Source organism: Mustela nivalis (assembly GCF_964662115.1).
Source record: "Mustela nivalis genome assembly, chromosome: 18".
Taxonomy (NCBI): Eukaryota; Metazoa; Chordata; class Mammalia; order Carnivora; family Mustelidae; genus Mustela; species Mustela nivalis.
The window spans coordinates 26713796-27863702 of NC_139037.1; the positions used below are offsets into that span (position 1 = coordinate 26713796).

At 46.2% G+C, this 1149907-nt stretch overlaps 19 protein-coding genes and 6 long non-coding RNA genes across 40 annotated transcripts; 11 read left to right on the forward strand and 14 right to left on the reverse strand.

Annotated features, from left to right (window-relative positions):
- Positions 1 to 2506: 2506 nt before the first annotated feature.
- On the reverse strand, positions 2507 to 14967 carry HERPUD1 (homocysteine inducible ER protein with ubiquitin like domain 1). Of its 2 annotated transcripts, none has more exons than XM_082712501.1 (8): positions 13976 to 14967; positions 11067 to 11144; positions 10903 to 10977; positions 9666 to 9796; positions 6744 to 6866; positions 5902 to 6252; positions 4285 to 4387; positions 2507 to 3271 (listed from the first exon to the last, which is right to left on the reverse strand). In XM_082712501.1, exons 1-8 carry the CDS (start codon positions 14126 to 14128, stop codon positions 3107 to 3109), a joined length of 1179 nt encoding a protein of 392 aa, XP_082568627.1. In that variant the 5' UTR covers positions 14129 to 14967; the 3' UTR covers positions 2507 to 3106. The 2 variants fall into 2 exon arrangements, with proteins under 2 accessions (XP_082568627.1, XP_082568628.1); XM_082712502.1 differs by having other exon boundaries at positions 10903 to 10974; positions 13976 to 14636.
- Positions 14968 to 28803: 13836 nt separating this feature from the next.
- SLC12A3 (solute carrier family 12 member 3) lies at positions 28804 to 64989 on the reverse strand. 2 transcript variants are annotated; one of them, XM_082712503.1, is made up of 26 exons: positions 64678 to 64989; positions 64081 to 64227; positions 62469 to 62544; positions 61668 to 61763; positions 61233 to 61372; positions 60776 to 60886; positions 59716 to 59827; positions 59388 to 59518; positions 54783 to 54867; positions 53514 to 53668; positions 53129 to 53236; positions 52519 to 52642; positions 50758 to 50859; positions 49768 to 49923; positions 48539 to 48638; positions 47708 to 47819; positions 47151 to 47291; positions 46036 to 46142; positions 44190 to 44272; positions 42973 to 43056; positions 42257 to 42358; positions 41248 to 41359; positions 38849 to 38935; positions 35392 to 35527; positions 33920 to 33987; positions 28804 to 29231 (listed from the first exon to the last, which is right to left on the reverse strand). In XM_082712503.1, the coding sequence occupies exons 1-26, from the start codon at positions 64948 to 64950 to the stop codon at positions 29090 to 29092; spliced, it is 3090 nt and encodes a 1029-aa protein (XP_082568629.1). In that variant the 5' UTR covers positions 64951 to 64989; the 3' UTR covers positions 28804 to 29089. The 2 variants fall into 2 exon arrangements, with proteins under 2 accessions (XP_082568629.1, XP_082568630.1); XM_082712504.1 differs by having other exon boundaries at positions 64081 to 64224; positions 64678 to 64987.
- A 3417-nt stretch (positions 64990 to 68406) lies between these two features.
- LOC309853915 lies at positions 68407 to 83847 on the forward strand. Its single transcript, XR_014306028.1, has 3 exons — positions 68407 to 69662; positions 73723 to 73905; positions 82097 to 83847. It is a non-coding gene; the product is annotated as an uncharacterized lncRNA (long non-coding RNA).
- Positions 80591 to 190338, reverse strand: NUP93 (nucleoporin 93). Of its 5 annotated transcripts, XM_082712505.1 has the most exons (22): positions 190202 to 190338; positions 171385 to 171577; positions 157119 to 157236; positions 118049 to 118111; positions 112988 to 113116; positions 103399 to 103473; positions 101261 to 101350; positions 99589 to 99728; positions 94989 to 95121; positions 93411 to 93568; positions 92054 to 92219; positions 91692 to 91785; positions 90747 to 90938; positions 90045 to 90171; positions 89859 to 89931; positions 89521 to 89565; positions 87821 to 87937; positions 86922 to 87040; positions 85965 to 86082; positions 85437 to 85520; positions 83854 to 83982; positions 80591 to 80856 (listed from the first exon to the last, which is right to left on the reverse strand). In XM_082712505.1, exons 2-22 carry the CDS (start codon positions 171561 to 171563, stop codon positions 80746 to 80748), a joined length of 2460 nt encoding a protein of 819 aa, XP_082568631.1. In that variant the 5' UTR covers positions 171564 to 171577; positions 190202 to 190338; the 3' UTR covers positions 80591 to 80745. The 5 variants fall into 5 exon arrangements, with proteins under 5 accessions (XP_082568631.1, XP_082568633.1, XP_082568634.1 ...); XM_082712507.1 differs by lacking the exons at positions 93411 to 93568; positions 94989 to 95121 and having other exon boundaries at positions 190202 to 190333; XM_082712508.1 differs by lacking the exons at positions 157119 to 157236; positions 171385 to 171577; positions 190202 to 190338 and adding an exon at positions 133042 to 133431.
- A 28260-nt stretch (positions 190339 to 218598) lies between these two features.
- On the reverse strand, positions 218599 to 220259 carry LOC309853912 (metallothionein-1-like). Its single transcript, XM_082712525.1, has 3 exons — positions 220104 to 220259; positions 219511 to 219576; positions 218599 to 218831 (listed from the first exon to the last, which is right to left on the reverse strand). Exons 1-3 carry the CDS (start codon positions 220129 to 220131, stop codon positions 218740 to 218742), a joined length of 186 nt encoding a protein of 61 aa, XP_082568651.1. The 5' UTR covers positions 220132 to 220259; the 3' UTR covers positions 218599 to 218739.
- Positions 220260 to 225465: 5206 nt separating this feature from the next.
- On the reverse strand, positions 225466 to 227112 carry LOC309853911 (metallothionein-1). Its single transcript, XM_082712524.1, has 3 exons — positions 226951 to 227112; positions 226355 to 226420; positions 225466 to 225695 (listed from the first exon to the last, which is right to left on the reverse strand). The coding sequence occupies exons 1-3, from the start codon at positions 226976 to 226978 to the stop codon at positions 225604 to 225606; spliced, it is 186 nt and encodes a 61-aa protein (XP_082568650.1). The 5' UTR covers positions 226979 to 227112; the 3' UTR covers positions 225466 to 225603.
- Positions 227113 to 231404: 4292 nt separating this feature from the next.
- On the reverse strand, positions 231405 to 232446 carry LOC309853910 (metallothionein-1E-like). Its single transcript, XM_082712523.1, has 3 exons — positions 232025 to 232446; positions 231815 to 231880; positions 231405 to 231657 (listed from the first exon to the last, which is right to left on the reverse strand). The coding sequence occupies exons 1-3, from the start codon at positions 232050 to 232052 to the stop codon at positions 231566 to 231568; spliced, it is 186 nt and encodes a 61-aa protein (XP_082568649.1). The 5' UTR covers positions 232053 to 232446; the 3' UTR covers positions 231405 to 231565.
- Positions 232439 to 238656, forward strand: LOC309853914. 2 transcript variants are annotated; one of them, XR_014306026.1, is made up of 4 exons: positions 232439 to 232537; positions 233169 to 233372; positions 235610 to 235887; positions 238331 to 238656. It is a non-coding gene; the product is annotated as an uncharacterized lncRNA (long non-coding RNA). The 2 variants fall into 2 exon arrangements; XR_014306027.1 differs by having other exon boundaries at positions 235801 to 235887.
- Positions 238657 to 248088: 9432 nt separating this feature from the next.
- MT3 (metallothionein 3) lies at positions 248089 to 251473 on the reverse strand. Its single transcript, XM_082712522.1, has 3 exons — positions 249447 to 251473; positions 249130 to 249198; positions 248089 to 248332 (listed from the first exon to the last, which is right to left on the reverse strand). Exons 1-3 carry the CDS (start codon positions 249475 to 249477, stop codon positions 248223 to 248225), a joined length of 210 nt encoding a protein of 69 aa, XP_082568648.1. The 5' UTR covers positions 249478 to 251473; the 3' UTR covers positions 248089 to 248222.
- A 6616-nt stretch (positions 251474 to 258089) lies between these two features.
- Positions 258090 to 292756, reverse strand: MT4 (metallothionein 4). 5 transcript variants are annotated; one of them, XM_082712519.1, is made up of 11 exons: positions 292599 to 292756; positions 283401 to 283549; positions 282382 to 282489; positions 281771 to 281794; positions 279150 to 279240; positions 276246 to 276417; positions 274806 to 274844; positions 266368 to 266491; positions 260393 to 260459; positions 258912 to 258977; positions 258090 to 258347 (listed from the first exon to the last, which is right to left on the reverse strand). In XM_082712519.1, the coding sequence occupies exons 6-11, from the start codon at positions 276316 to 276318 to the stop codon at positions 258120 to 258122; spliced, it is 597 nt and encodes a 198-aa protein (XP_082568645.1). In that variant the 5' UTR covers positions 276319 to 276417; positions 279150 to 279240; positions 281771 to 281794; positions 282382 to 282489; positions 283401 to 283549; positions 292599 to 292756; the 3' UTR covers positions 258090 to 258119. The 5 variants fall into 5 exon arrangements, with proteins under 5 accessions (XP_082568645.1, XP_082568644.1, XP_082568643.1 ...); XM_082712518.1 differs by having other exon boundaries at positions 282382 to 282494; XM_082712517.1 differs by lacking the exons at positions 281771 to 281794; positions 282382 to 282489; positions 283401 to 283549; positions 292599 to 292756 and adding an exon at positions 279557 to 280685.
- A 1430-nt stretch (positions 292757 to 294186) lies between these two features.
- Positions 294187 to 322171, forward strand: BBS2 (Bardet-Biedl syndrome 2). The gene is made up of 17 exons (XM_082712511.1): positions 294187 to 294510; positions 299601 to 299828; positions 302848 to 302973; positions 303239 to 303301; positions 304295 to 304372; positions 305746 to 305850; positions 305934 to 306020; positions 308915 to 309050; positions 309297 to 309436; positions 310317 to 310461; positions 310550 to 310721; positions 311149 to 311278; positions 312810 to 312941; positions 313440 to 313577; positions 314259 to 314371; positions 320555 to 320703; positions 321702 to 322171. Exons 1-17 carry the CDS (start codon positions 294394 to 294396, stop codon positions 321806 to 321808), a joined length of 2166 nt encoding a protein of 721 aa, XP_082568637.1. The 5' UTR covers positions 294187 to 294393; the 3' UTR covers positions 321809 to 322171.
- A 5202-nt stretch (positions 322172 to 327373) lies between these two features.
- Positions 327374 to 351692, reverse strand: OGFOD1 (2-oxoglutarate and iron dependent oxygenase domain containing 1). Its single transcript, XM_082712513.1, has 13 exons — positions 351453 to 351692; positions 349275 to 349420; positions 345117 to 345163; positions 341702 to 341802; positions 338123 to 338239; positions 337499 to 337590; positions 337164 to 337292; positions 336771 to 336884; positions 334686 to 334765; positions 334083 to 334396; positions 329354 to 329476; positions 328603 to 328661; positions 327374 to 328095 (listed from the first exon to the last, which is right to left on the reverse strand). The coding sequence occupies exons 1-13, from the start codon at positions 351604 to 351606 to the stop codon at positions 327934 to 327936; spliced, it is 1638 nt and encodes a 545-aa protein (XP_082568639.1). The 5' UTR covers positions 351607 to 351692; the 3' UTR covers positions 327374 to 327933.
- Positions 351693 to 351841: 149 nt separating this feature from the next.
- NUDT21 (nudix hydrolase 21) lies at positions 351842 to 372079 on the forward strand. Its single transcript, XM_082712516.1, has 7 exons — positions 351842 to 352123; positions 355528 to 355728; positions 356575 to 356638; positions 361296 to 361385; positions 365816 to 365891; positions 366992 to 367106; positions 368408 to 372079. Exons 1-7 carry the CDS (start codon positions 352008 to 352010, stop codon positions 368427 to 368429), a joined length of 684 nt encoding a protein of 227 aa, XP_082568642.1. The 5' UTR covers positions 351842 to 352007; the 3' UTR covers positions 368430 to 372079.
- Positions 372080 to 375277: 3198 nt separating this feature from the next.
- AMFR (autocrine motility factor receptor) lies at positions 375278 to 416074 on the forward strand. Its single transcript, XM_082712510.1, has 14 exons — positions 375278 to 375689; positions 385522 to 385614; positions 388982 to 389146; positions 390500 to 390652; positions 392864 to 392904; positions 393068 to 393200; positions 394743 to 394876; positions 395730 to 395840; positions 402355 to 402545; positions 404541 to 404644; positions 409021 to 409155; positions 410855 to 410938; positions 413659 to 413843; positions 414489 to 416074. Exons 1-14 carry the CDS (start codon positions 375435 to 375437, stop codon positions 414634 to 414636), a joined length of 1932 nt encoding a protein of 643 aa, XP_082568636.1. The 5' UTR covers positions 375278 to 375434; the 3' UTR covers positions 414637 to 416074.
- A 2346-nt stretch (positions 416075 to 418420) lies between these two features.
- On the reverse strand, positions 418421 to 584743 carry GNAO1 (G protein subunit alpha o1). 2 transcript variants are annotated; one of them, XM_082712514.1, is made up of 9 exons: positions 583838 to 584726; positions 583573 to 583615; positions 501044 to 501185; positions 444398 to 444558; positions 439360 to 439488; positions 437381 to 437510; positions 424164 to 424317; positions 420817 to 421032; positions 418421 to 419743 (listed from the first exon to the last, which is right to left on the reverse strand). In XM_082712514.1, exons 1-8 carry the CDS (start codon positions 583953 to 583955, stop codon positions 420845 to 420847), a joined length of 1065 nt encoding a protein of 354 aa, XP_082568640.1. In that variant the 5' UTR covers positions 583956 to 584726; the 3' UTR covers positions 418421 to 419743; positions 420817 to 420844. The 2 variants fall into 2 exon arrangements, with proteins under 2 accessions (XP_082568640.1, XP_082568641.1); XM_082712515.1 differs by lacking the exons at positions 418421 to 419743; positions 420817 to 421032; positions 424164 to 424317 and adding exons at positions 427288 to 431483; positions 433467 to 433620 and having other exon boundaries at positions 583838 to 584743.
- A 216-nt stretch (positions 584744 to 584959) lies between these two features.
- Positions 584960 to 839165, forward strand: LOC309853913. The gene is made up of 6 exons (XR_014306025.1): positions 584960 to 585528; positions 586586 to 586688; positions 640561 to 640641; positions 737638 to 737708; positions 777176 to 777341; positions 839006 to 839165. It is a non-coding gene; the product is annotated as an uncharacterized lncRNA (long non-coding RNA).
- A 5364-nt stretch (positions 839166 to 844529) lies between these two features.
- Positions 844530 to 873075, forward strand: CES5A (carboxylesterase 5A). Of its 2 annotated transcripts, XM_082708572.1 has the most exons (13): positions 844530 to 844697; positions 845796 to 846000; positions 847845 to 847983; positions 849568 to 849701; positions 852161 to 852314; positions 853789 to 853893; positions 855835 to 855939; positions 857260 to 857400; positions 860111 to 860179; positions 862686 to 862833; positions 870100 to 870249; positions 872425 to 872497; positions 872629 to 873075. In XM_082708572.1, exons 1-13 carry the CDS (start codon positions 844625 to 844627, stop codon positions 872855 to 872857), a joined length of 1725 nt encoding a protein of 574 aa, XP_082564698.1. In that variant the 5' UTR covers positions 844530 to 844624; the 3' UTR covers positions 872858 to 873075. The 2 variants fall into 2 exon arrangements, with proteins under 2 accessions (XP_082564698.1, XP_082564699.1); XM_082708573.1 differs by lacking the exons at positions 844530 to 844697; positions 845796 to 846000 and adding an exon at positions 844735 to 844810.
- Positions 873076 to 885500: 12425 nt separating this feature from the next.
- On the forward strand, positions 885501 to 915607 carry CES1 (carboxylesterase 1). Its single transcript, XM_082712512.1, has 14 exons — positions 885501 to 885716; positions 888883 to 889090; positions 893233 to 893377; positions 895627 to 895760; positions 897792 to 897945; positions 899650 to 899754; positions 900675 to 900779; positions 903655 to 903693; positions 908228 to 908368; positions 909565 to 909645; positions 909920 to 910067; positions 913875 to 914006; positions 914914 to 914986; positions 915247 to 915607. The coding sequence occupies exons 1-14, from the start codon at positions 885665 to 885667 to the stop codon at positions 915428 to 915430; spliced, it is 1701 nt and encodes a 566-aa protein (XP_082568638.1). The 5' UTR covers positions 885501 to 885664; the 3' UTR covers positions 915431 to 915607.
- Positions 915608 to 923757: 8150 nt separating this feature from the next.
- Positions 923758 to 971006, reverse strand: SLC6A2 (solute carrier family 6 member 2). Of its 3 annotated transcripts, none has more exons than XM_082711385.1 (15): positions 970867 to 971006; positions 970125 to 970449; positions 958723 to 958854; positions 956655 to 956892; positions 944800 to 944938; positions 936994 to 937128; positions 935219 to 935322; positions 933916 to 934040; positions 933037 to 933149; positions 931911 to 932039; positions 931300 to 931399; positions 929862 to 929962; positions 929337 to 929504; positions 927948 to 928019; positions 923758 to 927344 (listed from the first exon to the last, which is right to left on the reverse strand). In XM_082711385.1, the coding sequence occupies exons 2-15, from the start codon at positions 970396 to 970398 to the stop codon at positions 927321 to 927323; spliced, it is 1854 nt and encodes a 617-aa protein (XP_082567511.1). In that variant the 5' UTR covers positions 970399 to 970449; positions 970867 to 971006; the 3' UTR covers positions 923758 to 927320. The 3 variants fall into 3 exon arrangements, with proteins under 3 accessions (XP_082567511.1, XP_082567510.1, XP_082567509.1); XM_082711384.1 differs by lacking the exon at positions 970867 to 971006 and adding an exon at positions 970660 to 970745; XM_082711383.1 differs by lacking the exon at positions 970867 to 971006 and having other exon boundaries at positions 970125 to 970644.
- A 2299-nt stretch (positions 971007 to 973305) lies between these two features.
- Positions 973306 to 991469, forward strand: LOC309853423. The gene is made up of 3 exons (XR_014305668.1): positions 973306 to 973440; positions 984716 to 984922; positions 990597 to 991469. It is a non-coding gene; the product is annotated as an uncharacterized lncRNA (long non-coding RNA).
- Positions 991470 to 1005887: 14418 nt separating this feature from the next.
- Positions 1005888 to 1071589, reverse strand: LPCAT2 (lysophosphatidylcholine acyltransferase 2). The gene is made up of 14 exons (XM_082712119.1): positions 1071209 to 1071589; positions 1060228 to 1060367; positions 1057318 to 1057535; positions 1055462 to 1055574; positions 1053466 to 1053526; positions 1052385 to 1052443; positions 1051070 to 1051104; positions 1046508 to 1046562; positions 1037552 to 1037634; positions 1035076 to 1035201; positions 1033119 to 1033272; positions 1013861 to 1013959; positions 1009466 to 1009601; positions 1005888 to 1006222 (listed from the first exon to the last, which is right to left on the reverse strand). The coding sequence occupies exons 1-14, from the start codon at positions 1071377 to 1071379 to the stop codon at positions 1006038 to 1006040; spliced, it is 1635 nt and encodes a 544-aa protein (XP_082568245.1). The 5' UTR covers positions 1071380 to 1071589; the 3' UTR covers positions 1005888 to 1006037.
- CAPNS2 (calpain small subunit 2) lies at positions 1021561 to 1022617 on the reverse strand. Its single transcript, XM_082712120.1, has one exon. It carries the CDS (start codon positions 1022573 to 1022575, stop codon positions 1021745 to 1021747), a length of 831 nt encoding a protein of 276 aa, XP_082568246.1. The 5' UTR covers positions 1022576 to 1022617; the 3' UTR covers positions 1021561 to 1021744.
- On the forward strand, positions 1030276 to 1032768 carry LOC309853721. The gene is made up of 3 exons (XR_014305895.1): positions 1030276 to 1030418; positions 1030957 to 1031103; positions 1031222 to 1032768. It is a non-coding gene; the product is annotated as an uncharacterized lncRNA (long non-coding RNA).
- On the forward strand, positions 1055495 to 1057000 carry LOC309853720. The gene is made up of 2 exons (XR_014305894.1): positions 1055495 to 1055698; positions 1055915 to 1057000. It is a non-coding gene; the product is annotated as an uncharacterized lncRNA (long non-coding RNA).
- Positions 1071590 to 1073209: 1620 nt separating the features above from the next.
- On the reverse strand, positions 1073210 to 1098622 carry MMP2 (matrix metallopeptidase 2). The gene is made up of 13 exons (XM_082712027.1): positions 1098183 to 1098622; positions 1095179 to 1095405; positions 1094107 to 1094255; positions 1092946 to 1093074; positions 1092536 to 1092709; positions 1089619 to 1089792; positions 1088549 to 1088722; positions 1086722 to 1086877; positions 1085182 to 1085317; positions 1081171 to 1081307; positions 1079963 to 1080122; positions 1075581 to 1075690; positions 1073210 to 1074101 (listed from the first exon to the last, which is right to left on the reverse strand). Exons 1-13 carry the CDS (start codon positions 1098336 to 1098338, stop codon positions 1073998 to 1074000), a joined length of 1986 nt encoding a protein of 661 aa, XP_082568153.1. The 5' UTR covers positions 1098339 to 1098622; the 3' UTR covers positions 1073210 to 1073997.
- Positions 1098623 to 1149907: the final 51285 nt, after the last annotated feature.

A 1149907-nucleotide genomic window follows, 5' to 3' on the forward strand; every position in this document is an offset into this window, starting at 1 on the left:
ACAATAAGGAGACAAGGGAAGAAAACATGTACTACAAGTGTGCGTGTGAATATAGAAACAAAGGCACAACAAAATGAGGAATATTCGTGACAATGACAGTCCTCATTTCTAGAACTGGTCACATGGCTGTAATTGGTTATTTGTAACCCCCATCTTCCACTACCCATTCCATGTCTTCAGTAAGCCCTGCAAATGGTTATAGTTCTCTACATGGTGGGGTGACCCAAAACTTCATTCCTGAAGAGTCACAGCCATTAGGAGTCCTACCTAAATTGGGTGGTAACTTTCCATTGACTTTAATCATAGCGCATGATACGAAGAGACACCCCAACGGATCTCCCGTATTCCAGAAATCTTATCTTCATTGTATAGTGCCGCCCAATTTCCTCTTGATAATCAGGTTGGATCCACCTAGCCAGCAGAACAACTCCCTTCTTTGCCAGTTGATTCAAAAGTAGGAGGACCCCAAAGTGGCCAGGTGGCGATCTTAGTTTCCAGTTTAATGGAATCTGTCTCCTAGTGGAAGCATTATTTCCTCTTGGGGGTTGAACTGTATCCCCCCAAGGTCATGTCCATTCAGAACTTTGGAATGTGAAAGGAGGTCTCTGCAGGTGTAAATACGATGACTGGTGTGCTTATAAGAAGGTCATATAAAGACACCAGAGACACAGAGGGAAGAAAGTCATAAGGTGGAGGCAGAAACAGACACAGCTATGTCAAGGAGCATCAAGAAACTGCTGGCAACCACAAGAAGCCAGGAGAAAGGCATGGAACAGGTTTTCTCCCAGGGACTACAGAAGGGGGAAGTCATCTGCCAACACCTTGATTTCCGACTTCTAGCTACTGGAATTGAGAGAAATTTCTATTGTTTTAAGCCAGTTTGTAGATTTTATTAAGGTAGTTCTAAGAAATGAATACACTCCCTTAGGAAACAAGACCTCTAGAGCAGAGCAGAAGATTGTGGAAAAGAGAAAGTTTTATTCTAATGGATCAGTAGGGTCATAGTGAGTGGTACCACTCCCATTTCTGCCCCCTCCTCTCTGGACCTGTGAATCGTGGCTCTGTGAGAAATAGCACCATAAGGCAACATTGATTAGAGCATATATAGCCTTCTGGAGAAACCTGGCCCAGCCCTGTGGAGTATCGCCACCTAAATATACCACCTGGTTCGGTCCTAGGCACCTTCCTAGAAGAGGCTGCAGACCACATGCCTTCCCTTTAGGCCCATTAGCATTTTTGAAGATCCCAGAAGCCCACAGTAGGATCAAACTGCAGTTTTCAAATTTACTTGACCATGAGCTCATTTTTTGCAATGTTTCTCCTGTGCAACCAGGATTTAAGAAAACATACCTGGGAAAATGCAAACTTAAAAAGCTGCTATGGTTTAAGCTGGTTTTAGATATTTAACTGCTACTTTGTCATGAAGATCCAAACCAGTCATTTTCTAGTATGAATGGTGGTAGGTAGTACGTTATACCACATTTAATAACTCTTGTGGAAGCATTGACATTTCTGCCACATCCCCCACCCATCAGCTGTCTTAAAGCCTTATCTGATGTTTGAAGATTCCTCCCTTTGTCCTGGTGCAGCTTGGGCCAATGTGAACCCTTGTCAGCTGTCTTCAGGAGCATCTTCCTGGAACTATTTTGGGCCATGGAATCTGGAGTTTCACCATCACAAGCTGACCTCACAGCGAGTGGCCCCAGTCCTTCAGAAACATGAGATGGACGCCGCCATCTGTCTGGAGCTCTAGGCACTTTGTCAGATGGTGATGCCCCCTGCCCTGAAAAATCAATGGGCTTTTTTACCCAATACTTGAAAAAGGCCTTAGTATGAGCTGTTCAATGTTTATTTGATGTAAAAGAAGTTTTCAGTAATGATTAATTTAAATGATCACAACCGTGATACTAGAAGTGTTTACTGTGCCAAAAACACCCTGCCCAGGCTTCCATCATTCTGCCTATAACATTATTCATGGGTGAAAAATACACACAACTGTGTTTTTAAGATTAGTCTCAAAATTAATTCTTAAAAGATAAAAATCACAAAAGCAAGCTCAGCTTACAAAAGCCAGTGCTAGATGAGCAGGTGTAATTATCACAGAATTGCCAAGTGGGAGGGAGGTAGTGACTTTTTTTTTTTTTTCAAAGTTGGCTCCACACCCAATGCAGGGGCTTGAACTCATGACCCTGAGATAGAGAGTCCCACACTCTACCGACTGAGCCAGCCGGGTGCCCCAATGCCACTAACTTTAAACCTGGGGAATTCAACTTTGTTGGGTTACCACATAAGCCAGTACTGTTGGAATCAGGGAATGGACAAACACAAGTATATTCTTAGGAACTTAGAACTTTCATGGCCTTACCTTATCATTCTTTATTAGTACAAACAGTTCTTTTATAAAAAGAAGCAGAACATGCAGGTGACTTACAAGTTAGCAACTCAACTGTTGACCATCCCGTGACATGGACACGGAGCAAACTGCTAAAATGACAGGAGTCTCTGCCAGGGTCATTCATAGTAAAACTTTATTGAACAGAAAATCCAGCAAAGGTTTTCACCTCTGCAAAGTTCCCCTTGGTTTAAAGTAAAGCACTGCATTTTAAAAAGCAATTATACATAAGTCTTTCCTAGAAAAGTCCTGCTAAAACATGTCTAGCAATTTCATTGATTATATAAAGTAGTACACTTAGTGTAATTTAAACATTCCAACAGGAATCAAATCGTACCAGCAGAACCATTTCTGCATCTATGATATACCTATGTACAAACACACATGCAGACACACACATCTGAAAAGTTCCTCAGGCATAAACATGCGACACTAATGCCTTCTACTTACAATGCCTATGAAACTACATACAGTATATATTAAAGCTCTTCAGAGAATAAAGACATGAGAAGCCTTGGACATTTTTTGTTCATCAATTTGTATCTTGGCTTCACGTCTTAGTTTCTGCTTTTGCTTTATCACAAAAGCATATCCTCCTCCTTGTTGATTCTTAAATTCTGTGCCATTGCCATGTCCAGGTGAAGAAATCCAGCCGGAGTCAGATGATCCAGTCCATGCCTGTCGAAGCCTCCAGCAGCCAGAAAGCAAGCACCATCAGTTTGCAATGGCTGGGGGGCCTTCTGGAAGGAGAGAAGCAAAGAAAGTCTTGAAGACAAGCCAGGCTGTGCTCATAAATGAAGGGCTGGTCCGCTCGTCGTCTAGTACGTCTCTGTCTGGAGGGAGGCGGCTGGGGTCTTCGATTTCAGCATCAGAGCCTTCCTACAGCATTATAATGAAACACAGTGAGAAAGCCATTAGGATCATGACAAATGCCAAATAATGTAATAATGTTATCAAAGGACAGAGTTAATCCTTGGTCTCATACTCAAGCAATCAGGCAGACAGGACCCAAGGGAATGGTGTCCAAGGCTGGATGGAGTTCTCAGGCCTCACAGCACAACTGCTGGTGACCTTCTCACAGTTTTGAAAATCCCCGGCAGTTAAGTATTAGAACAAATGAAGTAACTACATCTTCATTATTAAACTCATGAGTTAAGTTAACCACTTCATTAAATATGGATATTCTGATTTTGGCAGTATTTTGAGTTAAGAAACTAAAAATGTTCTGTAAACAGATGCAAGGGTGACATTTATATTAAAAAAGAATATCCTTTAGGATTATGGATTAAACTATTCTACAAATCTAGGGAAATCCTCCAGGAAATCTGTTCTATGAGACATGCTTATCTTCCTAAGGTTTAATTCCAGTAACTATCCATTAGCAGTTTCCATGGTATAACACATCATTATAGGCCTCTGAATGCTCAAAATAGTGAGTTTAAAAAACATTATTTACATTTGCCAAAATGCAAATTGCCAGAAGACTAAAATACCTGATGGATTTTATGGCATACTCAATGTGTTTTAAAAACAGCTACTGCTCGGGGTGCCTGGGTAGCTCAGTCAGTTAAACATTTGACTCGTAGTTTCTGCTCAGGTCACAATCTCAGGGTTCTGGGATTGAGCCCCGTGCTGGGCTCTGCTCTCTGTGCAGGCAGTCTGCTTGAGAGTCTTTCTACCCTTCTCTCTCTCCCTACCCCCCACCTGCTTGCACGCATGCATGCTCTTGTTCACTCTCAAAATAAATCTTATAAAAAAACCAAAAACCAAATTTGAAAAAATCTTGAAACTTCAGCCTAAGGAAATGGTAAACTATGAGGCTAAATAAACGTTAAGGATTTGAGAGTCTGGCATTTCACACAAAGCTTGCTGGGTCCCCCGGAGCTCCTTACCTGTAAGTTGTTGTTGGGGTCCTGATTCACAGCTTCATGAGGACCATCGTTTGGGAAGTTCTGAACTGGCCTCTGTCTAAATGGAAACCACCCAACATGATGCCTTCAAAGGAAGCACATAAAAGTTCATCTTAGCTAATCACAGTGAAATTTGTACAAGAATTTAAGGGGCTTCTTGATTAGATAAGGTCCCCCTTGCTCTCCTCTACTCACAGCAGTGCTCTCATTAAAAGCTCACAGGCCCATCTGCAGAGACTTCCTTCCTCACCATCTCCTAGACTTCCTCACCGGCCTATCAGCTTCTTCAGGGTTACTATGAGGACTGTTTCATTCAGCACAGCATGCCCCTCAACATTAACAGCACCCAGAATACAGTTTAAGTGCTCTTGCTGATCCCGAACTAAACTTCACACTTGCTGAACCCTGAGCAGGGGGTGAGGGAGGGATACATACACACATGCACACAGAGCTGGGATTATAATATCTAATAACCTACATAAAAAATAAGACCTAAATTTGGTCACAAATATGATTCTAGAGACTAAAAAACTTAAAAGTGTTGCTAAAATTTTATTTGGAAAATCCAATTAACTCTAAGTCTTATAGCAAATGTGACAAAATATTAACAATGATTAATTCTGGATATAAGAGTAATTATTATATTATTCAAATATTGTTCTCTTAAGATTTTTAAAACTAAAATAAAAATCCATTTTCACTCTATAGCAAAAATTTGTCAGTTATGACCACAAAGAAGACATATCACTCCAGGCGAGGGTTTCTCAGCTTTGGCACTCCTGACATATAGGGCCGGATATTTACTGTGGGGCTGTCCTGTGCATTCTAGGATGTCTAGCAGCAGGTCTGGCCTCTACCTACTAGATGCCAGGAGGACTGCCCCTCCAGCTTTGACAGTCCAAAGTGTCACATCCTAGGAGTACAAAATCATCCTGATTGAGAAGCACTACTCTGAGTCAAGGATAAAGCCAATGTCAGGTCTGTAAAGGTTCAGAGCTTTGCGTGGCCCTTGAGAGCTGTGCTGCTGTAAGTGCCTGACCTTTAGTCCTGGGAGGCAGCAACTACAGACTGATAAACTTTCAAAACAAATACAATTTTCCCTTTCATGGCTTAGAATGACCTTATTATTGTGGTTCATGAGCCTGGCAGGGACCTTACCCAGAAGAAAACAGAACGTTCTTCTTGCATTAACATACAATTAATGTGTTCTCAGCAGTGCCCAATGAGGCTGTCAATTCTTTGCACTGAAGGTGCCAGAATAATATGCTATTAAATACACTTCCACAGAGACACCTGGGTGGCTCAGTCGGTTCAGCGTTCAACTCTTGATTTCATCTCAAGTCATGATCTCAGGGTCATGAGATTGAGCCCTACATCGGGCTCTGCACTAGGCATGGAGCCTGCTTAAGACTCTCTCTCTGCCCCTCCTGCTCTCACTCTCTCCCTAAATACTAAATAAAATCTTAAAACAAAAACACACTCCCATAAATAATGACTACGACAGCTCAAAAAAAGAGAAAAATCTGTACTTGGTTTGAGCCACCATGCCGCACTAATCTGTAGTAAAGGGGAAAAAGGAAAGCAAAATCATCTGCTTACAAGTACATAACGACGGTGGCCCCCATGACCATGAGGAACCTGCTCAGGGAGGAGTAGAAGTAGAGGATACTGAGAAAAACGGAAAATGTGGCTGCTGAATAGGTCCAATCCAACCAATCTCGATTTATTTCATCATCTTCTTCCACAATAGGGCCACCTTGTGCATTCATCCGCAAATTTTGATTGGCCCCAGGATTAACCACCACTGGAGGAGCAGCGTTCTGATTGGCTGGCTGGTTCTCTGCTGGAAACTGGTTGTGAATAGGGGCTGGAGCAGGTGCAGAGACTACAGGTATCTCTTGTGCACTTGGTGAGGGGACAAAAGCCCCTGATGCAGCAGTGGCAGCTAAACTAAAATAAAATCAACAGAGGCAGATACTGTTGAGAGCAAAGCACTGTGAAGACTGTGCTTCTCATAGTCTTAGTTACAAAGGGTCTTTTACTGTTAAGAATTGTAAGTAGGTACATGAAAAACTTAGTGAAGAATTTCTTCACTATAATTGAATCTATAAATGTCTCTTCTGCTCCTGAGAGAGCCACATGGCAAATTTCATCTGTAGTTAAAAATATAAACCACAGAAGTATGGTACAGTAGCAAATTCAACTTTTCACAAAACCAAAGATACCTTGTATTAAAAAGGAAGTAATTGATTCTAAGTGAAGTCATCAAACTACGTACAGACACAAGCCCCCCCGAATTAATACACAAATTAGGTAGCAGTTAGGATGTATATTCTCCTCCACCCCCCGGACCAGACAGAGCAGGGTTCTGCACACACTGAGGATACCCTCCCCCATCCATCCCCAGTGTGGCTGCCCCCAGCAGGACAGGAAGGACTCACTATTGCATGTAGTACTGCCGGGCGTAGATCTGCTGGAACCAGGAGAGCTGCAGCCAACCATAGGTTGTGTAGCCCGAGAAACCAGGCCCCAGGCCTTGGAATGCTGGCTGGGCAGCTTCAGGTCTATGAAAGATTTTTTTAAAACACTCATTTTGACTTGGTTTAGTATGAATAAATGAAAGGTCTAAATTATAATTAGGACTTCAAAGAGAGAGGCTTTATGATAGTTGCAGGCAGATTACTTTGTGATGTCCTGTGTCATACCAGCATAGGAAGTGCTGACAGAGCCCTACCACCATGGTCCAGGTCCCAAAGGGGCACAAAGGTCACTGCGTCATTACTAGGATGTAGAAACCAGCTGGACCCTTTCAGGCTAGGTGGATCCTCACCCCCAGTCTCCATTTGCTGAGTGTCACTGCAGCTCTCAACCCACAGCTTATCCTTCAAAGAGCAGCTCTAAAAAGCCACATCTCTCTCAAAGCCTTTCCTAAAGAAAACTATCCCCTCTCCCGCCACCCGTTTCTCCCCACCCCTAAATCTGAGCTACACGGGGGTCAGAGTTATGTGCTTATGTGGCCTCACTCACATGTGCTTGCTGACACTGTGCCCTGTACAGGCTGGGCTGTTAGCTCACCAGATCCCCAACAACCTTGTGGGGAGGGGGCATTCCCCTCCATTTCACAGAAGGGAGCCTGAATACAGCTCAGGGAAGACAAGGGATTTGCACAAAGTCACTGAGCTAAATAGCAGGGCTGGGTTTGAGACCTGTTTTGACACCAAAATCCTGTTTTTTAAATAGCCTAGGGCAGAGCCTAGGGTGTCATCTTTGGCTTTGTGTCCCTGACACAGTGAACTCCTTTGGCAGCAGTTCACAAAATTGAAACCAAAAGTACTGTGGAAAGATTGGGAACTGGTTATATAACCAGCTCTGCTGGTTACCTCCCAACCTTAAAGTTATGTGTATTGGCTGTTCAATAAATTCTATGTTGAATAAAATCACTGTTTTTCGTTTTGTTCTAAGATTTATTCATCACAGAGCAAAAGAGAGAGACAGCACAAAAAGGGGGAGCAGCAGGCAGGAGGAGGAGCAGGCCCTCCTGAGCAGGGAGGCCAATGTGGGACCTCATCCCGGGACCCTGGGATCATGACCTGAGCTGAAGGCAGATGGCTGATCAACTGAGCCACCCAGGCCTCCCTAAAATCGACAAGTTTTATCAAGGTAAAATTCATATACATATGGGCCACAAATTTCAAGTTGTATAGCTTGAATAAGGGAAGCAATTTTAAGTGTTTCTATCCAATTATCCAATCTATATATGGATAGTCTTTTTTTAAGTCGGCTCCATGCCCAGCGTGGAGCCCAATATTGGGCTCAATCTCATGACCCTGAGATCAAGACCTGAACTGAGATCAAGAGTTAAGAAGCTCAACTGACTGACCTACCTATGTGCCCTTATGCTGACAATCTTTTAACCAAATTCCCTACCCAGAGTGTTTTTAAAATGGTATTCCAATCAAGTAAGTCTTGGTATGATATCATTTTTGATCATTTAAAAATATTACAGCTCAAGGCAATGAGAGGATAACAAAGTGCTTTTGTAACTCTGATGAGGACATGCATTGTAGATAGTCAAGGTAACTAAGGTTTTACTCAAGTATGTAGGGGTGAACTGACATGATGTCTAGGAATTACTTTTAGACACTTCAGAAAGGAAAAAGCAAAGGAGGAGTAGATAAAACAAGCATAACAAAACTGTGATCACTGGGGCGCCTGGGTGGCTCAGTGGGTTAAGCCGCTGCCTTCGGCTCAGGTCAGATCTCAGGGTCCTGGGATCGAGTCCCGCATCGGGCTCTCTGCTCAGCAGGGAGCCTACTTCCTCCTCTCTCTCTCTCTGCCTGCCTCTCTGCCTACTTGTGATCTCTCTCTCTGTCAAATAAATAAATAAAATCTTAAAAAAAAAAAAAACTGTGATCATTATTATTGGGCTCAGATGATGGCTGTGTGAAGATTCACTACTCCATTCCCTCTGCTTTTGTATTTGAAATTTCCGTTACGGAGGAAAAAAAAAAAAAACAACTCATCATTCCTCAAATACCTGACTCTGTCAAAATGAAATATTAAAAACTACCAGGAAAAGGAAACCAGGGGAATTTAGGGGCTATACAATTCTAACTTGTAATTATTATTTTTTCTCCTAAGAACTTTTGTAAGAGGAGGTCCCAAGAGCTATGAAATCCAAACATCAGAGCATTTAATCACTCCTGACTTTTGCTCTAAAGAAAAGACCTTTTTGGGATGCCTGGGTGGCTCAGTTGGTTAAATGGCTGCCTTCGGCTCAGGTCATGATCCTGGGATCAAGTCCCACATCTGGCTCCTTGCTCAGCAGGGAGCCTGCCTCTCCCTCTGCCTGCTGCTCCCCCTGCTTATACTCGGACAAGTAAACAAAATCTTAAAAACAAAAAGAAAAAAAAAATGTCTAAAGAAAAGACCTTTTTTCTCCAGTACTGCCAACTCAGTCCTTGGCACAGCATTTCTCAAACAATCTTTTCATCTTTTGTCACTCTTTGTTATGATAGACAAAGCACAGAGCCACTCAGCAAAGCAGCTGTGAGATGCTTACACCAGCTGTTGTCTCTAAAGCAGAACTAAGTCCCAGTCATGAAGTCAGCACAATGCAAAGCACACCCATGTGGGAGGTGAAATACCTACATTTCGACATGTGGATCCCCATATACTTATATGTTCTTAAAAGGCTCTCTATATTAAGAAGAGTTATACATGAAAGTGAAGCCCTTAAAAAAACAAAATTTTGTACATTTTCAAGTTCTTGACTGTAACTATAAGCATACTTTATTTTTAAAACTGATGCAAATGATGCCCATCCACATAGTATAAACCTGGTTCTCTATTCTAATACTCACCTTGACATACTCTCCCAACCAGAGGGAGAAAGGTTCCGAAGAACCTCCCTCTGCCTTAAGCTATCACCTGAGGAATCCCCAGGATACTGTCCCTGATGGAGACCAGCAGGCTGCTCTGTGGATTCAGCGACCTAAGGAAGTGCAAGATCAATATTAGAACAAAGGATCTGATGCAACTGTCTGCAACCAAACTAAAAGGATTTTTTTGCTGTGAATGGCTTCTGTCCCTCACCCCACCTCTGAACTTAACAAAATTAAACAGATGCAGTGTTACATAAAAAAAATTCTGAAATTTGTCAATCCAATTTCAATCTATATTTTAAAAGTCCTTATTTTTTCCTAGAGTAACTATGCTGTAATTTCATTAAAATCTTCCAACGAGGGGCGCCTGGGTGGCTCAGTGGGTTAAGCCACTGCCTTCGGCTCAGGTCATGATCTCAGGGTCCTGGGATCGAGCCCCGCATGGGGCTCTCTGCTCAGCAGGGAGCCTGCTTCCCTCTCTCTCTCTGCCTGCCTCTCCATCTACTTGTGATTTCTCTCTGTCAAATAAATAAAATCTTTAAAAAAAAAAAAAAATCTTCCAACGAAGTTATCATTGGTCAGAAAGAATTCTGATAATGTTCTACAAATCTTACGGTGCTAAATTTACTAAATCAAGAAATAAAACCTGACCAACAAGATTTGTAAGTACAACCTAGCCAGCAACCTAAAGGAAAGAAATTTCCTATACTGTGTTCAGATGTTTCAGGAAACAGAGTCATAATCCTAATTTAGAATGTGTCATTACATTAGAATATCCTTACTATATATTCAATCAACACTGTGAAATAAAAAATAACTGATTTTGGCCATCAAACGTAAGTAAGTCTTTAGATATCACTTGATATTAGGAATTAGTGATTCTTTAGAAGAAGCTTATTATGTGCTAAAGTCAATAAAAACCCATTTTAGAGTGCCTTGTTGGATATACCGCTACTGAAGGTCAAATCATATCCCAGAAGATAGTGTAACGTAGAAGTCTACTTTCCACTGTACCACTAATGGTATAGTCTACTACTGTAGTAACAAACATACACTTGTACTGGTAAGTTTCTAATTCCTGATTCTTACTGGGGAGGAAACAAACTATTACTTGATAAAAGGCAATAAAATCTCAAGTTTTCTCCAACTCCCTTTATTTCTACCATGAGAGTCTGAATTGACAGAGACTGTCATAATCTTGAAAAAGCAGACATACCTTTGCACTGGTTTCTGACATTTTTGAAGGACCCTTCACACTGCACACCAAATGCAAAACATGCCGTTTTTCCTGCTAAAAATAATAAGGAGGTACCTTAGGACCTGAATTCGACCTGGTAAGCACTTAAAAAACATTCAAAAGTTAAGGTGTAAATGATGTACCTTTGGAAGCAAGTCCTTGAGACACTGGTGATCCAACAACAGCTTCCCAGAATAAATCAACCTCTGGTCCTCTGGACGCTAGTCAGGGAAAGAAAGAGTAGCACAGGTCAGCATTTAGCTCCCACAAGTTCCCAAACACAGAAGAAACTTCTATACAAATAACTTGAATATGGGTCTTTTTTTCCCCCTAGAATCACAGGAAAGCATTTTTTCAAAAGTCTCAAAGACAAAGCTCTTTTTTAGAAAGTGGTGAACTTTGAATTTCTAACCTGCAAATAAATTTACGATGACAAATTTATCTCCAGTCCACAAAACCTATGGTGACCTATCTGACTTATAAATTCCCAAGGAAATTCTTTTCTGCCACTAAAAACACAGATTATAGAGAAAACACAAGTTGTAGAGAAAACTCAAAGTACTCCCAAGCAAGGTCAGCCTTCACCAAAATCACCTAGTATTGTCCTAAGATAACATAAAGCAATTCTAAACTAAGTTCTCAAAGAGACTTTTACCTACAAATGCAGGTATAGGGGAGATGGTGTGTAGGTAGTACTTCTTACAACCCTGTGAGATTTAGTATCCCTGTTTGAAGGGAGGAAAAGTCTGAAACTGACTTGTCTAAGGTCATCTACTCTGGAAGAGTTAAAGATTCCAACCTCTCTTCTCCTTCCCAATGATTTCAAAACCACAGGGACCCTCCACACTTTTCATACAAATCTCACTTTTAAAATCTATTTTTAATTCCTTTAAAAATCATACTTAAAACTAATAGCCTCAAATGATATATACCAAAGCCAGTACACTGGAGATCATCAACCAATGCCAAAAAAAACTACTATGCAAAATTTGGAATAAAGCTGTTCCTGCCAAGTAGCTGGAGATTATGAACTGCTTAAAACAATCAAAACAATAATTGCATCTACTTATCTGTATAAAATCAGGACTTTTTGACACTATGCACCTCAAACTACAGAACCTAATCGGATATTGTGTTCACCACTGTTCTGATTGACTTTACAGGTAATGCTACACACATAATTTTGTAAAATGTTACCTCAGAGGCGGGGTCCTCCATTACATTAAAAAGTTCCATACTAGTAAAGGTTTGAAAACCATAGCTGCCTGTGGTTTTTAATTAATTTATTTTTGTTAAATGTTTATTTATTTGACAGAGATCACAAGTAGGCAGAGAGGCAGGCAGAGGGAGGGGAAGCAGGCTCCCTGCCTAGCAGAGAGCCTAATGTGGGGCTCGTTCGAGGACCCTGAGATCATGACATGAACTGAAGGCAGAGGCTTAACCCACTGAGCCACCCAGGCGCCCTTGTGGTTTTCCTTCTAAAGGCCTGAAATGACATTCTATGTCTTCACTCAGAAGGCTGATTTGAAAAAATTAAATATGTTATACAACTATATGAAAGCATATAACAACTATACATGAAAGTACACAAACTATATAAAAGTAAGATTTCTCAGCTTAGAAACCAAATGATGAGTGCTCTCCTGCCATAATTTTTAAGCACAAATTTACACACCTGAGGTGTCTTTTCTTTGGGTCTTCAGACTTACTAATAGGAGTGATGTTTGTCACCCAAGGAAGCCCTTAAGGAAAGCTCTCCTCCAAAACACTGCCTTTACCAAATGATGCCACTAGCGACGACTACACCTACGTACCTAAGAGCCATTCTCACAGCAACACGGCCACCTAGTTTCTCGGAAGCAGCTGCGGTGAAACTACCAACAGTCCCAAGTGGTATGCTAAAGGAATGAAAGCTTATTAAGTAAATAAGCAAAATTCAAAAGAACTCAGAAGGAAAATACTTCTACCTTCCCTACTGAACGAGAAGGAACAAAAAGAACCTAACCCCTAAGCTATGACACACAGCAACTTTTCAGATAAGGAGGAACAGTTCCACAGTCTTTTTCGGCCCAATGTCTCCTCCTGCCTGAGCGAGAATTACACTTGTGGGCAGTAAGGCACACTGCTGACACTTACATAATATCAGGGTAGAAAGTAAATACAGGAAGGATGCAGCCGCCTCCATCACGTGGTGGGGACGGAGGGCGGTGCTAAGGGTGATGTTGACAGATGTGTCCACCAAAACAAAGCGAGGAAGTCTGTAATTGAGGGGCCAAAGTCCTAACACCCAGGCTCAGGGAGGTTCTTTGCTGCCTGCTTCCCCTTCCAGAACACTCTACCCAGAAAGCGCGCCGGGCTCCTCCCCGGGACTCAGCAAAGACTACGCAGTCCGGCGCGGCAGGGAGGGGCCCAGGGCGGAAGGTGGACAGGGAGGGGAAAAGCCACGTCTCGCTCCTGGGTGTGGGACCTTAAGCACACACTCCCTGGGCCCTCACCCTTAACCACCCGCCCGGGGCCGGCCCCTGCCTCCTCCGCTCCACACTGAGACGCAGCATTCAGAAAATCCACTTCATCCAGTGGATGGAATCCTAATGCGGAACGCCTAGTTGCACTATCCTTTCGGGGAAACTGAGGCTGGGTGGGTGCACTGACTCACCCAAGGTCAAAGTGCTGTCTCAGCGGCTTGGCTAAGGCCGGAAGCCAGACCTAGGGGTCGGGGCAGTGGCCTGGGAGGTGGGCTGGAGGGGGGCAGTCTTAGGGCCGGGACCACGAGAGGCGAGGTGACAGGGGAAGGCGGCCCGTCGGGAAGGCGGAGCGATGGCGGCCTAGGACGTGGAAGTGACGGCCATTGCGCCCGGCGGCGCGGCGCCTACCCCGGCAGAGCAGGGCAAGACCCCAGCCCTGGGGAAGTGACCTGGTGAGGAACAGCCCGTTTGGGGAGGGCTGGCGAAGCGAGAAGCTGTCAGGGAAGGGGTGGCGGACGCGAGGCGGGCCGAGGGGATGACAGCCGGGGCGGGAGGCGGTGGCCGCGGAAGTCGGGGGCCCCTCTCACCGGGCGCTCGGGGTAGACGCGGCTCAGGTGGGCCTTCAGGCGGCCCACGCTCCAGCTGCGGTCGCCGCTCAGCTCCAAGTCGCGGTGGCGCTGGTTGGGGCTCTTCACCAGGAGCGTGACGGGCTCAGGCTCGGGTTCGGGGTCGACCTCCATGTCGGCTGTGCTGTGGGTTCCGAAGAGCTCCGAGATGCCAGGCAAGCGGCGTCACTGCCGCCCACAAACTCTGCAACGACAGTTCGCGTTTCTGGGGCGCGCGCCCCCGCGCTCAGGCTCCTTTTATAGGCACCTCGCGCCTGGGCTCTGCGGCGAGAACACTCTGTGGCCGCCGCCCATTGGCTGAGGCGGAGGTCACGGCCCTAACGTGGCCCAATCGGCGCCGGGATCCGTGGGCGGAGGGCGGGCCGAGCACGTGGTCGCGGGCTGATGCAACCCGTCGCCCTTGCGTCACCCGGAGTCCTGGCTGCGGCCCCGGAACCCGGGTTCGGCGGCCATGTTTGGGTGCGCTGCTGCTCGTTGGGGCGCTGAGGCCCTGACGGAGCTGGGGTGCGCCCTAACTCGGGTTGCTACAGGCGCCTCGAGGAGGGTCAGGCCGGAAGACCCCCGGCCTGGCGGCTTCTGCAAATTGTGCCCTCACAAAGCAGCTCTCCCCGCCCCTTTTGACACCACGCGCCAGGGTGCACTTCTCCTTTCCCTTCCCCGTGGGCGGCCCAGGACGTCAGGCCCCACAGCCTGCCCTACGGTGGTGGCCTCCCATGCCTACACCGACCCCAGCCCAAAGAACAGCTCGGTGGACTCCGTTTGCGAATTCACCCGGAAGGTCGGCCTTAGCAGGGCAAGGAAGAAATGGGGCGGGTTCCTCCTGGGGCCAAGGACAGAGGCTTCCCACCGGCTGTTGCCACTTCATCTGTGGCCTCAGACGTGAACGTTGCACCCTCAAGTATGGGGCATCACCTCTATGACTGGCAAACGAACCACACAGTCCAGCTTAGGCTGGGAGACCCTCACAAAGGGCTTCGCTTTATAGGATGCTGACCCGTACTTTCAATTGGGGCTGAGACCAGGAGGGGAAGGTTCTCAGTTCTCTAAAAGGTATCTCTGATGTAGAAAATCTTATTCCCTCCCCTCTGTAGGAAGGAGGAAAAAAAAAAAAAAAGACATGAAAAACAAAACTGATATTGTGCAGGCTCCATCCTTGGCCCAATCCTGCTGGGACATTTGTTTATCCAGGTGTCAGGAGCTTGGCAAGGGCAAGGGCAGGAGGCTAAGGGGAGGAGCCTGGTCTGGTTAGTGGGTGTAGTACTGCAAACTGGGTGGCTTGAAGGACAGAAATGGATTATCTCAGTTCTGGAGGCTAGAAGTCTGACATCAAAGTGTTGGGCAGGGTTTGTTCCTTCTGGGGGCTTTGAGAGAGAGTCCTGTTCAATACCACTCTCTTAGCTTCTGGTAGTTGGCCTGGATCTTTGGAGTTCTGGGGTGCGTAGCTGCATCATCCCATCTCTGCCTTCACCATCACGATCACGATGTGCACATGCCTTCACATCATTTTCCCTTCCATGCATGTCCATCTCTGTGTGCCAATCCCCCCCACCCAAAATCTTAAAAAAATAAAAAAGATTTTTATTTATTTAGGAGAGACAGTGCACAAGCAGAAGGTGGGGCACACGAGGGGAGGGAGAGAGAGAATCTCAAGCCGACTCCACCTGCCCAGTGTAGAGCCTAAGCAGGGTAGGGGGCTCAATCCCATGTGCCTGAGATCATGATCTGAGCCAAAATCGAGAGTGATATGCTCCACTGACTGAGCCACCGGGGCACCCCCACCCCACTCTTTTTATAAGGACACCAAGTCATGCTAGGTTAGGGTCTATCCTGCTGACTTCATCTTAGTCTGATCATGTGCAAAGACCACATTTCCAAATACAGTCCCATTCACAGGTACTGGGGGTCAGGATTTCAACATCTTTTTACACATTCAATCCATACCATCCTTAATGTAACACAGAACTAGGGTGGCTTCTTTTTCAGCAGTCTTTATGTTAAGAAGTGGGGTGGAGGGCTTTAGACAGAAATTGTCCCCATGCCCAGCTTTCAGTGATTGGATTTTGTCTGCTGAGGGGGGGCTCTGTCGCTTTTCATCGGGGCTGGTTCCACAGGTGTGGGACCTGTGCAGTCACATGGAACTCCACTCTTGGTTTAATGCTCTGCTGTTACCATCTAAAATTCTTAATAAATTTTGAAAAAGAAGGTTTGCGTTTTCATTGGTCCTCACAAATGAGGTAGCTGGTCCTGCTTTCATAAATAAGATGGAAGAAAATGACTGATTATGATCTGGTGGTCTTGGAACTAGCTAGAAGCTGGCCAGTGGGGCCAGGCCTATTAAAACAAGCAGAAACCTTAAAGGAGGCAGCCAGGCAGGAGATAATGGCTTTATTGGGAAATTAAGTATGCCCCATGGCGTGGTTTCCTCTAGCTCATGGTGACAAGCATCAAGACGCTTTAAGATAGCTCATCCACTTCCAACAATAAGAAAGTAAAGGGGTTGTGTTTTTTTCCTTAGGGAAGAGGCAATCTAATTTCTGTGAGTCCATTTTATCTCCCAGTAAGAGCTCCTTTTAAAGGACTCTGGTGATTCTGCCTATAGCATATTTAGAAAAAACATTAAATTCAAGTCCACAAACATGCCAGGAATAGAAAGGTAAACATGGAGTGACCCTATTCTCAGTAACCTCACAAAGATAATGGCGGGTGATAAGACAATACAAAAATACAGAAATAGAGAACAACCCAGAAGTCTCCCACATTTCTGAAGGACTTGTGATTACACTGAGGGATTCCATAGCACCAGGAGAAGAGGGGGTAGTCAGAAAAAAGTTGGTGGAAACGGTGGAATCTGAGCTGAACTTTGAAGGATGTGTGGGATTGAAATAACAATAATAATGTCAGCAATTACTGATTAGGTCCAACAGGATGACTGTGTACAGAATTGATATGGACAAGTATAAGTCAGTGATTAAACTCGTGGTCCCAGAGCCCGACTGCCTGTTTTCAAACCTAGCTTTTGCCCCTTGAGTGCTATGTGACCCTAAGCAAGTTACTTAACTTCTCTGTGCCTAATTTTCCTCTTTTGCAAAATAGGAAGAATCACAATATATATTTCACAGGGTTGTTCTGAGGGTTACACGATAGAACATTGCTGAAGGTCTTGGGACAGATCCAGACAGGATGTGCTCCATAAATGTTAGCCATGTGCTTGATAAATGTTAGCCATTCATATTTAGCAAACCAAAACCAGTCCAGTCCAGTGGTTCCTGAACCTAACTATGAAACAAAGTCACCCAAGGCACTCTTTTTTAAAGTAAAGTTCCTTGGGCACCCAGGTGGCACAGTAAGTTAAGCATCTGACTCTCGATTTTTGGCTTAGGTCATGATCTTAGGGTTGTGAGACTGAGCCTCATGTTGGGCTCTGTGCTGGGCATGGAACCTGTTTGAGATTCTCTCTCTCTTCCTCTCCCCCAGCCTCCCTCTCTCAAAAAAAGGGGGAAAAAAAAAAAAAAGCAAAGATCCCTGCAACACCAACACCGAGTAGTGGCAAAGATATGGAGCAACCAGAACTCTCCTACATGGCTGATAGGAGTATAAAAATGGTACAGCCCTTTTGGAAATCGGTCTGGCAGTTTCTCATAGAGTTAAACACACACCTGTCTACAATCTAGCCATTACCATCACAGGGATTTACCCAAAAGAAATGAAGGGCTTGGGGCACCTGGGTGGCTCAGTGGGTTAAGCCTCTGCCTTCGGCTCAGGTCATGATCTTAGGGTCCTGGGATCGAGCCCCATATCGGGTTCTCTGCTCGGCAGGGAGCCTGCTTTCCTCCCTCTCTCTCTGCCTGCCTCTCTGCCTACTTGTGATCTCTATCAAATAAATAAATAAAATCTTTTTAAAAAAAGAAAGAAAGAAAGAAAGAAATGAAGAAATGAAAGGGCTTGCACAAGAATGTTCATGGCAGCTTTATTCATAATAGCACCAAGCACTGGGAATGGCCAGTTGTCCATCACCAGGAGATTGGGTGAGAAAGCTAGAGAACACCCTTACAATGGCATATTACTCAGTAATTAAAAAAAAGAACCAACTCCTAATACATACAGCAGCATGAATGAATGTCAAAACCATGCCAAGTGAAAGAAACAGGCAAAAAGAGTACGAATTGTAAGAGTCCATTCATATGGATGTGGACTTATCGTTGCCTGGGGATGGGGCCGGCAGAGACTGACTTGGAAGGGACACAGCACTGGTATGCCCGAGTCAGCTGGTAGGGTGACACAAGGCCCAACTGTGAGCCTCTTCAGTGACAACTCTTAAGAGTGGCATCATATCCATGGCTTGAAATTGGCTATGCTGGGAAATGTTTACACCACAGAGATCAGCAAACACTACAAAGCAGAGCGTTTTTTACCCCAGGGAATCTGTTGTTAAACTTTTACCAACACACCACTGGACATGAAGAAAGCTTCTGGACTGTTGAAATGTTCTAGCTTGATAAGGTGTGGGTTACGCAGGTACAGACATTTGTCAAAACAGATCAAGCTGTTCCCTTAGCATTTATGCCTTTCTCTGCGTGCACCTCATGCTTCAGCTAAACATGGAAATGAAGAAACAAACAAAAATACAGGATGGCTGTCTGGGGCCCATCTAAATGGGGTCTGATGCCAAGCTGGTACTGGTCCAAAGGCCAGGTTTGGAAACCACTGGTCAAGTTTGACAGTAATTATAGGGTTTATTAAAAAACAAAACAAGGGGCACCTGGGTGGCTAAGTGGGTTAAGCCTCTGCCTTCGGCTCAGGTCATGATCCCAGGGTCCTGGGATCGAGCCCCACATTGGGCTCTTTGCTCTGCGAAGAACCTGCTTCCTCCTCTCTCACTGTCTGCCTCTCTGCCTACTTGCAATCTGTCAAATAAATAAAATCTTAAAAAAAACAAAAAACAAAAAAAGAACAGTGATGAGGGGAGCCTGGGTGGCTCGTGTGGTTAAGTGTCTGCTCAGGTCAAGTCATGATTTCAGGGGTCCTGGGATCAAGCCCCAAATCAGGCTTGCAGCTCAGTGAGGAGTCTGCTTATCCCTTTCCCTCTGCTCCTCCCCACTGCTTGTGTGCGCTCTCTCTCTCTCTGTGTCAAATAAATAAATAATATCTTTAAAAATAAAATAATAAAATAATAGCAATGATAACCTCAGCGACAGGTAAGACTGCAAAGAACTCTTGGGACCACTTCCAGAAAGACCATATACGGTCACCCTTGAAAGATGGAGCCTTTTTTGTGGGCAGTGGGAGGTGCTGGAGCAGTAGAAGAGATATCAGCGTGGGACATCACCATCAGTGTGGGTCTGTGTCATCACAGAGGCTGCATCTGAGGGGGAGACACTTGGGGCCAGAAGACCAACTCTTCATTCAAGGGGAAACATAGACGAGCATTAGGATAGACCCCAAAAGGAAATGTGGGAAAAACAGAAAATAAGACATTGCAGAAATAAAGCAGGGGGGAATGAAGGTTAGCTCATGAGCGGAGCTAACGGTCAACTCTATGATGTGCTTCCCACATGCCACACACACAAGTTTCAAGAACCTTGCCTGAGGCATCCATTTTCTCCTCACAGCGACCTTATGAAGCAGGAGGCTATCAATATTTCCATCTTACAGCGGGAGAAACTGAAGCATGAAGAGTTTAAGAAACTTGCTCAAGGTCACAGAGCTAGTAACTCTTTGCAATTATTAGTTAGTGATTAACTGTACTGAGGTACAATTTACACACAGTAAAATACACGGGTCTCAAGTGTCCCATTCGAAGAGTTTTGGCAGGTGTCTTTGCCTGTGTAACCCACACCCCTGTCAAGATCTAGAACGTTCCTGTCACTCTATAAAGTTCCCTAGTGCCCCTTCCCAGTCTACCCACTCACCCTCCCCAACAATCCTGGTTCCAGGCCTGTTCTGGAAAGTCCATGGAAATGAACTCATACAATATGGATTTTGTGTCTTTCAAAGACAGAAGTGCAAGCAGATCAGAAAAAGAAATACAGTGAGCTAAAGGGACAATCAGATCCTGAAATGAGATTTCTGGAAATCTGGAAATGAAAGGACTATGGAGATTTTTTAAACTGGATCGTAGTAACAGTTTCGTGGTGCTATCTCTGTGGAGACCCAATTCATCTTTAAATTCTGAGAAGGGGAAAGGAAAAGAAGGAGTCAAGATCTGTTTTTCTTGACAGTTGGGTTGTGAAGGTCTGGAAGGGCCTTTGCAAATCCTGAAGAGACAAAAGGTCACAGAGCACATGGTTTATTTTAGGCCATTTGGTGTTTAGACCCTGCTGGACCTCTCTACTTTGTTCTTAGAACTCTTATTTCAGGGGTGCCTGGGTGGCTCAGTGGGTTAAAGCCTCTGCCTTCGGCTCAGGTCATGATCTCAGGGTCTTGGGATCGAGCCCCGCATCGGCCTCTCTGCTCGGCGGGGAGCCTGCTTCCTCCTCTGTCTCCTGTCTCCTATCTCCTCTGCCTACTTGTGATCTCTGTCTGTCAAATAAATAAATAAATATCTTTAAAAAAAACAACAACTCTTATTTTATGGGTTTTTAGAGATGTCCCCAAGCTCCAGCCAGAAACCTTGCCTTTTATGGCCTTTTCTGAAGTCCTAATTTGGCCACATGCATGCCATCTTCTTTGGCCCAGGAAGTGGACATCCTGTTTCATTCTCATGAAATCCACCCTACAGCAGCTCTGGTGCCCATGCTAAGCCTGGCCAGAAGCAGCTTTCTTTTTTCACCAGAAGTAGCCCTTGAGGCAAATCCTTCTTTATGATGTGGCCAGTGATAGGGAAGGGTCTTTGCCAGATCAAGGAAAGAGTTCTCTCAGACTGTGGTTTGCAGTCTTTGAGGAGTGTGATACTCACTTCCTGTTATTTCCAGACCATCCTGCTGATCTCTTAGAAGTGCTTGTTACAGGGCGCCTGGGTGGCTCAGTGGGTTAAGCCGCTGCCTTCAGCTCAGGTCATGATCTCAGAGTCCTGGGATCAAGTTCTGCATCGGGCTCTCTGCTCGGCAAAGAGCCTGCTTCCCTCTCTCTCTCTCTGGCTGCCTCTCCATCTACTTGTGATTTCTCTCTGTCAAATTAATAAATAAAATCTTTAAAAAATAAAATAAATAAAAATAAAATAAAAATAAATAAAAAAAAGAAGTGCTTGTTACATACCTTTTCATTTATTTATTTAAAAAAGATTTTTATTTATTTATTTGACAGAGAGAGAGAGAGAGTGAGATCATAAGTAGGTAGAGGGGCAGGCAGAGAGGAGGGGGGAAGGCAGGCAAGTTCCCTGCCGAGCAGAGATCCCGATGTAGAGCTTGATCCCAGGACCCTGAGATCATGACCTGAGCCGAAGGCAGAGGCTTAACCCACTGAGCCACCCAGGCACTCCTATTTATTTATTTTTTTTAAAAGATTTTAATTATTTGACAGAGAGAGACACAGCGAGAGAGGGAACACAGCAGAGGAAGTGGGAGAGGGAGAAGCAGGCTTCCCGCTGAGCAGGGAGCCCGATGTGGGACTTGATCCCAGGTCCCTGGCATCATGACCTGAGCTGAAGGCAGATGCTGAATGACTGAGCCACCCAGGTGACCCTACATACCTTTTTATTTAAAGAAAATTAAAACAGAGCTGGTTTTTGAAAACCCCAAGTGGCTCTTGAATAGGAGACACCAGGTATGGCCCATCAAGATGGATGATTGGGGCCAAGAATGGGCCTGATATTTGGGTGGTGGATGCAAGGTGGATACAATCCTAAACTTGGCCCTTATGAGGTTTAAAAGCGTATCCAGGGTTTATCTCCTGGACAACTTAAACAGAATTACTATATATGGCCCAGCAATCCCACTCTTAAGTGTATATCCGAAAGAACTGAAAACAGGAGTTTGAACAAAAACTTGTCCATGAATACTACATAGCAGCACTACTCACAGCAGCCAAAAGGCAGCAATAATGCAAATGTCCATCAGCTGATGAATGGATCAACAGAATGGAATATTATGTCTCTGATAAACGGATCAACAGAACAATGGAATAAATGTCTCTGATGAACGGATCAACAGAATGGAATATTATTCTGCTACAAAAAGTCACGAAGTCTTGATACCTCCTGCCACATGGATGAGACTCGAAAACATTGTGCCAAGTGAAAGAGGCCAGGCATGAGGGCCACATAGTACACGATTCTATTTATTCGGAATATCCAGAAGAGTCAAGTTCACAGAGACAGAAAGCCGATTAGTGAATGCCAAGGGTTACTGAGGAGGGATTGCTTAATGGGGCTCGGATTTCCTTTTCAAGAGGACGAAAATGTTTTGGAGCTAGGTGGTGGTGACGGCCACAGAATGTGAAGTCACTAGATGTCACTGAAGGGTACACTCTAATGCCAAGCCCTGTGCTGGGTGCTGGGGTGCCAAGATGCATCAGACATGGTGGCCATCATGGCTGACATTGGCTCATTCAGCTCCTTCAGAAGCTGAGATATTGAAATACCCCATGCCAGTTGGTTAACAGCCACTGCCCTGAATACCTCCTCTCCCCCGATGTTCCAGCCCCTCCCCTCGAGATCTCACTACCATCCAATAACCCAAATATCTACCCTAGTTATCACCTTCACAGATCTCATAGTAAAATGGTGGACACTCTAGGTTTTGCTCTGAAATGATTACTTCCTGCAGAATCTTATGCCTTGAAGGGCATACAAATAGACCACAAACTACTCTGTATTCTTCTCTGTCTCCTTCTCTCCCACTTCCACTGAGCAGTCTTTCTGTCCTCACACTACCAGCCCCTCAAAGTCTGCTCAGGGCTTGCAGTTCGCTTCTGGCCTCTCTAACCATCTGGGAGCTCATGGTCAGCTATCTCCATGTACTTTCATCATTCTCTTTGACTCTCTCCTGGCTTGGCCTTCCATTCTTCTTCCATTCCATTCTTCCATTCTTTGCTTGGCCAGCCCCATTGCTGGGGAACATGTCACCTGCCTTCTGCAGGTTCGCTTTCTGCCCTGGTGCTCAGGAGCCCTCCCAGGGAAAGTCACAAAAGCAAATGTCCCGAGAAGATGTGCACCCTTGGGCTGGCAGATGTCAGTGATGCCTTCCCTACCAATGGGCAAAATATCTTCCTGCATTTTGTTGATTCCCCATTACTACCTCTTTTTTATTTTTAAAGATTTTATTTATTTATTTGACAGAGATCACAAGTAGGCAGAGAGGCAGGCAGAGAGAGAGGAGGAAGCAGGCTCCCTGCTGAACAGAGAGCCCGATGCGGGGCTCGATCCCAGGACCCTGGGATCATGACTTGAGCCGAAGGCAGAGGCTTGAACCCACTGAGGGTTAAACTGAGCCACCCAGGCATCCCCCATTACTACCTCTTGGTCAATTAATTTCTTCCTTGCATCCTAAATCTTTCTGCTCTGACGTATAAATACACTCAGGTCTCTGTTACTCACCCCCACCATGTAATGGAGATATTTATTGCTCAATGACTATTCAAACATTCCCCCCAACTTTCCAGCACTCTTGCAGTTGGGAGCCATGGACCGAGCTAATAGGTTTCAAGGGGAAGTAACACGTCGCTTCTGGGCTGAAGCCTTTGGAAGCCAGTGCGTGATGTTCCAGCTCTCTTTTCCCTTCCTCCATGAATTGGAAGCTACTGGCAGAGATGATGTCCTCACTAGATGGAAGTAGTTTTGATCGCTGGATGTTGCTATGGAGAAGAGGGGCCCCAAAGAGTTGCCTAACCAGCACAGAGTTATTTGTAAAAGAGAAATCAGATTTTGCCATGCAAGCCATGAACATTTAGAGGATAATTTGTTACTGCAGCATAGCCTAGCATTGTAGTGACTGGTACACACCCTAAAGTAATAATAATCCGAACAGCTTCCCCAGAATCTGCTTCTCCCTCAAGTTTCCAACTCATTTTCCTGCACCTTATTTTCCTTATCTTCTCTCCATTGCTGTGTTACTCAGTGTAGGGTATCTATATTCTTGTTTGCTGCTTTCCTTTTCTCTCTACAAATTCCTCAATCCCTGGTCCCTGACTCACCACTTTACCAAATGATTCTCTGCAAAGCTCCCGGTGATGCCCAGTACCCCAAATTGAATAGCATTCTTAGCAGCTTCAGGCCCTCTGCAGACAGCTGTCCCGAGGGTCCGCTCCGCTTCTTCAATGCTTTTTCTGGTGTCTTCTGAAAGCTTGGTTACCCAGGTTTTCCTCCTGCCCGACCAATACTGGTCTGTAGGCTGCTATGCTGGCTGCCCCTCCTTCTTCCTGCCCCCTAAATATAGCCCACCCCAAGGTCTAGCCTGCAACCCTCTCCACTCTCTGTACTTTCTCTCTTGGTGATCTCACTCAAACTTTGGCTTCAATATTCTTGTTCATGAGTGTGACTCCCAAATCTATGCATGGTCTGTGTTCTCTAAGAGCACTCAGCTATCAATGGACACCCTGAGCTCTAGGACAATTCTGCCCACTGTGATGTGTTCACCCATTAAGTACCCCAAATGCACTTACTCTTTCTTCCTCCAGCAGAAAGTCTGTTACCTTGCCCTCCATAGTACACGGTTTCCCCATCTTGCAGCTGCCCAGGCTCAACTTTTGGGGCCCTATTTCCACCCACACATTCATCGGGGGAAATTCCTAGTTTTAGGAGCTACAATTTATTCCTCCTCTCCTCCAACCCCTCTCTCTTTTCTGTGCCCTCTGCCACTCCTAGAGTGTTGGGCCTGGATGACTCCTCCCTGCGTGTCCTGACCTTCCTCTTCCAGCCTCATCCTTCTCTTGACCAGCCAAGCTTCCTACATCTCCGATCTGCCCTTCACCTTCAGTGGCTCCCTAGTGCCTCTGGGTCAGTTATGAGCTCCTCAGCCTCCGAGTGGGGGCCTTCCACAGTGTGACTTTCCTGACCTTATTTTCCCACATCCACAGCCCTCATATGCCAGGAAAACTGGCTTATTGCTTGTTGTCCAAACAAGGGCTCTCCTCGTTTGGGTCCTTGCTCAAACTACTCCTACCACCTGGGAGGGCCCAACCCCAGCCCTCCTTTCTATCTGTAGAATCCTAGTGGTCATTCACACCTATTCTAAATGCCACTTTCTCTAGAGAGACTAGCCTAGTTCCCTTGATCTCATGTATTTACTCCCCTTTTCACATCCTTGGAAAGTAACATCCTTGTCTGTAACTCTCTTACAAGCTAGGATGAAAAGCACTTTGTTCTCTCTTGACTCTGTCCTTCGTCTGTATGACATTCTGCAGTCTGTCTTCTCCGCCAGGTGGTTCTTTGCAAGGCTCTACCCACATGGCATTTTTAGAAACTGAATTTGTTTTGGCTTCATTTCAAGAAGCGGCTCTTATATGATGCCTGCGCTTTCAATCTCAAGATTATCCCTCACTTCAAATGGGGAATTACCAGTGCAGCTGTGACTGGGCTTTCCTGGGTCCTGCTTCTGTGAATGCTTTTGAATTTAGCAGCATTTTTTTTTTTTTTTTTGGTGACTTCCTGAGCTAAACATAGCTAAAAGCGAAACCTGGCTGCTTTGCATGTGCTTGGGGCCTCCCAGCCAGGTGGTTCTTCTGGAACATTCCAGCTGGCCTCGTCCCTGTAAAACTCACATCTCCCTCACCACACGAGAGAGGCCAGGCTGGTGTGCAAAAGGGAATCCAGTCCAAATGAGGACGCTGCATGTGCTCACAGGGCCCACAGCTTTCTGCCTGGGAGGTAGAACTCAACAAGCCTACTGGGTGAAAAACAGGCCATACTGTGCTTGCTTCAAAGCCGCCACAAGCCTGGGCCGGAACCGAAGGAGGAAGTGAAATCTCAAGGCTGAAATGCTGCAGAGAAAATTGAAAGCTGACAGGACAGTGGCTCCCAGGGGACAGGGGTGAGGTGCCCCTGCTGGGGGGTGGTCCTCGTGGCTGCTGGCTGCCGCTGGGCTCCTTCCATGCACAATGCAAGGGAAGACTATACGGGAAACCCTTCCTACCACTGAAACTCATGAAGTTGGAGGATCTTATCACCAACACGCATAGAGAGCGTGAGCGAGAGAGAGAGAGAGCGCGCAAGAGATACACTGGGGACTGAAATCTGTTACTCTTCTGCTGCTCTATGGGCCAAACAATGAGTCGGAGGGTTTTCGAGAGCCTCCCAATCACAAGGCAGAACAGTGGGAAGTCATGGCCAAGGGGAGGGTGCACAGAAGAATCTGTTCTCCACCCAACCCCCAGCACCCACTTTGATTAACCATGCATGGGCCAAACCACAGTCATCAGCAGGCCAGGAGGCCAGTGACACCTGTTCAAGTCAAGCTTTCTCATGTCACAGACGGAGGCCCAGCGAGGCTAAGAGGTATCTGAGGTTGCACAGCCAGTTTTGGAGGGAGACAGAGACTCGGGTCCAAGCCTCTTGGTGGCCAGGCCATGACTTTCCACTCCACCCCTCCACCTCGGGTTGAGGCAACCCGAGAACACTTGGAGACTTTTATCATGACAGAAGAAAACGAGTTCCCTGTGAGTCTGCAAACACAGGCAAGAGAAGCAAAGGGAATACGAGTGTCTCCTGTAGATGCCCACGTGGAAATCTGGCAATATAACCCAAAGAACCCAGGGAATCTCAGGGAAAAGTTCAATCCAGGGTTGAGAAAACAATACAGTTGATTTTTTCAAAACACTCAGCAGCGTTGAGAAACAGTGTGTTCCAAAACAAATAAATTCTGTTGACTGAGTGAATGTATTTTTTATTCATTTCATTGTTTTTGACCTTACTGTTCACTCAAGGCTTTAAAATGAAACACAGAAAAAACAAAGCTATTATCATTGTTCAAAATGCAGTTTCCAAGACAGTAAAGATTATTTTTTTGTTTGTTGGTTTGTTTGAATATCCTCAGCCAGAGGATTGTGTGACCTTGGGTCAGGGTTTTCCTGATCTCCTTGTGAGCTATTTGTCAGGAAATAGTTTTCTGTGTGGTTCTAAAAAGGCAAGGCTGAGTGAGGCTTTGTCTATCTGGAATTGGGGGTTGATCCCAGGTCTGCGGAATGGCTCAGAGGCAGGAGCCACCCCAGGGAGCACAGGCAGGCACCCGGTCGCTCTCAGAAAGTCCTGATACTGGGAAGCACCCGGGGGTTCTGTCACAGGTGGGAGCCAGAGCCTTTGGTCTCTGCAGCAAAGTGTACCTGCGAGGAACCGAAGTCCTTTGGGTCCAGACACTAAGAAAGAGATTTCTGCCTTCATGACTAAGTGGGCAGTTCAGTGGGCTTGGAGGGGGCAACCCGACCCGAAGATGTCTTGTTCCTTCCAACGTGAAGAAAGTGGTTATTGCAGAAGGCACAGCCAGTAGCCCCCCAACATCCCGCTTGGATGCTGCTGGGGTGCATCTAGAGCTGAAATGTCTTTTTAGGGAGCCTTGCCCACTGGCACTGGACATCCTTAATGTACATTCTACTCCTTGTCCTAGCTTCATGGGTGCAAACATTCTGGGAGAATCCAAACACCCTTACCTGAGCCGGGCTCGTCCTCCCCAGGCTCCCTCCCACCTCTGACCCCCATCTTCCACTCGCCCCCACCGCAGCCCCCACTGCTTCCATCTCTTGCTGTTTTCTCCACCCCCATTCTTTTCCCTGGCCTGGGGCGGAATGTGGACCTTTCTGATCCTGCGCCAATCTGGCCATCTTTACGCCTCTTCTCGGCTTCTCCATTCCTGACCCACCAAACCTGCATTCCTAGAGCTCCATCCCCCATCTCCAACCAAACTCCAAAGTTAGCACCTTTCCATGAGAAACCCTGAGTCTTGTCCTTCCTTTGAAACTCTTTCTCGACTAACGCCCACCATCAGTACCCCTCCTCGCATACTCTGTTCCTTGCCTTTCCTTCTCCGAGGGATATGCTGGGGAAATGGCAGTGATGCCCAACTCGGCCTTTCTTCAAACCCTGGGTCACTGCCCGTTCGTGGATTGCAACCCACATTAAAAAAAAGACAAAGAAATAAAACAGAAAATACCAGAGGGCACCACCCATAGTGAGAATAAGTATTGTTTTGTGACACGTTCATAGTTTCAGTGTGTGTTTGCTTCACTTCTCAAACATGAAAGATATTTCTTACTGTGGGTTGCAGCCTAAACAGGTTTAAAAGTCCTTGGTCTACGGGAGAACCAACCCCAATGCTAAAGACATATTATGGAAAGTGAAGAGAGTGAGAAGCCGTTAAAGAAATTTGCACCATGGAGGCTCAAAGGGCCCTGAGATTCCTCCCTGGGAGGGCTGCTGGGGCAGGGGAGCCCACCCCCGCCCCATAGGTGGCCTAGAAACTGCTACAATGGTACTTAGCACTCTGATTCAAATTTGTATATAAATGAAAGCCTGGGGGCACTGGGGCAGCTCTGTGGGTTAACATCTGCCTTCAGATCTGGTTATAATCCCAGGGTCCTGGGATGGAGCCCCATATCCCCATCCTCAGATCAGCGGAGAGTTTGCTTCTTCCTCTCTCTGCCCCTCCCCCCTGCTCCTGTGCATGCTGTCTGTCTGTCTCTCTCTCAAATAAATAAATTTTTCAAAAAATCAAAGACTGGGGACCCCTGGGTGGCTCAGTGGGTTAAAGCCTCTGCCTTTGGCTCAGGTCATGATCCCAGGGTCCTGGGATCGAGCCCCACATCCGGGCTCCCAGCTCAGCAGGGAGCCTTCTTCCTCCTCTCTCTGCTTGCCTCTCTGCCTACTTGTGAACTCTCTCTGTCAAATAAATAAATAAAATCTTTAAAAAAAAAAAAAAGTCAAAGACTGAAATCTTAATTCGTTGTAATCAAGATCAAGAAAAAACTTAAAAGGAAAATGGATCCACCAGAGAATTTTCCACACAACTTCAGCTGTTACTTCTCCAGCCCATAAAAACGAGCCCAGAGGATGTGTCCATTGGGAGTGGGGTCCAGCCAAAGTTTGGAAATCTACCAGCTTCTTCAGTCAGATCAACAGATGCTTAAAGTACAACAGGACACGAGTCTTGTCCCCACGGACAGGCGGATGTCCCAGGCACCCTCAGCTTTGGGCAGGCATGACCCAGCCTGGAGTTACTGGCAGTAAAAGGTGAGCACGTTTTCCTGGTTCCCTCGGATCAGGATAACCGGAGGTCTGAGATCCTGGGACAGCGTCTCCAACCAGGCCATGTACAGTGAGCTCGGGCACTTCCCCTTCCTCCCTATGGGCAAGGTACTGCAAGGCAGGAAGAAGCAGCAGATTAAAAACTTACTAGTACCCTTCCCCACACAGCCCAGCCCAAGATTCACTTTCTGATCAGGAACTCTGTTTACCAACTCCTTCAGCACTCCTTCCTAGCCACCCTAAGCATAATCTCCCACATTCCTTAAAAGCATGACTCCAAATGTATCTTCAGCCACAAAGCTGGTATAAACAAAGCCACAGCCTGTAAGACTCACATGATCTGGTCTCCACCAACATCCACGACCTCACCTCCTTCTACCCTCAGCCTCGCTCACAACACTACAACCATAATGGCTTTCTTCCCATCCCTGAAATCAATGGCAAGCTTGCTTCTGCCCCAGGGCCTTTGCATGTGATGTTCTCCCCACCCAGAAAGCAGAGCCTCTCCCCTTCCACCTGGTTGGCTCTTTCAGATCACCCATACCGTGGCTCACATGTATCTCCTTCTCTGATCACCCCCTTCCAGAGCAGGCTTGCTGCCCCTCTTTATCACAGCACCCTGTTTCATTGTCCTCACAGCCCTTCCCACTCTCCAAACCCTCTTTTCATTGGTCTGTTTGTTGTCTGTCTCCTCCACTAGATTGTACGTTGCAGCCAGGTCTGTCTCGCTCACTATTCTTTCCCTGCACCTAGAACACAGTCTGATACAGTGGGTGATCTCGCTACCTCAGGCTGCTTGAACCATACTGGCCTGTGGCCACGACAAGGTGATCCGTTCACAGGTTTCAGCTGCAGGTCCCTGTCCTGCCTTCTGCCATGTTCATGAGGCCCTGAGAGCACCCTTGCCGTGCAATGCTGTGCAGATAATGAGATGCCCGGGGGCTGCTGTTCAGTTCTTCCAAGAGGTGACTTTCTCACTATCTTGCAATTCCAAAAATGCTGCAGGATGACCATAGCTGACCTCCTCTTGACTCCAGGAGAAGGCAGTATCTCCCAGGCCCAGTGGGCGGGACATAAAGCTGGGGCTGCCCTTTGCAGTCTGTTTCCCTACAGGACATCCCTGGCTCCTATTACCTCTGAACTTGAGCACAACCCTGGGGAGGGGGCAGGGCTTGTGGCGCTGGCCTTCTTCCCTGCCAAGGGGAAAGGGCAGAAAGGAAGGCGCAGAGCGACTCTGGACTGCGGAGTCCCGGCTCTGGCCACAGGTGGGAGCAGCGCTGCCCCTCCTCGGCCATGTGGCTCTGGCAGGTGGCTCCCAGGCATGAGCCTCTGTTTTCTCTTCCCTGAGGTGAGGACACACACACCTCCCTCAGAGACTGTTGACTCTAAAGGGGACAGAGGTGACAAAGGGCGCCACACAGTGCCTAGCACCTGGCAAGCACCTCCTCATGGAAGCAGCCATTGTCACACTCATTGTGATTTAGCCAGGGGAAGTGACGAGCTGGTGAGCGGCAGAGCTGGGGCTCCAGCCAAGGTCCTGGGATTTTCCAACCCCAGATGCCTCTGCTCACAGCGACCCACACTGAGCAGGCCAACAGGGGGCCCTGGACACGTATCCCTTGCTTCAGATTCCATCCTCGAAGCCTCCCTGGGGACCACCTCTACCCTCCTTTAGAAAGCAAGGTCCCCGGGGTGTCTGGGTGGCACAGTCGGTTGGGTTTTTGACCCTTGGTTTTAGCTCAGGTCGTGATCTCAGGGTCGTGCACCACGTCAGGCTCCGTGCTCAGCATGGAGTCTGCTTCTCCCTCTCCCCCATCCTTCTCCCCCATTCTCTCTCTCTAAGATAAATAAATCAAAATATTTTTTAAAAAGAGAAGCAAGGTTGCTGGGACAGGGAAAGGCTGTAGGAACGGGGGTATTTCATGAAGCTGGCGTCACCTTAGAACACGTTCGTGTCCGGTGACTCTCAAGAAGAAAGGGAAGTGGAAAGATCAAAACGAAACTTTCCTGATTTCACAGTGGTGCTGAAGTTTCGGTTACATCGTCAGCAAAGCCTGTGGGGAACTCCTAGGTCATTCTCAAGAACTGAATTCAGAAATTTCAAAGGCTGCGAGGGGGCTGGTGGCTGCATTCTCTGGGGGGCAGGGGACACCCGTCTGTCACTACTGCTGTGGCCTCTCAAGCTTCAGCGTCATGCCCCCTTCCCCAGCAGACAGTGTCCACCCGTCCAAGGGACAGGCTCCCTTTGCACTCGCCCCTGGGCCAGCGAGAGACAGTGGACTCCTGTTCCCAGGCTGTGAGACCCTGGTAGCTACGAATCTTCAGAATTAAGCAGCCCCAGGACAGAAGGACTTCTTGTTCAGATTTGCATCTCTTGGCCACAAAGAAAGGCAGCCTCGGCCCAAAACCTGGATCTAAGGCTTCATAACCCAATCCCCGCTTCCTGGCTGCGGGGTCCCGGGCAGGCTGCCTGACTCCTCTGAGACTCAGTTTCCCTGTCTCCAAAGTCTGTGTGTTGCTGGGTAGATGGGGGTAAAACAGAACCACTGAGCAGAGTTTTGAACATTACTAAGGCCCCATGCCTCAAGTGAGGCTCAATCAGTAAAACGCTTTGGAGGAGGGCTTCATTATAGGAAAAGGGAAGGGTCTAGTCCCAAAAGGGAGAGCAGAAATAGATTGCTTGTCATCTAGGCAAAGGCTGTGGGGCCAGTTTATCAGCCGTGAGGGTGAAGTTGGACTCAAACACAGGCCATTAATCAGATAAACTGCTATAGGGTAGACAGCGAACAACTAAGTTCTGCCTCAAACCTGCTCTAGAAAATGGTCTGAGGACGCTCTTCAGGACACTGGAAAGTGTAATTTTCTTTCCTCCTGAGGGGGGAGGGGAGGATTTTTTCTCCCTCGGAAATTCTGGGGAATGCAGTCTTCTCCACCCCACCCCAGACCCTGATCTGGAAGGAACTGAGGAATGTGCCAAATCCTGGGGCCGATGAAAGTGACTCTCAGACTGAATTTTTAGAAACACTGGTGGGGATGTCTCTGGGTTGGAGGTTGGCAATGCCAAGGCTCAGCGGCTGTGCCCTCCCAGTGAAGGTGGGAAGGCCCGTGTCGGGCTCCCTGCTCAGTGGGGAGTCTGCTTCTCCCTCTGCTCACTCTCTCTCTCAAATAAATAAATAACAATAATTAATTAATTAATTAATTAAAAAAATTAAGTGACTGGACTCATGATTATTTGTGTCCGCTACTCCCCCAAAGGCTGCTGGGGTGGGGGACCTATCTTTCCCTCTGGGGTCCAGGGGATAGGGGAGTGGGGTGGAGAAAGTGCCCGCAGGGGCTCACTTCCCTGGGTGAAATTTCTCATCTCATGGCTTGAGAGACCGACTTATCGTAGTGGCAAATAAACTTCAAATCATAGCATGTTGACATGAAGGGCAACCTTGGAAATAATTAGGTTAAACCCTTCTCTATAATCCGGGAGATGGAGACACAGAGAAGTAGGGTTACTTGCCCAAGGCCACACAGTGAGCAGAGACAGCGCAAACCTGTTTCTTTGACCGGGGCTAGCCCTCACCCTCACGAGGCGGCGGCTTGGCACCACACCCAAGGAAAGGTCTGGGGCGCTGTCCTGGGATGAAGCCACTGTCTTGCACTGGGACTGGGTCCACAACCTAGGCAGACCTTGCCCTAGGAACACTCACTGCTGGGTGTTGGCCAGACAGTCCCAGAGAAACGCAGCCCTTTCTCTTACCACAGTTCCCGCATGAAGGAAACACAAAGCACTTTCTTTGTACCGAAAAATGTTCTCCCTAAGAGCCCCAGGGAGCCCTGTTGAGGCAGAGCCAGCCTCGTGGGCGTGCAAGCTGTGCAGTCACACACACACCCCCACCCCCCAACACATACTTAGAAGGGTCCCATGCTGGGTTCCATTCTCTGCTGCTGCCATCTTGTCATTCTCAACAATTTTCAAACAAGGGGCCCCACATTTTCATTTTGTACTGGAGCCTCAAAAGGGTATGCTTGATCCTGGTCTCAGGGTATGAGAAAACTGGTTCTGCAGGCTTCTGGGCCATCCTGAGGAATTCCCAGGTGGCCTGCCCTCAGGAAATGCAAGCCAGGCCAGTTAGGGGCCTTGCCAAACACCCTGTTCCCTCGGACTTAGGCTTCTCTGGGGGAGGGTGTCAGAGGGCCTGGCTGACCATGTTCTTCCTCCCTGCCTCTGTGAGAACAGAGCCACTCTGAGACCCTCTGTGCCACTGCCACCTGTCCCTTCAACTCCACGCCCTCAGCTTCCACCCCTACCCAGCAGAAGTGGCTCAGAGCTGGCCACAGGCCGCAGCAGCCTGACAGGCACGAAGCCCAGCACTGCGACCCTGTGCCCCTGCTGCCGCCCAGGCTTGGCACCCACAGCAGCCGGGGGTGGCCCATGTCCAAGGAGGGCTGGGTGATTCCCAAACAACCAGGAACTGATTTTCTTCCTGAATGAGCGGGGTCCTCTTTGCCAAGCTGTGTTTGGCAGGGAAAGGTGGCGAACAGGGGAAAATGGTGGGGGGGGGGGTCGGCCAGGCCTGGGGCGTGTGAGGTCCTAGACTTCTGCCAGCTGGCACTCAGGTGAGGGGTGCCGAGCAGGCCCAGTCATGTGCCAAGAAGCCACCTGAGCTGTGTTTCCTGGGGCGTTGGGCCCTTCTGGCTCACAGGGTCAGGCTCGGGTCCTCAGCCGGCATGTACCTCCTGAGCCCCTTCCCAGAGCGGACGTCCTGGGCCTCAGGGACAGGCTTCCTCTCCCAGCAGCAGCTACTTACATGACCACCAGAGCGGCATCCCGGGAGGAATCCTGCAGAATCTCATTCAGCCTCACCTGCCGAAGGGACTAGAGCAAGGAGAAGCCAGGGGGTCACTGTCCACATCCTCAGGAGTGGTCCCCGACAAGCCCAGGGACGTCTTCTTTAAGATTTCAGACCAGATGCACGAATTCTTCCCCCTTAATTATTACCTTCCTCCAAGACGGAGGGAAACCCTCAGAGTAGCAGAAAGCCAAGTTCACCTCCTTGGGAACTTGGCTTTCCTTTGCCGGGCCTTATTTCCATGACTGGGGCTGGTCCCGGGGAGGGGGGCGGTTAGGTGGAAGAGAGAGCACCTTCCGTGGTGTGGGGTGAGCTGCTCACAGCAGAGAGAACCCAAGCAAGGCACGTGGCCTCCCTGAGCATTACTGTCTTCTCTGTAAAATGGGTATGATAATCGCCTCCCCAGGGGAACGTGGGCAGTGTGGAGGGTGATAACCCACGCAAAAACACGTGGACGTCGAGGGCCGGGCACACGAAAGGTGCTTGATAAGGGAGACTCCGAGCACAGGTGGAATGTGTCCCTTCTTCCTCTACCACAGTCCAGACCAGAGCCTTCTTCGAACACTACACGTCATCCAGAGTTTTCCAAGGAGCTGTGAGCCCTCAGGGTCTCTGGGCTGACAGATCAGAATTCCCGAAAGCTTGTGTGAGGCTGGGTTGTGGGGGAGCCTCCTTCCCACCCCAAGGCCTGTCTCCAGTTTGTTCAGAAATGATTGGCACTCAAGAGTCTGACCGTGGAAGGACACCCCATTTGAGAAAATGGAGAATGTCGGGAAAGTGAGTTCACAGAGATCACAGTGATCCCACCCTCCAGTGGTAAATGGACACTTTGCCAAATGTCCTCTGAGGGCAAAGAGGGGGTGGGGGGCCAGTGACCCCGAGCACAGGGAGCAGAGCTGTGACCTCCTTCCGCAGCTCCCTTAAATGCTCACCCGATCTTAAAGTGGCCACAGCAACCACAGCCCCCCTTTAGGCCTTAAAGAATCTGGAAGATTCTGTCTGGATGGGGTGGCCATGATTTTAGGCTACATGTAGGATGGGCTCTGCAGGCTAGGGGGAACCTTCAGGCAGCTTTGTTAGCCCACAAGGGAAGTTTTACCTTGACCTTCGCCACCTGTCTCATGAATCCCTTCCACCAGGGACAAGAGAGGAGAGGGAGAGCCCCCGCCTTTCCATCGCCACAGCGGGGTGTGACTCAGGCCACGAATGGCTCCGAGTTCCACAACCGGTTTACCCAGTAGCTGTGGCTTGAGGATACCTCAGAGGCCAGGGAGTGGTGGACGGGGATGGAAAGGAGAGGGTGATGAGGAAGCTCAGGACAGATGGGGGCACGTGGCCCTGACCCGGAGGAGCACCTCCATCCCCACCCCACCCCACCCCACCCCACCCCACCCTACCCCACCCCAGCCAGGCCCTTCTCTCTCAGGTACCTTGACTCTGTTCTTGTTAATCTCCTCATCTGAGATCTTCCAGGGACAATCCTGCCTCATCTCTGTGACAGTGGCCTCGTCCTTGAAGCCGTCATTCAGGCGGAAGGGTGCAATCATGTCCTCAAACCGCTTGGTGCTGGGGACAGAGAGAGTGGGTGAGACCCAGTGAGACAGCCTGGTTTCCAGGGGAACTAAGTCCCCCAGGGAGACGGAGATGGGAGCCACAGGGACACACTTTTCAGGCTAAAGCCCTTCTGCCGCTGTGGTTTACATCAATGCAGCTTCCGGGCAGCAATCAACACTGACCATCAGCATTGACCAATCAGCTGGCATTCCACCAAATGTCGTCCACGACGCCTGGCCTGGGATCCACCTCCACCCACCCGACCGTTCCGCAGGTTGCCCCTGAATCCTAACCATCCTGTGCCAGGCTCTGCACTGCACATCATGGAACAAAAAACCCTACAATGTCCTCTATCTACCAAGCTTTCCATCTGCTGGACAATAAACAAGCAAATCTACATCATGAGCTTAATGAAGACACAAGCTGGGTTCCAAGACAGGAAATATTTGGGGGGAAGGAAGGCCTCCCTGAAGCTGAAAGATGCCTGTCCTTCTGAAGCCAGCTCTTTACAGGCCAGTGGGTGCTGGAGTACACAGAGCTGAAGGTGCAAAGGCCCTGAGGCAGAAGTATGTTTGGTTTCTTTGAGGAGCAGCAAAGAAGCCAGTATGGCCAGAGCAAGGTGAGGGCAGAGGAAAGTGGGGGTGAGGTGAGGACACACAAGTGTGACAGCCTAGACCATGTAGGCCTTCGCTATTGGCCCCAAGTGAGATGGGAACCTGTTGGACACTGTTCTGTGTGACTTGACTTACAGGATTAAAAATAGAAATTCAGACTGCTCAGCCTTCAGATGAAGCCCCCTGCAGACATAGGGATGGAGGAGCTCACACTGGAGACAGAGTTAATAGACAAAGGTCCAGGGGCACCTGGGTGCCTCAGTGGGTTAAAGCCTCTGCCTTCGGCTCAGGTCATGATCTCAGGGTCCTGGGATCGAGCCCCGCATCGGGCTTTTTGCTCAGCAGGGAGCCTGCTTCCCTTTCTCTCTCTCTGCCTGCCTCTCTGCCTACTTGTGATCTCTATCAAATAAATAAATAAAAAATCTTAAAAAAAAAAAAAAAAGAAGAGACAAAGGTCCAGGGCCAAATCCCAATGATGCTGGCAAGCATCAGTCAGGGAAAGGAGGACTAGCCAGCAACTGGAAATGAAAGAAGGGTTGCTGAGGTAGGAGGAATCCGTGGAGGGGGGACACCTCCAAACCCAAAGGAAGAACTGTCCCAAGAGGGACCATTATGGGGGATGCAGCAGAGAGGCAGAGCAAGACGAGCCCAGAAAGGGGCTCTGTGGGTGAGGCGGAGGCCAGTGATGACCTCCAGGGGGATCTCTGTGAGGAAGTGGCTGCAAAGACAGTTGATCTCCTTGGAGAAGCGTGGCTGTGCGAAGGAGAAAAGAGAGGACCAGGAGGTGGAGGCAGAGAAGGGCCCAGGCTGGGTTTTAAAGATTAGGGCTGCTGGGCAGGGTCTTCGGGCTGCTCTTAAGCTCCTCCCACAGGGAAGGTATCCCCCACTCCCTCTCTTTGCAGCCTGACTCAAGGCTTTGCTCCTCTGTCCACACAGACAGCCCAGCTGCATTCTCTCCTGTGTTCTGGTGCATCTCTGCCTCCCTCCTCCTGTGTCTGGTTCTGGACTTCCTCCGGCCTGCCCTGGGGCGGGTATCATCCCCAGCTAGAGCTCTGATGGACTCATCTCCACCCCAGCACATGGGAGGAACCAATGTATCCAACCCCACAGACTAGTCCCTTCCCTCCCCAGGTAATGGGGAATATAAGGGAGAGGTAAGAGGTCAGGACAGACCTGACTTTACTGAGGGGCTGGAGGGCTGGAAAATCTCATGTACAGGAATTTACAGAAGCAAGCCCAATTATAAATGTCTTAGTTTCAGACTAGGGAATTGAGTCATGGAGCCAGTGAGCCTAGCTACAAGTTCACACAGGGATTTGAGTAAAGTCCACGAGCTTGCTGCTGCATCTGGGAAGGAGGAGAGTTGTGGCCCAGACCCTTCAATGTTTTCCCCACTCCCAGCACCAGTGTGTTCATAGAAATAACATCCAGGGCTGTGGCTGCCACACTTCTGCCTCAGGGCCTTTGCACCTTCCGTTCTATTTGCTCCAGTATCCCTCAGCTCCATGGAAGGCATGTGCCTCTGCCATGGCTCCTGGCCTCTAGCCACATGTTTCTGGGCATGTGATTCTGCCAGCCCAGGACATAGCCAACTAGAGCAAAGGTAGCCAAGAAACAGGCTTTGCAGCAACCTCCATCTTGGCCTCATGGGAAGGGATGAGCTGGACCCGTCACAGCTCCTTTTTGAGGAACTTCAGTTAGTCAAGGCTTAGAGAAGGAAGCAAGTCCACAATGCAGCCAAGACCTCCAAAAGGTCAAGGTCTAGAGGGCAAAAGCCATCAATCTACCATTTACTGAACACTGACTTGGGGCTGGACCCTGTGTGAAGCACTTTACACAGACTGTCTTTAAGACAGCGGTTCTCCCAGTGAAGCGCCCGGACCAGCACCCAAGAGCTTGTTAGGAATGCAGCTTCTCAGGCACTACCCTGGACCTACTGACTCAGAATCTTGGAGTGGGGGCGGGAGAAGGGGGACTCAGCAAGCTGTGTTTTCATAAGTCCTCATCTGATTCTGATGTGGGCCTAAGTTTGAGAACCACTGCTTTATGACAACCCTTCAGGGTGCTGGAGAAAATTTAAGAAATTTACGAGTAGCAAGCAGTGTGATGTGTGAAGCGAGAGACCCGCTCCCACCCTGTCCATCCCCCCAGGTCCGTGGGGTGGGTGGGGGTGGAGTCCCTTGAGGATGAAACACCTGCTTTCCCTCACTCAAGGGGCAGAACAGCTGAGACTTGCACCAGCTTTAAAACACTTGCTCCGGGCTTCTGGGTGGCTCAGTTGGTTAAGCAACTGCCTTCAGCTCAGGTCGCAATCCTGGAGTCCCGGGATCGAGTCCCACATTGGGCTCCCTACTCAGCAGAGAGTCTGCTTCTCCCACTGACCTTTCTCCACTAATGTTCTCTCTCTCATTCCCTCTCTCTCTCTCTAAAATAAATAAATAAAATCTTTTAAAAAAATAAATAAATGAAATTAAACACTTGCTCCAAGAAAAGCACAAACGTGAACATTCACCGTCCTCCAGCCCAGGGCTATTTCTGGCAAAGACCTGAGCTCTGATACGCAAAGGAAGAAACCCCAATGGGAAAGTAAAAGGCTGCAAACTCCCCATCCTCTTTGCCTGCCTTGAGCCCTGTCTGCCCAGGGCTCACCAGACAGGGGTGTGTGGGGGCATACAGCTGGCTCTCCTGCCTGGGAAGAAAGTCAACACAGAGCACTCACTGCTCAGCACGCGGCTTCTGGTTGATGTCCGGAAGGATGTGAACCTCGTGGAATCCCAGTCGGAACTTGCTCAACAGGGAAATGAGCCTGGGAGACGGAGATTTTAAAACACATATGCGTCTATTCAGTGAGTTCGTAATGTCTATCGAGGACCCAGCAGTGAAAAACCGCAGATCAAATCCTGGCCCCAGGGAGCGGACGTTCTCACCTGGGCAGGGGCGGACAAGAGACAAAGGTTGATTAAGCAGGTCAGAGGATGACAAACGATAAGGAAAAGGGATTGAGCAGTATTTCCCCAAGCACCTGGTGGCCACCTCTGCACTAGCACAGCCTACATTCTAATGTCTGTACATCTGCCGGGGATGTCTGATTCATCTGGTCTGGGGTAGGGCCTGGGATTCTGCATTCTGACAAGCTCCCACGTGATGGGGAAACCGATCCACGGAGAACACTTCGAGGACCAAGGGTGCAAGGGATAAGAAGGAGATTGCAGGGTGGTCTGTTCAATCAGAGATGATACCCATGAACGAAGTATCGAACCAGGAGGAGCGAGCCTGCGCATGTGGCACTGACTCTGCATGTAACAGGGGTGGAGATGCCATTTGTGGGTCTGTGGTTGGTGGCAGTCAGGGAAGGCTTCACGGAGGAGGTAGCAATCTAGCTGGACGGTGCATGGTGCACAAGATCATTATAGGCCAAAGGGGGCGTGGTAGGAATGTCCACAGTGCAATCAGCCAAGGAGCCTTTGGAAAAATACACCTGCCTTGGCTCTAGCCTATCCAGTGCATCAGAATCTGGAGCGGGATGTGGCTTTGGGGATACCCCAGAACAAGTTGGCAGTGTTTGAGTGCATGGGGGTGGGGAGTCCAAATAAATAAGTGAGGGCATGGGGGTGTAGAAGGTGGGGCAGGAGCATCGAGTGGCTGGCTGGGTGGGGGGCAGGGACGGGGGATAAACCTTAAGGTCCAGCCGTCAAGCCACTGCTGGACCCCGAACTTGGGAGGGAGATTAGGAAAGCAGAGCTGTGAGCAGATGTGCTGGTGTGCAGCGTGAGGGTGGCAGGCTTGGGCAGGGACCCAGCCGGAGGCAGCACCAGCCTGGCCTCGGGGTCACAAGGAGACCAGAGGGCTTGGCCTGGCTGGACAGTTGGGAGGCAGAGGACATCCCACACCCTTCATGTGCAGAACACCCGTGATCCCCCGGTGCCACAGCCTTGATCTCCACTAGCTCAGGCTTGCATTCGGGGCTACAACAGAGAGCTGAGCCTATGAAGAAGCCTTCTGGACTTCTTTATCTCCTGGAGATCACAGAGGTTCTCAGCAGGGGTGAGGATCAGGAGAGGAGATTGCTAGTTGCCCTTAAGTCACACAGGGAGTGACCGAGAAGGGGTCATGGGGATGCAGTCCTGGTGGCACATGCCCAGAGGTCTTGACCCAGGGACATCAGGGCTCAGACAGTGGCAGAACACACCAGAGACCGGCAGAGTTTTTTTCCCTTTGGCTAATGCATGCCGTGACCTTGAGCAAGCTACCCATTGTTCCTACCCAGCTGCCCCCTCCAGCGTCTCCCAACCCACAACCTTCCACCTCACTTGACCTTGTTCTAAATAAGGCTGAGCTACCTACCTTTCCATTTACTTCTTTTTCTGCTTAAATCTACTCACATTCTTACTTACCTGCACCTGGAAATTTCATATGGCAATTTTCAAAAGAAAACCAGCATCTCTTGCCAGAAAGAGGTAATCAAGAAAACCCAAGTAAATAACCCAACATGACCAAATTCTGGCTGGTTGAGCTCAATTCTGCCGTTGCCCGGCCCGGCCCCCAGCCAGGCCCGTCCTCTCTGGCTGAGACAGATGAGCCTGTGTTCCCCAGCAGAAAGCCCTTCTCCTGCAGAAGGAGCCACACCATTGGAAGAGAATAAAAGTCACTTCTCTCTAAGAAATCCAGTGGCATTTGTTGTCCCAGCTTCTGGCCACTAAATACCTCCTGTCTCACCAGGAACAGCATCCCAAGCTTGGGGTGGGGACATTGCCCTGAAGGAGCCTCAGTGCCCCCCCCCCCCATTTCTCAGCAGGAAGGGCCTTCTCCCTCCTTCATTTCACACAGATTTCTCCTTGAGCAGATTGTGGTTTTACAATGTAACAATCCTTCCCGTCATGGAGCTAGGGCGTCTGTATCTTATTAAAGGAGGGGACTGGGACAGCAAAATAACGTCCAAAATGGACAGAAACCTGTGCCTGCCCAGAGCTCCCTCAGCTCTGCTGCGACCTGGAGACGGCTGGGTCCCCCTGGAGGGGGCAGTGGCACAGGTTGGGGAGAGCAAGAGGGGTTACTCTTGGGCAGAGCTGGGACGGTGCTGGTCCTGTGCGGCCCCTCCCCCCAGCGCTCCCCACTTACGCCTTCCTCTCTTGGTCCATCCTGTTGATCTGGCCCCCCACAAACACACGGATCCTGCACTTGCTCCATCTCTTCTTGCGGCCGAGAAGATAGGGGATGAGGAGGGTGAGGCCTGGCATCAAGGGGGAACTGCTCTCAGGATAGATAGAGCACCCTCTGGGTTCCCGCCCCGCTCTGCCGCTGGCACCCCTTTTCCTCTCTGTGGACCTCAGTTTACCCATCTGTGTAAGGAGGGCGCTAGACTAAACCAAGCTTACGAGGGTCTCTGGGCCAGGGTTCATGTGGCCTGCGTGATGTCTTGGAATCCATGAGTTGGAGTTTAATAACTGGGGGATTTTCATGTAAAAATCTGGATTGCTGGCACATTGTTTTAAAGGTTAAAGATTTCACCAGTGGCTGGAAACCCTCACCCCTGCTTGTCATCTCTCCACAGGAGGCCAAGGACCAGCTGTCCCTTATCACTGCATAACCTGCACCAACTGACCCATTACTTCACGGCTCTATGCCTCAGTTTCCTTCTTTGTAAACGGGTCTCATCACAGCTCCTGCCTAGGGATTGCACTTAGTGTCAAGCGTGTAGCAAGTGTTTGGTCTACAGAAGCTACCCTTCGTCGGACATGTGCTCCTGGACCCAAAGCGTTTTCTGTCTGGGCAGGGCTCTATCGGGGCAGAGCAATAACGCCAAGAGGCATGTGTTTTAAGAAAAATGGGAGAGGGCATATTTCTAGGAAGTGAAGAACATTCCTACAACATCCCCCCCCCCATTTCTGGCAGGGGCCTGTGACCCCTGAGGTCCTTCTCATCTGAACCCCTAAGGTTCCATCCCATGCTGACCTCAGCTCCTCTGACAAAGTCCCAGTTTACACCAAGAAGAGGGGCCCAGCCAGGCTTCCTCCAGCCCAAGGGTCACTAGTTCCCCTTGCTGGGATCTTGTCCGGAGCAGCCAGGAAGTATAGGCCATGGAGGGAAGGCGGTCCCCAGGAGAGCTGCCAACCAGGCGGACACTGACCTCCGTCATCGAATAGCCAGTAGATGTCAATGCTCTTCTTTCCCTGCTCAGACTGGAAGATGGTGCTGGCCTGCTCCTCCCGCCCCAGGGCCTCTGGGTCCACTGCAGGAGTGGGGGGGGTGGTCACCTGAGAGCAGTTCACCTTCACACACCTGACTGTGTCTGAACATGGAGCCAGCTGCTGCATGAGGTGGGCTCGCTGTCGCCCCCCCCCCGCCCCCACCGGCACACAGTGGCAGGAAGCACCCTGCTGAGGGCGTGCATGGTGGGGACCGGCCCAGTCCCCGGCTCTTAGACAGTGGGACCCTGAAAACCCTTTCTCAGCCAGCTGGACCAGGAGCAGGGGTCCCGGGCATGCTGTCCTGGGATGCACCCCTCCCTTACTGGCCTGCCTCCCAGACCATCAGTGGCAGAGGACGGAGGGAGAAGCCCGCTCCTCTCCTCCCTGCCTGTCACCTCTGAGCGAGGCCAGGGGACCTCTTGGAGGGGTTTCACACAGGCTGCTGAGCCAGCTGGGTGGGTTCCCACAATGCCCGGACACTGAATTCCCGAGGAGGGCTGCAAGGTGGAATATTGCCCAAGCCCACCTGCTCCGGTCCCTGGTTACCCAACCCAAGGGTCCTGCCCACAACCAGGCTCCCTCACGGCCCACCACTGGCTGCCCCACCACGGGAGAGCATCCTGAGCCTCTGGGTGGCGTGCGGACTGACACGTGCCTGAGACAGACGGCCTGGCCCCGCTGGTGCTGGCTTCTTTGCTGTCCTCCGCAGGGTCAAACACGGGGTCAAACACCGGGTTAACTGCAAGAGAGGGGGCGGCTTCGTTCCCGGGCTCTCCTCAACCAGGGGCACTTCTGGCTTCCTCCTCTCCCAGGCTAACCCTTCCATGAGAAAGAAAGTCCCGACCCCTCACCTTCCCCTGATCTGGCCTCTGCCTCCCCCTTGCTTCTCCCGCGACCCCCGCTTCCTTCTGGCCTCCACACCTCTCAGTCCCCTACCCCCGGAACCGCCCCCTTTTGTTTCCCATTTTATGATTTCTTTCAGTCCCCGACATGTGACCAATGCAGGGTCTGCAGACCCCTGTGTGACTAGAAGTAAACAGCCCTCCTCGGTGCTCCGGGAGGGTCTTGGGGACCAAAACATCTGGGTTCTGTGGTCTTTCTCTGTATTTTCATGTTCTGCTGTCTTTTTTTTTTTTTTTACGATTTTATTTATTTATTTCACAGACAGAGATCACAACTAAGCAGAGAGGCAGGCAGAGAGAGGAGGAAGAAGGCTCCCCACTGAGCAGAGAGCCTGATGTGGGTGGAGCTCCATCCCTGGACCCTAGGATCATGACCTGAGCTGAAGGCAGAGGCTTTAACCCACTGAGCCACTCAGGCGCCCCATGTTCCACTGTCTTTATGTGAGCTCTCTCCTTTCTCCCGTCTTTTCTTTCTTCCTATTAGTTCCTCTTTTTCCCACCTGGTTACGGAGACCTTGATAGTGGTTGGGGAGCTCTGAGGTGCAGTCTTGGTTCTGCCCCCAGTGGGAAGTGTGACCTTGAACTTGGTCAGTGTCTTCATTTGGAAACCTGAGGAGTTCTAAGAGGCCATCTGAAGCTAACTTTTTAAGCTTTTATTCCTTACTAATGTCCCCCTTTCTTCTCTCTACCCCTTAAAAAATTGGGTTCTAGGGGTGCCTGAGTGGCTCAGTCAGTTAAACAGACTTTGGATCAGGTCATGATCCCAGGGTCCTGGAATCGAGCCCCACATCAGGATCCCTGCTCAGCGGGGTATCACCCTCTCCCTCTGCCCCTCTCCCTGCTCAGGGTCTCTCTTGCTTGCTCTCTCAAATAAATAAAATCTTTTCTTACAAAATTGGGTTCTAGAACTTTTCTAGAATCCCATTCTGGTTTTTGTGAGGGGCATCAAGCAGGTGGGGCATGTACTCACTGTGTGCCTGCATCACCTCTGAGACGTTGAGCCCCTCACGCATCCTCATGACACACACTCCATAGTTGAAGTCAAAAGCATCACTGGAAAGAGAAGAGGTGGGTTCAGGCTCCCCTTGGTCCCAGCCACCAGCCCCTAGCCCCCAGCCCCCAGGAGACCAGATGTCTACAGTTGGCCCTGCCTCCCGTCATATCACTTCTTCTTCTCAGGGCCTCAGTCTCCCCACCTCTGTAACATGCTAGCAGAACCGGAGAGCCCCCAACCAGGGCCCCTTTAGCTCTATGGTCTGTGGCACCAGGAGGTGCTGTGGATCTTATACTCAGCAGGAAACCAAGTCAGGCCAGTCTGCAAGGTGGGCCTGTCCTCCTGATATATTTGGATAATCTACACAAGCCTGCTAGTAGAGGAGGGCATGGGAATACTTAACCTTATCTTATAGGAGCACAACTCGAGTTTCAGGGAGTAACTAGCCCATGAGATACGCTAAGAAAGTGGGCAGCTGGCTTTAGATTTGAATTGCTGAGACAGAACCCCGAGGGCCGGTGTATGTAGGAATGGCCTTGCTCAGGAGGCAGCAACAGCTTGTAGGAGGGAACGTCTAGAAGATTCCCACCCCAGAAGTTTATTCACTGCCCAGCTGACAGAGGGCCCCAGAAGCCACCAGTAGGGCTTGATCTGATGGGTCAGGCATTGCCCTCTGGGAGTCCTTTGGTTACGTGTCTTTGGGGCAGACGCTTCTCAGGCCCTAGCATTTTGGGGTTTTGGAGCATTGGAGTTGGGGGGATGCTGGAGAACAGACTCTACCACCTGTTGTCACTGTCAGAGGCAGCTGAGACGCCCGACTGTGGCTGGATGACTGGGTCACAGCGGACCTGGAAGCAGGTCCCAGGTCCCCAAAGCTCAGCTTCCTTTCCTTTCCATCCTTTCCTTTTTTTCCCTCTCCTCTCCTCTTTCCTTCTTTCTTTTCATCAATTTTTAAAAGATTTCTATTTTTATTATTTATTTAGATTCAGAGAGAAACCATGCATGAACAAGGCGGGGGGGGAGGGGCAGAGGGGGAGAGAGGGAGAGAGAGAGAGAGAGAGAATCTCAAGCAGACTCCCCACGGAGCAGGGAGCCTAATGTGGGGCTCGATTCCATGACCCCGAGATCAAGACCTGACCCGAAATCAAGAGCCAAATGCTCAATGACCGAGCCACCCAGGCCCCCCAGCCTTTGTTCTTTAAACACTACTACACACGGCCTCGCTATACTACATCAACACAGAAAAGCAACTCAGGCAGATATTTTCTGGAGGTTGCCCAGGAGGAACCAAAGGAGAAAAGGTTTGGAGTTCAGCCCAGAGTCCCCAGGGACTTTCTCCTCATGGTCCCATTCCCCATACCACTGCCTCCTGGGAGGTCTGGATTCACCTCTTGCTTGGTGTCACCACCTCACAGCCCAAGGGCCGGCTCTTGGCAGGTCTTCCATAGTCCAAGGTTCTCACCTAAAAACCCATCTTTTTGGCTCTTCTAAGAAACCAGAAGCTTTGGCAACACTGGGCCCACATTTCTGCCTGGGCACAACTGGCTGGAGCCCAATAGTTGCTATTCACGGCAGTTTGCCACAGTCCCCACTGCTCCCTACTATGTCTCATCTATTCTCCTTCTTTGTGTGTTCCCTGCCCAGCTTGGTGCCCAGGGCCTAGAGATCAGAGTGGTGAGCCCTCAGTGGGTCTGTTTCCTCCTCAGCTTTGAACCAGCTTCTTATAACTTCCAATGCATCCCCCCTGCTTCCCAAGGCCCAGAAACACCAAAGGACCTAATCAGCTGACCCCAGGCCCTGCCTCCCTCATGCCCTCACTCACTGCAGAATGCCGATGTAGTCTTCCACCGTGGCCGGGTGAGCCGACTGCCAGTTCTTCTTGAACCCAACCACCAGAATGTTGGGCTTCATTCTCCCGAGACCTGCGGCCTGCAAAGAGTGTCGTGGGGAGGTGAGGGGCCAGGCCTCGTGCCCCACAGCGGCTCTGTTCTGTGACTATGGTGGGGCCCTCTCAGCCCCAACTGCCCTCCTCACCATGTGGCGAGGGCTCAGGAATCACATCCCGCCAGTCAGGTCCTGCCTGCCTGGGCACACCAAGGAGAGAGGTGAAGCTACAATGACCACACTGTCCCTTTAGCTCTGGATGATCCCAGTTCTGCTTTTCTAGCAAATTATTTCTCATCCCAAGGGACTTGAATTTGGATGCCAGCCTTAGAGTATCCCCAAGTCATCTCACCTCTACATCTTTTATACTTCTTCTTTTAATGCTTAAAAATATTAAAAACTTTTTTGAAGTGAAATTCATATAACACAAAATTAACCGTTTTAAAGGATATAGTAGAATTCAGTTTAGTCACAATGTTGTACAATCATCACTTCTATCTACTCTCAGAATATTTTCATACACCCCCTCAAAGAAGACCCTATATGTTCTTCTCTTTTAAATGAGAAATATTTAGAATTATTAGAAATGACTCTGATATGCTGGCTCAGGATTAACAGCTGTGATTTTATCTATGCATCTCATTCTACAGCTGAGAAAACTGAGCAGGGAAATGAATTGCCTGGTAGAATGTTCTAGAACTTGATCTGAGTGGTGGCTTCACACCACTAGGTATATATGCATATGTAAATATTTATCAAACTATACACTTAATATTTTTCACTTTGTTGACTGTAAATTATATTTTTAAAAAAAGAAAAAAGGAAAACAAGAATTGCTCAAGACCACCCAGGCCCCACAGGCTTCCAGCTCAGTTTCCCGTAGGCCCTTGGGCACCGTGAGAAAGTGCCCTGAGTCAGCATATCTGGGGAGACAAGAAAGGCAGGCACTCCCTTTGCAGCAAAGGGAGCTTCAACTAGCCCCTTGGGACGTCCTGCCTTCCAGGTTGTCACACCAAGCACTGAGTCCTAGGGGAAGCCCCGAACCCATGGCACCTGCATGAGAATTTGAACACCACTCCGGAGGTCCTCGGCGATGACATCTGAGTAGAAGGCCTTGATCCTCCTCTTGTTCAGCCACTTGGTGTGCCCATTGGCAATGAGCCGGAGCTCAGGCATCCTCTGTTTGCGGGGTCCCTGTGGGTGGTGGGGGCAGGGGACATGGGGAGCTGCCTTCTCCCTCTGTTCTTAATGAGATGCAGCCTCTCTCCTCCCTGGAGGCTGCCCCAGGGGCTCAGCCGCACCCAGAGGTACCCACTTTCCCCTATGGAGTCAGGGTAAGGAAAGAGGAGGAGGAAGGAGGAGGATGGTGGGGGAAGGAAGATGGAGGGAGCAGGCAAGAGGCAGGGCAGTGGGGAGAAGGCAGTGACGGGGACAGGGGAGAGGAGAGAACCAGGCCCACAGCAGGGTCTGGTGGGCTCTGCTTGCTCCATAGTTCCTCCACCCCCAATCCTCCTCACAGTCACAGCCTCCCCCACCCCCTGTCCAAGTGTGGACTTCATGCCCAGGGGCTCCTCTAAGTGGGCCCCTCCCCACCTATAGGGGCCACTCACGATGAGCACGTGGCCACAGACCATCAGGCTGAGGTTCCGGGTGAAGGTGCCCACAAAGTCGACCAGGGCCGGGCGGAAGTTGGGGGGTCCCGTGAGCACTAGGCACTGGGGACTGAGAAGCGGAAGGGAAAAGGGCATGAGCCACCTGCACAGAGCCCACGGGGATCTGGGCGCAAATCGCAGGTGGCGGGGAGAATAAAGGCTGGGGTGGGGGTGGGGGGGCACATCACTTACAAGATCCCTGTGCCACGTGGGTGCGTGGGGGACTCAGCCTCTGGATGAAGAGGCAGCCCAGGCTCATGGTCCAGGGCCACTGCCAGACTCAGTTGGAGCCAAACAAAATTGGTCACTCACCAGCTGTGTGACCTCGGGCCAGTTACTTAACCTCTCTGTGCGTCTGTGTTCTCGTCAGCCACTGGGGTTAATAATGTCATAGGCCCCAGAGGGCTGTGGTAAGGAGGCGTAAGGCACTTTGAGCAGCAATACAACACAAATACATATGGCTGACTGTGGGCGTTACCACCTGGTGGGAAGGAGTCCCGGACACACAACTCTCCTTGCTTAGGAGAGTTTCGTCACAGTCAGCCTCACAGATGACTGTGATGGGGACTACAACACCAGATCATCCTTGGGTAGCCCTTTGCGTCTCGAAGAACATACTCTGCTGTGAAAACTCAGGTACAGAGAGGTCACTAGACGTGCTTGGTCCCCACCAAGCAATGGCATCCCAGGCCCCTCGCCGGGGGCAGTGCTCCTCTCTGAGCCTGGGTGGTCCCCACCCCGGGTCTGCCTGGGGCAGGTGATAGGTGGCCTGGACATGGCTGCGCTCACCGGTAGTTCTTGATGTGGTCCTCCACCTCGTTGAGGCCCACCGAGTAGCTCAGGGCCAGGTTGTAGGAGCCGGCCTGCACCGAGGAACCCCAGTTCACCTCTGAGCGGGGAAGGGGGGTGGGAGGGTGGGCACATGATTAGAAATCCCCAAGAGAGGGGCACCTGGGTGGCTCAGCTGATTAAGCAACTGCCTTCAGCTCAGGTCATGCTCCTGGAGTCCCAGGATTAAGTCCCACCTCGGGCTCTCTGCTCAGTGGGGAGTCTGCTTCTCCCTCTGATCCTCTCCCCTCTCATACTCTCTCTCTCTCAAATAAATAAATAAAATCTTTTTTAAAAAATCAAACTCAAAATTTTATAGAAATCCCCGGGAGAAACCAGCTGTACTGAGGGAGGGAATGTTGACCTTCTTTAGGAATCAGGCACCGTGGGAGCTGGGCTGTCTTGTCTGGTGGGTGGACAGCCTGCAGATCTCTTCCTAATGTTTGCACATAACATATGGCTACATATATTTATAAGTTACACTACAAAGCATTTAACTCTGGGGACGCCTGGGTGGCTCAGTCACTTAAGTGTCTGCCTTTGCTCAGGTCATGAACCCAGGGTCCTGGGATGGAGCCCTATATGGGGCTCCCTGCTCAGTGGGAGGTCTGCTTCTCCCTCTGCCTGCCATTCCCCCTGCTTGTGCTCTCTCTCTGACAAATATAATTAAAAAAAACAAAAACAAAGTTCAAACTGTGCAAAATATTCACCTCCCTTGACAAACAGACAATAACCTGGAAGGCTACGTTCAGATTTAGAATTCTAAGTTTTCCTGGGGTTCTCCCTCCTGTCCCCAGATCACTGTCACCTGGGAATCCTTGCTTGTGTGTATATAGACACCACGTTGTGTCCACCTGCCCTTCGGTGAGCCAGCTCCTGGCCACCCCCAGGCCTGGATGTGCCCCCAGCCACTTCAAGAGGATGGCCCTGGGCAGGCAATTCCAGGGTCCTGGGTGCCACGGTTGAGGGGGGGATGGTCCAGAAGTAGAGGTGTGGGCTCTGAGCAGGCACGTTCCCACAGTCTCCTCGCCCCACGGGAAAGGACGAGGCTGGAGGCTCAGAACAGGGCCCTTGAGAGCACAGAGCCTGATGCAAGCCTTCTAGCTGAGCTGGAGGGCAGGATGGCTGGCTGGGTGCCCTCAGCGGGGAGAAGGGGCACCAGAAGCCCTGGGCAACATGAGACTGCACACCTGGCTTCTTGTAGATCACGTAGAGCAGGAGGAAGAGGACGACGCCGATGGCAATGAGAGCGGCCCACCAGGTGAGAAGGAACATGATGACCACGGAGATGACCGCCCCAAAGAGCGCCGCCCACTTGCTGTAGTATCGGAACGAGGGTCGCCACCCTGGTCAGAGGACGCAGGTTGGTGGGCACGCTCGGGAGCTTCCTCCTGGGCCAGCACCACCCTGGCCCTGCCACCTGTGCCCAGAGCCAGAGTCCCAGCCTGTGCCCACCCAGACCCCTCCGCTGGGTCTCCAGAGGCTGGACTGGAGGCTCTGGGGAGGACCGCATGCCCGCCCTGGCTGTCATTTGGCCAAATGAACAGGCTACACCAAGGAGGAGGCATCCAAATATGGCCATGTCAGCACGGAGCCATGGGGGAAAGAGCAGGGAAGGGCGTGATCCTGCCTGGCTCCACGCCATGAGCCATACCAGGGCCGCTGCCAGGGACAGCTGCCCCGTGGCACAACTGTGGGGCACCACGGTCCCCGGGCTGAGGAAAAGGTGGCGTGGCAGCCAGCCCTTTGACAATTTGGGGATAATCAGAAAAAGCCTTTCTCGGGATACTTTACTGCCACTTGCCAGAAATTTTTCAGAATAAACATACAAGTCAATGACGTATCTGAACGACACCCCTGGAGTTGTGCAAAGGGCAACCTGCAAAACCTGGGACTTTGGACAATTCTCTTCCTTTTCTGGGGAGTCAGATTCTTGACTCCTGTAAATTTGGTGGAGGAGGGCACTAAAGAAATCTCTGCATCCTGTAAACAGTGTATGAATCCGTGTTCGGCGTACAGCGCACGGTCTTGAGAGATGAGAGCTGCTATTATTATTATGACTTGAGTGGTCCCTTGAACTGGTTTCGATTTGAGAGATGACCTTGGTGTGCCCGCTCCTCCCGGACCCCTGCCCCCGCCCCGCATGCCTCCTCCCACAGAGGGGTGAGGGAGCTGCTCACCAGGCGAGTTGGTGATGGACGCATGGAAACAGCTGAAGTTGATGAGGGCGTACGAGCACAGGAAGAAATTGGAGATGATGGGGGCAATGGTGTTGAGCTCAGCTGCAATGACCCGGCGGGGGAGAGAGGACAGTTGGCAACCTGCCAGGGAGTCGCCTGGTGCCCTCCCTGGCAGTTGGGGCATTCCAGACGGGCCCCAGAGGCTCAGTGCGTCTCAACCTTCCCATCTGTGAAATGGGCCCATCATTTTGTGAAACAAAGGGCCGATGCTTTGTTTACTGTAAAAGGCCATCTCTTAACCAGATAGAGAAAAATGGGAGATACTATGAGAGAACCAAGGACAGTAGCTGTCATACTTTTCTTACAACCACAAATTACAGTAAGATATATATTTTACAATGTGACCCAAGACCCATGTCTTCTTTTATCTGAAACTCTGGGACCTTAGGACACACACAGTTCCACCCACAGTGAAAACCCACTCAAGAACCGGGTCCCTCCCTTCCCTGTCTCACTTGGCCGCCACTGCCCCGACACCCCCAGACAAACTTTGGCATGTTTCCTTGCTCCAGGGGCCTGCTTTCGGGGAAATCCCCAAACATGACAGACCCCTCTTCTGTCCCAGGACTTCTGAGCATGAGTCCCTTGAACTGTCACAAGAACCCTGCCCCAGAGTGTCCGAGATAGTGGTTCTCAGTCTGAACTGTAGTCAGACCCACTCAGATCAGACTCGAAATCGGAATTGGGGAAGACAGCAGGATGAGCAGGAAGAGTGATTAGAGTTTTCCATCCCCTGGGAGTGGCCCTGTTGCCTCTTCATCTGGTTCAGGATCCAGGAGCACCCAGTGTCCAGAAAGGCTCCCTTGAGTAGCGGAGAATCGACTGGAAAGGGAAGCCTCATGATTGCTGATGCTGGCGTGAACCACAAGGATTCAGCTATGGCAGGGCCACGGGACCACCAGCAGCCAGCCCCCACCTCGCTCCTGCACAGGGAGCCACAGCACAGCCACTGCCCTGGCTTGGTGTGGCCACCTTTCTCCTAGCAAGTTCTGCCTTGTTGGCTAAGTAAACCAGGAAGCACTGGGGTGTGTGTGCATCTATGAATACAGTGCACGTGCGTGTGTGTGTGTGTGTGTACAAGTCTCTTTGTGCCCACCTGTGACACCCCTGCTATGCATTATTGCTCCCATTCTGCAGATGAAGAAACCGAGGCAAAATGATCTGTCCAAGGTTACACAGCTGGCATATGGCAAAGCCAGGATAGAAAACCAATCTAACTAACTGGTTCCCTGGGATCTCTCCCCTGGGGCATCCTCTACCGTGAAGTCCAAGGGGGTCTGGCAGCTCAAGGTCTGGGAAATGAGGTTGTGGAGTTCATCCAGGGACAGAGCTATTGATCCAGCTGTCTGTATCCGCTCCCCTGAGCTATCCTGTGCTCCGGAGTTGTCCTGGGGACTAACTCAGACCCGGGGACTGGGGGTGGGGGTGGGGATGGAGGGCAACTTGCCTGGACACAGGAATACAGAATCCGCAAGAGAAGGCAGGGTCCCTTCTGACAGAATGATGTGCCCCACTAGGCTGGCATGGCGTGGGAGCCACCTATCCGGAGGCGGGGGGAGGGGCGGGGCCCCATGACCAGCCTCCCTCACTCAAGGCCTAGTCACCGAGTGTCCACTCCCTGCCAGGCCTGGCCGGGCACTGGGCGCCAAGGTGAGCAGCGCAGAGAGGAGCCCCCACAAGCTGCTGGGCGCAGCCTCTCACCGATGATGATGAAGGCCACAGCGATGGCGTAGGCCAGCAGGTAGCCGCGCACCGGCTCTTTGTTCTTGCCGTAGCCCTTCCCGAAGAAGCCGATCAGCGGGTACAGCTGGTCCTCACACAGGCACTGTGGGCACAGGAAGGCGTGCGCATCCTGGGCTGGACCCCCCTCTCCTCCCCCTGCCACCCACCCCCCTGCCCCCAGGCTCTGCTTACTCTCTCCACCTCAGCCCGGCGCTTCCCCTAATCTGGATCCTGGTTGCTGTCTCTTGGATGGGCCTCATCTCCTTGCCCACGCCCACCTCTCCAGAGAGGGAGCAAAAGGGCAAGGTGGGACGGGGTGGACGGCGTCGGCGCGCAACGGGGCAGGCAGAAGTGCCGACAGGGTGCCAGGCTGCACCAGGGAGACTCTGGGGTGGGCGATGCCCGTGTAGTTCAAAGCACACCATGGGAAGGGGCTGCTTCCTGTATGAGTTGGTCACGAGCCCTCTTTTGCCTTCACTCTAGACTGTCTCAGTCCTGTGACACCCTGAGACCTTTGCAGCAGTCGCCCAGGGACCCCCCGGCCTTGTGCCTCCCAGAACCTCCCGCCAGACCCGTTCCACAGCCTCACCTGGAAGACTTTGGCAGCAGAGACGAGGCAGGCCAGGGCAGAGGAGAGGGTGGCCCCAAAAATGCCAGCCGTGATCAAGGGCGCAAAGCCGGACACCATGCTCATGGTCTGCAGGGACACAGGGTCCAGGCCTCTCATGTCTGGAGCCCCTATGCAGGGTACCCCAGGCCTCACTGCAGGCAGGGGCTAGGTTCTGAGGCCTGAGTCCACACCCCTTTCCTGGGGATCCCAGGACCCACTGAGGCAGGGGCTGGGCCCAGAGGGGCCCCCACCTGAGCCTGAACCTCTTTCCTCCAAGCCGGGGGTCCAGCCCTCCAAACCACGTCTGTCCCAGCCTGTTCCGGCCTCGGTCTGGGGCAGACTGCCCGGCAGAGGCCATGTGTACCTGGTAGTAGTTGATGAGGCCATAGTGGCAGTTGTGCTGGTGGGCGCACTCGGTGAAGTTCCAGCCGTAGCCGCAGGCCAGCCCCTCGCAGGCGCCCGAGCCGGGGGTCACCGTGTCATTCAGGACCCCGGAGGCATCACGAACTACGCAGGAGCCTGAAGAGGGATCAGGGCCTGGAGAAGCCCCCCTTCTTCCCTTCCCTCCTCCCTCCGCTCCTCCCACCCCCAGACACTGGCTGCTGCTACAGAGGGGCCCGCTCCCCCTTCTGCATGTAATTGTAAATAATAATAATAACAGTAATGGCAGATACAAATAGCTAAATGCAGGAGCGAAGGACCATATACAACCCTGGAAAGAAAGCATCACCATTGCCTTTGTTATCATTGTCCTTCTACAGAGGCCTAGCAACATGAAGTGACCTGTTAAGGTCCCCGTGTCCTCCTTAAAATAGAGGCCAGGGGCACCTGGGTGGCTCAGTGGGTTAAGCCTCTGCCTTCGGCTCAGGTCATGATCCCAGGGTGCTGGGATCGAGCCCCACATCGGGCTCTCTGCTCTGCAGGGAGCCTGCTTCCTCTTTTCTCTCTCTGCCTGCCTCTCTGCCTACTTGTGATGTCTGTCTGTCAAATAAATAAATAAAATCTTAAAAAAAAAAAAAAAAGAGGCCAGACTGGCTGCGCCCTGGGCCATGTCCCTTGGCCATCTGTGAACAGCCTACTTCACAAGGTGGTTAATGGGAGATCATGAGGACCTCAGCGAGAGGCAAGTGTCAATGGCCCAGGCCTAGGTTCAAAGCTTGCCTCTACCACTTGGTGGCTGTGCGAGCTTGGGCAGGTCACTGAACATCTCTGAGCCCTGGTTTTCTCCTCTGTGAAATGGTGGGCACGGCAGTGCCCGGATTAAATGTGATGGGCACATAAAGGACTGGGCTTATGGCTGAGTCAGTGGCTGGTATCATCTTCAACCACCACCACCACCATCATCATTATTATTATTATTAGTCATTGGGTCAGAGTATAATTTGCCCTCGAGCATTTACCCACCCTTGCATCTGTAAGTTCAGGTGTGAAGGGACCAGAAGAGCCTCGTCTGACCCAACCCTCACCACAAACTACCACCTCCCTTGAAGATGTTCTGGTCACCACCACTAGCCCCCCCAAATAAAGTTTGAGGTTCCACTCCCTGAGGCGGCCAAGTCCTCCTGGCCTAGCTCTCCCTGCTGGACAGCCAAGCACCCTGAAATCCTTCTAGCTGTCCCAGACAGCTACTCACCGATGGTGGCCGAGATGGCCAGGTAGGAGACAGTGGTCCAGAAAATGGCCATGAGCGTTCCCTTGGGGATGGCTACAGCAGGGTCCTGGGGGAGGAGGAGCAGGGAGGGAGGGAAGGCATCAGGCAGCCACTGGGCCTCCTGCCAGGCCCTGCCCTTGTCTGAGGCTGGGGGAGGGCCAGTGACCCCTAACCCGGCCCCCTCTCAGAGCCCCCTTTCCCAGGGCCCCAAGAAGAAGGACCCTTGCTATTGCCAACCGCAGGGCAGGATGGGACCCAAGTAAGATCATGGGGCTGAGAGCACACCTGGGCGCCGGGAGCCGGAGGCATGGAGAGAAGCTCTAACCTGCTCCATGTCTGCTTCCCCAGAACACCGGCCAACACAGGCTCTGGGGGTGTTGAAGTGGGGGGTGGGGGGATCTGGAGCCAGCTTCCAGGTGACCAGCTGGGTGGTGGACATGCTCTTTTATGCCTCAGCCCCTCCAGCCTCACAGGGATGCCGGCTAAGTGACTTAATCCACATCTAGCTCCCAGACCAGGGCCCGGGGCTTCGGGTTCGTCACTATCCTGCGCCAACTGGTCTGTGAGTTCCCGCAGCAGTTAATCCACAGACAAGCCCCAAACTCCCTCCCCACCGAGGAAGGGCTCTCCTTTGGCATTTTCCTAGCAGAAACAGCGAATCTTCACATGCACACATCATGTGTTCCACTCGTCCAGACCCTTCCTCATGCATTACTTCCTCTAAAGTGGCCAGAGTATCCCCACCCCGCTGGTGGGGAAACTGAGGCCAGGAAGCTGTGCGGAGGCCCCAGCTGGCTGAGCCAGGGGTGGCTCGCTCCCACCACACCGAGGTCGACAGCCTCAGGCCCCTGGGGCTGGTCCTGGGTGGAGTAACACAGGCCAGGATTTTTCCAGCAGGTTCTCCCCCAGGCATATACCCCAACCCCCGGGGCAGGCCACATGGACACTGGGAAGCAAACTTGTGCACCTCCCCAGCTTTTCCTGGGCCATTCTGCACAGCTGGCTGGTAGAACCACAAGTGACAGAGCTTGGAGGGACCGTGACGTTGTTCAGTGTTATAGGTGGGTCCAAACAAGGCTGGCAACAACCCAGGTCTCTGCCTCAGACACTTGGAAGCCCAAGTTGGAGCTGATGGTCGGACAGTGAATGACCAAGGGCTGGCCTCACTCTGGAGGCCCCAGGGAGGGAGGTACGAGCAGAATCCTGCCGACATGGGGCAGATGGCCCTTGTCACAGAGCAGACTGAAGTGTACTGGAGACCAAGGGGTGGGGGTGGAGAGCAACATGGCAGGAACCACAAAAGGCCTCCTCATGGAGGGGACAACTGGGGTGGCTCTGAGGGCCGGGGGCTGGGAGGGAGGGACGGGTAGGGCAGAGCTGGAGGGGGGCCAAGGGTTCTGGAGTTTCCAGGTCCGCTGAGGTCTCAGCTGTGGGGGCCCTGCCAGCCCTGCTGGGGGCACCAGGATGGCTCGACCAGGTCAAGCACACAGAGTCCCTGGTCTCTAGGCCACCTGGCTGGCTCAGCTCCCCATCCCAACTCTAGGCGGTTGGATGGTGTCCCCCGAAATTCAGGTTCACCCAGAACCTCAGAATATGATCTTATTTGGAAATAGGGTCTTTGCAAAATGTAATTAGTTAAGCTGAGGTCCTACTCGGTCAGGTGGGCCTTAAATGCAGCAACAGGTGTTCCTGTAAGAACAGGCAAGGACACGCAGAGAGAAGGAGGCTGTGGGAAGACAGTGGTTGAGACTAAAGAGACACACAGATCCAAGGCAAGGAATGGGAAGGACTGTTGGAGCCGCCAGAAGCTGGGAGAGGAGAGGAGGAGTCTCCCAGAGAGCCTTTCCAGGGAGCATGGCCCTTGACACCTTTATTCTGGACTTTGGCTTCCAGATCCAAGCAAGAATAAATGTCTGTTGTTTTAAGCCACAGCATTTGTGGTCATTTGTTAAAATGGTCCCGGGAGATGGCTACACTAGACCTCCATACGGCTCCTACATTTCGGCCCCAAATCTCTGAGCCTGGCCACAAGTCAGACACATGTGGGTCCACATCCCAGCCTCTCCTCCTGGCTGTGTGAGCTGGGACAAGCTCCTTAACCTCTCTGAGCCTCAGTGATGCCCCCCAACCCCACTCTGTGAGATGAGAGTCAACGCAGCCCACAGGAAGGACTCATAAATGTGAACAGGTAGGAGCGGGGACTGTGTTGTGCCCTGGGATGTGCCCTGGGACGGTAGCAGGTGGGACACAGACCTGACAGCAGTCACTAGGAAGTCCCTTGAATCTGAGCCTCAGTCTCCCTGGCAGAAAATTAAGCTAGTAAAGCTTTCCTGGGCCATCGCACGGGGCGATGGTCTTGAGATTGCTCCGCGAGTGCTAAAGGGTTGGGGAACGTCACTGAGGGGCTGGTTGTCTTTTTCTCACCAGAATGTCAGCTGCGTGAGGACTGAAATTGGTGTCTTTGTGTTTTGTTTATTGCTGCACCCACAAGACACGGGCACAAAGCAGGTGCTCAAAAACTATTCATGAAGGGGCGCCTGGGTGGCTCAGTGGGTTAATCCTCTGCCTTTGGCTCAGGTTATGATCTCAGGGTCCTGGGATCGAGCCCCGCATCGGGCTCTTTGCTTGGCGGGGGGCCTACTTCCTCCTCTCTGCCTCCTCTCTGCCTGTGTCTCTGCCTACTTGTGATCTCTGTCTGTCAAATAAATAAATGAAATCTCGGAAAAAAAAAAAAAAAACTACTCATGGACGGGAAGTTCATGATGAAGTTGAGGCCCCTTTACTCCAGCCCCTCTGCCACCTGTGGGAGTGTGGCCCTGGGCAAGGCTCAGCCCCCTCTGAGCTTGGTCTGCTCCTCTCCAACGTGCAGGTGAGGAGCCCTCACAGCTGCCCCTCGCCAAGGATCATGTTTGTAAAGAATGAGGCCCCCAGCAGCCACATGGGGAAAATGGCCATGACCTGGACAACCAGCGCTTCTCCGTACTTCCTCTGTGCTGGACACTGTTGGAAGCACGTCACATAAATCAGCAGGTGGAATCCTTAGCCCCTGCTCTGGGAAGCGGGAGGGGTGCTCCGGGTCCCCTCTTACATTTGAGAAAGCTAAGCCCAGAGAGGTTTAAAGGGACTTGCCTAAAGTCTCCACGAATGAGAGCTGCTCCTGTACTGAGGACGTTCAGTCTCACAGAACGGGCTGAGGGCTGGATCCAGGAGGAAATGGCCCCTGGAGGGCTTGAGGGCACTCAGGACAGAGCAAGGTGCTCCCCTCCTCCCTACTCCCTAGTTCCTGGACGGCTGCCTAGCCCTAACGCCTGCATACCGTGCTGGTTGGTAACTGGAGAGGCTGGACAAAGCATGTGGATAAATGGCTAGGCTACGATGATCTGTCAGAGCGCTGGCAGGGGACCTGGAGTATCTGAGCACAAGACTGACCTCTGCAGGGACCTCCGGGCAGGCAGGTAGCCCAGGCCCCTGCTATTCGCTCCCCAGAGAAGGGAGAGGAGCCAAGTAAACACAGTCACTCTCCGATTTCCTGGCCATGCTGTGCACCACCTGAGCACCCCCAGTTAGAGCCAGGCGAGGTGGAGACAGTCCAAGGCACCATTCTTCATTCATTTAAGAAAACGCATGAAAGAGCACCTTTTAGGTGGGACTGGAGGCTGGGGGGAAGGGTTCCCAGCACCGACCCAGGTTCTCACCATTCACCCCACTGGCACCCCATCTGTCTCCTTGATCCTGCCCTGGCAAAGATACCACTAGGCTTCTCAGCTTTCAAAGCCCCGGCCCAGCCCCATCTCCACCCAGTTTTGCTGGAGCCCCTGTCAACATTCGTCTCTCCTTCTTCCCCACCTTCTAGCACCTTATATTCCCGCGCCGAAGCTCCCAGTCAATACGTTTCACCACTATTCACTCAACAAACATGTACTGAGCACCTACCATGTGTCTGACACTTAGCCGGGAATGGGGACACAGAGGCAGGCCTCAGTTCCCCAGATAAAGAGAACTGGAAGGGGGAAGAGACACATAAATGGTCTGGCGTCATCAGGCTAGGGGAGCCGCACTCTGACAGAGGGCTGGGAGAGGTTTAAGGGTACAGGTGTTGTCTGAAAGAGGAACAGAACTTCTCAAGGTAAAGAAACAAAGGTCAGACATCCCAGGGAGAGAGCGGAGACCAAGACACAGAGGCAGGCCGGGCAACACAGGGAAAGCAGCTGATCTTCAGGGCTGGGGCAGGGGACAACAGCAATGGTGGGCCAGAGCCTCGAACTTTGAGCAGACGTGGCCTGCACCAAGACAGCAGAGAGCCCTGAGAGGATGCCAGCCCAGCAAAGACATGCATGAACCAGCTTTGGAAGGTCAGGCTGGCTCAGTCTTCCCCCTTAAGCTAGTCCCAGGAACTAGGGAGGAGCCCCGCCCTTTTCAGGGTGGTCCTCCAGGCCTAGAGCAGAGTTGTGTCAATCAACAACCTCAGAATTGAGTGGGGTGAACAGAGTTGGTTTGGACCCTGCCTTCTCAGTGCCCAACCTCAGTGGCCAGGGGAGATCCTGGTACGACAGGGCCAGGAGGCAGGAGGGCAGGCATTCTGCTCACCTTGAGGTCCCCGGAGATGTTGGCTCCTGCCAGGATGCCCGTGGCTGATGGGAAGAAGATGGAGAACATCCCGAAGAAGCTGCCATCCGCGCCCCGCCAGTCGGGCACCAAGTTCTGGACAAAAATGTCCGCTGGAAGACCAAAGTCTGAATCAGAGCCACCCAGAAGGCTGGGCCCAGCCAGGAAGGCTGGAGGCTCCCCTTCTCTGGCAGCTTCTGGTCCTGGGAATTGGGGGTCCCATCCTCCCTGTGCCCACGGAATGGGGCAGATTGGTGGGCAGAGTGTACCTGTCCCCGGAGCCATGGGCAGGGGCCCAACCTGCACGTACCCCGGTAGCTGAAGAAGCCTTTGGAAGCCTTGTCCTCAGACGGGGGAATCAGCGTCCCCACCAAGTAGTTGGCAAAGGAGACCATGATGACAAGGAAGAAGAGAACCTGGGCCTAGAATAAAGGACCCTAGAAGTCAGATGACCTGGCCCTACCTTCTTAGGGAGCCCCAGCAGGACAGAACCTGCCCAGGCTCCCTCCCTCCCTCTTGCTTGCTTTCATTCATTCATTCATTCATTCATTCATGTTGCATGACCCGTTCTGGGAGTTGGCGGTATAGCAAGGCTCTTGTCTTGCTGATAAATATGGAACATGACTCTAGAGGACGAACGAGGGTGTGATGGGAACTGTGTGGGGGACTACATGAGCAGAGCCTATGAAGGTGTCTTCAAGGGTTCTAAAGGAGGCTGAGGAGTGAGATGCAGAACTATCGGGGCACAAGCTGGGGACATTCAGCCAGGATGGAGGCCAGTGGAGCTGGAGGCCAGAGCAAGGGGGAGAGAGGTGAGGCAGGGGCAGGGGTCAGAGGCCAGATCTGCCAAGTCTGACCACCAATGGCCCATAGTTCTTCTGCCCTCCTTCCACAGTGCCAAGCCTCTGAATTTTGGTTGGGTACGGGTTCACATGAGGACACTCCTCCCTGCCCTGCTGAGCTTAGCTGTGGCCATGAGACTGAGTTCTGGCTGATGGGATGTACACAGAGTGATATGCACAGCTTCTGGGCAGGGCCCGGAAAGGAAAAGAAAAAGGCCCCCTTCCCTCCCTGCTGACTGGACCATGGCTGCCGTGGAGCAGGTGCATGGAAGCCACTCACAGGGACGGAGAGGCCACAGGACAGAAACGGTCTGGGTGCCTGAGCCCTGCAAGACACACACACCTGCACGTTACAGGAGAGACAAACACATGACTCTCGTTCAAGGCCCTGTGCTTTAGGGTCTGTCTGTCACAACCACAGAGCCAGAAGCCAAGCTAATAGACCAAGAAGAGGCAGAACCAGGCCCAGGACCCAGGCCCCACAACTCCTGCTTCTCCAATGGACCGCTCCCAACCTCCCCTCCTCACCTTGGACTCCCACTCCATGCCAGCCAGGGAGATGGCCAGCAGCACAGTGACGGTGACCACACCGATGATGCGGATGTCATTGATGGGGTCCACGATGGGCGTGCCATACTCCTGGGCATGAGACACAGGCCAGGCTGCACGCTGCCCTCTCAAGAACCCCCCAGACTCCTCCACCTTGATTCACCTCAAGTATGGGGGACTCCTCATAGCAAAACAGAAACACAAACCCCTTCCCTGCCAACAGGCACCCGTCCCGCAGGGCTGCATCAGCCTAGACAAGTCAGCCCTAAAGGCAACACATACCCCTAAGGGGGATGTCTGGGAATGGCCATTATTTGAAGAGATCATTACGGACACCCACAGTGGTCAGACCAGGCTGTGGTCTCTGACAGATAAAACTGACCCAGACGGGGTGGGGGAGAGCGAGTTAGGCTGCCCGGGCTCCCTCTGGCTTCACCTGGAGCAGGTCCCGCACGGTCTCTGCGAAGCCCACAGTGTGCATTGCCACACCCACGGCATTGGCAAAAGCAAAAATGAGGCCAATGGAGCCCCCTAGCTCTGGGCCAAGGCTCCGGGAGATGAGAAAGTAGGTGCCACCTATTGGGGACAGAGCAGGGGCCATGAAACCAGGAGACAGCTGGCTGGGGTGGGCTTGGGACAGGCAGAAGCTGGGGCTGGGAAAGGGTAACCATGGGACCCCCACGGCTCACAGCACAGGGGATAACTGAGGCCGTCCGTGGGGGCCCAAATTCTTCACCTGGAATCAGAGGGAGTGGCCTGGGGCATCCCCGTTTTGGTGGGGATGGGGTGGGGGAGTGGCTCAGGACCCATTCCCCGGTTAAAGACTGGGCGACAGGAAAGGGGAGGGCCTTGGGGGCGGGGTGGGGCCCACCTGACTTGACCTTGCCGTTGGTAGAGATGGCTGAGATGGAAAGGCCAGTGATGGAGGTCACGGTGACCGACAGCAGGATGATGATCCAGGTCAGGACTGTGGGATGAGAGGGAGGTGATCACCATGGAAACTCAGCCGGGGCACTTCCCAGGTGAAGGGCCATGCGAGGAAGCTGAGTCAGCTGAATGGTTCACCATGCAACCTAAGTCACCTCCTTTCCCTTGGTTTTCTCATCTGAGAAATGGGTCTCTGTGTCCCTCCTGGTATATTCTGAACAGCCAGGGAGCTGTGGAGTCACTATAAAAAGGATCATTAGGTATGGAAGGGAAGACACCCTCCTTCAGTAATAAAAAATAATCACCACTCGATGAACACCTTTGGGTGCCAAATCCTGTGCTGTTAAAGACATCATAGAAACCCCACAATAGGTCTGTCAGGTAGGGACAATCATCAGTGCCATTTGACTGATGAGGAAACCGAGGCTCAGAGAGGCTAAGAAACTTGTCCAGGGTCACACAGCATCAGAGCTACCCTCTAACGTTGGTGTCTGCCCAGAGCCCAGTTTCCTAACCTGGATGCTGGGCAATAGGGAGGTTAAGTGACCTACTGAGGGCAAAGAGAGTCAGGGAGAGACCTCAGGTCTGATGATTCCATGTCTAGATTGCTCTGCCACACTTCCCTGACATCTGTCACCACAGAAGCCTGGGGTCTCGGCAGCCCAAGTTCAGGACTGAGGCCCAGGAGGATCAGGTCTCGGGTACAGCCTCCCCTTCCTCCCCTCCCCCAAGAGGTGGCACTCACCAATGCCCGCCTGGGCTGTAATCCAGGGGAGCCGCAGGTAGAGGATCACACCCCAGATATTGAGCATGCAACGGATCTGGGAAAGAGAGAAGAGTTGGAGGCCACCTGGATGGGCCAATACCCCACAACCAAACATACAATATAAGTCCCTGTCCCCAGTCATGGCATGGGATTGGGCACGTTGGCCTAGGGGACACCTGGGTCCTTTCTTGGCTCTACTCACTTCACTGTGCTCCTACTTCCATGGCCCCTTAGTTCGGTGGAGCAGGGAGAGGAGGGGTATCCAGAGATTCACCTGCCCCTCCCACCTACTTTTCTGCCCTCCCACTGGGGTCTGAGAACGGGCTGCAAGCATCATCACACCTCAACCGTCTCCACGCCCAGGGTCCTGTGTCTGCCAGCCCCAGCCATGGCCCCTGTGGCAAGCTGTCACCCTAGGACCCGGGTTCTGGGAGGAGCTCAGCAAATACCGGCTAAAACAGTGCCCCACATACAAGCAGAAACAGCACTTGGGTTGCTGTGACTTCAGCTTCCAAATTTAAAGCAAAGCCAGAGGTTAGAGCTGAGACTGAATTCCAGGGAGGTGGGGGTGTTGATGTGGTGTTTGGCCCCAGCCAAGTTCTTGGGGTGGGCAGGAGCATGTGGCATTTCCAAGGCAGGGAGACTTTTTTTTTTTTTTTTTTAAAGATTTTATTTATTTATTTGACAGAGAGAGATCACAGTAGACAGAGAGGCAGGCAGAGAGAGAGGGAATCAGGCTCCCTGCTGAGCAGAGAGCCCGATGTGGGACTCGATCCCAGGACCCTGAGATCATGACCTGAGCCGAAGGCAGCGGCTTAACCCACTGAGCCACCCAGGCGCCCCAAGGCAGGGAGACTTCTAAGGCCCTCTCTATGCTTGGAGATACTGAACGGGGCCCCGCCAGGCTCTGACCCCACAGCCCGGGAGGAAGACGCCTACTCCCCAGATGGAGCTACAGCCAGCAGGCATTTGGCAGAGTAAGGTCAGAACCCAGGCCTCCCTCTACCGCACAATCCACGCACTGTCCTCTCAGAGCAGGACCAAAACCTTCTGATTCTCATCTGATACCCTCTGAAAAGTCGCATAAAGCCTTCCAAAGCCAAGTTCATTAGATTTTTGCTATTTGAAGACTCACTGGTGCTGTACACTACAGGAAACCTCCCGTTTCCCATCACTGAGAATGACAAGAACAGGCTTGTGGATTTGTGTGTTTAGTGCTGCCCCCTGGTGGCTGTGGATGAAAACAGTTTCTTCTAATAATCCCAAAGCGGGCCCTGAACCAAGCCGTTCAGGTCTATTAACTCATAATGCTCATTTCACAGGTGAAGAAACTGAGGCACAGACAAGTTAAATAACTTGTCCAATGCCACAGGACAAGTGAGTAACCAGAGATCTTTCCCAGGGCAAGGTATCTATCCGGGGAGCAAATGGGGGTTGAGAAGCACAAAACCAGGGAAAATTGGAAGTCGCTCTGCTCATGGGGAGACAGACCCAGGCTGGCCTTGGGTCTACCCTGGCCGCCAAGACCTGAGAGTCGGAGCTGCGCCTGGATGGAGCTCTCTCTCCCCACTTCCATCCACACTCGACTCACCATCACCCCCTTGACCCAGCCAAAGCGCACAGGCTCCCCAGGGTTCTTCTCGCTGCTGGTGCCTCCCTCGTCTTCCACCAGTCCGTCGGTCATCTCATGGCTGGGCCGGCTGTCAAAGGCCAGGGCATGCAGGTGGCTGCCTTCCTGCTGGGAGCCCAGAGGCCACAGGTCAGGCGGGCAGGGGCCATGACCATCCTGCTCCCTGTCTTCCACCCTCCAGAGTCCAGCCTCCCCCGCAGCAAATGCGGTGAGCCTCCCCTGCGCGGCAGACCTGCCGCATTCCCTCCCACCTCCTTGCGCCCCCTCTCGGGTGTGCACAACCTCCGTTTGTGCCCTTCCACTGTCGGGAAGCTCATTATCTCTCTGGAAGGCCAAGATTCTTTGATCAGGTGGTCAACGACTGCATAAAAAACATTACTACATGTGTCCGGAGCTTTATAGCTTCCGCGCCCGCATTTCATGCAGGCGTCCCAACCCACAAAGAAGACACCCAGGTGCCCCCATGGCCCGGGTGATGGAGCCAAGATTCAGAGAAGTGAGGTACGTGGGTCAAGGTCACATGGCAGGAAAGTGGCCAGTCCTTGAGCTGGTGCTTACCTTGAGAAAGGAGTGCAGATCGGCCAGCGTGGGCCGGACCTTTCGGGGCTCCCCGGGCAGGGCGCTGTTGGCGTAGTGCTCGTAGGCCGGGACTACATCGATCGTGTTGTAGCCAAAGGTGCGCATGTAGAACGTGCTGCCGTGGGTCAGGTGGCTGCTGTCATAGGTGGTGGGCGGCGGGGGCTCCTCACCCCCCAGCAGTGTGCTGATGGTGAAGCGCCCACTGCATAGCGCGGGGTCCCCAGGCATCTCGGACGCCGGCAGCTCTGCCATTGCGGCTCTGGGCGGCAGGGGCGGGGGCCAGGGTCGGCGGGGACAGGCTGGGTGGCTTTATAGGCTGGGCCCACAGCAGGGAGGAGGCAGGAAGTTTGGTCCAAACCGCCCACGGCTGGCAAGCGGGGTCCCTGGACAGAGCGGCAGGCAGAGCACGTGCCCCCTGCTGTCCCACCCACCATTTGATCGCTGAGATAGCAGCTCTGCCTGGGACCACGAGGGCTGGGCTGGACCAGCGCCAGACACAGAGCGGGAAACCGGGAAACATGCCCAGCTTTGGGTCCTTGTGTGGGGTGGGGGGTCTTCCAGGTCTGAGAGCAGAAGACATCTGCAGGACCCGAGGAAGGAGTGCTCGCCAGAGGGGACACTTAGAAGTCCTATGAGGGACCCTGGGGACAGTCTAATGACCTGAGGTCCCAACCTTGGCAGTTTCCAAAACCTCTCATTTTGGTATCTGGTATTTAGTTGAATTCTTTAGGTACTTAGTATTTGTGACTAGATGAATGGTAGGACTTTCAAAAAGATGCACAGGAAGAAGATACACACATGTATATAACAGGTTCGTCTCTCTTACTTAGATCTCTGACTCTCAGTGGTGCCTGTCCTTCCAAAGGCATCTCAGAGTGTAGAAACCATCACCGGCAAGCACCCCCAAACCAGAGTTGAGCATGTGCCAACTGTGATCGGTCACCCCCCCCCCCACACCGCCCGAGGACTGATGAGTCCCTGGGGCTTGTCACTGGTCAGTGGCCCACAGGATGACTGGGTCCCCAGCCCACACACTTGGGTCTGCCTCCAGGATACTGGTTACAGAGCCCAAGGAGACAGTGCTCCCCCAGGCCAGCCCAGACAGAGGCCCCTGTCTGTTTGGCCACCCCTGAGGCTCTGAGGCCTCACTGAGCCACCCCTTGAATGCATGGGGGCACGGGGCTGGTGGGGGAGCCTTCTGGTCACCAGAGGCACCTGAGCTATTACAGCAGTGGGGGTTGAAATCCAAGTTGAAACCTGAAAGTCAACAGCAGAGCTGAGTTACTGGGGTGGGCGTCTGCTGTACCACCTGGGGGAAGGTGAGCGAGCGCTGATGGTGCTGCTGGGAGCATGGGGGACAGGACATGGAAGCAGCCCAGGCTAGCTGTGGAGTGAGGGCAGCAATGGGAGAGACACCCCTGGAGGAGGGGCAGGGTGGGGACGGCAGGGATGGGACAGAAGCCTGTCTTGAAGGATGAGTCACTTCTCCGGAGGCTGGGGATGGATGGAGGCCATGGCCAGCTCCAGGCTACTGAGCTTGGCTTATGCTCATGTGCCAGCCATCCTCAGGAGGGACATGGATGGACACGCTTTCTCTCCCTCTCTGCCCTGCCTCTCAGACTTGGGCTCTCCGAGATGCCTAGAGTTCTCTGGACTCCATGACCTCCAACACCAAGTCAGCCTTAGTTGACTGAGAACTTACAGAGGAGCCTGCCTGTCCCCTCATGCTCCGGTCCAGAGGGACCCAGGACAGGTGTGCCCAACTGTAGGCCAGGCAGAAGGAGGCAGGTGGAGATGCTTGGACTGTGTTGGAGCAGCAAACCGTGTTATGGAGTTATCCGCCAAGATGACGGTGCTTGAACTGGGGCCAAGAGCCCCACGCAATTGTGGACAAGTTTTTATATCTAAGTGCATTTTTCTGGGAAGGGGACCTAGATTTTGCCCAGCTGGCTAGAAGGTAAGCCCATGGGCGCAGGAATCTGGGCCTATCTTGTTCACTGAAAATCCCAAGCAACTGGAACAGCACAGGGGAGGTACCCAACAAACGTTTGTTGAATGAATATTGAAGGAGAGTCAGAAGCAAAGAGGACAGAGAGAAGCTGTGATAGAAACCCTTAGCTGACAGAGGTACCCCAAGTCAGGGCTGCAAGGGGAGGCTCCCGGGCCTTCTCCCAGCTCAACCAGACACAGAGGGGAGCTGGAATGACAGGCCATTAATGACAAACCCAAAAGGTTATGATCACTGTGTAGCTTTTTGTAAAGTTCATGTATCTTCATGTGTTCTCATTTTTTAAAAAGACTCTTCTTGGGGCTCCTCTTAATGACCCCTCAGGCCTGCCTACCCCCTTCGCAGGATCTCTAGCCCCCCTCAGAGAAGCTTCTGGAGAAGCGTGTCCTCACGCCCCCACTGGCTGGCAGTGGGGCGGAAGGCTCAGAGGTGAGGACTCCAGGTCAGTTTTCTACCTTCACTGTGGCCCTCACTCCAGTCCGGTCAGAGAGAGGCCGGCAAGTTACTCATTCCCCCACATGGCGCCTCTGGGCTGATCTTATCATTCTCTCACCTTTCAGCTGCCACTTGATGGGCAAAAGTCACAGTGGCCCAACACCCCCTTTCACCAATCCTATACACCCTGTCCCTGGAGCAACTGTGGAAATTTCCTGATTAGCATCTCAGGAAAGGAAGGGGCCAGAAGGGGCCAGGGCTGGTTTCCAGCAGCACTGGGGTCACAGAGAGAGGGGCCACAGATTTGCGGGGTGACCTTGGACAAGTAACTTCTTCCTCCCTCCATGAAATGCAGACCTGGGTCGGCTCCAGGGTCCCTTCTGGCCCCAGAGGGAGAATGTTGATGCTTCAAGAAATCTTTTCTGCTCCTCCTCTTCTCTCTGGGGGTGAGGTGGGAGTTTTATAAACAGGACCCTTTAAAAGGCTTAGCAATGTAACGAGCTGAAGAGACCGTCAGGATACCTTGCCCCAGAGCCCAGACCCCCAGGGAAGGGGATTCTTGCATGTGGGAGGCATGTCATCCAATCAGAGACACCCTTCCAGGTGGGGGCCATGGTGATGGCTCAGACTTCAGCTTCCACAAGGCTCCCTGAGCCCTGCGGCGCCGGGAACCAGGATTCAGAGTCTGGTGGAGCCTGAACTGATGAAAACCCTGGGACTGAGTCTCAAGCTCACTCAGGCTTCAGTCTCCGCGTGACTTCGAACAAGTCACCTGCCTGGCATGAGCCTCAGCAGCAGAACGGAATCGTGTGAGGTATGACTCAGCTCATCAGTGTCACTCCCAGCTGAGAGCAGTAGGGGTCCCTGAGTCTCCCCCTTCTCAGGGGGAAGGGGGAACAGAGGCAGGAAAAGGAACTAAGGGCTCAGTGGTCAGGAAACTCCGCAGAAGTGAAAACCCCAGACATAGGGCTGAAATGGTCAGGACAGGGGGTTTCTGCTATAACCTCTGGACCTCAGGGGCTCCTGTCTTCAAGGCCACAGAGCCACTTAAGCATGTATTGGGCTCCTCCTGTGTATCAGTACTGGAATTCATAGCCTTGCCTGGAAGACAGGCCAACTAGGTGATCATGGCAACTGCCCGGGAGAGGGAAGGGATTCTGGTATCTGGGATCAGTGCAAGGGAAGGCGTGTCCAGGTCTGACGCACACAATGCCATGGGGATTAGGGGTGGAGGGAAGAAAGGGGGGAAATATAAGGTGTTTCTTCATTCACACACATTTATTGAGTGCCTACTGCATACCATGCCCTGTGCTAGGTAAGGGAGGCACCACGGAGAACAAGACAAAGACCCTGCCCTTCTGGAGCTCACATTCTAGTGGGGAGACAGACAGTAAACAATACTTATAATACATTTAGTGATAAGTGCTATTAAGAAAACTAAGCTTTAAAAAAAAAAAAAAGTTAGGAGGGACATTTAGGCCTCTCTGAGAATGAGAAATTTGAGCTGAGCTCCAACAATGAGAAGGAGTCACCCATACATGATAGGTATTAGTTTGGGGCTTCCAGATGGAGGGTAGAACATATGCAAAGGCCCTGGGATCAGAGTGCAGTTGGAGCTTCAAGATAGCAAAGAGGTCGTCGGTGTGGTGGAGCAGGACCACCCAGGAGATGGGGTGTGAGACATGAAAGGGGGAACATAGGGCCTTGGAAACTAGGGTCAGAAGTTTTTTACTCTACTATGGGATGGTCAGATTTCTAATTGTCAAAGATCACTTTGGCTGTTGTATGGAGGATAGATGGAGGGAGGCAAGGCTGCTAGTCAGGGGCCACCGCAGGTGCCCCGTGGTGGTGGCGGCCAGGGAAGCAGCTGTGGGTGGTGGGGTGGTGAGGGGTGTTGGGAGATGAAGTATATTGTGAAGGCAGAGCTGACAGAACCAGCACATAGATTCACGAAGAGTAGGCATTTGACAGAAGAAGGGGCCGTGTGGGGGAAATGGCAGCATCATTCCTGAGCAGGGAAACCTGGTAAAGGCCAGGGGAAGGAGCCTGGCTTTTGTCCCAGAGTATTGGACGCCATCTATTTCTGGAAAGCTGCTGGGGAGCAGCAGTTGTGGTGTGAGCCGTGCAAGGTGGAAAGAGCGGGGCCGGGGAGGGCATGGAGGGGCCATGGCAGCAGCCCAGCAAGGAGCCCTGGGCTCTCCCCTGGCTGCGCTTGGGCATCCCACGGGAGCCCCTAAAGAACACAGACTCTCTTGCTCCACCCTGGAGAACCTAGGGGACTGGGGCAGAGGAAGGGGTGAGGGGCTGGGCTCCGGGTTTTTGGAAGGCTCCCCGGGTGATCCTGAGGGGCAGGCTGACGGAGACCCAGGGAACCAAAGGGACCAATCTTTCACACACAGACCTGCCGCCCGCCCCAGCCCACCACACGTCGCCCAACACCCGCGTCTGTGGCCGCCTGGTCCCACGAGGCTCGCCCGGAGAGGATGGGTATGATGCAACCCTGGTGTCGTGAAATAGCCGGGTAAGAGGATGCGCTGCTCGTCGGCCTGATTCACAACACCAGCTGCAGCACCACACCAGCAGTCCGCCGGCTTCCTGCTCTGGATGCGGCTCCGCGGCTCAGGACAGCCTCCCCGGCAGGTGGCCAGTGCAGAACCGGGCTGGAGCTGTGAACAAGGGAGGGAGGCCAGGTCCCTGCCCGCGGGGGGCTTACAGACTGGATGGTCAGGGAAGGGGAGAGCACACACACACCCTGTCCCGTGTGAGGGCGGGGCAGGAGGCAGAACAGCTATGGAGGTGCTGGGCCCTGGGAAGGCCCTGGGAAGCCAGAGGCCAGACCGCAACCCCTCCAGCAGCCAGGCCCAAGAAACAAAGATTTCTCCCAAGCCCAAGCGTGCCTGTGGCAGGCCTGGTTCTTCTACCAGACAAATGTTCTTAGCAGTTGGATACTCAAGTACCATGAAGCTGCTGGCAGCTAAAGCAAAAGAGATATTTGATAAGATATTTCCATTGTTAAAGGAGGGACTCCTTGTTCTTTTCCTTCGTGGTCAGACATGCCTTTTTTTTTTTTTTAAACTGGTTGAGTCAACATTTGTTCTACAAGTAACTGTAGAAATTAATAATGTATTAGACACAGTCTGACTAGTTTGGAGGATGCCCAGAAGGACAAGGCATGATCACCATCCTCAAGAGGCATATAGTTCATCAGAAGAGGCAAAGCCAAAGGCATGAGGGCATGAATCCCAGATTCAGAGGAGGGACGATTGCCTCTGGCTGGGGCAATGGAGTGGGATATATGTAATAGCATAGTCAGAACAAAGGTCAAAAGAAATAAGCAATCATTTAAGGAGGGAGGGTGTTATATGTGAGCTTGGAGCTTCCTGGCAGGCAAGGCAAAAAAGCTCGATTATGATCAATAGTCAATGAAAGAGTGAGATTTCATTTTTCTTCCTCTTCCCTTTCTCATAAAGAAAAGGAATCTCTAGCAACAATTTACCCCTCCGCCCAGGTTTAGCTGAGCAGATCACCAATGCAGGGCTGGCCCAAGGTCAGTCCAGTCACACCAACACAAACAGAAGCCATTATTCTAACAAAAATTCAGTCCTGTAGTAACAGATACAACCACATGTCCTTCTAACCTGATGGCTCTGCCAACATGCTCTCCAGGAGACCAAGAAGCCAAACCCATTGTCTCTCCTGCCCCCAGATTCTCTCATAAGACCAGTGTTCCAACCCCTGAGCTCTAGAGACTAACCTTTCATTTTTAAATACATCTTTAGCTTTCCTAAGTTTATTGTAACTCCTTTTGCTTTTCTTAAAAGCAATATGAGAATCACAGTTATTCTGCTGGATTCTGGATTCCACAGTGTATTTCTAATCAGAATACTCTTCCATGGGTCTTTTCAAGGAGCCCAGGAGCTCCCAGAGCCAGGATCAAGGGCCCTAGAATCACAGAGCTGCCTTTCAGTGCTCAGCTCCTCCATCCTGCCCCCCAAGCTGGGCCCAGCCCTAGACACATGGAGGTAGTAGGGAGGATGTGAGCCAAAGACACCTGGCCTTGGCTCTGCACCACCTACCTTATGACCTCAGCCCTGTATGCCTTAGTTTCATCATCAAATGGTTAATTCCTCTCAGCCAGTGGGCTTTGTGATGATCAGGAGAGGGAATGAAAGACGGATTTTAGAGGACATTAATGGAGCTCTGCAATGTAAATAATAATGTATATAATTTTATCCCAGCTCTTCAGGTACCAGGAAAGAAAAGGGGGAGAAAACCAAACCACCCCCCTGCCTGTTTATGACAGTGCTTTCTGGTAAGGGTAGCTGCTAAAGCTTATTAAACAACAACAACAAAACTGGGGTGCAGGAGAAGTGATAGGAAGAGTTGCTCAGGATTAGGACTTAGAACCCCAAAGAGAGCTGGCTTTGGTCTTTTGCAGTCATCAGAGCTCAGGCTTTGACAAAAGTGGCAAGTAAAGGCAGGACACATTCAGAGAATCCTAGAAGCTCAGAGTGGGACAGGCTCCTCCCTCCACCATTGTCTCTTCACGAATACTTCAAATAAGCTGCCGACCACCTTCATGTCTCAAGGCAGAATCCCGAGGGATCTCCTGCCCTGGTTACCCTGCACCCAACCCTTGGGTTGGGTGCAGGGTGACAGTTGCCACTGAGGCTGCATTTGTGCCAATGAGGGGAGAGGAGTTCCATCCCAGGGCAATCTCCCCTCCAGATTGGGTCCTCTGGCTGGGTGGGGGTCCCGCAAGGTATGGAGCCCCAGAGCAGGGAGTTTGAGGGGCTAGGAATGGACGTTGCATCCTGACCCCTAGGGAGATGTTAGCAGAACCATGGAGCATATGCACTAGAGAGGCTCAGGGCAAGCCCCGTCAAGGCATGTGTCTGCCGATGGTGGACGCAGGAAGGCTGGGGACAGTTGGACATTCACAGGGATTCAATCACAGTTGTCAGAAGGTCGTTCACTTGTGCTTTCCTGCGAAATGTGTGCCCTACCCACCTCCCCAAATCTGCTCTTCAACGGATGTTAATTTTCTCTGGTTAACTACCTAACATGAAAGACTGTGCTGGGCAGCTGCCCTTGACCTTGTCCATGATGGGCAAGCTGACCCAAAGGGCTCGAGTGCAAAGTTTATTTTCCCTAACCAGTCAGAGTTTTTATCTTCCTATTTAGTACACCTTAGACATTCTAGGATTTATTGAAAACCTGTGTTGAGAAGTGGGGGAGGGGCTTCCATACTTAGAAAGGCCTAGAGTTTGACTACTCTCTGCTTTCAGCCAGAACAAGGGTTCTTGACCCAGGGAAAATAATCTGGGGAGCTTTTAAAGAAAACGTCAATCACTGTGTAGGCCTCTCCCCAGGCCAACTAGTGCAGAAGCTCAGGGCGCAGGGCCTTGAAGCAGGGCCTCAGGTATCAGTAGTTTTAAGAGCTCCCTGGGTGATTTTAATGCATAGCCAGGGCTGAGAAGGGCAGAGCCAGAACTAGAAGCCTGAGGAAAGATGCGTTGACAGAGGCCATGTGCAGCACAAAGTGTGGCTCTTCTTCATAAAGGTAATGCTGATTCAGAGTTTGTTAAAAACTATCTTCTGCATTGTAAAGGTTTTTAAAAGAGCTTTTTCTCCTGGGTAGACATGGGATTACAAAAGCAAGCCACCAGGCTTTTGGGCTGAATTTACTGCCCAAGGCCAGCAAGTAGCCTTTAAATGACTGATTTGTATACAGAAGTGTGTGCCCCCAAATCAGACCACCCCCCATCTCTTTGCCTTGGGACCACACCTCCCCCAGGGGCCCCCCAGTCCCACATACTCACCTCTTGATCAAGATGCTTGGCCAGGAAGGGCTGAAGAGGAGGCCTGGCAGGTCTCCACTGGGCTCCAGGGCCCTTCAACTCACCTGAGTCTTGCTGTTGTGCCTGCTTCAAGAGGGTGGGAGAGATTAACAGCTGCACGACCCGGCTGGTGGGTGCTGGGCTAGAAGGGGAGCCAGCGGCGTTCACTGTGTCCTGGGGTAGCATGACAGCCACAGCCACACCCTCCCCTCATGTCTACGGGTCTGAATCCTGGTCACTTGCAGATGGCTCCCGCATCCCCCAGCCACAGGAAATCCTGCCTGGGACCTTCTTTAGCTGGCTTTGTCTTGCGGCATTTCTTAAAGCTTCCTATTTCATTATGGTGGGCCTGTGAGTGTGTGCACACACACCTGCTTATCTCTTTCCCCAACACACTGTGAGCTCAAGCAGGGACTGAGCCTCAGTCTCAAAAATTGCTCCAAAGCTCTTAGCCCCAAGGCCTCTGTTGGGGGTTGATTGGCTGAGGGAAGCTACAGGAAAATGATCTTTGCTATGGGTCTCACTCCAGTAAAATGCAACCTCCTTGAGGGCAGGGACCTGCGTTCATTTCACCACTGTGTGCCTGGGGCACAGGGTAGACGCTCCGACATTCTCCACTTAGCACTGAAGTCACTGAATCAATAGGAATAACAAGCTGAACTTGACCTGTCAATGTCTGTCACCTAATAGCAAAGTTTTAGCCTACCAATTTTGACCTAATTTTTTTTTTTTTAAATAAAGGCCATCCCTGAAGTGGGGGTAATTGATCTACCCCACACCCATGTGAAGAACCTGTTGAGAAGGACAGAAGCCAATGGCAGAGGATATACCTAGAGCCCCAGAGACCTGTCTAAAGGAGGCTGGGAGCAGGGCAGCCAACATTAACTTTTCTGGAGGGTCCACGCTGTGACCAGCAATAGGGAGGTGAGTTCTAAGAACTCTATCCTGGCCTTCTACCTGAGCAAACTGGTTTAGAGCCGTCAGACAACTTGTCCTTGGTCATTCTATCACTCAGAGGTGAAGAAGGGCCTTGGGGCTGCTTTCCCATCTTCCTTGCCCTGCTCTCTCCCTGCCTGCCCTGGTGCTGAGCTCTTTCCCTTTCCCGACAGAGCTGTTTTTGGAGTTCTGGAAATCCTTCTTGGGCAGTTTGTGCTATTGATAGCTGCTGGCCACCAGAGGGCCACATCCCAAACATCTGTATTTGAGGAACAGAAGTGCCCTCTATGGTTTGGTTTAATTTTCCTGAAAAGACAAGCCAGTTTATCTGTCAGGCAGATAGCAAGATGGCTCACCCACAGACCCACAGTGGGTCCTCATTTGGGTGGCATTTTACAAGGTTCCACAGTAGAGCCTCTAACTCTGAGACCCAGACAGACAACAGGGCCACTATCTGCCTCCAGTACCCTGGACAGTTTCTCTCACTTACTTCCTGCTCTGGGAGGTGCTGCAGGGTCCTGGGAGAGACCATTAAACCCAACAAGGGGGTGTGTGGCACTTGTATGAGGCCCCAATTCCCAGGTGACTCATCAGGAAATGGCTTGCCATAAGCTCCAAGGACCAGAGCAAGTTGAGGGACCCCATGCAAACGGAGTGGGCTGAAACTGTCCTGGGAAGCCCCTCAGGGACAGAACCCCAGGCCACTAAGCCCCTGGAGCAGAATCACTCCAGAGCTTCTCACCAGGACAAGGTCGCCCCCTCGTGTAGAGAGATGAACACCTCCCACCTCCTCGGTCATTTGCATATTCCCAGATGGAATCCCAAGCCCAGACCTTGGAAACACACCTCCAGGTCAAAAACGCAGGCAGATACTGTCCAAGAGAGCAAAAAACACCTGTCCTGGGGCACCTAGGTGGCTCAGTTAAAGCCTCTGCCTTCGGCTCAGGTTGTGATCCCAGTGACCTGGGATCAGCCCTATATGGGCTCTTGGCTAGGCAGGGAGCCTGCTTCTCCACCTCTCCTCTCTCTGCCTGCCTTTCTGCCTACTTGTGATCTCTGTCTGTCAAATAAATAGATACAGTCTTTTAAAAGTAAAGAAAGGAAAGAAAGACTGAAAGAAAGACAGACAGACAGACCTGTCCTGTGACCAGGCCTAAGTCTCTCCTACCATCTGACCAAAACATAGCCTCTAATCCTGCCTCCCCTTCTCCCAAGGCCAATAACTGGCTCTCAACCCCCCTTTCAAACGCTTTCAACTGAGAGTCCCAAATAAACAGTCACAGACTTCAGCAGTTCCCAGTCCCAGAACATATGCCACATGCTGGGATGATCACCAAAGGCTCTTATCATCACCCCACCACACCTCCAGCCAGACAACTCCAGCCAGACTCTGACCTTCCTCAGATCCCTGCCCAGGGAACTGAACTCGTAGACCAGCAGGGGAACGCCAGACTTCGGAGTTGGGATGGGAGTGCTGTACTTACACAGACCCTTGGGATCTTCACAGACCCAGGGACCTGAGTAGGCTATAGCCTTCCGTGCAAGGAGTGGAGAAGGGGTCTGGCTCAGTCACCCCCAAAGGCAGGGAAGAGGCACTTCGGCCACCTTGTGAGGAGCCCCAGGCTGTGTCTCAGCTAAGAACATTCCCAGGAAAGGAGGCCCAAGAAAGGCTTCTGCTCTACTGAAGGACTGAACAAAGGGAGCACATGGCATTTTGGGAGAACATGCCAGAAATTTACTGGCTTTAGACAGAGGTGGTGGTGAAAGAACCATCCTAAACAGAGTAAATGCAGCACTTACTTTACAGAGAGGAACATGCAGAACACACACTCTCTCCCACCTCTTCCTTCTCCCCACAAACACCACACAGCGACAATGTCAGAAAAGCAAAGACAAAAGGAAATAGAGGAGTAAAGAATTCTCCTCACTGCGTTTCTAATGAAAGTTACTGACCGAGAGAGAAAAGGCTGTTACTTTGCCTCCTTCTTCTCTATTTATATAATACACATTTGAAATTCCTGATGGAAAAATACCCAGTAGATGATAGCAGCTGGGGTCAACGGGGGCCCACAGTCATCCCACGCAGCCAGCCTGCCTGGCTCTTCAAAACTGAATTCCGGTTACTGCCCTCTCTCAAGTGACTCCGTATCGGACTGTCATTTCCACGGCCCACAGAAGCATAAACAGTGCAACAAATCGGTGTAATCCAATTTAGCTGGAGATCTCCTGGAGCCTTGGCCAAACCTGGACGCCTCCAGGCAGCAAAAGCCAGCAGAGGCTAGCTTGGATAGGACAGCCAAGTAAAATTGGGACATCCTTGTAACTAAGAACCTATTGTTTATGGGACATTTAAATTTAATTGGGTGTCCTGTATTTTTGCTAACTCTGGCCCAGATGAAGGGGACTTCCTTAGCTGTCGACGCTGCAGTTTGGATGCCACTCAAGAGCCTGTTGAGCCCAGGTGGGCTGGGGCCTCTGCAGGGGCCATGTTATGTCTGTTTCGCTGCTAGAAATCCTCTCTGGGATCGCTGGCTCCCTGCTTCCTGCTCAAAGAGAAGCCGCTGTCTGAAGCAGTCTTTTACCCTCCCATCCCCCCAAAACAGATTCTCAAAAATCCCAAGGGTAAAGGCAGCAAGGAGGAGAGTACGCCAATGCAATGCTCGGTTTTGGCCAGCCCTTCCTACTACTCCTTTTTTCCTTACAATCTGGCCTTTATTGTTAACAGTAAATCAGTTTTCTACCCTCTTCTTCTCAACATCTCCCTGCATACTGTGCAGCTCTGCACCTTTCCTTCTTTGAAATACCAGTTCTGTGTCGTCTGACCACAAAAGACATTCCTTTCCACCTTCTTTCAGGTTGAATGCCTACTAAAGGTCCTTAACTGGAAAAAGGGAGTCTGAATCCAGGCATGTGGATGTGGGGAAGGAGCTGGCACAGGAAGCCAAAGTCAAGAATTTGCTTAGCAATCCATTGTGGGCTATATACCCAGAAGGCACACAGAAGTAATTTCAAAAATCAAGGTTAGGACAAAAAATTCTTCTCTCTTCCTGGCTTAGCAACTTCAAATCACCCGTATTTCCACTTAGGTGATCGTGACAAAGAGAGGAAGGGGGGGAGCCCAAATTCTTAAGACTTGTGAACAATTTTGGGAGGGGAACATGATTACCCTGTCTATCCCGAGCAATGGAGCAGGGCCCAGCACATGCAGGGGCTCTGGAGCTGCTGAGCGGAGCCTGGGCTGGCACACGGACACCTGGGCCTTATTCAGCCAGGCCCTGGATCCTAGCCAGCCACATCAGCCGTCTACAAGGCAAGAAGTGCAGATCATTTGAGTTTCATTTTCAGAACATTTTAGTTATTGGTTTTAAGTTTCTTTCCACCAACCTTTCCAGTTAGAAACAAGTAGCAGGAAGACAGATGTCTTTCCCTCTCTTCCTGCCCTGTGAGGGTTATTAGTTTACTGAGAAAAGGTCAGAAGATGGGCTGGACACAGGTAACTTCTGAATTCAGCCTAGAATGAAGAAAAGGGGGACATTCAGGAACCCCACCCCCACCCTCCAAAGCCTCATTTTTCTTGAGGCTTACACAATTCCTATTTAATGAGTTGCTGTCTTATTCCTGACATTTCCAAAATGCAGGTCCAAGAGCCTTATTTTGTGGATATACAGTGAGCATTTGAATGATAGTGTAACATGCACATTTTCTCCCAGTCTTCTGGACACAGGGCCCAAACTCTATGGCGGACTAATGCTGAATGAGAGTCTAGTCAGTGGGGCCTGTCAGCACTTTGGCAGGCCTCAGGCAACCCACCAGCCTGGGGTTTGATTCAGGCATCTGGCATGCTGGAGTCACTTCCTGAGCGGCGTGAGGAAATTTGGCAGTGTTGCGAACTACCTAATGAGCTAGACAAAAGTTCTGATGCCTAATGGAGAAACAAGGACTGTGGAGAGCCAGTCTATGGTGGTAGGATGCTGGCAGATGTGCCCATAATTGCTAGATTTAGTGTTAAGGGTTTGGCCATAAGAGTTTGCTCAAACAGAGCAGGCAGTGGGGATAATCCAGAGTAAACAGTCCTTAATCTGGGGGGGGGGGGGTAAATCTGCAAATATTGGGTACTGTGGGGGAAAAGTCTACAATACTGTACATAAAGTAGCCCAAACCCTATTTAAATGCTGTATCAAGAGTCACCACAAATAGCTGTCCTGCCATGAAGTCTTTAAGGAGGCTGGTCAGTTCCAGGGGGCGGGGGGGGGGGGGGGGGCAGGGCCTGTACTTTTCTGCTCAAGGATGAGGCCATCCAGCTCAGAAGTGCTAAAACCAAAGGACCCCCTCTGAGAGAGCTCACCAGTTCCTCTTGTTTTCCCTTTGAAGTCGGCAGCCAGAGCTGTTTACTTCAAAATAAACAGATAAATAAAAGGAACAGAATCCTTGAAATCCAATCTCAAGGCCTGTGAAAAGGACCCTGATTGAGTCAGTACTTCCCTTTGAGTGTCTCAGTGAGTTGATTATGAGCCACTCTGAGGTAGACACTAACCCTGTCAGTATCCAAGTGCCCTTGATTTTGTTAGAAAGATTGGAATCTCATCCCTGCAAAAGACTGGAATCTCTGTGTCTCTCTGCATAAGGGATCCTAAGATCATGGACCACCCTCAAAGGAAAGGCTTTAGTTCCCTGAATGGGTGAGCGGAAAAGGACTTTTACCTAATGACCTGTCACAGGATGATTTCTGGGCACAAGCTGTAACCATGGATACGTGGGAACCTGTTATGTTGTGGCCTTGCAAACTCAGCCTCGGTCTCCTGCATTTCTACACCAAACAGGCCATGCATCACCACAGAACCAGCCCGTAGGACAAGCACTGGGATTTGCTTTGGGAGTCTGGCCCTTCTGGTATGAACCCAGTTATCTTATTTCTCCTACTGACGGCTCTCTCTGGGCAAGTCCTCAGTGCAAACCAGAGACAGCATTCCTCTCAATTCCCCACTGCTCCCCCAGGAGGGCAGTTCAAGGTCTCATCCACAGGTGGAAGGTCAGAGGACCCAAACCCCTATGCAGGGCTCACTGGCTGTTCTCGGGTCTGGAGCTAGCAGAAGGGCATGATGCAAAGAAGGGCAAATTCACAATGAATTCTCATGGTGGGTGTGACGAACAAGTGGTGAGCCGGGGAGCAAATGCGTATGTGAAGGACTTGAGCCTCCTCTCGGTGGCACTGTCACAGGTCTGTAAGGAAGATCTAATATTTAAAAAAAGAACTTGAGGTCACACTTTATGCAAAGTCCAGAGTACTCTTGTTGTAAAGCACTGTTGAAGCCATTGTAGAGACTTGTTTAAAAGATAACTCAGCACCTATCAACAGGATACAACTTGCTACATCAAGTCAGTCTCCTGCGGGGCTCATCTTCTGAGACTTTCTTAGAGAAGCTCAACTGGAGGCAAGTGCTCTAGGGGGAGCAGGTGGGACAGGAGGCAGGCAGACGCAGCCCCTGCCGACCCTCAGGCCACATCCTTGATGGATCAGGGATTTCAAATGATGAAGAGCAGATGGTCTCATTATTATTCTGGGAAAGATTTAACAGTTTCCCAAAAGGCAAGCTAACAATTACTTTAACCACTATAGGACAGCGAGGGTATCCATGCCCCGTGATGAGAGAGAAACTTCTCTCCAGGTGGAAAAGCACCTTTGGAGACTCTGGGATCTTAATATCGTCCTGAGAGTGCCGGCCTCAGGAACAGTTGGTAAAACCAGCTCAGCTGACCACTGCCTGATTTCCTGCAGCTCGCCTGGCCCATACAGGAACAGTCATCCTTCTCTCTAGTTCAGTACGCGGTTCAGGACTGGTGGCGGGAGAAATAGAGCCCATGATGGGGGACAACCTCTGCTCAGGGACTAGGCACCCTCAGTACTGACGCCCAACAGTGGCCGGATTCTGTACATCCGTATTCAGAAAGCAACCTATGAGCTCACCTGGCCGGTGGCCCTCCTGAGTGAGAAAGTGGGAAGGATGGGCTGTCCAAGTAGAGAAACCGACCGCCAGAGAAGGGAAAACCGAGCTCTGTGAGAAGTCTTCTGGAAGAGGGGAGTGCACAGGCCCGCGCAGGCGCCTCAGCAGGGCAGCTGCGGAGGGAGAAGCTCCGAGGTCTGCCCTTCCTCACACTCTAGCTGAAATACCTGTGATGCTCCTCTTTAGAAAAGTGGTTTTCCTACGTCTGTTTCCATCTCCAGTGGGATTTCTACAGAACAGCAAACTAATTAATCCTGGAATCAGAGCAGATGATTTGGAGGATGGTCTTAGCCCCCCTGGACCCCAAGGCACACCCAAGAGAAGACGGGGGCATGGAGCTTGTTAGTTCACACAGATCCTAACTTGCCCAAGGCTGATGGTGGCTTTCACAAATGAAAACGTAAAAAATGAACCGTGACCCTGCCATATGGAATACTGGGTCTAAACAAAAGCAACTCCCAAAGGCTTCATTTCCTTGCGCATTTTGGGTGAATTTTTAATCATTTAAGGTCAACTTTAACCAAATCACAGATGCCTATATAAGCCTATCATTCTCTGGCCCAAGCACTAGTGAAGACATTTCCACCCACACAAATAAAAAGTTTTAAAAAAATGTCAAAGTAAAAACAAAACAAAACAAAACAATGAAAATAAAAGAATGTGAAAAGAAATACAAATCAAAGAAATTTATTAGTGCTGACAAAAATACATAATACAAAACAAAACAAAACACAACAGAAACAAAACCAGAAACTCCACCCCAGTGGGCCCATGCGCCTGAGGTACTGACAGCGTGCAGTCCCAGAAGCCCCTCAAAGCATGGCACTTAATTCATGAGGACCTCCATCTGCACCAGCCTTGCATTGGTGTCTCCAGACGTCCGGTAGGGTATCATCCCAGCAAAGGTGATCAGGGCTCGGGCTTGGCTTCGGAGTTGCTGAGAGAAAGGGAAAAGAAGAGAAGAGTACTAATGAACTTCCAAGTCGGGGCACTACCTGGGGAGCAACCACCATGGTCTTCCATGTTTTACCCCTTGGTGTCAGGGCCAGATTTACCCTCAACTGTCACACAGCCCGCACGGTGTAGAGGAAGCAAAGGTTGTCCGCTGGGGCCCCAGTCCCCAAGCCCTTCTACTAAGTAAAAGACAGACGTGGTTGCCAGGCAAGCTGTCTCGCCTGCCACGTGCGACCGTCTCTGGACACAGCTCCGAGCTTCAGACGGCCCGCTTTACTGCTCTGCGTCTCTCACTCTCTCCTGGCTGGTTTCTGCCTACCTGCCTCCAATCTGAGGTTTTCAGGCCCCCACAGAAGTATCCAGTCCCATTCCAGCTCTCGTTCTCTCCTGCTTCTTCCCTTTTCTTTCCTTTCACTCCTCTCATTTGCTCTCTCCTGACATAAGTGCTGGGCCCTTATGCTGGGCAATAATATTCATGAGATTCTTAGATGTTCCAGGAGGGAAAAAGATTTTAATTCAGGTCATTCCAGTAACAAAAAAACAAGACAAAACAAAAGGGGATAACTTTCACTCTGATTTGCAAATGATAAAACACTATCTCTGGAATAAAGAAACTTAGAAGAACAGCTTCAGGTTGTCTCCTGTTGAGACATGTTCCATGCTTATAGCAGCAAAAAAGGAGACCGTATCTGGAGTAGAAAGGGAGAGTCTACAAACACCTTTTAGACCATTAACATGACTTTTAAGGAAAACCCAAGGGTCACTTACTAGGCTTCCTAGAATCACATAAGAAGAAAAATTGAAAGCCAAGGGGTTTTTGCCTGATAACGTGAAATAAACTGACAACAAGGATATGTCTTAATTAATATCCAAACCAAAAAAAATATTTACTTTATGATGAAGAGTACCCATCAGATTTTCTTTAAAAGTGTATAAAAGGGGGCGCCTGGGTGGCTCAGTGAGCTAAAGCCTCTGCCTTCGGCTCAGGTCATGATCTCATGGTCCTGGGATCGAGCCCTGCATCAGGCTCTGAGATCGAGCCCTGCATCAGGCTCTCTGCTCAGCAGGGAGCCTGTTTCCTTCTCTCTGCCTACTTGTGATCTCTGTCTGTCAAATAAATAAATGAAATCTTAAAAATAAATAAGTAAGTAAGTAAGTAACAGTGTATAAAAGTGTATGAGCTTTCATGCCTGATTTGGAGTGACTTTACATAAACTTTACAGGTGTTCAGCAAAGGGGCTCATCCCCTTACCAAGCAGTGCTGCACAGTAAGTCAGGAAGCCACTCCTTGGGCAGCTTTTACACAAAAGTCTCTTCTTGACCCTACTCATCCCTATCCCTCATAAAAAAGGAGTAACGGGTGAGAGGAAGACAGAATGGCTTTATTCGCGATACTTAAAAAACTAAGTGCCTAAAAAAGAGAGATTAAGACACACAGAATGTGAGTTCAGCTGGTCTTGAAATAGTTCCTTTCAAATATGGGACAAAGGCCTGCTAGGCCACGGCTCTACTCTGCAGCAAAGCCCTCCTCTGGCCTGTGGGCAGCACACAGAGCACCAGAAACGCCCACCACTTCCAACACTCGCCTGCCAAGGTCCAGGCACGGTGAGCCCACTTATTTCATGAGGACCTCCTGACATTTACTGTCAATGTGCTTCAGGATCCTGCCTGCCCAAGGGTGGATGGCAGACTGGCGGCTGCCTCAGGGCACGCATGGATGGGCCTACCACCAGCGGACCACTCCAAGCACCGCTCTCCATGCTGCTGAAGGTGCAAAGTTCCGCCCTCACTCACTAGACGGCAGTACAGTGACGACAGTGCCTGTGGAGTCACAGCTGAGAGCCCAGACATCCTTGGAGGTAGAAGACTAGATGGGGAAGTCAAGGGAAAGGGACTGCTAATTGAGTCAAACACCTTTTTCTTTTCATCAAATCAACCGGACAACATATACCATGAGCTCCAGGCCTCTACCCGGACTTGGCTTGACCCTCAGGCAGTGGAAAGGGACACTTACAGATACGGCTCTTTCACCTCCCCCTGAGGGGACCACAAAAGCAAACTGCTTCCTTACTCTGGGCCTCAGTTCCCTCAGCTGTAAAATGGGGATTAACAATTGCTACCATTGAGACCTCTCTGAGGTTACTGTAAGGCTCAGAGGAGAACAGAAACAAGGGTTTGCATCAAATTCGTGTGTTGGCTGGCCAAAGTACTTATAGTTCTGGGGAAAGTGCTAAGACTCATAAAATAACCTTCCTATTTTAAAATGCATAGGACATTCCTATGGAATCACTACAAACTAGTATTCTGTTTGCTTTTTTAAAAGGTGATATTTGCATGGAGCACTTGGGTGGCTCAGTCGGTTGATTTCGGCTCAGGTCCTAATCTCAGTGTCATGAGATGGAGCCCTGCATTGGGCTCTACGATGAACACGGAATCTGCTTAAGATTCTCTCTCTTGGGGCGCCTGGGTGGCTCAATGGGTTAAAGCCTCTGCCTTCGGCTCGGGTCATGATCCTGGGGTCCTGGGACCGAGCCCCAAGTCTGGCTCTCTGCTCAGCAGGGAGCTTGCTTCCCGCCCCCCTCTCTCTCTGCCTGCCTCTCTGCCTACTTGTGATTTCTGTCAAATAAACAAATAAAATCTTAAAAAGAAAAAAGAAAAAAAGATTCTCTCTCTCCCTCTGCCCAAGGTCACCCCCCTCAACCATGGCTTACATGTGTGCTCTTCAAAAAAAAGAGTGATATTGGCAGACACCTGCCCCCCCGAAACCCGCTTTACCAAAAAAAAAAAAAAAAGCTTAAGAGCAGCAATCCCATTAATGTTCAATTTCTTCAGAGAGACTCCTGACAAAGGGTTTACCCAGCTGCTAAGTGTAAGGAAAAGGAGCATCTGGGATCAGGAGCAAGCGTCTCATGAGGTGCCATGGACGGCAGACCAGAAAGGTGGTTCTCAGCGATGGTTCTGATCCATGCTGGGATCTTACAGAATCACGGTCCTCGATGACTCGCTGGGGCCTGGATGCCGAGGATGGACTTGTCCCCTTGAGCCTCTTAAATTGTGTGAATAAGATGTTCATGGTGGCAAGAAGTACTTCTGAGAGGTTGTGCCTGATCTGCACAGAGAAAAACACATAAAGTAAAGGAAAAAGAACCAAGTCTTGGGGACAAGAAAAAGTGTGTGTGTGTTGGGGGAGAGGGACACACTTCAGGCAGGCCTGGGCACACCACTTTCCATAGCTGCCAGGTAGAGAACTACAGAGTCACCAAAAAGTAGCCAAAGGCACTGAAATGTCAAGTGTGAGAGCAAAACTCAGGCAAGGCTGCTCTGGTGAGGTGGGTCACTCTTCTGCTCCTTTCTTTATGCCACCTCTCCTAAGTGAAGGCAGGAGCCAAATGCATGCTGACATGATCTGACCACCATGTACACTTGGACTGGCCAGAAGAGGGATTACCAAAAGCAGTCTGGATTTCAATGTCAGTAGGTAGGGAGGCACACATTAGTTCTCCAGTCCCCACCATTCCCTACTATCTTACACCTGCCAGAACGTTTCCATCTCAGGTGCACAGCCCTAGCAGAGTCCTTGGGAGTGCCTACAAAGGCAGTGCCTAGGAGGTGTACCGCTTCGGTCCCCAGTGCAGTGAACGATCCATCCTGGGGGAAGGCAAGTAACAAAAGGGCAAGGGTCTGGGGCGGAACTGACAGCAGGTATGAAGGGCAGGTGGGCAAGGGGTAAGACCTAAACTAGGGAGCACCACAGCTGGCAAAATGGGCAGAAGCTGGCCTCCCTTTTTCTTCTGAAACAGAAATATGCTTTCACAAAAGGTATTTGCTTAGGGAGTAACAGCTTTAAATGGAAACACTATTCATGACACCCCAGAACCAGGCAGTTGCCCTGAGTGTCCATGGTTCTACAGAAGAGTTTTATCCCAGCTGCATGGAGAGGCCAGTCCGGATCAGAGAAACCACAATTTCTGGGGGTAGGGTCTGGGTATGAAGATTTTTTTTTAAAGCTCTCCTGGTAATCCAGTGTGCAGCCCAACTGAGTACTCTTGAGCTAGATGATGGCAACGTGCTGGAAACCCTTCAGAGGGACAGTGGCTCTGGGTGTCATGTGCTCATGATAACTGAGTCCACGGTCACTGCTCTGCTTCTCAAAACAAAACAGTTCAGAGCAGGGAAGGAAGGAAGTACATCATGGAGCATGTGTCAGACACTCAAGGGAACTATTTAAAGAAGGTCAGAGTTCAGCACCAAGACACCCTCTAGAACAAGTCAGTAATATGGAATTAAAACAAACCTCACAGGACCAACCAGAAATCTGTTCCCCCGAGAATGTCTAATCACTAAAGCGACTGTGTTTTCTGAGTCAGGAATTTGGACAATAATCTGATGGAGACAGGTGAACTCACAGAAAAACCAACCCAGGATATCTGAAATTGGACTTGCCTTTGAAAAGTCAGTCTAGGTGGTTACAAGGACTCTTACCATTATCAGCTATATTAAAACAAAAGCTTTCAGCAGAAATGGAGGAAAAAAAATCCATAATGCAGGAAGAAAATGACTCACTTCATCACTGAAATTTCTGAAAGCAGCCACTCTCTCTTCCACACTTTCCTGATTCAGGGGCACCAGCTTCAAACGATCAATTATCTGTTTAAAACAAAACGCCACCAACCGCTTATGATACAACCATCACAGTCATTTCATCTCCTTAAACACAGTCAGCAGCAAACATGTTATAAAGGGCTTCTTAGTAGAAAATGCTGCTTCCCCACCACACAAAGGCTTTGATTCTAATTTGCTAACTTAATTCCTAATCTCATTTTCTGAGGCAATTACAAAATTCAGAGATTTCAAGTTACTTTCAAAAGCCTCTGTTTTCAGACTAATGGGGAAAGGAATAAGGGAGAAAAGAGGAAGAAAAAAGAGCAACACAACAATTCCCTTCCAATTCCTAGGATCATGATTGTCTTCTTTGCTTAACAGGCAAAGAATGTGGTAACATTTCCTTTGTTTTAAATGAATCCCATGAAGTGTTTTGAATTTCCAGGGCAAATATTAACCTGTACTTCAAACACCCCTCTTGAAACTTACATCAAAGGCTCTGTCGATATGACCACTGTGATACTCATCAAAAAAGGTGATCAAGTCCAACAGAAGATAGAATGTGGAGTCCACAAATTTATTTGCACTGATTCCCTGAGCCCTATACCTGAAAGACAAAAGGGGACAGGGGTAATTATGAATTTCTGCGCAACTTCTAACTTTAGAACAGCATGTGAAAAGTGTCAAAATCTATTGAAATCTCTAGATGAGGTGAATTAAGGAGTAGAAAGTAGTGTTTCTTTTCAAATGGCCAAGAAGTTGACAGTGGATTTGCAAAGAATCCATCTATAAATATTCTGCATGAAGCACACTTCTCTGGCCTCAGCCCCCACCTCAAGCATCCAAATCTCCAGAAAGGATGAGAGGTTCTGATGGGCCCAAAGCCCAGCAGCTACCACTGAGGGTCTGTTTATTAAATGAATTGTTTGATAAGGAGTGTTCTTCCGTGCTCCCCCAGGAAAGCATCTCCAACCCAATTTTCTCTGGGACACTTTATCAGGAATATCTGTAGAGGGCACAAAAAGTAATGACTGTTACCTCAGCCTGGGAGTTCCATCAGTTCAAGTCCGATAATCCAGTTATCTCACCAAGGAAGGAAGGTACCTTCTTAAACACTGGCCACTACCACCTCTAAGAATTCCCTATCGAGCCATCGCTAGCTTTGTCCCAGAATGTCTTAGAGACGGCTGTTAACAGGCAATAGAGGAGTACAATGCCTAGAATTAAACCCTTAGTGCAGGATTAGAATGTTGAGATGTGCTTTCATACCTGCTTTCCGGCAAAACTCTGAAAGTCTGATAGTGGGAAAACAGGAATTCTCAACAGTCCTGGAGGGATGGAAAGTCTCTGGGAGACTACTTGATGTGACTAGTAGAACTGAGGGTGCATTTGGTGGGCACTGTCACTGGGCCCCCGCAGAGCCTCAGAGCCAGCTCTCAGCCTTACCGTTCCGCAATGGAGAGTGCCATGTTCTTCAGCCTCTCCTTGTTGGACTGTGGTGCGCTGATCTGGGGCACGACGGGGCTGAGTAGCTTGTTCATCAGCTCCAGCACCTTGTCAGCATTCTGTCCAATTGTTTTAAAATTAAAGGAGGAATCGGTTAAATCATTAGTAAAAGAGAAAAGGAAAAACAAAATAACCTGAAGAAGGAACTTTCTGATATGATGGATAAAAACGGTTCTGTATCTTATTCTGGATGATGGTTACAGATATATACCCACGGAAAATTCGCCAAGCTGTACACTTAATGTTTGTATATTTTTCTACATCTTAATTAGAACCCAATCAAAACATCTTTAAATTTAAGAAAATGAATTATAAACCTTCTTTTGGCCTACTTTTCTCAGTTTACAAAAAAAAAAAAGAACATAATCTTTTTTTAGGCCACACAATGATCAGCAGTCACCATATGTTCTTAATGTCGAAATACTTATTCTAGTTCTCTCAAAACGCCTCAGCTGTCATTTCCTTCCTTAACACACAGTGTTCACCAGCATGTCTGTGGCTACCAGAAGGGTAAGCAGGAAGGCATTTTCACCCAAAGTTTCACCATCGAAATGTGATGGACGTTTATTCTGCTGCCAAATGAGACTAGAGCTCACAGCCTGCAGGATATCCTTGCAATATGTTACTCCTGTTTGGCCAGAAATACCTTATGGGCAGAAATAACTCTGTAAAATGGGAATTTCACCCTGACCAGATCACTAGCTGCCTAAGCACTAGGAGACAATGCCTCAGCAGGACAGTGGTATGGTACAGCAGTGCATCGTCAAAACGTTTGTGCATTTAATGCCAAAAGGCTGACAAGTCTATTAAGTAAGGAGAAGGAAAAGGGCATATTTTACCTTGGCAAGGTCATAGAGCTTTGCTGCTTCTTCAAAAAGTCCTTTATTTTCTGCCACGGAAGCAACTTTGTTGATAATAGGCTTTGTGTCACTAGTAAACTTATCTATGACTCCAGGCTGACAAGACAAATTATGGAGGGGAGGAGGACAGGAGCACAGAGCTGTTATTTTAAACACAGAGAAGCAGTTGGAATCTGAAAACTACTTTTACTGAAAATGCTCGCCCTGGGCAATGCATATATGTCATCAGCTAGACTCTGGCTTTCTTGAAGATGTAAGATCCTATTAAACACATGAAAGGAACCAAGGAAAGGACACATGGAGCAGGAGACTCACAGGCAGCACAGAGGAGCCTGCAATAAGACATCTGTGCTTGTTAATTGTCCAAAATGATCCAGAGGGTAGGTGAAATAGCCAATGATCTTACATTTGCTGATGAGTAGGCACTAGGTGGAAAAATCAGGAGACTCACATAAAATATCGGAAAGATTTGGGATTTCCTTTCTAAGACAGATGGCAAGAAACTCAGCGCTGAAAAAATATATGGCAAGGGGTGTCAGGATATTGTTTAAAAAGATCGCCATCCACAATCACCAGCAGCCAATGGTCAGGAGCATGTAAGAGGCCTTAGGAAGCACAGAAGAGCTAGGGTGGCCTCTCCTTCTACCAGGGAGGCAGCACAGAAGAAAAGTGAAGAGCATGGGCTCTGGGGTCAAATTCCAGTTCCCCTTCCTACCAGCTGTGTGATCTCAAGAAAATGAGCCTCTTTCGCCTCCATTTCCTCACTTGAAAAGCATCTTGTTGGATTATCATCATGGTGGCTAAATCAGAAAACACCTGTGCAGCGTTCAGCACAGTGCCTGGCAAATGTCACTGCTCAAGAAGCATGGCCATTGTCACCGGCACGGTCACTAGCCTTTCTTCTGAGCTGGAGAGTGTGAGCCCTGTGAGATCATCCTGAGATTGCTGGGTCCAAGCCACCCATTTTTACCAGTGAGGAAAGTGAGTCTCTGAGAGAGGCCGGTGTCTCCCCAGGGCCACAGGGAGAATGTCCGAGGCGGATGAGGACTGGTTTCTGACACCCATGCCTCTGCCCCTCCTCTAGGCCTCCCCAAGCGTGTGACTCGGTGCAGGGAATCACTAAGGCTCACAGGCACAGCTGTCTCTCTGGGGTCTGTGTGAAGTTCTGAGCCCTCACAACCACCTTCTGAGAGAGGTCAAGCACATTGCTAACTTCGCTATCTGGGGACAGGAGGTGCACTAAACAATTTCTTTCCTTGCATATCTTCTGAGCCAAGAATGGCAGAAATGTGGTCTTCTCGGCTCAAAAAATGGCAGGTATGAACAAATGAGTCCTTGGGACTTAAAAAAGCCATCTAATCAGAGCACCTGGCTGGCTCATCAGAAGAGTGTGTGATTCTTGATCTCTAGGTTGTGAGTTCAAGCCCTCCATTGGGTGTAAAGATTACTAACGACCAAAAAGCTACCTCATCATCAATTTATATATTTTACAGAGAAATACAAATGTGTGTTAAAATCAAGGGCATTATTTGTAGCCCGTGATTTTCATTCTTCGTTTTTTAAACTAAGTAATTTCATTCAGATTTGCATCTTGAGTCCTGAAGTCTAACTACATTCTTTTGACAATTATACAACCCTAACTGCCAATTAACATATCACTACGGGTGCATTTAACCCACCTTTCTACTTCCATCATTCTCTAGTTTCCCAAGGATCATATCGAACTGTGGAGACAAAAAGTTTACTCAATTTACTGGGAAAGAATATATGCATAAGCCCCAATTCTCTGGAGATGTAGGAGGGGGAAGAAAAGAGGGGAGGTAGGAAGAGTTTTACATAAACCAGGACACAGTGAGATTGAATCAGTATTTTCATTATCAGAAACCAAGAAACCCAAGAGAATGGAACACCCCCCCCCCCCCGACCATATCCAACACAGCCATGCTGCGGGGACCACACAGTAGCATGCGCATGTGCACTGCAAATTGTGGGTGGGAGAGAAGAGGGACTGACCTACCTCTCGACTTTCTATCACAAGCTCACTCACGCAGCGCAAAAACATGTTTTCTCCTTGACTATCTTTCTCGTCCCTGGAAGGAGACAAAAGCAACGTGGTTTCTGGCATGGCCTTGAGGCTTCTGATAGTCCTCAGGATGCCAGAAACCAAAACCAGCTCAAGTAAATGGTCAAAATCAAGTTTTACCTGAGGAAGTAGAAGTACTGGAGTGCCTCCCTCGGGTCTGTAGACTCAAACTTGCGGGTGTAGAGCATAAGCAGCCTCACAAAGTTCAGCCGCCGGACGCAGGGAGGGTCTCCAGGCTCGTGGCTGACTGCACCATGGGGGACAGACACGGTCACACCCATTGCCCCTATGACCCAGAAGCCAGGGGCTACAGGAATCCAAACCCCCAGCAGCATCTAGTCCTGCAGCCTGGCCAACACTTGCCAATAAGCTTCAGTACCCTGCACTCCATTTCTTTCCACAGAGTGTGGGAAATGACATTTTACAGAAAATTGCTAGAACAGTGGTCTCTGGTTATGGTGTGTGCTCTGGGGCGATTGTGCTGCACCACTAAGAAATCTGCAGGCATTCATCCACATTTTTCTCCTGCCTCTCTTCTGACTCTCCCCTCCCACCCAGGCAGTCATTCACAGAAGGGGGCTGCTGGGGTGTCCAGTTAGGGCCGTAACGGGAACATGACTCCCGACTCTAGGGACTGCGTCTTCCACTCCCATTGAACAGAGAGCCTGACTGGCCACAGGGCTGGCACTCTGTACAGTGCTGTCTACAATGCTCCAGAAGGATTCAGACTGTTGGCCCAGATCCCTGCCGGCTGCAGTTACGTGTCTGCTGCCGCCTGATGCGGGGTATGTTAGGGTGACGCCATTGCGGACAAATACTCACGGAGCTGAGCACTCTGTCCCGAGGATTTTAGAAGCAGCTTCAGCTCGAAGAGCACCAGTGCCACGTGGACAGCATGGCAGCGCAGCCGCTCCATGCGGAAGAGAAAAGCAATGGCAGCTTCGAACTGTGCCGTCAGGAAGAGGACTTGGAAGTAGAGGAAGGGCTGCTGGTTCACCGTGAAGTGGGACTCGCCTGCGGGCCAGGAGACAAAGCGGACTCAGGAGTCAGACAATCAGCAGCCCTGATCCCAGCAGAAGCCCTTGCTGGAGGGATGAAGGGGCCCTGGCAGACACAGTGGACTGTGGACTGCCGTGGGAACCACGACCTGGCTCCACAACCTTCTCCAGCCTTCACAACACAACTGTCAAGTAGGGTCATGCTGTAAAACCCAGACCACCTGCACTAGGCGGGAGAGCAAGAGAGTACAGGCCCTAAAATGCTACATAAAAGAGGCTGTTGCTCCCCTTCACCCTGGTAAGAGTCACTCAACAAGGAGAAGAAGGAAGATTTCAAAGAGGCTTCCATTCACTCAGATTCACGGGTGTGGGAATTCAACAAATGCTCACCATAGGTCGGGATCTTTTCTTCCCCAAATTCTTACCCAGTAAGGAAGGGGAGCTACTTCCCCCTCATCTGTGCTCAGATACGGACATTACGAGACCCACAAGGAAGTAACAGCCAAGTCCTCGCTGTGTCTGTCCCCGAGCAAAGCTCTACCGGGGCAGTTCAAAGAACTAGGGAGAAGAGCTTACGGTATGTGACTGTATTAGTCACATACACTGCTAAAAGCTCACATGGCCTCTACCTGAATTTAACAATCACTGTTTTGTTGTGTTAGGCTTTGAAGATCCAGAGTTCAGAGATGAAGGACCTTCCCAGAGGAAAGCTAAGTTGTGACCTTAGGGTGACCAGACAGAGAAGGTGGTTCTGTTCAGGATATCTTACCATAGTCTTCCAACAACTGTTTCTGGAACTGTGAAAGCGTGAGTCTGTCTTGTGGGGAGCTGGTGCCATCGTCATCGAAACACACTTGGTTCAACTAAACCCCCAAGAGAAACACACACATTGGTACAAATTACTTCCTGAGCCAGGCGTGCAGAGCTGTGGCTGCTCGGCAGCTCAAGGCTGTGCTAATGGCCGTGGTGACTAACGGGGAATCAGACAACAGAAAACGGGGTCAGGAGACAGGAAGTCTACTAGCCCTGGAGCCTGCTGGCATCACATATTAAGCAGGTACGAGCTGCATGCAGAACGTGAGCAGAGGGAAGGGGTGAATGCCCTGCTCAGGCAAGGGAAGCAGCGCCTGCCTTCAGCCACAGGTAGTCCTCGGTCTTATCAGCTACTTCGCTCTGGTTGTCAGTGATGTCACATCTGCCAATGATGCAGTACACAGCCCGCTTGTAGGGGTCCGTGTTGTTCCTGAGGGCCCTGCGGTAATGCAGTCGGAGCTTGTTCTCCGTGGCGGGAGACAACCTAAAGACACAAAGGCAAGGAACACATAGATCCACATAAACACTAAAGACCCTCAAGGGCATCTGAAAACACCCAAGGCCCCAACCATGTAACAGAGCTAGGAAGGCTTCCTTCACAGACACTGTCCCCAACTGTAGCCCCTGGGTACCACACTATTTTGACCCGCCATGCTGCTACCAGCACTTGCATCTCCTTGCCTACCTACCATCTTCCTCCAGTCAAGACCTTCAGGAAAAGGTGAGAAATGCTGGGGAATTAATATTCCAGCCCACTGTGCAGCAGTCCTCAAGCCGTGACAGACATGAGTGAGCCCTTCCCTTACCTGTCTTAGCTCCCCTCTGGCCTCTTCACTCCCTTGTACATGTCAGATCACCTCCCAAATAAACTAGTTACACTCAAATCCTTGTCTCAGGGTCTTCTTCTAGGGAAACCCTAAGCCATGAACCCTGCACTAGGGTTCTCTACTATAAGCAAGACAGGGGCTTATGGTTTAAGAGGATCTCTGGACATGGCATTATTGACCCTACCTAAAAAACTACTTGAAAAGTAACTCTAGTATTCCACAGGAGAAAATGGAGTGACCACCATTTTCTCCTTCAGATACATGTACGTATATTTAAAATTGGATTTGAATGAGTAACAACTAAAGTCTAATTACATTAACAAAACCCAGAGAAATCCCTAGCAGTTCCTTAATGGAAGAGAACTAAAGACAAACAGAAATAACCCCCTGGCTTAGTTTCAGTGATTACATTTCAAAATTACTAACTTCTCATTCTAGCCTTCGAGCTACAAAGTATGTGGCAACATTTTCATAGTGGGCCAACTGGAAAAGCACCACATGTTAAATGAAGTGGAATACAACAGCTTCATTTTATAAAGCACGCTTGAAATGCCTGGGATCCACAGAGTGGTCAAATCACTCTCCCAACCACAGTCCCTCCCACTGGTACAGAGAAATGCCCAACACACACACACATGTAAGTCTAGACAGCAGTATCAGAACGGTGCTCTTTTAATGTTCTCAACTGCTATTCCCAAGACAGCTCCACTTGCTTTCTAAACTTCATTTTTTTTTTTCTAAGCAGGAGCTTATTCTGAGTCATGCACGGGTCAAAGGGCGATGCCAGTGGGGGCCGCCCTGCTGACTCCACATGGCTTCTTCTGGATGCACCATCTTATTCACCATACCTTCTGTCCTTGCTGTTCATGTACTCCTGGAACCAGGTTTTAAACTCTCCCAGCTGGTGCTGGGCTCGGTTAACCACCTGTGAAGCGGCAAACAGGTCCCCACAGCGCATGCAGTAATAAATTAATGCCCACACAGGATGGCCTTCCACCTCTCCATCCTAGAAGAGGAAAGATGCTCAAATAAACAAGCAAACAAAGCTAGCTGGCGGCTTTCTGATGCATTCACCTCTCCTCACATTAAAGTCATTTCAATTTCAAAACAGCCCTGCTAGGTGCGGACCATTAACAGCATCCTCCCTTCCTGTTTTACAAACAAGGAAACTGAGGCAAAGGGATGTGAAGTAACCTGTCCAAGGTAAGCTGGTAAACGCAGTCTGGCTATAGAGCTTTTCTTCAAGAGCATTACGTGCCCCACGTGACTGACAGCCAGCCTGTGGGTTCAGCATAGAATTCTAGTAGCCAGTATCTGGGTGACATGTTCTGTGACAATTCACAGACACTCATCCTTGCAACCCCCGCAGAGCAAGGGCTGAAGATGTTTACTGAGCAATAAGAGACCATCAATATTGCACTTGAGTTTATAATATGTTCACTACTGAGACCAGTCAGATGGATACTGGCACTCTCAATCATTCCTCAGTTCATCCACTGATTGAGTACTTTGGTTCTGGACACAGTATTAGGCAGGCACTGGGGAGCTGAGAAGGCAACCCCATTCCCAGTCTCCCTGAACTTGAGCTTATCTATCCTCAAACAGGTTTTGTCATCATCTTGGCAGACTGTGATTACTTTTCTCTCCACTTCTCCCCAACTCCTCCGGACAGGTGGGTCTCAGATTTCCTTTCTCGGTCCCTCAACCACTCCCCCCACTGGACTCTTTATAAAACCGGATCCAACTGTGTCACTTCTAAACTGCAGACCTACACCTGCTGGCCAGATGTTTGCCAAGCCCTGCCACACGACTGAGATGCGAGATACCCTTTCCTGCCTCCACATATGTGTTCATGCTGTTCCTCCAATTGAAATACCCTTTTCCAAGACCTCTGGCAGATAAAGCCCTATCCTTAGAGGGCACTGCGAACCCCATATCCTTTACAAAGATAGCCTCCTCTGTATCCCACCACCCTTGGTACAAAAGCTCCAGTTTAGTGCCTTGCACATGGTATAAAAATGTAATTCCCCCAACTGGACTAGGAGGGGCTGAACAGTCATATTCTAGGAACTATATCTAACTCCAATCTTTCAGATGTCTGAGCCAGCAACCTCAACAGTCATCCCTGACTCTGCCGGTCACACCCACATCCAAGTCTTCAGTAAGTCCTACGGGGCCTCCTTTCCCAATACATCAAGAATCTAGTGACATCCTGCCCGTCCCCCCACCTGTGCCTTCCCCCGCTCTGAGTTGAGCAGCCAAACCCAGCCTAATACTAGCCTTCCAAGGCTCCTGAGCCTTCCTCCTAGCCCCATACTCTGCCATACAGCAGTTTACACATGTCCACTTCATTTTAACTGCAAATGCCTATCTGAGAGAGACTGCTGCAGGTGTATAACTCAACACACGGAGAAAGATGCCAGTACCTGAAGTCCAGGCAAGGGAGCCGGAAGTTTGATGTTCAAGAAACTTCGAACCAATTGGTAAGTCCCAGGCACCCCGCCTAGCTGGGCCTGATGCAAGTTTCCAAAGACAGTTACAAGGGTATAATTCTTATAACTGGAAAAATTGAAAAGAAAAAAGAGAGGTTGATAACACATATACATATCTGTGTACCCGCTACATCCATGCCATTAGACTGTGCACTGCACAGGCAGGGCCTGGACTTCAAACCTCACACAGAAGAGGAAACCACACATGTGAAGCAAACTGTATCATTTGTTCAGTGGGGAGCAACCCATTGTAAAGATTTCTCATCACTGTGGATACTCAGAAGAGTCCCTAGAGGAACATAACTGTTGGCTTCCAATGCATTAAGGCCTAATATGCAGATTGCTTCCGCTCACAGCTGAATGTTTTGGTGGATTCTTTTAAAATTTTTTATCTTGAAAAATTTCAAACCTACAAAAAATTAAAAGAACAGCCCAATGAATGCTCCTATACCCTTTACCTAGATTCAGCACTGTGAACATTTGTGTACACATTTTTTTCTCTAAGTAGATTATGTACATATACATACACACACACACACATATATACCACTTTTTTTCCGAACCATTTGAAATCCATAAAAACAAAACAAAACAAACCCTTCTGCAAAAATACAGAAATAAGGGGCTACCTCATCTGTAAACACTGCACCATATATCTCCAAAGAATGAGAACATGTCCCTACCCAACCTCAACACCATTATGACACCAAGAAACCGAAGAGTAATACAACATTATTATCTAAAATATAACCCACACTCAAATTTCCCAGTAACGTCCTTCATAGTGTGTCTGTCTCTCTCACATCCAAGATTCAAGCGAGGAAATGCGTGGCACATAGTTGTCCTGCTACTTCCAGTTCCTTTAATCTAGGGCAACCCTACAACCCCTTTTCACAACACTGACCTTTTTTTTTTTTTTAAGATTTTATTTATTTATTTGACAGAGAGAGGTCACAAGTATGCAGAGAGGCAGGCAGAGAGAGGAGGAAGCAGGCTCCCCGCTGAGCAGAGAGCCCGATGCGGGACTCGATCCCAGGACCCTGAGATCATGACCTGAGCCGAAGGCAGTGGCTTAACCCACTGAGCCACCCAGGCGCCCCAACACTGACCTTTTAAAAAGAATCCAGGCCAGCTGTCTGGTGGCATGTCCTATAAGCTGGACAATTTCCTCATGATCTGATTCAGATTCAACTTTTTTGCCAAGAATCCCACACAGCAGATGCTGGTACTGACCACGGAGCCCCACCACGAGGCAGGTAATATTCGGTTTGATCACTTGGTTAAAATTGTCATTCACCAGACTTCACTGCTGTAAAAGTACCTTTCTCTTTGAAACTGGTAAGTACCCTGTGGGTAATACTTAGGAGTCATGTGGATATTCTGTTTACCAACAATCTTCTACCCAATAATTTCAGTTTCATTTGCTGCCCCTACTGAACCAATTATCACACTGATGGTTGCCAATGATTTTCTATAATTCCCTCTTTGCTTATTTGCTAGCATGCATTTTTAAACCCTGCAGATCCCTAAAATCTGTACCATCTTTAAAGTGCTTCCACACTAAGATGAAATGGTTCTAGTTATAGATACCCAAATGTGGGGTTAATATAATAAAGAACTTTCTAAATATATTTCTTATCCAAAGCAAAACAGACTGACTCAAAGTCAGGTGCTCCATATGCACAAAGATATTCAATACCAGATTAAGTAAAATAACAGAATGAGAGTATGTGAGAGAGACACAGTGAGAGAAACATCTAAATGTCAATTACCGCCCCCCCGCAAAAAGACTCAATGGAATTTGACAGTTACCAAAAATTATACTGACAAAGAATTAAAAAAGCAAACTACATAAAACCACGTATTGTACACATTTGGCTCATAAGTATAAAAAGAAAATAAAACAAAATATTCATATATCAAAAACGGGGGAAAAGGAAATTGAAAAGGTACAGGAGCCTCTGGATGTGGTATAGGGGGCCTCTCCCCTTTCTGCAGGCCTTTTGGCATATCCCTCAATTTCTATAATAAGCATGTAGCATTCTTATAATAAAAAATAGACAAAATTCAATTTAACAAATGTAGTGGGTTCCCCCATCACTGGAAGTATTTAAAAGCAGAGGCTGGAAAAGAGATTAGAGAACCAAATCCTGTGGCAGCTGGGACAAACGGATACCCACTACAGTCTCTTCTGACTTAAATTAAGACAACCCATGTGCTGATAAAGGCCTAAGTTAAAGAAGCAGTCTGAATTCCTTTAGGGCTTGAGAAAAATATAGCCTCCTGTTTCAAATTTGGAATGCAGCAGGGAACAGATCAACCAACCCTGTATTTTCTCAGTATTTTAAGCCTTATATGTAAAAATCATTTGGGACTGGGTCTACTTTGCCATGCTGTCAGCAGATCTGCATTGGCAAAAATTCTTTTAAAAAGTGAGTATAACTGGAGCACCTGGGTGGCTCAGTCTGACTCTTGATTTTAGCTCAGGTCATGATCTCAGGGTCGTGGGATCAGGCCCCACATCAGGCTCCACACGAAGTATGCTTAGGACTCTCTCTCTTTCCCCCTCTGTACCACCCCCCAAAACTCACACTCTCTTAAAAAAAAAAAAAAAAAAAAAAAAAAGATCATCTTGAAATAGTCCTTTTATCAAAAGAGAACAATGAATTCTTAAAAAGCCTGGGTGGCTCAGTGGGTTAAGCTGCTGCCTTCGGCTCAGGTCATGATCTCGGGGTCCTGGGATCGAGTCCCGCATCGGGCTCTCTGCTCAGCAGGGAGCCTGCTTCCCTCTCTCTCTCTCTGCCTGCCTCTCCATCTACTTGTGATTTCTCTCTGTCAAATAAATAAATAAAATCTTTAAAAAAGAAAACAAAAAACATGCCTCGGAGCACCTGCGTGGCTCAGTGGGTTAAAGCCTCTGCCTTCCACTCAGGTCATGATCCCAGGGTCCTGGGATTGAGCCCTGCATCTGGCTCCCTGCTTGCGGGAGGCCTGCCTTCCCTCCGCTCTCTGCCTGCTTCTCTGCCTGCTTGTGATCTCTGTCAAATAAATAAATAAAATCTTTAAGAAAACAAAAACAAAAACAAAAAACATGCCTTGAGGGAGTGATGCCACTAAAATGAAAGGACCATAAGGTTACAATAATTGTGGACAGGAAACTTGCAAGCAGCTCCAGTGCTGCCAAAGGAATTAAGGGAAAAAAATAATTATAAAAAACGAAATTAAATAAGTGAAGTGAAAAGAGTAATAAATGAAATGGGATGACTTACCAGACACAAAACCAAGGAATGCTCGATACCTCTGGTAAAGTCAAGCATGAATGTTAAGGAGTAGATTTACTAAAGAAAAAGTGGTCACAAGCAGTCATATACCCATTAAAAAATAAACAACAAAAACAAACAACCCTAAAGATTCTTATATATTCTAAGAAATTTGGACTCTTTTGCTACATGTAGCAGTACTATAATATACATTAGGATCTTTATGACTGCAGACCAATAACCAAAATTTACATTACAAACATTTAGCAAAAGCCTAACAGAATACTTTATAAACTCTTTTGTACCAACGCAAAAAAGAATAAAACCAAAACAAAACAAAAACATCTGGAGGTCTGGATTTTTCTTAACAAGGGAATGGAAGCTAGTGAGTTTATGTCTGATGGTGTTCATCTCAGGTAGCAACTGTATAATTACTACAGCATTCGGTATAAAAACCTATTCTCTGTGGTACCAATTCTGAACTAACTCAGCTCATTGACAAGGAAATCTGGGACTTTCTAACAAGGATTACTTTATTGCTAAAGGGCACTGGCAGCTACACAGGCTCACTGGAAAGAGCCGCCATATAGCAAGTGTATTCAACCCTGCTTTCTCTTTTCCAATGAGCAGAGAGGGGCCCAGCAGCCCGCCTCTGAAATAAAGAGGGTCTGTTGCACACTCATGACAACCCCTGCCGGCAAATTCAGAGCTGGAAGGAGTGTCTGCAGGGAGGAAGGAGTGGCACGGGCCCTACCAGTGAAGGGGACAATAGTTAGAGTACAAGAGCACAGGCACAACCCCCTCGGTGACCAATTCCAGTGAGTGAAGAGGTGGCAAAGTGACCCAGGCACAAATCACAGGCATTAGCAACTGGGAAGGATCCAGAAGCATAGGGATTAACGGAATAGAGCCAGAAGGAAAATAAAGGTTCATGGACTGTTCCTAAGGCGTGAAGGTGGTAATACTGCCAGGTGTAAAACTTAAAATGCTCAGAGAAAACATTAGGGAATAGGATCCTGACCTAAGGCTGTGGCCTAATAATCCTGATGTCTCCATACTGAGGGCCAGAGAGCAGAGAAAGAGAAAATGAAAAGTCTAACAGCACTCCCACTGGCCATGATTTTATACTACTACAGACCCAGCGCTGGCAAAGCAGTGCTTCTGAAAGCAGGACTGGCTCTCGCTATGGAGCCCTCAGCCCGAGACTGCGGAAGGCCTGAGAATGCGCTGACTTGTGGGGACTGTGAAGCCAACCGCGCCCACTGCCACCTTACCTCTGCTCGAGGTATGCCAAGGCGTGCTTCACAAACTCCATGCGCACCTCCACGCTGTTGCGGCTCTTCAGGGCATCACTCGCCGGCACCAACAACACATCTGTCATTTGTTTCACCATGGTCCACAGGTCAGAGATGTTCTGCACGTTAAAGAGACTGCACATGACAATGCTGCAGGGCCGGAGAAGCAGCCTGGCTCTTCACGGCTCTGAGCTCAGAGGTAGAGAAGGCAGGGCAAGGGAGAGGTTACCAGTTTCTATCTGAGGCCCACAGGCTCAAGCTCGCACGCAAGACACACCTCAGCCCTGCCGCACGCCCCTGTCCCCAGCCAGCTTTCAGAGCACTGACTGTGCCAGGTCCACCATAACCATCTATAGGATGAAGACCGCACAACAGTAAAAGCAACACTGAATTCCAGGGGGTCATCCCTCACAGAGGGTGAATACATGTATGACTGTCCAAAGCCCTAGAAGTATCAACTGAAGTAGCTGCATTTCAGTCCTTACAAGGTTGTTTGAGTTTCTTAAGGCTTAAAATACAGAGTTTAACCTAAATAATACAGATTTTGTCTCCCAGAGACTCTCCAGGGGCCACTGGTCTGACCCCACCTTTGTGTCTCAGCCTCCCATCCTCCTTCCCACCCACTCCCTTCAAGAGACGCCTCCGTGCCAACCTCCCAGGACAGGAACGCCATTCTCTCCATGTTATCACCACACAGATGGGACTCCCTCTCCCCAGAATCCTCCTGGCTGTAAATCTCTCCTTAAAAATGGATTCCCTAAATGCTCTGCAATATTCTAAAGTTAAGAATCCTGGAAGACAGCACTGACTGGAGAAAAGCAGGTGTACACTTTTTCCAAAGGAGGAGAGAAAATCCTGTTCTGTCTCCCACAGAAACTAAAACTGTAGAAAATCCACCCAAATGTGACTCTTTCTAGGTGGAGATGGTAGATGGATTCTTAACTTTTTTCTTTGGATTTAGTTGCACTGCTTTATATTTTACTGTCTAAAAAAAAAAAAAAAAATCAGAGGCATCTTTAAGGACCATAATCTTTCTCCTGCTCCCCATCTGTGTATGAGTATTTGCTTCCATTTTATCCTTCCCTCTTTTTCCCATTCCTCCTGGCCACCTACCCATCCACCCATCCATCCACTTTCTTCCCCCTAGGGGGAGAAAATTGGCCACAGATAAGAACTGGGGGACAGGAATAAGCAATAAAGATGGGGAGTCAGGGCAGAAGGGAAGCAGCGGCCTATAAGCACGCACCTAAAGACCACGCCTGAGTAACGTTGAAGGGGCTCCCTGATGTGAAAACCACATCACCTTTACAGTTCGGCTCATGCAGAACGGTCTGGTAGTTTGAGGAGGAAAACTGGTGAGGGAACAGTTGAGTCCTGACTGGACTTCAAAGCAATACAGCTCAGGGAGACCTCCTGTGACCATTAATTGATCCCGGCTGGGCCTTCTAAAGATGCATTAAAAATACATGTACGTGGCATCATCATCAAAATCCACCCAAAGTTATTTAAAATAAAACTCTGAAGGACAGTTAACATTTTATTCCACGGAGCAGGGCATCTCTTGAGCACAGCTCTGCACCATCAGCGAGCTGCTAATCCCATCTGAACAGATGACAGCAGCATTTCTCCCTGGGTTAGCTCCGGGCACTACCTTATCATCCAGCTCCGCCACCGAAGCACAGAGTTCCACCAGGTTAGGCTGCAGGTGTCCATTTACAATCTTCTCGTTATAGATATAAATCTGAAATAAAAGGCAAAATAAATGGCACAATTTCTATTTTCTCCTCTCCTTTTTAAAACCCCTTGAGGCAGTTCTGAAGCCGGTTTCTGCACAAAGATCACGAGAAGCTTCAGCCAACCTTTCCTTCCTCAGTATGGCTGAGCCATCCATTCTGCCTGGAGGGCTAGGCCTCTGGCCAGCTTCCCAGATATGCCTTTGAAATTCATGCGGCAGCACCAACACAACAAACAGAGCTGCTACCCTGGCCTTCCTAAGAGCTGAAGAGTGGAAGGAGGGTGGTCTTGGTAGAAGAGGACCACAGGCAATGCCGGGCCTCTCTGCCCACCAGACCCTCTGCCCCAGCAAGTTAGGGCCAAAGGGGAAGATGAGATATTGGGAAGACTTCCACTGCTGCTGCCAAAGAACCTGAGGCAGAGTCTGGTAATCCTTCTGGCAAAAGGACTGAAAGGCCCCAAGCCAGGGCTGGTGGACTGAGAGAGTAGTGTCAGGCTGCAGCCCTCCACGCGGGTTAGAAGAGCAGCTGCTGCATGTCCGGGGTACCAATTTTCTCCAGGAAAGAATCCCTGCTCCTTAGGAACATTTTCTTTAAGAAAAAGTAACTACGTGATGTTTAAGGTATGGGAAAACCACTCTTACTTTGATTTTTATTTTAAAAAAACTACAATAGTGATGGTAAAAACTTGTAGGTTCTATACTCTTTGCATCTGAAGTCCCTGTCCTACCAAGCACTGAACAAGGTAGTGAGATTAGACAAATCAGGACCCCACTGAACCTTATTTCCCTCTACTTTATCTGGGGGGATGGTATCACGTAGCCTCCAGGAGCATTACAATGATGAAATAAAATGGTTTTTAAACTACAACGTGGTGGTTATTTACTCAATGTGCATTTATCAGGAGCCTTCCCTTTGCAAAGTACTTTGTTCAACACAAAGATTCTCTCTCCACTGAAGGGGACAACCCTATAAAGAGATATATGACATGGTATCCTAAATCTAGAAAATGTTAGTTTCATGGAGTCTTAATTTCAAAGATACAGAAGAGACAGTTTCTCTACTCACAAGCTTATTATTTCATTAGACCTGAGCTCTGATGGTGGCTGTCGCAATGGGAGGAGTCATCCACATAACAAAGGTGAAATTTAAAGGATGGATGGGCGCCTGGGTGGGCCAGTCGGTTAAGTGTCTGCCTTCAGCTCAGGTCATGATCCCAGGCTCCTGGGATCAAGTCCCAAATCGGGCTCCTTCAACCTGCTTCTCCCTCTGCCTCTCTCTCTCTCTCTGTCTCTCATGAATAAATAAATAAAACCTTAAAAAAAAAAAAAAAAGATGGAGATGCAGCAGGGAGAAAGAGAGAAATCTAAATCTGTTTTCCCTTTAATCTTGACACTATTTTGTGCAGAAGAACAGCAAATGATAATGAAACACACAGGCAGCCAGCACGGTTTTACTCAAAAAGTCAATTCCAGGTTTGTCCTGTCTCCTCAGGGCAGTTTCAGTCCAACAGCCCCTATGCTTACCACTAAGCATCTCAGTCCATCTCTATGCTACTGCATAACCATGATATACAACCAGAACCACAACCCCCAAAATACATGAGCTTCTCCAGGACCATATCTGCGAATGGTAAGTGCACCATGCTTACCAAAGCAGAAAAGCATTTAGAAAATTTCTATCAACAAGGGGTGAAGAAAGATTTCTCATAATACCATCAGCCTACCAGGTAACTCAGTTAATAGAGAGCTCCATTCGCTAAGCAGTGCAATTACCTGAGGCTTTACTGTACATGGGCTACTGCCAAATGCAAAATGTGATGCGTTGGTCAGTGTAAAGGGCAGATTTCCATTTCCCTAAGTCAAATGTGAGGCATTTTGTTACCCAATTTGATGGAATTCTCCAGTGACCCAGGTAGTAAAATATTAACCATCCTCTGAAGGAAAACCCAATTTGTTTTCAAGGTCTGACTTTCACATAAAGTCTTGGTTCTCTTTTACTCCCCAGAGTGCTCACATAAAACTTTCCTGGGTCTGATCTCTGAGAGCATGCTCACCTGCCGGGCGTAGGCCATCTCAATGCTATCCAGAGAACTTCGACCAGGGGGTCCCACATCACTGATGTAACTTGGCTGTAGGTAAATAAACATGCAGCGTTGTGATTAAGAACATCATTTAATCATGTAAAGAAAAAAAAATCTTACACTTGTCTTTAACAAAGCTATGAGAAGTCTCTTTCATACTAAGACTTCTTCAAAATGAGGAATTAGGAGGTTTCAATAGGACAAAACTCTCATCCCATGAATACACAAGAAGAGAGCAGACATGAGACCCAACTGAAAAAAAAATGGGAGGCTAGACAGGCCGTAAGGATATCTCAGTGACTGCTCCTGGAAATTCACATCTTTCCAACAATCGAATCAGTTTCAAGCCCCATTTCCACCCCATCCTCTCCCTCCATGTCTTCACACCAATGAAGCCATTATTATCTGTGGGCCTCCTGTTTCCATCAGTCATATCAGATAGCTGAGAGACTAAAGTGTAAAGGGTTACAATTCAGACATTTCTTTTTTTTTTTTTTAAGATTTTATTTATTTATTTGACAGACAGAGATCACAAGTAGGCAGAGAGGCAGGCAGAGAGAGAGAGAGGAGGAAGCAGGCTCCCCGCCGAGCAGAGAGCCTGACGCGGGACTCGATCCCAGGACCCTGAGATCATGACCTGAGCCGAAGGCAAGAGCCTCAACCCACTCAGCCACCCAGGCACCCCAATTCAGACATTTCTAATCCAAAATCCACCCTAAGAGAACAGCTGCTGATTAACTTTATATATCTGAAGACACAAAGCTGGTCTAAGTTGGGCAGTCATTGATTCATTCAGCAAACATTTGCTAAGCGCCCGCCACATGCAGAGCTGTGAGCAAGTACATCCCCACAGGGATGACAACAGGGCTGCCCATGGAGCCTGGCCCCAAAGAGCTTCCCATCTATGGGGAGAGTTAGACACAAACATATGGAAAATTTTATTAGACTTTTTTTTAAAGAAAGACTAAAGTTAATCTTGAGTTAAGCCTCGTTTCCTACTGTGAACAAGAATGGGTCAAAACTAGGTATATCCTATTAGGTATATTCTTAAATTTCTACATTAGTTTATACTATACTATAGCAAATTCTTTTATGTTTCTTCCATTGAAAGAAAATTCAATGCTGTATTCTCTAAAACAAAACGAAACCAAAAAAAGGAGTTTAAAGCAAGCAGGTTTTCTGGGAAACCAACAGAAGACAGCAGGAAAACTTCTTGGCACTAGCAAAGCTGGCAAAAGGAGCATTTGTGTGGGCAAGTGCTGGGAGTAGGGTGCAGAGGAGAGGGGGAGGAGGCAGAAGGGTGAAGTTCTGAAGAGTGGGTGCTGAGCTGGCAGGACACCTGGGTTCCGGGAGGGCCACTTTACTCCCTGATTTGGGGCTCTGGAGCAGAGCGCATTCTCTTGGAGCCTCAGCTTCTCCTCAGTCGAATGAAGCAGATGTTCCAGACAACCTTGGACAGTCCTCCTTGGCTCTGATTTTCAGCAGTCACTGCTATTAAAAGCCTGAAACAGTTTACTGACCTTGGCAGATGCTGCTATTGACTGACCCAATGATCATTTCAAATCCCCACCTCTTACCTCCACTCCCTTCCACCTTTCCGTCCAGCGTATGGGGTTTAAGACACCTAATGGTGTGTTGGTCAATGTTTTACCACCGGCTTGGGGAAGGGGCCTGAGGTGTAGTGAGTGTCTGCTGGTTTCCGTGATGTACAGATTCCCACCATGGCAGATGTCAAGCTATCCCAAGGAGTATCAGCTAGACTGTCAACTTTCTGGAAGTTTACCTCTACACACTATTGAATATACCCTTCCCCGGCTTCTGCTGCAGGTGGGATCGGCAGTGAGCCCTAGTTGTGGCCTATGAGATGAAGTACAAGTCTGCCGTACATTTTGTGGACAGCTTCTGCTCTTCCTGATGAAGGGAAAATGAAGAGCGTGGAATGGCCTTTCAGGCCCCCTCGGCACTCCCCAGTGTGACAGGACACACAGAGCTGCGGCAGCCATCCTGTGAGCTAAAGCACGTGAGGTGCCACGGAGGGTGGCATGCACAGACAGCCAGGCGCTGGGCCCAACAGCCGCACACAACAACTGAATGAAGGCCCACACTCTCTCCACACCCACAGACTTCTTGTTAGGCGAGAAAAAAGAAACCCTTATTCAAGCCGCCAAAACTGGTCTTCTGTTACTCACAGCAGAAAGCATTCCTGTCCGAAATACAGAATTAGTGAGAAGCACCAGGTGACAATGACGGCTACAGTTACCGAGTACTACTGTGCACCAAGCACTGTCTGAATTCCCACAACCCTTATAATGCACTTTTACTATGTCAACTTTACAGATGAAGACACTAAAGCAAAAAGCAGCTTGACACGGTCACTCCAACAGGAGGCGAGGCAGCCATGGTCAGAGCACAGTCTGGCTCCTCCGGGTCAGTCAGAGCGCCCCAGGGCAACTTTCCAAGGACAGCCATCAAAGACCAAGAGGGCCGTGGGTAGCAACCCTGGCTCCACTACTCACTACCACGTGATCTTGCTCACACACAGTGCTTCGTTGGAGCCTTGGTTTCTTTAGCTGCAAGACAGGAGCGGTAATGGTAACCACCTCGGGTTTGTGACCAAGATGAAGCAAGGAGAAAAACAGTACTTACCTCACAGCACGGTTGTGAGGAATAAGTAGAAAGAACTCAGCACAGGGCCAAAAGCTGGCCCCAAAACACTATTGCCATCTTTTAAACAAAAACATAAACACAGGAATAAACCCTACTGGACCGATGTGGACACTATAGAAACTAACCTAAAATATTTTACTTTGTGCTGGCTGAAAATTCTCATCTCATTTTTCTAAAATAAACACATATTCCTTGAATGAACAGAACCCTCCAGCAGCTCATCCTCTCCTTCTGTACTAATTCTGAGTGTTCCCAGTAACACAGAGTCGAGGACTGTTCTATTAGCCAGACAGCCACCCTTCTGGAACAGAACCAACCATATGAAAGTTGATGATCCCAAAGTCTTTTTAAAAAACAGAGCACTAAATCTATTAACTTCAGTAGCCTAATTGACTAGGAGGATAAAAAGGGGAACACAACACTAAAACACTTCTGCAAGGACATAGTTGTTTCGCAACATATACATAAACAGCCTTGAGAAATATGTTCCAGTACTAAAACCTAACTTTAAAAATTATCCATTTAAAAAGTAGTTGGTTTTCAGCCTTCAAATTTCCATTTAAATTAATTTTGCCTAATGTTCTTGTTTTCAAAGTTACCTTTCCTTCATTTGCCCTTGGCCACGTCTCCATCACACAGCACAGAAAGTCAATTATCCCAGCCACAGGATGTGTACACGCACATTCCTGAGCCCAGGAACCAGCAAACATTCACTGGAATTTCAAGCCCAGCAGCTGCTTAGAAAGCTGGGAGAGTAGCTGCCAGTATGTCGCGTGGGAGTAACATTCCAAACCCCTTGGACACTTGGGTCTCTTGGCACTGGGGCCTGATGGCACCATGATAGGAACAACCGGAGCAGGGAATCAGAGACCAGAAAGGCAGGGAAGATGGGAGGGCAAGGCCACAGAGGGCAGCAAGGGGCTCACCCAGGAGCCCGGAGATACAGTAAGTGAAGAAAACAGCAGGGAGCACAGACATGAGAAGAGTCTTCTCAGAGTAGACAGCAACTCCAAAACAGTAAGAGAGCATTCCAGATCAAGTAGGAAGTGGCTGGAAGATGGCAGCAGGGAATCATTAAGTTTTGTTTACCAACCACTTTTGTGTAAAGAATATCCAGGTCGGTTAAGTGTCTAATTTTTGGTTTCAGTGTAGGTCATGATCTCCCGAACAGAGCCCAGCATTGGGCTCTCTGCTAAGCAGGGAGTCTGCTTCCCCTCATGCTCTCTCTCTCTAATAAATATATAAATCTTTGGGGGGAAAAAACCCATCTACTGACTACATCTAATACCAATGCAGGCATCAGATAAAAACTGACTTTTAAATACTGTTTTAAAAGTTGGCTAAGATATATCAAGGTTTCCCAACACTGTTCAAACCCCGTGTGCTATCATGCGAGCAGCACAGCACTGGGAGTGTTCCTTCCACTAACCACAAGCAAGGATGGCACAGGGGTTCCAGAAGTCTTTCTTGCTTCAAAGCACATGGTTTTTATTCAGACCACAACTTGAAAAGTTATTAACAAATTTTCAATTCCTCTCTTCCTTTAAAAATTACACCTCTTTCTTCAATCATATCCTAAGGAAAGCAATTTCCCAAACTGAATTTGTGCTATAGAAGCATTATTTCCTTTCTGAAAACTTGTTAGAAACAGGTATCATTGACATTTTGTTGCTCTTCTCAGGAGGCCTGGAGGTAAATGTTTTAGGAACTCACCATATCCTAGTTCATTTTTGCTTTTAAAAAAAGTCTCAAAGGGTGCCTGGGTGGTACAGTTTGTTAAGCCTCTGACTCATGATTTTGGCTCAGGTCGTGATCTCAGGATCATGAGATCAAGCCCACATGGGGTTCTGGGCTCAGGATGGAGTCTGCTTAAGACTCTCCTTCTGCCCCCCCACAAACCCTGTTGACACACTCTTGCTCTCTCTAAAATAAACCAATCTTTAAAAAAAAAAAAGTGTCAGCTTTTCTTTATATTAAATTATCCAAATGTGAACATTTTCCTTCAAATGTAAGGTCAGTTCAAAATGATCAAAAGCCTCCTTCCTAAGTAATGACACTGGGTGCCAACAACCTTACTCTTGACAACAGAGTGCCTGGAGAAGAATGGTTTAGATGGCAAGTCATACTTCTTCAGTTATTTCTTCTACTTGTACACAAAAATTCCTTTCATTCCTAAAGGTTCTTTATAAATTGAGAGAAAGCCCCAAAAAGGGACAGGTCCCTATTGAAATGATTAAAATAAATTTCACGTGTAGCTTACCAAGTACTAGCAGCCACCATAAATACTGCTCACATGTGCAGCGTGTGCACTCTCTGCCGTCACCCGGCGAGCCCCTTCACCCAGGTTCTGCTTTCCTTATGACACTTCTTCCAGAGTGGCCATTTATAGGAAAGACACCCAGACCCAGAATTCCCAAGCCTCTGGCCTTCACACTTTGTGATCTCCTATAAATAAGGTAGAGGAAAATGCCTGCCCAAGTAGAAATAACATCACCTTTCCATTATTTTGAAGATTATAAGGGAAAAGCCTGTAGAAATGGCTAAATTGTAAAAGGGCAAAAAAAAAAAAACCAGGTATGGCAAGGATATGGAACAAATGGAATTCTCACCTACTGCTGGTGGGAGGGTACATGGATATAACCATTTTGGAAAATTGTTTGGCAGATTCTACCACTGATGAACACACATATATCCTCTGACCCAGCAATTTCCCTCTGAGCTGTACTCAACAGAGATACAAACACATGTTCACCAAAAGACACGTACAAGAACGTTCACAATAGCACTATTCATAAAAGCAAAGAACTGGAAACTATCCAAATGTCCATCAACCCAAGGACAGATACGCAGATTGTAGTGATACTGCTCAGCCATGAGAATGAATGGTCCGCAGCTACATGCAATGGTAAACAGAATGTTCAGCAAAAGAAGCCAGAAAGTAGAGTACATACTGCAGGATTTCATTTACATGAAATTCAAAAACAGCCCACATTAATCTATGATGTTAGAAGTCAGGACCAGGGTTCCCCTGACGGTGATGGTTGAGAGGTAGTGACTAGAAGGGCACACAAGGAGGGTTGTCCGGGTACTGGTAATAACCTGTTTCTTCATCTGAATGTGTTCCATTTGTGATACTTCACTGAGCTGCATACTTGTAATGTATACACTTCTCTTTATATATGTTATACTTCAGGAAAAAAGTTCAAAGCAAACAGCAACAAACAGCATAGATCCAGAAAATGGTACTTCCTTAGAGGACCTGAAAGGAGAACCATCTGCATCCCTTGCCAGCTTTTACAGCAAAGCGATCCATTCTGCTAGGTGTCACAACAGAGAAGAGCAAAGTATTGATAACTCTCTTCCAAGGGGACTCGAGGTCAAGGAAGAAAAAGTCTACTAAATAGACTAATCTATTTTTAAGAGAAGAGCAATCAAAAAAGAACATCTCATTAGCAGCTTATAATTACTTCCAAATCCCAATACAGACCACAACCTATTAACACCATTTTAAAAAATGAAGTTTATAAAACCATGAGCTGTTCCACTTACCTGTCCAGACTCACAAGAAATTGGGAAAGAAACATTAGGCTGGCCAAGGGTTTTATACAGCTCTTCTTTCCCAAAGATCTGATCTTAGTCTTGGAACCTAAGAAGTGTGCCACCGTGTCCTTAATGAGTAATTTCCTAAGACAAATGTCTTTAGTGTTTATATGGAGGCCAAATTAAATAGAAAAAACTGGTTTTTAAATCAGGAGCACATGTGTGGATACGGGATGTATGAAGTTACCCTTTAGGCATGACAATGCCAAACTTTTCACATTTGATCCAGACATCAATGGAACAGTGGTACAGAAACCAATAGTCCTGGGTTTCACCCGTTTATTATGTGTCTCTCTGAGCCTCAGTTGTCCTAGTTCTTGTGAGAAAAGAATCTAGCTAGCCATGAAACAAATTCCAAGAAAAATGCTTACCAAAAAACATTGAAATGTCTTACACTATAATTTTTACAACATTGTAATTTTTAATCTGCACCTCTAAATCATCTGAAATGACTTGTTTTTATAACAATAGTAAGGGATGACCATTATGCGTCAGGTGTTTACATTATCACTAATCTTCCCAATAATCCCATTTTACCAGTAAAGATACTGAAGGTCCGCAAGGTTAAGTCCCTTGAACAAGGTCTCAGAACTAGTGAGTGCTCAGAACTAGAGCAAGGATGTGACCCCAGATCTGTTTACTCCTCAACACCAGAGTCATAACTGCATGGCAAGTCATAGCTCCCCCCTGGCATAAAGGCAGACATGACAGATCAAGCAAGATGCTCTTTCCTGCCAATCCCGCGATGCAGCCTCAAAGTCCCTCTCAGTGAGGGTCTCCAGGGTACATGAAGTAAAAAAAGCAAGATACAGAACAGAGCGTAGAGAAAGCTAACTTTTGTATAAGAAGGAGGGGGGAAGATAAGAATGCACAGTCTCCTATATCTGTGTTCATATGAAGAAACACTGGAAATACACATAATAATAAGTAGTGATTACATCTGGGGGAGGCAAATCGGGGAGGGAAACAGCTTTTGGGGGACAGGGTACTTTAATTCTTGAATCACATAAATATAATGCCTTTTTAAAAATCATATTTTAGGGGCACCCGGGTGGCTCAGTGGGTTAAGCCTCTGCCTTCAGCTCAGGTCATGATCTCAGGGTCCTGGGATCGAGCCCCGCATTGGGCTCTCTGCTTGGTGGGGAGCCTGCTTCCCCCTCTCTCTCTGCCTGCTGCTCTGCCTACTTGTGATCTCTCTGTCTCTGTCAAATACATAAATAAAATCTTAAAAAAAAAATCAGATTTTAGAGAGGAGAAAACCCTCAACACTACCACCAATCAATAAACACTGGCAATTAAAACAAACCCTATTTAACATACCCTCTCTAAAATCAGTTTCAACATATCTCTAATACTTCAGAGCCCAATGATTTGTTCAGCAAGTATTGCCTGAGCATCTGTTCCAGGCATTCATCTAGGCACTGCAGGGATGAGTAAAAATAAGACAGACAAAATCCTTACCTTCATAGAGCTTACCTTCTACTATGAGAAACAGGCACTAAGCGGTATAAAGACATGAAACATACACAATGGTACGTGGAAGGAAATGCTGAAAAGAAAAATACAGCAAGAAAAAGGGCTACAGGAAGTGTGGAAGAGAGAGGGGCTAGGTTAGAATTCAGATCTCAAGGCCTTGAAGGCCTCAGTGAGATGGCACTGAGTAAATATCTGAAGGAAGTGAGGGAGGTAGCCACACAGCTATTTGGGGGGAGAACATTCTCAGCAGAATCCAATAGGAAGCACGGAGGACCTGAGAGAGGAGCAAGCCTGCCAGCTCTGTTCAAGGAATCTGTTAAGGAGCGAGCATGGCTGCAGCAGAGAGAGCAATGGGAAGAGTGGGATGAGGTGAGCTCGGAGAGAAAACACCACCAGGTCACATGGGGACAGAGAGGTCATGGTGAAGACTTTGGCTTTCACTCCAAGAAAGGTAGGTGTCACTGGAGAATCCTAAGCAGAGGAGTGACCTGATCTAACCTGTGTTTTAACACAGTCATTCTGGTTGTGCTGAGAAGAGACTGCACAGGGCAAAAGGAGGAAGGACTAGTGCAGCTGAGCAACTCTAAGATGCCCCCATCCCCGGCCAATCGCCACCTGCTCGGATTCAAGCTCTTGTATAATCTTCTCCCCAGGAGTATAGGCTGGATTTAGTGACTTACTTTGAACAAACAGAGGGGTTAAGATACTACTTTCATGATTAAGTCATAGAAAGACTGGTTTCTATCTAGGGAGCACTTTAGATCTCCCTCAGATATCCCATTCTTGCTCCAGGGTAAGCAAGTTATTATGTTGTAAGCAGCACAACAGAGAGACCCATGCAACAGAACCTGATATCCCAGCCAAGGGTCATAGAAAACCTGAGGCTTGCCAAGAGCCACATGGAGGAAGCTTAGGAGTAGATCCTCCTGGAGTCGAATCTTGAAATGAGTAAAGCTTCAGCTCACACTCTTAAGAAACCCTGAGCCAGAAATACCCAGCTAAGCTAAATGCTTGTTTGCAGCCACTATGGTTTGGAGTAATTTGTTAGACAGCCATGGAGTAAATAAAACCAGCAGTTAGAGGCTAGTTCAATAAGCTGAGAGAGGTGATGGTAGTTTGGACCAGAGTGTTAATGCTGGAGGTGTAAGAAGTGGGTGGCGTCTGGATGTGTAGTGAGAGTCAGGTTAATTGGACTTGCCAACATGTGAGACAGACTAGATGGGGAAAGGAGAGGACAAAAGTGAGTCTGAGGTTTTTGATCCAAGTAAGTGGAAAACTGGAACTGCCCTTTATAAAGATGATAAACTCTGTGAAATGAGAAGGCTGGCAGGCTGGCATGGGAAGGAGGTAGTGTATAGTTGCTCTCATGACCCAATTACAGACATGGAGAGCTTGAGATGGCTAGGACGCATCCAAGGAGAGCCAAGCACACTAGACAAATGAGTTTGGGGTGTAGGCCGGCAAGGTAGACCTGAATCTTCAGCACCGAAATGGCATTTAAAGCTACAAACCCAGATGAGATCAACCGGGCAGTGGCAGAATGAGAAAACACAGGTCAAGGATTGCGCCCGAGGATGCTCGAACATCTCGAGGTTAAGGAGCCCGAGGAAAACTCAGCAAAAAAAGCTGAGCAGAAACAGCCAGACAGGCTGGAGGAAATCCTGGCAAATGTGGGCATCCTGGGGGCCAGGGGAAGAAAGTGTCTTCATGGGGAGATGGTGATCATCTGTGCCAAGACTGCCAGTAGTTGAGTTTATAGCTAAGCATTCCCGACCTCACATTTTTACTGGTAGTGGCTTATCTTTTGGATTCAACTTACCTCACTTTCTTGAGTGAAGTCCAAAGCATCTTCTCCTGATGCCAGCAGAGTGTGGAGAATTCGCTGTTTTACTTGCTCCCACTCGACCAGCATGGACTCTCGATGGTACTCCTCAGCCATGCCAAAGGTCTGTCAGAGAGGAACAGAGGCAGATGACTCATACAGGAAAACAACATAACTTCAAAGTTACTATTTCCTTCGAAGTTCAACAGAAACTCAAAGCCCTTCCAATGATCATCTTTCTGTAAGCAGAGCAAAAGCAACCAACTTAAAAATTATTCTTAAGAGTTTAACACATTAAAAAAAATTGTTTTAATAGTGGTAAACACTTGTAAGATTTACTTCTTAAACCACTTTTGAGTGTACCGTTCAGTGCTATTAGTACACTCAGACTATTGGGCAGCTACCATGGCCATACAATTCCACAGCTCTTTTCATCTTGTAAAACTGGAATCCTGTCCCTAGTAAACAGACTCTCCACCCTCTCCTTCCCCCAGGCCCCAGGAACCACCACTCTACTTTCTGTCTCTCTGTTTTCAACTATTTCCAGGCTCTTTATAGAAGTACAAACAAACAGTGTTTGTCTTTTGGGATTGGCTTGTTCCATGCAGTATAATGTCCTCAAGGTTTGTCCGTGTTGTAGTATATGCAGAATTTCCTTCCTTTTTAAGGCTGAAAAACGTTCCATTGTGTGTGTACCACATTTCGCTGATCCATCCATCTATCATGGACACTGGAGTTGGTTCCACTTGTTGGTTGTTTGAGTAATGTTGCTATAAACGTGGATGTTCAAATTTCTCTCCTAACTCCTGCTTTCAGTTCTTCAGGGTATATATACTCAGAAGTGGAACTGCTGGATCACGTAGTAATTCTGTGTCTAATTTTTTGATGGATTGAATAGTGTTGCCGTACAGGATGTACCCTTCTACATTTCCACCAACAGTGCACAAAGGCTCCAGCTTCTCCAGCTTCTCCACAGTTTTTCTTGGTTTTTCTTGGGGGGTTGCCATCCTAATAGGTGTGAGTTGATATCTCATGGTTTTGATTTATTTACATTCCCCTAATGATTAGTGCTTTTTATGTGCTCATTAAGATAAATACATCTTTAAACCTCTGAAATTAGGCTACATTTTACAAGTGATTAGCACATCACAGTTTAAAGTGAAGTACTTTTCCTTGGATTATAACAATTAGTGGTTTTTAGTAAACATCTAAGAAGAGACAAAAACAAAAGATTATCTCAATGTCTTTATTTTTTAAGAGACAGTAATATTTTCATAGAAGGAAGTAAACCAGTAAAAGAGAAGTGGCACCTTCTACGATTAGGTCTCCTACCACTCTACCCAAAGTGATCACAGAAAGTCTGGCAAACCTCGAGCCTGTCTAATGCTAATACTAAAGGTTGCTGCCAAAACAAAGGTGCTCAGAAAGAAAAGGAAAAAGAAGGAGAAAAGAAAGGAGGGAGGAAAGGAGGGAAGAAGACAAGACAAAACAAAGCAAAACTTTCTTGAAGGAATGAAAGCGACTTATAGATATACTTATTCTTACCATGTTACTCTTTAACTGGCAGACCAGGTTTCCCAACAGCTTCAGCCCACTTCCCAAAAAGCCATTTCATTTACAATCAGACTGGCATCTAATTAGGCAGCACCAGGGGAATGAGCATTAGTAATGCCTACTTTATTTTTGGCAACGTAGATAATTTATAATGATAATATCCATATACATGAGCCCTGGGAAACTGTCAGAAAAATCACATACACTCTTCCTACAAATGGGATGTTTGAGTATGGACAGTTACTTATTAAAATCTGGAAAAGACAGATAGCAAACACATAAAAATGATTGGGAAGAAGGCTAAGGTCGCCTGCAAGTCTGATTTTGGTCCATCTATCAACGAATCCCTTCTCTAGTTATGTATTTTGAAGAGACAAAGAGAAATAACAATCACAAACTTTAAAAACAGTCTTCTACCTGGTTTGCATCTCGCTGGAGTCAGGCAGAATGGAGTGTTCCAGTCAGTTAGACGGGAGTGAAAAAAAATACCCCGGGGGGGGGGGATCATTTTCTCTTATTACACTAGTGAACTTCAATATGAGAGCTATGCATTTTGCATAGAGAGAAGTATACCAGAACAGAAAGGCGGTATCATGCATAGGAGAAGGGGTGGTTTCCCTTGAAGATATCCAAAAATGGTGCACAAGTGAACCACAATTTCTTCTCAACTCTTCCTATTTAGTGGTCAGACCAACAACCTCTTCAGCTGGGAAAATGAAGGGTGATGTGGCACGAGGACAAGGGTGGGCAGAACTAGGGAGGTGGGGGGAAGGCTGGCAGACCACTTTCTGAGCGTGCAACAGGAGGGGAGGCATGGCCTAAGCTGTGGTACTGACCCAGGACAGCAGAGTGACACAGAAGTTTTTCTTAAGGTAAGTCCTCTGGCTGGGTAAAGAATGGCCTAACAGTAAAAGTAACTGAAGGAAACTGTTTACTATCCAGACACGCTGTTGATGAGACAGTGGGCTCAGACTTCCAGTGTCATTTAAGGGCTAGACTGACAAGAGTGGGAATTAACCAACACCTGTTAATCAGGCTGCCTACCTATGTGCCAAGAACTGTTGTTTCAAGAACACAGGAAGTACTCTGAAAACTGGCAGCTTTCTGGGCTCAAATCCTCAGATATATCTGAGCAGTGCCAGGCTACTCATTTAGAAACAGCCCACAACCTGAATGAACAGCACTGTGGTTCCTTTCGTCATTAGTGTGATAAGGAGCTTCAAATAAAAATAAATGGGCCAACATTAAAATTCTCTTCCTTTGACCACACAACCCCTAGCTTATCTTAATTATATTCGAGCTAATGAACATCTAATTTGTGGGCTAATCAGAGATGATCAGCCACCCATCTGCCCTATTCCAGCCTATTCCCTTCAGACCCACAACTGAACCACCAGATTAGGTGCAAAGAAGAATGCCAACTAGGAGAGCTAATGAATGAGATTCAACAGAGCTACTCATTGTCAACGAAGAGTGAAGTTCTGAGGCAAGATGAAAGGTAGGAACAGCAGGGACAAGGAGAGGGATCCAAAGGAAGAGAAAAGGGACAACCTGGAAGGGTGTGTGGATGTGTAAAAATTAAAAGAAGGAAAGACAAACCACAGAAAATGACAAAGCAGTAGAGAAATTATAAATTACATGGGACTCTTTCAAGTTAGGTGTGGACATCTACCTCTCTGCTAACAGTGAAGAAAGGAAGGCAGGAAGAGAACTGGGCAACTGAATTAAAAACAGGTGGGGAACACTCAAACCCCTTTTTCATAAAGGGAATAGGGAAATATGCTTTGACTTCACACCCACTTATTGAGCTGTTGCTGGCTTTTAGAAACTCTACATATGTTCTGATAATGTTGTTCTGTTTTTGCTGGGACGCACCAAATGGAAAAAGATAGGACACATTTGTGGTTTTGAAGCTTGTTTTCTTGGCATTTCAGCAGGACATTGGCAAGTTATTCAAACATGAAATTACCACCAAAATGCCAGGAAGCCGCTCACCTTTTGTTTGAAAATAATTCTTGCTCAGTGGTAGTGTCCTAGTGTCCAGACAGGTGAAAGGTCTCTCCCACAGGCCAGCTCCCAACACCGGAAAATCTCCCTCACAAACACATATGCACACATTTTGCACTGTGGTGTGTCACTTAGATGTTTTGGCTGGCTGCACATTTAGTCTCAGTATGGTACAGTGTTCAGAGACTGCCAATTCCAGAAACACATTCCGCAGGGTAAATGGATTAATAAGGCTCAGTGGCATTCGACAATCCTAATTTAATTTCACTGGTCCTTTACAGCAGGAGAATCGATGTTGGTGAGTAACTCACTCAAAGTGTGAAGAAAAAAGCCTTAAAAAAATTTTTTTTTTCAAAACTGAATCAAGTGAATTTCTCTATTTCTAGGAATAAATACTATTGCCAAAAATGTACTTAATAAAATTTTAGTGATTTTTTTTTTTTACTCTGATAATTAAACATACCAATCATTTAAATTAATGCCTTTGGAACCTCTTCTTATAAATTAGAGTTGGCAAGCCTCCAGCTGCCCTCTCTCTCTCACATCAGCCATCCTGAGACAGTCCCCCACCAGCACAGAACATTTTAATAAAGCACACTGACAAACAGTTTTTTATTTTATTATTTTAAACTACATAAGTAATACATAAATATATTTCACTTGATATAGGAGTTATAAAGTAAACAGCGGGACAGAGGTTTCCCCTTCACCCCTATTCACTTCTACAAAGATAGCCACTGCAGACAGAGTGAACCCTCCCCAGCCTCCTTCCTGGGGAGAGCTGCATTTTTCAGAAACAATTTCACAAGACTGCTAACCTTCCTCCCCCACTCCCCAAAGGACTCCAGTGGCCTTAAATAAAAAAAAAAAGAAAAGAAAAAGAAAATCTTACTCCGTAATGGGATCTTTTGGAAAAGTTTTATCTTCTAATTCTTGTCAGAAACAGAGATAATGCATGTTAACGAACAATCTTTGAGTATCTTGAGGGAATGCCTGATGCAAAAATATTGCTCCACATATAATGGCTGCTCTGGCTGACTTCTTTATCATCCTTTGGAGAGCCAACCTGGTTTCCTTCTTATTTTTTTTTTAAGAGCTTGGGAAAATTTTTAATATAAAAGGTAACAGAGAAAGTCAAATTGTATGAAAAAAGGAAAAATTAAGGATAATTATCAATGATCATAATTGCTTTTCTGAACTGCTGATTCAACAGAAATCAAAATACCGTTTTATATACCCAAACGATGAAACGAAAGAATTGTCTGGCCTTCCATAAGATTAATTTGATAATTAATTGGCAATTCTATTTCAGATGCATTTCAGTCACTAAATATAAGTAGAATTACAAGCATGATTATCTTCCTCAAAAACAGTTCCCGTAGAACTCCCTCTGGTGAATTAACTAAGTAGGAGAACTGGGCCTAGACACAGGCTCCTGCTTCCAGAACACTGCTGCCCTCACAATGCTGTCCATCCTCATTTGGGTTCCTTTCTTACCCTCTTCCGGGACTCCTCAATGGCAGACAGCAGGGCATTGTCCTTCTCATTCTTCAGGAAGCCCTAGGTAAGGGGGAGATATGACACAACTTAGGTTAAAATCAAACTTCAAATAATCAAAAGTACACTGGAGGGGAAAAAAAGCCATTAGGATATCTGCTATCCTGCCTACCTTCACCCTGACAGAAATTTCTTAACCCAGAAACATCAAAATAAATGGTTTTTCCAGGTGTTTCCCAATTTTTCTTTCATTTTTAGAGCACATGATGATAATTAGAGGCTAAAGTCTCCATGAAGCAGTAGCTCAAGTCCCACATCCTGTAAACATACAAAACATGAACTAACAAAGACTGCCCTTCAGTATTTCTGAATGGCCCAGATTATAGCCACAACTTTGACTACACAACAGTCATAGTTCTTCTAACTACCTTTAGTTTATATTTCTCTGTTGCTTTTTCAATTCATTCTTCAGTTTCTTCCTAACATTACAGAAGCAGCACCATCCACTTGTCTGGGTATTTTCCACTTGTTGGTCAATGACTGGGATATTCCCCAAAACCAACCAACCAACCACACATTTCTGAGGGAGTTTTGCCATGTGCACTCTCCATTTCAGGCCTGATGACATTCGCTGCTTGTTTAATACAGATGGGATGACCAGAAGACCAAGACTGGTTTGATATGCACAGAATAAATGCCCACAAAATGCAACTACAGAGTAATACAATGACAGACTTAGTTCCAAATCATGGTGCCTCTGTTTACTGATGGCATGAATTTAGCCAAGTCACTCAAACTCTCAACTTTAGTTCACCTATATATAAAATGAATATTAAATGAGATATGCAATCAAGCGCTTGACTCAAGGTTCGATACACTTATTAGAATCAATCAGATGTAGGGGTGTCTGGGTGGCTCAGTCTGTTAAGCATCTGACTCTTATCTCAGCGCAGGTGTCAATCTCAGGATCATAAGTTCAAGCCCCATGCCCAGCATGGAGCCTATTTAAAAAAAAAAAATAATAATCAATTAGGTTTAGATCTATTGGTGACATCAAAGAGGGAAATGCCCAGGAACATGAACTCTCTAGGGGAATATAAAACAAAGGAGAATTCAGATAAAGTTTTAAAGACATGCTAAATTTTAAAATCATCATTTGACAGTTTTGAAAACTTCCTGTCATGTTTAGTTAATTTCTGATCACCTAATATATATTAGCAACTACAACATTTTAATATTATGTTATTCAAGCAGTCCCAGATATGAAATTGCCGAATCTCTAAAACAACACAAAACAAACATGGGGGGGCACCACAACTGGAAATATAAATTTAAATAAACTATTAATCTTCATAGAGTCCCCTGATTTCTTATGTACTGACCCATGATTCTCCCACACCTGCTGTCACACCCCAACCTGGCGTGCACTGGACTGGCCAGCAGCCAAGGAAACGGTTCCCTCATAGGCTCTTCCAGGGCAGTCCCTGAGGCAGCTCTCGGACAGCTCTGAGGGCACAACATTAGGACTGCTCCAAATACCCACAGTGCTATTTGGTGGTGGGGTAGGGTGGGGAGAGGCGTTACTCACTCACCTACTAATAATGCAATAGCTTCAATAAACCAGAGCACATAAAGTTAGGACCCCATATGGTCCACACAGAAGGAGGCGGCTTGTCACCACATCCTTGCTTCTGGCCATCTCTTGGGAGCCAGACAAAAGATGGGGAGGATTTTAAAAGATCTCATTTATACCCTTTCACAGCAAATCAATCAAGTCAACAAACCTTCATTATAATTTTACTTTCACAAGGCATCTTTAATGACTAAAGCTAAAGGTTTTAGTATCACAGTTTGTAAACAAAACTATGGAACTATCATTGCATGCTGCTCCCAAACAAATGGTAGGCACAGATTGTTTTGTGGCACCTTTTCCTGGCTGCTTCTATGGGAGGTGGATTGTCTCTGCAAGCCACCTTTGGGGTAAGGGTGGTGGGTGATAACCACTGCCCAACAAGGCCTAGTCCTATTTTTTTCTTTCTAGTTGGGGAATGCTGTGCCAAGTGGCCCATGCCCTTTCTGCGCTTCCTCTGCTCTTCCCAATGATCAGCCTGTCCCATTCCTTTGAGGTACCCACAGATACATGTAACCAAGAGTGCGCGCGCGCACACACACACAATTAAAACACAAATGCAAAGCAATAACCAGACACGTCTGTTTAAAAGCAACTTAAGAAACACAATTCCAAATTTTCTAAGAAGTGAAATGTCAATCAGTGATGAAATAGAGAAAAAAAGATACTGCTTTAGGGGCAGATGATTCTTTTTGAAAATCCTCATTATAAACCCCCATTTCAAAAATCTCATTAATAAGTAAATCAAACACCTGTGCATGAGAATCAGTCTTTAGACAGCATCTACCTATGAACAAAGACCATGAGTCATTATGTACCTCAGAAATTGGGCTCTCTTGGTAGCACAAGCTGGGCCCACAAGACATACAGAGTTTGGATTTCAATTTTTTTAAAATTGTATTTATTTATTTGACAGACAGAGATCACAAGTAGGCAGAGAGGTAGGCAGAGAGAGGGGGAAGCAGGCTCCCCGCTGAGCAGAAAGCCCGATGAGGGGCTCCATCCCAGGACCCTGGGATCACAACCCAAGCCGAAGGCAGAGGCTTTAACCACTGAGCCCCCCAGGTGCCCCTGGATTTAAATTTTTCACCCTTTATTCCTCTCTAAAATAGGCCACATATCACATTTTATTTAAAAAAACAAAAAAACAAAAAAACAAAAAACAAAACAAAAAAACCCACACATATTAGTGGCCTACCTTTTGAAAAGAATCTTTAACAGAACGTATACAGCCAGAACAGTGCCAGAGTCTGGGTGCCATCTAGTGGCAGTTACTCTCCTTGAAAGAATACACACCTTGAGGGAAAGTAACAAATTAAAGAACTAAATAGTTGGGCAGAAAAATACCTGCCAACACCCAAGTTTCCCATGGATCTCTCCCTTGACTCCCCTCTTCCATGTGTGTTTCCCTTCCTTCCCACTGCTTCTGGGAGGTGCCTCTCACACCCCACATCCCAGAGATATATTTTTAATAGCCATCAGAAAATGGGTTTTCCATAGGACTGAAGGAGTGAAGGGGAACCTGGGAGGTGCCTTTTTCAATGAAGATCCTGGTCACAGACAAGACCCAACACCCCACCTTCACTAGGAGATGCCAGCTGTCTAACTGTGACCCTCAGAGCACCGCATCACTAACATCCCCTCTTCTTGCCAACAAGCACTTTTAAATTGTTCATAGTCTCCCACCCAACCCGTCTACTGCTGGCCCGCTCAATAAAGAACATTCCATAAACATCTGCAAGCCTGCTAAGTAAGATAACCACTCCTGACTTCCCCATCTGTATACTTCTCCTCACTGCCAGAGTCCTGGAAACAGATCCTCTCCTAACCAGCTCCTTGAATGGGTTTTGGTTTCAAGCTTTCTGGAACATATAATAGCTCTCATTCAGGAAGCAATTAAGGGCCAGATACTGCTCTAAGCAATTCAAAGACGTTACTGCTAATCTTTTAAGAGTATGAAAGAACAGACATGATCACTCCACTCTCCTCTCACCTACCCCCTCTTCATTTTACAGGTGAGAAACAGAATCTCAGCATTTAACTAATTGGACCACAGTTTCCTAAGCAGGAAAAGGAAGACGCAGAATTCAAAGAGTTCCGACCCTCAAGAGACCCATCGTTTCCAAGATAATAAGGGAACACTACACTTTCCAATCAAGAAAATAAGGAAAAACTTCCTTTTCTCTCTAAAAAGAGAGAGTCCGGAAGGAAGCAAAATACTTTAAATTTGTTTTCTTCATTATCAGTTCCTCTTTACAAATGATGAATTTGAAGGCTCAGAGAACACCAACTCTTAGACCAGTACTAGTAAGGACTAACCCTTTCACTGTTACAGGGATCACTCTGCGCTAGACGTGCAATACACACATCTGCTTCTAGTCCTTGCTTTTAGGTCAGTACTAAACTGTTTCTCTGTGTTACTTAACTGGATAATACATTAAAGTATGTCCTTAATTAATAGAGGTTTAAATGTTGAAAGGGCCATTCAAGACGGTTTCTAGAGCTTTTACCAACTCCATAATGCTGTAGGGCCACACTAACATCATCTAGTTTGTAGACTCCAAATTTTCTGACCTCTTTTCTACCTTTCTGCATTCTATTATACTGTCTCTATGACAGCAAATCAAGGTAGAATAAACAGATATTTTATGATTGCATATTTATTCCTTTCTTCCTCCAGCCTCATATAGTTAGGGAAGGAATGAAACAATAAATATTGAGTTCTTGGCAGTCCTTTAGAATGATGTTTTTCAAAATGTGGGTCAGAACTCGTAATTGGGTCATGAAATCGATCAGCATTTTTTTAAAGAAATGACATGCAATAGAGATATGTGGTATAGGTAAATACTGTTTTGTGAAACTTTTCTTCCAATTATGTATACATATTTGTATGTATGAAGTGGGTCCTGGTATAAAATATACCTCTTACTACAGGTCACAGACAAAAAGCAGAAATCACTGTTCTAGATGTCAATTCTTTGGCGTCCCAAAATAATATTACTATTTATTGCTGTGGAACAAATAAACACCATACATCTGCCCAAGCAGTAGCTCCAGCCATGTGTTCCATCTTTTTTTTTTTTTTTTAAGTAGGCTCCTCGCCCAGCATGGAGCCCAATGCAGGGTTCGAACACAGGACACTGAGACCAAGACCAGAGCTGAGATCAAAAGTCAGATGCTTAACCAACAGAGCCACCCAGGCACACCCCATGTGTCCCAACTTTAACAGAAGAAGTGGGCTGCCCTGTAATGCACAAAGGTTTCTTTCACTATCTGAAAGTAGAACATTCCTTTGAAACCTTTCATAAGCCAAAAAGACATAAAGCAAAGAAGCAATTGCCATGAATACATAAGAAAAAATTTTTGAGTGTTCCCAGACCCCCCAAATAACCTCTCTTTAGCTTTTCTGACACCTAGAGTACATCTTATTAACGGGTGCACAAAATAAAACAAGATAAAGCACAGATGCTCACAGGTAGAGTTCAGAGCTATGGCGGCTACGGCTGAGATGCTCAGTGTGGCCGTCAGTAGAGGAGCTTGGGTGCTGCCGCTCTCCCTGCTACTCCTCTCCCTGCTACTCCTCTGGGCATGTGCTGCTTCTATGCTACAAAACAAAAGCAGAAGGCTTTTTTGCTTTTCATCTTTTTCGTAAAAACAGAAGTCCACTTTGGATTTCTTTTGGTTAGCAAAAACAGGTACTAACATAGGTCTTCTGCAAAAGCAAAGTGGCATAACACAAGCTTTTGTAAAGTACAGGGGATACCTCTACTAACCAAGAACAACCCAGAACATAACCACAGGTAACCCAATTCTCCTATCAAACGTGCGGTTACATCTCAGGGACCTGACAGCCACATTGGCTTTTAAATGGCTCATGCTGGGAAAGAAAGGCATGAAACGGCCTTTTTTTAGTCACCAGGCAGGCTGGGTTTCAGAATACAAGTGGCAGCTAACTCCTACTGCAGAAGAAGGGAGTGGGCACAAGGATGTTTGTTTTTGTCAAATGGCCAAATTCTCTTAGCTTATTTGCTTTCCAAAAGTGAAAACTGTAAGAAATAAGGGTCTCTGTGCGAAAAATTTCTGTATCCACTTCAGCTAGGAAAGTAAGATGGCAAAACAAGAGCTTACAGTGACTCTTTCACAGTTCTTTGCTTCCCACCCACAACAAATAAGTGATCTGCTGGACAGTTAGTTACATAAACAGTTTGAAGATTCTGAACACAGATTTCCTGACCATTAAAAAATAAAACAAAAAAGATAAAATAATTAGTCTAGCTTGGCCCCACAAAGCAAAAGCCATATTTTATATGGTCCTCAAAACACAAAAGACAATTCCGTGTCTCCACTCCTTCAACAGATCAACTGGGAATCTATCTGACAGAATTTAAAGCACAGTGGGCCACAGTGGGCCAGACTTTCTGTGAGAAGGTATCTGACATAAGACAAAAACACACAGTGAGTGCTTTAAAAGTTTTGTATCTCTCTCATTTAATACATAATGATATACCAACATTCCAAATCAAACTAACCCAAGTTAGCGGTGACAGCAGAAAATGGTCATCGTAGAGGCAAAAAACATTGCCAAGATACAAGCAACAGCTAGGAACGCAAGGAAAAAGTAAAAGAAAACCAAGCAGAACAAAAAGGAAACTTAAAAACCAGAATAATCAAGAGTGTCTGCTCCAAGGTGGAAAGAACACTTCTAATAGGCACTGCAAGTGGCCGTTAGAACTTGAGATATTTTAGGGTCTGATCTCTAGAAACAACGGGGTGTGAGCTATATCCACTATGTGCTTCAGCTCATTCTTAGGAAAAATACCTCCTACTCCCTTAACCTTGCCTAAATGTCCCTTCTTCCCAATTTCTGAACAAACAACCTCTTCTGAAACCTTCTCTTGGGTTAAATGTATAGAAGGTAAAGCTGCTACTTCAGGAGAAAGTGAGGAAGGACAAAGCGAGTTGCTGTGTTCAGACGGGCACAACAGAAGCCCTGCCAGTGACTCAGAGGAGCCTCGGGCTTATCAGATGGTGCGGACACGCTTTTCATTAGCTCCCTTTGTGGCGCCTACAGAGAATGCCTCAAGGAATTTTCAGGTGCAGAGAGATGTTCATTACTGATAAAGCCTAAAAGATGAACAGAGAAATTTTTAAATTTAAATTTAAATTTAAATTTTTAAATTTAAATTTAAACATTTTCAAGATTTGGGGGACTTTCATATGGTTTTATAGCATGTTTGGTTATTTTATCAGAGAAGTATTTAATGTAATATGGTAAGAATGCACAGAATGTCAGTTTAAAACACCCAAGAGACAGTGAATCTCCTTTTGCAATGAATACAGACAGAACAGCAAATCCAGGCTTTATTTTGCAACTCAGGTATTTAGAGTAAATCCCAAGGCGTGTTTTCTACAAAAAAAAGTTTACTACTTCAGACTGTTTCTTCACAGACTGCATTAAATTTTAAAAAGTAGATACATTAGGGGCACCTGGGTGGCTCAGTGGGTTAGGCCTCTGCCTTCAGCTCAGGTCATGATCCCAGAGTCCTGGAATCGAGCCCCGCGTCAGGCTCTCTGCTCAGCCGGGAGCCTGCTTCCTTCTCTGTCTCTGTCTGCCTCTCTGCCTACTTGTGATCATTGTCTGTCAAATAAATAAATAAATAACTTTAAAAAAAAAAAAAAAAGGTAGGGACGCCTGGGTGGCTCAGTGGGTTAAGCCGCTGCCTTCGGCTCAGGTCATGATCTCAGGGTCCTGGGATCGAGTCCCGTATCGGGCTCTCTGCTCAGCAGGGAGCCTGCTTCCCTCTCTCTCTCTCCTGCTTCCCTCTCTCTCTCTCTCCTGCCTCTCCATCTACTTGTAATTTCTCTCTGTCAAATAAATAAATAAAATCTTAAAAAAAAAAAAAAAAGGTAGATACATTGGTATCTTAAAAAAAAAAAAAAAAATCCCCCTGCAGAAATTAGTGCTAAGCCAGTGGCTGACATTACCAACTGTAACATATTTTTAATGCTGTTGTATGATTTCTCACTGTGTATTTATGCAAAAGCCTAGCCGCTCTCCTGCAGCAGGTGGCAGCAGACCCTGCAAGAGTGGCTGTGGAGTGCCACCATTTGCCAGCTCAGCAGATCCAGAGGCCTGCAGGCAGCTCTGGAGCCACAGGTGGCAAACCTTGTCACTATAACATGGCACTGCATGGGCAGCAGGCCATCTGTCACTGTCAGGCTGCAGGGTCCCATTTTGTACATGGTTTCTACTACTGGGCTAAACAAAGGGTCACACAATTAGGTGATGGATTTGGGCCCATTAAGGCAAAATAAATCACTTGCTCCCAAAATTCACATTGGTTTAAAGGATGGTCTACAAATTCGCACAGGTTAAAGCTAACCCAGTGTTGGTCCAAGGGGATTCTAAACCTAAGAACATATAGCTCTAAGAAAGTGCCTCTCTCTGGACACACCCAGGGCTTTCCGGGCAGCACTGACTTAAGTGTGCTGGCACATCTCATCTTTTCAAGGGCGTGTCAGTCCAGGAGTGATGAAATTCCATCTAACTTGTATCTTCTGCAAAAGCCACAGGCCTCTGAGAGAGCCATTCATACAACCCCACCTAATTTCCTTTTGTGGTCCCCTTCCTATTATCTTCCCCAACCCACAAAAAGAGGAGGAGGAGAAGGAAGGGAGAAATAATTATTGCGTAACAAAACCCCAAGTTCCAAGACTTTCAGTATTGGGTAAAGAAAGAATGTAAGAGGCAGGACTCATCACGACCCAGAAGGAAAGGTCTTTGAGGACGTGGATGTGCCATTCCTGTGTGTGGCAGTGAGGGGTGCAGAGGGCACAGCACACATCCCTTGTCAACACATAACTACCAGATGCCTCTTCCTAGTTCTCCGCCAAGCCATGAAGCTGGTGTCCTGCCCTGAGGAAATAAGGCTGAGGTTAAGAGCTGGATCCTTTGTGAGGTCAGTTACATATCTTGTGCTACTGCTACAAAAACGGTTGTACCCTGTTAGGGAGTCCGGGGTATTCCCGTTATTTGTTCCCTATCTCTGGCCTTCCAGGAAAGGAAAGCAATCTGTTCAGCTCAGTCACTGGGAGACTACGTGCAGAGGGTAAGAGCATGATATAAATGACTAAAAGAATAAACGATGGCCATTTAGGCACTAGTGAGGAAAAAAACGTCTTCAGCAGAACTCTCCCTTCTTTCCAAATCCAGCATAGCCCTGCAGTGACCTTTTGGGACTGCATAAATAACTTTCCCCTGCTGGTCCCAAGAGGTCTGGGGAGAGGATGTGGCTTGCTCCGTGCTGAGTTTCACCACTTCATGAAAAACAAGCCCCAGCCTGCGTGCTAGGGAGAGGGCCTGTGATGCAGCAGGACGCGCGGCGCTGCAGTGGTTGGGCCTCTGGCGGCCATCCTTTCTCTCCGCTCCTAGAAGTGAGGCAGGGAGGAACAGGAACACTGGAAGCCAAGGCAGAGAGGGACAGAGGGCAGCCAGCCAACTGTTCTCAGACTGCTGAGGTGGCCCCATGGGAGAAAGCAAGGGCAGCAACTCTGAACACTTTATCTTCCCGCCCCACCCCCTGCCCCGGTAAAAACCTGGTACACTTGTATGGCTAACCTTTGAGGACACAAGAACAGGAGGAATCTAAAGGGATAAAATAGTATGTCTGGCTTTAAAAACCAGCACCAGAACCCTCTCCTCACCCAATGGTACGAACAGATCTAAAAAATACTAATGCTATAGTTATTTGAAGTGATGGTAAGAGAAGGAGAACATACATTAAGGGACAAGAAAAATGTTTTACTATGTGTTTGGGGAACTAATTTCCATCTTGGAGACATCAGTCCACAGTCAAAGAACTTTGGGTACTAAAACCGCACTGCAGTATAAAACGGGAATGCATCAATATTGGCCTTTTATCATGGCCGACATCCCCTGCCACTGTCCCTTAAGCCCACCCTAAAAGAACGCATTAAAACAACCCTGTATTTTATCAGAAAACACAGATCCCCTGCTTTCCCATGTAGTGTCTTTTCCCTTCGGAAATAAGATTTGGGGGCTATGAGAACAGACAGCAGAGGTGTGTCTCCAAGCTGGTCAGGTGGGAACCAGGCGGTTTTTGCCAGGGTGGTTTCCACAGATCTCGGAATTAAGTTCTACTTAGCAAGCGCAAGGAGCGCTGTTAGTCAAGACAGTGTGTGGGAACCACGTGTCCTATTAATTCCCTGCCGGCACACGGTGTCAGTCATTCACACTGCAGTCGAAAATCACAGCTCCTCCTGCTCTGCAGCACTGCTTATGCTGACGGGACTGGAGCACTGATCATCATGGCTGTCAGGGAAAAGGGAGGTTTGGTTGTGCTGCAGTTTCTTCTTATTCAGAAATTCTTTTCTAAACATTTGTCTAGAGTTCACTAAAACAAGCAAGAGACTCATCTATAACTTCCGGTTGTCTTACACGGAGTTTGTCACGGTACGCCTCTGCTCCACTAACAGTACTTGGGATTCCACTCTCTCTCTCAAACCTTAAGTTTGGAAACATTTTGACTTTACCCTGTCAGAGCTGAGGGAATACCACAGGATACACCACTCACCGTTCATCATCATGGCTACAGAAAGTAGAAAACACCGCCTAGCTGGAGTGGCAAAAGCAAACTACAGAAGGAGAGAACAAGACCATTTTACGAATACAAATAGCCTGAAACTGACATGGAGCTAAAACCTTTCGGCCAGTCCTTCCATACTAGGAAAAGGGCAACCCTGCACTAGGGGACCCCTCATACCTACAGCTGGAGGAGTGATCTGCTGGGAGGGCATGTCAAAATGCCCAGCTCCATCCCAGCTCAGGGCAGATGGATGTGATGTCCATGCCTACCTCAGGAGATGAGTACTTCCTTCTTGGAACTGAGCCAACATGATGGACGACCGAAAAGCTCAATTTGCAGAATGTGTTTTATTTTTAAATGTTTGTTTATATATGGTCAATCTGTAAATACATTATTGACTATAACACAGGCCCAGGAAGACTCCAGGCACAGCTCAATTAAGTCATTTCTGGCAAGACTGAGAAGGAAGATCTCTGTGAGTTAGGCTGCTCAAGTAAAGACAGGCTCCACTGAAAGATCAATCCATTAGGCCCATCAGTCACCAGCGAGCCCACAAAGAGGAAGATATGGAGTCAGATGCAGACAGAGGCACAGCACAGCACAGATAAGGGAGTCAGGTGGCCTGAATTTGGGCCAAAATCAACTGCTTTGCAGATGTATGACCTTGAGAAAGTTGTTTAACTACAGAAAAGCCTTGCTTTATCTAACTGTAAGATGAGCTAATTACCCTTCATCAACTTTGAGGCCAGCTCTGAAAATTCCAACTCCAGGAGAGAAGGGAACAGGTAAGAAATTAGCACAGCCATTACCACTATGACTATAGGTCACTTCAAATTAATTCATACCTGAACCACAAAAGAAATACAATAAACTTTGTTTCTGAAGGCGGCAACATTTATTTTACATATCAAATAACCTAAGCCCACGTAGAGCAAGAATGAAAACCAGAATCAAAGACAAATAACATCTTTTCATAGGAAGACTAGTTTCATCTTGCCATAAAGGAGACTCATACTGTCCTCTATTTTCTAAAAATCCACCTTATATTGGAAGGAGTTACGTTTCTAAATTAAGAAAAAAGAAGAAGAAGAAAACACAGAGCAAGAGATTTCAGAAATGAGGATATAAAATAGCTATTTAAAATTTATTTTATCCATATCTCACCAATTTCTTACAAGTAACAACCGGAAGCTATTGAGATATAAATGCTAATTAAGTTTTTACTTCAGGAAAACCTCAAAATTTCTCTCTTCTAACAGAATAAAAAGTAACTGCAAACTGCCAAAGCAGTGCTACTAGAGGGGTCTCCAAACTTGACTGAAGAAAGATGACTGGTGCGGTGCACCTCTCATCACAGCGTTCCTGGGGACGCCATTTTACTCCTTGCTCACTGCCATCTTAGTGCCACAGAATGCTTCTAGCGGGCTAGCCGACATGCTTGCTTATCTACATTATGGCACTGCCAGAGCGTTCAAAGGTTTGATATGAATACATTTTTTTTTTTTTTTTTTTTTTGTAGCATAAGAGCCCTCCCCTGACTCTTTACTACCAGCCAGGCTAAAATTCCATGAGAAAACAGAAGAATTTGCAGATTGTAGAGATTTGGGAATCCCCTACAAGTACCAGAAAGGAGAGCCTCTTCCCAGCAGCCAAACTTGAGTAGACCACGGTAGAGGCAAAGAAACTGGAAAGCAACTGGGTCTCTGCTATCTCCCCAGAGTACCACATATACGGCTTCCATAAAGCCAGAGAGAAAGAAAACAAGACCAGAATCTTCAAGTTTTACTTTAAAAATTTCAAAGGGAGGGTTTGTGACACCTTTCATGCCATCCAACCAAACATTTTATGCAAGCAAAGCTGCAGTTAAAATGGAGTTCTAATCTGTTGCCCTGAAACTCTTCCATTTCAAAGAGCAAGCCTTATAAAAACCAAGGGAAAAGAATCCCTTTGCATTCTACCATACACCCAAACAATGAATATAGTGAATGTCCTTCCCGGGGTTAAAATAATTATATTGAGATCTAGGTTTTTATACTACAACCCTAAGATTTATTTAAGATTTATGGAATCTTTGTAGGATTCTGGACCGGGCTTAGGATAACTGATCCTTTCTATTTCAGTGAAAAGACTGATATGAAAATCTTCCTCTCCCTTAGTTTCAAAAACATCTATTAATTAAAGAAAACCAGCCTTCAGTGAGTAGGATGAATAACAGCTAGTGCAACAAGACCTGGGAGAACAGCTGGCTTTATAAATTTGATATCAAGTAAAAAGGATTCTCAGACACTCAGTTCTGTAAGATTCAACTCCTGAAACGGCTACTAAAGGATTTTGAGCAAATTCTTCATGGTACAGTTTACTGTAAAATACACTTACTACAAATTCTTCAGGGATAAGTGCCGTTAAAAAAATAAACACAAAAATCAAAGTTAAAATCCACTTATTTCCTCTCAGTAACAGCATAAAGGAACAAAGGAATAAGCCAAGTCAAATCCAATTAATTCTAAGAATCAAGAATTATAAGCTTACAATCACAAACAAGAGTTTTCCATAAGTAGCTTTGAAGTCACAGCTATTAATTAACAGAAGGCACTAAGAATTATCCCCATTAATGAGAGCGAAAGTCTCAATCTATTGATTGTTTAGGACAAAATCTCGTTTTGTTACAACATTTTTTCTTATATATTTCAATCAGCCACTAAAGATCATTAACACGGAAGGGTTTTCTTTTAAAAACAAAAAACAACACAAAATCTAAACTAAAATCTAGCAATTTTCTTCAGGACTGGAAAATAAACTGTTTGTAAAAGACAGTGGAAAAAAGCCTAAACTCTTAAATATATCATATTTGGATTTTTCTTCTCTCAAGTATCATTTTCACCTTCTGACTGGTGATAAACTCATACCTTTCATTAACTTAAATTACCAGAGAAGAATTAATCAAAAGCATGTGTTAAAAAATCACTCATAGAACCTCTATTTTAAACATGCACGTACCACACTTGGTTTCTGACACACACATAAAAACATACATCCAAGAACCTGTCTTACACCTTTAATATCTGCAGCATTCATTCTAAAGTCTATTCTGCCCATTCAACCAAAGGCAAATTTTCAACCTCTCCTCGCTATAGGAGTATATGAGAAATACTTACTGTAGACAAAAGGATTCCATCTTCTTTCTGGGAATATTCTCCACCCTCCTAGAGAACTCTTCTATGCAGTGTGCAAATTCATTTTCTGAGTTTTACAGTCACAAAGCTCTTGTGCCACAGAACCGAATGTAAATGAAATGGCCCTGCAGCTGCCTTCAGAGCGCAGCTCACCTCAACCATGATACAGCTAATTGTTAAAAATGGTGGCTGAGACATTTTCCATACATTAAATTAAGGAGCTCTGATGAAGATGCTGGCATCCACCCACTTCAGACAAAGGAAAATAATTTGCAACTGTACCAAGGCACAGATAATTGAGTCATCTCCCATACAGGGTCAGTGTTAGAGGTTTCCTCCATCTTTACAAAATGCAAACCACAGCTCATTGTCTCATCTCAGAAATCAATTCCTTGCAATGCTGCACTGGGTCAGAGTTTTAAAGGAATCTTAGTCGTGGGTAAATCCAGACCTTCAATGCCAAGACGAGAAAAATTCTCAGTACCTCTCCCTTCCCTGAGCAGCTCTCCTCCATTCCCTACTTGACAGCTCCTCAAGTCTTCCTATTGTTAAGAGTACAGAAAGTCCCCCACCTCTGAAGGGAGCTAAATCTCTCAACTAGGTGAGCAATTTCCAAGTCCCTGCTTCAGAAAAAAGTCCAGACCCTACAGGTCCCATGATACAAATACATTCCTTGGGATAAAAAGCTATACATCACTGCCTTCTCCTGTTTGTAAGGGAAGACAAAAAGCAAGCTGCTTTTTCACTGAATCAAAAACACTTTCATCTCTGATATTAATCAAGGTATTAAAAGTGTTATAGGCAACATTTATAATTTCATTACCCTCCAGATAATGCTTACAAGACTTAGAAAGTTTCCATCTCATGTACAGAAATCACATTCTCTACACCAAAAATGTGAAATATACTTAAAGGACTTATACTCTTTTGAGGATAAATTTAAGAAAGAAAAAGTAACTATCTTAACTGAAATTGCCTACATTTGATAATACTTAAAAAGTCCACATCTTGGGTGTTACTATTTAATTCTTCTCATTTAAAGCCTTATGCTAAAGCATTTCCTGTGAGATAATCCTAAATACCTCCAATAGTACTTTTTCCCTTCAACAAAATATAAATGACTGAAATAAGGCATCCTACACACACACACACAAACACACCCCTAAAAATCCCAAAGGATCTGATTTTAGAAAAGAAATTCTATTTTAATGCTTTATCTCATGAGAATTCTACACTTTACATGCATCTTTCAAAAAAATCCTAAAGAAAGTCCATACTACTTACTAAAGATGAAGTCTGCAAAAATCCAAAATAACCAACTATTTAAATCTTTAAGCAAATACCTCTGCCCCACCCAAAATATTTTTTTTTTAAAGAAAAATATTAGAATGACAAGGCACAAATCTGAAGAATTCTCAGGAGAATTGAGTACTTTTTCTATCAAATAAGTTAAATCCTCTGAATTTACCTTGAAATTTTAAACAAGCCAAGCCCTTGTCTTTCAAAGGTACTGCAACAACATGCCGTCACTCTATTTACTAAGGTGCATTTATCTTAATTTCTTTACAGAACAAACAATCCTACCTGCAGCTCTCAAATTTTAGGAGTTACAGACCGGTCGATGCTGTTGGTCACGGCAGCTCTTCCATACCTTCTCTGTGGGATGAGCTCTGATGGAACCAGTGCTCAAGTTTTTCCCATTCCAGATAGCCAGAATTGAGGGGGTAGGGGGTGAGAAAGAGGAAGGGAGAGAGGAGAGGGAGAGGGGAGAGAGAGAAAGAAGAAAAAGGAAAAGAGAACACTCTGCAAATGATGATATGACCGAAGCTTTAAAGAGTCCAATTAGACAATGAGATGGCAGGGTCCCCTTAAAAAGGGTACACTGCAGCCCCTGGGGCACAGCATAATCATTCGTGCTGCTCTACACAAATTCAGAGAAGTCAGCCTTCAGTTTGAAAGCACAAACTGATGGGAGTAACAGTTTATAGGTTACAGAAGGGTATTTTATTGTTAACGGACTGTACCAAGTTAAGATTTAAGAGGGGGAGAGACAACATGAGCCAAGGAATGCTATGATACTTTTTTTTCCGACCCAAGCCACTGCAATTACTCTGATGTGAATTTTTGATGACTTCCGACATCTTGCATGGTTAATAATCGCTTCAGCTGTCATGTTTGGTTAATGTGGAAAATGCATTTGCTGCATTGTGATGCAGTGCTGTGGCCACAGATTGTAACACCAGTTGTGAAGCTGGTCCCTTAACTGAGCAGCAGGAATTTGCACATGCCATGATGCTAAAATAAATGGTAGTTAAAAGATTTTATACAGCAGCAGACAGATTCTGCCATTTTAGCCTACAGAATGTGTAGATCCAACATACACAAGCATCTCAGATCGCTGTGCCCTCGTCAGTTGTACCGTCCTTCAAACAGAACAGTAAATTCACCATCTTAAATGTTTGGCCTCTCAGTAGTTAAAAGATTTCAATACTGTTTAAATAACTATTCAGATTAATTATAGCTTTGAACAGAACTGAGGCTATTTGCATTTCAGGAATATACAGCCAATGAAACTGTCAGTGACACAGGAAAATGCAGACCTTTTATTAACATATGCTCGGCTCAACTGTCACTTCTTTGTACAACATTTAGGGAAAAATATATGATGTGTAAGTAATGAATATTCCCATTCTACCGTAATGGTTTTTAAAAGAGCTCCTCAGACAGGGATTTTTTTTCCTCCATGTTTTAATGTACAACCTGAAAATTAAAGACTATATTAAAATACCAACATACGCTTTTCATTGTCACTAAAAGAAACTCAATGCAGCAAACAACTGTGCAATTGCAGGAAAGCTTGTGAAAAAGCAAAGATCAGACCACACGAAGAACCAGGCATCCGACGATTAAACTCAGGCCAGTCAGGTAGTAAACCGTCATTATGGTGCAGATTGAAAAAAAAAAAAAAAAATGCAAGAAAGACCCTTCTATCTTCAAAAACAAAACCCACAAACCCTATAATTGCAATCTGATGGTTGCAAAACCAACACCTATACTGCAGAACCAGAATGACATACAATATTTGGCGATTTTGTAATATATTTTTATACAAATATTAACTTGGCTACTTAGCATCTACAATTTGGCTACTTAAAGCTTCTTATCCATCTATAATCATCATTTTGGTATTTAAAGAAGCAGAACCAAGTTTTGTTGCTTTAAAAGAAAATTAAAATAATTAACTTATATTTCTTACATCAGAACTTTAGCCAATTAAATGCTGAGAGTTGAAATGTTGCAGACATTTCTGCCTTTATTAAAAAAAATAATAACCAAAAAAGAATGAACATAGGAAAACACGAGTATCTGAACAGTGCATAACAATGGAAGAACTTCTGCTACTAACATAAAAATCAACTCGATTTCCTTTGTTTTATTCATTGCGATAGCACCAAATGCGTAATTTGGAGGTGCATGTGTTAACAACAAGCGCTGTAAAGCGGAAGAGCACTCTAGTTTTGTTTCTTCCCCTTACTTAAAATTAATTAACCAACAGTGCTATTAGGTGCCATAGCAGATGTTACAGTAGTTGTAGCTAACATTCAACAATTCGAGCCTTTTTTTTTTTTTTGGTTCCAGACCCAACACAAGGTACCACTAGCAGCTCAGAAACTGCACAAGGAAGGAGGGAGGGAATGTGTGTTGGGGGTAGCTTTGAAATTAACCAGGCTCAGCTTATGCTCCAATTACTGAACAAAAGACAATCCTGGGGGACCGCTCTCTGAACCAGTGAAAGAAGCAAACTCTTTTGTTTCTGATCAAATAAATACTGCACTGGAGCAGAGTCGGTATGCAATAGGAGTCTCTGCCTGGGAATGGAAGGGGCAAGGAAAAAAAAAGAATCCCCAAACCCCTGTGTGGTTAAGTCAAACCATTTTAGTGATGGTTAAAACCTACTCCCGAGGGAGACATCTGAAGTTCACTACAGGGAAGTAAGAAAACCCCTCTTTCGTTATTAAAATTAAAAAAACAAAACAAAAAGAACCCCACCTCACTAAGTCCCTATTAAGACATATTTCTCGGATAGCATGGCCAATGAATAAATTAAGAAGATATTTCTTTACACTAGGATCAATTGTAAATCAGCTCAGACTGTCTTCCTCCAATCTATGAGTATGCCAAGGAAACCCATGAGTTACAGGATATTTTGACTACAAAGGACCCTAGAGCACAGGGTATAAAGAAGTGTTAACTAGCCTGCCTCAGACTCCAGGTGCCTGAATATGTTATATGGAGGTCATAAACAAAAATACTGAAAAGAAGCCATCTTACAAAGAAGGTACTACTCCACTAGTTTAATCGCTGGCTGAACATAAAGTGATCAATTCCTAAATGTTTACTCAGTAGTCCATTATTTTTGTTTTGGCTTTATATAAACCTAAGCACCAAAAACTAGATGACAAAAGGGTAGGTTATTAAATGGAAATACTAAATGAAAATAATGTCCAGTCCTTTTCATCAAAGGGATCGACACCACATTTCCAAAATCTTCTGTGCACTGCACCATTCTTAACTACGACAGCTAGTTGTACATCAGATACACACTATATAAAAAATCCAGACACCCAAAAGTGTAAAGACAGATGGAGCTTACTACCTGAAGTGGATTAAGGTCTCTGTATTTGAGAGATACCCGAATTTCAGGTGAGGGCCTGAATTCCCAAACAGTAAGTATTCTATGCAAAATCCAACAAAGCATAGTTCCTTAGAATTCCCGGTAATGAAAATCTTCAATAGAAAAGCTTCAACTTTGTTTTTTCTATTTCCATTTCTCTACAGATTCTACCAATCTGTCCATTAAGGAACATATACAGGAGAAAGATTTTTCCTAAAAAAAAGTAGGACACTTTATCCAACTTAAGGTATCCAGATTCCAAAGACTCTCTGACCTTCAAGCAAACTGGTTTAAAAGATTTCTAAATACGAAAACAAACAAACAAACAAACAAAAAAAAACAAACGGAGGGGGGCTAGTTCCAATTTCCTTAGGCCTATACTTGAAACACACCAAGGATGAGACATTTTTGAAGGTGTGGCATCAATACTCCTTTTTTCCTACCTGTTATCGTTACTAAATAAGATTATAGAACAGAAAAGGGAAGCCACTGAAATTCTGTGGTTTAAGCAGAATTATAATTATAATCGCCAGGTGAGATTATCATGTTCAAGTGAACAACTATAAAACTCTGATGTATCCTGACTATATGCAGGGCTTTATCCAGAAATCAAAATTTGACAGATCCCTGGTGAGCTCTGTTCTACCTTCTGCCAGGTTTCGTGGGGCTGCTGGGAAGATAAAGTAGTATCACTGGTGGGTAAGTGCTTTTAAGAGTTAAGAATGAGAGGCCACGTGAGGTTGGGCAATTACTCTGTCCTACCCCCCAGCCTTCTGAGGCATAGATGGATCCTGCTTCCCTTCCCTGCCATCACCAACCTTCATCCTGGCTCCTTTCTCCTCGCTGAGACCTTGTTCCCTTGCCCCACACCATACAATTCCCCTCCCATACATTTACTTTTACTGCCACAATGCTTACCTCTAGAGCATGGCTCTGGAAAATTCTGTCTGGAGCTATTTCCTGAACAGTGCTTCTTATCCTTTCTCTAAATGTTTCAGGGGCATTTCCACGGAGGTGTCTTGCCAGAACATCAAAAACTGACATGAAATCTCAACTCTCAATCCAGTTAATCTTCCTAACTTCTGTGCCTCGACCAATAGCACCAACCCTTCTCCTCCTTACAAACTTAAAGTTATTTCTGAACATCCTTCTTAAGCCCATCAGGCACCAAGTGTGGCAGATGTTTTATTCCAAGCATATCTCACACATCTTTTCCCCCTGTGTTTTCTCACCAACCAACCTGGTTCTGATGTCATCACTATGGCTGGATTATTACAACTGTCCCTGAACAACACCTCAGCAGGTATCCCTTCTACTGGCCAAGCCAACTTCCATGTGTTTCCACAGCTCCCTCCCTTTCTTCTTGACATTTACCTGCTCCAAAACTTTCAACAGCATGTACTGCCTACACTGCACTGCTTGGCAGTCACTCCTTCCACATCTAATACCCTCCCTGACAGATTTCATTTCTTAGCACAAAACTTCTGTTCTCACCTCTCTGACTTTGGTCAGGCTATTACGCTTGTATCTTCTTTCACTTCAAGCAAGCTAAGACCATGTAATCTTTCAAAGGCCCATTCAAACCCTGTCTGTTCTAGGTGGTCTTCCCCAACTACCCCAGAATTCCCTCATCATTACCCATTCCTCTCCTCTCTGAAGTTCCACGTCGAGAACCTCGTATCATTCCCACTCAATTCTGCCCATGATTTTATACTCTCTTGGACAATTTGATCCTATTATAGCAATGTTAGTTAATCTTGACTCTCCAGGTAGAAGACAATGAACTTAGAATAAACATAAATTCATAATTATCACCTGTGCCTACCTCAGTGTTGTCCTTACTGGCCACTCAACAAACCCATTTCATTGATTTTTATCAGTGTTCACTAGACCCGACCCAGGTAGACACAACCACGACTTCAAAGAGCTAAATACTACTTCTGCGTGTTGTTTGTTCTTTCAAATCTCTTTATCTCCCTGAGATCACTGCAGCCTTAGGTAGTAAGACAGATGCTGAGGTGGTTCTTGGCCAATGTGCAGAAGCACCAAACTCTTCTCTGTGACTAAGCATCATTACCAACAGTATTCAATTCCCAAAGTCGGCTTCCTTCTCAGTTGCATCCAGTGCCAAGGAAGTTCAGGGAAGACGAGATGGTCCTGGCCCAAAGTCAGTGGTGTGGCATTCACAGCTGATCTGTCCTGACAAATCAGCTGTGAATGAAAAAGTAATCTGCTAATTTTATCAATGACACTTCACCTTGAGTATTGTTTTAAGTGAGGGCAGCTAGATTTAGGCAGTCAATAAAAAAAAAAAAATCAGCTGATTTCTGCATGTGATTATTTAGCAGTAAAACAAACTGAATTTCCTTCTCTGTTGCTCACGTGCAAACTTGCCTGTCCCAGGGTCGAAAAAGGGGAAAAGAAAACAGGGAAATGAAAGCTCCCTCCGCACTGAGGAGCTGATGAGCTTCTGCTTCCCCAGAGCAGCGTTCTGCCTCTGGTATGCCTATAAACCGTAAAGGGTGGGAGCAGGGTTTAGAAATAGGCCAAAACTTAAAGCACCAGGGTGAAAGTAATTTCAGAAATAAGATTTTCATTTTAAACACTTTCTCAGGAAGCAGCTCCCCAGTATATGCAGTTACTAATGGGAATAGGATAAAATGGGAGGAGAAAGCATCTCTCCTCAAATATGCCTCCAGGGCAATTCACAGCAGTCCCAGATTTCAGAAAACTCAGAATGAGAGCTCTGTCCATCTGTCTGTCTGTCTGTCTGTCTCTCTCTCTCTCACACACACACACACACACACACACACACACACACACACACACACACACTATCACAGTACTTACCAGGCCTCCTATTTAGATAGAGAACAGTGATTTGGCAAGAACTTATAGACTATATGAAGTTCTACCTCAATTTTTTAAAAAAATGAAATAATAAAGTACATGAAAACTCAGAGTCACAGCCATGAAATTTCAGGGGTAATTCATTTCCCCTGTAGCACAGATTAAGAAAATAAGGGACAGAGAAACTCAGATTCTGGCCAATGTTACACAGTGACCTGGTCTAGGTCCTGGGTTCAGGTTCTAGGTTTCATGCTACAAAACTCTTTGCACACCACTATGGGACACTGTACTAAGCAAAGCTGCTCAAATATGTAGTTGAGCCTCAGATTCCATGGAATCTTAAGTTATCACATGGGAATAATGATGGAACAAAAGAAGGGCTTCTAGCTTACTAGTTCTTATTACCAATATACTTTACACAACAGATGTATTTCTTACCAGGTTGATTGTAAATAGAATTCTGTTAAACAAATTCTATTTTAAATTCAGTAGGGAAGCTGTTATTTGAAGGAATACTAAAGCAAAATACCACCCCAAGATTTCTTTTACAAATGCAGATATTCAGAGTTTGGATTTGCTTACTGAAGCAAAGTTCATCATATTATTACTATTATTTTAGAAAAGAGACACTAATTTCATGCAATTTTTTTCTGCACACGTTTTTTCTGTTATTAATTGGAAAACACTAATAAGATGGGAAAGTGGTTAAAAAAAAAAAGATTCCTCAATAGAAAAAAAAAAAAAGGATCACTAAAATTATTCAATCCTCACCAACTCAAACAGGAAAAAACTGTATTTATTCTGTCACCTGGTCAGATTTTCAAATTCACTGCCATACAAAAGAGAGTTCTTGAAATTTTTCTATGAAGGAAAATTATAGGCAGGATTCTATTTTCCCATTAATCCTTATTATAAAGTTAAATTTGGCATTCCTCAGAGTAAAAAATAAATTTTGGCATTAAGACCTAATAAAATTATACTAAAAAATGCAAGCCTTAAGAAAATTATAAAAGAAAATAACAGAATAGAAATTGTATGAGAATAGGAACAAAATGAATGTGAAACAGAAAACATGGCGATGCCCCACAGGATGCCGGCCATGCAAGAGGGGCCAGGAGAGGTGAGAGGCCTTGCTTTCCACTCCCTACGCTTCAGGTCAGGAGAAGACAACCAAGGCAAGCCAGACAGGTGGCCCTGTCTACACCCCAGAAACTTATGCTGTGTTATAAAACACGGTCAGGTTTTCATCTCTGTACTTCTCACCTCTACAATAGGAACACAAGGACTTGCAATTCTAAAACAGTTTTATGAAAATTAGCCTGATTTTAAAATCTGCTTTTCCCACACCACTCTTCTCTCCACCAACCTTCCAGCAGGGACACGGGTAGAAATCATTTTAAAAACAATGGTCCAGTTTTATTAATGTGCTTCTCACCACTAAGTCCTCCAGCAAATTACCCCGGTAACTAAAACACTTCCAGTTCTACTGCTTTGCCATCTCACATCCTTAAGAAGTTGATACTGGGGCATTCCTAGTAGCCAAACCCCCTCAGGTAAACTTAAAACCACTGAAACACTATTAAAGATGGCAACCCTATTATACCCACTTAGGGGGCTTAACAAAGCATCATGCACAGGGTAAAGTACTCAACATAGGTTTACTGAATAACCTATAAATTGTTGAGGGCTATTATTCAGGAGCTCTAGAAATGTCTACACACATGCAGACTGTCAACAGCCTTCTGATTATGGTGCTTCTTAGCAAATTTACACCTAGAAGTAATCAGACGTGTTCCTGTGAAGCTGGCTACCTATACAGTATTTGAACTTAATCTAATTAAATTCTATTTAAGCCTTACTAATGAAATGAGAATGATGAAATATGAGTAAAATGCCTCCTTAAGGCTATTCACCTATGATTTCTAAAAGGAAGAGGTAATGAACTCTACTGGAAAGCATACTGATGTTGGAGTGAAAAATGGGTTCTGGGTAGTACCAGATTTTAGTGACACAAGTACCAGCAGATTTTAGTGACACAAGTCACTCAATTCACATCTCAGTTTCCCCATCTGTAAAATGGGAAACTGCCACCAGACCTACCTGAAGTAAGAACACTGTGTATCTTTAGCTGCCTGTACAACGGAATTACTCTTTAAAACAAAGAGAAGCCATTTCAAATGATTTCTAAGACACAGGCTTTGCACATTTTAATACATTTTTCAAATATGCAGACTGATTTAGACATTTCCAAGGAAATAGTTATTCTGCCTCTCTGCTTTCTCTCATGGCATCTGTTGTTACTAGCAGCGAAGGAAAAGTAAAATCTAATGTCATTAACAGTAGACCCAAGATCCCCAGCACTCACTCAATGCAGGAGGAGGACATACAGGGAAGCAAATGAAAAGGTAAACAAAATGAGGATGAGAGAAGCTGAGAAGAAAGGCAGAGAAAATCGGGTTAATGAATAAAAACAGCAAGTCCATCTTTCATCTCTCCTGGCTCCTATTGATGGCAGACGGTGTATTTAATCTGCTGAGAGACCAGATTTAAGGCCTCCCTTTGGCATAGTCCATCCATGAATTATTAACATTTGCAGAAGCAACAGCACATCCGCTCACAGCGATCAGAGAGGATAATGATGATTAACCAAGATGGGATTATTAATCCCTTTACTTCCCTTTCCTGTCTCCCTTTCTCCTTTATTCCCCTCTGGGCTCTGACTGCTTTTTAGGCAGTGTATTTTGAGCTACAGCCTCAGTACGGGAGTCAATACCTCCACAGTGGAAGAGTAATCAATGACCAATTATAAGTCATAAGTTTTTAATATATACAAGTTTTCCAGGTATATGTTATTGACGACTGTGTCCCTGATGAAGCAAAGATACCAATGAGGATGGTTATAAATTCTTTATGGACTCAAATGCTCAAAAAATAAACACACTGCTTTGCAGGCTCAAAGCTCAGGGTTGGTACACAGGTGGATGAAGTTTACAAGTTGGCAGAGATGGGTAGAAAAGCACAATTTACCTATACTAAACTTCGGTCGTCTATTAATACAGATGATCTCAAACTGGAGGGCTTGTTAAACAGATTCTGGGCGTCACCTCCAGAGATTTGGATTAAGTAGATCTGAGGTGAGGCCTGAGAATCTGCATTTCTAGTAAGTTTTTTGGTGATGTTGATGCTGCTACTCTGGGCTCCACACTTCAGAACCACCACCACCAAAGAGCTTCTTTCTGTTTGTCAAAGGCATTCGGGGCATGAGAGGAATGGAGAAGGAAATTAAAACCAACCTGAGGCAGAAAACTAATACAAAAACAGGAATGAGATTTGCAGCTCCTTTCTCTTCCTATCTCCCAGAGAAAAACCTAGATGCCTGAAGGGCTCTGCAATATGTCTGCTGCTCCAAAATAAACCCCGTTCTATAACACTCCTCCTCCCCCACCAAAAAAATGAGCTAGTAGGATGAATAGTTAACAAATGGCAAAGAACACATATGAAACTGGGAGCTAGATTAATTTATAACTTAAGTCCTAAAACATGAGAAACAAAATCAAATATTCCCCTTTCTTTGGTCATTTTCTTCCCCATCACTCCCTCTTCTTAGGATTTGGCTTTAATGTATAATCAATCTTCAAAAAGAATGAGTAAGTCTTAATATCCTCACCCAAAACCTTAGTTTGGTATGTACAGAAAATTCCTACACACCCTCAATATCAAGCTGAGTCAGGCACCAAAAGAATGAAAGCAGAATATTACAAGAAGCTATTAGGAAAGGGCCCAAGATAAGGAAAGGGGACCCATTAGAAGAGCAAAACATAAGCAGGGTAAGTAGATAGATAAAACTAAATACCACTTCTTTGGGGTTTGCAAAAGCAACTGAAAACACAAGTAATGAGAGCACATAAGGAAAAGGCAGCCACTAAGGCCAGGCTCGCCCAGAACCCATCTTTCCACCTGGCTCAGCTCAACCACACACCTAACCTGGGTTCACCCCACACTGGAAGACAGTTGCAGTGTTGCACACTGTGAGGCTGCAAGAACCATTCTAAAAGCCATGATTTCACAGCTAAGAGATGCTCAGAAAAAAGGAGGTACATTCAACCAACACCAATGGCTGCCCCTGATAGGACAACTAGTTTAAAGGGGTGGGAGGAAGGAAAGAGGGAGGGATGCAAAGGACAGAAGGAAAGGGAGAATGAGAACGAAAGGAAGACAGGAGAAAAGAAGAACAGACAAAAGGAATGGAAGGGAGGACAGCCTAAAGGAAGGAAGGAAACTGGGAGGGAGAGAGAAAAACTGGCAAAAACAAAAACAAAGAGAAAACCTCTGGCCCTAATCTGCTCTAAACCCTGATAGTCTAGTCCACCTAAAGTTCCAAATATGACATATGCTCTGGTTTGCCACTTCTCATTTGCTTGCCATCAATGACTTACTCAGACAGCACAGACCAGGCTGATGGCTCTATCCAGAGCATCAAGTCTCTAGAGACGAAGCCCCTTCACATAAAAGGACATCTGGAAACTATACAGGGGCAGCAACCAACATCGCTAACATTTTTGCTCCAAAGTGTACCTTGAATGGGAAAAGTGAGGTCTGCCACCATTTGGTCTATGGCATTTTCTTCCCTACAACTGATTAGTTAACCAGTAAAGCTTTCATATGGGAGGGAATAAATGGAAAATGTCACTTCAAAGAAACAGGTAAGAGGTCTAAGAGGAAAGACAGGATCAAACATCACGAGATGACCAGTTGGAAAAGAACTAGTTTGGTGTCTTTGCAAAAAAAAAAAAAAAAACAAAAAAAACTGATAATAATAATAATAATAATCTGGAATTTACCCAACCAGTCACCCCCTGATGCCTTCCTCACCCAGGCATGATAATAAGGATATAGAGCAAGGAATTAAGAAGTATCCAAGTTCAAGTTCCACTTTTTAATAGTAAGAAATATCTCCATCTTGGTTTCAGTATGGTCCCCTTCTAAATAAAAATGATGCCAACACCCATTCAACCCAATCCACTTCGAGGAGTAAGACAGTGATGGGCAAAACCTGCTGCATGTATCACACAAACGGAAGACGTATTATGGTGCACCACTCAACGTTCACATATTTCTGGCCTGTTACTTTCCCCCTGTATCTTCCAAATTAGGACAAAGTCATAGATAGCCATTCTTTCAAATGGCTGGAGGGGAGCAGTGAAAGGACATAATAATTATTCATAAAACCAGCATGTCTTAGATCCCTTTTCACACATTAGGGAACTTTTCCATTACAGAATAAAGGAAAAGACTGTACATCGTTCTATAATAATTAACCAACTCTGAACTACAAGGGTCATTTTAATAGCTGATCTCTAAGACATGCTTCATGGACTAGTTCCTCATCTCCCTGTTAAATCAATTTTCCTTGTCATTTCAAACAGATGTTCCATAGCCTCAAGTACCTAGTCCAAACAATTTAACACTTCTACAATGGTGGCTGTTCTGACAACTTCGAGAGGCAATATGGCAGTCAAGACAGCGTACTTGGGGGCCACTTCCCAAGTTCTCTGAATTGAGCATGTCTTACTTTGTCATTAGGGGGGAAAGTGATTTTCTCTCCCAAAGCCCTTCAGTTCCCACTCACACTCTCAAAATTCCAAATTTAATGTTTCCTTGTCATCTAACTCCCTCAGCCCTCACCCTCTCTTCCAGTCAAGAGCGTCCAAGTTGTAAAAGAAGAGGGGAAAAGTCATTTGCAGACAGTGATTACTTCTCCTCCAACCACTCTGAGCTCAGCTCTCTCTGTAAGCAGAACACTTTGTCAGCCCCCAATTCTAACTCCATGCTAGGAGAGCGGCACCAGGCACATGCTGAGGGCCACTGACGTGGAAGTGCCTAACTGCGAGCTACTCTGAAACACCACCACGCCTTTTCAGTTCCCTGCTTGGTCTTCTCTCCAAAACTGTTACGTTAGTCTGCATTTCTTTACAAGCGCCAGCCAGTCCAAATGGCACCAATCTGCATGACTCCTGGTCACCTCACTTTCATACTGTCTCCTGGAAGTGAATGAGTAATTTTGCTGCAGAGAAATTCTTTCCTCTATTCTGGAGAACACACAAAGTCGAGGGCCTTGTCTGTGTCTATAAAAACCAAACACACATAATACCCTTAGACAGCCAAATCATATTATAAGATGCAAGATTTCAACATCCCGGCACACTGCCAGAGCTTAATGGCCAGTCAGACGCTAAGTAAGGAAATGGGTCTGCATTAAACCTACAAATAAGTCAACAATCAATAGTTCAGTATTACAGTAAAAAACCTGATGTGCCCTTTAAATTGCTTCTAGCATCATTCTTCTAACTCAGGCTCAGCTTCAGAAGCAAAACAAAACAAAGATGATCAAACAAGAGGCTGAACACAACCTATTTTCACAAGCACAAAGACTTGGTATTTCAAAACTAAAAGCTGCTCCAAGATTTCACAGAAACCCTTTACAGTATACCTGTAGGGCAGCAAACCTGCGAAATAATAGGCTGAGCTTTAGACAGCAAGTTAAACTGACAGCTCAGCAAGCACAAAACTATGGCAAAGAAGCAAGCACCTGGAGATAAAGGGATAAAGGACATTCGGCCTTCCTGCAAAACTCATCTCCCCCACCCTTTCCCAAACCAGCCTGGCTTCCTATAAAGGTTTAGAAAGCATGTTCCAGCTCCTCCCCACAGTCAACATTATTTTGCTACTAAGTGTATGTAAATAAGACCACTGCCCATGGCATCCACTCACTGTGGGCCTTCTACTCTGATTTCTTCTAAATGAGCAATCAATGAACAATATTTCTATTAAATCACTTCCACTACTTTCCTCTTTCAATGATATCTTGAAAATTCACTTCTTTACTAAACAGTCTTGATGCACAATGGAATTTAAAATCCAGGGGATTAAGGGTAGAGTACTGAACTCAAACCAACAGAAGGGAGTTCAAATCTGGCATATCCAGCCTCTGTAGGCCTTCGGTTTCCCATCAGTGAAATACGGTTAACAACAGTATTTACTTCAGATGGTTACTGGAAATCCAGAAGTGTTTTAGTTCAAGGTCTTGGCACAGTAAATGTTCAGTAAACCTTAGCTCTGCCTCCTCTTTTGATTTCGCTGGGAGAAAACAGAAGACAGGAATTCAAACTGTAGTGCCTCAATTCACTGAACAGCAGGGACATTTAAACTAAACACAAGAAAGGAAGGGAGGTAGGGAAGGAAAGAGGAAAGGGGAGAGGGAAGAAAACACAACTATTTAACCTAGTCTATTCAAAGTGTGGTTGAGGGGCGCCTGGGTGGCTCAATGGGGTTAAGCCGCTGCCTTCGGCTCAGGTCATGATCTTAGGGTCCTGGGATCGAGTCCCGCATTGGGCTCTCTGCTCAGCAGGGAGCCTGCTTCCTCCTTTCTCTCTGCCTGCCTCTGCCTACTTGTGATCTCTGTCTGTCAAATAAATAAATAAAATCTTCAAAGTGTGGTTGAAGGAGTACCAGAACCCAAATAGCTGGTGACCAGTCTGCAGCAGGGAAGTAGAAAAATGGAGAATAAGCATTTAGAAACTTTTTGAGTAACCTGACAGAGTAATTCTGTCTACTAAATTTAATTTCAAAAACTAAGGCTTGTATTTTGCATGACTCTTATTTTTTTTCCTAGTTAATCCATTTTTACTGCATTTTCCTGGAAGTATATCTCTCAGCCTGAGATGAACTGGGGGAAAAAAACCCAAAACTTGTTTGGAAGGCACTAATTCAGTAAGGACCTTCTCAATGAAGAACACCCATCCCCACACTCATTCAACATGAAGACCTCTGGGGCAGTCTGGGACCTCATCACAGAACCAAGTGCTACTGTGAATGCCCCAAAATATTCAATCTTTAAGGATCCACAAGGCAAGGCACGTGGGTGGCTCAGTCAGTTAAGCTTCTGACTCTTTTTTTTTTTTTTTTTAAGATTATTTATTTGACAGGGAGAGAGAGAACACAATCAAAGGGAGTGGCAGGCTGAGGGAAAGGGAGAAGCAGGCTCCCTGCTGAGCAGGGAGCCCTGCGTAGAGGTTGATCCCAGGACCCTGGGATCATGATCTGAGCTAAAGGCAAAAGTTTAACCAACTGAGCCACCCAGGCACCCCAAGTTTCCAACTCTTGATCTCAGCTCAAGTCTGGATCCTAGGGTCCTGAGTTCAAGCCCCATGTGGGGTTCCACACTGGACATGGAGCCTACTTTAAAAAGAAAAAAAAAAATCCACCAAGTCCTGTGCTAATCTTCTGAGACAGATATGTACTGTGGATAAGAAGGAACCAAGTAAGAGAGAACATACTCCCAGACAGTATCACACTAGAGTATGTGGTACCCTGAACAAATCAAGCATATTGTAACATTCCATGGCCATTTCTACCTGTCCTGAAGATAGTTTTGGCATGCCTGGATGGCTCAGTGGGTTAAGCCTCTGCCTTCGGCTCAGGTCAAGATCTCAGAGTCCTGGGATTGAGCACCGCATCAGGTTCTCTGCTCAGCGGGAACCTGCTTCCCCCTCTCTTTCTGCCTGCCGCTCTGCCTGCTTGTGATCTCCCTCTCTGTGTCAAATAAATAAATAAAATCTTTTAAATAAATAAATAAAGAGACAACTTTTTCTTTTTGGAAGAAAACGGAGTAGAGAAAACTCTTCCTCATATCCTACTGCTCATGCCATTCAAAGAAATAAAGCAAATCAGGCAGTGATAATAAAAATCAGCCGGTAATACTCCCACTTACATTCTGCTGACTTAATACTCCCCTTTGTTTCATAAATGAAAAGAATGGCCCTGTCAGTCCTGGTTGTAAATATGTTCAAAAGACAAGGCTTCCTGGGGCGCCTGGGTGGCTCAGTGGGTTAAGCCGCTGCCTTCGGCTCAGGTCATGATCTCAGGGTCCTGGGATCGAGTCCCGCATCGGGCTCTCTGCTCAGCAGGGAGCCTGCTTCCCTATCTCTCTCTCTCCCTCTGGCTGCCTCTCCATCTACTTGTGATTTCTCTCTGTCAAATTAATAAATAAAATCTTTAAAAAAAAAAAAAGACAAGGCTTCCTTCCATATAAATTCTCCGAAGCTGTGTCCGCCCAGTCTTGCTCAGCAGACCCACTGCAGTGCTTCGAGAGCAGTGGCTCTCTGAAAGGCAGCGGCAGGATTCAGTTGTGGCATCTCGGCCTCGCAGCTACTCCGCAGTGAGAAGCGAGGCCTCATCCTTCTGTCCTCCGAGATAATTAAAGTGGTGCACGCACTGCTGCTAATCGCTAGTGTTGCGAACCCAGGGCTGTCAGAATTGAGGGCCTGAACCTCAGCTTGGCTGCCAGCAACCTGAGCTGGAGGGACTCACTCAACCTCTCCATATCTGAAGTGCACAACGGAAGCCAGGCATCTGGGAAATGGGGGAAAGCCTAAAAAGAAAGCAATATATATACACTGAGCTCTGCAGCAAAAGAAATCCTAACACAGGTCTTGTCAGTAGAGGATACTGCCCATCCTTTCTCCCAGCTTCTGTTCCTGGTCCCCAAACAAATAAAAAGCAAAACCAGGAGTCTCCCCTGTCTGAGCCTCTTCTCACTTCCTTCACAGAATGTGGTTTCTTAGTGGAGACAGTGGGAACCTGGTTCCCAAAGTTTTGCATCTGAGGGGCCACACTGTGCCACCCCAACAATGCATGGAGCCACATCAGGCTACAGGCCTGGAAAGCTTCAAGATCGAACATTCCGAAACGGAAACAAGAGATCACAGGGTGCTGCAGCAAGCAGATCTAAGTGGTGCACAGGGTCAAGAGCTGCCATTTGAGAACGACAGCCTGGTCTACAGTAATGCATTCGATATTCGACAAGGTTTTAACCCCCATTTAAATTACATCCGCTCCCGTATCAAACAGCTCAACAGATAAAAAGACATGCCCATTTCTGGTTCCTGAAGCCAGCAACTTAAAGACACCAGCCTGCAGATGACACTATGTGCCCCCCACCTCCAGAGTGCTGGGGCTTCAACAGATATCGACAGGTTAAGAGAGCTCATGAAGGAGGGAGGGCATGACTCAACCTGGTTCAAAGGCACCAGGGCCAGGCCCATATGTGAAGTGCTCTAGTAAATTGTCAGATAAATATTTTAGCCAATGGCTTCTTCCAAAACACTCTTACAGAACCGTTCCAACTTCTTTCTTCTTTAGCTGGTAATTGATATTCCTTTGCTCACTACAGGATATAAGAAACCTCTGAGAAGACAAAAAAGCCTGTCATTTCCTGCTTGCTCAGAATGCATTCAGCATCCATTTACTTGCTTGTTCTGAAAGCCCCGCATTCAGGAGTAAGTGTGAATGGATAAGTAAAAAGGCTGAAATCTTATATCCTTGGCTCACATAAATGCAGTTTTTCACATTTTCCACAGACGATGCCTTTAACACCCATTTTTATTCCAAAGTCACCATTTTTAATTCCATTCACAGGATACTTTAATGTAATTGCATACTTTCCACCAGACCACAAAGCCTACCTTTTCCCTTATCACAGACAGGCAGAAAAATTAAATCATTTCAGTACTTACCCCAGCAATCAGTATCAGACTACCTAATTACAAACACAAAACAGGACGGTACATTAATCTGCCTCTGGGAAGACACTATTTTTTCTTTTTTACGTGTTTACTGGTTTTCACCTCTGAGATTTATACTGGGTCAGGGTTTAATGACAGGGAACAGCAAATATATTTGATAAAGAAGCAGGGGTGATGAGGACACTGCAGTGCTCACACAAGAGACAAAGCCTGGTACCGTGAAGCCCCTGAATGAGAAGACAGGGCACAGTGAGACGTTACGTCGTTTTCATCTGCCGTTCAGCCACTACAACTGAATGCTGGCCTAAAACGTATGTCACATTTGTTCCAAGGAAGTGTTTCTAAATAGCAGGCTTAGGATCCAGTGAGAACTGGGTTCATTATCTAGTGAACCCAAGAGCATTAACTATAGCTTGTTTAATTTAAGTCCAGGATAAGCTATGAAAGGGCAAGATTCAAATATCCATTAAAGTCTTCTAAAAACTCCAAAGAAAGGTTACCATGAACTTCCTGCTGACTCTCTTAGGAGCAAGAGGAATATAAGCAAAGAAGAATAAACACAAATGCTTAACTAAAAACCTTCACACTGTTAGATGCTCTTAGATTTTTATATATGAAAACATTTAAAGAGCAACATTTTATTCCTTCAGAGTCCCATCAATTCAAAATTCCTAATCATCCCATTTGGGCCAGATCACCACTGCAGAAAAAGCCTGCTCAGGCATATTAAGAATAAAAACAACATGGGAGCTAGGTATGTTTTGCCTACTTAAAACACTTCTCAGGATTGTTATACAAATACAAACAGATGTTAACTCTAACTGAATGAACCTCATCTCTTCCTCAGATTTACGAAAGCAACTCTGGTAAGACCCCTCTCTGGTATCCATGCTTAGAAGTTTCTAGGAACAAATAAAAATGACTACTTAAAAATAATCGCGGTTGGGGCACCTGGGTGGCTCAGTGGGTTAAGCCTCTGCCTTCGGCTCAGGTCATGATCCCAGGGGCCTGGGATCGAGTCCCACATTGGGCTCTCTGCTCAGCAGGGAGCCTGCTTCTCCTCATCTCTCTCTCTGTCCCTATTTGTGATCTCTCTCTCTGTCAAATAAATAAATAAAATCTTAAAAAAAAAAAATAATCGCGGAGTTCAGGTACTGTTCATCCATTCAGACTGCACTTTCCTGCAGCAAATCTGAGCTAGGGAAAGCTTACTGCACTTCTCCCTCAATATTAATATATTGCCAGTAAAATTCCTGACAAGCTGCTATTAGCACACTAATCATTCTAGGCAAGGCTGACCCTCTTTCCAACAAACCGCCACAGGATTTCTGGAACCAATTCCTCACTAACAACTTGCAGTACTACAAACACACAATTAACAATCAACACAACCACTTTTCTGCTTAGCTGTTATATATAGCTGCGTTTAAGCAGCAGTCTCTTAATTCTGAAGATATAAAATTAAAAGATAATCCATGAACATAACAATTTAGGTGATAAGGGGTTTCACAAGCAGTGATTCATTTTCGTACTTATACCAAAGCTATTTAGTTCTTTCTGATTACTTAAAAGATAAGCTAAGAGTGGTCTGAGCATACTCTACATTGCCAAGGCCAAGGACAGAAAAAGGAAGGAAATAATGAATATTTTATTATGGATATAGTGTGGTAAACAAAACAAGTTTCTTTCTTTCTTTCTTTCTTTTTTTTTTAATTTATTTGACAGATCACAAGTAGGCAGAGAGGCAGACAGAGAGAGAGAGGAGGAGGAGGCAGGCTCCCTGCCGAGCAGAGAGCCTGATGTGGGACTCGATCCCAGGATCCTGGGATCATGACCCGAGCCGAAGGCAGAGGCTTTAACCGCTGAGCAACCCAGGCGCCCCAAAATAAGTTTCTAACAAAGTGAATTATTACTGCATCATTATCTTGTATGTGATAAACCAGTTTCCCTGACTCCAATTTTTTATAGTTATTTTATACTATTTAAGATATCTTTTGCTCTCTACTGCAGGACAGGACAGATTTCCATGTGGAAATTTACAGATTATGAAGACCTTCAGTATAGGATCTTTCTCTCCTTCCTTTTTTTTTTTTGGTAGAAGGGGCTGAAGAAATAAGAATCACTTATCTAAGATTTGAATGGGCTGCCAAGTTAATTCTAACAACATAAGCTAAACTTGTTTACTTTGTGGGGAAACATTTGGAAAGTTTTGTTTTTTCCTAAGCAGTAAAACCGACACACTGTATTTGGAGGCTGCAGGGAGAGAGTTCTCAGAAGACCATGCGAGAGGCGGTGTGTAAGGGAAGCCTCACAGGGTTAGACTGAAATGAGGGGTCAGACATTTCAGAGGCGCTACTCCAGGCTAAGGAAGGTGATAACCAAAGTCCTAACATATAAAAGAAAAAGAGTTAGGCAAACCTGCTGGCTGAAGTGTACATATGCGTGTGCATGCGCGCGCGCGCGCACACACACACACACACACACACACACACAAAGATAGCTTCTCCTTCTGTAGGAAAGTATCCCAATTTAGTCCCACCTATACATACTCCAACCACGAGGTATTTAATACTTCAGAAAAGTGGTTTCTATTTTAAAAATGTCTCTACAGAAATCTCTTAAACACATTACAGACTGTTAGCTGTTTAGAAACAGCAACTGCCATTTAGCTGAATCAGATATGGGTCCTCCCACAGCCGGGAAAGAGGAATGTTAAGGGTAAGATCAGATACTTGGTTGAGGTCTGCAAGTCACTAGAACAACTAGCAGTAGACGCCTTAGCTCAATACTCCATACAGCTGTGAAAGAGTGAGATTTGATGATGTCTCATTAATTATAGTTAATTTAGTCTTGAGATTTCTGGCACTGTAAGCACGGTAACTGTAGCGGGTTGACATGTGTCCCCCCCACCCAAAGAGATATGTTGAAGTCCTAACTCCTAGTACCTATGCATATGACCTTATTTAGAAATATGATCTTTGCAAATGTGACTAAGTTAAGGATCTCAAGATGAGATCATTCTGGATTTAGAGTGAGTCCTACACCCAACACTAGAGTCTTTCTAAGAGAAAGGAGAGGGAGACTAAATACACAGGAGAAAAACCTTGTGGAGATGGAGGCAGAGATTGGAGTTAAAGAATAGCTGGTGCCACCAAAAGTTAGAAGAGGAAAGATTATCCCCGACAGCCTTTGGAGGGAGCAAGGTACTGCCAACACCTTGATTGTGAAGTTCTATACTCCAGAACTGTGAGAGGATTAATTTCTAATGTTTTAGGCCACTGAGTTTGTGGAAACTTGTTGTGGCATCCCTTGGAATCTAATACAGGAAGTTTAGCAATAATATTATTATACTTTGGTTCATTGTCCTTCGGAAGTAATATAGCCTAATGCAGAGAAAACTGCAGCTATTTTTTATGGCCAACTCAGGCAATTTCTGCACAGCCTTCTTGAAATATACATGTAATCTAGTGAAAAAGCCCACAATATAGTTGAACTGTGTAAATCTTCCCTTTATTACTACGTGATACACATCATCTCTGGTTCATTAGGTCTGTTTAGATCATAGTAAAGATGTGCAATCTGCCGTTGGTACTTTTTTTCCAAAGACATAAGTGAGTGAGTGGACCTCTGTGAGAAGACTTGTGCTTGCAAGCACCACAAAGGCACTTAGAGCAGTCCAGTCATTTCCGTGCCATGCCCTCTTAAGTCACTCTTCACCTCTTTTACACAAATGTACAGGCCCTCTTCATGACCATTTACAAAAAATAAAATCAATAAACATTTTTTAAAATTCTCCTAGCATCAGCCACACATATATTTAAATAAGTCTTTTTAAATATGTTACCTTCACCTTCGCTGGCTGCAACAATCTTTCAAAACTGCATTCTCAATGCATGCCAACATCATCGATTATGACAAACAACAAAACAGTTAACAGTGGAAAGCCTGTATTAATTTCAAGCTTTCCATCAGAAACAGAAGGGAATATAATCAAAGTCAATGTCTGCCAGACAGAAAAGGATTACACATGTATCTACATATGTATCTATACATGCAGAAATGCAAACAATGGATGGTACAAAGTCTTGGACAGTATCTGTCAAAGAATGCTTCAGCATTTCCTTCTATGAATTTATAAATTGACATCATAAACTCACTCTGATTGATACTTGGCACATGAGATTAGGATGCATTCTCATCTCAAAAAAACTAGTTGGAAAAATTTATACACAAAAATCCATTAGATTTATGGTATGTGAATCCTGTATCTCAATAAAGCTGTTAAAATAAATGAGGGAAAAAAAGTCCATGAAAAAATATATATGGCTGTTCTAAAAACAAACAACTGAAAATGACTAAGTTAACTCTTCTTGGATAATCAACACATGATGAGAACTAAAAGGAAGACTGTTCCATGCTCAGGCCGAAAGCTGACTTGGCTCTTACATCTGACTACTAAATAAGAAATCAGGCAAGGATATGTTGATGTGTATGGGGGGGCCTAAGTACAGGTTAGATGAGCTCCACAATACAATTTAAAACTTCCAATTCCTGGGGTGCCTGGGTGGCTTAGTCATGAAGTGTCTGCCTTCGGCTCAGGTCATGATCCCAGAGTCCTGGGACTGAGTCCCACATCAGGCTCCTGCTCTACAGGAAGCCTGCTTCTCCTTCTCCCACTCCCCCTGCTTGTGTCCCCTCCTTCGTGCTCTCTCACTCTCAAATAAATAAAATCATTTAAAAAAAAAAAAAAACCCAAAACAAAATCTTCCAATTCCTATCAATAACTAGAACCATCTCAGATTAAGCCAAAGCCTCAGCCCTTTAAAACTTAAATTTTCTCCTTTAAGCCTTTGTAGCCAAGATGAAATCAAGAGAACAATTATTTTGAAACTAGTAAGTTCTTTTTTTTTTTTCTTTGAGAGAGCACATGCACAACCCGGGGGGAAAGGGCAGAGGGAGAGAATCTTCTTTTTTTTTGTTTGTTTCCTTAAAGATAGCTAGCTAGCTAGCTATTGATCTATTTTAGAGACCGTGAGAGAGAGGGAGTGTGAGCTAGGGGAAGAGCAGAGGCAGAGGGACAAGCAGACTTTGCACTGAGCCTGGGGACAACATGGGGCTTGATTGCACAACCGTGAGATCATCACCTGAGCTGAAAACAAAAGTCGGACTCGAAACCAAAACTGACTAAGCCACCCAAACACCCCGAGAGAGAGAATCTTAAGTAGGCTCCAAGCCCAGCACAGAGCCCAACCAGGGGCTTGATCTCACAACTCTGGGATCATGACTTGAGCCAAAATCAAGAGTCAGATGCTTAACCCACCAAGCCACCCAGGTACCCCAAAACTAGTTAAGTCTTAAATCTTTACTTAAGGACTAGATGACCAATTCCCAATTAATCAAAAGTTACCTTGGACTGACTATTTTGCATTTTTGAAGCTACTCTGGAAAAGCTCATGAGGTAAAATTTTGAAATGAATGCATCCTTCCTCTCAGTGTTCAAAGATTTTCAGTGTTGCAGGACCAAAACTCATAGCCATATTCATTCCAAATTAAGAAATCTCTTTGATGTAACCGAGCATCCACTGCTGGGAAACTATCTAATGGGGGTGCTGAAGGAGAGTGTTCATGTACTACACAGAAGGTTAGAAGAGAAGATCCTCATGATTTGATACATTTATAATCCTGTCATAAATACCTCAAAGTAGAAAATTGGAGTACCACGTCATAGGGACTTCACAAAGTATATCACTAAATGTGCTGAGTATTCCAAATATGTATGATAGATATGCCAAAGAACATTTAAAAGCAGTTGGTTTTAAAAATAAACAACTTTTTTGGGGGTGCTGGGGTGGCCAGTCAGTTCTGCCTCCAACTCTTGGTTTCAGCTCAGATCATGATCTCATGGGTTGTGGGACGGAGCCTGACTGGGGCTCCGGGGCTTGGAGGGGAGTCCACTTGAGATTCTCCCCCCATCCCTTTCCTCACACACACATGTTCAGGCATGCTCTCTCCCTCAAATAAATACATGGATTATTTTTTAAAAAATAAAAATAACTTCTTTGGTATTTAAAACATTAAAAACACAAGCCTTTCAGCTAGTGCCATTTCTTCCACACTATTAGGGATATTCCCCAAAATGTATGATTATTCAAATTTATTTTCTAGCTCTCTTCCTTTTGCCCACCTCATCCTTATTAAAAGTATTAGTTTATAGCAGTAAATAGAAGGTACAAAAAGGGACAGCTCCAAATAAGCAAAACAAAAACAAAAAAATTTTAAGATTATATGGAACTGAAAAGACATCTACAAGATGACAAGCTAATATGATTTAGTACACATAATTTTAAAAAACTAGAGACTATGGGAACATATTGCTATAGTTAACTCTCAACAGGGTTTTCGGTTACTGAATTGGAATAAATAGAGTAGAACTGTGGCCACTAGGGGCGCCTGGGTGGCTCAGAGGGTTAAGCCTCTGCCTTCCACTCAGGTTGTGATCTCAGGGTCCTGGGATCCAGCCCCTGGACAGGCTCTCTGCTCAGCAGGGAGACTGCTTCCCCCGCCCCCACCCCACTCTCTCTGCCTACCTGTGATCTCTCTCTCTGTCTGTCACATAAATAAATAAATAGAAATCTTTAAAAAAAAAAAAAAAAAGAAAGAAAAGAAAAAAAAAAAGAACTGTGGATACTAGGTAGATAAAAATAGTTCTTGGAAAGGATAGTGGGGTAGAGAGTTAATTCAAATTGAGCCCGTATAATAACATAATTAGTACCCATAACTAATAACACAATTAGTACAATGATTTGCCTTTGTAGAACCTACTTCTTTCATCTCAAAGGTAAATCAATGATTAAAATGGTAGCTCACAGTCCCTTCATTCTAACATGAATGTAGCATCCCAATTCCTCAAAACTAAATGAATCTTGAGTTTCTTCCTTAACAACATATGTGTGTGTGCCGCACACATACACAAAACAGTTTCTGATTAGATTAAAATAGTAATCAATTATGTCAGTGGCATGTTAGGTTAAATGAGACTGGAGTGCTCTATTAGACCATTTCCTGGTGCCACTAATGCAGCCAAACGCTTCCTAGAAATCGATGAGTAGGTTTCAGTAAATAGTACTCTAAGTTTTCCCCAGCTCTTTGCCAACCAATACAAGCAAGATGTAGAAAAGAAATGTGGAAAACGAAGAGTAAAATTATTTGAGATCCAGCAAAGAAAGCAAGAGAAACTTATAACTAATTTCTCTGTTCCTGGATTAAGCCCAAGGAAGGAAGAAAAATCTGTTCTCATAATTACAATAATCTAAAAAGTGCAGGTTGGAATTGCTTTCCTAAATTCAGCCTCTCAGAGCACTCTTAAAGTAACCTATGTTCCCCATTATACTTCCAAAGCAGAGTCTCCCATTCTGTTAATATCTCAGAAAGAGAATTAACAAAGAAATCTAGAATTCCTAAATGAGCTGGTCAACAAATGAGCTGGTTAAGCAGGCCTTCAGCCTGGTTTGCATATCCAGGGTTCGACCTACACCAGTCCTGCAAGCCCTTACCTGAATGTCTGTATCCTTCACAGGCTCAAGAGGCTCAAAGGTGGTGGCCGCACTCAGACTCTCCAGTCGCTGGGAGATGTGGGATATGTCAAGTCCCCGAGACCCAAGGAGAACTGACCTATAGCACAATACGGGGCAAGGAGAAAAAAGCAGGATTAGGATATCGAATATGCTTCATAAAATACCAGAGACTATTTTTTATTCAAAACTTATGTACTGCTCACCTTTATATGGTTTTTTTATACCTTTCCATAAAGCTCTATCACATAGCGAAAGAGACACAATATTGCATGTGGTAATAAGAGGGAGTTCTGGTCATGCCTGAATTAGAATAAAATTTGCCTAGAATAAAATGACAGTATACTAACAAAATGATAGGCTAGACAACTCCACATATTTCACAGTAAAGAAAATCAGGAGGTAGATGCTATTTTCACCCCCCATTTTACAGATGGGGGAACTAAAGGTGCAGAGAGGTTAAGTGACTTCTCCAAAGTCACAGAACCAGAAAATGCCAGAGCCAAGTCATCAGGCTCCAGAGCACAAACTCTTAACCACTGTCCTATATTCACAGCCTCTATAAAGACAGATATGTGAACATAACATCTGAGAAGCTTCAAGAGTAACCCAGTCCTAATTTTATTCATCAGTTGAAGAAACTAAAAGTCTGGGACCATCGAAGATTTGCAAAGGGCAGCTGAACCAGAATCCAAGGCTGGTTCTCCATGGCTTCTCTTTAAAAGACAAACATCATATCTAGTACACCTTCAAGTTCCCGCTCTGCTGCCCATTCCAATAGTACAGGAGCCTGTCACCGAATAAATGCTTTGAAGAGAGGTGGGAAAAATACAACTACCTTTACTTCTACTTACTTCGGGGAACGTAACAATAGAAGAGTTTTTTAAAAAAATCAGTCTCACTAATATCTCGAACACTCTCTGGAAGAAAGAAATTTAGGGGAATTAGATGCTTAGACTATTGTTTTTAGATGGCGATTTAGTATCCCAAAACCCGACTGACAAAGTTTACATTCCTTCTGAGGAACTCAGAAGCTACACCAACAGGAAGCACAAGTAACCCAAAATCTATGGCTTTGACACCTAAGACTTCTACTTCTATACTAACAGACTTTTTAGAGAAGAAGAAAGGACTTTGTGTTTAGTTCTATTCTACAAGGTACTACAGAAATAGGTGATGTGCACCCAGAGGGCTCCTTGCTGTAGATTTTTGTCTCTTCCAATGTAGACAAGTCAACTAGAATGCCATCTCTGAGGCTTCTCTTCCAGGCTACCCTGTCAGATAATTAATCTTGCCTCTCTGTTCTAACAATCCTTAAAGCTAACCTTCTAATTCAGTAGTTCCCAGCCCTGGTTGCACATTAGAATCACCTAGTCAACTTTGCTCCCAGTGATTCTAAGTAGTGCTGAGTGAAGCCTGGAGCACGGGTATCAGTGTAATGCCTCCCTCCTTTTTTAATAATAGCTTTACTGAGAAATAATTCACATACCATACAATTTACCCATTTAAAGTATACAGCTCAGTATGTTTTAGTATATTCACAGAGTTGTAAAGCTTTCACCTTTTAGAACATTTTTTTACAACATTTAGGACATTTTACAAAATTCAGCACATTTTCATTAACCCCCAAACCAATCCCCACCAGCAGTCATCTCCTATGTCCGTTCCCAAACTACCCCCAACCTCTGAAAACTATCAATCCATTTTGTTTCTATAGATTTGCCTATTCTGGACATTTCATATAAACAGAATCATACAACATGTGCTGTTTTGTGACTATCCTCTTTCACTTAGCATAATGCTTGTCAAGATTCATCCATGCTCTAGTATGTATCAGTACTTCATTTCTTTTTATAATTGAACAGTATTCCATTATATGGATATATCACATTTTATATTTATTAATGTATCCATTCATCAGCTGATAGGACATTTGGGTTGTTTCCACTTTGGGGCTATTATGAAAAGTGCTGCCACGATAATTCATGTAGCATTTTTGTGTGAATACTGTTTTCATTTTTCTTGGATATATACCTAAAAGTAGAATTGCTAGATCATATAGTAACTCTGTTTAACCTTCTGAAGAACTGCCAGATGGTTTTCCAAAGCAGCTACACCATTTTATATTCTCATTAGCAATGTACAAGAACTCCAATTGTTTTCTACACCCTTGCCAATACTTGTCATCACCTTTTTGATCATAGTCATTTTAGTGGGCCCTCCTTATTAAATAAACCCTTATAGAAAAACAATTCTAAATACAAAATTAAATAGTAAACCTCCTTGTACCCATTACCGAGCTTCAACAATTAACATGTCATAGTCAACCTGTTTCACCTATATCCCTACTTCTTTTCCTCTTTCCACCACCCAGATTATTTTGAAGTAGATTCCAGAGAATCCCCCAATTATTTAATAATTTAAATTTTGTGGTTTTTTCTGAATGGGATACAAATAAGATCTCTACTTGTGAATGATATGCCTCCTAAATCTTTTTTAATCTATAGTCTGCTCTTTCATCTCATTTTTTCCCCTTACAATTTATCAGCAACTCTGGATTATTTGTCCTGTAGAGCAGTACTACTTAAACTTGAACTGTACATGTGAATCACCTGAGAAGCATATTAAAATGCAGATTCTGATTCAGTAGGTCTAGGATGGGACCTGAGATTCTCCATTTCTAAAAAGCTCACAGTTGATGCTTCTCCTATTGATCCATGACCTACACTAAAAGTAGGAAGGATACAGTTTCCCACATAACAGGTTTTATTGACTGCAACCTCGAGATGTCATCTGACATGTTCCTCCAGCCTCTGTATTTCCTATCAATTGAAAGTAAGCTCTAAAAGGTTTGATCAGATTCAGGTGTCATTATATTTGGTTAGATTACTTGAGACTAAAGATTACTTGAGACAAGAAGTCTGGAATGTCTGGTTATTTCTTTTGGAATGTTAGCAGATACTGATGATCACTGCTTAGAGATACTAATTCCTTAGAGGTTGCAAAATAGTGGTGCTCTTTTTTTTCTTTTTAAGATTTATTTATTTGAGAGAGAGAAAGAGAGAGAGTGCGCGTGTACAAGCACACATTGGGGGAGGGGTGAGAATTTCCAGCAGACTCCCTACTGAGTGCAGAGCCTGACCTGACAACCCAGAGATCATGAACTGAGCTGAAACCAAGAGTCGATTCTTAACCAACTGAGCCACCCAGGCACCCCAGGCATTCTATTTTTATTAGCTAGAATATTTCCTTTCAGAAAAACTCTTCATCCATTATGTGGTTATTCTGAATAATGAGATGGTTCTCTAGCATCCTCAGAGTGACTGGTGAGTTTCCTTTTGGTATCCTTATGAACTCATGAATTTAAAGTCATAAACATATGAACTGAAACATATTAAACACTTACTGTTGTGTTTCAATCCACTGCAATTACTATCCTTATCATCCTCAAACTGTCTCCTCCACCAGTAGAAACCTTTTAAGGATGGTTTCGAATTCTCTTGACATAACTCAAGTAGGCCTTAGTAACTTCCCTATCTGGTATGACAAGATGTTTCATGTTCATCTCATACAGACCTGGAGTCAACCAAGACTTCAAAGAGCCCCCACTGTTTTATTAAAAGATGGATTTTAAGGCAGAAGACATGAACAGACACTTCTCCAATGAAGACATACAAATGGCTATCAGACACATGAAAAAATGTTCATCATCACTCGGGGAGATTCAAATCAAAACCACATTGAGATACCACCTTACACCGGTTAGAATGGTCAAAATTAACAAAACAGTAAACAATGTGTGTTGGAGAGGATGTGGAAAAAGGGGAACCCTCTTACACTGTTGATGGAAATGCAAGTCGGTGCAGCCACTGTGGAAAACAGTGTGGAGATTCCTTAAGAAATTAAAAATGGAGCTACCCTATAGTAGTGCAATTGTACTACTGGGTATTTACCCCAAAGATACAGATGGAGTGAAAAGAAGGGCCATCTGTACCCCAATGTTCATAGCAGCAATGGCCACAGGCACCAAACTATGGAAAGAACCAAGATGCCCTTCAATGGACAAATGGATAAGGAAGATGTGGTCCATATACACTATGGAGTATTATGCCTCCATCAGAAAGGATGAATACCCAACTTTTGTTGGGGGCGCCTGGGTGGCTCAGTGGGTTGGGCCGCTGCCTTCGGCTCAGGTCATGATCTCAGGGTCCTGGGATCGAGTCCCGCATCGAGCTTTCTGCTCAGCAGGGAGCCTGCTTCCTCCTCTCTCTCTGCCTGCCTCTCTGCCTGCTTGTGATCTCTCTCTGTCAAATAAATAAATAAAATCTTAAAAAAAAAAAAAGAGTATACTGAGTGAAATAAGTCAAGCAGAGAGAGTCAATTATTGTATGGTTTCACTTATTTGTGGAGCATAAGAAATAACATGGAGGACATGGGGAGATAGAAGGGAGTTGGGGGAAACTGGAGGGGGAGATGAACAATAAGAGACTATGGACTCTGAAAAACAATCTGAGGGTTTTGAAGGGGTTGGGGGTGGAAGGTTGGGTAAGCCTGGTGGCGGGTATTATAGAGGGCACGTAGTGCATGGAGCACTGGGTGTGGTACATAAACAATGAATTCTGGTACACTGAAAAGAAATTTAAAAAATTAAAAATTAAAAAAAAAAAAAAAAAGATGGGGGGCACCTGGATGGCTCAGATGGTTAAGCATCTGCCTTTGGCCCAGGTCATGATCTCAGGGTTCTGGGATCGAGCCTCGTATCAGGCTCCCTGGTCAGCGGGAAGCCTCCTTCCCCCTTGCTCTCTGCCTACCTCTGCCTGCTTGTGATCTCTCTCTCTCTCTATCAAATAAATAAATAAAATATTTAAAAAAATTTTAAAAAAAGATGGATTTTTAGAGGCAACTATGTGGGTACGTACTAGGACTGCTCAGTGCTACACTGTTTCTAGGTTTTCTCCTAAGTAGAGCTAGAAATGAAGTTTTTACTTTTGTTACAGTTTTCTTAAGATAAATTACATGATGAGTTTATACTAATAATCCCAATTCAAAATTTAAAACACAAAATTTTGGGTTAACCTCACAGATTTTCTTTCTACATCTCCTTTCTCCCACACCCCAAGTCCTAGTTTCAGTATCTATAACTACTTATTTGCTTTATCCTACACTATACACACAACAGTCTCAAAACAGCAGTAACAACACCTCCAACATGATAACTTATGACAGATTAAGATACCACTTGGAACTGTTCCTCTCTCTGTGGTTATGTCACCAACTGGATTAAACTCTTATTTTCATTTTTTAGGAACTCCTTTTTTAGTTTGTTTTATAATAATGTAAAATATTTACACAATTCCAAAGTCAAAAAAAAGTCCCTGTTTTCTCCACCTTATTTAAAGTTACTTAACCTTTTGTTTGTTTACCTTCTGTATAAATCATGCCTTGTTAAGAAAGGGGGGAAGAAAAGCAAGGAGGAAGACCAGTCTGAGTGACTTCTCAGGAAAGGTAGTAGGATGGGGAAAAGTCCACAATACCAGCACAGGGGAGGGGCAGATTGGCAGAGTTTATTTGAAAGAAGAAAAAAGAACCAAAGAAGAAAAACTGGAAAAAAAAATTTTTTTTTTCTGAAAGCAGGAAGAATGTAGAATGGAAACAAATGGACAAAAGGTAGAACCTCTGTATATACAGTACCTTGTTTTATGTATTTGGCAATAGACTCATGTGAATATTTTCCATCAGTTTAAAAGATGAACTTTAAAACTCAAAAAAATTTTTTTAAATATTTTATTTATTTATTTGACAGAGAGATCACAAGCAGGCAGAGAGACAGGCAGAGAGTGGGGAGGAAGCAGGCTCCCTGCTGGGCAGAGAGCCCTACAGGGCTCATGACCTGAGCCGAAGGCAGAGGCTTAACCCACTAAACCACCCAGGCACCCCAAAACTCAAAATTCTTAATACCCAACAAAGATTTACATTTCATGAACCTCTAAATCTGAATTCAAATGAACAATCTTGAAAATAATTATTAAAGCAATTGCATTGTGAGCAGTGACTAAATTATATTAACAAATTAAAAATTATTAACAAATTAAAAATTTTTAGTTATAATTATGGTGCTGTGATTTTATTACTGGAGTCATAACTTAAGAGATATATTTGAGGGGCGCCTGGGGGACTCAGTCATTAAGCATCTGCCTTCGGCTCAGGTCATGATCCCAGGGTCCTGGGATCGAACCTCGCATCAGGCTCCCTGCTCAGCGGTAAGCCTGCTTCTCCCTCTCCCACTCTCCCCCTGCTTGTGTACCCTTTCTCGCTATGTCTCTCTCCGTCCAAAAAAAAAAAAAAAAAAAAAAAAAAAAAGAGAGAGAGAGAGAGAGATATTTGATGTCTAAAATCGGTTTCTAAATCTGAGTGGGATTACAGCTGAAACAAACAGGGTCATGATTTAGTAATTATTAAAACTGGGTGATGGGTATGTAGAGTTTCAGTAAACTTTTGTCTCTTCTTGTCTGTTTGTTAAACACTTTAAGTAATGAAATTATTTAAGAAAAGAAAAAGTCCTATGAATCCACTTACTAGAAGTAACTGTGAAATTAACAGGATTTGTAGGGAAAACGAAGCTACTAGGTGAGAGTATGCAAAGCCAGACTGTAGGAAACTATATAAGGACAAATGAGTTCAGTCCTTCATTACAAAACAGCTCCAAGGGAAAAGATAAGTGAGCACTTACCAAACAAAAGAAATTTAAGAGATTTATCAAGGGGTCACAATAAATACATACAGCATATTGGGATTCTGAGTCAAACAAATTGGTAAACATTTAACATATGAGATATTTGAACGGACTAAAAATTTGATATTAAAGTATTATATTTACTTATATTTTAGATACAGAATTACAGTTATGTTTAAAAATAAAGGAATTCATTTTTCGAGATTCACTTGGAAGTATCTGTGGATGAAACAGTGTATTGGCTGGGATCTGCTTAAAAAATCATTAGATGGGGAATAGAAAGGAAAACTGTCCCTGATTGGTAATTGTTGAAACTGAGTGTTAATATTCAAAATCTAGCCATCCCATGGAACACGAGATACAGGCACTAAAAACTCATGAATTCAAGAGAAGTAAAACAATATTCTGAAGAAAAACTAAGCCACAAATTGGCTTGTTTTTGGAAAAAAATAGCTCTATAGAACTGAGGTACCCTGACTCTTCATAAGCATTTATTCCACTTCCTTAAAAACCTCTTCAATATAAATATATATATATATATATTTTTCTTTTTTAAGATTTTACTTATTTGTCAGAGAGAGAGAGCACAAGCAGGGGAAACAGAAGGCTCATGTCTGAGCCCAAGGCAGATGCTTAACCGACTAAGCCACCTAGGCGCCCCTCAAAATATATTCTTGGTAATTAAAAAAAAAAAAAAAGTCTTTATTTTCTGTATCTGCTGCTTTGACAATTGGGGCCTTGCTGATATTGGAAGGGCTGTCCCCTCCCAAGGTTAGCTAATTCTGAGAGGCGAGTACAAATTTCAAATGCAACCTAATGAGTCCAGAGACCAGACCCCAACCACCTCCTTTCCTGGGCCACTTTTCACCCCATGGCTAGGTACTAGACAATCAGAGTCAACTATACCTCAGAGCCCACTAAGTTACTCAAACTAGCCAATCCTAAGTTTGTTGACCCTGCCTTGCCTTACTTTCCCACAGAAACCATAATACAGGCTTTGGCCCACATTTTCTCCTTGCTCTCACTGCATCCTGACTGACCCCAGTGCTGACCCATGATGTGCCCTGCCCCATTTCTGGACAACTGTGGATAGAAACTCTCTCTTCATGACAGTCATTTTCTTTTCTGCATGTCTTACTATACCTGATTAATGCAATTCATCAGGTACTTTTAAAACACCTTCTTTTTTTTTTTTTCGAAGAAAATGGGGCACCTGGGTCGCTCAGTAGGTCAAGCGTCTGCCTTGGGCTCAGGTCATGATCTCAGGGTCCTGGGATCAAGCCCCGCCTCGGGCACTGTGATCAACGGAGAGTCTGCTTCCCCCTCTGTGCTCATACTTTCTCTCTCAAATAAGTAAATAAAATATTTGTTTGTTTTTTAAGAAATTTTAGAAGCAGGAAAAGGAAATTATTTGATTGGCTATAGCTGAAAGCCTAGTTGACTGTGATCAGTTTTCCTCAGATTTGGATTTCTTAACCTTGAGGCATTCATAGGCCTAAATTTTGGTTTGCTTATTTAGGTCACCAAAGCAATAAAACCACTTTTGTGTAATGACTTCCTTGTTTAGTTAATTTAACATATGATATTTATTTTTTCATTTATTATGTAAACACCATTTTTCTGGATGCAACTCATGTTTGAGGATTAAAAGTGTGTAGAAATCTTTTTCATTTCAAAGGTAATAAATATGCAAATAAAACTATTAAAATAAAAACAAACAAACAAAAAAAACACCTTTTTTTCCAGTAGATCTGTATATACATTTTTATCACCTACTTTTTTGAAACAGCTTTATTGAAATACAATTCACATACTATACAACTGCCCATTTAACTGACTTATTTAGTGGTTTTCAGTAGATTCAGAATTGTGCAACCATCATTAAAATTGACTTTTATAACACTTTCCTCACCCCACAAAGAAACCCCCAACCTATCAGCAGTTGCTCTCCATGACCCTCAATCCACCCACCCCACCTAGGAAACCACTAATCTACTTTCCTTCTCCATCAATTTGCCTATTTAAGATATTGCACATAAATGGAGCTCGACAATATGTTGTCTTTTGTGACCAGCTTCTTTCATTTCTCATGTTTTCAAAGTTCATCCATGTTACATGTATTAACATGCGTATATTAACAACTCATTCTTTTTACTGCCAAGTAGTACTCCATTTTACGGATATGCCACATTTTATTTATCAATTGATCAACTGACGGACATTTGGGTTGTTTTCACTTTTTGACTTACCAATAATGATGCTATGAACAAATTTTTATATGGACAATGGTCTTCATCTATCTTGGGTATTCCTTAGGAGGGGAATTGCTGAGTCATATGGTCACACTATTTAGCCTTTTGAGGAACTGCTGGACTATTTCCCAAAGTGGCTGCAAGACTTTACATCCCACCAAAAGTATATGACAACCTCAATTTTTTCCAAATCCTCAACACTACTAGGGTCTGGTCTGTCTTTGAACTACAGCCATCCTAGTGTGTACGTGAAGTGGTATGTCAAGGTGGTTTTGATTCACATTTCTCTGATGGCCGGTGATGTTGAGCTTCTCATAATTTGCTTGCTGACTGTGCGTACATCATCTTCGGGGAAATAGTCCCTTACCAGATAAGTAATTTGCAAATATTTTCTTCCATTGTGTGGGCTACTTTCTCACTTTCCTTTTCCCCCCCCCCCACTTTCCTTTTTTTAAAAAAATATTTTGTTTATTTGTCAGAGAGAGAACACGTGCGCAAGCACACAAGCCAAGGAAGCGGCAGGCAGTGGGAGAAGCCGGTCCCCCGCGCTGGACAAGGAGCCCAACGCAGCACTTGATCTCCAGACAGTGGAATCATGACCTGAACCAAAGGAAACTGCTTAACCGACTGAGCTACCTAGGCATCCCTATTTTCTCACTTTCTTAATAGTGTCCTTTGAAGTACAAAAGTTTTAAATTTCAATGAGGTTCAATTTATCTATTTTTTATTCTGTCACTTGTACTTTCAGTTCATATCTAATAAGGTTCTGCCTAACTTCAGGTCAGAAAGATTTATACCCATGTTTTCTTCCAAGAAGATTTAAAGTTTGGGCTCTTACATTTAGGTCTGTGTTATTTATTTATTTACAGTTATTTATTTACAGTTAAGGTGTCCAACTTCTTTCTTTTGCATATAGATATCCAGTTGCCCAGCATTTGTTGAAAAAACACTGAATGCTCTTGCCACTTGCTGAAAATCAGCTGATCTCAAATGCATGGATTTATTTCTGGACTCCTAATTCTACTCAATTGTCTATCCTCATGCCAGTGCCACACAGTCTCGACTATGGTAGCTTTGTTTGAAGTTAGGAAATGGGAAGTGTGAGCCTCCCAACTTTCTTCTGCCTTTTAAAAGACTGTTTTGGCAACTCTAGGTGTCTTTTTATTTACACATAGATTTTAGGATCTCCTTGTTAATTTCTGCAAAAAAGCCATCTGAAATTTTGATAAGGATTCCACTGAATCTGCAAATCAATCTGGGCATATTAATATCTTAATAATATTAAGTCCTCTGATGCAGGAACACTGGATGTATTTCGCCTGCTTTCTTAAATAAGAGAACTGCACACTTTTTCTCCACCTTTTATTTTTTATTTTACTTCACAATATGTTCTGGAGTCGATCTATGGTACTGTATATTCTCATTCTTTTGTATTACTAAAAAATACTCCACTAACAAGATGTACCACATCTATTTAACCAGTCCCCTACTGACGGATGTTTGAGTTTTCAATTTTTGCTATTTACAAATAATGCCACAATGACTACCGTTGCGCACACATCTTCCATACTTTTGCCAGTGCATCTCTGGGATAGATCCCGGGAAAAGGGATTGCTGGGTCAAGGGTAAACCCGCCTGATACTGCCCAGTTGTGTCCGACAGGTGCCATATCCCCGCCAGTGACATGTGAGAATGCACCCAGTGCCCAGGCAATTTTAAAGTACACCAGGGTTGAGAGCCTTGACATTTAAAAAACTAGCTATTAGAGAATTCAGAAGAGAAAAGTCATCCGAGTAGGTGGTGCCTGCAGTAAGTGTCCAGTGAATAGGCAGAAGCTTCGATGGGGAGAGGTAGATGGAGAAATGAGGAAAAAGGGCAGGGAATTTAGGGTAAGAGTAAGGCTTTATAAATAAAGGCTAAACCAGATACTTCCTAAGTGGAAGTATCTAAAGGCTAAAGTGGAAGTATCTAAAGGGTGGAAAAATCTAAAGGCTCCTTGCCTTCCACCTGCCTCAATTTCCATAAACCACACAGTCTCTCCTGGGCAAAAAGATGGAGTCAAGGCTGGAGTCAAACACTTTAGTCCCGGGAAAGTAGGAGGACAAAAGGTGTCATCAGTACACACAGGGAGGAGAAATAAAGTCAGGAGGCCTGGGTTCAAGTCTCACCTGCCTCTTACTGCCTGAAAATCTTAGATGCATCAGTTTTCCAAGACTCATTGTCTTCCTCTGTTAAATCTGGAGAAAAATCCCTGCCTCACTCACCTCTCAGGCTTGTGAAAACCAGTTAGGAGAAGGTCTGTGACAATTCTGGGGGAACTGAAAAGTGCCATACAAATGGAAGAGATTCTTACTGAGCAAGCTGGATTTGAATTCTGGCTTGGCCACTTGCTATGTGACGTTTCTCAATTATAAAACAGAGATAATAACACTTATTTCACAGGGTTATTTTAAGAAGAAATTATATAATGCATGTAAAGTGTTTGGCACAGTGCCTGCCAAAGAGCAAGTGCTCAAAAAGGTTGCTTAGTAGTATTACCACAAGTAAAGTAGTGATTGACTGTAAAACTTTGGGCAAATAAATGTTCATATATGCTTCACATGAACATGGAGAAAAGTGTGAAAGAAGCAGCAAATCAGTAACACTGGTTACCTTGGGAGATAAAGTTAAGGAAAGAGAGTGATTGCTGGCTTTCTCTTTGTACAACTCTAAGATGTCTGGCTTCTGAGTCTGGAAAAATCCAATGAGGCATCTCTGATTGGGAAAAAAGGGGGCTGCAATTGAAAATGGGTACCCAGGGAGGGCTTCACAGCTGTTGATGATATTCCATGTCTTCACTGGGCAACACGCAATTCATTTTATTATTATTTACACCAGGAGTCAGCAAACTTATCCTGTAAAAGGCAGACAGTAAAAATTCCAGCCTCTGCAGGCCATACGGTCTCTGTCATAACTACTCAACTCCGCTATTGTAGCACAAAAGCAGCACAGACAATACATAAATAAGTGTGGCCATGTTCCAATAAGACTTTAACAGGCAGCGGGCTGGATCTGGCTCATGGATCATAGGCTGACAACCCCTGATTTACACCTTTATATATGTTATGCATAGTCTTCTTTATGTGTGAAGAAATTTAACAATTTAAAAATATCAAACACACATGCAAAAAAGCTTTCAAATCTGTTCCTCAAAATGAAAAATCCAAAAAGTATATTTAAACAAATGAATTCAGCACAGAACAATTCAATCTTAAATCTACAATCTAATCTTAACTAAAATCTTAAAGACACATTTTCTTCCAAAATTTATTTCATGTAAATTTTTTTTTCCTACTCAGTTCGCTCCTCTGCCTTCACCCTGTACTAAAATATTCACATCACACTTTATGTCTGCCTATCAAGGTGGAAAAATACAGTCATCAGCCCTTTGGTTTCTTTTTAAGCACCTGCCCCACCCTATACCCATTCTTTCAATGTTCCAACTTCTTCCTCCCTAAAATAATGAATTTAAGGTAGAAAGAAATGAGGAAGAATGGAAATTTACAAGAAAGAGAGCATGACTGATAATTGTTACCAAGAAAACATTTTCCCTTTTTGCTCTTAATAGGCTGTAAAGCTGATGCAATTAAATTATAACTATAGCAACTCAGCTGGCATCACGGTCCTTTTGCTCCCGCAGCATCCTTGCACACAAGCATAGAGCCTGCATGCTCAAGACTGAGGGTAACTGCAGGCAGTCAGGAGCAAAAAAAAGGAGCCTGCAGGAGTACAAGTAAGCAGAGATGTCTAAAGGCTGGTGGGGTTGTTGGTGAACAGCGGCAACTGGCTGGATTAAAAAAAAAAAAAAAATCCCTGTCAGGGTTCCTCTGATGTGTCTTTGCCAACACCGATGGAACCAAAACTAACTAGTATCTTAAAAAATAAAATTCTGGGGAGACCTACAGAAGAATTCCCACAACATCCTTACTAACTCAGCGAAGCAGCCAAAGCATTCAGCTTTCAAGATTAGTTGGGAAAAGAATGTAGCCTTTATGCTCACTCTTGTGACATTTATTACATACCCAAAATAACGTCCCCGTGGAAACATCAGCACTTAGATCTTTCTCAAGTTCAAGCAATGAAGACGAAGAAGACAAATGACAATTTCCCACATCTCCCACAAAGGATCTCAGTGATTTTCCAGACCCACTGAGGTCACAAGTACCAGCACCCTTCCACCCTCCCCCGGCCCTTCCGACAGGGCTAAAAGAGCATGTGCTCTGGAGCCAGCCTCCCTAGCTTTGAGTCTTGGCTCAATACTCAGCTGTGCCATCTGACAGTTACCTGCCCTCTCTGAGCCTTAGCTGTTCAACTGTAATCAGGGGACAACAGTCCTAATATTCGTTATGAGGATCAAGCAAACTCTGAAGTCTAGCCAAGTTTCTGACACACAGTAGTCATCAGTAAATCACAATTCTTATGGAAAGCAACAAGGTTTTTTTGTTTCTGTCTCCCCAAATTAAAAAGTTCCTTGAGGCAAAAACCATGTCTAATTCATGGATGTAGCCCCAGAAATAGCCCAGGACGGGCTAGTGGGGCCTCCAACACGTAACTGTAAAATCAAGAGCCCACTACTGATACTGTATGACAGCAGACGCCACTGGCTGGCCAGACAGACAGACAGCCAGCATTTTTCTTCAGCTGCACTCTTGGGGCTGCCCACTCTCCCATTCCATGTTCACCTGGAAGGTACTATGTGTCCAAGGTCTTGGAGAAGCAGCTTTGGGGGTCGCTAATGATGACCAGACAGAATCACCCCCACTTGGATGGCTCTTCATCACTGACTGCTCGTCAATTTCTTCCGAGTGCACTTAAAAACTATGCTAATCTCTGAGTGCTTCCGGGCTTTGAAGGTAACACTTATCTGTGTAAACCACACTTACTAACAGTAAAAGGAGCCATTTATGACCCAATGGTCAGCAAACTCAATCAGGAACTACTGTAACGGGTTTCTGTGTGACAAAGCTCTGTATCCTTTCCCATCCTGATCATCTCTGCCTGTGATGTGGGCTCAGAGCTTGGTGAGGCAGACAAGCTGGAAAACCTGGGGGCAGGGAGACAGAGCAAGGCTGCTGACCTTCTTACAAAAACCTTCCTGAATTCCCAAGAATCAGGCTTGTGTCTGTCATTTACAGACTGCATCTTAATTCAAGGGAGGAAAAGAAGAATCGGATCCTACCCCTGAGCCACCCAGCAGCAGCACAGCCTCCCCACCAGTACTCACGCCTTGACATCTGCTGTCTCCTGGGACGTGCGTGTGAGGGTACGGGAACGCAGGCGCTCGCCCGCCTGCTGGATCTCCTGTAGGTTCCGTTCCACATGGGGAAGCTCTGAGATGCCCTCAGTCTCGGCAGCAAGCTGTTCAGCTTGCTGAAGGAGCTCACCAAACCCCTCAGTATCCATTGGAGTTGCAGATCCTAGATGGGGAAGGAAAAGAAGAGACCTAAATCAAGGAGTGGACAGGCTTCGAATGCTGCCCGAGTCTGTTATAAGGTAAATGGAACACGAGGAATTTTTGTAAACAGACAAGGAGACAGCTCATCAACAAGCAGGATTTGTTCCTGAACAGAGCCCAAGAACAGGCCTGACAGAAAATGAGTCAGACTGTGAAGAAATAGATCATTTCTGTGCATATTGACAACCCCAAGATTGATTCCTGCCACCAGAACAAATACAAAGATACTAAGCTACAGACCAGAATTCCTGCCTCCTTCCATAGACTCAAAGCTGACTAGGAAATGGAAACCACAGTGGTGACCTCTGGGAGCCTAAAGAACCACCACCCTGCACCTCCTGTTCTTCCACCTTTCTTAGAAAGACCCCACCAGGGGTACCTGGGTGGCTCAGTGGGGTGAGCCTCTGCCTTCGACTCAGGTCATGGTCTCAGGGTCCTGGGATCGAGCCCCACATTGGGCTCTCTGCTCAGCAGGCAGTCTGCTCCCCACTCTCTCTGCCTAACAAATAAATAAAATCTTAAAAAAAAAAAAAAAAAGAAAAGAAAAGAAAAGAAAGAACCCACCATCCAGAGGATGGGGCAATTTACAAGGCCCTAATCTCATATGATTCTCAACAACTCTATGAGGCTCCTGAGTGAATAGGAGAAGCAACTCAAATCCACAGAGCTGTCAGGTGCCCAGGGTAGTCTCGGTGGCAATGTGGTTGGACAGACACAGGAACACAGGTTTCCTGACTAATACTGTTATTCTTACATACCTGCTCCTGCACTTTTTAAAAGTCTTTTAAAATTCATGTTCGAGTGTCCATTCACACATTCTTTAGCTTACAAGGTTACTGAGCAGAGATCTATGTCTGCTAGTTATGGATGACATTCAGGACATTATAAGACTTTAATTGTTACTATATCTACTACTTTTAAAAATGCCATTGCTGGGGTGCCTGGGTGTTTTGGTCCATTAAGCATCTGACTCTTGATTTTGGCTCATGCCATGATCTCGGGGTCCTGAAATCAAGTCCCTTGTCTGGCTCCATGGTGGGCGTGGAGCCTGAGTAAGATTCTCTCTCTCCCTCTCCTGCTGCCCCTCCCTTACCCCTCTCTAAAAAAGAGAAAAAAAATGCCGTTGTTACTAATAATTATACTAATATAAATAGCAGCTGGCTTCTAGACCATAAATATTAACAAGACCACCTGTTTCTCCAACAGAGTAAAGTCCTATGAACAGTGTTGCTATTTAAAGGTTATTACACATTTATGAATCTTATACTGTACCATCCTTGTGTAAGATTCTTGACCAAGAGTATGTTTTCAACTCTACCACTACTTAAATCAACAGAACATAAACAGGATCAGCATCTTTAAAAAAAAAATTTACATTGTTAAAAGGTCAACAAAATTACTATTTATGAAAAACAATTCAATTCTTTAAATAGCGGCTCTCCTTGATCATACTTTTCTTCATTTTAAACCCATGCCTTGCACTGCACCTCTGAAATACCACTGCTCTACAATAGTAGTTAAAATCATGATATAATACATAATTATATCCCAGCTATAAAGCAAAGGTTAATGTTAAAAGGGCACGGCTATCACCATAAATCCACAGCAGGAGAATGAGAACTTTTTAAAATGGACATTGAAAGACATTAACTTTAAAGGTAAAGGCACAAGGTTAAAACAAAAGTAGCTAAGTGGGGGTAAACATAAAAACACTTCAGTTTTCTCTAACCTTTATAGACAAAAAGTCATATACACACTAACTCTTTTCCTGAAGTTTCTAGATAATCATTGTTTTGTTTTGACCCAGTAGAATGAGGCTGTAAATGGCCATCTTTACCTACAGGAAAATGGGGCTGGCAGAACAAGGAACATATTCTCCTGAACAGAAGAAAGAAACGAGTATTTTAAAACACCTCCTGTCTGATAGAGAAATGGTTTTCCTCAGAAACCAACAGAAGCCAATAACATTCTACCAACAGAAACAACAATTACTCACCAGAAACGGGAAAGAAAACTAATATGCTCCCCCTTATCCCCCACCCCTTTTTACTGTAAGATAAAAATAATTTGTCTAACAGAGCCAAGGAGCAGGAAATACTTCTTTTCTTTAATAAGGAAAATTTTAGACCCCCCCCAAATAAACAGCTGAATGAAACAAACCTAAAAAAGAAAGAAAAAAACAGGAAAAATACATCTAACATTCTGCATCCAAGCCAGATAAATTCAGACAAAGGAAATGTTCAAATGACCTTCTCAAATGATCTGCCCATACAAACACTCACAGAGTGATGAAGCTGAATATAAATAATAAGTACAAAATAAAAGTCATGATTTACTTTAATATGGTCCAGTAAATAAATGTTTTAAAGATTTATTTATTAAAAAATAATAATAATAAATAAATGTTATTTATTTGACAGAAAGAGAGCACAAGCAGGGGAAGCCAGGGCAGAGGGAGAAGCAGGGAGCCGTGGAGCTGGGAGCCCAACGTGGGGCCTCAATCCCAGGACCATGGGATCATGACCTGAGCAGAAGGCAGACGCTTAACTGACTGAGCCATCATCCCGTGAGCTCTGATCTTTGTCAACAAAACCTGTTCCTGTTCCTTGGCCTTCTCAGCGTACAGCCGCCACTCTTCAGCTGTTTGGGCCAAAATCCTTGAAAGCCTCATCCAGACCACCAAAGCCTTTCAAATCTACCTGTAAAATGTACCCAGAATCTACTTCTTCCCACCACCTCCACCCACTCAAGTCACTATCACCTCTTCCCTGGCCTCCTGGCTTTAGCCCTTGCCTCCTATAATCTATATGAACCTTTCAAAGGATCCTTCCTCTGCTTAAACCTCTTGTACAGAGTGAAGCCCTACACAACAGCCTTACCTCCTCTTACCTTCCAGACTCCTCTCCAGCCCTGTCTCCTTTTCCTTTCCTGGGCTCCAGTCACCCTGGGGCCTCCAAGTTAATCCACCAGTGGGTAAGGGAGGCACATTCCTGCCCTAGAGCATTTGTACTCTTTGTCTCCTCTATCTGGAATGCTCCTCTCCCAGATACACTCAAAACTGATTCCCTGTCTCTCTGTTTCAGCTAAACTGTCACCTTCTTTGATGCCAGCTTAGAACAAAATACTTAAGAGTATAATCTGCAACCACCCCTAGCACTCCCTTATCTCCCTTACTGTCTGTCATTTCTGCTAGAATGTAAGCTACACAAGGACAGGGATTTTGTGTGTGTGTTTTGTTCACTGATATATCCCAAGCTTCTAGAACAGTGCCTGGCACACAGTAGGTGCTCATTTGTTGAATGAATAGGAGGAGCTTTATTCTTCCATTTGTGGATAGTCTGTTCTTCTTGAAGGCTTCCTGCACTCTCCTGCCAAATCAGCACCCACTGGCAAGCAAAGACCAGAGCAAAAACATTCCCTTCCGACTACCAACTGATACTTAACATTTCTGAGGCTGCACAGCATAAGGCAGTGACAGTATAAATGGCATGAATTCAGATCGCACTTGGTCCAGACTAGTACTTTCCCTCTAAATACCCAGACAAAAACCAACGATATTTTAGAGGGAAAAAAACAGACAACACCCACCCCCACACCCCTGCCCGGCAGTTTTCAGGTGAACAGAATTCCAAACCAAAAGAATAAATACATGTACATAAAGAATTTCATTATACAACTTCAGAGAAGAAAACAAGCTTGTTCCATGTCTGTCTGAGAGAAAAGAGCTATATATTTAATATAATACTTGGGAAAAAACTGGATCTGTCCTGCATTATATATAACTCACCCAGTGGAAATTAATTTATAAGTTATTAAAGTTTCCAAACTGTACTTTGATGTAGTCATCATCCCATTTCATTAAAATTTTTAAATTTATGGTTAATTTCATAAATTTAAGGACAATTCTTACCTCCTCCACAAAAATAATATCAATTCAGTCATAAAATATATGGGTTAAACCAACCAAATATAGTTTTGACTCAGGAAACTAAAAGCTGATCATGAAAACAACCTCACTAGCTTTGTCCAAGAGAGAACTTGAGGGTGGGAGGAATGAGCTTTGTGCTGGAAAATCTGGACAGGACAGAGATGATGCCAGCTGCACCCTTGATGAGCTATGGAGGCGGAAGCCAGGAAGAAGCCACCCGGAGGACCCAAGGAAGTGGAATGTAGAACAGTCAATGCAGCAAGATTGGGGCTAGATGGGAAAAGGCTGGCACCAGGGCTCCTCCGCCATCAATGACTGAGGCTGACTGAAGATGCCTTTGGAAATCCTGAGAGGTGCTTCAGAGAGCACCACAGGGTACTAAGGCCCTGGCATCAAACCTGTCCCATGCCACTTAGCAGAAGTCCTACTGAGCCTCCACAGGCCTCCTCAAACACCACAGCAAACAAAAGCTTTTAATAGGAAAGCAAAGGTATCACTGCTGTTAGAAAGCAAGACTGGGTACTCTTGGGGGGAGGGGGCCAATGTGACAGAAGGGAGAGTTCTGAGAGGCTGGTAATTTTCTGGGTTTTTTTTAGCTGAGTGCTGCTTAACAGTGTGTTCACTGTGAAAAAATTCACTGAGATGGACTCAGGATTTGTGCACTTTTCTGAATGTGTATCACACTTCAATAAAAAACTTACTCCTAAAATGAAAAATAATAACCCATGGCTTTTCAGAGGCTACAGTAGGACACCCATGATGTTAGAAATAAGAAATGCTCTTTGTGCCAAGTTTCCATAATCCAGATCTCTTCACCACATGCAGAGGATGCTAAGAAAATTAACCAGAGAAAAAAATTAAAGCCCACAAGGTTTAGAGAACGCTTTTACCTACGGCTAAAATCAAGAGCTGAGCAGACTTCCAATTCTTCAAATTAGCCAGCACTCACCTGTCATTCAGTGTCCAAAAACTGCCCCTTCTAGGCACATAAACATTCTTAAATGAGAGGGGGGAAAAAGTCTCTAAATTGCATATAGGATGAAATGAACTAGACAAAAAGGCAGAGCAAAAATGCATCAAATAATTTCAGTTCACTTGCTATTAATACATCTTAATTATGAAAAAGATGGTGATTTTCACATTCTCAATATAACTATGTTAAATATTTAATCAAGCCAGAAAAGAGTAGTGTAGTATAATAAAAAATTTATTTGGTCTTTGTCCTAGTTCTGGCACAAAGTTCCTAAAACCCTTAGATTATCCTGAGGTTAGGAGTCTTACCTCTGGGAATGGAAAAGGGACTACAGATGAAGCGCTACAAAAACTATTTTAAAGATGAGATTTGATGAGCTTCCGGGTTGGGGACCACATGCTGGGTCACACACTCCACTCGTAGGGACCTTCCAGAACCCGCCCTCTGTATCTATCAGACTGCTCACCTGTATTCTTTATAATAAACTGGTAAACGTAAGTATAAATATTTCTCTGAGCTCTGTGAGGCTCTTTAGCAAATTAATTGAACCTAAAAGAGAGGCTTGTGGGAACCTCCCATCTACAGTCAGTAGCTCAGAAGCACAGGCAACAACCTGGCCTCCTGACTGGCTTCTGAAAGGGGAAGGAGTCGGTGGCTACTCTTGTGGGACTGAACCCTTAACCAGTGGGATCTGATGCTGTCTCCAGGTACACAGTGTCAGAAATGAGTTAAACTGTAACAGCCAGCTGGTGTGCAGAAAATCTCAGAATTGCCTGACATGTGGAAAACCCACACATCGGGTGTCAAAAGTGAAGCTCTATAGTGGTAAAGCAGAATAGTGTTGAAAGTGAAGGAAACACACCAAGAGTATTTTTCCCTTGCAAATGGATAATTAAATATTCAAACTGCTAACACTTCTAGATCATTTTACATCAGTATTCTCAGAGTGGCCCCTTCAGGATTTTGCAGATGGTCTGATTCTTAGTTTCTTACAGTATTCATGCTTATTGTATTAAAATGTCTACACATCTGTTTTCTGGTATTAATTATTAGTTCATTAGTGTCTTTTCTTCTAAAGCATCAGCCACAAGTAGAACACGTCTTCCCACTTTCCCAGGGCTTTGTGGGCTCCCAAGCTGGGGAACCACTGAGCGCTTTAAAGACCACTGGGTCATCACAGAAATAGCTATAATGCACTAGCTCTCTTGAAATAAGCCCATGCAACTTTCAGGATATACTTCCAAAAATCAGCACCTTCAGTGCCTCAGAGCTGAAAGAAAACAAAGTTAAGTATGAAAGAGCCTCATAGTCATCTATCCTAGACCTGTCTACCAAGCTTTTCCCAGTTTTTAGCCTTTGAGACTGGCATCCTCGGGCAAGGGTCAGCAAGCTTTTTCTGTAAAGGACTGGACAGCAAATTATTTTAGGCTTTCGGGGCCATTCTCTGTTGCAACTGCATAATTGTGCTTGAAACTGGATAACACGTAAACAAATGAGCATGGCTGTGCTCCAATAAAATTTTAATCATGGCCAGTCACATATGAATTTCGTATCATTTTCACCTGCCACAAAATATTCTTCTTTGAAATTTTTCCCCAAAGATTTAAAGATGTAAAAACCCTTGTTAGCTTCTCAGGCCTACAGGTTATAGTACGCCAACGCCCACTTTGCCTACGGTATCTGAGCTAGACTTGGTACAGTGCTTATCCTGGTTCAGTAAATCCTGGTTCAGCGCTTACTGGCTATGTGCCCCTGGCAGAGCCACCCTCACTAGACCTGAGCAGTTAAAACACTGTGTAAAGATTAACACAACAGGCCCATTGTCATTCCCCTCCCCTCTTTAAGCTGTTTATTTAAAGACTATATTTGGGGAAAGAAATCTGTTTCGTACATGAAATCTATCCAGGAAACGTTCTTTTGACCTAATGCACAGAATGACAGAGACAACTCTCTGCCCTTTTCTAGTGCAGAGCAACATATCAAACCCAGGTGCATTTTTCCTTTTCCTTATCCATGACCCACAATGCAAACAGGACAGTTACCCAAGGAATACGAAGGGGTAACAAAGAGATGAAAAGAAATAGCAAGGACCTCTGTCTTCCCTTCAGTGTTAAAGGAATCTCTCTCAGTTCACTGAGCGGGCAAATGACACCAACTATTTTCCCTGCAGAATTTCAGTACACTCAAGCAATACTTGTAAGTACCCACTGTGAAATTCTAATCTTACCACACACCCAAATATACCTCTTTCAACTACAAAGATCCTGCAATCTAAAAAATGCACTTTTAACACTGCCATATTTTCATGGATGCTGTCAGAGAGGGGAGGGGATTTTTTATATGTCAGAGGAAATAACTAGGGCTAGTCATACCTCTTTCTTGAAAATATACAACAGTGTTATTTTTTTTGCAATTATTTTTAAAAGGTTTTTGTGACAGTAAGACAAAATATACACACACAAACAGATATATATATACACATATATTTTAAACAGAATGGGAAAACAGGAGAAGACTGGACTTTGAATCTCCTGGTTTGAATCTACTATGTTCACTTACCAGCTGAAAGTGGGTCGATTTACCCCTGGGATAAAATTCAAATCTCTCAATTTCCTCATCTATAAAAAGGAAATGATAATCCCTATCTACTTCAAGGGGTTGATGATACACAGAAAGGATTTTATAAACTCTACTGATTTATATCATTGTAAAACATTCTTTTAGCTTTTATTCCAAAGTTGCCAATTTGGCAACATTTTGTCATTTAATTATAAATATCTCTGCTTCAAAAATCTTCTAGGAAATATTTGATACCAAATTATAACTTATTTAAGCACAACTTCGTATCATTCAGTAAGAACTTCTGGAAGACAGTACAATTTTTAAATGTCTATTACCCATTATCAAATCTGATTTTTATTAGAACTCCACATTTCCACAGCAAAGGTATGATTCAAAAGAAATTTAGCATTGAATTTTGAGTAAAAATCTTGCCCCCAAACCTTATTAATTGGACTTGATAGGATTAAACCCCAAGAAAAGTGTTCAATATTCAACCCCAAAGATTAATAAGGGAAGCCTCGCTTGAGGTATCAAAAGCTTAAGACTGATTCTGCTTTCCTCTCTTCTTTTGAAAATGTAAACTATGATTAGATGACTGTATCACTCCACTTTTTGCTGTATCTGTCAGCTGTCATTTATAACAACAACCAAAGAGAAAATTACATCTTAATAGATACTATTGTTTCAGCCGCCTTTAGGAAAAGGAGGAAAAGGAGCGAGAAAAAAAATCTGTTGTGGATAATTCTTTCTAGTCCTGTGAGACTAAGTAAGAGAGTTGGATGTAATCATTATTCAGAAGGTAGACTTCTGGAGAAAACAAAGAACTAAAATATCCTAGACAGAAGAGAAACTAAAGACCTGGGTGATTCAGTACTAGTACTGGCCTGCGTTGACTCAGTGTTTGCAGTTAAGGAAGGCAAAGTATCAGCTTTCCAGATACATAAAATGCCTCTTGTATTTCATCTCCAATGAGCAGAGGTACAACCTGGCATTACAGAGAAACATGAAGTATCCACATAGGGAACTTTCTGATAAACTCTCAGCTGTCCAGTGGGCTGTCCAATCCAATAGCAGAGAAAAAGCTGGGCCTGGAATGCAAGAACTGTGTGCTGCAGCCTGGCTTTATTCCACACCAGCCTCTGACCCTGGGACTAGACCTTCCCGGGCCCTTTCCCCTTTCTGGATTCCAGTTCCATCACCACTAAGATGAGGGGGTTGGCTCAGGTAACTTCTTATTTTTTTAAGATTTTATTTACTTATTTGACAGACAGAGATCACAAGTAGGCAGAGAGGCAGGCAGACAGAGAGAGGAGGAAGCAGGCTCCCTGCTGAGCAGAGAGCCTGATGCGGGGCTCGATCCCAGGACCCTGGGACCATGACCTGAGCCAAAGGCAGAGGCTTTAACCCACTGAGCCACCCAGGCGCCCCAGCTCGGGTAACTTCTAAGACTTGCTCTTCATGAACAATCTACAAATGCAGAATATTTTAAGTTTGGTTTTTAAATTCACTTCATGTGTCCTTGGAAGGAGCAGCCTCATTTTAGTGGTGATGGAAACTGTCTGTGTATAGAACCTTATGAACAACACCAGCCTCATCTTACAACTGGCATAAGCAGGGGAAGATCACCCAGTTAGCTTCTAACTCTAACCTCTTTGGCTCTGGCTCTTCTCTCTAAACCAATGTTTCTCAACTAGGGGCAATTTTGCCTCCCCAGAAGTCACCAGCAAAATCTAGAGCATTTTTGGTTGTCACAATTCAGGGTGACAGGCCATAGGCTACTGACATCTAGCAGGTAGAGGCCAAGGGTGCTGCCAAACATTCCAAAATGCACAGCATAGTCTCTACAACAAAGAATTATCTAGTCCCAAATAACAGTGCTGAGGCTGAGTGGCCCTGCTGTAAACCGAAGAAGGCTTCTTGTCCTGAGGGTATGACACCACAGACAAGGTACCAGGAACACCTGGAAATATATGCATACTGTTTTTCTTAATATAAGGAAAGCACTATAGCTTTAATTGGATTCTAGTAAGTCTGAGTCTTCCACCACCACGAAATAATCTTAAAACCACCATATTATACAATATTCTCTCATTTGGGATTTTTATGGTGGTATATTCACATCCTGGTATATCACACAGCAACAGAAAAGACTGAACTACAGCTACATGGAATATGGATAAATTTTGCAGACACAATGGTTAACTAACTCAAGCAGCCGAACTTATTTAAAAAAACAAACATACTGCAAGATTCCATTTATAGGGATTTTAAGAACAGAAAAACTAGATCTATGTGCTAGAAATCAGAGCACTAGTTATTACAGTGTGGGAGTGACCGAATGGAAAGGAACACAAGAGAACTTTCTGGGTGCTATAGACCGTAATGGTTCCCTCCAAAATTCCTATATCGAAACCCTAAGACCCAATTATGATAGTATCTGGAGAAGAGGCCTTTGGAAGGTAATTAGGTTTAGATGAATTCATGAAGATGGGGCCCTTCTGAAGGGATCTGTGTCCCACTAGAGACACCAGAGGCCTTGCTTCCCACCCAGGCCCCTACACTGCATTCATCAGGAAAGAACAGATGAGCACATAGTAGAGAGCAGCCATCTAAAAACCAGGAAGCAGGTCCTCACCAGGACTCAACCACCATGGGACTCTGATCTCAAGCCTTCCAGCATCCAGAACTATGGCAATATAAACGTTGGCTACTGAAGCCACACAGACCATGGTATTTTATTCTGGCGGCTTACTCTAAGAGCTGGGGTACTGGAAATGTTCCGTATCTCAGTATAACTGGTGGTCACGTGAGTGAATACGTAAAATTTCACTGAGCTATACACTTAAGGTCTGTTCACAGATAATTCACAGAAAAGCAAGAAACATAAGCACAGCAAGAAACTTAGCATCATCTCCAGAAAGCAATGGGAAGAGTTGGGACTTCTCATTTTATACCCCTCTGTCAGTCTGAATTCTTTTCCATAGCCAGATGTGACCCTGTCTAATTTTAAATAACTTGTTAATTTCTAAATTGCTCTAAACCCTTTGTTTTAGTGTGTTTGTCTGACCACTGGCCCCAAATCTTCAATGGCAATGACTATCAAATCCACAATCCGACCCAGAGCTTCCAGGCACCGCCTTTGCGTTTCCACTCCAGCACATAATTGTCACACCTGGCACATCTCAAAATGATGCAGTCACCCACCATCACCACCACCCCCACTGCCTTCCTCATCTCCTCCTCTCTGTCCCCTGGCTTCTTTCTCTCTCTCTCTGTTACTTGGGTTCTTACTCACCCTTCTCCTTTACATCCGTACATGACCTCAGAATGTTTATTTACAGATTTTTTCCACTCTCCAGGCTCAAAAATCCAACAAGATGCAGATACATTTTTTGAGAGAAAGGATAGGTATTCCTCATCACCCAAACTCAGGAAACCAAATACTTTATATTCAGCTGACAGGACATCAGTCACTCTCCAAATTTGCTATCCAAACTCTCATTACCTAACAGATTTAAATAGCAAGGGATAGTTGTATTTTTGCAGCATCTTCTAACTATTGCTTTCTTCCCCCAGCTTATTCAGATATAATTGATACATAACATGGTATCCGTTTAAGATATACAGCGTAACATATATATTTCTGCATGTACTGGGAAATGATTACCATAATAAAGTTAGTTTAACCTTGATTCCATCTTCCTCACCATCAAAGGAGGCCAGACTTCCACCCTTTTAACCCAAGTTCTTGAGACACTAGGACAGGTCTTCAAGCTCCCGCCCCACATCACTCTGCATGCTGTGGCCGCCTCAATCTTTCCGGCACTTTTCCTAAGTTGCTGCCGCCCAAAAACCCTCCAAGCCTTCCACTCATAGGGATCCAGATGAGGCAATACTTTTGATGACACCCTATGTAATAGTTACCCAATCTGCTCTGCCCCAACCCTCTTTATGTATGCCATGCTGTATGCCCTTGCACATGGCATTTTTCCCAACTAGGGAAAATGTACCCTGAGCTCCAGCCAGCTCCTCCACTCTCTAGTGGGGTGACTGTGGACAAGTTAATTACTCTTGCTGGGCCCATGTACGAAATGAAAAAAGAGCTACATCTCCACACAGCAACCACTCAGCAGACCTTGGCTATTATTATTATTATTATTATTATTATTTTTACCACTAGTTCAACTACTGCCTACCAGATGTTTTTTTCCTCAACACCCACCCCATAAAAGCTCCCCTCACCGAAACTCTTTCCTACTCCATTCACTTATCTGTGTTACAGTTTTCCATGTGGCCAAGCTTCAGTTTTGGTGCTCCCTGGGGTTTCTGCAACCTCCTTATTTCACTTCGGAGTTTTGGTTTTTTCCAAGGGAAGGCTTTTTTTTTTTTTTTTTTTTTTTAGGTCAATATGTAGTTGTCTGCTGGTTATTCTGCTATTTTTATGTGGGGACAAAGATCAGGACCTCTTAGCTTACCATTTTGCTGATATCTCTCTTCCTTATTTGTTTTACATTACTGTCTGTTAATATCTAGACCCCCAAACAGCCTGCATTCTGCAGCTTTTTTTTTTTTTTCCGCTCCAGCGGTGTTCTCAAACAGTAGCTAGATCCCCACAGTCACTGACTGACAGAATAAACTTCTGCAAACTTTGCCAAGAATAGCTAATTGAAATAGGGAAACTGAAGGGACCCTATGAAAGACTGTTCTGCTGCCTTTACTCTTGCTAGGACCTACACCTCAACCTTACACATGCCTTATAATAAAGATAATGTATGCCCCCCTTGTACAGGTCAAGGAGTTAAATGATTTCTCTGGAGTCAAGGAATTAATGATTTCTCTGAAGTCTTCCAGCACAGCAGATAACATCTAAAGAGCGACCAGATAGGGGTATCAAGTATGTTTTCCAGACCACTGGACCACCAAGACCCCAGGCTCCAGGGCACAAGAGACTTATGGAAGACACCTAAACACTCTTCATTTTAACCAGTTCCCAGATGCCTAAAAAGACACAACAGATCTCAATCTTTAATAAAAACCCCAGCCCCCAAAGATGAGACTCACTCTTCTTCCCTCTCTGAGTCTCTTAGACAGTCTGTACCTACACTCTCTCTGTCTTCAATAAACCCTACTCTTACTTCCTCTCGACTCACATTCGATTTCTATCCCATGCAAAGGTCCCTGAAGGACCTCCTCTGGGTCCTTGGACCCAGCCCTCTGGCACCATAATGATTCCTTATTTTTCAAATTCCTATGCTGACATTGTAACGGCCATGAAAGTTAGAATCCCTTCTTCCTAACTTCCTGTCAAAAATATTTATTAAGCCTCTCCCACGTACTGTTCAAGGCACTGGAGATGGAACTGTGGAAAAAACAGGTAAGACTCCCAGACTCAAAGAACTTTTATGTCAGGAGTGAAACAAACAAACAAACAAAAAAAGACACATGATGCCAAGTATTGATAAGTGCTACAAAAGAGAGGGAGATGTGGTAGAGTGCACAGTGGGACTGCTTTAGCTGGAATGTTCTATGAAGCTTCTTTATAAAGGAAACCGTTAGGGCGCCTGGTTGACTCTATTGGTAAAGCATCTGGCTGCAGCTCAGGTGATGATCCCAGGGTCCTGGGATTGAGCCCCATATTAGGCTCTCTGCTCAGTGGGGTGCCTGCCTCTCCCTCTCCCTGCAGCACCCCCTGCTTGTGCATGCTCTCTCTCTGTCAAATAAAGAAATAAAATTTTTAAAATTTTTTAAAAATAAAAATAAAAAGGAAACCACTGAACAAAGACCCAAATCATGTAAGGAGTCAGCTATACTGATATCTGAGGAGAAGAATGTTCTTGCAGAGGAAAACAATGAGTGCAAAAGCTTCAAGACAGAAGCATCTGTAGCACAGGTAAAGGGCCTGCAGCCACATGGCTGAGGTAGAGTGCTGGGAGAAGGGTTAGGGCAGGGGCTAGATGGTACTGACTTCACAGCACAAGGTAATAAGAATGTTGGATTGTAGTCTATATGTGAAAGGCTCGTTCCCACTTCTGCATGGAGAAGAGACGGGGGAGGAAGGGCACAGAGTAAAAACAGGGAGAGCAGTCCAGAGACTGCTCAAGCACCCAGATGTGATACCCGAGAGTAGTGTGGACCTGGATGACAGCGATCTGACTCATGTATACATTTTAAGAATAGAGTCTGTGTAGATATAAATCACTTATGTAGTGTGAGAGCAAAGAAGTCAAACACAAGGCCAAGGTTTTACGTATGAGTAACCTGGCAACACGAAGGTGCCACTTACTGAAATGAGGAAGACAGGGAGGGGAGCAGATTTAGACATCAGAGGGATATTATGATGATGACATTAGATTATACAAGCAAAGAGTTTAGATTATACAAGACAAAAAGTCCCATGACGGGAACTCACACATAGCCAGAGCTCAGGAAACGAGGGTTATTTTCACTGTCTTTGGCTCCCTCTCCTAGAGTTCAGGTCTCTTCTTTCCTAAAATAATTCCTCATCGGGGCGCCTGGGTGGCTCAGTGGGTTAAAGCCTCTGCCTTCGGCTTGGGTCATGATCCCAGGGTCCTGGGATCGAGCCCCACACCGGGCTCTCTGCTCAGCAGGGAGTCTGCTTCCTCCTCTCTCTCTCTCCCTGCCTCTCTGCCTACTTGTAGATCTCTGTCAAATAAATAAATAAAATCTTTAAAAAATAATAATAATTCCTCATCAATAGGGGAAACTGGGTGAGGGGCAATGGAGTACTCTGTACTAATCTTGCATATTTTCTGTAAATCTAAAACTATTCTAAAATTAAAACTTATTAAAAAAAATCCGGGGCATCTGAGTGGCTCGGTCAGTTAAATGTCTGCCTTCAGCTCAAGTCATGGTTCCAGGGTTCTGGGATCCAGCCCCTATGTTGGGCTCCCTGCTGCCCAACTCGTGCTCTCTCTCTCTAATAAATAGGAAAATCTTTAAAAATAAATAAATAATGGGGCCCCTGGGTGGCTCAGTGGGTTAAAGCCTTTGCTTTCAGCTCAGGTCATGGTCCCAGGGTCCTGGGATCAAGCTCCGCATGGGGCTCTCTGCTTGGCAGGGAGCCTGCTTCCTCCTCTCTAACTGCCTGCCTCTCTGCCTACTTGTGATCTTTGTCTGTCAAATAAATAATAACTTTAAAAATAAATACATAAAAATAAAAATAAATAAAATTTTTTAAAAATCCCCAACCCCACATGCTCCTCTAGCTCCCACTCTCTTTATAAAGAGACAGCCATCCTTTGTCATGCCTCATCCATTCATCACCCACTACAACCTAATTTCTGCTCCCCCCACCCCCGACTTCCTGAATTCCTCTGCAGCCACCAATGACCTAACTGCTAAGTCCAATGAACTTTCAACCCTTCCTCTTTCACAGCCTCTGAGACCCTGACCATTCCTTTCTTCCTGAAACACTTCTCCTCTGACCTGAAGGCACCGCCTTTTCCTGGTTCTCCTCCTGCTTTTCCAGCTTTTCCCTCCTCTCAAGCCTCCTCTGCTGTGGCTTCTACATCTACCCATCCCTTAAATGCCAAACTTCTATCCTTGGACCTCCTCTTCTCACACTGCATATTTCTTTGGATAAAATCCACCACTGGCCATGGCTTCAACTAGAACAACTACCAGTGGTTATTAATCCTTCGAGTGGCCATCGACTCGGCAATGCAGAGTTCTAATGTTCTTGTACACACGTGCACACAAAAGGACCACACACACATTCTCCATCAGGAGGCTCATAGGACCCCCTCCCCAGAAAGGTCACCCGAACACCTCTTAGGACTATCCGGGCCCAGATGAGAATGCTGATTTATCAAAACTAAAGTATGGTAGAAGCTATTCTGTGTCTGGCCAGCTCGCTCACTTGAGCTGGTATCTCCAATTGTCCCCCTGACAACTGTGCCTGGGATGACCCACAGGCACCTCAAACTACGTATGTCCCAAACCCAACTAATCACTTCTCTCTCCTCTTGGCCACCAATATTACCACATCCTCCTCCTGGGTTTCTAGTCTCCCAGTAAAACAACTGGCATCCAGCAAGCCAGCCAGAGACTACCTAGGGAGTCACTTCAGGGTCCTCTTCCTCCATTCCTGAACATCCAGCCAATCTCCATATCTACATTTCAAACCTTTTGCAAAAGGGAATCCTCATCTCTTTGGCCCCTGCTCTGACCCTCATGCTTTTCTCCTAACTACCTCAATAGTCTAAGCCTTCTGCGTTCCTCTAACTCACCCTCCTCTGGCAAGAATTCTTCCTGAAATTCTCCCCTGCCTTAATCCCACCAGGGACACCGTCTGTCCCCTCCAGAAGTGCTTGTGATCTGACACTGTCACCCTTACCATCCACATCTCTCACTACCCTCCCCCAAAGAGACCCTAGTAAGTCTCTACTCCTGGGGGCACCTCACGCTGTCTCCTCCCTTCATACTCCTGCATATATAAATGCACACTCTGCTATCGCACTCCAAATCTATACTGGCACATGCAGAATGCCCATATATCCTGCAAAGTCAACTAGGGCAGTCCTCCCCACTCCAGGCTCCTCCCATACTATTCTGAACCTTCTATTACTGTTCCTCTCTGGTGGAATAGCTATAATTATTTCTTCCCATGTCTGTCTACTTCTCTACATGGCCAATTCCTGTAGGGCAGACTGCTCAGCTCTGAAGCCTTAGCAGCCATATTTGGCATTAAATAGGTACCAAATAAATGTCTGATTAGTTAAAGTGGCTTGGTCCCTGAATACACCTTAGGCTCTCGCCTCTGGGTCTTTGCTGACCATTCTCTCTCCTTGGAACATCTGTATTTCCCCTCTATCTTATTTTCTACTTCAGTCCATCAGGAAGCAGATTCAGACACTCAAGCTTACCACTCCTCCACCTGTTCCCACCTTAGGGTCTTTGCACTTGTTCTTCCTGTTCCAGGAATGCTCTCCCACCAGACATTCCCATAACCCACTCTCTCATTTTAATCAGGTCTCTGTTCAGCTATCCTTGTTCTCTTTAAAAAACAGCCCTGACACTACACTCTGTATCTGTGCCTTTATTGTCGAGGGAATTCTCCACAGGAACATCACTTCAATGAGGGCAGGCCTGTTTCATTCACCACTGTATTCCCAAGCCTGTAATCGTGCTGGAGCATTCCTTTATTTCATATTTACTGAGCACTTACTGTGTGCCAGATCTAGGTGTTGAATGTCTATCAAGGAACAAAATAGAGAAAAATCTTCCCCACTTCACATTCTGGAAGGGAACAACAAACAATATACAAGGTAAATAAAATATAATTGCCAAGAAGAACAACTAAAGCAGTAAAGGAAAATAGGAACTGGGGAAAGCCTCACTAGGTGACACCTGAGTAAAAACCTGAAAAAAAGTGAGGAAGCAAACCACATTATTGAACTGCAAGCACAAAAGCCCTGTGGCCAAGCATGTCTGACCCGTGGAAGGGAAGGATAGAAGAAAATAAGAGTGGGAAAATAACAGTGGGTCAGATTATGTGAAGTCATGTGGATGGCTCACTATAAGGTATTTATCTTTAAATGAGATGGAAACCCATTGTAGGGCTTTTACATAAAGGAGTGATATGATCTGACCTGTGTTTCAAAAGAACCCTTCTAGTTGCCGTGCCAAAAACAGGGCATAATTGCAAAGGCAGAATTAGGGAGACCAGATGAAAGACTATCTCAATAATCCAGGTTAGAGGTGGTGGTGACCTGGCCCAGGGTGGCAAGCACTGGATGTGTGAGAATGAAAGACAGCAGTTAAAGGTGTCTCAAAGGTTATTAGTTAGAGCCTTTTACGTTACTCGGAAAAAAACAGCAAGAGCAGTTTGGGAGGGGAGATGATGGGAGGCTTACTAGGCCTATCCTGACATGTTCAGTCTGAGTCCCCTATCAACCATCTCAGCTGAGAAGGAAAAGAGGCAGCTGGGCATTGGTCGAGGGAGAGGCCCCGGGATGGAGATACAAATACAGGATCTGTTAGCCTAATATATACGTATTTAAAACTATGAGCTTTGGGGGCGCCTGGGTGGCTCAGTGGGTTGGGCCGCTGCCTTCGCTCGGGTCATGGTCTCGGGATGCTGGGATTGAGTCCCACATTGGGCTCTCTGCTCAGCGGGGAGCCTGCTTCCCTCTGTCTCTCTCTGCCTGCCTCTCCATCTACTTGTGATTTCTGTCAAATAAATAAATAAATAAAATCTTTAAATTAAAAAAAAAAACACAAAAAAACTATGAGCTTTGAATAACAATTCACCATCAATGAAAAATCAAAATTTCCCAAAGAGAAATGCACAAAGAATAGATGAAAGAAAAGCTGCGATGTCCAAGGACACGCTCTCATGTTCCGCAGACAGAATACAAAGGTGACCCTTGCTCATACTGAAAGGCATTTCAGCCAAAACAAAAAACAAGTGACAGGGGCAAACCGGTACCAGCGGCTCTGTGAACGGGTAAGCCTAACTTTGACCTAAAAATCCCTGGGGTCCGCCCCGTGACTCTTTTAGAGAGACTCGGGTATTGTCTTTGCAGAGGATGAGATGTTATGAGACCCAAGAAAGTGCAGTCTACCTCCAGGTTCTCATCTCTAGCATGTTCCTAGATGGGGAGAAGCATTCCCCTGATGCCGGTACAGAAGACAGGCCAAAGGCTGGGAGAGGCAAGGAGGGTAGTCACCCTCGCCCGAAAGCCCCCCGCCCTGGGAGGGCAGGGTTCTACCGCAGGAGACGAGTGAGCAGGCAGAGGGCTATGGCGGGGAGGGGTAGGCTGGGCTCATAGGGCACTGGGTAAGGGGTGGAGGGTGGGGGCGTGGCGCGCCGCGGCAGAGCGCCGTAGTTGCGGAAAGTGGGGAATCAAGGAGCCAAACCTCCATGCTTAGAAAAAGGGCAGAGAGAAGGTATTCCCAGGGCGCTGCCCGACGCTATAATGGGGGACAGTTCGACAAGGCGCTGAGTCGCCGGCGTCAAGCGTGCTCGGCTGCCATGAGGCGAACAAGAACTGAGAGCAGCGTGACTCCGAGCGTGGGGACCGGGCTCCGCCCAACCTCGGAGCCCCGAGTTCAAGGACAAGCCCCCAAGTGGCAAGGACATGGAGAGAGGACACCCTTACCTGACACTGCAACCTTCCCAGCCGCTCCTTCCCGGCTGGAGAACGCGGCCGCCGCTTCTCGCGCCGCTCGCCCGCGCTTCCCGATTGGCCGAGGCCGGCCCTCCCAGAAGCCCTCGCGCGGCGCTCAGACAAATAAACTTTATGGAGACCCGCGGAGGAGAACAAGGACAGGGGCGGGGTTAGGGGCGGGCCCCCTGCTTGAGCTGCCGCGCCCCCACGCCCGGGGCCACGCCCTCACCCTTCCCTAGTGGTTAGAGTTGGCTCAGCAGGGAGAAAGCGAATGCACAATACCTTGGGTGGATTTCTTACCCTTTACTGATCGCCATCATAGTGACAGGTACTCTTCAATGCGCTGGTGGCACAGTGGCGACCGCGACAGACAGGATCCCTGCCCTAACGGAGTTGTCAAGCTGGTGGGAGAAACAGACTGTAATAAATAACTGGCAGTTTGTAAGGAGGGCTATGACGGAATGAGCAGGATGATGGGAGAGAGAATGCTTTGTGGTCCCAAGGCCTCTCTGAAGAGGTGCTGAGCAGAAATACAATGATGAGAAAGGGTCAGTCTTGCAAAGCCTTGTTTGCAGAGCATTCCAAGCAGAGGAACAAGAGTGAAGGCTCCGTAGGTAAACAAGCTTGGTGTGTGAAGAATAGGAATGCAAAACGTTACAACCTCTTTGGAAGAGAGTATGGAGGTTCCTAAAAATAGAATTTCCATAGGATCCAGCAAGTCCACCTCTGGGTATATACCCAAAAGAACTGAAGGTCTCAAAGAGGTTTGTGTACACCCCTGTTCATAGCAGCATGAGTCACAAGAGCCAAAACATGGAAGTAACCCAAGTGTCCATCGACTGATGAATGGATAATCAAATGTGGTATATACATATGATGGAGTATTATTCAGCCTTAAGAAGAAAGAAAATTCTGACATACCCTATAGCATGGATAAAACTGGAATAAGCCAGTCACAAAAACATTAATATTATGATTCTATTTATAGAGTACTTAGAGTAGCCAAAATTATAGAGACAGAAAATAGGGTGGTGGTTGCCAGGGGTTGGGGCAACAGGAATAGTGAGGTTTTGTTTAACAAGTTTAGTTTTAGTTTTACAATGGATAGTAGTGATGGTTGCACATTATGAAAATCTTTAATATCCCTGAACTGCACACTTGACAATGGTTAAGGTAATGTATGTTATGTGTATTTCAACAGAAGAGTAAAATTTCTTTAAAGGATGTGGAGCAACCTGGACCATCACATACTACTGGGGAGCTGGAAATAGGAACAATCGCTTTGGAAAACTGGCGAAATATATGAAAGCTAAATATATATGTACTCTCTGACCCAAGAATTCTACATATGGATGTAGGTATGTATGTCTGATCTTTCTATTCCCAGCATAAATGTGTACCTATTTTCACCAAAAACCACATATGACAACATCCATAGCTTCCCAACCCAAAAGTGGAAATAACTCAAATGTCCCTTAATGGACATTTATACATTTATACATTAAAGGACTGCATTTATACGAAGTTCAAATCAGGCAAAACTAACTTATAGTGACAGATGTCACAATAGTAGTGATTTTTTTTTAAAGATTTTATTTATTTATTTGACAGACAGAGATCACAAGTAGGCAGAGAAGCAGTCAGAGAGAGAGGAGGAAGCAGGCTCCCTGCTGAGCAGAGAGCCCGATGCGGGGCTCGATCCCAGGACCCTGAGGCCATGACCTGAGCCAAAGGCAGAAGCTTAACCCACTGAGCCACCCAGGTGCTCCAATAGTAGTGATTTTGAAGGGCAGAAGGGCTGTTGACTGGGAAGGGAAATGAGAGAATCTTCTGAGGTCTGTCAATGTTCTGTTTCTTAATCTGGGTGCTGAGTTCATGGACGTATTCACTTTTTAAAAATTCATTGAACTGCACATTTAAGATTTGTGTACTTTACAACACATATATTATTCATTACACTACAATAAAAAGTATAAAATAAAGCAAAATATTCTCTACGCTGTGGAATGTTCAATGTTTTGCTCTTGAGAAGTCATAACACTTTCCCTCCCTCAACTGTTTCCAGTCTGGGACCTTGTTTTATTTCTCTGATTTTCCCCACAATCCCCAGCATGTGGTGCTGGGAAGGAAAGCAAGAAATATTTCTTAAATGACAGACAAAACCCAGCGCCTTGATTGCCCCCTATCCTGAACCGCGCTGCCAGAGATGGGTTCTTAGTGGGTGGCAGCAAATTACATAAAGCTTCTGGAACTGTGGCTGAGTGATCAGCGATATTCTAGACAAGTCATTAAAAGCTTGAAAGGGAAGCTTCTCACTATGCATGTCAGATGAGTTTTTAAGATTTGTGCCCTTTACTAGATGAAATGACTTCTCAATAAAAAGATAAATACAGTTCAAATTAAAGAAAAAGTGATTCACCTCTAATATTGCACTTGAACCTTGCAACAACCCAGTGTTGAGCAGAGTAGGGCTGGTTATCATCACATGTTCTGCGGGGAACCTAAACTCCAGGAGGATTAAATGACTTACCCAAGGTTATACAGGTTGGTAGTGGCAGACCAGGTTCTACACTCTCTAGTCTTGGGATGTCGAAGCCAGTGTTTCCTAGTCCAAGAAGGTCGGAGGTGAACTTAGAAGCCTTCATGAACTATGATAAGAGCGATCTAGTGAATTAAGATTGGAACAAATACCATGTTCTCATTAACCAGCAGTAGCTAACTATCAGATGACATCGTGAAGGTGGTGGGATTTATTAAACATCTGGTTGTTTTATTTGTTATTAAACATACTGACTGTTGAGTGAAAAAAACCCCATCCTACACATCTCTGCATTGCTGCTGTTTTAAAACAGCTTTGCCGACATCTATCAACTTTGTTGATGTCAAATTGTGCAATTTGTCACTGATGCTGCATTTGCCAAAAGAAAAGTGAATTTGATTGACAAGGCCCCAGGGCTTCTCTCTCTTCCTTTTCAACATTCCAGATGTTTAAAAAAAAAAAAAGTTGGATCCACCCCCAGGAAGACTCATCTGTGGGTGAAAAATATGCCAAAGGAGCTTGAGGGATATGGTTTCAGTTTCTGTAGAAACTTTGCCTCCGAGAGACCCCATCTTCTTGATTGGTTCAAATTACCCTCCGTTTTCGATTGCTGCCTTTCAATGGAACCATCTGTTTTACAGCCCATCTGTCGGGGGCTCTGTTGTGGTTGATTATTAGATGTGTTTGCAGCTGGAGGGGTGGGGGGCGGACTTCAATGACAAAAGATAAGTGTCTCCAAGAATGAAAGTGGGAAATCACTTTTAGAAAGCAGACTTCAGGGGCGCCTGGGTGGCTCAGTGGGTTAAGCCTATGGCTTCGGCTCCGGTCATGATCTCAGGGTCCTGGGATCGAGCCCCGCATCGGGGCTTCCCCTTCTCTCTCTGCCTGCCTCTATGCCTTCTTGGGATCTCTCTCTCTCTCTCTCTCTCTCTCTGTCAAATTAATAAATAAAATCTTCAAAAAAAAAAAAAAAGAAAGAAAGAAAGCAGACTTCAGCCTTCCCTGCAAACTCGGGAGAAGATTAAGATTGGCAAACAAACATGGTGAACAACAGAGGACATGGATGACTCTGTGGCTTTCCACCACTTGTTCTCCCTTCTTTAGTAACCATAGCCAAGAATACCACAGTTTACTTTGAGGGGACTACCTGTTTACCTGTTTCATATCGTGGGTATTCTTGGAGAAAAATAACCTACCAGGAAGGATTGTTCTAAGGCTTAGTTAATACATGTTAAAGGCTTAGAGCAGAGTCTTGCCCATAGTAGGTGCTCTGTAAGCGTTAACTATTCTTATTTCTGGTGAGGCCCATTGCCACGATACGCTAGAATGGACCAGAGGCTTCCCTGATGCACCAGGACACAACGCTGTATACCTAGCTTCGTGGAGGGCATACACCAGGACATGGCAATTATCTCAAACTTTGCCCAGCTTTGAAGCCCTGTGGGGCAATGGCAGGACACTGGGAGCTCTGTGTCCACCAGGGAGCTTTTGGTGAATAAGGATCATTGAGAAGGATCCCACATTGACTTCCTGCGAGAGGACTCTCAAAATGAAGGTTCCAGCCGCCCCCGCCCCCAAATTATCAACTACGCTTGAAGGCAGAGCCTGAATCTCTCAAACAGAATTGGCACCCCCAGCACCTGACCCCGATGGGGGCTGACAGTGGTATGGGTGGCATAGTATGGTGGGGCCAGCCCCTGTACATGGTCTTGGTGGTCAACCACTTCAGTGGTGCTGTAACATTCTTGGAAGGAAATATTTCCTGAAACTGTGGTATGGCCAAACCTTATCTTGTTCTGAGAGATACGACTGCTAAATGCTGGCCACCCAGCAGAGCTCAGACTTCAGTGAACCAATGCCAGAACTCACCTCTGTGAAAACCATGGTGTCCATACCCAGCCGGCTGTAGCCCCTGGCCAATGGCTACCTTAGATGTCTCATTTTAGAGTAGAAGATTAAAAATCATTCCTAAAAAAGTCAAGAAAGAGGGCACCCGGGTGAAAACGAGGCTTTATTTATCCACTGACTAATAATTTTTTTAAAGATTTTATTTATTTATTCGATAGAGAGAGATCACAAGTAGGCAGAGAGGCAGACAGAGAGAGAGAGGAGGAAGCAGGCTCCCCACCAAGGAGAGAGCCCGATGGGGGGTTCGATCCCAGGACCCTGGGATCATGACCTGAGCTGAAGGGAGAGGCTTTAGCCCTCTGAGCCACCCAGGCATCCCTAATTTTTTTTTTTTTACTGGAAAAAAACATTTGCTTTTTTGGGTCATAAGCATCTTCACAGAACTCTTTTGGTTTTATGATGCACTTGATTTTGTATTAGGAGAAATATGATCTTTTTTTTTAAGATTTTATCTATTTATTTGACAGAGAGAGATCACAAGAAGATGGAGAGGCAGGCAAAGAGAGAGAGAGAGAGGAAAGCAGGCTCCCTGCTGAGCAGAAAGCCTGATGCGGGACTTGATCCCAGGACCCTGAGATCATGACCTGAGCCAAAGGCAGCGGCTTAACCCACTGAGCCACCCAGGCACCCCAGAAATCTGATCTTTAGTTTCAGTCTGGTTAAACTGGAAGATCTGAAAGGGAGAGTTGTTATCCAATATGGTCCAGGTTTTTATTTTTAGTTGTTTTTGTAAAGACTTTAATTATTTATTTTAGAGATAGGGAGAGGATGAGTGAGCAGGAGCAGGGGGAGGAGCAGAGGGAAAGGGAGAAAGAATCTCAGGCAGACTCCGAACTGAGTGTGGAGCCCTGCAGGGGGCTTGATCCCATGATCCTGAGATCACGACCAGAGCTGAAATCAAGAGTCAGATGCTTAACCAATTGAGCCACTTAAGTGCCTCTAGTCCTGAATTTTAAAAATTGTCAATTTCTTTGGTGTTTTTGTAAAATCTATCCTGGCAAGAAGCAACTTTTCTGGGGTTTTTTTTCCCCCTGAAATGTATTACTGCAAAGAAAATAAAAATATGTTCATTTCAATGCCAGGCCTTATGCAGAATGAGCACTTAATAAATGTGTCAAATGAATGAAAGAAAGAAAAGAACCTGAGAACAGGAATAACTGCTGTGTTGTGAGTGTGAATGGGCTTGACTCAGCCCATTGGTGCATTTCACCAGCTGGCAACATTTAGGGAAGATCTATCACCATTTATTTTGGCAAAGAGGGCTCTTTGCTCCCTGCCTTCCACTCAGCAAGCGGGAGCATGGCTGTTTGAGCAACCGGAGCTGCTCCTTCCTGGATTGCTGGATCGGGGCTGCTTTATCTCTAGCTAGCGAATAATCTTAGCACCATACTTTACACCCAGAAGGGTGCATAATTAGAATATATTGAATTAACAGTTTCTCGCTTCTCAGGGACAAGGAACACTAGAGAACCCTATTATAATAAAGGGAAAGTTAAGGGAAAGGAACTCCATATGCCAAAAACTTTATTTATGCTGTTTAATTTAATCCTGCCAAGAACCCTTTCAAAGCATCCCATGTTTCAGAGGAGGAAAGGAGGCTGAAAGGAAGAAGTTGCCCGAGGTCACATAGCTAAGGAACAAAAAAAAGGATTGGAACCCAGGTTGGTCTAAGGCTGCAGCCTGGGTCTTGCCACGATACCATTTTCTTTTCAGAACTGATTTTGGGGAATGAGGCTCTGATTTTGGGGAATGAGGCTGTTTAGAGAGGAGTTGAGCAACACCCCAGAGCAGGGTCTCAGACGAGGATTAAGGGCCGATGGGGGGGTCATGCCAACTTGGGGACAGCATCTAACAGAAGGCATGTTGTCTCTCCCCAGTCCTGGCCCTGGCACACCCCTCTATGAATGGGGGAGCAGGATTTCACCTTTACCCCCTGAGGTACTTCATTTCCAGGCCTTATTGTACCATTGTGGTTCCCAGGTATTCCCAGGATGCCCTGAGGAAAAGGTCAGGGAACCTGAATTCTACCTGTGGCCTGTTTGGGGCAGGGGTCAAGATGTTTTGCCTTCTGAATCTCAGCCCCCGTCATGTCTCAGGGGGAGTCAGTAATGCTTATCCAGGTCCAACCCACCTGGCAGGGTGCACTGAGACCATAAGAGGAAACATGTGAAGGTTGTAGAAATGCTACAGAGAAATTGCTTGGTGTCTTTTTTTTTTTTTTTTTTTTGTCATGTCCATTAACCAAAGAATGAAAAGTTGACCTTCCCCCTTCCCCAACCAGGAAAACAGGCAAGTGTTAGTATTTGATTCAACTGCGTAAAACAAACAAAAAATAATAATGATAACAACAGGGACGCCTGGGTGGCTCAGTTGGTTGGATGACTGCCTTCGGCTCAGGTCATGATCCTGGAGTCCTGGGATCGAGTCCCGCATCGGACTCCCAGCTCCATGGGGAGTCTGCTTCTCTCTCTGACCTTCTCCTCGTTCATGCTCTCTCTCACTGTCTCTCTCTCAAGTAAATAAATAAAATCTTAAAAAAAAATAATGATAACAACACCAGCACCTATTGGCTTGAGCAAGATAATACATCATTTCTCTTTCACATTAAGAGAAGTCTGAAGAGCGGCCATGCAGATGAGATGGTAGCTCTTGAGTCATTGAGCACCCAGGGTCCTTCTACATTCTTTCTCTAGCAACCTTAGCATCCTGCCTCACTGCCCAAAATGGTTGCTTAAGCTCCAGCTCTTATGCCCAGGTTCCAGCCAGCAAGAAGGAGGACAGAAACCTGAAGGAGCACTTCATCCTCTTGAAGAATATATTTCTAAGGTTTTTTTTTTTTTTAAAGGCTTATTTATTTATTTTAGGTAGGGGAAGGAGTGACAGAGGGAGAGAGAGAGAATTATCTCCCCACTGAGCAAGGAAACAATGTGGGGTTTAATCCCATGAACCTGAGATCATGACCTGAAATCAAGAGTTGGACACTTAACCAGCTCTGTCACCCAAGTGCCCCTCTGAAGTTTTAGATTCACTTCCATTTACTAGTCATTGGACAAAACTTACTTACATTGGTTACCTCTGGTTGCAAGACAGGCTTGGAAATTTCTTAACTGGAGGCACATGTCCCAGATAATTGAATCTTTATTACTAAAAAGAAGGGGGCATGGATATTGGGGGAAAACCCATTGCCTCTGACCCATCATATCATAGATACTTAAGTTCTGAGTTCCTTGTGCCATGTGGCAGGAGTGTGTGCGTGTGTGCGTGTATGCGTGTGTGTGTGTGCGCGCGCGCATTAGGAGGAATGATGCCTGTGAGGAAAAATACCCAACAACGCACCATGATCTGGTAAAAATATGGTCAAGAAGCAATGATTCTTAGAAAACAGGCCCTAATCAAAAGGAACGAGAGAATTCATTGGTTTTCATCAACCACTAAGATTCTGATGATCCAAAGATACCATTAAGAAAATGAAAAGGCTGGGGGACCTGGGTGGCTCAGTGGGTTAAGCCTCTGCCTTTGGCTCAGGTCATGATCTCAGGGTCCTGGGATCAAGCCCCACATCGGGCTCTCTGCTCAGCAGGGAGCCTGCTTCTCCCTCTCTGTCTGCCTCTCTGCCTACTTCTGATTTCTCTCTCTGTCAAATAAATAAAATAAAATCTTAAAAAAAAAGAAAATGAAAAGGCAAGCCCCAGACTTAAGGACATTTTTCCAATACAGATATACAGCAGAGGACACATATCTAGAATACATAAAGAACTTCTGCAAGCTAACAATAAAAAAAAAAATAGCCTTGTGTTTACAAATGGTCAAAAGACTTACATGGGCACTTTATGACATACCAATAATAAAAAAAAGACAATCTCCTTAGTCATCAGAGACATCTAAATTAAAAACCACAATGAGATACTACTTCACACCCACCAGAATGGCTACAATTTCAAAGCCTGACAACACCAGTACTGGCAAGAATAGGAAGCAACCGGAATGCTCACATTTGGCTAGTGAGAGTACAGAATGCTACAACCGCTTTGGAAAACAGTTTGGCAGAGTCGATTAAAGGCCCAGCAATCCCACTGCTAGCTTTCTACCCAGGAGAGATGCAAGCGTATGTCCACAGGACGCCTTGTACAAGAATGCTCATAGCAGCTTTCTCCGTAACAGCCGCGAACTGGAAACAAGTGTCGATCAAGAAACAGACAAGGAAATGGTGGTGCGTGCACACAGTTGAATGGCGCTCAGAGAGAAAAAGGAACCAACCAGGGATACATGCAACAATATAGATGAATTTCAAACACTGGCTGAGAAAAGAAGCCAGAAGCAGCACATAGCATACGATGCCATCAACTTGAAGCTCATAAGCAGACAAAACCAATATGGAATAGAAATTGGAACAGTGGGGGCACCTGGGTGGCTCAGTGGGTTAAGCCTCTGCCTTCGGCTCAGGTCATGATCTCAGGATCTTGGGATGGAGCCCTGCACCAGGCTTTCTGCTCAGCGGGAAGCCTGCTTCCCCACCTCTCTCTGCCTGACTCTCTGCCTACTTGTGATCTCCCTCTCTGTCAAATAAATAAAAATCTTAAAAAAAAAACAAAGGGAAATCAGAACAGTGGGTGGGAAAGGGCAGTGCATGTCTTACAAGGGGGAAGACGGGAACCGCTGGGGGATGGCTATATTCCGTCTTTCTTGACTGAGGTATGGGATACATGGGGGTGTCCATCTTGCCAAACCTAGGTGGCACAGATTTGTGCCTTTTACTGAACGTGAATGTAATTTTATCTCAAAAACTGTGCATGTGTGCGTGTGTGTGTGAATTACCATCCCTGACCTCAGAGATTCTGATTCCTGGGACTCAGGGAATTGACATTTCCTGGCCTAGGAAGTGGCCCTGGTTTCATTTCCCCACCTGAGGGTATCCTAGTGCAGGTAGACAGGACAGATGGGATTGCTGGAACTGGGGAGGGATGTGTGGCTCTGAAGGGAGTAGCTTCCTGAGATCCAAAGGACAACAGGGTGGCAGCAGGACACACTGGGGAAGGGGCCTGGGTCCACTGCACTCAGTGCCTTGGAAGGGGTCCCTCCCGGGGAGGTGGCACAAGTGTGTTTGGGACTCTAGTACCTCCTGGTGGGGCTTTGGGGGAGCAGACAGGGCCCCATCATGGCAGCCCATGCTGAGCATGGCTGGAAGAGCATCTTTGTGGCCCAGAGCAGCTGTAACAGATGGCTAGTGGGAGCACGACCCTGTGAGTGGCCTTGAGTAGCTGGCGGCATGGTGACATCAGTGTCCCGGGCTAGCAATCACAGTATTACCTAACATTTATTGAGCACTTTATCACTACTAGGAGCTTTATATGCATTTATTAATTTCATTATTTCCATTTTATAGATAAGAAAACTGAGACCCCCGAGTGGAAGAAGGAGTCTTAGCAACTTTCCAACTTTCCAAGCTTGCACAGTATCTGAACCCAGATGGTCTGGTTCCAGGGCTCATATCTTTACCCTCTTGTGCTGGTCTTATTCCTGAGTGCCTCCACCCATCCCTGGTTTCCCAGACATCGCACAAACTGCCATAGCCAGAGGTAGGGAATGGAGCCTCAAAAAGACGACCGAGAAGAAAAGAAGAAGATGATTTGAGGTGAGACTTCTCAAAGCCATCATGAGTGGGAAGTCCCGACCCCTGCAGGGCTGCCCACATCTTGTTAATGAGTGAAGCAGGCTGGTGTGAGGCACTAGGGAGTAGTGGGGACTATGGCAAACACACTTTAAAGGGGGCAGCCATGACCGAGATAATCGCAGGGAAGCCATGCAGGAACACTGGTCCTACGCTCCCAGAGATTTTTAAGGACTTTTAAAGATTTTAATTCGTACAGTCCACTTCTCAATCAAATGAAACAAATGAGTAAGATGCAACTCAGGGGTACAGGTCGCAATGTCTGCTGCCCTGTCCATCCTGGCTCCCTTGCAGCAGGATGGACAGCAGCCCAGTGTCCTTCAGAAGGTCAGGCCTCAGCCTTCTAAGGATGAAGATATTTAATCCCTTAAGAGCCGACCCTAACCTGCATATCGAACCTGAACTTGGTGAGGCAGCCAGGAGAGTCCCATGCTGCCCTCCTGTGTGTACCTATCTTCCTGACAAATAGCAGCTTCATCCCAGAACCTCACCATCCATCCCTCTCAGAGGCTCCTTTGCCCCCTGCAGCCTTTTCCAAAGGCCCATGAATCTGCCAAAGCTTAGGATAATCTTCCCTCTGCCTCCTCCTTGGCCCCCCATCCCCCACAGCCTCCTGCAGCTCTTTGACTGATTTTTTGGTTTATGTCTTAAATTCCATTTGAGCCATCATGTGGCCCAATCTTTCATCTTGTTCCATATCTAGCTGCAGCCCGAGCTTGGGCGTTTGTGGGTTTTGCAGCCAGAAATGAAAAGACGAGAGATTCATTTCCTGCCTCCCGCCTCTCCAACCCCAAATCTTCCAGTTTAATCCAAGAGCTCTGAAGATTTGCTTTAACCTCACAGATGCTTCTTATGAAACCTCACTCATCAAAAGGTGTCAGCAAGGGTCTTGGGAGGCAGGCGGTGGGTGTTAGGGCGTTCCACACCCCCTCGTAGGCTGTCACCTTCCCCTGCCTGACCCTGTGACCTCTGCCTCCCCCTAAGATGCCTGGCAGGTTGCATCCCACTCCCTGGGCAGCCAGGGTCTGACGGATGTGGGGGAACAAAAGCTAACCTCCCTGCCCACAACAGGACAAATCAGTGGTACCCGAGTTTTACTCCAGAGTGGGTGAGAAAGGTCAGGCTATGCTCGAGGGTCCCTGACTCACAGACTTGCTTAGCCCTTTCCTTCCCTGTTCTGCTTCCTTCTGTCCTTCAAGAAGTCATGTGCACAGAATCCTTGCCTCTAGCTCTGCCTCTGAGAAACCTGTGGGCAGAAGAAGATTAGTGCTAGGCTAAGCAGGGAGAAGGGCAATACCCAAAAACAGAATGGCAAAACATTCTGGTATTCTATACCTAAATGTGAGACTTAAATTAAAAAAAAAAAAAGATTTTATTTATTTATTTGTTGGAGAGAGACAGCACAAGCAGGGGGTAGGGACAGAGGGAGAGGGAGAAGCAGGTTCCCCACTGAGCAAGGAGCCTGATATGGGGCTCGACCACAGCACCCCAGGATTATGACTTAAGCCCAAGTCAGACATTTAACCGACAGAGCCACCCAGGTCCCCTAACTGTGAGACATTTAAATTTTATTATCATGGTGGAAAAATAAAGTCTTAATTTTCCAACAATAAGGAAAGCTTTAATAAATGACAGCACATGCTTACAATGCATATTAAGCCATTATTAACAGTTCTGTGCAGAGTATGGCAAAATGTTGACATTTATTGAAGCTGGGGTTGGGGGGTGGGTACTTGGAGGTTAATTTTACCATTCTCTCTACTTTTGTATATGTTTGCAATTTTCCATAATGGCTATAAAAAGACAGATGAAGAAAGTGCTTCAAATATTAATGATATTTGGAAATTATTCACACTATATAGTTAAGTAAAACATTTTAAATATGGGCATTTAAAATTTTTCTTCAATTAAGAAATTGAAATGCACATACCTAATGACCCAGCAAGTCTTCTTCTTCTTCTTCTTCTTCTTTTTTTTTTTTAAGATTTTACTTATTTATTTGACAGAGACAGAGAAAACACAAGCAGGAGGAGTTGCAGGGAAAAGCAGGCTCCCCACTGAGCAAGGAGCCCAGAGCAGGATTCCATCCCAGGATCCTGGGATCATGACCTCAGTTGATGACAGAGGCTTAAACAACTGAGCCACCCAAGCATCCTTCCAGCAATTCCTCTTCTGGGCAGAAAAACAAGCTTGAGAGAGGACATGGGTAAATGGCCTAAGTGTCCATGAATAGAAAAATCGCTTTTTAAACTACTATCGTAATTATTTGAAATATTAAGTAGCAGAAAAAAGAAACTTACTAGCTGACACATAAAGGCATGTACCCTAAATACTTAGGCACACTGATCTCACTCTATAATGTTCGGACTATAACTAAGCCACTTTATAGATGAAGAATTTAAAAATTAAGAAACTCACCCAGGGGCACCTGGGTGGCTCAGTGGGTTAAGCCGCTGCCTTCGGCTCAGGTCCTGATCTCGGGGTCCTGGGATCGAGCCCCGTGTCCTGCTTCCTCCTCTCTCTCTGCCTGCCTCTATTCCTACTTGTGATCTCTCTCTGTCAAATAAATAAAATCTTTTAAAAAAGAAACTCACCCAAAGTTTATTGGCCCAGGGTTGGTCCTGGGGTTTGAGCCCAGGTGGCAATCGACCTAACTTCAGAGCCCATGCTCTTGGCCACTATGCTTATTTTACCACTGAAGAATGAGATGGTCCCAGGGGTGCCTGGGTGGGTCAGTCGATATGCATCTGCTTTTGGCTCAGGTCATGATCCCGAGGGTCCTGGGATTGAGCCCCGTATCAGGCTCCCTGCTCAGCAGGAAGCCTGCTTCTCCCTTTCCCACTCCCACTGCTTGGGTTCCCTCTCTTGCTGTGTGTCTCTCTGTCAAATCAATAAATAAAATCTTAAAAAAATATATGAGATGGTCCCAGAGGTATTAACAAATTTATCAGCTCTAACATTTATTTGTAGCATCCCACATGTCAGGGACTGTTTTTAATAGTTGATATCATCTCATTCACCCTCAAAACAACTCTTTGAGGAAGCAAGATACAAGCTACTAAAAGCTTTCTTCCACAAAGGAGGCAGGTGAAGCACAGAGAGGTTAAGGAGCCCACCCAAGCTCACACAGCTAATAAGTGGTAGAAACAGGATTCAAATGTCTATAATCAACTTCCAGAGCCTCCCCTCTCAACCCTTTGCCCTAAATCATTAAATCATTAAAGCTGCACATCGGTATGAGTGATTCAGTTCAAACAAGTTTAAGAACCTACAAAATATATTCTCTTTAAGGACATATAGAAGTATACAGAAAAAGTACACACATATGAAGTAAAAAAAAAAAAAAATGAAGCCACAAAGCTGAATTCGCTATATAAAATATATTTCCACCTAAAAATAGGTCTCTCCATCTCCACGCACATAGAGATCAGTCTGGAATGACATTTATTACCCTGATGGAGTGGTCATCTGAGAACAGGAGCTGGAGGGAAGGGACCAGGAGTGGGGCTGGCTGTCTAAGGGGACCCGAGGCCTATCTGTAAAATGCCTTAATTTTGTACAAGAAGAATGTATCTGTGTATTATGCATAATCAAAAATTAATATTGTCAGAAATAGACTACATGGATAGACACTAAAATGTTCGCAAGGATCATCTCTGGGTGTGAAATTTCCTTAGTTCTTTTCTATAATTTACAAATTTTCTACCACTCCGAAATACACGACGTCAGCGATCAAGGTGAGGGGAGGGAAAAGCGGAGGAAAAAGAAATTAAAACATCATTCTCACCCATGATAGCTCCCCTCACCCAGGCCTCTCCTCTTGGGTGCCTCCAGTTCATTCTCTCAGGCCCCATCAGGACTTGCTGGTTTCCAGCCTCTCTTTCCCATGAACATGTTCATGTTCATCGTTCCCGCCTCACCTGGGACTCCCCGTGAGCCCCCAGGGTCTTCTGACTACCCTCTCACACCCCAGTGCCTCCAAGAATGCATCGCCAGCCCTGGCTTCCTTCTCACTGAGCACATACTATGTGCTGGGCACTGTTCCAGGCACTGGTTGGCTCACAGTGACATGCCTAGGAGTGACAGACAGCTTGACAGCAGGACTTCAGAGATGCGGCCAACACACTGACTCTAGAATCTCAGGCCCTAGAAGCATCCAGGATTAAACTCCTTTTAGTTAGAATGAGCCCAGCAGTCGCAGTTCATTTCTTGGCACCTGTTTTCCAATGTGGGTGATCTCAAGTCCAGGGCAACTACGCCCCAACTGCCCTGCATTGTCCCCATTCCTTCCTGGGTGGAATAAACCCTCAAGGTACCAAGCAGGGGAAGTATAGGTCAAATCTCACCTAAGCCTATGAAACCAAGATGTGAGATGATCATATCACTTCATGGACTATGTAAAAAAGATTGAACTTGTTACCATCATTATAAGACATCTTTTACAATAACTATATAATGGGTTATAAATGGTGTCCTTCAAATAATGACCCTATTAATGAGAGAGATCGTTCATTGGCAAGTCTGCCTTGTCTGCCTGATTGCTGCAGCACACACCCTGTTAATAATGATCTGTGGTCGGCAAGACTTCTTCCATTAAAAGAAGTCCCTGCCCTCTGTTAAGGGGAGATAGACATAGTGTCAAAAAAATATGGGAGATGAGACTACAGGTGCTCGATCATAAAGCTGGGCCAGGGGATGGAGTGGGTTTCTGAGGAGGAGGCGCTGAGAGAAGACTTAAAGAAGATGGTGTGGGGAGCCAGTCTGACAGAGCATTCCAGACACAGGGGGACAGGAGGTGCAAAGGCCCTGAGACAGAATATTCATGATGCACATGAAGAACAGGTCTAGGTGAACGGAGCTGGTGGGCTGATGGGAGAGAGTTTCCTAAAGCCCTGTGGGCCCATGTGAGGACATTGACTTTTACTCTAAGAGAAATGCCAGGTCATTATGGGGTTTGGCACAGGGCAGTGAGGCGTCGTACCGGATTGAGTCTGGCTGCTGTGTCAAAAACAGACCAAAGTCTCACTCTCTTGAATTCCCTTAGTCTCTTGAAACTTTGCTCTCATTTCTGTTAAATATCATCCATAGTAACTGGTGAGACTTGGCTTTTCCCCAAGCCCAAGTCCTGAATAACCATTTTATCTAGGCCCAGATGGACACCAGGCAGCACAGACCTGAAGACTGAGTCTCAGGGATATTCCCCATCCTCGAGGTCAGACAGCAGGGTGAATCACCAGAGAGATAGCTCTGGCGCCATGACGCTGAGGCTTCCAGACCTCCTTGCTGCTAACGGTCACTGGAGGGCCCTAGCTGAGACCTACTTAGTTTCTAATTCCAGAGGAATTTGGAAAACACCGCTTTAATACAAGACACCCCCTTTTTACGATATCTTCAATACATCTAATTATCTCCAAGTGTACTATAAAATTCCCAAAAAGGTCTTCACAAAATGAATTCAAATGCACGTGATCATAAATTATAAATACATTCCAAACAGGGCCTTCAGAAGTAGAAAAGCAGGGGGCAAATTCTGCATACTGCAAGTTCAAACCGAGGCCCTAGAAAATTGGCAGGTCGCTGCTTATACCATCTCCTGATAACTCCAGACTCCTTTCCCAAGGGCCCGTCTGAGCTCCGAACTTAGAACTGCTTTCTAGCATCCGAGAAAAGCGTGTCAAATTGTCTTAATCTTTGGATGTGCTGGTGTGTGACTAGGGAAACTGGACGAGCACTCCCTCCAAGCATGCAACGAACAAACTTACCACCAGGTGGCAGCAAACACCCAGGAAGCGCCCCTTTTCAACTATAGGGCGCTAGGACTTGCAGATTTGAGCAGAACAGCTGGGATCTATGACACTGGGAGGAAGAGCACTTAGAATTCTGGGTAACCGTAGCTACATTATGTTGTTATTTTTTTTTTTTTAATGTATCCAGCTTTCAACCTGCCTGTGATCCAGATCTTCATTCGAAGAAAGTGCTTCCTAGGTAAATGAATCAATGAATGAAACCGTTCTCAGCTGGGGGGTTATTTTGGCCTCCAGGGAATGTTTGGAAATCTCTGGAAATATTCTGGGTTGTCACAACTACTACTGTGTCTTGTAGGTCAAGGCCACGGATGCCGCTAAACACCCTCCAATATACAGGACAGCCCCCCACCTCGAGAGTCAAAATGTCAGTGGAGCCCAGGATGACATGCCCCAGATTAAACCCCAAACAACAGAATTCTGCCCCTAAGGAGGTGAGACTGGGGCTCCTAGGTCTCTCCTCTCTGTAGCCAGGCCCCTAAGTCTGGCAGGGAGCAGGCACTCCATAATTCTACAGCACTGAATTGTGCGAAAACTCGGGAAAACAGATCTTATCATGACCCTCAAGGAACTGACAGTTATGGATGGTGACATTTCAGATGCCTACATGGCCAGAGCGGTAATAAAAGGGGACCAGAAGACAAGAAAATGGGTGTAGGGGCTGTGGTGGCTTGGGAATGTGTCTCTCAAGGGGCTCGCCGCGGGCATGCAGCAGAGCGGCCTCAATGTATCCGGACCTTCCGCCTCGGGGAATGGAAAGGGGTGACATTTGGGCCAGTCCTTGAAGGATGAGCAGAACTGAGGTAGGTGAAAGGGGATTCCAAATAGGGATACACCAACCAGGAGTTGCAAATTGGCTACATCTGGTCCTCTGACTTCTGTTTGGTCCACACTACTTTTCTCCTCTCTCTCTTTTTTTCCTTAAAGATTAAATTAATTAATTAATTTATATTTAATTTTTTAATAGATTTTATTTATTTATTTGACAGAGATCACAAGTAGGCAGAGAGGCAGGCAGACAGAGAGGAAGGGAAGCAGGCTCCCTGCCAACCAGAGAGTGCGATGCAGGGCTCGATCCCAGGGACCTGGGATCGTGACCTGAGCAGAAGGCAGAGGCTTTAACCCACTGAGCCACCCAGGCACCCCTCCTCTCTCTTTTATCCCAATTTGTCTTTACTGTAGGAAAATATACATGATATAGAATTAACCACTTTAAAAAAGATTTTATTTATTTATTTGAGAGAGAGAGCATGCACAAATTGGGGGAGGGGGAGAGAGGGAGGAGACTCCCCACTGAGCAGGGAACCTGACATGGAGCTCTATCCTAGGACCCTGGGGATTTGGGGCTGTATCCCAGGATCCTGGGATCAAGACCTGAGCCTAAGGCTGACGCTTAACTGACTTTGCCACCCAGGCGCCCCCATTTTAGCCATTTTTAAATGTGCGATGCAGTGGCATCGAGAATATTCACAATGCTGGGCATCCATCTTTTCAAACAGAAATGTGTTTCCCACCAAACAATAACTGCCCATGCCCCTCTTCCTCTAACCACCCTCTATTCTGTTTTATGTCTCTATGAGGTTGCCTATTCAAGGTATTTCATGTAAGCAGAATCCTATAATATTAGTCTATTTGTGTCTGGCTATTTTAGTTAGCATAATGTTCTTGAGTTTCCATACAATTTTTTAAAAACCTGGATATTTTACACAAAAAGCTCAATTTCCAATTTGTCCTGAAAATTTGCAAGGTCTGACCACACTGAACCCACATTCCGCCAGACAAGCGTCTGGAGCCAAGCCGTGACTGCCCTTTAGAGAGATGCTCTGAAGACAGCACCAGGCTGAGTTGGGAGCCTCTTGAGTTTTTATCCATGTTGTGACCTTGTGTATGCCTCAGTTTTATTTCACAAATAATCATTTTTAACTGCAAAAGAAATGCATAAACTCATGAGCTTCTCAAAAAAAAAAAAAAAATCAGAACCCTGGAGGTACATCTAAAGGCTCTTTGGTCTTTCAAAGCAGCGGGCGAGCATTCTCATTTGCTATTGTCAAACTTTAAAACCCATGCTAATCTGGTGGAAAGCCACACATCTGTAGCATTATACTATCTGCCACTTACTGATCAGCTCCTACATGCTGAGCATCGTTATTTATCCTTCAAAGTCCCATTTGTTGGGTGAATAAGCTGAGGCTCGGAGAAGCTAAATATCTTGTCAAATATCACCTAGACGGTAAGTGGCATAAACCAGAATAAAATTCAGGGTTGACTTAGTTCATGCCCTGTAGCCTTCCCATGTCATCGGTGAGTGGTCACAGCAAAACCAGGACGTTGTGGGAGAGTAAGCATCTGCTGATGTGAGCCATCACGGGATGACTTATTCTGCGATCAGCCAGCGGGAGCTCTCTCTGTTGAATGCAGATGCCCTGGCAGAAGGAAAACCACTGTGAGATGCTGCTGCCCCTCGGAACAATTTGCTACTTAAACTGTAACCCCTGGAGGATTTTACTAGTTGCCAAGCACACTTAGATACGGCCTTAAGAAATACATAGACTGACAACAGGTGTTTGGGGAGAAGGACAATGTACGACCGTGAAGCTGGGCAGCTGGGGATGCCCAGCTCGCTCAGGACAGAATACCGCCTGCTTCAGGGAAGCCGAGCACCCAGGAACGCCCGGTCAGCTCAGGGTGGAACCAAAACGGCCTGCTTCCCTTTTTCGTTGTCGCTCCTTTCTCTTCCCAGAAGCACCCTTTGTTAGTTAGGTGAATCCTTTGAATGTGCTTGTTTAACTATAAACTTTATCCTCCTCCTTGCTTGTCTGTAAGACGGGATTAACGTTTGACCTTCATCAATCCTTCTATTGGCTATTGCTTTCTATCCAATAAAAGTGAGACTGTGGAGTTGCTTGTGGCTGCAGTCCTTTTCGACTCTTGTACCCTGCTCCCAATCTCTTGCAGCTGACTTGTTTGTGCCTAATTCTTCTCTCGTTGACGACTGGAAGCGGCAGTGAACACTTTGGCCAGGAAGTTTCCATTTAACTCTGTCTCTGCACACCTTTGAGAACAGATACCAGGTGGGAAAGCAGAGGTCCCAAGAACAGAGCCTAGTGACTTGAAGTCAGGCCCTCCAAAGGGGGTCAATCCAAAATAGGACACTGATCCCCCGAAGCCCGGTCCCTTGTGCATCCCTCTTGGTCTAGCTCACCTGCACCTTCCAGACTGGAACGGCGGCTCAGAGTCTGGAATGGGCCATTCAAAGACTCCGTGACTAGCATCAAAGAGCCCAGCTCAGACTGGCTTCAGCGAGAGCACAAGCATGTATTGGCTCACCAAACAGAAAATCCAGGAAACTTCTGTATCCCAAGGACTGTGGGTGTTCCAGCAAAGACATCAGGACTCCCTCCAGGTCTTGGCCCTGCCCTTCTCTGTCCGCTTCATACTCAGATAGCTTTTCTTCCTGCGGTGGACCCTGCAGCTTAGCAACCCCAGCAGAAACAGAGCATCGTTGGCCCGAGTTGGAGCAAATGTATCAGAATCCACTCTGATTGATCTGAATTGGGTCACGTGACCATCCCCAGACTCATAACTCTGATTGGCCAGGAGCGTGTCATGTGCCCATCCCTGATGCCAGGCAAGGCCACTGTGCACTGGGAGATGAGGGTCCCAGTATCAGAAGGTGCATGTTGCAACTTTCTTTGTTCATTAAAATGACACGAGTGATTTCTTTGGCGAAGATTCTTCTCCCTCAATTCTTTATATTCCTCATAATGGAATGCTTATGCATTTTAGGTTTGATCTGCATTGTCAACATTAACTGTATCACTTTTTAATCTATACAATCGACAAATAATCAATCAAGCCTTGGTTTTCCATGTTTGCTAATTTAGGTGCTATGAACACTACCCAAATTTCTAGCCACCCACATGAGGTCACTGAACCCAGAGTTGGGAAGAGAGGCACAGTAATATACCATTGCATAGTGTTTTCACCAATCGGATACAACAGACATAAATGATTCCAATACTATAGACCAAGGATCAGTCAATTATGGCCAGTGAGTCAAATTGAGCCAAAGTTTGTCTTTCAGTGGCCTAAAATGATTCTGCATTTATTTTATTTTATTTATTTATTTGACAGAATCACAACTAGACAGAGTCAGGCAGAGAGAGAGGGAAGCAGGCTTCCTGCCAAGCAGAGAGCCCAACTTGGGACTCTATCCCAGGACCCCGAGATCATGACCTGAGCCCAAGGCAGAGGTTCAACCCACTGAACCACCCAGGTGCCCCTGATTATGTTTTTAAAGGTTGGTTTAAAAAAAGAACAGGGGCGCCTGGGTGGCTCAGTGGGTTAAAGCCTCTGCCTTCGGCTCAGGTCATGATCCCAGGGTCCTGGGATCGAGCCCCAAATCAGGCTCTCTGCTCAGCAGGGAGCCTGCTAAGAAAAAAAGAGTACACAAGAGAAATAATGGTTGGCTTTCATTTTATTTATTAATGAAAACAAAACAAAACAAAACAATGAGCCTGCCTTCATATTGGACCTATATTTACTCATCAATTGCAAACCATCCTACAACGGCAGATACAAGTATTCAGCAAAAATCAGTGACAAAGTGTTCTGCGAAAATCAACAGACTATATGGACAATACGGAGTATGATAAAGAGTATTGCATATTTTGTTATTTTTTCTAAATTGTGTGCTACATAATCTTTATATCATTACAATTTATAATAAATGTATGTATTCATGTGTACGAATGCAAACCAGCCCCCCCACCCCTGGCTGGAGAACTGGAATGCATCCCCCCTGTTAATGAACTGGTTCGTGATAGGAAGGTTTGATATGCTCAAGATGTCTGCTCTCGCTCTTTCTCTGCCACGTGAGGACATAGCAAGAAGGCAGCTGTCTGCAAGCCGGGACGCAGGCCCTCCCCAGAACCCGATCAGGCTGCCACCCTGAACTCAAACTTCTGGCCTCCAGAACTGTGAGAAAATACATTTCTGCTGTTTGAGGGTGGAAAAAAAAATCTGCTTCCCCCAAATTGATCTGTAGATTCAAAGCAGTTCTGATCAGAATCTACAGGAATTTTTCCTTAGAACTATAATAAGGTGATTCTAAAATGAAGAGCAAAGAGCCAGGGATAGCCTGGATATTTCTGAAAAACAGCAGGGGCTTGGAAATAGAGGCATGGGGAGACGTCAGGGCTTATTATAAGGTTTTAGAAAAGAGAGGTGCCTGGCTGTCTCAGTCAGAAGAGCATGCAACTCTTGATCTTGGGGTTGTGAGTTCGAGCCCCATGTTGGGTATAGAGATTACTTAATAAAATATTTTTTTAATATTTTTTTTTTTTTAAAGAGAGAGCTCAGGGGCGCCTGGGAAGCTCAGTAAGTTAAGCATCTGCCTTCAACTCAGGTCATGATTCCAGGGTCCTGGCTCTCTGCTCAGCAAGGAACCTGATTCTGCCTCTCCCTCTGCCAGCCACTCCCCCTGCTTGTGCTCGTGGCCCGTGCTCTCTCGTGCTCTCTCTCACTCTCTCATCCCCCGTCAAATAAATAAATAAATAAATAAAATCTTCTAAAAAGAGAGAGAGAGAACAATCTCAGAAAAAAGAGAGAAGCAATCTCAGAGATCCACGCATCTATGGAACTTTGGAACTTTGGTACTTAACAAAAGTGGCAAGTCAGGTCAGTGGAGAAAAGAAGGAAAAGAAGGAACATGCAATAAAGGACCCGATTACTCACCAGGAAAAAGATGAAATTGGATGCTTGTCTCAACACTATATACAGAAACCCTATTCCAGATGGATGAAGGACTTCAATTTAAAAACAAAACTTCAGAAGATATATTTTAGATATTTTTAGGTATTCAAATATCTTTTAGACTTCACAGTAGCAACAGATTTCCTAAACGAGCCACAAAAGAACTGATTATATAATAAAATTTGATAAGTTTAACTAAAAGTAAGAATGTTTGCCCATCAAAAGAATCAGACAAAGGATTAATTTCAAGAGTGTACAATGAATACCTGTAACATAATAAGAAGGGTACAAGTAACCCATGGAAAAATGGGCACAAACGGAAAGTAATGAAGTGATAAAAAAAAAAAAAAACAAAGAAAGAAAAGAAAAGAAAACCCACAATGATAGGGGTATGTCAAAAGGGTCCAGGAGCCAACTGAAAGAATGATCAGTAGCCACACTGGAATAATTTTTTAAAGATTTTATTTATTTATTTGACAGACAGAGATCAGAAGTAGGTAGAGAGGCAGGCAGAGAGAGGGGGAAGCAGGCTCCCCGCTGAGCAGAGAACCTGATGCGGGGCTCGATCCCAGGACACTGAGATCATGACCTGAGCCAAAGGCAGAGGCTTAACCCACTGAGCCACCCAGCCGCCCCCAGACTAGAATAATTTGAGCAACAAAATAAGTAAAGTGGTACTGGATTATAACCCAAAGTATAAAGTAAATACCCATGAACCCAGGCTGATATAAATGAATGACTGAACAAGAAAATAAATTGAAAAGACATAAATCTCCTGTGTGGAATTCCAAATATGTATATAGATACTTGACCTTGAGGAGTGTAACTTCCCATCCCGTGAGTGTGGAAGGGCAAAGCAACTTCCTTTCAAAGAGTGAAGCACAGAGATGGGCGCCAAAAAGAATAACCTTACTGTGGAGACACCTGGCAACTGCTGCTTTGGTCTGGGGGTCAAGGTCAACATTGAGAGTGGTAAGTTTAAGGCCACTCACTGGTTAGATGCAATGTGGTGTCTTCCCTGGAACAGAAAAAGGAACTTAGGGACAAATTAAGGAAATCTGAATAAAGGATGGACTTCACTATTTCCTTTTTAAATGAGCCCAAGATACAGACAGGCATTTTTCAGAAAAAGAAACACATATGGCAACAAACATATGAAGAGATGTTTCACATCAGCAGTGATCAAGACAATGCAAATTAAAGTCACAGTGAGGTATCATTTTGCACCCATTTCATTGGCAGAAATTTAAAAAATCTAGGAGACAATGTGCATCCATAGATAGATTCTCTTACAGCCCTGTGGGTCCTGGTGAGGACTTTGCACACAGATGGAGACCAAAGTTGGGTTTTGAGCAGAACACCCCTGTTTGCTAAGCTGACAGATTGCAGGGGCCCAAGGCAGCTGTAGGGAGACCGGATAGGAGACCAGAGCAAGAACAGATGGCAGCCTGGACCAGTAACCGCCTTTATTGAATTTGTGTACTTGACTCTGCCCACACACCCCTAGAGGGCAAAGGCTATCTAACTCGTTACTAATCAGTCCTTGCACTGGCCAGCACAGCGGAAGGACCCAGGAGTGAATAAATGAACAGCTGCACTCATACTGTTTCTTTGCCCCTGACCCTTCTATAGCTCCCTATTATCTGGGAAATGATCGAACAAGGCTTTTCTTCCCAAGCCTTTTCATATACTGTGCCCTCCTCCAGGAGAGAAAAGGGCCCACATTCAGTTGGGCACACTGCAAGGGGAGTCAGGCGTGCCAAGCACTGGGCATATAAGGGAGCTTTCCTTGGGGATCTGTCTTGTTTTTCCATCTGTATCGGGGACCCAGCACCATGTGACCCATAGGGCCATGAGGAGCCTCATCCGACTGGTACAAGCTTTGATCCCCTGCCAGGAAAGTAATTTTCCCATGCCTGAGAGTGGCAGGCCCCAAGGGCAGGAAATGCCTACTGCCCAAAGAAAACCTCACCCACGGGTGTGTCTCACAGGCCCAGGCAAGAAGGTATGTGGGCCAGGATGCTGTGAGGTGCTATCAGGCCCCCAGAATTGTTCTGCCCTTGGAGTCTCAGGACCTGGGGGTCTGGTCAGGCCAATCTTAGGAACTGTGCTCCTATGATGCCACAGAGGAAGCCTCCTTGCCCAACCAACACCTTCCCCACCCTTTTTTTTTTTTTTTTTTTAATTCTACATCCAGACTCCTTAGTAGAATTAAGCTAAGTGTTATTCACTGGAATGATAAAAGTTTGGGGTAGCGGGGCACATAGGGACCAGGCTTGGAAAGAAGCAGGAATGAAGGAAATGCCATGCATAGGGTTGGAGCACAGGATCCACAGCCTGGTCTCTGGTCCCAAAGAATCTGGTCAGGGCATGTGCCTGTGAGAAATGCCCTCCGAACCCATTCTAACCCATGTGTGAGTTCCAAAGGGGGAACATCTGATTGCTTGGGGATCCCTGGAGGACAAGGGTCTGAACTTCTGGGTTTTTGGACTGGACTCCTGAATCTCCAACCCCTCTTCTCCAGGGCTGGGCAGAGGAGGTTCACCAGAAGAAAGTCAGATCTGTACCAGACAGCCCAACTTGACCAGTGTCCATTGCAAGCCTGAATGCACACCCAGAGTCACTTTGTGGATGAAGCGCGTGTGGCCTTCTCTGAAGAACAAGGCTGATCTGTGGAAGCCTCCCAGCTGGGGTGACTCTGAATCACTAAATGCCTTCCTGGTAGAGGGTATATGGCTTGGGAGTTGAGGGTTGGACACAGGAAGTATCTTGGAGAGAATGAGCAGGGTCCCCCAATTTGTGGCCGAACCCCCACCCTCCGCAATGGCAATGATGTGTCAGGCAGACCAGAGTGGCCTGTGATGGGGCCCCAGATCTGGAATCCCCTGGGGTCCAGTCCACGGAGTCTGTTGAGGACAACACTTCAGCCTCCTCCCTTGAAGGTTCAAGAATCCCTGAGCCCGTGCAGGCGAGGGCAGAGGCCTGGGAGGGCCTCCGACTCCGGAGAGGTCCCCACTGCTGGCTGTGAGGCGAGAGCAAGCCAGTTTTTACAGCATAGCTCAACCTCCCCGTCCTGCTCATTGCAGTCTGCAGAGGGCAGGAGGCAGGCCTGCGTGGAGGGAAGGAAGGGGCAGGGGAGGTTCTGGGTGTGGTGATGGAAGGTGGGGGATGAAATCAACTTCATGGCTTTGCCTCCAGGGCAGGAGGTGGTGTAGGCCTTTAGCCAGCCAGGAGTGGACTCTGGGATGCTCTGGAAGGGTGGTTCAGTGACTATTGTGATGCCAAAGGTGGGGCCAGGTGAGAGTTGCTTGGGGACACCCGTGTGTGATTCACTTTCTCCTCCACCCCCCCCCCCCACCCCCGAGCTGGGCAGACTTGCTCGGCCACACCTGCGAACCAGCATTCTGCGGGCCCTCCAGTGCCCCACCATGGGGCCTCATTCTGCGGGCCCCACGGTGCCCCACCACGGGGCCTCTACCATCCTCCTTGACACCTCCCTTCCTCCCTCTAGCCCCTCACGTTGAATTCAGCCTCAGATTAGTGAGATTCTCCCAGGGTGCGGCTTGGGCAGATGCCTTCTGGATGGCGGCACACCCTATTTGCAGGGTGTGCTGGGTGTCTTCCCCAATCCACTGTCCACCCTCCCCTCCAGGAGCCAGGCCAAGGGTGCGGACCCAACAGCATATGGTGGGGGAAAGCAAGAGGTCACCAAGAGTGTTCCCCTGGCTCCCCTGCAAGGCTGGATGCCACCTGAAGCTCACAGCTGCTTCTGGGTCACCCTCTCCTCCAGCTGCAGCTGCTCTGTCCAGGGAGAGCCCCTTCCCCTCTGCAGGTGTAGGCCTGCTGATGCCTCCTCTGCTTCACATCTCTGGATCAGCGTTCTCTGAATTCTTCCAACTCTTTGCTTCCCAACAACCACCCCCCCCCCAACTCAAAAATCCCCTTATTAAACTCTCTGGAATGGCTCACTGGTTTCTGGCCTGGAACTTACTGGTATCTTACCCCCAGAGTTATTCTGGGGTGTCTGCAGGATCCTGTCTCCCACTGGGGAATCCACAAGTGACCAGATATGCCTCCTCCCCACCCCTAGCCAGCTAGGATCTTCAGGTCTGGGACAAGAGGCAAAGAGCTTAGTGGACAGTCGAGAATTGAGTTGCAAGAGCTGTGGCCAGTGGCAGCAATAGCGGTGTCCGAGGGTTACAGAAGCTGTGATGACAGTTGTGCCCACTGTGGTGGCCCAGGCAGGCTGCTCCTGGGACTGGGCCTGCTGCTTGCCTCCCCCTAGTACCATGGCTCTTGTTTTCTGTGCCTAGCTCTCCATCCTTCTGATCAGTCCCACATTTCCCTTTGCCCTTTCAATGGTTTTTCTTTTTTTTTACCTAATTTCGGCTGGAGTCCATTTCTGGTAGTGCCCTTGAAGGGTTCACTTTCAGAATTTAAAGGGAAGGGAGGTGTCCCCGAGACTCTTCCCAGCAGCTGTTCAGCTCTCTGGTCCCTAGAAGACTGAAATGAACAGCAGTCCTCATAGAAAACCAGTACTCCACTGGCTCCTGGGTGGCTCAGTCAGTTAAGCCTCCCACTCTTTTGATTTTGGCTTAGATCATGATCTCAGGGTGGTGAGATCGAGCCCTGCATCAGGCTCCACCCTAAGTGGGGAGTCTGCTTGGGCTTCTCTCCCTCCCTAAAATAAGTAAAATCTTATGGCGGGGGCGGGGGGGACATCTGTAGCTTGGTCAAATCATCCTCAAGGCCACCATTTGGGTGGATTCTTTGTTCCCTTGACATTGAACCAGTTACAGCATGAGCTCCAGTTCCTTTGTTCCTGTCACCTGCACCTTGAATTTCTACTTCTCTGCAAAGAGTGCTGATTGGTTCATCCAATACTAAGTATCTGCACTGGTCAGGCATGTGATACCAGCTTCCTCCCTCTCCCCTGAAAGAGTGATCCCTCTATTTATCTAGTTCTCCAATTAGTTCTGGCCAAAACGTGGCCATGTGAATGAAAGGAATAGGGTTTTCTCTCCACGTCCTGATCAGACTGAGTCACACCCTCCACAGCTCAGCACCGGCATCCTGAAATACTAAATGCTCCCGGATTTCAACAGGGACTTAAGTGCTCCTCCAGCAAATGGATTAGATCTTACATATTCTCTTCCTTCTGTGCCCAACATTATGGTTTTCCTACAGTAGGAGTCCTGTAAGTGCTCTCTGAACTCAACACTCATGGATCACCTACTGAATGTCAGATACCATGCCTGGCCCTAGAGGGAAGGCCACTTCCAGAGCCCTTATTTTGAACAGGGACGATGATAGCCACATTGAACCTCAAAACCTCTGGGTAGAGGCTGTGACTGTCCCCCACTTTACAGATGAGAAGTAGGAGGCACCAAGAGGCCACACAAGTCACCCAAATATGGGAGCTTCGGTCCTACTAGGCAGGCTGGCCCCAGCGCAGCCACGCACAACTGCTTTCCCAGCTCAAAATACTAACTTCTGGAATTCAATGAGGCTGTCTGACGCAGCCATATAAACTAATCTGATGCCGTAATGGTGACACCCCACCACCCCTTGGGGAGATGGCCCTTGGGGCTGAAGCAAGATGCCACTTGACACATGACTTGAAAAATGGATCACAATGTTTGTCAGGCCGAATGGAAACATGTTGTACCCTTCCACAGAGAGGACTGGCAGCTCCTAGTCTCCAAGGTAGAGCTGTGAAATCTCCAGGTACGTTTGTTAACAGTGGCACCAGGACTTCCAAAACAAGCAGGGCCAACAGCATCCCGCACCCCTGCCCAAGAGCCCTTAAGGTTTGGGCCAGGGACACCAGCCCAGCCAAACTGGATGTTTCTGTAGAGTGAGCCTGGCTGCCCTTTAAGCCTATATGGTCTCCATGGTGACCACCCCCTGCAGTCTTCACCAAGTTTCCTCCACATTTATGTTGGGGAATTGGCTTCAAATTCCAACCAGGATGGAAACATTCCCTGGCAGAGACTCAGTTCATGTCACTGAAAGGCTCCATGTGGTCAGTGGGATCACAACCCTAAAACCCGGGTTCCCCATTCCATCTTACACCTAAGAAATTGGAATGGGGGCTGGGAAGGGGGAAATGGGACCATGGTGCAGCACTCTAGACCTCTCCAAGGGATTCACAGAGCAAACAGGTTACAAGTCAAGCAGAGGAGACACATGGGACTCTGCTCTAGAGGTCAACTCAGCACATCCCCTCACACGCTTGCCCAGATGAGCTAGCCCACCCCTTGTCCCCATCACAGTCTTTCCAGTTGTCCCCACTGACAGGAATGCAGCTGTCTGTGTGAGGTCTCCTTACTTGGACTCACCCAATAGCATTCTGTCACAACCACTGTCGTTTTTCCATTCAGTAATGACCTCTCCCCAACCAGGCCCCAACAGTCTGGTACCGCCCTGTTACCTCAACACTGAAAGCCCAATGCCTATGTATACAGTAGACGATGCTATGTATACAGTAGACACACCATAGGTGACTACTAAGTGAATATAAGCAGTGACACAGGGCAGGGACTCTCTAGGTAACCGAGGAAACCATGTCACAGCCAAGCCAAGAGTAGTCAAAAAAACCCCACCCAAACCAAACAAAACCCCAAGAGCTCAAGGAGGTGAACCAAGCCAGTTTCCCCTACAGCCCAATTAGAACCAAGTCCCATCTTCCCATCATATCACCAGACACCTGGAGTCAGAACAATCTAGATGAATTTACTCTCATTCAAAGAGTTTACAAAAACGGGAATGTAGCAACTGGGTCAGGTAGTATGAACATAAAAAACTAGAGGTTTGTACATGTGGTTCTATTTACATCAGAACGGGCTCCCCGGGATCAGGCACAGCAGCTGCACTTGTCCGACGCCTCCTTGCAGATGCAGCCCTGGGCACATTTGGCACAACCCGCAGGGCAGCAGGAGCAGCAACCTAGGGGACAAAGGACAGAGGATCAGAGACCCCACCCCCCTTCCTAAGAACAGGACCGGCACCGGCCCTGGCCCCAGCCCAAGGACCCTGACTTGATAAAGACATGCTCTCCCTAGACTAGATCCTAGGCACTAGGAAGCCATCTCTCTGCCCCCATCTGATTTCCAGACAGGGCAGAATGCCTGGAAACACAGTGACAGGGTGTCCAAAAAACAATGCAGGCTGGTCCCTTCCCTTCCAGAACCATGTATCTTAATGAAGTCCTCAAGACCAGCGAGGGCGAGCCCTCTGCCTCGCAGCTCTGGACTGTCCCCACAAGAAAGGGCTGCACCATGTCAGGCAAACCACACATGGTCATCAAGTTAACGTACACCAAGTGTTCAGGAGACTGGAGAGTTCCAAGGCTGCAGGAGACGGAACACCTGGACTGTAGCTCCGGCTCCTTCCTTGACACTGCTTACTGACCTCTCTGAGCCTCCGTCTTTGGGTTCCAGAGAAAACTGAAACTCAACTATCTACATAGCCTTTCAGCTGCATTTCTGAATCAAGGGCTCAGAACAAGGGCTGCACAGAGGCTGGGTCACTGACCTGTTCCTGCCTGCTGAGCGCCGGGTTTTCCCCTCCCCACAACCAGCCCAGCCCCACTCCCCATCTCCACAGAAGACCCCACTCCACTCACTCTTCTTGCAAGAAACGCATTTGCACTCCTTGCATTTGCAGGAGCCGGCGCACGTGCAGGAACCACCTGCCAGGAAAAGTTAAGAGAGCAGTGAGCAAGGGTGATGTGGGAGCCCCAAAAATAAGGCAACGAACGGTCCCCGAGGCATCCTGCCAGTGCCCAGCCCTGGGAGGTCCTTTCTCGTCCACAGCGAATTAAGAGAAACTCCACTTCTGCTGCTGGGGGAAGTAGGTCCGTCCCAGATGTGCCTCCACAAGGAGGATCCCAAGCTCCAGAATCAGCCCATGTAAGGAGAGTCCCCACTTACCACCACGTCCTGGCACCCCCGTGGCTAGAACAGCGCCCCGGGTCCGAGGCCAGCATCCCTAACCAACAGGGGAACCTCGACACGACCACAAATACCCTCAACTGAAACCCAAAACCCAAGAGAACTGCCGTACTCTCCAGAGGCCGGCGTGAACCCACACCACGTGCTGACTCGAGGAATCTACTTCAGTTCCAGCCCCGAACACCGGCTCTTCTCACACCAGAGACACCCCTTGACCCACGCCTGGAAAGCGTATCCCTAAGACTCAGAATACGGGATCCCTTACCGGTGGAGCAAGAGCAATTGGGGTCCATTTCGGACCACCCCGAGGACGGAAATTCAAAACAAACAACGCAATAAACACAGCGCTGCGGGTTAAGCGCGATAAAACCACGCCGCAGCTGGCTGACTTTATAGGCGGAGCGGGTGGCCCGGGCGCAAAGGCCCCGCCCCTGCCCTTGCACCCGCCTCGGCCTTGGCAGCGCTGTGTGCACCTGGCGGGGCCGGGCGCACGAGTCCCTGGAGGGCAGTAGGGCTCGCTACGCACCGCGCCGGGGGCACGAGGTGTCTCAGCTTCCCAGCTCACCCCGGGTCTTCCCGAGGTCGGTAGCCGCCCCTGTTCCCGCGTGTTCCTGGAACCCGGCGCCTGGGTCCGGACGGCCTTCCCACCCCCCGTACCCGGTGCAGGCGTCCCAGGGGTCGTCCTTTCCTGGAGCCCGTGTGCAACCCTGGCCTCTCCCAGTGGGGTGAGGGGTTGTGCAGAGCGATCCGAGAGAGTTGTGTGCAGAAGACAGGAGATGGATGTAACCTTTGTGTCCCTTGGCCTTTTGTCCCCATGTCTCCAGGTGGGGCTGGGCTTTCAGGCCATTTTCGGCTGTACACTGTGTGGCCGACGCAGACCACTGCCTCTCTCCATTTTGCACACCCAAACGGATATAAGGGCGCGATCGTGCAGGGTCTTCTTGGTTTTACAACTAGTGCTCCCCACACCTGCTGGGGCACCCCAGTCCCGGCGGTTTCCAGAGGGTGAGGTACCCACAAAGGAGGTATCCTTTTAGGTGATAGGAGACCTGGCTTTAAATAAAGAAAAAAAAAAAAAGTGGTTATTTCCCTTTCAACATTCCAAGAATTACATAGCATTTAGTGACCTCCACTGGCCCCCTCCCCCAATCCCATCTTGGGCCCTCGCCATGGCTCTTGTAGACAGCAAGGTGGTGAGCTCAGGCTTCTGGCTCCCTTCCTGTCCTCCTCCCCCGGCCCCCCACCCCCTAAGACAGAAGGGATGCATGGGCACGTTTGTCCTGGCACTCCTCTGCCAAAACTTTCTAGGGGCTCTCCTCAGCCCTGTCCAGTCACCCCACTCAGGGTGGAGGTTCCCAAAGTATGGGCTGCTACCCACCCCCTTCACCACACCCCCAGAAGGGATCCTTTTAGATGACAGGCGGACCTGGCTTCAAATAACAAAGCAAGGTGGTTCTGTCCCTTTCAGTATTCCTGAGAACTACATAGTGTGTAGTCTGTTCTGGGTGTTGCTTATCACTCAGCATTTTGAACCCCAACATCGATCCTAAAGGGGACATTAGTTATGAGCCAGTTTCCCAAAGGCAGAAATGCACACAATGCAAGAATTTTAAGGTAGCTAACCCAGGGTCACAGTGCTGGGAGGTGGAGTCCTGGATCTGCTTCCAGCCACTCCTGGAGGGAAAGAAAGTAGATGATCGGGCACCTAGGTGGCTCAGTGGGTTAAGCCTCTGCCTTTGGCTCAGGTCATGATCCCAAGGTTCTGGGATTGAGCCCCGAATGGGGCTCTCTGCTAGGCAGGGAGCCCACTTCCTCCTCTCTCTCTCTGCCTGCCTCTCTGCCTACTTAATAAATAAAATAAATTATTTTATTACTACTAAATAAATAAAATCTTAAAAAAAAAAAAAAGTAGATGACAAAGCTTCCCTTCAGCCCAGAGGTACGTCTTCAGCACCTCTCTGCTGTCCGATGCTCAATCCTGGGAATGACAAAGTGATAACAGAAGGAATTTACATACACACACACACACACACACACACACACCTCTTAGTCTAGAAGTAAACTCATTCTCATTTTCAGGAGTGTCAAAGAGTTTGCTTTTCATATAAATATATTTCAGGAAATATGAATTGTTCAAAAGAAAATGTTAAGTAAATTACTGGTGCAAAGGACCGCAGAAATGGCAGGCGTCCTTCTGTGTCTATTATGAGGACATAGGCCATCTGGCTTTTGGCTTTATATCCCTAGTGCAGTTCCTCCTTTTGTGGGAGGAGAGGGTAACTTTCTCTGGGCAGCTGGTCGCATATTCTTTGGGTGGATAAGGACAGTACAGGACATGCAGCTAAGCCCACAAGTCTGGCCTTTTTTATCTGGAAATAGAAAACGTCTCCAAAGCGATGAATGCTATTAATAAAATAATAGCTAATGTGGATTACTTACTGTGTATGTGTATGGCATCATTCTTTTTTTAAATTTTTTATTTTTTATAAACATATATTTTTATCCCCAGGGGTACAGGTCTGTGAATCGCCAGGTTTACACACTTCACAGCACTCACCAAAGCACATACCCTCCCCAATGTCCATAGCCCCACCCCCCTTCTCCCAACCCCCCTCCCCCCAGCAACCCTCAGTTTGTTTTGTGAGATTAAGAGTCACTTATGGTTTGTCTCCCTCCCAATCCCATCTTGTTTCATTGATTCTTCTCCTACCCACTTAAGCCCCCATGTTGCATCACCACTTCCTCGTATCAGGGAGATCACATGATAGTTGTCTTTCTCTGCTTGACTTATTTCGCTAAGCATGATACGCTCTAGTTCCATCCACGTTGTCGCAAATGGCAAGATTTCATTTCTTTTGATGGCTGCATAGTATTCCATTGTGTATACATACCACATCTTCTTGATCCATTCATCTGTTGATGGACATCTAGGTTCTTTCCATAGTTTGGCTATTGTGGACATTGCTGCTATAAACATTCGGATGCACGTGCCCCTTTGGATCACGACGTTTGTATCTTTAGGGTAAATACCCAGTAGTGCAATTGCTGGGTCATAGGACAGTTCTATTTTCAACATTTTGAGGAACCTCCATGCTGTTTTCCAGAGTGGTTGCACCAGCTTGTATTCCCACCAACAGTGTAGGAGGGTTCCCCTTTCTCCGCATCCTCGCCAGCATCTGTCATTTCCTGACTTGTTGATTTTAGCCATTCTGACTGGTGTGAGGTGATATCTCATTGTGGTTTTGATTTGTATTTTGTATGGCATCATTCTAATTTCTTCACATTACTTCTAAGATTAAATCAACTGAATTTAATCTTTGCATCATTTCTTTCTAAGAGCCACACCCTATTTTTTTTCCCTTTATAGAGAGTGGGAGACTGAGCCACAAAGAGGTTCATGTCACACAGCTGTGACATGGGTAGGACTGGCACTCCCGTGGGCTGACTGCAGCATCATGGCCTCACCCACGACCCCATACGTGTGAAAGGTGAGGACTCTGGACACCTGGCACAGAGGCAGTGTGGGAAGAACTTCTACATAGCTCTCTGACCTCTCTGGGCTTTGGTTTCCCACGTCTCAAGATAGGGCACAACTAGACTATCTCAAAGGACCCTCCAGCTCTGGAAAATGACAGACAGAATTTAGCACCCACTAGCATCCTGACCTGGGTCACGACTCTGACTAGGAGCTGTGTGACTTTGGGCTGGTGGCTTAACCTCTCTGGAAATTGGCACAATCACTTCAGCCCCTGCACATTCACTCTCTCACTGGTTCCTGTACAGGTGAAATGACATAAACGATGGAAAGACCGTTGGTCTATCCAAATGCTGTGGCAGCCTCCTGTCCCGAGGGCCTTTTTGCTAGCCATCCACGCTCCCCCGGACCCCAGGTAAGCAAATTTCCAATTCCATCTCTAGCTTCCAGCCCAGAGAAACGCTTCTAAACCAATGGGCCTTTCCCTGAGGCTTATTGGGAGCTAGCAGTCTCTCCACAAATGTCAGTGTGAATATAGGAGTAACCATAGTGGCCCACTGTTTATTAAAAGCCCTAGGTAGAAGCCAGGCCACTATCTCATTTAATTTCCCACATTGCAAAATAATCTTTTTTATACATGAAGAAATGGAGGCTTAGCAAGTACCAATGACTTGCCTAGGTCAGTTGGCCGGGAGGTGGAAAAGTAGGCTGTGAACCCACAAATGCCCACGCGGGGGACACACACTGCCTTCCGAAATCACCCTTTCACACCAAGCACCTGCGGGCAAGCAGCAGCCTGACTCAGGGCCACATGACTCCCTCTTCCCGTTGATCCAAGGTCAAGTAGCAATTCCTCCAAAAACAGCCAGGGGAACCAATCAGCGGTGTTAATTACAAGTCACTGTGGGCCTCACTCCTAATAAACGCAACCTGCACAGTGGTATCAGCCAGCACCGTTCCCAAGCAGCAGTGAACTCCATCTGGAACCAGTTCTCAGGTACCCTACCTCTCACTGAGAAATGGTTGGGACACCAGCCCAAACCAATGGAGCCCGTGTGGCAGACGGAGCCACTCAAGATGGTCATGAGACAAACCTCGTGAATTGTTTCTATTGTTCCATGCACACTTTCAATGAATGAATGTGTACTTTACAATTTCTCAATGTTCCTGTTCCTCATATGCTTATTGAAATTTAAAAAAATGGGGTTTGCAATGTGCCTGTTACAAATTTTTTCCAAAGCTTAAATCTTGTGTTAGAAAATAAAAATTGGGGGGCACCTAGGTGCCTCAGTGGGTTAAAGCCTCTGACTTCAGCTCGGGTCATGATCCCAGGGTCCAGGGATCAAGCCCCACAACCGGCTCTCTGCTCCGCAAGGAGCCTGCTTCCTCCCCTCTGCCTACCTGTGATCTGTCAAATAAAATCTTTAAGAAAAAAAAAAAAATTGGTCCCTGAAGTGTTTTAGAAACCTGGTGAGGAAAAGCCTTATCAAGTGGGTAATTGGGCTGCATCCCGAGTACTTAAGTTTTGAAGTAACTTCTACACACATGGGGGCTTGAACATACATCAACTGAGATCGAGAATTGCAAACTCCGACTGAGCCAGCCACATGCCTGAGTGTTTTTGAAAGCCAACATTGCTGAGAACCTAAGTTTGACAGAATTCCAAGAATGAAATAAAAATTAAGTTCTTTGGGATGCCTGGGTGGCTCTGTTGGTTCAGCAGCTGCCTTCAGCTCAGGTCATGGTCCCAGCGTCCCAGGATTGAGTCCCATATTGGGCTCCTTGCTTGGCGGGGAGCCTGCTTCTCCCTCTGCCTGCCACTCTCTCCCTGTGCGTACTCTTGCTCCTCTGACAAATAAAATCTTTAAAAAAAAAAAGTTCTTAAGATTAACTCTTTCAAGAAGGAAAATGAACCCACCCCATACCCTTAGGTCAACCTAGCAGACACATTGCAAACCCCATTTTTTTAAAATTTCACCTTCTGTCGAAAAACTGACGGGAGATCATCAACTTGCGTAAGGGAAGTTGTTACGGACCAATTCTTGGGTCCAGAACCCAGGTCTCTGTTCCAGGTCTAACTCCCCACCCCACCCCAACCACGATGGGATTGCAATCCCCGATCTCAGAAGAGCACAAAAGAAAACAGCCAGAGTAAGTTTAAATTTTTATTGTAACTCATATTTCATAAAAACAGGAATGTAGCAAATGGGTCAAGTAGTATGAAAAATTAAGTCTTTACTGTCGACTTGTACATGTGGATCTATTTACATCGGGAACGGGCTCCCCAAGATCAGGCACAGCAGCTGCACTTGTCCGACGCCCCTTTGCACACGCAGCCCTGGGCACACTTGGCACAGCCCACTGGGCAGCAGGAACAGCAGCCTAGGTGACAAGAGCCAAAGCATCAGAGAACCCCCTCTTAAGAGCAGGCTTGGCACAGGCCCTGCCCCCAGCCCCAGAGGACCCTGACTTGAGAATGACATGCTACATGTAGAGTGTCCTACACTCTAGAAGAGACTGTCCTGCCCCCATCTGATTCCAAGACAGGGCAGAATGTCTGGAGATACAGTGACGGGGGCCCAGAGACAAGACAGGCTGATCCTCTGCCTTCCAGATAGAAATCCTTGAAATCAGCGATGGGGAGCCCCCTGCCTAGCAGCTCCGGGCTGTCCCCTCAGAAATGAGCTGCACCACATCAGCCAAACTACACGTGGCCACCAAGCTCATGTATACCAAGTGTTCAGGACACTGGAGAGTTTGGAAGGCTACAGCAGGAGGCAGAACGTAGACTGTAGTTCTGCCTCCTTCCCGGACACTATCTGCTGACCTCTCGGAGCCTCAGTCTTCCTGTTCTAGACTGAGGTTGGAACTCACCCCTCTACATGCCCTTTCAAGCTCCAATTCCGAGTCAGGGATTCAAGGTGGGGGCTGCGCAGAGACTGAGTCACTGGCCTGCTCCTGCCTGCTCAGCTCTGGGCTTCCCCAACACACCCACCCCAAGCCCAGACCCTGATCCCCACGGAAGAGCCTACTCCACTCACTCTTCTTGCAGGAAGTACATTTGCACTCCTTGCATTTGCAGGAGCCAGCGCACGTGCAGGAGCCACCTGCCAAGAAAATAAACAGTAGTGAGCAAGGATGATGTAGGAGCCCCAGCACTCGGTCAACCAAACCTCCCTGCGCCGCCGGCTATTGCCCAGCCCTGGGAGCTCCTTTCTTGACCCACCGAGTATCATTAAGAAACACCCCACTTTCCTCTACTGTTGGAAAACGCAGGTCACTTCCAAATCTTGACTCCACAAAGAGGATCCCAAACTCCAGGACCAACGTAAGCCAAACAGACAGAGTCCCCGCCTGCCATCACCTCCTGGCACCCCCCAAAGCCTGAACAGCGGTCCCCAACCAGCAGCCCCGACCCACAACAAATTTCAACGTAACCACAAACACCCTCCACTCTAAGCCGAAGAAATGAGGAAAACTCGGACATACGTGTTGCAAAAAACAACCCGCAACACATGCTGACTCTTAAAAGTCTACTTCAGCTCCAACCCCCAAAACCCGCCCTTCTGACTCCAAGAACACACTACAGTAACCTACGAAACATCCTCTCTAAGACTCCAAATACGTGGTCTCTTACCGCTAGAGCAGGAACAGTTGGGATCCATTTGCAATTGAATAGAAAGAGCAACCCGAACAGACGACACCGAACACCACAAGTGCAATCTATTAAGAACTTTAACGACCCGCCTCCGCGGGCTGACTTTATAGGCGGAGCCGGTGGCCCGGGCGCAAAGGCTCCGCCCCTGCCCTTGCACCCGCGCCGCCGGGAGCGTACCTCCCGCCTTGGCCTTGGCGGTGCTGTGTGCACTTGGCCGGGCCGGGCGCACGAGTCTCGGGGGAGGGGTGGGGGGGGTCGGTTGGGCTCGCTGCGCACGGTGCGGAGGGGATGCGCGCCGGTTGGCATGCCGTGTCTCAGTCACCCTGCCCGCCCCTGTGGGTCTCCCCGAGGTCGGTAGCCGACCCTGTTACCGCGTGTTCTGGGAACCCGGCGCCTGGGTCCGGACCGCCTTCCCCACCCCTATACCCGGTGCAGGCGTCCCCGGGGTCGCCCTTTCCTGGAGCCCGTGTGCAACCCTGGACTCTCCCAGTGTGGGGAGGGCGTGTGCAGAGCGATCCGAGAGAGTTGTGTGCAGAGGATAGACATTGAATGTGACCTTTGCTTCCCTTGGCCTGTCGTCCCCGTGGCCCCAGGTGGGGTTGGAGTTTCGGGCCGTTTTTTTGCTGTGCACTGTGTGGCGGACGGTCCCAGACCGCTGCCTCTCTCCATTCTGCTCGCCCAAATGAATATAGGGGCGCGATCATGCAGGGTCTTCTTGGCATTACAACTAGTGCTCCCCACACCTGCTGGGGCACCCTAGTCCCAGCGATTTCCAGAGGGTGAGATGGTGACAGGGAGACCGGTCTCTGAATAAAAAAGTAAAAAAAAGTAGTTATTTCCGTTTCAACATCTGAGACTTTAAATATCATTTTGTATGTGTCAGGCCATGTTATATTCACTTTTTATTTGTGTACCCTCACAAAAACCCCAAAAGGGAATTACTATTACTCCGAAGCACTTTTTCTTAATGGATAACTACAATACAGAAGTCTAAGTTACTTGGCCCAGGTCCCACAGCTAGGAAGTTGTACTCTGATGAATCCAGTCAGCTTTCTAAGGGAAAGAGAAGGTCTATAATAAAGCTGACTGTAGCGTGGGAATGGCTACACTTGCCTACCTTTTCATTAAGAGTTAGGCTGCACATTGGGACTCCTAGGTGGCTCAGTCGGTTAAGGGTCTGCCTTCTGCTCAGGTCATGATCCCAAGGTCCTCGCATCGAGTCCCATGTTAAGGTCCCGGCTCAGCAGGGAGCCTGCTTCACCCTCTGCCTGCTTCTCCCTCTGCTTGTGCTCTCGGTCCGACAAATAAATAAACATAATCTTAAAAAAAAAAAGGCTGCCACATTAACCATGAGTAGCAAAAAAAAAAGGTGACCCATTAGTGAAATATATATAGTTATATATTATATTCTTATATACTAACTATGCTTTTCTTGCTATTTTCTATGTCTGGAATAAGACTGATTCTCATTTTCAGTTAAGGATAAACAATTTGCTTTTCATGTAAATTAAAACAGGAATGATTTCAAAGTACAATGTTTAATAAAATATGGTGTAGTTGGTAACAAAATGAGCAGGTGTCTTTTGGTATCTGATATAAGGCACAGAACATCTTTCTCGTGGCTTTATACCCACCATGCGGATCACAGTTGTGTGGAGGAGATTGAATGATGCTCTCTGGCCCATAAGTCATATTCTTATGTGGCTGATAAAGACCACACAGGAAACATAACCGTGCATACCAGCCTGAGCTTATTTGTCCTATGCTATGCATCATAATAATAAAGTCATACCTAGCACCTCAGGCCCAGGTGTTTGTCTGGAAATAAACAAATATGCCTTATGCATATTTGTACATATAATAATAATAAAGTAACAGTGAATATTAATAGACCACTCATCACATGCCAGACACTGTTCTAAGTTCTTTATATGTATTAATTCAATCATTTGAGTCAGATCCCTTTTTTTTTTTTGCCCTTTTTAGAGTAGAGGAAGCTGTATGCCAGAGAGATTTATGTCAAGCAGCTGTGACACTGGGGGGAGTGGCACTCAGGTGGGCTTACTGCAGCATCATGGCCTCCCACTAGCGCCCGGCACCATGACTTCATGGGAAAGGTGAGACACTGGACGCCTGGCACAGAGGCAGCGTGAGGAACGCCCTGAGCTGGCAGTCAGACCCTCTGCATGGCTCTGTGACCTCTCTGGGCTTTGGTTTCCCATGTTTCAAGCTGGGGAGCAACTGGTCCATCCCCAAAGGCTCTTCCAGCTTTGACTAGTGAGAAGCGATACAAGCACCTAGTGAATCATCATCAGGCAGCGATGGACCGGAGACCCCTAATTAGGGGCTGTGTGACCCTGGGCAGTTTGCTTAACCTTTCAGAGGACAGCACAATTACTCCAGCCCCTGCATGTTCACTCTCTCACTGATTCCTACAGACCAGAGGACGTGAAGGATGGTAAAGACTTTCATGTCTGTCCAAACGCTATGGCTGCATCTTGTCCCTGGGGACATCGTGTAGGAGGTACCTCCCCTCCCCCAGCACTGGGTCAGCAGATTTCCAATCCCATCCTTAACCTCCAACCCAGAGTAATGCTTCCTAACTAATGACCTTTTCCCCAAGAGCTTTTTGGGATCCAACAGGATACCCTCTCCACAAATGTCGGTGTGGACATACTGACCACTGTTTATTAAGCCATAGCCAGGAGCCAGGAAGCTGTCATTTAATGCCTACACAGAGACAGAATCTCCTTTCTACAAAGGAAGAAATGGAGGCTCAGTGAGGTTGAGCAGCTGGTTCAGGCCCCCTGTGGCAAAGTAGGCTGTGAACCCAGACTGCCTAACACCAAAGCCCACGCCCTGGACACACACTGCCTTCTGAAATCCCCCTTTCACACCAGGCACCTGCCGGCAAGCAGGGGCCCGACTCCGGACATGACTCCCTTTTCCCTGTGATCCAACATCAAGAAGCAATTCCCTCCACAAATAGCCAGGGGGACTAACCGTTGTCATTAATTACAAGTCACTGTGGGCCTCACTCCCACCTAATAAACACCACCACGCCCTCCAAAGCGCAAAAATCAGCCAACACCGTTCACAGGCAAACTCCTCCATCTGGAACCAGTTCCCAGGTACCCTCCCTCCTGCTGGGAAATGGCTGGTCACTTCCCTCCAGTTCTCTAGTCACTCTGTTGGTTTCAAGTTGCCAAGGACAACTGGATTCTGAAGGGACAGATTCCAGCCTGACCTAGGGAGGAACTTCCAAAGATTCAGAGCCAAGCCACAGCAGGGAGCTCTCAGGGTTACAGGGTGTTCCCTCAGTGGCACAATGGCAGAGAGGAGGCAAGTTCCCCGTGGGGAGGGATAGCCAGGACAGTGGTCTTCAAGGTGTGTGGTCCATGGCACTGGGGCATTTGTGAATTCTCTCTAGTGCTCAGTGGACATCTTCCGTGTACATATATATGTATGTGTGGCATTATAAAAACTAATTCTGTTCTTCCCATATTCATTGAAATCATGTGTGCTCAACCTAAAAACATGGGCTTTATATTGTTCTTTTATGGCATTTTCATAAAGTCTGTATTTTTTTTCTATAAATATTTTTTAAATTTATTTGACAGGCAGAGATCACAAGCAGCCAGAGAGGCAGGCAGAGGGAGAAGCAGGCTCCCTGCTGAGCGGAGAGCCGGCTGCCAGGCTTGATCCCAGGACCCTGGGATCATGACCTGAGCCAAGGCAGAGGCTTAATCCACTGACCCACCCAGACGACCCTCTATAAATATTTTTACAGAGAGCTCACACAAGCAGGCAGAGAGAGAGGGAGAAGCAGAGAGCCTGATGGAAGGCTCAATCCCCAGGACCCTGGAATCACCACCGGAGTCTAAGGCAGCTACTTAACGGAGCCACCCAGGCACCCTTATGTATATTAAACCAAGGTTTAATTTGGGATGGATAGAAAGTAAGAAACGCGACTTTCCCACAGGTGTTTTTTTTTAAGCCCCAGATAGGATTCAGAACAGGGGAGGGTTTTTTCCCCCAACACACATCCTGTTGTCAATTTCAAGCCTTGACTCCATCAGGAACTGAAGTTAGGCAGAGAAACTGGGGAGCGTTAAATCTGTATTGATAGGGAAACTGCCCGTTTGTAGAGCCGTGACTGGATCTCTGAGCGGTGAGTTCAAACCCCACACTGGGAATAGGTGATTACTTAAAAACAAAATTGGCATAACACAGGGCTCCCAGGCCTTCATATCCTCTGGAATGATGCCTTTTCATTTTACCGAAGATGAAGGTCCCTGAACTCACTGGCTTTGCCTTAAAGCATTCAGTCTTAAGGAATTAACATCTGTGTCCAGAAACAGGTTTCTGCAATTCTGGTGGAATTCCCTACCCCAACCCTCGTGGGCACGCAAAGGAAAAACAAAATGAGAATATTAAATCCACAGCTTTTATTATGTAATTCACGTATTTTATAAGGATAAACAACAAGGAATGTAGCAAACTGGTCAGGGTCGTATCCAAAACAAAAAGCACCAAGAAACACTGTAGGTCTGCACACGTCGCTCTATTTACATTGGAAACAGGCTCCCTAGGATCAGGCACAGCAACTGCACTTGTCCGACGCCCCTTTGCAAATGCAGCCCTGGGCGCACTTGGCACAGCCCACCGGGCAACAGGAGCAACAGCCTGGAGAAAGGAAGACGGCAGAGATTAAACAGTGGGAGCACCGTGGAAGCAGCACCTCCCCTCCCAAGGAAAGGGTTATCAACCATCCAGTTGAAACTCCCCTCGGGGAATAAAGAGTAGGGATGCGTAAGAGTGTGGTCCCAAAGATTCCACTCACTCTTTTTGCAGGAACTGCATTTGCATTCTTTGCATTTGCAGGAGCCAGCGCACGTGCAGGAACCACCTGAAAAAAAAAAAAAGTAAATAAATAAAAAATAAAAGGGCAGTGAGAACCATGCGTGGACTCCACAGCCGGAATACAAGAGGTCTCGGTGAGTGTCCTTACCCACAAACATCCCCATCCCCGAGGAACTCTGAATTTCCTTACCTGTACCGCAGGAGCAGTTGGGATCCATAGCGTTGATAACCGACAACTGGACTCCGTAGACAGTAGCACAACGAAAACCAGGCACTTGGCAGAAGCGTGGTGAAACGCACCGCCGAGGGCCGGCTTTATAGCCACAAGGAGCCGGGGCGAGTGCAAAAGCCCGCCCCCGGCCGCTGCCTGCACACGCCCCGCGCTGAATCACCCGCGGCTGTGCGGCGCATGGGGCTCTGCACACGGCCGCTCGCTCGGTTCCCCCGAAGTCGCCTCCGTGAGCCTCGGGCCACCTCGCATGACGGTGGGCCGGGTGCAGAGCGGGAACGCCGCGTGCCTGGTGGCTGGGCCCTGTGCCCAGCACTCTGCCCCCGTCCTCTGGCGTGCACACCTCCCGCCCTCCTGGCCTGTGCCTGAACTCATCTGCGGAGGGGACAGGGAGGTGGGGTAAGCTGGGAAGAAGTGGGGAACTCTGCTTGGATAGAAAAATCGGCTGGAAGTGCAGATTACAAAAACCACTGGGTACCTGTCAAGGCTTCATAATTCTAACAGCAGAGTAAGCTCATGGGAGATGATGGATGGTTATGCCTACCGTATGGATCCAGTGTACATTAAGGGGCTTTATTGTGTGACTGTGTGTTATCTGCCTGCTCTCATTTAATCCTGTAGTAACTGTTAAAAAGAAAATGATAGGCCCAGAATGGTGTCACTTAGGTCAAGTCACCAAAGTGAGCTTAATACCTAATCTAACTGCAGTTTCAACCTCCCTCAGAAATGGAAGTCTTAGGGGTCAATCAGGAATTTTCTGATCAGCACCCAAGAGGCCATCTGTCCCCGGGTTCCTCTGTTTCCCAAAGGAAGATGAAGTAGTCCACTCAGTAAGACCTCTGCCCTTCCACCTAAGCAAAGGTGACCTTGCCTGAAACAGTCCTTTCTTTTTCCTTGCTCATAACTTCCTGACCCACTCTCTTTCCTATAGCAACCTTCCACTTCCACTCTGAGGTACCACACCTCAGAGCTCCCCTCCACTTGCTAGATGGGATGCTGCCTGATTCATGAATCATGAAATAAAGCAAATTATATCTTCAAGTGTGCTCAGTTGCATTTTGTTTTTATTTTATTTTTTAAAATATTTTACTTATTTATTTGACAGCAGGAGAATGAGTGAGAGAAAGCACAAGCAGGGGGAGCAGCAGAGGGAGAGAGAGGGAGAAGCAGGCTCCCCACTAAGCAGGGAGCCTGTTTTCGGAGCTGGATCCAAGGACCCCGGGATCAGGATCAGAGCCAAAAGCAGACACTTAACCGACTGAACCACCCAGGCACCCCTGAATTTTGTTTTTAAACACAACATTGTGAGGTAAGGACTATCCCTTAATCTTATTATTATTTTTTTTTTATTTGACAGAGAGAGAGAGGGATGACAAGTAGGCAGAGAGGCAGGCAGAGAGACAGAGGGGAAAGCAGGCTCCCTGCTTCCAAGCAGAGAGCCTGATGCGGGACTCGATCCAAGGACCCTGAGATCATAACCTGATCTGAAGGCAGAGGCTTAACCCACTGAGCCACTCAGGCGTCCCATCCCTTAATCTTATTTTAAAGAGGAGGAAATGGAGGCCCAGAGAGGTTAAGTAGCTTGCCTACGTCACAGAGCTAATATATGGCAGAGCCCAGTGATTCAAAGCGTCCAGCAGATGCTGAGGATAGATCATCTAGGGGTAGACATCATGGGCAAGGGAGAGCAAGGATCAAGAAACTAGAAGCTTGGTGCTCAGGGAACTCAGAGTCAAGGGGGCAGCCCCATGGGCGCATAGGGAAAAGTGACACCAGAGTCCTGGCTAGGATGGAGATTGCCTTCAGGGGCAGGGAGAGCAGAGAGGGGAAAGCCAGTCCAGCCTGGAAGGAGGTGGGCCAGTGAGGTCAGGAGGGTGAGGTATCTGCTAGGCAGAGGAAGGGGAAGGAGTTGTATTACAGCCTGCAGAAGCAGCAGCCCGTTGGAAAGTTGGCATCACCCTGGAACATTTGGAAGGGAAAAGCCCACAAGAGCGTTCTTCCCTCGTGTAGCTGAGGGGAAAGCGTGGAAGTAGCGTCCAAATTTCTCTCTGAGGGAGCACACCCTGCTTCCCTGCTCATGTGTGTCTGGCTGCTGGCTAACAGATCTTAGATCATCATCCTTGGAATGCTCTGAATGTGTCATCAGAGGAGTCAGCAGCCTTTGGTTGCTGGAAGTTTCCTGGAAGCTTAGGGAACACCGGTGCTGCGGCAGGGCGGTCAGTGAGGGGGCGGGGCAAGGACAGGCTGTTCTCGCAGCATTTACCGTATGGTCCCGTGGAAATGTCTTCATAGCTCAGCAACCCTCACTTGCTCGGGAACCGGTCCTGAACCCCGTGCTGGGTCACAATGCCCATGGAACCTGCTGGTAAACATCCTGTCCTTTGACTTCCTGGCACTTTCCGTGTCTGTAATATGTAGGAACATGTGCAATTCTTGGATCGATGTCTGCGTCCCTCCCCATTCCGGTGCGCTGCTGAAAACAAGAACGGTCGTTGCCCCCAAAATGTGGCTCCGGCCCGGGCACAGGGCCAAGTCTGCAGTAGGTGCAAATGAATATTTGTCAAGATGAATTAATGGGGGTTATCCCCTTAATGTCCCCTCCGTCCCCAGCCCCTCCTTACATTAAGGGCCCATTACAAAATGAAAGTAAAAAACTTTTTTTCCACTGCCCTGGGACCTGTGTGCTCACGCCAATAAAAACAGCAAGCAGGGCGGGAGAGTTGTGCCATCAGAGGGACTAAATTCTAATGGTCACTGCCACTCACTAGCTGAGTGACCTGGGCGCAGTAGCGTGCCAGCGCCCCTCAGAGCCTCTGTTTACTCGTCCTGTCAAATGATCCAATTGTACTAGAACTTGAGGGCCACGTGCAAACTGATTTTAGAGCCAAGGTCTCGGAAGTCTCACTGTGTCCAGCAGCGTTGGGGACTAGTGCACTCACGGGTCTCCTCCTCCTCAGGTAGTGGGCTGATTTTTGTCATTGTGGTTGTTACTTACATAGACATGCATGTTATATTCAAAAGTCCTGGTTTCTAATCAGGAAGTCCCTGGTCCACTCAGGGGAAACAATGCAACTCTATGAAGAGACAATAGGGCTTGTTTTTTGCCGTGAAAGTCTTGAATTTAGCCTTGGGTCTGAGCCATCCATGTTGGGTTTTGTTTTTTAAAGATTTTTATTTATTTATTTGACAGAGAGATCACAGGTGGGCAGAGAGAGAAGGGAAGGGAAGCAGGCTCCCCGCTGAGCAGAGAGCCAATGCAGTCTTGATCCCAGGACCCTGAGATATGACCTGAGCCGAAGGCAGAGGCTTAACCCACTGAGCCACCCAGGCTTCCCTGAGCCATCCATGTTGGGAGTAAAATTTGCCTCCAGGCCTTAGCTGTCTGTGTTGAATCACTGTGACTCAGTGAGGGGAGGGTTGGCCAATCTCCTAGACCTGGCCCTAGTCTTGCTCATTGACTTGCTGCTGAAAGCCTCACTGTGCTTGGGATGGAGATGGAGAGGAAGGACCTTCCAATGTCTGCATCCCTAGATGGTAGAGGGTGAGAGAGATCACAAGTAGGCAGAGAGGCAAGCAGAGAGAGAGAGGAGGAAGCAGGCTCCCTGCTGAGCAGAGAGCCTGATGCGGGACTCGATCCCAGGACCCTGAGATCATGACCTGAGCTGAAGGCAGAGGTTTAACCCACTGAGCCACCCAGGTGCCCCTGAAGCTGACTTTCTAAAGCCTTTTGCCTCTAGGAGAAAAGCCTGAAAATAAAGCCATGGCAAAGGAAATGGAGACTGACCTCACTGGAACACCTGGACCCAGCCATCCCTGAATGCCTGGTTTTGGGGGGCAGGAATTCCAACAGGGCTCCTTTGCCTGATTCTTCTATTCTGTGCATCATCGACTGAGTTTACTTGGAGGCATTCAGTGGGTGAGTGAGTCAATCATTTCCTTTTTAGTGAAATCATTCTGGATGAAGTCCTAACTGGCACTGTGGGCCAGACTATCCTGAGGGTTGTCTTCATGCCAGGCTTCAACTGTCCAGGAGACAGTTGATCACAATGGTCCTAAAACTCAAAACCCCATCTCATGAACAACTGTTGAGGGGGTGGACAGGTTCACTCTGGACGAAAAGTTATGTTCGCATATTTGCACAGTGGATGCTCTGATTGTCTACAGCTGTGCAACAAATGACCCAAAGCTCAGCAGCTTAAACCACCATTTTACTGGCTCTGGTTTTGGGGGGCAGGAATTCCAACAGGGCTCCTTTGCCTGATTCTTCTATTCTGTGCATCATCGACTGAGTTTACTTGGAGGCATTCAGTGGGTGAATAGGCCCAAGTCAGCTTCACTCACATGTCTGGCCCCCTGGCAGGGATGGCTGGAGGCCTGAGCTCAGCTGGAGCTCTAGACCAGAACTTCCACATGGGGCCTCTCCAGCACAGCAGCCTCCGGGCAGTGAGGCTCCTTCCATTCAGCTCAGGGCTCCAAAGGGATGAGGACTGAGGGTCAGCCATGGTAGCTGCATGTCTCTCAAACCCTGGGCCCAGAAGCTTGCACAGCTCAGTTTCACCACGTTGTGTTGGTCAAGCAGTGCCACATCCTGCCGCTCAGATTCAAGGGGAAACGATGAAGACCCTATTGTTGATAGGAGGAGTTGTGACTTTGCAGTCATCTCTAATCTTCCAGAGTTGTGGGTAATACATATATAATATATATGTAAATATATATCATCTATAAATAATATATTACATATTATTTATAGATTTTATTAATCTATATTATTTATATATAGATTATATTAATATATTTATATTATTTATAGATTATATATGTGTGTCATATATATAACTACAGTATTAATATATGTTATATATGTTACATACTATACAATATTAATATATAATTATATATTATATATGAAGATATAATTACATATTAATATATTTATGTATTATGTTATATAATTTATATTATAGCATATATATGACATATATATGCTATATATTCTATAATATATGTTATATATGTTATTAACATGTTTTATATATATACACACACATACACACTTTCTCTCTCTGTATATATATATATATTTTTTTTTTTTGAGAGAGAGCACATGAACAGGGAGTGGAGTGAAAGTGGAGTGAGAGGCAGAAGAAGAGGGAGACAAAGACTCTTAAACAGGCTCCACACTTAGTATGGAACCCAACTTGGGGCTATCTCATGACCTAGAGATCCCGACCTGAGCCAAAATCAAGAGTCAGATGCTTAACCAACTGAGCCACCCAGGCGGCCCATGGGCAGTAATACTGAGCACCTGCTATGCACCAGGCCTGGTACTAAGGACATCCTGAGTTTATCTCACTTAGACCCCCGCACAGCTCAACAAGGCAGACCCTGGTTTTTATAAGACGAGACCCTTGAGGTTCATGGCTGCTCGGGGGCACAGCTGTCAATGGCAGCACTGGGATTTGAACCCAGGACTTTCTGACTCCCCGCTTGCATGTTTATGCCATGCTGAGAAGAAGAAATGAGGCTTGTCCCCTGTGGTCCCGAGGGCAGAACCTGGCCAAGCATGGGGCTGCAGGCGTAGAGGTTCTGCTCCAGAAGGGAAAGTCCTTTCCTGCAGTTAGAGCTGGCCATGACCGAAATGGACCCACCTGGAAGATAGTTTCCTGTCCCCACCGCAATAGAAACAGAGGTGGTGATTCCAGCATCAGATAGGGGGGATAGATGGAGGTCAGGTGCCTTCTTGTCGGGGATCCTGGGATTCCAGGGTTCTGTCACAGGTACCAACTGTCTGCTCTTAGATCTTCCTTCTCTTTCTACTGACCCTGCCTTCATTTTGGAGGTGTCTTTGTTATCTAATTCTGCCTAACAGAGCAAGCAGCTGAGACAACACACAGGTATTATGTGGTAGTTTCTGTGAGTCAGGAATGCAGGTAAGGCTTAGCTAGGCCCTCAGGGCTCAGGTTCCCTCCATGACAGCAAGCAGAGTGTCAGCCAAGGCCACAGTCATCTCCAGGGTGAGCTGGGACAGGATCAGCTTCCATGGTCATGGGGTCGTCAGCAGGGTTTGGGTCCTTGGGGACCACCGTGCTGAGGCCTTGGTTCCTCATAAGCTATTGGCCTGAGGCCTCCCTTGGCTCTGGGCCACATGGGCCTCTCCCTAGCATTCCACAACAGGACAGTGAGCAAGAGAGAGTGTCAACAGCAAAATGTGATCAGATGAAAGTCATGGTCACTTTAACACAGAGTGACATCCCGTCACTTTTGCAGCGTTATATTTGGGAGAAGAAGTCGCTGGGTCCAGGCCACACTCAAGGGGAGGGGACACGCGAGGGCCTGGAGCAGTGGAGCAGACTCCAGAGCAGTGGAGTGCGGCACCATGGCATCACGGAGGCCATCTTGAAAGTCTGACTACCCTGGGCGAAGGTGGGGGGAAATGCTTTCTGCCTGCAGGCCCTTTGCACGGGCTGCTTTCTTTGCCTAAAATGCTCCCTCCATCCCTGTCCCTTTCATTTGTTGGGTTCCAGTGTAAGGCCACTTCCTCAGAAAGGCCTTCCTGGGACCCCAAATATTGGAGTCTCTCTGTCATCTGCAAACATATGCCTTCTCTGTGGCACTTATTACAATGATGGGCATGAGTGACAGAGCAGCTAGTATTTATGTCCTCCTGATCCTGTGCCAGGTGCTCAGGGCTGTACATGTGCGAGCTCACTTGATTCTTCTGACAGTGCCCTAAGATAGGGCTGGTCGTCACCTACATTTTACAGGGGGAGAGACTGAGGCTCAGAGAGACTGTGTAACACTGCTGAAAGCCACTCGCTGGTCAAGGGCCCAGCCAGGCGGTCTTTCCCCAGAGCCTGTGCGCTTAGGCCTCTGCCACACAGCCTCCCCCAGCAGCTAGTGCACTGTGTGAGTTTTTTGTTGTTGTTGCTTAATCTCTGATGTCCCACTAGGCTGTGGGCTGTGTCTGCTGTGCTCCCTGTCCTAGCTCTTGCACCTGGCACAGTGCCCAACTCGTGGTGGGTGCTTAATAATGCAAAGCAATGGAGAAGATGGAGTCTAGCCAGAAGCCAGTAAGAAGTCTCCTTGAAGAGCAAGACCTGCCTGGTGCAGAGTCCACTTTGAAAGCCTGCATTCAGGGGGGCAGCTAAACACCCTCTGGCATCCTTCCCTTCTTAGTAACCTGACCTCAACCTCCCTTTTCTGTCCCCAAGCACTTCCACCCTAGGATCCTAGGGCGTCCCACACCCTCTTCTAAACACATGTGACACTCCCACTCCACATTTTTGCTCCCTCCTTCCATCCCTAAAAATGGACTGCAGATGCCTCCTCCTCTGAGGAGTCTTCCCTGATCTCCCAACCTGGTGGAGTCTCTCCCTTCTTAAAGCCACCAGAGCCTCTGCTTGTACTTCCTCACCCACCCTGGGCCTCAGCCTCCTGAACTCTAAAATGAGGAGAGCCTGGGTGCCATGGTCTTCAAGTTTCTTCCAGCTTCTAAAGCATCCGGATTAAGGAGGGCAGGTGATATAATGAGCACTGCGAATTATATAAGACGGATGCATCACTGACCTCTACCTCGGAAGCTAATAATACATTCTATATTAACTAACTGAATGTAAATTAAAAATTATATAAAGCATCCAGGATTCCACTCCGGATTTTTGTGATGGCTTTACCTTCCCCACGGGTCTCTGAATTCCCTGAAGGGCCGAGACAATTTCCTTTCCTCTCTCCTCAGTGTCTACCACAGAGCTTGGTGATTTTTAGGCATTCATAAATATAAATGATTTGAGGGGGCCAGGTGAGATAGCAGCTCGGTGGAGATGTATGTCTCCTGTGTCTGCTCAAAATCCCATGGAAAGAGGGAAAAGATCATTCATTAAAAGGCTGAGTAATGGAAAACTCTAAAAAATGCCACCAGAAGGCATCATACTCCCTGATTTTGAACTATATTATAAAACTGTAATAATCAAAACAGTATGGTATTGGCATAAAAATAGTCAAATAGATGAAGGGAACAGAATAGGAAGCCCAGAAATAAACCCATGCATACATGGTCAATTAATTTACAACAAAGGAGCCAAGAATATAGAAGGGAGAAAGGACTGTCCCTCCAATAAATGGTGTTGGGAAAACTGGACAGCCACATGCAAAAGAATGAAACTGACCACTATCTCACACCATATATATATATATATATAAAAAAACCACCTCAAAATAACATAAATAAAAAAATAACTCAAACTGGATTAAAGATTTGAATGTAAGACCTGAAACCATAAGACTCCTAGAAGAAACATGGGCAGAAAGCTCCTTGACATCAGTCTTAGTGATGACTTTTTTTTTTTTTTTTGGATTTGACACCAAAAGCAAAAATAAACAAACAGGACTCCATTAAACTAAAAAGCTTCTGCACAGCAAAGGAAACCAAAGGCAAAATGAAAAGGCAATCTACTACCTGGGGAAGAAATGTCTGCAAACCATTTATCTAGTAAGGGGTTAATATTTAAAGTATATAAAGAACTCACATAACCCAACAACTAAGAACCAGACAATCTGATTGAAGAGCGGGCAGAGGACGCTTTTTCCAAAGACATAAAGATGGCCAACAGGTACATGAAAGGGGAACCTTCTAGCCCTATTGGTGGAGATGCAAATCAGGGCAGCCACTCTGGAAAAAATACGGAGTTTCCCAAAAATAAAAAAAATAAACTACCCTATAATCCAGCAATTCCACTTCTGGGTCTTTATCAGAGGAAAATGAAAACACTAAATCGAAAAGATACATGTACCCCTGTGTTCACTGCATTATTTACAATAGCCAAACAGTGGAAACAGCCCAAACGTCCACTGACAGATGAACAGATAAACAAAGTGCATTATCTACATACGATGGACTAGCAATTCAGCCTTCAAAAGGAATGAAATGCTGACCAGTGTTACAACATGAATGAACTTTAAAGACATTGTGCTCAATGAAATGAGACATGAAAGGACAAAACACATCGTATGAAGCCACTTACATGAGACACCTAGAGTAGTCTCATGTAAGTAAATTCATGGAGAAAGTAGAATGGTGGTTTCCAGGAGCCAGAGAAAGACAAGAGTGGGGAGTTACTGTTTCCTGGCGACAGAGTTTAGTTTGGGAAGATGAAAAAGTTCTGGAGGTGGACAGTGATGATGGTTGTACAACCAAGTGAATATATCCAAGGCTACCAAGCTATACACTTAAAAAAATTTTAGGGGTGCCTGGGTGGCTCAGTGGGTTAAAACCTCTGCCTTCAGCTCAGCTCATGATCCCAGGGTCCTGGGATGGAGCCCCACATTGGGCTCTCTGCTCAGCAGGGAGCCTGCTTCCCTTCCTCTCTCTTTCTGCCTGCTTGTGAACTCTGTCAAATAAATAAGTAAAATCTTAAAAAAAAATTTTTTTTAATGGCCAACGTTGTTATCTATATTTTACCACAGTCAAACATATTATGATGGGCAAAATATTTGAATAGACTTGCCAGCAAAGAAGATACACGAATAGCTATTAAGCCTATGAAAGGGTGCTCAACATCATTAGTATAAGAGAATCGCAAACTGAAACCGCAATGCAATACCACTTTATACTTACTAGGAATGGCTAGGGTACAAAATGCAGGCATCTAAGAGGGCCAGTGAGGACATGGAAAATGTGCAACTCTTATGCACTGTTACTGGAGATGTAAAATGGTACAGCCACTTTGGAAAGCAATTTGGCAATTTCTCCAGAAAGATCCGGCAATTCCCGGCGCCTGGGTGGCTCAGTTGGTTAAATGACTGCCTTTGGTTCAGGTCATGATCTTGGAGTCCCGGGATTGAGTCTTGCATCGGGCTCCCTGCTTGGCAGGGAGTTTGCTTCTCCCTCTGGCCCTACCCTCTTCTCTCTCAAATAAATAAATAAATCCATCAATTCCACTCCTAAATATCTAACCAAGAGACATACAAATATATGTCCACACAAAGACTCGTGCTCCAAGGTTCACAGCTATTTATGAGCATTATTTGAAATAGCCAAAAAGTGCAAACAACTCAAACGTCCACTAGCTAGTGAATGGGTAACTATAATGTGGTATATCCATACACTGAAACTCCTATTTAGCAATAAAAAACAAACAAATGAATGAATGGATGAAATGAATGAATGAATGAATGAATGACTAAGATGTGCAGCTAGTGGCATGAATCTCAAAGACATGATGCTAAGTGAAGGATGCAAAAGGCTACGGAGGACTCCATTTATATGAAATGTCTAGAAAAGGCAAACTTCTGGAGACAGAAAGAAGGTCATTGGTTGCCTAGGGTTTGTGCTGGGAGCAGGAATAAACTGCAAATGGGCACAGTAGAACTTCTGAATGACAATAATATTTTAAAACTGTATTGTGGTCTGGATATTGGGGAGGGTATGTGCGTGTGAGTGCTGTGAAGTGTGTAAGCCTGATGATTCACAGACCTGTACAAATAGGTACAGGGGCAAATAATGCATTATATGTTAATAAAAATAATTAATAAATTTTAAAAAATGTATTGTGAGGGTGGCCCAACTCTAAAAACTTGTTAATATAATTGAATCATACACTTAAAATCAGTGAATTTTGCAGCATGTAAACTATATCTTGAAAAGGGGGTTAAAAAACAAGAAAACAGAATTCCGGCAGAAGCCCAAAACCTTTGAGAACTTCCTGGAAAAAAAAAAAAAAGCAGATCAAAAACAAAGGATCAGTGTCCAAAATATATATAAATAGCTTCTATAAATCAATAAGAATGCTACAAACAAATAAGCAGCAAAAAAGAACAAAGGACATAAATCTGTAGTCCACAGAAACCAAGGGCCAATAAATCACTGGAAAGGTTCTCAGCTTTACTGTTAAAAGGAAAGGTGTAATTTAAAATCTGCCATTTTCCCCTTCAGCTTGATAAAAAAAAAATCAAGGTTAATGCACGGGGTTAATGAGGAAATGGAGCATTGAACACTCTCAGACTTTGCTGGTGAAATGCAAGTTGGAACAGTCCCAGTGAAGGACTTTTGGCAAGATCTATTAAATAGTCTGTTCCTGGGGCACCAGGGTGGCTCAGTTGGTTGGGCGTCTGCCTTCGGCTCAGGTCATGATCCCAGACTCCTGGGATCGAGCCCCACATCGGGCTCCCTACTCAGCGGGGAGCCTGCTTCTCCCTCTCCCTCCGCCTGCTGCTCTGCCTACTTGTGCTCTCTCTGTGTCAAATAAATAATAAAAATCTTTTAAAAAATTAAAAAAGAAAAGTCTGTTCCTTGTACTCCAGTAATTTGATGTATCAGCTCACAACTGAAAGAAACTCACTGACACATGTATGAGGAGCAGCTCCAGTCTGCATGTTGGAAAAAGTGGAATCCACCTAAATATCCATCCATTAGTCTGTAACAAAATTTTGAAATGAGCTATGATGTAATCATTCCAGGATATACTCTATCACCGTTATTAGCTATCTGTGTCCTAACAAATATCTCCAAGGCAGATTGTTGAGTGAAAAAAAAAAAAAAAGGAAGTTGTGGTATTCACTTGCATATGTAAAAATTAGCCAAACAGAAGCGAGTGCATTCTCTTCCTAAAAGATTGTATGAATAAAGCTAAAGATCCCCTTGATTGTCTCGGGAAATCCCAATGCCCATATACATATATGAAGTTTTTAAAAAAAGATTTTATTTATTTATTTATTTGAGAGAGAGTGCGTGCACGAGAGAGAAAAATAGAGAGCGAGAGAGACAGCATGCGCTGGGAGTGGGGAGCAGAGGAAGAGGGAGAGAAGCAGAGTCCTTGCCCCAGGGAGCCCAACGTGGGACTCTATCCTAGGACCCTGGGATGGTGATTTGAGCCCAGGGTCCTAGGATGTGGACCACCCAGGCGCCCCTATATCCTTGGAAATTTTTAAAATCCTGCTGTCCATTTCTTACTAATTTGTATTAACTATCATATATTGTTGGTGTTGGTTTTCTTTCTCTCACACACAGTATTTGACAGCTCAGGCTGCCATGACAAAATACCATACACTGGGTGGTTTAAACAACAGAAATCTGTTTTCTCACAGTTCTGGAGGCTAGAAGTCCAAGATAGGAGGCAGCTAGAGTTCATTTCCCATGAGAGCCAGCCCTCTTCCTGGTTGGTAGGCAGCCACCATCTTGAAAGAGAGCTCTAGGCTGTCTCACCTGAGGACACTAATCCTAATCCTATTATATCAAGGTCCCACCCTGTGATCTCCTTCAACCTCCCTACTGGCCTGTTTCCAAATACAGTCACGTAAGGGGTTCGAGCTTCCATGGATGAATTTGAGGTAAATACAGTTCAGTTCATAGCGCACATATGTAGCAACTATTTTCTATTGCCATGTAGCTTTGCTTATTTTGTTTTTAATTGTGGTACAATGTATGGAGCATAAAGTTTACCATCTTTTTTTAAAAAAATTTTTTTAAGGTTTTATTTATTTATTTGAGAGAGAGGCAGTGAGAGAGAGCATGAGCGAGGAGAAGGTCAGAGGGAGAAGCAGACTCCCCGTGGAGCTGGGAGCTAGGAGCCCGATGCAGGACTCGATCCCGGGACTCTGGGATCATGACCTGAGCTGAAGGCAGTCGTCCAACCAACTGAGCCACACAGGCGTCCCAAAGTTTACCATCTTAACCATTTTTATTTTATTTTTTATTTTTTAAATTTTTATTTATTTATTTATTTTAAAATATTTTTTAAAATTTATTTGACAGAGACCACAAGTAGGCAGAGAGGCAGGCAGAGAGAGAGGGGGAAGCAGGCTCCCTGCTGAACAGAGAGCCCTATGTGGGGCTGGATTCCAGCACCCTGAGATCATGACCTGAGCCGAAGGCAGCGGCTTTAACCCGCTGAGCAACCAGGCGCCCAATATTTTTTTAAAGTTTGTTTTTTATTTATTTATATTTAGTAATCTCTACAGCTAACGGGGGGCTTGAACTCTCTGCCCTGAGATCAAGAGTCTCATGCTTTTCCAACTGAGCCAGCCAGGCACCCCTCTTAACCATTTATTATGAAGATTTTATTTGATAGAGACAAAGCACACACAAGCAGGGGGAGCACCAGGCAGAAGGAGAGGGAGCAGGGAACCCAGTGCAGGACTCATCCCAGGACCCTGAGAATATGACCAGAGCTGAAGGCGGACACTTAACCGACTGAGCCAGCCAGGTGTCCCTCCTCTAATATTTTTAAAAAAGGTTTTATTTTTATTTTTTTATTTGAGAGAGAGGGCACCTGACTGAGGGTGTTGAGGGTGGGTAACAGACAGAGAGAGAGAGAGAGAGAGAGAAAGACAGGAACAAGCCGACTGCACGTGCTGAGCTGGGCTTGTCTACATCCCACGACCCTGAGATCATGACCTGAGCCAAATCAAGAGTCGGGGGCTTAACTGACTGAGCCCCCCAATGGATAGATAACAGTCTGCTGTATGTATATATCACATTTTGTTTATCCATTCACCTATCAGCGGATACCTACATTGCTTCCTCCTTTTGGCTACTGTGAATAATGCGCTACGAACATGGGGTCTACAAATATCTTCTTGAAACCCTGCTTTCAGTTCTTTTGACATTACCCAAAGGTGGAATTGCTGGGTTCTATGGCCGTTCTATCTTTAATTTTTCGGAAGAGCCGCCATACTGTTTCCATAGTGGCTGCACCATTTTACGTTTCTGCCATGGGTGCCAGAGGATTCCAGTTTCTCCACATCCTTGCCGACACTTGTCATTTTTTTTTTCAAGATTTGTATTTATTTATTTATTTGGCAGAGATCACAAGTAGGCAGAGAGGCAGGCAGAAAGAGAGGAAGGGAAGCAGGCTCCCTGCTGAGCAGAGAGTCCAATATGGGGCTCAATCCCGGGACCCTGGGATCATGATCTGAGTGAGCCCAAGGCAGAGTCTTTAACCCCCTGAGCCACCCAGGCGCCCCTTGTTTTTTTGATAGTAGTCATCTGCTATGGACTGAATGTCTGTGTCTCCTGGGGACTGTGGGAGGGGTTTAGGTCAGGAGGTGGAGCTCTAGTGAATGAGGTTAGTGCTCTTATGAAAGAGACCCCGCAGAGCTCCCTAGTCCCTTCTGCCCTAGGAGGATGCAATGGGAAGTTTTGACCCTGAAGAGGCCTTCACTCGGACATGCTGGCACTCTGATCTCAGGCTTTTAGGCTCCAGAACCAGGAAAAATAAATTTCTGCTTGCTTAGATGCTACTCGGTCTGTAATATTTCGTTATAGCAGCTCCAACAGACAGAAACATTATCCTAATGAGTGTGACATGATTTGGGTTTGTTTTGATGCTTTTTGTAATATAAGGCAAGCCAGACGCAAGAAAACAAGCACCGTTAGGTTTAAGGGTCTGATTTGAGTCCATTAGCCTGGGTTCAAATTCTGACTCTACCATGTTCTAGCTACGTGGAAGGTAGAAGCAATGATCTTGAGATCATGACCTGAGCCTGTTCTTTTTCTTTTTTCTTTTTCTTCTTCTTCTTCTTCTTTTTTTTTTTTTTTTTTTTTTTTTTGGAGTGGGAGTTGTTATAACTTCATTGGTCCTGCTCCTTTCTGCCTATGAAAGTCTTCTATTTTGTGTTCCTTGGTGCTCCTTTCGATCTGCTAGACTGGAGACTGTCTCATTTGGATCAATGTTTGCTCAAATAAACACATATGCCTCTGTTTATCTTTTAATAGACCTCATGCAGATTACCCTAAGCTCTATTTCCCCATCTGTAAAATGGGTATAATCATCATACCATTCTTTTAGGGTTTAAGGATCAAGTAAGATAATGTACTTAAAGGGACTTAGCACAAGATGATTTAAAATGTATCAATCTTTTCTTTTATGTCTCATTTAAAAGAATCATCTCTATCCCAGAGTAATAAGCATTCAATTTCCCCCTTCTGATTCTTTTACAGCTTTGATTTTGCTCCTAGGCATTTAAGCCAATTGAAAAATACTTTTTACATGATATGCAAAAGGATAGCCAATTGTTCCAACACTTCTCACTGATTAGTGTATCCTTCTGTTACTAACTTGGACATCTCTTACTCCCAGCTACACAGGGTGTGTTTTGGGAACCCCCTCTCTGTCCAACGGATCTACTCCTGAGCTGACATCACTTCCTAGAGCATTAGAACAAGTAATGCTAGCAGGTTAGAGCAAACCTCTTTTGCTGTTCCTTTTCAAAACAGGTTTAGCTTTTCTCGCACTCTGTTTTTCTGCACTCAGCCTCTTAAATCTTAAAAATAAATCCTGGTGGGCTTTTGAATGAGCTGTCCTGAAAAACTAACTTGGAGGAAAATTGATGTGTTTACAACATTGTGACCTCTTGCTGGAAAACTTTTGTCTCCTAGAATTCTTTTCCTCCCTTCTCAGCCAACCCAGGTAGATCTGAATGTTCTCTTTCACCAAGGACTGGATCACAACCACAGTGGATAAAAGCTCTTATTACCCTAGTTGCCCTTGAAGAAAAAGGGGCTTAAGACAAACTGCCAAATGAGATAATTTGAAGGGAGCTGAACAGCCTGTTTCTGGGAGGCAGGCTATTCAGGGTGGTGACCTTGGAAACACAGCTGACAGTTTGCCAAGACAGACCCCTGGGCCTCCTGGACTCTCGATCCTCTGATGGCTCTGACAACAAGCAGCTTTGCAGGAGCAACTAGAACATTTCAGGAATCACAGGGTTTTGGGACTGGGACCTGGCTTTAATTTCCCCCAACCCCATTGTACAGATGAAGAATGTGAGGTTGACCAGTGGGAGCAAGAGACCAACATGGGGTCTAGTCTCTCTGTCCCAGACTTGAGCTTGACTGAGCAGGAAGTTCAAGTGTTATCCAAAGGTGGGGAGAACTGTACTCTGCCCCCCAGAGCTCCATCCTAGCCCCAAACAGAACAGTGGCCATGTCTCAGGATTTCAAAGGGTTCAGTTTTCAAAGGGGCAGTTCCTTCAGATTAGGCTCCCCCTATCCCCACCTCCTTCCCCCTTAAGAAGAGACCAGTCCTTGGTTTATGCCATTCATGGGATTTATTGTCACTTGCCAGGGGCTGGCGGCTAAGCCTCACCACAGGAGAGGTAGCACTGGGCCACCCAGGCACTCTTCACACCCGCTTCACACCTGGTTCACATGGAGGGGCCGTCTTCACTGGCAGCAGCTGCACTTCTCAGCCTCGGCCTCCGTGCCCTCTCCACCTTTGCACACGCAATCCTTGGCGCATTTCTCACATTCTGCAGGGCAGCACGAGCAACAGCCTGTGGATAAAATCGGGAGCCTCTGATGGGAGTCTCCCTGCATCTGTCTCCATCATAAGGGAGGGGGAGAAGGAGGGGTGCTAAGGGCCTAGACACTGCCCCCTTCCTAGTCTCATGCCGGGTCTGACTCAGCATCTGCGGTGTGTCCGTTGCATCCTGGGGAGAGAGGTGTCCAGTAAGTAGCCCACAGCCCCTTCGGTGGGTGCAGGGGATGCACCACTGGGATGGTGGGGTAAGTGCTGGACCGCAAGGAGAAAACCTCATAGGGTGAACGGCCTTGAAAAGGGACTTGAAGGATAAACTCGGAGGAGTTGAGATGGCCAGGTGTGAGGGTTCCAGGAGATCTAGGGTTAGTTTTATTCCTCCCGCCTCTGACTCCCCAAGCTTATTACACTGCTCCCCGGGGAGACTGAGGAAGGTCAAGTTGAGGAGCTCCTCAAAGGCCTGGGAGGGACCAAGGGACCAGAACTCCAGAGCTGCCCCCCAGCCTCACCACTGGCTTCCTCAGGCACTGAGGTTTGGAGGTGAGGGTTTCAACTAGGGTTGCAGTTCTCCACCCCAGCTCCCCAGGAGAAGCCCACGATTTACAAAAACATCTTGCCCCAGGCCTTGGGTACCAATCACTGGGGGTGGGGGCGGGGCGGCTGTATCTTACGGTCTCCCCAGGTGGTTCTGTCCCAGTAAGAGTCAAAAGCAATATAATAGGGGGCCTCGGGTCTCTCCATCTTGCGTAGACAGACGACAGTAGGGAGTACTGGGGGCAGGGGTGGGGTGGGGTGGGGGGCGCCCACACTCACTCTTCTTGCAGGAGGTGCATTTGCATCCCTCGCACTTGCAGGAGCCTTTGTCGCAGGTGCAGGAACCGCCTAGAGGGGGGACGCCACAGGAAGAGTTAAATATGCTAAAACTGGGGTGCAGCCAGGCCTAAAGGAGGAGATGGGGTGTCGAATCTCAGTGCCTTCTGGACTATAGCCACGTCCACCCTTTGACGAGGTTAAAAATGGCAAGCAGGGAGGGTCCCTTCCCCCAAATGTCCTTGAGCGGTCGGTAGGGCGTGGGGTTCTCTGCGAAGTCAGTGGGGGCGCTGTGCCGCGGGTTGGGGGCGGGGGCTCACCAGTAGGGCAAGGGCAGGTCTCAGGGTCCATGTCCAGAGGAGCTGCCGCTGGAGGAGGTGAACTGACTTCTCCCGGCAACTGGACGCACTAGTGGCAGCAGGTGGCGAGGCTTTTATAGCCCCAGGCGGGGGCGCGCAAGCAGAGTTCGCGCGCGCATGGCGCCCCCTCTCTCCATCTGGGCACACGGGCTTCGGCGGAGGCGCGCACTGCGGCAGCGGTCCTTTCTCCCCCGCCCAACCCCACCCCACCCTACCCTGCTGCCGTGCGCACTGCAGGGTGCGCGCGCGTGCTCCCCAACTCCTCTCCGGGGGCCACTTCCCACTGCGTGCACAGGCGCGACACTCCCCGCTCGTCCGTGCGCGCGTGGCTGTGAGCACCGATGGGGACGCGTCCGCCGCGGCAGCCGTCCGCGGCAGAAAGCGCGCACCTCCCGGCTCAGAAAGCCGCATTGCATGTCCCCCAGCCCTTCCCTGCCTCTCATCTCCTCTTATTCTAAGATTCTGGGGCGCGCGACTCATCCAAATGGGGTGCTGAACACCCTGCTGCTCCAGGACTCCATTCCCTCATCCCTCATGAATTGGGAAAAGAATCGTAACAACAATGGAAGGGCCTTGCAAACTGGATTTGGGGAGGGGGGGGGTGCGGGGCTCTTCGAAGGCTGAAGGACAGGCCTGGGGTGACTTGGGGGAGATCTGGGGCGGTGGTACTTGGTGGCTGCGTCCTAGCTTCCAAGGGAAGCAGCTCTCCATTTATCGTTTCCTTCTGTTAAGTCCCTAGTACCTGTGGTAAGCTGAAGAAATGGCCCCCAAAAGAGATCCGTGTCAAATCCCAGAACCTCTATTACCTTATGTGGACAAAGGGTCTTTGTAGATGTCATTCAACTAAGGATTTTTTTTTTTTTTTTTCAACTAAGGACCTTGAGAGGAGATCATCCTGAATTGGGCCTTAAATCCAATGACAAGTGTCCCTGTAAGACACACACAGAATAGACGGAAGAGGAGGAGGCCGTGTGACCACAGGAGCCAGAGATTGGAGTGACGTAGCCCGCAGCTACCAGAAGCTGGACCCAAAGCAGATCACTTCCTTCCTTTGGGCCTCACTCACCTTGCTCAGCAAATGAACACACTTAATCCCCAGGAAACAGAGGAGCAAAGGAAACCATTAGATAACCGGTCAAAGGGTACTGAAGTAGAAGAATTGCCAATGGTGGCATTTCAGACAGTCAGTCACCTGGTGAATGCCCCCACGGGGATACCTCAGTTTACCTGCTGGTGGTGCAAACACCTTTCATGAAGCAGCGGGCTTCCTAGGGAAAAGGCTTATCTAGAGACAGAGCTTTATTATTCCTTAAGCTTTTATTTATTTATCTGAAATACAAAGAGAGAGTGTGCACAGGAGGGGCACAGGGAGAGGGACAGACTCCCCAGTGATCAAGGACCCAATGCCGGGAGGAAGGGAGGGAGGGAGGAAGAAAAGGAGAAATTAATTCCAGGATCTTTGCAGTAAAGTGTTGGAAAGGTAGAGGTGGGAGGAGACCACCCAGTGCCTCCCCAAGAATGGACATTCCCCCATAAGCCCTCCCAAAGGGTCCTTACCACCTCTCCCGCCCTAGCTTTCACTTCCTTCCAGGAGAGGCCTCCTGAGGACCTGCATTCCTCCCTCTGTAGACGTGATCCCAAGGCTGCCTCCCAAAGAAGGCAGGTCTGGTGAGCTTTCAGACTTTGGTTTTGCTGAGCGTCTCCAAATATCCCCCATGCAGAATGAGCCTCTGTTCTCAGAGCTGGAGCCTCACTTCCAAAGGTTGGCTGGAAACTCTTCGTCCCCCAAAAGATGAGCTACCCCAAGGGCCTCCAAGCGGCCTCATGTGAGGGGTGGAGCTGGCTGGTTCCTCCAAGCTTTGCGGGTCCCACATGTGTTGGTCTGTGAGTCTAAGCATCAGTAGTGGTGAAAGAAGAGAAAAGCAGAAGACGAGAACCAAGAGTCTCAGGAGACCCTATAGTGTGATCTGGCAAGGTATTTAATGGGAAGTCCAGGTTGGTTCTCAACACTGACTTCCTGCTTCCTGTTTCAGATTACAGAGTCCACCAGCTCTAGCATCACAGCTCATTTCCTGTTTGTTTTCATGTTGCCTAAGGCTCCTCTGGCCCCACATCCTGTTGCCCGTAGCCCTCCAGGCTTCAGCATCTAGAACTTTCCCTGCCGGTGAAATGTGCCTGCCAACACACTCAGCCAGAGCTGCCCTCTCCTTCCCACTCAGGCATCTCAGACTTCCTTGGAATTGAGCCTCAGAGGAGGCCATTCAGAGGGTCCTGGGGTAGCTCATCTTCTCAGAAAAAATGATGATCTCAGAAAAAAAGCCAGGAGTCCAGCAAGCCGCTCCCCTGGGTTGAACTTGATCTAGGGCTGCACTGGGCTGTTGCACTGCCCTCAGAGGGTCTCCTAATTTACTGTCCTCAGACCGAACAGTTGACTGGGAGTTCAGGAGCCTGGACAAATAGTGGTGTCCCCAAAGAATTTGCAAATGTGCTTCTCTGCAAGTAAAGCCATTTCTGGAGGAGATCTGGCTTTATTAGTAGAATGAATGTTGAGTGAGCAACTGTATCCACCGGCGCAGCTGAAGCAGCAGAAGGGGCCAGGGTCACAGAGAGGGTAAGGAGGCAAGGGTAAGGATGGGGAGGGAGCCTCACCCTGGCATAGAACAACTTAGCTAGAAACTTAATAGCCCTCTATCTCCATGGTTACCTCCTGTTTATGGCAAATGATTCAGTTTCTCCTCTGCAGTAGTGATACAAGACCTCCTTTTAAAGTAAATTTAAGTATAATAATAGACCAGGTGATGATATGTGATTATGCCTAAAATTGAGTAGGTTCTCGAAGGACAGTAATCGGGGAAACATTGCCCTACAGCAGGCTGATCCCTTGAGTGCTTGCGTCCAATGCGGCTGCTGCTTCCTCCCCTGCCCTCCTGCATCCTTCCTAGCCAGGCATTAGCACCTTTTGCGTGGGCTCCAAAGGCTGAGGGAAGATTCTGTTCTTCTCTTTAATCACTCGTGGGATGGGAAGTGTTGGAGGAGGCGGCAGGGAAAGGCAGCCTCCATGCTTCCAGGTTTCAGAAAGTGGCCAGGTTGAACCCAGCTGCCATGCCAATACCTTGGTTCCTGAGATTTACTCCAAAATCTAGGGACGATAATGCAAAGTTTTCCCCAAGGAGCTCCTCAGTAGAATAGGAACAGTGGTGGTCTGCCATCTCCTCTCAGTGAGGGACCTGGGGAGCTGGTGATCATGAAGCCCAGAGCGAGGCAAGGCTCCAGCTGAGCTGATTTGGGCATCAGTGGGTTGGAGTTCAAGGGCCACCCATTGGGGAAAGTCTTGTGCATGGTGGGGGCAGGAGCTCCATGGCTCCACAGGGAGGGGGTCATGATGAGGGAAGGGTCCATTTTAGTGGGGGCACCAGGAGAAAGCCCTCAGGGCCCCCTAGCTGCAGGAGACACTCTGGGTGTCTGCTGAGCTCCCACATCAGGATAATGGGAGTCCTGTCCTGCTCATATTATGCAGACCACCCTGACAATCCTGCCAGAATCTTCTTCCTGAATGCTGCGAGTGAAGACTGAAGTTCTTCAGAGTGACTGGCTTTGGTGTCAGGTCTGATTTTGAATCTCACCCGTTTCCCTCTCCTATTCACTGGGGATAATCATACTCTTTTTTTTTTTTTTAAATTAACATATAATGTATTATTTGCACCAGGGGTACAGGTCTGTGAATTGCCAGGCTTACACACTTCACAGCACTCACCATAGCACATACCCTCCCCAATGTCCATAATCCAACCACCCTCTTCATAGCCCCCCCAACCTCCCAGCAACCCTCAGTTTGTTTCATGAGATTAAGGGTTTCTTATGGTTTGTCGCCCTCCTGATCCCATCTTGTTTCATTTTTTCCCCTCCCTAGCCCCCACAACCCCCGCCCTGCCAAATAATCATACTCTTTACTCCTTATGGTGAACTATACTATTACTCCTTATGGTGAACTTTCTGAAGTTTCTTCAAGCAGATTGCAGAACACGTCCCAGGTGCTCACCCTCCTCCAGGAAGTCTTCTTTTCTGCCTGCAGCCAGACATAACTATCCTTCTTACAACTTCTACGGGGTTTTGTCTAGATATTTTCTTCCCTGTAAGAGAGGGGAAAGAGTTAGTCCCACGGTCTCCCTGACGCACTCTGAAGTCTGTAAAGGCAGCGCCTAAGCAACAAGTTTCTTTCCTCTTCCTCCTCCTTTCCTCTCCTCCCTTCTATGCTTAGTAAAACTCCCTGCACATCTGGAATGTCTTTGAATGCCGAATGAATGAATCAAAGTGAGAACTAGGAGTCTGAGTTCAGGCCCACCCTTTTTTATGGGATCCCTTGAAGGCTGGGTCAGGAAGAGTCCGGTTAAATTATGTATGTCTTAATGAAGTTACTCCGTGGTCCTCATCATCCTGCTTAGTGTAAAGATCACCGTGGTCTTGAATTCTCTCCTTCACTACCACAAATGTGTATAGAACACCAGCCTTAAGCCACACACTGTGTTAGGAATGGCAGGTGCAAAGGCAGCAGGACAATGACAACGTCTGTCTTTTCTGAGAACCCACTATCTGGGTAAGGAGGCATTTAATAAAAAATCCATATGCCTGGGGTGCCTGGGTGGCTCAGTCGGTTAAGCATCTGCCTTCCATTCGGGTCATGATCCCAGGTTCCTGGGATAGAGCCCCACATCAGGCTCCTTGCTCAGGAGAGAACTGCTTCTCCCTCTCCCTCTGCCCCTTCTCCCCATCCCCCTTGAGCTCTGTTGCTCTCTCTCCCTAAATAAGTAAATAAAATCTTAGAAAGAAAGAAAGAAAGAAATCCACACATAGTAAGCTAAGTGTTGCCAGGAGGTACATAACATGGTGGTGCCCATGCTTTCTGCATAAACCCACCTCCCCTCTCTCCCTTCCTCATTAGATCCTCACTCCCCTCTACCCAGGGCTGGGGGCCAGTAGCATCGCCTTCTCCCAAAAACCACCCAGCTTGACTCAAGGCTAAAGATCTGTCTCACATCTCACCTTCCTTCGGTGGTTCTCCATGGTTGGCAATTTTGCCTGCAGAGGGTATTTGGCAATGTCTGAGAACATTCTAGTTGTCACAACATAGGGGTGGTGGTTGTCCTGGGGCTGGCCTCTAATAGGTAGAGGCTAGGGGTGCTAGCATCCTACAAGGCCCAGACTAACCTCCCCCCAAAAGAAAGACCTGGCTTAACATGTCAGTAGTGCCGAGGTTGAGAAACCTTGCTTGACTTTACCCTATAACAAATCCAGGAAGGTTTTTTTCACAACATGTTTTCAGTTGAGCATCAGAACCTCTGCCTTAACACCAACTTTCTATCACTAGACCTGATTCATCCTCTGTCAGATGTGGGAAGTCATGCCCAGGACTGAACTATGAGAAAGTAAGTGAGAGCACTTGCCAGGGAAGGCGGATGATGAGGCTGGGCATGGAGAGGGAGGGAAGCCTCCATTGAGCCGATATGTATTGTGGTCACGTGACCCAAAATTTCCAAACTGAAGCATCAGTTTCAAGTACTCTGTCCTATCCTTGCCTCTAAAAATAAATTGTGCAATTCAGACCATCTGTACCTCAAATTCAAAAACATCTGGGTCTGGCTCCCCTCTCCTCCTTCTCCCTTCTTTGTTTACTGCAGAAATTTTGAAAAATTAATAAATATAAATCTTTCAAATATGAAAACAGAAGCCTACCGTATACACTGATTTATAAATGACCTTTTTCCTAGCTTATCAGATTATGAACATCTGTCCATGAAATCAATTCCACTTCTTTAATTTTATTTTAGTTCATTATACACTTTATCTAATCAGTCCCCTGGTTAGACACACTTTTGTCATTTCCAGATCTTCACTGTTATAACCCGTGATGTGGCAAACATCTTGGTAGCTTTTGCGTGTGTGTATATTCATGATTTTTTTTCCTGAGGATACAACATTCCTTACACTGGAATTTCTGACTCAAAGGATACATTTTTTCCCCTTGTCAAACAGTATTTTTTTTTTTTTTAGAAATGTGCCACCTCAGTAAATTTTGGAAAATCCAGAAAAATAGAAAAGAAGGAAAATGAAAAATTATCTTTTATCTGTGATGTGAACACAACCACTGTTCACATTGTGGCATATTTTCATTTCCATGGTTTGTATTCTGTGTGGCTTCTTTTTTTAAAATAAAGGACTGCATACCCAATTTGTAACCTAATATTTACTTCAGATTTTACCGTAATTATTTCCTGCATTTTTGCATTTTTAGTGGCTGTATCATATCCTGTTGTATGTGCTGCTGTTACTTGAAATGATCTCATAGACTTGAGGCCATTTCCAGTTTTTCACAATTGCGGATGGTACTTCAATGAATTTTTTCATGAGAGTGAGGCTTTTTAATTTCCCCCTGAATTTGCGGCGAATTCTTTAGACAGCTTTCCAGAAATAAAGCTACTGGGACAAATAAAAAGGATTTCATGGTTCTTGGACCCATACTGCCAAATTATTTTAAAAGCCTCATGTCTTGTGAATCTAGGTGGTTCATACAGTGTTAAGGGCTTTTTACACCTAACCGGCCCTTGGAGATTTTGGCCTCATTTATCTCCCCTGCAGCCTCGTCAGGGTTCTAAGCCCTTTCTGGGATCTCCTGGGCCCCCACACGCCGCCTGACTGAGGCGGAAAGTACCACCACAACGCTGGCACCAGGCTCAGGGCACCAGGCTCAGAGCACCGCCTCCGCACCTGCCTCTGGACCTCGAGCGCCCCCTGCAGTCCCAGTGAGGAACTTCCGTCCTCATCCTGCGACCTACCTGCCTTTCCTTGTTTTCCCCACTAAGGCTTCCTGTGGTTTCCATCCAAGTGGGATAATGTCCTAAGCCCGTGCAGACTCGGTCCCAGCCTCTCATGGGTTATAGGTGCTTAATATTTTCATCTATTATTAGGCCACTTTATTCTTTTAAATATTGGATAGCATGCATGGACCATAGATTCCTAACCCAGATCTCCTGGGGGATCTAGAGATGGCTCAGTGGGTTCAGGGGTTCCCTAAGACCACATGTAAAATTGAGTGAGGGTAGTTAATATGTGCATTTTTAGGGAGAGGAAGGCTCATTGCTGTGCTTCTTATAGATGCTTATGGCCTGTGCTCTGCATGGTCCCTGGCAGGGCTAGGTAGGCTTAGCGGCCGCTCTGCCATGGGAGAGATGCGTGAAGTTTCCTCTTTGTTTCCCATGGTGTTTCATCCACTAATTCTTGTTTTGTCACCCTATTTCTTTGTGGTTCAATCTTCTTATTTTTTTCCTCTATTTACTCTTCTCTCTTAAGTGGAAAAAAAGGACTTGGTAGAGAGTTAACTCTATAAGGGAAAACACCAAGTTTCCCCAGGTATATAATACACTGCCACGCGTGCATGTGTGTGTGTGTGTGTGTGTGTGTGTGGCAGCATGTCATGTGTGATTGTACAGGCAGGGAATACTCCTGGAGTGTTACACAAGTAAGTGCTTATTGTCATTGTCTTCAGAAGGAGGGACTGGGGCACAAAGGTGGGGAGGAGACTTATACCCTTTGGATCTTTTGTGTTTTGTACATTGTGCATGTAGACCTATTTAAAAATAAATGATTAAAAAAAAAATCCAGGATTCCTCCATACAGCCCAGCCTGTTGCAGGGCTGTCGCAGAGCGTGTGTGTGGAAGGCTCAGCACAGTGGTTGGTGCACTGTAAGGGCTGTGTTAGGCACAATGGTCACACCGACAGTCATCAAGCTTGGCTGGACTTGTACCAGAGCAGGTGGAAGCTGATGTGTGTGTCAGCAATCTGGTGCGGGGAAGGGGCGGGAAGGGCACAGCAGAGACCTCAGACTCTCTTTACATTGACTTCTGGGAACAGCAAGAACCTCAGTGAACAGCATCACTTTCTCCCCGCCCCTGTCTGGAGCAAATGTCCTTGATGTCTTGACCTTGGGGATTTTCTTTAGATCCACTCAGATATCCTGCACTAGGAGTTCATGGGTGATTCGGCGTGAAGGTCCTTTAAATAGCACTCTTAACACAATAAGGCATTCTGGGCCAACATTGTGCCAGGAGACCCTGGCTAAGATTCAGTTAGTCCCAAAGCAGACCCTGTACAAGGAGTTTTGTTGGGTGGGGAATCCCAGGAAACACTGGTGGGAAAATGGACACAAGTGAGGTAAAGAAGGAAGGTATGTTAATGAGTGAGGTATGGCTGTGGGCTACTGGAGTGCTACACCGCTGGGGACTTCTTGGGGCATGGTGTGGAACCTGCCTCAGATTTGTCCCACTGTAAGGGTAGAGATGCTGGGGGGTATGTATCTGCCAACTCTCATTTGTCATTAGCTAAGGGCTGTTCCCAGGGGTACTGACTCCCCAGTACTCCTGGGCTGCTCTGTGTACACACCAAACAAGATCACACAGCAGGAGAAAGCCCCCTCAGGCAGAGCTGCGGGATCCTGGGGTTAGCAGGTGCTGCCGAAGGGGTGCAGGCTGGCGCTTACCATATGCAATGGTGCCAGCCCTTCTTGGTCCTGCTGGATTAGGGGAAAACAGTGCTCTGAGCCACCAGACAACCATGAGTGAGACCTTTATTTTTCCAGCACTTTACATGAAGCTCACCAACACCGCATCTGAGCAAATATATAAAAAGCATAACCTATAGTACAATAATTCCAACTTCTCGACTAAGGCACTGTACAGATGCCTCCCGGGCCTCGGCCCCCAGCACAATGGATGCGTTTCAGGGGCAGCAGCTGCACTTATCCGAGCCCCCTTTGCAGATGCAGCCCCGGGCACACTTGGCACAGCCCGGGGGGCAGCAAGGACAGCAGCCTGGAAGGGTCAGGAGATGGGACAGGTCAGTTTGGGGTCAACGCTCCCCTTTTTCCACGTCCTCTCCCACAGTTTAAGAGAAAGTAGGAAGGGCAGAGCAGGCCACAGGCTTCAATCCCCATTAGCAGAAAACCCCAGGGCAGCAAGCTTCAGGATGTCAGAGCCAGGAGGGATCTTCAGGGTCATCGGGAGTTTACCAGCTGCCCAGAGAGGGGAAGGGGCTTGCTCAAGATCATAGGTCAGTGGCAGATCTAAAAATTAAACCCAGAGCTCGACTCCCAGCCAGTGCTTGATCCCTTTCAGCACTGGGCACAGCAGGATCTCCCCGAAGCCCTCTTCCTCCTCATACCCGCAACTCCGCAGACACCCTCACCCCCAGGTGAGGCTGTCCTCCCCTTAGGAGCTTAGCCCCAGGTCTCAGCTCAGCTATCATTTCAGATCCCTCCCAAATGGGTCCAAGACCTCCAGAACCTGCTTAATCCCACCACGGCTGCAGGGTCGGGAAGGGAGGGAACAGACTTTCCTAGCTTCCGGCCAGCGGTGCCCCGGGTCAGCATAACTCACTTTTTCGGCACGTTTTACAGTTGCAAGTTGTACATTTGCAATTGTCTCCGCAGATGCAGATTCCTCCTAGAAGAGAGAACAGAGCCCTAAGCGCGAGGACTGAGGTCAAATGGGGATGCAAGGTGTGTCGCAGTCTGTCATGGTGCCAGGGTTTCTGGCCTGTCTTTGGGGAGTGGCTGGACAAGAGGATGGAGATGTCCCCTGAACATCACCCCCAGGGCATGGGCCCTTGGATGGTTCCCAGCCACAGTCCCTGGATGGAAACTGGGGTGGCTGCATTGGGCCCCTCAGCCGAGATACTTGCTAAGATGCAGATTCATGGGATTGACCTTTGATATCCTGATTCATAAGTCTGGGTGGAGAAAGGGAATCATATTTTAAAAAGCAAGCCAGATGATTCTGAGGTACAATCAGTTTTGAGCACCACTGAACCAGGCCAAGTCACCAAGCATGAGGTCCCCAGGGACTGTGGAAGCCTTGTATATACCCTCTTCACCTTTTTAAGGCATGAGGCAAGACAGAAACCCTGAATGGGCAGGAGAAAGACCAGGGACACAAATAACCTTAAAGCGAGAGCTGCAACTGTTTTTCACATAAAAACCATCTGCACTTAAAAAAAAAAAAATCATTCTAGAGGTGCCTGTGTGACTCAGTGGTTAAAGCCTCTGCCTTCAGCTCAGGTCATGATCCCAGGCTCCTGGGATCGAGCCCCGCATCGGGTTCTCTGCTCGGCAGGGAGCCTGCTTCCTCCTCTCTCTCTGTCTGCCTCTCTGCCTATTTGACTGTCAAATAAATAAAAATAAAATCTTTTTAAAAAATTTAAAAAAAATCATTCCACCTATCATTTGGAGCATCAAATTTTGAGCGTCAAATGCTGGAAGTTTCTGTCTCTTTGGCAAGTTTGGGTACAGATATGTCCCGCTAAGGACCGGAGAGGCTTAATGAGAATTCTTGATGCCATTTCCAAAGCCCAAGATGCCTCCAAACTTTGACCTCTCTCCTGTGCTACGTGCTTCCATGGAATTAAGGGGATTCAGAGACTCGGGAGTCCACATAAAACTTCCAATGACCCCCCTGACCTCTGCAAGTGCCTTGTGATTTTAGCACTTTCTTAGCAGCCCTGAGAGGTGGGCAGCTGGGGAGGAGTGACCCTAGTTTTCAGATGAGAATACGGGGGCTCAGGAATATGAAATGTCAGGAGTGAATGGCATCAAGGGACCCAAACCAGATTGCCAGGCCCTTGACTCTGGTGGCTGCCCCTAGGGGCCTAACCCTAAGTGCCCCCTGAGCCAAGGTCTCAATTCTAGCAAATCAGCCTGGTAGGCAACAGAGTGGGCACCACATCAGAGGTCGCCGGTCTGAGACAAACCTCATTGGCAGCTCCTAATTGGAGGAAGAGAGATATTTACCAGAGTCCTGTGGGCTCCGTATTGGAAGCTGGTGCAAGGTTCCAGGACCCTAGACTGGGCATCCTTACTCACCAGACATGCAGGTGCATTCCCCGGGGTCCATGGTCCAGGCGTCCAAGAGGCTTCAGTGCTGTGACAGCTGGGGAAGAGAAGCTGAGTGAGCAGCTGCCAGAGGTTCCCTATTTATAGCTGTGTAGGTGTGCACTTGGGCGCACCCCACCTGTCCCTGGGGCCAGACGCCCTGCACACGGCCCAACCAGACGCCGCAGGCTGGGGGTTGGAGAGAGCGGGCAGGAGGAGGGCAGAGGAGAGGACGAGCAGTACAGTCATACGGATGCTCCTCACAAGGGGTGCAGGTGGCTGCACCCGCCATCTACCCACGTGCCAAGGTGTCAAGGAGCCAGGTTCAGGCTCCAGTGGCACTCACAGTGCTCCGATTTGCAGCTACACCTGTTTGGTTTCCAAGTCCTCTGCAATCTGCCATTTCTGCTCCTTCCTTCCTTCACAAGGCCTCATTTTTGTCTCCCCTGGTCATGAAAGCCCTTACCGTGGGCAAAAGGGGGCCCCTATCTGGAGTCGTGGGCTTTAGAATGCCCCACTCGGGCCTTATCTTGGCATGTCCTCCAGACCCCCTGAGTGAGAAGGCCAGAAGTTAGGGGCACGAGCCCAATGGGAGTGTGCAACCTCTCCTTCTAGATCACACATGTAACATGCTGAATTCTGGAATTTTCTCTCATCCCAAGCCAGCCTGCTTTCAAGGGTTTGCTTGGACCTCTGCCCTAGGCTCCAAAGGGCAGATGGGCAGCCAGTGTGTGTCCCTCTAGGCCTGAAGCCTGGCTGGAGGTAGCCGTGTGCTGGGGGTATGAACAGAGTTTGGATGTGTGGGCTGGGTGCCTATGGGTATATGTGGGGTCTCTTGCAGTGAGGGAAGGAGGTAGGGATGGAAAAAGACTGGACATGGGCCCCAGATTGGGGGTTGGGGCCATGGGGCGGATCTCTGGGCACCATCCTATGTGAAGATTTGAGAATTAAACATTGAACCTGGCCCTTCAGTTTGCTATGAAGCTCTCTTTGGAAGCGTAGGGGGATAGAAAGTATTTTATTTGTTCATTTGATTTATAACTTTTAGGTATTTTAGCCATTGACATGGGAACCTCCATTTACACTATTGCTCTGACACACATACACACCCCCAGCCCTGGCCACAAACATTAGTAGGGGTCTGGAATCAGCCTCCTATGGCCTGCCTTCTCCTCTTCATTCTCCACTCTGCCCCAGAGATTTAGCCCACAAATAACATTGGCCATGTTATTCTCTTGCTCAAAACCTTCAGTGGCTCTCACCATCTGCTGAATGAAGCCCAGACACCATAGTCTTGCATTCCAGGTTCAGCTTAGCTCTCCAAGGTCACAGTCCACTCCTCCCTTCTGCCCCCTCCACCAAAACCTAAGGAATCCGGTTTCTCTGTACTTGGCCTTGAACTTTTCCACCTCCAGGCCTTTGCTCCTATCAGGTGTTCATCCTTTCCCTTCCACCTCGAGTCCAGATAAATCCTCCTCATTTACCGAAACATGATTCAGATGCCATTACTTGAGTGGGAGAAGCCAGGGGGTACTTTGGGGGTGAGTGAAGCCCCCGATCTCATCATGATCAGGCAGCTGACTGATCTTCAGTCTTATGGAATGGGCCTCCTGATGATGCAGCTTCAAGCTGCCCCCAGATTCTGCCACCCTCACCCCGTCTCCATGAAGAGATTCTGGAGCTATGGCTACTGACCCTTGCTCCAGGAAGCTGCATTTGATCTCTCCCTTTCTCACCTAGAAGAAACCTTTCCCTCTGGGACCCCTCTGTGACTGGTCTGTATATTTCTCATGCCATTTACTACTTTTTACTCCATTGTGTGAGTGTGTTCATGGGTCTTGTGCCCCGTGTCCCAATCTCAGACCTCTGGGAGGCAAGACCTGTGTCTGAAGCATCTCGATTCTGAAGCGGTCTGCACAACGTTTAGGAAATGAATGAATGAGATAGAGTCAGACGACTGAAGATGGGAATGAGCATGGGAGTGAACACATAAGCAAGGCTGCTTTGTGGGCACTGAGGGCCTCTCCTGAAAAATACTGTCACCCTTCAGAAAGGCTAAAAAGATAGGACATGGCCAGACCAATGGCGACAGTTCCTCCTACTTGTAAATTGCCGGGGTCTCCATCATTTTTGGCGTCCCCATCATCCATTATGTAGAAGGACTGCTGAAACCATGGGTTTGAGCTAAGAAGTTCCAGGGAGAACAAAGGGATTCAGCCCCACTGGACATCAGCAAGGCACAGGGAGGGTAGGTAGGGGTAGTCTTGTATTGATGTAGAAATGGGCCCTGCCTGCAAGGAGTTCACAGCCTTCTGGGGGATCCAGGCAGATTCCATTCATTCACCTTCTTCTGAGGGCCAGCACTGTGCTGGGCACTGGGGAGCCAAGGGTGAGTAACACCAGAGTGTACAGTTCATTGAGAAGGTCAGGAGGACATCTCGGGCCAGGAAACCTATGCCTGGGTAGGACTGCTCTCAGAGTTCAGAGACTGGTTTCGTCTTCCTGGGCCCGCATCCCCAGCCTATGTCGTGACAGGACCAGCCTCCCCCCACTCCTGCACGTGTCCCCTGCAGCAGATATCAATGCCTTACAGGGTCTAGCCTAAACTGTGAGCCCAGAGCAAGGAACGGACTTTCCTTCACCTTCATACAAACCAACTCTCCTCCCTCTTTCCTCTCTGAGCCAGGAATGGCTTCTTCCTCACATGATTGACTCCGTGATGTTGCTTAAGGCCTCAACTGAATGAAAATCTCAAAATTCAATCCCGCAGATAGCATGAAGCTATTTCCCAGGTTCTGCGCTGTGTAGATGGAAACAATTCTGTGTAGCTTCAGGCAGTCAAGTTCATGTTGAGCTCTGTCCCAGGCTGTCCTGTCCTGGTTACACAGTCCTTCCAGTGCCTGGGGAAGCACACCCACAGGTTCCTTTTGCCTGTCTTCTGAGTCTCAGCTCCAGATTTTTGCATGGAGCATAAAAACAAAAATACATGCATCACCCTGAAAACATGCAATGGTTGCAGGCAGAGCTTAAATCTGCGCTTAGAAAATTAGTATTTAAGGGATGCCTGGGGGGCTCAGTCTATTAGGTCTCTGCCTTCTCTTCAGGTCATGATCCCGGGATCCTGGGATGGAGTTCTGCATCGGACTCCCTGCTTAGCGGGAAGACTGCTTCTTGCTTCCTCTGCTGCTCTCTCTCTGTGTCAATCAAAAAAAATAAAATCTTAAAAAAAAAAAAAAGAAGAAGAAAATCAATATTTCAAAGAAGTATTATTTAATCTTGAAAGAAGTGATCCTTCGCTTTCTTGGGGTTTTCAAGGAGTCCTATGAAAATCTGGTGGAAGCTCTTGATCCTTTACCCAGAAAAAAAGGCCCCAAGCCACAACATTTCCCCCACAGGTTCAGAGGTTTTGTGCATCTCTTAAATCTCGTTGGTGAACCCAGACTCCCACCCTCGCACCGCACCCACGGGGTCCCAAGGTAAGAACTTCTCTGCAGGAAAGCTGTGAAGGCTGCAGCCCCTCTCCCCTTATCACACGGTAGCAGGAGCTCCTTTGAGCCACAGCCCTAAATATCTCCTTCAGATATGGCCTCACTAACGTGCCTACGTCGAGGGTTTTTTTTCCCGAACAATGAAACAGGTTGTTCCCAAGAAGCAGCTAATACCCCTGACTTATAACACACGAAATGACAGGGTTTCCATAGTCTCCCCTTCCCATCAAGGTAAAAGCTAAATACATGTTCCTGAGCCCAGCATTTTTTTGCTAGAAAGTTTCTGGCACTCATGGCTCAGGAATTAAGGTTGGGCCAGGTGCTGAGGTTAGAGAAAAGCCCTGTGCCGGGACTCCACACCCTGGTCCGTGTTTTGGTCCTGGGATCACCATCTTTTCCCACACAGGGAGCCTCTGGACATACGTGCCCCCAGCCAGCCCGGAGCAGCCTGGAGCCATTGGTCTTGTTATGCTGGTTTAGATACTGAACTTGCTTTCCGGATGACACACTTCACAAGGACGAAGGCTGCACTTCCTCATCTCAGCATCCCAGTGGCCAGACTCATGGAGTGCTGCTGCCCAGTTATGGGCCGATGAGGAATAATTGGCTCAGTTCCCAGAGTTACATCTCAGCTGTCTTCCCTGGCTCTTATGGAGGAGATGGAGAGGAACCCGCAGCTCAGCAAGAGCTGTGAAGAGCTTGAGATGCAGAGTTTTGTGGCCAGACTCGGCTCCTTCTTTGCTGTGTGATGTGGGCCAAGAGGCTTGACCTCTCTGAGCCTGCAGCGCTCTCATCTGGCTAATGAAAACGATAACCCTATGGCACTGTCCTTATGAGGGTTAGGCGGGAGAATGCACAGTAGTAATACACACTTATTAGCAGTAGCAATACTGTTAACACCCGGCAGACGGGTTCAGCCACCCACCCGTTTGTATGTTTCAGGCTCACGGACTATTCTGAGGGGGACTCATGCAGACTTTCCAAATATGGTGGGCCGCCTGGGTGGCTCAGTCAGTTAAGCATCTGACTCCTAGTTGTAGCTCAGGTCATGGTCTCGGGGCTGTGAGATCGAGCCCCACACTGGGCCTCACGCTCAGTGGGGAATCGGCCTGAGGGCTGTCTCCTTCTCTCTCTTTGTCCTTCCTCACCCCTGCGCTCTCTCCCAGATAGATAAATAAATAAATAAATAAATAAATAAATAAAATCAATCCTAAAAAAACCCACTTTTCAAATATCGTCACTAAAAGTCTCTACTCTGTCACTGAAGGTCCCTGCCTTTAAGCTCAGCCTAATTCCTTTTGTGTTCTCGAGGGCTGGGGACTGTGGGATCCTGTCATTTCTGACTCCCCTTGGTACAGTTTTCATCTGTTTGGAGGCAGAGCCCCCTATGGGGTATTTCTGGGCTCTATTTCTATGAGCTCTACCTACAAAGCCCCCTTATGGGGTATTTCTGGCCTTATCTGCAGGACTAGGCACGAGAGGTGGGTAGATACCATCAGGGCCATCAGGGACCCTGTGGGGCACCAGCTTGAATCCTGGATGGTTATCCCCGAAAGAACCCTGAGAAACTGTGGGCCAGCTTTTGTTGTTCAAATGGAGAAACAGGGTCAACCTCTGGTCATTGCATTTAGGTTTCTGGCAGCAGAGGACCTGAACTTGATTCCTCAATTCGTTACTAGTACCCATGCTTTAGGTCCGAGGCACTTCTCACAGAACTGGTCAGCTGTTTGGAGCCTTGTGGCCTTATAAACTATTTATTAATTAACTTTATTATTAAAGAGTTCAAACCTACTAAAAAGTACAAAGAAGGGTATTATAACCACCATCATATCTACCACCCAGAATTAACAGATGTCAACATGGTCATATTTGCTTCAGTTCTTTTATTTATAAGAAAAAAAAAATTAACAGGCTTACGGCTTTAAACACTGTCTGTGTGCTGGTGACTCCCAGTTTATATCTCTATCCCTGGCCTCTCTTTTGAACTCCAGAGCCATATTTCCAGCTGTTACCCAACATCTGCATGTGGATGTCAAACAGCATCTCAAACCCCGTCCCCAACTGAGCTGCTGCTCCCCGCCTCACCTCCAACCAGCTCCCCCCTCGGTTTTGTCTACCTCCACCCCTGCCACCAGGTTTGGGCCATCATCATCCCCCGGGGAAGATTCAGCTCGTTTCCTAACTGGCCCATCTTCCCTTCCCTAGACCCTTGTAGCATGTTTTCTTCATTACAGAAATCCTGTAGGGAAGGTCCCCATTCATGTCATGTACACCAGTATGCAAAACTCACTCATCCCTGGAGGGATGGCTAGGTGGTGGTGGGGCAATCACTCTCCCAAGATCTTATACTAATTTATACTAATTTCCCTCAAGCAATTTCTGAGAGTTCCCATTTCCCCACTTCCTCCTCCAGTGCTTCCTGTATTCAGACTTCTAAATGTTCACCCATCTGGTAAGTGTGAAGAAGTGTAATGGTACCTCACAGAGGTGTAGTTTGCATGTCCCTGCCTCCCAGCTTCATAGGCCATTATCCTCCAGATGGTGAGCCATGGTCTGGTTGTCCTCATACTTGATCGTGGGCTTCTCAGCAGCCTTTCACACTCTAGCAAGAGAGAGCACAGCAAATATTATAGGCAGCGGTCCTTTGCACATGGTTAGCATTCTGACTCTTCTATCTCCCTTATCTCTGCGAACCCAATTATAAAATGGGGGTCACTGGGTCTCCTCATGGAGCAGACATTTAACATACAAGTGCTCAAGGAATGGTAGCTATTATTAAGATTTTGTGTTTGCAGTGGTGTGCTGTGTTCATAGACGGCTTGATATGGAGTCAGATATACCTGGAATTTGCCCTCAGTGCTTTGGCAAGGCACGTGACCTTTCCAAACATCAGTCTGTCATCTTTAGAAGGGAGATGATAATAAGTGGAAGGAGCAGGACGGGAGATGCGAGCATAGAAAAGTCAAAGAAGTGGTTGGAAACCGTGAAGAACGTTAAGGGCAAATATCTTTGTCACAAATCCGTTCCATGGCCCAGCCTGGAAAAAAGCATGGCACAGATGGGTGACAGAGCCCCAAGCCCTGATGGGCTGGGCTTTGGGGTAGGAGGCTGGTTGAGAGGAGCAGGTGCAGCACCCTCCTTCCCCATGCATTATTACTCCTCCCCTGCTGGGCTAACGAGATGCCTCCTCCTCTGTGATCCAAATTGGGAAAATCTTATCATTAGGAAGAGGTTCTGTAGATTTTGATGAACTCTAAGGTTCTTCACATTTCCTTTTTTATTTTCACACATTTCCTTTAAATATATTTTTCTAGACATTTGTCCCAACAGCTAAGGTGATAGTGGGTATGTGTGTGTGTAAGAGAGACAGACAGAGAAAGCTGCACATGCCAGGGATTCTGGGGCAGTTCTGTCTCAGGATAGCTCCAAGCAAGCCTCTTCCCTCCAATCAAAATACACACACACACACACACACACACACACACACAAACACACACACACAGAACTCTGTTTTCCAGGCCCCCACTTCCATTTATGGAGCCCAGGTAAAGAACCCCTTAACCAGTGCATGTCCAGCCTCTGAGGACTTGGATCTCAGTTCTGTGGATTGTAAAAATCAGGCCAAGTCTAATTAAGCGCCACCTTGCTCGATGCCCAATCACCTGTGTGCTCAGCAGACTTCACAGACTCTCTGGAGTTTGTGGCTGTTGCTTAATTACATAGGACTCCAGCTACAGGGCTGTAATTCAGTACCCACTGGGCAAGTGAAACCCTCCGCTTTGCACACGGCCCTAAAGGAAGGATGAGTAAGGCCAAAGCCAACAATTACCCATACTCATTGCCCCCAGCAGCAAAGTGGCTGGCCCGGGTTGGCTGGCAACCCAGATTAGGGCATTGGAGATGGGGCAAGAGGCTCACGTCTGTCCATCCATCCTTCCTTTGTCCTTCCCCTCCCTCCCTCCGTCCCATCAATCATTCAGCACACATTCAGAGCCCACTGTGCACTAGGTCTCAGGTTAGCCCTCTGGATGGGGTAAGTGAGTCAGACACAGGGCCTGGTCATCAGAAGCCTGCTTGCCAGCAGGGGCAAGAAGTACGTCAATAGCTATCGGAAAAAGAGAAGGTGAGCTGGATGTAGGGCACACACGTGTGGGATGGTGCTTGAAGGACCCTGAGAGTGAGGAGCTCCTTAGATTCTGTGCCCTGGGTGCCTCACTTGTCTTACTCTGGTCTCAAGCCCTTCATTTCTCCCAGTTTAGGTAAGCTCTGAGCTCCTCGTGAAATGTGGGAGTTTTTACCCGGTGCATGTTCACAGCCTTGGGGGTTCATGGAGGCGTACTGCAGGGGCTGGTGCAGACGGAATGTTCTCATCCCTCTTCTCCTGTATTTAAATGGGGCAGGGGCACCTGGGTGGCTCAGTCAGTTAAGCATCTGCCTTTGGCTCAGTTCACCATCCCAGGGTTCTGGGATAGAGCCCTGTGTCATGCTCTCACACAGTGGGGAGTCTGCTTGTCTGCCTCTCTTAATCCGTTTATGCTGTTTTTTTCTCAAATAAATACATAAAATCTTTTTAAAAAATGGGGCAGCTGCTCTTTTTAAACTCCATTTTGCCTTGTTCATCTCATCCATCTCCTCTCACATAATAACTGGATCTGGGGTGGGGACAGTGTTGCCACTAGAACCAGTGGGAACACCACCACACAGGCCTTGCCTTCAAGGCTACTTGACTTGCCCAAGGAAATGATGGATGCTTGTAGATCTGGAATCTGAATGGGAACTCTAGCCCAATGCCCTTCCTCGTTTTCTCTCATTTTATGCAATTATTATTTATATTCTGGATGATCTGAAAAACAGATAAGAATTGAAAATCGGATACGGAAGCTTCCAGTTAGCAAATATTAACATTAAGTCCTATTCATTTCAACGACTTAAAGAACAAATCAGAAAGAGTGGAAACCTCCCACGTAAACTTCCCATATCTTGTTCTTATCCCACCACCAAACCCAGGAACTAATTTCTTGAAGGGTTTACCATGCCCACGCATGTTTTTCTACTTTTACTACACATATATGTACCTATAAAAATTACATGGTCTTGTTTTACAAGTTTGTAAACCTCACATAAAATGGCATCATTCCTCATGGAGCCTTTTACAACCTTTTTTTTGGTTGCTTTTTTTTTTTTTGTCCAGTATTTTGAAATTTATGATTTTAACTGCTTCATAGCATTCTATTTATTTATTTATTTGTATTTTTAAAAAGATTTTGACAGATAAAGAGAACAAGTAGGCAGAGGCAGGCAGAGAGAAAGGGGGAGGCAGGTTCCCCACTGAGCAGAGAGCTCAATGCAAGGCTCGATCCCAGGACCCTCAGATCATGACCTGAGCCAAAGGCAGAGGCTTAACCCACTGAGCCACCCAGGCGACCCCATAGTATTCTATTTATAAGACTGCTTCACAGTTCAATCCTTTTCCCTGCTGATGACCATTTCAGTGTTTCCCCTTTTCCATTATTATGAATGTTGCTGCAATGGATTGCCACACACATGTGATTTCTTCTGTGACATGTGCTACAGTTTCTCTGGGGGTAAAGCTGGAAGCAGATTTGCTGGATAGAAGGTCATGTGCTTATGTTACTTTCCTAAATATTCCCAAATTGCTCACCAAAAGTTTACACTCCTGTGACCAATGTCCTCCCTGAGTGTCCTTGTCCATGTCCTTGTTAACACTTGGTATTTTCGGACTTAATTTTCATCAGCCTGACAGATATAAAATGTCATTTCCTTGGTTACTGATTTACACTTTCCTAATTGCTACTGAGGCTGAGCATACTATCATAAGATTTTCGGCTATTTGGAGCCCCTCTCTGTGGTCCAGGATTCTTGCTGACACACTGCATTCTGTGAGAGCTTAGTGGGGCAGCACACTAACCAATCCGACTTTGGGACCAGTTTATATCACTTTCTTGGCCATATGGCCTGCCTCTGTCTTCCCATGTTACTGGCTCGTTTTAAGATTTTTAATTTTTTTGTCAGGGAGAGAGAGAGACCACAAGCAGGGGGAGTGACAGGCAGAGGGAGAAGCAGACTCCCTGCTGAGCAAGGAGCCCGATATGGGACTTGATTCCAGGAATTTGGGATCATGCCCTGAGCCAAAGGCAGATGCTTAATGACTGAGCCACCCAGGCATCCCCACATTACTGGTTTTTTAATGATTTCCCCATTCAGAAGGCTCAAAGTGACCTTGGGGACGAAGAAGATGAACACCCAGGTATGTCCCTAGGAAGGCCACTCAGGGTTGGGTGGGGAGTGGAGGGGCCACCCAGAGCATATCCTCAGCCTTCAAGTTCTCTGCAAGCAGTCACTCAGCCCCTGGGGGAATGGTCAAGCAGGCAAAATTCATTTTATGCTTCTGCAGTTTATCCTTTGTTTAGAAACCCTTTCTTCCAGTTGAAAAGTATTTATAGTAAGGTGTTCTGGATTTGCCCTGTAAGGCCTCTCAGGAATGCCTGAAGAAAGAGAGAAGCAGAAGACAGAAGAACTGGAATTAGCATAATTCTAGAACACCAGGGCTGTTAAGGGCAATACTGTGGTCTAAACACCCTTTCAATCCCAAACCTGTCTACAGATAGGGAGCCTGAGGCTCTGAGTGGGGGAGTGCCCGCCTATCAACCACCCCCAACCTCACCCCCAGGTGCAGATCAGCTGGGTGAGGTGCTACATCCAGGAAACAAACCTCCCCGGGCTTCAGAAACCTCCTATACAGACTATCAAGTGTGCCCATTCCCAGAACCACCTGTTCAGATGAAGCAACCACTTAGGGCCCCACATAGTGCCCCATGCCTCACCCAGGGGTACAAAGAAGGTTTTATGGTATAATTGGGGAGCCAAGATGCCCAGGGGAAAGACCATGGGCAGGCATCACAGAACCATGTGCCCGGGTGATGCAATAAAGCAGAGAGTCTGTCCTGAAGCCACCTCTCCCCTCCCCGTCTTCTCTTACTCACTCTGCATTCCTTCCCCTTCATGCCCTCTCTCATTCTCCTCTACCTTCACACATCTCACTTTTTCTCTTGTGTCTTCTTCTCTCTTCTAAGGCAAGGCCACTGGCCTGGGACTCAGGGCAACTGAGTCCTCTAAATTCACTCCCTGGTGTCACTCACTCACAAGTTAACTTCTCTGCCGGGGGCCTCAGTTTCCCCAAAACACCAAGAGGTGGCCACATCTAGGTCTCTGCTCAGGCCCCTCCCTACTCTGTTCTGGGGACTGCTAAAGAGACAGCTGTTGGGAAGATGCCTGACGCTAAGATTTCTGGAGGGGCGATCCCCTCAGCCGAAGTCCCAGAAAAGCAGTTCGCATTTAAAGCATTGGGATCAAAACCACTTTTTCGAGAAACTTCACTAATTGTTCATTGTCTGCAGGCCCTTTTTGGCTGTGCTTTCCCTCCAAATATGCGGGTGGGCATACAGCAGCTCAGGACCTACAGCCCCTGCAGTGAGCTCTGCCAACAGTGGCCGACCTCTCGCTAGACCTCCAGCGCTTCCTCTGGTTCCACGATCTTGGTGGGGGTGGTGGTGTCTGTGGACTTCTGTCTGAACAGGTATCTCAGGTTGGGAAGGACCAAACCTGCAACCACCCAGCCCCTTCCCACCTGTCCGGGTTCCGCTGATAAGTCAGGACCATAGTGTACTAGTTATTCAATTTGTGAATCACTCCAAGATAAATACGTAGTTCTCTGAAGATAATCAGATCATTCCCAATTAATGTTATGGAGTGGGGGGGAGAAAAAAAACAAAAGACAAGAGATTGGGGGTTGTATAGGAGAATAATTAGCCACCACAGTCATTTTCTGTGTTGTAGAGGGGTTGATGACAGAGCTGCTTGCCCCCTGTGGGGTTCCTGACCTTCTGTCTTCCTACAGCTCAGGTCTGGGAAGCCCAGCATGAGAACGGGAGGGATGGTCACGGAAACCGGGCTGGGCATGAAAGCCTGGGTGTGCTACAATTCCTGGACCAGATACAGGTCTGTGTGAGCCTCAGATGGACAATGAGGCTGCCATTGCTTTGATTCCATCCATCTCACTCTCTCTCGCTCTCAGTCTCTCTCTGGCCTGGGGCAGGCCATTTGACCTCCATGTCCCTACTAGTAAAATAGGAATAATAACACACCCTTCTAAGGCTGCCTCTTACAAGTAATTGGCCAGTTTTTGCAGGGCACTTTGAAGAAAATTGCTGTGAAGATGTTCTGCCTGCCCTGGAATTTTCCTTGGTGCCAGTATCAAACAGACAAGGATGGCCAATGTTCTGATTCTGGCACTCCCAGCCGAACCATTTTCCCCAATTCAGTTGGAAGAGAGGAAGAGGGGGAGGGGCTGTGATCACAGCCTGGGCCTGCCTGGAATATTAAAGACACAACCCTGCCTTTGATGCCTGCCTGCAACGCTTGTTAATTTTAATAGGAAGCGAGCAGAGGCGGGAAATTTCTGCCTGGCACAGGAAAACAGGCTGAGGCCAAAGAGGATTAGTGTCAACTCAATTTGGATCTTGTGTGGCTTTGAAGTCCTTGGCCCAGTGTTGGACAGAGTTAAAGGACAACTCCTAGATGTCAGCAGGGTGGGAGGCAGGGGGCTGGGGAAAGTACAGACCTAATGGCCCCTCGGTTCCCAACTCGGCCAGGAACAGACAGCCTCTGTCTCATTTTTGGGAAACACCTTGGAGTCAACAATCCCTCAAGCTGGTAAATTTCTGGGGAAGTTTCAAGTAGGGGTCTCCAACTAAAGTGCCTGCAGGGACTAGGCAGTTAACTCTTACGAGCAAAGTAAGTTGATTGTATGTAGCAGGGCATGGTGGGGCCTGTGGCAAACACAGTAAGCTTTAGTCTAATATTGAGATTTGGGAATTAGGGTTTAATTTTGTCAGCTCTTTTCTAGGGGATTTATAGGAGAAATGTATTGCATTTTGTAGATGATGTTGGAAATCTGAATTGTGTGTGTGTGTGTATATGAATGATCCCAATTTTTAACCACTGGCCAAAGTTGTTTATTGTTTTTAAATATTCACTCTCCTCTTGAAAAAACAAACTCAGGAGCCAAAGCAGCCCATGGGGCCCTGTTTTGTGACCTCCGTCTTGGAATTTTAAAGCTTTGGGGATGCAAAGTTGCTTAAAATTCACCGAGGCCTTTGGTTAACACTTTTTAGAGACTTCAGACCACTGCTTGGTTGAGGTCATCAGAGTCACCCAATGAAAGCCTTCAAAAACACAATTTTAGGGGCGCCTGGGTGGCTCAGTGGGTTACACCGCTGCCTTCGGCTCAGGTCATGATCTCAGGGTCCTGGGGTCGAGTCCCGCATCGGGCTCTCTGCTCAGCAGGGAGCCTGCTTCCTCCTCTCTCTCTCTGCCTGCCTGTCTGCCTACTTGTGGTCTCTCTCTGTCAAATAAATAAATAAAATCTTTAAACAAAACAAAACAAAACACAATTTTAGGGGAATTCTGATGCAGAGGGCTTAGAGTGGGAGTTTGAGAGGGTCTCCTATTTTTTTAACACTTCAGCTGATTCTAATGTGCAGCCCGTTTGGGAAAATGGTGCCATCAGTTTCCCTCAATGACTTTTAATCTTTTTTGAATCATAAACCCTTGTGAAAGCTAAAGAAACTTACCAACACTTTGCATAATGAAAAAAAAAGATGGCCACCCAGAAAAAATTTTGCATACAATGTCAGAGGGTCTGAGTACTCTCCTACTCACAACCACCAAGTGAAAAACCTCAGCAGTACCTGACGTTGGAATCCCATGTACATAAGTCATAAAAATGGCTTCTAGGGTCTCACTTGTATTCCTCCAGTGAGAGGGAGCTCATTACCTTTGGTAATAGCCTATTCTTTTTATGGGAGGGTTATTAGAGTTCTGTGGATTCTTTTGTTTGTTTAGTTCGTGTGTATGTGTGTGTGTGTGTGTGTGTGTGTCTGTGTTTAAGATTTTATGTATTTATTTGGGAGAGAGAGAGCAAACACAAGTTGGTGGAGAGGCAGAGGGAAAAACAAACTCCCTGCTGAGTGCCAAGCCCGACGCGGGGCTCGATCCCAGGACCCTGAGATCATGACCTGAGCTGAAGTCAGACGCTTAAATGACGGAGCCCCCCAGGTGTCCATGAAGCTTTCTTTTATTATTTTTTTAAATTTTATTTATTTATTTGACAGAAAGAGATCACAAGTAGGCCGAGAGGCAGGCAGAGAGAGAGGAAGGGAAGCAGGCTCCCTGCTGAGCAGAGAGCCTGATGTGGGGCTCGATTCCTGGACACTGGGATCATGACCCGAGCCAAAGGCAGAGGCTTAACCCATTGAGCCACCCAGGTGCCTGCCCATGAAGCTTTCTTAAACCTGTTTTTATTCTTGGCTCATCCTAAGTCTTGGGGTAGAAGACATCAGAAGGTCCTTTGCATAAAGTAGGTTGAGGGAGGTGGATTTTCTTTGCCTTAAACTCTTTTAAACTTCAAGGGAGTCTCCCCTTTTCCTCATTATTGAGGTTGGGTGTCCATCATCCTTCCTTCTCTGCATCCATTCTGGGACTTTATAGATTTAATTCAAGTCAAGCCTCTTTTTCTACATGTGGAAGAAACCTCGTTTTGTACTCTGTTATCTTGCTATCTCTCTTTTTTTTTTAAGATTTTATTTATTTATTTGACAGAGAGAGATCACAAGTAGGCAGAGACGCAGGCAGAGAGAGAGAGAGGAGGAAGCAGGCTCCCCGCTGAGCAGAGATCCCAGGACCCTGAGATCATGACCTGAGCCGAAGGCAGTGGCTTAACCCACTGAGCCACCCAGGCGCCCTCTTGCTATCTCTTTGATGGCTTTAGTCATCTGTCCCTGCCTGACACACATATCCGGGTTTGAATGCAAACATCCTGAAACGTTCTCACTCACCTTTTATCCCAGGGCTTCTGGAAAAAGGAGCACATGTGCCTGCAAACATGGGCGTGAGTAAATGCCACAAGAAAGCTGGGAAAATGGCATCCTCTTATCAACCCTGCAGGAAGACAGTGATGACTGGCCACTTGTCACTGAATAGACATCCCATAGGCCTGACAGGGTCCCACTCATGCATTCATTTACACATTCTTGCCACAAATATTTACCAAGTTCCCAAGGGGCACCAGGTTCTAGGCTGCATGTTGCAGACAGAGCAACCACTAAAACCATGCAAGTTCTTGCCCTCCAAGAGTTTGTATTTTAATAGGGGAGACAGAAGACTAGCAAGTAAGCACACCTATGAATAATTATAAGGTGGGATGTGGCATGCGAGATTACTCTAGATATATTAAGGGAAACCCAATTCAGACAGAGCAGGTGATCCTTCCACTGAGAGTTGTGGGGGAAGGGTGTCCCAGGTAGACAGAACAGCATATGCAAGGGTCCTGTGGCTGAGAAGAGTTTGACTTTTACCAGAAACCCAGAAAAGGCCAATGTAGCTAGAGATAGTAACTAAGAGGGAAGAGATATTTCAAGAGCTTTGATTCAGATGCCGAGAGGGTTCAGCAGGTTTCGTGAATGAGTGAAGGAAACCAGGTCAGAGACAAGAGGGAGCACTGGGGTCTGTGACAAGCTAGCACACACGTGTCCCATGTAAATAAAGGAAAGAGTCACCATTTAGCTCCAGCTAGCCTCATACCTGTGGCGCTGGCTTCTGTGGGTCCACTGTTGCCATGCCTTTAGATCTTTCGAGAGAATCCTCAAATTTCCATTTCTCTACAAGCTCTTCTATTAAACACACACACACACACACACACACATACACACAAAACAAAAAAAAACACACACACGCTGAGATCATCACACGTTTGAAGGCCAAATGTGGCCTGGGTGCTGCCTTGTTGTAACCCCTGGACTGAGTAAATACACAGTAGAGAATTTAAGAATTTTAGAGCAGGGAGTGTCCCCTCATTCATATAGGTAAACTGAGGCCCAAAGTACTCTCAGCTTCCAGCTCTTGCTCTATTGGGTAGTTTCCTGAGAACATGAGCCGCCTTTTGGGGTCATTTCCTCTTTGGGCCCCAGGCAAGAACTTAACTGTGGGGCTCAGTTTCCTAACTTGAAAACAGACATACTGAGGCCAAGTTTGGTGGCTGCCTGGGGCCCCAGCGTGTGGGGGTAATTAGGGTTTGTAAACACTTTGAAGCTTCTAAGTACCCAGCAAAGTTCAGAAGGGGATTTCAAAGGGCTTGTTTCTTCAAGAGCCACCACTGTATCTGTCCCAATCTCTCCCCATCTCTTGGGGGCTTTACCCAGAAGGGAAATGAAGGGGTGGCTGCTCTCTGCGGTGGGATTCCAGAAAGCTCCTCTGTACATTCACGTCTCCCCACCAACCTGTTGTCCTCTCCTTCTCTCCCTTCTGTTCCTCTTTTCTTCCTTGCGCACTCACGCTGTCAGCCCTTCCCATTGCCAGTCGCAGTGAGTCACAGTGCTGGCTTTAGGCATGCAGCCTCATGGCTGCAGGGACTCAGAAACCACACGTGCAGCGTGTGTGACAAGACAGAACCTTTGGAGAGAAAGGGTCATAGGAGTAAATAACCCATCTGGGGGTTCAGGCCCCTCCCTGCCCTCCTTCCATCCTCAGAAATGAATGCTTCAGCTGAAATCTGTCGTTGAGCAGGAGTTAGCCATAGCCAGAGGAGAATGGGGGCAGATAGTCTAGGTCGAAGGAACTTCCACGATCAGAGGCAGCAGGAGGAATGTAAGGGAGCTCTAAGTGTTCACACACCTGAGAGAGGCCCCCTGGCAGGGGCCTCGGAGCTGTGGGAGGGGTCGGGGGAGCAGGAATTCCTGTGCCCTCAAATGTCCTTCTGGCTAGACGAAGAATCAAGTTGAGCTGAGACAGATTACTAGAAAATCAAATTTCTATTCCACACACGTGGAAATTCTGAAGAGGGGCAGACAAATGAAGCATGTGTGTCATCGCGAATGGAGGGAGAAGTGGGTAGGGGCCTGGGACTTCAGAACAAAGGAATGCACTTCAGGGGCCAGAAGAAGAAAAGCAGATGTTCAGTAATTAGATGGCTGCCCTACCATACAGATGGGTCACTCAGATAAAATTTAGCTCTGGTAATAACCCTTATGCTATAAAAGACCCCCAATTCAGATTCTTCTAGGTAACTGGAGGAGGGGCAAAGTTTCTCTTGAGCCGGCAGGGTCTCCATGGCTTTCAGCTCAAAATAATCTTCATGCCAAAGTGGCCCATCTCAGGATGACCTGTGCTTGCCCCAACAGAGCCCCAGGCTGAGTGGTAGATTCAAGCGGATAGGAGCCCTCTCCTGGGGGAGGGGGGCCAAGGGCTGGGGTGGAAGGGAGCCTCAGAGCGAGGGCAAGGACTAATTGATTGATTTTATTTGTTTTTAACTGTTTACCCTGAAGGTAATAGGGTAATAAGAAGTTTCTGAATTTCAACCCAAAATGAAATGTTAGGATTTGGTTGCCTTTTTTTTTTTAAGAGCTCAGTGGTTATTTTCTTGGGTTGATCTTGTCAAAGGAAAGGCCTGGCAAATGAATCCCTTCTAATTCCGTTCTTCTGTGATCTCCAAATCCCCTTTCTGCACATTTTCCGTGTCCTAAGACACCAGTACATTACCCGCACAGTGGGTACTATTATAAATCCATATTTGCAAGGAGAACACTAGCCCCAAGAGGTCATCTGCTAAGGTCATCCAGCCAGGAAGGGGCAGAGTGGGGATCTGAACCCACTCTGGGCTCTGCCTACAAGAAGGGTAGGATCAAGATAATGACGGACAGCTCGGCCACGAGCCACCTCAGCCAAGTCCCGAGGTAGAAAAAGCCCCTATATGTAGAGATCTCCCTGCAAGTGTTGGACGGAGAAAAACAAAAAATCCCATCTCAACATCAACCTCTGCATGGAGGTGATTCCAGGGGCCGCTTGGAGGAGCGGCAGCTCTGGTGTAGGCATACTAATGATGCAGGGACGCCAGTGGCTCATTAACAAGGGCCTGACCTCCCGGGTTCTCAGGATGCCAGCTTTTGTCCAAATCTTTTCTTCTTCAGAGAACACTGAACTGGTTCCTGGACCGGATGCAGCACAACAGGGCCTTTCAGGGCTTCCTCTGAATGAAGCATTCTGTTCCCACCACAGCTTTTTAAAGACTTGGGGAGAAAACAGAAATCCAGAGGGACTAAGAAGTTCTGTTCTTCAAGGATGGGCAGGAGGTGTGCTGCAAAGTCCCAGGACAGGCCTGCCCTGGGTTGGGCACTGGCAGCTGGCAGCTGAGAAGGGGCGGGAGCGCTCGCCTGGGCCTGGGCTGAGTCACGTTCCCAACTCCTATGGTAAATTATCGCCTTTGGTTTACAGCTAGTAAACCCGAAACTGGAGTCATTAGGATGGCTCTGGTCCAGATGCACCAGGAGATACAGATCCTATTCTTTTCAGTTCCCAGAGGGGTCCAAAGAGGGCTCAGCCTGGGATTAATGCCGTGGGTTTCTCTGTAGGAAGGCTAAGTCTGTGGTAGAAGATTTAGACCATTCATATACATGCAGGGAGAGATGAAGAATAATACAAATAGCTTTTAGAGCAAGTGATAAGATATTCATCTATGCTTATAATAATAGCAATGCAAATTAAAACCTCAACCAGATATCATTTTTTAAAAATCTGATTGGCAGAGATCCGAAAATGTGAAGTGTGTGCGTGCAGAGGCAGTGAGGAGCTAGGCGTGCGCAGCCGACGGGCCCCCCGCAGCAGCATCCACAATGGGGAAGGCTTGTGGTCTTCCACGGAGCACCTCCACTTGTGGGAAATTATCCTAGATAATCTATTTGCACATTGTGGCCAAAGAAGTGGGAGCAATTCATTGTAATTTTGCTTATAAAAGATTAGAAAAGGACTAACTGTGTGACAATGGAGATTGGTTCAAGGAATTGTGACACATCAGAGCAATGGAATTCTAGGCAGCCCTTAAAATTATGAGGTCACCCCCTATTGTCCCCATACAGAAGGATCATGAAGATATACAGTGTTAACTGAGGAAAAGCAAGGTGCAGAATGGTGAGCACAGCACGGTACAGGATGACACCATTTGTGTCTCAGTGGAAGAGGCCACTGAGCCATGCACATTTGTATGTGGACAGGATACATCTGCAAGGAGACGCAGGAAACACCTAATGGTTGTGGTTACCTCTGAGGGGGTGCTGGGTAGCTAAGGGTCTGCTCAGCCGGGAGGCAGACTTACACTGGAGTCTTGTCTATAGCATTTGAATTAGTTTTACCTTAGGGGTGCCTGGCTGGCTCAGTTGGTGGAACATGCATGTCTTGATCTTAGGGTTGTGAGTTCAAGTCCCACGTCAGGTGTAGAGATTACTATTAAAAAAAAAACACAAAGAACAAGGGTGAATTACTTTTACCATATTACTTTTTCAAAAGGAAAGGAAGGAAGGAAAGAAGAAAAGGAGGGAGGAAGAGGGGGGAAAAAGGGAAGGATGGAGGGAGGGAGGAAAGAGAAAGAAAAAGGGAGGGAGGAAAGAAACAAGGAAAGCAGAGATAGGCAAAAAGAAAAAAGGGTTCAGTGGCAATCCCACCACGCTAATAAGATTTGGCTTACATCTTTCTATTGTTTTTGAATTAATTTCAAAGTTAAAGAAAATTGACAAGAATAACACAAGGAACTCACACATACCTTTTACTCAGATGTGCGCGCAGTCACATTTATCTCTCTCTATATAGAATATTAATAACTTGAGAGTAGGTTGCCCCTTTACTGCTAAAAACTTCATTACGTATTTCCGGGACACAAGGATATTAATTTACACAGTCGTAATATAATCAACAGAGTCAGGAAGTTTCACGTTGATACAGTCCTATTATCTAGTCTGCATCAATTGTCTTCATGTCCTTGATTGCAATTTTTCCTTCTGCTCCAGGATCCGCTCCAGATCCACACAATCACATTTAGCCACCACGGGTTTTTATCTTCCTTTCATCTAAAACAGGTCCTTTGCCTCTCTTTTCCTTTTATGACCTTGACATGTTGGAGGAGTACCAACCGGTCATTTTGCAGAACGCCCCTCAGAGTTTGCCTGATGCCTGACGATGTAGATTCAGGCTTGGTGGTTCGGGCAGTAACCCCAAGGATGTGATCCTGGGTCCTCAGTGCATCCGATCAGCATGTTAGTGATGTCACTGTGTCCCATTGTTGGTGTCACACACGCATTTTTTTAAAACACAGAAGTTACATTCAACTAGCTACTTTGTAGCCTCTGTCCCTCCCTAGTTATCGATATGCTGTGACAATTTTTGTTTTAAGATTTGTTTTATTTGTTTTTGAAGAGATAAGACAGTCAGATGCTTCAAAATTCAAAGGGAACAAAAGGGGAATTAGCGAAAAGTCTGTCTCCCTCCTGCAAGCCAGCCCTGCAGTTCTCCTTTACTGAGACAACAGCTCTTGCCTGGTTTTGCATCTCTTTTTCTGCTGATATTTTATATACACATCTGATGAGAGCCAGTGAGGCCAGTCTGTGGTGACCATCTCAATGAGCAGCATGTGGAGGGGTCCCCACTCACATAGGAGGATGGCCAGAGGCCTACAGTTTCCCAGGATCGTTTGAGAGGCTCCTTTTTTTTTTTTTAATTTTATTTATTTATTTGAAAGAGAGCAAGTGCACAGTGCACATAAGAGAGGAGAAGAAAGGGCGCCTGGGTGGCTCAGTGGGTTAAAGCCTTTGCCTTCAGCTCGGGTCATGATTCCAGGGTCCTGGGATCGAGCCCCACGTCAGGCTCTGCTCAGTGAGGAGCCTGCTTCCTCCTCTCTCTCTCTGCCTACTTCTCTGTGATCTCCGTCTGTCAAATAAATAAATAAAATCTTTAAAAAAAAAAAAAAAGAGAGGAGAAGAAAACTCCCCACTGAACAGGGAGTCTGATGCGGGGCTCTATTCCCGAACCCTGAGATCATGACCTGAGCCGAAGACAGATGCTTAACTGACTGAGCCACCCAGGCGCCCTTAGAAGGCTTCTTTGATCCTTCTGGAAACAGCCAGGTTTCTCCTGGAGCCCAGCCTGATGGATGAGCTCAACCTCCTCTGGCTCAGCGCTCCTCTGCCCCAGGAATTCCTGCCCTGCTGAGACACTGTCACCACCACAATCCTCACCCTAAACCGTCCTGTCCTGCCTCACTGCCTGCAACTGTGGGAACAGGCCCTTTATATGCACAATATCATCTTCAAAGTGCTTTTGGCTTGTTAATTGGCCACGATTCACATTAAGATGACTAAAGATCCCACACAAGCCCAACCAGGACGGGCTGATGTCACTTGCCTTAGGAACACCTTGCTGGGACCTCACTGTGGAGAGGCCCCCCTCCTCTGAGTGATAGCTGATCCTGGGAGAAGATTTCAGCTTCCCTGCTTTAATGCCATCTCTGGGAGCCTCAGTTTTTTGGCTGGAGAAATGGCGGTGATAATAGGGTTGTCAGGAGGACTCATCATATGAAGCAGCTGGTGTGGGGCAACTGTTCCATAAATGTTGGTCCCCTTCATGCTCAGAAGCACGTCCCCTATAGGGCATTCCTCGTCAACTTTCTTCTAACCTCCAGAACATTCATATGATCCTCTTTTAACCCTGATCCATCTGTTCTCTGCCATGGTTTTAGGGTGAATTGTGCCCCTGTTGTAGCTGTTAAGTCATTGAGCATGGGGCTTGTGTGTAAGACATCCTTACACTTCTCCTGGTAGGAAACCTGGGGTCCGTTGTGAAAATCAGTAAATGTGTGCATGCCTGAGAGGTCTTACTACCACTGTACAAGGACGAAGGGCCCTAGAGCCCCACTCTGTGGGTGCAGCCCCAGTCCTGTCGTTCATTAGTCATTAGCTATGGGATCTTTAGGCGAGCTACTTACCTCTTCATGCCTGGAAGTCCTGACCTGTAAAAGGGGAATATAATTAATAATAGTGCCAACATCAAAAGCTTGTTGCAAAGATTAAATAAGTTAATGTACATAGAACAGTAGCAGCCACATGGTAAGAGCTTTATAGCTGTTGGCTATTGTTAGACCAGCATCCAGCAAAGGCCCTTTCTCCTAACATGGCCTCCATTCGTGTTTGTTAGGCTGAACTGAAAAGACTGTATCCCCCACCCCGTCCTCACGAATGCACACAATTGGCAGGTTTTCTGAAATGCTACCGTTCCCAGTTCATTCTTTGGAGTTCAGGTATTCTACCTTATTAAAATGCAAATATTGATTTCAAATGTTAGTCTGACACTTTCTGTGTGAAAGGCTTTGTACAGGAGTACCGCTCTGGGGCCTTAAAGGAAAAATGAGGCTGCTCTGCAAAGCATATTGTTAAAGGTAAGAAGCAAAATATAAAACTGTGTGTCTAGTGGGCTACCATCTATGGAGGAAACAAAAGCTACGAAGGAGGGACACAATTCAGCTGATGCCAAGTGGTCACAGCTTCCCCTGCTGCCTCCTGACCGACCCTGTGTGGGTTTCTCTAGTCCTGCCCATACCTCTGTAAATGGTCCCTTGGATCAGTTTCTCACATCCTGGTTGAGAACGTGCCTCTGTGTCTTGCAGGGACCCGTCAAGCCTTAGCATCTTAGCCAGTTCACTTCTGTCTATTCTTAAAAAGAAAAAAAAAAAAAAATTGCCCTGATCTTTTTTTCCAGGTGGTGCTTCTGGAGAATTCGGCAGGTGAGGGGAAGGACTTGTGTGTGGGGGCTGGGCGGGAGGGGGCATTTAAAAGATATCCCATCTGCTGTCTTCTCGAGCAAGAAGTCATGGTAAGGTGTGCCCATACACTCCAAGAAAGACTTGAAGGGTCCATCTGGGGGTGTTCAGCAAAAAGAAGCCATGGAGGGATGAGGATACATCTTTAAATACCCAAAGAGCCAACACAGGACGAGTCATGAAGTCAAGAGAGACTGATATGGCTCAGCACAGTATCGTGAGTAAGAGATTATTTACGTAGGTCTCTATATATGATTTATATATGTATATCATATATATATTCAATAAACAGATTTATGTAAATAATATAAAATAAAATAAGAGATTTCTGAGAATCTTGTGAATTGTAGGCATCCCAGTCACAGGAATTGTTCAAACGGGCTTCATGGTCAGAAGCTGAAGCTGGTGATCTCTCCCCTTTCCTACTGGGAAACGCCATGGTCACAGACACGGGATTTGGAACTTCTTTAGCCTGCTCTGCCCCCTGAAGATACAGGGCTTAGATCTGCAAAGCTGCGCAGTACTTTCAGCTAGAAGAATTTATACCAAGATAGAAAAACTCAGCCTTCCAGAACAGGTGCCCCAGCCATTGGCTTCCTACCCAAATGGGTAATTACTAAAGCTGAGTCAAGCTTCAGCCAGCGTCTGATGCTGCCCACACCCAGGTATGGCTCCAGGGGACTATAAAGAGCACACTCCTTGGAAACTGGAACAGATTCCAGCTATCAGCTTTGATCTGCACCCTGGGGGCAGGCTGGGCCAAGAGATGGTTCCTCCTTTCCTTGGGTGCTGGGCTTACCTCTTGGGTTACCTCTTGGGTGCCTTGGCCTTCTCTAATTTCAAAATCATTTGAAGGTTCCTAGTCCTCGTTGCCCTGGCAGGGCTGGCTTGTTACTGTCAGCACACCTCTACTCATGCCTTCTGATGGGTACCATTTACCACCATGGGCTTGGCAGACATTGGTGAAAGCAGGAGGAGTTATTCATCAGTCATGAGTAGATTTGTAGATTAAAAAACAACAACAACACAATTTATGTCAGTTATATAGGTATTTCAGAATCTGAAGCTTATCCTTCAAGCCAGAGAATGTTGGAAAGAACATCAACAAAAATTAACTGAAATGTGTTTCTTTGAGTAAATGTTTGGCAAGGCTATTATATTGGACTCCTGCTGGACCGAATCTTTTATTTTCCTAAAGAGTCTTGAAAAGTAACTTACTGAGTAGGTCTTTATATAACTAAAGGTGTGATGCACAGCACTGCTTTATTGTTGTTTATTTAAAAAAAAAATGAAGCCCTGGTTGGTCCTCATTTGTGTGCAAATGGTGATCAATTCCCCAAAGTTTCCCTTCTCTTTGGGAATCTCCGGCTCATCCAGAATCATATTCAGAATCAAGTCCAGAATCTCAGGCATGGTCTTTTGTGTGTCATGGTGCAAAACAAGAAAAAAAGATGCACCCCTTCTCATGCTTATTAGTACAAAACCATACAATCTCTTTAGAATGTGTCAGTGGGGAGACACAAAGCAGGGTAATGAGGGAGAGACAGCCTGGGGGCTCAGGGTATGCCTCTCTGAGGAGGGGGCCACTGAGCTGACATCTAACTGACACATGGGAACCAGGCTGGACAAGATCTGGGGGAGAAGGGGGCGGAGCATTCCAGGTAGAAAAGACTCTAAGGTGGTGTAGTAGGTATATACAATGTGATATTGATTTATTTGAATTAGACTATCATTCATTCACCAGATATTTGCAGAGCTCCCACTATGTGCCAGAAACCGGTGAAGGTGCTTGGATGATGTTAGGCTGGGATGTTTCTTGTGGAGAGAGCGAGAATGTTGTATGAGAGTCCCCAAGTCTTTCGCCCCTCTTATTCCTGGGCTAGCATCTCAGCCTCCTCCTCTACAGAGCTGGTCTGCTTTACTCCTTGACACGTGATTAAAGGGGCCTGACCCAGGACTTGGCCTGTGGTTCTCCAGGGATGGACAAATCTCTCTGATTCAGGCATTCAGAGTGAGGAAGTTCCTTTTTTTGGCAAAGAGAAGTCACATTCCCCATGATAAAGTCATACTTCTGCTTTCTCCTGCCCGACTTCTATCTACCCTTCTCTCTTTCACCCCCAGGGGGCTGGGGGTGAAGTTGCTAGTTATTGGGTTTCCCTACCTGAAGTGGCCAAGACCCTTTCAAAGCTTGCGTTTGTGTGTGGAGAGCCAGATAAAAAACAAGTAAAGAAATAAGTAAATAAGATATTCTCAGATAGAGATAAACACTTTGAAGAAAATTAAGCATCTAGGGAGAGAGAGAGCTGGTAGTGGGGTAGGCCTCTAGAAGGAGAGAGGTATTGATTTGAGACCTAACTGATTTGTGGGAGCCAGACTTGACAAGATCTGGGGGGCAGAGGATTCCAGGTGGAGGGAGCTCCAGGTGCAAAGGTCCTGAGGCAAGGTCACATTTGGTGTACTGTGCTGGTTCACAGATACCAGAGCTCTATAGGCCAAGTTAAGATTTTGGATTTTATTTACTATGTCATGGGAAGCCACTGAAGGATTTTATGTATGGGAGTGACTTAAAAATTGATGTAAAATTTGGGGCGCCTGGGTGGCTCAGTGAGTTAAGCTGCTGCCTTCGGCTCGGGTCATGATCTCAGGGTCCTGGGATCGAGTCCCACGTCGGGCTCTTGGCTCAGCGGGGAGCCTGCTTCCTCCTCTCTCTCTCTCTCTCTCTCTCTGCCTGCCTCTCTGCCTACTTGTGATCTCTCTGTCAAATAAATAAATAAAATCTTTAACAACAACAAAAAATTGATGTAAAATTTTTTTTAATTTTAAATTAAATTTAGATTTAAACAATTTAAAAAACCTATTTCTGGTCTCAGGTGAGCCCAAGAAGTCCCAATGAAACTTGTGGATTAAGGTAGAGCTTCCAGGCATCTTTTCCTTGGGCAATGCCTCCACTCTTGGAAGGCTAAGCTAGGCCAGTCTGGGGTTCAGAGAGAAGAGCATATTGAGAAGAAGCTTTGGCATTTTCCATTCTAGACCTTTGGAAGAAAGGATGGTACTGTTTTGTACACCTGCCTTCTTATAATGTTACAGGAAAGAATACAATGGGATAAAGATAGTGTCTTCAACAAATGGTGTTGGGAAAACTGGACAGCAATATGCAAAAGAATGAAACTGGACCAACTTCTTACACCATACACAAAAACAAATTCAAAATTGATTAAAGACCTAAATGTGAGACCTGAAACCATAAAAATCCTAGAGGAGAACACAGGCAGTTACCTTTTTGATATTGGCCATAGCAACTTCCTTCTAGATATGTCTCCTGAGGCAAGGGAAACAAAAGCAAAAATAAACTATTGGGATTAGAAAGCTTCTGCACAGCAAAGGGAACAATTGACAAAACTAAAAGGTGACCTATTGAATGGGAGAAGATATTTGCAAATGAGATATCTGATAAAGAGTTAGTATGGAAAATACATAAAGAACTTTTCAAACTCAATACCCCAAAACCAAATAATCCAATTAAAAATGGGCATCCAGCATCCACCCCCCCCCAAAAAAAAAGCAAAAAGGGCAGAAGACATGACCGGACATTTCTCCAAAGAAGATGTGCAGATGGCCAACAGACACATGAAAAGATGGTGGAATTTAAATTGATGCAGCTGCTCTAGAAAAGAGTATGGAGGTTCATCAAAAAGTTAAAAATAGAACTACCCTACCATCCAGCAATCGCACTACTAGGTGTTTCCCCAAAGAATACAAAAATACTAATTCAACAGGGTACATGTGTCCTGATCTTTACAGCAGCATTATCTACAATAACCAAATTATGGAAATAGACCAAGCGTCCATTAATTGATGAATGGATAAAGAAGAGGTGGTGTTTACACAATGGAATATTACTCACCCATAAAAAGAATGAAATCTTGCTCTTTGCAATAACAAGGAGGAAGTTAGAGAGTATTATGTTGAGTGAAGTAAGTCAGAGAAACACAAATACCATGTGATGTATTTGTGTTTTAAGAATTTAAGAAACAAAACACATGAACAAAGGGAAAAAAGAGAGGCAAACCGAGAAACAGATTCTTAACTATGGCGAACAAAATGATGGTTACCAGAGGGGAGGTGGGTGGGAGGTTGGGTTGAACAGGTGACGAGGATTAAGGAGGGCACTTGTGATGAGCTCTGGATGTTGTACGGAAGTGTTCAATCACTATATTATGTACCTGAAACTAATATGACGCTGGATGTTAACTAACCGGAATTTAAATAAAAACTTAAACAAAACAAAACAAAAAACCTACTTCTTGGAGGCATAATTTACATACAACAAAATTATTTAAAATGTACAGTTTGATGAGTTTTTGAGTTTTGAGGGATATATACATCTATGTAACTACCACCACAATCAAAATATGTAACATTCTTCTCACCCCAAAAAGTTCCCTTATGTCCCTTATCCTACCTCCCAGGACCATCCTGATCCCCCAGCACTATGCGAGACTTCCTGCAGACTCTTCATCCAGTCCCCCCCTGCCACGGTACCAACTTACATAATCATAGGACATCTGTCAAAAGCCTGACATTGACATTGGTACAGCATTACCACCCAAATTATAAACTCTAGTCAGACTCCCCCAGTTTTCTCACTGATGTTCTTTTTCTCCTCCAAGATCAAATCTTGTCCATTCCATGACAATTTCTTAGTTTTTCTTTGCTTTTCATCATCTGGGCAGTTTTGAGGCGTATGGCCAGGTATTTTGTAGATTATCTTTCATTTTGGGTTTATCTCTTGTTTTCTCGTGATCAGATAGGGATTTCAGGTTTTAGGGGAAAGTACAACAGAAGTGAAATGCTTTGCATGATAATGTGACTTTACCTCATTATCCATCTTGATTACCTGGCTGAGATGGTGTTTACAAGATTTCCTACCAGTTTGGTGACATGCGTGGGTGGTGGGGGGCAATGCAGAAAAAAATTGGAGTTGAAATTAGTTTCTGCATCTGTAAAACGGGGATAATATTGCCTATCTCATAGCATTACTGTAAGGATTAAGAGACATAATAATACAAGTAAGGAATTTAGCAGTCTGGTACCTAGTATGCGCTCAAAAGGTGTTAGCTTCTACTATAAATTATGGGTAGTAGTATTTGGTACATTTTCTCCTGTCTACCTTCCAGAAGGAGTAGTTTCTGCTCTTTTTTATATGGGACATGCTGGAAGTAAGTGGCCTGGACTATGATTCTTCCCTTTCTCACCACTCACATGTGTGAAATAGGCTAACAGGACACCCAGACAGACAGCCTCACCCCTACAGCCCGTGGCAGACCCATCCCAGGGTCAGCTGATGGGGGTCAAGTGATTAAGGGTTGAAGGAGGGGACCCCTGGAAAGGCTGCTCATGGAGTGTTCTCACAGAGCTGGACCCTGTGCTGCCTGCTCTGCTCCAGTGGTCTCTGACCCCTGCCCTTCTGGGAGCTGGAGAGAGATCCTCATAGCCACTCCCTTTAATCTGGGGGAAATTCAAGACTGGGGTCCTTTATAGGCAGTTTCTGGGCAATGGTGTGGGGAAGGGCTGTGGGTCTGGATCTCTGAAATTCACAGACATCCTCCACTTGCACACTACTTTATTTTATTTTATATTTTTAGAAAATTTTATTTATTTATTTATTTGAGAGAGAGAATGTGAGCACAAGTTGGGGAAAGGGGAGGGGAAGAGGGAGAGGGAGAAACAGACCTCCTACTGAGCAGGAAGCCTGACCTAGGGCTTGATTCCAGGACCCTGAGATCATGACCTGAGCAGAAAGCAGATAACCAAATAACTGAGCCACCCAGGTGCCCCTCACACTGCTTTATTTTAAAGTGTGTTTGTGTATGTGTGTGTGTATGTGTGTGATTTAATGAAATCCCTATCAAAATACCATCAATTTTTTTCAAAGAAATGGAACAAATAATTCTAAAATTTATATGAAACCAAAAAAGACCCAGAATACCCAGAGGAATGTTGAAAAAGAAAACCAAAGTTGGCAGCATCACAATTCGAGACTTTAAGCTCCCTTACACAGATGTAATTATCAAGACAGCATGGTACTGGCGCAAAAACAGACACATAGGTCAATGGAACAGAACAGAGAGTCCAGAAATGGACCCTCAACTCTATGGTCAACTCATCTTCGACAAGCAGGAAAGAATGTCCAACGGGAAAAAAGTCTCTTCAACTAGTGGTGTTGGGAAAATTGGACAGCCACATGCAGAAGAATGAAACTGGACCATTTCCTTACACCACACACAAAAATAGACTCAGAATGAATGAAAGACCTCAATGTGAGACAGGAATCCATCCAAATCCTTGAGGAGAACACAGGCAGCAACCTCTTCCACCTCAGTCACAGCAACTTCTTTCTAGAAATATCACCAAAGGCAAGGGAAGGAAGCAAGGGCAAAAATCAACTATTAGGGCTTCATCAAGATCAAAAGCTTTTGCACAGCAAAGGAAACACTCAACAAAACCAAAAGACAACTGACAGAATGGGAGAAGATATTTGCAAATGACATATCAGATGAAGGGCTAGTATCCAAAATCTATAAAGACCTTATCAAGCTCAACATTCAAAGAACAAATAATCCAGTCAAGAAATGGGCAGAAGACAGGAACAGACATTTCTGCAAAGAAGAGATCCAAACAGCCAAAAGACACATGAAAAAGTGCTCAACATCACTCGGTATCAGGGAAATACAAATCAAAATGACAGTAAGATACCATCTCATACCAGTCAGAATAGCTTGAATTAACACGTCAGGAAACTACAGACGTTGGAGAGGATGTGGAGAAAGGGGAACCCTCCTACACTGCTGGTGGGAATGCAATCTGGTACAGCCACTCTGGAAAACAGCATGAAGGTTCCTCAAGAAAGTTGAAAATTGAGCTACCCTATGACCCAACAATCGCACTACTGGGTATTTACCCTAAAGATACAAATGTAGTGATCTGAAGGGGCATGTGCACCCGAATATTTATAGCAGCAATGTCCACAATAGCCAAACTATGGAAAGAACCTGGATGTCCATCAACAGATGAAAGGATAAAGATGTGGTATATACATACAATGGAATACGATGCAGCCATTGAAGAAAATGAAATCTTGCCATTTGCAACGATGTGGATGGAACTATAGGGTATTATGCTTAGCGAAATAAGTCAATCAGAGAAAGACAATTATCATATGATCTCTCTGATTTGAGGAACTTGAGAGGCAGAGTGGGGGTCATGGGGGCTAGGGAGGGAAAAAAATGAAACAAGGTGGGATCCAGAGGGAGACAAACCATAAGAGATTCTCAATCTCAGGAAATAAACCGAGGGTTGCCAGGGGGTAGCCGGGGAGGGATAGGGTGGTTGGGTGATGAACACTGGGGAGGGTATGTGCTATGGTGAGTGCTGTGAATTGTGTAAGACTGATGATTCACAGACCTGTACCCCTGAAGCAAATAATACATTATATGTTAATAAAGCAAAAGTGTGTGTGTGTTTATTACAAAAGTACAACCTTGCCGTGAGAACAGCAAACACCACAGCGCACAAAAGAAAAGTCAAAAGTCCTCTTCTAGGTGGCCCCCTGTCCCAGTCCTCTCTCCAGAAGTCAACCCCTTGACTGACAGTTGGAGACCTTCTGTCCAGAGGGGCCCTCTCACGAGGCCTGCCTCCAGGCCCATAATCCAGAGTCCTGAGGTGCACTAACCTCCGTTCTTTACACCTGCACACCCTCTAGTGGGGCTGCCTCACATAGCAAGGTGAGCATGTGGAGGGTGGGGGCGGGGCAGGTGTGACCCAAGGAAGTGAGCTTTCCAACTCTGGTCTCACCTAGTTCCCACCAGACCTTGTCCAGCTAGGTGAGTTTTCCCCCCGGGGGGTGGGGGGCTGAGACAGAACTGGAAACAATGCTACTTGCTTAAAAAAAAAAAAAAGGAGAGAGAGGATAAAAAAAGAAAAAAAAAAGATACCAAATTTGGGGCGCCTGGGTGGCTCAGTTGGTTGGACGACTGCCTTCGGCTCAGGTCATGATCCTGGAGTCCCGGGATCGAGTCCCACATCGGGCTCCCAGCTCCATGGGGAGTCTGCTTCTCCCTCTGACCTTCTCCTCGCTCATGTTCTCTCTCACTGTCTCTCTCTCAAATAAATAAATAAATAAATAAAATCTTTAAAAAGATACCAAATTTATTACAATAATGACCCTAACAAGTCAAAGGCAGCCTTCTCACCAAGGGGGAAATCATAAAAAACTCATAATAATCATAATAACCGTTTATGGGAGCCCTTATTAAGGCAGGGCATTGTTTTACTCATATTAATTTGTATAATTATCACAACACTCCCCAGTACTCCAGATACTTCTCTTTTCTAGAAGAGGACGCTGGAGCTCAGGAAGTTCACTGCGGGAGACACTACTATACGTGCTGTGGTTCATAGCTCAAGGCCTGGAGCCAGACCACTTGGTGTGCCATCCTGGCTCTGCCACTTACCAGCTGTGTGACCTTGGGCTGGGATGATCCAACCTCCCGTGACTCAGTTTCCATTCTTGTAAAATGGGGATGATGAGAGAATCTGCCTCAGAGGGTGGCTGTGAGGATTAAGTGAGTGAGTGTGCGTATGTCAAGTGCCTGGCACAGAGAAGGCACTCAGTACATATGAGCATTAGCATTCAATGATGGGCCTGAGCTTCACTGATGGAGGAGAAATCTGAACTCAGGTCTTCTTCATACTTCGAGACTTGTGGGCTTACCCACTAGGTAGTGCTGTCAACCTAGAGCCCACCAGCAACTCTCCACAAGTCCTGGGTCCTCAGGAACTCCAGGTCTCACTCATGTGAAGATGACAATTGTCTCCTCTGAAGAACCAGTGATTCTTGGTGGGGTGGGGAAGGGTGTCAGAAGGGGGAGGTAGAGAAGACTGGGACTGTTGGTAGAGGGAGAGTCATTTCTGGGCCAGTCTCTCCTGGCTGTTTTTCCTTGGAGGACAGTCTTCCCAGGTCCTCTGTTCTGATCAGTGTTTGTCAAGGAGAATGGGGTTTATCTACCCTTTTGGGGATCCTTGCTGATCCTAAATAGGATTGTGATCCAAAGACTCAAATGGCTCCAATATGGCAAATGATGTGATTTCCAGGGGACCCATGAAAGGGAAGGACATTCTAGGCAGAGGGCCAATGTGAGCAAAGGTGGGGAAGCTAGAGACAGCATCTAAGAAGGGATCGGGTTTGAGGCAAGAGGTGGCAGAAAAGGAGGCTTGCAGAGGCCAGTAGTGGTCAGACTTTGATCTCTATAAGCTGTCAAAGTGCTTGAACTTTCTTTGGTTGAAACTGGGGCGCTGATGAAGAGTTACGAAGGGAGGAGCTGATAGAGGAAAAGTTTTGTTATCTGTAGAATGGGCTAACAGTAGCACCTGCCTCGCAGGGTTATTGTAGGATTAAGTGAGCGGATCCCCATGAAGTACTTAGAAATGGTGGCACATAGAAAATGAAATGTTAGTGATATAAATGTTAGTGATGTGGCTGCTGATTGTAATGTCCTGTGAGGAAGAGAAACTATAAAGATGAAGGCCACCAAGGCAGTCCATAAAGTGAGTAAGGCTTCGCTGGGTGGATGAAGACCAAGTCCAGCCTTATATGGAAATCCAGTAAGCCATGGACTCGTCTGCCTGCTAAAGAGTAAAATGCAAGCTCCTTGGTGTGGCTCACAGCCTGAGGTGATGTGACCTCTTTCTCACTCACTAGGTTCCAGCCATGTTGTCTTCTTTCTGATCTTGGAACATACCCAACCAGGGCCTTTGCTTTATTGTTGCCTCTGTCTGGAAAGCCCTTCCCCCACATCTTCTAGTGGCTGCTGCTTACTTGTCATCAAGACCTTAGTTCAAATTTCTTCTGAGAGCCTTTCCCCCATCCAGCACATCAGTCTATGACCAGACAAAACGATCTTATTGGCTTTCACGTGTAATGTTTGTTGCTCCTTACCTCCTCCAGGTTGTAAACTCCACAGGGACACCGATTACATCTTTCTCGTCCACCTCTGTTTTCATAGGTCCTTGAACACAGCCTGGCATATGAGACTGTCTGAAAACTTACTGCCTGAAGTGATCTCTGTTAGAGATCCATTTCCTTCAAGTTGTTCATGGGAAAGATTAGATATTAGCAAAGTGGATTCAGTTTGCTGACAACTTTGTGGAGGTAGATTATGGGGGCAGAGGGGAAGGATACTTTACAGAGCAAATTAAGTTCTGATGGATGAGGACAGGGGGACAAGCCAAGGCAATTTCTACTCTGAGGCTGGTTGGGGAACTGCTACGAACTGTGATGTCTCGATGGGTGATAGAGGAGGTGGTGGGGCAGAAAGGGCCTGGGGGAACTCAGAGTCAAGGACCATCAGGCTCTAGGAAAGATGCTCATTTGTACAGCTGTGATTGCAGAATCTAAGTAACAAGAATATTCTAGAACTCATCTTTCAGCATCTGACACAGTTGTTTTTCTTTTCTCCATCTTCCCTCAGCTTCCAGAACACTATATTGTCCTGGTCCTACTTCCTCAATGGCTGCTCCTTCTCAGTCTCCTCTGTTGGTTCCTACTCATCTCATCCCTCACTTTTTTTTTTTTTTTAAGATTTTATTTATTTCTCAGAGAGAGAGGGAGAGAGAGAGAGAGCGAGAGAGCACAGGCAGGCAGAGGCAGAGAGAGAAGCAGGCTCCCTGTGAGCAAGGAGCCAGATGTAGGACTTGAACCCAGCGCCCTGGGATCATGACCCCAGCCGAAGGCAAGCTGCTTAACCAACTGAGCCACCCAGGTGTCCCTCATCCCTCACTTCTAAATGTCTGTTTCTAGAAGGCAGCCAAAGGGAGTGCTCAGGATCTTTGCGCCTGCTGAAACACTCTTCCTCCAGGAGGGCTCCCTTACTTTCCTTACCTAAATATCACTTGAGATCTCTATCCCTCTTTCTCTCCTCATCATTAAATGACCTACTACATGTATTTCTTGTTTTGTGCTTGTCTCTGCTGACTAGTCAGTGCTAGGAGAGCTCCAGTAGAGCAGTAAACTAGTACGTTGACGGCTAAACCTCTATCCTCTAGAACAGGATCTAACACATAGTCTATTTGAATGAATGTCGGGAAGTTTTGTGACTTTTCTATTTTGTATATTTTCATTTAAAAATATATAGGGAATTTTACAAGGGGGGCTGCATTACTTAAATATGAGAGTCTAAAGCACGATTTTTATTTATTTGGAAAGGATGGGTATACCTAGCGCAGGTAACTACTGTGGTTTGCCCCCACTAATAGCTAAATCAAGAGGGAGAGAAGGCATTCAAGACACCTTTCCTGAACTAAGGCCCTTTGGGAGCGTGGGGTACTTGTGTGTGGAGCCCGCAGGCGTGCGGCTTGGTTGTGGTGCCGGAAGAAGTCCCGCGGGTGTAACCGCTCAGACACGTTCGTATAGTGAACTGGAATGAAGTAAACTTGCAGCAGCAAGGAGAGAAACTACCTGCACCTCAGCTCCGCGCGAGGCCCGGCCACACAGCAGCAGACGGTCCCGGGCGGAGCCTGCGCAGCCGCAGAAGAGGCGAGGTGGGCCTGCGCAGCCGCAGAAAGAGCGGGAGGTCTTGGTGGGGGCCATCCCGATCCCGCGCTGTTTCGCGCCAGGCTTAAAGCAGCTGGAGACGAGCTACTCGCGTCCCGGAGCCCCGCACCACGGCGGGTGAGGCCGGCTCCGCAGCGCAAGCCTAGCGCCGCGGGCCCTCTTCCCCTGTGCTGCCGCCATCATGCTGCTGCCCGTGTTCACTCTGAAACTGCGCCACAAAATCAGCCCCCGCATGGTGGCCATAGGGCGCTACGACGGGACTCACCCGTGCCTGGCAGCCGCCACCCAAGCGGGCAAGGTAACCGCTCCCACCGCACGGAGTCTGGGTCCTTCGAGTCCCCAGGATCTCCGCCGGCCGCGCCCCGGCGAACCCGCCCTTCATCCTGCGACCCCGCCCCCAGCCACGGTTGCCCGGCAACCGGCCTGCACTCTCTAGCTCCCCGGCCAGCGCCGAATAACGAAAAATAATGGGGTCTCGCCTGAAGGCCTTTTCCGAGCAGTTAACTTTACTTGTCTACAGGAACTTAGACTCGGAGAGTGTTGGAGCCCCTGTGCAGATAGGGAGCGTAGGGAAGAAAAGTCCCCAGGAGGGAAGGGGTTTTGTCAGGATTAAGAGCGGTAGCGGAGGCCAGGGCCTCCGCCTGTCACTCGGGAGCTCCTTCCACTATTTTATATTGCCTCTCGAACCAAACAACTTTACGGAAAAACATACAAAGACCCGAAAATTCAATGATTCAAATTGAACTTGATTTTTATCCATGTACATTTACGTTTTTTTTTCCTGTAAGTTATTCACTAAGTATTTGTTGGGTGCTTAGTGTGTGCTGGGTGCTGTCCAAGGTGTGGAAGTCTCAGAAATGAAATGGCCATTTAACATTCAGGAGACTTACTGAACACCTCTTTTGTGCTAGATGTTGGGGGTTCAGAGATAAAGCTGAAATCCCTGTTTCGCAAAGCTTAAAACCCAGCAGACAAGGCATATCAAGGCACTCTGTACTGATGGAGGCATGACCAAAATTCGTGGAATACAGTGACACCAAGCGTAATAGCATTTAACAGGTACAGAGCTTCATTACATGAATTATCTCAGCATCCTTGCTACAATGCCAAGGGCAGCAGCATGGCAAAGGTGTGATCCTAGCTCCAGTACCTACTAATTTCGTGACCTTGGGCAAAGTACTTAATAATAGTATCTACCACATAGGGTTGTTAAGAGGACTAAGTAAGTTAATACATGTAAAGCGCTTGGGGTGTGGGAAATGTAGGCATGTAAGTCATTCATTGTTAGTAGTTATTTTGTTGTTGTGACTCCCACTTCACTGACTAGAATAGGGATTCAGAGAGGTTCAAAGTAATGCACGAGGTCATGCAACTAGAAAGTGGTGGAAATGAAAGGTAAGCCACCTGTTCTTGACCCAGTGTAGATTTAATAAGCTAACATTTATATAATGTTTTATAGTTTTCAAGTCATTTCCACCTATGCTGTATGTTAGATGATATGCCTTGGGATACATAAGTAGGAAGTAATGATTCCTTTTCATTAGGTACTGTAATGAAGAAGAATGCCCTGGCATAGGGCCTGGCATGGGATAATGTTAGTTATTGTTAAGAAGTACTGCAAATTCAAAAAAAAAAAAATCATATTGGTTTCGTGGGCGCATAGCAGCTAAATAAATGGGCTGAAAATGTGCTGTGGATATTGGCTCTGCCCCTTATTTGATAAGGGCTTACTACTAAGCACCGTTCTTAGCTTCGTAGTTGCAAGGATGAAATTGGCAAGTCTCACTCATTTGGAGTTTACGTTTGAAAGGGGGAGCTAGACACCAGGGGGAGAAAAAAATTAAATATTTTATATTTATATATTTTATTTATGTGTTAAAATGTATTTATATTTACATATAAACAACACAGATAATGTCTCCCTAGGGGGAAAATAGTAAGGGAATGGGAATGAGGGAGATTGCTATTTTATTTTTATTTATTTATTTTCTAAAGATTTTATTTATTTATTTGACAGACAGAGATCACAAGTAGGCAGAGAGGCAGGCAGAGAGAGAGAGAGGGAAGCAGGCTCCCCACTGAGCAGAGAGCCCGATGCGGGACTCGATCCCAGGACCCTGAGATCATGACCTGAGCCAAAGGCAGCGGCTTAACCCACTGAGCCACCCAGGCACCCCGAGATTGCTATTTTAGATAGGGTGCTCCATAGGCCTCTGATAAGATAACTGTAGATCAGAGATTTGAAGAAAGGGAAGACAGAAGCCCTGCAGGTCTGTGGGGTAGGTGCCTTCCCAGCAGAGGGATCAGCGAGTGCAAAGGCCTTGAGGTGGAAATATGCTTGGTGTGTTCTAGGAACACGAGGCTGTGGGGCTGAATGGAATGAAGGAAGCAGTGAGGTAGTCAGGGGCCGGGTCATATAGGGCAGGTAGGCTGTGTAAAGACCATTGTTTTCGGGTGGTGGGGTTTTATTACTATTTTAAGATAAGGCATAACTCTGGCTGGTACTGCAGCAGAGATGCAGGGAGGTGAGTGTAAATGGAGAAGCAGGAAGGTCAGGCCCAGGTGTCTAGGGAAGCCCTTTCATTAGAATGTGACTGAGAGTGGAAGGCAGGGACCCTGGAGTCTAGGTCTGTTTCTGGAGTTAAAAAAACAATAGAGAGAGTTGGGACGCCTGTGTGGCTTAGTGGGTTAAGCCGTTGCCTTCGGCTCAGGTCATGATCCCAGAGTCCTGGGATCGAGTCGCATGGGCTCCTTGCTCGGCAGGGAGCCTGCTTCTCTCTCCGCCTCTACCTGCCTCTCTGCCTGCTTGTGTGCTCTCTCTCTCTCTCCTTCTCTCTGACAAATAAATAAAATATTTTAAAAAAAATAGAGAGAGAGAGAAGAGAGAAAGAAAAAGTCCTGTGTGACGTGTGTAATTGGATATTTTGTTTAGAACTTTAAACAAGTCTCAAAAGTTATAACATGATATTTTATATTGAGACTTTAAAAAAATGGTGACATTTTATGATCCAAATAATACAGGAATATACTCTCTTTTAAAAGTAATTAAGCAACAACAAGACAATAACAACAAACATTCCAGGTAAGGCTAATGCCCTGCTTGACCACTGGAGCCCACATCTCTAGAAACAGGATTTTGTTATTATAAATGGGATTTTGTTGAGAACATGACTCTTGAGTTACTGGGATCTGGTCTTTGAGCCTGAGCAAGGATTTTATTTTTGTTTTGTTTGAGCAATATTTTAAAAAGGAGTTTTTTGCAAGATGAACATTTTGTTTTCCTCTGGGGACATTTTTTCCTCTCACCATGGGGCTGAGGGGAGCCGTTGAATTCCTGCTGTCAGCAGCATCCTCTCAGCTAGAACAGATGTTCCATGAACTTCAGCCAGTCCTTTGGCTGAAGACATGGGGAGCGATCCATTTGCTGTGTGATTGAGCTTGGCTTTTTCCATGCCCGAGAGATAGGTAGGTCTCCTGGAGACTCGGAGAACAGCAGGAGGGGAATTAGGGAGAAGTCTGCTCCTGGGAGTCTTTCTGCTCTTGGCCACAAACTCCAAACTCTTTCTGTTCCAATTGCAGTGAACATGAAGTCCATAAGTGATTTCCACTCCTGTTCTTCCTCAGCCTGTCTAATTATTGGAAGACTCTGAAAGAATTCTTTTGTTCCAAACTGTTCTAAAAGGAAGTAAGACATGGTGGCTGGTAGGTTCTGGAACCAGATGCCAGGCATCAGGTCTTACCCCTGTCACTTACCAGTCATCAGACCTTGGGAAACGGCCTTTACCCTTCTGACCTCATCTGTAAACCAGGGCTTGTTGTGAGGATCAGTAATGCAGTAATGTTTATAAAAGCCAGAGGACATCAACACGATATTCCATAGCTATGTACCTTTTCTGTATATTTCTGATCATTTCCTTTGAAAATTATTTGTTGTTGAGCAGGCTGTCTTGTTTGATAATAATAAAATTAATCTTTGGGTTTCTATCGAAAGGATGAAATACATATTTAAAAATCAGTGAAAAATATTTTTAAAGATTTTATTTATTTATTTAACAGACAGAGATCACAAGTAGGCAGAGAGGCAGGCAGAGAGACGGGGCGGGGGAGGAAGCAGTGTCCCTGCCAAGCAGAGTGTCCGATGTGGGGCTCGATCCCAGGACCTTGGGATCATGACCCTGAGCTGAAGGCAGAGGCTTAACCACTGAGCCACCCAGGCGCCTCTAAAAATGAGTGAATTTTAAAGCTGGAAAAGGTTTAAGAGATCTCTAGTACAGTGTTTACTATCCTTTTTTACTTTGCATTTTTTAGACAGGGAAGATTTCCCTAATGAAATTTTAATATTACAGATATGCCACATGGCAGTTTTGTACTGTGCCCTTTTGGATGGCCACAAGCCATTTTATTATCTAACATCCTCTTACCCCACTAACAGTGACCCTTCTTGGGTGATTATATCTATGAGAGTTGAAACTACTAAGTTAATTAACTTTGGACTAATTTTTAAGTCTGTATTGCTAGTACAGACCATGAAACCTTGAAAAAGCTTGACCGCATGACTCAGTTTAAGTTTGTAAAACAGATCTATGAACAACCAGGCTTTAAAATTATCATTTTGTTTTTAAGATTTTATTTATTTATTTGACAGACAGAGATCACAAGTAGGCAGAGAGGCAGTCAGAGGGAGAGGAGGGGAAGCAGGCTTCCTGCTGAGGGGCTCGATCCCAGAACCCTGGGATCACGACCTCAGTGGAAGGCAGAGGCTTTAACCCACTGAGCCGCCCAGGTGCCTCTGAAACTATCAGTTTTAACCCTTGAAACAACCAGGTTTTTTTTTTTTTTTTGTAAGTTTTACTTATTTAAGTAATCTCTATACCCAACACGGGGCTTGAATTTAAAACCCCAAGAACAAGAGTCACATGCTCTTTCAAATGAGCCAGCCAGGCACCCCTGAAACCAATTTTCAGGGTTAGGAAGTGAATGTATTAGGTGCTTGGATGACACATACTATAGGAAGTATGTTATGTGATCATCTTTGTGTGAAGCAATCACATTGTATCTGGTAGCACTTCCCGAAGGTTGACCAGGAGGAGGCTATTAATACCCTGGGTCTCTTAGAACATGTATGTTAATTTTACTTTTTTGGTATCTTAAATTTTTTTTTTTTTTAAAGATTTTACTCATTTATCTGACAGAGATCACAAGTAGGCAGAGAGGTAGGCAGAGAGAGGGGGAAGCAGGCTCCCTGCTGAGCAGAGAGCCATGTGGGGCCTGATCCCAGGACCCCAGGACCACAACCCAAGCCAAAGGCAGACACTTCAACCCACTGAGCCACCCAGGCGCCCCTTTTTTGGTATCTTAAAGGGATGTAATTAATTGTTTCTGTTTTAGGTTTTTATTCACAATCCTCATACCCGGAGCCAGCATTTCAGTGCCTCCAGGGTCTTCCAGAGCCCCCTGGAATCTGATGTTTCACTTCTCAACATTAACCAGGCAGTCAGCTGCCTGACTGCAGGAGCACTGAACCCAGAACTTGGGTATGATGCTCTTTTAGTGGGGACACAGACTAATCTCCTGGCTTATGATGTCTACAATAATTCAGACTTGTTCTACAGAGAGGTAAGTATACCCCTTCACAGCTGTAACATTCCCATTACTCATGAATGGCCATTGGTATTTTACACTTGAAAGAGATGAGACGGTGAGAGATGGTATTTTGGTTTGCGTATTGTATGGCTCTCTTAATGTAAAGAACTCAGAGATTTTTCCATTTCCATCTGCATTCTGCCTGACACTTCCTTGTTTCCTTGTTTCCTCATGGTTGGTAACCACGGTTGCCATTCCAGTTTGTCCCCCATGAGGCACATCTGTGCTACCACCACCTGTCAAGATGTAGTGAGAGCTCAGCCAGGAGTCAGGAAGTCAGTGATCAGACCTGGTAGCTTTGCATTTAAGTGTAGTATAGTAGTTTATAGGAAAAGCACATACTGTGCTCTGCCATCTACAGGCTACTGCAGCTTTTTACCCAAGCTATTCATTTTTATTGTGGAAAAGATAGTGAAGCAAAAAAAAAAAAAAAGAACTTATAATTTCTCCATCTAGAAATAACACAACTCTTAAACTGATTTTACTAAGTGAAATTTTTTATAAAATGGGATCATACTATATACATGTAACCTTTTCCTCTACAACTTATGTTAACATATATTAAGATCTAATTCACGTGCCATACAATTCACCCACTTAAAAGATACAATCCAGTTGTTCTGTAAAGAAAAAGCACATCTTTTCTTGTACTTAGTTCCCACTTATTTGAATTCTTTTGTAAAGTGTCTAATAAATAGGTCTTTTGCTTGTTTTTTTATTGATACTTTGTACTATTAATTTGTAGATTTTCTTTGGGTATATTGGATACAAGTTCATACACACACACACACACACACACACACACATATATATATATATATAAACATTTACAATATATACAGTAAATAACAATATATATAACAAATATCTTCTCCCAGTACTTGGCTCATTCCGGTAAGTAGGTGTCTTTTGATGAGCAAAAGTTTCAGATTTTGTTGGAAGTCTAGCTGTTTGGTTTTTTTCTTTAGTAGTGTTCTTTCCGTCCTGAGAAGTCTTTGTCTATTTCAGGATCACAAAGATATTCCTCATGTATTTTTGTGGAAGACTGAAGTTGAGTGTAGGATGTGTATATGTACATATAGGAAGAGATTTTATTTTAAGGAATTGGCTCACCCAGTTGTGAAGGCTGGCAAGTCCAAAATTTGCAGATTAGGCATCACCCAGGGAAGAGATGATGTTGAAACTGGAGTCCAAAGACAGTCTGGTGGCAGAATCCCTCCTCCAGGGAGGTCAGTCTTTTTTTCTATTAAAGCCTTCAACTGGTTGGGTGCAGCCCACCCATATGGTCAAGGGCAATCTGCTTTGCTCAGAGTCTGCTGATTTAAATGTTAATCTCATTAAAAAGATACCTTCATAGAAACTCCTACTAGAATAATACTTGATTCAATATCTGGGTACCATGGTCTAGCTAAGTTGACACATAATTAATGATCTTAAGAATGCACCTCTGCAACTGCTGAGGTAAAGGCCTTTTTTACTCTGGTTTCTCTTCAGATTGTATAAAGTCCTTTTTAATTTTTTAATTTATAATTTTTATTTTTAAAGATTTTACTTATTTATTTGAGAGCAACAATGAGAGAGAGCATGAGAGGTGAGAATGTCAGAGGCAGAAGCAGACTCCTCGTGGAGCTGGGAGCCTGATATGGGACTTGATCCTGGGACTGTGGGATCATGACCTGAGCTGAAGGCAGTTACTTAACCAATTGAGCCACCCAGGCACCCCATAAATGCCTTTTGAAAATTAGATTTTTGATAAGTATTGCTAAATTGCTCTCTGCATCACCTTCCTCACAGACTATGAGAGTGCCTGTTTTATCACACCCAGCCAACAATGGATAATATTATTTTTCATCTTTCAAATCTGAAAATTAGAAATAATACATTGTGAGAATAAAGATGTTCATTGGTGATATATATTTCTTGTGAATTTCTTGTTCTTTTTCTGACTTGGGTATTTATCCTTTTCTTATTTATTTGCTTTCTATTACCTCTTTTATTTTATTTACAAAAGAATATAATTAATATTATATTAGATATCATAGGCATTTTTCCAGTTTATTGTTTACCTTTTTATCTTTTGGTTGGCCATTTAGCAGTTTTAATTTCTTTTTTTTTTTTAAAGATTTTATTTATTTATTTGACAGAGAGAGGTCACAGTAGGCAGAGAGGCAGGCAGAGAGAGAGGGGAAGCAGGCTCCCTGCTGAGCAGAGAGCCCAATGCGGGGCTCGATCCCAGGACCCTGAGATCATGACCTGAGCCGAAGGCAGTGGCTTAACCCACTGAGCCACCCAGGCGCCCCAGCAGTTTTAATTTCTAATGAATTTTTCTCTCCTTTATGGCCAATCTTTTTTTTTTTTATAGTTTTCCTATATGCAGATTATATAAATAAGGACTATTTTCATGTATAATGAACAATTTGTATTTCCAAAGATATCCTTGAATTTTTAAAAAATAAATTAAATTATGCTTATATGCTTTATTCAAGAAGTCTAGAACATACATTAATTCTAGACGGTGGGGATGTAGGTATTTTATTATTCTTTTACTTCTCAGGAACTTTACAATTAAAAAGAGTAGTAGCAAGAGAACTAGGTAATAAGTATTAAAAAGATTTCCATCCGATATGGTTAATATGGGTTGTAAAAACTTAGGTGTTTTAAAAGCATAAGTTTGATTCTGTCAAGCATTTGGCCTCTAGAACAGTTCTAGAGAACCTCAGATTCTGTAGCAGTTCATTGGTGGCAGATTAGTGAGAGGCCAGCAGCCCAAGTCGATCATGGATCTCTGCTCATCCTCGTAGAAGCGCACATAAACCACAGTGACTGTCCTCAGTGCACGGCCCTGTCCTGCCTCTCAGGAGACCATATGGCTTCTCACAAATGATGACAGAGAGATTTGAGTATCCAAATAAAAATAAGGATATATGTTACTTCCTCTGTGCCTGTGCATCTCTGAATCTGAGATTTTTATGTCTTTTTTTGTCCTCCTCAGGTTGCAGATGGGGCCAATGCAATTGTGCTGGGAACACTGGGAGACATTGCCCCCCCTCTTGCCATTATTGGTGGAAATTGTGCTCTGCAGGGTTTTGATCATGAAGGAAATGATCTCTTTTGGACGGTATGAAGAACAAAACATTCTCTTAATCCTCTTAAACATTTTTACTTTTAATGCTCTTTATGCTTTGTTTGTTTTTTACCATTGACTATAATGAATAAGAAAAATGAAATAGAATCTTATTTATAATTCTGTACATTAAAAAAAGAAGATTTGTAATTTGAATAATACCCATTGGTGGTTTGTATAATCCTCTTTCATGTAGCTAATGTATTTGGATTAAGTGAAAAAAAGATGGCATATTAATGAGCTTTGGTTTTATTTTCAGGTTACTGGAGATAATGTTCATTCCTTGGCCTTATGTGACTTTGACGGTGATGGTAAGAAAGAGGTGTGTGGAGGAGGAGATACTTATCTTGTGTGTTCAGCAGAATAATTTTCCTATGACAATGACATTAGTGTTAAGAGAAGCTTTAGCTTCTCTTGGTTGATTTTGGTGCTCTCTTGCCTAAATGACAAGCTAACTGGCCTCATTTATCTTTCTCCTCTTTTGAACAATACATCACTTGTGATAATCTAATACAAAGATCAAGGCCATGATGTTTCAAAGACACAGGACAGGGAGAGGGGGCAGAACAGTTGCGACCACAGCCATATTCACAATTCTGATGCTTTGAGACCGTATTAGTAAGTAGTTTTTAATTGTGGCTAACATTTTCATGAATCTAAAAGTTTGAGAGAAATGGGCTCTTAGCCTTTGAAATTACTCTGATGGTTCCTCTAGGAGTCAGTTTCTTTTTTTTTAGATTATTTATTTATTTATTTGACAGAAAGAGAGATCACAAGTAGGCAGAGTCAGGCAGAGAGAGAAGGGGAAGCAGGCTCCCCGCTGAGCAGAGAGCCCAATGCCGGGGCTTGATCCCAGGACACTGAGATCATGACCTGAGCCGAAGGCAGCGGCTTAATCCACTGAGCCACCCAGGCGCCCCAGGAGTCAGTTTCTTGAGCTGTGTCAGGCATTGACTTACCTGTCTCTTGTCCATGGCTACTGGTCTCCGGCATTTGAGACGGGGCTTCTGTCTGCAGGCAGAGAAGGGCACCGAGCCAGGGCATGTTTTCACCTTCTTGGTGGAAGGACATGTTCTGGCACAATGTGCATCCCGATGTGCAGATAAAATCTGTAATGGCCACTTTTTCTTCACTAACTGAACCTGGGGACTTTCCCAATGGGAAAACCTTCCCGAGTACCAGATTCTCAGGAGATTGAAACTCTCAGGTAGCAGTAGCAGTGTATAAAGTGTCGTGCAGTTTTTTTGTTTTATTTATGGAAATTCTGCTGTGTTCACTTGTTGCACTAACTATGCATGATTCTTTTCCCTTTCAGCTTCTTGTTGGGTCAGAGGATTTTGATATCCGAGTTTTTAAAGAAGATGAGATTGTGGCAGAAATGACAGAAACAGAGGTAAGGAGTGTCACATCTTTAAAGGGGTTTGCTACTTCCTCCTTCCCCTTCAAAAAAATGCCAGCTTGCTTATCACCGGTCTGTAGGTGCTGTGTCCTGCATTATTGTTTTTCTTTCATTCAAATTGGTAGTAAATCTTTTCCAGTTTGGTCGAAATTATTCAGGTTTTGTTGGATTTCTGTTTATTGTCAATACTACATGTGAGGAGGCTGCATTCTTTTCCTAAATCCTAGAAAAGGACAGGAGACTATGAAATAGAGGTAGGGACTTGAGCTGACTGTCTGGTCCCTGGTCCAACAAAAGAGAGAAACTAGTTAATTAGAGAACTAATTAATGAAGGATTTACGGGACCTACAGAATTTGGGGCTAAGTTTATGAAAATCTGAACTTTACAAAATTGTTCATTTCAGGGCCATTTTCCTCTCATTTTGGTTTGATTTTGCTCCTAGCTCAAATGTCATTTTGCAGATCAGCAAAATTTTAATTCATTTGGCAGTTGAACGGTACTGACTATTGCCAAAAGAATGCCTTGAGCTAAATAATTCTGGAATCCTACACAGCACTTTGCATTCAGAGTTAAGTGAAGTGGGTGGTTTTGTAGAAAAGCTGTAGGTGTAGAGGAAATTATATAACTATTCTTTGCTTTATACAATTTATTTCTTAATATCTCTTGTATTCATGTCAGAATTAGAAAGTAGATCTGCAGGAACATAGATATCATTAAGCTCTGGTCTTAACTTTAAATAAAGGATAATTTTATTCAGTATCTAAAATTTCATCATCTTAAAGGTGTTAAATCCTCAGACAGTCCTATAAATATTTCTGTATGGTATACACATTTTGTGTATTGTTACATACACAATTCTATGTGCTTAGGTTTGTACTTTTCAAAGAATTATGTTTCCTTCTAAAAAACATCTTTCATCTTTAGCAAGCAATAAATTATGTCATAGAAAGGAGGCATGTAGATAAAAGATTCAGTTCTGGGTTTTACAGGTCTTTAAAATTTAGACTGTAAGATATTAAAACATTTTTTGAGTTAGTATTTATAACAGTGTCTGTTGTACATTTTCTGTTTCTTATATACTCACTTTATTTCATCCTTATTCACACAATTTTATTTTTTTTAAATAATTTGCCTCAAGTTGCCGCATAAGTTTGATCTCGAAAAGCAAACTTTGTGAGTTCATTTAATTCTGATTACCCATCGCTTGAAATAGATGACATGGATCATAGAGAAGAGGAGTACATTCCTCTTGAACAGATTTAAATCTAATTTTAACACACACTTGGTAGCAAGGCTTGCAATTTTATAAAGCCATACTTTGCATCAAATTGAGCTTAATGGGAAGATGTTGTGTTATTTCTTGCAGATAATCACCTCTCTTTGCCCTATGTATGGCAGTCGATTTGGTTATGCCCTTTCCAATGGCACAGTTGGAGTTTATGACAAAACAGCTCGATACTGGAGAATTAAAGTTAGTATAATTCAGCCTTCATTATTCAGGGATTTTATACTTATTGAAAGACTTCTGGACTAATTATTGAAATTCTTTTTTAGTCTAAAAATCATGCCATGAGCATTCATGCTTTCGACCTTAATTCTGATGGAGTGTGTGAACTGATAACCGGTTGGTCCAATGGAAAGGTAAGTTCAAATACAGAGTTCAGGTGTGATTCAGAGGACTAGTTGTTTGAGATACACTGGATGCATGACTCAGAACCAGTAACATGAGAATATAAACTTGTCTTCCTTGGCTGTGCTTTCAAAGTTAGCTTCATAATCTTCGCACCTTGTTTTCTTCCTGCTGTAATGTCAGCACTACAAGTGAGTGAGTGTCCTTTTGATTTTAGGAGTCCAATTTGAGAGAAATCTTTGGGAAGATCTTTCTAAATCTCTTCCTTGAAGGAATGAGAATCAGTTTAATCAGATTGATCGTAGGCGTAGGACTGTAAAAAAAGGAATTTTAATAAGCAAATAATGAACTGTTTGTGTAGCTCTTCTCTAATAAGTCTTTAAAACTGACTGAAAACTTAGAGTTAATGGGAAGAATCATGTTATCATATTGTTTTCCCAGCTATAAAATTCAAAATAAAATCTTTTTGCTTTCTTTCCTTTTTTAAGTTCAAATCAGAATTTTCTGCAGACTTCTGGCAAGTGAAGATTGTCTTGTTAGAAGCTGTCTAAGTGGCTGCCAGGTCTCCATGGGTACCATTTGCCCTGGCTTTCTTGTGTGACAGTGCTGGATTGCCTGAAGGAGATCAGCTAATTCCTGCCTTTACTTCATTGGTTTTTGTCTTTGCTTTTGACCAGTACCTTATAACCTTCCTTTGGTGTTGTGTGAAGAACAGGTTCTGTAGAACTGTTGTGTTTGTTCCTGTTCCTTTACCTGGTTTTGTTTTTGGCATGGGGATTAAAAATGATAAGAGAAGACTGGGGTGCCAGGATGGCTCAGTTGGTTAAGCATCTGACTCTTGATTTCGGCTCATGTCTTCATCTCAGGGTCATGGGATCGAGCCCCCTGTCCAGGTTCTGTGCTCAGTGAGGAGTCTGGTTGAGATTCTCTCTTTCCCTCTTGTCTGCCCCTCCCACTGTGTGCATAGTCTCTTTCTCTCTCAAATAAATCTTTAAAAAAATTATAAAGGAAGACTGTGTTCCTTAGTAAGAAATGTGAGAATTATAAAATGGACCATATTCTGGGGCAATATAAATTATAAATTCAAATTATTGTGATTGAGTCAAGAATTAGAAACCACTAGACTTGAGAAGTTATCAAAAGTTACCTTAAAGAAAAAGTTACCTTCAAATATGACTCTGGGCCTAGAAGTTTTTAGGGCTAAATGCTTTCAAAATTTTAAGGAATTTCTATTATATAATCTGTTCCAGAACATTAAAAAAAGATAAGAAAATTCACACAGTTCATTATATAAGTAGAAAAACTGATATCTATACTTAACAGAAATAGCATGCAAAAGGGAAATACACAGATCCAGCATGTGAATACAGGTGCAGAAACACTAAATGAGTGCAAGCAACTGATGAACTTTGCCTTTAGTAGGTCATTTGTTGAGATGGAGGGCCATTCTCTGCTCCAGGGCAAAAGCTCCATGTTGGATAAGGCAAAGAGCAGAATATCGAGAGAACTATTAATTTTTAGGCTTGTTTCTTAGTAAATGAACTCTCTTATTTGTAAAATGTTATGTAAATGCAGAAGTAAGTTTAGTCTGAGTTAAAGGGTGATTATTTTTAAGTCATCTCTACACTCATCCTGGGGCTCGAACTCGGGACCGTGAGGTCAAGAATTGCATGCTCCACCGGGGAGCCAGCCACGCTCCCTGAGAGTTATGTTAATGTGCTAAGGGCTTTCATAAATACAAGCCCTGCATTACTTCACAAACTTTAACGTGGATAATTATCAGGCTTACATGTTGTTGTTATGAAGAGCATGGATACTTACAATGTGACATTCTCCAGACAGGAGGTAGGAACTAGTAGTAGGCTATGACCTAAGTGACTTTATTTTTGTTGTTGTTGTGAAGTTTTGCCCAGAAGGATGTTCATGAACAGACAAAAAGGGTGAATGGCACTGGCTATTGAAATGATTGCTCTATGCTTTTCTGTAGCTACCCTTTTATTGATGGCACTTGTTCTTGCTTGAAAAAAAAGTCATAATTTTACGTGGTGATCCTTCATTGTTGTTTTTTAGTTGCATTTATTTCTGATCATTTATTTGCCTTTCTTGGGAAGAGGAGACTCAGTGAGGATGGGAGGGCTCTTTGGGTGTCTTAATAGTTTTTACATGGAAGAGACTCTTTTTTTTTTTTTTTTTTTTTTTAACATGGAAGAGACTCTTAAACAGGGTTATCATAAAAGGTTATGTGATGGAAGGGTGAACTAGCTTGGTGTTTGGTGTTTTAAAAACTTCAGGTGTAAATATAATTTGTGTGCATATATGATAAAGATAATATTTTTGTATAGAACTCACATTTCCTGTTTACGTCTATGTGGCAGGCTCTGTTGTAAGTGCTTTAATGTGTTAATTTCTTTAGGCCTCATTCCAACCCTGTGGAGTGTTGGTATAGTTATTTTCCTCAGGTTCTTGTTCTTGACCTCCGGATGATGAGACCAAGCACAGAGTGGATAAGAGACTTTCCCAAGATCTCATAGATAGTAAGTGGCAGAGCTGGAATCTGAACTCAGCCTACGGCCATACCACCCTAAACATGCCTGATGTTGTCTGGAATCTGAACCCAGACAGCTTGGACTTGCCCTGTTCTCTGTATATGAACCGGCAACCCATTTCTCCAAATGACATTATGTAAAAGCTAGTATGTAAAACAGTTTTTATTTAAAAAGAAGGAAGTACAACCGGTTGTGGCCCTTCATGGTCCCTTTAGCCCCAGGGGTCATAGGTATCTCCTGAGAAGCCAGGAGGATCCATGGTCAGACTAGCTGACCTTTTAAGCTGCTTTTGACCTTAAAATTTTGTGTGTGTGTTTTTAAAAAACAAGCTACTTTTCAAGTTCTTACTTTATTTTTAGGTTGATGCTCGAAGTGACCGAACTGGGGAGGTCATCTTTAAAGACAACTTTTCTTCTGCAATTGCTGGTGTGCTAGAGGGAGATTACCGGATGGACGGTCACACACAGCTCATCTGCTGTGCCGTGGACGGGGAAAGTAAATTGGGATGGCAAAAATCCTTGAAAAGTCAGATTTTCAATTTGATTGGGTCAGAAAACCAGGCAGTTCCACTATGAAGTGTTTGTATGGCTATCCTCTCATCCTAATACAGTCACCTTGTTGTGGGGGGATGAGAACCTCGGGATTTGGCTTTTAAGAACTGACAGTTGATGGATTTAAAAGTAGAACTGGCTACACTGGGTTTTTTTTTCAACGTGGTGAGGGGCTTTTCTTTTTGTTCAGTCCGGGGCTACCTGCCAGGCACAGCGGAAATGAGAGGGAACCTCATGGACACCAGCGTAGAGCAGGACCTGATCCGAGAGCTGAGCCAGAAAAAACAGAATCTGTTGCTGGAACTCCGCAACTATGAGGAAAATGCCAAGGTAGGTCCTCATGGAGATGGACATTTTCCTCTGGAAATGGGAGACCGGCGAGGTGGGACTGGCAAATGTGAAGGAAAACTGAGTGTCGGTGTCTGCATGGCAGGACCCCTCCTACTTGCTGCAGAAGCAGGGATGGTTTCAGCCTTTTTGCCAGGGTCAGCGGGGAGAGGGCATGTATCCTTTAATCTGGAAATCCCACTTCCATGCCGCTGACCTACAGAAGTATTTGCACACATGTCCAAAGACATTTATGGTAGCACTGTTTGTTGCAGTAAACAGTTTTCCAACCAACTGGAATGTTGATTAGTAGTAAGAAGTGTCCTGGGGGATATTAAGCAGCTCTGGAGAATGACGTGTATCCAGTTGGACTGAGAGGGAAGAATATCTGTGGCTTTACTGAGTGAAAAAACACAAGGACAGTGTGCATAGAGTGTCTCTTACCTTTTTCAAGAACAAATAACATAAAAGTTGACAACTACAAAACCTGTGTGTGTGTGTGTGTGTGTGTGTGTGTGTAGGTATCAAGCTGGCTGGAGGATAAGCTTTGAGATGGGACTTTAACTGTCTTGTCATGGGTATTTGTATTTGAATGTATTATTAAGTGAATTAATTTTGCTATTTTAAAAGAACCACCCCAAAACTATAAAAGGCATGGTGACAATGGACTGTAACCACAGAAAGGGACAGGGCGTTTTCCGTTGGGAAGAGGCTGGGTAGAGAAAGGGAATGATAGCAAGGTGAGTCCTCTGAATTCTAAAGGATCAGATTAATATCAGATGATCGGGAGTCAGCCTTTTGGAGCCGAATAACCTTGTTATTTAAGATTGACATTAATTCACTGCTTTGGTGGCTGAAGTGGAAGTGGGGGCATGTTTTGCAGGCTGAATTGAGCAGTCCGCAGAGTGAGGCTGATGGGCCTCGGGGCATCATCCCAGCCAATACAAAGCTGCACACCGCCCTCTCGGTCAGTCTGGGGCACGAGACCCAGGCCGCTCATGCAGAATTGTGTATCTCTACCTCTAATGGTAAGAAGATATGTATGTGTGGTTGGCGTCTCTGTACACCTGTGCCGTCTTGGAGTGGTTCTTGAATTGCCGTTGTCTTTCTTTGCAGACACCATCATCCGAGCAGTACTGATTTTTGCTGAGGGAATTTTTCTAGGCGAAAGCCATGTGGTACACCCCAGCATTCACAACCTTTCCAGCTCCATCCGCATCCCCATTACGCCTCCCAAGGATGTCCCTGTGGATCTGCACTTGAAAACCTTCGTGGGTTACAGAAGCAGGTGACCTTTTGCAAGTCACCATTCATTTCTAGCCAGTGCTTCGAGGAGGGCAGATGGGTGGATATTCTATTGTGGCATGGATTTGGGGGAGCCAAAGGAGCCATTTGATGGTTCTACGCACCCGGGCAAGATTTCCCATGACCTTTACCTCCCTAATTCGAAATCTTTCAAAAACAAAAAAGGGGCATTTTAAACCCTCGGTGCACATCTTTGTGTATGTATAAGACTCACGTTTTCGCTAATCCCAAACCCCATTACTGTAGTAGTGTTTAACTCTCAAGTTTTTTGGGTTTTTCCCTTCTGCAAAACCTGTCAAACCAACTTGATGACCCAGTAGTGACTTCATAGTTATTTTCTGGGCCTTGCATTTTGAAAGAATATTCCACACAACCCATTTCTCTTCTTGTGTTCCCTCTGTTGACCACAGCACCCAGTTTCATGTATTTGAACTGACAAGACAGCTCCCCCGCTTCTCCATGTATGCGCTGACCAGCCCCGACCCTACCAGAGAGCCACTTAGCTACGTCAACTTTGTCATTGCAGAACGGGCACAGAGGGTGAGTGTCAGGCTTTTCTCTTTCAATATCTTTGCACCTTAGCATCTTTTGGGTGCTCTTTCATAAAAGGGGGAAATGACATGAATAAGTTATTTGGTAGCAGTAATTATGACATAAAAGAGGTAGGTAGTTTGGTGTTGGCTTATAGCCCATGATGAAAATATGGCTGAAATATCTTCTCTCACTTTTGAAAAACACATACCTTATTTACTTGCACAATCCTTAGTTACACGTAAATTCTTACCAGCTTCTAATTCCTCTCTTTCTTTTGTCATTGTCTTGGCATACTTGTCCTGACCCAGCGTTTCAGGAGGAACCTGCTTCAGAATGGAAAGAGAGTGGAAGTTGGCACTGGGAACATTTTGGGTTCAGATGCTACCTTAACCAATTAGATTCTTTGTGATTTTCTTAGTGCTCTCAGCCCTCAGCAGTACCGGCTTCAGTGCCCTTACCTGTAAGCAGGCAGGATCCCACCTCCAGGCGTCCCCTGCAGATTACAAACTTGGTGTCACAGTACCTTATACAGGGTCAAAGACTAGTACTAGTGGCCTTTAACCTTGGCTCAACTTCAGAAATCTCAGGGAGACTTTGTAGTCACGTAGATTCTCACGTAGATTCTTATGTGGACCCTGTGCTGCTGCCTGTGTAAGTACTGTTATTGTTACGAATATTAAAATTTACTTTATATTTATCGTGCGGGTGTACCTCTGTGTCTGTCTCTCATGCGTTTGCACACATACTTCATTTTAACTTTTGTTGAAAGGAATGGAATGGAGTACTTTCAAGCAGACTGCATTGTCCAGGATATAGCCACAGAAGAGTTACTGTATAAACAGACTTATCGTTTACCCAAAGTGTTTCTACATTCCATATGAGATTATGTCCACACTGAAAATGCTCTACGCCATGCATCTGTGGGGCCAGACATTATGAATGTTACTTAAGATCATGTACAGAGTGGGTAGGAGGGGGTGTGAATTATGATGCTTTTTATTTTCTTTTTTTCTTTTTTTTAGATTTATTTATTTATTTATTTGACAGAGAGAGAGAGAGAGAGAGAGAGATCACAAGTAGGCAGAGAGGCAGGCAGAGAGAGAGAGAGGAGGAAGCAGGCTCCCTGCTGAGCAGAGAGCCCGATGCGGGACTCGATCCCAGGACCCTGAGATCATGACCTGAGCTGAAGGCAGCGGCTTAAACCACTGAGCCACCCAGGCACCCAATGCTTTTTTTTTTCTTAAGCAATAAATCTAGGAAGAAGGATAATTCTTAAAAACGACTGTCCTTTAAAAGTGGAAGTTCAGGGGTGCCTGGGTGACTTAATTGGTTAAGCCTTTGCCTTCGGCTCAGGTCATGATCTCAGGGTCTTGGGATCGAGCCCCGTATTGGGCTCTCTGCTCAGCAGGGAGCTGGCTTCCCACTGCCCCCCGCCTGCCTCTCTGCCTACTTGTGATCTTTGTCTGTCAAATAAATAAATAAAATCTTTAAAAAAATAATAAAAATGGAAGTTCATTTCATCCTATTCATTTTTAAGGTTGTTATATGGCTCAGCCAGAACTTCCTGTTACCAGAAGACACTAACATTCAAAATGCTCCCTTTCAAGTGTGTTTCACATCCTTACGGAATGGTGGCCAGCTGTATATAAAGATAAAACTTAGTGGAGAGGTAAGAATTACTGTCATGGTCATAGATTTCTTATGGACTGTTCTCTATTCAGTGCAAGGTAAGGTGGGTAGCACCAGTCTCAAGGGCATAAAACCATGTGTTTCAACGTAGTTTGTTATTGTTAATTATTTAGACACTGAAGTGTAATCTAGAACAGTGGTATTCTGTTTTCCTCCATCCTTCCTTTTAGCGCTTCCTTGTGTAAGTTGGGAAGAAGGAATGGGCATACAGAGGTGAACAAAAACATTTTCAGTGTTTGTGTGATTTTGTTGTTTAGTTTACAAGGCTGGACGATTCATCTTTTAGCCTGCTGCTGGAAGTGTGATGCATGTGGTCTGCAATTTCCTCCAGGGCTAACCCCTGTCTTATTTACCACCACATGTAAATTTAGGTTCAGTAAATATGTTGAACATGAGGGAAATTCTGGTACTGTTTCAGCTGGGTTTGTCTTTAGCTTCTGAGGATACTAAGCTTGTCTCTTTTTTTCTCCCTGGATAGATCACTATAAATACTGATGATATTGACTTGGCTGGTGATATCATCCAGTCAATGGCCTCATTTTTTGCTATTGAAGACCTTCAAGTAGAAGCAGATTTCCCTGTCTACTTTGAGGAATTACGAAAGGTGCTAGTTAAGGTGAGGGCACCCAATGGATGCATTTGTGAGAATGTGGTAGTGTCATAATATTTGAAATGTTTCTCTTAGGAGAGGAACGATACCCCAACTGTGTGTATGTTGTAATAACAGTCATGTTTTAAAGAACTCTTGAAAATTGTTGAACTTCACCTAGTTTTAGAGGGTTCACTAGTTAAAGGGTTTCTTTCATAAAAGTGAATGGTTGAGCTCTAGACCACCCTGCTTTCTTTGTTTGGTTTCAGGGGATACTTTTTAAAAAATATGTCATAATCACCTTTTCCTTTGCTGGCCCTTCACTCTTCTCTTGTAGTTACATTGCTCTGTTGGTTCAGTACTTTCCAACAACCCTGATTCAAAAGGAAAAAGAAAAATAAGGATCATGACTGGCCCAAAATTATCACAATATTCTTACCCCAGATCTCTAAAACATTATGTGTGTTGCTAGGGCTCCCTGTGTTAAGACATGGAAAGATCCAGATGGAATGCCATCTTGCATGTTGGAGGCAGCATAGATAACTTAATTTCATTGATGAGGAGGTGAGACAATGGGGGATGGTCGAGATGGTACAGTGTGTAGGGGAAAGAGAAGGGCCTCTATATGGCAGAGAATGTCTTCTCAGTCTGACTAGTTTCAACAAGTCTTTGAGGTCTTTTTAATTCCTGCATGTTCATGGTTTTTAGGTGGATGAATATCACTCGGTGCATCAGAAGCTCAGTGCTGAGATGGCTGATAATTCCAACCTGATCCGAAGTTTGCTGGTCCGAGCTGAAGATGCTCGTCTGATGAGGGACATGTGAGTATTTACCAGGCCAGGTGCGAGGTTAAAAATGTCCATGATATGGAATAGCAACCCTCAAATGCTACCGGGAGGGGTGTAAATTGGTACAGTGACTTTGGAGAATAACTTGGCATTGTCATTGAAGTTGGAAATGGGCATTCCCTGTGACTCAGCAATTCTACTCCTGGTTTATAATCTAGAGAAACTTGTGTCAACATATAAACCAGGGAATTTATACAAGAATGTTCGTAAGAATTTCAAAGTGGAAACAGACTAAACTCGCATCAACAATATAATGGCTAAACTGTGGTATAATTGCACATGGGTTATAGCATGCAATGAGAATATGCCTGTCTCAGTGACATGTGACAACACGGACAAATCTTACAGGCATAAGGGGGACGGAGAGAAGTAAGACTCGGAAGAATATGTACAAAATGCTTCCTTTTATATAGTTGGGAAGCACAGCACTAAAGTGTATCATTTGGGAGGCATACCTAGATGAAGAGTGTATAAGGAAGTACAGGGAAGAGATTGTCTTCTAAGACACTATTCTCTCTTAGGGCAGGAGGGACTGTGTTCACAGAGAGCCTGCTGGGAGCTGCGGCGGTGTCCCGTTTCTGGGCCTGGTTTACAAACATCCGTTCTGTCAACTTCTCCGAATGTGTATTACATTTTACAGTAAAGACAGTTAAAGATGTGCAGCTGTAGCTTCTTGCAGAATTTATCTTGGCTCTCAGAGTGACTGAGGTGGAGACAGTAAAATCAGTAACCAGTGATAGATGGAGTTTCTGTGCTCAGATCCCAGGCAAGAGTTTGCCCGGGCTGTTGCCTTTTTCCTGAAAGGCCTAAATTATTGACATATGTTAAAACGGTGTTGCTCAGAAGTAAGTGATTTTTGAAATAGTCATATTGTTGAAAATGTTAAACACCTACAAAAGCAGATTAAGTAATACAGTGATTTCCTATTTACCCACCACCTGGCTTCAGTATCACCATCTGCCAGCCCGTCTGGTCTCCTCCATTCTCTCACCTTCTTCCTCTCCCAGGTATGGGCGATTTAGAAGCAAATTCCATGGTATCCTTTCAGCCACAAATATTCTAGATAGTGAGTCTTTAAAAAACAAATAACCACATTATCACACTTGGGAAAAGAAATTTTTTTTCTAGATTTTATTTATTTTATTTATTTATTTGACAGAGCACAAGTAGGCAGAGTGGCAGGCAGAGGGAGAGGGAGAAGCAGACTCCCTGCTGAGCAGGGAGCCTGATGCAGGGCTCGATCCCAGGACCCTGAGATCATGACTTGAGCCAAAGGCAGACACTTAACTGACTGATCACTCAGGCAGCCCAAAAAGAATTTCTTAATGCCACAAAATAACCTAGTTCAGTGTTTAATTTCCCCAGTTGTCTCACATGTGTGTGTTTTAAGTTATTTTTTTTCAAGCAAGGACCAAAGATTAAGTTTCTTGTAATCCACATTTTTCCCAATCCTCTCCTCCTCCTGTGGTTTCCTATTTTGGATTTTGCTAATTGTATCCATGTGTAATGTTTAGTAGTATTCTTTTGTCCCTTGTATTTCTCTTAGAGTGGTAGGTTGCTGTAGAGGCCTGATCAGATTCAAGTGCAATTTTTTGGCAAGAATACTTCTTAAGCAGTGCTATGTACTTGTGTGAGGGAGCATGTAATGCCTGGTTGTGTCTTTCTGTTATCAGTCATTGATAACCATTGCCTAGATCCATTATTTCTTTTGGAGTCTTCATTTTTTAGTTGAAATACTTATATAAAGCATAACATTCCCTTATGAGGTAATGATTATTTGGTTCCCTGAGGTATTGTTTTTAAGGAAAGACAGATTATTTATCAGTTTTTTTTTTTAATTCATCAGAGAGAGAGAGGGAGAGAGAGCGAGCACAGGTAGACAGAATGGCAGGCAAAAGCAGAGGGAGAAGCAGGCTCCCTGCCGAGCAAGGAGCCCGATGTGGGACTCAATCCCAGGACGCTGGGATCATGACCTGAGCTGAAGGCAGCTGCTTAACCAACTGAGCCACCCAGGCGTCCCTATTTATCAGTTTTAAAATGATGAGTTGGAGGGTGCCTGGGTGGCCCAGTCGGTTGAACATCCAGCTCTTAATCTGAGCTCAGGGTTCTGTTTTTGTTTTATTTTTTAATTTTTTTTTTTATTTTTAAAGATTTTATTTATTTATTTGACAGACAGAGATCACAAGTAGGCAGAGAGGCAGGCACAGAGAGAGAGAGAGAGAGAGAAGCAGGCTTCCTGCGGAGCAGAGAGCCCGATGCGGGGCTCGATCCCAGGACCCTGAGATCATGACCTGAGCCGAAGGCAGCAGCCCAAACCACTGAGCCACCCAGGCGCCCCCTGTTTTTGTTTTAAAGATTTTATTTATTTTTTGAGAGGGAGAGAGAGAGAGAGCGCACGAGCCGAGGAGAGGAGCAGAGGGAGACGGAGAGGCAGACTCCCACTGAGCAGGGAGCCCAATGTGGGGCTTGATTCCAGAACCCTGGGAGGGTGACCTGAACTGAAGGCAGACACTTAACAGAGCCACCCAGGGGCCCCTGAGCTCAGGTTTTGGTCTCAGGGTTCAAGCCCCACATTAAATAAAATAAAGATATATTAATAATAATAATAAAATAATGAGTTGGTTCTCTAGCATCTTCCATGTTCACCAGTGAGATTTTTAAAATCCTTATAGACTCATGTATTTTAACATATTTAATGTGCTTCATTCCATTTCAGTTTTTCTGTATGATGGCTAAATTGTGCTGTCTTTGGCCAGTAGGAGCCTTTTCAGGTAGCTATAGCTACCTTGGACATAGTGAATATATCTGTTAGGTCCTTGTTTTCTTTTAGGCTTATCTGGCACATCGTTCTGAATCAGGAATCAGCCATTTCTCTAAGGAGCCTTGGTTCTTTTTAGTGGGAAATAGTATTTGGAGATCATAGTCTGCACATTAGAGGTGCTCATTGCCACTAGCTTGGTTACTATTTTTAGGACTTTTCAATGGATATAGTCAGGAAATGTATGTATATTTTTAATGAGAGCTTGTATTGTGAGTTAATATTATTTCCATTTCAAATTTATGAATTCAGATTCGTAGCTTTGATTTTGTAGCTGTATCTCTTCTTTCTGACATTGGAAATCATGGCTCTAACCAGTATCCACATGAGTATTTGCTAGAATAATACCAATATTACCATAAACAGTATGACTGCTGACAAAGTAAAAGCTTTTTTTCTCCTTTTTTTTTTTTTTTTGGTGTCTTTAGAGTATATTCCAGTGGGAATTTTTAGTCAAATTATTGTGTTTGAAATAATTCCCCTCTTTTTGGTTTTACCACAAATCTGATATATATTTAGCTTCATTTGGTTCATTTTGCTTTTGGTCTTGAGGGAACTGACATTTTTTTTCCTTTTCTGTTTAATTTTATTACACATTTATTAAAACCCTTATGTAGTTCCAAAGTCAGCACTAAAAAACAATGTACAGAAAAGTCTAACTTATAATTCCTGTCACTTTCATCCTGTTTCCTCCCTCTCACTATACATAACCAATCAAGTTTTGATTATGCACATACAAACACGTATACACACATTCACGTCTCCTCCCTCGCTAGATAAATCATAGCACGTTACTCTTCTCTGCCTGGCTTTTTTACACTTTAAAATATTGCAGTCACGTCACGGAGATATTCTCGTTTGTTTTTTTTTTTTTACAGCCATACAGTCCTCATTCTCTGCATGCTTTTCCAGCCAGTTCCCTACACTTGGGTTGCTCTTTTGCTGTTAAAGGTAGTGCCGCAGCCCATAGCTTTCTTAGGTAATTTTTTCATATTTTTGCCGAGATATCTTTGGGAACAAATCCTGAGATGGAATTGCCAGAGTAAATGATAGCTTGCATACAGAATTTTGCAAGATATTTCCAAAGTCTCCTCCATAGGTGTGATACCATTTTGCATTCTCATCAGAGAGTGCCTGTTTCTCCTCAGCCTTGCCAGTGGAGTATGTTGGCACACTCTTAGATATTTGTCAACTCAATGGGTAAGAAGTGGTCTCATTGTGGTTTTCATTTGTTTTATTGTGAGCAATGTTGAGGATTTTTTTAAGGGCCATTTGTATTTCTTTTTGTATATGAATGACTTAATTATTTTGTGTGTTTATATTGGTATATTAATTATGATATGAGATGCAGATTTTTTGCAGTTTGTCAATTGTATCTATCCTTTGTTTAGATTTTTAAAAATTAATTTTTGCTTTTGCCATGTACCAGGTTTTTGGAGTTTTTACATAGTCATATTGGTCATTAATTAAACTTACACTCCAAGGTAATAGAATAACCCAAGTATTTTATTTTTGCAGTTATAAATAGGATTTTTCTTCCATGTTACATCTTCTGGTTTTTCTTTTTTTTTTTTTTTGAATGTATGAACACTGCTGAATTTTGCATATTGATTTTATAATCAATATAACCATATATTGGTTAACCAATATAATCAATATAACCACTTCTTTACTAAATACGTTATAGTTAAGTTTTTCCAGATATGAATTTGTATCCTTTGTAAATTGAGACTGTTTTGCCTCTCACTTTGCAATTCATTTTCTTCCTATTATTATTATCTTTGAGGTATATGAGGTTTTTCCTTTTTCTGGCCAACTTTATCTCCAGGGCCCCTTTCCTGTGCTCTTTCTGGCTTTTTTCCTTTTTTTTTTTTTTTCCCCTTTTTTCAGTCAGAGAGGTGGTGTTTAGGCATTTGATTGCTAAACTGTAGGAAAGTGACCACCAACCTCTAAATCCCTTTTTTTCCCCTGAATTATTTATATATCATTTAGAGATTCAGATGTATGCTTTTATTTTTTATTTTTTAAAAGATTTTATTTATTTGGCAGACATAGATCACAAGTAGGCAGAGAGGCAGGCAGAGAGAGAGGGGAAGTAGGCTCCCCACTGAGCAGAGAGCCCGATGCGGGGCTCAGTCCCATGGCCCTGGGATCATGACCTGAGCTGAAGACAGAGGCTTTAACCCACTGAGCCACCCAGGCGCCCCTGTTTTTATTTTTTAAAGCCAACTTAGTTGATATATAATCTATTATATACATGCAGAAGATTCAGGGTATATAGTTCAATACATTTTAGAAACATATAAACCGTGTTACTGCTGCATCAGTTAAGATGTAGACTATTTCCATCACCCTTGTGCCTCTCTGCATCAGTACTCCAAGCCCCCTCACCTCCTGTCCTTGGCACCCACTGATCTGATTTCTCTTCCAGTAGTTTTGCCTTTTCCAAAATGTCATATAAATGGAATCATATAGTATATGCCTTTTGAGCTGGCTTCTTCTGTTTACTCTCATGCCTTTGAGATTCATCTATGTTGTTGCCTGTGTCAGTAATTGGTTCCTTTTTATTGCTGGCTACAGTACTGTTCCACTGAACGGATATACCATACTTTGTTTATCTACTCACCGATTGACATTGGGTTGTTTCCAAACTCCAGTGATTGCGAATAAAGCTGCGATAAACATTTGCGTGTTTTTTGCAGACATGTTTTCACTTATTTTGGGTAAACACTTGTAATGGGATTTCTGGGTTGCATAGTAAGTGTATATTTAACTTTGAAAGAAACCGTGCAGTCATTTTACAAAGTAGCTGTACCATTTTGCATGCCCATCAGCAGGGCGGGAGAGTTCCAGTTGCTCTGTCTACATCCTTGCCAGCATTTGTCTTTATCAGTTTATTTTATTTTAGTCATTTTCATTGTTGTGTAGTAATGTCTCAGTGTGGTTTTAATTTCATGCCTTTGTTTTTTAAAACCCTAATACAATTAGAAGCTGAATTTATTAGTTAAGAATAAGGTCACTTTTGCTCAGTGAATATTAACCAGAAACTTTGAAGCTATCTTCTTGCCTTGCCTGCTTTTCCTTATCCCCCTCCCAGCACAGTGGGTACTTAAAACTTCTCAGTTCCGTGGATCATTAACCAAGAAAGACCACTTGTTTTCCATTTATCTGGAAGAAATGGAATATTTTGATAGAAATTTCTCAATGTTTCAAAGCAAACCTTTCAAAGTTAAAAATTTGGTGTTGTCTTCCCTATGTAAGAAGTTTGCAACTGTTTTCATCTCAGCCTGCCATATTGAGGTACAGTGATGGTAATACACTTCTGTTGATTTACACAGGAAAACCATGAAGAACCGCTACATGGAACTGTATGACCTCAATAAAGACTTGCTAAATGGATACAAAATTCGCTGTAACAACCACACAGAGCTCCTGGGGAACCTCAAAGCAGTAAATCAGGCCATTCAAAGAGCAGGTCGTCTGCGGGGTAAGTCCCTTTTTGTAGCACTGGAAGTAGTTTGTAATTGGAGGTGAGAACCCTTACAGCTAGCGGTAGCTTCTAGAATTCATAGTGAGGCCGACAGCAGCGTATCTTTCATACCCAGCTTGGCTGTACTTTGGCTTTCGCCAGTCTGCAGACTTCAGAGGGAAAGAAAACTTTCAGCCCCTTTTCTTAGATCTTGCTGCACCTTCCAAGAAAGACCTAGTGAAATATAGTGGAAGGGAAAGCCTTAAATATACTTTTTTAAAAGGGAAACTGGAAATTAATGAGCTAAGTATCCAACTTAAATTATAGGAAAAGAACAATAGAATAAATCAGAAGAAGCAGTTATACCTGAAACCTGCTGTTTGGGTCAATTCTTTGACCTCCTTTTATTTTTTTATTTTATTTATTTATTTTTAAGATTTTAATTATTTATTTTATGGACAGAGATCACAAGTAGGCAGAAAGGCAGGCAGAGAGAGAGGAAGAAGCAGCCTTCTTGCTGAGCAGAGAGCCCAATGTGGGGCTCGATCCCAGGACCCTGGGATCATGACCTGAGCCAAAGGCAGAAGCTTTAACCCACTGAGCCACCAAGGCGCCCCATTTTTTACCTCCTTTTAGAAAAATAATCTTTGCTTGGTTGCCTGGCTGGCTCAGTCTGAAGGTCATGCAACTCTTGATCTCAGGGTCACAAATTTGAGCCCCATGTTGGGTGAAGAGATTAATTAAAATCTTTAGAAAAAAAGAAAAATATTTTTGCTAGGTGGATATATGCTTTGCTCCTCTTCTATAAAACTGACTTTGTTTCTAGGTTTGAGATGGTCCCTAGGTTTGGTTTGTGATAAATTCCCTCACAGAGTTATCTTTTTTAAGGAGTGGTAAGATAAATTAAAGTTGCCCACCATAGATCTCTTTTCCACCCTAGTTTTATGCCTCTGATTTATAATTTAACTTTTAATCATTTTTTATATTGTACTGACTTCCTGTTTCATCCCACACAGTTGGAAAACCAAAGAACCAGGTGATCACTGCTTGTCGGGATGCGATTCGAAGCAACAACGTCAACACGCTGTTCAGAATCATGCGGGTGGGAACAGCTTCTTCTTAGGAAAGAACATGTAGTGAAGTTCCTAAAAAGGGTTTTTCCCTAAAAATCAAGGCTAGTTTGCTTGGATCACATCCTGGTGAACCCAGATGCTAAGAATGGCAACAGTCTTGGTGAGTGGTACAAATGGCAGACTTCATCTGAAAAGCACATCCCTTTCTTTTTTTAGAATCAGTTACTGTTACTCAGTAATCACAGGTTTGTATAGAGGAAGGGAATACTTTTAAAATGTTAGGGCTTCAAAGTCCAATTTTTGGGGTATGTTTGTAAAATTGATGTCAATACATATTCTTCCTTGGAATTGTAATTGAATTTGTAATAAAAGTTTTTTTCATTAAAACTTAGGAGTTGCAAAAAAAAAAAAAATTAGGAGTTGCACTCTATGTTAACTGTAAAGACACCACCGTCCTAGAATTGCAGAAACCATTTGTATGATGTAGAGGAAAACACAAGCATGAGTTGTGTGCCTTTTTATCATGGACGGGTGGGTGTAAACAACTCATCTTCATTTAAGGGAGTATCAGTTGAAGGTGGTCTGTTGGAGGTAATTTTAGCTACTGAAACTAATAGATCTCAAAATTCATAATTACCCATTTATTTCTCATTTACATCAGGATGTCTCTGTAGTTATTCAGGGATCCAGCTTCCTGTGATCATGCAGCCGTGTCATCCTCTAGGGCAGCCTTTCTCAGAGTTCTCTATAGAAAGAAATTTCAGAAGATGGATTTGGGTGACTATTTTCACATTCATTATATACGATGACGACCTAATGGCTCCAGGAACTCGACGTGAGAAGGCCTTACTGCGATTTAAGTCCAAGCCAGTAGAACAGGGAAAGCTTTTCTCAAAGCTGTGGTCTGGACATAGCACATTATCATTTCTTCTTGTGTTCCGTCAGCTAACACGGCCACCCCTCACCACAGGGAGGCCAGGAAGTATCACCAGCCGTGTGCCGGCGAGGAAGAGAAAGCTGCTATCTGTGCCAACAGCCAGACGCTCCTTCCCTAAGAGTTAAAATTTTGCCTTCAGGTAGATTCTAGGACGGTTTAATGACTAAAACATTCAAGTGCCAGTTTTCCCTTCTTAACAGCATTCCTAAGTAGTGGGGAAGACAGGCTATCCCTCTGTGGTTAATTAATCTTACAGGTTTCTTCCATTTAGGCATTTAGGATGACCTCTTCTGTTTCTGAAATGTGAGCTTTGTGGAATCCTAATTTTTGAGGCTATGCTCTAGAATACAGGTGTTTAGCATTGGCAGCCTGTAAGCTCAAAAGACACCCACGTATACTGTATTATTTTCCATAATCCCTGAAGTAGTAAAGCATCTTCTCTATGTGCCTTGAAGATGAGGAAACTGAGGCACAGGGATTAATTATTTGCCAGAGTCGGAGCTACTGCAAAACTCGAGCCCCACTCTTGAGTCTTTTTCTTTTTAAAATTAATTAATTTAAAAGATTTATTTATTTGATGGAGAGAGGGCATGAGCGCACAGGCAGGGGGAATGGGAGAGGGAGAAGCAGCACCCCCTCCCCCCCAGCACTGAGCAGGGAGACCAACTTGGGACTGGATCCTAGGACCCTGGGATCATGACCTGAGCCTAAGGCAGCTGCTTAACTGACTTGAGCCACCCAGGTGCCCACGAAACTTTTTTGTTTTAACCATAGTCTAACCTTTATGTGTTGAGATTAAAATCGCTAATTGGTGCTAGTTTTAAATTGTATGGCACTTTTCAGTTTTACGGACCCTAATAGAATGATCTCATCAAAGGTCATTTTACCTTTCTTGAGCCCAAATCTTCTTTCTTAGAACTAAAAATACAGTTAAATCTTGAAGGGGTTAAAAAAAATAAATAAATAAAAATCTTGAAGGGGTTGACCTGCAACAGAATATATCTTTATGTAGTCCTGACTTATAGATTACAAATAGGTGATTTTCACATTAATTTGATCCTCTTGATATTTGTCACTGAGCTCAGAGAGGCACAGTGTTTTCTATAGGGTCTCACAGCTTGGTGAGTCACTGTATGTGGGTTTGAAACCAATTAGCCATGGCCCTTTCTGCTGTTTGGTCGGAAAGACTGGATGAGACAAAAATGTTCATAAAACCTTCTACCACCTCTTTTCCTCTTAGTTTAGCTGAAGGAGGAGAAAACTCTGGTTATCCGTTGCTTCTGTTTGGTTGCCCTATTTTTCTATCCTGATAGAATCTGAGGCCTTCTCGGAAGTCACAGCTTCAGTTCTATTCTGTTGCTGCGTTTTGTTGGGGCTTTAAGTGAACACTGCCCTCCTTGGAAAGCTGATCTTGAGGATCCTGGTATCTGGTAGGAAGCTTTGGAGTCATTTTTCAAGCATCCCTTTAAAAGAGCCTCCCTGTCCCCCGCCAGATTCAGGTACTCAGTGTCTTGGAAAGAGTATGGTTTCTGTTACTTCCCCCATGTCTGCCCAGCCACACACGTCTAGGCCTGGCTCAAATGATCTCTCCTCCGGAGATCTTCCCCTCCCGTGGCTATTCCTTAATTGTTATTACATTCTGTGTTTAGATCAATGTTCATCCTCTACTGAGAACAGAGGCTGTTATCTCAATCGGTGCAGCAGTGCAGACCCAGTGCCCTGGGCACAGCGGTGCAGACCCAGTGCCCTGGGCACAGAAAAGCACCTGCTGCTCCCCATGGAATAGGCTGTCCTCAGCCAGCCCATCAGGAGCTTCAGAAATCAAAGAACTAAGGACTGTACAACAATTATGCAACCCTAGAAGTGCTTTACAAGAACGACTTCCAACATTATTTATGTTTCAGTTTATAATTAGCAGTTACAAATCTGCCAGTGTGAGGCCTGTGATCACAGAACCAAATTATCTCCGCTTTCACTTTGAAACTGAAGTACAGTAAGACACCCGTTTGCAGTTTGGTGTTTTGCATTTTGCCTCTTTCCCATCTGGCCCCTGCCCACACTAGATGCTGTAGCTCCTGACTCATCTTTTTATTTGTATGGTACAGAAATCTGCTTTTCCTAAAATGATGCCACATGGACGACTCCCAAGTAGTTTTCAGAATTGTCTGTGTGGACTGATTTTGTATCAATCAGAGAAGGAAATCGTGGTTTTTTTGCAGGAATGTTCAGTTCATTAGGGCTGAAGAGCTGGTGTCCCAAGGACCCTTGTAACGGGGCTTGCATTTTCTCACTCAGTGTGAGTGGCATATAAGGAAGTACTCCACTGGTACCAAAGAGAGACGACAGCTAAAGCTTCTGGCTGACGAAATACTGGCCTAGGAGAGGTAGTCCAAGCAGGGATTTTTTTCCTTCGGTATTCTGCGGGAAAGAAACCAACCACATTCAGTGGAGTTTCAGAGCCAGTCGATGAGCAGTAGAAAAGCCAGGTTCAAAACCAGGTTCAAACCCAGCCTCTTTCCTAAGCTTTATGTTCCAGATCTTTAAAATGGGGGACAGAAGTTAGATTATTTAATAGATTTCTTCCTTAAACATTTTATTTTTCCTCCTCTTAATAGAAATGCTAATATACTCTCAAAATAACTTTACGAAAATGTTCTTAATTTCCATCATTATGAACATTTATAAAAGGGATTTGTTCTGGGGGAGGGTCGACCTTATGCAGCTGTAGGAAGTGGCGAAACAGCCACTGGAAGGCACATTCTCTGGCTCAGTTCATTACAGAGCACCACAGTGGCTGTCACGGGATGCTGGGATTCCAGATGACCTTGCCTTTATATTTTTCCACGTTTTAATTCTTCACAATGAACCTGTGTTATTTATATAATCTGAAAAAATACAAACTGTTCTCTTTGGGGGGAAAAAAATCTTCTTTTACTAAAAGGAATTATAAGAATTAGAGGTTCACTGTTAAGAATTACAAGTATGTAAAAGACACCCATGTTTTAATTCCTCTTTTGCCACTAAATAGTTAGTGACAGTGGCTTAAGCCCTAAAAATCCAGGTGAAGAATGAAGTACTAGGGAAAAACAGCTTCTCAGTCACTGAGTGTCTTCAGTGCAGGAAAGTGACCTGCAAGCTACCTGGTCCTCTAAGAGGTGCTGCTGTAGATGATGTAATGGACAGAAACATCAGAGTCTGGCTCTCAGGGACTCGCTCTCCCTTCAGGCACCACCATCCTTTTCCATAGTGTATAGAAGGTTCTGCCGTGTTGACAGATCATAAACACACTGAGATTAGGAGAAACTAATAAGTACATTTTAATGCTTGCGTGGTATGCTAAGATTTAGACTAAGTGCTCCAGAACAGGAAAAGTAGGCTTGCCTTGTACTTATCACCTAGAGCCGTGAGTCTCTATTTTCCCAGGTTGGCACCTGTGACAGTTTCACCTGCCTGGCACTTTCTCCTCAGTCTTTTGCTTCCAGTTACGCCAGTGATGGGTTCACTAGAACCTCACCCTTCTCTCTCCCATTCATGAAAACATATCAGAATGCAAGTGAATGAGAGTCATATTGTAGGATGACCCTTTTTCAGTCTGTAGCAACTGAAAAGAAAAGGCAAGCTTTGAAATGTTAAGTGACTGATTACAAAGTAGTTGTAATCTGTGAGTGTTATTACATCATGGTGAAAATTTTGTGGTCTTCAAATACTATGCATGTACACTGGGCCAGTACTGTGTGGGCATGGGGAGACGCCATTACAACTAGTTCTAGGTGCTTCTTTTTCATCTCACCCAGAAAAAAGTAGTGTTTTGTAACAATACTGAATATTAGTACATGTGAAAAATTTCTAGATAGATATCCATATAATGGATATAAATGCTAAAACATTTTTTACTGATTGGGGTGTGAAATTAAACAGATTTTGAAATCATCAACCTAAAAGAAAGTGAAATATTCTTTCATTTAAGGTCAACTTTAGAATAGAGTCAGTAGTCAGTCCTCAGTGTTACGAGATTAACAAAGATAAAAGCCTAATGCTTTTTCTCTTGATTAATAAAAGCTAAGGTAATAGCTAGTAATACATGTAAAAAGAAGAGACGAAATGAGAAGACAAGAATGGAATGAGAATAGCATCTTTCAGCTAAAGATGCAGTGACCCTGATGCCCATTTGGCACACCCACGTGTACAGGTGGTACTTCTCACGTCATCTTGACAGTCCAGGGGAAAAGAGTGTAACAAAGTGCACATCCTCTTGGCATTTTGGTGGGGCCTTTAGCATTTGTTCTTTTAAAGAAAAAAAGGCAGCAAATTTTATAGCTGATCCTAGAGTTTTTAGGAAAAGGAAAGACACACTCGAGGCCAGAATCTCTTAGTTCTACAGGAGTCCCGACTCCAGGAACCACTAGACAGGGCCCAAGTAGCCCTTTCCTCTACCAACCAGAAGTCTCCTGGGGAGGTGTGGGGCGTTCGCTTTGAGCCAGGCACACGTTTCCCAAGGCAGAAACACCATCCTCTACACTGTCCGAGGAGAGTCAGTGAAACAAAGCCATAGGCAGTGGGAGGAAGTATGAGCCTAGCAAGAAGAGGCTAGAAGTTTCTGTAATGTTCTAAATCAGTGTGATTAGGAAGGGCAGAATCAGCCTTGAGTGTTAAAAAAAAAAAACACTGGAAACATGGATGAACGTTGAAGACTTTATGCTTGGTGAAATAAGCCAGTCACAAGAGGACGAATATTGTATTGTTCCACTTCTATAGACAGACAGAAAGTAGAATGGGGGCTGTCAGGGGCCAGTGGGGCGAGGTGACGGGGGTGGTACTCTTCATGGGGACAGAGCTTCAGTCTGGGAAGATGGGAAGGTTCTGGAGGTGGATGGTGGTGACGGGCACACAACCATGTGAATGTACTGAATGTCACTGAAGTGTACATTTAAAAATGGTTAAAATGGTACACTTTATGTCATGTATATTTTACCACCACAAAAACTTGTAAAAAAAATCACTAAGGAAGGTCATATGGAAAAGGAAAAAATGAATGTTTTAAAAAAAAAAGACAAAGCCTTTTTTTTTAATCAAGAGAGAGGTACCTGGCTCCAAGCTCAAGGTCTAGATTGAGGACAGTGATGATGAGTCCTACCACCCACAGATTTTAAGGACACCGTCACACAGGTCACCTGGTGGCTCCTGCATGCCTCCCAGTCCTGAAGAAGGGTCTCTTTCCTCTAGCTCTGCCCAGCCCTGTCATTCATAATAGACAAATGAAAAGTCCCAGAAACCAGTTCTATCAGGGGAGTCTTTCTTTTGTTCGAGGCTTCGGTGGTTAATATGCTTGACGAATTTCAGAGTCTCTCTGTCTCTGTAGACCAGTGCCAAAGAGTTGTTTTCTGGATTCACTGTTAGCAGCTGAAATAAGCAAATACAATGACATCAGAACACAGAACTTCTTCTCAACTCGTTTCCTCAATGATTCACCACTGAACAGATGGTTTTCACATCATGTACTTAGACTGGTGATAGGGGATCTTTTAAAAAAGGTCCTTTACTAGGTGGAGCTATTCCTCTGGCTGTCAAGGCATTTTCCAATGAGCCCCATTCCAAATCATACCCAGAAAGATTTTTACCCAGTGCATTTATTTCTTACTATATTGAAAGATTACTTGGGAATGCACTAGGTAACTCTTAGCTTACATGAAATTTCTCAGTAGGGTAGGAGAAATACTTCCTGATTTTCCTTTGGCATCTTTATTCCTTGCTGAGTACTTTCTATTAGAAATTAGAACCATGGCCAGGCAGACCATTATGTATTTACTGGCTAAAGACATTGGCTAAAGGTCATAAAAATTGGGTCTCTGTAGAATGAAAGCTTCCTCAAGAACTAAAAAGGGCAGTCTGCTGTCAGACGCAACTTACCTCTTCATCTTCACCTTTGGCAATGTAGGAGGTAAATCCACCATATTCTGGCTCCCAGCCTTACAAAGGGAAAATAAACGGCATTCAGAAAGCTCTGACTCCAAGACTGCATCCTCTGCTTCCATCGCTGATCCCATGCTGCTTACAGCTGAGGGATCTGAGAGCTCAGTAGTAACCAACTCTAAGACTTATGAGCTGGAATTTCCATTCAATCCGCATTAAGAACTGAAAACTAAGAATTGAATATAAAATGCGCCTGGAAGGACAATTACATAGAAGAGGTAGATAAGGGGGTTACATGGAGGGAAATTATGGTTTGGTCCATATGCCCCCATACCTTAGTCACAGAAATAAATCCTCTGGGTTGGGAGACTGAAGTTCATGACCCCCAAGATCCCCTCCAACAGGGAGCTTCTGTCACCTGTAATCCTGGCCAAGGCACCTCACTTCTGAATTGGTTGGCTGGAGGGGGTCACCAGGGGACTGCTCCTCTCTTTTTTTTTTTTTTTAAAGATTTTATTTATTTATCCGACAGAGAGAGATCACAAGTAGATGGAGAGGCAGGCAGAGAGTGGGGGGGGGGGGGAAGCAGGCTCCCCGCTGAGCAGAGAGCCCGATGCGGGACTTGATCCCAGGACCCTGAGACCATGACCCGAGCCGAAGGCAGTGGCCCCAACCCACTGAGCCACCCAGGCGCCTGGGACTGCCCCTCTCAAGGGAACAGTTCACTGCTGTCCTTCCTGCCTCTTACCTTCACAGCCACAGTAGAGAAGTAAGTCCAGGGCAAATTCCGTCTTGCTGTTGTCATGGATCAAAGTGTAGTGACCGGTCTTCCAACGCCTCAGTTCCCCCTGGCATGTAGGAACACTTGAGTCTAAGAAGAAACAACAGAAGGCCAGAAAAAACTTAAAATAACTTTGATACAGGGGTACCTGGGTGGCTCAGTCAGTTCAGTCTCTGACTCTTGATCTCAGCTCAGGTGTCAATCTCAGGGTCATGAGTTCAAGCCCCGTGTTGGGTTCCATGCTGGGTGTGGAGCCTACTTAAGAAAATAAGCAACTTTGGGGCGCCTGGGTGGCTCAGTGGGTTAAAGCCTCTGCCTTTGGCTCAGGTCATGATCCCAGGGTCCTGGGATGGAGCCCCGCATTGGGCTCTCTGCTCCGCAGGGAGCCAGCTTCTTCCCCTCTCTCTCTGCCTGCCTTTCTGCCTACTTGTGATCTCTGTCAAATAAATAAATAAAATCTTTAAAAAAAAGAAAAGAAAAGAAAAGAAGCAACTTTGATACAACTGCTAGTTTGGGAGGGAAAAATAAGTAGAATGATCTAGCACTAAAGGGAAACCATTCCCATAAGCCCTCTGACCTACTGCTCCACCAAACCAGCCTTACTGACAGTGACTGTCAGAAATGTATTGTGTACCGTTTGGGGGGAGGGCAGGGAGGGGGACTTGACATTCTATTTCTTTCTTTACAAGAAATTTTAGATGGAATATACATTTTACTGCCAATATAAAAATTATAACATGAATAAATTTATAATTTTAAATAGATTCCCCCTCACCACCTGCTGGCATCTCCTATTACTCATGTTTTATCTTGGTGTGATTCACTTGTTACAACTGGCAAAACAATACTGATACTTTATTATTGACTAAAGTCCATAGTTGACATTAGGGTCCACTCCTTGTGCTGTACATTCTATGGGTCTTGATCACTGCGTAATGTTGAGTCCGTCATCACTGTATCATAGAGAATTGGTTTTAATGCCCTAAAAAACCCCTGTGCTCCACCTAATTCATCCTTCCCTCCCTTCTAATTTCTTCCAACCACTGATTTTACTCTCTCCTTAGTTCTGCCTTTTCCAGAATGTCATAGAGTTGGAATCATACAGGAAGTAGCCTTTTCAGACCAGCTGCTTTCACTCAGCAATATGTACCTAAGGTTCCTCCATGTCTTTCCATGAAGATCAAGCTTGATCGTTTCTTTTTAACTGCATCCTGTTGTGGTTAAAGAAGCTACTTTGTATGATCTATCTATGTTTCTATCTTTAATTTTTTATTTATTTTTTATTTTCCTAAAGATTTTTTTTATTTTTTAAATTTTATTTATTTGTCTGAGAGAGAGTGAGAGCGAGCGAGTACACCAGCAGGCAGAGTGCCAGGCAGAGGCAGAGAGAGAAGCAGGGTCCCTGCTGAGCAAGGAGCCGGATGCAGAACTTGATCCCAGGACCCTGGGATCATGACCTGAGATGAAGGCAGCCACCCGACTGAGCTAACTAGGTGTCCCTAAAGATTTTATTTATTTATTTATTTATAATGATACTAACTTCATTTTTTTTTTAATTTAAAGATTTTATTTATTTATTTGACAGACAGAGATCACAGGTAGGCAGACAGGCAGGCAGAGAGAGAGAGAAAGGGAAGCAGGCTCCCTGCTGAGCAGAAAGCCCGACTCGGGGCTCGATCCCAAGACCCTGGGATCATGACTCGAGCCGAAGGCAGAGGCTTTAACCCACTGAACCACCCACGTGCCCTAAGATTTTGTTTTTAAGTAATTGCTACATCCAACGTGGGGCTTGAACTTAAAACCAGAGATCATACTTGATCTTTGCCAAATGGCCGAGAAGTGATAAAACCAGAGATTACACTACTGATACCTATCTTCTAAAATCTACTGAGACTAAATTTGTGGTCTTTCCTGGAAAATGTCCCATGTTCACTTGAGAATGTATATGCCACTGCTGGGGGGGTATATTGCTCTGGATTATGCTTGTTACGTGTAGCTGGTTTATTGGGTTAAGTCCTCTTAGGAGCTGACTTCTCCCAGCTGCGACTGGAGAACTATCCCGTTTCTCCTTCCAATTCTGTCAGTTTTTGCTTCATGTATTTTCAGTCTGTCATCAAGTACATAAAGATTTGTAAATTATTGTATCTTCCTGCTGTACTGAACTTTAAAAAATAATAGTATGTCCTTCTTTTTCTCTTCTTTTCTGAGTTAAGGTCTGTTTTGTTTGGATGCCTGGCTGGCTCAGGTGGGACAGCAGGCAGCTCTTTTTTTTTTTTAAAGATTTTATTTATTTATTTGACAGAGAGAGCAAGATCACAAGTAGGCAGAGAGGCAGGCAGAGAGAGAGGGGGAAGCAGGCTCCCTGGGGAGCAGAGAGCCTGATGTGGGGCTTGATCCCAGGACCCTGAGATCATGACCTGAGCCAAAGGCAGAGGCTTTAACTCACTGAGCCACCCAGGCGCCCCAGCAAGCAGCTCTTGATCTCAGGGCCATGAAGAGTTCGAGCCCCATGTTGGATGTGGAGCTTTACTTTAAAAAATAATAATAAATAAATAAATACAAAGTCTATTTTGTTTGATATTAGTAGAGCCACTCCTGCTCTCTTCTGGTTACTGTTTGCATGGAACATCTTTCTCCATCCTTTTATTTTCAATCTGTTTGCATCTCTGGATCTCAAGTGAGTCTCTTGTAGACAGCAAATAGTTGAATCCCGTGTTCCTGTCTATTCTGCCAATCTCTGTCTTTTGATTGTCATTTGTGTTTAATGTAATTACTAGGAAAGAGGGGCTTGATTCTTTCATTTTGCTATTTGTTTTCTAAATGCCTTGTAGCTTTTTTCATCTCTCATTTCCTATATTACAGTCTTTTGTGTTTAGTTGATTTTTGGTATTGAAATGTTTAAATGCCTTTCTCAGTTTCCTCTATGTATACCCTACAGCTATGTTCTTTGTTGGCACCATGTGGGTTACATTTAACATCCTAAAGTTGAGTTTGTGCCAGCTTAACTTTAATAAAATAGGAAAAGTCTGCTCCTTTATGGCTTTGTCCCCCCCCCCCCCGTTTTCTTTAAGATGATGAACTTTACAAACACCTACTTTTTACATTTACCTCTGTATTCCCAGCTGCTTTGGCCCAGGGCCTTGCATACAGTGGTGGCCCAGTAATAGAATAAAGCATCCTTAGGCTGCCTGAACAGATTTTTTCCAAGTTCCAGGTTCCCATGAAAATGAAACCAAAAAGGAATAGAGGTTAATAGATACTTTTTCTTTCTTTCTTTCTTTTTTTTTTTGTTTTTTGTTTTTTGTTTTTAAGGTTTTATTTATTTGACAGAGAGTGAGAGAGCACAAGTAGGGGGAGAGGGAAAAGCAGGCTGCTCACTGAGCAGGGAGCCTGATGCAGGGATTGATGCCAAGACCCTGCGATCATGACTTGAGCCAAAGGCAGGAGCTTAGCCAAATGAACCACCCAGAAGCCCCAAGAGATACTTTTTAAAAAAGCCTGTGAGGCCCCACTGATCTTCACTTGATTCCTTTCAGGGTCCAGGTATAGATGTCAGTATCAATTATCAAGGAAAGCTAACTTTATCTTAAAGAAAGGCTATCCTGTGTAGTGAATAGCACAGAAAAAGCCACCTGGCTCTGGTTGTTCTAAATCTGTGGTGGCCAAAGTGACAGGTCAGTCAGTCTGGGAGGCCACAGAATTTGTGTTATGTGGTTCTTGTGTCACACTGTTGGCTTTGTGTCCTTGGGCATCCACCTCTCTTGTCTTTGCTCTTCTAACTGCAACAGGGCAGGGGTCTTCTTCAGAAGTCAGAGTGGAAGTAGGGAGAGTACAACTTAGGAGAGGAATCGGGCAGCAGATTTTCTCGTCTGATTTAGTAGGTGCCAAACGGTATATGCTCAGTTGGTAGCCGCTTATCTCTAGGTGCCAAAATTCCCACAGAAGCCTTACCTCTTAAATGTCCTATTTTCTCTGTTTGATCTTGTCTGTAAAGACTTCCTCTACTTTTTTTTTTTAAGCCTATTTTTTTTTTTTTTTTAACTAATCTCCACACCCAATGTTGGGCTCAAGTTCATGACCCTGAGATCAAGAGTTGCACGTTCTTCCGTCTGAGCCACCCAGGTGCCCTTAGACTTCTCTACTTCTAATAATTTCCTTCTACCTATCTGCCCAAATTCAAGCATGTTTTTATAAGCAAGTTTAGGGTATTATTGGTCCTTGGCAGAAATAAGCTGTGTTCACCTGCCTCTTTTTGATGTTCTTATGTCTTAGAGTAGTTTGGGGGCAAAGCCAGTCCTATTTCTGTCTACTGTTCTTATACTGTTAGCCTAATAAAATGTCTGAGCTGCCTCTCCTACCTAGAATGTTCTTCCCACAGATCCTTTTTGGTACTCAGGTCTGAGCTTGGATGGCAGCTCCCGAGACTGGTTTCTCCGGTTGCCCGGTCACCTAAGAGGCCACTTGGTCCTTCCTCAGCACACATCCTTATTCAGATTTTCTGCAAACACGTTTAATCTCCATCCTCTCCCACTAGAACATAAACTCTGGGAGAGCGGAGGCCTTGTTTGTTCCATCCTCCAGCTCCCAAAACAGGCCCAGCAGATCACAGATGCTCGAGTAACAGTTGAGGGATGAATCGATGACAGAAGAGTGAATGCTTCATGGTAAGTAAGGACGACTCAGAACAATGGCTTACCTTGCTTTGCTTCGTTTTCCTCCGAGTCTGGGTCCGGCTGTTCCTTGCTCTGCTGTCTGTTGTTGCGGAAGGCCGTCCGATGGTTCTCTGGCTCGGAGGAGCTATGGCTTGTCCCTTCTTCAGTGTTATCGGTAGCAGAGGCTCCTTCTCCCTCTTTTTGGTTCTCCACCTCATCTTCGTCTGAAGGGGCCAGGAAGTGAAGTTTCAGGCCTGTGAAGTTGGAGAGCAGCAAGAACAGAGCCTCGGAGCGGAATAATTCCATGCAGTCCTTCAGAATGTCGGGAAGCTTGCTCTCCTCGGCTTTCTCATAAAACCTGGAAAGCAGTGAGGCCAAGCTGGTCAACAAAGCAACACCTGTACAATTACTCATGGAATAAAAGCTGCTCGTTAGTTTTGTACCCTGCTCCCTAGTCCTGGCACGGCCTGCTAAAGCACAGGTGGTTAGAACAGTGAGGTTCTACCAGGGCCTGCTACTGGATGTCCCTGGGAATGAAACATCACCAGGGCCAATGTCCTATTGTTGGCAAATGTCCCATTATTGGAAGTGAAACTTGCAGACAAACAGGCAGATGCTGAACACAAAGGCAAATGTCTCAGTTCTACCTTTTGTTAGGGGGACCTCGGCTGCTCCATTTCACGTCTCCTTTCTCCAGAGCCTCGCAGACCTCTGCAAATTTCTCAGGCTGGAAAATGAGCAAAGAAAGAAGCAGTTAGTGAGTCTCTCTATGATCCCATACTGGCCTTGCGGGTGGGGCCGCTCCGTAGAATCATGTTAGCTAATTCCTAAAAGGTCCAAAGGATGTTCACTCCTTTCGCCCATGGTCCCCCAGGCCTGCTACAGTGCAGCCAGAACAAAGCCACTGGATAAATCCAAAGTATGCTTTAGCCAAGAGACCTGAGTGTCGATCTGGGCTATTTCCTTTAGTGGTCATGTATCTCATGTGAAATCACTAAACCTCTCAGACTCCTGCATTTATAAAATGAAGGTCATAATACAGTCTCTTCAATTTATAAGATGTGGGGAAAAAGAATGAAACTGCTTAACAGTCAATGTCATCACACTAGAACTCTCTGTAGGTCTCACTTTTATGTAATCAGCTTTCTAAATAGAGAAAGCCACGTGTAGAGCAAAAAGCTGATTAATCTATTGAAATCTGCTCCACAAGAGGCATTCTATATGCTTGTTCAATGTGACTTCCCAAGGAGTGTTCTTAAAACAGCAGTCTTTGGGATGCCTGGGTGGCTCAGTGGGTTAAGCCTCTGCCTTTGGCTCAGGTCATGATCTCAGGGTCCTGGGATTGAGCCCTGCATTGGGCTCTCTGCTCGGCAGGGAGCCTGCTTCCCCCTCTCTCTGCCTGCCTCTCTGCCTACTTGTGATCTCTGTCTGTCAAATAAATAAATAAAATCTTAAAACAAAAACAGCAGTCCTATCAGCTATAAAACAGGAAAGAGGATCCCAAAGCCTGGCTTAGGTAAGCTGAATAAAATAGGTTCAAACAAGTTTATATACTCTAATAAATACTTCTCAAGCTCCTTAATATGCTAATGTCAGCTTTAAAATTCTGAGAGGGAGGGACATCAGGGTGGGTCAGTTATTAAGCATCTTCCTTCTGCTCAGGTCATGATCCCAGGGTCCTGGCATTGAGCCCCGCATTGGGCTCCCTGTTTGGGGAGCCTGCTTCTCCCTCTCCCTGCTGCTCCCCCTGCTGTGCTTGCTCTCTCTGTCAAAAAAAAAAAAAAAAAATTCCGAGAGGGAGGGAGATGGGGAGGGGGAGAGAGAGAGAGAGAGGTAGGTAGCATGTGGGGGTGTCTCAACCTTTTTTCTCGTGGAGGAACAGCTCTTGGGGCTGTGCTTCCATGGGATCCAGAGTCAACTGTGAGGCACCACACCAGTGTCTATGATCTCTTTTGGCCCTCACAACAACTCTTCAAGATGAATAAGGCATGTCTTACCCAAGTTTAACTGATGAAGAGCTATAAGCTCTGGGGGATTCAGTGATTTTCTCAGGTTAGTAAAACCACAGAGCCAGGACATGAACATGAAATCTTCTGACTCCTGATGTAGTTCCCTCTCCACTGAAATGTGCTGTGTATCACTGTCAAACATTCATTAATAAGTGTTTTCAGTTAATAATCTATCTTTCACTAAAAGCAATAATAAACTGACAGGAAACCATATTCACCAAATGAATAGGAAGAAAGCTACATACAACTCCCTCTCAGTGTCGAAGCATGCATGCCTGCGTGTGTATGTGTATGTGTGTGTGTGTATGTGTGTGTGTGTGCATGTGTACCATTAAGATTCCAGAAAACTGGGGAATACCCAAATGTGTATGTGTGTGTGTACCATTAAGATTCCAGAAAACTGGGGAACACTCAAGTGCGTGTGTGTGTATACCATTAAGATTCCAGAAAACTCTGTGTGTGTGTGTACACCATTTAAGATTCCAGAAAACTGGGGAATACCCAAGAGACTCTTAGCCCACTAAGCACACAACTGATATCAATGTTAGCTACTAGCATCACTTGTATATTTTATCAACAAGATGATATAAACATTCTAACCAGGAACTAAACAAAAAATCCTTTAGTGAGGCCTGTTTATCCACCCAAGAAGCAAGAAAAACAAAAGCACAAGTTATAACAGTAAGATTTTGTTGATACACTGGTCAGAACGTGCTGGCTTACCTTAAGGAACTCCTTTAGGAGAATTTCAGACCTTTCTTCAAACTCTTCTTGAATTTGAACTTGGTAATCCATGTCCAGATAAGTAGGGTTGATCCAATCATACAAAATTTCATGCTTACAAAGAAGCAGCAGATGCAAAACGTGAATTAACAATTCCTATTGTTTTGTTCTTACATCACTTCGTGCTAGTAAAATATATGCAAAGCCTCACTTTATAATCTTCTCCTTGTTACACATAAAAGTGATGGAAAACTCTGCCTGAGAAAAAGACACTCTCAAAAGTTTACCCAATAAAAGCGAAAGAAACTCCAAGTCCAATTTCATTACCAGGAAAACAAACCATATGGTAAAGCTTCTAAGATAAGAATCCCGACAACAGGCATTTATCCTTACATCTTGTGGGATGTGAGGGCTCCGGGGTATGAGAGGTTCAAAGTAGTTGGGAGGCCGGGTCAGTGAAGGACCATGGAACCAGCCACTTATAGACAAACGCGACTTTTCTTCAGATAGGACTTCAGACACCTGAAAGGACAAGGCCAGCAGCACATGAACATACCCACTGAGGGGGATGATTGCCAGCCAGGATGTGCTCACTTCCGGATCCGTCAGGCCAGATGCACACACAACCTGACCACGGAAGTACAATAGGAAGTGGTCACATTTCGATAATAGGGGACTAAACAGCATGATCCTTAGTACTCTGTGTATTTGTGGTTTATAATCGTTACCTGGTGAAAGGATACTGGAGACACTTCAAAGAAAACCAGTGTGTTCCATGAAGGGATAAGAGACTTGACGATCTGCTTCGGCTGAAAGTGTTCTGCACCAGGAGAGAAGACAACACGAATGCGGTTTCCTTATCAGCAACCACTTTCAGGCCACCTTGTTTCACTTTGACAATTCTCAGATTTCTAAGGGTAACTAGATGTACCCTGCAGATTGCAGGACGCCACCCCCTTCCGTCTGTTTCACTCAGTTCTGCTTGCTGACCACCGTTCGTGCTATGCCATCTGTTATCGCTGAGCGCTAGGATAAGTTTGGAAAGTTTTCGAGAGTCAACATCTGGTGTCAGTCATTAGGAAACCCTGACTTCCTGTCAGACAGACTGGCCCTGGCAGACTGATGGCCCCAGGCAGCTTTCCACATGTTCCCCCTTTCCAGGTTAGTACTCAGGAGTAGGGAATGATTAGTCCTCATGCTCATAATGGACTCCACCTCTGGAGTAATGACTCCAATGTAGAGAGGCGGCTGTCAGGGCTGGTGTCTGCTCGCCCTCCTCAGAGGAGGACACACACTGTGTGTTAAGAGCTCAGAAGTAGCTACTGGTGCTGACGTGCATGGGCTTGTCTTACCATCAACGTCATACAGGTCCAGGGTGCCCCCCAGGCTCCTGTCCCAGGGAGGAACCAGGTAAAGAATGAAGGCGATCCGGCGCCCTTCCAGCTCGTCGTCGTGGCAGAGGAGGGCATCTGCAATCGTGCAACACATGCTCTAATGTCCCCGAGCCAACAAGGAGCAGCCGATACTCTGATCCTGCATTTTTTTTTTCAAAAGATTTTATTTTTTTATTTGACAGACAGAGATCACAAGTTGGCAGAGAAGCAGGCAGAGAGAGAGAGAGGAGGAAGCAAGCTCCCCGCTGAGCAGAGAGCCCGATGCGGGGCTCCATCCCAGGACACTGGGATCACGACCTGAGCCGAAGGCAGAGGCTTTAACGCACTGAGCCACCCAGGCGCCCCTGATCCTGCATTTTAATATCGGTCCATCTGATATCCACCCGCAATGTGAGCTCCTCCAGCCGTAAAATGACACTCATTTCTCCTGTTTTATATCAGAAACATAAAACTGGGAAGATGGAGAAATCTAAAAGCACTGAAGAGCACATATATGCACAGACCCCGGAGATAATCACTATCAATATTTTTGCTCATGTTCTTCCAGTATTTTTCCTACATATGTTTGCTTTTTTAAAAAAAATGGGTACCCTATAGTGGTTGTTTTGTGGCCTTTTTATTGCCTGCCCAGTGTCTGTTCTCATCACTACACATACCTGTCATGGTTTTAATGGCCTATAGTTATGCTACTATATGGACTATGAATTATCTTCTTTCTCCTTTAATTAATTTTCTACTTGCTTTTCCCATTTCTTATCTATTAAGCAAAATGTTTCAGTGAACAAATGAACATCATTGTATGTAGATCTCTTGGTAGCAGTTCCCGTTAATTTCTTGAGCTAAAGCTTCTAAAAGCTGTTAGGTGGGACTGAGCAAGGGAGGCATCCCTGCAGGGCAGGAGAAGGAGGGTTTGTTATGGTGAGCTATGATCGTTCACACATGGAGCAATTGTTTCGATAAAGAAATATCCTGAAGGTGATAGAAGCCATGGTTTTCACTGCTGATGAAGGAAATTACAAATACAGAAATGGAGAAATCTGGGATAATCCTATGGTGTTGAATTGCAACTGTAGGAATCAATGTGAATTGAGTTTCCTATGCATGTAGATATTTACTTAGACCCTACATATTTCTAGACACTGACACACACACGTAAATGCATGTGTGCATATGCACATCTGTATATTCGCTACCTCTTCTCTACTAAAAGGCCTGGGAGCAGTGACACCCCCAACAGCAGAAACACTTAGAGTCCAGATCTTGATTTCTAAGCATCATCTGTCTCTAAAAGCAATCAGGGTTCTTTGGAAGAATGGCTAACTCTCGGTCTAGAGCAAGGGACACATAAGACGAGCCCGGAAAATCTTGTTCTTGTGGGAAGTAAGATATATTATGAATGATGGGGACCCATCAAAAGGACACAGAAATCAGTTTAAAGGGGCTCCCCTTGATCAAATCAAAGGACAAGATGAGCCTCACTTTGATAGAGCAACTGATTATAGCCCATTACATAGTGACCCATAAATCCACACTGATGTAAATAAATATATGAATGAATAAATGGGAAGAGAGAAAGGTTTCCTTTACAGAATGACAACCAATAAATGTAAAGGGAATGGTTTTATTTTTAAAAAATCACCATTTGGCCACCTGCACAGTAATAATTTTGCAAGAAATGCCAGAAGGTGCTAAAGTAAGTGAATCAAAGTTAGAGGAGAAATGGGATATTTACATAATCCTTAAGTATCTCCCCACAAAATTCTGATTTACTTACAGAAAGAAAAAGAACAAGTTTATAGTAGGAAAACCTGACATCAGTTACCACCTTAACTAAATAATCAAAGTTAGTATCACTAGCCTATGACACGTAGAAACCATATACCCCTTGATAAGATGCAGCAAAAAAACCCCACATAATTGATTCTGTAACATTTTTACCCAAAATTCAAGGCTTGAATCTAATCCCGAGGAGGCATCAGACAGATGACCCAAATTGAGGGCAGATTTACAAAATGAGTCCTCTGTAAACCTCTGGAAGCATTTAGATCATGAAAGTCAAGGCAAAACTGAAGAACTGTTCTAGACTGAGGGAGACCAAATCAGGCACGACAGTTCTGCAAGCCCGGAGAGGATCCTTTTGCAATCAAGGACCAAACAGTGGAACTTGAATGGAGCCTGCAGATTAGATGGGAATAATGTATCGATCTTAATTTCCTGATTTTGATGGTTTAATGCCATCATCTAGGAGAATGTCCTTGTTGTAGGAATCACTGAAGAACATGGGGGGCCCGGAGCAGGCCAGCAAACTACTCTCAAGTAAAATGGGAAAAAACTATTTGTACAATGCTTGCCACGTTCCTGTAAGTTTGAAATGATATTCAATTAGAAAGAAAAAAGTTTTTTAAAAAAAATGTAGGACAGGACTTGTCCTGTGTATCACTCAGCCTCAAAAAGTGGTTACCAATGTATACTTCTCCCATTAGACTCTATACTGTATGAGAGTAAACCCACATCAAAATTCCTCTTAGTAAAACAGGGGCGCCTGGGTGGCTCAGTGAGTTAAAGCCTCTGCCTTCGGCTCGGGTCATGATCCCGGGGTCCTGGAATCGAGCCCCGCATCGGGCTCTCTGCTTAGCAGGGAGCCTGTTTCCCCCCTTCTCTCTCTCTGCCTGCCTCTCTGCCTACTTGTGATCTCTGTCTGTCAAATAAATAAATAAAATTTTTAAAAAAAATTTTTACTTAGTAAAATCAAAACACTTTCCCTTTCAGGTGAAAAAGCAAACATGCTTTCAAAAAGACATTTCTATGCTCACAAAGGGAACAAGTGACAATGGAAACCTCTGAAGGGAGAGGGGGACAAGGAGAAGGTGCAGGGCCTGTCAGGGTTTATACTGCATCCTTCTATATTGTTTGAAGATCTTTTCCTTAAAAATATAGTCCTTTCTTACCTTCAAAAGAACAAGAGGAAAAAAAAAAAAAAGAAAAAGGCACTAAGGGATATTTGCTCCCTAGGAAGCCCAAGAGTGGCGTTGACAATACCTCCTCTGAGTTTCCTGATGCTCCATACCAAGTTGGCTAGTGTGTGCCTTGTCAGCATTTTTCTGAAAATGTGGTCAACAGCTTTCATCATATTTCCACCGAAGGGAAAACTGCCTTATAAGGTAGGCGTTTTGGTATTCGAGCCAGGTCAAATCTATTAAGAAGGTCCTAATGCGGGGTGCCTGGGTGGCTCAGTTGTTAAGTGTCTGCCTTTGGCTTGGGTCATGATCCCAGGATCCTGGGATCGAGCCCCACTTCAGGCTCTCTGCTCAGCGGGAGGACTGCTTCTCCCTCTCCCTTCTCCCACTCCCCCTGCTTGTGTTCTCTCTCTCTCTCTGTCACATAAATAAAATCTTAAAAAGAAAAAAAAAAAGAAGGTCCTAATGCTATTGTGGGGGCGTGTCCAAGTCTAGGAATCTGGCACACTGATGGTATCTCACCAATACTATGTAGCTAAAGCCTGTAAGTCCTCCAGACATCAAGGCCTTTATCTCTTACCAGAGAATTCATATTTAGCACAGGACATATCAATAGTTGATTCCAGGTCAATCTTGGAAATGTCAGCAAGCCAAGTCCGGAAATCTTCAAACAGAACTTTCCTAGAAATGTCAACAAAGGTAACTTGTTAGCCACAGCGTTTGGATCTCGGCCACAGCTACTTTTTCCTGGATGCTGTCGTAGCTTCTTTACTTTCAACTTGCACAGTTTAGGACTTGGACCTGAAATAAAGAGAAAGAAATACAAAGCCATCTACTATAATATAGTTTTTCTCTGCTATTCCGTTTCACTTTCTTCCTCTTTGGTTGATAGCATGCCCCATCACGGTAGTACTCTGCCGTCCGTCATAATTCAGCACACTGATGTTCCTTTCCGGGAGTTTTAGACACATTCTGTGGCACTCAATACTACCCCACTGTTTAATGACCACTTGGGTGACACTGTTGCAGATTAAAAACTTCAAGCTGCAATGATGGTACCTTGCTAACTGTGTAGGATCAGAAAACCTTTCATAGAAGTTCTGATGCTAGCACAGTACTAGTAAGAGATGCCGAACATTTCCATTCACCAGCTAACAGGGATCTTTGTAGAGAAATCTCTTTAACCCCATTTATAATTCACTCAGCCAATTGACTTTGAAATTATGTGAATCTTGATGAGTTGAGAACATTTTGAAAGGACTTACATCAGTTCATATGTTGCACACACAGACAATATTTTTTGGACCATCTTAGTCCAGATGTACACAACTGAAAATGCAACTGTGCTGTTCATAATTAAATGTCAAGTCTCCAGGCTGATCTCCTAAGATTTTAATACCAAGTCTTTTTTCTATTCTATACATTACCAAACCAAAAAGTTCTATAAAATACTGTGCGAGGTTGGGCCAACCGGAAATGCCCATGTAACTTAAAAACAGAGCTGCTGACTATATCCATTGTGCCAGCAGAGCAAAATGCTGAACCAGGCTTGAGATGTGGGCGGCGAACATTTCTGCAAAGTCTTGATGCTTTAAGCAACTATTATCAAAGCCTTAAATCCCTCTTTTACTGGTAACATTGGCTTCCTCAAATGTATTCCATAAAAAGCTCCTCCTTTAGTCACTCTGTGAAAGTGTCGCAAGGACAGGATTATTTCCTGTCATTATTCTCATTTGTTAATTGAATTTAGGAGAAATCAAAGAGTATAAACATCACTTTTCTCTTCCAAGGAATCCCGTCTCTCACTCTAGCCGGCTGTGATCCTATGGGTCACAGGATCCATTCCTGTGGGAATGGAAGCTCAGTCCTACAGGAAAGGCTTACCAGAGGCATGCTGTGAACTAAGGAGATAATGCCTTCTAGCGCAATCATCTCTCTTTGGAACAACAATAAAAGGTCAAAATAAATATGAAATATTAGAGATGCAGTTCACACATAAGCAACACTTCAGAATTGGGAAGAAATAACACTCCATGCAGGCTGCCATCATATATCAAAATGTCCCAGAGGATGAAAGAGAATGAGAAAAAAAATGACTTCTGTATAAATGAAAAACAGTTATTACAAAGTAACATCATGCTTCTTGTAGTAAAACCAGGGAGGGAAAAGCCCTCTATTAGTAAAAAGAAACTGTTAAAAAAAAAAAAAAACAATGAAATCCTACAAGCCAGATTTAAACATTCCATTCTTCTGTCTTTTCTTTTGTACACAGATAGCCAAATATATCTCTTTTTAAAAAAATCATTCACATTGGGGCGTCTGGGTGGCTCAGTCATTAAGTGTCTGCCTTTGGCTCAGGTCATGATCCCAGGGTCCTGGGATTGAGCCTGGGATCGAGCCCTACAATGGGCTCCCCGCTCAGTGGAAAGCCTGCTTCTCTCTTTCCCACTCCCCCTGATTGTGTTCCCTCTCTCGTTGTGTCTCTGCCTGTCATATAAATAAATAAAATCTTAAAAAAAATCATTCACATTGTGCATGCAGTTTTAGTGTCTTTTATTTTTTTTAAGGGTTTTATTTACTTGACACACAGAGAGAGCACAAGCAGAAGTGGCAGACAGGAGAGGGAGAAGCAGGTTCTCTGCTGAGCAGAGACCCTGACGTGGGGCTCAGTCCCAGCACCTTGGGATCATGACCTGAGCCAAAGGTAGACACTTAACCAACTAAGCCACCAACATGCTCCCATCTTTTCTCTTGACAAGTGTACTGCATCAACTCTAATATGCTTTCTCTGTAAGAAGAATCATTATTTTGCTATCACTTAAAAAAATGTTGCCAATTAAAACAGGACACAACAGTAATTTGTGAGAAATTGGATCTCAGCAGTGCTAAAATGTGAAAAAAGAAAATGTATCTTAGATTTGGTGAAATTGGGTTTAACTTAACCATTCTCATGTATTAAAATTCACACATGTCATATTCAATGGTTGTAGAGTTTTCTGCTCATGCTTGTATCATTACTTATATATATCTCAATGAGTGGCCATTTAATTTGTATATAATTTTTCATTATTTTGGGGCACCCGAGTGGCTCACTGGGTGTGTCCGCCTCTTGATTTCAGCTCAGGTCATGATCTCAGGGTCATAGGATAGATCAAGCCTGCATCAGGTTCTATACTCAGTAGGGAGTCTAATTGGAAGATTCTTTCTCCCTCTCTCCCTTCCCCTGTCCCAACTAGCATTAGAGCGTGCAATCTCTTTCTCTAAAATGAATAAATCTTTAAAAATTTTTTTTTTTTTTTTTTTTTTTTTTTACTATTCTAAACATTATGACATGCAATCTTGCGAGGAATTTTTTGATCACATCCTTAATTATTTTCTCAGGGTAAATTCTTTTTTTTTTTTTTTAAGATTTTATTTATTTGACAGAGAGAGCTCACAGGTAGACAGAGAGGCAGGCAGAGAGAGAGAGGGGGGGGGGCGGGGAAGCAGGCTCCCTGCTGGGCAGAGAGCCCAATGTGGGGCTTGATCCCAGGACCTGGAGATCATGACCTGAGCCAAAGGCAGCGGCTTAATCCACTGAGCCATCCAGGTGCCCTCAGGGTAAATTCTTATAAGTGGAATGACACTATAAAACGATAAGCATAATTTGAAGAGTTTTGATACATTTTTCAAAACCATCACCTAAGAAAGGGATCTATAATTCTGTCAGCACTGGGGGGTTTTGTTTTGAATATATGCCAACCTAACATGTGAAAAACGGTTTCAGCAGTGTTTCCTTGATTGCTGACAAAGCTGAACATTTTATCACTGAGAAGGTGAGCGCTGGAATCAAATTGACTTGAGTTTGTAGCTTAGTTCCCTCGGTTTTCATCTAGGAAACCTTGAAAAAGTTATGTAATTTCTCAGTCTGTTTTCTCCTCTACAAAATGGGGTAATGACCTAACGCTACATGATGTAACATTTTCCACACCCAAGAAATATGATTAGTTATTTACCTTAAAGCACAGATGTGAGGCTCCCTTCTCTTCTTCAAATCATCAGACTTGATCATAGAAAAAGGAAAAAAAAAAGGTATTTCCTTTATATATTAGAAACACACAGGAATGCAGTTCAGTGCGTATCCTAGTAGTAGAGGATTGTGGTAAAGAGCCTGGACAATGACAAGATGCCTAGGTTTGACCTATGGCCCCTCCATGTGGCAGCTCAGTGATCCGGGCAAGTTACTTAATCCCTCTGGACCTTATTCATGCAAATACTTAAATAGTCATTGACAGAAGTGTTTATTTTCTTTTTGAGGGAGACAACAAACATAAAAAGCTGAAAGTTGGTAAGAAAGAAGGTGACAAAGGCACAGGGTAAAACAGTAGGATATGAGGGACTAGGCGTGCTGAAGTTTGGGATAAGGTCTGCAAGCACAAACATGGTGGCCAGGCGAGATTTCGCTGAGTGAAGCCAAGCCCTGAACAAGGTTAGGAAACATGCCAAGGGAATATCTAGGCAAAGAGGATTCAAGGTCCTGGAGCGCCTGGGTGGCTCAGTCAGTTAAGTGTCCAACTCTTGATTTTAGTCAGGTTGTGATCTCAGGGTTATGAGATCAAGCCTCACGTCAGGCTACCTGCTCAGCATGGAAGCTACTTGAGATTCTCTCTTCCTCTCCCTCTGTTCCTCCCACCCCCCAGCACTCTCTCTCTAAAAATTAAATTACTTAATTAAAAAGAAAAAGAGGATTCAAGGTCCTGAGCATGAAGAAATCCAAAGAGATTGTGGCTGGAGCATAGAGAGTGCGGGGGACAGCAGTCAGCAGTAGGAGGTGAGGCCCAAGAGGCAATGGGACGCCTTAGAGCTCTTCTAAGTATTTTGGCTTTCTGTCAGAGAAATGAAGAACCTTCGGAGGCTTTAAGCAAGGGAGTAATAGGTTTCCATTTACGCTTTTAAAAATTGAGATAAAATGTACTGTTTTAATCATCTGAGTGCTTAATTCAGTGGATTTAATATACTCATGATGTTGTGTGGACCACCACCATCTGATTCCAGAACACTTATCATCCCCACCCCAAAAGGAAACCCTAGAGTCATTAGGCAATCGCTGCACATAGTCTTCTCCCCCAAGGTCCTGGCAACCACTAATCTACTTTCTGACTCTCTATATGGATTTGCCTAGTCAGGACATTACATATAAGTGGAATCCTACAACACGTGGCCTGCGTGTCTAGTTTCTCTTAATACATTCCCAGGGCTCCTCCATGACACAGAAGCATTGCTCTGCCATTCTTATTCCTGGCTGAGTAATATTCCATTGTGTGGCTAGATCACACTCATCTGTCCATTCATCAGGTGATAGACATTTGGGTTCTTTCCACTTTTTTAGATATTATGAATAATCTTCTATGGCCATTGGTGTACTTGTTTTTATGTGCACATATTTTCAATTCTTTTGGGTCCACTGTTATTTGAAAAGAACACAATGGCTGTGATTGTATATGTGGGCAAGAGTGGAAGCAATGAGACTGGCTAATAAACTAATAGAATAATTCTGATGAGAGGATAGGATGCTTTGGACTGGTTGTTGGTAGTTTAAGTGGAAAGAAGTGTTTTTTTCCAGATATTTTTTGTGGAGAGAACCTGCAGAATTTCCTGACAAACTAGGTATGAGGTGAGAGAGGAACAGAAAGTTTTTAGCTTGGGCCACTTAGAAAGATAGAGTTGCCATTCACTGGATGGGTAACTTTGCAGGTGGAGAAGATTTAGGGGGAGAAGAACAGGAGTTTAGTTTTGGGCTTAAGTGTGAGACACTTAACAGATATCCAAGAATAGAGGCAAAGCTTCGGGAGTCCCTGGAAATCTGCCTAGAAGTGGCCTGAGGGCAAAGCCCTAAAGTACTCCATCATTAAGAAGTCAGGTACAAAAGGAAGACTTACCAGAGGAAACCAAGCGCTTACCAGGTAGAAAGAAGACCGAGAGAACATTTCATATACTGAAAGTAAAGAAAATGTCTCCCAGAGAAAGGAGTAACATAGTAGCTCAAATGCGGCTGGAAGGTCAAGTGAAATGAATCCTGTATTTACTAATGTGGAAGTTGTAAGTGACCTTGACAAGTGTAGTTTCGGTGGAGTAGTAGGTAAAAGCCTGATGTAAAGTGGGCTTAACAGAGAATGGGAGTAGTATTTTGAGAAAGCACAGACAACTTATATGGAATTCTACTGTTAAGAAGAGCAGAGGGAAAAAAAAAAAAAAGAAGAAGAGCAGAGGAATGAGGTGAAAGGCAAAGTCAGGTCAAAAGCATTTTTTTCTTAGGAAGAGCTTTCTTTGACATGTCACAAGGAATGATCCAGAAGATAAGGAAAAAAACCAATGTATTCCCCTCATCTGTACAACAGGAATAGTAAGGTACTTCCTTCGTAGGACTGTTATGAGTACTTAGCATGGCATAAAGCATGCACTCGGTAACACTTGCTTTAAAATACCCAGAATATCAGGAAACTCTTACTGACACGCTTGCTTGGGAAGGTTGTAAGATGTCACAGACCCCATTATTATTATTATTATTATTTTTAAAGATTTTATTTATTTATTTGACAGAAAGAGAGAGAGATTACAAGTAGGCAGAGAGGCAGGCAGAGAGAGCGGGGAAGCATGCTCCCCAGTGAGCAGAGAGCCTGATGTGGGGCTTGACCACAGGACCCGGAGATCATGACCTGAACCAAAGGCAGAGGCTTTAACCCACTGAGCCATCCAGGTGCCCCGAGGTTTTAAGATGTCATAGACTCCATTATTAAGGCAATTCATAACACAAGCAAAGAAAAGCAGATATAAGCAAAGTTTGAAGGGATAGGAGACTAAAAATAGGTTTTACATCTACTGTTTTAGGATGAAGAAGTTCAATCCCAACAGCAAAGTAGAATTTTACCAAATATCCATATGATCGAAAGTAATCTTTTTCCCCCTTCTCATTATCCACGCTCCTTTTTATTATTTTGCCACTCATTGATATCAGTTAGAAGTATTTTCATCTACCAGACTGCATCAAGTAAAAACCAGGTTGGTTTCTCTGTTTTAGTAATCAGAGACATATACAGCCCTAAATCAACAGGATAACCTAGTCTTATTGAAGTTGATATAATTACAAAGGCAGACAGCTATGGTTTTTAATGTATATAAAACTTTACTAGGATAAAAGTTTAACTTTCATCAGATTTCCTCACCTAGTAAGAGTCATATCAAGTGTGTATTTAACTTGGTTAATTATATGTGTTAATTAAAGATTGACGGATGGGAGGACACAATCAGCTCTAGTGCAAAAGAATAAAGGCACGAGAGGGAAATCACATTTACTCCCTCATCGCAGATAAAGAGAAACCAAACAGTTTCTAAACCGTTTGGTTTCTCTTTAGAAAGAAATACAAAGAAAACAAAATAATCCTCATCTTTTTCATTTTTATTTTATTCTGTGGTTTTTAACGGCTGATATCCTTGAGATTTTAGGAAGGATTTCCAAGCGTGATATATACCATGTACTAAAAATATATTACCCTCAAACTGGGGAAGCCAATGACCTATATTTCTACAACCAGACTGAGCCCTGTCTTCTGAGAGTAGAAAAACTGGCCTTGATTTTGATATGGTCTTCCCTGCCAAATTAAACTGTCCACCAAAAAAAGAACAGATCTCACTTCCCTTAGTCAGATTGCGATGCACAGTGTATTACAGTATATAAAACTACCTAAAGGCATGAACTCAAAAATGTAAATGGGTATTATTTTCCAACATACAGCTCTCTTCAGCATACCAATCCCCAAAATGTACTTAATCCCTTTTGTTTATAATGTGCTTAACTTACTGGCTTGTTTTATTTCCTGACTATCTGTCCCCATCACTAGCACCTCTCTTAGTTTAAATTTAGAAGCCTTGTACAGGGCAGGAGCTGGCAGGAACTGACAGCCTTCTGTCAGAGGTTCCCATGCAATAATTATAGCACCTAACACACTGTTAATATTCAGTAAGCTTATGTGAAAGAATGAATGCTTTTAGCAATGTCAAGGCAAGAACCTTTCTAGGCAAACCCAATCTAAAATCTCTAGTCTAAAGGTAACAAATGATTCTGTAGATAATGCATTTCTGAGGTGGAAGAGTGAATGTGAAAGGGACATAAATACCTGCTGGAACTTATATAAATCGTTATACTTTTCATGGAAGTCCAAGTTCAAAAGTTCCTTCTGAAGCCCTTCCAAGAAGTTTTGGCTTTGGATGAAGTTTGGTATCACGCAGTGAAGAAAGGGATCCATGTCCATGACAATGGCCTCTGTTGGAAGGAAAACATTACTTATAGCTTTTTCTCCTTTTGTATTTTTTAAAAGATTTTATTTATTTATTTGACGAGAGAGAGAAAGATTACAAGTAGGCAGAGGGGCAAGCAGAGAGAGGAGGAAGCAGGCTCCCCGCTGAGCAGAGAGCCCGATGTGGGGCTCTAGTGCAAAAGAATAAAGGCACGAGAGGGAAATCACATTTACTCCCTCATCGCAGATAAAGAGAAACCAAACAGTTTAGAAACTGTTTGGTTTCTCTTTAGAAAGAAATGGACTCTGAGACCATGACCTGAGCTGAAGGCAGAGACTTAACCCACTGAGCCACCCAGGTGCCCCCTGCTTTGTATTTTTGACCCAAATAGCATGGCACAGGGAATACAAAAGGGAATGTTCACACATTTTCAGAAATGTTTCTAGTACCTAAAGACTTGGGGGAAGAATTATAAGCTCTCCCCCACTTTTTTTTTACCCATTCAATATTACTTTTTAAATATATTCTGCTTAAAATTCTAGTCCTTAGGAGTACAGGTGGTGTCACTAAGTTAAGGTTCCTGTGGTTGTTTGTTTGTTTGTTTGTTTGTCTGTTTTTTAGTTCAGGGATTAGCCACTGAACTGAATATATTTTAGATTCTTTATTCATTTCCCCCCAGCTTAAAGTGAGAGGAGCAAATAAAAAATGAGAATAGAGGAGCACCTTGGTGGCTCAGTTGGCTAGGCACCCAACTCTTGATTTTGGCTCAGGTCATGATCTCAGGTTTGTGAGACAGAGCCCTGTAGTGGTCTCCATACTAGGCTAGGAGTCTGCTTAGAAATCTGTCTCTCCTCTCCCTCTGAGCTTCAACCCCTAAAAAAATGAAAATAGCAATACTGGATGACAAGTTTTTTTCAACCTTGCCTTTTCTTTCTCCAAGTTACTGTTGGAGGAAGTTATAACTCACACTTTTTCTTTCTTTCTTTCTTTTTTAATAAGTCCTTTTTTTTAAGATTATTTATTTATTTGACAGAGATCACAAGTAGACAGAGAGGCAGGCAGAGAGAAAGGAGGAAGCAGGCACCCTGCTGAGCAGAGAGCCCGACTCGGGGCTCGATCCCAGGACCCTGGGATCATAACCTGAGCCGAAGGGAGAGGCTTTAACCCACTGAGCCGCCCAGGCGCCCCCAACGTACACTTTCTTTTCAAATCAGTTCAAGCATAACTCTTCAATGCCTTGATTTCTGTCTCAAAATTTTAGCTACTGCCTCTAATACTCTAAAGATTAGGTAACTCCCTAATATTAATAGTCACCACCACCAACACCGCCATATAGCCCGTGCCAAATACAGTGGAGTTATATACGTGATGTCACTTAATCTCCTCCGCAACCCTGTGGTAGACATTATCGCTCTTTCCATCCTACAGCTGAGGATATCCACAAGTCCCTGCGGGTACAGAGCCTGCCCTTTCCACACTAAGCGATCACTTTCTATGTACCTCCAGACACCCAGGACCCACCCCTTCAAAGCACCTAACAACTAAAACCAAAATCATGGCAAACTCGAGGAGGGAAAGCATGATGCATGAAGCGGAATTCTCATCCTCTAAAGCGATATCTGAAGCTGAGGCAGGAATCGTTTAAGGTGGGTTCCTTCCCTTGCTCAACACTCGTTTACTTCCCTCGGGTCACGTAGTCGACCTATGGGCGTGTAAAAACGAGTAAGCTCGGGTGCCAGCTACCTGACAGCTCATAATACATGCTCTGGCTACACGATTTTGGGAGAGCCAGTCACTGCCCTCGGAAGAACTACAAACTTGCATGCCCCTCTGCTTCCCAACTCTGGGGCCTACGTTTTTTCCTCCTCTCAGATTTCTAAATCCAAGCCGAACTTGGAATAATGGAGGGCAGCCGGAGAGTCCGAGGTGGCCAAAGTCACACCGTCTCCAGGGGCCTCTTCCCTTGTGGCCCCGCTGCCGGGGGGGCTCGGCTCGAGTGGCAGGACTTTCAGAGGCCCCCAGCCAGACCCTGCTCCCCGCTCACAGCACCCGGTTACCGTGACGGAACGGCGTCCTGCGGCTCCAGGCCTCAGACACCTGCTTTTTCAAGGTTTCTTGCGTGACAGCGTCCGAAAACTCAGCTATCACTTCCTTCTTTCCCCTTTTCCCGGTCCGGCCGGGAACAGGCTCAGCTGGCCGTTTCCCATTCATCTTCTTTTAAGCTACAGACCCACGCCGCACTGATTATGCAGCTACTCTCCTAGGCTGACTACAATTCCCAAAATGCCTCCACTCCCGTGTTCCCTAGCGCCGACCAATAGGAAGTACCAAGGTTCAAGAAGGCGGAGCCCATTCCTGGTTTACCAATGGAAGTTCTAGATATTGCGGCAGTCTCATCAGAGATTGGCCTAGTGGTAGGCTGGCCTCCGCCTCTCTACTTCCTGCCGCCAGAGGCTCGGGATGCACTTCCGGCGTGCTTTCCCCTCCTCTTGCGCTCTCATGTTAATGGCGGGTGGCGTCTGCTGAGGGGGACGCAAATAACCGCTACCGGCAAGGGAAAGTCTCCTTGCCTGCCCCACTTCCATTCTCCGCAAGTATTCGAGCTCGCCAGCATGTCCGTGGTGCCGCCTAATCGCTCACAAACCGGCTGGCCCCGGGGAGTCAACCAGTTCGGCAACAAGTACATCCAGCAGACTAAGCCCCTCACCCTGGAGCGCACCATCAACCTGTAAGTGCGGCCTGGCCTTTGCGCGCTGTATTCTCGGGCACCCCCTTACCTCGTGAGCGCTCCCGGCGCGTCCCCGGCCCTCGGTGGGCTTCACGCCTCCCCATCACCTCCACTCCCGCTGGCGAATGCGCCCCTTTCTAGCTCCTACCGGACCCTTCGTGGTCCTCGAGCGCCACAGAGTTAGAGCCCTACTTGAGAGGGTTTTCTTTTCCTGGAGAGAAGGCTTGCTCCCATGCCCCTGGATTCAGTCATAATAGGAAAATCCCAAGTTTGCTTTAGAACTCCTCCTTCCCCACGTCTGCAAGAGGAAACCATCTGCAGAACATGGTGTTCATTTTTCCTATCTAGTGTTTATGTTTTCACGTCACGTATGTGGTATTGCTTTTGTGGGTTCTTCTTTGATGTGAACGGTATAATGTATCGTGTGCGCAGTTTTCATTTTTCTGTAGCATTGGGCTTTGGAGAGCTAGCTATATAACGCGTAGGTTTAGGTCCCCCCCCCCCGCCCCTTAACGGCTTAATTGATACTTGAGCTCCAGAATACACCACATTTTATTCATGTGCTCGGGGCCATCTGGCTAACCTTCTGTATTCACCTGTCTTCTCTCCGCAGCAACAGCAGCCAGGGGGCCGCAACTTGGGAGGGTGCCTACTGTTAAGGTTAGGCTTTCATTCAGACCGTGGAGGGAACCAGCGTGTAGCCCCAGAGAACCTATTTTAGGCTGCGTTTTTATTTTCAACACTTTTCTCTTTGAACCCTTCAAGCTGTTGCATTTCTATGTCACTCTCAAAAGTTAATCTCGAAGTGGCAGGTAATTGGCATTGGAGCTCTGTCTGGCTCAAGAAAATTTTTGGTATTCTCTCTCTCTCTCTCTCTCTCTCTGTTTTTTTAATTGTTTCTGAGAGCTTGTGAGCCACCGTGGTGCTGACCCTAATGAAGCAAAGTGGCCAGTTTCTGGTCAATGTTTAAATAAAGTGCAAGGACAGGGGCGCCTGGGTGGCTCAGTCAATTAGGCATCTGCCTTCTGCTGATCCCAGAGTCCTGGGATCTAGCCCAGCATTAGGCTCCCTGCCCAGTGGGGAGCCGGCTTCTCCTCTCTCTGCCTACTACTCCCACTGCTTGTGAGTTCTGTCAGATAAATAAATAAAGAAACAAAATCTTTAAAAAAAAAAAAAAAAAGCAAGGATTTACTGATACTGGTGTTTCCATGAGAAACTTTAGGTGTTTCTCTATTTTACTTTCAAATAAAGGAACTTTTCCCCTTCAAAAATGATTTGAAATTGAAGAGATGATTGCCATTATTATTTTACTTGGCAAAACAATTTGGCAAAATTTGGTGCTGATATGGAAATTTAGACAGTAAAAATACTGGGTTTATGAAGTCTAGCTAGATTGATGTGTATATACAAGTTAATATCTCTAGCTATTACATCAACATAATAACTTTAATTTCATATCCCCTCTTTAAAACATCTTCATAAGATACCCGTGAAGCCGAAAAGGCAAATGTTCTTTTTAAAAATGTGAAAGCACAGCTTCTGAATTATGTTGGTAATTAGGAGTAGGGCTTGTGGTTTTTGCTTGATTTAACGTCATTACTGGATCAGTTCGCATCAAGTTACTATGTAGAATTAATATGGTGAAGTGTTTTTATTTTTACTCCATTAAAGTTATGGATTGATGAATTTACAGAATGTTTCCTCTCCTGGATAAATAAGGTATGCAGAAAAACAAAACAAAACACTTGTGAACTCAGTTCACCTGGGTGAGTTATAATCTAACTTGAAAACAAGTTCTTTCTCCTCTACTATACTTTCTTTTAGGATGTTCTATGTGAAAGTCTACTTTGTACCAGGCACTAGGCATAACCCTGGGTGTATAGTGGTGAGGAAGTAAGATGTAGTCCCTGCTTTGCAAAGTTCACAGTGTGATGGGAATAAAATGCATGTCCGGGCTGGCACTATGATTTCATACATGAAAATTCTTACATTTCATTTAGATGGCATCTCTTTATTGATACAAAGAGCTAGACTTTACAGTTTAGACATGTACAGCTATCCTTAATTCTTTCTAATTCAAGTTGTGAATACTAAATGTTAATACATATAAAAAATTGCCTGGCACATAGTACCGGGTGAAATTGTTGTGACAAGCAATGATGTTAGATTCAGCCTTGGGTCTACTGGGGAAGTCCTTGAATTCCTTAAAGCTGCTTCATTCATGCCTAGAATCTGGCTTCAGTGTTAAGTTTTGACAACCTTGATTTGTTTACCTTTCAAGAATAGCTAAGTGGATTGGTTATATAGTTGTTGGCTTTTAATGTTAAGTCATTTTTTTAAAAGATTTTATTTATTTATTTGACAGAAATCACAAGTAGGCAGAAAGGCGGGGGGTGGGGGGGGGGAGAAAGAGAGGAGGAAGCAGGCTCCTGACAGAGCAGAGAGCCCAATGTGGGGCTGGATCCCAGGACCCTGGGATCATGACCTGAGCTGAAGACAGAGGCTTTAACGCACTGAGCCACCCAGGTGCCCAATGTTAAGTCATTTTGATACGGAATAGGCAGGTGTGGTCAAAGCATTCTTACTCAAAGACTTATAATCAGAGGGTTCTTTACTGTAAGGGTAGTGTTTGGGGGGGGGTTACAAGGTGGTATGTTTGATTAAATATAAATAGGGGATTTTTAACTATCTTTAAGGAAAAATTTGATATTTACTAGACAAGATGAAAATTATCTTAATATGAGCTATATTTGGAATTCTTGCTAGAGGAGAGAATATTCAGAATAGATATGGTTGGCAAAGGATTTGAATTACTAGAAGGGAAGAGTAAGGCTATTGGATAGAATACAAGCAGAAAGTCAGAGTTTATTTAGAGGGGATGGAAAAAGTTCACCTGAAGAGGAAAGGGTTGTGGTACCAGAAAAGTCTGAGGATAGTTGACTGGGAGAAAAATAACTGAAGAGTTGATGGAATGTGGTGGCTCACTTTGTAGAAAAAGAGATATTAGTCTTTAGCACCCATAATTAATAGAATTTCTAGTTAGATTAGTAGAAAATCCCAAGGGGGCATTAGCCAGGTTGACAGTGTTAGTCTAACAGCTGTGATTTAAAACCAGAGGATTTCCAGATAGCCACTTCTCTAAGCATTTGAGGGCCTTAAGGGGTGGTGTTATCTATACTTGAAAGTTCAAGTGTGGTGTAGCAACTTGATGTAATGGAAGCTGTCCATCCAGTCCAAAGAGCTGGATTCTGATCTCTGCTGTCACATTAACTTGTGGAACTTTGGACAAAACCTGGTGTTTTCCAAACTTCTCCCCCCCGTAGTTTCTTTGTGTGTGTTTGGTATCTGTCATGGTAAATTATGGTCCTCTGTTCTCATGTTAGATATTTGTTTTTGGATCACAGGTACCCTCTTACCAATTATACTTTTGGTACAAAAGAGCCCCTCTATGAGAAGGACAGCTCTGTTGCAGCCAGATTTCAGCGCATGAGGGAGGAATTTGATAAAATTGGAATGAGAAGGACTGTAGAAGGGGTTCTGATTGTACATGAGCATCGGCTACCACATGTGTTACTGCTACAGCTGGGAACAACTTTCTTCAAATTGTAAGTGTCATTGGAAGTTAGCAGCCAGACAACTTTTAATAGGATTGCTGTTTTTTGCAGTTTTGGAAGACCATTTTTGACGTTAGTCATTTAGTTACATAAGCACTGCTGTTAATGGAGTCTTTAGAAAGAGAAAATCATTTCATTTTTCAGTGTAATGCTCATTTATTCCTTAACTGGCAATCTGCCTATTTCTGTATATTGTTAAGAACTGAGCTTGATAGAAGCTTCATGAAGCAGATTAGTCGAAGTTCAATTTCTAGATGTCATTGTACCATTACTAAGAACAAGTGATATTATTTCTTTCTTAGGATGGTGTTTCTGATTCTTAAAATGACTTGCATTTTTATAGTTAACTGTTTAGTTTTATCACTTAAACTCATAAATTTCTTCGTATTATACATTCAGTGCACAACCATTTGACCAGATTGTACCAAAAAGAGAGGTCTCAAATCCTTAGTTTGGAATTCTTGAAGAACGTGTCATTTTTCAGACCGAAAATATGTGGTCCATTGCCTCTTTGGGCATTTCTAGAATCCATTATGACCAGATTGCCTTCCAGAGAGAAGAGAGTGGGATAGACTGGTGGCTAGAAGTTGTTTATTATGTTACATACTTTGTTTAAAACTAGGGTTTGTGCACTGTTAGTCTGGTGAATTAAAAGGAGGAGTTCAATTTTCTAGCACATTCTTCCCCCTCCCTTTGACATTTATTTTCTCTGATTGCCTTCTGTGACACTGAAATATGAGTTATTCAGTTATATGATAGAAATTATTATTATTGTGTTCTTCCTGTTATCCTAAAATTGTTTTAAGTTGAAAGCTGAAATTCTTAACCTTTATACAGACCTGGTGGTGAACTTAACCCAGGAGAAGATGAAGTTGAAGGACTAAAACGCTTAATGACAGAGGTATTTCTCCATTTAACCACTTTGGCGGTTTTATCCTTGCCCATCTGAACACCATCAACTGAATGGATAAATAGGCTTTTTATCTTTTTTATTTTTTTTTATTTTGAATAGCTTTCACTAAATCTTAAACAACAGAGTGTTAGTACTATGTTTACTTTCTGTAAGTTGAACTAGAACTTAACACTTTTTCCATTGAAGTGCTGATGTAACAATAAGGGTTAATAAAAGCCAACATTTTATTGAGTACTTACTGTGCTAGGCATTGTTCTGAGTGCTTTACGTGCAGTAGTTCCTTCAGCTGTCACAACAGCCCTAGGGAGAAGTAATGTTATTAATCCCATTTTACCAAAAGGGAAACTGGGCACAGAGGGTTCAAGTAACTTCCTTGATGTTTGCGGGTAGTTTGTCATGGAGCTGGAGATCGGAATACAGTTAGTTTTGTTGCGGTGTAGGCCGCTATAGGGTTTTTGACAAGAGTGATTCCTATTAAAAAGCTATTTTCATTTTTGACATATCTTTTAAGCTTTACCCACATTGTGCTACCTTTTAAAAGTCACTCTGATGTCTGTCTCTAGAGACTTGAGGCCAAATGCATAGATGCTCCAGGTTTTGAAGTTACAGGTTGTTTTTATTATTATTTTTCTTTTTCTTAGCGCACAGTCCTTCCCTCTTTAATTATAAAACTAATATGCATTATGTGCAAAAACCTTGGCAAGTACAGAAAAGCAGGAGAAACAAAACTAAAATCACCTGTAATTCTACTACTTTGACCTATTGGTTTATCTTTCCAGTGTTTTTTTAAGTACATTATACCTTTTAAATATTGTGCTTTGCTTGCACTTCCATTTACATGTGGTTGATTGAACCTATTTGCTTAACTCAGCTCCTTCTCAGAAATCCCACCAAGAAGGAAGTAAAGGGTTTTTTAAAAGATAGAAATTCAGTAGAATTGAAGGAGTTTAAGATGAGACAATTGCAAAAAAGAGTATTTAGAAGCTAGAAAAGCAGATGGGCATATCATATCTGACTTAGCAGAAACAGCCCAGCAGGGGATAGTTCAGGACTTGCACTCCATAGCACCACACAGGCTGAGGAATTGGAAGTGCCAGGTGCCCCTAAAACTGGGAGCCTGCATGGACTGGAAACTGGATTGTTAGTAGAGATTGACTCAGAAAACACTAAGCAATGAAAAAATAGAAGGGATGAGAATAAACGAGAATTTATATTCTGAATAGTGAGACTTACAGATTTCTACTTGATAGAATTGTGACAATTAGGCTTAAGGTTGGAGATTTTGCTTCTGGAGAAAGTGACCAGTCCAAAAAAAAAATGCCTCCAGATGATGATATTTGGGAATCTTCCCAAAGAATAGTGTGGCCCTGCCACTCAGGGTGACAGCTAAGCACCTTAGTACTTTACCTTAATTGTGAGCCAGGCTTTTGGAGAAAGTGTCTTAACAAGAAAGAGATCAAAAGAAGCAAATGAGGGGCGCATGGATGACTCAGTGGGTTAAAGCCTCTGCCTTCCACTCAGGTCATGATCCCAGGGTCCTGGGATAGAGCCCCCGTGTCGGGCTCTCTGCTCAGCGGGGAGGTTGCTTCCCTTCCTCTCTCTCTGCCTGCCTCTCTGCCTACTTGTGATCTCTGTCTGTCAAATAAATAAAATCTTTAAAAAAAACAAAAGAAGCAAATGGAACTCAACAGAACACAATTTAGCAATCAATAAAATTACTATTCTAGATGTGATGAGAGGAGATAGCTCATCTGTGGAACCCTGGGCCATGAAAAAGACTATTGAACCAATAAGAAAGAACTCATGAGTGGGGCGCCTGGGTGGCTCAGTGGGTTAAAGCCTCTGCCTTCGGCTCAGGTCATGATCCCAGGGTCCTGGGATCGAGCCCCGCGTCGGGCTCTCTGCTCAGTGGGGAGTCTGCTTCCTCCTCTCTCTCTCTGCCTGCTTCTCTGCCTACTTGTGATCTCTGCCTGTCAAATAAATAAATAAAATCTTTAAAAAAAAAAAAAAAGAACTCATGAGTATTCAAAAAAAAATGTTAGCAGAAACAAAACATTCACTAGAGGGTTAAAAGATTGAATTGAGGAAATCTAGAAAGTAGGATGAAAAACCATCTAGAGGAAATCTAGAAAGTAGGATGAAAGTAGGAGGTAAAACAGAGGTGAGAAACGATAAAATTAGTGGGTCATCCTAGAAGGACCAAAATAGATTATAGACAAATAGAGCAGAGGAAGAATATCAAAGCAATAATTCCCAAACTTAAAGAACATGAGTTTTCAGATCAGAAAGACCTACTGTCCTGCCCTTTATAATGAACGTTAAAAGATCCATGCAAAGGCGTATCATGAAAGTTTCAATCAGTAAGGATAAAGAGAAGATCTTAAAAACTTCCAAAGTTGGGAAGTGGAGGGGAGATAGGAGTTAAATACAAAGCATCATCAAAAAAGGTATTGACTTCCTAGAAATAATACTGGAAGTTAAAAGCCCTTGTAACATGCCTTCATAATTCTGAGAGAGCATGATTTCTGCTGTAGAATTGTTTGTATAATCAAACCATAAATCCAGTGTGCAGGTAAAACTATTTCCAAACATACAGAATTTCCAGAAATACAGATCTTGTAACTTTTCTCAGGAAACTACTAGAGGGTGTTGACTACCAAAATGAAAGGAAGAACTAAGAAGATACAGGATTCAGAATGTAGAGAGGCTCTAACAACATAGGCAGAGGGAAGCCCTAGGACTTGCGTTGTGAGGCAGGGTTGAGAGCACTACAGAGCAGAGGAGGATGATAGAAAGTGTTGCTTGGGGGGAAAAAAAATGAAATTGACAGAATAATTGACATTTGAATTGAGAAGAAATTTAAGTTCTTGGGAGAATGTGGACATGAAGTAGTGATAGTGAATGATATATGTATGAAACAGTTATTAACTCTGAAAGAAAAGGATAGTTGTATAGTAAGAAATGCAATTATAGTTTACTCAACGCTGATGTGTCGAGTCACCTAGTCATAGTAATTTAAATACTGAATGCAGTCTTCTTTTTTTAAAGATATTATTTATTTAACAGACAGATTACAAGTAGGCAGTGAGGCGGGTAGAGAGAAAGGGGGAAGCAGAGTCCCTGCTGAGCAGAGAGCCCAATGCGGGGCTCGATCCCAGGACCCTGGGATCATGACCTGAGCTGAAGGCAGAGGCTTTAACCCACTGAGCCACCCAGATGTCCCCCCTGAATGCAGTCTTAACCAAATACTGATTATGGGAGGATGGTAGAAGAGAAAGTATGAATGGAGGATATAGTTTAAAGATCTGAATTCTCACTCACAGTAGGAGGGTGTTAATTGCTTTTTTTCTTTAAGTTTATAAAAATGTAAAGTAATCAAGAAATGACCAAAAAGCATGCATGAAAAGTATAACTGTAGTGGAGAAACCTGATAAACAGTACCTCAGCCCAGGTGATCAAGGTTAACATCAGTAAAAGTCGTGTCTGTGTAATATGCTCTTGACATGATGTAATGAGAATGGTACTTTAGCTTGGTGGTCTTCCTCTCTAAACTCCCCAAAATCCATAATCCCTGTCTAACGGAGAGGCATGGTATTAAATACTTCATTAGTATTCCTCAAAACTATGAGGATCACAAACAAAGAAACTGAGAAACTGTTAGTCTGTAGGAGAAATTGCAATTTAATGTAAGAGGAAATTTATTTCTTTACAAAAGAAGGAAATTCTGGGACTGGAAAGGACATGAGTTAAAAACTAACTAACCTTTCAATTAGTAAAGTAAAAGTATTGGTTCATTAGTTGTGACAAATGTGCTAGTATAAGATGTTAATAGGGGAAACTGGCTGTGGGATACGTAGGAACTTTGTACCATATTTGCATTTTTTTTCTATAAATGTGAAACTAAAACAGTTTGATTTTTTGTTTCAGCTTTTTATTTAAATTCTAGTCAATTAACATACAGTATTTATAGTTTTAGGGGTAGAATTTAGTGATTCATCACTTACGTATAATATCCAGTGCTCATCACAATTGTCCTTAATACCCATGTCCCATCTAGCCTACACACTGGTCCGCCTTGCTCACCTCCCCTCTAGCAACCCTCTGGAAAATAGTTTCTTTAAAAACAAGGTGAATGCTTGTGAAGAGTAGAGGCGAGTACGGGGGAAAAACGCTAAGAGTTGAAAGTTGTAGCCAATGGAAATGGGGAAGTGGGACAGGGAACTGCTCTTTCTCATTGTAGACCTTGTAGAACCATGTTTGACCAATTAAAACATATAGAGAGTATAATTTTAATTAAAATGACTTAAGTTTAATATTCTGCCACCCAGATTTATAAAAATGAAAGTTTTTTTTTTTCTATAATTTAGTTAGGTGGTGATTTACACAAGCTACAGTTGATTCTAGTAAAACTATTGTATGTATGGTATTGGGTTATGTAAGAAATTGGCCAGGGCATAACAATAGATTTGTTGGTCCTATATAGTTATGTTGTTGCTAGATTGCCATTTTGGAACTAATAGTTATATCTTGGGCCAAATGACATAGATAATAGTAGACAAGAAATTATAAAGAGGAAATTTACATCTTTACAAAAGAAGTATTTTCATGGGTAGGTATTACTGATTGTATTATTTCTTTTTGACAGATACTGGGTCGTCAAGATGGTGTCCTGCAAGACTGGGTCATTGATGACTGCATTGGTAACTGGTGGAGACCAAATTTTGAACCTCCTCAGGTCAGTGTTCTTTTCTATTTGCTGGGCATTTAGGGAAGTAGAAAACTACTTTAATTCCAGCCTTTGGAAAAGAGTATAGCAGAATTTGACTTTCTCTCTCATTAATGTAGATAAAAATTTTTAAAAATCAAGCATCTTTTTCTTTGAAAGAAAAATTTCACATATACAAAGGTAGGAATAATAAAAGTCCATAAATCCCATTACCTGTCTTCCACCTTCAACAGTTAGCAGCTCATGGTCGGACTTCATTTCATCTGGCACTCTTTTCCCCTCCCTCAACTTCGATTATTTTGGAACAAGTCCTAGGTAATCATGTCAAATGTAAATATTTCAGTAAATGTCTCTACAACGTAAGGGTCTCTTTAAAAATAACACCGTATACATTCTCACACTAAGAGTAAGGAATTACTCCATAATATCATTAAATATGTGTATCTCTGACTAGTTTCAAGCTTGTATTTTGTTTTCTAATTTGTTTAAATTAGGATGGTCTCTTAAGTCTCTTTTGGCTGGTCACTTTCCTGGTTCTCTTTTTTCCCCTCTCATAATTTATTAATAAAAACAAGCTTTTTAAAGTCCTTTGTGTTTCCATTGCTGATTGCATCTGCCTGTTGTCATTGAATGTGTAGTTCTTTCGCTTCTGTTCTATAAACTGGTAGATCAAGAAACTGGATTTGACTGGTGGGGGAAGTATAAGGCTCACCAGAGCTGGTGTATTGTTTAATTTCTGCATAATAAATTACCCCTAAACTTAGCAGTTTAAGACAGCAGACATTTGTTACCTTCATTTCTCAAGGTCAGACATCTGGGTGGTTCTGGCTCATGGTCTCTCAAGAGGTTATGGTCAGTCTGTCATCTGGGATTGTGTCACCTCAAGGCTGGACTAGGGCTGAAGGATCTGATCCCAGGTTCACACATGTGTTTGTTAGCAGGCCATTCTTCTTGCACTGTTGGACTGAAGGCTTCAGTTCCTTGTTGGGTGTTGACCTGAACGTGCTCTCTGTTACCAGGAGAGTTGTCTCCATAGGGTAACTCCCAGTGAGGCAGCTGGCTTCCCCTAGAGCTTGAGATCCGAGGTGGAGAAAGTTACAGAGAGCAAGAAAGCTGTAGTCTGTATAACCTAATCTTGACAGTGACATACTGTCAGTTCTGCTGTATGCTACTGGTCACAAAAGCCAACATAGTACATTGTGGGAGGGGACTACATAAAAGTGGGCAGGAAACAGGTCGCTGGGGGTCATCTTGGGGGATGGCCCTCACAGACAGTGCCATGCACTTCCATCAGAAGTTTTGTCATGTCTGGTTATGTCTTTTTGTAATGTTAGCCGCTCGTTGATAATAGTTTTTTGGGCTTATTAATTCATTAGGGTTGTCGTCCTTTTATTTTTTTAATTTATTTTTTAAAAAAGATTTAACTAATTTACTTATTTGACAGAGAGATCACAGGTAGGCAGAGAGGCAGGCAGAGAGAGAGGAGGAAGCAGGCTCCCCGCTGAGCAGAGAGCCCAATGTGGGGCTCCATCCCAGGACCCTGGGATCATGACCTGAGCGGAAGGCAGAGGCTTTAACCCAGTGAGCCACCCAGGCGCCTCGTTTGTGATCTTTTTATTAAGGGAAACTTCTCTCATCAACTATTTGGTTACCCTGAGGTATAATTTATGTAGGAAAGAATAGATGTTTCTTTTCAGAAGAATGAGTTAATTTATTAGTATCCTTCAAAGACTTTATTCACAAGAAAGAATAAGACAGAGACTTGGGTGCAGATAGATTGTTTGGTAAGTGATCCCAGAAAACAATAGACTGATGAGACTGATGGGGGAATTACAGCTATGGGCAACTGGACCGATCCTGCTAAGGACTGTGAGGAACCATATGCAGTGTACCTTAAAATTGTTCATTAGAAGGAGGGAAGGCTGGAGACTCCTACCCCATTGGATGAGGGTTGTATTAACTCCCTTGCACTTTCATGTTGAGTCGGAGCACAGGTTATGAGATTTTCTGGGGCTTTAGAAACTCTTTGAGGCTGAAAAGCAGAGAGTGAGACAGTGGCAGTAAGCTGGGAGCTTTCTGGCAATTTCCAACACAGCTGCCCTGAAATCTGAGGTGGGATGAGATCTGAGGGGGTGGTAATGAGGTAATTCCGGACCAAAAAGCATCTGGTTCAGTGACCTTTTCAAGTGTCCTATGACATCATGGTTTAAATATATTCCTTGTGTTCTAATCCATTGTAATGATTGATAATGGTACTGAGCTCAAATTTTCTTACCTTTAACTGATGGGAGACTCTGATCCTGAATCCTGTTAACAAGGCTTTATGACATAGATCTCTTCTTTGCATGACAGCATGTTCCAGGCTTAGAATTATATAAAATATCAGCCAAGCAAAAGATGATTATGTCCTCCTCTTCCTTCCGACTCTCTGGTATAGCTGAGGGATAGGAAGAGCAGGTGCTGTTGGATCTGGCGCTAGTTCTCAGCACCTGAAAATTGCCTCGGCTTTAAGAAAGTATAATTTCATTTGAAAATAGTGAGGTTCCTGGTCCGAAGGTACATAAAATGATTATTGTTAACATTTTTTTTGTTTCTAAGCCTTCTTTGATCAAACTGGAAGCCCAGTAATAACACAAAAGTTTTTCAGGCTTCTCTCTGAATACCCTCATTCATCTCCCCTACCGAAGTCCTAGGACAGTTGCCTTCATGGATGCAACCCTGTGGGGTTGGCTCTGCTAGCATGAGATGCAGCGTTAAGTGTTGTGTGTTCATTTCATACGCTTGGAGTAGTGGTTAGGTGTCAGTGGGAAAAGAGCACGACACCATCTCCCCTATCTTTTTGTATAAAGCGCAGTTGGCTGAAACTCCAAGATAAAGACTGGAGAAGAAAGTTTTTTTTTTTTTCTTTTAAAGATTTTATTTATTTATTTGACAGAGAGATCACAAGTAGGCAGAGAGAGGGGGAAGCAGGCTCTGCTGAGTAGAGAGCCCGACGCGGGGCTCGATCCCAGGACTCTGGGATCATGACCTGAGCCAGAGGCAGAGGCTTTAACCCACTGAGCCACCCAGGCGCCCCTGGAGAAGAAAAGTATTAAAAGAAGAGGAACTTATAGCCCCAAGTAGAAGAAAATGGGGTAATGCCAGTCACTTTGGTTTGGTCATGGTTTAGGAGCTTTTGTTGTATGTGAACAGCTTTCCTGTAGCCTGTGCTGTTCAGACTACTACTCACTGCTCTGTCTGTCATTGCCAGTGTGCCTGGTTTTCATGACCATGTAGGGCACCTCCAAAGCCTGGAACAGTTGTCTTCATTTATCATACCTTAGGGATGGCTCTGGTGTATCATTATTCTAACTCGAATACTGGGATGTTGAGTGGGGTGGAATAGTGGGAAATAACAGGCTTTTATCGTCAGATAAGGGTTGACTAGATGAGGCTGAATCCTGGTATCATTACTTAGTTGTGTAGTCTTGGGAAAGACTTGCAGCTTTTATTGTCAGATAAGGGTTGACTAGATGAGGTTGAATCCTGGTATCATTACTTAGTTGTGTAGTCTTGGGAAAGACTTGCAGCTTTTTTCAGTGTAAGTTCTTACATAAAATGTGGGTGATGTTTCCTCCTTTCAGCATCCTCTGTTTTATCCTACTCTCCCCTTATATCTATTTTCAGCATTTTCCAATTCCCCTGCCCTCAAAATACAACTCCCAAAGCCAGAGTAGATTCTTCTGAATGTATGTGGGGAGATGTAGGTGAGTTCTGTACCTCTGACTGAGGTCCTAACCTCCCCTAGCTAATTCTCTTTAGAATCCCTTAAGTTCTCCAGAATAATTTCTCCATTTTCACAAGCAACTTCACTCTTTCTAGCTGACAGGACTCCACTGAGACTTTTGGTTTCTGAACATTCTTTGATCAAACTAGAAGCTCAGTAATAACATACAAGTTTTCCAGGCTGGTGTTCCTAAAGTGTGTGTCGGGGGTTGTGTGTGTGTGATTGTTGTTGGAGCACTGTCTTGTCAGATACCTCAAAGGGCATATTTAGACTTCTAATATAGTAAACTTCTTTGGGTTGTAAGTTCCTCAAGCTGCAAATCCTGTGACTATACCTAAAATTGATTTGAATGGCTAAATGGTTTATTACTCGTTATGTTGTATTTATCAAGCATTTATCTTTCAGAACATCTGTTAGGTACCAGGTTCTGGTAAAGGGAAGACTAGAAAGAGTTCTGTTTCTTCCAGCAGTTTATGCTGTATTGGGAAATAAACAGAGAGAGAAAGAAATGAAAACAGCATACATGTTAAAATTGTGTTGGGATTGTGAGGAACTTGGTCTCAGGGTTGATAACTTGATCTTAACGTCTGAAATGGAAGAAGTCGATAAATAAAGGCACGGAGGTGTGAGGAAGGTCTTGGCAAATACAAATTATTCTCTTTTGTGATTTTAGTACCCGTATATTCCTGCACATATTACAAAACCCAAGGAACATAAGAAGTTGTTTTTGGTTCAACTTCAAGAGAAAGGTAAGTTATTCTGCTTTTGAATGTAGCCATCTGAAAACTTGTGTAGAGTAATTTCAAGAATACTTTTATTTGAGTTTTCTCCAAGTTTCTTGAATTTTGAATTTATTATGAAATTAAAGTATATACTATGTATATACAGAATTAACCTCTTTTTAAAAAAAGATTTTATTTGTTTATTTTTTAAAGATCTTATTTATTTATTTGAGAGAGTGTGAGTGTGAGCACAAGCAGGAGGAGCAGCAGAGAGAGAGAAAGAGACTCTCAGGTGGACTCTACACTGAGCACAGCGGCCTGAGCTAAAATCGAGAGTCAGACAGTTAACTGACTAAGCCACCCAGGTGCCCCAGAATTAACTAGTTCTTCACATAGATGTGCCAAGTCATGCTAGAGGGGGAAGAGTAAATTTTATGAGAGCCTAAATACCTGATAGTAGTGTTTTAAAATAACTGTTTAGCTTTTGGTACTGATATTCTTATTGTGATAAACGGAAACTTTTAGGAGACAGAGGAATTAATTTTTTAAATGCCACCTTTAGGCCTGTTGTACATTTTAAAAAATATTTCTTATCATAGTCTTAAAATGGAATTCAAAATAAATTATAAACCCGAAGGCTCGGCTCTTCTCCCTTTGTTTCCAGGGCCAGCACTTATAATGTCCTTGTGCTTATTAATAACACTGACTGTGAACTTTGCTTGAAAGATACAACCAAAATGGAGTGCTTGGGTGGCTCAGTTGATTAAGCGTCTGCCTTCGGCTTGATCATGATCCCAGCCTGAGATTGAGCCCTGCATCAGGCTTCTTGCTCAGCAGGGAGCCTGGTTCTCCCTCTCCCTCTGCCTGCCACTCCCCCTGCTTGTGCTCACTCACTCTCTCTCTCTCTCTCCCCCTCTCATTCTGTCAAATAAATAAGTAAAACCTTTAAAAAAAAAAAAAAAAGATAACAACCAAAATGTGTTAAGGGGAATTACCTTTTTCTTCAGGAGTTTCTCAAATATAAAATGGGTGATTACTTTATAAATGAATTGTAAGCAGTGATTGTCTAAGAATTTATAGAAGATGTATACTGTTTTTTTACTTTATTTTATTTTGTTTTATTTTAGCTTTGTTTGCAGTCCCTAAAAATTACAAGCTTGTAGCTGCACCATTGTTTGAATTGTATGACAATGCACCAGGATATGGACCCATCATTTCTAGTCTCCCTCAGCTTCTGAGCAGGTATGGAAAGTTGAACATTTTGTGGCTGGTTCATTTAAATTGCCAGACTTAAGATATTCTGAGCTGTTTGACAAAGGATAGTTATGAATTTTGGTCTTTAAGGAAACTAAGACTGTAGATGGTTTCTTGGCTCATGCACAAGCCACAGATTAAGTATGACTGACTAAAAGTATCCCCAGACTCCCAAGTTGCAGCATGACATTCTGGTATTTGGGTGGATGTTCTTCTCCACATCTGATATTTTTGTTACTGTTAAGTTTGAAGTCTTCATTCAAAGAGGAGATGATAAAATGGCAGTCAGCACAGTATAATAAAATTGAGGGGAATTATCTATATGAAAATGTGGAGAATTACATCTTTGTGTAAGATGTTCTCTTTTTTTGAAATGTGCTGTATTTAGGTCTACTGGGATATGAGGGATTGATTCCTGAATTTTTACATACATGGAGTTTAGTTTTCTTGTTTTGTTTGTTTTTGGTAGAGACAGGTATAAGAAAGGTGTTTTTTAAAAAAGTGACTTGTACTGGTTGATGTTCTTAGAGTCTTCTATAGATAGAACACAGGGCAATGTGGTGGCTAAGAATATGGATAACTGTGGGCAGTGTTTGGATTTGAATTCCACCTTTAATAACTTCCTGGCAGCATGACCTTGGACAAATGATTATACCTATTTGCTTATTTCTTCACCTGTAAATCAGGGTTGTAGTCCCCGCTTCATAGAATTATGAGGAGCAAGTGAAAAAATGCATGTAAAGTGCTTACAACAGTGCCAGGCGCCTGGTAAATGCTTAATAAATATTAGTTAAAAAAACAGTTTTAATAGTGATTTTGGCCTTCTCTGAAACCTTATTGAGTAATTGGTTCTTTCCATTTTGTTATACTAGTCAAACTTCTATCTTTTGCATCTCTTCTTTGGTCTGCTGTTGCGTTAAAAGTTGAAGTGTGAGATACGAAAAAGAGTCATATAATTCATTTATTTGAACACTGCTTGTCCGGTATCAGGAACTGTGCTGTGGCATAATACAAGAAGTTAAAAAATTTTCCTTCTCTCAAGGAACTTTTTAGTGGATAATTAATCAAATGTACACTCTTAAATTTTTTTTTTTTTTAGTTGTGAGGATTTAGCAACACTATTATTTAATGTGTAAGATGAGACAGATCAGATAAAAGGATGTTTTGGTGTAGAAATGCCAAAAATGTCAAGGGAGGGGTAGGAATGTCCAAATTTCTTTATCATCTAAGATAAAAAAACTGTAAATAATGCTGTTTTTAATAAAGATATTGTTCTTTCTAAAATTCAGGTTCAATTTTATATACAACTGAATTCCTGCACAGTGGAGAAGTAAAAGAAGCCGTCTCTGTGAGCACAGCTATACACAGTGTAGAATAAATATGGTAGAAAAGTTTTTTTTGGGTTTTCTCTCTTTCCCAATCCCTAAATTGCTGCCTACTTTCTGTTGTTTGAATAGTAAAGTTAATATGAAGAACTAGATGGTGGTGTAAACAAATGTGATAATGTTTAATTTACTTTTGGTTCTACTCATACTTTTTTGTACAACATTAAAGAATATGAACTTCTTTCTATTTGTATTTTTTTTTTCTTTTTTTAATTTTCACATTAAACTTGTAAAATTCTTACAGGTGAGGACTGTTTTTTTTCCCCTGCTCCGAGGGTGGTGATGTTGAGACAATGGCAGGTTTAGGTTAGTTGAGTATGTGGGACCCTTGTTCTGATACCATTTTGGGGAATATATTCTAGATATATCTATGTTCTGGATTTTTGTGATGAGGAACTTCTGTTACTTTTGGGAACTAGATTGCTTGATGGAGTCCTGAGATGCAATTCCTGAACCAAATAATACACTTTGAGTTGTACTCCCAGTATGTTACTAACTGGTACATTTCATACTGATATATTCAGACCTTTGTTCACAAGCAACAGACCTTGAACATATGGGAAGCCATTAAAATTGGCTAGGTTAGGGAAACTCATGGGAATTGGTATAAAAAGAGAGCTGACTGAGACTTTTTCCCTTCGAATAATGGGTGTATTATTTGTGTTGTGAAATTGTGTGTTTTAGTTATTCTTAGGGCCGTGGTAAAATGGTGATCTGTGAAGGAAGTTTTTAAAAATGGGTCTGTTAGGTTTTGACTCTTGGATTACAAAGTTAGTTATTTCAGTTGATATCTATAGAAATGAAAATTTGTTTTTAGCAATGACAATCCTTGTCAAAAATATTTTGGGGTAATTTGAATCTACTGAAATCTAAAGACAGGATAGGGGATAGATTTTGTCAGCCTACAGGAAAAATACCAGTTTAAAGTTCTTTAAAATAACAACTGCTAAATTAGGAACAGGTTTTGGGGAATAAAAAACGATTCTTAGGGCAAAGGATTGTGCAGGCTCTGTCATTGCTTAATGGTCCAAGTATGTTGTGCATGCCTTACAACAAGTGTGACGACTGCAGGCTTAATGAACAGGACATCTTGTAAGATGCAGCTACTTAAAGAAGAGAGATTGCTGTAGTTTATAAGAGATAGAGTGAACTTTTGATTAGTTCTTACATCTTTATGATAACAGGCCTTTTCTCCTGAAGTTTGGATGAGTTGAAAGGTATATTATAAATTCTTCCCTATTTAGACTTGAGAAAATCAGACCAAGAACAACTGTATCAATAAAAATTCTAGTTTATTTAGCTGAGGTCCCATGAAGCCTTTACAAGGTTGTGTCAAGTAGTGACTGTGGTCGTGCTCATGCTTAGTAGTAGGTGAGCAACAGGACCAGAAATAATTCATGAATTCCTTTGAAAAAGCCACCGATACTGTGTAGAGTCCTCTTCCCTCAGGCACTAATAGTTCTACCCCTGTGATTTATATCAGCACATTTGTAACTTACCATAATTTTACTGGTGATTTCACTGACTAGCTGAGCCTTATCAAAATTGGGGAAGGCAGAGATGAAAACAGCTTGATCCAGCCCACCTTCTGTGGTTGCTTCTGGCATCCAAGTGAAAGGCTGTAGTAACCACATTTCAGATGTGCTAGTGCTTGCCACTTGGGGAAGGTGGAAAGTGGTGGACTTTTTCTTGGTGTTATTATAAAATGCTGTATTATTTGAAGAGATCGGATTTGAAGCTACCCGTGTCCTTTGTAACATAAGCTTTGACCTAGAAATGATTTCCTGATCACTACTTCACAGTATAAGTGCTTGAGTCAGTCATCTATATGTTGGGGCCTAGGTGAGAAAAACCTTTGATTTAAGCTGGCTTGGTTACTAACTTAGAATGTAAAAAGATCTAGTTTTGAATGTAAAATTGGCAACACACAAATTTTTTAAACTGTCTTTGAACTGGTCAGCTGCAGTTGTATCTTAATACTCATGTTTTAGATTTCCTGATGGAAATAGTAGAACTAGGGAAATTTAAATATGATATATTCTACAACATTAGAAGAAGGTACAAGGGAATGTTTACCATTAAGCTCTTTTTGTGTAAATTCTTAACATACTTTAAAAACTAAGTCTTAAATTGTGCATTCCAATTCTCTGTATATTAAATACTGAATACTTTTTAAATGAGCTCTTGATGGACTGATTTGTATTTTTGAATGCTTCCTGTATTCCAGGTTTGTTTATTATTAAGAGTCCTCTTTTGCATTATATAAGTACAATATATGTCATGTTATTTTCCCTGAGTAATCTAAGTAGTGCATATTCTCTATAAATCTACTAAATGGCACTAGAAAATATTTAGTAGGTTGGTGAGTAGAAGTTTTACTCAGATGTTTTCAGTCATATTTAGAATTGACATCCCTTTGAAGAAAAGTGAAATTTGTTTTTTCCTAAATGATGAAGACTATTATGATTTTTTAATAAGCAGATGATACTTAAAATGGCATTACGATAACTTTATGAATTTATACTTTAACAGCAGATCAGGGAGATTTCTTATTTTTTATCACTGCCTTAGCTTACAAGGTTCAGTTATTTTATTTTATTTTATTTTATTACGGGTTCCATTAAATTAGCATTTATTGGCATATAAAAATATAGTCAAATTGCCAGTCTGTTTTCTTCCATGATGAACTAAAGTGAGAGGTAGAGGTCCTCTAAATTCAACATGCCAGCAAGCAAGCAACTTAAATTTCCTTTCTTAAATGATATGACTCTTAAGGTCTCAGGTTTTTAATGACTTTATTTTTTAAGTACTTGCTCATTCACTTGAGATGAAATGCTTGGAGTAGCTTTCCACCTCAGAGTTCCTCAGACATATTGTTTTTACTGGTTCATAGTGTTCGGACAGTATGTGCTGTTCACTAAGACTGCTTCAGAGGGCATGCGGTGTTTATGTTGCTTCGCCAGAGAAGTCTTAGTGGTTTTTGACGGTACTACAAGTCCGCTTCCTTAGCAAGGGTTTGATTTCCTACAATTATTCCACTTGTTTTGCATCATTTATTCTTTGGGTTAAACTAGACTCATTTCAAGTAGTTTGCCTTTGTTGTTCAGATGTGATGAAAAACACAATACTGTAATTTGACTTGAGCCATAAGACACATTTTAATATTAGCTCGTATTTATCAAGCTTTGTGAAGAAAAAAAAAAAAACTGACTACAACCTAAGTGAGTCTTAAGCCAGGTTAGGTGTAATTTGTATCTTAGTGATGGGTTGTACCATAGGACTGGACAAGAATTGGGGACATACAATGTTCTCTGTTGAGGGAAAGATCGGCGCATTTAAAAACTTAAAACTTGGTTATTGTGTTTACATCATAGTGTACTAGCATCATTTATGGTTTGGCTTTGAGAATTTTTATGGCATTACACTTACAGAAAATGTATAAAGGAAACTGAAGTTTTGGTTATATTTTTATATTTGTAAAGTGAAAGTTTGACTAAAATGGTCACTGTTCTTTTTAAATTTTATTTTATTGTTCATTTCAATTAAAAAAAAATAAAACAGAATGACATTCTCTGATTTGTGTGTGGCTACTAACCTTAGTGTGCCATTAGAAATCCTGCTCAGTTCTTTTTCAGTGTTGTTGGCCAGGGGCCATTAGGTAAGAGACAACTTGACAGAATAGCAAGGGTCTGAAGAACTGGGACACTGATGTTGCCCTCTCTGGCACGCCCCCATTGTATGTTAGCTGTCATCTTAGGCAGATCTAGTTTCCTGCATTGTGAAGCGGTCACTGGATTTGGAACCCAAAGACTGGGATTAGTAGTTGCCACACAATTTTGCTGTGTTGTATCATTGAGGGACTCAGTTTCCTCATCTATAAATCTTGTTGGTTCCTTTAGCCCCCCCCCCTCAGATTTGCCTGGAAGTCATGTTCTTTGACACTGTGCTTGCTGCTTATGTAATACTGTATAATATAATTTCAGCCTCTTAAATAGAAACAGTGTACCCAAAAGATGAGAACACCTGTGTCATAAGATTGCAGTCTTAAGGTTTTATATCAGAACAAAAGTTGAACCAAACCTGATAAAGTTATTGTAAAGTTTCTCTGAAAATTTTACTCTTGTATATTGCAGGAACCCAAAAGCCATGAAAAATTATTAAAGAAAAGCTAAAAATTGAAGTATACCCATTAACTGACTTTCCCCCTACAACTTGAGTTGGTTATTGTTTCCCCCTCTGCTAGATTGAGTAATGGAACACACTGGTCCAGCTAATGAAACACCAGAGTCCTGTGGGAGTACACTTAAGGTTATTGTTTAGATAAGGTAGTTTCAGTTTCTAGGATGTTGAGAATCTTCAACAACAAACTGATCTCTGCCTTTCTTAAAGAACAGTGAAAATCAAATGAAATCATGAATATGAAAGGATTTCGGGTATTTAAAAAGTGAATAGCAGTATAGTAATTAGGTTTGACTCTTAATCTACACAAGCCGTTTTATCTGAATTGATAAAATATTTCCTTTACATCAAGCCAAATCAGAGCCACCATTCTATAAATGAGGCAGAAAATTCAGTTTCTCAGTCATTATTGGGAGACTGTGGGGCCATCTCAAAGTCTCCAAGGAATCCCGAAAGCATAAATGGTAGTCTGAAATGAGGGTGGGAGTGCAGAGAGCTCTAGCTTCTGCCATGCTCTACAGATATTTCTCTTGTCTAAGCTGGACCAGCCCCTTAAGGTCTGGTGTGGTTGCCTTCCTGCCACACTGAGCCTTAGGACTCAACTGAGAACATAGTCTGTATACTTACCAAATATTCATTCCTGTGTCTTGCTTCCTCCCCGGGTCCTCTCATGGAGTAGGATACAGTGCAAAGAACCAGAAACACTGGTTTTAGAAGGTGGGATCTGACCATGCTAAAAAAACAAAAACAAAAACAAAAAAACCTTCAGAGGGGTGTGTGGGTGGCTTAGTTAAGCATCCAACTCTTGGTCTCAGCTCAGGCCTCAGTCTCAGGGTTGTGAGTTCTAACCCCTTGTTGGGCTCCATGCTGGTTGCGGAGCGTTCTTAAAGTATATGGTGGCACTGCATGCCACCTCCAACCCCGCCAGCCAAATTGTTCTGTTCGATCACCGGCCCTTGGATGTTTCTAACAATTCCAAAGTGGATGGTAGTAACTTTGAAAGATCTTTGTTTTCTAATTAATAGGCTTTTATTATTTTTTTTAAAAGATTTTATTTATTTGACAGAGATCACAAGTAGGCAGAGAGGCAGGCCAAGAGAGAGGAGGAAGCAGGCTCCCCGCAGAGCAGAGAGCCAGATGTGGGGCTCAATCCCAGGACCCTGGGATCCTGACCCGAGCCAAAGGCAGAGGCTTAACTCACTGAGCCACCCAGGTGCCCCATCAATAGACTTTTAGAACTAGAATATCAGACGTGAAAGAGACTCTCAAAAATGGTTTAGTCCTTTTGAAAATTTTTTAAGATTCAACAAATACTGAGTACCTACTCTGGAGCAGGCACAATTCTAGGCCTTGGAGAAACAATGAGGAATAAAGACCCCCAAGCTCAAAATTTTTTGGTAGCACTTTTTTTGGGTCACATCTTTATTGAAGTGTACATTGAAATGATTTTTAGTACATTCAGAGTTTTCAGAGCCAACAGCACAATTAAAAAAAAAAATCCATATTTTACCTTTATCCTCCAGTTCCCTCATCACTGCTCTATCTTATCCCCTGCCCCCACAAGCAACCATTATTTTGTTTTCTAGGTCCATATATCTATTTGCCCATTCTGGATATTTCATGTAAAGGGAACCACAATGTGCAGCCTTTTGTGTCTGGCTGCTTTCACTTAGCATGTTCAAGGTTCCTCTGTGGGAGCATGTGTCAGTACTGACTCATCTCCATGCAGTCCATTGTATCCATTATACCTTACTTAGCCATCCATCACGTGAGGGCCATTAGCTTGTTTCTACCCTTGACTATTATGAATAATGCTGTTACCAAAATTTGTGTACAAATTTCGTGTAGAGTTCTGTTTTCATTTTTCTTGGATATATGCCAGAGAGTGGAACTCTGGGTCAGATGGTTACCCGTGTCTTTAACTTTTTGAGGAACTTTCCAAAGAAGCTGCACTGTTTCATATACCTACCTGGTGTATGGAAGAACACATACCCATTTACTGTTAAATTAAGTCCATTTTAGACTCTGCTCGAGGCTACTAGTAAACAACAGAAACTTAAGATAACCTTACTGGCGAGAAAAAAGACTGTTGATTAATATTCTTTATCGGAGGGTCAAGCCCCTATTAATTACTCCCTAAGCAGCATGTCTTTGGACAACCTGGGAAGCTGTTAGGCCCCACGGGGTGCTCAGGGGCACTAACTTGCTTAAACTGCGGTGGGGGCGGGTTAAGGAAACCAAGGGTCCAGTGTCCGGGAACCCCTCTCCCTGCGGGCATCGCCACGCTGCCTGGGCTCGACCGCCCGCCAGCGCCGTCGGGTCCGAGTGACGCTTTTGCTCGACCCGCCCGGCGCCCTGTGCGCCCGCGGGCCCCGCCGATCTGGGCTGTCCGCCGACGGTCATGCTAGGTGCCGGGCCCCAGAGCCTGCGGCCGAGGCCTTCGCCCGCCAGGCGGCGGCGCGACTGCTGGGGGCGGGAGACGGAGGCCGCGCCCCCGCGCCCGTCCCGCCCGCTCCCCGCTGGGGGCGGTGGCCCGCCCCGAGCCCGCCGAGGCTCTTCCGCGCCGGCAGGGGCAGCAGCGGGAGCGGCGCGGGGCGGAGCGGCGCGAGCGACCAGGAGCGGCCCGGCCCGGCCCGGCGCGGCGGCGGCGGCGGCGGCGACGCCAGAGCCCGAGGGCGCCGTTCGCGAGGCCGCCGCGGGAACCTGGCCGCAGCGCGGGGAGGCCTGGGGCCTGGAGGCCGCCGCTGCCGCCATGCCGCTGCTCTTCCTGGAGCGATTCCCCTGGCCCAGCCTCCGCACCTACACGGGCCTCAGCGGCCTGGCTCTGCTCGGCACCATCGTCAGCGCCTACCGCGCCCTCAGCCAGCCCGAGGCCGGGCCCGGGGAGCCGGAGCCGCCAACGGCCCCGGTGCAGACGGAGCCGGACGTGCCCTCCCGGCCTAGCCCTGGCGGCCCCCGGGCCCGCGACGTGGCCCAGTACCTGCTCTCGGACAGTCTGTTCGTGTGGGTGAGCGAGGCTGCCCCGGCCGCCGCGGGGGAGCTGGCGGGAGGTGGGGGCCGCCATGTCACCCATTATGTGCGGGGGGCGTGGCTGGGCCGGGGTCGCCTCCCCGGGGCCGGCGGCTGCGGGGCCTGGGGGGGCGGGGTCCGCCGGGGAGCTTGCGGGCGGACCGAAGGCTGAGGGGCCGGGGTGGCCCGGGGGGCGCCGAGAGAGCAGCTGGGCCGACAGCGGGGGTGGCTTGAGGAAGGGGCTCCCCGAGGCGCGGAGGGCACGCGGCCGGGCCCGGGGAGGGGAAGAGTCTAGGGAGTGGGGGGGTGGGGTGCCCGAGGGACCCCGGGAGGGAAACTCGAGGACCTCCGGGAGCCGGTTACCCCGGCGGTTCAGGGAATTGTGGAGGGAAGTTGAAAGGCTTTTCCGGCTCGGTCCGCACGGGAATGTTAGTAATGGGCTGCCAGTGAAGAGGAGGGGGCAGAGACGAATCTTGTGTTGGCCAAGGGAGAATTTTACGCATCTGGGTGTGTTGGGACATTTGTGTGAGGAGACTGGCTCTCTCCCCTAACTTTTCTTTTCTTTCTGCCCTTACGTATATGGTTGTCCTGTTTGGGTCAAACACACATACAACCCGTGCTTTCTTTCCTGCTGCCTTTACCTGGTGATTCATGACAGTTTCCTTTGATGTCTGAAGGCAGTAAAACATTCGCAGTCGAGAGCTGGCTCATCGTTTTCACTCAGGAGTTTCTCCTTTTAGTGAACCATTTTAAAACAGTGTTTTCAGTTTGTCTGCCAGTGCAAGATAAAGCAGCACCTACAAGGCATACAGGCTGGTTTCGCTTGTTAGGACAGATAATTTCAAGCTGGGCAGATCAACGGTATTTTGGAAGAACTTTGGTTCCACCTTGGTCTTGAATGCCAGGCGTGTACATGCACACGTGCGTGCACACACGCAGACACAGAATGATCAGAAAAGTTGCTCCAGGATTTAGGTCTGTCACTTGGGCTCACTAGGGTGTCTTGGGGCTTGTCTTCTCTTACAGTTCCCATTTGGGGTTAAGAGTAGGCTGTAAATGACTAAGATTAATATTCCAAAGATAGAGAATGATACACAACTCATTTGTTATAATTAATCCCTCTGTGCTTCATCAGGAAGCTGTGGGATTTATGAACTCGGTGGGCTGTGGATTAAGTCTTCTGGTCCTTCTGATGAAGAGATTATTAGAAGACAGTGAGGTGTGAAGTTTTATTCTTTCACTGCTGTGTACATGACTTTGGTACTGTGTAAACAGTAGGAAAGAAGGGAGAAGAGAAAGAACTCACGTCACCTCTCTTTTGTCTTAATTTCCAATCTATTTTTTCATTTGAGTTAGCAGGTAAACAACTTAAAGTGAGGTGAAGAGTGTTTCTGCCAAATGTTTAGATTATAATGTATTCTTTGATAACATAAGTACGAGACCTAAATAAGCCTTTGAGTTGTAACTACTATAGAACTACTAGTATTATTTAGTGTTTTTTTTTTCCCCTAAGAGTTTTTTGTTTTTGTTTTTACCAAACTCGTGTTCAAATTCCAGGTTAACACCTCTTCATAAAACGCTGCATAAAGCCTGTTGATTATCCTGTGAAAATCATTTCTTTTGAGAAAATTTCCATTTTGAGAAATTTCCAATTTCCCCCCCAGCCTTTTCATTAGAGGTCTTACCTAAAGCAGGTTCTCTTTTCTTCCTGATCTGTTGATGGTTGTTTTCCTTTTTCAGTTGATCTTAATTGTTTTCCTGCTTTCATGCTGGCCTGCCTTGGGTTTCTCAGACCCTCCACGTGTGCTCTGGAAGCTTTCCTCTTCACCCATGGCGTAGTTTCTGCTCTAGTAGCTGAGCAGGAGCCACTGTCTCCAAAGCCTGCTTCCTTAGGCTGACAGATAGCATGATCGAGTGATATCTGGTGGGGCATTGGTCAAAATGGATCCCTTTGGCACCCTGCCCAAAGACATTCAGATTCAATTTTTTAAAAACCAAGCAAGACAAATCAAAAACTGATCTTTCTGCCAGTTTGCAAATCCTCGTAGCTGTTGTTTGGCATACTGGAATCTCTAAAACTTATCTTTGTAGAGCACAATTTAAATTAATACACGTCTGATAGCATCTCAGGAGGGTTTTTTTTTTTTTTTAATTTTTATTTATTTATTTATTTATTGTGACAGAGATCACAAGTAGGCAGAGGCAGGCAGAGAGAGAGGTGGAGGGGAAGCAGGCTCCCTGCTGAGCAGAGAGCCTGATGCAGGGCTCGATCTTAGGACCTTGAGATCATGACCTGAGCCAAAGGCAGAGGCTTTAAGGCACCGAACCACCCAGGCGCCCAACAGGAAGTTTTGATTAACAAACTCAATTCAGAACCTTTCAGAGGTAACCATTTGGGGCAATCTGGAGGGCATAGCTGTGAACCCTTTCCCTCACGCTCAAAACAGTCCATATTGAAACAGTCCATAGACAAATAAAGCAAAATTTGGTAAGTCATAATAGATCCATAAAAAAAATATGGCAGCGTCTGGAGGAAAGAGAAAATGATGCCTAGGGGAAGTATGCTTGGAAGATGATATTTGAACCCAGCCTTGGGAGGTAAGAAGGATCTCAGCAAGCTGCATGGTGTATTTTAAGGAGAGAAAACGGAGTATGAAGCTCAGATGGTATATAAAAGGTAGTACAGGGCCTGTGCTGAATGGCTCATAAACTGGGCTCTTAAATTACAACTCCCTTGGGTCCTATCATTAAGAGTGGGGTATATGTCTCAAAATGGCAACCTGGTACTTGAAAAATGTAGTTTCTCAGATAGTATCCAGGGATCACTTAAGGGGAAAGGCAGAGCCTTGGAGTCTTCATTTTGATAAATGTCCCAGGTGATTTTTTTTTTTAAGATTTTATTTATTTATTTGACAGAGTGAGATCACAAGTAGGCAGAGAGGCAGGCAGAGAGAGAGAGGAGGAAGCAGGCTCCCTGCCAATCAGAGAGCCCAATACGGGACTTGATCCCAGGACCCTGAGATCATGACCTGAGCTGAAGGCAGAGGCTTAACCCACTGAGCCACCCAGGAGCCCCCAGGTGATTTTTTTACTAATGGTTGAGAAATGGATTAGGGAGCATAAGATGTGGGGTGAGGGTCAGATTATGTAAACCTTGCCAGCCCTTCTAAGGAGTATGGACATTATTTTGTGGGCCATAGGGTTTAAGTGGGAGGGGAGGGGAGAGGGGCTGTCATGATGAAACGGTTTTCTCCAGAGTGACCTGTGGCAGCAGTGGTGAGGGTGGCAAGAGGCCTGGAGATGTTGTGATTTAAGACCTCCCCCAAAGAGGTCTCTCCAATTGCGCCCCCCACCCACCGTGTGGGTGTTGAGAATAGGTTCAAGGGGAGACTCCAGGGTTCTCACACTAGCAAACACCCAGGTTTGATGTGATCACTTGTTTCTTCATGTCTTTCTAGAACTTTCATTCTAAAGTTTCATTCGAGATTAGGTTTTTTACCTAATTTTATTTTACGTGACCTAGGCTTATTTTATAATTTTCAGGTGGCCCTTTGGTTAAGTACCTCTTGATCCATTCTGTATTATATGTTTTTTTTTTAAGATTTTATTTATTTGACAAAAAGAGATCACAAGTAGACAGACAGACAGACAGAGAGAGGAGGAAGCAGGCTCCCTGCCAAGCAAAGAGCCTGATTCGGGGCTCGATCCCAGGACCCTGAGATCATGACCTCAGCTGAAGGCAGAGGCTTAACCCACTGAGCCACCCAGGTGCCCCTCTATTCCATATTGTTTTGGATTGTACAGGAGTGTTTGGCTTTTCTACTCCTTTATTCATATTATTTTCATTACTGTCTCCTTTCTTGTTTTTTATTTTCCTTTTTTTCAGATTTGCTTCTAAAATTATAAGATCAGGACATGGTAAAATGGAGAAATGAGAATATAAGTGTTAAGGTTCTGACATAGTTATATGCAAATCAAGTAATATAAATACACATCTCGGTGGGGGGGGGGGGCACAAAATGGAGGAAAGTGAACAACTGACCATTTAGAGCAGGGGTGGGCAAACTGGTGGCCTGTTTGGCCTGGCCTGTTTTGTACAGTCCATTTAGCTAATGATGGTTTTTTTATTTTTCAAAAAAAATTTTTTTTTAAGGGGAAGATTATTTGATGGTGAGTGTGGCCTGTTAAGCCTAAAACATTTATTACCTGATAGCCCATTAGAGAAAACGTTGCTGACTCCTGTTTTAAAGAGCCCATCTTCATGTAATTATGAAACTTCGGGATTAAAAGTAATTTACTAGGTTTGAGTCTTTATGAGTTGACTATTCCAGTGAAGTTTAGAGAAAAATATTAGCTTTAGAAATGTTGGGGCAGGGGCACCTGGGTGGCTCAGTGGGTTAAAGCCTCTGCCTTTCCGCTCAGGTCATGATCCCAGTGTCCTGGGATCGAGTCTCACATCAGGCTCTCTGCTCTGCCGGGAGCCTGCTTTCTCCTCTTTGTCTGTCTGCCTTCCTCTCTGCCTACTTGTGATCTCTGCCCGTCAAATAAATAAAATCTTAAAAATTTTTTTAAAAATTAAAAAAAAAAGAAAAGTTGGGCTGCTAAGGAAAAAGGGAACACTTCTGAATAAGAGGATATAAGCCTAGATAAACAACTGAAAAATATAGGAAGGATCCCTGATATTGTGAAAAGAGGAACACTGTCATCAATGTGATAAGGAGGAGTATGCATTTTTGCATTTTATTGTGTTGTATTTATTTATTTTTTTAAGATTTATTCATTTATTTGAGAGAGAAAGAGCATGAATGCTGGGGAGGGTGGTGCAGCAGAGGGAGAGGGAAAGAGAGTCTTAAACTCTCTGAGCATGGAGCCCGACCAGGGCTCAGTCTCACGACCCTGAGATCATTACTAGAGCTGAAACTAAGAGTTGGTCGCTCAACCCAGAGCACCCCCAAGTGCTTCATTATGTCATTTTATACTTGTCACAGGGAGCCTGCAGAGAGATAACGTGTTCTAGTTGTTCTTCCAGGGAAGAGACAATGGTGTGTGGGGGAGGTGGTGGTTAGTACTGGTGTTAAGTAGGAGACTAAGAAATAACCATATTGATTCTCTTCTTGAGACAGTTCCTGGTACTTTAACCAGCTTTCATTACAAGCTCATAAATCACACCCCATTGGTGGCCAGCGTGTTACAGCACCAAAAATACCTCCAGGGTTACACAGTGAAAAACGTGGCTAAGCTGTTTCAGAGTTATCTGCTCTTTTCTCTTTTCCTCTCAAGCCAAACTGTCTTATAATTTAGTTTCTGTTGTTCCCAAGTAGCACAGTAGACCCATTCTGGGAGGGAAATTTTCTTATGGGGACTTAAAGGGAATTACTTTAAGCCTGATTAAGTAGGAGTTCCTTGGGGTCACTACTATCTGATGTTTTTTGTTATAGGCTGCTCAGAACAAACAAAACTTGTTTTGTTCTTTTTTTCTTTTTGTAGGCTAACACAAAAGAAAGATGTTTCCTGAGGTTTTAAAAATAGTATTTAAGGTTTTTACATTGGCACAGATAAGAGAAACTTCTGAAGCATTTTAGTACAGTAGGAACACCATGTAACAAGATCACTGAGGCCACCCAGTTTGGGATTGCTAGTTATCAGTCTCCCACGATGGTGAGAAAAATAAATGTGGAACTTCAGAACTGGTCAGAAAGTTTAATAGACTCTAAACTTTAGAAGAATTAATTAAAGGGGCGCCTGGGTGGCCCAGTGGGATAAGCCTCTGCCTTCGGCTCAGGTCATGATCTCAGGGTCCTGGGATTGAGCCCCACATCAGGCTCTCTGCTTCCCCCTCTCCCTGTGCCTGCCTCTCTGCCTACTTGTGATCTCTCTTTCTGTCAAATAAATAAAATCTAAAAAAAAAAAAGAAAGAAAGAAAGAAAAATTAATTAAAAAAATTAAATAATGCATGGTCACGGTGCAGAAGTCTCAGTGAGGTACAGTGAAAAGTATGTCTTCTGCTTCTCTTTCTCAGAAGTGGCCATTACCACCTTTTTTCTTTTCTTTTTTTTTTTTTTTTAAGATTTTATTTATTTATATGAGAGACAGCGAACAAGCGAGCGAGCGAGAGAGAGCACACACACAAACAGGGGCAGAGGGAGAGAGAGAAGGAAGCTCCGCTGCCGAGCAGGGGGCCAATGCAGGTCTCCATCCCAGGACCCCAGCATCATGACCTGAGCCAAAGGCAGACGGTTCCCCGACTGAGCCACGCAGGCGCCCCACCCCCAGTACCACTTTTTTGTAATTAGTAGAAGTAGAAGGCCAAGAAACATCCAGGTTGTTCAAGTCCTTGACACTATTCCCATCTATGATGATACAGATGAATCTGTGTGTACATATGCATATGCTTTCTCTTACATACAGGGTAGCATGGTAATGGCATTTCTACACCTTGCTTTTTTAACAGTGAACGAGTTATCTTGAAGGTTCCATACAATGCTAGTAGAGAGCTGCTGAGTTAGTTATCCTGGCTTCATTGTATTCCACCGAATGGCTGGCTGGCAGTTTATTGAACTTGCCTCTCTGATGGACATTTAATTGTTCTCCATTTTTCTGCTGTTGGCGAACAGGGCTCCAGTGATGAACTCCTCATCTTTACATTCAGTCTGGGTTCTGCCTGCAAGGAAAAACTAGCTAGTTGCATAGAACAGATAAAGCGAAGTTAGCACTTTTGGTGTGGTCTATGTGGATAATGTGTGGTGCAGACCAGGCGTGCTAGAGGTGAGCCTCGTTTTGATTATTGGAGGTGAGAAGGTGGATTTACATCTGGGTTAACGTGTGGTTTCTGTAAGAATATTACTGGTTGGGATTTGCTTTAATGTATTTAGTTAATTTTTTAGAATGAAATATTTCAGTTAGAAAACACCACTTATCCATTTATTTCGCTTTCTGTCCTATTTGAAAGCCCAGGAACAAATGGTTTCATACAGTGTGAAATTTAGCAAACATTCACATGTAGGACCATGGTAAGAAAATTTTTTTCTAAAGATTTTTTAAATTTTTTGATAGAGCAGAAGCAGAGGGAGCTGCAGGCAGAGGGAGTGGGAGAAGCAGGCTTCCTGCTGAGCAGGGAGCCTGATGCCCGGTGCTGTCCCAGGACCCTTGGATCATGACCTGAGCTGAAGACAGATGTTTAACTGACTGAGCCACCCAGGAGGCCCCCATTTTTAAAACTTTTTTTTGTATAGGCGATTTTTTTTTTTTCTAACTGAAGTGTAGTTGATGGGATTTGCTTTTAAGTGAGGAATGCTACAATTATGTTATTTCCATATTTGTAATTTTCAAGGCTTTAATCAGGTGAGAATTTATCATATATTAAGTCATTTTTCTATAAATAGACATAGAATAGCTATTAATAATCGTTAAGGTGTTTTTAAAAACACTTTGTTCATCATCTTAAAATCATTATTAGTTGCAATTTAGTTTCAATTCTGTGTAGCTCTAGCTTTCATATTAAGTTCACAGAAAGTTAGCTCCTTTCTACATAAATTCCCTTTCTAGTATCAGTATATTTTCTCCTTTCCCCCCCTTATCCTTGCTAATTTTTAAATCTTATATTGAAATTAAAATAAATGATTATCTGTGAGTGATAGAATTATGACAGACTCCGTTTAAAAAAAAGATGATTTTTTAAACTGTATTTTTGAACTTTAAGAAATGTAACTGAGAAATAGTAAATAATACTCTACTTTTTGTTTTGTAACCCAAGATATATGAGAATGTGCTTTTGGATAGAGCAATGATTAAGCCACCCAAGTTTACTTTCTTCTCCTGTATTGATTGCTGTCCCTGGAGCCTGCGAGGTGTGTTGTTAGATGCTTATCAAGTTCTGTGTCCTGTAGATTCTAAAAGCTCTTTGCAGGGTCTAGAGCTCCCCCACTTCTCTTAACCTCCCACATGCCTTGAACAAGTAATTGTCAATGTGCAGACTTTCTTTATTTCCTATGCTACTACATGCAAAACCAGCAAGAATTCTTTTTTTAAACTGTGTTGTAATTAGACCAGGGGATGTTTGGCTGACTTAAAAAATTCCGTTCAGGGGCACCTGGCAGGCTCAGTCGATAGAACATACAACTCTTGATCTCAGGGTCGTGACGTCCAGCCTCACGTTGGGGGTAGAGTTTACTTTAAAAAAACCAAAAAAGCAAAAACAAAAACAAAAAAAACCCAAAACTGCTCAGCTAGGAGATGCGGCATGAAGGATTGTGGTTGTGGTTTTGTTTGATTAAGTTTTTCTTAATTAGCATGACTAAAGTTCCCATTGGCTGGTTTCAAACACAATGAAAAGAAACCTGCACATCTTTTTCATCTCCTTAAAAATGAGTTTTCTAAGCTGTTTTTTGGGCGGTTTTGTATAGGGCTCTTCAACCAGGGAGTCACAAATTAGGGATATAGGATGTTTTGGGTAACTGATTTGGATTTTTCCTGATTATTTGCAGGTTTAATTAATGACCAGAGCAGTTTCAGCCAAACTATTTTTTTTTTAATTCTTTAAGACCATATCACGTATTTCCTTGTCCCATTAGGCAGAATAGGACTAAACGTAATTTAATCTTTTTGTAAGGAATTGGGGCTGCCATTGTGTGTGTTCTCCCGAAGGGGTGGATGATGCGAGGTCCTGAGAGGGACCTGAAGACCTAGATCTGAAGGAACTTGTTTCCTTATATTACTTTTTTGGTCTTTTTTTTTTTTTCTCCCATAGTATCATTTGCTTCTTTTAAAAATAGAGGGAGGAAGGACCTGGGAAGAAGATTATGGCCATCTTCCTGTAAAGTTAGTGAATCAAAGCTTGAATCAGTCTTTACATTGAGTTGGGGTTCATTTCCATGTGTTCTCAATACAAGTCATGTTTACTGTCTTTATCAAAAGACTTTTTGGGTCTTTTTGGCTTTTGGGGTCATGCAGAGTTTTAAAAAATCGTTTGAGCATCAGTGGTAAGATGTGTCCCACTAGCTTCTTGGTCAAGGGCAGCCCACTCTTTCATTTTGAGAGCATTAGATTTATTGTTTAGGTGTGGGGATCTCCATCTCTTAATTATCTAAGGAAAGAGAAGATTTCCCATCTCCTATTGAAGAAGGCCTTGGTTTTGTAGTGGTGGCTCCTGGTGGCCTTCCGGTTCTCAGACAGCCCTGCCAGTTTGCTTCTTCCTTCTTCCCGGTTCCTCAGTTCCTTTCCCCTCTGATGCCCCGGATCCATTCCTTGAAGGCCCGCACTGTGCTCCGAGAACATTTATCTTTTGGCTGGTAGATTGTCCCATTGTAGTACATATGTGTATATACACATATCCCTATATATGTACAGGGTCTTGTGGCTTTTTTGGGACCATCAGCACTCTCCTCCTCATCTGCTATTTGTTTGGCAGGGGAGAGAAGGATGTTTGGGTGCTGGGTTTTAGTTCATGATAACCTCAACTTCTAGAAGAGCTTTCTTCAAGGCTCCCAAAATCTTAATGTAGGAAATGATACACCTAAGAGATACCTATGGCTTACAAGGTACATACAGTTCTGCACCTTTTGTACAGTGCAGTCAGGGCTGAAGGGGAAGGTGGCCTGCTGGATGGTACATACTGGGTCAGGGCTCTGTGATTAACTGGTGAGCCGGTGCCATCTCTGCCACCAACACTCATAAAAGTGTGTGCCTTCAAATATTCCTAATCTTGTAATGGCAGGGAACTGTGGAGGCCCAGTCCTTAGAAGTGATTGTTGAATTCCTAATACAAAATATTTACACCTGCCTTTATTTTTCAACAGGAGGAAATAAACTTTCTTCCTTTGGTTTGTATACAGGTTCTAGTAAATACCGCATGCTGTGTTTTGATGTTGGTGGCTAAGCTAATCCAGTGTATCGTGTTTGGCCCTCTTCGAGTGAGTGAGAGGCAGGTAAGTCTAACCTTAGGATGGATTCTAGTGACCAGATTTTTTTTTTTTTTACTTGTGTTTGATATAATTTTAAACTTACAGAAGGATTGCACGACTACTCTGAAGAGCGTCCGTGTGCCCCTTACCCAGATTCGCCGTTGTCAGCATTCTGTCCCATGTGCTTTCACATTTGTCTTTTCTTTATATTTTTTCTGACCCATTTGAGAATAAGTTGTGGACATCATACCTCTGTCCCTCCAAATACTTCAGTATGTATTTCCCAAGAGCAAGGACATTTTCTTAGGTGACCGTAGCATAATGCTCAAAATCAGGAAACTTAGCATTGATAAAATACTTTCTGGAATCCACAGTTCATGTTCAGTGTAGCCAAGTTGTCCCAGTCCTGCTTGCTTCTTGTAGCTCTTTTCCCCATGACTCTCATGAGTGCAGTTTTTAAGGAAGCAGACGTTTGTTTTTGTTTTAGTTTGAATAATAATGAACAACCCTCTTTAGAATATAGGTTCTTTTCCAAAGGAATTACTGAGAGATTTAAATTTCTCCCCTTGGACAAGATTCATCCTTCCACAAGCAGAAGATTAGGTGACTTGTTTTGTTTCAGGTGGCATAGTCTGACATTGGGACATTACTCCCAGAAGGTACATGTATATGAGCAGGACATGCTTTTATTTTATTTTTTTTTATTTTTATTTTTTAAAAATATTTTATTTATTTATTTGACAGAGACCACAAGTAGGCAGAGAGGCAGGCAGAGAGAGGAAGGGAAGCAGGCTCCCCGCTGAGCAGAGAGCCCGATGTGGGGCTCGATCCCAGGATTCTGGGATCACGACCTGAGCTGAAGGCAGAGGCCTTAACCCACTGAGCCACCCAGGTGCCCCCAGGACATGCTTTTAATGAAGGCGCCACAAGCATGCTGTACAGACTGGCAGGCACCCAAGGATTTTAGCGTGGAATGTAGAATGGTGTGTCTACAAATAAGAATTTAGAACTGGCCTTAAAACGACAACATACAAACAGAACTAGATTTCACTTTTTCTTATCTCAGCGATGAGACACAGGGACCTGCTACCTTGAACTTCTATTGGCCTCACTCCTTACCTACTCTTTCTACCCAGGTCCCCTGTTACCAGATCAGCTGAGGTCCTAGTTCCGAGCTTAACCGAGGTTAGTGTGCGCTTGAGCCCTTGGATGCAGGGCTCTTACGAGCAGGACTGTTTGTTCTCCCAGAGAGTTTTCGCTGGTGAATATTCAGCACTTTCTCCAAAATATCAACTCCATGTGTCTCCCAGGTGTAGCATCCATGGGAGGTCATTTTTGGGGTAGGAATCAAAAGCCCCTTTTGATGCTTCTTTCTTTGTGAAGAAAATCTTCTGGCTTGCAGGCCAGACATTGGTCAGGCTAGGCAAGCCATCTCCTCGCGGGTGGACTGATCTGGCACCAGTGGGCCTCCATCTACTGGTTTCATTTTCCTGAAATGGTAAGTATCCGCTCAAAATTTTCAGAACACATTACCCTGGAGCATTGCAGAGATTTTTACCATCTCTAGAGGTAACGGGCACATCTGTGATTCTACTTCGAGTTTTTCGGTTCAGATCACATCTTTATCTTACTTATTTATTTAAAGCTTGTTATTTGAGTATAGCTGAGACACAGCGATACCTTCGCTTCAGCTCTCCACCACGGTGATTCACAGCTCTCTAGACATTCTGCTGTGCTCGCCACCATGATGACTTTTGTTCTGATGTGTGTCATCCGGCGGCATTTATCAAACACTAGTTTGAGCTAGAACTCTGCAGAATTGACATGGGTTTGCTCTGTGGGTGATTCAGGGAAGTTCAAGAAATAAAGTCTCGCTGGAGGCAGAGACACTGAACGCTGAAAGCGGGATAAAAAAAGAGACTCTTCCGTGGAAGTTTAGAGCAAGGAATTTTCTTTTTTCGGGCACGTCATGCCTGCTATGGTGCATGTCCCAGCACTGTATGTATAGGAGCCTAGTCGGTCTCCCCAGTGGTTCTGGGAGGGGACACCAGGCTCAGGAGGCCCACCTTGTAGGTGGGGAGACCGAAGCACAGGAACGTTAAGTGACTCATCGCAAGTCGCATAGCAAATACATGGTGGGCTGAAGGTTCAAAACCTAAGCACAAGATGTCCTGCGTTCACCTTGTTCACCTGTCCTTGATCTGGAAGCAGGCGTTCACCAAAGGTTCTTAGCTTCCTTTGTTCTTTGTGCAAACGATGTACAGTCAGTATAGTGCGTAGAAGTGCCCAAAATAATAATCTTATCTTTCAGTAGTCCTTCATTTGTTACACATTTAGGTTCAGTTATTTCTGTTTCTATTCAGTTTTGCTTTTTTCTGTTTTGTTTGAATTTGTGAGACATCTCTTATGGTTCAGAACAATTTCTGAGAATGTACTTAGGAGTCCTGTTTCATTCTTACCTCTTTGCTCAGCTCTCACCCTTCCCACAGATGGCTCAGTAGTGTGTTTTAGGGGCTAGACTCCCCTCCTTGACCTTGATTTTAAAAACCGATGTCCTCCATATAGACAGAGTTACTCTTCCTCCAGCCCTGGGAGAGTACATTTATCCAACTTCTTTGGAAACCAGGGTGGTACTTATTAGAAACTGCAAAAACATTCATAACCTTTGATTCCATAATGCTGAAGAAATACAAACTCTGGCCAAGATATTCATTACAACATTTTCCGAATGGAGACGAAAACAATTGCATTGTCCATCTGTAACCGCTAAAATGGTATATTCATGGATTATTCACTGACAACTGGTCAGGTTCTCAGAATGTGAGAAGTGAAATAAAGCAGTGTGCAAAATTAAGGTTTTGCACATTAGGAAGAAGAAAAGAGAAATGCATAAAAATGCTAAGGCATCATTTTTGTTTGACTTTTCTTACCAAGTATAGACTGGTGAATAAACATATGGTATTTGTTAATCTGAAGGATGTTTAAAAAGAACAAGCCTAATCTTTTCTATTGTTTATGAATCCAAAGAGCAGAAGTATTAAAAATGATACTTGTAACCTTCACCATTTTAAAAATTTTGTGTTGGCAGTATTTGTATTATTCTTAATATGCAGGGTACTAGACGAATATCACTCTCCTTTTGATGGCTAAAACTTTATAACTGACCAAGGGTTACAACCCAGAGTCTACACATGACTTTCTAGGGGCCTTACCTTTATTCTTCGGAGAGTTTATTGTTTATTTTTTTTACCTTCTGCTGTCTTGTGAACAAATGTTAGAAAGCTGAATATAGGATATATCTTCTCCAGGGCAGCCAGTTTTTGTCGTGTTAACATCTCTTAAATAGGTTAGATGAAATAGTACTAACCTTTATAAATATTTGTCTTTTCAGCACCTCAAAGACAAGTTCTGGAATTTTATTTTCTACAAGTTCATTTTCATTTTTGGTGTGCTGAATGTGCAGACGGTGGAAGAGGTGGTCATGTGGTGCCTCTGGTTTGCTGGACTTGTATTTCTACATCTGATGGTTCAGCTCTGCAAGGACCGATTCGAATATGTGAGTTTTCAGCCAGAGCTCTTTGCTTGCTTAGTCACACGTTTGCCAGGTTTGAGTTGTGTAAGATGAAGGAGCCATAACGGGCACGTACTGGGTAGGTCTCCAGGGCAAGGCTCCTAGATCAGGTAGCCGCCGCCTGTTTCTTGAGGCATTTCTTGCAGCAGCCAAAGAATGCAGGATCAGTGTCTCCTCCTGAGGTCCCCCCCCCCGCCCCCGCACTAGCAGACTGTGTTACAGCCCTAGTGGGGTCAGTTCACTCTCAACAAACTGTTCCATCACAGCACGAGGAAAGCTTAGTGTATAAACGGAATAAAAGCTGCTGTCTTCCAGATACTTTCTGCTCCAGTCTCCTTCCATTTTTCCCCCTCTGATTCTTGGAGCCTTCTTTTGGACTAGCTTAGATTGTTTTACATTGTTTCCGTGGGCAAGGGCTGAATTAGCCCTCTTGCCTCCCTAGGTCCTGAGAGAAGTGAATCCTTCTCTGTCTGGGTATGAGATCTGCTTCTCCGCTTCAGATCAGAGTTGTTGGGGGGGTGACATCTCGCTCTTCAGTGCCCCCGGGCACCGCTCCGTTACACTGCTCCGGGGCCTCATTTACTCCTTGTCTCACCTGGTCCTCGGGGACAGGAGGTCCCTGCACCTCTGTGTGAGTTCATCTCAGTCCAAAAGCCGTCTAGGGGTCAAGAGAGCTAGTGCCCAACCTCCCTAACGGGTTTGATACTTGTCCAACCTCCCTAACGGGTTTGTTGCTTCCACCATCCAGCTCAGACTTCCCAGCCCTTGGGCCTCTGCGCACCCCCCCCCCCGCCCCGCCCTTGCCTCTCCTTGTATACTGTCATCGGGACATTGAGATAGGGGGCGCTCCGCACCGGATGACATTTCCTCTGTCCCAGCCCTAAAGATGGTAGGAATACGCTCGCTCCAAGTGAATTTTCAGGAGGAGGGGGAGAGCAGGATTGAGAAAGAAACAACAGAACATGGTGCGGTCTGGAGTGCTGTTGAGTGTTGAGAGAATTGCATACGTTTGGAAAATTGCTTGGAGAGAGGCTTATCATCCCACTGGTAGGCGGAGGATCCTTGAGAATTTGAGATGAAAATATGGTGTATGTTGTTTATAGTCTGTAAAATAAGTGATAAAGATCTCTAAGTAATTAGCTCGTGCTCGTGTTTAGGTTGGTTGGACAGTCTTAACCATCTGGCGGTGGTGGGGTGCTGGTCTGTGCTTAGCATTGGGCAGTGCTGCTAAGCCCGGTTCCTGAGCACAGACACCAAGACTAACCTCGAGTTTCTTAGGGAAGCTTAACACTGCCGTGAAGAAGAATGAACTTCCTTGTCCTGTTTTGTACATTTCAGCTTTCATTTTCTCCCACCACACCCATGAGTAGCCACGGGCGAGTTCTGTCTCTGTTGATCGCAATGCTGCTTTCTTGCTGTGGATTAGCAGTCGTCTGTTGTGTCACAGGCTACACCCATGGGATGCACACACTGGCTTTCATGGCAGCGGAGGTGAGATGTGGACGCGGGCATTCGTTCTGATCATGCTCCTATAGATTTGCAATTCACACATGCGGTGACTGAGAGAGAGTTGGTCTTTTGTTTTAACAAGCCTATTTTGAATTCCTTGCTTTTGTGTTGGGTACTGGTATTGAAGGAGAACATGTATGATTTCCTGTAATCCTTGCTGCAACATGGTAAAGGTAATTATTTTTGCCAACATTTGTGTAGTGCTTACTATATGCTGAGGGTTGCTCTTAATATCTCATGTGTTTTGACTCATTTGATTATTCCTGTTCATAAATGGGGAAACTGGTTAGAGGGTACAGTGAATTATTTAAGGTTCAGATTGAGCAATGGCACAATCCAAAAATTGGGTTTTTTAGGTATGTATAAATTAAAATTGTATAGGATAATATAAATATTTAAGTTCTAGTCTTTATTTTGGAAGACTAGTCTGAGATATTCATGTGTATTTAAAATTTATTTTTTAAACCTTTCTGAAAATACTAAGTTCATTCAATAGAAATAAAAATTTTTTGTATGTCCTTATATTAAATTGCTATCTTTGCTTTTTTCCTCCAGCCAAAGGCAAGATATTTTTTATCTTTACCATAATTGCTACTCTTAAGTGAAAAAAATAATAGATTATTAAAGTTAATATTGAAACACAAAATTTGAACTACTATTTGGGAATTTATTAGAAGAGGATTAAAATTTATTGGGGTGCCTGGCTGGGTCAGTTGAGTGTGTGACTCTTGATCTGGGGGTCGTGAGTTTGAGCCCCATGTTGGGGATAAGAGGTTATTTTTTAAAATTTAATATTTTTTGAAATTTTGCCTAATAGCATTGATTTCAGAATAAGTTGTATTAGTGTAAATAAAATTAGGAAAGGAACATTTAAGTACTTAGTAAGACATTCGCAGTTCTAACTGATTACTGTCTGTATGTATCTCTTTTGAAAAAATCTTAAAAATTTTTTTGCACTGATTTTTTTTATTAGTGTGCTTTAGATATATTTTATAATAAATCACCATTTGCATGATAGTCTGACTTTCCTGCTTTTTACTTTTATTAATATTAAGCCAAATTTTGGAAAAGGTATAAATAAAGATATTTAAATTAGGCCTATTGGATCATACTACATACATATTTTAATTTTAGCTCATTACTGTTGATTGTTTTAAGATAATTAATAATGTTACAGATTATATATTTTAAACATAATCATATTTTTATATTTATAGTGTTTCTCTATGTAAAATATTTTCCGTTTATAAATTGGGATTTTCAATTCTCAAACAATGTAATAGTTCTAGTCTGGTATTTTAAGAGGAGTTTTTTAAAATGTCAATTTCTATAGTATAAAATACCATGAAGGTCTTAGTTTATTCTTCATTCTTTTTGCTTTTGTGTGGGCAAGGGGAGTGGACAAAGCATTATGTAGAGAGCAGGTACTCGTCTTGGATTGGGGGACCTGAACTATCCTTTGGGTATGGGATCACCAAGTATTCAAACACCCTTTGAGAGAATCATGATGGGGACTTTCTGCTGTATAAGATAGAAGTGATCATCAAACTACTAGAATGAACCTCAAGATCGTGGAAGGCAGCCCCAGGAGATGGTCAGGTGTAATCAGTCAATGTTAATAGAAAAAGGCTCAATGAAAGTTGGTTTCTAGGTCATGAAACCATCCCATGGAAATTTGAAGCAGATCAAAATAGTTGGTAAGCTTGAACAACCTTCCTTTTTTGCTTTCAGTTTTGTTGTGATACAGCTGACACACAGCATTGTGTAAGTTTAAGGTATACAGCCTAACGAATAACTGACATAGATTGTGAAGTCATTATCACAGTAAGCTTCCTTAACATCCATCATCTCAGTAGAGATACAGAAAAAGAAAGAAAGGGGTTTTCTTGTGATGAGAACTTGCAGGATCTGCCCTCTCCACAGCTTTCAGATGTGCCACAGCAGTGTTAATTCTAGTCATTATGTTGGATGTGACATCCTCAGTCCTGATTTATCTTGTGACTGGAAGTTTGTGCCTTCTGAATGCATTCATCCCGTTCCCCACCACTGTGCCCCCACCACCGTCCCCCCCGCTTGAATAACCTGTGTTTTAGTTGAACTGAGAAATGCTTGCCTTTTATCTTTTCGTAAAAGTTAAGTTTGGCCTGAGCAATTCCAAATTTTACTAAAGAAGAACTACATCTTTCTTTATAGTCTCTTCTTGTGACAGTGAGGACTGCTCATGTGATTTTACGGTGAGTAGAAATTTGGGAGGGAGGCGATTAGGTCTACTCATAAAGTCGGTTTTAAGTGTCACATATATAAAATCTATAAAAATGTGACTGTACTGCGTCATGTTTAAGCCAGATTAAGCTGTAATAGTAAATTGCTAAAATGATGTTTCTCTGTTCACTGCAGCTATGTAATTCACCTCTGGGACCTCAACCATGAAGGGACGTGGGAAGGAAAAGGAACCTATGTCTATTACACAGATTTTGTCATGGAGCTCACTCTCTTGTCCCTGGACCTCATGCACCATATTCACATGTTGGTAAGCTTCTGCAGAAGGAGCTCTAACAGAGAGCTAAGTGTTTTAGAATCAGGAATCCTGGTTAGTCCATGAGAAATGAAACGTTTATGGGTAAGCTGCGTAAAATCTCTCAAAACAGACGCAGCTGTGTCCCTCTGTCTTTTTGCGGCTGGGTGTAGAATAATCATGTGCCCTTTGGCTAGAGCCCAACTTGAGGAGGAGTTTGTTGTCCTCCGACACTCTGTGAACTCCACTGACCAATACACTGGTCATTCTTCTACCATGAAATTAAGGGGATTCCGTATGCCCTGCCTAGTTTCTGTGGCTGCTGATACGTAGCCATTATTTTGTAGGGGGTAGTGGGTTAAGCCTCTGCCTTTGGCCCAGGTCATGATCTCAGGGTCCTGGGATCAAGCCCCGAGTCGGGCTCTCTGCTCAGCGGGGAGCCTGTTTCCCCCTCTCTCTTTTTGCTTGCCTCTCTGCCTACTCGTGATCTGTCTCTGTCAAATAAATAAGTAAAATCTTAAAAAAAAAAATTAGCTTTTATTTAAAAAGCTCTCCTAAATGCCCAGGGATAACTTAACATTTTATTGTATTTATTGCTGCTTTTTATATTCAAATACATACAGTCATAAATTGAGATTGTATTTTCGACATACAGTTTAGTTTTGCCTTTTTTTTTTTTTTTAAGCTAATGGGTTATCTGTATTGTCCTGTGTTAGCCACAGTTTTTCTGAACCATTATAATGCCTTCAGGATAAGAATTCCATTATATAGATGTATGATGATTTAATTAACCAACCCTCATAGTAGATATTTAGATTGTATTCAGCTGTTTGCTATTTTCACATCTTTACGTAATTTTTTGTCACATGCTAGTTTTTTAAGATAGTTTTATCTGGCTTTTGTCACTTGGATATTTTCCCATATAATCAATCTTTTAAAAATGTTATACATAAACATAGTGTAATATTAATATATAACTTTATTTTATAATAAATATAACTAATGACTATATACTGTTACATTATATGAATTTACAACTGGACTGTTTCCCTGCAGGGCATTTTGCTCATTTACTGGTTTTCTTTTTTATAATCACATGGACGGATATTTTTGTGTATAAAAAGTTTTTAAATTTCTGATTAATTCCTGAGAAAATACAGGTGGTGATGGAGTGTCGAGGCTGAAGAGTGTGTACATTGGTCATGGCAGTGAGATGAAATACCTGCACTTGCTTGGTGAAATGTCATTCCAGCTCGCCCTTACCACCGATGAGAGCTTCTGCTGCCTACTTCACCTTTGTCACTAGCAAATTTCCATTCTTTTTTTTTTTTTAAGATTTTATTTATTTATTTGACAGAGATCACAAGTAGGCAGAGAGGCAGGCAGAGAGAGGGGAGGATGCAGGCTCCCAGCTGAGCAAAGAGCCTGACTTGGGGCTCGATCCCAGGACCCTGAGATCATGACCTGGGCCGAAGGCAGGGGCTTAACCCACCGAGCCACCCAGTGGCTCTCCATTCATTTTTGTTGTGTGTTTGATTTTTCCTCCTTCCCGTGAAGTTATTTGGCAACATCTGGTTATCCATGGCCAGCCTGGTCATCTTCATGCAGCTGCGTTACCTGTTCCACGAAGTGCAGCGTCGAATCCGCCGGCACAAGAACTACTTGCGTGTGGTTGGCAACATGGAGGCCAGGTGAGCCAGCACATGCCGGTGTTGCCCAACTGGACTCATTGTAGACCTTCCATAATAAGCAATCCCGGGTGATCCGAGAGCCACTCTTGTTAGCTGTTAACAGCAGGGCAAAGATGATAAGTGGAAGCTCTGGAGATGGACTGCCTGGTGTGAATCCTCACCTACATGAGGCTTTACTTTGTGATTTGGGGGCACCTTAGTGAGATCTCTGTGCCTCAGTTGCTTCCGCTCTAGGGATGATAGCAGAGCCTTTGTCCAGGAACTGCTAGGAGGAGTCAGTGGGGTAATGCAGGTTACATGCTTAGAACAGGGTGGGTATGTAATAGCTGCTCAATAAATTCTAGGTAGTTCTTATTATGCCATTATTTTTATCATCATTGTCCTTAAGTGGAAGCTTCCTTGGGCTTCTGTGATCTGTTTTATGAAGTAGGTTTCACTTATTCCTTCCCCATGCATGTTTACACACATACACACTCTTAAGCTCGCCAAAGGAGGAACTTTCTTGCCAACTTGCTGCTGTGAGATGAATGGGTACCCTTTAAGTGTCTGGGGGAACAGTTTGGCTCTCCAGGGATGGGTCTTAACTCCTCTGGTTTGCCCAAAAATGTTCCCTCAAGTCATTTTTAGCTAATGTGTTATGTTGAAGGAACTAACAGCTGTTGTTAAGACAGAGTTCGTTTCTGTGTATACATTTCTAACTCTTTGATGGGCTACGAAGAGAAAGCAGGTGTAATGTTTCTGGTGGTTGGAAATGTTTGAACCTTTGTAACTGCTGTCAAAGGGCAAAGTTTGCGACCCAGTGTACGTGTGGGGAACTGACAGAGGGGGTCTGCTGGCTGCGTCTCTTTTGCAGGTTTGCAGTTGCAACTCCCGAGGAGCTGGCTGTCAACAATGACGACTGTGCCATCTGCTGGGACTCCATGCAGGCCGCGAGGAAACTGCCCTGTGGACATCTTTTCCACAAGTAGGGACTGGTGTTCTGTCCAGGGCGTGAGGGTGCTTTTTGGGCCCATGCTCCAGACCACTCCTAGCAAGGGAGGGGGGACAATACCTCAGTCCGGCTGTAGGGCTGGCAGGGAGTGCTGTGGGAAGCTTTGGGCTGTCGTCCTCCATCCCTCAGCCTCTTCTCTATATGGCAGGACCGTTCCCCACTCACAGCCTGCCATCGTCATTTCTGGGTCTGCTGTCTTCATATTCCTTGTCAAGTTAAACCCTGAAGTAGTACAGATATGCCTGCAAGATTTAAAAGAAAGGGGCGGGGGAAATCCTTGCTTTCAAACAGTTTATGCATTCACTGGGACAAGAGACTGTAATTCTCTGTTTTGCACATGCACAAAAGCAACAGAAAAGCAACATGCCAGGGAGGTGGGTTGAGTTGGGGATTGGACCAGGGCCGCGGAACAGTCCAGAAAAACTGATGATGTTATCAGGAAGACCAAAACAGCATTTTCAGAAAATCTTTTTTTTTTTTTTTAAGATTTTTTTTTTATTTGAGAGAGAGAGCCTGGGCAGGGGGAGGGGCAGAAGGAGAGGGAGAAACAGACACTTGATTCCTGGACCCTCAGATCATGACCTGAGCTGAAGTCAGATTAACTAACTCGAATTAACTAACTGAGCCACCCAGGCACCCTGGATTGGATGTTTTTTGATGATGAGGTACCTCTGAGCTATTTTTGGCCTTTTGCATCTGTGATCATTTTTGCACATTGAGAAAATTTTCATCTTTATATCTTTAATCTTCCTCTTCTCATTTTATATTCCCCAATTGTTTTTCTTCTTCAATTTCTTCTACAATTTTCTTCTCCTTTTCTTAATATCAGAAGGGCTTTGGAACTTGAGCATCAGTAGCTAAACACGTATATTATATTTTAATGTTAATTTTTAAAATTTAAATACTTTTTTTCAATTTAAATTTTAGTTAATAGACAGTGCCATATTGGTTTCAGGAGTAGAATTCAGTTATTCATCACTTACTTACAACACCCAGTGCTCATCACAAGTGCCCTCCTTAATGTCCACCCCACCCCCACCTGCCTTCCCCCGTCAGCCCTCAGTTTGTTTTCTGTCGTTAAGAGTCTCTTATGGTTCGTTTCTCTCTCCTTTTTTTCTTTTCCCCCCTCCCATATGTTCATGTTTTCTTTCTTAAGGTCCACATCAGTGAGATCATATGGTATTTCTCTTTCTCTGACTTATTTCACTTAGCGTAATAGTTCTATCCACATCATTGCAAATGGCAAGATTTCATTTTGGATGGCTGAGTATATTCCATTACATATATATACCACATCTTCTTTATCCCTTCATCAGCCGATAGACATTTGGGCTCGCTCCATAGTCTGGGCTCTTGTTGATAGTGCCGCTGTAAACATTGGCCCTTCAGATCTGTGTTTTTGTATCCTTTGGGTAGTAATCCAATTACTGGATTGTATAATAGTTCTGTTTTGAACTTTTTGAAGAACCTCCAAACTGCGCTCCAGAGTGGCTGCACCAGTTTGCGTTCCCACCGACAGTGCAGGAGGGTTGCCCCTTCCTCCACATCCTCGCCAACATCTGTTGTTCCTTGTGTTGTTAATTTTAGCCGTTCTCACAGGTTATGAGGTGGTATCTCAGTGTGGTTTTGATTTTCATTTCCCTGATGATGAGTGATGTTGAGAATCTTTTCATGTTTGTTTTAGCCATCTGGATGTCTTCTTTGGAAAAATGTCGGTTCATGTCTTCTGCCCATTTCTTAACTGGGTTACTTCTTTTTTAGGTGTTGAGTTAGATAAGTTCTTAACAGATTTTAGTACTAACCCTTTATCAGATATGTCATTTACAAATATCTTCTCCCATTCTGTAGGCTGCCTTTTATTTAAAAAAAAATTTTTTTTATTAAAGATTTTATTTATTTATTTGACACAGAGAGAGAGATCACAAGTAGGGAGAGAGGCAGGCAGAGAGAGAGGGGGAAGCAGGTTCCCCACTGAGCAGAGAGCCTGATGCGGGGCTCGATCCCAGGACCCTGAGATCATGACCTGAGCCCAAGGCAGAGGCTTAACCCACTGAGCCACCCAGGCACCCGCATAGGCTGCCTTTTAGTTTCGTGATTATTTCCTTAGCTGTGCAGAAGCACTGTATCTTGATGAAGGCCCAGTGGTTCATTTTTGCTTTTGGTTCTCTTGCCTCCAGTGATATTTCAGGAAGAAGTTACTATAGCCGAGGTGAAAGAGGCTGCTGCCTCTGTTCTCTAGGATTTTGATGGTTTCCTGTCTCACATTTCCATCTTTCATCCATTTTTGAATTTATATTTGTGTATGGTATAAGGAAGTGGTCCAGTTTCATTCTTTTGCATATTGCTGTCCAGTTTTCCCAACACCATTTGTTGTCTTCTTTTCCACTGGATATTCTTTACCTGCTTTGTCAAAGATTAGTTGACCATATAGTTGTGGGTCCATTTATGGAGAACACATATGTTGATAAAATTTCTTTTATATTGGGTGTTCTGTTGGGGTCTGGGGCTAAAACAGAAACCGCAGATACGGTCTTTGTTTTCCTGCTGCTTGTAGCTTAATGGAGGAGAGGAACAGAAATCAGCCAGGCACATTTCTGAACGTGTACGTATAAATGGAGCTAAGGACTCCAAAGGAAAGGAACGTGGTTCCTGAGAACTTGCAGCAAAGGAATCTGACTCAAGCCTGGAGGAGTGACTCCGGGTGATGAGTGGGAGTTGAGTCAGCAAAAGGGGAGTGATATTCTAACAGGAGGGAATGGGGTGTGTGGAAGGAACTGGAAGAGAATTGGTGTGACCGGGACTTAGAACCTACGAAGGGAGTGGCGTTTGCTGAAGCAGGAGAAGCAGGCAGGAGCTAGACCTTCAGGGGCTTGAGGGCCGGTGGAAAAGGTGAGAAGTCATTGAAGGGCCGTAGGAGGTGTTGGGGATCAGATTTGCAGCTTGAGAAGATCAGGAGGACTGGTTAATAAGGGCTTCAGTGATTCAGGCGTGTGTTGAGAGTAGCTTGGGCTGGAAGGGGCTTGGGGACACATGGGCAGATCGGAGGAATGGAGGCGCATGGTGCTGAATTGGCTCTGGGAATGAGGTCTAGAAGAGGAATCAGGGATTCTCCTGGTTGTGTGGCTGGGTAACTGCACGTACAGCGCTGGCTGAGGTTGGAAGACCAGAAAATTCACGCAGCATTTCTCCAAATAAAGTACATGATTAGATTAAGTTTACAATTTCCTTCTTTGATGAAGGCAAAATTCACCTAACAATGAACCGTCTTAAAGTCTACAGTTCAGTGGCATTTAGGGCATTCAGTGTTGTGCGGCTACCACTTCTTGGTAGTTTTGAAACAGTTTCATCATCACAGCATGACCCCGCACACTCATGGGTCCCCATTTCCTCCTCCTCCATCACCAGGCAGCCACTAACCTGCTTTCTGTCTATGAATTTGCCTGTTCCGGAAAGTTCATATAAAAGGAATCCTGCCTTTTGTGACTGACTTCTTTCAGGAGAATGTTTTCAAACATGAATAGGACGTCTTGGTTTGCCTTACACTGAAGCTTTGGTTAATAAAATGGGAACAGGATTGTGGGATGATAGTTGTTTTGTGCTGGTCTCAGCTTATCAGTAATCAGTATTGGGGCTGCACTGGCCCTTGTAGTTCCTATTATTTGCAGACTGCAAGATACCGTTAGCAATAACCATCAGGAAAGTTTGGGGAAAAAGGGTTTCTACATCCCAGGTCTTGGAAAGCACATGGAACACCTGGGGCTGCACAGTGAGGTTATCAGTAGGATGAAAGCGTGGGCCTCGGGTTCTGCTTTTATTAGGTTGGAGGATGGAAGCCCAGGGTTTTGTGGGCTCACTGTTGGTGAATTTAAAACGTAAGAATAGGGGCGCTTGGGTGACTCAGTAGGTTAAAGTTTTTGCCTTTGGCTCAGATCATGATCTCGGGGTCCTGGGATCGAGTCCTGCGTCAGACTCTCTGCTCAGCGGGGAGCCTGCTCCCCCTTCTCTCTCTGCCTCCCTCTCTGCCTACTTGTGATCTCTCTGTCAAATAAATAAATAAAAATCTTCAATAAATAAATAAAACATAAGAATAGAGGGCACTTGGGTGGCTCAGTCAGTTAAGCATCTGACTTTGGAATTTTGCTTAGGTCCTGTTTTCAGAGTTGTGGGATCGACCCCTGTGTCGGGGCTCTGAGCTCAGCAGGGAGGCTGCTTCTCTCCATCTCCCTTTGCTCTCCACACTCCCACTCACCCATTCCCTCTCTCTAAAATAAATAAATCTTTAAAAAAATGTTTAAAATGTAAGAATAGGAGTTTAAAGCACAGGAAGAGAAAATATAGTATAGTAACTACCTTATACTTGGTCAGTTACCGAAATCAACCAAGATCTCTGAAACAAACTAAGGGGGCTGCTGGCTCCTCATTTAGTCCTGTGGCTGACGTTGTGTTTATCTGAGAGAGTCATCTTGGAGGTGAGTGCCTTGGCCATCGAAGAATGCAGGCACTTGTACTGCAAAGAGAAGAGTTGGCTGTCAGGACTTAACACTCCAGTAATCAAGGGTAAATGCATTTTAATTTATGATAAAACTAAATATCTAGATGCCAGGAGATTGTGTAGCTAGATAATTTGTTTTCATAGAAGATGTGTTTAGAAGATTTCAAAATCCAGTGACTATTTTATTACATTGAAGTGTCATACTTAGAAAGGGGAGAAATACTCTTTCAATAGGGTATGAGTATAGTCACAGAGAAAAATACCTGTTTTTCTCTGAGGTTTGGTTTCTTTGGCTGGGGAACTCTAGCATTTGATTTCTAAGGTCACTGTATCTGGTGGTTCTCACCTTGAAGTTTTCAGGCTATTATATTTGATGTGGGAAGGTTTTGCAGAATACAAAATAAAATTAGGTTTGCTGATGAAAAGTGTGTCACAGTGTAGCATTATTGGAGGGTGCCTAGGATCTTAACATACTTCTGTAGTCCCACACAAGGCTAATTTTACTGGTGGTATGATTTAAGGGTGTTCATTAGGAAAACAGACTTTAATTGATTAATCATCAACTTCCCTTATGAGGAAGGGAAGTGAGCTTTTAAAAAATACAATCATTTATTTGACTAAATGGTCACAAACGGAAACTTTATTCAAATGTGATAAAATTGGCTGTAGACACTCGTGTTTTGGTCACATTGTTGTTATAAACTCCTCTGGTGCACAGATGGTAAGAAGTAGCTCCATCCTGGCCTTGGCGACGATTTTGATACCTAAGTACTGACAGGTTGCCAGAGGTTTTGGGGGTCATTGCTTTGGGGTGAGGCTCTCCTTCCTAACGTGATATGTGCCCATGTCTCCAGATACTAAAAAGACACAGAGGAGGGCACCTGGGTGGCTCAATGGGTTAAGCCGCTGCCTTCAGCTCAGGTCATGATCTCAGGGTACTGGGATTGAGTCCCGCATCGGGCTCTCTGCTCAGCAGGGAGCCTATTTCCCCCTCTCTCTGCCTGCCTCTCTGTCTACTTGTGATCTCTCTCTCTCTGTCAAATAAATAAATAAATAAAATCTTTAAAAAAAAAAAAAGAGACAGAGGAGGTGAGCACTTTTTATTCAGTCCCTTCTTGAATTCTTAGAGAAAAGATAACATGTTATGGGATGGGAAGGCTTCTTGAAATCTTAGAAGAAAGTTAATGTATTATTATAAAATAGGAAGGAACCTTAGAGATATTTCATCCAACCTTGGTTTTGTTAGTTCACTTCCCGTTAATGGACAGCCCAAATAGTTATTGGCACTGGCATAGTTAATACATTGTCATTTCCTGAGAGAAAGGGTGAAAGAAGTGTCCAGCCTCGTTGGGAAAGCAGAGTACAAATAGTAGAAGGTTGGAGAAGCTGAGGTGGTGGGCGTACAGGAGTGGTTGGAGGTAAGCGAGGTAAAGAGGAGAGTGAGGGCATGAGGGGTTGTGATACTTAATAAGAAAGTGGTGTCATCGTGGGAGGGTGCTTTCAGCAGATACGGGGCTCAGGGTAAGCTGGAGGGAGAGGAGCTTTAGTTAGAGGGAGATGTTTGAAGTCAAGAGTTTGAAGAGAAAGCCAAGGTTATGACCATGTTCGTGGGTAGCTGAAGTAGAGTTGAGAGCACTGATCAAATTCTGTAGAGGATTCAGATTCACAGGAGGCCAGGGTGCAGCCACATGGATTCTGAACTAGTTGAATAGAGTTGGAAAGGAAGATGGCGGCCATGTGATGGGGTCTTATTTGCGAAGGGTCATGACCAGGAGCTGGCTAGGTGACCATGTATGTTGATGAATTAATGTTCACAGCAGAATACGCTTAGAAGTATATCAGTGAAGAGGTAAGGTCAGCAAACATATCTCTATATTTAAATCTCACTGTCAGTAAATAGAAGCAAAAATTGCAACACATTTGCTACATTCAGAGTGCTTCTGGTGAATTCTCACAAAATATGCTAAGGATATCTTATTCTGGACTTTCTGGTAGCTCCTGCCTTCGTTCCTGGCTAGAACAAGACACCTCCTGCCCAACATGCAGAATGTCTCTCAATATTGCCGACAATAACCGGGTCCGGGAGGACCAGCAAGGAGACAACTTGGATGAAAATTTGGTGCCTGTGGCAGCCGCTGAAGGCCGACCTCGCCTAAACCAACACAATCACTTCTTCCACTTTGATGGTTAGTTTCAACCTCTAAAGCTGTACCCGAGGGGCTTTCTCCCCTAAGAGGATGCTGTTTTAATTATAAATTGCCCTGCGTAGGCCAATTTACTAGAAATATTTCCCTCTTAATTGAAAGTGTTCAGTGGGTGTGGATAGCCTTGGGGAGTTACTCTATGCCAGGCATTTGCTGGATTTTCTGCAAATGTGTGGGTGGGGGTGGGGAGGAGGAGGTGGTCCGAGTACTGACTCAGTCATGCCTGTGAGGCACACACTTACTCAGTTTACTGGTTTACCGGCGCTAATGGTTGGTTGTGTCAGTGCAGTGCGTAAGCGTATAATGCAGGATCGCGGGGCAGCCTTTGTAGTGAGTACCAGAAGTGGAGTCTGAGCCGGAAGCTTTTCCTCACCCATAAAATATGGGTGTTCTGCCTCTTGGCAGTGTTAGAAGGAATTGTAGTAAAAACTGCATTTAAAATTCTGAAACCATGGGCTCCACATTGGGCTGGTTGACCGTCTTTCCTTAATCCACGTTGAGATAAGCTGTTGTGGATTCTCCTCCGTTTTTGATACCACTGAGTTCTGTGAGTTCCTTTTTGTTACCGTGAAACAGGTGTTCCTGGAATTTTGTTGGGAGCAGTGCTGTTCAGAACTGGGATTTGAGTTTCCAAGGGTGGAGCGTGGCGAGAGCCATGGTGTGTTGGGGAGACCTCTGAGAGGAGGATCAAGGACAGCAGAGTCTGGTCTCTGAGAGCGGGAGGTGAGGCCGCTTGGCTGGCTGGGCCGTGGCCGCTCAAGGCCTAAGAGGCGGCTGCTTTGTTGGCTCAGTTAAGGTCTCTATCAGGTGTGACCTTGGAACGGCGCGGGCAGATCGTACACATGGGGCCCGGCTGTGTAGTCTGTTACGTTACGAATTATTACTAAAAACTTAGTCAAAACAGAAAAGTCAGCTTTGTTTCTCTCTGGTAAGTACGTGAAATAATTACCCAGTTTTTTGTTGGGCAAGGCCTTGAAACCCATTTAGCCTGTTTTATATTCCAGGCCTTAGTGCCTCTTTGGGAAGGAGAAGGAAATAACCCCTAAATGTGTGGCTTTGACAGCAGGTTGCTTCACAGCCAATACTTGGTGGCGTTTTGTTGTTATGGTAAAGATTTTTACTTGAGAGAGAGTGAGCGGGGGAGCAGGAGGAGAGAGAAGAAGAGAATCTTGGGCAGACGCTGTGTGGAGCACAGAGCCCAACACGGGGCCCAGTCTCACGACCCAGAGGTCATGACCTGAGCTGAAACTCAGAGTCAGATGCCCAACCGACTGAGCCACCCTGGCGCCCTGGTGCTGTTTTATTTTTGGATCCTCTTTTCTTAGGGAAATGGCAGAAGCAGCAGACTTTTTGGTACTTTGAGTCCACAAGCCTGTGTCATGGGACACTCTGAAAAGAATTTTGAATTGTATTAGAAAATCAGGATCTTCAAATCAGATGATTAAATAGAAAATACTTCTTGAACGTCGTTGTGAAAGTGACATGTCCACATGAGTAGTAAATGTGTATAGTGTGAAAGAGAAGAGCCAAAGCCCTCTTTGTAGCGATTGTAGAACCTTGAAAAAGCTCCCTTATTTGCCAGGCTACGAGCAGATTGACGTGTGGACCCAGAGCCACGGGAAAGCGGGAGAGCCTAGTGGTGAAGTGTTCTGGAACCTGACTGATTCCAAATCCTGACCCCCATAATTAAATTGTATGGACTTGGGCAAGTTATCTAACTTCTGAGTGCTGTGGGGGCAAAATGCCATGGCCACTGGGATCCCACTAAGTAAAATGGGGATCCCAGTAGATGACGATAACATGTGTACTATATGAGGCTTTAGACATGAGCTTGTCCACATGGGACCCTCGGAGCAAAAGGCCTGGCCTGTAGTAAGGCCTCAGTGGAACCATCTGGTGGCCCGGAGTGGCCGACACCAAAGTAGACAACACAGGGAAAGGGATCTCTAATTTGTGCTGGCTTCTCGTTTGTCTTAGGGTCCCGGATTGCCAGTTGGCTGCCGAGTTTTTCCGTCGAGGTGATGCACACCACCAACATTCTAGGCATTACGCAGGCCAGCAACTCACAGCTGAACGCAATGGTAAGGGGCCCTGAGCGCGCCAGGATGGTGACCCACTGAAGAGGGGTTGACGGTGTGCGGGGTGCGCAGGCTCCCCTTGGTGGAGTAGCGGGATTCTCAGGGGCATCTTCTGTATTCACTGGGACCACTTAAATTCCTGTGTTTTCAGACTTGGAACCGCTTTAGAAACCGGCTTTTCATTTTCTTTTCTTTCTTCTTCTTCTTCTTCCTTTTTTTTTTTTTTTTTTTAAGATTTTATTTATTTGACAGACAGAGATCATAAGTAGGCAGAGAGGCAGGCAGAGAGAGGGAGAGAGGAGGAACCGGGCTCCCCACTGAGCGGAGAGCCCGATGCGGGGCTCAATCCCAGGACCCCGGGATTATGACCTGAGCCGAAGGCAGAGGCTTTAACCCACTGAGCCATCCAGGCGCCCCTAAACCAGCTTTCAGTTCCATTGCGTGGCAGATAATTTATTCTTTTCTGAGCCCTGCCACACTCACTTCATCATGCTCTAGGCCAATCTGGGCGCTCTCCTGGATTTTAGCCAGAAGTATTTGGAGATTCAGTGACTAGAGAGAATGATGGGTCTTTTATTAAAAGTTGTATTGGGCCTACGAAATGTGTTTTCCTGACCCCTGGCCCCCTTCTTTCCCCAAATCCATAAGCACACACATGTCTGTGGAGGTACACGGGTATACTTTGAGATCTGAAGGCACGCATGCTGCTGGCTCAAGGGTAGTCTCCAGATATTCTTTGTGTGTTTCTAAAGCTTTATCATGTGGTGTGTATTTTTGTTCTGTAGAGGTAGAGCAATATGTTCATCATTGCAATTTAGAGTTCACTGTGACAGTAAATGCAGGAGTCTGACAATGCTCCCTACCCCAGTCCTGCTGAGATAGGGCCTCTGGCTGCCCTCGGTAAGCCTGATCAGTGCTTCAGAGTGTCCCTGGTTCATTGTTCATTCATGTCTTTCTCTTCACGACTTGATTCGACAAAGCTGTCCTGAAAGCCTGTTCTTGTGACAGGCACTGTGCCCTGTAAACAGTCGCACAGCCCCTGCCAGATAACAAGGCGGTTGTGGGCCCCGCTCCCGGGGGCGTAGATTCTAGCCCAGACGCCTGATTACACGCAGAAACAAGGGAGCTTACTGCCGATGTGGTGAGGGCCCCGCAGGGAGTCAGGCTGGTGATGTGGCAGGGTAGGGGCCGTGAGGGCTGTGTTAGGGGAGGCGGCCAAGGACTTCTCTCCCAGGGGCGATACCTCAACTGAAACCGAAGGATGAGGAGGAGGCAGTTGGGGGAAACAGGCAGTGGAAACCATGGGTGTGGATGCTGGGAGGCGAGAAAGCACTGCGGGCAGAGAGGTGGCTTGAGCCTAGCAAGTCTGGGATCAGGACAATGGCGAGAACTGAGCTTGCAGATCCAGGCCAGGCAGGGCTTAGTAGGCCACAGTCCGGTTTAAATTTTTTTTTAAAGATTTTTTTTTAAAGATTTTATTTATTAGAGTGTGCATAAGTGGGGGTGAAGGGTAGAAGCAGAGGGAGAAGCAGGCTCCCCACTGAGCAGGAAGCCTGATGTGGAACTCCATTCCAGGACCCTGAGATCATGACCTGAGCCGAAGGCAGAGGCTTCACCACCTGAGCACCCAGGCGCCCCCCCAATTTAGGTTTTGTCTTGGAAGTATTAGAAGGTTGTTCAAGGCCTCTTTCCTCCCCCAACGGACGGACATTTAACAGAATGATTTGCTTCTGGGAGACTGGATTCTGGGGGGCCGAGGGGAAGCCGTGAGCCCAGGTGGGAGGCAGCGGCAGTGCAGGTGAGAAGGGTGTGGTTGGACCAGGCTGTTGGTGGTAAAGATGAAAAGAACGGGCCTCGTGATGACACTTGTCAGAAGGTGAACTGACGGGCCTCTACAATACCGTGCTTTGGGTGGAGGGGTGGCCATCGCAGTGGGTTTCAGTGCCACCCTGGGGCAGGTGGAGGTGCTGTGCACCGACCCAGGTGGGAGCAGGACTGGGGCCGGGGCCTCGGCAGCCCCTCAGGCTGGGCAGGAGCTGTCCCAGCGGAGATGCCACGGCGGTGTCTGTTCCTCGCTGAGGAGCAGGTGGTCTCCGAGGCCTGTGGGCTTGGATACTCTCAGTGGACTGGAAACGCGTGGCAGCTGGAGAAGCAGTGGGATAGAAGTGGTGGCTTGAGAGGATTAGGGCATCAGGGGAGTTTTGGTTTTCTAAGTTTTTTTTTTTTTTAAGGTTTTTGAACAGGCCATTTTACACAGGTTTCAGAAGCTGTGGAGAAGGAGCCAGTGAAGTCACGCTCCCATCCTTTCCTCCGTGCACCCAAGCCCCTGTCCCAGGAACACCTGTGGGATCATGTTTGTCATTTCGTGGCTGGCCTGTTTTATTTGCCACGGTTCATCCATGTAGTAGCAGGGGCCAGAACTTCTTTTGTTTTTAAGGCTCACCAGTACTCCTTTGCTCAGCCACATCAGCAGTGCGTGCGTGACGTCATAACGGGTGCATGTGGTCTGCAGTGTGGCAGCCTGAGGCGGCCTCCCGCTGGCTCGTGTCTGGCTCTGCGAGTGGACTTCGGGCCCCGGCAGCTGTCGGAGTTCTGCAGGTGGATCACCTCACTTGCTCCCTAAGAAAATCAGAATCCTGGGCACGTGAACCTCTAAGACTAGGCTGGGGTGTTTAGACTTCTCAGAGAGGTTCTGGCTGTTCTTCTTCCAGCTCCATGATGGATTGGAATAGCCTATTTTTAGCACCCCAAGTGTACTGGCCCCATACATTTTTTATAAAGATCCAATATTGAACTCACTGGATTTTCTGGAAGAAGAGCTTTGGTCTAGTAAAATGAATCTCGGGCATGTTTTTATTTGGGAAGTGAAGGGAAAGCTGTTTTAGAGAAGAATGTTAACTGATTGTCGAGGTTTTTATGGACTCCTCTCCATTTAGCTTTGATTCCACCTGGAGGAAAAAATGCTCAGCTCTCATTCCTATAAACCCTTCGGGGTCCCAGGTGTGTGGGGGAGATGGGGCCTGCGGCAGGACTCTGCTTGTCTTGTCCTTGTGCCCCAGCGAGACACTAAGCACCCTGATCTTGGCTTTCAAGGCCCTGATGTTGGATGCCTTCCCCTCTGCTAGCTAGAACACCGTGCTCCTGCCGAGCTAGTGCCCCTGTAAGCAGACTTCCTTGTGCTTCTAAAGCAATCCCATTATTCCTGATTTTTTTTCCTTTTGATTGTTGGGCTTTTCCACAAACAAAACCATGAATATAAGCATTATAAAACAAATACACATACATGAAAAATACAAAGTCTGGACCCCTTTGATGTGAGCATGGGTGGGGGTGGGCCGGGGACCTGTGCTGTCTTCCCTACACCCCGACTGCCACTCAGCCCAGTGTGGACTTGCTGATGTTTCTTGACTGTGGTCTGAAACCTGCAGCTCTCAGGTTCCAAGTTTACATTTTTAATCTTATTTTTCCCGGTTGTAGTATAATTTATGTATAGTAGATTCACCCTTTGTAGTATCTGATTCTGTGGATCTTGTAACTCCTACAATTGTGTGGCGGTCACCATCCTCAAAATAGAGAATGGTTCCATCTCCTCTGCCCCAGATGACATCATGCCCCTTTGTCATCACTTTCTCTCCCCACCTTCAGCCTCTGGCAACCACCTATCTGTCTTGTGTCGTTTGATTTTGCCTATTCTAGAATGCTATAGAAATGGAATTCTATAGTAATAGCCTTATGAGTCAGGCTCTTTCACTTACCCTAAGGCATTTGAATTTTGTCCATGTGGCCATGTATCAGAAGTTTGTTCCTTTTTGGTGGTGTTCTTTAAGAAGGACGCTTTTTTTTTCCCCCCCAACTCCAGTTACACTGACCTTTAAAATGAACACTTTAAAACTGGAATATTCGAGTTGAGCCTATTTTGGGATCCAGCTGGATTTCCATGCTCTTTTTGTCTTGAAAGTGATGCTGTCCCAAGTTACCTGTTTGGCATCCTGGAAAAACGCCAGAAGCAGTGAGGTTGACCGGGATGTGCAGAATAGAGAGGCCTCTTGCTCGTGTGTTCAAGGCCAGATGCCAGGTTCAGTGCGCAGAGCTCGCTGTACACCACAGCCCCGAGCAGTAACTCTCAAGAGTGAATATCTCGGGGCACCTGGGTGGCTCAGTGGGTTAAGCCACTGCCTTCGGCTCAGGTCATGATCTCAGAGTCCTGGGATCGAGCCCTACATCGGGCTCTCTGCTCGGCAGGGAACCTGCTTCCTCCTCTCTCTGTGCCTGCTTCTCTGCCTGCTTGTCATCTCTCTCTGTCAAATAAATAAATAAAATCTTTAAAAAAAAAAAAAAAGAGTGAATGTCACATGGCCTCTGTGTTTGTGTTCCTCCAGGCTCATCAGATTCAAGAAATGTTTCCCCAGGTTCCATACCACCTCGTGCTGCAGGACCTCCAACTGACCCGCTCGGTGGAAATAACCACAGACAACATTTTAGAAGGACGGATTCAAGTCCCTTTTCCCACACAGGTAAGTGCAAAATAGATTCTGTCTTCACAAAGATTTAATCCTGTAGATTAGCTTTTTAGCTCCTTAATTATCAATCATGATTGATGAATTTCCTAACTTTGCACATCTTAACTGAGGACAGACCCACCCCAGGGGCTCGGAGGAAGACCAAGACAAATGTATTGGGGAAAATGTTTTGTCCAGGTGGACGCCGCAAGTCTGCCCACTTTGCCTGGCCCTGTAGGTCGTCATGGCATCGGTTCGTCTCGGATGGATCGGCAGCCTTTTTTGTAAAGGGCAGTTAGAAATATTGTAGGCTTCGTGCACCGGGTCCCTGTTGTAATGTCTCCGCTCTGCCATGGTAGCAGCCATGGACAGTATGTGAGTGTGGGTGCCTGACTGGTTTCTAGGAAACATTTACAAAAATAGGTGGAAGGGGGAATTTGGCCTGCAGGCTGCTGTTGGCTGCCCCCGGCTGTAGGAGCCAATGCCCTCCGTCCCTGGTTGGCTGGGCACCTTGGTGTGATTTTTCCATCAGGTGTGACAGCTCTGTGATGCTGGGACTCCTGACTGCTTTAACAAGGACAGATTTCCTGACCCGTTATATAACCTCTTTGAGTACAAGCGGTAGTAACGTTTTACTTATTTATTTACTTAAATTTTATTACTGAAGGGTGGTGGACAATGTTGTATTAGTTTCAGATGTAAGACACAGTGATTTGACCGAAGTATTAACGTTCTGAAGTAAGCTCTCTGTCAGGCCCAGGGGATTAGTACATGACCAGGGAGTCATTTAACAAGAAATCATTCAACTTTGTGCATAAGAATATATGGAAATATGCTAACAAAATCCTAAAACTTGAGAATCTTTTGAGAGAGAACAAGCCTGGAGTTTGGAGTCAAATGGGCTGATGTTAGACGTGGCTTATCGGTCCTTCCCTGTTTGACCTGGCTGTTGACTTTGGATTATCCAGCAGTAGACCCTGGGACAAGGGTTTTAGTGCCAGTGGGTCATTTGGGAAGGTTCTAAGACACAGGCAGCAGGTGGGGCTATGAGATGGGTGGGGGTTGGGGGAGGCAGCCAGTAAGGGCTTGTTAGAGCAGCTTAGTGTCCTGGATGACTAGAGCTTGATCCCATGGGAGGCCTCCAGAGGGTGGGGAGCGGGGCCATTTGGATGCCACTTCCCATCAACTGCTGGCTGAGGGCCACTTGAGGGGGTGGGGTGCACGGTGACCTTGTGCAGGCAGAGCAAGTTCTTAGCAGTGATACAAAGCCTGGCCAGCCGGCACTGAGGTGGCAGGACCTTCCAGGGAGATGGACAGGGCTTCAGTGCATCTGTGGCCTCGGCCAGGATCTCAGACTGGCTGCAAATGAGAGGAACAACAGTAGCTGCTTCACAGGGTGTTAAGATCAATGAGGTGGTCCTGTCGGGTTTCCGTAAGTGCTCAGTCAGTGTTACCTGCTGTTGGTGTGTTCCCGTTGTGTGGTCACTGTTCCTGAGGGAAGGCAGAATGGGAGCCAGGTGATATCTGAAGCTCAGGCCTCGGGCTCCCTTGCCTTATTTTTGCTGTCAGTGGCAGCTTCATTGCTGCCGCAGACTTTGTCAAAGCCCAGACACTGCTGGGGACCCAAGCTCTCTCCGTACCCTGGGTTCTCCCTGGCCCTGTTCTCTAAGCCCCGAGCAGCTCCAGACTGTCTGTGCTGCCGTTTGCCTTGCAGCGCTCAGATGGCATCAGGCCGGCATTGAATAGTCCTGTGGATAGACCAAACGGAGACCAGGAGGAGGGAGAAGCTTCTCTGCAGGTAAGGCCTGCACCCTGGGGAGAGAGTGTGTGCATTCCGGTGCCTGGCAGTGGTCTTCAGTCCTGCCTCTCATGTTCATGAAGCCTCGGGCCGGGGTGGCAGAGAAGGCCCTATGCCACAGCGTCCCAGTATTTCAGGTTAACAAACCGATCGATCGGTGCCCTCAGCATGGCCTGCATTTCTATCCAGGGGCCTGCAGCCCGCTCCCTGGGCATTGTCCTCAGGACCTGGAGGAGAACAGAGTCATGCTGTCCCCAGGCCAGCTCTGCCGCCTTGAGCTTGAGCACTAGGAGGGGCAGAGGAAAGCTGGGTATAGGCAGGACATAGGAGGATTGGACATCTGAACCCAGATGGAGACTGTTGAGGTCTTCTCCCGCACACCTCACTTGCCCAACTCAGCATTTCCAGGTGCTTCCATGTACTTCAAGCAAACAAGACCCTCTGCGTGGTGTGGAGGTGGGAGGTGCATGGTTTTCCTGGGAGCTAGCTCTGCCTAGATACGCACTTGGGGGACTCAGGTGGCCACCCTGTCCGCAGGCAGCTCCTCTGTCTGGTTTCCAGGGCAGAGGCGCGCCCCTCGGCACGCTTTCGGCCCCCTGGGCTCTGGCTTACACCCTTCATCTCTACTTCCAATTTGCCTAATCAGTGACCACACTTTTCCCGAAACTTTAATAGACTGGAAAAACTCCCAAACCACCCGGTCATTGTGTGTCTGTGATGTGAGGCTTCCCACTCACGCGGCTCGGGTCTGACCCTGGTGTCGCCTCATCCTCCAGTGTCTCTTGGGGTGCTTCTTGAAGCAGCTGTTCTAATATCTGACTTGGAAGCTGTTTTTACTTTGCATGCTTTTCCCTGCAAATTGGAAACCGTAAGACTAAGACTTTTTCAGAATCCATTGCTGAGTTAAATTTTTCTAACACAAATCCATGTTTGGATTGGGCAGCATTTGTAAAATGGCGCTTGGCTTTTGAAGAAGGGATTCAGGTTTGCATTTGTAGGTTTTTAGGCAGCTGGTCTAGCCTAGATCTGAGTGCTGGGCTGGCTGGGCTGGAGGCCCCTTGGGAGAAGAGAACTTTCATTTTCTGTCCCAGTTCCCCACCTCTGTTTTTACAGTTAACATGAAAGTGTCTGAATTTTTTCTTGCGCAGTGAAGGAAAATGACTTATTTCACAAGGAACATGGTATGTAGTGGTTTCAGTCTTTCTCAAGAAGTAAGAAGTCCTCGGATAACGGTCTCTTAGCAAAGATCTCGACGTAGCCCAGGCGCGGCATGAACTGTGCCGCTACTGAATGCAGAGGCTCTCTCCTGCCTGAGCTCAGGCTGGCTCAGAAGCCCGCAGGGCTGGGGATGGGCGTCTGTTTCCTTCCTTCATCTCCTCCTCCACTCACCAGCTGCTCTTTCTAGCTCCTCCGGAGTCAGGCTCAGGAGGAAGGCGGGTTGGGTCTGGCCACATGACCCCAGTGTTTGTGTGTGGTGTGTGTGTGTCTGTGTCTATGTGTGTGTGTATGTGTGTATAGAAGGGCAGGTTGGGTCTGGCCACATGACCCCAGTGTGTGTGTGTGTGTGTGTCTTTGTCTATGTATCTTCCACAGTTGTTACCTTACAGACCCCCTGCCCCATCTAGCACCGGAAACCCCAGCCCGGGCCGGCTCTCTGTGATCGCGCCCTGACCTCTGTGGAGCCTGTACCACCCTCTGCGTGGTCCTGTGGGCAAAGTCTGTTTCAACAACCTCAGGCTGGTCCCCTCCTGCAGGACCCACAGCCATCTCCCAGGACACACAACAGGGCCTTAGGGTCAATGCAAGTTGAACTTGCTCCCCTCAGAGACTATTTTTATCTGCCACGAGCAAGTTTCTTGGTCTCGAGATTCCTCAGGGGTGTTAGTCACCACCAGTTCCCAGGGCCCCAAACTGTAGGGAGTGTTGGTCTGGACATACGGCTTTCTTAAAGTCCCCTCACTTACTAGGCTGAAAGCAGGGACGGGTGGCCGTGCATGACAGATGAGTGCCACACAGAGGAAGGCTTACAAATAGGCCAGTCTCTCAGCCTCTTTCACCTCAACTCTTGTCGCCTAGAGCTGGGTGCTGGGCTGACCCTGGGCTGCTTGGGTCGGACCAATGGCAGGAGCACAGCCCAAGTGTTGTGGGGGAGCCTGGGCATTGTCTTCGTGTTCAGAACTTGAGCCCAAACTGACAGAGTCCCATTTTAATATCCTGTTACACAAGGAATCGTGTGACTTATAGCTGTTTAAAAAAAGATCCTTAGAATTTATCCCTTTTAATCTGCCTGCCTCTGTTTTCAGAGTCCAGTGAAGGTATAAAATTTGTGCAGTAACTGCAATAATACTTGTGTAAGTGTGAGAGTGACTTGTAGAGCTGAACAGAACCTTCCCAGAATGCAGACTGAGAGTTAACTTTATTACTTTCTGACAGTACAATTTCGAGGTGCCTCTGTTGTTCCATATTGATAATCCTGTACAACAATTTCACTAATACCGAACATTTAGTCAGGTGCTGTTCCTAGTGGGGCCCAAGCCTATACAGCAGCTGGTCCTTCAGAAGCCCCCATCGGCCATTCTGCATATGCTGCTGGTTCCCCAGCTGGCAGCGCGCCTCCCCCTGGGTCCAGAAGAACACTGGGGCACTTGGGTTAGGTGGGGAATCTGCTCTTAGGAGGGTGGCCTGGGGTCACAGTGGTCCCTCGCTTCCTCTGTGCCCAGACTGAGCGTGTGCCGCTAGACCTCGGTCCTCGGCTGGAGGAGGCCTTGGATTTCAGCGAGGTGGAGGTGGAGCCCAGTGAGGGGGAAGACTTTGAGGCCCGGGGGAGCCGCTTCTCCAAGTCTGCGGACGAGAGGCAGCGCATGCTGGTCCAGCGGAAGGATGACCTCCTGCAGCAGGCTCGCAAGTGAGTTGATCTCTGGCTGTCGCTCATCTAAATCTCCGGTCACAACCTGGTGGCCCAAAGGCCCTTGTATCAGGCCCACACTGTGCCTTTTTTAAACAGAGGGCCAACATTGAAAAACCATTAGAAACATTCTGATTCCAAACATCTTGGAAAACTGAAGGGTCTGGGCCTAACTGGTAACCTCCAGCAGCTGGTCGTCTCCCGTGGACGGCTTCGGTCACTCTTTTTTGGAGCACCTGTGTGCTAGTGTGACCTAAGCCCTTTGTGCTGATGAATCAGATTCACTGCCCTCTCGGAGGGAGCACTGTCATTGCACTTACGGGCTAGAAGTAGAGCTGAAAAAACAGGCCCAGAGAGGCTCCCCCCGGGCTGGTGTCCACTCCCAGGCCCGCCCTCCTGGCCGCTCGGGTGGCCCTACGAGTGGCCTGTGCAGCAGGAGGGGCTGAAGAGCCCTCAGCAGGCCTCGGCACAGAGCTTCTCCCATCTGGGGACAGGTGTCTTCTTCACGGGCTGCTGCCGAGTGACTGCCTCACGGCACTGTCTGGGAAATGGGGGAAGTACAGACAAAGACACGGCCTGTGCGTTTCACAAGTCCATGTTCCAGAGCTTCCATCCCATCTCATGCAAGTCCTTTGGCTTTTGTAGGCGTTTCCTGAACAGAAGTTCTGAAGTCGACTCAGCCTCCGAGAGCTGCCTGTCGTCAGAAGGCACGACCTCCGACCCTGTGACCCTGCGTCGGAGGATGCTGGCTGCGGCCGCCGAACGGAGGCTCCAGAAGCAGCAGATCTCCTAGCACTTGGCTGCCACCCCCACCCCCGTCGCCTCCAGCAGCGCCGCCGCCCGGGCCTGGCCCCGGTTCTGCCCGCTGTCCGAGGAGGGGCTCGGCCCCGCTGCCGCTGTATAAAGCATGTGGTCTTAATAGTGTTTGGACAGCTGACAAACTTAATCCTTTTTTGTAATACTTTCTATGTGACATTTCTCTTCCCTTTAGAAACACTGCGCATTTTAATTCGAGGCTTGATCTCTTCTGGCGTTGACTGGGCTTCTGAGGGGGGTGGGTGGGCTGACCGAGAGGAAGAGGGCGGCCAGGCACCCCGCAGCCAGCAGCTCCGATTCCTGGATCGTGCCCGCTGGTGTCCTGAGCTCCAACTCTGGCAGGCAGGGCGGGGGCTGGGCTCCCGAAGAGCCGTGGGCAGTGGGCGGCCCACGGAAGTACCCAACTTCACCGCTGGGTACTTTCGATGGTCAGACCACTGCTCTCTGTGGGGAGGCACCCTAAGGCCACAGCCCCAGGCTCCCGGAGCCCCAGGGCGGCAGGGCATCTTGAAGTGACTCTTGGTTTGCTGGGTGGAGCGGAGGAGGGGAAAGGCCAGGGCACTAGAGTGGGAGGTGGCGGCCTGCCGTATCCCAGTCCATCTGGGATAGCCTGCTGAGCCCTGACCCAAAGCTGGCTTTCTTACCGGTAACGCTGGGGCTCCAGCAGCTCATGAGCACTGCTGTGTGTCTGTCCCCGGCTCTGGAGTTCACGGCCCCCCACCCCAGACACGGGGGCTGAGCAGCAGGCTTTGATTAGGATTTGAATTCCTTGGGCAAGTGAATGAGGCGATGCCAAAGCCTGTGGATTTGGTCCTTAGAGAAGAGGAGGACCTTACGCACTGGCCAGTCACCGTTAGAGGGCTTCCTCGGAAAAAGAGAGATCTCTCTTGTGTCTCTCCCGGAGCTCTTCCTGTTTGTCACTTTGCTCCTGGTGGTTTCATTAAACATAGGTAGGACGTTGAAGCCACCTGCCTCGGAGTAGACCTGGGTCCTGAACCTGGTCTTCAAATTCTTCACACGTTTAACTTCCAGGATTTGAAACACGCAATCACAGGCTACATAGTTCAGTTTTATGTCCTCTTGGATTAAGTTGTTTTTTTTTTTTTTTTAATGTTTTAAAGCATAGTTTTATGATAGTCTTTTGGGGAAGAATCCAGTATTATCTAAAATTATTGGCAAAGTTAAATGTATTTTACATAACTGAAAGTTTTTGGAATGTTGACAAGTAATTGAAAAGAGTGATGAGTAAATGTTTAGGCCAGGATAATTTATTTGAAGAAATCTTTCAAAAGCCTTACCTTGAAATGCTGTTAGTAGATTTCTGTGATTTTTTTAAAAAATTGGTTTTGTTTTGCTGAGAGCATAGCTATTTGTTTTTATTGTAAAACAATAATAATAATAAAATGCAAACTCTTCTAGTGTGTTGTGTGTGGCTGGAAGCTAAGGCAGTTTCTTTTCGAGGGGCCAGAGTTGAACCCCACTTTGATGGAGGGTGTTTCCCCATCCTGACATCCTAGGTGTTGCACACATTAAAGATGACCCTCATTCTGTGTGTTCTTAGGTTTCAAATGTGTGAAAAGAGGGAATGGCTTGGAGACTGTTAGAGGGTCTTGAGACATTGGAATAAAGCTGTCTGCCCGTGATCAAAGCGGAAACCTGCCTTCTGTAGCTTAAAGTGACCCAGGAAGAGAAGCCCTAAACGCGCCCTTAGATTTTGTACCTGGACAGGAAAGAATCCTGAGCACTGTATAGTCGCTTGGCTTTTGTCACTTCTTGGGGGCATCTGGGACAGAGGCTCAGGGCAGGGCGGTGGTTGGAGGCCAGGCCAGGGTCTGGCCACACTGGGGCGGGGTGGGGGGGCGCTCATCCTGTGCTGTCTCCTGTGCACTGGCGGTCTCCGGGGCTCCAGCTCCGATTTGTCAGCTGCGAACAGGTGTTGTGGGGAGTGACGGTGGACTTGCCTTTGCCCTCTTCACGCTTTTTTGGAAGTGGTCCCTGTTACCGCTCCATTTTCTTATGGGCCCTGTTTTGTTGACATCTTAGGTTCTCCAAAGTCCCTCACCCTCAGCCCCCGCCCCCTACCCCAAATTTTGAGGCTTTTATGAACCCCAGAACAGTGGTCCTCGTGGATGTCTTTCTTGTGCTGATAGAGATCCTAGGTGTCCAGGTGGCCACACGGACCTGATTTCTTACCAGAGCTGTGTAGACCATGTGCCGTCATCCTCAGCCAGCGGACGCCGTCCTCTCGGGAGTGGAAGGCAGGCCGAGGGCTCTGCCAAGCGGGGCATAGCACATGCAGGGAGCCACGGCCTTGTGACCAGTGGTGCCATCGAGCGGTGACCTCTGCCCGCCTGCCCTGCCGCCCTTCCTCGTCTGGAAGCCTCCGTGTCTCATCTCATCGCCCCTACTCGTAGGTAAGAAGTGGTTCCAACCTAACTGTGCACTGGAGTCACTCGTGGCGCTTCTAGAAATCGTGAGGCAGAGGTTGCCGCCCCCTAGCTCCTTGTCCTAATTGACTCGTCTTTCCCTCAAAATACTTCCTGACTTTGTAAAGAGGATAGGGCAGAGTCCTGTTTGTTTTTACCTACAAAACTCATCTGAAAGGTAGGAAAGAACCCTGTTGGAATATGGCTCATTTTTAGGGAACTTCAGGTAGACAAAGTCACGGCACCTTCAACCTTCTGTCTTCATGCTGGTGTGCCCCCAGAGCGGTGTCATGTTGTCCAGTTGCAGGCCATGCGGGCGACCTTGCTGTCACCAGAGATGGTAGGGAGCCTCTGTGCAGGCTGGTCAGGGGCTGCTGGTGGGAAAAGCACAGGAAGGGGAGGAAGGCCAAGGGTGTCGGATCGGCTCTTTCAAACAGGGAGGCCTCTGGTTACTCCTAGCTCTGTGCCACAGTATAGACCGACCTCTACCGCACCCCCCCCAAAACTCAAAAGACCCTGGGGGTTACATCTGTTCGTGTGGGGAGGGAATCCAGCCAAAGGACCTGTCTGTGGCCCTCCTGTCCCCCTAGATGGCTGTTGCACTGACTGCGTGGCTAAGAAGTGACCCATGGACATGATACAAGGACTTGGCTGCGCTGGGTTCCCTCCAGGTCCCAGTCTCAAGTGGTTTGCTGGTCATTCTAGCAAAACCCAGCGAGCTAGGGGAAGAGGGTAAGGCCTGCAGCCTGGAGGAGCGGAGAGTCTTGATTTCCTGTGCCAGGCTGAGCTGATCTGTTATCCTGTGTGTTCCGCCTGCGGTGGGCTTCCTAGCAGCCAGGTGCAGTAGGGGAGGCTTTTAAAGGTGTCCAGGTGGATGGATGTGACCCCTGTCGGTGCAGGAGGCCCAGGCAACTTGGCCTTGTTAGGACTGACCACCCACCTTCTCACTTCAGTGGGAAGAAACAGGACGGTATCTTAACAGAAAGTTCGGAATTACCTGCTTTGCCCATCCCACCCCCTATTTCCCCCCCATTCCAGTCCTCAATGCTACCCTCCCCTCAAACCAGCTGAGTGAGGGGAGGCGGGGCGGGGGACCGGGAGGAAGAGGGCATCCACAGGTGGGGGAATGGCCAGCCCATTCCTAGGCCCTCCTTGTTCCTAGGTGGCTGAGCTCAGTGGTTTCCCCTTGGTGGCAGCACTGGTGGGGGGGGAAGGGGGATGTGGAGAAGGTCAGGCATGTGGTTGGGGGGTGGGGAGAGCCTCCCGGTGTCTGGCCCAGTCAAATCCCTCCTTCCCTCCTGTCCGAACGAAGCCCGAGGGTGAGAGACTCAGGAATACAGACAAACATTCTCTTTATTGAGCTACACATGAATTTTCCATTAGTCAGAGAAGTAGACTGGCAGTGTGTAAGATATCACAGAAACCTCACCGATTGGGAATAGAAAGGCTTAGAAAGACCCGTGGGCTGTTTTTTTTTTTTTTCTTTTTTCCTTTTTTTCAAGTTTTTTTTTTTTCTGTATTTTTAATTTTTTTGTGTGTTTTGTCTTTTTGCCTCCTCTTTATCTGAAATGGCCGTGACTGGTCTTCTTCAGCCAATAGTAAGTCTTAAAAGTGACACTGTGAAGAGGTTGGGGGTTTGGATACTAGTCAAAGTAGAAATGACATAGGACTGATCATGGAAACTGGCTTTCGTGTAAACACTACATTCCATCTGTTTTTAAAATTTTTTTTTTTTTGCTTTTTTTCCATCGTGTGGTATTTAAAAACTTTTTTTTTTGTTTGTTTTTTAATCTGCAGCACAAACATCCCCACATGAGAAGGAGCGAACACAGGTCACTGAAACAGAGGAGGGGGAGGGGCACACACACAAAGGAAGCATCCATCGGAGAGACTGAGAAGCAAAAATGTTAAAGGAAAAAAAATCCACAACCCCGGTTCCCAAAGACTATGAAAGCTGATCCGGTGTGTGATAGGAGTGCTCACTGGGACAAAAACAAAAGCAAAAACGAAAACAAAAACAAAAACAAATCACAGAGGGAATCTGTAGAAAGGAGGTTGGTGGGAAAATGGTTTGCTGTAGGGCTCTATCTACATGTTCCATCGGTATTCTTTTAGGCAGCTACTGGCCAGTGAGAGCTGTGCTTTTCTAGGTGAACCTGGAGTGAGCCTGGGGCAGGCTGGCACATGGCAGGTGGGGCGCTCTGGGAAGCTCAGCCTGACCATGCTCCCCAGGACCCACGTCCCCAGGAGGGGCGGGCAGATAGGTGGCACTTCTGCAGGTGTGGGAGGGTGGCTGGGGCGGGGGCGGCTCTACACTGGGGATGGATGGGGGTACAGGTGCAGATGTGTATGCTGCTTTATTTCCAAAAAAAGAAAAAAAAAAAAATGGATGAAATGATTTTTCTTTTTCCTCTTTTTTTTTTAAGCTACAAAGCACATGAGAAATGTTCTTTTTTTTTTTTTTCCTTTCAAATTCTAAATGTAAAGACTCAACTAAAACCAGATTCTACAGCATTCTACAGAAATACACAGCCGTCAGTCACTCTGGGGTCGTAGGTTGGACAGGGGCTTGATACAGAAAGGCTGTGTGTCTTACAAAGGCCAAAAGGTCATGCTACCAGGAGATCAACGTCAACAGCAAAGAGTCCGTGAAGCAGTCTGTAGAGAGAGAGATAAGGGGGTCCGGTCTGACCATTTTCTTTGATTTTAAAAACCAACCAACCAACCAAAAATAAAAAACAAACCAAAAAACACAAAACCCTAGAAAGTTTTTAATAATGTGGGGGGTAGGACAAGATGGGGCAGCGTCACAGGAGGGATCAAGAACTCCAGAAAAGCCCAGCCCAGGCCCCCTGGGAGGCCTCACCCCACGGGACCCTGATTATGGTCAGGCCTACAAGTATCCGGCCCTCCCCAGGCCTCTGCTGTCCTCACCTCCCCCCTGCTCCCTCTGGGCCCTTCTCTTCTCCAGGGGGCTGGCTTCAACTCTGCAGGTGAATTGCAGCCATTGTTTCAATGTCCCCTCCCCTCCGCTGCTTCTAGAAAGCAGGCCAAGTCTCCAGTTCCTCCAACTCTCGCCTTTGAATAAAGAAAACTCAAGAGACAGTGGATTGGTCGGAGCAATGATTCTTCTAAATCCTTGAAATTAACAACCACCGCCACCCAAGAGAGAAGCATCCTTGGTTTTCCTGTTGTTGGGAGTAGAGGGCAGGGAGGGGTTTAGGGTGTTGGCCAGTTTTTGAAGGGCTTTGGAATTTGCACAAGAGCAGGACAGAACTGAGACCGCACAGCCTCGGGGGGAGCGGCAGCAGAGAGGCTGGACCCCCGCCAGGCCTCTCTTTGCCCTCCCTCTGCTCACAGATATCGGGTCTAAGGGTAGAATCACGTGGCTGTTCTTAAAAGGATGGACTCCCAAACCAGGACCCCCACCACGACGTGTGTGTGTGTGTGTGTGTGTGCGTGAGAGAGAGTGAGAGCGTGTGTGCACGCGTACAAACGCACGCTCAATTGCTGTCCTGGGAAAACTCTGATGATCTATGGGATGGTGGTCAGTTCTGTCCGAAGCTCTTTCTAATACAAACTAAAAAGAATTTTTTTAATATATATTTGTATATATATAAGGTCTTGTTATACCTTTTTAAAGTTTATTTACCAACTTGCATTTGTCAGTGGTGTGTGTGTGTGTGTGTGTGTGCACGCGCAAGCTTTTCTGTGAGTGCTGGAGTCATTACCAAATAGGGTGCTATACAGGACAAGAGGTCAGTACAAGCCGCAGCCCCGCAGGTTGTTGGCAATGATTATGTCGGTGACGGCGTCGAATACCACCTGGATATTATTCGTGTCTGTGGCACAAGTCATGTGACAGTAAATTTCTTTGTTGGGTGAGCGGTTTTTGCTTTCAAATTGTGCTTGGATGTAGGCGGCCGCGTCCTCGTACGTATTGGGGCCTGCAACAAGACAGAATAGGGGGGAGGCCCCTGGTGAGAGCCGTAGTGGCAGGGGGGCTGGGAGAAAGGCTGGGAACCCCCTCCCGGCAGAGGCGCGGGCTGTGCGGTTCCGGGCATGGTCGCATCTTTCAGGAAAGACCCCATCAGCTTAGCATTCGTCCAGTTCTGGCCTTTGTAAGGCCTTTGACTCTGTTTCCACACTGGATCCGCCCAGGAGCCCTGGGAGGGCTAGGGCCATAGTCACCCCTTTTGCTTTCTAGGGGAGCACACCGAGGCTGGGGCCCAGGCTGCGTGTCCCCACACTCACCCATGATCTAAACCAGGACAGGGATTCTGGTAGAAGAGCTCCTGGGAAGGGGCTGCCCCAGAACTCGTGGCGTTCCAGGCTGTGGAGGGTGACGAGCTGTGGCTGCGCTCCTTTCTCTAAGGCTTCCTCTCCCGAGAAGCCCTTCGGCAAGGCTGGGGTCTGGGAGCAGTGGTCTCCCTGAGTGGGAAGTTCGAGGGGCTTGCCGTGTGTTAACTGGCCTGGCTGCCCTCCACAAGCCCTTGGCTGTCCCCTAGGATCCTGGCCAGGGCCTGGTAAGGACAGTTTTCCAGCCAGCTACAACCCAAACCTTTGCAGTTCTGCCCTGCAGACCGCTTTCAGTGACCATGGAAGGTGGACCAGCAGAGAACTGGCTGAAAGTCCCGTGGAAGGAAGATGCCCCGTTTTCACTAGCGCAGCTGGGATCTGGCCAGCATGAAAACGATCGGATCTTTCTCCCCCTGCCCTAGCCTGCCCTGGCCCACTCTCCAGTGGTAAGGTGTGAGCCATGTGGGGGCGGACTGGGGCTCGGGCGTCTGTGGCCAGAGTCTCGAAGAGGAGACGTCAAAATTAAGGGGGTAGGGAGGTCTCTGAGGTGGGGGGCAGGGCAGAGGCCTCAACCCCACTCTCAGCTGGGACCAAAAACAGAAGTGCCTGGAGTGGCAAACGTGGCGAAGATATCAAGTCAGCGGCAGCTCAAAGATTAGACTCGGCCCCCGGTGGACCCCGTCAAGGAGCTTCCTGCCCAGAGAGCACCAAGACGAGGCGCTGAAGGAGGGGAGAAGCCCGATGGGGCGCCCCAACCAGGTGGCAGGGTGCCCAGCTGTGACTTCTCAGCATCTGCGGGGTCCGTGCATCCCTTCGAGCTCACCTCGCACCCCCAGCCGCCCCTGCCCCTTGCCCTGTGGCCTGTTTTGTGTCCCACGGGCCGTGGCGCCCATGCGCCACCGTGTCAGGGGCTGTTTGTTACCCAGCGAGACTGTTAGAACTCAAGCTTGATTCCTCTGGAGGCCCTGGAAAACTCCCCATGTTTTCCCACATTCAGGCTAACTTTCTCTGGGGGTGTCCAGAGCCCTACACCCCCCAGCACCAAGACAGACCAGTGCTCGGACCAGGTCCCAAACTGGGCTCCCAGGGAAAAAGACTCTGGGGACAAGGAAGAGCTTAGGGTCAAGCCTGCCCTGTCAGGGTAGCACTGGCCTCAGGAGGCCTGCTGGGGCCAGTGGCTTCCAAGTCCCTCTCTGGTCACCACCACTTTCTAAGGACCTGAACTGGTCCTAAAGGGCCTGAGCTGAGGCTGCGGGAGGGCAGGAGTGCCCGTGAGAGCAGGCTGCAGCCAGGCTGCTCACAGGCAGATCCTCCCTCGGCCCAGGGGCAGCTTGGGGCCAGGCCTTTCCGGCTCGCCCCCATGCCCTCCCGGACTCTCTCTAGCTCCAAGGCCAGTTCCCCTTTCTTGGTTTTCATCCTCTGAGTAACATTAGGAAGTAGGCTTGGCGCCTGGCTCTGTTCCTTCCATTGACCCAGACGGCCACCCCGAGCAGTGGGCATTATTGTTAGGTATCACGGTGCCCGGATGGAAGGCGAGGCACAGGTGACAGGTTTGCCCACAGTGGCAAGCTGCCTGGCTCCAGGAGCCTGTGCCCGGGATGGGGGGGGCGCCCTGCGGATCCGCAAGCAGTGTGGTGCCTTGATGAGGGGACAGGCCGATGGGTCCTCCTCCCCGCCAGCGATGAGAGGGCTGACTCTCTTCCTCATAGTAGAGGGGGTAGAGGGGGCAGCCCCTATTTCTTCTGGAATCTGGTGGGGTTCAGGGACCTGTGTAGCCCTGGGAGCCGAGTCCAGGCCTTTCTCCCTCTCTGGGGTTGTCAGTGTGTGGGTTCCTGGCGGAGCCAGCTTGTGACACGTCCTCTTCTACCACTGCCCTAAGGGCCACTAGAAGCTTTTCAGTCCCCAGAAAAATGAAGGCCGGGCTCTGGCCTCCCATCAGCGCTGTTTCAGCCTTTAGCAGCAGCCCAGAGCGGGGACATCCTACAGCAGCTGCCCTCTGCCCACTGAAGGAGGAGACCTGACCCCTCACCCGCCCCCTCAGAAAGAGCTTCTTCATGGGGGTGATGGAGGGGTCTGTGATGCGTCCTCCTGGAGCCTGATGACAGAGAAGGTGCCCCACCCCCACCCTGAGAAGATGGGAGAGAGGCAGGCAGGGAGAGAGGAGGTGTGCAGAGAGCTGGAGTGGTTTGACTTGAGGAAAAGGCCTTCACAGGCAGAGGACAGCAGGGATGTGGGGGCAGGGGGCAGAGGTGGTGAGGGAGGGGTAGAAGGCCCTGGCCCGGCATAGGCAGGCGTGCTGCACACCATGCACCCAAGCAGGTAGGGGCTGAAAAGCAGCCAAGATTGCCTTGCAGGCCATGTGTCCATGCTTGCGAATTCATGCCAAGGTGCTGTGTGGCCTGGCAGCCTGCTGGCGCAGGGGTCAGGGGACGCCACTGGCGGGCAAGCCTGGGGGAGGCAGGAGAGTTTTTCTAGAGGGTGAGCAAGATGAAAGGGGAAGCCTGTGGTCCTGTCCTGCCTCCTGAGTCCTGCCAAGGTGCTCTCAAGTTACGGCATGGCAAATCCAATGGATCGGGAGGGTCCACTTCCCACCCCACCCAGGGCTGTGTCCTGGGAAGACCCAAACCGGGTCACACCCGACTGTGCGTCTCTGCATCCCTGCCGTCCTGGGGCAGAGGCCAGGCAGCCCTGCCCTGAACCCACGGGCAGCCAGGGCTCTGGTTTGAGGCTCTGGAAGAGACCAGGTCCCAGGCAGAAGCCGGGCCTCCCCGACACCCACCTGTGTATTCAGGAAAGCAGATGGTCAAAGGTGACTTCTTGATCTTCTCACCAAAGAGATCTTTCTTGTTGAGGAAGAGAATGATGGAGGTATCGATGAAGAACTTGTTGTTACAGATGGAGTCGAAGAGCATGAGAGACTCGTGCATGCGGTTCTGCAGCCCCAGGTTGGGGAAGGACAGCCAGACAGACAGCGGGACGGACAGACACGGAAACAGGGAAAGAGAAGAGGAGAATTAGGTTTGAGAGGGAGGGATGGGGCTGCTTAGCAACTCACGCAGGGGCTCCTGGGCCCCCGGGGCCCCTCCAAAGACGACAGTAGAGCTGCGACCTGTCACAGCACAGGGCCACTCAGTCCACCGTTCGGGGCCGTCTATACTGTTGTCCCAGGACTAATGGCAGAGACTGGACTGGGTCGTGGTTATGGCTCCCTGGGTGAGGCTGGAACCAGGGCAATGCGGGCCCTCCTTGGGACAGAGTCCCCAGCCACGGGAGGGGCTCCCTGCATGGGCAGGTGTGGGGGGGGGTGGGGGAGGCTGTGCTGGATGGAACCCAAGAGCTGGGCTGTGGCAGTTCCAGCCCAGGTCTTTCCTCTGGGGCCCAGTCTGCTGGTGATGTCCTCTGGGAGTGGTGAAGGATGGAGGGAAGTCAGGCCAGGCTCCTGCCAGCATCCTTGGGGGCCACCACTGTGGAGAAATGGTCCTGCCCAGGCTGCCTCCAGGGAAGGGCTCTGGGGGGCTGGCCAGACTTCCTCTGGCTGGGTCCAACTCAGCTATGTTGAATGCTGCAAAGAGTCTGAAGCAATGCAGACATAAAGTACTGTCTCGCACGCCAACGGCTAGCAAAGGAGTGACTGTGGTAGGCGCTCCCAATGGAGCAGATCCTGGGAGGTAGCCCTTGGCCTGGGCAAGGACCGGCTCATTCTATGGTAGGGTGCCAAGCTTATCAACTTGGGTAGTATCTCTTGGCAATGCAGGGGAGCACATCTCTCCATGAGTGAAGCCATTTCTGCTGGGAAGGTAGTTCTTCCACGAAATGTGCCTTCCTGGGGGAAGGGACAGCCACTCACTTTCCCCCAAGGACCTGTCCTTGCCTGGGGAACTTATCCTTTCCAAATCCAGCTCCGTGGTTAACTCCAGGCCACGCTGTCCCTTTTTAGTAAGAAGGCTGAGACAAATCATCGCAGAGAGCTGGCGTGGGCACCACGGGGCATTATTCTGTGGGGATCAGCTCATTCCCCGGGGCCCAGCAGGCAGTGGGAGCTGAGTGCATTGCTGGGGGAGTCGCTGTGGCCACCTTCCTCTAGCTGAGTGGAGGGCGGGCGGCCACCACCGGTCACCGGGCACCAGTCACCAGGCCCCGCTCTGCCAAGCACCCAGCTCAGCACTTCCCCTGCCTCACTACCCTTAGGGAAGAGGGAGAGCTGGCAGAGCCGAGACCCAGGAGAGCAGAGATGTGGCCCCAGCTCTGGAGCCAGAGCTTATGACCCCAAACGGGTGTGTCCCACCAAGATGAGCCGTCTGCAGCCTTTAGAGGAATAAGTCAGAAGAGGGTCACGACCAGGTCTGCGCATCTTCAGCTCCTCTCCCGTGACTGCATGAGTATCCCAATGACCTGGAAGGGTCTCCCAGCCCCAAACCCTGTTCTTACGGCTCCGGCAAGTTGCCGGGACAAGGGCTCACCTGCCCCTTGGGGGCCTTCACACAACTGGTGTTCTTAGCCCCTCTGCGAGCTGTGGGATGCAGCCTTGTCCTCCTGCTCAGTAAACCAGTTTAGTAAACACCTATGATCTTGTTACCCTGCCCGCCTCAACCAGCACATTCTGTTCTCAGGCCCCCAGCATCGGCTCACCGTCTGCACAGTTGCATTGGGGGGCGGGGGTGGCTCCTGGGCCACAGCCAGGCCCCAGCTGGCTCCCAGGGCCTGTTCAGATGACGGGCAGAGGCCAAGTGAACGGAAGCCCGAGGCCAGGGGCTGGGAACACTCAGGCTCATGGCGCCACCTCTGAGGGCGGAGGACGGATGCTCGGGCACCCAATGACCCACTAGGAAAGAACCTCCCACCGCACAGAGCCGCCTGGTCCTGCAGCTGGTCACCAGGAGCGGAAGCCCACAGCCAGAGGCCCAAGCCCTCTCCACAACTGTCCCAAATATCATTTTGGTCTTTGGACACCACGGGATACGGTGGAACATATGCTGGAGCGCTCCCAGGACCAGAAGGGATCACCAGGGTGACCTGAGCTGAGCGGGGACTGGGTCCCTTTGGCACATGGGCTGGCCTAAAGGGCTTGCAGGAAACGTGGGGGCCGGCCATTGGGGCCCCACATGTCCACTGTGCTAAGACTCGGCCCCTCCACGGCCTCTCTGCCCAGCAGCGCCGACTGGATTTGCGTGCAGGGCCCTGACGGGCTGCGGGGGGACTGGAGGATGAACAGCTCAAGTCCTGCTCTTGAGAGCTCACAGTCTAGCTGCGGAGATGGCGCCCACACTGGGACGGTCTTTGGTCTGCAGAGGTGCTCTGCATAGCTGGGGCTGGTTTTGTGAGGAGGTCTTGGAGGACAGCAGATCCGGGCAGCACGGGGAGAACACGGGGGAGGGGAGGCGCCGGCACTGAGCCCCCTCCGCACCCACGGGCCTGGCTGCCCTCCCTCCGCACACGGACTGGAACCCACCACCCGATCCAGAGCTTCCCCGGAGAAAACGGGTGCAGAAGTAGATGCCAAACGGAGACGCAGCACTTGAGAAAAGAGAAAGAAGGCAGAGATCACAACCAGGCGACAGCCACCCCCTCCTGCCCGCAGTCGCTTTCCTGCCCACCCCCTCCAAGGCCAGCGGCCGCAGGAAAACTCCATGGGCCTGGCTGCTGCATCCCACAGGACAGGGGTGAGGCTGCACCAAGCGCGCGAGGACAGGAAGGTAGGCTCGTGGCTGTCCCAAGGGGTCAGCAAGGTCAGGCCAGCCACCCCCAGAAGCCTGTGCCTGTCTGCCAGCAGTCCTGGCCCAGGGACCAGCCGGGGGACAAGCACGGGGACCTGTCATGTAGGTGCTGACGCAACGCATCACGCTGGAGGAAGCTAGCACTCTTTATTAACGGCAGGTCACTAATGAATACATTACGGCAGCCAATAAATTATTACAATAACTAGAGATTTATTAAACCAACAAGTCACTCTTCTTACAAAATTACAGTTAATGTGGAGTGGACAGCGGCAGGGCTGGGAGGTAGGGCTTGCTAAGGAGGGAGAGCAGCGCCAGGGCTCCCCTCTGCCTGGGACAGGAATGAGAGAGTGGGGAGGAGGGGGGAGGGGCAGGGATGAGCCAGGAGGAGAGCGGGAGGCAGGAGGATGGGGGGGGCAGGCGAGGAGAGGACGGGTCACAGCAGTGCTGTGAAAAAGGGGTCTGGGCTCCTGCTGGTGGAACTGAAGCACTGGGCCTGCGGCTGAGCGCTTCCCCTCCAGAGGGGAACCCCCCAACCTGACAAGAGGGCCCAGGACTTAGGACTTGAAGGCTCTTTCTGCTTCTGTTCCAGCCTTCCCCTCCCTTGACTGGGTGTTTGTCTGGCTGGGGCTGGGTCTGTCTGGAGCCCCGGAGCCCCCAGAGGGAAGGCCACTCAGGGCAGGGTGGCTCAGGACTTGCCTCACTGCGGGGTGGGGAGTCGGGGGCAATAGCTCCCTCTGCGGCCCTGGTCCCTGGTCTGTGTGTTGTGCCCCATGCCGCCACCCTGGGCTGCTGTAGGCTTGGGCGCTGACCCCGGGGGAGCCGTCTGTGGGCGCTCACCACTCGTGCCCCAGACTGAATCGAGGTGGCTACCAACCAGAATCACGGGCCTCTCCATGCCTGAGAGCTGCCGGCTGCCCCTAATAACTTCCAGAAGCTTGGAGAAGAACAGTGCATCCTGACTTCTCAAAGGGGACCGGACAGACTTCCCCACCTGGTTGGGAGCAGGGGCTGAACCGGAACTGGGTCGGGTTTACTGACCAAGAGGGAGGGACAGGGAGGGAGGCTGGGGCTGGGTGGGCTGGGCAGGAAAACTTGCAGAATCAGCCACTGGGGGACAAGAGTAAACACTCCTGGGGGCAGCCCCTCCCTGCAGGGCTCATCCCTGCAGAGGGGAAGTGCCTGGGTGACAGGACTCTGGGGCCTTCCCTGTTGGGGGTGTACAGCCAGATTGCTTACCAGGGATCCCGTTGTGGGGAGCGCTTGCTGTCGCTGCCCACCGTGTGGGAGAACCAACTATTTCGGTTGTGGAGGGCCTGGGTGTCTCCAGTTCCCGCAGCGGGGTGTGGAGCTGGGCTGGGGGAAGAGGCAGGTGTGGCCTTCTGCCAGGGCACTGTCCCCACTTGTGGGTCGGTGTATATGGCTATAGGCCCTCAGGCTCCACTGGGGCCAGAGAGGGCACAGAGGAGGGGGCATATAAGGCCTCCATGGAAGATGGCCAAGGAACCCAAAGTGTCACAGCTATTGTCGAGGGACCCAGAGCTCTGCTTTCTGCTCAGGCCTGGGGCAGAGCCCACACCCTCCGCAGACAGGTTCAACCGAGCCCCTGCTTGGGCCTCAGGCCCCGCTCCCTCCAGCCAGGCCGGAGAGCCCTGGGGACCTCTTGGTTCTCAGTAGAAAGGCCAAGACCAGGCTTTTGTGAGGGCAGTCAGTGAGGGGCACAGAACTGGCCCACAGGCATCTAGACGGCAGGCACAATTGTCACGGGTTTGGCAAAGGCGCTCCTCCTAGAAATCCAGTTTCTCCTCAGCCCACTGAATTAGAGCCATTCACAGACTTGCAGCATGGTCCTTTTGGGGACGCGCACGGGGCCACTGCGGACGAGAGACCCACCCATGTCTGGTCTCTCACACTCTCACCCTCCTCCCCTCACACCCACCCCCGCGGCGGAGCCGAGACTCATCACTGTCTGTCACCCCTCCCCATGCTGGCGCACTGGGAATGACGTGGATGGGAGACGCAGTGGACAGGGAGGGACCTTCGTCCCGGGTACCCTCTCCTTGTGCGCTTCCACTAGACAGCAGGGACCCCTGCTGCAGGCGGGGCGGGACAGCGGGAGCATGGCAAGCAGCAGCAGGGCGTCCCGGGGCACAGAAGGGTGAGAAGGTCCCGAGTGACCAGCCTTTCCTCCTCCTTGTGCTGCAGACGGGATGGCCCTGGGCCCAGGCGGCTGGGGGCTCCCACCTCCAGGGCGATGGCGTCAGAGGTGGGGCTGGACAAGCAGCCCTCCTCTGGGCCATTGCTTTTGGGTCTGGGCTCAGGGGGCTAGTTAGGGGTGTGGCCGGTCCCTGCCAGGGAGGTAATACTGGGAGAGAACGGCTTTGTCTTAAATGGCCTTGCTGGCGCTGGCCGCTTGTGACGGGACAGGGACCGCTGGCTCTCGGGGCCTGTCCTCTGGCGCACCAGCAGCTGGTATGAGGTGCTTCACATACAAGGCAAGTGACATTGAAGTGCCCTCAGGCTGGTGGGGTGGTTCCTGCAGCCCGGCTGCCCTGTGTTTCCCACGAGGCTGGGGGCAGCAGTCAGAGCCCGATGAGGGAGGGGGCTTACCAGGGGCGCCCCTCCCTGTAGGCATCTGGCACTGGGGGGACACCCTGGGCCTCCTGTGCAGCAGCCAGAGCTCCGTGCCTACTGGAGCTGAGAAGCCTGGAGCTGTCGGCACGGGGGTCTTCCTGGCTCCGGGACAGTCCAGGGGGCTGCGCTGGGAGCCCAGGACTGGAGCCTGGAATGCAGGCTAGGAGAGCAGAGGGCTGGAGGAAGGAGCCTGAGCCTCTGCAGGGGCAAGTCTGATTCCTGAGGCAGAGCCTGCCCTACAGGCACACGGGGCCTGCCTAGAGAGCTGGCTGGTGGCACTGGCCCATGGAAGCTCCTGGGTGAGAGAGGGAGGCGGGCTGATGGCCCGAGGCCAGCCGGGGCCTGGCTTATCAGAGTCACCCCACCCCTTTCTGCTCAGTATAGCAAAGCCCCTCCAAGCCATCCTAGGACTCTCTCTCAGAAGGGAGTGCTAGTGCTGGCTATGTGTCAGAATCAGCCTGGGCCCCCCTCCTGGTGTACGTTCCAGCCTAAGTCCCACACGTCTGTCCTCTACCCTGACGGACATCACGGGCTTCGGACAAACTCTGATTTCTGCACCAAGACAAAAGGCAGCTGGGGCCTTGGCTGCAGGGGCCACATCAACACCGGCCCTGGGTCTCCCCAGCCTCAGAACACGGTGCCTGAAGGGCCGTGCCTGCCCCTGCCCAGCCAGAACTCCAGAAGGAAAAGCCTGTCTACCCACTTTCTGCAGCAGCTGCCTGGAGACCCAGGCGATGGGAGAAAGTGAATGGTCCCCCTTGAGCCTGCAAGCACGGGGCGTGAGGCCCCCAACCCAGACAACACCAGAGCTCCTTGCGCTCAGCCTCCCCTCCTCCGCCGCCTCCCACCTCTTCCTTGACCTCGGTCTAGGCGCGGTACTCGACCCCTCCCACCATCAACCACATGCCTTGGCAACACCAGTCTCAGAAGCATCTCCACACCTATGAGGAGTCAGGGATGGGGTTCCCCAGGAAGGCCACAGGACCCTCTGAGGGTGTGCAAGGAAGGATGGCCTGGATTAGAAAGGGCTGTGCCTGGGGCTGAGATCCAGGCGGAAGCAGGGGGGAGGCACTCGCCAAGGTCGAGCCCTGGGACCCGCACACACTTGCGCTGGTCCCACCCTGGCTTTTGGTGACGGAGCTGCCCAACCCAGACAGACCCCAGAAGAAGCTGAGCAGTGGCTCCCGCTGGCCTCACCCCGGCCAACACGGTGCCCCCCCAGAGACACCCCCACACAGGAGCATGCCCGTTCTGGACCAAACGGCGGCCAACTGCCCCCTCCCCCCGCCTTGCCAGGATAAAACCCTCAGAGATGAAGCGGAGGCCCAGGGGCACTCAGCCCCCGTGCCTGGCCCCTGGGTTACCACGCGCTCCGATGTCTGGGGAAAGGGCGGCCCGTGGAGGCTGTGCTCTCCTCTCTCCTGGGCACCAGCCGGGAGCTGCTGTGTCAAGTGCCGAGAGCGGCTGCGCGGCGGCTGCGCGGCGGCAGGGCTCTGGTTCCGGGGCAGGGGTGGGGCAGCAGGCCAGGTGGGGAGGCAGGCAGCTGGGGGGTGAGGCAGGGGCTCAGTAGAGGCCGCAGCCTCGCAGGTTTTTGGCGATGATGACGTCCGTCACGGCGTCAAAGACAAACTGGATGTTGTTGGTGTCGGTGGCGCAGGTGACGTGGGTGTAGATCTCCTTGTGAGCGGACTTGTTCTTGCTCTCGTACTGGGCCTGGATGTAAGCCACGGCTTCCGTGAAGGCACTGGGGCCTGTAGGAGAGACCGGGTGTGGGGCCGTGAGGTGAGGCCACTGCGGGGCCTGGGCCTCCCCGTGACAACCCCGAGGGCACAGCCTGATTGGGGAAGGGGCGTGATGGCCCCCGCTGAGCCCATGGGGCGGGTGTGTGTGTGTGTGTGTGTGTGTGCTATGAAATCAAGTCTGTGGTCCACGTCCAGTTTGAAAACAACGAAGCAAAATAACAAAGCTCCCGGTGGCTCCTCTGGATGAAGGGTGAGTCCCGTTTCACAGAACTGCTGTTTTCCTTTTGAATCTGTACCCACTGACTCCCACTGCGAGTGTGCGAGAAGGCAGTCCTGGGCTGACACAGCCCGCAGGCCTATCCTCCGCATGTCACCTCCTTTGGCCACTGCTGGGCGCCTGTGAGCCGCCTTGGCCTCCCCGCTCCGCCTCCTCACCCCTCGCTTACTCTGGTCGCTACCAGGGATTAACAGCCGCCTGGGGGAGCCACGCTGCCCGGTTCCAGGTGAGCCCAGGGACAGGTGTTTCGGGAGAGCAGCTGCTGTCGGGGGAGAAACAGAACTGGACTCCCGACTTTGCACTGGAGCCCTTGTCCCAACTTTGCACTGAAGCCCCCAAGGGCTCCGGCAGCCAGGTTCAAGGCCTGGTAGGGCCGCCAACACCCGCTGAGGGCAGGCAGGGAGTGGGGCTGGATCTTAGAGCCCCAGTGCGGGGCTGGGCGGGAAGCCTCGGGGGGACATATGTGGAAGGGGGTCCCGGCTCCTCAGGCACACATGGGCACATGGGCCTGGCCTTGAAGGTCTGCCAAACCACAGCTCCTTCTGAAATCAGGGCTGGAGGTGAGGGAAAGTGTCCCTAGGACCTACAGGTCATCACTCAGACCTCCGGAGCCCCAAACCAGCCGTGGTGACCAACACATCTTGCCTGCTTCTGCTGTGCCACAGGCCACAGCCCAGGTCACCGAGGACAGGATCCATAACCCCCTACTTGGTGGCCATGAGGGCTTTGTCTGTCTCTGGTCACACGCTAAGTGGGGGCCTGGCCTTGAGTGAGGGGGCCCATACTGCTTGCCTGGCCCCAAGCTATGACCCCCACATCTCCTTTCAAGGAAGTGGAGTTCAGCCTGGAGGCTCTCCTGAGAGGCCTGCCTTGTTGGGACTCTGCCCCTGCCCTGTGCGCTCCAGGCCGGGGGCTGGTCGGGCTGGGAAGGCCCATTTCTCCTCCCACTCACCCCTCTGGCCAGGCTCTGACCATCTGGAAAAGCTGGTGGCCACGCTTGCTGGTGCATGGGGCCCTGGTCAGGCTGTCCTCCCCAGTTGCCCGTATATCCCGCAGCTGGGTCAACCATGGCAATGGTATAGGCGGTGGCTCTGACCTCCTCAGCCCCTCTGCGGGGAGCCCAGGGTCTCTACTGCTGAAGAAGCCCTGTCATCGCCCACGGTCACTTGCCGCTTGTAGAAGCCCATACGGGAGGGGCTTGTTAGTTACAGGCACCACGACAACAGGCCCGGCATGTGTTCAGTGAGTTCCTACTATGTGCCAGCCGCACGCTAAGTTCTCCCTGCTCACTGGCTCACTCTGAGTCCTGAGGGAGGGCCACAGAATCCCAGGGATTACGTGACCTGCTCTGAGCGGCAGGGTTGGGCAGGACCCTCAGGCTGCCTGACTCGAAGCCCCTGCTTCTAAGCCCTTTATCATCCAGGTGCTGTCACCTCCCTGATAATCTGTGTTTCTAGATGGCCAAGACAAGGCTCCCAGAGGGAACCGGGGCTCCAGCCGGCCTCCCCTGACTGCTTGGCCTGCCTCCTGACAGCACATTCACAGGGAAGGCAGGAAGGTGGGGGAGCGTCTTTGTTCTCTTCCGGAGCCTTCCTCACAGAGCCCAGTGCCTCCTGGAGCCCCGTGAAGGCCCACTGGGCTCGGCCGAGGGGCGGCTCCGTCAGGAAGCAGCTGCGCAGGCTCCGGCTGTCCCTGCCGGGACGGGGACTCTCTACCTGTGTATTCGGGGAAGCAGATGGTGAGCGGGGACTTCTTGATCTTCTCTTCAAATATGTCCTTCTTGTTAAGGAACAGGATGACGGACGTGTCTGTGAACCATTTGTTGTTGCAGATGCTGTCGAAAAGCTTCAGGGACTCGTGCATGCGGTTCTGCAACAGAGCGGAGAGGCAGGTGAGGGCTGGCAGTGCCCAGGGCCCCGACCGCCCGTGGCTGCGGACAGCACACCAAGCAAAGGCAGGGCCCTCCGACACGGCCGACCGTGCCACTGGGGGACGGAGACGGGAGGCCCCGCGGGACAGACGGACACGCTCCTCACTTCATTCCACACGCAGGCAGGCTGGGGGGCAGAGCAGGGCGGGCAGGGCAGGGAACGCTGCCCACCCCCCCACCCCTGCAGAAGGCCGCCCTGGGGTGGGGCAGCCAAGTCCCCTGGAGGGGCTCCAGCTCATGGAGAGGACATGCACCATGCACGCGGGGGCAGGGGCAGCACCACCATCCAGCATGTCTACACGGAACCACGGGCCATGCAGAGTTCTCTACCGGGGTCTCATTCAGTTTCACCAGCGGGGGTGGGAGGGTGCACGCATTCCTTTGGGAAACATTAACCGAGGACGAAGAGATCCTCGAATTAATCCAGAGTTGGAAGCAGACACCAGGGGACAGCGTCTGGGGGGTGATCTTGCTGTGGCCTTGGTGCAGTTGGGGGGTCTGGTTGGTTGGCTGGGCCGTGGCTAGGCCAGCGGCCACTCTGGGTGGCCTCGTTGTTGGGGCTGGTTTCTCAGTAGAGTGGCCAGAAGAACCCCAAGAAGAAGCCCAGCAAAACAGCTTAACACAGAAAAGAAGATAAAAAACCCAGAATGCAGGAGGAAAAGCAAGAGGAAAAAACAGAAATACTGGTTCCACCAGTCTCGGGTCCGGGAAGTCAAGGGCAGCGCCCATCCTGAGGCCCCCACACAGGCTGGCAGAGGACAAGGACGTCGAGGGTGGGAGGCGGGAGTGGGCGGGGCAGGCCGTCACAGCAAGTCACCCGGAGGGGCCCTGACAACCTGGTGCTTTCAACTCTTAACTGATGGTTTCGGTTGGAGGGAGGCGCTTCATACCTGCCCAGCTTGGAGCGTCTCCCAGAATCTGCACATGGTTTTGGCCTTGGTTTGGCCAGTGAAGGCCCTGTAGGCGGCGGTGACGGTAGTGGCCTGAAGAAGCAGTGGCAGGCCGAGGCCTGGGGCTGCTGGAGCCACCAGCCTGGGGTATGAGGACAGGATGAAACCCTCGGGCTGCAGGGGTGCAGTGGGCGGGGTGTCTGGCTGGCGGGGGTGGGGGGCAGCCCCGAGGCCCCCGGGAACCCCGGCCAGGCTCCAGGAGCTGTCTGTAGACTCTTCTGTCCCCGGCAGGCCCCACTCCTGCCCCAGGCCAGGAGGGACGTGCGGGTTGACCATGGAGGAAGTCTGAGGACCAACGATGGGTCAGCAGGGTCCTGCTTTTGCCTCCCGGGGCGGAGCGTCCATGTCCCACAGCTTGTCCTTTCGCCATATGCTGGGACGGAGCAGCCCGACTGCGGCCGGCTCCTGAGTGCCGAGTCCGATGGGCCTCACTGCTGCCCACAAGGCTGCTTGGCCACTGTAGCCATTTTGCGAAGGAGGAAGGGAGAGGCTGCCACGCTCACCCCGTGGCAGGGCCAGGGCCTGGCTCTGCACCAGTGCTGTGTGGCTCCTCAGCTGCCCAGCATGGCCGTGTCCTGGCCACACAGATGTTTGCCGAGCTCTCTCGCTGTCCCCGTGGCAATGAGCTGCCTTTGTGAGTGGCTGTCCTGTAGTGAAGCCCATTCGCTCTTCCCAGGGGGCACCGACGGCCTGCTTCTGGGTGGAAAGGGCTCCAGGAAAAGCCTGTTCCTGCCTTGGCTTCCCCAAGGTCCTGTGCTTCAGCCCTTGTGCAACAGGGGCCGGGAAAATGGGGCAGGAAGACGAGAGAGGGTGGAAGGGGACAGTAAAGGCAAGAAGAGAAGGAGGCGGCAGGGCCCGTGGGCCGTGTTCCCCAGAAGGTGTGCACACGCAGTGATGGGGCTGGCGAGGAGCTTCCGGGGGTCAGCTGGGCTGGACGGGGAGGGCACCTAACCAGACCACGGACACGGGTGACCGACGGCTAAGGAGCTTGGGGCCCCGTGGCTGCCAGACCCACACGGATGTCCCTTTGCTTCGACCCGGTGCTCCAGAGGTGAGTGAGAGGCCCTGCCCCACGGCTGTGGAGCCTGGGACTCAAGGTTTAAGGTGCGCGCAGACCCAGGAGGGCAGGTCACAGGGGAGAGGTGAATGGAGGGAGCGGGGCCCTCCTGCCCTCCGGCTCTCTGCTTTCTTTGCAACCCGTGAGTTACAGACGCCATGCTAGCCCAGCCCTGCTTCTTACTCCCGGGCTTTGGAGGGAGGAAAGATGAACCGAGTGGAGCCCAGACCACATGGGTGGATGCCACTGTCGGTGACGAGCAGCTTCGAAACCATAGAGTCAACCGGCGGAACAGTGAGAGAAGTGCCAGGGCCGTCCCTGGGCAGGGGTGCATAGTGGGTGCAGCCGGTGAGTCCGGGTCCCAGCACAGCCCAGCGCGGACCTCTACCCACCATCTGGCTCCAGGGATCCGAGACGCAGCAGCCAGCCGAGGCCGCTGACAGTGACTGCTCTACCAGAACGAGCTCCCAGCCAAGGCCCTAGGAGCCTCACCCCTAGACAAGGCAGGGCTCAGGGGCTTTGCTGGAACCCAACTCAGGGGTGCAGCTGGCCCCAAAAGAGGAAGGACAAGGCAGACCATCATGGGGTTCACCCCCGGCCCCTTCAACCCCCTGCTGGCGGCTCCGGTCCCAGTCTGCCGAAAACCTCATCCCATGCCAGTCCCTCCCCACAGCACGGCACCCCAGCCCGCAGCCCACCAGATGTGCCCAGAAGGCCTGCAGGACCAGCAGGCCAGGACTGAGACAGGACAGACGGCGAGAGACCACCTTGCTCAGGGCCTGCCGTGACGACCGACACATGGCTTCACGCCCTCAACGCTGACTCTGAGAGGCTAGGGCCCAGGGTTTGCACGTGCGTCCTACAGATGGGGCTGACCCCACAGCCAGGACCCCATGACCCCCTGCAGGTGCCACGGGCTCGTCTCCAGGGACCCCGCAGGTGCATCACGCCGACACCCAGCTTCCCTTGCAGGCTCCATAGACAGGCCTGCTGCTCAGTGGACGCCACCCCCCGACACACATAGGGACAGTTGACGGCGACAGTACAACCACCAGCTCCGCGGTTCCGACGGTTTCACCTGCATTCTCTCAACGTGTCACTGGAGGCCCTGAGACGAAGTACTATGGTTACCCCACTCCGGCAGATAGCAGTAGCTGAGGCAGGGAGCGAGCCGCCGGAACCTGGCAGCACAGTAGGAGCAGGCCCAGAGAAAGGCCGCACCTCTCTCCAGCTGAGGGCCTCTCTTTGAGGCCAGCGTGGCCAACCTCCTCTGAGGAGGGGCCCCGCACCCCATGCACTCCCCCTGCCAGCCACACGCAGCGCCTCTGGCCACAGCCCGGTCGGTGCTGGGGATAGGTTGTCGGGCCTGAGACTGGCTATTTCTGTCTTACATACATTCTTGCTTGGCTGCACCTTGATTTCTTTTAGGACTGACTGGCTTCATTCGGTTCTGGCCCGGCGGCTTCTGGGCCTCTGCTGTGTTTACTGAAGAGGCACTGACGGCCCACAGCGGCCTCTCCTGCAGCCGCATCACAGGGCGTCTGCCTGGCCCCCCTTCACAGGAGGGAGCAGGCCTGGCCCCCAGTGGCAGAACCCCAGCCAACACAGCTGGCCCCGCCCTGGAGCCCCCAGGGCCACTGAGGCCGAGTCTCTCCATGCCACCACAGGCCGGGTGGGCCCAGGGCCACTCACCGTGGTCTCGTCTTCATGGAGCACCTGGTCGTAGCCGCTGAGCGCGACGCAGAAGATAATGGCTGTGACGTCCTCGAAGCAGTGGATCCACTTCTTGCGTTCAGATCGCTGGCCCCCGACGTCGAACAGCCTGGGAGGGGAGAGAGGGAAACTGTGAGTGGTGGGCGGTGGGGTTCAGGCTGGTGTGGGAGTGCCTGGTCAAGCCCCAAGCCTCCCGGAACACCCTGTCACAGGTGCTGATGGGTGGACTGGGTCGTCTGCCCCATGATGGGCTGTGCTCATGTTGGGGCTCAGAGACCTGCCCTTACACCTCGAGAATCTTACAAAGGGGGCACCTCAGGTGGCCCCCAATAATCGCTTCTGTGAGGGACTTCTCTTGGGCAGCATGCATAACCTGTTGCTGGCCTTCGGCGTGTGCGGTCCTGTCTGTGGTCTGGGCAAGCCCCCGGTCCTGGGGGTGTCAGGTGGGCAGGGATCAGTGCCCATTATGTGGGGGGAAAGGGAGGCACCAAGGGCCTTGTGAAGGGCCAGTGGTCCTGGTGAAGGCTGGTATGGTAGAGCGAGGGTCTGACCCGGATCTGCCAGCAGACAAGACAGCACTGCTCCATGCCACGCCTTCCCAGCAGAGGGCTACCTCCTCTATCCCTCTAGACGCCACCCCCCAGGACATAGGTGGGCTGTAAGAGGAGACTGCGGGCAGGTGCGACCGCGTCCTGGAGGTAAGAGTCAGTCTCCTACCCTCATGCCCTGAGCAAAGACCCACGGCCTCGGAGGCCTGGGCTCTGAGCCAGTGTGCGTGGGGATTGCAGGCCCTCCCAACAGAGGAGAACCCCTGTGGGCAGAGGCCAGTAAGTTCTGTGCAAAGAAGTAGGCTGGTTCCTGTCCTACTACCGCTTCCCATGGCTCCTTCTTCTGCATCTGAAATATAGGGTCATGGCCCCTGGCCTCTGTGAGCCCTTCCCAATGCTTATTCTCACCCTCTGCCTGCTGGCAGCCCTGAGTCCAGGTCCCCTCCCTATGCCCAGAGGCGTGGGCTGGAGACACTGAGGAGAGCAGAATGTTAGAGACACCTTGTGGGGCTGCTCAGCTGATTGCTGCACTCTCCAGATTCAGGGGAGGCTCTGGTGTCCAGCGCTGACTGTTGGGTCCAGGGCCCCCAAGGTAGAACTTGAGCCCCCTCAGTCTGTGTGAGAGCAGGACGGGGCTAGGGGGCCAGTGTGGGGTCCAGCCCTCCCAGGCAGGGCAGGCGGCCACAAAGCAGGCCCTTACACTGGTCTACCGGCCTGTAGTCCCTGCCCCCCGACCTCTCCTCTTGCTTTATGGACACCCAGAAACCACATCTGGAAGGTAGGTAGGAGCAGGACAGGGACTCTCAGGCCTCAGCACGGGAGGTTAGGCCAGGTGGGGACACAACTCTCCAGGAGGGCCTGAGAAGTCCAGCTTTCTGCCTCAGGCTTCTAAGGTGCTCTGAGCTCTTGGACTTGAGTTGTGTTCTGTGTTTGGGGACAGCCTTGCTCCTCCCAGCCCTTGGTTTCCCCACATGTACCTAGAGATGGGGGGTCAGCTGATCTCTAAACCCCTCCAGCTCTGAGATTATCCGGGTTCTTGGTGTCTCACTGTTTGGGCCTAAACATCCTCCTTCCCTCCCTCTCCCACAAGGAGGACTTCAAGGGGCCACCTGGGAGATTTGCCTCCCTCCTCCTCAGAAGTCATCTAGGGACAGGACTCCGCTCCTCTGTTCACTCCAATCCTCTCTGTTCCTTGGAGACCCACTCCAGAATGCCTCTTCCAGGAAGCCTCCCTGGTCGTCCTGGCCCCTGAACTTGGTGGAAAACACACACAGGCAGGTCCCTTCTTGTATCTAACTGCCTGTCCCAACTGGAAAGCTCCCCAAGGCAGACGAGACAGGGCCGAGAGGCCGGTGTTTCCCATCTGTCCCAGTGCCCTCGTCAGGGTTCGGGAAACTCCCTGGGCCTCACCTGAAGTGGAGGTTCTTGAATGTGAAGTGGGTTTCTACGATGCCAGTGGTTTTGACCCTGGTTCGGAGGATATCCTGCTCGGTGGGCTGGTAGTCGGCGGCCCCGATCCGATCCAGGCTGTCCAGGTAGCTGGGGAGGGCAACACAAGGGGCCCTGGAACAAGCTGGCCCAGTCCCGGGCAGCGCCCCCTGGGGGCCGACCGTGGAAGCATCGGCGCCCCGGCCCCCCACCATCCATTGCCCTGTCGTTGGGGGCAGAGAGTGGGAGGAGCTTATGTTCTACCCTCACATCCTCAAAGAGCCTCTAGCTCAGACCAAGGGCTGCTTGTGCAGGGCCAGGGGCGGTGCATTTAGAGGTCAGACTCTTACATAGTGGCCAACAGTTACCTTTGACTCTTGGCATGTGTGATCATGTTTCACCCTTAGTTGCCCTGAATTATATGAACCGTTTTAGAGATTAGAAAACTGAGGATCAACAAAGGCCCAGCTGGGAGCCGGGGGCTCCAACCCGGACATCTGGTCCACCCCCTAACAGTACTCCTGAGTGCTGCCCAGAGGCCTCTGGGCATCTGCCGGTGTTTCCAGACTTGTTTAGTCTACCGGGGCACTGGTCCTTGGAAGAGAAGTCCTTGGTGACACAGCTCAGAGGTGACATGGGGATGGGACCCATGTCTTTGGCATCAGGGCTCTCTTTTCATGTCACCACTGGCTCTGGAGACAGACCATATCTTTGCACTTTACCCATCCAGCCGGAAGGGCTTCGGGGTTAGGTTTGAACCCAAAGCAGGGGTGGGATCTGGAAAACCAGGAAGTAGGGAGGTGGGCCAGGCCTGAGGAGGATTCAGTGATGCACAGGGCTGGCTGGGCCACTTACCCCCTTGTGCTGGGGGAGAACTGCACACAGCCCACAGGGGAGGAGTCCCGAGGGTCCAAGCCCCAGGACAATGTGGGGTTCTAGTTTGCGTGAGGAGGGGCCACCCTTCATTGGCACTAGCCCTGGGACCTGTGAGGGTCAGTTTCTCAGCCTGAGGATGCTCATGGGGCTGGAGGGGGAAATGTCTTCAGCAATGAGGGTTTCCACTGATAAACCAATAATCCAGGCCCTCCTCAAATCCTTGTGAGGATTTTCCCTGAAGAAATAAAACTGAATGAGGGACTCCCAGGGGTAGGAGGCATAAGCTTGAAGTCACATAGTTAGAAAAGGGACCCTGCTAGGATTTGAGCCTGGATGTGCCTGACTCCAGATCCCGTGCTCTTCGGGCCTGGACCTGGCAGCTCTGGCTGCCTCAGCATCTCCCGACCAGGCCCCTGGGAGTGTCTGGACTCTGGGCTCAGCCTGGAGGAGCCCCTCCCGGCTTGTCCCAATCCTCCTAACCTCTCTGGGCATGACCCCTCACACCCCCCTCACTCCCTGCCCCACGCCCACTGCCCCTGCTTAGGAGCTCTGCTGGTTTTGAAATGACCCTCGTTCTGTTGTCTCCAGCTGGATACCAGGACGGGGGAGTCTCTGGCCTTGGCCCCCTTGGCACCCCCCACCCCCAATCCCAGCTGGGGAAACCTCTTTTAGACAAAACATCTGGCCCTCTGTCTCTCTGTGCTGCTGAGCCTCACATATGGACGTGGCCAAGGGAGGGGAGGGTGAGCAAGTGGGAGAGGCACCTACTTGTTCCCCAACCCCCCATCTCCCTGGGTGCTGGGATGAGACAGTGAATACGACCAGTACCGTCCCCACCACCCCAGAGCCTACATGTGTTTGTGTGCACATGTGCGTGTGAGATAATTAACAGTTAAGTAAGAAGCAAAGACAGTTGGTAAGGAGGAGGCCTGAGGAGCATTGCTATTGGGCAGAGGGGGGGCTGGGGAAGGCAGGATGACACTGGAGTGGAGGCTGAGCCTCTCCCCTTGCAGGTACAGAGGACACCCTGCGGTGGTGGAGGGGCCTGGGACGCAGTCCCTGGGCAGGGGTGGTGTGGTGGGAGGAGGGAGCTGTGGGACTGGAGTGGGGTGATGGAGGCAAGGGTGGGGCACAGCTTGTAGGCACTTGGGCTTTCACGCTGAGCAAGATGGGAAGCTTCTGGAAGGTTCTGATGAAGAGTACTGGAACAACGAGTTTGTTGCTGTACGGAGAGCAGATCAGGAGGGAGGTGAAAGGACCCCTGTTGGGAGGTTGCTGCAGCCCTGCAGGTGAGAGGCCGCTAGGCTGGGGCCTGGCGGAGGCGGGAGTGGGAGGCAGAGCCCCTTAAAGCCACCTCCTCGTGGTATAACGAAGCTGCTCTTAGTGGGAAGAAGAGTGGGGCAGAGCGGGTTTGGGGGAGGGAGGAGCTGGGAGTCAGGTGGCACATATTAATTTGGGAAGTGCTGAGATGTCCAAATGGACAGGCAGGAGGCAGGAGGGAGGGCTGGGCTGGCCCCACACGAGGGAGATCTGTGGGGGCGTGTGAGGAATGGAGGTGGACGGGGCTGGAGAAGCTCACCCAGGCCCTGAGCATGGACTGGAAGAGGTTCAAGGGTTCCAGAGAGGGCACAGGCAGGAAGTGGAGAGGGAGCAGGCATGGGGGTGCTACAAGGAGGGGGTCGAGAGCCTGAGCCATGTCAGCGGGGCGCAGGAGCAAAGCCCGAGGGGTGGGCTCCGGAGAGAGGGCAGGAGAAGAAACAGGCCCAACCAGACCATGGAACTAGCTTGTACAGCCCCTGCCGGGACGTGCTTAGATTCCTGGGCTCCCGGGGCTTGTCTCAGCACCATCTGGAGGGTCAAAGGGAGAGCCAGCCCTATCCACAGAGGCCTGGGTGGAGGGAGCCTGGCAGCACCGGCCACCTCCCTGTCCCCTCAGGGCCCTGGTGTCCTCACCAGTTAAGTGAGGGGATTGGCCTGGGGGACAGGGGGATTCACTCACACCACCCCTTGGAATTGGGTCCTGAGTCAGCCCTATGGGGCTCTCTCTCTCTCTGTCACAACAAATCCGCTGCTGTTTTGTATATTGCACCCAGGATTCTGTCAGAAAAGGGGATCTGGCTGCTAAGACCAGGGTCGCAGAGCCACCCTGGACCAGGCAAGGTTTAAGGCCCTTCCTTACCTGACTGCTGTGGGTTCCCGCCCTGGCCTGTCCTGGGACCCTGTCCCAGAGGCAGACACATGGAGAGAAGGAGCCAGGTTTCCTCAGCTGACTTGGCGGGGAGTTGACAAATATTGACTTAAGCTTCTTAATGTTATAAAGGCAACCACCAGAAGAACCACAGGTCATCCCTTAACTAGCAAGAAGCTGGTCATGGAAGTGGGGCAGAGACATGGGAGGCGGACACGTGAGCCGAACCATCCCGGAGGCCACTAAATACTATGGCTGCTTGGAGGGTCAGGTTTTCCTGGACAACACTGGGACAGAGAGATGAAATAATTACGAGTTGGAAGGGAACAGACCTGGAAGAAGGAGTTTATTATTAATTTTACACCTCTTTGTAGTGTTAAAAAAAATTTTTTTTCCAGTGTATTTAGGTTATAATGAAATGGACAACAATTTAAGTGGAGACCACTATTTGATGGCCTGAGGGGAGTGGGGGGGGGGGGGTAGGAAGGCCCTGGACTGGGGCCCAGCTGGGGTGGGCAAGCCATCTCCCCAAACCCCAAATGGCTCAGGGGGACGACCTGGGGCCACTGGAGGAGTGACTTGAGCGTGCACCGGCAGCTGTAGGCACAAATCCCCACGCTCACACCCCTGCCCACCGAGGTAGCCCTGGGGGGGCTCATCAGGGCCCCAGGGCCCGGCTCACTACCACCTGGGACTCCCAGAACCTAGCGTTGACCCAGTAGATAGTCTAGGTGTGCAGAACTAGGGGGGCACTCTGGCCTTGCTCAAGTCTCTAGTTCAGTAGCTATCATTGTGGCCGACGGACATGGCCCAACATCTGTGAGCAAGTGCCGTTTTCTGGGCCCTTGCTTCTGCGACACCACCAGGGGGTAGGCTGGGATTTCTCAGGCTCAGCACTACTGACATTTTGGTCCGGATGATTCCTGCTACGGAGGGCCTCGGCTGATGCACTGTAGGACGCTCAGCCGCATCCCTGGCCTCTGTCCACTAGATGCCAGCACCACCACCCGAGTCGGGACAATCAGGAATGTCCCCAGACATTGCCAAATGTCTCCTGGGGGCAGAGTGGTGGAGCAGCAGGGGTGAGGACGGCGGAATGAGACCGGTGGTGGAGCACACACGTCCTAAGACGGTGGGTTCAAACCCAGACGCTCCCACTGACAACTTGGGCACAAGACTGCAAAAGTGGGGTGTGGTCCCAGAGTCTCCAGGACAGAAGACCTGTCCGCAGCCCGGGCAGGCCATTCCCCGGGGCATGGAGCCCCTGCTCTGAGGAACAAGGGCATGTAACCTGAGGGACACTTGAAGTGACAGAGCTGCTGTCACAGACGAGCCCCCACAGGCTACTTTCTCTGCTCCCCCCTGTGTTTGTCCCCCTCTCAGCCTCTCTGGCTTCCACCAAGCCTCTTCCCTCGCCTTCACTCCCCCTTCTCTCTTCTCCTTTCCTTCCCCGTATTTGGTTATAACGCACTATCAAAGGATATGTTTGATCATTTCCTTAGTCTTATTTAAAATATTCATTTTAAAGATAGAGGAATGGAACGTTTATTTCCTCTAAAATGAAACAGAAATGGCATCATGTCAATTACTTTCTGCCCATATGGCTCTTGGTTTGTACTTACGGGGTCAGGGCTTCTCCGGAGGGAAAAAGCTGTTAGATTATAGACTTTCCTTCTGGAGTGCCAGGCCCTGTCCAGGGCAAGGTGCTGACGGATCCCGCCCTCTGGGAGCCCTACTGTTCGCTGTCTCTCGTGTGTTCGGCCTCCCCGGCCTCTTACCCCAGGGGTGCGAGGAGAAGCCCTTTCCCTCTCCTTCCAGACACCTTTCCTGACACCCGTGGCAGAACACGTCATGGCAGTTCTGACCTCAGCCGAGGTCCCCTCCCTGTGCGCCCACCTCCGCTTCCATGCTGGCTTTTGTGCCTGCCGGCGGCCACCCCAGCCCCAAGACACTCACTATTTGGCAGAATCGTTGAGCTGATACTCCCGAGACCTGTTGAAGCATTCCTGGATTCCTGAGTCGCCCCAGAGCCGCATCATGGCGGAAAGCAGTTCTGCAGAGAAGGGCTCGGTGTCTTCCATCCGACTTACCACGTCACACACCATCTTGGCGTCAGCCTGTGAGGAGACAGGGGTGGTCTTTGAGGCTTCGGTGGGGTCACAGCCCTGGCCGGGCACAGGCTAGGGTACTGGGACCACGGCTCAGCCCTTGGCCTGCTCAGGAAAGGCGGGCCACTGGATATAGTGGGGATGAGAGCCATTGGAGCCTTCTGTCTGGCATGGTGACTTTCAATGTGGCAGTTTCAACTGTGCCCCATGCAGCCTGATTGTCTCCTGTGGGCAGGAGGGGAGCGGATAGGCCTCAGTCCTCTGCCTGCCAGCTCAACCAAGGCAGCCCTGCTTTCATTTTTTTTTTTTGAAAATGGTTTTGCAGAGTATTCTTTTGGGAAAAAAAAAATCAATGTTTTTGACTATTATAATTTTCTCTACTTCTTACCTAGGTGGAGCAAAGTCCCTGGAATTGGGCAAATCAGGAAGAGGGACGTTTTGGTTACTTGAGAATTCCAGGTAGCTGAGGGCCTGGCCCCCAGGGGACCTGTGCCTTGGGGGATGGAGCATGAAGCATGAAGAGGCTGGTTCTCCAGTTACGTCAATATTCAATGTCAAGAGCTGAGGCCCCTGGCCGGCCCAAAGCTAAAACTTAAAAATTTTTAAAAAGATTTTATTTATTTATTTGCAGCGGGGAGGCAGAGGGAAAGAGAGAGTAACTCAAGCAGACTCTGCGCTGAGTAAGGAGCCTGACGCAGGGCTTGATCTCATGACCCTGAGACTGTGATCTGAGCCAAAATCAAGAGTTGGTCGCTTAACCGACTGAACCACTTAGGCGCCCCCAAAACTTAATTTTATTAATTTTTAGTTACTTATTTGCCATTGACCTGTGGCCTACCTCTCCCTGGGGGCTGGAGAGGCCCAGTCCTGGTTAAACAAGGGAAGGGCAGAGGGTGAATAGAGAGATAGGGAGTTTGCCTCTCTCTGCCTCTCTCCTCCTCCTCCTCGGTCTGACGGGTACCCCAGGGTGCCCTGGGAGCCCGACACTCTGCTGCCCTTGCACGGACATCATGGTATAACGAGCAGGCGTCTTCCCCCTTCCCTTTCTCTGGGATACCACACAGGGTCCCCATCTTCAGAGATGATGGATCACGGACATGTAACCTCAGACGGGGAAGGCAGGGGCTCCTGGAGCAGTCACAGGACCTCCCCAGGCCAAGCACCTTGCACACACACAGAGCACTTCACAGCCTACAAAGCATGCGACTGGGTGCGCACGCATGTGCGCGCACGCACACACACACACGCGCGCAGACACACACACACACACACACACTCACACACACACAAAGTGCCTCCTGGAGGGGTGGGGGGAGGCTGCAGTAATGGGCCTGGCTCTCTGCCTGTCTGAGTCCATACGCCCTTCGCTTCTCGTCTTTGCAATTTCTGCCCCCTGAACGCAGGACACAGTTCCTCTGTCCTTGACTGTGAGCGGCTGGAGGCCATGCTCCGGTCCATATAAGGATGTGGAAGTTCTCTAGCCTGCCCTTCTGAGGCCTTGCAAGACCCCGCTTGTCCTGTGGGGCCTCCGACATCGTCATGAACATGCCCGGTCTCCCCTGTTCATCCCAGCAAGAGGATGGGGGACACATGGAGTACAGCAGAGGCACCCTGGGTCTCTGATCCCCAGCTGAACTCCTTCCCCGTGGAAAGAAATAATTTCTACTGCAAGTGACCGAGTTAGGGAAGGTTTCTTTGTACTGTTGTGGCCATCACTAACTAGTACAGTAGTCTCTGTGTTACTGTCCCCATTTTACAGGTTGGGAAACCGAGTGCCAGAGAGAGGAAGGCACTCACCTATGCTCGCGGGTGGGGAGTGCCAGAGCTGGGAGTCGGCATCAGGAGGTTCTGACCCCAAGGCCAGCCTCTGGGATCAGACCCACAAGTTCTGAGAGCAGCTGCCCAGCAGTACCTGTGAGGGCCAATGGTGCCTCATGCAGGGTCCACACCAAGGGCAACAGGTGCTAACCACAGGCTCTGCGCTCCATTGGAGAGAACTGTCGCTTTTAACATCGAGATGGGAGCGGGAGCTGGTGCACCTCACTCATACCTGGGCACTTGTCCCGCTTGCCTCAGAGCGTCCCGGCAGAGGGCCAGCTTCCTGGCCCGGCCTCACTGGCCCTCTGCTCCCGCCGTGTGGCAGGCTGAACGGTTTGGGACTTAGTGTTCGGGATGAGCAGGAGTGGGTGCGCACACAGCAGGGCTTCCTTGCCCTCTTAGAGAGGTGACTCTGAGACGCGTCTGCCAGGCTTTTAGAAGACCCTGGCTGCCCCAAGCCCCAATTCCTGCCCCCTGCCCTGCACGAACATCTGCGCTCCCTTCATTTCCCTTCCCTTTCCTGGGTCACCTACCCTGTCCCTTGGGGCTTCCTGAAATGACCTGAAATTCCTTGACTTAAGGTCAACTTTTTGAGGAACCCAAACCAGGACAAGAAGGTGCCCATCGGAGCCCAAGCCCCGGGCAGACCTTACCTACGGAGTGTTCCCATATTTCTGCCATCACAGGGCCTGCCCCGGGTCACTCTCCCGACCCCACCATGCAGCCCCTCAGCACAAGCCCCCCAAAGGTTCAGAAGAACATGTCTGCCTCGTGGCCGCTGCCTGCCCCCCCAACCCCGGGGGACGTCCTAGTGGCCGGGGAAGAGAGGCTGGGAGTGCAGGGCAAGGAGTGGGGGTGGCTGCCCACTGGCTCCTTCGTGCTCACATGTGCATAGACCAGTGGGGCCCAGGCCATCTCCCAGTGCAGGTTAGGGTGGCAGGTGTGGGAAGCTGAGGCAAGGAAGCTGAGAGGGGTCTGGCGGGCACATGCCCTACTCTGGGCCAGCTATGGGATTTTTCAGTAGGATCAGCCCCAGAGGATGCGCCCCTAGAGTCCGCGGTATCACCAAGACCTGTGTCCTGCTCCTGGCTAAGCCCCCAAGAACGAAGCTAGCAGAATGAAGCAGGCCAGTGTCCTGGAGTTCGGGCCCCTCATCCTCTCTGCGGCATGGCCCCGGACAAGACAGGTCCAGGGAGCCGAGTGGGTGCAGGGCAGAGTGGGGCTTGCGGCATCTATCCTGGCTGGGCAGTTGGTGTTGGCATTCCAGGGTCCCCTCCTCTGGCTGCCTTTCCCCCCGTTCAGCATGCACGGGCTGGAGCCTGTGGTGGGTGGGGCTGAGCCCTGGCTGGGGTTTGGGAGTGGGATGCCCCAGGCCTGCCCTATCCCTGACCTCAGGGGTCCTCTGGCCTTGGGTCTTCATCACTAGCTGATCCCTCTACCCTCAAGCCCTTCCAGCCCCCAGTCCTCTGACTGGGCTAGAGGAAACACGGACAACTTCACCTCTGGCAGGTGGTTCAAGAAGTGAGGGAAATTGCTAGAAATCTGCAGGTGTTCCTTGGGTGGGAGAGACACAAAGGAGATGAGGTTTAGCATCTGGGCACTCTGTGTTTGACAACAGATTCTATACAAAAGGTAAGTGGGGCCAAAGCCTTCTGTGGAGACTTTCTAGAACTGAGCTGAGCAGCTAGGTAGCTATGTACGCATCAGAGGCCTGTTTACTGCGGAAGGCAGAGGGGCAAGCCCTGGCGGCCGTCTACCCGGGGAAGGAAGCTGCACTGGGCCTGGAGGCTAGCCGGCCCAGCCCACAATGCCAGCCCTGATCCAGCTTCCTTGGGGTCCCGTCCCAGAGATCCTAGCCTTCCACCCACAGCGGACACGGAGGGCTGCCCACCAAGACAGGCTGGCCCCCAGGTTCTGAACCATGCTGGAGAGGAGTTTCTGCAGCCTCTGAGCCTCCCCTGGGGCACGGACCTGGAAAGCTGGCCCTGGGGCCTGGGTGATGGGTGCCCTCGGCAGGCAGTGAGTGACTCAGGCAGGGTGGGTGAGCTGGGGTGCTGCCTCCACCTGGGGCTAAAAACAGGCCTATGAATCAGGGGCCTACATGCTGACTCTGCTCTCAAGTGCCTGGGTGACCTTGGGAAACCTCGGTCTTCCTCAGCTCTCCACGTGCCGGCTGCCTGTCCTGTGTGTGGCCTGCGGTGCGGTGGTGAACTTGGCCAGAGCTTTCCCAACGTCCTCCTTTGGGCCCCACCTTCCTGGTTTCCGCCGGGTCCGTGACAAGGGAGTCAGGATGTGCAGGAGGGCGGAAGACACCCTCGGACCTGGGTTAATAAACCACGGCTACTCTTGACCCCGTTGTTTGTCTGCCCCCCCCCCCCACCGCCGTGTCCCAGCATTCCAGCAGGATGACAGCACAGTGCGGGAAAGGCTGGGACAGCTGGCTTGCTGGGCATTCTCCAGGGGACAGCCCAGGGGCTGAGGCTGTCCTCCTGGCTTCCTCTCATCCCAGAGGTGTGGCAGTGGGGACAGGGATCCTGTGCCGGTGGCGCCCCCCACCCTCCCCCAGCTGCCCTTGCTGTCTCTGCCCAGTCTCCCCCAGCTCAGTGTCCAGCACCACCACTAGCTCAGCTGCCCAGACACAGACTAGGCATCGCCCTTGGTTCTGCTGCTTCCCTTCCAGGTCCGGTGTCCTGCTGGTTTTTCCTCAAAGCTGTGTTCAGTCACACCACTTCTCCCCATCTTCTCACACACGTTCCTGGGGCCAAGCCAGCACCATCTTTCTCCTGACTGCCCTCAGTCCCCCTCCCAAGGGCTCCCTCCCTCCCTTGCTTCTCTCTCGTTTGTTCCTCGCACGGCAGCCAGCAGACTGTTAGTGTGACATCAATTCTCCTTAGAAAAAGAACTGAGCACACGGACATCCAAATAAAAGACTGCATTTCCTCACTTTGCTTGCTGCTGGGTGGGACCTAGTGACAAGTTCCACCCAATGAGAGGTCAACCAAAGTAGAGCACCCTTTTGAAAGGCAGGTTGTACCCTTTTCTCTAACTTCTTCATTCCTGGAGCTGGAACTTGGTTGTGATGGTTGGAGTTCTAGCAGCCAATTTGGACCATGAAGATGAGGTCCATACCCTAGAGAGTAGAAAACAGGTCTAGGTCCTGATAACTCTGTGGACACCCCAAACCTTCCGGAGATTTTTAAAGAATTTAAAGTAAATTTATTATTGAAATCATTATTTTTCAGGGCTCTGATATTCACAGTCAAACCTAATCCTAATGGTTACAATAGGTAACCTCTGTTTAAACTCTTTTAATTGCTTCTCATCATACCTAAATTCCAAACTTATTACCTTGGCCTCCAGCGCCTGCCTAGCTCTCTGTCCCAATCTCTTCACACCTTTCCCCTCTCATGGGGGTCCAAACACATAGCCCTTCTTTCTGCTGCCCAGGCAAACCAGGGTTATCCCACCTCAGGGTGTTCTGTTGGCCAGCTGATCTGTGCCTGGGCCCATCCCGACAGCACACTGGCCACAGGCCCAGCTGGTGATGTCATGTGTGCCTGCTCCTCAGGGCAGGGACGGTTTCCTGATTTCTCACAGTTCCCTAGGTCTCACAACGTGCCTTGCATATAGCTGGTGCTCAGTGACGTTTATGGGACAAAAGGGTTTTTGGCACTTAAATATCAGTCATGGCCCCAGTTTCTCACTCCATCCTATCTGTCCCCTGACTCTTCTTATCTGGTTGATTTCAACAGTATCTGTAGCCAATTTAATCATCATGGTAACTCTATAGGGAGCCATCCTGTTTAACAGACGGAGAGACTGAGGCTCTGAGGCAAGGGAACTTGCCCAAGACCATGCAGCTAATAAGGAGGATAGCCTGAGGCCAAGGGCAACCTTCCCTGCTCTCCTCTAGTCAAGAGCCCTGGACTTGTCCTTGAGGCCAGAGTGGAGGATGCACTGGTCCAAGCCCAGCTCCCTGGAAGGTAAGAAGGGTCAGCCTTGGAAGGGAAGGAAGGACCCTGCCAATTTGCTCTGGGACCCTGCAGAGGGAGCTAGGCTGGTGCCAAGCTTAACAAGCAATTAATAGACCCAGCGGAGTCTCTTGTCCCTTTGTCTACCTGCTTTCAGAGAGCCCGGGGAAGGTGCTCAGACTGGGCCTGACCTTCCCATCCAGGTCTCCTCCTGGGCCAGTAGTGAGGATGTACCCCCTCCCCCAATCCCATTTCCTCACCACTGAGATGTCTTCCATCCCCTCATTTTCTGGTCCTAGAGTCCAGCTTCCCTGAAAGAGAGCACTTCCTCTGATCTGGCCTGAGCAGTTCAGGTGGGGCTGGCTCTGTCCCCTGGTTCCAGCGGGGGACACATGGTCTGGGCCCAGCCAGTCATCCCGCTGGCCGCAGTGAACAGTTTGGGATAGACAAAGAATCCATATTTGTTAAATTAGACTACAAGCAGCCCCACTAGCCCAGACAGCCCCAGGACATTTGTAGAAGCAGTCACATATACTTCTGACTTTCCAGTTACTTGAGTCAATCCCTTGATTTTCTCGGGCCACGCTGGGGTGCTGACCGAGGACAGCCGGCATCAGCCCAGTTGAGTGGCTGGAACGAACAACCCATCCTTCCATTCACCTGCCAGATGCTGCTGGAGCCTTGGAAGTGCCCAGGTGTATTCATCAGCTGAAACTACGGTGGCTAACTGCACTTTTAACTGAATGCTTGGTTCTTCCAAACCTTTCCCTTCTCTTCAGGGCACTGTGCACTTTTCAAGAGACAGCGACAAAAGGGCTTGGAGTTCAGGTGCGACAGAGAGCCTCTCCCTTCATCCCCACAAGAGATGAGATGCAAAGGGTGTGTGTGTGTGGAGGAGGGGGGAACTTCTCGGTCGGGTGACCTGGGTTTACATCCTGGCTCCACAGCTTTCTAGCCTTGCGACCTGGCACTGCCCATGGCACCTCTCTGAGCCTCTGTTCCCTGATTAGTTCTCCCCTCCCAGGGCTGTCTGGGCAGAGGAAAACAGCCGAGGGACGTGACGCAGCTTTGCAGCATAAAGAGCCCTGCACATGTTCGTTATTATAAGCTAAGATGAAGTCCCCCAGACACAAACAACAAGCTGACATAAAATAAGCCTGTTTTTGTACAAGACTTTTCAGGCAAGCAGGATCGTCTTGATAACAATAATCACAGTAATTATAATAATAACCCCTTTCATTTGAGGAGTTGCTTTGGATCTTTCAGAGTTTTGCTCCATCTCTAATCTCCCAGGCTAAGTGAAGTGTGAACACACGGATGTACACGCTCATGCACACACAAGGACCCAGTCTTCTAGGGGCAGGGAAAAGCCAGCACCTGGCCCCGCCCCACCCCGCCCTGTGTGCTGCAGTTACCTGGGCCCCCGCCAGGGGGCAGGAGCACACAGGCCAACGGGAGTGGGAGCGCCTCGGACAGCCTGAGCGCAGAAGGCCAGACAGGGCAGAGCCAGGCAGTGCAGGGCCAGGCAGGGCCGGGCAGGGCGGGCGCAGTGGGTGTCTCTGCCTCCCTCAGGCTGCGGGGATGTCCTCCCAGCTCCTCTAGGGGAAGACGCACAGAGACCCCAGCTGCTGGAGGCCTGGCCTCTGACTGCAGTCCTGGCACGTAGAAAATGGTTGGCTGGGCACTCAGCAGCGGTTGGCCCAGCCCACCCAAGCCTGGACCCCTGGACCCCTGAGGCAGCAGGGTGGTCGTGTTCTCTCTCACACGCACACCCAGGGGAAAGCCCTCACTTCCTATCTGCGGCAGGGCCTTGGGACCGTGGGTGGAGAGGGGGCCACACCCTCACCCCTCTGGCAGGGGCCCACCTTTCTGGCCCTGGGCTGGCAGATGGCTTCCAAACTGTGAGCCTCCGGGAGGGGCTGCACACCAGGGGCAGCTGAGACGTTTGTGAAGTGTGTTCGTGAGTGGTGACCGTGGGGGCCCTATATGGCATGTAGTGGCTGAGGGCCAGATATCCTTGGGGCTTTCTTCACTTGGGCTTCCGGGTTTTAGCAAGGCCTGTGTCTATAGCACACTGTCTGTGTGGGGGGAAGCTGGGGGACATCACAGGTCTACCACTTGCCCTAGGGAAGGGAAACTTCCTGGGTCCCCAGAAAGATTCTGAAGCAGAACCAAGGATTTGGTGGTTTCTGATCTCACTTCTTATCAAATCTGCCCGTCCATCCATCCGTCCATTACTATACTACCTATTGAGGGTACCTCATCCACCCCCTCGGCCATCCACCCATCCACCCCCTCGGCCATCCATCCATCCATTACATCATCTACCCATCAGCCACCCTCGTTCATCCAGCCACTCACTTCCACACCCACCCACCTGTCCCTTTGCCTCTCTTCTATCCTACAACAGCACCTGTCTGTCCCTTAATTACTCATTGTCATGCCCATTCCTTTCACTCTGCCTTGACCTAGCTAGCCACCCACCCATTCATCCACCCATTTACTCATTTACCCATTATACGCCCACTAACGAGTGCAGTCTCGGCCTCAAGAACTTTCGCATTTGGCAAAAAAAGAACATACCGCCTAAATCTCCCCAGCCCCTTAGCTGGTGCCCCAAACACAGCAGGGGAGAACTGCCCCCTTGGCCTTTCCTCCCTATGCTCAGGTCCCCATCTTTGTCAGGGCCCTGCAGTCTTCAGGGATTTGTCCCAAGCCCTTCTGAGAACCTTCTCTGTTCTGGCCCAGGCTGCCTCCTGGGGAGGTGGAGAAGGCTGGGGTTTTCTGAAGGATCACACTCTCTGCAGCCTCAAAACCCTTGGATCTTCGAATTACTCAGAAGCAGCTCTTTCTGCTGGCTCATGATCCATCGAGCCAGGGCTTATAGTGGAAACTGTGGGCTGAATCCTCTGAGACCCTTTCACTGGTCCCAGTGCTCAACACCTAAATGTTTCCTCTCTGAAACCATCTGTCAGCCCCTGTGACTGGTCATGGGGTCCTACCCCCGGCCCCAGCCCAAGTGAGGCAGAAGGAGCCGGGGCTAGTCCAGTCATTGGTTCTTCCCCACAGGCTGGCCGGATGTCTTCTTGTGCTGAGCCCAAGGCTAGGGGTGGGGACCCACCAGCCAGCAGGACCTGGGCCTCGCCAGCCCAAGCCTGTAGTCAGTGGGGGCATTGGACGTATTAACTGATCTGACTTCTGGGAGGAGGACACGAGTAAGTGCTGGGCCTGGTGGAGAAACTGGGGTGGGTGGGGGGATGTGAGAGAGGTGTGTCCAGGGCACAGGCACTGGGGTCAGCCATGTCCAGGAGGCAGGGCACAGTCCAGAGATGCGTCTTCCTTGAGGAGGGAATTAAAGGGGGAAGACAGAGACCCTAATGGGAGTGTCCTCGAGGATGTCAGATGTCTCTCTGGCCACTGGCTGGGCCTGAGGCCTGGAGGGCCATGTTGCCCTTAGACATTAAACTAGGAATAGTCACCTTGCCTGCACAGGCGGCCCAAGGGGTGCCCACACAGACTGCATCTTGTAGGGCATCTGTCCTGAGCAGGTTAGTGTAAACGTGTGCACCTCCGTGGGGAGAGGGCTGGAGGCAGCCTCGGTCCCCTGCTGGGACAGCTCTGAAAGTCAGAGTCCCGCAGAGTGAACGCTGATGCTCCCTGAGTGCGGGGCCTGGGAAGCTCTCTCCCTCGGCCTCTCCTGCCCTCCTCTCAGTGCCCATCCCCTCCCGGCCCCAGCTCTGCTGCTCTCAGATGGCAGATGTCTCCCAAGGCTACCCCTGCAGGGTGTCCAGTGTGAGGCTGGGGAGAGCCACGGGAGGGTAAAGGGCGGTCGTCAGTCCACAGCTTCTGAGTGGGGAGGTGCTAAGGCCGGTGCAGAGTGGGCTGAGACCTGTGGAGGAGGCCTGCCAGTGCACAGATGGTTAGACCATGCAGGTGACTGGCAGAAAGGGGGGGATACAGGACCGAGGCTTGCCAGGGCCCTCAGCGGGGAGTTGATGGTATGTTTACATCACCGAGGCTTCCGATCACCTCAGATCCTTGAGGATGAAGTGGAGACTCACCCCGGTCCAGAGGTCCCGTCATCACCTACTTTGGGACAGCCCGACAATGGTAACCACTTTCTCTTGGTGCCTTTCACCCCTTGGCGGGTCCAGAACCTGCCAGGCTTTACCTCCTGGGCGTCTCTCCTAGACCGAGGTGCGGGGGACAGCTGAACCACCAAGCAGGCACTGTTCAGTCAGAAATAAACTTTAAGGTGAACGGGACAGAGATTTCCAAATCTGTGATACCCTCACCCTCCACCGCCGTTCTCCTGAGCACAATGTTCTAAGATAGGAGAAAAGAACTAAAATTGGAGAGGCTAAATTTCTAAGAAATGAACAAGGGCAGAATAAAATTACCCACACAGAGCTCAGTCAAAGGGAAAGAAAAGTGATAATGGCCAACCTCGTCTCGTCAGAACACGAAGTGACGATGGTTTAATTAGAGCCGCCTCACTTGGGAGATATTAGCAACACAATTATGTTAGAGGGTAGATGGAAGTTGGACCACCACACACATGGCAGGGGTTGGAAGAAGGCCGGCAAATCTGGAAGAGGGCAGGTATGGCCGACTGGTGCCTCTCCCCAGGCTTATTAGTTGATACCTCTTCCTGTCTCCTTGTCCCCTAGCTGGAGGCATTTGTTGAGCATTACCTTGATCAGATATTGCCTTTGTTCAAAAAGGAGCGTGTCACCCTGCTTCTGGGATCTCAGGGACATGGTCCGGAGCAGTGCCTCAAATGTCAGAAGACGTGGCCCTGCCTCCAACCTGCTCCGGGACCCTGGGCAAGCCTCAGCTCCCACTCAGGGTCCCAGGGTCCCCAAAGGTGCGAGGACAGGATTGGCTACACCAGTGGTTCTCAAAGTGTGGGCTGCACCCATGGGGGTCTCCGAAGTCCTTGTGGGGGTCTACAAGATCAAAACTGTGTTCGGGACGACGCTAAGGCGCTATTTTTGACCTTGCTAATAGTATCACAGCTTGCCCTGACGGTGCAAAAGCCACAGAAGAGAACACCACTAGCTCCTGAGCCGCAAGCAGGACCACCAGACTGTCCCAGCAACCACCATGCATTCCCGTGGCCGGTCACAGAAGATGCCACTTTTACTTAAGAATGTCCTTGACGAAGTAGTAAAAATCATGAATTAAAGAGCGATCTCTACCCCGAGTACCCATCTTTTTCATATTCTGTGGGATGAAATGGGAAGCATGCATAAAACGCTTCTGCAAACCAAAGGATGATGGTTTTCTGGAGGAAAAACACTTGCAAGCCTGAGCTGCCAGTGAAAATAGTGCCTTTCTTCGTGGGACACCACTTTCATTTAAAAGAATGCTTGACAGACAGACAATGGTGATTCTGATCTGGTCTCTGGAAGACATTTTCTAAAACAAACCAAGCGAGCCCATCATTTCAAGGAAAACAATGAACATATCTGTCACCAAAATGAAAAAAAAAAAAAAATTCCAGCTTTCAAGTGAAAGAATTTGGAAAACCAGTGTTTACCATCTTGAGCTTCATAGCTTCCCACTACCTAGAGGCTTTTCTGATGAGGTGGGTGTTGACGTTAACAAACATGAGTTTTTAATCCTGTGTGCTGAAACGTGTCAACATTTGGAAGAACCGTGTAACTCTGAACTAGCATTTTCCAAATGACCCAAATGGTGTTAAAAATCATGCATGGTTAAGAGAACCATTCAAAGCGCAAAGCAGATCAATGGACATTTTCAAGAGACTTTACTTTTTAAGAGCAGGTTTAGATTTGTAACAAAACAGAGAGGAAGGTGGAGGTTTCCTATATAACCCCAGCCCCTCTCCTGTCCACATCCCTCACCAAAGTGGTCCATTTGTTGCCAAGGATGATCCTACGTGAATACATCACACTCACCCGAAGTCTGTAGTTAACCGTGGGGTTCACTCTTGGATATTGTACATTTTGTGGATTTGGACAAATTTATAATGCCCTGAATCCAGAATTATGGAATCACACAGAGTATTTCCTCTGCCCTAAAAACCCTCCATACTCTGCCTATTCATCCCTTCCCCTCTCCCACGCCCGGCAACCATTCTGATCTTTTTACCGACCCCATTGTTTCGCCGTTTCCGGACTATCGCACAGTTGGAATCATACAGTAGGCAGCCTGTTCAGATGGGCTTCTTTCACTTAGTAATGTGCATTGAAGCTTCCTCCATCATGTCTTGTGGCTTAAGAGCTCTTTTCCTTCCAGTGTGGAATAGTATTCCATTGTGTGAATGGACCAGTTTCCTTCCCCACTCACCTGCTGGAGGGTATCCTGGTTGCTTCCAAGCTTTGGCAGTTATAAAGTTGCTATGAACATTCACGTGCAGGTTTTTGTGTGGACAAAAGTTGTCACACCTTTGCAGACAATATGGAAGAGTCTGATGGCTGGATCCTGTGGGAGGAGTATGTTTCATTTTATAAGAAACTGCCAAACTGTCTGGTCCAAAGTGTGGCGCCATTTTGCCGTTTCCCCAGCAACGAGCCAGAGTCCTGTGGCTCCACGTCCCCGTCAGTATTTGGAGTGGCCAGTGTTGCAGATTTTGGCCACTCTACTAGGTGTGGAGTGGTAGCTTGTTGTTTTAATTTGCATTTCCCTGATGGCATATGATGTGGAGATGCCGTACGCTCTCTGCCATCTGTACATCTTCTTTCGCAGTGTGTCTGTTAGGAGTTTGGCCCATTTTTTTAAAAAATATTTTATTTATTTATCTGACAGAGAAAGATCCCAAGTAGGCAGAGAGGCAGGCAGAGAGAGAGAGAGAGAGAAGCAGGCTTCCTGCTAAGCAAAGAGCCTGACGCGGGGCTTGATCCCAGGACCCTAAGATCATGACCCAAGCCAAAGGCAGTGGCTTAACCCACTGAGCCACCCAGGCGCCCCATCTTTGGCCCATTTTTAAGTTGGGCTGTTTTCTTACCATTGAGTTTGAAGAGTTCTTTGATTATCGTGGGCACCAGTCTTCTCGTAAACATGCTTTTAGCAAGTATTTTGTCCTAGCCCCCGCTTCTTCTTCTCTTGATGGTAGCCTTCACAGAGCAGTTTTAAATTTCTGTGACGAGCACTTTATCTACTCCTTTATGGATTGTGACTTTGGTGTTGTGTCTACAAGTCATCGTCAGATCCAAGTTCATCTCGGTTTCCTCCTATATTCCCTTTGAGGAGTTTTATAGTGCTGCCTTTTACATTTAGATCTACCTGTGATCCATTTCAAGTTAATTTTTGTGAAAAGTGGAAAGTCTGTATTTAGACTCTTTTTTTTTTTTTTTTGTATGTGATGTCCCAATTGTTCCAGCAACATTTGTCAAAGAGACTGATGGATTCTGATGTGACAGCACAGGGACGGGTCCCTGCTATAGTTTCAGACTGCAAACCTCCTTTCAGAAACCACCATTTGTCCATTTTGGGTAAGTTTCAAAGAAGAATTATCTGAAAAGGCTAGTAAAACATTCCTTCCTTTTTGAAATATGTGTTTATGTGGGGCCAAATTTGATTCCTATTCTTCAACCAAAACAACGAATCATGACAGACTGAATGCAGAAGCACATATGAGAATCAAGCTGTCTCCTATTAAGCCAGCCATTAAAGAGATTTACAAAAATACAAAACAATGACGTTCTTCTTACTACATTTTTAGAAATCAGAATAATTTTTCATAAAAATGTTGTTTATGTGTAATAGGTTTATCATAGTTATTTTTAAATGAATGAAGATTTAAAATTTTTCTTGGTTTTCATTTTTTTTCAACAAACAAATATTTATTGAGCGCCTATTATGTGCCAGGCACTGTTCTAGGAATACCCCCTCCCTAGAGGGAAAAAAAACCAAAAGAAGATAGAGGCAGAAAATAACATGTGGGCTGCTTCACAAATTTGCGTGTCAGCCTTGTGCTGGGGCCATACTAATCTTCTCTGTATTGTTCCAATTTTTAGGTATAGGTGCTGCTGAAGTGAGCACTCTTGGTTTTCTTTTCTAATGCAATAAAACTTGATAGCTGTAGCCTACATTAAGAAATTTGGGGGACGCCTGGGTGGCTCAGTTGGTTGGACAACTGCCTTCGGCTCAGGTCATGATCCCGGAGTCCCGGGATCAAGTCCCGCATCGGGCTCCCAGCTCCATGGGGAGTCTGCTTCTCCCTCTGACCTTCTCCTCGCTCATGCTGTCTTTCACTGTCTCTCTCTCTCAAATAAATAAATAAAATCTTAAAAAAAAAAAAAGAAATTTGGGGTCCTCCATAATTTTTTAAGAGTTTAAAGGGGCCCCCAAACCACAAAGTTTGAGAACCACTAGACCAGATCATTCTTTCTCAAACATTCTCCCCTAGCATCTTTATAACTTCTACAAAAGTCCTGTTTCATCTATGACTACCAGTTATTAATTTTCTTGGACACATCTTTGTGCGTTATAAACTTCATATCCTTACAGTCAATGAAAAGCCTGCGTGAAGTATTCAAAAACGTTAGACACCCACGAGAACGACGATGACCGTGAAAGCAGACACTAACGTTAAGTTCTCGCAGGATCCCGCTGCCTGCTGAAGGCTTTTGGCCTGGAGTCGTTTTGTCTTTGTTAACAAGGGGGAGAGTTCAGAGGTGTTAAGAGGATACTAGCACCAGCCTGAGACTTTCTTCTCGAGCTTCGCAGGCTGACCGAGAGGAAGGAATCGCGTTCTGACTCGGCGAAGCCGTGTTAGTAAACGTAGTGACTCTGTCCACCGTCCCCTCTCCGCACTCACACCGTCTCATTGCACAGAAGGGCAGCCAGCACCCCCACCCCGGGCATAGGGGCTCCCCGAGCAGGGTAAGAGGGAGCTGATGAGGGTTCCACCTGCATAAGTGTGACTGAGTCACACACCCCCGTGGGCTGAGAGGTGGGACACAGAGCCACAGCCAATACCTCTCGGTTAGAAAATGGAGAATTTCAAGTTTTTGCCAGTGGTGGTGGACAGCTGCCAGCGCTGGGGTTCAGGAGGAACCTCTGGGCTGAGGACCCAGAGCAGGCCAAACCAACCGGGTCCAGAGGATCAGTAAGTCCCGGCTACTGCTGTGTCCAGGGTGAGCACTGGAGCTGGCAATACCATCCCCCACACAGAGACACACTCATGGACATGCCTGCCAAGGAGGGGCCCCGAGACATAACCACAGTAGCCAGTATTTAGCGAGCACTCCCGTGGACTTTAGTTCATTTAATGTTCGTAAGTATTACCGTTTGGTCCTTTTATAAAGAGACAAACCAGAGGTCGGATGGGCTGTGAGATGGCCCAAGGTCACTCAGCCGGCAGGTTGGTGCGGCTGGGGTTCGAACACCAGCTCTCTGGCTCCAGAGTTTGCACAGCCCTGCTTCCCATGTCATGCTCTGGGGGCACAACTGAGGCCTGGGTAAAGGAGGTGGGGCCTTGTCCCAGGTCACCCAGCAAGCCTGGGGGCGGCACCCGCCGGCTGGAGTCCTGGTCTCCCGGCTTCTCCTTGAGGGCGGGGTCTGGGAAGGCTGCCCCCCTGGGCTTCCCTGAGCCCCACCGCTAAGGGGACAGGGCTCCCAGGCGGTGCCCACTCCGGGACCCAGTGTTAGCGTGTTGACGCTGGCACTGTGCACACATGAGGCGGTGGGATGGCAACAGGTGGTCAAAAACAAGGGTGACAAATAGTCTCGTCAACCAAAACACTGGAGAGGCAGAGTGGCAGCTGTGGCTGTGCCCCAGCTGGGCCGGGCCGAGTGCCAGTGGGCCACCCTGGAGGCAGCAGGAGGCGGAAGGCACGGTGGGACCAGGCCGGAGGCCGGCTCCCCGGGCCCCCAGTGCCTGGCCATGAGACAGGAGCATGGGGTAGGGAGGCTGGGAATTGGGTGAAGGCGGCCTGTCTCTCATGTGAGGTCAGCAGGGAGGGGAGGATGGAGCGCCGCACCCCGTGGGGTCTGCAGGCAGCTCGGGGCCAGGGGGATGAGAGCTGCTCCATCCCGGGTGCCACCTCAGAGGCTCTCTCCAAGGCGTGGGACCAGGGTACATGGCCTCCCCTCCCATGAGGCCCCGCTGTCCTCATCTTCCTGACATTGACCCTGGATGATCAAGGGCATGGGGTAAGGACAAGGTCCTAGCTGCACAGACCTGGGCATGGGAGGGTGGTCAGGGGACTCAGAGCCCGAGGCTCAAGTCTGCTGCACGGGGCTCACTGAGGAGAGGGTGGGCCGTGGAACACCCCTACCCCTGTGGGACGAGGTGTGCAGGGGCTCAAGCCAGCCCTCACAATCTGAAATGGCAGGGCCTCAAAGGAGGCCATCTGGTGCTTCCTGGGCTCAGGTTCCTCTCCCCTCCCAGACCACTCTTGCTTTCTTCTGTCCCTCTGTCTCCTTTCTCTCCGTTCCCACGTCCTCGGCTCTGGTCCCAGCCAGGGTAGAAGCCAGTCCCACAGCACCTTTGTCAGGGTTAGGAAAAAGGAGTTCTTTCCTCCATGCTACACAGTCTGGCAAGGGGAAGGTGGGCCTCGTTTCAGCCCTCTCGTGGCCGCTGGGTTAGAGACCCTTCTGCAGGCCACCACCTGCCTTGTAACTGAACTAGAGTCGATGAAGTATGAAAGTGAAGTGCGTCGCCTGTCGGCCAAGGCTCCCAAGATGTAACCGTGTCCCCGAGTGCACGTGATGACAAAGTCCTGGGCGGCGGTAGTACCATAAGATGGAAAGAGCTGGCCCGTGAATCACCACGCGGAGGAGAGCCACCCACCCGGAGCACCTGCCCTAGACTATCAGATGGGCAGGAAAGAACCTTCTGTTGTGACTGAGCCAGGAAACGCCGGGCATGATCGTGAGAGGAGCCAGGGGCGCCCGGTCTCTGGGTCCTGCTATTGTTCCTCCTCTCCTGCTTCCTGGACAGGAAACAGAGTGCCCTCTCAAGAAGCCGGCTGCAGAAGGGCAGAGGCCTGTTTTCTGGAATATCCAAAAAATCTGTGATCCCGCTCCTCTCCCCTGCAAACAGGAAAGGGGGGGTCCCAGAGCAGCGCCTCCTGGGCCTCAGCCACTCACATACCTGCCACAGGCATCACTTTCATTCACCACTGCATCTGCAGAACCCTGCGGGGTACACAGCAGGCGCTCAAAAATGATGTGAAAATTCAGCTGGGTTTGGATACCACCTGTGCCACAACTGACTTCATGATTTTCTTTGGACTTATGCCTACTTAAACTTATTTTAAGAAAAAGGAAATGTAGTATCACTAACAATAATATATTCAGAAGTATATTCTATAGGTTAGTTTTTTTTTTAAAAAAAGATTTTATTTATGTATTTGAGAGAGAGAGAGAGAGAGACAGAGTGCGTGCGCAGGCTCGCAAGCCGTGGGAGAGGCAGGGGGGAGAATGAGAGAGAGAGACAGAGAGAACAAGAGAATCTCAAGCAGACTCCACACTGAGCCCATAGCCCAACGTGGGGCTCCATCTCACGACCCTGAGACCATGACCTGAGTTGAAATCAAGAGTCGGACGCTTAACTGACTGAGTCACCCAAGTGTGCCAGTTTTTATCTTTTTCTAATATGCACTGATGTTAAGAACTACTGAGATAGAAATCAACATGTGCGTCCAGCATGCTAGCTAAGGTCTGCCCACTTCCTCCCCTTGGGAAGCAGCTTCCTGCAGCAAGCAGCATAAAGCAAGCACCCGGCCGGTGTGTCCTTGGGACTCGGAAGGGAGCAATGAATCCGGCTCCGGGCCCTAGGTGGTAGGCTGGGAACATCCCCCCATTCTGCCTGGCTTTGACTCTTTCCCACCAGCAGGGCCTTGGGTTGAGGTTCTGTGGGGTTTGGAGGATCACCCAGATTTCCTGGGAGCGTGCACTGCCTCCTGGGGACAGCACAGGGTGGGAGTGGGCACACCCTGGGCTCCAGGTCTCCTGGGCCACAGACTTCCTGTTTCCTTCTCTGTCTCAGCCTCCCTCCTTGTTCCCTGGTTTTGGTTCCACGAGGGAATGAGCTCACCGGTGGTTGCAGGTTCCAAGGAGTGTGTGGCATTCTCACTGGAAGGGACAGGGCACCTGCTTTTCTGTCCTGATGGATGCCCCCATCTCCCCACCCCTACCAGCCAACTTGTGGCCTCAACTTTGTTGAGATGACTGCCCAAACTGCTCAGACACAGATGCAGGAGAATCAGGGCCTCTGGCTTGCTAAGGAGCTTTGTTGTCATGGGTACTTCGGGTCTCCTGGCTGCCAATGTCCTCTTAAAGGGGAGCGCGAAGGTAAGTGCCCAGCACCAAGGCCAGCAGGGAAGACAGAAGGAAGGAGGAAGGGACACCCATCCTGCCCACCTGTCCCCAGCAGCTTCATGGCTAAGCGGGCCTTTCCCTTCCAATGAGGTGGGTGCCCCCCAAGCAGGGGCTGTAGGACCCTTCTCTTGGTATGCTGATGGGGGCCAGGGGAGAACCACGCCTTCCAGGGAGCCACTGAATCCAAATCTAGAATTGCCCCTTAACAAGCCTCTGAGCCCTCATCTAGCCACCAATTTAACTCCACAAAACCCCCAAAAGGAAAACCACTGTGGGTTTCATTCCTTAATGTGGATTAAGACCTGACCTTCTGAAAAAGTGGTCCTGACTCCACTTCTGTTGAACCTCCGACCCCCTCCCCCACCATTCCTCCCTTGGGGCCTTCTTTCTCCCTCTAGCTTCCACCTACACCATGCTCTGGCCTCCCATCCTAAGCCCATCCCTGACACCAATGCCCCCTGCAAGCCTCCGTCCTCCTTGCTTCCTCTGTTTGTCCTGCCACCTCCCTGCCTTCCTCCGGCGGGGGCTTTCACTGCCCTCCCCATCCCCTGCTGCTGTCTGCTCACTTCTCCTCTCTCCGGATGCTGGGCCCTGTAGATGCTACTTCCTGGTCAAGGCGCTGTCTTCTAAGTCATGTGAGTCCACTGTGGGCTGTCTCCTATGTGGGCCTCTGTCGCTCCACCCAACATTTAAGTTGCTGAGGGCTCAGTCCTCAAACACCTTCTTGCTTTTGTAAGCCGCCTTCTCCCTGGGTGGGACGTCAGAGGATCCTCCTCTATGCAGGGGGCTGCCCAGTGGCTCCACCTGACCTCTGGTGGGTTTACTGGCTCCTCCACTTGGCTCGGCATGTTCCCAGTCTATCCCACCCTCTCCCCTGCACCTGGGTTCCTGGGCCACTGTCTCCATCACTGCCTTCCTTCCCATCTCAGTCCTGTGATGGCTGCCAAAGTAGCACATGACCATGGCTATTTCCTTAATTTTTAAAAATGACCTCAAATGGACTCATTTTAAATAATCAGCTTATCCTAAACAACAACCTCCATGAAATCAGAGGTCTGTGTGTTAATTTAATACATAAAAGTCCTCCAATGAAAGCTGTTGGTCTGTAGGAATGGCCCCAGGAATGCCCGCGCCGCTCCACGGGGACACATGGCCCTTGTGCAATGGTAATTCTGTGCTTCCGGTCACGCAAGCCAGAGACCCCAAAGCCAGCTCCATTCTCTTCCCTTGTTCTGTTCCTCCAGCCAGTCTGATTCCCAAGAACTGTCATTTGCCCCAAGAAAGGTCTGAACTCAGACCCTCCCAATCTCCCCGCAAGGTCACTCTTGCCTGTGGATGACAGCAGGGGTCTAGCCCAACCAGTCTCCTGGCCTCCAGACTGTTTCTTTAATCTACTGTCAAGAAAGCATTTATTCACACCTCAGCCCTCCACAGCCCCCACATTTTGGAACCAAGGCTGCCCTACTGGAGCTCATTCCATTACCCCCTGCCTCTCAGCCCCCTCACCACTCTGCCGCCCTCCGTTCGAAGGAATTGGGTAGCGACCTTTGCAGACAGGGACATGTAAAGCGGAGGAAATGGATGGCACAGAGACCCTGGTGGGTGATCAGGAGGGTGGGGGACAAGTCAGGGGAAGTAAGTGGGAGGAAGGGGCATGAGGTCGCTGGATCTGTGGAAAATGCCAGGATCTGGCCTCCGAGGGCTCATCATTTCAACTCCGTGACTTAGTTTCCTCAACTATAAATGGTGGTGTTCCCCACGCTGTGTTCTTATCCAGGGTGCGTGAGAACCCAGGGTCTGGATGGGTGTGCTCTGGGAACCGGGCATGGCTTAAAGCACGCCGTGTGGGTGTGCGTGTGTGCATAAGAGATGGGTATCGGCAATATGAGAGAGTCGGCCTGGTCAAGCTGTCTTTGTGAGCTAACCCAGGGTGCACAAAAGGAGGGGCACAAAGGAGCTTCTGAGGGAATCCTGCGCATCATAACTGGAGTGACTCTGTCCAGAAAGCAGAACCATATCCTGCATTTTGGGTGGCTCCCTGGGCCAGCTGGCCCCTAGCCCTCCCACTCGGGAGCTTATTCTCCACCTTCCAAGTTGAAAGGGCCTGGTGTTGCCTCTTCCAGGAGTCTGGGAGGGAAGGGGCGGGCCTTGTCCACCTTTTGGGGCTTAGAGGCTGGCAGGGAGGAGTCCCAGGAGGCAGTGGCCCCTCCCCAAGAAGATGCTGGGGGCTATTACACAAGAACCAGGCCTGTTTCTATAGCACAGGGGGAGACTGGGGTGGGGTGATGCCTACAGCCAGCCCAGGCCACAGCTCTGCCCAGTAAGTGCCCCTAAGATGGCCCAGGCTGGACAAAAGCTCATTCTTCAAGGGCAAGGCCGTTGCTTCAATTAGCTCTCCTCCCAGGAGCGGGTCCACTGATCCCCTAAAAGGCGCAGCAGGCTCCCGAGGGCTGCGGCCCCCTGCGGCCCCAAGCCTTTGCTCCAGTCCCAGCCACATTGTGCCCAGAGGCCCCATGCTGCTCTTTTCACTCCCTTTGCCTGGCCAGCGGTAGGCAATGCCTTTGAAGTCGGTCCTCTGTTCCAATTGGAAACTTTGTTCAGAACCAAAATTAGAGAGGCTGCACAATCAGCTTGCAATTTAAAATGCCACCCAGGCCTCTCCCTAACCCCCCCTTTGCAAAATGTCATCTTAATTAGATGGAGCCAGGCTTCATGTTTTCCGAATTTCAAGGTAATTTCTCTAGGACATTTCTCCCCTTGTAGTTATTTTTACCTTCAGCATAAGGCGGGGGCAGGGGGTAACGTGAGGCCCATCTGCGGGCTGTGTGCACCTCCATCCTCCAGCCGCTGGCCTTAGCTGCTCCCCCCAACACTCCCCGGCTGAACACACTGATCTGCGAGCTTCCCTGGGATATCTGTTGAGGGTTTTTCCTCGGTTTAATTCATCATAACACCTTCCAGACCTCTCTGCCAGGCAAGGGGCTCTGCTAGGGGTTGGGATGGAACACTGCAGAGGCTGGCTGGCTCGGCCAGCACTGTCCCCGGTCAGTTTTTACCCCGCCACTCATCTGGGGGCCCAGCCCCTTCCTCACTCAGGCTGTCACTCGCTTTCCTGCCCCTGCCGGCTGCCCTGCCCCACGTGCTTGAAGGAGCGTCCCCAAAGTGTGGGCCACTGGGGACCCTATATTATGCCACTGAGTTACACACCTGGGAGGTTTCTAATTCTCTTTCAAGGATTTTAAGTAGTCGTGGGTAAGAAAGTCTCAGTTTGGTGCCATGAAGTCTTTGATGCCCGTGACCATACTACTCATCTCCTTGGACCAAGAGAGGGCAGGCTGCTTAGGATGGATCTCCTCCGGGCTCCCGAGGCATTTTACAAACGCTGATCCACAACCCCAACCTACTCTCAAGGAGCACACCAGGGAAGTCTCCCATCATGGGCTGAATGGTGTCCCCCCTCCCCGCTGGATTCATGTATTGAAGCCCTAACCAACCAGTACCTCAGAATGTGACTGTACTTGGTGGTCGGGGGGTTCTTTAAAGGGGTAATTAAGTTAAAGTGAGGTTTTCAGATTGGGAGCTAATCTATTACGGCTGGCGTCCTTAGGAGGAGATTAGGACACACACACGGGTGGGGGGGAGACCATGTGATACAGGGAGAAGACGGACATCTACAAGCCAGGGAGAGGGGACTCAGTGGAAATCACCTCTGATGACACTAAAATCTCAGATTTTTAGCCTCCAGAACTGTGAGAAAATAAAGTCCTATTGTTCATGCCACCCAGTCTCTGGCATTTTGTTTAGGCAGGCCTAGCAAATGAACACAGCTTCCAAGAATGGGCTCTCCTTTGGGCTGGAAGCAGGGGTTCTCCCTCCATCATTCTGAACTCTACCCACAAAGCAGTGCAGGATCTGGGTCCTGCCTCCTCTTAAACCTCATCCTGAGGCACCCTGGCCCTCACTTACCACCTGCCAGCCACCCTGCCCCCTTTCTAGGCTTTGCAACACACGTGCAAGATCATTTCCACCTCAGGGCCTTTGTACGGCTCCTCCTGCTACCTCAAGTCTGCAAGACTGGCTCCTTGTTTCTTCTTCCTATCTCAGTTTCGTATATGTACTGCCTGAGCAAGGGCTTCTGGTCTCGGTTTAAATATAACTCCTAGAGAAAGCTCTTCCTGACCACACCCTTCCCTTCTGAAGCAGGTGCTCCTTGCTGTTCCCTTGACAGTCTTCTTTTCTTGAATAGCACTTATTACAACATGTAATTATGTATACTTGTTTCCTCGCTGACTCTTTCTCTTCCTAGAAGGATGGTGAGCTCCAAGAGGGCAGGGCCGCATCTGCCCTGTTGCCCATTTAGTTCATTCATGAGGTGCTGCTTGCGGAATGAATGAATTCTAGGCCATAAGTGGAGATGGATACCAGGTGCCACCCCCTCGTCCTTGGGAGGCCCAGTAGCACAAGGAGCTAAAGGTGGGGCAAGAAAGCAGAGAAAGGACCACCCAGAGCCTACCCTCCAGGTCACTGCTCAGCTCAACAGGAAATGTGGGGAAGGAAGCGAGGTTAGGGGACAGACCAGTGATGGGCCAACACGCCGCAGGTATGAATGGAAATATGATGCCAGGTGACCCCCACCTGTCCTGGACATCTCCAGGGCAACTGCAGGCAAGTGTGCTGGCCCCACTCCAGCAGAGAGAGGCAGCCTCCTCCACAGGGCCTCCCTCTGCCAGCTGAGCAATGACAACCACATCTGTGTGTGGAATGCACATGCACCCGTTCGCAGCCAGTCCGAGATGGGCGCTCAGAGAGGTTCTGCACCTGAGTCATGCCCGGGCCAGGGTTTGCAGGGTGAAGGGGTTGGGGCTCTCCTCTCAATTCCAAACCCTCTGATATTCCTCTGAAGAGACTGTCTGGCTTGGAACATAGGGATCCTCCATTTTTCAAAAGTTTATGTTATGCCACTTCTCTCTTACGAAAGACCCATGTTAGCACCTGTTTTCTCTAACCAGAAGTCATCCGAGGAGGATTTTCACTTTTACAGAAACCAACAAACAAAAAAGGCACAAAGCAAAATCAGCATTCAGCATTTCTTTTGCAGGGAGCCCTGACAGAGGCAACACGAACCCTGAGGAGAGAGCGAGAGCGGCCCCCCCAGGCTCCTTCCCTGGAGACTGCAGCCTGCATCTCAGCCGCCATAGCTTTGAAGGTGTCTCTGAGCCCGTGCTATTGCCATTCATTTTGTGTACCCGTTAGCAAGACGCATTTTGAGGGATCAGAAACGCCTGAAAATAAGGTTATTTTGGGGGTCTGCAAATGCTCAAAATTGTTCCCATATAAATTAATAGTAATTGCTTCTTTGCTTTATGTCTTTGCTTACAAAAGTTTTCATAAGAATGCTCTGTTTTTGCGTAGTGGGGGAGACCTGTCCTGCAAATGGAAACTGAAGAAAGAACGTGAACTTCACTAAAGTGGAGAATGTTTGCCAGCATTAAAGAGAGAGAGAGAGAGAGAAGGAACTTGTAGACCAACTTTGGAGCCTAACTCTATAGTTATGTCCACATGGGCTCAGGTCCCAAAAAGTTAATGCAAACTAAAAAAAAAAAAAAAAAAAAAAAAAAAAAAAAAAAAAGTCATGATATGTTCAGTGCATCTAATAGAGCCCTTATTTTGAACAATAAAGAAACACATTTTCATTAATAAAAAATTAGTCTCTCCCTGGATCTGCCGAATAAAGGACGAACACTTCGAGAGGACCAGCTTGAAGAGGGACCAGTGCTCTGCCTGCCTGGGACGGCCACACGTCTTGGTCATCCCTAGAGACAAGACTGGAACCGGGGGCAAGGACTTGAGCAAGGAGAGAACAGAACACAGGCGTCCAGCTGATGGGCCACGTCCCTGAGAAACAAGTGAGGCAGAGACAAGGGGCTCACTGAAGTCTGGATGGCGGGATCTCAGCCTCACACCCCAGCCCCAAATAAGGGTGGTACTGAAGGTAGCTCTTACCACCTTCTAGGATACGTGTTTCCCTGGACCCTGAGCTCCTGCGACACCAGACTCCTTGCATTTAGGATATACCACAGAGCTGGGCATACCGTAGGGGCTCAGTAAACATTTGCTGAACAGATGAACTTGGTAGGTAGAGAGTAAAAAAGCCTTTTACCAGGCGGCTGGGAGACTTGGGGCATAAAGAGGTAGTTTTCCCTGCAGCGGCCTTCCAGGTTGCTTTCCTCTGCTGCGTTCTGTAATGTAAGGGAGCTGTACCGGGTTGACCAGAGGTGGGTAGCTGGCTTCAACTTGAGGACCAACTCTGATGGAGCTGTTGGCCCCTGGGGGCACTGGTAACCTGAGAGGAGTCAGGAGAGGCTCAGTGCTGTGACAGATAAGCAGGGGCTGCCGGAGTTAAGGGCTGGGATCAATGGTAGCCCACACACCCCATCTCTGCCTCTCTTTGAATGTGATCATATCTGAGGTCACTGGTACCATCTCACTCCAAAATGCTGCAATTGGCAGGCAAGCACTTAACAAGTTCTACCATCACGAAGGGCTCTCTGGCCCCAGAGGGTGAAAGCTTCACCCAAGGCCTTGCCACCTAAGATGCCAACTGCAGCTCTGCTGCCTCTAGGCTGGGCTTCCCACCCTTGCCCGTGTTCTAGAAAATGATGGCATCTGTACAGCACTTTGCAGTAAATGTAAGAGAGGGTTCCTTGGGTGTGCCCATAGCACATTTCATGCCCCAGGACGTGACGGTGGAGGGTCTGCTCTGGGAAGGCTCTGCTCCAGCTTTCATTCCTGGCTGTCTTCTGGGGTCCTATCCTGGGCTCAGTCAGCACAGTCAGTCAGCTGAATGGGCTTCGCTGTGTCAGTCTGGAATGCAAGACTGTGCTCCCCTCTTGGGGAAGGAGCTGTGTCTTCTCTTGGTGCACCCTCCTGCAGCCATGGGCCAGAGCACAGAGCTGGCCACCCAAAAGGTGGGGCTGAAGTCATGTGAAACTGCCCGGAAGTGGCAGAATTAGTAGTTGAAGGCTCCTTATGACGCCTGTGGCCCTTTTCCATGGGTTTCACCTTGATTGGCCCTCAGCGGTCCTGTTTCAGGCTGGGGGGAGTTCCAGAAATGGCACTGGGAGGTCCATGAACTAAAGCTGGGAAGCTAGATGATATGCTCTGGGTATGTGCTGGATGGACGTTGGCCACAGCATTTTATTCTCCCAGAAAAATTTGAGGTGGAATTATTTATAGATAGGAAAAAAGTGTTTTTCCATGATTCACTCAATTAATTAGAAGCAGCTGTTTTTAATAATTTGGGGGCATGGAAGAAAAGGGAAATGTCAGGGCAAGGCGTACATCTAAAGTTAAGGACGCAGGTTAGGGGAGGAAAGGATACACACAGTGATGGTCATCGGCAGGGCGGGAAGTGGGCAGGCGGCGGGCAGGCGGGCTGTGCTCGAGGCCCTTTCTGAGCAGCAGCCAGTGTGAGACGCCCCAGCACGCAGGGCACCACTGACCATGGAAAGGGGGTAGACTTTTATTTTGGGTGTGGTGGAAAGCCACAGGAGGGCAGCGGGAGAGCCAGAAGTGAGGCCACAGAGAGGAAAAAAGGATTTCACTGCAATTATCTATGCTCCCTCATCACGCAAGTTGGGAAAGCGAGGCACAGGGAGGAAGGGGCTGGCTCAAGGCTACAGGGTCAATGATGGCTTAGCTGGTAGCTCCCAGCATGGAGGTGGAGGCAAGCTCAGACTAGCCTGGAAGGGGGAAGCGGGGCTTGGCGGTGGGAGGAGGAGCAGATGGTGGTGGATCCGCCTCCCTCCACTGCTGTGGGAGAGGCAATGCCAAGCAGCCGGGGCCCAGGGAACCTCAGCCTGCTGGTGCTGGCCCTGGTGTCCCTGAGAACTGCAGACTGCCGGGGATGGGCGTGGTGTGGTGGTGTCAGTGGGGCTAGAAGCAGCAGATCCTGAACACACTGAGAAGACTGCTCAGGTCTTCCAGACAGCAACACTGGGAGCCGAACCTGCCCTTGGAGACCAGGTCTTCTTAGCCTCTCTGTCTTCATTGGTAAAATGGGGATGATAATAGCACCTCACTGCGTGCTGTGGGTTTTAAGTGAGTTACTGTAGTCAAGTGCTAAACCCTTCAATCATGTGCAATGGCTGAGCTGTGTTCCACTTGGAAGAAATGCACAGTAAAAAAAGTTTAAGTCAGGAGTCTAGCTAAAAATAACTCACCAAAACAAAACAGAAAAATCACAATAGCCAAAAAAAAAAAAAAAAAAACCCAAAAACCAAACACCAAAAAAACCCCAAACCAAAAACTGCCAATCTCTCTTTACACACAGAAACACACAAAACAATAATAAAAAAAATCACCTGCTTCTGTGGTAAGTGCTTAGAGAGTCAGCAGAAACATGGTCCTGCCTGCCTCTTCCTCCCCTGGATAAGCAACCGAGAGCAAGGCCAAGGGAAATGGAGGCTAAGAGATCTCCGAGCTGGAAGCTAGTGCTGGAGCGTGTCTAGATCTTCCCAATCCCCCAAACCTGTGCTATTGGCTCTACCGCATGTCCTCTGGAAGAGCCTTGATCTTCAAAGGCACAACCGAGTCACCTCAATGGACGTCATGAAGTGTGTTACACAGTCCCGTCATACTCCCGGGGGCTCAAAATGGAAAGCCCTCCATCAACTGCATTGCTCAGGGGCCCGCAGCTCCATGTTCTAGGCCCCTGTAGCACTGAGAGCGTTAGCACTGCCGCACTGGCCGGTACCGATCACGGTCAGCATCAGCTGGCCTGGGCTCTTATGGCCACAGAGACTGACTTCAGGCCACTGGGCAGTCCAGGGGGATGTGGCCTCACGCTCAACTGTGACAGAGCCACTTGGGTGGCGAGTGGGCCAGGGAGAACTAGGTCCCCAGACAATCAGTGGGGGCAGGGGCCGTGCTTCTGGAACGGGCACTGAAGATGCCTGGGAACCCCCACAAGTTAGTGGGCGACGGTCAGACCCTAATTTGTAAAATGAGGCTTAGGTAGAACTCCTCTCCTTGGTGGTTCATTGGGAGCCCTGAAACCGTCCAGGAAAACACAGGGACACCTATGGTCCTGCTACAGACACGTATTAAGCTCTATCAGGCGCTGCCGGGCCAAAAGCAGGGGGATGATTTTCTGATACTTAAGTAATCTCTACACACCCAATCTGGTGCTTGAACTCACAACCCCAAGATCAAGAGTCGCATGCTCAACTGACTGAGCCTGCCAGGCGCCCCTAAAAGATATTCTTTTTGCTTCTCTGGGATAAGCCAAAGAGGGAATCATCCCATTTCACACATGAGAAAGCTGGAATCTGGAGGTGAGTATTTTACCCAGTGAGACAGCTGGAGGGGGGGGTTGGTCTGGGCTCTGCCACAACTGTGTGACCTCACCCAGCCCTAGTAGCCCAATCTGCTCAATAGTTCCAACTTCTTGGGGGTGTCGTAAGGATCCAGGGATGAATATAAGCCGTATGGACAGTGTGACAGCAGCAGAGGTTTGCCTCAGCAGAAGCCAGGTGGCTCCCACCCTGACTTCAAGCAGCCCCCCATTCCCTGCACCTGCTTCTTTCAATCCTTTCCATTGTGAGAGCACAGTATGGCTTGTTGTCCTTAGTTGCTGGTTTTTCTTCTCTGAGCTCTAATTTCCACGAGAATTACTCTTCTCAAAGGCTTCAGCTAGCCTCCTACACACTCCACATAGTAGGTCTTTCATGGAACATTTTCAGGATTATAAGTGGCGCCTCCAAAGGGTCTTTGAGAAAGCTAGAGGCTCTCTCCTTCGAGAAAGCACACAGCCCATATCTACACATCCACAAAACCACACGCGCCATATCTACACATCCAAATGCATGTGTGTGAGTGCACACACACACATGCACACTGCAATTTTCCTCTTGTTTGGGGGTTACAGCCATAGAATCTCTGGTTAGGAACCTGGCCAGTCATAAAACACAGGGATGCACATGGTTTCTAAGCTGCAAGCTTTGTGCTGATTGTCTGGGGTCCCGGGAAACGGGGCTGGTTTCTCCCAGTGGAGCAAGAAACCCGGCCATGTTGCCAGTGTGACTGTCCCCATCTGCTGAAGATGCCAGGCCCTCATAATCCATGCTGCTGGAGGAGGCTCTTTTGCCGGGTCCCCATGCAAGTTTAATAACGTTCTCAAGTCTTGGTGCTACATAAATATAAACGCATTTCCCACTCTGAGGCTTCTGTTCTCAGGGGGAGGCTTTCAGAAATCATTCCTGGAGTTATTTGATAGACTAAGTAGACAGCTTATTGGAAAAAGTGATTCAGAGGCAAGAACGAAAGAAGAAAAGGAAGCGCTGGGAGGGGCCCTGGAAGAAGAGAAGGGGAGGCACGGGGCACTGGTGGGCCGGAGCTGGGACCGCTGGCCCCGGGGACAACAGGGCAGTTGCGGCTGTGGTCACATGCAGCGGCTGCGCCAGGCCCTTTCTGAAAAGGCTTTTCTTTGAGAGAATTAGATGCTGACTGGAGGAAGCAGGCCCAGGGCCCCACTTCCCCAGAGTGGGGTTCACCTCCATTAACCTTTCCGTAAAGAACCAGAAAAGCCTTGTTTCTCCCAAGACAGCCAAGAAAGGGGCTTCACCTCGGAAGTAAAGACGAGAAGGTTCACCTGCGTTGTGTGCTCTGAACCACCCTGGGGCTGCTGGCCTGCCTTTGGAGTCAGACGGGGCTGGGGCTTGGTCCTGGTCTCTTGTCATCTATCAGCTGTGTGATCACGGGCAAGGCACTCACCCTTTCTGAGCCTTATCTGTAAAATGAGGATGATCACAGACTCAGCACGCTCCTCTGGGCAGGTGAGTGTTCCTGGACTTCAGTCCTCTCTGTCCTGCTTTCAGAAGTCCTGCCTGATCTGTGTACCAACTCTGCCCTTCAGTGCACAGTGGGTTTTTGTTGTTGTTGTTTTTTACTTGACTCACTTCTGAAAAAAGTTAAGTCCTGATTTGGGACTTCTAGTATCTTGGCAATCATGAGCTGAACAGGCTACATATTTTTTGGAGTCGTATGAAAACAGATATATCACTATTACAGTGAAGCAGGTCAGTCACAGTAATAATGGAAGCAACAGGGTCTGGCACAAGTCTCCCTTTACAGGGTAGCTGGTCACTGCCCTGCCGTCAGCACGGTCACTCATTAGTGCAAGCTGACGGGGAGGTGACAGTGGGGCCTGTCCAGGCACATGCGGGCTCCTAAGACTCTTCTTGCCAAAGCCTGGACCCCAACATGGGTTCCCCTTCACCTGTTTCTCCCCACGTCTCCCATACTGCCTCATGTCTACGCATACAGAAAATCACCCTATACGAAGATAACTACATTTTTATTGTCTAGTTGTACATAAAGGAGGGAATCTGTCCTCCCTGACCCAGCACAGCTGCACACATTTTCGTCTTCACAACTCCTTCCCCCCAATTTGGTAAAACCTGGAATTCTAAGGAGGGAAAAAGTACTCTATCCAGCACTGCCTGGTTATTTGTCAATTCTGCCGAGCTGACTAACCCAGAATTTCCTAATTACAACTCCACCAGGAAGCTGTAACAGTTTCACTTAAAAAAAAAAAAAAAAAAGAAGAAGAAGAAAACCCTCAACACCCCCAAATTCAAACCTCAGCAAAAATTCTCACCTTATAAAAACAAACAAACAAGCCAATCAAACAGTGGGTACACTGTGCCCATGGCTTCTGCGCAGCTGGAGTCAGTGTGTGCAGAAGAAACAGGGAACAGGGCTGGGTGGGACTCCGAAGTCCCGGCACCAAGTTCAGGATTTGGACTCCCCATCGGTGTGATGCTGGGCAAGGCCCTTGACCTCTCTGAGCCTCACTGCCTCATCTGCAATGGGGGTCAAGGCAGGCTGGCTGGTGAGGCTGCAGTAGGGACAAAGGGCAGGGTATGAGTGCCTTGTGAGGTGTGGGGCACCATGGAACCATTAGAGGTGTGGGCTGTTTTCTGGCGTAAGGGGTTACTTCTGGGCCTGGCCTTGACTGAGCGGGGAGGCAGGGAGAATTTATGTGGCCCCACCCGGGGCACAAGGAATCCCATAACTCTACTTCCAAAGGGCTGTTTTCTCAGTTGGTCGATGGCTAATCATCACTGGAAGATGACTCTCGATCCAGGGGTTTTGTTTTAGTACTTTAACTGGGATTCCTAGAGATCTAAAAGCCTTTTAAACCTGAAGGGCTCCATCTCTAACCGGGGCATTTTAGGCATGCGGGGACAGTGGTGAGTGGGGCTCCATCACCACCTTTTGGATAACACGCCCTTTGTAGGAGAGTTCTGGGATGGTTATGGCTTCCAGAGAACTGACAGCCTCCTGTTCTATTCCCAGCAAAGGAACTTGGGTCCCAGAACCAGCTCCAACTCTGGCCTGGAGCCTTGGGCCAACTCCTACCGCAGGCTCTGTGCGGTTTTCCAGAAGTCCCCGAAAAGCCACTTGGACAAGACCAAGCTTTGCTTTCCAGTCCCTCCCTGCCCCGGGTCCTTGCCCGCTGGGCGGGGAGGCTGCAGCTGCCAGATAGCCGGCAGGTTCTGGGGACAGGTGACCACCTGGGGCAGAGGCGTGGTCTTTCGACTTTCGGACTCTAGGCCTCGGCATCTGGGTGTCCCCTGGGTAGGCGCTGGAAGTGGGCAGAGCCCAACCGCACTGCTGAAGCTACTCAAAAGTGACCAGCCAGCCATTTCTGGGTCCCTGCTGATGCGGGCGCCCTTGAACGCTGCTTTCTGAGGCCACTATAGCTAGTCTCCACAAGGGAAACAAAGCTGCTCCCTTCAGAGCTGAAGGACTTTGTTTCGCTGAGCTCTGACCCCCCCCCCCAGCCTGTCGCCCTGGCAACCGGGTCTTTGGGGGATTTACATCTCCTGCATCACAACAGGGAACAGCTACTCAGCCAGTGGTGGGGGGAACCCACAACACAAAACCCATGCACCGTCCCCCCACCCCAAGAGTGCCGCTGCAAAACAAAACAGGATCAACAACAACAAAAATCTCCCACAAGCCCATTTGGCCTTGGCAGGCAACCGGCCAAACAGGAATTCAAACTTAATCAAACTTTCATGTCTCCCTTGTAAAGCTCAGGAAATCAGTAATTGGTTTTATAATTGAATTTTCTGATCACGTATTAAAGGAATGGGTCCTGCCAAAGGCCAAGGAATGGCCTATCTCCAAGAAGGACAGCCAAGGTCCCTGACGGAGGCTCTGGAAGGTAGAGGCGGAGAGCTGACGGCTGGTGGGCTAAGAATAGGGCCTGTTATTTATAACCAGAGAAGAAGCTAGTGACAGCTGAGCCTTGCCCTTACACAGTGGTCTCCCCCAAACAGCCACCCCAGGAACCCTGGGTTTCTGGCTCAGAAAGGAAGTCTTTGGCAATGGTGGCCGTGGCGTGTGGAGCACAAGATGGGGTCAGCAGAAGACCGGGACCGTCTTGGTAAGGAGTTGAGTCCAAGAGCGCTGGAGAGCAGGAGGAGGCTTGACTGGGGCGGGGGCCCACACAGAGAGACAAAGATGATCCAGGAGCCATTCTGGAACAGGAAGTGAGTGAGAGGAAAGGGGGTTCCGAGGTTTTTGGCCTGAGTAACGGGGAGGGAGGCGGTGTTTTCAGTACAAAGAAGGAGAGCAACAATACACACATATTGAATCATGATGTTGTACACCTGAAACCAATATAATGTTTTATGTTGAAGAACAAAAGAAGGTAGAAGAAAGCTGCTCTGTGCGGCCAGTTCTGCATGGGCTGGGGTGGTGGGGCCGGGTGCTGAGGGGTCTTAGCGACAGGAATGCTAACTAACAGACACAACAGGGCTTTTGTGCCTTCTCCCAAGGTGCGTCACAATCCTCGTGTCTTCTCATCTTCACACCAGCCAACGAGAATGCATTCAATGTTGCCATTTTCCAAGCCAGAAAAGCAAGGCTCAGAGAGCAGAGGCGAAGGATATGCCAGGCTGGGACTAGGGCCAAGACCGCCTGATCCCAGAGTCATAAACGCAAGCCCTAAAGCCATTCCACCTCTTTACCTGCAGATAAACTTATCCCACAGCTGGACAGAAATAATTAGTAAAGGGGTTGCCAACCCTCAAAAGGGAGGTAAGGGCCAGGATGGGAAGCTTGAGAGTCTACGTATCAATATCCATTAAAAATGTTCATTGCAAAGGCAAGTCAAGGGCTGGGGAAAACATTTACAGGACACATACCTGACAGAGAACCTGAATCCAGGATCTATTTTTTAAAACCCTCTTCCAGGTCAATAGTAAGAAGACAACCCATTAAAAGGAAAGAATAAGAAAGATGTGAACGGATCCTTTACAAAAGAGGGTATAGGAATGGCCCAAAAGCACATTAAAAGGCACTAAATATCATTAGTCATCAGGAAATGCAGATGAAAATCACAGTGAAATACCACGCCGTACAAACTGGAGGAGCTAAGAGGAAAAGGGCCGACAGTTCCAGGTGTCAATGACAGAGCGGCACAGGCAGGAAGTCTCCCACATTGCTCATGGAGTTTTAAATAGTACAACCGCTTTGGACCGCAGTTTGGAAGCTTCGTATGTGGTTCCCATTCCCCTGCCATATGACCTAGCAATTCTACTCCTGCCCATTTACCGAGAGAGGTAAAAACACGGGCACACAAACACCTGTATGGCAATATTTTGGCGGCATTATTCTTTTCAGCCCTGAGATGTCCACTGACTGATGAATAAATAGATAGGCAAACGGTGGTCTGTGGTCTGGAGTGAGTCTGAAGGCTAGCCACAGGGGAGTGACCAGGTGTTACGGCGAAAGACAGCTGTGAGACTCCTGAGCCAGGCAGAGGATCTGGGGGGCCAAAGCTTGCAGGCATCCAGATCACATTCTGTCCAGTTGTTTGTTTGTTTGTTTTTAAAAGCAAAGGCTTCTACAGTGATTGATGTGAGGACAGTAGTCCTTAAGTTCTGCAGGCTGGGTCCTGCACAGGGCACTAAGCTGGTCCCCGCTCCAGGTGCACAGGGAGCCTCGGGCTCAAAGAGGGATGTGGCATGCTTAAGTCAGCCCCACAGGAAAGGCTGGAACTGGACTCCCCTTGGACAGCCCAGCTTCTGAGTCAGGCACATTGGGCTCAGAGCCTCGCCCTGCTGCTAGCTGGACAAGTGACTTCTTAGCCTTTCTTTGCTCATCTGTACAATGGCGTTAATAGCACCGATTGCAGGACTATTGGCACAGTTAAATGATATGATGGTTTTCTTAGTAACGACATTAGTAACTAGTACCTAGTGAGCAGATAACATGTTATCATTTGATCCCTAACTGCCCTCTCTCCAATATATATATATACATATATATATATGTATATATATATATATTATGGGGACATGCTACAGAGGAGGTAACAGGTGCAGACGGTCATACAGCTGGTGAGCTCTGGAACCATCAAGGCAGACTGGCAGCTGAGCCTTTTTGTCCCATGTCATGTTCCCACACTCATTCACTCATGTGTCTTTTATCCCCATATCAGTAAAGCCCCCAAATCAGCTTCATCTTGAGTGGTAATTTATGCAAAAGTTATGGGTTTTAAGTGTTAGCGGTTAAAAAAAAGATTTTACTTATTTACCTGAGATAGAGAGAGAGTGAGAGAGAGCATGAGAGGGGAGAAGGTCAGAGGGAGAAACAGACTCCCCGCAGAGCCGAGAACCCAAAGTGGGACTCAGTCCCAGGACTCTGGGATCAGGACCTGAGCCAAAGGCAGCCTAACCAACGGAGCCACCCAGTCGCCCAGTGATTTTTTTTTTTTTTCCTAATACACATTATCATAAATACATAACCTCAAAAGTAAATATAAAAGGTTTGTATGTATCACTTAATCTCACAGCCACTGAAGTATGTGTGTCATGCCAGAGTAGCACTGATAGACAAGAGAAGTCCCCAGAACACTGGCTCACAGCGCATGGGGCCCAGGCCCCCGGGCAGTCGTGCAGCCAGCACCAGGTCAGCCCATATTTACAGAGCTTGGATAAAGGAACCAGAGAAGCGTGGGGCAAGGGGAAGGGGACATTCCACCCCAATGGCCACCAAGTGAGCTTGACGCTTTGCTCCACCATGTCCTGGACAATCAATGCTCTTCAACCTCTCAGTCGGGCCCCAACGTGGGGCAGAAACAGGGCCAAAAGAGCCAAGAAATGGACTTCTCACCACCCTAGAGGCAGCATTTTGAAGAGCTGGAAGCCATGTCGCTAAAATTCACATCTGAGCCCTAGGGCAAGCCTGGCTCCCTACAGTCAAGAGTATTTTGACTTTTCCTCCTGAGATCATAACCAGACATTTCTGAGACCTCCTGGCACTTAGAAGTGACCAAGTGACCAAATTCTGGTCGACGAAGAGTGGCCTGGCCTCCAAAAGCTTCCCTTGTAACCTTCGATGTGTCCAGCAGAAGACCCCGAGGGTCACCTGGCAAAGCCACAGATCAGAGAAGGAGCTGGCTCCCCCACCAGCCTGCCCCACCAGCTTTGACATCAGACCATGATGTGAATAAGAACAGATCCTTAACTGTGTTTAGCTGCTGAGGTTGTGGACTGGTTTGTTGCAGCAGGAGAAGTTGGGCATTTTCTGAAGTGTCAGAGAGCTTGTCCTGAGGCGGTACCAACACTTTCTCTAGTATTTCTGAATGACCCTGGGCCTCTCCCAGAGTAGACATTAACCAAATGGGCTAGGAGACATATGCCCCTGAATCAGACATGTGCAGTACAGTGGTGGATGGCAAATTCTGGCTGCATTTTATGCACAGGGTAGAGACAGGGTAGAGACTAGTGTTTTTTCACTGTTCTGGGGATGTGATGGTTTAGTGCATGCGAAGCTCCGAGGACGCAGTGCGTGCTCCCTGTATGGTGCTCTCCCCTCCCCTTGCCCCACGCTCATGCTGTGGGGCTATGGGCACAGCTCAGCTCACAGCCTCAGAACTCCTCAAACCCAGGGACAACCGCAGTCTGGGTGCAGGTCAGGCTGCTGGCTGGGTGAGGACCTGTTGGCAACACTGGGAGAGGATGTCCTCAAAGCAGTAAAGAGCCTGGTCCTATGACCCCAGAAAAGTGCAAGTCCCTAGAGGAGAACAGGGAAGAAAGAGGAGGAGGCCCAGAAAGGAGAGGGAGGCCCAAGGGAGAGGGCAGGGCAGAAGTGGGTGGAACATCTACAGGACAGCATCAAGGAAGAGGAAATACAACTCATAGAATGGAAGAAGATATCTGGAAGTCATATATACATATCTGAGAATGGACTAGTATCGACAATACATCAAGAACTCTTATAACTCAACAATAAGATAATCTAACTGAAAAATGGGCCACGGTTTTAAGAGTTTCTCCAGAGAACATATACAAATGGCCAAAAAGATATGACAAAATACTCAACATCCTTAGTCATTAGGGAAAAGATGTCAGAACTGGCAGGGATTTACTTTTGTGCCAAGTCTGGAGCTTGGAGCTGGGAAACACAGGGTTTCCGCCCTTAAAGGGGGCTCAGCACGGAGCTGTGTAGTGGGCAAAGGCTATATACAGGCCAGGTCAATTTATCACCAAGGTCAGAAAGGCTAAATAAATCTTCTTACTAGGAGTCTATAGAGTGAATATATGTAACCACCCAAAATTCCTATGTTGAAGGCCCAACTCTAAGTGTGGCTGTATTTGGAGTGAAGAAGTAATTAAGGTTAAGTGAGGTCATAAATGTGGGGGGCCCTGATCTGAGAGGATTAGTGTCCTTATAAAAAGAGACATCAGAGAGCTTTCTCTCCCTGTTGGGAGCAGGTACCTAGGAAAGACCGTGCGGAGACATAATGAGAAGGTGGCATCTGCAGGTTAGGGACAGGGCACTCACCAGAGACTGAATGGGCCAGAGCCTTGACCTCAGACTTCCTGCATCCAGGACTGTGAGAAAATAAACTTGCTTTTCTTAACCCACCCAGTCTATGCTTCGTTAGGATAGCCTGAGCAGATGAATAAGGAGCTTGCACATACTGATGTACCGGGCAAATGGTCAGGCCCTACACAGTGTCCCAAGCACAAGGTAGGTACCACTTTTACTCCCCAGTTGACAGCTGAAGGAAAAGAAGAGCAGAGCAGATTGGCAGTTCCCCGCTGGACACACTGCTGGCTGGCAAGCTGCACCACCAGGCTCTGTGAGGAGGCAGGGACAGAGGTTACTTGCACGGGCTCTGTAAACACTGGAGGAAGGATGAAGAGATGTCCATGCCTAGGCCATGACAACAAGGAGTTCCAAGGCCACCAGGGCCTCCAGCTCCCCCACAGCAGTCTGTGTACTCTCACTCAGTACCCTGGGGGTTCTTTACCCACCCTGTTCAGGACCCGTGAGTGCTATGCAGAATCCAGGTCAGGAGACTGTGCTACTCAAAGATAAATTCTGGGTGGTTCTTTTGGTGGCGCTCTCTACTACACCCATGGGAAGCCTCCCTGCGCATCTGTGGGTGCCATGGCCCTGAGGGCCTCGGGATCCACACAGTCAGCTCGCTGAGAGACCCAGTGTGAGCATGTATTCTGGGGTTTTTCAAAGGACCACGCAGCTAGTGACTAGAAAAGCAGGACTTTTCCAGAACTCACACCAACCTGAGAGGTTGTGGGGAGGAGGAATAGGCTGGGTGCCTGACACCCGGACTCCGCCAAGCCTGTGGGGCTCATGGTGCAAGGTGTCCACAGGGACTCTCGAGTCTGTGATGGTTACTTCTTGAGGCTGGAGAACTGGGAGGGCTGGGTAGGGGAGAGCTCAACAGAGCTCTGTAGGATCAACAGAGACACTGGCAAGAGGGACCTTTCAGTTTCAGAAGGTGCGGTGCACCAGACATATATGAGATAAGTTCATTTTGACCCCAGCAGACAACTTAGCCACCAGGGGCAAGTAACTCTGTTTATGGAGCAGAGTTTAACTGAGCACCTACCTGCCCTGGGCCAGGCACTAGGCTACGTGCTGGGTACTCAGTCCCCTTGGAGCCACGCAGGCACAGTCCCTTCCTTCCCTGCGGTCTAGCAGGGGATCAAATATTCTACACACATACATTTACAAATGTGGCAAGGCCGTGAAGCAAGCTGCGAGGGCTCTGAGAGCCTCAGGACAAAAGGCCTGGCTTGCTGTTGGGGGATCAGGCAAGGATTCCCAGAGGTGACAGTAGAGCCCAAGTCTAGGGAGACAGGGCACAGGGGGGAGGGATGGATGGGGGGAGCAGGCGTGGGAGAAATGTCTCCTGCGCAGGTTCTGGGGCCAACGAAGTTACAGAGTTTAAGGCATGAGAAGCAGGCCCTGTGACAGGAGCACAGGCCCAAGGCCGGCAGGGCTTGGTTTTGAGGGACACAGAGGGCTGTGAAGCAGAGATCAGCTACACATTTGGAAAAGATCTTGCTGGCTGTGGCTCAGAGCACTGACTCCGGGTCAGAAGAGGCTGAGGGCTAGTGAGAAGACTCCGGGGGCTTGAGCAGGGCAGGCAGGGCACAGAATGGGTCTGGGGGAAATTCAGCAGCGGCACTGGCCAGTGCTCTGAGCTCTGGGTGCCTGGAGGGCACTACAGGACATCTGCCCATGTGCTCTGGGTTTGGGGTGTGGGTCTGTCACTGACATGTGTGCAAAGCATTTGTGACAATGCCCAGAGGTGTCCCTGACATCACCTCCCCCGCCGCCCCCGGAGCCTGTGCCGTATGCCTTGCCACCTCCTTCTTGTCAAGCGAGCAGCTCCTGAAATCCACCTTCCCTCTCCCACCACCCAGGGAGCCTTCCAGATTGATCAGACCCAAACTGACAGCTTCACCCGGCCCTTCATGGGCCCCTGTCACCCCGTAACACGGTTGCCCTTGACACAGACGCAGCAGTGGGAACACTTGACAGCGTTTTTCTGCCTGGCTTAGTAGCTTCATCCCCACGGCTCGGGGCCTTACACACACAAGTCCACACTGGGGCTCCTGTGGGCCTGGGGCCACGCCCATCCTTACAGCCCCTTTCTGGTCCCCACCCCAAGCTGCAGGCCCTGGGTTCTCATGGAGGACCCCCACCGGGGCGGGTTGCCGCCCTCTGCCGCTAACAGCGACTCCCACCTGGAAAGAAGTCAGTCCAACTTCCAACTTCCACACATGTCCTGCTTTTGAAACTCTGCGGTTCTTTCTCTTTTGGATAAAAGGGAAGAGCCTTGTGCTGGCAATCACCTAACCTTAGCAATTAAGCTCTGCCAGGAGAATTTATAGAACTGTTTAGAATTTATAGAACTCACATGGGGGAGGAGGTGGAGGGGAGATCTTAGAGGCCATCTGGTTCTTCTGTAGGGCCCTGTGGGATAAGGGACATGCCTGAGGTCACACAGCCAGCCGGGAATGGGGTTGGGCCAGGAACTGAGCTTTTCTGCCATGAGCTGAGGTCTAGCAGGCCTCTGGCTTGAGAAGGACCCACATGATTAAGACCCCAGCCCTCCCTGATGAGAACCTGGGGATCCCAGGCAGACTGGGCTCTCGCCCCTATGGATGTCAGGGTCACAGCGAGGAAGCCTGGCTCACACCAGCTGTTCTCCCTATGGAGCTAGGCGCCTGGTGGGGTTAGGACTGGAGCTGCATTTTCCCACTTCCCCCACTTTCCTTGCGGAGGCAAGGCCTGATTCTCCTCTACCTTTCTAGCTTGAAGACCTCTAGGACTTGGAGCCCAGAGACATGTCCTGGGCTTGCTTCCTGGCCTGCTTTGGATGATGACACCAGAACAGTCTTTTCACCCACTCACACCTGTGGCTGGCAAGGCCCAGGAACCAGTGAAGGGGGCAGAAGAGCTGCTCGGACAGCACCTTGACCTCACCTGCTGGCAGGCTGGGTGACCATGGCATGGTGTCAGTTGATGGCTACCAAGGCTGGCCCTTTCCTGGTCTTCCAGGAGTCACTGGTTATCTCTACGTACACAGCTCAGTGCCTGGTCCCAGACGGTGGCTCGCAGAGATCTTCATGGTGGGGGGGGGGTGCCCAGATGGAGAATGTGGGCCCGCATCCTCGCTAGACTGGTTGAGCACACACTGCGGGCCAGGCTGCCTGGGTTTGCTCCCGCTCTGCAGCAGTGTGACCTTGGGCTTCACTGTTAGCTCCTCTCCCTGAACTTCAGCTTTCTCATCTGCAGAACGAGGGCATAACGGAATCTATGTATCAGTCAGGGTCCCACCAAGAAGTAGGAAGTCCTCCAAGGGGCAAGACGAGGACCAGATGTGTTCCCATGGAGACAGTGCTTGGAACAGTGTGGGCACAGAGGTGTCCAGGGCTGTCCTTCTCTGCGCTTCTGGGCCCAAGCAGAGTGTGGGTGAGGGTGGAAGTCTTCGAGGGATAACCCTGGACCCACTCTAATTCAGGGATGGCAAGATCGAGAGCCCCCATCTGGAGTCGCTGCTTCACTCTTAGTCCCAGGGGTCACACCTCCTACCCACGGAGGCAACAGCAGCAGAGGGCTGGGGAGACCAGACAGGCAGCGGGGCGTGGGGCAGGGACTCTGGAGAAGGGAAGGAAGCTCGGGAACAGTTACTGGTAGGCGGGAGTGTGGCTCTTATTTCCTGTGACCTGTGATGTGACCTCGTGCGAGCCTCTCCTCTCACTGTGCCTCTGTTTCCCGTTCTGTGGAAGGAAGGGCCTGAACAAGAACGCAGGTTGCAGGGAATGCTTACATAACTTCATCAGATGATTCAAAAAGAAAAAACAAAAACAAAAACCCAGCAGTGGGAAATTCGGAGTGAGACACATACAACAAGCTTCCTTTCTGGAGGGCCTGGAGTGTCTTTGACAGTGCGACATGCATAGCGCTTCCCCAAGAGGAGACGCGATCTGGGTTCCCAAGCTCACTAGACAAGACAAACATGTTTTGCGCGATCACGTCACGGGACTAATGCCTGAGGAGTCCCAGGCCAGCTGAGTGTCAATGAGACTCCCAGCACAAAATCGTATGTTTATGGCAAGTGCTTGCAGAGAAAGCTGTGATTATAATCCAAGGGACGCGGAGGCCCAAGGAAGGGAAGCGTCGGGAAGAGCGGCGTGCTCCGAGATGCTTCCCTGAGGAGGGGCCGGAGGTGCTGGACGAGGTAGAGACCAGTGCTGCGGAAGGAGGCTGGCCACATGGGTCCTGGCCAATGGGCCTCTGAGACCCTGATGTTCAGAGAACTGCTGGGTTGTGGATGAAAAGTGGATCTGAAGCAAACCGACACAAAGCAACAAGGTCCAGGGAAGACATGGGCCGTCCTGCCCTCCATGCGGTGCTAGTGGAACGCCGCTCGGCATGGGCTCTTCCCCTGCTCAATACCTCTGAGCTGATGCCACGGAGATGCTATCCTCCTTGGCCCGACACTCAAGGCCTTCAACAATCCAACCCCTCTCCTTTTCTGCCCCCACTGCTTGCGATAAGGGGCAGCTGGAGCTGCCTCTCAGGCCTGAAAGGAAACAGTGACCCTGAAGGTGACAGAGCCTCTCAGCTGTGGACAGAAGGGCGTGATCCTGGGTACATCTGGGCAGCTGAGGCCAGAGAGAGACGCCCTTCTCTAATTGATGTCACTGTTACTTAGGGATCTTGGTTATAGCAAGTATGCCTGTATCCGGATTGAAATCCACTGTTTTTTTTGTTTAAGATTTTATTTTTAAGTAATCTCTACACCCAACCTGGGGCTCGAACTCACAGTCGAGATCGGGTCACACGCTCCACTAACTGAGCCAGCCACCTGCCCTTGAAAGACACTGGTATCATTTTTTCTATATATGAGAAAACTGTGGTTTAAGGTACACAAGGAACCGGCCCGATGTCACAGAGCCCAGAAAGCAGGGTCTGGTTTTGACCCTGTACCTGACTCCCAAGCCTGTGCTCTTTGTCCACCACATCTAGAGCTTCGTGTGGAAGTGGGGCAGATCATTCTCCACGTGTGGATACAAGAGTCAGCTCCCCCGCACCCCCACAAACTCCTGAACCCGGCCCTGGGGAGGGCAGGATCTGGGAGTCAAGGTACTCTGCCACTCGAACACCCAGGCCCAGAACCTGCAAACAGCGGCGGAGGCCCCAGCAGGCTCCTCGGGCCCAGACAGATCCTTCCCTTCCTTGGCCAGTTGTCATTAGGAGAACCAGCTGGTCTGGGCACCGTGCAGGGAAGTGTGGCAGGAAGGAGAATAGAAGGAAGACAGAGGGCTGGGGAAGGGGAGGAGGCGCCCACAGAGCTGGAAATGCTGGACCTAATTTGGCAGTGAGCTATTTCAGGACTGCGCCCTGGGGACCTGGGACCAGAGACACCAGGGGGAGGGCATTCTGGGTGTGTGAACGCTCTCTGTCCGCAGCTCCTCAAGAAGCCGTCAGCCGCTGCTGGGCTGCCTGGGGAGAGAGGAAGGGGGGAACGCGGCCTGCTAGCACTTGCGCTAGGTGACGTGAGCTGGCTGGCTGAGCCAGAAGGGCCTGTGGGCGTCAGTGGAAGTAACAGGCTCACGCGGGGTTTGCAGGAGCACATTGCAACGCAAGAGCTCCCTGTCCATGGTTATTTGTTATCAGAATGACAGAATTATCTCTAGTTTACCGACAAGGAAACTGAGGCTAAGCATAGGGGTTTGAGGGAGTCAAGGCTAGAACATCCAGAAGGGACTGAAGTCAGGGGCTGGGATGGGGAGGCCACAGCACTCCGGAGGCACAGAGCCCGGAGGAGGTTCCCCCGAGGACTTCCTGGATGCCCAGAGCAAGGTGGCCAGCGCTGTCCTTGTGCTCAGTGCTTGGGGTCCCCTCTGTATCGGTTAGGCTGCGGGGGTGGAGCAGAACTCCTTCCACTCACCCAACAGACACCTGCAGGCTCTGGTAGGCTCTGAGGCGGTGTGCCTAGAGGAAATATGGCCCAGTGTCACATGTGAGGTGGGTGTCACACAGAGTAGAGTAGACTGGAGGGAGTCCCAGTCCCTTCTTGGGACAGACTGTGTGCCTCTTTCTCCCTGGATGCCCACAGGAGCCTCTTTACTCTTCCCCTGTTGCCATTCTTGCTGCCACCTAGCCATTCTCCATCCAGCAGCCACAAGGAAAAATCTTTAGTGGCTTCCTTCTGAGCTACGAACAGAGCCAAAATTCTTCCCATGGCTGAGAAGCTTCTCTCATCTGGCTGGCCCCTGGCTCCTTCTTCAGCCTCATCTCCTACCCCTATGCCCCCTCGACCTGTGGGCCTCAGTCACAATGGCCTTCTTCAAGACCCTTACACTTGGTCAGGACTCCTCACCGCAGGGCCTTTGCACATGCTGTTCCAACTGCCTGCAATGTCCTGTTTCTTCTCTCCTGCTCTTGTTTGCCTCATTCACGCCAGTCCCTGCTGCTCTTTGTCAGACACCTTGTCCTCTAGAACAGGCCAGGCCGGGCCTGCAGCCAGGATGTTTTCAGCTCTCTAGAGCTTCTAAGGGGTGTCCATCTCTTCCCAGACTGAGCTCTGGGACAGCAGCACCCCTGCCTGTTTCCGCTCACCCAGGGCTTGGCACTTGGCCAGTGCAGACATGGCCAGAACACAGGCTTCCCAAACAAATGGACGAGTGAACAAAAAAGAGAGACAGACGTGGGCATGTCAGAGAGGGAGCAGACATTTGTATGCGGAGGGCCTAAGGAGTGGCTTGCCATGGGAATGGCATCCACACGGCCACACAGCCCTAACACAAATTACCAGCAGCTGCCAGGCACTGGGCTAAGCCCCTGCTGACTCAGGGATACCTGATGGCGTAACCCTTCCACTCGCGAAGAACCACCTCTGGAGCTCCCCAGCCCCCTAGAACCATCTGCCTCCCCTCCCCCTCTCTGCCGCCCTGCCTCTTCTTCTTGTTGTTCCCTCTCTGGCTTCTCTCAGGCCTGGCCAAGCTCTGACTCGGGAGCTGTGCTCCTCAGCGCCACTCCGGCCAAGCCAGCAAGAGCAGGAGCTGAGGCTCCAGAACCAGAACCAACAGGTCCGGGCAGGAGGTGGGGAGTGCGGGGAGGCCCCCTCTTTGACCTGCAGTAACTCAGAGGCCTTGGCACTAACCCTTCACGCCAAGTTTGAAACACTGTCATGTCCAGACTTCTGGTTGTGGCTCCTCCCCAGACAGGCAGTAAAGTGGGGTAAGAGGAGAAGGAAGCGACAGCTGTTTGTGGAGCGTGTACCTCGTACCGGGCGCCTTGCTTAGCTCTTTGTCTGCATCATTGCTTTTAACAGAACAAGCTTGTCAGCAGGTAGTGCTGCCATCCTCAGTTTTTGGAAGAGGAATCTGAGGTGCCCTGGGCCAGGTGAGCAGCCTCAGGTCCAATGTGGTGAGAGGCAGGGCCAGGATTCAAGGTCATGTCCCTCTGACTGCAAAGCCCGGCTCTAGCCCCGGGTGAACTCTGGTCACAGTGAGTGGGTGAGGGATGGGCCTGTGGTCCAGCAGGACCAATGAGAGAGGGACCTCCAGGACCTGGGGAGGTGCTTAGGGAAGAGCCAGCAAGGTGTGGCTCTCCGTATATGCCAGGACGCTCACTCCTAGGTCAGGTGTGGTGGGAAGAGGTAGTGAGTCTACTGCTGTAGCCAACGATAGGTAAGGTGAGAGAGCAACTTCATGGAGCCCAAGGTAAAGATCACACAGTGGGACAGAGTAGAGAAATGAGGAGAAGCCAGGGATGTCCTGGGAGCGGCTGAATCAAGCCACATCTGCAGCTGTCCCTCTAGACTTTTTTTTTTTTAAGATTTTTATTTATTTATTTGACAGACAGAGATCACAAGTAGGCAGAGATGCAGGCAGAGAGAGAGGAAGAAGCAGGCTTCCTGCTGAGCAGAGAGCCCAATGTGGGCTCGATCCCAGGACCCTGAGATCATGACCTGAGCCGAAGGCAGAGGCTTAACCCACTGAGCCACCCAGGAGCCCCCCGTCTAGACTTCTTAATCCCTGGGCCAGATGACTTTTTTCCACAAGCCAGTTTGATGGTGCCTTCTATACTGGTGACCAAAAGAGGCCCACTTTGTCCGGAGAAGGGTCTTTGGCAACGACACCAGGCCACTGTAAGTTGCCTTGCCAGTAACACGAAGGAGGAGGAAACAGAGTCACGCACAGGGTGAATGTGTACGTGACTGTCAAGGGGCAGACGGGTTTGGGTTTTGCCGGGAAGCCACCCCCACCCTAACGTGTGCGGAACTTCCTTGGTGCCTCCTGGCCCCACCCCCACCTCCAAAGAAGCAGGGCCGCTGAGCCGGGGAGAGACCCGGATACCACCTTGGCCATCCCCACGTGGCCTACGATCGTGGTCTCCCCCATGTGATGCTGCTGCCTTGACAATTCTAACCCCTTTCTCAGTCCCCAGTGCCCACCAATAAGCTGGATTTTAGCAAACAGGCTCCTCTGTGGTGTCCTGGGTCCCCAGAAAGGGACTGTACATTCACAAAGGGCTCAAACTGGGGGCTTGGAGCAAGTGAGGTAATGGACATAGTTGGGGAGAGAGCACGGTAGTAAAAGGTGACAATGCAGGTCACAAAACTTTCCCAGCTGACCCACTGCAGGACCACATGGCTGGCACTGCCCTGTGAATGAATACAGTAGGCCTGGAGCTGATTTTTAGGTAGCACAGCTATAGTGCATTGTGTCTGCAGTGGGTCCAAGGTATTCACTGTTAAGTATATACATTTAAACTACACCACACTTTTGTGACCTTGACTTGGGCATTCTTTACTTTTTGATATGCCAGGAACCTCACAGAAATGGCATTGGTCAGGCAGGCTGTCTCTTAGCCATCTTTGGCTAGTTCTCTGCCATCTTCTAAGGCTGAGAGGTCCCCTTGGTAGCTCGCTTGCCCCCTTAAAACCACTATGCTGAGCCGGAAGGATGCATCCACAGGAATGGCTCTGCAGAGAGGAGGCCAGCCGCTCCTGCCGTGGGGCAGCCAGACAGACACGGGACGGGCTGTAATGCAGGGGCCTCCCGGACATCACGGGAAGGGCCATGTGGGGCCCCACGTCAGTCCTGATGCTACGGGATGTTTCTTTGCACGGCTATAACATTCTCCCACCATCAGAGCAGAGTAATTAGTGGCTTGCAGTGGGTGGGGGGAGTAAGCGAGCATGAGAGAGTCAGAGAGCCACGTAAGTGCGAGGCATCCTTGCCTGCGGCCTTCATTGACTGCTCACTGCCTTGTGCTCCTACAGGGGCTCTCCCATTTATGCTTCCTTTTCCTTTTGTTTTAAAAATCCTATGGCCCTTTCTATAGGCAATGAACACATGAAAGGGCAAAGGCCACGGCGGCCTGGCTTAGCACCCCTCAACTTGACATGCCACGGAAGGGGCGTTGGGGCCAGATGGGGGCCAGGGCTGGCTGCGGCCTCAGCCACACCTCATAAGCCACTGAAGCTGGGGTGTGGGGGTAGTGCAGGGCCAAAGGTGCCTGACCACTGGGCTGGGCCCGGGGAGCCCTTCCCCACGATGCTCCAGATGGATGTTCTTCCCCCGGACTTCGCCACCAGCTTTAGGCTGCTGGCATTCACTGGCCGGCAGCTATTTTCTTGTCTCTGGTGCCCCTGGGGACAACATTGACTTTCTGTGTCTCTGTGGTGCTACAGATGGATGTTTGTGTCCCTGTTGCCCTGCAAGTTCCTGTGTTGAGACCTAATCCCCAGTGTACTGGTATTAGAAGGAAGGTCTGTGGGAGGGGATGAGGTCATGGGGGCAGAGCCCCCATGGATGAGGGTCCCCCTAGGATGGGACGAGGGCCCAGTAAGCCCACAGGGCTCCCCCATCCCTTCTGCCATGTGAGGGCCCCGTGAGGAGACAGCTGGTGGGTCTGATCTCTGACTTCCCAACCTCCAGAATGGCGAGAAACACGTCTTTTTATTGTTTAAGGCTGTGGTATTTTTCTTATATCAGCCTGAGGAGATGAAGACAGTGGGACTACGGCAGAGCCAAAACCAGAGAAGAAATCAGGCCCCTCCTCTGCCATCGCCTGGAAGGACAGGTCACCCTGGAGTCCCCATCCCTCAGATCACCTGCCGCCCCCACCCCCATGGGCTTGGGACTCGGCTTCCCATCACCTCGCATGCCACCTTCATGGGCTCTCTGCTTCTCACGGCTGCCTGCAGGGAGGGTGGCAGGCGGTAGCCCGTGTTATCCCTGAACTGCTCTCTGCCTGTGTGTCCCACCAGAATGGCAAAAGGGTCCACAGTTCTGTCTTCCCCGCTCCCTTACTGTCAGGCCAATGTGGAGTAAGAAGTTGGGATGCTCCGCTTCTTCCACCCGCCTCTGGACTCCTCGCTAGGAGGTGTGCTTCCTGCCATCTTGGAACCAAGAGCACCCAGAAAGCCTCCAAGTGCAGACCCGGGCCCTGGTGCTGAGCCCTGGGAGTGCCAATGCTCGGGCCTCCCTATCCACAAGACATTGACTGTCTTTTCAGTTCCGGACACGGCTGGGAGGGTGTTTTTTTTCCTCAAGGCCAAAGGCATGCTAACTTACCTGGTGACACTTGGAGTGACTGGCTCGAGTACTTACCACTTAGAGTTAAGGGCACGACTACCTGAGATCCGAAACGTCAAACACCTCCCTAACCATGACGGCCGCCTGCCCTACTTCTCAAAGAACAAGCTCAGGGATTGTGCTCAGACTTGGCCTGGCATCTCTGGGTCAAGGGCCTCATGGCAGGAAGAATGTGGGCTTTCTCCTAGGTAAACTGTTTTCAAAAACTCTGTCCCCAAAGCAAAGCAACGTCTTCAGAAGGCCCTGGGGCAGCATACTGAGCCCAGTGTCCTAGAAGAACGTCCTTCACCTCTGGGCCTGGACCACAGTCCCCCATGTCCAGAGAGAGGATCCCAGGGCCCAGGGTGCTCCTCCATCAACAAGCGAGACCAGGGTGTGTTCTCAACACTAGACTACTAAGGCAGGGGATGGCATGGCCTTTTATCAACGTTTAGTAAAAGGTTTTCCACAAAGACTTTAGCAAAATCCAAAGTCCGCCTGAGAAAGCTCATTTTCCCCTCAGCAGCCTCTCGTCTAAGGGCCAGACGTGCGTGAACTGGCTCGCTCGAGCCTGCTCTGGCTTCCCTACTATTCCTCTAGGATGGACAGCTGACCACAGGACAGAACCTAAGCCAAAGCTGTGTCACCCTATGTGTTCTCAGCTGCAGCAACCGTCTGCCCAGAAGGCCCGGACCTGTCTCCCTCCTTCCCCTCAGCGGCCATGCCCAAGCAACCTTTTAAAACTAGAGTAGTTGGGGGCACCTGAGCGGCTCAGTGGGTTGAGACTCTGCCTTCGGCTCAGGTCATGATCCCAGGGTTCTGGGATCGAGTCCCGAATTAGGCTACTTGTTCAGCAGGGAGCCTGCTTCTCCCTCTTTCTCTCTGCCTGCCTCTCTGCCTACTTGTGATCTCTCTCTCTGTCAAATAAATAAATAAAATCTTAAAAAAACAAGCGAACAAATAACTAGAGTAGTGGTCACTTTGCTTTAAGGCATATGATCTGAATACTAAGTCGCCTCTCCTGAGCACCTACTGTGTACCAGGCCCTGCTCGAGGAGCTCGTGCCTCTTGATTCGTGTCATCTTCAGACAGCCAGGAGTTAGGACATGGTTACTACGTCTGTCATCCTCACCTGCCTCAGGGCTCATATCACCGTGCTTCCATAAAAATAGGAAGCGCCTGAAGTGTCTGTCCTGCTTGCTCGTGCCCCTTGAGGGCAGGGGCTGTGTCTGTCCTATTCATAGGAATGCCCCTAGCACCTAGCCCAGCACTTGGCCTGAGAGGGCACACACCTGGAGTCACTCGTGAACCCGTCTGTCCACTGAGCCCTACTCTGCACTGAACACAGTGATGCGAGGAACGTGCGGGCAGACGGGGCTGCTGCCGCAAGCCTGGACCAAGGTTCCTACAGCCGGATCTGGCTTTGGACCGCAGGGAGGGGGCGGACCTGGCTGCACTGGGTCCTGCAGAGCTGGAATGTCAGGGCTGCTTGAGGCCTCAGAAATCAAGAAATCTATCTTTTCTTCCCAGAAACACGATCTCTGCCGAAGCTAGGGAGCCCCAACACCTTTTTAATCTTTGTAGCCAACCCTGCTGGATCATAATGCATGGTCTGCCATGAAGTGAGTGCTCGGTAAGTATTTGTGAGATGAATGACTGACCAACGGAATGAAAGAAAATGAGGCCCCACACGGGCTGGTTGATTTGAGGCAGACTGGTCAGATGGAAAGAGAAGAGAACCGTGACTCCAGAAACCTGACATTCTAGTCCTTGGCTGCCTCATCCTCTCTGGAGTAAGTCCTTTTCCTGTTTGGGCCATGTGGGGCCTGTTTTGCCCCATCTGCAAAATGGAGCAGTAGAATTACGATGGTCTTGAATGGAATTAGTTTTCAGGTCTACCCATCTGGCCAGGCCAAGGATCAGAGCAGGACTGGGCCTAGGCTGGTGTGGCTGGAGAGCCGAGGTGTGCAGGGCGCGGCAGGCGTCCACGCTGCTGCCCCACGGAAGCCTCTTCCTGGCCTCAGGTTTGGGCACAGGTGCATGGAGGCCGTCATCCGTCACCTCCCCCAGTCCCCATCAGATCTGACAACCACCCCTGAGGTTTCTCCAGGCGGACACAGGCCAGACAGCATCCTTGTTTCTGCCCGATTCAGAATTCATGTAAACTACAGGGCAAACGCGCCGTGCAGATGAGGCCACAATATTTCCCTGATTAAAAAAAAGATAGGGTTCTGAGCTCCGCTGTGTGAATTAAATGTCAAGATTTCTTGTACCAGAGGAGATCTGATGACATTCTGGAAACCAGGTGTGAAATGTGATTCTGCCTCCCTAAAGAGCTGCATTTATCTCGGGAGGGGCGGGGAACGTGAGGGAGGGGGCAGTTCTAATGAAGCCCCTTGGTGGGACAGAGGAGCACCAGGCAGCCACGCCAACCTGCACGAATCTTCAGTCCTCTTTAGGTCAGTAACCCGGTTCTTGTGCCTCTGTTTCTAACATGCAAAATGCAGATCAAACTGTACCCACTCCTCACCAAGGCCCCGTGAGGATAACTCATCAAGATCTTACCAATAATTATAAACAACAAAACCAACAAAAAAGAACAAGAGTTAATATGTGCTGTGAACTTTCTATGTGTCGAGCACTATCCCAAGCACTTTGTGTGGAGGCCAAGAAAAACAAGGCTGAGTCTAGTCCTGACATAAATGCAGCCATCTTGATGTTCCAGATTATCACAAAATATTTCTTGGGTTCTGACCTACTCAGGTTAGCACTTTAAACAGTCACTCTCTCCTTTAATGATTGATTTAAACACCTGGACTCAGCTGCCTCTGTCTTTCATAACTCCCCTACACATTCCCTAAATGATCAATGTTGACCTGAGTAGTTACGGACAACTCTACGCCCCTATTCAGCAGGAAGAAGTTACAGAAGATGAGACCTTCCACCTTCAACAACCTTAAAGATTTAAGGGTCAAAATTGTTCAGGGGGAAATGTGGAGGCTGAGAAAATTAAGGCCATCCCACCTCAAGTTTAGCTGATGTGGGAAACAGAGGCAGAAGAAAATCATTAAAATTCCTTACCTACTGACAAGCCCTTGAAACAGACAGAGTGGCTCTCCCCTGGGGACTTAACTGCCCTCACCTTGAGGTTTTGCTAAGGATAATCCTAGCCTGACTGACCCCCTACCCCGACAGGTCCAACCAGGATCCTGTAAATCTACTTAAACAATTCCTTTATCTCTAAACCTCCAAGATAGTGTTGAGAATCATTCCCAAGCATATGGCCCACTGATACACATTTAAAGGGTCTCACGAGAAGATTTTTGTTATTGGTAATAAATAACCTTTCTCCCAACAATAGCTAGCCCCTCAAGGTCCTGGAGACCTTGCTTCTGAAAGTCCTTGGAGACTTACATCATCCATATTCCCCTTTGTCCTCACCCACCCGAGTCTACCCTGCCTTTAAAAATTCTGACTGTAATCTGGTTCAGGGTCCAAGTCCCTACTCCGCCATGTCCGGTATACTTGGGCCCAAGCTTAAGCTGTCAAATAAACCCACGTGTGACTGCATCCTGGCTCCTTGGTGGTCTCTCGGACGCGAAAACTTGGGCATAACACTTTGCAAGCATTATCTCATTTAATCTTATAGCAGAAGAATGAAGAAGGTATTAGGATTATGACCATTTTGAAGACGCAAATACTGAGCACTGAGGAAGTTCAATAATTTACCCAGGGTCATAGAGCTGGTGGTACAGCTGGGCTATGAACACAGTATCTAATACTTCTTGTGTCAGGCATCGTACTGAAGATCTCTATTCTGTCCTTGAGAAGTTCATGATTTATTGAGAGAAACATGCACCTGTACAGATGGTGAACAAATGAAAGTGAGAGTATTCTTCACTGAATAAAGTCTACAAGTTCAAGGCATTACTTCTTCCTATTGCCTGGCTAGTTTACAATGTGTGTTACATACCTAAGTATACAAACATGCACATCAGTGTTACGTATTTTCATATGTACGTGTGTAATAAAATCTGTGAACGTGGGGTTGTGTCCCCATCCCCCCACTGGTCCAAGCGAACCTTCTAACCCTGTAACTGTCCAGTTTCCCCCAGCTTTTTCTTTCTTTTAGTGTCTGAGTTCAGGCCAGTTCTGCCAGACAAGTTTCTCTGCTTTTGTGATGCAGATGCAGGCCCTGGGCTGAGAACTGAGGAAGCAGGAGGAGGGGGAGAGACTCAGCTCCAAAGGTTAAGACAATTTACATGATAATGAGCGGGGTGGAGGGGTGAGGAGGGAGACAGGAGAGGGAAGCAGAGGAAGGGAAGGGAGGAGGAGAGGGTGGGAGAAAGGAGGCGGTCGGGGGAAGGAGAGATGGAAGGAGAGGAACAGATGGAAAAAGGGAGAGAGGAGAGGAAGAGAGGGAACCTCTTGCAGGTTACAGAACAGCCTCCCAACAGAGAGGAGAGGAAGAAAGAGGGAGAAAAACGGTGGGGGAGAGAGACGGAGAAAGAGGCCAAAGGAGGGAAAGCCTTGAAGGCTGGGAGTAGAGAGGGGGTGTCTGTGGAATTTGGGGGGGGGGCAGCACAAGATGGTGGGGGTGGGCAGACAAGAGAAAGACGATGGGAAAAGATATATGAAAAAAAAAACAGGAGTGGGAGTTGTCCTTTGGGTCCCTTTTCATATTTTTAGAGAGACTTAGGATAGAGAATTGAGATTCTTTTAAAGATCTGGTGTGCGTGATTTTGCTGTGCCTATTTAAATGGGACTCTGCTCTGGACTCCAATCACAGGGACGACAGCTTTGTTAGGAGTCCTATCTAGATCATATACCTACGTATTTTGCCTGCAGGACCTTGGGCAAGTCACTGAGCCTCTTTTTTTTCACTTGTAAGGGATAACCACAGCACAGGTGGTTGTTAGGATTCAGTAAATAATGTCAACTGTTTAAACGGGGTCCTGAAACATACAGAGCAGAAGTCAATATTATCACCACCTTTAATTCCTAAAGCTTTGGTTCTCTGATCCGTCTGCTTACTGATCACTCCCACCGGGCAGCCCACTAGTTCGCAAGGAGACTCAGCACACTGGGCCCAGTCCAGCCCCATCTCCTGCTTGCTGCTCCAGGTTTCATACGCGCTCAGTAAGCCAGTCTCTGGATCCTCACCCTTCTGCCCCAGCAGCCGATCAATCCCGGGCCCTCACCTTCCTCTCATCACCACACATCACTTTGCTCCCCTTCCTTTCCAACCGCCATGGAGAACCGAGCTCTGCATGTGTGTCATTCCCTGTAGCTCCCAAGCCTTCCTCCCTACCTGCAGTCCTCCTCTTACTAGTCCCTCCACCCCTACACAGGCCATCATGAGACTCTCCTAAAAACTCACTTTCATCCCACCCCTCCCCAGAAGTCCTCAGAAATCTAACAATGGCTGCCTGTTGCCACCAGGATCAAATCCAACCTCCTCGGCGCACCTTCCAAGCTCCCGCATCCCCCCCAAGTCTGGACCCCACTGCATCTTCTAACTCTTCCACACCTCACCATATCCCAACCCTCCGTTCTGGCCACTGGCCTTCTCTGTCCCTCAGATCGGTTTTGGTTGCTACCAACCCACTGCCTTTACTCCTGTTCCTCCTGCTTCAAGTCCTTTTCCTTACCCATATCTGCCCTTGTCAAGCTACATCCCTGCTTCAAGGTCAATGCCAGCCTCATTTCCTCGAAGAGGCTCTCCCTGACTGCCTTGTAATGGCTGAGTGCATTCAGCTTGGGAGCCCTGTCTTCCCAAGGAGATCAACTCCCTTTTCCCCCAAATTCTAGTTCGTTAACATATAGTGTAATATTGGTTTCAGGAGTAGAATTTGGTGTTTTATCAGTTGCATACAACACCCAGTGCTCATCACAACAAGTGCCCTCCTTAATGCCCATCACCCATCTAGCCCATCCTCTACACACCTCCCTCCATCCACCCTCACTTTGTTCACCATTGTTAAGAGTCTCTTATGGTTTGTTTCCCTCTCTCTCTTTTTTCCACCTTCTTATATGTTCATATGTTTTAAATAAACTCCTTAAAGATTAATTCCTTAAAGGCTCTGTGTCACATACCTCTGAACACTTAGCACAAAGCCTACCCATAGTAGGTACTCAGTCAGTATCTGCTCATTTAGTGATGAATCACAGGTACTTTTCCTTTTTTCTGTGACAGCTGAGGAATTGAGACATGTCATTCCACTCAAGGAGCTTTTTGTGAAGGCCTACTATATTCTGAGCCCTGTGCAGGTTGTTTGGGTGAGGAGGGAAGTGAAAGATGAATGACACAGGCTTTGGGCAGAAGGATGTAAAATCATGAAGGAGTTCTTATTCCAGGCTTTATGAGTGCCAGAGCCCCCTGAAATTGTATGTGGGATTTCCCAGATGTATGCATGTGTGTACTGTTCTGGAGAGAAGGCTCACTGCTTTCATTAGCTGCTCAAAAGGGTCTTGATCACCCTAGAGCGCAAGGGTCGCAGCTCTAAGGAAAGAGTAACATAACCAATCTTCATGCTGGTGCATGGGTAAGCGCTCAATGGAGGGAAAGCCTTGAGCTGAGTTCTGCTGTCAAGGGGATGGAAGAGAAAGGAGCTAAGCTGGGCCTCACTCAACAGGAGGAATTCCAGGAAGAAGAGAAGGGGCGAAGGGCACTGGAAGCAGATGTATGTCCTGAGCTAAGGCCTGGAGGCATACGAGTGTGTGGTGTCTTTGGGGAGAGGGTCTGTGGTCTGGTGTGCCTGGGACATGGGATGTGGAAGCCCCAGACTGCTGTAAGGGGATCCCAGATGCTTGCCCCCGTGTAGTGGCTTCTTCAGGCTTAGATTCATGCACAGAGAGGCTGAAGGAGAAAGCAGTCGCTCCTCCCTCTACTGGAGAGCCAGGAGGGGTGATGAGCCAGCCACCAAGAGAAGTCAGGGACACCTGTTTTAATGAGATACAGCAAGGGAAGCTTCTAGATGCTTCTTTGTATGGAGACTGCAAAACTGGCTGGCCCAAGCAGACTCTGGATGTGAGGCTGTCTTCCTCTAGATGTTTCATGATGGGTTGTGGGAGGAGGGCAGAACGGGAGAAGCCAAGAGAATAAAGGAGGTCTTTGGAGGCCGAAACACGAATCTGGCTTTGCTCCACATGGGGCACTTTTCACAACATCCAAACAGCAGATCCTCCACGTAGGCCCCTCCCGGGGTCCTGAGAGAGGAAGGAGAAAGCTATTGGAGACCCAGGCCTGGGTCAGGGCATCTGGGCACCATCTGGCTGGCTGTAGGCAGATCTGACTGGAAGGCATCCAGTACCCCAGGGCCCCACCCCTCTCCCAGGGTGTGGTTCAGGCATTCTCTCTTCCAACATGCCAGCCTCACTCCTTTCTCAGGACCTTGGTGCCTTGGTGCTTACTTGGAAACTTTGTTCCCCTCTGCTCGCATGGCTGGCTCCTTCTCAGAGCCAGGTTTCATCACAAATGTCCCTTCCATGTCCAGGGGAAGATTTCAGTCTGAAGTAGATCCCTGCACTCAGCTTCCCAGACGGCAAATCCATGCCAGTGCACTTCCAGAAAATACCTTCCGCAAATGTCTGGCTCACTTTGGCCTGATCTTGGGTCAACTTTTCTGCTCCTCACAGGGGACATGACAGAGAGGTGCCCAAGGGCCTGGAGGCCTTTGTCAGCCAGGAGGGTTGTGCCCAAGGAGCTGGTGCTGCCCTGGGGGTGGGTCAGACACCCCGCTGTGATGCCACCCACTGTTAACAGGACTGGCCTCCAATGCTACCATGTCCAGCGGACTCTTCCGGGCATCTCCACTCTGTTCCTGGTGTCCCTCTGTACTGGTACCTTCCCTGGCCCCCTGCTTGATGACTGTCCTAAGGGGGAAACCTTAAAGAAGAGAAAGACCCACAGAGGCTCCAGGGGCCCCCAGCGCTGTCCTTGATACACTGTATTCCCAGTGATTCCCAAGCAATCACCTCTCTGTTCAGCATAATCAAATGGTGGGGAGGGGGATGGGAATCCCACAGGAATAAGTCGTGCTTTCAGAACTGAAGGAGAAAAGAATTCCAAAGTCAGAATGAATTTCCGTGTTTTGGTCAGGGCAGGAAGTTTTTGGGAGGGAAATGGTTGGGAGGCAGGCGTGGCAGTGAACACACATCCACTTGGAAGAGTGCACGGGCCGTGGACGTACGTATGTGTGTGTCTGTGCGGCGGGTACGTGCTGTGGACATATGTGCCTCTTGCACGGTTGCTGTCATTTGGGGAACGGAGATTCAGGTACCTTGTTCTCCCTCTGGCCAAGAGGCCTATGGCCTGTCCTTGTGTAAAGATCGCACTAGGCATTTCCTGCTCTGGAAGACAGCCCTTCCTATTATCACTGTGACCATTACTATTATTAAAAGAAATGAAGCCTTGTAACCTGCTAGGCTGATTCTGATGATGGGAGTATGTATGTGCTAAATGCCTGGTTTCTCGGGGTGCCACCCCCACTGGGTTCATTCCTGGATCCCCAGCAGTCAACACAGTGCCTGGCGCACTAGAAGCTGTCGGCTTATATGTAACGGAAATAAGACAAGCACTAGTGGTACCCCTCTTTCCACAGGCCCTGGCTCCATGGCCAAAACCAAAGCCCGTCCCCCCAGTGGGAAGAGCTTCCTCTGCAGAACTGGTTGCAGAACTTGGCCTCCCAGAGGAGCAGCGGGAGGGGCCCTGCTTCCCTAGCCCAGGCTGGCCTTGGACACACCCTCCATCAACAAATCACTCCCCATCCACACCACCCCCACCCCGGCCATGGAGGAGAAGCCCACGCCGGAGCTGGCATGACTCTGCCCCATGGACTTAGAATGTTGTACATAAAATACTGAATTTTACACTTAAAGCTATCTATCAAAGGTTCCTCATCAGATCCAGGGGCAAGGATAGTTTTCCTCTGGGAAGGAGATGATTTTTTTAGCAAAGACAGGATATGTACAACGCACAACTGAATCACACAGTTATCAGAGATGAATTCTCTCTTTCCAAAGGCTCCAATAGGTGGGTCTGGGCACTCAAAGACCTCCCCATCTGCTCTCCTTCTCTGCCCTCCAGGACATAGGGAAAGGGTTGCTGGGATTCACAGTCTCACCAGGGGACATAGAGCCACTTCTGGATAGAATTCTCTAAGACTGTTTTTCCTTCCTTCCCTCTCTCTTTTATTTAGCTTTGCCAAGTATAGCTGTGTATGTTTCAGTCTTATGGTTAATGCAAATGTTTGCAAATAAGAGGCTTTTATACACTTATTCCATTCACTACTTATCAGACACCTGGGAATTCAACTGAAAAACAGTCCTTTATATGTAAGTGTTGAATCACTAAATTGTACACCTGAAATGAATATTAACAGCGTATGTTAACTCACTGGAATTTTAAAAAATTAAAAAAAAAAAGTAAAACAGTCCCTATTCTAGGATATCAACTTCCTGCAGGAAAGAGAGCCCCTTAGGCCCTCCAGCTCACCCGGGAGAGGCAGACAACACATCCCCTGGTGTAAAGGAGGATAGAGAGTCAAATCCAAATGGCTACAGCCTGCTCCCAAGAAGGCAAGGGATGCTCTCCTGAGGAGGGGAGATGGTGCTCACGTATTTCTCGTCTGGTTTGAGAAATACTTCAGTTCAAGTTAATTGCCCAAGGGCAAGTACTTGTATAATGCTGCGGGAGTCCCAATTTAAGACATCAGCAACCCTCTGTCATATGCAGAATAAACCCCGGCACTGGATGGCTGTCGTCTTTGTTGGCGACTTTGCTTTGGAGGTGTGCCCAGCACCTACACCCGTTTGACCGAATTTGCCAGGCTGACTGGTGCACTGGCTTGGGCTGGAGACTAGACTTCTCTATCACAGATAGCACTCTCTTCTGGTTCCTATAAGGCAGCTGACATTATAAGGAGGACAGGCCTTCTCCTTACAGTGCCCATGGGCTCAGCAGCCTACCTTTCTCTCCTTGTCACCATATTCGATGCCCAGAGTGTCCATGGCTCGGACGATGGCTGCCAGTGACTGGATGGTGTTGCTATAGACAACAGGCTTATACTGTTTCACGTCTTCTCCAGAGAAGCCATCTTCGTGGATGATCCTAGAGAAAAAGCACACAGGCCGTATCTGATGAGTGCACTGTTTTCACTTGGCACCAAGAGCCCAAGACCTGTCAAGCCTCTGGGGCCAACCTACTGGCTTAGCTGGCCGAGGGCAGGGTCCGACCTAGATGCGGAATTCCTGAGCTGAAGGAAGACTCTACCTGAATTACTGAAAATTCAGCAGGAAAACAGAATAGTGGCAAAAAGAAATTTAGTCTTTTTCCATTCCTTGTACACAGTGAGACAGATGGTGTCAGCAAGGAGCTGAGTGTACCTGAAAGTGCTTTGAACGGTGCGGGGGGGGGGGCAGGGGGGGCATACAGTAAGAATTCAATATATGTGAGCTGTTAGTATTTTTAAGCAAAGCTCAGGGTCTTAACCTAAATTTCCACTTAGAATTATGTTGATGAAGATGCCTGCAAAAAGCCTGCAAACGAATAATAATTTTTCTTTTGGGGAAAGCTCACAGTGCTTGAAGGTAAGAGGACTCACTTAAACGAACTGTCTTCATCTTTGACCATGGAAGACTCCACAGAAAGGGTGTACCTGCTCTTCCATCCTCGGCTGGGATTTGACTACCACGTCACCCTTATTCTGATGGCTCTGAACAGTGACACAGGGGACACATAGGTGACATTATAGTTCATAGTTCCCAGAGGCCTTGTGACACTCTCTGCTCTCCTGTTCTCAGGTTCCTCTGAGGTCAGGGGTAAGGCTAGATGTGCCCTAATGTCCCTTCTTCCTGCACACAGTACTCACTCAATACATGCTCACTGCTCCCCAGGTTCCAGAGAGGAGAGAAGGCTGGGAAGAGGTGATAAAACTAAAAGTTGGCACGGATTCTCTTCCGGTTGAAGTAATTAAGAAGGAGCGAATGGTATTGAAGACTAACCTTGGACAAGAGCCACCACCGCCCCCAAGATAACTGTGCACACTCTTCACGGGTCACGTGTCACTGTTCAGGATTGAATATGCCGTCCAGTACGGACATACATCAATCTAAGGGGTGAGGCTTCTCTTGCACCCCACCACAGCACCTTCCCATCCCTTCATTACCTTCAGAGCAGAAGGAAATCGCTCACAAATTCTTTTTTTTTAAAAGAGTTTTAATGAGATATAATCCACATGCCATACAATCCACCCACTTGAAGTGTGCAAGTCAATGTTTTTTAGTCCATTTACAAGCTTGGGCAACACTACAGTCTAATTTTAGAACATTTCGTCCTTCTCCAAAAGAAATCTTCTATCTATTAGTAGTCACTCCCCGCCCCCCATGCCTAGTAAGCAACCACTAATCTGTATTCTGTTTCTACAGATTTGCCTATTCTGGACGTATCATATAAATGGAATCATACACTACACAGTCTTTCATAACTAGCTTCTTTCACTTAGCCATGCTTTCCAGATTCATCATGCTATAGCATTTTCCAGTACTCCATCTCTTTTTATTGCCCACTTATATTCCATTGTATGGATATACCACATTTTATTTATCCAACCACCAGCTGATGGACACTAACAATTCTTGTAAAATTTGACTTGATACTGGGTGGTGAGTTTTTAGCTTGGGTTTCTCTAAGAAGCAGATCAGAATGACCCTTCTGACTTTTCTCAGACTTCTTTAACCCTAGATCCAAGTTTCTAGAGGGAAGATACACCCAGACTGGATCATTGGTGCACTACCCCAGAGGGATCTTAGAGGAAATTGGTAGCTCCCCCTGTAAACAACTAAAAAATGAGAAAATATATATACCAAGCAGTTTCAGGCACAGTACAGGACTGTGATCCTGAAGATAAGGGAAACAAATATGGTGAGTCCTCTGGTTGTGATGGCTTTCCACTTAGGAGTCATGTATCAGCCCTCAATGAAGGGAGGGAGAGCCCAAGCAGAGCAGAGCAGTCTTACTTAGTTGATGAGGTAAAGATCAAAATTCAGGAAGGCTGAGATAGCTGGGATTCCATGGGCAAAGCACCAGAGAGAAAAAAACCACAGAGAGACAGAGAGAGAGAGAGAGAGAGAGAGAGCTCTCCATGCATGACCAGGCATCTCTTTGAGTCTTGGGCTGAATAGGGTGGGACTGCATGAGCTCAGCAAGGAGCAAGCATCAGGGAGCTTATAAACTGGACACTTCCCAAAGCTCACCTAAGGCTGGGAGATGTACAAGTTCTGGCCAGGCAAAGTGGAGAGCCCTTATTAAACCCTGAGGACACTCAGCAGAGACTCCAGAAGGTTCATGCCATAGTAGTAGGGCTAAACTGGCCCTAGAGTAAAAGTTACTTCAGACGTGCCCTGACAAAGCTCAAAAATTAGATGCAAAAACATCAAGCTGATCTACAAGTAACTTGATTGCCTTAGAATAAAGTCCAACACTCTTTAAAGGAGGACAACAAAATTAGACACGTAACAATATAATATTTTTAATATGTTGCATCCTATACAAAATTCCTGGCTATGTGTAGGAGCAAAGGGTGACCCATAACCAGGAGAAAAATCAGTCAATAGAATCAGACTCAGGAGTGACAGAGATGATGGAAATAACTAGTAAGACTTTAAAAAGACCCATTTAAAATATTTTCAAGAAATTAAAGAAAAACATGGACATAATGAGTAGAGAAATGGGAGACATAAAAAGAACAGAATGGAGTGGCTAGAGACGAAATATCTGAGATAAAAATTTCACCGTATGGGATTAACTCCTGGAAGATTAGTGACCTTGAACAATAAGCAATGGAAATGATCCAAACTAAAGTAAAAAGAGGAAAAAGGCTAAAAAAAAAGGTATTGTGATATTTATAACATAAGTAAAACGAAAACTTACGCAACAATAGCACAGAGGATGGGAGGGATAAAATGGAAATATACTGTTGAAAAATTCATATACACGAAGCACTTAACAGTACAGCATGGTAAGTTAAGACATATAATATAAATTTTAGACAACTTAAAAGCTATATAAAAAAGCCCAGTGTTGCCCAGGCTCCAAGACCAGACTCCCCTCCGAGGGTGGGACACGCCGGGTGACCTGAGAGGAGCAGCTAGGATCTGTGACTCCCCATGATACCCTCTTACAGGAAGCCAGTGCAGTGAGTTTCTGATTCTTCATTCTGGTCCCTGGGCGTACTTTTCAGACCCTTCAGAATTTACCCCCACTCGGGACAGAAGTATAATTTTTTTCACCCATTAGTATCCGTCATGATAGCACCTACTAAGGCAGGGAGGCCAGGTTTTTTATTATACCTACTTGACATTAGAGGAAGTGAGCCTGAGAGAGATTAAGTAATTGGCCGAATGTCTTCTCTGTCTAGGAGTAGAGCACGGGTTCCCTAGTATACTTCACTTTTCTACCCCACCTCAGTCCTTGGGCTGGACTGGGTAGAAAACTACCTGGAAGGTCTCAGCCTGGTGCCCGGGCAGGGGGTCGGGGGGCTAAAATAAAGAAACTTCATGGGAGGTTTGCAGAAATGAGGCAATACAGGGAAAACTTGCTCCAATCACGACTACTAGTTCCATTACTTGTTCAAACGGGCGGACAGTAGCTTAGAATTGGGCTTCCTGTTTCAGGGTAGAATTTTATGTTGGCCTTTACCAAGTAGTAAGTATATTGGTCTTACTACCAGTAAGGAAAGTTGGATGATATAAGACAACACCAAAACCAAACCAAACCAAAACATACTATTAGTAATCCCTCCATTCAGGCAAAACACTGATGTTTTTAGTGTCAGCCCTAGTATTGCTTTCATGCCACCTTCCTCATCTTCTCCCCCCAACAGGGATTTGAGTCATATATCCTTAAAAGTATCACTTGAGGCCCCTTTATTTTCTATTCCCCATGTCATCCGGAGAGGCAGAGAAGAGCAGTGGGAGGCTGACTTCTTGGGCTCAGGAGCCAGACAGATGTGTGCAACCCCAGCTCTATCCTGATAAGCTGGGTATAACTGGTAAAGGATTTAAACCTTCAGGTCTTAGGTTTCTCCTGTACGACAAGCTGTTGTGAGGAATAAATGCAAAATGCCTACTATATAGTAAGTATATATAAATGATAGCTGTGAGTAGTGATAGTTGCATTCTAAAGCCAGAACCCCCCCCCCCCAGACAGAATTTCCTTCATTGGTATCAAGGACCAAAATAAGAACAGTGGTAGATGTTGGGGGATTTACTCTCTGCCTTCTGGGCTTTACATGTACCCTCTCATTTAATCTTCAAAACAAACCTAGGAGATGAAAACTATTATCATCTCTTTACAGATGAGAGAACTGAAGCTCAGAGAGACTAAGCCACTTACCTGAGGTCACACAGCTGGTAAGCATCAGAGTGTCATTCGAGACCCTACTTGTGACCACCAGACAGATGCGGAGAGGCAGAGCCGCTTCTGCCCTAGATCCCTGTATCCAGGATCCCAGAGGATCCAGAGATCTCACACACAAAGTGAGTATCAGAACATGTCCTATGGTATCAGTGCAAGGAGTGTGGGGCAAGGAAAAGAGGCGTCTGGTCAGGGTTATTTTTATTTATGTATATATGTACATACGTATGTACGTATGTATTTATTTATTTAAGGAGACTCCATTCCCAAAGTGGGGCTTGAACCCATGACCCTGAGATTGAGAGTCACATGCTCTACTGACTAAGCCAGCCAGGTGCCCCTGGTTAGGGGCTGGAGAGGCAGCCCAGGGGAGTCTAGGCTCTTGTGACAGCTTAGGTCTGAGCCCTAGAGGACATAGCACTAGGATTTGGAAAGCAGGAGTAAGGCTGCGTGTTACAGCTTAACGACAGTCAGTGGCATTTCCAGTACCATAGTGCAATAGCCCCAGAAACTGATCTTCATCCGAGGGTCAGATCACATCCCAGAGACATCCTGTGAGCCACTGGATCCAGTCATACCTGAAGCTAATCCTATCTCTACATTTTTGAGTGACAGAAGCCCAATCATTCTCCTAATTTGACTTGGGTTTCTGCCACTTACAACTGATAGAGTCGTGATAAAACATGCTTTGCACCTTGAGAACCACAATAAGCAGAGATCATCTCCTGCTAGACTTGTGTATTAATCTTCTGTCTTTACCACCAGCCTGTCAGCCCCTGGAAGTCAGGTACCATAGCCCAGCCATCTCGCTTCCTCTTCTCCGCGTTATTTGGCTCAGTGCTGGGCTCTGGACAGCACTCAGAGAAAGTGGGACATAACTATGTGAGCCAGGAGTAGACAGACGCACAAGCTCCACCCCTCTCCAAGGAGCTCACTAACTGGAGGCGGGTGTGTGTGTGTAAGTGTGAGTGTGAGTGTTGGGGTGGGGTGGGAATCCACCAGATTTCTTACGCCTGCAGAACCAGGCTGGCAAAGGGAAGCCAAGCTAGATGCTGCAATGGCGCCCACACCAAAGTCAGGGACCCTGAGGGGAGGACCAAGGGCTGACTCTGCAGCCCTGAGTGTTTGACTTTGGACAGGCGCCACCGGCTGGTCTCTGGAAAGTCTCAGGAAACCTGGCGAGGCAACTGCGGGAGGAGATCGCAAGTGGAAATGGGGAGAGAGAAGGAGGGTGGGAGGGAGAGCAGGTCTGAGATTTCTGGGCAGAGGCAAACAAGGAGGGACCCCCAGCCTCCCCGGCCTTGGCTCCTTGTCTCTGGGGCCTTGGGGACCTTGCAGGAGGCCTGAACTTGGGCTCTGCTCTCTGCTTTCCCCCCTCTCAGGACGCACTCCGTTGCAGTGAGACTCCCTGGGCACACTGGCCTTATATGGTCACAGAACCACAGGCTCAGGAGCTGGAAGGGACCGAGGAGGATCGTCTGGCCCAGCAGCCAGACAGCCCAAGTTGGAACCACAGATGCTTCTGAGATGGTGACAAATGCACCAACAACCAGTTTTACTCCCAGCTTCCGGTGGTTCAGAAACTTAACGGTCTGAAGTTGCTGGAACGCGTGATTTTCCATGCCATCTCCAGGCTAGACTGGATTCCTCTCCTCTGCTTCCCTTTCTCCTGCACTGGGGCTGTCTGTCTGTCCCCCACCATAGTCCTGTTAGGGATCTAGATTAAGGGGGTGCTTTGGGAGCCAGACTTGAGCTGTGGGACTGAGTAATTTAACTGCTTAGCGATTCAGCTCCCGCAGCTTTCCGTGGAGATGAGCCCGGTAACACTAATTCTCCTCTCCAGTTGTGCTGTGTAAAGGCCAAGTGCTGGGCATGGCAGGCACTTGATCGGTTCTGCTATTATTATTATTATTATTGTTGTTGTTGTATTTGGTAGGGGGGAGGTGCAGTTGGCTGGCTGTCCCCGTCGGTCCTCTTGAGGAGGGGCTGTAACCTGGGGCCACAGAGCAACATGGCCAGGAGGCCACGGGAGGACTACTGCCTGCAGGGAGCAGGCAGCCACAGCCTCAGCCGCAGAAAGGAAGATGGGGCAGGGAGAGGGGCTGTTCTCGGAACTGGAGTAGATTCGAACATCACAGGAGCAGCAGCGAGCTAAAAAGCTGAACTCCCTGATTTGGGGGCTGCTTAATGGTGTTACAAAATGTGTTTCTGATCACAGCCGAAGGTTCATATGCTGACTGTTTAGGTTAGAGTCAGTGTTGAGTGCCTCACTATGTGATCCCTGACAACGGTTCCCTGTGTCAGGGAGATGTGGTCAGCCGTGGGGCTATGGCCCTGGAGCCACACCCTTACCACGCAGGGGGCGGGGGTGGGGGTGGGGAGGACTTCCCTGGATGCACAGAACACATTTTTAACCCAACAGTGAATGGTGAGATGCCAGTAAGTCCATGACTCACACACAGCGATTAGGGGCTCCACAGAACCGATCGGACAGCATGGGGCCCGGACAGGACTGGAACATGAAAACACCAGGAGAGTATAATGTGTGTCCTGGAAAGCCACTTTTATAAAACTACATTTGTGTGTGATGATTTTGGTAGGAGGAAGGGGTTTGGAGGGAGTAGGAGGAAGGGGGGCGGATGCTTAACAAAATATTGTCAATAATCATTTTTGGGCAGTGGCATTCAGTGACTTTTTTCCTCTTTTATTTACATGTTTGTTTTGTTCCATTAAAAAAGCTTGCATTTGTTATTTGAAAGAACAACATATACTTCCCAGTGGGAAACAGACACTTCATGTCTAACCAGGGGCATTTCGGCCAGGGGAGAGGACTAGAGTCAAAAGGGGGAGAGTCATTAATCAAAAGAAAATTTCTGACATGTTTCACTTGGGTTCAGCCTGATGTAAGGTCTTATCAGACCTTGAAGCCCGTGAAGCCTGGTCTCTGCCTCCCTGGGGCCCTCCTTCTGGACGATAAGGTGCGTGTTGAGAACACCATTGCTAACGACATAAGGTGGTATCTGCCTAGGGCCAAATGAAAGGTCCCAACAGCCATTCCCTTCTCACCATGGTGAGGTCCTCTCTCGGCCTCCCTTGCAGCGATGAGTGACTGTGTGATCCAGTTCAAGTAAGACTGAAGGGAAGTTGGCTAGAAATGCCTCTGAGAAATGGTTTTCCTTCTTGGTCCAAAGAGAGAGGTTTTTGAGAACAGCTTTCCTGCCTCCCTACTCCACTGCTCCCCTGCTCCTGGCTGTCCCTCCACCGGCCATTCCCTGGCTTCTTGCCTCTCTACGTGATTGTGTAAGAAAGTGAATACTGGCACCATGGCAGCCATCTTGTGACCTTGAGGTTAAATGCTAGCATCCTGAAGATGGCAGATCTAAGGGCTCCAGGGGTTTCCCGGTGACACCACCGAATTGCCAAATCAATGCTGGGGCCATCTGATAACAGAGGGTGTGCTCCTACCACGGTGCCCTCTGCTGGGACAGGGAAATGTTCCTCCTTGGAGCCAACATAGAAATAGTCATTTTCCAGGCGGGAACCATTGACTTAGAGAGAAAAGACTTGCCTACAGGCACATAGTTAGCTTGTGGCAGAATTCCCAGAGGCCTCCCCATTGTGCCTCTGAATTCCTGTAGTGCTCCCGTGAGGAGGGGGATGGGTGGGTGACACTAGGTGAGAAAAACATCTATCGGTTGCAAAGCAGAAAGATTTTTTCCCCCCACTTCTGTCTTAAAATCTCTAGTTCCCAATGATTTGGAGGCTTCTTTCAGGGTATTCTGTAAGCATCTCTGTCCATTCATTCATTCACACATTCCCTAATGCACTTTCTACACACTGGGTAGCTACTACCCGCACGGTACCAGGGACTGGGGATCTCAGAGTGAACAGGAAGACACAATGGAGCTTGAATTCTACTGCAGAAGGTAGACACTGAATAAGCAATTTCACAAATGAGTAATTAAATTATAATTGGAGTAAATGTCACCAAGAAGAAAAATACCAGTGGCAAGAGATACAAGAGGAGGCCCTACAGCATGGGCTTGGCTGCACACACAGGGAGACAGGACTCCAGAGAGGGGGACCAGCACGTGCCAAGGTGGCCCTCTCTACGTGGTCCCTGCGTGTCTTCCAGAACCTCCTCCCCACCCCCAGCAGGCACACGGGGTACTAGGGAAATGGGTGCTGAAGGAACAGAAGCCTGGAAACCAGAGATCCCAGTCAGGAGGGCTGCTCTGGATCTGGTATGGGCGGAGGTCTGAGGTTTCCTCTGGAGGGAGGGTTCCACCCAACTTCCTGGAAAACCTGTAAACAGCAAGTTAACCCAGTGTGGGAAAGGTTGCAAAGACCGGCCAGCCTGAGAGTACTGGCAGGAACAGCAGACCACCTTGAGGGGAGGCACCCAGGGACAAGGGGCCTAGAGCACTGCTGAAAGCCCGACCTCTCCTCTTCCCTGGGGAAGCTCCCACCGACGGTTCTTGTGTCTACTTACACTTGACAGAGGGTCCAAGTGCCCTGCCCAGTGGGGTGAGACCTGCAGGAGAGACCCTGGCCCCTGAGTCTGTGGATGCCACCAAGAGTGAGGACTAAGCAGAGCGGTCAACAGGGGGCCAGAAGGTACTGTGTGTGCAGGGCCGGAGGTGGATGGGAGGTGGGTATTTCCACCTTGCAGCAGCCCCAGGTCCCTCGATGACTGGCTGACTGACTTCCTCCCTCCCTCCCTCCCTTCATTCCACGAATAGATAACGAGTACCTGTTAGGGGCTGGACACACCCGGACGCTCCTATTGCTAACAGTGTGGACTCGGGCAGGTTGTCAACCTCTGTGAGCCCAGGTCTCTATTCTGTCAAGTGGGGATAATGCCTCTGTCCGAGGGCAGTCAGCAGTATTAAAGAATGTGTGGGGAGGACCTGGCACCCGCTCAGGCCCATTAATTGCCAATTGCTGGTGTGATTTAAAAGTCACAGACCAGGATGCCTGGGTGTCTCAGTTGGTTAAGCATCTACCTTCGGTTCAGGTTGTGATCTCGGGGTCGTGGGATGGAGTCCCACATTAGGCTCCCTGCTCAGTGGGGAACCTGCTTCTCCCTCTCCCTCTCCCTGACACTCCCCTGGCTTGTGCACTCTCTCTCCCCTTGCTCTCTCTCTGGCAAATAAATAAATAAAATCTAAAAAAAAAAAGGTATAAAAGTCACAGACTGATCAGTACCAAAGCAGGGCTACACTTCTACTCTTGTCTCCTGGGTCTGGGTCCCTCTCCAACCCAGGGCAGCAGGGCCTTGACCTAAATGAATAAGGTGCTGGGGGCGGGGGGGGGGAGGTAGAGAATATCCATGTTCTGAATGACTGGCTCAGAGACCCCTGACTGGGCAGAGGTAAGATGTGTGTGTTTACAAGGTAACTATGCTGAGACCCTGATTTCTGATTTCCCAGAGCTCCAAGAGAGCTGAGCCAGAGGCCCTGGTGGGAGGTCAGAAGGTTTGCTCTGGTCTAAGCTTCCTTGAATAGCAGAGCCAGAACTGTCCTCAAGGGGATGGTTCCCTCTTCCTCCCATCCACAGAACTGACTACAATGTGTCAAGTGCTGTTCATACAGGCAGTGGTGAACAGGATGAACATAGCCCTTGACTTCAAAGGACTCCCTGTATAGCTGGGGAAGACAGAAAATAAAGAACTAAATGAATAAACATTATAGAGTGATAAACACAAAAAGGAAGAGTGATGGGGGTTAGAGTTAGGAGCCAGGAAAGGAGGTGGTGTATGAAAATGAGGCCTGAATGATGAAGACCAAACCTTACATATATGTGGGGAAGACAATTTTGAATAAAGAGAACAGCAAGTGCAAAGGCCCTGCGGCACCCTGTGCATTAGAAGAATGAAGAGCCAGTGGGGCTGTAATGGAGTAAGTACCAGGGATAATGAGGGCAGTGTAAGTTGTAAAACTTATATTTTTTCATAATATGCATTAAAACAAACTGCCACCTATTAAAAAAAAATGTTTCCCCCATAAACCATTGTGAATTCTGCCATTGGTTCTGCTCTAGGTGTGGATCACTTTTAAATGGCAGCTCTCCCTCCTCCTTCCCTGACTTCTCCAGCTCTGATGAAAAGGCCTGTTGTTGGAACACTTAGGGATTCCAACTTATACAGCTAAGCAAAAAAGAAAGAAAAAAAATCAGCCATCATCCCACCACCTGCAGGGAAGCACCATCCACATGTTAGTGTATATTTCAGTCCTATTATCTGAGAGCCCATAAGTGTACTGTCTTCTGAAGCAGAATCACACGGTGTGCTTCCGTATCACCCAGCAGTTGTCACTGGCTGCTTGGTGTCCCATCATCTGATTGGGGCCTGAGTCATTCAGCTGTGCCCCAATCAGCGGACTCTCGGGTTGCTTGTGGATGGGAGCTTGCCCCAGCTTCAAAGTCAGCTGTTGGGGACGCTGCCTGACCATGAGACCATGTCTCCTAATAAAGGCAGAAAGCTACAAAACCTGGACGGGACAAGCTAAAGCCTGGGTGACCCCTGGCCTTCTGGGCTGGGCTCGAGCAAAGCATGTGAGCACAAATGGGACCTTTCAACTAGAAAGGAGAAGAAAGATCCAACTTAAAATCTAGCTATTTCATGGTGGGATGAAGTTGTATGGTTTGAGAAAAGTTATTTAAAAAATAGATGAGATCCCTTAGTAATTAAGACTATATTTAATACTTGATATTCTTAGAATAACATAGAATAGAAGGGTATTTAAAATAATGGTATTAAACCAATCAGTCCCCCGGGGGAATGACTGGTACAAAACAAGGGATATGTCCTGTTGACAGTGACTTGCAGAAATCTGTTATAAAGATGCCAGTTTTAATAAGGGGTAGCTCGGGCCAGAAGCAGTGATGTCAGCTGCCAATTGTCACCAGACAGAGCCAGGGGCAAGGCCAGGACTTGTTGTGATTCCAGGACAGAGCCTCTGCTGCCATTATCTGGAAAACAGAGTGGACCTTGCCCTTTCCCAAGACTCTTGGTGCTGGGGGTGAGGGGGGTCGCATGCCAGCTCTCATTCCAGGAGGGTGTGACGCTCAGAGCACTGCCTTCTAGAGCCCTGTTCCATTTTCTCTTCATAGCAGAGGGGCTGGTCTGAATCCTGGGACCCTGGCCTTGGATTAGAGACGTATGTCATGTCTTGGACTTGGAGACAGAAGACCCAGGTTTTTAGGCAGTGTGACCACTAACAAGTATCACAACCCCAGGTCAAGCGGGCAGAAGAAGTGCCCGGAGAGCGGGGGAGTCCGGCCTAGCCCTCTTTGGTTAGCACCATCACCTTGGCCTGGGGCTCCACCTTGGTGCTAGAGGTGCTCCCCACTACGAGGATAGCCTTGGCTTCCTAATCCAGTGTTTTTAGGAAACGCTCCATTTACTGTGATGGCTTAGGCCCCAGTTTGCTCAGGAGACCTGAGCCTTGGGTCTACCTTTGACCAGGTCTGCGAACTTGGACATGTCCCACAGGTCTTGTTCACCAACCATACTGCCCCAAGCAGTGCCTAGACATCATGAATGATCAGTTAACGTTGGCTGAGGGTGCTGAATGAAACGCGATTGTTTAGGAACTCTTCAGCTCTAAAATGGTGGCTCTACACGTGACTCCTTCCTGGGAAGGTAGCTGGCCTTTAAATTGTGGACCAGGATGAATGTGCTTTCCCAACCCACCCACTACCTCCACCCCCGGCTGTAAATCCCATCTCCCAACCTTGGGTACTGACTGGTCTTCCTCCTTAGGAGCCAGAATCTGTGGCCCTTTTCCTACCAATGTTAATTAGAATTACTCCCTCACTCACTGATGTGAGTTCATTCCCTTTTATCCCTGACCTTGGTTCTCACGGGTTTTCTACGAGTCAGGACATACAGACACCCTATGTTGCCCACTCTACGTTCACTTCCCAGAAAATCCAAAGCCACTGTGTTAAATTCATTGGTTATGTTGCGAAGACATGACAGAGAGCTTTATGGCTTCTGAGCCCTTTTTACCATGCCTTATGTAAAGACGTGAGCTTTCATTAAACACAGTAAGAAGAGCCTGGGAGTGAGGCAGATTGGTTCAATGTTGATTTTACTGCCTAAATCTAAGGAACATTTCTGGTTTCCCATCTGCCCTATTAGGGCAGCTGCTAGATTGCCCTTTCTTCTGCTGACATAATGAAATGAAATATTCTTATTAGTTCAATGTTTCATATATGAATAATATACATTGGGAGGCCGTGTGCACAACTTTTTAATTATATTTTGTGGAAAAGGCACAAGTGAGGCTGCAAAGCTCTGCTCATCTTGCTCAGTCCTTGGGGAAAAAACAAAACCAAACCCTTCTCCCCACCTGTCTACCGAATGTTTGTTCATTATTTATGATCCCTGTTCAATAGCTCTGGATCCGGTCTCAAGAAGCACAGGAAAGGAGACAAGAGCACTCGAGCCCACCGTCTCTGGCAGACAGCTCAGAGACAAGACGTTCGCCAGCTCGAGCCACCTAAGCTTCTCCTCTTCCAGCCCCAGGATGACAGGCTCTGTCATCCAGGCAGTCCAGGTGGGACTCTGACAATCTGTGGGAGGGCTCCTATCTGGGTTCCTCGCGGCTCCCTTGCCACTCGCTGTGGGGTGCAGGGGTGACTCACTGCAGATTCCGCCTATGAGCAAAGACGAGCTTTGTAAATGGCACATGAGGGCTGTCGCGGACATCTGCTGTTTTTGTTTGCCCGACTTCTACTCTCCCCTCCTTTGGAGAGCACTAGCCTTCCTCCCACCATGGGGACTCTCCCGATCTCTAGTCTAAGTTCCTGGGGTGAGCCCCTGCTCCCCACCTGCCCAGTCAGGGTAGCACATCCCTGGATCTCGACATGTCTGGCTACTCAGGTACACGAGTCGATGGCGTTTCCTTCCATGCCTCAGCCACACTGAAATGATAATGACAGCAGAGCCCTCAGGAGTTTGTTTAGAAGGACGGTGACAGGACACGGGACAAGCTGAGCCGACTTCCTGATCTGAAAGGGGTTGTCTAGTTCCTGCTTAGCTTCTCGGGGCTCTGAGGGCTACGACACTACAGGAAAGGATGGACCCCAACCCCACTTCGCCAGTGACCAAGCCAGGTTGCCGGTCACTTTGTCCTGTAGGCATTTTCAGGGGCCAGCGGCTCCCCAAGCACTGTCCACTGCCCTGCAAGCCCAAAAAAGCATCAGGAATGTCATTCCTCTTGCTTCTCTCCTAGATTACAGACCTTGACAGCCCGGAAAAGGCTTTTCACAGGCTCTTGGGTTTTCCCCTTCCTGTTCTTTTTTAACCAGGGTTTGTTTTTCTTCCACTTCTTACCATGTGATTGGGAGGAAGGACACCAAAACACCACCACCAACTTGCAGAGACAAAGTGGCATGAGAAGAGTCCCCCATTCTCTACTTCAGGTGGCTTAGCATGCACTCAGGGGACAACTCGGAGATCTGCCATGGACCTCCCCCACCCCACCATCTTCCCGGACGGCAGACAATGCTAGGTGAGTGTTTTATTCTGAAACAAAGAGATAAACAAAAAGCACCCTTCTCAGATCTCTACCTAGGAGAGTTCAAGGCAAAAGGTAGAGATCAGGGCGCCTGGGTGGCTCGGTGGATTAAGCCGCTGCCTTCGGCTCAGGTCATGATCTCAGGGTCCTGGGATCGAGTCCCACATCGGGCTCTCTGCTCAGCAGGGAGCCTGCTTCTCCGTCTCTCTCTCTGCCTTCTTCTCTGCCTACTTGTGATCTCTGTCTGTCAAATAAATAAATAAATCTTAAAAAAAAAAAAAAAAAAAAGGTAGAGATCACCAAAATAGGGCTCTTTGGGGGGAAGTCACAATGTCCGCTGGGGGCAACGCTTGTGGTAATGTCTGCCAAAAGCAAGTCTGAATCCACATTCCTCTCCAAGGTAACTCATGTCTCCCTCAAAGCAAACAGCAGCGGTCAGTTGTCATGCCAGCTTTTGCCGGACACAGACGGCCACGTCTGTACTCGGGTCCCTGAGCCTTTCTGTACCATGTTCTTCCGGTTCCCTCTGCATCATCCCTTTATTGAGTCTTTAAAAGAAGGTGAGGGAGGGGGCGCCTGGGTGGCTCAGTGGGTTAAAGCCTCTGCCCTCAGCTCAGGTCATAATCCCGGGGTCCTGGGATCGAGCCCCACTTTGGGCCTCTCTGCTCAGCAGGGAGCCTGCTTCCTCCTCTCTCTCTGCCTGCCTCTCTGCCTACTTGTGATCTCTGTCAAATAAATAAATAAAATCTTTAAGAAAAAAAAAAAAAAAAAAGAAGGTGAGGGAGAATTCCAGGTGAAGGCCTGTCTTGCCAGACCAAGAGAAATATAGTCACAGAAAAACAGAGCAAACCCAGCCTGGCCAGCCTTCCTTCCCTGGCGGTGGCCGTGGCCCAGAAAGGATGCTAGTCTCTGTGTGGTGGAATGAAACGGCCCTGCCGTGGCCTCTGGGGCTTCCCACCCCAGCCTTTCTCAAGCAGATGGAAGCTCCTTGTTAATAACCGCTAAGGTATGGTCACAGCCCAAAAAGGAGAGTCCACAGAAATCACTTTGTGGGCTTCCACATCCATTCCCCTCTCTAGGGATGCTGGGGTGGGGTGGTGTGTTCTGCTCTTATGGCCGAAGTAATACATTCAGCCTGCAGGCGGGAGCCCGGCTGTGCCCTCTTGGCCGATTTTTGCCTCAGCTGGGCTTAACATGCAATGGAGTTGGGGCTCCATCGATGGCTCTGTTGCTCACCTGCGAGGCCGACAGGAGGATATGTAGTTCCCGATCCCTCACAGTCTCCAAGCCTGTTCTGAGAAGACCGGCTTCTGGGCCAGTGACTAGCAGATGAGGGACTGTGAATGTGAATCAAGCCTGAAATTGGCAGACTGAAATCAAACGTTCCAAGCAAGATGGGCCTCTCAAGCTACCATCCTGGGAATCCACTGCTTGGTCAGATGTTCACGAGCATCTCAGGTAAAGACGAAAGAGACATGCACACTGCTTACTGTCTGAGCTCTCTCGAATGCATGCCACTCAGCACACAGGGGGCAGTGAGGCTGAGTCGCGGGGAGCAATGGTGGCACCCGTTGAACCCTCACAGGCTAACAACATGTGCTGAGGGCTTCACCGACATTCAAACCTTCACTCCTTCCAGCAGATCCTCGGACCTCACCTCCCGGCACCCAGCCTTAGGGAACAGTTTAGTTTTCTCGAGGAAACTGGCTAACAGAGAAGTTGAAGAGCTGTCCCAGGGTCAGGAAAGGCAGGTCTTCCAAGTCAGAGCCAGTGTGAAACCTGACTGTTGAGACCTCTTCTTAATGTGGAAACGCCTTTCCCCCTCCTTTCCAGTTGGCAGTCCTCTTGCCCCTCATCAGCCCAGTCTCCATCCCCCGACTGTGCTGTAAGGTCATCAGTGCTTCTTGGAAATGGTGATTCACAGACTTTCCATAGAGTGGTTGGGGGCTCTAAATCTTATCAAATGAACCTGTATCCTGGCTCTTCTTCTTCTTCTTCTTTTTTTTCCCCCAAAGTATTTTATCTATGTATTTATTTGAGAGAGGGAAAGAGAGCACGCGAGTGGGAGGAGGAGCAGGAGACAGGCAGACTCCCCACTGAGCTCAGAGCCTGATGTGGGGCTCGATCCCAGGTCCCAGAGATCATGACCTGAGCCCAAACCAAGAGTCAACGCTTAACTGACGGCTCCATCCAGGCGTCCCAGGCGTCCCGGGGCTGGCTCTTCTGCCGACCCCTCCCAGCCCTGTACCTGCTCCACTCAACGCCCTCTACCTGATACTTCTATTCCTTGTGATGCGTCTCCACTCTCTCACTGGGCTGAATGCCCCAGAGGCAGACACGAGGTTGCGGGAGGTGTGGACGACAAAAGAACGGGTGGAATATGTCCGGGAAGATCCCTGCCCCTGCCAGGTGGCTCTACCACATTCACTCCCGCTCGTTACCACCAGGGCCAACTGCTGAGACAACTGCCCTAGGGTACTTCTGCACCCCTGTGCTCTGAGCTCCTACAAGCTTGCTCATCAGGATGGTCTGGGAGCCGTGTGGTTAGGGACTGGGAAGGCTGGTGGGAGGGGCAGAATGTACACACAATTTGTGTCCAGCATTGGACACAAATAGGACTGCCGAATTCAATTCAGTAAACACCTCCTAACACCCCCGAAGTGCAAACAAGGCATGGTCCCTTGTCTCTTCGGTGTGTGGGGAGGTGGCATTCCTGCAGTGTGTGAGGCTGATGGTGCGCTGGGTCTAATTTTGATGTGTGGCTCCGATTCCTGGTGGGCCTTCCTGGGTGGTGCTGCCTATGCCCTTGGAAGGCTCCAGCCTTCCCCAGCTCCAACATGAACTTGCAGACTTGCACGGCTCGCAGATCATCCTTGGGGTTCTCCCAATGGCCGTACAGGAACGCGTAACCAAATATTCAGCTGTAGGGGCGGGGGTCTGTTGTTGCAAGCCATACTCTGAGCCTCAAATAATGGGCCATCGGAAGCCAAGTGTGTGCCTGGCAGTGCTTTCTACAAAGAACAAAGAGCTGTGTGCAGGAGCAGCTTGGACCGAGCTGTCGCCTCAAAATGAGAAGCGCCAACGGGGCTCAGGGGCCAGAGCTAAAACGGGGCTCCCCTGTCCAACCTCAGACGAACCCCTCTCCCCGTCCTGCTTTCAGGCAAGAGGCACGGCGCGCACTCATCCCTCATTGCTCTTGAAGAAGACGAAAACTATGCGTCTGTTTCCCTGCGCCCCTCAGTCTCTTTAATGGGGAGGGCTGCCAGTCCCCAACACCAGCTCCCAGGGAAGCTGTGGGGCCACAGCTCTGGGTTGTCCTGCACAGCAAGTCCCAGGACGTCAGGAATATTATCACTGCCCTTGCTTTCATGAACCAAATAAAGGTGAGACGGCTGAGTGAGGCCATTCGTGGAAAAGGCCTGCTGCCTCCCACTGCTGGAGGGACAAAGCGAGGGGTTTCCTGGTCTAGCTGCTGTGCCACTGCCTCTCACAGCGATGAATAACCAATGCTTCCTTTTAAGTTCTCTCAGCATTTCTACAGATACTATTTGAATAATAACAGCTCTTACTGATTAAACACTAACTTTGGACTAGGTATTTACATATATTATCTCACTGGATCCTCATAACAGATCTCAGGGATGAGTAACACAGTTATCCCCATTTTACAGATAAAGACACTGAGGCTTAGGGAGGTTAACCAATTCTTTGGCCAATGTTGCAGTGCTGATAAACGGTAGAACGGGGGATTGAAACAGAGGTTCCTCCATTATCTCCATTCCAATGGCCCTGATAGTGGCCCTATTTTCCAGTAATGGGGGGAGATACAAATATTAGGGTGACCAGCTAGCCCCCTGTCCCAGAGCAAAGGCCTCAAACTGGCCATTTGCATCCTGGACTTGGGCCAGAGAGAGAGAGATGTGTTTTGTTTGGTCTGCAATGGTTTTGAGTTTTTTGAGTTTGGTTTTGTTTTTTATTGGAGCAAATGTATATGAATCAGGAGATTTCATTTTTGGCTTCGGGAAAAAGCTGGACAGGCTGATGTGCCTTTTTGGATAGGACCTGAGTCTGGTCACCTGCTGTGGGGCAGGGCCAGGGTGCTCTGGAGACCAAACAGGTCCTACCAATCTGCCACCCTCAGCTATGGCCCACTGGCCCTGTCGGCACTGTCACCTCTTCAAAGAGCTGCTTAAGTGACATTAGCCACATGTTCCTGGCAGAATAAACATTCCCAGCATGTTAGTAGGAAGGAAAAGTGCTAAACTCATGGCAGGTTTCTTCTTCTCCTCCTCCCTCTCCTTTTTTTTTTTTTGTTGTTGTTGTCCTAATAAATATGGGTAGTAGTCAGGAATTTGACAGGTCCAGTGAATCTGGAACATGTAGTAGGAACCATGTTCAAACTTGTGAAACAGGTCCACCTTGCTTCCATCCTTTCAGTCAGCCTTGTTGGATGATTCCACACCCCCTACGGATCTGACAAGATGCATAGCCAACCCGAAGGCTCTGCACAGCTGGAAGTTTGGCCACAGGCCAGGTCTGCACTTAAGTAAGTGCTGCTGGGTTAGACGCATGGAACACTAATGACAATCACGTGGCCCCCGCTGCCGAGAAGTGGTCCAGAAGTGATGGGAAGCAAACCTCTTGAGTTAGCCAAGGCACTTGGCCAACAAGTGGGAAAGGTACCTATGCACTGGCTGACTGTGAGGAAGGAATCCAATCTCTAAACAATGCAATGCCCCCAGGGCTCAGGCTTTGGATTGCCTATCAACATTTCCACTTACTTTTTTTTTTTTTTTTAAAGATTTTATTTATTTATTTGACAGAAAGAGACACAGTGAGAGAGGGAACACAAGCAGGGGGAGTGGGAGAGGGAGAAACAGGTTCCTCGCTGAGTAGGGCACCTGATGTGGGGCTCCATCCCAGGACCCTGGGATCATGACCTGAGGCAAAGGCAGATACTTATAGACTGAGCCATCCAGGTGCCCCTCAATATCTCCACTTAGATTTGCACGAGGCGCTGCAGACCAAAAGGTCCCTCACTGAACTACTGATTTTCTTTCTAAATCTCCTCCTCTGTCAGCCTTCCCCACCCCAGCTAAAGGCAAATACTGTTGCCTACCAAAGACTCTGAGCATGCCACCTGATCTCTTCTTGTTAAAACGCAGATTAATAAGTGTTAAAGAAGTGTCAAAGACATAGTAACACCAAATTCAAGAATTTCTATTTTTCATAATCAGAAGAATGGAAAGAGAACTGAAAAAACAGAACAAAAACTTGCCCACCATGGGCTTCACTGTAACTGAACACTGTGTCCCTGTTACTAGAATAAATCATCTGAAGGGTCATCAACAGCTCCCAGCCCGCAATGCAAGGGACCCTGGAACAAATGGTTCTGGAATCTAGTCCAGTGTCTAATTTGATTCCAGCAGATAGAAGAGTGGAGGGGGTTTTGGGGGCAAGGGGCTGGGTGATAAAATCCCTGGGCATAATGACAGCCTGCCCCTAGGAAGGAAAGCTCAGGGATTATCCAGTCTCAGCTGACCCACAGGAAACAGAGAGGATGACAATGACTCTGAAAACAGAGCAACCTAAAGGAGATTAGCATCTCCGATCTATCTGCCCATCCTGAATCAGAGAACTGCTGAGGCTTTTGTGGTGGGAGTATGTATGGAAGATACGGCTGAAAAACTGGTGTGGGGATCTCTCCCCTTTATTTGAAGACCTACTTCACAGAATATCAGAGCAAGGAGCAAAAGCTGGGAAGAGCCTACCCAAGGGAGGCCTGTGGAACCCAGTATGTATGTGGGAGTTGGGGAGGAGTGTTGGGAGGGGATCTTTGCTTGACTGGCCCAGGTATCCCTGGAGCCCAGGGGGCCAAAAAGTAGCAGAACACATGGGCTGCATACCACCTGACCCTCTGCCTCTGGGGCTGAAAGAGAACAGGGAGGCCAAGGGGGAAGGATTTTTTCAGATGACCCAAGAGCATGCTGGTGGCTCACCCGCCTTGACACTCCTGGCCACGAGGGCAAGGGTAGCTCCACTCCCCAGCGGAGTGTTATCGCTGGGGCACCACAGTAGTCTCCACAACTGGAGGCACCAACAAAGAACAAAGACCACTCACAACAGGCTTCCAAGACCCACTAGCAGAAGATCAATCAGGATAAGCAGTGCACACATGTGCTGAAGGAGGGCTGCTCCAAGAGACAAAGGACAGTCAAACAGAAAATCACATGTGCCTTTAAGCAATTCAGGGCACACATGAAAGACTTACTGTATATTAAAAAAAAAAAAAAAAAAAAAAAGTCTTGCCAACTATAGTAGGTGAATTCCTGTTGAGATGTGAGTTAGTGGCCTGGAAGACCAAATGGAAAAACTCTCCAAGTCTAGAGCCAAAATACAGAGACAGAATTCATGAAAGAAAAGATAAAAGGCCTGGAGGACAGACCGATGGAGGAGAGCCAGTAATTAAAATGACAAATAGAAGAGAATTCTCCTGTGTTGAAAAAAGACCTGAGTCTGCAGACTGCAAAGAGCTCACAGAGTTCCAGGAAGGATGACAAGAAGAAACATACACATAGGCTATCCCAGGAAAGTTCCTGAACTTCAAGAATGAACACAAAACTTTAAAAGCTTCCAGTCAGACTTGATTTCTGCTCAGGTCAGGATCTCAGCATCATGGGGTTGAGCCCTGTGTTGGGCTCTGTGCTTAGTGCAGAACCTGCTTGAGATTCTCTCTCCCTCTGCCCTTCCCCTGTGTGTTTTTTTTTTTTTCTCTCTCTCTCTCTCTCAAATAAATTAATTCTTAAAAAAATAAATAAATAAAAGCTTCCAAACAGAAAGAACATATTGCCTACAAGAAAACAAAAAAATCAGAGTGACATCAGGCTTCTCATCTGAAGCACTAGAAGCTAAAAGAGCATGGAATACCATCTATAGACTACTCGGGAAATAGAACCGAATCCCCTCAAATACTCTGCCCATCATTTTTCATGGCAAAAGATATTTTCAGGTATACAAGAATTCACAGAGTTTACCACTGACACATGAAAAATAAAGCAACAAACAACAAATGCAGCGGAACAGAGACCTTGCTGTGGGGAAAAATGAACAGGTCAGGAAACTATGATGAATACAGACACTTGCTTGCACACTTGCTCCCTCCCCTTTTTCCTAAACCTAAATGGAACTGGTAAATAAGGACTCCGAAAATAGAAGAGCCATACTACGAGGGGAAAATTCCAACAGCAGCCCAAAGCTAAAAATACTAAATTATCCTAACAAATCAAGGAGTTGAAGAGGAAGGGAATAAAAGTCTTCCAAGGTCTTATCTTAAGTAGTGGACAGGGAAATAATTCGAAGGTCTCATCCCACTTAAGTAGAGAAAGGCAGGGAGGAAATGAAGCATCCTGGAGGGAGAAGTAGTTATTTCGTGTTATCTTGACTTCAAATTATAGTGGAGCAATATGCATTTGATTATGAAGTAAGAGGAAAAGAATGCAACATTTAATACAATGGAAAAGTAGAGAACTTCCAGATTGACATAGGAAAAGAAGGGAATGCAAAGCCACTACATCAAACCAGCACAAACAAGAAGAAAGAAAAACACAGAAATAATGATGCACAAAATTAAAGACATACCATTAGACAACAGGAATAAAATCAAGTATATCAGATAATGGGCTAAATGTCTCACTAAAGGACAGCAAAGGTCAGATTGGGTTAAAAAATTAAAACAAAAACAAAACCCAGGTACATGATATTTATAAGAAAACTAATTAAAATAAAGATATGCAGAAATGCTGAAAATAAATGCATAGACAAATAGATATCAGGCACACGCAAACAGAAGGAAAGTAGGAGTGTCAAAATTAATTAGACAAGGGGGAATTTAAGTTAAAAAATTGCAGAGGATAAATATATCTGTAATGATAAAAGGAATGCTTTTAAAAATTTTTATTTATTTGAGAGAGAGAGAGAGAGAGAATGAGCAGTGGGGAGGGACGGGAGGGAGGGAGAGAGAGAGAGAGAGAGAGAGAGAAGCAGACTCCCTACTGAGCAAGAAGCTTGATGAGGGACTCAATCCCAGGACCTGGGATCATGACCTGAGTCAAAGGCAGACACTTAACTGACTGAACCACCCAGGTATCCCCCCCCCCCCTTATTTTTTTAATGTAGGCTCCAGGGGCACCTGATGGCTCAGTTGGTTAAGCATCTGCCTTCAGCTTAGGTCATGATCCCAGGGTCCTGGGACTGAGCCCCACATTGGGCTCCCTGCTCAGAGGGAGCCTGCTTCTCCCTGTATTCCTGCTTGTGCTTTCTCTCTCAAATAAGTAAATAAAATCTTAAAACAAACAAACAACATAATGTAAGTTCCATGCATGGGGCTTGAACTTATGACCCTGAGATCAAGACCTAGCTGAAATCAAGAGTCAGACTCTTAATCGACTGAGCCATCAGGTGCCCTGATAAAAGGAATGCTTTATGAAGCAGTTACAATCATCTGAAACCTGTAGACATTAAACAAGAGAGAAGCTAAATATAAAGCATGTATTAGAAATGAAATAAATGCAATTTTAGTGTGAAATTTCAAAGATGTCTATTTCAGAAATGAACACATCTTCAAGGCAAATAAATATTAACTAAGATAACAAAGGAAATGAATCATATAACTTGAAATACTAGAAATATGTAGGACCTCACATTCCTTGAATACAGAATGGACTACTTTTAGGGAACTGGATCATTTACAAAAATTGATCATGTATTGGGTTTCAGAGATAAAAGCTGAACAAATTTTACAAAGGAAAGCTTTCATAGACCACAGTATCTGAACACAATCAACAAAATTGGAAATTAAAAAAAGTTGAGAAGAAAAATATTGACTTAGAAATTAAGGAACCCACTCCTAGATAAATCTAGGATTAAAGAGGAAATCAAAAGGGAAATGACAAATTATCTAGAAAGCAGTAAAAAAGAACATTTCATATCAGTTCTCACAGGACAGAGAAAAAGTCATGCTCAGAGGAAATTCAAAGCCCATATAATTAAAGAAGAAGTATGAAGAATAAAGGGACTTTTAGTTCTTTTCTTAAGAGATCACAAAAAGAATGAACCCAAACAAAAGAAGCTATGATTGTAAGTTAGTAAAGTTAAAAGCTGGAATTCATAAGGTAAAGAATAGTGGACTAGCGGATAAAATAAATAAATATAATAAGTAAAATAAAACCCAATGTGATCGATTAAGAGCAAATATACAAAGAACAGAAATGCAAAAGGAGACCCACCCACCGCTGCAGAAAAAAAAGAAACATAGAAGAATATTACATGCAGCTTTCTGGCCAAAAACATGAAAATGTGATAATTCCCTAGCCAAATATAAATTACTAAAATTGACCCAATAAGTAGAGGAACACTTGAAAAAAACAAATTACCATAGAAAAAGTTGGAAAGGTGATTAAAGATCTGTTACTGAAAATGGGACTAGGTATTTAGCACCAGATAGATTCAGTGAATTTTATCCAACCTTTAGCAACAGAGACTTCCAATATTATTTCAAGGATCCTTAGTCATACTAACAGATGGAGAATTCCCCAAATAGTGGTATGGGGCCATCATAACTTTAATTACTAAAACATGAAGAAGCTAGCAGAGGAAGACCATTCTCATTTATTAAAAGTGATGCAAAAATTATTTTAGAAAATTATCACATTGAATATACCCAAGGCACATGAGAAGAAACATGTTACAATGAAACCTGTTCATTTTAGGAATGTGAGTAGTTCCACAGTATTATCCATGGCAACCACAAAGAGGGAAAAGCTATTTACTCACATCAATAGATGCTGAAAATGTACTTGGTAACATTGAAACATTCTTCATTAAAAACCAGGAATAGAAGCTAATTACTGACACAAAATAAAAACTGTTTACCAAAGCCCAACAGAAAATATGATTATAAACAGTGACATTCTACAATCATTTCCATTAAAATCTAGAGCTGGATAAGGGTGGCAGTAATCACCATTAGTACTTATCAAGATCTACTACTACAACCCAATGTAGTAAAGCAAGAAAATGGTATCAGTGATGTAAAACAAGAGCTACAACACCTTTTTGATGATCTCTGTGTAACCAGAAAAACTAAGAGACTGTTGTCTCTCTCTTTTTTTAAGTCTATCATAATTAATAAGAGAAATGGTAAGGTGGCTGAATCTAAGATAAATACTCAAAAATTAATGTTTTTTTCCCCTAGCAGCAAGTCCCTAAGAAAGAAAAGAAAGCAAATAGCTCATTCACAACAGTGACAAAATGATAAGCATCTAGGGATAAATTCTATAAGAAACCTACAGAACCTACATGAAAAAAAAAAAACAATAAAAAATCTACTATCCAACAGTTCCGTGTTTGGTGTATACCCAAGAGAAATGTTTACATGTGTTCCCCAAAAGCTGTGAACAAGAACGTTCCTAGCAGCACTAGTGACAATAACTCAAAATCAAAAGTCACCTCCATCATTTGGAGAAGGAATAAATAGAATTGTGGTCAGTCCCGCAATGTAATATTATATGGCAATGCAGAGGAACGGCCACAACTATATACGCAGCAGAACGGATAAACCCAAATGTTAAGTGAAAGACAAAGGCATACCACAGGATTCTATTATTCAAAATACCAAAACTGGCAAAACTCCTCCGTGCCGCTGGAACTCAGGAGGATGGCTTCCCAGGTTGGGGGAATGAAGAAAACACAGCAGTGCCAGCCATGTTCTATGTCTTGATTTGGGTGTCGAATACTTGGGTGTGCTCACTTTGTGAAAATTCATCAAGTTGTACATTAGGATTCCTGTATTTTTACTAGATACTTTATACTTTAAAAAAAAAAGATATTTTACTGAAGGCAATAAAACAGATTTGAAGAAAAGACATATGTTCTTGAATGGGAGCACTTAATATTATTAAAGAAATTCTCCCATATATTGGGATTTAATACAAATTTCAATAAGGTTTTTATTTATTTATCTATCTATCTATCTATCTATCTATTTATTTATTTATTTAAATTGGAAGCTTGATCCCAGGAAGACTTGACATCTATCTATCTATTTATTTATTTATTTAAATTGGAAGCTTGATCCCAGGAAGACTTGACATCTCCCTCCTACTTCCAAACTGAGGAGGAGGTAGAGGCTCGATGTTGGCTTGTCTCTCCCACTCAGCCACTCACATCCCCCCCAACTCCAGCTGTTTCCAGAAAACGATGCAAGTGTACAGCCCATGAGGTCAGAGTCCCATCCCTGCCTCTTACTGGGGGTTGGACCCCAGAGGGACCCAGCAGGGTGACATAAAGATCGCCACCGAAACTAGGCTGGTTAGTCCAGTGAGAATGCCTGCTTTCACCCACCAAACCAAATGGATGGAAAGTGCTATCTGCCCCGCACTGGACTGTGAAAAAGAGTTCTACTTCTCAGATTCATCTCTGGCTTTCTTTAAAAGCTTCTCAAACACCTAAGCATTTCACTATGGGCTAGCTTATTTGATATTCACACATATTCTGTTAAGGAGAAAGGACAGCTATCCTCTTTCTCCCCGTCTTCTAGGAGAAAAAGCAGGAGTTTGGAAAGGTAATATGACTTGGTCAAGGTCACAAGCTGACAGGCAGCCCGTGCTGGGCCTCCCACTGTGGTCTTCTGACTCCACATCCCAGGCTTCCTTCCTGCTAATCTCTGTGATAAGACCAGTCACAAGTGAGATGGGGGAGTGGTGTGGGTGACTGGTCCTGGCAACGGACCCAGGGTCCTTGAGAGAGCCTTTTCGGGAGGGCTGGCCAGATCCCGGGCCAGGCTAGGGGAGGCCCGGAGGAGGGTGATGCTGTTCCCTGCTCAAGCACTTGGCTCCAGAGGTGGCTGCCGCCGCTGCTATCTCATCGGACACTCAGAGGTCAGGAGAGAGCAGCTCCTCAGATGAACTCCTGGAAGGAGGCAAGTGTGTCGGCCCCTCACTCGTGAGCCTGACTGCAGCCTCAGAGTCGGGCTCCGGCATGGCACTTCCCTGGGGCACCCCGGACTCCGCCTGCCAGCAAGGCCCAGGGAGCGGCAGGAAGGCAGCATACCAGAGCAGCTGGGTGCCCCTAGCCTCTGCACGCCCACCCAACTGCCCTCGAGGAACAGCAAGACTGGGCCGACACCAGGAGTAGGTGTGTAGGGTGTCCGTGAGTCCACCTGAAGGTCCCAGTGAGGACACTGGGTGAGCTGCTCCCCAACTGACAACTCAGTGAGGGGATGGTCCTCAGGGAGGGTGAGCCCTGAAGCAACACCCAGGCCCCTGAGGGGGGGACCCACCCCAGGGTGGGACGGAAGAGGTGGACAGCCCGAGGGGAACGTGCTGAGGAACCGCTTTGCTCTGTGCCCTAGAGCATGCTCAGTGGTTCGCAGGCCCCATCTCCTTTCAGTCTGGCTCTCTGAGAAAGGTGCTCTTCTCGTCCCCATGTCACGGCGGAGACGTGGACGCTGTGAGAAGCGAGCTCATTTGCTCACGGTTACCCAGGTTGTGGGCAGCAGAGCTAGTTTTCTGTTGAACTACGAAGCCTGTGGCTGCGTGCCCCAGGCCCTCCCGACCCCCTCCTGGGCTGCCCCGCTCTCCTTGCATCCCAGGGCTCTACTCCGCTCAGCCCGGGGCTTGCTGCCTCCCCGAGCCTTCAAGCCTTCGTCTGAGAGGCTCCTGGGAGAATCCTGGTATCTGGGGAACTGACCGAGGGGGTCAGAAGACTTGGGTTCACACAGGCTGTCCCACTCAGTCCTGTTACTGCTCTGCACCCAGAGACTAGTAACCAGTGGGGACACAGCACGGCACCTATAAGTCACTTCACCACCTTCATGTGCATTCTTAGTGAATTAGGAATTCATGTTTCTGGCCTGATCAACTCACTTGACGATGGGACTTCCCTCCCTCCTCCTTGGTGTGATCCTACTTTGAGGGCAGAGGATAATTTCTTCCTCCTTATAATTTCTGCTCTTGCTCCCTCTGTAGGGGACACGTCTGATTTGTTGACCTCATGACAGGGCCTCCGAGAACTGGAGACAATTCTAGTGCCTTCTGGCCTAAAGCCTTCCGGCTCTATCTGGACCCCAGGAGAAGTATCACAAACACCCAGAAATGTAACAGGGTGCCTTTGAATCCACCTGGAGACGCCTCCTGATCAGAGAAAATGGAGCCTGGCTGGCCCGCTGGAGTTGGAGTTCAGATGAGGCACATAGTCCTTCATGGTACTGGAATGACTCCCGCAGGGAAAAAAAGCTTGGGAGCAGAATGAATTGTCACATGATCTGCAGGCCTATCACCTGACAATGGTTTGTGTGAGGGCAAGGGGAGGGTGGGGTGCGGAGTGCGAGGGGGCTCATCCCCAGGCAAGCCCTTCTTTATAAAGGAGGCTGTTAGGAAAATCCAGCTCACACGTGGCCACCTGGGGTTCTATACTCTAATCCCTCCTAGGACCCATTTCAGCAGAAGGGGGAAATATTTGCTGACTGTGTTGTACGAGTTAATTAACTGTTATTAAAACATGCCCTTGAGCTTAATGATGTTCTTTATTTTACCATTTACATATCGCAAGCCTTCAAGTGATGGTAACTCCTTGAGCTGACTCTTCAACTTGATTTCATTTGTGCCGTTTCGAGAACTTCTCTTTTCAAATATGCACGCAGGCTCGGAGGGAGTCATAAATGTCATGAGCAATTTTCCTGGCGGAGTAGGCTAGAACACTGGTCTCGGCGCCGTACGACCTGGATTCCAAGGCCAGACCTGCTCTTCCTGTCTGGATCACCCTGAGTAAATAATTCGGTATCTCCGACCCTCCTCTGTAAGGTGGGGAGAATTCCCACTCAGCCACCTTCTTAGGGATATTGTGGGGATTAAATGAGAGGTCTGTGACGGCTTGTTATAGGGTGGAAAACACAAAAGGGCTCGGTGGGGGAAAAGAGGCTGGACATCCCTCAGAAGTGGAGGTAATCTTGGATTGGATGTTCGTGGCGTGGGACATCCTCGTATCTTTGACCTTTTTGCCAGCTACGTTCTGGGGTCTGTAACTCCTCTATCAGGACTTTGCAGGGCCGCCCCTCTCCAGCTCTGGGTCAGTGTCGTGAAGGTGAGATCCAAGCACACTGCATGCCTCAAAGCCACGGCCAGGTGGTTGGTTCAGGGATAGGAGCATCAGCCAATTAGAGTCAGTGAGAAGCAGTAAGCCTTTTCCTGGGACACCCAGGAAGGAAATGGACACTTTGTAAGGGGATTGAAAGCTGAGGCCAGAATGGCCTGAGGCTGAGGTGGTCCACTTGGAGGCCCTGGGGGGTGAGCCCATCTGAGAGTGACCTTAACTAGAGGAAAGCTGAGAGGAGACATATCAAGTGCCGATGATGCCCCGGGAGCCCTTGGATCCAGACTTTTCAGTGACAGGTGTTGCTAAGTTTCTTTCTTATTTAAGCCAGTATGGGCAGGATTTCTACCACTGGTGACTGGAAGGGTCTGCTAACAACCTGAGTGAAAGATGGGACCACTGAAGACTCAGAATCAGTTTCTGGTTATGTCGCCCAGAGGAAAGTACTCTATCCCACGTGCTCTGCTTCCTGCCCAAGAGCCAGCAACTAACCCTGGCCTCAGCCCAGGATTTAAGCTGAGGCCATTCCGTCCTCAGCACAAAGTAGAAATGCTTAGGAGAATTATCACTTATTTCATATTATTACTCATCACTTGTTACTTAGGAGTAGTCTTTCTTATTCTAATTGTCCAAGCCTGCAACAATTCCTTCCTTGAGAGGGAATGATCTTTGAGATCTGTGGTTTTCAAGGACTGTTCTGAAGACCCTTGATTATCCAAGATTACCCACATGTTTCGTGGTTACGGTTTCTTCCTCCCCTCTCTGCCACACTGTGCATAATTCATCGGCCCAGCCTCTTTGTCCCATGGACCTGCTTTGTATTTCATGCTTCTGTGCTTCTGCTCAAACTTTTCCTCCCACCTGGAACACCTTCCCTTCCTACTTCTCAGCACCGATTCCTCCCGACAATTCGAGGCTGGACAGACACTGTCAGTGGCCAAGCCATCCACCGTGTAGCCTCTCTTTGCTGGCCAAGTAGCCGCTGTGTTCTGATGTCTGTAACTCTTCCTGACTGTTCTAAGCTCCTCATGTAACTCCACCTGCCCAGCTGGTGACTGCCTTAAGGAGAGATATGTGACCCATATCTGTCCAATGAGACTTAAGGGCCAGTCTACCAGCGGTGCTTCTGGAACAAGGGTTAGTCCCTTTATTGCACCTGGATTTAGGTGTGTGACTCCGTGCTGCCTGGAGCTGCCACAGCGAGGAGCCAGCTAATGTGCTGAGGCTGGCAGAACGCAAAGGCAGGAAGACCTGGGTCCGTGATGGCTTCATTGGGCAACGTGGGGACTGCTTCATTTCCAGGCTTTTTGGCCTGTGGGCTAGTAATTTCCTATACAGTTTAAGGCACTTTGGGCTGTGTTCTTTGTTACCTAAAGCCAACAGCCCCCTAACTGACACGAAAGCTCACCTCGAAAATCGCCTCATCCTTGGAGGTGTCCTAGATCACGCCAGTCCATAGGAATAGCGTCTTCCCCAGCACTGCCCTCCCTAAAGCACATTCACTGGGATTTTCTGTCAATGCCAGCAAAGTGGAACAGTTTCCATTCTAGGAGTGAGTTTCTGAAGCACGGTGTGGAGATGTGAGGGCTACATTTCAGCTCAGCTGGGAAGAGCACTATGGCAGTGGCATGACTTCAGGAGGAAGCATATCTGGCTTAATGTGTCTAAACACAACTCCTGACCTTGCCACCTGAATCTGTTCCTTTTGTGGTCTTCCGTATCTCAGTGAGCAGCATCTCCATTTTATCAGTTACTCAGGCCCCGGACCTTGGACTCACCCCTGACTCCTTCTTTCTTGCACACTCACAATCGATAGGAAAGGAAATCCTGTTGGCTTGACCTTCAAAACATCTCCGGAACCTGACTGCTCTACCGCCTCCCTAAAGCACTATTGCCCTAGTCGAGGCCACCATAGTACCTCTCTTGAGTAACTCCAACAGTCCCCTAAGCTTCTTCCTGCTTCTACTCCTTGTTCCCAAGCTGTTCTGTACAGTGAGATCAATACTTTCCAAAGACTTTTGTCAAGCTCAGAATGGAAACTCAAGTCCTTGCTGCGGCCTCAACCATGGCTAATATGCCCTCTCCTGACCTCCTCTTTCCCCACGCCACAGTTCGCCAGCCCTTAAACTCATGAGGCCCCCCTTCAGGGCCTTTGCTGTTCCCTCTGCTGGGAACACTCTTCCCACTCTCCCACGTTCCCTTAAAATCTCTGCTTAGAGTTACCTTGGAGGGGATGTCTCTGACCACCCTCAGCTCCCTCTAACCCCCTTCCTGGGCCTTACTTTCCTTCTTAGCATACCTGCCCCTGACATACTTTACTCCCTCTTTGGTGGCTCTGTCTTAGTCACTGCTGCACCTCCGAGACTAGCGCAGCTCCAGGCACAGAGCAGGGGCTTATTCAGAGGACAAACTCTGTAACCTCAGAGATGAATACATGCCTCTTTATACAGGGCTTCAGGGAAGAAGATGTGAGTTGGGCTTTGGAGGACTGTTCATCTCACTGTAATCCAATTATTTGTTGAGCGTCTATTATGTGCCCGGTGCTCTGCTGAGGCCTTGCAACTTCAAAGACAGGGGGTGGTGTACAAAAGGTTTATAATCCCATATGTGAGATAAGATCTGGAAAAAGACTAACCTTAATAAAAAGCAGCAAAATGTCAGATGTCGCAAGAGAAAAGAAAAACCACCCATGTTCTAAAGGGGCTCAGAGGAGGAGGAAGCTGAGGGAGAAATCAGGTGGGGCTTTGGGAAAACCATGACACTTCTCGGCCTAGGAGAGGTGGGTGTGACAGGCAGAGATGTGGGACATGTGGGCGGGGTTATTCCAGGTAAAGGAAAGCGTGCACTCCAAGGCAGGGAGAGAGCAGAGCGCAGGGTGCTGGTGGTAATGTTCCGCTCAGAAGGGCCAGCCCCGGCCTGCGTGCTCTGGGGAGTACAGATGGGGTGTGTGTGTGTGTGTGTGTGTGTGATAGAGAGAGAGAGATTGAGAGAGACCAAGGGGAGTGGAGCTGGGCAAAGGCTGCCTCAGCTGGCATCTGGACACTGGATTACACTGGGGAGAAAGGAGAAAAATGACCACTTAAAGAGGCTGTCATTCTAGGGCTGGGTCACGTCGGAGATTTAACTCAGCCAAATGGGCTTTTTATTAACACTTTATATTGATGTCATATATTCTTTTTATATGTACAGAATAGGCCTATTTGATCAATTTATTTAATGAACAAACACAAATTAAACTTTTGCTCTTTAAAAAAAAATCTTTGTGAAGAGGCGGATACCCAGGAGAGAGAGCGGGAGGGCTGGAGCAGGGGCAAGAGTTGAGGAAAGGAAACAGGGAGGAGGCGCGACAGGAAGGAGAGCAGTAGACTGGCCACAGCGAAGACGGCGGGGGGGGGGGGGCGCCTTAGCCTGGGGGGCTGGGGGCACATGAGGGAGAACGAAGAGCACAAACAAGGCCCACAGCAGAGTACTGGGGGGACAAAGGTGTTATGAGCTATTCCTAAAGGAAAATCCTGGGCAGAGGAGAAGCATCTTTGGTCCATGAACGTACTGGCTTCTCTCCCTGCCCTGGGCCGCCACCTTCGGAAGCTCCCTAAAGCTGCATGGAGCCAGGAGGCCCTGAACTTGATCATAAGCCCATAGATGGTGGCAGGGCCTGGGGGTTTCTGCAACTGGATCCCTGCTTCTGTGTACCGGGCTCTGGGTGTGTCACCGTGAACGCAGACTCCATGCGAGAGATTTTCCTCACCGATGAATTTTGTGATTACAGATAGCAGATTTAAACAGGGGTTTTCCACAACATGACCTTTGAGGAAAGATTAATGACTGTTTTAGGAGGACCGGAGACTCACGAGCCCTGAGTTGCTGGATGAAAAGGAGAGTTTGGGTGGTAGGGCTGCTCTCTGACTTCACCTCAAACAGGTGAAGGGAGGTGGGAGTCATATTTCCCCCAAGTCAAGCAGACAGGTACACGCCCTGAGGTCATAAGCTGAGGGGTGGCAGGGCTGTGAGGAAAGGAGGTGAACCTGGGGGCTCTGGAGACCTAACATCTGTCTCTGACTGACTCAGGGACCCTACAGAGATCTCTGTTGGGAAGAAGCAGACTAATCGTGAATTGCGCTCTGGACTCTGAAGATCAGGGTTGGAATTCTGCTGCTCCTTCCCCAAACCCACCCGAACTAAGTTACCACCCTCCCACTAGCCTCTCTCCCAAATGCCTGTATTTTCCCCAATTTGTAGTGGGATTGCTTGTGTATTCATTGTTGCTCACCTCTATAAAACCTTCCAAGCCCCATTAGGACACAGGCCGCACTTGTATTGCTCATCATTCGGTCCCAAGGGCGGTACCTGACCCGGCACACGGAAGTATTTATTCACTGTCTGCTAAGTGGATTGATGTACCTGGTGAGCTAACGCCTTGACCTCCCTGGGTGTTCCTGGTGCTCACGAAGCACTCAGCCTTGTGCGCCGACACCATACCCATCTAATGGATGGGAGCTGCCCATTAGAGCCTCTGAAAAGACAAGGAGCCTGGGCTGGGTTTTCAGAAAGAGAAGAAAGCAGATGACCATCTGTCTCCCTAGCCCCATCATTTTGAGGATGGAGAGCCCCGCACAGAGAGGGGAAGTGATTTACCCTGCCGAGCTTCCCAAGGAACCTGCCCTTCCTCCACCCCCTCAGCTGTAGCCTCCAGACTTGGTACTCTGACTGTCTCAACTGCTATTTTTCTTGTTCTCCGTGGGCCATGTTTTGACAGACAAAGTACACCATATCAGTTCCCAGATCTTACGAATTCCTGAGGGGCCAGCTCAAATGCTATCTCCTCCAGAAAGCCTCCCCGGGCCCTCGAGCATCCAGTGGCCGCGCTTTATATTCGAGAGCCCCAGCCCTCCTTCTGGCCCAAGTGATTTCTGCCCTCGCATTTGGGTGATTAGAGCATGTGCCGGCAAAACCCTTACCTTCTGGCTCAGGAACACATGCACAGCAACCACTGCCTGCTTCCCAAACACCGAGGGCAAGGCTGTTGCGTTTATGTGTTAACGAGTCAGTGAGCGAGATGTGCTAGTTCCCCAAGGGCGCGCCACTCTTTAACGGGTCAGGGCCATGAACTCTTGTACAAAAGACCCGAGCATCACCCCAGCCAGGCTGAATCAAATGTAGCTTCAAAGCTGTGATTCCAAGACAAATCCATACAAACTGAATTTAGTGCCTGCTCAGAGCAGAGGCCACAGTGACAGGTTTCCACGGGTGGCTAAATGGTCCTGATGAGTGGAAGCAGCGGCACTAGCCTCTGGGAAAGGCCACATCTCCCTGGACCAACAGTGGCAGAGGAGGTGTCTTTTTAAACAAGCCCAAAGGGTTTTCTCATCTAGAAGAATAAATAAATGTTGTTCAATGGCTGCTTCTTGGCTCAGTTGTCTTGGGGCTCCAGCGTAGGCTGATCCCAAAGGCACTGTTTTACGCAATGGAGACATTTTAGTAAAACAGGTTTTGAGAATTAGTGACATAGAACATGAGTGCTGGAATAGGCCTGAGGGGCCATCAGTGGAGCCCGTACCTCAATTACTCCTAATCTGGTTTATTCGCAGAGCTCCCCAGGCACAACGGAGGATGGTGCTAGTGAGTGGGCCTGGAGCCTGGCCTTCTGCTGGAAGAGAAAAAGCAGTGGTGGCTCAGAGCATTGCGGGCCCCGCCCATTGTCCCATCGGCACGGGTGCTGGGCCAGTCACTCACTGGCTGATTGTCCCGAACTCCTGAGTGAGGAGGAGAGGCCTCCTTTGCTGGGACTCTTTGCTGGGAAGCTGAGAGTCCAGGGCCAGGCAAGTCTCCTGGGGTCCCCTGGAGTCAAAGGACCTTGGAGGATCACTAGCTCACAGAGAGGCAGAGGCCTCCAGATGCATGCTGGCCTCACCCAACAAGGGGCCCAGAGAACAGGCTATGGAGGACTGCTGTACCACGCAGCACTTCCCAAGCAACGAAGGATTCCATTTCTCATTCTTGCCAAGCACAGTCAGATATGAAACTGCCAATCAGAGCTTCTCATCAGCCTGAGGTAACCAGGGTTACTGCCCGGACTAGATGTAATTCCAGCCAGGAGCAAAGACGCTCCCCAGTTTCATTAGACTGCAAGGCCTTTCCCCAGATAGGATCACTGCTAGATTTTTTTTTTTTTTTTTTAATGCTAAAGGTTGTCCACAGACCTGTATGACTAACTTCAAAAACCCCAGGATGGGGCCCTCTTGCATCTGGCCTGGTTTAAGAGAAGAGGTTTAAGACATGGGTTAAGAGAAGAGGAAACAGGCCCAGTAATGCTGCACCTTACCTAAAGTCTGTGTGAATTAGTGTACATGGTCATCCACAGTGTTTCCTGGGTGTCTTTCTCTTTTATGCGCATGGTCAAGTAGATAGTGACTCCCGAAGGCCAGTGACCTCTTCCCTTTATATCTGGCACAGCACACCAGGTGGCCAAGAGTGGCGGGGTCTGGTGCCAGGCAACAATTCTGCTTCCTCGTGTGCTGGCTACATGACAACAGACACAGGACTGCAGCTCTGTGCCTCAGTTTCCTTAGGGGGTAAGGTAAGGATAGTACCTGGGGCAACTCTGTTTTAGCTTCTGCAGCTGCAAAATGGGGGAGATTCATAGAAGAAGGCATACTGCCTTGGGTGACTGTGAAAATATTCAGTTAATAGAGGTAAAAAGCTTAGAACTGTGCTGGCACTTAGTACTCAATAACTATTTTTAATTGCTTTGTTGGAATTTAATTCAAATACCATACTGTTCACCTATTTAAAGTATACAATTCAGTGATTCTTGGTATATTCACAGATATGTGCAATCATTCGCATACTCAATTTTGCACCACCAAAAAACGGTGGCCCGCTTTTTCTCAAAAAGAAAGCCTGTAGCCATTAGCTCTCACCCCTCTCTGCACCTCCCCTCCCATGTCCCTTCTCATACCTAAGCAACTGGTGAGCAAACCGATTTTCTGTCCCTACCAATTTCCCTCTTCTAGAGTTTCATATGAATGGAATCATAGAGTATATGGTATTTTAGGACTGGCTTTTCTCACTTAGAATAATGTTTTCAAGGTTGATCCATGTTATACGTGCATCAGGATTTCCTTCCCTTTTATGGTCCAATGGTAGTCCATGGTATAGATGGACCACGTTTTGTTTCCCCATTTGTCTATTTGGGTTGTTTTCCAACCATCAGGTCATAAAGTCAGACCCCAGAGGCACAAGGTAACTCTATGTTTAATTGTCTGAGGCATTGCCAGATTGCTTTCCATGGAGGCTGTACCAATTTTGCATTCCCACCAGCAGTGTACGAGAGTTCTGATTTCTCCATCCTTGACCCGCACTGGTTTTCTGACTAGCCATCCTAGTGGGTATTAAGTGGTATCTTGTGGCTTTTGTTATTTGCATTTTTCTGATGGTTAATCATGCTGAGCATCTTTTCATACACTTCTTGGCTATTTGTAGATCATCTTTGGGGAAGCATCTATTTAGATACTTTGTCCATTTTAAAATTAGGATATTTGTCTTTTGAATTGTAAGGGCCTTTCATATGTTCTGGATACAAATCTCTTATCAGATATATATGAAACGCAAATGTTTTTTCCCATTCTTTGGGTTGCCTTTACATGTTCTTGATGATGCCCTTTGAAACCCAAAACCTTTTAATTTTCACAAAGCCCAATTTATCTACTTTTAAATTTTGTTGCTTGTGCTTTTGGTGTCGTATCTTAGAATCATTTTCCAAATTCATAAAGATTTATCCCTGTGTTTTATAAGTTTTTGCTCCTGTATTTCTTTGATTCATTTTGAGAAAAATCTAATATATGGTATGAGGTAAGGGTCCAACACCATTCTTTGCCATGTGGCTTATCCAGTTGTCCCAGTACTGTTTGTTGAAAAGACTGTTCTTTCCTCATTGAGTGGTTTTGGCATCCTTGTAAAAAATCAGTTGGCTGTATGTTTGTTTCTGGACTCTCAATTCTATTGCATCGAAGTACACATCTCTGCTGTGCCAGTACCACACTGTTTGATTACTGTTGCTTCGTAGTAAGTTTTGAAACTGGAAGGTGTAAGCCCTATCTTCTTTTCTTTTTTCAAAAAATTTTAAAAAGATCTTACTTATTCATTTGACACAGAGAGACAGTGAGAGAGGGAACAAAGATGGGGGAGTAGGAGAGGGAGAAGCAGGCTTCCCGCCGGGCAGAGAGTCCGATGCGGGGCTCGATCCCAGGACCCTGGGATAATGACCTGAGCAGAAGGCAGTTGCTTAATGACTGAGCCATCCAGGCGTCCCTTTTTCAAGATTGTTTTGGCTACTCTGGGTTCCCTGAAATTCCACATGAATTTTCAAATCAGCTTGTCAGTTTCTATAAAGAAGGCATCTGGGATTCGGATAGGTTTTGCAATCAATCTGCAGATCATTTGGGGGAGATTATTGAATAATTATGAACTTTTCTCTCATCTTTTTCTTCTTCCTCCTCCTCCTCCCATTACTACTATTCTACTATTACCATTAGCATTAGGAGAAGTAAGTAAGACCACCCTTGCGAAGTGTCCGCACGCAGTAAGAGCTCAATACATGTTTGTTATTAGTGTTTCTGCAGTGCCTGAGGCTGTCCTAGGCTGGCAGGAGAGTGGACTGAGTGACCTCCACAACCCTCTGATTCTGGTGGTAACCACCCTATATTGCAGGGCGTTTCCAGGTATGGTACAGGGAACACCCAAGTCCAGAGCTTTTCATTTTCCCAAGTGTGGCTTCCCACTGAGGCTCGGGGTTGGGGTCTCTCTTAGCAACAGCACAACCTCAGCTCATATACAGCCCACAGGCCTGTAAGCAGGAGCTCTTGTGAGTGATACAATCCACACGGACTCAACCAAAATGCCTTCTCAGCTGCCTTGGCAAGAAGGGACACGAGGACTGCGTGGTAAGGAAAAGATGGGTCTGATTTAGCGTTTCTCAAACTTTGGTCATTCAAGGATCACGCTCCTGCTGTGTGCTCATAGCTGGGTACCACCATACTTCATTAGCTTAGTAGTTGAATATAATTTTATACACTAGAAACAAATATCTTATTATTTTAAAAAAGGAATTTTATACTGTTGCCTTATAGGGAAAGCTGGTATCACATGCTTTAAATAAGAGATAGCCATAAAATAAATACAATGGAAAAAAAAAACCCATTTACTAAAATGCTCTCTGTTAAAAGAAGATTAGCAAGCCTTGGAGGGAGATGTTAAAGACATCTTATTGCCCAACTGAAGCTCTCTCCTTGACGTGATCAGGACTGGAAGAGAACAGAAGAGGGGCTCATTTCCCCCACTCAGTGACTGAGTGGTATCCAAAGTTGCACACTAGGCTGAGAAAGGGGCTAGAGAAGTGAGGCTCCCCCCCCCCACCCCCAGCTTTGCTGCTCCACCAAAGTGGCATTCCCTGATGGTGGGAATTCCCACGCCAGCTCTGGGCATCATCCCCCATCCACAGTGCTCTGAACTCAGCAGGTAAAATGCCACAGGAGTGCTGCAGGGTCAGGGGCAGAGCACTGCATGGCCCCTCTTGGGCTGCAGAGCCGGACTGCTCTGTTCTCAAGGTCTGCCCCTGCTCCGTGATACAGAGAGAAGAGGCTGGGCCACCAAGCACGCAGTGTGCAGAGGACAACCCTGCAGAGGGATGGTGCTGATGCCACCTTCCAGGAAGGAGCGCTTTTCCCCGCGGAGGCACCTTGGCCTTGGCTGTCACCTGCCTTTTCCCTCTGCACAAGGGTAGCCATCCTGAGCACAGACAAATCAAACCAGAGCCCACAGAGAACTTGTGCAATTACAGTTGTCCAAATACTCCTCTCACACCTGCGCTTTGAAGGCTGACCCCACTAGAGAAGAACCCCTTGGCCCACTTCACAGCTCACAGCTTTGTTATCACCCTCAGCACCCTGTGGCTGGAGAGAGAGAGGAAATCACAATCCAGACAACCAATTAAACCAAGATTAAGTCAAAGCTTCACTTAGCATGTTGCATAGAATTTCATGGAGGAACTGGCAAAGGTCTACAGAAATGGGAAAAATTAGATTCTGATATGAGATTCAGATAAATGTCGAAGACAATAGAAGAAATGCCATCTGACTGACATGTTCAAAAGTATACACATCTGGGACCCCCACCCAATGAAAGAATTAAACAAAGCCATGACTGATGGGACAAAATAAACAAGCCATTTTAGGGAAATAGTGGAAAACTGCTATTACCCTGGGGAGTGAAGCTTCTCTAGTGTCCATATCTGCCTCTTCCCCAGACACCTGAAGGCAAGGCAACCAGTGTTGGGCACCACTAAATTTGGGTCTGGGGTATATAAACGAAACAAAATTCGGATTCACATAACTAGAGAGACGGCAAGGGAATGGTGTTCATAAGACAAAGGGTCTCCACGTCTGCCGTTTAGCCCTCTTGCACTTGGCACAGACTGAGCTGACACCGATGAGTGGACACTTCCCCAGAGGATGCTGGGGAGACTTTGAGATGCATCTCCCATCTCTTCCTCAGCCATCAGGGGCTGCCTGAGCCCCTGTCCTGAACCCAGCATTTGTTATATGAGGCCTCCTGCTTCACTTTTCAGACCAGCACAGGGTCACCTTCTACAGTCCTAGGGGACAATGAAAGCTCGATCTACCTTTGTGGAGACAGGACTCCCCTTCTGAATGGCCCAGGGGCAGTTCCTGAGACCCTTCTCCTCCAGAGGCACCACCACAGTCTCTACCAAGTTGCCTCCCCTCAAGATGCTGTATGTTATCTGTTTCCATCTTTTAATGAATACATAGCAATCTCATTTATCCACCTTGGGAAAGAGATCCATGGCCAAAGGCTTCAGTGAAAGCAGGGGCATTCAGTAGGGTGTGGTACCTGGATTATATGTAGTGGGCTCCCACATTTGCCAGTCTGTTCTGAATACAAAAATTCTTAACTTTTCCCCTAGAATAATTAATATTCAGCAACTACCTCTAGAACTTACTGCTAAAGCAATTCTTCATTAAAACCAGAAGAATAGGATGCCTCATTACCTCTGGATAGTGGCTCCAAAAGGGGACAGATATTATTTGGTAGTGTCTTACCATTCCTGGTGGACTCAGTGGCTGGGAGGGACTAGCCTGTTCCGGTATGTCCCCAAGACCTTCACTATCCCTGGAGGGTTTTTTTTTTTGTTTTTTTTTTGTTTGTTTTTGTTTTCCCAGTTGCAGGAAGCCTAGACTGGAGAAGGGGACACTGACCTGGCTGTTTTTTATTAAAGCATCTAATTACTAATGAGAGTTCTATTAAAACATTTTCTTTGCTGTGGCAACCTACTCAGTGCTTCTGAGTGGCATCAAGGCAATTTCCCACGGTAGCCATAGTGATGGTAGCTGATGGTGTATTTTACAGAGCTGGCCTTCACCTTGGCCATGACTCATGGCTGAGGCACTGAGCGTACTCATAAATACAATTCACATGGGAAGGGTCTCAGCCTCGTATTTGTGATAGGCCGCTACAAAACTTTCAGAGGTGCTTATCACGTGAGTCTGTGATGCAATGGTAAGGTGTAATTTCTGTTGTCTCTGTCTCTAAAGGCAAGAAGAGAGAACCAAAAGGAAAAGATCTTTCAAGAGGTCTGCACAGCATGCAAAGTCATATGCGACTGCATTTGTTTGATATGTGTAAATGTCCAGAGTCCATACTAAGTATAAGGATGGTTATCAAAGTGTTCAGTTTGATACTAATCAAAGTGATCAGTTAGATACTAATTTTTGTTTAAAAACACGCACATGCTTTGAGAGAAATCTGAAAATAGATACACCAAAATGTTTCCCTGAGTGGTGGGAAAGCAGGTGATATTTATTTTCTTCCATTTTTAAGTCATTATATTCTAATTTATCTACAACAAACAAGTGTTAATTGTGAACAAACATGTTATTGAAAACACATGTGTGTAGAGAAAGGCATGCCAGAGTAATGGGTCTGAGTCCACCACTGTCTGTCTGTTCCACGCAGCACACAGTGGAGACAAACAACGAGCAGAAGCAGAGTTGAGGGCAACGATGGCTCTCCGGAACCTGTTTCCCAAAAGAAGGACCGTTACGACCGATTTTTGTAGTTACACTGACATTACCAACATTAACAAGAATGTCATAAGATGGAAGGCAAAGGCAGACACTATGGAGCTGTTATCGTCTATTTGCCCCTACTCTCAGCCTGGTCTCAGTTCCGAGACGTTAAAGCCCAGCTGTGCCTCTGAATGCAGACATGGGCAAGGATGTTCAGGTATGTCTTCGGCCAGGATGCACCTTTTTCTTAAGGAAAAGAAATGCACCTTTCTAGATTAAGATGGAAGAGAAGGAGCTGCCAACCTGCATCTCGACCTCTGTCTCAAACCCTGGACTCTGCTGGCACCTCCTACAGAGGCTGTCACAGATCAGGGAAGCCTGACCCTCTCAGCCCCACCCTTGAAAAACCTCATCTTGTGGCCAAATACAGAAGGATCCAAAAAGTGTTCTCCCCTATGCACGTGCATGCGGGTATGTGTGATGGGGACCCTCTGTCATCTGAGACTCAACCCATGCACCTCCTGCCCCTCTCACTTCCTTAGGACGTGGTATAATGTATGAAATAATGCTTTGGGCTCAAAGCTTTGGGAAAACTTGAAAAAGGAGGTTCTATCACAGCCAGTTATGGCTTATACAGATGCAACTGTACAATTGGTACCCCCAGGTACCTAGATACTGAACTTTTTAATCCCCTGCCAGCTGGTCTTGCAGTGCACAGCTGCTAAATAAACAAGAAAGGGTTCGTGTTTTAATTTAGATGACTTTGTGCTCCATAACTTGTCCATTTTTTTTCCCCCTGGAGCCAGAGTGTTTGTTATTTCTTTGCAATTTCAGAAGTTATGAAATGATTCATGGTTTTGTTGGAGCTGAAGTCAACCAAAACCATTCATAATTGTGAACAATCTCTGTTATTGTTAGAGGGAGAACGCCAAGGCATCTGTGCTTCCCAAAAACACATGGGGGGAGAATTCCAGTTTGGAAATGGAACGGCTGTGCTTTTCCCCCTAGAGTTAAATTTACACAGACTAATTTCCAGGGAGATCGTTGCTTTCTTATGGTTGGAACAGTGGAGTGGCCACCAGAATGCACGATTTCTTCTCTCTCCGACACAGGGCACCCCCCGTGGTGACAATCTGCACACTGGTGTTGACCTATTAGAGGCAGGTGTCCCTTCCAAGAGGGTAGGATTCATGGAGGTAACACCGTATCTGTCTTATCACCCAAAAATACAGCTTGCACATAGTAAGTGCTTAAAATAAATACCTGTTGGATGACTGCACAGACCCCACTAGGCTAATGTTATTACTCTTTATTTCTTGGATTCTTCATGTTTATTTGTGTTGCTTGGTAAGAACTACAACTGTAAGAGAAACTAAACAAAAATGAGAGAGAAGAATAAAATGATGGTGATGGTGACATTAAGGACAACGATGGCAAATATCTGAACACTTTGAAGAGCCACCAGTATGCTATACACTTTATAGATAGCATTCCATCCCACTCAGTCCTCATGATTTTATACATTAGCTGCCATTATTATTCCCATCTTGCAGATGAGGTATGTGAGGAACAGATAAGTGAAATAAACTTATCTAAAATCCCCCAGCAGTTAGTAGTAGAACTAAATACAGACATCCAAATGTGCCAACCCCTCCGGTCCACCGGTACTGCCTGCCATTGGTGAAAGCACTTCTGACTCCCCTTTCTGGAATGTACTCAACCTCTAAAAATATTTAGTGGTGGTAAAACTTCATTCTCTATTGGTGAGTCTGAACATGTGAAACAAACAAAAGTCATTCAAAGTCATAAGGAATTTGATGATCATAGAAGATTGGGAACAAAGCTGCTGGTTTGATGATAAGGACAGGAGGCCAGTTTGCTCTGCTAAGTCATTGACCAGCCAGGAAAGATCACTCCAGGGAAGAAGTAACATGGTGTAGTGAAACAGAGCACTGGACTGGGAGTCAGGAGTTTTGTTTGCAGGATGGCCAAAGACTGGTATTTCATCTCTCTGTGCTTGGCCAATGAAACTGACAGCACTGGTCTGGAGCAGTGAGGTTCAGACCTATTGGAAACTCAATCTGGGAATCTCTAAGGTCCCTAAGAATGGTACTTCTACTTCCCCTTCCTCTCTTTCAGTCTACCTCTGACAGTTAATTCCACAGATTCAAACTGATCGCCATGTGAGTGCATGTGTGCACGTGTGACAGGAAAGGCACAGTTTAACATAGGCTCCCTTCTCTCCAACAGTTCTAAAAGTTTGGAGTCTTCCAATATCAGCTACTGCAAGAAATGCCCCTACCACTCAGTTCTTCTCTTCAGAGGAGAGCAATATGGATTTTCCAGCAAAGGTCAACCAGTTCAGCATCTTTAGGAAAGATCTGAGAAGCAATGATGGGAGAACAAAGTTTCCTCTTTACCTAAGACGTCAAATCAAGCACAACTTCCTGGACTCAAATGGAGCCTGGGCTGACAGATGACAAAGTCTTTATCTTAAGACCGATGCTTAGCTTCTCCATGTCAGAATGCACTATGACTCAGACTCCCCATCTCTGATGAGTCCTGATCCCTCTCTGCGATGATTTCAAATGACAAAGCCTTACCCAAGTCATGTACATAAAGTGCCGATCCATTTCCCTTCCTGTTTGACACATGGCCATGAGATGTGCACAGGTCCAATGGTGAAGATCAGTACCTCACCTCCTGCCAGAACTAATGCACATTCATCTTGGTCCCACAGGCTAGCTGCAAGGTGGGATTATGCTTTCTTAGTCCCAGGACAGAGGTAAGTGACGTGGCCAGAGGGTAAAAGGATGCAGAGACTGTAGCCCACATAGCAGAGCAGTCAGGGAGGCCTGAAGAGGCCGGGCCTGCTGCACATCTCCATCAAAGTCCCATTCAAGTGGAAGGTTCTTTCTCCCATCCAGGTACTAACCAGGCCCAACCCTGCTTAGCTTCCGAGATCAGACGAGATTGGGCGCGTTCAGGGTGGTATGGCCGTAAACTGGAAGGTTCTTTCTTAGCCATCATTCCACCATGAGCACTACATTTGGAGACAAGTTTTAGATTGGTGTGTCCTCTAAGGGCACACCCTGAGAGTTGAGGGGAAATGACTGATGGCAGCGGCTGCCAGAGCATTGGACATTCACCTGCCATGTGTCCCGGTAGACTCTGTGGGCATCTCTGCTTCCTCCTTTGTGAAAGGGCCAGGTAGGATACATGCTCTCTTTAACTCTGGACTTCTCTTTGATTCTAAATCCATTTAGAATGTTTCTGGATGAGCTACATGGACTGAGCCTTTTGTTAACATCCCGATAGCACATGCGACCACAGGGAAATCCTGGAATTTCATATCCTAGAAGAAATAATTCATCTCAATCATCAGCCCTCAAGATCGCACAAACCTGATACCCTTTACCCTGTCTCCAGCTATACCCTAAGAGCATTGTGAGCTGCAGCTAAGCATCTCTGCTTGGTCAGAGAATTCGTGTCCTCTGTGGGTCTCAAACACCTGGTCCCACGTTTAAGCTCCCTGGGGAGCAGGGGTAAGATCGATATGGATAACATGTGCAGGGGAAGCTGGTGGCTGAACCATCACAGGCCAGGTGCAGAGCAGCTGTACATGGCCATGCACTTGTCACCCTGAGTGAAACCCAGACTGTTGACCATAGGGAGAGAGGCAGACTGGTTTCTTCAATTCCTAGGGTTAGAACGTGCTCGCTTAGGAATCTTTGAGTTGGAAAAGACCATCTACACACCCACTGCAGTCACTAGAACAAGTGTTGGGGCGTGGTGGTGCTGGTCCTATTCTGAACCACGTGCCCTCAAGAACTCTGATGCTCTCAGACAAGACTCTCCAGATATGAGAAGCAAATTACCCAGAGGCTAGGGGAAATGGAAGGTTCAGAACTGAGAGAAGCTGAGTCAGCTCTGAAATAGTTCACAGGCTCACGCAGGCTTCTGCCTTTGGTGAGATCTCTCCAAACTGGCTGTTTGAACCCCTTGGGAGAGTTGAGGAATCTCAGGCCTGGCTGAATCATGGCTAACCTCTTTTTCCAGCTGCACTTCCTGAAAGATAGTGTTCAACTGCGGCACTCGAGCATTTCTGTCTGCCCCCGCTCTAGAGATCAGTCTGATATGCACCCTACCCCAATCGTAAGTGTCCCTAGTCTAAGGACATTCTGGGCCAGAGGGCCAAGGACATGAGCCTGATGGGTCACACAAGTTTTGCTTAGACCTTTGTCACTCCCTAGACTGTTTGCCACTGGGTTCTCCAGCCAGAGAGAGTGGGACAGATTCCCCCTGGGGTGTCACCGGAGACCGGGAGGGTTTGGGTCACTCACAGTCCTTAAAAATACCTAAGTCTAGGTAAACCCTGGCTCCTTTAGCAATAAAACAGCATGGGACCACACTGCCATGAAATGAAGTGGAAACAACCCCTTAGCTTAGGTACCCCAGGCAGGGTTGAGGTTACCGGAGGCGAAGAGAGGCCAGGGGCAAATCAATATCACGGCTTCCCGGCAGAGCGGGGTCAGCACAGCATCTTGGCTGCTTATTTTGGTCTAGTGCCTTGGTTTTGTTTCCTCAAGAGAAAACAAAATCAACATTGGCAGGCCAACGGTTCACATGCCATTTTGTGGTTCAAACCCCAGAGGAAGGAATGTGGAGCCTGGGTGGGGGGGCAAGAATGCCAAGGTGGCCAAAGAGTTATTGGTCCTGCTTTGATAGCAAGGGCCACTTCTCCTTCTGGAAAGCAGCTGCAGAGGTGGCCTCTCTCCTGTGACACTGCAAAGGTAAAGCGTTCTCATGCTGGCAACTCTCTGGCTGGGGCAAATACAGACCTACACGCGATAACCAGGAATAGAAATCCACAAGGCTCGGAAACCTCGAGGCCCGAAGCATTCAGATGACACTGTCACCTTCCAGGAAATTGCCTCGCACTCTGCTTCTGAGTTCTACACCGTGACTTGCATCATCTTGGGTGCTGGCTCCCCATTTATGCACAGAGAAGACAGGGCAAAGGAAGCCAAAACCTTGCCCTGCAGAAAGCGGCTCATTTTTAACCTGGTGCCTGCTCTGCTGGAATCCGAGTCTCCGAAATGTGCTTTGCTGTCCATACAGAGATCATCCATTCATTTTCTCACTCATTTGACACATCTTTACTAAGCATCTACTATGTGCCAGCCCCTGTTCTAAACACTGGGGGTACAGGAGTGAAGAAAACAGCTGCTGCCTACTTAGGGCTCTCATTCTAGCGATGATAACATTAAAGGCAAGTGCTGGGTGAATATTGCCGCTGCCCCGCACACCATTCTAAATGGATCAAAACACGGATCTCGTATCATCCTAAACCAGTCTTGGGCAGATACCGTGAGCACTCCACTTAACAGGAGAAGGAACTAAGACTATAGCCGAGCTGAGTATCACCCGCTGGATATGGCAGGATTCAAACCCAGTTAACCGCAATGACACTTTCCCTTCCATGTTATGTGAGCGTCACTGATGCACCTTCCTGACGGCTGGTCTTGAAAGCCGTTTGTGAGGAAGACGCTGTTTTGCTATACTCAAAAAATGCAAAGAGCCTATGCCCTGTCTCGAGACAACAAAAACAGAATCTAAGATAGAAAGAAGAGATGTCCTCATGAAGCCGTCTTTCTTCCATCCTTCTAGTAAGAAGCAAAAGGCTAGCTGGGGAAACTCTACCTCCATCCCCTTTGAGGAGGACTTTCAGTTTCCCCCAACATATTTTACTATTAAAGAAAAAAAAAAGCAAGCAAAGAAACCCAGGAGTGTATAAAATAGAAAAACTGGGTATTCACTTGAGTGAGTGATGGAGTTGGTCTGTGGCTGGAGGAGACCAGGCCCGAGAGGCCGACAGTTTTTCATGCAGAGAGTTCTGAGGTCAAACAAGTATGGGGAATGCTGAATTAATACAAAAAGAGCTGCTGAGAGTTTTTTGAACTACAGAACTTCTCAGAGCCTTTAATATGCTAACGACAACTGTATTTCTCCAAGACAGGGGTTTAATTGGCAGCATTTTCTAGACTTCCATGCTGTACAACTATTTGGTGGGGAGGTACAGAACACATGTTAAAAGCTCACGCAATCAGAGATGCCTCATTAGTGTGAGACTCTTGTTTTCAGCTCAGGTCTTGATCTCAGGATGGTGAGATCCAGCCTTGCATCAGGCTCCATGCTCAGCACAGGGTCTGCTAAAGTTTCTCTCTCCCTCTCTCTCCGGCCCCTCCCGACTATGCGTGTTCTCTCTTTCTCTAAATAGAATAAATAAATAAGTCTTAAAAAAAAGTTCATGCGGGGCGCCTGGGTGGCTCAGTGGTTTGGGCTGCTGCCTTTGGCTCGGGTCATGATCTCAGGGTCCTGGGATCGAGCCCCGCATCGGGCTCCCTGCTCCGCAGGAAGCCTGCTTCCCTCTCTCTCTCTCTCTGCCTGCCTCTCTGCCTACTTGTGATCTCCGTCTTTCAAATAAATAAATAAAATCTTAAAAAAAAAAAAAAAGTTCATGCAATCAGAATTCCAAGGGCTATGAACCTGGGAAACACTTGACTCACTGGAACTCCTTGCTTTAGACTGAAACATTTGTCTCACTGGGCACATTTCTGACTATGTATGCATTTCTCCAGTAACTACCTCAGAGTTAAAAGGTTTAACAGGGATGTGTCAATCATATTAAAGCAGGCATTGGAGGGCCTTGTGAAGGCTTTTGTTTGTTTGTAGGGCGGGCTGTAAGAGGAAGGAAACATCAAAGAGAAACAGTGGTAAAGTAAGAATTAAAAAAAAAAAAAAGCAGGTTCCAATCTGGGCTCTGCCACTGTCTTGCTGCATGCCCTTAGATAGGTCCTTTACCCACTCTGGGCATCGGTCCTCACTTACCCTTCTGCAACAGATGGACTACATGGCCTGGGGGACTCTCTAGCTCCCATAGTCTCTCTCACACTATGATCTGCCACCCAGCACAGGCAGCATGGGGTGACTGTAACAGAGACACACGTGCCTCCCGGGACTAGGTTCACCTTGCTGAGGGCCCTGCTCTGCTCTGGGGGAGGGTATTGGGCCTCAAAGGACCAGAGGCCCATAGGGAAAGCAAGTTGGGCCACCGGGGAATCAAAACCCCTTGACTTCAGGGGTGCCTGGGTGGCTCAGTGGGTTAAGCCTCTGCCCTCAGCTCAGGTCATGGTCTCAAGATCTAGCCCTGCACTGGGCTCTGCTCGGTGGGGAACCTGCTTCCCCATCTCTCTCTGCCTGCCCCTCTGCCTACTTGTGATCTCTCTGTCAAATAAATAAATAAGGTCTTAAAAACAAAAACAAAAACAAAAAACCCTTGTCTTCAGATGCCAGTGCCTGGTATCAAGCTTAGTGAGTTTTGAAAGAATCACAGTCTGTTCAGATTTACGTAAATGGGTCAGAAACCAGGAGGATATTTACTCTTTCCTTGATCCAGTCCCTCCCCATTGTTCCCCCTAATACTACCATCTCTCCAATCCTATCCTATCACTGCCTCTCCTTCCCACTGCTACCTGCTGGTCTGAAAGTACCTCCAGGTACCCCACATCCTGCAGAGGCCCCCAATCCACACACGCCCTTCTCGCCCATTCCATAGCTCTTGGTCTTCCCCAGAACTGCCTAATTCCTCCCAGTACCTTTGCACTGTACCCAGTTCCTCCATTCCCCCACAACTCCCCATCATTCCTCCTTTTATTCATTCAACAAATACGTAGTAAGCACACAGAACATGCCAGGTACTCGCCTAGGTTCTGGGGATACAGCTGTGAACAGAGCAGACCTGACATTCTGTGGCCTTGGCCCACAGGGAATGTCTGTTCTGGAAAGGGGAACAGACATGAACAAATAAATACATGAGAGGTCATGGTTAGTGAAGAGTTAAGCAGAGTAAGGGCACAGGAAGTGATGAGGGTGCTATTTTTTTTTTTTTAAGATTTTATTTATTTGAGAGAGAGGGTGAGAGGGAGAGAGAATCTGTAGCAGACTCCATGCTGAATCCAGAGCCCACTGAGGGCTCGAAACCAAGAGTCAGATGGTTAACTGACTGAGCCACAGGTGACCTGAGGGGTGCTATTTTAAATGGCAGGGTGTCAGGGCACGTGGGTGGCTCAGTCATTAAGCAGCTGCCTTCAGCTCAGGTCACAATCCCAGGGTCCTGGGATTGAGCCCCACATCAGGCTTTCTGCTCAGTGCAGAGCCTACTTCTCCCTCTCCTTCTTCTGCCTGCTGCTTTGCCTACTTGTGCTCTCTATCAAATAAATAAAAACCATAAAAAAAAAAAAAGGCAGGGTGTCATTTTGAAAGAAGGCCTCCTGGAAGCGGTGATATTTGGTTAGAGATTTGAACGGGTGGGTGGAGCGAGTCTATTCTCACCAAGGCAGCCACGCTAGGCTTCAGAGAGTTGGGATGTGGTCGGGCTGGGTTTGAATAGGGACCGACCAAGTCCGTCAGAGACAGAGTAAGCCAAACTGCCAAAGGAATGGCGGCATCCTCCTTTGGACTTGGACGTCCTCAATCTCCTTGCCTCTTGCTGTGTCTTTGAGTCCTGGCCTAGGATATAGCCATGGGATGGAGGTTAACCAGAGGGGAAGAGTGAACAAAGCCTCAGCTCTTTCCCAGCAGAGACAGACACCCAGGCACCAACTACACAGCACTGGACTGGGAAGCTGTAGACAACACATCACAGCAGGGTGGGGGCCTCAGTTTTCCGTCTGTGAAATGTGTGGGCTAGATGGACTCTAAGAGCCCTTCCAGTTGTCAACCACTGTATGACTCTGAACACGCACAGACATGGTTTCCAGGAAGAGGCAAACAGAGACACACAGAGGAAAGAACCCGCATCCGAGAGCCGGTGGAGCGCCGTCACTCCCCCCTTCGAGAGGTGATGGGAAACTCCGTCAATGGCATTAACCTGAAAAGAGGTCCCTTCCGAAAGGCCCTCGGCTCTCCCGACATCAAAGTCTTGTGGACTGAGTCTCTGCGGTCCATTTCACATACCGCACTGGACTTCTGGTTTATATAAAACAAACCATAAAGGTTATACCAACAGCTTCAGGGCTAGTTCATCCTCTCCCCACCCACTCTCTGACTGGGGATGAAGGGCAGAGCTATAAAATTTGCTTGAGAGGCAAGCCCTTATCAGGAGGCCGGGCAAGGCACTGTTTGCTGAAGGCCCCATTCGCCCAGGTGCAGCCACCATCCAGGTCTGAAACAACAGATGGCTCGGGCTTGGAAGTGAACATCCCGTTTCCCCTGGACAAGCCGTGTTTACACAGGGACGAGAGGCACGAGATCCTGCCACTCGGGGGATGGAAGGGACCAGGCCCCACACCAGGCCCCACTGTAGCCTTCGCCCGCTGGGCTGGACGACTCCTGGTGCACGGAACTCACACCAGGAGCATACCACACACAAGGTCAAAGCCGAGCGGCAGCCCTCATGAAGTTTTAAAAGAATTATGCCGTGTAAGTAGCTAAATAATCAGAAGCATCATTTTCACAGTAAGATAGATAAGAGGAGTTTCCTTTATGGTCTGACTCTCACGTGGGTTTTTAGAATCAAAGGCCAGATGTCCCAGAAACTCTGGGCCTGCGGTGGGCTGCTCCAGCAGCTGCCCTTGGCCTCCCTGTGCACACACTCCCCTTCCATGCGGCTGACCCAGTCGAAGGGCCTGAGGAACTTGCTCAGGGTAGTAGCTGGGCTTTCTGTCACTGCACAGATACTCCCTGCGGGCTGCCGTGTACCCACCAGGGCTGGAGGCACGGCGGAGTTAGGTACATTGGACTTGCTGGGCCTCCAGTGTTTGTTTGTTGTTTGCTTTTATTTTGTAAAACTGAGATAATAAACTTACCTCGGTTATGGCGAAAGTTAAAGTCTTTCTTTTTGTCTGTCTACCCCCTCCTAGAACAGGGCCTGGTAATCAGCAGAGACCCCATTACTCATAGTTTCCATCCCCAGACGATAGGTAAGACAAGTGTAGTGTCTTCCAACAAAGCAGACGCCCCTTAAAATGATTCTCCCTCTACCCTCCTCCTTCTGAGCCTTCAAGTCAGTTTCTGTTTCTCCTCCATCACAAAGGTTCACTAAGCAGCGTTAGGTTATATAGAGAGGAGGTAATTCATTCAATCAACAAATATTTATTGAGTTCCTTCTACGTGCCAGGCACACAGCAGAGAGCAACAGCTGATCCTTGCGTTCACACACGTGGGGAAAGACAGATAATGAGCAAAAAATGTATAAAAACATGTCAGAGTGCAGTAGGCATTTTTAGGAAATAAAAGACAGGGAAAGGGAAGGGGTAGCAAATAGTGGCGTGGGATACTAGTTGACACAGGGCAGCTGGTTGGAAAAGCCCTACGAAGGGGACGTGTGTGTTGACCTGAGGCAGTGAGGCGAGGACATGCTCACTGCACAGCACATGGCAAACTAATGAGCAGCCCTGGGACTCGGAGGACCCCCCCGCCCCGCCACCCCGGGCTCTTCCCATGGCACTAGCTCTAGGCCAGCAGGCCTGGCTTGAGGACAGAGGTGGAACCAGATAGAGCACGCCACCATGATCCACAGGGGCTTAAAAGAAACGTGAACCTTTCTAGTTATGATAATTTTTCTATTTGTCCTTAGGCATTTTAATATACATAATATAATTACATATATTTAGGATACAGACCCAAAGGTTTTGTACTAAAAGAGGTACAAAATCCATAATGTCTGGGGAGCCCTGCTATCCCTCCAGGTGGGCTCTACCTATCCTAGTCCAGCCTGGCTGGGCCCAGATTAGGCCTAGGGGAACCTTCCTCTCTGGGGGCACTGGGAATACATGAACCTGTCCTGACAGAGGTAGCTGGGACTCCTCCTCTGGCTCTGGGAAGCGCCACTAGCTCCAGAGCCATGCTCAGGGTCACCAGGTCAAGCCAACTCCAGGATGGGACCTTCCCATCAATCTTGCTGGGCCGCATGTGTGTCCAGCAGGCAGGTGGTGACGCAGGGGACAGAGGAGTCTGAGATGGTGGCCAGAGAATGCACACTCATCTACAATGATGGCTCTTTCTTTGTTCTTTTAAAAAATGCAATAGAGGCCAATAAAACAAAATTAAACAAATTAGAATAGTTCCCCTTCATCAACCCACCCCCCATACCCCACACAAAATATCTGAGGGTGGGACGTGATGTTGAGGCAACTGTACTGCAACCTCTGTTCTGAAAGTTGTTCCCGAACTTTCTCAAGACTCACTTTTAAAATCCTAAGAAATGTAGGGTAGAGCTGAGGATGGCACAGTTTCTGGGTGGCGGTTGGGGAGGGGGCAGTGTGTGCAATGCTTAGGCTCTTGGGGGTGATATCAAATTCAACTGAGTTCAAACTCAGCTTTGCCATCTACTGGCTGTCCAACCTCGGTTCAGTTAATTAGCCCTTTAATCTGCATCTTACTCTTCCGTCAGTGGAGAAGAAACCACCAAAAGCTTTGGTATCGGAAGGATTAGCATTTAATGAGATGAAGCATGCACATGTCCAGGGCTTAGGAAGCAGACGTCCCACATGCATCTGGATAAGAACGTGGCCAGAAGAGAACCATGTTTGTCCCTGTCCCGCCTCACTCCCCGGGCGTCAGCACTCCCACTGAGCTGCTCAGAACCAGGCCCCTTAGAATGATTCCTCTTGTTCCTCTTGTGGGTGGTGACCCCCCACCCTCTGCAGCTGAATCAGCAATGTGCTGGAGCTGGCTCACCCAAATTCGCAAGAGCTAGCTGCATCGTTCACTGTCCCGGTCGGACTGGTAGCCTGAAAGCAGCCCTGGTGGGCAAAGGACACCACAGACACTGGCATGGTATAAGTAAGGGCTTCCCTTCTACCTCAGGCTGGGCACATCACCACCACCACCAAGGCTGGCCACACCACCACCACCACCGTCCTGCTCAAATACTGCCCGATTCCAGTAACTTCTCACCTCCAAGACCAGAACCCAGGTCCCCCAGTTGCCCCCATCTCTCACCCACCTGGAGGACTTGGAGGCCTTCTCCCTATCTCCTTGCTCCCTCTTGCTCTTCTATGGCCCTCCAGATATGTCCTCCAGAGCCAGAGTGAGCCGTCAAAGTAGAAATCAGATGCCACCAATCCAGGGAATCCTAATTCACTCCCTCCAGAGGCTTCTCAACACACTTTCTTGAGGTCCCTAAAGGCCCTTAGGCCCCGCCTATAGCTCCGGAACCACCCCACCCTCAAGCCCCCCACTTGGCTTCAGCCACTCTGTTAGCCTTCATGTGCCTGGTCATCACGAGCTCACCACTGACTCTAAATTTGTGTTACTGCTGTTCCTCCAGTTTGGGAAGTTCTTTCCTAGGTCTTTGCTAACCCTTCTCATGACTGGGTCTAAGCTCAGATCTCATTCTATATAAGGAAGCCCCCCATACCCACTGACCACTTAGCTAAAGCTGCTCCCCAGCTCTCCTCTATCCCATATTCCTCTCTTGTTTTCTTCACAGCATTCAGTTCCTGTCATCTATTATTAGTGTTTGTGTGACCTCCTGAGACTGGAATGGCTGCACCCTTGGGCAGGGACTTGGACTCTCCTTCACAGCTGTATGGCCCGTGCCTGGAACAGCACATACAACAGACACTCAGTAAGCACTGACGGTCTTACTGATGGGTGGGGCCGCCATCATTCCACCACTGTTTTACCCATGCTCTCTCTGCTAGAATCAACCCCCTGTCCCAGCAGAAGGAAGGCAAGAAGGCTCCAGCCCCACCAGATCTGCACAGAATGCACACACCTGCAGGCTCACCTGACAGCTGAATGAAGCTCAGATTCAACTAGGGAGAGCCCAAATAATTCCTACAAGTGCCCTTTGGGTGACCAGGGAGAATCACTGCTACCCAGCCTCCATTTCCTCCTCTGCAAAACTGGGGGAAAAAAATTCTGCCTGCCTCGCGGGACTGGTGTCCGTCAAGGCAGGCAATATACAGAAGTGCCAGGCCCTGGGCAGGCATACAGGAGGAGCACATGTTCGTCCCACTTGCACGGTACCTGCCCCCCACTGCATCTTCTGTTCCTCCCATAAGTCACCTGGTACCCCGTCATTGTGACACTGGACATTCCTTGCTGAGAAAGGAACCATTCAGACTTTGTTCAACTCTCCTCACACAACCAGACATAGCAATGAGGCCCTAATTCCCACGCGACATGGAAAATGCCCCCATTCGGCTCCACAGAGATATAATGGCTTTCCCTGTGGTGGCCTCGTGTCAGGGGCAGCCTGGCACAGCCTCAGGGACCACAGACACTGGGCTCCACTCCGTCCCGCCTTAGCTGGCTCTCATGGAGATAGGGGACACTACCAGCTGTCCAGAAAGATCTCATTGGCTGCTAAGCTGTGTTCAGTCTAAGCAGAGCCAGGGAGCCCTGGGGACAACAGTACATCTCTGTCCCTGAGGTTGATGCGAACATTCTCAAATCAGCCCTCTGAAAGGGGCCTGAAATACAAGGCGGTCACTTGGCAATGTGGAGATGTCCAGATGGGTTACAAATGAGGCAACTGAGTCCCAAGGAACCACAAGGCCTTTGGTCCCGTAATGCTGTAAGTGAAATGGGTCGGCCCTACTCAGGTGCCTTGCTATTGCCAGCCACGCAGCTTGGGTCGAAGCAGGGGAGCATGACCGCAGGCATGAGAGGGCATCAGGCTTCTGACTGCTGTTCTACGAGGGAGCTGCTGCTAGAAATCTACAGAAGCCTGAGGGACAAGCTACAGTGAGGTCTTGCCAAAGGCCACCTCTAAGAGAAGAGGGTGGGGGCTTTCTCTTCTGTGTTAGTTCTTCTCTCCGAGGCTGTGCCAGGGGCCAGGGCCAGATTCAACTCCTCTATCCTGCTGGGCTGCCTCTGGCTTGGCCAGTACTGCAGGGTCTAGAAACCCCCCAGAAGAGAATTCATCGTGCTGTAGAGAGACGTACCGACCAGGGAGGGACAGGCTACATTCTGGGGCTCTGCCACACTGGTCACCAGAGGCAAGATTCCTCTCCACCAAGCTGATTTCCAGCTGCAAAATGAGGGGCTTGGGCTGTTGACCTCTAAGAGACTCTCTCTCTTTCTCTGACACTCTGAGTCTAATGGTGCTCAGACAGGTCATTTCCTCTTTCCAGTTCTCGGCCATTTACTCCACATACATCTCTGAGCATCTTTCCTAGGTAGGCACTGTATTAGGTGCCACGGGGATAAAGAGATGAATGTCCTCTTTCTCTCATGGGGTTTTGAATGTTATTCCTTAGGCAAGTTACGTAATGTCTCTTAGTCTCAGTTTCCTTGACTATGGAACAGGTTTGATAATAATTCCCACAGTTAACACTGAGTAAACATTTACCGCACGGGCCAGGACCTACCAGGCTAGGCTTTAGGTTCAGGGTTCATAGCCCAGGGGCAGGAAGCATCATCTTCCTCACTTAACAAAACTGAGAAGTTCAGCACTACTTCCCTCAGTCACTGTGATAGGAGAATAATGGATGGCCTCGCAAGGATGCCCCCACTCTAATCCCTCCGCAACCTTACCGGCCAAAGGGGCTTTGCAGATGTCATTAAGGTTAGGGACATTGAGAGGAGGAGATTATCTTGGATTATCCAGGTAGGCCCAGTCTAATCGCATGAATCCTTTCCCAACTGGGTCAGAGAGAGATGCAGTGACAGAAGAGGGACGGAGAGATGCCGTGGAGGAGGACTCCCCTCACCCCTGCAGGCTCTGACCATGGAGGGAAGAGGCTACAAGCCACAGAAGGTGGAAGCCTCCAGAAACTGGGAACAGCCCTCAGCTTACACCCAGGAAGAAAAAGGGAACTCCTATAAACACCAGGAACTGAATTCTAATAGCAATTCGAGAGAGCAGGAAACGGATTCTCCCCTAGTGATTCCAGAAAGGCATGAAACCTATCAACACATTGATTTTAGTCTGGCGAGAGCTGTACCAGACCTCTGATCTACAGAACTCTAAGATAATAAATGTGTATTGTTTTAAGCCATGACACGTGTAACAACGTGGAACAGCAGAAATGGGAAACTAATGCAGCTACTACCCACCCAGAAGGTACTGGATCTGGGGGCTGGGGTTCCAGGGCGCGTGTTCTGTGCAGGGCCTTTGTGCATGCCACGGACACTCGACCATGCTATGACGCTCAGCTCACAGAGAATGCGTAAGAGGATACCAATTCACTGTGCTTGGCATCCAACAAGCACTCAAAATATGTTAGCTACTATAATCGCCCTCATCAGCAGTTCTCCTAAATCTAGCAACGAAGCGATGTCACACTGCCTTCCCATGTGTCAAATGAAGGGGCTGGCCCGCATGCTCTCCCGGGATCGGTGTCCTGGGTTTATCCTCGCTCACTCCCTTCCTGCATTTCCACCTGAGCTGGAAGGTCAGGCTCCCAGGCTCCAGGGTGCACCTCAAGTCTTCAGAGGGGCTGACTGCAATTCCCTGCACCTGGGAGCACACGTGAGAAGGAGAAGCTCTCGATGAGGGAACAGCTCTGATCCTTTTTTTGGGGGTGGGGGAAATGCCACCAATCCAGGGAATCCTAGGGCTCCAGGTTTTGGGGGTACATTCTAACCAAGACTGTCACATCACCCTGGCTGGAGAGGGGCAAACCCCGGTTCCCCTCTTAAGGATGCCTTACACAGGGAGTCCACCACCTCCTGCTATGACAACCTTTGTGTCCTGCAATTTCTGCGGTGTGGGGGAGTTCTCTGCTACTCCTGTGGGTCTGTTGCAGAGCGAATGAAACGGACTGCAAGGCACGTTGCAAACCAAGGAGGCGGCCTCACTTGCCCTGCAAAGCTGTGAGCACGTTGCTGCTCCCTTCCTCCCTCCCACTGACATGCTCTGCTCTGAATAGGGCTCCCATAAAGATCTCTCCTGTGAGATAATCATAGACTCTCCGGGGCACGCCACTCTTAGCTGTCAGCAGCACTGAGGAAGACCTTATAAAGGCTTTCTAAACCTCCTGTTCATCTCAAAGTTGAGCTCTGAGAAACCCTGTGAAATCCCATTGCAAAACTTTGGTGGTTGACTCCCAGCTCCTTTCCTAAGTCTCCCCCACATCCCATCTGGCCTCTGGCCATCGCCCCCACAGAAGCAGAGTGCTTCGGTCCCACAGCTCCATCTCGCTGACCGCCATTGCTGGCACTGGTGCTGGTCACCCTTCTCTCTGCTTTGGCCTCCTCCCCGACCCTGAGATGACAAATCAGACTCTACAGGATGCTGACACAGGTACAGCTTTGCTCAAATGATGACAACAACGGCCACAGAGACACACCCATGCTCCTATCCTCTCTCTGCTGCGATCGACTGCCTTTGGAGAATTAACAACTATTCTCACAGAGCAAGGCCATGGCCTCATTGTCTGGTCCTGAGTTTCTTTATCGATGATCCAGGAGCACCCCAGGCAGGGCGTGGCGGGTCAGGGTGCTGCCTTGGGAGACTGTTAGCCCCGTATACAAGCACTGTTTCTTCAAATTCAAAAATGCAAGAACATTTTTCTGAGGAGACTCTTAATAGCTTCATCAGTTTCCCAAAGAGGTCTATGACCTGAGGGACATTAAGAACCTTAGTTTTAGGCCCTAACCTCCTCCAGGAGGTTTGGGACACTTGCAGGAGAAACTCCAAGACCCCTCTGTTCCAGAAGCCTGGGCCTTGTCATGGAACCTGGTTGTAGTGGGCCTCTCAGTAAATGATTTTTAAAAGGAAGATTTCTGAAAGGACCCTCCAAGCTGCCGTGTTCATGCGTGGAGGAAAGCGTGCACGGAGGAGGTGGGGGTGAATATTCGCAGGCAGGTGGGCACAGTGGCAGACTCGCACGCTGTGAGGTCTGAGTCCTCACCCCAGGTGCCCAGTCTCCAACTTGTTTCTCTACCTGCAAGAAGAGGCCAGAGACATCTCTCCCACACAGCTGTCCCAGGAGCTGTGGGGAGGTTTCACAAAACTAATAGGTGTGGAAGAGCTCCGTCAGCGAGTGCCGCCATCTCCTGCCCTTCTTGGCAGGTTTCTGTGGCTACCATTCCAGTAGTACTGTTTCTCAGCATCAGGCAGAGAGACCATATTCCTCTGCTTTGCTGGAGTTTTGGCTGACGAGGACCTTCTCTAGTTCTAGAAATTTAGATCCTCAGATCTTGGAGAGTCCAAAGCAATCAGGGTCTTTTTATACTGATGGGAGCCACGAAGCAGGTTTCCCCTCTGCTCTGGAACCTTTAGCATACATCTCCACATACTTCTCTCTCAGGGGCTATTTTGTAGGTTGGGGGTTTTAGGACTCTTCCAGAGAACAGAGGGAAGTCATGACAGAGCCACATAAAAAGTAGAGCATGGCAATGGATAAAGGCCTGCATCAAGGGTCAAAGAGACGTGGGTTCAAGTCTTGACTTCTTGTTTGCTGTGTGACCTAGAAAAAGTTAAAATTCCTCTCTCTGTGTAGTACCTTTACCTGGGGATTGGGGCATAGGGTGGGAGAAGGAAAGATCTCCAATTATCTGCTACAAAAGAGAAATCTTCAAAGACCTCTGGCTTCCTGGAAGGCAGTTACAATCATGATGATCTGACCCACTGAGGGGACTCCTGAGAAGACTCTATGGGACACCTTAGCTTTCCAGGTCTGGCTGACTTCTTAGCCACACAGGAACTTACTCCCTAAGCTATGGGCTTGCAAGAGAGGGCAGGGTTAATCATAGCAGACCTTAACCCAGTGTGGTGGTTTCAACCCAGGACCCACTGGGATCCAAAAGTCATGGTAGTCGGGTACCAATCTGCTTCCTAAGTTCATCAACATCTCCTCCAGCAACTGAGTTGAGACATTAGGAAATTTAATATCTCTGACATTTTAACAGAAAGATGTAACTTGCTTTTGGACCATGGCTGTGCTGAAGTGGAGGAATGGGCTGCCCATTTTGAGCTGAGTCTTCAGGTCTCACAAGGCCCCCAGTGGGGATGCTGCTATTTCTAAGATGCACATTGCACATTTCCTACATTTCATATCTGTGTATTTGGATAAGAGAGGGAGCAGGATCAACGTGCTTATACAACGTGATATGGACTGAAACAGTACTTCAAAATTTTGACTGTTGTGAAATATAAACATAAATATATTTCAAAAAAAAAAAAGGTGTCTTTAGGGTACAGTGGCCTCTCTCTGAAATGCGTCAACTCAGAAATGTAGCTTGGGGCTTGGGGGTGGCTAGGAGGCAAGGAACGGTTCCAACTGAGCATATTTCCTCAAAGTAGTGTCGTTCATATTTTTAAGAAGGTGTGGAGGTATACCCACAATGAAAAGATCACAGAAGGAGTAGTGGGTAGGTCTGAGCACTGTGCGATGAGAACCCCAGTGGCCAGTGGGTTCAGAGTAGTTTTCTGTGAAGTAGTGTCTGGGCTGAGGCCTGGACAGTGAGTAGCTCTGGACAGGCAGAGGAGGGTAGAAAGGGTGCCAGGAATATGGCACAATGTGGACCAAGGCCGGGAGGTGTACGCAAGAGCACACAGGGTCTGTGTCAGAAACCGAAGGAGGATGAGTGCAGTTCAAGTGTACAAGGAGGCAAGGTGACTGTTGAGGGAAGAGGCCAGAGAGGCAGGCAGGGCCACAGTGGTTGGAACCTGGAGCCTGTCCTAGGGAATCAGGCAGCAGGGCGTCAGCAAGTCGCGGCCCAGCTCTCATGGGAACAGAAAAAAATGCCCTTCTCAGTGCCTGTGGAGCCGGTTAGCATGGTGGATGGCTGGGTTGGGCCCCAAGTTCACTGTCAGGTCTCACCATCTCACATTTTACGTGAATATTTGATGCTGGAAATCTTTCTTGCCAAACATACCACAGCAGAACATGAATGCTCTGTCTTTGTTTTCTCCACTGACACTGGTACCTCCCTGGTACCTCCTGTCCCACTTCCTCCCTACAACTCACACCCCAGCAAGAACCGAAAGGCTGGATGATGGTCTATCCCCACCTACCAGGAAAGGCATGTGAGGCTCAGACAAAATCACCTCCTGACGCCGGACAGTGTGAGCCAGGCAAGCCTCCAGCCTGGGGAGAGAACAGCTTTACTCAATGCGAGGGGGCATTTTCCATCTCCTACAAAGAGCAGTAAGGGAAAGAAGAGGGAAGCATCAGTGGGCCATTTGAGAGGACTGTCTAGTCCATGTAGGGCTAGGCACAGCCTCATAACTGCTTTTGGCATTCCCTAGAATATCAGAAACACACACTGGACATTTGAATCGCAGTGCAAAGCACAAGAGAACTGATTTCAGATTATGTGCTGTTTGGCACCTCCCCTGCCTCCACCTGAATCAGCAGCCCTGCCCTCCTGGGAACATACACAGTGCATTCTCTGCCCCTTATTAGACTTCACCGTGTGTTACAGTTTATCTACTGATGCTTTTGATCTCTCCTACTTGATTTTAAGCTGCTCCGAAAAAAGATCTTCATTCGTAATACATTAACACAGTGGGAATACTAACCCTGGAACCCTGGAACAGTGCAGCACAGGGTCTTAGGAAAGCTCTTGAAATCATATCCTGGCCACACCCCAAGATGGTGAGCTTGGACAACAGACCTAACCTTATTTTATTTTCTTATCTGTAAGAAGAGAATCATAATACGTACCTCATGGTGTAATGTCTGATGACCAAATCATCTTACTGCATGTAAAACACCCGACACCTGGCCGACCTTCAACAGATGCGGCCTTCTTATTTTCTGCATTCCCTATAGTATACGGCCAAGGGCTTCATAAAGACTCCTTCAAAAACTGGATGAAGGGTCAACACTCAACTCTAATGCTAGGGTCTCCTTCAGGCTGGCAGCCCTGAAGCCAGGAGGTCAGCTGGATAGGACTTCTTAGAATCCAGGCCCATAACAGGAAGTTGCAGAGGCTCAGTCCGTAGAACTACTATCCTGAATTTGATGTGCACACTACCTCACTGCAAGCATTTAGCTAAATCTGGTGTCCTGTTAAAAATGACTATGCAGCAATCACCTTGAATTGAATAAGAAGACCCAGTCTGTCACTTTTTCGCTGAATTGTAAATCAGAGAGCTCACAGTTGATGCCGCAGCAAAACTCTGAAGGCAAGGACATGTCACAGGGGGCCTTTATCTACTAGGCAAACTCGAAAGATTAAAGGTTTTTAGGATGGAAAAAAACTTACCAAATACAGCAAATAATCAATCTCAAGTCCCAAGTCATGGAAAATATAGCTAGTGCACGAAGCAGCTATATTGAAATGAGATCTTTAAAGAAAATTTTTTTAACCCCTGTTTCTGCTCAAAAAAGATGTCTTCTCGACACTTAGCAGACATCTTTGCTCATGGTAGTATTAGCTGCGTAACTGAGCCCTGAACAAAGTTCTTTACCTGGATTAACTCTTCTAATCCTTAGTACAACCCTGTGGGGCAAGTGCTGCCAATATCTCTAGTTTACAACCAAGGAAACTGAGGCATCATCAGTGTGAGCAGCTTGCTAAGGTCATACTGCCAGTAAAGTGGCAGGGCCAGGACCAATGGACCCAAGCAGTCTGCTTCTAGAGCTTTCACGCTTAACCACTGGGCATTACACTGGCCGTCAAAACCTGGGCTCTCAAACACAGTGGAATTACGCTGAGCCTGGGGGCGCACTTAACTGACAGTTTATATTTCCCATCCCTATGAGACTTCACACCCATGATCTCATTTGCTACTCCTGACAACCATGAGACTAATAATGCAGGTCTTAATACCATCTTACAGGGGTTAACTCCCTCCCCATCCCCTCCGAGGCTCAGAGAGGGTAAGGACTTGCTAGTTCCTAGCCCACAAGTGGCAGAGGCAGGACATGAATCCCTGGGCCCCGCGGTGGCCGGTGGGTTTGTGCCAGAGAGGGCTGTGGCCATGAACTTGGGTGCTGGGCAGTTCAGGGCATCTAAAGTGGGTGCTGGGGCATCTTCTCCCAGTCCTTCACTCCCATGTTGGGTATGAAGGAAGTTCACAGATGGCTGATGCTAGCAGTTGAGCAGGGAAAACTGGGGTGTCTGGGGCCTGCCCTCCTCTTTTGAGCACTCCTCCCTGCTCCCCACAGAATCAGACTCTCCCAAGGCTGGTAGATTCAGAGAGGCAATGCTTAATTTCCTAGGCCCTTGGTTTCACAAAAAATACCTTGACCACCCTTTAAAGGATTGAGAAATGGCACACGTAATACATAGAACAATAAATAGAGTAAGACATATGCATTTTAGGTGTCACTCAACAGATTTGTATGGGTGTGTAGCCTGTGCGAGCACTGCCTCGATCAAGATACTTCCTTTAGGTTACTGCCCTCAGCAGTACATGTATAGGAAGGGAAGGCCCTGCCACAAACGCCTCTGCTGCTCACATCTGGCCCCAGCACCTGCTGGAAGGAGTTGAAAACTGAAGATCTGTAAGACAAGGGAACAGAGGCATGGGTCTAGGCTGTGGAGAAGGGAGACAGGGGAGTCGCAGAAGGAAGCTCCCTCCATAGGTGTGCAGACAGTAGAGCCCTTCCTTTTCCCTGTATATAGTAAGTACTCAATAAAGAGCTGTGGTGTGGCAGGCTCACTCTTAACCCACTGGGGACCCAAACATACAATAATACACACCATGTATGTATACTGAAGTTTCACATAAGCATTGCAAAAACTTCTTCTACACCCAACAGTCAATTTATAGGAAAACCCACAAGAGCGTAAATGGGGGGTGCCTGGGTGGCTCAGTGGGTTAAAGCCTCTGCCTTCGACTCAGGTCATGATCTCAGGGTCCTAGGATTGAGCCCCGCATGGGGCTCTCTCTATAGCAGGGTGCCTGCTTCCCCTGTCCATCTGCCAGCCTCTCTGCCAAATAAGTAAATAAAATATTTTTTTAAAAAAGAGTATAAATGGGCTCCTCAACCTATTATGTAAATTTACTCTGAATATTCACTGTGCACATCGGACCTAACTGGCTCATGGGGTAGAAATGATTATGAATTGGGATTCCCTCCACAGGAGGCTTACAGCCTAGATGAAGAGGCTAGTCTTAACACATACCAAGTATTTGCCAATTGGTGAACAATAACAAACATGGTTATTATTATGTTCCTAGTACGGGGCTAAATACTTCCCACTCTGTTTCATATGGTCCTCACCCCCACTTGCCCAAAGTCACAAAGCTACAAGGTGGCCCAGCCAGGATTCAGAGGCCTTGCTTCTTCATTTCCTCTTCCCCAACTGTATGTGGCAAGCTCCCTTTTCTCCATCAGGTCTAATTTCAGCTCATGGTGCCCAGGGTGGCCTTAGAAGACCACTGTTAAAAATGGTAACACGTTCCCTCTTCCCCTTCTCTCCTCAGTAGGCACTCAGTACATGTCTGCAGACTGAAAAAAAATGAATGGACAATATTGGTGAAGAGCATTTTGACCAAGGGGTTTCAAACACTCTAGGATGAGGGCTACGAACATCTGAAAATGGCCAAATCCACATTCTTTCTTCCCTGGAAGAATTGCTAGTGTAGGTCTTGACCAAAGAGTAGCAATTGGGTCTGGCCTGGCTTTGCTGGGTGACCTTGCAGTTCTCGTGCAGGTGAGGGGATGTCCGTGGTGCCCACTGCCGTGGAGAGCTCCCGGAGATGTCTCTGATGATCACACAGCATGACCCCATGTGTGCCCATGTCATTGTACAGAAAGGGCCCAGCAGAACCCTTCTGCCACAGAGATCCTACACACAAGCCTCCCTCTTGCTAAAGTTAGCCCAGCATCTTCTGTAACAAACGACAGTGCATCACCCTTGTCTGGAAGCTACTTGTCCATCAATTTCTGTGACTCGAAACCCTGCCAAGAGCTATGAAGGACAACAGAGAACTCTGAGCAGCAGAGTGCACAACACCAGCAACCATGTCACCCTCACACACATTTATAGAGCATTTCATAGCAGCCGATTTGTTTTTACACAATTAATGCCGCAGCATTAACAGGCAGAAGTGCAGAAAGGTCCGGGCACCAAAGCGCAAGCGGCCTACTTGTAGAAGACGTACTCGCTTCTATCTTACTTAGTCTTGCCCTACACACTATTGCAACACACCCAGTCATGTAGTTTCCCAGGCCCTTCCAGATTCAGAGTGGAACCAGAGAAGGGAAATGAGGCTCGAGGTAGGAACACAGAAAGCATCAAGACATGACAGATGACAGCAAGTGAAGAGACAGGACAATTACGGAAAGCATATCAAAGTGGAGTTAATTGCATTCCAAGTCCATGGGGGCAGCGCAGGGGGGACCGGGGGTGGGAAATGGTCTGTACATCAATTGCCCTTCGGGGCACTGCTGACTTTTAGCACAAAGCAATAAGAAAAAAAATGATGACTTGGGGCCATCAGAACAAAGGTTAAATACTGTGTACGGCATTCAATTACTTTTGGTAACACCATATGACTACTTTCTTTTGTAAATGTCCCTCCTAGTCTCTAGAACTCTCTCTGAATTGATAAACAGAGTTTGAAAAGAACATTTACATTTTGAAAAAAAGTTAAAACCCACTCTCACAAGTAGGCCTGTGACAGGACTTCCTGGCTTTTCTCGGTTGCTAAAGACCTTCCTCCCATCCGATCGCCAAGTAGCTGAAGTGTGCGCTCTACCACTGTAGGTCTAGGCCGAAATACACAGCTTGCCCCTTCCTTTCCCCCATTGGTCCTCATTGTTTAACTCCGGGGTTGCATAATTTACAGTCAGCCTGTGAAGGGCCGTGTGTTCCAGAGTAGGAAGCTGTCACACTGAATAGAGCACTGCTGGGCTGTGTTCACAAACAGAGCATTTCACAATTTCTTTGCACAGCCAGTAACAGCAAACCTCTTCTTTGCATGCAGGCAGTTCCCGCCAATCAGCGAGACTGGGGGAAGGAGTACCAGGAAGAACTACAACCATAAATTCTCTCTAGTTCACTGTATAACAAAGCAGGGTCATAAAAAACCCCAACCATATTTCCAAGTGAGGACTGAAACAAGATGCCCAGGGCCAGTTCTAATTTGGTTCCTAGAACCCTACAAGTTGTGAACTGATTCTCTCAGCTGGGAGGGAACGATGGAGGAAGGGCAGGGTGAAAGTGATCTCAGGACTTTGGGTAGGAACTCCACCCAGGAGTTGATCATAAGCGGGCTCCTGTGAGTCTGAAGATGACAGACAGTACAGCTTTTTTAGAGGCAGCCCCAGATCTGGCCAGGGCGGGCGCCCTGGGAGATGGCCTGGTTGAAGTTAGGAGGCCCAAAGACTTCTGTGGGTGTCTAAACTTGAATGAGAAGGTGTGCAGACTGGTATATGCATGAAAGAGAAATAGGACTCCTCCAACTTTGGAAAGTCCTCTCAGTGATGAACCAAGGTGTGATCCTCAACATATTTTTTGAATAACCTCTGAATCTTCCTTCATCTGTAAAATGGGGATAACCGAAAATCAGCCTCCAGTGACAGTTAAGCTGATTATGTGTACTAAGCGTCATAAATAATAGCTGCTCAGTAAATGTTTTTTTCCTCTTCCCTGATGGCTTACCCCAACCTTTCCTGAACAGTTGTTGGGAGGTAGAAGTGGGAGAAATGGGACCACACTCATTCTTGCTCTGTTACTACCTAGCCATGGGAACTTAGACAGGTCACTTCCTTCTCTGGGCCTTACAATCTACAGATTAGCCATTTGAATTTATAGAAAAGTAAGTTTCATGAATACAAAATCAATATACAAAAATCTATCGTTATTTCCATATACCACCAACAGATACAAAATGCAATTCAAAAAGAGAAGTGGTTACAAGACCACTGTAAATAGCAAGTATTCAGCTATAAATCTAAATGAAAGTACATAAGACCTCTACGGGAAACACTATAAATATTTTTTTTAAAAGATTTTATTTATTTATTTGACAGAGAGAGATCACAAGTAGGCAGAGAGGCAGGCAGAGAGAGAGGAAGGGAAGCAGGCCCCCTGCTGAGCAGAGAGCCCTATGCGGGACTCGATCCCAGGACCCTGAGATCATGACCTGAGCCGAAGGCAGCGGCTTAACCCACTGAGCCACCCAGGCACCCCGTTATAAATATTTTTAAGACAAATTATGATAACCTACATGGACCAGGAAAACTTGAGATTTAAAGACCAATCTGAAGATGTCAATTGTATCCAAACAGATTAGTGTCATAAACGGAGTCTAACATTTACATGCAAACACAACGGGCCAAGACCAAAACACCCATGAAGATCACCAAGAGGAGGGATTTGCTAAACCAAACATCAAGACATGTTAGAAAGCTATAGTAATTGAGACAGTGTGATACTGATATAGGAACCAAGTCCAGCGGAATGGTTTAAAGAGACAAGAAACAGGCCCTTGCATATATAAACACATGACTTAAAATAGAGGTAGTTCTACAGAACAGCACCTGAAAAAAAAATGACTTTTTGGATAAGCAATGCTGGCACAAATAGGTATCATTTAGGGAAAAAATAAAAACTAGACCACCATCTTACCCTACATATAAGAATTACAGGGGAATTAAAAACCTAAATGTGGAAGGAAAAAAGCTTCAAAGCTTTTTAAGAAGGTAAAAAAAGAGGGTAGCTTTTACCACTTCAAGAGAAAGAAAGATTACTTAAATAGGATACAAGAAACAATAAGCAAAAAGGGGAAGACTGCAAAATCTGGCTACATTAAAAATAAGAACATCTTTTTATCATGGCTCACCATTAACAAAGCAAAAAAACAAGCTAAATGGGAGGTAATATTTGTAATGAATAAACTGGAAAAGGACTAGTCTCCAGAACATATAAAGAACTCCTACAGATTAATAATAAAATTACAACCTAATTTACAAGGTCACAAAAGAACACGTGCTTCACAAAAGGGGAAATCAACTGCCCAATATATATGTAAAAAGATGACCAATATCATCAGTAATCTGTACTGTTTTACAAGGATACGTACAGTAAAAGCATAGTGAGACACTACTGTTCACCTATACAGTTGGCAAAAAAGTAAAATTCTGATAATACAAAATACTGGCAAGGATTGGAATAACAGAAATCCTGTCTGCCAGCACAGTACAAAATCGAATAACCACTTTGGAAAACAATGTGGCATTATCTAATATAGGTGAAGATTCCCAGCAATTTCATTTCAAAGACCACTTCAACAGAGGCACGTGTCTTATGACCACATGGGTGTTCCTAGCAGTACTCTTTGTAACTGCCCAAAACTCAAAATAACCCCAAGGCATATCAACAGTAGAATGGATAAATACATCAGAGTATAATCATAGCTGGTAAATAATGATGTGTACTGTGAAGTCAATAATATATAGCATATTCATCAATGTACATAAATATTCGTAAATAATTCACAGAAAAATGATAAATATTCAGAAGAGAATGCTATAGAATACTTATAGCAATGAAAATAAATGACATACAGCCATGCACGATGTGGATGAATAATACAAATGCAATACTGAAGGAAAGACATACAGTATGAGTCCAATTACATTCCAACCAGGAAAAACTGAACTATATGAGTACAGGATACATATGTGGGTGGTAAACTCTACAGAAGGATAAGGAAACACCACAAAAGTCAGGAGGTAGGGAGTAAAGGAGGAAGCTGTGATCAAAAAGGGATATTTAAGGAAATTTCCTGGCCATTAGCAACATCCTATTTTTAACCTAGTGATGGTTACATGAATGCTTGCTTTTTAAAACAAATTAGCATTTTGGACGTATACTAATTTATGTCACAATTAAAACGCTTTTGTTGTTGTTGTTTAAAAAAAGATATTTTCAATGTGACCTCCTCCAGGAAGTCTCCCAACACCCCAGACTGATGTAGGTGTTCTCTCAGCATTTTCCACTTCTTACCTGGCTATAATGCTTATTAACTGTAAGGGCATCTCCATTTTCAAGGGCAGAGATGGATCCCGTCTTGGCTCACCATCATATCCTACACAGTGTCGAGCACATGGTGAGTGCTTAGTAAGTATTTGTGGAATTAATCAATGATGGCGTTGGTGGATCTGACTTGGTGAAGAGTAATCAATTAGCCCAGTACCAGTACGCTGCCAACTGGTAAGGATGCACTGAGTGATATGACGGAAGGAGAGACACACCTGGAGTAGAAGAACTGGGATCTAGCTCCATCACTGGTACAGACCATATCACCCTGAATAGATCTCTTTTTTCTGATAGCAACAGTGAATTTCAACTATGTGCTAAGTGCTTTTAGCTCTGTTAACTTCATTTAATCCTCACATTGTGTCTGTAACGTGTTTCCTATTCATCCTTCTCATGATTAAGAAATTCAAGTTCCAAGAGACTAAATAATGCTCCCCAAATCACACTGATAGTCCACAAATGGCAAAGCTAAGATCTCCAAGATTCACGCTTCTCTGATACTGCTACTTCTTTCCCCCTCAGTTTCTTGGTCTTTAAAATGGGGATACAGGCACTGATTATATGGCCTGACAGGACTGTTGTTAAGGCCCAAAGGTGACAGTGAACGTAAGCTCTCAAGCACCATGCAGATGTAAGGACAGTAATATGTAACAGTATCTACCATGGGTCCACATGAAGGAAGCAGATGGCTTCTACCCCTGTTGAGCTCTCAAGTCAGTTGTAAAGGAGAGCTAAGTAAACGGAGAAACTGGGAACACATATCAATAAACTGCCCTAAGAAAGCCACCGGGAGAAGCACATAATATAGCTCAACTCTAAGACCAGCGATGAGGGCACTGAGTCAGGCATGCAAGGCTTGTGCACTCCCTCCATCCTCCACCTGGCAGCCAAAGGAATTTTGTTAAGGCTTACTGCAATTCTCTTTCCTTTTTTTTCTTTTTTGATTAAATGATGTACTTTTTACAAGTCAGATTTACTGAATTATAACTTAATTACAGTAAATTCACCCTTTTAAGGTATGGTTTGATGAGGTTTGTTAAACATACATGGTTGAGTGACCACCATACAATGAAGAGACAGATTATTTCTATCAACTCTGAAAGTTGCCTCATGCCCCCTTTGTAGTCAATTTCTCTTTCCCACCAACCGTAGAAACCAGTGAAGTGATTTCTGTTCCTATGGATTTGCCTTTTTCAGAGTGTAGAGGGATCTTTTTTATACACGAGTCAGGTCAAGTTGTCCTGTATTTCAACCACCCATGGCATTCAGCATGAAACCCAAATGCCTCTCTCTGCATGGCCACCAGGCCTCTTTAATCTCATTTTGTGTCACTTTTCCTTTCCTAAGGTCCAGCTTCCCTAGCCTTCTTTCTGCTTCAGGGATCTTTTTTTCTTCCTTTTTTAGGTGAGAGAGAGATAGAGAGAGAGAGTACGCACACATGTGCACAGGGGAGGGTGAAAGGAGTGGAGGGACAGGGAGAGAGAGAACCTTAAGCAGTTGGGCTAGAAGCCCGACACAGGGCTTGATCTCACAACCCTGAGATCATGACCTGAGCTGAAATCAAGAGGCAGACACTTAACCGACTGAGCCTCCCAGGCACCCCTTACCCTCAGATCTTTCTTGACCCGCTTCCTTATCCCTTATTTCTGCCAACCACTCTCTTCTGTTTAAATCTTACTTCCTCCTTTAGAACATATCACTGTATGAAATGACCTTACTCATTTATGTACTTGTCTGTCTCCCTTCTCTAAAACTGTAAGATCCTTGAGGGTAGAGAAGCTGTCAGTCTTATTAAGAGCTCCGTTCCTAGAAACTTAGAATGAACACATGATTTGTCTTCCACTAGTATTCAGAGTGAACAAACAGGACCCATTGAAGGGAATAGGAAAGTTTGTGTAATTGAAACTTTTAGGAAAAGATTAAAAAATGACAGACCTTTTTGCACACGGGAAAAAAAAAAGGGTAGTAAGACCAGATGCCATTCTAACATCCAGGTCAGAACAGATGTCATTCTATCATCCCTTCCCCAAAGTTCTGCATCGACAGGGCCACAGAGTGCCTGAGAGACAGAGCTGCCACCTCCTCTGCCCTTGCCTTCTAGTGACCTCAGGCTTGTTTCTCTCCTGAGGCATGGGTCTCTCTGGCTCTTCTTCCGCCCACCCTGGCTGGAGCTCCCCCACACAGCTAGCTCAGGTTCATAAGCCTTCTTTCTCCTAGCCAGTGAATTCAGAGAGAGGACCCCCAAAGTTGTTTTGTGTTTGCACTCCAGAATCATCTTCAGCACTCCTCCCCAAGCAAGAGGAGCACAGAATCCTGCTCCTGTAAACCGTGATAGCATGCGGAGACAAAGTCCTACCTCACAGGGCTCCACACGCTCTGTGGAGAGGACACGTGGATGCACACGCACTGGTGTCCACAATTCCCTGAGCTGATGTCCCAGTTTTCTTTCTCAATTAGCACTAGACTTCTGAAAGCTTAATTTTGTTATAATTTATTATCTCAGTTGGGGGTGGCCAAGGGAGAAGGCGGGGAATTCCTTTGCCACAAAAACATCTGTTTTGCTGGACAGCAAAATTTAAATTATGACCTCAAGACTTGAGCAGGAGTGTGCAGATCATTCGATCCGGTTTCCTAATTTTGTAGGTGAAGCTCCTAAGGCCTAGAGAAGGTATGGAACTTGCCTCGGGCCACCAAGCTAAATAGGGACAGAGCTGAGGTAGCATTCAGGTTTCTTTACTCCTAGCCCAGACTTAGCCACCCTAATATCTTGAGGATGGCTTCTATCTGAAACTGCTCTTCCAAAGGCCAATAATAGCCATGGTCACCAAATACAATGGCCCTTTCTCAGTCCTTATCTAGCTTGGCAGTGCCATGGAATAGAGCCCTACAGCCACACAGAACTTCCGGAAGCACATTCCCTCTCTGGAGTTCTCAGCGGGGTACCGCTCCTGCTCCTCTGACTCCCAGCCTCTTTTCCCAGGGGGAGCTACTTATGAGCCTACCTAAGGCAGATGTCCCTGCTTCCCTCCACATCGGGGTGGGGGGGGCTTCTCCTCTCCATCTGCATACTCATCCCAGGGGAGCTACTCCCCCTCTCACGGCCTCACCACGCAGGGCAGCTGGGCCCAATCCTCCTTCCAGCCCTGACCTCTCTTCTAAATGCCAGAATGCCTTCCTAACACAACCACTGAATGATGTGAGCATAATACAAAAGTCATCCTGGAAGGACTCAAAATTCACCCTTGTACTTTGACTTGCCCTCTTCTGTCTACTACCTCACCCCCTGGTCCTACACCTCCTGACTTGATGGCATCACTAAACTCTAACATCCAGGTTCAAAACCGGGAGAACTTGTCTGATCTCCTTTCTTCTCCCCATGCTTAACTAGACACCAGGTCTCACCCATTCTGCCTCCCTCAATCTCTTCCCCACCCAGTTCCTCATTGTGGTTCCTTCCAATTTCCCAGTTCAGACTACAAAAATCTCCCTCTGCTTTTCAGCATCTCCACTGGTCTTCCTCTTCAAGCTCTGCTGACTTGGCACCCTACTACCTTACCATGGATGGTAGTACACACTACTCTATGTTCTAAGTATATGCACCTTAGCAAGGCAGTCTGGGAACCCCACAATCTAGCTCCGCTCTTCCTTTCTAACCACCGTTCCTCAAATTCCCAACAAGCCCTTTGGTCACATGATTGCCCAGTGCTCCCTGATGGCGCCTTGCATGTCTGAGTCCTCCTTCTGGGCTTAGCTCACACTGTTTCTTCTTCCTGGATGACAAGGGAACAATTCCACCTGAAATTAGTTTACGTAAAAAAAAGGGATTTACTGGTTCACAGAGCCAGCTTCAGAGATTATAATAATTACTGTTAGATGTCTTTCTGGCTTCCTTCGTCTTATTCTGCCTTCTCCTCATTCCCTCCCTCACACCTCAGTCTCTCCCATAATAAGCCAAGCTTCCTCCTCGCAGAGTAAAGGAGACGTGGAAACAGGGCCCCGGACAGCTCCAGGCTTTCATCATTCCAACCCAGGGAGAATCTTGCTGGGATCCCAGAAGAAGAGCTTCTTTTTCGTACAGACTATCAAATTCCAAAGAAGGACTCTGACTGGCCTAGACTGAGTCTTATCCCATCCCCCAGTCACTGTGGCCAGGAAAATGTGATTTTGTGAATGGCAAGGCCTGGGTCACACACCCACTTCTTATCTTCCAGTGGCAGGGGGGCAGTGACCGGCAGCCTCACTGGAACAGCCTGGAAAAGGTAAATCAATGGGTATCCACTGAACTCTCATCTCTCCACCTAGCTGTCTTGAGGCATGTGTGATCCTAAGCTGTTGTCCAAATCAGACTCCACCGTTGCCTCTTCTGGGCCTTCATGGCACCAATTTGTCTCCTTCAACTGACTCAACTCTCTCGAGGGTAGGAATTGAATCCCTCGGTGATCAGCGTAAGGTCTTACTCAAAGGTGTGACTCCAGAAAAATTTTCACAGTCTGCAATTACAATGCCTGACTATTTGTTTATGAAGTTATTGCCTGAGTCCCCTGGCACCTGACTGGTTCACCACTGAATCTCTAAGCACCCAGAATGGTGCCCAACACATAACAGGTGCTAGATATATACTGGGTAAATGAATAAATGAAAGGTTTGAATAAAGAAAGACTACCAGGCTTTGGTGTCCCAGTAAAGGAGCACAGTTGCTTTTTCAATTCTTCTCACTTCAGCAAAATAAAAGGGAAGGCAGGAACCCCCTCAACATCTTGTCCCCATCATGCCCCCTTCCAAATATTTCTCAATGCACTCACTAGCCTCACTGCCCTCTGGCAGTCTCAGGGAAGATGACACACGCCCCCTTCCAAATATTTCTCAATGCACTCACTAGCCTCACTGCCCTCTGGCAGTCTCAGGGAAGATGACACACATTCGTGTCAATACCAGCTTGCCCAACCATACTCTGCACCCCATCTCTGCCCCATCCTCTGCTCCTTCTACTACTTCTTTCCTATACCTTCAACATCTCCCTCCACATGGGCCCTTTCCTTCCTGCCTCTCAACAGAACCAGGTCCCACCATGTTAACCAAACAAACTATTAAAATAAAGCCCCTGCTCAACCTTATTCCCTCTCTCCCTTCTTCTGTCCCTCTCCTTCGAGAACCCATTTTCTTTTCCGGGGGTCTCCATTCATGGCCACCACATGCTCAGTCCCACTTACTTAATGCCCACTGCAGTCTGGCTTTCCTCCTGCCACTCCACTGGGACTGCTCTTGCCAAGTTCACCAACAATTTCCCAGATCCACTGGGTACCTGTCAGGCTTCAGCCTATTTGACTACTGCAGTATCTGATTCAGCCTCCTCCTTCTGGAAATTCTTTCCTTCCTTGGCTTACATGCTGCTGCTCCACTTCAGTTTTCTTTCCGTCCTTTAGCTCATCACCTTCTTGGTTTCCCTCACAGGCTCCTCTTCCCAAATGACTATCACATCCTGGAGCTGGGGCGCATGCGTGTTGTGGGGGCTGCATCTTCTGCCTTTTCGCTTAGCCTGGTGAGGTGATGAACTTTCATGGCTCCCACTGCTCACAGTAGCACAGAATCCCACACGGACCCTTTTCCCCAGGTGTGTCCTACGTCCTACCCTACATATCTGACAGCCTGCCAGGGATCTCCACTTAGATGATCCACAAGAATCACCACCATGAACAAAGTCAGTCATCATTTTTCTCTGCAGGCCTTCCCTCTCCCTCTTGCATTGCTCATCTCAGGAAATGGCACTACCACCCCACCAGTAGCCCAACTAGGAATCCTGAACTCATTTGTATCTGTATTCTTTCTTTATTTATTTTTAAAGATTTTATTTTTTAAGTAATCACTTCACCCAGTGTGGGGCTCAAACTCACAACCCTGAGATCAAGAGTCACATCTTTTCTGACTGAGCCAATCAGGCTCCCCCTTGTCTATATCCTTTAAAATGAAATTCCTCAGGATGCCTGGGTGGCTCAGTTGGTTAGGTGTCTGCCTTTGGATTGGGTCATGATCTCATGGTCCTGGGATCAAATCCCACATTGGGCTCTCTGCTCAGTGGGGAGTCTGCTTCTCCTTCTCCCCCACTCCTCCCCACCGTTTGTGCTTGCTCACTCTCTATTAAATAAGTAAATACAATTTTAAAAATAAATAAATAAAATGAAATTCCTCCCCAATGCACTTCCACCTGATTATCAAATAAGTTCAATTTTCCCATTCCCCCAGTATCTCTAGTCCGTTTCCTTTTCCCATTCCACTGCTTCAAGTTACTTTTTAATCTTTTCCCACCTGGATCACAAAAATAACTTTCTGCCTGGTCTTTTAACCTCTGGGCATGACTCTCTCTAGTCCACATATGTGATCCTTTTCAAGTGCAAGAAATGACCCTGCCACCCATTTCCTTAGACCCTTATGGGTCTCGAAAGTTCTCATCACAAGAAAAAAAAATCTGTAACTATGTGTGGTGATGGATGTTAACTGGGCTTACTGTGGTGATCATCTTGCAATTTACGCAAATATCAAATCATTACATTGAACCTCTGGACGTAATATAATGTTGTCAATTGAACTTCAGTAAAAAACAAAACAAAACAAACAAACAAAAAACCCTCCTGGTGGCATCTTATTGTACTTAGAATAAAATCTGAAGTCCTTAGCACATCCGACAAGAAGCTTCATGGTCTATCTCGGTTTCCTCTTACCTCCTTCATCTCTGACAGTCCTCTTAGAGGCTATGCTCTAATCAAACTGAGTTATTTTACACTCCCATCCTGCTCCATGTGCTGACATATCTTAGAGCTTTTGTCACATGTTGGTCTCTCTGCCTGGCATTCCTTTTTTCCACCTGGCCAGCTACCTTCCATTTTTAAGACTCAGTCCACAGGCCACTTTCTCCCTGAACTTCCTGCCTAGAGATGGTGCCCTTCATCCTCATGGGCTTCCTGACCTGAAGTATAATCATCTTTTACATGTCACTCCCTTTGGGCTAAGTTCCTGAAGGGCAAGGACCTAGACCTTCCTCTCTACTTCCATGACACCATGTACATGTCCAGTGAATCAGTAGATGCTCAGTAAATACTTATGGGTGGAAAGACAGATTGACTGAAGGATAGATGGATGGATGGATGGTTGAAAGGCTGTATATACACTATTTTGTCTTTCCCAAGTCTCCTCCGAACCACCTGCTTCTACCAAAGCCAAAGTCTTCAGTGGTAGCTTCTCTCTCCTGCCACCCACAAAGAGCCCACACTTCCGAGGCAGCACCAGCAAATGATTTCAGGAGCTGTCCAGATGGTGGCTGGGGAACAAGCTGGTGTCAGAATCAGTGTCAAATGTGAGGACGGCCACCACCTCCATTTCCAAAAGGAACTCAGCACCAATCAAATACCTGCTATTCTCTCAGCCCCTATCTTCAGCCAAAGCTGCTGATGGGTACTGGGTCCCGTCTGCCAGCTCTACCCTGCCCACACTGGTGGTGGTCTAGAAAGAACCCCGTAGGGTTAGAACGGAAAGGACATGGGCTTTGGAAGTAACCACATCATGGTCTAAATACATCACTGTCACTTACAAAGCTGTGCGGCTTTGAGCAAGCCACCCAAATTCTGAGCCTCACTCCTTCATCTGTAAGCTGGGAGTTGATGGCTATTTTTCCTCATAGGTTGATGGGAGGGGAAAAAAAAGAGAGGATAATGGATTGCATTGAAAATTATGAATGCTATGATCATCAAAGTCTTCCAATATTATTTATTATTCTGGCTTATGTACAAGTGAGTTTGAGTTCATTGTGAACCTCATTTCTTTCTCTTCTCTTCACTTATCAAGCATTTATGAAGCACCTCCTGTGTGTCAGACATTGGGCTCTGGGCTGTATTATGAGCAAAAATAAATCACCATCCCTGCTTTAGGGAGCTGTGGTAAGGAAGGGGCACTGAGGCCAGCAAAGAAGACAGATCTATTACATACATAATTAATTGACAATATATAGTTAGTGCTCTGAGATCCTGGAGGCAGGTGACCCAGGGTTGATTTTATGGCACAAGGAAGCTGTCCCTATAAAGTAACAATTTTCCATAGAAAACCTCTCAGTTGGCTACGATGTAGACAGAGAATCCAGGGTAAGTTCTTAGCCATGTACTATCCTGACATGCTATTCCCTTTCTCTTTCTTCCTTCTTGGTTGAGAAATTAAGTGAGTAGGGGGACAAATTCAGGGCACTGACTATTAGCCTTGGAGGATTTTATTTTACTTTAATTTTTTTTGTGCTATGAAAAGCACAATGTTTTTCCTCTTCTCTGTAAAGAAAATTAGAACTAAAGATGGCTCAGCAGATAAAAGCTGTGGGCGGTAAATACTCCCACTATTCCCCCTTGCATTTCAGGCTTCTAGGTTTCTCTTTGCATTTACTGGATCTTAGAGCTAGAAACCTGAAAGAGGCCTGAGAAATTCTGTGGTGAAAGCCCACGTTCTATTTAAGAGATGAACAAACTGAGGCCCACAGGGTCTAAATGACCTGTCCAAAGTCAAATTAGAGAAATAAGTCAAAATTTAAAACACAGTTCTCCTTATCCTCCCCTTTTACTGATCTGCAAATCTCCTAGTCCCTGGATCTGAGGGACCTGACCCCAGGCAAGTTCCTTTACCTGCAGCCAACCCTGGTAGAGCCAGGCTGTCTCCATTTCTAAGAATCCTGGAAGCCACAGACAAACCACTTCTCCCTCTAACATGTCACTGGGGCTCTCCTCCCAGAAACATCCTTTTTTTTACTAACAGGATACTTTCAGATCCTCCTCTTTGGTTTGAGAACCACATCTGCATGAAAAGTTTGGTTAGAGGTGGTTTCCTCAAAATGCCTCTTAGGACTAGGACTTTCTTGGCTGACAAAGCTTTGTGGTTGAGGTTGCTATTCAGCAATTCTCTTGGCCTTCAAAGAGCTTTCACAGGTACCCCCGACCCCTGCAGGATGGAACTGTAATTGATGCTTTTATGTTTAGAACCTCTCATCAAAGTTCCCAATTTCACGGACTGGTCAGAACAGGGAAGGAGCTGGGGGCAGCTATTCCCCCCCTCAGAGAGGCAGGGGGAGAGCCACTTGTCTTGACTCCTGGTCCAGTGCTCTTTCCCACTCTTTGTAATATCACTCCAGCCTCATGGGCTGAAGCAGCTGCACCATCAAAAATGTCACATCAGTTATGACAACACAGTGTGTTATATAACAGCGTGCAGAGCAGGCAAGGGGAAGAAGCCATGAGCATGAACCGCACACTCCCCTTCTGGCTTTCAAGGAAGGTAAGGCCCACATACTTCAGAAGAGAACTCCATATGGGAAAGGAACACCCACTAATCAGTCAAAGGAATAAAAACTAGAGCTGACATTTGTATAATGATTTTTAGAACACTGTTATATGGGCATTTCATACACTACATTATTTACTGCTCCCAACAACTCCATTAGGTATTTTTATTATCAGCCCCATTTTACAGGCAAAGAAACTGAAGTACAAAAAGTTAAGCAACTTGTTTAAGGACACACACCAAGTTAGTGGCAGAGCAAAGATTTGCTCTGCCAGGAAGCCTGGTTACGGAGTCCGTGCTCCTAATCACCTGTCAGTTTTAGAGAAGCATGCTAAACGGCTTCTCTAAAAAACGAAACCAGTTATTTGCTCGAACCAGTAACAGGCCACTGCTCCTTCCTCTCCTATCCCTCTATGCTAATGCCGGATTTGTTAGATGGTTTCTTTTCTAGCCAGTATTGTGTATGAGCAAGAAGCACAGGATAATATAAGAATGTGATGCAAATTTAAAGAAATTCTTAGAATGGAGATCATCTGAGCACCATTAAGCTGTTTACAGTGATGCAGTCCATAAGGTAAAGTGCCCTATCCATAGTGCCCGCTGTTCTTAAATTCATGTAGTATGTGTACAGACACACACAGAGGTTTTTTTTGTCAACATCAAAAGTTCTTCTTTGCCAGTATCAAGTCTGGGGGTAACCTTTTCCAAAATGTTTTCTCATTTTGAAATCATCCTTTTCCCAGCTTGCCTATTGCCTTTCAGATCACGATGTGGCTCTTGTGATAATGGTCTGTCTAGCTTCATAAGAAATGAGAGCCTGAAGACACCCTGGGAGACAGGAAATCAAGTCCCTGCATCCAGATGGACTGACCACATGTCAGAAAACCAGGACCGTATTCTGCTCATATTGAATCTCCAGTGTGAACAGAGATAGGGTACTGTGAGTCACTGAAGAACACGAGTGACCTGTCCTATCTTTAGCAGATGTGGCACTCTGAGGAGCACGCCACAATCTGGGGAGTTCCAAGTGCTAGAGAAACAAGACCGTACTCTGACTCTGAGCATTGCGCATCTAACCTAGCCCCACACCGAGAGAACAGCAACTCCGGAATCTGTGAGAACCATGTCGATCCAGAATGAAGCCTCATGCATTTAATCTAGTCAGGCGCAACCCTTTCGACAAGCAGACACATTCTACTTCAGAGTCCAACAGGTAACTGGGGTTCAGGAGTTCTGCGGCTGATTCCTGAGATCAGGTGGACCGTTTACTACTCTTCTGGCAGGAAGGTCTGTTGGTATTTACAGCTCAGTGAACAGTAAGCAGGGAGAAAGCACCATCCATCAGCAAAGGAGAACTCGTCTGCTACTTGATCTGACATTCTGTTTGCGCTCACGCGGTCTCCAGAGAGCAAGGTGCATCCATTTGAATAAACATGGAGATAGGAGGAAGGGGGAAGGGCAAAGCAGCCAAAGAGAGGACTCCAGAACTAACAAGTAGGAAGAAGAGCTGCTCTAAGAAGAGTAGCTCTCCAGAGTGCTGCCTCCACGTGGGACCATGTGGGACCCTTCGGGGATGTGCAGGAAACACCCTTTTAGACAGCTGCCCTTTATAGAGTAATGGCTGCACGTGGTCATTCCCTTCCACACATGACTGCCACTTAATACAGGTGCTGCATGGCAGCGTGCGGGATGAACACGGACTTGCTGTGAACGTAAGCTACAAAGGCAGAGACACCCAAGTTACAAAGGCAGGGTCAGCTGGTGGGAGGACACCTCCAGCTTTTGGTGGCAGGTGGTGACTGAAGACCCCCTGCCCCAGCAGGATGGGGTCTGTCCTCAGAATCAGAACCTGCCGTATGGGCTGGGATATTTGTATGAGAAAGGACGTCTTCACCTGGCAAATCCTGCCATTTATTTTACAGTGGCACCGAGCAAGCATTTTGGGAAAAAGCACACACCCCAAGTGCCCCATTTTACTGTGTCCATTTATATATAAAGCCAGCAGGTTGCAGGCCACGCCTCAGTGCCACCTTTCAACTCTCTGTCTTCCTAAAATCCACTTACTGCTCCAGAACCAGACAGCCTGAGTGTGACATCACAGACAACTCAACACCTCAAATGAGGGTGAACTGTGGTACCTACAGCAACTCCACGAGTTCTTTTGTTTTTTTGTTTTCATCAGGTACGTAGCCCTAACAGTTGTCATGGCACAAAGTGGGAAGTCCCTTAAAATGATATTTCTGTTCCTTCCACACTTCATAAAATATGATTCTTCAGGAGAGCTCTTTGTAAGTGTTTTGGTAATTAAATAAAATTAATACCTCCTTTTAAATTTTTGATTAGTCTGAATAAAGTGCAAAAATGATGAGGCCGTATCGTAGGTGAGGTCCTGGCCTCCTAATGAGCAGAATTATGTAAATACCATGTATTGAAAAAGGTCACTGATTACTCATGGTGTGTGTAAAATTTTGTTTGTGCTGTGTCAATGATTGTTGTTTATTTCTCAATACTGAAATGTTGTCTGACACAGAGCTCCCAAAGGCTAACTCATGATCACCTATGCAAAGGAAAACAAAACAAAACAAAACAAAAACACCCCAGCAAGCTATGTTCAAAAGAAACTTTTAATCAAGCATTAAGGATCGGGCTTTGAAAATGATGGTTTCATCTGTGGCACCTCTTAAATGGATGGAGGTTTCCCACTATAACATGCATCAAGCGAAAGAATTTCAAAGGTCAGTTTCCCTGCAACGTTCTTAGCCTGAAGTGGGTGTTAATACTTTGTTCTGAGCAGCATCTACTATTCAGTCCTTTGTCATATAACTTCACTTACTATTTAAATATGGAAGCCTATTCCTTCCAATCAGTACGTCACAACACACAGTTGAGAATACAGGCTCAAAGGAATGGCTCTTTGCTCTTCTGGAAATGCTGATTTAAAAGGATCTGGAGAAATCTGAATATCAATATTCTTTCTCTCAATCCAACAGGAGCTATTAAACCCCAGACCCCATTAGGAAATCATCAAATTCTCACAGGGCAATCGCCCATGCAGAACTCTAATTTCATTATCCAGGTGAAATAAAACAGCATCTAAATTAATTCATACATATGGCCTGATAGCTTGGTCACCAATCCCACTACACAGGGAAGTCCAGAAGTGCTTTCTGCAAATGTCACCCAGATTTTTGGGCCTCACCCCACCCACAGTACAGGTCTCCTGACTCAAGTAACTCTCAGTCAAGTGGCGATTGGGAAAATCATCTCTGCAAGGGAGGACTCAAAAGAATTTGTCACTAGGATACAGTGACACCAATCCCACATTTTGTGGTTAATAAAACAAGTCCTGCATCCAGCTTGGCACAAGGCCCTGATCTGATTTCGAGCCAAGCTGGAGGGCTCACAGAAAAAAGCTACCATTCATGAATGCTTCAGGAGGACAGGATGGCAGGGTCCCTTGCAGCAAAATTTACACGGCCAGAAATCTTTTACACTGACCTTTTGAACAAACCTAGCCTATTTCCTAAAGAGTTGGTGTATTTTTAAAAAAATTTAATAGTTTTACTTACAAAATCTCAGTTTTGTCTGACATTTTTCTCCAAAAATGTGTCCTGTGGGAGTAAGACAAGTGGGGAGTAGGGGGTACAGGGGAAAGAGAAGAAATGCTGATATCTGATTTAACCATCTCAAACATCAAAGGCTTGACTTTTTCCCCCTCCTCAGTGTAACTAAACATAAGACACATAAGACTTTCCCCGGAAAGCTTACATGCAGCCTTCATTTAAGATTTCCTGCCCCAGTATATAATTAGGAATTTTCATTCTAAAATGGCACACCTATTTCCTCAGAGAACTCAGCTCTCTTTGAATAAAAAAGGCGACGTACCCTTTGGGGGACTCGGTATGTATTTTTAAACTTCTTATTAAATCAACCTAATTTATGGGACACATTCGGGGGAAAAAAAGCAGGTAAGGAGTTGCCTTGCTGGATGGAAAGTTAATTTGCAGACTACCCCCACCCCCTTCCCCGAGCCTTTCCGAATGCCTCCGACCCCCTCCGAAGTGGCTCGGTTCTCTCCGCCGGAGCCCCGATTCCGTTCCGAACACTGCCGAATCCCTCCGAGCCCCGCGCCCAGTCCGCACCGAGCCTAGCCGAGCGCCACCGAGCAGAGCCCCATCGACTTTTCCGGCCTCAGCTGGGCGCTGTCCACCACTTGCAACGCCTGAAACCTCACCCAGCCCCGGTGGCTGGGGCTTCTACCCGGCTTTGAGGCCGCCACTGCAGATTACAGACTTCTGAAGTTTTGAAACATCCCCCTCTGGGAGAGAGGGGTGGCGCTGCTTGCATTTACCGACCTGCAAGGGCTCCAGGAAGATGCAACATGCACCTTGTTGCAAAGAGCAATTCCCCAAGCCCCGCCTCCCCATCCATTTGGGCTGCACAAGCTCCAGAGAAGCCCCAGGCCAAATTACCCGTGGCTCAGAGGGGTGCGGCGAGCCGAAGGGGCCTCTGCAAAGAAAGCCCCAGGGAGCTCTCGAACGAAAATAAGAATATGTCAGGCAGACGTGGGGAAATTGTCTCTGAGTCGCTACTCCCTACCATCATGGCGCCGCCTAGAACCCGCTTGTCATGCCTGTTACACATGCAAGATTTTTTGCATCTTGGTTCTGAAACCGCAAGCATGCTTCGTCTCCCACCCACCTTTCCGCGAAAGGGGTTTTTATTTTCCATTGTTTTCCTACGGGATGCAATTACTTCAGCTATTCTGTCAAGTTGAAAAATAATCATTTTTGTTTACTGCACAGCAACCCCTAATTAGGAGCTGTGTGTGCACGAAGGTGTCACAGCAAAGCGACGTGGAATCCTCGCTAAACGGTCTTAACGAACTCCTCAGTCCCGAACTGACAGCCCAACGGAAGCAGCAGGGCCAGGAGGCCGTGAGGGCGCACACCCCTTCCCCGCAGGCCACCCCCTCCCAAGCAAAGCTTCCTGTGGGCTCACCAGGAATCGCCGAGTGGATGGGGCAAGAAGCAAGCCTGAGAGTGGGAAGGAGGGGCGAGGCTCCTTACTGAGAAAGTGTGGAAGGGAAGGAATATCCCATTTTGTTTAAATTTTCAACCATCACTCAAATCCACCCCCAGTTAATTAGGAGGGGAAACTGATATCTTAGGCAGAAGGGGGCGGCCAAATGGGGCCTGAAATCCGCATTGTGGGTACATTACAAGGAAAATGGCCTATGCAGAGTGTAAATGAATACATTGATAAAGGCCACTGAGTGAAGGAAAACTGCCCCTATCAGAAGAGCCAACGCGGGGGGGGGGCAGGGGGCCGGGAGAGGAAGTAAGGGACTGGCATTCAGCCTCAACCAGCATCCCTCTTCCACCTCTGCCTTGGATACAGCTGTGCCAGTCACATCTGCTTGGAAACCCATCTCCTTCCCTACCACATACCCCTTCCCTACCACAAACCCCTTCCTAACCCTAGTCCTTTTGGGGAGGGGCGGGGGGGGTGAGAAACCACAACCTCCAATTCAGCACCAAATCCCTGAACAGCAGACACTTGATCCTCCACCCCAGCCTAGGGCTGGGTCCCCTCCATCTTTTAGTCAAGTTCAAAATCACTGCCCCAGTAGAAGAGCAGGGGCAAGTGAGATTAAGGATGTGGAAATGGAGGGGGGGGGGCGGGTGGAGGGAGGAGGAGAGAGAAGTACAGAATGAAACAGAGACAGAGATAGAAATGAAGGTAGTGATACACCCAAGAAGAGTAATGATCATAATCATGCCAATAGTGTGATGTTCTGATCAATATGGCGGACACTGTCATTCATACAACTACAGGCGCTCCATCCCCCCCCCCCCACCGGCAAAAAAAAAAAAAAAAACCCACCCACCTGGGAGTTGGGGTGGAGGACCCAGAACCAACGTAGGGCGGGGGGGGGGGGGAGGGGAGTCAAATCCAGGTAGGGGTGTGTGTGTGTGTGTGTGTGTGTGTGTGTATGTATGTGCGAATCAGAAACCAGGCCTGGAGAGCAATGTAGAATGAGCAAGGTAATACAAATGACAAAAAATTATTAATAAAAGTACAAATCCTAAGACCACAGGGACTTACTTCATCTGCTTCACAATGGTGCTTTTTCCTGATTCTCCAGCCCCTGTTGGGACAGACAGGGGGAAAAACTGGTGAGTGTCAGCTTAGGGGAAGTGGGGGGGGAGGCATGGGGGTAAGGCAGGCGAGAGGGTGGACGATCCTAGGCACACAGTGGTGCCAAATCGGGGACCAGGTCTTCCCAGGCACGAATAGGGTGGGAGAGCAGGTGGAGGTGGGTGCGGAGTGGCCGGGGTCGGGAGATGGGGGTGGCAGCCCCGGTCCTTACCCAGCAGGAGTAATTTCACGTCTTTGGCGGCGCTGATGCCATCCTCTTTGAGGTTTTTCTCAATCGCCTTGCTCCGCTCGAGGGCGGCTCTCTCCTCTGCGCTCAGAGTACATCCCATGGTGGCCCCTTCCCTGCCACAGCCCGCACGACTCGGCTGGCACGGCTCCCCGGCTCGGCGCGCCCCCCACCCCCCCCAGAGAGCAGAGCCTGGGCTCAAAGGGGAAAAAAACCACGATATCCTTCCCTTGGCCGAAAACAAAAATGTCGGGAAACCAGAACCCCCCAAAAAGACAGCCGCTAACAAGATTCCAGCGCGGAGGCTCGCGGCAGCTGGCGGGCTCTAGGGGTGTCGAGACGAAGGTGGCCGGGGTCTGGGGCTCCGGGGCCAAGGGAGGAGGCACCCGCGGTCCGAGGAGGCGCGGGCTGCAGGCACTGAGGCTTGTGCACGACCCAAAATAAATAAAATAATAGTTGAGGCAGGAGCCGCAGCCGGAGCCGGCGGAGGGTGGGGTGGGGGGCAGGGTGGGTCCTTCTGCCGCTGCTGCCGGAGGAGGAGGAGGAGGCGGCGGCGGCGCGGGGTGTGGAGGGAGTGAGTGAGGGGGTGCTGCTAGTGCATGTGCATCGCGGGTCCTCAGCCGACGGTGCGTCCGCGGCGCCTTTGCCGACCCCCGCGCGCAGAGCAAGGCTGGGCAGGGGGCCGGGCCGGGGCGGGGGGCAGGTCTCTAACGGGAGGCGGCGTCGCTGTCTCCCAAAGCTCGCATCGCTCGGTGGAGGCTACCGGAGAGAGAGGGAGAGCGCGAGGGAGCCGCGGGCAGCGGGAGCTCGAGAGGGAGAGGGAGAGAGAGAGAGAGAGAGAGAGAGAGAGAGGCTGGAAGGGAGGGGAGAAAAAAATGAAGGGAGAGCAAGCGAGTGCGCGCGCCACAGCCCGGGCGGGGGAGGGGGCGAGCGCAGCGCGCGAGTGCGCCAGCGGCTCTGCGCACCCCGCACCGCAAGCCGCCCGCTGACGTCAGCAGGGCCGCGCGCCGGGCCCCCGGGACGGGGAGGGGCGGGGGCCAGGGGAGGCGCGCGCGCAGGGGACCGCGTCAGCTGGCGGCGGCGCGCGCGGCGCTGCCTCTCCTCCCCCCAGCGGCCCCCGGCCCGCGGCTCCCCTAAGTGGGCGCGAGCGGGGCCTGGAAGAGGGCGGAGCCTGGGGCCGGGCGCGCGCCGGGGCGTCCCTCCCTGCCTCCGCCCCGCCCCCGCCCCCGCCTGGCGCGCGGGCGGCGTGGACCTCCTGGTCAATGGGAACGCTGGACTGGGCCGCCGGTGACGCGGTCAGGTGGGCCCCCCAGCTCGCGCCCCGCGCCGCCTAGTTAGCTCTCCCGCTTCCGCTCCATCTTGGCTCCGGTAGCTTGGCTTCTTGTTACTCTCCAGCTGCTGGGGCCGTAGCAGCCGGGACCAAGTGACCTCAGCAAACGCGAGGAGACAGTGGGTCTGAGCAAACCCGCGTTCCCGAGAATTCGCCTGGGGCATGAGGGCAGATGCGGATTGTCCGCTTCCTGCGACCCACCAACATTAACTGAGCACCTAGTATGTGAGACAGGAAGCTGTGAGGAGAGGAACACATCAGGATGAGACAAAGCCAGGGCCTGTTCTCAAGGAGCCTCTTCCTCCCCGTGCCGTCGTGGACCTTGTTCCGAGATTCCCGGCCATAGGTATCAGCCCAGCACACAAGTCCCACCCTGGGAAGCTTTCTGATCGGGAGGGACAGGTTTTCATGAGCTCCTAGCACATGCTTATGCTCTACTTAGAGTTTAAACGCTTTTGCTCATTTTGAACGGTTTAGCTTGGTTGGAGTCTTTGCATTGAATTCCCTTGTCCTGCCCCTTCCCCAAAACACAAATACGTAAAATAAATTTTAGATTTTTGGTGACAGAAGAGATTTTCTCCCTTTTGTCAATTTTTAGAACACTTTCCCCCTCTTCTTTTTTCCAAATGAAGACCCAGAAACCGGGGTCAGTTATTTAGCATGCAGCTAATCAAATACCGAGGAAACACGTACATATTTGCCAAAAATCAGGCATGTTCTGGGCGGTCTCTGAGATTTTGAAAAAACCAGTTTTCACTGCACAAAATGGTTTTACAGTTAGTTCCCGCAGACAGCCCCAGGGGCCCTCCTAGAGAAAGGGGCCAATAGGAAAGGTTGCATGGGGATAGGACAGGCAAGAGGCCAGTGGAAAACGTTTTCTTTAACAGTTGGGCACTTCTGTGACTCTGAAAGCAAACTTGTTTGTTTCATTTCAACAATAGAAAAAAGCATTCCTGTTTTTGGAGATGTTACCCAGCATAAAAATATATTTGCAATGGTAGTTGGGTGGGGGAGAACTAGTTAAGGCCCACCCAGAAGAAAACATTTTTTTCCCTAGAGTTTTTTAATGAGTTATTTGTCTCTTTATATGAATAACTATGTCAACAGTTGTTGTAATGCAATTACAAATTGTTGTAATGCAATTTGAATATTTAAATTTGAATCATATTTTATGTATTCTAGGAAACCTACAAAGGGCTTCTAAAGAATTTGTTTTATAAAATAAATAGCTTCTTCGATACCTCTCCTGACTCCATCCTCTTTTGGTGTGTCTCTGGGGAGGGGAGCTTAAGAGATAAATCTGGTTTGCTTAAAAATCAGTATGTCACTAAAAATCAGCCTTTCAGATACAAAACAGAGCTTGGGTACCCAACGTTCTATAGAATTTATTATTTCCTCTACAGGTTGCTAGGATGATTATGCAGATCTATCTGATAAAGGGAAAAAATTTCAGCAACTTCTCCCAGCTTCTACTGTCTACGCGGCTGCATTTGAAAGGCCAAAGAGGTAAGAATATAATCATTTTTTTGAAGATGATGGGCCAGGTCAGTCCTACATTTTAATACTCTTTCACATCAGATAGTTCTTAAAATGTTAGCCTTGTAGGGAATTGTTACGAATTTTGGGGGAATGGTTAAATCAAACTATCCTTGCTTTTAGTTTTATTTATCCTTTCTCAGTATTTCTTTTCTTTTTTTCTTTTTCTTTCTTTCTTTTTTGGTGTGCGTGCTTTATTTACTCAGTACTTACTAAGCACCTATCTGTCCTGCCCTAGGTAAAGTTCTAGGCACCACAGATGTAGTAACTTCAGATTTGTCTGCATGTTTTCTTTTTCTGGGTCACTTTGCATCTTTATAACTAGACTTCATACAACAACTAAGAATAATTCACTTTATCTGTATAGTGCCTTACAGCTCATAGAACGCTTTTGTAAAACTTATCTCTTAGGATGTTTCCATGTAAACCTCAGTTAGGCATTGTGCTGTGGGGAATGGCAAGGAGGAGTGGAAAGAGCCAGGGTTATGAGTGCAGATCAGCCCGGGTATCCATTTTACAGTTGAGAAAACTGAGTCTCTGAAGGGGCGAATAACTTGTTTAAGGTTAGGCCATCATTAAGTAATAAACCAGAGCTCCTTTTATAGGTTTGTGGACTATTTGGGCAATAAAACGTTATATAATAGCCCCAGAACCCACACGTATTTGCCCCCTCAAAGGAAGTCAAGATGACAACATCCCAGTTCTCTGTGAGCTATTAGTAATTAGATAATACTGCAAGTGTTTAATTTGTCCACAATTAATTCCTGTAGGAATGGGGAAATTACAATCCTGACATCAGGAATGATCAAGGACAGATTCCATTTGCTTTTATTTTGTATGATCCCCAGAATTATGTTTCTCTGATTATTGCTTTTGGCCAAAGAATCATGCGCATTTACCGAATCCTCAGTCCGCTCTCTCCGTTACCATATACACACACTGTTCAGCATATTTTAAGTTTTAAAAGTAGGTAATTAGAATGTTCTATATACTCTCTAAAAGGGGCAACAGTAAAAGCCTACATTGAGTTGCCTTTTTACTACATGCGCTCCTAATGCTGGAGGACAGGAATTTATGATACCTACAATCTGACTTATAGAATGCGGGCTCTGATTAGATGAGCTGAATTTCCCTATTTCTTCTCATTTGTAATTACCTTAATTAAATATGCATATATTGATAATCTTCTGTGTTTAGTATGTTGATTTAGATTCAAAAGAAAGTTTAGGTAGGTATAAACTTGGATTCTTGAAACCCTAAGACTGTTTTTTTCAAAACCATTCACATCAGAATTCGCTGGGGTGCTACTTAAAAATTCAGTTACCCGTCTTACTTCTATGGAGTCAGACTCCTCTGCAATCTGCATTGATGGCCACTCCCCAGGTGCCTTTTCTGTACAGAAAGTGCTAGATCTTGTACGTTATACAGAATCTATATGTGCCAATTAATTCTGCTAGGAGCTTACTTTTTAAAGTTCAAATATCTCACGTTTCCAAATTCAACTTTATGTTTACTAGTTTTTCATATTTTTTGCCAAAGGAAAGGATTATAAAAATTGCTCTTCCTGGGGCGCCTGGGTGGCTCAGTGGGTTAAAGCCTCTGCCTTCAGCTCAGGTCATGATCCCAGAGTCCTGGGATCAAGTCCTGCATTGGGCTCTCTGCTCAGCAGGGAGCCTGCTTCCTCCTCTCTCTCTGCCTACTTGTGATCTCTATCTGTCAAATAAATAAATAAAATCTTTTAAAAAAAATTGCTCTTCCTTATGAACACTACTGTTGTGGGAAGAAAATAGGCTAAAACGTGTGGTTCATGAACTAAATGAATCCATACTAAATGTCAGGTGAATTAGGCATTTTAGGGAGAATCATAGATCACTAAAGATTTTAAGCTTGTGCGCTAAGGGTTTCTATTATGAAATTGATAACTCACAATTTAACTTAGTGGTCAATATAATTTGGGAAAGTATCTGGGGTTGGGCTAAGAGATGACTTAGTGTTTTCTGGTGGATATCTGACATGAATGAAGGAGATGCTTTTTTTTTTTTTTTTTAAATCAAATCTCTGTTTATGTCCCTAGAGGACGGGCCCCCAGATTTAGTCCCTATTCAACACTTTTCTGATATTATTTTGAACACATCTCTCAGACCTACTGGAACAAGGGTTCTCAAATGTTAAATGGTGCTAAGAGTTACCTGGGATGCTTTAAAAAAATGTGGATTCCTGGGTCCCGTCCTCAAACTTTATCAATCAGTAGGTCTGAGATGGGACCTGGAATGTTCATTTTTATAATCATACCTTACCCCCAAGTAATACTGATGCACTTCGGGAACCACATCACTGGAAACACAGCAACTCCTTTGAGGTGAAGGTGTTGTCCTATCACTTTGTGTATGTCCCAAAAGGTCAAGCATGGCCCACTCTCCACAGGTTGTCAGTCTTAATACTGGTAAATCATATTCACATATCTATAGGCAAGGGTTAAATCAGATCACTTATCAAAGTTCTCCCCAGCTCTGAGACTTTTTGATTTTTCGAGTAGAAATTTTGTGACTTGATGATTTGGGAAGATTTTTAAGATTAAGTTCAAAGAGGTAGTAGCTTTTTTTCAAGTCAGGTTCTAAAAACTGAAATGATACTGAGTTTAAATAAATAAATGGGAGATTTATTGGTATTTGGGAGCTGGTGAGAAGAGAGCATATGCTAAATGTTTTTGAAGCCCCATTAGAAAATTCTTTGCTAAATTTTGTGTCTTGTTTGTTATTTTGTAGAGTTCATGAAAAAAAAAAACAGTTGTTTCTTTATTTCTATTGTTAGAAATAAAAGATGCTATGGGAAGAAATGAAGGTATTGTGTATTTTTTTAAATGAAGGGACTTGCATGAAGGAGCAGATTAAGGCTTGTAGGTAATTGAATTGAGCTCTTAAGTTATTGAAATCCATTATGTGGTCACTCTTGAGAACATTATTTGTTGAGTGTACTTTGATAGTTCAAGAACCCCAAAGAGGGTGTGCTTTATGATTTTTCTCAATTTAGGATAGCAGGAGAATCCCCCAGGGATGCATTTGGCTCAGACTGAGTGGAAAGTTTGAGGGGCTAAGACTGGTGCTTTCACATTGATAAGATTGACCAAGAGCAGAAATTAAAGTTGGAAGCTTGGCTTAATATAAAGGCATCACCTACCAGCCATGGTCTGTGTTAGAATTTTCTTGGAAAATCTTTCTTTAGAAGTCAAGATTCTTATTTTTTTATGCTGGGAATAATGGTACTTTTCAACCTCCCTTGGCTGAAGTTGACAGATAAGATTAGCAGGTACTTGTTTATAAAGTATTAATTTAATATTTACTAAGTCCTCCAGAAGACAGGAGATTTCCTGACACCAAGATTTCTTGCATTATTTATCATATTTTCTATCTCCATAGAGCCTTTCATGCATGCAGCTCCAGCACGTTTTAGACATTATCTCATTAGTCTTCTGTAAGCTTCAAGGTCCAAAGAATTATCATCACATTGCTCTCTACAAATAGAGATGTTTCTCTTTGTTCCTGTCAGTTGTATTTGTGAAAGCAAAAAGTAGGAGGATTTTTATCTCTGTCCAGTTAATCCCAGTTTGAACTGGCTGTAACAAGTATGACTGGGGAGACATTAATTAATTCAAACCTATTAGAAGTGGGTTGAAGGTAGAAGTAGGTGGACTAGACCGATTTAATTTTGTGACCCTTCTCCATCCTTTTCATGTGATTTGGGGTGTTCCCAAGGCCTGCCAAATATCAAGAACATGCTGTTCCAGTAGGGTAACATCGTCTTCAGTTGAGCAGACATTTGGGCATGCTGTCTGTTCCCCAAAGGCCTGAAAAACCCTGACCTCTGTGACAGAGAAAAAACATTTTAATGAAATTCCTATGTGTGTGATAGGCACACATCTATAAAATTAAAAAAGGGCAATTCAAAGAGACACATTTTTAACCAGACACCTATCCCAGAGGACTTTGAACTAGAATCATTCAGAGCTTCAAGTAGAAAGAAAAGAACTGAACTGATTTCTTCTCAAGCTGTCTCTGTCGTCTACTACCCCTCCCCATGGCCACTGTAGCTTTCAGAGAGGGCTACGAGGAGAGGAAAGAAAAAGGAGGAAGAGGACTCTGAATTAGTTATATACATTTTAAATAAAAAGCAGTGCTGTTCCTAATGACCAAAGAGGGAACACATAACAGATCTCAGTAAAAACACTGAATGCAGTAGTTTAAAATGACCAAAATTAATGAGGTGAATGCCCAAAAGCAATCTTTTTTTTTTTTAAATTTTAAAGATTTTATTTATTTATTTGACAGAGAGAGCACAAGTAGGCAGAGTGGCAGGCAGAGGGGGAGGGGGAAGCAGGCTCCCTGCTGAGCAAGAGAGCCTGATCCAGGGCTCCATCCCAGGACCCTGAGAACATGACCTGTGCTGAAGGCAGAGGCTTAACCCACTGAGCCACCCAGCTGCCCCGCCCAAAAGCAATCTTAAAGAAAAAAAAAAAAATAATCAACGTTGCCATCTCTGGTTATGAGGTGGGATGAATGGGGCATGGAAAGAATTGGTTGGCTTGATCGTCCTTTCTTTTGATTCCACCACCTCTACTCCTGTTCTAGGAAAGAGGGGACACCAATCATTTCTCTTTCTATTTTGCCTTTCCCATTTCTGCTCCACTCCTGTACTTAGCTTGACTCCCCCTACCCCCATAAACATTTCTCCAGCAAGAAAATAGTGATAAGAAAGACGTTTCCCCCATCATTGGCTTTATTTATTTTCTACGTGTTCAGTGTGCTTGTACCACATGCCAGACTCTGTGCTAGGTGTCGCGAGTAAACTGTGGAATACAACACACATGGTCCCCTGGCATCATGGTACACGTCGTCTGAATTATACCAATCTCTCAGACATTATTTGATTTGATCTTTTCAACAACTTTGAAATAGCCAAGATTTCTATTTACGTTTCATGTATAACAAAGTTAAGCTTTGAGAAGTTCAAGTGATTTGCTCAAGACCAGCTGGTAAATTTTATGATCAGATGGTCACCCTAATTTTCTACATTCTAAGACAGTGGTCTTCCTGCCATATCATGCTACTTCCCTGCAATCTAAGGTTCAAAGATTATATCTAAAGTTGCTCTGTGAAATAGCACCCAGACCAATTGTATTATTCACATTTTGGTTAGTTTTTGCTTTACTCAATAATCCTCCCCTGCACTTTCAGATATTATTGATCATCATAAATGGACCTTATCCAAGCAATTCGTGATCCCATAAATCATTTTTGTAGTGCACAATTATCAGAATACTCTCCATGTTTGGGGGCACCCCCTCTCTCATAAAGATAACAACTAGAAACTAGGAGAAGATGATGTATAGCTGTTAAAGGAAGATAGTAGAAAGCTTTAGTCCCAATAGATTTGGACAGATAATAAATGAAAGTAATTTCGAAAACTAAAAGGAAGTGGCAGCAAGAAAGGCAGCAGAGTATAAAGAGCACTGCACTGAGAATCAAGAGACAGAACTTTCAGTCTTGGTTCAGCCAACTTTGGGACATTCAGTTCTTTTTCCAGGGCTTCATTTCCTCAATCAAGGAACTGAATTTCAGGCACCTACTGTATTCTTCCTACGTAATTCTAAATTTGAGTTAAGTGGACAGAGATTCTGGAGAGTAACATTGGGGAGGCTCTAGAAGGCAGATCAGTCGGCCCCTTTAATGGAGCAAAGTGAGAAAATGTTACAAATCCATTCAGTCCTTGAATATGAACCCACCTGTTCCACTTCTGAAATGGTTCCCTTTTCTCTTTTCCTCTCTTTGGATCAAAAATGAATCTTCCATACCTCTTAAGTCATTTGCTTTAGAAATAGAACACCTCTGTAAACAAGACAAGCCGGTATTATGAAGGGACCTTAGCTTGAGTTTGATTTTTCATCTTAGAAGGGACACCACTCCTAGATACACTAGATTTTTTTTTTTTTTTACATCCATCACCCATCGTGAAAGGTTTTCTACAGATTGCCTCATATTCCTTTCAGCACAGCAGGCAGATAATGGCTCATAATCACCACCCAATTGATTTTGAGAGTATTTCTTCATGGGTGAATGGAATGAGTGGGGAACATCTCACAGGGCTGAAGAGGGATAGCCAAGGGATTCCCATATTCCAGGAGTGAGACAGCCAGTGGTAAGTAACCAAAGAGGCAGAAACGCTTGCCAAGTGGTCAGCCTTTTCTCCACAACCTCCACTAGATCTGTTCAGTACTACCACTGTGATATTCTCTGGCATTGGCTCTAACAGTTCTCCCAGTGCTTCACTTACTTCCCACACCCCCAGAGTACATCTGCCAGATTAGTAAGCACTCTGTTAGAGAATACTAGTTGCTCCCTGCCTGTTTGCTGAGTTTCACCCAGGGACTAGAGGAATTCAACATATGCTTTCACAACTTTAGAGATACCAAGCTCTAAGCTCACAAGAACCAAGGATTTATGGGTTCATCTAATGGTGAGATAAAAATTAAAGTTTTTCTTTTACTACAAAAGTAATCTATTTTAAAGAAAAGTGGACGGAACAGAGAACACCTGGATTCTCTACTCTGGAGTGACTAGACTGTGACGTTTCAGAATTTCTTGGGGTGAGGACAATTGTTGTTGACTCCAGGATCCAGTTGCTCCTTACTCCCCTTGGGGAGCTATTCTATTTAGGACTCAACCCCTTTCACAGCTAGCTGCCTACATTATAACTGCTGAGAAGAACCACTGTCACCCCTGTGGCAACATCCTGAGGCTTACATCTGGAGCAGAATTCAAGTAGGGAATGGGAAGTTGGGTCAGATAGGTCCTTTGCAGTCTTGTTCCCTGGAGCAAGCTAACTCTTGTAATGGATCCTGGACTGATCCAGTCTGTGAGCAAGGAAGTCCAAGAGCCCCTAGATGTGCTGCTTGGTAGCTGAGCATCAAATCAAACTCCATGCTGGTCCTCCTTTGAGCTAACTCTGACCCTACAGAGTTGCCTCTTACTTTCGTCCATGTGACTGATTCCAGTAATGGGCTGTCTAAGTTCTTTCTGACTCTGCTTTGGGATTGGAGTTCTACTTTGATCTTTTCAACTTTGTAGAAATTAGAATCCAGTTCTTAAACCCAAGTCTGCCTGACTTACTACAAGCTGCCACATCTCTGAAGTTTATCATCTGTTTGAAACTTTACCTGTTGCTAATCCCCAACTCCTAATACATCTCTCCAGTTTGGTTTCCATCTGTTAATATTGTAGGACCGTCCTCCCACCCCCGTAATGGTCAATATGAACAATCTGCTTGCTGCCAAATTCCCTTAACACCATGTCTTGCCTGCATATTTAGAGATTTTCCTGAGTGGATCCATTATCCTGCCCAGTTCCACTGTGATTGTCTATAGTCATTTTCAAACTTTAATGTGTATAAAAATCACCAAGAGTGCTTTTTAAAAGTGCAGGTTCTGGGTCATTACCTTTAGAAATTGTGATTTAGTTATTCTGAAACAGGGTTTAGAAACCTGCATTTAAACATATATCTCTACATAATCTTGAGATGTAGATAGTATGAAAACTACACTTTGACAGACTCGGTCTAGTCTCTGGAACTTGATTGTTAAGTTCATCCCATCACCAACCAAATCTGATTTTGACAGATCATGAGAAAATCACTTTTCCATGAGGATTTTCTGAATATCCTAATTGTTATGACATTTTAGAATATTGTTTTTGTTTCTACTTTTCTGCTTACTGGAAACTTCAAAGAGGTTCTAATTCTTAGCTCTCAAATCTGGCTAGTAAGTCATTTAAACATACTACAATTTAAAGACATCAGATTTTGCTTTATACTTTGGGTGCTGACTTCTCTGTGGTAAAGATAACTGAGTGTTTTAGAAATGCATGACTCAATGTCTCTGTCAACAGCCTGCATTTTAAGGCATTGGAAGAATGTGTCATCCTCTTCTTGGGTCTGGAGTCATGCTTAAATATTGCCCTTGTGCCTATATATGATGTCATAAGAGTAACATAAACTCATGTATAGATTGGCATAAAGAGAAAGGAGCTGGACGCAGGAGCTCTGGAGACAGAAAGAGTACAAGTGCAAGAGAATGTCTCTATTGTAGTGTTGTGGCTTATGTGAGGCCCACCCTGGTCCGGATGCAATATTCCTCAGATTCAGGTTAAACATTTTTGGAAAGAATACTTCAAAGGACATATTGCGTACCTTCCACACCATTATATCAGGTATGTGAAAAGGCACTCCCTGTGGTGCAGAGAAAATTCTGAGTCCTTTGGGACCCCCAGGGGTATCAAGAATCCCAGAGAAATAGTTCTTTTTCCAGTCAGATTGGAGTAACAGGTTCTGCCTGTTTATCCTCCCACCTGAAACAACTAGAAAAAAACAGACAAAATACATGAGAATGTATTTTAAGACCTTGGACATCAGGCAGTGAAGGACACTGATTCCTGAGAGACAGGAAACAAATGAGGTAACCCTATGATTGCTACAGTTTACTGTCTTGAGGGAATTTTCAGACTGTGGTACAGGGAGGGAGAATCTAAGGGAGTTCAGCAGATGGAGTTGAAAATCCAGGAGGACCAAGGGTGGTAGAGTTCTCATGGCAGAGCTCTGGAGGGGAGAGATCTGCATAGAGAACTCTGGATATCTGCAGAGCCCTTCTTGAATACTCAGCTTGCTAACTGGCACATGCATGTGAGGAAACTACCTAAGACCAGAAAAGAACCATCAGAGACAATTAGAAGGAATAGTGGCAGCACTCACACAGGTCCAAAAATAGGGCCTGTTCTTGTTAGCTAGAACAAATATCTCATAATTCATGGAATATTTGAGAGAGTACTCAGAAGGTTCCTGCCTCAGTAGTGGAGAATAATCAGTTTCAGACTAAATGTTGCATTGATCCTACCCAACAAGCAAGATCCAACATGATCAAACTGTTTCCAGGAGACTTTATTGTTATGAAATAAAACTCAAGAATATTTAAAGAAATACAAAAAATACTCAGAATGTCTGACATCCAAACAAATATTTCCATGCATTCAAATAAACAAGAAAAATCTGACCCATAAAATGGAGGACAAGCCATCAAGCAAAACCAAATTAGAACTGACACAGATATTAACATTAGCAGAGAAAGTTAGTAAAAGTTATTGAACTCCATCTTATCTGAAAGTAGAGACTTAGAATATTTTTAATGTATAAATTAGATGTCTTGAGGTGAAAGTTATCATAGATGAAAAATACACTAGATGGGATGTGCAGCGTATTAGGTGTTAAGAAAAAAAAAGTCATGAACTTGGTAATGTAAAATACAAACTATTCAAATGAAACACACAGAGAAGAAAAGAGTTTTAAAATATGAGGCAGACATAAATCATAACTTATCAATAATTATATTAAATGTAAATGGACTAAATACTCCAAGCAAAAGGCATAAATATGACCCAAATATATGCTGTTTACAAGAGACAGTCTTTAGATTCAAAGACACAAATACACTGCAAATAAGAGGATGGAAAAAAAAGATATGCCATGCAAATAATAATCAAAGAAGAGCTACAGTGGCTACATTTTTATCAGACAAAATGACTTTAAGACAAAAATTGTTAGAAACAAAGAGGGATAGTTTATAATGATGAGAGGAAGATATAACAATTTATAACATTTGGGTATAAAACAATTATAAACAGAAATACACTTAATGTCTCAAAATACATAAACAAACATGGACAGAATTGAGGGGGAAAGTAGACAATTCAGTAATAATGGTTAGATGCTTCATTATACAACACTCAGTAATGAAAAAAATAATTATACAGAAGGTCAGCAAGGAAATAGAAAATCTGAACAACATATAAGTCAACTAGGCCTAGCAGGCATCTGTAGCATATTCCACCCCAAAACAGCAAGATTCTCATTCTTCTCAAGCCCACATTGGAATGTTCTCCAGGCTAATTAGGTCATGAAACAAGCCTCAAACTTGAAATAAAATAGATGGAATAAAAAAGAGCATCTCCAGCCACAATGGAATTAAATTATAAACCAATAACAAAGAAATTTGGAAAATTAACAGTTATGTGGAAAATAAATGATACATTTCTAAATAATCAACAGGCCAAAGAGGAAATGACAAGAGAAATTAGGAAATATTTTGAAAGAAATGAATGTGAAAACACAACATGCCAATACGTATGAGATTTCAGCTAATACAGTACTTACAGAGGGAATTTATAACTAAAATGCTTATATTAGGAAAGAAAATAGAAAAATCAGTATCCTCATCTTCTACCATAAGAAACTAAACGAGAAAAGCAAACAATTTCAGCAAATAAACTGAGGAAGGAAATAATAAGATTGGAAATAGAAGAAGTAAGGAATAGTAAAAGGGAGAACATCAATGAAGCCAAAAATTGGTTGTCCGAAAATATCAATAGAATATAAAAATTTCACTTAGAGTGATCAAGAAAAAAAGAAAAAAGCCTCAAATTACTAAAATCAGAAATGAAGGAAATTATCACTAATCTTAGAGAAAAAAAAATATTACAAAGGAATGCTATGAAAAATTGTATGACAACTAATTAAATAACATAGGTGAAATGGACAAACTGCTGAAACTGACTCAAGAAACTGACTCTGAGTAGACCTATAACAAATAGAGTTTGGATTAATTATTTAAAATTTCCCAGGACGCCTGCCTGGCTCAGTTGGTAGAGCATGTGACTCTTGATCTTGGGGTTGTGAATTCAAGCTCCACGTTGGGTGTAGAGATGACTTAAAAATAAAATCTTACAAAATGAAATAAAATTTCCTACAATTCCCAGGCCTAAATGGCCTCACTAGTGAAATCTACCAAACGTTTGAAGAGGAGTTCTAACATTTTAAAACCCTTTCAAAAAATAGAAAAGGAAGAATCACTTCTAAACTCAATCTATGGTAACAGTGTTTCTGTGATACCAAAACCAAAAATATCACAAGAAAACTTCAAACAAATATCTGTTGTGGATATAGATGTAAAAATCCTTAACAAAATACTAGCACTGAATCCAGTCGTATGCAAAAGAGATGCACCATGACAAAGTAGGATTTATCTCAGAAATATACACAATGTTGATATAATATCTGAAAAACAATGTAATGCACCATCTTCATAGGACAAGGGGTTAAAGATATGATCATCTCAGTTGACACAGAAAAGGCTTTTGACAGATCCTAGCAACAGCAGTCAACAAAGTAGAGATAGAAGAGAACTATATCAACATGATAAAAGACATGTAGGGAAACCTTGCAGATAACATTATATTTAATGGTGAAAAACTGAATGCTTTCTTCCTAACCTCCCGAAGTTAGGATGCCAGCTATCATTCTGTTTTAATATTTTACTGGAGATACTGGTCAGGGAAATTAGACAAGAAAAAGAAATTAAAGACATCCAGATTGGAAAGGAAACAAAACTCTCTATTTGTAAATGACAGGATCTAGCAGGCTTGCAGGATGTAAGATCAATATACAAGGCAATTATTTCTCGATACACTAGCAATAAACAATCTGAAAACAAAAATTAAAAAAATTTAATTTGCAATAGCATTAGAAACAAAAAAATACTTGCAATAAATTTTTAAAAAAGAAGTAGGACTTGCTCATTGAAAACTACATAGTGTTGTTGAGAGAATTTAAAGAAGATCCAAATAAATGGAAAGGTATCCCATGTTCATGGATTGGAAAACTTAGTATTATTAAGATGGAAATACTTCCCAACCTGATCTACAGTTTCAGCATACTCCTTATCACACCCTTAGTTGGCTTATTTTGAAGAAATTGTCAAGCTGATCCTAAAATTCATGTGGAAATGCAAGGGACCCAGAATAGCTAAAACAATTTTGCCAAGGAAGAACAAAATTGGAGGACTCATACTTCTTGATTTTAAAGCTGAATACAAACCTGCAGTAAGGAAGCCAGTGTAATACTGGCACAAGGACAAACATATAGAAGCATATAGATCAATAAAAAAGGATTAAGAGTCCAGAAATAAACTCTTATATTTATGGTCAATTGATTTTCAACAAGAGTGCTGAGATAATCTAATAGAGAAAGAACAGTTTGGATAGGTTAAAAAGAATAAAATTGGTATCCACCTCACACCAAACACAGAAATTATCTCAAAATGGGCCCTAGCACTAAATGTAAGAGTTAAAATAATAAAACCTTTAGAAGAAACCATAGGAGTAAATCTTCATAATATTGAGGAGATGCTTTCTTAGATACAACACAAAAGTACAAGCACAAAAGATAAATAAATAAATTAGACTTCATCTAAATTAAAGCCTTTCATGCTTCAAAGGACATCATGAAAGTGCAAGACAACCGAGAGATGGGTGCATATCATATATATGTTAAGAGGCTTATATTTAGAAAATATAAAGAACTCTTATAAATCAATAATAAAGAAGACAATAATCTAGTTTAAAAATAGATACAAGATCTGAAGGGAGATTTCCCCCAAGAAGATACACAAATGGCTGATAAGCACATAAAAAGATATTCAACATCATTAGCTACCAGAGAAATGTAAATCAAAACGGTAGTGAACTACCACTTCACACTCACTAGAATGGCTTTAATAAAAGGACAATAAAGTGCCATGGGGGTGTGCAAAAATTGGAACCCTCACAGATTGCTGGTGGGAAAGTAAAATGGTGTATCCACTTTGGTAGTTCCTTAAAAAATTAAATATACCTCACAACCCAACAATTCTATTCCTATTCCCAAGAAAAATGAAAACATACATGGACACAAAAACTTAATCTCATAGCTGCATTATTCATAGTAGCCCTGAAGTGGAAACATGCCAATTGTCAATCATTTGATGAAATGATAAACAAAATGTGGCATATCCAATAATAGAATATTATTAAACCATAAAAAAAGAATGAAGTGCTTATATGTACTACAACATGGATGAACCTTGAAAACATTATGGTAAGTGAAAGAAATCAAGCATGGGAGACCAGGTATCATAAAATTCTGTTTATATGAAATGTCTCAAATAGGCAAATCTATAAAGACAGAAAGTTAATTAGTGGTTGTTTAGTGTGGGCAAGGGAGAGGATGGGGAATTACTGTTAATGGATTGCCAGGCATAATAGTGGTCTCCAAAGATGTCCATACTTTAATCTTTAGAATTTGTGAATATATTGCCTCACATGACAGAAGGGACTTCACAGAAGTGATCAAGTAAGTATATAGACCTTGAGATGGTGAGATTATCCTGAGTTACCCACACAAATATCTAATCACATGAATCTTTAAAAATGAAGAAGCTTTCCCATGTTTAGTGAGAGAAGGAGATATGAATAGTCAGAGACATGCAATGTTGCTGGCTTTTTAGATAGAGGAAGGGGACCATGAAACCAGAAATGTGGGTGCTCTGTAGAAGCTGGAAAAAGCAAGGAAATGCACCTTTTCCTAAACCTTCCAAAACAGAATGCAGGCCTACCAGTATTTTAATTTTAACCCAATGAGGCCATTTCAGATTTCTGACTCCAGAACTCTAAGATAATAAATTTGTATTGCTTAAGCTACCAAATTTGTGGTAACTTATTGTAGCAGCTATAGAAAACTAATATAATGGATATCCTTTAAGGATGATGAAAATGTTCTAAAATTATGTAGTGGTGATGGTTGGATAACTTTCTGAATATGCTAAAAATTGCTGATATGTATACTTTAAACAGATGAATTTTAACATATGTGTCTCCATAAAATTGCTTAAAAAAGAGAACAGCATCCGTGAAGTAGGAGAGCCAACATATATGTAATTTGAGATCCCAGAAAAAGGCAGAAAAAGTATTTGAAGAAATAATGACCAAAAATGTTCAAATTTTGATATAAACTTCAAACCCTTAGATCTAAAGATCACAGTGAACACCACACATGAGAAACTTGAAGAAAACTATACCAAGTCTCATCATAATCAAACTGCTCAAAACCAGTCATTAAAGAAAAAACTTAAAGACAATCAGGGAATAAAGATGCATTTTGTGTACAGGAACAAAGATAAGGATGAGAGTGATTTCTCTTAGGAAATGAGAGAAATAAGATAGTGAAATGATATCTTTGAAGTACTAGAAGAAAAATACTGCTAATATAGAATTATATACCTACAGAAAAGAAGTCTCTAAAAAATAGAGGCAAAACCCCCCACTACTTTCTCAAGAATACAAAAGGTATATTTATCACCAGTAGACCCACACTACTAGAAATTCCAGTAGGAAGTTGTCCAGGCAGAAGGGTAATGGCACCAGGTGAAAATAAAGATTTTAGAGAAAGAATTAGCATCAGAGTTGGTAACTGTATGAGTAAGTATATAAGATTTATTCTTATTATATAAATTTATTTGGAAGAATTTATTGTCTAAATATAAATATTAACAATATGTTGTGGGGTTCATAGTATAATGGCAAAAAAGGTAGGAGGAGAGAAATAAAAATACACATTTTAGGGCAATAAGATTCTTCCACGTAAACTGATATAATATTATTGGAAGTTACATGTGATTAGTTAAGGATGTATACCATAAACGCTGAAGCAACTGCTAAAATGTAAAGTAAGAGTTATAGCTAAATAAGCCAACAAAAGACATAAAATGGAAAAATAAAAACTCAATTGAAAAATAAATTGAAAAAGGAAAAGGGACAAAGAATAATTGGGAGAAATAGAAAATAAATAGCAAGATGATAGACTTAAACTGAACTATATTAGTAATCACATTAAATGTAAATGGCCTAAACACCCCAATTAAAAGGCAAAGATAGTCAAATCAGATTTTTAAAAATGATCAAATTAGATATGGTGTTTATAAAAAGCACAACTGAAGTATAAGGACACAAATAGGTCTAAAAGGATGGTAAAATATATACCATGCTGATGCTAATCAGAAGAAAGCTGGAGGGTCTACCTAATATTAGACAAAGTAGATTTCAAAACAAAGAGGAGAAAAGAATGTCATTTCATAAGGATAAAGGGACAATTCATGAAGGAAAAAATATGAATTCAAACTTGTATGCATATAATTACACAACTTTAAAATATATGAGACAAAAACTGATAGAAATTAAAAAAGAAATCCTCAATTATGGTTGAAGTTTTCATAAGATTCAAAGTGATTCATAAGATATATAGAAGATTGAGAAAAATACAAATGATTCTACAACCACTATCAACCAGCCTGATCTATAGAACACTTTCCTTCCCAAGTACTGGATGCAAATTCTTTTCAAGCACATATTCTAGGCCATAAAATACATTTTTATTCATTTAAAAAGATTCAAACCCTGCAAAGTATATTCTGTAATTATATATAATCATATCAAATAAGAAATCAGTAACAAAAAGATGTCTCAAAATCCCCCAATATATGGAAACTAAATGCCATACTTCTGAATCACTGTGGGTCAGAAGAAGTGAAGAGGGAATTTAGAAAATATTTTGAACTGAATGAAAATGAAAACGTACCGCAAATTGTGGGATGCTTAGAGGGAAATTTGTAGGACAAAATACTTAAGTGAGAAAAGAAGAAAGTTTCAAATCAATAACCTAACATTTCACTCTAAAACTAGAAGAAAAAATTAAATCTAGAGTATGCAAATGAAAGGAAATAGTAAGATCAGAACAAAGATCAATGGAATATAAGACAAAAAATAGAGAAAAAAAGAGATAAACCCCAAAGCTGGTTCTTTGAGAAAATTAATAGAACTGGTAAACTCTGGTCAGACTGATAAGGAAAAAAATATATAGGACACAAATTACTAATATCAAGAATGAGAGAATTGATGTCAGTAGATTATGCTGATATTGGTAAGGATAATTTGGGAATACAATGAACAACTAAGGTGGCAATAAGTTCAACAACTTAGGTGAAATAGACAAATTTATTTTGAAATACACAAATTACCAAAGCTTACTCTAGAAGAAATAGATACCCTGAATAACCCTATGTGTTACTGAAACTGAATTTGCCATGAAGAAAATGGCAGGCCCAAATGGCTTCATTTGGGAGTTCTAAACTTTTAAGAAAGGAAAAATCCTAATTCTCACAGATTTCCAGGAAATCAAAGAGAAGAGAATACTTCCCAACTCACTCTATGAGGCCAACATTGCCCTGATAACAGAAACAGACAGACATTACAGTAAGAAAAAAATCACTGATCAGTATTCCTCATGAACATAGATACAAACATTCTAAAGAAAAAGGAAATTAATAATTCTTTACTAAAAGCAAAACTCTTGTGCCTCTCCTAATTCAGCTGAGGTTTTTGATAGACAGCTACATGCATTTATATTTCTAATAAAGTAATAAAGTATATACAATAGATGTACATTTTGGTATTTCGTGTTCCTAAGAAACTACTTCAGTGTGAAGAGGCACTGGAACATTAAAAAGCCACAAACAGAAATGGTTTTGCCCTCTGGGAGAACTTTATAGTGGCTTTCACTATGTAAAGACAGGAGACTGGCCACCTCTGTTTATATATAATTTAATTTATTTGACAGTCCAGATACAATTTATTTTAAGGTGAGCTTACTCTTTCTTTCTTTTGGCTATCATTTTTTTGCATTACAAAAAATCGTCTGTAATTAGCACACATGGTTCCAGATTTTAAAATTCATTACTATGATTTATTCTAGAATATTTTGAGCTTATGATATTTAGACAATATTTCACCCATCTTTGTCTCACTTCTTCTCAATTTTGTCAAGGTTTGTTTTAATAAAGGTGAAATGAATATACTGTTTCTATATTTTAAAAGTTTATTTTTATATTTTAGTGATTGCCTAATATACTAAAGAAATTATTTAATGCTTTATATTCATTATGTATATTTTTATGATAATCTTAACAGGTGATATCTTAAGTCTACTCATAAAATGATGAACCAAATATGTTTTATTCATATATTGTTTTACCAGAAATATGTTGGTTAACTTTTGAATTTATGCCAATCTATCAGTTAATTGGGTTATTTAAAGGGTGTATACAATACTATCCTTGGTCCACACAGGTATAACTGGCTTTATTTTGTTATTTTTTAATTTTCTCATTTGTTTTTAACCCTTCTCTGTGACCATATAATATGCTTTTAAAAAGCCAAGATTCTAGCAATGTTTCAAGCTCTTGCTAATACTGTTGTTTTATCATTATTATTACTAATTTTAATTTTGAAACTCTAAACACAAAATTAGCTCACAGAATCATATGGGCCCTATGAAAAATACATTTCAGTCTATAGTTGTAAATATAGCATTACCATAAACACTGACACTATTGGTGTATAATCATTTAGATAAAATTATGTTATGGTAAAACTACATGTCACTTAAGAATGAAGCAAAATCTATTTGGTGAGACATTGAACATTTGATTGTGATAATTCCAAGTATCTTGATTATGCATGAAGATGATAAACAATCTAAGGATATAATTGAAGGAAGTGCTATCTTGATTTAATGGCTCAAATAATATCTTTCATTTGTGGATTGATAAAATAATTAAGTTAATAAATGGAGCCCTAAAACTGTTTTAGAAGCCACTAATATAACAATGATAATCATCATGTTAACAAACCATAATAACAATTATTACTGCTACTATTACCACCATTTGTTGAACCATTCATTGGGTCAGTCAGGCAAAATACATTCTTTATTTTCATTCTCACCACAGTGCTATAATGTAAGAGTTGCTATCCTCGTATATAATGGGACAGTCTCTCAGTTTTTTTGTTTTGTGTGTGTGTGTGTGTGTGTGTGTGTGTGTGTGTTTGTGTGGAATCACATCTCCTCCATTGTTAATCCATATGGTGTAGGTGGGAATGCTCTAGCCCTGGGTGCAGAGGGAACAACAAAGCTTAGAACCTGCCAATTTGAGAACCTCCTCTCAGTGGTTACAGTGTTTGCTTTAAGGGGCAAGTGACTCAAGCTGAGCCAGTGAAGATTTTCCCAAGACTATTTCTGGAGCTGTTGCTACTTTAAGTAACAGTATGGCCTATCTCAGACAAGATGGCAGCAAGATCAGATTGGATGTTCAGGATGGGAGATCCAATTGCTAATGATTAACACCTATATTCCCCTGTCTCTAAAGTTATGATGGAAGGTCAGAAACATTCATGGGCACATCTGAGCCTTGCTCCTGGGATTCATGTGGGCAACATAAAGTGGACTTTTACATGGCTATCTACTTTAGCCTCATACTAAGCTCCAGATCAGTGAAATCATGGTTTTTATGTGATGGTTTTATTTTTTCCCGTACACATTAAGGTAATCACATAGCCATTAAAAAAGTAATATCTATGTACCATCTAAAATAGTTTCATGTCTTCCACAACCATGTTGTGGGGACTGTTGGGCTAGAGAAGATAGTGCATCATCTCGTGTTGTTGAGGATGCCGCTCTTGTTTGTGCATTTGTGTTTAAAGTCCTATATTGACATCTGTATTGTAGCAACTTGCTTTCAAAACAAAACAAAAAACGCTACCACGAGCAATGAGGTTGGGGAAGGACACCTAGAAGAAACACTTCAGATTGCATTTGAAGTCATATTTTGAGCCTTTGAAATAGTTATGAGGTCTTTGAAATAGTTATGAGGTGGTCCCTTTGTGTGTATTTGGTAATATTTTTCTCTTGTAGTCCATACCATTTCTCTGGAGCCTTACCTGTAGCTCTGGGCAAAAGGAAGCCACAGTCCCAAAGCTCCCAAGTTAGAATATCTTTCTCTTACTTTCCTATTCAAATACATCCTTTCACTTCTGTTTCCTTCTGTTTAATCTTACAGGTTAAGCTCATGAGGTCAGGCTCAGGTCTGTTTGCTTTTCTACCATATCCATAGCACCACGCCAGTGCCCAACACAGAGTGGGAGGGGGGGTCAATGAAAATGTGTTGAGTAAGTGAATGAATGAATGAATGAACATGTTTACACAAAGGCTTATCAGGTAAGCAGGTCAAATATCATTGATGGTGGAACTGAGGTAGGGAGTTACGAGGTGTCTTTAATGTCATATAATCAGTGACAGACTTGGGACTTCTTTTACCCCTTCATAGTGTAGCTCCCTGAAATAAATTTGTTGAACAAATAAGTTAATGAAACAACAATATATACTATTCTCCTAAACACACTCAGACAGAAAATGAATTTGTTAGATAGAAAATAATCATTTTATTTAACTGAAAAAAATGTTGTTTTTAGAAGAGGAACATTTTAAGGAGAGACATTCCCTTTGTGGCTAATGTCATTAGGAACTAATGGGAAGGGGGGGGAGGTATAGGAATGAGGAAGAGAGAATAGGCAGATTTAAAATGACTTAAATACCTTAGAAATAACTGAACATATTGTCTATCAATAAGAGTCGTTTAATGACGGAATGGCAATGTATGCCTTAAACTAGCTCACAGGCCAGTTTTTGTCTTTGTCATATAATGTGATTAATAAGAAACTTGTTTCCTGCTGGAAAATGCTGCTTGTGAGATATATATTTTGGCCCACAATGCGCCAAAACATTTGTGTCTATTTACCTTGAAAAAAATCCCCTTCGGAGATAGCATGTGGAGAGGAGCCATCTGTTCAGGATCACACTCTGAGCGCGCTGACTCTGTATATGTTAACTGAAAAAACAAGGACTGTTTCCCCGTTCGTCTATCAACACTATGGTAAAAATGTACATACATTCTAGAATGCATTAGTAACTGCTAATTGGCTACTGAATAACATATTAAGCTGGGCACCCTGGAGTCTGTGTACTCAGTCGCCGTTTTGCTGTTTTTACTCTGCCACTAGACCTTAGAACAACTCATTAAATGTGTATCCCATGTACATATGAAGAAATGAAGAGCAACACCCTAACCCGAAAGGAAGCATTTTGTGTTTCATTACAGAGCAATTTTATAGCAAAAATAGAAATGACTGTGAACCAGCCAAGAGGTTTTTTCCAGTTACTTTGTTTAATGAAGTTTCTTTACTGTACCTTCAAGGTCACCCTCGTATAAAGAAAGCAGAGTTAACATCTGGATTTCAAAGAAAATTAATCACTTCTTCTGAAAGCTGTCCAATTAATCTGTTAGAAGGTGTCATCATTAAGAAATTAAAATGAGAGCGCCAGTACTCCCTTCCTAAGATTCGAATGGAGTGATGAAACTTCTGCATTCTATTCTGTAGTTTGGCTTTGGCAACCTTGAACACATCTTAACCTTTTAAAACTCATCTAAAGCATGTCCCCTAGAGTTTTGTTTGGGTTTAGAACCACTTTGACATTTTTTGATTAAGTGGTGAGGTGGACTGAAGCTTAAGGAGGCTTGGAACTAATGAAATATTTTTTATTGTTCTTTTCAACTTTCTTCTCTAGAGGATCAAGGAACATTTTATTCTTGGACCATTTACTCATTCACCAAACATTTATTGAGTACCATGAACCTGACCACGACTAGCACCCTCCTCTCTTCCTCTGGTACTTTGCTATTAGATGATGCTTCTGAGAACGCAGCAGGAGGCTTTTATTTCCCTTATGGAATGGGAGTGCATGGTGGCTGTTTGCAGGGACTTCCATTCTGCTGTCTACGCAAGAGCAGAATTTTCTGGCCCTCCATATATGATGAGTACTTTATCATCTACTGCTTTATTGCTATTAAATGTTTTATAAGCATTTGTTATTGGAAGGTAAGCTCCTTGAAGGAAGAAATCATGGCTTATTTTTCCTCTATTTCTCTATTAAGTACAAAGCAGTAGTGAGGAATTCTTTACCCAGGAATCCAACGGGCTTTATAGGACTTGTGAGCTCCCTGAAACTGTGAAAATTATTTTTGCATGTGCAGTTTTCTATGGAGAGGGTCTGTCATTTTCATGAGATTCTTAAGGCAGTCAGTGGCTCAAAGGCTAGCCACTAGAGGATAATCACTCTAATGGGGGTTAGAAGAATACTTGAATGGTAGAGACTACTCAAGACAGATACGACCTTGATATACAAGAAAGTGTTGTCATGGTTAGAAGGCATGCTTGGTGATGGCTCTCTGGTTCCCTAGCACCGGAGATGGTCAGTGAATAGCTGGGTAACCCATCAGTGATAATACTGTTGGGATGTTGATCTACTCTTTCTGCTCTATTCTGTGATAATAATTTTCATTAGAGAATACTTCTAATTCTTCACACTTCCCTCTGACCCCTCATATCCATTTTTGCGTGACTCACTTGAACTATTTTTATACCTAAGGAATCTTTTTGACAGATAACCAGAGGCCTACAAATCAAGCTATGAGAACTATGACCCTAAGAATATGTGAGAAATACCGAATAACAGGCAGCGAACTTGATATGAACTCTAGAAAATACAGAGAAGGTGGAATGATTTTTGAGTTGAGGATGGAAGAATCAGAAGAGAGCAGTTGACAAGCAGGTCAACACAGTTGCTAATAGATTAAACAGAATAGGATTTAATTGAGTACTAAATTGGGCTAGTTACCTTTAAATTTAGGCCTCTGAGCCATTTCGGTTTGTGCTGTAATTTTGCTACTTTCATTCAGAGAAATTAGGACAATGCAACTCCAGAGATGAGTTTCAAAAGTGCAAAGTGGTGAAAACATACTCATTTTCGAGTAAGTATATATGCAAATTCACGCATGAATAATACATACATGTGTGCAATAACAAGTTCATGCCTCAGTACCCGTGGGGGTACCGCTCTAGCCACATGAAGCATTAATTCACACGTATACCAGATGTGAGGACGACTAAATAGAAAATTTTCACTTGCAGAGAATTAGAGTGTTTTCAAGCACATATCCAGCGGGTGAGAACAATATATAATGTGCTGATTGATGTCTCTTTCAGGGTTGTCTCAAAATGTCACAAAACACAGGATGTCACAAAACACAGGATGTATAGGAACTGCATACAGGCAGAACCCAAGCTGACAGTCTCATACCAGGAGATAGTCTAAGTGAGAGAATCCTAATGATATCCATTATAATCTGAAGGAAATTGGCCATACGACATGCTCCAGTTTTTCTTAGTATATTGTTAAATCATAATCACCAACAGTTCCAGTCCCACTGTCTTGGGTTGGGCATGGGGCCCTCTAATGAAATGTTTCCTCAAAATGCTTTCTGGTGATCTTCTGAGCTAGCTGCTTTGTTTACTCTTCAGCATTCTGCAAAATCTCACTTAGCATCCTTTAGCCTGTGCATTTTTGATGAGTATGGCATTACTATTTTTACATACGTTTTGTAAACTCCTTTGAGGAACACAGAGGGGGTACCCAGAAGGAAAGAGGTGGTGATGAGCACCTTCGTTTACTTAATCCATCCCCCAATCTTGCAGGGACCAGTAAAAGCTGTACCTATAAAAGCTCACTGATTTGCCAAGTATTTTTGCTCCGAAGGGACATCACCTATTTTTAGCAACAAAGAAGTGTTAGGAAGGGGAGGAAAGCATACCTCAGAAGGACAGATCTGAAATGAAGCCCAGAATACTGAGGAGAGTGGAGTGGAAAAGCAAAAGAGAGCCTAGTGAAAAGTCGTTGAAGCAGAGAGTGCAGATCTCATGCTCTGGGTGGTTGTAGGAAACCTCAATTAAGAGTTCTGTTAATAGAGAATTGGGGAAATGTTATTCAAAGTCCTCTTAGCCAGGCTAATAAAGGAAATCAGGCCGTGGCAAACTGAACTGATTGTTTAATTTGTTCAGTAATCTATATTTTTTTTAGATTGAAGCAAGCTATCAACACATTTATTGAGTGAGTATACTTATACAAAGCATTGTGCTAAGAAATGATTGGAAGGGTGGGAGTATGGTATTTAAACAATACAGAATGAGTACATGTTCTCCAAAAATATATGAGAAGCTATGTGTTAGAAGCTATGTTGCATGCTTTCTTTGTATCTTATACCATTTAATCTTTAAAGCAATGATTAGGAATCAAAACAATTCCTATTTAACAGATGAACATTCTGAGACTCAGAAAAGCTAAGCTTTTCCCTCCCTCCCTCCCCTCTCTTCCTCCCCCCCCCCCTTTTTCTTCAAACGAGGTTGAATTCAAACGGTTAGTAGAATATGGTTCCTTTCTTTCAGGGTTTCACTCTTTCTGAAGATAGCAGGATCATAGATCTGTAAAAGAGCTATAGTAGAGGTATGAACCCAGTAATATAGGCATTTAGAGGATGGGACATTCCATTATACTTGGTGATATCAGAGAAGGCTTCCTGGAAGAGGTAACATTTGAATTGAGTGTTAAAAGATGAGGAGTTCATCTAATAGATAAGGAAGATAAGTCAATATTAACAGTGTTGCAGACACTGTTGGCTGCCCAGTCAACACCCATCACCTTCTTTCTTTCTGGAAGAGCTGACATTTTCCTCAGGAGTCTTTTCCCCAGCTTGACCTGTTCCTACCTTTAGGGGTAAGTGCTGATTGGTTTAGCCAATTATGGTAGGTCCATTTCTCTTGTTTTATTAGCTTAGAGGTAAGCATACCAACCAGTTTGGGCCAATGGGACATAAAAGGGCATCTGTTTAGGGGGCTTTAGGAAAAGTTTCTTGCTCTTAAGAGGGAAGCACTGGAAGAGATTGCCCTTTTCATCTCTAGGTATTTCTGTGCTTAGAAGGGGTGCTTAGAACTACTGCAGCCAGTTTTTGACTATGAAGGGAGCCAGTCTAAGGGCAAATTGAATTTTTTGAGGATGGCAAAGCAAAGAGAGAAAAAGACCAGGGTCTTTGATGACCCTGTTGAGTTGTTGAACAGCTTTTCCTGCTTTTCAACTTCCTGTCACATGATGTTACAATTGTCCTCGTTCGATCAGAGGAACCTGATTTGACCTGGAGTCTCCCAGGCATCCTCACTGATAATAGAGAAGATGCAAAGGCATGGGGCTCAGAGAAGCCACAGGGCACTTAGAAATTGCCAGTGGTTCATCATGACTGAAATGCAGGGTATTGTGGAATGGAGAGTAATGTAATGGCTAGAGGTGAAAGAGTAGATAGGGGTCAGATCATGAAAGCCTTATATGTGAGGATCAGACATTTGGACTTTACGTTGCAGATAATGGGGAGATACTGAAAAGTTTTAAGCAAGGTAATGGTATAATTAGATTTGTGGTTTGGAAGCATTTCTCTGACTACAGTGTGGAGGATTGAAGAGGATAAGATTTATCCTTCTGAATACCAAGGTCATTCAGTTCAGAGGAAAATGGAATCCTATGTAGGTTGATCTCTCGCTCCCTTATCATTCCATGGAATTGGAAAATGGAATTGGAAAGGCAGAAGTTAAGAAAATATGCACAACGTGGAAAATTAGAGGTAGATAGTAAGCGCTTCAGGATTTCATCAAATAAGACTATATTGGGAGTCACGGGGAGTTTCAAAGAGGGGGTTGAATTTCAGCTGATACTGAAGGACTTGGAAAATTTGGGTATGGAATGAAGCATAAGACAATGTAGGGCAAGGCCAAGTCAGGCTGAAGGGAGAGTTCTGGGGGAGAGGGGGAGGATAAAGCTGGAATGATCCCTTGCAACCAAAATGGCAGAAAAATGAATTGAAGCTTTACCTAAGTTCTTTTACTTAGCAGCTGTGGAACACTGGGCTTGATAAACTCCTGTTTCCTCATTAGTTGAATTGGGATTATAAACATCATTATTAACATCACCAAGTGAAGTTGTACCAATATCACGTACCCCTGATATCATGTGATCAGAAAGACACTTCCTATTTGTGGTATTTGGGAAAAAAAAAAAACCCAAAAAACAAAAACAAAACCATGAGAGAAATGATCAGACAAACCCAATTTGAGAAACATTCTACAAAATACCTGATCAGTACTCCGCAAAACTGCCAAGGTCACCAAAGGGAAAGAAACACTGAGAAACCGTCACAGACCAGAGAAGTTGTCACAGGTCAGTCACATGACAACTGAATGCAGTGTCTCCTGGACTAGATCCTAGTCATTAGACATTAATGATGAAACTGGGGAAATCCAAATAAAATTCAGAGTTTAGTTAACACTAATTTCCCAGTGTTGGTTTCTTAATTTTGGCAAACCACAGTAATGGGAATAAAAACAGTAAGAGCCACAGAAACTGGGTGAGGCCACAATGTCATGGCTATCTTTGTAAATTTTCTGTAAATCTGTAGTTTTCCAGAATAAGTTTATTTGAAGACAATATATCCTTCACTGAGCAATTACGAGGATGGAATGGAAGGCTATGTATAAAGCAGCTAGTACGGTGCCTGGCACATAATAGGGCCTCCTGTGTTCTGTAAACTAGTGATTCTCACATTTAAGGTGTATAGAAATCACCTTGAGGTGTTTTGTCAGAAATGCAAACAAATCCCAGGACCTCAGTCTCAGAGATTCTGATTTAGTGGGTCTAAAACAGGGTTCAGGAATAAGAATTTGTAATAGGTACCCTCTAGGAATCTTGACATGGGAGTTGCTGCTATAGAGTGTAGGGATCCTGGGCTAGGAGTTGTATATTCCCCCAAGGAGGAAAATAATGGAGATATAAACGCCTGCCCTATTTACCTCAGATGGGTTGAAGGAAGAAAAGGGGGGAAAATGTAGAAGCAAGCACTTCAAAAACTGTAAGTTATAATTTAAATCATTACAGATTAATTTGGGATGAAAGAGAGGTTTGATTAGGTAGCCATTTAATAATAACAGCAGTGTGGTTGAAATCTAATTTTTATTCATTTCAGCCACCTAAAATTATTCAGCTGCCTTTCCTGCTGAAGCATTCAGATGACCCATAGGACAAAGGCACAGTTCAACCCCTTCAATTACAGACCGAGCTAACTGAAGCTGAGAAAGGAGATGTGACTGATTCAAGGTCACAGAGCCAGTTACTAAAAGAATGGATTAGAACCCACTTTTTTTTTTTTCCAGGTTTGTTGAAGTATAAGTGACAAATAAAAATTGCATATATAGTTAAGGTTTGCAGGTGGCTTTTTTAAAGATTTTCATTTTTAAGTGATCTCTGTGCCCAAACTCAAACTCGCAACCTTGAGATCAAGAGTCACACACTCCACCAACTGAGCCAGCTGGGTTCCCCAGTGATATTTTGATATATGTACACATTGTGAACTGATCACTACATTCAAGCTAATTAACATGTTCATTACCTCACATAGTTACCGCCTTTTTTGTGTGGTGAGAACACTCAAGATTTACCCTCTTAGCAGATTTCAAGTATGTAATAAATACAGTGTTGTTAACTGTAGTTACCATGCTGTATATTACATCCCCAGAACTTATTCATCTTGCAGAACTGAAACTTTGTACCTTTTGACCAACATCTTCCCATTTCCTGCTCCCCTTAGCCCCTAACAACCACCATTCTATCCCTTGCTTCTACGAATATGACTCTTTTAGTCATATCATGCAGTATTTGTCTTTCTGTGTTTGGCGGGTTTCATTTAGTATAATGCCCTCCAGTTTCATACATATTATTGCAAATGGCAGCATTTCCTTCTTTTTTTAAGGCTGACTAATATTCTGAGTGTGTGCGTAATATTTTCTTTATCTGTTCATCTGTTGGTAGATACTTAGGTTGTTTCAATGTATGGACTATTGTGAATAATGCACAGCAAACAGGGGAGTGCAGATTCCTCTTTGAGATAATAATGTCATTCTCGTTGGATATAATGCTGGAGGTGGAATTGCTGGGTCATACTGGAGGAACCTCCATCCTGTCTTCTAGAGCGGCTGCCCCAGTTTACATTCCCGCCACTGGTGCACAAGGGTAGAAGCTACTCCTGCCAGCTCCCGTTCAGGTGGTGGTTTCTGCGATCAGATGATCATTGGATGCCACAAACTTTTCATGTGGACTCTGGAAATAGAGAAAGGAGGTCTGACTTGTTGAGGAGGATGCCAAAAGTTTGTTGACCTAAGTTCTGATGACAGGTTTGTTCTAGAATAACTTTTCATTTCAGCTAGATAGAGGAAAAAAGGATCATCTGAATAGGAGAATAGCCCTTTGTGGGTCCTCTTCCATCATGCTCAACGTCCACATTCTCATATTAGCCTGTGCTTCAACCTGCAAAAGCTCGGCAGGCTTTCGGAATTCTAACTGACCAAGCAGACACACCTTCCTGCCCTGCCTCAGCTTAACCACATCACCGTGGCTGCACCGCTGCTAAGTCTGCTATTCTGAGGTAGTGTGGAACCTGGGACTACTTAGGAAAAATAGAAACCAAGGCATATCACTGTCTGTCTTCCCTATCTAACTTGATAGAAGGGAAATCAGATTTAAATTAAGGTTATCCTCTCAGCATATTTTGTCTTGCCCTTCTGCTCACATTGTAGCTTCCTGGGGCTATGTTCTGAGGAATAGAGGTGAGGGTGCCCACCCACGTATCCTAAGGCTGTCTGGGAGTCTCCATCATCCCTTGGGGTTTCATTCCAAGATGGCAGGGCAGGAAATACACTGTCCCTGAGTCTTCACTTTCTTGCGCCTCCTCCCACCCCTGCCCCAGTGCCTTCTCACAGCCCAGAAAGGGCTTTTCCTTCCACTTTATGTACTCGGAAATGTCTTTGCATTATAAATTATATCCTTCCTACTCTGTGATTTATGGTAAAAACCCATTACTCTGAATGTTCCATGTATTGGACTTATTAATAATTTTTATTTTTACAACAAATCCTGGTTCTTGCAAATGAAATAAAGATGTAACTCTAACTGTTGTTTTCTCCGAAATAACCTTTATTTAAGAACCTATCATGAAATCCAGAAGTTAAAAACTGAAGAGGAGGGGTAGGGAGTGAGGTGCTGGGCTGAAAGCAGGGCAATTAAGTTGAAATGTGCATTTTGATGGATGAGACCCCTCCTTCCTTCCTTCCTTAGCCATTTACATTCTCTCAGAAAGCTACAGGAGGTTGAGCTCCACCACAGTGAGGGACTAACCAAGAAAGAGGAGGTTTGGGATTCAGGAAGCTGGCAGAATTGGGTAAGGGATTCTCAGGATGGTACCGAAGGAAGGTCCCAGGATGACAGCTGTGTGTTTACACCTAGAAAGCAACCGGTCCAACCCGGAAGGGAAGGTGGAGGGCTCCAGGGAAAAACGATCATCATCTTGCTTTCACCAAGTGAAAAGTTGAATTCAGTTGCTCTTAAAGGGTAGGGGAAAATCTAGCTTCTAGAACAACACAGCCACAATGGAAATCTTAGCCAATTCTAAGGAAGACCAGTTATTGACCTCAGAGAAAGAGTTGCAATAAAAAATATTTAATAAAGTCTATGGGCGCCTGGGTGGCTCAGTGGGTTGGGCCGCTGCCTTAGGCTCAGGTCATGATCTCAGGGTCCTGGGATCGAGTTCCGCATCGGGCTCTCTGCTCAGCAGGGAGCCTGCTTCCCTCTCTCTCTCTGCCTGCCTCTCTGTGTACTGTGATCTCTCTCTGTCAAATAAATAAATAAATAAATAAATCTTTAAAAAAAAGTAATAAAAAAAACATTTAATAAAGTCTGGCTCTTGCTTTGAGTAAAAGAGAACATTTATATTAGAAAAATGAGGAGAGGAATGTGGATGTAAGTGAGCTATATCACCAAAATAGTGTGGTAAGTCAATGATTAGTGTCCAAAGTCCATGAATCAAGACATAGCAATTTAAGCACATTAGTTAGAAATACAGGAGGATGACAACAGAGAGAAACAGCTAAAACATTTGAAAATATTTGCTATTTTTAAAATTTGTAAAAAAACATTTTATTTATTTATATGACAGAGAGAAAGAAAGAGAGAAATCACAAGTAGGTAGCTCTCTACCAGGCAGAGGTGGGCGAAACAGGCTCCCCGCTGAGCAGAGAGCCTGATCCAGGGCTCCATTCCAAGACCCTGAGACCATGAGCTGAGCCGAAGGCAGAGGCTTAACCCACTGAGCCACCCAGGCGCCCCGAAAATATTTGCTATTAGAGAACAGAATACGACCCCCGGTTTTTTATGGTTCTTTTCAATAATACTCTCTCTCTAACAAAAACTAAAATCCATTTAACAAATCAGTTTGTTTAGAAATTAATGTATTGTGTACTTAAAGGCTTAAACTAGCAAAAAACCAAACACAAACCAAGATACTTCACATTGTGCCTGAAACAACCCAATTTTTTCACTTGGTTTAAGATCCCTGATCTACAACTCACTTAATCTTGGAAGCACTTGGGGGACATGAAGTTTTCATATGCGCATCATCCACACTCTCCGTTAAACTGACATGCCAACATTTCTAGGGTTGAAAGCAACGACTGATAGTGATTATGAGCTTCTCATGATACCACTTTCTTCCTGCTTTTAGGTCTTTCCCTTATTTATCTATTTATTTATTTATTTGGGGGAGAGAGAAAGAGCATGAGCATGAGGAGAGAGGCAGAGGGAGAGGGAGAAGCAGATTCCCAGCTGAGCAGGAAGCCCGCTGGGGAACTCAATCCCAGGACCCTGGGATCATGACCTGAGCAGAAGGCAGACCTTCAACCAACTGAGCCACCAGGTGCCCCAGGTCTTTCTCTTTTTACCTCACACCTGGGACACCTTGTGGAAGTCTGCATCATGATCCTTGCTATTTCCAAAGATTCATGACAGAAACTACTAAACATATGTAGTTCTAGCAGTTCCTAAATGTAGATGATAAAATAGAAACTACTATTTATTCATATTTACTTATATTGCCTGGTAAACACAATTAATTATCTTAGATACAATACTTAGTTGGTATAATTGTTGCACTTGAGAAAGCCATATGGTTTGTGACTAAATACAGTGATTCCGTCTCAGTGCCCCCTTGTATATACGTTGTCTAGATTCTTTTCGCTTCTCATGTTTACAACGAAAATAGCCATCATCACTGAGTAGATGTTTCAGTGCACTATCCCACATTGACTCGATGCACTTAACTTCTGTACCGGTGTCATGAATTGCCATCTGTGGAGTAGCCCCCTCATCTTCTATGTTCCGCTTGTGCTTGTTGTTTACAGCCAGTTACGGATTTGTATCAGTGCTGCTCTGTGCAGATTCCTGCCAGAAGCCTTCACTCTTGTCATCTTTAGAAGTTCCCTTTGGTCAGCTTCCTCTGCCTTCTCTTTTATCCGAGAGCTTCATTTTGGTCTCCTAGTCTTTGTGAGCTCTTCTCTATGTCTCATTAACATTTTCCCTATAATTTCTCAGAGTTCTTCACATGTTAGCAGTTTTTGCATTCCTTCAGAATTTTTAAGTACTTTAAAAATATTTTTAAATAAAATTTAAAAAATTTTTAAAATATTAGGTAGCTCAATATTAACAATACTTCATTTTTGATACACATAAGAGAAGTAAAACTACTACTGTGTACTCTGTTAGGTTTACAAGGGTGCTAAAATTTAATGTTACCTGGTAGAAATTCTAAGCTGATTCTGTAAAACTAAGTGAATAAAATCCTAGGAATGTATACAATTCTTATAGTTACCTGTTACCTGTCAATGTAGTATTTATAAATTTATAAATTAATAGTCATGGAATTTCACTTGACTGCTGAATGCTGGCACAGTCTGGAATGAGCATGTGAAAGCCATCCGAGATTTTCAGGTGGCTGGCTGGCTGGCTGGGGAAAAAATTGTAGAGAGATAACTAAATAGATGAATATGTAGATTAGTCTGATGTCTTGGTTTTCTTCCCCCAGAGTGTTCTTGATCTGGAAGGCTAACAATGCTAGGAAATGGAGTTCTCTACACCATTTTATAGGTGTGTAATATTTTAGGAAAATAAAACATGAAAATAGGAACTTACAAAGAGATTCAAGAATGATTATTTAGGGACGCCTGGGTGGTTCAGTTGGTTAAGCAGCTGCCTTCGGCTCAGGTCATGATCCCAGCATCCTGGGATCGAGTCCCACATTGGGCTCCTTGCTCCACAGGGAGCCTACTTCTCCCTCTGACTCTGCCTTCCACTCTGTCTGCCTGTGCTCGTGCTCGCTCACTCTCTGACAAATAAATAAATAAAAATCTTAAAAAAAAAGAATGATTATTTAGTTTACAAGAAAATTTACCCAGAGTCCTTCTTTAAGGAACATTAGATTTCTTGTAATATGCAAGGCTAACCAGTCCTGTATATGTGTTACTCCTTTAGTTTTCTTTTAGGATTGGTATATTTTGTCCTCCCTAAATTGTTGACTGCCAACAATTCGGGATCAAGTTGAATACAAACTGAATTTAAAAATACGTGTTTACTGAGGTGGTTGATACAGCATTGTACCTTTGTGCACTGAGCTTCTATCTGACAGTAAGTCCTGGGAAATGAAACATGGCAACATTACTGCATATTTGATAAAACCATTTTATCAAATGAAAGTTTGCTTGAAAAACAAACATTTTTAAAATTTTAATGAAGTTTTTTTTTTTTTTTTTAAGATTTGTTTATTTTAGAGAAAGAGCGTGAAAGTGAGAGTCTGTGTGGGTGAGCAGGGGTGGGGCAGAGGGAGAAGGAGAGAAAGAATCTCAAGAAAACTCCACACTGGCATGAGGCTGACAACCCTGGGATTATGACCTGAGCTGAAACCAAGAGTCAGATGCTTAACTGTCTGAGCCATCTAGGTGCCCCAAGGTTGTTTCGTTTTGTTTTGTTTTTTAAATATGAAGAAAAATACAGAGAATATAACAAAAACCAATGAACCCATTATCAGATTTAATAACTATTAAGATGCTGTCATATTTTCTTATCTTCCTTTCCTCCTTAGAGATAACCACTGTTCTGAAATTGGTGTGTTTGAATCGTTCCATGTTTTTGTGTTTTAAAAAAATTCCATAAATATCATAAGTAATATATTCCATGGTTTTGTGTGCTTCAAAATGTTAAATAAATGATATCATGCCTTCTAAATCCTTTTGCAGCTTGCATTTCCCATTTAGCATTAGGTTTCTGAGATTTATCCATGGTGATACAGTTCATTCATTTGAACTGTGATATAGAATCTATTGTACAACGAGGTCAGTTATTTATCTCTTCCCTTACCAAAGATGCCAAGACAGTTTTCACTTACTCTGGTATTACAAATAGTGTCATAGTAAACATCCTTACATATTTCTCCTTGTGCACATGGACAGGAATTGTCTAGAGCAGTGACTCTCAAACTGTGTGCATCAAAATCACCTCATTTGCTTATTAAAACACAGATTGCTGGTGCTGGAACTGTATTCCCTCCACCATCATACAGATCCTGCTAGATCCAGGCTTCCATAGCTAAGACCTCCAGATCCATGCGATTTCTGTCATGACTTGCATTAGCCAAATAACTCCACCTGTTGCCTTTTTGCCCATGTAATTGAGGTAAATGTACAGTGTATCATCTAACTCAGAACTCTTTTGAGTCTGAAAGGGAACATTAGAATTGCGATGCCCTACTTACCATCCGTTTTTGGATCAAAGGTTCTTGTGACTCTCTGATTGGAAAAATACAATTAGGAAGATTTTTAATTTAACAGATCTGCACCTAAGAGTGAAGCAGTCTGGGAAATGTGGCTTTATGGATTCTAGTTTGGGAAGGTACACTTAGTCTGTGTAGAAATATCAAGATCAGCCAAAATCCTTCAAAAAATTTTGAACAGGCCTATTTAACAATGATTAGTTGTAATTATTTTCAGTTTTCTTTTTTTTCTTCTTTTTAAAAAAATCTGTCTTATTACACTGGCTAGGACCAACAGAAGAATGTTGAACAGTTATAGTAATACCCATTATTTTTCTCTTCTTTTTCTTTCAATTAGCAATAATTGTGCCTCGGATAAACCTCATTGGCTACAATACTGCCACTGAATGCTTCTAAAGTTATATTATTAATTATGATGTTTTCTGTAGTGTTTTAAAATATATTGTGTCAGGTTTTAAAAAATTTCCTTTTATTTCTGGTTTTTGGAGAGTTTTTCTTTTTATGATAACTATCCGTTAAATTGAATATTGCCTTTTTTATACATAGTAAGGTAATTAATTTTTTTCTCCTTTAGTTTACAAAAGTGTTAAAACACACAAAAAGATTTTCTAGTATTAAACCAGCCTTGAATTCTAGAGATTATTTCTACTTTGTACTTACATGTATATGTGTCTGTCTGTGTGTGTTTATATACCAAGTATAAATAGTTGGTTTTGGGGTACTAATACATTCCTTAGGATTTTTTAAAATATGTTCATGAATGAGTTGAGTTACATCCTTTCTAATACTGTATTTTTTCAATTTTTGTGTCATGGCATGCTATCCTCAATAAAATGGGTTGGGAACATTTCTGTTTCTTGTATTCTCTGGAAAATTTTAACATAATGATCACAGAAAGTTCGACTGTGTTCCCTATAAAGCCAGCTGGCTTGTGATATTTTTTGGTGGGGGGAGTATATATTTTTATGTATCAGTTCCAGTTCTTTAATTAATATAGATCTATTCAATTTTTTAATTTTCTATGAGTCTATTTTGGTAAGTTCTCTTTTTCTAGAGAATGATTCAAATTTTGTTCTTTCCAAATTTACTGGTATCAAGCTACTCAACCTATTTTCTTACCATTTTTAGGAGTGTCTGTTGTATTTGTGACCCCCTTTACTTTCATATCTGTTTTATTTATATCTTCATGTTTTCCCCCATGCTTAGTCTTAATCACAAAATAGTTCATTTATTTTTTTCTTTTCAAAAAACAAGTTTGAGGTTTGTTTCTATTGTTTCTTTGTTTCCCATTTCATTAACTTCTGCTTTTATATTTATCTTTTCATTCTACCAACTTCTTCCTAATATCTTGAGTCATTACTTTTTAATTTTTCATGTTTTATAATTTGTTCATTTAGCTATGCCCCACACATTTTGAAATACTCTTTTCTTTGTGCATCAGTTTTAAATATTTTATAATTTTCATTGTAAATTCTTCTTTTAGTCATAAATTATTTAAGAGTACATTGAAAATTTCCAAATACATGAAATATTTTTAGATTTTTTTGTTACTGATTTCTAAACTTAATGTATTTTGAGTAGATATTGTGGTATGTGTTCAGAGATTTTTTTGAGATTTGCCTTTGTCTGATATGTGGACAGCTTTTTTTTTTTTTTTTAAAGACTTTTATTTATTTATTTGACAGAGAGAGAGATCACAAGTAGGCAGAGAGGCAGGCAGAGAGAAGGGGAAGCAGGCTCCTTGCTGAGCAGAGAGCATAACTCGGGGCTTGATCCCAGGGCTCTGGGATCATGACCTGAGCCGAAGGCATAGGCTTAACCCGCTGAGCCACTCAGGCGCCCTATGGACAGCTTATATAAATATTCCATTTTTATGTCAAAAAGAATGTAAGTTTTATAATTGTTGTATGTGTTATTTTATGTAATTATTGTCATTATGGCAAGTCTTTTAATTGTGTCATCATATCATTTACAGCCACAGTGTTTTTTGTCTTGATTACAGAGGCACATTAAAAAATCAATCATGACTGTAAATCTTTTCCTTTATTATTATAATTCCATTTTCCTGTATATTTTAAAGTTGTTAGGTTTATACAAGTTCAGAATTATTTTGTCCCTTAGTGAATTAATTTTTTATTTTTATGTATCCCTAGTAATACTGTTTTTCTTTGTACATTATTTTTGTTAGATATAAATATCTTTTTGTTAGCATTTGCTTGGTATGTTTCCCCATCATGTATTTTTAACTTTTCTGTGTCCTTATGGTATAGTTGTGGCTCTCAGAGCCAACAGATAACTGAATTTTATTTTTAAATCCAAATTTAAATCTCACTTGTCCAATATTGAAATCTCACATGTCCAATATTGAAATTCTTTTTGTTTCAATATCCATGAAATGTGACATTATTGTTTATTGCTGATGTTGATGTTTTACCAGTTTCTTACCTCTTCTTGATTCTTTTAGTCCATTCTTTCTTTTTTTGGGTTCAATTTCCTTTTTTTCCTAAAGTACACCCTTAAGTAAATCTTTCAGCAAGGGTATCTCAGTGACTTGCTGTCTCACAGGAGAATTTCCTCTACTCAGTGTTCTGGGCAGATAATAACTTAACTGCTTTGTGTAGCTGGTGGGTAGAGTTTTCTCAGTTCGGTTGCCACAGTCAAAGTGATCCTTAAAGGGAGTTGGCTTTATGTGGAAGCCCAGCTTTCAGCTTTCTACCACTTCTAACCCAAAACTATATTTCCTGAGTCTGTGCCTTATAGCTTCCAGGCTCTAGGACCCATTCTTAGACTAAATACCACTTCTTCATAATGTCTCCTGCTGCTCTGGCTTTATATTCCCACTGTATTCTTTTCACCTGAGGGGAATTCTCACTTTCTTTTAAGCTTTATTATTATTATTATTTTACTAATTATTATTATTATTTTACTAATATTTATTATTATTATTTTACTACTACTACTATTATTATTATTATTATTTTACTAATATTTTACCCAGCAGTTCTATCCATTTGGAATGAGAAACAATTTTATTTCTATTTAGAACACCATGATCATAGATGTTGAATCCTAAAGTTCTTTTCCAAACATGTATGTTTTTATCTTTAATATGATTTTCAGTTACACTGTATCTTTGGCCATATTTAGGAGATTAAATAGTTGGACACTTACTTTTAACTGTTTTCTCCATGTTGTAAGTGAAACACCTTTTCAATGTGCCTGTATTGATACATTTTTGCTAATGGCCTAGAATTTTTCCTACCCCACGCCGCATTGGCTCTCTCTTGCATACCTTCCCACTACCTTCTTACTACATGAGTAGTTTTTAAATCATCAGCTCCTCTCATTGAAAAGTGATATGGTGAACCTAGGTTTAAGTGATTTGACTGTGGCCCCCCAAATATCTCCTTCTGAAAGTGTCTGTGTCTTAATAGTGTACTGGGAAATACAAAGAATGAGTAGATTTGAGGATTGAAGAAGGTTATCATGAGAGATATTTTGGGTTCCAGTAATCCAATATTCTCTTCTGGTGCCCATAGACCATGTGGCCTCACAAACTGCTCTCTTTGCTATCTCTGTTTAAATGTATCTCATCCTCTAAAGAATTCAGTATCAACTCTCATGGACTTTGATGTAAATAGAAACTCAAAAGTGGGGCAGGACCAAGAAAGCAACATGGCTCCTAAACATCCTTCCTCCCATAGATACACCTAATGTACTGCTACACATGGAGCAGTTCCCTCTGAGAGAAATCACTTCTGTACATCAGATAATGGAGAAAACACCTACATCAAAGTGAGTAGGAAAGGCCATGACATACTCTGATCATAAACCCCATCCCTGGCATAGTGCCATATAATTGGGTAAGACCCTTAACTCCCAGCTTCTCCTTCAGAAGCACAGGGTTTGAATTGCACATCTAGGTCCCAGATTTTAAGGCTCCCACTCAAGGGATGGGTTCTCCAAATACCTAGCTCTGAAAGCCAATAGGGCTTGTATTCACAAGACTCTCAGGACTATGGAAAACAATGGATTAGTTTTTAACAGGTGGGTGAACACTTACTTTGGCTGTCTCCCAAGGTCTTAACAAATATGGAGTAGGCAAAAATGCTCATCTTCCTGTCTTTCCTTTGGAATAGGATTGACTGCATACCTCACCTTCTGCTGCCTGAGGTTCTAGCTTCTAATTTGCATACATAGAAGGACTAGCTGCTGTAGTCTTCAACAGAGCCTGGGGGGCGTTGGTGGGCACTTTCATTGTTCTCTGTCTCAATCAGTTTAGTGATAAAATCAGGTCACCAACATCTCTTTTGAAGGATCTTGTACACATGCCTGTCACTCCAGCTTTTGCAGTTGTAGCCCGAGAGTTGGACCCCTGAATTACCTTTCTCTGAGCTAATAGGGCTTGCATTTATGTATCCCATGGGACTGTGGCAAAGAAGCATTTTTAATTTTATTTATTTATTTGAGAGAGAATGAGAGAGAGAGAGAGAGCAAGAGAGGGGGGAGGGTCAGAGGGAGAAGCAGACTCCCCACCAAGAGAGCCCGATGCGGGACTCGATATCAGGACTCCAGGATCATGACCTGAGCTGCAGGCAGTCACTTAACTGACTAAGCCACCCAGGTGCCCCCAAAGAAGCATTTTTAAATGAGTTCAGGGGCACCCCTTCATGGCTGTATGCTTAGGCTCAGTTTACAGGGAGCAGACAAAAATGCCCATCTCCCAGATTCTCTCTGGAGGGGTTTAACTACATACTTGCCCAGCTGCTGCCTGAGATATTCTAATATCTTCTAATCAGCCTATATTTATGTGCCGATTCTGATCCTCCCCTTTGGGACACTGACAGGTCTTGGCACACCCTCAGTTACTAGAGCAACCAAGAATAAAGACAATAGCTTGAAAAAATCACTAAAGTTTTAGAAAAAACCAGGAGCTCAGGCCAGGCTGATTGACAACATGCATCTTCTACATAAGACCAGTCTGTCAAGACTAGGAGAGGTGACTGTTTTATCTAATGTGCAGAAACCAACACAGAGAGTTAGGGAAAATGAAGAAAAAAGAGGGATATGTTACAAATAACATAAAAATCTCTGGAAACCAATTTTAATAAAGTGGAGATAAGTGATTTATTTGGTACAGAGTCCAATTAATTCTTTTTTTTTTTTTTTAAAGATTTTATTTATTTATTTGACAGAGAGAAATCACAAGTAGACAGAGAGGCAGGCAGAGAGAGAGAGGAGGAAGCAGACTCCCTGCTGAGCAGAGAGCCCGACGCGGGACTCGATCCCAGGACCCTGAGATCATGACCTGAGCCGAAGGCAGCGGCTTAATCCACTGAGCCACCCAGGCGCCCCCCGAGGTACAGAGTCCAAATAGCAGTCATAAAGATACTTAATAAGGACAGGAAAGCAATGAACGAGCAAAGAGAATTTCAACAAAGAGAAAATATTAAAAAGTACCAAACAGAATTCATAATGCTGAAGAGTGCAGTAATGGAATTGAAAATTCAACAGAGGAGTTCAACAGACTAGACAAGTAGAAGAAAAGATTTGTGAACTTGAAAACAGAGCAGTCAGATTTATCCAATAAGAGGAGCAAAAGGAAAAAAAAAGTGAAAAGAGCTTAAAGCACTTATGGGACACCATGAAACAGACCAATATATGCATTACAGGGGTCCCAAAAGGAGGAGAGAGGAAAAAAAGGAGTAGAAAGCTTATTTAAAGAAATAAAGTCTGAAAACTTTACTAACCTGGGAAGAGAAACAAACATCCAGATCCAGGAAGCCCAAATAATTCCAAATAAGATGAAGATTAAGTACCCACCTCAATACATATTATAATTAATTTGTCAAAACTTAAAGACAGAGAATCTTATAAGTAGTATGAAAAAAGCAACATACAGGGGAGCTCCCATAAAACTACCAGCAGAATTTTTCAGCAGAAACTTTGCATGCCAGAAGGGAGTAGGATGATATATTCAAAGTACTGAAAGAACTGCCAGTCAAGAATATTCTACCTGGCAAAATTGTTCTTCAGAATTTAGGGAAAGAGGAAGAATTTAAGGAGAGAGTTTTCCAGACAAAAGCTGAAAGAGATCATCACCACTAGACCAGCTTTATAAGAAATGTTGAAGAGAGTTTTTTAAGCTGAAATGAAGCATTCTGTGTGAAAACATAAAACTCGCTGGTAAAGGTAAGTATATAGTTATATTTGGAATAATGGTGATGGATAAATCACTTATAACTATAGTTTAAACATTAAAAGACAAAAGTATTAAAAATAAATGTAACTGCAGTAATTTGTTAATGGACACACAGTACAAAATTATTTACATTGTAACATCTAAAACAATGTGGGGGTGTGTAAAAATGTTATTTTTATATGTATTTAAAATTAAATGCTTATTTAAGTTATCAACTTAAAATAGACTGTCACAGCTATGTGTTATGTAAGCCTCTTGATAACCACAAAGTAAAAATTTACAGTAAATACACAAAATAAAGAGAAAGGAATCAAAACCTACCACTGTAGAAAGTGGTCAAATCACAACAGAAGAAAAGAAGAGAGCAAGAGAGGAAGAAAGGGACAAAGGAAAGAGACTCATTTCTGCCTTAAACAAACACATAGACCGAAGGTAATAAAGGAATGGAAAAGGTATTACATGCAAATGGAAGCCAGGGAAAGCAGAAATGGCTATCCATACATCAGAGAAAATTTTTTTTAAAAAATTATTTATTTGAGAGAGAAAGAACACATACACAGGTAGGCAGAGCAGCAGGCAGAGGAAGAGGGAGCTGAACTAAAGGCAGACACTTCACGAACTGAGCCATCCATATACTCCAAGAAGATGAGTTTTTTTTTTTTAAAGGATTTTATTTACTTACTTGACAGACAGAGATCACAAGTAGGCAGAGAGGCAGGCAGAGAGAGAGAGGAGGAAGCAGGCTCCCCGCTGAGCAGAGAGCCTGATGTGGGGCTCGATCCCTGGACCCTAGGATCATGACCTGAGCCGAAGGCAGAGGCTTAACCTACTGAGCCACCCAGGTGCCCCCAAGAAGATGAGTTTTAAGACAAAAACTGTAATAAGAGACAAGGTGATTATATAATGGCAAAGGGCCATTTCAATAAGAGTATATAATAATTGTAAATATTTATGCACTCAACATCAAAACACCTAAATGTATAAAGCAAATGCTAACAGATCTCAAAGGAGAAATATATAGAATAGTAGGGAGGCACCTGGGTGGCGCAGTCAGTTAAGCAGCCAACTCTTGATTTCAGCCTCAGGTCATGGTCTTGCGTCCTGGGATTGAGCCCCGAGTCAGGCTCCATGCTCAGTGGAGAGACTGAGATTCTCTCTATCCCTCTCCCTCGGCCCCTCCTCCCCCCCTCCCTCACAGTGTGCACTCCCTCTCTGTCTAAAATAAATAAATACATCTTTAAAAAAATAGTAGAGAACTTCAGTACCCACTCTCAACAATGGATAGGTCATTCAGATGGAAAATCAATAAGGAAACATTTCACTTAAAACATGCATTAGTCCAGAAGGATCTAACAGACAAATATAGAACATTACATCCAACAGCAACAGAATACACATTCTTCTCAAGTGAACATGGAGTATTCTCCAAGAGGGCTCATATGTTAGGCCACAAAACAGGTCTTAATAAATTTAAGAAGATTGAAATCATATCAAGCATTTTTTATGACCATAATGTCATGAGACTAGAAATAAATTATAAGAAGATTGGGAAATCTACAAATACATGGAGATTAAGCAGCATGCTGCTGGACATTGGGTTAAAGAAGAGATCAAAAGGAAAATTTAACAAGTATCTTGAGATAAATGAAAATGGAAACACAACATGTCAACACTTATGCAGTACTGCAAAAGCCATCATAAGAGTGAAGTTTATAGTAATAAATGCCAACATTAAGGAAAAAAAATCTCCAATAAGCAATCTAATTTTCCACCCCAATGAACTAGAAAAAGAACAGACTAAGCCCAAATTAATAGAAGAAAGGAGATAACAAAGAATGGAGAGGAAATAAATGAAACAGAGACTAAAAAGACAGTAGGAAAGATCAATGAAACTAATATCTGGTTTTTCAGAAAAATAAAATCGACAAACCTTTAAGTAGACTAAGAAAAAGAGAAAGAAGACTCAAATAAAATCAGAAATGAAAGAGGAGACATTACTACTGATAACACAGAAATACCAAATACCATAAGAAACTACTATGAACAATTATATGCTGACAAATTAGATAACCTAGAAGAAATAAATACATTCCTAGAAACATACAACTTACCAAGACTGAATCATGATGAAATAGAAAATCTGAACACCAGTTACTAATAAGGACATTTGTAATCCAAACTTTTCAACAAAGAAATGTCCAGGATGAAAAATGCCTTCATTGGTAAATTCTACCAAACATTTAAAGAACTAATACCAATCCTTCTCAAACTCTTACAAAAATATACAAGAGGAGGGAACATTTCCAAACTTATATTACAAGGCCAGCATTAATCTGGTACCAAAAGACAGACATGGACACTACAAGAAAAGAAAACTACAGGCCGTTATCCCTGATGAACATAGATTTAAAAATCCTCAACAAAATATTTGCAAACCAAATTCAACAGTACCTTAAAAACATCATACACTGAGATCAAATGATATTTACCCCAGTGATGCAAGGATGGTTCAACATATGTAGATCAATTTATTAGATATACCCCATCAACAAAATGCAGAATAAAAGATCATATGATGTTCTGAATAGATGCAGAAAAAGCATTTGACAAAATTCAACATTTATTTATGATAAAAGCTCTCACAAGCTGGGTATTATACCTCAACATAATAAAACCATAAATGACAAGGCCACAGTTAATATTATACTCAGTGGTGAAAGGCTGAACGCTTTCCCTCAAAGATCAGAAACAAGACAAAGATGTTCACTCTTGCCACTTTTATTTTATTATTTTATAGTACTAGAAGTCCTAGCCAGAGCAATTAGGAAAGAAAAGGAAATAAAAGACATTCAAATAAGAAAGGAAGAAGAAGTAAAAAATGTCTCTGTTTGTAGACAAACTCTCTGTTTGTCTCTGTTTCTACATATATGTAGAAAACCTAAAGACTTTACTACAAAACTGTTAGAACTAATAAATGAATTCAGTAAAGTTTTAGGATACAAAATCAATATGCAAAAATAAGTTGTGTTTTTATACAATAACAATGGACTATTGTTGGAAAGAGACATAAGCTAAACAGAATAAGGCACAACCTTCATGGTATCACTTTTATGTGAAATTCTTTAAAAAGTCAAACTTATAGAAACAAGGTAGAGCAGTGATTAGAAAAATTAGAGGTCGGGAAAATTTGGGACATGCTGGTAAAAGGGTATAACTTTCAGTTATAAGATGAATAAGGTCTTGGACGCTGGGTGGTTCAGTCAGTTGAACCACTGCCTCTGGCTCAGGTCAAGGTCTCAGCGTCCTGGGATTGAGCTCTGTGTCAGGATCCCTGCTCAGCGTTTGTCTCTTTCTCCTTCTTCCCTTTCCCTCTGCCTCTCCTCCCACCCGTGCACTCTCTTTCTCTCAAATAAATAAAATCTTAAAAAAAAAAAAAAAAGAAAAGAATAGGGTCTTGGGACCTAATGCATAACGTAGTAACTATAGTTGGTAATATATTATTGAAATTTGCTAAGAGAATAGAACCTAAATGTTCTCAGCAGAAAAGGGTGGGGGAGTAAATATATGAGGTGATAGATGTGTTAATTAACTTTATGGTGGGAATCCCTTCATGTATACATGTATCAAATGACCACATTGTATACTTTAAATATATTACAATTTTATTTGTCGGTTATACCTCAGTAAAGGTGAAAAAAATGAAAAAAAAAAAAAAAAAAAAAAAAAGAAAGTCATGTCAGGAACTATTACCTGGGGAGAAAAAAAGAAGGTATGAGAGAATTAACACTCTCAGGAGACACATCAACCAAAAGGGACAGAGCCTTGTTTAATGCCCTTAGGGAGAGACAATTCTCTGAGGTTCCAGTGACCTCAATAACACATTCTTCCCTTGCTTTTCTCTTTTTCTTGTTTCCCTGTACCTGATCCTTCACTCTGTTCCCTTGGATCATCCTCAGTAAATGCCCTGCACTTAAGTCCTGGTCTAAGGCTTTACTAGGGAGCCTGCAATCCAAGACACATCTCTCCTGCAATTTTGTACTGCTTATATGCAAGTGTAGTTTTGTCATGATGTGCTTGCAGGCATCGAGAGACAATGTACAGTATTCTTTTTAAACTCTATAATTAGTATTATACTACTAAAAAAAGCCTCATAACAAATAATCGTCTCCCTAAAAGGAAAGCTTTTCTCTTCTTCTGATCTTTTTCTTCATTCTTTCTCAAAACAAACCAAAACAAAACAACAAAAAAACCTCAAACTAAAACAAACACAACTCATAATTAAAACACCCTATTTCCACAAAAACATCATAACCTAAGACATAGCATCACAATAGCAGCACATCAATTGTGAAAATTATAGTCCAGATGTAGAATAGTATCTGGGCCATCTTTCATAATAGCATGATTGTGAAGCCTATTTCAAAGAGAATGAAAAAGAAAGTCATGTATTTGTATGTGAAAGTTCCCATAAAAGTATGTGGGGTCTGTCATATTTGTGCATCTAAATCTAAGGGGAGATTAAGTAATTCTGTAACTGCACACAGTCATCACCAGGAGTTCATCTTGTGAAAGAATAAAGATGGTCAAGGAAGACCTTTAGGCTTATGTCAGAAAATGTTCCCAGATGCATAAATGCCTAATTCAGCTACTAGTCCTTACCAGTTAAACAGCTTGTTGAAAAGTCAAGCTTCAGTCAGAAGCTGCATCCAGGCTCAGATGTTGAAATCGGTATGTCCTGCTGGTTAGGCTGTGACAAGCCAAAGATATGGCCTAGCTTCTTCACTGAACCCTCTGGAGTGGCATAACAGCTCCTTTATATACACTCATGTAGATGGTAAACCATTAGGAATCTCAGAAGGTGAGGGTGAGAAATCTACTTATTTCAGTCTCAGCCATTATATTTGGAGCATTAGGCAATGAATGTCCTAGTAAAGTCAGCAGAGGGCAACCAGATTACTTGGGATAATAATTGACAGTTAAGGAATAACAAACAGGTAGTAGATGCAAGGAGTTGTAGGACAGTTTGTAGAATAGAACTTTATTTGTAAATGCCACCAGTGGCACTGCTAATGATAATAAAGAAGCAAGGAGCTGATGTTAATAAATGGGTAAAAAAAAATCATTTCAAATTAGCACATTTGTCATTTAGAAACAATATTTGTATAATGAGGGTTCAGTTCCAACTTGTATGGCTAACTACTGTTAACAGTTAATTGTGTATCTTTTCAGAAGCTTTTTTTTTTTTTTAAGGTAGAAACCACTTTCTTTTTTCTTTTTTCTTTTTTTTAAAAGATTTTATTTATGGGGCGCCTGGGTGGCTCAGCGGGTTAAAGCCTCTGCCTTCGGCCCAGGTCATGATCCCAGGGTCCTTGGATAGAGCCCCACATCGGGCTCTCTGCTCAGTGCAGAGCCTGCTTCTCTCTCTCTCTGCCTGCCTCTCTGCCTACTTGTGATCTCTGTCTGCCAAATAAATAAATAAAATCTTTATTTTTTTTAAAGATTTTATTTATTTATTAGACAGAGAACACAAGTAGGCAGAGAGGCAGGCAGAGACAGACGAGGAAGCAGGCTCCCCACTGAGCAGAGAGCCCGATGCGGGACCTGAGCTGAAGGCAGAGGCTTTAACCCACTGAGCCACCCAGGCGCCCCTCTTTTCAGAAGCTTTTAATGAATCTGTAAGCACATATAAGCATATCTTGTATTTTTTTACCTAAAAAAATCATATAACTTGCATCATAAGCATTTTTCCATATCAGGGCATATAGATCTTTTAAATTCCTTTAACTGTTGCAAAGTGTTGTGGGAAATACTTTATTCAACTAGTCTCCTAATAGTGAACATTTACCTTGTTATTATAATCCTTGAACTTTCACTAAGCCTACAATAATTAACATTATTCATGCTGCATTTATACAAGTGTGAGTATATTTGTAGATATTGCTGGGTTACAATTTGTATATATTTTGAACTTTGATAGAAAATACCAAATTTTCATTCAAAGAATAAATTCCTTGAAATCAAGTGGTATGTGCATTTTATATTTCAGAAATGTTGTACCAAGTTATATTCCTGGACAATATGACAAACTAGATAATCTGAATATATTCCCCCCAAAAAGACACTTGGAGTATTAAACAACATATAACAAATAGCCCATCTATAAAGCTAGGGTTGAAAAAAAAAAAAAAAGTGAGGCAAATCCCCAGGTACCAAAAATGAAGAAGAAGCTGAAAACCAAGGAAAGAAGAAGGCATTGAAGCCTCTGATGCCCAGAGGTATTTGCTGTTCCAGGTAACCAAGATGCTCAATCTTTAACAGTTACATGAAGACTAGACCTTGGGCCCAGCATGTGGAGAAATGAGGACCCTCATATGAAACTGAATCTTCAAGCATATCTGTCACGAAAAGATGGACTAGAAAAAAAAATAGCCAGCAAAAGAGATAATAAGGCAAATTCTCTGACTTGACCTGGTAATACAGTGGGTAATACAGTGTCTCCTGAGAATTCATAACCAAAGACATGGTCTCAAATTGATTAGGTGTTCTAATATGTGCTATCTTGGTCACCTTGGGTGCCTAACAAAAGCAAGTGCAAATCTTCTATAAAAACTCACATCTTCTACTCAGGCTGCCTAAGATTCCCATGGACATAAGGCTTGATTGAACATAAACTGATAAGACAAACTTGCACCGTACAGGAGGAAATGGATTTCCATATATGTTACAAGCAGAGAAAAAAGTGGTTATTAGAACTTTTGTATCTTTAAGATAATTGAGCCATCAGATAACTGAATATAACATGAATTTCATATTTTTTGAAGATTTAAGGAAATGATATCAGAAGATAGAACTAAGAATATACACACAGCACAAACAAGACTTAACAGATTTTTGTTTTTATTTTTCTAAATATTTTATTTATTTGAGAGGGAGAGTAAGTGAGAGTGAGCGAGAGAGAAGGAGCAGAAAGAGCAGCAGAGGGAGAAGGAGAAACAGACTCCCGGATAAACAGGGAGCCTGATGAAGGGCTCAATCCCAGGACTCTGGAATCATGACCCAAGCTGAAGGCAGGTGCTTAACTCACTGAGCCACCCAGGTGCTCCATGACCTAACAGATTTTAAAAAACAAAGTAGAACTTCTAAAATAAAAAGTACAATAATTGAATTTTAGAATGGAATAGAAGGGCTATATAAGATTAGACTTAGCTGTAAAAAGACTTAGCAAACTGGAAAAATCTAAAGGAGGTAACCAAAGTGTAGCACAAAGTTGTGAGGATAGAAAATATGAAAAATGCTGAATGTGCAACACGAAAAGGACAAACATACATTGTATTGGCATTCTAGATGGGGAAGGGAATGGGGGGAGGATTGGAAGTGTTTGAAGAGATAATAGGTGATAATTTTCCATAATAGATAAAAGACATGACTCATTAGATTCAGGAAGCACAATGAAGTCCTAATTCTTCCACTGCTTTTTAGCATAGATAACATATTTTTACAAGATATAACTATTTTCCAAGACCAAATTCATGAGATTGTTTTACATTTTGCAAATATTTTTCATGTCTGGCCTGATAGATAAAGGCTAGATTCTCATATCTGCTTCTGCACTCAATCTGTTTTAATATCACATATCATGTAGCCTCTGGAAAACTCCACCTTGTGAGAGGAGAATGAAAAAGATGAATTGTGTTGTAGTATTATTACAAATACAGTTTTGACCTTGTAGAACTTAAGAAAGATTATCCAGTTGCTTTAAGATCTCTGGAGCATACTTTGAGAATCCCTAATTTACAGTAAGTTTCCTATTACAGGTCATGATTGGTGAACTCAGTGTCACAAATTCTAAAAAAAGGAATATTCTACACATACACACCTACACTCTCCATATATGCTCTACAGGAATCATGCTTTTTCAGGGAATTAGAATAAATGAAATACACTTGGATCTGAAACGAGACTCAAGGGATTTATTTCATCTCTCTTCCATGATTCAGAGGATATTTTAGGGTCCTGCAAAGCCATCTTTGTGAACATTAAGTACATTATGTTGGTATGTGCAGAAGTCTTGAGTTACACCAGATGGTTTTGTTTTGTTTTATTTTGTTTTGTTAATAAGATGGTAGATAAACTACTTGTTACCATAGCATGACTGAGTGATATATGTGAAAGATGAATAGCATTCTCTGCTACATAATTGCAAAACTGCCCCAGAAGTAGAAGATAAAATTATCTATCAGGAGACCAACACAATGTTTCAGAATCATAAGGAAACTGATGCAACAATTGATGTAGAAAAGCTGACTTTAGAGGCCACTGGGGGAGAATTAGAGGATAGTTTATAATTGCCTGGGAAAAACCTTGTTTACTTAGTTTGAGTTCAATGTTGCCATCAAATTTTCTTTAACTAATCTACATTTGATGTTTCTCATTTCCGATTTTATATCATTAAAGAGATGGCCCCCATCTGAATCCGTTAAGGAATCAGATTCTTGTGCTCTGTCAGTCTTGTCCACATTGAACAAACATGATCCCTTTGCTTTTCCTTTCTTATTTATCTCATTGTATAAAACCTAAGACACAAGACATTATTTCAGTACTGCCCAAGAGAAGCACAGCTATAATAACCCATTAGATCCCAGTTATCTCAATTTCAATTAAAAAGACTAACATTCTCTCTAAATATTTGGGTGAATCCCCAAGGCTTAATCCAAATTCATTTCGGCTGAAACCTAGATAGTGGAAGATTAGCTAGCCAATTTTTAACATGGGACACCCTGTGACTTGCAAAATGATGGAAAGGATTAAAAATTGTTTGTTCTCCACCTCATTACAAAAAGGATATGAGATAAAAGAATGATTTGTTCCAGTAGAATTTTGTTCATTATACAAACATATAATGAGTACCTTCTGGGTACTAGGCAGTTCGCTAGGCTCTGGTTTAGAAATCAGAAACAGTCTTTGCCTTCATAGCCCCACTAGAAGAGCTATACCTATAAATAAGAATTGATTAGAGTGTGATGAGGTTTATAATTAAGAGGGCCCCTGGATGGCTCAGTTGGTTAAGCATCTTACTCTTGATTTCAGCGAAGGTCATGATCTCAGGGGTCATGAGATCAAGCCCCGAATCAGCCTCTGTGCTCAGCAAGGAGTCTGCTTGAAGATTCTTACGCTCTGCTCTTCCACCCCACTCATGCTCATGCTCTCATTCTCTCTCTCTCTCTCTCTCATGAATAAATAAATCTTAAAAAAGATTGAGAGAACTCTCACTCTCAGGGCATCTGGGTGTCTCAGTCGGTTAAGCATCTTGGTTTCTGCTCAGATCATGATCTCAGGGTTGTGATATGGACACCTGCTCCCCGCTTCCAGCTCTGTGTTGGGGATGGAACCTGTTTGAGATTCTCTCTCTCCCTCTGCCTATCCCTGCACCTGCTTTCTCTGTCTCAAAAGAAAGGAAGAAAGAGGAAGAGAAAGAAAGAGAAAGAAATAAATCTCACTTTGGTTGAAGTTTGGACAGTAGGTTAGAGGCAGAGAAGCTGGGCCAAAAAATGAAGGCATAAAATCAGTAGGTCTGGAGAGGGAGATGACAGTGTGTCAGGGCAAGCCCTAGGCTTCTGACTTATAGAGGTCTACCATGGAGAGGCTAAGAGAATGAGAAGGGCACTGAGGAAAGCCTGTTGGGCTTTCAACTTCTAGGGAGATGTTGGAAGAGCCAGTGGAGGAGACTGAGAAGGGAGGTGGGGAGGAGAGAGATTGAGAGAAAGTTGAGTCAGGGAAGAGTGCTCCCATGGAAACCTTGGAGGCAGAATTTCAAGAGGGGAGGGATGGGCAGCATCCAGGGTTTCAGGAAGACCTCGTGGGATAGACTGAGAAACCCTCTCTTGATTTGTTGGCTGGTGAGGCTTAGGAGACTTCCATGGGATCAGTTTCAGTGGAAACCAGATTGCAGTGGGCTGAGAAGTGAGTAAGTGGCAAGGCAGCAGAGACAGTGAGACTAGATATCTTCATGGGGATGGTTTTAAAGGCAGAAGGAGAGAGAGAGTATGATTGCCAGAGAAAATGCCGGGGTGGGAGGTAGGAGTTTATCAGTATGCATGGTGGAGGAATCCAGAAGAGTGGAAGATTGAAGATAAATGCTTTCTCTCTCTCTCTCTCTCTCTCTCTCTCTGTGTGTGTGTGTGTGAGAGAGAGAGAGAGAGAGAGAGTGAGAGAGAGAGTGTGTGTGTGTGTGTGATTACTAAGGGAGGTCCCTGAGCAGGTGAGAGGAAACTAGTCTCCAGCATAGGTCTTTATTGAGAAACCGTAAGTGTCTGAGAATTTAGTAAGAGTATATGCAGCACATTTGTGTACACGTATCTCACATATTTGAGAGATTGGTGGGGGGGGGTGCGGCAAGTTTATGGAGTAGAATTTTGAAAATAAATTTCAGTTTTATCAGGGCACTGGAAGATTTGGTGTATCAAGGAACTGTGGAACCAGAATTTTTTTTAGTTATTAATTTCTCTATTTAGGACATTCAAATTTTAGAACAACAAGGCCACCTTTATTGAATCCTGACTGCTAGCTTAATGATTTGTTTTGGAGTGCTCAGGAAAGACATGCATTTTTATCACTGGAGACTACTTAAGAAATCCTTCCCTCTTTCACCTTTTTCTATGCCTTTATCCCTGTTGGCTCTGAGTTTTCTATGAGTCATCCAAAGCTGTTTCGCCCTCGCTGTTAATATACCTTGTAGCATTCGACAGTGGGTTTTCATGTGCTGCCTATGGGTCATCTACTTCTTAGATTAAATAGTATTTTCTTTTCCACAGCTGGATTCTAGTACAGATGCTGGTGACCCTCTGAGTCAAACCAGATGTGTAAAGTTATTAGCCTTTGGGGATGTCTTTAAAATGAGAAACGACATTATCCTCTCCAAATAGTTGCTGTTGGTTTTGTGCTTTAAGAACATCAGGCATTTATAATAACCTATTATGTCACTTGCTGTTGTCCTGCTTGTAGGATTGGTGCAGAGGGGAAGGGAAGGCAAGGTTTGGTGGACACACAACACTGAACAGGGCTGGGCGGGGGGCATGCCTGAAAGCCTATATTTGTTCTTGAACTGGCTACTCATTTCTGTTGTGGAGTGAGAGAAGTCTCTTAAATCCCACTGTGTGTTAGATTCTTGCTCTGCAGAAAGGAGAGGAATAGAGCATCCGCAGGTAGTTCATGGGGGAATGCAACACTTATGTAGCAATTAAGAGGAAGTTTAACCTAATATCATAAAATGTTCCCGACAGTTGGGCTTGTTAGAGTATGAAATGGCCCCTGGGGAGAGCTTCACTTGGCACAGGCTTCACCTGGCCACAGTATTTATTAATGATTATGAGAGTTAGGCTAGGCCTCCCAGACAGGGACAAGCTTGGTTCCCATGGTGTTTTTTTTTTTTTTTTAATAGATTTTGACATTGATTTCAGACCAAAGACACATAAATCTTCTTCCCACCTAATCTACTAAAAGAAACACGATCCCAGTTTATTCAGTGCACCCACTCTATCCACCCTTGGGAACTCCTCCTAAACATGTACTGTTACAATTTCCAGTCTGTAGTCACTGAGTTTATGTTGCCAGCAGTTGCTGACTTAGCTTCCGCTGCTAGACCACCTTTCTTGTCACCTGAGTTGGTTTTTATTTTTCCCCAAACATATAGAATATATTTTCTCCAAACAGTATCCAAATGCTAGACTGTCAAAAAGAAGTTGACAAAAGTAAGCCGTGCTACACACTATGAAAGGGACTAATCAAAGCAGCTTTTTAATTGCCATAGTAATGATTTAGATGTGCAAAAAATACTAAAGTTAAATTTGCATGACTCATTAATTAAGCAAAGCTCACAATTGACAAACATAATTAGCACATCCAAAATTGAAACTACATCCTGGTTCTCTTAAGTTGGAGCCAAAAGAGACAACGTGGAGCACTCAAAATCCCCTTCCTTTCACTGTCTACAGGTCTCACTGCCAATTCTCATATTTAGGTTTGTTAGGCACAGAGCATGGTTAATTGCAAAACATTCCTGAGGATGTTACTTTTTTTTTTTTTATTAACAGAAATCTCAAGAGTTTGGCATATTTGCTCCATCTTTTAGCAGCTAAATTCTATCCAGTAGAGGAGATACCTTCTCAAATAGGGGCAAAGTTATCTGTTATCTCTATCATCTATCTTTTCCCTTATTCATTTCTCTTTCCAGAGATGGTTATTAGACCAGTATATCTGGCACATAAATGTTTTATGTGGGCAACTAGTTTCATTTAGAGAACCTGAAAACTGTGTAATGGTAAGTCAAGTTATCATGAGGCTCCATCAGTGAATGTACCTATAGCTTTCCCAGGCAAAGCATGAGGTTCTGAAGGAAGTCAGAGTCTCCTGGAGTCCTCGCTGAGCCCAAAACACACTGGGTTCTGAGGAAGTAGGGAAAATATCCTTCCAGTTCTCTCCTGCTCATCCAATGTGTGATATCACCTGGCTACCAAAGTAGGATTACTGTGTTCAGAGTAGCCTGGGGGGTGAAGTCACTTCCCCTGTAGCCTGGATTCTCTTCCTCTTTTTATTTATTTATTTTTATTTTTAAAGATTTTATGTTTTTATTTGACAGAGAGAGACCACAAGTAGGCAGAGAGGCAGACAGAGAGAGAGGAGGAAGCAGGCTCCCTGCGGAGCAGAAAGCCCGATGCAGGACTCGATCCCAGGACCCTGGGATCATGACCTGAGCCGAAGGCAGAGGCTTTAACCCACTGAGCCACCCAGGCACCCCACTTTCTTCCTCTTTTTTAATGCAAAAAGATCCCAGTTGGATGGAAGACCTATAATGAGATCAAGCACCTTATTTTATTCCCCATTGTGAACCCTCAAATGTTACCTGCGAAACCAAGTCCTCATTCTTAAACAATCACAGCACAACAATCATGGCAAACCTCCTTGCTTGCCAATTGGCCCTTGAGGGTCACACCCACCAGTACATCACACTTCATGCATTTCACTGAGCCAGTGCTGATGGAGTGCCTGCTTTGTGCAAGACACTGTTCTAGACTCAGGTCACCGTCTCTCTGATGCCAGACTGCATGTGTGCATCTGCTGTGCGGGTGTACGCATGGGACTTCATGGGCAGAACTTTCTTTCCTTCTGGTAGCAGCTATTCTGCTCGTGTGTAGCTAGTAAGTGTTTTTCATCCTTGATACATAAATAGCAAGAAGCATTTTTGCTATCTGTTTTTATTACTAATATTACTACTAACTATTTTTACTATTACTTTTTACTTTTTTGTAATGTGTCTACTAGATTACTATCAGGAAAACTTTCAAAAAATACAGGAAACTGCTGAGGGCGACACTGGGTAATTCCCACTAGCCATCAAGCAGAATTTACAAATGACATTTATTATATTTGTTTCAGATTTTATTTTTAATCAAAGAAGTCATGTCTTACTGATAAATTGTTGATCCTTCTTTCGCCATTTTCATTTCCTTCTCTCTGTTCCTTCCCAGAGGCACCGCTACTGTGATTCTGCTCCATAGCCATCCCCTGTATTGTTTATATTTTTACTAAACATAGAATTTGCCCAAAATATATGCAGTAATATTTTTATACACTTTGTAAATTCCACGTAAATACTCTTATACTATCTATCTGTCTGTAATTGAGCTTGGCCAATTTTACTGTATTTACATCTAGCTCATTTTATTTGTTGTATATTACTCCTTTCTGTGAGTATATACCCATTTTCTCTCCTTTCTCTACCTATGGTTATTTAGTGTTTTTCTATTTTTTTTTCTTGTTAAAAGCAATGCTGAAGAGTATTGATTTATACACATAGGGGAGAATTTTCCTAAAGTTTCTATCTAGAAGTAGAATTATTAGGCTGAATATTATATACATTTTCCAATATTAGATGTTGTTTTCCAAATGGTAGGAGAACTTCTACCAGTGATAAATAAGCTTCTACGTCCATATCCTTGCCAATACTTGTCATTTTCAGATTTTAAAATTTTTGGCAGCCTCATGAGTTTCCCTGATTAGCACCCTTTCACATGTGCCAACTGAGCACCTGAAATGTGGCTGGTCTCCATCATGCGATACATGTAAACAAAACAAAAGAAACAAACAAACAAACAAACAAACAAAAACCTCACCAGATTTTGAAGATTTACTATGAAAAAAAGTAAAATACCTCATTAATAATTTTTTGTATGGATTATATGTTGACACGGTAATTTGGAAGTGGGTTAAATAAAATGTATTATTGAAGTGAATTTCTCCTGTTTCTTTTTACTTTTTTTAAATGTGTCTACTAGAAAATCTAAATTGCATGTATAGCTCTCAGCACCTTTGTATTGGTCAGCACTGGTGTAGAAACTACAGGACAGTGTTGAACAATCGTGGTGAAAGTAAACTTCCTTGTTTTACTTGTGACCTCACTGGTCATCCTTCTGAAGATTTGCCTTTATTTCTGAGGTTTGCCCTTGGCGTTTCGTTACTTTGTTAGATTGAGGAGGCTCTTCCACCCCTACTTGCTGAGGGTGATTATAATGAATGAATCTCGAATTCTGTGGCTTTGACCACATCCATTAGGATGATCATGTTCTTTCTCCATTTAATCTTTTCAGTAAGGGCAGCTACTTCAGTTAAGTTTTTGGAAAAAAATTCTAAATGTGGAGCCACCTGAGATAAACCTACCTGGCCATTGTGTACTCTTTTATATCCCTACTGGATTTCATGCCTGACTTTTTCCCCCCCTGAGGAATTTCCCATGTATATTCATAGATGAGATTGCTCTATCATATTGATTTCTTTTGTACTCTTTGGTACCAAGTTCACAGGACAACAGCTGCTGCTAATAGCCAGCATTTATTGAGCACTTACCAGTACCAGGGCCTCTGCATGTACTCTCTCACTGATTCCCCGCACCAAACCTATAAGGTAGATTCTATTATTAACCCCATTTTATAGAAGATGAAACTAAGATACAGAAGGGATTGGTAACTTGATAAATGATGGCATGCCATTTTGGGCAAAATGGTAGAGTAGATATCCCAAGAAGCCCTCCTGATCCAAGCATCTACAAATATTGAATATATATTTTTTAATATTAAGATGAATTTTGAACCTGGAAAAAAGGTAAGGGAAATCCTTAGATTCCGTTGTTGTTTTCATCCTTTGACTTTCAGTTTCAATAGATCCCTGATGGAGAGCAGGAGAGAAAGCTGAGGTCCCCAGCAAGGTGGGGAGCTGGATTCAAGACCTGCCGGGTAAGTCTAGGACCCATACAGTGATTAAACTGGAAAACACCTCACACCTTTTGCATTCTTAAGATAGGCAAAAGTCCATCAAAAGTCTCTAATGCTTCAGTTGTTCTGTTCTCCTTCTGAACAAGACAAAGAATTTATCAGGCTTTAATTACCCACAGAATCCTTTCCTCAAGAGTGCCATGAGGTTCAGTCCCACAACCTTGAGATCATGACCTGAGATGAAATCAAGAGTCAGATGCTTAACCAACTGAGCCACCCAGGTGCCCCAAAAGAACACTTTCAAAGAGCAGATATTTTTACTGCCTTTGGTTCTAAATATTTTACAATTCCCACTGTAATTTCTTTAATCTTTGATTATTTAAAAATTCAGTTTTCATTTCCCAAATAGTATAAGGATGTTTTTATTTTTACTCTTTTCTTTTTGATTCTAATTTAATTGTACTGTGGTCAGAGTATGTAAACTGTATGCTATTGATTTTTTGAACTTTGCTGGAACTTCCTTTGTGATTAACTATTGATTTTTTTGTAAATATGCCACATATACATGAAAAATATATGTTATGGGGCTTCAGAGTGGCTCAGTTGGTTAAGCATCTGCCTTCAGCTCAGGTCATGATCTCAGGGTCTGGGGATTGAGCCCTGCATTGGGCTCCCTGCTCTGCTGGGAGCCTGCTTCTCCTTCTGCTCCTCCCCTCTGCTCATGCTGTCTCTCTCTCCTTCTCTCAAATAAATAAAATCTTTTAAAAAAGAGAAAAATGTGTGTTCTCTATTTTTTAGGTGAACTGTTCTCTTAATGTATCTGTCCAGTTTATGATGTTTGGTAATTGTGTTGTTTGATCCTTTGTCAGATTTATCTATCAGTGTCTGAGAGAGTTGTGTTAAAATCTCCTACTACGAATATGGATTATCTAATTTTCTTTGTAATTCTGTTTTTCATTAAATACACCTATGCGGGGGTACCTGGTTGCCTCAGTCAGTGGAGCCTGCAACTCTGGATCACAGAGTTGTGACTTCAGCCCTACATTGGGTGTGGAGATGACTTTAAAATAAAATCTTTATGAAATAACATAACATATTTTATATGTTATGAAATAGATATGTTTGTATTATAAATTTAAAAATTTTATGAAATATATATTAAATAAATAATACATATATAAATTATATGTAATATGTTATGAAATATATATGTTTAGTTTGTATATGTAAATTGAAAAAATATTTATGAAATATATGTATATACCTATGCTGTATTAGTAGATGCATACAAATTCATGATAGTTATAATTTTTTTAGACCTAAAAATATAATTTGAGAATGAAGCTCTTTATTTCTGTTGATGCTTTAGCCTTAAATTCTGTTTTATCTGTTGTCAGGAATGCTCACTCAAAATCTTTTGCTTGGAATTTGCCAGGGTTATCTTTCCTCATCTCTTTATTTCCTTTGTTTTAGGTATGTCTCTTGAAAGTAGTTCATTGCTGATGTTTATTTCTTTATCCACATAGTAGCTTTCTTGATTAGCTGAGCTTAATCAGTTTCTATTGATTGTGATTAATGACATAGTTGGACTTAATTCTACCACTTTGTTATTTTTTGTCTACCAAGCCTTTACCTACTTAAAAAATAATTTCTTGCATTATTTTGGATTTATACATTTCTATTATTCTTTCCTCAACCTCTGCCCCAGCAGTTTGAAAATTTTAGATTCTATTTTTTAATAATTTTTTTAAATGTTTTTAACATACACTTTAGGCTCTCTACCAAAAGTCTGTAATGCTTCAGTTGTTCTGTTCTCCTTCTGAACAAGACAAGGAATTTGCCAGGCCTTAATTACCCACAGAATCCTTTCTTCAAACTACCATTTTATTGTTTTACCAGTTTTTCAAGGTACAAAATTAATTCTTATTGTCATGATTATCATTAGCAACAAATACTTACATAGATTTACCAATACATTTTGTTAATTTTTGCTAAGTATGTTCCTTATATCCCACTCCTTTCTTCTGGGTTCAGTTTTCTTCTTGCTGAGGGATATCCTTTCAAGACCTACTGCCTTCAGAATAACACTGGTTTTGCGTGATTTTTGCTTATCGCTTGGAAGCTATTTTCCCACCATCCACTGGTGTCATTTCACCCATAAGAAGCCTGCTTTCAGTCTAATGACTGTTTTTTTGTAGGTAATCTGTCTTCTCTCTTGGTGGCATTTAGGATTTTCCCTTTATCCCTGCTGTTCAGAATTTTCGCTATGGTATGCTTAATTGTGGATTTATTCTTGTTGTTCTGTCTCAGCAATTGATGTAAACATTCACTCTGAGGACTGGTGGCTTTCTTCACTTCCCCAGCTTGGAAAATTCTCAGCCCTTCTCAGCTGTTGTTTCTTTCAGTGGTGCCTTTGCCTCTTGACTCCTCTTTGCCCCTTTCTAAATGATCTGCTTTTGGAATTACAGAGAGAAACACTGGAGTTTCTCCCATTCCTTCATGTTTTCCAGCCCTTTATCTTTTAATACAAGAACTTAACTTTATGTGTGCAAGTTAAGTACATGTAACTTTCTTTTCACCAACTTGAGAATACGTTGCTGACCTGATGTCCTGTTGCCCTTTAATACTTTAGTGTATATTTCCTACATAAGTGTGTCTCCTATATAACTGCAATGCAATTGTCAAAATTGGGAAATTAACACCGATATATTACTATCTTACAATCCTCAAACACCGTTCCACTTTCTCCAGCTGTGCCAATAGTGTCTTTTATAGGAAATTGTTCCAAGTCAGAAAAGTGTTTATGTTTAGCTGTCATGTCCCTTAAGTTTCCTTCATTCCCCAGCTGCTCCCCAGTCTTTCCTTGACGTTAAAGATCTTAATTCTTCTGAAAATTTAGAGACCAGTTATCTTGTAGAATGTCCCTCAGTTCGGGTTTGCCTAATGTTTCCTTATGATAGGGCTTCGATAATGTATTTTTGGCAGGAATATCACAGACATGATGACATATCTCTTATGTTGATGTGTCTTACTAGTAGTGATGGTGGTACTTTGATCACATAGCGAGAGTGGTGTCTGCGAAGTTTCTCCACTTTGAAGTTAATATCTTCCCCTTTGTAATTACTAAGTACCTTTTGGGGAGATACTCTGACTATGCAAATATCCTGTTTCTCATCATACATATTTTTAAAAAGGTTTATTTATTTATTTGTTTTGAGAGAAAGAGAGAGAGCAAGAGAATCGGAGCGGGGAGGGGTAGAGGGAAAGGGAGAAAGCGAATCTCCAGCAGACTCCCTGCTCAGTGCAGAGCTGGACTCAGGGCTTGATCTCATGACCCTGACATCAGGACTTGAGCCAAAACCAAGAGTCAGGCGCTCAACAGAGTCCACCACCCAAACACCCCTTATCACACTTTTGCTTGATAATTTTAACATCCATCAACAGCAGCAATTAATTCACTAGTGTTTGCTTACTGGAGATTTTCTTATTTTCCCTCATTCCTTCTGCATTTATTAGAATTCTACTGTAAGAAAAAGCTGGACGTTCTCCTCTGTTCATTATTTATTTTTATTTTGGCTTTTTAAATACATGAAAGGATTTTATTTTGGTAAAATATATAGAACATAAAATTTACCATTTGAACTATGAGTAAGTGTACACTTGTGCAGCAGTAAGGACACGGACACTGTCGTGTGGCTGTCTCCACTACCCAGCTCCAGGAATTTTTTCATCTTCCGCAGCTGAAACTCTTTACCCATTAAATACTAAGTCCTTGTTTCTGCCTCTACCATTCTACTTGCTGTTCCGGTGAATTTAACTCCTCCAAAAATGTTGCAGAAGAGGAATAATATAATGTTTATCTTCTTGTAACTAGTGTATTTTAAATTCTGCTTATTTGTTTAGATTAATATGGTCTCATGGGTATTTGTTGTATATTCCATGGATTATAATTCATTACTATTAATATTACTGTTCTTTTGTTGCTCAGATGGTCCCAGTTTTGGCTGTTAGGAGCTCCTTCAGGTCGACTTCCATGTCCCTTTCACAGGTCCTTTGCTTTTCTGAGCACTTCTTTACTTTCTGACACATCTTTACTTTCTGACCAGGCTCATCTCGTTTTTTCCCTTTCCCAGCTGGAGAACTGATCATTTCTCCAAGAAACCCAGATCCCTTTCATTGGAGATCGTTATTTAGAAACCAGGATCTGGGCACTAGATGTCTGTGCCCATATGACCGAGTGTCATTTTTTTCCTGGGCTCTCTCTGTGGACAGAATGAGGAAGTATATGTACATGCATGAACACACATGTATTCGGATATGTGTGTGTGTGTATAATTTATTCCTGTATATATCCATCTATATATATATATATTAAGAACCTTGGGTTTATACTGATACCCCTGATTCCAATTTTACCACACTGGGCTTTCTCTTTTCCTGGCTTTCTCTTTTCTTGGCTTTTTCTTTTCCTGATTTGTAGCTTCTTTCTCTGACAGTAGGGAACCTAGTTCTCAGTATCCACAAAATATATGTCATCATGAAATTTTACTATGGTTCTAAGAGTCCAAATTATATAAAAATGTATATTCAGAGAAAGTCACTCCCCTCTTCCGTACTACCTGTTCCCATGCCCCCCGTTTTCCTCCCTATTCCACTAGCAACCAGAAAGTAACCATGCTCATTGGTTACTGCTTTATTCCTTCCTGTATCCCTTTTGCACAGATGAGTGGATACGTATTTTCCTCCATTCCTGTCTTTCATACATAAAGGGTAACATACTGTTGATACTCCCTTTGTACTTTCCTCTTTTTTTCCACTTAACAATATGTCCTGAAAATCTTTCCATATCATTTCATGCTACTGCATGTAATGCAGTACTCCATTATGTGGATGATCAGTTTTTTCAATTACTCTCCTGTGTATGGACATTTAGATTGTCTCTAATATTTTCCAATTACATTATTGCAGTGAGTAATCTTGTCAGTCTGTATTTTTGTATTATTGGAGTTATATCTTTAGGCTAGAATCCTAGAAGTGGAATTGCTGAGTCAAAAGGTACGTGCATATGTACTTTTGTTAGATATGGCCAAATTCCTTTCCAGAAGAGTCCGTCAGTTTACCTTCTCATTAGCGATGTATGTGCTTGTTTCCTTACAATCTTGCCAAGAGACTATGTTGTCATTCTTTAAATTTTTCATCAATTTAATAAATGAGAAATGGCATCTCCATGTTTAAGTTTGCATTTCTCTAATTATGAGAAAATTTGATCACTTTTTATTTGTTTAAGCACCACTTTAGATTGTGTGTGTGTGTGTGTGTGTGTGTGTGTTCATGTCATTCTTCCATTTTAAGCTGTTATCTTTGGATTTTTAAGATTTCTTTATGTATTAGGGATATTAGCGGCTTGTGGTATGTGGTATGTGTTGCAGATATTTTCTTCTAGCTTATCAAAGCCTTTTGACTTTGTTTGCTTTAGCCATACAAAAATTTTTATTTTTATGTAGCCAAATTTATTAATCTCTCCTTTCACTTGTCTCTGGGTTTTGAACTATGATTAAAAGCTTTTTTCTAACCTATAGACGAAGTAGGAATTTGCAAGCTTCCTCTAGCATGTTTTAGTGTCTGGTGAGGGCTTAGTTCCCCCTCCCACCACAACCTCATGGTTTTTCTTTTTCTGTATTTTCCTGACTATTCTTGCCTGTTTGTTTTTCCATATGAACTTTAGTTTCAACTTGCCCAATAACACAGAAAATCTTGTTGGCATTTTTATTAATAGTGAATTAAATTTATAAATAAACTTAGGAAGAGCCAACATATTTATGATGTTGGATCATCCCCCCAAGGATGGAGGAAAGTTTCATTTTGTTCAAGTCTACCTTGTATCTTGAGTGTCCAGAATATTTTGTTTTGTTTATTTTAATTACTATATCAATTATTGCTATATTTTATTATTCACTCGCATCTTTCTATTGGTGTCAACTTTCTAGGTTATTTCTATTTCTTTGTCATCTATGGTTCCATATACCATTTATACACCTGTAGTTTATACCATTTTATATCCCTATCCCTTAGCTCTTTTTTTAAAAATTTTTTATTTTTTATAAACATATATTTTTATCCCCAGGGGTACAGGTCTGTGAATCGCCAAGTTTACACACTTCACAGCACTCACCAAAGCACATACCCTCCCCAATGTCCATAACCCCACCCCCCTTCTCCCAACCCCCTCCCCCCAGCAACCCTCAGTTTGTTTTGTGAGATTAGGAGTCACTTATGGTTTGTCTCCCTCCCAATCCCATCTTGTTTCATTGATTCTTCTCCTACCCACTTAAGCCCCCATGTTGCATCACCACTTCCTCATATCAGAATCCCTTAGCTCTTAATGGTCAACTTTGTATAAAGGCCACCTGGAAAAGAGTCTTCTTAATGGGGACCCTGGCCTGGTTTGGGGAATCCTGGGCAGGGTCTATAATCTATAAACTGGGGTGGAGTTAGAGTGGTCTTAAGTGGGAGGTCTTAAGTAGTCAGTTGTCATAGAAAAGAGGACTCGTTTGTAGACTGGTTAATAAGCTTCAGCTGGTAGCAGCTTAAGATCTGGGAGAAATGGGGGAATATGACTTTATACAGGCCTGAGGTATATATTAATGTAACAGAATGAACATGGACTGGAGTCAGACAATGGGTTTGAAGCCAACTCTGCCATTTTCTGGCAAGTTGAGCCTTAGTTTCTCACGACAGATGTTAATAGTACCTGTTTCACAGTCTTTGTGAGGATTAGATATGATGTGCATAAACCATTTAGTGTCCGTTAGATAGATACAGGCATAGATATAGATACAGATAGACATATGGATATAGGTGTAGGTATAGATATAGATGCAGCTATAAATACATAGATATGTGAGTCATCTCATCACGTAACGTAGGCCAGACTAGAATAGACTATGAGACAACAGAATAGGAGCCTGTGACCTGTAACCTGAATCCTGCTTTTCTTTCATGATCCCAGAACCATGATGGACCTTAGGCTTTGGGAGTATGGAGGATGGCTGGTCATTAACCTTCAGGTTTGGGGTTACGTCTAGGGCCTGTGGTTTCTAATGTTTGGACAGAAAATTATAGTCTTAACAAGGGTTTTGATACCCCCATGGAACAAATGGAAGATGAGTCTTGTGAATCTGGGGAGTCTTATTCACAGGCATATTCTTCCCTGGGGAATCCTTCTTCCCTGTGGCCTGAGCTTTTGATTGAATCTTTGACAGTTTGAGCTATAGGGAACTGTTGTGGCTTTGGCTGGCAAACAAGGCATGATGTTGGGAGGCAGAACTGAGAGAAGTATTGCTTCGATTTCTATCTGTTGGCTAAAGACTTTTTCACTTACAAAGGTACATAGTGGGAGTAGAGAGAGCTATGTGGCTGGATAGTGAGTCGTCTTAAATATCTGTATGAGTATCTAAAGTGACAAGACATAATAAAACTTGCAGCCCAGGGAGGGGCTACAGGAGTGTACCCTGTTCCCTGCTGGGGGTAGCATGTAAGCATATGGAGATGAGGGTCTAGCTTAGCAAATGTAGTAGAGTTAAAAGCGTGGTGAGAAAGGCCTGGAAATCCTAGGGATTCCCCTTCAAAGTCAGAAATAAAAGGAGTCATTTAGCAAATAAATGTAAATCCTGCTGACTGTGAGAAAGGGAGAAGGAAGGACAAAGGGAGGAAGAACTGGGATCCAAGGGACGAAACTAATCAATAAAGTGAAACAATAGGAAGGTCAAAGAGTCAAAATCAAGTGTTATTTTACTTAATTCAAGACATCTGGCCAACTTCTCTTTGGAAAAAGACAACACAGTGAATAAATCAAATGCATGGAGAACCTCGGCTGTCCTGTTAGCTCCTCCTCCTCTATTCCCAAATTTTGGGCAGATCATATGAGAAGTTAAAATTTGCTGATTTGAGTCTCATCTTCTATTTCCTCTGCCGGGCATGTGAAGAGGCCAGTGAACCTTAAAATAACCAAATGGCAGAAAACCAAGGGAATAGGAACAAGCTTAAGTGCCTGGCCTAGATAATTAGTCTTTGAATAATCAAGAATGGGGTGCATTATAATCCTAATACTGGCACAGTAATTAGACTTAGAAGCTTTGAACTGTGATGTTAGAATTTCTGTTTGTGGATGTGAAGTTGGATAGTTTGGGGATAGTTTAGTTGTAATTTAGCAGCAAAGTAATTGATTTTACCTTTTTCTAAACATATGAACATCTTGGTGTGTATTTCTGGGAACTCTGGAAGGACAAAATAAAAGCTTAGACTGATGCAGTGACCACAGGTGCCATGTTGTTTTACCCAGGGCGTCCTCCACCCTTAGTATTTTGAATGCGTACAGTGTCATTCCCACAGCAGCTTTCAGACTCACGATGTTTGGAGACGCAGCTGACTCTCAATTATAAAAGTAAAAGCAATTATCTAGATTCTCACCATGCATTTAAGATTCTAGTTTTATGTTTATTTATTAAAAATAACACAGACCAGGCAAACCATTTATTTAAAATGCAGTGTGTGCTGAAACTAAATTAAAGCAGTAACGACAGACATAGCCCTTGTGATTCTCCCAAATATCCCTTTCTTCCTTTGCAGTTTGAATCCAAATATCCAGCTTTGATTTTGATGCCTCTTCTAAGTTTTGCACCTTTCTGGGCCCTTTGTATATTAGAGATGAAGACAGGGAGAGAGAACTAAGAATCCCAAAATATGACATTCTAAAGCTCAAGTTTAAGAGTTATTTTGGTCAACAATTAAGACTTCTGTTTTGTGTGAGCTGAAGTTACAAGTGCAATTGTTTATGAAAACACCCACAACATAGAATCTGGACTTTTCTAAAACAGCATTCCTATCTTCCGAAGCAGAGAATGCGTTTGTGATTCTATAGCTCCTACTGCATAGATTTTAGAGGATCTAGAGAAGTAATACTTACCTACAGTAACCTTAAAATAAAAAAGCAAATGGAATATGATTTGAATAAGGCAAATATCCTGTAATTAATTGAAACTCTTTTTAAAAATAATCATCTTTAGAGGCTGAATGGAGGACCATATTTACAAGGTTAAATGTCATGCTATATTTTAACACAAATCTTAAAATTAGGAAGCCCAAAACAACACAAAACCTGAAGCTCCAGGCCATCACCTCCACCTTGTCTCAGAAAGTGGGTCTCTCTTCCTGAAAGGCAGGATTTCCTAAAGCCTTGGTGATTTTCCAACAACTCCAAGCTCTTTTGAAATGACATTTAACATTTATTCTCATTCTCCTCTAACCCTTAAACTCCCTGAACTTAGCACACATGTACTGCTCTAAGAGTAAATCTTCTGTCTCATTTCTGTGTACTTTTAAACTCGTCTTCTCAACTAGATGATAAGCTTCTTGAAAAAGGGGGTGGTATACTACTGGGTATTTACCCCAGAGTTACAGATGTAGTGAAAAGAAGGGGCATGTTCACCCCAGTGTTCATAGCGGCAATGTCCACAATAGCCAAACCGTGGAAGGAGCCAAGATGCCCTTCAACAGATGAATGGATAAAGAAGATGTGGTTCATACATACAATAGAATATTCCTCAGCCATCAGGAAGGATGAATACCCACCATCTGCATCGACATGGATGGAACTAGAGGGGATTATGCTGAGTGAATAAGTCAAGCAGAGAAAGACAAGTATCATATGGTTTCATTCATATGTGGAACTTAGGGAATAGCATGGAGGATATTAGGGGAAGGAAGGAAAAACTGAACAGGGAGATGAACTATGAGAGACTATGGATTCTGGGAAACAATCTGAGGATTTCAGAGGGAAAGGGGGTAGGATGATAGGGTAGCCTGGTGATGGGTATTAAGGAGGGCACATGTTGTAGTGAGCACTGGGTGTTCTGCACAAATAACAAATCATGGAACACTACATCAAAAACTAATGATGTGCTGTATGGTGACTAACATAATAAAAAAATAAAGAAATAAAGAACGAGAAAGAAAAAAGGGACCATATATTCAACTTAAAAAAAGATTCTATTTATTTATTTATTTATTTATTTGGAGAGAAAGAGACAGTAGAGGGAGGGAAAGGGAGAGAAAATCTCAAGCAGACTCTGGGCTGAATGTAGACCCTGACGTCAGGCTCTGTCTCACGAGCCTGAGATCATGACCTGAGCTGAAATCAAGAGTCAGACACTTCACTGACTGAGCCACCCAGGCTCCCCCATATATTCAACTTTAAAAAGATCTTCTCACATAGCATCTAGTAGCATGCCTTAATATATTAGAAACTCAACAGATATATACTTCTTCCTTGACTTCATTGCTAGTATTTTCAATAATGTCATATGCTTGAAGATCTTCAGTCTCTTTAAATATATGCTCTTAAGAGGTTTGCTCTATTCTGTAATTTCATTACATTTAGGAACTCAATTCTGAGTTAAATGCATTCTGTTAATTAAGAGACACCTGTGTAAATATGCCCCCCACCCCAGCAGACACAGAGGCAAAAGGAAACATAATGGTGGGAATGACGGAGAATGGGGCAAGGGTGTGCATTTGCATTGATTAAAGAGGTCTTTGAAGAAGCAGACATGGCTGACTACACAGGTAGCCAGCAGCGTAAGTCCAGGTTTTTATTACTTTGTACCCTGTGTTTAGATTTCCTGTGGCAGAGCACACACAGAAGAGAGAGGGCTTTGTATCTCAGTAGCAAAATTAAAAACTCCTTCCATAGCCCATTTCCTTGGAGTATCTTACTTTGAGGAAACAGAAATTTCTTTTCTTTTCTTTCTTTCTTTCTTTTTTTTTTTTTTTTTTAAGGAAACAGACATTTCATACTCCCAAACATGTTTCTCTCGGAAGCTCTGTAGTACCACTGATTTCCCTCTTGAACTCTGATTATGAGGGTTGGTGAGAGCTGGCAGTTCCACAAGCAGAATTAATCTCCTAAATCCAGTGTGTACCTTTTGGTGTGGGATAAGGCAGGGGAGGACAGAGTAGTAATATAGTAAATTGCTTCTCTAAGCTGACTTAGTTGGAAACAGGATGTTAGCTACTTTGTCCTGACAATGAGCCTGATTTTTATTCCCCTCCATTAAAGAGCGTTTTAGGGCACAGCTCTTGCATCTTGCAGGATAAACCAAGTCCCCGAGGGCAAAGGCAATAGAAACGATGACAGATTTCACTCAAAAGCTCAGTTTCCCTTCTACCTTTTGCCATTAGGAAAAAAAAAAATCTTCTGAATATCCACTATTAATAGGAGCCCCAGAGTTCATCATCATTCAGAAACTTCTCATCTTCCTATTGCTACCATGACCTGATCAGTATCAGCTGCCGGTTCTGGACATTAATGGAATTGGCAGTTAGTAAAATCAGTGACTATCACTGTCCAGGTTAAGCCTTAAAATGAATAAGGTTAATAAAAATACATCTCATATATAAATATATATATATGTATATATATATGATTTATTGCCATAATAATATCCTTTAAGTATGTGCAGGCTCTTTCTGTAACACTTTATCTGCTCCTCCGTTGTGGTTTTTATTACTTTGTACCCTGTGTTTAGATAATGTCAATATTTCATGTCATCTACTAGATAGTAAGCTGCTTGAGGTGAGTGCTCTTATCTCATCCTTGATGTAGCCCCCAGCTGCTAGCATGCTGCCCTGAATTTAGCCAGTTTGCAGTGAACAAAATGGTGTGTGTTACTGATATTTAATTCTTGTTGCTGTGTGCAAAACACTGTATGTGATTTCACTGAGTCTGGTGGAGACGTATGAACACGCGGGCAGGTTCTGTTTTCTATTTCTTGGAGCACAGCCATGAAGCCACACAACATCTCCGGATCAGATGTGCCTCCATATTGACTGATAGGGCTGAAGAATGGTGATTTGCTTCCTTTTTTGCTTTCCGTGCTCTTCTTGATGACACCCCACATTTTCTGGCTCCGATAGCCTCATGGGCCACAACCCTAATTCCAAGTATCATTTTTGGGTTCTGACTGGTAGTTCATACTTTGACAAGGAGGCTTTGAATTGTTCCCTTCCAAATACTCTTGCATCACCTCTGCCACCCTCTTACCTACTCTCTCTACAAATGGTCCTCGGCCTCTTGGCATTAAACTACCTAGAAGCACATAAAGGTTTCTGCCTCAGAGACTTATTGCTTCCTTCTTCTTCCAGATCATTTGTAAGCGTTGACTCATGTCAGTCCCTCCATCCATCCACTATGGGCTTCTCTCTAATATTTACTCATCCCGAGAAGCCTTGGTTCTTATTCAAGTTCCCTTTAGAGGCCAGGTTTGAGAGATGAGAAGTGTGGGAGAAGAAATATCTTACACACATGTTATGGAAGGCTCTGCTTGCTGTGGCTCATGCTGACTTTCCTTTCACTAGAAAAAAGAGGTCTGTGTTGTACAAAAATCCAGCCACTGCAGGGCTAGTTGTCTGGGATTTTCTGTGATCTAATAGAGCAAGTTTAATGGCTCAAGAGAGGCTTGCTGTAAATTGCAGCTCATGGCTCATGAGAAGATATACTATGTTAATTTTCTGACTGGGTCTCTTAGGTGGAATTACACTGAATTCATGGAGTTATTTGAGCTCCAGCATATCCAGCTCATCAAGGGAAGGGAATCCCAGGATGTTGGCGGGCTGTTGAGTTCCAACTGGACCTCATCCTCCGTAGAGGAAAAAGGGTAGTGGATGTGATCTTAAATGCTTTGGGGTAAAACATTTTTTTTTTTTTTTTAATGTGGGCAGTATGCTTCTCCCCTACTGATAAATGTGGATAGTGGATATCGTGACCCTCTCCTTTTAGAACACTTCAGTACTCCTCATTCCTTCAGGACGAATTCCAGACTCCTTAACACAGTGTATAGGGCCTTTTGTCTTCTGCTTCAGCCTGACCGCCTCATCTCCTCCCTTCTCTCCAGCTGGACTGGACTACTCTCAGGATACCAAATGGCTATATTCTTTGTCCCCTCTGGACCAGTCCGTGCAGAGATGTTCTGTGGTTCTCATTATTAATAATAGTTTATTATTATTATTATTATTATTATCTCACTATTAATAATGACACTGGTAGTAGTTAGGCTTTGTGCTTAGCAGGGCTTATGTGGATTCTCTCACTTAATCCTTTTAAGAATGCATGAGTACTCCCCTTATTCCCATTTTGTGGATAAGGAAACTGAGGCTTAGTGAGAGTGTAGGAGGCTTTCCCAGCTGAAGTAGTGTTGAAGCTAAGCAGTCTGGCTCCTGAGCCTGTCTGAGGCTGTCCTGACTCCCAGCATGAGAATTGCACATGGTTATTTGGCTAACTCTACTCATTGTTTAGATATCTCTTGATCCAGAAGAACCCCTAAGATGGCCCTACCCCAGTCCCCTATGGGGTTATGTGCCCTTCCTGTGCTTGCTTATACTGTATTTTCCACATCTCCCTTCACAGCACTGAATGTACAAATCCCCCTATAATTGATTGTTTACTTATCTGTAGCCCCCACAAGCTCCTGAGACACGTTACGCTGAGTTCTATCTGCCTCTTTTGCTACTTTATCCCTCACAGTTCATCAGGCACTTGGTGTTCAGCAGGCGCTCAATAAATGTTTATGGAACGAATGATACTTTGACTAAACTTAGCTTTACTGAAAACCCTGTACAGTTCTTTTGGCAGGAAGAGGTTAATCCCCCTCTTACTGTTTTTCAGACTTTAATGGGGGAAATGCTTAGCGGCTTCTCTTTTCTTTGGGGCTCCAACGTGATGTGACTAGACCACGGTTTTTTATGGTTTACAGCCAAGTCGTGTGGGTCAATTGGGTTTTTGTTCACTCCAGCTGTCTCCCCCCATTAAATTCTTGTTTACAAAAGACATAAACCAGGAAGTGGGTTGTTCCTTTACAGAAAGATTCACCAAAGGATTCTCACTTCTCATTTGGCCTGTTACCCAGTATCCAGTAACACTGAAGCTGGAAGGGACACTGGACTGTAGTTCATCCAGCCCTTTTTAATCGGGAGAGAAAAGGAGGCACAGAGAGGCTCAGATTCAAACACTAGTTAGTGGCCAAGCCAGAGCTATAATCCACTCCTTTTATTTAAATAATGAATTTATTTGGAACCCTTAGAATAGGATTATGTGATAAAGAATTTTTAACCTTCACTTTTATAGGAATAAATGTGTCGGCTATAAAACAGCCTATAACTATTTGTAGAGACTTCAGCAGTGCAGACGCAAGAAAAGGCTTTCAAAGAACTTTGTTGAAATTTAATATACATTCAGAAAATTGTATAGAGCTTGCTGAACTTTCATAAAAGTGAATACATCCATGTAGCCAGCAGTCAGATCAAGCAATGGGACCTCAACAATGGCAGATTTTTACCATAATATATGATTACTTGTATGTTGTCACCTATGTTCCATAAAATATATAACAGTCTTATAAAACACAGGACGTCCTTACGGGGCATGGGTGGAGAGGGAAAGGAACACTTAAGACGACAATTCATCGTCATGTGGGACTCTCACAACTTCCTAAAACAGTATCGAAACCATATATTCCTTTGCTTCTGTGTAATGAAGATGCGGTTTACTTATTTTATTTGCCTCTTTGCAAAATTAATGTGTGTTCATGCTCCCATTGTAAAGTCAGAAAGAGCAATGCTTGTGACTCTAACTTACATTCTGTAGTGCTCAAATTCCTACTTAGAGCATTTTTTAAAATGATTTGTTACTTGGTATTTGTATGCATAGAGATATGTGTGCATCATTCTTTTTTTTTTAAAGATAAATAGTAATTTTTAAGTTTTAAATATTTAACTTCAGAATAACTTGTATATTTTAAACAGCAAATTATTTTCCATATTTATGTTTTCCTAAGAATATTGTCTGAGTTAGGCTATTTTATTTCTTAATTAAAATTTTTATTTTATTTTAGTTCCAATGTAGTTATATTAACTCCAGGTGTACCATACAGTGATTCAATGAGTCCCTCTATCACATGGTGCTCATCACAAGTTCTGCCTCATTCTTCTTAAAAAAAGAAGGTAAGACATTTGCAAATATTTTCTTGCATTCTGTAGGTTGTCTTGGGGGGGATGGGGTCACTGGGTGATGGACACTAAGGAGGGCGCTTGATGTAATGAGTCCTGGGGTGTTATATGCAACTGAGGAATCACTGAACTCTACTTCTGAAATTAAAAAAAAAAAAAAAAAGAAGAAGAAATCTTGAATCTGTTGTTAGCCATGTGTATACTCTGAACAATGATGGATTTGCATGGAGCTCATTATGTGTTTCTGGCTAACTTGGATGTATTTCTGAGCAAACTGACTGGCATCTGATTGTAGAGCTGACCTAACTCTCCCAGCTGACCCAGGCATGTGACTGGGCTCATTAACACCAGGCTTTAAACATACAATTCAATATTATCTAACATAGAACTTTATTTCCAATGTAGGCCCAGAAGTTTGGACAAATTATTTAACCTGAAATATTTTCTTCATTCCAGCTACTGGAGTAACTGATTCTGTCACATAATTATAACAAACATTTGGGGAACGAAACTTCTGCCTAAAATTGGTCTGAATGTTACCCTTATCTGAAAGGCTATTATATCACATGAACACTGCATTGTACAGTTCAATTAATTGATGGTGACTGGGCAATTTCTTGAAAATCTCTCATGATCTAAAAGTTGCTTAGCCCAATGGATTTTTAATAACATCTAACATCCTAAAAAAGCTTTTCTCCCCCATTCCCTATCTCTACCCAAGGATAAAATTCATCCAATTATTCAGAGCAATGGCTCAACTAACCTTAGTCTGGGGTGGGGGGAAGGCCTTACCTGTTTTAAACTTCCTGCTGTCTAGAATATCCCCTTTAGCAAGCAACATATTAATCTGCTTAATTAACACATATTGTGCCTTCCTCAAGGCCAAGCAGGGTCCAATTGTATGCTATAGCTAATTTTACTTTTTCCTTTTTGTATCTCATTCTGCTTCCCCTCAGCTCCCCCTTACCTTTATCTGCTTACAACAAAAGCTCAATAGGAGGCTAGCAATAGCGTGATAAAATTAAATAGAATGTCACAAAAAAGCCTGGGAGTTTGAAAGGTGCCTCTTAACTTCAGCAGGGAGGCAGAATAACACAGCCCTTGGCCTTGGCTTGGAGAAGTTTATGTGGCAAGTACGTGACCATTATTTTGTTGGTTTGCTATTATCAGACACTATTTTTCTTTACATGAGAACCATATCTAAGTAGGGTCACAATTGAGCATACGCATTCCCCAGTAAAGGACGTGTTGTCATCCTGTTGAGGCCACCAAAGCCTGTTAGGACTATTAATTTTGTTGTTCATTTAGGCATGCATGGTTGCCACAGCAACAACAATCTCGTAGTTCCTTCAAGCCCTGTGTGCATGGAGCATCTGTTGAGAGTCCTATGAAGGTATCATAGTTTTCTCTCCTTCCTGTCACAGATTGAACCCCATGCTTGCTCTCCTTACAAGCAATATATTTATCAGGAATCCTTAGAGAGAGAAGAGACTCTTTGCTGGGGCCCCGGGAGAACTCTAAATGAGAACGAAGCCTTTTGTTTCCCATGGGCTACTGCAGAAGACCTCAGAATAGGTGCTTTGGAAGTCAGACGATTATTAAAAGTCTTGGTCAGCTGAAATGTAAATAAGTCCTTGGCAAAGTTCACAGCCAATCTTTTATACAGGGTTGCCAGGACACTCAGTGTCCTGCTTAAAGCCAAAATTGTAAATTCTAGTGCAAACTCCCGGTGGCAGGCAATAACAGGGTGCAGTCTGTTGCCAACTGTTTTTCATAGTCCAAGACCTTCTCCTCCAGAACCATATAGTTTGCAGAAATATGTGTCTTGAAGGGACAGTTTCAATTTTTTAAATTCCCACTTAACTGTAGGCTGGTAGTGAAAGCTTACATGTTTTCAAAAGCCCTCTTCTGAGACAACCATTTTCGCAGACACTATTCAGCATGAGTTCCTGTCCAACTTTTTCTCATCTTGTAATTTATACAGTTGGAACTGGAGGATAGTAACAATTTATAGATAAATTACATACTAGCCAAGTGAAAGGAGCTGAGACAGGGGCCTTCTGTCTTTGACAGCTGTTGAGAGGGGATATCTCAAGTTCTGGCAGCATCCTTAGTTGAAACTTACATGTAAATGTTAGGGCATCTGACTGAGCAAGTTTATCAAAATATCATTATAGGTTTCCTCCTCCTTCTGTCCTTACTCTGATCAAGATGATCAAGAACAGATTTCTGCATTCATTTCCGAGAAGCTTACTCATTCCTCTTCAAAATTCTTTTACCTAATGATACCTATTGTTCAAACATAAGTAATATTTAACAGAAGAATCGTTTGCTTGGAGTAAATTATCTTTGAGAAGAATATAACTTGGGATTCTCTATTCATCAAGTAATTGTCACTTCCACCTTTCAGTTTAGAGAAGGAATTTCTAAGCTGAATACTATCCTTAGGTGAGAAAGTTGAGTCTGGGTTACCCTAGCTACCACAAGAGAGCAAGGATGGTTAGAGGGCTGCTTTTTTGCAAATCTTTATAAGGACTCCTGGGACCACTTTTTGTAGAAGTCTCCCATTCCAGCCACCCTTTCTGGACTCTTTTTACTTTTAATTTCCATTTTTTCCAGCAACGAACTCGTCTCTTCCTTTTAGTTTATTTTTATTTCTCTAAGATCACAAGATTATGGTATGTTGGGGCTGGAAAACACTTTCCATCCTCTCTTACTCATTTCTGTCCTCAAAACTTGTAATCCATAACTATGTTTGTGTTGCCCAGTATTTAAAAACTTGTATACATGGGTTTGTTAACTACTGAACACAAACCCATTTTATTATATACAGTTTATTGTACCAGTGTGGTTTGAAAGGAAACAACCCCAAATTACAAATGAGATTTTCTTTTCTAGTTGCAACTCTGGTTTTAATTTATGGAATTAAATTACGACCCTGGAAAAACCTCTTAATTTTGCTACGTCTCAGTTTCCCTATCTGTAAAGTGAAAATAATATTCTCTCATAACTATTATAAAGATAAATGAGATGATGTGTGGAGAGTATGATGTACGCTATATAATTCTGAGTTCTGTGGATACTCATCCATAGTGCCTATCTCTGGGGTCCACATCAGTGTAGTGACTTTAACTTTGTCCTTGACCGACGTGGCAAAACCCTATGACATATCCACTGCAAAAATGTTGATTTATCTTGAACAAACAATTTTACTACTCTAAATATATACATCAGTAATATTCATACATGGGCACCTGGGTAGCCCAGTTGGTTAAGCGTCTGTCTTCAGCTCAGGCCATGATCCCAGGGTCCTGGGATGAAATTCCGCACCCTCTCCTCCCTCCTCATGCTCTCTATCTCTCAAATAAATAAAATATTTAAGAAAAAAAGAAATACTCATATATGTGCTTGCAACCACAAATGTTAACTGAAGCATTATAATTGAAAAACTATGAACAACCTTAATTTTCCATCAGGAGGAAGAAAGTTAAATATCTATACCATAGAATACACTGCTAGAAACAAATAAGGTTGATGTATTCTGCAAGTGCATGGAAATACCTTCAAGACATATGCTGTAAGAAAAAGCAATTCATGAAGCAGCACAGAATGAATGATCTCCTTTTTGATAAAACACATACACAGAAATGAAACATAAACCATACCTATATATGCAAATATATTTGTAAGTAAATTTGTCGTGTCCCTATGTCACCTAATGTTCCTATGCCACTCTTACTCATACTGTATATGTCTACTGTTGACTGTACAGGTTAGGAAAGGGGTTCTGGTGTCATGACTGCCTTTAAATCCTGGCATGACAGTTACTACATGTCTGATTATAGGCAAATGACCTTCCTTTCTGTGCTTCATTTTCTCAACTCTACAATGGATTTGACCATTTTAACCTAACTCAAGTAAATGCATCGGAAAAAACCTAGAACACATTTGAGACACAGGATAGTGTCAAATGCTTTTTATGAATTTAGAATATATTGCAGTCTAGTTGTTTCCAGTTTTTAATCTTATTTCCCACTTCAGTGATGACTCCTGACCGTGGGGTCTCTAGTAATAGTTTCCATTTGTCCCCCACCATGACCGGCAGAGTGCCAGGAGCACAGCAGACACTGAAGACACATTTTATTTTAAATTTTTTATTTCTTTCCAGCGTAACAGTATTCATTGTTTTTGCACCACACCCAGTCCTCCATGCAATCCGTGCCCTAATACCCACCATCTGGTTCCCCCAACCTCCCTCCCCCCGCCCCTTCAAAACCCTCAGATTGTTTTTCAGAGTCCATAGTCTCTCATGGTTCACCTCCCCTTCCAATTCCCCTCAACTCCCTTCTCCTCTCCATCTCCCCATGTCCTTCATGTTATTTGTTATGCTCCACAAATAAGTGAAACCATATGATAATTGACTCTCTCTGCTTGACTTATTTCACTCAGCATAATCTCTTCCAGTCCCGTCCATGTTGCTACAAAAGTTGGGTATTCATCCTTTCTGAAGGCAGCATAATACTCTATAGTGTATATGGACCACATCTTCCTTATCCATTCGTCCATTGAAGGGCATCTTGGTTCTTTCCACAGTTTGGCGACCGTGGCCATTGCTGCTATAAACATTGGGGTACAGATGGCCCTTCTTTTCACTCCCTCTGTATCTTTGGGGTAAATACCCAGTAGTGTAATTGCAGGGTCATAGGGAAGATCTATTTTTAATTTCTTGAGGAATCTCCACACTGTTCTCCAAAGTGGCTGCACCAATTTGCATTCCCACCAACAGTGTAAGAGGGTTCCCCTTTCTCCACATCCTCTCCAACACATGTTGTTTCCTGTCTTGCTCATTTTGGTCATTCTAACTGGTGTAAGCTGGTATCTCAATATGGTTTTAATTTGAATCTCCATGATGGCTAGTGATGATGAACATTTTTTCATGTGTCTGATGAAGACACATGTTTTGAAAGAAAAATGACGTCTTGTTGTCTAACAAGAAATAGTGTTTTAACTTGAATTTTCCTATTAAGTTGTCTTTAAAATTCTTAAGTTCTGCTTTTCTGTTAGCCATTAGTTTGTTAATAACTAGCAAATTGTTCATCAGCTCAAGAGGCATTAAGCATCCATTACAGATCAAACATAACAGGCCCTGGTGTACAGTAGTGATGAAAGGCTTATATAAATATCTACTCAGGTTGAACTCTCTCTACCTGTTGGTCTCTACCAGGTACAAAGTTTGGTACCTGAATAGACTTTACACAGTCACTTGCAACTCTTCTACCTTGAAGAACACTCTTCAGGGACTCAGATGAAAACTAACACAGGAAGGGGGCCCCTGGGTGGCTCAGTGGGCTAAGCCTCTGCCTTCGGCTCAGGTCATGATCCCAGGGTGCTGGGATTGAGCCCCACATCAGGCTCTCTGTTCAGCGGGGAGCCTGCTTCCTCCTCTCTCTCTGCCTGCCTCTCTGCCTACTTGTGATCTTTCTGTCCAATAAATAAATAAAATCTTAAAAAAAAAAAAAAGATCTTGATTGCAAGAGTTAAAAAAAAAAAAAAAAGAAAGAAAGAAAAAAGAAAACTAACACAGGAAGCCAGTAGGGCCTTGAGAACCTAGTGGAGTGTGAAGTGCTTCAGGTAATTCTTAAGGCATATGGACCTGGAGCATTCTTTCCTCTGGTTGAGAGATCTGTGATGAATGCTCTAGTTATGAGCACAGCTAAACCTTACACAGCACGTGTGGGGTTTAAGGGCATTACTTCTGGACCCATACTGCCTGAGTTTGAAATTTGAAACTAAATTTGAATCCAAGATTCCTCCCCCCACTTATCAGGTGGGTAGTCTTAGGCAAAACATATACTATTTCTGCCTCAGTTTCCCCATCTGTTGAATGGAAGTAATAACATGATCTCCTTGGGTTTTTTTTTTTTTTTAAGATTTTTACGTATTTATTTGTCGGATAGAGAGAGAGAGCATAAGCAGGCAGAGTGGCAGGCAGAGGCAGAGAAAGAAGCAGGCTCCCCACCGAGCAAGGAACCCGGTGTGGGACTCGATCCTAGGATCCTGGGATTATGACCTGAGCCAAAGGCAGCAGCTTAACCAACTGAGCCACCCAGGCGTCCACTCCTTGGGTTGTTTTGTAGATGGAAAGAATTGATACATTTTAAAGTCCCTAGCATAGTGATTAATATATTTAATTATTCAACAAAAGAAATTTTAATATCTTAAAATTAATCTTATTAAGAAACAAAACAGCCAGTACACCAGTATGGAGGCCCCTGGGACCAGATAAATATGGAGATGGGATGACAAGAGGAGGCATTAGGAGATAGTTGACTGGTGAGAATCAGATAGTTGAGAGTATTATTGACATAGGGTGAAGAACCAGAGTATCTCAAGGTTTTGGAGGTGGAATTCATCCATCTATCCACCCATCCACCCATGTACTCACCCATTCTGTAAAGATTTACTGAGCACATACCATGTGCCAAAACCTGTTCTAATTGTTGGCTCTATGGAGTAACTATAATATTACTGCCCTCATGAACTGTATGTTTTATTGGCAGAAACTGGGCCATCTGGTCCCCCTCTTATCACATGCAGGAACCCTGCTACAATGCACTGAATGCTGGCCCTCCATCCTCTGTTTTTATGTGTCTAGGGAAAGTGCATAATGAGCTAATGAAGGAGCAGTGCCTTTCACTCTTGGGCAGCTAGAAATGTCAAGTTCTTTTTAAAGTACCTAAGTATAACCCTACACATTGAAGATAATACTGAATTCTGAACAAAGCTAATCTACTTCCATAGAACAGCATTAGAAAGATCATAGAGACTCAGAGGAATACAAATTTTGGTAAATACAATCCAGCATTAGAAGGGTAAGGAGAAACAGCCAGAGATCATGCAGGTGTGCGGCCATCAAGAATGTGACAAGGTTTTTCTAGCAGAACTAGGGGAAAACCCCTAGTCTGCTGAGGCAGAATCATGAAGTGTGAAGTGGGTTGGGGGTGGGGGGCTCCTGTCCCCAGCCCAGAAAGGTTAGTGGTTTCCTATCTGGCTTTTCACTCAGCCATGTCCATCCCGTTCACTGCCTCAGATACTCTGCTATCTGCGCTGCAGAAACTCTCTGGGAAGGAGGCAAACCTTCCCTCTAGGGAGGTCACCGAAGATTGCAATGCTTTGCTTCATGTCAACATCCCCCCAGGGAAGGAGCCTTCACTCTCCCTGCTGTGTGGATAGATTGAGGAGCCCCCAAGGCTTGGCAGCAGGTCAGGGCCAACCCAAGCTTCCAGAAGCAGACAGAGGTGTAGATTTTTATCTGCAGTTAATTCCTCTTTCAGAAGAGTATTCATCGCCTCTTGTTTCGTATTTAAATTTAATCCCTCCCTGGATCATAATTTTGTTCTGTGGATCCATCTAGCAAAACACATGATTCGAGGGCTCTTGGTCCTTGGTTGGCTCACAGAACTCTGGAAGATCAGCCCTCTCACTACGGATGAGGAACCAGAGCTTGGGAAGGTCAAATGACCAGCCAAGGTCAACTGGCCAGTTGGTGAAAGCACTAGACTAGAAGGAGGCTTACCAGTTTTTGTCCAGGGTTCTTGTACCCACCTTAACACATTTTTATCAGCGGTAGGAAAATCTGCTCAAAAACACCTCCTAAATCTCCTAGAATAGAGATCTTATATGTCATAGGTAAAAAAGGATATAGAGATTCTGTAGTATGGCCCTCTGAAAGAACTTTTCAAGTTTTTGGGTACCCTCTCCCTTCCTTTAAACTAACATCCAGCCTGACACAGCCATGAGTCTGAGATGTGTTCTACGGGATAAGCCTGCAGGTGCAACTGTGTGCCTAGGGTTGGTATCAGCGTGGCTCCCTGAAGATTTTGAGAGGATTCCTCCTCTTGGGTTTTATTTTGTAGTAAAAACAATCTCTTGGTGGTTTTGGTTTTCCTTGTCTTGTGAGCCGGGGGAGTCAGCCAGGAGGCCACTGTCTCCTGATTTTCTATGTGGTCATTATCCATACTCCATTCAGACCACAGTTAAGACCACTGGATAGTGAATGGTCCCCCAGGGACGGTTCATGTGGTCATCTGTGGGGAGGGAACGTGGAGGTTAGGCAGGCAAACAACACTGACCAAAATATTTCTTCTGAAAGCTCTCATACTTACAATGTGAATTCACCATTGGAAGGCTGCCATGGTTTCTATTTTAAGGTTCTATGTCCCTTATGTTGCTCTGCTGCTCCTTCTTATTCTGCTGTGTAGTGTGGGGAGTAGAGATGAGGATAATGTGTCCGGGAACAGGGCTGTCTAACTTTAAATTCTGGTTTCTCATTTCCTAATTTTGTGATTATGGGCAAGCGACTCCATTTTTCTGTACGTTGATTTGATAGCTTTATCTCAGTCAGGTGATTGATATGAGGACTAACTAGACAGAGTAGAGGCACACTGGCATACAGCAGCTACCCTGTGGGTGTGGGCGGTGACTGTTAAAATGTCCCACTAGAGGAAACCAGTGCTGGGGAAAGAGCACTGGATCCGTGGGGTCAGGAGACCTAGGGTGGGGTGCAGGCTCTCACCCTCACATAGGTGTATGAACTTGAGATCCTCAATCCCAAATCACAGAATGCAAGACATGGGACCAGGTATTTGGTCCAAGCTGCTCATTTTCTGAGTGAAATTGGACCTCGAGAGAGGAAGACACTCCTCCAAAGTCCTCAGGGAGTTCATCATATCCACACCAGGATGGGCCAGTACCCATCCTTCTGAGTTCCAGCCCAGAGCTCTTCCTGTTGTTACTCTGGGGACAGAGGACCTTACCAAATGTCCCCAACCTTGCTGAACACCTGAGGACTTCTAGTTGGCAGAAGTGGTTCCTAACAGGCAAGTGGTCTTTGGATGGTGGCCATTCCAGAAGTAGCCGCCATGACATCTGTATCATGGTCAGTCTGAGTGTCAGAAGCAGGCTGATGCCTTCAAGGTGCTACGGGGTGAACGTTGCTGCACTGTGGAGGGCTCCGAAAACTCATGCCAGGCCGACAGGGCACTCATAGTCCCCCGGCTTAATAACCGACCATGCGTTTCCTTTCCCTTTTTCAGCTTCTGCAGGAGAAATGCAGCATTGATTGTCTCTCTCTGAAGCCGTGGAGGTCTTCTTCTGAGCTCTCACTAGAGGCCCTTGGCGTCCCTTTCCTTCTCTCTTCTGACACCCACTCAGATCCTGAGATTAGAGGTTCACCATATTATCCCCTCCTGGATACAGGGCTTTCACCTGCAAAATCCTCTTTCTGTTCTGCATCCTAGCCATAACAGACACTCAATAAAGCCAGTCCTCTGCTCATTATTCTAAATATATCTCAGGTTTCCGGCTCTGGGTTGTCACTATGTTATGTCTCTCCACTGATACTCGTTGAATTCTCTCAGATTAACTATGACATTTCAATGAAGCCCACCGTAACCATCCCCCACCCCCAGAAGTGGTCCCTGCTCCTTAGAGCTTTCAAAGCACATCTTAATTGTAACGGATGATTTCTACATATCTACAGAGGTCCTCTCTCCCTTAACAAGCTCTTTAAGAACCACGTACTGACATTTTTTTATCCTTCAAAGCGTTGAGCAGAATTCCTTGCCCAATGTGGGCCTTCAGTTAGACCTGCTTGAACAATTGTCAAGTGGCTAGTAAGGTTGGTGGAAAGGCGTCCAGCCTTAATAAAAAGATTAGTCCTTCATAATCAAACACGCTTTCTCCCCAGGTGTCTTGATAAACCCACGATAAGTCAGTTATAGCTATTCGAAGGCTCCTTGAAGCTTTGGCAATGCCCAGTCATTTTGAGAATTCTACTTTTTAGAGATCTGGAGTGACACATTTTTTTAAATTAAAGTCAGTTAAAATTAATTTTGCTCTCCTGTTTCTGTTGGCAGAAACTGACAATCCAAGATGGACAAGCAAACCGAATTAAATACTTGGAAAAGGCGAGTGAAAGTTTGAGGGCATCAAAGGGTGTGATGCTTGAAAAGAGCCCTGAAATTGGGTGCCTGGGTGGCTCAGTGGGTTAAGCCACTGCCTTCGGCTCAGGTCATGATCTCAGGGTCCTGGGATCGAGTCCCGCATCAGGCTCTCTGCTCAGCGGGGAGCCTGCTTCCTCCTCTCTCTCTGCCTGCCTCTCTGCCTACTTGTGATCTCTCTCTGTCAAATAAATAAATAAAATCTTAAAAAAAAAAAAAAAAAGGAGCCCTGAAATTTACACTCACACACACAGACAGGCACTCCATCAGCCAGGCCAGCGAGGGGATGCACACAGCTGAACTTCCTACCACCCAGGAGGAAACAAGGTTGAGTTACTTTGTTTATGCAAAATTCAATGTAACCGTCTACTAGAGCCCTGTGCCTCTCAAGTTCTGTTTGCTAAAATAATGGTCCGAAGCAGTTTGTGTTCACAAAACCAAACTCAGTGTTTCCCTAAGATCAAATATTCCGTGACAGATTTTATCCTCAAATTCGGGGAAAAAATGAGAAGAATGCAAAGATTAATCCTTGGAGGCCCTTCAATAAGCCTTTCCTCCCCCATTTTCTGTTTGCGTTTTAAGTTTTTTATTCAGAGAACAATAGCTGAGTCCTTCAGCGGATAATGAAGACACATGTAAATTGAAATTCTAAGGCCGGTAATTACACTGAAGAGCTCACTGGGCTATGTTTACTCTCCCAGATTGTGAGACTTCAGTTCTCTTCAAGCTGCACTTTTTTTTTCTTTTTCTTTTTTCATTCTTTTCCTTTGCTTTCCATTCCTCCCTCTCTCCCTCCCTTTTTTCTTCCCTTCCTCTCTCTCTTTCTTCTCTCTTTCTCTCTCCCTTTCTTTTCCTTCCTCCCTCCCTTCCTCCCCCCTCCTCCCTCCCTCCCTTTCTTCCTTCCATCACAGAGATTAAAGCAGCCTGAGTTTTACAATAGCATCTTGTGCGAGAAGAGGTGGAGAGATCCACAGTGGTTTTAGTAAATAATGCACTTTGATGTCTCCAACTTGAAGTCCATATCTTGAGAGCCCCGGTGTATCTAATACTATTTGGAATGAAATTTTAAGTCCCAAAGCTGGGGCCGTTTGCAGACGGAAGTGCATGTGTAAAGTGGATGTTAACATTCGCCTCACATCTCACCACGGCCTTGCAACAAAGCACCTCCGCCCCCTCTCTGGGGAGCTGGTGTGGTGCGCCTGTCACACACTCATGGCGCGTCCACTCTTCTTTTGGCTGCCGTCCACAAAATTATTAATAGCTGCTAACCTTGGCTTGAGGTTTTGGGCATTTATTTTGGGTAAGAAAAGGTAGGAAGAGATAAAGGGCTTTTCAGGAACACACTTGGCATAATCAATGTCATTACAAACCCTGGAACTGGTCCAGGAGCCCCTCTTTTGACAATCACATGTGCTTATGAGATCTCACTGTCCTTAAGGATTGATGTCCTTAGGGGGAAATCGGTTGATTTCACTAGTTTGCTTCCAGGTGCAGGTGCTGTGGTGCCATTCTAGAAATGTCCTGACCCCTTTGTGTGTATTCACTGACTTCTGTATAGCAAGAGGCTTTGAAATTCGAGAAATACTGAGACACAAGAATAGATTCCAAGAATTGCTTTCCTGCTAAAATCTCAAGACAAAATTCCCTTTGTTCCCCATGAACCCCTTCGATCACACAGGGCTTTTGCATCCCACAGGGTCTCTGTAGCTCTTGTTTCTTCAGCTATCACATCGTGTTTATGATGTCATGAGTGGTTACCATGGAGGTAATTGTCATGACGCGGGAGATGTGTGAATTCAGGTGTGGAGCAGCTCAGCTGCCAGAGATGGGTCTTTGAGGAAAAGGCGAATACCCTTTCACCCCAACTTCCTTAGTAACGAAAGGGTGAAACAGGAAAAGGGGGTCGGGGACAGAGCTAGGATAACTGAAAATTAGCTTTTGGATGACATTCTTCTTTGGCTTTGCACGACTTATCGGAAAGTCTCCCGTTTATTTGTTTGCTCTTTAAAATTATATTTCGATCACATAGCTTGTAGTACAGTGTTAAAAATAACTTTAGTGTTCTTTCTTGGAGAAAAATGTACAGCTGGTGGAAGCAGAAGAGAATACTATATTATGAAGTCCGAGCTGAACGGGGAAATCTTTTGAATGATATACCCGGAAGCCCCGAAGGTGATTCACTTTTGTCTGGTTGGGGTGGGGTGGGCGGGGGAGCAGTGGCGGAGGAAGGCTGCGGCAGTCTGCAAACCCCGACGGAATCAGATCGAGCCAAGCTGACAGTGCAGCCAGTCTGGCTTGCTGCTGGCAGTTGACAAGCTAGGGAAACGAGGCTGCAGAAATCCACAGGGAATTATTTCTTCTTCACGCTTACAAAGTACCGGACGTCTCTTTCTTGGGATGAAGGGTTGGGGGGTGAGGGCACAGGCACTGCTGAGCAAGTATTTTGGATCATTTATGGAAATGATCCAGAATCCCCTGCCTCTGGCTTGGCATAATCAATGTCATTACTGCTTGTTTGGAAGCTTTGTCTTTTCTTGGAAAGGACCCGGGACTGGCAGATTCAGGCAGTCAGTGTGGTGACTGGTGGAAGAGGGAGCCTGCCAAGCCAAGTGCAGGGAGGCTCAGCACCCTTGAGCACTAGATCCTTGGTAAGAGACCTGGGTTCCAGTCCCAGCCGCGCCGCTGTGGATTTTCTCTTCAACCTTTGCCAAGGCCCTTACCTGTTCTGTTTTCTCATGCTACTGATCAAATGAGACTATTGTAAAAAATAAACATATTGGTCATAAAACACATACTTTTAGGCGGGCTACAAATGCAAGTGATTAGATAGCATTTAGAGTTCTCTGTCAGCACAAAGATAGTTGTTTTTCCTCCAGTGGTATCCTTCATGGGCTTGCTTTCCCGGTGCAGGTGGGCACTCTGGTGAGCATTGGTGCTGGTAGCCAACTCTCCTTGGCATTGTTCTGGGGAAGAGAGAGTATAATAGGCTTCTCCAGAGAAAAAGAACCAAGAGGTTATCTATCTATCTTTCTATCTATCTAGCCATCTATCTAGAATGAGATCCATTTTGAGGAATTTTGCTCCTGTGATAATAATAGAAGCTGAAAAGTTCCGTGATCTGCCATCTGCAAGTGGGAGACCCCGGAGAGCCAGTGGGCTGGTTGAGACTGAGTCTGAAGGTCTGAGAACCAGGCGAGTCAATGATGTAAATCCCAGTCCCAGGGCAGGGAAGAGGAAGTAAGGTACACTAGTTTGAGCAGTGAGGTAGAAAAAAAGGGCAAATTCCTCCTTTACTCTTTGTTCTGTTCAGGGGCTCAGTGGATTGGATGATGTCCACTCACCCTGCAGAGGGTGGTTTACTGATTCCAATGCTAATCTCACCCAGAAACCCTCACAGATGCACCCAGAACTGATGTTTAATCTGGGCACCCTGAGGGCCACTCTCAGACTGATACCTAAAATTAACCAGCACAGGGGAGGGAGGGGCGGTGATATCCCCGGGGCCATGACCAGCCCTTCCAAGGTCAAGTACAAACTCCTAGCCTAGTATTTTGGGCCTTCCATAATTACTCCCCAACCAAACTTCTCAATCTCATTTCTTTTTCTCCATCAGGTATACCCTTTACCTTAGTCAAACCTCATTTGTTGCTGGACATACCTCTAGCCTTCCTTGTAGTGCTCCTCCTTTTCATGCCCAGTCATATTTTACCTATTCCCTGGTTCACCCATCCTCTCTTGACCGCTCCTTGTGAATAACACCTGTTACTATTGTCATGTATGGGTCGAGCATGGTGTGTGCTGTGCAGGAACATCTGGCCAGGGCGGTGGGGACAGAGGCTTACATCCCACCAAGTCATTTGACCCACCCAGGAGCCTTGTCTCTTTAGATGAGGGGTACCTTTTTCCAGTTGAAAAAAGGCACTGGAGAAAGTAGGGTGGCTTTGTTTGTACTAATAGAGGTACCTTTTCTTCTATCTTTGTCCGATATTTTCTTGAGCTTATAAGCTCCTTGCAGAGTCAGGCTTTGATTTTCTTGTAGATAATCACAGGAAATAATGCACAACTTTGTCCTGAATTATAACCAGAGCACTGGGTTCTGAATAAGAGGCTGTGTTAAAAGTTCTTTAAGGACAGAGCTTACTCATTTCTTTACCTATCAACGCCTTTCACATGAGAAGTCTAACAAAAGAGAAATAAACACCCAATTGCTCACTTATTTATAGTAACAGTGGGAAAACATCCATACCACTGTCTTTTAAGAACTTGTCAACACCTGTCTTGGTTTATTAGAAGCAAAAGTAGGAATGGGACCCTTTTCCTCTGAGGAATCTGAGAATGGTTTTTAGCTGGAGCTGTTGGATCTGGGCCTGCCTTCTTCTCTGCAGAGCAGCAGTGTACTCGGGCTTTGCCGGGGGATAGAGAAGCGGGCCTGGATCTGCCTGCTCAGTCAGGAGCCAGGCGCTCCTGCATGTGCCGAGGACTTCACGAGGAGAGCCACATGTCTGCCCCCAAGTTGTTCCTAGACCTTTACTGGGGAAGACATGTATGAAAGTGGCCCTCCAATGATACAAGAGGCCCTAGAGCAGCAGGAGTGGGTCCCGAGGCCTGAGGAGTTCTATGAGGCAGTGGAGACCTGCTCTCCTTGCATGGGGACAGGCCCAGGTGCAGTGACTGGGGAGAGGTGACCCTGAGTGGTGACGTAAAGCCATCTCATTCGCGTCCTCATCATCCATCAGTCCGTCTGTGTGCAGATGGCTCTGGACACGTACATCCCCATCTCAGTCCCATCTATCACTGGTCTTCCCACTTGGAGGCCCCCAAAGCTCCCTAAAGCCATTAGGTCCCAAACTGATGTCAGGGTCGTTTTACCCAAATCTAATCATCTTCCAGTGTCCCGTCTTCCATCGTCTGGTTTGGTAAACCCTGGTTTGGCAAATTCATTTGCTCGACTCCCTCTTCACTCCTAGCTCCCCGTTTCTGGCTTATTATATCCATGTCTCTTGTCTGAGATTGAGGCTGTTCCTACCTCACTGGGCCTCCACATCCACTCTGGACTCTCTAGCCCCTTCTCTGCACAGCAGCTGGAATGAGCATTTCAAAATGCAAATCTGATTATGTCTTGCGCTCCCCAAATCACCCTCCTTCCCTGCTCAAAACCTCTTAATGCCTTCTCATTTCTCATAGGATGAAGACCCATATGTCCTAAATAGTGCCTCTAGGAGCCCTTCTAATCTGACCCTTGACAACTTCTCCAGCTCCATCTAGCACTGGCACCCCCGGCTCTGCCCTTAGTGTGTGGACCTTCTCCCTGTTCCTCCCCTACTCCAGGCCCAGGCAGCTCCCTCTTCCAGGAATCCTCTCTCCTGTGAAGGCTGCTGTGCCCACCCCGTTTGCCTAATTCCTCCCTTCTCATTTTCCACATATCAGCTCAAGTATCACTTCCTCAAGGAAGCCTTCTACGACCCCCGGGCCACTTTCTCCCTTTGGCCTTGCACATCTTTGACCGCTTTTCCTTATCAGACATCACAGTTTGTGATCCTATATTTTGCGGTTTTTTGATTGATGTCCATTCTCCCTGGAAGATGGTGAGCTCTACGGTGCCTGGTGGAATTTGGCCTCCATCACCGGTGCCCAGTGCACTGCCCGACACAGCTTGCACTCTCAGTTAGTCACACACCGGTGAATAAATGCATGAAGGTGGTGCAGGAATGGGGGCCAGCCCGTGGGGCTGCACTGTGGGCTACCCAGGAGGAAGTAGCCAGAAGTGAGGCTGGGAACAAGCTCTTGTCCTCTGGCGTGGAAGTGCTGTGCAGCCTGTAACACAGAGATAGGACAGGGAGACCTTGCATGGAGGGCAAAGGCTCTTGGAACCAGGGAGGTGTGTTAGGATGCCCCTGATGAAGATGGCTGGAATTCAAGCAGTGGAACGAGAAATGGACAGGTGGGCACAAATGCTTTCAGTGTTTGCCTTTTCCATCCCCTGCCCCCCAAAAGCAGGAGTAGATCAAAGGGGTTTACATGATTTCCACAGGCTTAATTTACTTGACCTGAATGTTGCTGGCATGTGGGGAAGAGGGAGAAGGGGCTTGGAACTGGTGGGATGGTAGGCAGTGTGACAGAGTCCTGAATCTGTAGGTCTTTCTTCTTTCCCAGGCAAGAGTGGCCCATGGAAAGGCCACTCTTAGAACCTGCTGCCCTGAGATGGTGTGTGAGGTCCAGGAAGATCCAGGGAGCCTTCTTCTGGGCCAGACAGACTTGATCCCTGTCTTCCTGTCCTGACCTGTGAAGTCCGTCACAGCAACCTGTCTTAACCAAGACTCCATGAGAGTCATAACAGAGGGTATTTTGAGAGGGGTAGAGTTTGGGGGCAGAGTAGTCTTGGGACCAGGGAGACCCATAATGAAGGGTATTTGCCTCACCCTGAGCATGGGACCACATGTCCTATTTTGCTTATTCTTTTTTTAGGATTCTTGTCATCTGAATCTCAGTGACAGCACTAGAGTTCTATAACAGATTGCTTTACTGTTTCACCACGGTTGAGGGGGCTAGAATGCAAAGCTCGACGCCACTACATTTTAGCTCTTTGCAAATGTTGTTTATGGGTCTAGCATCCCCTTCTAGAATGTGTCCAAGATAATAATGCTAGTGCGCTGATATTGTTCATGCCTAATGTATCTTATGTCACTGGACATTTTCTAACTATAAGCAGGGCTGCGATATACCACTTGTGCATTGTCCAATTCTGGCCAGCGCAACTCATGGAGATTCCCACGGGAATGGCAACACCTCTAAGTGTGCAAAGCAGGCACTAGCACTATCCTTATTTTGATGGCTCAGAATGGTGGCATGCCTTGTTCAGTGTCATGTGACAAGTAAGTGCTGTTACTGCAGCTAGGGTCCAGCTTCTGAATCTAAATCCGCTTTTAATTTTGCTGCAGCTCCCGGCTAATCACTGCTTGAGTCAGTGAGTAACTGGAGAAAGATGAAGCCTCGATCAGGAGCCTATGCAGGGTTGTGGCTTGCTCTGAGGGTCCCTGAATGCTTGCCCTGCTCTGCCTGGACCTCATCCATTCTCACTGGGCATTTTCCCTCCATGGTGGGCCCCAGATGACGTGACTCTCCTGTTTTCCTACCTCCCATCCTGAACCCCTTTTATCTTTTGGTACCCAAGGCCCCACCACCCCTGCCTGTCCTGTTCCCTCCCGGCCTTGCTTCCAGCTGCTACTAGGTCATCCTCTCCCATAAAGTGTTCATTAATAAAGTGGAAGGTTAAAATTTCAGTAGGGAACTACAAAAAAGAAAACAGTCTCTAGAGCAGAAAGGAGTTACTCTGTGGAAGGATAGGATTGCTGGCTAGCTGGGAGAGTCATGAATTTGCAGGCTCTTTTATGCAGAAGAGCAGAGAAGGACCACACCAATCACATAATGCAGATGAGGAAACAGAGGCCTCAAGAGTTAGTAGTTCTGCTGAGGCTGGCCTGGATTTTTCCATTATGTTATGCTTCCTCCAGTCATTTGAGTTGGGGTCGTTCCCCGCATCTTTTCCGTCTTATGTGACTGAGGGCGGTCCTGCATTTGGACTGTTTCTGTCCCATCAGTATTTAGGAGAGCAGGAGGGCCATGTCGAGGGAACAGGGAGCTTAGTCAGTGGTGTCCTTGGACCCTGGCTTGACCCCAGGATCTGTGCTTTTAAATGCCATTATGAAATGCAGTCCATCTAGAGCTCAGTGCCTTTTGCCATCAGACTAATGCAGCCTTGGTGGAAGGCGGGGGCGGGGATGGGGGGTGTTGCTGCCTGGCAATCTCCTGGAGCCTGGGAGAGGGATTACGCTCACTCAGGCAACCTCATCACTGTAATAAAAATGGGAGTTATGTTTATCAACTCATCAGGACTGCCCATTTAGACGATTACCCCATTTCCAATCCCATTTCTAGAGAAAAGAGGATTGCCAGACACTTCCTCCCACCTCCACCCCTGGCGGGGCCCTGTCTGTGGGCCCTGCAGGGTGGGCTGGGGGTGGGGACATGTGTTGGAGGTGGGCACGCAGCAGGCGGGGAGCTTTGCCCTCTTTGCCTTCCAGAGCTGGCAAGCCACAGCGGGATGGCCGTCCCCTGAGAGATAGGAGAGGAGGAGCAGTGGCCCAGCAGGGGCCTGGAGCAGCTGGCTGACGTCAGTAATTTCCTGTAGGAGATTTTGCCGGCCTGTCCGCGTCACCCTGCTGTTGCCCCTCTGTCGTCTCCCATGCGCTGCTAAAATAAAAACTGAAGCAACCCTCAGGCTGTGCTCCCGCGAATGCCGTTGTTTAACCTCGTGTGTGCAGAGCCCAGGGATAAAACAGCATCACCTCTTCGGAACAGGTCAGGGAGGAGTAAGACAGACAGGTCCGAGAGCAGCTGGAATCTGCATTACAATGTTTCTCTTTCCACACACAAGAACCTTTTGGGCCCTGGCTCAGAGACCATTGACTCTTACTTAACGCATAGCCCTAATTAGCTCAGGAGGCTGCTTCCCGGCATCCAAGCAGACTGGTAGTGGGAATGAAAGATGGGGGAAAGCTGGAGCCAAGAGTTAAGAGCTAGACCAAGGATTGGACATCTGGGAGGACAACTGTGGATGGGAGTCCTGCTCAAAGGGGGATGTGGGATGGATTAGCTTGGAAGGTCCCTTTCAGCCTTTCAGTTTGTGGCTCTGAGTGTGTCTGTTTTGACTGTGATCGTGAGGAGAAGGGTGGACATCAGTGGAGAGCTGGTACACAGCATGTAGTCTTTTGTTTTGGGGAGCCTCTGAGTTCTGGGGCTCTGAAGTACTCACCTGCTTTTGCAGGAGTCTTCCAGATACAGTGTCTGCTCTGGATCCTCCTTTATTCTTTACCAACCAGAGTGAATTCTTGTGGATGTTTCTAGAAGGAATTTTGTGAGACATCAGAGTATAATGGATAGATGGGGGCATGCTGTGAGGCAGGCCTATGTTCAGATCCCTGGGTCCCCACAAAGCTATCCAGGAGACAGGTATAGCTTATTGAGCCTCAGTTTCCTTATCTGTGTATCTATTATATACATTGTACATCATGCAGCCCTTCCCTAGCTCCCCACTGCTGTTTGCTGTTCTCAGGGTGAACTCCTTCCCAGACGTATTTCTAGGACTCCCAGTAAGATTTGACTTTCAGACAAATAACAAATAATTTTTTAGTGTAATTATGCTTCAAATACTAAAAAACAAAAGGCTGTTTATCTGAAACTCAGATTTAACTGTGAATCCTGTATTTTGAAATAAACTTTTAAGGATTGTTTTAGATTTCTTGACAAATTATGAGGCCAGTACAGACAGAGAGTTCCTGTATACATTCACATCTTTTTTTTTTTTTAATTTTTAAAGATTTTATTTATTTATTTGAAAGAGAAAAATCACAAGTAGGCAGAGAGGCAGGCAGAGAGAGGAGGAAGCAGGCTCCCTGCTGAGCAGAGAGCCCAACTTGGGGCTAGATCCCAGGACCCTGAGATCATGACCTGAGCCAAAGGCAGAGGCTTAACCCAGTGAGCCACCCAGGTGCCCTTATACATTCACATCTTATGTGAGTGTGACAACTATCACCATTAACGAACAAATATTGATATATTAACATTAACTAAAGTCAGCCCAACTGTATCAGATTTCCTTGGTTTTCTGTCCTAAGACTCCAACCAGGATAGCACATCGCATTTAGTCCTCTTGTTCCCTTAGGCTCCTCCTGGCTGTGACAGTTTCACAGCCATTCCTTGTTTTTGATGAGCTTGACAGTTTTGAGGAGCACCAATCAGGTGTTTTATAGGATGTCCCTTGACGTGGGTCTGTTTCATGTTTTTCTCATGATTAGATTAGTGTGTTTTGGGGAGGAGGCTCACGAAGGCGAAGTCCATTCTCATTCAGTCACGTTGCTGGTATGTACTGTGCACAAGACCGATCACTGTTGGCATTGACTGGGACCGCCTGGCTGAAGCAGGGGTCCATCAGGTTTAGCATCATGTATTTTCATTTGCTAAATCCGGTTACTGTTCCAGGCTGATGAGTCCTTCATGACCAAAAGACAGAAAGATTTAGATTTCTTACTGGCTTACTGCTGCAGACTTTTTCTGCTCCAGCCTTAGAACTGCTGGAAATTCCTCTGTTGAACTCCTCTCTATCTCTCTCACTGCCAGGCCTTAGTGCATGCTCTTTCCTCTGCCTCGAGTGCTCTGCACATGCGCGTGTGTACACACACACACACACAGCTTCCACCACTAGGGCCTGGTTAGGTGCTGGCCCTCTGTCCTGAATCTACTCTTGGCTGGTACTTGTCTCTCTATAGTTGTGATCTGTTTATTCGTCCTTCTGATCCTAGTGCATCCCTAGCATTTTTGCACAGTGCCTGTTGGAACTCAATAAGTGATTGCTGAATAGGGGAGCAGTTGGCTATCCCAGAAGAGCCAGGTAAAGCCTCTGCTCAAGTGCCTGCCTTATAAACGGTTGATGTTCAGTAAATGCCTGTTTCTTGTCTCTTTCAAAATAGAGAAATTAACAGTTCCCAGATTTGAGCACCTGTATTAAGTTTGTGCTTGCCCGATGTCCCCAACCCATGTCCCTACCTGGAGAGTAGATTCTGGAGCAGTGGTCTCCTAGGATTCCCTGAGAGCCACAGTTACTGCGTCAAAGCGTCAAGGGGGCCACTTAATGACAGAGATGTTGGGTAAGTAGGCTACGCTCAGTCAATTCTCAAATTAAAAAGGCATCCTTCTCCCAATGGAGAAACTGCAAATTATGAACCCCTTGGCCCAAATTTTCATAATCAGGCCCCTTGACCTTTTATTTAGTGAAAGGGACCTGCCTCACTCTCTTTTTGTGGCCCACACATGGCACATACGTGAGTAATGTTTATTCCCAGTGTTGCTGGATATATGTGTACATTAATTTTTCTTTTTTCACTCATGCAGTGTAGTTGTGACCCCGCTCTTGAAACCCAAAGGGAGGAGACACCTCCTGGAGTAGTTCCAGGAACCTCTGCTCGACCATGGGACTAATCATAATGTCTATCATTTATTATCTTCCTTACACTTCACCGACCTCACCCGTAATCCTCTCACTAACCCCACAAATTGAGAATTATTATTCCCATATTGAAAATGAGAAAACTAAGGTTTGGAGTCCTTTAAAAATGTTCCCAGTTGTTTGTGATGGAGTCAGGCTTAGAGCTAGGGTTTTGAACTTGAATCTGAGCTCTATCCACAGGGGTCAGCAGCTTCTTCGAGGTTCAGAGAGTTCTGAAAGACAGAGTCAGCTGTTCCCAAAGGTTTGTGCTCATCAGAATGGTTCTTAGATCTTTGTGTTCCCAGGTCACCTCACTAGATCAGGCTCCCATCTATCCATGTCTACACCCCTGCTAGAGCCTCCTGCATGAATTCCTGGACTTGGATTCCTCACCCACAGCCTGATCCTGCCATGCTTCCATTGCCCTACTCAGGAACCACAGGGATGGCCATTTTCAGCCTTATATATCCTTTGTCTTGCTTTCATTCTGTATTCTATTCTTTCCCATATCTCCCTTGATCTGAATTAGCCACAGTCTTCTGCATGGCTCACACGGAGACCATCCACACTTCCACTTCAGTATTCTGACTCTATCCTTGGGAGACCCCAAGCCTTCTTTCCACTCCCCAGATTCTCCCTCTCCCTTCAGATGCTGGGAGAGCTTCCCCCTGAAAGGTGTACTGGCAAATCCCTTAACCACCTACCTCTCCTTAGGTCTCCATGGCACCTGGCTGTGCAAGTCATTTATATTTTTATTGATTTTTTTGCCTGCTTATTCTATGAATTATTGAGAGAGGAATGTTGAAGACTCCAACGATAATTTTAATTTGTTTGTTTCTCCTTTCATTTCTGTCAAATTTTGTTGCATGTATGGTACAACTCTCTTATTAGGTGAATACCTCTTTGGGTTGGTTATATCTTGTGGCCTTACTGAATGGACTCCTTTATCATTGTGAAATGTGTTTCTTTATCTCTCGTACTATTCCTTGCTCTAAACTCTATTTCATCTGTTAGGAATATTGCTACTCCTGCTATATGTTTACATGGCCTTTCATTTCCTCATACTTCAACTTTTAAACTATATATTTTTTATATATGTAGGGTGAATTTCTTGAAGAATAACTTTCTTAGTTTTTTGTCCATCCTGACGATTTCTGCATTATAATTGCTGTTTTTAGTCTGTTCACATTTAAAATACACTTACTGAAATTGTTGGGTTAAGTCTACCATCTAGCTCTTTGTCTCATTTGTATTTTGCTCTTTTTTTGCCTTTTCTTGGATTAACTAATTATTTTTTGTATTCAATTTTGTTAATTGTGTTTTATTATTATTAATCCATTTTATGTTTTCTTTTTCTTTGTGTGTGGTTACAATAGAAATTGCAATATGAGATTTTAACTACCTAACAGCACCTTCAATAAATACCACTTCACATACAATGTAAGACTTTTATAACAGTGTATATCATTCCCCTTTTAGTGTTCTGTCCTGTCATTGTCATACATTTCATGTCTACATTTGTTATGAACATCAACTTTTGCTTATTATTTTTGTTTTAGGTGATTATCTTTTAGAATTTCTCAAATGAGAAAAAAATATTTTATATTTACCTACATATTTGTCCCTCCCTGTGTTCTTCATTATTTTGGTTAGACTTGAGTTTTCATTTATAATCATTTTCTTTTAGCCAGAAAACATTTATTTAACTTTTGTTAAATGTAGTACTGGTTTGCTGGCAATGAATTCTCTCGTTATGATCTTAATTTTTGAAGAATATTTTCATTGGCTATAGAAATAAATCTGTGTTGAATGGGGCGCCTGGGTGGCTCAGTGGGTTAAGTCGCTGCCTTCGGCTCAGGTCATGATCTCAGGGTCCTGAGATCGAGTCCCGCATAGGGCTCTCTGCTCAGCAGGGAGCCTGCTTCCCTCTCTCTCTCTCTCTGCCTGCCTCTCCATCTACTTGTGATTTCTCTCTGTCAAATAAATAAATAAAATCTTTAAAAAAAAAAAAAGAAATCTGTGTTGTCACTTTTTTATTTCAGCATTTAAAAAATATCATTCCATTATCATCTTACTTGCATAATCTATGATAAAAACTCAGAGATACTTCTCATCTTTCCCCCGGGTATATAATATATAATGTATCTTTTTCTGCCTGCTTTGAAGATTTCCCCTTCATGATTCATTTTTAGCAATTTGTTTATGTTGTGTATTGGTAGAGTGTTCTTTATGTTTATCATGCTTGATGTCAGTGGAACATCAAGAATCTGTAGGTATATAATTTTCATCAAAAAATTATAAATCTTTCATCCAGTATTTTTTCAAATATTTATCTGCCTTCTCCACTTCTAGGATACCAATTATATATATGTTAGACTGCTTGATATTTTCTCACAAGTTACTTTGGCTGTCTTCCTTTTTTCAGCCTTTTTCTTTCCCCTAATCTATAGTTTTCATTACCCTATCTTTCCTTCCACAGTGACAAAGCTGGTCTTAATCCCATCTACTTAATTTTTTTATTGCAGCTATTTCATTTTGGGCTCTAGAAATTCTATTTGGATTTGAAAAAAAATAGTTTCTATTTCTCTTCATATATGGTTCATGTTTCCATCTAACACCTTAAAGATATTATAGCTGTTTTCAATTGCTTGTCTGCTAATTCCATCATCTCTCTCATTTCCGGTCTATTTCCATAGACTGATATTTCAGTTATGGTTCACATTTGCCTAGCTTTTTTCATGTCTAATATTTTTAAAAAGATTTTATTTATTTATTTGACAGAGTGAGAGAGGGTCACAAGAAGGCAGGCAGAGAGAGATGGGGAAGCAGGCTCCCTTCTGAGCAGAGAGCCCGATGTGGGGCTTGATCCCAGGACCCTGAGATCATGACCTGAGCCAAAAGCAGAGGCTTAACTACAGAGCTACCCAGGTGCCCCTAATATTTTTTTTTAACTGTAGACAGAACACCGTAAATGTTAAATTGTTGTTTGAATTTTGTTTTGTTCTTTTAAGAAGTGTTGAGTTTTCTTGCAGGCAGTTAATTTACTGTTACTAGTTGAATACCCATTTAGGTTTGTTAGTAATGCTAGTTTAACTACTTTTTTAAAAAATATTTTATCACAAGTAGGCAGAGAGACAGGCAGAGAGAGAGAGGAGAAAGCAGGCTCCCCACTGAGCAGAGAGCCCGATGCGGGGCTCGATCCCAGGACCATGACCTGAGCCAAAGGCAGACGCTTTAACCCACTGAGCCACCCAGGTGCCCCAGTTTAACTACTTTTAAGGCTTGGTTTTTATAGGGTCTCTACTGAATTCTCTGGTATTCAACAAATAATCTTTATTCTAGTTGGTTGGAACTTGAGTGCTTCCCAGCCACGTGTAACTTGTGAGAGCTATTCAGCTAGTAGTTCTCCAACAGTTGTTCTGTCTCTGGTAGTTGTTCTCTGTGTGGTCTTATGGAATCATACCTTACATGTGGAATTTATTATTTATACAAACAAGGGCCTCCAGTGAACCTGGAGCTCTTCCTTGTAGGTATTTCTTCTTTGGTGCTCTGGTGCTCCATTTTCAGCCATCTCAACCTCCCTTAAGTGTAATCCCTGTCTCTTAGGCTCAGGGAAGCTCCCATCCCCTAATTGTTTTCCTCCTCCTTGTTTAAGAGTCTAGGCAGAAAGCCAGGATAATCACAGGACTCACCTCAATTGTTTCCTTGCTCTTAGACATCACAGTTTTGTGCACCGATTGTCCAGTATCTGAAGAATTGTTCAGTACACTTGTCCAGGATTATAAAAGCATGTAATGGCAAGGCTAGTCTGTACATTCCATCATGACCAAGGGACCACCTCATAAACTTCTTTAGTTATCACAGAATTGATTAAGTGCCGAACACCAAACAGTATTAGAGGAATTGAATGGGTCTGCCTACCTGGAATGTTTTGCTCATGTTCTGAGCCAGAACATGACACTAGGACAGGAGTTTCTTAAAGGATCCAAGCCTTTTGGGAACAGAATGTCATAGCTATAAGGTATTGGACATCATTCTTTTTTTCCTTGTGATTTCCACAGGCAAACTCAGTATTGTGTCTAGGAACCATCATAACAGATTCACAGAAGGCCAAGTTAATGAGGAATCCAGTCACTGCCATGTGTACATCCCAGGAGTAAATGGTGATTGTGTAGCCTATGAAATTATTCTATCTACAGATCACACATGGCCCAGCAGTGCAGCAGAAAGTGCAGCAAGAGACCTTCATGGAGTTAACTGAACCAATATAGTGAAATATATTGGATTTAGAAAGATAAGGGAAGAGGAGGCCCAGGAAGTGGGGGGTGACTGCCAAACCCCAAAAAACCTCAGAACTGAACAAAGAAGAGAGGCTTGGACAAGGCAGTACCATCATGATTTCCCTCAAGTGTAGGAAAACAGGGATAATCTCTAACATTTAGAGGGGATAAGAGAGAGAAAGAAAGGGAGGGTGAACATACTGATCCATTCTTAAATGTTTTAAGTGCCTGTAGTGTATCAGGCATTGAGAATTTAGTGTCTTCACCGAAATATCTGTTGAGACACATACACTGTAATTAGCAAAGGAATCAAGAAATCCTCTTTGCCTTTGTAGATTCCATGGCTGAATTCCATTCTCTCTTTGCATTGTGGTGAGTTTCATTTTCCTATTCCCACTCTGCTTCTTCCTGTGATCTGAAGGATCTGAACATCTGAGATTTTCATTTGCCTCTCTAGAAATAGTGGAAGTATGTTGGGTTACGTGGGGAGAAGTTGGATTGAATCAAGGAAGTAATTACAGCAGCTAGTTTAGTCTGTTTCTATTTAACTGGCAGAAAAAAAATTATTCCTAAGATACTGGTGGTTGCTTTTTGAGAGAGACCTCTGGGGGCCAGTAACATTTTATGATATCACTGGGGAGGACTTTCTAGACCCAAGCATAGCTGAGTGTGATATAGTGAAAGGTCCATGGGCTTGTCTGCTGATTAATTTTATGTGTCAATTTGACTGGGTCATGGGGTGCCCAGATATTTGGTCAAATTCTGGGTGTCTCTGTGAGGGTAGTTTTGGGTGAGTTTTAAATTGACAATCTGAGCAAAGCAAATTGCCCTTCCTCATGTGCGTGGGCCTCATTCAAATCAGTTGAAGGCTTGAACTGAGCCAAAAGGCTGGCCATACCCCCATCCTCCTGCTTTGAGCTAGAGCATCAGTTTTCTTGTTGCCTTTGAACTCAAACTAAAACATAGGCTCTTCCTGGATCTCAGGTCAGTCCGCTGGTCTTTAGACTAGAAAGTGGTCTTTGGATCCACTGACTCTCCTAGTCCAGCTTGTTTGCTCAGCCTGAAGATCTCGGGACTTCTTAGCCTTCATAATAGTACACACATACACAACTTCTCAGCTTTCATAATTGTGTACACACACACGCATGTGTGCGCACACATACCCTATTTGTTCTCTTTCTCTGGGAAACCCTGACTAGTATAGCTTAGGAACCACATAGACATTTCTGTTTTTGAGTCCCCCCTCTGCTACTTATTAGCTGTGTGATCTCAGATAAGTTACCTCCTTTCTCCAGGCCCCAGATTCCTCATCTATAAACTGCCAATATTTTGCCTCTCAGAGTTGATAGGAAAGTCAAAAGAGGAAGGTAAAAAGGGCCCATTGCTAGATGCAGAATATGTAGATATCCAGAGGTTCCTTTCTTCTTTGGTTTGTCCCCTCAGCGCCTAACGGACTCAGGAGAGAAGATTCTTGCTGGAGGGAGGAGGAGCAGGGAGACTGCACTCTCCACTTTGTCTGTGCTGCTCAGGTGATGCAGGTGAATCAGGGAGAGGCATTCACTAGCAACTTGGATTCAACTACTAGCAGGCCTTTGAGGCAGTTGTGCCTCAGGATGCTGTGTTAGGGTTCTCCAGAGAAATGGGACCAACAGGAGAAATATAGATACATAGAAAGAGGTTTATCATGAGGGCTGGCTCACACCATCACGGTGGCTGTGAAGTCCCACATTCTGCCATCTGTAAACTTAGGCCCATGAAAGCTGGTGGTGTAGTTCTAGTCCAAACCCAAAGACCTGGGAACCAGGGGAGATGGCAGTATAAGTCCTGATTCAAGTCTAGAGACCCAGGAACCAAGAGACCCACAGTGGAGGACAGGAGGAGATGGACGTCCTAGCTCAAGCAGAGGGCAAATTTATCCTTCCCCGGCCTTTTTGTTCTAATTCAGGTCCTCAGTGGATTGGATGATACCCAGCCACAATGGTAAGGGAAATTGTCTTTACTTAGTTTTCCAATTCAAATGCTAATCTCTCCTTGAAGTCATCTGACTGACATTCAGAAATAGTATGTTACCAGCTCTCTGGGCATCCCTTAACCCAGTCAAGTTGCACATAAAATGCTTCATCACAGATATTTTAATAACCGTTCGCCTCTATATCTCTAGTGCACTGTCCTTAAAAAGCATTATGTCTTTTCTACTGGACCCTCTGAGACAAGCAGATAGGTATAATTACCTCCTCAACTTACCATGTATGCCTCACTCCTTTTCTTCATCACTTCACTTACTCTTTCAATAAATATTTATTGAGTACATACTATGTGCTAGGTACTGTGCTAGAAGCACTGACACCAGGGTGTCTTCCAGTCCAGAGGCAGAGATATGCAGTGAACCATCAGTTCTACAAATAATTATTGAATTACCATGGTCGTAAGTGCCATAAGATGGCGGGAGACACAGGGAAAGGGAAGAGAAATGTTCCACTGCACTTTGTGACATCAGCAAGGGGAAGCGGAGTAGGGGAGAGCTTTGAAGTGGGGGGATAAATGTCTCTGACAGATCCAGAGATGTCAGGCTGGTGCCATCCCCTCTGTACTCCACAAATGGCCAGCCACCTGTTTTCCATAATGCACAGTGTGATCTGGTCCCCTTTCACTTGACTCTTTTCCATAACGTTGATTATCAGGAAGTTACCCCAATTGCTTTCCTATGTCCTTAACCAAGGACCGGCAGACATTTTCTGGAAAGGGCCAGAGAGTAAATATTCTAGGCTTTGCAGTCTGGACAGCCTGTTGTTGGAGCTCTGCAGCCTACCTCCATGGGGCAAAAGCAGCCACGGACGGTATGTACATGAATGAGTGTGACTGTGTTCCAATAAAATTTTATCTGTGCACGCTGAAATTTGAACTTCATATACTTTTTACATGTCACCGAGTATGATTCTCCTTTTGAGTTTGTCTACCATTTAAAAATGTAGTAAACCATCCTCAGCCCATGGGCCGGCCAGAGATAAACAGGTGGGGAGCTGGATCTGGGGCTTCCAGTTTGCCAGGGCTGCTCTGGACCAACTTTCCAGCTACCCTACAGACCGCTTTCTCCCTGTGCCTGCCCCATAAGCTCCCCCACACCAAATCACATCTCCAAAAAATCAAGCTCATCGCTCCAGTCAAGTCAAGTCATATTCTGGTTTCTGTTCCTCTGGAAATGGTGGGACAGAAGAAAAGGCAGAAGAGCCACTGTTGTAACCGTGCTGGGCTGTTGTAACTTCTCACACCCTCCAGGCCCATTCCTGCCTTTCCCGGGCTTCCATCCCACCCCTCTTCTCTCCGCTGCAAACTTCTCTGAAGACTTGCGTCTACTCCCTGTGGCTGTTTCATCACCTCCCACTCCGCACTCTGCACCCCCTCCAATCTGGCTTCCACCCCATTGTACCACAAAAACAGCTCCCACAAAGGTCACCGATGACCTCAGTGTTGCTAAATCCAAAGGACATTCTTCAGTTCTCATCTTACTTGCAGTTGACGCGGTTGACTGTTCTCTCCTTCTTGAAAATACTCTCTCTGACTCTGGCTGCCCTTTCTCTTCCTGCTCTGTGCACCTTCTGTCCACTACCGGGCCCCGACCTGTTGGAATTGCTAAAGGCTGAAGCCAGGGCCCATTTACCTTCTCCCTCGTCTTTTTGGGCAATCCTGCATCTGTAGCTCCCATCCTGAACTCTCTGAGCCACAGCCCATCCATCTGTCCACTGCTTACCTGACATCTCCTCTCAGATGTCTTAAAGCACCTCAGACTTCACCTGTCCCAAACCTAAACCATCCACTCATCCAACTGTGCCCTCAGTTAACAAGCAGTCGCTGAACACTCGCTATCTGTCAGAGGCCCTCCTAGTTGCCAAGGACACAATTTTCAGTAAAAGGAGACAGAGCCCTTGAAGGGGGCTTGTAGCCTATGGGGGAGACACATATTGACCACACCCTCACACCCCTGATCCCCCCCAACTCATCTCTCTGCCACATCAGCCCTGTCCTGTTGTCATATCTGGGGGATCCGCTCTACAGCCAGAGGAGTGCTGGACACCTCCCTCTCCCTTACCAAAATCCCATAGTTCACCTGCCATTCCTGTGGACTTACACTTAGAGTATCCCTTAAGATCATTTCTCCCTATCCCCACTGCTCCCTGCCCAGTCCTGGCCACCACCATCTCTCCTGCTGGACCACTGGTTCATCCTCTCTGGCCCTACTCTTCAGCCAAGTCCTCTTTACAAGATAAAACTCTCACCATGCCCCCACCTTCCTCCCCTCCATAGGATGACACCAGTTAAAGGATTTCTAAGACTTTCCATTGTTCTTAGAAGAAAGAGTGGGAGCTTCTCAGCAAAACCCCACATGCCCCTGCTGGCTCTTCTGGCTCAGTCTCCACACAGGATTCCCCCCACCTGCTACCCCACCATGATCTGGCCCCCCTGGATTGTTCCAGGTGCCTCTTCTCATTGCTTTTCTTTTCCACTTTGAAGCATGCTACTCCCTTAAGTGGGAATGCTGCAGGCTCCTTCCTCTGCCTGGATGTTTCTGACTACCCCCCCTCGGATCTCATTTCTACCACCACTTCCTTAGCAAGGCCTTCCCCAACTTCTCTGCTCTGCTAGACACTCCTGCAAGAGCTTCAGACATCCCTGCACCACTCCTCATGGCAGTGCCACACTGCAATTTATGTCCAAAGGTTTGATGCTTTAATTAATATTTGCCTTCCCAGTAGTTCCCCAAGGACAGGGTTTCTGTCTCTTTTTACTGAACAATTTGTTTTCAGCAACTAGCACAGTGTCTCCTAGAAAGTAAGTGCTCAGTAACTATTTGTTAATTGGGTAGATAGTTGGATAGTTGGATGGATGGATGCATGCTTGCATGCCTTTTCCCTGTCTGAAGCATTTTTCCTGTCCGTCAAGGTCAGTTCAAATGCCACCTTCTACAGGAAGTCTTCCCTGATACTCTCGGTGAAACTTCACCTCCCTTTCGCATCCCTAAGCTCTGTGTATAACTCTGCCACAGCACCAATTGCCTTTTACCTTGTGTTACCATGATCATAGCTAGTGTCCTGGTGGCCTGGGTGTTTCCAGACATCCAGCACCAGTTTTGCTCACCTTTTATCTCTCACTTGGCATGGTGCCTTGGACATGGGAGGCACTCAATATATACTTGCAGAATTGATTTTTTTATACCATCCAGGTCATTCTAACCCAGACAATGATCTGTCCTCAAAACATCATGTTGTAACCAGATGGAGGATGAGCAAGGGAAACTCCGCCGCTTTCCGCTTTGTCATGTTACTGTTCCTCTTGCCCTGGAGGTTACTAGCCATCCCAAAGTCTTCTCTCTCCCCGGTTCCCTTCCAGACACAATGCAAAATTTCTGTGTCCTCACTCACTGTTACTTTTCTGAGTTGGTGGCTGTTCAGGAAGTTTATTAAGTTTCTTCGCTGCCTGGGGACCCATTTCATTCTGCCTGCTGATTTGTTACATTTAATTTTTCTAAGAATTCCCTTACCTGTGTTTTTATCAACAGCTGTGTTTACATGGCCTTAATTACTTCCTAATTGTATATATCCATTGCTCACCCTCTTTTTTTCTTGCTGAAGTCTGATGACTAAAGCAAGAACGCGGGAGCATACTCAGCCCCCTCTCTTCCCCATCGCTATGGAAAGGGCTTTGAAAAAGTTGGAAGAGGGTGCCTGGGTGGCTCAGTGGGTTAAGCCTCTACCTTCGGCTCAGGTCATGATCTCCTGGGATCGAGTCCTGCATCGGGCTATCTGCTTGTCAGGGAGCTTGCTTCCTCCTCCCTTTCTCTCTGCCTGCCTCTCTGCCTACTTGTGATCTCTCTCAAATAAATAAATAAAATCTTTAAAAAAAAAAGTTGGAAGAGCTCATATGGTGTACCTGTTCCTGACGTTATAATGACATTTTAAAAATTAATAATGTGGGGCGCCTGGGTGGCTCAGTGGGTTAAGCCGCTGCCTTCGGCTCAGGTCATGATCTCAGGGTCCTGGGATCGAGTCCCACATTGGGCTCTCTGCTCAGCAGGGGGCCTGCTTCCCTTCCTCTCTCTGTGATCTCTTCCCTTCCTCTCTCCTACTGTGATCTCTCTCTGTCAAATAAATAAATAAATAAATAAATAAATAAATAATAAATAATTAATAATGTGACTCTTTTTAGCGCCACCAGTGTTTTGCAATCCCTATTCAGGTCAGTTATTACTGATCCCTGTTTTGTTTCTGTTCCTGCCTGCGCTTTCTTCGTACCATGAGCTCCAATCTGCCTGGCATTTGGGGAGAATAGGTTGTTCTGTTTAATTGAATATTCTGGTTAGCCGAGTTACTGTTTGGTATATAAGGACCCCCTAATTTTCATAAAATTAAAGCACCATAAAATGCCTTTCCCTGTATGGCTAAGGTAATCATTTAAAACACAAATGATGCTTTCTCCATGCCAGATACTGTCTCAAGGGCTTAACAAGTGTTACCCCATTGAACCCTGACAAAAATCCCATGAACTGGTTTCTCTGAGCAGCCTGCTGCATGCAGATGCTAAGTCGCCTGGTCAAGGCCACAGGACTAGGAGTAGGGGACCCAGGATTCCTGACTCCAAAGCTGTAACCCATCGCGATGGAAACCTTGGTCTCCTTTCTCTGATGATCTAGAGGGCCCCTCTCAGTTGCTCCAGGCCATCCTGAGAAGCACCATTTAGGACTTTGCCACGGCCCAGATGGTGTAGGGGCTCTTCCTGGATTGGATGGTTCTGCCTTCCTTCTTGCCTTCTGGTCCCCACAAGGGCTTTGAAATGGATGCATTATAAATAGGTTCTAAGTTTCTGGGCCCAAAGGACTGAGAGACTGGAGAGGTTGGTGCATTAAGGGTTGGTTTTAAATCTTAGTTCAAATCCCTTAAAAAAAAAAAAAAAAGTCTAAGAGACTTAGGCTACAACCTGATATGGGAGACTCGGATCAATCAGTCCATCAACAAATCTTTATTAAATGCTGCTGAATGCAAGGCCCCATACTCAGGGCCACGGGCAGCTATCTGAGTAGCTCTGGGTTGTACCGTAGAATTGTGATTTGCAGCTTTTGATGAAAAGGACTATTTATGGCATGCCAGCGCTTATGGGGCTTATGGCTGGTAAGTCTGTTTAAGCCTGCAACTGAGATTGAGGCTTTTTCTTGAGGGAAGAAGGAAACAAAACCAAGCACCTATCCCCTCTGGAAGTGTGTAAGTTGAGCTCTCATGTTATGACACAGTGGGAACTCGGCTGAAATTGGCTTCCCTGGGAAAAACAATAAGCAGGAGGCCACTTGAGCTCACCGTCTCTGCAGGAAGGGTAAGGAGGATATTTAAAAAGAAAAAAAAAGAAAAAGCTCCATGTTTTCATGGCTGTCTCAAGCACACCCATTTTTCCTTTAAATGACTCTGAACTTATCTTGCCATTTGGAAATGCTAACCGTTGGAAAGGGCAATTAGCACGGGACATGTAGACTGGTTGCGAATGTGGGGAGTGTGGGGTGGGGAGGAGAAGGAAAGAACGGGTTGTTGGAACCCGCGGAGCTGCCTGCAGGCACTGTGTCGCACATACACATGAGTTTCAAACGTGAATGGGTGGCGGGGGGGGGGGGGGCATTGCACATGCGCAGGGCACCAGGGCAGGCCAGAGGGACACTTCCCTGGAGAGCCAGCGGAAGGTTCCCGGGGCTGCTGGCATGGCTAGCGGCCGAGTGCCACCATGGCAGGGAGGGCCCAGGGAAGTTTAAGACTCTTTTATCTTTCCAGATCCTACATCTCCTAAAGAGGGATCTGTGGGTAAACCGTGAAGACATGTGCATGGCTTTGCCTCCAGTTTGGCTGAGCTCTGGCTAGGATAGAGTTTCCTGAAGTAGCAGAGTGCCAGAGCTCAGCCCGAGGGCTCCCGAGCCAGACTGCATAGGTCCAAATCCTTACCAGCCGTGTGACCTGAGGTAGACGTCTCAGTCTCTCGTGCTTCTGCTTCTTCATCTTTCAGATGGGGACGTTGATGATACCGTATGTACCACGGGGGGATTGCAGGAGGATCCAGTGGAATAATACATGGAAACCGGAAACTGTTAAGAATGGTGTTCGGCACAAAGCCTGCACTTAAACAAGTGAGTTGCTGCTGTCATTATTACTTTAATAATAAAATACAGTCTCACTCCACAGTGTGGCTGTGACAGGTAGACTTAGGGGACCGGGACTAGGCAGGTTTCCGGACTTATAGCTACGTGAGAGGAGTTACCACACACTGGATAGGACTGGCCAAAGTGATACAAAGGCTCACTGTGCTCAGACATACATGATGCTGATGCCTTCATCTTCACTAGTCTTTTGGGGGAAATGTCACCGTTATCTTTGACAGCTCTTTCTAACACAGCCATCCTAACACAGAGAAAATCAGAAGAAAAGCAGAGATAGCTCAGCTTCTAGTGGAGTGCTCTACCTGTAGGTAATCTCAACTCTTCCAAACTGCCTTTAACCTCACAAACACAAAAGATGGGAGAAGGAAAGTGGAATACCACAAGTCACATTGCTGGAGAGTGGTTATGACCCAGAAGAACCGAGGTTGGAACCTCAAACTCACATGTCCTGGTGCCTTTAAGGCTTGGGTAAATGGCTGCTATGTGATGATTTGCTGTCAATGTAAATGTATGTTTTAGTGGTCATCATGTCACATCTGCAGGCAGTGTCTGGGTCTGTGGGCACTCAGTGTCCATAAAGTCCAAAGGAGAGGGTTGGAGAGCAGCATGAGGAGTCTGTTATGTGGTCCTTTGATGTCACGTTTCCCATAGACTTGCTGACAGGCCAAGATGGGTATCAGGGGGGACAGGATTAGTCTGTGTATTTAATTCATGGAGACAGAAGTGCTGGCTGACCTCAGCCAACAGATAGGAAAGATTTCTGAGGCTCTTCTTTTAGGGTCTTTAGAACCTGAGTGTGGTTGGATGCATCTTTATAGAGGGGATACCAGGAAGGTAGCCATCTCTGAGAAGCCAGAGAGCCACATTCCTTGCACTTGGAGGAGAAAACTATACCCCCCGTGTGGGGGTTGGAAAATGTCCTAGCCAGATCAGGAAGGAAGCTTTTAGCTTCTGGCCGCTCAGCTGTCTCCAGAGAAGCTCTGGCAAGCTGCAGACCTTAGGAAGAAGTGGAGGCTTGCATGGAAATAGACCTGACATGAGAAGAGCCTGCACTCAAGCCCTTAGTTCTGGCAATAGAGCCTAGTCTAAAATGATGGTCGTTTGGAGACCCAGGGAATGGAGCCTCAGACTCTAGTTTGTGCTAACATCAGTTGGTAGGATCTGTTCATTCACTGTAGAAGTTTTATATGGTGCATTGTGACCACGGCCTCTGGCATTGGGAAACATCTTGATCATGCTTCATCGATGGCTACTGCCTACAATGTGAGGAAACCTTGGAGCTGTTCCGTGTACAACCTGCACATCCTTACGTGGTGGGCCCTGATCCTATAGGAGATTCTTCCTGTGTTTGGGGGGAGAGTTAATAAATTAAAGCTAAGTACAGAAAAGAAAAGTATAACACTCATAATTTCCCCTCCCTCTTCAGAAGGATTATGAAATTTACCAAAAGCAACCTTCTGTTCACATCAATGAGTGGTAATCAACTATTTGTGTAGTTTGCATTTAGAATTAATTTCTTGGGTGGTGGGATTTTATAGTCATTTAGCATATAATTGATATCTCAAGTGAGATACCTTACCCTTTTGGAAATTTCAGCCTTCGGCCATTGTTTTCTCCACAGTGCTCATTCTTTCCATTCATTTCCCTCACCAGGGTTCTGGAATTTTCTTCATTTGGACCTCTTTGCTGTTGGGGACCCAGCAGTCTTGGAATGGCCCTGAGGAGATAGCCTCTGGTCTAGTAACTCAATGTGGCCTCTCTGTGGTGGTGTGGCCAGTTCTCCTTAATTTTGCTTCAGCTGTGTGGTAGGCCTGTGGCTCAGATGAAATTTGGTCAGCTCTGGACTTTCTCATCAGCAGAGTAAGAAGCTGCTGCCAGCATATTTCTTTTTTTTTTTTTTTTTAATCTTAGACCTTAGGCTATTAGGCTATTATTCATAAAAATGTCCTCAAACCAAAAACTCACATCTTCCCAAAAAATAGCCCTCATTACTATGATGCTTGTTATGGAAAACCCATTCAATGTGAGTTCTGGCAAATTCCAAATACTCTTGTTTCCTTCTGTCAGAATGGGAACTACTTTGAGGTGCCATCCCTCTCACCTTCTTTAGCTGGATCTGTCTTTCCTCTAAACCCCCAGCATCAGGTGGGGGCTGGGGAGGTTTGTGGCAGCCACTGTGGGGGCTGGCAGTTCCAAGCTGTGCAGCCCTGCGCTGGGACCACGGGGCTTTGGAAGAGACCCTCAGTAACCACTGCGCCCTAGCTTTTGAAGGCAACTCAGCTCTGGTTTATCCAGGGATCTGCATTTTCGTGTCTTTAAATAACAGCTCAGCTGCATGGGCTGGGTTCTCTGGCTCTGAAACGTTCATATCTGGTGCCTTTGCTTTCTTTTGTGTAATTAAAAAAAAAGCAAAGCTTTGATATCCCCTGAAGCAAAGTGCTATAGAAATTCAAGTCTTTCCTCTCACTGCAAGGAAATACATACAAGATTCCAGACCCATTCTTTCAGATGCTTGCTCTTTTTCTTTCTCTTTAAAACAGGAAGTCAGATTTCTTTTTCAACTTAATTTGATCTCCTTTTCAAAAAACCATTTCTGCTCCCTTTTTATTTTAAATCTGGTACCACAGGAGTTTGTGCTTAAATAGGGACAACTTGGGTAGCCATTCAGAAGACACAGGAACTGCCCCAAGTGGATACATTGTCAACAGAATAGCAGCTATAGAGCACAACCATGGAGCAGAATAACAATCACAGAACCAATACATGAAAAGAAATGGGGAAACCCTACTGTCACATTGAAGTACAGGGAAGTACCCTTTTGGAAGCAATCATGAGGGTATTAGGTGACATGTCGGGTGTGTATAGTGCTTGGGGCAGAGAGGGGATTCCTACCTTTGTTCCCTCAGCCCGGGCAGTCTGCCTGGAGGAGGTGGGTATTCCTGACTCCTCCTGAAGATCACCATATCAGACACTAGGCTTCTCTCCTTCCTTTACTGTCTTGTAGTTCAAGTTCTGTTGTTTCAGATTAATCATTGTTGGGCTGGGGGCTGGCATCTCCATTACTGGCTGGCAGCCAGAGCTCAAGACAGCTGTTTCCTCTGCCAGGTTCTGTTGCATCCACACTGAGTTGGATATCCAACAAGTGTCAATGCAAGGCTGATGGTGTCTTTTTATTATTGGGGGGGCTAAAGTGAGAAACTGGAAGGCAGAAGAGGGGCGCCTGCATGGCTCAGTTGGTTGGGCAGCTGCCTTCGGCTCGGGCCATGGTTCCAGGGTCCTGGGATCGAGCCCCGCATCGGGCTTCCTCCTCAGCGGGGAGCCTGCTTCTCTCTCTCCCTCTGCCTGCTGCTCTGCTCACAAGTAATTGTGCTCTCTATCTCTCTGTCAAATAAATAAAATCTTTAAAAAAAAAAAAAGCTGGGAGAGGGTAGGAAGGAATAGAGGACAGGCAGAAGAGTTATCTCAGGAGGTCTCTTTTCCCAATCCAAATATCCAGACCCACTGTTCCTCTCCTCTCTGGCTGGAAGGAGGAGATTTAATCCTTGGGTAATTGAACCAGAGAGAATTCAGATTGAGGGAATAGCAGGGAACAGCTCTAAGTTGGATTGAAAACAGGGGATAAGATCTAAGTGTCCTTACTGGGGGGTTCCTAGGACGCTGACCTGTATGTGCCCACTCCCTCCAAACTGGGGATTAGGGCATTCCTCAGGTAAAGTTCCCCAAGAGGGAAGTCACAGATTCTGTGGGAAATTCCACAATGAAATGGCTGATGCTTTGCTTACAACCCCGCAGTGAAGCCACCACCCAGTGAGCCCTGCTCTTGGGTACAGAAATCCCAGTCACTATGGAGTGCTTTTTCCACATGTGAGCAGACAGCCAAAGATCAGCAGGAATAAATCACACCCTGGAATTGGTAGCCTAAGAGGGATGAGAAGACAGAGCAACAATGGAATAAGCCCAAGCTCAAAGGCAATGCAACAGAAATAAAATAGAGTATGGGGTCAGAAGAGCAAATTGAGGAATTTGCACAGAGAGTAGAACAAAAATGGCAGAAATACAGAAAATAGAGAAAATGATGCAAAGATTGGACGATTGCACCAGGAGGGTTAGCATCGGGCTGTCAACTACACAGGGGGTTGCTAGCCATTTTTCTGCTATGGACACCCCCTGGCAATATGGTGAGGCCTTGTGGCCCCTTCTCAGAATAATGTTTTAAAGTGTATGAAATGTACAGGACTACAAAGAAAGCCAGTTACATTTGAATACAGTTGTCAAAATGTTAGAAAGTGAAATGGTGATTTAGTAATATATGTACTCTTTATGAGCACATGAAACACAAGATCTAGAGGTGGACTACTGTAATTTTGAGTTAGCAGAGAGCATACATACTATTTCCAGCTCTTTGTATCAGTGTGATGGGAGCTGCCGGGCTGAGCTCACTTTAGACAGGGTGTCCCTGGGAGACAAAGCCCAGACAGTTTCAGAGGGCCTCCCATTTGCTGCCTGGAAGTACATCCCTAGTCTTGACGTCGCCCCTGCGCCTGAAGTTATTTCCAAATCCTCCCCTTCTTATCTTGGCCAGGAGGTCTTGTCTTTGCTGGGGAAGCAAGCTGTCGATCTTCCTGTTTCTCCCCCTCAATGTGGTGGCCCTGGAGCAGCTGTCAGTCATGGCACCAGGCTTCCCTCACCACACCATTGGGCCAAGAAGGGTGTCGCATCCCTGGACACAGCGACCCGTCCAAGGGAAATAGAGCCCAGGCTGATCGGGGGCTTCCTAAGGAATCTTGTGATTGGCGGTGGAAGGCTAGTTTTTCTTAGTTTTAAATCATTAAGGGCTTGTGTCTGGAGTTGCTAGGAGCTATTTTTTCTGATATGTGGAGAGAAATTTTCTGATGTAAAAGAGAATGAGATTAAAATAGAGATAGTGAGATTGAGGAGAGAGAGAAGAGAGAGGGTGTGATGTGAGATGAACATGTCTGGGATTCAGATAGAAAGAGGAGAGGGAGGGGAGGGGAGGGAGGGGAAAAGATAAAAGAAGCATCTTCTAGGTCTCTAGGGGATTTGCACTTTCTTTCCCGGGCTTTTTGCTTCTGGGACTCTTCATGCTGTAAGTCCCTCCAGTATCTTTCCCACCCACGAAAGCCAATACCTGCCTTCTTGCTTAAGGCAATTTGAGTTGACTTTCTTTGTGACTCACAACCCAAAGGGTCCTAACTAGCCATCAGGGTCCTGTGGGCATTGTTGAGTGTCAGGGTTTGCTTATAGAACCCCTCTGTCTCCCTGGAGAGGCCTCTGCTGCTTGAGAGCACACAACACCCTCAGGCACCCTCTGAATCTCCCAGCGTCCTTCCTGGGGTCCTCCTCAGTCACACTGCACAGAGCTATGCCCTGGCCATCTCCTCTGATTGCAAATCATCATTTGTTCATTTATTCAGCGAGTGTTTATTGCGCATAAATGTGGGGGAAGCCCAGCAACCAGTAGAAAGGAAATAAAACCACATCTAACTAAGAATCCATGCAAAAAGTAATTCATTTCTTAAATCAAAAGCTATGGGAGATCAGCAGAAGTAGTAACCAATACAGGTGGGGTCTGGAGAGGCTCCATGGGTGTTGTAGATGGGCTGAGAGGCGGGACTGGGGCAGTGAAATTGAAGGAAATTGTGTGAGCTCAGTGGAGGGTGTGGAAGCTCCAGAAGAAAGAGGCCCAATCATAGCAGAAGGCTGGACTTGCATAGTGCTATGGGGAGGCTTTAACAAGGCACTGGGGCAGCCCATCCTTTCACACCCCTGCTGTCCAGTTAGGCCATTGGATAGTCTACTTCGAGCTTGAGTGTTAATTCCTGGAGGAAGGCTCTGTGCTTTGGCATTTTGGTGGTATGAGGAGACTTCAATCCTCTACCCAACGGATTGGTTAAGGCAATCATTTCAGGCCTGGGGAGATGGGTGAGCTTGTTGCCTTGGGAACCCAGGAGAGTTCACAGTGCACAGTCCTCCTTCCACAGCAAGACTGGCACTGCCTCTGTGTCTGTGCTTGCCTGGGTCTGGGTGAGGGCAGCGAGGCACTGGCTGCTGAAGAAGGTGATTGGTAGCTCACCTGCCTTCCTGGGCAGGAATCTGCCTTCTGCCCCTTCTCTCCCTCCAACTGGAATTTTCCATGGGAAGATGGAAACATGGCTTTCCCCCATTGATACCATTTCTTGCTACCAATTCAGTGGGCTGAGGTGGATTGGCTTCTATTGAGATGAGGAAGAGAACTATATTTTTAGCTGGCTCTAGGGAGGAAAGATTCAACCTATTCTCTCTGTGCATGCATGTGTGTGTGCATGTGTGCACATGTGTGTGGATCTCTCCAGAAAGCTTTTTTCTGTAGAATAATTTGATGCAGGTAGATCATATCACTTAACCAACATCTCTTGAAATTAAACCATCCTGAACAGAGTATTGAGGTTCGTTGTTCTTTTTTTTTTTTTTTTTTAAATTTCCATTACTCTTAGAGTTTCAACAGGATAATTAAGTCAGTTTTAAGATAAGGTGGATGATCAAACCCTTTTCCTTCAGTCCAGACTGTAACTGTAGCAAATATGAACCTGCCAAATACCCTCTACCCCCATCTGGATTTCCAAGTCCTGGAAATCAATTACTGTATGTCCTTGCCTGGGAAAACTAGAGACACTTGTATGTGTTAAAAGTAAAAGGAGTGCCTTTGGCATATAGCAGAAGATCTATCTTCTTCAGGAAGCTTTTTGACCATGCCAGTCTTCCTTCACCTCTTCTTGGGAATCGAGTGCGATGATGGTAGTGATGATGATGATGATGATGATGATGGTGGTGGTGGTGGTTGTGGTGGTGGCAGTAAATGCAATTGCTTGATAATAACTGATTGATGGTCCAGGAGTTCTGTGTGTATTATCCCATGGTAATCTCCACAAAGACCCCGTGATGCAGCAATAATAATAATGATAATGATGGTCACGACATGATGATGCTAATAATGACAGAACTAGAGGTAGATTTTTTAAAATTTAAATTCAGTTTCATTAATATATAGTGAATTATTGGTTTCAGACGTAGAATTTAGTAATTCATCAGTTGCATATAATACCCAGTGCTCATCACATCACGTGCCCTCCTTAATGCCCAGTGACCGACCCCACCCCAATGCACCTCCCCTACAGCAATCCTCAGTTTACTATAGTTAAGAGTCTCTTATGGTTTGCCTTTCTCTCTGTTTTTATTTATTGTATTTTTCCTTTCCTCACCTGTGTTACTCCGTTTTATTTCTTAAATTCCACATATGAGTGAAATCATGTTGTCTTTGTCTTTCTCTGACTAAATTCTTTCACCTAGTGTAATACCCTTTAGTTTCATCCACATCATTGCAAATGGCAAGATTTCAATCTTTTTGATGAATGAGTCATATATACATATGTGTATATATATATATATATTTTTTTTTTTTTTTTCATCTGTCAGTGGGCACCTGGGCTCTTTCCATATTTTGGCTATTGTGTCCATTGCTGCTGTGAACATCAGAGTGCATGTGCCCCTTCAAATCACTATGTTTATATCCCTTGAATAAATGCTTAGTAGTGAAGTTGCTAGGTTGTAGGGCAGTTCTATTTTTAACTTTTGAGGCACCTCCGCACTGTTTTCCAGAGTGGCTACACCAGCTTGCATTCCCACCAACAGAATAGAGTTCCCCTTTCTCCACATCCTCACCAACATCTGTTGTTTCCTGAGTTGTTCATTTTAGTCATTCTGATTGGTGTGAGGTGGTATCTCATTGTGGTTTTGAAATGTATTTCCCTGAGTGATATTGAGCATTTTTTCATGTGTCTGTTGGCCATTTGTGTGTCTTCTTTGGAGAAATGTCTGTTTATGTTTTCTGCTCATTTCTTGACTGGATTTTTTGTTTTATGGGTCTTGAAATTGGTACGTCCTTTATAGATTTTGGATACTAGCCCTTTATCTGGTATGTCATTTATGACTATAGTCTCCCATTCAATAGGTTGCCTTTTAGTTTTGTCAACTGTTTCCTTTGTTATGCAACCGCTTTTCCTCCTGATGAAGTCCTAATAGTTCATTTTTTATTTTGTTTCGCTTGACTTTGGAGACGTGTCTAGCCAGAAGTTGCTGTGGCTGAGGTCAAAGAGGTTGTTGCCCATGTTTTCCTCTAGGATTTTGGGAAATTTCTATTAGAAGTAGACTTAACATGAAGCTAAGAAAGCTTAAATTTTAAGTTTCCTCCCAATCAAGGGCCCTGAAGAAGTCCCAACAATGTTTACATGGGCATGTGTTTTGTAAATTTTAGAAAGTAAAATCTTTTAACTGCAGTCAGTTAACACTGCTGTTTTCATGCCAGTCTCCTCTGTCACCAACCCCTTGTGCTGAGTGGCTCTTTAGTAGCCATGGTCATGTTTAGGATGCACCTCAGTGGAAGTTGAGTTTGGAATGCATTAACTTGGGTTCAGTGGGTATATTTAAGAGGTGTTCAGTTAATTCACAATCTACTCGAGTTGTGGCATCCAATAATACTCCCACTGTCTTCTGAGCCAAGTCACCCAGTGTAAAGAAACAAAGATATTGAGGATAAGTAATTATGAATGTAAACTTTTCAAAGATATTTGAGATGAGTCACTTCACAAGGAAACCTAAAATGTTCCTACATAGAAGGGACTTATTCGAGGTTTTTCTATGTTTGATCACAGTCCTAAAATTTGACATATCACTATGAGTAAGAAGTTGGAAAGCTGAAAGAAACTTTTCTGAACTATCAAAAAGAAAAAAGAAAATTTCTTCAATTGTGTTAGAGCAATGGCTGAATTTTAGCTTTCCAGCCTTTCAATAGAAAATATCACAAAGTTTTTGTTGAATGAGGGCATGATTGAAAAGTATGAAAAATATAGGAAAAAATACTCTGAAGGTGTGTCAGGCAGCTAACTAATCAAATATCATACTCTAGATTTTGTAATGGTTTTGATATTTTTCTGCTTTTTACAGTTTTATAATTGTTGTGATTTCTTTTATTGTTCTAAATAATCATTGTCATTCCTAAGTTCGTATTCATCATTCTGCATTTTATTTTTCTTAAAGAGAGAACCTAGAATGATGTAAGTATCAGTCCACATAAAGGCTGGACCCACCCCTGGAGAAAATTGAGGGAAGTCAGAGATAAGGGATTTCTCTTCTTTGTCTAGCAAATCAACAGCTATTCTTTGGTCCTCACATGTATTCTATGTCATATCAGTGGTAAGAAAGTGGTATTAAGACTTTCTGGTTGGGCGCCCGGGTGGCTCAGTTTGTTAAGCATCTGCCTTTGGCTGGGTCATGATCCCAGGGTCCTGGCATCGAGCCCCATGTCGGGCTCTCTGCTCTGTGGGAAGTCTGTTTCTCCCTCTCCCTCTGCCTGCCACTCCCCCTGCTTGTGCATGCACGCTCTCTCTCTCTCTGTCAAATAAATAAATAAAATATTTTTTTAAAAAAAGACTTCCTAGTCATCAAATATCCATTATTGTGAATAGCAAAGCTATTTTTAATGGTAAGTTTCTAGAAAAATCTAGAAAAATTTTGGGCAGCTAGGAGAGATCATACTCTGCCTGCTCCAGTAGTTCACAAGTTGCTTATTCTGTGGCATCAAGCATGGGTGCTGTTGAGCAATGTCCCGTGCCTGCAGGAAGGAGAGTGTACCATCTGTCCTAGAAGGCTTCAGGGTTTCAGTGGGAGAGAAGCCTTCCCCTTTATCAGTTACTGACTAGGGAAGCACTTGGAGCCTTTGGCAAGGAAGACAGAGCATCCACACAGTAGGCAACTCACGCAATTGTCTACCGATGTAAATAAGGCTGGCCTTACAAATACAGAGGTTCCTGCTCACAGAACTTAAAGGAAACAGTAGAAAAATTTATCCCAAGATGTGCTTCCCTCCCCATTACCAGTCGTTGAAAATTGTTATATTAGAAGTTTTCTTTGTTTTTAAGTAAACTTTTCTAAAACATGAGCTTTTCTAAGAGACATATACGTGGGCTGTTAGATGGTCTTCCCACAATTCAGAGAAAAGAAGCTGACAGAAGTCTTAGCTTTATCTTGATAAATTTCTCTTACAAGTTTAACAATGGCAAATGGTCAAACATTAAAATAGAACATGGGAACTGGACATTTTTGCCTCTTTTCCCTCATCTTTCTCGTTTTTAGCTCATTGTTATACTCTGACCAATTGGAACCACAAGCTAGTTCTCTAGCAAATATGAGAAAGACAAGATTTCTCATCTGTCCTGTCTTCCCCTCACTTCCAGGTCCATGTCACCAGTGAATAGATTATCTCTTTTATAATTTTATGACTGTATGTGGTCAGGCTCAATCATCTTAGTACATATCAAACAAATATCCAGAACCCCTCCAAATAGGCAAATTTCAGGTGGATAGACCCCCACAGCTAAAGGTTTGCATAATCACCTGGGCCTACTTAGGTGAAGGGCATGTGCTTTAGAAATGCCATGTGTGTAAAGAAGCACCTTTTCTCTCTACAGGAGGCATCATAAGGTGGTTAAGAGTATGGACTCTTAACCAGATAACCAGTCATTTAAGTTGCTAGTGTTGTCTTAAGACCTTCTGTTTCTGTGACTCAGTTTTCTCATCCATGAAATGGGTATATGCTACTCCACCAGTCATCTGCTAGTTTGTTCTCAGATCCATCCTGTATTTCCTTTGCTCTCCTCTGTCTCACAGGGGACCTTGTTTCCAAGGATCCTTTGCCCTCTGCCTTCCATGCAGTTTCCTTCAGTAGGTGGCCTTGATAGAAACATGTTTGGTAATGAAACCAGAGGGAAGAGAGAGGTCGATGTATTACTCACCCATTCTCTCTCAGCTTTCTGGGAAGAGCTGGTAGCAGTTGTGTCTCCTCTGTGGCTTCAGTGCCCACCAGATAGTTCCTCCATCCATGGTCTCAGCTCCTACATGTGGTCCTCATGATAGTTCTAGTTCTTGCCATTTGGCCTCAACTTCTGGGCACTTTAAGAAGCACTAGCCCATCCTGTTGTCTCTCTAGCCCCAAGGCTGTTGGCAGTTTCCCCTTTTTGCTACTCTGTGGGCAGCCTTTCACAGCCCCCCATTTGGCCTCTCAGTGATTCTGTTACATGCGTAACTAATTCCCTGCATTCAACTCCTTCCATTTGAAAGACCTAGAGTGGACCCTGATATTTACAGATAGCAAATGCACAGGGCTATCAGGAGGATTGAGTTAAGGTCCATAATTTTTAAGTCTATGCCCTGGAAAATAGCTATGTTAGCTATCAATGTGATCTTCTCAGCAATGATTCTGAGAATACAGTATATAGATTATTATTATTATTATTATTATTTTATTCTTAGTGGTTGCAATATGACATCACTTAAAGCAGAAAGATCTGAAATGGACACGCCTGCCAGGGAAGACTATTGAGTGTCTCTAGTTCATGTGCAGTTTCCAGTTGCCATAGAAACCAAGCAAAGGAAATTTGCTAAAGGAAGCCTGGGAAAGAAGTAGATTCAGGTCTGTATGATCATGTTTCAAACCCTTTAACACACAGCAGACTCATTACTATTATCTTATTGTCTCTTGAGTATCTTTTCTTCTTGTGAGATGCAATAGACCCAGACTCTTCCTATGCAAAGGATGACACAAAGCACAGGATTTCTTTGCCATGGAACATTCTCTATCACATCCCCAATAGGAATGCTTCTGAGGCTACTGTTATTATGTTTATCTGCCAAATTGCTGCCTAAACCCAGCGCTTGCCATTCTGTGAATATTCAGAGGTTGTTTGTTGTCTGCTGTAAGATACAGGAGCAAAGAACCAAAAAATACTAGTTCAAGCAAAATCTTAGAATGGAGTCAGGCAAACTGAAATCTCAAATAACATCCTGGCAATGAGGACCTCAGCTAGAATGAAAATATTAAATTCTCTTGCATGCGGAGGGCGTAGGGATTCTTGGGTCATTTGATTACAGTTGAATTCCTTGGAATCCCTCTTTAGCCATCAGAGTCAGAGGCAGGAATGACAGAGACAGCTCAGAGTCAGACTTGCCAGAATTTGAATCAATAACTGGGCAATCATGCTTCAATTTCCAAGCAATTTTAAAAATCTTTTCTCTAAAATGTCTTTGAGAAGGCAGAAACTGCGGGGGATGAGAGGATAACGTAAGCAACTAGAATAAAAAGGTAAACCTCACTACTTTTCTGGGCAAACAGAGGCATGCAGGTGTCCACCAGAGTACTCTTGGGGTGCTGGGGAGGCTGGGATAAGTTACAGTTGCTTCTTGTATGATGGCCTCCCTTGGGTGGGTCCATGTGTACTTAGCACAGAGGAAATAGAAAGTAACATGGAGGATAAGTCCCTGTGCAATAATAAGAAATATATACAGGAGCACCTGGGTGGCTCAGTGGATTAAGGCCTCTGCCTTCCGTTCAGGTCATGATCTCAGGATCCAGCCCCATATCCAGCTCTCTGCTCAGTGGGGAGCCTGCTTCCCCCCTCTCTCTGCCTGTCTTTCTGCCTACTTGTGATCTCTGTCTATCAAATAAATAAATAAAATCTTAAAAAAAAAAAAAGAAAAGAAAAAGAAATCTATACAGATGTATTTCTTGGTCTTAGCTCCTAGTTCCTGACACAAAGCTTCTAAAACCCTTCCAAATAGGGATGCTAGGAGAATCTTTTATTCTAACATTGAGTCTTTGACCCTGGCTCCTGATGCAGAGTTCCTGAGACCTTTGTAATTTCCTGAGTGATAGAAGTGCCTAACAATAAGCTTTTAAATCCCTTGGGATTTCCTGGGTGATAAGATTGTCTTTTGTTGTAATAAGGGATTCTTGGTGGGCCCCTGGGTGGAGGCTGGTCACCAGAAAGACCAAACCATGATACGAAATTTGGAACATTTAGCTCTCCCTACACCAAAATTGCTTGGTGTAGGGCACCCCTTCTATTCTGGTGTTAGGAGTGCTACAAGTGTGGTAGTAGTTTGAAAGCGGAAGAGAAACACAGGAATGTGGTTTTCTATTGCATTCCCCTTGAATGCATGTGATTGGGTTGCAGCATGGTTATGGGGGACAGGATGGCAGAGACAAGGGAGCTCTAGGCTTGGAAGTTCTAGATATTGGAAGCACTGGTCCATCTTGGTCCTGCCACTTTCAAGCTGTGTGATTCTAGGCAAATTGCTTCATTCATTCATGTATTTTTCACAAGGGGCTTGGGACAGAGAATATATGAATCAGTACAAAACATTGCCAAAATTAGAAAAGCTTGCTTGTGAGTAAGCACATGATACACATACAAATATCAAAACATCCATCAGTCAGCATTTATTAAACACCTACTCTGAAATGACTATTACTATATTAATGACATGGTGAAAACAACACAGCTTTTCCACATGGGCTGGCTATGAAAGTGGGTAAGAGAAAGTTCATGTTTCCTTGGTGGCTGTAAATAGGAACTCCAGATCAGAATCATAAGCACAGTGCTTCCTACATGGCCTCTCTCAAGCCCCCACTTGGCAGAGTCCCTCTAGCGATGTCTTGTTGCCCCCATAAGAATCAGTTTTGCACCCATGGCTTTTGTGACCGCAGACAATGTTGTTGCGATGAAAGCATCCTGCATTTCTTCCATGCCTCTGCTTTCTATCTGGAGCCTGAAAGTCAAAAGCTTTCTCATTGCACTTTGATTTTTATAGAGGGGCAAGTCTTCATCTTAGGGTTGAGGTAAGGAGTATAGAATATAGGGCCAAGGGTTTCCATCAGGCAGGCCTTGATTACTATGGAATCCAGATGACCACTTAGATCACTCCAGGGAGAGTCATCCCAAAGGGAACAAGGGGACTCTCAAACATGCTATCATTTATGTTCCTTCATTGCAGAATTCTCCACAATTACCAATGAGCTAATCCTCCCAACAGGCCTGAGAAGGCAGATCAATACTATTATCCCTTTTAGAGCTCAATATTATTATCCACTTTAGGGCTCATTATCTTATCAGCCCAATTACTTCATCTTTAAAGTATCATCAATGTCCTGTCAAAGCAATACCTCATTTCATGATTGTGAGTCTGTGTTACCTGTGAAACGCTGGATCTGCTCTCCCAAGAAAAGCTGGAGCCATGGGGCTGATTTTTATCAGCAATCCGGGTTACTCAGGTATGAAGATTCTGAGTAACAGGTGTTGGGCAGAGACCCAGAGGCCAGAACCACCTGCCCACTCACTCAGTGACCTTGGGAAGGCATCTTCTTTTTTTTTTTTTTTTTTTTTTAAAGATTTTATTTATTTATCAAAGAGAGAGAGAGGGAGAGAGCGAGCACAGGCAGACAGAATGGCAGGCAGAGGCAGAGGGAGAAGCAGGCTCCCTGCTGAGCAAGGAGCCCGATGTGGGACTCGATCCCAGGACGCTGGGATCATGACCTGAGCCGAAGGCAGCTGCTTAACCAACTGAGCCACCCAGGCGTCCCGGGAAGGCATCTTCTTGCTGGGATTCTTTTTGTGCATCTGTAGAATGGAGATCAGAGTGATTCCCATCTCTCCTCCAACTTCTCTTTTCTCTTTCACAGAGTTGTTAGAGTAAAATGAGACCATAGCTGGGAATATGCTTGGGGAAAAAGTGCAGTAGAGAAATACAAGAGGTATGTAATGATAATGATGATGCATATCAAAGCAATGATATCAACCACCTTGTTCTTTGTAAATATTTGGGTCCCAGAGTACTCAAGGGGTTCAGTCGCATGTCTAAGATGGCCCATGTCAAAGATAAAGAAGTTAAGACTTGCTTCAAGTCACCCATTGGGACAACTGGCAAGGTCTAGAAGGTAGAGTCAGAGGTCTCTTGAAAGGTAACCAACTCACCCCAGTTTTCCCCTGGCTTTCTCAGGAAACCAGGATGGCTGGTCACCTATCTCTGAGGGAAGCCCCATGTCTGTATTCTCTTTAGACTGAGTAGGTCCAAGGGAAAGATGGCCAGCTTTCTCATGTACAGTTTCCCCAAGGGGAGGACAGAAGATTCTTGGTCAGTATGTAGTGGGTAATGCCTGAATGTCAGAATCTTTAGTAGTTATTGAGCTTATCTTCCCATCACCAAGACCATCCTGGGAGCTGCTGCTTTTCATAGAGGAAGAGAACTTAATAACCTCTGTGAGAAGTCCTGAGGAATGAGGGGGTCAGGGAGTTCACCCTCAGTAATGACCTGCTTTCCTCAGGTTGTCAGTCTCTGCCTTCACAGACCTACTTCAGGACCCTAGCCCTGCCCAGCAGCCTTGTCACATCTACGTTGGCTCTGAAAATCCATCTGGGCCATACACACATAATTATGTGTTCATGTTCTCTCACTAGGAAAGTTCAGGTACCTTATAAGAAGAAAAGTAAATATTTAGGATCTTAACTACATTGCCAATTTGAGTATAGTATACAGTTGGTGTCCTCCATATTTATTCTAGAGATATCCATGTGTATATGGCTTAGTCCAAAGTCATGTGACCACTTGAGGGTAGTATTTTGACTTCTGTGGTCACAAGTGGGAATTTGAGGTCCAATCTGCATTATAGATGGAGGGGCCTTTGGGGCAGTCATGAGGCCCCTCATATGAAGTCCAATGTGGCACTTCCTGCGTAAAGCAAACCAAGCCCCTCTTCTTCCTTTGGTATGCAAGGAAAATGTATACGACTAACTAAAGGTGAAGTTCTTGTGGGAAGGCGATTAGGGGAAGGGCAAAAGGGTCCTCTTAGTTTATTTGTCCCTGAACCTTGGCATTGCCATCCCTCTCAACCTCCATCCTGGAAGTGAGCTTGTGATGTCCCTAATACAGTGTCCCAGGGCCCAATGTCCAAATCCTCCTGAGGCTGGCTGGCTAAGGGCAGCTGGGAAGTTCAAGGTTTAGGGTACTAGGGGCATAGCAAAGGCAGCTGTTGCCCAAGCAATTCCGGGAGCCCCAGGGGAACAGGGGATGTGGAAGAAAAGTGAAGTGATAACTTGGGGTCAACAGAGTAACACAAATTTGCATTTGTAGGTGAGCTTTTCATTTCCAGTGGGTAGCTGGGGAATGCAGGAAGGTGGTTCTAGACGTTTGCACCAGAGAAATGACCAAACCTGATCGAGGAATCAGGACTCTGGCAAATGGATTCTCATAGACTTAGGCTTTTTATCCTTCTAGTGCCATCAGCCTTTTGGCAGTTTGGTGAGGTCTGTGAACCCCTTCCTAGAATCCTGTTTTGAAATGCCTAAACCAGAATACATAGGATCACAATTCTATTGAAATATAATTATCAAAATATTTTTTTAAACCCTAAAAATAAGCCATGTGATGACATGTGTGCTTCCTTTGTAATGTGTTTAAAATAAAATAAAATGGTGCATCTAATGTTTTAATTTTAAAATGATGATGAAAATAAATCATATTTCAAGGCATATAACAACTATAATATATTATGAAAATATCTGTGACCTCTGTTGGTGACAGTCACAGGTACATACTGTGTATACCACTCTGGTTTGTCACCTTCTATTCATAATCAAAGGGAATGCTAACTTTTAGCTAGAGCAGAAGTCAGCAAACTCTTTTTCTGTAAAGGGCCAGATAGTAAATATTTTAGACTTTGCAGGCCATATGGTCTGTGCTGGGGCTATTCAGCTCTGTGGCTGTAGCATGAAAGTAGCCACAGACAATATGTAAATGAATGTGTGTGGCTGTGTTCCAATAAAACTTTATTTATAGACAGTGAAAGCTGAATTTCATATCATTTTTACAAGTCATGAAATACGATGCCTCTTTTGATTGTGTTTTCCAACCATTTGAAAATGTAAAAAAGAAAAAAAAAATTCTTAGCTCACAGGCTGTGAGAAAGCAGGTGGTAAGCTAGATGTGGTAAGCTAGATGTTACCCTGCGGGCCATAGTGGGCCAACCCCTGAGCTCAAGAGTAGTGAGAATAAAGGTACAGCCTTTGTTTATGCTCTGGGTTTCTATACTCCAGATTAAGAACTGTCATCCTAGAGGAGACTGGGGAAAGGTCAGGTCACTGCTATGGTCTGACTGTTTGTACCTCCTCAAAATTTGTATATTGGAAACTCACTACAAAAGCTGATAATATTAGAAAGTAGGGCCTTTGGGAGGTGATTAGGTCATAAGGACAGAGCCCTCCTGAATGGGATTAATGCCCTTTTAAAAGAGGCCCCAGACAGTGAACCTCTCCTCCTTCCTTTTGTTATGCAAGGCTGCAGTAAGCAGTCTACAACCTCTGAGAGGGCCCTCACCTGAGCTGCTTCCTTGATCTTACACTTCCAGCCTCCAGAACTGTGGGAAAGAGGTTTCTGTTGTTTATAGGCTACCCAGCCTGTGGCATTTAGCTTGACCTGGACAGACTAAGACAACCAACTAAGACAATGGAGTGGGAAGTTCATCAGAATTCCAGGCTCCTGAGCAGCCCAGTTTAGGGAGTTAGTGGGAGGCAAGGGGAAGTGTAGTTCTAGAGGCTTCCTGGAACTATGGAGTTCCCACTGGGAAGCTGGTGAGGAAGCATTGGTGGACGTTCCCACTGAGTGGTCGGTGAAGGCCACCAAAGTGCTATTGCTATGGTGAGATCTGTGCTTTAGGAACCAGCCTAGGCCCAGAGCCCAGCGCAGGGGCTGGCACACAGCAGGTACTCAGATGCTGTGTGTTAAATGAAGGAATGCAGCCATCCGGGGCCCAAAGCTGGGGCCAGCTGAAGAGGCACTTTCAGGAGCCAGGGAAGACAAAGGCAAAGAAGGGTTTGGTCAGTATCTTTTCCCTGACCAGGGCTGTGGCCTGCAGTCAGGGTCCTCTGATTCTTAGTGCCAGCTGCATGAAGTCTAGCATGTATTACCTTTTACTCTATATGTGTCTTCATATTTAAAGTGGGTTTCTGGTAGTCAGTATATTAGCTAAATCTTTTTTTTTAATATACATTCTGACAACCTCTTTTAATTGGTACATTTAGACCATTGACATTCAAAGTGATTATTGATGTGGTCAGATTAATAGCTACCGTATTTGTTACTCTTTTCTACTTATTATTCTTGTTCTTTGTTCCTATTATTGCATTCCACTATTTTTCTGCCTTTTATGGTTGTTTTGTTTTGATTTTTAAGTAGACTCCATGCCCAATATGGAGCCCCAAAATTGTGAGATCAAGACTTAAGCTGAGATCGAGAGTCAGACACTCAACTGACTGAGCCACCCAGGTGCCCCATTTGAACATTTTACATGGTTCCATTTTCTCTTCTGTCTTAGCACATCAATTATGTTTTGTTTTGTTTTTACTCATTTTCACGGTTGTCCTTGAGTTTGCAGTATACATTTGCAACAAATTCAAATTCATGTTCAGATTGCATTTTACCATTTCACAGGTAGTGTAACTATCTTATAATAATAAAATAAGCCTGATTCCTCCCTCCTATTCCTTCTATTAATGCTGTCATTCATTTCACTTGTATATAAGCATATATATGTATATATAATGCATCAGTATATATAAGATGTATACATAAGCACATATAATCAAATACATTGTTGCAATCATTATTTTGAACAAACCTGTTATCTATTAGATAAATGAAGAATAAGAAAAATAAACGTTTTCATTTTATCTTCACTTATTCCTTCTTCAGTAGTCTTTCTTTATGTAGATACAAATTTATGACCTATATTCTTTTCCTTCTCTTTAAAGAGCTTTGTTTAATATTTCTTGCAAGGCAGGTCTGCTGACAACATATTCCCTCAACTTTTATTTGAGAAAATTTTTATTTCTCCTTCACGTTTGAAGGATGGTTTTACAGAGTAGAGAATTCTAGACTGGTAGAATTTCGTTTCAATACTTTAAATATTTTCACTCCACTCTCTTCTTGCTTCTATGGTTTCTGAGAAGTTGGATATAATTCTTATGTTTGTTTCTCTATAGGTGAGGTGTATTTCCTCCTTGGCTTCTTTCAGGATTTTTTTCTTTATCATTGATTTTCTGAAGTTTGAAAATGATAAGCTTTGATATAGAATTTTTTTGTGTTCGTTTCATTAATCTGCCTGCTGTTCTCTGAGCTTCCTGGATCTGAGGTTTGGTGCCCAAGATTAATTTAGGAAAATTCTCAGTTATTGCTGCGTTAGATATTTCTTCTGTTCCTTTCTTTCTTCTCCTCGTATTCCCATTACCTTACAACTTATGTTACCCTACAACTACCTTTTGTAGTTGCCCCACAGCCCCTGATATTCTATTCTGGGTTTGTTTGGTTTTTTTCCCCCAGTCTTTGTTCTCTTTGCTTTTCAGTTTTGGAGGTTTCTACAGAGATAGCCTCAGGCCCAGAGATTTATTTTTCCTCAGACATGTCCAGTCTACTGTTAAGCCTATCAAAGACATTCTTCATTTCTGTTACAGCAATTTTCATTTCCAGCATTTCTTTTTGTTCCTTTCATAGGATTCCCATCTCTCGGCTTAAGTTGCCCATGTGTTTCTTCTGCATGCTGTCTTCTTTATCCATGAAGATCCTTAGCACATCAGTCACAGTTGTTTTAGATTCTTATTCTGATAATTCCAACATCTCTGCCACTTAGGGCTCTCATGCTTGCACTCTCTCTCCAAATTTTGCTTTTTTGCCTTTTAGTATGCCTTGTAGTTTTTTCTTGATAACCAGACATGATGTGCTGGGCAGAAGGAACTGTTATAAATAGGCCTTTAGGAATATGGTGGTAAGGTGTGGTTTGGGAAGGGAAAATATTTTATATTGGAATCCTACTGAATTTATAGATAAACTTAAGTGAGAATTGATATTTTTACACTAAGTTGTCTCACCTTGTAACAAGGTATATCTCTTTCACCTTTTTTCTATCTTATTTGATGCCCTTTAATTGTTTTGATTTTTTGAGCACATAAAAATTATATCCATTGTTTGTAAGGTTGATTGAGAGATATTTATAGTTTTGGTGCTGCTTTGGTGGATCTCTTATTTTCTAAGTTTCTAGTTCGCTGTTGCCAATGTGAACTCTGTTTCTTAAAGTAGCAGCAGTAAGATAGTCAGTCATTTTTTAAATTTTTCCCCCTTTGTGGTAGGACAGGATTCAGGGTATGGTCTGAACAAAACTGGAACAAACCCGCCAGCTTGTATGGAGCCCTCAAACACAGACATTTAGTGAAAGTTTCCAACCACTGAACTATCTGGTTATGGATGCCAAGTCTGAGTCCATCATAAGAGTACAGAGCTCCAGAGCTGGAGCAGCACAAAGAGTTATCTAGTTCACCCACTGGATGCTCTCATCCTGTGCGTGGAATATTAGCTCAGTGGCTGCCCAGCTTGAATGCTTCAGGAGAAGGAAATGTTTTACTTGGTTGAACAGCCCTATCTACATTCCTCAGCCCTCTTGGTGCTCTTGCCTTCTATTTGACCAGTAGTGTTCTTTTTTTTTTTTCTTTTAAAGATTTTATTTATTTATTTGAGAGAGAATGAGTGAGAGAGAGCATGAGAGAGGAGAAGGTCAGAGGGAGAAGCAGACTCCCCAAAGACCTGGGAGCTCTGTGCGGGACTCGATCCTGGAAGTCCGGGATCATGACCTGAGCCAAAGGCAGTTGCTCAACCAGCTGAGCCACCCAGGTGCCCCGACCAGTAGTGTTCTTTTTGTAAGTTCTATATATTATGCCCCCACTGTACCTTGTGTGTATATCTACATAGTACATATACATTTTATATTGCAGTCTTGTATCTGTGCTCATGTATCTGTTGCATTTTACAGGACTGTGAATGCCTTTGGGAAAGTGGCCCTAACATGTGGGTTTTTGTTTTTGGTTGTTTGTTTATTTGTTTCTGTGTACTCAGACTCTAGCGGGTGCCTGGTACTTGGTAGACACCAAAAGATACTGAGTAAGGGAGGCTATATAGAATAGCTTTTATATACCTCTTCCGATTCCCTTGGTGCCCTGATCTAAACTCTCAGCTGCTTGTTCTCTTCAGCAACACCATGTTCTTCCTTTATCTGAGAGGCCACTCGCAGTTCTTCCACTACAGCTACTGAGTCAGCTTGGGTCCATGTGGTTTCGTTCCCTGGCATCCACCAATGTCTTGCCCAGTACACCATCCGCCCCCTCTTCCTTGACCGTTACTATGCAGCGTGGCCAGCCAGTTATGCATCTAGAGTGTTGGGTTACTCCTGGTATTTCCTATGTGGGCTCTGGATAGGGTATGGCCTCTGACTTTCCAAGGAGCCGCTGAGGGTCCAGTGATGTCATCTGAAAGATCTTACTTAGAAAATCTTCTAGAATTCCTTACTCCCTGTGGGGTCCGATTTGACTGGCGTACCTTTCTATTTACCCAATATTTTCATCTTCTTTATTTTATTTCATCTCACTGCCCCAGGTAGCGTAAATCTTGTCAGTATCTTCATTTTACACACAAGACAATGATACTCATGATATGGTTCAGTAAGTGCCTTCAGTATCATTGCTAGAAATTGATATGGTGAGGATTTGAACCAGTCTCCAAAATTTCTGTTCTTTCTGTGATGCCAAATTTATCACAGTACATTTAGAAAGGTATAACAACAGTTGTAGGAAGTGGACCTATTAATTTTAGGTCTCTCCCCATCCCTCTAAGGTAGTTAGTTAATTAAACACCTGGGCTCAGAAGCACTGAGGCAGCCTGACTGACGTGGTGTTCCTGTGAGAATGACATCAAGTCTGTTGTTTTCCCCAAGGCACTGCACTCTTGCTACAGAATCTAATTCCCAAGAAGTGCCCCGTAGGTGGGAGAAATTGGTAAATAACATTTGACCTCATGATCCAGTCAAGGTAACTGGAACAGAAAATAATTGAGGCAAGAAAGCTTCATTGGACTTATAATGTGTATCCAACCAGAGAAGCTAAAACCTGTGTTAGAGAGAAATCTAAGATGCTGAATGAGACCAGATTAACCCACCCAATGGTGAAAGAATAATAGCGCAGAATATTGTCAGTATCCCAGAGTATGGCGGGGACTGTAGGTGCTACAGGGGCTGTGCTCTCTGTGTGTCAGCTATCAAGGAAGAAATAAAAGAACTAAATTGAACACTGTGGCCTCAGCGGTAACACTGTCTTCGTTCTTGCTGTGGGGCCACCTGCAGGCCTCATTTATCTTTTAGACTTTTCTTTTCTAGCAAAGGATCATCCTGCTTAGGATTGAAGACAGAAGATAAATAGCCATGTCTTCTAACCCAAGGAAGAAATGTTAGGAATTGATAGCTCAGCACGGCTCAATCGATACCACCTTGCAATAGCCATTGATGGGTTTTCATCTAGTTATTTCGCAGAGTCAAAGCTCGTCTAACAGAGAAGTGGTTAAGACATCCTCCATCTGTTCTCTCCATTGCAACTGCTGCTGCTTTAGTGCTGTTGTCCTCTTGTGAATGAATTACAACCATAACCATAATCCACACTTTCTTCTTTCCATTCGCTCTTTACATTGTTGACAGTTATCTTCTTAAGATGCCTCTTAGTGTGGGAGATTGCATTTAATGTCCCCAGCTTCTCTCTCCTCCCTGCTTCTATACCCTTAGCCTCAGACCTATAGTTCCTCCCACACAAAAAAAGAGAGGAGAATATTTTCCATACCTCGACTCTGGGTTCAACCATGTGGTTGTTAGAGCCAAAAGAATGGAGTGAAATTAATGATGTGCTAGTTTTCAGCCTAGGATTAAAGAAGCTTGGGGCACTTCCTCTTGCTTACTTGTGCTCCTACCATTACCTTGAGAGGGACATTCCCTGGCTAGCCCACTGGGTCCAGGAAAATGATCAGAGGCATACGGAGCAGAACATCTCTAAGATCCCTCAACTAAGTCTGGCCTAGAAGAGTCCCAGCCAGACTGCATATACATGAATGAACCCAGCCAAGATCAGATCAGCAAATGTAGCCTACAACAGAGCCCTGCAGATTCGAGTAGATATAAATTATTTTTGCTTTCAGCTACTGAGATTTTGGGGTGGTTGGTTATGCAGCAATGGCTAGCTGATAACTTACTATCTTATCATCTTACTTAGAAAATCTTGGGGGAAATTAGAAGGGGAGGTGAACCATGAGAGACTAGAGACTATGGACTCTGAAAAACAATCTGAGGGGTTTGAAGTGGTGGGGGGGGGTGGGAGGTTGGGGGAGCCAGGTGGTGGGTATTATGGAGGGCACGGATTGCATGGAGCACTGGTTGTGGTGGAAAAATAATGAATACTGTTCTGCTGAAAATAAATAAAAAATAAATTAAAAAAATTTTTAAAAAGAAAATCTTTTAGAATTCCTTACTGTAGGCAGCATAAAGTTAAAAACCTCTCAGCATGGCATTGCCTGCTCCATCCTCATCTGCCTCCGCCTTCACCTGCCCCCTCTTCTCACCCTATATTGCTATTCACCAAGTCTGTCAAGCACTTCCCCACATCATGGCCCATTCTGGCTACAGATCTCCGAATTATTCTCTTCTCCACCTGATGAAATCTTGGTCATTCCATAAGCCTAGCTCATTGTCATTTTCACTGTAAAAATATTTCCCTGTCAACCATATTAGGTGTACCTTTTCCACCCTCATTCAGTAACTAACCTATGTCACTTGACTCTTATTTTTGGTATTGCTCCCAACTAGCTAGTTGCCCACCCAAATCTGTATTCCTCCCCTCTTCCTTAATGCTACAAATCCTGATTTTGCTCAGGGGGGCAGTGTTCCCAGCTAGCACTGAATGCCTCTCCACATTTTGCAGGGTTCTGTTGCATGATGATGAATGCAGTTCAGATGGATGCGTTGTTTTCATTTCAGCTTCATCCAAAAGGGCCCAGGAGCTAAACGCTAACCATTATTGTGTCTTTAACACCGAGCAGAGTGGTAGGCACAGTAAATCCTCATCAATGCTAGTTGAGTTGGGATATTCACACAACCTGAGAGCTGGAAGTTCAGGGGTTCTAGGTCTGAATTATATCCTTTAAGCAGAAATGGTAGAGCACCTACTTACCTGTTTGCCCCCAGCCTCACTTAGTATTTTCCCTACCTCTGAGACTGTGCCCTCATATCCTACAAAGAATTCAACAGGGAGGACATTGCTAATGAATGAGCCAGAACTATTAAAAAATAGCATTTTACTATCTATAAAAACTCAGAAGCCAAGACTAATAGGCTTCTCCACATGTTAATGAGCTTGACAACTTATAACAGAAATGGAGCCCAGATGGTTAGAGGGACAACTCTTACCTCTCTTACCTATCACCAGTTGGAAAGTGCTTCTAAACAAGCCTTGCCAACTTTAGGGAAATGTCCAAGTGAGCCAGCAGGATGCAGCCTCCTCGCCCTCACCAAGGGGACTGATGGGGATTGCAGGGGTGGTCTCGGGGCTGATCCTGGAGTTGTGTTTTCTGCCACTTCCCTAATCCTAAGGACAGACTTCTAAACCAAAGACATTTTTACAAGTTGTGCTTCATGAGCATCACCTTGTTCTCCAGAAGTTCTACTAGGTTTGCCCTTTCTTCTGAAATTTTTTTTTCCTCTTTCACATATGATCAGGTTTCTCTTTTCCTAAAACAAAACAATTCCTCACTCCTTTGCTGACCAGTCACTCTCCCTGGTGGCCATCCCTTTTCATTTTCTTCCTTTCTCTCTTACTGTGCCTCCCAACTCTTATTCATCCATTCTCTCACAACTTGCTGAAACCTGGCTTTAGTCCCATGGCTTTATTATAATGGCGCTGGGTAAGGTTTCCATTGAGTTCCATCTTACCAAGCCTGCTATCCTTTTCCTCATCTTTATACTCACCCCTCCCCTACTTCCACTTGACTGAAATAGTGGATGGGTAACTCACTCCAGGCCTGCTTCTCCCAGTAAGATTGCCATGGTCATAGCTCATGGTGAACTTTGCTTTCTCAGCAGAAAACACTGAGCCATATATTCACCATCTTATGGATACATGTTTCTTCTAATGCATTATGGGCTTCCTGAAACAGACACAAATGTTGAGGAATTTGATCTCCCTACAGGTGGAAGAACCTAGTACAAATATGAGCTCATAAATGATCTTAGTACAGGCTTAACTGATTATTTTCATTCTCATTATTGATCCATTTAATGTTCCATTTCTTTCTTCTTGATCAAATTCTCTATTCATTGTTTAAACTTATCCTAAGTCTCTTCTTCTTGAGATATCCCTTCTGGGTAAAGTTGATCAGTCAGTCCCCTTCTAGACCATTGATGCTGTTGAGGACTGTGGTAGGCCAAATAATGGCATCCCCCAAAATCAATGTCTTAATTCCCCAAACCTGTGAATGTTACCTATATGGTAAAAGACACTTTGCAAATGTGATTAAGTATCTTGAGATGGTAAGATTATCCTGGATTATTGAGGTGGACCCTAAATGTAATTACAAATGTCCTTATAAGAGAGAGATGGAGGGAGACTTGACTACAGAAGAGCTAGCTCTATGATCAGGGAAGCAGAGATTGGGGTAATGTGGCCACAAGCCAAGGAATGCTGGCAGCCACCAGAGACTGGAAGAGGCAAGGAACAGATTTTCTCTCTTGAAGTCTACAGAGGAAACCAGCCCCGCTCACACCTTGACTTTAGCCTAGTGAAACATATTTAGGACTTCTGGCATCTTAAACTGTAAAAGAATAAATTTATGTTGTTTTAAACCACCAAGCTTATGGCAGTTTGTCACAATAGCTATAGAAAATTAATGCAAAGACTACTTACCTTCTGGTGTTTGGCTTCAGTACTGCCTTGCATTTTCTTTTGATTAACTCAAGTATTACTTTTCAAATATATTGAAAGTTCCAAGAGGGCAGGTCATCCATCCATAATTTCTCACCCAAATTTGGGCACAAAAGATTTATTGAGTTGAATTTAGTTGAATCTCTCAAATATGTAGATCTCTCTATATGTAGAAAAATAGTAGGTTGATCAGAACATGAAGTGAATGGATGTGACTGTGAATTATTTGTCAGTATAGTGATGGTGAAGACTTAAATATCAGTGAGATCTTCTACTAACTACATACTCTTTAAGTTCCTCTTAATTTCAAGATACTTTGATTCCAAGAGGCTATGGTTTTCTGAGTACTGATGGGTCTTCCCCATGTTGCAGTGGTTGATGGCCTCCATAAAATCCCAGGCCTGAAATCTCATGCCCTACAGCCTATGCTGCCATTATTTCAAGGTGGAGATTGATTAAAACAAGCCTTCTCATGTGAAAAATATTTTATAATTTTCAGAGCATTTCCCACCTGTGATCTCACCTGATTATCAGATCAAGTTTTTGAGGTGGCATGGCAGGAACTATTTTTCTGCAGAGAAGTTGAGCTCCACCAAAGTCAAACATCTTGCCCAAGGTCATGCAGCCACAGTTTTATAGTATCAATGGCACCAAATAGCAATTTTGGTCTAAAAGCAATCCTGCCAAGCAGTCAGCAGCCATAATGAAGGCAGGACCTGAGAACCTTCTGTTGTCTCCTGTGCTGTCATCTCAGTGGTCTGAAAGGCAAATTAACACTTTGTCCCTGCCTCAGGAAAGTACAAATAGAAGAATCCCGGAGTTCTAGGACACTCACTCTGCTTCCTGGCACACAAATAGCTACCAATACAGAATAGAAGATTGTCTTCTGTTTTCTACTTTTCTTTGGGGCAGAATACCAAAGCCAACTTAATTTTCCATTTTATCATATCATATAAAATCCTTTAATGTAGCCAATTTCTATTATTCTATTTTGACTAAACCCATATCCCTTTTAGGTGGTTATATAGCCATAAAAATATCTGATTTAAATCTGTTTGAGACTGAAGTTTGGGGTGAAGGGCAATTATTTCCCATTTTTGTGAGAACAGAACTCTGCAATGAGAAAAGGAAGGAAGTAATAGAAACTTTCATTTCCATTTACTCTAAGGCTGTGCAAAAATTTAATCCCTTTAACTGCCCTGTAAACTTTATTATAATGCATTTTAAGGTGTATTTAAGTAATATATTTGTTTTAAAGACCGCTTTATTGAGCTGTGATTCATGTACCATACAATTCACCCATTTAAAGTATATGGCTTTTGTTTTTGCTTTTTTGTATATTCACAGAGTTGAGCAATCACTACCACAAACTAATTTTAGAACATTTTATCTCATTTAAAAGAAACTACTCATTAGCAGTCAGCCCCTTATCTTCTCACCTCAACCCTAGGCAAACACTAACCACTTTTCCCCCTAGAGATTTCCCTGTTTGGGACATTTCATATAAATGGAATAACACACTGTATGCTCTTTGGTAACTAGCTTCTTTCATTTAGCATAATGTTTTCAAGGCTCATCCACATTGTAGCGTCTAAGTACCTCATTCCTTTTTTCTAGCCAAATAATATTCCATCATGTAGACTTAGCACATTTTGTTTACGCATTCATCCATCAATGGTTATTTGGGTTTTTTGGGTTATTTCTACTTTTTGGCTATTTGAATGTGAGTGTGAGGGGCACTCACATGCAAGTGTTCGTGTGGCCACGTGTTCTCAGTTCTTCTGGGTAGATAACCTAGGGGTTGGATTGCTGCTGGGACACATGGCAATACTATCTTTACCTTTTTGAGGGACTTTCAAACTCTCTTCAGTATATTTGTTTTAAGGGATTGCATTAGAGGTTTATGAGAGGGAAACAGAGAAGAGAGCAGGGAGGGATGTTCTTGGCTGTGGGGCCGCGGGGTGCTGTAGAGGATGCTCAGCCCAGAGCACCAGGTCCCGGGCTGATTGCTGTCATGGGAACCAATCCAAATTAATCCACAGGAGTACAGCACATCTCGAGGGGTGTTGGTTTTGCTTTGCCAAGCAAAAAGAGTGGCCTAGAATTAGATCTTTTTATTGGAATAAAGATGGAACAGAAGGTTCATTTTTGACCTCGGAGTGAGATGGGGAGACCAACACATTTTGTTTGTTAGCTGAGGAGATGGCTGTAAACAAGGGGCTCGTCGCCAAGGCTCTCCGCGTACCAGCACTCCTCAATCCATGGCAGGCCTGGCTGGGCTAATGTGTTCTGGCCATCTTTGTCCCTTCATCTGCTTAAGCTAGCTACACTGTTACTTGGAGCTCTGGCTCTGCTCTCTCTGGCTCTGATTCCTCTGGAAAGGCTGCTGTCCAGATGTTTAGGTATTTAGCAAATGCACTTTTCTGATGCCTTGGCAGGGTTACTCTCAGATAGGGATGAATATTTGATGCTGTTGGCTATTGGGGACATGTACACTGAAATGACCAGCAAAGTCCCTGTCTCAGACTCCCTGTGTCTCTAATTCCTTTTATAGTGACAGCTGATACATCATTTAAACGAAACTCGTCAGGGAGCAGAGGGAAAGCTCCTCCGGCCTTTTTGTTTTGTTTTGTCTTCTCCTTTGCCTCTTGCATGGGTGCTACACAAACTCCCTCCCAGATTTTATTATTTATTTATTTAACAGACAGAGATCACAAGTAGGCAGAGAGGCAGGCAGAGAGAGAGAGAGAAAGAGAAGCAGGCTTCCCGCTGAGCGGAGAGCCTGATGCGGGGCTCGATCCCAGCACCCTGGGATCATGACCTGAGCTGAAGGCAGAGGCTTTAACCCACTGGGCCACCCAGGTGCCCCACCCTCCCAGATTTTAAAGAAGAGCACTAGGTATGGGTCCCCTCACATTACAGAGAAGGACAAAATGTTTTTTTCCATTTTTCTTTGGGCTTTGCTTTTGCCTCTGAAATCACCCCTTCCCTGAACATATAAAAACTCCTACCCACTGTGATCTGCTGCCCTGCTTACTACTTTATGTTTTTCACCTTTTTTGACCTGGGAAGATCTTGGAGAATTTTTAGACCATCCTCTCATTTTATAGATAGACTGAGGCTGGAAAGAGGGAGGGACTTTTTTCAAGCACAAAAGTGGATCAATGAGAGATCTACTGCCCCTAACTGTTCCCACTGCCTCTCTGGCCTCAGACTTAACCCTTCCCTGTCCTGAGACTCTTTGGTGTCCATCTGTCCATCATTTCATTTCCAACTGTCTAGCTCAATGCCTGGCACATGTTTCTGGAGCTGGGTTTTCTGGGTTTGAATCCTGTCTCTGACAGGTAATACCTGTGCACCTGACGTAGCTGTTTGTATCTCAGAATGGTGTCTTTTACAGAGTAGGGGCTCAATAAATGTTGGCTCTTACTAGTTTTATTGAACGAATAATTCTCTGCTGATCTCCTCAGGGATCAGCTCAGTGTTTTCCAATCTGTTACTCCCTTTCCTAAACAACCGTGTCTTAAACCTGGGCTAGGAGGCTGGGCTAAAGCAGGACAGATCTGTGGGGCTGAAGTTTTTGGTTGGAAGCCTTTGGAGTGTAACAACTCTCTCTTGGATGTTAGTCTAACCGTGAAAACTTTCATGAGGATTTCATAGGGAGTTGGAGGCAGAAGCACAGTCTTTGAGATCTGGTTGCGTTTCTTTGCTTTCATTTATCACCAATCTGTTTCATAGTAGATCTTATCTCAACCATTTCATTCATGCAAAAGCCTTTGGATGCCTTATATAATTTTGTGAAGGTTTCTAATTACTTTGGACTTTTCTTGGGAACGTAGCAAACAAAGTTCTCAGTGTCTCAAAGGGAGGCTTAAACTGATAAAAATGTGAATTATAGACAACCAGAGCTTTGCTGAACATTTCACTTCTGCGTATGCAGAGTAACTGGTCTAACACAAATGCTGTCATTTGGAAGTTACCTTGACCCGTGATGGTTGACGACCTTGCTGCATTTTGCTCATGGACTTGGGTGAAGGGGGGCAGGGGTCTGTGCAGGAGCATGTAGGGATGGTCAGGATCACAGTCACCACTGTGAAGAGCAGCTCGGATATATAGCATACACAGGGCCAGGCAGGGCAAACGAGGAGTGGGCAGAGAAACCTATGTTTCTGGTACTTTCTCGTCTTTCTCTGAATCACCTGCCTGCCCATCTGTCCTCTAATTCCATGAATTCAGAGATGTTTGAGATGAAAGGGACAGATGAAGTCATTGGTCTCCTGGACAGAGGCCTTCCAAAGGAGGATGCTGTGGGGTAATGAATGGACCCAAAATGTTGACATTTCCTGTGCGATCCTTACACAAGAAAGATGCGCAGAGAGGCAATGAGCCTTCCTGAGACCCTACAACTTTTAACATGTAACAGGTAACCCATGTAACCCAACTGCTGTGGATTTACTTGGGAAGTTTTTGAAAACAGATTCCTTGGACCCTAAAGTTTCTGATTTAGTAAATCTGGAACAGCTTAGGGATCTAAATTTTATGAATATTTCTCCCAAGAATTATATTATATGGTCAGATGTGTGAATGCCTCAGTCCACGGTTCTCATTCTTGGATGCACATTAACAGCACTGCCTGGGGAGCTTTTCACAAAGTCCTGTTGCCTGGGGCTCACTCCCAGAGTCTCTGATTCAACTGATTTGTGGGGGGTAGGAGGCCCTGAGGATTCTTTTTTTTTTTTTTAAAGGCTGCCTTGTGAATCTAGGTGCAGCAATAGTTGAGAGCCTTCAAAATAAATTAGACAACTCCTTTTCGTAGAGTAGTGCTGAGCTTGGCCACCAGGTGTGGCCATCAGACACAGATGTCATCCAGGTCACAAGGGGACTTACAGATCATCCAATCCAGTGGTTTCCAGTCCTCTCGATTTGGTGGACCAGTATAATTCAGACGATATTTTGAGGACTGACAGTTGTAGGTTTGTTTTGTCTTGTTTGCCAAATTAAGATAATTAAAAGAAAAAAAAAGCCAAACAAAACTCAACTATCATTCATTTGCACTGTCATTTAATTTTTTTTTTTAATGAAGTTTTAACTTTACATGTAAAAAAGACCCAAGGTCAAAGTCACAGACAGTCCTTTAGACAGAATACATTTGGTTTTAAAGAGGAACTCATTCTGTGGTCCTCATCTTTTCTCATTTCAGTGAGAATTTGGCTATGACCAGGGTAGGTTCAAGAGCAGCCTGTTTCCAAGCCAAAGTCATAATTTTATACATGAGGATTTTGAGACCTAGAGAATGGAGCATACCTGGATCAGGTTCCTGCCAAGGCAGCAGCAGGGCTGGGACTAGAAAACCACTCTCCTGATGTCTGGGCACGTCTCCTCTCCAAGGTTCTGATGGAAAGCCTGGTTTTCTGGGTGCTTCCTGCTTAACATACAAGGGGCGAGCCGCTGGGCATGTCTGCTCTATTCTTGCAGCCACACCCTATATATGGAGACCTGAACAACGGTAACACTCAAAGACCTGAGCTGTCTTAGGGGAGCTCCATTATTGAACCTTCATTAAATGACGGAGAGTGTCCAGATGTCTGTGAAGTTCCCAGAAGGGGAACTTCATTTGCTTCCACTGTAAAATGGGAGGGGGAGGTGCATATCATTGCTGCATCACAAGAGGATACTGTGCTCTGAAATCTAAAATTTTTGAAGCATTAATTTTCTGATTGTCTCCTGTAAAGTCCAAGCCATCTCTTCCCATATTATGCTGTTATTTTTAATAAGTCAACAAACTGGCTAATTCTCTTGGAAATGCTTTGGTTTGAGGAAATGGACACAGTTCCGTTAGAGAAGGAAGAAAACAGATTTCCAAATGCATTATCAGTAAGCAGGACATTTGGACTCTGTGATCGGAAATGGAGAAGACACAGTGAGCTTTTGGGTTCATATGTTCAATTCACTATGCAAAGGGGATGATGAAGAACGGGCACTGGCAGTATGCTCGCTCCCTCTGGATGACTGCAGAGAGCGGGAAGGGCAGGCTCAAAGCCAGCTTGGATCGCAAGTCTACCTGAAGTGGTGGCTGCGAATTGTTTGGGAACGCAGGTGGGGAGGGGCATTCTTAGGTGCCAGGCTTGGAGCCGCCCCTTGTGGACAGGTCCATGTCCTATTTTGCCCTCTAGCACAGTCCTGGTCCCTTGTAGGTAGGGATACCTATTTGTTGAAATGAAGTGGCTTTTAGGGACCCAAAGGCATTTCCCTACATTGAAACCAGGTGACATCTAGAGAACTAGACTTAACCAGGGCAGTTTTGTGGGGACGGGAAGAGAGTGCCTGGGAGCAGTCAGGAGGGAGTTGTGTCTGTCACAAAGCCATTGGATGGCTGTCCCAAAAATGGGTCATGAAGGTGCCCTCGATGGGAGGGAGAAGCATAGAACAGAAATGTCACCGGCCTCATAATTTTGTTGAAATCTGGCCCTGCTTCCCTCAGCCCATCCTTCTAAAGCCTATTTCCTAGAGCAAAAAACTGCAGGTTTAATACCCCACTCCAAATCCCTCGATAAACCCAGGCTCCTAAGGGATCCCGCCTACCAGAGGTAGAGACAGAATGAATTCAGTTTCCTTTAAAATCATCATCTGATTTCCTTTTGACCTCTTTCCTGATTTCTAATTTAGTCAAATAAACCCATATACCTTAAAACCATGCCCTGCCCCCCACAGGTGCCAAACTCATTTTAAGTACCTTTGGAAGGGAGGGAGGGAGCTCCCCCAGCCTCCCGGCTTCCTGTATGGGAGCACCTTTGTTTCGCAGGGACTGGAGAAGGGGCATCTCCCTGTCTGCCCTTAGGAAGGTGAAGGAAGCAGGGGCAGCACAGAGCCATGGAGGTTGAAGTGTGCGTGGAAGGAGACCAGCGTCCTCATTTCCCATTAGGGGCAACTGGGACACAGGGAGAGAACTGACAGGCTTCTTTTATGTCAGACAGTGGCAGGGCTGGGGCTAGAACAGGGTTTTTTGTCACTTGCATAACAGCGGCCGGGTCACTTGACCACCCTGACTCCTGGCTGGCTGGTGGAATGGGCCTCTTGCCTTTGTTAAAAACAACAAGAAGAAGCGCCTGGGTGGCTCAGTGGGTTAAGCCTCTGCCTTCAGCTCAGGTCATGATCTCAGGGTCCTGGGATCAAGCCCCACATCGGGCTCTCTGCTCAGCAGGGAGCTTGCTTCCTCCTCTCTCTCTGCCTGCCTCTCTGCCTACTTGTGATCTCTGTCTGTCAAATAAATAAATAAAAATCTTTAAAAATAATAATTAAAAAAAAAACCCAAAACCAACAAAACAAAAAACCAACTCCAGGCTTCTTAACCTTAAATAGTAATCTTATTTTGAGGGGAAGAGTCTCAATGTAGATGTTAAGTGGCTTAAACTCCAGGAGTTTATAGGGATTCATCTGGAAAATCTCCACCGTAACTGTGTGCTTGCGTGTATATGCATGTGGCGATGTATGTCTGTATATGTGTGTGTCGCTGTGCCTGTGTGAGTGTGTCTTTTGCCCTGCGGGGTGGTGGTGGTGTTCCTGTGGTTGGGGGAAAGGAGGATCAGCAGGGCCAATCCCAAGTATCAGAGGGTCAGGCCTGTGCTCCTGAGGACACACCCAGAAGGACATGCCCCACCCCTCCAGACTGGCTTGGGTGTGGACCCCAGTGAGGGCACCACTGCCCTCTGTTGTATCAAGAGGTGAATATAGCTGGCATGCCTTCCTCACCTTGTCCCAGGTGGGGCAGGGATATGGAGGGGGTGAAATAAGAGGCTGGGCCCCATCATGAAGTTCAGCTGATAGTCCCCAAGCTTTCCCCAGGCAGGGTCTGAAGATGCGGGGATGATTCTAGCAAAGTTGCATTGCATTTCTTACCCTCTTGGCCCCATTGGGGTCAACATTCATGATTTTTCCAGTGATACTCAGACTGAATATCCTTTAAAAGTAAAGCCCCATTGGCCTTGGGCCAACCCCTAATTCTGCAAGAATTGCACCGTGGGGGAGGAAGCCTAAGTATTGCTTTCAGATAAGTATACCCCATAGTTGCACGGTGCACTATTTCAGATAAGTATACCCCACAGTTGCATGGTGCACTATGATTTGTCAACTGTGTTCCTATTAGCTGTCTTGGTTAATCTTCACCAACTTGTGTATTGAACAGAGCAGCAATTACTATTCTCTTTTAATGGATGGGGAAACTGAGGTCCAAAAGGTTTGCCACTCTTTGGTTGTCTTGAATTTTAGCTAGGAGATAAAGTGTAACTGCAGCTGGAATTAAATATATCAGTCTTTAGATTAATATAAATTAAGATACAAGGTAGTTAATGCCAAGCAAAACACACAGTAATCACTCAGGCATTACAAGGGGAGAATTCACAGCAGTGCTGTCTAATTGCTTTGCATCAACTCTGGAAACTCACTTTATAGCTTAGCCCCTGAGTTCCAGAGTGTCCATTTTTAACAGGGTCACTAGGATGTCTTGTTAAGCTAACAGCTTGATAGCTTTCCGTTCAATAATTAAAATGTTTATAGCTTTTTGTCTTAACTTAAAAAAAAAAAAGATTTATGTATTATTTTAGTGAGAGAGAGTGCAGTGGGGAGGGGCAGAGGGAGAGAAAGTCCCAAGCTGACTGCGCTCAACAGGACTTTACGTCATGACCCTGAGATCATGACCTGAGCCAAAGCCAAGAGTTGGATGTTTAAATAACTGTGCTGCTTAGGCACCCCAGTCTTAACTTTTAAAGTAATGTTGCTTTTGTAATTAGGGGCAGTAATTACTATTACTCCCAATTTGCTGATATAGAAACTAAGGTCTGAAGAACTTTCAAACCTTCATGGAATCAACATTTGTGTGGGTATTTACTCTGTACCAGTCACTCCGCAGTTCAGAGATTACAGTTAACATCATGGGCATGGTTGTGGGTCCCATGGAAGGCACAGTCAAGTTTGGAGGGAGACAAACAGATAAATACCTACTACAATGGATGGTAGATGTACGTATGATAAGGGCCATGACATTGAACAGGGCACTATGAGCGCAAGTGGCTGGAGATCGCACCTAGTTGAGGTATGGGGAAGCTTCCTTAAAATCAGATGGTTAATTGGAATTGGCCCAGCATGTGTGTGTGTGTGTGTGTGTGTGTGTGAACTTCAGGTGCAGAGTGGTCCAGGCAGAGTGAAGTTCCTGGTAAAAGAATTGCTTGGGATATCCAAGGACCTGTGAGAAAGCCAACTAAACTAACACACAGACAGCAAAGGGGAGAGAGGTCCCCGGTGAAGCCTATGGCATAGAGGTTATTCTTTGAGCCCAGTTCCACAGCTAGTCAAAAGCTAAGTGGGGCCTATAATTGTGTCTCCTTTCTGCCAAGGCTTTAATCTCTACCTTTCTTTTCTCCTCTGATTCTTTTCCTACTCTCTATCCAAACCTAATTGCCTTGATTTTCCAGGACCATAGCTTCTCCTGTGTCATTACTCCTGCTGTGCTCTCCACCTGTTTCACTTGCCTCCATATCTCCACAAGTCAAAAATCCGCCTGACCCTGAAGCCAAGGATTGTAAACACAAATTTATCAGCAGGTGAGGAAAAGGAAAGACATGGCCTGATATATTGTCAAGCAGTGGGGGGTTGGCAAACTGGAACAGGCGTGACCCATCATGTATAGACCAGTGCTGTATAATAGAACTTTTTGGAATGATGGACATGTCTGTACTGTACTGTCCAATACAGGGGCCTCTAGTCCTATGCGGCTAGTGTAACTGAGGAAGTGAGTTTTTAATTTATTTGAGTTTTATTAAATATAAAATTAAATAGCCACATGTGGCTATTGGGCTACCATACCAGACAGTGCAGTTCTGGCTGCTGCTTTCTATTCTGGAGTGTGGGTCCAATATTGCTACATACTCCAGCTTTTTAAAGAGAAGCCAGATCTCCAGATTCTTGTTTGAAATCTTTGGATTTTTAAATGTTGGCAATACATTCAGATTTTAAAGATACACTGTGGATGACTCTCGCCTGTGGGAAGATGAAGTAGACATACTTTTCTCTATTACTCTTGCTAAGTACAACTGAAAACCTGGACACTATATATAACATAAAAATGAGATGACTCTGTAAAGTAGAGAGAAGAACACAGACTGGCTAGGCATCTTGGGGCCCAAGATTGGAGTGGCACAATGATGAGTTCCCTGGGTTTTCTTTGTATGTCATATATCGCAGGTTTGGAATTAAAGAATTCAGCAACCCAAACACCAATGAGCAAAAACAAAGCCCCAACAAAAGCCTGCTCTCTCTCTGGCTAAAGTATCGGGAAAGGGACAACCTAGCAAGACAGAATACTTTTAGATAATAACCAATCTGCACTTCAGCCAGACACTATGGAAACACAACTGTGGTCCCACCCCCACAGGTGTAACACAAGCCAGTGAGGAGCCTTGACTACAACCCTCATGAGGTGGTAGTGAGGCACCTACCAGGGTGGTGCAAAGAGAAAGCCAAATAGACTGGAACTTTCTTTCCTGTGGTCGGGTCACCAGCTCTTCCCCCTCTTTCCTTCTGTAACCATGATGACAGTGGAGAACTCTTGGGGACAATGAGAGTTTGGGTTTCAACTACTACCTGACAATTATGGGGCTCCCCTTCCCTCCTCACTGGAGTAGTATCTGAGGAGTTTTAATGGTAAGTCAGGACTTTCGCCATTACCAGTCAGTAACAAGGCCACACCACCATGGTGTTGATGGAGATCATCAGTAACAAGGAGCTCCCCTCACCACCCCTACCCCTTTGGATGTCAACAAAGGCTGAGTAGGAAACCTAGCATTTTACCTTCCATCTGGCAGTAATAAGCAGGTGCTACACTTACCCCTTCTGAAGTGGTGTCAGAGAAAAGCAAAAGAATGGAAGGTTTACATAAGGTGCAGGATCTCATAACTTAAGACAAAAATGTCCAGGTTTCAATGGAAAAATCCTTGTCATACCAAGAGCTGGAAAGATCTCAAATTGAATGATAAAAAGGCAATCAGTGGTTGCCAACACTGAAATGATAAAGATGTTTAGAATTATCAGAGCACAGTTTTTAAACAGCCATGATAATAATGCTTCAGTGAGCAATGATGAGCACAGCACACTCGAAACAAATGAAAAAATTAAGAGGTCTCAGGAAAGAAATAGAAGATATAAAGAAGAACCAAATGGAAAATGAAAAAAAAAAAATAACTGAAGGAAAAAAAAAGCTCAGTGTATGCGTTCAATAGCAGAAGAAAGAAGACAGAGAAAAGAATTAGTGAACCAGAAGATAGAATAATAGAGAAAACCAATCTGAACAGCAAAGAAAATAGACTGGAAAAGGAAAAATCCAGAACAACAGAACCTTGGTGACCTGTGAGACCATGATAAGCTATCTCACATTCGTATCATCTGAATCCCAGAAGAGGAAAGAAAGAGACAGGCTGATGAAAGACTGAAAGAATAAAGGCTGAAAACTTCTCAATTTTGGTAAGAGATGTAATCCTTCAGATTTAAGGAGCTGAGTAAACCACAAATAGAATAAATCCAACGTGCATGGCAGCAAATCTAAGAGCTGTCTTGTCCTCTGGCCAGTGGGGAAGCCCTGGTGGGAAATGTTGAGGGAGGGAGAAAAAGCAAAGTCAGAGTATCTATTGTCTCCTTAGGGTTTCACTGTATAGACTGGCTGCTGCCTTCCTGTGAAAATCCTAGTTCCTCTCAGGTGGTCCTCTCCACACGATGGTTCTTGTTTGTGGATCCATGACTGTTTCCTCTCCCACCACTGAAGTCCTGAGGGTAGTAATTGCCCCACTATTACTGGCCCTGAGGTACTGCACTATCTCTTGTGGTTTCTCTACACCTTGGTCACAACTATGTAAATATTTCCTTTATCAAGCTATCCTCAACTTAACGTGACATGTGTGTTAATCCAGCTGATAGACCCATCCAACTAGGTGAAAATTCTCAGTTATTGTATTAGAAAGGATGGCTCTTGTAGTAATGGGTATCACCTACTACAAAGTAAGTCTAACGCTTTTCCCTTTCTGAAGCTGAGAACTTCTGGAGAAGACACTTCAGGAAGGCAGAGTATAATGTCCTTTATCGCAGTTATCTGACTTCATCATCAAGGTTCTAGTAATCAGATCATAAATAAAAAATGAAGAGCTATCTTTATCACCCCTAAACACTTACAGTGTTTAGCAATAGTCAACAGTAAGGAGAGTGATAAGGATGTCCCCCATAGTTAGGGGAGTTTGGAAGACTGGAAGTAGCACTACTCTAGAATCAGGACCACTGAGCTTTGCCTTGCCGTATGTGTTCCTGGGCAAATAGGATGCTTAATTTCTCTCAATCTTCTTCTACACATTTATAAAATAGAGAAACTGGGCAAATGATTCTTAAGCTCTCTTTTAGCTCTAATAGTCTCCCTGATTATGAGGAAGTGGAGGGGAGGATATAGTGTGGTGTGTGGGTGGGTAGGAATGAGGAGTATAGCATGTGAACAGGGAAGACTGGGGAGTGTGGTGTATGAGTAGGAGGACTAGAGAGGGTGGTGTGTAAGGACTTTGCCCTTAGGTCTAGTAACTGAGGTAAAGAATGGTGCAGAAAACTCAGTGTGGAAAAGATGTATTTGGGGTGCAACTGGGATATTTCTTGATAATGCTGAGCCAAGAAGTGATGACATCTCAATGGGGAAAATGGCACCACTTCTGATCCCAACTAGTACTGGGGCCAGAAAGAAGAATAATTATTGAATGATTTCATGTGGGAGTTACAAGGAAGAGTGTAGTGACTCAAGGTTTGCAGGCTAGATTCCTGCCAGTATAGGTGTGTGAACTTGTCAAGTCTTTTTCTTCTTTAGGTTCTTGGCTTGGAGTAAATAATACAACATAATCTTTAAGGCCACTTCCAAATCTAAAACCGTAGAAGCCCATAATACAGAATCTATATTCTCAAGTAGTGTGTGATCTCACAGGAAGGTCAGACAGATTCTTATAAAGCAAGAGGTGGGATTGGGACCAAGGGAAGAACAGTGGTGGGGCTGTAGTAGCCCCCATTTTACTTGTCCCTCAGTCTTATTCTGAGGGTCAGATGCTATCTTTTCCCAGGTTCTACATCACTTTGGAAGAACAGAGTCACATGCTTGAAAAACTATTTTTATTTAGGCTATCCTGACTGTTCATCGCAGCTACTCACAAAGATCCCAGCCCTCCTCCCTGTCCAGGGCACATTCAGGTTTTGTGGAGCCTAAAGCTTATACCAGACTAAAACATACATGACGTTGCAAATTTTACAAAGAACGTGACCTGCAAACGCATCATATTGGGCTCTCTTGGGGACTTGAAAGGGGCCTGTGGGACAGGAGCTAAGCTTCATTAGTTTCATGGTATATCCACCTTTCATGGTTCCAGGTTCATGGAAAGATTGTACTTCTTCATCTCATTGTGGTCATATGACTTGATGTAGTGAAGGAAATCTGAGCAGAAGCAATACGTCCTCCTTCCAGGTGGAAGACTTAAGGGTCCATTAGGATTCATCACATCCCTTTTCCACTGGCAGGGGGACTGCAGAAGCAGCTGATAGCACAGAGCCCTCCCAACTTGGGTCCCAGGGAGTATGAAGAGTTGAGCTCCACTGCCATTGAGAATGAGGGAAATAGACTTTTGTGCTCCTCATGAGATTTTGGTGATTGCTTGTTACTATGGTACACCAAAGGGAAACCTGACTGGAACAATACAGTGGGAAGTACTTTCATGGGCACAACCTCATTTCTTTGTGGGAGAGACATGGGCATTTCTCATCGGTTTTTCAAATGAAAGTCTGAGGCTCAGAGAGGTTGGGTATCTTCAGGGAAGATCAGAAGGTAAATGACAGCCATGGGAGTTGAGCCCAAACCCTTTGGCTCTCAGGCTTTATTCTGTCCATGATGGGATGTTGGTTGATGCATTTCATTTGTGTGGCATTTGTATTCCCCATTTTCTCTAACTGTGTCCTCCAACTCATGAGCCCTGCAGAAGCCCCAGCTTCCACCTGGGGCAAATGCCTCCTTATCTTATGGCCCTGGTTTCTATAGGGTTCCATTCTTGTCAGGCTCAGATGAAAAATCATATGGAGGGCCCCAAAAGAAAAGAATATTTGTTAGAGTCCAGATAGATTGTAATGTGCACATTTAGAATATAGAAAAAATTTAGATATTCACAAGGACTATTCTCCTACTTATTTATTTTTTTTAAAGATTTTATTTATTTATTTGACAGAGACACAGTGGAGAGAGGGAACACAAGCAAGGGGAGTGGGAGAGAGAGAAGCAGGCTCTCTGCTGAGCAGGGAGTCTAATGCAGGATTCATCCCAGGACCTTGACATCATGACCTGAGCCCAAGGCAGACACTCAATGACTGAGCCACCCAGACACCCCTTTCTCCTGTTTATTTACAGAATACAACTTATACTTGCATGCTAGTCTCATTCATAAGGGCTCAATCCTCATGACCTAACGACCTCTTAAAGGGCCCACCTCCTAATACCATCACCTTGGGAGGTAGGTATAAACATATCGGTTTGAAAAGGACATAAACATTAGACCAGAACAAGGTAATTTAAGGCAAGAGTCACTTCCCTGGAAGTGTAATACAAACCTCCAGGTATACATCCTGTTCTAATGACAAGATAATGGGGAAACAGAGAGGTGAGAAAGAAAAGGACCCCTATTTAGCCGAAGGGTGGTTAATTTAGGGCACTGATCCAAACACCTCAGTAAACAGCACATACAGCTGCCCCAATCATCTGGCAGGAGATCAATAGGCTCGAGCTGAAATGAGAACCATCTGAAAAGCCAAGAAATATTGCCTGGAGAATTGCATTAGACAGCATTACACTCAATAAAGTTTGGTCTTGTCAGCTACTTGCCCTGCCTTTGCTTCAGGAAGACTCTTTCTTAGATTGGAATTGGCATGGCTGGGGAAGGCTTCTCGATGCATGTAGAATTTTGCTTTGTGAGAATTGGATCAAGCCCTGTAAACTCTCTGGAGGGCTTAGAAATCCTTTCACTTACAGGTGGGAACTTGACGGTAAGAGGTATTACTGTTGGCTCGGTTTTCTTCTCTTTGTGTGTCTGTCATCTTGTCTTTCTCTGTATATCTTCCTGTCTCTGTCTCTCTCTTTCTCCCCCTTTCCGTCCTTCCCTCTCATCCCTGGAAGCCTATCGTTAGGTGAGACTTGTGGCACACCACATTTTGGTAAGGAATTATCCATGAAAGCCCATATCACATTGAAACACAAAACTAGACCAAAAGTTAAGACTCAGGAAAAACTGAATTTTCCCCTCCATGCTTTTGAAAAAGTCAATGACAAAACCAAATCATTCTTTAGTAATAGAATAAAATTCTCATCATCCAGAATAATTTTTAAGTGTAACATACTGTTAAATGATGACTGTCATGTAAATTACACACAGATTGCCAATGTCCAAATAATTGTACTACAGTGAAATTTGCTGTATAAAAACCTAAGGACTACTTCTGGCAATTCAGAAGACCCATCACAGTCCGGTAGAGCCTTTTTACATCATTATGAGTAATTCTCATTATTTAAAACTCCAACTGGGCAAATAGAGGAGGCTGAGCTGACCCTTTGCTGACATGTGGACTCCCAAGGGAAAATTTATATATAATCTGTCTGATGTAAGCTTGATTCTTTGACATTTATCTCTTTCATGACAGTAAAAGGCTAAGGGGGTGGGGAGTCTGTTTATTATAGCTTTACTTTTGTTTGGGTTCTGAGAAGCAGGAGGCTTATAATCCTCTGAGCTTCTTACCACCTTCCCAGTCATTTTCTCATCCATGATTTCAGTCTATTGTTCTACCTGCCTCTGTGGCTGGAAAGAAACAGTGTCACCCCCACGCTATGGATTGGAAAGCAGAACTCCTGTCATAAGGGCAGTGTGTTTCCCAGGCACTTCTCCACCTTCCTCCCTCTCCCTGCCCCCATTCAAGCTGGGCCTCTTCATCCATTGCCTTACCATAAAAAAACACAGTGGTAGGGACACATCCTTCCTTTTTCCAGATTCCAAACCATGTGTCCCAATGCTATATCACTTGAGCAAATAGTCAGCAACCTTGAGAGCTCTTACTGAAGAGGCAACATAGTGTAGGTGGGAGGAGCACTAAGCCAGGAGTTGGGAAATCAGGACTCAAATCCTGGCTTCACCTGAAATTTCTCAGCCTTTACCAAGAGCAATTTACCAAAGAGCTTTGCTTTCCTCACCTGTAGAATGGGTTTAGTGATCCTGTCCTGCCAATCTACATAAGTTCTGGTATAGAATGAACAAGCTAAATGCCAGGGCCTTCTGGATGAAAGGGCTCGATCTTTATCTGTCTCTGGGGTTCTAGTGGGTGTCAGGTTCTCATGAAGAGGTGTTGGGAGCTTGGTTTATCTGAGGTTCAGCAAAATGCTGAACCTCAGATAAAGACCTTTCTGAGATGATGGGAATGTTCTGTAACTGACTGTCAGATGGCAGCAACCACTAACCACATGTAGCTATAGAATCCTTGGAATGTGGTTAGCATGACCAAGGAATTGAATTTTACATTTATTTAATTTTAATTAATTTAAATAGCCACACATGGACATGGATGTTCAGATACAGTGTTTCTCCTTTTTATTAAAACATTGTATCCAGAAGACCCTTGTTAAATTGCTTGTGTATGATCATTATTTTTAAGTGAGGCCATATGGCCAAAGTGAGGTTCTGGCATGTGCATGGGGACAAGGGAGGGGAAAAAGAGGGGAAACTTACAAGGAAGGCCAGCTTGCTGGCTCTCAAGAGGCCTCTAGGAGAACATCTGGCTCTCAGTCTTGCAGGCTCAGAAACTGGATTTTTCAGGGCACAGAGAATCAAATTGATCTTCAGTGTTGTGAGCCTTTTAATAAAGCTCCCAAAATGGATACAATCAATCAGGAAGCTAGCACATGGAAGTGCAAGGAAAGGAGTACCCATCTATCCCTTGGGGTTTCAGAGGGGCTGGTAGTTTTCTGTATGGAAACTGGGGTCTGCAGAAGAGGTGGTTTGGTGAGCATGGACTCAAAGTAGATACCATAAGATGTTTCAAATGGCTGATGGGGCCATGCACTCACAGCACAGTAGATCTTAATTTTTCTAGGAATGTTCTGGTCCTGTTTTAACAATAGTCCTCTTTTCATGAATGATGATTGGGTGGTTATCTCGTTTTTGCATTTGACCCTGTTTTCTGAACCCACACCTATTGACATATTCTTTCTTCAGTTATGTCACTTGTACAATGAGGTTTCTGTCCTGTATCACACACCTAGGGGACATTATCTCTTTGAGACAACTTAGCCTCCTTCTGCTCTTCACAACTGTGGGTTGACTTCACTGTTTAACTCTTAGAGGACAGTTGTATTTCCCTTGCTTCCAGAGTCTTCCCTCACTGCATGTATTTCCTGCAGGGGCTAACATATTGATTAGCAGATTGAGAAATAGCTTAGTGTGGTCAGAGGCTGATGATAGAAGAGCTTATTGGGGCCAGAGAGTAACTAAATGAATGAAGCAGACATGATGGTGGGCTGGTTGATGTGGAAGCCTTAGAAGTAGGCCACTGGAGCTTAGATGAGGCTCTTCAGAACCATGCTAGAATGTGGGCTGAGAGTTGCTAGATCTTTTGATGTTTAAAGAGAAGTTGAACATCTGGATATTAATGTATAATCTCCTGATTTTTCAGAGTTGGAAACTAATTCAGTTAAAACTCAGCTCTGGGACAAGCCTAATAAAATACATAACCAAGGAGGATTGGCCCATGGTTACCATCTCGGAGTTTCTGGGTGTCATGGGAGGTCCTGGCCTGGGAGTGTGCCTCATTGAGTTTTAGTCCAAACCCTGCCTCTAAATCAGTATGAGCTCTTGCTGCTAAGACTCCTCTGTGATTTAAGAGTGTCAAGTTGGACAATCTCTAAGGTTCCCTCCTGCTCTGCATTAGTCAGCCGGGGCTGCCATGACAAAGCACCACAGACTGGGTGGTTTAAACAACAGAAATTTATTTCCTCACAGTTCTGGAGGCTGAAAGTCCAAGATCAGGTGTCGGCAGGTTTGGTTTCTCCTGAAGTTTTTCTTCTTGGCTTGCAGGTGGGCACCTTTCCACTGTCTCCTCACATCCTCACATGGCATTTCCTTGGGGGCACATGCATTACTGGTGTCTTTTATTCTTCTTATAAGGCCACCATCAGCCCTACTGGATCAGGGCCCCCACCCATATGACGCATTTAGGCCCTATCTCCAAACACAGTCACACTGAGGGTTAAAGCTTCAACATACGAGTTTGGAGGTGGGGAGACACAGTTCAGTCCATAACATGCTCTGTGAGTGTGTACTTCATTAACAAGATCACTGAGGCTAGACCATGGCTCTGACATCTGTCTTCCCTTTATCCCTCCAGATCTGCCCTCCACCCCATTCTACCCTGCCCTCTACCTGGGGAGGCTGACCTCTATTGATGGTATCAGTGAGCATCCTTGCTCTCTGGCTCTGGTTAGGTTCAGTTAATGAGGAGGCTAAGAAGTAGATTAGAAAGATAAGAGGATGAAGCTGGGGTACTTTGCCCCCTACCCCCAGCAACCTTGCTGCAAATTTGCTATGAGCTAGCTGTGTTCCTTGTCTGATGATCACTGCTTTTGTCAGACAGCTTCCCTGACTCCATGTTCCCCAGTGTTTTCCTGGCCATTACTGGTAGTAATGTCCCTACTGTTATCCACCCCTGGACACAGCACCTCCCTTATGGTTTTCCTATACCCTACCACACTCCTAAGAAGGGTCCCTTTATTACACTTGCCTCAAATCTCTAAATTTTCTGGTACTCTGTTACAACCAGAGTATGGAAGGACCTCATCCATGGGTCATCTGTCCACTCCTCCTTTTGCATTCTCACTCCCCTTGCTCCATTTCCAGATAGCTCTGCCTCAGCCAGAGGCTTGGCTGACTTCCCTTAGGCCTACATTCTTTCTCTGAGGTCAACCACATCATGATTTTTGCTCTCTGAGTGGGCTTGCTATTATCCCATCACAGTCCCTTTGGACAGTGGTAGAAGAGCTAGGTGGAAAATGGAGCCCTCTGCAACTGGGCTCTGGGCTCTGTCTGGCTGAGGTGATGTTTGTTACTTGACTACTTGCCCCAAGGAAGTAGGCATTTCTTCAAGGCTTATAGAGTGTTTAGAAGACGATTTATCCTATTCCCTCTCATGATCACAGACCGCTCCTTCATCCAGAATACTCACATTGTGCAGCCCGTTTCCCCCCTCATTGAAGTTCCCTCCACCAACATTCCAGAAACTGCTGGCTATAGATATAGATGAATAGGGAAAAGTTGATAATGCATTCACTATCCAGAGTGAAGGAAAAGAAGACAAATGCATTGAAGGTAATTATAATACATTATGGAACACTGAGTTAGCCAAGTGCTGGGCATTGGGTCTAGCACCCAGGAGAGTGTAAAGACAAGAGCCCCAAATTCAGCCTCTCTTGAGTTCAAATCCTGCTTCATTTTTCAATAATTCTAACACCTTGCAGCTTCTTGGACTTTGTTTTCCTAATCTGCAAAGTATGGCTATAATAGTTTTTTTCCCCCCTAGGAATAAATGACATATAATGCCTGTAATGTGCTTAGCGCAGTGTCTGGTGTATCTTAAGTGCTTACTAAATGTTAGCTTTTATTGTTACTTAGCAAAATTTGTGCAAAGAATGTGGCTTGTGGCAGCCTGGAAGAATGGGAGGATTTTATAAGAAGAGGGAGCTCCTTCTAGGAGGACAGAGAAAAATGGATAAAGGTACAAGGGTAAACTTGTTAAAGAATTATTAATCAGTCCATCTGTTATATGAGAAGATATTCATTAGAGAAAAGAGCAGGAAAAGCTGGTTGAAACATATCAAAGAGGACGCCGAATTACTGGGTGAGGGGTTTGTATGTAATTGCAAGCAAGGAATTTAAGCAAGGCTATGAATGCTTAAGTAAACTTTTAGAAAATTAATCTGGGCAGCTTTGTATAAACTGGGTTGAAGGTGGGGGGAAATGGTATAAAAGCAGCCATGAGGTATTACTATTGTCCAGGGAAATAGTAACAAGACCTGCTTTAGGGAAAAGTTGATAAATGGTGATCAAACTCCAAATGCCTAAGAGAACCAATTTGGCAGGAGGCAGGGCAGCTGGAAAACGAAGTATTTAGAACCATTCAGTCAGGGGACAATTGGAATTCAAAGCAGGCACTTAAAACCAATGTCCATCAATGATAAAGTGACAAACACTTTACAAGATTCTATTTTAACATAGAGTTTTTTTAGGAGCAAAGCTACAGAGTTCACCTGTATTGCCACCAAGTGGTACTGGCACTGAGGAGTCAAGAACCATGGCTTGGAGACAGAGTGGGGAAATGGGCCATAGATACACATTCTCTTATGTGGGCAGCCACATGTAACAGCATGTGGCAGGAGCTCGAGAAGCTGACGACAGTCATCAAAGAGCACGTACACATGTTTTTCAGCCCCCCTCACAGCTCCTGCCCCATTCTGACGAAGAAGGCTGCTAACATTTAGTCAGTGTTCTATTTAGAAAGACAGTGCCTTGGCTGGTATTTTCACTTGTAAGAGCTGGCTGTCCTAAATGCAGTAGGAAATTGCCCCAAAACCCACACAGCAGGCCAAGAAAGGTAGAGGTTAGGGCCGGATTATTTTCCCTGAGAAATGAATGTTAGTCAAGAAATACACTCTTTAGAAACGGAGCCAAAATAAAGAGTCCTAAGGTCCCTGTACTTACCTGGAAAGAAGATCTCTGAAGAATGGTCAACTGGGGACTTAGCCACAGGACACTGAATAAAAACTCAACTATCTAATCCAGCAAGACCTCTGAGCACTGATACCCTTTTGATAAACTTCACATACAGTGGAGTGTACCTTCAGGTAGGGATAGAGAATATGATTTCCTTGCCACAGAAAGCCAGAGGTTAACTTAAGTGGTCAAGGTCCTTTTCAGAACCACATAGTCCTTCTCCATAAAGTAGGGCTACCTGGTGAGGTATCCAGTAGGACCAGTGAAGTGGTTGACTGCAGGAGCTGTCCATGGTGCTGTAGTTACCCTTGCTTGAGCCCATTGGACAGCTTCTGTTATTAGCTGCTCTATGACAGGTGCTGTGCCAGGTACTTTACCTACATTGTGTCCTTTAATCCTCATGGCAACCCTGCAAGGTTAATATTGTAATCAGCTACCTTGTTTAAACAGATGAATAAACTGGTACTCTGAGCTTCACTTTCTGCCTCATCCAATGTAAATAGCCTGAACAACTTCTTCAGACATCATATTTGAGGACTTCCAGCTTAACAAAGAGAGGATATCTGTTTAACCAACTTTCTCTGATCTGTGTAAAGAGATCTTGTTCCTTTCAGAGATGGTGGTGGGGGAGCTCTACACCAAAAGTAACAGAGTTATGTCACAGGGAAGTCTAAATTTAATGAGAAAGATTAAGCATGTATAACCATATTTTAGCCTATTCACTAGAAAGGAGTACAGAAGCTTGAAACATGCTTTCCAAAAGAGAAAGAAAAGTCAGCCCCTCCTAATTAGGAGAAAGCAAATCTGTGTGTGTGTGTGTGTGTGTGTGTGTGTATGTGTGTGAAGATTAGCAAGACCTTGTTACTCTTTGACAATTTTTTTCCCCTGAGTATAAGGTGAAAAAATAATAGGTGCCAAGACAGACAAAGTAGAGGGCAGATAAAGCCTCATCCTTCATTAAATTGAAAGAAGTCTTTGCTAGGGCGATTGAAACCACAATAAAGGAAAATGCGCATGAGCTTTTATTGCCAAGCATTTCTGAATCTTGAACCTGAAACAGTATTGAGGTTAGGGAAGATGTTCTTCTCAAACTCTAATTTGCAAAAACTCAAGGGGAGAAGCATAGTATTTAAGCTAGGACTAGGGCTAAGAACAAAGTCAGAGATTCTAGATCTGGATTCATAGACCCAGGGGGTTGGGGTAAGAAGGAAGGGTCATGAAAGGGCTCCATGAGATCTATGTAAACCTTCAAAATGTGATAAAATGTTATTTATGGATGCATTTTTTTTTTGCAGGAAGAGATTGATAACTTCCAAGAGAGTCTCAAATGTCCAGGAATATCCATAAAGTAAAGAGCCCCTGGTTTAAATAGTCACTCCAGAAAGTTAAGCCTCAGTGAGCAAAGCTTCTAATGATACCTACATATTTATATATCTGGGTTTGAAATAAGCAGCCCATTTAAGTATGACACTATGCTAATTCAAATTAGTGCTTATACTTTTATATTTTAGTAAAGAGTTCTAGTTTATAGGAAACACATCTAATTAAGTAGAAATTCTGTGCTGTTCTTTTCAATTGGATTTATTCCTTGAGGGAGTCTATAAAGTGAAAGAAAACATCAATCATTCAGGAAATATTTGATGAGAGCTCATGATGTGGGAAGGCTATCACTCACCTGCTAAAATTCAATAAATCTTCCTACATAAGACCTTTACATTCTAGTACAAATGCTGGAGGTCACTCTGTGTCTCCATTTATCACCAAGTGGCCCATTAACATAGCTGACACAAGACAGCAGGGGAAATGCCAAGTGTGGCCCAATCTCCTTTTGCCCACTCAGCAAAGTTGCTTACCAAACTCTGATTGCCAAATATTTTACTTTTCAGCTTAATGCAGATAGAATTCAGGAGTCATTTGGATTTTTAAAGCCCACAGATTCAACTTGGGGGAAGAATGGGTGAGTGCATATAAAATTCTCCTCTTCCTGCATGTCAGTCCTCCATCATTTCCTGACTCTGTATGGTGATTTAAAGAGTGTGTGTGTGTGTGTGTGTGTGTGTGTGTATAAGGTGTGTGGCAACACCATCTACAGAGAATATTTGATTTTTCTCAAGTGTCTTTGACAGCTCAGTGAGCTGACATAACCCAGAAAACATATGCTGTTATTTTGGGCAGGGCAGAAAAACAAGTATAGTTTAGTTATCTCAGAGCTTCCCCTGAAAAGACCTTACTGAAGGCATAAGAGGATGTGATTAGTAGACTTTGATCCATGGGGTTCCAGAAGCTTTTGGGTACCTATGAAGGTGGGGATTCCACAGATGTGGGAGTTGTAAAGGACCCAAGCCCTTCAGCACTATCACTTCATCTTAGAACAGAGGCAGGTATAAGTGGGAGGCAGCTGTGACCTGGAATGAGTTCAGTTCTATGTGAAGAAGCAGACAGGAGAGCTGCACCAGGATTTACAAAGGCACGGCAGCCATGGTGATCAGCGCCTCCATTCCAAAGACAGTGGTGTTGGGCAAGGACGCTGGGCTCTTGGGATTCAGAGTCTTAGAACTGGGAGGGATCATGGAGGCCATCTAGATCAACCTCCACAAGGATCACATGCATAATCTGAACCAGAACTGGGTTTGGAACCAAGCGTCTGGACTGTCCAGTTGTTACTGTTATAACTGCCCTGAATTTTTTAGGTCTTATTCTCAACTACTCTACTTCTTACCCTTCCCTAACTCAGAGGGAAAGAGGCAGGAGCTGTTCATGACATGTGGTGGGAAGGACCTGGAAAAGGTGTTCCTTATTGACTGGCCACAGTCTACAAGACCAGCTGGTGTGGAACCAGCTCAGTTTTAGGGCTATCTTAGTAGCTTCAGAAGCTCCCAGAGCAATAAAATAGCAAACTGCTCTAGGGTTTCCTATGTGTGATGTCATTTAATCATCCCAACTGCCCCATGGGGTTGTAAGCACTGTTACTCTCCCTATATTATGGGTTGACTCCTGTGAACAGAGAGGTTAAGTCATATGCCTAACATCACACTAAGAGTGAGCAGCAGAGCTGGATTTCAAACCCAGACAATTAGGCTCCAGTGTTTTATCTACTGTTCCTTGGCTCTTAGCCACCATTTCTTGATTCTTGGAATTGTTTCTTGATTCTTGGAACAAGGCATGAGACTATCCTTTTTCTACATGGTTGTCTTTCCTCAAAACAAACTCTCATCCTTTCTTACCCAACCCCTCACCTGCTTAAAGGAAAATGGAGGGGAAAATTTTGGGCATACATCAGGGAACACATCAGACTGAGGGGTCCAAAATAAAATGTGCTTGGGTGGTCCATTTTAACATTACTTCCTGCAAGTCAGAACTAATGAGGGAACTCCTACTGACATCCCCTATTTTCTCCTCTGAATGCTACCTGGTTGTTCAGCAAGAGAGAAGGGTGGTTCATGGTGCTGAATCAACTGACACAGGTGAGCATAGCAACCTATAGAGATGAAAGAAGGAGCATCATATTTGAAGCACATTTTAGTACTAGCAAATGGTGCCATTCTATGTGCACCACAACCCCTGAGATAGGGAGCCCTTGTTGGTGTATGGGAACACTCATCTCGGTACTCAAAACTGGGGATACTGGGGCCTGCATTATTGTGAAGCTTCATGTGTTCTTAAATAAAGCTGCTACTGTCTCCTCCAAAGAACCAAGAGCACTCAGTTTATAAGTCCATGAGCTGATAATTCACTTTAGCATAAACATCACTTCTTGTTTATAGTAAATTACAAGCCCTTGGGGCGCCTGGGTGGTTCAGTGGGTTAAAGCCTCTGCCTTCAGCTCAGGTCATGATCCCAGAGTCCTGGGATCTAGCCCCACATCTGGCTCTCTGCTCAGCAGGGAGCCTGCTTCCCTTCCTCTCTCTCTCTGCCTGCCTCTCTGCGTACTTGTGATCTCTGTCTGTCAAAATAAATAAATCTTTAAAAAAAATTACAAGCTCTTGATAAGATATTTAAGTATTAATGAGAAGCTGAATATTGTTTTTCCAAATCGTTGATGTAAATTTGTGGTGTGGTGAGATGAAATTATGTTATACTCCTAAGAAGGGTGAGAAAAAAAAATCTGATGAAGAGAATTTCCCCTTTCTGATGAATCCTAACAGTGTTTTATGCATGAGCCAAATCTAAATGTATTATTACATTTAGGCATACAGTAATGAAGTTTGACCCCAGGGGTGAGATGTGCAGGGAGAAACTGGGATTGTGGTCTCTAGATGCTCTGGGGAAAAGTCAAATATTGGGAATTTGAGATTCGATCTTACTCTCAGCCTAGCACCAGCTCATACACAGCACTAGCCAAACACTGATGCCATTAGGATTTAGAATTCCATGGATACATTTGAAGTTGATGGCGGATGTGTAAGAGTCAGGTCCTACCTCACCCCTGTAGAATCACAAGGTGTCAGAGCTTAAAGCAATCTCAGAAATACTCTTCATTGTTCTGAAACTGGGGATCAGTGAGGGAGAGTTTGCCCAAGTTCATACTACAAGTTATCAGCATGGTTAGGAATCCAGGTCAGATAATACTTTGGGAACAATGCCTGTAAGCTTTGTCCAACTCCATCTTCAGCATTTCCCTAGAGGTTGAAATGGGATCAATTCTTTCACCCATTAACTCTGGGCTGTGATCATGCTCTCCCACCTAATAGCATCTTCATGGGCCCATCAATATTAATGGGAGGTAAATGTATGGAATTTGCTAGAGCTCATAAATGCAATGGGAGCTGTCCTTTATGCACAGAAAGATATGCTATTTGAATTCTTTGGAGATTTATTTAGATTTGATCCTTGTATTCTTTAATCTCAGGTTTTGGCGAAACAATGACCTTGCATCTGGGAACAATCAGTGACTGGTCTGTGGCAGAGAACACAGATCATGTTGATCATGGCCTTCAGAGACAGATTCACAGCACAGCTCAGGGAGCTGCTACCCAAGGAGACCTGCTCAAGGGCCAGGTCTCAACCTTCCCAGCCAGACCTACTCCCCACCATTCTCTTTGGAGCTCCTTACTTTTAGATCATTCTGGAGGCCTTCCTGTTGCTCCCCTTGCCTTCTCCCTGCTGTCTTGCTCCACCGGTCTTTCCTTGATCATCCTAGTCTCATTTTCTTCAATGCCTTTCTGCCTAAATGTGCATATACTCAAATCCTACCCATGTGGCCCATCCAAATTCAAGTCATTTTTCCACTTATATGTAATATATCAATACCTTTGATGAAATACAGTTTTTGCATGGGTTGTTTCTGATCCACTTTGCTAAGCCTCTTGGCATCTGCCACAGTACCTTATACAGAGGTATTCTTTGTTATATTTAAGTTGGATGAATGAGTGAATGAATGAATGCATGATTAAAGAAATGATTGAACAGAAATGCAGTCCTTCCTAGAATCTTTCACCAAACCAAGGACCACAGAAATTGAAGTTTTGGGATCCAACTAAAAAAAATTTCTTTTTTAATGCTTTTATTGTTTCATTGCAAAACATCCCAAAATCCTGTGTCTTAAAATGCCACATTATTATCTTTCTGGGTTCTGTGAACTGAGTTAGTTCATCTAGATATTTTTCACTTGAGGTCTCTCACACAGTTTGAATCATGTGGAGGCTGCAGTGGCAGTCATCGGAGAGCTCAGTGGGGCTGGCTGGTCATGATAGCACACTCATATGGCTGGAAGTCGATGCCAGCTATGGGGCTAGTCACCACATGTGCTGACTAGACTGGTTCACTTACACTTAGTTTCTCCATGTGGCCTGGGCCTCTCACAGCATCGTAACTGGGTTCTTGAAGACAGCATCCCAAGAGTAAGTATTCCAGGACTGCTGGGAGGAAGGCACAAGGTTTCCTATGACCTGGACTCAGAAGCTCCAGAATGTGTCTTCCCCTTACACTGTGTTGGTCAAGCGGGTCACTAAGGCCAGCCCAATTTTTAAGGAAAGGGAGAGGCATATATGAACAGAGAGGGAAGTCATTATCAGCTCTCTGGAGACCATCCAGCTGTCAAGCAAGTATATTATCCTAGAGAGCACCCTACCTCTGTAGGCCCCTTCCTGCACCAGATTAGCTATGCACTGCTGATCTCTGGGGATGGCTTTAATGCTAGGAAATATTTTGGGAAGGCAGCTAGCAGGGAGAAGGAGAGTGAGAAGTCAGTAGTTGGAGATGACAGTTAAGGAATTAGGTCTTAGAGAAATAATACAGGGTATAAAATGATATTACAGAGAGGGTGTGGGAAGGTGAGTAAAAAAAAAAAAAACTGCCTCCTTGCTTTATTGGCTCAGTGTATGTTGGGGGTGGGCTGGAGAAAAAAGCAAGTACAGTTGATAAAAGGATTGCAGACTGTATTTATTATTTTAATCACATATGATTATAATGAAGATTATTTTTAAAGATGAAAAAAGCACCCATGATCCCACCAACTGGTTACAATTATGTTCATTTATCTTTTCAGTCTTAATTCATCCTAGGTATATTTTACATCTCTACCATCATCCTGCTTTAGGCACAGGTTCTCTACTGTTCACCAGACTCATTTTTTAAAAAAAGATTTTATTTATTTATTTGACAGAGAGAGGGGGGAAAGCAGGCTCTCTGCGCTCAACAGAGAGCCCAATGTGGGGCTCGATTCCAGGACCCTGAGATCATGACCTGAGCTGAAGGCAGAGGCTTAACCCTCTGAGCCACCCAGATGCCCTCAGATTTATTTTATAAACCCTTCTCCATGTTAGCTGTTGTCTTTACCTGCATCATTTTAGAGACTGCATCCCATTCTGGCTGGTGGACATTTGTTATGGGCCAATGAACTGAGCGTGTTATTCTCAAGGGAGACTGAGGTCTCCTGGGATCCTGTCACCCATTGGTGAATGGGAAAGGCTCTGGGGAAGGTGAACCTGGTTCCTCCATGCTTTGGGGGGACTGTCCCTGTCCTGGTTGTCCTACTGGGGATGAAGCCTTTCAGATGCTTCATAAATGTTTATAGCTGCTGTAAGAAATACTCTTCCTTTAAGCGGGGAGGCAAGCCAGGTTTTTTCTTCCCTCTCTCTTCAACCTTCCAAGGAGCTGTTGGTTTCTTAAAACAGTTAAACTAGGGCACAAAGGTTTAGGTTTCTCATCTCTTATGAGTTTACATTTCTTCCGGAAAGGAGATTTAATTTTACTGCTGTAGCAATTTTTTTTACCACAAGAATCTGCTTACTTCTTTTCCTGATACTGAGATGCCAAACTTGGCACATTCTGGGCAGGTGGAGGGCATCCCCCTGCAGCTGCAATGCCCTCTACTTTCTGCCTGGTTAAACCCCACTTCACATCGTTCTGTGTCCTCCTTGAAGCCTCCCTTGACCTTTTGTATCCACACTTGGATTTCTGACATCTGAAAACATTTACCATTTGCTCATAGTGACTTTCTCCTAGAGGGCAGAATGATGTCATAAACGGACCCTGAACTGGAGATCAAGATACTTCAACTCACATCCCATTGCTAACCATCTGTGTGACCTTGGCTAAGTCTTTGCTCTCCTTGGGCTTTAGCTTCTCCAATTTTAAAATGATGGACTGATCTCCATTGTTGCTTCCAGCTCTAATTTTATGATTGGAGTCCTTTAATCTCTGGGGCCCCTCTTGTACACTCCAGACACTGCAGAAAGTTGGTCATGCTCATGCTCCCCAAAGACTCTGAGGCTTCCTGCTCATAAGACCTCATCTGGGCAATGCCGAAATGCGTATTTTTATTGAAAACATGGACTGGCGTGTTTTTCAGTAATAGTCTGCCTCCTGCCCTCTGTTTATCTGCTTCTATCCATCCAGTAAGTAGACTCCAGACCCTGTTCTCTTTTTTCAGTTAAAGCCCTGAGTCTCTTGATTATGATAAAGTACAACAAATGGAAGCATGCTTTCTGAAGGCCATACTTCAAACACTCTATTAATGTAACATGTCACATATGAATCCCAATAGTATGCCCCACAAACCAATTTGATTCTCCTTTGATGAGGCAGAGATGCAAGGCAATAGCTACTGCCTTGCATAGCTACTCCTCTCAGAAGGAGAAGTGATTAGCTGGAGGGCAGCTGAGCCCCTGCTATCTCTGTCACCAGAGCATGAAGGCCCATTGCAAGGACAAGCAGTCTGTCCTGGAAGTCCATGTTTGCTTGACTCAAAATTGCTAAAGATTTAGTTATGCTTTTAAAAAAAGATTATAGGAACCATGTTGAGGTTCAAAGGACATAGACACAGTTTGGCTTAAAATTGGAGAAAGCCAGAGCTTTCTAAGGTGGTTTTTTATGTCTTAAAATGTGATGTCCTCCATTCTGGCTAGCCAGTGGTCACCAAGTGATAGGACCTCCTCAGTATCCAGCCAGAAGCACAACCCACCCTTAAGACTTCTTTCTACCACATTCCCTCATCCTTCCACCCAAGGCAGACACCTTACATTTCTCTGCCTCCGGGCTTTTCCTCACTCTCTTTCCTCTGCTTGGAATGCACTGACTCATATCACTCCTATTAACATTTTATTCATTTGGGGGGCGAAAAGGAGCTCAAATGATGCTTCTACTATGGGCTTTGGGATCTGAATTGCTTGAGTTAAAATGCCAGCTCTTCTACTTCTAGGTCAAATTACTTAGCTTCTCTTAGCCTCAATTTTCTCATTTGTAAAATGGGGCTAATAAAAATATGTCTCGCAGGGCTGTTTAAAGATAATAGGAGATAGCAGAAGGCTTGCAGCACTGAACACAGAGCTTCACAGAGAGTTGGGGCTTAATGAGTGGCATTAACCATTAGTTCCCATATGTGGACCTTTCCTTGGGGCAGTAACACAGTGCACTATGAATATAGACATAGAACTTTATCCCCCTGTTGGGGCACCTGGGTGGCTCAGTGGGTTAAGCCTCTGCCTTCAGCTCAGGTCATGATCCCAGGGTCCTGGGATGGAGCCCTACATCGGGCTCTCTGCTCATAGGGGAGCCTGCTTTCTCCTCTCTCTCTGCCTGCCTCTCTGCCTACTTGTGATTTCTCTCTCTGTGTTCCAAATAAATAAAAAAATCTTAAAAAAAAAAAAAAAGAACTTTATTCCCCTGCTAAATAGAAAACTTCACGAAGGTAGAAATTATTTGGCACTCATGTTTATCACCACTTTTCTTGCCAAGAAGAGAGCTTTGAACAGAGTAGATTCTTAATATATTTTGTTCAGATGCATTAACTATCTCATTTTACATACATTTTCCTCTTGGTCATACCCAATGAAGACAAGAGAAAGTCAACATTGAGAAAACAGGGGAGGAAATGATTTCTTCTACATTTTTAAGTCACATTATATAGAGTTCAGCTTTGGGGTCTTGCCATTAAAATTGTAAATTCCCGGGAGTGGGAAGGGGGTTGAGACTGTGACCTTTCCTGTGTGCTTTTGTTATTCAGTGCTCTGCAGGGCACTTGCTGAATATTTAAGCATGTTGCTATTCATGATAAAAGCTTGGAGAGTGACAGATCAGGGAGAAGAAAGATAACTTGGTAATGGTTTTCATCTGAGACAAATACAGGAGAAAGACTGCTCAAGGGTTAAAATTGCCCTGCTTCAGCCCCACTCTGGAATCCTGTTCTCTCACTCATGCGGCTCTGGGATTTCTGGGTCTCATGTTTTGTCCTGAGCCCCTGGACCTCCCTCCTGCAAGGGGAAGCCTGGTGGTTGGGCAGCACCTCTCCTGGTGCATCACAGTAATCCTTTGGGCAAGAATTATCTGTATTCTCCTTAGGAACGTTCCAGACTGCAAAGAAGCTATTATCCAAACTGACCTTGGGTTCCATGTTGGTGACCCTGGCAAGTGAAATTAATCTCTGGGCTAAAGAGAAGCAGTGTCTCACCGTGGTTAAGAGAATAGACTCTGGAGCCAGGGTCCCTGGGCTTGCATCCCAGCTCCTCCCTTTCCTTGCTGGTGACTTTGGGAAAATTATTCAGTTTCATTGAATCTTAGTTTCCCCGTCTGTCATATGGGGATGTGATAATAAGCTTGTCTATCTCATGAGGCTGTTAGGACGATCAGAGGTGTTAATGTGCATAGATTACCCAGAACCACGCCTAGAACATAGTAAGTGTTCTGTTAAGTGTTGGCCATGGTTATTTTTGAAAAATAAGGGCTGTTCTCTTGAAGTATATGAAAAGCTGTGAATCACGTGCTTCTTTGGTGCCTGAGCTTGGCTGACCTTCATCCCTCTGCACCAAGGTGAACTTGGAGGTGGAAAGGGGAAACTTCTGTAGCTCTACAGGCAGGAGACAAAGTGAGCGGTGGCAGTGAGTTTGGAACAGACAGGACAGATCTGGAGATCTATATGAGGAGCCATGGCAGTTACATGGTAGTTACAGGTACAGGTACATGTAGTTACAAGAGCTGAGGGAAAGGGAGGATCCAGGGGTGTCTCTCAGATGACTGAGACACAGTGGGCAGTGATGCCGTTAGGGAAATAGGAGACACACTGGGAAAAGAGGCTCTTACAGGGAGGTCAGATTTGAGAATCCAGCAGAATTTAGGGATTACGGTTGAAAATGCCCCAAAGTGCTGCACATGATGACTCTGGCACTTGGAAGAGAGGTCCAAATAGAGCTATAGATTTGGCAGTCACAAATGCTTGCTGTGAAGGCCATGAGAACCAGTAAGATTCTTCAGACAACTTTCAGCTGCGTGCCTGTTGTCTAGATGAGGGCAAATAGTTTCAGGCTTTGCAAGCCCCATGAACTCTGCTGCCAAGTATTTGACTCTGGCATCTTGGCTCAAAAGCTGCCATAGATAATACATACATAAATGGTATAATTGTGTTCCAGTAAAACTTTATACCAGGTTTATGGGCCTGTTTATGGGCCATAGTTTGCCCACCCCTGCTCCGGACTAGAATCTTATATATGGTAAGTATATACTGAGTCCTGGACCGATCTGTCTATTGGCAAGTGCTGTTGAGCTACAGCCATTGAGCTACAAGGTATACAATTAGAAGCCTTTTCTGAACTAAGTCCTAGGCCCTCAGCCAAGTATGACAGACCAGGCTGGTGAATTTGAAGGTGATAAGAGACCCATTTGATGTCAGACCCCTTGAGGGCCAGGGCCCGTGGGTAGAGCAAGAGGCCTCGGCTTCCTGAAGAGAGCACACTTAGAGGCCGCAGCATCCTGGATGGCTCCCTTGTCAGGTCTGGGAAATTGACTGCAAAAGTGTTAAATAATTAAGAAACTGCCTACAGGTATTTGTAGCTTCCAGGGCGAAGAATTGGCAATAGGAGGCAGTAGGAGAAAATCAAACAGTAGATGAGCAGCTGAGGCTGTGAGGCAGAGCAGACATTTTGCACGCAGGGAGCTAGTCACAGAAAACTTGAAAAGGGGTCAGGGAGAGGAAGAGGTCCCAGCCCTTCCCTTCAAATGGCAGGGAGATATAGCAGATGATGAGTGGTAGTTAAAACCCTTAACACCAGGGCTGAGGGATTTGGCTACTAAATTACTACTGAGCCATCCGGAGGTGTTCCCTCTCTTTTGTGTCTTGTACTTTGGTGGGGGGGGGTCAAACCTCCAGAGTCCATCCCTTGCTGTTGGAGACTGAAGCTGCACAGCCCAGTTCCCTGGCCAGCTTCCAGGAGACAATTTTGGGGTCTTGGATGCCAAGGAAGGGGAAAAAGTCTAGAGAAGAGGGCTGATATTTGACCTCAGGTTTTAAAAATGGCTCCTCTCACACAAAGAGAATGTGTGAGAGCGTGAGGAAGCCCACAGGACCTGGGTATCTGTGCGACTCTCAGACACAGGTTGTTCTCCATGCCGTAGTGCTGGCAGCAGCTGTGTGCCAGGATTGGTGTATATATGCATATGGGTATGCACATATGTACATATATACATACATATAGATGTGTGTGTGTGTGTGTGTGTATACATACACTTGTGTGTGTGGTGTGTGTGGGTGTATTTAGAGAAGGGGGAGGAAGATGGACCTGTATTTAAAAAATTTTTTTCTTTGAAGTTTTATTTAGTAATTTGACAGAGAGAGGGAGAGAGAGCACAAGCTGGCAGAGTAACAGGCAGAGGGAGAGGGAGAAACAGGCTCCCCACTGAGCAAGGAGCCCAACATGGGGCTCGAACCCAGGACCTTGGGATCATGACCTGAGCTGAAGGCCGTTGCTTAACCGACTAGGCTACCCAGGCACCCCAAGACACCAGTATTTTTTAAATGCTTGAATTGGTTGCTAACACAAGGGGCCTGCACTGTCCCACTGTGTCCCCTCTCTGATTTTGGGCAGCGAGAGTTCAGATACAGATGAGGGAAGGCAAGAGAGCAAGCAATTCTGCATTTACTTCCTGGATTTGGATAAAGGATCAAAAGAAATACCAGATTTAAAAACTCAAGATATTTTTAAAAAAATCTAAAGATTTAAAGCCCTGTATTTCTGGGCCTTCTCTCCACAATGGCCATGCCCACTAGAGCTGCGCAGGGGGAGCTGACACCACTTCAGCCTCAGCCCACACTCTCCAGTCTGCATGGGCCTGCCTGGCCTCCTTCTCTGGTTTGTGGTACCTGCTTGCCCTCAAGGCTTTGTATGAGTTCCTTGGCTTCCGTGCTCACGCTCACTTTCCCCACTTTGCCACCGAACTTATTGCTAGAACTCAGTTTAAGCAGACCACATTGTGATTTTAGGACTCCCCAGTCCCTAAGGCAAAGCCAGAGCCCCTTGCCTGGTATACAGGGTTCTTCTCTCCTTCACCCACCACTGCCTCCTCCTTCTCTTTCAGTTCTTGGTCCTTCCCACCACATTCTCTAAGACCCAATGACACTGAACCTTTTGACTCTTCTGGGAAGTGCCCTGCTCGCTCATCAGGCCATTGCAGAGGCTTTCCCACCAGCTTAAACTCCTAGTGGATTTCTACTTATATTTCATGACACAGCTTATTTGCTACCTTCTGTGCATGTCCCATAGTACTTTACTAATACTTCTTTAGGGTGCTCCTTATAACTGTATTGTAATTGTCTGAGAATGGGTTTGGGGTTGTATCTAGATTTGAGTCTTAGCTCTTTAGCTTTCTAGCTATTGACAAGTCACATTAACCTGTTTGGGCCTCAGTCTTCTGATCTGCAAAATGTGTCTGTTCAGACCCATTATAGGGTTGTTGGTAGGTATGCGTGTCAAAGGGCTTCCTCAGCACAGTGCCTTGTACACAGTAAGTACTCAATAAATTTTAGCTTTCCTTCTTTTTCTTCTCTACTTGATCTTGAGCTTTTCTAGAGACCGCGGTCATGACTTGAATATCTTGGCAACCCAAGTTCTTCGTGTGCAGTGTATGGCTCATTCCAATTTTGTTATCTTGCTATGGATGAAAACATAACCCAGTGGATAGTAGGAAATCAGTGCCTGTTTGGTTGAATGATGTGGTTTGAACGATTGATCCTAAGTTTCAATTCCCCTATAGTAGATATCCATACCCTTGTCATGGGCTTATGATATACAGAGTGAAATTCCCCATTTCTTGACATTGAAATTATCCACATAAATTTTTGACCGCTCGGATATTAGAAAATATGATTCAGGGGGTTTGAAATGTCTTGTGTGATTTGGTTTACACTCCGGTGCTTCTTCTGTTGCCATAAAGAAGACATGCACTGGAGGCTGGTCCCAGAAGAATGAGAAGTTGCTGAATCTAGCACATGGCTTGGAGTCAAGCCTAGTTGAACCCAGTAAAAATCAAGCAAACTCTGGCTGATCTCCAGCCAACTAAGTCATGTGGTGGTCACTTACATAGGAAATGCTGAGTTATACATACTAGAAGTATGTATAACTGAAGAGAAGAACTGATTGCTACCATCTACCTTTTGTAGACTAGCTTTGAAGACTAATCATAGAATCATGAAACAATAGCAAATAATACATGATGGGGAAAATTGGAAGGGTGGTATTGTTGAAATATGGGAGTGGGGTTGATGAAAAAAATGTATTGAAATTCAAGTCACCTTAAGGGTGATGGCTGAGCTCCCCTGTTTGAATTCTGTTTCCAGATCTGAAAGATCTGAAGTCTTCCAATAGCCAGAGTGAGGACTGGTCTTCTTCTGACTGCTTGTTCCATACATGGACTCTTAGAATCTCTCCACTGGGAGAGACGTCCAGAGTTCATCTAGCCCAGTCTCTTGTCCCCTGCACAAATGTATTCTGCAGCATCCCTGACAGAAGCTGATCCAAATTTAATAACTCACACCTGCTGTTTAATCATGGGTAAGTGCATAGACTGGGGAAACTTTGGAGTCAGACAGACTTGGTTCAGAATCTTGGCACTGTGGCCTTAAGAACTTGCTCATCCCCTGGGTCTCTGACCTCCACTAGAAAATACAGGTAATGAGAATGCCTTCCTCACAGAGACACTGGAATTAACTGGATCCAGAATTAACTGGATGACAAAATGGCATGGCCTGCGCCACGCCTGTCACCAAATGTGGTATCTCCCTTCCAGCTTTGGCACAGTGCAGAGCACATTACCCTTCTGCCATATGAAAGCTCTTCTGACATCTCTATAAAGAGGGAGAAGAAAACCATGCTGAACTCCAGTGGGCCCCTCCCTCCAGTCCAGATGCTGAATCTGCTGTCTGAATCAGCTGTCTCCATCCCAACTTGCTTGATGGGACATTTCAATTTAAAATTGTCAGTTGTCAGCTCGTTTAGATGTCCCAGGACCAAGAAAACATCGCAGGCAGTTATTGACCATTTTATTGATTTAATCAAGTAGTTTTGCACAAATCATGGTTCATAAAATTCTGGGTTCCCTGAAGTCCTCTGCAAGTTGAGTTTCAGTGGAATATAAAATGGAAACTGCCCATCAGCCCTATGCAGTAGGGTCTAGAAGAGCAGAGATGGAGTAGCGTGAGCTGAGATGTTGCAGAAAGTGGGGTGGGTGTGTTCACAGAACAGAGAGAAGTTTCTAAGTGAGCTGGTCAGTGAACCAGTAGGGAGTAGAATGGGTAAAAGAGGTTGGGGGCAAGTCAGGAACACCTTGAATAACATGAGGAGTTTGAACTTCATAGGCACTAGGGAGCCATTGAAAGTTTTTGAGCACAAAAAGGGCTTGGTCAGAGCTTTGCTTCACGTAGATAACCCTGGCCAGAAGATGGGAATGGCTTGCAACTAGAGGTGGGAGAATACTTAGGAGTCCGTTGCAGTTTTCTGGACAGGAAATGATAAAGGTTATGCTTGGGTCCTGGAAAAATATGAAACATATTGCAGTACAAAATCCATAGGACTCATTGACTGACCAGGAAAGGCAAAGAGAGAGGGAAGGATGACTCAGGTTTTAAGCTTGGGTAAAGTGTGTAAGTTACCTAATTTAACATACAGGATGTGAAGCATATCTATCGTCACCAGGCTTTTCTCATTTATTCATAATGCATGTGTATCTGCATAAATAGTTTTGTGTACATCTTGAGCAGTATAAAATAAATCAGTAGCCTAATATCTTACACACACACACACTCACTCACTCTATTGAATATCCATCTTCATTCTCTTTAATTGTATGTAATTAGAATGTTGTGCCAAGGGGTATGAGACTTTCTGATTTCATCTGAGAAATAAGTTTTCATACTGACAGTGTAGGGGTCATAGTCTAGGATCCTGAAAGTATCTAAGCTAGTCCTACTGATCATAGTAGCTGTAATTGACTAAGTATTTATGTGCCCATGTTTTTCACACATCATATCACTTGTCCTCATGACAGTCTGTGAGATGGACACTATATTTTTTTAAAGATTTATTTATTTTGGAAAGAGGGAGAGAGAGAGAGAGCACATGCATACGCATATGAACGGGAAAGGCAGAGGGAGAGAGAATCCCAAGTCTGATGCAGGACTTTATCTCACAACCCTGAGATCATGACCTGAGTGGAAACCGAGAGTCAGGTGCTCCACTAACTAAACCACCCAGGTTCCCTGAGATGGACACTAGTAAGGTCTTCCCAAGCCAGTCCCCCTGACTCTATCTTCTCTTGGTTCCCATGGTAAAGACTGGCCTCCCTTGCAGCCGAGGTGGCCACATAACCCACATCTACACAACAGGAACTTAGATAGCATCTGCTTGGAGAGTTCTAGGTCGGACATTAGCTTGCTGGTAGAAGATAGCAGCTGAAAGGAAATAGAGCTGGCACTTCCTCTTTTCCTTCCTTCCTGGCTTGACCATGCTGGATGTGATGCTTAAAGCTGGGACAGCTCCTTGTAACCACAGATGACACACATGAAGATGAAAAGCCAGTGGCTCAGGATATCAGAGCAGGAGCCAGAAGGAGTGTGTGACCTCAGTGATATCACTGAGCCACTGAATTAGCCTTGGAACCACTATATCCAGCTTTCTTGATAAGTGAGACAATAAATATCTGCCATGTTTAACGACCACTGGTTGATTTTTCTGTCACTTGCAGCAAATGTGTCCACATGTTCAGTTTTTCACTTGGGGCCAAGCCAGGCAATAGTAGAGCTGAGATTCAAATTCGGATCTTTCTGACTCCAAAGTGATACTGTTGGCTTCTACTCTTTTCTCCCTTCAAATACCCAAACAGAACATGAAAGGCTTATTTCGTTGTATGTGATGGATGCATCTGCTATCCTTCCCATGGTCTCCCTCTCTTGCTTTTTCCTTCAAGGTTTTGCATTTGGGTCTCTCATAGGTGTCAATCACCAAAGCAAGCATTAGGAAAAAATTGATTATGAGTCAGTCCCTGACTGCAAGTTGTTCATGATCTAGAGGAGGTGTTGGCAAACTACGGCCAATGGGCCAAATTTGGCCCACTGCCTTTTTTTGTGCAACCTGCAAGCTAAGATTTTTTTTTTTTTAACATTTTCAAATGGTTGGGAGAAAAATAAAAAGAAAAATAGTATTTTGTGAGCTGTTGAAATTCAAATTCAAGTTTTAGTGTTCATCCATACAATTATATTGGAACACAGCCATGTCCATTTGCTGATGTATTGTCTGTGACAGTCTTGTACTACAACTGCAAAGTTAAATCATGGCAACAGATACCATTTGGCCCATGAAACCTGAGATATTTGCTACCTGGCCCTTTACAGAAAAAGTTTGCCAACTCCTGATCTAGAAGAGTGGAGTTTGGAGAAGGGTTAGGGAAATGAACAATTCACTCTAGGTAAGAGAAAGAGAAAGGATATCTACTTGAGATATTTAGAAATATTTCCCAAAGTAACAGGAGTACCAAAGTGCTGAGACTTATCACTGGGCTTTTCCCCTTTAAAGACAGATTCTATAAAAGAGGTTGGGGGTGGGAGAGGATTGGGATGTTTGTCAGCTTTAGTTACGTTTGTCTAATGAAGGTCTTGTGTTACTTGTTGTTCCTTAGTCCCAGAACTGCATGCTTCAGTAGCTTTGAACTCCACCCAACTGGAGAAAACAGACCATGAATTCTTTTAATGCACACTATAAAATTGCCTTGGAAAAATTTGATTGACCTTTTAATTAAGAGCCTCAGAGCCTCCCACATATTGGCTTTCACCTGAAACTCTCATGTGCTGGATATTTCTGTGAGCACGTGAGCCATTCCTCTCAATCCTGGTTCCTGTAAAGCGAGTCCTGCTGTCCTGGGGGACACCACATACTTTGTACATGTCCCTGAGTTGGTAGAAAAAGACCTTTTCATGAACCCAACCCTAAAAATCAACAAGAGTGTCTCATTTCCTTTCTTTTTTTTCCCCCCAAAAGAAAGTGCCAAGAAGGCTCTTGAAGTAATAATGGTGCTTGTTGTTCGCACAGTACTGTATAACTTAGGAAGCACTTTTCTGTCCATTTTTTATTCTGACCCTTAACTATGATACAGAGAATGTGATTGTAATGCAAAATGGTGAAACTACATAGAAATACAATTCTGATACACCAACAAAAAAAGACCTTTTGAGAGTGATGAACTCACGTCCCTTTTTTGGTCTTTTATTTTACAGAGGAGGAAACTGAGGCTTAGCAGGGAAGGCAACTAATCAATGGCAGATGCAAGCATGTGCTTTCTAGTTATGGTGATAATGAAGGCAAGGCTACTTGGCATCTTTGTCAATCAAACGTGTATGGTTTATAGGTGGGGTGAGACTCTATAATTTGTAATCTAGACTGAAATACTCTGGCTCAACAACCATAAAGCAAAACTGTGGAGAGACATACATCACCTTTTATATTGATTAAGCAGGTGCAGTAGGCACATAGACCTTTGGATTCATTCTGATAATGAGGTATATCTCTAAAATTTACTTCTACCTCCAGTCCTGTGGATCTTGTATTTTTTGCAGTTGACAAGGGCCAGGCCTCTGGAACAGCTTCTTAGTAGAGATCCAATCTTGGTTTCTCCCACTGATCACTGCTTTTTGTTTTTTCTGATCACTGGTTTTATGCCACATCCAGAGCCTGGACAATAGCAAAATCAGGAATTGGACCTAAGAGAATATTGGTGTAGCATGTGCTCCTACATTGACAAAACCATTCTTTCTTTACAGAGTGTTAGGATTCCTGTCTTTAGGTCCTGGGGAATGTTTTCAAACAGATGTGGTGATTGGTTCTAGACTACCTAATTTAGGATATCTAGATAGAAGAGAGAAGAGAATGAACTTTTTTCATGACATTGTGTGTGTTTTATTGTGTTTTAGAAAAGAGTAACAGTTAATCAATAGTTATTGATTATAACAGTATCCTCATCTCTGAGCTATGTGGGAAAATGAAGAAACATGACAGGGGAAGAAGGGAAAATATAATTTTTCTATTTATGGTAGGAAACTAACTAAGGAAATGCAGTGTTAAGGTCATTAAAACAATACTGTTTATGAAAGCAAGTATTAGAATAAACATATAAATCTTCTGATATCAGAATAACTCCACATAAAAAGAACTATAGATTACATTTTAAAAGACTAAAAATAGCACTATTCAACAGCAACATGATACAAACCATATGGTAGAACGAAGATGAAACATATTTGACTTGTTAACAAAAGTAAATCTTTATTAAGATAAAATAATTTCAGAATGAGCCAAAGCAAACATAACTCTATGTCATACACAAGAGACACATGTACAACATAAAGATTCAGAGATTTTGAGCATTAAAGGATAGACAGATATACACAGGGAAAAACACAAAGCAAGCAGGGGTTGTTATCCTAATATCAGATAAGGTGGGTTATAGGACAAAGATCATTAAGTGAGGGGGAAAGAGTACATTGTAATGTAAGGGGTATAATTCAGTAAGGATAACTTTTTTTTTTTTTAGCTTAATTGAGATACACTGACATAATATTGTATAAAGTTACACAATGTGATGATTTGATATACATACATATTGTGAAATGATTATAATAAGATTAGTTAGCACATCCATGCCTTTACATACTTACCTTTCTGTGTGTGTGAAACATTTAGGATGTATTGTCAGCAAATTTCAAGTTTACAATACAGTATTGTCAACTGTAGTCACTATGTTTTACATTAGACACCCAGAACTTACTCATCTTAGAACTGAAAGTTTGTACCCTTTGACCAATGTCTCCCCATTTCCCTTACCCCTCAACTCCTAGTAACCACCAATACTTTCTGTTTCTATGACTTTTACTTTTTAAAAAAATTTATAAATATTTGCACACCAAATAATAGGGCATCCACATTTATAAAGCAGAAAGTACAAGAAACTCGAGAAATAGGTAGATGTACACTAGTAGAAGGGGAATTTAATTCACTTCTCTAGGTTTATAATACACCAACAGGACAAAAATAGGTAAGAGTATAGAAACCTTAACTAATTGATGAGATAGACCTGATTAAGCCAGGTAACCAAAGAATAACGAATAAGCTTTTTTCCTCCAAAAACCATGAGAATCTTTATAGAAACTGATCATACATTAGCCAATACATAAATATTCAATAAATTCTAAAAATTAGATGTATGGATAACATTTTATAACTATAATTCATTAAACTGAACACTGATAACAAAAAAGAAAACAAAAACTCCTTCCATCTGGAAATTTTAAAGGCTCTCTTAAATAACTCTTAAAGAGGAAATAAAAACTGGAATGGAAGATAGTCTTAGGAAACAGTAATGAAAGCACTTTTTAATCAGAGTTTGTGGGATGCAGTTTGTTATGGGTTGAATTGTGTTCCACAAATATTCATATGTTGAAGTCCTAATTCCCAAGTACCTCAGAGTGTGACCTTATTTGGAGATGGGGTCTCTATAGAGGTAATCATGTTGAAATTAAGTCATTAGAGTGGGCCAATATGATGTCCTCATAAGAAGGAGAAATTTGGACACAGAGACACACACAGGGAGAATACTGTCAAGATGAAGGCATAGAGTGGGGTGATACTTCTCTAAGGCAAGGAACACAAAAGATTGCCAGCAAGCCACCAGAAGCTCGGCGAGAAGCATAGAACATGCTCTTCCTCATAGTCCTCAGAAGCAACCAATCCTACTGACACCTTGATCTTGGACTTCTAGCCTGCAGAACTGTGAGACAATTATTTCTGTCATTTAAGTTCCCCAGCTAATGGTATTTTGTTAACAGCAGCCCTAGGAAACTAACACACAGCAGAGCGATGTACAGAGGGAAAAAAAATCATAGCCTTAAATAACAAAAGAAAGAATAAAAATCAAGTGAATTAAACATTATTCTAAAAAAGCTAGGAAAAAATACCAAAATTAACTAAAGGATACCAGAAAGAAGTCATTAATAATGATAAAAGTAGAACTTGATGAATCAGAAAACAGATAAACAGTACTAATAAATAAATCTTAAAAGTAGTTCTTTGAGGGGTGCTTGGCTGGCTCAGTGGGTTAAAGCCTCTGCCTTCGGCTCAGGTCATGATCCCAGGGTCCTGGGATTGAGCCCCTCATCGGGCTTTCTGCTCAGCTCTCTCTCCTCCTCTCTCTCTCTGTCTGCCTCTCTGCCTACTTGTAATCTCTGTCAAATAAATAAATAAATAAAATCTTAAAATTAAAAAAAAGTAGTTCTTTGAACCAATAAAATAGATAAGATCATTAGATAACTGAGAAAGAAGGATCAGTATACAAATATCCTAAATGAGAACCTAAAAGGGATAGGAAAACTTAAAATAAAATATAAATTTTTCCTAGTTTAACATATACATTTAATATGATCATAATAAGACATACAGGGCTTTATTTTTAATCAGATGAGCTTATTTAAAAGTTCACTTGAAAAAATAAGTTAGAAAATGAAAAAAAAATACTTTTTGAGAAATGACTAGCCTTACCAGATACAAAAACATATTATAAACCTTCAAAAATTAAAGCAAGGTAGTTGTAGCAAATGAAGCATGCCCATGAAACAAACAGAAAATCCAGAAAGATATATAAATACTATGGCAATTTACATTATGATAAAGAAGATATTCTAAACTATAGGGGAAAGAATGAACAATTCAGTAAATGGTGTTGAGATAATTGAATAGCCATTTGGAAAAATTTCAAAGGTATAAAAGGTTTGAATGCTAAATGTTAAACCATAAAAGTACACAAAAAACCATGAAGAATACCTTTATAGCATTGGAGAGGGAGAGGCCCTTCTAACTGATTCAAAATCTAGAAGCATAAAGATTGATAAATTAAATTTCATTAAAAACTCATAAAAACTCTGCATGGACAAAGAATAAGGAAACAGCAAACTCGGAAAAAGTATTTGCAACTCTTAATAAAGATATAGTGGTGATTTCAGTTATTTTTAAAAGCCTTATTCCTCTTAAAACTTAGTAATAAAGAGACAAAATGTGAGCAAAGGATCTAAATAGACATTTCTCTAAAGAAGACATACAAATGACTAAAAAGCACATGAAAAAATGCTCAATATTATTAACCACCAGGGAAATGCAAATGAAGACCACATTGAGATACCACCTCATACCAATTAAGATGACTGTAGTAAAAAAGATGATAAGTGTTGGTGAGGATATGGAGAAATTGCAACCCTTATGCAATGTGAATGGGAATGTAAAATGGTTTGGCCACTTCGGAAAACTGTCTGATAGTTCCTATGAAGATGAAACACAGAGTTACTCTATGACCCAAAAGTTCCATTCCTCGGTATATATTTGAGAGATCTGAAAACATACATTGACACCAGAATTGACAACACCCCAAACATCCATCAGCTGATGAATAGATAAATAAAATGTGGTATATCCATACAATGCAATATTATTCAACAATCAAAGGAAATAAAGTATTAACACATGCTACAACATGGATGAACCTAGAAGACATTATGCTAAGTTCAAGCAGCCCGTCACTAAGGCCACATGTAGTATGATTCATTATATGGTTCATTTATATCCTGAATAGGCAAATACAGAAAGCAAGGAGTAGATGAGTGGCTGCCTGGGACCAAAATGGAAATTGGGGGAAATTGGGGGATGGTGGATTGATAGAGGCTGATGGCCAAAAAGTATGAACTTTATTTTGGGGGTGTTGAAAATGTTCTAAAATTGATTGTGGTTATGGTTGCATAAGTCTGAATATACTAAAAAAGTGGAATTATATGTTTTAAGTGTGTGGATTATATGGTAGTGAATTACATCTCAATAAAACACAACTATAATACAGAAATTAAAGTTGTTATGTTACCAAAAAAAGCCTTATTCATGGTGCCATCCCAAATCATTTTGGTGCCACTAACCCACCCCACATGTATCACTGGTGATATACTGATATACACCCTACTGTTTGGAAAATATTGAATACCTAAGAAAACATCATGGGGTATACTTAAAACAACTGTTTAACCTGAATCTAATTATGAGGAGACCATCAGACAAATCCAGAATGTGGACTTTCTATTGGACAGCACACCTAGGTTCTGCAGAAAGAGCAATGTCATCAATGGTTTAAAAAAAAAAAAGGCTATTGTTTTAAATAAAAGAGCTAAAATATCTGTTACAACTAAATTCAATGTATAATCCTTGAATGGATCATAGATTTTTTAAAAAAATCATAAAGATATTTTTGGGGAACTTGAGGAAATTTTAATATGGACTTAATATATAACAGTATCAATTCCTTTTATGTGATAATGGTATTATTAGTATATAAGATAATGTCCTCATTCTTAGTAAAAGTATAGCTAACTAGTAGTGACTAAAATGTGATGATGTCTTCCACTTAATTTAAAGTGGCTCAGCAAAACCCCCCCATATATACATAAATACATTTATACATGTATGTCATATATGCACACATACATGTATACAGCAAAAGGGACAAAATGTTAAACAGTGAATCTGTTAATAGGTGATAGGTGTACATGTGTTCACACGTTTATGTGAATGTGGTATTTTTTTCATCTTCCTGTAGTTTAACATTTTTCAGAATAGAAAGTTGGAGAAAATAAATTGACATAGATTTAAATATTAAAATATGAAGAACCAAAGCAATTTGGCTTGCATGATTTAGACAATTGTCCCAATAGCTGGCTCACCTTTCTTTGCATGTACATGTGTGATACAATTCTCATTTTTGTTCTCACTTTATGAAAAAAATGGATTTGATTACTCCTGATTCTCCCGTTTAACTTGAAATAGTTTATTATTACATAAAGCTAAATCTTGGGATCCAAGTCATGAGCTTCCCCACCATTTTATATGATCAACTTGTTGAGAAAATTTGGTCAAGTTGCCTCGCCATTTGGGGCCTTGGATATCTCATCTCTTAAAAAGGCAGAGGAGTAAGAGAGTAAAAAGGCAAGACACCGAGAGGAAGAGTGTACTTACAGAACAATATCCAAAATATATAAAGAACTCCTGCCAAATTGAAAAATAGATAAACCATACAAAAATGTGCAAAAGACTTGAACAGGCACATCATGAAAGAGGATATTCACATGGCTAAAAAACACAAGGTGCTCAGCCTCATCAATTATCAGGAGAGGGCAATTCAAAATACGAGGTACTATTCCACACACATCAACATGGCTGAAGTAGACTTAGAAAATCAAGTTTTGGCAAGAATGCAGAGAACTGGACTCTCACATACTCCGGTTCAACTACAAATTAGAACCGCGACTTTGAGAACCATGACTTTGGAGAATGGATATCTGATAATGCTGTGCATTCACTATTTTCTGACCCAGCATTCCTGTCCCAGTTATATATTAACAGAAATCTGTATACATGTGAACCATTATTTGTATTAACCCCCAAATGAGAACAACCCACATGTCCATCAACAGTAAAGTGGGTAAATAAATTAAGGTATTTTCATATAATGGGAAACTATACACTAATGAAAATGAGAAAGTGACTACTACAGAACAGTGTGAATGAATTCCACCAACACGACATTGAAAGAAGCCAGACCCAAGAGTACATACTATATGATTCTACTGACTGAAGTTCAAACACAGTCAAACTTACTCTATAATAAATCAGAATAAAAGCTACTTTGGGGGGAAAATGTGGTAGTAATGAGCATGAGGGACTGTGATGGAGGCTTCTGAGTGGCTGTTAATACTTTAATTTGTTGAGCTGGGTGGTATGAGTGTGTTCTCTTTGGAAAAATTCAAGCACTTTCTGCACAACATCCTATACCTTAGTGAAAATTTAAAATTACAAATATTTATTAAAACAAAAGAACAAGGTTTTAAACATTTCTTCATTTCTTCTATCAGACATCACAGGATTAGTTACTTCAGGGATGTGAAAGGACAATATATTCTAGTTTGAATCACACACTTATATCATGCATCCAGATTACTTAGGTACAAAACTATTTTGTGTATACAATGTATCACACATAATTAATAACACTTGTGAAACAGTTGCAATTTCCCATTGATTTTCTTATTAAATTCTCATGTAAAAATAGTGTAACAGGAAAGCCAAAAATAATCTCAATTTTACAGGAGGCAAAATTAAGACTCAGAGAGGTTGAGAGAAATATCCAAGGTTACCTAGCTAGAATTCGTATGTAATTAAACAAATTATAGGCAACTGGCTATAGGTGTATAACTCACTGGATGCTTTTTAATATTGCTTCCCAGTTCAGAAGTCCCAGGCATAAGGAATTAAAGAGCTGAGGTCCTTGGGTACAGCTCTTCCCCTTTCCTAACACAGCCAGATTGCACAATCTTTCCATGTTGCAGTTGATACTCACTAATAGACTCTGGCTGGAACACGACATTTATCTCCTTCTCATTTGTACCACACAAATGAAGTTAAAATAATGGCACTTTGTTGGCACAAAGGAAAGCCAGTTCCTAAGTGTCCCACTTTTTCTCTCCTATTCAGTGTTCAGAGTTGATGCAAAATAACAAATGCCCTGGCCCAGTTTGAGAACACAGCCTGGTCGTGTAGTAAAAAGACCAGACTTTGTCATTCCAGTGAGTGCTTAGTCATGGGGCTTCCCATCCTATATGGACATGCCACCTCCCAGACCCTGGGAACGTGTCCGGAGTGACCATCTGTGAGGTCAAACAAGAGGGGAAGACAGAGCTAGTGCCTGCATGAAAGTTCCCACTGAGGCCCCAAGGGAAGTGATTGGAAGGAGGATAGACCAGAAGCTGGAGGACCCTTGTTGAAGTCCTTTCCAATACCCACTAACATGGTAGCCATGTCATGGAAAAAGCAGTGAACTTTGAGCCACACAAACTTGGGTTTGAATTCTGACTGGGCGTCTTAGCAGCTGCGTGACCTTGGCCTGATGTGTCAGGGTTTCTAGATCTTTTTCCTTATCTGTAAACTGAAGGGGCTGTTTGGATGCCTTCAGAGGATCTACTTTCTGCTAGTTCATATTGTGATCTCCAAGGATCCATGTCCCCATCTGTGAAGTGGGGAGAATGATTCTTGTCTGTTTATTAGGTTGTTGGGAGAGGCAAGGGGACTCACATGTGGTAGGTGCCTGGGAGGTTTTCTGAGTATTAAATGTATTGGGCTTGAGAGTTCTTCCCCAGATTCTCAGCAGCATAACCATTAACCCTGCCTTTTTTTATGGTCCCTTTGATAGGCTGCATTTTGTAGAAACCATTATCTTGCATTAGCTGCCTTTTTAAGGTCTTTTCATTCCTCAGTGAAGAGGCAATTCAAATTCATCACATGGAGCCAGCAGAGCAGCATTCCACTGGCTTCCAGAGGGGGGAGAGGTCCACCCATTCTCTCCTCTTTCAGTGCTCAGGCAGCACAGGCCTACGTAGCTTGGAGAGTAGTTCTGGTTAGTGGTACCCAGCTCCACAGAAGACTGTAAGAAAATGATCCCTATCCTCTATACACACACACACACACACAACACACACACACAGGCACATACATAACGTCTGAAGTTTACTGAGTTGTCTGTGAAGATCGTGAAGACCAAAGTTATGCCCCTATGGGGAGGGACAAAGGACTCCTAATAGAAAGTGTCTACAACTATCAGGCACCTGGGAAGGAAGGAGTCTCCTCTTGGGTTCATAGGACTACAGGCATATCCATTTCCTTGTGGTCACTCTTGGTGGTAGTAGTCTTATATGGTCTTTGCCCTGGGGAGATGGCCAGGAGCAAGGTAGGACCCTCCCTCTAAACTTGGGACCATCAGATTGTCTGACTCTGTGTGTGTGTGTGTGTGTGTGTGTGTGTGTGTGTGTGTGTGTGTGTGTGTGGCGTTTTAAAGGATGCACAGCGCCCCCCTGAGGCCAGCATGTTGGTTGCAGAAAGGTCAGAGAGAGCCCCTAGGCGGTTGAGGCCCAGCCATGCTCCCTCACGGAAAGTGTCCCATCAGAGTCTTTTGAGGTTCTGCTGACTTGAATAGTGTCCTCTAAAACTTCATGTCCACCTGGATCTTTAGAGTGTGACCTTATTTGGAAATAATGTTTCTGTAGATGTAATTAGTTAAGATAAATTTATACTGGATTAATCTCACGACTGGGGTCTTTTAAGAAAAGGGAAGTTTGGACGGAGGAAAACATAGAGACACAGGGAAGAAGGACATGTGAAGATCATGTCAGAGACTGGAGTGTTGCAGCTGTAAACCAAGTTATGTCAAGGATTGCTGGCAACCACAAGAAGCTAGGAAGAGGCAAGGAAGGATTCTTCGCTAGATCCTTCAGAGGGAGCATGGCCCTGTCAACACCTTGATTTTGGACTTTTAGCCTTTAGAAATGTGAGAGAGTACATTTCTGTTGTAAGCCACCCAGTCTGTGGTGCTTTGTTATGGCAAGTTCTGGGACACTAATACAGAGTCCAAGCTTTGATTCTTCTTGTGACCCTGACTATAGCTTTAACCCATGCTTCTCCCACTTGCTGCTAACTCCGATTCATTTCACAGGTATCTCAGATGGATCTAAATTTGCCCCCCAAATCCCTCTTCCAGTGGAGAAAGACACACAGTTGCCTGTGGACCCGTTGATACCATATCATGGTCCTTTGAACATAAATGAAAAGAGGACTGTCTTGTCTCCACTCTGCTCCCCATTTTGCACTCATTCTTGCAGCTTTAGGTAGAATCTTGGGGTTATACAGACCTTCAAGATCCCTGTTCTCCATGGAATACCTGACTTCTCTCGGCAATATCCCAAGCAAGAGATTACCCTGTTTGGGCCCTTCTGGGATCTTTGTAATGTCATATTGCTCCTTCTGTCTCCCTCCTTCCTTTCAGCAAATGTTCACTGATTACGTGGGTGCCCAGTTCTATGCTGTGAACAAACAGACTCATTCCTTGCCCCCTTGGAGCTTATATTTCAGTGGAGATTTGATATGGGAAAACTTTTCCTTTGCTGGCTCCTGATATGCCACCAAAGCAAGCCTGTTCTTGGTCTAGCTAGGTTGGGATTGTGGTGGTGAACCCCACAACACTTGCTTTGAGTCTGGGCCATCTTATTTTCACATCTAGACTGATGCAGGTGTCAGGCAAGGAAAAGACCAGAAATGGCACCTTCCTCCCCTCTGATCAGCCTGAATTGCTGTAATTGTCCTAAAATCCATTTCACAAGGCAACTGATATTCAAAATACTGTAAAGACAAGAGATTGGCAACCTCAATATTTTATTTATCCCCAAATCAAATTAAATATCTGATATGTGTACTGGAGGGAATCATTATTTTTATTATGTGGCACATACAATGTCATATAATTTTCAGTTTTATTAGCACACATGTATTTTTAAAAAGGCAATATACATAATATAAATTACACACTATGGTCTACTAATTAAAATGGATGGTTGCAATATACTGTATACTTTATTGTGCAAGAGTTAAAATATTTGGCAAGTTTATCAAGTTCATTGAACCATTTGATGACATTTCATGGATGTTTAGAGCCGGCAGGAACTTTAGTAATTAACTAGGCCTCTGTCATCTTTACGACAGAGGAAACCAAAGTAGAAAGAGCTAAACTAACTTGTTACACAAGTGGAAATTGATTGGCAACTCAAACTCAGATCACCGGGCATCTTCCCAACAGCCTAGTGAGATGGATTCCATTTTGCAAATGAAGATGCTGAGGCTCTTGAGAAGTGAGGGCTTAATTGGCCAAGATCATATGACTGATATCTCTATATATGTGAAGTGGACCATGCTTGGTTCTTGAGACATCTTAACAGCTGAATAGAAACTATTTAACATGTGTTTTCTTTTTTACTTTAAAGTGCTGTGGTGGGTTGGTCTTCTCTTGATGAGTAGGGGCATAATAAAACTCAGTGGCGAGGGGACCTAGCTGGCTCTGAGGTAGTTTTCTTCCCACTGCCTGATGTGGTTAAAATGGGTCATTCATTGGCTCTCAACGGAATTGTCGATGTGCTCAGAGAAATTCTCAGGGTTAATGGGTCCCTTAGCAGGAGACAATGGGGGACCCAAGCCAAGTAGGCAGCTGGCTCAAGAAGCCATCCTCATGAGACCCTAGAGCATTATGAGGAATTCCAGTTGTATCATGCTCTTGGTCCAGAAACCAGTTGCCAGGGCTTTTCCCAAGACTTCTGCTCCAGGGACACAAGATTGTGCCTCCTTCCAACTTCTGGTTTGGCTCTCTCAAGTCTCTGATCTAATCTGGTGATCATACAGGGTTGCCAGAACAACCACTGGGAGGGCTGAAATGGGGGTAAGCCCATGGACAGGTCTGGGAAGGTTTGCTTGCTACTTACCCTCACTGAGGTGTTGAGATGGGTTATAACTGGACAAAGAGCTGACACCCATCTATTCACTTATTTGATTATCCATCCAACAAATGTTTACTGAGTGTTTGCCATATGCCGTTCATGCTTCAAGATAACTGCAGTAGACAGACAAGGTCCCTGCTATCATGGAGCTCCCCATATAAAAGGGGAGACAGAAAGTAAGCAAACATCTTTATGCACACTATCTTATCAAAAGTGGTAGATGCTATGAAGAAAAGCAAAATACAGTGAAAGTAGACAATGAGATGTACGGTTTTAGATGGGATGTTCAGACAGCTTTGAAGAAGACATGATCAGAGAACTGAATCAAGTGAGAAAACAAACTGTAGGTATATTTGGGGGAATGGCATTCTAGGCACAGCAAACTGAAGGTGCAAAGATACAGAGAGATGTTCACTGTGCCAAGGAAAAGCAGAGGCGTACATGTGGCTGCAGAGAAGGAAGCTGGGAGAGAGGCAGTAGGAGAGAAGGGCAGAAGCACAGCCTTATTGTGAACAAGATGGGGAGCAGTTAGAGGATTTTGAGCAGATTCTCTGGCTCTAAAATAGAAAAGAGACCTCTGGAGGCAAGATGAGAAATGGGGCATCAGTCTAGGAGGCTCTGAAGGCATCATGTGAGCTAGTGGCTGCATGAGTAGAAGTGGTTATAAGATATTTGGAGCATCTTGTTTTGTGTGAAGGTATAAAAACATTTTCCCTGATCCATCCTGACAGCTTCCTTCCAATAGCTTTTGACACCCACCTCTTCCCTGAAACCTCCCTAGATTGGGCAGGAGAGAATCAATGGTTTCCCACCTTCTTGTGCTCCCTTTGTTTTTCCTCATGGCGGGAGGAAGGAGTACCAGGCAAGGGATTAGAACATCTTAACTCTATTCCAGCCCTTTTATGCCTAGCTGGTGAATTCGGACGAAACACTCAGCATTTCTGAGCCTTCATTTCAGCACTCTTAAAATTAGTCTTCTCTTTGTTTTTTACTCTGTGGGATGGTTGTTAGTGTCAAAGGAGCTAATATGAGCTTATGCATTTTATAAACATTAAGAAGTAAGCACATGAAAAGGACTGTCGTCTTTTGTTTACCTCTATCCTGACTATTCAGAAATAACCTTATCACATGCTAACTGGGTGGTGAAAATACTTATGTGTTATGATCTCATTGAAGCAAACTAACCAGAGTTAACTAGTTAAACAGTCTTTCAAGAACATGGAGATAGGAAAAAGTGTGCTCATGGGAGTTTGGTAGATTTTCTTTAAGTTTTAGAGAATTCAGCCCCAACTCCCCAGAACCTCCCTGTCTCCAGAGGTAGATGGAATCAGTGGTGTTCAGAACAAAGGTTTGCACCACCCATGTCCTCCATTGTCAAACCAGGTTTCCTTTACAATCCCTGAGCTCTGCTAAGTGAGGAAGGAATGGGTTCTTGACTTTATTTTACAGAGTTTCAGGAAAGCTTGGAAAGGAAAGGGACTTTAGGTCAGCCCTCTAAGCCCTGTTAGAACTTGTTATTTGCTCATCATTCTTCCTTCTCTGTGTTTTGGCCATGGCTTCTGCATGGTTCTAGTATGCTTCCCCACCCCTTCGATGTGGGGCTTGGTCATGTGACTCGCTTTGGCCAGTGAGATGTGGATGGATTGTTATACAGCTTTCAAGCTGAGACTTTGAGAGGCATGGCAAGTTTCTCCCAGCCCTCTTGGAGCTTCTGCTCTGCATTTTGAGAATAACATGCCCTTGTCCTGCAGGAGGACACACAGAGCAGATCTGAAACATCTCAAAGTCTGGATCCAGTCTAGTTTATTGAGCCCAGCTAAACCTACTGAGAACAGCCAACTATAGTTGACCCATGAGTAAAAAATAAATGCTTATCTTCAAAACCTGGTAAGCTTTTTGGGATTGTTTGATATATAGCATTATTATATATTTTGAGGTGACAGAAAACTTGTGAATCACATTAGCCTGTTCTCAAGCTATTTTGATTCCATGAGGTTACTCTAAGCTATGTGAGACGCTTCTTAGGCTTCTGTGGCTTTACCTTATTTATTCAAGTCAATGAACATTTACTGGGTAGAATAGTTTTAAAGAGCAGATTCCATACCAGTTCCCAGGACAGCATCTCAACTAGAATTGGGCCCATGTTGATACCAAAGTAAGAGCTGTAAAGTTAAGATGACTAATAGAACATTTGAGATGGAAGGCCAGACTGCAGCTATATATCAGGCCCTTATGACTTCAAACAAGAAATAGATCAAGGCAGTCTAATAAAGAAAGACCACAGAAAATAATCTACAACTGCAATGTCACCTTGATGCTTGAAGAGGGACTCTGATCAAAAGCTTTGAGTCTGGGTGAATCAGGAAATAACTTTCCTCTTGTCAGCAATTGCCATCAGCTATTGGTTTAAACAATGAGATTTGAATCTCCAGTCCCTGTATGTCTAGCTGTGCTGACTTGATAGATAGATGAATGAATCTTAGCAGGTCCTGTAACTTACTGGTACCAGAAAGCTTCCCAGAGGACTGGCAGTAAAGGGAGAATGTAATGTGACAGCCTGAAGGCATCAGTGATCCCTGGACCAGAGTCACCTTGGAATTCTCTGGTCTCCAGGACAACCGAGTCATAAATCCTGGGCATCTCAGAGCTGGAAGGGGCTTAAAGATCATCTGCCAACTCCCTGTCCTGATGCTGAAATACCAAAAAACATCTAGGAGAAGTAGTTATCCATTGCAGTGAGAAAAACATGTCCCTTGTCAAGGCTACATATATCATGTTTAGATAACTCTGTGCTATGGAATGAATGTTTGTGTCCCTCTAAAATTCATAGTAAAACGCTAATCTCCTATGTGGCATTTGGAGATGGGGCCTTTGGAGATAATAAGGTTTAAATGAGGTCATGAGGATGGGGCCCTCAGGATGGGATTAGTACCTATGGAAGAAGAGACAGGAGAGATCTTGCTCCCTCTCCTCTGGCTTCACCATATGAGGATACAAGAAGAAAATGGCCGCCTGCAAACCAGGAAGTGGGCTCTCACCAGATGCCAGATCTATCAGCACTTTGATCTCGGGCCCCCCAGCTTCCAGAACTGTGAAAAATAAATGTTTTTTGTCTAATCCCCTCAGTCTCAGTAATTTGTTATAGCGGCCCAAATGGACAAAGATACTCCAGTCGTCAAGCAGTTCTTTCTCCTACCAAGCTGATCTCTTTCTTTCTTATTCTCATTCCTCATTCTCTTCATGTATTTGAAGGCTTAGAGCTGGAGTCAGCAAACCTTTTCTTTAAGGGCCTAATAATAAATATCCTAGGCTTTGTGGGCCATTTGGTCTCTGTCACCCTGCCATTGTAGCAAGTGAAAGCAGTCATCAACAATACGTAAATGAGAGGGCATGGCTGTGTTCCAATAAAACTCTATTTAGAGACACAGACATTTGAATTTCATTAGATTTTTACCTTGCAGAAAATATTACTCTTCTTTTGATTTCCCCCCCAACTATTTAAGTACATGAAAAGTGTTCTTATCTTGTGGGCTCTACAGAAACAGGTTGGAGCTGATTTTTTTCTGCAGGCTATATAGTTTGATGGCTCCTAGCAAAGCTTCCTCCTCTTCCTCAAGACAGTCAGCCTGCCTTCCTTCCTTCCTTCCTTCCTTCCTTTCTTTCTTTCCATTTGTTTGAGAGAGAGAGAGTATGAAAGAGAACAGAGAGCACAAGTAGGCAGAACGGCAGGCAGAAGGAGAGGGAGAAGCAGGCTCCCCACTTAGCAGGGAACCCGATGCGGGGCTTGATCCCACGACCCTGAGATCATGAACTGAGCTGAAGGCAGACACTTAACCAACTGAACCACCCAGAAGCCCAAAACAGTCTTCCAATTATGAATCATTTCTACTCCATCCTGGATACTCATCAAACAAGTTTGAGCACTTACTATGGAAAAGTGAAAAGGACTAGGACTATGCACTACGGAGTCTATGGACTAGGGAGCAAGTTTGCATCAGCTGCTGGGGATATGAATTTGATAATGGCATGGTCCCCACCCCAAGAAGACTAGGCAGAGGCACTTTCTAATATGACCTTCAAATTAGCCCTTTGTGGCACATATTGCTATCATACAGAAGGGGAAATCAAGGCCAGAAAGGATAAATAATTTGCCTAAGGTCTAAGAAGTGACATAGCCTAGATTGGGAACCCAAGCCATCGGGTTCAGCATCTGGCCTGTGGTGCCATCCCTGTGTGGAAACTGAGACAGTAAGCTACGTTTTATACATCTCTTCTGGAACCGGCACTTTGTTGCTCATGTCTCACTTAGTCCAAACGATGTCCTAGGAGATAAGCATCAGAATTCACATTCTACAGACTTGCCCAAGGCCATGCAGAGCCTTGAGCATTCCCCAATTCCTGTCTGGCTCACTGTTCTTAGCCCCAGACCAAGGGATAATGAGAGAGGGAGCTCAGAACTGCCCTCATAACATGTGTAGTCGGGGCAGAAGGCAGATTTACCGAACATGCTGTTTACTTTTGACACTTCGGACCCCTTGTTAAGGTGTAGAAGACAAAGTGTGCTCATTTCCGTGACTTTGTTCTATGCAGAGACTGGAAAAAAACAACTGGGGGCTGGTGCCTGATGGGTACATGCTGGGATTCAAAAAGGAGGAAGAGGCATTCTAAAAGGGGTATGGACTCTTGCTACTTAAAGTGGTGTCCCCACATTAGCAGCACGGATACCGTCCAGGTGCACTGTCATTTGAAGGGCCATCCCCTGTGATGTGACTGTCATTCCCGGGCATTCTGCTCTTCCTTGGAGGCCACTTCCCCTGCTTTTCCTTAGAAGCTCCGTGCCCACCCATATCTCAGCAAGCACAGGGAGCTCACATCAGACTGGCAGACGCCTGGGTTCTGTGCAGCTTTCTCCCTCACTTGTCCTGTGGCTTGGGGCAAGTTCTAAACCCTCTCTGGACCTCAGCTTGTTTCTCTTCTGGAAAATGCCCACATCAGTTGTTTTCCATCCTGACGGCCTCTGTTATCATCTGGGGAGTTTTAAAATAATTCTGATGTCCAGGGCCTACAGCCAGAAGTTCTGATTTCACAGGTACTGGGTGAGGCCCAGGAATGGGAGCTATTTCAACTTTCCAGGCCACACACACACACACACACACACACACACACACGAACACACACAGACTTCCCAGGCTATTACAGTGTATAGCCAGTGTTACGAACTGAGACGGCAGATCCCTGCTTCTCAAACATCGGAATGCATGAACATTACCTGGGCGCTCCCTGAGAATTCAGATGCCCAGGCCCACCCAGTGCTTCGGAGTCAGAATTTCCCAGTGTGGGGGGCCCCACAGACGGGCATGAGTACGTTTAACCAGCTTCCAAGGTGATGCTGACATACAACAAAGCCTGAGAACTGCCAGAATCAATGGCCTCGGAGGTCTCTTTCAGCTCTGACTCTGAGGTCCCCCAACTCAATGATTCTGGGCTTCCTTCCTGAGCTGGCATCGAGGCGTCATCAGCTTGTAAGCAAAGCTCCAGTGCCCCCTGAGAACGCGGCCAGCTGGCAACAGTGGAGAAAAACGATAAACACATTTGGATTCTCTTTATCAGCCGTGCCACGAACATGATGTACGGAAGGACGCGGTCTCTGTGTCAAGGCCATCTGAGGCCTTGGGTTAGGACCAAGGGCAGGCCTGGGCCCTGCTCTCTTTGCATGCTCCTTGCTTTGGCCCCCGAGGTGGGTATAAGTTCCAGGCAGCTACTTAGGCCTACATGCCAGCCCCAAATCCACTTGAAAGAGAAAGATGAGCCTGAGAGCTGATGCGAATTTTCCCACCCTACTTTGTCTTTCTGTGTCAACCCCCTTGGTAGGTTAGATAAATACCTTGACTTCCAGGAGGATCCAGGCCTGGAGTAAGGAACCCAGAGCCAGGCTTCAGACAGGCTCTGCGGCTGGGCTCTGACCTTGCCCTGGCTCGCGGAGGCCATCCTGGAGTCTCCATTCCTCTCCGCAGCATGTGGCGATTTAATGGCAGTGAAATTTATTGTGGGTAATGGAGTGTCAAGCTCCTTATTGCTAATGGATGATTTCAAATGTGGAGAAGGATTTATTAAATAAGTCAAGCATACGCCTCCAAGAGACGATTACTATGAGTGAAAACAATTATATAGTTAAACAAGGAGGAAAGAAATTTTAAATACGTCTTTAAAGTTCTCTAAATCAGTTTAAATGCATGATTTTAGAAGGTGGGGGGATCAGTTTCAGCAAATTACTCATCAGGTTTTTTTTTTTTTTCCTTTTTTTAATTCCACAGGAACCAATTGTCCTATTTGGCTGCCATTTAAAGAGGTTACTGATTGGTGTTTGGAGAAGTGGGGGAAAAAAGCTAAGGGAGTGGGACCTAGTTTGGTAATTTCCTGGAGTTGCCAGGTTTCAATCTCCTTGATGAGTAAGTGGGTTTACCCTGGAATGAAAGGAAGTCGGGGAGCCAGTAGGAACTGTCATGCGAAGAGAAAGGTCGGGGATGTCTTCCTGTTACTAGACAATGGTGCCGAGCCTAACTGGAAGAACTTTGGGGGACCTTGGTCAGTTTCACTGTGCAGATGGAGAAGCTGAGGCCCAGAGAGGGACAGTGACTTGGCAAAGATCACACAGCTCATAGATTGCAAGGCTAAAAGCCAGAGTTCCCCATTGGTCTGTCTGTGTGATGGGATCATAAGTCTGACCTCACAGGGCTATCTGGAAGGAGACAAGGAAGCAGGAGGGAAAGTGCTGTGGGAACTCTATATGTTTAGTACCTGGAAGGGGCTACTCTGGGGAAGGGATTGGCTGAGAACCTCTGTGGTGGTTCATTTTGGTGAAGGGACCACTCTTCAGGCGTTCCAGACATTCTACAGCCAGGACCACAGCTGGCTGAAGTCCCTGGGCTTGTCTCTCCCACTGAGCTGAGGAGAAGCATAGGCAGCCACAGCCCCCTGACATTTTCTTTGAGATGGTGACAGCTGGTGGGACTTTTGACTAAAGGCATAAAGAGCAAGCAGGCAAAAAAAGTCACTGTGTTAAAAAGTGGTTTAAAAATGTGCAACGCCATCTGTTTGACCACGGTGATTTTTTGGGGTGTGTGTGGGGGGACAGAAACCTTCCTCTCTCCCACTGCTGGGTCTTTCCACGGTCAGGGCTCAAGACAAGAAACTTGATCAAGTCGGCAAGGTTTGTTTTCTGTGCTCCCTTCTTTTTGTTCCCTTCTGTGTCTAATGCAGGTCCTCAATCCTGCTTCCTGAAAAGACATTTTCTTAATTTCCCCAATTGCTAACGAGGTCTACCCTTTGCCAAAACCCTAATCATGGGACTCAAAAGGCAGGTTTCTGGTTTTGGCCTTTTGCTATGTGAGTCCGGTTCTGGTGTAGAGATATGGGATTTTAAAAGACAGGCATTTAAGCTCTTCTCCACCTCGAAATACTGCAATCTTTGTATTGACTCGGGTTTTCCTTCGTGTCCTAAAGTTTTATGCTTTTCTCTGGCTGGTATTTCTTATCAAGTTTGTCTGAAGCATTTTTCAGGTTACTCTTCTCCTCTTGTGGATAGGGTTATAAAATGTATATTCTAGGGCACCTGGGTGGCTCCGTGGTTTAAAGCCTCTGACTTCGGCTCAGGTCATGATCCCAGGGTCCTGGGATGGAGCCCTGCATCCACGGGGAGCCTACTTCCTCCTCTCTCTCTGTCTGCCTCTCTGCCTACTTGTAATCTCTGTCAAATAAATAAATAAAATCATTTTAAAAAAAGTATATTCTAGTTCATTACTGTTGTGTAATATGAAAGTTATTAATTTTGTGCATGGATTTTTGTATCTGTCACCTGGATGAATTTGTATTTGATTATAATTGCCCTTTGGTTTCTGTGGATTTTCTAGGTAAATGGTTATATGGGCGGCAAATAGTTTCATCTCTCTCTGTTCAATTTGATTCCTTCTCTTGTCTTTCTCCGTGGGCAAGCCCTCGATACAGTATTGAAAAGTAGCAGAGGTCATAGGCATCCTTACTTTGATCCTGACTATTTACCATTAACTGGTAATTTACCATTAACTATGATGTGTGCGCTGGGTCTATAGTAGAACGCATTACCTAGTTGGGATTTTTTTTTTTTTTTCATCAGAAATGGGTACTGAGGGGTGCCTGGGTGGCTCAGCGGGTTAAAGCCTCTGCCTTCGGCTCAGGTCATGATCCCAGGGTCCTGGGATTGAGCCCCGCATCCGGCTCTCTGCTCCGCAGGGAGTCTGCTTCCTCCTCTCTCTCTGCCTGCCTCTCTGCCTACTTGTGATTTCTGTCTGTCAAATAAATAAATAAAATCTTAAAAAAAAAAAGAAATGGGTACTGAATTTTATTAAATTTTAACATCATTGAAACGATCTGTTGAGAGGATTTCAGTCAAGTCAGAAACATAGATGGTGTTCAGATGTTGAACCATTCTTATATTTCTTTTTTTTTTTAAAGACTTTATTTATTTATTTGCCAGAGACAGAGGGAGAGAGAGCGAGCACAGGCAGACAAAGAGGCAGGCAGAGGCAGAGGGAGAAGCAGGCTCCCTGCCGAGCAAGGAGCCTGATGTGGGACTCGATCCCAGGACCCTGGGATCATGACCTGAGCCGAAGGCAGCTGCTTAACCAACTGAGCCACCCAGGCGTCCCCCATTCTTATATTTCTGTTCACAATGAGGTACTGGTTTTGATTTCTAATCCTTTGCTTAGGATTTTTGCTCATAAATGGTATTGGCATATGTTTTTTTTTTCCCCTTTTGTCTGTGTTTTCCCTGTTCGGTTTTGGAACTGGGTTGTGCTAGCCACATCAATGAGTTGGGTAGTTTCTATCGTCAATGCCCTAGAGTGTGTATTGTGTGCAATTCTGGGTTTCCTGAATGTTTGGTAGAACATTCAAGACGGTAAACTTTCTTACTTTGTGCATCTTAGCAGGGTAGAGCTTGAATGACTGTTTCAGTTTCCCGGATGATTATTGTTCTTTCATGATTTTTTTTTGGAGCCAATTATTGTGATTTATTGTGCCCCCCCAGAAAACTATCCAATCCATCTAGATGTTCAAATGCTTTGGTATAAAATTCTCTTTACTTTAGAATATGTGTTGTCTATTCTATCTCATTTCTCATTCCTAACACTGTATTTTTCTGTCCCGCTTCCTCATCCCTCCCCTAGTCTCTCAATCTTGCCACAGATGATTCTAGTTTACTGGTCTTTTCAAAGAACCAACTTTTAGTTTTATTAATTGACACTATTGGTTTATTTCCTAGTTTATTAATTTTTTCACTTTGTCTTCCCTGAAGTTTCATTGTTTTTATTTTTTTTTTAATCTTGAAAAGCTTACTTTGCTTTTACTGTTTTTTCTCTTTTCTGAGAACTTCAAGACTAAATTGTCCTGAGTTAGGTGTGTGCCTCAGATTTTTGATATATGGACTCTCCTTGTCATTAATTTCTAAAAGGTAATATTAATTTTTCTTTTAACCTAAGAATTATTTAAAAGATGTTAAACACTCCCAGATGTGTAGGACTTTTTGGCCATCTTATTTGTTATTGATTTTGAATTTTATTGTATTTGGGCCTAGAAGTAACTGGTTGGACTCCTTTGTTATGAGAATTTGTTGAGATTTCTTTTAGGGCCTAATACATAATTTATTACAAATTTATACAAATACATAAGTTATTTTTTTAAATATTTCATGTGTAACCGAAAATAATGAGCTGTCTTTTATTAACATCTATAGCTATTACATCACATTTTAAAATTATAGTATATATGCTATTCATATCCTCTCTCTTTGTACTTAGAGATACTTTGTATTTTGTACTCCCTTTGTACAGCTACTTAATCTGGTGGTTTCTGTGTCCAACTCTTTTTTTTTTTTTAAGATTTTATTTATCTGACAGAGAGAAATCACAGGTAGGCAGAGAGGCAGGCAGAGAGAGAAGGGGAAACAGGCTCCCCGCTGAGCAAGGAGCCCAATTCAGGACTTGATCCCAGGACCCTGGGGTCATGACCTGAGCCAAAGGCAGAGGCTTTAACCCACTGAGCCACCCAGATGCCCCTGATATGTTTTTTCTATAGAACTTATAGTTTATCTATGTGAAATGTCTCTTATCTCAGTCCCTTTCATTGTGCTTTGCCTTGATTTTTATTGTGTTTGGTATTGTTACTACTCTGCCCACATTTTTTTATTAGTATTTGCATGGCATAGCTATTTCCATTCTCTTATTTTTAACCTCCACTTATCATTTTGCTTTTGTGTATGTTAGGAGAAGCATATACTGGGCTTCTATTTTTAGAAGAGCAGAGAGCCTGATGCAGGGCTCCATCCCAGGACCCCGAGATCATGACCTGAGCTGAAGACAGAAGCTTTAACCCACTGAGCCACCCAGGCGCCCCTGGGCTTCTATTTTTTAAGCCTAATTTAAGAGCTTCTTTTATCTGATAAGGATTTAAACTACTTATACTTATTGATATTCCTGATATAATTGGACTTACACCTGTCATTTTTAAAAAAACTTATAAATTCATGTTTTTTTCTCCTTTATCTCTCTGGTATTTGGGGGGGCGGAGTTTATTGAATGACTTTTTGTTTTATTTTCCTACTGTAATGGTTTGCAGCTGCTCATTTTATTTCTGTACTTCCAATCAGTTGTAATAGATCCGTGCATTTTTAAGAGACATACTGAGTCTGGAAATCAATCATTACCTAGATCCTGCCAGTGAAAAATAGTAAAACCTTTTGCTTTTTTCACTACTTGATTTCTCCTATTATTTATTTTCTTCTTCCCAACACTTAACCATGTTGGTATGACTTGGGATTTTAGGTACAAAATATTAAAGATTTTGTTTAAATATAATTATGTATTTCAGTAGTGAAGTCTTAATTTCTTTAGTTTTTGTTTTTGTTTTTGTTTTGTTTTGCTTAACATTACTTCTTATAACCTACATTTTCCTCTTTGATTCCTTTCTTCATTTTATCTGGTTCTATCCTGTCTAGAGATTCTTTCTGACATATTATATGACAATATCTTTGGTTTCCTCTTTTACTTCAAAGATAGTTTTACTGGGGCATCAAATAAATTCTAGATTAAAAATAAATTACTTTAGATATCTGAGATTATTATTGTTCTGTTGCCTGTTGTCTTCAATGGTTCCAGTAGGAATTTTGATGATACTTGAGTCTCATTTCTTTGCAAGGAAATCAGTTCTTTCTGTATGGAGGAATTTTCTCTTTGTAAAATTTTCCATATGATACCTAAATGTAGATCTTTTTAAATTTAACTTGCTCAGCATTTGATGGACATTTTAAATCTGGAGATTTTCATGTTTCTTTCAGGAGTTATTTCCCCACGTCTTACTTGAGCGTTTCTTTTCCATTCTCACTATTACGCCTTTCTAGGCTCCTATCAAAGGATTTTGTCACTGTTTGATTCATTCTCCATTTCCCTTAACTTTGTGCCTCTCTTTCATATCTGTTGCTTTCTGTGCTTTTCTCTTGGGGGAAGTCCTTGGTCCAATCTCCTACTTTACTAATTTGCTCTTTAGTTATATCTCTTCTGATTCTCAACCTACATATTGAAGCTGTTACTTTGCAAATTGTCATTTCCAGACCTCTAGTTGAAGATCTTGTATGTATATAATACCCCCCACATGAAAATACTACTTAGAATTTTCTAAAGGCATTTTTATTTGTTCTGTTGATTCTTCCCATGGGCTTTAGTTCTTCAGGTTGTTAAGCTTAGTTCTTCATGTTAAATTTAATTCCTCAGGTGGTTAGATTTGGTACTTTTCTTTTGTCATGTTGATTTTTTTTCAGGACCAATCACCCTATCAATCATCCTTGGGCTCTCCTGCGACTTCTGTGTCCAGAGCTGCTTTCTCCAACTCGTTTGCAGCACTTCTTTCCTTTGTGCAACTGGGATGTGCTTTTCTTCTTCAATCTTCCCTCTCTGTCTTACTCTTTTCAGGGATTTTTGATAATTTTTGGTCTGTTGGGAATACCTCTTCTTTTGTTACAACATTGTTATGGATTTTTATTATTCTTTCTTATTATATTATTATATATTATTTATTTATATTTTATTTATATTTTTGTCTTCTGCTGTTATTATTATTTATTTACTGTTTTTTGTAGGAGCCTGGGGTAAGAAGGAGAACATAGAGATTCTGTATAGTTTACAACTGTTACATGATCTCCTGAGCTATTTATTTATTTATTTATTTATTTATTTATTTATTTTATGTAGGTTCCACACCCCACATGGACCCTGATGTGGGGCTTGACCCTGAGATCAAGAACTGAGCTAAGATCAAGAGTCCGACGGTTAATGGATTGAGACATCCAGGCACCTCTCTCCTGAGCTTTTTATGTGTTGAAGGCTGATGTTTTAAATCAAGACTCCAAAGGTGAAGGTGAATTGTGCAGCTAGGTTTAACCAGGGCTGGGTCTGCCCTCTGGGTCTAGCTAACAGCTGCTCTGACAAGGTCAGGGTCCACACTGGTATTCTTCCATTAGGAATTTCCTCTGTGGTCCATTGTTAGGATGTTTTCCTGCCTCGCCTCTGGCTGGAAAATCTGTGGAGTCGGACGAGGTTTTCATTTGCTGGCCAGCCATGAATAATGAGTGTGGGGGAAGGACTGGACTTGAAGAAATTAGCCTTCCTTGTGTCTGGCATGAGGGAATATGGTAAATGTTGTGATGCACCACCCAGTTTCCCCTTCCAGAATAAAGAACCGGTTTCTCTCACTGATGGCCAGGTCTCTGGAAGACAGAGGTCAGCTGTCAGCCCTTTAGGGAATGTCTCAGATAAAGAAAGTGACTTTGCGTCATGCCACATGTTTCCATGAGAAGCTGGTGACCCTGTTGCCCAGCCGCCTTGTCCCAACTTAGGTGGTTCTGAAGGATCATCTCATTTTCAGGACTCTCCACGTTCAACACTCATACTGCATCACAGCTTGGTGTCTCGCTGTGCCCAGTCTGCCTCCTTCCCTTCATCCCATGGGTGTTGATCTTAGTGACACTCTAATAAACCTCCCGCATGCTAAACTTCACATCAGAGTCTGCTTTTTGGGGATTCTGACCTAGGACCAAGAATTTAGTGGAAATGACTACATCTATTGGAGAAAGCAGATGTTTAGCTACAGAAACACTTTAACCTGCCCTGGGCTTAGGTAGATGAGTTGTCTCAGGAAAAACAGGCAATCAGAAAGCAAGGAAGCAGCTGCTTCTAAAGCTGCCTGACTTACCCCCCCAGACCTGTTCCTTCTACAACTTGCACCAATGCAGAAAATGGTGATTCCATCTTTCCAGGTGCTCAAGATGATCTTCTTTTCTTACAACATTGGGTTCTTTTCTGATTTTGATCTCTACCGCCACATGCATGGCCATCAGGAAAATCTCTCAGCTTTACCACATCTAATCCCAAATTTGACTCTTCCTTCCCACCTGGGATGCCAAGCCACCTCTACTTTGGAGTACTGCAGTTGCCTCCCAATGTGACCCTAGTTTCTGTCCTTTGCAGTTAATTCTCCACACAATAGCCAAAGGGGCAGAGGAAGAGGGAGAGGCAGACTCCCCACTGAGCTGGAAGCCAGATGTGGCGCTCCATCCCAGGACCCAGAGATCATGACCTGACCCAAAGGCAGATGCTTAACCATTGAGCCACCCAGGTATCTCCCCCTCCAAAGAGATCTTTCAAACCAAAATGTCCAATCATGTGTTTCTTTAACTCAAAGCCCTCCAGTGCTTTCTGTTTCATTTGAAGCAAAACCCTAAGTTCTTCCATTGTGCCTGTCAGTGTTCACCTGAAAAACAGAATCAGTAGGATCCAGATAGATCCCATATGGATAAAAAGAGGAGATTGATTATAGGATTTGGCTCATGTGGTTATAGAAGCTAAGAAGTCCACAATCTGCCATGTGCAAGCTGGAGACCCAGGAAAGCCTGGAGTATGGTTAATCCGAGATTGAAGGCCTGAAGTCAGGGGACCACAGGTGTTAAGTCCCAAAGGCCTGAGAACAAGGAGCTCCGATGTTCCAGGAGCTTCACCGTCTGAGAGCAAGAGAAGTTGGCCGTCCCAGCTCAAGAAGAGAGAAAGGAAATTCACCCTAACTTCATCATGTTGTTCTATTTGGGCCCTCCATGGATTGGATGGTGCCCACCCTCGCTGGTGATGGCAGGTCTTTTTTACTTAGTCTACTGAATCAAGTGCTAATCTCTTCCAGAAACACCTTCACAGACACACTCAGAAATACTGCTTTGCCAGCTATCTGCATATTCCTTAGCCCTGTCAAATTGATGCACACAAAATTCATCGTCATAGCCCTCAAGACCTTTCATGATCTGGCCATACCACCACACTGTCTAGCTGCCATTTTCAGCCATACCTCCTCTGCTTGCTCTGCTCCATGCCAAGCCTGTCCCTGACTCAGGGCCTTTGCACTTGCAGTTTCCTCTGCTGGAAAGACCCAGATATTTTTTTTCACGGCTCCTTGCTTACTTCTTTCACTTCCTTGATTGTCTTAGCCCGTTCAGGCAGCTCTAGCAGAATACTGCAGACTGGGTAGCTTATAAGCAACAGAAACTTACTTGTCACGCTTGTGGAGGCTGGAAGTCTGAGATCAGGGTGTCAGCCTGGTCAGGTGAGGGCCCTCTTCCAGGTCGTAGACTTGTCTTCCTTGCCCGGCAGAAGGGCAAGGGAGCTCTGTGGGGCCTCCCAGTACTTCCAAAGGCCACACCTCCTAATACCATTATTTTGAGGTTAGGGTTTCAACATATGAATTTAGTGGTGGGGGGAAGGTGGGGTACACAGAAATAATCAGACCAGAGCACTGATCAAATGTCATCTTCTCTGTGAGACCTCCCTTGGCCATCAGTATACAGCCTCAATTTATCCTAACCATCCCCCCTGTCCTACTTGTTTTTCTCATAGCATTTATTGCCATGGGATTAATTCACTGGTTTACTTATTTACCATCTATCCATTCCCTCAGTAGAATGGAAGCTTCATGAGAGGTGTTTGTTCACTTCTTTATCCCTGACACCTACGGCAGTGCTTGGCACAGAGTGCTTGTCAAATAAAGGAAATCTTAATTACCTGGCTCTTTGGAGATGTCTCAGGTGGGAAAACCGCAGAAGCACAAATAGAACTCCTTGTTCGGCTGTTTACTTGCCTCAGGACCTTCCATAAGCCCCATTTCCTCTCTGAAAGATGAGGGGGCGGGATACGAGGGTCATCCAGAGTCCCTTCCCGGGCTGATCTTTTTTAAAGCTGTGATTTGTTTAAAGAAAACAACCAGCTGTGGCAGAGAAGAGGTCAGGTTCCTCTCGTGTGGTTTTTCTCACTTGCTGATGGGGAGATGGAGCATTGAGAAGGTTGGGGTCCAGGCAATGGTATGTACTATGTAGTTGGAGATAGTTGTTTGATGTTCTATTTGTTCCTGATTTACATTTTCTCCTTCCCTACCTTCCCACACTCCCCACGGAGATATTACTGCAGCCATGTTTCTATTGCTTGAATGAGTTCAACATGAAGCCTGGCTCTAGCTTCTGCAGGATCCTTCTCTGTGTCATCCTACCTAAGGGAGTAGCTCCAGGGTGCCTAACTCCTGTTTTTTTCTATTTAACCTTCCTGCCCTCCTCCCCCACCCCACATGTGTTCTGTGACTTGTTTTGGCTTCATGTTGGGCAGATTATATGTCCTTGCCTTTTGCTCTAGTCAACGGGATGCGAGCAGATATGGCACCATCAGTGGCTTGGAAGAAGCTTGGGCTATGACCTGTCTTTCTGAGCTTCTTCCATCAACATTAGAGAAACATGCCCTGGCTAGCCTAGTGATCTGGGAAGTATTGAGGGATACCTAGAGCAGACCTGAACCAAACCCAAGGCTGAAACCAAAGTCATTTGAGCTGAGATCAGCTGAGGGAGGTCAGCAGAGTTGCCCTAGCCAACCCACACATGCACGAATGAGCATGAATTATTGTTATAAATCACTGAGTGGTAGGGTGCTTTGTTACATAGCATTATTGTGACAATAGCTGACTGATACCAGTCTAAAAAAAAAAAAAAAAACCCAGCCCAGGGTACACACTTCCAGAAAACTTTCCCTCAACCCAGACTTGGCCAACAGGAAGAATTTCAGGTCTGTTTCAAGTCAGTGGGGTCCCTGGTTTGTGGGGACTGAGAGAGGAACTATAGCCAAAAGAGGGCAATGGAGGCAGCCAATATTGCTCAGTTGTACCATTTGGTGACTCTGCAAACAGGAAGAGCAAGGATTGAAAGGGTTTATAGGAGAAGCTGATATGATGAGTCTAGTATTAGCTTTGTGCCTTGGGGCTTCTTTCCCGTTCCTTCCACAGGGCCTGCCTCCAGGTCACAGGGCTAGTAACCCTGCCTGTGGTCTGAAAGGTAGTCTGACCTAGCTCTCCTGGGTATTTTAAACTGGGGCAGCAGGGCACTGCTCTTCTGGCAATGGAAACTATGCCTTCTAAATGGACACTGTGAACATTTAGAATCAAGTCTTTTCAAAATATCCAATTTGCATATTAGGAGAGTCAATTGGAGAAGCTGCTTTTCTTTTTCTTCTTACCCAATGAAAAGATGAGTTTTAAAGAGACTCTATAGCAGCTACGTTTCTAGTGCTTAAGTGAATTCCAAATGCTACTGTAAATTTCATTTATTATTTATACAGCTTTAGCTCCCTTGAGAAGCTGAGTGCCTTACAGGAAGGAAGAAGAGATCAAATCCATGTGGATTGGGGCGGGCCTTAGGGGGTCGGACTGCAGGGCACCGGGACAGGGTCTGTTGATGTCCATGTCTCTACAGAGACCGATCGGGGGCTGGGTTGAAGAGCGGTGGGATCAAGATGAACAGAACTGGGAGAACCTCTAAGATCATTTGGACCTAGGGCGTTTTGCTAACTTTTCTGGTCCTGAGAATCATGAGTCACTTGTTAAAAATACAGATGTCCAAATCCCTCCCCCTGGAGATTCTATTTTAGCAGCTCAGAAGTGGGGTCCAAATATCCACACTTTTAAGAAGGACCCCAGGTGATTTTGACAACTAAGCCTTAATAGTGATCTATCAAGATACCCTCTTTCATAAACGAATCTTAAGTTGAGGCTCAAGGAAGGCTCTTTCCCCAGATCCCAAAGGCCCAGTGAGTGCTAGCGTTGATCTAGGGCAAGATCTCGGAGACCTGAATAGCGTGGTTTAGGATGGCCCATTTGCAGGCATTCTGGGACTGACAGTGTGGTCTGCAGTTTTGCTAGTCTTTTGATTCTCTGCCTTCTGCTGCTCATTTTCCTCACTAAGAGCAGCTGAAGCAGGGGTTGTAGAGCCAGAATCCTGTTCAAATCCTACCTTTACTTCTGACCGCGGTACAGCCTTGGGCACATTGTTTAATTTCTTGGAGTCATGGGTATGGTCATTAAATGAGATAATATACATCACAGGCGCTCAGTAAATAATACTAGTGGCTACAAAGTGCCAGAGCCCATTCCAAGCTCCAAGCTCCATAACAACCAAAATTAACTCATTTAATAATAACTTTTTTTTTTTTTTATTAATCCCATTTTAAAAGTAAGGAAAGGGAAGAACACAGAATTAGAATGCCTCGCTCAAAAGCCTGCATATAGCAGGTGAGGGTCAGGGGCGCATCTGAGCTCAAGCAGTCTGTACTTGTTTTCACAGTAGGGCCCCTGGTGTAAGTAGACAGAAGTGCGTGTTGAACTCAGCTGAGATTTAAAACGCAGGACAAGAAATGCACTTTGAGCCTGCTTGAGGGTGGGGCCTGAGCCAAATGGAGAAGGGTCCGGAAGCCTTAGGGGAGAAAGGCCTGTACTCCCAGAAGGTGGGGCAGGGGCTCCAGAACCAATTCCTGGGAGATAAAGACTGATCTCTAGCCAAATAATTAACACTGAAATGCGCAAGGAGCCAGGAAGTTTCCTTGCATTGTCTCCTGCAATAGAGAAAAATCCAGACTGAACTGGCTGCTTCCATTAGAAGTGATGTAACGAGCCGGCTTTGGCCTAGTTTTCTTAAAGCAGGCGGCCCCCTGGCTCTCCCACACCCTTCTTTCTGAATCTGCAAGTGACAGCTATCGCCATCTAGTGGTGTGAGCGGCACTACACAGGCACCGGGAAAGAAAGGTTAGCTCTAAACCGCAAGGATTTAAGATAGTATCCTCTGACCTCCCCGGAAGATAAGAACCCCATATCTCAGTAGGGAGCTTCACCTGCTCAAAGCACATCCAGTAATCTTCACTTCATTAGGTCTTCTTAGCCATCCTGGGGAGTAGACAGGGATCATTAAGTCCATTTTTTGGACAAAGCAACAAGTCCCTACCGAGAAGGGGTCTTTCTGAGGAGCTGCAAGTGGTCAGCTGTAAATGGAACTAGGACCAGGAATCAGGTTTTCACAAATCCAATATCTTGGCCCAGAAGTGACACACAGAGGCTGTCAGGTTTCCTGAAATTTCTTTGGACAGGGGAACAGAAGATGATTCCTCCTGGAGGTCTCAGGTGCTCTTTGCATGGAGCAGTGGGGAGTGGGGATGTGCGGGTCCTCTTCATCTCAGTGACTTCTGAGACTTTTCTCCGGAATGAGCATCCTCAGGGGGATGTCTGGGCTGACAGTGTTCACATGGGAGGTTTGAAAAAAAAAAGATGACTATTGCCACTCCAGCTCCTGACCCTCGTGCAGGACATCTAGATCTTATCTAGTCCAGGTCCCTTGTCTCAGAGATAGGGAAACCAAGGCACAGGAGGCTGACATCACACAGAGACAGAACCGCGGTTAAGGACTTCTTCACCAGCAGCTCCTCCGGTTTTACATTCTCTGATGTAAGAGCTGGTACCTGGAAATCGTACCATTCCAGGCAGATAGAACCAATTAAGCCCAGAGTGAAAATCAGACTCCAGTGTCTTGCATGTCCTCCCACAAAGGATGCAAAAGAAGAGAGGAGCCCCTGGACATTTACATTTGTTTTAGCATCTGTAACATCAGCAGTTCTCAGACTTTTCACAGAAAATTGCAGGCAGGACTTGAGTCTGTGGAGGGGATAAATGGGGAAAAAGTTGTGGGAGCGCACCATCACCCTGCGGGCATCTCCGTGGTGCCTGGTGGTGTAGGAGAACACAGAAGGACAGCCAAGACGTGTGTAAGGAGCACTGGCTGTGGAGTCCCAAACCCTCGGCTCTAGTCCTGGCACAGGCTGTGTGCTCTTGGGAGTCCCTTTCTCACTCTGCTCCTCTCCCTGTTTCCTCATTCATAAAATGTCCCATCCCTCTGCCACTCAGGGATGCTGAGATCAAATGCAGGGAACAGGGAGAATGCGTATGAGACTCTTTCATAGAAAGTCAAGTGCATTATTCATCAAGGGTTTCTTTTCTTTGTACTAAATTGAGGTCATATAGAAATGCACAGGTCTTAGGGCACCTGGGTGACTCAGTCAGTTAAGGGTCTGATTCTTGGTTTGAGCTCAGGTCCTGATCTCAGGGTGGTGAGATCGAGCCTCATGTTGGGCTGCATGCTCAACGGGAAAACTGCTTGGCATTCCTTCTCGCTCCTTCTCCCTTTCTTTCTGGTTCCCCCTCCCCCGTTCTACTCATCTCTAAAATAAAATAAATTTTTAAAAACCTTTTTTTTTTTTTTTAAAGAAATGCACAACTCAAAGCGTTCAGTTCTGTGAGCTTGGATAATTGTAATCAGCTGTGAAAACATTACGCAAAACAAGACAGAAAACATTTACATCACCTCAGAAAGTTCCCTTGGGCCTGTTTCCAGACAACCTTTCCCTCAGGCAACCGCTGTTGTGATTTCTATCATCTTAGCTTAGTCGTGCCTGTTCTAGAACTTGGTATGGATGAAATCGCACAGTATGTACTCTTTTGTGCCTGGCTGCTTTTGCCCACCATAAAGTTGTTGAGTTGCACCCGAGAGTTCTTTCCTTCACTGCTAAATAGTATTCTACTGTATGGACATACCACTGTTTATCTCTTCATTTGAATTGTTTCTGGTTTGGGGGTATGATGATTACGCCTGCAGCAAAGCAGTCTTGTACGTATTTTAAGTGCATATATGTATACATTTCTGTTGAAATGGGAGTGGAATGTTGGAGCATATGATAAATGTTAATTAGAGATTTCCATGCAGATATCTATACCCCTTCACATACCCAACAGCAGTATGACAAAGTTCCAATTAGTTAATAGACTCTGCCTGTGGTGTTATCAGACTCTAATTATAACCATTCTGATGGGCAAACATGCCTCTTTCTCAATCTAAGGGGAAAGCATGCAGTCCTTTGCTAGCAAGTGTAATGTGAGCTGTAGCTTTTTTTTTTAATAGATACCCTTTCTTACATTGAAGAAGATTCCTTCCATCTCAGTTTCACTAAGAGTTTTATCATGAATTGGTGTTGAATTTTGTTACATACTTTTTCTGCATGAATTAGTATAATCATGTAGAGTTTTTTTCCCTTTAAAGTTTGAATATGGTGATAACATTGATGGATTTTCAAATATTTAACCAGCCTTGTATTTCTGCCTTAACTTGGTTGTGTTTTATTCTTTGTGTGTGTGTGTGTGTGTGTGTGTGTGTGTGTGTGTGTGTAAAAACCTGGATTCGGTGGCCATTACTTTGCCAAGAAATTGTGCTTCTATGTTCATGAAAGATATTGGTCATTTTCTTTCTGTTACTATCTTTGTAAGTTCTTGGTCTCACTCAGTGTATTGTTGAATTCACAAAACAAACGAAGATATGTTCTCTTCACTTCATTTTTTTCTGGAAGAGATTGTGTAGAGTTGGTGTTAGGTCTTTATTTTGTAGAATTTGTCAATAAGACCATTGTGCCAGGAAACTTCTTTCTTGAAAGATTTTAAACTACAGATTCATTTAAAAAAAATCTTTATAGGACTATTTAGGTTGTCTTTTTCATCTTGGGTGATTTTTAGTTATTTTTACTTTTCTAGGAATTGTTCAGTTTCATCTAAGTTGTGGAATTTACATGTATTGTTGTGTTTGTAGTATTTCCTTATGATTACTGACTACAGGATTTCTAGTGATATTTCCTCTTTCACTTTTGATAATAATTTATGTCTTTTGTCTTTTTTGTGAGTCTTGCTGCACACACCTCAGTTTTATTGATTATTTAAGGAAAGAACAACTTTTGGCTTGATTCATTTTCTATTTTTTCTTTCTGTTTTCAATTTTCTTCACTCTGCATTACCTTATTGTTTTCTTTCTTCCATTTAGAAAAAATATTTATTTTGAGTGAGAAAAAAAAAAATGAGTGGATGGTGGGGAAGGCAGAGGGAGAGGGAGAAGCAGGCTCCCTGCTGCTGACAGGGAGCTTGATGTGGGACTCCATCCCAGGACCCTGGGATCATGACCTGAGTGAAAGACAGATGCCCAACTGACTGAGCCATCCAGGTGCCCCTTGTTTTCTTTCTTCTGATTGCTTTGGTTTTATTTTGTTTTTCTTTTACTAGTTTCTTGCGAAAGTTTAGACTACTGATTTGAGACCTTTCTTCTTTACTAATGTAAGTACTTAATACAGTTTTTCCTTGGCTTACAATGAGGTTATGTTCCGATAAGCCCACTGTAGGTTGAAAAAAATCATAAGTCAAAATGCAGTTAATACGTCTAATTTACTGAACATTATAGCTTAGCCTAGCCTACCTTCAATGTGCACAGAACACTCACATTAGCCTATAGGTGGGTAAATTATCTCACACAAAGCCTATTTTATAAGAAAGTATTGAATATTTCAACTAAATGTACTAAAGCTAAAAAATGAAAAACAGAATTGTTGTATGGGTATAGAATGGTTATAAGTGTATCCATTGCTTACCCTCATGATCGTGTGGCTGGCTGAGAGCTGTGGCTCACAGGGAGTGCTTCTAGCCTGGGGAAAGATCAAAATTCAGAATCTGAAGTACAGTTTGTATTGAATGCAGATCACTTTCCCACCATCACAAAGTCAAAAAATCATGAAGTCAAACCATTATAAGTTGTGGACTATCTGTATTGTGAATTTCCCTCTGAGCACTGCTTTAGATGCATCCCACATCTTTTGGTATGTTGTATTTTCATTTTCATTCAGTTCAAATATTTCTTAATTTACTTTGAGACTTCTTTTTGGACCCATGGATTGTTTAGAAGCATGCTGTTTAATATGGTAGTGTTTGAGATTTTCCTCTTCTCTTTCTTTCATTGATTTCTACCTTAATTCCATTGTTTGAAGATACATTTTGTATGATTTCAATTATTTTAAATTTGTTAAAGTTTATTTTTTGATTTGGGATATAGTCTCTCTTGGTGAGTATTTAATGTGCACTTGAAAAGGATGCGTATGTTGCTTCTTTTTGGTAAAGACAAGAAATTGGTAATGTCACTAAGATCTAATTTGTTGTTGGTGGTGTTCAGTTCATCTGTTTTTCCTTCTCACACCTTGAGCCAGAACCCCAGAGCCTCTCTAATGCCCCCTTCATGGTTTCAGACTATGTTGCATTCAGATCCAGGGGTACCAGAGTGGGGAAAGGTATCAGTGGTATTTTGAATTCTGGTCTTATATTCTCTCTTACTGAGTTCTCAGAATGCTCCACACATTCTGTCCAGGTTTTAAAACTGACTTTTGGGGGGGTTGTGAACTACCCTTCTGCACTCTCAGTTCATCAAGTGGGAATGGGGGGCCTGCCTCATCCGCAATTCCAAGTGTCCTATTCTGGCCAGTTAATGTTTTCTATCCTAAGTTTACAAGGATTGATTGAGGACTGGGTATGTAATTCAAATTAGACAACAAGAGTTATTTTGTTGAAACCAGTGGTAACCAGAATCTCTTTCCACTGGAGTTAACTGCTAGGAGATAATCTTGTTAAGCTTGGGAAGAGTTTGCCTGAAAGTGAAAGAGCACATAGAGAGGGAGAGAGACAAATGCCCAATGAGCTTGCTCAGGAACCTAGATATGGCCATTCTTGAAGCTAATAGGCATCTCCACATTTTGGACTTTGCAGGTATATGAGCCAAAAAAATAAAAAAAAAAAAGTTACCTTCTGTGCATTAATCAATATTAGTTTATGTTTCTATCATTTAATACCAGAAGAATCTCAATGCATATCTTACGTTTCCTTTCAAACCACTGAGATTCCTTGTCAAGATTCTAGGGACTCATTGTCCCCTTCAGCCCTAGGGTAGCATTCCCTTCCTTGAGCAAGCAAATAGCTGATTTCATAGTTGTCCAAACACAAATGGTTGTCCTTAGAGAATCTCAGCATGAAAACTGGCCAGAGAAGCTGGGTCTCAGCACGGAGCCAGAGAGTGTGTATGCAAGTCTGCATCTGCTGGCAAGACTAATGTGCAAGGCAGGCTGTGGGCCAGGGTTTATTTTTAATAATCAGGAGCCCATCTTTCTTTTGCAGCATGCTGCGGTTTCCTGTGACGAAAGGGAAAAGGTCGTTCACCCCTTCTTTTTTTCACCCCCGTGGAACCCAAATTTCTGAGCATTGGGAGATGATGACATAGCTTACTCACCCCTGAGACTCAATATTCAAGAAGAAAAAAAAAAAAAAAACATGTGAGGTTGGAAAAAAGACAGTCTTTTTAAAGATGGGAAAGGAGTATTACTGGTTTCTCTGTAGTGGCTTGTTGCATGTGTTAAGATTCATCAGCCTTCCAAGCAATGGGGTAGGTAATATATTTGGCATGTCGGTGAGCCAGTCTTGGTTGTCAGGACTGTGCAGCCTTAGAACCATGGAGACCATGAGTTCGTAGCCCAAGATTTTACTGATGGAGAGAAAGAGAACCATTGAGGGTAAAGGAGATGCTCAAAGTCACGTGGAAAATTCGTAGTGGAGTAGGCATTACGTGGCAGTGTAGACTCCTCCACACATCCCAAAGCCTTCCTTTTAATAGCCCACACAATACAGACCTCATTTGCAGTTTTCCCACATTTCTAGAAGTACCCCTTTTGGGGGGGACAGTTCCCAAGATATGACCTGGCTTTTTCCCCCCCGACCTGTCTGTCAGCTGATCTTTCTGGTGGTGCCCATGGGGATGGGGTCTGTTTGGCATAGCTGAGTTTTACTAGGCAGGGCCTGAGGTGTGGCAAGGCTGACCAGAAGCGTGTGACTTGCTTTGGGCAATGGAAGAGGAGTAGAAGTGACATGTCACTTCAGGATGGAGGCCTTCAAGTAAGCCTGACTCCCTGCTGGGTCATTCAGCTAGGGGTTACTAAGCCCCTATTCTGGGCCATGCTCTGTGCTGGGAAGGCCCTGGGAGCACTGTCTGCCTCTGCTCTCCAGGGACTCACAGCCCAGTACCTGCTCACAGCAGGTATGGGAGCCCTTGTCACACAGGGTGATCAGGCTGGGCCAATGCTGTGTCCCAGGCAAGATGGCTCAGCAAAGGGAGTGGTCATTTCTGTTGGTCTGCTGGGGGCAGCAGGGGGGTGGTTGTGGTGGGAGAGATTAGAGAAGGCTCTACCAGAAAACACAGACCGTGAACTGACTCTTGAAGGATGCTTAAAATTCTTGAGGTAGGCAAGGCACATAAGGGAATTCTGGCGAAGGAGGTAGCCTCTCCAGACTCTTGTCTCTCGTGGCAGAGACCTTACTCGGCCCGTCTTGGTACTACTCGTGTGTATGGCTGTCTCCTGCAGCCCACGTGCTGCTGCATTTCACATCTTTGGGCCTCTGTTTCCTCATCTGTAAAGATAATAACAGTGCTGCCTTATTAGAGCTGTTTTGAGGATTAAATTGTTCAATATGTATGAATAAGTATGAAGCATACAGGGGAGTGCCTCATATATAGGAAGCACTCAGTAAAAGTTAAAGTACCATACTTTATAGATGATACATACTCAAAAAACATTCTCTTCGTTATAGTGCTTCTTATCTTCAGTAACACCTTATCTAAAACAAAATCCTTATTCTGGCTGTTGGGAGCCCCTCGTAGGCTCAGTCCTCAAAGGGCATGCCTCCTCTGAATGAGCTAATTCTCTGATCCCAATTGGTGTTGCTCAGCGATCAACCAGGCCTGAGGGAATACCTACTAAAAGTCAAAGAGAGCAAGACGTGAAGGAAAAACTCTCAGGTCTGCCTCTAAGACTTAGGGATCAGCTGGAGAAATGTATAGGTGGGCCCAGCCCTAAGGAGACTCCCCCACCCCCGAGTGACCTGGCTTTCAGGCTTGTAGGTGCTTTCACATCCTAGCTTCAACACTGGGAAGGTGGGCATTGGGGACCTATCTGACTGGGCACAGAGATCCTAGTGGATTCTCAAATGGATTCTCCAGCAAGCGCTCCAAACAGATGAACTAAGAACGGGAGATATTGGCCCACAGAGCTGCAAAGATGTCATTGTGAATCATAAACACCAGCCTCTCTTTCCTTGTTCTTTTCCACTTATTCTCTGAGGCATGGGAAGTTGAGTTCCAATTATCGCGGGAAGTGGGCAGTCAGGAATGCTGCTGAGGATGAGCACGGCTCCTGGAGTCCTGGGCAGTAGACTGGAGATGGCAGAGGCTCCAGGGAGGTATGAGAGTAGAGATGTCCCTTGAGAGAATGCTGAAGTCAGGAGCTACCTGAGAACCTGGGCTCTCTTCTTTGGCGACCGTGAAGGACCCATCTACAGATTGGAACTTTGGCAGCAAAGGCAATTTCAGCCTTTGTGTGTCATTTCTCTGACTCAATGTTTTTATATGTTGCTTCCTGTTTATTAAATTCTATTCCTGATAACTTTTGATGAGAGTGTTGGCAGGCGTGCCTGTCTCATAGTTCATATGGTCCCAGGAAGACTAAGTAGAATGTGAGCAGAAGGGACGATATGCCAAAAAAGGCATTCATCATTGAATCAGATCACCAGGAGATTTCATGGACAGGTGCACTGACAGAGCAGTTACACACAGACATCTACCCAGAGAGAAACTGACGTTACCTCAGTTTGTTAAAAAAACAAAAACAAAACAAAATGTAGAAGTCAGAGCTGGAAAAGAATGAGCTGGATGGTTCTCGACTGGGTCTTGAAGGATGGGTGGAATTAGGATACATGAAGGAGAAGAGATGGTATTCCATGATGGGAAACAGAATTCATGAAGCAAAGTTGCCCTAAATGAAAACTTGCTGAAACTCTAGTATGGCTGAGACATTGTGCTTGTTACTCTCTGGGATCTCATTTCATCCTTAGGCTCAAGCTGTGGAACACATTCCTAAGTCTGGCCTGTGGATCAATCTTGTGTCAATATGTAATTACCAAATGTTTATTGAACACCTACCATGGATGGGAGTTTTTTCCACCCCACCTGGTGACCCATTTCGTATATTTATTTACTTAATCAACAGTCCTTTCCTTTTAATGTGCACTAAATGGTTGGAATGCATCAGAGTACAAAGTAGTCATCCCTGTCCTCTTGAAGTTTACATTTTAGTTGGGGGAAGCAGAACAATAAACAATAGATACAACCAATAAGTTGACTGGATAACATGGTAGATAACAAATTCCATAAAAATGTTGAGGGTAATGAAGGATTAAACCTACTGGGGGAGGGTTACAATTTTAACTACGGCTGTCAGTGAGGCCTTACTATGAAGGCAAAATTTAAGCAGAGAGGAGGAGGAGGTCAAGGAGGGAGCCATGCAGGTGTCTGGGGGACCACAGACCAGGCTGGACAATGTGCAAAGATCCTGAGGTGAGAATAGGTCTGGTTCCTTTGAGGAATGGTAAGGAGACTCATGTGGCTGGCCAGGAGTATGTGAAAAGGAGGAGGTCAGGCCAAGTCAGGAGGAAGGCGAGGTCAGAGTATGTTGGGCTTTGTAGGCCATGTAAGGAATATGGCTTTAATGCTGAGACAGGAGACAGCAGAAGAATGACTTAGTCTGCTTTAAGTTCTAGCAGAATCAGTCTGGCCACCGTGTTTTCGTGGTTCAGGTGAGAGATGGTGGGGGCTTGGACCAGAGTAGCAGCAGTGAAGGTGAGAGATGTGACCAGATTCTGAATATGTCATCTGTCCATCCATCCATCCATCCATCCATCTCTCTACCTATCTATCAACAGCTATATTGCAATATAATAGACCATATAATCCATCCACTTAAAGTATACAATTCAAGAAAGAAGCAAAGGTTTTTGAGCTGGCAACCAGAAACATGGACTTGCCAACTAAGATGGAGGAAGAAACAGGTGCATGGGAGGGGAAGAGCAGTGTTGTTTTGGATGTGATAACTCTACATCACGTGCCAAGGCCAGAAACCTGGGATTTATCCCTGACTCTTGCCATTGCCTCCCCCCCCCAACCTCCAGCCTCTGCACCTGACCCATCAAGTCAGATCACTTCTGTTTCTGGAAAGAAATCTATTTCTGGAGTCCATGGAGATGGCTCATGCCCTCCCCTGCATTTCCCATTTTGCAGATAGAGTCATGTGACTGGTTCTGGCCCATGAATTGTGAGCAGAGATGACACAGGGCACTCCCTGGCCAAGGCAGTAAAGAACCAGTGTGCCTCCTTTGACTGTCTCTTTCCCTGACATGGTACCTTAGAGACCACGCGTTCCAGATGGCAGAGCTCCAGCGTGAGGGCTGCCCAACCCACACTGGACTTTTATGTGGGCAAGAAATAAACTATACATGTTTTGAATGTAATTAACCACTGAGACTTCAGGTCTTTTCCTAATGCAGTTTTACTTCTCTATTTCTCTCTGAGCACCCATCATCATTACTGCACTTGGTGGAATAGCCATCTAATTAGTGTCCCGGCTTCTACCCTTGCATGTCCAAGTTCACTTCTCACATAGCAGCTCGAGAGACTGAAAGTTAGAGCTCTTTGGGGGTGCCTGAGTGACTCAGTCAGTTAAGTGTCTGACTCTTGACTTCAGCTCAGATCACGATCTCAGGGTCCTGAGGTCAAGCCCCATGTTGGGCTCCACGCTCAGCATGGAGCCTGCTTAAGATTCTCTCTCTCCTTCTCCTTCTGCCTCTCCCTCTCTCCCCACCCCTTCATGTGTGTGCACACTCTCTATCTCTCAAATAAATAAATAAATAATTTTTAAAAAATGGCCAGAGCTCCTCGATGGCATCCCGTCATGGTCGCACTTGTCCTCCAGTCAATATGTGACTTCCATTGCAGGGCCTTTGCCTTCATTTCCTCTGCCTGGCTCACCCCGCCCCTGGCTCCTCACCCCTCAGGTCTCAGCTTCTCAGAGAGGCCTCCCTGATGACTCTACCTACAGCTGCCCACCTGTCTTCCCTGCTATTCTCTGTCTACTTCAAACACTAATAATCCATTCTTTAATGAACTAATTAACACATCTATTCTGTCTCTCCCACTTGAAGTAAAGCTCCAGAACAGGGACCTCTACTCACCACTGCACTGCCTGGGTCTGGTACGTGTTTGACCAGTGGTAACTGTTCCATCACCGCCCTGTGATTCAGCGTCAGAGATCAGAGGTGCCCGGGGCGAGGTCACTGTCCTCCAGAATCTCATGGCTGAGTAAGGAAGCAGGTCACTAAGAACTCTGAGTGAGAGGCCAGGGTACAGTGTGTCACAGGATTGCAAAGAATAAGCTCCTAGCCCAGTCTGAAGAGAAGCTAGAAGGACTTCCTGGAAGAGGGGAGGCCTGAGGCAGGCCCTGAAGGACTGGGGGCTGCTGGTCTGACACAGATGAAGAAAAGGGAATTTTAGGGGATAGAGGGGACATGTATGAGGGACCAGCAGGGTGGAATATGGCATGCTCAGTCTGGAAATGGCCATAATGTGGAGTATGAGTTGGAGCAGTAGGAAATGGGGGGGGGGGAGACAGCAGGAGCTTGTTCATAAAAGGCCTGGTATGTCATGCTAAGGAGCTGGGACTTGACCTAGAAGCTGTAGGCAGTCACTGAGTGACTCCAAGTGTCTCATAGGCTTGGGCGAACTCATTTTAGGCATCATGGTGAGGTAGAGGACCTCTGGTTAAAGGCTTTGCATTTGCTACCCACTGGCTTCATGGATTTCTCTTCCCTGTGGCTGTCTGATCTTTTCTTTATGGGGTATCTACACTAGTGACTATGGCCTTTCTCCATTTCCAGGGCTAAGGGAATTTACAGATAGGATAAAGATATAGCCAGTGCTCCATCCTCCTCTAAAACCCTTAAATATTACCAAATTATCCCACCAAATAACTTATTTAAAGATTTTATTTATTTATTTGAGAGACAGAGCACAAGTGGGGAAGAGAGGGAGAAGGAGACTTCTGCTGAGCAGGGACCCCAATTTGGACCTTGATGCCAGGACCCTGGGATCATGACCTGAGCCGAAGGCAGATGCTTAACCAATTGAACTACCCTGGCCCCCCTAAAAAAAAATTTTTTTTTAATCACTTTTACTCACACCAACAGAGTACCTGTTTTACTACATCTTTACCAATGCTGCCTATTCACAGTCTCTTACATTTTGGGGAACTGAGTGAGTTACAATGATTTCATTGTTATTTTAATTATATTCCTTGAGTTCTACCAAAATTAAATACCTTTGCTTATGTTTATTGACCATTTTTATTTCCTCTTCTGTGTATTGCTCATTAATATGTTTGTCCATTTTTCTTTTGTGTTCTTTGTCATTTTATTGATTGATAAGAGCTCTTTACATATTATGGGTGTTGTTTGTTATTTCTTAAAAACACTTTCTCTGAATTTTCTAATCTGGCATTATATTTTGCTCAGGAAGACTTTTCCCAACACTTGATTTTGGAAAACTTCTTAAATCTATTTGCATAAGTTTTTCGGGTCTTGGTTTATTTGATTTTTGTTTAGGTGTCTATTTAGTTCTCTACATTGGCTGGAATTCATGTTTGTTTATAGTGTGAGGAGGGAACTCTAATTTGAGTAATTAGCCCCACTAAGTTTATTAAACATGACAAAGGATGAGGCCAGACAGGTGGCTATTGAGAATATTGTTCAGGTAGTATCTGGGAGTCCTGAGTTGGTCAGCCATTAGTCCTTTGGTTCCTGGATTATGGGGAGTTCTGACAGCGTCCTGGGAGAGGAGCTAGGATGACATGGGACTCTTGGAGTGGGGTGCTGGTGTTTGAGATTGGGAAGTGTTCCAATATTTTAACAACCCAACATATGTGTGTGTTCCAGATGACTATTGGTGGTTATGATGAAGTGAGCAGGGATCTGACTGTGAGGACATAAAAGGCACCTACAAAGTTTTTCCTGTATCCTGACAATATTGGAGAGGCATTGCTAGGAATGAGGAGGTTGGGTGACAAGACCACATTTTGTAGGACTGGGATCTGGATGAGGAAATTGAGGTGCTTGTCTTGGTTGAAGAATTTAACTGGGAGCCAAAAATCAGTGATTAAAATCAATAAGGAGCCCCTGAGTGGCTCAGTCCGTTAAGTGTCTGACTCTTGATTTCAGTGCAGGTCATGATCTTAGGGTCTTGGGATCAAGCCCTGCAATCAGACTCCATAGTCAACAGGGAATCTGCTTGAGATTCTGTCTCTCCCTCTGCTCCTTCCTCTGCTTGCTGGCTTTCTCTTTAAAAAAAGAATAAATATTTTAATGCAGTATTTTAAATTTTTTAAAGTAATGCAAAAAATCCACTATGAATGAAATATCAAATTTTTTAAAAAGATTTATTTATTTATTTATTTGAGAGAGAGAGAGAGGGAGATCATGCATGCCCGTGCACACATGAGTAGGGGAAGGGGAAGAGAGGGAAAATCTCAAGTAGATTACCCACTGAGTGCTGAGAATGACTCCGGGCTCGATCCCAGGATGCTGAGATCATGACCTGACCAAAATCCAGAGTAAGACATTTAACTGACTGAGCCACCCAGGCATTCCATGCCACCATTTTTTTCATGATGACATCTAACCCTGTACTTATAGGCCATGGCCTTATTTGCCTCAACCCAAACCCCATCCTCTCTGAGTCTGTCTTTGCTTAAGTTTATGATAGTTGCTCATCATGGATTTTTTTTTTGCATTAATTTTACTTTTAAAAACCATTGCACAGAAATATTATTTATCTTGATTGCTGAGTAATTTGGGCATCTCCATAAATTTTGTACCTCACCCAGCTTACCCTCATCCTGGCCCTGGTTTTGGGGTGGTAACTCTGGCTGGTTAGGGTAGAGGCCTATGGGGCCAGCAGAGATGGAAAAGATCAGTGGAGGTGGGGCGCACGTGAGAGATGCTGCCAGATTGTGTGAACATGGGGCGGGAGGAGATGTGCAGGCAGGCCTGCTGCTTGCTCCCCCTTCAGAATATTCTGAGGAGGGGGCACGAGGGGGATGCTGTCAGCAGCCCATCTGCGCTGTATGCCTGCCAACCAGGCTTGTGAGCCAAGCGCCCACTTCCCTCAGCAAGGCTGCTGGGGAACCATTTTCTCAGAAAGTAAGAAGTACCTTATGGTTGGACTTGGCCTTGCCTTGGGGTCCATCCCAGGTGGTCCCCAGGAGCTGATGGACCCGTATCTGCTTCCTTCTAGTCCCACTCTGACTCACTCTCCTTTTCAATCACAGCTCATGTGAGCCCTGGTCTCAGCTGTGACATTTCTTAGGTGATCTATGTAGAACCTTCCGCCCAGGGACCCTGAGACCTCATGGACACATGGACCAGCCTGTATCACTGCCGTCTCTGTGCCCACACAGTGAACATAGCCTATGTCTGTGGTCCTGCAGGCTGTGCCTGGAAAGCAGACCTCAGAAATCCCTATGGAGCCTTGAGTACAGGGGCCTTCAAAGGTCATCCCGAGATGCAAGGTCAAAGTCAAGTAGGACCTCTGCATCTCGAGGCCATGCTTATCAAGATGGTGCAGGTCAGGGGAATGTCGTCTTCAGGCTCTAAACAAAGAAATAAGAGGAGACGGGGAAAAGCCAGACTCAGAAGTCAGCAGGCAGTTCTAGCTCTGCCTGCTGGGCCATGCACTCAATGTGATCGTAAACAAGTCCCTAGTTCTCTGAGCCTCAGTTTCCCTATCTGTCATATTGAGAAATTAGGCTGGCAGAGTTCTATTGTTTCCAATACCTGAGTGTATACTAGGTACTATATGGGGAGCTCAAAAAGAGAAGTTATTGTCCAGTTCTTGAGGCTGAATTATTAAGCCGGCATATAAGCTCCTGCCACAGTGATGCCATGTGACAGAACAGCTCAGTCTTGGGGCCTTAGCAAAGCAGTCACTCATTCTCTTTCTCAGTCTCTCAGGTGAGCTGCTGCGTAGCTGGGCTAGGCTGGGCCCCAGGCTCTTGGCCGCAGACTTAGTACAAAATTGTTTCACATGTCTCTCATCCTCCGTGGGCCACCAGCCCTTGGGTACATGCTCAGGATATGTGCTTTGCTCCATGGGCACCATGGCACAAGACAGGAAACCAGACTGGGCAAGCAGCCTCTTGCTGCTCACTCACACTTTTAAATGTCTGTCGACCAAAGCAGCTCACATGGCCAACCCCCAAATCATGAGGTGGGGGAATTCACTCCACCCACCAGCAGCTATGGCAAAGACGTGAATGTTTAACACTTAGGAGAATGAAGAGTCAGGACCCACAATTCACCCTACCACAGTTGAGGAAGACCAGAATAACCCAGAGAATTTGAGAAGGTGCTACATACCAGAGTATGGCCAGTTGACCTTTATGTGTCCCTTAGCAAATCGGCTTGGTGGCATTGGCATCTCTAGCCAGCTCAGACTTTAAGGACACCAGGTCAGGTGTGGGGTGATGAGACACTCGGAGGCTCCCATAAGGGAGAGAGCTTCAGCTTGTCAAGACCATCCCACTGTGTCTTCATTCCTCTGGCAGCATTTGTATCAATATGTGGAGCCGGGAATGAAGCCCACTGTGAAGAGCAGAGCTGAACAGTATCAGGTCCTGATACATCAGCAGAGCACCTAGATACAGCATTGCCTGAACCCAGGCCTTCTCATCTACAAGGCTCCTCCTTTGTCTTAAACCAATGTTTGAAGTGGGTTTTCTGTTTCTTGCAACAGCAGGAGCAGTCTGTGCTCAATGCAAGAACTTAGCTACCCAGGGGGATCCCGCGTGACAGAGAGGGGCAGGTACTGCCCAGGTGCAGTGTGGTATGGAGCCTCATCCTTCAAAGTGTGGTTCTTGGATCAGCAGCGTTAGCATCACTTAGGAGCTTGTTAGAGATGCAGAATCTTGGGCCTCTCCCCAGACCTGCAGCATCAAAATCTTCATTTTAATATCTTTTAACTAGAACCCCAGGTGATTCACAGGTGCATTAAAATCTGAGAAGTAAGCTTTGCGCAGTGGCAGTATCGTAGCCAATGAGGTTTATCTGAGGCGCGATTATTGCTAATTAAAATCTGAGAAGCATTTGCACAGAGGAGCAGGACAAGCCTCTCCACCTCCCTGGGCCCTCCTCTGTGGCTGGGTGCAGTTTAGCAACTGACTGGAGGTGTCCACCAGGATTCAGATCTTGGCTTTGCTCCTTGGATGTTGAGGGGCAACAAGCAGGCATATTTTAAATATCTCTGAGCCTCAGTTCCTTTTCTGGAGAAGGAATAATAACAGTCGCTACCTCCCAGGATTTTTGAAAGGTGTCTGTGCATTTAACTCACAGGAAGTACTGGGCACACTGCTAGGCAATGAAGAAGAGCTCAGAATGTGCTAGGTATGGTTATTTCCAGAGCTCTCCAGTGGATCTGCTTTATGTTCAACCCACCTAATAACTTTTGATGGTTGAACAGCAGATGGGAAAACATGTCTGGGATGTATAAACTGATGAAAAAGTAGTGATTTTTCTAAATCTTAAAAGGAGATAATTCACAAGTGCACCTGTACCTTTGGGCAAAGGTATGAGCCCAGTGAAGAAGTAAGGAGAAATCACTGTGTGACTTTCAAGTTGCATAAACCTCAGAAGAGCTCCAAGCGACGCTCCTTGAAGACCTGGCACAGCCCAGCCCTACTGCAAGGGAACACAGCGGATAGTGGCCTGGAAGCTAGTGAAGGCCCGAAAGAGGGGAGGCCAGGTGCCTCCCAGGCTTCTGTGTATCCCTGTGATTAACACTGCCCAGTTGCTGGCTTGGTCTGTGGCCTGGGGCTTTTTGTTATTTGTTTCATGTGGGGTTGGGCGATGGGCCACCAGCCCACCTGAGACTGTGAGCTGAGAGAGGGATGGGGCAAAAAGAGACTCCAGCAGGGCAGTGCCTGGGATCCAGGATGAAATCTGCCACAATCTTGGAGAGGACACATGGATATTCTGCTCAAAATAGCCCCGAGTATCTTCGATTCCACTCCGAGGATCCATCCCAGGGGAGATGGCTTTTGGGATCTGCTGGGGGTAGAGGAACAAGTCATAGTACTTAGAATTCACTAAGTACTTTCAGGGCTCCCAATCCGTGGGTACCTGTGATGAAGACATTGAGACTGAGATGTTGAGAAACTCTCCCAAAGCCAGCCTCAGGCACGGGGAGGCATTATAGATGATGAAGTGAATGGGCCAGAGATCAGGCAGAACTGGGCTCTGAGCCCCCCTCCTACCGTCTGTTTCATCACTTGCTCCATGAGATCATGGGTGAATCACTTCACTTCTTTGTGCATTCATTTCCCCATCAAAAAAGTAGGCATGAATGTGCCCATTTCGCAGGCCTGATTTTAAACTCATCCATAGTAGCACAATTGCAGAACACTGGGCAGTAGATGGGACAGAATAAGGAGGCAAAGTTGGTTAACAATGATTCAGAATCTGATGGTTTCTGGGATCAGAACATGGGCCTGGATGGTGAATTCAGGAAAGGCCTCTCTGAGCAGGTGCCACTTCAGCTGTGGCAAAAAGGAGGCAGCAGTATGGGAGAAAGAATTCACTATGGGAATTCATTGTCTTACTGTGGGAGAAACCAGGACAGTGAAGTTTGGAAGGGAAAGGGTGAATTTAGAGATCAGAGAAAGAGCCAATAATGGTCCTGAATCCCTATGTAAGTGAATAAATTGGACCAGTAGGGACCTCCAAGAAACCTAGCACATCTAGCCAGCAAGTGAGGCCATGAGGAGGCTCATGGAGAGGGCTCTGGGGCTCTGATGTCTCTGTGTGTCTGCCACTTCTCTGGGCACACAGCCACCCATCTGGAGGTGGGTCTGGGGTAGCTCTTGGTCAACTGTGGATCAGTAGTTAGAAAGATAAGCTAGACACAGAGCAGAGAAGAGTGAGGACAAGCTGCAAGACTCCAGGGAGCTCTATGTCTGCCCAGCAAGGGTATGTGGCTGCCATGACTTCCATGAGTAATGACTGATCCTTCACTTCCTTCTCCCAGATCCTGTGCCAGCTCCCACTTTGGCCAACTCTGTCCCAGAACCGTGCAATAGGGAGATTCTGGGAGATGTAGTTCCAGCTTATCCAAGTTGAGAGGCCACTCCATTCTGCTGCTGGTACACTAGCTACTAAGATAGAGAAAATGTAGAGAGGAACAAGTTTGGGACGGGAAATTTTAGGAGTTCTTTCCTGGGTGTGTTTAGTTGAAGATGCCTATTTAAGATGCCCTCAATGATCCCTGTGTCCTGCTGTTCACACCCTGTGTGGTCTTTTCATCTTGAGGTGAGCTGGATTTAGTGACTCACTTCTGGCCAACAGAATAGGGCAAAGGTGGTGGAGTGTCACTTCTGAGATCAAGTTACGAAAAGACCGCTGCTTCTGCCTGGGGTCCTTTTCCTTGTGCCCTTGCTCACTGTCTCTGAAACAAGGCCGCTGTCTTATTGTGAGTCTATGGAAAGACTCCCATGGAACAGCCATAGAAGTGAGTTTGGAAACAGACCCACCCGCATCACACCTTCTGATGAGACTAGAGCCCCACCTGGCAGCTTGAGAACCTCAGCCAGAGGCCCTCAGGTAAATGGCATCCAGATCCGTCACTTGCAGAAACTGCAAGAGAACACATGTTTATTGTTTTAAACTGCTGCATTTGGGGGTGTTATGCAGCCAAAGATAACTGTAGGCATCCAAAGTGGATATTTATGCTGGAAGCTTAAGGGAGAGGTCAAGGGTGGATGTGTTTGTTTAGGAACCATTCGTGTTTGATGGCATTTAGAGCCAAGGAGCTGAATCATATTAGGTAGAAACAGCTGGAGAAGAGCTGAGTTCTGAGGAATGAGCCTTGGGGCTTCCCACCATTCCACAGTCCCACAAAAGTGAGACATTCAGCAAAGCCAGCGGACACCCAAGTGGCTCAAGTGGAAGGAAGAAAAGCAGAAGGGTGCAGTGTCCAGAGTCAAGAGAAGGTCATGTGTCAAGGCGGAGGGGGCGCTCAGTGCTGCTGCAGGTCAGTCAAGTTGAAGACCTGTTAAGAAACTGTCAAAGCTCATATGGATTTGGATAGTGACCTGGACAAGGCAGTTTGAGTGGAGTGGGAGGCCACGTAGAGAGGCCTGAGAAAGGTGTTGGGGGGACTTTCCGGGCCTGGCCAGGCAGCAGGAGGCCTGCCCAGAGAAATACGGACTTCCCTTTCCAATTCCACTGTAACTGTGTTGGCTTTCCTGTGTGGTTCTTGGCTTCAGGAGCTGGCGGGCAGAAGAAGATGGCAGAGGTTGGGCAGAATGGAGGGTGGCCCTGAGGAACAGGAGCAAGTTTGGTGGCAGAGCCAGCGAGCTCAAGTGCAAGCGCTCGTTCGTTTGGAGCATTTCTTTGTATAGTCTGAGCTAGAAATCCGAGGGAGAGCCAGTTACTTGACAAACCCATACCATGTGCAGACTCTGCCAGGAGGGAGTGACCTGTCATTCGGTTAGACATTATCCCAGGAGATATGTCCTGTGCTACAGGAGGGTAGGGGAAGGAGGACCTGGAGCATGCAGGGGTGATGGTGGGGGTAAGGGGACAGTGAATGAAGACTTCCTGGAGGAGGTGACCCTAAGCGGAAGCTTAGAGACTACTCTTGAAGACTTTATACTTAAAGCCTGGGAAGATTATTCCAGGTCCCTTCTCTTGCCTCCCGTCCAACCTACCTGCTTGCCCTCTTTTTCCAGCTCATACCCCTGCCCCCCCCTCCTTCTCTCCCTCCTCCTTCCCTGGCCCATGATGAAAGGCTTTCGTGGCCTCTCAGCTGATGAATTATGCATGCCCTTCAGCGGGTGTGCCTGGCATCCAATTAGGGCCTTGGCCAGGTTGATAACATAGATTAAAATGTAATTCATTGAGGTTGACATTTAAGCCCCAGTGTGAGTGGCAGGAAAGAGAAGCAGTGCTTCCCCAGAATCCTTGTGTTTGGGGGTGGGGGATGGGGAGGCGCTCAGCTACCTGCACTTGCTTAACCAACGCAAGCTGAGTCCAGGCAGCCTGGGGGTTGGGCCTTCTGATGCACCACCGCACTGGGGAAAGGCGCAGGGCAGGCTTTGAGCCAAAATAAGCTTTTTTTTTTAACTTGGAAATAATATGAGATTTACACAAGAGTTGCGATGATAGTACAGAGAGTTCCCATATATCCCTCGCTGCGTTCTCCCTAATGTTACCGTCTTATGTAACTGTGGTACAATGATTAACATGGGTACGATACCATTAACTGAACTATGATGTTTCTTCAGATTTCGCCCGGTTTCCCTCTCATGTCCTTTTTCCGTTCCAGGATCCACTGCAGGATCCCACAGGTCAATGCAGGCTTCGGGGATTGCCTCTCAGCAGGGACAGGAGTCCCTCTCCACGTCCCAGGCCAGTAGTTCTCAAATCTCTGAGTCCAGGGAGTTACCTGGGATTTTGTTCAACAGGCACATTCTTGGGGCACCTGGGCAGCTCGGTTGGTTACCATCTGCCTTTGGCTCAGGTCACAGCCCCAGGGTCTTGGGATCGAGCCCCACAGGGGGCTCCCTAGAGAGAGTTTGCTTCTCCCTCTCCTTCTGCCCTTCACCTCCTACTCGTGCTTGCTCTCTCTAGAGTTCTCTATTCTCTCTCTTTCAAACAAATAAAATCTTGAAACATAAAAAATTAAAAAATAAAAGGCACATTTTCCCCTAGACTTTCTGGTTTGTTTAAAGCTTGCAGAGAGCCCCGACATCTATATTTTTGAACAAGCACCCCAGACTAACAGAGGGCTGCGGGCCCTGACCAGCACTCCAAGTAAAGTTGGGTTGGTTCCTGGTTCCTTGGGCAATGCAGGTGTCAACCTGCATATTTCCCTCACCCCCCGACTCAGCCCTAGGACAGAGCAGGGCCACCCCCATGCAGACCCTGGGGGAGGAGGGCTAACATGCCAGCCAGGGCAAAACCCCAGGCAAGTCACAAAGGAGACGAGAGGAGAGTCTCAGATAGACAAGTTTTTCTCATTTAATCCACAACATAACCCCTATAAGTAGATATTATTTTTTCCTATTTTATAGGTGAGGAAATCAAACAACCATGATATGAAGTGTAAGGGTGCCAGATGTAGTATATAAAAATGCAGAAGACCCAGTTACATTTGAACCTCAGATAATGTAATACTGGGTTTCTACTTATATTTTTAAAAGTTGTAGTTCATCTGAAATTCAGATGTAACTGGGTCTCCTGTATTTTATCTTGCAGCCCTACTAAGTGCTAGCATTTGTAACCTTTGGTTACAGAGCTGGTTAGTGGGCATCGACTTGGGTCTGGCTTTAGTGTCTGCTTTTAGCCTGTGATGCCCTGTGCTTACCTGTGTAGTACCCGCCTCACCTGTAGGACCACAAGCAACAGGACATGGGGACCATATGTATTTGTTCCCTGCTCTATCTCTAGGGCATGGCACGGTGTAGCAGTAGGTGCTTAATAAATATTTACCGTATACATGAATGGGTAAATGCATGCATGAATAGAATCTCTACTCTCTTTGTACCAACAGAAGTGTGATTGCAGATAATGGTGATTGACAGAAAGCTAAGGTGGTGACGTGTCATGTGGTCAACTTGCTACGAGAAGTGCAGGAGGGCCCTTGGGTGGCTCAGTCAGTTGAACGTCTGACTCTTGGTTTGGGCTTGGGTCATGATCTCAGGGTAATGGGATCGAACCCCACGCTGTGCTCAGTGCTCAACATGGAGTCTGCTGGTCCCTCTCCCTCTGCTCCTCTCCCTGCTCTCCGTCTCTAAAACGAATAAATAAAATCTTAAAAAGCAAACAAAAGAAGTGCAAAAGAGGAGTTAGAGAGGGTCCAAGGCCTCATGTCCACACCTAGAACCCCAGCCTTTGCACCCTGAACAAGGACAAAGAGCTGAGTCTTCTCATCTCCAGCTCTCAGGGCCTCTGCTTTCCCAACAGGGAAATGAGATTGGGTCCCTTCCAGGTCTAGGCTTCTGTGATTCTATGATTTTTGCTTCCTAACCCCACCCTCCTGTGTAGATTAAAAAAAAAAAAATGTGGCCAGATAAGAGGATGTGCTGCCGACTATATTTAATTCCCAGCTCATTAGTTCTTCTCTCTCCTCTTCTTCCTCTCCTTCCTCCGCCTCCACGACAATTTTTCTAAGCCCCCCACAGTGCTGGTCTTGGGTTCCTTTCCTCGAATGCTCCCTTCCACCCCATCAGATGAAATCAGAAGCCCAGAGAGACCCGGCACAGCACAGTTCCTCACATTCAAGGAAGACATTGGGAGCGCATTGTATCTTTTAAAATAGACCCGTTGTCGTTGGCATGTATTTTTAGCTGTGGGAGAGATTGGCATGCTCTCAGTGCCACCATCTGCCAAAGGCAGTTGCTAGGCAACTGACACTGACGACAGCAAGGGGATGACTTCATGGAGGATCTGGGGGCCTTGGTGGCACCATCCCTCTCCACTAATTCCTGCCTGCAAACAGCCAGGCCCAAGGGAATAAGCTCTCCTTGCCTTCTGGGAGAAGCCAGGGAGCTGATTCAAGGTCTGTGGGCTGACACAGGGGCCGCTACACAGGTAACATAGACCCTGGGTCATCCCTGGCACCTTGACTAGTAGATTTGCTGTTTAGAAATTTAGATGCTATTGTGATTTCGGGCTGTGAGTCCAGAAGATGTATATCTCTCTTCCCAGCAGCCCCATAGGCACCAGTCTGAGTCAGAGCAAAAGCTGTTTGGAGGCTGTCAGCCTAGAGAAGGAGCCATGGACCAAGTCGCCAACCAGTGGCCAAGTAGCCCCAGGTTTGTGCTCTCTGGGTGATTTGGGTTGAGTCCCTGCCCTTCTCTGGCTCCCAGTTTTGTTACTCTCCAAGCACAGGTATTTAACCAGATTATAAGTCACATCTAGGGATAAAAAGCAGAACCACCACAGAGGAGACCCATGGGCCAGACATGCATTTGGGATCTGACTCTGCCCCTTATGGCTCATATATGACTTAGTCCTGTCTCAGTCGGCAAACCGCAGCAGTAATGGTCTCATCCTGTGTTGTGGGCATCCAGCAAGGCAGGACCTGGAAGGTGTGTCGCAGGGCACCTCACTCTGGGGCCCGGTAAATAGGGAGGGCGATTCCATTTCCGCAGCATCCATCACCATAATGTCCCTTCATCTGTATTACTGCTTCCCGCTGGGCATGTTTCCAGCCTCCCTTGCAGCTAAGTTCTCCACAAGGACACATGAAAGCAAGGGATGGCTGCGCTTCCTGCCTCACTCCCTTTGAAGATGTCCTTCTTCCTTTCCTTTCTGGAGGCCAGGGCATGAACAGGAGCAGGATGAGCTGCTTGGGGTAGGGGAGCCAGGCAGGGTGATAAAATGAAGGGACCCTGGGTCCCTGTTCTAAGAAGAGGACTGCATGCGTGTGGCTTGCTGGGGGGAGGGCAAGAGCGCTGGCAGGTGCGTGTGGTGGGGCGATGACCAAAGGAAGGAAAGGCAGCCAGTAAAGCCCAGCCACCAGCAGCTGGTAAGAGCTTAATTCCATGGAGAAGAACAGAGCAGAGCGTGAGCTTCAGAGCTAGCCTAGGTTGAGGGACTATACCCATGGGTCCCTGCGGACCGCCAGTTCCCAGACATTCCAGTCTTCCTTGTGCTCGTGGGCAGAGTGGCCACCAGCAGCCCGAGGGTGGCCCTCCGCCAGAGGTGCAGGTGCTGGCCATGGGAAGCCAGGCTGTGTGCACGCACATGGTGAGGGCGTCCGAGCGGATGTGCGCACGGCGATCACAGTAGCCACGGTTCTGCACAAAGAAATGAACTCCTGTGTTCGTCAGGCCCTACACTGAAGCTTTTTTTTTTTTTTTTCAGCTCAACTTTTACCTTAACCAATTCAATTTCCAAATGCTATGCATATTGGGAAGTCTCGGTTTTATGTAATCCCTCCAAGCTCCTAGACTCCAGGTGACATTCGTGGAGGTGACGTCATGGTTGGGAAAGCAAGGTTAATGCTAAGGAGCAGAAGCGTCTCAAAGAGAGCAGGCGTCACATGGCCCTGCTGGGGCTTGGAGAATAAATGACGTAGGCCCTCAGAGAAGGGCAGGTGAGTATGGACCAGAGCTGAGCTTTATCTGCCGGACAGGACTGGGAGGGATGGGGTGGAGGACGTCCCTGCTGAGCCATGGGCAGCTCCCCTGCAAGGTTTGGGGCAGACAGGTACCTGGCTCCTAGTAGTCTCAGGCCCGTGGATGCTGGGTTTTGCTGCATTGTGCATGTAAGGAGTGGGCTTCGGGATGCTTCTCAGCTGGGGGAGACTCGGTGGACTGAGTCCAGCCACAGGGCACATCGCTCTTGTTCCCTGTGTTCTGAGGTGGGGACACTGGGGCCCCTCATTGCACCCTTGAAGCCACTGATGTCTAAGTAATATGTCCGGGTTTCCCAAGGCTCAGCACCCTGGAAGCAGTGGTGAGTGTCCTGGAGTGCCCTGGGTCTGGATGACCAGCTGGGGCTGGTGCTCAGGTTGGCAATGCCTCCAACAGTTTTAGGAAGGCAGAGCTGGTCCCACATCTGGATGAGCCTCCACGTTTTAAGGATAATCGCACTAAACCCAGAGAAGGGAATGAACCCCCAAGGTCAGCAGAGGAACCTGAATCGAGATTTCTTCACTTCCTGGGAGGCTGGTGCAGCTGACTTGGAAAGTAGCTGAGCTGCCACCCTCACATCTGCTACCAGCCACCTCAGGCCATTTGCTCCACCTCTAGGCCCCTTTCATTGATTCATGGAAGCTCAGAACTAGAACAGAACTCAAGAGATAATCAGATCGGTTCCTCTGGCTCCAGGCATGTGGGCATCCTCAGCCCATGCCTGCTGGCTTAAGGTGGCCTTTCCCTGTCCTTCAGATACCCAAAGTTCTTCTCTGCCACCTCTACCACACTGGTTGGCCAGTTCTTCCTGGTGTCCAACTGCAGTCATTCTTGCTTTACTTTTGGTTTTATTTTAACTTCTAGGCAGAGGTTGGTTTTGGTGATGATTGTGAGGAGTTGGCTAAAATAATTAAATTAACATCGTCCTCATTCTCTATGGGAAAGGGGGCTTAAAAGCTCCAGCTTTTAAGGGAAAGGGCAAGGGAAAGCTCCAGCCCTCCACGCCTACCCTCATGGACTGAGGACAAATAGGAAAGAATGTGGCTGTCCACCCAAGTTCTCTGGGACTCAGTCACCCCCAAGACTGGGAGGAAGGGTGGAGGGCAGTGTCTCTCAGAGGCCAGTGGGTTGTACAGCCTTGACTCCAACCCAGGTAACTAAAAATCACGCTTGCCAACCTTGCTGCAAATCCCACCACCTCTCTCCACAACTTGTGTCTACAAATATGGAGCATTTCTCCTCTGTTCTACATTTTCTTTGTGTCTTGTTCTCTTTGGGAATATATGAGCAGCTTTCTTTGTTCTCTTTGGGAAATACGTATGGAATGGAGAGAAAAGAAGAGTGGCTGTGGCCTTAAGCATAGAGGGGAGAAGGGGGGTCCATGTGTAGCTAGTGCTAATTCCCTGTGCCCAGTGCAAGTGAAGAAGTAGAGAGGCCTCCATGAGGCACCCCATCTCTGGAGAATCAGACCTATGGGTCAAGGTATTTATGCCAATACAAGATGTAAGATGGACTAAACTAGGGGGCTGGGGAGGGGTAGAGGCCCATCTGAATATCCTAGAAGCAAGAAAATAAAGCTTAGTGGGGACTATAGGAGCTAGAGAGGGCACTATGAACAAGTAGTGTTCGTGGGATGCTGACCTGTAGGATTCAGGTAGGATGAACCAAAAAAACAGGAATGAGAAGCTCGAGTGTTCGGGGGGAACAGGGAAGAAAGCAGAGGCCCTGTGCTTTGAAGAAATAGAAACAGAACAGGAGAGTTAAGCTAATCCCAGGGGTGCATGGGAGCCTGGTGAGGGAGGGAGCAAATTAGCAAAGAACCAGGCAGGGCAAGGGAGGGAGAGGCCAGTTATCCAATTCCAAGCCCAGACAGGAGACCGTTTGGTCAGGACCAGATCTGTTCGATGGCCTGGAACATCTTCATGGGCTGGGAATATCCATGTCCACGCCCCAGGAGCTTTCTGGGGTGAGTGGGATGGAGGAACACAGTGGGTAGGGCAGCAGGAAGGAAGATGGACAGTTCCTTTTGGATTATGATGTGTCTCAAATCCTAGCAGGCCTGGAGATGTCCTCACAAGTCCCGCGCAGCACGTACATGAGGGGCAGTGACAGGGCATAGGGTGGCAAGGGGGCCTTGTCCTGCCAAGCTGAGCTCATTTCTCTCCACCCTGCCCCAAGAACCCCTGAGATGAGCGAGTTGGCCTTGCCATATCCAGGAGGAGTATCTTCAGGGGAGCCCTGAGAGTAACAGGTGTGGAATCACTTTATGCTGAGTCGAAAACTCTTCTGTCTGCTGCACTTTCATTCTGGAACAGAATGAAATTCTCCATTCCTTCCCATAGCATTTGAAGTTCTCAATACCTTGGCTCTGGCCTCATTTTACTGTCCCAACATCATCATCCTCATCCTCATCACCATCACCATCACCATCATCACATTAATATAAACATCATCATGTTAATAACAAAATTAAAACTAACTAGCTTTTATTGGGTATCTACATATGCTGGGAACTTTTTAAAGCATTAAACATAGTGTTACATTTCATCTTTATGACAACCCAGTGGGTAGGAACTAGTGTCTCCATCTCACAAATGGCAAAAGAGACAGCAAAGTCACAGAGAAAGGAACTGGCCCAAGGTCTCTAAGCCAGCCTGTGGCAGGGCATTGGCTATATCAGACCCCAGAGCTTCTTGTGTGTCATGCACACTCATGCCCCCAGCCTTTCTGGTTGTTCCCACCCTCCCCGACTCCTGGACTGCCTTCCCACATCTCATCCACCTGATGGACAGTCACACAAAACCTAGCCTGCAAGACCTAGTTGAAAAGTCGGCTCTTCTGCAGTCTTCCCCAGCCCTCTGGGGCACAACTTTCTCTAAGCTCTCCCAGCGCACCCTGATTATAGTGTCGATCACATCATGCTGCTGGGTTTTGTTCCTGGGCTTGTTATTTCCCTCAGAGGAAGAAACCACACTTTGTATTTTTGCATTTTGTAAGTAAACATTTCATTGACATATAAAGGAACTGCAATTTTGCTTAAGTTCATGCCTTCCCTCTCCCTTCCCTGCCAAGGTCTGGTGTCGAGCTGGGCTGCAATAAATATTCATTGAATGGAGATGTCTTTCTGCCCCCACTCAGCTCCTTTCCTGACCACCCTGTTCCCAACTCTAAGCTGTGTGGGAGAATCCAGACATCTTGTACAGCTGCAGCTCAGTGTGGCCCATGTTGGCTGGGATTCAAGGAGTAATTGCAGACAAATAAGTATTATTACAACCCGCATCAATCAGCATCCCTCTCCTCAAATGCTCTCACCAGGAAACAGGGGATCTCAGTAAGATGATTTCTTGTTTAAGCTTAAGGATCTTTCTCATGCCCAGGGAGTATATGATACTCGGAGGGTCACCAATGCTGATCACCTGTAACAGAGTCTATAGAATATATTGTCTGTATTCTTTGAGATTCCAGGCCCCTGGAGGCAAAGGGATCTGATTTCAAATCCTGCCAGTCACTGTATGTCTCTGTGAATTTCACAAGGGGCTTACCTTCTCTGAGTTTCAGTGTTCTTACAGGTAACATGGAGTCAATAGTACATCCTGGGAATGTGTTACAATTATCAAGTGAGATAGTGCTATTAAAGCATCAGAAGATTTCCCAGGCGATTAATAAATAAAAACTTTCCTTTCCTCCCACTTCTTAATTAATCATTGCATTCTTAATTCTTTATTGGCAGTATGGTTCTGTAAGTACAAGGGCTTTGCATCACCAGCTAAATATTAAGTACCAACCCTATCTACGTTCCCAACCTCACAGAACGCAGAGTAACCAGTGTAGAGAAACTTTCCTCGAGAAATAGAGACTTGACCAGGAAATGGGAGGAAGAATCCTGTTTAAAATAAAATGTATAGATCTTCTGTGGGGCACCAGGGTATTCTGGAGGAAAGAAAACCCAGGGCATTAGAAGACCCAACCACAAAACTCTCCTCATGTGACAATACCACCTTCAGAACCATCCATGATTTGTCTGCAGAGTAAGTCACCTATGTGATAGAGGCCTGGAAGGTGGGCCTGGGGGCGCCATGCTGCAGGGGGAACTTGTCCTGGGTCACTGGCTCACCTAGTGACCTGTTTTGGGAAAAAAAAAAAAAAAAAAAAAAAAGAGTTTCTAAAATTTAACATTCAATTGGCCAAGTAACTGTTTAAATGGTGGTGCTTGGGTGTCAGAATTTAGCTTCTTTTTGCTAATCTATTCAATTCAATTTAATAAAATATCCTGATACTCTCTTTGGGTCAGATTTAGTGGTAAGATTTGGGGATCCAGGAAAGACAGCTTGCCTTCTAGAGTGGTCTGTGGGAAGGTATGAACTAGAAGCTTGAGTACTGATTTCTGTCTGGGGGCAAGAGACGCCTGACCTCAGATTTGAAGGATGTGTGACCTGTTGCCATTATTATGTGCCACGTGTTTTCAGTTCATCAGCCAAAAAACCAGGTCATATAGTGCTTAAGAGCAGTCACACAAACCTGGGTTCAATCCCAAGTCTGTCATTTATTAGCTCTGTTACTATAGGCAAGTCACTGAATTTTTCTGAGCCTCTTCTTTTCTGTATAATGAGAATATTGATAAAAACTCCTACTTGAAATGGTTTTTGTGAAGATTAATAGAGGCAATGCATATGACACACTTACACAGTGCCTGTGTAATCACCCAACAGCTGCTGGTGGTGATGGTGGTGATGATTTTATCCAGAGAAGCTGGGGAGGACCAGAATCTCAAAATGAATGTATAGGGTGTTTATGATCTGTTTTCCCTTGGGTTTCTGTTATTTTCTATGAGGCTCATAAATTCTCTTCCCCTTCTGCTATCAAGAACTGGCTGGCTCTACCACAATTCAGTTCAGATTTTCCATCATCCTAGTGCTCATACCTGGCAGGTATAGTAAGAAGAAGAGTCATTGAGAACAAACACAAATGCAGACAGATTTGATTGTTCACTTGGACTTTGGCCCCAAATTCCAATGAAGCCACAGTGAGTTGGACTGGATTCTCAGGATCAAGTCTTCCTTCTCCACAGAGAAACTAAAGTCCAGACGCCTCCTATTTCTCAGTTTTTTATTTCTCTCAGTTCCTGCCATGATAGGTTTCTCTCTGGGGTGACCAAGTGTAGTCTGGGTTCCTTCTGTAGCAGGTGCTATGTTGTTCAAATCATTTTACTTTGAGTATGGACTTTTTCAACTTCCTTATATTTTTCTGTCAGTTCACTCATTGTTTTGCCCCCTTATTTTTCTGTCAGGTTATGCTTTATGCTTTATATATTTTGAAGCTTGTTAGTGGGTGCCTACAAGTTTTTGATTGCATTAAATTCTTAGTGGATTTTTTTTTTTTTTTTTTGGTCATAGAGTGTCCATCCTTATCTTTATTCATGTTTTTCAACTTAAATTCCATTTTGTCTGATTCAGTATTGTGAAATATATTGTTCTAGCTTTTCATTTTCAACCTTCGTATTTTATTTCAGGTGTGTTTTTTGTAAACTACATATAGTAGATTTAAGTTCAATCTGGTGACCTCCAACTTCTTTAAATTGCATATATTTGACATGTAATAGGTAAATTTAAGGTGTACAATGTGTTACAATTTGATACATTTATATATTGTAACATGATTGTCATTGTAGCAATATGTTGCACCTCTATCATATTACATAATTATCTTTTCTTTTTAGTGGTTGGGATAATTAAGTTTTAGTCTCTTAGCAAGTTTGTTAATGGTAGTACAATATCATTGTCTCCATTACTTATACAACAAATTAGATCTCTATAAGCTTATTTATTATTCACTGTAAGATTGTACCCTTAAACAACAGCAGTCGTATCCTCCAACCCCCCATTCCCTGGCAACCGCCATTTTGCTCTCTGTTTTTATTTTTTTTTAAGTTTTTATTTATTTATTTGAGAGAGAGCAAGTGAGAGAGAGAGAGAGATAAAGAGAGAAAGAATGAGCTGGGGGAAGAGCAGAGGGACAGGGAAAAACAGATTCCCCACTTAGCAGGGAGCCCAACATGGGGTTTGATTCCAGGACCGTGGGATCATGACCTGAGCTGAAGGCAGATGCTTAACCGACTGAGCCACCCAGGCATCCCTTGCTCGATGTTTTTTACAAGTCTGACTTTTTTAGGTTCCACAAATAAGTGTATTATACAGCATTTGTCTTTCTCTGTCTGACTTAAGTCACTTAGCATAATGTCTCAAAGTCCATCCATGTTGTTGCAAATGGCAAAATATCCTCCTCTCTTATGGTTGAATAATAGCCCATTGTAATGTATATGCAAATATATATGTCACTAACATTTTTTAATGACCTCCAACTTTTAAAAGAATTTTTTAAAATTTATTTTCAGCATAACAGTATTCATTGTTTTTGCACCACACCAAGTGCTCCATGCAATACGTGCCCTCTCCAATACCCACCACGTGGTTCCCCCAACCTCCCACCCCCTGCCCCTTCAAAACCCTCAGATTGTTTTTCAGAGTCCATAGTCTCTCATGGTTCACCTCCCCTTCCAATTTCCCTCAACTTCCTTCTCCTCTCTAACTCCCCTTGTCCTCCATGCTATTTGTTATGCTCCACAAATAAGTGAAAACATATAATAATTGGCTCTCTCTGCTTGACTTATTTCACTCAGCATAATCTCTTCCAGTCCTATCCATGTTGCTACAAAAGTTGGGTATTCATCCTTTCTGATGGAGGCATAATACTCCATAGTGTATATGAACCACATCTTCCTTATCCACTTGTCCATTGAAGGGCATCTTGGTTCTTTCCACAGTTTGGCGATCGTGGCCATTGCTGCTATAAACATTGGGGTACAGATGGCCCTTCTTTTCACTCCGTCTGTATCTTTGGGGTAAATACCCAGTGGTGCAATGGCAGGGTCATAGGGAAGCTCTATTTTTAATTTCTTGAGGAATCTCCACACTGTTCTTCAAAGTGGCTGCACCAACTTGCATTCCCACCAATAGTGTAAGAGGGTTCCCCTTTCTCCACATCCCCTCCAACACACGTTGTTTCCTGTCTTGCTAATTTTGGCCCTTCTAACTGGTGTAAGGTGGTATCTCAATGTGATTTTTTAATTTGAATCTCCCTGATGGCTAGCGATGATGAACATTTTTTCATGTGTCTGATAGCCATTTGTATGTCTTCATTGGAGAAGTGTCTGCTCATATCTTCTGCCCATTTTTTTATATGATTGAATGACCTCCAACTTTTAATAAGTGGGTTTAAACCATTCATGTCTATTGTAATTACCATTATATTTGGTTTTATTTTTACAATCTTGTTATTTCCTACTTTAACTGCTCTTCTTTTTCCTTTTTTTACTGCCTTTTGTTTGTTAATGATTTTTTGTTGTTGTTTTCTCCTTTTTCCTTCCCCTGCTAGTATAACTTCTCTAGTTTCTTAGCTACATTGTTCGTAGCTACATTGATATTGTTTTGTGATTTCACATTTTTTGGTGAGAGCTTTTGATTTCTTCTTCTCTCTGTGCTTATTAACCCCTAATCGGGTGTGGGTATGCAGGTGTGTGTTGCTACCGTTCAGCTTTCTTGGCCTTCAGCTTCAGGCCTTACGTTGGTGTGTGTGTGTGTGTGTGTGTGTGTGTGTGTGTGTGGTCTTATTCTACATGAATATTACAAACTAAGTGACTGAGCCAGCAAATCACTTAGACAAATCCATGTTGCTAGGGTTTCTGTGCCTGTCCTGACCCATTTCAGACAAATAGCTTACAACAGGTTACCCAGGCAGAAAGAATAGCTTTCTCTAGCTCAGATACAGGACTTGGAGCCTGGATGTGGCCTCCTATCTTGCATGAGGAGATCCTTGCCCCTCTTAGTCTTCAGGAGTTGAACTTGCTGCCTATTTCAGGTCTGGGAGTACAACAGGTCTGCAACTTCTCTGCATGACTTTATTTTCTCTCTCTCTCTTTCTCTGCATACCTTTAAAATAAGTTCTTCTTAGGGATCTATATTGAAAGGGGTCTTGATTAAGACTGATGACTAGAAGGAGTAAAATGGTCTCCCCCAGACTGACCTTTGGTCAGAATTGTGAAAGAAGCAGCGTTAGTCTTTGTTGCATCCTCCTTCTTACATCTTTCTTTCATCTTTCCCCTCTCATTTCCTGTCCCCTTCCACTACTTCTTTATTGAGTCCATTATTGGACTCTTCTGGTCCAATAATGGAGAACTCATCTCCTTCATCAGAGGGCCTTGAACTTCACCACCCCTCACTCCCCTCCAAGGTATTTGTGTTGTAAAGAAAAAATCACCAGTCGTGACACTTCAGGTAACAGGTAGCGATGGAAATTTGGATCATACTCTTCATGTTTTTATATAAATGCAGGGGCATAAGGTTGTATCAGCAGGGACCCCACTTTTGTATCCTCTGGGTCCCCTTCAAACTGAGCTGAGCCAAGAACTCTGATAGCTGTGGATTGTGTCTCTGATAACCCTGTATCATTGTGAATATCTTCTTGGGAAGGTTTGAATAGACGGTGATTTCACAGGATGTGGGTCAGGACTGAGAGAAGAGACCATAGTGATCTCTTCTTTCATTTGCTTTGTGTTTTCTATGGTCAGATCCTTAGGAGGTCTGTCCTAATGGTCAGTGAAGAAGATGTACTAGTTCTTTCTGCCTGAGTGTGGAAGACAGCCTTCCTTGAGGGCTTGGCCAAACTGGACAGAAGGCAGCATGTAAGAAAATTTCTGCTGTCCATTCCATACCTCATTGATGATAGCCCTTCAGAGGTCCAGCCACTGTTAGAGGGTGAGTGTTCATGTTCTCACTCCCTACCACTGGCTCCCCTGACCTGCCAGGTGGCATAGTTTCTGTTTCATTCTAAAGGGAGCAGAGGATGTGGAAAATCTTTGGTGGCTTCTGGCAGGCGAAGGATCAAAGCAGTGTTTAGCAACCAAAGGCACAATCAAAAAGGCCAAGATCAAAGGGAAAAGGCTTCATTTGAGAGTGAACTCTTCTGTTCCTCATTACAGTCCTTGCCAAGGCTTCTATCATTCTCTGTTGAAAGGAACAAGGATGAGGAGTTTGGGCTGCGGCTGGCTGCTGAAGCCACGTGCTGACAGACAGTCCTGGAACAGCTGCAGTTTAATTGTAAGGCTTAAAATTAAAATAAAATCCACTGATTTATAAGAGGGAAAGAGGGTCAACACTAGTAAGGTCAGAAAAACCATTTTTTTTTTTTTAAGATTTTATTTATTTGTCAGAGAGAGAGCGCGAGCGAAAGTGAGCGCAGGCAGACAGAGTGGAAGGCAGAGTCAGAGGGAGAAGCAGGCTCCCTGCGGAGCAAGGAGCCCGATGTGGGACTCGATCCCAGGACGCTGGGATCATGACCTGAGCCGAAGGCAGCTGCTTAGCCAACTGAGCCACTCAGGCGTCCCCAGAAAAACCATTTTCAAGAGCCCCTGGGCTGGCCTAAATCCTGTGTATAAAACGGAAAGTGGAAGCGTTTGCCATGGAAACCTTCAGAGGGAGGATGAGGGAATTCGGGTTTTGGAGGGTGTTTTCAGTCCTCGTTGCCCCAGTGGGGAGATGCTTGAGGCCTTGATAAATAAGAAATCTAGAAAGGCTGTACCTGAGCCTCAGTGCATTTGTAAGGGGACGTCTTTCCTCACTGAGGGTGGGGAATCTGCTTCCCAAACTGCCGATGAGTAGCTTAGGATATTTTATGTTTGTAGGAGTTTATTTTAACTTTATATTGTACTTTTTTAATTTTTCTTACAGTAAACCAAAACTTTGAATACGATGCCCACAGGCATTTGCTTGCTAGTTTTATTTTCCCTTATTGTCTGAGAAAGAACCCCAGCTTGGGTATGGCTGAAGTGAGCCACTCTTCCCCCTGACTCAGACAAACCCCTCCCCTCTTTGTGCCTCAGTTTCCCCATCATACCGCGAAGCCCTGAGAGGCAATGAGTGCTTCCTGGTTGCACTTTTTAGAAAAGTGAACAACTTGGGCAAGGCATTGAGTGGATGGGGTTTAAGTGTCCTAGGATGACAACAAGCATGTGCAGGTTAAAGTCAAGTTGACAGAAGCTGCCATACAGCTCCCCGGCTTTTGGCCGCTTGACTCTTGTTCCTCACCCCAAATCTGCTTCCCTCAGACCATCTCCAGGATTCTTCCCAGCTCCGAAGAGCAGAGATCTGAGATTCTGTGTCCTCAGTCTCTGGAAGTGGCTGTGGCAGCACAAACAATCTCATTTTTCCTGGACGAAGAGTTCTCTCTCTCTCCTACCGGCCTTAGCATAGGCTTTATAATGGGATGGCACCAGGCTCATTCTTCCCCAGTGAAAGTCTCCCTGTCCATCTGAAGCAAAGCTTATTATTCCTTGAGAGGAAAGCCTTGTCATTCTCGATGTGCTCCTCGTAAGCCTTTTCTCTCTTCACCAACGTGAGCGGGTATTAATCTCATTTAATTCCCTGCAGCTGGCCTCACTTTGCATGGCTGTTTGGGGATAAGGTTCTTTTGTTCCCCATTTCTTTTTTCTTAGACAAACAGATTTTCTTTTGAGTTCTGGATGAATGTCATCCCAAGTTTTTGGTGGCAAGTGGGCCTCTCAGAAACAACTTCTCCGGGGCAGAGCATTAGGGCAGCAAACAGGGAAGAAGCCATTTCTTGTGGCTGGCCTGCAATGGCGGTCAGGTTCCTGTGTTAACAAGAGGAGAGTGAAGGGGACCCATGTTCAGGTCTGGATCCACGCTCATTTATTGTGCTTGACCTTGGGAAATCCCCTTTTCCTCGTGGGCCACATTCTGACTCTCTTGCAATGAGAAATTTGGATTTGATTTGGTTTACAATGTTTAAGACTACATTGAAAATCTCTTTTGAATTGAAAGCTATAGAAGTCCAATAGGAATCATGTGAAATCACTGCTTTTCTATGGCAAAAATGTCAAGTGTATCATATCCCATGGTTTCTTTCTTTTTGGGGGCGGAGGGCAGAAGGGGAGAGAGAGAGAGAGAAAGAATCTTAAGCAGGCTCCACACACAGCATAGAGCCTGATACAGGGCTTGATCTCATAACCCTGCAATCATGGTCTGAGCCAAAAGCAAGAATTGGATGCTTAACTGACTGAATTACCAAGGCACCCCATCCCAGCGTTTCTTAACCTTGACACTATTGACCTTGGGTATGGATAATTAGGAAAGGCTGTCCTTAGTGGAGTGGTCAGTAGCATTCTTTGCCCCCTACTCACTGGATACCAGTAGCACTCCCCAAGTTTAGTAGACATCTCCAAATGTTTCCTGGGGTTGGGGGCAGGGAATTGCTCCTGCTTGAGACCCATTATTTTAATCTAATAGAACATTTAAGAGGTGAGAGTCTCCTTTGAAGGTGGGGTGGGAAGGAGTGTTACCCAGATGCATTCTCTGTGGCTCTAGAGTCACTGACACACCAGTGTTTTAGGAGACAAACTTTAAAAAACTGCTAAAGCCCTGTCTCTCAGCTCCAAACTCCCAGATGAATCTAGGATCCTCTTTCCAAGTCAGAGTTTTAACTGGAAAGGCAGAGGAGGGAGCTCTTCAGGGATAGCCAGCAACATCCTCAGTGCTACAAACTGCTTTTCCTAGGCATCCTTATTTGGACACCTTCTCCAGGAAGCCTTCCAGCATAACAACAATGAAGGAACATGCTCTTGACTCCTGCTACTTGTCCATTCTGTTCCACCAAACTGAGCTGCCCTTCTATAGGCTCAGGGAGAGAGGCTCTTTGAGATGTTGGCCTTGGGACCTAGGACAGGCACTTGAGCCTTAGAATGTCCAGAAAGGCAGGCCAGGCCATTGACGTGCTTGCCTGGGCTTGGGGCTTGGCAGGAAAAAAATCCATGGTGTATTTGGATCCACGCTGAGTCATAAGCCTTGCCTCTCAAACCCTTACAACAGGACCTTCGTCTCAACCTCCACTTCATTCTGCCACACCAGCTGGGGGACCTTGGATGAACCCCTGCTTCCTCATCAGCAAAATGCAGCCATCAAGAGTCCTTTTACATGATGACTGAGAAGAGTAAATATAGATTACCTATTTAAATACCTACCCAGTGCCAGGCACACAGCAGTCTCCTGGAAAACAATCATGAGTGTGTGATTCCTGTGAAGATCTTGGTGTTGGCACCACAGCCCAGTCTCCCTGGTCAGACTGTCATCCCAGGAAGCCCCCAGCTTCTGTCATGGTGACAGAGAGCTGGCCAGACTGGGGCAGTGATTCCTGGGCTCTAGGTGGCCCCCCCAGGACACATCCCTTCGTGAGGACAAACCCTTCCTTTCATAATTGGAGATGAGTGTTCAAAGGACTTCTGCCCACTGGATCTCAGTGTCCTGGTTTAGTGAAATAACCTTAGGGAGTCATACATCCCTTCTGTAGGTGTTTACTGAGTGCTAATGAGGTGGCATTATACTTGATCTGGGGCCTTCCTCCTTTATTCTTCAGGGTTATTTGCTTTTATTTTGCTTTAATTATGTCTTTCCCCAAATAAAAATAATCATTTTTTTCTAATTACAAAAATAGTACATGCTCATAGTAAGTATGGCTTCAGGGGCACCTGGTTGGCTCAGTGGGTTAAAGCCTCTGCCTTCGGCTCAGTTCATGATCTCAGGGTCTTGGGATTGAGCCCCACATCGGGCTCTCTGCTCAGCAGGGAGCCTGCTTCCCTCTTACTCGGCCTGCCTCTCTGCCTACTTGTGATTTCTGTCAAGTAAATAAATAAAATCTTTTAAAAAATATATGGTTTCAAACAATACAGAAAAGTAAGAGAAAAGTAAAAATGACTAATTTTTGCCTCAAACATCTTCCCACTCTTGACGTCTTGGGGCCTGCCTTTCAGAGTCTTTGGACGCCCCTACACATGATTTCACATGCGTGCCCTCAAGGAATATTGGCTTTGCTCTTCTTATTTAAGTACAATGAGTAACATGCACATAGAAAAATCCTTAATGTACAAATCAAATCTTTATAAATTTTTGCTCGTGCAGATGCACAACACAGATCAAAATACAGAGCATTTCCCAGAACCCCAGAGGTCTTGTGGTCATTACTTATCCCCCCACTATTTTGACTTCTGTCAGCATACATTAGCCTGTTTTTGAACTCTCCATTATGGGGCTTATGCAGTACATACCCATTTTGTGTCTAGCTTTAAAAAGAAAAAAGATTCTGTTTATTTATTTAGAGAGCACGTGAGCACAGTGTGGAGAGGGGCAAAGGCAGAAAGAGAGAACCTTAAGCAGACTCTGCTTTGAGCATGGAGCCCAACAGGGGGCTCCATCCCATGACCCTGAGATCATGACCTTGAGCCAAAAATCAAGAGTCAGATGCTTCACCAACTCAGCTACCGAGGGTGCCCTGTGTCTTGGTTTTTTTAAGTTTGACATTGGGAGGTTCATTCATTTCATGGCCTATAGTAGCGCATCATTCTTTTTCAGTAGCATTCCACATTTATTATGGAATACATGTGGATATATCACATTTATTTATCCTGCTAATACATTTATTTATTCTATTAACGCTGGACATTTGAGTTGGTCCCAGGTTTTGACTATTACCAACCAATGCTGCTCTGCATGGTAAATCAGTTTTCTAAACACTGATGGTAAAGAAAATTTGTCATCTGTAAGTGCCCCTTAAGCAAAAAGGAAACCTGGGAATATCTGCCCTGTGCAGGATTTTGGTTTCACTCTTGTATATTTAGAGGCTTCGAGGAGATGCTCTGTCAAGGTTCCTCCACCAGGAACATGAGGGGATTTGGAGAATCTAGACACAGGCTTGGTTCTTCTCTACTCGAAGGTAGATGTCTTAGTGAGGGTTCTCCAGAAGAACAGAACCAATAGGATATACACGTATATATATGAGGAAGATGATTTTGGGAAGGGGCTCACCTGGTTATGGAGGCCTCGAAGACCCATGATATGCTGTCTGTAAGCTGGAGAACTAGGAAAATCCATGGCGTGACTCAGTCTAGGTCCACAGGCCTCAGAACTGGGACAGCCGGTGACTTGTCCCAGTCTGAGTCTGAAGGCTAGGAGGGCAGGAGAAGGTACATGTCTTAGCTAAAAGCGAAAAGCGAATTTGCCCATCCTCCACTTTTTTGTTCTATTCAGGCCCTCAACAGATTGGATGATGGCCACCCACACTGGTGAGGGCAATCTTTTTACACAGTCTACTAATTAAAATGCTAATCTCTTTCAGAAACACCCTCACAGACACACTCAGAAATAATGTCTTACTAGCTATCTGGGCATCTTTTCATTCCTTCAAGTTGACACATAAAATTAACCATCCCAGCCAGCTCACTTAGGACCTTGTCCGAGTGGACAATATGGTATTGACCCACATCTCCTAAGTAAAACAAAGCAAACCGTCATCTTGGCCCCTTTCTCACCCTGGTTCACAAGAGTCCCAGGACAATTTCTTCCCCTTCCTGAAACCCCCTACCCCCACTCCCAGCCCTGAAGGTGTCTTGGGCTTTTGGTCAGACTAATGAGTAGATAATAACCCCTGCCCCCATCCTCTCCACTTCTTCTTGGCTCTCCCCTCCCTCACCCCCAGACAAAGTGCTTTGTTTCCCACTGAAGCAGGAAGTGGTCCCTGGCAGTTAGATGCTCTTGGCATGGGCCTAGGCAAGCAGGACACTCAGCAGTCCCCTGGAGACATAAGCTAGAGGAAAGCAGAATGAGAGCTCTTTGTGCACAAGTGAGCAAGTGAGGCCTGGAGAGGTGGAGGCTAGTGGAGGCAGGTGGGAATGGTCCCGAGGCCCTGAACCAGATCAGGAGTTAAAAAAACAGACTTCCTTAATAATTTCATTTTCAAATGCTGACTCTGCTATTCAGATAATAATTTCTTAAAACCACAGTTTTGTCATATTTAAAATGAGGATAAACCCTATCCCCCAGGGTTGTCAGGAGGATGAAATGAGACACTCCATGTTACCCTTTTGGTCCACACTGCTTACACCTTGTCAGATCAACACCGTGCAGGGGGAAAGTGAGAATCGTTTATCATCTGTGTACAGAAGAGTGGTCAGGAGTCAGGAACCATGGTCCTGGTGTGAGCCCTACCCCCTCTAACACTCAGCGTCCCCATCACTCTGGTGAACAGGCTGGCTTTGGTCATCTCTGGACCCCTCCTACTTGTGATTCTGTCAGGAGACATGTTTGCTGCCTCCAAAGACAAATTTGCAGTGTTGGGGAGTGCGTGAAACAGATTTAGAAGTTGAGGAACTACTTAGTTCCCGTAAGCCTTAATTCTTTTACCTATAAAATGGAGTAGTAATAACACCTAATTCATACAGTCATAGGAAGAATAAATAAAGTAACATATATAAAGCACTTAGCACAGCAGAAGTCATGGTAATAATAATGGAACAGTAAATATTACATAATAATTGTGTCATATCAATATTACTCATAAATAATTTAAGTATTTCCTCCAGTTACAAGGAGTTGAATTTTTAAACCTTGACTCTGATGGCAATCATAGAGAGCAAAGGAGTGTATTGCAATGTTGCTACCCCAAACTTAGTATGAAAGTATAATATTTTTTTTTAATTAAAGATTTTATGTATTTATTTATTTGACAGACAGATATCACAAGTAGGCAGAGAGGCAGGTAGAGAGAGAGGGGGAAGCAGGCTCCCTGCTGAGCAGAGAGCTTGATGTGGGGCTCAATCCCAGGACCCTGGGATCATGATCTGAGCCGAAGACAGAGGCTTTGACCCACTGAGCCACCCAGGCACCCCGGAAAGTATAATATTCTTGATCATTTATAATGCTAAGTTAGGATGCAGAGCTCTTGCTCCACATAAATGGTGGGAAAGCTTAGCCTGACCTTTTTCTGGGTTCCCTAACCTTCTCTCCAGTTCTGGAGATTAGGTCTATAATTCCCAGATTTCAGTGCCATGGCATGGGTGAGGGGCAAGAGGCTTGCAGGGCCATCTCCTTCTCAATCATTAGTTCACATGGGGTCCAACATCTATCATCCAGTGGTCCTTCAGGCCCAGAAGTTCCATGCCTTTTGTGGGTTACATCTGGTTAATGCAACTTGGCATTTGTGTGATGGCTTATAGGGTCTTGTGCCTAGGTACACATTACCATTCCAACTTGGGGTGCAGGACTCACCCCCTTTCCAGCCAGAAAGCATGATGCAGATTTCCTCTGTTAAGAACTCACGAGTTTCTTCTCTCCGTGCTCCTCCACGCATCTCTGCCCCCTGTGGAGGAGCATGGCCTTCTGGAAACAGCAGTGTGAGACCGAAATGTTTGCCAGGCTTCAATTCTTTTTCTGCCTTGTTACATGCTTTCTATCTCATCATAAGCAGCTAAGAGCACACTAAAGATAAAACATTCTGTCTTAAGAGTTTGAGGGTTTTTTTTAGGCAGCATCTAACATCTACATACCAACTTCTGTCTCGGTTATATATTGCTGTGCAACAAACCATCCCAGAACATAGTGGCTTAAAAAATAGCCATTTATTCAGGTCAAGTTTCTATGGGTCAGCATTTTGGGTTGGGCTTACTCGGGCAGTTCTGTTGGTTTTCACTAGACTCATGCATCTGTGGTCTGCTGCCAGTCAGCTGGGAGACCCTGCCTGTGTGGACTGAATGGCTGTCAGCTGGAGGAACGGAGCACTGGGCTTGACTCACTGACTCCCATCAGCCAGCAGGCTACCCAGACTGGTTCACACATGATGATTGCAGGGTTCCAAAGGGCAGCAAGACAAGCCAAACCCATTATCCAAGCACTTTTCAATTCTTGGTTTGTGTGTATTTGTGTTGTTTCATGGCCTAAAGCAAGTCCAATGACCAAGCTCAGCATCAATGTAGAAGAAGGGTTAATGCCAAGGATGTACATATAGGTAGATGTGGACAAATTTGAGCCTTTCCTGCAACAATCTTCCAGAATTCCTTTTGGCTCCTTACCTTCTCCTTCTGATAGGGGTTGAACACTCTTTCTTTCTTGACACAGTCCTGAAATCTGGGATTAGATGTCCCAGTTATAAGCTCAAGGAGGGGTGGTAGGGTGAGAGCTACCCTCAAGGCTGTGGGAGGACCAGGCTAGCAGCAGGGAGCTCTCTGATGAAGAGACCTGAAGCCATTGCTCAACAGCCATGAGTTCAAGGGTAAAAGCTAAGTGGCTATCTGCCGGGTTGTTTTCCATGAATCAGCTTCCTTCTGTGTATACCATCCTGGTCCAAATCTCAGTTGGGGCAGTGACCATGTTCTATCTGCTATTGGAGTTACCTGCATTTATACAGTAATTCCCTCACCTGGATCTGGGCTCGCAAAGGTGAAATGTAGGCCTTATTTTTCACCTACCCTCCTGCCCACAGAGTCTTGCACAAATTAGTTTCCCAGAAAACTTCACAGGAGGTCCCAACACTCTCCAAGGATGTGTGGAGGGAAAATATTTTGAATATTACCCTCTCATTCCTTGTACCTATTTGGCCCTTTCTCCAATCAGTAGTAAGGCCATTCTGCAATTCATGGCCTCAAGAAAGGATAACATAGGATAAAGCAGCCCAAATGGGAATCAGCTCTGGACTTCTGAGGTTCAAAAGTCCATTCAGGAGAATGGACAAGACGCATGCTCATGAACATCATTAAGTTTGCAATTTCTCGGTCAGCATATGGTAGGAGCTTATTTGTGCCTTAACACCCTTCTTTGGTCCAAAGCCGCTGCAGTGATAGACAACACACAAAGGGGACCTCGGTGAAGCTCTGCTCAAACTCCAGACCAGAAAAGGAGCAGAGACACAGAACAGTCAGCAGGGATGTAGCTGTGGTCTTGGATCTGAACACGGCAGTTAGTGGCAGGATATTCCACTCTTCAGGGTGATGATGGGCACTCAAAGTAAAAATTCAGTTGAGTTAGAGAAGATCAGAGTCCGCGTATTACGCTCCTAAGTTTGTGCACCGGGACTCACACACAATCCCTACGAGCAGAAGGTAAAGAACACCTGGATGCTTACTGAGTCCTTCTGGTGGAACCAGGGAGACCTCACCTGGACTGGTGAATGGGCTTATACTGTTGGCAGAGAACTGCACCATTGTAGGAAATGCCCAGCGTGTTTCCAGAGCTGTGGCCTGAGCTGAGAGTTTGGCCACAGGATATAAGGACAAAAAGCAGACGAAATCCAGTGGTTGGCTTTTAGAGCACATCTGGGGTAGGGGGCAGTTGTGGAAGTCAGCACTGTATCCTGTCCAGCCCAGGTACCTGTGTATGAGCTATAATTTAGTGACCCAGGGCTGCTTGGGTAGCTCAGTTGGTTGAGCATTTGAGCATCTGACTTTTAGTTTCAGGTCAGATCATGATCTCAGGGTCGTGAGATCGAGCCCTGTGTCTGACTCCGTGCTCAGTGGGGAGTCTGCTTGAGATTCTCTCCCTCTCCCTCTGCCCCTCCTGCTTGTGCCCACACATACTCTTTATCTCTAAAATAAATAAATAAATCTTTAAAAACAAGAACAAACAAACAAACAAAAACAAAAGAAACAGTGACCCAGGCTCGGCAGTGAGGGAATCCAATAATGGCCTTTACTTCCAACACCCAGAAAAACCCTTAGAAATTGGGACTTCATTGATTTATCTCCCAGCAAGCTGTTGAAAGATCATTTACCTAGAGTGACACAATGTATAACTGTCCAGCTTCATACATTTTTATATACGTTGACATCCATGTGATCTCAGACTAAGACACAGGATATTGGCATAAACCCCCCAAATTCCTGGGCCCCTTTCTGCTTCATTCTCCCCTCTCATGTAACCACTCTTCTGACTTCTGTCACCAAAGATTAGTTTTGCCTGTTGGTGCCTGGCTTCTTTCAATCAAGAGAATGTTTCTGAGATTTATTCACATTGTTGTGCATTTTAGTAGCTTTGTTTATGTTATGGCTTAGTGGTATTCAACTGTATGAACATATCACAATTAATTCATTCTCTTATCGATGAACATTGGTCTCTAGTTTGGGGCTGCTATGAATAAAGCCACTGTAAGCATTCTTGCACAAGTCTTTTCATGGACATATACATTTGTTTCTCTTAGGAATAGAACTGCCCAGTCACAGGGTTGGTGAAGAATTAACATGTTAGAAACTGCTATGCAATCAAAGTGGTTTTATCATTGTAACTTCTCCCAGCAATGGACACTCTGTATCCTTGCTAATACGTGATATAGTTAGTTATTTTTAAATTTTTTATCTTTAGCTTTTTTGGTGGGTGTATCATCATACTCACTATGTTTTAATCACATTACCCTGATGGCTAATGATACATAACACACTTTCCATGTGCTTATTAACTACTTGGATAGTTTCTTTTGTAAAATGGCTGCTCAAGCTTTTTGCCTGTTTTTTAAAAACTGACGTATGATTATCATAGAACATTATACTAGCTTCAGGTGTACAACATAATGATTCAATTTGTGTACACTGTGAAATGACAGTCATGTTAAGCTGAGAAACCATCCATCACTATCCATGGTTACAACATTTTTTTTCTTGTGATGAGAGCTTTTAAGATTTACCCTGTTAGCATCTTGCAGATATGTAATACATATGGTTAACTACAGTCACCGTGCTGTACATTACATCTCTAGGGCTTACTTATTTTATAACTGAAAGTTTGTACCTTTTGACCTTCTTCATCCATTTTGTCCACCCCCAACTCATTTTTTGCCCATTTTTAATTAGCTTCTTTGTCTTTTATTGTAGAGGTATGGGAATTCTTATTTTTTCTGGGTATGACTCCTTTGTCAGGTAATGTGTAATGAATGTTTTCATTCAGTCTGTGTCTCGTCTTTTTGTGCTCTTAAGGGTATCTCTTGACAAGCAGGAGTTTTAAATTTTAATGAAGTCCAATTTATCAGTTTTTTTTTTCTTCTCCCAATTAGTACCTCTCTCAGAAAACTTTGCCTATTCTAATATTATAAAAATGTTCTCCAGTGTTTTCACATTTAGGTTTTGATGTGTCCTAAATTAATTTCTGTGTATGGTGAGGTAGGAGTCAAGTTACTTTTATAGTAAGTCTCAATGTCTGGTAGTGTAAGTCCTCCAAAATTTGGCAAGGTTTTACAGTTTAGAATCAGCTTTTCAATTTATTCTACCTCCTACCCCCTCCTCCCCAAAAAAGGCCTACTGGAGTTTTTGTTTAGGTTGAATTCACTCTGTAGATCAATTTGTGTTGAAATGACATTTTAATAATACCGAGTCCTTGAATCCATGAACATGGTTTATCTCCCCATTTTTTTTAATGTATTCCTCTTATCATTGCTCTGTAGTTTTAAGTTAGAGGTCTTTCAAATCTTTTATTAAATAGATTACTTAGTATGTGCTATTTTATACTATTATAATTTTATTTTCTAACTTTCTGATAGTAGAAAAGATTGATTTTTCATTTTGAAAATAAACATCTTCTCAAAAACTTACTTACAGACTGATTCTTCTGTAGCCATGGTAACAAGTAGCCACCAGAACTGATTTTAAACTTGGTCAATTGATCAATGACAACTTGCTTCAGTGAACATGCTTTTAAAAAGCAAATCACAAATCATCATTATCTGCTCACTTTTGAAAATTAGCCATTAGGGACAAACTCACTTCAATAAACACACTTCCGAGGGGCAACTGGTCAATAGCAGTCTTACCTGAGTGAGACTGCTTCCACAGATGATGTCAATTTACTTATCATATCTAAAAATTCACCAATTTGTGAACTCCAGTGTCGAATTTACCTTGTTACATGGAAGCATGTCACTTGATTTCCAAGTGTCTGGAATTTTTCTACATATCAACTTCTGCATTGTGCCTATACAGAGAAAATACTTATTTTCATTATTTTAATACTTTGCAATCTATTAAAACTTGCTTTAGGGCCCAGCATATGGTCTCTGTTAGTAAATGTCAATGTGGATCTTAAAAGAATGTGTAATCTATAGTTGTTAGTCTAGCATAAGTCAGGTCAAATTGATTATTAATATGTTGTTGAAGTCTCTATCTTTACTCATTTTTTCCTCCTTATTCTATTAGTTATATGGGGAGAACTATATTAAAATTTCTATCCATGATTGTAACCATTTTCCATTTCTTCTTATAGTTTGATTTTTTTCTTGATGTATCCTGAGGCTCGTTGTTAGGTGCAACACAATTAGGATTGTTTTATCTTTCTGAACACTGTATTTTCTTTTTGTCCCTTAAAAATGCTCTTGTTTGTCTCTAGTAATATTTTTTACCTTGATATCTACTATACTGAACTCACTGAAAATCTGTATTAACTTGTAGCATTTAATCCATTTTTTATTAAATGTGTTTACTAATATGGGTAGGATAAAGTTTATCATCTGGCTGTGACTTTTCTATTTCTTTCCATCAGTTCTTTTGTAGTTTTTAGTGTATTGTTTTGTTTTGCTTTTAAAGAGGGAGAGGGCAAGAGGCAAAGAAATAATCTGAAGCAGGCTTCATGCCAGCACAGAGTCCAATGTGGGGCTGGACATGAAGCTCGATCTCATGACATGAGATCATGAGATCTCATGTCAGGTCATGAGCTGAAATCAGGAGTCAGACACTTAACCCACTGAGCCACATAGGTGCCCCTCTTTTGTACACTTTCTTGTCCCTTCTTTTCTATTTTCTTTTAGATTAATTGAGCCCTTCCATGTTTCTCTGTTTTTTATCTCTGCTATTGAATATTTTGGCTACATAATATAAGGAACTTAATATGATACAATCCCCTTTACCCCCTCCTCCCATGTCATAGATTTTACTTCTGTGTGTCTTAGAGCCCCATGATGCATTTGCATTATATTTGATTTATCATTTTTTTTTCAGCCTGAAAAACATTCCTTAAAGCTGGCAGTAACATTCCCACTTTCATTACTGACCTTAGTATTTGAATCTTTTCTCTTTTTGTTTTAGTCAATCTAGAAAAAAGTTTTGTTTTTAATTTTGTTAATCTTTTCAAAGAACCAGCTTTGGGGTTCATTGATTCTTTTGTTTTTTTACTCTCTGTTTTACTTATACTCCCAAATTTGTTGCTTCCTCACTTCCACTTGCCTTGGAATGATTCTGCCCTTCTTTATCAAGTCCTTAAAGGGGAAGTTTCGATTATTTATTTAAGATCTCTCTCTTTTTTTTTAATGTAGGCATTTACAGCACCACTCTCCCAACATCTCATTAGTTCTGCTATGTTGTACCTTGATTTCATTCCCCTCAAAGTATTTTCTTTAAGCCACGAGTATGTACTTCCAAAGAACATCTCAAAATATTTTGAATTCCCTTGTGATTTCTTCTTTGACCTGTTGGTTGTCTGAACGTCTTATTTAAATTTCATATATTTGTGAATTTTCTGCATTTCTTGTTGTCATTGATTTCTGCTTTCATTCCATTGTGGTAGGAGAAGAGACCACATATGATTTCAAACTTTTAAAAATCTATTGTGACTTGTTTTGCGGTCTAACATATGGTATGCCTTGGAGAACGTTCCATGTGCCCTGGAGAAGAATATGTATTCTGTTGTTGTTGGGTATAGCATGCTGTGCATGTCTGTTAGGTCTAGTTGGTGTTGGTTTGCAAGCTGGCTCTTGTAGACAGAAGGCGAGGGAAGACCAAAGAAAGAGGTAAACCACTCCAGATTGGTGGGTGGCAGGTTTGATAAACAAGGAAGCTTACTTAGAAGGCTTTTGTTAGGCATCAGCAAAATGAGAAGGTCTCAACAACCCCTCACCAGAATCTTACAGGTTTACACCTAGGCCTTAACTGGATTCAGCCATGTATACCATCCTGATGGTCTCCACAACACCTGACTCTCTCAAGGCTCTGTCCTTTAAAATGGCTTCCACTGTGGGAACAGTGGGATGAATATGCATTTGAAGGACAAGGGAGGGAGGGAGGAGTCTCCCAGTTGTCCAGATCCAGTTTCTGGGTCAACCGGTGGTCACATTGTCTCAGTGAAGCCCCCCGCCCCCCCGCCAACATTCCAGCCCTCGTGACAGGCTCTTACACTCTTACGCACACCCCTCTTCCTTGAACGTGCTGTGAGCAGTCACCAAGGAGTTTCACCAGCATGGAGGCTGTTGATTTGGTGACTGTCTGGCTGCACTGGAGGCAGATACCATCACAACAATAGAAGCACATGCCAGAAAAACACAGACCAAGATAATTCCCAAAATAAGTACCATTTTTTTTTTCTCCAAGAGCCCATGATCCATCCAAACCCCTGATTTATTAAGTTCCCTAGACTAGAGGGTTGATCACAGAGAGCATTCACATGTGTCCTCATGTGATTTCATGAAGATGACACATTAACAGACTCATCAGGTGTGAACACACAAGATTCTATTTGGATGATAGCACAGGTCCCTCCTTGGGAGGCAGTAATGTCCAAGGTCATCCTATCTTAGAAGACAGCTTTTCTTTTTTCTTCTTTAAAGATTTATTTATTTATTTAAAAAAGAGAGTGTGCATACATGCGAATTGGGGGAGGGTACAGTGAGAGGGAGAGAGAAACTCAAGCAGACTCCCCACTGAGCACAGAGCCTGAGACAGAGCTTAATCTCAGGACCCTGAGATCACAACCTGAGCTGAAATCAAGGGTCAGACACTCAACTGACTCAGTCACCCAGGCACCCCAAGACACCTTTTCTTATGAGAGACATTTCAGGGTTCAGGATAAGGAAATGATTTGTTGTCTATTGTTTAAGGCTTGTTAGGTGAATTTAGTAGGGGGCTTTTAATGTGCGTTCTTCCAGCCCAATGGGAGAAAACAAAGATAGTGGCCAAGTGATCATACCAGTGGAAAACAACTTGCTCACTTCACCAGGCTGTATGTACCATACCTATTGGCTGGGGGAGAGGGCATGTCAGGCATGAGGGACTGGACTGGGGGCAGGATATGCCAGATCACAACTGCCACCCTTTCTCTTTTCAATAGTGTGTGTCCTACTGCAGTCTAGTGCTTTTCAGCAGGTCTGGCTTACATCAGGACAATAGGATCCCAGTGGAGATTGAGTAGTTCCCCCTCACCCCATGCGTGTGAAGTAACTTGTCCATCCCAGTGGGATGTCCCATTGAAAGTTCTAGTAGATGACACTTCTCAGGCATGATGGGACTTGGTGTTCTTAGCAGCATAGCACACTGAGTCTTGGTGAGAGTCAGGGCAATGGCTGTCCCCCATCATTCCCATACCTTTACAGTGTTGGGTGTCTGGATGAGAGTCTGCAATCTGGCATCTGGGGCAACAGGCCCTACTGGTTGATCATTTAAGTGTATTAAAGCCACATTAGTCCACCTGACCAATGTGATTAACCTGTTAGTAATATAATTTACTGCTTTAATATTCCATTCTTTCTATCAACCCTGCTGTTTGCAGGTTATAGAGGCGATGAAATTTCCATTCAATGTCTTACATTTTTGCCCAGTCTTATACATCGTGACCTTTGAAATTTGGCCCCCCTCAATCGCTGTATAATTGATAAGGATATTTGTACATGGTATTCAGCTGGCCTAAATGCCGGGGGACATGGAAGGCTTCCAGCTTTGAGTAGGGTCTGGAGAGGAGACGGCACCCGTGGATCTATCATCCCTGCTATCTGAGTGATAGGATCTGGCAGGCCCTATGATACTGGAGGTGTCAGGGATGGGAAAAGATGCAGTGTGGAGTGTATGGCAAACTCCAGTGGGAGAATCATGATCTAGGTCTCTGGAATTCTGGAGTAAGGCCTTGCTAACTACAGCAGAGAATTACAAGCCCTTTGAGAAGATCTCCTGGAGTGTTATTGGGTTCTGGTTGAGAAGAAATGCTGGATCATGGGCACCAGATGAGCATGCATATGGAATTTCCCATGATGAGATGGGTTCTGTCTATAAATTCCTTTAGGGAAGGATTGAGAAAATGTATATAGTTTATTTATTTATAGTGGCATTGCATAATTCTTCTTTAAGAGGACCCAGCATCTCCTAATCAATAGGCTCAGTATGCTTGAGAAATGGTTTACATCTGGAAACATCTGGTAAGGCCTTGTGATTTTTCATTGTTATGGCTGACATGAAACTTCTGCTCACCAGCTCTTGACTTTTTCTGGTTTTACAAGTGAAGCAATGTTCAAGGTGGCTGCTTACCTACCTTACTTCTAGGAATACCATGTTCTGTTAGTCACTGTCATAGATCTCAGTGGACAAGGCACCCTTGTTGCCACTCTGTCTTTGCCACACATTGGAGCAGTTATTTCTACATTACTCTGGTGGTTAAATAGCACCGCCTGGCTTCTGCTATTCCGGATTCATTCACATTGACTGAATCTGAACAAAGCACATTTTCACAGTGGCATCGCCTATCAACACTGACTTACCGAGAATTGTCAGCACTGGGCTTCTCAAAGAGGCAGGTGCTGGAGGAGGAGTCAAGATGGCGGAGAAGTAGCAGGCTGAGACTACTTCAGCTAGCCGGAGATCAGCTAGATAGCTTATCTAAAGATTGCAAACACCTGAAAATCCATCGGCAGATCGAAGAGAAGAAGAACAGCAATTCTGGAAACAGAAAAACAACCACTTTCCGAAAGGTAGGACCGGCGGAGAAGTGAATCCAAAACGACGGGAAGATAGACCCCGGGGGGAGAGGCCGGCTCCCGGCAAGCAGCGGAGCAACCATGCACAAAATCAGGACTTTTAAAAGTCTGTTCCACTGAGGGACATCGCTCCAGAGGCTACCTGGGTAAAGCCCACACGGGGTCAGCGTGGCCTCAGGGCCCGCAGTGTCACAGAAGGATTGGGGGTGTCTGAGTGTCGCAGAGCTTGCAGGTATTGGAACGGGAAAGCCGGCTACAGAGACAGAGCCGACAGTAAGCTCGCAGCTCGGGGTGACCTTGAACCGGTCGCAGGCTCAGTGAGCTCGGAGCGTGGCTGGAGGTCAGGCAGACGGGAGTAACTGGGCGCTGTTCTCTGAGGGCGCACTGAGGAGTGTGGCCCTGGGCTCTCAGCTCCTCCAGGCCGGAGACCAGGAGGCCGCCATTTGTATTCCCGTCCTCCGGAACTCTACGGAAAGTGCTCAGGGAACAAAAGCTCCTGAAAGCAAACCCGAGCGGATTACTCACCCCGGCCCGGGTAAGGGTGGTGTAATTCCACCTGGGGCAGACACTTGAGAATCACTACAACAGGCCCCTCCCCCAGAAGATCAACAAGAAATCCAGCCGAGACCAAGTTCACCTACCAAGGAGTGCGGTTTCAATACCAAGGAGAGCAACAGAATTCCAGAGGAGGAGAAAGCCAAGCACGGAACTCATGGCTTTTTCCCTGTGATTTTTTTTTTAGTCTTGCAGTTAATTTAATTTTTTTCTTTTTCATTTTTTGTTTTTTTTTCTCACCTTCGGGTAACATTTTTTTTAACTGTTACCTTTTTCTTTTTTAACGATTTTTTACTAGTTTATCTAATATATATATATTTTCTTTTTTATATTTTTCTTAGGTGTTTTTTTTTTTAATTCTTCTCTTTTTTTTTCTTTTTTCTTTCTTCCTTTTTGAACCTCTTTTTATCCCCTTTCTCCCCCCTCATGATTTTGGATCTCTTCTAATTTGGTTAAAGCATATTTTCCTGGGGTTGTTGCCACTTTTTTAGTATTTTACTTGCCCCTTCATATACTCTTATCTGGACAAAATGACAAGATGGAAAAATTCAACACAAAAAAAAGAACAAGAGGCAGTACTGAAGGCTAGGGACCTAATCAATACAGACATTGGTAATATGTCAGATCTAGAGTTCAGAATGACAATTCTCAAGGCTCTAGCCGGGCTCGAAAAAGGCATGGAAGATATTAGAGAAACCCTCTCAAGAGATATAAAAGCCCTTTCTGGAGAAATAAAAGAACTAAAATCTAACCAAGTTGAAATAAAAAAAGCTATTAATGAGGTGCAATCAAAAATGGAGGCTCTCACTGCTAGGATAAATGAGGCAGAAGAAAGAATTAGTGATATAGAAGACCAAATGACAGAGAATAAAGAAGCTGAGCAAAAGAGGGACAAACAGTTACTGGACCACGAGGGGAGAATTTGAGAGATAAATGACACCATAAGATGAAACAACATTAGAATAATTGGGATTCCAGAAGAAGAAGAAAGAGAGAGGGGAGCAGAAGGTATACTGGAGAGAATTATTGGGGAGAATTTCCCCAATGTGGCAAAGGGAATGAGCATCAAAATTCAGGAGGTTCAGAGAACGCCCCTCAAAATCAATAAGAATAGGCCCACACCCCGTCACCTAATAGTAAAATTTACAAGTCTCAGTGACAAAGAGAAAATCCTGAAAGCAGCCCGGGAAAAGAAGTCTGTAACATACAATGGTAAAAATATTAGATTGGCAGCTGACTTATCCACAGAGACCTGGCAGGCCAGAAAGAGCTGGCATGATATTTTCAGAGCACTAAATGAGAAAAACATGCAGCCAAGAATACTATATCCAGCTAGGCTATCATTGAAAATAGAAGGAGAGATTAAAAGCTTCCAGGACAAACAAAAACTGAAAGAATTTGCAAACACCAAACCAGCTCTACAGGAAATCTTGAAAGGGGTCCTCTAAGCAAAGAGAGCAAAGTGGTAGATCAGAAAGGAACAGAGACCATATACAGTAACAGTCACCTTACAGGCAATTCAATGGCCCTAAATTCATATCTCTCAATAGTTACCCTGAATGTTAATGGACTAAATGCCCCTGTCAAAAGACACAGGGTATCAGAATGGATACAAAAACAAAACCCATCTATATGTTGCCTCCAAGAAATTCATTTTAAGCCCGAAGACACCTCCAGATTTAAAGTGAGGGGGTGGAAAAGAATTTACCATGCTAATGGACATCAGAAGAAAGCAGGAGTGGCAATCCTTATATCAGATCAATTAGATTTTAAGCCAAAGACTATAATAAGAGATGAGGAAGGACACTATATAATACTCAAAGGGTCTGTCCAACAAGAAGATTTAACAATTTTAAATATCTATGCCCCCAATGTGGGAGCAGCCAACTATATAAACCAATTAATAACAAAATCAAAGAAACACATCAACAATAATACAATAATAGTAGGGGACTTTAACACTCCCCTCACTAAAATGGACAGATCATCCAAGCAAAAGATCAGCAAGGAAATAAAGGCCTTAAACGACACACTGGACCAGATGGACATCACAGATATATTCAGAACATTTCATCCCAAAGCAACAGAATACACATTCTTCTCTAGTGCACATGGAACATTCTCCAGAATAGATCACATCCTTGGTCCTAAATCAGGACTCAACCGGTATCAAAAGATTGGGATCATTCCCTGCATATTTTCAGACCACAATGCTCTAAAGCTAGAACTCAACCACAAAAGGAAGTTTGAAAAGAACCCAAATACATCCTTCTAAAGAATGAATGGGTCAACCGGGAAATTAAAGAATTGAAAAAAATTATGGAAACAAATGATAATGAAAATACAACGGTTCAAAATCTGTGGGACACAACAAAGGCAGTCCTGAGAGGAAAATATATAGCGGTACAAGCCTTTCTCAAGAAACAAGAAAGGTCTCAGGTACACAACCTAACCCTACACCTAAAGGAGCTGGAGAAAGAACAAGAAAGAAACCCTAAGCCCAGCAGGAGAAGAGAAATCATAAAGATCAGAGCAGAAATCAATGAAATAGAAACCAAAAAAACAATAGAACAAATCAACTAAAGTAGGAGCTGGTTCTTTGAAAGAATTAATAAAATTGATAAACCCCTGGCCCGACTTATCAAAAAGAAAAGAGAAAGGACCCAAATAAATAAAATCATGAATGAAAGAGGAGAAATCACAACTAACACCAAAGAAATACAAACTATTATAAGAACATACTATGAGCAACTCTACACCAATAAATTTGACAATCTGGAAGAAATGGATGCATTCCTAGAAACATATAAACTACCACAACTGAACCAGGAAGAAATAGAAAGCCTGAACAGACTCATAACCAGTAAGGAGATTGAAACAGTCATTAAAAATCTCCAAACAAACAAAAGCCCAGGGCCAGACGGCTTCCCGGGGGAATTCTACCAAACATTTAAAGAAGAACTAATTCCTATTCTTCTGAAACTGTTCCAAAAAATAGAAATGGAAGGAAAACTTCCAAACTCATTTTATGAGGCCAGCATCACCTTGATCCCAAAACCAGACAAGGATCCCACCAAAAAAGAGAGCTATAGACCAATATCCTTGATGAACACAGATGCGAAAATACTCAACAAAATACTAGCCAATAGGATTCAACAGTACATCAAAAGGATTATTCACCACGACCGAGTGGGATTTATTCCAGGGCTGCAAGGTTGGTTCAACATCCGCAAATCAGTCAATGTGATACAACACATCAATAAAAGAAAGAACAAGAACCATATGATACTCTCAATAGATGCTGAAAAAGCATTGGACAAAGTACAGCATCCCTTCCTGATCAAAACTCTTCAAAGTGTAGGGATAGAGGGCACATACCTCAATATCATCAAAGCCATCTATGAAAAACCCACCGCAAATATCATTCTCAATGGAGAAAAACTGAAAGCTTTTCCGCTAAGGTCAGGAACACGGCAGGGATGTCCATTATCACCACTGCTATTCAACATAGTACTAGAGGTCCTAGCCTCAGCAATCAGACAACAAAAGGAAATTAAAGGCATCCAAATTGGCAAAGAAGAAGTCAAATTATCACTCTTCGCAGATGATATGATACTATATGTGGAAAACCCAAAAGACTCCACTCCAAAACTGCTAGAACTTATACAGGAATTCAGTAAAGTGTCAGGATATAAAATCAATGCACAGAAATCAGTTGCATTTCTCTACACCAACAGCAAGACAGAAGAAAGAGAAATTAAGGAGTCAATCCCATTTACAATTGCACCCCAAACCATAAGATACCTAGGAATAAACCTAACCAAAGAGACACAGAACCTATACTCAGAAAACTATAAAGTACTCATGAAAGAAATTGAGGAAGACACAAAGAAATGGAAAAATGTTCCATGCTCCTGGATTGGAAGAATAAATATTGTGAAAATGTCTATGCTACCTAAAGCAATCTACACTTTTAATGCAATTCCTATCAAAGTACCATCCATCTTTTTCAAAGAAATGGAACAAATAATTCTAAAATTTATATGGAACCAGAAAAGACCTCGAATAGCCAAAGGGATATTGAAAAAGAAAGCCAACGTTGGTGGCATCACAATTCCGGACTTCAAGCTCTATTACAAAGCTGTCATCATCAAGACAGCATGGTACTGGCACAAAACCAGACACATAGATCAATGGAACAGAATAGAGAGCCCAGAAATAGACCCTCAACTCTATGGTCAACTAATCTTCGACAAAGCAGGAAAGAATGTCCAATGGAAAAAAGACAGTCTCTTCAATAAATGGTGCTGGGAAAACTGGACAGCCACATGCAGAAAAATCAAATTGGACCATTTCCTTACACCACACACAAAAATAGACTCAAAATGGATGAAGGACCTCAATGTGCAAAAGGAATCCATCAAAATCCTTGAGGAGAACACAGGCAGCAACGTCTTCGACCTCAGCCGCAGCAACATCTTCCTAGGAACAACGCCAAAGGCAAGGGAAGCAAGGGCAAAAATGAACTATTGGGATTTTATCAAGATCAAAAGCTTTTGCACAGCAAAGGAAACAGTTAACAAAATCAAAAGACAACTGACAGAATGGGAGAAGATATTTGCAAACGACATATCAGATAAAGGACTAGTGTCCAGAATCTATAAAGAACTTAGCAAACTCAACACCCAAAGAACAAATAATCCAATCAAGAAATGGGCAGAGGACATGGACAGACATTTCTGCAAAGAAGACATCCAGATGGCCAACAGACACATGAAAAAGTGCTCCATATCACTCGGCATCAGGGAAATACAAATCAAAACCACAATGCGATATCACCTCACACCAGTCAGAATGGCTAAAATAAACAAGTCAGGAAATGACAGATGCTGGCGAGGATGCGGAGAAAGGGGAACCCTCCTACACTGTTGGTGGGAATGCAAGCTGGTGCAGCCACTCTGGAAAACAGCATGGAGGTTCCTCAAAATGTTGAAAATAGAACTGCCCTATGACCCAGCAATTGCACTACTGGGTATTTACCCTAAAGATACAAACGTAGTGATCCAAAGGGGCACGTGCACCCGAATGTTTATAGCAGCAATGTCCACAATAGCCAAACTATGGAAAGAACCTAGATGTCCATCAACAGATGAATGGATCAAGAAGATGTGGTATATATACACAATGGAATACTATGCAGCCATCAAAAGAAATGAAATCTTGCCATTTGCGACAACATGGATGGAACTAGAGCGTATCATGCTTAGCGAAATAAGTCAAGCAGAGAAAGACAACTATCCTATGATCTCCCTGATATGAGGAAGTGGTGATGCAACATGGGGGCTTAAGTGGGTACGAGAAAAATCAATGAAACAAGATGGGATTGGGAGGGAAACAAACCATAAGTGACTCTTAATCTCACAAAACAAACTGAGGGTTGCTGCGGGGAGGTGGTTTGGGAGAAGGGGGTGGGATTATGGACATTGGGGAGGGTATGTGCTTTGGTGAGTGCTGTGAAGTGTGTAAACCTGGTGATTCACAGAGCTGTACCCCTGGGGATAAAAATATATGCTTATAAAAAATAAAAAATTAAAAAAAAAAAAGAGGCAGATGCTCTCTACACTGGTATGTTCCTCACCACCCTAGAGAAGAGAGCTCGTGGGCACTCCTAGTAAACATCACCAGGTCATGAATTCCCTCCTTCTAGGAAGTAAATTCATTCTAATAGACCCATGTCCTGCACCTTCTGATTTCTTTCTTAGTACTCGCCTATGGCAGTTCTAGCAGCTCCATCTCACCCACGGCAGGCCGTCTTCATGTGCATGCTTCAAAGAGCCATTCCTGTGGCCTCTTAGACCAGCTCGAGGCATTCTTTCAGGACAATAAATCCCAAGTCGTGGGAATGTGCTCTTGTGTTTATAAATTCTCTCCTACCCAATCTTATCTTCTGCCCCACCCCTCAGTTCCACCGCCCTCAGGATTCACTCCCACACATGTTTTTCTCAGTTGCTACCAGGACATATTGGCATGATATGCAGTTAATTCAGTGAGAAAGACATTTCTTCCTGGAGAGGGAAATATCCTCCCTTGCTCTGGCTAGGCTGAAGCCTGGCTCCCATGATTGACCAGGGGGAATGCATGAAATAGGGTGATCTTGATGAGGAAAAACATTTTCATAGGGAGCACACAACACAAACCAAGTCTGCTCCCTTCTAGTAAGAGGGAGAAGGCACCTCCTGTTAGTTTGGAAAGTTTAGGAGAATCGAGTGTTCATTGTTCTCAAATGTCTCCATTCACATGACTCTGGGTCCCAACCATCTTACACAGGGGTTGACTTAAGCATAGGAGCTCTTCCACGGCTATACAAACAACCTCCTTTGCAGCTCCTTCACTCGTATGGTTAAATCCTGGGTCTCATCTTTAGCATGGTCTCACTGTGGTTCAAGGAGATAAAGCTATCTTTAAAAGCTGCCAGGAAGGCCTCTAATTTTCATGCTGTGTTAATAGCTCATTGACCAGAGCCTGTCGTTTTTTTTTTTTTTTGTTTGTTTTTTTTTCAAGGCTTCAAGGCAGTTCATGAAATCCAGCCAACACCACAACCCTTGTAATTACCATTACCTCTATACCTTCAAGAGGCTGGGGTGAAGACATTCCTGACTGGTGCCCCTCCAGCTGGACCAAATCCCAGCCCACCCCTGAGAGTCTTTGCCACATGATGCTGTCTGAATGGTGAGTGATCCAGTCATAGGATCCCACTGATGGTCCACTTTCGAGGTCTCCTCCTGGTGCCCACTGACTTACTTTGGTTCCATAAGAGTGGAGCTTGGGGCGGGGAGGGCAGAGAGAAAAGACAAGATAAGGTGTATTACTGAGACTGCTTCTGTGAGGAAAGAGAGCCCGGTTTTTCTAGAGCCCTCTGCCTCTTGAGCAGCACACAGAATGCCTCCAGAGGCTGGAGTGTTACTCCCAGGCCTCATGCTCCCTTTCTTGAGGATTACTCCCTGGGTTACTCTAATTCCAATCTTGCTTAAGCAAAGTGAGAGAGGATATTTGTGATGGGGTGAAGGCCCTGAGGCAGAAAATAAAGAGTCACATGGCCCACCCACTTCAGGTGGCGTGCTGTCACCTGACAGGTGAGGCTGGTCTCCACAGGACTGTCCACTACAGGTATGACTTAAAGCAGAAGTGGGCTCACGTTATGTGACCAGGAGATTGCGATGTCAACATGGTCATCGCCATTATCATCATCTGTGGCGAGACCAGCCATTGAACTGGGATGGAGCATTGGAAATGGTATAATAGAAACATCAACAAAGAGAAAATGATTTTAGGATGAAACGAGAAAATGATTTTAGCACTTGAGAATAAGGGGGTCTGCCTGGAGGAGATGGTATTTCTGTGGGATCTTGAAAAACCAGAAGGATTTTACCAGGTGAAGAAGTCAAGGCAAAACATTCCAGGAAAGGAAAATGTGATTAACTAAAAGATCGGATGCAGGTGGGGTGCAATGATAGGCCTAGTTATAAGGGTGCAGGGATGGGACCCATACTGATGGGCATAAATGATGATGGTGTGATGATGAGGTTGTAGGAATGGGGTGCAGGGATGGGAGTACAGTGATGGGGCTACAGGGATGGGGTACAGTGGTGGGAATATAATGAGGGGGGTGCAGTGATGGGAGAACAGTTACGTGCATGCAGTGATGTGCTTAGAGGGATGGGGTGCAGTGATGGGGCTAGAGGGATAGGGGCTTGGTGATGGGAGCATAGTGAGGAGGTGCAGTGATGTAGGCGCACTGATGGGGTACAGTGAAGCATCCATCTGGACAGGACAGAGCCAAATGGGAAAAGATCTGAACAACCTGCTGAAGTGTTTGAATTAAATAGCAGTGTGAGGTGGGTCTGAAGAAAGAAGGAAGCTCTAGCCCCAGGCCCCTAGAGTGAGAGGTGCAGTGCCCGGTAACACGAGTCCAGCCCCAGAGCATCCTCCCTTTGTTCTGTCCCCCTGCAGGCCGGCCTCCACCCGGAGGCCACTGGCAGCAGGGCAGATTAGCATATGTTCTAAGCTGAAGCCAGGCCTGGGACCGAGGTCCTCTCCCATTCTGGATTCTCCCTCAGGGTTTCAGCAGAGCAGCCTGGGAGAACAGAGAGAGCTCATCAGAAGAGCTCTTATCTTGGGGGCCTTCGAGGCCACTGGCTTGCTGGGAACAGCAAGGTCCAAGGAGGTGATGTCAGGTGGATCCTCTGCTTCCTACAAGATTAAATGATCTTTAATGGCCCAAGAACTGCAGAAGTCAGCCCATGCTCCCCGATCTTCCTATTGCTCCTCATTCCCGCTCCTTTTCCCTAAATGGCAAAGGCTGCAGCTTGGAGGCAGGAAGTCTGGGCTCAAGTCCCAGTTGTGCTGGCTCCTCAGTCCTGTGATATCTGATGATTCAGTCCTGTGATATCTGACGATTCATCCTACCTTGCAGGGTTTCCTGCTCTGCAAAATGGGAATAATGGCATTACACAGGGTCATGGCTGTAAAACATTTAGCCCAGGCTGTGATACCTACAAGGCATTCGGTAAATGAAAGCTAGTATCATTATTTCCTGCCATGTCAGTTTCCCTGAGGGTCCGCTCTGTCCATTAGGGAACAGTGAGATAAGCAGAGGTGGCACCTTGACAGAAAAGAAAATGCGAGATAAGCAGTTAGGAAGTCACACTCTCCACGGTTCTCTTTCAGGCTGGGTTTGTAGGTAAGAGACCCAGTTTGGCCATAGCGTGTTTCTTGTATATATGTATCTATAATAATTATTAACTTTTCTTTTTAACCAGAAGAGAACAATTCCTTCACCCCACCCCAACCCTGTAGTTCATAGCAGATACTTACATGGAGCTCCATCAGGTAAACTCAGTCCTATTTAATAACTTGAATAATCTCTTTATAGCTTTTTCAAATAAATGCATAGCCTCTGCTCAGATTTGCTTCCCATCCTCTCCAAGATGGCATCTAGAGGCATGAACTGGGAGAAGCTAATACGACCACACCCTTAGAAGGGTAGAGGTAGCTTAAACCCACTTGCAGAGGTCCTGGTGTTGTTGAACTGTCTACAGCAACTTCGCTGTGCACCGAGTTCCTGGGAGGATGGTGAATTCTAACATGGTGAGCTCACGGTCTGTCCTTTTGTCTTGGTCAAAGCCCATGGATCCCTCCTTAGAGACTCAGTGCCCTCACCTTGGCTCTGACCAGCTCTACCAGCTCTCATCACTGTGCTCTACCCAGGTCAGGCCTCCACTTTATCCTCAAGCCCAGGAAGCACCTCTGTGGGTCCCCTGACCTCTCCCTATCTAGCTCCCAACCATAGTCTCAATTACTTCTGAGTTCCCTTCAAGGCCATATTTCAGGCCCTTCCAAGAACAGCTGATCCGGGATAAGCAAGAGCATCACTTGAGATCTGTCTTTGCCCAACCTCTTCTACTTGGTTGTGGCTGCCACAGGCTGATTTAGGGATTTGGAGCACCCCTATGGCAGTCTTCTTCTGGAGAACCAAAGCTGCCGTCAGCTTCCCTAACACATCTCCCACTTGGGGTTTCAGTCTAAGAGGGAGATTCAGGTGACCTGGTATCACTCCCTGTTTTCCCCACCACTGTTCCCTTCTTCTTCCCATAATCTGTGGAGCAGGAGGGCCAGATCCTCCACACTTCCTGTTTTGGGGTCTTCTGCACCATACCCTACAGCTTTATTAGTTGCTAGAGGTGGGGGATGATTTCACCATATAGAAATGCAAAATACACTGGTTTACTCGTTTCAAAACACTATCTCTACTGCATTAGGTATATAAAAATTTCTTGATAATCAACAGTTGTTTTTTTTTTTAAAGATTGATTTAAAGAACAATTTCCAGTAAACTGATAATCAGGTTAGGAGTGGGAATGGTACAAACTGTGAAGCTCTAGGTCCATGGCTGAGTTTGGGGAAACACCAGGTATTTCTGATAGAGTTATAGGGCAGGGAGGACCTTTCTGGTGGCAACTAAGGAGGGCCAGAGCAGGGAGACAGTCTGAGTCTCAAGGCTGTAGACAGAATGGGTATTGTAGACCTTCATTTGACAGGGCCCATGAAGATGCCATTTTGAGCTGGCAAATTAGTGCTTTCAGAGTCACTTGGCCTGGCTCTGCAGCAGCCTTCTTCCTCTGCTCAGAAACTTGTCTACTTCTCCACCCTTCTCTGGGTTCTCTGGCCCCCTAGGCATTTCTGGAAACTCATTCATGCTTGGGTCTCTGGAATTTATAATCCTAAAATGCGTGCACAGATGTCAACAGAAGATGGAAACACTGAGGCCCAGAAGAAAGAGAGGATTTGTTCAAGGACACCCTTGATTCTGAGGGAGAATCAAGAGAGAACCCAGGTCTCTTTAAATGGTCTCAAGGCCATGGGCAAGAGCTTGCAGCTGCTTAGGTCAGCCATGCCAGGAAGGGCCTGCTGGGAAAGGCAAGAAAACAACTTGCCTTTGTTCTGAAGGCATTTTAAAGAATCATGTGTGGGTGCGTCTCAACAAGCTAGGGTCAGGTTGCAATCTAGCAAACACCACTGACCACCCACTCTATGGCCCAGACCCAAGCTAAGGTCTTTGATGTCTGAAAAGCCCTAAGTACTTGAACCTAGCAGCAACCAACCTGTGTATACACACGCGCTGGGATTTGGGTATGCTCAATGTTTAACCCACACCAACAAAGTCTGCAGGGCATGCCGGGAACATTTTAGAAATTCCCACCCCATCTCCTATTCATCTTCTGGGATTTGTGGTCACCTCAAAGGTGGGCAGTCTGAACATCTAGACATCTGATACGGGCAGCCCCTGTCTTCCTCACTCCTCGTCATCATACCTAGGGACTGCTGTCTACCACTGTTCGCTAGATTTCAGGGGACAATGTCAAGGTTCCATTTGAACCATAAGTGACTTTTGCTGAATTAAGAATCAAATCTTCAGAAAGGACTCCACCCAAGTCCTATTTCCATAATTCCTGGTGCGGTCAGTGGCTTGTCAGAAAGGGACTTAGAGCTGGGGAGAAAGATATTTACCGGAGGACTTCTACTAATCTGTAGAGATTTACAGAGCACAGGCCTTTAGCAAAATACACCCAACAGCCCCTTGCTCTGACCTTGAGGAAGGCTTTCCCTGCCTGCTTGTGTAGAGTTCTGTATCCAGCAGGCACATAATATCTGCTGGTAACAACCCTGCCTCTCTCAGAAGGTGACTCCTCTGCGAGACCTGTGCGTTAGATTAATGCTTCCCAAACCCACCATTCACGTTGTTCAAGTCCTGCCCCTAGATCTCCAGGGGGGCTAAGCAGAAGGACAGAATTTCGACACATACCCCGATTGCACCCACCTACTCCAAGCACTTGGGAAGCCCCATCCTGGGGCTACACCTTTACCCCGAGGGCAGTGTAGACCGTGGCAGGAGCCGGATGGTGATGTTCCTGGGTCCTAAGCCAGATCATCAATGACCCACCTGAATGTAAGGACAGGCTCCAACAGAACCACATATAGGAACTTCACCTCTTTGGACTTGTCTCCTTATATTTACGCAGGGGAGCTGGGTCTAGATCAGAACTACAGACACAGCTCAAGCCAGTAGAAATACTGCACTGGACTCAAATTTGAAACCACTTACAAAAATAGAGAGAGATCACTGACTTCTGGTTTGGTGTACCTACATTGTCGTAAGCCAAACGTTCGTTGGAGTTGAGAAGTCTTGCCTCTTTAAGAAAGGGCATGCGCTCTGTCCCACAGTCCCCACCACATCCTATCAAGCTCTCTTGGCCAGCTTCATTCACTGTTTGTTTGCTGCTTTCCTGGCCCCTGCAGACACTGCAGTTAAGGTCTTTGCCTTCCCTGATGCCCAGTGTCCCTTGTATTTGTTCCATCCCGCATGCCCAGAGCCTGCCGCACTATCCTTCCCCAGCTTACAAGTTAATCATCAGCTTCTCCTTATGTAAATCAGAACAGGAAAGTCTTGCTTGGCCAATTCCTCCGAAAATCTTGGTCTGCTGCCTCTCTTCACCAGCCGGTGTCCTGTGTTTGCCCGCTCAACATTTGTCTGCCAACAGGAAGCCCTTTCTTGCCCCGACCGAAGCTCTCTGAGGCCAGCTGCGGCCGTGAAGGTGCAGGGCATTCAGGCAGGCCAGCCGGATGAGTGGGGAGTGGGGGCACCGGGGCCAGACCCTGATCTGGGTTGTTTGGGTCCTTACAGCTGCCACCAAGGGTGAGACACCCCGTGGGAGAGGAGGGGCCTCAGAAGATGGGGTAGGGGAATTTCCTTACCACTAGTGCAAACAAACCTATTTCTCGGAGGTCTGAAGGCTCATAAAAGGCTATGTAAGTAACCTCAGGGCCCCTGAGCAGCGTCCTGGTGTTAACTGAAAACCATCCTCCGCAGAGTCTCCTTTGTGGGAGTGGGTAGAGCTCGGTCCTGCCCTTGGGTTGCTCACACCTTGTCGGAGTTTGGAGAGCTCTCTGTCCAGGCACTGGGGAGGGTCATAGAATGGAGCCCATGCTTTGTACTAGTGCCTGCCTGGACAGGACTTTCTCTATTAAAATGACATTAGAACAGGTACCACCAAGATGCCCGAGTCCTAATAAGTAAACAGCTGGGCAGTGGGCTTCTCAACACTCTGTATTCTATGTGAAAACCGAGAAGCTTGCACTCTCGGGTTTCCAAAAATATCCTCCTGTCCCTGGGAGCGGGGGCGCTGATGTCAGGTGGCATCCCCATGAGAACTTTTTGTTTTTATTGATGTATATTTATTTTCATGTATATTCAAAAACATAGACTTAACTCATCAAAGAGCACAATTCCATAGCTGTTACTGCTTAGGATTGCCCTAGGAAGGATTTTTAAAAGTTTTTTTAAATTTAATTTTAAGAAAAATCAAAAAGCTCATAGTCAGGTAGGGAAGGCACAGACATGCCAACAGGTGTGCTGATAGGTATGAAAATGAACCTGGGCCAGATGACTTTGTGGGACCGTAGGATCTGCAGAGCCGGCATCTATCAGTTGGAGAGTAAGGGAAATCCGCGCTGTTGAAGGGAGAGTTTCCTTGTTCCCCAAGAGGACTGGAGCAAATTTTGTGACTTGGTGCTGTGCTCCTAGGAGAAACAAAGTCAGCGCTCTGATGCAGGTGGCTTCTAAGGCAATCTTAAAAGAAGCCAGGGACAGTGGTTTATTGATGGGGAGTCTAGGTACTTCCTGCTGCATGGCCTCTGGGCCAAGAGAGAGTGCCCCCATTGAGGGGCGTCCTAGCTGGGCTTGTTCCAGTTCTCCACCCAGCCACTCCTGATTCTGCCCTGTGTGTTCCCTCAGGGCCAGCCGCGGACGCACCAGTGAGGAGCACCAGGCTGGGGTGGGTCCGGGGGAAGCAAGCCACTGTGCTGGGAAGCACCATGCCTGTGAACGTGTTCCTCGGGATCCCCTATGCTGTGCCCCCTGTAGGACCCCTGCGATTTAAGAAACCAAAGCCTGCCTTGCCCTGGAATGACTTCCGAGATGCCACGTCCTACCCTAAATTGTAAGAGCAGTCTCAGTCCCGTGGTGGAAAGTGGCCTGGGCGTGGGGGCGGAGCACTGCAGGGGAGTAAAGGTCGTGCAGCTCCCTGGGAAAGGTGGTGGCACCAAGGAGGAGGAGGGTTGACCATGGCCCCCCAGCTGGCTGATCAGCGGGACCACTGGCAGTGGTGTTCAGAGCACACGGGTACCTTGGGCTCCCCTCTTGGACTTCCTGAATCAGAATCTCCAGAGCCGGGCCCAGGAAGCTGGCTGCACTGAAAGGTGTCTAGGGATCTGAGGACCGATCAGATTTGGGAACGGCTGTGGCAGACTTACTGAGTCTTGGTCCAGGTGTTTCCATGTCAATCCCCACCCAAGGTCCAAACTGGCTGAGGGCTTTGAGGTGAAGAACCACGCCAGAGGGATCTCAGCTCTAGTGCTCTCTGCCTGATGCAGGGAAATCCGCAAACACCTGTGGAGTAGATGCATGTGTTCTGGGTCAGGAGCGCCCGTCATTGCCGATCTTCAAGCTGGGGTGGGTGAATCATGATGAGCATAGGTTGGAAGGTGAGACTTGAAAATCCCCAAGAATCTTCTGCACTTGATCTTAGCCAAAGGCCGAGAAGTGATCCCCGAGAATCTTCTGATGCTCAGATTTTGTCCAGTCCTCAAGTTGGTTCTTGGTTCTTGGCCTTGGGGTCCCAGGAATAAGGAGTACCCTGGTGCCAGGAAGCTCCATAAGTCGCAGAAGAAGACCCCATGGGGCCCAGGGACTCAAGACACGAAGCTGAAACTCATCTGTTCCTTCCTTCATGTATTCATTCAGCTAAGATTCATTGAGAACCAGCTCAGTCATTGCCTCTCTATAATGTCCTAGGGGACATATGGTGGGCTGGTCACAGTTGCCCTGAATGACCTTGTGGGCTGATGGGGGTGCTAGGGTGCTAGGGGTACTAGGGGGTGCAAATCATAACAATGATTAAAATATAAAGTGACGAGGGCAGCCTTTTAGGGGATCAGAGAAGGATGCTGAGAAGGAACCACCCATCCAGCCTAGGAATCATATATTGGTCTAATTCAATCTTACTGTGTCATAGCCTCAGTGCTAGGGACTATGAGGTACCAAGGTGACCAAAACAGCTTTTGGCTGGTCACATTTGAGTGGGGGAAGATGGCAACACTCATGTGCAAACCTAAGAGAACTTTAAGGAAAGAACACAATGTATATAGGTGTTTCTAAAGAGCTGTGGTCTAACTAGGGGGATCTCAGAAGGCTTCTTGGAGGAGGTGGCACTTTTACTGAATCTGAAAGAAAGGGAAGAACATGAGCAAACAGATATGAGTTGAGAGCACTCGGCATAGGGACCAGCCTGAACAAAGGCTTGGATGCAGGAATCTCCCTACTCATCTACCTCCATTGTGTCCTGGAGAAAAGGCCTAGAGATGTCCTTTTGTCCCTCTGGGGGCAGAAAAGGGAGCTGCTAGAGCAAAGCCCTTGATATGTAACCCAGTGTCTTGCCCTCCAGTTTGGGGAATTGTTGAGCCATGTTGAATCTTGATGTGTATGTGTCTGAATTGTGGTAGTGGCTATACACATGCGTGGGTGCTGGAAGTTAATGATACAGTTATTCTGCACAAACTGCTTTCCTACCCAAAAACCAGATCTAAAAGAATTATAGCATGTTTCTCTGTTTGTGCCACCATGGTGGGGGCAGGGGAGGTGATTAGTTTTTGTACCAATAGCTCCCATAGGCTTCTTCCACTCAGACACGGGAGGCCATCTGGCCTCTCTGCTGTCACAAGACCTGGCCCCTCCCAGGCATGTTCCCTGATAGCAACTCTGAGATCTCTCCTTCCTTCCTCCAAGGTGCCTCCAGAACTCAGAGTGGCTGCTCTCAGATCAACACTTTCTCAAGGTGCATTACCCCAAATTGGAAGTGTCTGAAGACTGCTTGTACCTTAACATCTATGCGCCAGCCCATGCGAACAAGGGCTCCAAGCTCCCTGTAAGGCTGCCCACCGTGCCCAGGGCTCCAGGGTCCCATGCAGAGGGGCTGGGCGTCTAGAATCAAACCTACCCCCTGTTGGGTAAAAGGGAAATGTAATCACTTGATGCATCAGTAACTCTTAAAAAGTCATTTAATGACAGATTCACTTTATCTTCCTTTCTGATTGCTTCTTTGTTGGCAGTGGCTTGACTTGAACTTTGATTTTTAGTTTGTTTTGTTTTTCCCCTCTGTTGAGTATTTAATGGTCTGTAAATGTTTAGAAAGACAACTGCTTAAAAGGACCCTGATTTGCTGTTTGCTTGTTTGGGAAATCCTTTTTTATTTTTTTAAGATTTTATTTGACAGAGAGACAGCAAGAAAAGGGAACACAAACAGGGGGAGAGGGAGAGGGAGAAGTAGGCTTCTTGCTGTGCAGGGATCCCTACATGGGGCTCCATCCCAGGACCCTGGGATCATGACAGGAGCCGAAGGCAGACGCTTAATGACTGAGCCACTCAGGCATTCCTGGGAAATGAAGGGCAGGGCACCTGGGTGGCATAGTCGGTGAAGCGTTGGACTTTTGGTTTCTGCTCAGGTCGTGATCACAGGGTCATGAGATCGGGCCCTGTGCTCAGTGTGGAGTCTGCTTAAGACTCTCTCCATCTGCTCCCCTCCCCGCCAACCTGCACACACACTCACTCTCTCTCAAATAAATAAATAAATAAATAAATAAATAAATCTTTTTAAAAAAGAGAGAATGGAAAGGATTTATTAAGAAGTATATCAATCCCGGGGCCCCTGGGTGGCTCAGTGGGTTAAAGCCTCTGCCTTCGGCTCAGGTCATGATCCCAGGGTGCTGGGATCAAGCCACACATCGGGCTCTCTGCTCCGCAGGGAGCCTGCTTCCCCCTTGCTCTCTGCCTACCTCTCTGCCTACTTGTGATCTCTGTCTGTCAAATAAATAAATAAAATCTTTTTTTTTTTAAAAAAGAAGTATATCAATCCCAATAGTACCATGTGAATGTTTTATGTTCCTTGGTCCGAATTTTTCTAATCAATAGAGGAAAGTTTTCATACTTCTCCTCCCTGTCATCTCTCCTTGCTTCTCTCCTTTCTGTAGGTAGGGGAAGGAGTTAAGTTAAAATAGCTTAAGTGGTTTGGCTCTCCTCCATGACTTACAATGATTTCCATCTTCCTGTGGGTCACAAGTTCAGTGATATTTAGTTAATGCTTTCTGGGCACTTGAAATTGTTCTAAGAACTTTAGATGCAGGATCTTGTTTAAATATCGTGATAACCCATCAGTGAGATACTTTCATTCTTCAGAGCTTACCTATGGCAAAAATGAGCCTCAGGGAGGTTAAGTAATCTTCCCAACATTACACAGCTTGTCGGTGGCAGAGCTGGGAATCCAACCCAGGTACTTTGGTGCCAGAACCCACAAGCTTGCCCCTGGGCCTTCTTCAAAAGACAAAGCCTCTGATGCTACTTAGAAAGGAAAGCTTTCTATTATATTTCCCTAAATAAAGAAAGTCCCAAAATGCATGGGGAGGGGATGTGAATGCCTGGCAGGTTGACTGCAGAGGTCTTGTCCCTTCCGCAGGTCATGGTGTGGCTCCCTGGGGGCGCCTTCGAGACTGGCTCAGCCTCCATCTTTGATGGGTCCGCCCTGGCTGCCTACGAGGACGTGCTAATTGTGACGACCCAGTACCGGCTAGGAATATTGGGTTTCTTCAAGTGAGTGTCCCCATGTGACCAACACCCTGGGTCCCCAAGGCACAGCTGTTTGACAGCCACAGGGGATTCAGTGCCCCTCCACCTAAGGAGGAATGAGCTTTCAGTGATGTTGAACAAATGCGAGCCAAAGGAGTTAGGTAACAGATAAACTGCTGTAATAGATAAACAGATAAACAGATAAACAGATAAACTGCTATAACAGATAAACCCCCAAGTCTTGGTGACTTAAAACCAAACCAAACCAAACCAAAATCTCATTCTCATTCAAGTAAGGTCCAGCTGAGTGATCCTGACTGAAAACGGTCTTTCTATGTGGTCCATCAGGGACTGGGGTCCTTCCGTCCCATGGCTCTGCCCTCCTTTATGGCGCAGACCCTCTGCATTTGACCGGCAGATAGACAAACAGCTATCATGCAAGGGAGTTCTTTCTGGGTCAGCCTGGAGTTGGCGCTTGTCACTCTTGTTCATGTATCATTGGCAGAGCTCAGCGCATGGCCTCACCCAACCGCCCTGGGAGGTGGAGGAGTGTAGACCTAATGCGTGCCCTGGAATTTGAGGAGGCATGGTGGGTGAGCGGTTATAGGGCCTCACGTCGGCCTCCTCAGATACTCCCCTGGGAGGATCACTCCTTCCCTCTCTACAGTAATGGCCACCCTGTGTCAGATACTCACTGTGAGCCAGGCACAGTGCTGTGTACCAGCCATACATTGCTTCAGCTTGCCCCCAGAGTAATCCTATGGGAGAAGTATTGTCGTCATTCCCATCCTGCAGTTGAAAAGTGGAGGCACAAAGAGGGGAAGCAACTTCCCAGGGCTCACATAGCAGAGCGTGACCACTTCTGCTATCCTGCTTAGAACACAGCAGACCTTAAGCCCTGGCCAGGGGGCAGTGAGAGAACACCAGCCAGCACTTCAGGGAAGGTGGCAGGGAGCCGAGTGTGATTCTACCCTTTGGGGACTCTCAGTGTTGTGGGGGAGATACCACAGGCACACAAATATCCATGCCACCAGGCAGGATGTGATTAAGGCCCCGACAGTGCCAGGTGGGAGGGCGGTACACACGGGAGGGAGCTCTGAGTAATCAGGGTGGCATTCACGAGAGAGGCGGCATTGGAACCGCACCTCCAAGACGAGGTTGGATTTGAGAGGAGAGGCTGGGGAAGAGTGTCCTTGGCAAAGGAGCCGCTGGAGCAAAAGCTGGGAAGTTGGAAGGAAGTGGACTTGCACAGTGGCTGGGAATGATATTTGCAAGCTGTGCTAGGGGCCCGTGGCCCTGGGCTGGGGCTCTGGGGCTGCCATGGGGACAGGAAGGGCTGAGAGGACCCAGAGCGATTACACTGTCACCTACTCTGTACATGGGGATTCCTCTGGCAGAATGTGTTCTGAAAGTTGTTCCTAAGATCTGGGTCCTGGTAGGCAGGTAGATAAGGATGTGGCAGGAGATGGGTGTGGAAAGGCCTTGAAGGCCAGGCCAGCATGGGGGCTGAGGGATCCAGTCATGCCGTTCTCAAAGCAACCTATCAGGACGGTCACTCCAGAGCAAGCGGGGGCTGGGCAGGAGTCTGGTTGGGAGGCTACTGCACTGCGTTGAGGCCGGCTGTCGGGACAAAGTGGGGTGGTAGTTGAGTAACCAGAGTGATTACAGGCACGTACACAGCGCTTACCGTGGGCCTGCACAGCCAGTCTTCATAACCACATGTGACACAGGCATCACAACTAGCCCTGTTTTAGGCCTGAGAACATTGACAGGAAGCAGGTCAAGTGACTTGCCCAAGGGCACCCAGATCTTAAGTGATCAGATTGTGAATCTGGATAAATGGAAATGGAAGAATGGGAACCCATGCGAAAACCACAGTGGGTTGGAGGTGAAATCGGCAGGGCTTGGCTCCTGAGCAGATGGGGGGCTGCCAGGAGAGAGAAGGCAGGGCTCATGGACCGGCGCAGGGAACCAGCAGGAGGAGCCATGAGGGGGCTGGAGAATGGAGGGGAGTAGAATGTGATCCCAGGGCTACTCACATATGGTGTGGACCACATGGATATTTTGATAGGTGTTTCGCTCTTATTACCATTATTATTCATGTAGTCATTTCCTGGAACCTCTGTGCCCAGGACATCTAGCTCCCTGGTGCAGACCAGCTCTCAGGAATGGGAACTTTCTGGAATCCGTGGGTTCAGGGGAGCCTATGAATACTCTCATATTGCACTTACGAGATTGTGCATTTTTCTGGGGTTTGTAACTTTCATCGGATTGTCAAAAAAACCAAAAATGAAACCAAATCCCAACAGAGTGAGAAACAAGCATGGCTTTCCCTACTGCCCTGTGCCTGCGGCCTCCTACCCTTCTGCACCAGCCGGAGTGGCAATGCCCTGACATCCTCCCAGAGCTCCACCTCAAACTCCCTGGGCTTCGGGAAACAGATTGAGGTGCACTGAGTTTTCTCACCTTGCCTCTTGCCCCAGCACAGGGGACCAGCATGCTCCAGGGAACTGGGCCTTCCTGGACCAGATGGCCGCCTTAACCTGGGTCCAGGAGAACATCGAGTTCTTCGGTGGGGACCCACGCTCTGTGACCCTCTTTGGCGAGTCAGCGGGAGCCATAAGTGTTTCCAGCCTTGTGAGTTCTTCTCTCTGCGGGGCTTGAACGAACCTCGGTGCGGGAGGTCACAGAAATTAGGACCATGAATCACTCGTAGCTGATTGGTGCTTTCATGCTGAATGGACACTTGTCTCCCTCAAGCTGCCCATCGTGAGTTAGGAGCTCAGTCTGCTTTTGCAGACAAGAGCTGTCATCAGGAAGAGTTTAAATGAGCTGCCCAAGATCACCTAGTGAGTCACAATCTGAAGAAAAATTCCGTACTTATATTTATAGGGTCAAAGCCCTGGTATCTAATTACCAGGACAGATAATTACTAATTTAATAGAAAAATGTAGCTAAAACTAAAGCAACAAAGGATACATAACGTTTTATTTCAACTTCCAACATAAAGTGTGCATTTCTTCGCCAATGGTTTGATACAGTGTTGTATCTTTTCAGGGTTGGTCTCTGGGCATAACCCCCTGCCCCCAGATTCATGTCCTCTACAGCTGCTTTAGCTTCTTTACAGCAATCATGAACTTGAGATGCCTGCTTTGTAGTCTGAGTGTGGCGTGCTCATGGAATCTCCCACTGACTCCCCACATAGCTTACACTCTTACTTTGTTCACACCAAATTAATCTGACGGCGCTATTTTTCAGCTACTTGCTTTCATCAAAGTTTCTTTCCCCAAACATAATTTTGTTTTCTTTCTATACGTGTACTTCATTGGTTCCCACGATATCTCATCGATTAGTTCATTATAGTAGCAAGTGTAACTTACAAAAGCAAATCTGGGAGCAAACACACTTGACCCTTGGCCAGAAACTGGTGGGAATAGAAACGTGTGTGGTGCTAGAAAACAGCCCACTGGCTCCGAGTGGTCGGCATCTCCTGGGCCTCAGCTAATAGGTTAATCACAGAAGGCAGTTAACATGGGAGTGGGTTAAGAGAGCTTCTGCTGTATAGAACTTGACAATATACAAGTTATTTTTCTATCTTCAAGATAACTCGATAAGGTGAATTAGAGTAAACCAACTTTTACATATATGCTAATAGCCTCCATTTCCTGAGTGTGTAGTATTTGACCACAGATCGTGCAAAGCCTTCTATATTCGGTACTTCTGCTCTGCACAATTCTGTGAGATGGGCTCCATTTTTCCTCCCAGTTTTATAGGGAGTATACTGATACTCCAGAAATACAGAAAGCAACTTGCCTGAGGCTCTCCAGCCGGGAAGTGAGGGAGTTAGGACTCACACCTGAATGTTTGACCTCAAAGCTCCTGAGGAGTCTGGGGCTCAGAGACATTAAATGACTTGCTGGAACCTTTGTGACTCATCCTTGAATTCCCAAACTAGGGCTCCGCCCCCCCCCACCCCCCACCCTGTATATGTAGAGCTTTTAAAGGACTTCCTGGGAAGGTTTGTTTAAAGAAGGATGGGTGGTATATATGATGGATGGGGGGGGGGGGTCCCCTGCATAACTTGTCCTGATCTCCTGTGCTCTCTTTCCAGATTCTGTCCCCCATGGCCAATGGCTTATTCCACAGAGCCATCATGGAGAGTGGGGTGGCCATCATCCCTTTCCTGAGGGCCCCCGACGATGAGAGGAATGAAGATGTAGGTATCTTGTTAGCACCTCTTTAGCTTCCTCTGCTTGGTCACGGGAGAACTTGGGCAGGTGTTGATAGACCGTGTGCTTGGCCGTCCTTACTGACCATGGTCAAAGACTCCAGGGCTGTTCAAAGTGAACGTTACTGCTCCGTGGAAGACCTGGTTCAGAAAGTAGATCTCTAGTGCAACACGGCTAGTGTGCACAAATGTGTGTGTGTGCATGCGTGCATGTATGTGAGTGTGTAGGTGAGAGTTCTTACATCTTTTTTTTTTTTTTTTTTAAGATTTTATTTATTTATTTGACAGAGAGAGAAATCACAAGTAGGCAGAGAGTCAGGCAGAGAGAGAGAGAGAAGCAGGCTCCCGCTGAGCAAAGAGCCCGATGCGGGGCTCGATCCCAGGACACCGAGATCATGACCTGAGCCGAAGGCAGCAGCTTAATCCACTGAGCCACCCAGGCGCCCCGAGTTCTTACATCTTATTCGTTGTTCTTTGCCTGGGATATATTACTCAGTCCCTGTGTTGTATGCACCTCATCTCCCATAACTGCTCCATTCCACCTAGAGGACCATGTTAAGAGCCTGAGGCTGTTTCCAGTTCAGTGGAAAAGAACACTGTGAATGAAGCATGTTGCCTGGCATTGTGAGGGGACAGTGAGTCATATGCCCAAGGCTTCTGTCATCTGTCCTCTTGCTTTAGTGCTCTACCAGGCAGTGAGGACCTGGAGGCCAGGGTTGTATCTTTCATGTCCCAGTCTGGTAGGTGACTATCAGTGTTTGCTGAATGAATGAGTTAACTACTGAGCTGATTCTGTCAATGAACATTAGCACGGGGTTGTGGAGCCATCTCCTGGGGACTGTGCGTTTTAGTGGTACATCTGCTTAAACACCTTAGAGAAAAGAACAGTATACGCTAGGAGCAGAGGCCTAGAGATAGAGTATTGTGAACGTGCTCCCAATACACAGGACATACTGATTTGGGGAACACGATACATCAGCTTTCGGTTTGTACACATCCTTTTTCATTCGGTGCGCGTCTACTGAGTGTCCCTTGTCTCCCCAGCTCTATGGTAGGACCTGTGGGTTTATAAATGGAGACACGCCACACTGACTTGAGAAGACCATCATCTTTTTATGACAAGGAAAAGTCTGGATGGTGGTCCTTGAGCTCCTACAGTTGTAGGCAGGTTTTGTAGGTTTGTGCATTTTCCTAAGGAGAGGGTTTGTAGCTTTCATTGGCTTCTCAAAGCCTTTGTGACTCCCAGACACTGAGGGACCACCACTTTCAAGGGATAAGCCCCCAATGATCGGGCAAGACAGTGTTTAGGAAAAGGCTAGGAAGAAAAGGTGGGAATCCTGGAAGTGATGGGAAATTAGCAGAGGAAGGAGTTCATGAAAGGACATCCCAGAGGAAGTGGGGATGAGTGGAATTGGTGAGAGACAGAAAAAGATGTTGGGGGGTTTTCCAGGCTGCGCTAGGGGTGAGGCTGAGCAGAGCTGACGGGCTGAGACTGAGCGGGAGTCATGTCTCAGGGCAGATAAGTCATGCTTGCAAAGCTGCTCCTCACTCTTGGGGCTCCTGAGTTGGGCTTCTGGGCTCGGGGAGGGGGGGTGCCTCATGCCAGTGGAGCCGACATCATAGCACTGGTGTCCCCGTGACCAGGAAGCTTGACTCTGTCCCTTGTAGCTACGGAGTGCCACACCCCCTCCCCCAGCTCCAGCAGTCGCTAAAGATGGCCAAGAGGGTCAGACAGGAGCATAAAGAGGTCCAGGGCCAGCCTGACCTCAGTGTGCCCATTCTGTTACACGTTCATGGGGGTGGAGTGGGGGGTGGGCAGGCTTCATATATGAAGGACCTGCCAGGGGTTGGATCAAGGACTCTTTTCAATTGTCATTTTCTTGGCGGCTTCCAGGGCTGTGCTCTGATCCAGTCCTTCTCTGGAAATAGTTGCAGGTGGTCGCACGCATCTGTGGCTCCAACGCGATGGACTCAGAGGCCTTGCTGCAGTGCCTGAGGGCAAAATCCCCCACGGAGCTGCTGGACATCAACAAGGTGGGGAGGGACAGGAGGCTCTAAGGGCACACAAATCCCACCACTCTCTTACTTTCTTTGATTTGGGACTTTGGGAAGATGGAGGCTGGGATTCGTAGTCATGGTATAGAAACACAAGGTGGAATATCCAGAGCCCTGATTGGTAATGAAGGAACCTGTGGGCCAGGGATGCTGTTGAGCCTGGAGAAAAGCCAGGAAAATATGAAGGTTGTCTCTAAGTCTCTGAGAAGAGGGACCACACCTGTTCCACGTGCTGCCAGAAGTTAACTCAATGCCAAGAGCAGGAGTTCTGTTAGGAAGCCATATTGGCTTGATAGAACCATGAATTTTCTAAAAACTCAGTGGTCTGCGCAAGGCCAGCTCCTAGAAAAGGTAGTGAGACACCCACCTCTGTAGGGATGCAAGCAGAAGCTAGATGACAGCTGACAAATTTCAGTCACTGGGTGACTCATCAGACCAAATGAACTTTTATGTCCCTTCCAAACTTGAGAGCTTCTGATGGCCCTTGGAAGAGCAAGGTCATTAACTTTTCAGATTCCAACATTTGTTGGGTAGTTATTTAGCATAGATGAAGGGTCTGCTATGAGCTGTGCTGGAATGTGGGAGCTATTTGACCTTGACCTGATACTGTGTAAAAAGTCTTTTGTGTACTCGCTTCCACCCCCACTCCCAAACAGAGACCCCAAAACACCATGGACAGAGCCAGGTGTTACTTCCTGAGACCCAAGAAATATCCAGCCAGATGAAAGGCAAAGACACACCGACCCCCACCACTACTCTGGCCACCTCCACCCGCACCCTTTGCCCACCCCCAGTCAACCACTCTGTCCATGGCATTTGGCCAGTGATTCACAAACTTCAGCATGCATCAAAATCACCTGGAGGCTTGTCAAAACAAGTTGGCTGGAATGCATCCCCAGAGTTTCATATGCAATAGGCCTGGGCTGGGCCCTGAGAATTTGTTTCTAATAAGTTCCCAGGTGATATGCTCCTACTCCTGCTGTGCAGGACCCACACTTTGAGATCAACTGTTGTAGGCTTTTGTGTTCTTTAGGTAGATACTATTTATTATCCTTATTTAGCAGATGAGGAATTCAAGGCGGGAAGCTGAGCCCCTTTGCCCAAGTAAGTGGCAGGGCTGGCCAGGCAGCACTCGGGCCTTGGGATGGGCCAAAGGTGGCTTAGTTTTCCTTTCATTTCCTTCCAAAATGCAATTTGACCACTTCTGGAGTGGGTTGGCTCTGTTGGACTAGGGATTTGGGGACAGCGGGTTATATGAACAGAAACAGATGCTGATTTTTCTCTTCTTCCTTATTCCAGAAAACCAAGTCTTTCACTCGAGTGGTTGATGGTTTTTTCTTTCCTGATGAGCCTCTAGACCTACTGACTGAAAAAACATTTAATCCAATTCCTTCTGTCATCGGAGTCAATAACCACGAGTGTGGCTTCCTGCTGCCCAAGGTAACAATCCCAACTGTGCTCCCTATGGCTCCCTCAGCAGTGAGGCCGCTGTGTGCTTCCACGCTGAGTGCTCCTGTCCATGACGCCAAGCACTGTGAGGGAGAGCCCAGCGGCCAAGGACACAGAGATGCCCCTTCCCCACGCTGGCAGAGGGTAACTGAGGACTAGGAGCAGTCTTAGCCGGTGTCTGCTCTGCTCCTCATAGAAGGCTTAGGGAGAAAGAAACAACTCTATAAAGAAGTAAGGGAGGAGGCTTTCTTCAAAACATTATAAATGATTGTTTCAAATTAGCATGGTTACTGCTTTGAAGATGAAATTCACGCAGGTTTGGAAAATCTCAGGCCTTTCCATTTTCACATCCAGCCTTGGTTCTGGCATTTTAGCTTCCAAGAGGGCTCTCAAGGTTTGTCCAAGTTGCAAAATTATGGAATCCCTCTAGTCATTCAACAAGTATGCACGGAACGTTTGCTACCTGCTCTGCACTCTTGCAAAAACCAAGCATTCGGTAGTAAACAAGTCCCCCGGCTCCAGCTTTCTGCAAGCTGCCATCTGACTGGGGAGAGCAGGTGGAATGCAATGTTGAATAGCTGGTTTCGGGAAGGGACAGGTGCTACAAAGGACATAAGCTGGTAGGAGAAGATCTTTAGGGAGGAGAAGGGGTAGAGAGGAAAGGCTTCTCTGGGAGGGATCGTTTGTGTACAGGCTGAATGCTGAGAAGGAGCTGTACTTCCTTGACCCTGACATGTAAGAAGCCCTTCCTGATTTGAAATAAACTTTGCATCTGTCCTCAGAAGGGGAGGAATGCTCAAATTCATAATATCACCATAACTCAATTATAGAGACCAACCCCCTCCTTTTAAGCTGAGGGAGAGGAGATAATGAAATACAGAGGTTTGCCAAGGGCATGTTCTGCCATGATTAATTTGACCTATAGAGCAATGATTTTTGGGTAAGTGGCAGTGGGGATCTTTCTCCTCATGTTGTGAATGAGGCAACTGAGTCACAGACTGTGGCTTAAGGAGGGCTCTTCAGTGCTTCTGGGTCTGCGCCAGAAAGAAGGCAGGTGCTCCTGATGACAGCCACCACCACTGGAACCACTGTGACCAGTTTCGAGTGCCTTCCATGTGCTAGGTTTATGCCATTGGCGCAACAGCTTGTGAATCAATGTGAAGCACTATTAGTCCTGTTTTCCGGTTAAAGAAACTTAGCCTCAGAAAGGGCGAAGTTCCTTTCCAGTCTCCCAGCTGGGGAGGTGTATAATTTTTTTCATGCACTTAGGCTCTGCCATTAAATGTTGGGTTCTCTGTTAACCTGCTCTGTGACCTCAAGTGAACTGCCCAACCTCTCTGAACCTTTATTCCTTTAACCTGTGAAATAGGGCTGATCTTACTACCTGTTTCACATGCACCCATCAAATAGCCTGGCATATAGCAAGTGCTCAATAAATGTTAGATATTGGAATTGTTCAAGCGGCACTATGGGATGTGGTGCTCAGGTCTGCGTAGCTCAGGAGCCTGGGTCAGGGCTGTTTTTTCAGGTGACCTTCCAGTTATATGGCCGTTGGTGACCATGGGTAGTCCTCCAAAAACAAATCTCAGCTTCTGAACATACAGAGAGGTTCTTAGTAGTTGAAATATACTTGCGGATAAATTGAATGACTCTGGGGGTTCCCACAGATGCCAGGAGACAGAGACGTTTAAATATTTACCCTGGCGATTTATTATCCCAAGATTTTCCGCAGAAAATGTCAAAGGGAAATTCATTTGACACGTGGAGAGTACTTGTACCCTCTCATGTGTTTAAGCTATAGTACTAGCCAGGCAGGCGTCAGTTAGCAAATAATTACCCACAGCTTGTACTAGGCCCCCTGCAGAGCCTGGGTTCTTCCCCCACCCTTGCAGCCTTGCTGGCTGTCAGCGAAATGCTGGCTTCTCAGAGGCCCTGACTGCAAAGGTCTCGAGAAAGAGAACAGAAAGTCACTAGCTTCGAGATTTTCTGGCCTCTCTTCAGACTTGATGCCAGAACCAAGCTATAGCCTGTACCAGTTTGCCAGGGCCGCCAGAACAAAATACCACAGACCGGACGGTTTAAACAACAGAAACCTAGTTTCTCACAGTTCTGGAGGCTGGAAATCCAAGATCAAGGTGTCGGCAGGTCCAGTTTCTTCTGGGGAGTCCCTCCCTGGCTTGTCCATGGCGGCCTTCTGCCTGTGTCCCAGAATGATCTTCCCTCTGTGTGCTCACATCCCCGGTGTCTCTCTTGTGTGTCAGAATTTGCTCTTCGCATAAGGCCACCAGTCAGATTGGATGAGGGCCCTGCTAATGTCCTCCCTCTCATTTAATCACTTCCCGACAAACCCTATCTCCACACGGTCACATTCTGAGGTAGTGGGGGTTAGGGCTTCAACATGGGAATTTGGTGGTAGGGGACATGTCAGCTCATAACCTTGTCTTTCCACAGAGCAGCCACTCAGGCCCCATAAGACCACAGGTGTGGCAGGGAATGGCTGCATTTTAGCAAATGTGGGAAGAAATATCATTGCTTCACCAACCTATGGAGGTTCTCCTACATGTCGCCCCCTGGGGGCTGAACAGATTCCTGCTCTCCCCAGCCTCTCTTCTAGAAGGCAGACACTTTGGCTCTCAGAGAGAACGCTTTCCCTTCAGGTGACCTGAGGTGCTCATGGAGGACGCCCTACTTCTCTCCACAGAAGGAATTTCCCGAGATCCTCGGGGGCTCCAACAAGTCTCTCGCCCTGCACTTGCTGCACACAGTCCTGGTAAGTGAGCTTGGACAACTGAGTTTTCAGAGTCGTCTGTTTAACAAGCCTCCTTGGACCACACTTGGGACAAAGGGTTGGGGCTATAGATGTTCCCCATTCACTCATTCAGTGAATCTTTGCTAAGCAGAGTTCCACAGTCCCTTATTCAGTCTCCAAATCCAAGGAGCTTTGAAAACCAGCCCACAGGGCAGCCACAGCCGCCTCAGCCGGGAGGTGGCCGCTGGTCCTTATCGTTCCCATTCACGTCATTTGTCCCCCTATTCACGTGCTTCTCTGCGGAGATGGTACTGTAGGGGCGGGGATGCCCCCCTCCAGAGCATGTGACATCATATGCAGCCTTGGTACTGAATTATCTAGATACAGTCCGAAAAGTTCTAAATTCTGAAACACACCCGGGACTAGGGACCCGTATTCACTAGACACCAGCCGGGCACCGTATTAGGTTCCAGCCAGACCAAGGACCATTACTCAATCATCTACTCATGGACTCCCTGCACAGATATACCAGTATTACGTCTTAGCCAACCGCTAGAGGTAGGGATGGATTCCTTTCTCTTCTTCCCTCCTTCTTGCCTTAAACATTTCTCCAGCGTGAACCCTGTGCCAGGTTCCTTTCCGTCATCTATTCATGGAATGGATGTTTGTTGAGAGCCCACATGCCCCAGAGCTTCCCCATGCCCTGAGAGCAGTGAGAAGCAGGCTCTCCCTTTCTGCTTACAGGATCTGCAGACCACGGGTGGCCGGAAGGAGGAGGCACTTCGGTACAGTGTCTTAACAAACCAGAGCAGAGGAATGTCCAATGCCCTCTGGTACCCGCAGAAGGGAGCAGGTAGCTCTCTTGGGGAGAAGGGCCTTGAAGAATGAGTTAGGTTTTTTCCGGCTCCTGGAGCAATGGGCTGGGGAGCCGGAGGGCCCAGCATGTGCAGTTAGGAGCAGAGGAGTGTGGTGAGGTCAGCTACTGGGGGTGGCTGCCATTCAAGAAGGAAGCTTCCAGCTTCTATATGCTCTGAAAGGAATGTGAAGCTCATCCCGGGGGCTGGGAGCAGAAGAGTGACGTGATTGATTCCCATTTTGGAAAGAGCCTTCTGGACACAGAGTGAGCCAGATTGGAGGCAGGGGATATCTCAGGCCTCAAGGCTCAGAGGGGATGTTTGATGAGTTTGGGCTGTCCAATGATGAGAATCAGGACTAAGGTTTGAGAGATACTTAAATTGCAAGTCAGACAGCGGGACCTTTCAGGCTGGATTGGAGATGACCTAATGGAGGATGGCCTCATTGATCTTGGCCTTAGAAAAGGGGAAAATTCAAGCAGAGGCTACTTCAAGAGGAGAAGGGATCTTGAGGCAGGTCCCAGGAAGGACGGGAGGGGCGTGCAGTGTGTCCTAGGTGGCAGAGCAAGAAATACTTTTCAAAGGTTTAAGTTATTCTCAGATGCAGAAGACAGAGCCTTGTTCTAGAATCCCAGTGGTCTGCAGGGTGACTGTCCCACTAGGGCTCGCCGAAGGCTCCACAGAGCACTGTACCCACCTTGGACACCTTGAGCTCATAGGGGTCTGCTGGTCATATGGTCCAAATCAGGGGCACTCACTTGCACCAGAGCCTGGAGTTGCTTTGGGTCTGATTAAAAACGCGCAGCCTTCATAGGACCCTCTGAGTGGTCTAAGCAGTGCTCCCTGGTGTGCTCTATACTGTCCCCAAATTCCAAAGAAACTTCTGCCTGGCTATGCCTGTTGTCATGTGGCGGGTGAGAGGGTGATGGTAGAGGTGCCATGACTTGTGCCAGCACTTCTCAGACCCCCAGGTTCCCAAGAACCTCACCAGTGTGGCAGACCCTGCATCTTTATGAAGTTTACTTTGCAACAGCTGACATTTTTGCTCGGGGCGAGTTGAGAGATGGAAGCCTGGGAGGCAGCCCGTGCTGAGTCAGGAAAGCACAGAAGGTCCTGTTCAGGGATTTAGCAGTGGGTCTCAGGGGGGACTGATGGAACTGAAGATAGGCTCTGTGCCAGCCAGCACCTTTCTTTCTTCAGATCTCATGTAATCCTCCAAACAACCCATTTTTTATGGATGAGGGAACTCCAACGAAAGACTAGTTCAAATCTAAGAACAATGGACTGGAGGCAGCACTGTTTCCAGAAGCAGGGTCCCAGTAGTAGCTGCGAAGGCATACACTTAGAAGAGTCCCACCCTTAGTTGCCAGGGATGGGTGTTTCTGAAACATCTCAGGGATGTACTCTAATTAGGAGCATGCATTCCGGCTGCATATATAGACTTGTGGAAGAATAATGGTTGCACCAGTTTGGACAACTACTTACTCTCTCAAAGCCTCAGTTCCCTCATCTGTGAATGGGGCTAATTTTGATATTTGCACCATAGGGTCACTGTGTGGATTAGATGAGACATTGCACATAAAGACCCCAGAATCATCTCCACCCAAGCAAATGCTCATCGTGTTTGCTATTGTTGACCTGAGTCTCCTGTGACCATGATTTTTTTTTTACAGCGCATCCCCAACCAGTATTTATACCTTGTGGCTGATCAATACTTCTCCAACAAGCACTCCCCAGCTGAGATACGAGATAGTTTTCTGGACTTGCTTGGAGATGTGTTCTTTGTGGTCCCTGGGCTGGTCACAGCTCGATATCACAGAGGTGAGTCTCTGAGTACCAACACCCCCCACCGTATAGCAGGGTCACAGTCCAGTAAGGCCAGTGACTGCCAAGAGTCTTGTGGCCTGATAACTGGCCACCTGCTCTACCCTTTTGTTCGCTCAGTGAGAGGGAGTTCCCAAGAATGCGTGGGATATAACTTTGCACTCTGACTTTTGCAATTCCCGTGCCTTTCAGTGTTCAGGGATGTTGGCCAGTTCTATTGTTTCTTCTCTTTCTCCTTCAGGACTGTGCAGAAAATTCTCATCTCCCCATGACTTGAGAGAACTCATTTCCCAGACTCCTTTCTATTTAGAAGTGTCTTCCCAAGCATTTTAGCTCTAAGGAGTAGTGGAGCAATCAGAAAAAGAGTATTATTTGTGGGGATACAAACCTCATCTCCCTCCCTCCCTGCCCTAATTCCTTCTCTCTCTCCTCCTTTCTCCCTCTCTCTCTTTTTCTTCCATTCCCCTTTTCCTCCTCTTTCCACAGTTTTTTTTAAAGCTTTTTTTCTTTTTTAAAAAAATTTATTTATTTGACAGACAGAGAGGCAGGCAGAGGGGGGTGGAGTGGGGAAGCAGACTCCCTGCTGAGCAGAGAGCCCTATGTGGGGCTTGATCCCAGGACCGTGAGATCATGACCTGAGTCGAAGGCAGAGGCTTTAACCCACTGAGCCATCCAGATGCCCCATCCAGTTTTTTGTTTCGCTTTGTTTTGTTTTTAATCCCTACCATGTGCCTAAGAGTATCATCGGCCCTAGAGATACAACAGTGAACCAAACAAAGACCCTGCCTACATGAAACTCAGATTCTAGCTGGGGAGACTGATAACAAAGAAGTAAAGATAGAATGTATATGTGTTAGGTGGTAATATAAGTAAGATAAACCAGGGTAGGGGATAGCAGTTGCAGGGAGCTCTGGGATTCTGTATCATAAAGTCTACGGAGGAGACAAGAGAATGAGGACCAAGAATTGACTCTTGAATTTGGGAACACAGGAGTCACTGGTGACCTTGATGGGAACTATTGTGATGAGATGATATATGTAAAAGTCTGGTTAAAATGGGATTCATGAGAAAAAAGCAAGCTGATCTTCAGAAAATAATCACAATCTCAAAATCTCAGCAAGTGGTTTTGAAAAAAAGGAATGAATTGATTTTAAAACTTTACATGGAAATGCAAGGATGGCTGAAACAGTGTTGAAAAAGAATGACAAACTTAGAGGGCTTACAAGTCATCTGATTTCAAGTACAATTTTCAAGATGCAGGAATTTAAAAAGTCTGGTATTGACTGAAGGATAGAGTAGAGAGTCCAGAAGATAATTAGCCCATTTTTGACAGAAGTGCTGAGATAATTTAGTGGAAAAAGAAAATTCCATTCAACAAACAGAGCTGGAATAACTGGATATTTATGTAGAAAAAGTGAACCTCAACCCGCTACCTCACACTATATACAAAAATCAGTGTGAATTGAGTTGTAGATCCAAATGTAAAATCTAAAATTGCACTGAAGCAAAATTAATACATATTTTTTTGCTCATCAAAAAACACTGTTAACAATGTTAGCAAAAATGGTGGAGGAGGGAATTCCAAAAATCTGTTCCACCCCAAAAGCAGTGAATAAACTGGTAAGTACTGTCAGAATCAATTTGATCAGAACCTGGAAACATATCAAGGGTTTATCGCAAGCAAGTGAACATTTAATTAAGATAGGGTCTCAGTGAGAGAGTATGGCATTTCAACTTACTCTGCCCCATTTCTTGATACCAGCTAGGCAGTGGCCTTAAAGACAGCAGCCCACATTTATAGAATAGGTTTCTAGTACTGGAAGGAGAAAAAAGGATCTCACACTCAAAGAATTGTGTTTTGTTTTGTTTTGGTTTTTTTTCTTTGATCTATCTGGTGGCTCCCTAAACAACTAAGCTCAAAGGGTTTGCTTTCATTTCACCTAATCCAGAACTCTCTCAGGCATTAGGCACCTACCTGGAGGGCATTTCCCACCAACATTTAAAGGTAAATGCATTTGCTGGGGCACCTGGGTGGCTCAGTTGGTTAAGCGTCCAACTCTTGATTGCAGCTCAGGTTCTGATCTCTGGGGGGTGAGATCAAGCCCTGTGTCAGGTTCTACACTAGGCATGAAGCCTGCTTAAGATTCTCTCTCCCTCTCCCTCTGTCTCTCCCCACCCACACTCACATGTGCACATGTGTGCATGCTCTCTCTGAAAAATGAAAATAAATAAATGTATTTGCTGCTGCCCCCAAACACAAGGGACAACAGTTGGAATAAATAATAGACAATACTTAGGGAGGAAAAGCTGGGCAATAGAATGTTCTGGGAATAAAGGCTTGAGGAGCTCCCTCATAGCCCTGGGAATTTAGAAGGCTTTGTGTTTGTCTAGAGTGGGCAACATGCTTAGAAAAGACCTGAGATGGCCCTAAGCTGTTATATCTGGCTGACCTGAAGGCTCTTCTCATACAGAAACTGGAAGCTAAATAAGAATTGTAGACTGTCTGGCTGAGTGTTGAGGGTGTGCTCTGACACACACATAATGCCTGTCTTCAAAGATTGGGAGATTTTGTCTGTTTTAGGCACTTATGAAAATCTCAGCTGACCCGTAAAATTATTAGTTGACCATGAAGATAACAAGAGAAAAAAGAATTTGGGTGGCCGCATAGGATGAAGAATAGTCAAAATTAGTACAGAAACATTTCTCAACAAACAAACAACAGCAACCACAAAAAGCAGTAACAGTAAACCGTGGCAAAGGGGTAGAATCTGATGTTCAGAGTTGCCACATTATAATATTCAAAATCTCCACTGTTCAACAGCCATGCAAAGAGATGGGAAAGTATGGCCCACAGACAGGGAAAAAAGAAATGAATAGAAACTGTCCCCGAAGAACCCCAGACAATGGATTTTCTAACTACTTTAAACCAACTATTAAATATACTCAAATTGCTATAAAGGAAACCACATATAAAAAATTAAAGGAAACCATGAAAATAATGTCTCACCACATAGAGGAGCAATAGATAATTTATAAAGTTATAAAAAAGAACCAGATAGACATTCTGGCATTGCAAAATACAGCAACTGGAATGGAGAATTCACTAGAGGGACTCAGTGGCAGATTTGAGCATGGAGAAGAAAGAAACAGAGAACTTGAACATAAATCCATAGAGATTACTCAGTGTGAGCATCAGAAAGATAAAAGAATGAAGGAAAATGGACAGAGCCCAGGAGACCTGTGGGACACCATAAAATATCCCAACATATACATGATAGGACTACCAGAAGAGAAGAAAGAGAAAATAGGTAAAAATAATATTTAAAGAAATAACGATCAAAATGTCTCAAATTTGATGAAATATGTAAATATTCATGTCCATGAATTTCATTGAATCACAAGTAGGAAAAACTCAAAGAGATCCATGTAGAGACATATTATAATCAATCAAACACCAAAAACAGAGAAATTCCTGAAAGCAGTTAAAGTGAATAGACTAATCATGTACAAAGTAGCTTCAATAACATTAACAGCTGATTTCTTCACAGAAACCACAGAAGCCAGGGACAACAGAATAACATACTCAAAGTGCAGGGGGGAAAAAAAGGCCTGCCAACCAGGATTTCCATGTCTATCAAAGCTATCTTCAGAAGTGAAGGGATAATCAAGACATTTCCAGATAAACAAAAATTGAGAGTTTGTCACTAGTAAACCTGCCTGACAGATGCTAAAGGGAGTCCTTAAGGCTGAAACAAGAGGACACTAGACAGTATCTCAAATCCATAAGAAGAAAGAAAACACTTCTCATGGTGCTTACACTACTTATGTTTACTTACAGAAGTCAGTATTGTTTTATTTTTGATTCTCTAATGTCTCTTTGTTTTCCTACATCATTTAAAAACAACTGTAGAAAATAATAATTATAAATCTGTTTTCACATTCAATGCATCAAGATGCCATTTGTGACAATAACAATATAAAGAAACAGAGCTATAAAGGGGGAAAGTTTTGTTTACTATTGAAATGAAGTTGGTATTAGTTTGAAATAGATTATTATGAATTAGGAAGTTAATTGTAATCCCCAGGGCAACCACCTAGAAAATAACAAAAAATATGTATGTATGATAAAAGAAACAAGGGGATCAAAGTGGTACCCTGGAAAATATTATGGTGATGGGAGAATTGAAGAAGAATATAAGACATATGGGGGACAAATAGTAAAATGGCAGAAGTAAGTCCTTCATAGTCGGTAATTATACTAAATGTAAATGGATTCTCCCAAAAGGCAGAGATTGCAGAATGAGTGGATTATAAAAACAGTCCAACTGTGTGCTGTCTACAAGAGACTCATTTTAGAACCAAAGACACAAAGAGGTTGAAAATTACAGTGGATTCTTAGATCTAACAACAAAAGTATCATCAAAAAAGAAAAAAAACAGATAAATTGGACTTTATTAAAATGAAAAATTTGCATCAAAGGGCAATATAAAGAAAGTAAAAAGACAACCCACAGAATGGGAGAAAATATTTGCAAATCATTTACATGATAAGTGTTTATTATTTGAAAAATAAAAGGACCCTTATAGCTCAGCAAAAAACCAAACAAGTCGATTCAAAAATGGGCAAAGGAGTGAGTGGACATCTCTCCAAAATAGATATATGAATGACTAATAAGCACATGAAAAAGTGAGCAACATTATTAGCCATCAGGGAAATGCAAGTCAAAACCACAGTGACACACCTCTTCATACCCACTAAAGTGGCTATAATTTAAAACAAAAAACAAAAAACAACAACAAACAAAAACCTGAAAATAACAGTGTTACTGAGAATGTGGAGAAACTGGAACTCTCATGAGCTGCTGGTGGAACTGGTAAATGGTCCATGTGATGTGGAAAGTGGTTTGGCTGTTCCTCACAAAATTGAACATAAAATCACCATATCACTCAGCAACTCCACTCCTAGGCATAGACCTAAGATAATTGAATACCAGATGGCCAAGCAAAAATTGTACATGAATGTTCATAGCAGCCTTATTTGGAGAGGCCAAAAAGTGGTAACAACCCAAAGATCCATCAGCTTAAAAATGGTATAAACATAGTATATACATAGTACACACATATGATGGGTTATCATTTGGTTATAAGAACACCACCTGCTACAATATGGCTGAATCAGGAGAACATTATACTCAGTGAAAGCAGCCAGATACAAAAGGCCACGTGTGTGATTCCATTTATATGAAATGTCCAGAATAGGCAAATCCATGAAGACAGAAAGCAGTTTCCAAAGGACAGGAGGGAAGGGCAAATAGGGAGTGACTGCTTAATGGGTCCAGGGTTTCTGCTTGGGGAGCTGAAAATGTTCTAGGCCTTAATAGTGGTGATGGTTGTACAACATTCTGAATGTGCTAAAAACTACTGATTTACCATACTTAGAAATGGTTCAAGTGGTGAATTTTATGTTATGTGTATTTTTAAAAAAGATTTTATTTATTTATGAGACACAGAGAGACAAAAGTAGGCAGAGAGGAAGGCAGAGAGAGAGCCCTGCTGAGCAGAGAGCCTGATTCGGGGCTCAATCCCAGGACCCTGAGATCATGACCTGAGCTGAAGGCAGAGGCTTAACCCTCTGAGCCACCCAGGCTCCCCTGTTGTGTATTTTACCTAAAACTACCAACCAACCAAAAACCCAGTGCTGCTCTGAAAATGAGAAGGCAAGCCTCAGACTGGAAGAAAATATTCACAACATAGTTATCTGACAAAAAATCCATATCTAGCATATGAGAACTCTTACAAGTCAATAATGAAAGGACAAATAATCCAATTACAAATGGATAAAAGGCTTGAAAAGACACTTCACAAAACAAGATAGAGGAAAGCCTTTTTGGGCTCATGAAAAGGTTCTCAACATTATTAGTCATCAGGAAAATGCAAAATAAACCCCAAATGAGGAAACCATGGACACCTACTAGAATGGCTAATACTGAAAACACAAACCACACCCACCAGTACTTTCAAGTGTGTGGAATATTCAGAAGTATCATGTATTTCTGGAAGGAACATAAAATGGTACAACCATTCTGGAAAACTGTCCGTTTCTTATAAAATTAAGTGCATACCTACCCTATTACTCAACCATTCTACTCCTAGGCATTCACTGAAGAGAAATGAAAGCATATGTCCTTGCTGGTGTATGGACATCCATAGCAGCTTTAATCATAATAGCACCAAACTAGAAAGAACCCAAAAGTCTATCATCAGACGAGTGGATAAATGCACTGTGGTATATTCAAGTAATAGCGTATCCTTGGTGGTTGAAAGGAATTAATAACTGATACATGAGATAACATGGAAGAGTCTCAAAAACACCACACCCAGGAGAAGAAGCCAGACACACAGAAGCATATATATTTTGTTACTCCATTTATATGGAGGTCAAGGGCAGGCAAAATTAATCTGTGGTGACGAGCCATAAAAGCGTTGGTTGTCTCTTGGTAGAGTGACTACAAAAACACACAAGGAAATTTTCCAGGGTGATAGAAATGCTCTGTATACCCTTGCGTGGTGGTTATAGGAATGTGTATACATTTGCAAAAACTCATCAAACCATGTAATTAAAATCTGCACTTTTTATTGTCCGTGAGTGACACTTCAATTAAGAGAGAGAGAGTGAGGGGAGGGAGCAGACATAATGAGTATTGGGGGTTCTTGCTAGAGGGGAAGCTGAGACCAAGAGTATGTGTGTTTGTGGGTGTCTGTGTGTGTATGTGCACATGTGCGTGCACGTGTGTGTGCTTTAACAGAGACTCTGCTGATGGCAGTGGTCCAGGAGAGAAACATGGATGATGCAGGGAAAGGTGGGGTGAGGAGGAGTTAAAAGCAAAGACCTTTAGCAGAAGTGAGGAGAAGGAATGTTGGAAGCAGGGAATAACTTTGTTTGGTTTGTCTTGGGACAGTTGAGGCAGGATCGGTGGGAGGTAGTTCTTTGCTCAGGAGGAAAGGCTTATAGCCAAGTGAAGACCTCTTTGCCCAATCGGTCTGCCCTGAGGGCTAGTGAGCTCCTGTCACCATGGGGGAAGGGGCTGCTGTGGTAGCAAGCACTAGCCTCTAATAAGGAAGAGGGAAGTTAGGGTTCAAGTCCTCATTGTCTCTGAGCCATCCCATCCACGGGTGTGGCGGGCCCTCTGAATGGGAACACAGGGCCAGCCCCTGCTCCACCGCGTTGGGCGCTGGCCACAGGCCCCCTCCTTTCTCTGTGCAGATGCTGGCGCACCTGTCTACTTCTACGAGTTTCAACACGGGCCCCAGTGCTTAAAGGACAGAAGGCCGGCTTTTGTCAAAGCCGATCACTCTGATGAAATCCGCTTCGTCTTTGGAGGTGCCTTCCTCAAAGGCGACGTCGTCATGTTCGGTAAGGAGCCGGGGTGGGGGGGGATGGGGGGGCGGGCTTCTGCTCTTGTGGGGCCTTGAGCTTGGGATAAGCTGGGGAGAAGCCCTTGGTCCGCCTGACGTGATGCAAGAGCCCCCTGGTATTGGTGCATTGGAATGTAATCTACAGTTTACAGACCCAGCCATTCCCTGGAAAATGCCCCCACTCTTATTTTTAGAAACTGAGATGAAAAGGAGTTGTCAGCATTTGCTTGATAAATGTTTCTCTTTGTGCTAAAGCCTAAAAGGCTAGACCATTGGGGGCACTCATGCGATCTAATTTTATTTTTAATTAGAACCACTTTCTTGTCTCTGACCACCGATCTTACCCTCCCTGCCCTTTCCAGAGCCATCGATGAGATTACCACCCAGGGCTTTAAAAGGCAAAAAAAAAAAACCCCAAAAACAAAAAACCCAAAACCAAAAACAAAACAACAAAACCCACAAAACAACAAAACCCAACAACCCATGTTTTTCATAACTCCCGAAGTCCGAAGTCCTCTGGACCTAGGTGATCTAACGTAGATGTTGTGCACTGCTACTAGCAAGGTTCACTCATCTGTTCCTGAACTTATGACCTATTCAGAGCCTAAAATAAGAAGCCAATCAGATGAGGTTATCCACCAAAAAAATTTATAGCAACTACACACAACAGATATCACTAAAATATTTCGTTAAAGAAATTGCACGACCCAGGCCCTTGACCAGGTCATGCTGGCCTCTTGTGCTCCGCACAAGTACGTTTGTGCGCTGCGGTTTATTCGTTACATCATTTATTTGTGCCCATCCTAATAATACAGATAATAACACAGCTGCCTCTTGGGTTGTGATAAAGACCCAGTGAGACAATTTTCACAAGGCACACAGTGAGTGCTTAATAAATGTCACTGTACTACCAGCAGCCATCACTGAGCTCATACTGTGGGACGGGCACAGGACTCTCCAAATGGGAGAAAATGAACCACATGTGTATCAAAGTTTCAATTCCTTAATATCTAAAGAGCTCCTAAAGTCAGTGGGAAAAGAACAGCCCAGTGGAAAAGTGGCTAACAGATACAAAGAGACAGTTTATGGAAAAGGAAACGTGAGTGACTTCTAAGCATCAAAATCCGCATGACCTCACCCATAACAAGAAGATTGCACACTAACCTTGACTAAGGAAGCCTTTTTCATCTATCAAGGTTGGGAAGAGCAATGCATTTTACATAATGTATTTGAGCAGGTGTGGGGAGACAGACAATTTCATATATTAATGCAAAACTTCCAAATTTAAAATGCAGATAGTCTTTCCCCAAGCAATCCAATGTCTAGAATTTTTTTTGTGCAATTATACTTGCGCACAGGCAAAACGATAGGCATGTGCTGCTGCATTGCTTTTATCAGCAAAAGACTGAAAACGCTGTGAAGATCCACCAAGAGAGTACTGGGTGCATGAATTATATATTCACATAGGATTGCATATATAAATATTCATGCATTATACATTTAGAGAATAATAAACGGCAATAAATGGAAGGTTTTTAAGCGACAGTGTGGAACTATCTCCTGGATACGATTTTGTAAAAAGAAAAAGACGCAGAATATGTGTTCCTGTCATACTGAATGTGTAGCAAGGTGTCCGCTTAAACCCTTGTACGTGTCCAGCCTGCTGTTGGAGGGCACTCGAGGAGCTGGTAGCTATGGTTACCTCTGAGGCTGGGCACTGGGGGTCTGGAGGGAAGGGATGGGAGGGAACCTTATTGTCATTAGATGCCCTTCCTGCATGTTGCATTTTGTACTTTGAGCAAATATTACTTTCTCCAATAAAGAAATGCAATAATTAACTGAGGCGGGGAGTGGTGGAAAGAGACGGGGGGGGGGGGGGTTGGTCTCTGTCCCCAGGGAGCTTGCAGCCTTGCAGGAATGTATGGAAGAGCACTGGCTAGAAGGGGAAACTAGGTGTTGGGCCTCCTTGAGCATTCAGAAGCCATGATTCCTTGGGCGAGCCCCTGCTGCTCTGGGCCTTTGTACATGAGGCTGCAAAAGGAGTGCATTGATTGGTGGGCTGGTGAGCAGATCCCATGGGAAGGGAGATGGGAATGCCATTCAGCACACCTGAGTCACCTTGGCCTTCTGGTGAATCCGTTTGAGAGCTGGGTTTTGTGATTGTCTCCTCCAGAAGGAGCCACGGAGAAGGAGAAATTGCTGAGCAGGAAGATAATGAGGTACTGGGCCAACTTTGCGCGGACCGGGTAAGTGAGCCCTGTCCCCCCCCTCCCCTTAGTACACCCTCCCCACACTCCCACACACCCCTGCTCAAGCTCCCCCACAGTCAGGTGCTGGAGGATGGAAATCTCATCCTCGTCTCTGCCTTCACTTCCAGGGACCCTAATGGGGAAGGCCTGCCCCTGTGGCCAGCCTACAGTCAGAGCGAGCAGTACCTGAAGCTGGACTTGAATGTGAGCGTGGGACAGAAACTGAAGGAACGGGAGGTGGAGTTTTGGTCAGATACCCTCCCTCTGATCATGTCCCCTTCCACAGCCCTCCCGGGTCCTCCTCCCCCATTACTCTCCCTTTCTCTGCTCCTACCTTTCTTCTTCTCTGCTCCCTGAGGAATTGTGTGTGATTTTGATTTTCCTTCTGCAGTTTCCCCCACGATCATTAGCTCCATTTTTGTGTTTAGCTACTTTGTGAAATCAGCTGCTTTTACTGATGTTTTATGGACGTGGGGATGATCCCTAGGGGACTTCTTTTCGATATCAAACAAAGCTGCTTGCCTTGGAACACTACCAGATCTCTTCAATAAATCTGTAGGAGGGCCGGCCTATTAGTTGGCTTCATAATGATCTTGTTACTAAGAGGAAACAAAATCAGAACATGAAGTATGTACGGGGAGCAGAATTTAATTCTGTACTCAAAACTCTCCCCCGACCCCCAGCATCCAAGGTGAAGTGCACTTCCTATCAGAGGTGTATGTTACCTGAAATCTGAGTGCTCCAACTGCTATCCAGGCAGGTTTCTGCCACAAGCCAAGCATGGATGTCCTCAACCTCGATGGCTTAAACTGGGTCTTTTCTCCAGCTCAGGAGATATGAGGCGGAGGAGGGGTGGGGTGGCCAGAGAGCCTCCTTCTCAGCAATTAAAACCAGAGGTCCTCCAAGGTCAGGAGCCAAGGAGTCAGACACCTGATGACAAAGGTCAGGGAGGACACCAAGGAGAAAAGATATTTGCCTGATGGGACATAGACTGATCCAACCCTCCATAAACCTACACTGGGTGCCTGATATGTGCCAGGCATATCCCCACTGGGGCTAGAGTGTTGAGCGAGACACGCCCTCCACCAGTGGTAAGCAGATACACCATAAGCCGACATCCACACAAGTGTGTAGTTGGTGACAAATCTGAAAATCTCACTTAGGGAGAGTCAGGTGTTTCATGTAAGTACAACAGGGGAACCTAACTGAGATGCGTATCTTAGGAGATTTTCTCTGGAGAAAGGATGGATTGAAGTTAACCAGATGATAGGTAGGGAGAGTATTGTGATACATCATTTGAAGGAGGCACTTTTACTTTTTTTAAAAGAATTTATATAGATAGATAGGTAGATAGATAGATTTGTTTATGTACATATATATATATATATATATATTTGTTTATTTAATTGAGAGAGAGAGAGAGAGCATAGGGAGAGAGAGAGAGAGCTCAAGTAGGCAGAGAAGCAGGCAGAGGGAGAGGGACAAGCAGGTTCCCCACTGAACAAGGAGCCCAATTCTGGGCTTAATCCCAGAGTCGAAGGCAGACACTTAATGGACTGAGCCACCCAGGCGTCCCGTACTTTTACTTTTTATATCATATTAAAATTTAATATTTAAGTTAATGTTTATAGAATTATCTATTCATTTATAATATTTATTTAAAATGGTAATATATTTAATATAATCTGATATTTAATTTAATTCATATGATAACTACATAATCCCTATTCTATCCATGTAATTTACCAGGGTAATTAGTTTTTCTTTGTGATTGCTTCAGGATTACATGCGAAGTGCATGGAGTAGGAGAGTTTCTGAAATGTCAGTAATGTGTTTTTCTGGGTCAGAGATCTCCAACTTCTAGCCTCAATGTGGCCCCCAGAAATGTTTTGTTTAGCCCACAGGTGTCAAAAATGTTTTGGATTTAGTTTCCAATTAATATGAAATCAGGGGAATTTCACTTTAGAAGCCATGTTTCTAGCCCCTCCAGAGAAAAAGAACGAAAAGGGGAAGAGGAAGAGGAGAAGGGGGAAGAAGAATTCTGGCAACACTGGAGCTGCGTTCCAGCCTGGTAACCAGGGCTTCTGATAGCCCATACATCACCTTCATACAAATTAGAAAGTATCCTTTCTTCAAAACCTTCTATAGGCATCTTCCAGGAAATCATCATCTCATCATTGATAGAGATCTACATCTGTGATGTGAACAGTACCTCCTCTGGACTAGTGCTCTTGTGCAGTACACAACCTGCACAATTGTTCTCAGCGACCCTGATGGAACAACCTGTAGGAACTGAGTAGTGGCCACCCCTTTACCTTTTTTCACAGTCTCACTATTCCCCTTTGTGGGAAAGATTTGGTTTGTCTCCAGAGTTTTGTTGGATTTGATTTGATTTAGTGATTCAGGTCTAAGATTGTAAGGGTGGGGGGAAGATTTTCTTTAAAAGTGAAGTTATTTAATTTGTCTTGTGCCTGGGTCCATTTCACTCATTGATATTACCTGACTCCCAAAGATGTTAAGGTTTGGACCCCTGGCCTCTCATTTTATGGAAACCTATGGAGATGTGAAAGAATTCACTGAAAATCACTCAGTGAATTAGTAGCAAGTCAAAACCAGACCTCGAATCTCTGTCTTTCCAGATCAGGACTCTTTCTGCCATGCTCCCTGTCTCCCTCAGCGTAGGGTCCAAATCTGTTGGAGTGTCTCTGGCTTTGGTGGTTGCGGAAGGGCTGATCAACAGTACTTGGGGCATTTTCTGGCTCTAGGAAGAGGAACCAAGCCACACACAAGCAAGCTGGAAATTCAGTTGCCTCTGCAGCTGCAGAAGGCTAATTTCTACACTGATATTTGGCTAAACTAACAGCTAGAAAACACCACTCAACTCATTTTTTAAAATACTATCATATTAAATGACATTACACTTATTTATATACTGCACGCAGTCCCGGCATCCTCAAATACAGTTCTAATTTTGGTAGGTGTCTTGCAAGAGGGAGCATATTTCCAACGCATCTAGATACAGGGCCCTCTTGCCTTATTCCTGTCCACGTGCCATCAGATGTTGTATTGGGTTAAAGCTGAAATATAAATGCTATTTGGCATTCTGCTTTTTTTTTTTCCATTTAATTCAGGGTTTCTTATCAGAGGTGTAAGTAGAGGAATCACCCCAGAGGGCTTTTCCAAAATTCCACTGCTCAAGCCGCTCCCCAGTCCAACCAAACCAGAAACTTTTTGGATGGGACCTAGAAACATATGTTTTCCCTTTTTAGGCATTAGATGCTCCCCCCCCTGATTAAGAAGTGCTGAGTAGTCACAGCATGATATATGCATTCCAAGTTGCTGGAGGATCTTCAGAGAATCAGCTTTTCATATCAGTCTGATGTAGATGTATCCCCATCTCCAGCTAGTAGCCTGCTCCTGGAACATTTATGGATAGAATTTGATGAGCAGCTTTGGGAATGAGTACTTTTACTTTGTAAAATTATTCCTGCCATCTGGATCTGCAGAAGATGGACCCAGTCACAGACCATGCCCTTTTTAAATTGCCCTTAAAAAAACCTCCAAACTTTACGCGCGCGTGAGAGAGAGAGAGAGAGAGAGAGAGCAAGCATGCACGCACACACAGAGGGAGAGGGAGAAGCAGACTCCGTACTGAGTAGAAAGCCCAACGCAGGGCTTGATCCCGGGACTTCCCAATCATGACCTGAGCCGAAGGCAGACGCTTAACTGACAGAGCCACCCAGGGGCCCCTAAATTGCTCTTCTTATGTTCTACAAATTCACTTCCCCAAAGGGTCCCTTCACTTCCTTCTCATCAACAACACAGATGCATGCATTTCCCACTCACCTGTTATCTCACCACTGTAAAAACAGAAAATACTTATATACTTTCTTATGGTAAATTAAACAACTTCCTTTTTTCTATGCTTCCGTCCCACCCCCCACCCCCCTTACAATCTTGGACCTGAATCCCTAAATCAAATCAAATCCAACAAAACTCTGGAGACAAACCAAATCTTTGTCTGTGAATTCCCTACTGCGCAGCAGAGGGCAGCATTATAAAAGGGGAAAAACTGCTCTCCTCCCCTCTGCGGCTCCTGAGATGCGGGTGACGTGATACTGTACAACTTCGAAGGTTAAAAACAACAACAACAACAACAAAATGGTTAAATTATAAACCAATATTACTTATCATCATCGCTTTTCTCTGTAACACTTGGAAAAGGGCCAATTCCAGCCCATTACCTGCAAAGTCTGACTCCGATGACTACACTCGCAGGCAGAGCAGAGGTTGGGACCTACAGGCTTTTTTCTTTCCTAATTTTTGTACTTCCCAATTGGGGCCCGAGGAGCCCGCCTGAGATGGGCAGGAAAGGGTCCCTTCCCTGGTGACTCCCTGTTACTGCTCCCCTCCCCTCGAGGGCCCTTGACACTCTGACCTTTCTGGCCAACCACAAAGCCCAGCTCCCTGCCCTTTGGCCCTGGCTGCAGGTCCCAGGTGGGCAGAGGTGGGAGAGGGGGTGTATCTGCATCGTGGTGGTGCAGGTGGTGACAGGTTTCTATCGCTGCTGCGTAGTCATTATTTGTGTGAATATGCCAAAAATCTATCCATTCTACTGGTGCTGGGCATTTGGAGAATTTCCTGTTTCAGGTTATTATGAAAAGAGTTGCCTCGAATACTTTAGATCGTGTCTTTTTTTTTTTTTTTGATTTTTAATTTTTAATTTTTTATAAACATATATTTTTATCCCCAGGGGTACAGGTCTGTGAATCACCAGGTTTACACACTTCACAGCACTCACCAAATCACATACCCTCCCCAATGTCCATAATCCCACCCCCTTCTCCCAAACCCCCTCCCCCCAGCAATCCTCAGTTTGTTTTGTGAGATTAAGAGTCACTTATGGTTTGTCTCCCTCCCAATCCCATCTTGTTTCATTTATTCTTCTTCTACCCATTTAAGCCTCCATGTTGCATCACCACTTCCTCATATCAGGGAGATTATATGATAGTTGTCTTTCTCTGCTTGACTTATTTCGCTAAGCATGATACGCTCTAGTTCCATCCATGTTGTCGCAAATGGCAAGATTTCATTTCTTTTGATGGCTGCATAGTATTCCATTGTGTATATATACCACATCTTCTTGATCCATTCATCTGTTGATGGACATCTAGGTTCTTTCCATAGTTTGGCTATTGTGGACATTGCTGCTATAAACATTCGGGTGCATGTGCCCCTTTGGATCACTACATTTGTATCTTTAGGGTAAATACCCAATAGTGCAATTGCTGGGTCATAGGGCAGTTCTATTTTCAACATTTTGAGGAACCTCCATGCTGTTTTCCAGAGTGGCTGAACCAGCTTGCATTCCCACCAACAGTAGATCGTGTCTTTTAATGACTATGTGCATGCATTGCTCTTGGATATTTACCTGGGAGTGGCTTTGCTGGGTCACCAGCACATGTCAACTTTGGTAGGCACTCCACAAGTTTTCTGAAGTGGTCGTTCAGACTTGTCGTACCAGCAGAGTAAGAAATTTCTAGTTCTTCCGTGCTGTTGTTGACACTTGGTATTTTTCTAAAGGATTCTTTTCACTTTTATCCTTATTCTTTATGTTTCCTTGCTTTACAGAGATTCCTTGCTTTATTTTCTATAAAGTAACAATTGATTTCCAAAAGTTGTATTCCTGTGGACCACTGATGGTCAGTTAGTAATAGAAGGGCAGGGTTAGGTGACCGGCATTGGCTTCATCGAGGGTCACCGTGACTGCACCATTTCCTTGAACTTCAGGGAACATTTTCCTTTTGACACTCAGATCTCTGGACAGAAATCACACTATGCTGATATTAGCAAGGCTCTTTGGAGGCTCTGTTGTAATCAAGTGATTGGATTCCGCAGATTCAACCAGTTCTGGGACTAGCAGAGGCAGAGCACATGTGGGAACTTTGGTTTGGGGGATAGATCTCAGAAGGGAGAGATGTACTCCCATGTGCATAAGGGGGGGTAGATGCACCCCAATTTCACAGGTACCCAGTAGTTCTAAATCCAGAGGGTTTTCTGCTGCCTCCACTGTGAATGTGTTAGTCTGAGTGTGTGTGTGGCGGGGGCGGGGGGGTTTCCCTCCTCATGCATAGATTTTTCCCTTTCTCTGCTCTAAAGGCAGTTGTCACTCCTCTGTCCACCTTCTCACTTCTAAAATACTGATGTCATTATCATCTCCTCTTCCGTTCTGTATGTACACATGCTTGTGCCTTCCAAGAGTTTATTTTATGGGCTTTTGTGGGGGAGAGGGTGGAAAGAAATGCAGTTTCTGGTCCCTCTGTCATAGGAAGTGGCAAACGTGCTTTTTAGGTGAACAAATGAAAAATATATATGTTTCTCCATGTTTGACAACAACATAGCTTTCCATAGTTGGAATACTTGATGAAGTATTTGGGCAGTCACTATAGCTGGTCTCTCCAATTACATCACAGTTTTTGCTACTGTCAGTGTCACAGAGGCAGACGTTCTGATGCACACAACTTCAGGCTCATTCAGAATTATTCCTGATTAGAGAATAGTGTGGACAGGAGGCATGCCGCTTGGCAGTGTTTGGATGGATTCTGCCAAAATTGGCCCCAAGAAAGCTTGTCGTAGTTTCTCACTCATAGCGATTGTTTTTGTTTCTCCCATACTCTTGTCCATACTTGGCACAACTACGAACACAGCAGTAGTAGAACTCCTTGCCATTTTGATCAGGACCATTTGAGAGTCGGCCTGTAATTTGCATGTCTTGAGGTTTGTTTCTTAGCATGTTGAAATGACATTTTCTTGGTATGTGGAAACATATGTTTCATATGGTATGTTGAAACATATGGTATGTTGAAACGACATTTTATATGAGAGGCCGCTGGAACTCAGGTGCCACAGCGAAGGGGGTTGACTGACTCATCCTTCCCTCTACCGCTCCCTGGTGTTCACCCCTGATTTGCTCCATAGAAAGACATGTAGGCACAGGAAGGATAGTGACTTGGGGATGAGGTTGCGGTGCCCCACCCCCAGCTGTCAACCAGCTTGTTAGGCACTCTGAAGGTTTCATGGCCCCTCAGGACCTTCTAAAGTGAGAACCGAGAATCAGCCTTGATAGGTCTTCGATCTGGGCAAAGCTTTGTGCAGTCCAGCATTTCAGAGAAGCTGATGTCACTGTTCTTGCTGAGAGGCCTGTGGGAGCCTGGTGGGCAAGCTTCCTCAGGCAGAGATCTTAGCTTTCTCTGGAGAGAACTTACCTCCCACCTCCCAGTGACGATTTAGGAGGAACCCTCTTGACCTCTCCAGTGGCTTGCCTGCTTCTGTCAGATTCTACTTTCGGAAACACCCTTTCTCTCTTGTCACTCCCAGGATTAAAGACTTTCAAGGGCTCCCTATTGTCCAGGGTGAAAGCCAGCTCCCCTTAGATTACCATTCAAGCCTTCTGTCCTCCATTTGCCCTTCTGGCCCAAGTGACCTCCTCTAGAAGCCTCCAGAACTACCTTGCCCCAGTGCTGACATGCTCTCTTCTTTGCTGTTTCAAATCGTGCTCACCTCGTAACGCCTTGCCTAATAAGAAGTCATGGACGGTTTGGACATTCATAGACATAAACCCCAACAATGCTCAGCATAAGAAAACACACAAAACACTTCTCTCGTTCAAGGTTACTGTATCACCCAGATGTCTATAATACAATCTGTAATAATGATTTCAGTTTGCTGGACCGTTTTCAGAATATAATTTACTCTTAACTTCCTGGGGCTTCCATTTTTATGTATCTTTCTGATTCACCCTTTCTCCTTCTTTACTCTTAAGGGGCTGAAGGAAACCTTTATAGAGTAGCCCAAGCAAGCAGGAACTAGGTTTACAATCAGGCTATCAGAATTTAAATAAAAGAAATACAGATGCTATTGTTTACCAAAGTATAGTACACTTATTCCCGGAGTTCTGCAAGATGATTTCAGATGGTGCACAAATAAACTTTAAAGCATTATATGATGGTTATGTCTTTATTTTGCTATGTGTTAGGGAAAAAAATCCCTAGTATCTAATTGATGATTTAATGGATATTATTATTTGTGGTAGGCATTGCCATTAAAATCTGTCCAGCCTCCTTCGGCGCACAACCAGACCCTATCTCCTGGCTTTCCTTACAATTATATTGGCCAGGCTGCTACGTTCTTTCCAATGGACTGTGAGTAGAGGTGAGGAGGGTCACAGCCAGGCCTGGCCCAACCCCCACACCCCACCTTGTTCACTCCTCTGTGCTAATTCCAGCTGACTAGAATTGGCACCCAGGACAACATGAGAAACTATGAGTTAAAGATGGTAAAGCTGCCATGTTCTAGATCAGGAGTCAGCAAACTGGCCCATGGGCCAAATCCAGCGGGCCACCTGTTTTTTAAATAAAGTTTTATTGAAACACAGCCGTGTCCATTTGCCCAGGTGTTATCTATGGCTGCTTTTGCTACAATAGCTGATTGAACAGTTGCCACAGAGACCATATGACCCACAAAGCCTCAAGTATTTACTACCTGACCCTTTACAGAAAACCTTGACTTACCCCTTGTTGAAGATCATTGGAGGCGCAGCACCACTTATCTTTACATCAGCCGAAATAAGCCCCTGACATTCTGGGACTGTTTACTACCATGGGTTACCCAACTCTTACCATGTATTCTACCTCAGCAGAAGCTAAAGTAGGCAGTCCCATGGGATTGCCTGATGGGGATGGCATGAATGTTGCCAGCAGGAGATGAGACATCTCCAGTGGTTTGTGCTTTGTGCAATGACCCCTATGTCCATGGCGAGTGAAGCCTCCCCCAGGTCAAACTTTCCCACAGGTGCTCTACCTCAGTCAATCCTAGGACATGGCTTATAGTTCTCTGAGGGTTTGTTCTAGTAGGTGCTCTCCGTGTGTCTGTTGAGGACTTTGTTGGGGAGGTGTGGTAGGGGATAACTTGGAGGTCTCAGAGGTGTCTTCTCCCCTAAGATCTGTCTAAACGCTTGAGAGCAAAGGCCAGTTTCTAGGATTTCACCCTTCAGACTGTCTAGCTCCACGTGAGAAACCATAGGGAGTTTCCCGAGGGAAAAGCAGTTAACGCAGTCAACCACCACCGAAGCAAGAAGAGCTGTGTTATGTACAGAGCTGATGGGATGCAAGCAGACCATATACGTTAAGCAAAACTGAGGTGTGATGGCGTGATCTAATGGCATGGTGAGCTCGAACCTCACCTATTACTCTGCGCAATCATCATGAGCCAGTAATGGGTTTCCAGGCTGTAGCCAGACATGGCAAGGTCTGGGAGTGGCTGCCTCTGTTTGCACAACTGGCTAATGTCTCGAGCAGGCGTGTGATTAAATAGTGGGATCGGGAGAATAATCCCTTCCTCCTCTTATATTTTGCAAAGACAGCATTCTCCAGGTTTTTTTAGGCGGAGAACCAGGGCTTTGTTCCCAGGCTGCAAAGATGAGCTGGTCAGGGCAACAGGTATAATGGTTGTATGTGTGTGTGTGTGTGAGAGAGATGTGGTGTGCTAAGTGGTTAGAAACAGTCTCGTCTGCTTAGGAAGACAAGCCAGATTGTCCCGTGAAGATAGAGATAGGGGTCTTCTTTCTTAGGGTAGTCCTAAGAAAGACTCCTGTTTCTTTCCCAGGTGGAAGGGAGGAGCCCCAGCCCATGTCATTCAACCAAGTGGTCACCTCTGGGGACTGACTCTAGCACTGTCACTAAGACCTCATGCCTAATCCCAGTGCTCCCCTTACTGGCCTACCACAGTGCAAATGAGTGCAAATTATCCTTTTTTGAAATAGGGTCTCCAGATTCGTTTCATTTCATTTCAGCTCTAACGCATGGCCTTGGCCAAGAACCCATGAGCTTTTCTGAGTGTCATGTGCTTTGTGGCTGCTAGTTGCTCAGTTCTCTTGAACGTTGACATTGCTCTGACTGGACAAGTGCAGTCTTGCCAAAGGACCCCAGGAGAGTAGTTCAAGCATAGAGAAGGCATAGCTACCCTTTGATTGCACCAGCCTGGAGACCTGACCTGCCACCCTGCTTCACATCTACTTCCTCTCCACTGACAAAAATACATCTCATGTCTCCAGTTAAAGGTAGAAGGCTTGGGGCCTGTGATACCCGGCCAGCCAGTGACTTCTCTGCCACAAGTCTGTCTCTGCTGGGAGAGGGCCACCATGAAGGCTGAGCCAGCAGCATGTCCAGTCACTCCCTGTCCCAGGAATCCTAGTACTCCCATTTCTATTCATCCTCCCACGCAGCCCAAGGAAGGGTCCGGGAGGGGTCAGCTGGGAGGTGTGGGTGCTTTGAAGGGTGGAGATGGAGAGGCACTTAGGGAGAGAAACCATAGGCGCTCACTCACAGGTAAATCGAGCATGCATTTAGGGCACTGACAAAGTCGGTTTGTCAATAAGGTTTGGACAGCACAGCAAACTGGTTAAGAGTGTGGTCTGGGGGGCGCCTGGGTGGCTCAGTGGGCTAAAGCCTCTGCCTTCAGCTTGGGTTATGATCTCAGGGTCCTGGGTTCAAGTCCCGCATCGGGCTCCCTGCTCAGCGGGGAGCCTGCTTCCTCCTCTATTTCTGTCTGCCTGCTTGTGATCGCTCTCTGTCAAATAAATACTTAAAAAAAAAAAAAAGAGTATGGTCTGCAATGTTACACAGCATTTGTTCAATTCCCAGCTCTTCCTAAACTTATGTTCTTTGCCTGAGTGAGTCCCAGGAGATAGGGGTATCAGTTCACAGGGTTCCTTTGAGAACGGAAGGGAGGGACTGCATACAAAGCACTCTGCCCCTTGTTTGCCACACAGTGAGCCCTCAATAAATATTCATTACACGAATGCCTGAATGAGTAGAGGTGGAAAATATAAATAAGTAAAAACACAATACGACAGCCAGAAAATGGTTGTAACATAAAATAGATGTATCACCTTCCAGGATTTTTTTTTCTACACAAAGATATGTTTTTACTAAAATGGGATATTATACATGACTGGATTTTTAAGTATTTATTTTATTGAAAGTTAATTCATGGGGCTCCTGGGGGGGCTCAGTCAGTTAATTGTCCAACGCTCAGTTTTGGCTCAGGTCCTGTTCTCAGGGTGTTGGGAGTGAGGCCCCCATCAGGCTCCAGGCTCAGGGCAGAGACCGCTTGTCCCTCTCCCTCCCCCTCAACCTCTCCCTCCCACCAATAAATAAATAAATAAATAAATAAAGTCTTAAAGATAATGCACATACCATAAATTCATTTTTAAGTTTTTATTAAGCTAAATATATTTTTCTAAGTTAAATTATTAACTTAAAATTTAACTTGAAATTTTTAAGTGTACAATTCAGTGTTTTTTGTAATATATTCACATAATTGCATAACCATCAGTGCAATCTAAACCCAGAACATCCCACCACTCTCATCACGCATCACTCATTGTCACCTAGGTAGGAAGCCTCCTACCCATTATTAGTCATTCCTTATGCCCCTCTCCTCTGCCCCAAGCAACCTCTGATCTTTTTGTCTCCATGCATTTGCTTATTCTGGGCTTTTCATGTAAATAAAATCCTATAGCAAGTAGCCTTCTGTGTCGGGTTTCTCTCATTAGTGACCAGTTTTCCTGGCCCATCCATGTTGTAGCAAGGGTCCATACTTTGTTTCTTTTCATGGCTGAATAATATTCCATTGGGTAGCTAGATCACACTTTATCCATTCATCAGTTGATGGTCATTTGGGCTGTTCCCACTTTGGGGTATTAGGAATAATGCTGTTATTTGTGTCTTGTTTTTGTATGGCTCTGTTCTTGGTGACCTCGGGTATATACCCAAGAGTGGAATTGCTGAGAATATAGTAACTCTGTGTTTGATTTTTGAGGAACCACTAAACATCTCCTATAAAGCGACCTCAAGTATTTTAGAGCCTCCTTTTCTCCCTTCACAAGAGATCATGACTGTCTGTCCTTGTCAATGAACGGGGTGCTCATCAGTAGTCTGAATGAATGCAGAGTATTCTCTTAGCCAGCTGTACCAGACTGTGTTGAAGGAATTCCCTTCTGTTGGACATTCAGTGATTCTATGAAACAGGCTTTGAGCAGCTTCATCGTTCTTGTGCCTCCAGCAGACACATGACACTTTCCCAGGTATACCCAGAGCACTTTGTATCCCTCTGTTTTGGGGTTTTGCATTGCGCAGTGGCCCACCACCTGTCTACTACATGCTGAGCTCTGTAAGCAGAAGGAATGTCCCTTGAGTTCATCTCTGTATCCATACTACGTAGCATCTCGTCAGACCCTGGTAAATGGAGAATGAATGGATAAATGGAATATTGAGTACGTGGAATGATGGATGGATGATTAGAGCTAGGGACTGTGGAGATCTGGAGTTCATTTTTTGTGAAAATATTCTGCCCAAAGATCCCTGCCTAGAGAAAGAATGCATTCCCTGAACCTGGAGGTGTGTGACAAGAGGCTGAGTGGGTTGGCAGGAATATTGTAAGGTTAATTTAGGCATCAAAAGGCAACCGGATAGGGCACCTGGGTGGCTCAGTCAGTTAAGTGTCTGACTCTTGGTTTTGGCTCAGGTTATGATCTTTTGGTTCATGGGATCGAGCCCCACATGGGGCTTGAAGATTCTCTCCCTCTGTCCCTCTCCTCACTCATTTTCTCTCTCTCTCTCCAAAATAAATTAATTTTTTTTAAAAGGGAGGTGGGGGGACCTGGATGAATTTAAGGTGTTTCCAAACTTGAGAACACAGAACTATATGGAAAAGAAGCCCAAACAGCTGAGACAGATTTGTCCTGAGTTCCCCAGCAGCTGGCGGTTGTTCTAATTTTCAAGCTTGTTCTGAGAACCCTGGACCAAAGCCTCCCCCTCCTGAAAGGCATCTGTCTGCTCCTGCCTGCCTTGGGAAATTCATAGGGCTCTCAGGTTAGAGTTCTGCAAGGGAGAAGCCCTTATGTAATACGCTGCTGGATCAGTCTGGGGCTCTCCGTAATCAGAAACTCTGTCCTGGCCTTGGAGAAAAGAGGGTAAACTCTGGGTGGGCGTGGCCAAGAGCTCTGGGGCGGTGGCCGGCGGAGTAGGGCAATGGGGCGGGACCGAACAGACTCTTTTAAGTGGTGTAAACAGCCTGAAGCGCTGGAGCTGCAGCCTGTCCAAGATGTGGCTCTCCGCTCTGGTCCTGACCTCCCTTGCCACTTCCATAGCTTGGGGTGAGTCCTTCTGAAATAAAACAGTGGGGTGTGTTTGGAAATCCTTGCCCAGGTGCGAGGTGGGAGGTGGACGGGAACGAGGTGGGGGAGATGCGTGGAGAGGAAGGGCATGGCGGGTCCAGTTCTGCTGCAGCCAGTGCCCTCTGGACTTCACCCGCTTGGTGCCCAGCCAGTCCCTGTCAACCTGAGAGCCGGGGGAGCAGGAACACTCCCAGACTGCAGCTGCGTGCTCCCAGAGCAGGGCAGACAGCTAACCTCATGCCTCCTGGATGGGGATTCCAGAGAGCTCAGTTTGTTTTCTGCCTGATTATTCGTCTGTGCATGGCCAAATCAGGGAGAGTGGCTTTGCAGAATATCCCAGGCTTTCTGCAAGTGGCATCGGGCCTCTTCACCTTTAGGGAAATCCTATATTACTATAGTAACGGAAAAGCGAAAGTCCTCCAATTTGTTTGGGCTACAATAACAGGGACTAATGGGGAGGTCTTTCCTAAAAGCAAAGTGGCTTAATGCAACTTGCAGAAAGCCCAGGATATGTTGCTTTGTGCCATTTCGGCTTAGGAAAAGTGTCGTAGGAATGCTCCCCATTCGGATGTCAGGCAGGAGACCTGGACGAACTGTGGACCCAGAGAGTGTAGGTTTGAATCCCAGCCCAGCACTTACTGGCCAGCTGTCCTTAGGCATTGTGCCTAAGGTTTCTGTGCCTTGGGGTCCCCCTCTCGAACATGGGAATGACGGCAGTTGTCATTGGGCTGTTGTAAGGATAAAACAGGTTATTTCTAAAGAGCACCTCGTATGGAAAGTGTAAATAAAGAATTTATAAATGTAGGAGTTGTTTTAAAAGGTAGTAGTAGAAGACTTGGTGTGCGGTGAGGCCAACAGATCAGAAGCCAATGGCCAGGACTTGTTACTCACAGCTCCCGGGAGGAGGACGCATGCCCACCACGGTCCTGCACACTGAGGTGATGCTCAAGGTGGGTTAGAAGAGGATGGAGGAGGGAGGAATTTCGTGCAAGAGCCCTTATTGTGGTTACCTGGGGAAGGAAGAGGTGAGACAGGATATGCAGGTTCAGGACTGGCAAACTAACCAATTTCAGTGAGTTCTAGGGCACGAAGGCTTCTCACAGTTTTTGGATCTCTGGCCCTGGAGTGATTAGGGCAGGATGGTAGTGGCTTGGCCTGGGACGGCCTGGTAAAGAAGGTGATTGGGGTACAGGCTCTGCACACTGGAAGGGAAGTTGATTCCTATCACTGGAATTGGCTAACTCTGAGAGGGCAGTCCCTCCAGGGTCATCAAGGCCCCAGAGGTCAAGCGTCAAGTGTACACAAAATAAAGCCCATGATTACTACAAGAGCGTAGCAAGGGGCCCCAGAATGCATCTATGCCCGTTTACAGGCAGGCAAACGGACTCAGAGAGGGAAATGGACTTGCCCAAGGTCCACTAAAATCATACTCTGGAATCTGTCTGTGGCTTGTGAATGGACAGCCAGGGCTGGGACCCTCAGAACTGGGAAGGCCCAGGCCACATGTGCACTTCACCTTCTTTCTGATGGTGACTTTGTCGGAAACCTGGGACTGAATGTGAGGCCAGAGGAAGAACCAAAGGAGGAGTGGGTTATTCCCTTACTACCGATTACCTGCTGGCAAGGCCATCCCATTTCCCGCTGTAGAAAGTCCACACTGGCTCTCTCCATTTCCTCAGCTTTCTCATCTATAAAATGGGCATCTTGTGAAGTTGAATTTAAGTGAGCCAGCATGCAAATCTGGTGCATAGTCAGTGCTCAGCATTCAAAGCTTACCTGTGTACGGATGTCATGTAGCATAAACATTACGTGTGTACTTATGTAACACGACAAGTGCGGACTGCTCCTGGAGCCATAACTGCTCTGCCTCTCAGCCCGCCCACCCGCTTCCTCACCCTGGCCCCTTGGGCTCCTGTCCACTTCGCCTCTCCTGCAGGTTACCATTCCATCTCCTTCTGTAAGACTAAATCTGGATCACCCTTTCTTGTTCCGCCCGCACACTTTGGGGGAGAGGTTGACCTTTTGTCTGTGTCCACAAGGGAGCAGCTGGCGTGATGCCAGGCTAGAAACCATTTCAGATGAGGAACCATACACACAGAGGCTGCCAGGGCAGGATGAGGGAAGACTTGGAGGAGGGCCATGATCGAGAGTCTGAGGGCCCACTTGCACAGCAGGTGGAGCCAGGACTGGGGTGGAAGGGACAGCCCGGGAGGAAGGGACAGCTCAGTGGGGATGGACCACCAGCCCCACAAGGACGGGACAGGTAGGAACCAGACCCCAGGCTCTCTCCCCTGCCCCGGAAGCCCCTGCTCAGAATCCCATATGAGATGATGCATGTCACTCTTGCATACTCTAGGACTGTTGACTGCTATATGTGTGCCCCCAAAGAAAGCCCCAGACCCTAGCCTGGTACAGAGGCCCCCCCCCCAGGCTTGAACCTCTTTCACAATACAGGCTGCTGTCCGCTCCCCGTTGACTCCCTCTGGCTTCTGTGGGCCCTTCACTCTTCCTCAGGCCAGCCTTGCATTTTGCTCCCAGAGCCTAGCCTCTGCTCTGCCTCACACCTTTATCCCCCAACCCCCCACCTTCTACCTCCTGCTGTCAGCCCCCTCCTCCCTCCCACTGCCAGTCCCAGCTCCAAGGGCACCACCTCCACCATGCCACCAATGCGGAGGCCTCCCTGCCTCTTCTGACCCTTGTGGTACTGGTACCTCTCTGGGGACTCCGGCACCTGCCTTCCCACCCAGTAGGGGCAAGTGTGTTTGTAGCTCATGCTCCCTACATGGTTCAGAAATTCTGAGAAGAGGGACAGCCTCTTATTCATGTTCTACACCAGTGTGCAGCTTAGCACCTGAGGCCTACTGGCCAGTTATTTCCAGAAGCTTCTAGGAGTGACAACCAAATGCCTTGTTCCCCTCAGCAGCTCTCCTTCTTGCATTTCTTTTTAACTTGATGCTATTATACCTCCATTTCCAATTGGCTCCTCTAGATAGCCCCAAGTAAGGAATGACAGTTAACCTCAAGCTTAACTGAGGTCCTGAGGGTTTAGGTGACTCATTCAAGGTCCCTGTTCAAGGTGGAGACCCACTGGGAGTCCAGGTCAGACCTTTTGGGCTGATGTGTCCTCTTTCCTCTGGATGTCCAGGGGGGCACCCATCCTCGCTGCCTGTGGTGGACACCGTGCAAGGCAAGGTCTTGGGCAAGTACGTCAGCTTAGAAGGATTTGCACAGCCTGTGGCCGTCTTCCTGGGAGTCCCTTTTGCCAGGCCTCCTCTGGGGTCCCTGAGATTTGCTCCACCACAGCCTGCAGAGCCATGGAACTACGTGAAGAACACCACCGCTTACCCTCCCATGTAAGTTGGCGTCTCTCGGGGGGATGCTGGCCTCAAAGTGATGCAGGAAGCGTCTAGGGCAACTTGCTGAGTGGCTTTGTTCCAAAATTTCCAAGCTGTTGTAATTCTTTTTTTTTTTTTAAGATTTTATTTATTTATTTATTTGACAGAGATCACAAGTAGGCAGAGAGGCAGGCAGAAAGAGAGAGGGAGAGGCAGGTTCCCTTCTGAGCAGAGAGCCTGATGCGGGGTTCGATCCCAGGACCCTGGGACCATGACCTGAGCTGAAGGCAGAGGCTTTAACCCACTGAGCCACCCAGGCGCCCCATAAATCTTTTAATACCTTCTAGAATAGAGCATTCTAGAGCTCTATTCAACAAACATTTACTGAGCACGTTCTAGGTTTCCTAGGATCCACGAACGATCAGAAAAGTATCCCTACCTTCACGGAGCTTGCATTCTAGCAGGGAGATGGATGACAAAGAAAAAATATGCAAATCAGTCAATAAATTATGCAATACGTTAGACCATGATAAGCGGGAGAAAATTAGAAGTTGACCAAGTGAGAGACGTAGAAGTAACAATTCTCCTGTCTGGACCTTTGCCAAAGCTGGGGAGCGGGGGTAGACCTAGAGTTGTGTAAGTGGGGAGAGCTTTGGGGAGTTGACTCAAAAGTTCTTAGCTCCCAAGTGTGTCAAAGTACCTAGTCATGAGCAGAGCAATGGCTGGTGTGTCCCAATCACCCTTACCAAGTCGGACAAAGTAGCCAATATCTACCTCCTCCAGATACCTCAGAAGCCTACATATATCCATAAGACCTTATTCACCTCAGCAAGGCATTCTGGAAATTTCTAAGGTCTTACTCCTTGCTGCCTTCCCTTCTTTTCTTCCTCCTCCCTCCCTCCCTCCCTTCCTTCCTTTTGTTTTAAAAAATAGTGTTTGCTCTTTTTATTTCCTGACTGCCAATGTAATACATACATATTGCAGAAAAGGAGGAAGTACGGGTAAGGAAAGATAAGAAAATGAAAATCACATATAATTCCTCCACCGACAGAGAGAACTGCTGTTCATATTTTAGATTCTGTTTTTCCAGTCTTTTATCTGTTGTATATTTTCTTCCTTAAAAATAGAATCCATGAGATTTTGCACTCAATTTCAGTGTGTGGGTCCCCCCCCACCTCAATAACCACCACCAACCAACACAGAGAAAAAAATCTCAACACCAGCTGTGTGTCTTACAATTCAACTAATCCCTACACTGCTCTGCCTGGAGATAGTGTCAGATCCTCCAGGTTAAGGACTCGGCCCCACAAGACACTTTCTGCATCTGATGCCAATTACAAGTCCAAGTTGCTATCTATGCTGGACTTTGGCTATAAGTCAAAGGTTCCTATGACTCCCTCCTTGGGTTCCATTAATTTGCTGAGTCACAGAACTCAGAAAACTGGTTTATTCACTACATCACCAGTTCATTACAAAGGTTATTAGGGCATATGAATCAAGAGCCAGAGGAAGAGATCCATGGGGTGAGGTCCTGAATAAAGGAGCTTCTGTCCTGGAGTTGGGGGTCCTGCACAGTGGCCATAAAAGCTTTCTGGTTCACCAACTTGGAAACTCGCAGTATCCTGTCCTGTGGTTTTTTTTTTTGTTTGTTTGTTTGTTTTTAAGATTTTATTTATTTATTTGACAGAGAGAAATCACAAGTAGATGGAGAGGCAGGCAGAGAGAGAGAGGGAAGCAGGCTCTCTGCTGAGCAGAGAGCCCGATGCGGGACTCGATCCCAGGACTCTGAGATCATGACCTGAGCTGAAGGCAGCAGCTTAACCCACTGAGCCACCCAGGCACCCAGTCCTGTGGTTTTTTAAGGAGGCTTTGTTATGTAGCCATGATTGATGAAACCAGGGGCATTGGCCACCATTCAACCCCCAGCCCCATCTTGCTCCCCAGAGGTCAGGGAGGCAGAACTGAAAGTTTACTGGACAGTTCATGTGACAACCAGCCCCTAGCCTTAAGTGTGATCAAAAGTCACCTTATTAACATAATAAAGATATCTTTATTGTTTCCTTCACAGAGGAAATTCCACGGATTTTAGGGATCCTGTGGCCGAAATGGAATGGAGGCCGAATATGTATTTATTATAAATCACAGTATCACATCATACAGATAGTTTGGATGCCTGCTTTGCTCATTTGTAAATCTAGCAGGAATATTATTCTATGTCATTAGATATCACAGCTGGACTTATAATGGCTGTATTACATTGAGTCTTGGATTATAATCTATTTACCCCATCTCTTATTTGGGTTCATTAAGTTCTTGATGTTTTTGATAGTACAGATAGACTCTGATGAATATCCTGCAGTTAAATATTTATGTATGCCCATGAATATTTTGGGACAAGTTTGAAGAAATGCCATGAATATGCACCTTCTGTTTACATTTCCCTCCAGAAATGTTCCAGCGACACTCCTTCCATTGATATCTGAAAACCTGCACTCCCCAGATCTTTGGCAATGCTTGGGGTTATTAAAAAATGCTTTTTGGGGGTACCTGAGTGGCTCGGTGGGTTAAGCCTCTGCTTTCAGCTCAGGTAATGGTCTCAGGGTCCTGGGATCAAGCCCTACATCAGGCTCTCTGCTTAGTGGGGAGCCTGCTTTCCGCTCTCTCGGCCTGCCTCTCTGCCTACTTGTGATCTCTCTCTCTCTGTCAAATAAATAGATGAAATCTTTAAAAAAAAATGCTTTTTGGCTATTGGATAGGCAAAACAATAATAATTATCATTATAATTATCTGTAATTTTGCTATTTATTCCACATTTATTTAAACACTAGTGACCTTTACTCTTTTCCCCTTTCTTGACATTTTGATTTTCTTCTTTTAAGACTGTTAGGCTCCTTGCCCTGGTGATCAGGGGAAAGTTCCCTTAGGATGGAAATTAAGGAGTCATTACTGGAGACTCTGATTCTGCCACTTGCCAGCAGAGTGACTCAGTGACCTCATTTATAAACTGGGGGCAGTGATACCTGCATTCTGGTACCTTGAGATCCAGAAATGTTCCTTATAGTGTCCTTAGAAATATCGTGCACTACATAGTATAGATCTTTCTGGCTGTGTGACCTTGGGTAGGTTCTCTAACCTCTCGGTACCTTAGTAAAAATGGGGATAATTATAGATTCTATATTAGGGAGCGTGCCATGTGATGATTAAGTAAGTTAGTACATAGAGTACCTGGCATGTTGGGAGGTTCATAAATCTTACCAATTTTTTTAAGATTATTATTTATTTATTTGATAGAGATCACAAGTAGGCAGAGAAGAAGGCAGAGAGAGGAAGGGAAACAGGCTCCCCGCTGAGCAAAGAGCCCGACTCGGGGCTTGATCCCAGGACCCCGGGATCATGACCCAAGCAGAAGGCAGAGACCTTAACCCCCTGAGGCGCCCCAACCTTACCAGTTTTAATCTGTGTCGGGTCTTTAAGGTCTGTTATTGGGAAAACCAATAGTGTTTGCCTGGGATGGGTAGATTCTTAGCATGTCAGGACTATATGACCCTTATAAAAATCACTTCCCTCACACTGACCTGGCAGATTCAAACCAAATCAGGCAGGGAATTCACCCAAGGTCACCCAGAAGATTAGCGAGTGTGATAGGACTAGAACACAGTTCTCCTGATACTGCCCAACAAAATATTTCATCCCTGACCTTTTGTAGTGCCTAAATGTCTGTCATTTGAGTGACTTCCCAGGGATTATGGAAGTCTGCCATGGACTAGAACATGCTGACCTGGTGGAGGACACATTTGCCTGGAACAGAGAGCTCGCATGTATCCAGGGTATGCAGGAGATAGGCCTCGCCCAGGTGGTTAGCTTATGGGCGGTCTCCTATCCTTGACCCAGGGCATCTCAAAGGCTCAGCGAAGGGGACAGGTACCAAGCCTTCTTACTATCTAGACACAGCCGTGGGAGACCTTAATGAGCCTCAGGGTTCCCTCCCTCCAAACCCCACCCATGCACCTAAAAAACCTCCTAACCATCCCAGTATCTCCAGCCTGGTAGGAACAACTCTATCAGCCTGAGCCTGCCAGTCCAAGGCCCAGGGCACCCCAGGAGGCATCTTGCTCAGCTCTGAACTGAACTCAGAACTTCTTCTTTGCCCCCCTCCCCAGGTGCTCCCAGGATGCAATGGGGGGGCAGGTGCTCTCAGAGCTCTTTACCAACAGAAAGGAGAATATTGCTCTCAAGTTTTCTGAAGACTGCCTTTATCTAAATATTTACACTCCCGCTGACTTGACAAAGAAAAGCCGGCTGCCGGTAAGTAGAAGGTTCTAGCACTGCGAGTCTTCTGGTGTAGACTAGAAGGGGGTGAAGACAGCTTGGGTGGGGCATCATTTCAGAGACCTCAGTGCTTCCTGTTCCCACCACAGCCAGACCTTAGGACCACAAGAAACGCAAGCTTTCCATACTTCAGTTTCCCCTAGAGACAGACCTCCGGGGGAATTTGCTGTACCACGGTCATGCCCATTGTAATTTTTCCAAATCATTTCTTGTTAATAGGAGGACCAAAATGGTGACTTTAGAGATAAGTCATCCTTCCTTTACAGGTAGAGAGACTGAGGCCCAGAAAGGGGGAAGTGAGATCACACGGTGGGATTGGCAGGACCAGGGCCGAGGCCTTCTGAATTTCAGACCAGTGCCCTTTGACACAGACCAGGAGGCGAGGCCTTTCCTCAGCACAGTAAGATGCTTCTCTCACAAGCTCCAGGGTCGCCTGAGAGATGTTAGGGGCAGAGCCTGGGGCAATCCGAGAAGTTCATTCTTTTGCCTCCGGCCAAATACTTGGGAATTTATCGTAGCTAATTTCCTTCCCTAATTGTCTTTGGCACAACTGATGACCCCATGAGTCAGCATTTCTAGAATAAAGGAAGCCCAGAGATGGGGCAAATTCTAGACTCAAGCTGGGGCTTGGAGATGTCCAGGAAAAGGAGGTGATCCCCGGAGTGGAGAGGTGGGGGGGATGTTTGCACCCAGCCATCTCCTGGCAGGATGCCCCGGAGTGGGGGAGGGCATCTATGAATCTGTGAGCACTCAGTCCTCTGTTCTCACGTTCTTCTGTTACATACTCCCTGCCCCTGTGTGCAGAGCTGTACTTGGGGGTCAAGGCAAAGGAGGGACTTAAAAAAACCACCACAAAACAAAACAAGAACAAAATCCACAAAAAACAACAACAACAAAAAAAAACAACAAAAAAAACCCATCATCAGATACCCTTGGCTTTGGAGGGCCCTACCATCTGGGATGCTTTCTTCAGGAAGTCACTGCTGACCAACCCTCATCTCAGCCTTCACTCAGATGACTGCTAACTCGGTCCTTCCACCCAGACAGAGGCAGGGACCAGAGGCGGAGGAGGAACAAGGCGAGAACCTTTCCATATGGACACAGGCTCTGGATCTACAGAGTCGGCTGGGCTTACATCCCGGTTCTGCCTTTTACCAGCAGAGGGGCCTGGCTCTGTTTCCAGAACGGGGCTAATCACGCATGAGTACCAGTGATGCACATCGGGCTTTGTCTGTGTGGCTGGCGAGGGCACAAAGCAAGTACTCCTGAGGCATTAGTTAGAGTCAAAGGGAAGATCTTACTCCTCTCCTAACAGCAGTTCCATTGCACCCTGGCCAATGGCTGCAGTGGGCTGAGTGCCTCAGTGGGTGGACTCCAGAAACAGACCGCATGGGTTCAAGTCCTGCTTCCGCGGCTTATTAAGCTGCGTGGCCTCAGGCAGGTTTCTTGTCTGTTAACGGGGCCGTATTAGTCCCTATGGCGTGGAATGCTACTTGGCACATAGTTTGTGTTACAAATTCCTTTTTTTTAAATGAATAAAATGATTACAACATAATTATTTTAGCTGCTCTTCCCTCCTGGCTACATGAGCTCTTACAATGCCAGAGCCAAGCGTGATGAATTCCTATATCTACCCTCGTCCTCGATTCTAAACACTGTCCTTGGCATAGAGTAGGTCTCAGATCCTATTAGTGAGATGACTGAAGACTTATTGGAGGAGGTGGCTTTTAGGCTGGGCTTTGGAGGACGGGTGGGATTTGGGGATGCAGAGGAGGCAGAAAGGACGGCATATTCAAAAGCGATCCCACGGGGGGCACGTGTGCTTCTCAAGACAGTTCCTGTGGCAGGCGAGCAATTCAATTCACCATACAAGGTATCACTAAGATGAAGCCGAAACACGGGGCTGTGGCAGCGGAGGAGGCTGGGCTGCGGGACGGGCTCAGGCATGAGGGGGATGGGTGTGTTGGGGAGAAGATGGCACTCTTAGCTGTGACTGTTTCCATGATGAAGTTCTGAAGCATGAGCTGGAGCAGTGGCCTGGGCCCCAGTTGGGAGGAGCGGGGAGAAGAGCAAATGCCTGTTCTAACTTTGCTGGGGACAGGTCACTTCTGGTAATGGCCTCCTTGAGCCACGGCCAAGAGGTCGGCGACCAAACCAGACAACCTCTTGAGGTCCTGCCCAGCGCTGCTTCCCCTCACCAGTACGGTTGCTTCCTTTTTGCCCAGGTGATGGTGTGGATCCACGGAGGGGGTCTGGTGGTGGGCGGAGCATCAACCTATGATGGGCTGGCCCTCTCTGCCCATGAAAACGTGGTGGTGGTGGTCATTCAGTACCGCCTGGGCATCTGGGGATTCTTCAGGTAAGATTCTGCACAGTCCTCACTGCACCTTGCCCCACCCCCCCAACCAAAGTGAGGGTGCTAGGTATTCAGCTCTGGCCAGGTCAGCCCTCAAAGGGATCTTTGCCAGGTTCCCTAGGAAAGCACCCAAGCCCTTTCCTCACTGGGCTCTACTTATCTTCTCCATCCCCAGCCGCATTGGGCCATTTGCTTCGGAGCTTTTGCAGGTCCTCTTCCTTCTACCTGGAATGCCCATTCTACCTGACGAACTCCTATGCATTCTGCAAGGCCCAACCCAAATGTCACCCCCTCTGAAATGCCCCCGTCTTCTTTACTTGTGCTGTTCCAGCACATCACACACCTTTGTGGAGACACCTATAGCAGCACTTAGAGACTTACGCATCCGACATGGCGGGAAGGGAAGGAAAGAGCACACTCGGGGCAGGTGTTTGGTGCGTTTTTCTGGGTAAAGGAACTGGGTGTCTGGAGCTGAAGACTGTCCAGCGGACAGCCCCCTGGGCACCAGCCGCAATGCCCCCTGACCCTGAGATGGCTGCTGGGCTGGATTGGGGGAGGGGGTGGACTTCTCACAAGAAAGACCCCCTCCCCTCCGGCCCCGGGCTAGAGGAGGATTATCCCAAGTGAGTCCTGTCCTAGGGTGTGGTGACTTAGTGGAGACATCTCTTCTCTCCCACCGCAATCCATCTCTCTGCTCCCCATTAAGGTCAAAATGCTATATGGGTGCTTCCTGTGGCTCCTGCTCCCAGTTTGTCCTCTGCCCAGTGTCCCAACAGCTTTTGGGCCAACCTTGGGAGTAGCTGCACACGATTCCTCACGCGTGGTCCTCTGGCCTCTGTGTGCATCTCTTTCTCCACCTCCACGGGTTCCTTGGGTGACCTCAGGAGCCACATTCCAAGCTCCCTATTTCAGCCCCTGCTTCGCCTTTGAAACCCAGAGGTACCTCATTAACTACCACCTTGTACCTGTTGCTACCTCCACTGAACGTCTGAAGGGTACCTCACCCTCCAGGGGGACAGATTTAACCTTTGACTCCCACTGCTCCTTCCCCAACTTTCCTACTTTGCCAACAGCGCCTCCTGCTGGCTGCTGGCAGGCCCCTCGCGCCTGCTTCCAACTGCTCTGGATAGACTTGTGGTCAGCCTTGACTTCTTTTTCTCACCTGGTCACATCAGGGTCAGCAAATCCTCTTGGTTCCACCTTTAAAATATATTCAGAATCCAACCACTTCTCACCTCCTCCCTTATGCCCCCCTAATCAAAGCCCTCTGTGCCTCTCTCCCAGATGATTGTAAAAACCACCTACTTTTATAATCTGCTAATTTGATGCTGGGTCTCATCTACACAGCAGCCAGAATGACCACTTAAGACATAAAAGGAATTTTGTCATAGGCTGTGAAATGACTTCCCACCTTACTAGCAATGACATCAAAGTTCTTACCAAGGCCCACAGAGTCCTTTAGCTGCTGTACTACACTCACTTTTGTCCACTGGACCACAGGACCTTTGCACTGGCTGTTTCTTCAGCCTGGAATTCCCTTCTTTGGATATTTGCAAGGCTCATGTGCTTTTTCATTCAGGTCTCTATTCAAATACTACCACCTCCAAGAAGCCTTTCTTGGTCTTGTGATCTGAAATAGGACCCCAGTCTTTTCCCTTACCTGATTTTATTTTTCCTGGAAGTACTTTCACTACCTGATACTATTTTCTGTATTTATCCATTTGTTTGTAATCTGTAGTGTGAACCTCTGTATAGTCAGAGATTTGGCATGTTTAGTTCTCAGATGTGCTCCTTGCTCTTAGAACAGTGTTTTGCACAAAGTAGATGCTCAGTAAATAGATGCCAATTGAGTAAATGTAGAACCCTACAACAGAACAATGCCACCAGAATGGAAGACAGAAGAAGACCCTTGTGTTGGGGCTATAGAAGGCTGGTCTTTTTCTAGAAGGCTCACCTAGAGTCCCCCAGCCCCATCTGTGGTCCTGACAGCCCTGCCATGTGGTCTATGCTCCCACCCCTTCCCCATTCCTACAGCACAGGGGACGAACACAGCCGAGGAAACTGGGGTCACTTGGACCAGTTGGCTGCACTTCGCTGGGTCCAGGAGAACATTGCCAACTTTGGAGGGAATCCAGGTTCTGTAACCATATTTGGAGAGTCAGCAGGAGGTGAAAGCGTCTCTGTTCTTGTAAGTGTTCCTGCCCTGATATATCTGCTGATGGGACCCCTTGGAGCCTTTGGACCAGTTGGCAGCTTGATTTACAAGACCTGGACTCAGGGCTGACCCGGTCTGCACAGCATCAGTTGGTGGAGAGCTAATGGCGGAGCTCTCCTTGGCCCCCAGGAAGCTCAGATCCCAGGGTAGCATCCTAGGGCCTTGAGAATCTCCAGCCACAGCTCCAGCAATGACACACCTCCTCTACCATGGTTGAGTGCATGCTCTCTCGCTCGCACTCGCTCTCTCTCCTTCCCATCGTTTTAGCATTAGAACTCGCTTCACTTCTCCTAGCGAGTAGGGTGGGTATAGATTATGAGAAAGAGTTGGACAAAGGGTCATTGTTCAGCTGGAAGCCAGATCTGCAAGTCAAGGGACATCGGCACCAAGAACAGGTCAGGGGCCTCCTGTGAGGACAGCTGCCTCTGGGACTGAGATGTGGGGCTGGGCTGGGAGGGACAGGGAGGCCTGGGACAGCAGTGGTGCTGTGAGCACCTGGGGCTCCTGGGGGCCTGGTGTGGGGAGTGCAGCTGGGGGAGCCACTGAGGGCAGCAGAGATGGGAATGAGATGAGGAAGTGCTGGAAGCCAGAAGCTCTCCAGCTCCCTCACTTTTGAGTAGATGGTCAGTGCTATTACTGCTTTTAATGTATGTATTGGTTTCCATGTCCAATACTCAGAGGAAAAAGTTTTTATAGTTTATCAAGTGGAGAAAAAGGAAAAGTGCAGATAAGCCCAAAGATGAAAAGAGTCCTCTATAGTCCCATTACCCAGGGAAGCTCACCACAGACATTTTGAGACTTATTTTTCTAGTGTTTTCCCCATGACTCACTTCTGTCTCTTTATCCATCTGTCATCTGTCTACCTGTTTTGAGATTTTTTAAAAAATGATTTTATTTATTTGAGAGAGGGAGAGAGTCAGAGAGAGATTGACAGTGGGGTGAGGAGCAGAGGGAGAAGCAGACTCCACGCTGAGTGGGGAGCCCAATGTGACTCCATCCCAGGACTCTGGGCTCATGACCTGAGCCGAAAGCAGACGCTTTAATGACTGAGCCCCCCAGGCGCCCCACCTGTCTTAAGATGTTTTTAAAAACCTTTCTTAGTATATCCTATAACAGAAATATTTACCTAAACATTACTCTTCCATTACTATCATTTTGTTGTAGATTCCGTGGTATTCCGTGGTAGAGATCTGCATGGTATTCCACAGTAAAAATGAAAACCCTTCATTTCCTCAATCTTGTAATATTGGAACCTTGGGTTATTTCCAATTATATTATAAACATTATGAGCATTCTTGGGAATCATCATTCATCTCCATGATCACTCTTAGGATAAATCCTGAATAGTAGAGATGGGGAATCAGAACTGTGTCTTTAAAGGGCGGCTGACAGTTGCCGCCCTGTCTCGAGACCTCTGATTGTCACAGTGGGCACACGCGCCACGCTTCACGTGCTTCCCTCGCTCTGTGCTGCTGGTGCCCTCCAGCTCAGCTTCTCTTGGAGGAGCCGGGCCCCAGCGTCAGCCTGGGAATAGGCTGAGGCCCTGGTCAGGATCTGCCACATTCCCTGGGTGCCCGGGTCTCCAGGGGGACAGTCCAGGCTAGAGTTAAGGATGAGATGATTCTTGAAACCCCTCCCCATGAGCATAAACTCTCTTCCTGTCCACTGTCCTGCCAGGTGCTGTCTCCCCTGGCCAAGAACCTTTTCCACCGGGCCATCTCGGAGAGCGGCGTGGCCCTCACGGCTGCCCTGGTTAGGAAAGACATGAAGGAAACAGCTCAGGTAGGTCTCACGCAGGACCACTGCCACACCCTTGGCTCTGATGTTCTGGAATCTTCAGGGGCCTTTCTTGCCATGGGATTCGGCAGGCATCCTCAAGGAATCATGGAAGTGACAGCAGTTGAGTGGAAGGGGAAGGAGACACCTCAGCCAGTCTCCCAGTTTTACCAGAGCTGGGACTTGAACACGTGACTCTGGACTGCCAGTGCAGTACACTGTCCCCTGAGCATTCTACCCAAAGTGCAACCGGGGGCAGGGTGGTGGGTGGGGGGCACCAGGCCACATAGTGGGCAGCGGGCTGTCACCGTGACTGGTCTCTCTCAGGGTCTGAGTTCTGGTTAACCCACTTACAGTATGTGGGCCTGCAGTGGCCCCCCACTTAAGTGCCTCATGGCTGGGGTTGGTTCCGGGAATTCATTCATTCATCACATAATTTTGATAAAGCCAGACATCTAGTATCCTCATGAAGTTTCCATTCCATTGGAGGAGACAAATTAATCATTTCATAATCACACAGATTATAAAATCTCAAGTGACAAGAGCAATAAAGCAGAGATATCTGATACCGTAAGGGAATCCAAAAGGAGCACTTAATCTTAATATGAGCAGGAGGTTATCGTGGAAGGCTTCCTGAAAGGAAATGTGCAAACAGGCAGTGTGTTCTGGATTCCGTGCTCTTAAACCCCACCCCACTCTCCCTCCCTTTCCACTCTCAGCTCTGAGATCATTTTGCCCATTTTACGGAGATACAGTCACAGAGACAGACCTTGTTTAATTTGGCACGCCTGGGACGTAGGACTCCCACATGCTGGTCTAGAGTATGTTCTGCTCCCCTCTGCTGCCCTTAGAAGTGAAGGTTGGGGTATTGATTGGAGGGAAGGGGCGTGGCTCTTGAGTTCTGCTCTTGCTTGTGATCTCTACAGCAAATTGCTATCTTTGCTGGGTGTAAAGCCACCACCTCGGCTGTCCTTGTTCACTGCTTGCGCCAGAAGACGGAAGATGAGCTCTTGGAGACGTCGCTGAAGTTGGTAGGCATATCCACTTTCGTGACCACACAAGCCCCCCATCCTGTGCACTTGGGCCCAGGCTCCATTATTTGGCTGTCCCTTTGCCCCTGCCCTAGAAAACTGTCTGGGACAGTGTTTCTGACCCCCGGGGAACAGTGTCAGCCTTTGGATCTGAATAGGAATTTCTTTTTCTTTTTTTTTAATATGAAGTATCACAAACATTTGTGAAGTTGTGAAACAACACAATGAACAAATTGTATAATAATCTCTCACCTCAACTGAAACTTACTATTTTCCCATTCTTGTTTCCAAATGTATGTTAAAGAAATTAAGTATTACATAGTCCCAGAGGTACATACTATTCTGAATTTTGAGGATAGGATATTAAGAACAAAGATTCTAAGGAAGATTGTCATAATATATCTTGCTTAATTGAGAAACTACCTCAGTGATAACCCAGTGGTGGTCCATTTATCTAACTTTTTCTGAGACTGCCTCAGTTGTGGTTCTAGAATAACTACACATGCACCCACCCAGCCAGCCAGTCAGCCATCAATCCAATCATCATCTTATTATCCATCTGTTCATCTGCCAGTCTATCCAGTTTATCAGTATTCTTTAATCAGTTTAATATCCATCCATCCATCCATCCATCCATAACTTTTATTCAGCCATAACTTCCATTCATTTCCATCATCTGGGTGTCATCCAACCACCATATATCTTCACCCCATTATTCAACTGTCCAGAATCAATGATCCATCCATCACCCGGTCAGCTAGTTATTATTCATCTGTCTACCAGTCCATCCAGTTCATTCACACTCTGTGTATTGACCAACTCCATCCATCATCTAGCCATCCATCCACTCATCCATCCATCCATCCATTCATCCATCCATCCATCCATCCATCCATCCATCCTTCCATTCATCCATCCATCCATCCATTCTTCCTTCCATCCATCCATCCCTCCATCCATCCCTCCATCCTTCCATCCATCCATCCATCCCTCCCTTCCTCCATCCATCCATCCATCCATTCTTCCTTCCATCCATCCATCCATCCATCCCTCATCCATCCATCCCTCTATCCATCCCTCCATCCTTCCATCCATCCATCCATCCCTCCCTTCCTCCATCCATCCATCCATCCATCCATCCCTCCATCCTTCCATCCATCCATCCATTCCTCCCTTCCTCCATTCATCCATCCATCCATTCTTCCTTCCATTCATCCATCCATCCCTCATCCATCCATCCATCCATCCATCCCTCCCTTCCTCCATTCAGCCATCCCTCCATCCACCCACCCAGTCACCCATCCATCCAACCCTCTCTCCATCCCTCCCTCATCCCTCCACCCATCCACCCAGTCACCCATCCATCCAATCCTCCATCCATCCTCCATCCCTCCCTCCATCCCTCCATCCATCCTGACATTAATCAGATGTAATTTCTGTGGACAAGGAACTATTCAAGGAAGAATGCACTCACAGACTTCATGGACTAAGGATGCTGGGAGTATATAGAGAGGAAATTCCCATAACAGTCAGCAGGGGTGCTTCCTAGAGGAGGTGACATTTGAGGACTGATGGATGGTTCCGACAGTGTGTCATCACAAGGACACCCAGAGAATACAGCAGGAAGGCCCAATGGGAATTTTTCCTTCTGTGGGGAAAGGGTGTGACTGTGAGTTCAGACATATCCTGAGCCCCTGGACACTCTGTGGGGCCCTCGGCTCCTGGAGAGACTCCTGGACCCTGGGGCCAGGCCTCTGGCATTAGCCTCTGCTCTGTTTCCTGGTTGAATTCCAATGTGGACTTGGGCTTGGATCTTGTTTTCTTGGGCTCAAATAAGGTGAGTAGTGCATGTAAAGAATGAAAACACAACCACGTCTGATTCCTTGAAAGAGGCAGGTTTATTTCAGCAATTCTCCATTGGCTTAAGAGGACCAGCTTAGAAGAAATGGTGATATTGAGGAAAGCCAGAGGACTTAGGGCCATAACCCATAACAAGGAGTGCCTGACTGGTCCCTGGATGTATACTGGCCAGACCTAGTAGCTACAGTGCAATGTTACAATCAGTGCACTCTTCAGCCGATATATAAAAGAACCATGGGACTGGGTGAGTTTCAGTGATCTTGTGTAAGTCAGGACTTACTGATGCGGGATGAGGAAACTCATCTCAAACTACCTTGAGTGCAAAAAGAAATGTAACAAAATATTTAGGTAACTAACTGAAAACAAAACTGTGGTTCAGGAGAACAGGAGAACATGGTTTTAGGTATGGCTGGGTCCAGGTGCACATATGCTATTATTAAGAATGTATCTGCTCCATCCCTCGGCTTTTTTTTTTTTTTTTCTCTCTCAGTGTTGGCTTCACTCTTGGGCAAATTTGTTCCCGAGGGAGGGTAAAGTCAGTGAGAGCATCTAGACTTACCTCCTATCTGTTTAGACACTGTTCACAATAATTCCAGCAAAAATTTGGGGGTAAAGTCTATTGGATTCATGTGGGTGTATGCCAATACCTGAACTAAATCCCTGTGGTCAGGCACCACAGGTCACATATAGATGCCTGGATTTGTGAGTGAGACTGGGGGAAAGGGAAGTGCCCCAAAGGGTGACTAGTGTCACCCAGGGGGACAAGAAGGGGAAGCGGATGGAGGGCAGCACGGGCAGGAACAGCAGACAGACGGCTTCTCCAGTAACCCCGCCCCTGTCCCACACCTCCACCTGTGCCCCTGCCCAGGGGAGCCAGTATCCTGCCCACTTCCTCTTGGCCCAGCCAGGGTGGCACCGAGAGGGAGAACCTGACACCTTTGGCACTCCGCTCACAAAGACTGGCTTTTGTCCCTGGAAGCCTTCTCACATACACCCTCTCCCTTTGTCTTCACAGAAATTTTTTGCCCTTGATATGTTTGGAGACCCCAGAGAGGTAAGGACATTGGGTTTCTTGATTACAGGTTTTAAGTCTTGACACATTTATGCTCCAGTTAAATATGAATGAAAAAATATCTTCTGTTGGGCTCATGATGACTCCTTGTGTTTACTATACTGAGGCCCAGAGAGGGCTGGCTACTTGCTGGGATAACACAGCCAGGATGACCAGATGTGAGACTGGAATGGGTTCTCTTGACTCAGCCCAGGGCTTCCAGTTATCAACTCTGTGTCCCTTGGGTCCAGCCTACACCCTACTTCTTATTTACATTTCCCATTCCCAAAAAAGTCCCTTGGGAAAGGACTGGACTAGAAACTTCCACTATGGGGTGGTGGTGATAGCTGATGAGGAGTTTCTTCAAGAACCTTCCCTGAGGAGCCTAGGACTTTCCCGGGAGACTGCAGGGTTGACGAGCTGTGCAAGCTACATGATTTGGAGGGCCCTCTGGAAAGGGCCGAGAATCTCAGTCCTGAGGAGACCACCCCCCCCAGCCACACCCAGAACCCCAGGAGCCTCCCTATCTCCTTCCTCCTCCTCTCGTGCCTTCCAACACCTTGACAGATTCTGACACGCTATCTCTGCCACACCTCACAGTTCTGTGCTCTCTGCTCTGTCCTGGGGATACTGGCATCTACCTTAAAGGGCGTCGTGACAATTCACTGAGATTCATTCAGCAAAGATTTCATTAGCACCTACTGTGTGGGGACCTGATTCAGAAGCTGGGGAAATAGCAATAAAATAGGCAAAAACAAAGATAACGCCCTGCCCTCTCGGAGTGAAAGAAGGGTACAGTGACAAACGAGATATGTCGTGTGTTTGGTGATGGTCCTCGCTGTGGAGAAAGAGAAAGGAATGGGGATGGGGTTTGCAGTGGTTTGGATTTGCATAGTGAGATCAGGAAGTGGCTCAAACAAGAAGGTGACACTGGGACCACGTTCTGGAGGTGGGGGGGGGGAGGCAGCTGTCAGGAAAACTGGAGGAAGAGTATTCCAGGTAGAGGGAACAGCAGTTGCAAAAGTCCTGTGGCAGGAGGTCATTGTGGGTGGTGTGGAAGGAGTTGGGGGAGGGAACAGGCCTGGGAATGAAAAGGAAAGAGAGGTATGGGTGGTCCCTTTAAAGGACTCAGAGTTTGATTTCAAGTGAGATGGGGAGTCTTGGGAGGGTTTTGAACAGAGGAGGGAGTTGACCGTGGGTTTACAAAAGGGCTTTTGATTGCTGCTCGAGATTGAAGGTAGGGAAGAGTGGGGTAGGCCCAGGGAGACCAGCTGTGAGGCCCCTGAGCTGCGGCAGATGGGCCGTGGCAGCCTATGCTGGGCGCATAGCAGGGGGGATGGTGAGACGGGACCAGAATCTGGGTAATTTCGAAGTCATGGCTGGGGGAGTTTGCTAATGGACAGGATGAGGGGCGGAAGAGAAAGGGGAGGATGGAGCATGGCCCCCGGGGTTTTGATTTCAGCCTGGTGGTGCCTGAGGCCCGCCCCCCAGGGCAGCTCCTCGTGAGCACTGTGGAAGGCAGCTGTGGTGTTGCTCTGCATCTCACGAGTGCCAGTCAGCTCCACTGGGTCAGCTTGGGGCCCGTGGTCTCGCTTCTGCACTTGGACTCTCTTCTCCTCCCCATCCTTGCCCCATGATGCTGCCGGACTGGACCCTTGTAAGCATAGGTCAGGGCACGTCACCTCCTCGAAAGGCTGGTCTTCCTTACAAGACCAGTGCCCTCGCCCCCAGAGCCCAGCTGCGCGGCTGCTGTGTGCCGGGCATCGTGCAGAAAATGTCTTGCATCGCCTGATCCCCCTAGGCCACGCCTAGACTGGAGGAGGCTTCGAGTCAGATTCACTTGATAGAGCTTTTCCTGTGGCCACCAGATGGCCCGTCATTCATTGACCCTTGCAGAGTGGACGCAAGTCCCTGAAGCCACAGGGGCTCCAAGCCTGGGTGTCGTAGGGTTCTACCTGCCATCTGGTGGTGGGAAATAAGGCTCATGGTGTGTGGAGCTGGGAACATGGCTCGTGGAGCTGGTGTCTAAGTGAGGGCTGGGCAGCATTGCCCACGGGTCCTATCTGATGTGCACAGGGCGACCTCCGGGGCCCAGGTACTGTGCTGAGCGTTCTCTGTGGGTCCAGGCTCTTCATCCCCACAACAACCCACCTTACAGAGGATGAAACTGAAGCACAGACAGGTGAAATAAGGTCCCAAGTTACCAGCTAGTCGGTGTCAGAGCCAGGATTCAAGTCCAGACAGGCGGCTCCCAAACCCATGCTCTTAATAACTACGCGAGTGACCCAGAACGCAGTGTAACCACACCCAGAGCCTGTGTCCCAGACGCTGTCACAGGAGTCAGGTGCCACTGACTCTGGCCCCATGTGAGTAATTTTCATCGAATTTCACCAAAATGAGGACTTTTGCAGTGTAAGGCGAGACTATCCCTGATGCTTTTATTCATGAGTGATGGGGAACTCACTACCTCCTCGATGCGAACTGTTGTTAATCAGTAGCAGGTTATGTTTAAAGATTTTATTTATTTATTTATTTATTTATTTATTTATTTATTTATCTTAGAGATAGAAAGAGAGAGAGCAAGGACAGGGGAGGAGCAGAGGGAGAAGGGCAGGCGGATTCCATGCTGACTGTGGAGCCTGGCTTTGGGGCTCAATCCCAGGACCCAATTGGCTTGAGCTGAAATCGAGAGTCAGATGCTTAACCCGCTGAGCCACCCAGGTGCGCCCAGTAGCAGCTTCTGTTTAAATAGAGATGACTAAATAGAGTCAATCCTTATTGATGGTGAATTCTGAACTGGTGAGTTTATCAGCTCTCCTAAATGTATGTGTAACCCCAAAATCAATGCTTGTGGAGTTTTTGCCATCATTCATGGACACGCAGGGAGTGACAAAAAGCATAGTGACAAAGAGCATAGGCTCTTGATCAAGATCAAACACGGCTACCCTCTGTTGTCTCCCATCTCCACTATTAACTCGTGTTCTTTTCACAGTCTATGTAGAGCCCCATTTTCTGCACTTTTACGCTTTCTCTTGATGGTTTCACTGTTGAAGATGGCCCCTGGGCACAGCACTGAGGTGCTATTCCCTGCAGCAAGGCTGTGGTGTGCCTCGTGGAGAAAAGTCATGTGTTAGATCAGCCTTATTCAGGGTAGCTCACAGGGCCCTGGGCCGTGAGCTCAGTGGTAATGGGTCGGTGAGGCCGCCATGCAGGAAAAAGAAGGGGCAACTTGCCAGTCTGAGGCTGCTTAGGCAAGGGCTAGAGTAACATCTAGTGTGTGAGGAAGCTGCAGGAGATCAGCTACACTTGGGGTTTGTGAGATGACAGCGGATCACGGATAACACGGTCGCGAAGCTGAAGGTCAAGGAGGCTCTGTTCACGTTACCCAGGCCCCAGGAAAATGGTGAGCCCTTCTCAGCTGGTGTCTTATGAATAAACACTGCACAGAATTCATTGTTTGTGAGCAATGCATGTTGTATCAGGTGTCTTTAAACACGCATAAAACAGGATTCACAAAAACGTGACCAGGTGTTTGCAGGAATCTGACATTGTATGTCCTCCAGGAGCCGTGGCTCAGCACCTGCTAATTCAGAGTTCACAGCAGCTTTTATAGAAATGAACTAGCATGGACACCAGAGCTGACTGTAGATACAGAGATCATACAGGCAAACATGTACTTCAAATTGAGATATAGAAATATGTACATATATATATTTTATGTTTGTATATTAAAATCATATAAAATGTATATGTTTATAACTTTCAATACTAAAATATATACATATAATTATATATTTTATATATTTATACATTTTATACATTTATATTTAACTTAATGTATACTTATATGTATATAAATATATGGAAATAGGGGCACCTGGGTAGCTCAGTCAGTTAAGTATCTGCCTTTGGCTCGAGTCATGATCCAGGGTCCTGGGATCGAGCCCTGCATCAGGCTCCCTGCTCCATGGGGAGTCTGCTTCTCTCTCTCCCTCTGCTGCTCCCCCTGCTTGTATGCTCTCTCTGTCAAATAAATAAATAAAATCTTTAAAAATATATACATATGAAAACATGTATATATGTGTATATATATATTTTTTTTTTTTTAGAGAGGGAGCACACAAGGAAGGAGGTGGTGGGGAGGGGCAGAAGGAGAGGGAGAGAGAGAGAGAATCTTAAGCAAGCTCCATGCCCAGTGCAGAGCCCAATGCGGGGCTTGATCTCACCACCCTGAGATCATGACCTGAGCTGAAATCAGGAGTCCAATGCCCAACGGACTGAGCCACCCAGACTCCCCTGTGTGTTTCAATTTGAGTGAGTTTTGCCCCCATCACCTTACCGCTGCTAGTTCCTGAGTCAACGTTCTGCCCTCTGGGTCATGTGCACTTGGCCCCCTTTGTTCGGGAGCTAGAGTTCTGTGGCCACCACCTGTGGCCCTGCAGGTCTGGGGCGTCGACTTCCAGCTCAGACTGGAGAAGGGGACATGGGTGTGGCCCCTAGCGGGGAAGCCGCGACACCATGATGCCGTCCTCCCCAGAGCCATCCCTTCCTGCCCACGGTCGTTGATGGCGTGCTGCTGCCAAAGATGCCTGAAGAGATTCTGGCTGAAAAGAAATTCAACTCCGTCCCCTACATCATCGGAATCAACAAGCATGAGTTTGGCTGGCTTCTTCCAATGGTGAGAACGTGGGGTCCCCTCCATCCTCCTCCCACGCCCACTGCGTCACCCCCTCATCTCTGTTTGCAGGGCTCCTCCTTCTCCAGAGCTCCCCTTGAATCCAGAGCAGCTGTCCCCTTCACAGGAGTTGACATTTCAAAGGGGAGCTTCTCTAAGATGGCCCAAGTGTCACCTGGGGTGTCCCCACACTCTCTATTGTCTTCCGATCTAAAAACCCTGACATGTGGGTGCCAGGAGGGTCTGCGGGGATGATCACCAGGCAGACACATTTCTGTCTCTGTGACAGGGGGTGGTGGGACAGGCTGCGACACAGCAACCCCGGAGTCAGGCCTCCCTGCTCCCACAGAGCCCAGGAGAGGAAGGAGGCTTCCTGGCTGAATGTCTGCATTTCAAGGAGTGGCTCTCAGGTCCTGGAGGAAATGGTTTGGGTGGTAGATTACATCGCAGAGGGGGAGAAGGATTAGGGATTGCATGCTTTCTAAGGTAGGGGGCTCAGGGACCTATCAAGCTATTGCCAGGATTTGGCCACAACAAACAGTAAATTCCCCTGGTTCCAGGCGCTTTCTTAGGCAAGCATTTTAAAGGACACTGGGACATCCTTCCCATCCATCCTAGGGACAAGGCCTTACGCTTCTGGCAGCCAAGCTATCGTTTGGTCAAGTCCCTTAACGTGGAGGCTTGGGTGGGGTGTTTTGTCACAGTCCTGCGTTCGCACTTCACGGAATTACAGAGGTCACTGACAGACCAAAGCTATAATGGCAGGATCTGGGCCTTCCTGGGCTACTGAGACAGGCGGGAGTATCTGTCAGGTCTGTGTCCTTGGCCCTCTGCTTCAACACTAGCCAGGCTTAAACCTTTCCTGGGTGTCGCCATGTCCAGGGTGGGGATTCTTGCCTGATACACACACACATATATGCACACACACACACACACACACACGCACACATACACACACACACACTGCAAAGGCCTGCGACAGCTTCTCTCTACATTGACTGTATCCTTTTGCATGACTTGAGTTTCTGGTGAAAATAAGCCCATTTGTTTCATTGATTTTGCCCAATGCATCAAAGACCCATGCTTGTCTAAGTCATGACGAAGTGACCTTCAGCCTGCATCGGTCTGGTTGGTTGGTAGGGTTGGTGCCTTCTGCTAGTTGTTGATGCGTTACAAGTGTGTGACTGTTGTTCTAACAGATGATGGGTTACCCACTCTCCGAGGGAAAGCTGAACCAGAAGACGGCTGCATCACTCTTGTGGAGGTCCTACTCCATCGCTGTAAGAGGCCAGGGAACCACAGGAACTGGCTGAAACTCCAAGAGGGACAGACACTGGCCCCAAATTTCTGAGCACCTAAATGGCAGGGTGAAGCCCAGAGATGGAGGGTTCTGGCCCCGCTTTTCTGCCCTTCCCCCCTCAACACACAGCGGGGGTGGTTGCATAGGGCTGGAGAGAGTCACCATTCTCACAAGCCACCCCAGGCTCTAAAAGCCACATCATTCCCAGGGGGGAGGAGGGACAGAGGGTCACTTTTACTTCTGCTCCATTTCAGGGGGTCCCTGAGGAGCTGACGCCACTGGCCACTGAGAAGTATTTAGGAGTGACAGACGACCCCACCCAAAAGAAGGACCTGTTCTTGGACATGATAGCAGATTTGGTATTTGGTGTCCCATCTGTGACTGTGGCCCGTCATCACAGAGGTAAGTCCCAGAGGTTGGACAGGAGAGAGACACCACCCCACCAGCTTCTCTGTTTGTCCTGCCCACTTCTCAGCATAGACAGAGGGAAGCCACCAAGGGTCAGGCTTCCAGGACCGATCCCATATGGCCGGGGATAGGGACACTGTCTCATTTTGGGTCCACCAGAAGGCAACTCTGAGAGGAGGACTTGAATGCAAATAGCTTGTTAGGGAGGAGATCCCAGAACACACCAGCAGAGCAGCGGAGAAGCGGCACAGAAAGGAGTAGGAAGCCACTGGAGCTGCATAGGAAGTGGGTGGGCACCGTGGACACCTGGAGCCGGTCACATCACGTCCCCTGTCATGTCTCAGGGTGATTCTGTGCGACATGCAAGGGAGCTTCGGTATTTAGCCTCCCACTCCTGGGAGTCATGCGTTGAAGCCTGTTCCCAAGGGGCTGTTAATTTCCAGGAGCTCTGACTTGCCACACACATGGGCAGAATGGTCACTTGGTGGCCAAAGCCTCCAGACAAAGAGCTCCAGATGCCAGAAGTGGAAGTCTGGCTGGTGCGCCCAGAAGCTGGGGGAGGCGATGAGGGACCAGCAGCATCTATCACAGGGGCTTCTCCCCCGATGTTACTGTGGTCTTTGAGGCCAGAGTGCAAGGCTTAGAAGATATGTCTTGGAAGGTTTCCAAGATCAGAGCTGGGGCAAACCAGTTTGTTAACTAGTGGAGCTGGGGTAGACTGAAGCCAAGCATAAAATCAGGCTGGTCCAAGACCAAAAAAACCCAAAACCAAAACAAAAAAACAAGAGAAGCGAGCAATGGGAGGTGTGGAGGCAGCTGTTCTAGAGAGTGTCCATTCTACTGATGGCTTCTGTCCATCCTGGTGTGTGGTGGGTCTACCACAGGCCCATCCAACATTGATCCCAGGCTGTGCAGGTAGAGCACGAGGTCAAGGATGGCTAAGCTCATCTAGAGAGGGTGCACCCCTTCTGAGCATCTGTCTGAGGTCCTCACAGGACCCCTCCTTCACCTGGTCTGCAGGCCAGGAAATGGCTCTTGGTACAGACGTCTCTTCTCTAACCGTGCTGGGAGGGTTTTAAAGTTCAGGACTTTCTAGGCATGAGAAAAAGTAGCTGAGCTGACCTGTTCTGTTCCCAAGCCCTCAGTATAATGAGTACAGGCGCTCCTTCCTCCTCCCAAGGGTCCCGATGAAACTCGTCAGCCAGGGGCCACGGGGGGTCAAATTTGCTCTTTCATAAATTTGGTCTTGCCTCTGGATACGTGTCTGATTTGTGATATCTTACTCTGCTTTGTCTGCTGGTCCCAGCCATACTTGGACTTGTGTTTTTTTAATCAGAATTTAGTATCCTGTGACTTTGAATTTACAGTCTTTTCCCAGGACTGCACAGATTTTACCAATGATAGTCTTCATTTTGTATTTGTCCCACTTTCTTTTTGAAAGAACTTCTCTGAATATAAAGTTAATATCCTGCACTGGGATATTATGTGGAAACACGTGAAGAGGGAATTTGATACTACTCTGAATTCCTCCACCAAGAAACATCTGCTCTAAATTTTTGATATATTTTTTGAATAATCTTTCCATGCCTAACATATAACTTAGAAATTAATGTTGTATCATGTGTTCAATAATCACGTGTTCGATATATCAACAGTGTTCATAAACGCTATATTGTAAGCCTTTGTTCAAGATCTGTGAAAAGTCTTCATGCTTAGCCTTATGTGCATAAATCTTCAGTCAAGTCTCTAAAAGTTTTCTGAGGATTGGTTGCTAGAAGTGAAATTCCCAGGCAGGGCCCTAAGAGCATTTTAAAAATTCTTGATACATGTTGTGAAATTTCTTTCCACTGTATGAGTAGGATTTCTTAATTCTCTTACTTAAGAAACTCAGATTTAAAAGTAAACATAATGCTGCCAATGTCATAAGCTTTTCCTTGCCCCCCCCCCAAAAAAAAAGAAAGAAAGAAAGAAAGACCATCTGCATGTTTGCAATGGTGTACTTAGGTAACTAACTCTGTCCTCTCTGCCTCTCCTATTTTCCTGTTATCCTAACCTGTGCCCCTACTTTCCTTTGGACACTTGTGTTTGTAGGAATTTTATGCACCTCCATGGTTTTAGGCAGAAAGCTAAAAAAAGGGGGGGGGATTATCTTTTGTGCGATGCACTGCCCAAAGAAGATCTCTCCTTCGCAAAAGGTCTTAAGGGGCAAAGTGACAGATCCTTCTCTCGGTGAGTTCTGCTTGACCTTGAAGCAGCTGCTAACAGGCAGATTTCAGACCCATTGACCGTTGCTTCTTCCAGACAGGACCTCTTGCTAAACCAAGGGCACATTGATGGGGGTGAGAGAGGTAACTCAATAAATTATTCTACATCCTCATGTGGGGATGGCGTATATGGCTAAGTCATCTTTGGACAAATATTTAATGATAGGGAGAAATATTATTGTCTATTTCATAATGACATCTACAACATCATCCCATTTTTATATTCATAGAAGGGATATATGCTAGAATATGAACATGTGTGTCTTCAAGTGGTGGCATTGTAAGTGATCTTTTTTTTTTTTTAAGATTTTATTTATTTACTTGACAGAGAGAGATCACAAGTAGGCAGAGAGGCAGGCAGAGAGAGAGAGGAGGAAGCAGGCTCCCCGCTGAGCAGAGAGCCTGATGCGGGGCTGGATCCCAGGACCCTGAGATCAGGACCTGAGCCAAAGGCAGTGGCTTAACCCACTGAGCCACCCAGGCGTCCCATAAGTGATCTTTTTGTTCATCGGTTGTTTCTGCACTTCCCGAGTTTGTTCTTGTACATAAGGAGGGAAAAGCTGTGCGATGTCTCCGCCAGCTCCACTGGGGGCCTGGCCATTCCCCCATCAGAGTCAGTCCGTTGTGGGTGTTCGGGTCTGTGCACAGCACTGAGCTCCCCGGGGTGGCAGCCCTGAAGGAGTGGGTGAAACAACTCTGGGTGAAGGTCTTCAGGAAAGCTGACCCCCTCTGGGGGCTCAGAGAGAGGATTCCGAGAGCGGGGACCAGGAAAGCAAAAGCAGCCACCTTTGTCCTCCCTTAGAGACCCCCTTCTCTCTGCTGCCACCCCCTTCTCTGCTGTCAGGAAGCAAGATAGATGATGGAGAAATAGAAAATGCTGAGGTTTTGGATTCTTGTGATGCAAGAGACGGATTGTGCCCTTTCCCCGTGTTCCTACTAAAATATCGGAGCTGTCAGATACTTAAATGCAACCTCAGATTCATGTCACTCCTCCCTAGAGCTTAGGTGAGGAAAACACTACAAACTGCCCAAACTGGGCAGGATAGAAGGCCCCTGTTGGGCTGCAGAGGGCCTGTGAAGGAATCAGACCCGGGCTGTCGGCAGTGGAATGCGGCAGAGTCAGCGGGATGAGCACAGATGTCGTGTGTAGACGGCAGCATCTGTAGGACCCCAGGCCCCTGCAGTGATGGTCCTTCTGAATGGGTCTATGCCCCCGGGTCCAATAGCTGCTCATTCGACCTGCGCTCACTGAGTCACTCAATACCTGGCTCAAAACCACTTTCGCCTCCACCGACGGTGTGCCTTCAAGCGAATACGGACCTTTCCCGAAGCTCCAGGGGTTTTTCTGCAGGTTCACACGGGGCCCAGCGCACAGCCAGCCCCGACACTGGGCAATTGCTATTAATGTTGCTGGTGTTTGTACTCCATACCCGGGTGGCCCTCCTGGTCCCTGAGCGCTCAGGGCCCCTGGCGACCTCGGCACCACCCAGGTGGGTGTCTGGTAAAAATGACCTGTGCGTGCTCCATCTTTCCCCAGATGCCGGAGCCTCCACCTACATGTATGAGTTCCGGTATCATCCAAGCTTCTCGTCAGACATGAAACCCAAGACGGTGGAAGGGGACCACGGGGATGAGCTCTTCTCTGTCTTCGGGGCCCCGTTTTTGAAAGGTGATGGTCCTTTGGTGACTACAGACTTGTAGTTAGGAGATCCGGGTTTGAGGTGGCCTTGGACAGGTTCCCCTTTCTCTCTAGTTCTTACCCAAATACACCAGAGTAGGGCTGAGCTCCAAAGATTGCCAGCCTTTCTCTGACTCCCCCACACATGATGGAGAAGGTGTAGCCATGTGTCCCCATTGGTAGTGTCTCTGAGAATTGGGACCTGGCTGACTGTAAGACACCTGGTGGATCACATGCAGGGCCAGAAAGCCACCACTCACTGCCCTCTTACCAGAGCATATCAGAATGTGAGTGAGAACAAGGTCAGAATGGCTGGTGACCTTGAATCAGGGCTAGTGTACGTCTGTGTGTCTGTCCATTCAACTGTGTATCTACTTAAAACTCATGTCTCTAAACTTAATATATTTAATAATGCTTTAGAGACGACCTCTTGCCAATATCCTCAGTGTCCTAACTAGCAGTGACAGATGACATACATGCGACCCGCCTCAGGGCTGTTTGTGATACGCCAGCGCCTCCGGGCGTGAACTACTTGGGTTATTTTTCAGATTCTGTGCAAGTGTGGGTGGGCGAAGAAGACTGAGCAAGACCCCGGGGAGCACAGTCCTGAGGTGGGGTTGCTGTGGAGGCCCCCCCTGGGTGTGGTGCTGGGCCCGCGACAGCCGGGGGGACAGGATATATAGGCGTCGTCGACAGAGGTGGCCAGCTGACAGACTGACCACAGCCCTCCCCTGCATCCTCTATCAGGATCCCCGAAGCTTAATTGCACACAAATTACCCACATCTTCCTGCAATGCGGGTTTTGATGCAGTAGGCCTGGAGTAAGGACTCAGATTCTGAATTCCCCACAAGCTGTCCAGGGCTGTTGACCGAGGCCTTTATTTCTTCCTCTGCGCAGGTGGTGCCTCAGAAGAGGAGATCGGGCTCAGCAAGATGATGATGAAATACTGGGCCAACTTCGCCCGGACTGGGTGAGCTGGGTGACAGAGATGGAGCAAGGCTGGGGGAGGGCCGGCCATGTGGGCTGGAACAGGTAGCTCCCAGCCCTATGACCCTGACAATGAGAGTTCTCTGAGAGTGGACAGGCTGCCGAGGATTTGGTGAGCTCTCTGCCTCTGGGGGTGAATGAGCCTCCTGGAAGAAATGAAACCAAGAGGTCTTGCAAATCTCGCAGTGTTGTTGGGGGACCCCACGGTAGCTTTGGGTAATTCTTACTTGATTCTGTTCCCAGGAACCCCAATGGGAAGGGGCTGCCCTCTTGGCCAGCTTACGACCAGAAGGAAGGGTACCTGCAGATTGGAGCCACCACTCAGCCAGCCGAGAAGCTGAAGGACGAGGAAGTGGATTTCTGGACTGAGCTCCTGGCCAAGGGGGCGGCAGAAATGCCACCTCGCACAGAACACGTGGAGCTGTGAATGGGAAGCCTGCCTGACCTTGGGGTCCGGGGAGCTCAGACCGGGGTATTCTACAGGTGGTGTTAATGAGCCAAAGAGCAATCTTACTGTGGAGGCTAGGGATTATTGGTGGAGGAGGGTGGAGGTCAGGGAGGGGAACTGTGGCTTCCATTTGGGGAATAAATTCTTTCGGAGACCAAGTCAGTGTTGGTGTCTTGGGCTTGGTGGGCACCATTGTCTGGAAGTCACCTAGGGTGAAGACGGCTTGGCCCTGGGAGCCGCCAAGGAGGACTCCGCCTCTGGTCCTCAACAGCTTCCAACTACCGAATGTGGGTGGCCAGAGTGCCCTGTCCCTCCCCTCCATGAGGAGATACCTGTAGGCAGGGAAGGGGCATCGTCTGTGTGCGCACTCGAGGTGGCCGCGAGGGGAGGTGGCGCCGCACCCCTGGGGCACTGTGATGTGGCCCTTACGAACTCTTCCCCAGGCCCAGAGCTTTTCTTCAAAGGACACAGCAGCCTGCTGGGCCCTTCCCTGAGGCCATTCCTTCCAAGCAACTTGACTGGGTCCTTTCTGTAGCCTGGGCATTAGGATTTTTAAAAAAACTCCCTTTGTTTAGCTGGTATGTAGCCAGCATTGAGAACCACTGACCTGGTCCATGCGTTCCTGAAGGCAGGAACCCTTTCTATAGGTCTCTGGGACTTTGTGGCCCTGCACAGTGTGTGCGCTAAATACAGACGGATGGGATGCATAAGCAGGGAGGAAAGGAGTGTTGCTAGGTTCCTGGAGATCGCAAAAAATGTAGGCCTTCTCAGGTGATGAGATGGACAGACTGATAGGTGGTGGTCAGATGGAACTTTACAAGGTCAAAGTGCTCTTCGGCCTTCAGTGATTCGTTGATTATACCTTTGACTTCTATAAGAAGAACGGTAACTAAAAGTTACCAAATATTTTCTATGTATCTTCATAATAAAGTACTTTTCCTATTCATATCATCTTCACAGTCATACTTTGAGGTGAAGACTTGCTATCAATCTCATGAACGTTAACATGGGGCCCAAGAAAACTCAACAAGGAAGTGGCAGACAGGACCAAGTACATAATTTTCTGTGTAAAATAAAAATAAGCCTTTATTATTTTTTTAAAAAGATTTTATTTATCTGAGAGAGAGAGAGAGAATACAAGCAGGGGGAGTAGGAGAAGGAGAAGCAGGCTTCCCACTGAGCAGGGAGCCTGATGTGGGGCTCGATCTTAGGGCCTGAGCTTGAAGGCAGACGCTTAATGACTGAGCCACCCAGGCGCCCCTGAAATAAGCCTTTATCTTAAAAAATTATTAAGAATTTCAAGACGGCAACAGCAGAGCGTTAAAGCAACCATGAACCTGGGGCTTTGGGTCTCACACCCATGAAGCCCACCTTGCAGAAAGAGCTGGGATAGAAACCTTAGCAGTCTGGTTCTAGAACTTGAGCCCACGGAGCAATCCTTCCTTCCTAAATGGAACACTTTAAACATCCTATCCTCCTGAGTCATAGGCTTCCTGCCAAAGGCGCCTATTTAACTGGCTGTTCTCTGCTGCCCTCTAGTGGGAAGTGTCCATATAGCCACACGTGCTTCAGGGCTGGATCCAGGACCATAACCCCTGGAAGGGACCCTGGCAATGTTCCCGGGGGGACGGTGACTGTGCCAGAGCTGACCCTTCCAGGGGTCAGCATTCAGCATTCAGATTGGTCTCTTGCAGCCTCGAGAATCCCTAACCATGCAGCAGCAGCTTGGGTAGGCCCTTCCCATGTCCTCCTCCTACTTAACCCTAAGATGAAGTGATTCCTGGCCCTGGTGGTCTCCCCAGCCTCCAACAGGAACTAACCCAGCTCCGGGCACCTCAGAAACATTCAGGAAATTCCACTCATGTGACACTTCTCTGTAAAGGATCTGCGCTTTGCCTCCCACCTGGACAGGTGAACGATTCCCAGTTGGCCTCCCTTCCCCTTAGCCTCCGTGCCACGGAGCCAGAGTGATCCATCCGAATGGCCACCCTCGTGTTCACTTTGCTGGAGACACCCTTGGCATCTGATTTTGAAGCTCTACTCATTAAAGAATCTGGGCTGGCCTCTTCACTTGCTTTGCCACTAAAATATGGCAGAAGTGATGTTGTGTTTCTAGAGGCCGTGCCTACGTGCTGAACCCCCATCACTGCCATGGGAATGAGCCGAGGCCAGTCTGCTGGGAATGAGACACCCCACAGAGGGGAGCCAAGCTGGCCAAGGCCAACGAGGACCAGCCCACCTGACCCTCAGCTGCCGACAGGTGGGTGAGCCCGATCAAGTTCAGCTGAGGCTGCCCAGGTTGGCGGGACTTCCCAGGTGGTCCACAGACTCATCAACCAGATACATGGCTATTGTTCTACATTTTGCGGGTGGTGTGTCACCCAGTAATTACCTCCAGATACAACATGATCGCATCACTCCACCAACTTCAACATTTTCAATAGCTCCTCATTGCCCTCTGGAAAAAGTTCCATCCCCCTCTCCAGCTTGGGAGGGCCCTCCTCATCTATATTTTACTTTTTGCAGCGGCTCTTCCACGTGGAAATTTCTACCGCATATCTCTGGAGTTTCCCTTGCGTCCACGCTGTCACTTTCGCTAGTCTCATGACCTGGAATTTTCCCGACTCAGCTCAGGTGCCACCTCTCATGGGAGCCCCTCTCCGATCTCCCAGGTGGGGTTCCATGCATGATTTCTCTGCCAGGTTCTGAGACGGCCTTGTCTCACTCCCCTCTGTAAATGCAACTATCTACTGAGGACCAGCCATGTGCCAGAAGCTCATCTAGATACAGGAGAGAGAAATAGAAGTGGTGGCTGCCTTCTGTCCCCAGGCCACTGGTCCCCTGAAAGATCATTTCAACAAATTGTGGCTAGTTTGGTGAGATGGGTAAGTTAGGAAAGGCTTTTTATTATTATTATTATTATTTTTTTTTTTTAGGGGGACACGAGGGACAGATAAGAGTGTCGGTTTCAGAGAGATGGGGAAAGGCCAAGGGATGAGGCCCAAGGGGCGAGGACCAGGGGCAAGGGGTGTCCTTGGGGACACATCTGCAGCCAATATGGCATGACTGGAGCAGAGAGGGGGCATGAAATGAAGAAGGAGTCTGGATTTACTTTGAAGGTCTTGGGGAGACATCTGTGGGTTACAAATAAGCATGCAGTAAGTGCTCAATATACGTTTCCTTGTCAGCATACTATCTGCGTCCTCCATTAGACTAAGAGTTCTTCAGGGACAAGAGTTACTCCTTCTTTGTCCACCCCAGTTCCTTTCTGGTATGTACTAGGACTAGATATGGTTCTCATCAAAGAATGAATGAGTTAATGAGTAAATACATCCACCCAACATATAAAAAAACAAACCAAATGGACCTTTTCATCCAGCCAAGAATGACCTTTCACTCCCCTGGTTCAGGAAGGTGTTGAGGAGGTTCCCACAGGCGCTGAGGAGGGTCCGGAGAACAAAGACCCCTGGTTCCTGCCGCCCTCTTCCTCGGCCTCTGTGATGCAACAGGAGTGTGCGTTGGCGCCATCTGGTGGCCACGGCCATATTCGGCGTTAATCAGCTTCTTCCGTTCTGGAAGAACGGGCCCTCAGGTTAGAGAAAGTGAGAAGGAAGCTGGAGCAGACAGAAACAGTTCAGCTCAGCATACACACATCCCCACTCGCTCGGCCAGCTTCGAGGGGTCACTGTGGATGCCAACCGAGGTCTGCCTGTCCTCACGCTGCAAGACCTGAGCCTTTAGTCCCACCGCCCCCCACCCAGGATAGGAACTGATCTCAGCCTATGGCACAAAGAAGCCCTTCACGATGGCTGCTCCGATCAGGGTGCTTTTCACAAGGGCCCCCCCGCCGTTCTCCGCAGACGGTGGAATCCTGGGGGAAGGAGCCGGAGGAAAGAAGGCAGTGATCAGGGTCGTCCTAATATCCTTCTTGCCCTCCTCCTAAAAGAACGCTGATTTTGTGCAGGGCCGCAATGTACCCAGCGACAAATTCCATTCCCCTGACAGCTAGAAGTTGCCCTGATACATGGGTCTGGCCAGTGAGACACAGACTGACATCCTGGCGGGGATCCGGGAGACCCACTTTTCTCCAGAGTAAAGGGTTGCAGATGCAGTTGGCCTCTGCCTTTTGTCCTTTCTCTGTTTCCCTTCTTCCTGCCTGAAAGATAGGCAAATGCAGGTGGATTAGCTTTCTTTTCTCTCTCTCTCTCTCTCTCTCTCTCTCTCTCTCTCTCTCCAGGAGCATGAGAACCATACGCTACGGATGGAATAGAAAACTAGAAGCAGTCCAAATCCTTGATGGCTTTCTTAAGTGTCTCCAGAGCTACCGCAGGCTTCTGGGCACGTCCAGGCAGAGACCCGCTCAGAAGCTCTTCTCTGCGACCAAAGATGCTTCTCGTCTTCTTCCTGCTGAGGAACACACCTCTCCCTGGCCCACTGCCTACTGGACACAAGAGAATGATAAAACCTCATCTGTTCAGGGACCATAGTTAGATGCCTGTTACACTTATTATCCTAACCTTTAGAGGAGATGGATAGGGAGCCCAAGGGAACCTGTATCTGACATAAAGAAACAGAGAGCATGAGGTTAGGGTATAGCTAGCTTCTCTGGGAGATAGGGAACCTCTGTTCAAGGTGAACTTTCTCACGGTGGTGTCCTAGTGCAAGTCATTTGTTTCTGAGCACACTGGAGGCACTTAAATATGTATACATTTACATGCATGTTTGTGTTACATGCATGTTACATGTAAATACATGTATACATTTAAGTATGCATGAAAATGCATACATATTTAAGTATGTTAGTTTGTATACAAACATATGTAACACATGCATGTAAACTATCTATGGGTGTACGGATTATAGATTGTTTGTGATGAAGAGGGTGTTGGAACTAGTTGAGGACCCACGATCCTACCAGCTGGACAGAGTTATGCCTGCATGGCCAGGGACCAGGGACGATGGCAGATCAGAGTGCTTAAGAACACAGACTCCCTGGGTTCAAACCCCAGTGTCGCCAACGGGTACATTGTTTCAACTCTCTGTGTCTCAGTGTCCACCATTTGTGCACGGGGGGATAATAACACTGCCTCATGGTTTCATCAGGAGAATTCAGTGAGATGAAATTTGCAAAGCACTTGGAACAGTAACTGGCACCGGGTAAGCCACTGCGTTGGCTCATTAAATGTCAGCGCAGTGCGTCTGGCCTTGTCCAAGGTGCTTATACTCCTAAGGTCTCAGTCCCTCTGGGAATGAATCCATCATGGCTGTTGAGACCTGAAAGGCTCCATTCTCTCTTTAAGAAAGCCAGGAACCCCTTGTCTTTCCCTTCTTGTTCCAAACCTCCAGTGGGGTCCTCTCTAAGTGTAATAGTCTAGTCAACAGTTCTAATCTTGGATCCCATGCTCCCTGATCTGACTCTATGGCTAATTTGAAATGTCAGAGTTGCCTTGCCCGTCCTTACCTGGGAAGTGGGAAGGCCTCAGATACCACCCCACCCCTTTATTCTTCTCTACTGATAAGGTATTACTGCATGTGGCTGGAGATGGGGGTCAGGGGAGTCTGGGGGCCTGTCATGCAAGAACAGAAACTTAGCAGGGACCTGGGAATAAGTCAGGTGAGCAGCAGGTAGGGGCCGCGATATTGGGCTGGTCATGGCCTCCAGGTCGGCATCCGACTTCCTATGGCCAGGGGCTGGGCTTGCTTCAGGCCCCACCTCTTCTGATTCCGAGTCTGCCCATCCTCAGCTGTTCCCCTGGACAGGAGCCTGAAGCTACAGGGGTTGGGGGGATGGGAGGTGGGGGCTGTCCCTCCCAGGAAGACTTGCTCTGCTCACCAACAATCCTTTTACGGCTCCTGGGTATGTCCAGGCAATGGACTTGGCTTGGGCCTCTTCTGGAGACAGAGATGGTCTTCCTTGATTTCCTGGAGCCTTCTGGCCCTGTTGGTCGGGCCCAGCTCAGCCCCTCCCACGCCTGAGGCCGACATGGCTACCAGCTGTTAAACCACTTAGTGGCCAGATCATCTGGGAGTCTCCGGTTGCCACACTCCTGTCCGCTCCTCCTCTGAGCTGGAGCTGAGGTCAAGTAATGCCTGAGTTGCTGCCCAGCTGGGGGAGCCTCTCCCATACCGCAGCCTAATGGGGGCTGACAGCAGAGGGCTTGTGGGGCCGGCCGGTCCAGCAGAAGGCTGGCTGTTGCCTAGCAAAGCACCTGGGCTCTGGTATTTCCTGAAGCTTAAACTCCCTGCCCAGGTGGTCATGTGCACTGGGGCACAGGGAGACTGGGATGTGGCCACCCAGACCCCAGTTCAAACCTCAGTGGCACCAGCCAAAGGAGGGGACAAAGGAACAGAGACACCGTTTCGGCTGCAGGAAAACACAGCAATGACTGGGCTGCCTTTGACATGGGCAGAGGAGGGGGAGGGGGAGGAGATGGACATTTGTCGCAGAGCTGATCTGCTCTAAACACGTAACAACGAACTTCGGAGGGACAGGCACTGCTCTGAACACGATGTGAGCATTTAGTCGCTGTCGGGAAAACCAAGGCCATGTTGGATGTGGGATGGATCCCATGGAAACTCAGCATGAATGAGGTGACAGACATTCAGAAATAAGCTCTGTTGTCATCCTCGTTTGGTTGGGGTTGGAGAACAGAGACCGACACCATGGATCACTTGGAGAAAGAGGGCCCCCAAGGCTGTGTGTGTGTGTGTGTGTGTGTATCTCCATGAGTCTCAAACCCCTGAGAATCTGATGAACACGTGCATTCTCTCCCCCACAGAGGTAGACACAAACTCATCAAAGCCAAAATTCAGAAGGTTCTGGAAGTCTTTGAAGTCCATCCATAAATAAGTTTTCATAACTCCTGACCCATTATACAGATGAATAAATTGAGGCCCAAAGAGAGCGCCTCACACCTATCGGCGCCTGTGGAAGGGGACAGAAACGAAGCTATAGTTCTCCACAAATAGGCCAGGGGTGTGATTCAGTGCGGGAACAGGGAAAAACCTGCCGGTCGCCTCAAGCAAGGCTCACCTGTGCGGGCTTCTCCTGCCACATTTGTCAGTTGAGGGCACCGGGCGGCAGCCAGCAACCCATCGTCCCCAGAATTGCTGCCCTTTCTGCTTCTGGTCCAGCCTCTCTTCTCTACACCCGCCGGGCGGCTTACTCATGAAATGTCAGCACACACAAAGGGAAGGCTGGAAATGGTTAGAAGGGGCTGCCTTTCTTTTGATCCATTATAATAAACCCTAACTCCAATTTTGGACTTCAAACAGAACGATTGGAATCCTAATCCCCTTCCTGGGATGTCTGCCCAATGGCAGCTCGACAGGCCACATCACTCCCCACCTCAAGATCATTGCCACAAGTATATCTGCTTCCCCCGAGGCTGCTGCAAGGGGGTTGGGCTCATGGCTCTCCACAAAGGAGCTTCATGGAAAGGACTTTAGAGGTTGTGCAACCTCTCTCCCCCACCCCTGTAGGGCACTGAGTCCCCTCCATAACCTACCCAAGAGACACTGTGGGCTAACTGCTTGCATATCTCCAGTGATGGGAAGCTCACCACTTCTAGCCTATTTTCTTGTCTGGTCTAATCTTATAAGCTCTCTTCTTGGACTTCCTATTATTGGTTTCAATTCAGCCTTTGGGTTCACCACCCAGTCCCTGATAGCAATACCTTGTTTATATTGATGTCACTTTAAAAATAATGAAAAATTAAAACTAATAACAATAAAAATAATAACAATAGTTATTAAAAGTAATAACATTAGTACTTAGCCACAAGGGCTTTGTGTTAATGTATCCTTCTTTCCCTAGAAAAATGCACACATGCATTAACACACAATTAATTAATTGTGCACTGAATGTAACCCAACTGAAGGTTCTTTTTTTTTTTTTTTTTCCAACTGAAGATTCTGATTCCTTTGAACTTCAGCCCCAGAAATGAAAAAGCAAAGCTAGATACCTAACTTGGTGTTACTTGTTATTCATTTTCTATTTAAATAAAAATACGTCTTAAGAAATAAAACCAATGTAGCTATTTTAGTAAGTAGCTTGAATGTCAAAAAATTAACAAACAAAAAATTTTTTAAAGTGTGTCATTCTTAGAGCTGGGATTACAGATTTCACCCCTTCCACGCTCCTGTTCCATGGGTTATACAAAGAGTTATTTGGGTGAGAGATGGACCACTATGACCAGAAGCTTTCTTCACCAGCTGGAGGTTGATTGCAGTCACCCTCCTTTGCCTTTCATTATTTGTAGCATTTTACTTTCATGACAGAAAGAATCCAACTGCCAGACACGTGGCACAGGAAATATCCTTTATTACTCTGCACACTTATTTTTCCATGAAGAGAACAGCTTTGGAAATAAATCCACACCAGACAGAGAAACCTGCATGACATCGGAACAGTCCATGACACAGAGAGGGCACCACTGGAACAATCCTTATTTACACAGAAGCAGAGAAGCAGAGGGATGAGGGCGGGTACCCCAAAAACAACTTCACATTCACCAGTGTCTTTGGTGGCAGTAAGGACACCAACGCCCGCACAGCTGTGGATCCCGGGGCTCACAAGGGCGTGACACGTCACCCTTGACATCCTTAAAACAAAAGGGTTGGATTTTTTTTTTAAATACCCAGTGTTTCCGACATCTGTTGAAGACATATCAGAAAAGGAGGAACTACCGAATGTCCAGAAAAATCCAAGTTCTGGAGGCCAGACATCAGACATCGCTCTACTCCACAGGTTACAAGTCGCCAGATGGTTCTGGAAAGTCCTACAGGAAACAGCGTGCTTCCCTCACGGTACATCTAGCACAAGAATATCTTCATGGAGACAGGAACATTTTTTAACTGGATAGGACCTTTGATTATGGGATCCAACCCTTGCTTGCAGACAAAGAGCCCTGAAACCCAGAGAGAAAAATCTCCCCTGTCCCCAGGAGCCCGGTGAGGCGGCCGTAGACCCAGGTCCCCTGCGACTCAAAATGCTGAATGGCGCTCGCTTTTCTCTGTTCTTCCCCATTCCCTGGCTTCCAAAAGAAATAAGTGAAATGAGCTCAGCGGGCTTCTCTACTAAGAAATGACCTCTTTGGTGAGCATGTTTCTGTCGCACATCACCATGGCTGCGAAACAGGTCCTATACCACGAGACGACCAACCACCCCCACCCCTCGGGTGGGGCCGCCAGCCGAGAATTAAGGCAGCTTTGGGGACTTGCATTCAGCAGGACGTTTGGCAAGAATTGGCAGCTCCCCTTTCTCCTTTGTCTCCCTTGCATCTAGAATAAGGACCCTCCCCCCCAACCCACAGGGGGACATGGAACCACTGGACTCAGAGCAGATGTTAACGTGGGGGGGGGCGGGTGTTAAACAGATAGTGTACATTTCATGGACAAGAATAATCCTTTAAAAATCTGGGAAAAGGCAAAAGCATCCTATACAGTACACAGGAGCACCCTCACGTTGGGGAACCTCTGCTATCAAAAAAAGGCCACGAAAAAGAAGTCAAACATGACTCAGGACAAAGGACATACACCCCCCGTCCCTTAAGTGTAGGTGGGAGGTGAGCCCAGAGCTCTGCCAGCACTTCCACGAGAGCTTCCAAAGGCTCCCAGGGTTCCCCGCCCACCCCCACCACCCTACCCCGTGGAGGGAGGGGGGTCCCCGGGCTTGCCCCCCTCCCACACCCCTCCCCCCAGACTCAGCAGCCCCATCCCGCCACAAGGCTGCACCATGGCTTTGGTCTGGCAACGGGTCAGCTAGCACCACATCTCCGACTCACCCTTGAGACAAATGTCTGGAGGCAGAAAGGCCACATGCAGCTGGCAGGTTCCCTCTGTAGGGTGTCCCTGTTCTGATACGCACAGGCTCTCCTGCTCACCCTCATTTCAGCCAGCTGGCCTCAGCTGTCACCCCTCGCTGTTCCCCAGGGCGACCGCGATCATCAGGAAGGGCACCGCTCCATGATCGCCTCTGCCAACCAGCTAGTTGAGAACAGGTGACATCCTCTCCCCTTTCCCTTCTTCCAACACACTGTTCTTTTGCTAAGAGACCCTCCCTGGCCGCTCGACTGGGTTTTGTTTATTTTTCATGACAGCCCTGGGTGGGGGAGACCCTAGTGTGCCGGGCATTTCGGAGAGCTCTGGGCTGAGAGTCAGGTGATCTGACCTGAGGGTCTGACTGGGTCCCTCTGTAGCTGACAACACTTGAACCAGAGTGCCCGAAATGCTGGGCCTTGGTGTTCCCATCTGGGAAATGGGGACAGAAACCAGCCCTGTGGTCCGAGCTGGGAGGACAGGAGGTGATGAGGACGCATGCACTCTGTGGAGAACGAGCATCAACCTGAGGGAGGGATTATCCTTCATGGGACCAGATCCCACCCGTGACGGGTCATCCCGCCCTCATCTCCCTGAATCCCCACCCTACTGTTCCACTCCATGGGATGCTCCGCTCCCAGGCCCCGCCTTCCACCGTGGTTCAAGACACCTGCCACCTGGGCTGTCCTACACTTTGAGCCAGACTTTTTACATGGAAAGATCAAAGGGCTTCTGATTTTCCCTCCTGCCTCCAAAAAATGACCCACGGACACTGACTTAGCAAGGAAATCTCAGGACCCTGAGAGAGAAAACCATCCCGCTGTGCCCAGCAGGCCCCCACAGAACCATCTTCTGCAAACTGCACGATCCATTGTCAGGCTCAGGGGACACCCCAGTGTTAGGCAAAGCGCCTTCCGGATGTGTGTCATCCTACCCTCCCAGTAGGAATGACCCCTGTATTTATTGACTTCTGGCCCAAGATTCTTCATCAGGGACTTCCAAAGTCACAACAAGAACTTCTAAATCTCGAATTCCAGCGAGGGCATAAGAAGAGACTCAAACCATAAACAGAAACCCCAAACAGATGCCACCAACTTAACCAAACTACGAATCCGTTCTCTGAAGGAGCTGGAACTAACCACCACCACCAGGGGGCGCCAAGCGCAAACGTGTAACAGAACTCAAGCAGGACATTCTCTAAAACCGCCAAGGGCTCCGTCAACTCAGAATATTCTCCCTTCAACTTGAGTGACTAGGTTGCTCTGTACTTGGTCCCACTTTGCCCTCAGGTGTTAAGTCCAGACCATGAAGAGAGACAGAGGGGGTTTTCGGGGCCAACCCCCCCAATCACTTGAAGAGCCCCTAGGACCGTGCTTGGGTGGGATTCCCCAGGAAGAATGTTCCAGAACACACACGCACATCAGACTCCATGTAGCCAGAGTGAAAACTGTGATGGTCTCTGCTCACGATCCCCCAAAGCGTCTATCCGCAGACCCAAGACAGAGACAAACCAACCCAAGCTCCCTGACCAAGGTTCAGATACCACAACGCTGACCGGGTGGCAAGAGGAACCCCGCCCCAGACCCAGGTGGGCTTTTTGTTTGGGTTTGGTTTCATGGCGTATGACCAAAAGGAACATCCCCTCTCTGATTTGGCTGACAGGATTTCTTCCGAGACCCAAACTACAAGCAAGAGTTTTGGGGAATTCTGCCCGAGCCACGGAGCTTGGCTTGGGCCAGATCCCAAGCTGCGTGAGACCGTCCCCCAAACAAAAGAGGTTCAACAGAAGTCATTCTTCCTGTTCCCTCCCCTCTTCTTGTCCCGTGTCGCTTTCCAATCTAAACTCAAAGCCCACCCACCCCCCACCCTGGGGCCAGATGGACAGAAGGTGAGTAAAAACCAGGTCGCTAAACCATTTGTAACTGGGAAAAGAGGAAGAGGGATGGAAAGACATATCTTTCAGGAGAGGATTTTCAAGACGGTGTCTGGGGTGGTAGCGAAGCCTTGGACCTGGACGTGGGTGCGGCAGGGCTCCTCCCTGGGGCTGCGGTCAGATGGCCAGCCAGTGCTGCAGCTGCGGAGGAAGACGGCAGGTGTTTAGGCCAGGCCGGGGGCAGGTGGGGATGGAGAGTGCCAAGGGCCAGTCGGGAAGGGCAGCAGGAAGCACGGGGGAGTGGAGTGCAGAGAACACACCCCTCCTCCAAAGATCCCGGAGAACAGGCAGGCTGATTACCTGCTTGTCACTTAGGCCCAGAAAAGGTGAAGAAGCTTCCCAAAGTCACACAGCAAGTCTGAAAACAGGGGGCCCACCAGGACCCTCTCCCATACCCCAACCCCAAGGATTTTCAGGGAAAAGGACTTAGGTCAACATGGTATTGATGCACCTGCCACTCTTCCTCCAAGATAAGAGATCCCCAGCCTAGTGTGATGACCCCTCAGAGAGAAAGAGACTAAAGCTTAGGGAAGACTGGACATTTGGCTTCCCAGGACTGAGGAGCAGAAGGCCAGGCAGAAGCTGGCAGATGCAGAGGAGAGGCCCCTCTCCTTTTCCTGACACCATAGCCCTGGGACTCCAGCCCACAGCTGCCTGAGACTTTGTGGCGTGTAGGCCTGCAGCCAGCATGTGGGGAGTAATTAGGGCCTGGCCCCCGCCCGGAACATTCCAGCCTGTACGTACTTGGAACTGCCTGACGTCCCTCTGGGCCACCAGGTGGTGCTCATTCTCCGGGGTGATGCCGTAGGCCAGTCTCTGTAAGAAGACAGACACAGGAGGTGGGGGTGTGTGGGGTGGTGTGTGTGTGTGTGTGTGTGTGTGTGTTTCAGCCAGACCGAGGGACACCAGCCCAGCAGCCACCCCCAGTCACAGACCACCTCCTGGTTGACCCCGAAGTCCCACAGAAACGGCGTGTGAGGTCCATACAAGACACCCCCTGTCCTTGTTTATAGAGTGGGTCTGTTCACTTTGAGTTATCTGGGCTGACTACTGCGGTCAGACACTGGGGAGGCCCCCTGCGGTGCAGACACAGGGCAGGGACTTGGGGGGGCTCACTGGGGTCCATGATGGATCACTGCATGGTGCGGAGCCCTTGCTGCTCCCTAAGTGTGAAACATGAAAAACTCCAAGCAGATCCAGGTTAAGCTCACGGAACACAGGTCCTCGCAGTGACCCAGAGGCTCTGGGACGTGGGATTTCAAGGACAGGAAATGCATCACAAGGACCTGGGGTGGGGGTGATGGGGGGGACACAGCCCAGCCTGGGACCCTGTTCCCTAAGCCCTCGTTTGGCTCACTTCCTGCCTCCCTCATCTGTATTTCTGTCTCCGGCTTAGAATGTGAGCTCTGGGGAGTTATATCTAGTGCCAGCAGCCTGCCGGGGCCAGGCAACCTCACGGCAGGGAAGCGAGACCATGAGAGGATAAAGGAATGGAAGCTTCATCTCGCAAAGGAAGGACTTGAGGCAGAGGCTGTCACCATGATACATAAAAGAAAGCGCTTTTGAATAACCAATGATGAGAGACTTTCTCTGAGAGGAAAGGCCCTGTTTCCTAAACCCTTCTCCGGGTATCTGCATGTACAACGCACCCCGGTAAAAGAAGAAGATGTATTCTGGAAATCTCTCCTTTTGGCTGGTGGGTGTCAGGTTCGGGAAAGAGGCAGGTAAAAGCTGAGGTGGCTAGGTCACGGTCAGCGCAGACTGGAAGATGGGGACATCGGGGGCAGGACAGAACTCAGAAGGGGACACCAGGTTCATGTTAATAATAACCGCAGGGACGGCGGCGGGAGCGGAGAAGCCTGCCGCACACAACCGGACAGCAGGGGGCGCGCGCGGACCGCCTCCTGGGGCCGGGCGCCCGGCTAAGCGCTACTTTTACCTTTCCAAGGTCCCTATTGCTGAGCGTGAAAACTCGGGCTGGGGTGTGGTCATGACTGGGCCATCGCGGTGGCTCTGGTGTACGCGCCCTCGTGTCTGCCCTCTTTCGGCCCATCAGAGATGCCTGGAAATATCCCCGCCATCCCTGCCTCCCCCGACCCGGCTGGTCCAGCCCTGCCCGCACCCCGACCTCACCTCCCGAAGGGAGCCCCGTATGCTGAAGAACTTGTAGACGCTGTAGGCCGGCACCAGCACCATGGAGGAGAGCGCGATTCCCCACCCGACCCAGTTGGCCCAGAGCGGGAAGACGTAGTCGTCGTAGTTGAGCGGCTTGAAGTTGATGACACTCACCACCACCACAAACTTCGGGGACACCAGGGAGGGACGGAGGGGAGCAGGTGGGAGGGATGCAGCAGCAGGAGAGAAAAAAAAAGAGAGGAGAAGGTTGAGAGGCAGGAAGTGTTCAAGAAGCAAATGGTGACAAGAAAGGAGACAGAGGGAGCAAGAGACACAGAAGAGGCATGGGAAGGTGACACACATTCCCCTGGGGACCCAGCCCCAGCTGGAGACCCGCCATCGTGGAAGCCTCCCGTGCTCTGAACAGAGCTGGGCATCCCAGCATCCTGTCTGCTTGAGCCCAGCCCCCCCCCACCCCACCCCCGGGCCCCCCAACCCAGCCCCCTAAGCCCTGGAAGCCCCAGACAGACACCCTGTACACACCAGGAGGAAGGCGGGGCTGACAAACTTCCAGCACAGTCTCCAGTAGAGGCCTGGCTTGAACCCCATCATCTGTTGGATGTCGTTGCTGAACCTGTCCACACCTGGGCACACACAGGGCAGGCCAGTCACACTACCCCCCCACCGAAGAGCCCCTGGCCGCCCCTCGCAGTCCACCCCTGAGAGTCAGGCCCCAGGAGAGGTGGCCAGGCAGTCAGGCAAGAGGTGGGCACTGTGGCACTTGGGAGATCTGGCCGCGGGCACTGAGTTGGTGCCAAAGACATGCCCTGTAGGTGCCGTGTGTGCCGACGGCACGGGTGGCCCCAGAGGGCACTGTGCTCAGTGAAGTCAGGCAGTCTCAGAGATACCAATACCTCTTCGCTCATCGGCCGGATCTCAAAAAACAAACCAAAGGAACAAAGCAAAAAAGAGACAAGCGAAAAACCAGACACTTCGAGACACAGAACACATGTGGTGGCCAGAACGGACCTGGGCGGGGGGGTGCGGGAGACTGAGAAAGGAGGGTAAGAGGTACACGCTTCCAGCTTGTAAGTAAATAGGTCTTAGAGCCCAGGAGGAGAGGGAACAATACTGTAGGAATAGTGTTCAGGGCCCAGTGGTAATGACACTGTGGGTGGCGAGCACCAAGGAAGGTACAGAGCGTCCCATCGCTATGTTATACACCTGAAGCTAAAACAACACTGCATGTCAACTACTTGTCAACGAAAAATTTAAAATATATATATATATATAGTATTGACTTATGTGCCACTCCGATTCATTTTTGCAGAGGGAAAGCCATGCTCTAGGAGTGGAGAGGACCAGCCCTGAGTGACACAGCCAGGCAGCCGGGCTCCTAGAACAGTGACGTCATGGTGTGGAAGAGCCCAGCCTCACACGGATCGACTCTTTGATGTGACTCGTGGGGAAAGAAAGGAGCAGTTGGAACGCATGTGACACTTTGTGACACCTTCTCCCCGTTCAGCTGCAGAATAAGGCTGTCAGAGAGAACGCGAGATGCCCGGTCCCATCTGGGTTTCAGAGACACAACGGAAGTGATTTTAGTTGAACTACAACTACATCCCACATTTCGGATGTACTTTTACTAAAATAGTTACTCATCGTTTATCTGAGGTTCAAGTGTAACTGGGTGTCTTGTATTCTGTTTGCTAAATGTGGCCACCTTACTCTGGAAGGAATTTTATGGCTTGGGGGAATCTGTGTTCCCCAGTAAAAGCTGGCACTGTGCGGCCCTGGGGGGGGGGGTCCTTGCAGCTTCCTGTGCAAAGGCAAAAATGAACTGGCAGGGCAGCGGGGCTGTGCCTAAGAAGCTGTCTGCTCTGTTCTAGAATCAGCAGCGGCTGTCCTGGAAATGGAGAACCCTTTGCATATCTGGGTGGTGTCTGAGGCTTTCCTGTGTGCTCTGGGCCCGCCGACATACCATAGAACCAGGAGACGCCGATGGCTTCCATGAGCACAGCAAACAGAATGGATGTCCCCGCCGCGAAGGTGTCCAGTAGGGTCAGCACATACATCCCGCCCTGGGTGTGGAGGGAGAAAGTCTGAGGCCATCCTGCCCAGAAATGGCCACCGACGACCACATCCGTCCCAGCCCCCCGTCCCCTGTCGCACTGGCTCAGAACCCTGTTTGCGAAGGCAGGTGTCAGTGTCCTGGGCTTATTGTCTTAATGTCGCATATTTGTGCTCTTCCAGAGGGCCAAGGGTGGGTGTTCGAGCCGGTCACAAGTGAGCTGACTTCCAAAGGGACTTTGGCTTCCCCTCAAATAAATTAGCAGTTTGGAAAAGTCGCCTGGAATCCCTCAGGCTCAGAGGTGGGAGACTGAGAACATTGGGGTGTCGCCCTGGAGAGATCAGGCTGCAGGGCTGATGCCTGTCCCACTGTGGTTCCCCTGAGCTCACCCCGGCACCCCCCCCATCCCCACCCCCAATCCCTACCCCATCCCACTGCCACTGGCTGGGAATTCCTGACCAGACTGGATTGAAATGCAGCCTCCAGAGCTCCAGGTGACCCAGAGCCCAGCCCCTCCTCACCTTGGTGATGCAAAACAGGGCCAGAAGGAAGGTTCCAAAGGTGACCCCAAACGTGAAGAGTTTCCGGTGTCTCTTCAGGACCTGGAAGTCGTCCGCCAGGCCGGTGATGACGGCCTCCATGCCTCCCATCTGCACAGAGCCAGGTGGGGTGAGAAGCAGGTAGGAGGGTCGGCCCGCCCACCCGGCTCGGCCCTGCTCTCAACCCGGCTCAGAACTCGGAACTATGTGGGAGAAGCTGAAGAGAAAACCCCTGTTTCCCTCTGGACAGCAAGTCTCCGTCTGCTGTCCCACACACTCGCCTGAGCGGGGCCCATGAGCCCAGGAGGGTGCGGCGATGAAATGCCAAACTGCCCGCGCATCTTGCCTATTTGTGTAGGAGTAAGAGTCTTTCTGGAAGCAACTCTCAGAGTAGAGCTGCCAGCGGTTGGAGCCTGAGGCAGCGGTTTATGACAAGGATTTCTGGCTGCCTTTCCAACTGTCAAGCCAGGGGTCACCTTGCACGTCCCCTCTCAGAGTCTGAAAGGCTCTCCAGTGAGTACTAATCATGGGCTCACTTAAGGGACACCCCAAGCCTGGGATGGCAGGTGAGAAGCACACATGGCTTCCCTCTCTTCCTCTACACCCCCCCGGGCCCCCGGCAGACCGTGTTAACCACGATTGGGATTCCTTCCTGTGAGCCTAAAAGTGGCCTCAGAATCCTTCTTAACACAGTGCCCCCGGCAGACCTACCGACTGAAAGGAAGAGGCAGCGAGGGGACCCTCTTTCGCCAGCCCTACCCTGAGACTCTGGCAAACTTGCGGAAGTGACGGGCCAGAGGTGGGAGCAGACCTAGAAGTCGGTAAATCGAATGTGGCCTACGTAAAATAAAAGGTTCTAAGAAACCAACAGGACCCTGAGTGTTTGTGGATTTCTGTGATGCCCCTGGGGTTTCTACTGGTCCTTAGCCTGGGCCTAGACGAGCTCACTTCCTGGTTTGCCTTTAATTAGGACTTCCTGGAACTGACTAGCAATCAGGTGGGCACTTCAGGTTGAGTCATTGGGGGGCGGGGAAGGACAGGCCCAGGGTGTCCCCCACTCCCGCCCTCCTGGCGTGTGCGGCGCTGTCTCCCGAACAGGGTCACTCACCGAGCTGTCAATTCCCAGAGCCAGGAGCATGATGAAGAACACGACCGCCCAGAATGTGGATCCCGACAGGGTGGAAATGGCTTCTGGGTACAAGATGAAAACCAGGCCAGCTCCTGGAAGAAGCAGGGAGGACATCCTCAAGGGCTGGGCCAGCTGTCTGGGAGGCGGATGGCGGAAGCGTAGCCGAGGCCCCATTCGCCCGGCCGACCCCGCTGCGCTATTTGGCTGGTCCCCTGGGGCCAAGCAATTCCAGGTTCTGCAATGACAGGTGATGCTGGCCCCAGCTCGCCGTCCGTTATGCCCGGAGGGGGCAGACCTCCAACCCGGGCGGCAGCAGGCCACAGGCTGCAGATCCCACGCCTCACACGCCCTCAGAGAACCTCTTACTCTCAAAAGTCCGTGATCCTCAGGGCCCATGCGAGTTCCCTCCCAGGCCCCAGCTCCTGGCCAGAGCAGGAGCAGCAGTAGGGGAGGGCAGGTTCAAGGTCAGGCTGCTCAGGCTTTGAATGCTGGCACGGCAGCTCACGAGCTGGCTGACCCTGGACCACTCCCATGGCCGGAGTCTCTGCTTTCTCACCTGTAAAGTGGGTCATTTACCCTTTGTCTTGCAGTCCCATGAGGACTAATGAGGGTATGTCAACAGCTCAGCATAGGGGTTCACAATAGGTCTCACCTAGCCCGACCCACGGGAAGGTTCTGCGGCACAGGCAGAAGCCAGGAGGGCCAGGAACGCCCACTCACGGCCACAGAGAAAGCCCATGACATGGACCATGTGGAAGGTTCCAGGCCCAGCCCTCTTGTTCCCTTAGCCACCCACAGGAAAGCCGCTGGCCAAGGGCACGATGGCTTTCTCAGCCCCTCCCACATCTGCCCACCCACCTTCAGTGGCCACGTCCTCAATGTTGACCTTGTGTTCGTGGGCCATGTAACCGAGGATGGAGAAGATGGCGAACCCAGAGATGAAGCTGGTGACACAGTTGATGGTGCTGGTGAGCAGGGCGTCCCTGGGGGAGAGGAGCACTGTGGGGTCAAGTGGCCAGACTCCCCTGCCCTGCTCCCCGAGCCCTTGAACCGTCTATGGGACAACCACCTCCAACACCAGCCCCTCCTGCTGCTGCAGGGACCCCAGCGCCCCACTGGGTCGGGGCTACTTGGAGATCAAGGGCTGGTGTCCAGCTCTTGTTGGGGAATCACCCGACTGGCCTCCTTCTTCAGCAAACTGCCCGTAGCTCCCTAGCACTTCTAGACATTTCAACCTGGCCTTCAGGAGCTTTGTTGAGATGACCCAACCTTCCTTCCTGGCTTCCTTTCCGTGACTCCCCAACACGCAGTCTTGGAACATTCCAGATCGGTCAGCTTGCCGGCCCACCAAAGGCCTACCTCCTTGGTTCCTCTCAGATTTCTCCCCACTGTGCGTGCTGGTTGCCCCGGGTCCACCGATCCGACTACCAGCGATCCTCCGAGGCTCTCCCCTAACTTCCCTCCCTGTTTCTGCTGAGCCCCTGCTACTGGCTGATCACCCCGCTTCTCCAGCCTGGCCCCGTGGCATGTGTCCCTCCCCCTCTGTCTCGCTCTAGAGGCAGCATGATTCTGCCTGAAGCTTCGGAGGGAGTGGGCAGCAGGTGTGTCCCCGTCTGACGGCTGCACAGCTCAGGGCCCACAGTGGGGCAGTGTCATGTGCTGAGTGAGACCCGAGCTACAACGTTATCTTCTGGCTCTGCTGCCCTGTGCAGACTCCTTGGCCCACGCTGCGGTCTCCCCTCTGACCCTGCCAGGCCCTCACCTCTTGTGCGACCAGCCTTTGCCTGTCGGACATTAGACAGACAGACAGTGCTGTCTGCTCTCGAAAGCCTGTACACAGCCCTCCTCTGCACCAGTAGCCCGTCCCCATGAGCTCCCAGCCACCTCCAGTGGCCTCAACCTTTCCAGGTGAGGACCTTGCATGTTTAAGGGCTGTCCTGCACTGAGATACATTGGTTAGGATCCCTCCGCCCCACTAGAGGTCTTGTCAGAGTTCACAGAACACCCCCTCTGGAGTTCACAGAAGGTCTGCTCTGCCTCATTTCACAGAAGAAGAAAGCCAAGAGGGGTTGACTTGCTCCAGACCAGAACCCGCTCTCCTACTCTCCAGGGGTCAGGCCCCAGGATCCACAGCTTTCCAGAGCCCTCATAAGGATCTCACCTGTAGCAGTTGTTGTCAAATTTGTTGTAACTGGCAAAGGCAATCAGGACTCCAAATCCAGCCCCCAAGGAAAAAAATATCTGGGTTGCCGCATCGATCCAGACCTGAAACGGGCACACAAGGGCCATCAACCTCTGCTTCTTCGAGGTCGGGAAGGCTGCTCCAGGAAGGAAGGGGAGCCCCGGGGATGTCTGAGATCTGAGGAAGTGAGGTCCGAACCGGCGATGGGCAGCCACATAATCCCTCCCCAGAAGCCTGCTCGAAGCTTTGGTGGAGAGAGACCCCTCTAGAAGCCCCTGGCTTTGGTGACCCGGAATGAGCTCAGGCTGGACAAACTCACAGGCTCAGTCTGACGTCCAGATTTTCAATGAAAGTTAGGAAACTCACGGTGCCTAGGCTAGGATGTGGATGGACTGAGGGCAAAGGGTAGGACCATCTCTGGAGTTTCACAGAATGCAGCTTCGGAAAAGGGATGAGGATTCCCAGCAGCTTCCACCAGCCCACAGTGCTGACTCCTCGGGGGAGGAGGGAGGGCACGGGGGTTACTTATTCCATCTTCTGGGTGATGAAGGCACACGTCTGAGGCCCGGAGCTCTGAGCACTGCCCCCACCGGATTCCTAGCCCTGGTCAATTTCACGTGTGTGCACATCTGCGAGGGGGGCACAGTTATACCCCGCCCACTTGGACCGAGTTGAATTTTCGAGTTTTGCATCACCTGGCTCATGTTATCCTCGGCTTCCCTATGCTGGGAGCAGAAGGTGGAAAAAGAGAAGCAATCTGATGGGGGAGGAGGGTTCTGCTCCCTGAGGCATCACGAGGGCTCAATTTCTATTCATCCGAAAGACAGGGTGTTTGAACAGGTGGGGAACAAATAGAACTCCGACTTGTTTCACGATTTACAAGACTGTGCGAGTCCTGAGCTCCGTTATCTTTCTGACAGTTCCTAAGGAAACAGGTTTTCCCCTCAGTTATTGGATGAGAACACCGCAGTGTGTTGGGACATCGTAGCTATGGGAGGTGCGTACGGGGACGCCTCCCTCCTAAGCCCATGTTGTTCCCGCTGTCGGGATTGCTGTGTGTTCAGAGAGTGTGAAGAAGCCTTCGGGAAGAGTGAGGGGAATTGCTGAGCTGCCGTCAGGGATGCGGGCTTCAGGGAGGATGCGGAAATGACCTCAGCCATGGTTGGAAGATGCTCAAGGCACCGGGTACCTCCGCGGCTGTCTCTGATGCCAACCTCATCCCGCTGCCTTGGGGTCCCCTCCATATTCATCCCACCTGCATTTTGTCTGTGTCTCTCACAGGACAGTGGGCTGGAAGAGGCTGGGGCAGCACTGGGGGCGTAGTCAGCAGGGTCCAGATCGCCCTGTGGTGGCTGTTGCTGCTTCTGCTCACATCATGGGATGGCAGCAGAGGATAGAGTTGGGGACCAGATGTGGAATTAGGGCTGGGGTGGCTGGGGTGGGGGAAACTGAGAGGCCATGGCAGGCATCAGGACCCAGGACAGAGTGCTGCTCCCCTTGGAAAGAGGGGTCTGCAGAGGACACCATGTGTCTGGCCACAGAGTCCTGGGTCATCTGAGCTGGGAGATCATCAGGTGCAAATCAAACAGCATCGGTCAGACTGTGAAGTTGTGGCCCAGAGAGGGAACACTCTGTCCTCTGTCCCAGGCTCTGCCACCGATTTGTGGCCAATCTAGGATCAGATTTCCTGCCATTGCTTGCCCCAAGAACCCTCCCCAACCCCGGCCTGAAGGTGGACAGTCCCAGGCACTGACCGTGGCCTCTTTCAGGCGATAGAAGTCGATGTGCAGGTAGGCATTGATGCCGTTTGAGGCGCCAGGCAGCGTGATGCCGTGGACCAGGAGCACGAAGAGCACGAGGTAGGGCAGCGTGGCTGTGATCCACACCACCTGGCAATGGACAGAGGGCGGGGCCGTAGGGTCAGGTCCTTGCCCAGGGAGCCAGGTGTGCCCTCCCCAAACTTTCCTTCACCCCATGTGCAAGCCCCAGGCTCCATCTCTTGGCCAGGCCACTCTCTCGGGCAGCCCAGAACAGGTGGGAGTCCGCTCACACAGGTGGCCCTGCTCCAGAAGTGAAGGGCAGCCAGGACAGGGATGAGGTTCTCATGGCTCCCAACCCCTCCTCTTCTCTGAGCTGCCTCTACTGACACCCTCAGGTTGCCCCAGGCAGATCTAAGCACGCCCACCTTGATTTCTCCACCCGCACTCCCTCCCCCGACTCCTCTCTCCACCTCCTGTACCTTCCTTCATACATATCCTCCCAACTCATTGCCCAAGAAGGGATTCGTTGTCCAAGAAGGGCTGTGGTGGGGCAGGAAGCAGAGTCTCTGACTCTTCTTTATCTTGGGTCGGATTTAGGACAAAGACAGACCGTCTCTTCCAGAAACCCATACAGAAAGAGATTAGCCCCAGACTTAAAAGTGACATTTTTCTTACCCCCTTGCCGAAGGTGGAAGAACAGACCAAAAGGAGGGAGAGAGGAAGGTTGTATGGGCTCTGTCGCTGTCCCTGCTCACTCCTGACTATACATTAGAGTACTCTGGGCAAATTTATAGTTTAAAATGTCAAAGTTCAACTCCTAGTCTCTGGGTTTCTAATTTAATCAGTCTGTTGTGAGGCCTGTACTTTGGTAGGTTTTGAAAGCTTCCTCCTTCCCTGGTGATGCAACTGGTCAAGGTCAAGGTCAAACATCACTGCTCTAGACAGCTGCAGCCCTGGAGAGCCTTGTGGAAAGGAGGCTGCACCTCCAGCAAAAAATCTGCTTGGGCCTGGGTTAGCCAGACTAAAGAAGACTCAGCCAAAAAAGAAGAGGACACAGGACTTAAGGACCATAGGGTCCCTCTTCTCAAAGCCCTGGCACTAGGCAGCCTCTAGAATCTTCACACATCCCTGGGGAGAATATGGAAGCCCTGAAACATGACCAAGGGTAAAATTCTTTCCTGGGCCAGAAAGATATCGGCTCAATACAAAAAATGAAATGTGAAAAACAAAGTTCTGTTTTCCATATTTACATGGAAGGACTGGGATTATCCTCATTGTCTGTCTTTCCCATTAAACCAGGGGCTCCTTGGAAGCAATATCCCAATATTTTTCAAACTTGTATCATGCACATGACATACATGAGTGTTTATAAAACATTTGTTAGATAGAGGGCTAGATAATTGGACAGATGCATAGATGAATGACTGGATGGTTGGATGGATGGATAGATGGATGACTGGACAGTTGTATAGATGAATGATTGGATGGATGGTTGCACGGGTAGATGGATGGATGGATTATTGAACAGTTACACAGATGAATGATTGGGTAGATGGATGGAGGGATGGATGGATGGATGGATGGATGGATGGATGGATGACTGGACAGTTGTATAGATGAATGATTGGATGGATGGTTGGAGGGGTAGATGGATGTTTGGACAGTTACATAGATGAATGATTGGGTAGATGGATGGAGGGATGGATGACTGGAGAGTTGTATGGATGAATAATTGCATGTAGGGTTGGATGGGTAGGTGGATGGATGGATAATTGGACAGTTACACAGATGAATGATTGGGTAGATGGATGGATAGATGGATGATTGAACAGTTGTATAGATAAATTATTGGATGGATGGATGATTGGATGGCTAGATATACAGTTGGGTAGATAGTTAAATGTAGATAGATGGTTGGGTAAGTAAATTGTTGAGTATATGGATGGGTAGACATATAAGTGAGTCAGTGATATTCGAGGATTAGTGGATGACCATGTTAGTCCAAGAACAAATGAAAGAATGAGCAAGTGAATGAATGAGAAAATGATTCAGGAATAATTAAATGTGTCAGTGGTTGCTCAGGTCTTCTGAGGGAACCAGAAGAGGAATCAGGTTCCTCTGTTTCATGTTATCCAGTTATTTCTCCATCTTTCCCCTGCTCTATGCAGGAGGGGGTGGAGGCTTATTTGGTCTGTTTTCTTTCAGAAGTGCAGGAATGGGAGGACAAACTGTCAAAAGCAAGTAAGGAGGAAAACATGCCTTGAAAAGCACAGCCATTGCATCTGGTTGATTGGCCTCACATTAATCCTGGATTTATTCTCCTAAACTGGGACCAATAGGTCTAACTCCTTGGTGAAAGGCATGGGAGGAGCCCTCATGTACCTTTGCAGTGGGTCCTAACTGCTGTGTTCCCCTGCAACTCCTGGCACCAGCTGCAGGCCCCATGGCCAGCCCCACAGGCCAGGTGAGACCATACTCCACCCATCAAAAAGCATCCTCAGGTCTGACTCCAAGGAATCTCCCAAGGGATCCACAGGCAGCACTCATTAGCCATGTCTGAGGCTCGAATGTGGATTTAACTGGGAACATATCAGGACACAAGAAATATCAGGACATGACTGAGTTGACCCTGAGGCAGCAAAGCATCAAGAAAGGGGAGCTTGTCTTGTCTATGCACATGTACTGAAAGTGAAACCATCTGGGTCTTATGGAAAGTTCTCGGAATTGTTGACAGAAGTGAGTTCAGCTGCCTAAAATCTTGTGCAAAAAGGAAGGCCCTGGATCCTTGGCCAGTCACTAGCTCCTACAAACGCATGCCCAGTATGCACACTGGACAAAGAGAAGGGACGCTTGGGTTCTTGTCATCTCCACCCCAGGCTTTTCTGCTCTCAAAATTTTAAATTTCATTGCATCTCTGGCCACAAGAAGCCAGACTTGGCCAGTCTCTTAGCAGGACATAAAAGGAGGGACGAGCAGCCCATTGTTTAGTCAAGTGTCCTCAGTCTTTAAGGGAGGCCAGTGCTTTCCATCACCTCAAATCCAACTTCTCACCCACTTCCTGTTTCTATGGATAAAGGCTAAGAAGTGCTTGGTTCCAGGGTGCCAAACTCAAACCAATGGCTGATAATCACAACAAAGAAGATCTAATGAACAGAGCTCCCTGAAGACAGAATGAGTTTTCCAGGGAGATGGGGAGATGGTGAGGTCCCTGCCACTGAAGGTGTGCAAATCTCACCAGAGATCCATTCATTAAGCAAAGGATTACCCAGATCTAGGGGAGGCCCATGGACCAGAGACATCAGCATCACCTAGGAGCCTGTCAGAAAGGCAAACTCCCACTCCACCCCTATGGAATCGGACTATCAAGGTGAGACGCAGCATCTTGAGTTTTGACAAGGCTTCCCTGTAATTCTCATGTGTGTTAAAGGTTGAGAAGCACTGCTTGGGGTCACTGCTAAGGTCTCCTCCGACACAGGCATGAAAAATGTCCGTGCTTTATCCCTTCAAAACTGCATTGATTTAACCTCTAATGACTCAGAATGTGTGATCCTCCAAACTGGGTTTTAGGGACATTTGCACAAATAATGAAGACATACAAGATTTGTGGGGTGAGGGGTATGTACAGATGTTACATTAAAAAAAAAAAACCCACCAAGCTGTAAATATTTTAGCCTCTTCACTGCTCATAAGCAGATGATAGGCTTCACCATAACTGGGTCTGATTCAGTCATTAAAGACAGGCAGACCAGCTCCCATGGAGCCATCAGGGGGAAGACTTGGATAGAATTACGACTTGAAACTCACAAGGAACAAAATGACCTTTCTATTTAAAAATTCTAAAACTTGAGGGTTTTTTTTTTTTTAATTGGTCCAGCTTTCTCCCCAACCCCACCCCTCTTTGCTAAAATCTGAGGGATGTTCTGCCTTTTCCCATTCCCCCAACAGCCCAGAGCCTGGCTGTGCCACGGGCAGAACACGGTGGCCCAGCTCCCAGCCCGTTCTGTTGTCTTGATTTATCTGCAGCTCAAGATTTCTGAAAATTTAGTCCAATATGTAAACAGAGCAGGTAGGAGCCCGGGCCCACCCCTCCCCCAGTTACACAAAGCGGGCAGCGGAGTCTTCAAACTTCTGAGGCGGGACAGAACCCTGGAAGTGGGGGCCGCAGGAGGAGTCAAAGGCAGGATGAGGATCCTTTATTGAGCAATTTCCACCTGTCAGCCCTGCACCAAGGACCTCTCCTCCATTCTGCCAGTGGCCATAATTAATTAATTAATTATATAATTAAGCAGCCTTAATTCCAAGGTCATTCAGCAGGAAAGAGTGGTGCCTGGACTCCAACCCAGGTGTCTGGCCACAAAGCCATGTTCTTAATAGCTCATTCCACTGTAGATCTAGGAGCCAAGGCCAAGTCCTGGCCATGTTCAAGACTGTGGTTGACACCCTGTGTCCCTCCAGGCCTTGGCCTCCCGGTGTGTACAAGCCACGTGGAATAGATGGCCTCTGTGTGCCTTCCAGTCTGACATTTAGGGGCTCGGTGACCGGGCTTATCATCCAAGAGCCAAGTTCAGCCAAGGACTCCGGAGATGGGGGAGGCAGACAGGACTCCAGGATTGCAAGCCTCAGTGTGCGTGCTGACGGGGGTAACTAACTCCCCACTCAGACCTCTGCCCTCAACCTGGAGGTGGTCAGTGAGCTGAGGTCAGCGTGTGCGGTGTGGGGTCACCCCTTTCCCTGATTCAGACTGTGCCCCGCCCCCCACCCTCCCAGCTGCGGAGGTGGAGTCACATCTCCTCCTAGGCAGGGAGCCTCCACTTTCCAAGACGGGAAGTGTGAACATTTATAATTCATTTCGGGGTGCTCCGAGGAGGCTGTGGAAGCCAGCTAAGAAAAACTCCGTCCCGTTCCAGATACAGCCTAGGCAGAAAGAAGCAACGCTCTCAAGTTTCTCGCAAGCCAGTTTATAAAAACAATTCAAGACAGGGCAGCGGAATGTCCTGAGTGAGGTCCCGCATTCTGGAAAGCTCCCTCCCCAGGGGATGCCAGGGGCCCTTCCCCGTTCAGCTGCCAGAACGCTGGGAGATTTACGCAAAATGTGGACCTTGGCTTCCTTTGGGGGGGTTTTACGGGAAATGTAGGCTGTGGCTGCAGTTTGACGCGTTTCCACCTGGGGGGGGGGGTTCCCAGGGCAACCTTCCCGACACCTGCCCCTCCTTACACCCCGAAGAGGAAGGCGTGACTCCCTGAAGGAGCATTTGCGCAGAGAAGCTGAGCATGCTCAACCCTGCGCCTTCTTATCATCAGAGAACTCCGGCTCTGCTCCCGAGGAAGGGCTATGGTAGGTGGGACCGGCTGTACCAACTCTGGCGATGGCTATAGGGCATTTCATCTTGAAACAGAGTATCAGGAGCTGTGGGGACCTCATGCCCAGGCCAGAAGCCCTTCTGCAATTCTGCCACCTGCTCCTGATACCCAGGAAAGGCGCAGAGGGGCTGGACTAGGCCGGCCCGGGGCTTCGGCTCCTCTGTGACTTTACTTAGGCAGTTCCTCCTATCAAAGATCCTCTCCTTCTGCCTTGTCCCTATACACTCCTGTCCTTAGCAACCTGGGCCAAATGCCACCTTCTCCATGGTCCTTAGCTCCAAGAGCGAATGCTGATGCAGGATCTCTCACTTTCTTCACCACGACAACTCATGGTAATAAACCCCTTGCACACTAACACAAAACACATGCAAACACGCGGATTGCTAGAGCTAAAATCCAAACTCCACAAGCCAGCTCTGCCTTGACTAGATGCGTCCAATCCGTATCCTTGTCAAAAAATGGTGGCAATCGGCTAAATTGATTTAAGGACCGTTGAAACATCCAGTTTGTGCTTCAGTTAAAACGCAACCCGAGTACCTGATGAGAAATGACCTCTAAGGGAAGGTCAAAAAATTAAAAAAAAAAAAAAAGCAAGACATAGACTAGTGTGTGTACAGCTTGTGACCATCACTGTTTATGTTGAGGGAGGCATACGTGTCTCTAGATGAAGACTCAAGAAACTAGTCCCACTGGGTGACCCACGCCTGTCTGTAATGCCCAGAAGAGGATAAGCCATGGAAGGACCCTGTCTCATCTATTCCTATGCCACTAGTACTAGCATCAAGCCTTGCACATAGTAGGTGTACACAGACACTAAACGTGTTGCACTGAATTCAAAAGAACACTCAGGGAGGCTCCCCAACTTATGATCCATGCACCTCTTTCCTTTCTTTGTACCTTCCCTCCTTTTCTCATGAATCCTTCACTAAATACTTAGCGAAGACCTACTACGTGCAAGGTGCTGGGACAGTAGCAGTCCTCACCTAGTTTTGCCCTATCTCAGAATTGCTCACAGCCCTGGTCTGCAATTTTGGTGGTGGGGTCCTCCTTGGGGCAGACACTGTGTCTTCATCATGCCGAGAGGAAGTTCCATGTCAAGTCTTTCTTGACATACTGGCTGCTGGTCTCCTGCCACTATCTTTTTTCTCAAAGGCATGGCCAAGGACTCTAGGAATACCAGGGATCACCCTGACACAAGCCACCTGTCCCATCATTTGTCCAGTGGGGCTTCTCACAAAGTCACACCTCCCTGATTATGGTAGACTGTTGCCTCCTGACCCCCAGTGAATCTGCACCTGGGTTAGTCCCCACCCACATGGACTCTGGGCTTTACCACAAGATTTATCTTGGCCGTTGGGCCAACAGCAAGCATGACGCAACCATAGACGGGAAGAGCTACTTGCACACTGGGGCTTGTCTGCTTGGAACTGCTCTTGGAACTCAGCCGCCATGCTGTGAGAAGCCCAAGCCATTTGGACAGGTTTTGTGGAAATGACCCAAGATGCTCTGGTTGACGGCTGCAGCTGGGCTCCCAGCCAGCACCAACTACCATCCCTGAGTGTGCGCCATCTTGGACATTCCAGTTCAGCCAAGCCCCCAGATAGGGAGCCAAGCCACATCACATGGAGCAGAAGGCCTATTGGATCTCAGTCAACCCCAGCATCACAAGAGGTAACAAAATGGCTCTTTAATATCACTATGTCTTGGGTATTTTGTTACACGGCAGTAGCTAATCACAGCACTGAAAGAGCATTTCTCAACTACAGCCTCTTGAGGAGAATCAAACCCCCCATGGACCCCATAGGGTCCAAATGGGGTTGTTCTGACATTCCTGGGCTCAGAATCAATATGGGTCATGAGATGCGTATACTCTCCCTCGAGGGACCGAATCCAGGGGCAGGGGGAAGTGTCACCCAGGTCAGAATGCAGACTCTGGTGGCCCCGCCCCTCCCCTCCCTGTGCCCCTCCCCCCAGGAAGCCTAGACCTTCGCAGTCACTCAGAACTGTGCCAGCTGAAGCACACGGATTTGATAGTGAAGGAAATGGTTATATCCCAGAGAAGGATGCAAATGGGCATCAGATTTTAGACCAGAATTTGTAATTTGTCAAATACATGTCAATAAGTCACTTTAGCTTTTCCCCAAGACCCTTGGGATGTCCCAATCCCCACAAGCTTTGGTAGAGAAGTGTGGAACCCTGCTGCACCCCCTACCCCCGATGTTGGGAAGCCTTGGGCTTTAGGAAGTGAAGGGACTTGTTGCAGGCCTCCCAGTCAGACAATGGCCAAGCTGGGCATGGGGGGTGGGGACGAGGCAAAGCCAGGCTCTATACCTCCACTCCCAACCTGGCTTTTTACCAATTATCTAGTGACAGTTAGACAAAAAAAAGAACTTCTTTTTCAGGCCAACGTTCCAACTTAAATAGAAACAAAGACATTACCTTTCCTGATGTCTTCACACCTTTCCAGAGGCTGAAAAACAGGATGACCACGACGACCATCAGACAGAGCGACAGCTGCCACTGGGGGAGGCCAATGTCATGGATCCCACTGCTCTCATGCAGGTGCAGGACGCCACGCCTGCCCGGAGGAGAGGGAGGGGCCGGGGAGATGGTGGCGTCAGGCAGGATGACCGAGGCTGTGGCACCACTGGCCAGTCCCCCCAAGCTCTCACTGATGGAGACTGGCCTTGGGCTGCACCAGCCACTGCCCCGCATTGTGTGGGCCTGTCCTGCACAGTGGTGGCCAGTGCTGGGGATGGGCCTTCCCTGGGTCAACAGATCATCTGTCAAATTCTTCCTGCTCACCTCTGTTTTCAAAACAGTAACACAAATCTCTTGAGTGCCACCAGCATGTTGGTCCTGGGGAGATGGTGGGAAATAACAGGAAAGTTCTGGCCTTTCAAGAACTCACAGCTTGGAGCAGTGGTTCTCAATAGGAGCAATGGGGTAACTCTAAACTTACAACCCGGGGGACAATGCTGTGCTCCTGGCATCTGGAGGATTGTGACCGGTATCATCCTACAACGCACAGGACAGCCTCTAACAGCAAGGAATCATCCAATCCCAAATGTTCACGTTGTTGAGTTTAAACTGTCTAGGGACGAAGATGAGAACAAACGTTCCTTCTCTTTGGGAAGAACCACTAAAGCTAAAGGTAGGCATATCCCGTGCCCTGGCCACTCCATTCCTGGATATTCACTTAACAGGAATGTGTACATATGCTCACCAAAACACATATTCTAGAATGTTCCTAGCAGCATGAATCACGATCACCTCAAACTGAAAAAATACTCAAATACCCATCCACAGTAGAATGGATAAATCATGACACATTCATAAAATGAGATATCATGAAGCAACCAGTTCTCTATGAATGGACCGCTCACACAAAATTCTGTGAGAACTCAAAAGCAAATCCAAAGAAGTTGGTACCTTCTGTCTAATGCCTCTCATATAAACTACAACAGGCAAAACTAACCCCAGGAGTTAGAAGTCAGGAAAGGCAGGTGCTCCCTAGGTGGGGGAGAATGGGAAGGGACGCTATGGGAATTTCTGGGACACTAGTCAGTCACGTTTCTAGATCTGGGCGCTGGTAATATGGCTGCGATCCATCTGTGGCATTCTGGAACCACCCCTCAGTGATATGCACTTCTTTACAATGTGGTGTCCTTCAATAAGAAGTGAGGTGTTTGAAAGTAAGGAAAACAAACAACTACAAGAAAAATGAGGTTGGAGACTACTGGCATTCCTTCTTCGATCAACCATGAAGAAACAATAAATAGAATTGCACAGAAAATGACCAACTGCTAATTAGAATCTAATCTAAGTCATTAGGATCTACCTGAAGGTCAAGTTAGACCAAATGAAAACATAGTAGACCAGGTCCCAGGGGATGGAGGTTCCCTGCCCCCAATTCCACATCCTTATAAGACAAAGAAGGCAAAACTATTTCCATGGAAGAGGGGAAAGCTTGGGAAGATGTTCTTCCTGCACCCAGATCATTTGTCCCTCAGTGAGGGTCCTCTGGGAGCAGGTTCATCCTGGGCCTCACCAGCACACGATGCCTTGTGTGTGTGTGTGTGTGTCGGGGGACTTACATTCTAGCACCAGTGACAGGATTACAAGCACAGTCACAATAAAGTGTGACCAGGGTTGGGAGCTGAGAGAGCTTCAAGGGTACCCAGAACTCGTCCCTGCCGTCCTCCACTGCACTCCACACTCAGAGGCTACAAACCACCAATACCCTTCAAGGCCTTCTCCAATGTCACCTCCTCTGGGAGGCCTCCATGATCACCCCTGGCATGGATCTTTCAATCCTTTCATTTCCCATGGCTCTTGGTTCATTTCCCAAGCCATGCCTGCTCTTGCCACAGGAAGGCTGGCTGCCTACAAGGCTCTCCCTGGGGTGAGGAGGTGGATGGGCCATCTCTGGGTCCCTGGTGCTAAACCCTGGCCTCACAGGTAGACCTGTGAGAATATTATTGGATCAAGAACAACTGCTTACAACCTTTCTTGCTAAATCCAATAACCCATCTTCTAAAAAATGAGACCCAGGACCCAACCAAGAGGAACCAGGGAGCCCAGAGGGTCAGCCTCCCACAGGCCCTCACTTCTCTCGGCAGCTCCTCCCCCAACCTGGAGGGGTCCTCACCCTTCTGTCCAAGTCCCTTACACCGTCCAGGGCCACTCATGTTAAAAGCTAAAAGTATCTTGATATATTGTCCTTCCCTAGAGGAGTGCTTTAACTCAAAAGGACACACTAGTGGCAAAAGTTTGCACAACCACAGTGGATAAATGGGGGGCGGGCGGTGTCAATTGTCTCTGTGCCTGTCTGCATCTCTGTCTCTCTTTCCCCTTCTGCCTTCCCTCCTCTTTCGCCTCTACTCCCTCCACTCCCCCCAAAAGAGAAATTCAAGGTATGGAGAATGTCACTTGGAGGCCTAGCAAGTTCTTACCCCGCACATTTGAATCAGGCAGAGATCTTTTTAACGAGTCCTGATGTCTGGGCCCTGCTCTCAACCAATTAACTTAGAACCCATGGGGGAATGGGCCTGGGCACCAGCATCTTTTAAATTCCCCAGGAGATTCTCCTGGGCAGCCAAAGCTGAGACCACCCCCCGCCCCCACCCCGCAAAGAGGTCTGTCTAAATTATAGGTTTTCTTTAGAGCAAGCTTGAGTCTTCTAGAAACTGTCTTTACCTTCCTGGCAAAACAAAACTGGCTTTCTGTACCTACGGGGGGGTGGAGGGAAGGCTCAGAGAAGTTCAGAAAATGTGAGCTTGGAATATTTGGTATGCTTGGGTGTCAGAAGGGCCCACAGAATCAGAGGCAGATGGCTGGGCTCGCTGGGACCAGTGCATTAGACCCTGAAGGTGCTGCACTTGTGGGGAAAATGCACCCGAGTATGGAAACTTCGTTAGCTTGTCCTTGGGCAGGAGACTGCATTTGAGGAGGCCACCACTGTCCCTGTGCGTGAACTCACGCATTCATTTATTCATCCCTTCCAAACTGATGTCTATTATTTGCAAGAACCTGAAGGCAAACAGACCGGGGCCCAGAACGGGGGTCAGAGAGACCTGGGCTCCCACCCTGGTCCTGCTGCCAGCGACAGGCGGCCTGAATCTGTCCTCTGATTGTGCAAACTCATTCTGTACATTTGCGGTGAGGCAGGCAGTGTCGGGATCTGGGGACACGGCTGTGGACAAGCAGGTGTCGGCTCCCGCCACATGGAGCTCCCATGGGGCTGGGGGGTGGGCGCAGGAGCTGGTGCAAACATTCCCCACCTTGAGCCCTTTCCCTTCTCAGGAAAGTGCTTCTCATGGGGATGAAATCACAGATGAGACAGTGGCGTCTAGAACTCAGGGAACTCAGGAAATGCTCCACGAATGGTAAGTGTAACTATCATGAGACCGTCCCAGCCTTCAAGGAGTGGCAAAGGAGCTAAGGGGTGCCCCCAAACTGGCTGAGGGAGCTAGCCTTAGGGAGTCAGCGGGCGGCGGCTCCCCTCTGCTGTGGGCATGGCTGGTACCTTCTCTTCTGGGTGTGGGGGAGCAGGTGAGCTGAGAGGAGGGGCAGAGCTGCAGCAGAGGGAGAGAGGGACAGAGGGGGCATGCATGGGCTCAAGAGTCTGTAGATGAGCAAGTGTGAGTGAGTGAGCACAGCTGTGTGACCCACAAAGGCCCACGTACCCCCGCCCCAAACGGCTCCCATCCCTGAGGCCCCCAGGCCAGACGCTGTGGCTTTAAACTCCTCCACATCAGCTGCCCCATGCAATCAGCTTCTGTGTGTGCCCCCCCCCCCACAATCCTGCCTCCTGGTCTGCTACCAACATCCCCACCCTTGCAGCCGTGTCCCAGACCAGACGCACGGTCTCTTCCCCCTGGACTGGTACAGATGTCTCCCCGCCTCCCCACTACCCAGTCTCTCTGCGACCCCTTAATACAGTCTGGGCTGCTATAGAACCATCGGTCAGATGTGTCCTTCTAATCTGTCACTCTCCCAACCCCTGAGTCCTCAAAAGGTCCCTATCACCTCCAACAGCGATTGTCCTCGCTGGGGGCAGTTTTGGCCCCGCCTCCCCAGGGCTGGTCGGCAATGTCTGGGTTGTCCCATCTGGAGTGGAGGGAGATGCTGCTCCTGTCTCATGGGCAGAGGCCAGAGATGTTACCAAACATCCCAAGTGCACAGGGAAGCTCTGCCCCAACAGAGGATTTCCTAGCCCGTAATGCTAAAACTGTGGTGGTTATGAAATCCTGGTCCAAAGGATAAAAACAAAAGCCTTGCAGAACCTGAGGCCTTTCCTAATTGTCCCCTGCCTAGCACACCCCCTGTCTCACCACACCCTGCCCTGGGCTCCTGGCTATGGCCAATCACTGTCATTTCTCCGTCATTTGAAGCTCTTGTTGCTCTGGGGCTTGGAACTTTCTGTTCCCTTTCATCTAGAACACACTTCCTGACCCAATTTGTCTGCCTGGCTAGTGTTAGCTCAAAATGATGCCCTGACAGGCTCTTATCCTATGCTCTGAGAGAAAGACAGAAAGATAGAAGTGTGGGGGGGGAGAAGGAGGGGGAGAAGGAACGGGAGGAGGAGGGGAGGAGCACGGCGAGGGGGAGGAGGAGGAAGAACTGGGGGAGGGGGAAGAGAAGGAGGAGGAGGAGTTGAACAGAGGGTGGGCCTATCCAAAAAGACAGAGAACCTAGACCAACCCTCCCAACTCTTCATTCTGCTTTTTCATTGTTTAATGGGCTGAGGGTTGAAGGGTGGCACAAACCATTTGGCCCATTCAACTATTAAAATAGTGATAAAAAGGGGTGCCTGGGTGGCTCAGTGAGTTAAAGCCTTTGTCTTCAGCTCAGGTCATGATCTCAGGGTCCTGGGATTGAGCCCCGCATCGGGTTCTCTGCTCAGCGGGGAGCCTGCTTCCTCTCTCTCTCTGCCTGCCTCTCCACCTACTTGTGATCTCTGTCTGTCAAATAAATAAATTAAAAAAATCTTGTAAAAAAAATGATGATAAAAGGGACTGGAGCAACTCTACTTGGTCTGAAATGTGCTAAAATGATGTCAGTGTCCAGCTGGAGGGACAGCGTCCCGTCGGAAGGCCCCCAGTGCATGTGAAGTCCACATTCAGGTTTTCAGGGCTTGTTTAGATATTTGCCAGGGAAAAGGCCAGACTCTTGAGCTGCTTCCCAGGAAAGGAAATGTGAACCTAGGCTCTCCCCAGCAGGCCCAAGCCTCAGGGCTTAGCACAAGGAACTGGGGTTTATTATACTTTTCCAGCCGTTTAATGAAAATGAATCATCATAAAGTATATGGTCCAGGCTTTCCGAAGTCAGTGGGCCAAATGGGCATAGTTTCTTCCTTGACATTTGAGCCCAGAGGGTTAGCCCCGGGGGCCCACGGGGACTTCTCTGCCCCACCTGGAACAGGCAGGGGGTAGACATTTTCTGTCTCCCGAGCACGTTCACCAGGAGTGCCCTTTTACAGATAAAGTTAGAGCATCGGGCTTTCTTTTTAGCCGGATGCTTGGCTTCAGGCCTGGGGCCTGGGGAAAGTATCGGTTTTGTTCCCTTGGATGGTGTTTTCAATCCATCAGCCTAAATGAGTGCAAGATGACAACCAAATCGGCCAGCAGGCTCTGGGGAAAGAGGAAAAAAGGACCTGGCCTCCTCAGCGTTGGCACTGGGAGTCCTCGCTGCCTCTCCAGACTGAGATGGGCCAACTCTTACGAAGCAGAAACACTGAGACAAAAGGGCCATGTGCCATTAAAAAAAAAAAAAAAAATCCAGTAGTAGCTCCTGCCTCAGTGACTTCGAGGTGCACAGAAGACAGCTCGAGGTGAGAAAAGTGAGCCTTGGAACTTGAGACAGTGAGTTCCCTGAGTTCTAGACGCCACTGTCTCGTGTTTTGTCCGGAGAGACTCCCGCACGCACATCCTGAACGGATGGAGGAGGAAGACAGGAGAGCCTTGGCCCAGACCCCATGGGCTGGGATCCCAGCTCTGCCGCTTCCCTAAAAACCTGACCTGGCACCTTCTTATCTGTGAGACAGGTGTAATTTCCACCTCCACAGTGTCTGCAAACCAAGTGGGGCTTGGGTGGGAAGAGAGCCTGGCGTGCACTGTGCAGGGAAGCTTGCAGGGGTAGGACCCAGGGGTGAGTCCTCCAGAGCACAGAGCTGCCAAAAGAGTCCCAGAGGCTGCTCCCTACTGCAGGTCTCCTGTCCCCAAGCCCAGCTCATGGAAGAACACCATCTTCCTCCACGGTAACCTGTTCACAGCTGAGCCACGCCTGGAAGAAGTCTAGAGCTGTGGCTGAAGTGATCTGGGTCTCAAAACCCAACTGGCCTCTCTCCCTCCTGCTGGGCCAGGGTGGGGGTGGGGTCTCCACTGGGGCTGACGTGCTGGCCACTTAGAAGCACACCGCAGAGGAACCAAATAATGACTAGATTGGAGCCCACCGACACTACCCTTTTCCATTTTAATTTGCAAGGAGGAGGATGGCCAAGAGCAAAAAGAAAAATCATGCCTTTCTCTTCGCACGAGATGGCAATGGGCAGAGCGAGGAGCCGGTGGCCTGTATCTGCAGCATCCTCAGCCCATCCTCCTCAGCTGCCTCCTGGTCCAAATTGCACTCATGAACTACAGGCGCCTAACACCTCCACCCGCAAGCTTCCGGAAGGTTCTGGAATTTTCTGAGGCCCCACTCCTCAGAAGAAGTCCAAAGGAGGTCCTCGATGTCCCATGATAGGACACTGTTGGGATATCAGCCTGAACCGGGGAGAATCTTGCTCTGTCTGAGACAGGAAGGCAGAGTGGCTCTGATATCAGAGGCTCCCCAGGAGCTGTTCATAAGAGTCCCCAGGCCCTGGCTGCACCCAGACCCACGAAATCAGGGCCTCTGGGTGCAAGGTCAAGGCATCTGTGTGTTTTAAAGCTCTCCACGTGGGTTCTGAATCACTCCTGGATGGGGAACTTGGCCTTTCCTTCCACTTCGGATGCCAGCTGTAATGTGCATGACCCTGGCCAAGTCATTTCCTGCGTGGGCCCATTCCCTCATGTGTAGAACAAGAACAATTCCAGACCACAGTGCTCCGGATGAAAAGCCACAGCATGCAACAACGGGGGGCATAATTGAAACCAGACAAATGTGAGTTGTGACTAGGACAACGTTTCTGAATGAAAACAACCATTGATAATGGCAAGAATGCAGAACAAGCCCGCGATGAGGAGAATGGCGGGCCGTGGGTTTCACTGACTGGCAAGGTTGGGGCTGGGGTGCACTGAGGGGAAGAGGCTTCCACCAAAGTCATGCATACAAGGAAGTCAGCAGAAAGCTGAACGTGTGTGGGGAGCAATGAGCTGTTCATGGGACATTGAGGGAGACAGGAAGGATGTAGCAGCAAGGCTTTGAATCTGGTGACCATGATGGACTCTATCCCCCCAAATTCTGAAACCTATATAGTTTTGCATGTACCAGCTGGAAATCATAGGAAACACAGAGGGAATGAGGATGCAGGGCAGGGACCCTTAGCAAATTTGCTGTGAGAACTCATGGAGGGTCAGTTTGGGTCCCGAGCCCCTAATTCTCCTGAGCCCCAGAAGGCAGCAGACTTTCCAGAGGCCCCTTTTAACCAAACCGTATCTCCTTGGCTTCACCGTCCTGAGATCGCAGGGATGGAAACTGGCCCAAAGGGATCCCAGTCTCCAGATAAACGGGACTCACTCCCAGGTCCTTGGGGTAGAGAATCCGTCAGACTGACAGATGCTGGTCCTAGTGTTTTGTCTTTTATGAAGCTATCTTTTCTCATCCTCTGGACCTCAAACTGCCCAAGGGGATAGCCACCAGCCTCATGCAGCTCTTTAAAGGTAAGTTGACGAAACTTACATAGCATTTAAAAATGTAACTTTTCGGTCGCACTGGTCACATTTCCACGGCTCCTCTGGCCACAAGTGGCTCCTTCACTGAATTACACAGATAGAGAACCAGGAGTCAGCAAACCACAGCCTCCAAGCCGAATCCAGGCTGTGGCCTGAGAGTTAAAAATGGTTTTTATCTTTTGAAAGGCTAAAAGGTAGCAAAGCAGAATAGGCAAGAGACATAGAAGGCCCTCAAAGTCCCAAATATTTGCCATCTGGTCTTTCATAGAACAGTTTGCCACACCTATTCCAGACCACGTACACCCTGAGTGAGATCCCAGTGGCATTGCCCTATCCCACGCCATGGCTTGTAACAGGATTTCCCACCTACCTGCTGACTTTCGAGTCGAGATTGCTAAAGCAGGCCTCCCTCCCAGCCCCCCCCCCCCCCCCCCAGGAATAAACAAGGTCCATGTGCTCCATTCCCAAGAGCCTGCCATGCAAACATTGTCCACTGGGTGGCCTAAGACAGGCCTCAAGACGTAAAAGGATGGATGAGAGGATTACAGGATTCAAGGGAACCACAAGATAAATGTCGACGGTTCTGGATATAAAATAAAATGAAAAAATAATAAAAAATAAAATAACCACCCATGAGTCCATACGGACAGAAATGAGTGAATGAGGACGCGCAGATCCAACCCACCACGAGCTCTCAGAACCTCATTCCTGCTGGAGTGACCACTATCAAAAAATAAGACGTTACAAGAGCTGGTGAGCCTGGAGACAAGGAAGCCCTTGTGCCCTGCGGGAGGGGACACAAACCGGTGCAGCCACTGTGAGAAACAGTACGGAGACTCCTCAAAAAGTTAAAAACAGGGGTGCCTGGGTGGCTCGGTCGGTGAAGCATCTGGCTTCGGCTTGGGTCATGATTCTGGAGTCCTGGATGGTCTCCCTTTGACCCTCCCTCTGCTCATGCTCTGTCTCTCTCTGTCAAATAAATAAAATCTTTTTTTTAATAAAAAGCTAAAAATAGAACTATCCTGTGACCCAGCAATTCCACTGCTGGGTACTTATCTGGAGGCAGAGGAAACACTAAGTCAGAAAGATACCTGCAACCCTATGCTCACTGCAGCTCTGTTTATGAGAGTCAAGACATGGAAACAAGACATTCACGGACATGTGAATGTGTAAGAATGATGGAGTGTATGTGTGTGTGTGTGTGTGTGTGTCCACGTGCGGGGGCAGGGAAAGTCACACATGCATGTGCACGTGCGTGCACACACACACACACACACACACACACACACACACACTATGGTATCTCTATACACAATATTCAGCCATGAAAAGGAAGGAAATCCTACCATTTGGGACAACGTGGACAGACCTTGAGGGCATTCTGCTAAGTGAAATAAGTCAGGGGGCACCTGAGTGGCTCAGTGGGTTAAAGCCTCTGCCTTCAGCTCAGATCATGATCCCAGGATCCTGGGATCGAGTCCCACATCGGGTTCTCTGCTCAGCGGGGAGCCTGCTTCCCCCTCTCTCTGCCTGCCTCTCTGCCTACTTGTGATCTCTGTCTGTCAAATAAATAAATAATTTTTTTAAAAAAAGAGAAATAAGTCAGGCAGAGAAAGACAAATGCCATATGATCCCACTTATATGTGGAACCTACATTAAAAAACAAAAAATACAGGGATGCCTGGATGGCTGAGTCGGTTAAGCCACTGCCTTCGGCTCAGGTCATGATCCCAGGATCCTGGAATCGAGCCCTGCATCCTGCTCCTTGTCCAACAGGGAGCCTGCTTCTCTCTCTGCCTCTGCCTGCCACTCTGTGTGCTTCTGGTTGCTCTCACTGACAAATAAATAAATAAAATCTTAAAACACACACACACACACACACACAAAAAACCCCAAACCCATAGATAAAGAAGATGAACTAGTAGTTGCCAGGGGCGGTGGGGAGCAAACAGGGTGAGGGGAGTCAAAGAGACAAAGTTCCAACTCTAAAATAAGTAAGTCCTGGGAATGCCACACACAGCATGGGAAATCCAGTTAACAACACTGTCCTGTAAATTTGAAAGTTGCCAAGAGAGTAGATCTTAACAGGTTCTCATCATAAAGGAAGAAAAAATTGTAATTATGTGTGGTGATGGATGTCCACTGAACTTACTGTAGTCATAGTTTTGCAATGTATACATGTTTCAAATTGCTATACACCTGAAATTCACATAATGTTTTATGTTCATGGTATCTCAAAAAAAAAAAAGAATTTGTAAGTGATCTAATGAATGAATACAGAGGGGAAAAGGGATAAGTCTTCCTTACAGAAGAATTCCAACCCATTAATCTAGACGGAATGATGGGAATAGAAAAATCGCAATGAGACCAACGCTATCATAACCATCTTTGCTTGCAAGAATCACTGAGGGGTGCTCGAGAATTGTGGGTCGGAGGATGACAAGAAACAAGATATTTGGACAACCTCAAGTGGCTTGGGGAAGACACTTGTGAATGACAAAAGAAATAATGTTGTCTCCACCCAGAAGGGAGCTGGCTGCTCCCATCTTAGCCAAGCAATCACAGTTAACGCCCCTGGTAATGAGAGACTGGCATCACATACCCCCACGCCGCCCCAGCATGGACCTCTGGGAAGGATGCAATATCTTCCCTCCAGGATTCTCATCCAAAATGCCTAAGCTCAGTTGAACCAGGAGAAAACAGCAAACCAGTCTACACGGAGGGCGCCTTTATAGAATCACTGACCGCTACTCTTCACAAGGGTCAAGGTCACAACACTCAAGGAAAGACCAAAGAATTCCCACAGTCTGGAGACTAAGGGGAAGCAGATCCTGGGCTAGAAAAGGACACGAGTGGGAAAACTGATGAATTAAAAAAAAAAAAAAAAACGTTCTGTAGCAGATGAATTAACAGCACAGGAACATTCATTTTCTGATTTCACTCCCGGCATTCTGGTTCTATAAGGTGTCAGGTGGGTGGAGGGCATATGAGAGTTTCAGGGGTTACTTTTATAACTTTCTGTGTCTAAAATGATGTCAGGGAGCACCTGGGTGGCTCAGTGGGTTAAAGCCTCTGCCTTCGGGTCATGATCCCAGGGTCCTGGGACTGAGCCCCGCATTGGGCTCTTTGCTCAGCAGGGAGCCTGCTTCCCTCCCTCTGCCTGCCTCTTTGCCTATCTCTGTCTGTGAAATAAATAAATAAAATCTTAAAAAAAATAAAATGATGTCAGTATCTAAAGTGAATTTTTAAAAAAGATGTTCTGTCTTCTATCACCAGTCAGTGACTCTCATGCACACACGGTCCAAATGCTTCCCCCGAGCTGCTCACGGTTGATTTGCCTCCCGCCTCCCAAATTTCACACACCAACTCCAGCTCCTTGCCCCACTGGAATCCCCAAGTGACAGCTTCGGGATCCGTTCCACTGGGGTTCGAGCTACAGCGCCATCGGCTGAGCCTTTTTAGATGTTCCCTTGGCTGGCTTCATCTGTTCTCTTGTCACCTCCTCAGAGAAGCCCTCCCAGACCACAGGAGCAAATGCTCCTTCCCCTTCACCTCCCCAACCATCTCTATCTACCACACACCTGGTTTTGGTTCCTTAAGAGCACTTACACTCCCGAAAATATATTTCATTTCCTGAAGGGCACATCGACTCTCTCAAACTTTCTTGCTTTCCTGCCTGCCGACTTGGGCACTTCTCCCCAGCCCTGCTGTCCCCTGCCAGAACCCAGGGTCCGTCACTGTCCCGTCCATGGCCGGATCCTCAGCTCCTAGCAGATGCTGGCTGCCCAACATAACCCAGACACCATGGCTGGGGTGTCCCCTTCTGTCTCGGGGTGTTTCCTTAGCCTTGGGCCCAGGTCCGGCCCAGCACAGGGGTTGGTGTGCCCGTGTGAGTAGGACACGCGGCCGATGACTTACTCATAGAACTCTGCTGCGGGCGTGAACTTGTACTTGGAGTACTTGGTGTGGTTGCCCAGCACGGAGCCGTTGAGGAGCTTGGGGTCGGTGCAGTTGGGGCTGTTCCAGGAATGGCCACAGTCAGTCCAGGGCAGCTTGAGGGTGAAGGAGGAGAAGAGGTAGTAGAGCGACCAAGCGATGATGACGTTGTAGTAGAAACCGACGTAGATGGCGATGAGGATCACGGCATAGCCCACTCCTGTGTGGGAGGCACAGCGAGGTCAGGAGGGGGCTGCCCCCGGCCCCGTCCCAGAGCCACTCACATCTCCTGGGGAGCCAGCTCCAACCATGGCATGACCCAACCCCTCTGCCTCTCCTTCTTGGCAGCCCCCCACCCATACACCCTGGGAACCCACCAGCCCTTTGCCTAAGTGCTCTCTCTCGCCCCTAGGGTCCCTCGGTTTCCTCATCAGGCCGGCCAGGAGTGCTAGGCCCTCACTGTCCCAAGGGAGCAGCCAGAGTGTAAGTACTGGAGTGGACAGAAGTATTGGGGCAGAGTAACAGTGAGGTCCACTAATACTCTCTCCCTGTGGGGTGAGCCGCTGGTGCACAGTGGAACGGGCTTGATGACACACCCTTTATTGGTTGACTCGCCTTCTCTGTGCCCTAACAGTCCTTCCAAGAATCACCTCCCAAAATAACTCCCCACACAAATCCTTGTCTCAGGACCTGCTTCTGGGGAACCCCAAACAAACTCCCTGATTAGCACTGGCCCTACTTTCAACCATCTGCTTTGTGCATGTGCCAATGCCACCCTCCTGAATGTATAAGAAGCTCCCCGTGGGCTAGCTAGTTCTAGGCTTTTGCCTAGGGTAGAGTTTCTTTTTCTGTCTGTGCAGCATTGCTTTAAGAAAGTTGCCTTAAGCATTCTTAGTATATGAGGTTTGGGTTGAGGCTAATCCCTCACGTCCTTGACTTAGCTATAGGCACATGCTTCAGACCTGGCCATTTAGAGTTCTGCTAGCCCAGAGCCACAAGGATCAGTTGATAGATGGGTCTATGACTCAAGTAAAACCAATGAGAGTCCTCTCTGGGAACTTTTTATTTATTGTGTCACTGTTAAACTTGGTAGGAGGTCAAATTGTTGCTGATGGCCAGTTTTGCCGGTACCTGAGAAGAATATGCCTGAGATGGATGCTAATGCTGACTTCAGATGGACAGAGGTGGAGAGAAATTCCAGGTAATCTTATTCAAGCACTTGGATCAAGCTGCACCTGAAGCTGGCACAAAACTCTTGGACTTTACTCTTTACTGTATCATAAGCCAATGAGTTCTCTTCTACATTAAAGTCATTTTGAGTGGGATTTCTGGAAACTAAACAATACTAACCAACACATGTCTTACAAGCCTCTTGCACCAGCCTGTGTCTATCTCAGGGCTGAGTACAGAGAAGGGGGTTCGAGACACATATAAACTGAGAAGAGGTGCATGGAAATCATACCGGCCCTCAGTGTCATCTGGGCCCTGGTCACTAACCAGTGCTTGGGAGGCGCTAGTTCTGACTCCATGCCCTTCTCATGAAGGTACAGGAGCCAAGAAAGGCCAGTTACTATGGCTACTTTCTCCAGATGTGCTCCAAGTCCCAAATGCAAGCAGGCCTCATCACCTCTCCCAGCTGTGATCAGTCAGTGGTGGCTGCTGGATCCAAGATGGTGTGACCGGTTTCTAGCTGAGCCTGGAAAGGCCCACGAGCAGCTTACCACACATCTCTGCCATGAGAGCATGAGTGGAGAGGAGCTGGGTACTTGTGACTTTCCATAAAAATTTCCCACATGGAAAAGAGACACCCCCTGCTCACTCAGCAGTAGAAGTGGGACTGGTCCCCAAGAGTCTAGATTTTCTAGGCTAAGCTCTTCCTGACACACTCAGGGCTCTCCCTATGACACTGAACAGTGGGTGCCCTTGACACTCTCCCCATACCAGCCTCAGAGAGCCGCTCTACTTCAGATCCCACCTCTGGAGCACTTTCTCCAAGGGCCCCCAGGGCAAACTTGTGGGTGATCTTGAACTCCCCAGACCCACACTTTACCTTTGAAGAATGGGCATATCTTCCACACCGTGGCCGCTCCTTCTCGGTTGTACTGGCCCAGGGCCAGTTCCATGTAGAACAGAGGCATCCCGGCGATGATGAGGAACAGTGTGTATGGAATCAGAAAGGCACCTGGAGGACACAGAGGCAGCACGTGACCTCCCCGGAGCCCTGCCCAGCCTTGCGCCTGCCCCTCAGGGTGCCTGGATCCACATTTCCAGAACCTCAGGGTCCTTGTTTCCCAGGTCCCTGGCCACTTCCCCAGGGGTGCTTGGCACATAAATACAGTGACACAGAGCCACGAATACAGATCATCGTCACACTGATGGCAACTGTGGGGGCACCAAGAAGAACCATCAGTCATGCTAATGAGGTTCTGTGGGCCAAGCAGTAAAATCTGGCTTCATCAAAGCAGAACAGGCTAGTTTCTTGCAGGATTCTTCCAGCCTTTGATACCCAGGCAGAGAGTATGCCATGAGGATGCTAAGAGGTACAGCCTTTACCCAATTCCTGCAACCGCAGAACACTTCCTTGCCCAAACCGTCGCTCTGGGGGAAGCCAATCGCCCCAAAGCCTCCTGGGAGAGGTCAGAAAATGGTGATCAGAGAGGGGGAGAGACGTGCCCACCTATGACTGAGTTTCTAATTTGTCTCATTTTCAGTTCCCAGGGGGCTTTCCCAAACACAATCTCACTGGATTCTTAGTTTCACTACGAGACATCATCAGACAGGGTCACTATGTCACTATGTCAGAAGAAACTGAGGGCAGAGTTGAAACAGGTCTTGTTGGTGTTGCTGGTCAGTGACAGAATCAGGATTCGCATTCAGGTCTTTCGGACCCATGAGGCTCACTCTCCCTGGACAGGCAGCTGAGGGGACCCAAACCCCGGAGCAAGTCTCTGACCAGGGAAGGAGCCCACCTGGGGCACAGCAGAAACTAGAGGGGGGCCCCTGGCAAGGAAAGGGCAGCGACTCATCCCTGGGAGAGTTCCCAGTGGGATGAGCCACGGTCGAGTTTCAGAGATGACCCTCCACGAGGTGAGCTCACGGGGCTCTGACGCCGTGAGGTGACTCACCGGGATACGCGCCGTGTCAGCCCCAGCTATAAGCGGGACCGATGCAAAATGCCAACTCCTTTTCCTGACGCAGCTGGAGGTGGCCGGGCCAGATCCACACTCATCTCGGCCTCTGGCCTTTGGCTGAGATGCCGTAACCTTGGAAACGAAACGCTCTCTGGCCCACCCACACCAGCAAAGTGCAGAAACTGGGAAATATTTCCTGACGGTAGCATGAGGACTAGAACGTCCTGGGCTGCGTTCCAGGCACTTTCCAGGCAAGGTCTCATTCCATCTTCACACCAGCGCTAAGCTGCAGAGATGATTACCATCTCGATTTTACAGAGGATTACGGCGAAGTCACATGGCACCCCGGGTCAAACGCGCCCAGCAACTCAGACCGTCATTCTCCATTTTCTTCCCAGGGTTTCTCCTGAGGAAGCCCAGGGCTCTAGAGGACAAAGCACGAAGTGCTGTAGCAAGAGATGGCCCAGCATGGTGGGCACAGGAAAGAAACTGCCAGAAAGTAAGTACCTCCTATGTATCGAGTCGGCACTGGGCATTGGACATATGGGATCCCATCTACCTTACCCAGAAAAATCTGAGGTGGCACCTGATAGACCCATTTTTCAGAGGAGAGAATGAAGGCTTGGGGAAATCAAGTGACTTGACCAAAGTCACCCAGCCAGTCAGTGGTGGATCTGGGGTTCGGGTCAAGGTCTGTCTGCCTTCAGAGCTCCAGAGCCATTCCCAAGATATTTTGCAGATTCCAGAATATTCCAGCCTCAGTGAAGACCATGAGACTGAACAGGGTCTTAGAGGGGAGTGTTCTGTGTTCTGACCCTGGGGGTCTGGAGCCAGCTTAGACCATCTAGTCTGTTGGTCATACCCACCTTCTATCCCCTGCTCCACGCCTGACTTCCCTGCAATGCCTAGACACCCACCTCTCTCGTGCCCTGCTCAGTCCCTACTGTCGAATTCCACCCCTGCCCCTCTCCCACACAGAGAGGGCTGATCTAGCACCTGAGCTCACGTCTGTCCACGGTGGGACAACAATCCCAGTGGGGGCGGTGATGCTGATGGCGGTAGCTGGTGACAGTGACACTGGCGAGCACCTGTCATCTGTAAGCCACACACTAATGATTCATGTAAAGCCATCCCTGAGAGAGTCACCAGTATCTTGTCCAGACTAGGAAATAGGCAGCTGGGCTTCCAACCTGGATCTCTTTGTGCCCCGCTCTGCCTGTGGCCACCCGCTACTGCCCTTGGGAGACCGCAGCCAGAGAGGAGGGGAAATAGAGCTATCCGACAATTGAACAGGACAGGTCTGAAGACCGAAGTCAGTGGCCCACGGGACAGTGGGGAAGGAAAAAGTTGGGAATCACGGCTTAGATCTCCGCCGTGAGACATTCTTTTCTATAACAAAAGGGTACAAGCAACGTCAGCCAGATAACCAGGTGTCTCACCTGGGAGAGTTTTCTCAACTCTTAAACCTCTGGGTGGCACCTGCCAACGAGATTGCCTAGGCTGGGATGTGTTTTCTCTTGTGCTTGGCTGGGAATCCAGCAAGAGAGAGGAGGAAGGAAGATGATGGGTCTGCACCGACCCGAGGCTCCTCTCTGAATGTGTCTAATGTGGACCAGCCACTGAGTTGGGAGCAAACAGCCCAAGAACACTCCAGAATGATGGAACAGCTGGGTGTGGCTAAAACCCAGAAAGCTGCTTGGTGGCTGGTACCTTCTTCTCCAAGAAGATGCTGACCAGTTAGATGACCCAAACCCCTTTGCAGAAGGATTTAGAGGCAGCTGGGGCAGAGCTGAAGATCGGGAAAGGGATTTCCAGGGTGACTGAGGTAAGCTGAGGAGGACTTTCTTAGAAATAAGCCTGCAGCAGCTCCTGGGAAACTGAGGCTGGATTGCACATTTTCTAGAAGTTACTGTCCTGCAAGGTCTATACCACCACACTCCCACAGGCCTGCTACACACTCATATATGGTACTATCTGCAGCAAACAGCCTTGCACAGAGGCCCTAAGAGCAGAGAACCTCAGGGGCTACAAGCCCACAATCCTGTCTTGATTCTTGAATGCTCTTTGCAGGTGCTGGTGTGCAGACCTGGAGAAATGCCTACAGGGCATGCCTCCTGAGCCTTCAGCACCTATGCATGGACACAGATGCACACCTGTGCACACTCACGAGCTTCCTTCGCACTGACACCCACAAACACATGGGGAAAATAACTGTCAGCTGTAAACAGGTCATCTGGCCTTCGGATGAATTTCGTAAGGAAAACATCTGCCCCATCACCTCTAGCCCAGTGCACACTCTCTGACACCCCACCACTACATGGGAAACCCTACTGGTCACAGAGAGGCTCTGGAATCTTTTGTGCCAATGAAAAGTTCTCAGGTAGGGAAGCCCCATGGTCACTAAGTTCCAAGTGGGAAGCACTGGGGCCGATGAGGAGGGCAAATGAGGAGGAGCTCAGGAAAGGGGAGAGAATGCCTACAGGGGGCTCAGCTAGAGGTGGGAGGGCTCAAGCTTGCTGGGGATTTAGAGTAGGGTTCGGAGAGTGTGATAAGGGAGGGGCTGCAGGAAGGAGAGGAGAGCCCCCTGAGACCTAGCTGAATCCGCTTCCCAGCCTGCTGGGGGCCAGATTCCTCCTACTCTGCCTTCTGGCCATACCTTGATATACCAAGAAGTGAAAACCCACAAACCTATTTCCCGGGTGCGTGTAGCCGAGATAAGGATGGTCACTGCCTGTGGCTCTCACCAGATCTGCATGAAAATCCTGGTCTGTGCTGAGACTTAGTTTTGTGCCCCTTTCCTGAACACCACAAAGGCTAGCAAACCTAAGGTGTGAGAGAGGGTGAGATCTCTGTAGGAGACCGTGCTGCTCCCTGCTGGTGCGCGGGTGGGGTCGGGGGCAAGAGTACACATGGAGATCTATACCCACGTGTATAGATCACGTGGGTATAGATCAACACGACACATCAGGCCATGCCTTTTAAATCAAACATGCTCTGTCTCCACAGCTAGACTTTTACGACAGTTCTATTACAAGGCTCCCCTGCCCTCCTATAGCCCTGCAAGGCGCATGATAACCTAGGGGGAGCCCCATTTGCCCGCGCCCTCCTTCTTCTCCCCCTCAGCACTGTCCAACGACATGCAAGACCTTTTGCACACACATGTGGACTCCTGCATCCACATGACTAAACTCTGTCCACACCCCTGCAGACAACGGGGCCCCCAGCCTCTCCTTGAACTTGGGCCCTGCGCCCCTGCAGCAAGACAACACAACAGGTGGGAGGTAGGAGGTCCACGCAGACCCCAGAAGGGGGTTGGGGCGTTTTTACAGGGAAATCCAGGGTCTGGGTACCTGGAGTGGTGGCGTTGGGGGAGGATCTCTCAGCCCTGGCCTCAGTTGAGAAGGAGAGGAGGGCCAGATGGGGCTCTCTGAAGCACAGCGCCCAGGGCAGACCCCCTGTGACATAAGATATTTGGTCTCTGCTCCAGGTTCCTGACACAGAGCTCTTAAAAACCTCTCGGTTTTCTGTGGGGGATGGGGGGGTCGTGGGGGGGAGAATGACAGGAGTGTCTTACACGGAGCTCCTAAATCCCTTGGAATTTTTCCGGGTGATAGGAAGACCTTTGGTTCTAATGAGACAATTTTGGGGGGAGCCCCTGGGTGGGGCCTGGTCCCCAGAAAGGCCAGACCCTGATTACAAGCTTGGAACTTTCAGCCTCCCTCAGCCTCCAACCTCTGGGACAGAAAGCCAGGCTGGAGATAAAGCTGATATCAATGACGCCCATGTGATGAAGTTTCCATAAAGATCTCTGAGCTACAGAACTCGGAAAACCTGCGGGTTGATGAACACACGCACGTGCCATGAGGATGGCCCATCCCAACTCTGGGAGGGCAGAAGCTCCTGGAAACTCTTCCAGACCTCTCCCCTTGGACCTCCTCATCGGGCTTCTCCTTGGCACCCTCTCCGCATACCCGTTGTCACAGGCTGGAGAATGTATGTCATTGCTTCCCAGAGTTCTAGGAGCTGCCGTAGCCGATGACTGCACCTGACCAGAGAACCAGGTGACAGCGGGACACCTCGCCAGGCATCGGAAGTGGGAGGGGTCTTGCGGGACTGAGCCTGAACCCGGGGGGTCTGCTAACTCCAGGTGGGCCCCCAGCTGGGGTCTGGAGAGTTGGAGCCCTGGCCCATATGGGAAAGTACGGAGGACAGGCTACGTGTCACCGGTTTGCTGGGATAACTGGCGACGATGGAGGAGAAGCCAGTACCTGGCACTTAGGGGGTGCTCTGAGCATGCGAATCGTGCCCTGCCATCACTCAGGGCCGCGCATGCGCAACGCCCCTCTGCAAACTGGAAATCGCGTCGACCATCACCCGTGGGAATTGAGGGTCCTTCTCAGAGCACAACCTTGAATGCCTGCTGGAGGCTCCCCAGCACGGAGGGGCTTTGAGGCAGGCCCTTGGTGCCTCGTGTCCCCGTCCCAAGGGAGGCTGGCTACTCCCCTGCACCCAAACAAGAGTGTGGTCCACAAGCAGGAATGGGGTCAAGGGTTCTCCCAGGCCACCGCCAGCCCATGACCACAAAGGGCTCCCACAGAAGCCCCTCAGAAATGAAGGACCTACTCCCCCACGGCTAGCACTGCCCAGCCCTCAGGCATCAGGCCCCTGGCAACTGCCTCAGTTGAAGACAGCCACGGTACCCAAGGCCATGTCCCCTTCCCAAAGCACCTGTATCCACTAACCAGCTGCCATTGGGGCATAGTCCTGGCCTCCTCACCTCAACTCAGGACAAGTCTGGGGGGCCATCCTGGTCTCCGAGTTCCCCCACGGTCAGCTGAACCTGGTGGTCAACCTCTCCATCTGGCCAGCACTGCTTTTTCCCTTTCCCTCAATCCCTACCCCACAGCCTCCCTTTTCCGCCTTCCTTCTGGCCTGAGAGCCACCGAGAACAAAACAGATCGGTCTGGTCTAAAGCGATGCTTTGTGCACGGGGTGTTCGCCTGAACATCCCCTCTGAGCCTTTGCCAGCTAAACAGCTGGCTTCATGTGGCCACTCCTCTAAGGAAAACCTCCAGGTCTTATACTAAACCAAGCCCAGATCTTCAAGTTTGTCAACACAGACACTGTCCAGGGTAGGGTATTGGAACCATGGGGCGATGCCTTGTGGTTCCTTCTTCCCCAGACTGATCTTCTCTTTAGGGGCCTTAAGGACCACTATAGGCCCCTTCCCACTGGCCTCAGGATCCCCCAGTGGAGTCTTGCAGCCCTGGACTCCTGCCTTTCAGGCGGGAGCATGGGTGCACACACCTGCAGACGCTCCTGCTGCTCCAGGAGCGGGCTCCCCGCAGAGCGATCTACACATTCCAGCTGTCCTCTGAGCTGACTTTGGCTCTGAGACCAGGGGACACCCCCAGCAAGGAAACATGCCCACATCCTGATAGATGGACACCACTGGCCCCTTTCAGGAAGGCTCTGGGGGGTGCAATTCAGGAAACCTGGAGTTGGGGCTACTCCTCCCCATGTGAAAATTCTCCTTCCGCTATCACCTTTACAGGATCTGACCTGGTTTTTATTAATGAAGCTGGGCTTTCCCTAGAGCTCCTTGAAGGTTGGGGTTTCCCAATCTTGGTCCTGGTCTCTTGAAAATGAACAAAAAAGGATGCTGGATGCTGGATGCTGAGAACTACAATCTGGAAGGAAATGCTGCCCACAAAGAACAGTGGAACTCATCTCCCCCATTTGGGATATAAGACTTCCAATAACAGAATCCAAGATGACGTTAACTTCTAGGATAGCTGCCCTAGACTATGGGGAATTGTCTTTCGCTCATCTCTGTGTTCCTGGCATATGGTGGGCATGTTGGAAATGCTTTCTCGTGCAGAAAGTGGCTCCCAGCGGTGACTCATGTGGAGGGTGCAGCTAATGAAAGCCCCAGGGCCTTCCTCCCCTTGTACTGTGACCTAATCCTTACTTGGGCAGTTGGGTCTGGGACCACAGCAAAGGGTGTAACATTTATCCCCGTGAAATCCCATCTTGCTAGAAACAGCTTCTTTAGACCTTTTTGGCTAGATCAGAGCAATGAGCCTCATTCATGCTGATGACCCCAGGTTCCAGACTCAGCTCTAGTCCCTAATGAGCACCAACTAGTTCCTGCAGACTTATCTGTGGGAGGCCCCGTGCACTTGAGCTGAACGATCCGTGCCAGGCTTGGCAAGCCCAGGGTGTAGGTGGACTCCTGTAGGCAGGCTGGATGTGAGGCCACCGAGTTTACAAACCTCTGACCTCAGCACCAGCCACCATTTCACATTCAGCCTCCAGAAGCCCAGATATTTTGGCCAAGAGGGTTCCCACTCCCATATAAGCTATGGGTACCTGAGACCCTCAGTGTACTAAGGAAGGGAGAAGAACCCTATTCGGGACCAGAACAACATGTCCGGTGCAGGAATGTTAATCCCCATCTTGCAGGTGAGCAAAGAGCAGTGGGGGGAGGGTACACTCTCAGAACCCAGAGCAGAGCCTGGCTCTTGATTCTTGATTCCCTGGGCCGAGGTGTGCCTGCTGTCCAGCCTGACTCCCCTTCCTTAATCTCCTCCTAGAATCGATTCTGTTCCTTTGAAACTCAGGACCATACCGGACTCCCGGGTCTAGCCTGTGGTTAAAAATCAACAAACACTAACAACAACAGGAAGAGTTCCATTTTACTGGTCCCTTCTCTGTGCCAGACACTATTTTGAGAGTTTTGCTTGTGTCATGGACATCATCATCCTGCCGGAAGGGAGACGCTTTCTCCTTCTCTGCACAAGGAAACTGAGGCCTGGAGAGGATGAGTCCAGGGCACCATTTCCAGGAGGTGTTGGGCTCAGATTCAAACCTGGGTGTGTCTGAGCCCAGAGACCATGGGTCTGACAGCACAGGACTCATCTCAAACAGAAGCAGCCTTTGCAAGACCCCTTTCCTGGCAAGGAAGGCTGACACAGAGACCCAGACAGTCTGCCCACACCTCTCCGGGGACCAGCGCAGGCCAGGCCCAAGACCACAGGTGCAGGGGAGATTCTAGCCCCCTGAAAATAGCTCCCATGTCCTCGCACTGTCTCTCTGTTTGAGAATTTCCAAGACTGGCTTCCCCTGTTGGTAGCCTCCCACACGTGTGCGTCCCTGCAGCTGGCCTCTGGGAAGATGTTCAGACAGGCTGATCATTCCCAGGAATTTATTCAGAAAGTATTAGCCGGGGGCCGAAACAATTGGCACCTTTGTCATTTCACAATATGCTCCAGTGTACGCCAGCGTGCACAGCCAAATGTGGAGGTTACCATGTTCAGACTGGCACCAGAAGATCACCCGGGCTAGTAAATAACAGGGCAGGGGGCATCCTGGCTTGGGTGTAATACTGAGCCAGGTCATCGCAGAAGTATAGGTCTTGGGGGGGTCATGGAAGCTCCTCTCCCACTGTAATGGGGAACTTGGGCTGAGAGAGGGGCTGGGCCACACCCAGGAAACAGAGCTGGGATTCAAACTTGGGTCTTTGGGCTGCTTCCACAATTACAGGAGACCCACCTGCCAACCTGTTGGCCCATCTCTGAATTATGGTTAAGAACGGATGCCCAAGGAGCAGCCAGGAGAGCTCAGAAGGGATGAAACTCCAAAGGGGCCAAGCTGAGCTCCCCCAAAGAGCTAGGGGGTAGTTTAGAAGAGGAGCTGCCTTCGAGTCTGAAATGGAGGGAGAGGCTGCACGGCTTCCTTGGGTCAACCATGGACATGGTGGCCAGTAATGGAAATTCACTGGTACAACTTTCCCACCTCTTAATCTGGCATTCAAGGTCTCCAGGGCTGGGCCCTGGCATGCCTCTCTGCCCTTATCTCTGCTGGCTTGCCCTCCCGCCAGCCCGCACTCCTAGTCTCTGAGATGATCTCATGTGCATTCTCGAACAACAAGGATGCCTCCTACTGTCTCAAGGCTTATCCATGCACTTCCCATCCTGAGGGGCTGAGCTCTGAGGACTGTCCACCTCCCTGTCTTTCCCAAGCAGCCCCTCCTCAGGCCTTTAGAGCACCTGCCACCTCTCCCATCCGTTTCCCACATCATCAAACTGTGGTTAAGGAACAGCAGAAGCTGGGGCCATCCTCCCTGTCTGGCTTTCCACGAGCCTTATATCACACGATCCCATCCTCACCCTCTGAGGTGAAAACCATTCTTTCCACTTGACAGATGAAGACACTGAGGCAGGAGAAGTCACCCCGAGTCCGGCTGGCAGAAGTTGGAACCTGGGACTCCAATGTCAAGGTCCCCGGACCTCTATCTAGCCTGCCGGCCCCATCCGACAAGCATGAGCTCCCTCTCTTGGTCAGTTACTGCCGGGGGTTCCCGCTGTCTGATCATTCCATTCATTTACTCATTCGGTAGAAGTCTGTTGGATACCTTCTACCACATTTCTAGGATCTGGACCTTATTTTGAGCCTTTGGAATAGAAGCAGGAACAAGCCAGTCTATGCTTTCGATGTGCCCTGCCCCCACCTGTTTGGGTAACGACCACACAAAGCGATAAATAACCGAACAGCTCAGGTGCGTGATATGCAGGGTTAGCGGACCAAGGAGATTCCCACCCAGTTTGCCTAAAAATTGGAACCTGTGGCAAAGTGGCTGAGTTTGTGCGCCCCCCCTCCCCATGTATCACCGTGCATGCAGCAGGCGTTCACGGCTGGTGGCAATGGCTGCGGGAGTGCAGTGTCAGTGGAAGTTCAAGAATATTCATCTAGCCGATGTGTCCAACTGACCATTTGGGGGACTTTTAGTTTCAACCAACACTTATAATGGGAAATGGCGTGTAGTGGCGTGACACTTTAGATAACAAAAGCCCCTGGCAGGCAGAAGTGGTGAGGAATACACGTAGGGGGTCCCTCCGGAATCGAGCATCGTGCTTCACGTCGGGAAGAAGCCAAGAATTATTGCTGATGCATGAGAGGGCCTACTGCTGTGTAGGGACACGCAGTCTTGGACGGCCCCTGAGGACATGCCGGATGGTTCATCTCGGAGTCCATCTTTCATTCATCATCTCCCCACCCACTAAAAAACACACGGAATCTGCCTTTCCTCCCTCCCTGGGCCTGAATTCTTTTAGCCAACCAGAGACTCTGGAAAGGCTACAGCAGCCAACCATGGAAAAGCGTTACCCTTTCCCACGTCTCCACCAGAGTGAGGGGCCAGAGCAAACGCTGAAGCCAACAGCTAGCTCCCGGACTCAATGGGACCGGTCGTGAGCTTTCCCTCTACCTGGTTCCAAACCCTCCCCCTGCCTGCCTCTGACTATTCAGAGTCATGAGCTAGAGCCCCTGCCAGGCAGGATGAACCGTGGATAGAGAGAAGTTTCCAGAGCGGGACCCTCTTTGCCAACTTCTTCCTCCCTATCATTTTCCCAGGGAACCCCTGAACTCATTCTAGCAAGGGGCACAGGACTGGGGTGGTTTGGGCACTAAGAAGGAGCTGGGGTCTTAAGACCTTGTGTCCTGCCCCCCCAGTCCCCCTTTTCCAGGGCTCTGCCCTTGGACTGGGCCATCTTGACTCGCATCCTAGGCAGGTAGGTTATCTGTCACTGGGCTGAGGATGGGGAGAGAGCCTGGCTGTTTCCACTGGAGTTTTCTCCAGGCCCCTCTTCCACTCCATCCTTCATCATGGCCAGGACTCCAGGAGGTAAAGGTTTCATCCCTATCAACGGGACATCCTGCCTCGAGTATCAGGCCACACTACCTAGTCTATGCACTCTGGTGCCTCCAGCAACACAACCCCCATCCTGAGAGAGGAGTTCCTTCTGACACTAGCTTCTCTATGTGTGTCTCTGTTCCAGAGTCTTTGTCCCCAAGAGGGCAGGGCCCCCCAGGGGCCTTCAGAGAGCCCACATCCTCTCTTCCTTTTTGGCCCAGAGGTCCCTGCCCCAAGGCTCAGAGTGCTGGAATTAGGGTCCCTGTGTGCCTGGTTGTCACATTCCGTGCACTTCTGGTGCCCCTTCCAGAGCTCTCCAGATCTCTGCCTCTCTTCCTGTGAACCATCAAAAGATCAATGCTTCTCACCCAACGTAGGGTCCCGGTTTCTGTCCTTCCACCCATGCGTCTATTACTGTCCAGCAGCAAGCCTCCACTTCCCTTTTCAACCGGGAACTGCACTCCTTTTTCCAGGAACCCTGACCAGACCCTTGCTGCGCTCCAGGCTCGCTCGCGTGCTGCCTCTACTCCCGCGCGTCCCAGCTCCTCCATCCCAGCCCCTCTCCCAGCCACCGCTGAGGACAGAGAGCCTCCCAAGTCCACACTCCCAGCCCATCAAGGGGCTCACCACCACCGTTCTTGTAGCAGAGGTAGGGGAAGCGCCACACGTTGGCGAGGTCCACCGCGAAGCCTATCACCGACAGCAGGAAGTCGATCTTCTTGCCCCAGGTCTCCCGGGGCTGCTCGTCGCCAGCGCGGGACGCCAGGAGACACTGGACGCCGTTGCGCTCTTTCACCACCAGCAGCTCCGCGGCTTTGCGCCCTTGCGTGGGCTGCTCGGACCCCGGGTCCGCCCCGCTGCTCTCGGGCTGCACCTGCGGCTTCATCCGCGCCAAAAGCATGAGTGCGGTTGGCGAGGGGAACGTCACCGGCACTGGGAGCACGCCGAGGTTCTGCGCGGATGAAAGGAAAAGATGCGGTCACTAGGCCATCCCGCCCTGCTTGCGCCTCCTGAGACCTCCCGGGAGCGCGGAGACACTGCGGCCAGTGCACACTGGGCGGACGCGGGGTTCTCCAAAACGGGAGCGCGTCTGTTGGGGAAAAAATTGAAACAGTGGGAGTGGTGCGAGGACCTGAGACGGTACTGAGAGGTGGAGACTGACCCTGTCCGCCCCGTGGGTCCGGCGCAGGACCCCGCAGCGCTTCCCTCATTCGCCCGCTCCCTCTCGCCCCCAAATGGTGGGGCTGGGACACGTGGAGGCTGAGGTTTCCCAGGGGCGGGGACCCTACCAGTGCCATTTGCTGCTTCCTGTCCCCCAGCTCGGATGGGTGCCGCCTCCAGCAGCCCAGGAGCCTCCCCGGACACTCACCTTTCTGCACGTCAAACTCGCGGGCGCTCTCGCTCTGCGCACGCAGCCGGGGCCTCCCCGGAACACTTCGGCCGGGCGGCGCGCAGGGCTCACTCACGTGTCCGGCAGCGCCGCGATCCCGGGTGCCCCGCCTGGCCGCCGCGGGCTGTGGGGCGCGGGCCGGGGCTGGGCTCCGCCGCGTGGCGCTCGGGCGCGGCCCGGATAGCGCGGGAGGCACGGGGCGGCCGGCGGGGCGCTGGCTGGCTGGTTCTGTCCGCGCCGGGCGGGGGCCGGGCTGGTAATGTAGCCTGCGCCCCAGGTAACGCGCCGATTGCATTAAGCCCGCGCGGAGCCCGCTCCGTCTGGAGCCTGTTAGCGCTAATGCGGACTGACAGCGCGGCCGGGGCTGGGCAGGGGCGGGGGCGCGGCGCGGACTCAGGGGGCGACTCGGGGACCCGGGCGCCCGCTGTCTTCCCAGCACGCACCCGCGCGCCAGACACAGCTCCCGGGGGCACCGGGCTCTGACTTCCCAAAACGGGAAGAGAGCGAGACGCCCAGAACTGGGGTCAGAGTCGCGTCTGAGAGGGGCCCGGGAAAAGACCAGGGAGAGCAAATGACCGGAGTCGGTGCCAGCTCTGTCATCTGCCACAGGCCACTTAAACTACCCTGCGGAGTTTCTCCATCAGCAAAGTGGGCATGTTCTGCTCGGTGCCTACCTAGGTCGGCAAACTTGCTGGGGGCCCCTTGGCTGGCTGGGGACTGGAAGGTCACACCCCAGCCCTGACCTCCTCTGTTTGTTACACAGATTTGCAGGTGTGACTCCTGTTCCATGAGGCTGAGAACTTTACTAATTTCCCCATGTGTCCATATGCCTGCTATGTGCCAGTCACTGCTCTAGGCTCTTAGGAGAATTTCCGCACAACTTATGGAAAAATCCCTGGCAGGATGGACTTTGCATTCCGTCCTGAGGGAAAACAAGAAGCATAATAAATAAACACATTGTAGGGTGTGTGGGGATGGGGATATGGGCAAAGAGAAAAGTAAGCCTGGGAAGGTGTTGCGGGGTGGTGTGTTGCGGGGAAAGGGGGAAGCAGTTTGGTCAGGGAATTTGAGAAGGCAGCATTTAAGCAAGTAAAGGAGTGAGCCATTTGGGCCTAGTATTCATGCATTTCTTCACTTGTTTGTCTGTTGGTTAATTTCTTCATTCATCAAATGATCACCTGCTGTGTGCGGAAACAGTGCTGGCTCCTGGAGCGATGGAGATAGTTCCTGCCGTCAAAGAGTTAGTGGTCCGGTGTGTAAAGAGTCCATCACCACCCAGTATGGTCAGGATTGGTTGCAACTACAGGGGTATGGAAACTGGTTGGAGCTGAATCAGCAGGTAAAGGATGGGGGTGGAGAGGTAATCCAAGAAGGCATCATGGAGGAGACAACAGGTAAAAGGGATGGGCAGAAATTTTGACAAACCCAGACATGCTGACCTTTCTGTTCTTTAAACAGTCCAAGCTCAAACCCGCTCCAGGACCTTGACACTTCCTGGTTCCTGTGCCTGAGTTGTTCAGATCTTAGTTTAGTGGTCCCTTTCTGACCACTCAAATCTAAAATACACCCCTATTGTCTAACACATCACCCTATTTTATTCCCTTCATTACACCAGTATACAAATGCAATTATTTGTTTATTATATGTCTCCTCTTGGAGTAGTGTATGAGCTCTGTGAGTGCAGGGACACTGAATGTCCTAAACACCTCTGTGTTCCTAACACCTAGAACATACTAAGGCATCAATTAGTAGGGACACTGAATGCATTCATGCTGGTGTATGGGGGCATTGAGATCATTTTTGCCAGAAGGACCAGCATGACAAATATCTTCTGTGAACGATATAGAGAAGAAGGGAAAATTAGTGGATGATGAGTCTGCCCTGGCCTTCTGGGGGTTGATGAGGAGAGGCAGAAGTCAGGGGAAGGATTGGGCTAAGTTTCAGGAAAGCCTGGAGCCATGGATTCCCATCCATCAAGGTTGTCAATTTCCTTTGACCAGCAGCACCCCCCCCCCCGCCCCCGGGCTATTTTGACAAGCTTCTAAGAGAACAGAAATGAAATCATCTTTCCATTTTTCAGGTCAGGGAACCGTGGCTCTGAGGATTCAGGGGACCTGCGAGAGGTCCCACAGGTTGGAAATGACAAAGTTGAAATGACAACCCAGGTCTCCTAGCTCCCAGCTCCTGCCCCTTCCACCAATTGGCGAGTCAAGACACACAGAATCTCTCTAGGGATCATGATTCCCTCCTCTGCTTTAACCCCACCCAACTGGCCCCAAGTCTCCCACCTCTGAACACCGCAGGAAGCCCCAGCCTTCTCTGCCGCGCCACCGCCCCCCTCCCTCCGCCCCCCACCGCCGCCATCGCAGCATCCCCAGCCCCTCACTGCAACAACTTTCCTCTCACGTCCAGTATCTTTCCAGCCGCGTGATGGTCACCAGCTGCCAGAGCTCTTTCTAAAACTCCAGACTGATCACCTCACTCTTCGGCCTCCTCTTCTGTCTCCCCCAAGAGACAACACACCGACGTGATTTCATTAACCCTGGATTTAAGGTAATTTTATTTTCTTCTTTATACTTCTCTTTATCGGCCAACTTGTCTACAATGAGCATTTGATATTATACAATCAGAAAAAGATAATGCACAATTTCTTAAAAACCCCTATCTTTTCAGGATAATATCTAAACACCTTTAGCAGTACGGACAAGATTCTGCCTGTCTATTCAATCACATCTCTTGCTATTCTAATTCTCTCCTCATTCTCCCTACAAACCCTTTACTTGATACAAAAATATACTTTGTTCTCTAGCAACATGGGAGATACTCAACAACTAGTGGTATCCTTGATATCTTGTGCATTTTCACATCTCTAGATTTTTAACTATGCTGTCCCCATAGTCTGCTTGTCTACCTGGAGAACTCCTATTCATCCTTCAAAACCTCAGATGTCACCTCCATTGTAAAACTCCCTGATAACCACCGCCTCCCCACCTCCTCTTCTTTATATTGCTTTGTATATTTGTCTAGTACAGTTACCTGTGTGATTTCCCTTCTAGGGACAAGGACAGAACCCAGTAGATCCTGTCACATAGGTTATGCTCTAGAAATGTGTACAAAACAGAACTAGAACAGATCTCAGTCATTGGCTGGGTTTGCTGTCTTTGGTTGGGGTTGTTAATGTTGAATTCCTCCAGAAGCAGAATCTGAAAGAAAGATTCGAATTCAAGTAGTTTATTTAGGAGGTAATTCCTGGAGGAATTATATAGGAGTGGGGCAGGAGGCAAGAAAGGAAAAGGAACCAGCAGAGGGGACGTGAAGGAGCAGTTACAGCTGTGGGCAGTTGGTGTTCAGCCCTGCTGGGGACCTCTGGGAGACTGCATAGAGCCCGCCTCTGTTGTCCCACTCCTGGGCAAGGAGGTTAGAATATTTATCCATTAAGTCTGTGCCGGGGGTGCTAACTTGCCAGCATTTCCAGCCTGCCTGGTGTGTGGGCTGAGCATGCTCCCGTTGCCAGGAAAAAGCTTCTAGCAGCATCCCAGGTACTGGCAGTAGGAAGCTGGTGGTGGGGCCTGCATTGGCAGGAACAGTGTGGGCGGGGCATTGGAAGTGTCTACTACAAGGATGGAGGGAGGCATCCCCCAACTCCTGCACGCCATCAGAGTACCAATCAGCAAGCCCTGAGAGTTCCGCCGGGTGCTTTCCGGGACTTCTGGGGAACAGCAGTGGAAACACCAGGCTGGGCCTGGACTGAAGGGCATGGCGTCTCCCTCCCTTTCTGGCCCAGACTCCCTGCCCCTCGCTCCAAGACCCATGGGGCCATGTGGCTTCTCTCCATACCCTGCATTCTGCCCTTCCAGGTGGCCTGAGGGCAAGTGGGTGGGCAGACGGCTGGAGCATTATCAGAGCTAACTGGATCTCTGGGGAGGCGTCACTTCCACTTACCATGGCACTTGGTGACACAGGCCATGGGCACAAGGTGATGGCTGGTGCTCTCAGTCCAGCTCTGGACGTCTCCCGGCCAACACCAAGACCCTGACACACAAAGGATATGCTGGGGGACATTTGGAATCCAAAGGGCTGGGTACCGAGGGGGTCTTGAGGATACTACCTGAACCTGTGCTATGTTGCCCTGATGGGGGAACTAAGGTTAGAGAAGAGGAGAGGTTTGTCTATAGCTTTCCTTCCTCCCTCTCTTCCTCCCTCCCCTTGTTCTTTTCTTTTCTTTTCTCTATTTCCAGGGATTAGACCTACGACCTTGAAGCTCACCTGGTATAACTTCTATTGCATTTACAAATAGCATAACCGTCCCCTCAATAAAAGACCCTCATAGGCTGAACTCCCCCTGTAAAAGCCCCCTGGTCCTTGAGGCTACCAGCTTACCCAGAGGTGGCTCAGGCCTTAGAGTCCTCTCTGCTGAGCTCCTGCCCTAGCAAGCCACAAATCAGGCTCCGGCATTAAGGGCATCCAACCTTCACTGACCTGCACATTCACATCCTGGGTCTATCCACACTCTGCACGTCTCTACCCAGTGATAAAAGGCATCTGGAACTTACTGTGTCCAAAACAGACTTCTTAAGCTCCCCTTCCTGACCTCCCCATAAACGGACTCCTCCCAGTTCTCCCTCATTCCGAGTGATGGCATCTTCTTTCTAGCTCCTCAAGCCAGAAACCTTGGAGTTGACCTCGACTCCTCTTTTTCATACTTTCATGTCCAGTGCTACTGCAAACTCTGTGGGTCGGAGCCACCTCACCTCTCCCCATCTCCACGGGGCCTGACCTGCTACCATCTCTCACCTGGATCACTGCACAGTCTCTGAGGGTCGTCCCAAACTCTCCCCTTGCCTCTGAAGGTCAAGCTCTATGCAACTGCTAGAACTTTTGGGAATGAGTTTAGATCCAGTCCCTCTCTCTTGTGTTCCCATCTCATTCAGCATAAAACCGAATACATGCATCCTTTTCTGGACTTGCCTACGCAAGCCCAGCAAAGCCTTGTGGCCCCCGGGAGATGGGAATCAGGCAAGGACAGAGGGGCTGGGTGAGAACAGGAGGGGCAAGTGGTGTGGCCGAAACAGCCCTTGGCTGGGAGTCAGCACCCAGGGTCCTGACCCCTGCTGTGCTGGTTTCAGGCTTTGGAATCATGGGCAAGTTCAATGGTGACATGGGGATGGACCCCAGGAAGAAGAAGGCAGATCAGGAGAGGAGCTGGGGAGGGAGAAATGGAAGGAGGGGTACAGATGAAGGGATTCAGTCTCTTAGGAGGAAATAGGGCCCTCCCTCCACTGTAGGAGCACCTTAATACATCCTTCGGCCTTAAGGTGGTCACGTGAGGTACAGTAGGAGGGCACTCACACTTAGTTTGTGTCTGTCTCTGGGGCAGAGGGGACTAGGGAGCAGCTGACCAGGAGAACCATCGTCGGGTTGGCCCAAGGACTCTGCTTCTCTGGGGAATATCAGAGCAGGGGGGATTCCCCCCAAGAAACCTGTATGCCCAGGTGCCGTCTAATGGAAAACCAGGCACTCCTTAGATAATCTGATGAAACCTGGATTCTCCCAGAAATAGGCACATACATGTTGCATTTTTAATTTCATGTGAAATTTATCATGCTTTTTTTTTTTTTAAAGATTTTTATTTATTTATCTGACAGATCACAAGTAGGCAGAGAGGCAGGCAGAGAGATAGGAGGAAGCAGGCTCCCCACTGAGCAGAGAGCCTGATGCGGGGCTCGATCCCAGGACCCTGGGATCATGACCTGAGCCAAAGGCAGAGGTTTTAACCCACTGAGCCACCCAGGTGCCCCGAAATTTATCATGCTTAAAGAAAAGTGTAGTAAGCAGGTAGGACCAGTTTCCAGTTTAAATAATATTAATGACATGAACGTATAAGAACCCACCTTGTGGGGTAAGAAATAGAGCATTTCCTGTACCTTACCAGCCCTTGGGTCTACCTCTCTCAACACACCCCTTCACCGCTCTCCCCAACTCCAAGGTTACCACTACCCTGTGCTCAGCAAATAATCATTTCTTTGTCTTCCTTTACCACCTATCAATACTTCCCTAACAATACATGATTTTGTCCTTCTTTGAACTTTATATAAAAGGAAACACACTATGGATAGTTTTGCAACTTCTTTGGCTGCATATGATGTTTTGGGGACCCACCCATGATGGTGGCATTCACTCATTTTCATGGCTGCATATATTCTTTCTATTTTATGAGTAATAACAAATTCATGTATTTATTCAATGGTTGAACATTTGGATTATTTCCAGTTATTTTATATTTGAACATCACCGCCTATAAAATTGCATGCAGATAGTTCCTCTGCATGTAGGCAAGAGTTTCTAGAGCTTCTGTGCTTAACAAATTGCTGGTTTGTAGGGTATGTGTTTGGTTAGCTTTATCAAGGAATGTCAAGCTCTTTTCTAAGATGGTCGAACCAATTAAAAATCTCCCCCATAGAGTTATTTCTTCACTTCCAATTTCTCTAGATCTTTACATCTTCCCTAATTCTTGGTGTTATTTAAACTTTTAATTTTTGCTGCTCCTTTGGTTGTGACTTTAAGGTGGTTTTTCCTGGCTTCTTGTGACATGGAGCGTCTTTTCATATACATATTGGCCAATTGTATTTCTTTATCTCCTGTAAAATGGTAATGTGTTGTTTGTGTAATTTTTAAAATTTTTTTTAATTTTAATTTTTTAAAGATTTTATTTATTTGAGGGGGGCAGAGAGAGAGAGAGCAGGAGCAAGTGGGAGGGGCAGAGGGAGAGGGAGACTCAGACCCCCTGCTGAGCAAGGAGCCTGATGCAGGACGTGATCCTAGGACCCTGCGATCATGATCTGAACCAAAGGCAGACACTTCACTGACTGAGCCACCCAGGAGCCCCTTGTTCAACTTTTCTTATTGCCCAGAATTTCTTAATATTCTGGGCATGACTATTTGTCAGTTATATTGCAAATATCTTTAATTGGTAGTATTATGTCTTTTCTCTGTATATATGAATAAAGGTTATTCATTTTCATGTGATTTAGTGTGATCTTACTTTAACTTTTATTTGGCATATGTATTTATGCTTTGTTTAAGAAATCCTTCCCTACCTGATACTTTTCTAAATTACAACTTAAAACTTGACAGTTTTTGCCTTCGTATTTCCCTTCAGTGTTTTAACTAATGTTGCTTTCTAGATCCCAACTTTCAGTTATTAGATGAATAAGTTCTGGGGATCCAAAGTACAAACGGGTGGCCAGCATTAACAACTGTGTAATACATATTTGAAATTTGCTAAGGGAGTAGATCTTGTTCTCACACAAAAAGGAAACCCTATGTGAGGTGATGGATATGTTAATTAACCTAATTATGATAATCTTATTGGGGTGTGTATGTATATCAAATGAACACATTATACACTTTCAATATATACAGTTTGGTCTATTATACTTCAACAAAGCTGGGAAAACAAATAGCGTTGATTTAAAACGTGTTTTTCTAACTGATGGGGCAAGATTCTCCAGATCTTTTTTTTTCAGGAGTGTCTTGGTGGGGGCACCTGGGTGGCTCAGTGGGTTAAGCCTCTGCCTTCGGCTTAGGTCATGATCTCAGGGTTCTGGGCTCAAGCCCCATGTCAGGCACCCTGCTCAGTGGGGAGTCTGCTTCTCACTCTTCCCCGCTTATGTTTTCTCTTACTCTCTTTCTCTGAAATAAATCAATTAAATCTTTAAAAAAAGAAAAAAAGAGAAAGGAGTGTCTTGGCAATGTTATTCCTTACAAATTTCAGAATCAGCGTGCTGGGTTCCTTGAAAAATCCCACTGGAATTTCAGCTGTGATTACACTACATCTACAGATCAGTTTAAGGAGAACTGACACTTCTACTGTATTCAGTCTTTCTATCCAAGAACACAGCACATAGCTCCTTATATTTTCCATCTTTAGTAGACACAGCATTTTAAACAGAGCATAGGGGGATTTGCAGATTCCTGCATGAAACCTATCCCAGAATCCCTCAAACATTACTGCCTGTTGGCCTCTCTGCTCTGTTTTCCAGTAATACATAAGAGCCCAATCTCGAAGCTACCTCCCACCTCCCTCCCGCTCCTCCTTCTGGCCCTCTGATATCCATTCCTGGGAAACTGACCAAGTTCAGCTTTTTCAGCAGCCTGGAAATGCCGAATAGTAAACTCTCTAAATGCATTGATTTAGGGCCCCACAACATGAGCTCTAATCCTGGTTCCACCACTTACTGTCTGTGAAATCTTGGCCACGTCCCCCCGCTTCTCTGTGTGTCTCAGTTTCTTCATCTGTAAAATGGGTACGTTGGTGATGGCAACAGCGCCTGCCAACAGAATTGTCAAGGAGATTAAAGGAATAGATATATGCAGAGCACTTAGAGCAGAGATTACTGCATAATGGGTAATCTCTTCTTGCTGTTGTTCCAAAAAGTTTAATTTCTCTATGTCTGTGGGAGGTAAGGTTCTTCTCCAGAATTTTAAGTTAAGTTTATCAGACTTCCCATTCCAGGACTGGGATGGCAGAGCAGATACAGGTTGATATAACAATTATGAGTACAGAGTGGGAAATTGTTTTTAGGAAGAGTTGGGTGGGTTCAAAGCCTGGCCTCACCCCATGCGTGCTGAGGGACTTTGGTTTCTGAGCCTCAGTTTTTCCATCTGTAAAATGGAGGGGACACACCTGTACAGTAAGAGAACCAACGACAAGCCCTTTGAGAACGTTATTGGAAGAGACTTGTTCATCAGGATTCCGTGATGCCAGCTGTAGCCAGGTCCCCGAAGTTCACTGCTTCTTCCTAGAGGTTGATCCTCTCTGCCCCCTTTCCCAGATCGCAGATCACACTAGTCTAGCCGATTGCTCAAAGGGCAGATTTCTTGGTCCCATCCCAGAAATTTGGATTCAGTCCATCTACAGTGGGGACCCAGGATCTGCACGTTTATAGCGTGTTTAATTCCTATTTAAAAAAAAAAAAAAAGAATTCCAGCGCCAGTGGCATGTTTCATGACCACCGTCCCAGGCTGAGTGTGACCAGAGCCATACACACGCAATTTGCCTGGCCCGAGTGCCTTCTTTGTCTCACACTGGTACACCGTCCTTTTGCTCTGGCAAAGGACCGGCCGCACTTAGCAAACAGCGCACAGCTGCTTCCAGGCGGAGCTGCCTGTTCCCCGGGAGGGGTGAACGGGCGCCCTCTAGGGATGGAAGGGAGAAAAGCTGCTTCATGCTCAGCTTTGGGGTGACAGTTGTGGAATTACTGGGAATGGCCACAAAGCCCCCAGAGCAGGTGGGATAGGGATGGGCAAGGGGAAAGAGGTGGGAGCAGCACCTTTGTCAAAGTCGTCATTGTAAGGCCTCATCGTGGGGTTGTCCACAGCGAAGCTAAGGGCTCTGGTCCTTCTCTGCGTTTGTGCCCAGGAACCTGAAGGCAGTTCGTGTTGGCAGTGCAGGCCATAGTCCACGCACAGAGCACACCTGTCCTCCTCCTTCTCTACCCTCTACCCCCAAGGTGAGAGCTGGACGGTCTTAGGGAAAGGGCAGGGGAACTAGGGAGCCTGGCTCAGGGCGGTGACTTTCTCCCCCTCTTCATGGTAAATGCCATCACTGTCCCCTTCTTCTTTTTCTTTTTTAAAGATTTTATTTACTTATTTGAGAGAGAGAGAGCGAGAGCCCATGAGTCAGGGAGGGACAGAAGCAGAGGGACAAGCAGACACCTTGCTGAGCAGGGAGCCCAACAACGCCCTGAGTCCCAGAATACTGAGATCATGACCTGACCTTGAACAACTGAGCCACCCAGGTGCCCCACCTTCTAGTTTTTTAGGAGACGGCCAATCCCTGGCCTCCGAAATACAATAAACCAGCACAGAGACACTCAACTTTCACACTAACTGAGTGGGGCTTCAGATCCTGGCCCTGTTGCCCCCTCGCTGTGTCCCCATGGGCTGACATGCACCTGTCTTCTCTTCTACAATGGAGGCCACCATAGTATTTACACCACAGAGTAGTTGAAAGGCATGACAGCATCAGGACGGTAAAGTCAGTCAGCAGTGTCTGCACAGACTGAAGACACATGGGTACTTGCTCCAATTTGACAATCCTTCCTTCCCCAGGCATGTACTGGTCCTAAGTACCACATACTAGTTCGTATAATACTTGCCATAATTATCCCCATTTTTAATGCCCCCCATGGTTAGAGGTCTTGTGCATGGCCACATGGGGAGGATGGGACAGAAAATGGGATTTGAACCCAGGTCTGGGCTGGCTCCAAGGCACACGCTCTGGATCACTGTTCTTTCTGGTGGCTCAGCCTCTCTCTCTCTGGTCCCCCACCTTCTTCGTCCTCCCCACCTCCTGGCTGCCCCCTCCCCATGTGGGCTCCCCATCTCGGCAGGGCCTTGCCCCCTTCGAGACGCAGTCTGCACCCCAGCACTGTCCGTCATAGCCACTGTCTTCTCCAGTCCTTCTTCCCACCCCAGTCCCCGACTCCCACCCTGTCTCCGTCCTGTTTTGCTTCTCTCCACCCCCACCCCATGCCCTTCCCACCTGTCCAAGCTACCCCTCCTTAGCGCTGTAGCCTGCTTACCTCCCCTCTTCCTGAGGCTCAAAGGAGAACCCTCCCTTTGCTGCTTCCGTGCCCCCTCTCCTACTTCCCAAGTCACACAGGTTGGTGGCAGAACAAGAACCCAGACCCTGGGTCCTGACACAGGGTCCAGGGCTCTTCTCACAGCCCACAGCCCCCATGTGGAGTGTTTATCAGACCGGACACACCCTGAGGGCTTGCAACAGGGGACAGGGAAGCTGCGATGGGGACGCTGGCCAAGAAGGTCCAGACCGGCTGGATCCGGGTGCTGACAGAGTCCAAGAGAGGTCAGCATTAGGCCATTCTTTCTTGTTCCAAGGGGCACAAAAACATACCTGCTAACCCTACAATGTGCCACTCTCCCGGTGAGGTGACTCCGTGGCCCGTCCACACTGCCCATAGATAGGAGTGGGCTGTGGCTCTGTTCAGCCCCGACTCTGCCCCACCCCTCCCACTGAACCCCTTCCGTGTGCGTGTGTGTCGGGGGTGAGCCGAGGTGACGGGGAAGGGACTTGCGAGGGCCTGAGCCGCTGGCCTCAAGGGGGGACATCCACGGGAGAGGGAAGCCTGTACTTCTGTGTAGTTCAAGGGCAGGGCCGAGCCCAAAACACCTGCTGCGGGGCCTCCAATCCAGCTCACAGAGGCACAGGGGAGTGTGGAAAGCCGTGTCAGGGATGGACTCCACCACCCTCTGAGGCCTGAGTCAGTGCTACCCTGGTCTGTGGCAACAAATCCCAGTGTGGAGCCTGTCAGCCTGACAGCTTTGCAAGCAGTCACGAGGCTGGGCAAGGGGCCACGGGAGCGGAGGGCGCTCTTCCTCAAGGTTTTCCAAATTCCGCCAATCCTGGCTAATCATTTTGCTAATAATAGGCCCTCCTGTTTTTCTCCCTGTCCTCCACCCCACTCCTAACAGGACCTCCCCTCCCCCTCCCCAGATCCCCAAAACACTTAGAGGCTAGAGCTTAGAGGGGCCTCCCCACCCCTTCCTGAAGCCGAGCAGCGGGGCTAGTCCATGAGAGGGCCTGTGCTTGAGGCCTACACCAGCCCCGCTTTAAGGGACCTAGAATCAGATAGAGGGAGAGTCTGCCTCGATTTCCCTGTCCCTTTAACCCTGACTGTTGAAGAAGAAAGTTTCAGTCTGGTCTCATAGGTCTGATCCCCCTTTCACCAGAGGGAAACTGGCTTGGCAGGAGGGGGGTGGCCTGGGGGGGGCAAGAGGGGGGGGGTCATCCACTTGCCCAAAAAGTGTCCAATACAATTGAAGGACAGCATTTTCTTCTCATTTTACTTTTGCATTTACCATCTAATTATAACACTGACCTTGGTTTTCCATTTATGACCATGATCTCAAGTTTCTCGAATTATTCATGACTCTTAACTCAAAGATTTTCAAAACTGTGGAATAGTTCAGCCTTTCATAAAAAGATAGACATCGCCTAATAAACAGCTCACTAGCTTAAGAAACAAACACACAAGCAATATGATTGAGGTCCCTGTGCACTCCTCCCCAGGTGTGTCTCTGTCCTCCCTCCTCCCTGGCCAACCGCTGTCCTCACGTAGTGTTGATTATTCCCAAGCAGGGATCTGTGCTTTCACTGGGTAGACAGACAGACAGATACAGAGATACATATGGGTCTATACACAAAGAGATACACATATATGCCTAAAATTATAAATGTGTATTCCTAAAATGTTGTGTCTCGATAGCTGAACCTCTAACAATAAAATTTGTATTATCAGGTCCAGTTACCTGCAGATTTTTTTAAAAATTTCTTTTCAGCGTAACAGAATTCATTGTTTTTGCACCACACCCAGTGCTCCATGCAATCCGTGCCCTCTCTAATACCCACCACCTGGTTCCCCCAACCTCCCACCCCCTGCCCCTTCAAAACCCTCAGATTGTTTTTCAGAGTCCATAGTCTCTCAGGGTTCACCTCCCCTTCCAATTTCCCTAAACTTCCTTCTCCTCTCTAACTCCCCATGTCCTCTGTGTTATTTGTTATGCTCTGCAAATAAGTGAAACCATATGATAATTGACTCTCTCTGCTTGACTTATTTCACTCAGCATAATCTCTTCCAGTCCCGTCCATGTTGCTACAAAAGTTGGGTATTTATCCTTTCTGATGGAGGCATCATACTCCATAGGGTATATGGACCACATCTTCCTTATCCATTCGTCCGTTGAAGGGCATCTTGGTTCTTTCCATAGTTTGGCACCCGTGGCCATTGCTGCTATGAACATTGGGGTACAGATGGCCCTTCTTTTCAGTACGTCTGTATCATTGGGGTAAATCCCCAGTAGTGCAATACCTGCAGATGTTTTTAAAACATTTCTGAGCCTCATTTTTTTTTTAAGATTTTATTTATTTGATAGAAGGAGACACAGCAAGAGAAGGAACACAAGCAAGGGGAGTTGGAGAGGGAGAAGCAGGCTTCCCGCTAAGCAGGGAGCCTGATTCGGGGCTGATCTCAGGACCCCATCATGATCTGAGCCAAATGCAGACACTTAACCGACTGAGCCACCCAGATGCCTCGTCCTGCAGATATTTTGTAGTACAGTTCTGTGTAGTACAGTACAGAACCGTAGTACAGTTCTGTAGTACAGTTTTTTCTTCCTTAGAATTTTCTTAAAATCACATTATTTTCTCTAGCTTGCTTTATTGTAAGAATACAATCTAGAAAACCTATACCATACAAAACATGTCTTAGTCAACTGTTGACGGGATCAGTAATGCTTCTCATCCATGCTTGGCTATTAGTGTTGGTCAAGATCAACCGTCTTTCTGTGTGTGCCTGCGAGGCTTAACACACTGAGAAAAACGCATCAATCCTCATAAATACGTCCATAAAATCATTACTCAGACCACTACAAAAAATGACCAGCGCCCCAGAAATCCCCCTGTCCCTCCCTTAGTTACTCTCTGTCTCCTCCCTCCTCCCAAAGTAGCCACTCCCTTGACCTCTAATAGCCCAGAATCCCTGGGCCTGTCTAAACAATAGAAAATATCATTTTGTGCATGTTTCAAGTTTATACAAATGGCATCATTCTGCACGAATCTTTCTGCAAATGTTCTTGAGATTTTTCCATGTTGATACTTGAGCTTCCTTTTAAAAACAAATGTATTTAATTAAGAAGAGTGAGTTGATTTCAAGGAAAATCCTGAGGGCATCCTAGGACAAGCTGAGCACGGGTGTCAGCGTTGAGAAAACATGGGTTCTGACTCCACTCTCTTCCCCTTTTACAGGTATGAACACTGAGGCCGGGGAGCTAAGAGCCATGCCTCCCCTCCCCCCACCGGGTCAGTCTGCGAGTTCAAGTTCCAGCTGGGACAAGGGCCTTGGCTTCAAAATGCCTGAGGCCAGAGATCTTTTCCACTACGTCAAGCTGGCAAGAAACATCTCCCTCCACCCAACCCCACTGCGACAGATAGCAACTGCGTTTCCTAGCCAAGGTTAGTTCTTGACTTTGAACTGCAGAAAGTAAACTGTTTTCATTGAATTGTTTTAGGGCGAAGCCTGGGATGTGAGCGGTATGGTATTGTGGGGACACGGCAGCTGTCCAGCCTTCAAAGTTATGACAAGTCTTCTACTTGGCAGCCCACCTCGGTGACCTATATTTTAATATGTGCTATTAGATTATTGCTAATGAGACATTTTAAGGATAAAAGAATTATGCTCGCCTGCCGGGGCCTCGGTAAAAGTACAATTGAATTAAGGGCTGAAATTGTTTAGGACTCTGCTAGACAACCTGTCCCCCAGGCTGGGCCTGAATGGAGAGATTAAGCTTTAGAAATTACACAGGAAAAATAAGTATAATTGATCTAAGGTAACTTCACTCGTCTAAATTAAATAATGTGATTGTTACAGGCAGAAAGGATCGAGATGAGGAGCCGGACGGAAAAGGCTCGCTATCTGCAAACAAAGTTAGACGTGAAAGCCCCAGGGAATTGACTTTTTCCTGACTAGGCTGAACACCCTCTGGATGGCTTTGAGAGTCTGCTGGGGGGTTGGCAGGGATTGGACCCCGTCTGAGCATCCTAGAATCTGAGGTTTGGCAGGGACAGCCCAGCGCTGTCCTTACCAGCCTCTACCTAACACATGAGCCCTTCTAGCTCTTTCCAGCACCCCCAGGGTCGGGATGGGAGTGCGGTGGGGCGAGGTGGAGGAGAACTCTTGCTCCCCATCCCTTAAGCAGGCTGTCCAGTGTCATTGTCACTCTTGATTAGAAGACATGACTCTGCAGGTGGCTGGCCAGCTGCTTTGGGGTAGCTTGTGCCCACCCCCCATGAGTCCTGCCCCCTGGAACACCAAAGATCAGGTCTATCCTGATCTTTGGGAGTAAGGTCCCACCCCTCCCGTGCCGTCATCTGCCATGCATAGTTATGTGTCACCAGATCTCAAGTGGGGGCAGTGCATTTGCACGACGGCAGAAGACCCAAGGCTGACCTCCAGGGAACCCATACAACCTCCCCCCAAATATGGCTGCATCTAATGCCTTCAAGCCCATAGTTGACCCTTTAATTTAAAAAAATGCCGGTTGACATCATGTGTTACATTAATTGCAGCTATAAAATATAGGGATTCAGCACTTCTATAACAGGACTCAATGCCCATCATCATAAATGTGTCCTTGACCCCATCACCTTCTGAAACCACCAGTTTGTTCCCTGTACTTAAGCGTCTGGTGTTTTGTTTTATTGGTAGGTTATTATTATTATTATTATTTTTGGTCTTTTTTTTCCCTTTGTTCTCTTTCTTGGATTCCACATACGAGTGAAATCATACGATATTTGTCTTCAGCTGACTGACTTATTTCACTTAGCCCAATTACTCTCTAGCTCCCCCCATGTTGCAAATGGCAAGATTCCCCTCTTTCTGACGGCTGAGTCATAGTCCATGTTGTATGTGTGCCACGACTTCTTTATCGGGCTTCTTCCGTATCTTGGCTATTGTACACTGTGCTGCTATAGACATGGGGTACGTGTATTTTTCAGATTAGTGTTTTCTTATCTGTTGGGTAAATACCTGAAGTGGAAATACTGGGTCATAATAGGGTAGCCCTATTTTTAACTTTTGGAGGACCCTCCGCACTGTTTTCTAGAGCGGCCGCACCAACGTGCACCAGCAGTGCGGGAGGGCTCCCCTTTCTCCGCATCCTGGCCAGCCCCTGCTGTTTCTCGCGTTGTTGATGTTAGCCATCCTGACAGGTGGGAGGTGTATCTCGGTGTGGTTTTGATCGGCTTTTCCCTGATGATGAGTGATGTTGAGCATTTTTTCATGTGTCTGTTGATGATCTGGAAGTCTTCTTTGGAAAAATGTCTCTACATGTCTTCTGCCCATTTTTAAGTGGATTATTTGCATTTTTGGTGTTGAGTTGTACCATTTCTTTATATATTTTGGATACTAACGCTTTATAAGGTACATCATTTGCAAATACTTTCTCCTACTCCGTAGGCTGCCTTTTCGTATTATGGATGGTTTCCTCTATGTCACCCACCAACCGGCCCTTTTTTTTCTTCTCTCCACCTCCCTCCCTCCCTTCCTGAGCAACTACTGTATGTCAGGGACAGAGCTATGACACGGGACTACAGCGGTAAACGAGACAGCAACCTCTCCTGCTTAAAATCAAGGAGAAGCTGAAGGCTAAAACACATTAGCTAAGCAAATAAATTAGATATCAGGGGATCCTGACAAGGGCTTGAAAACCACACCAGAGTGTGGGCTAACTCAGAAAGCCTGGGGAGGGCCGTGGGCTGGGAAGGCTCTCAGGGAAGCCTCTCCAGGGCCTCCCAAGGGAGAACGGAGGATGAGACGGGCTCAGCCCTCCAGAGAGCAGGGAGGGGAGACAGGCCGAGGAAGAACCGGCAGAGGTCGGAGTGGCAGAACAGCAGGAAAGGCAATGCCTTCCAGAGGAGATGGTGGGGGAGGAAGGGAGGAGTCAGGCAATGGCCTGGTTTTAAGGCACCTGTTGTCCACCGTGGAGAGGACGGCGTGTACGGAGGAAGCCACTGCCGATGGCTGAAAAGGGGGAGTGCACGACTGAGGTTGTATTCAAAGGGTCTGTCCGGCCAGCGTGTGCAAAGTGGAACCTGGCCAGAAGTTCTGGAGTCACCAGGGGAGATGAGGGTCTGTAAAGAAGAACAGCTGAGACCCCCTCCCAGGCAGGCGAAGGCTGAGGAATGCAGGCAAGAACAGTCTGGAGACATCGTCCAAGATTCTGAAAAAAACAAGAGACCCTTAGAGACTACATTCTCTCTAGTTCTTTAGAGATATGACTGTCCTGGCCCAGAGAACTGCCTACCTTGCCCAGTCCTGCTGGGAAACCATCTTGGGGCTCTTCTCTGTCTTTCAAAGTGGGACAAACAGGGTCAGCTTCAAAGGCTGCGGACCCTTGGAGCCCTGGGGGGTCTGGGGTGGGGTGGGGAGAGCCCGAGCTCTGGGCGGGCCGGTGCACAGGGCAGAACACAGATGCTGACTGCTCTGAAGTACGTTGTCTGTTAACGAAAAGGTGCCTTTCAGTTTGTGGAACAGGAGAGATCTCTGTTCCTCAAAGCCCGTTATTGAGTGGGAGAGAATCCTGTACTAATTCCCAGAGAAAATGTCCTTTAAAGCAAAAGGACACACTGGAACTTGAGTGGCATGAACTTCTTTCTCTGTGAATTCAGGAAGGAGAAAGAATGGACTCTTGCACACGTCAGTCCTCCCCATCGCACTTGGCACAGGGTCCGTTCCTCAGGCCTCAGTTTTCCCTTCTGTATATTGGGTGAAATGATTGCCAATATTCACTCGTGTCTGATATCTCCGTCCTCACTGAGAGGGAGGGGTGTGAGGTGAAATGAGGGGCGCTGCAACCGGGAGCAAGTGGACAATTTTGAGCAAATGGGGAGCCCTCTGCCCATCTAGTCATGTCCTGGGATAGGGCGGGGGTGCTGCCCGGGACCGGGTAAGAATCAGATGAGCAGGGCAGGCCGGGAGCAGGATGGGCTGACTGCTACCGAGGGCTTCATGTCAGTGTGTAATTACATTTTCCCGACTTCTTCTGTTGTTTTGGTCACCTGGGGTCTTTGCAAAACTTCATTATTTTTCCATTGTCTACTTTTCCTTTTTTATTTTCTTTTAATTTTTTTTTTCCTGTTCAGACATTGATATTAGCTCAGTGACTCAGTCATTTGACTTCTTATGAATTCCAGGCTCCCGTGTCCAGGCTGCCCGTTCCCCGTCCTGTCTCTTAGGAGCCCGGCTTACGCTTTGGCTCTTCGCGGGCCGAGAAGGCTATCGATGACCCCCTGCTCCCTTCTTCTCCCAAGTGCCATGCTTCTGCAGGTTGCCTTCCACTTGTCACACTTCCTGAGCCGACGGCTCCAAGCCCCATTTCCAGAGTAGAAAGAGAATTCTGAAGTTGCTGCATATTTTCTAAAATAACACCAAGACCTCCAAATAAAGCAGATCAGCTGAATGTCATAAGATAAATCACAAGATTTCTAGGATGGGGCGGGGTGGGGGGGACTCCAGAGTTCATCCAAAAGCAGCATTCCCTTTCCACTGTGTCACCCCTAAGCTCTGGCCATTTAGCGTGCTTGCATGCCTCCCATGATGGAGTGCTTACTTCTTGCAAAGGCAACGAACTCCCCCTTCAGACCACGCTGGTTCTTCAGGAGTCCTTTGGTTAAGCTTTGGTTAAGGCCCTGGATTTAGCCCATGGAGCCACACAAAGGAAGGTGACTCCATGCTTCTAGACAACAACCCAGCAGATGTCGGAGGACTGGAGGACGGGGATAATGAGTCTGCCTCCCCACCCCCAACACCACCCTCTCCCCACCCCCCCACCCCCCACCCCCACCTTGGATTCTCTGTTCTCGGAGCCAAGCATCCAGCCCGGCTGCCTTTAAGTATTAAGAGACTTGATTCCAAATCACAACTCCCAGAATTGCCTTTGGAATTCAGCGGCTGCCAGGGACATCAAGGCTAATTGCCCACGAGGCCGTGGGGACACAGCTCTTCCCCTCCCCAGTCATTGACTTTCTCAGGTCGCGTTGATCTGGTTTGTATCGATTGCATCACAGTGAAACACGAACATTCGCACAGCTTCACTGCCCCGGGGAGACCCGCCTGTCATCTCCAGCGGAGGACAGGCTCTAACCGGTTGTGATCACTCACACAGGTGCCGAGGGTCACTAAAGCAGCTGTGGCATCGACCGGCCAGGTCAGGGTCCGTGGTGGGAGGAGCTACCTGTTTCAGGGAGCTCTGTCTGGCCACTCGGAGTTCTGGAGAAGGCATGAGCTTTCCAGTCGACCCCAGACCTTCTTGTCAGCCCAGCTCACTTAGCTTTCAGCCGAGTTTGCAGCCCCTGTCCTGGCAGTTCTGCCTCTCTGGTCCCCAGGCGGCCTCTGTGGTGGTTGTGTTTTCCTTTGCAAGTGGACCCAGGGCTGTCCATGCATGTCCATCTCCCTAGCCACCCTAGGGCGTGGCGACACCCAGCCCAGGCTGGGGCCTCTGCCCCGGGTCGGGGGATGCCCAGAGCAACCCAGGCCAACCTTGGGAGTACTTGGCAACAGGTAGATTCTCCACATTTGTAAGCTGGGGATGGGGGACAAACCCAGATCTGCCAGCAGGCTCTTTATGCTGCCAGAGGAGGAAGGGGTGTCATGGAAGTGTGGCCTTTACCATTTTGGGGGCAAACAGCAGTTTCTGTGAGCTGAGGCTGGGAGGGGGGTGGCCTTTCTCTTGGGGCCTGATGAACTATTCTTTTTTTTTTTTTTGAGAGAGAGTGAGGGCATGGATGGGGGGAGGGTAGAGGGAGAGGGAGAAGCAGACCCCTTGCTGAGCAAGGAGCCCAACGCGGGGCTCGATCCCAGGGCACTGAGGTCATGATTTGAGCCGAAGACAGATACTTAACTGACTGAGCCACCCAGGCGTCTTCCACATTTTGGCTATTCCTGATCTTACCCATGCAAAGTGAGCCCCATTGTTCTTAGGATGAACCAGTGAGGAAACACAAACACAGAGGCTCACGGTTGAGAGAGATCCACAGAAACGGGTGTTGCCCGACAAGATCTCGCCCTGGTAGACTGACTGTTTTCCCCCCTAAATATGGAAGAAGTGAAGTTGCTGACTCTTGATTTTAGGTATTTTCTCACAAGATTACAGGAGCAGAAGGCTTCCCCGTGCAGCAGCCCCTTCTCCAAGCACACACATCAAGAGTCTGCTGGCCACGTCTTGTCTCTCCCTCGTGCTGGAGGAGGGCCTCTGGAAGGAACGACACTCAGCTGGGAGCAGCATTCCCTGACCTTCTCTAAAGGACAAGAGCCAGGTTTGGGGGAACTGTGGGGACTCATGGGATGGTCTGGCCCAGGCTGCGAGGGATGAACTCCTAAATGAGCCAGCGGCTCCCATCGGCAGCCCTGGTGACTTTCAGCGGGGAGGGGGAGTGCTCCTCCTCCCTCCGGGCTCTCGAGGAGAATGCCGGGAGTTGCCCGCCCCCCTGAGAGGGAGAGAACCAGCCCACTGCGGCACCTGTGCCCAGAAAGTTCCATAAGTGCAGAAGGACCTCCTGAGAGAAGCAGCATGGATGCCAGTTTGGAGTGTTGGTTTTCTGCCCTTGGATTCCCTCCTCAAAGCCTCAAGATCTCACCATGTCTGGTCAAACACTGCATCTTGGCATGAAGCATGCTTTGAGGAACCAGAGAATGGTGGTGTCCACTTCTGGGTGAAGGGCCTAGACACAGGGCAGTAGCTCTGGGGAATGAAGGAGCGGGGTGGTGGCCAGAAGGGAGGGGTGACAGGGGACAGGAAGGATAGATAGGTGGGATATGTACCCCCACCTCGGGGTTTCTCAGAAAGACTGTGGCTGGGGCCCCTGGGTGGCTCAGTGGGTTAAAGCTTCTGCCTTTGGCTCAGGTCATGATCCCGGAGTCCTGGGATCGAGTCCCGCATCGGGCTCTCTGCTCAGCAGGGGACCTTCTTCCTCCTCTCTCTCTCTGCCTGCCTCTCTGCCTACTTGTGATCTCTGTCTAATAAATAAATAAAATCTTAAAAGAGAAAAAAGAAAGACCGTGGCTCCAACCTCCCAAGAAACGTGGGTTTTTCATAGTTGCCGAAGATCAAGGCTTTCCCAGCCTGTGACACAGATTTGGCCCCAGGTGGTTATATCTGGGAGGTGACCGCAGGCAGCAGGAGGGAAGGAAGAGGACAAGTGACCCAGGGAAGGAAGAAAGACCAACATAAGTGGGTGTTCTCAGGGTTGTGCTGTGAGCAACGGGGGTTCGGTTCTGCCAGTTCCTCCCAGAAGCTCCTTGCACAGAGTACCCCGCCCCCAGCATTGTCCCCAGAAGGATGGGAGGTGGGACGCGAGCCACCCACCCACCATCCACCCATCTTGGGTGGCGCGGCTAAGGGTATCAGCGCCCCCTGCACACAGGTCAGGAGGGTTTCCTGCCAGGCATCCCGGGAGCCCCTGAGCAGAAAGCAGAAGTTGCCCTGCGCCCTCTTGAGGTCACGCACTGCTTGCAGGAGGCGACTCTGAGCCCACTGAGAACGTTCTCCTCTGCCCCTGAGGCTGAAATCAGAGGTGGGTTCAGGGGCTGTGATGCTAAGCATCAAAGGTGTCCCCAGCTGGCAGCAAATACCAGAACCTCCTTCACGTCCAGGCTTTGCTGTCTCCCAGCTGATGGTCGAAAGATGACGTCGGGGAGACCTCAGTGACAAAATCAGTTCGGATAATGAACCAATAACAGGGCTCCTCAGCCTGCTCCGGTCCACCCAGAGGTCCACGAAGGGGCAGATGTGGATGCTGGCTGGTGTTTCCTTGGTCCGCTTAGCCCGCATGCTCCTGCTGGAACAGACCAGCCTATCTGGCCACTTAGGGGTCCCCAGACTGAGGACCCTGACAGTGGCCATTTATTTTATCTTCCCTCGAGAAATCAGTGTTGTGAGTTGTTCTGGGAGTGGGCTGGGGGCTTTCCAGTGGCTTTTCACGACTGAGCTGAGATCCAAAACTGAGGACCTCTAGGCGTACCCTAACCGGGAGTAGTCTTTTTTTCTTACGTGAAACGACCTCAGTCTCAGACTAAATCCACTCCGTTCAAATAATATACTAACCTTTGGATTTTTTTTTCCCTAGTATATTAGTTACAGAAAAAAAAAAATAATGAAAAAATGGATTCCTCCCGGAATGGATTTATTAGTAGATGTTGGCGATAAGCAAGAAGCTATAACTGAGCTTTCCTTTGAAATTAAGGGGAAAAACATAATTGGTTTGACTCGAGCTTTAGAAAATGAGCTTGATTTTTTTTTCCTGCTATAGTTTGGAGTTGTGGTTCATGTCACATCCCATTTGACAAGACTGAAACACATGCTTGTTCTGAGGAAGGCGATTTATATTCGTCAGACACTGTCAACAGGGTGTGGAGTACCCAGCACCTGGTCCTGGGGGCAACCCCCTCTCCCCCCTCCCCACGGCCATCCATTCCACCCAAGCTATTGCTTGACGACACCTGGGCTCGTCCAAAGTGGCCCTTCATTGGGTGTCTCCTTGGCTCCCGTTTGGAAGTGGCGAGAAGACTGAGCTCCCTGTCTCCTCTCCCAGCCTCCCTGGCCTCACTTCTGCCTCTCTCCATATATCTGTAAAATGGGTGTCCCAGGGTATTAGAAGGACAACCTCGACAAGATCTCTGCTGAGCTAGGAGGTCCTTGGAGGAAAAATCTCAGATTATATCCATCGGAGTCCCCCGATTTTCCAAAGCTCAGACAATAATGCCAGCTTTCAAGGAAATACTCTACCTAGGATGTTCTTCTTTGAAAGGTTTTCTTTCATTCTCTCAGTCCCTGACTTTGTTGCGGTCTCATAGGTATGTACACACACACACACACACACACACACAGGGATTTGGTCTGAACTGACTCACTAAAATTCAGCAACAACAACATGTAGTTGAAGTAATATCCCCATTTTATAGATGAGGACACTGAGTCCTAGGAGGGTAAGAGATGTGGCAATAAGCCAGTGCATGAACACAGGGACTAGAACCTAAGTAACCTGACCTTGGCTTTCCTTTCTCTGCATAACGGACCCACTATGGAAAATGGTGAGCTGCGGCAGACACGGGGGGTGGGACGGGGGAGGTCTGAGGCCCCATGCAGGTGTCTCCCGGGCTCTGTCTCAGGCCACTGTCCTCTACAGCCTCTTGCCATGAGCAGGTTTCCCCCTCCCTCAAACGAGTGCAGGAGCCCTGGCCCCAAGCCAGGTGATCAAGCTCTCTGGGAACAAACAAGTCTTTTCCTCCCACCCCCAGAACACTCAATTTCTTCTCTCGTGCTGACCCCACCCCGGGGAGCCATGCGTCATTGCTGTCAACACGCCGGGGCTGGGTGACCACAGCAGGAATTCATCCATAAACTCAGACAATGGCCGAGGAAGTGTGGGCCTTTCATGTGGCTCAGGGGCTGCCCTGTAGGCCATCCGAGCAAAGGGGGTCTCCATCTGAGGTCAGATTACCACTCCTACCCTTCACCTGTGGCCTGGCTCAAGCCATATTGTCTCAATGTCCCTTTCCACGGGGTCTCTGCGGCAGACAAAGCCCCGATAAGGGTTTCCTTGTAGAGATGCAGAGACTTGAGTCTTGGAGAGGCAGACTGAAGCAGTTCAGGGGTGTCGTGGGGGACTCGGAACTGACCTGGGGGTTAGGGGACTTGGAAGCCTAGGTCAGCTCTGCCCCCCCAGAGCAGACCTAGCTGAGACCTCATCTCTCAGGGTCCCAGCTTCTTTTTTTGCCAAATTGAGCTATTGCTTCTTTTGAGACTCTGCTTGAGTCCAAGGAGGTAGCTTTTTTTTGACAGTACTTTGAGAATGATTAAAAAAACATAGATCACACATCACTTTTTGGCCCCATTACTGAAATGACCTACAGAATCCTTGGCTGAGTGAGTGGAGACACAGCTGAGGTCAATTTGTGGCTGTCCTGTGTGAGCTCAAGCTAAGAACACAGTCATTCTCCAAAAATGTCCTCTGAGGATTAGAGAGCCATACAAGTGTCCACGGGACCAATTATCCTGTTCCTTCTCTTCCGGGCCATGTACGGGTTGTGTCTACATGTTCCCACAACTCTTCTCCATTTGCCAAAGTTGTTCGCAATGTCCATGATGCAGGCCTGGCAGGGTGATGACGGGGCAACAGGCAGTTTGGGCAGGTTTTAAAGGAGCCTTCTAGAAGGATGGGTTTCTGTTTGGGTACAGTTTAAACCAAGAGCCAAGCTGTCACCCACGAAGGTGACAGCGCTTCTCTTTTGGGATTTCTGCATTGTTTGTTTTTTCTTTAACTAGGGAACACTTAGGCTGAGAGTACTAGGCTACTGGTGTGTCTAGAAATAGGGCAGAGCGGAGGAGGGAATGCTAGGCCTCCATCCGTGGTGGAATTTGGACAGAGGGAAACGTAACATGGAAAGAAAAAGGCTGAGAGTTTAGTGAACAAGCATTGCATTTGATGGCGCGTCGGCTCAATCTTCCGAGACAACGCCTGGGTTCAGGTAAATTAGCTCCATCAGAAAACCCTCTTAGCCTTCCAGGCTTTTCCTGGTCCATTTTATTTGAGCTCTGGCAAATCATTTGTCAGCCCACTTGTCTGAATGTAGCCCAGAAGGGAGTGAAAAGTGACCTCAGCGGGCCCCTCAGTGCCCCTCGAGGGCCTGTGTTTACCATTCAAGGGAAATGGCTTTTCCTGACTCTTTCCTGCTCTTTTTGCTTCAATTAACTCAAATGAATTTGGAGCACTTTCTAACTGAAAGCCCTGACAAGGAGAGGACTGATCCTAGAAATGTGGAAAAATGCGCAAGTATATATTGTGGGTGTTTTCTCACTGAAGAAAACTCTGTGTGTGTGTGAGAGAGAGAGAGAGAGATAAATATTTAGGGGAAATTTCAGGCTCCTCAAGTGTCTGTCAACAGAAGAATGGATAAGGAAATTGAGCTAATTCTTACAACAGAATCCTACTGTGTAATAGTATTCAGTTACATTCTGCAAAAGGAACACATAATTTATGTACTTAAAGTATGCATCTGATTAGTTCATTTATAGGATTTTTAGAACAGGCAGGCTAATCTGTAGTGATAGAAATTAAAATAGTGGTCATCTCTGTGGTGATGGGATGACTGAATGTAAAGAGATTTATGGGAACTTTCCGAGATAAGGGGATGGTTCACATGAGTGTATCCAGTTAGATCTATGCATTTCAGCGTGTGTATATTTTATTTAAAATAACTACAAAGGGTCTCCTGAGTGGCTCAGTTGGTTAAGCGTCTGCCTTCGGCTCAGGCCATGACCCTGGGGTTCTGGGATCGAGCCCCAGGTTGGGCTCCCTGCTCAGCTGGGAGTCTCCTTCTCCCTCTCTCTGCCTTTCCCCCAGCTCATGCATGCTCTCATATTCTCTGACAAATAAACAAATGAAATCTTTTTTAAAAAAATAAAATAACTACAAAAATAACAATAACATACATGAGCGAGTTTTCCCTAAGATTTGGTTGTTTTATAATATTCCTTTCATTCTTTGTGTTTCTGTGTTACAAGTTAAAGCTCAATAACATTTGATTGATCACCTACCACAATTCTCTTAATTTTTTAAAGATTATTTATTTATTTATTTGACAGACAGAGATCACAAGTAGGCAGAGAGAGAGGAAGGGAAGCAGGCTCCCTGCTGAGCAGAGAGCCTGATATGGGGCTCGATCCCAAAGCAGAGGCTTTAACCCACTGAGCCACCCAGGTGCACCCAATTCTCTTAATCTTTATGTGTGTCTTAGATCTTCTGTTTTGAATGTATTGAATGGAATGTATTACACATTCTTCCTGCTATCAAATACAGAGGAAATTAGTATCAGATACAAAACGCATTGGAAATGCATTTTAATAAGATGGGTAAGATTTCTCTCTACCTCTTGTGTGTGTTCATGAGTATTGCTTACTGCTACAAGCATTCATGATTCCCCATCAGTACTATCCCCATTTTCCTTTTTATGGATGAAAGCCCTGAAAAAGCTTATTTGCATATACGTCAGTGGTAGGAATGGAGGGATTTGTTATAGAGCAATAGTTAAACTACTTTCAAGATATTTACCAAAAATCACGTATCTACAATCAAAGATTGTATGTAATGATCCACAGACTCACAAGTTGATTGGTCCACCTTCAGTTTCACTGAAAGCAAATAATGAAAACCATTGGCGTTAAAGACGCACATACATGAGTTAAAGAACACCACCAAGTATTTTTTAACCGATTAGTTTCCCTTTCCCTTTTTTTTTTTTTTTTAGGATTTTATTTATTTATTTGAGAGAGAATGAGTGAGAGAGAGCGTGAGAGAGGAGAAGGTCAGAGGGAGAAGCAGACTCCCCAAGGAACTGGGAGCCTGATGCAGGACTCGATCCTGAAAGTCCGGGATCAGGACTGAGCCACCCAGGTGTCCTCCTGTTCACTTTCTTAATGCCTCTATCCATACTCCAGCGGGTGCCTTGTTCCATGTCCAGGGGATTTTCACATCCCCGGAGTAAGGTGGGATTTTAAGATTCAGACGAGGTGAGAGGCATGTCTTGTTTTTCCTGTCAAGTATAGGGAATATACCTGAGGAAGAGGTCTCTTCGAAAGCAACGCAATTAATCCGAAGAGGTCGGTCTCCCCGGGATCTTTCCACCTCCCAAACAAACTAGATTTCTGATAATTCCGTGAATAAGCCTGGCTTTCCCCTGCACCTTTTGCTCTTGCTGGAAGAAACTCTCCCTCCTCCACTCTCTAACTTCTGCTCCTCCTTCCTGATACAGGAAGGACTTCCTCCCTCAATGTTGGGTACTGGTACCCTTCGATATCTTCACAAAGCAACTGTACTTTCCTGTTTCGTAAGCCCATTGCACGTTCGTTTCTACTTTTGAATGATCTGTCTCTACAAGACTGTATCCCAGGAGGACAGGGACTGATGTTTTGTTCACCATTGTATGCCAGGGATCTATATCAGGACCTGGCACTAATTACCTGCTCGATACATAGTTATTACTGAAGGTAAATGAATGGAGAAAGTAAGATGAGTAAAGGAGAGATCTTTCTCCAGGCTTGCTATGAGTCCACGGTTTACTTTACAAGGGTGTGATTTCACTTTGCATTCATTACCATAGCTTTACAATCCTGTTTTATATCAGAGGTGGCAGGACCCCATAGCAAGCACATGTAATTTGGTTTCTTTGTCTTCGGAACTTGTTATATATAGGTGACTCTTTGTACTTCTGTCTACATTTTACACTAGCTTTTTAGAATCAGCTTGTCTTTTACACACACACATACACACACACACACACCCCATACCACAGAAGGCTCTTGATTATAATTGCTCAAATTGATGGAAATATTGGTGGAAAATACACGTTTATCATGTCAAGTCAGCCTGTAAGTTTAATTAGATCTTCCTATGCTTTCTATCTGGCCCTCATTTAACATATTTTTACTCGTATTTCATAATTTCATCCACAAGTTCTTACAAATGTATTTCCAATTTATTTTCGGATATCTTCCTTTTCAGTATTTCCATTTCTAATGATTACTTGTATGTAGAAATGCAATTTATGGTATCCGTGTCTCTTATTAATTCTAATAATTTATTTGTAGAGTTTCTTACATTGTTTATGCCTTACATTGTCCTCTCATTCCTTGATCTTCTCCCCATTTGTCTGTGCTTGCAAAGACCGCCATTACAACAGGAACTAGAAGCAGCGACAGCAGACATTCTTGCCTTCTTTCGGAGTTTGAAGGAATACTTTCATAATTCAGTGCGCTTTTTGCTAGAGATTCCTGGCAGATAGTCAGGTTAAAGAAGTTTCTTTCTGTTCCCGTTTTCCGGCCCAGATGTCCATCAGTGGGTGAAGGGTGAAATAAATTATGGTACGCTCATGTCATCGACGAGAAAGGAACAAAGTCTTGATAGCATCAGCAACTGAATGAATCTCCAGAGAAAAACGCTGAGTGAAAAGAACAGGTCTCTCCAACATTACATACTCTATGAGTCCATTGATACATTCTTGAAATGACAGAACTACAGACATGGTGAGTAGACGAGTGGTTGTTGGAGACTAAAGGGAGTAGGCGGGAATCAGAGGGCAGGGGCAGGGGCTATAAAGAGCCCAATGACGAATTCTTGTGCTGGTGGAAATGTTCTGTGTCTTGACTGTATCCATGTCATTATCCCAGCTGTGATATTCTACAGTGGTTAGAATTGAGGGAAAATTATAATAAAATTTCTCAACACTAGTAATAAAGACAAAAATGTTAAGAAAAAACAAAATAGCCCAATGATAAAAATACATTATATACAAGAGAACCACGAAGAGAATAATTTCTAATTTCTCATCAGACACAATTAAAGCAAGAGAACAATGGAATCTTGACAATGCTGACAGGAAAAAAGAAGTCAACACAGAATTCTGTATCTGGCTAAAATACGTCTTTGATGAAGGCAAAATAAAGACATATTCAGACAAAAGAAAGCAGAGAGAATTTATTGTCAGGAGTTTTGTACTCTAAGAATTGTTCTAGGACATTCTTCAGGCTGAGGAAAAATGATGGAAAGGTGAAATTATATGAAGAAATTGAAAAAGAGAGAGTTGGAAATAGTAAATATGTTGATAAATAGAACTTTTTTTTCCTCAAAATTTCACTTGACTCTTTAGAACAAAAATGATAAGTGTGTCTTGTGTGGTTGAAGACACATAGAAGATACATGACAATAGTACAAATGATAGGATAGGAGACAACAGAAGCATATTATAAGCTTCCTATATTATAAGTAAAAAAGCATATTAGCATTTGAAAGTAGATGATATTAAAGGAAAGGTTTATATTGTAGGCCCTGGAGGAACCACTAAAAGTAAGTAAAATAAATATAATTAATAAGCCAAAAGAAAACACCAAGTGACAAATACTAAAAAAAAAAAAAATTAATTCAGAAGAAGTCAGAAAGGAGGAAAGGTCAAAAAACAGATGGAACATAGAAAACAAAAAGCAAGACGTAGACTCACATCCAATCATATCAATAACTACGTTAACTAGAAGTAGACCAAATGCTCCAATGAAAAGGTAGGAATTGCCAGACAAGATAAAAAGGAAGAGCCGAATGGATCACAAAATAGTCATTTAAGAGATGCATTGTTAGTATAAAGACACAGATGGGTTAAAAGGAGCAAGGAAGGGAAGAGATAAAGCAGGCAAACACTAGTGTAAGAAAGCTGGCAAGGCTGAGCAGTTGCTTAATAACAGGACAAGTGGTATTACTGGAAGAAATAAATACTCATCACGACAAAAGGGTCAGTTAATCAAAACGACGTAACAATCAAAAACGATTATGAGCCAAATGGCAAAGCTGCAGACAAATGACAGTTGATAAAACTACATCGTTGGAGATTTCCATAGCCCTCTTCCAATAACTGCTAGAAGAAAGGGATACAAAACTAGTAAGGTAGAAGAGGACTTCTTGAGTGATCCACGAGCCGGGTCTGACTTATATTCATGGAACATTACACCCAGCAATTGCTGAACACTCGTTCTCTTTACAAGAACCCATGAGACTCTTCACCAAGATACACCATTGGCTGGGCTATAACATGAGTTCTAAAACATTGAAAAGAACAGATATGAAAACATTTTTTTTAAAAGATCAGAGGGAAGGCTTTTCAACCCCAGCCTAGAATCCAGGCCAAGACAGAAACATTTTCTCCGTCGTCCTTTGCCAGAAGTTGAATGTTTCTGGTTTACTCTTTTCCCGAGAGCATAGCCCTTCCTATGTCTGTTTTTCTCCCTGGAGATCTTGGTCCCAGATCCCCACCTCAAAGAAAAACCTTGTGCTTTGCCTTATAGAGCTGCAAAATACTGAGCCCCTTTGTTACTGAGACAAACAAATAACCCACGTGTCCCTTAGAACTTTTATGCCTTCATTCAGTTCCAGTTTCCAACTCTCTTTTCATTTTTGCCCAGGGATGGTTTCCCTTGGTGTTTTGCATGCTCAGCTAACATTTCAAATGTTTATGACATTTTGCTCAGCATTCTATGGGTTTTGTGGCCATATCTAGTATCCATGTTTCTGGAAACTGAAACCTGTCATATAATATCCTTTAGTTATTTTATGGGTTCAAGTTACCTCGCCTAATCAGAAGTCCCCTCATTCAAAGCCAGACAGCCTTGGGTTTGAATTCCAGCCCTGGTACTCGCCAGTTATATAACTCTGGCCTAAGTGACAGAACCTCTCCCAGCCCATTTCTCCATGAATGTTAGGGATGTCATAATGCCAGGTTTTCAACTTTGTTGTAAAGATGATCTTTGCTCTCATGCGATGCGAGGCACAGTCAAGAAAACCTAATGTTATCATTGTTCATTCACCAAATAGTGTTTGCTCCATGTTGGGCGCGCCTCCGAAGTGGTAGGGGTAACAGACAATAAATATATAAGCAAATAATTTCCCAGGGGTGTAAAGCCCAGTCACAAGGGTAATGGGACTGAGAATGTCTGAGACGGCATGGGCTGTTTTGATCAGGCAGTGGGGGATTCCTGTTTGAGGACATGATGTTTGATTTGGAATCTGAATTTATTTTAAAAATCAGATGTGATGACAGCACAAGTCTGGGAACATAGAAAAAAGCACTGCATCGCACACTTTAAGTGGGTGAATTGTATGTGAATCATCTCAAGGAAGCATTTTTGCTTTGTTTTGTTTTAATCTGGGTGGAAAAAAAAAAAAAAAAGGCAGGTGAGCAGCCTTGTAACTAGAAAGAAAACCAGTTATACAGACCCCTAAGGCTGGAAGGGATTTTAGTCATTTTGAGTAAAGGAAAGAGCGGGTAGTAGGGGTTCAGTGAGGGAGAGACAGAAGACGGTCAAGATCTAGACCTCCAGAGAAGGGAGGCCAGACCATGTAGGGCCTTGAGGGCCGTGTTGAATATTTGGGATTGTGTCCAAACTGCAATGGGCGGCTTTTGAAAACATTTACCGGAGAAGTGGTAACTGGTTTATGCTTTGGGACAATCATGGTGCTCTCGGTCTGGCAAGGGAATTTATAGGAGGGCAAAGGTATAAGTGAGGAGAACAGCAAAGGGGAGCCTCCAGAACGACGAGGATGAAGGTATTCTTATTTTGACTTGGTCTTCAGTTCCCTCCAACGTGACCTTACTGGTCATGTCACATTGTTCTGAGAGCAGAGACATGACTAAAGAGTGACCCATAACAGAGGGACCCGTAAGAAGGAAAGCACCCACGCTCCTTCACTATCCACAAAGGAAAACATGACCACAGGATCCTGAAGTTGACCTCTCCATTGATTTACAGCAACTTGGATTATTCCTATGGGAAGGTTTCTGGATTTTCAGCTGCCCTATCCTGGGTCTCAGTTTACCCATCTTTTCCAATATCAACCATTGCCCAGAGCCATTTGGAACTACCTCTGTCGCTCTTCCCTTTAAGTACTCAGTCAAAATTTGGTATCTAAGACCCACAAGGAGGAAAATGTATATAGCAGATACTAATCTATAAATTCTATAGATATGGCAACAGTGATGCTATATGTAAATGATTAGAATCATGGCCTTCGTAGTCCGACAAAATCAGTTTTAATTCCAAGCTCTGCCATTAAATGAGTGACTTAAAGATTGCTCTAAATTTTGTTCAGTACCAATATTTCATTAAGTCTTTAAATGAACTATACTTGTAAATCGTTTAGCACAATGCCTAATACATGGTAAGCACTCCAGACTGGTGGCCATTGTTGTTATTACTTATTACAATAATTAGTAAGTCTGTTACTTTTGCAAAGGGAAAAATAAATATTTTTTAAAAGATGAAATGTACTTACCTTTTGGGGAGTGGGGGCAAAAGGACAGGGAAAGAGAGACTCTTAAGCAGCCTCCACACCCAGCACAGAGCCCAAGTGGGGCTTGATCCCATGACCCTGAGATCACGACCTGAGTTGAGATCAAGAGTAGGCTGCTTAACCCACTGAGACACCCAGACACCCCCGTACTTACCTTTGAAAGACATGAACTTGTGAACCCCTACATGACGTCAAAATGACCAAACTCTATGTAATCTGGGATAACATATCAATTGTTTTCCTGCAATAAAATTAGCTTAAGATGAAATTTAATAATTATAATATCTTTAGTAAAATCTTCGTTTTAGAATTTGGAAATCATAAATAAGTCCATCGACAAACTATTTCTCATTATGAACCATTATGGAGTACTGAGTCGGATCTTTGTAATATCCCCAAATGAAAACCAAACTCTCATGTTCAGTCTGAGGAGAATATCACACACGTATTATCTTCTAGCTATCTGATGGAATATTAGGGACAGTGTAAAATGTACCTTTATGGGACCTTTTAATGACCTCGTAAAAGGTGAACAAGCAGAGCATAAAGTAACAGGCATATCGTTATCTTGAGAATGTAAGAGTGTCTAGAAAAAAGGGTGCAATGAAACATTGCAAAAAATTAGTAATTGTAGATTTGGGGCAGTAGAAGTAACCACGATTCTTCTGTTTGTTCTTTTCTTTGTTATCTTTTCTATTGCACACAGACTCTTTCATCAGCATGAGAAGAACGTGCTGAGGTTCCCATGTTAGAAAAAATAGCAAGCTGGCATCCCAGTGTAGGGGAGACACTTGTTAGAGCACGTTCCCCCCGAACACACACACACACACTCAAGAGGTTTATGGATCACCTGGAAACAAGCTCTACATAAAAAGGGCCAGAAGGGACACGAGGTCTGGGGGGTATGACCGTATTTGCTCAAGTCTGCGAGCTATATACTGGATCAAGAACTCTGTGGGCTTTCACCTCTATCAGATCACAAGCAGCGCCGATTTACCCCCTCGTATAACACTTCAACAACAAAAAAATGGAACTTTATCTAAGAGATCAGAAATGGCCCCGGGGTAGGGGAGACTCTAACTATGTCTCCTTTCCTAGGGAATGGTTTCTGACTCATGATTTTTTTAATCCTCTTTGGCGATTGCTAAATATAAACAAACACAAGGATTGAAAAAAATTTTTATTATTTTATTTTATTCTATAGAGAGGGAGAGAGAGCACATGGGGGGAGGGGGGAGAGGGAGAAGGAAAATCTTAAGCAAACTGTGCCCGAATATGGAACCCAACCCGGGGCTCAATCTCACGACCCTGAGATCATGACCCGAGCCAAGATCAAGAGGCGGAAGTTTAACCGACTGAGCCACCCTACAGGCGCCCCTACACAAGGATTTTTCTGGTAGGGAGCCCACCTGTCCACCCTGCCTGGAGTGCCAACTTCCCACCTTGCATTTGCAGTAGTGTGAAGGGGAGTTTCCCAGTCTGGGAGCCAGTGTTCCCGCAGACGGCAGCCCACCTGAATTCTAAAAGGGAGGCATCTCTTTTCTGTATCCGTGATAGAGACCACTGCTAGCGGTCATAGCCAGCCTTCCAAAACTCTAGAAACAGTGGCAGAGGAGTATGAAATACACATAATGCTAGCCGTTGGGTCCATAAGCATGTAGCACGTCATTACCCTGCAACAGGACTGTTCTGATTGAAATTTTTATGGTGTATAGGACTTAGGATCTAGTATTTCTCATTTCAAAGAGTAACCTATTTTTTTTTTAAGCGATGAGAGGAAACCATAGTGTACTGACCTGATTTAATGAAATTTGATTCCTAATTAAAGGAGAAAAAAGCCTCTTGGAAGGAAATCTAAAGGAGAGGCCTGGGCTACAGGGACCTTGATGATTTTGACTGTGTTATCACACACGCCCCACCAGCCTTAAGGATACTAACTATTACAACTTTGGCTAAAATTTGAGTTTTTCATTACAGTCATATCATGCCTGACATTTCATAAAGCTTAAATGCAAACAAGAACGATGAATCACAGTCATAAATATGCAAACACGTTCAAACCATGATATTAAAAAGGTAATATTACCTTTGAGACAAAATGGCAAAAACAGAATTTTTTAATTGCCAAGAATTTTATGTAGCAAGTTTGTTTATTCAAGTAACATAATAAAATAGGAATATTACATTGGCAGAAGTGGACTTCAAGAGCATAAGGTATTATTTTAAGACAGTGAAACAAAGGGATCGTTTTCAAGAGCCTCATAGAAAACTTTTGGTTTAGAATGCTACTTTTTCATAAGTCACAGGAGTAATGTATGGCTTTTCTATGATAAAAAGCAATCAGGGTACCTGAGTAGTACATCCTTCTCACTGCATATGCAGACACTACTATCAAGAGGTATTTTTCTAATTACTGAAGCAACTGTTTTCAGCTCATTCAATATTCTGTCTACACAGCTTTAAGACAGAGAAAAAGCAAACAGCCCTGTACATGGAAGGATAACACATTTAACATCCAAATTCATTCATTAAATTAGAACACTCATAGCTTAATGTGTAAAACTAGTTTGAAATGATGGCTCACCCCTTGTGACGAGTCCCCCCTCTGCTTCACAAATGGCTTTAAAAAATGAGTTTGGGGGTAAATCGGCAATAAATTCAGAAACACCACCAATACAAGGAGACTGAATTCAATGACAGAATTCGGAAATGAACCAACTATTCTTTTTTGTACATCGCATTATATAAATTGATACTCTGTTCCCAAAATTTCAAATGCGGGTGACATTAACAATAGGTATGATGCGTGACATCCAATAAAAACGGCACTTGGGGGAGATTACTGTGTCACCTGAAGGAAAGGGGTCACTGCCTGGCTTCTTGCCAGGAGGTTAAGCTGTTGCTTCACCTTCCTCGGGAAGCCCTGCATTCTGAATTACCCCTCCTCAAACTAAACTCCGTGGCAAGTGATTCATGTTCTCACCAGGCAGGCAGTCATGGTTACCTGCAATAAGGCAATTCCCACTTAGCCTTTGGCCAGAGCCTTGCTCTTTAACACAAAGATCTAAACTGTAGAACGATATGATTTCCTTTGCAGGTGGGTAAGGAAATCTGCAATTAAGAGGACATGAGTTCTAAGAAGTCTCATCGAATTAACGGGAGCTCTCCCTTCCAATCCGTCATATTCCGTGATCCAAGAAACTGAACTAGAAATGAAAGAATGCATCTGGGAGGTTAGAGGCATAAGATCCCGCAGCGTTCCTATTTCCGGAATGGGAAGGGTTCGAGAGAACACTCCCACTTATGTCCTCAGAGGGAAGTAGATTAAAGAGTGTTCGCACTTTTTACAACTCTCTGCAGCATTGATTAATGTTCATCAGTAAATAAATGAGATCATTTCATTCATTTGCATTTGCAAATTAAACTGGAAAATCCATAAAAACATCATTGCCACCAGGAAACCCCTTGGTACAACACAAGAGAACATAAAAGAAAGGGAATATTACTTAATAATACACATACGTGGATAAAAGCGTTTTAATAAGAAAAGCTACCATTTTTATTATTTTTTTTAAAAAGCTCTTCATTTTAAACACCATTACTCAGAAATCACTTTGAAAACACTATCAACAAATGCCTTCGCAATTTCAAGGAAAAATCCTTCCCTTCTTGTGAATATTCGCTTTCAGTCATCTTTTTTGTCTGAGGGGCTCTCGCCATGATTTTCGGGGCTGACTTTATTGCTGGCGAACAAGGGAGCTGGCGGGACGTCCTTCGGTAATGAAAACACATGGCACGTCTGGAGGTCTAGGTAGGTTGTAAATATTTTAGCGTATTCTGGATGCTTTAGGGCAAAACTTTTAAATTCCTCTGAAAGGGAGGGAAAAACAAACAAACTCCAATAAACAGAGGTGAATCTTCTTTTGACATGAGACAGATTCATATATGACCTTAATAATACAATTATCGCCAAATCTTCTCACTCCACTCTTAGAAACTGTGCAGCCACTTTGCAAGATGATTTTTCCATTATCTAGAAAAGCTGAGGACTCACATACTCCATGACCCCGTTCATTCTATTCCAAAGTGTATAACCTAGAGAAATGTGTGCCCGCTGTGACTGGGGGACATGCCCAGGAAAGTTCACAGCCACAGTTACTTATGACAGGTGAGAAATGAAACCACTCAGGTGTCTGTCAACAGCAGAAATGGAGACTTGTAGCATGTTCATGGGACATAAGGGCTTTACAGAAATGAAGAGGAAGGAACAGCTGTGTTGTAACACTATGGATACACCTTAAAGCCATAATGTTGAGTGAAAACAGCCAAAAACCAAACAACATACACTATGGGAGTCCCTTCTGTGAAGTTCAAAAACTCAGGCAAAACGAACATACAATACTTAAAGACTTTGTGGTGATGTGCTGAAAAGTAAGCAAGGGAGAGTATTCTGTTTAAAGTCAGATCAGCCATGCCTCCCTGTAGGAGAGAGGAAGGGGCTGTCGCTGGGAAAGGGAGCCCGGGGGCCTCCAGAGTTCTTGAAAAGCTCTATTTCTTGACCTGAGCAGGAGTAACACAACTGCTTGCTTTATGAAACCCTGTTACCCTCTGTGTTTATGTTTCATTTAGTTTACTGAATGGCCACCATTTTTTATAATGCAAAATGTTTAAAAATGCTATTGCCTGTGACTTTTTCGTACTGGTTTTTAAAACTATTTTCACCCTTCATTCTGGTATACAAATACACAGTCTTGAAAAGCTGAGCCCTGACTTCTGAGCAATAAAGGCAAGTAAAACATACAATATATAATGATCATATCACAGGAATGTGGAGTGGTGGGCCCCTTTCTGTCTTGGGTGTTCTAGGTTTAGGAACTAGGGTAGAGCTATAGAAGGCTAACTAAGTTAACCAGCAGAGTTTGAATGTCGAGCCTCCAATACCTTGGAGTTTCTGAAACGTGCTGCTCCCCTCCACTCTGAAATCCCTCTCTCCTCTTCTGTTTGGATGGAGAAAACTTTATTGAGCTTATACAGCAAAAGGAGCCTAGACTTTGAATCCGCAACCTATTTGGCTCTCTAATAAAAGGATTTTTAACCCCATGATCTATTTCTATTTATTTTTTTTTTAAATCCTCTGATAACCCAGAGTCTACTTCACAGCATGTTACACTAACAACTCTTCAAGACAGAAGTAGGTCTCAGTAATAAGGAAGCCATTGGACTGTCCGAATCATTCTTTGCAACTGCAATGTAATTTTGCATTCAAAGACCATTTTATGTTTCCAAATCAGGCAAGCTACAAACATGGTCTTTAGATATTTTTTTCTTAACATCCAAAATAAAGGTTCACCTGCATGAGTCTGTTTCAGTGATGGAAGCACAGAGGACTTTTGTGGAAATGACACAGGAGAGTTGATCTGCTGAAACCAAAGTCTGTCTTTCAAGACTTGGGATCTGTTCAAAAGATCAAGGTCTGTCTTTTTTGGGATGTCAGTGGCATTAAGAAGTAATTCATTTCCAAAAAAAGGTAACTCATTTCTAGAAGAAGTGCTGTGAATTGGCTATTCTGTGGAATTGTGGAAATCAATTAATTTATCTAAATAAAAAATTGAGAAGGAAAACAGTTTAGATGGTCATATTCTGACACATTTCAATAGTTATTCTTTCATAAAATCTTGCTTACATACCTCTAAGCATTGCTGCCAAAAAGGAAACTGGCATAATATTGGGGAAAGGGAGATAACGTGTGTATTCTAAAACTAAAAGATTGAATTCTAAAAAACAAAGCAGATTTCCCTAAAAATTTGTTATAATCAACAGGTAAAGTTATGCCTACCTAACAAATCATTTGTGGTGTAACTTCCACATTATTTGAAACAGTCATTTCAAATAAGTGTTCCATATTTGGCAGCGCAGATCAATAAAGAGTCTTACTTGTGAAAGGAAAATGGACAGAGAATTAGTACACATGGGGTTTATGACTCTTGCATTTTCTCTCAGTGTGTACTTCCCATTTTCTTTTCCCTCCCCTCCTTTCCCCTTCCTTCCTTCCTTCCTTCCTTCCATGAACTCAGGAGAGTAAGTGCCCTAGGCATTTAATTACCTCAAATAGAATAAAGGGCATGCAGAATGATAGTAAAAACAAAAAAACAACAGAGAGTAAGAGAAGTGTGTGATCTAATTCCCCCATTCCATGAAAGTTAACAGCGAAAACTCTCTGAACACCATGAGGAAAGAGGCGTTCCAGAGGAATCCCCCGACAGCCTATGGGAGGGGGTGAGGGCAAAGGCTGGGGGAAGAGAAGCCAACCTGACACGAATGACCACATCAGAGCTAAGACAGGGAAACAGTCAGCTAGGCGTCTCCACTCAGGTGTGGTTTTTCTCAACGACTGTACCAGGAAATACATGGAAACTGACGTGCGGACCAAGCAAGCCATCTGGAGAAAGCTTGATCCCTGATGCACAGACCTGCCATTTGGCCATGGGGTCTTCGTCCGCCATGATGGTCCTGACCTCACAGGGGTGCTATCCAAGGGGCAGGAGAAAACGAGCCTACGTGAAAGCTTACTTAAGCTGCTAACGACAAACATGGTGACAGACAGGTTTGCCGCTGTAGTGACTGTTGGTGTCCCAGTCTGTCCCCCTCTAGTGGAGTTACAACCACTCTAGTTCACTCGCTCCTTTTTGCTTGACCACAGTGAGAGCAGAAAGGAATAGACGCTTCCAGGAGGGGCAGCTGATAAGAGAGAAGGTGGGAAAGATGCAGCGGCTCTAAACCAGACTCTTGGTTTCTGGATCCTGGCTCTGACATTCTCTAGCTGATGATAAGTCAAATTCCATAAATTCAATAAAATAATATTAAATGTGCTGATTAAACAAACTTGCTGTAAAGATTTATTTAAAAATGTTTAGAAGAGTACTCAGCGTGTAAGTTCTCAGTAATCAGCTTCTCTTACCCCACTACTGCTACTGCTGCTGTTGTCATCAGCATTCCTGCTATTTCTATGGTTGATTCTATTAGGGGAGGGAAACCACACTCCTGCGTGAGGGTCTATCCATAGTCTGGTTCCTCTCCTAGTCAACTAACGTAAAAACCAGACTGCCTACTCACCGTAGGACACAGAATCCCCCTGGGCTATCTCCTTGAAGAGACCAGAAACATCCAGGTCGGGCACCCCGAGAGCAGCCTGCAAAATGGTGGTAAACTCTTCCTCTGATATGTAGCCATCCTCATCGACATCAAAGAGCTGAAGGAAAGAGAAAATAACACATAAGGATGAGCAGAGCAATATGGTACGGAATCATCTCGGAAAATAAAGTCTGGTAATTCGCAGATCGGTTGTGCCAGGGGTGAGGGAGAAGTATCTGAAGGAAGAGTGGTGTTTGCTGCCCTCGCGACACCTGGCTTAGTCGTGGGAGGAGACAGAAGGAAAGCACGGGGTTCAACAACAGTGAGACCCAAGGGCGTGGGAGTCCTGGGGAGAACAAGATGAATCCCCTGAAAGAGGTCAGGGAAAGCTCTACCCATTTGACAGGTTGAGTTGGGTCTTAGAACACCAAGAGATACTCCTGGAACCGACGAGGGCTGGTAGTGACTGCCGGGGGCTCAGACCGGGGGGTGGATGGACAAGCAGGAATCAGGCCATGATGGCGGCAGGACACCTCACCTCACCCTGTGGGATTATGACAGTGTGGCACTGAGAGTGTGGAGGATGGATTAGAGTCAGGAGTTTGGAAAGTCTAGAGGCAGGGAAAGCAATGAACAGTGTGGGGGTGGAGAAGCAGGAAGGATGGGAAGGGGCAGAATTCACGAGGACGCAAAGGTAGGGCTTGGCTAGCAGTCGGGGCCCTGTGGGGACGGCAAGAAGGGGCGAGAGTGGCCTGCGGTGCTCTGGCTTGGGCCCCTGGGGGGAAGTGGGGGTCCGCTCCCCAGAGAGGGAGATTGAAAGCTGGACCTGGAGAGGTTAGACTTGAGTCAGAGGTGCCAGGGGGAGGTACGAGAGGGAGCACCTCAACCCAGGAGAGCGGTCGAGGCTCGAACCATGACTTCCGGTAAGTACTGCCAACTCGGGGGACTAGAGCTTATCTGCAGAGAATGCGCAAAGTGACAGGAAGCCCGGGAGCAGCAAGGGTTCAAGTGTGTGTGGGGAAGAGGAGCTGGCCAACAAAAAATAAAAAGATTCAGAAGAAGTCCTCAGAGAGAACCGGAAAGGAGGATCGTGTGCCACTGGGACTCAGGAGGGCTTTCTGGAAAGAGGGAGACACTCTGAGGGCGGTGGAGGCTCACTGAGCAAAACACCACAGTGAGGCCGGGCGAGAAGCAAAGAGAGTTGCCGGGACGGCAGTTAGGAGGTCCGGGTGCCTTGGGGAAGCGCGGCTTCAGGGAACGGGAGGCCAGGTGGTCATGGGAGGCCGGGAACGGAGAGAGGTGAGCGGTGGAGACAACCAGCATGGGCTCCTGGAATAACAGGAAGGAGGGAAGGGGGGCATTGGCCAAGCACAGAAGGAGGCTGTCTTTAGGAAGGGAGAGTCTGAACATGTTTATAGGCCGAAAGGAAAAGGCAGTGGGTGTGATGGATTGAAAGTCAAGCAGCAAAACTCTGATCGTTGTTAGATCATTACTATCCCATATTCAAAATCTTCTCCTGGGCATTCATGGTTTTAAATGATGCCAGCTCCAATTCCCAGCAGGCCTTGACTGGAAGTGTTCAAGTCACTGTCCTTGTATTACCCGATGACATCCTCACCACAGTCTCCTGCTGGGCAGGTACTGTCATTAGCCCTGGCTTCCCAACAAGAAAGCTGAAGTCCAAGACAGTGGGGACCCTTTCCCAAGGTCACCAACTGGTCGGTGGTGGAGCAGGCATCCAAAACCAGGCAGGCAACATCTAGAGCGCTGGCCATTAGGCCTCTGCTTTTGACCAAACACACGACCAGAGGCATTAGATAAGGTGTGATCATCACAAAAAGAACCACAAGCACAAACTGACTAGTGTTTTAACTGTCCACCAGAGTGGGAGAAAACTCTAGCACTTGACATTGTTGATTTGCTGCCCCAGCTGAGAAAGCAGGGGCTTGCTCATTTTCTGTCTCCCAGCCCCCATATGAGGAACAAGACAGCCACAGAGTGAAAAGTGGCTTAGCATTTGTTTGCACGAAGTGCAGCCCAGGGCTCTCTACGGGCTTGGACTTCCAGCAGTAACTGCCAGGAGACCCCCCCCGCTCCCCGAGCCAGCCTAGCCCACTCCTCACGGGCGCTAAGCTTTCCTGAGAGGCCTTCCATTCTGACACGATCCTCTGCACTCCGTCTGTCACGTCTGGTGCTCTGGTGGCTCTCCTTTCTGTGGAAAGTCCCTTCGCGTGTCCATACTGGGGGCTTTTTCTTCCTCGCCCTCTGGCCTCGTCATGACTGCCCCAGCCTGGGCCCCTCAGAGAAATGCCCACTTTCCCTCTGTTATGCATCACTCATCCCTCCCGATAGTCTCTCGGCTAGAGGGTTCCCAGATCTAAGGTAAATCCCATGCTCTGGGCCCGGGTAGGAAGCTCAAGAACCCAGTTTCCTTTGAGGAATGAGATCTGTCCGTTGCTTGGAATACGGCGGGACCCTCAGCCCAGACATCCTGTCTGTCCAGCAAGCACGGGACCCTCCCTGGAGTGTGACTGAGGGCAGAGGCGGAGGTGCTCACACTCACACACGGGGCCTGCGGGCTCGCTGCCTCCGAGCTGACCCTGGCTGGAGCCCCCTCCCCGGCCTTAGGACAGGTGTCTCGGCCATGGCGCATGTCCGTTGCTCATGGCTGAAGAACTCTAGCTAATCCTTTAGCTCTGCGGGTCTCTGTGACGACGAAATAGGCTCAGGGATTGCGAGTTCACTGTGAAGGCCTTCCCAGATTAAAGGAAGTGACAGGGTCCTGTGCATAGAAAAGGACAACACTCCATTAAAAAATACAAGTGTGCCAAAATAGTTTCAAAAACATCCAACACCCCTGACAGAGAACGTGGCAAAAAGAAGCAACGTAGAGCACGATCCTTGTCTTACTGGAAAAAGGGCTAATTATAGTTTTAAGTCCTCCTTGCTTCCCTCCTCCACACCAGACCAAGGTCTAGGCTAGAGAAAAATCTCACGACGTCTTTAAAAACAATAATTACTGGGCTCGAGGGCCAAATTTTCTATCGGATCTTTCATCGGTAAACCCAAACTGACCGTTTGCTCAGCTCAACTTATAATTACGAATACAATCCCAAAACACAGACAGAAATATCTGGATTGGAATAAGTTAGCTATGTGTATAATTTTAGGTTTTATGATGAATAAGTCTGTAAAAGCCAAACGTTTTAAACTTGGAAAAAGTTCTGGCCCTTGCCTTATGACCATCTGCTAAGCATCAACCACTTAGTTCTTTACGGGCCTCGCAGTGAACTCAGTTTAAACCAATCTGAAATAAAAAGAAAGCCCGGGGACTCCTCCGTCAATGGCAGAATGCGGGAACATTCCTGAGGCGGGCTCCAGCGGCCTCTAAAACGTGACAAAGGACTCTTGGAGAAAGAGGGTTTTTCTAGATGATAGAGGGGAAAGAAAACCTGTCAGAATCACAGAGGGATATTCTTCTCAGAAACCAGGAACAGAGGAGAGTAGGAAACAGGAAGAGGGAAGGCCCTCGGGTGTCATGGCGGATGGAAGCGGAGAGACAGCCAAGTCAGGATGGGTCTGTACCTATGACTCGGTACACAGACAAGCAGGGAAATCAAGTCTTGTTTCACTTGAGATCAGACTACACAACCTTAGGAACATCCTCCCTAAATATTAATTAGATACCTAATTAATTCTAATTAGTTCCAAGACTAATTAGAAGCCCCATTTATCACAGAAAAATGAAAAACACATTTTGGGAGTGTCTCTTCCCCCTATCTCTTGGGCGTGGGCAGGATAAACAGGCATCTGAGTCCTCAAAGTTCATCCCTCCAACCAGTCCTGCTGGGGACGGGGTCTTATTCATCGGCCACCCCCTTCCCCGATGCCGCTGTGGAAATACACGTGATACTACGGGACCCGGGATGTGTATTAGGAAGCTCATGGGACCCCATCACCACACCATCAACTCCACCTGGAAAAGAGCACTTAAAATATCTCTGGCACACAGAGTGAGAAAATCAGGATAGATGGGAACTTTCCAGATGGTGAATTAGGCTGGCTGGTGACAGGTGGTATTTATTTATAAACTGAACTTTGGGGCTTCAAAATGGAGAGGCTGGACAGAAATCATTTTAAAAGCTAATTTGTGAAATCACCTGCTCTCCAGTCTCGATGCCTTCCCTTGATGCTTTCCCTATGCTGTGTATTCTTTATTCTTGGGAGCCACGGTCGTCATCACATTACTCCCGTGTACACGGCACAGTGGATCTGTAAACTCGACTATCAGATTTCACTAATTTTCAAAGAATATGCTTCGCGTCAACGCTTGTTCATGAGGCAGACCGAGAGGCTTTCAGGGGGGGTTGACAATACCTTAAAGGCCACCTGAATGATGTCCTCTGTGTTGGCAGGGTGGCACAAGACAGCCAGGCCAATCACATACTCGCGGAAGTCGATACTGCCGTCATGATTCTGTGGAAGGAGGGGAGAAATCAATTAGCGGGCCCACTAGTTGAATTACTACTAATCACAGCCCCAAAGGTGAAACCCAGGCATGTCACACGGCTCAATGTCATCACGCTCTGAGCCTGCTTGGGAAAAACTCTGCACTGAGAGCAAACAGCAAGCCAGGGGTCCACCTGTTCCCAATTCAGAAGGAAGAAAGATATATTTCTGCTTAGTAATGAACAGAAGCATTTAGACCCAGGAGACCCTGAACTTATCTATATACCGCAGAAGGTATTTCACAACCGCAACGAAGAAGGCATTGATGATTCTAAGTCAAGCTGACCGAAAGCAGAGTGTCCTACGCATGAACCACTCCCTAGACAGGAACCCTGAGGACGAAGTGGGGAGAAGGAAAGAGACCTGCACACAAGCCCTGTGATGATAATCCCAGGTGTCAGAAGCCTTTTGGCAGCCAAATCTTCAAGTGATGAATTCCAAGATCAAGTGACAACTAGGAACAACAAAGCTAGCGCAGCACTTGACAGATGAACAAATGATGTTTGGCGTCAATAAGAGCGTAATCTTTAACTGTGACTAAGGATCGGCATCTCCACCATCAGGAGTTCCTTCAGGGCAAGGACTGGTTTCTTTGTGTGGCGGTGTGTTTCCACTGCTTAGCACACTACGTTGGGTTCACTTTAAAACTAAGGCAAGTGTTCTTCACTGTGGTTTCACAGATGAGCCTGGGGAAAGGGGAGGCCATGAAGCCCCTGACAAGGTGTGTAGTTTTGGTGTGTACATGTTTTTAGGGAAGAAAAATTGAAGCTCTGGCCATGCTCCTCAAAGCAACCAAGACTCAAAAGATTAAGAGTCGCTTTTATATTATTCCTTTATCTTACGGCGGGTGGGAACTAAAAGGAGGAACAATTTAACTTCCCTTTCCGACCGGAGACCTTAGAAACAAAGATATTTTAAAGATTTCCCTTAAGGGCCTTAAGGAACAGGGTTTATTCCTGAAACAACAACTCAGGTCAACTGACTTCTATTTTTATCTGGTTATCTACAAAGGAGCTGTTTTCTTCCTTTTCTCCCCCCACCACCAACTTTTTTTTTTTAGTTGTATTTATTTATTTGACACAGAGAGAGAGAAAGAGAGAGAGACCACAAGTAGGCAGAGAGGCAGGTGGGTGGGTGGGGAGGCAAACTTCCTGCTGAGCAGAGAGCCCGATGTGGGGCTTGATCCCAGGACCCTGGGATCGTGACCCGAGCTGAAGGCAGAGGCCTTAATCCACTGAGCCACCCAGGTGCTCTTTCCCCTTAAAAAGAAAGCCTCTTTCCCCTTAAAAAAAATATTTATTTATATGAGAGAGAGAGAGAGAGAGAGAGAGACAGCACACAAAGTGGGGACAGAGGGAGAGGGAGAGATCTCAAGCAGGTTCCCCACTAAGCATGGAGCCCAATGCAGGGATCGATCTCACAACCCTGAGATCATGACTTGAGCCAAAATCAAGAGTCATATGCTTAACCCATTGAACCACCCAGGCGCCTCTCTTCCTTTTCTTGAAACACTTTTTTTGGGGGTGGGGGAGGAAGATAATTTAAAAAAAAAAGTATCATTCACATCAATGAAAAGCACCCATCTTCAGGGTACAGTTAATCTGTTTCGACAAATATATTCACAGGGTGATCACCAGCACAGTCAATAGCTACATTTTCATGACCCCAGCAATTTTAGAGGCGGTGGAGTTTTAAGAGGACATCATTCCTTCTTGGGACACTGTCATTCATTTCCTTACACACCATCGAGGGCTGAGATGCCCCAGCAGCTCACTGAACCACAGACACTACTGCTCCCAATAGACGCACTAGTTCCTCAATTGGCTTCCTCTATGAGGCAACACAGAAGTCTTGAATGGAAGGTCTGAAGAAGGAGTAGAAGAATGGTCAATGGACAACGAGGACGCAATCATAATTGTATGATTGTAAATACTTTTCTGAATTTATGTTGTCTATGGTGAGACGTACAATTTTCATCTATACCACTGACACAGAGGTCAAGTACCATGACTCATTTTGCAGACGGAGAAAGAGAAGTGTAAAGAACCCTTCATAGCACCACTATTCACAAAACAAGGTAATATTCTGGACCTCTAATACTCATTAACAGTCTTATCTCTGAATGGTTTTGACTGACAAAAAGCAGACCCTTGTCAATCCCACGGGAAATTATAGGTAAGTTTTCATCTTAGTAATGGGAAGGGGAAAAAGCAGCATGGAAATTATTCTCAGGTATTTTATTATCGGATCAATACAATAATACATTGTTAAGTTCCCCAATTCAGAATAATAAAACTTTGAACTGGAAGGAATCTTAGAAATAATCCATTCAACTAATTCATTTTAACTAATAAAAAAAAAAATGAGAGCCCTATGGTCCAGCAATTGCACTGCTAGGTATTAATCCAAAGGATACAAACGTAGTGATCTGAAGGGGCACCTGAGCCCCAATGTTTATAGCAGCGATGTCCACAAACTATGGGAAGAGCCCAGATGTCCATCAACAGATTAATGGATAAAGAAGATGTTGCATGTGTGTATAGCTTTATATACATACCACACAATGGAATATTACTGGATATATACATACATACACATACACAATGGAATATTACTCAGCCATCCAAAAAATGGAATCTTACCATTTGCAATGATGTGGATGGAACTAGAGGGAACTATGCTAAACGAAATATGTCAGCCAGAGGAAGACAAATACTGTGTGATTTTACTTGTATGTGGACTTTTTTTTTTTTAAAGATTTTATTTATTTATTTGACAGAGAGAGATCACAGTAGGAGAGAAGAAGGGAAGAGATCACAGAGAGAGAGGAAGGGAAGCAGGCCCCCTGCTGAGCAGAGAGCCCGATGCGGGACTCGATCCCAGGACCCTGAGATCATGACCTGAGCCGAAGGCAGCGGCTTAACCCACTGAGCCACCCAGGCGCCCCTCGTATGTGGACTTTAAGAAACAAAACAGATGAACATATAGGAAGGGAAGGAAAAATAAAGTAAGATGAAATCAGAGAGGGGGACAAACCATAAAAGACTCAACTATAGGCAATAAACTGAGGGTTGATGGGGGTTTGGGGGGGAGGGCGAGGGGGTAACTGGGTGATGAGCATTAAGGAGGGCACGTGATAGAATGAGCACTGGGTCTTATATGTTACTGATGACTAAACTTTCCTTCTGAAACTAATAGTACACTATATGTTAATTAATTGACTTTAAATAAAAAGAATGAGTCATAAGCTTTATTTGAGGTCACGAAACTTGCTATTACCATGAACTCCAATGAAAATTTAGATAATTGGACTCTAAATCATTCAAATTAAAGCAAGTAGCTTAATAAAATCCATTCAAAAACAGATAATTTAAAAGTACACAACAAAACACACTCCTTTAATTTTTTAATTTCAAATTAGTTCCATGATAAAAATTATCCTTCAGATCTGTGGTTCTTTTCTTTAAAAACCTACTAAACTTTTCAGGAAGAGTCATAAACTTAAAAAAAAATCTAGACTTGAAAATATTGCAGGGCCACATTTCAAAGGAGGAGCCCAGCTTTCTGGAAGGAGACTCTAATCCCTCCATTATCTGTCCTAATCTGGAAGCCAGGACAGCCCTGAGTAGCAACTACGGATTTGTTTTGGGTCACTGCAAAGAGAAAGGATGATTGAGCCTGGCTGGAACTCTAGATGGTGGGGCCCACGCCTTCCCTAGTGGTCAGCAGATTGGAAAAGCACAGAAGTGAAAGCTGGGGGTCACCGTGATCTCCCAGTGCCCCCGCACCATGCTATCCCCATAACCGCACGACGCTGGCTTCTCAGACCAGTGGGAAGGCAGACCACGTGTTCAGACATGGTCCATTTAAAGGTTCAGAAGGAACAAATGGTGGTGTTCCTGTGTTTGATTCTCAGGTAGCCATTCCTTGAGGCCTTTCCTAGTTGGATTGAGTCAACATTTTCATTCTTACTGAACTGGATATAGTTTACAAACTTCCAAGTCCAGCAACACGTAAGGATGCGGTTCTGAATATACTGAGAGATGGTAAACTCCCAAGGAATAGGTCTATTTTGTCTTTGGTGTGTTATAATTGATATCATCCCTGCAAAGGAGAGAAAATCAATGCCATCAAAACAATTCAGGGATGTTCACCTAAAAACAGAAGCTACTATGCAGTAGCCAACAGAAAAAAACTTTGAGTCTTTGAAGATGACTACAAATCCCAAAGAGTACTATTATCAAAATCCAGTAAATTCTGCAGTTTTCCAGAGGAGTCTGGGAAGAGGTATTCTGTTTACTCAAATACGCTTATTAAGAGCGTATTTCCACCCACATACATAATTGCATTACCAATTTTCTCAGAATTAAATTGCTTTAATCCACTTAGCATTAAACACAGACACTTTTAAGAAGTAATTCTGAAAGCACCTCAAGATCAATAGACGTGTTAAATATCAGGGCCCTGCAGGTGTATCCGTGAATATTTTTTCAAGGCCCCAGCATAGGTTAGCTGTGCAATATTACTGATGAAATCTCTGGCTTAAAAAAAAAAAAAAAGCAGTTCTGAAAAACACATGCACCACTTCTCAAGACATTTAAAATGTGACCTTTAAGATGATGTACACATTTAGAATATTCTTGGAGGTCTGCTTTTCTTAGGTACACAGCATACGTGCGTTAAGTACAGACCTACGTTCTTTTTCCTGCTGTTACAGGTTACAGAATTCCGTGGATCACATTAAGATAAAGGTGTTTTTCGAAATCATATGGGGTATTTTGAAATTTAAAAGATGGAGACTGTGCAACTTCACATGCTTTTTAAAATCGCTGAGTATTATTTTCAACTTACTACATCGATGGTATTGCTTCATGTTAGAAACTCAAAGATCATGGGATGGAATGATATGAATCAAAGACCCTTGTCTCAGCCTATAAGGAGGCTTCCATGTAGAAATGACAAAATTAAAAAAAAAAAATCATCAGGTAAATACTCTTCCCCCTTATCTTGAAAATGTCAGCTACTGGATAAAAACTAAGAAGTTCAGAGTCCATAGTCTCTCATGATTCACCTCCCCTAACAATCTGAGGGGTTTGAAAGGGCGGCGGGTGGGAGGTTGGGGTACCAGGTGGTGGGTATTATAGAGGGCACGGATTGCATGGAGCACTGGGTGTGGTGGAAAAATAATGAATACTGTTTTTCTGAAAATAAATAAATTAATTAAAAAAAAGACATACAAATGGCTATCAGAAAGAAACTATGGACTCTGAAAAACAATCTGAGGCATTTGAAGTGGTGGGTGGGTGGGAGGTCGGGGTACCAGGTGGTGGGTATTATAGAGGGCACAGATTGGATGGAGCACTGGGTGTGATAAAAAAAAATAATGATACTGATACTGTTATGCTGAAAATAAATAAATTTAAAAAAATGTTCATCAAAAAAAAAAAAAACATACTAAGAAGTTCAATTACTCGTCAGGCTCTCGGTTCTCCGCAATGCCAAAGTTTTGAGTACTTGACAAAGTCTGGAGTTTAGACTGGATTTTCTAGCATTTTCTCTAATGTCTGGGGTGACCCATACAAACGTTATACAAATCCAGAAGAAAACAGAAGGGACATGGAGGTGACTTCAGGATGTTTTTGCCCTGGGCGGGCAAGAAGGGAATTGTAAGAGCAGAAAATCCCCTGACCCGAGGAGCACGAAAAATACTTACTACCACCCCCCAGCACGACGCAACTGCCTTAACTTTCATAAAATATTTAGAAATAACTGAGGACCACCAGGGTAAGGCTCAGTTGCCCTTTCTGCAGCCATCATGTGGAAAGGTTAAATAATAAACCTAATGTTCTGAGGCCTTAAAAGGCACCCTGGCAGCTCTCCCCTTTCTTGGCTAGATGCCTATGCTCGCGCCTGACATATGAATGGGCTGATTCTAACATGGGGATCCTGAAATCAATACGTGTGGATGTTGGCAGCAGCCTCCTTCTGGTATGAGCAGAGCTGGCTGGGCAGCCCACTGGAGCGAGCTTACACGTACAGGTCCCTCGCGGAAGGCAGACGCGGTCCCTGGGCCTGACTCTGCGCAGAAGGATACGCACATAGTGTTGTATAAATATCCCATGAGAGTGACGATGGTGACGATGGTGAGCACGGAGACCGAAAGCCAACCTCTCCCAACTGGCCCTGGGGATTTCTCACCTGCCGCTGCGGACTGTTAACAGGAGAATGATATCAGTTCCAGAGTTAAAACTTTCCTTGAAATGGGTCAAAAGAGGAAGGAAGAATTGATCTTCAAACTCAGGAGGACCCTCTAAACTAGCCTTTGGAGAGAAGGGAATGCACTGAGAGCCAGAGAAACGGGAGTGGTGGGAACCAATTCAATAGCAGGGCAGGGGTGGGGGGGGGAGGGTTACTGAGTCCTTGCATACACAGCTGCCGTGGTTCTGTCTACTTGCCTAGCTGGACATTCTGGATTCTGCCCGCCCCATCATCACCGCCTGAATCAAAATGACAGAGCCAAACCAAGGGCCATACATACACAAGCAAGGGACGACTGCCCAGGCTGGTGACCTCGGCTGCTTACTGGAATCACCCGGGGAGCTTTAAAAATACTCGTCTCCAAGCCCCACCTTGAAAGATTGTTCTTCAATGCATCCGGAGTGGGACTCAGCCGTCAGTATTCCTCAAGAGCTCTCCCTGTGATTCTGAATCACGGTCCGGACTGAGAACCCCTGTGACACTCAGCAGTACTTAAACATCTTTATATATCTCTATATTCCTTTATATACCAAATAACTGATCACTCTATGCTCCCCCCAACACCTATTTTTGCTCCTTCGCTTATGTTTCTTCTGTCCACAGTTTCGCAAAAGGAACAACAACAAAACATTCCTAGCTCTGAGGCAGGGCAAGACACGACAAGAGCCGGCCAACATGCGTTGGGCAAGCCCGATTTTGTATGAAGCGCATGGAAGAATGATTGAGACTGACATATTGGGCTACGGGTCCACCCTTCATTCCCCGATGCCCTGACCCTCTTTACAAATACATCAAAACAAAACAAATTTGCTGCGTGCTTATTTTACTAGAGAAACAGGACTAAAGAATTCTGGAATTTCAGACAGTCGCTCTATTGTTAAAAACTTATATATACTTCCCTTACGTGAAACTGCTTCTTTTCTCATTTCTGAACCTGTTTCTATACAGTTAAATAGGCTTCCAGGAAAACACTTTTTCTTTCTCTTTTTTTCTCTCTCTTTTTTTCATAATGGAAAGACCAGATGTGAAATTAAGAGAAAAACAGATTCTGAACTTCACTCCTCCTCACCTTTTTTAAAGGGAAAAATAGATCTCTTGAGGGCTTTCTTGATTTACTCCAGGGTTTTCTTTTTTCAAGATTTCATTCTCAATGACAACAAGTTTTCTGCTCCTTGGAATTCGCTCACCAAATAAGCAATGCCCTATCAAAATCTATTCCAAGGGGGCTATGCCCCACGCCCCCCAACCCCATACATACATCCCTACACATCCAGTATCTCACAGAGCTGACATACAAACCACTCAGAACATTTCTCATTTAAAAAAAAAAAAAAAAACTATTTTAATTGAGCACCAAGGGGCAGTCCCAGTTCAGAAGCATGCAGGGAGATATATGAGCTCGCAGGAAATGACAACTCTGGGACAGGGCATCAGCCGCTGTGGGGACGGGAGGGCGAGGCTGTCAGGAGTCCCGTCCTCGGGGAGGGGCCGGCTTCAGGAATACATGGTCAGTTGCAGCCAGTCTTGGAGCGACACTTGAACCAGACCGTCTGCGTCCCTATCCAGGGATCTGAAGGCACGGAACATGGCATCCAGGCGGACCAGGCAGCTGATGAAGTTGTTGAAATCCATGCTGCCGTCCTCATCGGCATAGCGGCGGACGATCATTTGGTAAAGCTGCTCGTTTAGCTGGAAACCCGCTGCCTGCAGGGCCTCACGCAGCTGGGAACGTCCCAGGAACCCAGAGCGGTCCCTGTCATACTGCCTATAAACACACTGCCACTTCTTGATGTTGTTCCAGAGGTATTTAAATTCTTCGAAGCCCAGCTTGCCAGTTGTGTCACTGTCCATCACGGACACGATGCTCCGGCAGGTGTCAAGACTAAAGCCGTCGGTCTTCAGGTCCTTGTGCTTGGAAAGGACTTTGTTGAGAATATTCATTAGGTCGGTGGCACCCACCTCCATGTCCGGTCCCGCCAGCTGGGCAAACTGCTGTCGAAACCGACGAACTTCCTCACTTTCATTGGCCTCCACGGTCGTGAAATGCTGCTGAGTGGGAGGCGGTTCTGGGGTGTACTGAGCTGCCGCGGCCTCGCTGATGAAATTCACGATTCCTCCAACTATCCCTCCGATATTTCCTCCTCCTCCTCCTCCTCCTCTTCTCTGACCACCTCCTCTAAGAAGGCCTCCGAGAGCTTCCCCAAGACCTCGATCGGCCCCTTCCAATAAAGCCTTTGCAAGAAACATGCTTTTGGTTTGACAAGCAAGTGTGAAAGCTGCTGGTGTCTCGGAGGTGGTGTGGAGAGAGTTGAAATGGAGTCTCATTAGCTTCCAGGTGGAAGAACTGGCTTTTCTGTACCTGCTTCCAGGGGACCACACCCCATAGTGCTGTCTCCCCTCCTACTGAAAGCCTGACTTCCATTAGGTCCTAGCACCTGCCTGTTTTTAGAGGGCCTCAAAATATTCGCGAGTCATTGTGCGTATGACAAATTATAAGAAATACTATTTTAAATGTAATATATTAAAATACACATTCACACCTTTCTCTACATCACTGATTTCTCAGCACCTGAAAGATGATAGGTGTTTTCCCAACTGGGGAAGCTAAGCGACTCCAAGATATCAAGAATTTCTTTTCTAAGGAATATTTATTATTAGTGCAGAATGGGGTTCTTGGGCATTGGAGGCTGTTTCTCCGATCCCTTTCTTTTAGTGAAGATTCCCCAAATCCAATGCTCTTAAGAAAAACCTGGAAGGGAAGGTTTTAAGATGCAGGGTCCCCCGGTCCCAGCCTCACAGAGTCTGACTCTCCATTTCTGGAATTATTTTTGGAGTATAACAGACACATAGAAAACCTTACAAGTCACAACTGGAGAGCTCGGAGAAGTTCACATACCATACACACCTATGTGATAACAGCCAGATCAAAAGATAGAATATGGCCATACGCTAGAACCTCCTCCTGCTTTCTAGTTACTCTTCCTTCCCCAGGGTAACCATTATCTCAACATCAAACACCATCAACTGATTGCCGTGCCCTGAACAAATGGAACCAACCAGTAGAGACTTCTCTGCGTCTTGTTTTTAAAAATTTAAATGTTTTGAATTTAAATGTCTAGAAACAGGGGCACCTGGGTGGTTCAGTGGGTTCAAGCCTCTGCCTTTGGCTCAGGTCATGATCCTAGGGTCCTGGGATCGAGTGCCATGTCTGGCTCTCTGCTCAGGAGGGAGCCTGCTTCCCTTTCTCTCTCTCTGCCTGCCTCTCTGCCTACTTGTGATTTCTTCTGTCAAATAAATAAATAAATGATTTTTACAAATAAATAAATAAATAAATAAATAAATAAAATGTCTAGGAACTGTGGTGAAGTACACGTAACGTGGAAATTCACCACCCTAACTGTAAGAGTTCAGCTGAGTGGCATTAGGTACATTCATATCATTGTGCAACTGTCACCACTGTCCATCCCCAGAAGCTTTTTCGTCTTCCCAACTGAAGCTCTGTCGCCATTAAACAGGAACTCCCTGTTCCCTCCTCCTGCTAGGACCTGGCAAGCCCCGTTCTACTTTCTGACTCTATGAATCTGACTGCTCTAGGGACCTCACATCAGTGGAAGCACATAGGATTTGTCCCTTTATGATGCGCTTCTTTCACCTAGTGTAATGTGTTCTGGGTCCATCCATGTTATAGCAGGTGTCGGGATTTATTTCCTTTTTCAGAGCTAAACAATATTCCACTGTATGTATAAGAAACATTTGGTTTATCCACTTGTCTATTGGTGGATGCTTGGGTTGCTTCTACCAGAACTCTCAGATCATATAGAGTAATTTGGTTTTTAAGTTTTTGAAGAACCACCATACTGTTTTCCACAGTAGATATTATATATTCCTACGAATAGTGCACAGGGGTTCCAATTTCTCTACAGCCCAGCCAACAGCCCTTCCTTCCTTCCTTCCTTCCTCTCACCCCTCCCTCCCTTCCAGACTGGCCATCCTAATGTGTACGAGGTGGTAATATCTCATTATGCCCACTTCACACTAACTCAATCTCACTTGTTAAGTATGAGGACTTGGATTCAGTGTTTAGGAGATGAAGGCAAATACATTATTAGGGTTGCCGTGCTCAAGGATTGGGAACACCCACCAAAAACTAGTTGTAATTATAACCTGATATCTATATTCACATTTCTACTATTTTTTTAAAAGATTTTATCCATCCACTTGTCAGAGAGAGAGGGAGAAAGAACACAAGCAGGGGGAGCACTAGGGAGAGGGAGAAGCAGGCTCCCCACTGAGCAAGGAGCCTGATGTGGGACTCGATCCCAGGACTCTGGGATCACGACCTAAGCCAAAGGCAGACACTTAACTGACTGAGCGACCCAGGAGTCTCCCACATTTCTATTAATACCAAACTATTACATTTGGATATAGTATTCTTCGGTATTTAAGTTTCACAGAATTCCACTGAAAGACAAAGTATTTGTGATAAGGAAAGAAAGAGTCAGGGAAGATGAGCTACTGAGGATAAGTGGTGTGCTCTATTATCCAGGACTGTGGGTACCCAAAAAAGGAGTGTTCTGCCAAGGAGAACACTGACCTCCACAAGAGATAACGTGCAGGCCTGATTATGAGCCAAGCCAGAGCTTTCTGAACAGACAAGGGGTGTGAAGGGAGAGCACAGCAAAAATGCAGAGGAGCTAAAGGATGTGTGGTCTTTAAGAAACACTGCAACGTGATGACGGTCCATTCTGGGCTCAAGAGCAGAGAGGGGCAGATCCGCAGAACAGACTTGGGCTGGAAAGGGCTTTGAACTAACGGCCGCGTGATGGTCGGTCTCTCAGTGGGAGCTCTCTAGGCTCGAATGTAAAGTCAAAAGGAGAGAAGATGTGAAATTACACTGTAAGCTGTAGAATTTCTAGAACTGAACAACCACTCTTGTAGTAGCTATCGTTAGGGAAGGAGCAGCAGCTGGGAGACCTTGCTCTGTTCAGGGCACGGGAGCAATGTGTCCTTCCACCACACCCTGTGGTTTGTGTAAAACTCTCCACCACTCGTTTTATGACACAATGACTCCAATATCTGGTCTCCTGGGCACAATGAAATGGCCTCTGTGAACACCAAAGGCCAAATGTCTTCCTTTACCACACAGAAGAAAGCACCCCAAGAGGACTGTCCTCCTTTTAGGGGATCACAAGGCCATCAGGCCTCAGACAGATGTAAACCCATTCACAGGAGCCGCTCTCGGAGGACATTACATGGGTTTTGTTTTTATAATATTGCAAATTAACTTGATAGCAACCACTGCCACATAAAACAAGCCTCCTCGTGCCCAGCTGAAGTGGTTTTCCCTGAGGTTTAAATTCAATTTCTCTCACTTATTTCCTATAAGATGGAGGGCATTTGGCTAATAGTTTCTCATAAGCCATCTTGGAATAAAAGACTCTTATTAGATTAACAAACCTTTTCTTCTCTGGACCATCGAATCCCCCGAGGCTATTTATTAGAACATTAATAACATCTTGGGTTGCCATCTGGGGGAACTCTACTGTCCATATTAGGATGGAAAAAGAGTAGGGGAAGAGGACACATCTGATGGATGTGAAGGGGGAAAGTTACTGAATATAAAAAAGTAAAGAGAGAAACATGAACGCTAGTAGCCACATTCCTCATAAAGGCCTCAAGTTAGAAACAACCTGTATGTCCACCAACTGGTGCATAAATAAAACACAACATGTCAGGGTGCCTGGGTGGCTCAGTGGGTTAAGCCTCTGCCTTCAGCTCAGGTCATGATCCCAGCGTCCTGGGATTGAGCTCCGCATTGGGCTCTCTGCTCAGCAGGGAGCCTGCTTTCCCCCTCCCTGCTCTCTGCTCTGCTTCTCTGCCTACTTGTGATCTCTTTCTCTGTCAAATATAAAATAAAATCTTAAAAAAAAAATACAATGTGTCCATATAACAGAATACTTTTTGGCAAGTAAAGAGGACAGATATACATGTACAGCATGGGTGAACGGTAAAAACTTTAGGCAAAGTAGTCAGAATCCAGACACAGGAGACCATCTACTGTACGATTCCATTACATGAAACGTCTGGAAAAGGCAAATCCACAGAGACCGAAAGTCTCTCTTCTAGACCAGGTCTCGAATCACACCAAAGGACTTACAACCCTGCTGTGGTTGCCTTGGGCTGGAAGAAAGCTGGTGGCAGGATCTAACCCTTAATGCCACCAGGGGACTCAGTGGGGTGCTGGAAATGTTCTCAAGTTGATTTATGGGGATGGTTGCACAACTTGGCACATTTACTCAAAAAATCATAGAACTGTAGGTTTGAAATGGGTGAGCGATAGAAAGTATAAAAAATGCCCCACGAACCCGTATGTGTGTGTGTGTGTGTGTGTGTGTGTGTGTGTGTGTATCAGCCAACAGTGCAGGTTGAAGTAAAAAGGACACGGACCAGCCATTCTAGTCTCAGTCCTACAACTAACCAGCTGTGTAGCTCTGAGCACTCACTTCCTCTCCCAGGCTGGCTGCCTTCTGCAAAATGAGGAAGATGGGCAGTTGGATGTGAAAGGTCCCTTTACCTCTAGAATTCGGGGAGTCTAGATCCTCACATGCCCTGAAATGGTGGCGGTGGCATTTCCTTTCCTTCTCCAGCCCAAGTGTTCTCATGCTGTACATTGAATGAATTTAACCTTCCTTTTTCTTGGGTATGCTTCCACCCCTTTTAAGGATATACTCTTATCCCCGCTTTGACTTATCGTCTGGTTGAGTCTGTTTTCACAACTATTCTGGGTGGCATCCTATCAAGTATGGTACCCCTCCAAACAGAATGCCAAGGCGGGGGCAGCACTGAACCCAGAAGGACATACAGCTCCCACTTGCTGCAAAGCCTTTCTGTCAAGAGGGGCTTTCGCCCAACTGCGGCATGATCTGGACCAGACCTTCCTAATTTATTGATGAGGATGTCATGTTGGATGAAATCAAAAGCCTTTCTCGAGCCCATACAGATAATATCTATTTCTTCTTCTTTATCATCTTTGACCATCACTCTATCATAGGAGGAAATTAAATTGGTCTGACACAATTTGGTCTTTACAAAGCTCTGTTTTTTCCTCCCTTGTGCTCATGGAGGACAGACGTTGCTCACTTGTGCTTATGAAGAAAAAGTTAAGCTTTAACTCCTGCAGGCTCCTTCCTGTTCCTTCTAAGCATCTCCCAGTTTTTACCTCAAGAGGGAGATTTCTCATGTAACAACACTCGGTGAAAGAAAATACTGTAATGGGCAGAATGGAGTAGCTATGTCAACCTGGGACATGGACAGGGAAATGGTCAGACACATAGAACCACCGAACATTTAGGACAACACATACAACAACATAGAAAGACGAGTATAGCCTTTTTCTGTCAATTGCTTCATGTAGTTATGGGTAGATTTCACATAACAAATGCTGATGAACTGAGATTGCAACCAATAGTTCTTTTCACATGAACTATGAAATACTATATTACAAATCAAACCTGAACTGGAAACTTAAAGGATAGAAGACTTAACTGTTGGTTACTGTTCACCTCTGCCACTGAAGACAGAAAGCAGCCACAGGCAAGACATAGACAAATGGGCATGGGTGTGTCTCAATAAAACTTTATTAGCAAAACAGGCATCAGGCAACAGGTATCTGGCCCAGTCCACTGTAGTTTGCAGACTGCTGCTCTGCTTCCGAAGCTGATGAAAACAAAGCAGGTTGGTAAAGTTTAAGGACTGATAGATGGACTGTAGTCAGTCCTTAAAGTGACCACCGTTTAATTGGTAGGGAACCTCCAACCTGATTTAAAAGTACTTCTCTAACTCTTTCTTCTTGTCTTCTCTCTCTGCCTTTGGCCGATACCCTCCCTCGTTTCTACTGGTCTCATACTATCTGTCTTCACCGACTAGACAGACTCCTTTCTAACTCCTCAGCTACATATAGTCTAGCACAAGCTCATGCCTTTTTTACCAATAGCATTGCAAAACAGACCATCACCTGATAAAATTTAGGTAAGTGGTTGTTCTCTCCATTTTGTAAAATAATTTTGAAAACCATCATGATTCTCCCTCTCTCGGCCTTCTAACGTGTACTTAGTTCTTCTGGCATTTACTACATCCTTTGTTTAACTGTTAGGCAGGAAAAGTGTGTGTGCCTTAGCACTTTGATAATCCAGCATTTTCGGCTATCGTAAACTTCTGTAAATCTTTTACTACCGTTTCACATTATGTGGAATGAATGCGTCTCTTTATCCTAAGTTCTTTCCTGCCTGCCTAGTTCTTGGTATTAGTTCCAGCATGAAGTCCTGAGTGCCAAGAATAACAAGCATCTTTGCTTGCCCCTTCCTGTTGGAGAGGGCAGGGTGCTATAGCGTGCAGATTTTCTGCTTGTGCTGAGAGTTGGGACAGGGTATTTTCGTGGCTTAGGTGACTGCGGGAAAATGGAGAGATCTTTCTGAGTGGGCTATGATGAACTTTTCTCTTCGATTGTACAAGCTGCCCTGAAAATTTTGGACCATAAGTGCTATAAAGTAAAAAAATATTTACTATCTGGCTCTTTACAGAAAGAGTGTGCTGACCCCTAAATGTGGCTTGGTCATCAGCGCGTGGGCATACGGGTGTTGATGAAATGTTAAACTGAGTCTATCAGGAGGTACAGTTAGAGGAGATGGAACTTGCCGCTAGTAAGAGGTGAGAGGCAGATAACACGGTGCCTAGTCAAGCCAGCACCAGGGGCAAGCTGCATCCCAAAGCATTTGAGGACTCTGTCTTACAGGTACATCGGAGACTGCTGACTCAGGAACACAGCTCTGAAGGAGGGCTCAGGGGACAGGCTTGCTGTCACAAACATCCTGAGACATGGTTAGAACCAGAAAAATGACTGTGTTATAATAACTTCGAGTTAGTTAGCGATGTTTCTTAATCCCATTAAAGAAGTTTCAATCCCTTCCGGAGTGCTGGCAAAAAGTCTCGTATTTAAAACTGAATTAATGAATATAAAAAATGTCATGACACTGCTGTTTTAAACCATTGTCTTAGCCTTCAGCTCTGACTCATCTGGACATCTGACCCATCCAACGCGGAGAGTTCAGGATACGTCCATAAAAAATAAAGCAGCAAAATTCAACACAAAGATAAAAACGTTTGTTTATCTTTTTTCAGAGAGATAGGATCTCTCCAAAGGCAATGGTCCTAAAAACTAGGGAACTACGCCATGCTTGGGATGGCGAATGTCATGTTTTTGTGGGACCTTACTTGTCATCAGATTCCCCCAAGAACCTGAAAGGACATGTCAGGATGTCAGCAGGAGCCGAAGAGACAGTGTATTTTTTAGGGGACAAACTGAGACAAGACCATTATGAAGTCTTTCTAGACCAGCCAAGACTGTACATGGGAAGAAGGAGCTAGGGAATGTGGAGAGATTTTCAGGTCTTTGTCCCATCCCCCCAAATCCCAACACAACCTCATTAGTCTTGGGGGAAGACAGAGAGGCTGAGGGCAGCTGTCGGCACTGCAAACATTTACAGCTGTTGGAAGACCCACAGGAACACCCCGCCCTTTCTCGTTCCCACCCTTCCTCCCGTCTGACCCCCCCACCCCTCATTAAGCATAGCGTTTAGCAAGATAAGCTACTCGGAGAGAAACAAACTGGCATTACTGAACTTCTCATCTTTCCCGTGGAACATTCCCCAGCTAGATGACTTCAAGAGACCGAGAAAACAAGCCTAGCCTGGGAGTTATGTGGGTATGTGCCCAGGGCGTGGCAACAATTGCATAATTTGCCTTCTCAAAACAAAGCACATCTTCACAGGCACAGACATGCAGAAAGGTTAGAGACGGAAAAGGAAAGACAGACAGACAAAGACAGAAAAGGGAAAGAGGAAAAAAGAAAGGAGAAAAGGAAAGGAGAGGAAGGAAGGTCCCATGCACGAGTCCCTCATTCTCCAGCCTATTTTCTCAACGTTCCGGTATGTTGGAGATCAAAAGAAAAGTTGCTGCAAAGACCATCTCGCGGTCTCCGGTGAGAGCCAAGTCACACTATACAAAGTCACACTCATGGTTGTAAGTGGCGTGTGCGCTAGTGGAAGCTGTCCATGCAGAAATGTGATTGGCCAACTGCGCTGCCAAGGCTCGCTGTATGCTCTAGTTCCGAGTGAGTCAACCAGGCTAACTGGGGGTTATTTTAATCCTTGTGCCCTCCCTTCCCTACTCCCAAATCTTCCTATCCTTAAGATTACCAGAGAAACGACAGAGATCATCAACCACTGAAAGACAGAACAGGTGTCCTAACGTTCATGGAATTGCCAGCAATGACACTTTGACACCTGAAAAGGGACGGCAACCTCCACAGATACAATTTCCAGTTTTGATGGAAAATCCTGATGAACCGGACATCTGAGATAGGCTCTGCGTTTCCTCCTTAGCCCTCGTTTCATGTCCCATTCCCCTATCTCCTGTCCTGTTTGTTGATCCCTGTCATATTCCTTCCTGTCACCAAGTTCATATTTATAGAAGCTTCGTATAAAATTACTTGCCTGGTTTCTGGAACCAAAAAGGAAGATGAGACAACATGAAGCTCACAGAGAGACTGGTAATAGTACCAGTAAGAAGTGCTTCTATTTTCCCAACTTGTGCGGTGATAGCCAATAACTTACTTCTTCTTTCTTCTAAACCTTCATTACACTTTCTAGGAGCTCAACTGCAGTGGCACACGACTGTTTCCGGGACAAGGGAAGATGGTCTGTGTGCTGCAAGCAAGCCAAGAACAGGGGACCAGGCACTCCAGAGAGAAGAAGATTGCTCCCCTGCATCAGGTTGAAGGATGGTTCGTCTCAGAGGTCAGAGAATGAGTCATTAGGATCATGAGTACCCAGTGCTCTGGGTAAAGAGAGAAAAAAAAAAAGTGTCCTGGTTTCTGTCATCAAGCTATGATTTCTTTGCAAAATCTTTTCCCAGTGGTCCACAGAGAATCGAGACTTCTGGAACCAGCCAGGATGGAAAAAGCCCGGGCGAGCCCATCTCTCCTTTTGATTACAATTAGAAATTCTAGTCAAAATACAAAAGGCAACCACCTGTGGACAAACTGCCGTAAAAGGAGGATTGGTGAGGAGAGCCAAAACTAAAGAAAAGTCAGTAAGACAGATAACCACGGAGGACTGAAAGCAGCAGGACCTCATTGCTAACCTGTTGAAAGGGAAAGACTCTCGAGTCAATGCTATTCAAAACAGAAATATCCTTTAAGGGGGCACCTGGGTGGCTCAGTGGGTTAAGTCTCTGCCTTTGGCTCAGGTCATGATCTCAAGGTCCAGGGATCGAGCCTCGAATTGGGCTCTCAGCTCAGCAGGGAGCCTGCTTCCCCCTCTCTCTCTGCCTGCCTCTCTGCCTACTTGTGATCTCTCTGTGTCAAATAAATAAATAAATAATTTAAAAAAAAAAAAAAAAGAAAGAAATATCCTTTAGGAATGCATGCAAAGTCAAGTCACTCTCAGATAAGACAGTAACAAGATCACAATCCTAAGTCTGTACCCCCAGGGAAACGAAAGCCTAGATTTATAAAAAAAAAACCTACCGAAGAATATTCATAGTTTGTATTCATCATTGCCCCAAACTGGAAACAAACTGAAATGCCCCTCCACTGGGGACTGGGGACTCCGAGAATGAGGCGTCCATACAACAGAAGGCCACTCAGCAAGGAAAGGGGACACATTGTTAATATGTGCAACTGCATGGCCCAATTTCAGATGCATTATGCCGAGTGAAAGAAGCCAGACTCAGAAAGGTCTACACTATCTGATTCCATTTACATGGATGGCATCTACAAAAGGCAAAGCTACAGAGGAGAAGTGATTGCTGGGGGTAAAGGGGAGGGCAAGGATCTCACTACAAAGGGGGTGGCTACAGCTGTTTCTTGCAGGTATTCTGTATCTTGAATGGAGTTACATGCCTCAGTTCATTTACGAACACTCGTAATACCATCACCAAAAAGGTAAATTTCATTGTCAACTTTATACGTTAAAAAAACACATTAAAAATTGAGAGCTTGAAATCTTGATACAGCTTTCTCATGGAAACTTTCTGACAATTCAGTTATCTAACTGCTCATACTTACATTCTCATAAGCAGAAAATCATACCTCTAATATAATGGCGAATGGTCAAGCTTTACTTGCAACCTTTGTCATAAAATGTTACTTGAAAATAAAATCCATTTGGTCCTCACATGTCTTGGGGGCAGTCCAGAAGCCTTCAGGATAGGCTAATACCACCTCTGTTTTCCATGAATGAATTCTGACATAAAGACTTAGGTTCTTGGGGCACCTTGGTGGTTCAGTGGGTTAAAGCCTCTGCCTTCGGTTCAGGTCATGATTCCGGGGTCCTGGGATCGAGTCCTGTATTGGGCTCTATGCTCAGCAGGGAGCCTGCTTCCCCCTCTCCCTCTACCTGCCTCTCTGCCTACTTGTGATCTCTGTCTGTCAAATAAATAAATAAAATCTTTAAAAAAAAGACAGGTTCTTGCTAGTTATAGAAGCCTTTCCAATTCTATATTATAAATGTAGTTTTATGGTCACACTATTTATTTCTGACCTGGTGTTTAAAATAACTAGATACCATCATAATTGTTGCAACACACACACACACACACACACACACACACACACACACACACACACACTTATATTACTACCGCTGCTACAACTTAAGAGGGAAAACCAGATCATGAAATTAAACTTGGGCTCAGTCTTGCTTCCTCTAACAGTCACCTGCCGAGTTTTTCTAATGACCTACTGATTTATGCTCCCTGGAGACCGGCAGAGTAAAGATGTTTGGGCGCTAGAGATGACATTGTAACGTACCCTGTCAAAGAGTGCAAAGAGTTGTCTCAGGACATCTGAAACAGGCAGCTTCAAATACTCCGCAAATTCTTCAATTCCGATTCGTCCTCCTTTTGAAGAACTTGCGATTACTGCGTACTCGTCCAACTGCTTACGAACACCATCCCAGTCTAACCTAGACAAACAAAGACTCATGAACACGTGTGGTCAGCCCTTTACCACCCACATGGACATTTTAAGAATGGTGTTTGAGTCACCATCTGAAGGAACAATATCTTAAGTGTTACATCTGGAAATGAGAATAAAATGGGTATTTTAGAGTACTTATGGAATGTGTACACAGGCTTCTGATTTTTCTGAAGGATATTAGTGAGACTGTAGTTTTCTCAAAGACCTAAGGAAGAGGAAAGTAACTGAGAACAGGAGCAGTGTGGGGAAATAAGAAATGACTTGTGAAAAGAAAATAAGAAATCGTATTTGAATCTAAATATTACTTAGTACTTATTGGGTTGTTTAAAAAAAAGATGCAATTCTAGGGGCGCCTGGGTGGCTCAGTGGGTTAAGCCTCTGCCTTTGGCTCAGGTCATGATCCCGGGGTCCTGGGATTGAGCCCTGCATCAGGCTCTCTGCTTAGCGAGGAGCCTGCTTCCCCTTCTCTCTCTCTGCCTGCCTCTCAGCCTACTTGAGATCTCTGTCAAATAAATAAATAAAATCTTTAAAAAAAAGATACGCAATTCTTGCTTTTAAAAGTTTCTAGGCTGATGATGAATTCACATTGCGCAAAATGTTGGGATAGGGAGATTCATTAGATGACACACATTTCCTCCAAGCAAAGTTCTAGAACACTGAAACACCATAACGCCAGAAAACGTACCATAGCTCACATCACATCCTGTCTTTGTCTTGTCCAATTAAACAGGTGACCTAACACATGCTGCACTCTTCTGTATCTGATTTCAGTAACTACCTAAACTTTTCAAATGAATCAAATTACACGAATATTGTAAATATAATATCAACCATGCTTGTTACTTAGAAGATATGAATCCTATTTGCTCTATCGGTTATCAAAATATTATCTCCCAATATTGACCTTTAATATAATAACCAGTTCTGTAGCTCTCTCCTTGGGAGGATGCCAAAGCCTACTGAATCAATATATTCTGCAAATCCATATATTCTGAAAACAGAATGAACAGTAATAAGGGAATCAGTCGTGATACCTTTCAATAGCAGATGGTTCAAAGGGGTTGTTTATAAAGGTACAAAGAAGGGGTTTGCCATTAAAAAAAAATGCACCCTGAAGAGAAAGGAGATTGAGGGTAAGTATTTAAGGGGCCGGAGGGTCAGAATTGCTCCCCCACAAATCAACTGAGACTTCACATGAGGTCTGACTGCCACCTGGCAGGACCATCTAATTAAGTCATCCTTTTTGAAAGGGGGCAGCAGGACAGACTGACTGCTCTGAGACACTTCTGAGAAGGGCAGATCTGTGCTGGTCCACACCGACTATCTCTTGGGCTCCTCCTATGACCAGCACCCATGCTTCTGAGTTAACCATTCTTTTTTATTTTTTTTTTAAGATTTTTACTTATTTATTTGACACAGAGAGAGAGATCACAAGTAAGCAGAGAGAGTGAGAAGCAGGCTTCCCGCTGAGCAGAGAGTCCGATGTGGGGCTTGATCCCAGGACCCTGGGATCATTACCTGAGCCGAAGGCAGAGGCTTAACCCACTGAGTCACCCAGGCACCCCCTGAATTAACTGTTCTTGAAAAAAAACACAACTAGGTGAACTACATGGGAGATGAAATCACAGTCCTGGTTTCCTTAATAAAAAAAACCCATGGGTTCTAGAGCCACAGGGTCTAAAATAAATGCTCTAGAGCTGAGCATGAATGAAACCAGAGAAAAGAAACAAGACGTCAAATCTCTGGGGGGCGCCTTTATGAAAGTGTAGCAATTTAAAAACATACTTACTTCAATTTCTGGCTTATTTTGGTAAATTCCACCAATCCAGCCTCCATAGGCAATGTCAGCTGTCCTGCTGAGATCATTAATCTGCAGTCTTCGTAGGTATGGTCTGTTACTGGAATTCCCAAAGCTCTAAGAAGCATTCAAAAGCAAACAAATTCAATTTTTTTTTTTTTAAAGGCAATGATTTTTTCATCAGGCCTAAACTTGTCAACAAACAACAGTAAATGGAAAGTAGTTACTACTTTTCAAGGCAGTAGCTTTGGCTTATTATTGCCAAAGAGACATACTTCTCTTCTGCACAGACTTCCTGTGGCCGAGTTAATTCCATTCTGTCTGCAAGCTTTGGTAGGCTGGTCATTTTGTTTTGTGTTTTAACTGGGACCGTGATACTAGCTGACTTCAGCTTGAAACTAGCTTCAATCGCTAGCTTTTTCATCTCTCAAACCTGGAGATCATTACTTGCTACATAACAGTCTTCTGAAAATATGAAAGAGAACTGAGAATAAGCTCATTAGTTCTTCCAAACCTAAACATTGTCCATCCTCAAAGGAGGGCATGATCCCTCCGGCTCAGAGGTCTAATAACTTGATTTGAAAAAAACAGATATTAACAACACTTGAAAAAACACTAAGTCCTAAGAAAAAAGCCTGAGCGGTACCCAAAATAATTTCCTGAAGGTTCCTTTTCACAGAACTTTTATTCACAGATATTCAGTGTGAATCCTAAAGTTCTGTCTTAAACTATTTTTGTTGATTTTGTTGAATCACTGTTAAGAATGTTACATTTTCAACAGATGCAGTAAGAACAATTTTTTTTTCTATCTACAACTATAGGCTGTTTTTGATTTAAAAATATTTTGGTATATGAATATTTTTATTTGGGAAAATAAACATTTTAAATATTTCAGGAATTTATAATTTATAATCCTAGACAGTAGAGATGCCCTTTAAGAGCTTGGGGTTTGGGTAATAGGGAACGTGGATTTGAGTCCCAGCCCAGACCCTCACTACCTGCTATGATCTTGGGCAAACGGTATCTCCCTCTGAGTCTCACTTTCCAGCTTGGCTCCAAGAGTTGCTGTGAAGATTTTGTTAGATATCCTGAGTAAATGGCCCGGCACACTATTGGGTAAATATTTATGATGAGTCACATAACACTGCTGATTTGCATCTTTCTATTTTCAAATGCTTCTGTCATATACTTTTCCTCCGTGAGACTCATGATCACCAAAACTAGGAGAAAGGCAAGGCAAAGACTTTAACTCCGACTTTAAATACTAGGAAAAGGAGCCACAGACGGCCTTGTCCATGGTTGTGGAGCTCACCGAGGTCTTTCTTCCTCTTTATTCAAGGACCTTTTGGCCTCCATGCCTCCAAATTCAGAAAAAGCCTGCCTAATCAACCCGCCACTCTGTTTCATAGACATCTTTTGGGAAGTCCGACTTTCTGGTATGAATTCTCTCAATTCCTAAAATCGATCTTAGTCCCTAACTTTTGGACATAAGCTGGTATGGAAAGAGAAGAAAAAAGGGAAGAAAAGCAACTCAAAACAAATTTTGTAGCCAGTCTAGAAGCTGGGAAAATCAAGTACATGTAGTAAAAAAAAAAGGTTTTGAGCATTTGAACACTTAGACTGTTGTGAACATATAGTCATTCTGCTGTGAAATATGAATTTATGTATATACTATCTTGTTTATAAAACCGGATTCCGCTTGGAAGCTAGATTCAGATTTCTCATCTGGATTTTGACTAGGAATACAGACTACTGGCCTACCCGTGCCAAGCTCACTAACTGCAATGAGAAGGGGGAGCTGCTGCCTGGTGTCAGGTGCACACTGGGAAGGCTCTTAGGGCTGTCTGGGTGGTAGGTCGGTACAACACTCATTCTTTCATTACAGGATGAAAGGTGATTTATCTAATCTGGATCATGGCCAGCTAAAACTCCTTTCATATTTGCTTGATGTTTACAATTTACAAATTCTAAATTTACAGGCGTCCCTTAATGGGGGTGACTTTCCTCCCTTTTCTATGCATCTATTGCCTTTCCTTGCAAACTTTCTCCTTTGTGTGGCTATAATCACTAATGCCTTTGAAACACCCAGCCTTAGCAGCTCTCTGGAGACTGGGGCCCAGAAGGCGAGCCACGAATGTGTGACAGAGACAGGCCAGCTTAGAAGAACCCACCCTGCGGAAGTCACTGGCTGGTCTCTCCTGCTTATTGAAGCCTCCCTGCTCCCCTTCTGGCAAAGACCGGGGCTTGGAGTTTGGGGCTGCATCTGGGGAAAATGTTTGTAGATTGTCTTTCTGACCACATAGCCCAGGCACGTTATTTTACTTACCAGAATGAGGTAGGGAATGAGGCCGTCAGGATGAAATGAAACAAAACAAAACAGAACACCCAAATCCTAAAACTACATGAAATGCCATTGACCGATCATTTAAAAACAATTTACTGATGGCGATTACATAGAGACACTTACTCTGCCATTAAATTCCGGACTCTACCAGCAAAAAGGATAGGATCACTTTTTTCTTCATCGTTTGGTACCTGAACAGGCAGAAACTGAAAGACAAGCATTCCTTTCCATTACAACAGTGAGGCCTAGGATGCTACATGCTACATATATTAATTTATAAGCTAGCTATCATTATAGTAACTCCACCCACCCACCCCCGCCCAGCCGCCCTTCCGGCCCATAGGTAATATGCTATCGTGGAAAGAACACTGTGCTTGGATTCAGGGGCTCTGCAGCCAAGCTCTGGGTCTTTCTGTGTGTTCACGAGGCTGTCCCTGGTCTTCTTCACTGTCGCCTGGACTCTGACGAGAGGGCGATGATCATCCACTTGCCCAGGTTGTGATAAGGACGAACTGAGCCACGGCCCAGAATTCTGGAAGCTGTAAAACTGTAGGTAGGAAGACCTTCTTCTCCACACTGCATTTCCTAGCCCTCTGTGTGAAAACGTCAGTACAGGTAGTAGCTTGTCACATGGTTTATCTTCCCTACCCACTCCCGTGCAGGCGGCAGTTTATTGTTTGTTCAAGTGTCATGTTTTGTCATTTCTTCAGCTTTCTTTTAACCCTTAGTATGGGCTGTCTAGCTTTGGCCCAACACTGTGTTTTGCTTTATCGTTTTAAATCTTACTTTTTTTTTTTTCTCTACTTGATATTTGGTGGTGCCTCATTGGTGCCATCCTTGTTTTATTTATAGTTTTTGAACATTAATGAGATTGTGGTGCTATATTTAAGTTCCGACATCGTTTTTGAGCACCTACCATTAAGCCAGGCAAGATTAACAGGACTGTATTCCTGCTCCCAAAAAAGACCCATACTTTAAAAGACAGACCAACACAGCATGTGCTAAGGATCATTACCCTCAAGGACAGGGCTCAGAAGTTTCATTACGTGAGCTTAGTGTTATACAGGTCACATGGCCAGGGCTCAGCCCAAGTTCGGTCAGATTCTAAAACCCTTGTTTTCCCCACTAACCCGATCCTTCCTGGAATATGAGAGCGAGGGATAAGAAATGATTAATTTGGCTGGGGGGCAGGGAAAAACAGCCAAAGAGGCTTTACAGAAGAGCTAGTACTTGACCTTGCCAGTAGCTACTGTTCATTGAATTCTAACCACGAACCAGGCACTGTGCTAGGCACTTTACATGCCTTATTTCATTTCACCAGTCCTCCCAATTTTTGTCCTTAGGATTGGGGTTCACAAAGATCAAATGATTTGTTCAAGTTTTCATGGCCCACTTACATTCAACAAATATTGCTTTGGCACCTACTATATACCAGATGCTGCACTAAGCCCCAAAGGCAGGACAAGGAAGCCCCTACCATCAAGGAGCCCTCCGGGAGGTGGGGTAAGAAGTCATGACAAATGAGTCAAGTCCACCAGTAAAAGCTATCATCCATTAGGCACCTACTGTGTGTTGGGTTATTTATAAGATTAATTCTCCACAATTCCTGGAGGCCAGCTTTACCACTTTCATCACTTGGGTGGAGAAGGGCTTGAAGAGGCTACTCCATGTAGCCAAGGCCACACCCCAGTGGCTGGACTGTGATTTGAAAGAAAAAGAAAGATCTGTATAAATAACACCACTTCTGGACTCATGTGGACCTGTTTTCAGATCTCGTTAGTCACCTTAAGACGCCTCTGGGCAAGGGCGATGTGGAGATGAAGTTTGAATAAGGGAGTGTGGTGATCAAGGCCAAGCTTTTGAGCGGAAATCTCCGTGGTAGGGAATGGCTGAGCCAAAGAGGAAAAGGCTAAGAGCAGGGAGTAGCCCGGGAAGCTACCGCAACCACTCGGTGAGAGAAGAGAGGGCGTGCGGACGCAGAGGACAGCAAGGAGGCAAGTGGCATTTTAGGATGACATGGATCCGAATCACGGGACAGCTTGCTGTGTGACATGTACCGCGATGAACATTCTCTCCCACGGGATCGGAGGGATGCTGCAGAAAAAGCACTCAGCCTGGCTGTGGCCTTGGCTCTGCCATAAGATCCTGGAAAAGTCATTCAGCCCTGACAGGGCTGAATCAGGTCTGAATCACTGAGGTCACTCAGTGCCCTCTCTTGCCGGATCCAAAAGTTTGGCTCGATGATTTCAAAGTCCCTCTCCAACTGGAATTCTGCATCTAGCTTTTCACTCAGGATCTACTCTTCAAGATGGAAAAATAAACTAAGCCACCAGAGGTCCCCACAATACTTCTCTATCCAGGGCAACAACAGATATTTGCAAATCAGTATTTCTCAAAATGCCCTCCATCCTGTTCTAGATTTTCATCTCTTGTATTTGCTTCATATGAAATCCAAGGAAGAAAATGGCACGTTCAAATCAATATTCATAAAGTCTCTAACAACATAAAATGATAGTTTTAAGCCACCATATAATTCTTCATTAAAAAAAAAAGCCACATGATTGTTTGTAACACGCTTAATTTGTAGGTTATAAAAGCATAGTGAAAACCCTGAAAAATAAATTGCTGCTACAACTGTTAACCAATACAATGAGCTGTGGGTTTAATTCCTTTTAGTGCAGGTAATATTTTCCATAAAATGGTTTTTAATAACCCTCATATTGTACGGCATTTTGTTCTTGAAGAAAATTCCACAGAGAGTACAAAATAATTAAAAACCTGGATTTGACCCTCACGGGCCTTGGAGGCCCCCCATGCCTCCTGAGAAGCAATACAATGGAAATTCTCATAAAAAGTCACTTCTCAGAGCAGATATTGCCTTCTTTTTCACATTTCTATTTCATATGTGGTCATTTAAGGCTCACAGCAAAACCACGTCTTTTATTTGGGAAGGAAGATCGGCCGAAGGCAGAGGAACATGATTGCCATTGTCTACTACTGTCCCCTAACACATAGCTCGATACCCTAGTCACTTCAGGACCCCCAATTTTCCTTCCCACCTTCCTCTTCTCTCATTATCCCGAGTGTCCACACAGATGGTTCATCTGACCTGTTGCTCTCACAGCCCCTTCACCTGGCCACATGGGTTCTCAGCCGTGCCTGGGACACAGAGACAATAACAATGACGACGGCGGCCATCTCCTCTGACGAGTTCTTGTTCACTTCTCTAACCCGGTCCCACACAGTTGTGAGAACCTGCTGGTCACTCTCAGGACCAGGCCTGTCCCTCTTCCTCCACTCCCTCCTGGTAACAGCTGCTTCCTGTCTTCACTGGATTTCCTTGTCAACTTTCTGTCACCTAGGATCTCTCCCTTCTGCCACATTCATGGCGCCACCGCAAGCGGGTGATCACCTCTCCTGCTCCTTCCTTCCCACACCGTGAGAGACCACTGAGGGGTGCTAAAACGAAGGGCCGTGGTCTCATGGGTTGAGTCTACCACAAATTCATGTCATGTTCCACAGGGTCTTCACGGCTGCTTAAAAATTACATTATTTTCCCAAGACGACCATACTGCCTCCAGATTCAAAAGTGGTTCTGTTTGTTTTGCGGAAGGTCTTCCTTTATCTTCTCACTCATGTCCGTGTGCCCCCAGATGGGATCTTAATCCTGAGTCTGTTTCCTTTATGTCTCCGTGACACGTGAGGATCACGTGACTTGACCTGACCCTCGCGGCTGCTTGGGGTGTGCCTTTGGGACTTGCTGCCATCATAGTTTAATGTTTCGGACACAGTCCATGCTTCTAGGGGCCCGATTCTCCTTTCCCCTTAATGGCACTTCACGCTCAACTTTAGAAAGAAAATTGTGAAAGAGTTCAGGACAAGCTATCTCATAACGTACCACTTTGGTGCACTGATTATTTTGAGGTAAAGGCACTTGAACAATGGCAAATGCGGAGACAGGTTTTTCTCTGAACTTCCCTTACCTGCCTCAAGTCAGCTCCTCCAAAAGGAACTCGGTTGTCATAAATTCCTTCCTAGGGGACTTTCATCAAACAGGGAGGATGGACTCTTATCCCAGGAGATGGGGCTGGAAGGCGACATCACACCAAGACAAGCTTTACCATGCACTATCATAGCTCCCAAGCTATTCTTCCCAGGGTCCATCTGTCCTTCCTGATGGTCAGACTCTCCCCTGAGCGGTCAACATCTCCTTCCCCTTCCTCACCACTTTCTGGGGCATTCACTTTTTATCCCCTTGGATGCCTTTGTGTACATACTAAAAATGGATAAATCTGTATACGAATCTGCCTGAGGTGAGATCGTTTTACAGATCCAGCTATGGCGCCTAGGTGGGTAGAGGAAAGGCTCGCCTTCCCCACAAAGGCCCACGTGAATGTCTCTAATTCTTTTCCATCTCTCCTGAGACTGGCCCCCAGTGCCTCTGCCCTCTTCACTCGAGGGTGCGCTGGTCCTCTGCCTGCCGGCTCTGCACCATCGTGTCCCATATAAGGAGGCGGCTAACGGATGTGTTGCCCATAGGAACACCCCCTTCTGCCCTTCTGGTCCCACAGTGCTCCACCATCTCTCGGGCCATAGGCTACGCACAAGAAAAAGTCAGAATTCTTCAGCCTGTTTTGAAGGCGCTCAGATATCCAGAGCCAAACCTTCCCATGAACACTTGGGACCAGAAAAGCTGCTTTATTCATTGTTTCCTGACCACACTGAGCACATTCCTTTCTACTAAATAAATGCTTGTAAAAAAAGGAGAAGGACTGATGAATGATGTTACTACCAACAGCCTTTCCTTTCTCCAAGTAACAGAAAAGGATTTCATGAGTCGGTCTCCACAGATGTGCCTTTCTGGTTCTTCCCATGATTCTTCTGTGAAGGCTTCAAAAGAGCAAATGCGAACGAAGGAAGGTATTTGGGAACTAAGATTTGCTGCTTTCTTCCCAAAAGGACCAAACAATTGAGATGGTGAGGGAAACAGAAGTGCATGCTTATTGAACACCTACCCCATGCTCCCACTTACGTTGCCTTATTAAATGCTAGCCACCCTAGAAAAGACGTGTCACATCCGATTTTCTCCGTGAGAACACAGGCTCATTTACTCAAGCACATACAGATCGGTAGCAGCAGAATTGGAACAAAACCCTAGCTAGTACTCTTTTTTTTTTTTTTTACAACACTCCATTTCTCGGGGTGCCTGTGTGGTTCAGTGGGTTAAGCATCCAACTCTTGATTTCGGCTCAGGTCATGATCTCAGGGTAGTGGGACCGAGTCCCAGGATGGGTTCTGTGCTCAGTGCGGAGTCTGCTTGAGATCCTCTCTCTCCCTCTCCCTCTACCCCTCCTCCCCCACCCCAATCATGCAGTCTCTCAAAGAAAATAAAAATATAGATATTACGCTCCATTTCTCTGGTACTACTTAGAAATTTCAGAATTCTACCAAGTTCCAGAAGAAATTAGTTTTGTTAGAACTAGTACATAAATGGGCATATATGGGTTTTGTGTGTGTGTGTGTGTATGTGTGTGTGTATTCATGTAATAAAGGTTTTCTAAAACGTCCATTCATTTTAAATTCAAAACTATAAGAGAAATCATTTTCATGTGGTGGCTCTGAGTACAATGGAGACACAGCCTAAGAAGGAGGAAACAGACTGATGGTCGCCGTGAACGCCCTGTTCCCATTCATTAAACCAGTTGCTGCTCACATAATGCCTGATAGTCCAGTTTTGTGGGGATCCTCTCTCATGAGATAAAACTAGCAGGCTGTTGATTTCTGTCACATTTTGGGATGCTTCCTAGTAGCTATCTCCTTTCTTCCTTATGCCCCTAAGCCACCTGCTTATAAAGGCGTCCTTGGGAAGGAGCTGGCCAATAAAAGAAACCACTAAAAGACACTTTAAACACACCCACTAGTCCACTATGACCCAGAGGATAACTTTCAGTAGAACCTTCTGTGGATACACGTGACCCCATTGTTCAAGGATGCCGGAAGATCTATTACAGAGGGCATGCGGTTTGGAAGTGATTATACTTTTAACATTCAAGAGTCAAGAAAATGACGGTCTTTTTGCAAATAAGTCTCTGTCGAGGAAGCAGAGAGGGAGTGAGGAGAGGAGATGAGAAAACACCCCTCAATATTACACTCCATAGATTTTAATGATCCAGTGATTCTGGGGACTACAGAGTTGGAAATGGTCATCAGTGAGGGACAACTTGTAAAAAATCAAAGAATAAGGCCTTCTGCATCCTGAGACTCACCAGGACAGAGTCTAAAAGGACACCAAATGATCCATTCAAAGGTGATTTAAAAAAAACCACGAAACTAAAACCATATTCTTGAACCACACATCTTCAACCAGGCTTACCTAATATTCACGAAGTTCTAAAAAATATGCAAAAAAAAAAAAAAAAAACTAGGATTTCCACCAAGTTTTATTTTCTTTTTAAAGTGGGCTCCATGCCCAGTGTGGAGCCCCAGTGTGGGGCTTGAGCTCATGATCTGGAGTATAAGACCTGAGCTGAGATCAAGAGTCAGATACTTAACCAATTGAGTCACCCAGGGGCCCCGATTTCCAATAGTTTTAAAGTACATGGAGGTGGTGGTGGGCAGGGGAGGGGGATTCTGAGTAACCAAGTCACCTGACATTGGTGCAACTAAATGCACTGAGCCTTCCATGTAAGCTCCATGTGTGGCAGCTCAGGCCAGGCCTCCTCGGACATAGTACAAAAAGCCTGGAGGCCGTGCCCAGATCTCCAGAGTTCTGAGCTGGGTGTGGATACACCCAGCCCCTGACAGGCTGTGGGATGCATTTTTCAGTTGAACCCAACCTGGGAGGAATGAAAATATTCTAAAGTCATAAAGTAGCGAGGAGTGCCCAGAGTGAAAGGTTGCACTGTAAATCTAAAATAAATATAATTAAACTAAGAAGACGGAACTGAAAGGCCATCCGTTCCCATCCTCTTGCCGTGTGCCACAATTCTAATACATTGAATCTCACTGATTCTTCTATTCTACACAGGCTGGTAGCCATTTTGTTTGTGATGTTATCAAGGGATATATTCTTTGCCAGGAAATATTACACAGACTGGTCTAAGAACTGGGTGGAAAAAGCAGATATTGTAATAAGAAAGAAAGGAAGGAAGGCCTAAGGAAGGAAGAAAGAGAAAAGAAGAAAGAAAGAAAAAGAAAGTAGGAAGGAAAGGTAGGAAGGTAGGCAGGCCGGCCTTGACACAGAAAGGAAATGTGATAATAATGTTCAGGGCAAAAAGAGAAGAGCACTTTGCCTACTCTGTTGTAACAATTTGACCACTGACACATGTAGACAAAAGAAGTACAGTTCTGGGGCACCCGGGTGGCTCAGTGGGTTAAGCCTCTGGGGGTTAAGCTCAGTGGGTTAAGCCTCTGCCTTCAGCTCAGGCCATGATCTCGGGATCCTGGGATCAAGCCCTGCATCGGGCTCTCTGCTTGGCAGGGAACCTGCTTCCCCCTCTCTCTGCCTGCCTCTCTGCCTACTTGTGATCTCTCTGTCAGATGGATAAATAAAATCTTAAAAAAAAAAAAAGAGAGAAGTACGTATGCGCATTTCCATATCTGTTGCTAGATCTTGTTTTAGCTGGGGAGGGGTACGTGGTTAGGAGGAGCATATATACTATATATACAGTATCTTTCAAATTTGCACAGAAGACAGCGTGGCTGTTTCAAGTATGAGTTTTCTTTTTTTTTTAGAGAAAGAACACAGGGCTAGTTGATCTGAACAGCTGTTAAAGAAGAAAAAGCCTGCTTGGAGTACTTAGAAATAATACAATATTACTTCGTGATAGGGTCCCCCAGAATGTTTCCTCTGGAATACCTATTTCAGGAGGTATCCAGAGAAAAAGGGGTACTGTAGTCAAACCACCTCAAAGATAATGACAGCTCTTGAGAAAAGAAATCTGATTCATTGTGTTTATCCTGGTACTTCTTAAACTAATTATTAGGGTACAGATTAGTGTTTTTCTCTAGAAACATCTATGCACATTTCAAGAACGAATGTTTTTTGGTTACCCTGATAGATACTAAGTTGGTTTTAAATGTGGGGAAGTGTGGCATATAATTAAGAAACATCTTTTCCTGGCAGGCAGGCAACCTGCAAGTCTCAAGAAAAATTTCAACCATGGTGAGACTCATTTTGAGATATAATTTGCCCTCCTGTGCCATTTGGTATTACTGACAGCCTCTACATGGCTAAATGCCTAAGCTATAAAACAAAGTAAGAAGAGTATTCTCGTGACTTAAATTCCAAGTCCCGTCACTTGGAATGTGGACCCCCACTCAGGATTCTGAATTACATAGCAAACTTCACGTTCTCATTACACAATCTATGGATGCAACTGGAAAATGAAATTAAGAGTCTGCCCCACCCTCTGACCTCTCTCTTCAAAGGCGACCTGAGAGCATGACCAAAACCAACTCAATTCTGCGTTGAGATGTCCGGTCTGCGTCATTCCTAGAATCTGAGAATGGTTCTGGAATCAACCTTCAGAGTCTTAAAAATCTGGTCAGAATTTTCAGGAAGATCGAATTACTCCCCCACCCACTGCCTGCCGCTGCAACTCCACCTAAAAGACTGCCTTGTTCATGATGATATGAGCGGCCTCCCAGATAGAATTTCCCTAGGCCTTCTGCGTGTACAAGGATTCACAAAGTGAGGGCTTCTGCTTTGACAGAACATACTCTTCCAGGAGCTAGAGCTAGGACTCCATCAACTGAAAGAGCTCGTCTGTGAGGAAGTGAAGCCTACCAATCCCCAGGGTAGAGGTCAGCATTGAAAAGAATAAGAGAGAGAACAATTATGCAAATCTAGTCAGCCAAGGGCGGCTAAGGATAGAAGGTCCCAGAAGTTAGCAGTACTTCCTGGTATTCAGGGCTGGATCTGAGAGCCAGGTGGACAATATGTAAAAGACCAGAGCTCATTTTAGGGGGTGGGTTTAACTTTCAACCTCTCTGTACAGCTGGGGTCCCTAGACTAGACGTTCGAAAGAAAAGGGAAGGCCAAATGTCCAGTTCCGAGGCTGCGTGTTGACAGACTTACCTCAACTTCCACCTTTGTGAAGGGCTGGCAGAAAGTAAGCATACAAAGCTGAATGCTGAAGAGAGAAAAAGAGCAGGCCATCTTTATGTGGTAAGACAAGTATTAACTAATATTACTACTCAACTTTCCTTTCTTTGTACACGAGCACCGTCATGTCACACTTCATATATATTCCACATTTATGTGTGTCACCAGGCTGCTGTAGCAAGGGCTTGAACAAGTGTTTGTGATGTTCAAAAGTCAAATCACCAAATGCAATAGCAAATATGTCCTTGTGAGTCAGAGCTGCGGCTCAGCACACTAACCCCCAAATTTGAGGTCTCCTTGACAACTCGGGCTCGTAGGCCCAGACCCTAGAGGAACTACCGAGGCCACATATTAAGTTATGTGAATGTGTTATGAGTAGAATACATTTCTAAACTCTTTTCTGATATGAAAAAGAAAAAGAAAAAAGACATCAGAGGGCCTTTCCCTAACAGCAGAAACTTTATCATAATTTCCCAATTAATAGTCAGTGTTTTAGTTATGGAGAAATTTTCTTTCACTGCAAAGCTAGACAAAAGACAAAGGCTTTAAAGTGATTATAACCAACCCTCTCAAGGAACATTTCTGGGACAGTCGTTACTATGTGTGGTTTCCTAGTACATCTTTAGACTATTGGGATGCGACATCAATGGGATTTTTATTTCACCTCATTTAGACAGATGAGGTGGCTGAATGGCTTCATCTACATGTTTAAGAAAACAGCCAACCTGTTTTTGCTCTTAAGAAACTAAAATTGGGGCACCTGGGTGGCTCAGTTGGTGAAGCATCTTACTTTTTTTTTAATTTAAAAAATTTTTTATAAACATATAATGTATTATTAGCCCCAGGGGTACAGGTCTGTGAATCACCAGGTTTACACACTTCACAGCACTCACCTTAGCACATACCCTCCCCAATGTCCATAACCCCACCACCCTATCCCCACCCCCTTACCGTTGGCAACCCTCAGTATGTTTTGTGAGATTAAGAGTCTCTTATGGTTTGTCTCCCTCCTGATCCCATCTTGTTTCATTGATTCTTCTCCTACCCCCTTAACCCCCCATGTTGCATCTCCACTTCCTCATATCAGGGAGATCATATGATAGTTGTCTTTCTCCGATTGACTTATTTCGCTAAGCATGATACCCTCTAGTTCCATCCACATTGTTGCAAATGGCAAGATTTCATTTTGTTTGATGGCTGCCTAGTATTCCATTGTGTATAGATACCACATCTTCTTTATCCATTCATCGTTGATGGACATCTAGGTTCTTTCCATGGTTTGGCTATTGTGGACATTGCTGCTATAAATATTCGGGTGCATGTGCCCCTTCGGATCACTACATTTGTATCTTTAGGGAAAATATCCAGTAGTGCAATTGCTGGGTCATAGGTTAGTTCTATTTTCAACATTTTGAGGAAGCTCCATGCTGTTTTCCAGAGTGGCTGCACCAGCTTGCATTCCCACCAACAGTGTAGGAGGGTTCCCCTTTCTCTGCATCCTCGCCAGCATCTGTCATTTCCTGACTTGTTAATTTTAGCCATTCTGACTGGTGTGAGGTGGTATCTCATTGTGGTTTTGATTTGTATTTCCCTGAAGGCATCTAACTCTTGATTTTGGCTCAGATCACGATCTCAGGTTCCTGAGACGGAGCCCTATGTTAGGCTCTCCATTCACTGGGGAGTCTGTTTGAGATTCTCTCTCTCCCTCTGCCTCTCCCCACTCCTGTGCTCTATCATCTCTCTCTTTAAAAAAAAAAAAGAAAGAAAGAAACTAAAATATGATTTATCTATAAAAAATTACTTAAAGGACTTACTTCAGAGAAGAGATTCAGAAATTTAAACAAGGAATTTAGTTAAAAGAAGGAATTTAGGTAGATGTACCAATTCCATATATAATTCTAAATTGTGAATGTAAGTATCAGTTCTCAAATTTTCCATCTGAGAGGAAAACGATCTTTTACTATCAACCACAAGCAAGCAAAATCAATCCACATTATTTACCATGAAGTAAATTATTCTTAAATTATCTAAATTGAGATTTGGAATTTAGCGATTCAAACAGATAAATCTGTTTGGAAAATTCTGACTGCTGTAAGAAAGAAAGACAGACAAAGACAGGAAGGAAGGCAGGGTGGATGGGAGAGATGGGGGGCAGGGATGGAGGAAGGAGTCAGGCACAAGACCTCATTCAACCTGTGTTGTCTACACTACACACAAACCAAACACCTCTTGGACCCCCACAAAAAAGCTTTTCCATAGCTTCGCCTTCTCTAAGTGTACTCCCTAAGTTTACTACCCCTCTCCCTTAGGCTATTTGCCTTAGTACAGACTCTCTTCCTTAGAATCTCAGTCTAGACTTGCCCTTAGAGTGAGGGCAATTGAGGAAACGGACTTGACAGTAACAGCCCAGTGTTAAATACGCCCTGAAACCCACTGGAAGATAGAAGTGGAAATGAGAGTCACCCCGGGCAGGCACCATGTGGCATCTGGACAAAAGAAAATCGTGCCTTTTGAGGATTTTGTGTTTATCGGTCCTAAGAAATCTTCACCTCTGGAAAAATGTTTTCCCTCTCTTTTATCATCGCCCGCTTCTATTTTCTTTTTCCCTTTATCACACACGTCCCAGGTTAGAAGGCTGGATTAAGGGCTCCTGGGTGGCTCAGTGGATTAAGCCGCTGCCTTCGGCTCAGGTCATGATCTCAGGGTCCTGGGATCGAGTCCTGCATCGGGCTCTCTGCTCAGCAGGGAGCTTGCTTCCCTCTCTCTCTCTCTCTGGCTGCCTCTCTGTCTACTTGTGATTTCTCTCTGTCAAATAAATAAATCTTAAAAAAAAAAAAAAATTAAAAAAAAAAAAAAAAGAAGAAGGCTGGATTAACCCAGCCACTCCATTTTCTATCCTGATATCCTGATTCCCCTTCCAGGAAGGCCTTCCTGTATTTGTGCTGCCACACAAGTTAACCAAGGCACACTGACCACGCAGGTCACTGTGGCCGTAAGGAGCTTAAACTGTAAAGGCCACGAAGACAACATACCTCAGGACACACACCTCAGGACACCCAGATTTTAGGCGCTTCCTTTTCTATATTGCTCTCACACAGTTTGCTCCTCCTCACTGGCCCTTGTCTAAAAAGCTGAAAACCAGGAACTCAAGATCAACAGTGACACGAAACATGTATTCTGGCCAAAGGAATAAACCGATTTCCAGAGGAGTTAAAGATCACATAATGCCTAGATGTCCTTTGCAATCGATGGTCTTTATTTGGAGTGTCACTTACTTTGACTATGAAGGACCCAAGCGTAATAGGAACATATGTGCCTCACGTGTTAATAACCACTAATGCATATAACAGGCCTGTCAGTTACCTACTCTGATTTAAACTTATTATTTCATTGCAATTCACACATGGGGAAAATCGGTATGCAGTAAAAAAAAAAAAAAAAAAAAAAAAAAATCAGACTTTCATATGTTATTGGGATGATCTAAGGAATCACAAGGTACTTACACAAGGCAAATGAGGATTCCTTTTAAATATGTCCAAGTGGTTGTCTGTGCATCAACAATGTTATGTAAACTCTGTGCTCAGTATCAAAAGGCACTGCTGGGGAAGGCCCAAGGCAAAGCCCTCCAATCCAGGCATTTTATCCAAGGCTCTCACCGCAGTGTGGATGGGCTCAGACTTAATCCAGGGGGAAGTCCCTCAAAGGTCTTGAGGGAAAGTAAGTTTCTACATGTTCTGTTCTTTCTAAAGGCCTGTTTCACTTCAGCTGGCTTACTGGTGAGCTGTTTCTCTCCTCTCTTAAATGTTTATAGAAACTGCTGATCCCCATGCTTTTAGAATCCAAGAACGGAACTGAAAGCTTAGCTATTTTCTCAGCTCAGATCAGACACATCAAGGCTATTTCAGGCCCTATGACGCAATGGCCCTGGACTGCTTAAACCGATAGAGTAAAACAACAATGGAGACACCAGCTAACATGTCAAGCCAGCAATGGAAATAAAACTACAAGATTAAAGCTAAGTAGGATGCAAACCAGGTCACTGGACTGGTTCTTAAGAATTGGTAGATACATGCTTGAGACCCATAAGACATGGCAGACAAAATTCTGCACATGGGAGGGATTGGGGGTTTAACGGTCAAGAGAGTGATGCTCTCTACAGAGATTTCTCGGTGACAAGATTTTAGGAGCTGATTAGAAATCTTTACTTTTAGGGGCACCTGGGTGGCTCATCCCATTGGGAGTCTGACTCTTGATTTCAGCTCAAGTCCTGTTCTCAGGGTTGTGAGATCGAGTCCTGTATCAGGTTCCGGCTCTAGCTCAGTGGGTGAAGTCTACTTGTCCCTCTCCCTACCCCTCGGTTCCACACACACTCTCTCTCTCAAATAAATACATAAATAAATTGAAGCTTAAAAAAAGAGAAATCTTTACTTTTACAAAAAAACAAGGCTTATTTTTAAAAAAAAGGAATAAATGATCTTTTTTTTTCTTCACTTGAATAAAATTCCAATAAACCAATAATAAGAGAAGTGACTTACAATGTATATCCTTGCCATGTCCAAGTCACGGTATCCTACAATAACAGAAGTATTTAGACTGTTAGTTCAGTGAAAAAATGCCAAATAAAAGCCAAATCTTTAAAAAAAAATCTTATTTTAATATTGGTATTCACATACTTTCCTTCTGAATTAAAAGCAGTTATGTTGAAATGTAAAACGAGACTATTATCAGCAGGGCATTACTCTGTGAATTCTTGGATTATATATCGACATACCAAAATCCGTTTTCCATATGTAAACACCTATCTTTTTACGGAATTAAGTTGCTCTTAATTTTTAATAAAACTATGTGCACGTTAGCTATCTTTCTCCTAATATGAACATAGCTAGGTAATTAATTTGCTAACAAAACCCAGAATATAACCGTTCTCAACCAAAGGCGGTGGGGGAGGCAGGTATTTGGAACAGATTAAACTAATACATAGTGAAAGAATTTCAGTAGGTGTCAAATAGGCAGAAGTATAAGTAAATTTTGATGGATTCTAATTTTTTTAACCACGGATATCAAAAGTTTGAGAAGCCACTAAAAGAAAAGCTGACTTGAGCAAGAACTCTTGACCTTAAATAACACAGGTAGCTAATTATAGCCTGCCTTTTTATGTAAAGTCTCTAGTGGGGAAAGTTCCTCTAAAAACCAAAACAGATTCCAGAAAATCTTTCTTTAGCGAAATGGTGGCACTGTCCATATCCAGAGGACGACAGTGTACCTGGCTGGAGCAGAGAAACTGTCTCCTAAGCCAACTATGCACTTTCTGTAGGATGACAGGTTCTTTCCCTATCTATCTTCGTATTTAAGTTACTTGCTAAGAGTCACACGGCTAGTCAGTATTGAGCCAGAAATGAAACACCAAGCCAACCCTAAATTTATCCTGCTACACCAGTTATCCTTTCAGCAATAACCACTGAATCAGGAAAAGTCTCCTTTGGGGCTTAGTGAAAATCACAAACTATATGCAAGTCTTCTGCTACCCAGTCTAAGAAGACCTTGAATCTGAGACTTACTGGTACCATTACCTTGACAACAGAGTAGAAGCTAAGGAAATGCTATCCTGGAGCTTAGTAATAGCAGAGACAGAATATAATATTGGTGTCCCAAGTACATGCCTATCTTGCAAACTTCTAAATCCTTCACATGGCAAGGGGAATGGGGTGTGCCCATGTTCATCCACAGTAAGTCTATTCAGGACTTTATTCAAAGATTAAAAGAAAATTTGTTAAAAGATTTGCTAGAAAATTTGTGCTGTTGGGAACGTCTGAGATTTTTGCCACTGTATGTGAGTCACTCTATACTTACCAGCTTGTTTGGGTACCTGAGGAGGATCGGCTGCACCGGAACTCCGGGAATGAAGGCTCCTATAACCACAGTGAAATATTATAGCATCTTTCTTATAGAACTATACAGTTTACAGTGAAGAAAATTAATAATAAGCGATATACCTTTCCTTACTGGTTTAAGAGTACACATAAACTATTTGCTAAAGGTTGGCAAATCCCTGGTGTTTACCAAAATGAAAGCATTCTAAAATTCAGAGTTATGAAACCGAAATATTTATGTTATGCCCAAGTTGCTGAAAATATTTATTTACATCTCCATGTGTTCTCATTTTCCAAATACTCATTATTCAAAAAAAATTATTAAATTATTTTTAATAATAAAAATATAATTTTTTAAATTTTTTATAAAAAATCATTATTCAAAAAAATACTCATTATTTTACAAGACCAAGAGAAACTGAGGAGAACAAATAAATAAAATAAAATACAAATAAAATAAAAAGTAAATAAAAGCAAATACCTGGGAGCAAAGACTATCCCACTTACTAGAAGTGAGTTCTAACTTTGGCTCTGGGCATTCTAGTAGCTAATACAAAAACATGTTAAAGCATTACCAGTTACTAGGAAATTATGTATGAAATTACACATTACTATGAAATTAGTGACTTTATAATTTTTTATAAAAAAAAGGAGTAAAGCAAAGAATGCATCTGAAGGCTTTATAATGATCACCAAAATAGTTTTGTACTGGATAATGCAGGAACTGGAGTGCCTATAAGAGTATCCTTGGAGGAAAAGAAAAATCTGTCAGTGGTTTCTGTGTGTGTACATGTGTGTGCACAGGTACACAACTGGATACAGTATCAAATATGGTTCACACGTATACACACACACACACACGAAAATATGCACAACAATCCAAGGAGGAAGGGGTTATGAAACTAAAACAGAAAGTAAAGGAGTGAGTTTTGAGGATTTGCAATGTTAAAAACTTTCTACTGGGAAACGCCCAGCACAAACAAGCTGTTTTGTGTATTAGTATCAAATCATTTGAGAAACCGTTCATATTTTGTTATAGTACATAATTTAATTGATCTCACCTGGTTTAAAAGTAATCAAACAGGAACGATTAGTACAAGTACCTTCTGGGAAAACTAGTATCTTGGGAGAAAAGGAATACGTAGATTTAATATTTCAGTCTAATTAATAGATTACCTCTTTACTCATTCTTATGAATTCACAAAGAGCTGCCAATTCTTATAATACAAAAGTGAAATAAAAGGCTAATATTTGATGCTATGGAAAGTTAGAATCGGATTATCCAGTTTTCCTCTAAAATCACTATTGTCTGACCAATTGGGATAATTAGTAAATGGATTAAATCTCTGAATAGAAAATACATTTAATAAATGTTTCTTAATGATGATGCTAATGATTTGGATAAACTTAAAAGAAGATGCACGCCCTAGGTCATGGCCAAAGAGGACTTTAAATTCTTTCCTCTCCTGCTATTCATCCTTAACCGAATCATTACTACTTCCTTGTTTCTGTTTTCCCATTCAAGGATCTTCACTCCTACAACATACAGTTCAGGGATATTTGGAGGAGGGAAAAAGGAGAAAATACTTACAACACGCTTTATGCTTACTTGGGTTAGTAGACATATGGAATACAATTCAGTATCTTTTTTGAGAAAGTATTTTTAGCTTTTAACATAGTCTTTTCTGTTCTTCATGTGAAAGTCACACAGTACAGTTAGTTTCCCCATTAAGTGAACCAGCTGGATTTTCTGAAGCTTTTAGAATTTGGCAATGATTGAATTATAAGTACATAAAATAAAAACAGAAAGTTCCTGTACCCACAGTAGTTAGTATGTATAATTATTTGGTATTTTTTTAAATGATAATTAGAAAGGGAAAACATTATCAGGCAAAAGTGCTACCACAATGGGTTATTTATAAAATAAAAATGATAAGTGTATGCAATTTTACTCCCCAATTTAAAAACAAAAACGGGTTTCCTATCACAACTGGTTACGATATCAAATACGGCTCCTTCAGTGGAAACTCTATAGCTACTCTATTAATGAGTGGATACAGTGGAAATCACAACATCTCCGACCTGGAAGGGGGCATTAAAAGCCATCCAGTATGCCAATGCTTGAATTCTTTCTACAATATCCCCCCCAAGTGGTTACTTAGTCAGTGCCTGAAAATTCTTACTATTTCAGATCAGATCATTGTACATCTGGACAGAAAGTTCCTTGAGATGAGCTGAAGTCTTACCAATTTGTTAACTTTGGCCTACCAGTCCTAGATAGAGTCCCTGGATCCAAAGAGAAAAACCGAACCCTCTATTCCAAGTGCTGTTTCTTCCTGGTCACTTTTTAAAAATCATTCCTCACATGCCCTGGTTTCTAAACCTCCTGGTGGATTTAGAAACCCACATATTCCTCTTGGTATTTTAACATCTACTCATCATCATGGGTGGCCAGATCACTGCAGATCATGAGTCCTGCTAGAGTCCCCTGCTTATACCGAGGACAAGGTAGAGTGTTACTGACCAGAATTACCCAGGAGGCTCCCTTTATCCAGAAAATATCGCCCCCCCCCCTCAACTTCAAAAGGCATTCTAGGTGATGGGGTTAGTAAGATGGTCTGAAAGTCTGAAAAAGTTCTATAAATGATTCTGATGTACCCCCTGAAGTGAAAAACCCTGCCTAAATAAACTTTGGACAAGATTAAGATGATAATCGCTTTTAAAAAATAAATAAATAAACCTACCATATTATTGAGCAGAATTGAGCTTTGATATTTTGTCTTTAAGATAATAAATAAATTCAGAGGTAGAGAATTACTTTTTATGACATAAAGCAAAAAAATTGTTTCAGAGTTTGGAGGATAAGAGAGAATGATATATTTAATCCCATGGAGTTTCTCATAGGGAAGAGGACTTTTTAATACTTACTCATTTGTTCTGTTTCTCTTATGCTGAAGACACCCAGCACGGGTGTCCCCAGATGCTGCCATCTGTGGGTCTAAATGATTTCTACATATGCAGTAAGTAAACTTTCAATATATCTAAATGGACATTTACCTGTGGCCATTGCCCTCCTGATGTTGCTCGCCTTACTATTTCATTTATTGTGTTTTTTCGAGAGTCCGGATCCACCCGGGACACCAGCACTGGCTGCAGAGCTCTTAACAGTCCTTTAAGACAAACAAAAGGTCAGAGCCAAGCCTTTTATTTATTTTATTTTTTTTTTTGGCTAAAGCTATTAGACAATGATACTGGATAAATCATAAAACGATTTTTATATAAAGTTAAAATATAGTGGGGCACCTGGGTGGCTCAGTGGTTTGGGCTGCTGCCTTTGGCTTGGGTCATGATCTCAGTGTCCTGGGATCGAGCCCTGCATCGGGCTCTCTGCTCCGCAGGAAGCCTGCTTCCTTCTCTCTCTCTCTCTCTCTGCCTGCCTCTCTGCCTATTTGTGATCTCTGTCTGTCAAGTAAATAAATAAAATCTTTTAAAAAAAAAGTTAAAATATAGCAAATCAAAGAGAACTTTAAAAAAATCTGTTTTAATTCACAGTTTATAAGAAGGGTTTTGCGTTTTTTTATATACATACAAGGATATCATTGATATAACAGAAGTTAGCAGCAAGAATATGAAAGGAAACAAATGCAGTTTTCTCCCTGAAGGTCTTCTTCCTCAACTGACAATCAACCTTTGGAATATATACTACAAGATTATCTTGTTTTATTTTAGGAATAGCCTGACAACTGACTATGTGAATTCAGAGTACACACAGGTAGGGAGCAATGATTAATTTTATTAACATTTTCAGCACGCCAGTCTTCTAAGTGGGGAGCTTTCTCATACATGCATAATAAACCTCAGTTTACTGAACATCTTTTTTTTTTTTTAACATGTTTATTTATTTCTTTGTTTATTTGACACAGAGAGAGAGACAGCGAGAGAGGGGACACAAGCAGGGGGAGCAGGGCACCCAATGCGGGGCTTGATTCCAGGACTCAGGACCCCAGGATCACAACATGAGCTGAAGGCAGATGCTTAAAGGCTGAGCCACTCAAGTGGCCCAATTTATTGAAAATCTACTGCTAAACAGTTTTTCATGAAAATGCCATATTATACAAAGCAAGGTGCTTACAATGGGAAAAAAAAAGAGAGACAGAGAGAGGGAAAGAAGAGAAAGAGTGTGTATGTGCGTTTTTCTTAGCTGAGTGACAAAGTAGCAGGAACTATGCTATTTCTCCAGAGTGCCAAGGGAACATCAGGCAAATTCCGCACCTACTCTCTCGCCACTGGATGCTTGAAATAACCTTGGGACGACTGGGAGCGGTTGCTTAGAGACCCGCACCCTAGGGAGGGACCAAAGCATCTGGTGGGATACACATCTCACTGACTTCATTATTTTTTATGGCAGGAGGCACTTATCGTTCCACATCATAATTTTCAAAGAGTTTCACGTTGGTCCCTCATGGAGACTCGGGGGCAATAATAAGCAAACAGAGTTAAGAGGAAAGACTTCATGTGTCTATCAGCCTAATACCCCAAAGAGAAATTCGTGAAATAGCATGTAACCAGTGTTTTCACAAATTCTTCAGTTACATTCTCTCTCTCGAAAAACCAAACACGTTTGGGACTTGAAAGCTGGTCTTTCTAGCTAGGTATACAAACACTAAGCAGTGATGGTACGGTGACAAAAATAAGAATTTGAAAGAATTCTAAGGGTACAGACAGGGAGGTCTTTAACCTTTACCATAAATTCCTTCCTTCCATATAGTTCCTCACTAGAAGTAAGGAAATCGTTTTGAAGTGTTTCATTATTTGAGAGTTTTTAAAAAGCCCACTGATAAACGATAGTTTGGTGTTTGTTTTAAGGCAAACCATGAGCATGAAAATATCTATGTTGTCTTACAAGTACTTACTGCCAATCAGAGGAGCCTGTGCATTCTCGTTTCGAGAGACCATCGAGGGCAACCCGGCTACGACACAGGCGATCCCATCAAAGAATGTGGAATGGGGGGCAGCGACAAAAATCGGGGCTTCCGTGGGTCTCGCCACCTTTCCCTTCACAGTAACTATGAACCCCATTGAAAAGAACATGGCATGACCCAGAATCTTCAAAACTGGTTGACTGATTTTCCTTTGGAAAGAAATACAAAAAAAAAAAAAAAAAAAAAAAAAAAGACAGAAAGAAAGAAAGAAAGAAAAGAAAAGACACAATTAGTCTTGCTAATCTCAGCTAACAGCAGGGCTTTGCTCTAAAACACAATACAAAAACCCAAACGTGTCAGAATACTTCATTTTAAAATATGAGCTAAGAATAACTTTCAGTTATACGAAGCATTCTTTCCACCAGGCACTATTCTAAGGACTTTAGATTTCTTTAATCCTCAGTCCAATTTTATGAAATAGGTATTCTTTATTAGCACCCTTATTTTGCAGCTGGGAAACTGAGGCAGAGAGAAGCGAAATTTCCCAAGGATGTATGGCTAATAAGTGACTCCACTGACAACACACATCTCCCACTGAGAAGCCCACATGAGTACAGTCCTTCAGAGCAGACACCTTGGGAACGTACATTTGGGTAATAAAGATGCTACTATCTCCCCCAAAGACTTTTGGAACTCTCGTGCTGAATCTGTCCTCGGAGTAATTTTTTTTTAAAGCCTTATTACCTAGACCATTATAATTCTTAGACATCATCAAATATTTTAAAAGGTAAATTCGCCATCTCACTTCCTTGGAACATAGATGCACTTAATTTCAGATATCGAATTGCTTCCTTTTTAAAAAGAATTTCTGTCATTAGAAAATAATTCATCGAACTGTGCCCAGGTGACCTGCACTAGACACACGAGACAAATAAGACCCAGTCTTTGTCCTTGAGTAGCTCAACTGAGTAGGAAGACAAAAACCCACTTCTAGAAATGTAAACACAGAATAGGCATCTGAGATTGTGAATAAGCATACAGCTTTTCATGGAAAGCAAAACATGTGCATTTCCCATAACACAGCTAATGGGAGGCTTAAAAAATAGGCTTCCTGGGATGCCTGTGTGGCTCAGTTGGTTAAGGGACTGCCTTCGGCTCAGGTCATGATCCCAGCGTCCTGGGATCGAGTCCCACATTGGGCTCCTTGCTCAGTGGGGAGCCTGCTTCTCCCTCTGCCACTCTGCCTGTGTGCTCTCTCTCTCTCTCTCTGACAAATAAATAAATAAAATCTTAAAAAAAAAAATACGCTTCCTGTCTAATTCTCTCAACAGTCTTGTCAGATGCAGCGAGGGGCTAGGAAGCAACCGGCCACTGAGGAAGTTTCGCTGTAAGGAGAAAGTAAGACACAGAGAACCAAAACACTTTTCCAGAGGGCACGGGGAAAAGACTGTATCTCTCCTTCTTGCTCTTTCCAGTTCAGATGTCTATTTACCTAAGAATAAAAAGCTCACCCCGTTAACCAAATTTCCACACCTACTATTTTTGATTTACAGTGATGTAAATTCTGACAATTGCATTCTGAAATATCCCATGTTCAAAGCTGTTGGACACTTCCACTCAAATGATTTCAAAAGGCTAAAAGTTGGGTGCTGCATAATTAACGTCAATGTTACCTGTTTGAGAATAAGTAGAGATACTTGCTTAATAGGCAAAAATAGAACTTTTTTTCCCCCTAACATTTATTAAATCCGTTTTCTGGATTCTTGGACTATTCCCTCCATCATTATAGGGCTCCATAAGCCATTAACGATAGAAACCAAAGGGGTAATTGAAAGGGATGGGCACATCATGGAAAAAACAAAAAACCCAAACCAAAAAACAAAACCCCAAAAACGAACCTCTCATAAAGTAATTTTTAGTGACATACAACCTTGAGCTCTAAAACAAAGCAGTGCAATTTCCAAGGATTGAGGTGGTATTAGTTCTCTGGGGACACTGCCAGCCTTGGATTCAGTAACCAGCCTTGGGCTGAATGTTGACATTTATTTACTAGAACATGAACTGGATGGTGAATTGCATATTTTTAAAAGTTTCTAGAACAGTGGTTTTCAAAAATTTTTGGAGGACATTCTCCTTTGAGATTTGGATGGAAGGAATGGACCCTGCGGACAAAGAAAAAAAAATGTGCACAATTTTAGAAAGTTTGACAGTGCCCTAAAACTCAGCAATGGCTTCCCATTCCAAGGAATGCACATTTTAAAAGGCTTCACTCTCAGGATAAACATAAGGCAACAAGTTGGCTCTGTCCCAGGGGAGTGAACTTTGACCAGTAACTTTGTTAATTTGTGATAAGTCTATTCTCTAACACCCCCCTAATGAGATAATGCTTGAGAAGCAATTCCATTCTGCTTCTACGCTGATGTTTTAAAAAGGCTAGGCTCTACTGATTAAGAATTAAACTGTGATTAACAATAATCACTGAAGTATTCAATACACTGTAACTGACCTGCCTAATTATGCCACTGCAGAAAATACGTAGTTACTATGAAGGGACAAAAGCAAATGTCAAGACTGAGGGAGAGCAGAAGAAAGGCATTTTTTAGCTGTAATAGTTTCGGGCCTACTACCTGGGTCTTCCAGAACAAGGGATCTATCGCTTTTCAGCAATAACTTAGAAAACCATATTTTAATATAGGAAATTACAGCTTCACCAGATTATCCTGAGGTGCTCAGGCAGCAATTTCTCCAAATGATGAATTAATAACCATTTCATCTGAGAAATGGAAATAAATGGTGACTACTGAGTTGGCAGCAGTAGCTAAAGCTATCGATCGATGACTGAACTATGGTAAACTCTTCTTTATTTGATTTACTTAACATTTAGACATTATTCTTTCTTACCTCCTCCAACCAGTTATTGGATGGGTCAGCTTTTCGGGACAGCATACAGTTGAAAGGGCGGCAAATGGCCAGGCGAGTAATACAATTAATGCGACCAACAAGACGCGGATTGGAAGCAGGATAATTCCAAGAAAGAAAATCTGAAAGCACGAAGTTAAAAAAAAAATAGATGAATGGACAGTATTTTAATGTTCTGGCTATCAACCAGAAACACAGAAGAGCAACGTTTTGTGTCATTCATGTATTCATTAAAGGATGAAATGAATATTACCCCGCGCCAGACATGAATCTCAGCTCAAAGAAAAATAATGTACTATATCCTGCTGTACACCACCTACAATATAGCAAAAGCAACAGTGAAGAAAACCAGGCACTATAAGAACACCTGATCTGTTTGTTAAGGAAAGTGACTAGAGGATGTTGGGGAAACGCAGTATCTCACTACGCAGTCAGGGAAAGCTTCCTGGAGGAGTTGAAGGCTGAATGGTCTTGAAAGACAAGCAGAAGCTAGCAAGGTAAGAGGGGAAATTGGTTTTTGAGAGCTATCAATAGAAGGAAGAGTGTTAATGAAGGTATTAGAGTGTGAACGAGTAAGTGCGTTATTTTAGAGACCTGCCAGTCCTTTATAACTAACGACAGTAAGAAGATAGAGAAGGAAAAAGTAAAATAAATAACAAGTAAGAATAAGAATGAAAGTTAGTAAGAATGGCCAATAATACATGAATGCTTATTATATAGTGGGCGCAAGAAGCACTTGGCATATAGGGACCCATTTGATTCCTATAACCTTAGGCTCTTTCATATATGGGAAAAGAATGGCACAAAGGAACTTAGGTGATGCTACTTAAGATCATACTTACTAAGTGGGGGGAAGGGTTGAACGCAGCTTGGTTACAAAGCCTTTGCTCTTAATCCTATACCATATTGACTTTTTTTTTTCTAAAAGATTTAAAAAATTTATTTGTCAGAGAGAGAGCACACACAAGCAGGGGGAGAGGCAGAGGCAGAGGGAAAAGCAGGCTCCCTGCTGAGCAAGGGCCCAATGCAGGACGCGATCCCAGGACTCTAGGATCATGACCTGAGCTGAAGGCAGAGGCTTTAACCCACTGAGCCACCCAGGTGCCCAACTTCGTGAGTTTTCATAAATGTGTGCTCTTGTACCTACCACCACCGCAATCAAGACACAGACGATGCCTGTCCTCCAGTCACCTCGGGTCTCTTCCTACCCTCTTAGGCAACCAATGCGAGATTTCTATCACCAGAGATTAGTTTTGTCTGTTCTTGAACGTCATATGAAGGAATCATACATTATGCATTCTTATGTGTCTAAGCTTCTTTCGCTTAACGTATTGTTTTTGTAATTCAATTATGCGATTTTGCAAATGAGTAATTCATTATTTTTGATTGCAGAATATGATTCCACTGTATGCATATGGGGCAATTTATTTAGTCTTCTGTTGATCCATCTTTGGCTTGTTTCCCGTCGAGGGCTCTTATGATTGAAGCCCCTATGAACATTCTTGTACAAACCTTTTCGCAGATACGTGTTTTCCTTTCTCATCCTGGGAGGGGAATTGCTGGGTTACAGACAGTTCAACTTGATAAGAAACTGCCAAAGTACTCTCCACAGTGGTTGTAATAGTTGCGAGTGTTACAGGCAACGTAGGAGAATTTTGGTCACTTGCCAACATTTGGTCTTAGGATGCTTTTTTAAAAAATCAACTTTATCAAGACATAATTTATAAAAAATAAAAATGCATCTACTTTAAGTGTGCAGATTATGAAGTTTTTTTTAAAGATTTTATTTATTTATTTGACACAGAGAGAGAGATCACGAGTGGGCAGAGAGGCAGGTAGAGAGAGAGGCAGAAGCAGGCTCTCCACTGAGCAGAGAGCCTGATGTAGGGCTCGATCCCAGGACCCTGAGACCATGACCGGAGCTGAAGGCAGAGGCTTAACCCTCTGAGCCACCTCAGCGCCCCAGATTATGAGTTCTTCAAATATATTTCCCTAAGCAAACACCACGGCAGTCAAGATACAGAACAGTCCGATCACCCAAAAAAGTTCCTTTATGCCTCTCAGCAGTCGGAACACCCTCCCTGGCCTTTGGCAGCTGGTGACAGGCTCCTTTTCACCCTAGTTTTGCCTGTTCTAGATTATCATATAGAAATCACTCAGTACGTGTTCTTTTTATGTCTGGCTTCTTTCCCTTCAAATCATTGAGATTCTCCCACGTCATCATTATGTACCAGTAGTGAACCCTTTTCAATGGCAGAGTTACTATTCCACTGTATGAATATACCATGATTCATTTATCCATTCTTCTTTGTATGGACATTTAGCTATTATGAATATAGCTCTCACGGACATTAATGTTCAAGTCTCTGTGTGGACATAGATTTTGACTTCATCAGGAGTGAAACTGTTGGGTCAGGGTACGGTTAACTTATTATTTTTTTTTAAGATTTTATTTATTTGAAAGAGAGAGAGAGAGCATGAGCAGGGGGAGAGGCAGATGGAGAGAGCAGACTCTCCACTGAGCAGGGAGTCCTATGTGGGGCTCAATCCCAGCACCCTGGGATTATGACCTGAGCCTAAGGTAGACTCGTGACCAACTGAGCCACCCAGGTGCCCCAGGGTATGATTAACTTTATAAGAAACTGCCCCATTGTTTTTCCAATGGTTGTATCATCTTACCTCACCAACAAAGTATAAAAAGTTTTTGTTGCTCCACGTCCTCATCAACATTTGGTGTTGTCAGTCTTTGTAGCCATTCACGTGGGTATAAATAATATCTCATGTGGCCTTCATGCACATTTCCTTGATGAACAGTGTGTTTGCACACATTCTTCGTGTGCTTATTGGTCACTCCCTTAACTCTTTAGAAGTGTCTGTTCAAGTCTTTGGCCCATTTTTACAGGTTTGTTCATTGTTTCCTTATCAATTTGTAGGAGTTCTTTATATGTTCCACATACAAGACCTTTGTTGTTATATGTACTGAAATATTTTCTCCCAGCCCATGTCTTGCCTTTTCATTTTCATTTTTTTTTTAAGATTTTATTTATTAATTTGACAAAGAGAGTTCACAAGTAGGCAGAACAGCAGGCGGGGGCGGGAGGCGGGGGAGCAGCCTCCCTACTGAGCAGAGAGCCTGATGCGGGGCTTGATCCCAGGATCCTAGGATCATGACCTGAGCCGAAGGCAGAGGCTTAACCCACTGAGCCACCCAGACGCCCCGCCTTTTCATTTTCTTAATGGTATCTTTTGATGAGAAGAATTTTAATTCTGATGTAGACTAATTTATCAATATTTAGTTTTAGTTTTCTGTGTCGCTTCTAAGAAATCTTTACTTACCTCTAGGCCATGATGATATTTTATATTCTCTTCTTCTAGAAGCTGTATGGTGTTAGCTTTTTTCAGTCCATGATCCATGTTAAATTACTTTCTGTGTGTGGTATGTGCTAGGGTTCGAGGTTAGTTTTCATCCATAACCTCTATCTGGTTGTCCCAACACCATTTGTTGAAAAGACTTGATACTCGATAATGAATTTTCCTGACAACTTTATCAAAAATCGACCAAACACATATGTGTGGGCTCTCTGTTATGTTTTGTTGCTTGGTTCATCTGCTCTTCTGTCTATACCCGATTCTCTCAACTCTGCAGTTTTTTGTATGTGTGTGGTTTTTTTTTTTTTTTTTTTTTTTTTAATAAGTCTTGAATTCAGGTACTGTGTTCTGCAGCGTTTTCTTCTTCAAACTTTTTTTGGGCTACTCTAGTTCCTGTGCATTTTCACATATATTTCAGAATTAATTTGCCAGTTTCTACCCCAACAAAAAAGTCTATTGGGATTTTTATTAGGGTTTCATTGAATCTATAGGTCAATTTGGGAGGAATTATTACCATGATAATATTGACTCTTCCAATTTACAAACATAACGTATCTCTCCACTTATGTAAAGTTTCATTAATTCCTCACAACAGTGTCTTGTTGTTTTCAATGGTTTGGTTAAATATATTCCTAATTGTTTAATGTTATTTTATTGCTATTATAAACAAGATAATTTAATTTCACGTGGCAATTGTTTGGTACTAGTATACAGACATGTAACTGGTTTTGAGTTTTAATCTTATGTCCTACAACCTAGCCAAGTTCAGTTACTAGTTCTAGGTGTTAGCCACTTTGTAGGTTCTTTAGAATGTTCTACATATACAAACATGACATCTGTGAAATAAATAGAATTTTTCCTTTCTTTTTGTATTTTTAATTTTTTAAAATTTTATTTTAAATTCTAGTTAGGGGAACATTACAGTGTCCTCCTAGTTTCAGATGTGCAATATAGTGATTCAACAATTCCATGCATCACCCAGTGCTCATCAGGAAGAGTGCCTTCCTTACTCCCCATCACCTGTTTTACCAATACCCCACCCACTTCCCCTTTGGTAACAACTATCGGTTTGTTCTCTATGGTTCTGAGTCTGTTTCTCAGTTTGTCTCTCTCTTTTCCCCTTTGCTTATTTTGTTTGTTATTTGTCTGTTTCTTAATTTACACATATGAGAGAAATCACAAGGTATTTGATTTTCTCTGACTGAGAAAATTCACTTTCTTTTCTCATCTCTCTGTCTTGTCATTCTTCTCTTATTTCATTGCACTGGCTTGCACCCCCAGTTTAATGTTGAACAGAAGTGGAACCCTTTCTTATATTTTTTCAGATGCTGTTATCAAGGTAATGCTAGCCACATATTTTTTACACACTGTCTTCATTTTCATTCATCTCAAAGTACTTACAAATATTTCTTATGATTTCTTCTTTGAATTACTGATTATTTAGCAGTAATTTAATTTCCACTTATTGTGAATTTCCTAAATTTCTTATTTTTTTAAAGATTTTATTTATTTATTTGATAGACAGAGATCACAGGTAGGCAGAGAGGCAGGCAGAGAGAGAGGAGGAAGCAGGCCCCCTGTCGAGCAGAGAGCCTGATGTGGGGCCTGATCCCAGGACCCCGGGATCATGACCTGAGCCGAAGGCAGAGGCTTTAACCCACTGAACCACCCAGGTGTCCCAATTTCTTATTTTTTCCTAATTGCAATCCATTGTGGTTGGATGACATACATTATTATAATCCTCCTACATTTATTGAAACCTGTTTTATAGCCTACTATAATTGTCTTAGAGAATATTCCTTGGGCACTTGAGAAAATGTGTTTTCTGCTATTGCTGGATGGACTGCTCTCTTTATATATTTCTTAGTTGAGTGTTGTTCAAGACTTTTTCTTGTTTATATTTTGTTTCATTGTTCTACCACTACTCACAGTGGGGAACGGAAGTCTCTAACTACTATTGTTGAATTGTGTATTTTCTGCTTTAATTTGTTTTGCTTTGTGTATTTGGTGCTCTGCTGTTAGGTGCATATATGATTCTAATTGTTTTCTTGATGATGTAACCCTTTTATCATTGTAACGTGTCTTCCTTTACCTCTAGTAACAATGTCTGTCTTAAGGTCTTTTTTATTTAATATTAATATGGCCCTTCCAGTTCTCTCTTGGTTATTGTTTGCATGGTGTATCTTTTCTATTCTTTTACTTTCAACCTATTTGGGTCTTTGAATCTGAAGTGTGTCTTTTTATATAGTATAGAGTTGGATTGTATATTTTTATCAATTCTTCCATCTCTCACTTCCATTTATATTTAATGTAATTACTGGTAAGATTTACATCTGCTCTTTTGCTACTTGCTTTCTACATATCTATGTCTTTTTCATTTCTCTATTTCTCCATTATTACCTTCTTTTATGTTAAGTAATATTTTCTAGTGTACCATCTTAATTCCCTTGTCACTTCTTCTAAAATTAATTTTCTTAGTGGTTGCCCTAAGTGTTCCCAACTTCATTTACAGTAACCGATCTTGGATTAATACCAACTTAATTATAATAGGATATAAAAATTGTGCTCTAATAGCTCTACTCTATTTCCTCCTTCCTCCTGTTTGCTAATTTTGTCATATAAATTACATCTTATACATTATATATCTATCAACACAGATTTCTAAACATTGCTTTGTGTAATTGTCTTTTTAAAAAAGATTTATTTATTTTAGAGAGAGAGCATATGTGTGCACATGAGTCAGGGGAGGGACAGAGGGAGAGGAGAGAAGCAGATTCCCCACGGAGTGTGGAGCCCAATACAGAACTTGATCCCAGAATCCTGAAATCATGGCCTGAGCTGAAATCAAGAGTTGGATGCTTAACTGAGCCACCTAGGTACCCCTATGTAGTTGTCCTTTAATCATGGAAGACAGGGGTGCCTGGTTGGTTCAGTGGGTTAAAGACTCTGCCTTCAGCTTGGGTCATGATCCCAGGGTCCTGGAATTGAGCCCCATATCGGGCTCTCTGCTCAGCAGAGAGCCTGCTCCTCCCCTCCCCCTGCCTACTTGTGATCTCTATCTGTCAAATTAATTAATTAATTAATTTTAAAGAAGATCACATAGAAGACATAAAAAAGATTTACAAATAAAAATTATATTTATGGTGTCTTGTATATTTATACATGTAGTTATCTTTACCAGTATTTTGATTTCTTCATGTGGATTGGAGTTACTCTCTAGTGTCATTTCAACCAAAGGTCTCCCTGCAGTATCTCTTTCGGAGCATGTGTCCCAGTGACAAATTCTGTTTTTGTTAATTTCTCCTCTATTTTTGAAGGATAGTTTTTCTGACTATATAAATCCTGGTTGACAGTATTCTACTTTCAGCACTTTGAGTATATCATCCTATTGCCTTCTAGCCCCCATGGTTCCTGATGAACAATCAGACATCACTCTTATTCAGGATCCCTTTCTGTATGATGAATTACTTCTCTCTTTCTGCTTTCAAGAGTCTCTTTCCTTCTTTGCCTTTTAACAGTTTGATTATGATATGTATAGGTATGGATATCTTTGAGTTTATTATACTTAGAAATCATTAAGCTTTTTGATTGTGTTAATATTTTCCACTAAATTTGGCAAGTTTTCAGCCATTTTTTCTTCAAAAATTCTTTGCCTCCTTCTGTGGCTCCCATTCTGCTTATGTTGATACACTTGATAATATCTTACAGGTCTCTGAGGTTCTGTTTTCACTTTTCTTCAACCTTGTTTCTTTCTGTTCCTCAGATCAATTAATCTCAATTGAACTATCTTTAAATTTGCTGATTCTTCTGTTTGCTCAAGTCTGCTGTTGAGTGCCTCTAGTGAATTTTTCATTTCAGTTATTGTACTTCTTTTTGGTTCTTTTAAAAATAATTTAAATAATTTCTATCTCTACTGATCATCTCTATTTGGTGATTCACTGTCTCATATTTTCCTTTAGTTCTTTTCACATGTTTTTTTTTTCCTTTCGTTATTTGAACATATTTAAAATATTTGACTTAAAATTTTTGGATAGTAGGTCCAACATCTGGACTCCCTTGGAGACAGTTTTTATTGACTGCAATTATGGGACATACTTTATTGTTTGTTGCATATTTTGCAATTTTTTTGTTGAAAACCAAACATTTAAAATAATGTAACAACTCTGAAAATCAGATTCTCTTCCATCACCAAGGTGCATTGTTATTGCTATCTGTTGTTGTTATTTGCTTGTTCATTAACTGTTATGATGTAATTCTATAAAGGATGTATTCTTTGTCATGTGTCCTGTGTGGCTACTGAAGTCTCTGACCAATTAGTTTGGGAGTCAGCTAATATTAAATAAGATTTCCTTCAGTGCCTGGAATCAGTAAGTTCCTCAATGTTTGTGAAGAGTCTCTGTGCACATGTTGGAACACACCTTCAACACACAGCCAAGTGGAAGTCCACAGCTCTGCCTTAGCTTTTACCTCCTCTTTGTACAAAGCCTGATGGTTAGGTAGAGATGAGAGCTTAGGATAGTCTGTTGCTGTTGTTGTTGGGAATACACACAGACCTATACATGTAGATACCCTTCTAGATTCCCATGAATATGTCAAACCCTTATGGGCATCTCATTCCCTTACTTCTTCTTGCAAGCTGTTTGGTTAAGCCTATTGTTTGCTCCAATCATTAGTCACTGCCTCAGGTAGCTGTCACGTTCAGCAATTGCCTCTGATTGTTTTGGCAAACACCCCCAGAGAAAAGACTGCAGTGGGTGCCCTCCAAGGCAGGTCAAATAAGCCTTGCAAACAGCCTTGCAAATGACCTAGAAATAATCTTTACTGCAAGAAAGGGCCATAGCATAGATCCTGAAGATAGAGTTAGAATGAGGTTATAGTATATTCACATAAGCTAACTCACATTCAAAATGTGAATGAACACCTTAATTAAGTTGTCAAATATTGGGCTAATTTTTTGTGTGCCATTTCCAGGTCTGCAACAAATAATAGTATTTAACAGTAAATAAACCAACTTTGATTAACTCTTTGACAAAATAAGAGGATTCCCCATCATATTCTCATTTGGTAATGCATCATCTTTGGAGGGAGGCCTTCTTTCAACACTCTGTTAATGTAATCTTCTTCTCTGGATTTTCTTCATAGGCAGAGTTCTTGTTTCTCTTATCCACTGCTATATCTCCAGAAATTAGCATTGTGCCTGGTACACAATGATATTTAACAAATACTTTTGGTATGATAAATGACCCACAATTACTACCAAACACTTATTTCAATTCCATATTCTATTGAGGAAATGAAAGCTAGGCTACTTGTTTCCATGCTACTAAGCAGCAGGACCTTAAATTGTCAAAAAGAGAAGGGGAAGGGCAAAGCTAAGTCCTACAAGGAGATACAAAAGTGACAACAGCCCTTAAGCAAGATATTGATCATTATTCAAGGTTAAATTTAGTCTGAATTGATCACAGTAAGTCTTACTTAAGTGAAAGCATATCGATCTTTTAAACTTGATAATACAGACAATACTGTTTTTCAATCATGTCTGGTTAAATCTTCCCTTTGCGTAGATGTTCAAGCCATTGTTGTAGCCATCTCTGGTCTACATTTTTAATTAAAAACAAAACAACACAAAACAAAAAAAGCCTAGACCTATTCAATTCCATTTAATACAAATTGTAAATTTTAAATACAGTTTAAGATTTGTAGGCAACATAGTATGGCATAACTATCAATATTAAAATCACCGAACAGTCCAGATTCTTTCTCACATTTTCTCACTTAATTTTAACCCCTCTTTGGTGTAAGACTATTTCAATTTAATAAATAAGAAAAGTGAGGTTCAAAGAAGTTAAGTGACTTGGCCAAAGTCATATAACGAACTGATAAACAGCACAGCCTGAGCAGGTTTCCTGACTTATGACTAGTGATCTTTCCATTATACTATAGCTCTCGTAAAGCTATGCGAAAGTGCTCTCCAAATAGTAACAGGCCATGCTAGAAAAAAAAAAAAAGAAAGAAAGAAAGAAAGAAAAGAAAAGAAAAAGAAAACCGAAAACCAACACCAACAATTAGTCTCTTTATAAATATACCACTTTGGTCCTCTCTCCAAAATATGAAGCCAAATAGACATATTTACATTTAAGAATGATTACTTTAACCAAATTAGACTAAAATTAATCTTGAGTGATAGTCCATGTATTTACAAATCTTTCAGAAGTTTTAAGATACAAAGGGGGCATCTGTCCATTTAAAGACATGAAGATTAAATTTTTAAACATTTAGTTTCTTTACAAAGAGGTATTACTACATTATCTTCCTCTTCCTCTCTCACACCCTTCTGCAACAGACACCCATTTACCATTACTCTAACCCACTGCGGGGGACAAGTCTCAGTGCATATAAGTGGGCTATGCAAAAATAACACGATTTCCAATCTAAAGTAAAGAAATACGTGAGATGGACAGGACAACATCAAAACCTCTTTTTTCATGCAGAGCACACAGGACAAACGTAGCTTGCACACTCTATCTTGTTCTTTGATCGCTAACTGCACCAAAGAGGAAGTCCACAGACCCAATTGTAACTGTTAATGGTAAAAGAACGTTTTACAAGAAAAAGGAAAGAAAAGGAAACTTCCTTTTTGTATTCAGCAGTTTTTAACAGTGGAAGAAAGTTTGGAGAAGTGTTGAATCTAGAAGCATTTGAGTGAAGACTGATTCAGGACCGAATCAGGATGAAGACTTCTGAACACCTTAAGTTGACCCACATTATCCCTTTTCCTATCCTTGCTGCTCCTTCTCAGCTAGATCATCCCAGCCTTACCTGTTCTAATTCCAGACCTCCACCTCCTAGACTCTTCACCTCCTAGACTGACTCCACTCCTTCCCTAAGGCAGAAGAAGAAAGAAAGAAAGGAAGGAAGGAAGGAAGAGAGAGAGAGAGAGAGAGAGAAAGAAAGAAAGAAAGAAAGAAAGAAAGAAAGAAAGAAACTTTCCCAAGCCCACTCTCCTGTAGATTGCCCAGCCCTCCACTCTAACAAACTCAAGTTGAAGCTCTTGTCACAGACTGATCTCCCTTCTCGGCATGGAATGTCTCCTCTGCCACTGGCTCAGCTTTCTCCTGTTTAGGACCTGCCTCTCAGACCCACATGCTCTTTGCATTTTCTCCTCTCACACATCCTTGGACCATCCTCCAAGTGCCCTCAATTCTCATACGCACATCTCTGCCCCTTCCAGACTTATGGTTTTCAGAAGCCTTCACCTTGCAGATCCACATCTCTATTCCTCATGGCCTTTGCTTCTCAGACTTGCGCCCCCCACCCCAGATACCTCCCCACCATATCCACACGCCCCTCAGACAACAGCTCCCCGCCCATCCAGGCCCCGCCCCCGGACCTGCCTCCTCTCTCAGACCCACATCCCTCACCTCTCTCACCTGGCTCCGCCTCCCCTCTCAGATCCGCACCCCTCCCCTGGATCTGCCTCCTCTTTCAGACCCACATCCCGCTCCGGATCTCCCTCCTCTTTCGGTCCCACATCTCTCACCTGCGTCCGCCTCCACCGTCAGACCCACGCCCCTCCCCTGGCCCACGCTCTCACCTGGAGACATCTCGCGGCGCCCATCCGCGTCTCCTGCACGAAAGGGTTGGGCACAGGCGGCGGGAAGAAGGACGCCTGGCGGGGCACCATAGGCGGCCGCAGCCCGGCTTTCCCCATGCCCGCGCCCGGCACGGTGGCCGCCACCGCCGCCGCCTCCGCACACTGGCTCATGGCCCAGCCGGGCCGTCCGACCGGACCCAGCGACGGATGCGAAACACGGGAGTTAGCGCCCCGGGAGACCCAGGGGAAGCTTCTCCGGAGTCCCAGCCCGCGGCGGTGCTGCGGGCGCTCCGCGCAGGCGCGAGTCACCTAGACACAGTCCGGTCTCGCCCCACCCTTCTGACTCCCGGCGCTCCGGCCTGGCTCCACCCTCTGAGCGCTAGCCACACCCCTTAAGGTATGGGCTCTTCCTCTTTGGTCATATAGCTCCGCCCCCTGGAGGTGACTTTCTCCCTCCGAGCAGGGCACCCCCAGTGACAGTTTAGGCAGAGTTCTCTGCTTGAGGGTCATGCCCACCTAGAGTACCAATCCCTTTTCTGGGCTCTGTGGCTGACCTTCGCTAAATCGATGTCTCCATGAGCCTCAGTTGGCCCCTTCTGTAACATGGGGATATACAGAACTCAGATTTACAGCTGAAAGAGCCTAGACAACGGAGAGATTGGTACCTGGGGTGGAATCTTCCCCTCAAAACATGGACTGATCCTGGGAGATGGCTGTCCAAAGGAAAACTGAGCTTTCCCAATGCTGTTACTAGAAAAAGGCAGAAACAACTTTTGCCTTCCACATTTGATGAGGAACCTGGCCCCGAAAAGGGAAATGATTTGGGCTGTGACTCCATTTCACCCTGAGGAAGTTCAGGGGCCTATCTGGACGTAGATGGATGGGGGGAGGGGGCTGGGTAAGATAAGCCCGAGGTCAGCAGGTCAAGCCCTGAGTGCTGAGAAGCAGAGGCTGAAGATGGGGAATGATTTACAGTTACAGGTCAACTGCTCACATCAGGCTGGAGGGCATGGTGAGAATCGGAATCTGGGCCCTGGCTCAGCGATGCTTCATACTCAGCTACTGCAGAATCTCAAAATCTTCCAACCCTACCAGAGAACTGTGTGGCTTGCAGCTCCTTGATTAACCTCTCCGAGCCTGTACTCTCATCAAAGCATGGGGCAAGATTAATGTTTATGCCACAGGGTTGCAGAAGCAATTTTTTAAATTGTTAATAATCGTGTATTAATAGATTAATAATAGCGTATTACAGTCACAATATAAGCCTTGGGGGTCTTCAAGTAGGGGCTGGCAGTCCCATATGGCTCTTTAGCCAGAAACTTGCACCGAAGACTATTTCTTTAGGACCTTCAAGGACCTGAGCCATGGGGCAAGCCACAGGGAGGAGAAAAGACAACTCTTGGCCCACTAAGGTCACCCGCAGAGAGTCGTGTCTACTCCTTGTCCCCTTCCCCACCAGCCCCACCATGAAAGGCCTGAAGCAATAAGTCTAATTAAAGCCAGAAGGGGGCTCTGAAATAATCCTGGGCCTTTAACTTGTTATCCCAGCAGTTCCGGGATTTCCAGAGAAGGGGATCATAGCTTCCCCCTCTTTAGGTTGTCATAAAGATTAAACCAAGTGAGGCACATCAAGGGCCTGGCACAGAGTAAGCGTTCTATTGATGGAAGGGATGTTACTATTGTTCACTGTTAGTAGTAGCAGTGTTAGAACTGGCGTTCTTGTCAGCAAAGAAACAGAGACTCAAAAAGGCAGGGAGCCTTGAACAAGACCCTGCCAGCAAAGTGACAGAACCCCTATCTCAAGGCTCTTTCCACAGGACAGAGGGACTCTAGCTACCCCACTCGGAGGGTCTCTTGCTATTTATTCTGGCAGCTCTGGCCTTTGCAGCAAAGATCACCTGAGCTCCAGAGGGAGCAGAGATGTAAACTTTTTACACTGTTATCCTCCACCCTCTCTAGACTCCGCAAAAAACAAAGCAAAACAAAACAACCCACAAACACTGCCACGCAGTTGGTGTCTTTATTCATACTCATTGACATTTCCCATGGGGAACTGTTGAAGGGAAGTGGGGACGGGGCTGAGAGGGGTTTCCTCCAGCCAGTGGAGGAAGTGATGGGTTAGGGACGTACTAATAGAGCGAATGAGAGAACCATCCCGACAGTGGGCTGAGATGCCTCGTGGAGTGACTTCAGACAACCTGAGTCCTTCTGTCAAGAAATACAACGTCAAAGTGGAAAAATAAAAACTGAAAGAAAAGAACAAAGTGCGTACAAAGCGATCTGCTAAGGTAGGAGAGTTTCCTAAGGCAGCCAGCAGTGAGAAGCCAGGTGTGTGGGGCGGCCGCGGGACCATGTCCCCATTCCACTGCCCCACTGCCAGGCCGGGCTGTCGGGCCACCAGTGCCCTCTTGAGACAGTCTCTGTCTGTTGGCTCTGAGGGTGCTGTCAGCCACAGAAAGTCGTGGCCGGGGGGGAGAGCCTGAAGTGTGGGAGCACCAGGGCAGCCCAGGGCAGGGCTGCATTGAGAACATCAAAGCATCTCTTTGGGGGTGGCTTTGGAGGGCTGGTGGGATACGGAGTGGGGAGGTAAAGGCAGCTGGGAGGGGGACAATCAGCACCGTTCCTTGGGCACAGAGCAGATCCACTCTCCAGAACCTTAAATTACTAGGGAGGGGTGAGCACGCTGGTTAAGTACAGAGCTGAAGGCTGCCAGGCCATCCGGGTCCTTCCCTGGCTTCAGGGCTCGGTCGGCAGATGTTGGAGGGGCAGGGCAGGGAGACACAGCCTGCTCAGCAGCCCAGCCAGTCGGTTTTGATGCTTCCGAATTTCACACTCTTCAGACTCTGGTTCTCCAACTTCAGGTAATAGGCACCCTTGAAGAAGTAGCTGTGACCTAGCAGGAGAAAGAGGAGAGGCTGTCACCACCATATCCTGAGACATGGAAGGTTCCCGGGAGCTTGGAGAGTCACCTGCCATAAGGAACAAGCTTTTCAACCAGAGAAGATCCCTTGGAGAGCAGTAGAAGGGGAACGGCTGTGGAAGTAAGTGCTCGGAATCCCTGTTTCTTCATCTTGAAGATGGGACTAAAGATACCAACCTCTTCGAGCTTGTGACAAGGATTAAGTGAGATAATATGTGCTATTATAAATATAAATAACAACACTCCACGGAGCACGGGCACAGACGAAGCACTTCCCAGAGACCAGATGTGGAACACCAGGAGGCTTCTAGCTCTGTCTGGCCTACAGATGGGTTGAATTTGGCTCACACCAAAAGGCTTTTGTTTTGTTTTGTTCTGAATTCTGAGTAAGCTGCCAACCCAAAAACATCTGGAAATTTTACATGAAAATATACATTTCTCACCTCCTTTTAAAACAGCTAGAATATCTTAACAGCACGCCCCCCCCCACACCCCCACCTTTCCTGCAGCAACCAGGAGATGCAGGTGATTATAAATAACCCATGTGCCTTCTGGTTTGCTGCAGACCCCTGTCTGCCTGCCTGCCTCGCTCATTGGCGCTACTGGCCTGGCCCCCACGGACTTGAAAATGTGGGACCCCTGACATACATGACCCCATTTAATTCCTTGAAAATCCCTGCACCTAGTAGGTGCTCCCTAAATGTTTATTCTTGAAGATAATCCCTAACCCAGCCCCCTCTAGATCATACACAGGTCTTTCTCGAACGTGTGAGTCCTTTTACCACCGGAAGTTAGGGCCATGGGCTTCGCGTAGCAGAGGGGCTCAAAAGAAATCCTGAGGAATTTAAATGCAACCTCTTCTAAGAAGGCCAAACTGGGACCCCTTTCCAGACCCCTGCAGACCTCACAGAAGCCTCCCCAGGAAGATGTTTTGCAAACTCCAAATGCTATCCCTTGCCGATACTGGTTGTGTTTTACTCAGTGAGGGACCAGGGGCACATGGAGGTGAGTGGGAGATCTTTGCCACATCAGCAGCAGGGCACGACAAAGTCTGTCCTGTCTCAAATGGAGCCATCGTTCTGCTAATGAGAAGCAGTCACAAGGCCTCCTATGGAACCTGAAAGGGCCTGGACCAAACCCCAGAATGAATCCAGGGCACAGAGCCCGCGTTTCCTGTTCCAGCAGGCCTCCTGCCTTTCCCTTTCCTGGCTCCAGGCCCTGCAGCTGTGATGGGCCTTTCTGGGTCTTACTGCCTGGAGCCGGCTGAGTGAGCGGAGGTCAGGGGTCTGGATGCCTTCCCAGCACTGGGCTGAAGGGGCTGGTTTGTTTTTCCCCCCTGAGCACCGCCTGTCTCCCTGCACAATGAGGGAGTGTGTGCTTGGGAGGAGCTGGGCCCTGGCTGGGGGCAGGGAGGCACGTCCTAGAAAGCGGACAGGGGCTCGGGCAACTCACCACCGCCCTGCAGGTCCACCACGGCGTCCAGGTTATCTGGGATGGCGTTCCAGGCATCGGCGATGAGCTTGGGGAAGCCAGGATCCATCTTCTTCTTGACTTCATTGTATCTGCAAGGAAACGGATATGAGGAACCCATGGGGCCTCCCTAAAGGCCAGCCCTTCTCCAAACCTGGCTGGGAGGGCCCAGCAGCCAGTTCCCGGCTGAGCCTGGGAAATCAGACCTAGCCCTGCAGGGAGGCAGCCGGCTGCAGTGGAAGGCCAGAGAGTCAGACTGGGGTCTGGATCCCGACTCCACTACTCACTAATTACATGACCTTCAACAGTCCCATAAAAGCAGTCTTGTGATTATTGCTAACGTGTAAAGCAATGTGCTAACCGCTTTCCATATACTTTCTCAGTCAATCCTGTGACAATCCCAGGACACAGTTATTACCGTAATATCCATTTCACAGACCAGAGACTTCGAAAGGGCACCCAGCTTCCAAGTGGGATCCAACCCAGGCCTGGCTGACTCCAGGGCTATGAGCTGCTCTCTGAACCTCTACTTTACCAACTGTAAAATGGGGCTGTAGTTAATGTATTTAATTAACATAGCAAATGAGAGAACATAGGCAAAGTGTCTGTCTCTATATCTGGTACTTCGTAGGTATTTGGGAAATGTTAGTCCCTTTCTAAACTCTGATCCCTGCTGCAGTATGAGGAGCACTGGACTAGGAGCCCAACGTCGGGTTCCAGCCTCATTATTCTTTCACTGAGAGACTGAAGGCTTGGACAAACTGTTGCTGCTTTATCCATCAGGTGGAGGTGACAGTCCCCATCCCAGGAGATGATCTCACCCGGGATGGCCAGGGGTGGTTACAGGGCAAGGTGGTTCGGGAACCTAAGCCCTGTTGGTCACAGGGCGGGCCTCCCACCACCCCTGTCCCTGCTGCAGCTACCAGGGTGAGTAGTTATGCTGGGCTGTGCCTGTTACGCAGCTAAATACCTTGAGTATTAGCTGGCAGAGTTTTCTTTCTGGCTATGCCGCCACCTTTTTCATTTTGGAGAATTTTTTAAATGCTGGGGTCCCTTTGGTTCCTTTGCTTCTCCACTTACACTCAACCTATCCATTGTTCCCTAAATATTTAATGAGTTCCCCCACTGTCTGCCTGTGGTTACTGCATTAGTCAAGATAAAGTCCTGGCCTTGAGGAGCTCATTGTCTAGACAGACCTGTGTTTGAATGATGCTCGGGTGACAGCCAGGCTTTCCTTGGCCGTGCCTCAGAGTGGGTCCCCGTCCCCATGGCCAGCCCGATCACCCTGACCCGAGACACCAACAACAATGTCCCCTGTAGGTTCCCTTCTACAGGGGGGCTTTGCTTCCCCCTCTCCTCATCACCCCGAGAACGGCCAGAAAAGCCTTCCCTTCTGCATCATTTAGGCTGCTTGCAAAACCTAACATGCTTCCTCGTGACCTGGCGTCCCAAACTCAAGTGTGCATATCAGAGTCCCAGCACTCCACCCATGTCACCTTCCCTGATGCCCCCGCTCGGAGCTATGTGTCTTCTGCTAGTGTCCAGTCTGCCCGCAGAGGGCAGGCAAGGCAGGAAGCAATCCCATTTTAGAGATGCAGAAACGAAGGCTTAGAGAAGTGAACTGATTTGGTTCCAAGTTCTGTTTCTTGGGGAAGAACACAGCATCATGGCATCAGAAGGTGCTGCCTTTGCAGGGATCTGGAGCTCTTCGTTTAGCTCTGTCCCCAGGTTCCTACAGTGTTTCCTGCTGGCTGTCTTTTAAAGGGTTTCTTTTGGGGCGCCTGGATGGCTCAGTCGGTTAAGAGTCTGCCTTTGGCTCACGTCATGATCTCAGGGTCCTGGGATTGAGCCCAGCATTGGGCTCCTTGCTCAACAGGGAGCCTGCTTCTCCTTCTTCCCCCTGCTCATGCTCTCTTACTCTCTCTTTCAAATAAATAAATAAAATCTTAAAAAAAAAATTCTTTCTCTGTGACACCCTGTATTTCCCTGCAGCTGCAGGAATTGGCAGTGTAGAGCAGGTGTTAAGAACACAGACACCTGCATCTCAACTTTTCCACAGGTGTGTATCCTTGAGACACTTCAGCCTCAGTTTCTAAATCTGGAAAACGGGGCTAAGAATAGTATCTACCTTAAATAAGAAATAAAGGTGAAATGCACCTATGTCTATTTCCCGCATTCTCACTTAAGCTCCACAAGTTAAAGTGTGACTATGTCTTGACCACTGCCTTCCAGCACCCAGCTAAGTGCCTGGGACAAAGGGGATGCTGAGTGGATGTCGGTGGGTTTAGTGGAAGCTTCCAGAAGCAGAAGCTGAGTACTCCCTGGCATAAGGGAGATGCCAGGCTGGAGACAGACGCTTGTCTTCTGTCATCGGGGGCTCTCTGTCCTTCTCCTCTGGGCCCTCTGCAGACTCAGCTCCAGTAACAGTGTCAAGTTCATCAACCACCTCTTCTGGGAGACACATCTGCCTCTTCTGGAAACCCAGTCCAGAGCATCCAGTAAGGCCTTCGGCTCGGCTGCTTTTAAGTAAGTGTCGCTGACCTAAAGCAGGGCCACCAGGACCCCAACTTGGGAAGGTGGGCTTGTTGCAGAAAGGGACCGGGAAGCAGGTAACTCTCCCCGAAACCCAGCAAAGCACCAGCACAGCCCGAGTGCCCACGTACGTGCACACCCTTGCGTTCACACATGACCCCATCTGTCCTGTGTGGTTTACCAATCCCCCAGGAGGCACTGGAGGGAGATTAGAGAAGTCCTTCCAACACCATGAGCCATAGACACCCGTCTTTATGATCGAATTCTGAGATCCACGTTTTTGTGTGTCCCACTGTCCTCATTCTAAGATTTGGAGAGGGGATTCAGGGCGCCTACCGTGCAGAAAGGCCATTTGTAGTATGTGCTTGTGCTCAGGATTGTTCCGGAGCCTGTGGGCAGAAAGCCCGCTCTGAGCTTTCCTGGCTGACTGTGTTCTTTCTTGAGGCTTGAGATATCCATCAGCTTGAGTTGCTAAGTGTCTTAGCAATATGTCTGGAATTCCTCTCTGACACCGGCAAACAGCTTCTGAATGCAGGGCAGCTGGGGGCGGGGGTGGAGGGGCGCAGGGAAGGGGGAGAAGAGAGAGGCCTGGGAGGGAAGCTGGACTGTTCCAGGAATGGCAGACAAAGGGCCCACCACCAGGAATGGCAGACAAAGGGCCCACCAGAGGCAGCCACAGGAGGAATGCAGGAACCAGCCCCTGCTCCCCCCACCCCTTCCCACTAACCGAATGACCCTGAGAGTACCGGGGAGGAGCGTGGGGTTAGGGCACAGGAGATGCGGTCATCCTCCTGGCTCTGGGGTCAACACACTTGCATTTAAGTAACATAGACCATGTTATTGAATTTCTTCGGGCCACCGTTTCCTTGTCTGGGAAATGTGGAGAATTATAATCAAACTCCGGAAGTCTGGACGGCCTTTCACTGACCTTTCTTGGATATCGGGCTCCCTGACCCGTAGCCCTGACCGTGGCCTCTTGGAATTGAACCTTTCCCTTTTGATGACCTAGAGCAGGGAGCTACCTGCTGCTGAACTGGCCTCCCTGCCAGTCTGCGCCCACAGACACTGCGGCTGTGGCAGACACACCAGACACACCAGCTGCTTCCCAGGGGGGCCCAATTTGGATGTTCCTGCAGGCAGCTGGTGCACCCATCTCTGTCTTCATCATATTTCGTCCTCTGCCCTCTCCCCGCCTTCACCACCGCTATTTCAGAGGACCCTGCTATCTTAGGTACAGTATTGGACAGTAAAGAATAAATAGCATGTTCTCTGGGAGCCAGAATTCCAAAGTTCAAATCCCAGCCCGCCATGATGTGGCTGGGTGACTTTAAGCTAGACACCTAACCTCTCTGAACTCCAGTTGGCTCAACTGCAAAATGGAAATAATAGTAACAATACTATTAGTATAATAATTAGTAACAATACTATAAATGATCTCATAAAGCCCTTGACATAGCATCTGGCATATAGAGTCAGAAGTAGCAGCTGTTAGACTTATTTTTATTATCCCTTTCTGCAGCAAGTCACCCCCAAATGGAAAGCTCCAGACCAGGCAGACGTGGGCCCTATCCAAAGCCTTTGGAAAAGGAAAGGAGGTTCCGACCAGCCCCGTACCAGCAGTGTGCTGTTCATCCTTCGGGGACCTCTCAGAGGGCCTGCAGCCCTGTCAAGTTAGAGGTCAGAGAGGGGGTATCTGAGGCCCCAAACCGCCGACCCTAACGCAGGAAGCTGGAAACCACAGAGCATCTTCTCCAGGTCTGCACACTGGCTGCACCGACCTCCTTTCGACTGCCCCGCCCCCTGCCTCGGCGCCCTCCCCGCCCACCCCTCACCTCCAGAACTTGTCTCCAGCGAAGATGTAGGTCTTCTTGTTCTTGCTCCAGTTAAAGGCCGCGTCCACACGCTGAACATCAGGGGGCAGCCCCAGGCTGGTCAGTGGCTTGGGGTACCCTCGCTCCAGGGTACTGGCTGAATAGACCCAGTATTCATTCCCTGGGGCGGAAGCAAAGGTTGTGTTGGTTCCTCGAGCTGCAATCCCTCAGCCTGGCCTGTTCCTTCCGTCGTCTGACTGCCGGGGGCCCCGCTGTGGCCATTCTTAATGGGGACACAGGGTCCTGCTCACTTCCGGTTCAGTGCTCAGAATCTGGTCTCCCATATATGGTTTTACAAACTGCTTATCTGGCCGAGGAGGTAAGTGGGCAGTGGGGTGCCTCCAGCCCTCGCTCATGCGCCAAGCCACGTATCCTAAGTGTCACCCCTGCCATGAGACCTTCTCCTAACTGGCACCACAGTCCAGGACCCCTCTGGGATGGAGGACATGGGAAGCTGGCTGGGGGAACGCGTACCTGTCATGCTGCCGAGCCTTTGGGCCCACGTCTCAGACCAGGGCAGGCTCCTTTGGGTTCTCCCTCCCCAGCCACAGCCTTACTGCATTTCCTCTTTAAAAAGCCTGCTTTTCCTTCTCCTCTGCTAGCTTATGAGCTCCGTGAAGTCAGGGCCTGGACCCCTGTAACACGGTAGGTTCCGATGAGACCCGGGTGAGTAGGGTTTCCTAATGTTGGCCACAGGACCCTACCTTGGTTGTTTTTACCACTTACAGAGATTTCCCGTACTATTATTTATTCCTTCTTTGCTTTCGAGGAATTTATCTTATAATCCATAGAAAGACATTTATTTTTTGGAAATAAATTCACTTTAAATGTTAAAAATGACACGACCTTTTTTAAAAGTTCCAGCTAAAATCGCTGTCTGCCGAAGGCTCTAGTACTGGAAAAGTTTTAGAGACACCGCACTGTACAGTGATTTTGCTTCTAGAAGAGGAGTTGGAAGGATTGAAAATTAAAATGTAATGGAACATTCACTCCGTGGGCTAGTGCTGTTTGATGCTGGGTGTCTGAGCCCTTCTCCCTGAAGCCCATGCTTCCGGAACTAATGACTGAGAGAACAGATCCAGAAAGGAAAGGGAGCATGCATAGGTGCACAGGAACCCTGGTGCAGAGCCCTGGGAAGCTGAGGGCGAGGCAGAGCCCTTCCCACACACCTGCAAAGAACACAGCTTTCTCCTCCTGTGGAGCCTCGTACACGGCATCGATCTTCTCTGGGAGCTCAGGCCAGAATGTGGCTACCAGCAAGGGTCCCATGGGCTTGTTCTGTGGCGTCACCGTCCGCCAAATGAACCTAGGGTGGGGGGCAGAGGACAAAGGAAACCACACCTTCCGTCACTCTGCAGCTGTTCCCACATACGCCTCCCCAAACCCACTCAAAAACTTCCCAGTGGTGGTGTCTCCAGAGGGGGAGGCAAGGTCAAAGGCACATTTGAGAGGGACTGGAGAATGGACAGAGCCCCCTCTGCAGGATGCCAGGGCTGAGAAGCCACGTTTTTGCTCCCTATCTTGCTCCCTCCTCCAGGAAGTCTTCCCTAACTACCTCTGTCTCTACCATAGTCTTCCTCCTCTGAGGCTTTTAACACTGAGTGCCTTGGAATAGTAGTTTGTTTGTTAAAATGTCTTTCTGAACCAGAAGTCCACTGAGGCAGGGGCAGGTGGTACTCAAAATATTTCCTGAATTGCAGTGGAATGGAAACGTGCACTTTGGCAAGGGGGAGAGCTATTATTATTTATGGAGCGCCTACTAAGTGCCAAGCACTTTGTGTGTCTTGTAAAATGCAATCTTCACGACAAGATGCTGGTAGTCTACCAGCATCTGTGATACGTTTATTTCCCTATCAACCTTCCTCACCCCACTCCTATATTTATGATACAAGCATGCCCAACTTCGGACCCCATCCCCATTCTGATGAGCTTAAGCCGATGGTCTCCAAGTATGATCCCCAGACCAGCAGCATGGGCATCATCTGGGAACTGGGGAACACAACTTTGTTGGGTCCCACTCGGGACCTATGCACCAGACTCTCTGGGCTTGGGGCCCAGCAATCTGTCTTAACACGCCTTCCAGAGGATCTTAACTCATGCCATTGTTTGAGAACCGCTGGTCTAAGCCTATCAGCATTTCTTGGCAACTGGCATTGATTCAGCAGTGATTGTATGATTCATGTGGGCCCACCAGATTGAACAGACTTGGAATTCACAGCTGGGGAACCTCTCACTCTTTCCCGCTGGATGTGGCCAAGGAAGCCTGCGGCCCCTTCCATGCACCCCCACTCCGGCCCCTGGCAGTCACTGTGTGACCACGAGGGACCCAGCCCTCAGGGAAAATCAATGCAGAGGATAGCAGTGGACAAAGGCATCACTGAATCACTGAAAACTTTTTCCATCCTGCGAGGCAGCCCTACCTCTGGACTTCATACCACATGAGAGCAGTTTCTCTCTGCTGTGTAAGTTGGTTTGAGTTGGGGTTCCCTCTTCCTGGCATCCTGATACTGTAAGAAGGTATCACCATCTTTACCCGACAAATGAAACTTAGAGAGATTATGGTATTGCCAGGATTCAAACCCAGATCTGACTCCAAGATTTGAATTTAATTTTCTTGCCTATTACCCTTCTCATCCCCTCCCCTGACCCTGCCCCCAATTCAGTGCCTACCACTCGTTCTGCACATGGGTGGTGCTTAAGTATTTACTGGCTAATTCAATGAACCCATCAAACACTCATCAACTTCCTTATGAAATAACGCTTTGTCAAGCCAGGGATGGCTCCAAACCCAGGCCTGTACTCTGCATGCTTTCCCAGGTCTGCATGTCTCAGTTCTGAATGTGGTCAGGGCCTCCCAGGTGGGAAGGGCTCCAGGTTAAAGGAGTCTGTTGGGGAGGGGGGCCCGATGGTACCTGACTTCTCACTGCATTTTGAGTCTCTCCCCTGTCTCTCTCTCTGCATCCTGGCCATCTCCCTGTGGGCCAGAAGACTCTGGAAAAAGCAGGGCACTTGTCCCCCAGCACCTAGCCCAGGGCCTGGACCAGAGGAGGAGGTCCTTCACTAGAGTCTGCAGAACACCTTCTAGCCTCATCAGGCTCCCTCTCTACCTCCCCCAAGCCAGGAATTCTCACATCTTTGCGGCTCTAGTCCTGCAGGGCCCCCTGACCCAAACACCCTCCCAACCTGTGAGCTCATCACTCCCCCTGGATCTGCTTCTAGTTTAAAGGCCCGCTAAGGTGCTGCTTCCTACTCAGAGCCTTTCCTGACTCGAGGTTGTCCAGGCAAGCATTTCCCAAATGCTTCTGCAATTCCATCCTTTCACTCGGCTACGGACTGCTGTCAGCTCTCCCTGCCTTTGTTTCCCAGACTTGACCGCTGCTACTCACACTTCAGTGTGCCTAAGACTCATGGGGAATTTGCAAAAATGGATATGCTCAGGCTCACTCCTAGAGATTTCAGCCAGAGGGCTTGTGGGCAGGGGCAGCAACCCAACTCACTAGGGAGCTCTGCCATAGGAGATCTCTGGACCTCTCTTTGAGAACGCTCCTCTAGGCATTAGGTGTCCCCTAATTAGGCGTCCCATCTGCTCCCAGCACAGCACCTCCACCCCAGTTCTTAAAGCAAAGTAGCTGGCACCGTAGGTCCCAGATGGCTCATTGCTGATAATCCTAGCTAGTGTCATCGCATACAGTTACTCCGTGTCAGGCATTATTCTAAGCATTTAATCTTACAGCCTTGAATCCCAAAAACAGCCCCATGAAATAGGTAAGAATACTAGTCCCATTTTATAGATGAAGAAATCGAGGTACACAGAAGACTCATAATTAACTTGCCTATATTCATGCAACCAGTAAGCCGCAGATCCTGGATTCCAACCCAGATCGGCAATCTGGGTCCAGAGCCCATTCTGTCAATTACCACACTGGATGCATGGATGAATGGATGGATGGATGAGTGGATGAATGGGTGGATGGATGGATGGATGAGTGGATGGATGGGTGGATGGATGGATAAGTAGATGGATGGGTGGATGGATGGATGAGTGGATGGATGGATGGATGGATGAGTGGATGGATGGATGAGTGGATGGATGGGTGGATGGATGGATGGATGAGTGGATGGATGGATGGATGGATGGATGGATGGAGAGTGGATGGATGGATGAGTGGATGGATGGGTGGATGGATGGATGAGTGGATGGATGGATGGATGGATGAGTGGATGGATGGATGGATGGATGGATGGATGGATGGATGGATGGATGAGTGGATGGATGAGTGGATAGCTGGCTGGCTGGCTGGGTGTGTGGATGGATGGGTGGATGGATGACGGATGGATGATGACAGACCAATGGGTAATAGATAAAAAGATGATGGATGGATAGAAGATGGGCAAATAGATGAATGATGGTGTATGTATGCATGTACGTATGTACAGATGGATGATGGACAGACGCCTTAATGCAGTCCTACATTATGTCTGCCATTCTCTGGGAGGACTAGGGCGGCTGGGTGAGTCTCAGCTTTTGGCTGATTGAGCTGGGGCCTTTATCTCTAGCACAAAGGAGACCACATCTCCCCTGTGGTTACTTGCTCCCCCTCCAAGGAACGATCTGGCTGTCTGGGGTCAAGGCCATTCCAGGAGAAAGCCTTTGGGAGCCTGGATTGTTGTTCCCCATTCTTCCCTCCACCCCTATTTCAAAATTCTACATCCATGTGCGTTTGCCATGTGACCTCACAGCACCACCCTTGACAGCAGGGGTTAGGGCTGGCCATGTGATCTGCTTCAGTCAATGGAAAATTCTCAGACGTGTTGTGAGTGGAGGCTTTAAATGTGCTCACGTGGTTTGATTCGGCCTCTTGTGCTCGTCATCTGCCACGAGCAGCTGCTAACCCCAGGAGAATGAGGGACGTGCTGAACATCCCTCAACCCAAACCGCGGACTGAAACCCAGACAACCAAAGCAAACAGAGCAGACCCAGAGACTAGGAGAGAGCGAAAGAGGTGTCTGTTGCCGTAAGCCACTGACATCTGGGGGCTGTCTGATAACATGGGACAAAGTGTCTCTACAGGGCATTCTATGAAGACCCCAATAGGCTCCCTGACCGAGGGTTGGGGAGGCAAGAATCTGCTCAGGGAATGGGCAGAGGGCGAGGACAAGGAGCATGCTCCCACACTCACCGGTCCTTAAAGAAGAAGATCTCCCCACGGATCTGAGAGATGCCATCGAAGACGATGTCCTGCTTGCAGATCTCAGGAGTGACGGGTCCCAGAGTTGGAGTGGGGCCGGTGCCCGTGTCGATGTCAGGGGAGGCCCCTGGAGAAGGAGGACGTGACTTCAGACCCTCCCAGGTCTAACAACTATCCCCACCAGGCTGAGCTCCCAAGCCCACCCACCCCTGCCTGCGAAAGGTCAGAAAAAATAGTATGCTGGCCTTGGAGTGAGCGTGAGGAAGACACAGAGAGGACGCCTGGACGTGGCACGGGGAGGACAGTAAAGAGAAACCTGAGTCTTGACAGAGGCAGTTTGCGGATGTCACCCTGACCAGTCCCCACCACCGTTATTACTACCGTTATTACTTCTGCTTTATAGATGGGGAAACTGAGGCCCACAGAGGTTGAGTAACTCGCCCAACCATTCAAACCCCACGCTCAGGTTCTCAAGCCTGCAGGACAGTCAGGGACATCGGTGGCCACCTCTGTGTCCAGCACTGGATGTGTGGAACTTTCGCCAGGATTCATCCCTTTGCCCCTCATGGCAACGGGCCACGGTTTAGAGATGAGCAAAACAAGTCCAGGGAGGTAAAGACTTGCTCCCTCTCTTGCTGCTGGTGAGTGGTGGACGCATGCGAACCCGGCGTCTATCCCTGGATCTGGTGTTCATTCCCAAATCCATGTGCCCCCAGCCCTGTTATCCAGCACCGCTTCTGCTGCTGTGACTTGGTCCAGGACCATTTTATAGCTACCTTCTTTTTTTTTAAATGGGCCCACTCTAACTTCACTGTAAGTGTTAGTAAATTTAGCACTGGTTTCAAGCTCTGGTGGAACTGTGCCTACTACACATTAAAACAAAAAACAATCAGAAGCGCCTAGGTGGCTCAGTCGGTTAAGTGTCTGCCTTCAGCTCAGGTCATGATCCCAGGATCCTGGGATCAAACCCCGAGTCAGACTTCCTGCTCAGTGGAGAGCCTGCTTCCCCCTTTTCTCCTGGCTCATGCTCTCTCTTGCTATCTCTGTCTCTCTCTCTCACATAAATAAATAAAATCTTAGAAGAAGAAAATCGGCATGAAAACCAGGCACTTTGATTCCCGGTATCATCAGGGTCTTTCTATACATTGGGCAATTCTGCCCTGTGGTTAGCTCGTTGTCCTGGATTCTAAATCTGGTGACCCTGACCCAGAAGGGTCACTTTCCTTGGGCCTCAGTTTACTCACCTAGAAAATGGGGAACCAGTTTCTCCCCTGCCAACCTCACGTAGTGGCTCTGGGAAGCCAAGAGGGGCGTGAATGCTGGTGTTATTTGGAAAGGAAAAGGACCATCCAAAGGAAAGGGGCTAACCCTTGGGGACCCGGTGGGGGGAGTAGCTCTGCTACTCCCAGGCCAGACCAATGCTCCTGCCGCCTGCCTTTGTCTCCTGCAGTCCTGGAGATCCCTGGGCCTCCATCCCAGGCTGCATGACCGCCCCAGACCCCCATCCGGAGGCCCCCATGCTGACGGTTACCGTAGAGCTCTTGAATGCCCTTGATGTCGTCCTGGGACAGGCGGAAGTTCTTGGTGAAGGTGTAAATGGGCGCCATCAAGGCTCCAGGGTCCTCCGAGTGCTCCAGCCCCATTGCGTGGCCAAACTCATGGGCTGCCACCAGGAACAAGCTGTACCCTGAAGGCCGCAGGAGGGGGGGGGGCAGAGAGACAGGGAGAGAGCTGAGAGAGCAGCGAGGTCTTGGTCCCAGCAATGGGGACCTTAGCGGGGCTGAGAGCTCTGCGGTTGGCTCATATCCATTCTGCTTTCTCCTAAGAGTTCCGAGACCAAGAGACTATGCCCATTGCCTTCAAGTAAGGTCAGCCAAAGTCCCTTTGTCCCCTTCCAGGGTGGGATTCCTGGGAGCTATGAAGGAGAACAAGAAGCAGCTGCAAACCCTCGACTTCAAGTCCCGTTTGTTAAAAACCCCGTTCTCTGGCTCTATGTGTTTCTCTACAAAGAGGAGGGGCAAACCTTGCATGCCGGGTCTCCAAAGAGGTAAGAGAGTGGGTCTGCCATATCTCCCCCAGGAAGCAGTAAAAACCACTCTCCCTTGGAGTGGCTGCCCAGGCTCAGCCACAGAGAGCAAACCCCATGTCATACCCTGCTGTGGGATGAATTGAGCCTCCCCAAAAAGAGAGAAGGCAGCCCAAATTGTGGGGTGCCTAACCCTGAGCACCTAGGAATGGGAACTTATTTGGAAATAGCTTCTTTGCAGATAAATTCAGTGAAAATGAGGTTATTCTGGGGTACGGTGAGTCCTTAATCCAAAATGACCATGCCGTTTTATGAAAAGAAGATACATAGAAGGCCATATGACAAGAGAGGCAGCCCTCCGGGAGAACTTAGCCCTACCAGTGCCTCGACTTTGGACTTGTAGCCTCTAAAATGCACGAGAATAATTCCTATCATTTTAAGACACCCAGGTTGTGGCACTGGGCTATGGCAGCCCTGGGAACCTAACGTACACCCCAAGGTGTCACACCAGCTCCAGAGTCTCACGCCATTTACCAGCAGAGGGAGACTCCCGCCTCTAAGGAGAAACCAGGGCAGAGCGGGTAATGCTAGGCCCCAGCATGCTGTTTGACAGGGGTTAAAAAAACTCCTTTGTCCAGCCTCTCTCAGTTAGCATGATCCAAACTCCACCTCACTGTGAGTAAAACAGAAGAAAAGTCACAGAAAAGGAGGCTGATCGAATTCTGACCAGCCACGGACCAACCCTCGCACCTGGCCATCGGGACCATCAGATCGGACCCCCAGGCAGCCTCCTCACGGAGCTGACCACATGGTAAGGTCATGGCCTACCTCCTGGTCATTCTCCTGCCTCAGCCTGTGTGCCCTGGAGGGCTGAGAGCTGTCTCAGGTGGCTCTATCCTTAGCACTCAGCACTGTCAGAGAACCCCCATTCACAACTTGGCCAAGGATGGTGTCTCGGGGGCAAGGAAGGGTTGGAGGGCTCTCTTGTGTTGTGTGGACAGTGGCATTGGAGAATGAGGTTACTTCCGTTTTCTTCCCTTCTCCTGCCCACCCAGCCCCTTGAAGGTGGGGATGTCCCATAGGGGAATCATTCTCTGGTATAGGGTACCCTGTGCCCAGTGCTGAATGTGTGGGGTAGTAAGAACCCCACTGGAAGGGTGGTCAAGACCGGAGGGGAAAGACAGCATCTCCGTGGTTGGGCAGGACCTCCGCCACCACCGTGTCTCGACGAGCACAAGTCTATACCATAAGTGGTGGGGGTGCCCTGGAAGGTTTCTGGTGCAGGGGCGGGGCAGTGTCTGGTGTTTCTGCCCAGTGGCCAGAGCCTTGTACCTTGGTCGGGGCAGAAGCCCCATTTGCGGTCATCGTCATAGTTGGCCGTGGTCGCACACCACAGTTTGCCGTCGCTGCGGCCTGCGCTGGTACAGCTCTCGTGCTTGTTGCCCAAGAAGGTGAAGGGGAAGACACAGGGGGCGCCTTCCGAGTTCCCACCAATGGTGGACATGGCTGTGGAGGGAGGGACATGGGTCAGGGGGCAGTAAGGCATCTGTGGCCACCACCAGAAAATGACACAATGCGGACTTCAATGAGTCACGAGTCTGGGGTACTCGCTCAGCCCTGGGCCCTGAAGCAAGCACTTTATACATGTCTCGACAACCCTGGGCAGTAGGGACCATTCATGACCCCCATTGCATGGATGGGAAAATGGAGCTCGGAGAAGTAGAGAAACTTGCCTGAGCAGTTATTGCCAGAAGTGTGAGGGCTAAGACTCAACCCACACAGCCAGATTCCAGAGCTTTATTCAGCCTCCCATGGATGGGGCCACAGGGACCCGAGGCAGAAGGGGCCGGGCAGAGCTAACAGTGCCCACATACTTCCTTCGACCGTGAGCGCCCTCATGCAGGGTCCTGGGGAGGACCTACCTGGGTCTCCTGCAGAAAGCAGGTGCTCGGTAAAGATCTGCTGGAAGAAGCAGAAAGAAGCAAGGAAAAGAGGGAGGAAGAAAGGAAGCAGGGAGTCCTTGCTGCAAAACAGAAACTGAAGGCTAGAGATGCGGATGAGAGCAAAGAAAGGCAGGAAAGAAAAACTTGAAGATGAGCTGGAGAAAGAATGAGAGAGAGAGAGAGAGAGGATTACCCGGGAAGCTGAGGGAATGTGGACCATTCAGACAAGGTTCTGAGCTGGACGGACATTAGGCATCCCCAACTCAGCTCAACGGGCTACTGGTGCCCATGCATTGTCTGTCCTGATGTGGGTGCCCATGCTGTCCCAACAGCTAAGCACTCTGGCTGGCACCCCAGTCCTGGGGAAAGGTGGTCGGGGTGGGGAAGAGGCTCTGGTAGGTTTTCTCTCGCAGGGCAGGCTGCCGGCCCCGAGGGGCAGGAAGAGGCAATGACACCCACCGGTCTCGGGGCAGAAGCCATACTTCTTGTCACGGTCGTAGTCCTCGGTGGTGCCGCACCAGCGGTAGCCGTCCGTGCGGCCCTCGGTGGTGCAGCTGTTGTAAGATGTACCCTGGAAGCGGAACGGGAACTTGCAGGGCTGTCCGTCAGCGTTGCCACCCATGGTGAACAGGGCTGGGGAGGCAGGGAGAGAGAGGGGAAGGGTGCGAATGTGAGAGGCCACCCGTCTGCCTGGCTGGGGATCAGCTGGGCGCCTGCATGGGGATGGCGCTGGCGGCCAGGTCACACCAGCGAGATTACAGTATCGTGAGAATATTCAAAACCATCTCCAGTGGTGGGGGACTTGGTGCTTCTCCGGGCTCCTGGAGAGCATCCCTGCCTCCCTGGCTGGCTCCATCCCTTCCCAGAGACCTTAGGGACGCCTGCCTCAATGCACCCAAACCCCCTCCTCCCAACAATGAAAAGGTTAAAACCTGGCACACAGCACAGGGTCTGCAGAGCCCGGCCCACACCTCAAGGTCACGGTCCAAGATAACTGGCCGTGCCCACGCGATGCAGATTGCGGTTGGCAGGACCATAAGAGTCTTTCCATTGGAGAGATAGGAAAACAGTTCTGAGAAGGCTCCTGGTCCTCCTCTCTCACTTGATCACAGTCTTTACCACACACTCGCGTGCACACATGTGCACATGTGAGCGCGCGGGAGTGTTGGGCGCGCACGTGCACGCGCACACGAAGCTTCCCCTCCCTTTCAAACCCAGGGGCTTTCCTGGATGGCCTGCTGTGGTCCTGCAGGACAGAGAGGAGGAGCAGAGGAGGACAGAGGGAACGGAAGGGAGGTGGTATCTTCAGAAACCTTTTAACACGCCCTCTGAGCTCCCTCTCTGTTCTCCCTAGGACAGAGACTAGGACTGGAGAATTGAGGGGAGAGTTGCGTTCAGAGCCTGGGCTCATCTGCGTGGGTTTTCCCCCCACTCCCCCGTGCTTTCATCCACCCCAAAGCTACAAAATGATGTGTCTCCGGAATTGCCAATGAGCAAAACCACAAGTGCGTAACAAGGACAGTCTGTGCGCAAAGGCGCCAGAAGTGACCTCATCGGCCCCCGTTAACTCCACCATGACCAAAATGGGGGCCAGGGATCACAGGATCAGGGCTCCATATCCTCACTACTCCCCTCACCCCAACCAGGAGACCTTCCCCCACAAGGCCAGAAACAATGAGACGCCGGGGAGAGCCCAAACTGAAGCCAGATGCCTTGGTGGCCTCAGAGAAGGAAAGGCAAAGTGTTAACCTCCACAGAGGCCAGCCTCTGCCCTTGGCCTCCCGACAGCTGCAGGTCTACCCCCCAGGAAACCCCCCATCTCCTTTCAGATCCAGCCCCCAACAAGGAGAAAGACAAACAGCCACTGACTCAGCAGTCAGGAGGGCCTGAGTAACCAGAACATCTATCCCAAGACCCAAACCCATGCGTGTTCTACGTATTTGCATCTGGCTAAAGACCAAGTAAATGGCTAATGGCCAGTGCAGGGAAAAACCAGACTTATGAATTACAGCTGTTTCCACTTGCACGATCAAGGCATTCTGTTCTAATCACAGGGACTGACACATGGCAGGGTTAAGGCTGCTTGAATCCCTCCAGGGAAAAGCCACATACATAAACTACTTTTGTTTAAAAGTTTCTGACTCATGAATGGTCAATGGCTTGACCTCTTACTTAATACAAAGTATTGTGCGAGATGTGGTATTAAAAGTGTAAACAGGAACACGATTAACTAGCTCTTTGTTCCCTCCCTTCTGTTAAGACGGCTGGTGCTCAGCGTTCAGTTGCAATGGGGTCAGAGAGAGTCACAAACTCGTCAAATTACAGCTGAAAAGACAGAGGCATAGATAGATCAAAGAGTCTTTACAGGATGGAGAAGAAACACATATCCACAAAATTAATTTTTGGGTTTTTTTCCCGTGTCCCCCTCCCCCAGTTTTCAGGGCTTTTGACCTCTAGAATCATCCAATCTAATAACATGACCACGTATGAAGATGTACATGCTGTCTTTTTATGATTTCTGGTTACGGAGTGTGTCTCACTGTGAAGAACATATTAAAAAAGGATTGAGTGTGTAGGTCAGTACCTTACCCCTTTAAAAAAACTTCTCCCTCTATATGGTTTCAAAATATCTGAAAATGTCGTGTCCCGAGCATTGGCAAAAACACGTACGAGAATACTGAGTCAGGCCTACTTCCTTTGCCAAGACACAGAGATGCAGACACAAGCAAAGACAAAGACTCAGACAAATATGAAACCGCTCCCACACTCAGATGTGTGTGTGTGTGCATGTGTGTGTCACACACACATGCACACACACACACTAGAAGAGTCAGCATCAGGACCAGGAACAATCACTGACATTCCCAGGGCCAGAGTCCCCAAGCCGGGTTGGGTACCAGCCTCGTGTCTGAGTCTTGCCTCTCACTCCCACTGCTGGGCTTTCAATCCATCCCCCAGCCTCTCCTCATGTCCTTGAGGCACACCCCCCCCACCCACCCCATCCCCCAATCCTGGTCTGGGGGTAGAAAGTGATTCTACAGAGAACCACCGGGCATTTGAATAGTTCCAAGTTCATTCTCACACATACTAGAAAAAACATATTTAGCACATCAAATCTGTGATTTCACAACTATTACTGCTAACGGCAAAACAAACCAACGAACCAACTGGTTTAATGACAGCATCACGTAAATGCGGGGACAAGAAGGACGCAGCTGTGGCTCGTGTGGTGGGGGGGAGCTGCGTGAATGAGGCAGTGGGGGGGGTGCTGGCTGATGGGCAGCATCAAGCCTATGGAGGAGTGGGCACGGGAGTCGGGGGCGACCCAGGGAGGTGGAGGCTGAGGAGGAAAGCCTGGGGCCAGGCAGTCGCTCACCTTCGTGGGGGCAGAAGCCGTACTTGCCGTCCTTTTCGAAATTGTAGGTGGTGGAGCACCAGAGGAAGCCGTCGGAGCGGCCCGTGTCTGTGCAGCTGGTGTACTCCCGGCCGTTGAACAGGAAGGGGAACTTGCAGTACTCGCCGTCGGCGTTCCCATACTTCACTCGGACCACTGAGGGCGACACAGGGTGGGCGGTCAGCCCCTCCGGGCGCTTCTTTGGAGACTGGGATTCTGACTCAGCCGGGTTATGGGACCTCCCTCCCACGGCTGGCTCTCTGGTCCCATCAGAGCAGATAGAGGGCTCCGAGGTGGCCAGGGAAGCCACAGTCCTTGTGGCCAAGGGACAGCGAGGCATGCGGGGGACCAGAGAGGAGACCCGTGCGTGACCCGGATATTCACTCTCTTACCTTGCCCTTCTCCCAGGGTCCACAGCTCATCATCGTCAAAGTGGGAGTCTCCCCCAACGCCGGGACCAGGGGCAAAGGCATGAGCCAGGAGCCCGTCCTTGCCATCGAAAGGGTATCCGTCTCCATGTTCTGCAACACACAGGGTGTCGGCTTCCAACTGCCCCAGCTGGGCCCTGAAACCCAGCCACACTCCCGTCCGTGGGCCCTTAGCTGCCCTGTCCGGTGTGGTTATTCAATCCCGAGAACAGAGCATCTCTGTTCCTGACTTGACTGTTACCATCCGATGGTCTGCGCTGTCCCCTCAAGTCTATATGGCTCCCCGATATCCCTACCGCTGACCTTCACTGACCACACGATGGCCGGCGACATCATACCTACCCACAGACTAATACGCCCACCCATGTCCTTGCCACTCTCCACTGTCCCTCATCTGTACCGTTGTCTGTATCACCTACCCCACACCCACACTGCCCATCCAGCCCTGTCGCTTACCCTCAAGTCATCCCATCGCCAAAATCCACAATGTAAACTTTCAGCTCTGCTTTGCCACCCAGGAGCACGCCGCCCACCCGCGTGTCAACACCGTTGCCTATGCCCGTGTCATTTACCCACATCACGCTACCACCACTCACAATGTCCACACCACCCACCTTCAGGTCCACACTGCTGCCAGCGTTCACAGGACCAACCCACATGGCATCCTTGATCCTTGCATCTAGCCCCACTTCCTCCCGAGTCTACACTGTTCCACTCTTCCTGACTCACTCTCGCATCTAGAATGCCTCAATGTCCTCCAGCATTCGCCAAGAGAACTTCCTGTGATGATGGGGTATTCTTTGTGCTGTTCAGTTCAAGAGCCACTGATCTCATGTGGCCACTGAGAAACCAAAATGTGGCTAGTGTGATGGAGAAATGGAATTTCCAGTTCAGTTTAATTCTAACTAATTTAAATGTGAATGGCCCTGTGCCCCTAGTGGCCACCATGCTGGGCGGGGCAGACAGACTGCCTGCCTTCAGGATTACACCCTCTGTACCCACTGTCACGTCACCTGACCCCATATCAGTGTGGCTGCCCAGTGTCTACGCCTTCTACCCTCCTGTCTAAGCTCTGCTCAGTATCCCAGGCCCCCCAGATGGCCAGACCGCCCCTCTTCTGCCTACCCCAGCGGCCGAAGTTGATCATGATGTCCGCCTCCCCATCGTGGATACGAGAAAACCGTAGCGGAGTTACATCGCTCCAGACTTGGAAGGCACGGGCAAAGGCGTCATCCACCGTCTCGGGGTCCAGGTCCGGTGTGTAGCCAATGATCCTGCAGGGCGTAGAAATTCATACGAGTGTGTCTGTGTGTACAGGGAAATGGGAGTGTGCACATGCACATAAGCATGCACGTACGTGACCAAACATATGTGTGCCGCTGTGTGACCATGCAGGAACGGGTGTGAATGTGCATGCCTACGTGTCGCTCCTATGTTCCTGAGTATGTGAGGAGTGCACAAGTTGCTGTGTGCAAGTCTGAGTGCATGAGTGTGTGTGTACACGTGGGCAGGTGTATGTGGGCGTGTGGAGCAGAACTCACTGGGAGAACAGCCCGCCCAGAATGCCTTGAGCTTTTGTGGAGCCCTAGACCAGCCCACAACCCCATGCCCCCAGCTCAAGAGTCTCCTTTCTTACCTCTGGCTGGTGGGCAGGGAGGCTACAGGACAGACAGCTCACCCCTGGAATCCAGCATGAGCCATACAGAACAGAGCTCTCAGCCCAACCAACGACCCGTGGTAACAACTCAATGACAGAATATAAAATTCAGTCGGCAGCCAGTCATCTCCCTCCACCCTGCCCTAGCGAGCCTGTCTAAGAACAAGAGAGACTAGCATTCCTTATGCTCTCACTGTATGCTGGACGCTGATGTCTGTCTTGATATCCCACTATACATGGGACCAAGCTTAGTTCCCAGAGAACCTACAAAAAAGGTTAGGTTTTAGCCCCATTCTGTTGACTGGAAAGTCAAGGCTCAACGCACCGCAACCTAAGGAGCCCGCTGCCCCAAAGCCAGCAAGAGCGTGAGATTCAAGCTCTGGTCTGACGCCACTTCCTAAGAACTTTATTGACAGAACTTAAGGGGCCAGGCCCTCACCAACTACTCCCCAGGACCCCAAGAAGGGAGAAGTCAAGGCACAAAGAGACCCAGTGTCCCGCAGCCCCGGGGCCCTGTTTCTAGCCGCCCAGCCTTGGCACCTGTATGTGATCTGGTTCTTGTCCCACTTGGGCTTGCGGGGGAAGAAGTTGTAGTTGGCCACGTCGGGGTTGCCACAGCGTGGCTTCCGCATGGTCTCGATGGTGCTCTGGTCGAGCTCCCCCGTCTGCGGCAGCCCGAAGAACTTCTGCATCTTCTTCAGTGTGTCCTTCAGCACAAACAGGTTGCAACTCTCCTTGGGGCAGCCATAGAAGGTGTTTAGATATTGCTGAAAGAAATGAACACACGAGGCCAGCAGGTGGGTGAGGACGCCCCCAGACCCAAGTGGTCTGGGACCCAGCGGTCCTGGGTATCCTCCCGGGATCCCAAACCCGCTCTGTCGCCCACCAGTTGAGTGACAGAAAAGCTGTAACACAGGGCACGGAGTGGGTGCTTACTGTATGCCCCATCTAGCAACTCCATAATGCGTTACTCATACTACCTCCCTCATACAGAGAAAGACATTAAAGCACAGAGAGGTTAAGAAACTTGCCTAAGAACCCACAGCTCACCTATGGCAGAAGGGGATTAGGACCCAAGCCATCCAGTTCTGGAGCCCATGCTGGGAACTCCTAACTCTCTGCCTCTCTTCTTTACCTCTGCCCACTCTTTTAATTCACCCCACTGCTGATGACGGCGGGACTGGTTTCCTCACTTTCCTTATAAAGAGATTCAAGACTTAAGTGTCTGGACTCCAGGAGCAGACAGACCTGGGTTCAAATCCCGGAGAGGTCCTTTCTAAAAAGAAAATTTCCCGTCCTCTGTGCTCGCTGAGGTCTAAAGCAAACAGGCCTCTAGGGAGTTTCAGGGACGAACGAGCTCATTTATCTGTTCAACAAATGCTTTTTGGCTCCTACCGTGTGTCAAGCCCTGTGCCAGTACTGGGGAGAAACTGGTAAATGCGGCAGAAGTTTCTAGTCTCCAGGGTTCAGACCCCAGTGTGGGGAGGCAGATGGACCACAGTCAATGGAAAATGGGATGTGTGATGTGTGCCATGTCGGAATAATGAAAAGAACCCAGAGACTTTATTACAGGGGTCCTAACCTTTTTTTGGGGGGGGGGGGGTAGTTAGGAAAGGGGAATAGAGACCATAATAATAGTGACAATGAGAATGATGACAAATATATCTCTTGCTGAGTGTCTACTATGACCCAGGTACCCTTCAAGGTGTCCCGGATGACCTTCCCCTTAATCCCGAGACCCCACCATCATGCTGTTTGCAGAAGCAGCTGAGGAGAAGTGAAGTGCATTCCCCAAGGAGGCCAGTTGTTCGTGATTCCCCGACCTGAAGCCAGGCAATGTAAGTCCAGAAAAGGCTCCTCAAGCCTCCTCCTGCATGCCCTCCAGGCTACACCAACTTCCCCATGCTGTAGGAGGTGTGGGGACCCACCAAGATTTTTCAAGGCTCCGGAGCTCACCCTCTACCAACAGCCATCTCATTGCGCAGGCCAGCTTCAGGCCCCTGAAATAAGGAGCCCCCTAAAAATGTAAGGTCTCCCCACCCATTTGCCCAGCAGGGACAGAACCCTGTATGCAAAGAAGAGGAGTGATGGTGTCACATCCCAAGAAGGGGTTCCTTGGGGACGCCTGGGTGGCTCAGTTGGTTAAGCAGCTGCCTTCGGCTCAGGTCATGATCCCGGCGTCCTGGGATCGAGTCCCACATCGGGCTCCTTGCTCTGCGGGGAGCCTGCTTCCCCCTCTGACTCTGCCTGCCACTCTGTCTGCCTGTGCTCTCTCTCTCTCTCTCTCTCTCTCTGACAAAATAAATAAAATCTTTAAAAAAAAAAAAAAGAAGGGGGTCCTTGGGTGACCAGAGAGCATGAAAGTCCTGTCCTAGGCTGGTTGGGGACAAGGATGCAGGAGAATAGATTTCTCTGGTGGCTGAAGGAGTAAGGAAGTAGATGTCGAGGGCTGGAAGGCACATCTGGAGGGGTCCCTGCCCCTGAGGCGCTCGCAGGGTGAGAGGAAGTGCGCCTCTGATGCCCCCAGCTCCCTTGTGTATCTCTGCGGTCTGTGGCAGGGCAGTGGGGAGTTCCTCCAGCCAGCCGGCCTGCATCCCAGCTTGCGGCAAAACAACCTCTGAGCCACAGCTAGGAGCCCCGCCAGGAGGGAGGGCGGGCTGGCGGTGCTCCGACCAGAGCTCCAGAGCTCGGGGCTCCATCCGCCCCCGCCCCACGCGCCAGGGCCCTTGCGCACCCGCCCCTCCCGGCGCCTGGCCGGCCAGTGGCCAGTTCAGTCCTCTGGTTCTCCAACCCCCGCTGCAGAAGTTCGAGGAAACTTTCCGAGGTGCAACCCTTGACCCTTCTGGCCAACTGGTCCATTGAGCCAGGTGAAAAAGATGCGCTCTCTGCTTCCCTCCTGCCTCCCAAACTTGCCAAAAGATCCGCTTCAGGGCCTCTCTCCAGATGTATGCCAAAGGTGCCTTGACGTTGGCCAAGCTCTGCTCTGCCCTGAGTTCCCAGCCACACGTGTGCAAAAGTTAACCTAAATTGTGTGCCAAAGGACCCTCTTCCCAAAATCTCACAGGGGTTCAAAGGATCCTCCGTTTTCAAAAGAGACCCCTTTCAGGCCTTTGGCCAAAGGCCTAGGAAGACGCTTGCCAAGGGCCTGTTAGCCAACCTCCCAGATGTGTCCAAAAGTTGTTTACGGAGCGGCTCCCGTGCCAGATCCCCCAGATACCAGACAATGCCGCCGTTATTTACCGAGGAGCTCCCTTCCAGCTGTTTGCCAAAGCGTCCCCTGCCTACCAGCACCAGCGAGAAGCCCACCCTGCCGGTCTCCGCAGTTGCCAAGTTGTTTATCAAAGGCCTTCTCCAGTTACTAAGGCTCCCCTACAGTTTGCCAGAGATCCCTCCCTCAACCAGCCCAAAGAAAGCCCCCCCACCAAGCCATTTCCCGAAGCTCCTCCCCACGCCGCGTGCCCACCGCGGGGACGGCCGCTCGGGAGACCCCTGTCCTCCGAAGTCTCTCCGAACTTGGCTCCCGCCGGCGGGCGCTGCGACTCACCACGGCCAGCTCTTTGTCCGTTTTGGGGGCGACATCTCCAGGGAACTTGATGATGGGCGACGGCGCGGCGGCGGCGCGGCTCCACAGGCAGCTCAGCAGGCAGAGCACCCGCAGCGGGCCGGCGAGCGCGCCCCGGGCCCCTCGCGCCTCGGTCATTGCGCTCCCGGGCCCCGAGCGTCGCCCGGGGGGTCGCTGGCTCGGTGCGTGTGGCCGCGTCGCCGCCTGGCTGGCGCCTGCTCCGCCGCGCGGCGCTGCGCTCCGAGGGGCCGCTCGACTCGGTGGCCTGGGGTTGGCCCGGCTCAGCGGCGCATGGTCCGGCCCCCAAGTCTCCAGCCCGCGCCGCCGCAGCCCGTTCCCGCCGGTCCTGGCAGCCCCCTTTGTATGTTTCTAGCCCCAGATGCGCAGCTTCCAGCCACCGCCGGAGGAAGTCTGGATGCAGCGGAAACAAGGAGGGGGCAGCCGCCAGATGTGGCCTGCTGGGGTGGGAGGGCGCGGGCTGCGTAGGGAGGGGGGCGAGCTCAGGCCCGCCCCGCGCCGCCCCGCCCTCCCTCCCCTCTCTCCTCTCCCCGCCTCTGAGCCCCACCGCCCGCCGCCAGCCCCGCCGCTCCGGGGCCGTGGCGTGCCCCGTCCCCTGCGCGACCTCTGCACCCCTGCGGTCCAGCCTCAGGACCCCCTGCGGGGAAACATCTGGAGCGACCCCCCCCAGACGCTCCACGTCCTGAGGCTGAAGAACAGCGTTCCCGGAGGGACGCCTTGGTGGGGTGGGGGTGGCGAGGGCAAGACGCGGCCTGCTGGGCCAAGATGGGGAGGCCCACTCAGAAACAGATGATCCGCTGCATTGTCAGGGGAGATTTCAGAACTTCAGAGATGAGGACAGAGAGCAGGGAGAGAGAGATGGACAGAAAAGGAACGAGACAGAGATGGAAACAGGGACAGTCGCTCCCTCTCCTCTTCCCTCCCGCCTTTCCTTTCCTCTTTCCTTCCTTCCTTTCTTCCTACTGCAGATACTGAAGCATGTGCTCGGCCTCGGGCGTGATGCTGGAAGACACTTGGAAACACAGCAGTTACTGTCCCTGTCCTCTCCCTGTCTCAGGGAAGAGAATTAAGCCCTCAGGGGAAACTCCAGCAGGTTGTGGGAACATCTGTCCTCTGCCCCTAAACTAGTACACATGGTCGAAGAAGCATCCTGGAAGAAGGGACATGTGGCTTCTGAGCTACTACCTACAGAAACACAGGAGTGTTGGGTGGAGGTTGTGGTGGGAGGGATGTTTCAGGCACAGTCCTGCAAAGGTCCAGAGGGAAGACAGACAGCAAGAAGTTCCCTCTATCCCAAACGGGTACGGTTGGGGGTTGGGGTTGGGGGGCAGGGTGAAGAAATGGCACTGGGGTCAGCAGGGACCCGTTTGAGGGACAAAGTCACAGGCTGCAAGAGTCAGGAACCATCTGCCAGTGAGAGCCTTCTGGGGTCATGGTAACGAGTCTGGACTTTCTCTTGAGAACCAGAAAAGCCAGTGGACTTCGGACATGCACAGGCTTGCCTGGAGGCCCGGTGCTGCTGCGAGCCTGCCAGTTTTTTCATTCTGAAAGGAGGCCCTGGGGAGGGACTTAGTCCCAGAGTTGGGGGAGGGGGAGACAAACCCATCCTCCTGACCCACCGGGAGAGGCCCTGGCTATTTGAGGGAGGGTGAGTCTGAGGTCAGCAGGGGAGGGGATTGTTGCTGGCTCTGCCCCTGTTTGACACAGGTCCATGTCCTGTGGATAGTCAGAGAGCCAGGCTGTAGAGTGGAGAGCTGGGGAGATGGAAAAACTTGTCTCACTAAAGCCGGCTTGCAAGCTCGTGGCCTGTGGGCTGAATCCAGCCTGAACAGCATTTTGAAACTTGGGTAACTTCATGTAGAAATCTGACTTTCTGGCTTTCTTTTAAAAATGCCCCAAGATCTGGCAGTCCTTGGTGCCAACTTTTCGCATGGCAGCCAGTAGCTGGAGCTCAATCACAGCTGCCCGGTTTAGATGAGGTGTGGCCTTTGGTTTGCCACAGTCCCCACCATTCTCTGTTGCCTCACGTGGGGCTCCGCGTGCTCAGCTGTGCTCATTTACATCACAGGCGCCATTCAGGCTTTGATCATTTCTTAGAAGGCTTTTTAAGACACGGGGGCCTAAACAACATAGCTTTGGGGCTCCTCTGCAGAGAGTAGCTTTGACTGTGCCTCTTTAGAAAAAAAAAATTATTTGAGTAAGATAGAGAATGGGGAGGGGTAGAGGGAGAAGCAGGCTCCCCACCGAGCAGGGAGCCCCACGCAGGGCTTAGTCCCAGAACTCTGGGATCATGGCCTGATCTAAAAGTTGCTTAAGCAACTGAGCCACCCAGGTGCCATGAATGTGCCTTTGATCCCTCTGTGGCTTTGGCATTCCAAGGTGTTCAGTTTAGGCGCCTGGTGCCCATTTAGAGATGGCATCAGCTGCAGAAATGAGGGAGGAGTGGCCGTGCTCCGCAGCGACTCGGGCCTAAGGCGCCTGGAGATCACAGGCTGGGTCTGGTGGTAATGAACTTGTCGGTGACCACATGAGCTCCCTGTGTACCCCTTTCACCGTGCTAATCCTGGTAGCCCCATGTTGGTGCGGTGGAACCACAAAACAAAAGCAACCAGACAAACTTTTGCATGAGAGCCGCCAAGATTTGGAGCTATGTTTGGGACCGCAGCATCTTTTAGGCCATCCTAATACAGGTTAGCGTAAAGGGGTTGTATAGTGGAGAGAACTGTGACCCACCCTCTACCAACAGGATGCGATCAACCCCTAACCCCCAGGATCTGTAGTCAGTGTGTCCTCCTTGGGAAATCCAGCTGGTCCATGAACAGCATGACCCTTGCTTGAACTGTGTGGGTCCACTTGTATGCAGATTTTTTTTTCCATAAATACAATTCAAGACTATAAATGTGTTTTCTCTCCTTTATGATTTTCTTTCTTTTTTTTAAGATTTTATTTATTATTTGACAGGCAGAGATTACAAGTAGGCAGAGAGGCAGGCAGAGAGAGAAAGGAGGAAGCAGGCTCCCTGCTGAGCAGAGAGCCTGATGCGGGTCTCAATCCCAGGACCCCGGGATCATGACCTGAGTTGAAGGCAGAGGTTTTAACCCACTGAGCCACCCAGGCGCCCCTCCTTTATGATTTTCTTAATAGCGTTTTCTTGTCTCTAGCTTCTTTTGTTGTAAGAATATAGCATATCATACATACAAAAGAGCTTCACTTGCTGTTTATGTTATCAGTAAGCCTTCGGTCAACAGACCCAGGCCTGTGGTTGCCAGGCTCGGAAGGTTTGGCTATGCTCTGCTTAAAACTCTTTGCCGACTGAAACCCACTAGGAAAAAAACCCACTTCCTTGCCATGGCCTGGGGAACACTCCCTGACCCGCCATGGCCTCTCCCCTGGAGTCAGGGACCCGGGAGGGGGCAGATGTCCCTCCTGAAGGAGGATAATTCTAGGAAAGCTTATTGACGAAGGGATTAAATCCAAAGCCTGTGGGCGGGGTGCTGGGGAAGCCAGCCCGAGGTACAGCAACCTGGGCCAGAAGCTCCAGGACTGTGGCCACTGCAGGCCCAGAGGGGTGACAGGACGGGGGCGGGGGGGGGGGTCACAGGAAACCAACAGGAGAGAGAACTGCACAGAACAGGTGCCCCAAAAACCTCTCTGGTGTTGGGGAGAGGAGGGACCCAGGAACGAATTCCCTGATCTTGTTCTTTTCTTCCAGCCCTTAGCTGGGCTCCTGCAGCCCAAAGCCAAGGTCACAGAGCTTGGGCCATGCATTCTGGGAAGGGGTGGCGCATAGGGGTGGGCGGTTGGAGCGCCTTCTGCAGGGGCAAACAGAACTCCCAACTCCGTCTTAGAATGTACTTCCTGGACTACCCAACTGACACACCCATCCCTCTTGGCCTGCACACTTCTTTTCTATCAGGTCTCAGCTCAAATGCTGCCTCCTCTATGAAGCCTTCCTGGACTGACCATCCCCCAGAAGGATACTACCCCCCACCCATGTTATTTCCTTCCTGGAAGTTACAATAGCCTTGAAGCAAAGGTGTTACTTTAATTTCTCATTTGTCTCTTGACTCCTGCACTGGAATAGGGTTTTTCACAAAGAAGGTACTATATGTGTCAAATAAACGGTTGAATTAATTAATTATTTTCCCCTAGATGTGGGGACATGGGAAAAAAGGTTCAGTAACCATGGGAGACAGTGATGGGGTGTCCCTGGAGTAAAAGTAGAGGCCAGAAGGAGCACATGAGGGCTCTGAACTGGGTTGTCTCGAAGTCATTTTGGATAACTCAAACCTCTGCGGCTTCTCTTGTGGTAGAAAGGCCAGGACTGTGTCCTGTGTTTTCCCTTCCTGCCACGTGGAGTGAGGTGAGGACAGACCACTTTAGACTTTAGGGAGTCTGAGGGCAGAGTTGTTCATTTGTGACCAAGAGCAGGAGAAAGTTAGGGTAGACATCAGGTAGAACTTCCCAACAGGAGGGAAAAAATGGAATGAGACCTTAAAGTGTCCACGAGGTAGACTGAGACAGTGGCCTCCTTAACCGGCCAACGCAGAAGACAGGCAAGACGGGTTTGACCTTTCGTGGACTAGTCGGGTGGACACAAAGGTCTTCAGATGGCTTAAAGATCCTGTCTGGACAGGGACAGACAAATGGGCCTTTGGCTTCCTTCCTTGCGCTGCCGCCCCTGCCCGTAGTCCCTTGGTTCTCTCCCTACCACGCCGACTTTGAGGTCTCTAAGTCTCTGAGTTATTGCCTCCTCTGGGGCGCCCTCCCTGCCCACCCCCCCTCCCCCGTGGGAGGCTACGATAAGGCTTGAGATGAGGACCAAACCAGGCCCTGACCTATGCCTCCTTTAAAGGCTGAATAGCCGAACCAAAGGCTTAGGTCGATCAAGTCGAGTAGCACTGAGAAAGGGTCTGTGCTCTATTGCGCGCTCACCTATGTGACTAGTAGGTGAGCTAGTCAGATACAGACGATTTGGCCGGGGTCAGAAGTTCTTGGCTGGTCCCTGCTGCCCTTGCACGGGCTATAGACTGCACCACGGTAAGACGGTGCTGTGCTTGCACAAACTATGTCTTGAGTGGCTTTGAAGTCAGTACATCTGGCGCTGGAAGGTCTGCTATTGGTGCTTGGGAAATAGGTGATGGGAAAGCTTGAAGGATTTTCTGTGCATGTTGCAAACTGTTTAGTAATCAGCCAAAAATAGATACTTTTCTTATGAATGTTTCTGTTAGCTGTATAATGCCTCACAGCCTTGAATAAAATGGGCACTGTTGGACACCCTCCTTGGTGCTCCTCCTGCCCCCATCTCTTTGTCTCTTAATTTCTTTTCACCATCCTCTTACCTGGTCGATTTGTCGCGCCGGCCATGACAAGTGGCGCCCAAACGGACTTGAGCACCTTCAGGAGGTGCACGCTTATAGGTAAGTAGTTACCAAAGCCAGGTAAGAGGAGCCTGGTTTTTCAGGGCCGCAACAGGAGTAAAATAACATGGGGCAAGGTCCATCTGCGCAACAAACTTTCTTTTTGACAGCATTGCAGGCCCTAATGAAAAAGCAGGGGTCCAAGGTGACTAAACGAAACTTGCAGCAGTTCTTTGACACTGTTTCAGTGTTATGTTCGTGGTTCCCAAAGGAAAAAAATTGTAAGTTTAGATGCATGGCAAAAAGTGGGCAAAAGATTAAAAATCAATTAAAAATTAGGGGGTCATGTGCTTGCCCTAAAGGAACAATGAAAATTTGGGAGGATATTTGGGAGGCTTTAGATCTGCAACACTCTATAGATTTATCTATAGCCTCTCGGGATCCCCCCTGTGATTTGGTAGTAGATGAGCATGAGGATATAAATGAGCCCTGGGACGCAGATATTCCTCCTCCCTCTCCTAAGTTGATCGCTGCTCTCACTGGTTCACAATCAGACCCTTTAAACGCCCCTGAGGATGGAGTGCCTTTGGGTAACAAATAGAATTAAATTATGAACATCTAGGCCTTAACCAAATAAAATAAAATACTAAAGCATTAAGCACTTGATATAGGTTTATACTTTTGACTTCTTACTACAAAGAAACTAAGAATAAACATTTTTTATACTTAACTGTTTCATAATTTGCCTTCTAAAAAATTCTGTTGTAACTGTTCACGATTGGTTTATATTTTGTCTTCACTAAAGATTAAGATATTTCTAAGAGTGCAAAATTCTGCTCACTGTAAGGCTGGTGGAAATGAGGAAAACAACCCTATATGTAGAAAGTAAGAAATATGTAAGAATGGTTTAAGGAATGAGATCGCATTTTGTTAAAAGTAAAAGAAGGTAATTGTGTCTTAAATGAAAGGTTGTTTGGAAGAAAATGACTTGGGACAAAGCCTGAATACAAAAGCAAGTTGTGAAAGGTTTGTGAGGGGAAATCTTCGGGAAAGGAACTTTAGGTATGGTCAGGACAACATCTAAAGGATCCTCCTCCCTTTGTCTGCAGCATCATTCATGATAGGAGGGAAACCCAGTAAACCCACTCTCTTAGGACTACATGCTTAATAATAATAAAAGAAAAGACACTGATATAGAAAAGCTGGTTGTCTCTCTGTTTAGAAGGGCAAAGTTTTCTTAGGTTAATTAATCTGTTATGGTTGTCTCTTTGCCTGCCCAAAAAACCCAGTTTCTATGTTTTGTTTTATCAGATGTTTAACATCCCTAATTATATTTAGGCATGCATTTTAAAACTTTCTAAGGTTTTAACAATTGCCGACAAGATTTAAATTATAAGATCTCTTTGACTCATAAGGCTTTCCCTTGGTATACTAAAATACTCAGTAAGTACTACTAAACCAATGATAAACCTTGGGTTACATTTGGATAAATGCTGTAACTGCTCTAAGAGTTCTATACATTTCCTAAAGTTTTAATATTTTGATAAAGTCATCACCTGATAATTTAACCATATCTATTCTGAATTTTGTCATTTATAATTGTTTTAGTTCTCTTGTAAGATACATTCCGCCTTAAAAAAAATTCATATGGGAAAAATTTCAGGACAAATACAGGTCTTTGATATGTTAAAATCCTGGGAACTAAAATGGGTAAAAATTTACAGAAGTAAGGGCTACTACATTCGGACTAAACCAGATTTAGTAACATGGAACTAAATAAACTAAAAGATTATAGTGTTGTGTCTCTTAATACTTTGTCTTATTTTAAACATTGCTGAGTCTCTAATGTTTGCTCTTCCAGACTAGGGATATTTTTTTTCTTAAGATGTCTGTAACTTACAAAATGTAAAAATATTTATTTACAAACAAATCAGAACATTCAGTGGACATCCCCTATAATTCACAAGGACAAGCCATTGTCGAAAAAGCTAATGATACCCTTAAATCTTACCTCAAAAAATTAAAAGAGGGGGAGATGCTACAGGGAAAAATGAAATACTCTCCTCATATGCATTTAATTTTAACTCTTTATGTTTTAAATTTTTTGAATGTCAATGATATAGGTCGCACAGCAGCTGAACGCTTTTGGCATCCAGACTTTTCTCCTCTTCCTTAGGCTAGGTGGAAAGACCCCCCTGATGGGCACTTGGAAGGGTCCTGACCCTGTTCTCCGCAGAGGACGCGGTTTGGTTTGTGTTTTTCCACAGGATGAGGACACCGCACGCTGGATACCAGAGAGATGGTGCCGACTCCTCGCCCCTGCGGCAACGAATTGCAACACTGACCCTGAGTCAGAGAAATCGGCGGAGGAGAAGAAGACGTCTCCCCCCTTACAGCCAGAGGGATGTTTCATGCAGAACTCCGGAAACTGATGGCTACCCTGGGACCAGCTGGAGTGCAAATAGCCAGAAATGGTTATACTGCCACAAAAGACTTCTATCTGACTTTGCGGACCTATGTTCCTAGACCTTTTTTTACTGGTAGTGGGCTCGGGATCAATAGTTCTCACCTCTTTCCAAGGGGGACATCTATTGTATAATACCCATTGTGACCATTGTGTGTTAATAAATTGTCTACCTATGTCCCTGTCTTCGTCAGGCACAGGTCCCATGATAGTGTTTATAACTATACAACCTCCATATATGTTATTACCTGTGGAAGTAGAAGGACCTTGGTATGCTAATTATGGTTACCAGTTTGCCCTTAAAATGCAGCTGCAGCTCAAACAAGTCAAACGTTTTTTGGGTTTGTTGATAGCAGGAATAGCAGCACTAGTAACACTCTTTCTGGTTGTTTACTGGACTCCTCATTTTATTACTTGCTTTTGTTTTAATTTTTTTTTTAATTTTATTTATTTGACAGACAGAGATCACAAGTAGGCAGAGAGGCAGGCAGAGAGAGGAGGAAGCAGGCTTCCCGCTGAGCAGAGAGCCCGATGCGGGGCTCGATCCCAGGACCCTGGGATCATGACCTGGGCCAAAGGCAGAGGCTTTAACCCACTGAGCCACTCAGGCGCCCCACTTGCTTTTGTTTTAATATGGTACATTGTACAGAATCGTGCAGGACAACAACGACTGCACACTCAAGCACAAATTCATATGCTTGATTTATTTAAAGGGGAGATATGGGAGGCCACGATAAGGCTTGAGATGAGGACCAAACCACGCCTGACTTGTGCCTCCTTTAAAGGCTGAATAGCTGAACCAAAGGCTTAGGTTGATCAAGTCGAGTAGCACTGAGAAAGGGTCTGTGCTCTGTATTGCGCGCTCACCTACGTGACTTCCCACACGTTTGCTAGTCAGATAGAGACGATTTGGCCGGGGTCAGAAGTTCTTGGCTGGTCCCTGCTGTCCTTGCATGGGCTCTAGACTACATCACGGTAAGACGGTGCTGTGCTTACACAAACTATGTCTTGAGTGGCTTTGAAGTCAGTACATCTGGCGCTAGAAGGTCTGCTATTGGTGCTTGGGAAATAGATAATGGGAAAGCTTGAAGGATTTTCTGTGCATGTTGCAAACTCTTTAGAAATCAGCTGAAAATAGATACTTTTCTTACTTTTGTTTCTGTTAGCTGTATAATGCCTCACAGCCTTGAATAAAATGGGCACTGTTGGACACCCTCCTTGGTGCTCCTCCTGCCCCCATCTCTTTGTCTCTTAATTTCTTTTCACCATCCTCTTACCCTCTCGTTCCTGGTCGATTTGTCGTGCAGGCCACGACACCCCCCCTGGCTCTCCCCTGTTCCATTAGCTCTAGCCTCGGCCTTTGTCTTTGTCCAGATGTGTGGTCTCTGGCTGGGATGGTCAGGACGGAACGTGGTACTCTTTGTGCCTGCTCAGTACTCTGCTCTGTTCTTGAGTTCACAGTGTGCTGAGCTTGGCTCGGGATAGGGCTTCTCCCTCCCCTGTGGCACAGGCCAGGCCAGCCTCAAGTCCCCTAGAGGTGCGGGAGCTACTTGGCGGTTTCTATCTGAGGGGTAGTGGCTGCCTGAGAGTGGAAAGGGAAGCAGGAGACACAGACTTGGGGACATTCATTGAGACCCCCAGATCTAGCTTTACCTGAAACCAATCTTGCCTTGGATTTTTCCATTTGATGAGTCCTTTTAGACTTAATCCAATTTGAGTAGCATTTCTGTTACTTGTACCTTAAATCATCCTGGGTGATGCATGTGGTACCTGGGAAGGGTCTGCCACCAGCCTGCTAATGCAGGCAGGATCCTGCCGGGGGCTGGGGGTGGGGTGGGGTTCACATCCTCAGTGGATGAGACTATGCGGATTATGGACTTGATGGTGCTGGTCTGTCCGCCTGATTCTTTATTTACACCTCACGAGGGCATCAGCAAGGAAGGGGCCCCATTCCTGCCATTGCTTGAGCAGGCAAAGAGAAGCACAGAATACCAGGAAGTAGTAAGCTCCCTGTGCTTGGAGGCATTCAAGAAGTCCGGGGATCTTGGTGTCAGGGAGGCCGCAGAGAGGACTCCTTTAATCTGTCCTCGGCAATGGGTAGGCTGATGTGCTGCTTGCATCTGCCTTGGACCAGAGGACCTGTGCCGCCAGCTGCTGATATGCTGGGAGCCAGCGGTCAACACTTTGGGAACTGGCTTAGCAGAAGTTCATTACCCCATCCTTGCCCTCCCAAGTCCATGTCCTCCCCCTGGAACAGCATTCACAACTGGCTGATGCTCGAGCATATAGCCTCCATCCCCATGCCCCAGCTGGATGCCTCTGAGGTCATACACCCAACATCAGCACCAGGAGACCCCCGGGGCTCTCTGACACCAGAGCCCTTGCACCCAACCAGGACTCTACTTGGCCACCCTGGAGAGATGGGGGAAACTGAGGCACAGAGAAAGATTTGCTTAGGTCACATGATAAGGGAAAGAAAAGCGGCAACCCCGGGGGGCTCACGTTGAACAGGGAACTGTGGCAGGCACTTTCTCATAGGTTGCTACACTCAGTCCTCCCAGTGAACCTGTGACTGGGCTGTGAATAGGAGGGAAAGGGAGCCCAGGGAAGTTAGGAAACTTGACTGAGGACACACAGCATGTACGTGTAGCACTGGAACCTGAGTCTATTGACTTTTTCCCCCGTAGCAGCAGCTACCTCCCTAGCCACTGGGAACTCTATCAGCCAGCTCCCCACCCCACTAGCTTCCACCCCCTTCTAGCACCTCTGCAGCCAAACACCTGCCTCTCCACCACTCTCAGCCCAATGGTTTCCCCTTTGCTCAGGGGTGTTCTCTCAATGCCCTCCCTTTGCTAGTCCTTGACTCTCTCCTACTTTGGAGCCTGCTCCCAACTCACCCCCAGAAGCCCTCCTTGGTTCAGAGCCCTTGCTCTGCAACATCACTTGAGGGTTGCCTACGGCTTTCTGACTGTGATTAACCCCGTGGAGCCTCATTCCCCTTCTGTGTCCAGTAATCATAACAGCCGCCTCTCAGGGCTATGGGGAAGGATCTGTTAGTGTGTATTAAACACTTAACACAGTGCCTGGCCTGCACGCAGTAGGCACTTAATAATGAAATGATCACTACCTAATTGTTTTCCACGGGGCTCACCAAGCAGGCCTGTGTGCATGTGTGCGTATCTGTTTAAGTGATCAGGTCTTTGTTGAGCACCTACTGAATGCAAAGCCTTTGCCCTGGGAAGAACTGCAGAGATTATTGGCCGATGGGACACTGATCTGATCGGGACAGGGGTGAAATCCATCACCCTGAAATAAACAGACGAGTTTATTTATTATCAGGGCTCCTCCCTGCGGCTAAAACCCACCTTAGCAGGGAAGGGTGTGTGTGTGTCCCCCTCCTGCATCTCATTCTATAAGACATGGGAAACCTTTTCTCCCCGCGGCACACAGTGCGGCTCCTTCTGTAGGCAGCCTACGCCATCTGGTGGCCACTCTTGGGGAAGCAGCCACAGAGCTCTGCGCGGCTTGGGTCGGACCATTTCTCTGGGCTCGTTGCTCCATCTAGTGTCATTAAGGCGCAATTACAATCTCTTGGTTTCAACTTGAAAATCGTGGGAGGCTGTTCCTGGAAATGTTCCAGGATTCCACTTGAGAGCTACTGAATCAGAGTTTTGGGGTAGGAGGGATGCTTCCTGAGGACCTTTTGACGACATTCCAGGTTATTATAGTTCTGGCAAAGATGAAGTTGGAGAAGCATGCCTTTAAAGGGACTTCCGTGGAAGTCCTCTTTTTTTTTTTTTTTTTTTTTTTTTGTAGCCTCTCCCGGCTTGTTCAGCAATAAAATCGTCACCCAGTTCATGTCCGGGATTCTCATTTCCAAGATGAGGAAACTGAGGTACAATCAGTGAGCACCTACCCAGGCAATCTGATGTGGAGCCCATCCTCCTAGCCAGCCTATAGCCAGTGTCCTAGCATGGACGAAGTTTGGCTTCTGCACCCTGAATGCCATCACGGTCTCCTCTCTGGGCCTCCTTGGCCAGGCTGCCCATCCCTTGTCTGGGTCTCCTTGTTCCTATTTGCTTATTTACATGGTAAAGGCTTAATGACTAACTACAGTCACTGCTTTCATGGTGCCTGCATTCTAGTGGAAGGAGACAGGCAACACAACGCAGACATGACCATAGATAAAGTGATTTGGGCTGGTGGGAAGATATTTGGACGATGGTCTCGAGATGATCTGATGGGGAAATCTTGAGAAGGGGTGGTGGGGTGGGAGACTTTGAGGGGAACAGACTTTAGATCTGAGTTCCAAGAAAGAAAGAAAGAAACAGAACCAGACATGTACAGAAGAGTGTTCTAGGTAGAGAACATGCCAAGTGCAAAGGCCCTGTGGTAGGAGCAAGCTTCTTGTATTTGAGGAACAAAAAGCAGGGCACTGGGGCTGCTGCAAAGCGAGTGAAAGGCACAACGGACATTTGTGGGTTTGATCACCAAACACATGTCCCCTCTTCCTCTGGGGGAATTCTGTCCTTCCCACTGAGGACTGTTGCTGAGACGGTAAACTGGGGCACTCTTTGCTCTTCAGCAGCCAAGTGAGTCCTTGACGCCTTCTTGGGCCAGATCCTTCCTCTGGCTACCCTATAGCTGGGCTGTGATCTAGGCTCAGCCAATGAGATGCCCATGAAATCTTGAGTGACAGAAAAATATAGAGAATTCTGGCAGCCCAAGCATGCTGGCTGTGGGGCCTCATGGACTGGTATCCCCATCTTGACCCCTGCTTCTCTTGTGAGGCTCTTGCTTGGTGTTACCCCCAATGACCCCCATTGCCCTTAAGTTAGTCAGGGTATCTTCCTGTTGCTAGCACCCCAATGGCTGGAAGGGTTCATTGTGGAAATAAAGGAAGATGAAGTTGTGGCGGGGGGCTTGTGGAGCCAGATGATGCTGTTTGGCTGAGCTAAGGAGTTGGATTGTGCCCCGAGGACAATGGGAACCCGGGGATGCCTCTGTCACACCTTTCTGAGATCCCAGGACTCGGGGTTGTTGGCCCCTTACCTTCAGGGATGGCCTTATTCCACCAGCCCCCACCCAGAATGTCCCCTTCCTCACCCAAGCCCAGGCCTGTACCCCACTCTATGCCTAGCAAGCAATTGCCTTCAGCAGGTGCCCAGGCAAAGGACAAGAAGCCCATGGCTTTGAGATGATTTGTCTGCTTCCTGTGCCTGTGTGGTCTCAGGGAAACACCTCTAAGACTTCATCCCCACCACACGCCCCAGGGGAAGAAGAGCAAAGTGAGGAGAGGAGAATGGACAATCAGGACATCCTACATACTGTGGGGCCCCGGGTGAGAGCTGGGGAGAAGGCTAGGGAGACTGAGGGTCAGCCGGAGTCCCCAAGGGCCTCTTGTCCTTGAATTCCGAAGCATCAGGAACCAATCACGGTACCTAACAGCCAGCTGGTGACCCCAATCCTTCTGTCCCAGCAACAAGCCCTGGCTATTGTTTTTCTAAGAATCCAGAAAATCCCTCTGCTGTAAGTACCACCCCGACCTCCCCCTCCCCCAGGTTGGCCACAGATGCCACTTGGCTCCCCTCTGCTCCCCAGGGCTTCAGCGCCCTCCGTCCCCGTAGCTTGACTTCAGTCCCCTGTCCTCCCCGCCACAGCCCAGAGACCCACAGACCCATCCAGGCTCCCGGAGCCCCAACTGGGATGCCCAAGTCAGTCTCTAAGTCTGGAACTTTCTCCAGGTGCTGTTCCAGCTTGTCAAACTCGCCTAGTCCTTGCCTCCCTGCTCGGTGACCAGCAGGAAGGGGTTGACAAGCCCCTTCCTTCACCTGGTGGAGGTTCGCTGGAGTACGTGCCTCTAGGCCAGACTCTGAGGAGGATTTATGGTGGGAATGCAGATGAGCAGCTACGAGGGAGACCTAGGAAAGGGATGGGGTGGGGGGTGTCCACCATTCACCTTGTAGGCGATGCCCGTCTCCCTGGGGAACCTTTGCGAGGCACGCCGCCTGCAGCAAAGCAGAGTGGGAGAGAGAGAGGCCAGCCTCCTTGGACGCCTTTAGGTTCCCTTTGATTCAGATTCCCAGAGGACCCCTCCATGCATCCCCTCTTTCCTTCAGAGTCACGACCGCCCCTCCCCCCACTCCTGCCCTAGAGCCTGTGGACACCCATGTGGGTGGCAGCTGGGCATCCCTCCTTGGTCACGTGGTGTGGAGGGGTGACTGGGAGGTGATGAGGGACCCCCCAGGACAAGGCAGAAGCTGAAGAAGGGGGCTCCCGGGGCTTTAAGAGTTTCTGAAGGAGCAATCTCAGTCAAGGGAGGGCATCAGGGAGGACTTAACAGAGGAGGCGTCACTGGAGTGGGGTCTTGAAAGCTGAAGAGGGGGAAGGAACCTTGGGCTGATTCAAGTTCTGATGTATGTCACATGGCGCCTTAAACCATAGGCCCTGGCTGGGGGTTGAGTGGGGCTTACCTCCCGCTAAGACCAGCCCTGACCTGCTGTGTCTGTCCGCGGCTGCTGGAGGGGCCTCTGCCCAGAGAGAGTATTTCCAATTCACGCAACAGCACGACCTTGGGGACAGAGAAAGATCTAGCTGTAGGATCTGGCTTGAGAGCCTGCCCGGAGCCCCTGGGCCTCACTGACCCAGGATGCAGGCCCTGGAGTAAGAACTTCGTAGGCCCACTGGAGGCTGGAGGGCGGACTGCGGCCTGCCCGAGGGCTTGTTCGGTCCACAGAGTGTTCAAACAAGGTGGCACCCCAAAGGGAGAGATTTTAGATTCAAATGCTTGGGGCTCAGAGCCCTTGGGTGTCACAGCCCCAGCTATGGCCCTGGGGGCTGGGGCTGAGGGAGACATGGCGGCATTGGGGCCTGTGGTTGTGCATGAGTTGGGGGCACTGAGGGCTGAGGCCACAGCGGCCTTGGGGGTGGACCATGCCTCCTGCAGCAAGGACAGGGTGGCTGTGACAGGGTGTGACCTGTTCTTGGGCTTCCTCCCCTTCCCAGACCCCAGCAACTTAGAACAGAACCCTTTCGGATGTTTGGTGAGCCAGAAACGTTTACTGAGTCTCTGGTCCCTCGATGTGTGTGTGGGTGGCGGACTGGCGGGAGACAGTGGAGGTGTGTGAGGCCGCCCAGAAGCCAGGCTCTGTTATGGCCGAGGAGACGTCTGTGAGCAGCTCCAGGGTTGGGGAGGAAGGTTCCAACGTGCGGTGGGAAGAGGGACCAAGTCACACTGTGCAAGGCACGAACCTACAAAAAGGAGGGACTATTTCTGCAATCCAGCTACTGCGTCTCTAGCTTCCGGTAACAAGTTGGGAGCTCCGGGTTCTTGGTGCACAGTGGATCGGGCCCAAGGAGTGGCTACCCCTTTGGATGGTGTGGGCTTTCTCTGGCTTCTACAGCCTTCCCGGGCCTATGTTACCCGCTTGTAGGCGAAAGAGCTGCCTACATCTTTCCCCAAGACCAGCTCATGTTCGTGAACCACCAATGGTTTCCCACCGTCTACAGGAGGTCTAAGCCCCTTAGCTGGGTGCTAGAGGCCCTTTTTTGTGATTCTTCCAGACTTAGGTCCTGTCTCTGCCTCTCCTTCCTCCTCCCCTGCTTTTCCTTGTACCATAAGCCCTCCTCACACGTTTGCAAACACACGCCCCTTTCTTTGCACACTTCAGAATTTGTCTATTTCAGGATGCCTGCGTGGCTTGGTCTGTGGAGTGTCTGCCTTTGGCTCAGGTCATGACCCCAGGGTCCTGGGATCGAGTCCCGCATTGGGCTCCTTGCTCAGCAGGGAGCCCGCTTCTCCTTCTGCTTGTGCTCTCTCTCTCTCAAATAAATAAATAAAATCTTAAAAAAAAAAAAGAAAAGAATTTGTCTACTGCATGGGGTGTTCCTTGCCCAGAGAAGCCTTCTCATCCTTCAGGGGTTGGCTGGATGTCATGGTCTCCAGAGTCCTGCCTGAATATCTTAGATCTCCCCAGCCCCCCACCACTCTCCCTGTCTTGACCCAGCACCACGAATCTCTCCTTCTCTTCCTGTCTCCCAGAGCACTATACACACAGACCCTCAGCTTATACCACTGCCCACAGCTCTCCTTCCCTCCCCAGTGAGCCTGTGTCTCACCCGGGGTGGGGAACGGGGAGCTGTGCCGACCATGTAGAATTTGGCCCTTCTAATGCCTGCTCCCTAAACTCAGTTACCTTGGACTAGTTGCTCAATGATCTCTCTAAACCTCAGTTTTCCCCCACCTGTAAAATAAATACACCAGATATCTACCGTGGGGGGTTGTTCCGAGAGGCTTAATTGAGATAACCCCTCCAATGTGCCTGGTATGCTGCCTGGAGTGTAGTAGATGCTCAGTAAATATTTTGCGGTTGGGAAGAAGCACAGCTCCGTCCCAGGCCCTTTGCAGCCTCTGCCACATGCCTCCTGCCCCACCAATACCCCACCCCCATCCTCCCCACCGATACCCACAAAACCTTCTTCATTTCCTCTGTAACAACAGCATTTCTGTTCTCTGACCCATGTCAACTTTGTAATCACTTTGCAAGGAGGGAGGGAGGAACACCGAAAAACATGCCCACAAAGGACTTGAAATTATTGTCATTCAGGGATCAGAAGACAAAGATTACTTGCCTGCTTCTGTCTCACAAACAAATTAACGGAGTGGCAGCTTTGGGTGCAAAATATGATTCTTGTCGAAAGGATTAGGCATGCTAAATCCAGATAGAATATGCTGTGAGTGATGTGTGTGTGTGTGTGTGTGCGCGCGCGCGTGTTCAAGCAAAGCCGTAATAATCATACATTTACAACTAATAAATAGGGTCCTTTAATTCCTCCCCAATAAGTCGTTGAAACATAATCTGTCATTTCAGACTTACAGAACATGACTTCTCATAATTATAAATCTCCAGCACACATTACTACTTATAATTAAATTCACTTTTTAAGAAATCCAGAACTTTTTTTTTTTTTTTTTTTTTTGGAGATTATCTGTTCATACGATGTCCTGGCAGTGAAATTAAAGTGTAATCTGTTGAATAAATGTGGTTCGCTCTTACAGAAGAAACATACCCACTCCTATCAATCAAAAGCTGGAAAGACAGATAAGATGAAGAAAATATACATTAGTTCTCAGCAACTGGCACATACGAAGGAGAGTGAACCCAAGCCTCTGTCCCCATCCCTGCCTCTCCAAATGCATCGAGGAGATGCATTATTAGACAGCCAAGGTCAAGGCTGGTTGGGCTCCCTCCTTGTGCCTCAAGGGAAGTTAAATGCTTCCTTAAAGGTGGGACTTCAGGAATGACTGGAATCCTCCTCCTCTCCCTTGCCCTCAGTCAGTGCAACTGTCTTTCCAGGTAGAGATCGTGCTAAACAGGGATACTTTTCCCAAAGGGGCAGTCAAATGACAGTTAAGTATTTAGCACGATCTGGGTTCCTTTGACAGAGGTGTGAGGGACAAGCGAGGAACGGGCTTCAGGCAAGTCCCTTGTCTTCTCTGATCTTTAATTCCCCTTCAGCAAAATGGTATTCTCCCCCGCCCCACCCCAGTGAGCCAGTTCCCCTGCCAAGGACACACCTGCTTTGTGCAGTCTCTGTGCTGGGCACTGGGGTTGTAGAAGTGAGGTCCCTAGAAGTGGAGGTCCCTGCCCTCGAAAGGCACCAGTGACATCAGGTGCGGGATAATTAGGGGGATAATTAGGATAGGCTTCTTCCCAAAGCCCTCACCTCAACCAAAAGGAAGGCCACCACCTACAGAGAAGGGCTTGCCTTACTCCTGCTATTAAGAACCCCACCCTTGCCCCTCCCCCACCATGCACAAGGACCCGTGGGGACATGGAAGTCATGATTCAGACATGCAAGCCTCTGAAGGCCAGCTTGCCAGAGGGGAAGTCAACAGAAAAGTGACCATCGGCTTGGAGCCTGAAGTGAGGTCATGAGCCAGACCAGGAACGGTCGCTCTGACAATGGAAAAGTCTTATAAAAGATTCTTCAGCTTGTGCTGTGAGAAAGAAAGGAAGGCATGAATCCAAGGTCATGGGCGACTTAGAAGTCAAGACAGGTATATCAAAAAAGTTTGCCTTTTAATTCCTGGTCTGGGCTTAACACACACACACAATATTATTTAAATACGATATCTGGCTACCTCCCTTTCTCAAGCCAAGACAGGATCAGAATGGGACTGGAGAGAAGACTGAATATATGGTTAGAATCATTTCTGTTTTATTGTATACACTTGAACTTGGAGGCATGGGTGACTGTTCACTGGAGGACGGATACATGGATGGATGGATGGGCACAGAGATTAAGGAAGGGACATCCCTGGGACCTAATAGCTCACTCCCAGGACAGAAAGTCATCCACACGTGTTTCCTTTTGGTCATACGTTGATCCATGCAAAGATTTTAAATTCTGAATAATATTAACAAATATAAATATTATTTAAATATTTAATAAGTAGCCAATACAAAATCATGAGATTTCACATTTGCAAAATGCAGACTTCTGGATTTTTCCTTAAAAAAAAAAAAACTCAGAAGGTATAGTGATATCAGGTTAGCACTCCCACACGTAAACGTCTTGAAGCTGAGTAGGGACCCCTTTTGAGAGGACAGTGATTTCTAGCTCGTGGCCATCTCTACCCCTTCCTCCTCCCCTGCCCCTTCTCTACAGCCTCCCTTATGTCACCATAGATATCTGCATTTTCAATTCCTGAGTTAAAAAAAAAAAAAATCCCCACGTCCCTCTTGTTTCTCTCAGTTCACTGATGCCGCACCCAGCTGCTCTGAGGCTGATGTTTTCTCTTATTTCCCCCACCTTTCCAGCCCACCCTTATTCTGCAGCTCTGAGCTCTGCACCCAAGTAAGTCTCCTCCATGCTTTCCACGCGGGGCAGCTCAAGATCCAGGGAAGCCTCAAGCAGAATCTGCGGGCCACCTCCCTCTGGTCTCCCCCCGGGGGATGGGAACGCCTGGACCAGGGCTCCCCCATGGCAGCATACAAGGGTGGGTTGAGTACCTGTACTGAGTGAGTGACCAAGCTAGCAGGCTCGAAGGAAGGAGTGGCCAGCCAGAAGGAAGTTAAAAGGGAATGATTTCTGAGAATGTCCCCTATGCACTTTTGTATTTCATTGACATTTTAATTAAGACTGGAGCACTCTTCGGGGAGCTGTGCTCTGAAGTTGAAATCACTTTAATATGCTGCCCTCGCATAAAGCTAGAGATGAGATGAATGGAAGCCTGGGGTTCTCATATGTTTCCTGGTACTTAGCGATTCTTTTTCACAATGCATTATGATGTTAAGACGGTTTATGAGTTTCTATTGGCTGAGTGCATCCATATCAAATTATAATTTTACCCAGTGGATTTTGCTCTAAGAAGATTAAAGGGTGCCCAGGTCTTCCCCTGTGGGAGGGAGGTCCCAGGATCACCTCGAGCTCAAGGAAATTTCCAGGAGTTTGTTAACTTCTCACCTGCTGGTGAGAAGGTAATTGTCTGGTTATGTCTACAGAGTCACAAACTTAACAGCGTGTTCCAGAAGCTGTCCTAGCTGGGGGTGAATCCTCGTGTCCTGGGAATTGACGCTGACAGGAGAACCTCCTCAATCTTTGCGCTGCAAGTTTTTGTTTACAGAGCTGTGTACTTTTATGTCTTGTTTTGGTGTTCAAATTTTTCCACTTCGTGGCTGAAACCTGCACACAAGCAGAGGTTCACGGTGAGAAGTATTCCCACCGTGCTTTTATTGATGGCATGGGTCAGTGTAGTTCTCTGGTGGGTGCCTGCTCACAGCCCTGGTTCCTTATCAGAATTACTATACCTGTATCGCCTACCTTGTGTGCAAGATGGCTCCCACGAGCCCAGGAGTGATCTTGGCCTTGTGGAATAATTGCGTAGCCTCCAGACAATGAGTTAAATGTAGAATGCTGAAATATTCCAAGGTTTGGGAATTTCAAAGAAGTGGGGAGGGGGCTATGACTTACTGAATAAATGTCTTTGGAATAACTAAACAGTCATCGTGGAAAAAAAAAAAATATATATATATATATAATTAGACCCCTACCTCACAACTTATATCCAAATAAATTCCAGATGAATCCATGTTTGTAGACATTCAATAATGCATAAATGGATTGGAAGGAAATATGCAGGAACTTTAAAAACAATCTCCTACAAGGCTTTGGAGCAGGCTCTGTTGAGCAGCCTGGGATTGGAGCATTGGTGTGGCAAAAGGAGTCTTGAACTGAGATATCTGGGTCAGAGTCTTGGCTTTGCCAGCACCTTGATGGCTGATTGGCCAGGTGTTTCCTCCCTTAGTTTTGATACCCTTTCTGCTGAAATGGGAGGGTTGTTGTCCCTTCAGCATGAAAAAAGAGGTCACCATGGTAACAGGCATCTGTGGTTTTGCCCCCAGCCCTGGCCTCCATTTAGAATTCCCTACTCTCAAGTTTAGGCAGGTTGGGCCAAGAGGAATCCATCCCCAGATCCAGGTGAACATGTGACCTTGGGCATTGATTGGTTTCATGATGGACAAGTGACTCCATCAGAGCCATGGTGATGCCCAATGGCTGTTGTTTAGATTTCGGGACAGAAGTATGTGCTGTTTTTCATGGGGCCCAACCTCAGAAACGTGTAGCTGGCACTGTTGGCAGCCATTTTGTCACCATGAGGGATGCATCTGCTTGAGGTTGAGGCCAACACAAAGTGAAAGTGAAGAAGGGCGTTAGGAGAAACTGAGTCCTAGGGACCTTGTCAGAGTACCTCGATCCACCCCTGTACTCTTCCGTTGCATACACTAGTAAACGGATCGCTACCACCATTATTTGCCGAACCCTATCTGACTTGGGTTTTCACTTAGAGCTGAGTGACTCGTGCCACAATCATCAGGCATCTCTCAGCTCAGGAATCCCAAAGGTTCATGGCTCCTGCAAGCCTCTCTAAGGTGAGCGGAGCCAGCTGTAGGAAACTGGGTCACAGGACATCCACCGCGGATGCCCCGCTTTGCCAGAAGCCAGTGTGGTGAGGGCCTGCCAGCCGCGGTGCCCCATGGGGAGAAGGAAGTGGTGACCGGTCCTGTGATACAGAGATATCAAAGAGTTTGACTGTGTCCCGTTGCTCCAGAACCCCACTCAGGGATGTCCGGGAATAGATGGCAGATGCGTTGTATAATCTTTTCAAACCTGCACATTTCTGAAGGGCTTATCACCCCTCCAGTAGCTCAACTGGTGGAGAACCTCCTGCCAAGCACTTTCCAGGCTCTTAGCATCCTCACGAGAGCCCTGGATGGGGCTGCTTCTGTCCCCTTTCAAATGAGGGGGACAGGGGCTCCAACTACTCTGTGTCTTGCCCAAGGCCACACTCCCTTAGGAAGTGCAGGGACCGGTCACTTCCCCTTGGAGCTTCTCCAGACCACCATCGGTGGGTCAGTTAGCAGAGATGACTGGAACTTGGGACCCTCAGCCCGGTCCAGGTGAGGAAGAAGGGAGGGAAAGGAGAGAAATAAGAGAACAAGGGACAGGGAAGGCAACAACTAGAGGACACGGAGCCTCTAGTTGGCTTTCAGATGAGGGGCTTTCAGTGAGGGGCTTTCAGATTACTTGGTTCCGTGTTCTTGCTTTCTCATGGGGAAAAGGGGGAAGGTTCCAAGTCCAGCCCCCATGGTTGGATTGGAAGAGAGAACCATCACGGTGGTTTTAGGGAATGGATTCTGGAAGCTAGTAGTTAACTCTGGGCTTTGCCATTTCACAATTCCCACCCTCTGCAACCCTCATTAACTTGTGTTGCCAGAGGAAAGGGAACTGCCTGATGCCTTGGTGGGGTGGTGAGTGGGGGCGGGGGGGGGGGGTTGTCTCAGCTCTCTCTCTCCCACTTCCAGAACAACCCATCCCCATGGAGGGAGCTTTCCATCGCTCTTGCCCTCTTTGGACTTTGGGAATTAAAAACCCAGCCCCCACTGCTGCGTAGCCACACTGGAACCCGGAGGAGTGTTAAAATTCAGCTGGAGAGGCACCTAGTGCTACAGAAGCCTAGATGAAGGGGAAGGATTTCAGGCAAGAGGGAAAAATAAAATAAAGAGGCAAGACTTAAAATGTCCTGTGAAATGGAGAGCCCTCGGCACACATGTCTGCAGGAGATGACTCAAGTCCTTTATAAAGGGGTGAGTTTTGTGTGAGCACAGATGCATTTTGTTTTCCTGGGAGGAATCAGTGATTAAATTATCAGAAACCAAGCTAAAAACCAGGCTGCTTGCATATTTCCCACACCTCCCCAGTGTCTCCGGCATACGAGGTGCCAGCTCTATCTTGGAAGCTTTAGTTTAAATGTCCAACACATCTTATTAATGAAAGTAATAAGCTGTTGTTTATTATATGTCATAATGGGGAATACGACTATTTAATATAAATCTGACATTTAAATTCCACTTAGTTCTGCAATGTGGACGATATCAAGGCATCACTCTTTACCCCAGAGTAAAAACTCCCTGGGTCTGCATTTTAAAGCATTGAAGTTTTCAAAGTAATCAGGTTCTTTTTTTTTTTTTTTTTCCAGAGGAACCAAATTGTGAAGACATCTGTTCTGTTATTAATTTCACATAAGTCTTAAGCTCCTCAAGGCCAGAAATGAGGCTTCATTCACGTCGAATTAATGAAACATGATTGTAAGTCCCTTGCATGGAAATGTTGTCACACAATTCTGAGCTGCTTACAGGCACTGTGTAAGCTCGGAATCTGTCAGGGGACAGCCATGTGAAATCCGCCCTCCCCTCCCCCTGCCACCCGAAAACAATATCTGAAAATATCACAACACTAACTATATCCTGAAAGATTAATAGCAGATGAACCTTTCTGGGAAATGAATCAGACTTTCTCGGGAAAGGATACAAATAGTCCGGGTAAAAGCAGATTGCACAATGTCAGAGCGCTTTGGATACAGTTTAATAACTGTGTAGCCCGCCCTGCACCTCGCAGGGTGGGCGGGGGGGGGGGCTAAGGGGGTGGAGAAGTGGGGAGGTGAGAAGTTGGGGGGGGTGGAGGGGGTCCTGGTCTATCTGACAGAGGTGTCCCTTGGGAGGACGCTGGAGACAGAGGTTCGAAACGGGAAAGCTGGACCAGCCGAGGCAGGAATCACGTGTCCCGCTGTGTGGGAGAACGTGGGTGCGCGTGCGCGTGCATGTGTGTGAATTTGTAGGTGAATGAGGGTGCGTGTGTGAGGGGATGATGCACCTGTGTGTGTGCATGGATAGGAGTGCGAGCTTGTGTGCGTGTGAGTGTGAAAATGTGTGTCGCGAATGTGTGTGCGTTTGTGTGAGTGTTGGTGTGTGTGATTTTGTGCATGTGTGTGAAGTTGCATGAGTGTGTGTGTGTGTGTGTGTGTGTGTGCATTTGGTGTAGGTATGTGTGAGTGTGTATGTGGAATCTGTCTGTGTGTCTGCATGAACTTGTGTATGCACATGTCTGTGGTCTTGGTGTTGGTGTTCGTGAGTCCGCATGTGTGTGAAAGATGTGTGAGCATGTGAACATGTGCCTACACACACAAACACACAAACACACAAACACGCAAACACACACACACAGACACTGGAAACCTCTCAGGACAGATCTGAATCAGTCCGTTGGAGACGGCTCTTCCGTAGCTCAGCACAATCTGAGGCCCGTTTGAGCTCTTCTTGAAAGGAACTCGCTTCTGGGGTTTTTGCTTGTGTGGGGCACGTTTTTTTGGTCAAATAACCGAATTTGCCAGCAGAAAGATTGTCTGGAGGGAGGTCTGGAAAGGGGAGCCTGAGATTTCTTAATCAAACTTCCAAGTGTTATTTTTGGTCTTCCGCCGAGCTGGGACCCAAAAAGGCATTTGCATATGATATTTACATCTCGAATCTTCAGAGTCTCATTAGCTTTGATATTTATTTATTTATTTATCTGCAAAAAGGAATTTAAATCAAACGGAGAGGCACAAAAGCAAAAGCTTTGAATGCAGTGCAAAATTAATTAAAACAGGCAGTCGATGGGTACAGCACAATACAATAGAACTCAGAGAGAAGACAATGAAACTAATTAGATTCTGATGGGAAAACCTCTCTGCGTTTGGTGATCACTCATTGGTAATTAATAAGTCACAAATATTGGTATTAGAAGAAATCGCCAGAATTTTAATCCCCCCAGTTCTCTAGAAGTTTCCTTCCTTTTCCTTAGATGCCGATCTTCCAAACCAACCAAGTTATTGGAAGGGGTTGTGTTTCCTTGGTTGTAGAGAAAATATCAACCAGTTGATCCCAGCAACTGGTTAGGTCTCGACAACTGTCCCCCAAATAACACACAGGTGGGCTGACTTTCACTGACAGAGAAGGACACATTCAAATGCAAGGGACATTGATCTCCAACAGTTAGAGCTCTCACCCAAGTGGGAGAACCAGTTTATGAATAGATACGGTCCTGGCTATACTTTTGCCTCTGGACATTTTGAGGCTTTGTTTTACCATCGATGCTTTGTAGATCCGTGAAAAACATTTCTGTCCACCCAGTCGAAAAATCCTTGGCCAACAAAATAAGAGAGGCTTTTAGCTCTGTTTAGCATAAGACAGCATCAAGGGGTCCAGCTTTCTAGTCGGAGTTCTTTTGAATGAAATGATCGGTTAGTATTTATGCATTTTGTCTTCTGTATCATGCAACGGCTGAAACAGACAACTGTCACAGTGGGACAATTTCGTGCCTAGCCAGCCTGTCACAAAGTTTTCAAGTTGGTCACATGTGTCTTTCAGCTTCTTTAGAATCTCCTTCCTACCACCCCCTCTCCCCGTCTGCCCAACATTCAAGTGTCTCAGGATAACCCTGGGTCATTGCAGGCTTGAACAGAGGGAGCTTTGAGAAACACCTTGATACACCTGTTTAATTTTAAAAGATGCATAAAATACTAATGGTGGAATTTCAAGTTTTGTGGCCGTTGGATGAAAGGGACGTTTTTGAGCAAACCATCTTTCTGATGATTCCTTAAAACTATTCTCCTCCAATGTATAGAGCCATGTTTAAGTACGTCAGTAAATAAAGCCAGATCTCAGTTTTCTACTGTGTTAAAGGGAAGGAATGGAACTAGAACTGGAATGATCTTTACGATTTGTTAAAATTGATTTGCGATTCTAGCACACACATCACATATATGTGTCTATATATGTATATATGTGTGTGTACGTACATTCATATACATGGAGAGAGAAAACTTTGTTATGTGCAAAGGAAACAAGAAAAACAAGCTCTTCCTTTTTGTTTTTTTTTTTTTTTTTTTTTAAAGATTTTATTTATTTATTTGACAGAGATTGCAAGTAGGCAGAGAGGCAGGCAGAGAGAGAGAGAGAGAGGAGGAAGCAGGCTCCCCACTGAGCAGAGAGTCCGATTCAGGGCTCTATCCCAGGCTGCTGGGATCATGACTTGAGCCAAAGGCAGAGGCTTTAACCCACTGAGCCACCCAGGCACCCCAAGGCTCTTCCTTTTAAGTAGAATATGGATTCATTCTTCCACCACGTGTGTGTGTGTGTGTGCGTGTGTGCATGTGTGTGTGTGTGAGAGAGAGAGAGAGATATCTTTGGGCCAGGTCCTGAAACACATAGTTCTTCCACATCATTTCATTTAACCCTTACACTTCCAAGAGGGGTTTTCCTTACAGGAGTGATAGTCAGCCTGCATAGCGGTCCCTAAATCATGACACCTGCCCATCAGAAGAGACACCTGGCTGAGCCCCGGATGATCTGTCTGTGCCAGATGCTCACTGACTAGGAGAAGGGCTGGAGCTCGGTGGAGGTAGGGATGGAAAGCTGTTTAACAACTGGCCTGGGAAGTGCTCTCATTTTTAAACAACCAGTACAAGGCTATCGCCCTGGATATTGGCGAATATCGGCCCTGAATTTCAGTCTCCCCATGCTGCAGAGGACAAACGTGAGGATCTGGGGGGCCAGGGAACCATCTCAAGGTCAACCCTCTAGGCAGCGACTGCCCTGGATTGGGAGCCACTTTGAGCCTTTAAGACTCCCAGGTTCACATTCTTAACCACTGTGCTGACTGTGAAGATCTCTCTAAGCTGACCTCAATATGTCCCAGGCTGGCCCAGCGTTTCTTTATAAGGAGAGGCTCCCAAATCCTGTTAGAGGGGTGGTAGAGCTGCCTGATTTAGTAAATACAGGACACTCCATTAACTCTAAATTTTAGGAAAACAATGATCATGTTTTTGTATATTTTTAGCACATTGCACAGGACACACTTACACTAAAGAAACCTATTCATTGGGGTGCCTGGGTGGCTCAGTGGTTGAGCGTCTGCCTTTGGCTCAGGTCATGATCCCAGGGTCCTGGGTTCGAGTCCCACATTGGTCTCTCTGCTCTGCGGGAAGCCTGCTTTTCCCTCTCCCACTCCCCCTGCTTGTGTTTCCTCTCTCACTGTGTCCCTGTCAAATTAATAAAATCCTAAAAAAAAAAAAAAAAAGAAACCTATTCATTATTCACCTGAAATTCAGATGTCACTGGACAGCTTGGATTTTATCTGGCAGCTCTAGGTGCTGGGGGTGAGGGGTGGTCACAAGGATGCTGAGATAGGTCAGGCTGCAGAAACATTTTCTTTTCTAGAAACTTCCTCCTCCAAAGCCCACGGGTCTCGTCCACCGTCATCGCTTGCCCTATACCTTCTTGATTCTAAAGTCAAAGCGCCGGAGTAGGGATCATTTAAGCCAAAGCCCTGCATCTCTTGGCCCTCTCTCTCTCTGCCCTCTCTCCACTGGAGAAAGTAGGACCCCAGCCCCGTGGCTTGGCTCTAAAGCTGGGAACACGGTTCGCGGGGCGTGTCCTCCTCACCGAAGCACATGGAAACTATTCCCTTCCAGAAGGCCTTCATGGTTTTTCAGCTACAGCTATAATTTCTGTGGTACCCCCGCCCCAGCTCAGATGGTATTTATTAGAACACATTGCTTTTGACAAGAAAACGGCATCTTAATTAAAGGTTGGCCATCCAAAGCCTGTTTGCAGATGAGAAAAATGAAACGACGCTATGAAGCAGGCAGTGTGCCTCCTCCGTTGGTGGGATCACTGCCGTCTACACTCAGGGTAGGGTCTCCTCCGTTTCAGCCACCCCCGGCTTCATCCGAGTGCGGAGTGCGTCTCGGGGGGACAAATAGAGATGAGCCACGAGGCTTAAGAGGAAGGGTTTTCAGAGCAAGGATGACGGGCTTGTCCTGGATCTGAATTGCTCCCTTTCTTAGGCCATCCGGAGGGCGGGTGGGGGCTTAAGAAAGGTTGCTTGGGGTTCAGAGACCAGCCCACTGTCCATGCCAGTTTCTGGGGTCAGGTGGAATTGGGGAGACTCTGGCTCAGCCCCACCTTAGAGCCAAGACTGAAATAAGCTTTCGGAGAGGAGCTCAGTGGGTTGAGATTTGAACTGTTGATTTCTGCTCAGGTCATGCCCTCGGTCAGCGTCCTGGGATCAAGCTCTGCATGGGGCGCCCCACTCAGTGTGGATGGAGTCCGTTTCTCCCTCTCCCTCTGCTCCTGCACGTTCTCTCTAAAATGAACAAATAGGGGCACCCAGGTGGCTCAGTGGGTTGGGCCTCAGGTCATGATCCCAGGGTCCTGGGATGGAGCCCCGCATCGGGCTCTCTGCTCAGCAGGTAGCCTGCTTCCCGCTCTCTCTCTGCCTGCCTCTCTGCCTACTTGTGATCTCTGTCTGTCAAATATATAAATAAATAAAATCTTTAAAGTGAACAAATAAATCTTTAAAAAATAAATAGCCAGTGGAGAACAAAAAAAAAAATGCCCATTCTTGGGTGGGACTCATTAACTTGGCTCTCCTGGAGCAGAAAACCCCTGGAAGGCCCATGAGAAGGATTCAGGAAGTGGATGAGGTTACATGGGGGAAATTGATGCACACGCACACCTGCACACGCCCATGGGCACACACACATTTTGGGGCGTGTGAATTTCTGTCTGAAAGTTAGCATTTCCTTCAGTCTCAAAGGAAAGTTCCTTCGGATAACAAACCACAAATATATCGGCCCTATCACTTCCGACTTGTACATCTTTGTCACTCGTCGATATCACAGATATTTCATGCCACGTGATAGTTCTTACGGGATATCTTGAAAGAGAATCATTACTATCCTGAAATAACTATGAGACCCACTTCTATATCACGTTATGTAAAGGTTGATAAACGCACAGGAATTACTGTATGTTTTAAGATTATTCACACAACGGTCATTCCCTTGAATTTATTTTCTTTGTAGTCCTTTTTTTTTTTTTTTTTTTTTTTGTATCCTTGGGAAACTGTTACTCTGTAATAAAATGTGAGAATGTGATGTTGAATGACATGAGCCAGGCACAAAAGGACAAGTAATGGGTGCCCGGGTGGCTCAGTGGGTTAAGCCTCTGCCTTCAGCTTGGGTCATGATCTAAGGGTCCGGGGACCGAGTCCCGCATCGGGCTCCCTGCTCAGCGGGGAGCCTGCTTCTCCCTCTCCCTCTGTCTGCTGCTCCTCCTGCTTGCTCTCTCTGTTTCTCAAAAAAATAAATAAATAAATCGTAGAAAGAAACAACAACAACAACAACAAAAGACATATACTGTGTGATTCCACTCAGATGAGGTACCAAGAGTCAAATTCATGGAGGAAGACAGCAGGGTGGTGCTGGGGCTGGGGGAGGAGGGGCGAGGGAGGTATTATCTAATGGGAACAGAGTTTCAGCTTGGGAAGATGAAAGAAGTCCTAGAGATGGATGGTGGTCGCGGTTTACCACATTGTGTACCTAATGCCACTAACCCTATGCTTAAAAATGGCTAGAATGGTACATTTTACATTATGTGTATTTTATCACAATTTTTTAAAATCTGTGGTAACAATACAGAATTTTTTCCCTGTCACATTTTTAAAAAGATAAATCCTATAAAGGGGGTTCCTTGGCCTCACTGGAGGGCTGCATGTCACAAACTAGGCTGAGACTATGCCCCTCATCCCCATTCTGCAGGGGTTGTCCTGCCTCAAGCCTGTATGCTCTTCCAAGCCTGCTTGGTCCGAGGAATATTCCTTCTTCAGGGTCCAGCTCAAACTGGCGCTGTCCCCGTGGCTTCTGTTCTGTTCCCAGGGCTCACCTGAGGGCATAGTCTTCACATCCCTCCAGCAAGCTCCTAGGATCCTAGTTGGACCTCGCCCAGGGCCTCGCTCTCCGCCCCCGGGGAGGGTTAACTTGGCAAGCATCGGAGGAGTGTGGTTAAGCCATGTTAGTTCCACACTGAGACTTCCCATTGGTGCGACGGAGAAACTCGAGTGAATATTAATTACTTAATGCTTTGTCCACGCATCACTCACCTAATCTCAGAGTAATGTTCCCACACTTGGTGAGACTCTCTCTCTCTAATCTTAGCGATTCTATAATCCCTGTGACGTTGATGTCATCAGGAACAGCATTTTGTGATGAGGAACCGAGGCTCAGAAAGGTGAATCTGCCTGACCCCAGAGATCTTCTGCACCAAACATCTTTCTGCCATGCAGTTTCTCAGTGGAAGCCCAGGGCTGCGTTATAGAAAGATCACGTCTCATTGGCGAACCTGGCTTTGAACCCAGCAGAGAAAAATGAGGGACCCAGCAAGCAAGGATTGTCTGATCCTCAGAATGGGAAAGGCCATCCAACTTGTCCCACCTGTTTTACAGGATCTCGGAGCCCACTGGGCTGCGTCTTAGTGTCCTGGCGCCAGCCTGAGTATCTTCTGGTTTCTTCTTCAGCCTGAGTCCTGGTGATGGAGGGATAGGGGAGGGCGTCTGGGCTTGGAACCCATCCGGCCTCTCAGGATTTGTGGCATCTCTTGAACTGACACCGAAAAACAGCAATTGTAATCACGCTGATAGCCAAGCCCCCTGCCCCCCAACAATGTGGATTATCTTGGTGATTCCAGAACTTCCTTCCCTTGTGGCTCCCTTTATAAATTTGGCCATATCTGAGTGTCATCAAAACTTATTGACTTAGTGATTTTTTCCCCCTTTCAATGGACGTGCTTTTCAGAATTACCCGTCAATTTATCTACAGAGCAAAGTCCATGTCGCTGCTGTCAATAGACTTGTAGTTAGGAACCATGCAAATCCCTTCAATTAAAAGAAACTGTTTCTTAAATTCTACCTTCTCTTGGCAGCCTGGAACAGACTGGAGGCTGAAGCGTACTCTCTCTTTGCTAAAACACGAAGGAAACAACACAAATACTCAGCCTGTGTTGGGTGTTGAAGACACACTACCTTCAAACAGAAACTTTTGTGATGTAACTAGGAGGGTTCAAAGACATAATGAGGGTGCCTGGGTGGCTCAGTCCGGTTAAGCTTCCAAGCATCCGACTCTTGCTTTCGGCTCAGGATTGTGAGATCAGGCCCTGCACCCGGCTCCTTGCTGGGCTCAGTGAGCCAGAGTCCCTCAAGCCTCAAGGCCACTTTCCGGAAGCTGGAGCAAGGGCTCCCTGAAGAGGTGCCCTCTGACATGGACCAGGAAGTCCCTCTCAGCCAAGCAGCCTGCGATCTCCCCATGAGAACCTGAGTTTGGCTTCGTGCAGCTTCTGCAGGCTCCCTAGGGTGATGCAGGAGCCCACTATAAAGCAGAAAATTCTGGTTTCAGGTGCTTTGGTTCAACAGATCCCCCAGAAACCAGAGGGACCCGAGAAAGGGAAGGAATGGGGAAAGCTCAGGACCCAGCAAAGACAGAGATGCCTCGCCCTCGCACATGGGCTGAGGGGTCCCGGGGCTTCGCTGGTGCCTAAGAGGGGGAGGGCAGGCCCGCCACAGAGCCCAGATGAAAGAACGCAGGAGGGGCCCTGGGTGCGTGACCGTGCGTCAGTCCCCACCACGCCGGCTTCTTATCTGCTGCGGGCGGAAAGTTGGGCCTGATGAGAAGGCCAGATTACACCCTGGCCCGGGCCTGCTTCTCATCGAGGGCAGACCACTTCCGCGCGCGCTCCCTGGAGCCCGGGACATCTGGCAACCTGGTGGGCTTCCCTTTCAGGACCAGGGAAAACACAAACACAGCGGGTGTGGGTGTGCGGGCTAGACAAATATGCCGAGGGGTGCGAAGTCAGGATGAATAGAAGGGGAGCCCGGGAGCGGGGCGTCTAACCAGCTCTGTGAGCCCCAGAAGCCTGTCTCCTCTCTGGGCCTCAGTTCCCCAAACTATAAAATTGTGGCACGGAGTCCAACCTATGAGGGTGCAGAAAGTTTCTTGTTCTTAAAATTAAAACAGAAAGTAATGCTACGGAGACTGCTCTCAGATAAAAATACAGAGGCGTCGAGAACGCCCAGAAAAGTGATCATGATAAGATATTGATAATATACGACTATTGATTACTATTGCCTGCATACTACTGATTGCCTGATAGTTAATATACTACCGATAGGCCTGTTATCAGGACACAGTAGGCAATAGGTCTACGGATAACACTTTCAGTAGGCAATAATATCTTGCTTACTGAAGGCCCGTCTCCCACGAAGCCAAACATCTTGATCTTAAGAAAAATCCAATTCAATGACAGAATTTTAATTCTCAGCCAAAGAGAGAGAGTGATGCAGACTTAAGGGCCATATTTATTTGGTCTGAATTCAATGAGCTTAATCTGAGCCCGTGCATCAGAGCTCAGGCACGGGAGGCCTTCTTTATTTTGTGCCGTACAGTATTTTCGAAAAGCCAAGCATCATCTTCATAACCCACCAAAGATTTCCCATGAAAGTGCCAGTATCTGATATGTCAGGGACAATCCAGATCTGGCTGAAGCCAGCTGGGGCTGAGCAGGAGAGTGCCAGGCTGCGCTGGGCACGGTGTTCTTGTCCTGTCCCTGCGGGGTGACATTTTGGTGTCTGAGACTCTGCTTTCCAGGGAGAAGGTCTGGATATTCAGAGCAGAAAAGGGGGATGTTCCTGGTGGAGGTGTTGGTCTCCACTCCGGTGACTGATGGAGACACAGCCAGGACCTTGCTCTGCCTTGAAAGGATCACCCTGTCCCCCGGAGCCTGGAGCCCAGAGCCAGCCTTGTGCATGCGCCCCTCTCCCTGCCTGTTGGCCAAGAAGGAGGCCCTGTGTGTGCTTGTGTGTGGGGGGGGGGTGGTGCAGGGGCTGTCTGAGCCCTTTAGAAGCGAGTGTCAGCCTGCTGAGGGCTGGGGCCCATATGTGGCCTAGAAACGTTCAGCCTCCCATTTGCTCTGGGTTTTCTGCTCAACCTCTGTCACACCTCCTGCCAACTGGTGGCTTTTCATTTCTTCTGCCCTGGGCCTTTTTCCAACATGTGAAATTGCTTTCTCGTTCTTTCTGCGGGTGGGTTCCATGCTTGGCGAAAGAGTCCTCCGGCTGGAGGCTTTTGCAAAAGTGACTTTTCAGGAAGGCTTTTCTTGGACTTTCAAGACCTCCCTGCCTACCTCATGGGGTTAACTGTTAGCTCTGCCTCTCCGTTTGCTGGGCCCCAAGCTGCAAGACAGCAGGAGAAGCCCTTCCCAGAGGGGAAAGCTTGAGCCTGGCCATGGGTCCATAGATAAAGGCTGCAGGTAGATCACACAAGAAAGCTAGAAGAGCCTGTGGCAGCCCCCCCCCCCCCGGGGGGGTAGGGCAGTGCTAGGAATGTTGGGGGAGAGTGGGGGGGGCAGCAGGAGAAAAAGATGTTGGGGAGCATCTGTTTTAGGGATGGTGAGGAATGAAAGGTAGGCAGGGCCAGAGTGCCAAGGACCCAGGACACCCTGCTCCATTTTGGCCTGAGGCCCATTGCAGGTTTTAAACCACAGAGGATGCTGTCAGATCTGGGTTTTGGAAATAGCAATGTATTGACTAGAATTAATATGTAGAAATGGTCACTGAAAGTTGAAGAAAGAATAAATGATGCTTTTTATGTTCTTAGGCTTTAGATTCAAGGCCCAGAGAAACCCAAGCGCTTGTCCTAGATCATGCAAAGATCTTAGACCAGACCCTGAGGGATGTTTTTTTCCCCTCCAGCTTTGCCTTGCATATTTTACAAAGCATATATCTGCCCCTCACAGGTATATGTAAGTGAAAGCCCACATAGAAATTGAGGGCCTTGATGCTAAGTTTGAATTTCTTGTTTCTTCTGCTAAATCAGATCTGAATCTCCGTTGACTGCACGCCCCACCATTCCCCAAGGTAAGCCCAGCACTAAGGTGGGAGGACCGTTGTTAGAGATTCTTGGGCATGCATTATTGTATTTTTTCCCTCAGAGAGAAACGTTATTACATAGTCATGGCTTTAACATGTGACTTTAAGCAAAATGAAGCTGGAATGGGCCTGATGTTGGGAGGAAGAGAGAGGACATATTTTGGTAGAAGTAAAGACTACTTCTCTGTGCTAGCTTTAAGGTACAAATCACCCCCTCCTTCACTCACTTTCACTGTCACCCCTGTGCCCAAGCGCTCAGACACCAAGGTCATCCCATAGAGGTGGTAGGGCACCGTGGTTAGGAGCGTGGCTCTTCTGGTGACCTTGGGCACGTTCTTTAAACTCTCTTTGCCTCTGTTTCATCATCTGCACAATGGGGCCATGTTGGGAATCATACTTATCCTGTAGAGGATTGCCAGACTCTGTAAGGCAACAAGTGTAATAAGCTCAGAACAGCCCTGATACCTGATCAACACATAAAGGAAAGGAGGTATTTTTGTCATTGTGGTGAGTGGCAACTCACTGACTTTTTCAATACTTAGTTAAATTGTTTGATAAATATTGATTGACTTTTGGAAGTAGATGCCATTGAAAAACTGCCAGACTATAAGAATGAGCTATATCTCAGTGGTTCTCATGAACCACTCATGGAATGATTTGGAAAAGCACGGCAAAATACTGATTCGGGGGCCCACCCAAGATCAAACAGCAGAGCCTCCAGGGGCAGAGTCCGCAGCCCTCATAATGATCAACTATGTCAAGTTGAACACCATGCTCAAGCTCAGTCTGGGTGTGCATGACCTTGGCAGTGACTACCTTCTTAAACTTTGTACCCTGGTGTGATTCATGGGCTCGACCCCATCCTGTCTCACAACTCTAGAATAGATATTCCACAAAGACAAGGATTCTTTGGTTTATTTTCTCCCCCTGCTGTATCTCCAGTACCTAGGACAGCAGTGAACACATAGAATGCCCTTGATAAATATATTTTTAAAGGTTTTATTTATTTATTTGGCAGGGAGAGAGAGAGAGAGAGAGAGAACAAGCAGGGAGAGGGAGAAGGTCCCAGGACCCTGGGATCATGACCAGAGTTGAAGGCAGTCGCTTAACCGATTGAGTCAACCAGGCTCCCATATAAATATTTACTGAATAGATGGACCTATCCTCCTAAAGTTTAGGCTACACGTGCCTCTGCTGGAGACAGCTGGTTCTGTTTTCACAAACAGAGACCTTGGAGGTCAGCTGAGACAGTTTTTCCCAAGCCCAAGGTATTCAAGTCTCCCCATCACAATGGACTCTGAGAAACAAACTGAGGATTTTGGAGAGGAGTGGGGGTGGAGAGATGTGTGAGCCTGGTGGTGGGTGTTAAGGAGGGCACATATTGCATGGAGCCCTGGGTGTGGTGCATCAACAATGAATTTTGGAACACTGAAAAGAAATAAAATAAAATAAAATGGGAAAAAAAAGATGTATGCCTTATCTACAACCCTCTTGAACCATTTATTTCTATTATTGAACTATAATTTTGTCTGACAAAGAAACCTTAAAAAAAAATCAGTCCTGTAAAAGGAAAACTATTATCGCTCGCCATAAATAAGTAACTATAAAAATAAATACAAAGGAAAGAAATCATGTTATTAACCTTAGCTGGATGCCCTGCCTGAGGCCTCCCTCTTATAATGATGAAAAGGGGTTTAGAAACAGAAGAGCGGTGTTAAAATCTCAGTACCTTGGGACTGAGACTTTCTCCTCCAGGAACTCACAAAGTTCCAGGGATAGTTCAATAGCGATCCCCTTATCTGTTTGTCAATATGATTCAATGTCACATTCATGTCTATCACCCAATCCCAACCAGATGGTACCCATCCCACTGGGAAACCCCACAGCTAGTCAAACCTTCTCTTGTTTGCAAGACTTATGCCCCCAAAGGAAAAGGGTTTACCTAAGGTCACATTCACTTAATTGTTCATACATTCATTTGATGTCTATCCATGGGACACCCCCTATATGCTTGACACTGTGAACCAGACCCGCCAAGTCCCATCACCATGGAGCTACCATCTTAACGCTATATCCCAGGTCCCCCGACTCCCAGTCTAGTGCTCCTTCCCTGCCCTTTCTCATCTGGTAGAAGGTGTTTTCATACTTCCTGTCCACCACCTGCTTGCAGAGGTGACAAACCCTCAGTGTTACATTAATATTTTTTCATCTTCATCAAGCAACTATATTTTTACCCCCTTCTGGGCTCCCTGGCCCTCCAGCATGCACTTTGAGAATGCTGCTAATTTCAGCGTCTGGCTTCCAGACCCAGACGTTAAAACGACTACCTTTCATCTCAGGTTCGTAACACCAAAAACCTCCAATATTGGGAACAGATAGCTTCGAAGGTGGGTTCATATCTCTCAGCAAGATTGCTGTAACTTTACTCTCCTGCGCCCGATCAAGGCTTTTCTCTCTGCCTCGTAGGTATTTTAATACAAATGTTCCTTTCATTTGACTGATTGAAGGTCTCCAACCTGCAGTAAATGAAACATCTGATCCCCTTGAATCCAAATCACTTTTTCTTTGATTTTCTTTTACTTCTATTTCTTCATCCTTTGTTCTGCAACGCGAGTCAAATTTCCCTTTAGAAATTGAAAGAATGTGTGTGGGTTTTTCCTGCCCCCCCTTTAAAAAAAAAAAAAACAGGCTCTAGTGCAAGTGCTGGCTCATGGACTAGAATATTAAGGTCGAGTTCAATGGCGGACTGTCTCCAGCAGTGTGCTTTGCCTGCCATTGTCCTCCCCACCCTGCCTTGTTCCCCACTCTTAGGCAACAGCTGTACAAATTAGCCTCCGTGTACAAGTCACGGAAGCTGGCTTCCTGAGTAACCCCTGGGCTTGGAAGAAAATAAGACTAAAGATATTTTTCCCCCGCTGAAAGAGTTAAGATATCCATGCACAAAGGCCTCCATGTTGGCATTTGGCTAGGGAGGTGAGCATTTCATTGCCTCCGTGATCATTTATACCTTCTACAAGGTATTGGGTCCCCGGTTCCAGGTAATGAGCTGGTGGAGACTGTCAGTCCTGGGAATGACCGGCTCCTCCATACTAGCGAGTTCCAATGGTGAGCAGCGGTCTTTCGAGAGCTGGCGAAGCCCTCTGTGAGCTCACTTCTCGTTGGTGCCCTGCGTCCCTACTTAGCTAAGATGTTTACCCATGCAGTGGTCTTGTCTTTGCTCCTGGGGACGCTTGAGGGGCAGATAGTGTGGATACCAGCGCTGCTCATTCTGTGCTATTAAGACTGTCTTTCTCCCTGAACTGGAAAAAAGGTTTATTCCTTAGGGGTGATTGGGTAGGTATCAGGGGGCAGACCCAAGGAATATTCTATTGAATTCCTTACCCTTTGACCTGCTGCTGTCTGGGGCCAGTGAGCCTTCCTGAGCCTCTGTCTATCCCCTGCCTCTCGCTTATCTACCCATGGTTGGTAGTCAGGTGTCAACTTGGCCAACAGATCCCAACTCTTGACATTCACATCCTTGCTTAGTCCTCCTGGCTTTGCACCAAGGTGGGCTGTGTGATAAAAAAAAAATGGCGGAAGTAATGGTATATGTCATTTGAGAATGTGTCATAAAAGACTGGCTTCTGTGTTGGATGCTCTCTCTCTCTCTCTCTTTTTCTCTCTTCTGCCTCCCTCCCTTGGATGTCCGGCTCTGGAGAAAACAAGCTTCTATGTTGCCAGAAGCCACCCGAGACACCCACCCTGCCAAGAACTGAAGCCTCCAATTGAGGCTGAGGCCTGCCAACAACCCTGTGAGGGAGCCCAGAAGTGGGTACGCCAACCCAGGCTGAACCTTCAGATGACAGCAGCCCCCACTGCTTGTGAGAGCCCCCGAGAGACCCAGAGCTAACCGGCCTACCTGCTTGTGGATCCTGACCCTCAGGGACTGCGTGATATAATGCGTGCTTTGTTTAAAGCTGTGAAGGTTGGGAATAAGCTGTTATGCAGAAACAGATAGCTGATATACTGGTGAACTAGCCCCAAGGCTCTCTGGGCTGCTCCAGGTCAGCTTACTCAGTTTGTGTGGCAGAGTTCCCTTACTGTCCCCAAATGGGTATTTTCTGTTTTTCCTCCCCCAGAGAGACCACTGGCTTTTAAATGGCTCCTTGGCTGCCTGGAAGAGGTCCTGTCCAGCTTCCCTCGAAGCTAAGTGTGATTACATGACCACGTTCTGGTTAGTGATCCTATGGGAAGGGAGGACATGCAACTTCTGGAGGGTGTCCTCACTAGAGACATTGTCTCATGTCTTCCTTTCTTTATAGCTTCTTCTTTCCTGCAGGCTGGAATTGTGCATAAAGGCTGGGGCTCCAGCAGCCACCTCAAATGAGGCAAGGTAACAAGATAGAAGGCACAAGGGTCCCCACCGGGGAGGAGAACAAATTCTAACCCAGACCACCAACCCTGGAAGTTTTAGATGGGAGAGAAATATATCTCCCCCCTCCCTGTGTTATTGTGAGGACTCAATGAGTTAATAGACAGATAGTGGTTAGAACACGTAAGCAGGGTCAGGCACGGAGAAAATGCCATGTAAGTTTGGACTCTAGAGCTTCTGCCAAGGGAGATTGCTTTGACTGAGAGGCCGAAATGGTTCCTTGGAAGCTTTCTTCCCTCCTAGATGCGTAAGTGGTTCTACTGAGGCATTCTTTCCTAGAGACCCATATTCTACTCTCTTGTGCAGCCTCTTGTCTGTATGATTGCTCTCAAGAGAGTCATCCCACCAACCCATTCTTTCCAGATGCTCACGCTGCACCCACGGGTTTAGATCAGTTGGTCCCTTGGGGCAGGATCTGGGCTCAAATTCCTGGACTCATCAAATAGATACCTCCAAAGCATTTGGCTGGGTTGACCAGATGAATGGTGGTGCTGCTGTTGGGATAAGAAAGACCTGGGCAATGGTCAGGGAGAAGGCTTAGAGGGGAAATGTCAAGATTATAGATCTGGCCATGCTGAGTTTGAGATTCAAGTTAAATTGTTGAGTTGTCAGGTGGAAATACAAGTTGAGGGTTGGGGTCAAGGATGGGGAAATAAATCTGAGTACAGAGCATGCTGGTACTTATGTATGTCAACAGCAGAAGACCTTCACCTTCCAACTTTGCTGGCAGAGTGGACAATGCGGATATGTCCAAGCCCAGGCTGGTGCCAAGTCCAAGTTACTTTGGTCTCATTTTCAAAGAACATCAACTGAACCCTTCCAGTGCACAGGCTGTTAATGAGGGAGTCACAGGAACATTTTTTAAAAAGATTTTATTTATTTATTGGGGGGAGAGAGAGAGGAGAGGCAGAGGGGAAGGAAGAGAGAGAATCCCAAGCAGACTCCCTATTGAGTGCAGAATCCTACACGGGGCTCAATTTCATGACCCTGAAATCATGACCTGAGTCAAAATAAAAAATTGGATGTTTAACCCACTGAGCCACCCAGGCGCCCCCACACGGCCATTTTAAGATGAATACAAATGGATATTTCTGAAGGAGCTCAGGTTTTAAAATCAGAGAGCCCTGGGCTGGATGTCTGGCTCCAACGCTTAAAACTCTACAATCTCTGGGCAACTTGATTACCTTTGCTGAGCCTTAGTCCTGCCACCTGTAGAATAATGACAGTAGAGTTGTTGGCATATTAAGATTAAAAAAAAAAAAGTCATGCCACAAATAATTCCACAAAGAGAAAAGACTAATGCATCTTACTCAATCCCCCCACCTCCTGGAAGGAAAATTTCTTGCCTATATCTATTTCTTCTCTAATTCCTAAATAATGTTTTTGGCCAACATGGTGAATGAAAGCAGGAAGGTGTTGTAATGGTACAAGAGCTTTGATCTCCAGTCGGCACCTTGGAATATTCTAGAACTTCTAATGCTACAGAATAAGCCCAAGGTGATTTGGGAGCCACACATTAGCCTCCCACCTCACTACAATAAAAATTGGGGCAGAATGAGAGAGAATCAATCGACTAGTGCTTCCCCTTAGTACCTAACTGCGGTCATGTGGCCCATGTCACGCACCGAACCATGAATACCAGAGCTGGGCTTGAGGGTCTCTGGATTTTTACATTTACAGACCAGGTGCCCTGACTGGTGAAAGTGAGCACGGCAGCTGGCAAGGTGGCAGCGTCCTGGGCCAGGCTGTCAGAAATCCCAGCTTACGTGTGCAGAGGAGGGCCTGGTGTCCCCACCAGGAACAGCCTCAGTTCAGGCCCATGTTCCTGCAGATGACCCCTTGGGAGTTCAGCCCAGCGCTGTGTTGAGGGTGTCCTTAAGCTCTTTAACGTGTCCTATAGTCAGTTTTGAAGGGTCTCGTCCTGAAAGCTCTCTAAACAACAATTGTCTCTCTCCTCTTCCTAGGCTTCCTTTCTTCTCTTTCTTTTCTTTTCTTTTTTTTTTTTTTTTTTTTTCATCTCTGGATTTGTTTCAAGCATGGTTGGAAACCTGCTGTTGTGAGTTTGGATGGAGGAGGTGGAGGCTTCCCATGTCCCTCTGCTTGTTACTTGCAGCAAGGCAAACATCAAAGGGCCCGGTGCCCGCTCCCCACGTGGCCCAGATCTTCCTGTATAATGTGCAGAGGAAACTGGGGCCTTTGTGCTTCCCTCGCTCAGATCCTATCAATTCAGTTTTTCCTTTTGCTTAATTTGTCGTTGGGGTCGTCCTGGCAGGCGGGCAGCGGTGGGTGAGGAGGAAGGTCAGGACGGGAGAGGAAAGGGGCCGGATGTAAGCTGGGGAAGACGCCTCAGGGGTTGGAAACGAGGGGGGAGGGGGGGAGGGAAGGACCGACAGCACCGGGGTAAACGGCTGGTCAAGGGATCGCAGTAGGGTTGCAGTGTTAGCCCGCTGCGCCTGGCCTCTCTGCGCCTCCCTGGGGGACTCGGGGGGCCGCTTTCTGTTTTGAATCCATAAAACAAGGTGCTGGTAACAGATGAATGTTAGAGGCCTCACCAGCCATTAATTAGTTCATGATTCCGCATCCTCTTCTGTCTCTTAACATCTGACCTGGTCCCCGTCCCTTCCTCTCCAGGACTCCGTTCCCTCTGAGCTACAGCCAAGCTTCTAGGGGACGAGGTAGGAGAAAAGCCACAAAGGGGCTTAGCGGGTGTCTGGAGCATAAGGGCGACCCAATAAATGTCACTTACACATGCACCCATTCTCCGCATCCCCTCTGTCTGCATGGGGAACATACAGGGGATTCGTAATTCTGTACGTTTGCTCTAGTACACATTTTAGGCTTTGTGGACTGGGTGTGGTCCTGTTGCTTATTTTCCTCCCAACTATTTAAAAATGGAAATGGTTATTCTCAGCTTGATGGTGGCACAGAACCATGTAGTGGGTTGGGGTTGGCCAAGGGCCCGTGTTTGCCAACTATTCTGCTCTCGAAATTTGACGGCGCGCGTACAGATCCCAGCTGTGGGATGTGTGGCGAGTCACTTAACCCCTCTGAATACCATTTTCCTTCACTACCAAGTGGGGCTTCTAACTCCCTTTTCCATAGTGGTACTGTAGGAGTTATACACACAGATATAACCAAAATATTCTGGGGATACAGTTAGTACTTAGTGATTATCACGAATGCTATTAATCAGCAGCTGGGAATTTGGAGCCCACCCATATTCAAGAGCTCAGCTGAGGATAGAGCTTCATTTGTCTTGCCACAGGATCCAGGGAAAACGAGTCTTTGAGCACAGGATCCAGGAAGTGATAAGGGCTATGAGAAGAAAATGAAGCAGAGCAGAGAGGGTTAGCAAGTGTGGCGAGGGAAGGCTTATTTTTTGTGTGTGTGTGGAGATCAGAGAAGTCCTCACTGGGAAGGAGAGCAGAGATTGGAATGAAAAGAGGGAATCAGCCACATGAATACTGAAAGAATTCCAGGAGCAGCATATGCAAAGGCCCTGTGGCTGGAACGTGTTTGGTCCATTGCAGGAACACTGAAGAAGCCGGGACACCAGGAACACCCGTGAGGCCAGAGCTAAGTGCTCCAGGGGAGGTGGCGAACAGGGGTCAGTAAAGGAGGGAGGCTAGGTAAAGGGTGCCGACCATGTAAGGCCTTGCAGGCTGTTCTGCGGTCTTTCATGTACAGGGATGCTGGGGATACAGCCAGATTCTTCACTCATTCTTCACTCATTCCTATTGAAAATTCTTTTTTCTTCCAACTCACTGTATGTCATAGTCACACACCATCGTCTCTGCTTTCAAAGAGTGCAAAATCAAGCAGGGGTAGACAGCTATGAATTCAGTAAAGATACAGGAATAAGACCAGTGCTCTGAAGGGTAATGGAGTAGGAGGCCAGAGGGGAAACTGACTCTGGCAACTGGGGAAAACTGCCCCAAAGAAGGAACTACGGAGGGGAGACTGGCCATTTGGTGGGTGGCAGCATGGTCCCCTCTAGGAGCTCTGAGAAGGTCGGTGTGGCTGGGAGGTGGAGAGAGATGGGGGGCATGGCGGCTGCATGAAGCTGGAGGAGGGGGACCGGCTGGGTCTCCCCACACCCTGTGCACTGGGCAGGGGTCCTCCTCTCCCCTGAGAGCAAGGGAGCCACTCAAGTGGGTGAAGCAGAGAGCCACGTGGTTAGATATGCAACTGGACAAGATCACTTTGGCTGGCCCCATGGTGGGGGGATCAGACTGGATATGGGGTCCCCTATGAAGAGATCATGACAGTTTATCAAGCTGAAAACTTAAAGTTTGATACGAGTGGAGGCAGGGAGGCCCGAGGGAGGTGGGAGGGGCCTGGAAGTCTTTTGCCGGTAGTATTAGGAGGACATACAGGTCATTAGCCTTGAGATATAGACACAAAAAGGCATCAAAACCCCTCTGAGTTTTGGGATTTGTAGATTTGGGATTTGTGCCCCCTGATGAAGGCAGGGCAGGGTGCCAGCCGGAAGGAGGAAGCCTTGACTCTTCCCCCTGCTGGGAGTTATGGGAACAAACTCCATGAAGGTGACTGCCTCGTGACCTGGTTGGTTAGGACAGGCGCTAGGTCAGGGTGCCATCGAGGTCCCTTCAAGGCAGACCTCCTCCGGGGAGTCAGGAGAGAACCTGAAAACACACCAAGCTGGCCAAGGTGGAGGGACGTCGAAATTCAGTTAGGAAGCCAAGAGGATAGAACTTCAAAAATCTGTCGGGTTTTGACAATGATCTGTGAGAGTGGCCCCTGGTTTTAGCTGTCAGATTCTCAAGGTGACTTTGGACGGCCTCAGTTCCGTCCCATACTGGCTCCGCTCGCTCAGCCGTCCTCTCTAGAGCCTATTTCCAGAGGCCACTCTGGAGGGGACCCGTCCGGCTCCTTCCTACCTCAAGGCCTCTGCACACATTGGCTTTGTTGTGAGTGCCTCTATCGTCCACCCCACCCCAGCCCCACGAGTCCTTCTTGTCCTTAATGTGTCACCTGTCACGTGTTCAGGTCACCTTCCCGGATCCCCTTCTCTAAGTCCTTCATTCCCGGAACATCCTGTACTGTCCCCAGCTGGCCTTGCTCACACCTGTGGTTAGTTACTGTCCTTGTCCTTTTCTATGCCTCTGGGTAGTTGGTGATTCCTGGTGTCTAGGCCTGAATGAATGAATGAGTGAATGAATGAATGAATGAACGAATGCACGGATGGACGGACGGGCAGATGGCAAGGCTCACGTCCTCTCCGGTGTGGATGAACCAACCACCAACTCATGTTTTCCAACAGGGTTTTAAGAAAGAAGACGTTTTGCTTGCCACCTTCTAGGCGTATCTGCATTTTATGAGACGAAATAAACCTTAGGCTAAAGGAATGCACCTCTTTTGATGGAGAAAATATTTTAAAAATATTAAATGCCTGTGGTTTTCATCCAAGCCCTCTATGAATCACCCTGTCCGCAGCCTTTCCGCCCTGCCTGCTCCAGTGAACGGTGAATGCCACCTTGGGAAGGAAGGTGATAGAAGAGAGGAGACGTCCCTGCGGACAAGAAGAGGAAGCGGAAAGCCCCTTCCTGGCAGGGGAGCCGTGAGAGGAAAATGCAAGGCATGGCCAGGAAGGGAAGCTCGCATGGCCGTCCTCAGCTGGAAATGCCAGGGCCACATTCTCCACGTCAGCAGCATCTCGACTGTCCAGATGGGGTGGATCGCCATGGTGGGGCTCTGGTCCTGCAAGCAGAGCCGACGTCAGCAGGTGCCAGCAGAAAGCCTGGTGTGGCTAAGAGGTCCCTTCCCTCCGGTGTCACACACATGAGCACCAGAAGAGACGACCTGAACTCAGGGGACATGCTTCCAACTGAGGAAACGGAGTCATCTTTACAAGCAAGCTTACAATACCCATTCCCAAACCTACCGCCTCACACACACAACCAGTGGCAAGAGGTTTGGGGAGATAGTGAGACCAATTATCGAAAAGAAAAGTGACGTTTTCTTTGTACGACTCAGGGGTGGTCTGATTGAAATTGTCACGTGTCCTCTCCACATAGGGTAGCACCTTAGAATCAGACCGCTGAATATTACGCCGTAAGATGCCTGCCCGTTGGAGCCGTTCCAGCCCCCCTACTATCCTGAAGATGCCTCCTCCTCCTCCAGGCTGTCCTCCTCTGCATCTTTTTCCATCTCTTTCGTAATGGAGATTCCCACCGCTGAAGATTATCATAGTTAGCAAACAGGAAGTGGGGGTAATGGGGTCAGGGCTCAGCTTCCTAGCTCCCAGGCTCTTTCATCTGAGACTGATGCACAGAAAACGGCAATGACCGTGAGTGAGTCCGCCTCCCTCCCTGCTTCCTTATGCCCCAGCTGGGTTGTCTCTGCCTCACCTGCCCACACAGAGACGCTGGGGACCCAGATCCTTTTAGTCAGCACCCCCACAGGTTCTGTACCCTTGGGCTCCTTAACCGACCACTCTTAACCCTTATTCTCTTATGTGGCCTCTCTCGCCCACGAATTCAGGCCAACTGAATGGTTTTTTTCTCCAGTCCACTCCAATTACCCTCTGCTTCTCCTAGGAGTTAAATATTCCTGTCATGACTTGACCCTTTTGAAAATGTCTGATGGTTTTATCATAAAACAATGGCAAGGCAGTTTAATTGAATCTTTTTTTTTTTTTTTTTTAAAGTGCATACTGACATGTGATGCAGGATAATAATGCTTGGCACTCGCAGAGAACTTTTCATCATCAAAGCACTTTGCTACCATTAAAGACCACATTTGCCGAAGAGAGATTTGCTTTCCTCTGTGTCATGCCGGATCACTTCAGATTGAATTTGGAGAGGACAAGGAATACGGTGGACTCCCTCAGAGGGCTGAGGAGTGCTTGAAAGCAACCTGAAAATATGCATTGGAGAGCTCAGGATAACTGTTGCTTCCATTCTCATTCCTTGTAATTGCATCCCCGTCATGCCTTCTTATTTCTTTTTCTGGGCGGCGTAGGCTGGGTTACGTTGCAGTAACAAACAATCCCCCCATCTCAGAGGCTTAAGTTGGCAGAAGTTGAAGTCCAACTCATGCTACGTATCCACAGGGTCACCTGGGCTCTGCTCCATGTTTCCTCCACACAAGGGACCCAGGATGTGTAAGTGGTCCCCATTCGAAATGATGACGATGTCATTCAAAGGGAAAGACAGAGCATAGGCAGTCCCACCGCGACTGGCTCTTAACGCTTCAACCTGGAAGTGTCACCTGTCACTTCTGCTCACAAGGCAGCCAACAAGTCCCATTGGCATGCCATGCACAAGCCTGAGACCTAACACAACCTCCTAAATCTCTCTCTTGAACCTGATGGCTTCTCTTCCCCTCCGTTTCTACTGTCTCCTCCACTAGCAACTTCTCTCCTCCCTAGACTTCTGCAGCAGCCATCATCTGATTTCCATAATTTTACCCGGCTTCTCTCCCTTCAGCTGCTCTCCGTACTCAAGAGCGGGTTTTTCAGTATGTGACTCTATGTCATGACCCTCACCTCATGTTCAACCCTTTCATGGCCCTTCCATTGCTCTGCATCATGGCTGGGCCCTGGACTACTTCCACCAACCTCATCTCGGCTGTGATTCCCATCACTGTCCTTCTGAGTCCTTGAACCACAGGTTCTTTGCATGGATGTCATCTTCCCTTAGAAAGCTCCTGACCCCAACCCCTTCCCCCAGGTCGCTCCCAGCCAGGCAGGACTTCTCCAGAGAAGTCTCCCTGATAACCCTTGGTGAGTCCACCAAGGGCTATGAACCTCTCTTGTCCAGGACGCCCTGCAGTCAGAACTGTATTTGTGTGGATGACTCGTGGACCCTAAGTTCCGCAAGGGCACTGATCTTGTTTTGTTCATCTTCAGCTGTGTCCTCTCACAGTCTAACTGCATAGTGCTTGGCCACTCCGTAAATATTGATGGAATGAATGAATGAATGAATTTCAAGTTCTCCCTTTTCTATCTGCCCAAATATCCACCTTATCTCAGGGCTCAGGTCAAAGGCAATGCCCTTTGAGCATAGCTTCCTTGTCCTGATTCTACATTTCCTGATTCTACAATCATTGTGAATGTCTTTTCTTCCCCACAGTGCCTGGTACCTTCAGAGCCTTGCCTATTTCCTGACACTTAGCCTGTGGTTGTTCGACTGAGACTGAGTAGCTAAACCCACCCTTTCTGGTTTTGATGCAGGACAAAGTCTGCACGGCCTCCATTTCGTACTTCATGGGGTGTGGCTCTGCCCAACTTCCTCAGCACACCCTCCTCACTTCCTCTTTGCCCCATTCACCCCTGCCTAGCCACAGCAAACCTCCTGGCTCTTCCTCAAGTAACACAACCTTGTTCCAACCGCAAGCCCTTTGCACTCACTGTCTGCTCCTCGCCAGAATCCATATCCCCAGGTCTTTGCACGACTGTCTCCTGCACTTAATTCCAGGAACCGCTTAAATGTCACCTCTCCAGAAAGCCCTTCCCCATCAAAAATGACACACCCTCTTTTCCTTTTCCTTAAAAATAGCTTGCTGCTTTTTAAATTGTTTATTATAGCTTTCATAAAGGCAGGCCATATATTAATTTGTTTATTTTCTGGTCCTTCACTGGAAGGTATGTATGTTCTCCAAGGGGAGGAGTAACCTGTCTTGCTTATCACAGAATCCTCAGTCTCTTCAACCTCTAGAATGATCCCTGGCCCAGGAGGGAGCAGTGAACACCTGTGAAGGAAGGATTTTTATGATGTTGACTCACTGGCTAGTTGTATCACTTGGGGACATAATTAAGAGGTTTAACTTGTTTGGGGTGCCTGGGTGGCTCAGTGGGTTAAGCCTCTACCTTCGGCTCAGGTCTTGGTCTCCAGATCCTGGGATCGAGCCCCCACATCGGGCTCTCTGCTCACAGGGAGCCTGCTTCCCCCCTCTCTCTGCCTACCTCTCTGTCTACTTGTGATCTCTGTCTGTCAAATAAATAAATAAAATCTCGAAGAAAAAATAAGAGATTTAACTTGATTGATATTTTAGTTGTATGGTAACTGGTATTTTCTAGATGTTCCCCTAAGAATAGGAGAGACTGTCTTCCAAATTTCGGCCTCTTTTTCTTTCCCTTTCTGCCTGTCTTTCTGACTCCGTCTCACTTTCTCGACCAATCAAAGTCACATATACATATACACATACATTTCCTCGGAACAACTTTATTAGATCATTAGTTGAGGTGATGGAAAGTTGACGCGCTTTGATTTTGTTCTTCATGTGTTGTAGATTTCAAATAAATTAAGTTAGTCCCAAGAAAACAAAGTATGAATTTTGCAATTTTCTGAGAATTATTGGAACCAGGTCTTCAACACGAGATACGAGTCTATAAATATTCTCAATGCTTAAAGCGGTAATTACATTTCGGTGCTGATTCGCACGTAAATGTTTTATATTTCCACCACATGCATGTTGGAGGGTACATAGTTTTCTTTTTTTCTTTCTTTCTTTCTTTCTTTTTTTTTTAAGAAAAGCACATAAAATACAAATCTTTCTACTTCAAAGTGGCAGGAGAGGAGTTAGAGTTCTAAGTATTCTCTGATTTGGAATGGTGTTCCACTAGCATGAAAACCAACATTTCATCAAAGTGGCTTGCTTCAATCAGGGTTGTACCGGTGAGATATAAATTATAAATCATATCTTCTGTTTTACATGAGAAATGGGAGCTCTGAGGTGGATCGTGCTCGAACAGATGGACTCGAGGTGGTTTCATGTCTTCAGTTGCTTATGTTTTGCTTCTAATGTCGTTTTCAAAGATCCCATCATTAACTTCAGAGGCACTCAGGCAAGGTTCTTTCAACAACTAAATATAGGTTTTGGCAAAGGTTCCAGCGGCCAAACAAGGCAGGGTGGCCTGGGGTGGCCGGGGAGGCATAAATGGACCAGAGGAGGGGGCATGGGGAAGGAGACCAGAAGGGGACAGAGAAGGGACATACTCCATGCCTTCCCAGTTCCATTGCCACAGCTAGAGAATGCCAGGGAAGGAATATAGGCCTGACTTCTAGGTCCAACTTGGTCTGACACCCATTGTTAATGGCGGGCTTCTTCTTCCCAGCCATCCGGTACCTAGAATATGAGAAGGTTGGACCAGATTGGACTGATAGGCTGTGTTTCTACTGCAGGAATCATTAGTTGCTGAAATTCTGTAGGATAAGAAGTTTCTGGAAGCTGGGGGAACAAATAACCACAGGTGGAGTGGCTTAGCACCGTGGAAGTTTATTCTCTCGCTGTTCTGGAGTCTAGATGGTAGCAAGGTCATGTTCACTCTGAAGGCTTTCGGAGACAGTCCTTCCTTGCCTCTTCCATCTTCTGGTGGTCCTGGATATTCCCTGGCTCATGACCACATCACACCAATCTCTGCCTCTGTCTCCACATGGCCTCCTTCTCTGTGTGTGTCTCTCTGTGTCCTCTTCCTTTCTTATAAGGACTCCAGTCATGGGATTTAGGCTGCATCCTTAATCTTGAGGTCCTTAACCAATGACATCTTTGAAGGTCCTGTTTCCAAATAAAGTCAGCTTTCTGAGGTTGGGGGGGGCATGAATTTGGGCGGGGGCATTATCCAACACACAGCACCCCCATAGGCTTTTGTTGCCCTGGCATTCTTGTCTTCTCCCTTGGACTCTATGAAGCTCCCCTGGATCCAGCATCTAAAGTGTTAATTCATGGCACAGCGGGTCACCTAGGGACCAGTCACCTGCTCCAGCATGCTGAGGTCGTGTGCACACAGATAGCACAAAGGGAGAGAGGGGATGAGCCCAGTGGGGACAAAAGAGACTTCAGACATAGGCAGTGGGAAGAGTGTGATGGGTGGGGGAGGGTTCTGGGAAGACGGGGCCCCAGTGGTGGCTGTGCACGTGTGCATACCTGCATGTGTGTGCACCTGTAGCTGGCCAGGACGTGTGCTGAGAGTAGCCTCTCCTTGGCCAAAAGGGATGTCTTTGCCACGTGGCTAGGCGAAGAATGCTTTCCTGCACCTAAACATCTACTCAGGTTGTTTCTGGGCCTGGAATATTTTTGCTTTCTCCTCGGCCACATTCTCTACCCTTCAAGGCTTCTTGCAATTCTGTTCATACCTATTGAGCTAAGACTCTCTTCCCCATGCTTCTGCTCTAAACTGTGGGAGGGGGAAAGAGAAAGAGGGAGCTAGAGAGCCAAACACGATTTCCTTTTGTTCTCACTGACTATGATAGGCTCTAACCAATTTGACATTAGAGATCTCTGTTGAACAGAGCAAGATAAAGATAAAGTCTCTGATGCTGCAGAGACATGGACAGGACCTTTCTTCTCTATCCTCCCACAGCCCCCTGGGTGGTCTTCTGCCAGAGCCACTGCTGATCAGACTCCAGTGTTTGGTGGCTTACACACCTGAGTCTCTTCCTAGCTCTAACCTCCCAGAGGGCAGGAGCGGTGTCGGGAGTGGTCGTTAGTGCCGGCCACAAACATGCCAATTCTTAGATTGCATTTTCTAGCTGTCTGTAAAGCCAGGCACGGGCGATGACATGTGAGTAGAAGTGATGTATGTCACCTCCAGGAGGAAGCTTAAAGAGCGAGTGGCATGATTTACTAGGTCCTTTTCCCACTGCCGCAGGAATGTGGAAGCTCCTGCCCAGCCTTGGTCTCAAGGACTTGGAGGAGCAGCGCCCCCTAGTGACGGGTGACGGACATGCAACATGAGCATGAGGTGGACTCAACACTGTAGGTTTCTGAGATTGTGAAATTGGCTTGGTTTTGCAGCATGATCCAGCCTCTCCTGACGGGAAGCCAAGTCTCAGTCACCTATTTGGCTCCTGAATTCAGTATGGTGCCTGATTTCTCTCTCGTGGCTCTTAATAATTATTTACCGAATTAACGAATGAGTGAAGACAGACTCTCTTACCTTCGAAAGGAGCAGATGTCATGTAAGTCAACTGAGTAGGAAGCAAGTGAGGGTGGGAATAAAGACAGAGTTAAGGGTAGTTTGGATATAGAAGTAGATGGTCTAGTTACCAAACAGGAACACTGGTGCCTGTTCAACTCGGCTTCATTGGCAGGTTTAGAATTTAAAATATCACTCTTAGGGTATTGACTTTAGCAGTGCCCTGGTAGTTTAAAAAAAAAAAAAAAGGCAGAAAGAGAGAATGAACCCTTGACAGCAGAGATAAAATGAGGCAGAGGAATCAGCAGGTGGTGTGTGTAGTACTTTTCCCCTATTTCTCCTTTCTCATGGCTTTAAGTGCTAATTTATCTGCTGCCTGCTGTTCTTATCCATTCAGACATTCTTCCAGTCACTTGGCTGGTAGATATTGGGAGTAGTCACAAGGTGCCAGGTTCTGGGTTAGGTACAGAATGGATACGACATGATCTCTTCTCAAGAAACTCACAAGTGCCGAGGGAGACAGGCTAATGTGAGTGCTGTCACTCCCACAGCCAAGGTCCTTGGAGGGATCCACCAACACATGCGTGAGTAACCACACATTTTGCTCAAGTCCTTGGTGCTTTCATTCCTTAGTCCTCCAAAGTCCCTTATATTGCTTCCCCATCCTTGGCCAGCACATAGCTCTTGGAAGGAGGACAGACCAATCTTATTGTTCCCACTCGCAAGACGGGGAAACAAGCACGGGGCCAGGGGCAGGGGAAGAGGAGGACACTCAGCCAGACTCAGTACCAGAGCTGGCACGAAAACCTTGTGGTCAGAGTTTCTAGAATCAGAGGAGACCAAACTTCTCATTCTGAGGCAAAGAAACCAGTCCAGTGCGGACCAGTGACTTCCTCAAGGTCATTTGGTGAATCAGTGTCAACATCAAGCCGTGAGTCCAATTCTCCAGGTTGGCCAAGTTCCAGGATGTGTCTTTGTCCAAATCCCATGGACTTTAAAACACAAACAAAACAAAACAAACAAACAACAACAACAACAACAACAAAAACCAACAAAACAAAACAAAAACAAAAACCAGGTTCAAGCTGACTAGCAAAAGCCTCTTGGTGTTGATTGTTTTTGCTTCAAATCAAAACCAATTAAATACAAGAGTCAGAAACACCAGGCAGAAAAGTGCCTTCTCAAGACACCTCGAGACGCTCCTTGGTCTGACATGCATGGAGAACACAGATGTGAGCTCTGGCCCACATGCCGAGTGGACATCTTGCCGCCCTGCATGTCAGTTACACGCGATCAATACCGTGGATGTTTGTGCAAGCAGCTCTGAACGCCAGAAGTCGGGGAAGCAGGTGGATAACTTTGCAGTGGGGGAGGAGGAGAGCAGGCCGACCAGGTATCTGTTACTCGGAGAGAGATGAAAGAGGAATCAGCAGGCCCTTTTCAAAGCTGAAAACAGTCTGCACGGGCCGCGCACGCGGATGGCCAGCCAGCTGGGCGACAGGAGTTTCTTCCATTGTGGTTGATCAGACCAGGAAAAACTTCTCTGGGCGGCTTGTGTTAATAGGTTGTTAATGATTGATGCGGGGGCCTTTTAAGTCACCAAATGAAAGGCAGAAATAGGGCCTGGCTTGGGAGCGGATGACTACACCAGCACTTATTCTGTGCAAAGGCAGAATTTTAAAACATTTATGTTGGCTGAGCTCGAGTTGGGCTACACAACAGCCCGTTGAAGGAATGAAACGATCTTGTCTTGTGTTCGCCTTCCTTTGTTCTTTCACTCAGACATTAAATATACAGCAGGCTAAAAGGAGAAAATAAATTTCAAAGATCCTGCTAGATGTCAGGCTCAAAGAAGAGGCGAGATGTGGAGTGAGTTTGCTAAATAGATCAAGCAAGCGGGTAGGAGATGGGCGGCAGATTCTCTGGACCCAGAGATCTCACTCTGTCTTGGCTGCTTGGGGGATTTCTTGTGCGCGAGCCCAGTGCACCTGCTGCCCCTCACCTGGGGGTTCTAGAGAGGGCTCTAGGGGAGTAGTCATTCTCTGTGCTCTCGACCCCTAAACTGAGAGTTTCCCAAAGTAGTGCAGCTTAGGTGCTTAAACACAATAACCTTATCTGTTGATGTAGAAGACAAATACAGAAGAGCATTTTCTATAAGCCGTAGTGTGCACTCTATCTGTGTCTTGTGTATGGTTGTGCTCACCAGTGAAACACACCCAAGTCACTCCCACTTGCATCAATGAGGAAAACTCGAGTTTGGACATGTTGTAGCCCAAGGATCAGGTGCTTTCTTTGGAATGCTTCCCACGGCAGATCAGATTTTCTCTTGCTTTGATAATAGCTAAGAAGGAGGGTGACTGTGCAATTTATCCCCTTGGGGACAACTTTGGGGATGAAAATGTACAACGGGCATTAAAGCTGGAATTGTCCCAG

What these genes read in the sequence shown, in the direction of transcription:
- OGFOD1 (XM_082712513.1), bottom strand. Translation starts at nt 351,606, where the DNA reads ATGAATGGGAAACGGCCAGCTGAGCCTGTTCCCGGCCGGACCGGGAAA. An exon ending in TGCTAAATATGAATTCTCTG is followed by an intron (nt 338,240 to 341,701) that starts GTAAGAGATAAA and finishes GCACGATTGCAG; the next exon opens with ATGCCCTCCTCTGCCACGAC. An exon ending in GCCCTCACATCCCACAAGAT is followed by an intron (nt 336,885 to 337,163) that starts GTAAGGATAAAT and finishes CTTCTTTGTAAG; the next exon opens with CATGAAATTTTGTATGATTG.
- LOC309853912 (XM_082712525.1), bottom strand. Translation starts at nt 220,131, where the DNA reads ATGGACCCCAATTGCTCTTGCTCCACCG. An exon ending in CAATTGCTCTTGCTCCACCG is followed by an intron (nt 219,577 to 220,103) that starts GTAAGGGATCCC and finishes TTTTCCTGGCAG; the next exon opens with GTGGTTCCTGCACGTGCGCC. An exon ending in ATGCGTTTCTTGCAAGAAGA is followed by an intron (nt 218,832 to 219,510) that starts GTGAGTGGAGTG and finishes TTTGTCCCCTAG; the next exon opens with GTTGCTGCTCCTGCTGCCCT.
- MT4 (XM_082712519.1), bottom strand. Translation starts at nt 276,318, where the DNA reads ATGGGAAGGGCTGACAGCGTGAGTGCGCAAGGAAGAAAAGAGGAACAG. An exon ending in CAGAAGCCCTGGGATAAAAG is followed by an intron (nt 266,492 to 274,805) that starts GTGAGTGAGAAC and finishes CTCTCTTGCTAG; the next exon opens with AGTGTGAAAGGCTGCTGAGA. An exon ending in CTGTAAAACGTGCCGAAAAA is followed by an intron (nt 258,348 to 258,911) that starts GTGAGTTATGCT and finishes TGACCCTTCCAG; the next exon opens with GCTGCTGTCCTTGCTGCCCC.
- CAPNS2 (XM_082712120.1), bottom strand. Translation starts at nt 1,022,575, where the DNA reads ATGAGACTCCATTTCAACTCTCTCCACACCACCTCCGAGACACCAGCA.
- MT3 (XM_082712522.1), bottom strand. Translation starts at nt 249,477, where the DNA reads ATGGACCCTGAGACCTGCCCTTGCCCTACTG. An exon ending in GACCTGCCCTTGCCCTACTG is followed by an intron (nt 249,199 to 249,446) that starts GTGAGCCCCCGC and finishes TCCCCCCTCTAG; the next exon opens with GCGGTTCCTGCACCTGCGAC. An exon ending in ATGCACCTCCTGCAAGAAGA is followed by an intron (nt 248,333 to 249,129) that starts GTGAGTGTGGGC and finishes TTTTATCCACAG; the next exon opens with GCTGTTGCTCGTGCTGCCCT.
- LPCAT2 (XM_082712119.1), bottom strand. Translation starts at nt 1,071,379, where the DNA reads ATGAGCCAGTGTGCGGAGGCGGCGGCGGTGGCGGCCACCGTGCCGGGC. An exon ending in ACAGGCTCCTCTGATTGGCA is followed by an intron (nt 1,055,575 to 1,057,317) that starts GTAAGTACTTGT and finishes TTTGTCTTAAAG; the next exon opens with GACTGTTAAGAGCTCTGCAG. An exon ending in TCTTTGCACTCTTTGACAGG is followed by an intron (nt 1,013,960 to 1,033,118) that starts GTACGTTACAAT and finishes CTCCTTCCACAG; the next exon opens with AATCATGACGGCAGTATCGA.
- GNAO1 (XM_082712514.1), bottom strand. Translation starts at nt 583,955, where the DNA reads ATGGGATGTACTCTGAGCGCAGAGGAGAGAGCCGCCCTCGAGCGGAGC. An exon ending in CGTGAAATTACTCCTGCTGG is followed by an intron (nt 583,616 to 583,837) that starts GTAAGGACCGGG and finishes CTGTCCCAACAG; the next exon opens with GGGCTGGAGAATCAGGAAAA. An exon ending in ACCATTGTGAAGCAGATGAA is followed by an intron (nt 501,186 to 583,572) that starts GTAAGTCCCTGT and finishes CTTTTTCTCTAG; the next exon opens with GATCATCCACGAAGATGGCT.
- BBS2 (XM_082712511.1), top strand. Translation starts at nt 294,394, where the DNA reads ATGCTGCTGCCCGTGTTCACTCTGAAACTGCGCCACAAAATCAGCCCC. An exon ending in GAAATGATCTCTTTTGGACG is followed by an intron (nt 302,974 to 303,238) that starts GTATGAAGAACA and finishes TTTTATTTTCAG; the next exon opens with GTTACTGGAGATAATGTTCA. An exon ending in CTCGATACTGGAGAATTAAA is followed by an intron (nt 305,851 to 305,933) that starts GTTAGTATAATT and finishes ATTCTTTTTTAG; the next exon opens with TCTAAAAATCATGCCATGAG.
- LOC309853910 (XM_082712523.1), bottom strand. Translation starts at nt 232,052, where the DNA reads ATGGATCCCAACTGCTCCTGCGGTACAG. An exon ending in CAACTGCTCCTGCGGTACAG is followed by an intron (nt 231,881 to 232,024) that starts GTAAGGAAATTC and finishes TTTTTTTTTCAG; the next exon opens with GTGGTTCCTGCACGTGCGCT. An exon ending in ATGCAGTTCCTGCAAAAAGA is followed by an intron (nt 231,658 to 231,814) that starts GTGAGTGGAATC and finishes TCCTTTCTCCAG; the next exon opens with GCTGTTGCTCCTGTTGCCCG.
- AMFR (XM_082712510.1), top strand. Translation starts at nt 375,435, where the DNA reads ATGCCGCTGCTCTTCCTGGAGCGATTCCCCTGGCCCAGCCTCCGCACC. An exon ending in GCAAGGACCGATTCGAATAT is followed by an intron (nt 389,147 to 390,499) that starts GTGAGTTTTCAG and finishes TGTACATTTCAG; the next exon opens with CTTTCATTTTCTCCCACCAC. An exon ending in AGGGAGAAGCTTCTCTGCAG is followed by an intron (nt 410,939 to 413,658) that starts GTAAGGCCTGCA and finishes CTCTGTGCCCAG; the next exon opens with ACTGAGCGTGTGCCGCTAGA.
- NUDT21 (XM_082712516.1), top strand. Translation starts at nt 352,008, where the DNA reads ATGTCCGTGGTGCCGCCTAATCGCTCACAAACCGGCTGGCCCCGGGGA. An exon ending in GGAACAACTTTCTTCAAATT is followed by an intron (nt 355,729 to 356,574) that starts GTAAGTGTCATT and finishes ACCTTTATACAG; the next exon opens with ACCTGGTGGTGAACTTAACC. An exon ending in CTCCCTCAGCTTCTGAGCAG is followed by an intron (nt 367,107 to 368,407) that starts GTATGGAAAGTT and finishes TCTAAAATTCAG; the next exon opens with GTTCAATTTTATATACAACT.
- SLC12A3 (XM_082712503.1), bottom strand. Translation starts at nt 64,950, where the DNA reads ATGGCAGAGCTGCCGGCGTCCGAGATGCCTGGGGACCCCGCGCTATGC. An exon ending in GACTACATCGGCATTCTGCA is followed by an intron (nt 44,273 to 46,035) that starts GTGAGTGAGGGC and finishes TTCTCTTTCCAG; the next exon opens with TGATGCTTTTGACTTCAACT. An exon ending in TTAACAAGAACAGAGTCAAG is followed by an intron (nt 33,988 to 35,391) that starts GTACCTGAGAGA and finishes TCCTTGCTCTAG; the next exon opens with TCCCTTCGGCAGGTGAGGCT.
- NUP93 (XM_082712505.1), bottom strand. Translation starts at nt 171,563, where the DNA reads ATGGATACTGAGGGGTTTGGTGAGCTCCTTCAGCAAGCTGAACAGCTT. An exon ending in TGAAGGATACAGACATTCAG is followed by an intron (nt 118,112 to 157,118) that starts GTAAGGGCTTGC and finishes CCCCTTACCTAG; the next exon opens with GGCTTCCTGAAGAATGAGAA. An exon ending in ACAGTTGTTGGAAGACTATG is followed by an intron (nt 90,939 to 91,691) that starts GTAAGATATCCT and finishes CCTGGCCCGCAG; the next exon opens with GCGAGTCCCACTTCACGGTG.
- MMP2 (XM_082712027.1), bottom strand. Translation starts at nt 1,098,338, where the DNA reads ATGACCGAGGCGCGAGGGGCCCGGGGCGCGCTCGCCGGCCCGCTGCGG. An exon ending in AAGAACCAGATCACATACAG is followed by an intron (nt 1,094,256 to 1,095,178) that starts GTGCCAAGGCTG and finishes TACGCCCTGCAG; the next exon opens with GATCATTGGCTACACACCGG. An exon ending in GAAAGCTGTGTTCTTTGCAG is followed by an intron (nt 1,080,123 to 1,081,170) that starts GTGTGTGGGAAG and finishes CTTCCGCCCCAG; the next exon opens with GGAATGAATACTGGGTCTAT.
- LOC309853911 (XM_082712524.1), bottom strand. Translation starts at nt 226,978, where the DNA reads ATGGATCCCAACTGTTCCTGCTCTAGCG. An exon ending in CAACTGTTCCTGCTCTAGCG is followed by an intron (nt 226,421 to 226,950) that starts GTAAGAGACCAC and finishes TTTTCTTGGCAG; the next exon opens with GTGGCTCCTGCACGTGCGCT. An exon ending in ATGTACTTCCTGCAAGAAGA is followed by an intron (nt 225,696 to 226,354) that starts GTGAGTGGAGTA and finishes CTTGTCACCTAG; the next exon opens with GCTGCTGTTCCTGCTGCCCA.
- CES5A (XM_082708572.1), top strand. Translation starts at nt 844,625, where the DNA reads ATGAGTGGGGAGTGGGGGCACCGGGGCCAGACCCTGATCTGGGTTGTT. An exon ending in AGCTGCTGGACATCAACAAG is followed by an intron (nt 855,940 to 857,259) that starts GTGGGGAGGGAC and finishes TCCTTATTCCAG; the next exon opens with AAAACCAAGTCTTTCACTCG. An exon ending in GCCAACTTTGCGCGGACCGG is followed by an intron (nt 872,498 to 872,628) that starts GTAAGTGAGCCC and finishes CTTCACTTCCAG; the next exon opens with GGACCCTAATGGGGAAGGCC.
- SLC6A2 (XM_082711385.1), bottom strand. Translation starts at nt 970,398, where the DNA reads ATGCTTTTGGCGCGGATGAAGCCGCAGGTGCAGCCCGAGAGCAGCGGG. An exon ending in ATCGCCTGAAAGAGGCCACG is followed by an intron (nt 935,323 to 936,993) that starts GTCAGTGCCTGG and finishes TGCCCGTTTCAG; the next exon opens with GTCTGGATCGATGCGGCAAC. An exon ending in TGAGGACGTGGCCACTGAAG is followed by an intron (nt 933,150 to 933,915) that starts GTGGGTGGGCAG and finishes TGCTTCTTCCAG; the next exon opens with GAGCTGGCCTGGTTTTCATC.
- HERPUD1 (XM_082712501.1), bottom strand. Translation starts at nt 14,128, where the DNA reads ATGGAGGTCGACCCCGAACCCGAGCCTGAGCCCGTCACGCTCCTGGTG. An exon ending in GCGTCTACCCCGAGCGCCCG is followed by an intron (nt 11,145 to 13,975) that starts GTGAGAGGGGCC and finishes TTCCCTGACTAG; the next exon opens with CGTCCAGAGGACCAGAGGTT. An exon ending in GCCACCGTCGTTATGTACTT is followed by an intron (nt 4,388 to 5,901) that starts GTAAGCAGATGA and finishes CTTCCTTTGAAG; the next exon opens with GCATCATGTTGGGTGGTTTC.
- CES1 (XM_082712512.1), top strand. Translation starts at nt 885,665, where the DNA reads ATGTGGCTCTCCGCTCTGGTCCTGACCTCCCTTGCCACTTCCATAGCT. An exon ending in CAAAGAAAAGCCGGCTGCCG is followed by an intron (nt 893,378 to 895,626) that starts GTAAGTAGAAGG and finishes CTTTTTGCCCAG; the next exon opens with GTGATGGTGTGGATCCACGG. An exon ending in GGAGGTCCTACTCCATCGCT is followed by an intron (nt 909,646 to 909,919) that starts GTAAGAGGCCAG and finishes GCTCCATTTCAG; the next exon opens with GGGGTCCCTGAGGAGCTGAC.